Source organism: Lepisma saccharinum, chromosome 25 (genome assembly GCF_977018435.1).
Source record: "Lepisma saccharinum chromosome 25, izLepSacc3.1, whole genome shotgun sequence".
Lineage (NCBI taxonomy): Eukaryota > Metazoa > Arthropoda > Insecta > Zygentoma > Lepismatidae > Lepisma > Lepisma saccharinum.
The window spans coordinates 15,074,133-16,094,132 of NC_139253.1; the positions used below are offsets into that span (position 1 = coordinate 15,074,133).

The following is a 1,020,000-nucleotide window of genomic DNA, read 5'->3' on the forward strand; positions in this document are numbered from 1 at the left end:
ACTCCACGAGGGTGACGGGCAAGCTTTACAGGGCTACCACAAAGATCATCCGATCAATGTTGCAAACCAATTTTTCCCAGCATGTAATTTCCCCAGGATCGGGGAATTGTGGAGCCAAACTGTTACAGGAGAGGGAACAGGGTTGCATATGGCGGGGGAAAAACCCTATGAACTTCCTCAACAGTCTGGGTCAATGTCGCAAACCAATTTTTCTCAGCATGTAATTTTCCCAGGAACGGGGAGTTTTGAAGCCAAATTATCGCAGGCAAGGGGAAAGTGTAGCATATGGCAGGGACAAGAACATCATTGAACGCTTGCAGAGGAGTTGAAAAAGAGGTCGTTGACCTTCAAAAACTTAGAGATACAGTGGGGAGTAGAAAATTGTTGGCTTAGCGGGAATGGTTTACCGAAATGACAAGGACCAGTTCTAGTCTAGATCGTGTCGAGTAGTCTTGGTGCGTGGAATTTATTTAGAGGCAGCGTGTGAATACAGTAGTGAGTGGATTATATTTTTGTGAATGATATATGCAGTTTTGTGTAGTGAACTGAAATGAGTGACATAATTAACAAGCTGTCAATTTGGCTAACGAATGACGATAAGCTCCAAATCGTTGTGGATTTTTTTTGTATGTCCACTTTACGAAAAGATAAGCTAATGGGGATCGGACCTACAGTTAAAGTGGTATCTAAACCACCATGTATCGAAACCAGGACCCCTTAGTTTCAAGGCAACGACGTTACCACTGCGCCAACAAGGAGAACTCGAACTTAAAATCGTGAAAATAGGTAGGTTGAAATTTTATATTTATTCTCGTATATAGGTCTAGATAATATATTTCACAATATGGGCCTCTCATTTATGCAAATAAGAATGAAATTCTTGAAATCCTTTCCTTACTGACAGTGTACATTTCCATGCTTTATTTATGAGGTATATATTTTTTAATCACAGAGTCACATCACTTCAACCCGCCACCCCAAATGAGTTAAAAAATACAAAAACACCCCCCCAACAATTTTTTGTCCATTGGAACACTATGATATGGTGCGATAGCCCAGGTTTTTACCCCAGTATATGCCACTGGTAAATACTACTGGGAATTCCTAATGTAGAGATTGGCAGAAGGTGGGCAAATATTGTCTCTCGGATGTGTAGAGCACCGCCCCCTTTTCCCATATCCGGCCGGTGGTGACGCCACTATGCGTGCTTAGCTCTCATTTTTTGGAGACTTGTCTGCTTCCAAATGAACAGTTTATTTCATCAAAGTCCATTGATTTTTGATATTCAGTTTCGCATTTCTAGCACCTTTTGCTAATGAGCGATGAGGATGAGTGATGAAAGGACATTCACAAACAACACCTACGTCACGTCGGGATTCGAACCCTGGACTCCTGGCGTAGTAGCGCGCCATGCTAACCACTCCGCCACGGAGATAGTTCTAAAACAATTACAATATGATTAACTACATACATGCCTAACCTACACAAAAATAAGGGGTAAGGGGCGGGATTGTTAAAGGTCCAGGAATTTTAAATAAATTCAATTCCGGTCCAGGAGAGAAAATCAGCAAGCGAAAATGGGTTCTGGACCGTAAATAACCTTTTGATCTGTAAAGTATTTCAATTTGGTCCAGGAACCTATTTTCCAGAATGAATTCAATTCGGTCCAGGAACCTTTTTTCCAGAATGAATTCAATTCGGTCCAGGAACCTTTTTTCCAGAATGAATTCAATTCGGTCCAGGAACCTATTTTCCAGAATGAATTTCAATTCGGTCCAGGAACCTTTTTTCCAGAATGAATTCAATTCGGTCCAGGAACCTATTTTCCAGAATGAATTTCAATTCGGTCCAGGAACCTATTTTCCAGAATGAATTTCAATTCGGTACAGAAACGTTTTTCCGGATGAATTTCAATTCGGTCCAGGAACCTATTTTCCAGAATGAATTTCAATTCGGTACAGAAACTTTTTTCCGGATGAATTTCAATTCGGTCCAGGAACCTTTTTTCCAGAATGAATTCAATTCGGTTCAGGAACCTATTTTCCAGAATGAATTTCAATTCGGTCCAGGAACCTTTTTTCCAGAATGAATTTCAATTCGGTCCAGGAACCTATTTTCCAGAATGAATTTCAATTCGGTACAGAAACTTTTTTCCGGATGAATTTCAATTCGGTCCAGGAACCTTTTTTCCAGAATGAATTCAATTCGGTCCAGGAACCTATTTTCCAGAATGAATTCAATTCGGTCCAGGAACCTATTTTCCAGAATGAATTCAATTCGGTCCAGGAACCTATTTTCCAGAATGAATTCAATTCGGTCCAGGAACCTATTTTCCAGAATGAATTTCAATTCGGTACAGAAACGTTTTTCCGGATGAATTTCAATTCGGTCCAGGAACCTTTTTTCCAGAATGAATTCAATTCGGTCCAGGAACCTATTTTCCAGAATGAATTCAATTCGGTCCAGGAATCTTTTTTCCGGAAGAATTTCAATTCCGTACAGAAAGTTTTTTCCGGATGAATTTCAATTCGGTCCAGGAACCTATTTTCCAGAATGAATTCATTTTGGTCCAGGAACCATTTTTCCAGAATGAATTTCAATTCGGTACAGAAACTTTTTTCCGGATGAATTTCAATTCGGTCCAGGAACCTTTTTTCCAGAATGAATTCAATTCGGTCGAGGAACCTATTTTCCAGAATGAATTCAATTCGGTCCAGGAACCTATTTTCCACAATGAATTTCAATTCGGTTCAGAAACTTTTTTCCGGATGAATTTCAATTCGGTCCAGGAACCTTTTTTCCAGAATGAATTAAATTCGGTCCAGGAACCTATTTTCCAGAATGAATTTCAATTCGGTACAGAAACTTTTTTCCGGATGAATTTCAATTCGGTCCAGGAACCTTTTTTCCAGAATGAATTTCAATTCGGTCCCGGAACCTATTTTCCAGAATGAATTCAATTCGGTCCAGGAACCTATTTTCCAGAATGAATTTCAATTCGGTACAGAAACTTTTTTCCGGATGAATTTCAATTCGGTCCAGGAACCTTTTTTCCAGAATGAACTCAATTCGGTCCAGGAACCTATTTTCCAGAATGAATTCAATTCGGTCCAGGAACCTATTTTCCAGAATGAATTTCAATTCGGTACAGAAACTTTTTTCCGGATGAATTTCAATTCGGTCCAGGAACCTATTTTCCAGAATGAATTCAATTCGGTCCAGGAACCTATTTTCCAGAATGAATTCAATTCGGTCCAGGAACCTATTTTCCAGAATGAATTTCAATTCGGTACAGAAACTTTTTTCCGGATGAATTTCAATTCGGTCCAGGAACCTTTTTTCCAGAATGAATTCAATTCGGTCCAGGAACCTATTTTCCAGAATGAATTCAATTCGGTCCAGGAACCTATTTTCCAGAATGAATTTCAATTCGGTACAGAAACTTTTTTCCGGATGAATTTCAATTCGGTCCAGGAACCTATTTTCCAGAATGAATTCAATTCGGTCCAGGAACCTATTTTCCAGAATGAATTCAATTCGGTCCAGGAACCTTTTTTCCAGAATGAATTCAATTCGGTCCAGGAACCTTTTTTCCAGAATGAATTTCAATTCGGTACAGAAACGTTTTTCCGGATGAATTTCAATTCGGTCCAGGAATCTTTTTTCCAGAATGAATACAATTCGGTCCAGGAACCTATTTTCCAGAATGAATTCAATTCGGTCCAGAAACCTATTTTCCAGAATGAATTTCAATTCGGTACAGAAACTTTTTTCCGGATGAATTTCAATTCGGCCCAGGAACCTATTTTCCAGAATGAATTCAATTCGGTCCAGGAACCTATTTTCCAGAATGAATTCAATTCGGTCCAGGAACCTATTTTCCAGAATGAATTTCAATTCGGTACAGAAACTTTTTTCCGGATGAATTTCAATTCGGTCCAGGAACCTTTTTTCCAAAATGAATTCAATTCGGTCCAGGAACCTATTTTCCAGAATGAATTCAATTCGGTCCAGGAACCTATTTTCCAGAATGAATTTCAATTCGGTACAGAAACTTTTTTCCGGATGAATTTCAATTCGGTCCAGGAACCTATTTTCCAGAATGAATTCAATTCGGTCCAGGAACCTATTTTCCAGAATGAATTCAATTCGGTCCAGGAACCTTTTTTCCAGAATGAATTCAATTCGGTCCAGGAACCTTTTTTCCAGAATGAATTTCAATTCGGTACAGAAACGTTTTTCCGGATGAATTTCGATTCGGTCCAGGAACCTATTTTCCAGAATGAATTCATTTTGGTGCAGGAACCATTTTTCCAGAATGAATTTCAATTCGGTCCAGGAACCATTTTTCCAGAATGAATTTCAATTCGGTACAGAAACTTTTTCCCGGATGAGTTTCAATTCGGTCCAGGAACCTTTTTTCCAGAATGAATTCAATTCGGTCCAGGAACCTTTTTCCAGAATGAATTCAATTCGGTCCAGGAACCATTTTTCCAGAATGAATTTCAATTCGGTCCAGGAACCTTTTTTCCTGAATGAATTCAATTCGGTCCAGGAACCTATTTTCCAGAATGAATTCATTTTGGTCCAGGAACCTATTTTCCAGAATGAATTCATTTTGGTCCAGGAACCTTTTTTCCAGAATGAATTCAATTCGGTCCAGGAACCATTTTTCCAGAATGAATTTCAATTCGGTACAGAAACTTTTTTCCGGATGAATTTCAATTCGGTCCAGGAACAATTTTTCCAGAATGAATTCAATTCGGTCCAGGAACCTATTTTCCAGAATGAATTTCAATGCGGTACAGAAACTTTTTTCCGGATGAATTTCAATTCGGTCCAGGAACCTATTTTCCAGAATGAATTCAATTCGGTCCAGGAACCTATTTTCCAGAATGAATTCAATTCGGTCCAGGAACCTATTTTCCAGAATGAATTTCAATTCGGTACAGAAACTTTTTTCCGGATGAATTTCAATTCGGTCCAGGAACCTTTTTTCCAGAATGAATTCAATTCGGTCCAGGAACCTATTTTCCAGAATGAATTCAATTCGGTCCAGGAACCTTTTTTCCAGAATGAATTTCAATTCGGTCCAGGAACCTATTTTCCAGAATGAATTCAATTCGGTCCAGGAACCTTTTTTCCAGAATGAATTCAATTCGGTCCAGGAACCTTTTTCCAGAATGAATTTCAATTCGGTCCAGGAACCTTTTTTCCAGAATGAATTCAATTCGGTCCAGGAACCTTTTTTCCAGAATGAATTCAATTCGGTCCAGGAACCTTTTTTCCAGAATGAATTTCAATTCGGTACAGAAACGTTTTTCCGGATGAATTTCAATTCGGTCCAGGAACCTTTTTTCCAGAATGAATTCAATTCGGTCCAGGAACCTATTTTCCAGAATGAATTCAATTCGGTCCAGGAACCTATTTTCCAGAATGAATTTCAATTCGGTACAGAAACTTTTTTCCGGTTGAATTTCAATTCGGTCCAGGAACCTATTTTCCAGAATGAATTCAATTCGGTCCAGGAACCTATTTTCCAGAATGAATTAAATTCGGTCCAGGAACCTATTTTCCAGAATGAATTTCAATTCGGTACAGAAACTTTTTTCCGGATGAATTTCAATTCGGTCCAGGAACCTTTTTTCCAGAATGAATTGAATTCGGTCCAGGAACCTATTTTCCAGAATGAATTCAATTCGGTCCAGGAACCTATTTTCCAGAATGAATTTCAATTCGGTACAGAAACTTTTTTCCGGATGAATTTCAATTCGGTCCAGGAACCTATTTTCCATAATGAATTCAATTCGGTCCAGGAACCTATTTTCCAGAATGAATTCAATTCGGTCCAGGAACCATTTTTCCAGAATGAATTCAATTCGGTCCAGGAACCTTTTTTCCAGAATGAATTTCAAATCGGTACAGAAACGTTTTTCCGGATGAATTTCAATTCGGTCCAGGAACCTATTTTCCAGAATGAATTCATTTTGGTCCAGGAACCATTTTTGCAGAATGAATTTCAATTCGGTACAGAAACTTTTTTCCGGATGAATTTCAATTCGGTCCAGGAACCTTTTTTCCAGAATGAATTCAATTCGGTCCAGGAACCTTTTTTCCAGAATGAATTCAATTCGGTCCAGGAACCATTTTTCCAGAATGAATTTCAATTCGGTCCAGGAACCTTTTTTCCAGAATGAATTCAATTCGGTCCAGGAACCTATTTTCCAGAATGAATTCATTTTGGTCCAGGAACCTATTTTCCAGAATAAATTCATTTTGGTCCAGGAACCTTTTTCCAGAATGAATTCAATTCGGTCCAGGAACCATTTTTCCAGAATGAATTTCAATTCTGTACAGAAACTTTTTTCCGGATGAATTTCAATTCGGTCCAGGAACAATTTTTCCAGAATGAATTCAATTCGGTCCAGGAACCTATTTTCCAGAATGAATTCAATTCGGTCCAGGAACCTATTTTCCAGAATGAATTTCAATTCGGTACAGAAACTTTTTTCCGGATGAATTTCAATTCGGTCCAGGAACCTATTTTCCAGAATGAATTCAATTCGGTCCAGGAACCTATTTTCCAGAATGAATTCAATTCGGTCCAGTAACCTATTTTCCAGAATGAATTTCAATTCGGTACAGAAACTTTTTTCCGGATGAATTTCAATTCGGTCCAGGAACCTTTTTTCCAGAATGAATTCAATTCGGTCCAGGAACCTATTTTCCAGAATGAATTCAATTCGGTCGAGGAACCTATTTTCCAGAATGAATTTCAAATTCGGTACAGAAACGTTTTTCCGGATGAATTTCAATTCGGTCCAGGAACCTATTTTCCAGAATGAATTCAATTCGGTCCAGGAACCTATTTTCCAGAATGAATTCAATTCGGTCCAGGAACCTATTTTCCAGAATGAATTCAATTCGGTCCAGGAACCTTTTTTCCAGAATGAATTTCAATTCGGTACAGAAACGTTTTTCCGGATGAATTTCAATTCGGTCCAGGAACCTATTTTCCAGAATGAATTCATTTTGGTCCAGGAACCATTTTTCCAGAATGAATTTCAATTCGGTACAGAAACTTTTTTCCGGATGAATTTCAATTCGGTCCTGAAACCTTTTTTCCAGAATGAATTCAATTCGGTCCAGAAACCTATTTTCCAGAATGAATTTCAATTCGGTACAGAAACTTTTTCCGGATGAATTTCAATTCGGTCCAGAAACCTTTTTTCCAGAATGAATTTCAATTCGGTACAGAAAGTTTTTTCCGGATGAATTTCAATTCGGTCCAGGAACCTATTTTCCAGAATGAATTCATTTTGGTCCAGGAACCATTTTCCAGAATGAATTTCAATTCGGTACAGAAACTTTTTCCGGATGAATTTCAATTCGGTCCTGAAACCTTTTTTCCGGAAGAATTTCAATTCGGTACAGAAAGTTTTTTCCGGATGAATTTCAATTCGGTCCAGGAACCTACTTTCCAGAATGAATTCATTTTGGTCCAGGAACCATTTTTCCAGAATGAATTTCAATTCGGTACAGAAACTTTTTTCCGGATGAATTTCAATTCGGTCCAGGAAACTTTTTTCCAGAATGAATTCAATTCGGTCCAGGAACCTATTTTCCAGAATGAATTCAATTCGGTCCAGGAACCTATTTTCCAGAATGAATTTCAATTCGGTACAGAAACTTTTTTCCAGATGAATTTCAATTCGGTCCAGGAACCTTTTTTCCAGAATGAATTCAATTCGGTCCAGGAACCTATTTTCCAGAATGAATTTCAATTCGGTACAGAAACTTTTTTCCGGATGAATTTCAATTCGGTCCAGGAACCTTTTTTCCAGAATGAATTCAATTCGGTCCAGGAACCTATTTTCCAGAATGAATTCAATTCAGTCCAGGAACCTTTTTTCCAGAATGAATTCAATTCGGTCCAGGAACCTTTTTTCCAGAATGAATTTCAATTCGGTACAGAAACGTTTTTCCGGATTAATTTCAATTCGGTCCAGGAACCTTTTTTCCAGAATGAATTCAATTCGGTCCAGGAACCTATTTTCCAGAATGAATTCAATTCGGTCCAGGAACCTTTTTTCCGGAAGAATTTCAATTCGGTACAGAAAGTTTTTTCCGGATGAATTTCAATTCGGTCCAGGAACCTATTTTACAGAATGAATTCATTTTGGTCCAGGAACCATTTTTCCAGAATGAATTTCAATTCGGTACAGAAACTTTTTTCCGGATGAATTTCAATTCGGTCCAGGAACCTTTTTTCCAGAATGAATTCAATTCGGTCCAGGAACCTATTTTCCAGAATGAATTCAATTCGGTCCAGGAACCTATTTTCCAGAATGAATTTCAATTCGGTACAGAAACTTTTTTCCGGATGAATTTCAATTCGGTCCAGGAACCTTTTTTCCAGAATGAATTCAATTCGGTCCAGGAACCTATTTTCCAGAATGAATTCAATTCGGTCCAGGAACCTATTTTCCAGAATGAATTTCAATTCGGTACAGAAACTTTTTTCCGGATGAATTTCAATTCGGTCCAGGAACCTTTTTTCCAAAATGAATTCAATTCGGTCCAGGAACCTATTTTCCAGAATGAATTCAATTCGGTCCAGGAACCTATTTTCCAGAATGAATTTCAATTCGGTACAGAAACTTTTTTCCGGATGAATTTCAATTCGGTCCAGGAACCTATTTTCCAGAATGAATTCAATTCGGTCCAGGAACCTATTTTCCAGAATGAATTCAATTCGGTCCAGGAACCTTTTTTCCAGAATGAATTCAATTCGGTCCAGGAACCTTTTTTCCAGAATGAATTTCAATTCGGTACAGAAACGTTTTTCCGGATGAATTTCGATTCGGTCCAGGAACCTATTTTCCAGAATGAATTCATTTTGGTGCAGGAACCATTTTTCCAGAATGAATTTCAATTCGGTCCAGGAACCATTTTTCCAGAATGAATTTCAATTCGGTACAGAAACTTTTTCCCGGATGAATTTCAATTCGGTCCAGGAACCTTTTTTCCAGAATGAATTCAATTCGGTCCAGGAACCTTTTTCCAGAATGAATTCAATTCGGTCCAGGAACCATTTTTCCAGAATGAATTTCAATTCGGTCCAGGAACCTTTTTTCCAGAATGAATTCAATTCGGTCCAGGAACCTATTTTCCAGAATGAATTCATTTTGGTCCAGGAACCTATTTTCCAGAATGAATTCATTTTGGTCCAGGAACCTTTTTTCCAGAATGAATTCAATTCGGTCCAGGAACCATTTTTCCAGAATGAATTTCAATTCGGTACAGAAACTTTTTTCCGGATGAATTTCAATTCGGTCCAGGAACAATTTTTCCAGAATGAATTCAATTCGGTCCAGGAACCTATTTTCCAGAATGAATTCAATTCGGTCCAGGAACCTATTTTCCAGAATGAATTTCAATGCGGTACAGAAACTTTTTCCGGATGAATTTCAATTCGGTCCAGCAACCTATTTTCCAGAATGAATTCAATTCGGTCCAGGAACCTATTTTCCAGAATGAATTCAATTCGGTCCAGGAACCTATTTTCCAGAATGAATTTCAATTCGGTACAGAAACTTTTTCCGGATGAATTTCAATTCGGTCCAGGAACCTTTTTTCCAGAATGAATTCAATTCGGTCCAGGAACCTATTTTCCAGAATGAATTCAATTCGGTCCAGGAACCTTTTTTCCAGAATGAATTTCAATTCGGTCCAGGAACCTATTTTCCAGAATGAATTCAATTCGGTCCAGGAACCTTTTTTCCAGAATGAATTCAATTCGGTCCAGGAACCTTTTTTCCAGAATGAATTTCAATTCGGTCCAGGAACCTTTTTTCCAGAATGAATTCAATTCGGTCCAGGAACCTTTTTTCCAGAATGAATTCAATTCGGTCCAGGAACCTTTTTTCCAGAATGAATTTCAATTCGGTACAGAAACGTTTTTCCGGATGAATTTCAATTCGGTCCAGGAACCTTTTTTCCAGAATGAATTCAATTCGGTCCAGGAACCTATTTTCCAGAATGAATTCAATTCGGTCCAGGAACCTATTTTCCAGAATGAATTTCAATTCGGTACAGAAACTTTTTTCCGGTTGAATTTCAATTCGGTCCAGGAACCTATTTTCCAGAATGAATTCAATTCGGTCCAGGAACCTATTTTCCAGAATGAATTAAATTCGGTCCAGGAACCTATTTTCCAGAATGAATTTCAATTCGGTACAGAAACTTTTTTCCGGATGAATTTCAATTCGGTCCAGGAACCTTTTTTCCAGAATGAATTGAATTCGGTCCAGGAACCTATTTTCCAGAATGAATTCAATTCGGTCCAGGAACCTATTTTCCAGAATGAATTTCAATTCGGTACAGAAACTTTTTTCCGGATGAATTTCAATTCGGTCCAGGAACCTATTTTCCAGAATGAATTCAATTCGGTCCAGGAACCTATTTTCCAGAATGAATTCAATTCGGTCCAGGAACCTTTTTTCCAGAATGAATTCAATTCGGTCCAGGAACCTTTTTTCCAGAATGAATTTCAAATCGGTACAGAAACGTTTTTCCGGATGAATTTCAATTCGGTCCAGGAACCTATTTTCCAGAATGAATTCATTTTTGTCCAGGAACCATTTTTCCAGAAAGAATTTCAATTCGGTACAGAAACTTTTTTCCGGATGAATTTCAATTCGGTTAAGGAACCTTTTTTCCAGAATGAATTCAATTCGGTCCAGGAACCTTTTTTCCAGAATGAATTCAATTCGGTCCAGGAACCATTTTTCCAGAATGAATTTCAATTCGGTCCAGGAACCTTTTTTCCAGAATGAATTCAATTCGGTCCAGGAACCTATTTTCCAGAATGAATTCATTTTGGTCCAAGAACCTATTTTCCAGAATGAATTCATTTTGGTCCAGGAACCTTTTTCCAGAATGAATTCAATTCGGTCCAGGAACCATTTTTCCAGAATGAATTTCAATTCTGTACAGAAACTTTTTTCCGGATGAATTTCAATTCGGTCCAGGAACCTTTTTTCCAGAATGAATTCAATTCGGTCCAGGAACCTATTTTCCAGAATGAATTCAATTCGGTCCAGGAACCTATTTTCCAGAATGAATTTCAATTCGGTACAGAAACTTTTTTCCGGATGAATTTCAATTCGGTCCAGGAACCTATTTTCCAGAATGAATTCAATTCGGTCCAGGAACCTATTTTCCAGAATGAATTCAATTCGGTCCAGTAACCTATTTTCCAGAATGAATTTCAATTCGGTACAGAAACTTTTTTCCGGATGAATTTCAATTCGGTCCAGGAACCTTTTTTCCAGAATGAATTCAATTCGGTCCAGGAACCTATTTTCCAGAATGAATTCAATTCGGTCCAGGAACCTATTTTCCAGAATGAATTTCAAATTCGGTACAGAAACGTTTTTCCGGATGAATTTCAATTCGGTCCAGGAACCTATTTTCCAGAATGAATTCAATTCGGTCCAGGAACCTATTTTCCAGAATGAATTCAATTCGGTCCAGGAACCTATTTTCCAGAATGAATTCAATTCGGTCCAGGAACCTTTCTTCCAGAATGAATTTCAATTCGGTACAGAAACGTTTTTCCGGATGAATTTCAATTCGGTCCAGGAACCTATTTTCCAGAATGAATTCATTTTGGTCCAGGAACCATTTTTCCAGAATGAATTTCAATTCGGTACAGAAACTTTTTTCCGGATGAATTTCAATTCGGTCCTGAAACCTTTTTTCCAGAATGAATTCAATTCGGTCCAGAAACCTATTTTCCAGAATGAATTTCAATTCGGTACAGAAACTTTTTCCGGATGAATTTCAATTCGGTCCAGAAACCTTTTTTCCAGAATGAATTTCAATTCGGTACAGAAAGTTTTTTCCGGATGAATTTCAATTCGGTCCAGGAACCTATTTTCCAGAATGAATTCATTTTGGTCCAGGAACCATTTTTCCAGAATGAATTTCAATTCGGTACAGAAACTTTTTCCGGATGAATTTCAATTCGGTCCTGAAACCTTTTTTCCGGAAGAATTTCAATTCGGTACAGAAAGTTTTTTCCGGATGAATTTCAATTCGGTCCAGGAACCTACTTTCCAGAATGAATTCATTTTGGTCCAGGAATCATTTTTCCAGAATGAATTTCAATTCGGTACAGAAACTTTTTTCCGGATGAATTTCAATTCGGTCCAGGAAACTTTTTTCCAGAATGAATTCAATTCGGTCCAGGAACCTATTTTCCAGAATGAATTCAATTCGGTCCAGGAACCTATTTTCCAGAATGAATTTCAATTCGGTACAGAAACTTTTTTCCGGATGAATTTCAATTCGGTCCAGGAACCTTTTTTCCAGAATGAATTCAATTCGGTCCAGGAACCTATTTTCCAGAATGAATTTCAATTCGGTACAGAAACTTTTTTCCGGATGAATTTCAATTCGGTCCAGGAACCTTTTTTCCAGAATGAATTCAATTCGGTCCAGGAACCTATTTTCCAGAATGAATTCAATTCGGTCCAGGAACCTTTTTTCCAGAATGAATTCAATTCGGTCCAGGAACCTTTTTTCCAGAATGAATTTCAATTCGGTACAGAAACGTTTTTCCGGATGAATTTCAATTCGGTCCAGGAACCTTTTTTCCAGAATGAATTCAATTCGGTCCAGGAACCTATTTTCCAGAATGAATTCAATTCGGTCCAGGAACCTTTTTTCCGGAAGAATTTCAATTCGGTACAGAAAGTTTTTTCCGGATGAATTTCAATTCGGTCCAGGAACCTATTTTCCAGAATGAATTCATTTTGGTCCAGGAACAATTTTTCCAGAATGAATTTCAATTCGGTACAGAAACTTTTTTCCGGATGAATTTCAATTCGGTCCAGGAACCTTTTTTCCAGAATGAATTCAATTCGGTCCAGGAACCTATTTTCCAGAATGAATTCAATTCGGTCCAGGAACCTATTTTCCAGAATGAATTTCAATTCGGTACAGAAACTTTTTTCCGGATGAATTTCAATTCGGTCCAGGAACCTTTTTTCCAGAATGAATTCAATTCGGTCCAGGAACCTATTTTCCAGAATGAATTCAATTCGGTCCAGGAACCTATTTTCCAGAATGAATTTCAATTCGGTACAGAAACTTTTTTCCGGATGAATTTCAATTCGGCCCAGGAACCTATTTTCCAGAATGAATTCAATTCGGTCCAGGAACCTATTTTCCAGAATGAATTCAATTCGGTCCAGGAACCTATTTTCCATAATGAATTTCAATTCCGTACAGAAACTTTTTTCCGGATGAATTTCAATTCGGTCCAGGAACCTTTTTTCCAGAATGAATTCAATTCGGTCCAGGAACCTATTTTCCAGAATGAATTCAATTCGGTCCAGGAACCTATTTTCCAGAATGAATTTCAATTCGGTACAGAAACTTTTTTCCGGATGAATTTCAATTCGGTCCAGGAACCTTTTTTCCAGAATGAATTCAATTCGGTCCAGGAACCTATTTTCCAGAATGAATTTCAATTCGGTACAGAAACTTTTTTCCGGATGAATTTCAATTCGGTCCAGGAACCTTTTTTCCAGAATGAATTCAATTCGGTCCAGGAACCTATTTTCCAGAATGAATTCAATTCGGTCCAGGAACCTTTTTTCCAGAATGAATTCAATTCGGTCCAGGAACCTTTTTTCCAGAATGAATTTCAATTCGGTACAGAAACGTTTTTCCGGATGAATTTCAATTCGGTCCAGGAACCTTTTTTCCAGAATGAATTCAATTCGGTCCAGGAACCTATTTTCCAGAATGAATTCAATTCGGTCCAGGAACCTTTTTTCCGGAAGAATTTCAATTCGGTACAGAAAGTTTTTTCCGGATGAATTTCAATTCGGTCCAGGAACCTATTTTCCAGAATGAATTCATTTTGGTCCAGGAACCATTTTTCCAGAATGAATTTCAATTCGGTACAGAAACTTTTTTCCGGATGAATTTCAATTCGGTCCATTAACCTTTTTTCCAGAATGAATTCAATTCGGTCCAGGAACCTATTTTCCAGAATGAATTCAATTCGGTCCAGGAACCTATTTTCCAGAATGAATTTCAATTCGGTACAGAAACTTTTTTCCGGATGAATTTCAATTCGGTCCAGGAACCTTTTTTCCAGAATGAATTCAATTCGGTCCAGGAACCTATTTTCCAGAATGAATTCAATTCGGTCAAGGAACCTATTTTCCAGAATGAATTTCAATTCGGTACAGAAACTTTTTTCCGGATGAATTTCAATTCGGCCCAGGAACCTATTTTCCAGAATGAATTCAATTCGGTCCAGGAACCTATTTTCCAGAATGAATTCAATTCGGTCCAGGAACCTATTTTCCAGAATGAATTTCAATTCCGTACAGAAACTTTTTTCCGGATGAATTTCAATTCGGTCCAGGAACCTTTTTTCCAGGATGAATTCAATTCGGTCCAGGAACCTATTTTCCAGAATGAATTCAATTCGGTCCAGGAACCTATTTTCCAGAATGAATTTCAATTCGGTACAGAAACTTTTTTCCGGATGAATTTCAATTCGGTCCAGGAACCTTTTTTCCAGAATGAATTCAATTCGGTCCAGGAACCTATTTTCCAGAATGAATTTCAATTCGGTACAGAAACTTTTTTCCGGATGAATTTCAATTCGGTCCAGGAACCTTTTTTCCAGAATGAATTCAATTCGGTTCAGGAACCTATTTTCCAGAATGAATTCAATTCGGTCCAGGAACCTTTTTTCCAGAATGAATTCAATTCGGACCAGGAACCTTTTTTCCAGAATGAATTTCAATTCGGTACAGAAACGTTTTTCCGGATGAATTTCAATTCGGTCCAGGAACCTTTTTCCAGAATGAATTCAATTCGGTCCAGGAACCTATTTTCCAGAATGAATTCAATTCGGTCCAGGAACCTTTTTTCCGGAAGAATTTCAATTCGGTACAGAAAGTTTTTTTCCGGATGAATTTCAATTCGGTCCAGGAACCTATTTTCCAGAATGAATTCATTTTGGTCCAGGAACCATTTTTCCAGAATGAATTTCAATTCGGTACAGAAACTTTTTTCCGGATGAATTTCAATTCGGTCCAGGAACCTTTTTTCCAGAATGAATTCAATTCATTCCAGGAACCTATTTTCCAGAATGAATTCAATTCGGTCCAGGAACCTATTTTCCAGAATGAATTTCAATTCGGTACAGAAACTTTTTTCCGGATGAATTTCAATTCGGTCCAGGAACCTTTTTTCCAGAATGAATTCAATTCGGTCCAGGAACCTATTTTCCAGAATGAATTTCAATTCGGTACAGAAACTTTTTTCCGGATGAATTTCAATTCGGCCCAGGAACCTATTTTCCAGAATGAATTCAATTCGGTCCAGGAACCTATTTTCCAGAATGAATTCAATTCGGTCCAGGAACCTTTTTTCCACAATGAATTCAATTCGGTCCAGGAACCTTTTTTCCAAAATGAATTTCAATTCGGTCCAGAAATGTTTTTCCGGATGAATTTCAATTCGGTCCAGGAACCTATTTTCCAGAATGAATTCATTTTGGTCCAGGAACCATTTCTCCAGAATGAATTTCAATTCGGTACAGAAACTTTTTTCCGGATGAATTTCAATTCGGTCCTGAAACCTTTTTTCCAGAATGAATTCAATTCGGTCCAGAAACCTATTTTCCAGAATGAATTTCAATTCGGTACAGAAACTTTTTCCGGATGAATTTCAATTCGTTCCAGAAACCTTTTTTCCAGAATGAATTTCAATTCGGTACAGAAAGTTTTTTCCGGATGAATTTCAATTCGGTCCAGGAACCTATTTTCCAGAATGAATTCATTTTGGTCCAGGAACCATTTTTCCAGAATGAATTTCAATTCGGTACAGAAACTTTTTTCCGGATGAATTTCAATTCGGTCCAGGAACCTTTTTTACAGAATGAATTCAATTCGGTCCAGGAACCTTTTTTCCAGAATGAATTTCAATTCGGTACAGAAACGTTTTTCCGGATGAATTTCAATTCGGTCCAGGAACCTATTTTCCAGAATGAATTCAATTCGGTCCAGGAACCTATTTTCCAGAATGAATTTCAATTCGGTACAGAAACTTTTTTCCGGATGAATTTCAATTCGGTCCAGGAACCTATTTTCCAGAATGAATTCAATTCGGTCCAGGAACCTATTTTCCAGAATGAATTCAATTCGGTCCAGGAACCTATTTTCCAGAATGAATTCAATTCGGTCCAGGAACCTATTTTCCAGAATGAATTTCAATTCGGTACAGAAACTTTTTTCCGGATGAATTTCAATTCGGTCCAAGAACCAATTTTCCAGAATGAATTCAATTCGGTCCAGGAACCTATTTTCCAGAATGAATTTAATTCGGTCCAAGAACCTTTTTTCCAGAATGAATTTCAATTCGGTACAGAAACGTTTTTCCGGATGAATTTCAATTCGGTCCAGGAACCTATTTTCCAGAATGAATTCAATTCGGTCCAGGAACCTATTTTCCAGAATGAATTCAATTCGGTCCAGGAACCTATTTTCCAGAATGAATTCAATTCGGTCCAGGAACCTATTTTCCAGAATGAATTTCAATTCGGTACAGAAACTTTTTTCCGGATGAATTTCAATTCGGTCCATTAACCTATTTTCCAGAATGAATTCAATTCGGTCCAGGAACCTATTTTCCAGAATGAATTTCAATTCGGTGCAGAAACTTTTTTCCGGATGAATTTCAATTCGGTCCAGGAACCTTTTTTCCAGAATGAATTTCAATTCGGTCCAGGAACCTATTTTCCAGAATGAATTTCAATTCGGTACAGAAACTTTTTTCCGGATGAATTTCAATTCGGTCCAGGAACCTTTTTTCCAGAATGAATTCAATTCGGTCCAGGAACCTATTTTCCAGAATGAATTCAATTCGGTCCAGGAACCTTTTTTCCAGAATGAAATCAATTCGGTCCAGGAACCTTTTTTCCAGAATGAATTTCAATTCGGTACAGAAACGTTTTTCCCGATGAATTTCAATTCGGTCCAGGAACCTTTTTTCCAGAATGAATTCAATTCGGTCCAGGTACCTATTTTCCAGAATGAATTCAATTCGGTCCAGGAACCTTTTTTGCGGAAGAATTTCAATTCGGTACAGAAAGTTTTTTCCGGATGAATTTCAATTCGGTCCAGGAACCTATTTTCCAGAATGAATTCATTTTGGTCCAGGAACCATTTTTCCAGAATGAATTTCAATTCGGTACAGAAACTTTTTTACGGATGAATTTCAATTCGGTCCAAGAACCTTTTTTCCAGAATGAATTCAATTCGGTCCAGGAACCTATTTTCCAGAATGAATTCAATTCGGTCCAGGAACCTATTTTCCAGAATGAATTTCAATTCGGTACAGAAACCTTTTTTCCGGATGAATTTCAATTCGGTCCAGGAACCTATTTTCCAGAATGAATTCAATTCGGTCCAGGAACCTATTTTCCAGAATGAATTCAATTCGGTCCAGGAACCTATTTTCCAGAATGAATTCAATTCGGTCCAGGAACCTATTTTCCAGAATGAATTTCAATTCGGTACAGAAACTTTTTTCCGGATGAATTTCAATTCGGTCCAGGAACCTTTTTTCCAGAATGAATTCAATTCGGTCCAGGAACCTATTTTCCAGAATGAATTCAATTCGGTCCAGGAACCTATTTTCCAGAATGAATTTCAATTCGGTACAGAAACTTTTTTCCGGATGAATTTCAATTCGGTCCAGGAACCTATTTTCCAGAATGAATTCAATTCGGTCCAGGAACCTATTTTCCAGAATGAATTCAATTCGGTTCAGGAACCTTTTTTCCAGAATGAATTCAATTCGGTCCAGGAACCTTTTTTCCAGAATGAATTTCAATTCGGTACAGAAACGTTTTTCCGGATGAATTTCAATTCGGTCCAGGAACCTATTTTCCAGAATGAATTCATTTTGGTCCAGGAACCATTTTTCCAGAATGAATTTCAATTCGGTACAGAAACTTTTTTCCGGATGAATTTCAATTTGGTCCTGAAACCTTTTTTCCAGAATGAATTCAATTCGGTCCAGAAACCTATTTTCCAGAATGAATTTCAATTCGGTACAGAAACTTTTTCCGGATGAATTTCAATTCGGTCCAGAAACCTTTTTTCCAGAATGAATTTCAATTCGGTACAGAAAGTTTTTTCCGGATGAATTTCAATTCGGTCCAGGAACCTATTTTCCAGAATGAATTCATTTTGGTCCAGGAACCATTTTTCCAGAATGAATTTCAATTCGGTACAGAAACTTTTTTCCGGATGAATTTCAATTCGGTCCAGGAACCTTTTTTCCAGAATGAATTCAATTCGGTCCAGGAACCTATTTTCCAGAATGAATTCAATTCGGTCCAGGAACCTTTTTTCCAGAATGAATTTCAATTCGGTACAGAAACGTTTTTCCGGATGAATTTCAATTCGGTCCAGGAACCTATTTTCCAGAATGAATTCAATTCGGTCCAGGAACCTATTTTCCAGAATGAATTTCAATTCGGTACAGAAACTTTTTTCCGGATGAATTTCAATTCGGTCCAGGAACCTATTTTCCAGAATGAATTCAATTCGGTCCAGGAACCTATTTTCCAGAATGAATTAAATTCGGTCCAGGAACCTATTTTCCAGAATGAATTCAATTCGGTCCAGGAACCTATTTTCCAGAATGAATTTCAATTCGGTACAGAAACTTTTTTCCGGATGAATTTCAATTCGGTCCAGGAACCAATTTTCCAGATTGAATTCAATTCGGTCCAGGAACCTATTTTCCAGAATGAATTCAATTCGGTCCAGGAACTTTTTTTCCAGAATGAATTTCAATTCGGTACAGAAACGTTTTTCCGGATGAATTTCAATTCGGTCCAGGAACCTGTTTTCCAGAATGAATTCAATTCGGTCCAGGAACCTATTTTCCAGAATGAATTCAATTCGGTCCAGGAACCTATTTTCCAGAATGAATTCAATTCGGTCCAGGAACCTATTTTCCAGAATGAATTTCAATTCGGTACAGAAACTTTTTCCGGATGAATTTCAATTCGGTCCATTAACCTATTTTCCAGAATGAATTCAATTCGGTCCAGGAACCTATTTTCCAGAATGAATTTCAATTCGGTAGAGAAACTTTTTCCGGATGAATTTCAATTCGGTCCAAGAACCTTTTTTCCAGAATGAATTTCAATTCGGTCCAGGAACCTTTTTTCCAGAATGAATTCAATTCGGTCCAGGAACCTATTTTCCAGAATGAATTCAATTCGGTCCAGGAACCTATTTTCCAGAATGAATTCAATTCGGTCCAGGAACCTATTTTCCAGAATGAATTCAATTCGGTCCAGGAACCTATTTTCCAGAATGAATTCAATTCGGTCCAGGAACCTATTTTCCAGAATGAATTCAATTCGGTCCAGGAACCTATTTTCCAGAATGAATTTCAATTCGGTACAGAAACGTTTTTCCGGATGAATTTCAATTCGGTCCAGGAACCTTTTTTCCAGAATGAATTCAATTCGGTCCAGGAACCTATTTTCCAGAATGAATTCAATTCGGTCCAGGAACCTATTTTCCAGAATGAATTTCAATTCGGTACAGAAACTTTTTTCCGGTTGAATTTCAATTCGGTCCAGGAACCTATTTTCCAGAATGAATTCAATTCGGTCCAGGAACCTATTTTCCAGAATGAATTAAATTCGGTCCAGGAACCTATTTTCCAGAATGAATTTCAATTCGGTACAGAAACTTTTTTCCGGATGAATTTCAATTCGGTCCAGGAACCTTTTTTCCAGAATGAATTGAATTCGGTCCAGGAACCTATTTTCCAGAATGAATTCAATTCGGTCCAGGAACCTATTTTCCAGAATGAATTTCAATTCGGTACAGAAACTTTTTTCCGGATGAATTTCAATTCGGTCCAGGAACCTATTTTCCAGAATGAATTCAATTCGGTCCAGGAACCTATTTTCCAGAATGAATTCAATTCGGTCCAGGAACCTATTTTCCAGAATGAATTTCAATTCGGTACAGAAACCTTTTTTCCGGATGAATTTCAATTCGGTCCAGGAACCTATTTTCCAGAATGAATTCAATTCGGTCCAGGAACCTATTTTCCAGAATGAATTCAATTCGGTCCAGGAACCTATTTTCCAGAATGAATTCAATTCGGTCCAGGAACCTATTTTCCAGAATGAATTTCAATTCGGTACAGAAACTTTTTTCCGGATGAATTTCAATTCGGTCCAGGAACCTTTTTTCCAGAATGAATTCAATTCGGTCCAGGAACCTATTTTCCAGAATGAATTCAATTCGGTCCAGGAACCTATTTTCCAGAATGAATTTCAATTCGGTACAGAAACTTTTTTCCGGATGAATTTCAATTCGGTCCAGGAACCTATTTTCCAGAATGAATTCAATTCGGTCCAGGAACCTATTTTCCAGAATGAATTCAATTCGGTTCAGGAACCTTTTTTCCAGAATGAATTCAATTCGGTCCAGGAACCTTTTTTCCAGAATGAATTTCAATTCGGTACAGAAACGTTTTTCCGGATGAATTTCAATTCGGTCCAGGAACCTATTTTCCAGAATGAATTCATTTTGGTCCAGGAACCATTTTTCCAGAATGAATTTCAATTCGGTACAGAAACTTTTTTCCGGATGAATTTCAATTTGGTCCTGAAACCTTTTTTCCAGAATGAATTCAATTCGGTCCAGAAACCTATTTTCCAGAATGAATTTCAATTCGGTACAGAAACTTTTTCCGGATGAATTTCAATTCGGTCCAGAAACCTTTTTTCCAGAATGAATTTCAATTCGGTACAGAAAGTTTTTTCCGGATGAATTTCAATTCGGTCCAGGAACCTATTTTCCAGAATGAATTCATTTTGGTCCAGGAACCATTTTTCCAGAATGAATTTCAATTCGGTACAGAAACTTTTTTCCGGATGAATTTCAATTCGGTCCAGGAACCTTTTTTCCAGAATGAATTCAATTCGGTCCAGGAACCTATTTTCCAGAATGAATTCAATTCGGTCCAGGAACCTTTTTTCCAGAATGAATTTCAATTCGGTACAGAAACGTTTTTCCGGATGAATTTCAATTCGGTCCAGGAACCTATTTTCCAGAATGAATTCAATTCGGTCCAGGAACCTATTTTCCAGAATGAATTTCAATTCGGTACAGAAACTTTTTTCCGGATGAATTTCAATTCGGTCCAGGAACCTATTTTCCAGAATGAATTCAATTCGGTCCAGGAACCTATTTTCCAGAATGAATTAAATTCGGTCCAGGAACCTATTTTCCAGAATGAATTCAATTCGGTCCAGGAACCTATTTTCCAGAATGAATTTCAATTCGGTACAGAAACTTTTTTCCGGATGAATTTCAATTCGGTCCAGGAACCAATTTTCCAGATTGAATTCAATTCGGTCCAGGAACCTATTTTCCAGAATGAATTCAATTCGGTCCAGGAACCTTTTTTCCAGAATGAATTTCAATTCGGTACAGAAACGTTTTTCCGGATGAATTTCAATTCGGTCCAGGAACCTGTTTTCCAGAATGAATTCAATTCGGTCCAGGAACCTATTTTCCAGAATGAATTCAATTCGGTCCAGGAACCTATTTTCCAGAATGAATTCAATTCGGTCCAGGAACCTATTTTCCAGAATGAATTTTAATTCGGTACAGAAACTTTTTCCGGATGAATTTCAATTCGGTCCATTAACCTATTTTCCAGAATGAATTCAATTCGGTCCAGGAACCTATTTTCCAGAATGAATTTCAATTCGGTAGAGAAACTTTTTCCGGATGAATTTCAATTCGGTCCAAGAACCTTTTTTCCAGAATGAATTTCAATTCGGTCCAGGAACCTTTTTTCCCGAATGAATTCAATTCGGTCCAGGAACCTATTTTCCAGAATGAATTCAATTCGGTCCAGGAACCTATTTTCCAGAATGAATTCAATTCGGTCCAGGAACCTATTTTCCAGAATGAATTCAATTCGGTCCAGGAACCTATTTTCCAGAATGAATTCAATTCGGTCCAGGAACCTATTTTCCAGAATGAATTCAATTCGGTCCAGGAACCTATTTTCCAGAATGAATTTCAATTCGGTACAGAAACGTTTTTCCGGATGAATTTCAATTCGGTCCAGGAACCTTTTTTCCAGAATGAATTCAATTCGGTCCAGGAACCTATTTTCCAGAATGAATTCAATTCGGTCCAGGAACCTATTTTCCAGAATGAATTTCAATTCGGTACAGAAACTTTTTTCCGGTTGAATTTCAATTCGGTCCAGGAACCTATTTTCCAGAATGAATTCAATTCGGTCCAGGAACCTATTTTCCAGAATGAATTAAATTCGGTCCAGGAACCTATTTTCCAGAATGAATTTCAATTCGGTACAGAAACTTTTTTCCGGATGAATTTCAATTCGGTCCAGGAACCTTTTTTCCAGAATGAATTGAATTCGGTCCAGGAACCTATTTTCCAGAATGAATTCAATTCGGTCCAGGAACCTATTTTCCAGAATGAATTTCAATTCGGTACAGAAACTTTTTTCCGGATGAATTTCAATTCGGTCCAGGAACCTATTTTCCAGAATGAATTCAATTCGGTCCAGGAACCTATTTTCCAGAATGAATTCAATTCGGTCCAGGAACCTTTTTTCCAGAATGAATTCAATTCGGTCCAGGAACTTTTTTCCAGAATGAATTTCAAATCGGTACAGAAACGTTTTTCCGGATGAATTTCAATTCGGTCCAGGAACCTATTTTCCAGAATGAATTCATTTTGGTCCAGGAACCATTTTTCCAGAATGAATTTCAATTCGGTACAGAAACTTTCTTCCAGATGAATTTCAATTCGGTCCAGGAACCTTTTTTCCAGAATGAATTCAATTCGGTCCAGGAACCTTTTTTCCAGAATGAATTCAATTCGGTCCAGGAACCATTTTTCCAGAATGAATTTCAATTCGGTCCAGGAACCTTTTTTCCAGAATGAATTCAATTCGGTCCAGGAACCTATTTTCCAGAATGAATTCATTTTGGTCCAGGAACCTATTTTCCAGAATGAATTCATTTTGGTCCAGGAACCTTTTTCCAGAATGAATTCAATTCGGTCCAGGAACCATTTTTCCAGAATGAATTTCAATTCTGTACAGAAACTTTTTTCCGGATGAATTTCAATTCGGTCCAGGAACAATTTTTCCAGAATGAATTCAATTCGGTCCAGGAACCTATTTTCCAGAATGAATTCAATTCGGTCCAGGAACCTATTTTCCAGAATGAATTTCAATTCGGTACAGAAACTTTTTTCCGGATGAATTTCAATTCGGTCCAGGAACCTATTTTCCAGAATGAATTCAATTCGGTCCAGGAACCTATTTTCCAGAATGAATTCAATTCGGTCCAGTAACCTATTTTCCAGAATGAATTTCAATTCGGTACAGAAACTTTTTTCCGGATGAATTTCAATTCGGTCCAGAAACCTTTTTTCCAGAATGAATTCAATTCGGTCCAGGAACCTATTTTCCAGAATGAATTCAATTCGGTCCAGGAACCTATTTTCCAGAATGAATTTCAAATTCGGTACAGAAACGTTTTTCCGGATGAATTTCAATTCGGTCCAGGAACCTATTTTCCAGAATGAATTCAATTCGGTCCAGGAACCTATTTTCCAGAATGAATTCAATTCGGTCCAGGAACCTATTTTCCAGAATGAATTCAATTCGGTCCAGGAACCTTTTTTCCAGAATGAATTTCAATTCGGTACAGAAACGTTTTTCCGGATGAATTTCAATTCGGTCCAGGAACCTATTTTCCAGAATGAATTCATTTTGGTCCAGGAACCATTTTTCCAGAATGAATTTCAATTCGGTACAGAAACTTTTTTCCGGATGAATTTCAATTCGGTCCTGAAACCTTTTTTCCAGAATGAATTCAATTCGGTCCAGAAACCTATTTTCCAGAATGAATTTCAATTCGGTACAGAAACTTTTTCCGGATGAATTTCAATTCGGTCCAGAAACCTTTTTTCCAGAATGAATTTCAATTCGGTACAGAAAGTTTTTTCCGGATGAATTTCAATTCGGTCCAGGAACCTATTTTCCAGAATGAATTCATTTTGGTCCAGGAACCATTTTTCCAGAATGAATTTCAATTCGGTACAGAAACTTTTTCCGGATGAATTTCAATTCGGTCCTGAAACCTTTTTTCCGGAAGAATTTCAATTCGGTACAGAAAGTTTTTTCCGGATGAATTTCAATTCGGTCCAGGAACCTACTTTCCAGAATGAATTCATTTTGGTCCAGGAACCATTTTTCCAGAATGAATTTCAATTCGGTACAGAAACTTTTTTCCGGATGAATTTCAATTCGGTCCAGGAAACTTTTTTCCAGAATGAATTCAATTCGGTCCAGGAACCTATTTTCCAGAATGAATTCAATTCGGTCCAGGAACCTATTATCCAGAATGAATTTCAATTCGGTACAGAAACTTTTTTCCGGATGAATTTCAATTCGGTCCAAGAACCTTTTTTCCAGAATGAATTCAATTCGGTCCAGGAACCTATTTTCCAGAATGAATTTCAATTCGGTACAGAAACTTTTTTCCGGATGAATTTCAATTCGGTCCAGGAACCTTTTTTCCAGAATGAATTCAATTCGGTCCAGGAACCTATTTTCCAGAATGAATTCAATTCGGTCCAGGAACCTTTTTTCCAGAATGAATTCAATTCGGTCCAGGAACCTTTTTTCCAGAATGAATTTCAATTCGGTACAGAAACGTTTTTCCGGATGAATTTCAATTCGGTCCAGGAACCTTTTTTCCAGAATGAATTCAATTCGGTCCAGGAACCTATTTTCCAGAATGAATTCAATTCGGTCCAGGAACCTTTTTTCCGGAAGAATTTCAATTCGGTACAGAAAGTTTTTTCCGGATGAATTTCAATTCGGTCCAGGAACCTATTTTCCAGAATGAATTCATTTTGGTCCAGGAACCATTTTTCCAGAATGAATTTCAATTCGGTACAGAAACTTTTTTCCGGATGAATTTCAATTCGGTCCAGGAACCTTTTTTCCAGAATGAATTCAATTCGGTCCAGGAACCTATTTTCCAGAATGAATTCAATTCGGTCCAGGAACCTATTTTCCAGAATGAATTTCAATTCGGTACAGAAACTTTTTTCCGGATGAATTTCAATTCGGTCCAGGAACCTTTTTTCCAGAATGAATTCAATTCGGTCCAGGAACCTATTTTCCAGAATGAATTCAATTCGGTCCAGGAACCTATTTTCCAGAATGAATTTCAATTCGGTACAGAAACTTTTTTCCGGATGAATTTCTATTCGGCCCAGGAACCTATTTTCCAGAATGAATTCAATTCGGTCCAGGAACCTATTTTCCAGAATGAATTCAATTCGGTCCAGGAACCTATTTTCCAGAATGAATTCAATTCGGTCCAGGAACCTTTCTTCCAGAATGAATTTCAATTCGGTACAGAAACGTTTTTCCGGATGAATTTCAATTCGGTCCAGGAACCTATTTTCCAGAATGAATTCATTTTGGTCCAGGAACCATTTTTCCAGAATGAATTTCAATTCGGTACAGAAACTTTTTTCCGGATGAATTTCAATTCGGTCCAGGAACCTTTTTTCCAGAATGAATTCAATTCGGTCCAGGAACCTATTTTCCAGAATGAATTTCAATTCGGTACAGAAACTTTTTTCCGGATGAATTTCAATTCGGTCCAGGAACCTTTTTTCCAGAATGAATTCAATTCGGTCCAGGAACCTATTTTCCAGAATGAATTCAATTCGGTCCAGGAACCTTTTTTTCAGAATGAATTCAATTCGGTCCAGGAACCTTTCTTCCAGAATGAATTTCAATTCGGTACAGAAACGTTTTTCCGGATGAATTTCAATTCGGTCCAGGAACCTTTTTTCCAGAATGAATTCAATTCGGTCCAGGAACCTATTTTCCAGAATGAATTCAATTCGGTCCAGGAACCTTTTTCCGGAAGAATTTCAATTCGGTACAGAAAGTTTTTTCCGGATGAATTTCAATTCGGTCCAGGAACCTATTTTCCAGAATGAATTCATTTTGGTCCAGGAACCATTTTTCCAGAATGAATTTCAATTCGGTACAGAAACTATTTTCCGGATGAATTTCAATTCGGTCCAGGAACCTTTTTTCCAGAATGAATTCAATTCGGTCCAGGAACCTATTTTCCAGAATGAATTCAATTCGGTCCAGGAACCTATTTTCCAGAATGAATTTCAAATTCGGTACAGAAACGTTTTTCCGGATGAATTTCAATTCGGTCCAGGAACCTATTTTCCAGAATGAAGTCAATTCGGTCCAGGAACCTATTTTCCAGAATGAATTCAATTCGGTCCAGGAACCTATTTTCCAGAATGAATTCAATTCGGTCCAGGAACCTTTTTTCCAGAATGAATTTCAATTCGGTACAGAAACGTTTTTCCGGATGAATTTCAATTCGGTCCAGGAACCTATTTTCCAGAATGAATTCATTTTGGTCCAGGAACCATTTTTCCAGAATGAATTTCAATTCGGTACAGAAACTTTTTTCCGGATGAATTTCAATTCGGTCCTGAAACCTTTTTTCCAGAATGAATTCAATTCGGTCCAGAAACCTATTTTCCAGAATGAATTTCAATTCGGTACAGAAACTTTTTCCGGATGAATTTCAATTCGGTCCAGAAACCTTTTTTCCAGAATGAATTTCAATTCGGTACAGAAAGTTTTTTCCGGATGAATTTCAATTCGGTCCAGGAACCTACTTTCCAGAATGAATTCATTTTGGTCCAGGAACCATTTTTCCAGAATGAATTTCAATTCGGTACAGAAACTTTTTTCCGGATGAATTTCAATTCGGTCCAGGAAACTTTTTTCCAGAATGAATTCAATTCGGTCCAGGAACCTATTTTCCAGAATGAATTCAATTCGGTCCAGGAACCTATTTTCCAGAATGAATTTCAATTCGGTACAGAAACTTTTTTCCGGATGAATTTCAATTCGGTCCAGGAACCTTTTTTCCAGAATGAATTCAATTCGGTCCAGGAACCTATTTTCCAGAATGAATTTCAATTCGGTACAGAAACTTTTTTCCGGATGAATTTCAATTCGGTCCAGGAACCTTTTTTCCAGAATGAATTCAATTCGGTCCAGGAACCTATTTTCCAGAATGAATTCAATTCGGTCCAGGAACCTTTTTTCCAGAATGAATTCAATTCGGTCCAGGAACCTTTTTTCCAGAATGAATTTCAATTCGGTACAGAAACGTTTTTCCGGATGAATTTCAATTCGGTCCAGGAACCTTTTTTCCAGAATGAATTCAATTCGGTCCAGGAACCTATTTTCCAGAATGAATTCAATTCGGTCCAGGAACCTTTTTTCCGGAAGAATTTCAATTCGGTACAGAAAGTTTTTTCCGGATGAATTTCAATTCGGTCCAGGAACCTATTTTCCAGAATGAATTCATTTAGTCCAGGAACCATTTTTCCAGAATGAATTTCAATTCGGTACAGAAACTTTTTTCCGGATGAATTTCAATTCGGTCCAGGAACCTTTTTTCCAGAATGAATTCAATTCGGTCCAGGAACCTATTTTCCAGAATGAATTCAATTCGGTCCAGGAACCTATTTTCCAGAATGAATTTCAATTCGGTACAGAAACTTTTTTCCGGATGAATTTCAATTCGGTCCAGGAACCTTTTTTCCAGAATGAATTCAATTCGGTCCAGGAACCTATTTTCCAGAATGAATTCAATTCGGTCCAGGAACCTATTTTCCAGAATGAATTTCAATTCGGTACAGAAACTTTTTTCCGGATGAATTTCTATTCGGCCCAGGAACCTATTTTCCAGAATGAATTCAATTCGGTCCAGGAACCTATTTTCCAGAATGAATTCAATTCGGTCCAGGAACCTATTTTCCAGAATGAATTTCAATTCCGTACAGAAACTTTTTTCCGGATGAATTTCAATTCGGTCCAGGAACCTTTTTTCCAGAATGAATTCAATTCGGTCCAGGAACCTATTTTCCAGAATGAATTCAATTCGGTCCAGGAACCTATTTTCCAGAATGAATTTCAATTCGGTACAGAAACTTTTTTCCGGATGAATTTCAATTCGGTCCAGGAACCTTTTTTCCAGAATGAATTCAATTCGGTCCAGGAACCTATTTTCCAGAATGAATTCAATTCGGTCCAGGAACCTTTTTTTCAGAATGAATTCAATTCGGTCCAGGAACCTTTCTTCCAGAATGAATTTCAATTCGGTACAGGAACGTTTTTCCGGATGAATTTCAATTCGGTCCAGGAACCTTTTTTCCAGAATGAATTCAATTCGGTCCAGGAACCTATTTTCCAGAATGAATTCAATTCGGTCCAGGAACCTTTTTCCGGAAGAATTTCAATTCGGTACAGAAAGTTTTTTCCGGATGAATTTCAATTCGGTCCAGGAACCTATTTTCCAGAATGAATTCATTTTGGTCCAGGAACCATTTTTCCAGAATGAATTTCAATTCGGTACAGAAACTTTTTTCCGGATGAATTTCAATTCGGTCCAGGAACCTTTTTTCCAGAATGAATTCAATTCGGTCCAGGAACCTATTTTCCAGAATGAATTCAATTCGGTCCAGGAACCTATTTTCCAGAATGAATTTCAATTCGGTACAGAAACTTTTTTCCGGATGAATTTCAATTCGGTCCAGGAACCTTTTTTCCAGAATGAATTCAATTCGGTCCAGGAACCTATTTTCCAGAATGAATTCAATTCGGTCCAGGAACCTATTTTCCAGAATGAATTTCAATTCGGTACAGAAACTTTTTTCCGGATGAATTTCAATTCGGCCCAGGAACCTATTTTCCAGAATGAATTCAATTCGGTCCAGGAACCTATTTTCCAGAATGAATTCAATTCGGTCCAGGAACCTTTTTTTCAGAATGAATTCAATTCGGTCCAGGAACCTTTCTTCCAGAATGAATTTCAATTCGGTACAGAAACGTTTTTCCGGATGAATTTCAATTCGGTCCAGGAACCTTTTTTCCAGAATGAATTCAATTCGGTCCAGGAACCTATTTTCCAGAATGAATTCAATTCGGTCCAGGAACCTTTTTCCGGAAGAATTTCAATTCGGTACAGAAAGTTTTTTCCGGATGAATTTCAATTCGGTCCAGGAACCTATTTTCCAGAATGAATTCATTTTGGTCCAGGAACCATTTTTCCAGAATGAATTTCAATTCGGTACAGAAACTTTTTTCCGGATGAATTTCAATTCGGTCCAGGAACCTTTTTTCCAGAATGAATTCAATTCGGTCCAGGAACCTATTTTCCAGAATGAATTCAATTCGGTCCAGGAACCTATTTTCCAGAATGAATTTCAATTCGGTACAGAAACTTTTTTCCGGATGAATTTCAATTCGGTCCAGGAACCGTTTTTCCAGAATGAATTCAATTCGGTCCAGGAACCTATTTTCCAGAATGAATTCAATTCGGTCCAGGAACCTATTTTCCAGAATGAATTTCAATTCGGTACAGAAACTTTTTTCCGGATGAATTTCAATTCGGCCCAGGAACCTATTTTACAGAATGAATTCAATTCGGTCCAGGAACCTATTTTCCAGAATGAATTCAATTCGGTCCAGGAACCTTTTTTCCACAATGAATTCAATTCGGTCCAGGAACCTTTTTTCCAGAATGAATTTCAATTCGGTCCAGAAACGTTTTTCCGGATGAATTTCAATTCGGTCCAGGAACCTATTTTCCAGAATGAATTCATTTTGGTCCAGGAACCATTTTTCCAGAATGAATTTCAATTCGGTACAGAAACTTTTTTCCGGATGAATTTCAATTCGGTCCTGAAACCTTTTTTCCAGAATGAATTCAATTCGGTCCAGAAACCTATTTTCCAGAATGAATTTCAATTCGGTACAGAAACTTTTTCCGGATGAATTTCAATTCGGTCCAGAAACCTTTTTTCCAGAATGAATTTCAATTCGGTACAGAAAGTTTTTTCCGGATGAATTTCAATTCGGTCCAGGAACCTATTTTCCAGAATGAATTCATTTTGGTCCAGGAACCATTTTTCCAGAATGAATTTCAATTCGGTACAGAAACTTTTTTCCGGATGAATTTTAATTCGGTCCAGGAACCTTTTTTACAGAATGAATTCAATTCGGTCCAGGAACCTATTTTCCAGAATGAATTTCAATTCGGTACAGAAAGTTTTTTCCGGATGAATTTCAATTCGGTCCAGGAACCTATTTTCCAGAATGAATTCAATTCGGTCCAGGAACCTATTTTCCAGAATGAATTCAATTCGGTCCAGGAACCTATTTTCCAGAATGAATTCAATTCGGTCCAGGAACCTATTTTCCAGAATGAATTTCAATTCGGTACAGAAACTTTTTTCCGGATGAATTTCAATTCGGTCCAAGAACCAATTTTCCAGAATGAATTCAATTCGGTCCAGGAACCTATTTTCCAGAATGAATTTAATTCGGTCCAAGAACCTTTTTTCCAGAATGAATTTCAATTCGGTACAGAAACGTTTTTCCGGATGAATTTCAATTCGGTCCAGGAACCTATTTTCCAGAATGAATTCAATTCGGTCCAGGAACCTATTTTCCAGAATGAATTCAATTCGGTCCAGGAACCTATTTTCCAGAATGAATTCAATTCGGTCCAGGAACCTATTTTCCAGAATGAATTTCAATTCGGTACAGAAACTTTTTTCCGGATGAATTACAATTCGGTCCATTAACCTATTTTCCAGAATGAATTCAATTCGGTCCAGGAACCTATTTTCCAGAATGAATTTCAATTCGGTGCAGAAACTTTTTTCCGGATGAATTTCAATTCGGTCCAGGAACCTTTTTTCCAGAATGAATTTCAATTCGGTCCAGGAACCTATTTTCCAGAATGAATTTCAATTCGGTACAGAAACTTTTTTCCGGATGAATTTCAATTCGGTCCAGGAACCTTTTTTCCAGAATGAATTCAATTCGGTCCAGGAACCTATTTTCCAGAATGAATTCAATTCGGTCCAGGAACCTTTTTTCCAGAATGAAATCAATTCGGTCCAGGAACCTTTTTTCCAGAATGAATTTCAATTCGGTACAGAAACGTTTTTCCCGATGAATTTCAATTCGGTCCAGGAACCTTTTTTCCAGAATGAATTCAATTCGGTCCAGGTACCTATTTTCCAGAATGAATTCAATTCGGTCCAGGAACCTTTTTTCCGGAAGAATTTCAATTCGGTACAGAAAGTTTTTTCCGGATGAATTTCAATTCGGTCCAGGAACCTATTTTCCAGAATGAATTCATTTTGGTCCAGGAACCATTTTTCCAGAATGAATTTCAATTCGGTACAGAAACTTTTTTACGGATGAATTTCAATTCGGTCCAGGAACCTATTTTCCAGAATGAATTCATTTTGGTCCAGGAACCTTTTTCCAGAATGAATTCAATTCGGTCCAGGAACCATTTTTCCAGAATGAATTTCAATTCTGTACAGAAACTTTTTTCCGGATGAATTTCAATTCGGTCCAGGAACAATTTTTCCAGAATGAATTCAATTCGGTCCAGGAACCTATTTTCCAGAATGAATTCAATTCGGTCCAGGAACCTATTTTCCAGAATGAATTTCAATTCGGTACAGAAACTTTTTTCCGGATGAATTTCAATTCGCTCCAGGAACCTATTTTCCAGAATGAATTCAATTCGGTCCAGGAACCTATTTTCCAGAATGAATTCAATTCGGTCCAGTAACCTATTTTCCAGAATGAATTTCAATTCGGTACAGAAACTTTTTTCCGGATGAATTTCAATTCGGTCCAGAAACCTTTTTTCCAGAATGAATTCAATTCGGTCCAGGAACCTATTTTCCAGAATGAATTCAATTCGGTCCAGGAACCTATTTTCCAGAATGAATTTCAAATTCGGTACAGAAACGTTTTTCCGGATGAATTTCAATTCGGTCCAGGAACCTATTTTCCAGAATGAATTCAATTCGGTCCAGGAACCTATTTTCCAGAATGGATTCAATTCGGTCCAGGAACCTATTTTCCAGAATGAATTCAATTCGGTCCAGGAACCTTTTTTCCAGAATGAATTTCAATTCGGTACAGAAACGTTTTTCCGGATGAATTTCAATTCGGTCCAGGAACCTATTTTCCAGAATGAATTCATTTTGGTCCAGGAACCATTTTTCCAGAATGAATTTCAATTCGGTACAGAAACTTTTTTCCGGATGAATTTCAATTCGGTCCTGAAACCTTTTTTCCAGAATGAATTCAATTCGGTCCAGAAACCTATTTTCCAGAATGAATTTCAATTCGGTACAGAAACTTTTTCCGGATGAATTTCAATTCGGTCCAGAAACCTTTTTTCCAGAATGAATTTCAATTCGGTACAGAAAGTTTTTTCCGGATGAATTTCAATTCGGTCCAGGAACCTATTTTCCAGAATGAATTCATTTTGGTCCAGGAACCATTTTTCCAGAATGAATTTCAATTCGGTACAGAAACTTTTTCCGGATGAATTTCAATTCGGTGTTGAAACCTTTTTTCCGGAAGAATTTCAATTCGGTACAGAAAGTTTTTTCCGGATGAATTTCAATTCGGTCCAGGAACCTACTTTCCAGAATGAATTCATTTTGGTCCAGGAACCATTTTTCCAGAATGAATTTCAATTCGGTACAGAAACTTTTTTCCGGATGAATTTCAATTCGGTCCAGGAAACTTTTTTCCAGAATGAATTCAATTCGGTCCAGGAACCTATTTTCCAGAATGAATTCAATTCGGTCCAGGAACCTATTTTCCAGAATGAATTTCAATTCGGTACAGAAACTTTTTTCCGGATGAATTTCAATTCGGTCCAGGAACCTTTTTTCCAGAATGAATTCAATTCGGTCCAGGAACCTATTTTCCAGAATGAATTTCAATTCGGTACAGAAACTTTTTTCCGGATGAATTTCAATTCGGTCCAGGAACCTTTTTTCCAGAATGAATTCAATTCGGTCCAGGAACCTATTTTCCAGAATGAATTCAATTCGGTCCAGGAACCTTTTTTCCAGAATGAATTCAATTCGGTCCAGGAACCTTTTTTCCAGAATGAATTTCAATTCGGTACAGAGACGTTTTTCCGGATGAATTTCAATTCGGTCCAGGAACCTTTTTTCCAGAATGAATTCAATTCGGTCCAGGAACCTATTTTCCAGAATGAATTTCAATTCGGTCCAGGAACCTTTTTTCCGGAAGAATTTCAATTCGGTACAGAAAGTTTTTTCCGGATGAATTTCAATTCGGTCCAGGAACCTATTTTCCAGAATGAATTCATTTTGGTCCAGGAACCATTTTTCCAGAATGAATTTCAATTCGGTACAGAAACTTTTTTCCGGATGAATTTCAATTCGGTCCAGGAACCTTTTTTCCAGAATGAATTCAATTCGGTCCAGGAACCTATTTTCCAGAATGAATTCAATTCGGTCCAGGAACCTATTTTCCAGAATGAATTTCAATTCGGTACAGAAACTTTTTTCCGGATGAATTTCAATTCGGTCCAGGAACCTTTTTTCCAGAATGAATTCAATTCGGTCCAGGAACCTATTTTCCAGAATGAATTCAATTCGGTCCAGGAACCTATTTTCCAGAAAGAATTTCAATTCGGTACAGAAACTTTTTTCCGGATGAATTTCTATTCGGCCCAGGAACCTATTTTCCAGAATGAATTCAATTCGGTCCAGGAACCTATTTTCCAGAATGAATTCAATTCGGTCCAGGAACCTTTTTTCCAGAATGAAATCAATTCGGTCCAGGAACCTTTTTTCCAGAATGAATTTCAATTCGGTACAGAAACGTTTTTCCCGATGAATTTCAATTCGGTCCAGGAACCTTTTTTCCAGAATGAATTCAATTCGGTCCAGGTACCTATTTTCCAGAATGAATTCAATTCGGTCCAGGAACCTTTTTTCCGGAAGAATTTCAATTCGGTACAGAAAGTTTTTTCCGGATGAATTTCAATTCGGTCCAGGAACCTATTTTCCAGAATGAATTCATTTTGGTCCAGGAACCATTTTTCCAGAATGAATTTCAATTCGGTACAGAAACTTTTTTACGGATGAATTTCAATTCGGTCCAGGAACCTATTTTCCAGAATGAATTCATTTTGGTCCAGGAACCTTTTTCCAGAATGAATTCAATTCGGTCCAGGAACCATTTTTCCAGAATGAATTTCAATTCTGTACAGAAACTTTTTTCCGGATGAATTTCAATTCGGTCCAGGAACAATTTTTCCAGAATGAATTCAATTCGGTCCAGGAACCTATTTTCCAGAATGAATTCAATTCGGTCCAGGAACCTATTTTCCAGAATGAATTTCAATTCGGTACAGAAACTTTTTTCCGGATGAATTTCAATTCGCTCCAGGAACCTATTTTCCAGAATGAATTCAATTCGGTCCAGGAACCTATTTTCCAGAATGAATTCAATTCGGTCCAGTAACCTATTTTCCAGAATGAATTTCAATTCGGTACAGAAACTTTTTTCCGGATGAATTTCAATTCGGTCCAGAAACCTTTTTTCCAGAATGAATTCAATTCGGTCCAGGAACCTATTTTCCAGAATGAATTCAATTCGGTCCAGGAACCTATTTTCCAGAATGAATTTCAAATTCGGTACAGAAACGTTTTTCCGGATGAATTTCAATTCGGTCCAGGAACCTATTTTCCAGAATGAATTCAATTCGGTCCAGGAACCTATTTTCCAGAATGGATTCAATTCGGTCCAGGAACCTATTTTCCAGAATGAATTCAATTCGGTCCAGGAACCTTTTTTCCAGAATGAATTTCAATTCGGTACAGAAACGTTTTTCCGGATGAATTTCAATTCGGTCCAGGAACCTATTTTCCAGAATGAATTCATTTTGGTCCAGGAACCATTTTTCCAGAATGAATTTCAATTCGGTACAGAAACTTTTTTCCGGATGAATTTCAATTCGGTCCTGAAACCTTTTTTCCAGAATGAATTCAATTCGGTCCAGAAACCTATTTTCCAGAATGAATTTCAATTCGGTACAGAAACTTTTTCCGGATGAATTTCAATTCGGTCCAGAAACCTTTTTTCCAGAATGAATTTCAATTCGGTACAGAAAGTTTTTTCCGGATGAATTTCAATTCGGTCCAGGAACCTATTTTCCAGAATGAATTCATTTTGGTCCAGGAACCATTTTTCCAGAATGAATTTCAATTCGGTACAGAAACTTTTTCCGGATGAATTTCAATTCGGTCCTGAAACCTTTTTTCCGGAAGAATTTCAATTCGGTACAGAAAGTTTTTTCCGGATGAATTTCAATTCGGTCCAGGAACCTACTTTCCAGAATGAATTCATTTTGGTCCAGGAACCATTTTTCCAGAATGAATTTCAATTCGGTACAGAAACTTTTTTCCGGATGAATTTCAATTCGGTCCAGGAAACTTTTTTCCAGAATGAATTCAATTCGGTCCAGGAACCTATTTTCCAGAATGAATTCAATTCGGTCCAGGAACCTATTTTCCAGAATGAATTTCAATTCGGTACAGAAACTTTTTTCCGGATGAATTTCAATTCGGTCCAGGAACCTTTTTTCCAGAATGAATTCAATTCGGTCCAGGAACCTATTTTCCAGAATGAATTTCAATTCGGTACAGAAACTTTTTTCCGGATGAATTTCAATTCGGTCCAGGAACCTTTTTTCCAGAATGAATTCAATTCGGTCCAGGAACCTATTTTCCAGAATGAATTCAATTCGGTCCAGGAACCTTTTTTCCAGAATGAATTCAATTCGGTCCAGGAACCTTTTTTCCAGAATGAATTTCAATTCGGTACAGAGACGTTTTTCCGGATGAATTTCAATTCGGTCCAGGAACCTTTTTTCCAGAATGAATTCAATTCGGTCCAGGAACCTATTTTCCAGAATGAATTTCAATTCGGTCCAGGAACCTTTTTTCCGGAAGAATTTCAATTCGGTACAGAAAGTTTTTTCCGGATGAATTTCAATTCGGTCCAGGAACCTATTTTCCAGAATGAATTCATTTTGGTCCAGGAACCATTTTTCCAGAATGAATTTCAATTCGGTACAGAAACTTTTTTCCGGATGAATTTCAATTCGGTCCAGGAACCTTTTTTCCAGAATGAATTCAATTCGGTCCAGGAACCTATTTTCCAGAATGAATTCAATTCGGTCCAGGAACCTATTTTCCAGAATGAATTTCAATTCGGTACAGAAACTTTTTTCCGGATGAATTTCAATTCGGTCCAGGAACCTTTTTTCCAGAATGAATTCAATTCGGTCCAGGAACCTATTTTCCAGAATGAATTCAATTCGGTCCAGGAACCTATTTTCCAGAAAGAATTTCAATTCGGTACAGAAACTTTTTTCCGGATGAATTTCTATTCGGCCCAGGAACCTATTTTCCAGAATGAATTCAATTCGGTCCAGGAACCTATTTTCCAGAATGAATTCAATTCGGTCCAGGAACCTATTTTCCAGAATGAATTTCAATTCCGTACAGAAACTTTTTTCCGGATGAATTTCAATTCGGTCCAGGAACCTTTTTTCCAGAATGAATTCAATTCGGTCCAGGAACCTATTTTCCAGAATGAATTCAATTCGGTCCAGGAACCTATTTTCCAGAATGAATTTCAATTCGGTACAGAAACTTTTTTCCGGATGAATTTCAATTCGGTCCAGGAACCTTTTTTCCAGAATGAATTCAATTCGGTCCAGGAACCTATTTTCCAGAATGAATTTCAATTCGGTACAGAAACTTTTTTCCGGATGAATTTCAATTCGGTCCAGGAACCTTTTTTCCAGAATGAATTCAATTCGGTCCAGGAACCTATTTTCCAGAATGAATTCAATTCGGTCCAGGAACCTATTTTCCAGAATGAATTCAATTCGGTCCAGGAACCTATTTTCCAGAATGAATTTCAATTCGGTACAGAAACTTTTTTCCGGATGAATTTCAATTCGGTCCAGGAACCTTTTTTCCAGAATGAATTCAATTCGGTCCAGGAACCTATTTTCCAGAATGAATTCAATTCGGTCCAGGAACCTTTTTTTCAGAATGAATTCAATTCGGTCCAGGAACCTTTCTTCCAGAATGAATTTCAATTCGGTACAGAAACGTTTTTCCGGATGAATTTCAATTCGGTCCAGGAACCTTTTTTCCAGAATGAATTCAATTCGGTCCAGGAACCTATTTTCCAGAATGAATTCAATTCGGTTTAGGAACCTTTTTCCGGAAGAATTTCAATTCGGTACAGAAAGTTTTTTCCGGATGAATTTCAATTCGGTCCAGGAACCTATTTTCCAGAATGAATTCATTTTGGTCCAGGAACCATTTTTCCAGAATGAATTTCAATTCGGTACAGAAACTTTTTTCCGGATGAATTTCAATTCCGTCCAGGAACCTTTTTTCCAGAATGAATTCAATTCGGTCCAGGAACCTATTTTCCAGAATGAATTCAATTCGGTCCAGGAACCTATTTTCCAGAATGAATTTCAATTCGGTACAGAAACTTTTTTCCGGATGAATTTCAATTCGGTCCAGGAACCTTTTTTCCAGAATGAATTCAATTCGGTCCAGGAACCTATTTTCCAGAATGAATTCAATTCGGTCCAGGAACCTATTTTCCAGAATGAATTTCAATTCGGTACAGAAACTTTTTTCCGGATGAATTTCAATTCGGCCCAGGAACCTATTTTCCAGAATGAATTCAATTCGGTCCAGGAACCTATTTTCCAGAATGAATTCAATTCGGTCCAGGAACCTTTTTTCCACAATGAATTCAATTCGGTCCAGGAACCTTTTTTCCAGAATGAATTTCAATTCGGTCCAGAAACGTTTTTCCGGATGAATTTCAATTCGGTCCAGGAACCTATTTTCCAGAATGAATTCATTTTGGTGCAGGAACCATTTTTCCAGAATGAATTTCAATTCGGTACAGAAACTTTTTTCCGGATGAATTTCAATTCGGTCCTGAAACCTTTTTTCCAGAATGAATTCAATTCGGTCCAGAAACCTATTTTCCAGAATGAATTTCAATTCGGTACAGAAACTTTTTCCGGATGAATTTCAATTCGGTCCAGAAACCTTTTTCCAGAATGAATTTCAATTCGGTACAGAAAGTTTTTTCCGGATGAATTTCAATTCGGTCCAGGAACCTATTTTCCAGAATGAATTCATTTTGGTCCAGGAACCATTTTTCCAGAATGAATTTCAATTCGGTACAGAAACTTTTTTCCGGATGAATTTCAATTCGGTCCAGGAACCTTTTTTACAGAATGAATTCAATTCGGTCCAGGAACCTTTTTTCCAGAATGAATTTCAATTCGGTACAGAAACGTTTTTCCGGATGAATTTCAATTCGGTCCAGGAACCTATTTTCCAGAATGAATTCAATTCGGTCCAGGAACCTATTTTCCAGAATGAATTTCAATTCGGTACAGAAACTTTTTTCCGGATGAATTTCAATTCGGTCCAGGAACCTATTTTCCAGAATGAATTCAATTCGGTCCAGGAACCTATTTTCCAGAATGAATTCAATTCGGTCCAGGAACCTATTTTCCAGAATGAATTCAATTCGGTCCAGGAACCTATTTTCCAGAATGAATTTCAATTCGGTACAGAAACTTTTTTCCGGATGAATTTCAATTCGGTCCAAGAACCAATTTTCCAGAATGAATTCAATTCGGTCCAGGAACCTATTTTCCAGAATGAATTTAATTCGGTCCAAGAACCTTTTTTCCAGAATGAATTTCAATTCGGTACAGAAACGTTTTTCCGGATGAATTTCAATTCGGTCCAGGAACCTATTTTCCAGAATGAATTCAATTCGGTCCAGGAACCTATTTTCCAGAATGAATTCAATTCGGTCCAGGAACCTATTTTCCAGAATGAATTCAATTCGGTCCAGGAACCTATTTTCCAGAATGAATTTCAATTCGGTACAGAAACTTTTTTCCGGATGAATTTCAATTCGGTCCATTAACCTATTTTCCAGAATGAATTCAATTCGGTCCAGGAACCTATTTTCCAGAATGAATTTCAATTCGGTGCAGAAACTTTTTTCCGGATGAATTTCAATTCGGTCCAGGAACCTTTTTTCCAGAATGAATTTCAATTCGGTCCAGGAACCTATTTTCCAGAATGAATTTCAATTCGGTACAGAAACTTTTTTCCGGATGAATTTCAATTCGGTCCAGGAACCTTTTTTCCAGAATGAATTCAATTCGGTCCAGGAACCTATTTTCCAGAATGAATTCAATTCGGTCCAGGAACCTTTTTTCCAGAATGAAATCAATTCGGTCCAGGAACCTTTTTTCCAGAATGAATTTCAATTCGGTACAGAAACGTTTTTCCCGATGAATTTCAATTCGGTCCAGGAACCTTTTTTCCAGAATGAATTCAATTCGGTCCAGGTACCTATTTTCCAGAATGAATTCAATTCGGTCCAGGAACCTTTTTTCCGGAAGAATTTCAATTCGGTACAGAAAGTTTTTTCCGGATGAATTTCAATTCGGTCCAGGAACCTTTTTTCCAGAATGAATTCAATTCGGTCCAGGAACCTATTTTCCAGAATGAATTCAATTCGGTCCAGGAACCTATTTTCCAGAATGAATTTCAATTCGGTACAGAAACCTTTTTTCCGGATGAATTTCAATTCGGTCCAGGAACCTATTTTCCAGAATGAATTCAATTCGGTCCAGGAACCTATTTTCCAGAATGAATTCAATTCGGTCCAGGAACCTATTTTCCAGAATGAATTTCAATTCGGTACAGAAACTTTTTTCCGGATGAATTTCAATTCGGTCCAGGAACCTTTTTTCCAGAATGAATTCAATTCGGTCCAGGAACCTATTTTCCAGAATGAATTCAATTCGGTCCAGGAACCTATTTTCCAGAATGAATTTCAATTCGGTACAGAAACTTTTTTCCGGATGAATTTCAATTCGGTCCAGGAACCTATTTTCCAGAATGAATTCAATTCGGTCCAGGAACCTATTTTCCAGAATGAATTCAATTCGGTTCAGGAACCTTTTTTCCAGAATGAATTCAATTCGGTCCAGGAACCTTTTTTCCAGAATGAATTTCAATTCGGTACAGAAACGTTTTTCCGGATGAATTTCAATTCGGTCCAGGAACCTATTTTCCAGAATGAATTCATTTTGGTCCAGGAACCATTTTTCCAGAATGAATTTCAATTCGGTACAGAAACTTTTTTCCGGATGAATTTCAATTTGGTCCTGAAACCTTTTTTCCAGAATGAATTCAATTCGGTCCAGAAACCTATTTTCCAGAATGAATTTCAATTCGGTACAAAAACTTTTTCCGGATGAATTTCAATTCGGTCCAGAAACCTTTTTTCCAGAATGAATTTCAATTCGGTACAGAAAGTTTTTTCCGGATGAATTTCAATTCGGTCCAGGAACCTATTTTCCAGAATGAATTCATTTTGGTCCAGGAACCATTTTTCCAGAATGAATTTCAATTCGGTACAGAAACTTTTTTCCGGATGAATTTCAATTCGGTCCAGGAACCTTTTTTCCAGAATGAATTCAATTCGGTCCAGGAACCTATTTTCCAGAATGAATTCAATTCGGTCCAGGAACCTTTTTTCCAGAATGAATTTCAATTCGGTACAGAAACGTTTTTCCGGATGAATTTCAATTCGGTCCAGGAACCTATTTTCCAGAATGAATTCAATTCGGTCCAGGAACCTATTTTCCAGAATGAATTTCAATTCGGTACAGAAACTTTTTTCCGGATGAATTTCAAATTCGGTCCAGGAACCTATTTTCCAGAATGAATTCAATTCGGTCCAGGAACCTATTTTCCAGAATGAATTCAATTCGGTCCAGGAACCTATTTTCCAGAATGAATTCAATTCGGTCCAGGAACCTATTTTCCAGAATGAATTTCAATTCGGTACAGAAACTTTTTTCCGGATGAATTTCAATTCGGTCCAGGAACCAATTTTCCAGATTGAATTCAATTCGGTCCAGGAACCTATTTTCCAGAATGAATTCAATTCGGTCCAGGAACCTTTTTTCCAGAATGAATTTCAATTCGGTACAGAAACGTTTTTCCGGATGAATTTCAATTCGGTCCAGGAACCTGTTTTCCAGAATGAATTCAATTCGGTCCAGGAACCTATTTTCCAGAATGAATTCAATTCGGTCCAGGAACCTATTTTCCAGAATGAATTCAATTCGGTCCAGGAACCTATTTTCCAGAATGAATTTCAATTCGGTACAGAAACTTTTTCCGGATGAATTTCAATTCGGTCCATTAACCTATTTTCCAGAATGAATTCAATTCGGTCCAGGAACCTATTTTCCAGAATGAATTTCAATTCGGTACAGAAACTTTTTCCGGATCAATTTCAATTCGGTCCAAGAACCTTTTTTCCAGAATGAATTTCAATTCGGTCCAGGAACCTTTTTTCCAGAATGAATTCAATTCGGTCCAGGAACCTATTTTCCAGAATGAATTCAATTCGGTCCAGGAACCTATTTTCCAGAATGAATTCAATTCGGTCCAGGAAGCTATTTTCCAGAATGAATTCAATTCGGTCCAGGAACCTATTTTCCAGAATGAATTCAATTCGGTCCAGGAACCTATTTTCCAGAATGAATTCAATTCGGTCCAGGAACCTATTTTCCAGAATGAATTTCAATTCGGTACAGAAACTTTTTTCCGGATGAATTTCAATTCGGTCCATTAACCTATTTTCCAGAATGAATTCAATTCGGTCCAGGAACCTATTTTCCAGAATGAATTTCAATTCGGTACAGAAACTTTTTTCCGGATGAATTTCAATTCGGTCCAGGAACCTTTTTTCCAGAATGAATTCAATTCGGTCCAGGAACCTATTTTCCAGAATGAATTCAATTCGGTCCAGGAACCTATTTTCCAGAATGAATTCAATTCGGTCCAGGAACCTATTTTCCAGAATGAATTTCAATTCGGTACAGAAACTTTTTTCCGGATGAATTTCAATTCGGTCCAGAAACCTTTTTTCCCCGCATCAATTTAAATACGGTCCAGTAACCTTTTTTCAATGTAACAATACCCAACGTGTACCGAATTTAAATTGTGCGAGAAAAGAGGTTTTGATCCTGCAGCGGGACCCAATAGAACCCATTACAATTTAAGGGTTCGTGGACCATTAACAACCCTGGTGTGGGGTAAACATAAACTCAATTAGTTTGACGTCTGCAGGAAAAAGAGTAACTATTGTTGCCAAGAGTTTCTTACAAGGAATTAGGTCCTTAGATCCGTGCAATAAGAGAATCGCCTTAATTTTCATTAATTACCCTACTTTCGAGCGAGTCTCCACGAAGAACTCAAAAGTTCGAGACAATGAAGGTAAGAGAAAACCGAGTGTATTAAATGTAGGTTCCTAAAGAAAGACGTCCGGTTGGCGAGTAGCGAGGTTTCTTGGCGTCCAACAGTCTGCGTTGAAAGAAATCCGCTTCGATCAATCAAAAGGAACAGCTTTCAGCTATTTCTCGGCCTCCTCTCCCCCACTTTCCAATCGCTCTCATATTTTTATTACTGAAACCCGCACTAAATCTAATATTGCATGCTGATCAGCGATTTATTTTTTTCGGATATTTTGTGGTGTAGATTCGCTACCACGGAGCTAATATCGTGAAACCACCCTTATGCGCAGTTTCGGTTATAATTTTTAAATCAAAGTTATATCAGAATGGTTAACTAACTAACGCTCTGGTATTCCTAAACCCGAAGGTTTATTGCTGTAGCAATCTAAGTCTTCCACCTGTCATCCTGGGTAAAAGCAACTCACCCATAACCATCCATACCAATTTCCTTACGGTCCATCTTAATGTTGCGATTCCATCTTCGTCTTGCCCTTACCACTAGGCTTTCTATCCTCTCCCAAGAATGCTACATCAAAGTCTTCGTATATTAGATGGTTATTTATATTTTACCATATTTCATATTATACCATTTTGTAGTTCTTCTTCAAGCCAGTGCAAGCGATTTTTAGATGCAGGCACGGGGCGGGCTATACCCACCTCAAACCCCTCTAAATTCAAGCCTGCAGCTTTATAAGTTTTCCGCTTGATTCTCCTTCTTATTTCCTTTCCTTCTTCTTCTCTTCCTCCATATATTTCATTTTCACTTTTCTAATTCGTCTTTTCTGACTCTCTCTTTTCTTCTGTTCCATCTTTTTCTTTCTTCTCTGCTTTCCCTTCCTTTCTCTTTATTTCTTAATGTTTCTCTATCTCTAATTTGATCTCTGTATTTCTCTAACTTTTTTAATTTCTTCCTTCTTTCTTTCTCTCTTGTTCTCTTCTATTGTAACCCTTTCTCTCTGTCTTTCTCTCTCTTTATCTCTCTGTATCTCTCTGTGTCTCTTTCTCTCCTTGCTTCTCTCTTCCTACATTCCTCTTTCTTTCATTATCTCTCTCTAGCTATATCACCCCTCTTTCTCTGGATATATCCCTCTGGACCTATCTATCTTTATCTCTCTGTCTCTCAGTCTTTCTCTCTATTTATATTTGTCCCTCTATCTGTCTATCTCTTTCTATCATTATTCTTCTCTCTCTTTGTTACTCTATCTTTATCCTTCTGTTTCTGTTACTCTCTCAATCTATCTTTATCTTCTCTGTGTGTGTGTGTGTGTGTGTGCGTGCGTCTGTGTGTGGGGGGGTGTTCTTGACTTACTGTAAATTGATTGTTACTTGATTCCGAAAATTCCTCATTAAAGCTATTTTGGTCGGCAAAAGGCCGGGCTAAGATTGTTTCTCGGTAAGCTTAAGCCCACACTCCCCACCCCCCGTGTGGCGACGCCACATACAGAGTGGGCTCCACAGAAGCAGAGAAATAGAGAAGAACGTTTCGAGTTGAACGTTCAGAACTTTAATTGATAGCCTCAATACAAAACTGGGGAGAAGGAACAGCTAACGAAATCACTGCACTATTACAGCCAAAGCACTGCTGAAACGAACAGATAGAGAATTGCACGCACGTCGCCAGCTCTTCAGCGAATTGCTGGGTTTCAGACGTTTGCTGACACGCGATCATAAAGTGTTGCTTTCGGGGTCGACACATGCAATTACACGAACTCTAGGGACCCATCCCTGGTCATGTCTTCATGGCTTCATTCTGCACAAAAACATGAACAGGCAAACTACATAATCAGACGACCTCATCAACAATGTGGTTTGAGTTGATGAGTTTCTTCTAACCCAACAATGAATTTAAAAACAAAGCAAACAACGGATCTCATGATGCAGCTTCAGTGTTGACAAAGTTGTCCAATACTTATCTTGGTTTAGGGTAAACAATAAAATCAGTATCAGACGTGTTTACTTGTTGTGAGAACTAGCATTGTCGTGCAGAAGAATTTTTGTAAGAATGGGGTTACATGATTCACAGGATAGAACTACACTGCTTGTTTTTTAGTAGTTAGTGCTGTATTGTAACATTTTTTTCACTATTGAAGTTTCGTTTAGGAAATTCAAGACAAAGAAGGGGTCACATACTCCACCAATCCCTTTGCAAGCACCCTCTACCACCCTCTAGCGCCCTAATGGTGTTTCCTAGAAGAAATACGCACAGAACATTATTTTTTAGATAATTTTATGTAGATTCATTTTTGTCAATAGCCTCTTTTGCTGTAAAATGCTTTCCAAGCGAGATATTGCAAAAAAAAAATAATAATAATGATTTTGGGCGCTATTGTTCCAAGATGGGGGTAGAGGGGGTGCAAAATGAATGTTCTGAAAAACCCTATTAGAAAGATAATGAAATTTGTTCCAGCTTTCCCTATTTTCTTCCCTTATTGGACCAAAAGCATCCCTTGTTGACTGGCCTAAGATAGCAATATTTATTTTAAACTGAAGAGATTAGTTCGAATTAAACACACCAGGTGGCAGGCATTTGATCTGAAGAAGTGAGTCAACAAAGTGGATTCTATTTCAGCGAAGTTATTCTTAAATCGAGTTTCAGTCTTGTGCATACTTATATGCTGTTAGCACTTGCATATTTTTCAATTTCAAACGATATTTTCACACAATTATTATTTTTGTTTTTTGGTTATGTGTATCCACTCATGGTAAGTCGAGAAGCTGTCATTATTATTTTCCTGGCATCGTAAGAGTTATAAGAAAAGAGAAAATGGGAAATTAGAGACTCGAGATACAGTAAACGAGAGAGAAAACAGATAAAGAGAGACGAAAATGAGAGAAAAAGGAAGGAAACTACAAGAAAGAAGAGAGAGAAAATAGGCATGAACGGAACATTGATGTGCGTCTACGCGTAAACAACGATAGTCTACATTCTACACGTAGACTATTTTATACACGTAGATTACGTAATCTATGTAAACAACATGGCGAAAAGTGATAACTTAACAAAGGGCGCCGTGGAATTAAAAGAAAATTATACTGCGTATCAGTTGCTGATGTGTGAAGAGAATTTTCATACTCTTTCTTCCAAATTCGAACAATTTCTCACCTAGGAAGAAACCTAATATTGGAAATATTCTAGTGTTTTATGGCAAAAAGACCACTCTTGCCTCACGACTGCCATCTGTTATTGTTTTTTGCATACTATTTATCTTCTTCCATAGTTGATACGTAGTCTATGTAAACTAAAACCCAATGTAATCTGCGCGTAGATTACTTGTAGACAACGCATGTAGAGGTAAACTTATAGTCTACGGCACATCACTGGAACGGAATGAAACACAGACTGAGAAAAGGGAAGACAAAGATAGAAAATACAGGAATAGAGAAAACAGAAAAGCGTTGCAAATGAAAGAAAGAAGGGAAGAAACAATGAGACAGTTTTCCTTATTCCAGGGAAGAGAGGTGGAAAGTGACCCCTTGAACCTTATCATGAATTACCTACACACACTCACGTATTAATAATTAATACTGTGTGTATTAATTATCAATCCTCCTCAACCAACTTATTTGATGTCGACATCATCCATCGAAGAAAATATAATATCTGATATATTTTTGTTTTCAATACTCTCATGTATGTAATGCTTTTTGTAGTACGCCACAGGCAACTGGCAAATGCACTGAAAAGAACTCACACGTTTCAACTACTCTTCTCAACTTTTAATATGAACAATGTAAAACCAAACTACCATTGTATTTAGCGAACATAGTTCGAATTCAACCATTCTCCCCACAATTATATTTCAGGGCGATTTACCTCCACAACTATGGAAAGAGAATAACGAAAAAAAAACTTAGCATTTCAAGTTAATTAATATTTACATTATCGTGCAAAGGCATACATTTGTTGTAAATCCACACGGAAAATAGACCACCTGCAGGGCACGTATATTCACGCCAAACAGACCAGACTAACTTTCAAAATGCAGAGCTGGGTTGAAAACTAACTACCCTAGGGAACTTAGTAATTAATTTCATTTGTGACAATGTTATTCTTGCTGCTCCTGAAAAATATCCCTGTTGAGGGTTTCGGGTCAGTGATGCACTGGCTTGTTCAGTTCAGCGTGTCATTCTTCCTGACTCCACCCCCCCCTCCAACTTCGCCTCCCACGACATCATAAGCTATTCTCAAAGTAACAACCACTCTGTTATTGCCATGTTGCAACAAATAAATATTTGCACATTCAGCGCTGCAAACGAGATTCGTTGTTTGCTGTAACAGAGCTTAATATCCAGGTGCCCGTGCATTTTCTTTCTTTAAAGTTTGTTTGTCACGTACTCTGTACACAACTACGTTAATTGAGATTGGTCGTATAGTTTAAAGCGAGTTCAGATGCGCTTAAATATTATTATATACTGTGACTGAGGCTACAGTGTGAAGTACGTAAGTTCAGAAGTCCTTAAATATTCTCAACGTCACTTCATACTGGGACTGAGGCTACAGTGTGAAGTAAGTTCAGAAAAGCTTAAGTATTCTCAAAGGTTACTTTATATTGGGACTAAGCCTGGAGTGTGAAGTAAGTTCAGAAGCACTTAAATATTCTCAAGGCCACTTCATAATGGGACTGAGGCTACAGTGTGAAGTAAGTTCAGAAACGCTTAAGTATTCTCAAAGGTTACTTTATATTGGGACTGAGCCTGGAGTGTGAAGTAAGTTCAGAAGTCCTTAAATATTCTCAACGCCACTTCATAATGGGACTGAGGCTACAGTGTGAAGTAAGTTCAGAAACGCTTAAGTATTCTCAAAGGTTACTTTATATTGGGACTGAGCCTGGAGTGTGAAGTAAGTTCAGAAGTCCTTAAATATTCTCAACGCCACTTCATACTGGGACTGAGGCTACAGTGTAAAGTAAGTTCAGTAGCACTTCAATATTCTAAAGGGCATTTTATACTGGGACTGAGACAAACCATACAGCACAAATCTCCCAGGGATATCCATTGGATATCCACAATGTCCAGATCAGATCCATGAATATTATGGATATCCATTGGATGTCCTTTAGATATTCATTGGACGTCTATGGGATATGCAGAACTGGACATCTGAAACTCGACAAATTCTTGATATCTAATACACAGCCTAAGCGTGTGTAGAACTGGCTGTCAGAAACTTTGTCCAATTCCGAATATCAAATACGTCGCCAGATCTCTTCCAAAACTGTATATCCAAAACACATCCAATTCTTATAAATAAATTATAATAGTGGGCTAATAATATTATTTATTAGACTTTTATTGTTATGATCAATAAGTAGATATCCAAAACATATCTAGATCTTGTCCAAAACTGCATATCCAAAATACATCCAATTCTGGATATCTAATACATGTCTAGAATTGATCCATAACTTGTTATCCAAGAATGAACATAAATAGGATGTGTTTCGAATATTACTCGCGCTGCGACGGCAAGGGTCCAGGGTTCGAATCCCGCTCGGGCTTGTGTGTTTGTGAATGTCCATTCATCAATTTCATCATTTCATTACTCATCCCCATCTTCGCAAATTAGCCAAGAGGCACAAAACGTGAAGTAAAATAAACTAAATCAATCAATGTTTTGAATATTAGAAAATGGTCATAGTATTCCCGTTGTGTATACTTTTTCATACTTTTTCCTTAGAATTGAAACAATAATTGCATTAAAGCATTGGCGTTTCTAAACTTATTTACTTGTTATTTAGTGATTAAATATTTTTCTTCTTAGAATAAGAAAATTTCGATTTAGTCTTACTAAACGCTACAATAAAATCGAGACTAAAATCGAGTAAATCCTACTTAGCTCAACCGGGAAAACCCGTTCCTTATATATATTTAGCATAGACAGTAGCTATGCACATAATTTTCAGTTCGTGTATTTTACGCCTGAGGCCTCAATGAATCAGAAGCTTGTGACTGTTTTCCTTGTTGGTGAGCGCTTTGTTATTTGCTACTATTAGCGATTGAAACTTTTTAAAATCTTAGCATCAGAAACGCTACAATACACTGCATACAATAATCGGGCCAATGCTCGCTTATAGCATCACAAATCTCCAAGGAATATTCCCAGATAGCACACAAGCTTGCGGCAAGCTTACGGTAGCTTCCATGCAGCTTGTCAAAGCAAGCTTGACGCAATCTTGAAATAATTATGTAGTACTTAGCGTGGGTGGGTACATTTTAAAAAACATATAATAGACACACCCATTTAATATAACAATAGGGATACTAATTAAACATAAACAATAAAACTGAAATACAGTGTTATGAAGTAAAATGTGGATATATTATGATGTCGATGTTACCTGCGGTCACTAGATGACACTGCCAAAAATGTATAAAAGAAACTAAAGTTTTCGTAACACAAATAATGGTATGTTTGATTATAAATATAATGAGAAATTGCGTTTTAACACCATTCGAAAGATCTGTGAACATTAAGCTACAAGGATTGAGAAAAAATGTAATGCAGTTAATAAAAGTGAATCTCCCATGACCAATCCTTCTGATTCATGACTATATAATATGGAGCTATGTGTGGTGAAAAAAAAACACAGACATCGGTTAGTTCATATGAATTTTCTAACCTGCTCATTACCAGTGCGTAGTTACAGATCGCTTAGTTTACTGAAATATCCAACTTGACTAGTGCCTATTTTGAGGGGGAGCAAGAAAATTAACAACATTTGGTGGTTTACTGTTGCATGCATCTTTTCATATCAAAATAATATCCAGATAAGATCCACATGTAGTCCAAATATTGTACTTTTCGTGTCCATACAATATCCAAAGTACGTAAAAATATGTCCACATTAAGTCCCACTTGATGTCCAAAACATACCCATTCTGTATATATCCTGGATATCATGTATGCGGACAAATGGACATCTAGGAGATATCCAGTGGATGTCTATTGTACATTCCTCAATATCTATTGTATATTCAGAACTTTCGACACAAATATCCAAAAGATGTCCAGTGAGTAGTGTAATTGGCTATAATACTGGGACGAGAAAGTATGAACCCCCTTCAGGCAGATTTGGCTACACTTAAAACTAGCTCAACATGCCCATATGAGCTTTTTGCTCAAGTGTGGCACCCTGTCTAATCCAAGATTTTTGTAAAAATGCCCTCGGGAATTTCCCGTGAAAGTATGACCCCCCTCAGATTGATTTGCCTACATTTATAAAAGGCACTTCTGTGAGATTGTTGTCCATAAATTTGTTAAAAATATGCCCCTTTTGATATTTTTTTTGGATACACTTAAAACTAAGCTGTTGTATCATGTTGTACAACAAATTATTACCCAATATTGTGCAACAAATTATGATGCAAGAGCTTTTGCATTATGTTGTGCAACAAATTATGATGCAAGAGCTTTTGCATTATGTTGTGCAACAAATTATGATGCAAGAGCTTTTGCATTATGTTGTGCAACAAATTATGATGCAAGAGCTTTTGCATTATGTTGTGCAACAAATTATGATGCAAGAGTTTTGCATTATGTTGTGCAACAAGTTATGATGCAAGAGCTTTTGCATTACACATCAGTTAGTATTGTGAGAGTGGCTGAGGAGTACAGATGTGTTGTTGCAGTGCTCCTCTTATTTTTTTAAAAAAAAACACGAACATATAGCAGATTTGTATAAATTGATTATAGGTTTGTTTGATTTAATATACAGAATTTTCTAATATATTGAACAAAGTGTTTATATCTGCCCCAGTTTGTTATACATGACACATGGTATTAGGTTATTGTTTTTCTAGGACATGCCTGTGTAGACATGCATTTGTGCTAGGGCAGTGCTTCTGTACTTATTCTATCTTTGTGCATGTAGGCTATCAGCTTTATACAACCTGTCATAGGTTTATTAAGTATAGAGTTTTGATTTGAACCCCAAGAAATTTTATATAAATACCAAAGCCAAAAATATTAACACACATATACACACACACACACACACACACACACACTAAATATACAAAGCACACTGCTGAACCCAACTGATATTTTTTATTAAGCATATAATTTTGATTTGAATCCCAAGAAATATATATAATAAACCAACAACAAAAATGCCAAATCAAAAACATTGTAATCAATGCAAAAAGAATATATCCAGCCCCAATTGGGCTAAGCATCAAAAGAATTGTAATCCAGACAAATGCAGAACTCCCACAAAAATATGCCCTAAATGCCATAGAAAATATAGCATGGAATATTTATTATATAAACATAAAGGTACTTGTTCTACACAGTCATCAACATTGCCCCCACAACCATCTACATCTGGTCTGAAAAGGAAGCATGAAGCACCTGTTAATGCTAGAGCAGCAAAGCAGCCACGCTATGAACCCATCCATAGCAGGTTTGCTGGCCAACTTAGGGATTACCGGTTTGTATCAGAGCAAAAATGTGGTATTAAGAACTTTTTGAACAGTATAAATCCTGATGTGCAGGCAATTCTAAATGCACAAAATGGCTCTTATAAGCTGTCCCTCAAATTGTTTACACAATATAAGAAACCAAATGGCACAAAATTTACACAGCCCCACATAACAGAAACTGTAGCTGTATATTCAAATACAAATTCAGACAAAATAATAAGCAGTTTGATAGATCAATTGAATATTAAACACTCTGAATTTGCGGCAAAAGAATAGGGATGGAGTTTATGCGGAACTCCACACAAGCTCTATGTTAATATTTCTGAATTCAGCCCATTACAAGGATCTACATATCTGCCATTACCTGCCAATATTAAAAAAAAAAAAAGAGCCGTGGTTAACATAAAAAATAATGATGAGAAATGCTTTCTGTGGTGTATTTTAGCTGCTTTGTTTCCAGTTTTAGATCATCCAGAGAGAATAACTTATTATAAACAATATGAACACAATTTTGATTAAACAATGGAGGGCTTAAAATATCCAATGTCAGTTCAGAATATTGATAAATTTGAAAAAAAGGCCAGGGATATCAATGGTAAACAATTATCTATTAATGTATTTATTTGTTCTACTGGCCGTGGCAATTGCTTGATAGATCCTCTCAGAATCTGTACACTTGATGATGATTCTGCTGTTCCGATTGATCTGCTCTTAATTGAAGGGGATGACACACACCATTACACTCTGATACATAATCTTGAAGCTTTAATTAGAACACAACTAGACAAATCTAAGACAATATTCAAGTTGTGTAGAAGATGTTTAACTGTATTTGATGGTAGAAAAATGGTGAATGGGGTTCGGGAAGTGAATACAGAAATTGCTAAAAACAAGTTAATTGAGCATCTGAAATACTGTGGCAATCATAAACCTGTTCATATGCTTATGCCTAATCCAAGTGAAAATGCCAAATTCAAAAAAATTGAAGCCTTGTTGGAACACCCAGCATATATAGTCTGTGATTTTGAATTAAACCTCAAACCCCTTGCATTCTGCAGCCCAGATCCTGATGAATCTTCAAGTACATCATACCAGCTACATGAACCTTCTAGTTTTTATTATGTGATTGTACAGGATGGTGTGGTTAGTAAAGAATATTTATACATGGGAGCAGATGCCATCAAAGAATTTGCACATAGAATAGAAAATGAGTGCCATGACATAGCATCTAATATATTATTAAAATCAAAACCTATGTTGCCTTTAACAGAGGATCAGATTGAAGATTTCAATAATGCAGAAAAATGCCCGGTTTGTGATTCTGAATTTTCAGATACAAATATCAAGGTGCATCACCATTCCCATACAGATGGTAAATTCTTAATGGCCCTGTGTAATAGCTGTAATATTAAGATCCAGAGACCAAAATTTGTCCCTATATTTTGCCATGGTGCATCCAATTATGATTTCCATCATCTGATCAGGAACGAGGGGTTTGACAAGCAGAATTTAAATATTTTAGCAGAAAATAATGAGAAATATATTGCTATTAGCAAGATAATTAAAGTTAATGGTGTTCCCTTTCACTTAAGATTTCTTGATTCATACAGAATTTTATCGGCTAGCCTGGCTACACTGGCCAGTCAATTATCTGATGATCAATTCAAAATCACATGTGCTTTGTTTCCAAATCAGGACCTGAAATTAATTAGGCGGAAGGGTGTATATCCATATGATTATGTTACAGATTTTTCTAAATTTGATGAGTGTTCTCTGCCACCACAACAAGAGTTTTACAGCAAAATCAGAGCATCTGGAATCACTGATGATGATTATCACCATGCCCAGTTGATGTGGAACAATTTAAAATGCCAGACATTTGGTGATTATCACAAGGCATATTTAAAACTTGATGTCACTCTCTTAGCTGATATACTTCAGGCATTTAGAAAATCTTCCATGGAAAATTATAAGCTGGATCCAATGTATTTTTACAGTGCTCCAGGCCTAGCATGGTCTGCAATATTTTTAAACACTAAAATGCAGTTGGATCTCATTCAGGATCAGGACATGTATCTGTTTATGGAACAATGTATAAGAGGAGGCATGGTGCAATGTTCTCAGAGATATTCCAGAGCAAATAACAAGTATATTCCCGATTATGACCCAGCACTGCCATCAAATTATATACTTTATGTGGATGCAAACAGCCTGTATGGTTATGCTATGATGGATAAATTGCCATATGCAGGGTTTGAGTGGGTTGAAGATTTCAACATTGAAGATCTTCAGGATTTTGATGACAATGACTATGGGCTGTTCTTAGAAGTTGATCTGACAATTCCTGATGATTTACACAACACATTTTCTGATCTGCCCCCAATTCCTGAGGTTAAGTGTTCACCTGGCTCTAAACAGAAGAAATTGATGATGACTCTAGAGCCAAAACATGATTATGTCATATATTACAAAAACCTCCAGTTCCTGATGCATCATGGTGTTCAAGTGACCAAAGTTTGCAAAGTTTTGAGGTTCAGGCGCTCAAGATGGTTGAATCCATATATTGATACAAACACAGTGCTTCGAACATCTGCAATGAGCCAATTTGATAAATCTTTGTTTAAATTGATGGTCAATTCTGTGTATGGCAAAACCATAGAAAATGTCAGAAAACATACTGATGTTAAATTAATTACTGACCCCAGCCGGAGCAAAAAATTGATAGCAAAGCCCAACTTCAATTACAGAAGAATTTATGATGAGCATATGGCACTTTTCAACATGAAAAAAACAAAGATTAAGTTTGATAAGCCTATTTATGTAGGGGCTGTGATATTGGAATTGGCCAAATTACACATGTTAAAATTGTATTATGATGTGTTGAAGCCTTTTTATGGTGATTGTGTAAAACTGATGTACATGGACACAGATAGTTTTATCCTTGATATTCAAACAGAAGATGTTTATAAAGATATGTCCCAGCCTGCATTGCTTGAATATTTTGATACCAGTGAACATACAAAGATTCAACCCCACAACAAAAAGGTGCCTGGCAAGTTAAAAGATGAGACACTTGGTGATGTTATTGTAGGATTTGCTGGGTTAAGGGCCAAGATGTACAGCTTTGAAACATGTAGTGGTGTTGTTGCAAAAAAGGCCAAGGGCATTGGCAGAGTAACTGTTGATAAAGAGCTTGAATTTGAAGATTACAAAAATTGCCTCAAATCATGTAGCACAATCAGAACATCAGAATGCAGAATTCAGAGTGTGGATCACTTGTTGACTACAAATGTTGTAAGAAAAGTGGCTCTGGACCCACATGATGATAAGAGATACATTTTGTCATGTGGCATACATACTTTACCATGGGGTCATTGTGATTTGAAAAGTGGCAAACAATGCCCAATTACAGAGCATGATTTGAAATAAATAAACATGCCTATGAACTTATTTGGGTTCAAAAAACAGGCTATTATGGACCTGCCAACACCACAACCCTCTTCTGATATAATATCTAAACTAAGTGCTTTGTTAATTATTCATCTGAACAGCATACTTACAGATGTTGATGATGAAACAGGTAAAACATTGTACATATTTAACAATAATTTAAATCATTACCAATTACCTGTAGGTGGTCAATTACAATTTATTACAACTCCCGAGGGTAATGTCAAGGTTTCAATAGGGAGAAATATTTATAGAATGAAGCACTCAAACATGATTTCTGGCACTGTTTATACTGTTTCTGCTGGTGACTGCTTATATATTGAGGTCCCGGGATCCTATGACAAGCTTATACCTTTTTTTATAGAATTAAGAATTAGATATTCAATAATAAATAACCACTAAAACAAAATGCCTAATGATATATTTGGTCATACAAGACATGAAGATCACAGTGATGAGATTCTGATGCTTGATGTCAGAGTCAAGAAATTAAGAAGTGATTTACAAGCTTTACAAACCACACTCAATGCCAGTCTTCAACTAGAAATTACAAATTTACAATCACAATGCATGGACCCTCTTCTTAAAATTGACTCAGAACTCAAATTATTGCTTCAGAAATATACTGATTTGGCCACATTGGATAATTTTCAAAGTTTAGAAGAAGCTGTAGCAGCTCTTCAAGCCAAATTTAAGACCCAGGCCACCAACTCTGAGCAATTGAAACAACAATTGGAAGAACAGATAAATAATGTCCAAACACAGCTCCAAACAATTGTCAAAAGCATAAAATCACAAGAAGATTTTGATCTAGTGATTTCCACTTTAAAGGAACAGATTCAATCACTACAGATACCTAATCTGGACCCCTTGAACAATGCCATAGCCGAGATTAAAGAAAAAATTGAAACACTTGAAAATTTTATGAACAACTTGCCATCTTCTGATGCTCTGAGTGCTATAACTCGGAGTGTTGCCAACATCAAGAAACATATGAAGATTTTGGAAAAATTCAGAGTACCATAACCCATCTTGAAGGTACCATAGCAGCAGTGCAAAGTGATTTGACAAATGTACAAGAATCTCTAGAATCCCGCTTGCCTGGTATTGTAGACACCCTTGTCAGTGTCCAGCAACAGATCACAAAACTTGAAAACCTCAACACTGAATCTGAGCTATCTCATTTTCATCACTTGATCGATGATATCCAAACAAAACTTGAAATTTTACAACAATCAACACCTACTCAGGCAGATATAGCACTGCTCCAAGATGCTATGCGTGGTGTGGCTGATGCTTCTGAATTAAATAATGTAAAATTGGCACTTGAATCTTTGCAGAATACTGTATCAAATCTGCCTACATCACAGGAACTTAAAAATATAAAGAGAGCAGTGAATCGCATATTGAAATCAGAAGATATAAAGAATATCCAGACAGAGATCGAACAAGTTACTCAGACAGTGGCCACTCTACCAACCAATCAACATATTAATGAATTGCATGCCCTGTTTGAGGATATCAGAAGACAAGTCCATGATCTTACTGCTCAAAATTCAAAATTGGCAGTTGTTGAAAATTTACAGCAAATTGTAGCTAATATCAAGCAACAGCTAGGGACCATCGAATCCAATCAAGCAAATGCTTTGTCTGTTTTTGCCACCGAGCTACAAGAAATTGTGCAACAATACAAGAAACTTGTTGTGGACATAAAGATCAAGCCAGGCCATGATGATGTTGTTAGGACTATCAATGAGCACCTTGAATCTGTAAGAAGCAGATTGCTTACAGCAGAAAAAGAAAAAACTGGCCTAATCGAGAATCCTAAACATACAGTAATTCTTGAATTGTACAGTATCCCCAACAAAGAATATGATTCACCATTTACACCAGGTGGCAAAATATATATGCTGTCCCCTGCACAATTTTATTACCATTTTTTTGTTGGGGGCACACTTAGACCAATCAAGATCAAATATTGGCTTCAACCACAGGCACACCACTACCCTACCTTATCAATAACAAATGCTGATAAAGCAAAAATCACCAGTGTAGAGTTAGAGGATTTTACAGACCCCAATACATTAGAAACAGCCTATGCTGAAGATGATGGCTCTCTGGAATTTTATATACAAATAGGAGACAAACTGTATTTAGAAAATCCTGTAGTATCAGCTGCTGAACACCCCATAGTTGCAATATTCTTGTTTACATATTATGTCTAGACAAATTATTGTTGATGAATTACACAGACAAGCCAGACATAATTATAAGAGACTGCCAGTGGTTACAAAAGGCATAAATGATTTATGGCAGTGCGACTTGGTGGAAATGGCAAGTGGACAGCTGAAAAACTTAGACAAAATCAACAAGGGCTACAAGTATCTACTCACTGTCATAGATACATTTCCAAAATTTGCCTAGGCTGTGCCACTCAAATCCAAGACTGGAAAATGTGTTACAGAAGACTTCAGGACAATCATCAATCAGAGTGGAAGATCACCGCGCTATTTGCAAACAGATAATGGCAAAGAATTCTATAATTCTGTGTTCCAACAATTTATTAAAAGACAGTCAATACAACATTACTCGAGTTACAGTGATCTCAAGGCCTCAATTGTAGAAAAATTCAACAAAACCCTAAAAAATCATATGTATAAACAATTTACACTTCAAGGTAATTTTAAATGGCTTAATATTCTTCCAGAACTTCTTCATAAATATAACAACTCTGTCCATTCCACAATCAACATGAAACCCTCTGAAGTAACTTCATCTGATGAGCAAAAATTGATCAGAACTGTTTATTATCCTAGATACCAGCCAACAACAAGAAAAGCCAAATACAAGGTGGGTGATCAAGTAAGAATCAGCAAATATAAGCACTTATTCAAAAGAGGCTTTACAAGAAACTGGAGCACTGAATTATTTACAGTGGTTCAAGTTAAACCTGGAACCCTTAACACATATATAATAAAAGATCACCGAGGAGAAATTCTCAAAGGCAGGTTTTATGAAGAAGAACTCAGCAAAACTAAGCAATTGATATGACAAGAAAACCTAATAGTGGTAAATATAGAAATAAAATTAACAATTTTCTAGACATTGAAACATATATAAATAACAATGAAAAGGCCAATTATTGATGATCTTAAATTAAGAGATTATCTTGTAAAAAGATTTAAGGGATGGAAATCACAGAACTGAGGAATCTTTGAACAACACAAGCAAACAGAACAGCCTATTATTGATGCTATTAGTGAATTAGGTAAAAATATCAAAACTGTTACAGAGCAAAATCAAAATTTGATCACAGAGCTTGTACCTGTAGCTGCTAGGAACATATTAGATTATCCAATCACCCCACTTTCTAGTATTCATACACCTAGTCCTGTTGCTCCTCGAAGAATTGAAGCTACTCAGGATCCTATTGAATTGGGTCTTCTTGCTCAAAAATATTTAAGCACACCTAAAGACAACAAAGATGAGGTCTTTGGCTTATATGCTGACACAGAGCGTGATGGTAGAATCATACATAGAATTGGCAATTTCAGAGTAACATTTATGGGAGATGATATAATTGTATATTCAGAATCTCATCTTGGAGAAAGAGGTGGTTTTGTTAAGTATCCCGGCACACCTGGATTGTGGGAACTGATGACTAGGAAGAGACCTGGCAGCTATACAGATCAAGATTATGAGCATTACAAAGAAATATTAATAAAATCAGATGCTCTATACCAAAACAATGATCCCACACAAAAAAGAGTCAAGTCTAGCAGTGGAGCAAAATACAACAACTTAATCAAGCCCATATGGTCACAGATCAAGACAGGTAGTGGAATCAAACAATACAACACCCTGCCTAAAGAATTTGTGTGGGTTGATGATGTCTGGAAACTTGTAGATAGGTTGCTGGTGATAGCTGGGGAGGAAAATGCTGGCAACCACAATTTTTACAATGAAAAGGTTGGAATTATGGACATGATAAGCACCAAATTGTCTAATTTTATAGTGAATGACACTAAGGGCATTGGATATCTTATAAAAATTATTAATACTCTACCACCTAAATTTTGGAATATTTCTGAGGGTCGGGGGTTGGTTAATGACATCATAAACAAGCTGCCATTTGAACTACACATTCCAGGCTATCAGTATTGTGGTCCCGGTACAAAACTAGATCATAGATGAAACAGAGGGGATCCTGGTGTTAATCCTCTAGATGCTGCTTGTAGAGACCATGACATAGCATACAACACACATTCTGATCTTGACAAGAGACATGTTGCAGACAAGAAATTAGAAGAGGCTGCATTTGGTAGATTTGTAAGCAAAGATGCTTCTTTAAGTTAGAGAATAGCAGCATTGGGAACCACCATAGCTATGAACACCAAACAAAAACTGGGGTGGGGGTTGTGAATATATGTATATAATAAACCTAGGATGAAGGCCAAGGGTGTTATGTATCAGATACCTTATGCAGGTCTTAAATCTCTTAAAACTATTGATAGTCTTTTAACCAAAAAGCAGCGCAAGAAAAAAAATTGTTGTCTTGCCAAGGGCCATGGTATGAAATTGTTGCTTAGTACCCCCCAATTAAAAAAAATACAGCAATCTAGAAAAAATCACATGTGGGTGGATTTATATTTACTATCCCGGCCATCTTAGCAGCACTTGGGGCTGTGGGGAGCTTGGCTGGGGGATCAGCTGCCATAGCAAAAACAGTAATAGATGCCAAGAAGAATAAGGCAGAATTAGATAAATTGAAGCGCCATAATCTGGCCATAGAGAAACAAGGCAAAGGTGTTAAAAGAGCCATGAATAAGTTTAAAAAAAACAAGAGCCGCTTACAAACCAAGATATTGAAGCTTTAATCAAGCCACTGGGCATCAAACATTTTAGAGGTGTGTACATGTCTGATTCTTTACCAGAACAACCACTCAACAAAGAGTGTGGCATAGTTAATTTGGATAAGTACAAAAATCAGGGCACACACTGGATCTGTTATCTCAGATATTTAAAAGATGAGGCATTTGTGTTTGATTCATTTGGAGGTGTTCCACCTGAAAATTTAGTAAAATATCTAAAATCAACTAATCTTTATTACAATAATGCCCGTGTTCAAAATTTCAAAGATGTTAATTGTGGACATCTGTGTTTATCTGTTCTTAGATATATGTATCAAATAAATAAACCATCAATTGAAAATTTTCAAAAAGCCCTGTGGTATTTAAAGCATCATGGGGGTATTCCATCTCACCAGCCAAAATTCAATATTGAAACTTAGATTACATGATGATATAGTGTATCCCAAAACAATAGCTCTCAGAGCATTTTATGGCATGTACTTGATCCCTAATATTACACACCACAACAACACAATTGCAGTTGGTTATCAAAAAATTGTCATTACTCCAGGGCAATATAATCTATCTACTCTAAATGCTCAGTTACCCAGAGGTATAGTTTTAACTCAAAATTCTGTCACTCACAGAGTAGAGATTGTGTCTGCTACAGAAACAGTGGATCTGGGTACTATAGGAGAGCTGTTAGGCTTCCAGAACAACACAAAACTTGAACCAGCTATTAAACACACTGCTATTAATATACCTAAATTCTTAGCCATAGAGACTCTCAATATTCACTGTAATGTGGCCGAGAGTATGATCACCAAATCAGATGGCATAGGCACTCACAAACAAACTGGCATCATTGCAACATTCAAACCTAACTCTGAATTTATGTAGCCGATCATCTACACTCCATCACCAACATTATATTTTCCTGTGTGCCATAATAGAATAGATTACATTGAGTTGATGGTCACTAATGAAAAAGAAGAATTAGTTGATTTTGCTGGAGCCACAACAACTGCAATCATAGAGTTTAATATTTAAATAAAAATACATACAAAAAAATGGAAAATATTGAGAGTTATGAGCTACAATCATTCCCCCCAAACAGGAGGACATTTGCAAATTTAAATCAACCCAACACAGAGATTGAGGTTGATCTTGATGTAGGGGATGGCTTTATACACCCCCACAGAGCAGATCTATACATCAAATTTGATGTTGTAAAGCTCGATGGTACAGATTATCCTGCAAATTCAAATATAAGATTGGTAGACAATTTTGTGCCACATCTGTTCTCTGAAATTGAGATCAGAAAACATGGTGTTGTTATAAACAGAGTGGATTACCCCGGCATTACCTCTACAGCTTTGGCCACACTAAAATTATCCAAAACCGAGGCTTCTTACTACAAAATAGGTGGATTTGAGGCTGGTGATAAAATTATATCTAAAAGCCACACAGTGCTGTTCCCCATGCGCCTGTTGCCAGGATTCTTCTCAGATTACAAAGATATTATGTGGAAGGGTGGTTTAAGAATTACATTTAGAAGAGCTGCCAATGATAATAATGCTTTGATGAGGTACAGTACATTAAACTCTACCGGGGAAGCTCTGCCTAATACCCTACCTGATGAGGGCAAGTGCCATATTCAGACTATGGAGCTAAGAATGCCAGTTGTTGAATATGAAGCCAGTTATGCTCTTAAATACAAAGCTGATATCCTAAAAAATCCACAGGTGCCTTTACAATTTTATACATATCAATGTGTACAGAAGCCTGCCACTGGTGCCTATTATGAGTTTGATGCTACAAATTCATTCTCCAGTATACAATATGACATGCCAGATTTTGTGGTGGTACTGTTTCGGACTGGAAGACACAATAATCAGGAAAAAAATTCAAGTAAATTTGATAACTGCAACATCAAGAACATATATTTTACAAATGGCAGAAATGAGGTGTTCCCCAGAGAAAATTATAATTTAGACATGTCCAAAGATGATTTCCTCAAATTATATGAAGCATTTACAGCATACAAAAGGGTCACTACTGGCAATACTGACATGTATTACACACCAGATGAATTCAAAGCACAGAGACCCATGTTTGTCATCAACACCTCAAAAAGGAAACAAGTTGTGGTTAATGACAGGACAAACATTAAAATTATCTGTGAATTCCACGATACACTCCCTGATGACACTATATGTAGTGTTATTCTTATAGGTGAAAAATCATATGTTTATGATGTAAGAAATGAGAGAGTCACAGAGCAATTCTAGGAGAATTACATTATCTTAATACTAGATATACAAGTTGAGCCTGGTGCCCAATTGAACTTAAACCGGAAGTGGACCGGAAGTAAATATGTGTGTATGTGGGTGGGTGTGGGTGGGTGTGGGTGGCTTTTTGGCTTAGTTTTAAGTGTATCCAAAACAATATCAAGAGGGGCATATTTTTGACAAGCTTATGGACAACAATCTCACAGATGTAGCTTTTGTAAGTGTAGGCAAATCAATCTGAGGGGGGTCATACTTTCACGGGAAATTCCCGAGGGCATTTTTACAAAAATCTTGGATTAGACAGGGTGCCACACTTGAGCAAAAAACTCATATGGGCATGTTGAGCTAGTTTTAAGTGTAGCCAAATCTGCCTGAAGGGGGTTCATACTTTCTCGTCCCAGTATTATAGCCAATTACACTACTCCAGTGGATGTATTTTGGACATTTGTGTGCTGTGTATGTATAGAGTGAAGTAAGTTCAGAAGTGCTAACATATTCTCAAGTCCACTTCATACTGGACTGGAGCTACAGTGTGAAGTAAGTTCAGAATCACTTCAATATTCTCAAGGACATTTTATACTGGGACTGAGACTACAGTATGAAGTAAGTTCAGAAGTACTTCAATATTCTCAGGGCCAATTTATACTGGGACTGAGGCTACAGTGTGAAGTAAGAACAGAATCACTTCGATGTTTTCAAGGGCATTTTATACTGGGACTGAGGCTACAGTATGAAGTAAGTTCAGAATAACTTCAATATTCTCAAGGGAATTTTGTACTGGGACTGACGCTACAGTATGAAGTAAGTTCAGAAGTTCTTCAATATTCTCAGGGCCACTTTATGCTGGGAATGAGACTACAGTGTGAAGTAAGTTCAGTAGCACTTCAATATTCTAAAGGGCATTTTATACTGGGACTGAGCCTACAGAAGTGTGAAGTATGTTCAGAAAGGCTTAAATATTCTCAAGGACATTTTGTATAAGGCTTGACTCTACAGTTTGAAGTAAGTCCAGAAGTGCTTAAATATTCTCAGGGCCACTTCATGCTGGGACTGAGGCTACAGTGTGAAGTACGTAAGTTCAGAAACGCTTAAGTATTCTCAAAGGTTACTTTATACTGTGACTGAGCCTAGAGTGTGAAGTAAGTTCAGAAGCACTTCAATATTCTCAGGGCCACTTCAAAGTGGGACAGGTTACAGTGTAATGTAAGTTTAGAAACGCTTAGGTATTCTAAAGGTTACTTTATACTGTGACTGAGCCCACAGTGTGAAGTAAGTTCAGAAGCACTTCAATATTCTCAAGGCACTTTATGCTGGACTGAGGCTACAGTGTGAAGTAAGTTGAGAAGCTACAGTTTATAGTGAGTTCGAAAGCACTTAATACTTTGTAGACCACGTTATGCACAGATATAGTTTTGTCGGTACTGGGACTGCAGTTTAAGAGCATTTTCAGGTCACTTAGGTACTGAGGTTGAGACAGTTTCTAGTGAGAACAGAGCCACTTTCAATGCGCCTCTACTCAGAATCGATCCTTGAACCCTTGATTACAAGATGATACCCCTAACCACCACACAGATTGAAGACCATTCGATATCCACGAATGCACTTTGCCACCTAAATCATCTAGTTCTTGAACACATGTCAGAACATTGTTGTGTTAAGGTTTGATAAAGCTCAAGAGGTATGACCCGGAGCCTGGAAGAATAGGGACGTGGCTGACAAGAACTCAGCGGGTATCCCTAATTTACTGGCCAGCTACATCGCTACACGCCCCCCCCCCCCTTTCCATTACCAAGTCATAAACTCCAGCCGATGGACGTTCCGTGTAAAAAGGGTGTAAATTAATGGTATACAAATTTAACTGTTCAAACTCGGGATGTGGTTGGTAGGCTTGCCATCGCAGAGGTTTCTAGTAGCCCCCTACCCCCCTTCTCCCCCGCTCACTGCTTGGGCGTGCGCCAGATCTGGGATCCGGTCCGTGGTGACTCTCGACGGCACGCAGTTTGTGCCCTGAAGGTGTCCGCAACCTTGTACTTGCAGAGCAGGTAGATCGACCTTTTCCTTCGGAGGTTTTTTTTTTGTTTTGTTTTTAAAGCTCTGGTAGGGATGAGTCGCGTGGAGACATCACGGTTACCAACCTCCAGAAGAGAAACATTTCGAGGCTTCTGGAGAGCTACCTAGCATTGTGGACACGCCTTGCGATGAGGGGGAAGAGTTGGTGAATACCGCAGCGAGGTACTTGCAGACTTGCGTTAGTAATACCTTACCAAAATGTTCATATGTTTTACTTGCGTTAACTTGAGAGCAGTGATGTGCGTCTACGCGTAAACAACAATAGTCTACATTCTACACGTAGACTGTGTTATACACGTAGATTACGTAATCTATGTAAACAACATGGCGAGAGGTGATAACTTAACAAAGGGCGCCGTGGAATTGAAAGAAAATTATACTGCCTATCAGTTGCTGATGTGTGAAGAGAAGTTTTTATACTCTTTCTTCCAAATTCGAACAATTTCTCACCTAGGAAGAAACCTAGTATAGGAAATATTCTAGTGTTTTATGGGAAAAAGACCACTCTTGCCTCACGACTGCCATCTGTTGTTGTTTTTTGCATACTATTTATCTTCTTCCATAGTTGATGATGGAAGAGAAGAGAAATTTTGTTGTAAATAGGATTCTTTTCATTTCGTTAGGAACCAATATAGTTGAAAATGTCACTTTCCTTTCATGAAAGCCTTGAAAATTAATTTTAATGCAATTTAGATTGTCTACGTAGTCTATGTAAACTACAATCCAATGTAATCTACGCGTAGATTACGTGTAGACAACGCATGTAGACGTAAACTTATAGTCTACGGCACATCACTGCTTGAGAGATTCATAAGTGAAGGATTCTTAACGAGAACAAAGCATGTCTTGTTGCGTTGGATGTAAAGTTACAAGGATAAAACATGCATCATAGGGAACACACGAGTGTGATACTTGTGTAAACAGTTAATTGTTCTTAGTTCCATACTGCCAACCCATGGCGGAGTGGTTAGCACATCGCGCTACGACGCCAGGCGTCCCGGGTTCGAATTCCTGACTGTTCATAGATGTTTGCGAGCGTCCATTCATCAATTTCATCATATCATCCATTACTCATCTTCGCAAATCAGCCAAAAGTGGCACAAATCAATCAATCAATCAATTATTCCCATACAGCACAAAACTCCAAGACATATCCACAATGCCCAGATCAAATCAAAGGGTATTATCGATATACTTATCTGTCCATAGGATATCCAGTTAAAGATATATATTGATGTCCAAGGGATATCTTGTCGTTCTGGATATCCAAAGGATCTCCAACGCTGGATATCCATGGGACCTCCATGGGATATTCATGGGATTCACGAGTGCACGAGAGCTTCAATATGCTTAAATCTAGTCCAGGAATGTTATTTTCGTATCCAAAATATGCCGGCCCCGGTGGTGGAATGGTTAGTACATCGTGCTATGACGCCAGGGGTCCAGGGTTCGAATCTCGGCGTGGATGTTTGCGAGTGTCAATTAATCAATGTCATCATATCATGACTCATCCCCATGATCGCAAATTAGCCAAAAGTTGCACAAGAAGCGAAGTAAAATAAAGCAAAGCAATCGATCGAAACTATCCAAAATATATGTAAAAAATATCAGGATAATTTTCAGGTTAGGTCCCTTTCCAGTCCAGAGTATATCCTTATCCACAATCAAATGAAAACATACAGATAACGTTCTGTTCAAGTGAATCAAGGCTCACTGATGTCCGAAATATATCCAAAAGTGATCCACAAAATGTCCAAAACATATCCCTACTGGATATCCTATGGATGTTTCCTGGACGGACATGTGGATATCCAATGGATATCTACTGGACATCCAGAACTTCGGCTAGAATATCCCGAAGACATCCATTAGATGTATCTTGAACGTTTCTGTGCTGTATGGGTTGGGTTGTAGGACAAAGTAACGGCAAATTGTTACTTTTAGAAGCAAAGTAACAGGAACTGTAACACGTTACTTTTTCGGTAACTCACCAAACTCTGTAATTCTGAAATAGCCAGTCCTAACTCCAGATCGCCTTGACATGGGAAGCCACCGAAAACAAACAAAATTAATCTAGATAAAGTGGACTCAAAACGAACGAACAAACAAGTTATGTTCAGAAAGGCTAATCAGGACTGGACCTACAGTTTATGGTGAGATCTGAACCTCCAACGGGGATCGACTCCCTTTAATTTCATCATGTCACCGTCCTGACAAACTAAAAGTGGGAGAAAAGTGACGCAATATAAAAAAAAAATCACCAATACCAAATAACTTCATCACGATTGGACCTGATACCAAATTGGCCCGCGGCGACGAGTTTTATCCAATGACATCATTTCTGCGGTTTTCAAGATATACAGAATCCCTAACGCGCCTGTAGACATCATTGCAATGCTTCGATTTTCGACGCGGCGTGCAAAAACATGAAGCAATTTCGTCTCCATTCTGTCACACAGACAGGGTTAAAAATGAGAATTCCGACTGCCGTAGTCCCGATTCCCTCCCCCTCAACTCCTTCTCCCCGCCTCCCCTCGCGCAAAACAACATAAAGCCTGCAAGCGTAACAAACACTGTTGCCAGCTTTGTGCTTTTTTGCAGCCATTTGGAAGACTTTGAATTCAAACAAGTTATTTGTAGATTTCTAGCTCTGCTATTGAATAAGTGCACAAAAAAATTGTTTTCATTTGACAGGTTCTTGTACTTCTTATTTCTTTTCTTGACTTGATTTGTTTGTTTTTTGTTATTTTTACGTCGCATTTCTTCCACTTTTGGCTAATCGCGAAGATGAGGATGAGGGATGATATGATAAAATTGATGAAGGGAAAATCACAAAGAATGCCCAGGTCGGGATTCGAACCCCGGACTCCTGGCCTCGTAGCGGGAATTGTGCTAACCATTCCGCCACGTAGGCAGGCTGTTATTCATTGTTTCTGTTCTGTTTTCTTTACTTTGTGTATATTTTCAACTATCTTCTATATAAAAATGGATGTGTGTATGTCTTTGTTCCAGCATAACTCTCGAACGCCTGGAGCGATTCAACCAAACTTGGAACACGTATCACTTGTAATCTCGAAGAAATACTGTGGGGCTAAGACACCCCTGACACCCCTAGAGGTGGGGGTAGGAGGGGCGACATGTAAAACGACCGATATTAGTGTGGAATCATAGTTTTCTGGGTCGCTAGGATGAATAGTGACACTCCCAATGCCATTCAACTCCAAGACAACCCTAGGGGTGGGGGGTGGGAAGGGGGTGACATAGTCACATCACATCGTGTTTGTGAACAGCATCAAAATTTTCCTCCTCATTTGCAATATTTTCCTTACAACCGGTTTGGGCGAAATGGGATCTGGTGAAACGGGATATCCCATTTCGCCTAAAGTGGCGGACAGGTGCTGATAAGCCATTAGGCGAAACGGGATGCTATCCAAAAGTCAGCCTCACTGTCACGTAGTACAACCTGGTAACTGAAATTATTTTTGTTATGGTAAGGTACTTGACCACGTATAACGTGACGTTTGAAAATAGTCTAAGTGCTGATGCGCCCAAAATTTTCATTTCATTCATTCTCTTCGATTGTAGTGCAGTGATTTTTCTTCCTTTGAGTTGGAAACCCTGATAACGCGACATCGGAATGCCAGTGCTGCTTTAAGCTGAAAAGAGACTGTCACTATTGCATCGCAGAAATTTGGATCGAGTCCTCAGCCTATTGATCGAATGACAGGTGTTGTGTTTGACGACAGGGGTATAAAACTGCATTGTTGACGTGGGCGTTACAATCGGCAATTGTTTCCAACCCCTACGCTCACAAAAGGATCAAAGTTTCTGCATACTTTCCAATGCAACTGCCCCCTCCGTGCAAAATACTTGCAGTCATAAACAAATGTTACATTACCCTCCCCCTCCATTTCTGGTATCCTGTTCCCCACACCATCTACGCACATGTACGCACAAGGTGGACGCGTGTTTCTGTGCGTTTGACATTACAAAAAAGAAGCATTTGATAAATGCAATTTCATGTTGTGGTCAACACTCGCGAGGGATTTTTTTTACTTTTTTTCTGTCACATTTGCATTGCTAAAAAATGGGGGGAAATGGCCCCCTCTTGTTGCCGTACCAAAAAGGACTGGATTAAACGCATGTTTTGGTAAAAGTCAAGTTACGATCTTTATTGAAGGGCTAACCATGTATCTACGAATTACCCATTCAAGGAACTGAGTAAAAAGTACTACCCTAATGGAGATTTCAGACCGAAGCTGCAAGCGGCACGGGCCACTTCAGTCTGTAAGCAACTTTGAAATACCGTGCGTCCATTTCGATCTGCAGCCGAGAGATCGGGAGAAACGTGGCGGGCGGCGTTGACGGAGGTGCCGACATTTGCGGCCTGTAATGCCCGCATATTTTTATGGACATATGCAGACATTTATATAAATATTGCAAAACTAGCAATAACCTGTGTTATAAGAGTTGTTCAAAGTGATGTCCACCTACATTCACACATTCCTGGCATCGTTTGATGAAATTTTGATTCACACGCAAAAGTTCTTCTTCCGTAATTCTTCCTAGTTCTGCCCTTATATTGTCTTTTAGTTCGTCGATGCTATGAGGGTTATTTCGGTAGACTCTATTTTTCAAGGTTCCCCACAAATAATAGTCACATACGGTAAGATCTGGCGAACGTGAAGGCCATAAACCTCTTGAAATTATTCTGTCATCAAACACCTCCCTTATAGCGTCCAAAGAATCAGCGGCGGTATGGGCTGTGGCCGAATCTTGTTGAAAATACCCATATTGTCTCTCATTATCTGATAACAACTGAAAAAACGGCGCGAGTATTTGTGTGCGGTACCTCTCTGAATTTATTGTGTCTTCAAAAAATATAGGCCCTATTATTCTTTTGGCACTTACAGCACACCACACACCAATTTTTGCATGGTGTAACGGAACTTCGTGTATTATTCGGGGATTTTCAGTGCTCCAGTATCTATTGTTCTGTGAACAAACATGATCACGCAAGTGAAACCATGCCTCATCCGAAAAAATTATTAACTGTGGATCAACAATACCATCTACAATATTCTGCAAAACCCAATTACAGAAATTTACTCTACTTACGTTGTCAGGGGGCCGTAATTCTTGCACTATAGAAACTCTGTACGGTTTTAATTTTAGTAGCTTAGTGGCTGTATGTGCTGATGATTTTGACACGCCCATCTCCTGTGAAACACGGCGTAGAGGTTTGTTTGGAGAACGTTCTAACACTGCACCAATTTCATCGAGTTTTGCTTCGGTTAGAATCCGTCGTTTTTGCTTAGGTGTTTTAAAATTTAACGATACAGTTTCTCGTAATTTAAGGACAAGACGTCTAACCGTATCTCTATGTGGAGGTGAAACGCCTGGGAATTTCTGTACAAATTGCCTACACACGTCTCGACACGAGTCTGTTTTCACGTAAGTGTCATACATAAAAAATCTTTGTTCTAACGTGAACCTTGCGGCTGGCATTCCAATCGTCTGACTGACACAACACACATACACACTGCAATAACACAAACAAGTAACGGCAAGTAACCAAGAATAACACTCTTACGCACAGTACGAAATTAACACGCTCTTGGTTTACATCTGCCTGCCACTATATTCACAGCTCTGTAGTCGCGAAGGAACAAAAAACTTGAGCTAGGAGATTTCGGATTGCAAGGAAGCTCACGAACACCATTAGCTTTTAACGGTTCGTCTGCAGCGTAATCTTGATACAGTGTTGCACATTCGAAACCTCCAAACGATCCCCATCGACACAAAACTCTTTCAAGGATATAAACTTAAGCAGGACGTTACTGGTCAAAACTATGATTAAAATGTTTTACAGAGTATTATCTGTGGCTCTTAATATAATTTCTAAAGCGTATTTATTTGTGTATATAAGGGTGGAATTTGGAAGAATTACAGAAGAACTTTTGCGTGTTATAACACAGGTTAGTGCTCGTTTTGCAAGATGTCCACAAAAATAAGCGGGCATTACAGGCCTCAAATGTCGGCATCTCCGTCAGCGCCGTCCGCCACGTTTCTCCCGATCTCTCGGCTGCAGATCGAAATGGACAGAAATCATTATACGTACATTCGGAACCGTATTGGTTTTATGGCATTATTAGATAATTATGAGTAATTGTTGTGCTTAAGGTAACTGATGAATGTTTGGACCATCAGACCATCAGAAATATTATTTTTATCCTAACTTGAAGATTATGGTATATTAATTCTCATCATCAAATTCAATTCTTTTTATGCCTTTGGTAATAAGATCTCTTAGTAAAAAAGTAAATGAAATGGCATTTATCTGAAATTATCAAGTATAGGTTATACAATCTGCATACTATTCAAGAATAAGCAAGAACAAAGATTTAACTGTACATGCTGTAATTTAGCAGATTCACCAGTGTTGCCAACTATTTAAAAATATCATTATTTCTTATAGTGACATATTCACAAACTATTACCATACATATATTGAGCAACTACCTAGTCTATCTACATCTTACATTAAAATAAATATATCATACGTCTTGAATGACTTTAACGCTCAATTAAAATATTATAGTTAAAGATCACCTTCACAAGTGTTACCAACTTTTGCACAAAAATTGTCTTAGTTTCTTGGACAACTGAAATTAATTAAATATATCAATAAGGTCTGAACAGCAATATTAAATTGCATCTAATAATACAATATTTTGTAAGACTCACTCACCCATAGTTGAGACAGTAATGATGTTTTAGTCTATTTTTTAAATATCATATCAATTTTTCCATAAGAAAAGTCAAGTATTATGGTGAAAAAAGTATTCACAAGTGTAGGTGAGTTATGCAATTTATTGATAATTTGGTTTGAAGTATAAGTTAGGGCAGTGTGTTAGTATCTTGCCAAACGTCTAGTGGTCAACTAAAATATTCCAAGATAACATCTAAAATAACTAAATTTCAAAGGTCTACATTGAATAATAATTATCTAAATTTTACTAACTGCAAAGCTGAGTTGGCTCCAATCGTTGCATTTCGTTGAGATAGTTCTTGTATAGGCTATAATACTTGCATATTGAAATATTAACGTATTTTAAAACTCACTATGGTGACCTTTGCTAAATGTGAGATCACATTGATGTCATAAGCATTCTAAATTGTATGAACAAAAATTGTCATTGATGACTAGTTCCTAATTACACATTCTGATATATTATGCTTATGGAAGGGTATTAAGAATTGTTATTAAAACAGGACCCTTTGTTTCCAAGGCTACAGCGTTACCACTAAGCCTTCATGTAGTCCCTTCTTGCGCCCCACCCCCCCACCGGTCCATCGCCCATAACAACAGAGATCATGTATACTTCCTCCCTCCCTCCTCGTCCCCTTTAAATTTCAACCTGCAGCTGTATCGAAAGTGGACTGGAAAGAAACAAAAATTGGTTTAATTTACTTCGCTTTGCTGCAACTTTTGGCTAGTCGCGACGATGAGGATGAGCGATGATATGATAAAATTGTGAACGGACAGTCACAAAGAACAACCATAGCCAGGCTGGGATTCGAACCCGGGAAGAAACAAAGAATGCTACAGTCATGGGTTCGCATTTACCACTATACTTTTCCATCAAGAGGAAATAAACTTCCCTTGTCCCCCAGTTTTGGCACGCAAAACGACGCCACTGGTTAGTTAATTTACAACCTGGAGAGGTCCATCACACACACAGAGCCAGAAAATATCCATACTTTTTGAAGTAGTACCACTTAATTCTTTATTGTAAATTACAATTACCTAACTCTCAAGTAATAAAAATATGTTTGTAATCGTTTAGCCAGTTCTATGTATTTCATGACCATTAATGTTTCATTCCGCTTGATTACAATTCGTTGTTTTTGGAGAAAACGTATTAAATAAAACAATTACAACCCATATGATCTAAACGCGGGAATCTGCAAGTAACTAATATTTAACCTCAGGTTTTATGCTAATTACCTTGAAGTGTCATCTGGCGTTTCGTAATGGCTTCAATTAAAACGCCGTTAAAAGTTGAAATTTTGCAGAGATATGATTGATTATTACTGCTGCTTCCCACCCCCTCTCTGTTTACATTCAAAATCATCCGTTGGCAAAATGCGTTACGTGTCGAAAACGCAGAGGAAAAAGCCCGAATGCTGACTGATGTATGGTTTCCTTTATTATAACCATGTGTGAATTACTGATACGTGATTAGTCATTTTAAAATGATTCTAATTGATTTATGCTAGATCCTTTGCAGCATGATGTACAGAGTGTTCCAAAATTAATTATCTGTATTTGCGAAACAAGAAAACACGTTCTTGTCTTCAAGATAGTATGATATAAATATATTTAAGCAAGAAGCATATTGTTTTAAAATAAATTCTTGAAAGAATACGGGGCTTTTGTGATATCTACACATATCTCTCCATACTTTGCCATGTTAATACAAATTTCTTGTCTTTGATTGGCTTCGAGTTACTTTTGTACATATCGTACTCACCTCAATCATTAGTCCTATTTAACGCAGTTTTGGTCTATTTTATCTCCTTACTGCCCATAATAGACTTACAGCATCTCTTATATCCTTAACAGTGTCATTAATCCTGTATTAATGCATATTTTATCTATTGTGCCTATTTTCCATATGTTTTAACCAATTTATAACCTGTTTAGTTTATTAGTGCCTAATTTGCAATTGAAGTGTTGGTTTGATGTTGTTTATTTCCTATTTAATTTTATTGTAACTTTAATTATATTAATTTAATTATAATCATCTTCACCTTTTTTCTTTTTTTTAACAGAATTTTTATATATTGATCAATACATAAATATGTTTAGATTTTCGAGGACTGCTACATTTTACGTATTACTGCTGCACCATGAGTCGATGATATTGAATTCATCATTAAAATAATTACCTGTTGTGGAGAGTTCAAAAATGTACCGTAAGATAGATACGCAAAATATGACATAGATTAATTAGATTATTATTAGAAATTTCAAACCAATAATTTCAAGTATTCCGTCTCTCTTGTCGATTACTCTATCCATGCAGACGATTTCTTGCTTGAATCTATGGTAAATATACGATATCGCCCGAACGGATTTCTTCAAATTTACAGGGGAAACAACTTACTGAAATCAGTTTCTGTAGCATTGTCGAAGTTCTTAGAGGTATATTTCTTTCGCGAAAACTGAAAACTTCACCATAGAATGCTGTAGAACAAGAAATAATCACTTGTTATGTAAGGAACTTGCATTTTCTGTAAAGCGACAACATTATGCCGTTGTTTCCATTATGTACCTGCAGATGGCGCGAGCGTCGAAAGTCACGCAGTCTCGCCAGTGTTTCCAAACGTACCTTTTTTTTTTTACGAGATTTTTTTTTAAACTTTGCTTACCTAACCTAACCCAACCTAACCTAACCTTGCCGGAAATGGTCCATGGGGCTATCGTGAATGGTTTTTGGGGCTATCGTTAATAGTTTTGGGGGCTATCCGTCAATGGTTCGTGGGGCTATCCGTCAATGATTCGTGGGGCTATCGTGAATGGTTTTTGGGGCTATCCGTCAATTGTTCGTGGGGCTGTCGTGAATATTTTTTGGGGTTATCCGTCAATTGTTTGTGGGGCTATCGTGAATGGTTTTGTGGGGTTATCCGTCAATGGTTTGTGATGACATAATGAACACGAAAGTAGGTATTTTTCGGTGAAGAAGGTTGAAACACTGCATACCCACTCCAAATCGACAAAACACAAGCACGACGCGCGATGATCCATGACGACTGCACGCCATATTGTCTGTTACCCAAGCGGAACAAGGAAGACAAATAATGACTCGTAATATGAAAAGCTGACACTATTTTATGGAAAAAGACATAACTTCACCTTAAAGAATCTTCCGCAATGCAGAATAGGTAAGTATCAATGTTGAAATTAACGAAATAAACGAGTGAGAGGTGTTCGGGCAATATTGCATAATTACCAAATCTATTACTGAAGGTTTTGTTTTTAGTGTTTAATTACGCTGAATAGAAAATTACTTTATCTGAAAAAAAATACTTCTCGAATATACGTTCTTTCTAACATCCTGCCTGTGGTAAATATAAAGAATTAAGAGGAAAACTTTTAGAGCTCCTAAAATTTGTGCAGTTTGTTTGTTTTTGGAAACATTTCCTAGCTTTAATTATGTTACGGAATATTGTTTCGTGAATTAGGATACTTGTCTTGACTTGTCCGAAAGAAATCTACAAAAGAGCTGTTCGCAATGACTATATATTTCTTGGAGGTTGGATAATAAATGCTAGTTATAATACTCCAAATGTGATCAATTCTTTTGTAATTACCCTGTACATTACTAAACCTATAACTTATCTGTAAATGGTAACACAGCAACACTATTTGTCATGTGGCAAAGAATTTTCATTTAGCGTGTAACTTACTAATGGCTTGTGCAGTGGTATGCATAAGTATTGCTCGGCAAATTGTCCACGTCTACTTTCATTATTTTTCCTCATACATCCTACTTGTTTTTAAAGATTGTATTTTTATTTATAGTGGTACAGAAGTTGTTGAAGTTCGCATTGCGTAAAACAAAGAGAATAAACATGTTGATGGACAATTTGCTTGGTAATACTTTTGAATTCCGCTGTATGAGACGAAATTCGCGGAGGGCAAGTCTCGTTCTCGTCTTGAACTCGAAACAGTAGGATTGAGCTCAGTCTTGCCGAATTTCGAGACGAGACCGACACGTGTCTCAGTATCATTTCTAAGTACAACACTAGATAGCAGCACTAACGTTCTGCATCAACAAACAATGCTAGCAGTAAGGCATTTAGCCTACGCTTGTTAATTCTCAAGGAAGATTCTGTCTTGTTTTTCTCTTCTTTCTCCCATTCCTTGCTTCCTTCCACCGCTCGTTTGGCCCTCATTGGTAAAGAAGAAGAGTCACTACTCTCATAATACTACGCACGGGGGCTGGGGCTCCTACCCTCCCTGCAAGCGCCGAGTCGGGGATGAAGGTACATCCTGACTTTCAATTAACGTTTAGAATGTCTTGTTCCGACCCCAATTTTCTTACGTTCGCTTTGATGATTGTTTCCGGCCGTTTTCGCTTGATTACGTCGTTCCATTTGTTCTTCGGAGCGAGGCTGGTGTGGTCAAAGAGCACCTTTTAATGTGGCGAGCTTTGTGCTGGCCAGCGAAGCTATATGGATCCACCATGTTTGTAGTTCTGACCTTGAAACTGGCGTAAGTGTACTGTGCACTTCAAGGGTTAGGAAACCGGTTTTACGCCTGAGAAGGGGAGCTGTTGGAACATGTTGGGCAAAATTCATCGCAAATATACTCATCTGGGCTATAAAATAAATTCTAGAAACTTATATATTATTTATAGTGATTCAAATACAAGAGAATTATACTGGCGCTAGATGGCACGAGGATATGAATTCTAGAATTATGAACCTTACTGCGAGAAATCCATGTCTTTTTCTTTCTCTCAAAACGGTATCCCTTATATATTTATTAAGCCTTATACCTAGTGACACAGATTATTACTATTATTTTGTTCTTTTCTTTGCAATTGGATTAAACTTACGCTTGCACAATTATTTTAGTATATTTTTGCATCTAATTTAATAGACAAGTAGATATGTTGATGTGTTTCACCATTATCTTGAAAAAACCGATAGTTATATTACATAGAAGCGAATACGGATTGGATTGAACTTTGGACACGTCTGTGCAGTGGCGTGCTCAGGATTTTTAAAAGGAAGGGGTTATGTATATTTTTTTTAGTCAGCCCTAATTTAGTCATATTTTCTTGCCTTTGATGTTCCTTTTTTTAGAAATACTGAGCCGAAGAGGGGAGGGTATGACCCCCACTACCCCCCCACCCCTGGGTACGCCACTGCTTCTGTGAGCCGCCAATCGCATCCCATTTCTCCTAAACTGGTTGGAAGGGAAACAAAGACCAAACATTTCGGAACGTGCCGATTCAAACTACGAAGTCACATGAGCCAAATAGCTGTTGCTCCTAAGAAGAAGCATTGTCACACAACCCAACAATCTATAAGTAGGGATGTGAAGTTTTCGATTTAACGATAACACCGGAAAGTAGAGGAAAGCAAAATAAAGTGTTTAAAATGTTTGTGGATAGGTAAAGGAGGCATGTTTTCAGTGTTTCGGAATCGCGAAATAACGCAAATTATGCCATTTTTTAGAATAACACCGAATTTTGCACTTTGACGCGAAAAACGCCGCGAAATATGCAATATAAACTGGAGATAACACTTCTTCTGTTCAAAAAGAACTTACCTGAAGCGCTATTCTGTCATTTGTAGTGCAGCCGGTGACAGTTCGATTTAAAAGAGATTGTCACGCTTCATTTATTTCAGTTTCGGGCAGACGTGACTGACAGTGTTTAACCTCGTCCTGAAATAGGAAATTTCGTAGGAACGGGAAAATTTTAAGGAGAAGCACCTTTTGTGTTTCGGAGGGCGTGTATATGCGTGTACACATGTGTACGATTGTGTTAAAAAATTTGGGTGTTATCATTCAATAAACATTTCATATTTTGTGGCTGAGGAGATGAAATAGTTTTCCAAATGGAAGATATTTGGTCATTTCTCACAAAGGTAAGCCATATTTTTTTTCGTCATTAAAACTACACACAGAAAACTAAATTCATCATATCGATTGATGCACCAGAATGCATCGATTGACGCACTAAAGTGTGTTTTATGGCTTCTTCAAAGAATCAGATTCACATTTGATGCATTTGGGTGCATTTTTCTATGTCGTGAAAGAAACACCAAAGTGCATCATTTGATTCAAGTGAGGATTCATTTCAGTCGAAATGCACTTCAATGCATCAGTTGATGTTCCTTGATGCACTTTCCTGTATCTTTTTGGATGATACACTTAAACGTTTGGTCTGAGTTACAGAGTTCGTGTAGCTCAGACGAAACGTTTAAGTGCATCATAAAAAAAAAGCATTCTGGTGCATCAAAACGCATCAAATGTGAATTTGATTCTTTGAAGAAGCCATAAAACACACTTTAGTGCATCAATCGATGCACTCTGGTGCATCAATTGATATGATGCATTTAGTTCTCTGAGTGTAAAGTTTGTTTCAATTTTCCAGAACTAAAACAATGTGGAAATTTTAAGCATAGAAGGAACAGTAAAAATGCATGTAAAAAAACACCGATTTTAAATTAATAACACCGAATTTTGCTCTAAACCGCGAAAAATAACCGAATTGCAATATAAAATAACATCGAAATTCAAGGGAAAATAAAACTAAAACTTCACGTCCCTATCTATAAGACAAACTAAAATTTGTATATGGTATTTTACAAGACATAACAGAAACAAAACAGCCAGTATATATGTACCTTTAGTCCTCGTATACTAACCGCGATAAATTAAATACAACACAAGAACTTATAAATTTACTAAACATAGAAGTGTGAGGCAAAATCAACATAATCGTACAAACATATGACTCCATTTCTTAGTCTATCTTTTAGTTGGCAGAGAAGATCGTTAGCTAAGGTTGAATTAACATATCAAAACAGTGCACGTATCTCCCTCTATTGAGAGACAGTTAAATTTCCCTGATTTGAAATATTTCCCTTTCAACCAGTTTTGGGCGAAAGGGGATATCCCGTTTCGCCTAAAATGGGGACCAGGTCATAAATCACATTATATTGTGATGATGAGCAATTAGGCGAAACGGGACTACACGGGGCCACCAGAAGTGGAAGAACTACTATATTACAAATGTGAGATGTATGAAACTTATTTTTGCATTTTTATTGCCTTAATTATTATGAGGTGAAAATTGGGTGTGTGGACGTAAGAACGGTAATGCGGTATTATATCTTCTGGTCAACTTTCGATCTCGTCACCGAAGTTCGGTTCGATTCCCGTCCCTAGCATTGTTGAATGTCCCTTCACCCATTTCATCTAATCACTCATCGTCATCCTTGCGATTGGTCAAAAGGGGCAGAAAAGTAAGGGTTGCACAAACAGAGGAACACACGCTTTCTCGGAAAGAAGGAAAAATATATACTCGTGTAATCAAGAATGGGGAACTGGAATTCAATTCTTCCGACAACACTGCACTTTTGTGCGTATAATTGATTTAAATCAATCTTTTGAAACATGTTACGAAGTCAGGGATCCTGAGTTCGAATTTCAAGCGAAAGCGATTTAATAGTCGCGATTAATGTCGACAAAAATATCACGCATTCCTTCTTTGGTGGCCGTACTTTTGGGACAGGCTGTTAAAATTTTAGACCCTGGCGTTTATTTGTGCGTTGACATCTTAACAACCGATCAGGGCGCGTGAAGATTGACACATACAGCAATCTCACATGTGGGCCCCTCCTCCTCTAGGTCCAAGGCGTGAATGGGTCACCTGAGTTTGTAGCTGACCCGTGCCAGTGGACGTGCTTCTTTTCCCCCAAGGGGTCATCTCGTTTCACCTCTTCTTTCCCTCCCCCTTCCACTCGTCACCGGCACCTCCCCGCACCCCGTCAAGGCGATCGCGGACTGAAAACCGTTCCACTACATCGGACCTGCAACGCTCGCGAGGGCCTCTATCGGCGGAGCAGAGAAACAGTCGAATGCCGCGCATTCTTCGGGCCAGCCGGATAGCAGAACCCAGCACGGCTACGAGTCAATCTGTAGGCGCCTACGTAGCGCGGTGGAGCGAAACAGCGTAGCGGTGTTTTAGCAACGCGGGAATGTTTTAAATGCACGATGGTTATGAGCATCCTATTTCACAGTGTTCTCTAGTGCTTGTGTACTACACTTTCTGGGACGCCGTTCACTGTTTCGACACCCAGGAAATCAACAACGTACTGAAATCTTGTGGTTCGTGTGCGTGTTTTGGTCAGTGCCCCCACGACCTTGTGGATCCTTGCATCTTTGCCCTCCCCCCTTAACAATTTGTGGAATACTGTTGTGAATTAGTGATTAAACTAATGCTGTTAACAACTTAGTGTTTTCTGTGTCAACGAGTAAGCCTAACGTTAGGCTTGGAAGCAGCGGTGGTTGTGTTCGTAACACTGCAAGACCGGTCGCGAACTAGAGTGTTCCGCGGCTGCTTGGTTCTTCCCTCCCGGTGTTGTCTGATGAACTGCTGTGGTTTTTACGACGGTTTCTGACAGGAAAGTGCTAGAAACTAAAGACCTGCAAGGTTTGACCCTCATGAATGGCATAGTCAGGTGAGTAGAGTTTATGACTTTTTTGCAAAGAAGAAATGGGACTTGCTGTTTGTATCACTGTCATGTGTACTTGTTATCTCACCGCTCTTCCCCCGAGTCTACGTGTGTCATGAGGGGGAAACGGGCGCCTAGACCTCTTCCAGCTGGGGTAAAACGAGTGCACAAGTCACGCACAGAAAGCTTTCGACTGGACACGACGCCAGTATCGCTAATTTCACGACTATTCACGTGCTGTTGCGTGCAATGTTAGACTGTGAATCAGGTACAGTTCTCCCTATGTTCCGGTAACCTATTCAAATGATATAAAATTCGAACACGTACAATGACAAATGTGCGACTACAAATTGTGTAAAAGCACAACGTATTCAGTTGTGACGCCGTCTCGTGCGTTGAGTGATACACTCCGGGTTCGAATCCCAGCCTGAGCATGGCTGTCCCTTCATCAATTTCATATAATCATTATCCATAATCATCATCATTAGCCAAAACCGACAAAAAGTGACGTAAGATAAAACTAAATGAACACCCAGTTTTCCGTTGTGTAATAACGCTCCTTGATGGTAGATGTCCTTGCTTCGATGCTCGTTAAAAATCCTTGTTTTCTTGTGGCGTTAACTCACCATTTTCATTAACTTGCCTCTCGTCATCGCGATTAATCCTAAATAGATAAAGATGCGATTAAAAACTTCGTCAAATGGATTAACAGTAATATATTTCCATTGCCCCACTTTGCTCCCCTAGAATAGTACTGGTACACATACTTTATTATGTATTAATTCGTTGTTAATTTAAAATCGTGTTAAAGCGTAGAGTTACTTCAATACCCCTCTTTAAAATGTAGGTTAAGCCACGATTAGCCTGTCTTAGCGTAAATTGTACGTGTATTCGAAATTTGTCAGGCGTTGGCTTATCTGGTAAAACCGTGTTGAATTCTGTGATGTATAACACATATCAAAACTGAAGGTCGATGATAATATCCAGGGTAGTCGATTGATATAAACAGGATAACATACACCGCTGAAACGTCATCTTTGCCTATCACAGCTGTGCTTGTCTGCATTTGTTTGTATTTTAGTTACTTTATGTAGCTTTTGTGCTACTTTTGACCAGTAGTAAAGATGAGGATGATTAATTGAAGGGATATTCATAAAAGTACACTTATGCCTAGACCGGAACTTGAACCTGGGACCTTCGGTGACGAGATCAAAAGTCGACAAATGCAGAAATGCAGGACGTACTAGGGAAAAGAAGCCGTCAGGGACTTGCAGTAAAACTGAAAAATTCTACAATTTTCAGCCTATCCTGAAAAAACCTTGTATCGTGTATTGTCTCATGCTCTGTACTATTACCTGGCTTGTCTACCGAAATGGACTATAAATGATTAAATAATAAGGATGAATTATAATGATTGCATAACAATGATCTGACTACAACAGTTGGAGTAGTGCATGTCGTTGGCTGTTGTCAAGTCTATGCTCAAGTGCGTTGACTGACCATCTCGCCACCGGAGGATTCTGGTTCGAGTTCCATCGGCGCCTTTATTTTGAAGTGACCCTTCATTAATTCCATTTACTAATTGGTTCGTATTGTCGCGGCGATTGTCTAAAAAGGCAGAAAAACGACGTGAAATAAAAATACAAATTTTCTGAGGTGTTCAAATAAGCTTCTGTAATGATAAATAATAATTTATTGTCGCGAAGGTTAATGTGGAAAGACACAAAACCAACGAGACTGGATTCGAATCCGTTACTACTATAACTCCAAACAGATAACTGAACCACTAGAAAAAACTAAAATACACTATTTAGTAGCCTAACCATTATATTGTATGACTGGCGCTTACAAGTACTGTACCTCACCCATATTGTTACAGAAGTGTAACACCAGGTTCGTGAATTAACACGTGTTGTTATTGTTCGACAAGTGTTATTTTAGAACGATCTGGTATCACTGTGTACATTTTGTGATGGGACAGGTGCACCAGCCCCGAGTTAATTGTGGGTAAACTGGATCCGTTGTAAAATGACTTTAAAATACTTGCGGCGTTGGTGAAAATTGTATTCAGTTTCTAAAAACACGCAAGAATTGTCTGAAAATTCCTTCAGCAACCTTGCGATAGAGGAAACTGTAATTTTCAAGAGGTCATTCGTCTTTCTGAGCGATAACGCTCAACTGACTTTCGCTTTGTAAGCAACAAGTTCGAAAGTAGTGACCTCTAGGATTCACGGAAAGAAACATATTTACAAAACACTATCGGAAGTTGAGTTATTCTACCAAGGTTACTTCAATTATTTCTCGTGCATTGGTTCGCTCTTGATTACGGTGTAATTGCATTATGATTGGAAAGTCCAGAGTTCGTTTTCCGGTCCAATCACTTCAAATCAACTCGTATTTTCGTCACAACCTTAAGAATGCAACCATTTCAGTGATTGAGAACATGCTCTTTGTTTGAATTCTGATAAGGCATTGTTGTATTTATCCCTGACTTTCCGTGTTGTAGTTGTTTGCGCATCGAGCTCGTTCGAGGGGGTCGCGTGTTCGATTCCCCTTTTAGATCGAATCGCGACCTGGACATGGGTGTTATTTTTTACCTCTGGCTATCAATTTCATCATATCGTTACTCATCCTCATCTTCGCAATTAGCCAAAAGATGCAGAATGAGCGAAGTAAAATAAACCAATCAAACAGTCGGTGTATCTATCTGGCCTGTTGCTAAATGTTTCGTAGGGACTTGTTGAAGGAGTATAGTGGAACGTTGTTGCCTTGTAATGAAGGGGCCCCGGGTTCAGTACCCGGTGGAGGAAAATAGTGGTTCGGATCCCATTTTAAACTGTAGGTCCTGTCCCGTTTAACTAAAAAACTCAGCCTTTGGTACTACTTCAATCTAATCAATTCAAATTATAATTGTGTCGAATATTTGCACTCCTTACTGCTTAAATTGATCGCTATTTTTAATAGTATTGAAACACTGAATTTCATAGTGTTGCCATTGCGTTCAATGTCGAATATTTTAAAATATACGAAACAGTTGTGCTTTGAGTTTTTAAGGTCGCTTTTGTACACAGATAGGCTAATCGGGACTGGACCCACGTTTAAAGTGTTATCCGAACTACTATCTGCCTCCCCCACGTATCGAACCCAAGACCCTTGAATTACAAACGAAGCTGACAACCTTACAACTACACCATCGGGCAGACCTTCAACGCTTATACTGTTTTGCGTAGCGCTTCTTTCAGAAAGTCTTTCTTTCGAATCCTGAACCTGGATATTTCGTTATATTTGATACAAATCTGTCGACCTTCAACACTCACGGGAGGAGTTGCGTCAAATTATAATAGTAATAAAAGAATACTAATGTTCTAAATATCTCCTTACCTCTATGTGCACTAACTACCACACGGGAGACCCGGGTTCGATTATCGGGATGGTAGGAATTTTTATGGCCTTGTCCCGCATAAAGCTGCTCTGGGGCTCACCCAGCCTCAAATCAATGGGTACTGGGGGCAACCCTGGACCGGAGCGTGGTTCTGATTTCATCACCTCCAAAATGGCCAAGATCGAGAATGTGTGGACCGTACCCTCACAACCCCTAAATGTGCCTTCATGGCACGGTGCTATATGCACGGGGAACTTTACCTTATTTATTTTCCATTATTATATTATTTTGACTTTTAATTATAAAGAGGATCGAATCAGTGATTATTATTACGAAAAAGCCAGAAATAGTATGTTCTACGAACACGGTTGCCAAATTTCTAAGCTATTGCCCGAATACTCGGCCAGGTTATTGAAATTTCCGGGGGGGGATCCCAGGGACACCCCCTGAATTAGCACTGTTTTACGCAATGGGAGCTTCAAAAATTGAAACAAGATGCCAAGACAATCTACTGGCAACACCTGCAAAAGCCTAGACTATTTGCAATACTTATGCACCTCACTGTACAATATACAGGGTGTTCCAAATGTCTCCATACATAGGGAATGTCACTTCAAAATAAAGTTTCATGCAATGTATTCAACGTGGCAGCCTTCCAGACACAGGTGAATACGCCCCCGTCATTAAATTTCTATAGGTTGATTCACTTGTCACGGGTCAATAATATATTGGCGTCTAACCTGGAAAGATAGAACATTATTCCTATGTATGGAGACTTTTGGGACACCCGGTATAAGAAGGTTTCTCATCACGACCCATGGTTATGGATCACAAGAAAGCGGGGTGTCCATTGTTAATTTTCTGCATCTCGCTTTCAATACCCTCTTCTTGAAGATGCTTAGGCAGCTCAGTACTCGGACGATAGAAAGAAGCGGATCCCCCTCTGCTATACTCGCATTTCCATCTCTTGTTTCGCTTCCGAAAAGAACTCGTGTCTTCTGTCTGAAGCTAATTAACATTGTAGTGGAAAAGTTTGCACCAAAACCTTCTGGAAAGATGAGTGGCCTTGCCTTAATTACTTCCTCATCCTCGCTGTTGTTAATTTGGTGGAAAATTTACTGGCTTTGCTCCCCTGTTCCTCTGCGATGCTGTTTGCTCTCCGAAATTCGCTGTTCGTCATTAAGGGCAGCATTTAAATTTATTGGCTCCATCGCGTCTCTGACGTGGCGTCGCGTGAATGGATGGACCGGAGGGTTCAGGATGGGACGGGGCGGGTTTTTTTGGTGCCACTTTTTTATGTCCGTACGTTTTCACTTCCCTTGAATTTTCTTCATCACCTTCCCCCTCTCCAGGTACAGTTTGATGGATTTTCAATTGTTTGGCGGTACAGTGGGATCCATGAGTATTACCGTGCGTTCGGGCACTTTATTTGACCCAATAACATCGTCAAGAATTAAAAGAAAACTCAAAAACAAGCTGTTGACAACTTCTGCACCACCATACATAAAAATCCATCGCTTAAAAGCACAGGATGTAAAAGAAAAAAATAATGAAAATAGTCGTGGACAATTTGCACGGAAATACTCATAGATCTTACTCTACAGTCCAGATATAACGAAAGCTTGTGGTAAGTTTGCTGCAATTTTGACACACGGAAACTACTAGTAGTTGGTTTCCTGCAAGCCTTGTGCAAACTTGCTGCAAACCTTGTGCAAACTTGCAGCAAGGTCACTTTAAATGAACAGCATGTTTCAAACTTGAAGCAAATTTACTGTTCTATCTGGGATTAAACTACCCGACGTGACAAGGTGTCTGCTACTGTTTAATTCAGAGCGACTCATGTCCTAGCGCTTTCGAAGGCCTCATCCAATCATGTCGCAGTATTTTTTAAAGTCTTTAAACGCAATACTGACCCTCTCCTTCCATCCAACATTACCGTATACTCGCATTCTGATTGCAAAACGGCACACGTATGCTAATCGGCAGTGGCGTATACTGAATCAAGGGTCTGGGCTATGTCACAAAGTCCTAGGCTATGAATAGAAATGAGGTTGCCAACTCCAGAATCACCATCATCATATCACTGATATGAATAATTTTGTTTACAATTTCTGATCGATTTTTCGCCTGTATTTTATTCTCTAGGCTTCAGGCTAGCCTAGAATATACGCTCCTGCTAATCGGGACTGGACCTACAGTTTAAAGTACGATCCGAAGCACAGCTCTGTGCCTCCACCATGCATCGAACACAGAACGGACTCGGATCACACACTAAAGAAATATGCTACTGAGTTGTCACCAAACGTGGTAGCAACAGGACGCTCCTTTTGGTGTATTGTTGCACCATTTGAACCATACCAAGCATGGAGGGAGGCTTTTAAGACCGAATTGGGTGTTGTGTTACACCAGTTTTGGTGGCGACTCCGTTACATATTCTTTTAAAGTACAGGTAAAAGTGGAACCAAATCACTGTGCAATATGCCCTACCTGGAATCAAATCCAGGGCCCCTTTAATACACGACAAAGATCGATCGTAACCGCTGAAATATGCCCTAACTTGGACTTGAACCGTGAAGCGCCTGATTACGCGGCCAAAGTTGAATGTGCTTCATGGGATCCGTTGATTACAAGGCTATATTTGTGTCCTAATAATTGAAATATGACCAAACTTGACTCGAACCTGGGACCCACCGGATTACAAGTCTAAATTTTGATCCTTGAATTTTTTTAGTCTCGCTTTTCTGCCACTTCGGCCAATCGCGACGATGATTTGATGTGCTTTATTTTACTTCTCTTTTTGTGCCACTTTTGGCTAGTTAGAGAAGATGGGGATGACTGACGACATGATGAAATTGATGGACACACACAAACATCCATGCCCAGGCCAGGATTCGAACCCAGGACCCCTGGCATCATAGGGCAATAAGCCATGATTTGGTTCGTCTTTTTACTTCGCTTTTCAGCCACTTTTGGATAATCGCTAAGATGACACGACACGTTGATATGATGAAATTGATGAACCAACACTCACGGACACTCATGTCCTGACCACAAGAACCACTTCGGTGTTGCTACAGAAAGTCTAGCCTGCTAAAGATTGATTCTATAAGCACTGTAATGTTACCCTGCAAAGACTCGAACCCGTGTCCATCTTGTTTATATTACAACGTGAATTGGTCGATAAGGTTGGGAAGAATATTATATTCACACAGTTTTCACATGTGTAGTGTAGATGCTGTTGCAGAACGTCTAAGTTCTCATATGAACTGGTCGCTGTTACGATTTCAGTTCAGTTCTGATATCAGAAATCGGTTCTATATCTATGTATTATTTCATCCACGAAGATTTCATTGCATGCCTGGCGTATTGTTTACAAGACAATTACTGTGCTTCGTGTATTGATTTCTTGAACTCTGTTTCATGTCGAGTCCGCCCACAATTTTTCCCCCAACAGTTTGTTTCGGATTACGATGCGTGTTTTTCATTGGCCTTCACTTGCAAGCGCTACACGTTCCTATGATTGCGTCCTAGATTTTGTAATGATTTTATTTGTGTTAGAGAAATTGGATCTGGGCGGTGTCAGTTGTTGTTTTCCTATAGGCTCAACGTTGGCGTTGCAACTAAAAATAAGTGACGTCGCTGGTGAATTTTGTTCGGGTTGGAAATATTTTCAGATGGGCTATGCATCAGTATCATTCGCTTTCGAGTTTATGTATTCTCGGTTTCTCCTTTTTCCATCTTTTTTCTCTCTCCTCGTTTGTTTCTCTCTTCCTTTCGCATCATTTCCATCTCCCCTTTTCTTTCTGTCACTTCTCTTCCTCCCTTTTTATTTTGAGCGTTTTTCTTGCTTCCACCGTATAAATTTCTTTCGGTCTCATCGTTTTCCTCTCTCAATTTTGTTTCTACCTTTCCTCCACTTTCTTGTTTTCTGTTTTTCTTTATTTCTTCCTGTTTATCTTTTCCCTTTCTTTCTCACAGTTTTTCTCTCCCTATTTCTTTCTCCATTTTTTTCTCTTGTTTATCTTTATTCATATTTTCCTCTTTTCCTTTAAATTCTTCTTCCCTTTCTGATTTTTATCATTCTCTTTTTCGTCTCTTCTTCTTTATTTTTCCTATGTTCCTTTTCCCTTTCTTTATCATAGTTTTCCTCTTACCCATTTCTTTCTTTATCTTTCTTTTCTGTTTCTCTTTTCCTTTCTCATAATTTCTCTTCTTTTCTGATTTTCTATCTTTCATTCTCTCTTCCTTGTCTGTTTCCTCATTATATCTTTATGTTCCTCTTTCTTCTTTCTTTCTCACAGTTTTCCTTTCACCCATTTCTTTGAATTTCTTTTCTCTTTCTCTTTATTCCTATCTTTGTCTCTTTTCATTTCTCTCTCTCCCTTTCTGATTTTCTCTCGTGTTTCTCCTTTCTTTCTCACAGTTTTCATCTTTCCCTTTTCGTTCTACTTTTCTTTAATTCTTTCACGTTTCTCTTTATTTTCCTCTGTTCTCACTTTTCAACTCTTCTTACTATTTTCTCCCTCATTTTGTTTGTACCTACCTTATCTTCCTTTCTTCCTCTGCTTGTCTTATTGGCTGATAGACGCGTGTCATTTTCCAGCGCGGCTCTCTGAGAAGAAAGTTCTGACCCAGATGAGTTATTTTATTGACAATACAATCGAACAACAAACTGACTGGATATAACCAGCTCGGCAATCAGACAGTATCACACAAGTTTGATATTCGGATGGGCTCGTGCCCACCTTTGCTCCCTCGATGGTAAAGCCACCGACTAAAATAATGGCTAGAAATCAAGTAATGATTAGAAATGGGACCAAACACATTTCCCCTATTATTCGATGTGCAGGTTGCGTAAATAGAACTTGATTTATTTCGTGCCAGCTTTGAAACTGGAAGTTCAAATACATAGAGGTGCACCCGTCGGATAATTTCTTGTTTCCGGCACTATTTCGCATATCCTCACAAATTTGGGGGAGACCTCTTTCAGGTGTTAAGTTCCCCAAGGATGATTCGATATACGTTAAGGCATATTGTCACAGGGTGTCCCTAAAGTCACGAAACAGAAGATCGTTAAAATTTATATATTGTGTAGGCGTAATATGTCCACCAGAGGATGTAAAGAGGCCTACTGCAGCCTACATGGCTTGCATCCAGGTTAAAAAGAACAGATCTCATCGTTCAGTGGCGGTCCGGAATGTACACTGATGATGTCTGCTGATGCCCTGGTGCCATAACTCTATTAGGCCTTACCCCCTGCGAAGAATTCCAAAGGGGATTAGGTCTGATGATTGGGGTTTCCTATTCGTGTTGAACCCTGCTGTGAAAGATGTTGTTTACTTCTTCAAGATCAAGGAATTAAACGCCAATGTTTACATTGACATTGATGGCGATTTTATGGGAACGGCGTATATATGGAAATGTCCATTTACATAATAGAATGCTTTGGTTAAATCAATAGGGAAATAAGGAGAGGCAAGATTACATCTGAAGGTGTCCATTTTATACAACCCGTAGCGTGGAATGAGTTTATATGCGTTACAAGTAAACTCCAACACCGAGATTTTTTAAATATGCACCTGCTAATACGGCTTGTTTATTGTTCATTTAACTCCAACTTCCAGCAGTTCATGCGAGTTCGAAAATTTACGAAAGGATGAATGCAAATCAAGGTTGGAAAAACGTTCGAGTCACGCAACGCGGTGTAACTACGCTGGGAGCGAGGTATTTCGTAGTTCTCCCGAGGCTTTTTTCATGTTCCATTTCCTCTTTTCGTATCATCCGCCGTGTGTTTTTACTGCAAAGCGAAGCAGAAGGCGATAAATCATATTGAACTTAGCTTCTATGCGGGGCCAGCCGGTGTGACTGCACTGGCAGAGAGGCCTGGACGATAGCCGTGCCGTAAAAATGTTGCTAACTGCCCAGTGTGCTTCTGCTCTAAATGAGCTTTCGCCTTCAATTCATTATAAGAAGGAAATGAGGAAAAGTTATAGCATTTTCTATTTGACTATGGCGTAATGGTAACGTTGTTGCAATTTAATTAAGGAGTGCCTGGTTCGATCCCTGGTGGGATCCCACTATAAACTGTAGGTCCAGTGACGAGTAGTCTACCTGAACATAAAGTGGACTCGGAAAAAACGTTCACCTTTAAATAGTATGAGGAAGACTTGAAGGAAAAAAGAGTTCAAGTGTCTATGATGATTCGTTTTGGTAGTTGTTGTCGAAGCACTGAAGTAATGCATAAAATTTAACATGACAGTTTTTTTTTCCAAAATGGCCGAAAAAGTACCACTGGAATTTGGGAGGGGCGATTCTCTGATTGAGAAGGTATTGGGCAACACATTGTGCAAGATTTCAGATTTTTATTTGAAATTTCTACGCCCAGGTATAATATTTCATTGTATGTGAAAATTACATAAAATCCTGATTCTTGTTATGATTCAACTTAAAAGGGATGTGTGACAGACTGGGGTTTTGATCAATGCACATTTAGGCCGTTTTAGCAATAGTTATAAATCTGTGTTCACGTTTTAATCCCAGCATAATGTGTGCAGAAAGCGAAACCAATTTAACTCTTCTTTCGTTTCTTTAACTAACTCCACCTAGTAGCTATTGTAATCTACTCTCTGCCCCAAAGTCTGGAGACCCTCTGATTAGGAGTATCGAATTGAATCTCCTGCCTCCCGAGGTTCAATACTTAAACCATTTTTCAAGAAAGACACTCAAGAAGGTTCAAGTAATCAACATTTGGAGGCACAAGTTTCTAACCAAATCTCCACACCAGCAGATCACATCTAGATGAACCATTATTTTTTGTACCTCAAGTTTCAGTAACAATTTGGATTAGTGGTTGCCTACAGTGGAGCAAACGCAGCGTAATATTGATATTTTCTTGCCTTGGAACCAACAATACAATGGTAACATTTTCTGCAGGTTGTAAGCCTGTTCAAGGTTCCTACCTAGCGAGCTCTTTTCGGAAGAACAGGATAGAGATTCTGATGCCATCTACTGGGAAAAAGTATTCCTACATTAGGCCTAATCGGTAAAGCTGCCTCTTGGGGTTTTCGGAGGAGTTCCCTGCGGCCATTCTGTGCGGCAAAACGTCAGGAGTTTCGGAGATAATAGGATAATGGCGGGCAGGAGAGGGAGGGGCGTCGTAGGGAGGGGGACAAAACATGAATTATCTTGCGAGTTCTACCTGACTTACTCCAGTACTTGTAACTGATAAAATGCTGTTTTTTGTTGTGTTGTTTGAGAGCTGAACTGGCCTAGGTATTACACAGACAGTGTGCTCTTACATTTTTCTTGCTCTCTTCGAAGCTAACCCTTCTTTACTTTCTTTTTTGTTCATTTTAATGTATTCGTCCCCGTTTCCTTTATCATTTCCTCTCTTTTTTGGCTTTATTTTCCAGGCAACAAGCATTATAACAGTCTTCTTTTCATACGGTATGACGTGCATATATATCTTTGTTACTTAGTTTATTTTCATAGTTGAATCGCTGTGAAAAAAATAAAGGCATCTCACTGTATCGTTTCAGAACACTTTCCAGCTTGACTCTTGTCTGAGTGCGTAATTCCGAGGAGAGGGGGGGGGGGGGCAGCTAGTATTTCCCTCACCAACAATCTTGTCAAAAAAAAATATCCCAACCAAGAATTTCCGGTGAAGGAGAATCTTTGTGGTGACAACAAAGATAAGCAATTTGTTTTGACTTTAAATATATTTTACTAAGGTTAATACCGAAAATAACACACAATGAACGAAGGGTAATGTTTGTGTCCGAGTGTTTCCTGCTGTCTCTCTCTCTCTCTCCAAGAAATCATTAACAGATTTACACCAATAACAATATACGCACAATGAAAGGAAAACCAGAATGTAAGACAAAAACATATATGTATGAAATCTAATTGATTTATATTAATATAAAGCAAACGCTAAACAAAAAAGGGCCTCCCTGATAGCGCAGTGGTTGTCGACCTCCGTGGTGAAGTTGTTAGCAGAGCGCGCTACAACGCCAGGGGTTCTGGGTTCGAGTCCCGGGTAAGGCATGGGTATTTGTGTTTGTCTAGATGATAAGAAACTGAGAATCTGTAAGAATTGAAAAGTGTAAAAGTGAGAAAAAGTGTGAATGGTGGGGGAAACCTCCGTGTAGGGGGTATTTCCTTTAAAAAAAAAAAAAGTGGTAGCGTCGTCGCTTTGTAATCTATTGGTCCCGGGTTCGATACCCAGTGGAGACACAAGTGGCTCGGATCCCACTTCAAACCGTAGGTCTGAAATTTTAACCATGATAGACCTATGCATACTTTTAAATATTTAGTAATTTGCTTTTACATGTGATTTCATAGTAAATATGTACATCATGTAGTAATTGATTGTGTAAATTAATAATCCCTCCATCTGTCTTCAATGATTTCGCAGCGTGGTTTGTTATTATCTTCTCCAGCAAATGCCCGAATATGCTATCATACAACCTTTTAAACAAATCTTATTGTAAGCATTGGTGTCTATTCTGCATCCACTATAAGAACGGAAGTTAATGCAAACAGAACCATGTGACTTCGGAGAACTACTTCCATTCATTTGTTGATTCCGGTGTTATATTGTCCATAAATATATTGGTCGTAGATGTATAGTTTATAATATAAGGTCACGCAACCTCAATAATTGCAGCTACGTTGAGTGGCAGTGGCGGCGATTAGGGGCCGAGGGGGGCAGTTGGCCCCCACTTTTCACCACTTTTGCCCCCGCACTATGCTAAACCTAATATACAAAGGGAAATATACTGTCTTTGCCCCCCAGATTTGGCACCTTGCCCCCCCCCCCCCGGTTTTGGGACCCAATCGCCGCCACTGTTGAGTGGTATGGCTTTTATTACATGCATTATGTTCCTACGCGCAAGATTAATGCGCAGCTTCCATGCGATTAGCCAATATGATTTCTCGCAAGCCCTGGGCGCTTATTTACATTGACTTCAGTCTTGCAGCGGACATAACATAGACATTTTCACCTCTATCTATATTAATGGTTGAACTGAGGGATGACAGACTTCACACCACATACACTTATCTGCTAAACCACGTGAGCCTGTAAGTTAGATACAAAATTGATATTGCCAGTTCGGCTAAGCTAGCTAAAAATAACACAAAATGCATAGAAATTGGCTCTACTCCACGCTATAAGTGCAAGGGCCCAAATAAAGGCACGCATATTGAATAATAGAGCTAGAACATCGATATCCTCTTTTCTCCCGCGGTTTGTCGCTACAGAATTCAAATTTAACTTGCTACTCACGCTGACGCTTGTCTCCTCTTGTGTTTTGCTGTTGTTTTTCCCTTCTTTTCCCATAAAATGAATATTTATGCGCGAATTTAATCGATCTATACACTGTTTAGTGTGTATTCTGGTGATCCAGTATGGCGCTGTCCCGCGAAACCGTGAGAGCAATGGGCTTGGAACGTGATCCGAATACAGACAAGATGGCGAAAGACAAAAAAAGGAAGCCGTAAAAAAATATAGAGCTCGCAGTTTTCGCGAATTGAAGAGAAAAACGACCCGCACATTTCCTGAAGGCCTTAACGACTTTGGAGAGAAAACTTCGGTGTCGTCAGCTTACAATATTTACTTCTCTATTATCCTTCATTGTTTCCTCTGCAGACATTGTTGTATCTGCATCGCAGTCATTGTTTCCTCCACAGACATTGTTGTATCTGCATCGCCGTGAAGGACTGTAAATAGTTAATTGTGCTCGTATGATGTTTCTGAGAGCGCGGCCTGCATGTATTTGAAAGGACCTGTCCTTGTGGGCCAAGTTTACAGTGTAGTTGCATCTTTCACAGCAATGGCGCTGCTGAACGACTCTCCCCAACTCTTGCATGCATATATAATGTGATGTTGATGTGACATAAATACTGTACAGTTTCGTAAAATGTTTTCATTGCTTTCGTGAATTCAGTGGAAGGTTAACTTTTATCGCTTTAGTCTAGTATTATAGGTCTGGCATACGAAGAGAAATGCTCGTTTGAAATCTATCAGACCCAGAAACAAGTTTCTTTCATATATCATATTTCTTCTGTTGTAGCTATGAAACCAATATTATTATTTAGTCTTGCAATAGCCATACTGGGATACAAGACTAATTTGCGTAGTCTTTTTGAACTCTGGCCTTGTAATCTTAAGGTCCACGGTTCGTATCTCACTGGCAATCAACATTTCCCAACGTTGGAAACGTGCAGTGATCGTCACCATGTTGCATTGGAAGTGTCAGGATTTGAAATTGAGACCATAATTTTTGATTCAACCTCGGATTGTTTTCCGATATCACGGTCGGAGTTTCGAACATGGTATTTCTGAAATAGTAACACACAGACGCACACGTATATATCCCCCAATCAATATCCAAGTGTCACACTTCCCTGCACAGTCGAAATATGAATCTTACACGTTGAATGCATGAAGCTTAAATGCAATCGGGGTAGGAAATAGAACTACAATTGCGACCAGGCGCTGTCCGTGGGCGGACGTTTGTCACCTCAAGCAGTCCCCCCCTGCGTCGTTGGCGAATATATACGAGCGAAGTGTCTACGAATACAAAGCTTCTTTCCCTCCGTAGATTCGCCTGAGACTCATATATAACGCAAAGTGTAATTTATTTGCCCGCTGCCAGCAGCTTATAAACCCAGGCTCTGGACGGATAGCGGAAATTCCTTGAGATTTCTTTTTATCAGAGAAAAGTGTGTTGCTGGGGATCTGCTCCTTTATATCTTCCTTCCCGTAAAACGGGACGGCTTATTTATGTTTGTCCATGTTGGTTTCTTGCACGAATAGCCGCCATTTTGGCGATATATACGATGCTACTCTTGAAATCATGACGTTCCTTACTGTCTATCTGGAATATTTTTATTTGCGGTACTTTATATTTGGGGAAAACTCACCTATAAAATGTAATCCGACATTTTTAACGAAGCAGGAAATTGTAAAAATTGCATTATTCTTCACACAGCACGCTACTGATATCCATGGGAAGTTAATTTCAGAGAGCAGCATTTGTTCGTGTATGACGTAGCTATTTGAGGTCAAAGATGACGTAATCGTGGTATCCGTGGAAAGCATTTAATTTATATTTTCTTATTTTATGCTACTTCATGCTTCTTTGGACTAGTTACGTCAATGAGGATGAAGAAATTGTTGAAAGTCCAGGCTAGGACTCAAACTCTGAATCTTTGGTGAGGTGGTCGTAACGTGCTCGGCCACAGACACGGCAACAATGGTTAATTTAAGAAACCTCTGTTGTAATTCCATTCACGACATTATACATTGTCATTCTCTGATTTTTTTGTCGTTCAGCTACGTTATTATCACATTATGCATGGAAGAGAAGCGAGTCGTTCAGTAGCACCACAGTGGTGAGAATCGGAACTACTTTATAACCTCGTTACCCTTGTTACAGAAGATCAGGTCCTTATAAATACATATAGGCCTAGCTTGCAGAAACAACAACACATCAAAGTGAATAGAATTTACTATTACACATTTTCAGGCCGAAGACAGTACCTTGCTTTGCTTTTGTTATGATTTGTCTCTTGTACCTAGTGAAATTAACCTACATAATTAATTCAACAGCAACAATAATGCGTTTAAGTTTCTAACCCAGGATCTGTTGAAGTGAAGATGGAATGAAATCTCTTTGTGTTCTTGTCATCTATTATTAAAGTATCGTCGAGGAGTGAGGTAGGTTTATAGACTTTCTTTTGTTCAGTTTCCCATTTTGTTTTGGAAGGGAAAAGTGTGAAATTTCGACAAGAGTCGATCCTTTTGGCAATCTTTCGTTTTCAAATTGCATTTCCCGTAAGCATAACAGCTTGCAGGTGTTGGGAATCTCGACTTTTCCTCAAGTGACCGTAAAGTTATGGCGAGCAAAACAGATCAAGGATTGGAGTTTTTTTTACTTGTGTCTGAGGAGTGTGAGGACAGGTGGACTCATGCATCCTGAGGCGCTAGGAACGAGGAGAGCATGTTTCAATCTCGAATGACCGGCCTGGCCTTCACCGCAGGGAAAATATTAGCCGGAATTAAATATTTTTGCAGCACCTGTCGGGAAATAATGATGGCGTGGTTGTGGAAACAAGTAAAAACTTGTTAACCTGTCTTGCGACGGTTATACTGTCGGTGTGTGATTCTTGATGATGTCGGAACTGGTTTTCCGAGAAAAGCGTCTTGCTTAAGAAGCTACTCAGGGTGGTTTGATATAACCACTGTCTTTTTCGTGTTCTTGCTTTCTTTGTACATTCCATTATTAGCTTGCATCTTGTAATGGAGTAAGGCTAACAAACCCGGAAAGCTTTTTTAGAGTTTTTGTTTCATAAAACGTTACAAACTTTAATTGTCAGGTTAATCATATTTTGAACAGTTATAGTATGCTGTCCGCATTGTGAACTAATGGTTGTAAAGCGATCGATTTGATTGTGTTCGGCTTATATAGTTTACTTTCGTGTCTGAAGGTGCCGAACGCCGCTTGCAGCGGTAAACAAAGGAGACTCGAACACTCCTTGTTTTGTTTTCTTACCAGTTTCGTTAATCGCGGTGATAAGAATGTGATGATTGCATGAAGTTGATCAAGAGGCACAGACCGGAATTCGAGCCCGAGAACTTCAGTGGCGAGATCGAAATTAGACTACTTGAATGAACGGTCACTGGTGATTGCTGTCGTAGTAGAAAGGGTGTTCAATCAAACAAACATAGCTAAAAGTTTACTGAATGAATATTACGCTGTAAAATATGCATACTATTTTGGCAGAGCGACACATTTGACGATAACAAAGAAGGCTGCATATATCACATGGCCATATTGAAAGCTATATCCTTCCAGCATAGGCAACGCAATATGGGTAATTTTAGTGATGTCATTGAACTTGGTTCACTATTAACGCACAATCACATCCAATCAATGCATATATGGCAATCACGCTGTACAAAGTGTTCAATAGCAGTTGAAACCTCCATGCAATGCTTGCAAGTCGACTGTGAATTTGAAGTGACGTCCGAGGGGATGTCATTTGGTCCGCGAGAGAGGGGGAGGGGGTTTTCTGAGTGCTTGTGACACATTGGTAACGAAAGAGTTAATGAATTAATCATTCCTCATGGAGGGATAATTTTATTGCGACTGTCACTCGTGCATCAGAGCATGGAATCCTCCTCACTGTGGATGGCGGCTTGAGCGGGGTGCATGCGGGCCCCGGACAGGGAAAAACAGAATTGTTTTTTGGTGAGGGGAACATATATATATGACGGGTGGTATGATGTGATTTCTGCAACCAACGCATTCATGTTCATTTTTCCACCCCCCACAACCCACCAGCGTGCAATCAATGCTCAGATCAGAGCCATTCCTCACGGATGACAGTTGAAAGTAGAATTTCATTTTGTAACAACAGTTTCGCGGCAGATAATATCGGCCGCGGCGCCCTGGAAGAGGGAAATTTAGAGGCTATAAAATTCCAGGCGCTCCTTTTAATGTGTGAAATCTATGCGACTGTGCGATCATTGCAATAAAAACTCCTGTCTTACACTTGAAACATTTTCCGAACTTTCTCTCGTTATAAGAATTTACTATAGGTTTCCCTTTTATTCCCACACGATAGTGATAATCGTATTTTCTTGTGATTTAAGAGAGAGAAAAATTGATTTTTATTTTTGTCTCCCATGTTGCAACTACTCTGTAATTTAATTTCTTAAGGGATTTCTACTTTCAGTAGCCTTTTATGTGCTTCTTGCTCTGTGTATAATAGCAACATTTAACACATAGTGTAAAAACTACCCAAGAGATGGCAGACTGAATAAAACTTACATTAATGCCAAATATCTCTTTGTGAGAATAAGTTTGTCATGAAAATCAATAAACTTTAAGACAATGATTCTTAAGTGTTTCAGTAGAGAGAGATAATTGATTTTTATTTTGTCTCCCATGTTGCAACTACTCTATAATTTGATTTCTTAAGTTACTTTTCAATAGTATTTTATGTACTTCTTGCTCTATGTACATTAACATATGACAGTTAACGCATAGTGTAAAAACTGTCCAAGAGATGGCAGACTGAATAGAACTTACATTTTTGTTAAATCTTTCATTGCGACGGAAGAAAAATGTAGCATGGAGATAAGAAACTTTAGGACAATGATTCTTAATAGAATAATATGAAATCATATTCGCAAGAGTTGTATATGTGTCTATTATGGTGGATAGTAAAGTAATGTTTTCTATGTAATCATTTAAGACTAAATCTTACGTACATTAATGTAAAATCTCTCGTTGCGAAGAAATGGAAGTTTGTAGGAAATTCAGGTAGCTTTGGGACAATCATTAATGAAAGAACATGAAATACCTATATTCGCAAGAGCTCCACAGAGCAATGTTTTCCTTGTAATAATTTAATAAGTATGCTCTAGATAGTGGTCAGGTATCTGGACCCCAGATGATAGTTGCAGAGGTCACAGAACCCATACTGCAAGAACACATACGACTGGAAGTCTAGGAAACGTAACTTCACAACAATCGCCAAATAATAAGCCAAGTTGTTTACCCGTCTTAATCATGGATACAAGGGAAACATCAGGAATAGAATAGTGAGTGTCTTCAGCACCCACTATTCCCATTCGAAACTATGCAATATGAGTGTCTACGTACCTGATTGGATGCTGAATTACTTCCGGCACCATACTGAACCGGAAGTGTGCATTCTTGCCAGATAAACGTTTTCAAAACACCCTACAGTCCTTGTGACCTCGGGAAACGATGCCCAAAGCATGAGAACTTGCCAGGAGTAGTTCCGAACTCTGGTATGCACCCGGTGTAACAGTTAACTCCGCGCAAGTTGTTGTTGTATGGGAACTAGCTTTTTTAAGTTCCGTTCTTTCAGTGGGGGAAGCAAGATTTACGTGCCTACTTTCACTGCACTTTCTCAGCATTAACGACTCTAGATGCTCTGGCGTTTGAATTGCATGCCCTAGACTTAATTTGTGGTAGGAATTCTCCGAGCATTGTTGTAAACAATGCTCTTGGAAGAACGTTACGATTGTTATCTCCAGACTTCCACACGGAACTGTTTCATTTAAACTGAGAACTGTTAGCACCCAATTCTTCCACCACGTGCCTGTTTCAATTAAGGCCCTAGTTTTTTTTAAGCTGAAATGAGAGTTTCGAATGTTACATTTTTTTTCAGAACGGTAACTGAGTACGTCTTCCCCCTGTTTGAAACGTGGCACATTTGTTAGGTAGGTTAACGTAAATAAGGCGATTCTTTTACGCATAGCGGTAGTCGGGGATTAGTTCGTTGGAAGAAACTGTTAGCAGTGGCACAAGCTCTGATAAGGCTGTAAATGTGTGATGCACGCGTTTCTTTTCACGTATTCGACTCGCAACCTTAGTACAGAGCTCCTAATGATGAACACGGAAATAACAGGAGTGGTGTCGGTGCATGCAGTTCCTAACGATAGATTGCCCTGTCTTGAATTCTTACGAGTCCAGGAGATTCCTTCCTGTTACAACTCGAAAGGTTGCTTGACAACGCAGTGGCGGCGATTGGGTCCCAAAACTGGGGGGAACAGTATATTTCCATTTGTAGATAAGATTTAGCATAGTGCGGGGGCAAAAGTGGCGAGAATTGGGGGGCAACTGTCCCCCTCGCTCCCCCTAATCACCGCCACTGGATAAGGGTTACCAGTTTGTAGTACACAGACTTTACATTCAGTTTCAGTACGGTTTAATAAATTATTTTGTTACAAGATAAAAATGCCGATAGATGTCACTAAAAATATACTTACATTTGTTGGTTTATTTTTTTCGTTTCTGGACCTAAAACTGCTTTCAATTTTATCCATTTTCCATTCATTTTTTTTTTTATTCTTGGCTACATTTTCTCGATTTAGGCTTTCCTGATACACCAGGTGCAGGCAGAAATGACACTATCGTATGATAAGGTGCTCTCTTTTCTTCCTTGTCAATTATTCTACCATGAAAAGAACTAAAAGTTGAGATTGGGTATAGATTGGTTGTTCATCCTTTTCTTCTCCTTGTTGTTTCCACACCATTTCTCGTGCACTTCAGTTATGCCTTAGAAATCTCTCGTTTCATTGTCATGATTCATGAACTTCTTTTGAAGACAACTTCTCGCTTCTTCAAGTTTGTTAATTTCCCGATTGTTGTTATTATTTCCATGCAGTCTGTACAAATTTAATACCCGTTTTACTCATACATGTACGTACCTTTTTCAGTCATTTGTTTTTCTAGTGTTCTCCTTTTTGTTTCTCCTTTTGTGGTACTTTTTTTGTTCTTCTACACGTTTCAATGGTATAATATTTGTTCACCATTCCCAATTTCTTTCTTCGGTTATAGTCTTTTCTCTTCTTTGTACTCCGAACTTTCCTTTTCTGTGGGTTTTCTTCAGAATAAATGTTCTTGCCGTAATCTTTTCCCCATTCACTTCGTTATTACATACTATCTTTGCTCTAGTCCGTAAGAATGGAAGTTGAAGACAAAGTATGTTTTATTTCAGAACCATAGCAAGTTCTGTGGTAAGTGGGCATAAGAACATGGCTGCCGCTATCGGCCGCCATGACAGATCCCGCTTCTCCTCAGAGCTGCTGCATTATGGGAGCTTTCTCGTTCGCTCACGAATGTTATGTTTTCCCTCTCTCTTTCCTTGCGTGGTTTTTACATGGCTCGCCGAGCCACTCTGTGCTTCTCTCTCTCTTATTCATGGTTTGTTGTTCTGCCACTTACATGTGCACCACAGTGTGTTGAGCTTGATCGATATTTCAAGTTGCCCACCGCGGAGAAGGGAACGTTGTGGCATACGAAGACAGGGCTCTAAGTTGAGCGAGCGCTTTTCTTAATCATTAGTGTCATTTTAAGCCGGTGAAAAGCACCACCTGAAACACCTTTTATCTCAGCGGGGGGCGTTATTGATCGGGTTTTCTTTCTCTCTCAGTTGGACGACATGATGAACAACAAAAGACTGTCTCGGTTGAAAATTAAGAGACGGATCTTTTCTCATTACTCCCCCCTGCAGAAACAGTGCTTTCATTTTCAGAAAAGACGGGGAAGAAATATTCTCTTCGTTTTCCTCGAAGTTCTTTGTTGATTAATATTGATTGATATGTATTTCTTAGCAGAGTATGAAACTTCAATTGCATTTTTATTGTCAACATGGTCTTTACGGACCCTTTCAACCTCAGAACAAGTTCTCACACGGTCAATTACAAAGAAAGTGCTATTTCAACTTCAAACCGAGTGTCCCCAAATTTCAAAAGCGTCGCAAGTGTCTGAAACTGTGGACCTCGTCCCAGCTGTCCGAAACTGTGGACCTCGTCCCAGCTGTCCGAAACTGTGGACCTCGTCGCAGGTGTCCGAAACTTTGGACCTCGTCGCAGGTGTCCGAAACTTTGGACCTCGTCACAGAAGTCCGAAACTTTGGAGCTCGTCGCAGATGTCCGAAACTTTGGACCTCGTCGCAGGTGTCCGAAACTGTGGACCTTGTCTCAGCTGTCCGAAACTTTGGACCTCGTCGCAGGTGTCCGAAACCTTGGACCTCGTCGCAGGTGTCCGAAACCTTGGACCTCGTCGCAGGTGTCCGAAACCTTGGACCTCGTCGCAGGTGTCCGAAATATTGAACCTCGTCGCAGGTGTCCGAAATATTGAACCTCGTCGCAGGTGTCCGAAATATTGAACCTCGTCGCAGGTGTCCGAAACTTTGGACCTCGTCGCAGGTGTCCGAAACTTTGGACCTCGTCGCAGGTGTCCGAAACTTTGGACCTCGTCGCAGGTGTCCGAAACTTTGGACCTCGTCGCAGGTGTCCGGAACTTTGGACCTCGTCGCAGGTGTCCGGAACTTTGGACCTCGTCGCAGGTGTCCGGAACTTTGGACCTCGTCGCAGGTGTTAGAAACTTTGTATCTCGTCGCAGGTGTCCGAAACTTTGTATCTCGTCGCAGGTGTCCGAAACTTTGTATCTCGTCGCAGGTGTCCGAAACTTTGTATCTCGTCGCAGGTGTCCGAAACTTTGGACCTCGTCGCAGGTGTCCGGAACTTTGGACCTCGTCGCAGGTGTCCGAAACTTTGGACCTCGTCGCAGATGTACGGAACTTTGGACCTCGTCGCAAGTGTCCGAAACTTTGGACCTCGTCAAAGGTGTCCGAAACTTTGGACCTCGTCGCAGTTGTCCGAAACTTTGGACCTCGTCGCAGGTGTCCGAAACTTTGGACCTCGTCGCAGGTGTCCGAAACTTTGGACCTCGTCGCAGGTGTCCGAAACTTTGGACCTCGTCGCAGGTGTCCGAAACTTTGGACCTCGTCGCAGGTGTACGGAACTTTGGACCTCGTCGCAGGTGTACGGAACTTTGGACCTCGTCGCAGATGTACGTAACTTTGGACCTCGTCGCAGATGTACGAAACTTTGGACCTCGTCGCAGGTGTACGGAACTTTGGACCTCGTCGCAGGTGTACGGAACTTTGGACCTCGTCGCAGGTGTCCGAAACTTTGGACTTCGTCAAAGGTGTCCGATACTTTCGACCTCGTCAAAAGTGTCCGATAGTTTCGACCTAGTCACAATTGTGCGAAACGGTCAACCTCGGCGCAAGTGTCCTCGATTGATTGATTTGGTTTATTTTACTTTTCTTTTCTGCCACTTTTGGCTAATCGCGACGATGAGAATGAGTTATGATATGACATTGATGAAGGGACATTCAGAGAGAGCGCCCCCATGCCCAGGCCGAGATTCGATCCCGTACCCTCCCGGATACCACGCATATCACAGAAGAGGGTTAGAGTCGTAAATGAAAGCCAGTCAGAACGTTTCCCGACATCCCCGTTTACCACGCCGAATCCTAGCCTCGGCCACTGCATGCATCCAGGCATAAGACTTTCTTCCGGCTTCGTTTGATCTAGCTTGAGTTGCATGAGGGCCGTCTCTCGTGAGTCTGCCCCGGCCTTTAATCTCGCCTTATCTCCGCCCGGCTGCCGACCTCTGTGTCAGGCCAAGATCGGGCCCCAGCATTTTTCTTCCCGGGAAGGGCCGATCGGGAAAATTATGCAAAATCTCTCACTCGGGTTCACAGCCGAACGTCACGCATGTCCAGCATCCGAATCCAGGCCAATACTTCAGCTCAGCGACTCTCACACGCTAACCGGTACTGTGGTTAAGATTAGGGGGGGTGGCATTTTTTTAAAGGCTCGTGTGTTTGCCTTCATGACTGTAAATCGTAAGCTCTGACGCCTGCGAGTGCCTAATTTGTGTATGTTTTCAGAATGAATACAGTTTTTCCTACACTTTATCTTGTACCATTTCCTCTTTCTTCAGAGTGGGGGAAGTCCCCCTTCTCTTATTGGATGGTTTTGTGAATTAATGTCTCTGTTGTTTTTTGTTCTGACTTACATCTCTGTGTGCTTATTTCGCCTCTATTACACTTCTGTCAGTTTTATCTGGATCTTGTGAATATTTATTCGCTTTGTACCCACTTTTTAAGTACTTTCCCAGCTACTTTTTTTCAGTGCTTAGTCGCAACTGTTTTGTATGCTTCGCCTAAGTCCCTTTTCCTTGTAACTCAGCCTTGTAGCCTTGTTCCCGATGCTCTGTCATAACTTTCCATCTTTTGCCCACTGTCCACTCTGTCCGCTCTGCTGACTCCCGCTTCCCCCTCTGCTGACTCCCGTTTCCCCCCTCTGCTGACTCCCGTTTCCCGATCTGCTGACTCCCGTTTCCCGATCTGCTTACGCCTTGTTTCCCGATCTGCTTGCTGACTCCTGTTTCCTGCTTTCCTGACCCCCGATTCCCACTCTATTAATATATGTTTTCCCTTAAGTTAATACCTAATCTCCCATTTAGTATCCCTATACACACTCGGGGGACAGTGAAAAGAATATTTGACCGATTTCGGTTCTGTGAAGTCCACAAGACTCTGGCAGCCGCAGTGTCGCAGGACTAGCTGCCAACCTCCGTGGCGGTGGGGTTATCACGGTACGACGCTAGGGGTCCCGAGTTCGAATCCCGGCATAGGTGTTCTTTGTTAGTCTCAATTCCTTCAGTCATCCTCATCTTTGCGATTAGCCAGAAGCGGCAGAAAAGCGAAGTAAAATAAACAAAATCAAGTCAAAGAGGAGTAGCTACAGTTTGTGGTGAACATTCTACTAAACCTCACGAAGAATGGACGCTTGCATCTGAGTGCAAGGATATTGTTCGGATACAGGAGACAGGTTCGCTTCAACACCCGTCCTTCGCCACCCCTGGTCTTGAAAGGAAGTCCCTCTGTTCTACATGCACATGCTCTGACACGTGTGCGTCTTTTTTGTAATACCCGGCGCGAGAAGACCAACTGTAACTGACCCTACACACGTGGATTAGTATGGGGACATCTGGACGTGGCATCCATTCAACTCCTTCCATGGATCAAGCATGAGGAATATGATGTGCACGTGTCTTTATATTGCACAAGAGATCAGCAACCGGTTGTGCTAATGTTTGACAAATAAATTTGAGGATTCCAGCCATTGGGCTGTCAGAATCAGCAGTCGTGAAAGAATATACCTTTTCTTTCCATTAGGAATAAACAAGGGGTATGATCACAATGGTTTTTAAGCATGCACCTTCTCTTTCCTCATTAAGAGTGCTAAAGAGGCTGTTACCCGAATACACAACAAATAATGATTACACCATATTTGTGCACATAACCTGATATATTGATCAAGAGATTTCTCTACAGAGTCCCAGAGAAGTTTATAAACTTTCGAGAACTAACGTCTATCTCATCTTCATCAGTCGAGTACTGCAAGAGATAAGTAGTGCATGATTCTTGAAGAGCTAACGCCAGTCACATCTTCAGCACGCAAGCTCTTGAAGAGCTAATCTCACCTATCTTCATCAGGAGAATTCTGGAAGAGATTTAGTGGCTCTTGAAGAGCAATTGTCACTTTCATCTGCAGTAGAAGAATTATGGAGGAGACTATGGCTCTTGAAGAGCTAATGCCACTTTCATATTGAAGAACTGTCGCTATTCTCATCTACACCAGCCTATTGTTTGAGGAAATTTCGTGGCTCTTGAAGAGCTAATGTCGATCTCATATTCACGAGGAGAATTATGGGGAAGACTGTGACTCTTGAAGAGTATCGTCGCTGTCATCTTCAGCAGGCGAGTACTTGAGGCGATTTTGTGATTCTTGAAGGGATAACATTGCTCATCTTCACCAGGAGATGTCTGGAGGAGATTCCTTGGCACTTCAAGATAAAACTCGCCTGCTGGCTTCGACTCATGCATCCGATTCACCGAACTATGTTTTGCAGGAAACCGTTGCGGTTTTCAGCTTGTGGCGTCTCTATGATCACTTCTTTTTTTTTTCAATCCTTTTGCTTTCCTACTAAAAAAAAAGTCTGTACTGGCTCCACGTAGGCGTAATCTCTGATCAGGATCGAGATGTATGTGTTAACCTTTTCTCCTGTTGCCATGGCTACTGGACTTTAACGTGAGGGATCTAGGCAACGCTTCGTCTTTGTGTCCGTATTACACGTGATGTGTTTTTCTCTCTCTCGGAACAGTCCCTTTCATGTCCGGAGGAAGCAATTTATTATATCAACACATTTTATTGTTAGCGAGGGCTTCGCTTCTGAATGTAAATTAAATTTCCTGTGTTTTTCGAATTCAGTGGAGTCCATACAACGGAAAACTAATGCAAACAATGGCATCGAACATATACACGGTGTTTTATCTGTAGACATTTCTTTATGAAAAGGACATGATTTTCAACGTTATTTCTAGATTTTCTGCAGGGATAATTGTTTAAAATTGCTAACGATTATTATGATACAAGAAAGTTATTTATCTCTACAGTCCTATATTGTAGGAAGTCGTATTTCATATATACAGTGCTGGTGTTGCGTTCTCTTGTGCAGTCACGGTCACTTCTGGATTGTAACAATACCATCGACTTTCAATAGAATTAATGTCCGTGACTCCATATACGTGACTCGTACACATCTTACGTAGCGGAATAGTTCCCAGTTAATATACTGGGAACACCATATTTTAATCTTCCATTTTTTAAAGAAATATCAACACGTTTATACTCAATAATCAACAATGTAGTCGTTGCCTTGTAATCTAGGGGTCCAGGTTCGATACCCGGTGGAGGCACATAGTGCTTCAGAGCTTACTTTAAACTGTAGGTCCGGTCCTGATTAGCCTTACTGTGCACAAAGTGAACTTAAAACACCAAATCAACAATGATTTTTTTTAGGTTACAATATGCAGGTGTCATATTATTGTAGTCTTATAGTCACTGGTACTGTTGTTACATGGTGCATGTGCATGTGTTGTTATACCGGATGGCCAGAATTAAAGTTACCCAACTCAGAGCCCTCTGTAGCCTGTTTGAGGCATCGTAGAACTCTGAAATTTAGTGAATCCACTATACAGACCATGGGGAAGTGGATGGCGATAAAAAAATATATAGTTCAATTTTCCGCCACCAGGTTGAAAAGTGGCGCTGAAATAATGAATTTTGAAAAACATAAGTGATAAGCTAAGTTAGTAATTAGAAAGACATTTGTTAGTGGCTGGAAGGTGCGAGAAAATAATCTCTCGTTTATTGCAAGATTGCAAGGTAAAGGGAAATCCATAACCAATTGGAGCAATTTACGTCATTATTACAACCTATCATGGAAGTACAGCGCCACATTTCAACCTGGTGGCGGAAAATTGAACTATTTTTTTTTATTCGCCATCCTCTTCCCCATGGTCTGCGTAGTGGATTCACCAAATTTCCGAGTTCTACGATGCCTCAAACAGGCTACAGAGGGTTCTTGAGTTGGGTAACTTTAATTCTGGCCACCCGGTACTTCGCTTTCTTCTATGCGGGGAGCCGGGCTGGTTCAGTCGTTTCTGATCTCGGGATGGAAATGTTTCCGGCTCTGGGGCTCACCCGCCCTCTATAAAGCACTGTGGGGCTTGTGTCAACAGTATGTGTTTGTCCCTTAATCCATCTCGTCACCATTCAAAGATGAACCCAAAATTGGCAGAAAGGCCAAGTAATATAAAGCATCAGTCAATCAATCGAATGCGTTACGAAAGTCTGTGCATCGTTTCGATATTACAGAGGTCTGCCAGGTATCGAGATATCTCGAAGAGTCTGGTGTCGGTCTTGTCTGGGTTTTTGCAAGGTCATCTTGGTCTCTGGACATCCCTAGTCCGCTGCCGCTTCCTGAAGCGCAAGGTAAACACGCGAAGTGAGTAGTAAGGTATTTAGGAAGTGAGCCTTGCTGTAAGATGAAGCATGTTTTGATGGCTTCAGTGAAAAGGTATGATTACATCAGGAGCGTATATTCTAGGCTAGCTAGGCTATCTGCGAAGCCTACAGTCTAGAGAATAAAATACAGGAGAAGAATCGATCAGAAAATGTAAATAATATTATTCATATCAGTGAGATGATGATGCTGATTCTGGAGTTGGCAACCTGATTTCTTACGAGTTGGCAACCTGATTTCTTACGAGTTGGCAACCTGATTTCTTACGAGTTGGCAACCTGATTTCTTACGAGTTGGCAACCTGATTTCTTACGAGTTGGCAACCTGATTTCTTACGAGTTGGCAACCTGATTTCTTACGAGTTGGCAACCTGATTTCTTAAGAGTTGGCAACCTGATTTCTTAAGAGTTGGCAACCTGATTTCTTACGAGTTGGCAACCTGATTTCTTACGAGTTGGCAACCTGATTTCTTACGAGTTGGCAAGCTGATTTCTTACGAGTTGGCAAGCTGATTTCTTACGAGTTGGCAAGCTGATTTCTTACGAGTTGACAAGCTGATTTCTTACGAGTTGGCAAGCTGATTTCTTACGAGTTGGCAAGCTGATTTCTTACGAGTTGGCAAGCTGATTTCTTACGAGTTGGCAAGCTGATTTCTTACGAGTTGGCAACCTGATTTCTTACGAGTTGGCAACCTGATTTCTTACGAGTTGGCAACCTGATTTCTTACGAGTTGGCAACCTGATTTCTTACGAGTTGGCAACCTGATTTCTTACGAGTTGGCAACCTGATTTCTTACGAGTTGGCAACCTGATTTCTTACGAGTTGGCAACCTGATTTCTTACGAGTTGGCAACCTGATTTCTTACGAGTTGGCAACCTGATTTCTTACGAGTTGGCAACCTGATTTCTTACGAGTTGGCAACCTGATTTCTTACGAGTTGGCAACCTGATTTCTTACGAGTTGGCAACCTGATTTCTTAAGGAGTTGGCAACCTGATTTCCTATGAGTTTGGCAACCTGATTTCTTAGGAGTTTGGCAACCTGATTTCTTAGGAGTTGATAAATTTATTTCTATTCATAACATATCTAGGACCACGTGACATTGTGAGATAGCTCAGATCTTTTACTCAGTATACGCCACTGGATTACATCTATGATACAAAATGAGGAAGCTCTTTGCAAAATGCTTTCCGCACCGCCGAACGAGTGGTACGAGACATTAGGGACTCTCTACATTACGTTCTTTCCCCTGGAGGCAAGTGCTCCAAGACACCGGAATGTTCATATGAAATCCGGATCGAGTAAAAACTCTGGCTGCCCTCCCGTGGATGTTATGACACACGCAAAAAGATTGACAAGCGTCAAGGGCAACGACTTCATTTCGTTGGCGCAGTTAGTTTTTGGGAAAACAAGATCCTACCGGAAGTCTTTCTGGAGGAGATTCTTTGTTGCTCCTGGCTCCCGAGACCCGTTTGTTGCCCTCGCCTCGGCACCAAGAGGAAGAATGGTGTTCTGGAGCTCGGGTCGGTTGGAACGCGACCAGAAATGCTTGGAGTTTGGCACGTGAAGTGTGGGCTCCCGACGATTTACTGCAAGGAGTAAAGGAGCATATCATTAAGTTCTGGAAAAAGGGTGAAGGCAACTCACCTGATTAAATGTATAATATATTACTAATCTCAACTCAACTACTAATAAACATAGAGCTTCGTCTTGTAATCTAGGTGTGTCTGCTTGGATACCCGGGGCTGGCACAAAATGGCTCGGATCTCACTCCTCGAGTTAAAACAAAACTTCAATCTAACGCTAATTTAAATACGACCTTCCCGATGGCGTAGTGGTAACGTCGTCGCCTTGTAATCTAAGACGTACCGGGCTTGATACCTGGTGGAGATCGATTGATTTATTTGCTTTATTTTACTTTCCTTTTCTGCCACTTTTGCCAATCGTAACGATGGGGATGGGTGGTGATAAGATGAAATGGATGTAGGGACAATCACACACATGAACAGGACACAACACAAGAGGGTTATACGCCAGAGCCTCGCTAGGATGCAAAATTAAGTCCAGGGTGTACTACGTGGAAGTGAGGTTGGCATGTGGAAGAAAACTATTAATTATTTAGATTGAAAGGTGGAATATGAAAACATGGAATTCTGATTTGTTCGAACTAGCTCATTTCTAACAGTCTTCATTCTGCTGAAAAAAATTCATGTATTTCACCATATTACAAGTAATTATAAACACGGAGCATTTTTCTACAATATGTCAATTCGACTTGAGAGCGTTGTCTTCTGAAACTTTCGTCTCCACCCTCGCAACATTATTCTAATGTGTTGACTTCTATTGTTGAAGTATTAATTATCAACGTGGTTATTGTTTCTTTCATTGTTATATTTTGGTTATATCTCTTCATTAACTTTGTTCTGGTTCTTCGACCAAGTTCTCTTTTGTTTTCAGCCATTAGGATTGTATAAAAAGACTGTGAGCACGAAGGAATGTGTTGGATATTTTATTCAGATCGTAAAAATGGTGTGCAGCACAATTATCGAAGGATCATTCTTGTGCATTTCTGCGTCACACCAGTTACATATTTTCCTATTTATATAGAGCATTGTTTCCCTGAAGAAAGGAGTGTACCCAACCACGCTAAACAAAAAGAACTAACTGGAAGCGTACATATTATGGTTGAATGAGGTATTGGAAAAACCTTTCTTCGTTGAAGCTGGAGAGGACACACTGTTGATTATTTCTGTTGTGGGAGAGATGCATTGTTGTGTGTTTTGAAGCGCGAAATCAATAACTGTGTACACGCGGTTAAATGCGCTGGAAAGATACTTTCAACCAGAACCACGTTCGCTGGAAGGAACTGTTTTCGGTTCTAATTGTTCCGTCTCGAAGCCACTTTGCAGAAATTAGCATAAGATAATGTCCCAGTTGAGAATGAGGTAAAACTGAATTTCTGGTGTTACTTGTGTGATAAATGCAGGCTTTCCACGTGGAAATATTGACTTTCCTGATGCTCATTGTACTGCCTGAATTTCCGAAAAGAGACAGCCAGAGTGTCACGTTACGAAGCGGGAGTCGAATTCTTGTTGAGGGATGAATAAGAATAATTGTTTTTGTATCTTCAATAATTTCACCCTCCGGCTTATGCCTGTGAAGTGTATGGTCACTACAGCTCACAGTTAGCAATTTCTCAGTTAAACCTAGTCACGCCTGTACCATTGTGCGCGAATAATTTGATTGGTACTCGAGTACACAACTTCAAACTATGAGCAAAGTTTAGCTTGTACTCACGTCGCATAAGCACAAGTCAACCCTCAGCAGATGGTACTAGAGTACCGAGTCATAGCACAAAAAAGGTAAAGTGCTCCCCTGTGCATAGCACCACTCCATGAAGGCGTATAGAGGGTGTGGAGGTAACGCCCCACACTTTCTTGATCCGGTCGTGAGTGGGGGTGATGTGATCAGCATCACGCCCCTGACCGCCTTTGCCCCCCAGGGTTTCCCCCAGGTACCCATGTTATTGTGTCATAGCACAAGGATTTACAAAAATTACTGAAACAGATTCGTAATCTTTGTGAAATCCTCATGCTACAGCATTTGATTGGGTCTGCCGTTTCGAATAGAAACATTGCATATGTATAGCGGAGTAACTGTAGAAGGTAACAATTAAGAAGTATTACTATGGTGCAGAAGAGGGAAAAGTAGCTTGAACAACGATAAACCAATTCTATCCAGAATATAGTGTTAGTATTAGTCCACTATCTGTTAAGAGAATTACCCAAGAGGCCAATGAGTCTCGTATGCATGTTTACTACCATCTAGCGTCAGAAACCATAACATCAAGCTTCATTTAGCTCTCCTTGTTCCCAAAGTGGGAATATTGAACAGGAGGCGTAAACGCGTGGAAGGCTTATATCCTGACGCCCATCTAACAAGTTCAAGATGTATTATTCAGCCAGAGGCTCATGTTGCAGGTGCTGCATCAATCAAGGATAATCCATTGAGCCATCTGAGCATGTATTATGAAGCAAGGGGGATGGATGGTTTGATCGATAAGCGAACTCCCGACTAAATCTGGTGCCTAATTGCGTTAACCTTCCATCGGAGTCCCTTGTGTAACATACGCAGATAGTGGTGCGTGTTTCTGCGTGCTGTAATGTGTCCTACTTGCTGTTTCTTTTCCTAGTGGCTCGCTGCATCGCGCAATAACTTCCATGTCCATGGGCGAAATTGGCAATAAGCTGAATGTGCATTGCGCGGTCGTATTCACGGGAGGGTTTTAGGGGTCCTTTACCCTCACGAATGATTTCGCACGCAATATTCTGTTATACTGAGGATTAAATGTAAGGTACTTGCCGGGAGATATGTAAAATCCCATACAAGTACAATTTTATTAATATTATTTTATTTTACATGAAGCCCAGCATATATTAAGAGATCATACGTATTGTCATGTATGTAGAGTGGTCGTTACATACTCCATATCCTTTATGTGACATCTGGCACATTGTTTCCTAAGTAATTAGTAACAAATCATCGTACGATGATTGGACTAATTATTTCATTATGGAAGGTTCTCGGTTAGAGTCACGGCTGTGTGTGTGAGAGAGAGAGAAAGAGAGAGAGACAGAGAGAGTGAGAGTGAGTTCGTTTTAAGTCCATTTATGCATAGATAGGCCTAATCGGGACTGGACCTACAGTTTAAAGTGAAACCTGAACTACTACGTGCCTTCACCGGGTATCGAACCAGGGACCTCTTGATTTCAAGGCAATGTTTTTATGTAGGATACATGTGGGCAGCTTCCTTAGCTGATTGGTCAGCGTAGTGCGCTACGAATCCAGAAACCTCCACTTTCGAACCCTGTTTAATCCATGGGTGCTCCATCGTTTAGCCCGTCTTTCACCCTCATCGTCGCGATTAACTCAATAGGTAGAAAATCTACTTAAAATAAATAGGAAGACAGAAAACAAGTGTATATATTTCCATGGTAACCAAACCATAATCGAGATTTATTTCCAAATTCGGAAGTTTCGAATAAACAAGAAAAATTAAAGAAGAACCAGCCGGCGAACCCTTCCCCTTACACCAGCCACTAGGAGAGTTTAATCCGCGGCAGGAAATAAGAAAAATATCCCAAGTTTCAGAAAGAGGAAGTCACGAAATTAAGGAGGAAACCAACTTGTATAATAAACTGGATGCTGTCGTGCCTTGAGAGTTTCTATCGCCTCTCATCTGCCGTTCTCTTAATATTTTTTTTCCAGCGGAAAAAGGTTTTTACCGTTTCTGAAGCGAGATTCTGTCACTGGCGTTTCCGTCGAGTTTTGAAGTGGGGTGAGAGCAATTTATACTACCAAGTTTTACTGATCGTGACACAGTTGTTCCAGTTGCTTCATAGAAGTCGTACGCTATAAAGAAAAAAAAGGTCATTAAGATGAAATTTCCATCTGCATCACCGAAACGAGCTGAAGCGGCTTGTGGAATTTCCATGCCAGAAGCCTGGATGATGTTACAGGAGGATTTTTCAATTTCATGTACCTCCATGTCATTCCGGCATTCTTCGTGAAGTTCCGGCATTCTTCGTGAAGTTCCGGCATTCTTCGTGAAGTTCCGGCTGTCTTCGTGAAGTTCCGGCAATCTTCGTAGAGATCAACAAAAGACGAATGCTATAATTTCCCAACACGGCAGTTCGGAGCACGAGCCATGGCCATTAAATGTTCTACACGGCGTTTCGAAGCGCTATTGGGGCAGATGTCTCGTGAAGGCTCCTGCTGGTGTTAGTGCTGAATCAAATATCATTCACACTCAAAATAGGTTTTGCGTTACACCAATTGTGCTGGTAACCATTTTTGGTGCTTTTTTTTTAGTAAAATATCTTATGTGCATTTCGTCGTGCCGTGGATGCGTGCTTCGATCTCTGTAGTAGATGTGATCAGCACCACGCTCCGGCGGCGTTTACCTATCTTCTCAAGTTCTGTATGATAAATATGTTACTAAGCCAGGAAAAGTACTTTGTCCGGAATAAACCAAAGTTAAAATGGGTGCTTTTTGTTCTTCTTCTTTAGCGGCGCTACTGTCAACAGAGAGCGAGAGAGACTCTCCCTCTTTGGGAAGAAGGGAAAGAAAGAAAGAAAGAGAGAGAGAGAGAGAGAGAGAGAGAGAGAGAGAGAGAGAGAGACTTTCTCTCTTTCCTGCTTATTCTTCCTCTTTCTCCCTGAGAAAAAGCGAGAGAGATTGAGATGCTTTTAAAAAAATATTCCTCTGTATCTTTCTTCGTTTCCGCTTTTTATCTCTTCTGTCTCTCTTTCTCTCTCTCTGGAAGAAAGGAAGAGAGAGGGAGGGAAAAGACGTCTCCTCTCTTCTTTCCCGTTCCTTCCCCTCTCTTTCTTTGTCTCTCTGAGAGAGAGGAGAGAAAGAATGATGAGAGGGAGAGAGAGGAAGAGAGCGTGGACCTTGGGTCTCCTTTAAAATCCTCAGCCAGTATTCCCTGGCAGAAGTCTTCTTTTCAGCTCCTGACTCCATACACTTTTAAGTCTTCCTCAACAGAGTATGCATTCAATCGGCAGTATTTCAACCTTCCTCCTGCCATCAGATCTTGCAAATGTCAACTGCTTATGTACTGAGCTCTCGGACATTCGATAGACGTGTCCTAGGCATCCGAGTCTTGCTAATTTAACTTATTTCCCTACTTCTGTATCTGTAAAGTTCGTACAGTTCATAGAACTTGCCTTTCAAACGTCGTAAGCTTAGATTGTTTTCCTTTAGTAAGCTGTGGAGGCACATAGTGGTTCGGATCCCACTTTAAACTATAGGTTCAGTCCCAATTAGCCTTACTGTGTATGAGTTAAAACATCAACTCAATCAATCAATCAATCCCTTTAGTAAGCTATCAGCATTCTGAACTGTCTTATTGATGTCTTGCAGAGTTTAACTTGGTTCTTTGTGCTCAGGGATTGGGATTATAGCTGGTTTATAAGGCGGAAATAGCTCTTATTTTCCATGTTTATTCAATTTTCAGGTAGACTCCCCGGTTTCGTAATTCTAACGTCGTTGTAATCAAAGGATCCTGGGTTCAATACCCGTCGGAGGCACAAAATAGTTCGGTTCCCACTTTAAACTGTAGGTTCAGTCCCAATTAGCCTATCTGTACGTAAAAGTTGATATTGTATCATTTTAAGTGTTTAATATGTTAATTGTCTATGATGACGTAATTTGTTTTGTTCAATTGGGTAGTCTGTTATGGTTATGGACTAACCTTAAAACATTTGATTGTGGGTTGTGAGGTGAGAGATATTATGAATGTTGCTGGATAATGGAAGTGATTTTGGAAATGTGACTGTGTTAATTTGTGTAGTCAAGAACAATTATGATCTTAATACAATTTTGTTTGTAATAAGGACTTTAATTGCGAGTGCAAGTGTAATATATGAACATTAACTAGCATCTAAATATGTTTTTTGTGTGCGAGAGTTAGTAAGGTTTACGTATCCTTATCTGATTTCCCACAACCTGAGGGCTTCAAAGTAGGCTGATAAGTCTCATACTCGCCGTCGAGGAATAAAAGTAAGTAGATCCATTGAGACTAAACCGGGGAACGTAACAAAGTGAACTTAAAACTGAAGCATTACTTCAGTTGTGGTGTTCATATCTACTGTGATATGTGACCCCAAATATCTCGGTTAATGACCGAAAATTTGTCAACCACTGCCAACCATGCTCCAGCAACGTTTTGGACCGTCCCATCTCTTGTACTAAGTCCTCGCGGGAATCGAAGAAAATCGTCTTACCCGAGGGCATTCAGCTTCTTTTTAGCGGGTCCTCTCCTCAGTGCTCAGAATATGAAACACGTCGTGGGTTGGAGCGACGAAAATAAGGCTCGATTGGGAAGTTTTAAGGGATAGGGTTGAACGGGGAGGCCAAGGAAAGATAAAAAGAAGTTACCTTGCAAAAATAAGACAACTCGAATCGTCTCGGCGAAGCGTGACTGAAATACTGGACCGGAAGGCGGCGAAAAATAGAAAAAACCCGGGAACTGAATGCGGACATCCTTCGGGAGAGGAGTCCTGAGGGTTTCCCCAAGAGTCCAAATGTGCACGTAGTCCTGTTGCTGACGCATCCGTTAGAGAATTTTATCTCCAGGAGACTCCCCTGTGGTCATTACATGAGGGTTTTCAAAACTAGAGTTGACTTTTGTTTTGCTCTTGATTGTATCAGTGGCAGGATTTTAGTGTAATCCCGTTCCTGATATGAAGCAGTTCCTTATTATTTTGTTTCTTTGTGTGTTCGTATTTTTGTTTATTATTCTAGGGTTCTCTTGATTCAGCTAACTTTTCCTCAGTTCTTCTCTCCCTTATATTGTGATTATTTCAGTTCTTAAGTTGTAGTATTTTCATTGACTTTTCATTATTTTCTACTTTGTGTTTGCCTTTTTCTATAATCGTTTTCGTTATATTTTAATGTCTTCACATCTGCATCACTCATATCATTTTTCAATGTCATCTTATTCCTTCGTATTCTATTATTTTTATCTATTTTAAGTGGTTTTTTTTATTCCTTTCCTCAATTTTCCTGCTACTCTCTCTTGCGTATTCCCATTTCTTCCAGTAGTCCCTTCCTGTATTATTTCCATTGACATCTAACCCTTCTTTGTCCCATTTCTGTTGACAACTTCTATACCCGTACTCTGTCTTTTCTTTCCCTTGTCATTTTTTCTAGCTTTCAATCATGACCACCTGTTGTTTTTCTCCTTCTCACTACCTTCTCTACATAGTCGATTTTTGTGTTCCCTGTTCGTCTTCATTCACCTTTTCGGTTCTTAATTCTTCTGCACCGTTTTGTCTTTCCGTGCCTTACCTTCTGTTTCTATCTGTCTTGTGTACACCAAATTCTTTCAGTAGTCTTTCTGCTTCATATCCATTTACATCTAACCATCCTCTTCATCTTTCTGTTATCACTTCAACTTCTATACCCATTCTACTCTCTCTGCCTTTGCTTTCCCTTGTTGTCACTCGCTTTCAATCATGTCCTGCTTTTATATCCTCTTTCTCACTACCTTCTCTTTCCCGATTTTATATTTTCTTTGCATTTCTTTATCTTTCATGTTTTCTTAATTCTTTTGCAAAGTTTTGTCTTTTACTTCTCTGTGCATTACCTTCTGTTCTGCTATTGACTTTATTCCTCAGTCTCCTTGATATATTGTTTTCCTTTCTCTTTTTCCTTCAGCTTGAACAGTCGTTTTCTTTCTTGATCATTTTAATCTCTCTCTGGAATCTCTCATGCTCTATCTCTATTTGGTTTTTAGTCGTCTTGGACTTTGAACAGTTGTGCAAACTACAAGAGATATTGTAACAATGTAACAGCACAGTGCCTTACCAAACCAAAGAAATTTTTTACTTTGTTAAATTCAAGAAAGCAAAAACCACGCGTCCCCATGAAAATCCAGTACAAATCGGGAACAGCCTGTGGAGATAAAAGAGTGCACTTATTCAACAGTTTCTTTCACGAAAACTTCACCTCGCATGCTACAACTAACCCACTCCCCGACGTGCAGTCGGTCTGTTCACACTCTCTATCCACTATCAAAACCTCTTCTCAAGAAGTTAAATGTCTCCTTGCCTGATTACCCATATACCGCTCTTTAGGACCAGATGAAATTCATAGCAGCTACAACTAAAAGTGCAATGCGCCTCTTAGGCCTCCTCTACAGATTCACTGAAATTGATACTCCAACTTCTCTTAGCCTATTTTTCATTTCTCCGATTCTCGAATACTGCTCTCCAATCTGGGCCATGGCATCCAATACGAATCTTTCTAGCATGGATTCCGTCCTCAGCTTCTTTACCGCCATTGTTCGTCTTAGAATTCCTTCTCTGCGGCATCTTCAGAAACCTGACATCCTGACTATTTTGAACATTCAGTTACTGCAGACCCGTCGCGATATGGCCGATATGAAATTTTTCTATAAAATCATCAATGGAAAACTAAGAACTGAATTTCTACTTACAGAATTCAACTTCAGAGTTCCCTCTCGATCGACCCACAACTCTACCGCTAGGCTTTCTCTTTTACAGCGCTCTCTGATCCACAAGCTGCCACAGTTCTATAGTAAACTACCTACAAACATCGACATTTTTGCCCCTGAAAGTATTTTCCGATCTTCCTAAAAATGAGTATGTAAATCTTTGTTTGTTTCCTTGTTTATGTTTTATGTTTATATTTAACCTTTCTTGTTTTTACCTAAAACCATCTTGACTTGTTCTTGTTATTTGTTAGTTTTCGGTGTAAAATGGCCTTACAAGTGCTGTATCTGAAACTTGGAATAAATAAATATTGAGTTGGTTCTTTTCGCCATTATCAACCATTTGTGTTTCATTGGTTATATTAAACTTTTGTTACGTCACACATGGGAACATGGGCACAGTGTTCCTCAGTTTAGTGAGTCAATCGTACTGAGAGGAAAATTGAAGACTCAAGCTGGTTGGATCCAGGGACGCCCAATGAGCAATCCGGCCTCCTCTCAAACGCTGGTTGAATGTGATTTGTTGCTAAACACATTAGCAAAACACGGGCTTAGCATGCGGGTTAGACAAACCCGAGGCCATCGGTATTGGGCGTTGAGTCAACAGTTGGACAGTAAACATAATACATGCTGCATTTGCACTGTAAATCATTTCATGCTGATTGGTTGATTGGGGCAAAAATGAGCAGCTCTCTGTGATTTGCAGCCCGCGATTGGAGCCCATTTGTACCCAAGGCGGATGCGATAAATAGTTTGATGTTCGAATTACGTGCGTGCTTTTAGACAGCTTCATTTTGTTTCAACATCCTGCTACCATTTCTATTACAGGCTTTGCCTCAGTGTTTTACAAACAGTAAGGTGCATTAGGGTTCAAAGTAACTGGGCTGGGTGGGTAATTGTGCCTTATGTACATTCTTCCTTTTTCAATGAGACATTTGTACGAACTTAGGCATTTTCTAAATGAAGGTTCTGGGTTCGAGTCCTGGCCAGCGTTTCCCTTCCATCGCTTCTAATTATTACTCATCCTCAGCGTTGCAATTAGCTCAAAGTGGCAGAAAGTCTATACTGAGTAAATAAAATACAAGCAGAACAATCGACACGAAATAAGTAAAATACAATCAGAACAATCGACACGAAATAAGTAAAATACAATCAGAAACATCTACACGAAATAAGGAAAATACAATCAGAAAAATCTACACGAAATAAGGAAAGTAAAATACAAACAATCGACACGAAATAGGGAAAATACGTTACAAATATCGACATAAAATAAGGAAAATACCATCAGAAAGTTGGCATAAAATAAGGAAATACAATAAGAGAAACCGACATAAAATAAGGAAAATGCAATTGCAGAAAATTCTGTTAAATGTACAATAAAAACTGAAGAAGCTTTCCAATGTTATGTTGTTATGTACAGCCTAAAATTCCATAGAATTGCTAAAATTTATATTCCTTATTGTGGGAGAACTCGGGCTTTGGTGAAAATCATCAGCAAACTTTGGAAAGAGAATAGGGGTGGAAACGCAAGAGATAAAAGTAATGTGCGAGTATTTATGGAATGTGGTGAAAAGTTCACACACTCGCCCCATGCAAACTCCCTATTCTAATGAATATTTCATCCAGGTAATCCAGGATAATATGGTTAATCCTATCGCCATTTCAATCAAGAGTTCCGTGGTTTGACTCCCGATGGGAGCGAGTTTCAGCGAGTCTGCGTTAAAATGGTAGATCTGGATACTGGAGTAGAGTTACAGGTTTTGAAACATAATTTAAAAGAAGAAAAATAGTGAAGAAGGAAGTCTGACATAGCGTTCTGGTGCATTTGGAACAGTCAAAAATGTGGGGTAAAGAAGAATTCTGGCAGCGCATCTGAGTACTGATGTGCACGTGATCAGACTTTGAAAGAACTGGAAAATGTAGTAAAACAAAAATCTGACATTGTGTGTAATATTGAGCGCGGGATCAGACTTTTAAGGAACAGAAATGTTGATTGATTTATTTGGCTTATTTTACTTCGCTTTTCTGCCACTTTTGGCTAATCGTGAAGATTAAACAAAAAGGTTCAGTACAATAAGGAATCTGACAGAACATCAGACAACTGTTGTGCACGTGATCAGACTTTGAAAAAACTGGAAAATGTAAAACAAAAATCTGACATTGTGTGTAATATTGTGCGCGAAATCAGACTTTGAAAGAACAGAAAGGTTAAGTAAAGCAACAATCTGAAAAGCGAGGCATCAGACATTGAAAAAAACTGAACCTTCCGTCTACAACAATGCTTAAAGTCATGCCTGGAAGCGCAGTTAACATTACTTACTCTGACTTACGTCCCGGGATAGCAGTTTTACAGCATGCAGAAGTACGAGTACGTGAAGGAAGGCGAACATTTACACGCGCCTACAGCTAAACGACTTGCATTCAGCTGTGGACATTCCAATATGCTAGCGTCCCCTTTGTTTGTTCGTCTGTCTTGGGGCGTGATGCGGGGAACACTCCTGCAGACTGTGGTTATGCAAAACATCCATTTCCATTCGAGTGCAGGCAGCTTCATCCAAACTTCCGTTACGAACAGGTCTCGAACTTTCCCGACAATGTAGCACTCCCTGGAAACTTGAAGTCTCGGCAATCAGCTGGATAAGGTAGCAAATTGCTTGGACTGAAGTGAGGAGTTGGGTGTGAACGGTGTGCAGCATACATGGACTAAGTTGTGTTCTTATTGAGATAAGGGACTTGGCTGAGCATCATGTACTTGGTTCGTTCTCAATTCGGCTCAGTTTCTCCGTCACTCTTGCTTCCATGGATAGTATTTCTCAAATAAATTAACCGAATATATGTATGTGTATATAATATAATATTGTTTTTGTTGTTCTCTTCCTCCTCCACAATCACCACCGTCAGTGTAATCATCTTATTCATCCCTTCTCGCTCTTCAACCTCCTTCTACATCTTTGCATTCACCAGTCTGATTGGATTCTTTACAAGTTTGATCATTTACCCTGGTTAGTCTAAACCCTCATGGCACAACAGTCCTCTGGGGACTGAGGGTTGCCAGTGTCTTGTTGAGTGGAGGTCCCTGCGTGGGCATGGGTGTAGTTTGGGAGCGTCCTTTCACTACTTTCATCATATCATCGTAGCGATTAGCCAAAAGTGGAAGAAAAGCGACGTAAAATAACCTAATTCAATCAATCAGTTAAAAAGCATCCAGGTCTATCATTACTGCTCACATTCTAGGTAGCTCCTGAGTTGTCCTCGCAATGTTTTGGAGCTTCCGACCGGGAATCCAACCAGGAACCACTCGTTCCAAACTTAACACGGGAGCCTACTCTTACCCCTTGTCGGGGATTCAAATAACCTTGGGATTACATGAATTTTTCTGTTTTTGTACTGGATTCATATCTAAAACGCGGTTGGTCTAAGCTGTTACTGTTCCCGCGCTTGTCGAGAGGTAACTTTTCCGGTACAAACCGTGCCTACGGTCATCTCCAGTTTCGAATGGGCGCCAGTTACGGTTAAGCTTCACAAATGCATGTACAGAATACTTACTAATTATCCTCACGAATACTGGGCAAGACGAGCACCAATACAGTAAAACCTCGTTAATCCGAACTAAGCTGACCGGTTTAACGAAAGTCCGGATTAACTGAAATAACCTAAATGAACAATAGAAAGTGCATTACAACTCCGTTTATAGCAACAAAACACGTTTATTATGGTGTATTTAAAGGGCATAGGCCTAAATACACTATACAGTATAGTACAAAGTCTGCGGGAAACAGAATTTCATCAGTGGTTGACTGCCTTTTCTTTGGGAAGTTCTGTTGTTGACTTCTAGCCATATTTAAAACCTTGCAATCTGCTTTTTTTTGCCTGTTCGGATTAAGGAGGTTGTACTGTACTTTTAAAAGTGTGGATAAACTACGAAGTGGCAACAGGGCATGCGTAAGCGCTGCTTCTCTGCTTCCCATTCGCTCCTCGTTGTAGCAGATGTCATTTTCCTCGCTTTTGATTGACGCGGAAACTGTCGAGCGATTCCTAGCGCGGGAAGGATACAGGTTGGTCGAAACTGAGTTCAAGAACTGAAGGCCGAGTTTTTGGACTACAGTATAAAGAAAGGGATACATGCATGTTAGCAAACTAAGATTCTTTTCAAGCTTCGGCGATTCTTGTTCTAAAATTCATTGCGTCAGACGCGAAAGTTAACATCCGAATAAGTCATCATTAAAGTGTCTGATTTTGAAAGCGACCTTTTTTTTATTGCCTTGCATTTTCTCCCAGGACAATGTAGTGTATTTGTTTTACTCCCTTTTCAAAAAATTCTTACGGGCTTCGTCTCCCACCTACCTTTTTTCTCTCTTGTCTTCAAACTGGAAAGGTGACTTCTTTCTTGTTCCTGTTTTGATGCTGTTTACCTCAGTACAGATGTTCAAAACAATGGCGGAGCAGCCAACCGTAAACTTTCCAACATGGCGTCGGAGGAAATTGGAAGAAAAGAGACAAAAAAGGGGAAGCGGAATGGAAGGGAAACTGGAGGCTAAAGAAAGGGAGTGGAGTAAATTTGATGTTTTGTGCAAACTGAAGGTGCCAAGCGAACGCGCAGGAACGTGATGTGGAAGCGAACCGCCCAAGATAGAAGTTTTCAGTATTGGAAGACGTAACGAGATGACAGGCCTTCAATCCCGGTTGCGCCACTTCGCTCGAGCGGACCAGTTAGATGATTGACTTGGAAAACAGTTCTAACTGACTACCTCCTCCTTTTCTTGTATTCATTTTTCACTGCCTACAGGAATGTCATAAAGTCTTGTTTTTCGGGGGTCCATCTGAAGTACTCATTACAGGGGAAATTGAAACCAACTGCCTCGAGAAAACAAAATCAAGGAATGAGATTCCGAGCCGAGGAGTCTCTGGTTCGAACACCGACCCTGGGCATGGATGTTATTTGTGAGTGTCCCTCCATCAGTTTCATCATATCATGGCTCATCTCCATCGTCGCGATTAGCCAAAATTAGCAGAAAAGCGAAGTAAAATGAACTAAATTAATCAATCAAGTGTCTGACCTCTAGTCTTGGCCTTATACGTATAAGAGGAGGGTTTGAGGGGTGCAAGTCCCTTCCATAGCTTTAGTAAACATTTTTCATGAATTAACTAATAAAATCAACAATTAATCATTTCATTATATTACTTGTAAGAAATTTGAGAAACTCATTTATGGTTTATTTTTTTGGATGATTACATTATCTTCAATTACAATAATATTATTTCCTTCATAGTCTAAGCATACTTCAGAATTTATTGAGGGAAAAAATCTGCAATTGGCAATAATTAATTGCATGTAATCTCAAAAAGTAAAGTCCAGATATCAATATAAATATAAATTCACTCCTACAATAAACCTAATGAAGAATAAATATGCCGGTGTTAATGGGTAGACAGTGTACAAATACTGCATTTGGGCAGAATTACAAAACAATAATTTGTTGTTGGTTATGTAAGCAGTACTTATTTTCATGGTTATTTCGAACAATATTTATTTCTGTGCATAAAAATATCAACAATAGCAACCCTTAACAATGAGATTGTTTAAAAGAAAATATGTTTTGCTTAATTGTAAACTTTTTAATTATGATGATGATAATAATTAGTAACGCTTTTACAAATATAAACATTAACACCAAGCAATAGTTATTACAATTACTACTAACGATTTGTGACTATTAAAATTTTACTATCCTTGGATAACAGGCGCAACCAACCCTTTTTTCATGCAAAGTTTCATAAGAGAAAAGATTGGAGCTTCGTTTTCTAAAATGTCTGTGGTTAAATAGCTATTTAACTAACTCATATAAAGGATTTTTTTATTGCAATGAATTGGTATGTAATAATACTTTTAGCATACCAATATTTGATCTTTATATTTGTGGTATTTCCTGAGGAGTGGCAGAGATTAGGAAGGGGGCGTGGTGAGGCAGTTGCACCCCCACCCCACTTTTTGACACTTTGCTCCCGCACTATGCTAAATCTTATGTACCAATAGAAAGTAAACTGTCCTTGCCGCCCCAGTTTTGGAACCCAACGAGTTATTAATATGTACAGTACCTACAGAGCGCATCACTCATTCACTATGTTTTATTTTTTATTTTAAACTAACACTTGGTATGTATGCGTACAGCCTGAGGGCTCGCATTTCAGAAATAAATAAACATTCATTATGTTGTTCAAGTGAACGACTGACCTATTGGAGGTTGCTACGACTGATATTTTTACAAACAGAAACAAATATTTGTTCGAAATAACCATGAGAATAAGTAATGCTGACCAAACATTTGCTTAAATAAGCAACAGACAAATGATTGTTTTGTAATTCTGACATTCGTAGATCTATTTGCCTGGCGATATTGAATGTTATATTGATTGTTGTGTACTCCCAAAGTCGAGGCGTGTTGAGAAAAATTAGTTCCAGTTCACATGTTACTTTGTTATTTCTACCAATTGCTGAATAATGGATATGCATCTGTAAAAACGTAACAAAATGCCTCAAGTACAAAAACTTGTAACATCAATATAGGAATAATAGTTGTAATGTTGTACTTTTACATTGAGTTTCTAGTTTCTACGATACGCGAAAGATGAACAGATTTTTATACAATTTGAAAGTTGAATTTCAAATCCTCTACACTCATGTGTGTTTTCATGATGATACAGATTACCTTGTGAGAATTAAAACATTAGTTTGTACTCTTAAGCTATTATTTCACTTGACATAATCAGTTACAAATTCAGTTTGAATTTTTTTTAACATATTACTTGAAATCAACCTCCCTATTAAACAAAAACGAATCGAAATTAATAACTTTAAAACGCCGACATTTATACACCGTTCTTGAACTCAGCGAGTCTCTGTTAATTTATGAAGCTATGGACAATAGAATAGAAATAAATATTTGCCATTCGTGAGTGAAGAAGACAGTCACACTTTATACCAAACAGTGTAGTTAGGGTGTTAATCATGCCACTAAAAGAGTTGAAAGCTCGAATCGATCATGTTGGTCAAGGGGGGATGTGCGAGCTTAACTGCTGTCATTAAATGATAAAATGTACGTCAATCTTGATATTTCGAACGTGCGATTTGTGGAATGTAGAACAGCATTTCAGTTACGCAATAAGCTGTCAGGCCAGTAAAATAATTTTCTTGATTACTTGTACGCGTGGCGTTAAAATACAGAAAAATGATATTTGGGTGTGACAGGGGGGTGTTACCCATAGAAGATGAAATGATAACAGACTGATCGCATGTTTCAACAGAACCATTTATCATTTGTCTTGTTTCGAACACTTTCATTGAGTTGTGGGCGTAATTCTATTTATAGCTATTAACACTTTTGAAAAACATGGATGGGCTGAAATCTGAGATTTGTTTTATAGTTTTATGCCAATTGTCGTAAGTAGGTTGTCCTGAAATGCATATTTTGTTCAGAAATGTACATCAAAAAAACGTTTCAGCCCATTCCACAGAGAGATGCGTGAATTTTATAGTGTCTGTTTTTGCCTATTTTAGCCATAAGCGCCTATTTCGAAGAGCATAACCGGGAAAATTATGAAAAAGTTGTGGATATTCATTAATTTTAGTGCCTATTTTGAGTTTTTAGTGCCTCTCGATCCTTATTGTGGTTATAAGCCTTTATCCTCTCTTACTTTTCTAATAACGATGTGACCGCGAATACTGTAAATAATATAAGACACTGAAAAGTATAATATTGGATATTTAACAAACTATTAGGAAATATTTTGCTAACACTTGCTCAGGAATTAAGTTTTGAAAATTCTTTAAGTGTGTAATGATTAAACCTTTTGCTTTCTTAAGGGCAGGAACTTTATTTCTAAAGTAAATAGGCAAATTATTGGTTGGGGTCGAGCCCCACGGCCACCACTCACTGCAAAACTATCTAGTGGCGTGTTTTGATTTAAGCCCCGTCTAGTTCGCTACACTTTTTGGCACCAGGTGAGTGCAGATGTATACCGGTGTCGGGATGATGCTAGGACATGACGTTCAACCAAGTAGACGGATAGCGGTATTAAAGTACATAATATTCAACAAATGCCTGTCTGCTGCTTTAACTGCAGATTATAGTTAGCGTTCACCACGCGAACATACACCACACTGTACTCCGCTCCGGAAGGTGGTGCAAACGAAGCAGATACCAAATACACTACCAAATCAACCAAGTTGACGCCCGACCCTGTGGCCGAGTGGTTAGCACATCGCGCTGCGACGCCAAGGGTCCCGGGTTCGAATCCCGGTCGGGCTTGGTTGTTTGTGAATGTCCATTCATCAATTTCATCATTTCATCACTCATCCCCATCTTCGCAAATTAGCCAAGAGGCACAAAACGCGAAGTAAAATAAACTAAATCAAATCAAATCAACCAAGTTGACGAGTCCGTGTTGCACCGTGTAGACACTAGACACGTGAGTTCAGAGAGAGTCGAAAAGTGTTGCGAACTAGACGGGGCTATATTCAACGAAAAGCTATAGGACAGCGATTGCGCAGGTCCAAATATGGGTACAAGGTGGTGAAATGTATAATCGTCGATTCAGCAATGGTTTATAGGAGGAAGGTGCTAGTTCCTTTCACGTACAATCGTTTGTCGAATTCAACTGTCTCGCACACATCCAACATGGCTCAAACATGTGAGGTACCCGAATTTGCTGGCAGCGAAAGCTGACATTTGAACATAAAGGCCAAAAGTAATACGTAATTACTTCGCTTACTGCGATTGTGTCCGCGGGGGAGACACGAAATTGACTGTGGCGATCGTAGGCTGCTCTGCCGTCTCTCTTCACTGGGCACACACTGCTAATTGAAAAAGACAGTTCCGTTTTTATATCATGTTTCGGAACCGCGTCTCAAATCTCAGTTGGATGTGTGCGTAATGAAAAGGGTGGGTTGGCTGTTCTTTATGGGGGATATTTCTGTTTTTGAAGCCTGTAATTACGATTGGATAGATCCATTACTCGCTTCGCTTGCTTCGCCGATTGGTGGACGCACCTGCAGCTCATCAAACTAGCGCCGTGTGCGAGGCGGGCGCTGATTGAAACTGTTTAGCGAGGAAATTAAACTCGGAGAGAGAAGGTGGCATTGTGTTTTGTTTGCTGTTGTGTTTTCAGGGATTTCCCCCCGCCCGCAGGTTAACTGCGGTTGGCCGAATTGCAGTGATGACGTGCCTAAAAGCTAACCTCGTTGGACGGGATTCGAACTCTGGATACGTGATACCTCCAGGAGGTAGTGTATCAGACTCTCTGTCGGAATACACATTTTCAACAGACTGCACGTAGCTTGATAGTTAGTTTTCTCTGTGTTTGCGATTACTCATACTGTTTTTTTTTCCTTCGGATTGCAACATTACTTTCTTTGAGATGGACTCGAACCTACGACATGCTACTGACAAGTTCTTCGTCCTAAAGGCGCTTTTCTCGTGGGCTTGTCAAGGTTTATTCAAGTTCACCTACACTTTAAAGTGGAATTCGAACCAATGTAGCTACACCGCTATCGAACCCCTTGATTACTTCTACACCACTGGGGAGATCCTATTGCACTTTCTAAAAAAATAGTGTTAGAACAATGCGAAAAAGAAAGTATTCAGTGAATATGATAATGTTAATTTTGAGTCCCGATACTCACTGATGCTAACACTTCTAAAGTATCACTAAGAAGTAGATGATGTAGTCCGTCACCAAACGGGTGACTCCAATTCTTTTATACCATGCATAACTACACTCATTCTAAATCATTGTACATTCTTCAATACATTTTATGGGAAGTGCTCATGTTGCTTCTTTTGTCGAACAATTCCGAACACTTAACAGACCTCTATTACTTGATTAGTAGAACTGTTTTGATAGCTTCACTATCATCTGCTATTATTTCATCTGTAATTTAAATGCTTGTTGAAGTTTTAGCAACCTTAACTCTTGTTAGCATTGCCATCTATTGACTAGAAAGGACCGTGCAAAAAGTAGAAAAAACGTGCACAAGGCATGACGTAACGTCTACCGTGCTTAAGATATTGTGCACAACTTATTATGATTAATACTAGTTCACAAAAAAAGATAAGAACGGAAAAGATTACGGACAGGAATAATTAAGTTAACAAGATTTAACACACATAATCTTCTGGCAAAGAAACTGTGATAAATCGTTTCTGTGACTCATTACGTCAATAGCAAGTACATGGGGTACACAGTAAGAGAAATATTTCATTTGGTTCCAGAGGCGTGAGCAGAGAAGCTGGAAAAGAGAGGTATTTACAGTCCATTGTCTGAAGGCTATGCGATGTCTCGCAACAAGTTTCTTGCCACGGATGATGTCAAACATGACAAGCAGCACATTCTTCAGTGCTAGAAGATTAGCAGTGTTTTCTTGCCACGTTAACATTACGACTGAATTGGCGATTGTTGCGCACTGGCTCTTATTGGAAACTTTTCAGGTGGCAGTCCTTGTTGTGCTAAATTGGACGGTGGCATTTTTGCAGAGTTCTAGAAAAGGGGGGAAGGTTTGTAACGTTTGGAAAGTGACGCAGAACTGGCGAGTGACAAATGACGCTCTACTACTTCTTTGTGGAGCACAATGAAGCTGATCTGTAGGAGCCTTGGAAAGAAACAGGTGTTCTCCCCCCACCTTCCTTCTTTTCCGATTCATTACTCGCCCTTTTGAAGGCCAAGGGGGAAGACTGGGTCTCAGAGAAAGATGACAGACTCAACAACAGCCGTTATCTACAGAACTGGAGCTGTGAGCTCTTGCAGAACTTATAGAAAACAATTTTTATGCATTATCCTTGGTGATTCTTTGGCTTTTCTACTGATCTCGTCCGTCTGCTTGAGTGTTATTGTCACAACTGACCTAACTTTGGAATACTCAACTCTAAACTCCCCTCTTTTCGCTCTCAATCTGTGTAGGCCGATCCTTTGTGATACTTTTCCTACACTCACCCTACGCACCATTATTATTTTACATCTCTGTTTCCACCCTTTGCAGCACCTACACGCAACCACACCCACTCATGTGAGCACACACATTTCAACCATGTATATCCACACCTACAGTCCACATCGTAACCTTCTTTGATCCAGATAACCTGCAGTGCAAGCACTGGTATTTCACCAAGTATTTAATTTGCCATTTGTAGTTTTTCTTTATCGCATCCCAGAGTTGCCAACTCAAGCGAAAAGCGTTGTACATAAGCAAGGTGTTCACTGCACTATAAATGATTCAGGAACTTATCGATAGTGCCTGGTTTATTTTTATGTTGCACTCCAAGGATGGTATATGCAGGTAGATCCATAACCTGGCAATTCTCGTTTATTGGATCCCGGGATACTTGACATTATATTGGTCTGTTTGGACATAACACATAATAAATACGTACATATTAATTTTAAAATCTCGTAGAGACGATGTGGGATAAATCTCTGGAAAATTTCTGAACTTTATCTTATCAAAATAATGTTATTTAGGGAATGATATTAGATTGTTCAAGGGAGTAACCATTTCTTTTCTGGACGGCGCTGGTTACCAAAGTTTGTTTTATCCTGAGAGAGGCTAATCGAGTTGGACCTACAATTAAACAACCTCCATCGAGGATCGAACCCAGGACTCCTTGATCACAAGGCGGCGTAGGTTACCAACACGTCATTGGGGAGGCCTGCGTGGACATTGCATCAAAACCCCGGGACCACTCTTGCCTGGCTTTGAAGATCAGCGCTCACAACTATATACTCGTATTTTCAAGAACCTCACAGTCAGGATGTTTGGTGAGCACCGATATTTCGGTGTACAAACCAGGACTCAAAGTGCGTTAACCATTAGCACATGCAGAAGCCCAGTGAGAAGTAAACACCGTTAGTTTCTTGGAGTACGGAAACCGGGGAGGGGTGAAAAGGCGGACACGACCAGGGAATAACGGGTGTTAGGGGGTGTGGTGCGTAGAATAGCCGATCAAACTACTTAACTTCCTTGTGAAAGACCTTATATCTTACGCAGTGCATCTCGTAAAGCACACATGCGTGATCCGTGAAAGGGCCCGTCATCTCTTTGAAAGCAGGCCTTCATCCTTCATAACCTAGCGAGGCAAATGAGTGGGGGATCCCTAGGGACTCGAAGCACACCGAAGAAAGAGCTCATATCCTCAGCGTTGGATCAGAGAATGCGAAATCCACTTTTACCACAATGAGCCTCACGCCATACAAGCTCCTTAAGGATCCTTGTGAGTGTCTGCATCAGGTCCTGAAGGAAGAAAGGGCTTTAGGGAGGGAGAAGAGATCCAGATCAACCGGAATCAACCTTGCAACGGTGAGCATGGAGCCGGGATCACAACAAAATGAGGAAGTAGAAAGATAGCGGTATTTACTTCGTTCTTCATACGAAATGGACAATGATGCAAAGGCAGAAGATGGATTCTTACACTTCCAACGGCTGAGGCGTGACTATTCTAAGATTTGGACGGTGTAGTGTCTTCTTTTATTCGAGACTGTTGTAACATATCCGAATTGGTATGTACAGGGTGGGATAAAAGTCGCATTCCCCAAAAATGTACATTGCTAATTTCTTTGGGGAAAGCTACTTTTATCCCATCCTGTATTTGCATGAATTTGTCTATCCGAGATCAAGTTCGTCGACCTCCGTGGTAGAGTGGTTAACACAGCGCGCTACAACGCAAGGGGTTCCCGGGTTCGAATCCCGGCATGGATGTTCTTTGTGAGGTCCCTTCATCAATCAATTTCTTCATATCACGTATCCTCATCGTTGCGATTAGCCAAAAGGGGCAGAAAAGCAAATTATACCAAATCAATCATCTATTCTACGATCTTTGGCTTTACAACTTAACAGCCTACACTTTTGTTCTTTTAGACCGACGTTCCATTACTGGAATGTTTATTATTGCACCAATTGTTGCTTCAAGCTCTATCGTAACCCATATCCGTTGCTGGGTAACAAGAACTATAGACACGTTCAAGAACATTGTCCAATAAGTAAGTTCCCTTATTTCAAATTATTATACAACTTTAGACATATATTACTTTTGTTTACTTGCATTGTAAATCTAATATATTCTCTTTTCTACATTTCAGGTAAGGGATTCAAATGAGGCTCTTCAAATATGGATGTAAAATGCAGGGTAATGTAGTTTTCATTTTTTCTTTTGTGTGAGGAATGCCTCTGTTATTGTGTCCAATAGCAGCACCACTTGCTCACAAAACTGTCTTCTAGTTCTCTTACGTCCGATTTCTGTTCTGTAGCTAATCAGCGAGCCAGTATCCTTGTCAGAGCAGCTCAATTTGGGAGGAGCATGCGCAGCAGTGTGCGCCGTAGCCAGTTGACATCATAAACTAGCGAATAGGAACGTTGAGTAGGGGGTGCTTCGGTGCAACGTCACATGCACGACTCGCATCGAAACTACACATAGGGTTGATTTTGAAAATGCCATTTTCCGGGCTTTTTCCATATTTAAGAGAGTGGACTTAACTAAAGCATTTGACTGGTTGAAGCACCGGTACTGAATCATTTCCCCAGCTTGTCTTGGAACGTGCTAAAGTCCCGAAATGGCAACACTGATCATAAATATTACATCCAGCACGGTAAGAGGAGAGGCGTGATACAGGGAGAATCAATTAAGCAGGGCTGATTGAATTAGCTTGCGATGCACGTCACACGCATCCATTTGTTTTGCAAGCCAGGGCCGCGCATCTTTTTTTTCGGCAAAGAGGGGGGCCTGGCAGAGTTGAAAGCACTTACCTCCTTCACTGAAAGGAGAGCGGCAACACACTCAACAATGGTCAGGCTCTCTGAAGCAGCGGCAGCGGTCGTTCGCGCAGGCATTTATGGTGCTACGTGACTTCGGGATGCACCTTCACTCCCTGGTTTATTCAATATCAGCTGGAGAGCGGACATTTATGCTTCGGAAGCTCAGTTCAGATTACCATGGACCTTCCGATCAATGGGTCCACTGGCTATGGGGACTGGGCAAGGAGGTCTGGAATCCCGATCGATCACTAGTGTCCGTGAAGAATGCCTTTGCCTTTAACAGCTTAATATACTCGATGCAGCAGTGGAGAGTTAACTATTCTCAAGGAAATTCCCATTGAAGTCCCCGTCAATTAGAGTGAAAACAATCTTGGTATTTTGATGGCCCTTTGCACCATTAAATGCACTGTTGCCTTTTCTTCCACGTGCTTAATGCTTTACACTTTCGCTTTTCTATCGTTGAAGTGTTCCTCTTATCATATGCTAGTGGTGGAGAACGTTGTCTATCATATGCTATTGTGAAGAAAATGTTTTTCCTACCATATCCTATTGGTTGACAAGCTCCTTCTTCATAAGTCAGTAATTAAACCTGTTTTTCTGTCACAAGTTATTGGTGCAAACCAGTGACGTCATCAGAAAAGACTTGAGGAGGGAAGACCTGGATATTTATCTAAAGGAGCGCCGGGCCAGGAACCGGCGCGGAGACCGCCTTTATGGCAGTGACCCTCTGTTGCCGCGTTTACTTGCGAAGGCGGTTGAAACAGCCAAATTAGGCCCAACGCTTGGGCAAGAGCCGACAACGTTGAAATTCACCCTCCCCAAAGTAACCATTAGGGAAACAGGATTTTGCCAACATAACCGTTCTGCGCTGTTATTGAACACCGGTTGGTACGCCGTCCCAGCTGTAGTTTTTCTTGTTTGCTTTAAGGACACAAATGGGATGGGGCGAAATGGTTGGTCTCTTGGAGGGGTGGCGTTCGTCCCTTGCCTTGCTGACACTATCATACGTTATTGACGGAAAACTATACTTCCTTTTCTTATATTTTATTAGGGAAAACTTCTGTTTCCTGCTCTACAACGATCACCAGTGGCGGCGATTAGGGGGCGAGGTGGGGGCATGCCCCCCATTTTTTGCCACTTTTGCCCCCACACTATGCTAAACTTCATCTACGAGGGAAAGTAAACTGTCTTCCCCCCCCCAGTTGTGACACCTTGCACCCCCCTAGTTTTGGAACCAAATCGCTGCAACTGCTGACCACAGGCGTCGAATGTAGGAGGGGGAGGTATGTTGTGAGTCCCCAAATTCCCCGATTTATAACTCCGCCCCCCTCCAAATTGATTTGATATCAGCGCTATTGTTCGTGGTACACTGATACAAGGACGGGTGGGGGAGTAAGAAATATCTCTATTTTATCACTTTGTTTTATTTGAAATCCATTTAAGGTTTGGTAACATTGTCGATAGGGTAAACAGGTTGGTGAACGAAGCAGACTGTTATACTGGAATATGTGACAATACATTGACTTCAATGTTTGTTTTCAGTAACTTTGTTGCAAAACTATTTTGAGTAAGTCATCATTATTCAAATCAAATTTTATGTGTCCGTTGTAAGAACGAGGTCACGTGGCTTCTGGAAATCATATTGGCTGTTCGAATTGTAGTCGAGCAAAAGTCATGAAGTTGTGAGACATTGAGCTGTACAGCTGCTACCAATAGGCTATATTCATAAGAAAGGAACTATTTCTAGGAAGTCACCTAGTTATTGTTTACATTAACTTCATTCTTGCATTGGATGGAGTATAGCTTCATGACCTTGAGTTGGCGAAATAATTTTTAATGGACATTAACATCCGACAGTAACCAGCTTGGATCCGTGTCCAGTATAAGGTGATTAAGGGAAATCAGTTTTAGATAATTGTGTTCTAAATGTGAATTTTTATTGGCAATCCTCAAAGTACTGGGAAACTTTCCAGAAACAGGCAGAAAACTCTCTTCCCCTCCACTGTCTAGACGTTTTAAGTATGATTGCGTGTTTGGTTTCACGAGTTGTAGATATGCACTCTGGTAATTTGCATGTCAAGATTTTTTTCCAATTTACCCTGATAGTCTGACATGTGCACGTGAGAAGGAGGGTCCGCCTGCACTTGGCGCAAGTTCAATGCAAGACGATTGTGTGGTCCATTGTTGATGCATTGAGTATTTATTGGTATCCGTAAGATTGCTTACTGGTCCATTGCTGATGCACTGAGAATTTATTTGTATCCGTAAGATTGCTTGCTGGTCCATTGCTGATGCACTGAGAATTTATTTGTATCCGTAAGATTGCTTACTGGTCCATTGCTGATGCACTGAGAATTTATTTGTATCCGTAAGATTGCTTACTGGTCCATTGCTGATGCGCTGAGAATTTATTTGTATCCGTAAGATTGCTTACTGGTCCATTGCTGATGCGCTGAGAATTTATTTGTATCCGTAAGATTGCTTACTGGTCCATTGCTGATGCACTGAGAATTTATTTGTATCCGTAAGATTGCTTACTGGTCCATTGCTGATGCACTGAGAATTTATTTGTATCCGTAAGATTGCTTACTGGTCCATTGCTGATGCACTGAGAATTTATTTGTATCCGTAAGATTGCTTACTGGTCCATTGTTGGTGCAATAAGTATTTACTTGTATTCTCAAGATTCCTTAGTGGGCCATTGTTGGTGCAGTATTTATTTGTATCCTGAATATTTCTTACTGGCCCATTGTTGGCGCACTGGGTATTTTTTAAAATTTGATTTTGAGTTTTGTTATTTAGCGTTGCTTTTTTCCGCTTTTGGCTAATCGCGACGGAGGGGATGAGTGGTGATTTGATGAAACGACACTCACAAAGAACACTTATGTCCAGGTCGGTATTCGATCCCGGGACCCCTTATGTCGGAGTCCACTGTGCTAACAGTATTTTGTTTATACCCTTAAGATTCCTTACTGGCCGTAGTTTTGTAATAAATTCTTAAGAAAAATGCTGGTACTATTATCGTATAAGGGAAACACCTACGAATCATATATTTCAGACTTCTTTACATTGCTAACGTGTTATTTTCGAATGTGGAACATTTCCTAAAGTGAAATAATGCATATCAATGTCTATTTCTTAGATTTACGAGTACTTACTGTTACTTGTTGTTTCGAATCTGTAACACATTATGGCCGTGATAGCGTACTGGTTTAGGGGACGTTCTGACAGGGTTTCGGAGCGGAGTGCGGAGCGTACTAAAGGAGCGCTCCGGAGCGACATCGAAGCGTCATTTCTACTCCGCTCCTCGCTCCGGAGCGGAGCGTGGTACGACAGCACTCCAATCCGGAGCGGAGTGGTTCGACTTCTTGAAAGACACGCTCCGCTCCGGAGCGGAGTGGTTCGACTTTTTGAATCGAACGCTCCGATCCGGAGCGGAGCGTGATACAACAGCACTCCGCTCCGGAGCGGAGTGGTTCAGCTTTTTGAGAGACACGCTCCGCTCCGGAGCGGAGTGGTTCGACCTTTTGAGTCGCACGCTCCGATCCGGAGCGGAGCGTGATACAACAGCACTCCGCTCCGGAGCGGAGTGGTTCAGCTTTTTGAGACGTACGCTCCGATCCGGAGCGGAGCGTGATACAGCAGTACTCCGCTCCGGAGCGGAGTGGTTCAGATTTTTTAGACGCACGCTCCGATCCGGAGCGGAGCGTGAGGCAACAGCACTCCGCTCCGGAGCGTTGTGCTTTTGACAGCACGCTCCGATCCGTTTAGGAGTTTTTTTTTACACGAATGCTGTAATGCAACTATGAATAATGGAATGGGCGCGTTAAAGCCGACTTCCGTGACGGAGTGGTTATAATGGGACCATATGGAAAAGAGTCTGCAGTCCTGTTTCCACGTACTCTAGTTGTTTGTCTGTATGATCGCCCTCGCTTGGATGGGAGGGACACAGTGAATCATGCTTCCTTATGGCCCTAGTCGAACGGGTGAAGGAGGAGGTGCGCGGACACTTTTGACCGAAGCTTTTTTGTTTGTGGTCGCTCTACAGCACAGCACCCTATGACGTCAGGGATCCGTGGGGTATTTCAAATTTTTGTATTGTGACTCTTAGATATAAGAGTTTGAATGTTATGTGTTGAATGGGTTACGAATAATTTCGAGCAATCAATTTTTTCTGCTTTACGGATTTTTCCGACCCACCTCCCCCATACAACAGACAGCTTCGTTTTGTGCCGTATTCCGTGTTCCTTGCAGGTGACTCAGTGCAATCGGCTAGCTCATTGGTCTTGTGCCCGTTTCAAGAGGGGAGGAGGGTGAAACTGGTACATAACTTGTTTGTGTGTGCTTTCGGGGTTGAGAACTTCGTTCGCTGCGCTCTACGTTGCGTTCGACTTATCCGTACATGGTAGAGACATCGCCTTTGCCAGACAGATCCGGTGTTGCCAGTTGTATTAGAATTATGCTACACCAATTCTGGCTAGATTGTTCTCTTTTAAAAGTATTACTTGCGCGTGTTATTCTTCTCTTCACTGTCATAAAAAGAAGCCTTTAAAAGCTGTGGTCTCTTGTATCATTACATGCATATTATGTGTGCTTGTCAACGGTGATGTATGGACATTTAATGAAATTTTTAACGCCGCTGATACATGGACGTCTTCAGGATCTTTTCAGGGAAGGGACAAGCAAGGTATTTTTCCAAGGGAGGGGGGCAGAATGAGACAGAATTTCCCCAAAATAGTATTACTCCCATTAAAAATATTCTACAGTTTGAAGTTATCATGTTCCTGCAACGCCCTTGCAATAATTAACATATAATACTGTGACTGAAATGAAATTATATGCGTGAAATATGTACTTCTTGATTACCTTTAATTTCCGGGTGGCGTGGCCCCCTCCATTTCCGGACGTCCATGCGAATGGAGAAATCATTCCAACCAGTATCGTTTAATAGAATAATAAGGTGACTAGATTTGTTAAATCAATATAAAAGAACAAAAAAGAACGAAAAAAATCCGTAATTGTTAATTCTATGCATCATAAGCCACGAGAATCATGGAAGATCTATACTGTAATAATGAAATGAAGGAAACCATGCCGAGTTTTTATTTATAGTCTACATATTTAAGTAGGAATGGAATGGTGCACAAAAGGAATTACAAATATGTATGTAAAAGAAAACCAAGTATTTCGATAAAGTTATTTCTATAATTGTAATCAACAATAACCAATTGTCCTTTCAACTAAGTATAAGTTTCAATTTGTTTTTTCCGGACTTTACCTTGCCTTTAATCGTACATTTCTCATGATCCGTAATTTTAAACAAATTCTAGATAAGTCGGTAAAAAAATAGGACCCCGAAACTATGGAAAAGAATTATACTGTGATAGAGAAACAAACACAAAGGAAACACCAATGACATTAACGCGGGTCAAACCAACACCATTTGTCGTTGAGAGCTTAACTCAAATCCACGAACTCGCTGAAATATTCCCATGGAATTCATTATTCGTCTGATATTGAATACCCAATGATGCTTTCTGTTATGTAATAGACATTTATGAAGTGAATACATTATTAGAACTTTGCCAGATTTCAGAAAAACACACACACACACACACACACACACACACACACATACGTAAAAGATATGCATAAGAGGTTGTTCATTTGGAAATGAATTTCCGAGTTGTATTTTTATGATTTTGTGAATAGATTTAAAGGAAAGTGACATCTCTTATTGTTAAACAGAATTACAAATGTATATTTGCTTAAGGATTAATTTATCACAATATACATTGCAATTATACATTCAACATACGTTGAAACAATGCCTTTTGTTATGGACTTTTGGTGGATTTAAGACTCAACAATACGCTATCGAGAATAGACCTACAGTTTAAATCCTACCTAAAGTGGGATTCGAGCCACTATGTTCCTCCACCAGGTATCGATCCCAGTTCCCCTTCATTACAAGGAGACGTTGTTACCACTATGTTATCGGGGTACAGGGCGCTACTTTTTTTTTCAGTACACATTTATCAATTCTCTCATTATCATCGTCGCGATTAGCTAAAATTGAAAGCTAAGTTACAAAAATCAAATCAAATGCCATCAGTGAGGAAGGCACGTATTGCTCGCAGCCCTGTTTTTCAAAATGAAACCATAAAATTCAGGACATGACCCTATCCAAGTAGATAATATTACTTTTTGTGTTTATCACGGTTATTAAGGTTTATACATCTTGTTTCGACTTATCTGCTGACTACACATTGTTCATTACTGAAAACTTGCTTTCAGTTTGCTGTGTACAACGTAATCAATACAAAAAATATTAATTTTATACGTATACGTTTTCTGGCTTTCTAGACTCAGAAAGTTAAATATAGCAACATTCCATTCGTCGTTTTTCCAAAATGTTTGCAATTTTCTTATAACCACCATTTCCAGGTTGCTGCTTAGAAACTTGAAATGTTAGATATGGTAAACAGACATTTTGTAATTTTTGCAGTAGTATACGTATGTAACCATTAAATACCTATTTCAACTTCCTGCCTTTAAAATTGGGAAAAAGAATCGATATGACAACCCTGTATTTCATACTATTTAAATTCCCCTGTTCGGCTGTATACAAACAACATTCCGATTTTCGACTTTATACCTTCATAAAATTAAACCAAATCTGGCAACTTGCATTTTTGGTTAAGCCGGTTTTCAACTTTCTAGTGTCAGGATTTTTATAAAGTTAGATATGAAAACTCTGTATTTCAAATTAAAACGTTTCCTTATTGGCCGACGGTAACATTAATAAGCATGATTCCGATTTTCAACTTCATGCATTCAAAAATCGAAAAGTTAAAATTAGCAACCTGAATTTCCAATTACTTTAAACTTTTCCCTTTCGCTACATTCAAAGTATCATACATAACCAGCGTAAAAGAAAGTTAGATATGACAATCATGCACCAGCGAGTGTTTTGCATGAACACCTATTAGCCTTTATCTTCCTCCGTACAAGTTGCTTCGCCTTTCCTCTGGCCTTTAGAAGGTCGAATGGATTCTCTGCAGTAATTTCGCCAGTGTTACTCGAACCAATATTCCGGAATAACTCACTTCTCCCGCGGCGTGGACTGTAACGTCGGGCCGATATGCCGAAGTGCTTAGCCCGAACCAGAAGTTGAACCGAAATGAGTTTCAGTCGCGATCCCTGGTGGCAGGAAATGAGAGTGGTTCCATTCTCTCAACTTATAAAACCACAGGTGGCACACCTGCTATTGAAATATATTGTCCCCAGAAGTAGTAGTAGAGTAGTAAAAGTGATAATGAAAATGTAATAATAATAATATCGCTCTCTTCACGAAAACAGTCCAGTGAAGATCGAAGCTTCCCCTTGCCTCCTCCACACCCCTGGCCCTCCAGGTTTGCCACACTTCTTCTACGCTTCACAGTTGACACATTGCGCGTTGTACAGTCACGGACAGTACGTATGCGGTTGATTGTGCCTTCCCTGGTGTATTGTGTAAGGATCATTCCTTGCTTATTGGCAACACTGTAGGTGAGTGACGTAATCTTGTCTGGTCTGTTTCCGTGGCGTTAGCTTTAGTAATAATCAGTTTTATAACAACAATAACGGGCGATTTTCAAATGCCGTACAAATTTCACAAACAAAATTACTAATGTACTCGGAACCTTTGATCGTTAGTTTTCTATATACACTTGTATTATCCAACCTCGGAGCGCTCCGGAGTCGCTCCGGAGTCGCTCCGGAGCGGAGTGGGCAAGTTCTTAGAATATCGCTCCTCGCTCCGGAGCGGAGCGTCACAAGGTATCGCTCCGCTCCGGAGCGGAGTGAACCGTTTCCTAAAATTTCGCTCCTCGCTCCGGAGCGGAGCGAGAAACTTTCCAACTTCCTCTGCTCCGATCCGGAGCGGAGCGTGTCAAGATAGCGCTCCGCTCCGGAGCGGAGTGAACCATTTTCTAAAATTTTGCTCCTCGCTCCGGAGCGGAGCGAGAAATTTTCCGATTGCCGCTGCTCCGCTCCGGAGCGGAGCAGGCTAAGACATCGCTCCGCTCCGGAGCGGAGCGAACCATTTCTTAGAATCTCGCTCCTCGCTCCGGAGCGTGGGCAACAGTCGGAGCGTTGATCCGCTCCGCTCCGAAACCCTGCGTTCTGAGAGTGTTTTGTCGATTTATGCAGTGCTGCAACCTCGTTCACCGGAAAATATCTACTTTCGTGCCCGGATTTGAAATTATGCTAATACGTCGCAAACCATTGACGTTAGCCTCACAAACCATTGACGTTAGCCTCACAAACCATTGACGTTAGCCTCACAAACCATTGACGTTAGCCCCAAAAACCATTCACGTTAGCCCCAAAAACCATTCACGTTAGCCCCAAAAACCATTTTCTGTAAGGTTAGGTTAAGATAGGTTAGGCAAGCATAGTTAAAAAAAAAAAAAATACTCGACACGTCGTGTTCTAGTGAAAACACGGCGAGGCTGAAACACTGGCTACGGGGTTGCATTGTCTTAACACACGGAACATTGCACTCTCGTGCAGAAAGCAAATGGCGGGAGCAGAAACAGCGTGTCGGACAGAGATTTTCGCAGAAAACAACACGCATTCACATTAAAATGGAACAAATCTACATTCAGGAACTTCCACAACGCTAAAGAAAATGATTTCTGTAAGTACTTCTCCTGTAAATTTAAAGGAATCCGTTTCCCTCATACGATAATGTTACCAAAATGCTTAATATTGCGTACATTTGCACAAGCATTGTCGGTTCGTAGTCAAACAGGGAAGGATGCTGTACTATTATACAACCCTTTTCTAAGGATTCTTTTTCGTAGGTTTTCCGGTGTTTTGTCAAGCAGAAACTTTGTTTTTACGGTCGATTCTTGTGCCGTTTCGACTGTCGACGGCGCTATCCAATGTACAAAGAAGAGCGCCATCTCTTCTCCTTTCCAGGATTCAGATTCGAAATAGGAAGTCGTTGTGCGTGCATGAAAAAAAAAAAAGAAAGCGATAGGTTGGAGCGGAAGGGAGGGTGAGAGTAAAAACCTCTTTCACACTTTAGCAATTTTCCACCCTTCTCTTTAAGGTTTTTTTTTTTTTTTTTTGGTACCCCCGGTCGCATGTTAAAATCACCGAATGGTGGAGGATTGAGTTCTATAAGAACATATATGACAGTAGAAGATTGGATTGCGGGGTGAGGGTGTTCCGATGGAATTTCCAGCAAAGCCTGTGCATTTTCTTGCAGGCGGATAACAGCTTTTGTTCGGGGGAGCAGGGAAGAAGAAAGTCATTTTTTTGAATATTCCCCGAGTTCAGTGGTTATTTCCGCTCTAGACTATTCCGGACAGCCGTGGGCCTGGGGAATATCAGGGAAATCCTGCCAGGAACACGTGGTCCCTGGGGCTTACGGAGGGGGCTAGTTATGCCGGTTATGCCCCCCCTTCATCTCCCTTTAACTGAAGTTCATAAGTGTAAAATTAATATCGTAATGTCCTATGCAAGATTACGTAGGCCCACGTGCGCGCCTGGTAATATTATCAGCTGGAAATAATATCTTTTGGCCGCGACCGTGTTATTACATGGGCAGTATAACTGTATAGATGTACTTAGACGAGTATTTATTGTTTTAATGCACTTTTGGACACTTTACGTGGCTAAAACTGAATGCAGTCCTCACTTAGTACTGCAACCAAGTATATCTTTTGTTCTTTTCCCGCTGAAATGTTTGACGTAAGAGTTCACACGTGACTCGAGTAGCCAATCAGTTTCAGGTAACACATATGATTGGCTCTTGCACTGCCGCGCTTTTTAGAAGAGTGAAATGCCGGGCCACATTGAAGGATGCAGGTGATTGATGAAGATGGAAACTTTTGCTTGTTTCAGCGCTTAGGCTATTTGCTTGGTACCCAGTGGAGTGGAGGCACATAGTGGTTCGAATTCCGCTTTAAACTGTAGGTCCAGACCCGATTAGACTTTCTGTTCATAAAGTGGGCTTAAGAACAGACTGAAATAAGCTATTTGCATGGATGTTACTTTGTGAAAGTCTTTTTATAATTTCATCTGAACATTCATCCTCATCGTTACAAGAATGAGAGAGAGAGAGGGGGGGGGGGGAGAGGAAAGAAAGAAAAGAAGATGTGGGAAGGAGAGAAAGACCGGGAGACAAGTTTTCTCTCTTTCTCTTTGCTTCTTTTCCTTCCCTCTTCTCTCTCTTCCTTCCTTCCTCTTTCTTTATCCATGAGACAGACAGAGAGAGAGAGAGAGAGAGAGAGAGAGAAAGAGAGAAGGAGAACAGAGGAAGAAAGGAAATATAGAAAAAGAGGCAAAAATACAAGTCATTAAAGAAAGTAGGACTGGTTGTGGTAAGGTAAAATATGTAAAAACAGTAGTTCAGACATTGGTATTTCTTATCAAGAGTAAAATCCATACTTGCGAGTCTCTCTGTATCTTGAAATAATAGAGAACCTTACTCCAGTCTTACCAAACCGGAAATTCGTGTTCATTTTTTTGAACAAATAGAACAACAGCTTCAGATTAAAATTAAATCTATTTGCTGCGCCTGTCTTCGCATGTTGGCCGGGGGTGCTTCACTGCCTCTACCCCAGTGCTAAATGTTCCGGCGTATAATGCCACCCCATCACACTGACAGACCGCACTCACCCTTCGTGCTAATTAGTACTCACCCCCTGGCAGCTTCCAACGTAACAACTTCCGGGTGGGAGACTAGCGTGACGGACACGAAACTTGGAACCGACCACCCTCGCATAATTGTGGAACTTCTAACTTCGTCGATAAGTCAGTAAGATGTAGTGCGACTCTGTGGCGTTGGGACCTTTTTATCCGAGTGGGAGCTTAATCCAAGGGAAGACATACCTTTTTGCATTTAGAAAAAGAGCTTGCCTCGGTCCAGAAATTTCAAATTGCTTTTCTGAGCGTTCGTAAGTTCCGAGAAGAGAAACTTGCAAGTACATAGCTTAATTCTATGTTTACCCACTTGCAAATTACTTTAACCAAATTTAAAGTTGCTGGTCACAATTTGGAGGCATTTTCATTGCTTTGGTTTCCCGACTCCTCCGTTCCTTTTCCAAAATTTCTTCCAAGTCTTCCTCTACACCCTTCTGCACTATTTTCCTTAATGTTTTACCTTTCTTCCTATTTGCTTTCCATTCCATAATTGACAATTTGTCATTCAACCTTTTATACATGTCTTCAGATCCTATTATTTTACTTCGACTCACTATCTAGTTTGCGAGAGTTCTGAGTTTGGGTTTATATTAGTTTGTTTCATTGTACGTGTCCTTTTCGTCGTGATTAACCCCCCGGTATTTTTGTACGTATATTGCATTGGGATTAGTCGATGTGCCATAAATGTTTCTACTGCGCAGATGGACGCTCACTGACTTGCGCTGTAGCCTTCTGCGCAGATGGACGCTCACTGACATGCGTTGTAGCCTTCTGCGCAGAAGAAGGGGAGGTGTCTTTTTATGATGTCATGGGAAGACTTCCGTCGAGGCACGAGGCAGCGCATATTAGGTGTCCAGGTTCGCATTGGAAATATTCTAGGATATTTTACTACTTAAACATTTAGCACCTTGAATAGTTTATTAAGGCTTATGATTACGTAAACTTAGTAAACTTTTATTGAATTACAATAAATTTCCTTGATAGCTACTACGAGAAATGCAACTTTTCATACATGCATTTTTTTTAAAATTATTACTTGCGTGTTGGTTTCCGCTGTAAGATTTCCATGAATCAAATCTTTAAAGAGCTGAAAAAGGATGCACTGCCATCTATCGCCAAGCAGTTACATGTACTGTGCTCCAATCAAACGTAACTTAAAGCACAACGCAAGTCTTTTGAAACGTCTAGAATTACAACAATTAGTGAAAATTAAGTTGTAACTTAGCACATCAGCTGCATGGCGTCATAACAATGCATTTCATCTCGGCATTGTCCAAGGCGTATTGTTAGCGGTGCAGTTTCGCAGCTGCGAAAGCCAGAGGTCATACTTCGATTCCCAGCGCTGTTGCCATCCCACAGATGTTGTTTGGGATAAATTGGGATAATTTGCTGCAATTACTCCCAGTAGTTCTGCGCGGGATGCTCTTGCAAACAAGGAAAACATAAACACTGCTCTCTGAATGGCGAGATCTAGTAAACTATTCATACAACCAGCAAATGGAAAACCCCAACAGCTGGCCTTGCTAGCAGGTTGTGTATTCAGTTATTTGTCTTCTCTTATTTTCACAATGCAGTTATGTTCGCCGCTGAAAATGAACCGATGCAAGGGTACCAATTTCACTAAAGGAACAAAACAACAATTATATTTGGATTGGCTTGTTTAAAAAAATATTACCTCGCAGTACATACTAGATTGAGAATTGCAAACAAAATGAATTTTTCATCAATTACTTTAATTGAAATGTTTACTTTTGGACAATTCCATGTGCAGAAAAGTTTCACTCAGGTTTCAGCATTGTTTTGCTTGGTAATTGGAGATGGAAATTAAAGGTACTGGTTGTTCATTATGGTTGCTAAGTATTAGTTTGTCATCTCTATCTTTCTCTCTCTCTCTTGCTGTACGAATGAGTTCAGCTAGTAGCTTTGGAAGATTACTGCATGAAGTGTAAAAGTTTGATATGTACATTCTGTACGAATTGTAAGATTTCGATTAGTGGATTATTGCCTTTGAAAGATATGTACGAAGTGTAACAGACTTCCATTAGTGGATCATTGCCTTTAAAAGCTCTGTACGAAGTATAACAGACTTTCATTAGTGGATCATTGCCTTTGAAAGCTATGTACTAAGTGTAACATACTTTCATTAGTGGATCATTGCCTTTGAAAGCTCTGTACGAAGTGTAACAGACTTTTATTAGTGGATCATTGCCCTTGAAAGCTCTGTACGAAGTGTAACAGACTTTCATTAGTGGATCATTGCCCTTGAAAGCTCTATACGAAGTATAACAGACTTTTATTAGTGGATCATTGCCTTTGAAAGCTATGTACTAAGCGTAACATACTTTCATTAGTGGATCATTGCCCTTGAAAGCTCTATACGAAGTATAACATACTTTCATTGCCTTTGAAAGCTCTGTACGAAGTGTAACAGACTTTTATTAGTGGATCATTGCCCTTGAAAGCTCTGTACGAAGTTTAACAGACTTTCATTAGTGGATCATTCCCCTTGAAAGCTCTATACGAAGTATAACAGACTTTCATTAGTGGATCATTGCCTTTGAAAGCTCTGTACGAAGTGTAACAGACTTTCATTAGTGGATCATTGCCCTTGAAAGCTCTGTACGAAGTGTAACAGACTTTCATTAGTGGATCATTGCCTTTGAAAGCTCTGTACGAAGTGGAACAGACTTTCATTAGTGGATCATTGCCTTTGAAAGCTTTCTGTACGAAGTGTAATACTTGGATTAGTGGATCATTGTCTTTGATGACCTTCTGTACGAAATGTAAGACTTAGATTAGTGGATCATTACATTTGAAAAACTTTCCGTTCGAAGTGTAAGACTTCGAATAGTGGATCAGTGTCTTTGAAAATTTTCTGTACGAAAAATAAGACTTCGGTTAGTTGATCATTGTTTTTAAGACTTTCTGTACAAAGTGTAAGAAGACTTCGATTGGTGAATCATTACCTTTGAAAACTTTCTGTAAGAAGACTTCGATTAGTGGATCTTTGCCTTTGAAAACTTTCTCTGCGAAGTGTGGACTTCGATTAGTGAATCATTGCCTTTGAAAGCTTTCTGTACGAAGTGTAAGATTTCGATTAGTGGATCATTATCTTTGAAGACTTTTTGTACGAAGTGTAAGACTTCGATTAGTGAATCATTCCCTTAGAAAGCTTTTTGTATGAAGTGTAAGACTTTGATAAGTGTAATTTTCTGCACTAACTGATGCCATAAAAACGTACAGCGTGGATCATCCTATATATGTAGCGGTCATCGTCCAAGTCCCTGTTTTTTGCTCCCTATTTTACTTGGAGGAGGACTCACTAAAACAAACCTCATGAGTCACACAGCGGATAAAGCTTTTATTCTTTGGTGTCCTTTCACTTTGGCTTCTCTTTCTCGTTTTCTCTTCCCTGGCGTCCTTATTGGAATCGCTGGCTGACAAGGAAGGGTTCCGCATCCTGTCTTCCTTCAGGAAAAGGGGGGCAGAGCGGACAGTCGAATCCTGATCAGGACCAGGGCATCCCGAAAGAGAGAGAGGGAAGTGAAAAGGAGAAGAAATGTATTTTCTTTCAGCCGAGAAGACACTTTCTCTTCCTCGTCTAGGCTGTAGGATGGCAGAAGATCTGAAGGCTTCTCCTTGAATGGCTATCGAAAGTCGTACTCCTCGAGTAGAGACTGGCGAGAAGGATTTTTGAAGGGGAATAGGGGGAGGGAGGGGAAGTACCGGCAGACTTGAAAGAGAGAAATCTTTTGAGGATAATGTATCTGGATGGAAAACGTCATCCCGTTGCCCTTTCAGAAAGGGACCAAGAGATACCGTTCGAGGTCTGAAAAAAAGGGGGGGCAGCCTATGTATCTCATTGGTGTGTCGAGGCGTAAATCGTATTGGTTTCTGGCCGCGTGTCGTTTCTGCTGACAATCCTATCGTCACGTTGGGTGGTTCCACTGTTGCAAATTCAGTTGTGTTCCAGCACTGCCAATAGCCACTCGAATACAAATACTGCATTATAGAACCACCCAATGTATTGCATATGGGAATTTTCAAGGAAAGATCTAAAGGTTCTTTCAAAATAATGTAGAAGGCCCATTAAAGACCAGAGATTGTATTTTAGCTATGACGCAACATGATATTATATTTATTCTAAGATATAAAGCTGACAAGAAATACCATTTTTGTAACATAAAGTTGTAAACTAACATGAAATTCTAATTATTCTAACATAAGCTATAAAACTGACATGGAACTAGATTTATTCTATAAGCTGTAAAGGTATCGTGAATTTCTATTCAGTGTTAAAAAAAGCCCACACAAAATTACATTTATTCTAAGCCATAAAGCTAACACGAAATTCAGTTTATTCTAAGCTATAAAGCTAAAACGAAATTCAGTATATTCTAAGCTATAAAGCTAGCACGATATTAAGTTTATTCTAAGCTATAAAGTTAACACGAAATTGAGTTTATTCTAAGCTATAAAGCTAACACGAAATTGAGTTTATTCTAAGCTATAAAGCTATCACGATATTCAGTTATAAATCTAACACGGTATTCGGTTTATTCTAAGCTATAAATCGAACACGATATTCAGTTTATTCTAAGCTATAAAGCTGACATGAATTCAATTTTTGACAAAATAAGGTATAAAATTGCCCCCAAATTATATATGTAAATTGTAAATGTAGGCTTTGAATCTGCCATGTTTTCTCAACCATTATATTATATGAACTGGAGTTTAAAACCAATTACAGAATTATTGGGTTTGCAAGAGCGTTAAATGATCGACTTAGATTTCACCACCAAAGGTTAAGCGTTCAATTCCTGCTGGGCATGTTTTTTTGTTTTGTGTCTCCACTAATTTTATCTAAACATTATTCACCTTAATTGCCGCGATTAGCCCAGAGTTGCAGAAAAGTGACACAATGTAAGAAAGAATACGAAGTCTTGAAACATGTACTATGAACTATGAAGCCACCTACAATCAGGATAGATGCAGAGAATCGAATTTACATACTTCAAGTACGACGCATGGGACCTTTCATAACTGTTACTGAATATCCTGCTAATTTCACTCATATCTGACAGTAAAATCGCCAAGCACAATATTAATCGCAATTTATTAGATAGTCTTGTCTATGATTTTCATTACGTAACCGAGACGACATGCCCATTGTTAAATCTTCAGTCTTTTACCACCTCCTCTCACACAGAAGGAATCGATACTATTAACTTTGGCTTCGTAACTCCATCACCCAACAAAACGTTGAACAAACAAATCTTGGTAGCTTGAAAACAATGGCAGCTCTGCCCGGAGAATCCCAGTCGCATTAACCTTTTACCACCTTCTTTCACCACGACAATTATCAAACATTTGTCAAAATAACAATCGCTGCAACAATGGCCTTGTGTGTTCTACGGGGCCTGGAAGCAATAGAAGCCAGGGAAACAATGGGCAAGTGAGAATAAGATAAAGGGTGTTCACCTGAGGCAGCTAAATGCAAGTCTATTGAGACGGCACCCACGTTCTTCTGAGGGCGCTTGTGCTGTTAATGCTTCGAATTTGGGACTGACGAGGGCGTTACTGTTTTTCTTCTGTTGACCAACCTTTCTTTTCAATTGTGGAACTAGTGAATGCTTGTAGATGACAGCTTGTGGGACTGGCATGTGACGTAACTTTCCGCGCATGCGCAAACTTCTTTATGCGCCGCGCAGAAGAACGAATAGAGATTTGTGGAAGGATGCGCAGCAGCATGTGCGCAAAGGAACGAAAGCGGGTTCGATTCGTGGGATGGGTGATCTAAGCGGCTCTGGGGTTCACCCAGCCTCAAATCAATGGGTACTTGGGAGCCGGAGTGTGGTGCTGATCACATTATCTCCAAAATGGCCTAAATTGAGAATGTATGGTTCCTAACCCACACATTGCTATATGCACGGGGAACCTTACCTGTACCAAATTCAGCAACTTTGTAAAGAGGCATTACTTGTTAAAAAGCTTGAATTTTTGTCATTAAAATGTGACTGATAAACATTTTTACTTTATAGAGCATACTCAGTAATTTTCCCAGAGCTATAGACCACACCTTCATTCATACCTTGTAAGAAAAGCGTAAATGATACGAATTCACCTTTCAGATTTCTGTAAACTGAAAACTGAGGGAAATAATTCCTGTCTATTTTTGGACGGAAGATTTTTCTGTTTCTCCTCTTTAATTTTTCAAACGGGTGCTACTTTCAGTCTGATTCTCGTTGTCCTATCCCTCCGCGCTGAAACACCAATCGCAGGGCCCATGAAAGTCACGTGGTTCAGACTAATCAGGGATGCTTTTCGTTTAACGAGGTTCTGGATGTCGCAAAGAGAGGAAGAAGACGAAGGAGAAATGCCCCCTCTTTGCCCCTTCAGCCCCTCCACAGCCTCCGCATCTGTAAGACTCCTTCCTCCACGGATAACTTTTCCAGTAATCTTCCTTTATAAGGATCCTCGTTTAATTGGCACGTTTACATCTATTGATGCAGTTTTAGAAGAAAGTGTCTCCCTCTGTAATGAGCAGTCGACTCTTGGAGCAAACTTTTCTCTCCTTGTCTTCCAACGGGGGGAAAAAACGAACGACGGGGGTAATCTCTCTTCTTGAGGGGCTAATGAATACAGTATTTTTTCCATAACGACGCACTAAGCTTAAACTGGGACAAAATGTGCACCCGTTGGAAAATATTGAACTTCCACTAAAGTTATGTTTATTTTGGTGAATGAGTCTCGCGAATGTGCTTTGTGATACTTCACACGTGCTTCGTCTTTTGGTATGACCAGAAGCCAAGTCTGTCTGCTGCCCACCTTACAAACAAACTCAAGACATTTTCAAATATAGAAAGCAGAAAACTGATGACAGAAAATAGAGAAAGGAAACGATGAAAAAGAGAATGTGATGGACAGTAGGAAGGAACGAAAGAAAAGGAAACATTTTCTTTCATTCTTTCCTGCTATCGGTTTTCTTTTTTCTTTTTTCGTGCTCTATTTCCTTTTCATTATCTTCTGCTCTGTTTCCTTTTCTTTTATTCTTTTCCGTTCTTTTTCTTTCATTCTTTCCTGCTCTGAGTTTCCTTTTGTATCATTCTTTCCTGCTTTGCGTTTCCTTTTCTATCATTCTTTCCTGCTCTGTGTTTCCTTTTCTATCATTCTTTCCTGCTCTGCGTTTCCTTTTCTATCATTCTTTCCTGCTCTGCGCTTCCTTTTCTATCATTCTTTCCTGCTCTGCGTTTCCTTTTCTATCATTCTTTCCTGCTCTGAGTTTCCTTTTCTATCATTCTTTCCTGCTCTGCGTTTCCTTTTCTTTCATTCTTTCCTGCTCTGCGTTTCCTTTTCTATCATTCTTTCCTGCTCTGCGTTTCCTTTTCTATCATTCTTTCCTGCTCTGCGTTTCCTTTTCTATCATTCTTTCCTGCTCTGCGTTTCCTTTTCTATCATTCTTTCCTGCTCTGCGTTTCCTTTTCTATCATTCTTTCCTGCTCTGCGTTTCCTTTTCTATCATTCTTTCCTGCTCTGCGTTTCCTTTTGTATCATTCTTTCCTGCTTTGCGTTTCCTTTTCTATCATTCTTTCCTGCTCTGTGTTTCCTTTTCTATCATTCTTTCCTGCTCTGCGTTTCCTTTTCTATCATTCTTTCCTGCTCTGCGCTTCCTTTTCTATCATTCTTTCCTGCTCTGCGTTTCCTTTTATTTCATTCTTTCCTGCTCTGCGTTTCCTTTTCTATCATTCTTTCCTGCTCTGCGTTTCCATTTCTATCATTCTTTCCTGCTCTGCGTTTCATTTTCTATCATTCTTTCCTGCTCTGCGTTTCTTTTTCTATCATTCTTTCTTGCTCTGCGTTTCCTTTTCTTTCATTCTTTCCTGCTCTGCGTTTCCTTTTCTTTCATTCTTTCATTCTTTCTACGTTTCTGATTTTGAACGACCACTCAGTTACAAGCCTGGGTATCAAATGTCCACAGTGGCTTAAAAAAAAGGAGTACCTGCTGTGAAATTATATGTAACAAGGTTTTGTAATCGAATAAGTAGGAGTTTTAAGTTGGTAACAAATACAGGCTCTAAGCAATAATATTTCACCTGCTCCAGCCTAGAACAAGGAAAAGGGTAAGGGCTTTCATTAAGTATAGTACTAAGGGCTTCCAAATGGCCTCTCGCTGTCTCTTGCTAAGTCCTCGTTCTTTACTGCCTGTTTTCCTCTAAGCACTGTTCCTTCCTCTTAAGGACGAGCGAGGAAAGGAAATCACCGAAGTATCATTTCTTTTCCCTCACCACTATCTGTAACCTGTCACTCTTTCCTCCTCTTCCCGGAACCTCTCTCATTGAAAGAGACGGCGTCGCCTCAGACGGCTGCGGGGGCAGGAGGGGAGGGGGCGAGAACGATTTGCTAGCTTTGTCAAGGAGTTCTGCGGAAGAAACTTCCTCAAGTAGGAGACCAAATAAAAGAAATAATGTTTCTCTCCAACATGGTTTCGGACGGAGGCCAGGAGACGTAAAACTTTCACCCTTTTCTCTGTGTGCTTTTTTTTCTTTTCTTTTTTGCCGTCGGACACTCATTGAGGGTTGTGGTATCACTTTGAGGGCTTCTGGTCGCCGTGTGTAAAGAATAGGAGCTTTGACGTAAACACTGACGTGGATGTCTTTGGATTCCCTTTGTTATTGTTGTCGTTACTTTGTTATAAGTTTTCATCCCACTTAACTACCAGTAGAGGAAAAGGTCTAAATATGGGCCCTCCTTTTTATGTTGTCATTTTCGGAGGAAAAAAATTAATATATCAAGCACCTGCCTTTAAAATGCATATCTATGAAATATGTACTTAAATGTAATAGCATGCTAAAGTATATAAGGTCTCCATTTTTTTTAAAAAAAAGCAATTTCCAAAAAAATGGTAAAATGATGTATTTCAAAATTGTGTTCTAAATATGGGCTACTAGTGGCAATATCACAAAAAGCAATTAAAATTTAAAGAAAACAGTCATTTATCGCTAAAACATTATAAAATTCATATTTATGAATAATCTGTTTCGAAAATCACGCGGAATGGGAAAAATCGAAATTAAGAAAAACATCCACACATTTGTTGAAAATGTGATCTCAACATTAGACCTCATGTCATATCCCACATTTAGACCATCACGCTATTTTTCTTCTTCAATTTATTCTCGCTCTCTGTGGTACATATTTCACAAACAAATCATGGCATTATAAAAGCCCACATTTGTTTTATGTATCGCTAATATCATAACCTATACAAGGCAGATGAGAATTCAGAAAAGGCTGAGTTAAAACATACCTGCAAAAAGTTTTCGGAGTTCGCAATTCTATAACAGCGTCCAAGGCCGAAACTAACCACCACTTTCTCCTGCGAATTGGCGCCGCAACCTTTGTCCTTGACAGATAACCAGTTCCAATAGCCTCTGCCAGGCTGCAGCACCCGGGAGCGCTGATAACTCCAAAACCCATATTTAAACCTTTGCCCATATTTAGACCTTCTCCTCTAAGAGTGTCTGACGCGTATATGTCGTCATCCCATTACAGACTGCAAATTTGCCTACACATTACACTTATATAAATACTATTGGTTTATATTTAGGCAAATTTGGAACCGCGGTGGTCCAATTCAACCCAGAACCCCCCCCCCATTTTTTCTGAACTTCCCATTAAAATTTTTCACAAGTATTTTTGCTCTAGATATTCCTTTACACCCTTAAGATCTAGGGTTCTACCAGCCTCTAATCAGTGAGTACTTGAGGGGTAAAGGCGGCCGGAGCGTAGAGACGATGGGGGGGGGGGGGGCGCTACATCCACATCCCCTGTATACTTTCAAGGCATGCTACAATGTTCGTGGGTAGCTTTACACGTAACAATTTTTCCCGAGCTTTATGGCGGAGTGGTTATCTCAGCTCGCTACTATGACAGGGATCCCGGTTTCGAGTCCCGGCCTGTGCATGGGTGTTCTTTGTATGTGTCTTTTCATCATATCATTCATCCTCATAGTCGTGATTAGGCAAAAGTGGCAGAAAAGCGACGTAAAATAGCCGAAATCAATCATTGAGATCTATTACTTTTTTACCTTTAGGCAAATTGTCCTTTTGTTCAAGGTTTTTTGCAAGTACTTGTTTTAAGTCCACTTTATGCACAGTAAGGCTAATCGGGAATGGACCTATAGTTTAAAGTGGGATCCGAACCACTTGTGCCTCCACCGGGTATCGAACCCGGAACCCCTTGATAAGTACTATTAAGAGTGTATGAAATCTAGTAAAGGAAAATCAGTTTTGAATATTTATATCAGAATGGCCATAAGTCAGACATACAAATACAATATAAGTAAATCGCCTTTTATCAATAATTATTTTCCATTCCCTCCCTCAAGTTCAATTTGAGTGTTTTAATTTTCCTGTAACCAAAGCAACGTGCATGCCATTGTTGCCAGTTCCTACATTAGCAACATATATATTCCCCATTGTCAGTGTACAGTAGCCTCTTAGTTGTACCACTTCTTTGTACAGCATTATTGTCCAAGGAGCAGTTCGACCGATATTGGCGAAAGCTCATTAAAGTTTCTTTCTGAAAATGTGCCACCTTTAAGTTTCTGTGTCCAAATCCCTGTCTGCATGTTCCATAATTTTAATTGCATTCATCCTGATCGTCGCGATTAGCCTAAAAGGGGAGAAATGCGATGTTCATCTAACGTTAATCATGTCTTCATCAGTTAAGTGTTCGTTTAGGAATTGCACACTTTCGCCTGGAAAGAGCCGTGAATGGTGATCATCGGGGTCTTCAACAACTAGCATCTCTGAAGCTTCACAAACTCGCTGACACATCCTAGAATTTGTAAAACTTTCAGGCTCTTCGACATCGATGGAGAAAGAGCATTTGCACACTCACCATCTCTTTGGCGTCAGATGTAAGTTACGAGTCCGGTTTAGGTCTGACGCTGGTTCAGATTTGAACGATGTGGATGGAAATGCAAGGCAGAAAAAAAGCTGTTTGTTACACCTGTCCCATAGTGGTTCTTGGCGTGCCTGAGGGAGTACAAGTACTTTTTTGCTCCAAAGGGAAGACCTCCCGGTGTAGCCAGGGGCATAAGACAATGTCCCTTTGAGCAGGTCCACACCCGTGAAGATTAATCCGAATCTCCTATTGGCTGTTGTGATGTCAGCCTCGCTTCATGGGCAAATCAGCGCGTTCGCTACCTTTGGTCGTGGCCAACTAGAACTTCAAAAGTCTGTCGTACCCCGGAGCGGTTGTTGAGGAAACTGCAGGATGTGAGACGGGTTGTGCTTGTTGGAGGAACTGGTGGTGATCTTTGATGTAACATTCCACGTCCAAGGTATCCGAATTGGCAACTGCCGACTGAGTTAGTTGGGCGGTTATCTGTTAATTGTTGCTGGATTCTTTACGCTTCCTGTTTGCAGTTTCTTTCATTCGTAGTCCGATCTTGAAATTAAAAAAAAAACAACTAATTACCACAACCATGCAAACAAAGATGTTAGAAATTGTAACTTTTATTAGTCGACATAAATATATTTGATTTTCCTTTTATTTCTCATCGTGTTCTGTCATTACGGTGACCTTTACCTTAAAAATAATTAACGTTTAACAGGCTAAGCATTGCAACAAAACACATCAATTTATTGTGATAGAATCTTCATAGCCGAAAAATGAAACAATAATCATGTTATCGAGATTTTCTGTTTCTGAATGTAAGTTAAGATGGTGCTTCCATCTAGTGAGAAATTTTATGTACATATTGGTTTTCTTACTGATATGATTTTTTTTTACTTCGAATTTCTGCCTCTTATGGTTAATTGCGAAGATGATGAGGGATGAAGATACATCACAATGAACATCCATACCAGGCCGGGATTCGAACCCGGGATCCATGGCTTCGTAGCGCGTTGTGATAACCACTCCGCCACGGCGGACGGCGAAATGTCATGTACAACCACCATGATACAAGCGTCGAGTGCCAATCCTAAAGTAATCATTCCGAAATAGATATTTGCGCTACTTTATCCGTTATTTTAAACAATGGAAATGGCATTTTCGTAATCCCTTCGGGTACCTTCGTTAGCTCTCGGGCTTCATCGGCCAGCTGTCGGTCATCCCCAAGGGGCTACCGTCAGCTCAACACCATGGTACAGTTAAGCTTGACGCCCACTGAGATGCCGGAAGCGCAGTAACAGAACGGAACAGTTTCGCTTCCAGCATCCCAGTGGGCGATAATCCAGACTTCTGGCATGGAAATTCCGTGCTTCGGTTACCCGCGTCTCAGGGGGCGTCAAGCTTTAACGTTACCTAACTGTTTGCGTCTAACATCCTACCAGTGAAGTTAGTGTTCTTTGTGACTCGTGTGGTAGGTACGAAATAATCCAAGGAAAACCGAACATCTCGTTTAAAATATTGAACACACTATTCGCGATTAAAATTACCACCTGAGCGCTAGTGTCGCTTCCAATATGGCCGCTCTATGTAGGATAAATCTTTATTTACATTCAGTAGTAGTACGTAATATTGGTAATAGCAGCGTGTTGGCATGGCTGGCTGGTACGGAAGAAACGTTTAAATTACGCGATATTTTTAAATATGTGAATTCCAGGAACTATAACGAAGGTGAAACTGTGCTGAGAACGAAGCATTTAATTATGATAGGCAAACATAACACGGAAAACGCAGACGAAACTAATGTATACGTACTGGTATTTCAAAGCAGTGCTGTTTCATCTGCACCGCAGGTTGTAACTGTGGCTCTCGGAAATGATTTGAAAATAAAGCAATTCACGTGTATTTGCAAAGCTTGAGCAGGAGCAAAATGTAAACATACCCTTGCAGTTCTGCCCCCAAAGAGGCAGGCTGGTTTAATAATAACACAGGATAATAATAATAGAACCCACAATTTCGTCGAGGCTATCTTCACTGAAAGAGGACCTACTGAATGAAACAGCAACATTAGCATGTCGATTTTCTTTTATCTGGTTATCTTTATAGACATTCTCAAACTATTTTCATCTTCGCACTTATCGACTTGCATCTGTTCCAAATTTTATACATAACAATAATACATTGTTTATCTGATCTGGATGCATTGGGCAAGGCGCTTCATGACTTTTCTAATATATATATATATATATATATATATATTTTACTAAAGTACAATTAAAACTTTTTCATGATAATAGAATCGTCTTTCGGAAAATGAAGTGAACAGACTCAAGCATTCTTCGCAATTTCCTTGCCGCATTTCAATGTTATCCCTCATGTCAATATTCTGTCAATCAATTCTGTTTTCCCTGATTTATTTACAAATTTCATTCTGTTGATTTCACGGGGTGGGAATACATGGAAACTTTTCACTTGTCCTGACCCACAAAACGATTTAGAGCAAAAAACTGAATAGCATACATTACTCTTTCGAACATTTCCCATGCTTTGAATGACTTCAACAACACATGCGTAGTATCCTACATAGAGTAGTTCCGGAAAATCTCACCAGATGTCATATCGGATAATTTTAATCGCGAATAGATACTGATTAATTTGTTATTTCCATTAGGTGAGTTTAAGGTAGCCGGAGCTTTGTGTCATTCCTAATCATCCAATTTGGATGAGGGAAATTCCTGATCTCACTTTAAATATCTTCACAGAAAACCACTTTCGATTCCTTCCTGCACCTGTTCAGAACTCTTATGCATCACAAGTTTACTGCAGGTGAAACTAGCTTTGCCATGTTCTTCAGAGAGTCAAACCCCCTACAGAGACCAAAGCATTACTTTACCCGCAAGATAAATCCAGAACGTGAATCCATAATAAACACCGGGCGACATTTCTCAAAAAGATTACAACTAGTTCTCACCGAACAATCTCACAGGTCAAAACGTAACAGATTCGGGGTAACAATCCCGGGCGATACACTCTGCTGGAATTTCGATGGGATGGGGAAGCAGGTGGTCCGTGGAAACAAGTTTTTCCACCAGTCTCCTTCGACAGTGTTGCCAGCTGAGTTGATTCCTTGTCGATTGCACAATCTCGGCTCGCTCTGAAGCTGCCCCACACCTTGAGAATTATAATGCCGAGGAGCGACTCACCTGCTTATTGAAACACTTATTGTGTTCAGCCGTTCTTACGAGACATTTGTGTTGTTTGTTTGGGCACAGGAATTCTCTTGTCGCCTTTCCCATATACCTTTTCAGCGATCCAGCAGGTGGAAAAGGTCACAGAGTGTCAAAGGTTAATACTTTTTTGTCACACTCACCTTCCTTGTGGTACATTTCGTAATCCTGAAGAGATGGGATGGCTGGTATGGCATTGATGAAGACATCGAAATATACCAAGTGAAACTCGCCAATCATCAGTAAAGTGAAAAAGTGCTTGAAGGGGAAAAGTTTAGCTGGGGGGATGTTCGGTCGAGGCTTGGAATTAGCTGGAAGATGCTCCTATAGTTTAATAGGTGACAATTTTGCTAGCCGGGGGATGCCACCACCCGCATCCCCCTTACTTCGTGCACTGGTGCAGAAGGGTGAAACCGGGTTTATTGTGTCAGATCTTTGTGAAGTATGCGCCAAAATTGATCTACCTAGCGAATATACCTTATTATTTACCGATAGGTCACAGCTATACACGGGGTCCCAAAAGTAAAAATCTATTTTAAAAATAACTGGAATTAGGAAAAAACAGCTTAAGACATGAAATATATGCCGCAAAGAATTAGTGCTCCACATGGCGACCACCAGTGCCTCTACAAAGCTCAAAGCGGTGGTGTGGTTCGTTTTACTTCAAGAAAATGTGATTGTTTATCGTCTCTCCAAAAGCGACAATTATGTCAATTAATCTTTTGACATGTGTGGAATGTCGCTTCATCACTGAACAGAATTTTGTTGATTAAATCGGCACTTCTTCCACGTTCATTACAGAGATATGGGTCTGAAGCGAAAAATTTAAAATTGCACACAAACCAAATAACGTTTTGTGCATATATAAATTTGCAGGCCTCCCCGATGGCGCAGTGGTAGCGCCGTTCCCTTGTAATCAAGTGGTCCCGAGTTCGATACCTGGTGGAGGAACATAGTGGTTCGGATCCCACTTTAAACTGTAGGTCCAGTACCCGATTAGCCTTACTGTTCATAAAGTGGACTCAAAACACCAAATCAATCAACAAATTTGCAGTAAAGATACATATATTTATGACAGGATAGCCTTAAAAAAATCGTTACTGAAGTAGCGACTTTTGAGAGACACCCTGTTTTTTGTTTATTGTTATTGTATTGCAGTGTTAAGTGCGATCCTGTGCAGCGTGGTTGCATATAATCAGGATATAATTAGATTTTTAAGGGTTCGTAGCGTCGAAACGAGATATGGAGCAGGAAACGTTATTAAGAAAAGTTTTTTTTTTCCCGTGATGATCTCTGTAGGCTGTGAAAGATTGAGCAGTGGCATTATATAGGGTATATATATTTCGACACTCGAATCCAGACCGAGACAATGACGTGATAGGTGTCGACTCTTGTCTCGTCTCTGTCAGGAAAGAGGAAGAAAACGAAGAAGAGAGGGGAAGTATAATATTTCTCTTGCCTCCTTAATTTCTTCCCTCCCCTCTCTGTCTTGATTTGAAGAGAATAAAACGTATAATTGGTCCTATTATAGACCAATAGCAGCTTTGTCGCTAGCCAAGTCCCAGAGCAAAACGCTTGGGCGAGAGAATGATATAGAAAGCCAGATGCGTTTCTCTCGGGGGGGGGGAGCTATTTTAGTATCAAACCACTCCAACTAGTAAGTGCCTAATGCTCGAATGGTTTAAAAAAATCCACAAATCATGCACAAATGGCTTACTGGTTTCGAAACCCATGTATCGACAAAAAAAGGGGGGCCAATTATTTAAAAAAAAAAAGAGTGGGCATAATTTTTGACGTCGCTTTTTTTTGGGACCAATTAATATTTAATTTCACTGTTCGCAATTTGCAACATTTGTCGCTATCTCTAACTGACACACTTACGGTTTCGCTTCATAGTGGTCGATTTTAAATGCGTTCGGTGTGTATATATATTTTTTGGTAGGCGGTTACGCAGCTTGTTGAAACCATGTTTTCCAATTTCGTTTGCTTTTTTCCGTTGAAGTTTTGGGTGGGAGGAGATTAGCTTGGAAAACAGCCATAAATTCGGGCCTCAGTTAATTCAAGTAGATTGCAATTAGAATGCATTAAACGGCATACAGCAATGGTCCAATTAATGGAAATGTATTGCCTCCCTCAGTTTTCATTTATTTGCAATGTGAAGATTAAAGTACTCCTTTTTTTTTCAACCGAACGCGGGAAACGGTTAGCATTGTTAAGCGTTTGCATTCGGGTGGTCTGTTCGGAAAAATCAAATACATCTTCGTTTAAGCTTTGTTTTGTTCCGGAATTTCCACTACGCACTTCGCTTTTCACTTGTTCTTTTTCCCCCCCGCGTGGAAGAGCTTATCTTCTCAGCGTTCACAACCAGAATGCAGTGGTTTGAAGATTATGACGCTACGTACTCCACCTATGCGCGTTTCAGAGAGTCTTATCGCTGTTGAATTATAATTATCATATATACACGTGGAGGTATATTCGTTTATGTTCAGGACAAGATAGTACACGTGGTAACCACAGTAGCAGCCATTAAAGATGCACATTTGTTCTGCATTGCTTTTTCACGTAGTTACGGCTGCGAGAAAGTAGAACAAGCCAAGCAAATATGGCAGTAGTGAGGAGAGATCGCTGCCTGATCAGGGAAACAAAAGGAAAGTCATGTGAATAGAAGTCAATGATGGCAACGAATGGGACAAGAACGAGGATGGAAATAGGGGAATTCCCGCGGATTGTTGAGAATCAGCGCCATACTCATATCGCCACTATCCGTGGGAAATCCCCTATTTCCTTCCTTGTTCTTGTCCCATTCGTTGCCATCATTGGCTTCTATTCACATGACTTTCCTTTTGTTTCCCTGATCAGGCGGCGATCTCTCCTCACTACTGTCATATTTGCTTAGGCTTGCTCTACCTTTTAGCAACCGTAACTCCGCAAATATTCATTTTGGAACAAATGTGCCCATGATCTAAATTCATGTAAGGCAGAATACCTACCTAAGAGGATTTCTGCCATAATTCTGCCAATGTTCCAAAAAGATTCGGTCAGGTCACGGTAGTAAAAAATAACGTACCTATATGAATAAATTATACTTTCTCAATATGCACTTGGATATTCTTAGTTGTCTGTGACATCTGTGGATCTGAACAGGAATAAATAGATTTCCTATTGAGTTCTTGTGGAATCTGGGAGACGTAACTCTTATCAAAAGTTACCAGATAATGAGCTATGGTGAGTGAAGAGTTTGGATTCTTGGCCGATATAGTAACTTTTGTTCTCTTGAATGTTCAGTTGTATTTTTATAATTATTTATGTAACTGACATTGAGGACAGGAGTAGCTAGCTATATGTAAAGGTTAAAGCTCAGTCATGATGGAAAGTTAGGATCTTACGCCACAACGACGAATTGGGATCAACATTAGGTTCATTTTGGTTAGGCTTGGCTAACTTGAGAACATGGTAAATACAGAAATAATCATGTTTCCATTTTTGCTCTAAACTTCCGTTTTATTTGTAATTAGTGTTGCCCACGAGACGAGACTTTGGCCTGTCTCGTCTCGTGGAAATGCTGTGAAATGCTGTCTCGTCTCGAAAATATTCGTTTGTCTCGGGACACATGATCAATCTCGTCTCGTCTCGAATTTTTAAAAGCCTGTCCCGTCTCGTCCCGTGGGCAACACTATTTGTAATTGCAATGGCTGACGTCAACTTATCGAAATCCTATCCATCATTATATATAAAAATAAGGCTGGACCTTTGGATTTTGCCTGCCAAGTCGTCTCTCGAAAATTATTCTCGTTTCAAAGAAAAAACTACGACATTCTAAATTCTGGGGAAATTTCTTCCAAGGCTCTCAAACTAATCTTCGTGCAGTTTGCTTTCACAGCTGTCTGGATGGTTGTGATGGAAAACAGACTTAGGGTGCCACGAAATTATCACAAATATACAGACAACAGAGCCCGGAAAGCACTTGAGCTCTCTTGAAGGGATATTAAACAGATGTACTTGAATTGTCATAACGATTTCTAGAAAGGAAAGTAACTTTTGAAAATGACTTTGCTACCGCAAACCAAAGGTCCAAGGTAGTCATGATGATGGTTCCAAAAATCAAATTGAAATGCCTATCCTTCACAAATTCAATGGCGTACTGCCGACATTTTTCAGGAGTAAGTTGTTTTTGTGTTATGTGTCGGCCATTGAACTTGATGTTAAATTGCATTTGTTGCTGGTAACCAATTGTTTGCGACTTTGCCTTACCTATAAGTCTGCCTTACCTATAAGTCGCATGTTATGTTAGTAGCCTTCATGTGCCCAAGCACCACGACAGCAGTGCGAAAGGGAGTGTCAAGACAATAGCAATAAATGCAACCCAAGACATGAAAATAAGGTCAAAACTCCAACCAGAAGCTTCAATTTTCTGATAAACCGTCATGATAATTGTATGGTATGGTAATCTTTGTAACAATGGAAATTTAATGATGCAGAAAAGGCGATGTCAGTTTCAAACGCCTGTTTAAATTCACTCTTAGGGGAAATAGAAAATTGATAAAGGCTTTGGCGTATCTGTAATCTGCACAGGACCGTCTGGTATTTCCCAGAACAGCCAGATTACCAGTTCGGCGCTGTCCTACACCATCACGAGCAAAAATCTCGTTACCGGTATGAATCCAGAAGCAGCATAAGTTAATCTCGTCCCCAGAAGAGCGATCACAGTCTTTCATTCTCCTTAGTAAAGAACAGCCTCGTTTCAGCTTGTTTTCGCGCCAGCCTCGTTGTGGACCAAGGGAATCTTGATCTACTGCTACCACGCTGACGGGTTATTTGCATCAGAATAACTTCCCTAACTCAGTCCCGGCTGCCGGCATTCCCCGCACTATCAACGTCGAGCCGAGCGGGTTTTATAGTGGAATTATCAGCCTGATACGAAGCACGGTGGGTCCCAGTAGAAGGGAGGTGTCCTCAGCGTGGTCAGTTTGCCACTCCCCCCCACCCCTCTGCGCTTCGTGCTCGTTAGCGGAACCTGGAAAAAGAGAATGAAGGTGCATTGTGGTTTTTCACAAATACGTTTCTTTCGGGACAATATGTGGTTATTACTCCCATCCTGGCTATTAAGTGCCAGAGAACATGTCCGGACTGGTCACTGCTTGTTTTCCCAAACACGAAGCTCTTTCCTTTCGTAACTAGATTCCTGTTAGAGCATAGAGTTGCGAGAGGCCAGATTTTGCAGACTGATTCTGTTCTCTGTCTGCCTGAAGAACTTTGTCTACGTAATACGTATTGCTTCTCTGAAATCCTATTGGTTAATCGAATGTCATGTAGGCTATGCAGGAATATTGCTTCCTCTGCGAATGAGTGAGACACTGAGATTCATGGATTGCGAATTCACATTGCTCCGGCTTGTGAGCGGTGGGGCAAACCTAAGCAAGTATGACATCAGTGAAGAGAGATCGCCGTCTGATCAGGGAAATACAAGGAAACTCATGTGGATAGAAGCAAAATTGCAACAAATAGGGCAAGAATAAGGATGGAAATAGGGGATTTCCTTTAGATAGTGACGAATGAATCATGGACTCGTTACGATCCGTAGGAATTACCCTACTTCCTCGTTCTTGTCCTATTCGTTGCCACCATTGTCTCCTGTTCACATGACGTTCCCTGTATTTCCCTGATCAGATGGCTGGCGATCTCTCTTCACTACTGCCATAATTACATATGCTTTCCCCACTTTTTCACATGTGATAAATCCATGCAACTCAACGTATAACTACTACATTGAAGTTGTAGGATCTTATCCTATGAATTGTACAGCTACGAACAGAATATTCATGGCCAAACCAGATCTAACACATGGGAAAGGAACTATTCTTCAGAAGTCACGTGGTTTTGTTTATATTAACTTCTCCTAGCTGTCACGTGTTCCAATCCTCTCCGTCTGTTTGACAATAGTTGTGGACAAATATAGTAATGCGTTACAAGCCTTAACAGATCCGATTGTCTTACTTCCTTGTTTCTATTCAATCAATGAGATCATACACACAGAAGACAAAATGTATCAGTTGACTTAAATGGTGTTGACTACAGTGCAGTGTGGCCAGCTAAGACACCGAAAACGTTGCAAAAGGTTTTAGAAAAATGTATTACCTGGGCAGTTACGCTACCATATTTGTGAGAAACCTGCTGTAGTAGGAAATCAGAAAGAAAAGGAATGTTTATAGAGGAATGAAGCAGGAATTCTTTCCCTGTGCAAGAAAGTGGAGTTGCAACGGGAGTATCGGTCACGTCTGTGCAAGTGTTGTGAATAGGGGTTACATTTCCGCAAAATGAGACATGAAGGAAAGAAATTGCCGAAGAAAATGGAGAAACCGAAACGCATTTTCATACACGCGGCAGCGGAAGGACTAGAAGTGCGTACCGCAGAGGGGGGGGGGGGAGGCTGGAAATATAAATAAAGTCTTCGCAGCAAGAAACGTCTTGGACAATTCCGCCCGACCATCTTAGAGAAACAAATGACTATCTTTGCTTCGTCCCCACCGTCTTTTTCCTTTTCTTCCTCGTTACGTCACGCTCATGAAAGTGGGGAGGGGAAGGAAGCATGAGCAAAGAAACAGTCTTAGAGTTTTATAGTTCACAGTCATGCAAGATTAAAGACCAACCCTGAATTTTGCCTCGTTTGCCAGGACAGAGTGTCGCTTGGGGTTGGCTACGAATAGATGGTCTTCTCGTCTCAAGAATTCGCATCTCATCTGAATGTGGGAGGAATAATGGCGGAACGGAAGGTTCGCCACAGCCAGCGACGTTACAAACCATCCCCCCCTTTACCTCATTTTATCCCCTCCTCGCTCCGTCCTGAAAAGTGTACTCCTGTTTGTTGCTGTCGCATTCCGGCCTCTTGTGTGTCTCTTCTCCCACATTGCCTTCCCGTGCTCGTTCAATCCCCCCTCCCAACCTCCACCACCCTCCTCTCGCATCCTTTTCTCTCCGTCGTCTTTCGTCTCCAAGTTTAGCTCGAGACAGAAGGCGGTTCCATATGTCTCGAGGAAAAACCAGGTCCCAGAAATGTGAGGTTGACTTCCACGCAAAGTGAATACCCCCAAGCCTCAACACTCTCCTTAATTTTGAACTTGGGAAGGCAACGACCCTCACCGCAACCTCGTATACGGTTAAAATCAGGTTGAAACGATCATTATCGTACGTCCCCACCCTAACTGCACCCCGAACCAGCACGCAAACAAATGTTCTTTTCTAAATCAGAACCGCGGGCAATGAGTTCTTCAATGTTTTTAGGGTGATGTGTGGTTGATGTAAGCATATGCATGCTGTAATAACGCAGCCCGCACAAACGTTGTACATTTGCGTAACATTTAAACATTCAAATACATCTATAATATCGCAATGTTGTTTGGGAATTTTCATATGTCTGATGACGTCATAGTAACAGTTGATCGGTCCTGATGCAGTCACCTGTATGTAATTCACTAATGGAAGTCTGTTATTTATAAATTGTAACGAACCTGAGATTATGAAGTTGAGTTTTCATGGTGGTATCGTTTGGATTCTGTGTGAATAGCGTGTTGAATTGTTTGTTTTTCTAGTTTGAGATCTAATTAATTGAAGTTTGATTTGAGAATAATAGTTCTAGAGTTACAAGATTAAATCTCTCTATACATTTTACATTTGATATGTGAAAGAGAAAAGCGAAATAAAAACGCTTGTGATTTCCCAAGATGGCTCAGGATGTGAAGATTAATGAAGAAAATTTAATGCAAGCAATCCAGAGTGATATGAATGTGATTGTACCTGAACAGTTAGCGGAAATGGAAGTTAGTGATAAGACTTCTTTCAAAAGAGGTCGATCTAATGAAGAATGCACGGAACCTGAAGTGGAGAAAAACCCCCAAAATCCGAAAGTAAGTGCAAGTACAAAGTTTGGTGTTGCTAAATATAAAAATGAGGCATATGATATGTCTTTATATTATGAGGGACATCAAGGCCCATATATCGTGTTGGTGGACAGTACATTACCTGGATCACAGAGCCTGAATACGGTAAAATTAGGTTATAATTTGTGTAAGGAGAAGGTTGATGTTGAATTCGTTACACAGAGTGGTTTGAAGCAGGCAAAATTGTCATTTCGCACAGCAGATGATGCAAATAAATTTGCTAAAAATGAATTCATCAAGGAAAAATACCATTTAGAAGCCAGAATTCCTAAAGGTCTATTAGTGAGAGAAGGATTAGTATATGGTGTACCTACCGACATCCCAGTAGACGAGATAATCGAAGACATTAGAGCTGAAGTTCCAATAATAGATGTAATAAGGATGAAGAAAACTTTTTTCAATGAGGATGGGGAAGTAAGACAAGAACCTACTAAACTCATTAGTGTAACATTCCAATCTCAACAGTTACCAAAAGAAGTGAAGTTGTGGAGACAAATATTTGAAGTGAAGCCAAAAGTAAATCCTCTCCCGTGTGTTATAGATGCGGTCAAGCGGAACATGGAATCTGCAATGCCAGTCCTAAATGTATTAATTGCAAAGGAAACCACTTATCTACCGATAAGTCATGTGTAAGATGGGAGCAAGAGAGAGAAATACAAAGGCTGATTGCTTATAACAACATCTCCTATCAAGATGCAAAGAAACAAGTACTTTTTGGAATTGATCCACGAAATGAACGGCGAACATATGCGACCTCTGCTAAAGACTTTCCTAAATTGCTGGAGATAAGAAAGGAATCAATAAACAAGGAAAGCCCTTGCACATCAGAAAATTATACTACAAACAGATTTAATTCTGTTACAGATTGGGAAAATAGAAGAAATGACACATATCTAAGTAACCTCTGTTGGAAGAAAGTGCCACCAGAATCTGACCGGTCTTATGAAAGTTTTAAAAAACAACACGGGGAAAATTTTAGACTGCATTCTGCTTCACAATTGAGGAAAACAATTAAACCTGTTTTGATAAAGGACAAAAATAAACACAAGGATCCACAAATTGCGTCAACATCATCAGCAGTGGGTAATTCAAGTGAACCTGTGAGCACGACGTGTTCGTCTAAGGAACAGTAGAGAAAATCAGATTCGATTGGACGCAGGACAACAGCAGAGAGTCCTTCTCAGAAAGAATCGCTAGTAAATCTGCTACATCTAATAGCAGAACTAACCACAACAATTTCAGTGAGTGATGATTTATTATATATTAGGAAAATAATATTAAAATGTAACGAAATTTCTGTACAAATTTTAAAACTAATTCAAGACTTACAAGATTTCGGGGACACCCCCTAATTTAAAACAACAATGTGTTGCCAGCAAAGAAAAATCTTGCCATTAATAATACAATGGAATTTAAGATCCTTTTCTGCGAGGAAACTTCAATTAATTAAATTAATAGATGAGTGTCACCCGTTAATTATTTGTGTTAGTGAGGTATGGGGTTTAAAATCAGAAAATATTCATATTGCTCACTATCATACTATATTAAATGATTATAATGTGGGAAATAAGGGTGTGGGAATTTTTGTTCATGAAAGTGTACCATTTCAACAAATTCAGTTTAATTCAACACATGATTTATTTTCCAAATATAATGTAGAAGTGGTCGGTATAAAAATGCAGTTAAACAACTTACTTTATAATATTATTAGTTTGTATATTCCATCTCATACTTCTCAACAAATACAGAGCTCTCATCTAAATTCTCTTTTGTCTGGCTTTTAACATCCCTTTATCATAACAGGAGATTTTAATTGTCATAATACATTGTGGGGTGATCATAGAATTGATACTTTGGGAAAGACAGTTGAAGATTGGATGGATTATAATAACTTGACAGTTATAAATGATGGATCTCCAACACATGTACCACCAAATGGAAACAATATGTCCTCAATTGATCTAACTTTAATATCTGATAATCAGTGTTTTGAATTTGTATGGGAAATAGACTTTGATTTACGAACTAGTGATCATTTTCCATGTTTCATCACGCTAACATCATCTCAAAAATTTCCAAAATTAATAAAACAAAAAACAATTCGTAAGTGGAGCGTAAAGAGGGCAGATTGGATGAAATATAATTCAGTTTTAGACTTAAAATTTTCAGCTAAAGAATATCAAAACCAATATACTGTACAATATGAAAAATTTGTGGATATAATAACTCAAGTTATGGATTATGCCTGTCCGCGACTGAAACCGCAATATGATCGAAATTTTCCTAAAATAGATTGGTGGAATGAAGAATGTTTTCAAGCAAAAAGGAAGCGAATACAAGCATTGAAACAATTTGTAAGTGCTCCTTCACCTGCAACTTTGATAAATTTAAAACGAGCTACTGCAAAATCTAGAAAAGTATATATAAAGGCTAAGAGATTTTCATGGCAAAAATATTGCGAAGAAATAAACCCTAAAACAAAATTAGACGTTATATGGCGCAAGTTCAGATCACTTAGAAAAGCACATGTAAGTCGGACTTTACCTTTGTCCACTGAATGGAAAACTGATTTTATTAATAAAGTAATTCCTACACCCTTTACATCAGCCTGCGAACCTCCTAATATATTCTACACGTTCTCATCTACATCAAAATACTCAAAGGGGTTCACATCCTCTATCACTGTAAATGAAATTCATGAAATTCTTCAAGGGTCTAAAGATTCTGCTCCTGGCATTGACGGAATTACGTATTCTATGGTACGAAATCTTCCACAGAATGCACTAAGCATTTTATGTAAAATTTACAATCAAATATTCCTATCGGGTAAAATTCCTGTTGCATGGACCTCTCAAATTATTATGCCAATTCTAAAACCAGGAAAAAAACCTTCGTTGGGTCAGTCATATCGCCCAATAGCTCTTAGTTCCGTATTGGCAAAAATTTTTGAGAAGCTTTTATTAAAGAGATTAGAGTGGTTTATGGAAGGTCAAAAGGTATTTTCTCCCAGACAAATGGGATTTCGTAAAGGTTATGGAACCCAGGATGCATTAGTAACATTATCTTCTCATATTTATAGCGTTATTAAAAAAAAACAATCAGTACTTTCAGCCTTTATTGATATTCAAAGTGCATATGACAACGTAGATATTAATGTTCTATTGAGACAACTACAATTACTAAAAGTGCCTCATTGTATACTCATATTGACATGGAAATTGTTATCTAAAAGACAACTTTATTTTCATTTTGGTTCAGAAATGGTAGGTCCAATATATATTGGACAAGGACTACCACAGGGAAGTCCTCTTAGCCCATTATTATTTAATGTTTATTTATCAGATATTAAAACAATAATAGATTCCCCATTTCAGTTTCTACAATATGCTGATGATGTATGTATATATTTAGACTCAAACAATCACTTGAAAGATTATTCAATGTTTGAAGATAAATTAATAGAATTTAACCAATGGTTAAAGCAGAAAAAATTATCAATATCTTTAGAAAAGTCCAAAATAGTAGTATTTAAACATAAGGGTCTTCAAAATATTTTCAACATTAATCATAGGAGATTACAAATTCCAATTGTTTCACAAGTAAAATATATAGGTGTATACTTTGATGCATCATTATCATGGCAGTATCAAATAAATATGATGAAAAATAGATCCGATAAAATATTTCATTTATTTAAAGCTATGGCGAATACCAAATGGGGAGCACATCCTACCAGCATGCTTATGTTTTATAAGAATTATTATCGAGCAGTATTAGATTATGGATTAATGGTCTTGTGTAATCTTCCAGTAACAAAACTTTCTCCACTAGAAGTCCAGCAACGAAAAATTCTAAAAAGATGTTTGGGATTTATGAACAGTACTCCTAATGTAGTGGTATATATGGAGTCAGTAGAATGTTCGGTTTCTGTGAGGATAAAGTTAATTGCAATAAAAATGTTATTTAAAATACAACATTCACCATGGCATCCATTCAATGATGTTTTATTAAATCTTTTAGAGCTGCATGATTCAGGAATAACCAATGATAAATCAGCTACCCTTTGGGTACAACTATTTAGTAAATATCACCATGAATGTAGTCAAGTACTCATAGCAAGAACATTGCCAGTATACTCGTTAGAATTTCCCACACAACCAATTCAAAATATATATATCCCGAAATATAATCATTCAGCTGAGTTTAGAGAATCTTGGGAAGACTTTTATCATATATATACAGATGGGTCTAAAACTGAAAGTGGAGTAGGAGCAGCTCTTTATGATACTGAAAGAAATATATCAAAAATGTTTAGGTTACCAGTGGAGGCATCCATATTTACAGCAGAAATATATGCGGTATATCAAGCTTTGATTTATATTGGTACAGTTCCTGAACAGAAATTTCTAATACTGGTTGATTCGCGAAGTGTTTTACAAGCAATACAATCTAATTATAAAAATTTATTTAAAATATCACCATATGTCATCAATTGTATTCGTGCAACTAATAGCTTAATTAGCAATGGAAAGGTAGTTCATTATGTGTGGGTAAAATCACACATTAATATTTATGGAAATGAACAAGCAGACAGATATGCAAAAGAAGCTGCTCAAATGAATGAAACAATCCAGTTACCATTGCATTACACAGATCTTCTTCCGAGGGTTAAGAAGAAAATTTTTGAAGAATGGAACTTATGGTGTAATAATGCATTAAAAATCGTTGGTGAAAGTTATCGTCCTTATGTTGATTACAACAGAAAAAAACCTTGGTTTTATAATTGTAAAGGATCAAGAAATGCAATTGTTTTAATAAATAGACTAAGAAGTGGTCACGCGAGAACATATCATCATTTATTTAAAATACACATTTTAAAATCTCCGAATTGTGATTGTGTTGATTTAAGGGGTGATGCTCATCATATTATTTTGGAATGTCTAATTCACTCAGAGAGAAGAAAGACTTTATACAAAACATTGTCAAAAATTAATGTTCCTTTCCCTATTAATATGACTTCAATGTTGTATGCTCCAGATATTAGAATTGGATATGTTATACTTGCTTTTTTGAGAAAAGCTGATATAAAATTATAATATACTTCTGTTACTGACTGACTTAATGTAGTTACATAAAATTGTATTTAAGAGCGTTTATGAACTTTGTGTGTAAAATTTATATTAAAAATGTTTATTATGTACTTATAATGTATGCTGGGCATAAACAGCCATCTGTAAAGCTGTAAGTCCAATAAATCTTTGTTGAGTTGAGTAACGAACCTGAGCGTTTAAGGTTTTATATTTGTAAGAAGTTAAGATTTTTAAAAATGTTTGTTACTTCAAATAATGTGCAAGCTGTCACAGACAACTATAGTTAGATTGATACAGTTGTGGTTGGAACTTGTGTACATGTTTAGAAATACGCCATAATCTGTTCGTGTTGACGTCACTTTCTCATCTCAGCAGAGGAAGTGAACCCGCCTGAATGTTTTCTCCTGACGACAGACTGAGTTGAGAAACAGGTGAAGGTGAGAAATCAACAGAAACATGGTAACGATTAATGGAATGCCCGAATAGTGTAATTGGTAATTATTTTCGTTTCATTATGGCTATACTCGGAAATAATAATTAAGTACAGAAACTTTCGTGTATTTACGTTTGTCTTGTCCATCGTTAATTCTATATCAGGGTGGCGACAGACCTGGAAAACCTGGAAAACCGGGAAAAGTCAGGGAATTTGAGGTGTCAAAAAAAGTCAGGGAAATGTCAGGGAATTTCGTCTTGATTGACTTCGAACAGTCTTTTGACGAAAATTGTTATAAGTCTGGCACTATGGGAGCAATCTACTTCGGATAACTTTTGTTTTGCAGCTAAAACATCAGCGCATGCAACGGTGTACAATTTACAACACCGGACCGAGGAAGGGGGCTTGGGGGGCACGTCCCCCGAATTTCAATGGAAAAAACAAAAATCTGGAGTTTGCCCCCTCTTCTCCCGCTATTTTGGGGAGAAGGCGCAAACTTTAGTATTCTTTTCAAAGAATGGACATTTCTGAACAGAATGAAACATGTTTTATGTTCTTGGGTGCCATACAAGTTGAATAATAAGCCAAAATGTGATTATTATTTTTTTTACGAAATGTATAAGTAATTTACATTTTTGGAGGAAAATTGTTATAACTCGGGCACTAAGGGAGCAATCTACTTCGGATAAGTTTTGTTTTGCAGCTAAAACATCAGAGCATGCAGCGGTGTATAATTCAGAACGCCGAACCAAGTAAAGGGGGTTTGGGGGCAGCGACTACCGAATTTCAATGGAAAAAAAAACAACAAAAATATGGAGTTTACCCACTATTCTCCCGTTATTTGGAAAGAAGGTGCGAACTTTAGTATTCTTTTCGAAGAATGGACATTTCTCAAGAGAATGAAACATGTTTCATGTTCTTTGGTGCCATACAAGTTGAATAATATGCCAAAATGTGATTTTTCGTTTTTTACGAAAAATAGGTAATATGCATGTTTGGAGGAAAATTGTTATAACTCGGGTACTATGGGGGCAATCTACTTCGGATAAGTTTTGGTTTGCAGCTAAAACATCATAGCATGCAACTGTGTACAATTCAGAACACCGAACCGAAGAAGGGGGGGGGTTGGGGGCGCAACTACCGAATTTCAATGAAAAAAAATAATCTGGAGTTTACCTCCTCTTCTCCCGCTATTTTGGGGAGAAGGCGCAAACCTTAGTATTCTCTTCAAAGAATCGACGTTTCCAAAGAGATTGAAACATGTTTCATGTTCTTTGGTGCCATACAAGTTGAATAATATGCCAAAATGTGATTTTTCTTTTTTTACGAGAAATAGGTAATTTGCATGTTTGGAGGAAAATTATTATAACTCGGGTACTATGGGGGCAATCTACTTCGGATAAGTTTTGGTTTGCAGCTAAAACATCATAGCATGCAACCGTGTACAATTCAGAACACCGAACCGAAGAAGGGGGGGTTTGGGGGCGCAACTACCGAATTTCAATGAAAAAAAATCTGGAGTTTACCTCCTCTTCTCCCTCTATTTTGGGGAGAAGGCGCAAACCTTAGTATTCTCTTCAAAGAATGGACGTTTCCAAAGAGATTGAAATATGTTTCATGTTCTTTGGTGCCATACAAGTTGAATAATATGCCAAAATGTGATTTTTCTTTTTTTTTTTTACGAAAAATAGGTAATTTGCATTTTTGGAGGAAAATTGTTATAACTCTGGCACTACGGGAGCAATCTACTTCGGATATGTTTTGTTTTGCAGATAAAACATCAGAGCATGCAACAGTGTACAATTCAGAACGCCGAACCGAGGAAAGGGGTTTGGGGTGGTGCGACCCCCGAATTTCAATGGAAAAGACAAATATCTGGAGTTTGCTACATTCTTTTCAAAGAATGGACATTTCTCAAGAGAATGAAACATGTTTCATGTTCTCGGGTGCCATACAAGTTGAATAATATGCCAAAATGTGAAACTGTTTTTTACGAAAAATAGGTAATTTGCATTTTTGGAGGAAAATTGTTATAACTTGGGCACTATGGGAGCAATCTACTTCGGATAAGTTTTGTTTTGCAGCTAAAACATCAGAGCATGCAACGGTGTACAATTCAGAATGTCGAACCGAGGAAAGGGGGTTTGGGGGGAGCGACTACCGAGTTTCAATGAAAAAAAACAACAAAAAAAACATCTGGAGTTTACCCCCTCTTCTCCCACTATTTGGGAAGACGGTGGGAACTTTAGTATTCTTTTCAAAGAATGGATATTTCTCAAGAGAATGAAACATGTTTCATGTTCTTTGGTGCCATACAAGTTGAATTATGAGCCAAAATGTGAAAGAAACTCTGTTCGGAAATGTGGCATGGATATGTTGCGGAGGGGGGGGGGGGGTAGAGCTTGGCCATCAATATGAATTTCCCAGGCTTGCTCCAGACCTGTGTCAGAGTTTCCACCCAAACATAAGAGTATGAAGGTCCAAAACGCACATTCATTTCGTAATCAGCACCATGATACCATATGGTATCATCTGACCAGTACGACCTTACCCTGATGATACCATAATGGTTGGTATCATTGGAGGAGTAAAGGTTAAGCCTCTAAATATTGTGTGGTGAAAAATGCATTGAATTATCATTTTTTCTTGTCTGTATGGGAGTAGTAAGGGAACTTGTCAACAGATGGAGGGGATAAGAGCCGGTGGCGCCGTCCGATAGTTGTCAGACGTCGTAGTTAGGCATTTTGTTGGGCAAACTGAAGGAACATGGAAACAAATATGTTCCATTGATACATACGATTTTTGTCGAATATCACCACCCGACAAAGTATCTCACTACACCATGCGACAGAAATTGCATGGACTGAAACATCCAACAAAAATCGCATGCATAAACAAGAAGAGCTTTAGACTGCAAATATGCTGCTGGAATTTTATTACTCTTCTGGCTCACTTCACATTATTTAATGTAGCAGTGCTTACGAAGGTTTTCTTTCATCATCCTGACGCATTACTGGTTTCGCACAAGTTAACATACGTTTACAATGACATTGCACTATTCTTACATATCAAGAAGAACCCAACCAAATGGGATATATATTGAATACTATCACGAAAAAGTTAAACATAAATCTACATTGGTGAACGTTATAAAATTGTTCATAATACTGATATTGCTAGTGGAGAAGAAAGAGCCGAACTTTTTAATGTTTTTTTTCATCAGAACTTCTCACCTCCCTCACTTTCCGACCCTCTCCCCCACTTAAATGCTGTCTGTCCTCACACACTATCTTCAATCAAAACATCCCCCGAGGAAGTAAAATACCTTCTCGCTTCATTGCCCCTCCACCGGTCCCTAGGTCCAGATGAAATCCCCACAATATTCCTACGTAAAACTGCCAACTCCTTGGCTCTTCCTCTGTCTGCCTTACTCAACAAATGTTTCTCTAAGGGTGTGTTTCCTAAAAACTTCAAACGGGCCAACATTGTGCCCATTCACAAAACTGGAGATAAAAAATGTGTAAAATCCTATAGACCAATCTCGCTTCTATCGCCACTATCAATTATTTGTGAAAAAATCATCAAAAACAGGTTACTTCAGTTTACGTCACCATATATCAACACAGCACAACATGGTTTTCTTCCAGGCAGCTCTTGCCTAACAAATCTTTCCGTCTTACTTTCGCATGCTGCCAGAGCTATTGATAATAACTCCCAACTTGACACTATATATTTGGATATTTCGAAAGCCTTTGACAAAATTAATCATAAATTTCTCCTTCATAAATTATCATCCAGATTTAACATCCATGGCAAATTTCTCTCTTTACTCCAGGACTACCTCCATGAGCGTGAACAACGTGTTGTTCTTTCAGGTACCTCTTCTAACTTTCTTCCCGTTTTGTCTGGAGTTCCCCAGGGGAGTGTCTTAGGGCCGCTCCTATTCCTTCTGTACATGGATGACCTCCCTGAAAAACTGTCCTCCCTCCCTATCAATATACTTTTGTTTGCGGATGATTGTAAACTCTTTAAGGAGATCTCATCGCATCATGACATGATGATTCTTCAAAATGCTCTCACAGAACTTGTTAAGTGGTGTCGTCAGTGGAATTTAGAACTAAACCCTCAGAAATGCTCTTTCCTTACTTATTCCCTAAAAAAGAACAAAGTGGTGTCTACTTATACTATTGAAAACAAACCAATCCAAAACGTTTCCACCCAAAAGGACCTAGGTATTATCATGGATGAAAAACTCACTTTTAATTATCATATTATTGCTACCACTAAAAAAGCCATGCGCCTTCTCGGTCTTCTATACAGATTTAGCGAAATTCAAAACCCATCTTCTCTTGCTTTATTCTTTAAATCTTTCATCTCGCCCATCCTTGAATACTGTTCCCCAATTTGGGCAATGGCCTCAAAAACCAATCTCACCAGAATAGATTCTGTTCTCAGTTTCTTTCTTGCAATTGTTCGCCATAGAATACCTTCCTTTCGACATGTATCCAAATCAGACACCATGGCTGCTCTGAATATTCACACTCCATCCTTTCGTCGTGATCTAGCTGACATGAAATTTTTATACAAAATAATAAATGGCAAAATCAGAACAGATCTCCTAATCAGTGAATTCTCACTTAGGGTACCCCAAAAGCTAACGCGCAACCTGCAACTCTTCCACAACCCAACCACTAGGCTATCCCTTCTACAACGCTCCTTGTTTTACAGGCTCCCAGAAATCTACAACAAACTTCCCCTGAATGTAGATATATTCCTTCCAGAACGTAACTTTTGTATATTACTGACGAAGAACATGTAAATCTATCCCATCTTGTTATTGTTTTTTATCTTTTGTTATTATTTGTTTCTACTTTATGTTGTTTCAGTGTAAAATGGCCAAATAAGACTGTATCTGAAACTCTGAGTAAATAAATAAATAAATAAATAAATAAATTGGCAAGTGCATGCTCCCAACATCAAATTTACTGCAACACTAGTATTGAAATGAAATTAATGCCACTCTCTGTCCTGTCTGTTTAATCTCGTGAGAGATGGTCTTAAATTTCTCACTGAGTGAAGTTAATGTCCAATATTATGAAATAAAATACTAATAATAAATACGTAAATATTTTAATATCATCTTTACTCGAATCATTCAATCATAACAGCAAATCACTTCCTTCAAGAATTGACTTTTCTCTGCCAGCCCTGCTAAATTTTCACTTTCCATCTACTGATTTATACGAGGGGTGGCCAGAAAGTAATTTCCAATTAGTAGGTACATTGATTTTTTGCAAACGCCAAAACCGTTAAAAATGGTAATTGCTGCGAAATTATGTTTAGGAATGTGCAGTGATGTCTAGACACATTTTTCGCCCGTTCGAAATATAGAAATAATGCGAATTTGGCAAAAAATGCGAATTGTAGGCATTTTTAGCGATTTTTTTAAAAGAAATGTCCTAAAACCATGAAATCCAACATCCTTGTCTTTTGTAGGCCATGTTTGTGTACAAAGAACATTCAAGTTTTCCAACATTTTACTCAAGAGTAAACTATAGAGTTATACGTACGTGAAATGATTCCGACAGCCACATTAAATCATATATTTCCCACGATTTTTTCAACTTCTATCAAAACCATTTGCATCACAGAGCAAAGTGGCAAGGTTATAACAGGAGATTGAGTGCTTATCTACCGTCACACGGGAGCCACATCTTCGTATTTGTCGCACGAGATATGTTTTGAATTACCACGCTAAGTGCGTTCTATCGGCATTTCTCGATTGAGTAATAATGGAGCTCAGTCGTTAGGGCATCTGACTACTATGCGAGAGACCCGAGTTCGATCCCCAGCGGGGGAGAACCGGGATGTTTTCCACCTATTCAAACTGCTCCGGCGCCCACCCAGCATCATACGAAGCTGGTACCTTGAGGAAACTTTGAGGGATAAAGGCAGCCAAGAGTGTGGTGCTGATCACATCATCCCCACGTTCAGCCGTGATCAAGAAAGTGTGGGGCCCTAACCCCACACCAAAATTTCATTATCTAAAATCCTTCCCTTAAAATTAATAAAGGGGTATGGAAAATAACTTTCAAGATATCAAACTCTCGCGAAGAGGCATAAGCCATGTGACTTACAATTTGAAACAGTAGTTTAAAAACACCATGAAGGTATAATTTCAGATATTTGCCAGAAAATGCGCTAAAATGAAAATGTGAATTTTGGGAAAAATTTTCGGCATAATCACCACCGTTGTTCTGGCATGTGTCGCACCATGGCACTAAATTTTGTATGCCCATGGTATATGTGTGTGACACCAAAGAGTGGAACAATCTCTACCGCAATGTAGCTGTCAAATCCTTGCCTTGCCAGAAACCTCTTCAGTTAAACAAACAGATGAAAGTAGGTACATTCAAGGCCAGGGCTGTACAGGGAGTGGTCCAAGTTCTCTCACCTGAAGTGATGCAAAGGGCCCGTGTGTACTCAGCTCTATGGGGTTGTGCACATTCGATTGGCCTTCCGTGAATTGTCTGCACCATCATCTGACCATCCTATCACTTACGACGTCCGGTCTGCACAACTCACACGATTGCTCTGTGCCAAATTCTGAGTGTGCAATGTAGGCTACATCGCAGTCGGTGGGAGACTGTATGAGAGCTGCAATCTTTAACCTAGAACTGTCCTAAACCGGCTACATTGCAACTGTATCAGATTACAGCTACATGCCACTTCTTCCTGCCTGTATGTGTGTGTCGCTCTCTGACCACTAGTGCTGCGTATAGGTACCATTGGAGCTTTTCCAGGATGCCCCTCGTATATGAACTTTCAGAAGCTTTTATTATTAGTGTGTTCCTGTTTTAATGTGTTGGTTAGCTAAATCAGGTACCTATACAATGCAATTCTATAAATTCCTTGATATCCCATCGATAATGTAAGGAAATATGACACTTTATTTTGTTTGATTCAGTTGTTTCACTTATATGCAAGAGTTAAGTTGTTTGTTTTACAGAGAAGAGAGAAGTAGCTTTATGCATTGAAAAATGAGTCCGCACTCATAGTTTTTGCAAGCAGAGGGTTCCAAACCTCAGTGGAAATATCAACATATAATACCGAGAATGTATAAGGAGACTGATAAATTACAAATTGTATTTCTTAATCAGTCACTCTTATCTCATTTAGTCGTAACTTTACAATAAGCAAGTATGTTATTTTAAACTTACTGCATATGACAAAATTCCATATTCCTTCCTTAGCTTGTGAATTGTAATAATTTTCCAAATTCACTATTTTGCAGTTTGAATTCAAGTCATAGAGAATAGAGAAATTAAGTCAATTTAATAGAAGATAATATTCATACTTAGCAAAACCATATGTGGATCTGTATGAGTTTATTATTTCCATTTGTAAAAACATCAATTTAGTTTAGTTTGTAATTGTCAGGGAAAAATGTAAATTTTGTCCTGGAAAACCTGGAAAAGTCAGGGAATTTCATTTCTGCTTGTTTGTAGCCACCCTGTATATGCAAGGATGTTTAGTGATTGTGATGTGATTTAATATGTTATAGAATTGTTCCTCTTCAGGCAGAAACGTGAGCAAATCTGTACCTTGCTTGTAAGTCCACATACGATAGGAAATATAAGTGATTATGAGAGATAAGTGATTATAAAACTGCGTTTAACTTTGAATACCGTGTTGTGTTTCTTTTGTACCCAGCAAGCCCTGATGAGTGATAGTCTCATGTTCCCGACACAAGGAGGAGCGGGCTAACTACTAGTGTCCAACTGGAGTACGTTGTAAATTTTTCTCGTTATATATAAATTTGTTAATGATGAAATGAACGTTGATATGATTCTAATAATTTGTCCTGTTTATCAGTATATTGGAATATTTTTAACGTATAATTTGCAAAGATAATATCATTGTGAATAAATTATAGAGGTAGAGATTCAAACTGAATTATACTAAGCTTAGACGTTCCAACGAGCTCAAATATTGCCAATATTTTCTGTTACGCATATCTCGCACTCGAGTTTTGTCGTTGTAACTAAGTACTAAAGAAAATAAACTGTTGCAAAACGGACTTGTTCCGTGTTCGAGTTCTTTTCAGCCCTGACCTAAGAGCAGGCCATCCACAATCACCATTCTCCTGGTAGGAGCATCAGGTGTGGTGATTACTCAGTAAGGAACCTACGAAATGGCTCATCTGAAGGAGCATTGCAGCACATAATATGTTATATTATAAAGTAGCTTCGATGTATTCTTGGAACTACAAAGAAACATTACTGTTTAAATGGCCCTTAAAGTGCGGAAAACAGTGGTGGTGTTTTTTAAACACCGTGAATCAATACTAGAGTTGATGGTAGCAGTTGATATAACTCTTAGATTTAAGAAGCATTATGGGAGTTTCGGAGAGCTTTCAGATTTTATTAGCAATGTTAGAGTTCTGGATAACTCTTAAGAGTTGCTAGAGCTTGAAACAAGAACTAGAAAGCAGTGTTGTAGGTTGAGTCAACACTTGGAATAAATCATGAAGCTTGGGCTAATTGTACGCAGTGTCGAAGATTAGGTCAACACTTTGAATTGGGAAACAATGTTGAAGTGTGGACTAAGATTTGGAAAGTAGTGCCGAAGGCTAAGTTAACTTACTGAATTGGGAAGCGGTGTTGAAGTTTGGACTCAGTTTAGAATTTGAAAGCAGTTCCCAAGATTGGTTTAACGCTTGTAATTGGGAAGCAGTGGTGAAATTTTGGACTAATTTTAGAATTGGAAAGCAACACCCAAAGCTGGGTTGCCAGTTGGAGTTGGGAAATAGTAATGAAGGTTGGTAACTCTTAAAGAGTTAGGAAGCTCTGATGTAGTTTGGTCGTATATTTCGATGGTGCAACATCATTTGTGATGTTCCGTGCAATATTAATATTCCTAAAACAGCTCCAATACATTTTTTTCTTAGAAAATTGGACCAGTTATTCACAGTTTACATTGTTCGTTGTCTTTTTCTTTTTTAATGTCTCCGTGACGCGCTCTCCACCGCCATATAGCCTGGATCGAACATAGTTCCAGGACACTGTGACCTCTTTTTCCTACACATGTCCTTGTCCACAATTTTCCGAACCGACTCATTTCTCCGAACGGGAGGCAATTGAAGAAAAATGTTCCCGTCTCGGCTAGACGGGAGGGAAGAATAAACATGAGTACATACGCGTTAATGTCATTCATAGAGTTGTCAATATCGATCTGTGCACAGAATATATTGCAGGAGAACTTTTCTTTGTACCTTGATCAATATGACGGCATTTTGTGTTAGTTCGGGGAACATGAAAAATTCACTTCGACTTCCGGTCGCACGAGTGGTTTCGTGTAAAAATATCTAATCATATGATAAGTGGAAGTTTTGCAAATGATTTCTGTACGATCGATTATTTCTACCAGTTTTCCTCGTGTCGTCATGAATAGTTATAGATATGTCATTGTGGCTTAAAAAAACTGTGCCGTGTATTAAGCACAAATGTACATGGATGATTAAAGTTATGTCTTGTCAAACCACAAATGTAATTCCTAATTATTAAAGGTATTCGCAACGGAGAAGCTGTTAGACATTTTCCCCGTAACATCTCTGGTTATTCTGCATTTGTAGTTTGGGAGCGAGTCATAACTCCAGAATTGTCCAATAAACATGAGAGTCGCTGACGCCAACTCTTCCCAGCGCGAATCGCTAACCCTCTTGCTCACGCTCTGCACTGTTGGTAGGCTCGCTAACTGAATTTGTGCAGTCATCTGCAAATGTTCGGAATGCAAGACTGTATTTCTACTTCCGTAACTCTCTATAGGTCGCCGAAAATAGGGACAATTTTTCTTATCTTATCTTCATTTTATGAATGGTGAACAGTTTAAAATACCTCTTTTTTCCAGTGAGAAACTTATTTTTTTTCTTTGCAAATTGTTATGATAGTAAGTTAAGTGAAAAAGAGAACTGGAATTAACAAACCTAACCTGCGCTTGTGACAATTAATTTTGTTTTATCCTCATTGTTTATATAACAGAGCAGCAATATAAACAGTGTAACCACCTCAACTAATATAATGTAAAAATAATTTTACACAACTCAAAAATGAAATCAACTCGTTGAATGAATCTAACTCAAGCGTGCCTAATATCCTAAACATTTTATCTGTAATATCTACAATTCAAATATATTTAGTTTAAACAAACGTGTAAAGTTGTAGGTTTTATCAAATATATGTTGATAATATAGCCCTAGTCAGTTGCACTAAACGTGTGGAGTTGCAGTATTGTTGATATGCTCAGTTTCACCAAACGTGTGGAGATTTAGCATTGTTTACATGCTTTGTTACACCAAACATGGGAAGTTATGTCATTGTTTACGTGGCAATTCTTTGTCAAAAATGTGAAATAGCATTGTTTACCTTTACAAAGATGTAACCTTGTAGAATTGATTATCGATTTTGTGAAAAGTGTGACGCAGCATTGTTTACATGCTCAGTTTCACCAAACATGTGAAACTATAACATTGTTTACATTTTTTTTTCAAGCACGTAAAGTAGCATTGTTTTTATCAGCAGTTTTACAAAACGTGTGCATCTGTAACATTCCCCACATGCTCAGTTCTTACCGGATATAAACTACACATTAGACAGAAACGAATATGCAAAAAGGAAACAATAGGCATGTGCAGACAAAGTTCGGATGATCTTTCCACACCGCGCCCAAGTGCAACACTGCTTCTTGGTCTTCCTGCCTTGAAACCGAAGAAACTAATATTTCAGCCCTGTCTTTGGAGATAAAAAATTTCCTGCAGGTCTTTCTTCTCTTTGAGAGATCGGGAGAAAGGAGAGGAAAGCAGGTTTTATAAGTAAATCCTGTATCACGGTCGAAACGTGACAGGAAGCATCACGTTAACTGGCGATGAAACATATCTTGCAGTGTGTCCAACTGTCATGAAATGTTTCTAGACATTAGCGAGGTTTCGAAAACTTTATGTAGGTTGACATACTTGTGTTCAATTATAAAATAGCTTTTACCATCAGTTGCTCATACCAACACCGTGATCAACGTTTGTTCAATAGTTTGCTAATATTTCAATTTCTGTTCTCGTTTTGCTTCGCTCTTCTTCTACTTTCGGATAATCGTGACGATGTTGATGAATGAATAGGTGATACTGATGACTGAATTCTCACAACTGCCCAAACCAGAACTCGAACCCTTTATCTACGGCGACGATATTGTGGACAACCTCTGAGGCGGAGGTGTTAGCGTGCCGCTCCTCGAAGACAGTATACTTAGATTGGAATCCTGAGTATGGCATGAATGTATCATTCCGTTTTCCCCTTTCATCTCTTTCACCATTCATTCTCCTCATCCCTTCATGGTTGTGATTAACCTAGAAGGAATATTATAAGTTTAAAATTTTTGTCTGATCACAGCAATGAAGGTGAATGAAAGATGATATGATGGAATTGACCAAGGGGTGATTGATGATCAGACCAGGATTCGAAGCCAACACTCGCTGATACCAGGGTTGTTAAAGGTTCAGGATTTTTAAATAAATTCAATTCCTGTCCAGGAGAGAGAATCAGCAAGCGTAAATGGGTTCTGGACCATAAAGAACCTTTTTATCTGTAACGTATTTCAATTCGGTCCGGGAACCTTTTTTCCGGATGAATTTAAATACGGTCCGGGAACCTTTTTTCCCGAATCAGTTTAAATAAGATCCAAGTTCCGTATTGAAATGAAACAATACGCAGCTTGGATCGATTACGGAACTGACGATAAACAATTATCCACTTGTGAGCATGAAAGAATAATCCAGGTGCTGACTGCCTCGAGAATCTAAGGTACAATGTAGAAATGGGCGAAACGCAAACGCTGCAGTTATGTTACCCCTCTCCATTTAGCCCCATTCTCTCGCGCGTGTTCCTTCACTTGGTTGTAGCAACACCTCTGGCGGGCGGCTCCTATTGGCTGCAGTTCCTGGATCGGATGCCGGAGCAACACGTAACGGGTTTGTTTGAGCTCAATGTGATGCCACGCTAATATAGTCCATTGCGTTATGTACATAACTCTTCGGCAAGGGTGTATTTGAACGTGGCCCACGAGAGAACAACAGCGTTATTATTTATTCCCTGTGTTACGCTTTCTACAACAGCAGCGTGACATTCCGATGTAAAACGTACTCGCGGACATTTTTAGAAGGCAACTTTTAATCGGTCAACCCTGGCCCAGTACTTGTAATTTCAATTCCGGACTGGGAGAGAAAATCAGCAAACGTAAATGTTTCCTAGACAGTGTATAACCTTTTCATATTTCAAGCATTTCAATTAGGTCCAGGAACCTTTTTCCGGATGAATTTCAATTCGGTCCAGGAACGGTACTATTCCCCCTGACTACAATAAATGCTATTGCAACTTTCATATTTTTTCGAAGTAGAGTTGGCAACACTGGTTCTGGAAAGGCATGGCAGTTCGTGCCAATAACACTGCAGAGGATGAGAATGCGACCTGCACCCACGCCCGCGGTCTTAGCTTCGTAATTCACGTCTGTCGCTCATTACGGGAGTCCCCGGTCGTGATCTAGTCGCACGCCTCTCAGGTAGCGCGGCACGAGCGAACACAAACCGAACGTGCTTCCCCGCTCGACGCACCGCATAATCTGTCTCCCTCTCTTTTTTCAGCCATTATCCTGTAATTTTGGGGATGGAAAGGAGAACGAAATTTGAGACAGGAATCCGTGATCAGTCTGCAAAGCAAATTGCTTTAGTTATCGCTAGATTCTCCTTCTTATATATAGTCCGCTAGGTGTAGCTCGGTCCCCGTCTCGCTAAAATATTTGGACGTCATCCTCTCACCACGTGTGAAAACCAGCTTCCAGTAAAAAAAAAATGTAATTTTATGTATTCTGATTGTTCTTGTAAGTTTCTTCCTAGGTCCGTTTTGATCGTAGCGATGGGGATGTTTTAGTGTCCATGGTTCGAGACAAGTTGCCACCACCCTGTCATTATCATAGTTCATCAAAATCCATGGATTTGCTCCTATGAGACTTCGGTCCTTGTAAGGGCTACACATCCTCGGCAATTGCAAGGGCCGCGAATGCTCGGCAATTGCAAGGGCCGCGAATGCTCGGCAATTGCAAGGGCCGCGAATGCTCGGCAATTGCAAGGGCCGCGAATGCTCGGCAATTGCAAGGGCCGCGAATGCCCGGCAATTGCAAGGGCCGCGAATGCCCGGCAATTGCAAGGGCCACGGATCCTCGGCAATTGCAAGGGCCACGGATCCTCGGCAATTGCAAGGGCCACGGATCCTCTGCAATTGCAAGGGCCACGAATCCTCTGCAATTGCAAGTGCCACGAATCCTCTGCAATTGCAAGTGCCACGAATCCTCTGCAATTGCAAGTGCCACGAATCCTCTGCAATTGCAAGTGCCACGAATCCTCTGCAATTGCAAGTGCCACGAATCCTCTGCAATTGCAAGTGCCACGAATCCTCTGCAATTGCAAGTGCCACGAATCCTCTGCAATTGCAAGTGCCACGAATCCTCTGCAATTGCAAGTGCCACGAATCCTCTGCAATTGCAAGTGCCACGAATCCTCTGCAATTGCAAGTGCCACGAATCCTCTGCAATTGCAAGTGCCACGAATCCTCTGCAATTGCAAGTGCCACGAATCCTCTGCAATTGCAAGTGCCACGAATCCTCTGCAATTGCAAGTGCCACGAATCCTCTGCAATTGCAAGTGCCACGAATCCTCTGCAATTGCAAGTGCCACGTATCATCGGCAATTGCAAGTGCCACGTATCATCGGCAATTGCAAGTGCCACGTATCATCGGCAATTGCAAGTGCCACGTATCATCGGCAATTGCAAGTGCCACGTATCATCGGCAATTGCAAGTGCCACGTATCATCGGCAATTGCAAGTGCCACGTATCCTCGGCAATTGCAAGGACCACAAACCTTCAGTCCTTGCAAGGACCACAAATCTTCAGTCCTTGCAAGGACCACAAATCTTCAGTCCTTGCAAGGACCACAAATCTTCAGTCCTTGCAAGGACCACAAATCTTCAGTCCTTGCAAGGACCACAAATCTTCAGTCCTTGCAAGGACCACAAATCTTCGTTTGTACCTTGAGATGACCACCAAACCAGCATCTGATGGACTTCAAGCGACAGGTGCAGAAGTTATAAAATCTGAACTGCAAGAACGTCAAAATCAATCAATTCCAATAGAAGTGAGGGCAACGAAACTTGATCACATCACTAGCCACATAAATATGAGAGTCCTGGATCTGATACAAACCACCATCCTCAAAGCCAGCTATTTTTATCATTCTAAAGGACTGTCTCTCATCCATAACTACACACAAAAGCATCCCTTCTTTACTTCCATCTCTTCGTCAAAGTCATGTGTTTGACTTGTATCAGTAAGAGACATACAGTTTCCTAATCTTTGCCTAGAGTAGTGTTAAGTAGATTACTTGATAGCATTTCTAATAATCTCTCTATTTCCGACAATCGAACAAAATAACTTATTGGGAACAAAGTGCTTGATTTTGCGGTTCAATTCAGCGCTGGAAGATAAAAGGACCGTATATGGTAGTAGTGTAGGGGGAAAGGGTTGGAAATGGTCATCAGCAGAAATTCTGATAATGAATGCAATGAAACAGCGTGTATGGGAAGTGTCGGGAGGTGCTTCTCTCATTTGTCACGCTTGAAGGGTTGCAACCCAGTGACGTAATATTCAGGAGGGTTGGAAAGGGGTGAGTAACACAAACGTGATCAATTTTGTGCACGAGCATTTCCAGAGATTCTTTTCCTCGGTACGTGCTTCAAATAACGCTCGCAGCGGTCATTACTCACTACACACGGCGGGGAATTTTTAAACATGCGCGTTCTGGAATATCTAGCCCTGTAACAAGAACAAGATTGTTCCTGGGGGGGGGGGGGGAATGCCTACGGTGAGGGATGTCGATACCTTCTGGGCTGGAAACTTGTAGTAATGAAATTTTTGGTGCGTTTGATTTCAGTGTCGTTTTAACAGCGGATGGGGAGTGATTGTGGGAGGAAAGGGGGAGTGGCGAGATGCGAATGAGAACAGGGAAGTTTCGGGATAAACCGAAGGGGAGGCTGTGGGGCGTGAACTGTGAATCATGCAGTCGAATGAGCCAGGGGGTGAGCCGAGGGAGAGATGTTAGGAATTAGATAGTAATGAAAGACTTGGTTTGGAGATACCGTGTCACACTCGACCCATTCTCATGCTTTCTTCTCTTTCAGCTGTTCTTTCTCTTAAGTTTTCTGTCTTTCACTTCAAAGGTTATTGTCTCTCCCATTTTAATTAACATCTCCTCTCTGTCTTCTACCCCCGTGCAAGCAAACTTGGGAATCGTCTATCGAAAAAGTCGCCAACTTTGATGTCGGATGAGGAAGGGGGCAAATCTTGAGCAGGATTTTGAGGTCTGTTGTCCGCAGGGAGGGTCGTCTCCGCTAAAGCAGCGTGGATGGGAGCAGTTCCTTGAAAAGAGACACCATGTTTCGAATACGTTAATCAATACGTCTTGACGTCGTGGACTTGGTAATTAAACAAAAGTGGAAACTACATTTTCTTCGCTTTGTCGGAGTATTCTTTCATCTTCTGGTAGATGGCGCTCGAGTGCTTTTGAGATTGCAGGATAATTATGCAAAAATTGAAGACTCGGATGCGAACTTCTCGTTTTAGACAGCTGCTTTGAGGAAAATACCCGTAGCTCTTCCTCATAGGTAAACACAGTGAAGGACCATAGACTGTCCTTTGTTCTTCTACATTCGCATATCTATCGGTTTGAAGTTCTTTGTGTAGCACGTTACACTGTATCCCCCCCCCTCCATTTTCCTTTATATCTCCACACCACTTCTACCAACTCATTCATATTTACTGTGTGCACTATTCGTCAAAAGTGGCCGCTGTTCAGTATAGTGAAAAGGCTTCTCGGCAGTCAGCCCGATTTATGCTCCAGACAGACCTGATTGTATATTTTTCAGGTTATAATTTTTGACATACAATCTACGTAAGGAAACTTATCTTTATAGGTTGTTCTGCAACTACTTACTTTGACTGCTGTACAGATACGCGCCTAGTCAGTGGCGTGCCCAAGAGGGGTTGGTGTGGTCATAACTCCCCTTTGGCCCACTGTTTCTACAAAAATGAACGTGAAGAGCAGGGACAGATGTCAAAATGAGGGCTGTGTACTAAAAACAGGCGTATGTAACCCCCCGCTTTTAAAATTCCTGGACATGCCACTGCGCCTAGTTGTGCAATTTTACTATATGAAGTCTGGCAAATTTGTGTTTCATCTGTATTGTCTCTGCACCAGAAACAATTGATCGAGAAACACTGAGGAATCAAACCTGGCATACATTTATTAAAGACCATAGTGGTCCCTACAAATATAATGTGATTATATAACGTATCAAAAACATGCTAGGTGAATTAAAATACAGGGTGTCCGTAAAATTTTCTCTGATTTCAGTTATAACTCTTAACGCACTTCAGTTTACATGTACATGTACCGAGAGCTGCAACACAGTGGCTGTAGAAAAGTCAGTTTCTGAAAAGAAAAAATGCCATCCCACCGAAACCAGGGAATTTTTTCACGATCACCCTGTATTTTGTTTGCTAATGATCGCGTTCATCTCCTCTGCGAAAATAATAAAGGTCCAGCTTATGTAGGGTGTTCTTTGCAGTTTATGGCACTTCATGACATTCTCAAAGTGTCACGAACGGAGCTGCCGTGTAGGTTTGGGTTGCATAACTATAGGAAAGTTTCGGCTATGGGGCTCTTTGATAGACAGCTACACGATGTAGTGTTTGCGGGAACGTTAGCTCGCCTAATTAAGTTTGGAGCTAACTATCCGTAATCTGTCTAATGGAAGCGCTTATTGTGAATGGAAAGTTACCGTGGCAAGTTTGGAAACGTCAAAGGCTAGAGATGAGAAGGGTACGAGTGTTGCTTAATTATTGATAAGGGCGGCAGATATTACACTGGTTCGTCCATGGTGTTTTTATTCAGTCAGGTCTATAACTTATAAATTCCCTCAAGGTAAAGTGATCAGGGGCTGCGGATATTTTCGAAACAAACGTAACGCTTGAGAGTTTGTTTATTTTTGTAAGCTTATTTATGAATGATTCTCCACCGGAGATCGAATCTAGGGCGAAGGTCGCAATGTCGGCGTGGGTGTTATTTTGCAGGTACAAGTTTATCAATGCCATCCAATCATAATTAATCTTCACCTTTACGCATTGGGGGAGGGGGAAGCTAATGGGGCTTTCTTCCCTTCCCGAAATTTTGAGAAGCTACAAATTTTTAAATGAAAACAGTTAAGACCTCGGGAAGATTCAAAATTGTAAATGGAAACCACCCTTAAATGACCCCAATTACCATTTTTATCTTGGATCAACTTTCAAAACAAATGCTAAAAATGGCAATTATAAATCTCTCTCTCTATATATAAAAGTGTATGTATGTGTATATATGTGTGTGTTTGTTCAGCAATAACTCTCGAACGCCTGGAGCGATTTCAACAAAACTTGGTACACGTATCACTTGGAATCTGGAATTGGGTTGTCTAATATTCAGGCGGTTTTGCGAATGGAATCCATAGTTTTCGTGACACTCCCAATGCGGTTCAACTCCAAGTTCGTCACCTATCGGCATGGGGGGTGAGAGGGGGCTAAAAATAAAATGCTACAAAAGACCTAGATTAGTTTCGAATCCATAGTTTTCGAAGTCGCTAAGCTAATTTGTGACATTCACGATCACATTTAAAATTAGTTAAATTTTGCACTATAGTTAGAATTCATTATTTTTCTGTCTAATAGAAGATTGGGATAAATAAGTACCCGGGCAACGCCGGTTAATCACCTAGTATTTTATAAATCATTTGCCCCCCCCCCCCAGAACTTAGTTATGTACCAGCTTTACAATTCCAGGCCCTTTAAATAAAATCCTGCGTACGCCAGTGCCGTTGCGGTTTTCGTAAGGAGTCAAAAGAAGCGATATAAACCAAGTGGGTATAATAGATGCACTTGCTGTCTTCTCTTTATAAGTTCAAGAAATATCGCGGCCATGGGAGTCAATGTGTGGACTCTGGATCGCTACAAGTGGAGTAGTGTGATCCATTGTCGGCCTATGCGGTCCTACCGATGCGCCATGACCGGCCCTGTTTTTAAAAGGGCGCCGTCGAGTAGTTGGTTAGCGTCCCCGGTTCGTAGCAAAATTACAGGTTCTGTTCCAAAAACCGGCAAAAAGAAATTCGTTCAGCTGAAAACGAGAGAAGAAGCGCTCTCTCGATATGTAGAAACCTTAGACAATGGATAAGCTACAATCAACACTGCATGCATGAAACATTGTGTCTCGAAATGCATTGTTAGAAAAGTTGTAGAAGCAATAGACAATGTCCAATGAGCATTGTATGCTGATTAATCATTGTCAACAGAACACAAAATATACCAATGATACCCATATGCTTACTCCAGTAGCATATTTAAGCGAATAAACTGCTGATGCTGCAAAAAAAAAAGTGCAGAAATACTTCAATCGGCTGCTGAAATGCGCCAATTGGAATCAGACACGATCATTTCAAAGAAACCAAAATTGCACTTTTAACGGTCTCAGTCGTTGCATCAAATATTCATCAAACTTGATTTGATGCACTAAATTGTTCATCAAACTTGATTTTTTGCACCAAATGTTCATCAAACTTGATTTTTTGCACCAAATGTTCATCAAACTTGATTTTTTGCACCAAATGTTCATCAAACTTTATTGTTTGCACCAAATGTTCATCAAACGTGATTTGATGCACTTCAAGTTCTCTGTGTACCATTGTAAGAGTCAGCCATTAACAAACGCACGTTCGTGTAGGGAACACAGAGATACTGTAAAGGGTTCACCATTTGCTTCATCTCCGTGTGTGGAGCCTGATGAAACAGTTATCTAATAAGCTTGTGCTTACGAAATACAAGCCTAGTTTATTTAGTTCTACTTGTTTATAATGCAACCTGGAGCCAGCTGGTTTTCAGTCTGAGGCAGGAGACTCTTTCAGTGGTAACTTTCGGCGTCTGTGGTCTCTGTCCGGGTTAATGCTCTCCCTAAATGAAGAGAAGATTTCTAAGCGTGTGCGCGCTCCGTACAACCTCTCGTTGCTGGGTACTTTTACCACAGCGTGGAGGCGTGTTCACATTTCTGCTGTGGTGGTCTAAACAGAACGTGAGAGAGACGACCTCTGTGGCGGCATAGCGTACTAAGGCGCCAGGGGTCTCGGATTCAGATCCAGCCCTAGGCATGAATGTTCTTTGTGAGTGTCCTTGGTGCGTATAATCACTCATCCTCATCATCGCGATTAGTCAAAAATGGCAGAAATGCGAAGTAAAATAAACCCAATCAATCAACAGAACGTGAGAATACTCAAACTGCCAATCCTTCTGTAGTGGTACATCACCACACTCCAGTTGTACCGAAAGACAAGATAATTTGGACGCAAGTGTGAATCCCTGTGCGTTGTCCAAGCAAATGTAGAAGATACTGTAAATACATATTCTGCAAAGGCTACGGACGTCTTTTTAGCTTGTGAGGCGATTGTTGTTATTTCAAGTTCCATTTCTTTGTTGTTTCAATGACCTTTGTATTGCTTCTCATTATTATTCTTGCCGACAACCATAGTGCATTGGATACGACGCCAAGGGTCCCGGGTTCGGATACCGGCATGGGTGTTCTTGATGAGTGTCCATTTACTTCATCATATCATCCTCATAGTTGCGATTAGCCAGAAGTGGTCAGTCTGTATACTCGGAGGTTTTTGCTCGTGTTTTTCTTCTTTTTAGCGATCTCTATTCCTATTCTAGGCTTTTCTCTTTTTGGCTTCGGCCTTCTACACATTTTTTGTCATCCGCGCCATTGTATGACGTCACAACCAAAGCAAATATTTCTTACCATTGTCATCAGTAGCCAACAGGATCTGCAATCCTAGCTTTGACCTATGCTGACTTGATAGTAGGTATCCTGGAGATTCTGCAACACGTGTAACACTCTTGTAACGCTGGTGCCGGACATTTCTAGGATACAGTTCCCAATGTTCTGTCCACCTGCAAAGACGCTGCCATTAATTGTTCAAACATTCTAATTTTTTCGACGAGCAAGGGATGGAGAAGTCACCACCCACAAACACACACACGCTTCTGGAACTCCTATGTGTGTGTATACAGAGAGACCAGCATCTCCGAACGGTTTGACTTGCTCTCCCGGAGAGCGTACCGCACACACTTAGTTGCCAGGAAATCGGATTTAGTTTGTTTTCTTTCTCTGACCTCCTCCTTCCCAAACACAACCACAACTCCGGAAACCCGTGCATACAGCAGGAGCTAAGCTCCAGACATCGAAGGGGGGCTTAAGTGCTCTTGGGAAGGGGGAGTACAAGGGTGGGTGCTGCTTTGTAGGTCGATCTTCACCCCCTCCACCCTTGGAAACCGCGTCACGTTTACTGCATGATTCCTACAGCATCCCTCTTGTAAGCCATTTCGAATGACTCGCACTTACATAATAGAAGAGGCACTGCAATGAAAATAGTGCCCCTTTGTCCGCACTCTAATTAAGCACGCTAACCAATTCTGCCATGGAGGCGGGTCCTTGGATATCCGTCAAGAGGAACCCACCGCCGTTGGCCACTAGATTACGCAGTGGAACACTGTACTGTGGTCCAAACAATGCCCCCATGAAACAATGCTCGGAAGACAACAATGAGAGCCCGCCCCCTTCGGGGAATATAATAAACTAATCCTAATCTTTTATCCCCTCTAAACTCTGCGCTCCGCGGATTTTGCTGAGTTTCAATGCAGCATTTTTTTTCTACTCCTCTTCTTCTCCCACTACGGCGGAAGCTCCTCACTACACGATTTATCCATTACATGATCTTCTAGATTGCCAGCCACAATCTCCTAATGCAAGATCATTTGGCGCTGGAAGAGCAAGCTGAATCCGGACCGGAGATAGAACGTTGGATTGTTGCGCCCTGGAATGTATTCCAAGGCCTTTTTGAGTGTTTTCTCTCGTTGACAGTGGGTATTTTTCATCTCTCCGAGTCCATAACGCTCTCTCCAAAAGCTTTTGGGTAAAAACTGACTCGTGGATTGTTCACTTCTTTCCTATATGGTTTTGCTCCGTAAGCACTGAATGCCTGGCAACATGCCGCCTCGCAGGCCTAGCAAGTTCGGGTTCAAGTTCTGTCCTGTGCATGGCACTTCCTTTCTAAGTGTACCTTCACATCAAGCAACGCGCTACGGTACCAGGGCTCCCGGGTTCGAATCCCTGCCTAGGTTCCCTCCGTCCAGTTTCACCATATCATCACTTATTCTCATCTTCGTGGTTAGCCAGAAGTGGCAGAAAAGCGAACTGTAATAAACCAAATCAGTTTCATCCAATCACTGTCATCTCCAGCGTCGCGATTAGTCAAATTGGCAAGAAAGTTACGTAAATTTAAAGTGCAAAATACCGCTGACTGATTGATTGATTTTGATTTGTTTTACTTCGCTTTTTGTGCCACTTTTGGCTAATTGCGAAGATGGGTATGAGTGATGATATGATGAAATTAATGAATAGGCACTCGCAAATATCCATGCGCAGGTCGGGATTCGAACCCGGAACCCCTGGCGTTGTAGCGCGGTGTGCTAACCATTCTGCCACGGAGACCGGCAGACTGCTTTAATTTTTCTCCCGAGAAGTGTTGAATTTCCATAGCATACATATTGCTTTACGTTTTCTATATTGATGACAATTGCGGAGTTTCCATATAAATGAACAATTGCGTTACGTTTCATTTATTACTTTCAATTGTTGAGTTTCCATACAAATGAACAATTGCTTTAGGGTTCCTTTATTGGTGGCAATTTCTGAGTTTCCATAGCATATATTGCTTTACGTTTACTGTTGTTGCTGACAATTGCTGAATTTCCTTGGGCAGGTATTGTTTCGGGTACGCTTCATTCAGTCATAGGCTGAATTTCCAGGGGCTATGTTTCTTTAAATCGACCCCATGAACTATTAGATATTCAAAAAAAACATTACGATTTTATTTGAATTCTTTAGATATTTGTGCATAAGAGATACGCGTATTGAATTGTTAAATGGCCGTTATTGAATTGTTGGTTTCTATTGTTACTGTAACTATTGTCTTTTATTTTCCTTTCATTGCTGAATAATGTTCAGCTATTGATTTTTATAGTTCATGATTACTGAACTTGTTTGAACCTTCAGACATTTTTTATCTGCGAGGAGTTTCACTGCTGGTGTTTGCAACTGGCAACTCTGAAGGAAGATGCTTTCGTTTGCTGGCGGACTGGTTGAACCAGCTCGAAAAGAACGGTTAAAAGGCCCGCGGCTTAGTTGGCGACGGCCTGCTTCTTGTATGGGTGGAGCTGGCGGACTTGCACCTGCCGTTTTAAACACATGCATATCACACAACAACATATCAGGGTTTCCAACTCTTTCTCAAAGGCTTGTTAAAGATCGCCGTAACAGGTTGCCCAGTTCTGCTTATTGGTTACATTTGCCTTGCTCATGGGATCGGTCGTTGATTGGTGGTATATCCCTTTATTATTCGCGGTTTGCTTAAAAGAATATGGGAAATAAAATATAGCGGTAAAAAAAAAATCATAAGCTTCTCTTTCTCGAAATTGCTAGATTGGTTGTACAATAGTGTGCAAATCTCAAAAATAGAGAAGCTGGATACTATATCGGTTAAAGTCAGGATTTCAAGTGGAAAATTTGGGTGCATCAAGGTGAGAGAACAGGCGTTTTACGAGAGGAAAAGTGATGCTTCACGAATTGAAAAAACTGATGCTTTAGGAGTGGGAGAAAAATTGATGCTTCAGCAGTTGAAGAAGCGGATGCTTCAGGACTGGGAGAAAAACTGATGCTTCAGTAGTGGAAGAAGCTGATGCTTCAGGAGTGGGAGGAAAGCTGATGCTTCAGGAGTGGGAGGAAAGCTGATGCTTCAGGAGTGGGAGGAAAGCTGATGCTTCAGGAGTGGGAGGAAAACTGATGCTTCAGGAGTGGGAGGAAAACTGATGCTTCAGGAGTGGGAGGAAAACTGATGCTTCAGGAGTGGGAGGAAAACTGATGCTTCAGGAGTGGGAGGAAAACTGATGCTTCGTGAGTGGGGAAGTAACACATGCTTCGTGAGTGGGGAAGTAACACATGCTTCGTGAGTGGGGAAGTAACAGATGCTTCGTGGGTGGGGAAGTAACAGATGCTTCGTGGGTGGGAAAGAAACCGATGCTTCGTGAGTGGGAAAGAAACCGATGGTTGAGATGTGAGAAAAACCCTGACGCTTCAGGAGCGGAAAAAAATGTCGAGGAATAAATATGGGGTGCTTCAATAGGAAGTGAGGACTAAAACAAAAGGTGAGAATCCATTTAGAAAGGGAGGGGGATAGAGCCAACCCTATTGCAACGTAAGCAAGGCCTATAAAATCTCCACGCATGTGCAGCACGATGATGATACCACCCCATCTTTCCGGCCGTTCCTCTACTGCCTTACTCTGGCATCGAACTCTATCTGTCTGAAGAAAGAACCAGATTTGGATCCAACCCAACGTGATTGGAAACACTGCACCTTATACTTGACCGCTGTATTGTGGCCGATCTTTGGCACCGAGACAGAAGCAGATTCCACGGACGTGCAATGTTAATCACCACTTCCTCGAACTAGTTCTGCAACAAGTTTCTTTCACTTTTGTTAATTCCACCCTTGCCCAGGTGGCACCACTGAAGAATAACAGGGACCGTCATCCCAAATTGCGATGGATAACATATAGAATTTGCAACTAAAAAATGCCTTCCTTTGTGAGGAATTTTCCTTCTGATTAATAGACGTGTGTATGTTCCGAGAGCCAATGCATCAGTTTTATGGCGGCGAAAACTGGTTTTTCAAAAAATGTTTTTTTTCTAGAACCTCTTTAACAGCATTTGAACCAGACCTGATGTATAGTCGATGGAAAATATATGCAGACTAGATTTTTCCTGTCGTTACGGTTCCAGTGGTCGATGAGGAATACAAATTATCGACCGAAAAAAGTGCAATTGTCCAGTTCGGTTGTGTTTTGTTTTATTCGGACGAGGAGATTTACCACTAAAACCGGGGAGATCAACTTGTCGGACTGGTTTAAGAGTTTTTGAAGTGTCCAAGCCTAACCACAGAGCTTGTGACGTCAACCTGTCCACTTTCAAGTGCCCTTTCTTCAAAGGGCAGTGTAGTCTGGGCAAAAGGTAAAAAATAGCTGGATTGGAGGTTGATCAGAAAGTAATGTTACTGTGGAACGGATTTTGGATATTGTTTTCGACATTCTGGGTAGGACATGAATGTTTCGTTGTTTCCCATTATCCAGTTCATAATTAGTCCTCATCCTCATTATTAGCCCAAGAGGTTAAAAAGCAACATAAGATAATCGAGATTGAACGAAACGCGTACCTTCACGATACAGACTTCTCGCACGGGTACGCGCTCTTCTTCATAAGTGTGTCTTCATTAATTCTATCTACTCATCATTCATTCTCATAGTCGCGATTGGCCTTCACTCCGTACCATTACTTACAGTATTATATGCGTATATATTCGCATTATCCTACTGAGGTAAGGTTCCGTTGATGAATATGAGCAAAGTAGTACTTTCGCACAGAAGTAGATGTCACCAGTGTTGTGTTAAGCTGCAAATGTTAGAGAGACAAGCTTTATCGAGCCTTCTGATCTTTGGAAGTTTTTTAATTTCTTGAAATATAAACTTTGCGATGTCGAAAACTGTTTCCGTTTTGTTCTATTGTCCTGGATCCCAATTTCTTTTTTCGATTTGCACGCACTCTATTGATAAACGGATCACTCGAAGCTTAAGTCAAGCGCACACTTACTTGCTACCATTCTCCTTTCACCCTCTACTTCCTGCGCCAGCCACCCGTCTGTTCACCGTCCCTATGAAAGCCCCGCAGATCCTACCTTGAAATTAACCTCCCCGAATTACCCCAATTTCTAGGAGGGCTTGATGAGGTGCCACCGAAAATAGGGGCGCTTCCAAGGGGTTGGGAGACGAGAACTCATTCCCATCCTTGGTGCTCCCCTACCTCATCACTCGTTTTCTCTCCTCTTTTTTTTCATGTTTTTTAAGTTCCTTTTTTTTCTACCCCGAGTGAAGCCTTATACGAGCCAAATGAGAAAGAGGCTACGTAGGATCCTACGTCATTTAACCTGGTTTATGGCTTCTGTAGAGACAAGATCAGCCCCCTCTGCGTATGAAAAAGTGGCAGTTGGCTCAAAAAGTCAAAGGGCTGTTTAGGGTCTGAAAGACGTGGAGAGGATTAATAACAGTACGGTATGGAAATTTGCGTCTGGCGTTTATGGCTGTATACACAATGCATTCAGGTCTTCTGTCACAGAGGTGACTGAACTGGTGACCGAGAAGATCTTAAAGACACCGCAGTGCATATTTAAAGTTGTTCTAGTGAATATTTGGCTAGTATTCAACGTAAAATCAGAACCATATTTAGTATTGAGCCAAATACATATTGACATTTTACACATGTGGCTGATACTTCAAGCATACTGTATATCTGGTTAGACATTCATACTTTGAAACCTTGTACTACCATTTAAAACAAAAACTGTAATACAAGAACAAGAGAAAGTTTATTTTAAGTGAACTTGAGAACAAACATTCTTTCGCTGATTTAAAATGATTAGAAAAGGGAGTCTTAATTTAGGGTAGTAATTAAGGCTATGACTTTTATGATGTAAATTTAACTCAAAAATGCATGAAATGCACAAGAAATATGCCCCTGTTATTTACATTGTTTTTCTACTTGTTGAGTTCACCACAATGATGAATGAACTGATGAAGTGGATGAGGGGACAAACAATGATACACCCATGCTTCATCCATGTTCTACTCCACCACCACTACCAATAAACAACTTATGTTTTCTCACATAGCTTACTTCGCGAGAGGAACTATTTACGTAAGAATAAAAAAAAACTAAACAAAGGTTTCGTCTCTTTTGTCTCCTTTTTTGTTAATGCCATGTGCTGGTACATGAGAGTAACATCCGTTTCTTCCTTAATTTCCGCAGTTAGGAGGCTACAGAGCTGGGAATACGAACTTATAAGAAATTGAACAACGTAGATTTTTGAAGGTACGAAATCCCCCTCACTGTGTGAAGCAAGTTATTTATACCTTAAAATGAGAAAATATTCTGAATATGACCGCAAAATGGTTAAAATATGCTCACTCATGTAGAAATGGTCAAATATGCTTATTTAAGCACAGTCGTTTAGTTTTTCATAACATGAAGTTCTATATATTTCAGGAACATAAATTTAGAACAATATGCAAATTCATGAAAATCCTAACCGTAGTATTAACGAAGCCTTTTGCAGAATATATCCCGAAGCTTAACTGAAAACGAATAATGAAGAGTTTCTCTCGTGTTATCCAAGGTTTATGAGCTCCGAGAGCTAACGTCATCCTCGTCTACGGAAACTGAAGTCTAATAAAGAGCGCGGACTGCAGAGAAAACCTCGCAAGTGACTGGCCTGCCATCTACAACCTAAACACAGAACTCTGTGTTCAATGTATAAGTATTACAGTCTCTGGAGATAAGAGGAACGTTGCTTCTCAAAGGCACAGAAAGTTTTCCAAAACTCACCTGGTTGATATTCTGAGAAAATCTCTTCATGAAAGTAATAAAGCATAGAATCGTATTCGTATTGCAAACTATCAAGTTCACTTCGTGTTCATTCAGAAAAAAAAAATACTTTTGATATGTAGTTGTTGCTTTGAATTCTAGAGGGCCATGCTAGACTTAAGAAAAAATTGGTGCTCATCAGTTTGGCTACATTAAAGATAACTGAGGAAATTGAAGAGAAAAAAAGAAGAGATTATTAATAAAATATGTAGTGGTTTCTTCTTCTTTTCTCCACCCTTCCCGCCCATCATTCCCCTGCTCACTTCCCATTTTCCTGCATCTTTCTTTTCAGATCCCTTGCATTTATGGAAAATGAATTCTGGTTCTGACAGCCCTCTTTCTCTCCCTGTCCCTTTCTTCTCTAACAACGCGCTACGACGCCAGGGATCCCGGGTTCGAATCTCGGACTGGGCATAGGTGTTCTTTGCGAGTGCTCCTTCATCAATTTCATCATATCAGTCCTCATCATCTTCGTAATTAGCCAAGAACTGGCAGAAAAGTGAAATAAAATAAGCCAAATGAATAAATCAGTCATTCTCCCTTCCGTACTTATTTACTTTCAGTTCAACGTTATTATCTTAATTTCTTTGTAGCGTTCACAGTTTATACATTATTCCACATTTCTGCCTAGCTATACTCTGTCTCGGTAATCTCTGGAGCCAGCGAACGAAAGCAACTAACTCTCTGCTCAAGTAGCGACTTGAGAGGGCTCCACGAGTGGAACGCGTGCAGGGAAAGTGAGCGCATGGAGGGGAAGACGCGGCTGCAGCTACCAGCCACTTGCAGCAGCGCGCACTGCTTCGGTCTGCCCACTCGCTTTTTTTCCCTTCTCTACCCTTCTGCGTTGCCTTTCTCCATAGCTTCTGGAAGTCACATCCTAGCTTGTGTCTAGTGTTGCCCACGAGACGAGACTTTTGCCTGTCTCGTCTCGTGGAAATGCTGTCTCTTCTCGAAAATATTAGTTTGTCTCGGGACACATGATCAATCTCGTCTCGTCTCGAATTTTTAAAAGCCTGTCCCGTCTCGTCCCGTGGGCAACACTACTTGTGTCTTGTTCTATCCCATCGGATCATGCAGCCCCATTGTCGCGATTAACCTAGCGAAGGAAAAAGTGACAAATAACGACATAGAAACCATTACTGATTCGTTTGATGTACACAATCCTCTGTCTACCCTTGTAAGTGATCCAACAATGATGCTTCATTCATCCATTGTTGCACAACATATACAAGCTAACGACGGAAATATGTGACGCTTACTTTCGGTAAAATGTCACTCGCGTTTGGCTCATTCATACGTATACGGATAGAGAAATAGCCACAATTAAAGCTTGTTACAATGCAAGGCTTTTGTAATTGTAGGACTTTTCGAGCAATAACTTTTCGTGTAACGTTAACAACGCTGTTTCGCTTCGCATTAATTGTCTAGGTCCGTCCTGAACCTCGCATACCGCTAGCCAGAGAATGAAAGTTCTCACAAAACGAGATTTTTCAAAGTCGTTGTCTATTCAATGCAACAGACTGACGGAACCAGTCGCTTAACTGATTTGCCATGCCTGTATGGTAATTGCAAGGCGGTTGGAGGCAAAGCATGGTCAAACATGTCTCGCTCTGTACGTGTCTAGCTTTTATACTGCCTCAGACGGTATAATAGAGACAAGTTATTAAGAGCAAGTTTCTGGGAGATGACTCCACTCACATAACTGTATTTCTACTCATGAGACAATGGACATGTGTTGCTTAAGTCGCTCATTCGTACCAGCATACACCTAAAGTGATTGAGGAAAACCACGCAGGAATCTGAACAGAGATATTTTTAGATCGTTTCAGCTGTTAGTAATTCATAGTTGGCAACACTTTCCCCCCATTTTTTACCTTTTCTTTTGTGCGCATTTGTTGTCTTCCTAAATTTAAGCCCACATACTATTTGACACACTCTGATGGTGTGGTTGTAGTGATGTGGTCTTGTAATCAAGAGGTCAAGGGTTCGATTCCCCAAATATGGGTTAGATCCTACTTTATATTGTTATATCCAGTCCCGATTAGCCTATCTGTGAATAACTGTAGGCTACTTAAAACAGCAAAAAACAGAAACGATAAAATAAAAATAAAAATATTGCTGACAAGTTTCTCGGTACAGTGGGATCCACTAGTATTGCTCGGCAAATTGTCCATGACTATCTTCATTAATTTTTCTCTTACATCCTGTGTGTTTTTAAGCGATGGATTCTTATGTTAGCTGGTGCAGAAGTTGTCAACAGCTTGTTTGGAGTTTTCCTTTAATTCTTGAAGCTCTTATTGGGTCAAATAAGATGGACAATTTGCACGGTAATACTCATGGATCCCACTGTACATCGTATTTAATTTCCAGTAAGTTTTAAATTATTATTGGTTTTCCTCAGCCTTTTATCTGGCAATATATTTTCATAATAATGCCTGGTATAAAGTAAAGTCCATCGCCGCCATTACCGGTCTTTGTACAGTCACGGACGTATGTAACTATCTCATTGTAAGAGTGAGATCGTTGTAACCCAGAAGTGTCCGTGACTATACCCCCAGAATCTCATAATGTTAATCCAGTTGACCTCACGATGCTGGATAAACAGTGACCTCCATTGGGGATTGAACCCTGGTCCCCTCGCACAAAATGAGATAAAAAACCATTTGGCAATGCAGCAGCACGTGATAAAATTACAAAACGTTTACAAAAATATGTCAACAATATGGTCTTAACAGATATGAGTTTCTTTTAGTACTCCAGAAGAAATTTAAACAACACTATATATAATATGCATGACGATAAGAAACATTGAAGCATCCGAATGTCATCTGTTAAACGATATACAGATTGTACAGAATATTCTATTCTATCACATTTGCAGAATATCCAAATTGTAATGCCCTTTAAACATCCTGAAGTTTAATGTTCCATTTTCTCGGTATTTGGAGTTGGTTCAACATTCATTACTTCTTTAAATATTTATTGTTCCAGAGACAACATTATTTAGACGGAAGATCCATTAGTTAAACTAATGTCGCTCTTGATTTAAAACTGCGTCATACTGCCGATGACGTCAAATTTCTAACTCGCTGCATCAAGTGGATGAACCGACCTGTATATTCCTGCCTGACGAATGTGCTCTAAAAAATTAAAGAGTTGTCAACGACATTTTGAGATGGAAGACTGAATTGTTTTGAGTTTTATTGTCTAGTGAGTGAACTGGAGTGATATTAATGGACAATTTCGTGCTTTATGTTAAAGGTACACGTTAATTGTGTTCGTAATGTTGTTTTTGGCGATTATGAATGGCGTGAATGCTATAAGAATGATATTTTTCATCTGTCCAAATTTTGAGTGAGTAATTGGAAGGTTTAATTATAATTTCCAGGTAGGACACCTTGATAAGGTTCAGAGTAGACTGGTTCTCTTGTTTACTGCAATACGAGCAAGCAAAATTCTAGTACTACACACATAATATATAAACAATTATTTGAAATTCACAATTGATGTTGCCAAATACCACTTAGGGCATCCTATCTATATATATCTTGCTGTTGGGTAACACAATTTGCTTTTTATGTCACTGTGAATCAATATAGCACTTACTCCTCACTGAGTGGCATCTCTGTTTGCGGAGTGTATGCATTACGTATGGTTAAATATTAATGTCTATAATGTCAGTAAAATGAATTATCCATGTGGCAAGAATGGATTGTCAAGGTAGCGCGCATTTTTGTATCCTAAGCGTTTTTATTTCTTAGCACTGGGCCGTAACGTGTGAAATTCAAGCAAATACTTCGTCAGTATGTAATAACAATTTTCATTTTACTTAGTTGGCAACACTGGATAACAAATCATACTTCATTCCAAATAAGGATAATTGTGCCAGGTGGTCGAAGATGTCTTGCGGGTTTAGAAAGCAAAATTGCAATGATTTTTTTTTTTTTACCGATTCTTTTCAACATTTGCAGCTGTTGTATTGTGCTGGTTAGCGAACCACGTTGTGCTTCAGTGGCTAAGCCTAAACTTTTTTTAACATCAATCTTGTGGTTACATTCTTAAGATTTCGTCAGAAGAAAGCTCTTTTATATCGCAGAGATTAAGTAGAGATGTAGTGAAGATAGTTCAGGAAAATTTAGCACGCAAGACTGGGAAATATTAACATTTTTTAAGTTCCTGGTTGAGGAAGAATGACTGTATATAGTGTTTATGAGGTGTGCCTATGTAAGGAACACCACGTTACACGAAAATTTAGCTATCCAGAAGGGATTTGCGAACAGGAAATGGACAAGAATTGGCGCCCACGCTAAACCAGTAAGGCACCTCGCTAGGATCATCACTTACCCCAATTGGCAGCTTGACTTCCTATCAGATTTCTTCGTCTCATTCCACCTACGAGTACCCAGTGACTTCATCTATTCATTACTCTGAGGTGCCTCCCGATGGCGCAGTGATAACGTCTTTGCTATGTAATCAAGAGGTATAGGGTTGGAAACTGTATGTCCGGTTCCGACTAGCCTTTCTGTGCATAAAGTGGCCTTCAAAACAAACTCATTACTCTGAGAATCTTTATTCATTACTTCTTCCGTTCCACATTTCAACAACAGTTGCCACTTGCTGAATCTACTATCCATCCTTATTTACCCTTCTGGGAGCTGCAACTAACAAGAGTTCCTCACAAGCGTCCTTCCCCCGCATCAAGGAAAGACCACAGAGCCAGTCACGAATTCGAAACATTTGACGTCACATAATTCACACCTTACGGTACAAATATTACGAACATTTTAAACAAAACTAGTGATGCTCGTCGGTTCGCTGAGCGAAAACATGTTTACGTAATCGGACACCTAGCGCACGACTTGATCAGAAGAAGCTGCTATGGGTGAGTGGCTTATTGCTAGATGATGCCCTCTCTATTTAATGAGCTGAAGCGGTACCGGTCTGTGCCGTTTCAGCCTGGCGACGAGGTGCGGTGATTAAACCAGAGGCAGTAATTATGTGTTGGTGGCTTACGTTGGGTCTTCAACGCGAAACATCAAGTTTCTTGCTCGTTTGTCGCGAGTCATTTGTCACAGTACTTCTATCCGACTGGCTTCTCATGCATCTTTGTGATGCACACCTTCACGTTACGATGGCTTTACATATATTAACGTGTACAATGATGTATAGGACTGAGAATACTACAAGAGAGTATGTCATAATCTGCACAGAAATCTCCGTATTCTGTTGTCTCCTCGTTTACTTCATTCTGCCATGTTCCAATCATGCCCTCTTCTCAATTTTCCTTCCAGTTTCCAAACTCTTTCTGTTTCTATGCAGGATGTTCTCAGTGGAAGCCTTCTTTCCCTTCTTTTCATATATTATCTTCTTACCTTTTCACCCTCACTTTAGTCTTCCCTTATGTCTCTTGCACACTCCTTTGGACTCCATGCTCTCACTGGAAGTCTGTCTGGTCACACCTCCTTCACAGACAGTCTCACATTCTTTCCAATTTCACTTTCACCCCTTGGTGCACTGTGCATCGCTTCTTCCATCCTCTCCACATGCCCTTTTGTTGCATTCTTTTTTTCACCTTCACTTTTCTGTTCCCTTAGGCTAATTTCCCACTCCTATATGCTCTTTCTGGCTCCATCTTCTTCATCTTCCTTCTCCTCACATTTTCTGTTATCTTCTTCTTTTTACCCTTACTTTTGCCCCTTTCGCACTTTTTGTGCATTCTCACTTGAAGTATTTCTGGCCCTGATTTCTTCATGTTTTCTTTCTTTTCTCACATTCATTCTGACCTTTTCCTTTCAACTTAATTTCATCATTTTCCCAGTTCCTTGTATACTCTATTCCCCCTCATAGGAAGTCTATCTGCCCGCATCCTTTTCATATACTCCTTTCTCACATTCTCAACTGCTTATTCTCTCCACCCAAACTGTCGTCTTCCCGACCATTTCCTTACTTGTTACACACACCTATATGCTCTGAAAGTATTTCTTAGCCCCATCCTCTTCACACATGCAATTCACCTGAACCGCATCTAATTTGTTTTGTTATGCATGCTTATTGCCTACTCCCTATGTCAAATATCCTCATTTCTTATCCTGGCTCCTTCGATCTCGTCTCCTCTCCATTTTGATTCTGTCTCTCACTTTTACATTGTCTATGGATATTCTCCATATAATTATAGAGTTTACATTGTGAATTATATAAAGTTCCAAATCAGTTTTCTCTTAGTATATTTTATTGGTAATAGAGAACTTAAACGAATGAAATAGGCTCATCTTTACACCGTGCTTCTAGACAGTCTCCTCTCGTACTTTTTGAACGAGGGATCTATAAAAGAAAATGTACGAGGTAAATGGTGAATTTTAGATATGCTTACCAATTTAGTGGGAAAACGCCAGAGTGAGGTAATTTACAGAATGACAAACTGTTGAACCAACTATATCGTGTTCTATGTTCCTACTAGTTTCTCCACTCGGTATTGAGATCAGCAATATGTACTAATGTTCAGTCTACTCCGTGCGATGCGTTATGTGTCATTTATGCAACGTATTTTGAGTCATTTAATTTTCATGCTTTGTAGACTTGGTTAGGGAAATTCTCATCTTCAGGAAGAAAAATGTAAAATTGCCAGATCGAAAGAAATATAAAAGTCAAGCAATGCACTATGTAAAGAAAATAATTGTGGTTATGTGAAGTAGTGAGGTACTAAGTTACGCGTGCCAAGCCAAAATATCAGCGGGATACTTAGTTTAGTTGCCAGTGGAGCGTTAATCTAGTTCTGGGCTTCTACAAACCGTCGTTATGTGGATGGCTTTCCAATATGTTAACTGTACAAAGCTGTATGAGAGAATATTGTTAGTCGTAAGCATAACAAGTTTCAGCTATGTAGGATGTTCGTAGCAGCTTCAAAGCGACCTACTGCGTGCCTGTAAGTAAGAATGTTGCCACTTCAAACACATCTCGGGGGCTTCTCTTATGAAGCTATATCACGGCTAGAAACGTGATTAATCTTTGAACGTGTCACCAGAGCAAGACACGGGAAGGCGAAAGCAAATAGTGGAGGTTGATGAAAGGCACAATGGCTAATTAAAGCAAACACGAAAGGTCTCCCCACTCCTTGTTTGAAATGTCGTATACGTGAGCTTCAAGAATGATAGACAAAAAAGGAGGCGCAATTATGTGGATTGCGAGTGAAACCTAAAGTAGGTGTGGCTTCACTGTTACAGCAGGAAAAAAGGTGGTTTGCAAAAGGAAAAGTGAGGGATATAATGACAAGTGTTAGCGGTGACACGCAAGGCAAGCAGGGGAAAGATAATGTAGGAGGAGGAAGAGGGAAAAGAAAGAATGACACTACAGATGAATGGCGGATTCAAGGTCGAATGACTTTCTTTCTTTTACAAGATTCAGAAATTCAAATTTGGTTAAGTTTTAAGTACACAGTTTCTCTGTCACGGCAGAAGATGGAAATTTCACGCAACGTTGAAGAGTGGATCGAGTGTTCACTGATAATTATTCTCCAATTCTTTGAAACATTTCTGCTCCTATGTGCCTTAAAACTACGTGAGAAATAGCCTGTAGGGATGCGCTCAGAGTTTCAGTTTCAGGTTTCTGCTACTCCTGCCCTCTGTGAACAGAGCTTGGAGATGTCTTCAAAAACAAGTCATAGCGAAACTTTCAAAACCCTAAAATCTTAAGTGTGTTAATCTTATTCGTCTTAGAGACACAACCAAGTCACAAGCCTCCCGATGGCTTAATGGTAACGTCGTCGCCTTGTAACCAAGGCGATATCCGGCGGAGGCACATTCCACAGTAGTTCGGATCCAACTTCAAAACTGTAGGTCCAGTCTCGATTAGCCTGACTATGCATAAAGTATACTTAAAACCGAACTCAAACAAACGTTTAGATACTAGAAGTCTTCCGAAAACCTCAATACAATTGATGAGGTTTTTGGAAGCCACAGCTTCGCTTCCGGCGTTTTGGAATCTCCTGGCCTGGTTTCCGGAAGGTTGAAAGCCCCGGATTTGCTTTCCGAGACGTTGGAATACCCGAATCCGCTTTCCGGGACGTTGGAATGTCCGGATTAGATTTCCGGGACGTTGGAAGCCCCAGATTCGCTTTCCGGTACTTTGGTAGCCCCTGGTCTACTATCCGGTACTTTGGTAGTCCCGGATCTACTTTCCGGTACTTTGGTAGTCCCGGATCTACTTTCCGGTACTTTGGTAGTCCCGGATCTACTTTCCGGTACTTATGGAGCCCCAGGACCAATTAACGAAAATCTTACATTCTAAACGCGTAATGGCATCCAAAATATATTGTGACGTCCAATCGAAATTCATTACTTGAATTCATGTGCTGCGACACTAGAATTTTCAGTTCCCTAGCAACGATTCGAAGAGCACATTGGATTACCACAGAGATGCTTGCCAACCTTCTACGTTCGCATGGCAACTAGCCAGAGTTGCAAACAGACAGACAAACAGACATAATACATTACCTATATAGGAAATTCGATAGGCGCGCAAGATTGTAAATTTCCGATACAACTTCAGGTCTCCCTCCCTCGCTACGAGTGGTTTTCCTTGGCGCATAACGAAAACACATTGCGTCATTTCCCCTATGAACAGAAGCTACTTTGTGAGGCCGCCGTAATTTATGTTCAATGGTTGAATTGAGTCCTTCCATTCTCACACCCTGAAGGGAAGGGAGCTTGAGTAAATGGCCGTCGTCTTATTCGCGGCAGCACTTGTCGGATGCAAGGAATGGCTTCGTAACCTTACCACGGCCAATGCAAATTACCCATGCGCTCGCCGGGTGAAGTGAAGCGCGAAATATAACTGTGAGAGGATGATGAATATTCAGCCTTGCAGCTTCTGAAGATGCGGCGCTGGAGTCGAGAGTTTTGCCCGTTTCAAGAGGTCAGATATGATAACGCATAGGGGCAGATGCATTTTTCAATCAAGGTTTCCATCTCCCTGTTCATGCTTTTCGCATTGAGCGTGTTTGCACTTCACTTGTTTCTTTATCTTTTCTGCGGGATTGCGAAAGATAACAGAGAAGCGGCAACTGTTATTTCAAAAATTAAACAGATGTGCATGCTCCATACACTTTTGGTTGCGCCACAGCTGAAACAGTTCGTGGAATTTCTAGCTTTGTGAATGATCAATGTAACTTATGACAGCGTCGTAAGCTTACTTTCATAGTCCGATCTGTATTCGGACAATTCGAATACAGGATTTCATATTACTCTTTCGCCTAGTAGCGACACCTGTTAGAGGGGAGCAGAACTAGTTCGGTTTTGGCGAAACCGATATTTGATGGAGGATATATTTATATTCTCTTTGTTTGCTCAGAAATTCGATTTGTTATTGTGCCAATAGCAAACCAACTCAGGGCATTCGTATAATCTTTTACAGTTGAAATCTGCTGCAGACACATTGAGAGTGGCGTACCCAGGGGGGGGGGGGGTCACAAACCTTCCATTGGCCCAGTATTCCTAAAAAATGAACGGCAGACGCAAGAAAAATGGCAAAATGAGGGATGACTACTAAAAAAATATATACGTAACCCCCATTCCTTTTGAATCCTGGGCACGCCACTGCACTTTCAGAATTATCTAAGGCGTCAACAAACCTTAACTTGGTAAGATTTATCACGTTAAATTGCCTTCAGAGTAGGACAAAATGAACATAGAATCCACTTGCATATATTTCGTAAGGTTAGCAACACTGAGGCGGTGGTGTTCCCAGACAAGGCTACCGAGGGTGAATGGGTATGAGTGATGGGGGTCACTATCAAGCCGTGACTCCATGCTTGCATCCCTCGTAACATATGTGCATCAGGCTCTGGGGCAATATCATGCGTGGAGGGTGAAGGGAGTTAAGGATTTCCTCCCTAGAAGGGCACGTGCTTGGTCCCCTTCGGTCATGTGGCACGCGCCTGTTTAGAGATCTTAGTTCAGTATAGCCAACTCGGTTTTCCAAGCTTTTATCATATATTTGTAGCCTAACAAGGGCTATCAATCATGATAAGTAACGGAAACCGACCGGTAGTTAGTTTTATTGTAATGGCAACCGGTTGTTAGTTTCAAAGTAAAGGAAACTGGTTGTTAGTTTCAAAGTAGAGAAAACTGGTGTTGCTTTCAAAGTAACGGCAACCTATTGGTAGTTTAAACTCAGGGCACCCGATAGCTACTTTTAAACTCAGGGCACCCGATAGCTACTTTTAAACTCGGGTCAACCGATAGTTAGTTTTAAACTCGGGTCAACCGATAGTTTTAAACTCGGGTCAACCGATAGTTAGTTTAAAACTTGAGTCAACCGATGAAGTTAGTTTTAAACTCTGGTCACCCGATGTAGTTAGTTTTAAACTTGGGTCAATAGTAAGTTAGTTTTAAACTTGGGTCAACAGAAAGTTAGTTTTAAACTCTTGTCAACCGATGTAGTTAATTTTAAACTGTGGTCAACCGACGTAGTTAGTTTTAAACTCGGGTCAACCGATAGTTAGTATTAAACTCGGGTCAACCGATAGTTAGTTTGAAATTCGGGTCAACCGATATTTTTAAACTCAGGACAACCGATAGTTTTAAACTCAGGGCAGCCTGTAGTTAGTTTTAAACTCAGGGCAGCCTGTAGTTAGTTTTAAACTCAGGGCAGCCTGTAGTTAGTTTTAAACTCAGGGTAACCGATAGTTCGTTTTAAACTCAGGTTAACCGATAGTTCGTTTTAAACTCAGGGCAGCCTGTAGTTCGTTTAAAACTCAGTGCAACCGATAGTTAGTTTTAAAATCAGGGAAACTGGTAGTTAGTTTTAAAATCTAGCTTTATGCTCAGGTCAAGAGATAGTTAGCTTTAAGTTCAGGGCAACTGATAGTTGTAAACTCACGTCAACCGCCAGTTTGAAAGTAGCTGTTAGTTTTAAAGTAGCGCAAACTGGAAGGGTTTTAAAGTAACGGAAACAGAGTTACGCTTGAAATGTAACTTTCGGTACATTGGGTCATGACAATTACTTCCCATTATCATCAGAGTTTACCAGCAACGGACCTGTTATTGATTCCACACCGAGAGAGACAAAAAAGAAAAGAAAAAAAAAGAGGCTTTCAATATACAATGCAGTACACAAGCACGGAGGAGACATATCTCGCTGCACCTCTGTAGGTTTGCCTCTACGCAAATACCACGAGTTTTCGCTGAAATCCCCTCTAAATCCGCCTACATGTCGAAGGACACGGGGCAAATGGGAGCTCCCGAAGAGAATTCTGGGTAGAGGATTTTCGAGATCGCCTCTGGACGTTGGGGTAACTATGTGGGGAAAGGCAGCAATGCTACACGGCGAACTTTGGAGAGGTCAGCCCTGGAGAGCAGATGGAATTGAGTGGAAAATGGCTATTCTGAGAATTCAGGAACGCAGTTTCCTGCAAAACCAATTGATCATGGATTAAATACTTACGCAAATGTAATTACTGACGTTAGGTTTTTGCCCTAATTGTGTATTTTGTGCACTGTAATGAAGCGTGTGGTCTTTGATGTTGATTTTTTGTTACGTTTTTCCCCCCTCCCAATTTCCATAACAAAAATTTCCGTTGCAAATCCTTGTTTTGAAATTAACTTAACTGTGTTCAAGTACTGCCAAATATTCTGCAGGATAGACAACGAAATGTATTCTCTAAGCTTCCTTTCCCCTTAATTTCTACTTTCTATTTCTCTATTTTAGGACCAAGTTTTGCCATTTCACATTAAAAGGTTCATTTCCCATCTTTTTTGTCTATTTCTCTCATATTTGAGTACCCAAGTAAGTGTGTTTTCCGTATCTTGAGTTTTTGTTATATTCTTTTTGTTGCGTTCTTAAAGTGATATCATTTGCGTCACATAAGCAATTCACTCTCTCTCTCTTTCGGTAGAATTCACTTTATTTTCTTGTACTTTAAAGTATTGTAGCTTATGTATGTGGGATGATCCGAATGTCTACCTCTCTTCCACATAGTACACCCCGGACTGCATTTTGCAGGCTAACGATGCCCAGGCGCCTTGACCTGTGGCCAGGATAAATCTCTGTGGCGCTAGTGTTGTCTTCCCCATAGGTTTGTGATTCTTCTTTCAACACTCTCGTCTTATTACCATTCATCCTCATCTTCGCGATTAGCCAAAAGTGTCAGAAAAGCGTTCCTTGTTCTTGAGTGCTATCGGCTTTACACTCCTGTTTTTTTTTTTTTTTTAATATGTGCATTTGCGTGTTCTCTTGCACTTGTATTCTTCATTTGTGGCATCTCGTTCTCTTCAATTTCTTGTCCCATTCTTTGGTGCACTTCAGTTGTTAATTTTCATGTTTTGGTGCACTTCATTACTTATTTCACTCTGTTCGTGTACTTCACTTGCTTATTACCATGTTTCGTGTAGCTCAAGTAATTAATGCACTGCTTTCTTAAACTCAATGACTTCTTTCACTCTTTTCGTGGACTTAATTTACTTATTTCCATGTTTTGATTCACTACAATTGCTTTTTCCCATATTTTCTTGCACATCAGTTGTTTATATTCACATTTTTATGCTTTTCTAAGGCTTATAGTCATCTTCTCGAGTGCTTCAATCACTTATTTTCATATTTGGGCGGTTCAATTGTCTATTTCCGTGCGTCTCAATGTCAGTTCAATCATGAACTTTGATTGCTTATTTCCCTGCTTCGCTGCGCTTTCAGAGAATATTTTTGCTACATTCTTGTGCTCGAGGTTAATATTTGCATATTTGCTTCTATATCAGTTGCTTATATCCATCTTTCAATGTTCTCCTATGGCTTATCATCTCTTGAGCGCTTCAGTGACTTACTTGCATCTTTTGAGTGCTATAAATTGCTTGTTTCCCTATTTTGCTGCGCTTTCAGATAATATTTTAGCTCTTTTCGTGTGTTTTAGTTTAATATTTATTTGCTGTTTATTTCTCTCCTTTCTATTGTGTGTTTTTCCCTTCCTTCTAGTGCTTATTCCATTCGTAATCTTCAAGTATTTAGAGAAAAAGGAAGAACGGGGGGAACCCCTCCCCCCCCCCCTTCCAAGAAGCCAATCACTACAAAAAACAAACCCATTTTAAGTATTTATCAAGTTTGTCTTCGGGAGGTTATTTGTAATCCCTCTTTTATGATTACCAGCGCTGTGTATACTCTCTCTCTCTCTTGCTGGATAACGCCACCATATTTGAGAGTGGGGAGACCAGTTCTCTCCTCGGATGCTGTGGAGGATGGTCCCAATACGCCCCCCCCCCTGTCCCTCGGAGTAGCCAAGGGGGATTCTCCATCCATGTTGTCCATGGCTGCTCATTCAAACGTTTTATCATGGTCCAGTACGCGGTATATAAATATGGCCTGAGGGTGTTTGCGCTGATCGACCATCTCCGTTTGCAACCCCCTCCTCCCTAACCCCTTTCACAAGCTTCAAACTGCGCGGCAATAGGGTACAAGGGCTCCCGGATCAGTTGAGATTTAATTGGAATTGTTTGCAAAGTATCTGTGATCAAGCCTGATTCTTCATAAAACCTTTCTTGCTCTTCACATCTCTTCAATATCGTCCAGAAATAACCTTTTTTTTTTATTTGTTCTGCCAAATTTTGTTGGGGGAACTTTTCCTTGAATGATATACCCCATATAACTAGGCTCTGCACCGTTTCTGCAATCATTGGTTTGCCCTTATTTGCCTATTTTCCAAATTGATGGTACCGTTGCCACCCAAATTGTCATTGTCTGTTCAGTTTTCTTTTTATGGCTTGAGTTTCGGTTTTAAGTCCATTTTATGCATAGAAAGGCTAATCGGGACTTGAGTTTCAGTGTAAAGTGCGATCCGGACCACTGTGTGTCTCCACCGCGTATCGAACCCGGGACCCCTTGAATATAAGGCGACGACACTACTACTGTGTCACTGGGGAGGCCAGTTTTCTTTTTGTAGAATCTTATTCACTTTTTAGTGCCTTTTGAATTGTTTACACACGTATCTCATGCTTTTCTGGATAGTTTCCAAACTTATTTTCAGTGGTTCTTTATACGTAAGTCCATTACAAGCCTGTCCCTTTGGTTTATTTTATGTTGCTTTTGTGCCACTTTTGGCTACTCGCGAAGATGAGTATGTTGATGATATGATGAAGATGATGAAGGGACGCTCACAAAGAATAGCCATGCCCAGTCTGGGATTCGAACCTGGGATCCCTGACGTCATGGCGTGATTAGCTAACCATTGCGTCACAGAGGCCGGCAAACCTGCTTCTTTGTCAAGATCGATTCCTTCTCCTTACTTTCTTGCAGGTGTATGTGTAACGTAGCTAGGACAGAACTGTTTGTCTGTGTTAGAAAATTATTACATACTATTGTTCACGTTCACACTTCTCGCTTAATTAACTGCCTATTTTCACTTTTATTTAACTTTTTAGAAATCGGTGCGTGTATTTTTATTACTCTGTTTCTTATTTTTGTCTCCAGTGCAGTGTTTATGCCTTCAAGGAGCTTTCAGACCGGAACGACAGGCGACACTGAGAATTCACGCCTAACCGACACAAAAGCCCCTTCAGTCTGGATGTCCCCCGCCCATGCGCGAACAACAGATCGAGGCGACACGAGGAGCTTGTCGTGTCTCTTCGGTTCGAAGGATTGCATTGATTACTGAGAGTACGTTTCCAAGCGACACGTGTCGCTAGTAGCTTCGGTCTGAAACCTCGCCTAGGATATTTAATGCCTATTGTTTTCATTTGCATTTTTTTGCCTACTCTAGTATCTTATTTAGTCTATGGCGTTGTTATAATCAGGAGTAGACAAAACTAAAAATAATTCAAATATGGTCTAAGGAATCCAACTAAGATAAAACTATACATTTTGAAATGCGACCTTAAAACGTTTACTTTTTTTCATACAAGATTGGATTAAAAGTAATTAATTCTTGCTCCAGAGTGGTCTTTCTAAAGAAGGCTCAACTGGTAACAGCATCAATACATTCTCATATATGGCCGACTCTTACAAGGCAGGTTGTCTAAGTGTCAACCTCCGATATCCTGAAACTTGGCAGGTATATAGAAGGTCCAAAAGGAAGAAATACGTGTTTTTTTGTTTCGGCTAAAAAAAAAAGGTTTTAGGGGGCAACCCCCCTCAAATGTCAAGATGAGAACATTATATATATATATATATAATATATATATATATATATATATATATATATATATATATATATATATATATATATATATATATATATATATATATATATGTGTGTGTGTATGTTTGTTCCGGTATAACTCTCGGACGCCTGGAGCGATTTCAACCAAACCTAGTACACATATGACTTACAATCTGGAAAGAAATACTGTGGGGGTAAGACACCCCTGGCACCGCTAGGGGTGGGGAGAGGGTGACATCGAAAACGACCGATATTAGGGTGGAATCCATAGTTTTCGAGGTCGCTAAGATGAATAGTAACGCTCCCAATGCCGTTCAACTCCCAAGTTCATTTTACTTTATAGTTAGAATTCATTATTTTCCTGTCTAATAGAAGATTGGGATAAATAAATACCCGGGCAACGCCTGGTAATCAGCAAGTTTTTTTATAAAAGCAGTGGAAATTTCCCTAAGCAACTCGAAATATTATTTTAAAAAAATGAACTGAATTAAAAAATTCATGCGCCATGGCGACCGGACGCCATCTATTTTTCTACTCCTTGTCATATTCATATTTTGTAATCTAATATTCTTGGCCTGTTATCATCGTCTGTATAAATATACAGTATTGGCCATATTATTGGACTCATTAGTTCAAAAAATGAAACCAAAATTAACTCACTTTATGTAGGGAAATTTGACAGATTTTATGTTTTGTGATACACATTGCATTGTTATACACACTGCAGTACTGTCAGTACTTCTTCGTATGACCACCTTTGACTCCTTTTTGAACCCATTTTAATCATTGTTTATGTACAATTCCCTTTTACTCTTCACTAAACTTCATGGTTTATGAAATTACGCGCTGATCCGAAGATACAAATAAAGAACACCCTTACAACAAGAATTAATATTATTTTCTTTTTTATAACCAAAAATAGTATAAATAACACGGCAAACAATGTACGTATTGTTCCAGGCATTTTTGCGAATATGCAAAGCATCGTGCTGCCATCTCTTAGTGGGACACAGTAACAGAAAGTATTGTGGGAAACAAGATTAAATCGAAGCAGACGAACAGTTTAATCCCATAAAAAGTTATAACAATCGTCAAATATATTTAGTTAGAACATTGATTGATTGATTGATTTGGTGTTTTAAGTCCGCTTTGTGCACAGTAAGGCTAATCGGGACTGGACCTACAGTTCAAAGTGGAATCCGAACCACTATATGCCTCCACCGGGTATCGAACCCAGGACCATTTAGTTAGAACACTTTCAAAACAAGGAAATGTTCTTCTTTCTTACAATGAGTCCAATAATTTCGCCAATACTGTATATCCAGTGAGAAACATTAAGGCGCTCATTCTTTCTGACTCTATTCCGAAAGCACATGACACCCAGAGTACGAGAAATGTTGACTGACAACAAGGTGAATTCCCTCTTCTCCCTTTTCAACAAGCCTCGTCCCACTGTTCGCAAGAGATACACGTCTTTTCTGATTTCTCAGTCGCTGCTGCCTCGCTTTCTGTGACGTCATATCATTTCACGGGACGATGCCCCAAAGCTCCCTCCGCCTCCTCTCTGTCGTGTCATCCTTCCCCCCCGGGGGTTGCCTTCCTGGACTGGGATGCCTCGAGTTTTTGGTCTCAAAGTGACATATGATACGTTTATCTCGGGGGCTCTTGGGGTTGGAAAATCCCCGCTGTGCATACAATTCAGGCATCTGCGACACCATCTAATTAACTGAGATGGTGTATTTACAGTGTACATAAAAGGTATCGCAGCCAAGATGTTGGCTGGCCTGTAATGTGCCGGGAAAGATTGAATGAGATTGCTTGAACGACATGGACCGAATTCCGTGAAAGAAGGAGAGAGAAATTCCGGTATTTCTTACAGCAGTAGACAATATGAGGAATTGCCTGTTCATTTTTCTGTCTTCCTTTATACTTAGACTTAAAAGAGGTGCAAGCTCTATTGAGATTTCAATTCGCTAAATTTGATGTAGTTCCATAGTTAACCTAGAATTGTTTAACTGCCATGTGTGTATGAAATTGATGCACACAGCACCTCCTGTTGCAGGCCACGTGTATCAGATTGATACACAACTTGCAGGCAGTGTGTATAGTTCTTATACACATCTCCTTTGGAAAGAAGTATGTATAAGTTTCGCTGGCTTCCTTGAAATGCTGTGTAGTCTTGGTTTCTGAGTTTTCTCATGGTGCGGGAAACAAGTTTTGAAAGCAACTAAGAAGTGTATGTGTATCATACAGTCCATGTGCATGATAATTTGTAGAATTTGAGCCGAGTGGTTATATAAATTAATTGTACCAATACATTTCGAAAAGACTTGAAGTGGGTGAGGTAGTGTTTCTCGAACAGTATGATACTGAATCATCATTACTGTTACCTTCCCCAGAGAGTTTTTAACTCTCTCTCACACAGGCCCAGATACCTAGCAATCCCTTAGAAATAATCAGATTAACCTATACTAACTATAATCTAGGGCCCGGCACTTTATAACATAACTTCGGATCTAATATTGGGGTGAGATCTTTACATATCTGATGAAAATCAGCCGAAATAGACAAACTTGACAAAGCTTATTTTGACATATTTCACCAATTTCGCGTTTTTACAACATATTTCTTCAATTTTGTTGTAATAAGACATATTTCTGTATACTTTTGTAATTCTCTCGCACGTAATCGGTTATTTCATATTTTTTTTCTTCGTAGCTTTAGCACAACGGATAGTTCATATTGTCGATGGTAGGATATGGAAATTACGGAGGAAGAAAGGTGCCGTCTTTTCTTAGTAATGCAAACATTATTGAGGAAAAATGTTCTCTCTCTCATTGTTGCACGGGAAGTAAAGAAGTTTCGTTCTCATTTCTTTGCCTTTTTCGCTTTTCACAAAAATCAGTCAAAAGTAAAAATAACATTCGGTACATTACAGCCCCACTCTACTCTATCGGGTATGGGACAAATTCGAGAGTACTGTTGTACATATTTTTGACTTTACTGGGAATATTTCTGCATTTTTCTGACATATTTGTAATTTTTTATGACATATTTTCCAATTCATATGACATAATTACATACATATTTTACAGTTTTATAGGTAATAACCATTGGCCTTATTTTCTAAGGCATAAGTAGGCTTGAGTAGATACTTATATATAAAACAAATTACATACTACTTTAATGACATGCGTAATAATTGAAACCACCTGACTACCTAACAGAATCATTTACATTCGTAACCATGCGAGTTGAGTTTGCTTAATTAATCATTCCTTCCTCAATCCACGACATTCAAAATTCTTGCTTTGCTGTTATCACTTATTCAGATCTAAGCTCTGGCAATAAATGTTGCCATCTGTTATTTATTTTGCAAAACCTTTATAGAATCGCTCCCAGAACTTTCATTTCAAAGTTAGGGACAACGTTGACGAGTGAGAAGACTGGAAGCAGCATTTAGTTGCATTTCAGGTGCGCGAGCGACCGGAATAAAACATCCAACCTCCGAACGCACTTGGATTTTAATCAAAGAGAGAAGCCGTATAATTGCAGTTTTGTAGTAAATATGAATGGAAGTTTAAATTGGTTTTTCAATGTTGGTCGCCAGGGGGAGTCCCAAATAAGTAAACTCAATATTGATTGCCCTCTGATTTCTGCACGTAGCAATTAATATATTCTGTTCGCGTTTTCTGCGAATGACAGTGGGCCGTAATTTCGGTGATGTTTCCATGCATGTATCTGCAGGCTCCATATGTCAGCTCGTGTACAGTCAGCGCAAACACAGAAGATATCCTGGAACATACATATAGATAACGCATTTCACAGTGTAAACCTGTGTGTATAAGAAGATACTGAATGGGATTTCTTTACATCACAACTGTATTACTTTACTCCGCCTTTTAACAAGCGAACGAAAGCATGTTCTCTGCGCAAGTAGGATTCGAGAATGGTTCGACGCATGAACACGTGAGAGTGAAAAGTGAGTGCATGGAGGGGAAAACGCGACTGCAGCTATAAACCGTAACGCCCCCCCTAATCGCTTTCTCCCTTTCTGTACCGTTATGCGCGGCCTTGCTCCACAGATTCCCGAGATATGGTGTAGGTTAATCGCGACAATGAGGATGAATGAAGAGCTGATTAATGGATGTTCCTTCCTTAATGAAGATTTGTACTTAAAACCGTGATGTCGACTGCTTTTTTCACAACAATTAAATCAATTTGGTGAAAAATTAAGCTAAAAAAAATAATTCGGAGAAAAATTAAATCAATAACAATATTTTAAAATTAAATTAATTTATTTTAAAATCAAATTAATTTTAATTAAATTTTAATTGTTTAATTATGCAACCGTGTAATACATATAAAGGATAAAAATAAAGATAAAACGTTTCACCTGAAAACGAGAGAAGTGCCCCGGAACGTAGATATAGAATAGTGAGATATATTAAGTTTGCATAATATAGTGTCAGGATTCGAACCGGAATCCGAATATAACCACGTTAATCATAACTGCTGCAATTTAAATAATGCTGAGTTTAGTGTTGACCAGGACGATGTATCGCAATAAACAGATGATTTATTGAAGTTTAGAAGAAATAAATTCAAAGTGAAGTTGGGTGTAAAATAAATTGAACGTGTATCGGAAAGTAATTTAGAAATTGCCTTGGTAAAGTTGTGTTTGCCTCTCGAAATTTAACGAAGTTCCTGCTTGTTCTTCCTGTATGCCTTGCTGTTAAAAATAAAGGAATCGATACATTTCACAGGTACTGAGGAGGAAAAGATAGTCTTCGGAAGTTGTTTTACTTCTACACCAGGGCAGACAATAATTACTATTTTTGGTCTGACGAGCAATATCTTTATCTTTAAAATTAATCAACTTCTAACATTTTGAGATACCATATACGCAGTTAATTCTTACGTTTTTTGACACGTAAATACTTATTGTGTGAGGCGAACACGACACCTTAATTCTTCTACCATGAAGACAATATCTCAAGAACGATTGTGAGGCGAACACGACACCTTAATTCTTCTACCATCAAGACAATATTTGAAGAAAGGTGTATGAGGCTGAAGAACGGTGTGTGAGGCGAACACTACACAATATTCTTCTACCATCAAGACAGTATCTGAAGAACGATGTGTGAGGCGAACACTACACCTTATTCTTTTACCATGAAGACAATATCTGAAGAAAGATGTGTGAGGCGAACACGACACCTTATTCTTCTACCATCAAGACAATATTTGAAGAAAGGTGTGTGAGGCTGAAGAACGGTGTGTGAGGCGAACACTACACCTTATTCTTCTACCAATAAGACAATATTTGAAGAAAGGTGTATGAGGCTGAAGAACGGTGTGTGAGGCGAACACTACACATTATTCTTCTACCATCAAGACAGTGTCTGAAGAACGATGTGTGAGGCGAACACTACACCTTATTCTTCTACCATGAAGACAATATCTGAAGAAAGATGTGTGAGGCGAACACGACACCTTATTCTTCTACCATCAAGACAATATTTGAAGAGAGGTGTGTGAGGCTGAAGAACGGTGTGTGAGGCAAACACTACACATTATTCTTCTACCATCAAGACAGTATCTGAAGAACGATGTGTGAGGCGAACACTACACCTTATTCTTCTACCATGAAGACAATATCTGAAGAAAGATGTGTGAGGCGAACACGACACCTAATTCTTCTACCATCAAGACAATATTTGAAGAAAGGTGTGTGAGGCTGAAGAACGGTGTGTGAGGCGAACACTACACCTTATTCTTCTACCAATAAGACAATATTTGAAGAAAGGTGTATGAGGCTGAAGAACGGTGTGTGAGGCGAACACTACACATTATTCTTCTACCATCAAGACCGTGTCTGAAGAACGATGTGTGAGGCGAACACTACACCTTATTCTTCTACCATGAAGACAATATCTGAAGAAAGATGTGTGAGGCGAACACGACACCTTATTCTTCTACCATCAAGACAATATCTGAAGAACAGTGTGTGAGGCAAACACGACACCTTATTCTTCTACCATCAAGACAATATCTGAAGAACGGTGTGTGAGACGAACACAACACCTTATTCTTCTACCATCAAGACAATATCTGAAGAACTGCCTTGACAATTTTGGGTACAAACTTCTCCTTCAATTTCGCTCTTTAGAAGTGAACGTACTGTATGAAGAACTACTGTACTATTCGGGTTCGTTCTCCTGGAGTACCAAGCCACCCCTAACATAAGAATTTGTTTTTTGCAGTGGCGGATGTGAGGAGGTCACTGGAGGTCATTCGTTGTTGCCAGGAATGGATTGTTAAAGCACGAAATTCGTAAAAAAAAGGAAGCCACGATCCTCCGCCTGGAAGGTATACGAGTCAAAGCTGGAAACACGAATTGCCAGAATGTCGCGTGTGGCGGAAGTATATAATTGTTGCAACCCCCCCCCCCTTTCATGATAGGCGGTAGCACAAAAACCAGTATTCCAATATGCTCTGTTTTACTTACCTCGCTTCTGTGTGGTTTAAAGTTGGAGGTGCAATTAAATATTGCCGGAGGTTCTTATAGATTATGCTGTTCTGAACTCTTACAGCTGATTGGCGTTGTAAACCGCAGTGTTTTTGTCTGCGAGTGCGAAACGAAATTCCTTTCTTCAGAACTTAATGCAGCTGTCTTGCATCCATTAGGGACTCTTGGGTGAACTTCCTTGCACCTTATAGACAATACCGAACCCTCTCCTGGTAATTTACTTCCTTGAGCAACTTTGCAGATAGTCAAAGCCCCATACGGAACTTCTTTCTTTAGACACCCTGTCGTAAACACACAACACCCTACTGATAAGTTCCTTTCATTCTTGAGCTTTCCAACACGAGCTACCAGCAATTATGTTACAGAGATAAATTTCCCATCGGATGCCTAAATATCCCTTTCCCACCATGAAAATCCCTTATCCCGTTCCTATTTTAAAACCAACCTTCAGTTCTCTTAAAGGCATTGTGTAGCTCATATTATGACTTCTTGATTTCTCAATGTCTCGCACATTTTCCCTTTCCTAGCAATTTTCGCCTCCAGAATTTCCCATTCCTGTTACAATTTCCCTCGTTGGAGCATCACGTCTATGACGAGCAACTTGACACTCTCGTCTTTGATACGTCGATATTATTGAAACAGCTCTCGATTTTTTCCTTGGACTCTACAGGCGGAGAAGTTGTAGAATGTCTTAAGGATTAAGGACCACAAAAGGCATAAATGTATCAAGTGTTCTTAAGATGACACTCAAACTGTTTTTTAATTTGATGGCTTTACAGTATTAGTAATTTCAAACTTGGTAACCTCGTGGTTCTTTCGTACCTCACCCAGCCATTCCGACAGTTGCTACATTGAAGCACAGCAAACATCCAACAATCGGACAGTAGCAGCTATTGTTGCGTTCTGTTGACCTGTCACTGCCTGGTGGGATGACCTCAGCAATAAATGAGCACCAATCATGTCTGGAACTTCGGAAACTTTTCAAACCCCACTCAACGTGAGGAATGTGCGTGCTTCATCCCGCTGAACACCAACTTCCTGTCGGGCATGCCTATCGTTTGTCTAACTCCATCGCGGTTTACCCTGGAGGATAAATGTGCGGTTCGAAGCACTCAAAAAGGCATGTCAACAATTGTATAACTTCTTAGAACGATTTCCGGTCACGAAAACGGAAAACACCCCTCCCCAAATTGCCTTAGGTGAGGCGCGAGTTCATATCCAGTTACACGAGTCAGACTACCAATGTTCATGTTACGCCTACCATTGTAAATCAGCTCTTTAGGGGATCCTTTCAAATATCTGGAGAGGGTCGAGGACTCCGTCCGGAAGACCATGATTACGTCCTTAAGAGCGCTAAACCGTATACAACAATTGCATCAGAGCTATGCAATTCGTTTCAGCATACCCTTGCTGCGCACACTTTAGTAAGTTAATTTCCAAACACGCTCCTCTCATGGTGCAGCCAAGTTATGACTATTACTTCCCACATGTAAACGATTTTCTTCTTTCTTAGTCCTCCGCAAATCATCATGTCCATTTTGTACTGTATTGCAGTGTGTTTCTTTATGTACGTCACAATGATGATGCATTTTGAAATGATGAGGGAACAAATACAAACGGACATGCTTCACACAAGAGTCAAATCTAGGAACCCTGATTTCATAGTATGTTACACTAGCCATTCACCCCGGAGGCTAACGAGACAATTTCGTGCTTTGGCGTTAATATGAATTTTCCCCCTCTCCGAAGAAATTTTTCCTCCATGTTTTCATGACCTAGTATTTAGATGAGACGTAATGACATAGAATCATGGTACAACCACAAAACTTTCGACATTGGTGAGAATAAATTCATCCAACCTTCTAAATTAAAGGGGAACATCTTACAGAAACTTGAGTTTTTGTTGGTTTAAAACCTCTCGATAGGGTTATTGAAAATTTAAAAGAATGAGTTCTCTCCACAATCTCTGGTGACCGCTTTATTATATACGATCTCGCAAACAATTTCTCTCTCTACCATCTCGCAAACAGGCGAACGTTAGTCCCCTCTACAATGTAACCAACTGGCGAACGTTAGTCCCCTCTACGATGTTACCAACTGGCGAACGTTAGTCCCCTCTACGATGTTACCAACTGGCGAACGTTAGTCCCCTCTACGATGTTACAAACTGGCGAACGTTAGTCCCCTGTTCGATGTTACCATCTGGCGAACGTTAGTCCCCTATACGATGTTACCAACTGGCGAACGTTATTCCCCTCTACGATGTTACAAACTGGCGAACTTGAGTCGCCTATACAATCTCGCGAACTGGCAAACGTTATACACTGTCTCATCAATCTCTGGGGCAGGCGAACGAAAACAAGTCTACGCGCAAGTTGTGACCTGAGACGGCTCCACCAATGAACACGTGAGAAGGACGGAATTGCATGGAGGGGAGAAAGCGGCTTCCGTTACCAGCCTTCCCTGTAGCCTGTACTGCTTCGCTCTGCTCACTCGATTTGCCCCTTCTCTACCGCTATGAGACGGCTTGCTCCAGAGGTAACTGAGACAGGGTTATAGTCCCCTCTACAATCTCGCAAACTGGCGAACGCTTGTCTTCCCTACGATCTCTCATCCTCCCAGCTCTCTCAATCCAAGAATCACGATGCACTGATTTTTTTGTTTCCAGGGGAAGGATTTGAGAACTCTTTCCAGCTCGCTTGGTTCGATTACTCGTTCCATCTGACCACACATTCGTCCTTGAACCCAATTGATTTTCTGTAACTAGATTACAATGGCGGAATGGGTAGAAGGACTTGGATTCGCTGCTAGACTGGGAACGTTGTTTATACGTGTTTAAGAATCTGTATTTTTTTTTGTTATTGTGCGGTCGGGTTTTCAGACACTTTTGGCTAATCGCGACAATGAGGATGAGTGATGATTACATGGAATTTTGTCTGTTCGTCTCACTGCCTCGTCACCGAAGAGTGTGGGTTCGTGTTTCAACCTGGACATTAGTCGTGGATTTTTTCTTCGTCAATTGTACCCAACCGCACTGACCAATGTAGTTACTACTGACTGAAAAGGTTTTAGTAAAAAACCTTTATTTTCGAATGGATTAGACCTACAATTCAATGTGGAACCGGAACAACTCTGCAATTTACTTCCAAAACCCGGAATATTTTGATTAGAAGGTGACGTCGTATGCCGCTAGACTATCGGTAGGCCCAAGAAGAGGGGCAAAACAGTTGAAATATATTGTGTGAATACGGATTACTAAAGCACTTCAATTCTCGTAGCTTTTACAGAAAATCAACAAAACAGGTTTTATTGCAGGGGAAAAAAAAAACACTCCATTTCAAGGAATCCGTCCGTTTCATAGATGTCGCCCCGAGCGTTTCTCTTTAAGCATTCTGACGTTGCCTTGGGAGCCCCAACTTATAATCAGCGCGGCCTTCCGCTCCGGTAAAAACATAACTTGGTGCGTAATTACCAGGCCAGACGTAAAGAAGGATGATACTTTGGGGGGAGAGGGGAGTGGTTAAGGGGGTGGAGGGCGAACGGTGGCACCGGACGACAGAGATTTTACCTCTTGTCTTTCGAGTTTGCGTCGCCAGGAGCGAAATATTTGGTCGAGGTCGCTTTACTCTATTTTTTTTTTTTTTTGTTACGCGTCCCACACCTGGGCTTCCTTACGACCGGAATTGTACTCAGCGTTGCCAACCTCAACAAAATATCACCAATACTATTCGCATATATATTTTTTGTTCTCTATGTATCTAGTACTGGCGAAATAGTTGTGATGAGTCATGTTGCACCCAGCGGACTCAGTAAAGTATTCAATGCAATAATACAGCCTGTACGAAATATGAAACCAAAATTATTAGGTGTGCATATTTAAGTCGCTTTTCCTACCTTGTTAGTTAATCGTGAGGATGAAGCGATTTGTTTAAATAGATAATGGAAAAACACAATGGTACATAAGGGTCTTCTTAATAGTGTGGTGGATAACTGAGTCCCCTTGAAATCAGTGGGTTTGGGGTTCGATTCCCGCACATTAAATTTCAAGTCCAGTGGCTTCCTATCGCACTACCTAACTACAACACCACGTAGGCTGTGGAAAACGTGAAAATGTTATATCTATTTGCTACCCTTAGGTTTAGATTGGTTTCGATGGTAGGTAGGTAGGGCTGAATGATGAATTGAAGAAACATATAATAATAAAAACTGTATCGCCGTATCCTGTTTGCATACACAGGTCTGTTGATAATAAAGCATGTGCTTTAGTAGAAAGCCAAAAGGTAAACATTACAAAATCGTCCATAAATAGTTGCTATATTTTTAGAAGAAAAAATGTCTACCGAAACCAAAAAAAATTGGAAACATGAAGGTACTTGTTACCATAAAATTTGAATGAACCTAACGGCACTTGTTTTCTACACATTTTCCAGAGCCATATTGTATTTTCTTTCGAATTTCGGATGCAACTTCGAAATTCACTAACTCTCCCGCGTGCTTTTAAGAATGTTTGAAATAGGCCTGAATCAAAGATTTAACTGTGTTTCTTATTTAATCATCTCCTCTTCTCTATCGTGTTTTGTCCTCAACTAATTTTCTTTTAATTTTCTTCCCTTCCAAGTATTATTTAACTCAATCTTTCTCTTGTTTTTAAACATTTCTATCCTTGTTATCTATATCGCCTGATGTCACGTTTTATAATTCTACCGTTTTTGACGATCTTCGGGGCGGAGTGGTTAACACAGCGCGCTACGACGCCAGGATCCTGCGTTCTAATCACGGCCCAGCCACGGGTGTTCTTTGTGAGTATCCCTTCATGATATCATCTCCTATTATCGCGATTAGTCAAAAGTGGTAGAAAAGCGAAGTAAAATAAAGGAAAGCAATCAAATCAATCTTTAATTTCTTCATTTTTCTTACCTTTAATATATTTCCTTCTTACAGTATTCCTTCATTAACCACTTTATCCTCTTATTTGTCATTGTTTTATGTTTTCCTTCCTGGTCTCCATTAATCCTTCTTTTCTTTGACCTGCTTTGTGATATATTTCTTTTTAATTTTTTTTTTTTTTAGTATTGGTAATCCCTAGTTCAGTTCCTGAATCTTCGTTTAAAGTGTGAAGCCATTCGCAATTAGATTGTGTACTTGTCGTGTTCTTCATCGATTACAAAATATATTCATGTGAGTTTTTAGTAACTTTTCCCTTCTCGAAGTTGGCAACGCTGCTATAATTCCTAGACTTCTCCGGAGCGTGGCATGCAAGATTTCTCTGGTGCACTGTGCAGCTTTCAGAAATGGCTGAATGATGTTAACGTCCGCATTGTTGGTGTTACCCTTTCGCGGAGGCCTGGAGAATTCTAATGATCGATTCTCGTCTCCAGCAGAGGCTGGAGCGCATTCCGCTCCCATGGTTCCCCTTGAAGGAAAATCTCATCAGATTTTCTGGAAATTCAGTGTAGCAAGATCTGCTAAATGCCAGTAATTAAACAACCATCATTTACTACTTTGTATCGTCCGGAACTTTTTTCCACATTGCTGTTATCTGTAGTCGCCACGTCTCTGCTCTGGCCGATTAACTCCCCCCCGCGCTAGGTTGCGACTCAAATACGCGGATTAATGACGAAGAAGATGATAAATATTCTCCTGGAACTGCCACACATTTTGGTCCTCGGAATCGTCAGCGTTTCAATCCTCACACGGTTGCGGCTTTCGCTTGCGGTCTGATTTTTCTCGGAAGAAAGCCTTTCAAGATACCAAAAGGTGGTCCAAACAGTAGTTTCACAGCCACTGTACCCTAGTATTAATAGATATTTGTAATTTAATTGTGGCTCCTAAATAATAACTCTTTATTTTTTCCACGCTATCAACATCAAAATTTAGCATGAGCTTCATGGTCTATCATGATCTACAATCAGCTACTGTACTTCCAGGTAAGGGTCTTTCACTCCCTTCCCCCGAATAAGAAAAAAATGCTCTGCTTTCTTTGTAATTCTCTTCGCTTTTCTGCTTTCCTTTCATCGAAACTTTATTCTAGCTTATGATCTTCTTTTATGGGTTTGATTATCTCTTTGTTGGTATTTATGTCCTATCTTCTTGATCATTTTTACTGTTTTCCCTACCATTTTTCTATCTTTTGCGTTTATTCTATCCATCTTATGTTATTTCTCCCCCCTTCTCCGTGTATCTTACTTCTTTCCTTCTCTCCCCCCTCACTTTTATTTCACTCTTACTTCCTCTCTTCCACCTTTCTCTTTGCGTATGACCTATTTACTTCTCTTTTCTCATTATTTAACGCTTCCTCTCTCTCTCTCTCTCTCCTCCTCAAAACATAACTTTCTTATGATGACACAACCTCGATACTATATCCTACTATAATTCTAAACTTTTACATCTTAATCTTCCTTGGGAAATTATCTGCGGTTCTATTTTTCCGGATGTGACTTTCGATTATATTGAGAAAAGGGCCAGCAAGGATTGCCTTGAAAATTTATTTCTATTCAATGAGTTCTGAGTTCGATTTCAGTCAACAGAAGACTTGCGCACTGAATTCTGAATTCGTTTACAGTTATTGAGTGACACAACGCAGTATATTACAAGCATGTTTACCCTGTAATATGTTATGTTATATGGAATGGTCATTTGAGATAACGACATAGTTCCTGAGGTGGCATAATTATTCTCCCTGTTTATTATACATTCAATTTTTTTTACTGTATTCTGATAATTTTGTATGAATTTTGTCAATAATACATACAATAATTACAATATATTTTTCTTTTCTTGCAGGTAAGTTTCAAAGTGGACCATCGTTATGATAAAAAATATGAAGCTTAGGAGGTAAGTCATAAGAAGAAATAGATTCACAATGTACTTAATGTTCGATCCAAGACGTGTGAAAGAAGTTTCTCAACTCTCATGATAGTGATTTTACAACACACGTCTTTCATTTACTAATGATTCCAGGTTAGCGTGCAAAGTTGTAATAAGTTCCTCTATACAGTCACAGCTTTGAGTAAACTGGCGTACGCATCGTCTTTAGAATCTCGTAAACTAGCGAACTCGTCTACTCTAGAATTTCGCAAACGGTCAACTCGTCTGTTCTAGAATCTCGCAAACGGTCAACTCGTCTGTTCTAGAATCTCGCAAACGGTCAACTCGTCTACTCTAGAATCTCGCAAACGGTCAACTCGTCTACTCTAGAATCTCGCAAACGGTCAACTCGTCTACTCTAGAATCTCGCAAACGGTCAACTCGTCCGCTCTAGATTCTCGCAAACGGGCAACTCGTCTGTTCTAGATTCTCGCAAATTGGCAAACATGTCTCAAAGTACCGAACGTATCTTCTCCAGTAATTCAGATAATGTCCAACCTTTTGTTCTACCAGTACCCCTATACTCATGAACATAAGCAAATATATTTTTTTAAAAAAAGAAAAAAACAACGTGGTACGACAGCCGTTTGAGTGACTAGAGTCCCATCGCCACCATTTTCTTGCTTTCGAGACTGAAGTCCCCTACTGTTTTAGGATAACTCCCCCTATTGTCTTCACGATGCTGGGCCAACACCAACATTTTGGAGCTCTTGCCGGGATCGAACCTAGGACCGCTCGCGTCAAAGGCGAAAGTACTACCCATTCGGATAAATGTTTGATCGTCTATAAGAAGTAGAAAATACAAGCAATATACAGCTTAGTGTCATAAATGTTAATTACGTTGTACATCAGGTAAGATGTACCTAATACGAAATGAAGTGTATTGTAGTTATATTTATTTTCAGGAACATTTAAATAATAAACACATTGTACAGTGAGAGTTTGCGCCACATGATAGCCGCGGGGCCGGAACTAATGAAATTGGCAAACGGCGCTTGTAAGAGGTGAGCTATTTGAATCGTGCCTTTGAAGTCGTTAGGCTAACGTTCAAAGTTACTCCGCCGCCATTACAACTCTTCCGGAAACGATGATGAAGGACAATAAAACCAGAAGACCAGCGAGAGGGTTTCATATTACACTGGAATTGAAGCCTGTGCCCCACTTCCAGAAACGCCTATCTCGCAGAGGGCGGCAGAAATTGTAAACAAACATTCCAAGGTGGTGGTTGTGCAGGGTGATTTGATTGTCGGTGCCTACGTAATTGGAAGAACACCACGTTGGAGGTAATTGGTCTGGAGGGAGTATGGAGCCTTGGCTGGAGTCTGCTGGAGGAAGGAGGGAAGGGGGCTGGAGTCAGAGTCGATGAGGATCTAGGGAGCGCTTACCGTAGTCGAACGAAAGATTCTGCGAATATTTTGCTACTTGTCGTGCTGGAGAACCCTATTATCAGGTCAAAAGCAATGTTTCCAGCTTGCTGCAAGTCCCACCAAATGAGACGCTAGCAAGAATTCTATTTTCATAGCAATTATTGCGCACTGTATTACTTCTCGTGTCTCAGGCTTTTGACTGCCAGATAATTAAAAGTGAAAATAACCGATATAATTTCAAAAATATTAATGTTACTGATTTTTCAACCAATTTTTCAACCTCATTTCTGGTTTAAAATTAAGTCGTCTAGGAAATTTGTGGCGCAAAAATTACCCGTGTGGTACAGTTCAAGAACATGTATCCTTAAGAACTAGGCGACAATTGATAGCAAGCATTAAAAATAAATCTGTGCTTAACATTACGTCTTTTAATATAAAGTGCTTGAAATATGTTTTAGCGGAAGGTGCTTAATGATTCGTTGAATAGAAAGGACTGCACAATGTTAACCTTTTATAATTAGTTAAAGAATCCCATTTACAATCTCATGAACTGGAGAATGTGTCCCATATACAAATAAACTAACTTGCGTAAGTTCTCTCTTCTAGAGTCTCGGACACTGTTGAACGTTCTCTCTGTAGAATCTTTCACTATCGAACGTACTCTCTAGAATCTCGCAAACACTGGTGAACGTACTCTCTGTAGAATCTTGCACACTGGTGAACGTACTCTCTGTAGAATCTCGCACACTGGCGAACGTATTATCTGTAGAATCTCGCACACTGGCGAACGTATTATCTGTAGAATCTCGCACACTGGCGAACGTATTCTCTGTAGAATCTCGCACACTGGCGAACGTACTCTCTGTAGAATCTCGCACACTGGCGAACGTACTCTCTGTAGAATCTCGCACACTGGCGAACGTACTCTCTGTAGAATCTCGCACACTGGCGAACGTACTCTCTGTAGAATCTCGCACACTGGCGAACGTACTCTCTGTAGAATCTCGCACACTGGCGAACGTACTCTCTGTAGAATCTCGCACACTGGCGAACGTACTCTCTGTAGAATCTCGCACACTGGCGAACGTACTCTCTGTAGAATCTCGCACACTGGCGAACGTACTCTCTGTAGAATCTCGCACACTGGCGAACGTACTCTCTGTAGAATCTCGCACACTGGCGAACGTACTCTCTGTAGAATCTCGCACACTGGCGAACGTACTCTCTGTAGAATCTCGCACACTGGCGAACGTACTCTCTGTAGAATCTCGCACACTGGCGAACGTACTTTCTGTAGAATCTCGCACACTGGCGAACGAACTTTCTGTAGAATCTCACACACTGGTGAACGAACTTTCTGTAGAATCTCACACACTACGGAGCGTACTTTCTGTAGAATCTCACACACTACGGAGCGTACTCTGTAGAATCTCGCACACTGGTGAACGTACTCTCTGTAGACTCTCGCACACTGGCGAACATGCTCTGTCTAAAATATAACATGTTAGCTCTATTAATAAAGTTAGTTTTACTTGTACGTTTATTATGATTGACAAGTGATTGATAGTTTTTAATAATATGTAATTCTCTGCCCAGCAATAAACGCTATGCCAAGAAAGAAGTTCGACAAAAACTAATACGCACAAGAGAACTTTCGTCTTGATACATGTTAGGAGGGCAATTCGGTCTACTTTTTTACTTGACCACGATATGAGGAAGTTGAATCGGCAATATGTTTTATTTAGTTGATGGCGAAATCTTTTTATTTCCAATGCTCTTTAGAAATGAGTGACGAGCGAAGCTTCCGCTGCTGGTTCGGTTTGCTACACTGAACCTTGGGAACAATTGAAGGTTCGAGTTTCGTGATATTTGACGTGGATTCGACGCGGCTACGTGCAGCAGTGGAGATTCACACGCCGTTAATAACGTCATTCTCTGGCGGAGTCTCCTCTCCGTCCTCGCCGCCAATATCGCCACGGCCGAACGATCCGCAACGCATGTTTCCTCCTGTAGCCCTCAGCAACCCTTCCCTACAGAGAGTTGCAAACGCAGATGATTTTCTGCCACGTTTCCTCTCTTCGTGCGTAATGAATAAAAAGGCTGGGGGTTTCTCCGTATTTGCTCAGGCCCCGATGTCTGATACTAATTTCTGGTTATTCTACTTCTATTGAAGTTCCCTTAGTACCTGTTTCCGAATAGTGTAAGAATGAACCTCCTTCCATTTCCTTTGATGTACGTTTCCGGTTTTATGTTTGAAACAGACCAATACATATTATGTGTCGACAGTTTGTATAATAGTTGTGCCTATATCCATTTTTGTCGTTTTAACGTCATTTTCCCCTTAATCATCGCCGCGATTGGCTAAAGACGATACCCAAGTGACCCTGAAAAAGAAAATACAAATCAAACTGTGAACAAATATGAATCCTCGTTGTGTTTGTTATTCATTCACAAGGACAGAAACGTACAACGTCCTCCGGTTGGTCACAAAGTTAGTTCCCTTTTGTCGGGAACATGAGACTCTTAGTAACTCATCAAGGCTTGCTGGGTAACAAGTATAACAACATCAATATCTGAAATTATACACTGTTGTAGGTTCACACCTGCTTATGCATTTTGTATTATAGCTATCGTATCAATCTCCTCTAAATAGAAAATCATATCAAGCCAGGATTCTTAACCTCAGTCATCGGCCGTTGCTTTATCAGGCATTCAAAGAATGCCATGTCAGTTATTAACAAATCTTCCTGATTTCCTAGAGTTAAGGTGCTGAGCTACTGGCATTTGCAGTACAATGACCAGGGTTACAGGGAAGAGAACAAAACTGAGAGCAACAGGCGGTGTGAGGCCTTTGCCTCGAGTCGTCGAACAAGTATATACTGAGAAGATTAAGCGGTCGAACACGATTCGATTCGAACAGCTATCAGCGGGGAGCGTTATCGTCAGAGACAGACAGGTATTGTTCTTTCCAACCATGTTTATCTAGACTTGAAGGTATAAATCCAAATGCTTGTGTTTTGCCATTTCCAAGTGTGTAGTTCGTACTTCTTGCTCTTTACCATTAGACTTACCATGAAGAGCGACCGCTCAAATGAAGAGGATGAATGATACCTCGAGTTGCATCATCCACCTCAATGGTTAAAGGTTCTTGGATCGATCCCAAGTTCATGAGAGAGCGTTACGATATAAGGTTACAAGCCGCATACACATAGATAATCCTTTCCCTCAGGCTAACCTCCTAAAGCCGGAAGAGATGAAAATATCAATTCTCTTAACATTTCATAACGCTTACAAATAATGCACTAGAACATTCAATACTAACGTTGGGCAATTCACTACCACATCGCGAAAGTCTAATTACATAATTAATTGCTTACTTTCAACTTATCGGCAAGAAGAAAACTCGAAACCGAAAACTATTCTTTAATTCTCCCAGTTTCCAAGTTTTTGTTGATTTCTCACCTTCGCCTGTTTTTCAACTCAGTCTGTTGTCCGGTGAAAACATTCAGGCGGGTTCACTTCCTCTGCTGAGATGGGAAAGTGACGTCAACACGAACAGATTATGACGTATTTCTAAACATGTATACAAGTTCCAACCACAACTGTACCAATCTAACTAAAGTTGTCTGTGACATCTTGCACATTATTAGAATTAAGTAACATTTAAAAATCTTAACATTTTACAAATATAAAACCTTAAACACTCAGGTTCGTTACAAACGTTTTGATGAAGTTTGCCTCAAGTGTACCTTTTGCCCAAATAGCCTAGTTGGTGTAGGACCATTGTACGCATTGGAAAGTAAATTCATGAAATGTATTTCATCCGCCAGGAGCGCATCGATTGATGCAACAAAACGTGTTTTTCAGCCTTTGTCACGAACCAGATTTATAGTTTGATGCAATTTTTGTATGCAACGCCAATGTGCATCATATTATGCAAGTGAGTTTTTTCCTTTCTAGGCCACGAGTTTTCTTTGATGCACCTTCCTGCATGTTTCTCGGCGATGCACTTAAAACATTTGTCCTGAGGTACAGACGTTATGCATTTTTTGTTGCAACTGATGCACTTACTTTTCTGTGTGCAAAGTGGGGGTGTCAACCACTGTGCTATTGCCTTCGCTTGTTATCTAACCCGGGAAGAACTTGCGAACTACTCCTTGGCGATAATGGAAAATATAGTCGAGATTCTTAATGCACAAGAAGAATACCACAGTCACTGAATCGTGACCATGGTTGCGCTGAGTGGTCTCCAAGTACCGAAGCCGACCTCCGCGGAAGAGTTGTTAGCACAGCGCGCTTCGACACCAGTTCGAATCCCAGTCTAGAGTCAAGAAAACAACAAGTAGGTCAAGAAAGCCACTGAAAAGTCCAGAATTATCCTTGTGGTCAAGAATTTTTGCTATTTTATACAGTTTAGTGAACTTACATTGTTATATGCCTGTACTGGGATTTGATAAAATTGAATATTTGGAAGTCTCAAATTGTATTGAGTTGTGGTTAACATTTGTTCACTTTGTTTCTTAAGAATCACATTCTTGTATGCTTGAAGCTTTTGTAAAAAATATTAAATAAAGTAATGTCGCCACTCCCCGCCCAGGATGAAGTCTATAGTATTAATTTTTACATGCCTTAATAATTAAAGCAAGTCTAAATCTCTTGGTAAAGTACAGATTCAGTTTTCATCTTAACTGGCCTTGTGGTTTTCATTTACTAAAAATATCTACTTTCTTCATTTCCAACTATGCCTAAGTAGGGGGCGATTAAATATATATTAAGAAAAATGAAAAATGTCTAGAGAAAGTCATGAAAAAGCGAAGAATTTTGGATTTGTTATTGCGGTAGACCCCTGACATGGCTGTTCTTAGTGAGCATCGCTTCATCATCATTCATCTTCATCGTTGCGGTTAGCCAAAAGAAGCAGAAAAGCGACGCTAAATAATAATACTCAAATCAGGTTCCAAAGCCTAACATCATGAAAGCAATTCCCATCCTCTACCGGTACTTCTGCTCTGGTAATTGCAAAATTGAACCGAATAGTCTCTTTGCTGTAAGGAAACTTTAGTACCACCCTGTTGCCCTAACCGCTGTTTACACTAGATCTTTGCTTAGAGAGACCAACACGGGGAAATCTGGCTCAAATCAGATCACAATCCCGATGGTTCACATCCAGTGCATTGCCTCGAGGACCTGGATTTCCAAACAACAATATTCCTGTTAGGAGATATCGCAAGTTATATCTGTCAGATTGAACGCTGCGCCAGTTTGATTGGAGGGGCTGCCAACACTGCGCCACTAGTGTCGGAATCGGTGAATGGTAGCGAATGGATAGAAGCTCCGAACAATTGGATGTAATTGATTATTGGCTCTGGCGGCGTTTAAGTGAGAGTTGGAAAAGGAGATCGCTACAAAATGTGCGAAAGAGGACATTTCGAGCAGTTTCCTTCTCATTACCGTAAAATACGACGTATTTTCACTCCACGACACCACTGTAAAATCTCTTCGAACACACTAGTGCATTTTGTGGGAAATTCGTGCCTCCATATAAAAGCAAAAAACTGTAATAAACCCCTCATTTACCTGATGCTTTTTGTCACCAAAGAAAATAAATTTTGCCCATTAGCTTTCTTACGGTCCTTTTGATAAATTTGCTCGAGTTAAATTTTTGTCTCTAAATTGTTATGGACTTTTTGAATTAGGGTTTCGACCTTCTAGCTGTACTTTCGATGGTTTTTGCTCAACTTTACGGCGTAGTTGAAATTTTCTGTCGTCTTTGATCAATTCGTCTTGCTGATATTTTCTATCTTGGTCGGTGAAATGTTCCCCCATGCTTTCTGACATTTTCGACCGATCTTTCTGACGTTTTCCACCGCGTTTCCTGACGTTTTCGACTACGTTTCCTGACGTTTAAGACCGTGCTTTCTGACATTTTCTACAGCGCTTTCTGAGCCATCGGTGATCTTATCTAGATTTTGGCCACGCGCGCGCGCGCACACACACACACACACACACACACACACACACACACACACACACACATACCACATTAAACTTCATGGGCAGAAATATGCAAACACACAAGCTGAAGCTTGCACAAGCACACATCAATATATTTCTCATTTGTGTTGGATCTTGCTCAAAATTAAGTTAATTAGTATGGCAATGAAAATAAATTAGATTGTCCATACATTCCCAGTTGACATATATGCTTATGCCCAGCACGTAGCTTATCTTTTAGTCCATGATAGACTCGACTCAGAGAAACTGTGAACCCTCTGTAAGTTCAATCTTGCTAGATTTGTTTCAGCTCTTTTTACATTAATAAAGCTTGTAGTTCAGTAAGAACCACAATGATGAATGTCCAGTACTCCGTATGAAGCGTTGAGATTCGAACCCACGCCGTTCTTCAACTCGCCTTTTCCTGCTTTTTGTGCGTGCCATTTGCTTGTGCAATAAACATTTGTCGGAAACGTAAATTGGGAAATTATCTTCTGGTATGACCTTATAAAATATCCTCTAATTGCTCCAAGGTTTTGGTCGTTATCATTCCAAAAGGGTTGGCTGTTCCATTGTAATGGATGCAGCGCACGGATTTTCCTTAGCCACAGCTTCCGTGCGTGGTTTGTTGTAATTTCAACGCTCAGGTAGTCTCTCTCTCCTCTCTCTCTCTCTCCTCTCTCTCCCTACCTACCTCAGAAGCTCTACACCCTCTTCCCCCTTTCCTTCCAGCGAATCTCGCCGCACGCACACGTCACATTTGAGATACTTCCAGGAAACCCGACCTAACCGAATCCAAACACCACTAAACGATTTTTGGGAAGGGTCTTTGCAACGTGATTTCTGTACTGGTGTCGAATTTTCGAGCATTTAATTTAGTACACAGCCCCCCCCCCCCCAAAGGCGCTGTTTACATGTGTATAAAATTACATTTCAAAATTCTTATCAGGTACTCAAAACTGATTTGCTCAGGTTCTTGTTCATCCATTCTTTTCCCTTTCCTGGTTTCTTTCTTGTCTCTTGTTTTCCATCCCTTTGTTTTCACTTAACAAGGACTCCGAAACTCATGTATATTATATTCTTCTCACTTTGTCGCTAATGCCTTAATTTCTCTGCAGCTTTCTCAATTCACACACGTAGCGATTTGATTGTATTTCATCCTGGGTCTGCCAGTGGTTTTCTTCTATTCTTCCTTCAGTTACTGTTTTCGCCATTCTTTTGGGTGTGGAGATATGGTCTGAAACCTTACATATTCATTTGATTATTGAATTCCATGCGCGTCTCGGGACGTCTTAGTTGATCACTCTGTTACTTTCACTTTCGTTTATTTTTATATTTTCCTCGTATTTATCAGGGCTTTCGTGTATTGCGGATGTATATATGTCAGCATATATACATACTTCTTTCTCGTAATGACTGCATCCACTTGTAACAATTCTATCTTTCAATATATCTTCCATATTCTAAACCTTTCCTGTGGTGTTTTAACATAAAAGACATACTTTCTTCTAAAATTACCTTGTTATAATTCAGTTTGTCATATTTATGTCTCGCGTTAAGAAACTATGAATTATTTTGTTCATATATTTCATCAAGTTTATCTGTTGTGAGCTTTTTTGCTTGAATTGTGTTGTATTTGGTGCAAGGTGCATGAATCTTAATATTGAACCTCAGCTAGCTTATCTACGGGGTAGGGTTCTTTGTAGACAACGAAACCAGAGAGGATGCCTTCCAATGGAGACGTTTAAACGAATATATTATTTAAACACAGGATACATGGAGTAAGGATATTTACATGATAAGCTACTTTCTTCTATAATGCTCATTTACAGACAATTTTCATTTCAATATGCTTTTTATTATTTCTTTTCTCTATTTGAATATTCTTCTATCTGGACTTCCTTCGTAATGGACGGTCTGGATCTGGACTTCCTTCTCAATGGAGGGTCTGGATCTGGACTTCCTTCTTGTCTTCTTTGTGACCTTCCCTCTGGATTTCCATTTATTTATGTTTTGATGATTTAATGAATTCCTTTATCCAGCTTTTTCCTTTAAACTTTGGGAATAATACTAATATCCTCCCTTCCGGCTGCGATTGGAACGCGCCAACACTAACTGGGTACAACAGAGTGTATACTTGGTGCAAACGACTGACACGCGCATCCAAGTAGGTGCTACGATTGAAACGCGCAACCAAAAAGTGTTGTGGGTCGTAGATTGGAACGCGCCGCCACTGATGTAAACAAAATTTCCGCTATGGGAATGATAAATCAATCAGACAGATGTAATATCTGTTCAAGGACACAAACTTGTATCAGTGCTTTGACTTCTTTAATTTTCGTACTTACATATGATCATTGATTTGATTTATCGAATAAATATATATATAAAAATATATATATTGATTTATTTCTTTTATATTTCTTTGTCTTCTTATAATATATTCTATTGTTTTTCATCTTTCCAATTTGCTTTGTTCTTATTTATAAAGATATTCACATATATTATGCCAATTCTTAATCTTGCACGCCTGGTGCTGCCATCTCTATTGCTCTTTGGGAAACTATTTACATTACTTGGTCCTATTGGGTACGTAACACAATATTCCCCCCATTGGCCATCCTTCAATATTGTAATTCTTGCCTCTTTTCGTGACACCAACCAACCAAGTACAGCTCGAGACACTCGCAGAAACACACTTCAGACAATCTCTCTGCGTAGAGGTTGTGCGTATTCTGTCTAGCTTTAATGTTATCACAGTCTTCGCTAGCCGGTTTCCTTTATCACCCAGATCAATTTAGCTTTCATTATTCACACACATAACTTGATTTCTCAGATTAATTTTTCCTGTAAGCTCTTTAGTCCACTTCTCACTCATTTTTTGCTTTGCATAATCCCTTTTCCTTTTTTTTCACCTCCACGCTGATCGCCTTTCGTACATCGGATTTCCAATCCATTCAGCTTGCGAGCAGCTGTATTCTACGTGCTTAAAATGTGCCGGAAACACTAGTTCATTCTGTTTTCCTATATTCCTTTTCTTCTTTACTTATTTCGATATAGAGTTCACGGTTTTGATTTTCATTTGAACTTTCGCTCGATTATCTTACCTCTCCGTTCGCGGGAAACAAATGAACGTAAAATAGTTCAATGAGAATAAGACGTTACTAGCTTATTCCGAGACCACCTCAGTTGTGGGATATTGGATGAAATGTCCTAAGTCAGTCAACACTAAATACAGTTTCCTCTTATGTTAGTTCCATTTAATTTACACTTCAAGAGAAAACACTGAATCGAGACGATATTAGTTTCGAAAACTTTTTTCGAATTACGCTATAAAAACCTTACATTTGAATCAGCTTACGTCATCATCTCGCTAAACATCAGTCATCAACATCAACAAATTTTATTGGACTTAATGGCTTATATCTAGCTGTTTATGCCCAACATACATAAATATACACTTTTGATATACATTTTATACATAAAGCTCATATACAGTCTCAAATATGTTATATAACTACATTCACACATTCATTATTTTAAGCAAATTACGATTTCATATCAGCTTGTCTCAAACTACTATTTCTAGTAACAGGAAAGAAACTTACATGTTAGTCAATAATCATTGGATAGGATTACAGAATTGTCATAACAGATTTGACGTCATGATGTGAGAAAAGTATTCTCTTTTTAATTTTAACATTTTAAATATCGTATTGTGGAATTAGGCGAGGACGTACAGTGGGATCCATGAGTATTACCATGCAAATTGACCATCACCATGTTCGTGTACTTTACTTGACCCAATAAGAGCTTCAATAATTAAAAGAAAACTCAGAAGAAGCTGTTGACAACTTCTGCACCAGCATACATGAAAATCCATCGCTTAAAAAACGCATAGGATGTAAGAGAAAAATTAATGGACAATTTGCATGGTAATTCTCATGGATCCCACTGTATCACCAGTTCTTCTTCATGAGATCAGTTTCTGTCTTCCGATGCAAACTCATTTTACGTACCTAAATGTTATGGATGTGTTTTGCAGAAACACATTTCTCCGTTAATATTCATTTCCGAAGACAATGAGCTTTAATACGAGATTTAGCTGGCATGTAGACTATTCCACTAGTGTAATTTTTGTAGTAGTGTTTACACAACCATCTAACAAATCCATGTTGCCATATGTTGGCAACCTACTTCAACCACATCATTTTAACTCTCGCTTCCACTTTTTGCTATCTTGCAAACTGCATATTCGGAACGGAAAGTGTAAACAATAGCGGCGATAGAGCATGCTCGTGTTGTTCACGTTGTGAGGTGAGGTGATGGAAGATCACTTCTTGAAAATGGGTTGCTTGTTTGTGCTACAATGGCTGCATCCAATGCGAGCAACCGTTTGTGCTGTGGGTATGGATGCGCTTGATTCTCAACTGTTGAGCGATATCATGCTAGAGTGCTTTGTGCTACTCCCGTTCAACAATTAATAGGTATTCAGTTCTCTGTTCAGCAACCAGTCAAGGGTATAGTATCTCTTCCTGTCATTTGATGAAGTAGACTTATCACTTTCTCTTTACAGATTCACAGCTAGTTTGGATTAAATTTGCCATGTGCTTCTTGACATGAAAAAACAACCCATGCGACATGTTAACTTCTTTCCACATACACCTCGCAAACCTCCGTGTTAGGTTCCTGGTGTCCTCGTGACAATGATACTTTACAGAATTATAAAACACATTGATTCACTTAGTAAGAACAAAATTGCGGCGAATATTTCTAAGTGAATCATTAGGTTGTCAACATAGCACTCAACCCTGCTACGACAGTTTAGATGCGTTGGATGCAGCCAATACGAGGATCTGCAGCACTGTCAGAAAGTCCCTTTTCCAGTCTCTCTACCCCTTTTATAAGGATTTACTGCTGCGGGAATGTCCAGCGAAGCGTCCACGAGCAGGGGTGTCCATAATTAGTCCTATTTCATGGCGGTTCCCTCTTCCCGCTGGTTTCTGCCTTCTCGTATTTAAATGAGAAAACGTGGTGGAGGAAAGTGATAAATATGGAAATCAAGGACAAAATAAAGGTAAATGGTTCACACGTAGACGGAGAAAAGGAATGAAAATAAGGAATATTTTTTTTTGCTTGTGAAGATAGTTTTTTCGTACACGTTATTTGTTCTCAAGATTTGCATCCTTTCGTTTCATTCTGCATGCTAGAAAACATGTAAATTTTTGCGCCAACAGCGGAGGACCGCCCGATATTTGTTAAATATAAAATATGTTGTTTCCCACGTGTTGATGTACTAGACAAAACGTGCACATTTGCAGTTGTTCCTTCCATGGTTTAGAAATTTGCAAGTTAACTTCGTTACCGGTTTTCTGCGAGCTTGAAGAAGAAGAGGAAACGAACGGATAGAGGGATAGAGAAACGGACACAGCGAAACCTGATACATTAGGAACTGAACTCTGTGTAGGCTTGTCTAGAGACAGTAAGTGTTACTTCGAAAGAGAGTGAGGAAGGGCTTACTGTGCAACCAGTCTGTGCACAATTGTTCATTGTACAGTAGGATACAGCGAAGCTAAGCTAAGACACATTTCTTCCACTGCTGCCAAGCAGATATTCAACTAGAATAGTTAATATACACTGTCTCGGGAGTCTGTGGAGCAAAGCCGCGCGTAACGGTAGAGAAGGGGAGAAAGCGATTTGGCGGATTAAGCCGTGTGCTACTCACTACTTGCGCAGAGGACTTGTTTTCGTTCTCTCCCTCCAGAGATTCCCGTATGTCGCCCTACTTCATTAAACAGCTGAAGACTTAAGGAGTCAGTGGCGTGCCCAGGGGGGGGGTTGGTGGGGGTTAAACCCCCCCCCATTGGTTTCGTCATTTAAAAAAATTCAAAGCAGAAATACATTTTATTTCATAAATCGCCAATATTGTAAAATGTTTACATTTGGCAATGAGAAATGTATTTGCTTCTTCAATTACTTTTGATAATATTGGAGTTGAGTTACAGCAATGCACAAGCATTCATTCATTCCTTAGTCACTGAAAAGGAAGGAGAATTTCCTTCTCAGTATGGTCAAGAAAAGAGCCGTAACCCTTGGAATGCGAACTGAAGGAATCCCTCCTCCCCTTTCTTTCACCCAGGATGACCCTCTTAGGAGAATGGCCCTCCCTTTCCTGTTACGACAGTGCTGCTAACTTCCCTTTTCTTTCTTTCCCCTTCTTATACCATTTATGCCAGCAGAGCAAAGTTCTGTGAGATTTGAATCACTACAATTAGTTGGCAAAGTAATTCAAAATCTCATCTCGCACATGGATGCATATTTATTTCAAAATATCAATAATTATAATAATAATAATAATAATAATTGTTGAAGGCAGTAGCGAAGCATGGTTTTACGAAGGAGGCAAGCGATGTTTTGTACAATAGCATGCCGGGAGGAAGGGAGGGGTGAAGGATGCGTTATATAGCCCAACTGGCCCAGTCAGTTTCATAAACAAAATAAAAGTAATTAATATGCCAAAATATTATACGTTTTACTCTTGTGCTCTTTACAAATTATATATTTTTTTCTCAACCAATTTCCAGCCTTCAGTTTATTGAATTTTCTTGTAACATGTGTGAAAGATCTCACTTGAATTTGTGCGTAAATAATTTAGCAGTTGCCAACACTACTGACACTGACACTACTGGTTGCTGTCAACACTGGTGACGTAATTTGAGCTGGACCAAGCTGGATGCATGGTTCAGACATTCGACCGCCCGGTATCTTTGTCCCAAGTCCTGGTGTTCTCTGGGGTTGTAGCGAGTTGCAGTCTGCAAGGCAGCAAGTCGAAGTGGTCGTGTTGTGTGTTACGTTTCTGCGTGTGTAATAGATTTTTGACGTGGAACTAAAGATGGATAGAGAAAAGAGGAGAAATACGTATTAGATTATTTCCAAAAGAAACAAAAAATGGAAGTTGAAGCTTCACCTTCCACAAATAGAACGTCAGAAAAGGTCGATTTAAGTTCAGAGGAATTCCATCCGAATTGCGAGAGTGAAACGTACGAACTTTCAGACTCTTGATATTCAACAAGAAGGCATAACAGAAGATATTGCAAACCTTGTTGCAACATTATGTCAAGGAACTGTCGAGGTAAGTGACGTTCATTATTTGATAGCAGATATATCCATAGACGGATTTAGAATTGTTTTTCTGGGAGGGCACAGCATGTGCTGTAAGCATACAATCGTGTGTGTGCAGGGGAGGGGGGTGCCCGCGTGTGTATGTCTGGAAGACGTGTGTAGGATGTCACCCTATATCACCAATAAACTTTCGCAGGGCGAGAGAACATGAAGATGAACAAGTTCCCTCAATGATTTCAGGGGCCTCACCGATGGTGGTGTAATCAAAGAGGTCCTGGGTTTGATCCTCTGTGAAGGTGCATTGCACAGTGGTACGTATCCCGATTTAAACTTTAAGTCCAGTCCCGATTAACGTATCTGAATATAAAATGGACTTTACAATCATTTACTTTTTGTTTTGTTCACGAACCCTCGAAAAACGATAGATCCACCAAGGCATTTGAAACCCTGGCGTCGGAGCAGTGGCACTAGTGTCGCTAGTTAAAGCCACGGGGAAGCCTGTGGTTCACGTATTTTCCGAGGTCCCAGAAAGCTTGGTGCTACTATACAGTGTATATGTATGCAACCACATTATAAAATCAGTTTTATTATTTTGTAGGAAAGGGATAACATTTGGATTACGACACGGGATAGACTAGATAGGCATCCTATTAACTGTCAATATTCCTTACAAATCTTCTGAATATTTCTCTTATACAAACGTGTGCAGTAATAAATTCATTTTCTGAAAGCATCTTTTCTGGCATCAGTGGTCGAAGTAGGTGATGCTGCCTCCAGTTAAGAAAGTTTCACAAATCATACCCCCAATTAGAATAATTTTCATATTGAGCATCCTCCACCTACTGTATTGTCTCCATGTTGATCCATACAAGGATGTACCCCATCGTATTTCCAAAATCGATCAAATATCCCCTCCCTTTTCGGCTACGAATTTCTATTTCGAGCACTGTCTGGCAAGATTCTGTCGGGCTCAGTGACAGATCCTGTGGTGCGGTACTGGGCTTCGGAGGGGAAGGGGGGAGTGGCCCCTTCAACAGTTGGTTTCGCAGTTCCATAACGTTAACATTATACACAATTCCTCTCCATAGACCTAATATGAAAATGAATATGACACATTAATGACACTGTAGTAGAAAATGTTAATTACTGAAGGGGTTCGTATTTGTTTATCGACTGTCAAACAAATGTTTTGACCAATAATATAATAATACAATGCCAAAAATGTACACAATATTTAGCAAATCCATCTCCACAACAAGTACAATGTTGATTGAATTGATGTTTTAAATCCACTTTATGCACAGTAAGGCTAATAGGGACTGGGCCTAAAGTTTAAAGTGAGATCCGAACCACTATTAGCCTCCACCGGGTATTGAACCCGGAACACCTTGATTACAAGGCGACGACGCTCACACTGAAATGAAACTGTGGTATCGTCATCTTGCAGCAATGCAAAGACGTCCAGTAAATGCTCTTGAAGCAATTGATATATGCATTGAAGTAATATTTCCCTGGGTAAACACACGTTTGCGCATATTATGTACAATCCCGGTAACAACAACATCAAATGAGAAATCATTCTCAACTTTGAGGCACTTGAAGACCTATCTTCGAAATACCATTTGCGAAGAAAGATTAAATGGGTTAGCTGCTCTGAACATTCACTGGGATATAAAAGTTACTTGTGACGACATATTGTCAGAACTCGCACAGAAACTTCGATGCCTAAATTTCAGAATTTAAATTGTTGAACTGTGGTACCTTATTTATTACTGTCTTTAAGACATCAAGTAGTCTTAATCTCTTTAATGTTGTTACAATGTTGAGTGTACATTTTTTTGTTTAAAAATTATATTTGAGCAATTAAATATAAAATATTAATAATTTGGAAATATTCAAGCAGGTGCTTTTATATGATGCAATAAAAACATGAAGCATCCATAGCAAATACATTGATTGTGATCATTGGGGTAAAATCCAAGTATATTAATTATCTAATTTATTACAAGAAATTTGACCTGTGAACTGGAAAATGTATTGGATTCATAACCCCCCCCCCTTACGAAAATCCTGGGCACGCGCCTGTAAGGAGTAAAGGGAATGTTTGATATGCGGACATGGACACAGAGATGATTAGCCCACGTGGTATTGTGTCAAGGTTATGGTATTCACGAAAATTAAAATCTGTGATGACATCACGCTGAACGTCAGCCTGTCAGTTACAGGTGTCAACTCTCTACTCAGGATGGAACTAGAAAATCGAGAAGTGATAGAAATGTGCTTGTGTTCGAGAATTTGTTTAGAAAGACGAGATTATGTTAGTTCAAGACAAAAATGGAGACTCTCTTATAGTCTTTCTTGAAATATATTGACTCTCTTTAATTCACTTATCGTTATCATCTTTCTTTATATTCCCTGTGCTCACTCAATTTTCATCACTTTATCTTAATTTTTTTTCACGATTTTCGCTTTCAATATTAATATAATTTTATCTCTAGCAAATTGAGCCTCTGCTCTACTTCTTCTCTGTAGTTAACTTCAACTTCTTCCTTTTCTATACTTTCCCCGTAATTTCCTACTCTCTCTGAAGCTTAGGACGACTAAAGCAGAACAAACTTTAATCCCATATCTCAATTAGGACGTGAAAAACGTAAAAAAGGTAAACTGGAGATAGTGGATATTTTTAACAAAGATAATTCCTCTCTTTGAATACCTAATTCATCCAGCTAAAACAAAAATTGCATGCAGACTACTGAAATCAATGCCACTTGACAAGCAGCTTTTGAGTCAGAAACGAGGCTGTTTTTTTGTGCTCTTCGTGGTTTCAAAAGCGAAACTTTCAGTAGCAGTTAACCGAGAGAACAGAGGGGGATTTTTTTGTACCATATGCTTTTGATCCATATGTAAAAATATATACACGCTGGAGCCTGCATCTGTAATTATGTTGCAACGTACACACGCGGACCAAAAGACAAAGGGACGCCACTCGCAGACTAGAGTTAATGAAGACAAAAACAGCCCCCCACCCCCACCCCTTTGCATCCTGTATGACAATAACCGCTCACCTTTTGCTTCATCAGACTTCCTTCGCGTGTAAACAAAACACAAAGACAGATAAAAATCGGCGGAAATGTAAACTGCGTTTCTACAACAATCTTTCCTCCTGGGATGTCTTCAAATTTCAAGAGATCCCACAGGCCGCCACCTGGGTTGGCACTTTTCGCAACGTTGCTAACTTCTGGAATAATTGCGGATTCTCTCTCAGCTGTTTATTATATTTTAAGCCTTTTAGAACAGTTTTTCAAGGCTTGCTATGCTTCTCTTTGAAGCCTTTCGGAACAGTTTTTATAGCTGTGTATCGTTTGAAGCCTTTTTCTAGTGTTTTCATGGCTCAATGTGTATAACCTGAAGCCCTTACAACGCCTGTAAAGCTAAATGTGTATAATTTTACCTTTGAGAACAACTCTTAAGTCTCAAGCCAATATGTATAATTTAATAATCTTTTTATCTGAAGCTATGTTTCGACTGAAGCCTTTTAGAACAGCTATTAAGGCTCACGTACGTATTGTTTGAAGAACTTCGGAACAGCTTTTGAGGATTCCCATCTATCATTGAAGCTTATTACAATGTGTATAACTTGAAGCCCTTAAAGCGCCTTTAAAGCTAAATGTGTATAATTTTACCTTTGAGAACAACTCTTAAGTCTCAAGCCAATATGTATAATTTAATAATCTTTTTATCTGAAGCTATGTTTCGACTGAAGCGTTTTAGAACAGCTATTAAGGCTCAAGTACGTATTGTTTGAAGAACTTCGGAACAGCTTTTGAAGATTCCCATCTATCATTTGAAGCTTATTACAATTGATTTTTAGATCAGTATGTATATTTTAAACTCTTTTTAAATATCTGCAACCTCTTTGAACTGTTTTAAGGCTGTTTGAAACCTTCTAGAAGTGATTTTAAGGCTGTTTGAAACCTTCTGGAAGAGATTTTAAGTAGTGTAAAATACAATATAACCAGGACCACTTACAAGTGTACAAATGATGAGCTCATATAATTAAACAGCCCGATTTGCCCACACTTAAAATTATGCCAAGATGCCCATATTCCCCAATTCTTCAAGTGTGATATGCTCTTAATTCTAAGAATTTTGAATCCTAGTGTACAAATGATGACCCCCCTCAGATTGATTTGCCCACACTTATAAAAGGCACTTCTGTGAGATTGTTGTCCATAAATTTGTTAAAAATATGCCCCTCTTGATATTTTTTTTTGCCCACACCTAAAACTAGGCCCCCCTCACCCACACACACACACACACACACACACACACACACACACACACACACACATATTTACTTCCGGTTTAAGTTCAATTGGATACCAGGTTCAATTTGTTTATCTAATATTAAAACAATGTAAATCTTCTAGAATTGTTCTGTGACTCTCTCATTTCTTACATCATAAACATATGATTTTTCACCTATGAGAATAACACTACATATGGTGTCATCAGGGAGTGTATTGTGAAATTCACAGATAATTTTAATATTTGTCCTGTCATTAACCACAACTTGTTTCCTTTTTGAAGTGTTGATTACAAACATGGGTCTCTGTGCTTTGAATTCATCTGGTGTGTAATACATGTCAGTATTGCCAGTAGTGACCCTTTTGTATGCTGTAAATGCTTCATATAATTTAAGGAAATCATCCTTGGAAATGTCTAAATTATAATTTTCTCTGGGGAACACCTCATTTCTGCCATTTTTAAGATATATGTTCTTGATGTTGCAGTTATCAAATCTACTTGAATTTTTTCCCTGATTATTGTGTCTTCCAGTCTGAAACAGTACCACCACAAAATCCGGCATGTCATATTGTATACTGGAGAATGAATTTGTAGCATCAAACTCATAATAAGTACCAGCGGCAGGCTTCTGTACACATTGATATGTATAAAATTGTAAAGGAATCTGTGGATTTTTTATTATATCTGCTTTGTATTTAAGAGCATAACTGGCTTCATATTCAACAACTGGGATTCTTAGCTCCATAGTCTGAATAATGCATTTGCCTTCATCAGGTAGGGTATTAGGCAAAGCTTACCCTGTAGAGTTTAATGTGCTGTACCTCATCAAAGCATTATTATCATTGGCAGCTCTTCTAAATGTGATTCTTAAACCACCCTTCCACATAATATCTTTGTAATCTGAAAAGAATCCTGGCAACAGGCGCATAGGAAACAGCACTGTGTGGCTCTTAGATATAATTTTATCACCAGCCTCAAATCCACCTATTTTGTAGTAAGAAGCCTCGGTTTTGGATAATTTTAGTGTGGCCAAAGCTGTGGAGGTAATGCCGGGATAATCCACTCTGTTTATAACAACACCATGCTTTCTGATCTCAATTTCAGAGAACAGATGCGGCACAAAATTATCTACCAATCTTATATTTGAATTTGCCGGATAATCTGTTCCATCGAGCTTTACAACATCAAATTTGATGTATAGATCTGCTCTGTGGGGGTGTATAAAACCATCCCCTACATCAAGATCAACCTCAATTTCTGTGTTGGGTTGATTTAAATTTGCAAATGTCCTCCTGTTTGGAGGGAATGATTGTAGCTCATAACTCTCAATATTTTCCATTTTTTTTGTATGTATTTTTATTTAAATATTAATCTCTATGATTGCAGTTGTTGTGGCTCCAGCAAAATCAACTAATTCTTCTTTTTCATTAGTGACCATCAATTCAATGTTATCTATTCTATTATGGCACACAGGAAAATATAATGTTGGGGATGGAGTGTAGATGATTGGCTCCATAAATTCAGAATTAGGTTTAAATGTTGCAATGATGCCAGTTTGTTTGTGAGTGCCTATGCCATTTGATTTGGTGATCATACCCTCGGCCACATTACAGTGAATATTCAGAGTCTCTATGGCTAAGAATTTGGGTATATTAATAGCAGTGTGTTTGATGGCTGGTTCAAGTTTTGTGTTGTTCTCAAAGCCTAACAGCTCTCCTATAGTACCCAGATCCACTGTTTCTGTAGCAGATACAATCTCTACTCTGTGAGTGACAGAATTTTGAGTTAATACTATACCTCTGGGTAATTGAGCATTTAGAGTGGACAGATTATATTGCCCTGGAGTGATGACAATTTTTTGATCCCCTACTGCAATTTTGTTGTTGTGGTGTGTAATATTAGGGATCAAGTACATGCCATAAAATGCTCTGAGAGCTATTGTTTTGGGATACACTATATCATCATGTAATCTAAGTTTTAATATTGAATTTTGGCTGGTGAGATGGAATACCCCCATGATGTTTCAGATACCACAAGGCTTTTTGAAAATTTTCAATTGATGGTTTATTTATTTGAGACATATATCTAAAAACAGATAAACACAAATGTCCACAATTAACATCTTTGAAATTTTGAACACGGGCATTATTGTAATAAAGATTAGCTGATTTTAGATATTGTACTAAATTTTCAGGTGGAACACCTCCAAATGAATCAAACACAAATGCCTCATCTTTTAAATATTTAAGATAACAAATCCAGTGAGTGCCCTGATTTTTGTACTTATCCAAATTAACAATGCCACACTCTTTGTTGAGTGGTTGTTCTGGTAAAGAATCAGACATGTACACACCTCTAAAATTTTTGATGCCCAGTGGGTTGATTAAAGCTTCAATATCTTGGTTTGTAAGCGGCTCTTTTTTTTAAAACTTATTTATGGCTCTCTTAACACCTTTGCCTTGTTTCTCCATGGCCAGGTTATGGCGCTTCAATTCATCTAATTCTGCCCTATTCTTCTTGGCATCTATTACTGTTTTTGCTATGGCGGCTGATCCCCCAGCCAAGCTCCCAACAGCCCCAAGTCCTGCTAAGATGGCCGGGATAGTAAATATGAAACCCCCCACATGTGATTTTTTTCTAGATTGTTGTAATTTTTTTAATTGGGGGGTACTAAGCAACAATTTCATACCATGGCCCTTGGCAATACAAGAGCTTTTTTTCTTGCGCTGCTTTTTGGTTAAAAGACTATCAATAGTTTTAAGAGATTTAAGACCTGCATAAGGTATTTGATACATAACACCCTTGGCCTTCATTGTAGGTTTATCATATACATATTCACAGCACCCACCCCAGTTTTTGCTTGGTGTTCATAGCTATGGTGGTTCCCAATGCTGCTATTCTCTCACTCAAAGAAGCATCTTTGCTTACAAATCTACCAAATGCAGCCTCTTCTAATTTTTTGTCTGCAACATGTCTCTTGTCAAGATCAGAATGTGTGTTGTATGCTATGTCATGGTCTCTACAAGCAGCATCTAGGGGATTAACACCAGGGTCCCCTCTGTTTAATCTATGGTCCAATTTTGTGCCTGGACCACAATACTGATAGCCTGGAATGTGTAGTTCAAATGGCAGCTTGTTTATAATGTCATTAACCAACCCCCGACCCTCAGAAATATTCCAAAATTTAGGTGGTAGAGTATTAATAATTTTTAAAAGATATCCAATCCCCTTAGTGTCATTCACTATAAAATTAGACAATTTTGTGCTTATCATGTCCATAATTCCAACCTTTTCATTGTAAAAATTGTGGTTGCCAGCATTTTCCTCCCCAGCTATCACCAATAACCTATCTACAAGTTTCCTGACATCATCAACCCACACAAATTCTTTAGGCAGGATGTTGTATTGTTTGATTCCACTGCCAGTCTTAATTTGTGACCATATGGGCTTGATTAAGTTGTTATATTTTGCTCCACTGCTAGACTTGACTCTTTTTTGTGTGGGATCATTGTTCTGGTATAGAGCATCTGATTTTATTAATATTTCTTTGTAATGTTCATAATCTTGATCTGTATAGCTGCCAGGCCTTTTCCTAGTCATCAGTTCCCACAATCCAGGTGTGCCGGGATATTTAACAAAACCACCTCTTTGTCCAAGATGAGATTCTGAATATACAATTATATCATCTCCCATAAATGTTACTCTGAAATTGCCAATTCTATGTATGATGCTACCATCACGCTCTGTGTCAGCATATAAGCCAAAGACCTCATCTTTGTTGTCTTTAGGTGTGCTTAAATATTTTTGAGCAAGAAGACCCAATTCAATAGGATCCTGAGTAGCTTCAATTCTTCGAGGAGCAACAGGACTAGGTGTATGAATACTGGAAAGTGGGGTGATTGGATAATCTAATATGTTCCTTGCAGCTACAGGTACAAGCTCTGTGATCAAATTTTGATTTTGCTCTGTAACAGTTTTGATATTTTTACCTAATTCACTAATAGCATCAATGATAGGCTGTTCTGTTTGTTTGTGTTGTTCATAAATTCCTCGGTTCTGTGATTTCCATCCCTTAAATCTTTTTACAAGATAATCTCTTAATTTAAGATCATCAATGATTGGCCTTTTCATGGTTATTTATATATGTTTCAATGTCTAGAAAATTGTTGATTTTATTTCTGTATTTGCCACTATTGGGTTTTCTTGTCATATCAATTGTGACAAACCCATAACTGACCTGGTTCCAGCACCTACTGCAAAACTTGGAAAAATCATTGTAGCTCAAGTCCCCACCTGCATATTCATCATGTATGTGTTTGAGGTTGGTATGATCTTGATGAAACACACATATAAAATTGCTGTTGTCTCGGATCATCTGCTTCGGTATTTTAGAAAAAGTCTGTGCCAGGTAGAAGCAATCAATGTTTTTGTGTCGGCCCTGTGTAAAGAAATTTCTAACCTTGTTTTGATTATCCAGTATAATGTCATCAAACACAACAACAGAATTATCGAGACATTCATGGAGTGGCTTAACATCTGGTTCAAAAGTGGCAATATCCAATCCATCATATAGCTTCATCAGCTGCTGATATTTTAATTGTTCCAAGCTCTTAGAGAAAACATACAAGTGCCTGTTTTTCCAGTCTAACCAGTTGGGTGCCAATAAAAAATTATCAATCATTAGTGTAGTTTTACCACAAGCTGATGGCCCAACAATAAGACATCTAATATTTTCAGGCAGCAACTTGCCATTTCTCTTAATCTGCTGTTCAGGTTCTGGCAGCCTTTTTATAACATCCCAGGTGCTCATATTATCACTTTGTCTGCATCGATCCAGCTGTGTTCTGGAAGTCCTAGCCATTTGACAAATAACTTGTTGCCTTTTCTGCGGATGATTTTTTCTATGAGATATGTGTCAGGCTGTTTAGTTTTGCTGAGTTCTTCTTCATAGAATCTGCCTTTGAGAATTTCTTCTCGGTGATCTTTTATTATATATGTGTTAAGGGTCCCAGGTTTAACTTGAACCACTGTAAATAATTCAGTGCTCCAGTTTCTTGTAAAGCCTCTTTTGAATAAGTGCTTATATTTGCTGATTCTTACTTGATCACCCACCCTGTATTTGGCCTTTCTTGTTGTTGGCTGGTATCTAGGGTAATAAACAGTCCTGATCAATTTTTGCTCATCAGATGAAGTTACTTCAGAGGGTTTCATGTTGACTGTGGAATGAACCGAGTTGTTATATTTATGTAGAAGTTCTGGAAGAATATTAAGCCATTTATAATTACCTTGAAGTGTAAATTGTTTATACATAAGATTTTTTAGGGTTTTGTTGAATCTCTCTACAATTGAGGCTTTGGGATCACTGTAACTCGAATAATGTTGTATTGACTGGCTTTTAATAAATTGTTGGAACACAGAATTATAAAAAATTCTTTGCCATTATCTGTTTGCAAATAGCGCGGTGATCTTCCACTCTGATTGATGATTGTCCTGATGGCTTCTGTAACACATTTTCCAGTCTTGGATTTGAGTGGCACAGCCCAGGCAAATTTTGAAAATGTGTCTATTACAGTGAGTAGATACTTGTAGCCCTTGTTGATTTTGTCTAAGTTTTTCAGCTGTCCACTTGCCATCTCAATCAAGTCCCCTTGCCATAAATCATCTATGCCTTTTGTGACTACTGGCAGTCTCTTATAATTATGTCTGGGTTGTCTGTGTAATTCATCAACAATAATTTGTCTAGACATAATATGAAAACAAGAATATTGCAACTATGGGGTGTTCAGCAGCTGATACTACAGGATTTTCTAAATATAATTTGTCTCCTATTTGTATATTAAATTCCAGAGAGCCATCATCTTCAGCATAAGATGTTTCTAATGTATTGGGATCTGTAAAATCCTCTAACTCTACACTGGTGATTTTTGGTTTGTTGTCAGCATTTGTTATTGATAAGGTGGGGTAATGGTGTGCATGTGGTTGAAGCCAATATTTGATCTTGATTGGTCTCAGTGTGCCCCCAACAAAAAACTGGTAATAAAATTGTGCAGGGGACAGCATATATATTTTGCCACCTGGTGTAAATGGTGAATCATATTCTTTGTTGGGGATGCTGTACAATTCAAGAATTACTGTATGTTTTGGATTCTCGATTATGCCTGTTATTTCTTTTTCTGCTGTAAGCAATCTGCTTGTTACAGATTCAAGGTGCTCATTGATGGTCCTAACAACATCATCATGGCCTGGCTTGATCTTTATGTCCACAATAAGTTTCTTGTATTGTTGCACAATCTCTTGAAGCTGGGTGGCAAAAACAGACAGAGCATTTGCTTGATTGGATTCCATGGTCCCTAGCTGTTGCTTGATATTAGCTACAATTTGTTGCAAATTTTCAATAACTGCCAATTTTGAATTTTGAGCAGTAAGACCTGTCTTCTGATATCCTCAAACAGGGCATGCAGTTCATTAATATGTTGATTGGTTGGTAGAGTGGCCACTGTCTGAGTGAGTTGTTTGATCTCTGTCTGGATATTCTTGATATCTTCTGATTTCAATATGCGATTCACAGCTCTCTTAATATTTTTAAGTTCCTGTGATGTCGGGAGATTTGTTACAGTATTTTGCAAAGATTCAAGTGCCAATTTTACATTATTTAATTCAGATGCATCAGCCACATTTTGCATAGCATTTTGGAGCAGGGCTATATCTGCCTGAGTGGGTGTTGATTGTTGTAAAATTTCAAGTTTTGTTTGGATATCATCGATCAAGTGATGAAAATGAGAGAGCTCAGATTCAGTGTTGAGGTTTTCAAGCTTTGTGATCTGTTCCTGGACACTGACAAGTGTGTCTACAATACCGGGCAGGCGGGATTCTAGAGATTCTTGTACATTTGTCAAATCACTTTGCACTGCTGCTATTGTACCCTCAAGATGGGTTATGGTACTTTGAATTTTTCCAAAATCTTCATATGTTTCAAGTTGCAGCTTAATGTTGGCAACACTCCGAGTTATTGCACTCAAAGCATCAGAAGATGGCAAGTTGTTCATAAAATTTTCAAGTGTCTCAATTTTTTCTTTAACCTCGGCTATGGCATTGTTCAGAGGGTCCAGATTAGGAATCTCCAGTGATTGAATCTGTTCTTTTAGAGTGGAAATCACTAGATCAAAATCTTCTTGTTATTTTATGCTTTTGACAATTGTTTGGAGCTGTGTCTGGACATTATTTATCTGCTCTTCCAATTGCTGTTTCAATTGCTCAGAGTTGGTGGCCTGGGTCTTAAATTTGGCTTGAAGAGCTGCTACAGCTTCTTCTAAACTTTGAAAATTATCTAATGTGGCCAAATCAGTATATTTTTGAAGCAGCAATTTGAGTTCTGAGTCAATTTTAAGAAGAGGGTCCATGCATTGTGATTGTAAATTTGTAATTTCTAGTTGAAGACTGGCATTGAGTGTGGTTTGTAAAGCTTGTAAATCACTTCTTAATTTCTTGACTCTGACATCAAGCATCAGAATCTCATCACTGTGATCTTCATGCCTTGTATGGCCAAATATATCATTAGGCATTTTGTTTTAGTGGTTATTTATTATTGAATATCTGATTCTTAATTCTATAAAAAAAGGTATAAGCTTGTCATATGATCCCGGGACCTCAATATATAAGCAGTCACCAGCAGAAACAGTATATACAGTGCCAGAAATCATGTTTGAGTGCTTAATTCTATAAATATTTCTCCCTACTGAAATCTTGACATTACCCTCAGGGGTTGTAATAAATTGCAATTGACCACCTACAGGTAATTGGTAATGATTTAAATTATTGTTAAATATGTACAATGTTTTACCTGTTTCATCATCAACATCTGTAAGTATGCTGTTCAGATGAATAATTAACAAAGCACTTAGTTTAGATATTATATCAGAAGAGGCTTGTGGTGTTGGCAGGTCCATAATAGCCTGTTTTTTTAACCCAAATAAGTTCATAGGCATGTTTATTTATTTCAAATCATGCTCTGTAATTGGGCATTGTTTGCCATTTTTCAAATCACAATGCCCCCATGGTAGAGTATGTATGCCACATGACAAAATGCATCTCTTATCATCATGTGGGTCCAGAGCCACTTTTCTTACAATATTGCTAGTCAATAAGTGATCCACACTGAATTCTATTTTCTGATGTTCTGATTGTGCTACATGATTTGATACAATTTTTGTAATCCTCAAATTCAAGCTCTTTGTCTACAGTCACTCTGCCAATGCCCTTGGCCTTTTTGGCAACAGCGCCACTACATGTTTCAAAACTGTACATCTTGGCCCTTAACCCAGCAAATGCCACAATAACATCACCAAGTGTCTCATCTTTTAACTTGCCAGGCACCTTTTTGTAGTGGGGTTGAATCTTTGTACGTTCACTGGTATCAAAATATTTAAACAATTCAGGCTGTGCCTTATCTTGATAAACATCTTCTGTTTGAATATCAAGAACAAAGCTATCTGTGTCCATATACATCAATTTTACACAATCACCATAAAAAGGTTTCAACACATCATAATACAATTTTAACATGTGTAATTTGGCCAATTCCAATATCACAGCCCCTACATAAATAGGCTTATCAAACTTAATCTTTGTTTTTTTCATGTTGAAAAGTGCCATATTCTCATCATAAATTCTTCTGTAATTGAAGTTGGGCTTTGCAATCAATTTTTTGCTCCGGCTGGGGTCAGTAATTATTTTAACATCAATATGTTTTCTGACATTTTCAATTGTTTTGCCATACACTGAATTGACCATCAATTTAAACAAGGTCTTATCAAATTGGCTCATTGCAGATGTTCGAAGCTCTGTGTTTGTATCAATATATGGTTTCAACCATCTTGAGTGCCTGAACCTTAAGACTTTTCCAACTTTGGTCACTTGAACACCATGATTCATCAGGAACTGGAGGTTTTTGTAATATATGACATAATCCTGTTTCGGCTCTAGAGTCATCATCAATTTCTTCTGTTTAGAGCCAGGTGAACACTTAACCTCAGGAATTGGGGGCAGATCAGAAAATGTGTTGTGTAAATCATCAGGAATTGTCAGATCAACCTCTAAGAACAGGCCATAGTTACTATCATCAAAATCCTGAAGATCTTCAATATTGAAATCTTCAACCCACTCAAGCCCTGCATATGGCAGTTTTTTCATCATGGCATAACCATAGAGGCTGTTGGCATCTACATACAGTATATAATTTGATGGCAGTGCTGGATCATAATCAGGAATATATTTGTTATTTGCTCTGGCATATCTCTGAGAACATTGCACCATGCCCCCTCTTATACATTGTTCCATAAACAGATACATATCTTGATCCTGGATCAGATCCAATTGCATTTTAGTGTTTAAAAACATTGCAGACCATGCTAGATTTTCTGAATGCCTGCAGTATATCAGCTAAGAGGGTCACTTCAAGTTTTAAATAAGCCTTGTGATAATCACCAAATGTCTTGCATTTTAAATTGTTCCACATCAACTGGGCATGGTGATAATCATCATCAGTGATTCCAGATGCTCTGATTTTGCTGTAAAACTCTTGTTGTGGTGGCAGAGAACACTCATCAAATTTAGAAAAATCTGTAACATAATCATATGGATATACACCCTTCCGCCTAATTAATTTCAGGTCCTGATTTGGAAACAAAGCACATGTGATTTTGAATTGATCATCAGATAATTGAGTGGCCAGTGTAGCCAGGCTAGCCGATAAAATTCTGTAGGAATCAAGAAATCTTAAGTGAATAGAAACACCATTAACTTTAATTATTTTGCTAAGGGCAATATATTTCTCATCATTTTCTGCTAAAATATTTAAATTCTGCTTGTTAAACCCCTCGTACCTGATCAAATGATGAAAATCATAATTGGATGCACCATGGCAAAATATAGGGACAAATTTTGGTCTCTGGATCTTAATATTACAGCTATTACACAGGGCCATTAAGAATTTACCATCTGTATGGGAATGGTGTTTCACCTTGATATTTGTATCTGAAAAGTCAGAATCACATATCGGGCATTTTTCTGCATTGTTGAAATCTTCAATCTGTTTCTCTGTTAAAGGCAACATGGGTTTTGATTTTAATAAAATATTAGATGCTATGTCATGGCACTCATTTTCTATTCTATGTGCAAATTCTTTGATGGCATCTGCTCCCATGTATAAATATTCTTTACTAACCACACCATCCTGTACAACCACATAATAAAAACTGGAAGGTTCATGTAACTGGTATGGTGTAATTGAAGATTCCTCAGGATCTGGGCTGCAGAATGCAAGGGGTTTGAGATTTGATTCAAAATCACAGACTATATATGCTGGGTGTTCCAACAAGGCTTCAAACTTTTTGAATTTTGCATTTTCACTTGGCATTGGCATCACCATATGAACAGGTTTATGGTTGCCACAGTATTTCAGATGCTCAAGTAACTTGTTTTTAGCAATTTCTGCATTCACTTCCCGAACCCCATTTATTATTTTTTGACCATCAAATACAGACAAACATTTTCTGCACAACTTGAATATTGTATTGGATTTGTCTAGTTGTGTTCTGACTAAAGCTTCAAGATTATGTATTAGAGTGTAATGATATGAGCCATCCTTTTCAATTAAGAGCAGATCAATCGGAATAGCAGATTCATCATCAAGTGTACTGATTCTGAGAGGATCTATCAAGCAATTGTCACGGCCAGTAGAACAAGTAAATACATTAATAGATAATTGTTTGCCATTGATGTGCCTGGCCTTTTTTTCAAATTTATCAATATTCTGAACAGACATTGGATATTCTAAACCCTCCATTGCCTCATCAAAATCATGCTCATATTGTTTATAATAAGTTATTCTCTCAGGATGCCTTGAAACTGGATACAAAGCAGCTAAAATACACCACAAAAAGCATTTCGCGTCATTATTTTTTATATTAACCACGGCTGTTTTGTTTTTTATATTGGCAGGTAATGGCACATAAGTGGAACCTTGTAATGGGCTGAATTCAGAAATATCAACATATAACTTGTGTGGAGAACCGCATAGGCTCCATCCAGACTCTTTTGCAGCAAATTCAGAGTGTTTAATATTCAATTGATCTATCAAACTGCTTATTATTTTGTCTGAATTTGCATTTGAATATACCGGTACAGTTTCTGTTATGTGGGGCTGTGTAAATTTTGTGCCATTTGTCTTCTTATATTGTGTAAACAATTTGAGAGACAGCTTATAAGAGCCATTTTGTGCATTTAGAATTGCCTGCACATCTGGATTTATACTATTCAAAAAATTCTTAATGTCACATTTTTGCTCTGATACAAAACGGTGATCCCTTAATTGGCCGTTAAAACTGCTATGGATGGGTTCATAGCGTGGCTGCTTTGCCGGTCCAGCATTAACAGGTGTTTCATGCTTCCTTTTCAGACCAGATGTAGATGGTTGAGGGGGCAATGTTGATAACTGTGCAGAACAAGAGCCCACATGTCTATTGAAATATGCCTTGCTAAATATTTTGTGGCATTTAGGACATATTTTAGTGGGAGTTCTATATTTGCCTGGGTCACAATTCTTTTGGTGTCTGGCCCAATTGGGGCTGGATATATTCTTATTACACTGATTGCAATATTTTTGATTTGGCATTTTTGTTGTTGGTTTATTATATAAGATTTCCTGGGGTTCAATTCAAAATTTTGTACTTAATATATATATATATATTTTGTTCAGCTGTGTGCTTTGTTTATTTCTTGTGTATATTTAATATGTTAATATTGTTAACTTTTATTCTCAGTTTATTATATAAAATTTTTTGGGTTTTAAACCAAAACTCTATGCTTATTATGACAGGTTGTAAAGCTAATAGCCTACAAGTGGAAAAAGAGAATAAATATTGATCTACACTGACCTAGCACAAGTTCCTGCACAGACATGCATGTCCTAGAAAGGCAATGACCTTACACTGTGTTATGTATTGATTTTTGTATAATAGGCTGGGACAGATATAAGCCTAACTCTAAATAAGAGTGGATTACAACAAACAAGCTGGATGCAACAAATATCAGATTTTTTATACAAAATATAAGCCCTTTTTGTTCAATATACCAGAAATATATTTAATATGAATAATAAGAATTAAACCAAACAGGCCTGTAAGTATGAAAAGCACTGTAACAACACATCTGTTCTCCTCAACAACTCTCACAATACTGGCTGATATGTAATGCAAAATCTCTTTATATACCCTAAGCATGGATTAAAACATCAGAAATAACAAAGCAATCAGAATATAACACATCATCACATTATGTCATAATTAACCAATCAGAAAACAACACATGCATAATATTGGATAATAATTTGTTGCACAGCATGATGCAAGAGCTCTTGTCTGTTGCATAATATTGGATAATAATTTGTTGCACAACATGATGCATGTGTGTGTGGGTGTGTGTGTGTGTGTGTGTATGTGTGTGTGTGTGTGTGTGTGTGTGTGTGTGTGTGTGTGTGGGTGGGTGGGTGTGGGTGGGTGTGGGTGAGGGGGGCTTAGTTTTAGGTGTGGGCAAAAAATATCAAGAAGGGCATATTTTTAACAAATTTATGGACAACAATCTCACAGAAGTGCCTTTTATAAGTGTGGGCAAATCAATCTGAGGGGGGTCATCATTTGTACACTAGGATTCAAAATTCTTAGAATTAAGAGCATATCACACTTGAAGAATTGGGGAATATGGGCATCTTGGCATAATTTTAAGTGTGGGCAAATCGGGCTGTTTAATTATATGAGCTCATCATTTGTACACCTGTAAGTGGTCCTGGTTATATTGTATTTTACACTACTATTTTAAGGCTATTTGAAACCTTCTGGAAGAGATTTTAAGACTGTTTGTAACCTTCTGGAAGAGATTTTAAGGCTGTTTGAAACCTTATAGAAGAGATTTTAAGAATTCAAGAATTTTTGACATCTTTTACGGTTCAGTGTGTGTCGTCTGACACACATTGCCTCCCTGGAGCGTAGTGACAACGTCGACGCCTTGTAATTAAGGGGTCCCGGGTTCGATACCCGATGGAGACATATTGCACAGCGGTTCTGATCCTACTTTAAACTGTGGGCTCAGCCAAGATTAGCCTTTCTGTGTATAAAGTAGACTTCAAAAACAAACTCAAACATAGAAAAACTTGTAAGAATCATGTGTATCATTTTGCATAGATTTTGAAGATCAATACGAATCTCTTAAAGCTTTTAGAAACAGTCTTTAGTAAGGCCGTGTGAGTTTCTTACGAAGTTCTTTGCAACAGTTTTGAATCATTTTAGAAGAGCTTTGAAAGCCCGGCGTGTGTGTAGTTTGAGTTTTTCTTGCAACAGGTGGCACAGAAGAATTGCACTACACACACATTCTATTGTCTGGTCCTGGGTATTTATGTAATCTAAAATTGCCGTCATCACACCGTGAATTTAAATAAAATTCCAGGCAACAACTCGCGCAGTACACACGAAAATGATCCGAAGTGCTGTCAGCAAATTCTTGAAGCAGTTCTCCAGAATTTTGGAGTAATTCTTGACGATATTTTTGAATAAAGTCATTTCTGACGCGGTTCTGTCGAAAACTGAAAAAATCAGTAACATTTCCATATCAATAGTTGGAAACGCTGACCTTCACATTTTGAAAGGTTCAAGGTAAAAAAGCCGGATATTTCCATTTGGCCATTGTCTGCGAGCCCCTTGCTTCCAAGCATATGTACATTGTAGGTTTTTTTCATTTCTTTTTATTGTTTTCTGAGCGGTGTAAAGGAAGGAGTTGACTTCCCATGCTTGCTTCGCGAACGTTACCCGGGTTTCGTAATGGTTCAAAAAAGGGGAAGGGGCGAATAAGGAAAAAAAGCGTTTAGACGATGAGAAGAAGAACCGACGTCTCCATGACAGGAAGAGAACCTGTTTTCCGAAGCTCCATTATTTGCCGTGTTGGGGTAAAAACAACTAACTCGGCTGTTCTTTTTTTTCTTTTTTTTTGGAAGGTTGAGTATCAAGTTGTGTATCAAACTGCCTTTGGCGTCTGGTTCAAGTCTTAGGTGCATATAACTTATGAGGTCATTATGGATGAACAAAGTTACCGATTGAGAAATGCTGGACATGAGAAGTGACTAGAATTGTGAGAAACTCCATCATGGAGAAAAGACAGAAGATGATAGACAGCACTACGTTTGTTAAACAGATCATGGAAGGAAGAACTGAAGGTAGACGTACAAAGCGAATATCAAGAAAGCAATATATGGAAGAGAATAAATGAAGAGTTAGAAAAGAAGTTACTAAAGTAAAATAATCGGTCAGAATAGGTGCAGGTAGAGTTGGAACATGTCTATCAAGAGATTTGATATGGGCCATTTTTCCCCACCAAAAGTTGGTTCACTTTTTTTCCCCTTCCATTTACTGTCACTTTTGGCTGACTGGGAATATAAGGATTAAATTGATGAAATAACAATCATAAACACACACAGATAGCACAAAACAGATAGCAGACAACCCCTCAGAGACTTATACTGGCTGTGAGTCCAGACACCAGAGCTTTGTTAGTATGCAAAAGGCAGTCCAAAGTGTACTACGTGGATGAGTAGTTGGCATTTTGGTGTCTTAATTAATGGGCCATCCCTCCCTTTCCTACCAAAGGATCAATGTGGTGTTTGTATCGGTGTACCCACGTGCTCTAATTTAGAACATACGGAATGTGCAGAAACAGTTAATATGTAATGAACAATTGAAGAAAATGACAAACGGAAACCTGTCTGCTGAATTGAATTTGATATAATTTGCATTAAAATTGACCTCGTGAGTGTGTATGTAACAGAATACGTTAAGTGCAGCTGGTCAGTCACTGGTAAAACTGGATGTAATCGCTTGTGAGAACATGTACTTGTTAATGTAAGTAGCGTAGAACTGCAGAAGCGACCAAGGAAATAAATAGCAAATAGAAAGTTAAAAGAAGGATGTATGGCTTGAAGGGCCACACACTGAGAAGGCAAACAAACATTACAAGGGGAACATAGCTTAGAAACTGCGAAGATGTAGAACAAGATCCAGAAGATGAACAGGAGAAGACCTGACAAAGAACTTGAACAGTTGAAAAATTATAAGGGTAAGAACTTAAGGCCGCCTCTGAATGCTGAGATGTGTCATTTGGCGTACAAAACAGGTTAACAATAATTTTATCTTGAAACGAGATCCGAACCACTAAGCTATGACTTCAGCGAGAATCGAACTCTATGATAGCGATAACAACCTGACGCCTTGTTAGTATTCCACACTTTCCACATCTGCGGAGGCAGCACTTTATTGGAACTGGAGACCTGCGTTGAGTTTCCCATGGAAGGGCAAGTCTGTGGAATATTCCATGATGCCATTCTCGTCTGTGGAGTTTGCTAATTCAGAATGAATGAAGATGGACGGAAGGTCTGCAGATGCTGACATCCATGGCCTGGAAATTAATAGAAGTGAGGAGGATGCAACCTCCCGTTCCTCTCCCTCCCTGTCATCATCTTTGTAAAGCTACCTTTTGAAAAACGCCTAGCAATTTGTTGCACCTCTGGCTCGGCCGTCAGAGACCTCCAGCAAGTCCTGGATTTTGTCGGCTGTCCAACTTGTCTTCCTTATTGGATAGGTACAAGGCAGTACTAACCGAATGAGTTTGAGGTTGGGTTACTCTTGTGCATAATTGGGTTCTGTTTTGTCCCTTCTGAGGTGGGCATGTGAGTTGTTGTTCCCTTTTTCCTCGAAGCGTTCTGGAAGATTGAAAGTTTTTACTCGAAGGACTTACACGAAAGCCTCTTTTAAATCTAACATTGCAGAAACGCTTGGAGTCAGAAAATGTAAAGCAAGTAGAGAAGCAAGCTGCACATAAAATTAGTTGCACGCCAGCAGCGAATGACACTTCCTCCCACTAGATGTCACCACTGACAGATCAAATCCCACGTGGTACTCTGTCGTAAGGATATGCCAAAAATTAGGAACTTGGGATTATCATAAGCAGGTTTAATGTGGCCATGTAACTGCTGCTCCATTTTGTTTTCTCGAAGCGACGTGGAAACTTGAAAATTCTCACTCGAAGACGAATCTTCACGAACGCATCTTAGAAATCTAACATTGTGAAAACGCTTCGAGTCAGAAAATTGAAAACGACTAGTGAAGCAAGCTGCATATAGAATTAGTTGCGCGCAAGCAGCGAATGACACTCTTCCCACTAGATGTCAGTATCGTCAGATCAAATCTCACGATGTACTCTGGCTCTGCCAAAAATCAAGAACTTGGGATTATCGTCAGCAGGTTTGATCAATCTCAATAGAAAGACTTGCACACTTTAGTTTGACAGGTTCTGATTACAGAACGTACATAAGCTTTCACGATGCACAACCATTCCCATACATAACTTTCTTCTCTCTTTTTGTATGTAACCAGAGTTTGTGTTTAACGTGAGTTACTTCTTCGAAGAGCCAAGAAGAAATTAGAATTATTTTCACACTTCAAGGGAGATATTTTCTCCGAGTCTGATTGAGAGAACTTTCCAGCATCCAACAACCCTAACAAGCATCAGCAGAAGCTAGACCTTCCTACGCACGGTATGCGTTTGTCTTACAGTACTTGATTAGCGTTGGGGAGAGATGATGGTTTGTGTGTATTCCAGACCGCAACGCTTCAAGTCACATGCATTTGTTTGATGCCAGTGTTTTCACAGAGTATTTTGATTGGATTTGCATGCATAATGAATCCTTATGTTTATCCCTGCACAGCTACTTTTCCGCAAAGCATATGCAAAATAGGTGAACCAACAAGATTCCTCTTTTTAACAAAAAAAAAAGGAGTACTGCTGTTAGTTAGAAGAAGGAATGCAAATACTGCTATCTCATCCACACACTCGTGTAAAAAAAAAAGAAATAGAGAAAAACAGAAACTTTTTTTTATGGAAAGTGGACCAACAAAGAAAACCGACATAGACGAAAGAGAATAAATACTTCAGTGCCCTCTCCCCCCCCCCTCGCTTCCCCAAAGCACATCAAGTCCAGCTCTCTGACCGCTCAATGCCAATGAAACCGAAATTAATAATAAACAAACGCATGGTACATTTGTTGATCCTCTATCCGACGAGCTTTTGTGCATGCCAAATGACAGTTCCCCGACAGGACAATGCGAGCCCTCATCCATTGTGAGCCGAGACTCGGCACGCTCGTGGATTCCTTCACACTATTCCATTTGGAGGAATTTCATTCGAAAAATAAAACTGTGCGGTTAAAAAAATAATACGTGCATTGGTTTTCGGGGACGTTCACGCACCGGCCTACCTAGAATTTGGTCGCGTAGCTTCGATTCCGAGAGAGGGAGAGCACTCGCTAACAAATCAGTCTATTTGCATAGTTATTGCGCGGCTAGTCATGCATTGATCCAGGAGGGAGGTGACACGAGATTGCGAGTTTGAACTTGCGTATCTAATAATAGGTTTTTGCACAATTTGCAAATGTAACTTTCCCTAAGTGAGGTACTCCTAATGGTAAACGCTGGCAGTTAATTCCTATAAATCTCTTCGCTCTTAATAGTGGGCAATAAACTATATTGTATAAATAGGAGAGCAGTTGAAATAAGCACTAAACGTTCAGTGAAATAGTGTTTGAGTTTTTAAGTCTACTTTATGCACATAGGCCAACCGCGACTGAACCTACAGTTTACAATGGGATCCGCTCCACTATGCAATGTGCCTCCACCAGGTATCGTACCCGGGACTCCTTGATTACATCAGTGAAATAGGCACTAACATTATAAACTTGAAAAGAGTATAGAAAGATACAAGAAAAAAATAGCTGTTTAGAAGGTGTGGGTTTGTCCTCAAGTGCACTTAAAAGATATTAAAATGAGAAGGGACCCAGAAGGCAAAATCACTTCCCCATGTAGCTACTTGTTGCAGACCAACGAAGCTCTAGCGTCAGGACCCGCGTCCAGAATAATCCTCCGTTTACAACCTTAGCTTTTAACTAGGGCATGGAGATTTTATCATCACAGATAGTATGGTGATAGTGGTTTCTAATAGTCTGTGACAATATTGGTTTTAACAATTTATTAGAAAGTATTTAAGATATTTTTTTCTAGTATTAAGGCCTGTCCTCTGTTTTAGCTAAGAGGATTATCCCATTTTTACGTGATGTTCTGATGTTCACATAATGTTAAAACCAACCAATCACTCAAATTATATAATAGTGACAGAACGTGTCAAAGGAGGGGAAATCGTTACTTGAAAAGAAGTTAAACTGGCAAGAATAATTACTTCAGAACGTAGAACTAGAGAACATTTGTTTTGAGGACGTCAAAAGTAGGAAATTGTTACTTAAAGGAAGGAAGGCATGGATATACCCAGTAAAGTGATAGAAAAGTAACGGAAATATTGACAAGTATGCATCCAAACGGGAAAATAATGGTTTGAAGTGCATTGAAAAAAGGGAAAGTGTCCTTTGATATTGAAACGTAACTTCAAATGTAGTGAAGCAAGAAAGATCCACTTGAAATAATTTGAAACAGAGACAGTAGTCTTGTTTGTTTGAGTTTTTTAGTTTATTACGCACAGAAAGGCTAATCGGGACTGGACCTACAGTTTTAAGTGCGATCCGAACCTTGTGTATCGAGCCCGGCACCACCAGAGGCAGTAGTAACTTGGAACGACATGCTCTCCGCTTGACCATACATTAGCTCCTTCCGTCACGATCAACCTAGCAGTAATCACACACACGGTAATAACCTCAATCTCCGCTTTCCCCACCCGGACCTCCTGCATCGGGGCACGATCTTTCTCCTCCCTTTTGTTTGTCTTTGCCGTACAAAGCCTTCGCATTAAGCGTATTCGCCGCGGCACTTAACGTGAAGCAAGGTATTATTTATGTTGAATCGCTAACCAGGAAAGATTAATTAGTAGCCTGTTTGTACAGCCACCCTGCTGTGGCTGATGGATCAATTAATAGCCTTTATGCAATCGTTGTATACATGTTTGCATGTGCGGGTATTGTTGTTCTTATCTCTCTGTTGACTGAGTTCGTTAGCTCTCACGTGTGTGTTCACTCAGCGTGTGTTTTCCCCCTGTAGAGAGAGGTATTCGTTGGTGTCCTTTTTCAAAATCTTTTTTCATTCTATAGTTTATTTATATTTCCTGTGAATAAAACTTCCCAAAGGAGTGTGTGGTGTGTTGCCTGTATCAAGGAGTAGTAGTTGTCTAGAATGATAGTATAGAGAATAATTCTTGAAGCTTTCCAGGAGGCGAATGTTGAAGAGGTTTTCTCGGGAAATCACGTGGCTGATTGCCCGAGAAAACCTCTTCAGTATAGAGAATAACAATAACTATAGCAACGTTTCGAAGCGAATTAGAAATGTTGAAGAACAAATTCATTAATATTAACTTAACAATATGTTGTGTAGAGTTGTTTTTGTCTGCACAACTAGAGATGTAATCCCGACTGGATTTGCAATTGTTTGTTTAAATACACGCGCAGAGAAAGGCTTGTTATTTTCGCCTAGCATCGTGTAATTCGTGCCCTTTGCTTGATAAGCGAGATATTCAGTTTCCTTTGCTTCATAAGCGAGATATTCAGTTTCCTTTGCTTGATAAGCAAAAGGAACCTTGCCCAATAAGGGGAAAGAATTGAGAAAGTGTGTCAGGTAATGAGCAATTTCGTTTCCTTCGCACCGGAGGAAGCAACTTTGTGCGCCTTGCCTCGAGCAGCGAACAATTTCATACCCTTTCGTTCGAGCACCGAGCAATTTCGTGCCCTTTCGTTCGAGCACCGAGCAATTTCGTGCCCTTTCGTTTGAGGACCGAGCAATTTCGTGCCCTTTCGTTCGACCAGCGAGCAAATTCGTGCCCTTTCGTTCGAGCACCGAGCAATTTCGTGCCCTTTCGTTCGACCAGCGAGCAATTTCGTGCCTTTTCGTTCGAGCAGCGAGCAATTTCGTGCCCTTTCGTTCGAGCAGCGAGCAATATCTTGCTCTTTCGTTCGAGCAGCGAGCAATATCTTGCTCTTTCGTTCGAGCAGCGAGCAATATCTTGCCCTTTCGTTCGAGCAGCGAGCAATATCTTGCCCTTTCGTTCGAGCAGCGAGCAATTTCTTGCCCTTTCGTTCGAGCACCGAGTAATTTCGTGCCCTTTCGTTCGAGCACCGAGTAATTTCTTACCTTTTTGTTCGAGCACCGAGCAATTTCGTGCCCTTTCGTTCGAGCAGCGAGCAATTTCGTGCCCTTTCGTTCGAGCAGCGAGCAAGATCTTGCCCTTTCGTTCGAGCAGCGAGCAAGATCTTGCCCATTCGTTCGAGCAGCGAGCAATTTCGTGCCCATTCGTTCGAGCAGCGAGCAATTTCGTGCCCATTCGTTCGAGCAGCGAGCAATGCCGTGTCTTTCGCGTAAAGGTCGAAGCGACGACTAAGAACCAGGGATATTTATTCCTCCCTCTTTTGAATACCTGGAAGTTTAATTTGAAATTGCGAAAGTAATAAGACTTATTACGTTTATTGCCGTACATCAAGTGCAAATGTATTACTTCATCTACGACCATTAACGCACTTGGAAACTGCGAGAAACAAGACGTTTGATTTTGCAGAAACGCATCGTGACAAGGCCCACGCAAGTGTGTCGGACCCGTTCCTTGCTATTTTCGATGCCTCGTCGCATGTCTCTTCGAAGGTTCGCCTTTCGGGAAGCGGAGCGGTCGTTAAAGAAGCATCAATCACGTGAGGCAGACGCTCACTTCTTGTGTCGAGCGCTCAAAAACGGGAAATGGGAAACAATGTAAGACATGCCAACTGCTGGTCCCAGATCACACCGCCGCCTGCGGAAAAGAGTTCTTTGTTTGTTGTATTTGTAACCGAAGGCTGGCACGTACGACGATGCACATTTACGAATGAAGGGAGCCGGCTTTCAAATAAAGTTGCTACCGGATATTTTGAAGTGGGTTGTGGCTTGTGGCTGGAGTGATGTTCCGATTTGCAAACTGTTGGTTTGCCCGGCGTTAAATTTGCATTTGGAGGAGGAGAGGGGCATGTAGATTTATTCCAAATCTATATCCATCTTTTCTCATTGTCTTGTACTCTGTCTCCTTTCATACTGTACATTTTACAGTGGGATATGGAACGTTGGCTTCATGCAATGCCCAGTTTCAGTGGTAGGATCTACCGACGGTGCGAGAAAGGGGGTACACCAATTCACCCCGTACGCTCCTGAAAGAGATAAAAATTGATGAATAGGCCAGCGCTTATCCCAGGATACTGACACTCATATATGACATTTAGGTTTATATAGATGTGATCACACATGTTAAATAAGCTAATTAAAAAGTGTCGATATATGTGTCGTTAACAATACATGTGCAAAATAAAGAGATATTTGAGTCTTTGGTATGTACTCAACCTGTGCAGATCCCAGGACCTTCTGACAATCAGTCATCATTAACCGCTGCAAACACTAGGAGCTACTGAGACCAGTAACGAAGCATTGTTTGATTGTAAGTTATACAGATAATGCATATGTTGCTTTAATATAGAACTTAGTGTTCTGCCATTTCCAGATTGTCTGCAATCAAATGGTTTTGTCACTCGGTATAGTCAGTAGGGGATGTGCAATAGTTTTGCCAGTCGGTTTCAAGTGGTTGACATTTTCAAACTCTTATCCTTCACAAGTTTCCTCTGATACTTTTCCCCAGCGGCGATGGTGAAAAGATCACACCAAATTGGATCCAATAGAATCAGAAACATTAGAGGAGTGCATCTGAAGTGAATAATCACGTCACTTCTTGTCCATCCTACGCAGAAGTTCTGGTAACTTATTGGGGGGAAAAGTAAAATAGACTGTGCAAGAGTGACAATAAACTCCTCTATAAAACTCGTTTGGTTCTACCAAGATTAAGGTGGAACCTATCTATTTAACAGCCCATCCCGTTTCAGAGGGTGATGTTCTCGTCCAGGCGCCGAAGGAAGCGCGGGTGTCGAAGCCGTCCACAAGTACAGTAGAGTTTTCACATCCAGGGCTTTTAGGACAGTCAGGAATCTACTCTATTTTGACCGACAGAAGTTGAACGCGTGGAATCAGTCTACTCCGGGAAAGAACTTACTAGTTCTAGAGCTCCTGTACCACAAAATAAGGCACAGTTTTTAGAACAATCAATCTGGGACTGATTTGACTCCGGTATTTCCGGAGATAAAATCCTAGCCTCGCAGTTGGACGTCTTTTCATTCCGATTCATGTATAAAAATGTGACAGAATTAAGGGATGGAGAGGACTTACATTACGCCACCCTTAAGATAGCTTCGAGTGTTCATATCGTGGTATGTAATTTTATCTAAGACCGCAACGTGCATCCGAGTAAAACCGGTTGCATTCCTGTAACTCCGGATTCTATTTTCGCTCTTAATTCATGCTAAAGTCGATGAATAACAATAAGATGGTGATGAGGCTTCAAGGTCATCCGCTATGATCTTTGTTCAGGTTGAACCAGTCGAAGATGGTCTTTGGAACTTAGCGAGTGCATACACTTTTTGCTTCCACATTGAGGATTTTACCGTTAACTAAGTAGGTGCACTTACATCAGTTCACTTTTACACTAACGAACAAAAAAAGTGTTGGAACCGGTCACAGAAAATTATAAACTCCCAATAAGTGCTAGAGTTCACTCACACTAACACCTATTTTGCTCACAAAGTGTACGATCCATAGCTCAAATATATTAACTTTCGAACTGATAATTTCACATTTTTTTTGCAACTGCGTCTGCTAATTGGTGGATAGATGGTAGCACAGCAACAATAGTTCTAATATCATGGAAAGTACGAGAAATTGGATGGATAATAGTTTAATTGCCCATTCAGTAATACACGGTTATTTGAATATTTTAAGATTTAGCGAGGAATATAGTTTAAGGTGAACTTATTAATGAGAATATACAGCAGTAATGGAAATCTTACATATATTTTTATCATCTAATACTATTATAAAATGTACAGTACTACATGCAGCCATGATAGATTCACGACCAATCTACAAATACACGAAGACCTTGAGATAGACCAGATAGAAGATGTCATCAGAAGAGAGGCAACCAGATTCTGGAACGAACTCAGAAGGCATCTTAACCCCGCAGTCAACCTAATAGGTACAGCGGCCCACATGCACCACACTCACCGCTCCCCACTGCCAGAGTGAATCTAACGTAAGAAAAACAAGAAGATAAACCGAGCGACAGTTGCAAAGGAAGAAAATGCAAGATCATACAAACAACATAGAAACTGGGGGAAAAGACAACTAGAAGTCAAGGAAACAAAACTTCAAAAACTAAACGCCAAGAAACATTCATTCATTCATTCATAGTGTGCAATTTTGAAAATAGCTTTACTTCTGATTTTTGTAGGGTACGCGAAGATTCATCACGGCTTTTTTGTACCTAATCCACCATTGCCGACCGAGATTCGAGCGACAGTCGCAGGGGTAACCAAAGAGAAAATAATCGCAGCACGCCACTACCAAACGAAACCAACAAATCAGATGGAAGTTAAAAGAAACGACACTTCAAGGCAAGGACTTCAGGAAAATTGATTCATTCATAGTGTGTGCATTGGTCTAATCCATATAGAAACTAGCTGTGCTGTTTAAATAGCTTAGTAAAACTCGTTCTGATAAGGATTACACCACTGTATACGACCAACGACAGCGATATTGCTGGTCGAGTTAGCTCAGTGTTCGACTCACGATCTTGCCGTTCAAGGTTCTCTGTACGAGGAGATTCATTTTGTCTCTGGCATGCATTTCGTCTCATCTGTTATCCCCACTGTCGTTATTAACCTAAAGAAGTAGAAAAGTGATGTAAAAATTCTCACAACTAAGTCCCCGGGTTCGAGTTCGAGCTTGAGCATGCATGTTCTTTGTGAGTATTCCATTATCAATTTCATCTAATCATCCTCATCGTCGCGATTAGCGAAAAGTGACAGAAAAGCAACACCAAATAACAAAAATACAAATAAAATTAACGTAAAAAACAAAATACGATAGCAAAGACAACGTACGGCGAATGCATCTCTGGTTGGATTCCTGTTGAAAGCACATTGACATATTTTAATATATTGTTGATATAATGTGAAAAAAGCGCGACGAAGAGATCACGGATCCCACTTTAAACTGTACATCAAGTCCCGATTAACCCATCTCTAAGAAAAGTGGACTTAAACATACTTTTATCACAAACTGGAGCGAGGTGTGGATATCCGTTTTCATCTCGTTTGGTTGCCCTGCGAGAGAGCTCCGCTTAACAAGAGAAGGGCGGTGCTCTGCGGCTGGGTGTACCGCAAGTGCAGCGAAGTGATGGAGATCTTGAGCGTCACTTTGGTGAAAAGTGAGCTTTGTTGCCGTAGAGCGTGGTCCAGAGAGTGGCGATAAGGCTGAAGGACCTCTTTATGCATATTCCACCTCACGCGGCGGTGAAATATCCACTTGCACCGCTCCAAGAGTGGAAAAAAAAGAAACCTTTTTCGTCCATTGCAGGGAAATCCGTACATCGATAAAAGGTTATGCCACCCTTTGAGCAAAGAGAACTTCCTTTTCCGATGGCAATGCATTTCGTTCTTAGCGGGAGGCTCTACTCTATTGAGAAACTCCATCTATCATTTTCCCCCTGTCTGAGGTACATGGGATAGGGCCACGGCAGCCTTTGTCCTCAGACACATCCTGGACCTCATCTGGGATCCCAGGAAGCCATCATTAAATTAGCGCCAGGTCTGAATGAACGTCGCTACACAATACAGCCGCATTGGTTCTGATCGTTCTGTTCTGCTTAAAACAGCAGATCCTGAATTTCTGAAAGAGCAGGAATCTGTGGAACTGCCCAAGGTACCAGTATTGATCATTCAGTGACGTAGCACAAAGGGGATCCCATCAAAAAATATTAAGGACATGACAGACCATAATTGTTCTCTGCCTCTATAAAATTTGAAAAGAATCGTCTATTTCTCGATATTACCGTATTAATAATCAAGTCTGAAAGTAAACAGTTCGTTCATTATAAGAGCTTCTTTGTGACTATACACATGTGACATACACCTTTTGGTCTGTGTAAAGGCCGCCTGTGGATCTTATTGGTTAATGTCACTCCCTGTAGTCGGAATTCTTTGATTTAATGGCGAAGAGAAGCACTACTCGTGTAGGAAAACTTAGGTTGATTTTAATACTTATCAGTTCACCTTGAGATCTCACACGATTCATATTTTAATCCTCCGCTGTACAAAAATGTCAACACATTGCTACACAATAATCAATACAATCAACACCAAGAACATTAAGCACAGCAAATAGAATTACATGAACTTCAAAATCCAACTCCAAGTCGAAACACCACGAACATTCCAAATCATCTCTTCTCCTTATTTTATTGGCTCACACCGCCTTGTAGCGATTTCTAGCCAAAGTTGCGGAAGAAAAATATATTCTCCGTTGTCACTTTTTCAGAATATTAGACTTTTCTGTTCCTAAGATATAGTGAGATTTTGTGATATATCTTGGTATGGTTTACTCTGGGTATTATGAAAATGTTTATATTGTGAGGTTAAGCTTCCGGGCAAAACTATCAATATCCACATTATCGTAGTTTTAGGATCAGAAATAAGTGTTGATACGGATATCGGAAATGTAATTATTGCGCGTTGAAATTGTTTACAGAAAGTATCACATAGCAAATCATCATCTATCTCAGCTTGTCTAAAGAATACAATATTTAGGTTAGTCGTTAACCACGCGGTCTTAAATCTTTTGTGATTATTGGCACTGTCATTACACATCTCTTTGACCATATATTTCTCGCTCTCTATACGTTCAATGGAATGGTTGTGAAAACCAGTTCTTATTTGTGAAATTATTTGAAACAGGCAACATGTCTGATAATGTTAAAACTAAGCGTGCAGGGACATTCAAGAAAGAGCACCCAAATTCTATTCCGTGCATCAGGAGAGCTAGCATGATTCCTGGAACCTGACAGCCTGTTTCTATTTGCCCTCTGCCACGCAAACGGACCAACAAACAATTAAATGAAAAGGCAAACGTGTAAGCGAACAGAAGTGGCTGGGCACTGAATACGTTTTATACACAGATTAACATTGTTTTCTCATTTGCGTGGCAATTGGGTCGTAGGTTGATTACGTCGCTTCTCGTAATCGGATTTCGTCGAACTGTTCCCTCTTTGATATTGTTTCAAATTTAACATTAAACATCACGCAAACTGATGTGGAAGTAATGACATTGTTGTTGTATAATTAGCTGTAGATATTCTGACAATTACTGTATTTTTTTTTGTGAATACTTCTACGTCCATTGCGACCTACCCGATGGCGCAGTGATAGCATCGTCGGCTTGTAATCAAGGGGTCCCGGGTTCTATTCCCGGTGGAGGCACATAGTGGTTCGGATCCCACTTTAACTTGTAGGTCCAGTCCCGATTAGCCATACTGTGCATAAAGTGGACTTAAAACAACAAATCAATCCAATCCAAATCTACGTCCATAGCAGTGTTTAACTAATTGTTCGTGTCAAATTAGACATGAGAAAAAATCTGAAACAAAAATTGAGCTCATTTTAATGTAGAATGTAGTTTTATAAGTTCATTTATACCCATTACATTTTTGTACAGTTGGAATCATAAGTGTGTTGGAGTCGCCGCCCTGGTCATCACAACATTGTGTGTTCTTTTGTTTTTGTACCTCCACCAACGGCATCCTGTCATCATTCATCATCTTGCTCACGATCAACTTGAACAGGTAGATAAGGGACTCCCTGATTCTTCTCCGTCTCCTGTTGGACTGTATTGAAAGTTTGATCCTGAGATGGTAGTGAACTCGGCATATTGGAGTGTAATACGAATTGTCTGTTATTAAGGATTGAACCCACTTTTGCTGCTTTCTAAACATTCTACATAATTTTTATACGAAACGCTGAACAAGCTCAGGTAAAGTTCAAGTTCTGATTCGAACGCCAATTGTGTATATAGTTTGAGGAAACCGGCCGGACGCGTTTCTGGTTTCGAGCCAGCGCCTGTTTATCTGAGAAGCACTATTGTCACTTTTACTTTATATCCAACACGAACTGCGACGACGTTGCACCCCAAAGGTTTCCACGTTGTATAAAAAAGAATACCACAGCACAGCAAAAATAACCGCAACCTCACATTATGAAATCTCTAAAGAAACTGAATTTACAACACCTCATTTACTTCACGTTGACTTGACAAGTACTGTCAGCTCCTGAAACGGACGCTATTGGTTGGAAAGGTTTGAGGGGAGGATCTATTGAGCTCCATGTGGACTTCACATGGTTGTCAGAGGGAAACAGACCTTTCAGAACTTTCTTTGAAGTAAAGTGCCTTGCGAATCAGGACTTATACCATTCCCGACGACCTCTTGGGTGAGAATGAAGCAAGAGAGATTAACATTTTTAACCCCCCCCCCCCGGTCAAAGCTAGGCGGGATAATTAAATAAACTAAGCTCGAGCTGGGCAAAGAAAGTTTACATATTGTCACAAACATAAGCTGTAATAACCCTCAATCCAATTTCAAGGTAAAATTTCTACATAGAGCAACATAAAAATTACCACTATTTTGTAACAAATATTTCAATCGTTATTACAATCCCCTTCTGTTGAATATTATCATCCTATTTGAAAATCAATCAACAAATAAGGAAAAAAAAACAATATAAGGTTGGACAATCAGTAAACAATATTAAGTAAACGAGGACTGAGACGTTCAATTTCCATTCTTTTAAATGTCAGTTTATTGCAAATTTCGTTCCATTTACATTCAATTTCCGTCAATTAATTTAATTAGCAATTGCAAACGAGTGGTCACTTTCCTAATTGTTTCAAATTATCCTACAAGTTAGGCAAACATAAGCTTGTTGCGTTCCGTTAAATATGCCTTTATGCATGGATGCAGTCGGTAAATTTGTTTAATCATGGAAATAGGAAAAATATTCATTACTTTTGAGCTCATGTTTAAAAAAGTACCCTTTTGAAGTTTTCCTGGAGTTTTTGGCGCAGTAGCCTAACAATGGTCATCACAATGTTGAGTTATTGTTGGAGCTCTGATCGGGAGTCGAACCCAGGACCACACGCACGGTGAGAGTGGTAATCGCTTGGCTACATGGGAATTATTATGAAAACTCGCAGTGTTATTTATTTAAACATCCATCAGATGGATGCAACTCCATTAGACGACGCCCACTTCCAAGGCTAAGTGGTTAGCACAGCGTACTTGGGCACCACGGGGTACCGGATTCGAATCCCGGCCTTGGTATGCTTTGAGAGTTTCTCTTTATCAGTTTCAACAGATCATCATTTATCCTCATCTTTGCTTTTACCCAAAAGTGGCAGCAAAACGAAGTAAAATTAACCAAATCCATCCATTCGAGATCATATATTGTATTTGTAGAAATAATTTGATTTTTGACCTTGTACATCTCTCAGTACCGAAAATGCCTTTAATTTGGAACAACCACGCCAATCGTTTAAAAATTCTTCCAAAATTACGGCTAACTAAAACTTCTCGACGAAAATTAAGACTAGTTTCTTTTAGGACCGTTCAAGATATTGAATACAAGATATTGGTAGTTTTCAGACGACTGTCATAAGTGACTGCTGTTTGTCACCCATACGCGTCACTCTTTCGTGTAGCGTGTAAGTCGAATTCAGCCGTATCTTTAAAACATAGTGTCAAGAAAGTTTATGCTATTTGTAAATTTTTTGGTAAACATGATGCTTTTTGCAAGCGTGATGCTTTTTGCTAAAACGTGATGCTTTTTCCTAAAACGTGATGCTTTTTGCAAACGTGATGTTTTAATAAACAAGAGCACGAAGAAAATTTACTATGTTTTATAAATGTCTCCCATATATTTTTTTTAAAGATCTATATTTCGCGATAGAGAATCAAGATTACATACCCTAAGCGCAGCTCCAACCAGATTTAATTTCAATGAAAGCTTTTCCTTTCCCTTGTCAAGTCTTCTGTTTCTCTCGTGCAACGGTGGGAAAAAATAACATTTTCTGCAGTGAATGAAAATGTCTCAATGTTTTCGGTACACTTCAATATATATAAAAAAGACACTCTCCCTGGATGGGAAAAAAATCACTTCTGAGAAACTTTGCAGACTCGTTCACATAACAAGAGTAACCGTTGCCATAGCAACCCGCGACTGCAGGGCCTGTCGAGGAAAAAATTGGGAAGCCGAACTTATTCTGTTTATTAACATTCAGAGAATTCTGAGTAATGGAGAAAAACAACTCTATGGAGAGAATGAACTGATCCTCTGGGTTGAAGGAAGTTACGTGATGAGATCATAAAAAGGTGTTGTTGCGTGTTCATATCTGGTCTTCTCGAAAATTTGGGGGAAGTCTGTATGAGGAAAGAGTTACAGTTTGTCCCCCTATTTCAATCCGGGTTAAAGAGACTATGCATGTGCAAATGATGATATCCACGGTGCTTATGCGAGGGTTGTGGTCAGGAGCGTATATTCTAGACTAGCTAGGCTATCTGCGAAGCTTGAAGTCTAAAGAATTAAATACAGGAGAAAAATCGATCAGAAATTGTAAATAAAATTATTCATATCAGTGAGATGATGATGGTGATTCTGGAGTTGGCAACCTGATTTCCTATGAGTTGGCAACCTGATTTCCTATGAGTTGGCAACCTGATTTCCTTTGAGTTGGCAACCTGATTTCCTTTGAGTTGGCAACCTGATTTCCTTTGAGTTGGCAACCTGATTTCCCTATGAGTTGGCAACCTGATTTCCCTATGAGTTGGCAACCTGATTTCCCTATGAGTTGGCAACCTGATTTCCCTATGAGTTGGCAACCTGATTTCCCTATGAGTTGGCAACCTGATTTCCTTACAAGTTGGCAACCTGATTTCCTTACAAGTTGGCAACCTGATTTCCCTACAAGTTGGCAACCTGATTTCCCTACAAGTTGGCAACCTGATTTCCCTACAAGTTGGCAACCTGATTTCCTTACAAGTTGGCAACCTGATTCCCTTACAAGTTGGCAACCTGATTCCCTTACAAGTTGGCAACCTGATTCCCTTACAAGTTGGCAACCTGATTCCCTTACAAGTTGGCAACCTGATTTCCCTACAAGTTGGCAACCTGATTTCCTTACAAGTTGGCAACCTGATTTCCTTACAAGTTGGCAACCTGATTCCCTTACAAGTTGGCAACCTGATTTCCCTACAAGTTGGCAACCTGATTTCCCTATGAGTTGGCAACCTGATTTCCTTACAAGTTGGCAACCTGATTCCCTTACAAGTTGGCAACCTGATTCCCTTACAAGTTGGCAACCTGATTCCCTTACAAGTTGGCAACCTGATTCCCTTACAAGTTGGAAACCTGATTCCCTTACAAGTTGGCAACCTGATTCCCTATGAGTTGGCAACCTCATTTGCTATGAGTTGGCAACCTCATTTGCTATGAGTTGGCAACCTGATTTCTGTTCATAGCCTAGGACCTTGTGACATAGTGAGATAGCCCAGACCTTTGACTAAGTATACGTCACTGGTTGTGGTCACTGCTACTCACTCAGGCGTAGCTTAATGTGAACTGTCGCTCCGAATGTTTTTGTTGACTTCATTTATTTTACTTCGCTTTTCTGCCACTTTTGATTAATTGCGAACACGAGGATGAATAGTGATAAGATGAAATGTATGAATGGACAATCACAAACACATAAGGACAGCACACGACACGAACAAATCGGAGCAATTTACTGGCCGTGAGTCGAAACTTCAGAGCCTCACTAGTCTGCAAAATGCTGTCCAGGGCGTATGTACTACGTGGAATGGAGTTATGACATTTGGGTGTCTTCGTAAAGGACCACCCTTTGCACTTCCCGAATGTTTTTGTGTCGAACCTTATCAGGCATCTCTATCATTTGATCATTCATCCTCATCGTCGCGATTCACACATAAAACTAAATGCATCATATCGATTGATGCACCAGAATGCATCGATTGATGCACCAAAGTGTGTTTTATGGCTTCTTCAAAGAATAAGATTCACATTTGATGCATTTGGATGCATTTTTGTATGTTGAAAGAAACACCAAAGCGCATCATTTAATTCAAGTGAGGATTTGTTTCAGTCGAGATGCACTTCAGTGCATCAGTTTGATGCACCAGAATGCATCTTCTTTGATGATGTCCTTAAACGTTTCGTCTGAGCTACATAAACTCTGTAGCTCAGACCAAACGTTTAAGTGCATCATCCAAATAGATGCAGGAAGGTGCATCAAGGAACATCAACTGATGCATTGATTGAAGTGCATCTCGACTGAAAGGAATCCTCACTTGAATCAAATGATGCACTTTGATGTTTCTTTCACGACATACAAAAATGCACCCAAATGCATCAAATGTGAGTCGGATTCTTTGAAGAAGCCATAAAACACACTTTAGTGCATCAATCTATGCATTCTGGTGCATCAATGGATATGATGCATTTAGTTCTCTGAGTGATAGAGAGGTACAACAGCTACTGTTAACTGTATACGCACGCCTACCTGTTACGCGAATTTAGACCTTTACAGGTACAACCTAGTCTGTTTCTACCTTGTGTGGTAAATGTTACTTCAGCTATGAGTTTTAAGAAACGAAGCACGGCCTTTTTAGAACATTATGGTAATTTAGTAAAACGATCGGTTTTGTGTAATCTGGAGCCTAAGTCTAACCACTTTGATTTTATCGTATTGGAACCATCTGCATTCACTGGATGTTTCCGTCAAGTGACCAAAATTCTCTGAAGACCATTGGCGAAAGGAACAGTTCATGATACCAATTTCGCACCATTGAAAACGTGTTGGTTCTGTAAAGACGACACTTTTGAAAACACGGTGATTTTTGTAAACATCATGCTCTTGTAAAGAAGAGCACGGAACAATGCAACTTCTCTGGAACGCTTTATGAATAGTTGCATTTCTTTTCGTAATTACACATCATTCTGTTACAATTTCACTCCAGCATGTTTGTCTACTTACACTTAGTTAATACTTTATGGTTTTCAAGGGGTCGCGGGTTCGATATCCGGTGGAGTCACATTGTACAGTGGTTCGGATCTCACTTTAAACTGTAGGTCCAGTCTCGATTAGCCTATCTCTGCATAAATTGTACTTAAACTAACACTTCTTGCTGAGTAATAGCTCAGTTTTTCGCTGAAAGTTTTATATTTTAATCGATCTTCAGCTCGCAAGGACTGAGGGATCGAATCATAATTAGAAATGAACACGTTATTGTCAATTAAACACACAGCTCTTTGAACCCTATGTCTTCTGTTCACGAGGTGTATCGCAGCCTCACATTCGGTACAACCAAACCTTTGTACTGTTCCTCGATAGCGTGGAAACAAGAGGAAAGTGGGTGGATTCCTCTTGTGCTATTCTCCAAGGCTCCCTCGGCCGCACCAAGCCCTCTCTTAACGTTACAAGACCTCCCTCCCCCAACCCTCCTTCCTTCGGTATAAGTAATTAATTAACACTTAATTAGTTAAGCAGTAGGTAAGCACCTCTCGAATTTCGTCTCAGCGTTTTCGGCTGTTTCGGCAGGAAGTCTTTTCAAGGGAGAGTCAATTAAGAGAAGATTGTGAAGTTCACTGGGGTCATCTTCTGCTCGATGGTGCGTGTTAGGTAGTCTTCCGTTAAAGTTCAAACGCGAAAATCTGGCGCTACTTACACCATGGCCAACACGTATACCTCGCTCTTGGACTTTTCTTTATCCTTCGACTTATTGATGCCATATTAACCACGACAGTAGAAATTTTGCAGCGAAGGAAGAGATCCTTCCAGTACCCTTGAAGACTATGAATACATTCTCATATACTTTAACACTACAACTGAATAGTTCAAATATATTTACATCGACGGAAAATTACGCGTCTGTACACTTAATTACATAGACGGAAAATTACGTGCACTACATCTAAACATGTATTTACATCGACGGAATGAATTAATGATTTGTTGTTTTTATGTCCACTTTATACACAAATAGGCTAATCGGGACTGGACCTACAGTTTAAAGTGAGATCCGAACCACTATGTGCCTCCAACGGGTATCGAACCCGGCACCCCTTGATTACAAGGCTCACATCGACGGAAAATTACCCTAAAAGTGTTATGAGAATATACATATTTAAGAATATGAATCTTATTTACATGGATGGAAAATGCTGCGCAAAATGTGCGAATAAATGTCTGATTAACCCATCGAGTCCCATTGTCGCTGTTTTCTGAATTTGGAGATCGAGTCCACTACTATTGCCTTGAGGTAATTACATTAATTGCCCTCGCGTGGTAAGTCAGCACCGAATTAGAAATAAAATCCTCACCGGGATCGAGCCCAGGACCACTTGCACCAAAGGCAAGAGCGGTAACATTTTTTTCCGACAAACACAAGCATCCATGTCCTAACCGGGATTCGAACCCGGGACCCCTGGCGTAGTAACACGCTGAGCTAAGCACTCCGCCACGGACGCCGTCCTCATTCGTCTAAGGGGGAGCTCGTGATATCGGAATATTATAAATTATTTACATGGACGCAAAACTACCTGCATATATGAATAGTTTAAATGTATTTAAATGGTCGAACAATTACGTGTACAACCTGTTAATAGTTCAAATTTTTGTACGCGCACAACATCTGAATAGTTCAGATTTATTTACATGGACGGAAAATTGCACTACCAAAATGTTATGAGAATATAAAATTATTCACGTTATCGGCAAATGTTGTGTTAAACATCAGCTAGATAGATACTCACCAAGTTTACATAAACGGAAAATTCCGTCAAGAGTTCCAGAATATCAATTCATATCAACGGACAATTTTGTGTTCGATGTCAGGAAAATGGCCGATGAAAATTTCGTGCAAGGGCCATGAGAATATTGATCCATTGATGTTTACGGGCGATATCGTCTACCATGTCAGAATCTATTTACATTGACGGAAAATTACACACTGTAAAATGCAAGGACATTTATAAGCTTGTCGTGTGTTTGAATGTACGCGTATCCTGCATTAATTTAAATGGGAAATAAAGGCGGATCATTTTTTTTCTTTCTTGATTTCACTTGAAGTTGTTGAGTTGAGCTAAAAACCTGAGTTAGTTCTTGAAGTTTCCGCGAGTTAAGAAAAAAAAATTCCGAAGGAAATTTCACCAATCCCTGCTTAGTGGCAAAGGGTTGGCAACCCTGCCCAGAAATGGCACTCGAGCAGACGAGGCTAAAAATTGTATGTGCGTGAGAATGTCACTCACAATCCCGTTTTTCCTTCCTTCCTTTGAAATTAGCAATTCGGCTTGGCTGTCGTTTGCCAGCGTTAGAGGGTTGATTGCCTGCAATTCCAGGCTTCGTGTTTAATTAGCTTTTTGATCACCAGATGGCATTAGGGTTGCTGGGATGGTATGTGACGCGAATGCTTAAACAACAACAAGGACTGTTAAAGAAGGGTATTTTCCTGCGGAGTCCGCGATTCTTGATGTTTCGTTGGGGGGGCTTTACTCCCACCCCTCTTCAAATCCTTCTTTCTCCCTAGAGAAGATTCTAGATTTCTAGTTCTAGTGTCTTCCGTTCCTCCGAGCTACTTACAGTGACCTCAATGCATACCGAAGAGTTTCCTTGTTACAGACCAGCCTCTTTTGCATGTATATGTATGTCATCTGCATATCATATGTATAGGCTGCATATCCGACCTGGGCGAAATCTTTATTTTATTCACAGATTACCATGTAAACATAGGTGAATCTCCGTCACCAATTTGGGACAAAGCTGCCTCATACATGTCTATCGATGAATGGAAATTTAAGATATTTTCAGCGCGGCTTTGTCCTTTACCTGAGACCTAGATGTTCGCAGGGTTATCCTATATGTATCCAACCCATCGATACAAATCCAGGACAGCTTCACCGGTTATTGCGTTGTAACGAACGGAATCCGGATTATATTTCCTGTGCAGTCATATTTCGCAAGCTTTAAAATACCAATTCATCCAATTGGAACCGTCTGTGCATTTATGAGAAACTTGTTGCCGAAGAAGAAGATACCATTTAGTGAAGGCCAATGGCGAAAATCGCTTTTTGAGATGTATTTCGCGCCTATCGTAAACATGCAACATTTGTAAACGTGATGCCTTTGCAAACGCGATGCTGAAAACACGAGAGCAATGATTTTTTTTTTATTTGGACACTGTACATGTAACAATGTTAATGACTTATTCATATTTAGATATTCTGCAATTCAACATACGTTTACGTTTAATGTTTTTGTTTTGTAATTAAACATTTCTGGGTGGGTGTACTTCTCGTTTACATTTCGCTTTACACTCCACGTTTACTTGTGCGTAAAGTTAACTTGAATACGAACTTGCGAACTCGCATAACTAAGCGAATACGCTTTAGTGGCAGCCGTCAAATAGCCATCGGCGAATCTTGACTTAAGCATTAGGGAGTGTTAACAGCAGCGTAGATGTGCCCCTGTCTGCCCCTGTGCTAAAGCTTGATTCCAATATGAGTGTAAAGCAAGTCTTGCCTTGCATATTCACACACACAACACATACACACACACACACACACACACACACACAAATCTGAACATGGTCCAGGGTCCCAGGTCCCAGGTTCGAGTCCTAGCGTGTGGGTTAACATCTTACCATCATTCATCCTCTTCGTCGCGATAGAGTAAGCTGAAAGAACAGCGACGTAAAGCAATAAACTTCGCAAAAAAAAAAATCTGCAAAGCCGATCAGTAAGCTAAAAGCTATTAGCACACGGTTCACACGCAGAGTCAATGGGAAGAGACTTTATTCCCTCCTCCTCGTACCAAAGCTTTCTCTTACACCACAAATCCGACGCGAGAAATCAATATTTCTCACTTAATAAGTTACGTCACGAACTTGTTCTCAGCTTCCGCAAGATTTTCAAACGAAAACTGACACACACACACAGAGAACTCTTTAAAAAAACTACAACCAGACAGAAATAGAAGCGCCTCCTTTTCTGTTCTTCAGATGTCGAACGATGCAGTTTTCTAATCAAGCAACCCCCGAAAAGCGACCCAAGCTCCTCTACCGGAAGATCCCCCAGCCGTTCTAAATATGAGCACGTGCACTTCTCTGCCAGACCCAAGCGCTCTTTAACTTCCCCCAAAATTTCTGCTTCCTGGTGTCCTTCAACCTTCCGATCGATGTAGCTTCGTGGGGAGAGAGAGAGAGAGAGGAGCGGCAACGTGGAATCTAAAGATGGAAGTGGTTAGCAGTTGCCGGATGTTGACGACCTGCGTACATGCTGCATCGATGAGAAAAAGGAGCGGTTCCCGGCTCCCAGAATTCGCGAAGGAAGGAAGGTTTTCGCCTGTAGCAGAACTAAGACTTTTCATTTTGTTATACAGGAGGATTTACAGTGTGACAGCCATTTCAATTGTTTTCCTTCCTATTTTCTAACTCACAACTTCAAAGGTGACATTTTTCACCCTGTAAGTATGCAACCCAAATCTACATGCTGCATCGATTAGAAAAACTAGAGATTCCTGGCTCCCAGAATTCGCAAAGGAACGTGGTTTTCAACTGTAGCAGAACTAAATAAAAAGTAAAAATAAAGTGTTCCCTGTGTTTTGAACCACGTCATGAGGGCGTATAGGGCGTGTGGAGTTAGGACCCCCACATTTCCTTGATCACGGCTGAAAGTGGGCATGATGTGATCAGCACCACGCCCCTGGCCGCTTTTACCCCCCAGAGTTTCCTCCAGGTACCCACGCTGGTGGGTGCCGGAGCCGCTTGAACAGGTGGAAAAAAATCGCGGCCCTCCCCCGCCGGGATCGAACCCGGGTCTCTCGCATGGTAGTCAGACGCCCTAACAACTTTTTTTTTTAAGGAATACCCCTATGCGGAAGTATCTTTTAACAAGCACAAACATCCATGTCCTAATTGGTATTCGAACCCGGGACCCCTGGCGTCGTAGCAGGCTGAGCTAACCACTCCGCCGCGGAGGCCGACACCGACTGAGCTACCGCGGCTCATTTAGCAAGACTAATACAGGAAAAATTTTACAGTGGGACTGCAAGCTAAATAGGTTTTCCCTTACACATATGGCATTTCAATCCTGTAAGTATGCAACCCAAATCTATAAATCTGCCTTTTTTGTATACGTATCGCTTTGAAACCGTGTAGAACAGGCTTTGGTTCCCAATGTGAACAAATTAGAGGTACACTCACCTCAGTAGTGCCGCAATTAGCTTTTTTGTACACCATTTTTGTCCAACGTCTGTCGAAATGGACCTTGGAGAGAAATGTTCTACGTAGAAGCGAATTTTGGCACCGCTAAACGAGGCGAATGTACAGTCTGAGTTCGAATTGAACTTGTACTTTTTACACCACCACAACCATTATTATTAATACTAACTAGAAAACTAATAATATAAGAACAATGTAACGTACCCATTTCCTCACACGGATATCTTTCCCGAACATTCACTGTTCCACAACTTGCTGTTCTGAAATTTCGTTTTTCCCAAATTTTTACATTTCGAAACTCGCATATTACTGATTTTCTCGTTCCCGGGAGAATTTTGAATCTATCGAAGGCACTTTCAAAATCTTCCAGCATGAGATGCACAGATATCGGCTATTTGTTGAGCTTTGAATCAACAGCCTTAGCAGTACCGACAATAGGCCCCAATACACCATACTAGAAGGATGATAATATGACTCTAGTTAGTAGGTCAAAGTTGGATAATAATGATAAATTACCTTGTCATACCTTTAAAAGGCTCGAAGCCCTTTGATAAGTAAAAGGGTTTCAATATTTCATAAGAGGAGCATATCGGAAGCTCTGCACAAAGGCTGTATCAAGGAAGGCACTTGTTTTTGAAGATTCGGTTATTAATTTATTAGCCTGAAGCAAGAAGTCGATGTGCTCATCGTTGCCTTAAATTATGGAGGATGCAGAAGAGATCAAGAGCTAAGACAGCCTTTTCTTTCATCATAGCATCAGCCTTTGTCGGGGGCGGGGCAGTGGCCCCTCCGAAACCTCCACACACCCCTATAATTTTCCGTGGATTTTATCTTTATGAAAATTACCAATATATTAACAAAACTTTTATGGCAAGTAAACTACACGTGGATTATGTTATTGATATTATTTAATGCGCACACAAATTTAACTTCCCCCCCAATACATCAACCTAACTACGTCTTTTATTTTAATTTCTCTTTATTCTCTGCTTTGGTAACACTGAGGTCTACTGAGAATAATAATTGTAGTAGATTGTCAAAAAATTCACGAATCAAAAATTCCAATAATAGTAATGAAGAATTATTCAAGTTGCCCGAAGGTTACGCTACTACGAAAGTGAACGCAAATCAACGATACAACAGTTACTCTCAACTCAAAATCGCTAGAGTAGAGATCATCCTTTTCTGAAATAAACATATTCGTGAGGGCTACACAATATTCACTCTCAGACATTAAGAAGATTACTGATCAAGCATGATGTGAGCATTTCCTAAATAACTGCAGGAGCTACGTAAAAAATGACATACTCGTAATATCTATGGGACACTCGCCAGATAACCAACAGATGCACAAATTGTGTCATACTCATAATACCTAGAACAATCGACAGGAAACAGACTAGAAATCGAACATGTCAGCCTTTTCCCAAAATCATCTACCCGAATTCCATTTCCAATGCGATTCTTTGTGATGTACTCGCAATATCAAAAGGACACTCACCACTAGAATACTCGTACGTATCGATCGAGCACCCTTTTCCAAATAACTACAGGACTAACACAAAAGTGGCATACTTGTATCGGTTATAGAACAATCACTCTGAGACAATAATCAGTAGAGTACCGATCGAGCATGATTTAAACCTTTCCAAAATAACTGCAGGAGCTATACATATAACATGACAAACTCGTAGGACGCTCACCAAACAATCAATAGAGTAGATGCCGAGCATGATTTGACCTTTACCGAAATAACTTCAGGTGCTACACAAAACACATGCTTATAATACCTGCAGAACACTTGCCGCACAACAATGAATGGAGTAGATATGGAGCATGATTTCTCTCTTCCCAGAATAACCATAGGACTAACATAAAAGTTCCATACTTGTATCTGTAAAGCCTTTTCACTCTCGGACAATAATAAGTAGAGTACATATCGAACATGATTTGAGCCTTTCGAAAATAACTGCAGATGTTTAAAACGTGACATATTTGCAATACCGAAAGGATATTCTTCAGAGTAGATATCGACTGCGATTTCACCCTTCTCTAAGTAACTACAGTACTAACACAAGAGTGCCATATCTGTATCGAACATTTACTCTCAGGCAATAATCAGAGGATTCACTTTAAGACCTTCCCAGGACTTACATACAATGTGAGATATTAAGCATGATTTAACCTTTAACCAAATAAGTGCAAGATAAACAAATAAATCGTGATGTGGTTACAATACCTATGGAACAGCCACCAGACAGGGAAGAAACAGAGTAGATCGAACACGATTTTACCATTATCCGAATAAATACTAAAAGTGATATACTCGTAACGGTTACACAAAATAATTACTCTGAGACAATAAGCAGTAGAGTACAGATGGACCATGATTTGTGCCTTTCCAAAATAACTGCAGGATGCACATAAAACTTGATATACTTGTTAAACTTGTACAAAACTCACCAGTAGTGGTCGAACATGATTTGACACTTTCCGAAATAACTGCAGGAAATAAATGTGACAAAATGTAACGGTTATAGACGTATCACTCGTCAGGCATTAAACAAAAGAGTAGTGATCGAGCATGCCGAAGTAGCTACACAAGGTGCAAGGAACATGATGTATCTCTTCACCAGGCAACAATACAACAATGGACTATACCAGGTTTTTGTTCGAGCGCATAATTAAGCTCTCGGAATAACTTCAAGAATTACAAACAGCGTCACACACACTCACTAAGAGCTGTCGAACACACTAATGAAGACAGCAGTGACCGAACACTGCCGGGTTGCATAAAAACATAAATGTCATAGTTCAGTAGTTAAGAGAAAAAAATCATTGAAAGCCGAGTCCTTATTAAATCTTGTATCTACATAAGACCTCACAGGAGCCGTTCCCTCAACCTACCTCTTCTGTTATGAGTTAATATCCATCTGTCAGCCCCTCCTTGATATGCAAGAGGTCTTTATTACGCTCCACTTTCTTTTTTGGCTTCCAGGAATTTAAATAGCTTATTATAAGACATAGCCCATCCTGTTCTCTTGATCCATGTCAATAAATTGATTCTGCAAGGGAGATTAGCTCATTATCCCCCCTCATTTTCATTACATGGAGCACAAAGAAAGTTTAGAAAAAAATGATAGATGTAATGATTCCATTATTGTTGGAGACACTAATGATCTTCCCATTTCACCCAAGTGAAAGCACTTTTGTATCCTTGTTGTAAGACATTAGTTGTGGGGTGACGCCTCTGAATTATGCTTTTACATAATGGCGGTCGCGGTGGCAATTATTTCCACTTTTGAGGTCCTTGTGTCTTGAAATATGACGTCAACTTATTCTGAAGTCTCCAACGCCCTCTGTGTTCTGTTTAGATTTATGCTCCTTTTGCATCAAGGGGGGGTTTCCGCCCCATGACGTCCTCTCGGATTGTCCTGTTTTTTGCAGGGATACGGAGAGGTCTCCGGTTGACAAAAAGGGGACCTTCTCTTCGCAACGTTCGGATGGACTTGACAATGTGTGCAAGAACATCAAAGTTGAGTTGCGTGCCGCTTCTTTTTTTTGTCGGCGGATTCTCCTCTGACTTTCTGGAGTGATATTTGCAGAATCTTGCAAAAAAGGGGATATCTCAGTTCTGGCAGGGACAGACGAGCGCCATAGTGCTGGAGCATGTCCGGGAATTTATTTTTGTGGATATTCTCTCCCTATTCTCTGAACGTGTCATAATTTCAGGTATAAAATTGTCCACAAAGTTTAAAAGCTTACACAGTACACATGTCTGTGGCGTTACAAGAAAATTGTTTTTGAATTTGTAGGAAAAGAGATGCTTTGAAATATACTGCATGAGCAGTAACTTTACCTCCTGGATCAGGAGTAATGACTTAGTTATTCCTACCTTCTTGTTTTTTGTATCCTTTTACATCCTAGTTTTCCCGTACCTTACCTTACCTTCAGAAACTATTTCTTCTTACCATCTCCTTCCATTGTCTTTTCTCTTCCGGTGACTTCTCATTTTCTCCTTAATGGTCTTCTCCCTTCTATGTCTCTTCGTTCTCTCTCCCTCTCTCAAAATAGTTGTATTTTTCTTTCGATGGCACGTGACATCACTCTGTTTTAATTCTATATTTGTTCTAAGATACCACCTATCTTACCTTGAACTCTGAACTCCTTGTTAGCTGCCAACGAACTGACCAAATGAACCAGACTTCACTACGTTGTTTTATCCGTGTAAGAAATCTTTTTCAAAAAATTACTGCAACAGAATGCCCAGGTTTAATTGTGATCTCCTAGAGAACGAAAATTTCTCACGCCCTCATTGTTGTCCACATAGGAGTTAAACATTTGTTGCCGACCCATCAGTCAAGTCAATAATAGCAATTTGCATCTTCGCAGTGGCGGTGATGGGTTCCAAAACTGGGGGGGGGGGGGGCAAAGACAGTTTACTTTCCCTTGGCAGATAAGGTTTAGCATAGTACGGGGCAAAAGTGGCAAAAAGTGTGTGGGGGGAACTGGCCCCCTAAACGCCGCCAGTGGCATCGTGATATGAAATGTTTAAGTGTGGTGCTGAGCTACCAGTCCTGCTTCTAATACAATATCCTTATTGTATAGATATAGATAATTTATCGTTTGAACCATCACTGATGCTCCAGCACGTCTTAGATTTTAAACACAAGGAGGATGAAATAGACATAGTCGACTCACACGGCGAGCGCGTTAAGTGGTTAATTTTCTATCTAGTACCCGCGTTCGAAACCCGCTTGGCATAGGTGTTCTTTGTGACCATCGCTTCATTAATTTCATCTAAAAGTGGCATAAATACTACGTAAAGAAACAAAAATAATTCACACAAATGCAGCATGACGTAGCATTCTGGTACAGTATATCACCGTCAATGCCTTCTTATAAGGCCCGCGCTAGATTTTCTGTTTGCATCCAACGTTATCATTGGTAGACCATACACAGGGTCTCCCCGAAGGTGTAGTGGCAACGTCGTTGCCATGTAATCAAAGGCCCCGGGTTTGATACCCGGTAGAGGATCATACTGTTTCCGATCCCACTTTAAACTGTAGGTCCAGTCCCGATTAGCCTTATGTGCATAAAGTGGTCTCAAAAACAAACACATACACATCAAGAATACGAAGTTGAAAGTGTGCTAATTTTCCGCCTATTCAACACACATTTGTGTGATCTTCACAAATAGCGCAGTGATAAGGTCATCGCCTAGTAAGCATGGTTTCGATACCACTTTAAACTGTAGGTCCAGTCCCTATTGGTCTATCTCTGCATAAAGTGGACTTAAAAACTCAACACACACTTGCGGCTGTGACGCTGAAGTGTTGTGATCCATGACCTACCAATGGTGACGTTCCAAGTATACAATGAGTATGCACGGGCCTTGTTATAAGAATCTTAAGTTCATTGTTCACATTTGAGAATGAGTCTTGATGCCAGTGAAAGAATTACGCAGCCACAAGAGTGCAATTGTTCACGTAGATGTACAAAATCCGCATAACATTCACTTGGACTATTTGGAACACCAAATTCAGCTCAACCTTGCTTGGGTCATCATCCTTGCCGATCTGTATGTACGGTTTCGCACTGTCTACACTAACCGCTTAACCACGGAGGCTAGATCTTTTGTGTCCTCGGGGGATCATTGTCCTCCACATCCTCCACCGAAGACAACATGCAAACTTAAAAATTACCGACATCAGGTCCTTTTGTGGAATTAAGTCGCAAACTTGCAAGTCACCGGTTCTATGCATCAGCCTCTCCTCAGGGGCGGTGCAGCGTTTTTCCATTCGGCTGGCGAGGAGACCTTGGATTTGCAGAGAAGCTAGCTTTCTCATTGAGCCCCACTTGGCCGGAACAAGAGATGTCCCGTGCATACAAGTGAGCAGCTTGCCCCCTCCCTCCCCCCACTTTGAAGCCGTTCTTAAAGAAGAAGGGGAAGAGGCAACGAATCCAAAAGAAGAATACTAGTTACAGAAAGGGGTAGATCTGGTTTGGAACATCATCGGAAGAGCGGTTCTGAATACTAAAACACTGACTGACCATCAGGATGACCTGTCTTGAGCGTCCAACAGCAAAGACGGTTCCCACCAACCTCATCCTGCCCCACCCTGGAACAAAAGACCATCCGCCTGTAACAAGAACTTGTCGCATGAAGGGCAATCTACAATTCAAGAGAGGGGTTGAACAAGCACGAGGTCAACAGACACCTTCTCCCTGTTCATTGTTTCTTTGTTCTGTTTCTGATTGTTTCTCATTGTTTACGTTTCTGCTTGTCTTCTCGACATATCCCCTTTGTAATGGGCGAGACTCGAATTATTGTACCGTAAATTTCGTTCAACGTTTATGCAGAGTTCTGTAGACACACAGTACTTAGTATCCTCTGAAATTGTATAACTGATTTGGTTTTCTTAAGGCTGGAGTTTGAATTTGGTTTGAGTTGGTGTTTTTAACTCCACTTTATGCTCAGTAAGGCTAATCGCGACTGAACTTACGGTTTAAAGTGGGATCCGAACCACCATGCAATGTGCCTTCACCGGGTATCGAACCCGGGACCCCTTGATTACAAGGCGACGACGCTACCACTGCGCCATCGAGGAGGCCTCTCAAGGCTGGATACTGCGTACTTGTAGACTGTGATGAAAATGTATCGCAAGTTTGTCTTGTTATTTTAGAAGGTGTAGCAGTGGCACAAAATACCATGGTCACTATATCATGCAAGGAATTGATAATTTGCGCCCATGCACACTCTTTGCAACCTGGCATCTGTGTTATTACCTTAACCCGTAAGTTACAGAGAAGACTTCGATAACTAGATGGATATAAGTTACTTCTAACCTTACGATTTGCCAAAATCCCTTTACCTAACCAATGTCTGTCCACTTGTTTGTAATATCCATAGCTTGAAACTTAACATATGCCCCTCTGTATTACCACAAGACTTCTAGAGTGCATTCATGACAAGTATGTGTACCGCAAATAATTCGTGGGCAGCTTTACCACCGTTGAATGCTGTACATGAAAGTTAATTTGTGGATAACTTCATTCAGATAAAGATATAAAGTATGTTACATTCAAATGAATTCATGCCCAATTTCACTAAGATTGAGCATTTTTGGATATAAATTAATACATGGCTAACTTCACTCCGGTCGAGTATTTCGCTACCAAGTTAATTCGAGGTCAATTTAACTCAGGTTGAGTGTTTGACAGCCAAATAAATTCGTGGACAACTTCATTCCGGTCAAGTACTTGGCAGCTAAACCAATTGGTGGTCAACTTCACTAAGACCGAGTACTTGGCAGCCAAGTTAATTCGTGGGTACCTTCTTGCATCTCATCTTATCACCATTCATCCTCATCTTTCTGATTAGCCAAAAGTGGCAGAAAGGGACAATATAAAATATATCAAACCAAATTAATTTGTGGGCAACTTCACTCCGGTCGAGTGCTTGGCAGGCAAGTTTACTCGTGGCCAACTTCACTTAGGTCGAGTACTTTGCCGCGAAGTTAGTGTGTGGACAAGTCCATCCCGGTCGACTGATTAACATCTAAGCCAATGTATGTCATATTGGAAATGTCTCTGGAGATTTTTGATCACGTTACTTGCGACGCATTTCCTTCCAGAATGTAGTTCGTGCTGAAACGTACAGTTTTCGATCTTAATTCCATCAACGTCGTTTCAACCAGATTCCACTTCCCGAAGAACACGCAAGGTGACATTGATATATGACCTCTTGGCCATACGTAAGGGCCTGAATAGTAATGTAACAGTTGTTCATTTTATCGTGGGATAAAAGCTTACGCAGCACATGAGTAATTATTTGGCGACTGCCTCTTTGCTCCCGGAATATGAAAAGGAGGAATCTCTGTCGGTGAAGGAAACACCAGCTTGTCCATAGCACCGGACGTGTCTTAACCAAATCATCCATCACCTGACGATGGAACGCAAAGCATCACGGGTAATGTCCATCCTTTCACACCCAACCACAAGCGTCCATCAGCGGCTACGTCACACGGTGATACCCTAATTAATAACACGTCAGTGGTGTGATGGAGCATGTGGAATGACCATGTGTTTCCTCATCATGTTCCAGGTGAGAGGCGAACATGTGGGCCCGCTCGGGGATGACTTTCGAGCAGTTTTTTTTCGGCCTTTGCGAGAAACTGTATTATTGAATAGCTTGGAATGGGTCCAACGTCGTTCCATATTTCTCGTCAGCTCTCCCTAGCAGATTTGTATGTCGTATCTTTCCAGTTAATCGCACCTCACCCGCGCCTTGGACAGAAAAAAAGCAATTCTGGTGTGCGAGCTGTTCTTTTCACGCATGTCAGCGATGTAGAACACAATATGAGGTGAGAAAGTACCATGCGTGATAGAGTTAGACAATGGCTTCTCGTTGTGTTATCTTTTGTGTAATTTATGGTTGCTGAGAATGGCATGTCAGGCAGTGTAAAATTGAGCTGTTCTTTTCCTCGTAGGTGTATATCGAATTAGTGGCATCACCTGAAATATTGCGAAGAAATAGGCACTAGCTGTCATATTGTGGATTCGTAAGGAACAGAAAATATTGTTGAAATATTAGCATTAACGCTGTGTGAGAGGAAGTCATGTGGAGGAAATGGACACTAAACCCACAGGAAATATTGGATGAAATAACAGTGGCGTGCCCAAAGGGGGTTGCTGGGAGTCATAACTTCCCTCTTTTGGTTCAGTATCCAAAAAGGAACGTCAAAGGCAGAAGAAGATGGCTATAGATCGACCGAAAAAAACCTTGGGACGAAAAGTCCTCGCGCAGCTTTCCCTTCTTCCCTCCACCTCGGGCCTTAAGGAAGCATGGTCCACTCTCCCCCTCCCCTACTCGCGGGGGTACGGTGCACAGGAGTTGCGGGTCTGCGCAGGTTGTTTTGATCGTGGTTCCACTATAAATGAAGGTTTACTACTAACAAAGGTATATGTAACCCCTTCTTTTCGAAAATCCTGGTCCCACCACTGAGGAATAAGACTAGAGACAGTCAGTCACATGAAATATTGTGAAGAAATGGGTATTATAGTTAGAAGAAATTTAGGAAAGGCTGAGGAAATGTTGTGAGGAATGGGTACTAAGGCCATAATAAATATTGTGAAGGGTGAAGGAGGATAGGTGCCAATGTCACAAAATGTGTTGAGAGGGGTGGATGGATACTAAAGTCACAGGAAATAATTTGGGGGAATGGATACTAGAGTCACGGAAAATATTGTTGAGAAATTGGTAGTACGTAGAGTTACATGAAAGAATATGGAGAAATGGGTAGTCTACTAAAGTTTCAGGAAATTTTGTGGTGTCGCAGGAAATGAGGACATAAGTACTAACTATAGTCATAGAAACATTGTGGGGGAAGTAGGTTATAAAGTCACAGGGAATATTGTGTGAAAATGAATACTATAGCTGTGGGGAAATAAGGGCTATAGTCACAGGAAATGTTGTGAGGAAATAGGCAAAACAAAACGGGAGAATTTGAATCTGAAGTACTGCTTAGAAACAGGTCCGTTATCACGGGCAATATTGAATTCCAGGAGATTGAAATAGGCACTTATAAGACACTAAAAGAACAACTGTCTCTTAAAGTGTCAAAATGAGTGAAACAGGACGAAGAGTGGGATATTTTTACAAGCTAGAAATAACTGGAGAATTGAAAGTTCGTACAGAGCAAGTACGTTTTCAACACATGCAGCATTGCTTTGAGCTAAGTATGCATTAAGCGCATGCGTTTATAGGCAATTGCGAGACAAAGTAGGCAAATCTGGTAGATATCCGTCCGGTAGTAATCACAAAAGGGTAAAGTTGGATTTTTTTGCGTGTATCACCCTCCTCCAGACAAAAGCTGTTGGGAATCCTGGCCAAAAAGGAGAAAAGAAGAAGAAGAATACAAAAAGTGCGTGAGTCAGGAAACGCATTGCGAGAAACGGAAGATGAAGGATTCGTGAGTGGATTGGCGAGTTGCAGATGAAAAGAGGATGTTAGCGTTTCAAGGAATTTCCCCGAATCTGCAAACTACCCTGAGAATAATATAATCCTGCTTGAAATTCTCAATAAGATCTTCCGCATGTCAGTTGAGGTGGAGGGGGGGGGGCGAAAAGGGGGGGGGTCTTGCAGAAAAACAGCTGCGTGATAACAGGAGAGCTCTTCGATCGGTGGAGATGTGAGGTTTGGAAGAGAAAGAGGAAGAACGTAACTGGAGCTTCTTGAAATTCTTCACATCTTCTTTCCGAATCTATCTCCGGGTCTTCATCCGCATTCCGGATGGAAACTGATGCTCCGGGAAGAGAAGTGCCGGAGTTGGGTGTCACATTTACATACGCGAGTAAAACAAAAGGTGGTATTGACATGATGAAATTCCCTTTTGTTTCACTTCAGTTTCCTGTACCTTTTTCGCGGTTTTCCTTTCATCAGCGGATTGGAACTTGTCTGTCAGTCTTTTACTATCAATCTTCCTCAGTGTACAGGGCGGTCATACGTTTCTAGGGAATGAAATCTAGCGTCGACAGCAGCGTTGAGTCCTAAGTGGATTCTGTACTGTGCAAATAGAATGGACGGCTTCAATTGAAATGCACCATGTTTGTTAATTGTTGACAGTTGAGAAATAACTTCGTAGAATGCAAACTAAGGCACGTGATGGCGTCATGTACTGTTGAATGAAAATGATGGCTGGACCAAAGTGCATCTCTTGAGCACAAGTATTTGATTCATTGCTTTACCGCTTATAGCGAAGAGTGACATGTCCTCTTTCTGTTCATGTGTTTTTCTGCGCCATCGGAAGTTGTGCTAAGTCCCCGTTTAGGGTCTCAGCTTTTAACCTAGGTAAGGAGGTTTTAGTCCTTGGAGACATGTGTTGATTTAAGAAGGCGGTCCCGTATAATACTGACTCACCCACATCTTTATCAATATTTTGATTGCTGCGAAATCCATGAGAACGTCAACAAATTCTCTATTAGTAATGGTCACTCAAATTCTTGTATTTTCCTCATATATGGGCGCTATTCTTCCGATTTGTCTAATCTCAATGATGAGGATGAATGATGAATTGGTAAAATTGAAGAGACAAATGAATGCTCATGCAAGGACTCGAATGTAAGTCCATCGGTGGGAAGATCGTGACGAATCACGTACTGTGCTGAGGCTATATAACTGAAAACATATTATTATGATAGTTAAGATACAATAAGTTGTAAGAACGATGAAGGGACGAGACGAAAGTATAGGAGATAGATTGTCGTTCTTACAGACACCAGTCTTAAACCTGATGGTGTACCAATGGAAATAAAAAAAAACAAAACTTAAGTATCATATAAATGGAGGAACATGTAAAGGAGCAGTGGTGAAAATATTACTCAGATGTTCTACAACATTACAAAACCAATACGCTGCAAGGAAATTTTAATTACATCAAACGGAGCTTTTGTTATGGGAGTAACACTGAAATGAAGGATTTGTCCACTTTTAGTGGAAATAAAAGGGAAGAGTTCTGAAGCTTAAACGCAAGCTGATTATGAAATTTGCGAAGGTAAAAGATTGTTCATGCGGTCCCTTGGAAATTACTTGGAGCGGAAAGTATTGCGATAGGCGGAAGCAGGAGGGAAGCGCAACGAAGGGCAGAGGAAAAGAGGACCATTCAATCGCTTTCCGATCGTAATTACACGATCCGAATTAAAATTGCTGGACAGAACCATATCGTGGATCACTTCGGTTGCAATCTTGGGACAATTTCGGGAACCGTAAAAAAGAGAAGGGTGCGCTGAACACCTTTTTGGCAAACTGAACTCTTTTTTCTTCTTCTTCTATAAAACAACCCAAAAGTTCGAAACACATCTGCGCTCCTTGCGAGTTAAAAAAATAAAGGGGGCATACATCCCCCGCACTTCCCACAGAAGATACGGTTCTGCTCGATCAGACTCCCGTACAAACGGAAATAGAAGAATCCCGAACCGTGGTAGGAACTCGGTCCAAAGGGTCACAGGATCGAGGCCTAGCTCCGGCTAATGGACATTAACTTTTCCGGCTTGCGCGTGGGGTGTAACTAGATTAGGGCTGAAAAGCTGTTCATTAATGAAAGGAACGGTGTTCCATTCCGGCCAGATGCGTACACGAATGAGAAAATATCAATTTTCCAACCTCGTTTTGCCAGTCCTGACACTAGCGAGAGCAGTTCGAGCCGGACTAAATCAAGCTAGCTGGAAATGAGGCAAAGTCCCGCTGCACCAATGGTACTGGCCAATAGTAGGACGATTTGAGTAAGTCGTGCCCCAAAGTTCATTATCAGCTACCTCGAAAAATGCTCCTGTGTAATGTTCCTTCTAACCAAAGGTTTTTTTTACAGAGGAAAAACTAAATTCGAATGTATTTGGAAGATCCCTTACATCAAATGCTAGGGTCTCCCAAAGAAATATGTAAATTAAATTGCCTATCTAACACCTTTGCCATCTGGCCTCCCCAATGGCGTAGCGGTACCCCTATCGTCTTGTAATCAAGGGGTTCAGGGTTTGATCCCCCCGTGACGGATCGCACTCTAAACTGTAGGATCAGTCCTGATTATCTTACCTGTGCATAAGTGGGCTCTTTCCATCAAGGATTAGTGCCGCACAAAAGAAAGCACAAATTCAAATGCCTGCGTAACACCTCTTCCTACAAATCTCTAACAAAAGCAAATTTAAATTCAAATCCCTCCGTAACACTCCTTCCAATCAAATGTTAGTCTCTCACATAAGCAAACAAATTTAAATCCCTCCGTAACACCTCTTCCAACAAATCTATCATCAAAGCAAACATAAATTTAAATACCTACGTAACACCTATTCCAAGAAATATTAGTCTCTCACAAAGGAAAGCTTTAATTCAAATGCCTACGTAACATCCCTTCCGCCAAACATTGGTAATTCACAAAGACGCCTCCGAATAATTTAAAAAACGCCTCTGCCTAGGATCGAACAGGATACTGCTGCTTTGGTAATTAGTCCCCGTTCGTTTACGGCTCCGCGCCCTGCTGTTTCAATTTTCACCTCCCGATTTATGGCGAACCCTTTCACCGGCCGTAAAAGTGTTCCACCTGGCGTTACTTTGATGCAAACCTCCACCGGAAGATGGTCCGGGCCAGGAAACATTAAGAGCGCCCCAGGGCTTGCTAAGCCACGGTTTGTATCTTTGGGATTTCAGTGGGCTTAGAAGAGATGTTAATCATTCACTTCTGCTAATCCGACCTTACTCATTGTCCCTAATCTCCCTCCTGAGCCCCCCGCATTGCTGATTCTAGGAGGTGAAGGGCGATAAGGGAACTCAGCTAGGTTGGGCGTCTGGGGGTTCCAAGGCCTTAAGGTGATGGAGTTTTCCTCCTTGTGTTGTTGACGTGCTTTGACGGATTTGCATCTACTAAAGTCGGCTCTTAGCATGTTTACCAAACTCCTTCTTTCCGCAGCGTTACTGAACTTTCCTATGGCGAGTAAACCATATTTTCTTATGGAAGGCCTTATCTCCAAGGTAGTGGAAGTTTGTTCTTGTCACGTAATGGGAATTCCTGTCTCATTTTCAATCCTCTGTGTGTTAGATTAGTTCAAATTGGACCAAGTTTGACCTTGCATCATTGCAGAGTTGTATTGTGAACCATTTTGCTTTAAATGGACACGATAGGCTGGGTAAAGCAACCCATCAGTTCTGTATGATATGTGTGCAGTGTTGTTCTACCCAGGATTTTTGTAAGTGGGCAGAAACTACTGTAAATGAGGATGAGCCTTCATTTGCAATCTTTGGACATATCTGACGTTTATTTTCAGCATATCCCCCGCCCTAGACATGCCACTTTGTGTGTGTGTGTGTGTGTGTGTGTGTGTAATAAATAAATAATGATTTGTGATTTAGTTATGAATGATTCTTTCTACTTTTCGTGCTCAGGTTTCAAAAATTAGAAATGTTATGTTCTGATGCTTCAGTTTTGCTTTTCAGATGTTTACTGTTTCGCTTTTCTCATGCTATTGCTCATCTTTAGTTTCTCTACTTCTTTGTTTCTCAACCTACTACTTTGTTCTCATCCTAATGCTTTGCTCTGTCCATCTTACTGTTTTCCTCTGTCCATCTTACTGTTTTCCTCTTTCCATGCTACTGTTTTCCTCTTTTCATGCTACTGTTTTCCTCTTTTCATGCTACTATTTTCCTCTTTTCATGCTACTGGTTTCCTCTTTCCGTGCTACTGTTTTCCTCTTTCCATGCTGCTGCTTTCCTCTTTTCATGCTGCTGCTTTCCTCTTTTCATGCTGCTGCTTTCCTCTTTTCATGCTGCTGCTTTCCTCTTTTCATGCTGCTGCTTTCCTCTTTCCATGCTACTGTTTTCCTCTTTTCATGCTACTTTTTTCCTCTTTTCATGCTACTTTTTTCCTCTTTTCATGCTACTGTTTTCCTCTTTTCATGCTACTGTTTTCCTCTTTTCATGCTACTGTTTTCCTCTTTTCATGCTACTGTTTTCCTCTTTTCATGCTACTGTTTTCCTCTTTCCATGCTACTGTTTTCCTCTTTCCATGCTACTGCTTTGCTCTCTCGCTGCTACTACTTAATTGTTCTTCCCGTCCATCTACTGTGCTCTTTCTATGTATTTCTCTTGATTTCCTTAGCATTTTTCCTTCCCTTGTTCCTGAAAATTCAATCTTTATTCTTGCCCCTTTTTGTATTTCTCCCCGCCAAACTTGTATCAAGATTCCACCACAGCCAACACAAAAACGCATTACAATTAAAGAAGGGCTGAGATAATGATCTCGTCGGGGGAAAGATGGATGCTTGCGTGTGTATTCCTCCACGTCAATCTTTGTTGGTTGCTTGTGTTGCGGGAGCGACCATTTGGCCGTAACAGGTAATGAATGTGGTGGAAAAGACGATAGAGTTCGAGTAGAAGGGGGTTCCTTCCTCTTTCCCTATTCCATTAGCGTGGTAATAATTGCATTAGGAGAAGGACGAGTGGTCGAAACCGGATGAACCCCCTCCCCCAAGCACAGAACGACAGAAAGCACGTGAGAAAGGACATAACGGGAGCGACGAGGAGAAAGAAATGGGGTGCTCGATGAGAAAATGCCAGATTACCTTCTCCGCTTTTAATAATACATGATGTATGATATGTGAGACGCGCACTAGTGCTTGAAATCACTGTAGGCGAAGACGTGGAAGAATAGTGCCAAAAATACAGGAAGAAGGCACAAATGTCTGACATCAAGAAGGTAAAGAAAGTTTATAGGTATTGGCCAATAGGGACGAGTGTATATGTTGAAACGTAAACTCGGCTTCGTCTGTCAGTTCCAGCACCATTTTCTCAGGACCGCATTAAAGTAACTCCTGTAGCATATTGACTGGAATATTTACCATTGATTGCAACCACCCTCCTTGATAGTGTAGTGGCTAGCGTTCCCCGGTGGAAGCATATTTCACAGCGGTTTGGATTCCGCTTTATACCGTAAGTGCAGTTCCGATAAGCTTACCTGAGCATAAATACAGTAGGACTTAAACTAACATTGTTTCCAATAGTGAATTCATTGTTAGTTCCTTCAGCAGAAAGTTTGCATTCTAACTGAAACTAAGGTCAGGAATATTTCCTTACATCCCCGTTCCCTCTTCTCCCTCTCATTGTTCCCAGGCGGTTATCTTTATGGTGCAGCTAATAGACTTTCAACAAAACTTTTTGCAAGTTTCTTTATATCTTGAAGATTGTAGGCAATTAATTAGTGACCATAGTTAATCTCACATCTGAAAAAGTTAACTTATTCTTATCCTGAATACCCTACAACCTTTGCTGCTTCTTTGCTTGCAGGACCGATTTAATTTTATGCTACTCCTTCGCTCTCTCCGTGCCTCTAATTCGCTCTTCCCATTCTACTGCTTCGCTCTTCCCATGCTACTGCTTCGATCTTCCCATGCTACTGCTTCGATCTTCCCATGCTACAGCTTCGCTCTTCCCATGCTACAGCTTTGCTCTTCCCATGCTACTGCTTCGCTCTTCTCATGCTACTACTAGGCTATTTACAGTAGAATTATCGATAAACGGCTATTTTGAATTCTATTGAATTTTGCCTTCAACGAAGCTAAGATTTTATACGTGTTAGTTCGGGTATAAAATTTTGCTTGCCTACTGTTAGATGTTAAAGGCCATCTTGGAACCTTACTTCTCGGAGGAGAGGTTAGTAACGTGCAGCCAGGGATCCTAGATTCAAATCATAGTGCTTGACTGTGTCTGTACATTCCATTGGTCATCTCCATCTTCATGATTATGCAAGAATGGCATAAATATCGTAATCTAAAGATATGAACTGTATTTGTTATTTGCCATTTCACACAAGATGAAGAATTTTTCTTGCAGACATTAGCTTCAAAACCTGGAAGGACTATTTCATAACTGCTGGGCGAGTTTCTGAACGAATTGGTCTTCTGCATCAGCAACAAGACATCATAAAACTGCCCTGCTCTTTGTACCTGGAGGTCGTGTTTATAACCTACTTTTATGATGCAAAAGGAGAGAGAGAGAGACGGGAAGGTATTCGATTTAAAGAAACAGAGAAAAAAAGAAAGACAAAAATCCAACCTAAGTAGATTACACCGGCGCCAAACCACCCTGCTTTGATTTCTAAATCGCATGACGGTCGAGAGGAAGATTTTTTTTCTCGCCCCAGAAGTATTCTTCTAGAAAACCTCACGGCTGGTCGAGTTCTCAAACTTTCTACGAGACAGGCGAGGTAAACGAGAAAATATATTTCAAGCACAGGAAAACGCCGAGAAGGGGATAAAGACATTTATCGTCTTCCGATATATATATGTCAAGTGACTACTTTTTTTCTTCTTCTCCTGAAAGTGAAATGAGATGCTGAAGATATTCTCGTCTCGCACTTACATAGACTTCAAATACTTCATCGATTTAAGAACGCTATTTTTCTCTGCCTCTAAACATTCCAAACATACATGGTGTCGAATTGGAATGGTAAGGAGACAAATCTCGGAATTCGAGACAATAACAAGATCAGATCTATCGAAACCAGAGCGACAACAAGACAGATCTCTGTCAAATCCAAAATATTTTGAAATTTTTGAGGTGACAGGTTGTATATGTGATTTATACTACTCTAGATGAGATATAGACATACAATCCTTAGTTCCAAGTATAGCTGATACAATGGACTTAACACATACATGAATGCAATGTGTACTTAAAGAAACTTAAAATTCTGGAGACTAGAAAAAATGCGAAAAAATCCGGAATGGAAAGCAATCATGAATGAAATTGAGTTCGTAAAGGCAAGAAAAAGAATGTAAACTTTAAATTTTAGGAAGAATTGTTTACATATATTGTGAATCAGAAGAAGAATTCACAAATATAGGAACAGTTCGTGAATAAGAGGAATTCGTAAATATAGGCAAATCCTGAAGAAGAATTTGTAAATATATAGGAACAAATTGTGAATAAGAGGAAGAACAAGTAGATTAAACAATAAATCGTGAACAAGAGAAATAATTAGTTAAATAGAAACAGTTCGTGAATAAGATGAAGAATTCGTAAATGTGGGAACAGTTCGTGAATAAGAGATAGAATTCGTAAATATAGGAACTAATCGTATAAAGGAGGAAGAATTCATAAATATGAAATGAAATCCTGAGGTAGAGATTACTTAGGTAAAACAAAAATTCCAAACATCAAAGCTTTAGTAACATATGCGGGAAAATTCGTGATTAAGAGGAATAATTTTTTAGTAAAGGAATGCGAGAAAAAAACAACTGTTTTTCGTCCTACTGCATTCTTAATTACGCAGCTTGATGACGTTGTAGCACAAATTTGGTGAGACAAAGAGTAGATAATGGAGCAGTGTAGTCGTTCACTTGCACACAGTAGAATTTAGAGCTTAAAGAATAGAATGAAAACTCAATCCAATGTTCCAGCTGAAACATGCGTCGTAATGGGAAATACATGTACGATCCGAATACGATATAAATCGTTACGCACTGTGATACGAGTTGATGTAGGATGGAGAATTACGGAGAGCGAGTTCGGAGTTCGAAATCAAATATTGGTATAAAGAATTCATGACATGAATCGCAGAGTTTACGAAGTCCTATAATTCTGGACAGTACATACATTTTTTTTCATACTGTATCCATTGATTCAGCGGAATAAATGGGAGATATACAGAAAAAAGAAACACGTACGTCTGGAACATGAATATGATTGAGCAATTTTAAACAACGCTTCAACAGAATTCTTCAAATGCTTTATACGCAGCATACAACGAATCAATTTCAGAAATATAAGAAATAGGGTGCAATGAAGCCAGGTAATCATATTTTGCGGCGCTTCATGAAAATTGCCACTCATCACTGGAATTGACACTCAACGCAGAGTGATTATATGTTTTGTCATGTCAGTTGACACACACAAGACCATGCTGACTGCGTATTGCATATTTTTTAACTCGTCACACAGAATCATACTGAAATTTGTACAGTTTTATTTGTCAGTTGACAAACTTAAGAAGTCCATACAGAGTAAGCTTTACTTACATTTGTCCTCAGTCTACCTACTTAAGACCATGATGAGTGAGCTTTATACTATATTTCTACTCGTCAGTTAACAAATTCAAAATCATGGTGAGTGAGTTTCACGTATTTCAACTCGCTCAGTTGACAGTGAAATCTATGCCGAGTGAGTTACACATATTTTTTTCGTCAGTCTACATTATTTAAACCATGCTGAGTGAGTTTCAGATATATCTACTCGTCAGTTAACCCACTCAAAATTATGGTGGTTTTACATAATGTTGCTGTTTAGTTGACATACAAAGAGCACGATAAGCGAGTTTCTCATATACGAAGGACGTTCATAAAGTAATACTTTTGGCTTTATATATGCGGATATAATATATTGTACATTTTATAATATAATTTATTATTTTAATTGGCACATATTTAATGACATTATATATATATATATATATATATATATATATATATATATATATATGTGTGTGTGTGTGTGTGTGTGTGTGTGTGTGTGTGTGCGCGCGCGCGCGCGCATCTGTCTGTCTGCTCCTTTCCCCCACCAATCTGCAGTGATTTCGCACCCTTAGTGTTGCCCACGAGACGAGACTTTGGCCTGTCTCGTCTCGTGGAGTCTCGTGGAAATGCTGTCTCGTCTCGAAAACATTCGTTTGTCTTATGACACATGGTCAATCTCGTCTCGTCTCGAATTTTTAAAAGCCTGTCCCGTCTCGTCCCGTGGGCAACACTACGCACCCTGCTCTGGGTGGAGTTTTATGTGAAGAAAGACTGATTCATTCACAAAAACTCGTGCGCGTTACTGTAATCTATATTGACAATAATTGTAACTTTATGAACGTCCCTCGTATTTACTCGTTAGTTGACACACAAAGACCACAAGTGAGTTTTACATATTTTTACTTGTTAGTTGACACACAAAACCAAGCTGAGTGAGTTTTTCATGTTTACTAGCGGTACTAGTGTGATGCATTTACAGGAATCTTGCTCATTATTTTAAACGCATGCTTTACAGTATTCGCTGCCTTGGATATCACATGGAGTATATCTTGACATAGAACGGAGGCTCCGATTCCCGTCCGCTCGAAATTAAGGAGCGGCGTATCTCTCTGCTACAGAAGTAATGAACTCAAAGTTAACTTGCGGGGAATCTGAGGCATCTACTTTGAATGCATAGAATTCCGGTTGCGCCCTTGGAAGCCGCGTTATCTTTCCCGGCTAACGAAAGCTGAAATATCGACGTATTGGGTTCCGAAATCGGTAGACGGGAGAGGGAGGGAGGGATATCGGCGAGACGAAGCATATCGTTTCAATTGTACGCAGTTCCAGAGAAATAAGCGTTTTTTTTTCTTCTCTTTTCGAAATATAAAGGCCGATAATTCAATACGTGCGCTGACTTGACATCCTACCGAAGCGCCCTGCTTTGAGGTACCCGTGTTTTGGTTGTTCCCTCTCGCTCTTTCGTAAACATATTGACCGCCCCCCTCTCTCTCTCTCTCTCTCTCTCTCTCTCTCTCCTCGTGACCTTTTTCGTTGGCCCATTTCTGTCCTTTAGGATGACTTTTTATGAAGGGTTGGGCGGGAACAGCTCCAGCTTCCTCTCGCTCGTCTGTTTCCGCACACACACTCACACGAGCGTTAAAGTCATCTCTGTGTTACGCAGTGGCGGATTACTGACCTCTACTGGGGTCCGGGAGGTGAATTTCCAAGGGTTTTCTGTTATTTTTACACGTTACCACCACACTCTCCGATGGCGTAGTGCGGTATGAGGGGCGACCTTTTTACAACACACCCAAGTGATCCTCATTTCCATGTAGTACATTCCGGTAACTGCAGTCTTGCAGACCAGCGCCTGGACCAGTATAAACAGTGATGCCCCCTCTTTCGCCCAGTAAAGAAAAAAAAACGTCACAGGTAGGAGAAAATGACAAAATGAGGGCTGACCACCAAGAAGAAGTATAGCCTAAGTAACCGTAACCCCTCTCTTTCGAAAATCCTGAGCACGCCACTGAGTATAATCCTCTGCGTCACTTGTGTTGTGTGCTGTCCATAAGTGTTTGTCGCTTCATCTAATTAATTTCATCACCATGCATCGTCTTGTCCTTGTAAGTGCTGAGTGCCCCTTTACCGCCTCAGATTTTAGTCTCGGTAATGAGATTTTGGTTCTCGCAGACATGTTGATTTCTGCTACGGTAAGAGGCTGGGCCCCGTATAATATGACGGGTGCAAGAAGCCTAAGTGCGGACGCACCCACAATTTTAGTTTCAATCCAATCCAATTAGAAATCGATCCGATTGCGCGTCGTCGCCTTGTAATCAAGGGGTCCCGGGTTCGATACCCGTTGCAGGCTCATAGTGGTTCGGTTCCCACTTTAAATTGTAGGTCCAGTCCCGATTAGCCTTACTGTGCATAAAGTGGACTTGAAAAACAAACTCAATCAATCAAATGAGTAATATATTGTTACTTTTTGGACACAGCGGGGATTCTTGCCTAATCTTATACATGGTGATCGCGGCTCTGAATCTGCGCAGAACACCAAAAAGAAGCGAGTTGCGGGAGGAGCCTCTTCTACAACGTCATACGGAGCATGCGCAGTGGCTGGAACGTAAGATCAACGCTTTATGCGACTTAATAAATATAAGATGCAAATTAGTTGGTAAGAGTACGTTATAGACATTCATTTTCAACTTGTACTCACGTGTGGGAACTTGTGATCAACAGAAACGTGTATAGACTTGATTTACGGGTATAAGTTGAGTCATAGAGTAACTTGGCGGGGGAAAGGGGGGCATTTGCCCCCTCTCCCCAAATTTTCAGGTCGCAAACGTCAGAGTTATTTAGCAAATAAGCCTGGATGCTATTTTTATGAGTTTTTGAGTTTCTTCACCCCCAAAAATTAGGCCCCATGTCTGATTCTGAGTCCTCAAAATTGCCCGTGATTCGAGTGCAAGGTGCTCAAATTCTTCCCAGTTCTCTTTACGAAGGAAATGTAGGCCAATAGGACTAAAATTCTTCCTGAAATCGAACCCTGCGACTCGTGTTGACAACGCAGTATTACGTTTGCGATAGAAATACTCCAGTTTCATGAACTGTGACTACATTTCCGCTCGATACGAAGTAATGGCAATCAGGCAGCACCGAAATTCGCACAGAAAAACTAAAATTAATTAAATTTACTTGAAACACAATTCAAAACCGTCCAATAATGCAATCAGTGATGATTACGTCATTTTTTTTTACCCGTTAAAGTTGAAACAAGTACGGTGAAGAAATTGCATTAGTGTAATTAGCATATTGATCTGCCAATGAGTGTGCTTGTCTGTCTTTGCGAGTCGGACGCTCTCGTTTTTTTGGGTAGAATTTTGTAGTGTATCCCCGGACGGGGAAGTTTTAAAATATTCAAACTGGTGGATTCGAGCCGGCATGCTAATGGACCCGACCAATTCAGTTTGTGTGTTCGTCGATGTATACGCTTGAAGTACAATTGTATGCGTATCTCATCGCATTGAATTATAGAGATTGGCTGCAAAAGAGATTACGAATATTAATTTTACGTTGTGGGGGAGCGGCGGAGGAAGGGGGGTATTTATTTGTTGAGTTTTGACCCAGAAACAAGATCAGTTTACTTCTGTGGCGAAGAAATTTCCCTCGCCTGTGTAATAATTTTGTTTGCTGAATAACAAAAAAATTAGGGTAAAACTTTCAAAGCTGGGAAACGTCTGTAACTTGTTTATTCTGTTAATTTTAACATTCGTACTTACCTATTCTGGATTGCAAAAGATTGTCGAAGATGGGATTTCGCTTTTCTTTTTTAACGAAATTAATATCTATTGTCGACATATTGAGTAATTATTGTTCGTTCTTTTATCGCTTCCTGAACACGCAAAATGGCGGGCAAATCTTGACTAGCGTTGTCGATATGCTGTGTTTCAAACGGCAAAGCAGTGTTTCAATCTTCTTAACAGAAAAATTCCCACATAGGCCCTGAAACCATTCCCTCATAGCCCCAAAAACCATTCACGCATAGCCCCAAAAATCATTCGGGATCGTATGACCATCCACAAATAGCCCCGAAAACCATTCACGAAAGCTCCACGCACCATCACGGTAAGGTTAGGTTAGGTTCCTTTAGGTTGGGCAATATAGTGAAAAAACTACCCCAAAAACCATTCACGCATAGCCCCAAAAATCATTCGGGATCGTATGACCATCCACGAATAGCCCCCAAAACCATTCACGATAGCTTCACGCAACATCACGGTAAGGTTAGGTTGCTTTAGGTTGGGCAATATAGTGAAAAAACTCTGTGTTTGGAAACACTTTACCAGGGATTACGTCATCAGATGCTCACAACATCCTGTTGAAGTACATGGATGGAAATGAAAGCTACAGCTTTCGTGCATCAGACGGACATTATTATAGAAAAATACATGAATTAGCGGTCAAATGCATTGAAAAATGCAAGAAAATACTTCTGGGACCTTCCGAAATTCAACAAACTCAATTCCGTAAGTACTTTCTCCTGCAAATTTGAAGAAACCCGTTTCGCGGCTTTGAAACTTTTACCAAAATTAGTATTTCCCAATGTAAAATTTAACGAAGATGTGTGTACTAATAGAGGTATTACACACACACACACACACACACATTGTGTAATTTAATTTTACGTCGCCTTTTTGCCTCCTTTTTTCTAATCGTGACGATGAGAATGAATGAGAAAATAGAGGAGATACTCGCAGAAAACACGCATGCCCTTTAACCTCGGAACTTGAGTGACGAGATCGAAAGTCCACACACACGATTCATTGTAAGGTCATTACAGCATACATAACCACAGACGATTATTCAGTCTGTCGTTCTAGTCGCCAGAGCCTCGTTGACCTGTACGAATGCAGTTTCCAGCACAGACCGAGGCGGAAATGTTCGAAATTTCTTCAAAAAAGGTCACTTACTCCTTACACATATATGCTAGTAATTTTTTTTTCTGAATTTGAACTCTGAAACTCTGTCATACAACCATACTTTTTGTCTTATTAATCACAAGATTTAAAAACTGACATATAACTATTTCTGCATGTACACTCTGGAGAAAATTGTGGTCGTCAGGGATTTACTGGAAAACAAGCTGATATTCCTGCAACTTACACCATATCCTAGAAAATAACATTGGATCGTGTGTCGCCTATAGATTTTTAGTTTTCTTGTTCGCCAAAATGAACCATACACTTATGAATTCTTATTATTGTTATTGATTTGCTTTATTTTACTTCGCTTCTTGTGCCACCTTTGGCTAATTTGCGAAGATGGGGATGAGTGATGAGAATGGACACTCACAAATATCCAGGCCGGGATTCGAACCCGGAACCTCTGGCGTCGTAGCGCGATGTGCTAACCATTCCGCCACGGGGGACTGCACTTATGAATTTCATTCTGTGTTGTAATGTTTCCATAACAACGAGGATTTTCTCCTGACTGTACAATACAATTTTGCTTCTAGCTGTACATAATTATGATATGTACGCTTAGTAATTTATGCTTACGTTCACTAATGTCAAAATGTATTGAACGAATTTCAATTCCGATCCGGGAAATGAAAAGAGAGAACCTATAGTCTGTACCAGGAATCTGTGGAGCAAAGCCGCGCATAACGACAGGAAGGAGAGGAACCGAGTGGACGAAGCAAAGCAGTACATGCTGCTGCAAACGGCTGGAAGCTGCATCCGCGTTTTCCCCTCCTTGCAATTCCGTTCCCTCTCACGCGTTCATTGATCGAGCCCTCTCGAGTCACTACTTGCTCAGAGTATTTGTTTTCTTTCGCTTGCTCCACATGCTACTGGAATAATAGTATAGCTTTGTATCACACTACGTTAACATTTCGACCACAGGGACTTAATATAGTACTCTGGTGTGCCTGATACGGTCATCATATTCCACCCACACACATGAATTTGTACACCCTTGGATGTATCAATAGGGTGTACAAAACGTCGGGATCATAGCATCTGACATGTAGAATTCGCCACGTTTGTCAGCAAATTGATCTTATAATCGTCAATCCAGTGTTAACATGAGCATCGGCGAGTTTCGAATAACGGAGGCTATTTGAAACAACTTCTAAAACTTCCCCATAACATTGGACTTTTGGGACACCCTATAGTGTAGAATACAGAGAGAGAGCTAATAGTTTTAATGGCATTACTATAGCGCAGACAAACCCATTTGTTTCTCAGCTCCTTTTTTTCCAAACAGAGTTTCCCATTTATACAGAGCTGTGAGAGCGCGTAAAAAAATTCCAGTCCTGAATTTATTCTCTGCAGTTAATTTTATGTGCGACAAATCGTATGCTTTTCGCTCTGTAGTTGAGAGTAGAGCTGGACTCTACAGATTAATAGTAGCCCCGGGTTCCTTTTTATATATTCCACATGAAAGAGAATACAGGATTGGAGGCTTCTCGTTGCGAAAATCTCGAGCTAGCGGCACAGATTGGCTCTACATTAAAATGGGGTGGGGTGTGAAAGGGGATGTGCACCTTTTTTTCGGTGAAAAATTACAAAGGATGGCGGAACATTTCTGCAAAATACCTGAGTGCGTAGCTGCGACTTTTTTACTTTCTGTGGCAGCCTTTTTATTTTTTAAAAAAAGAAAGAAAAGAACTACTCGATGCTTTTCTTGTAGATGTGCTTTTTCCTTGAACAGCTCAAACGTGCGTTTATGTTGAGATTTTGTCACAAGGTGCGTCGATCAAAGGCGAGTCAATTATTGGCGCTGAAGTGCCATTGGGAGATGAAATGACGTCACGGTGCCGTCGCAGAGCAATACTTATGAAATTTGCAACACACATTCTGTGGTTTGTAAGACCACTTCATGCACAGGGAACATGTGTTATGAGTCATGTAGCAAGAATTAAAGAAAGAAGCAATTTTTCTTGTTACAATAGAAATGCTCAAGAAGCTTTACAAGTACAACATCTGTTTATGTTGTAGGGCCTCCCCGATGGCAAAATGGTAGCGTCTTCGCCTTGTAATCATGGGGTCCCAGGTTCGACACTTGCTGGAGCCACATAGGATCCCACTTTAAACTCTAGGTCCAGTCCCGATTAGCCTACCTGTGCATAAAGTAAACTTAAAACAAAAATTCAAACTTCCGTCTACACCACAGTGTCTTGTACGATGGCAATTTAATGAGCAAGCACATACAACATTTATCTGAATTCCTATCGCAGTCGCCTTGTAATTAAGAGTTATCTGCTTTGGTTCCCGTTCGGTGTACGTTTCAATGGTTCTCGCATAGCCAAATGGTTAGAGGAGCGACCCCGGGTTCGATTCCCGGTGAGAATCCTCAAAATTTCGGCGTTGACCCAGCGTCGTGAGGACAATTGGGAAGCTTCTTCAAGAAGTAGCGGGCTCCGGTCACGAAAGCCAAAAAACATCGGCGATGGGACTCGATGCGGTGACCACCCAATGAAGAAGTCGCTTTGGCAGGCCCGACGTTACGAGTTAGGTAACATTTGGAACTGTAGGTCCAGCCCCGATTAGCTCGGGTTTCCAAGTAGACTTGAGACAAACTTCGTTTCGGTAATCGCGTATTAATATATTACGGTTTTTTAGGGGAAAAATTGTTTTCTAGCATTTCGGCTTCAACTTCACGTGACAGTTCCCTCCCCCCTTGTTTTTCTCCAGCCGCACCCTGCTCCCCGTTCATCCGATGCCCACCCAAACGCCTTCATGAGTGTCTTCGGGCCGTCTCGGTATTTGGCTTGATTCACAGGGTTATATTTAGTACGCGTCTGCATTTCTGTAGCACGACAACTCTCGCCAGTCGGTTGGAAGTTTTCCGAAGTGCCAGAAGCATCCCAGCGCTCCCCCCTGCTCAGTCGTTCTTCCTTTTGGCAGATCCCCATCTTCCTTCAGGAGTCGCCGACATTGTGTTTTGTGTCCGTCCTCCTCCTCCCCCCACCCGTGTCCCAGTGATGGAAGTGAGTTCAATGTAGTGAGTGTGGTGCTTTTCTTTTTCCCCCTACATCTAAAAGTTTGCCACCGAAAAGGAAATTTCGACCTAAGTTTTCTGATCTTGAAGTGCTTCGAAATCGGACGACCGAACGATAAACGACCCGAAGACGCCGACGCGAGGCTGGGCTGTCTGCGACGCCTCCAGACGTCGTCTGTCTTGTCTTCCTCTTCGTCCTGCCGGCAGTGTCGTCTCACGGTAAGTCATGGGTTCATGGCCCCGAAACTTTGCAGACGGCACGTTTCTAAAAAGGATATGTTGTTGCCCCCTGGCGCCAAGACGAACATGACGTACATTCTCCGTCTCCACATGCTTATCTCCCCAACATATAGGAAGAGAAATTGATTTTTTACAGCTTAGAACCTGTAATTGATTTTTCACAGATTAGAACCTGTAAAGCCCATAAATGTTCTCTTCAACCCGCGTTCTCGTTCTACCTCATCATATATTTATGCTATGTCCTTCATCAGAAGCACATTATGTTTGTGCCAGATCTGGCGTATATGTTGGCTGATCCGTGCAGCAGAACCAACCTCTTTTGCGTAAAACTTAGCTCTAATCAGATCTCCAAAAATAATACAAAAATATATATCCTAAACTGTAAACAATACCGCTATTCTACTTAAGGAATTGTATGAAGTACAGTTCACCCCCATGGCGGAGTGGTTAACACAGCGCGATACGACGCCATGCATTGGTGTTCTTTGAGAGTATCCTTTCATTAATATCATTATATCATCACTCTTCCTCATCGTCGCGATTAGCCTATGGGATTATTAGTATCCAGAATTTTCCATCTTGGGGTGTGAGTTAGCATTTACGAAATGTAAGGATATATTTGAAACCAAAATGACCATTCTGTGAAAAAAAAGGGGGGGATCTGAATAAATCACTTAACAAGACGAAAGTGGCAGAAAAGGTCCACAGAAAACACTTCTTCTGTGAAAGGCTACTATGAAGACTTACCTTGGTTAATTCTGTAATAAGTTTCAAGTTATTCATGATCCACGCATGTTACAACTATCATTTCATTAACTACATTTTTGTGTCAAAGAAGAATATAACTTTTTCTCCACTATTCTTCATCAGGAGTAGACCTCTTTTGTATGTGTGTGTGTGTGGTATAAGAAATGAAACAAGATCTATTATAAGACCAGCCTGGCAGAACCAGCGCCCCTGTCTCGAGTTTACTCAACCACCTCGTGTGGAGCTAACCAAATATTTACATCGCGAATGCCTCTCTTCTCCCGTTGAAGCTAAATACGGTGCAGGGCATGGAAATTTATTTCACAGGGTGCTTAAACAAGCACGAGCATTACCGCTTGGGGCACTGGATAAACTTCTTGATTTTCCGTTCGGTTGAAGCTCTTTCCTGTTCCGAGGTTCAACCTTCTCCCAAGTGTATTCCCCGACTGAAGCTAATTTATTATATGGACCTGGAACGGGTAACCTGGACATTCTACAGGTAGCACGTACTCGGTAAAATGTTTTGATTATGCATTTACATACCCTTCAGCCAAATCTGAGGTTTTCTTAAACTTAACAATCCTTTGGGCAAGTTCATTCATAAACAGAGGGTGAACAGGAAAGTTGAGAGTATAAAGATGGCTAAAAGTTCAATCAAGGCCAGATTTAACTTAACAGGTTATAGTCTGTGACTTTGTTGTGTGATAATGGAGTGAAGCAATAGTATACAGCTGTACGAAATTTTTATTTTATACATTAAGTATTTATTTAACAACATGTAATCCAAAACACTGATTTTTTTAGCATATTTGTGATTTTATAAACAATTCTCCATCATTTTCAATCGTGACTCGAACACAGAACCTTAGGATATCATTGCATCTTTAACTTAATGAATCTGTGAAATCAAAGTTTAGGCTACACAGACTCTTTTACAACTGTGACTCGCATCGAGGGTCTGAGTATAAGTAACATATATCAACCACAATCATGGGCGTCACCAGGATTTTTTTCCAGGGAGGGGCAAGCAAGATAATATTTTCCAAAGGGGGCAAAGTAGGGATATTTCTCCCCATAATAGTGATTCCCCCTAAAAAACACTGCCTCAGTTTGAAATTATCATGCTCCTTCAACGCCCTTTTATATAAACCACTGTGACTGATATGAAATTATGTGTGAAACATAATTTTTAGGTAGACATCCATTTTCCAGGGTGGGGGCGTGGCATCTCCCCCCTTCCGGATATCCATGCCCACAATTGGAATGCTCAACGAATACCATTTCATACTGAGACTGCGGAGTATACTTTTTCAACCGCAACATGTGGGAATATTATAAAAAAATTATCATTATTATTATTATTATATTAAATGTTATTGTAGGGTGCTGAAAACACACATACTATTGTTGTGCATTATGATGTTCAAAACTGATTGTTTTAAGGGTAAAGCAAACATAAGGTTAATGAAGAAAGTAATGCTATGGCGTAAGTGGAATGAATTCAACACGATTTCACTCCACACGTACACCACACACTCACGTGTGAACAAATAAACATGCTAATAGGGGTTAACGTTATTCGTTCTTAGTAATGGAACGTATAATTATTTTTATACTCCTCTTACTGATAATTATTTTAACTACTATTACTGTACTTATCATTGAAATATGTACTTTGATAACAGTTTTGACATTTCAAACTATATAACATCTTGAACAATACCGTAAGTATATTTAAAACAATTCATAAACTCCAGAAAGTAGCCGATTTTTCCTCACTACTTTAACCCAAATGGTCCCAGATTGTCAAGAACTTTTAATAAGATCAATACTGCCATCTGTACACATTTTTCGTAACTACGTTGCCCATTAATATACCAGTGAATATACTATATATGTATTTGTGAAGTTAACATTCTGATAATGCAATAACTGAAAGTTTGCTTTTTCAAACCAGGAAGAACACTGGGTTTAATATTCCCAATCATGGAAGAAAAATTGCATTTTGGTTTTTTAGACAAAATCTACGACGTTAAGAAGAGTACAAATAAAGTTCAGTTTCTGTAACCAGTACTTAGCTTCTAACATTGATTTATTTCTTGGAAACGACGCACACAGCCACGACGGGGACGTGGGTGGGAGGGAGGCAAAACCCCCAGCGCTCTGCAAAGGGACTACAATTGCAAGCACAGACGGTGGAAAATAAATTGCAAAATTTCGATCTGTTTTCGAGGCTCGGTCAGAGGCGTAGTGTCTGGCCTTTCTTAAGGGACAAATGAAGCGATCAATTTTTCATTCTTTTGTGCTAAATGACTGAGAAGTTGACAATCTATCTTGAAGCAAAAGCATGTAATTTTACCCAGATGGCGCCTTGTGTGCTTAGTTTAGCCTTCCTGAAGATATTCTATTACAACCATTAGTATGTACAGCAAAATGCATATGTGTCGTTCTAAATAGACGTAATTTACATTCAGCATTTTTTTTTGGTGTCCCCTGTGAGCATTTACTCATCAACGAGTAGTTCAAATTTAGCACTTCTAAATTGCAGTGGTGTCATATTTCTTTCTTTCAGTATTTTCACCTCAAGTAGCCTGCAATTTAATAAATTAATTTTCTCTTATGTCAGGTCTTGAGCTCGGAAACGTTTAATGCACAAGTAAGGATACCCACAGTAACATATATTTTGTTTGTTAATTTCACGATCAATAACAAATATGCAATAACTCCAGAGGTATCAATTTCATTTTTATTCTACACTTACTTTTGCCTCCCAACGTTCAGACTCATTGATGTGCTCAGTCATTTACACTATAATATATTGACAGGCTGGATACGAACGTGCGTTGAGCCATTTATTAAAACCTGCAGTGTTGCAATCTTGCATGTAATCAGTGTTGCTACCCCAACATACAAGGTTGCTGTTTACGTTCTCCGTCTGCATTGTGGACAGGACTGTCCTCAGTTTTTCAACGCTAGTTCAGTCCTGATTAGCTTTATAATAGACAGTAGACAGGATAATTGGGCAAGGGAAGGGAGTTCAACGCTTGGAACAGTTGTCAGTATCCATGGGAACGGGTGTACGTTGATTTATTTTCATACAGAGTAGATGCACTCAGCAAGTCGATAGACTCCTAGAGAGTCTGAAGGAAGTGAAAGGTTATTGAATAAAAACTTTTGTTTTATTTGGGTTTCTAATTTGTGAAATTGATTGATTGATTTGGTTTATTATGCATCGCTTTTCTGCCACTTTCGGCTGATCGCGAAGATGAGGATGAAATTGATGAAGGGACAAAGAACACCAATGTCCAGGCTGGGATTCGAACCTGGGACCCTTGGCGTCGTAACGCTAACCATTCCGCCACGGAGAAATTGTTTGTGATAACGGACCACGATTTTCATCGAAGGAATATGGAGTTTTCTGTAAGAAGCATAACATTACTTCATAACATTACTTACTGATAGCAGTAGTCGAGTAGAGAGGGGTATTTCGAGGTCATTCATTTGGGGCAGAATGCTTTGCTAGCAGTGAGGATTGACGGATACATCCCCACAGAAGGTTATCTTAGCCTGTAGACCTGTGAGTACATTTGATGTAAATATGGAAAGACTATCTGAAGAGGAGTGTAAACAGAAGGAACCGCAGAGGAATTGAGCTTATGAATGAGAAAGCCATTGGGTGGAACGCTGTAATCTGTTTATGGCAGAATAGTGTGAAGGAGCAGCGGTGTGGGGGAGGGGAGTGGATCACTTTCAAATTAAAGTTTTCGAACATTAAAAGTGTTATCGTATATCTAGTAGTTGTCGGTTTTATGTCCCAAGTAAAGATGTGTATAATACGCTTCAGGATTCTTTCTGAAGGGGTCAGTTACAGACACTTCTATTATTATTATTATTATTATTATTATTATTATTATTAATATTATTATTACTGCTATTATTTTTATTTTTGTTATTGTTACTATTATTACATTACTTTTACTACTACTACATGTTTTTTTTTAAAAAAAAATTACATACATTTGTAATTTCCGTATTCTGTATATCTATATACAATATGCATAACTGTATATTTAGCATTAATTCATGTATGACAAGAAACTGTTTTATATAGTTCTGTGTAAAATAGACTGTAAGCTTAAATGTAACCCTACTTCATACAATAATAATAATTGCTGTAACGTACGGCCTAAAAGTCGCAGAAACCACTTTTAATTATAAAATATCTCTACAATTTCACCATTCGAATTACATTAACTCTTTCCCGAAATCTCAGGGGGCACTTGCCCCTCCCCCCATGCGGGCGCCAATGATACGCTTGCATATTGACCAAAGCCATCAGCCTCTGCATTCACGACAGTCATATTCTAGTTTGTAGTACTTCTCTGTCAATAAAATATATGCCCCTGGCAACAATGCATATGTATCGTATGGTTGCATAAGAACAGTGGTGAAAGAGCAGCTCAGACAGAAAAATTTTATCAAAGAGAATGTTATGCTTGACATTTAGACTCCGTGGAAGTCATTGTTACTATATTTATTTTGAAAGTCCAAATTGATTATTAGAAGGAACAATGTTTTTTAATATGAATATTTTTACTATTCTAGGTGCCGAGAGGACAACCTCCGGTATGCGGTCTGTGATCCTTGCAGCGTGAGTATTATTTTAATTTATATATATTTATGTTTTAATTTATGTATATTCTCATATCATTGTACAGTCACGCACATTTATGGATTGTAATGAGAAAGCCAATGGGATCGTAACGACCCAAGAAGTGTTCGTGACTACACGTTTAGTGTACTGTCACTCATAAAAGAATGGTCATGTCTACGGCCTGGTTGCATAACCCGCAGGAAAGCAAAAATTTAAGTGTAGAAAGTTAGTCTCGTGGCTTCTTCTGGAATTAGTGTCGGGTGCTAAGTTTTGCGCATTGTAAAGTAATGGCACTGTAAAATCTATCTTGACCAACCATGATGTTTACCTATTGAACGACCTTGGCTACCCGGTTAACACTATAGGAGCACATGTTTATGGCATCAGTATATTTCGTCATTCTCCGTTAATTTATTATGATAGGCTAAATATTAATGTAAATATTGACTCTATAAAAGGAGTCAATTTTTCTAGAAAATTCGGAGCAGATCGTGAACTCTTGTGAGGAACTGAATGATTCTTTTCTGAGTTCGATTTTATTTCATTCTTTTGTCATAACTGTTGCTAATAATAATATGTATTCATCTGCCGTCAAAAGAGAGTGGTTTTGCTTGCAAATGCATGTATTTTCAATTTCTCTATACTTGAATGTAATTTTTTACACTTTTACCATTTACGCTCTCCACAGGAAATAACCAGATATGTTACGTTATGGTGCAAATATCTGGTCCTGCAATCTGCATTTGGTGCAGACAAAGTTTGTCTCCTGCTGTGGGATTCAGGCGATTGTGAACTTGGTTTTCGAATCAAATTCAACAGCCTTCAGAACGGAAGCGTTCATTATGATCGGTCCTATCACGAACGGTTCGTTTCATTGGGCATATCCCATCAGATTCGTGCATCCGGTTCAAACTAGAGAGCGGTCCTACATATTAGTGCCAGACGACCCAACAATGACAAACAGTTGAGACCGGGAGAGCATAGCGAGAGATATTTTCTTTTGTTTGCTAATAAAACCGCTAGAGGTCTCTGCTATCTCATTGGTAAACATACCTTTGTTTGACTTGTTCTCGGCTTGCCTAGAAAATATACATGAACTACGATTGAAGAAAGCAAAAAGCTGCTTCATATATTCATATATTTTCAGGTTTGCAGATAGCGCCATTCCCACAGGGGAAGGAAAAACCGCAATTCGCCGAAACCAAAGTTTTTTCCTTCACCCTCATAGCTGAATGCTATTTGTATTTCACCCAGGGGTGGGAACCCCCATTTCAGCCAACAAATGTTATCTGCTAGAGGGGAAATTCTCTGACATCCAATCGATGGTGCACAGTATTAACACAGGTTTATGTTTATTCAATTCCATGGCGCTAAGCTATAGTCTCTCTGTCTGTTGAGCTCTTCGGATTAGGTAATATAGACTAGCACTGAACCGAGAGTCGAGTTCGTATCAGTTTCCACTCAATCCCCCTCCCCCCATTTCTAACCCTCCTTCCCCTTCCGCAAAACGCGAAACCTGATTTTCAGTCGAGTTGCTAAATTTGATTTAGTTGCCGGATTGACCTCCTGTAAACACTCGCGGTGTATATAAACAGACCATCTCGCTATGAGCACATGCTCCATCGGAAACAAAGAAATGCTATCGTGCACATGCAGCGGAAGGGTATATCACGAATTAGTACTATTGCATGCATTATTTGTGAAAAATGAGACAAGAGGATTGGTTAAAATGCAATTCCTGCACAAGTGTAAATGTGTAGTTGTTTTCTTTCGCTTGCAATCAATACACAAGCGCGAAATTCAATTCCGTAATTTTAGGGTATATTGCCTGTAGGCAGAATTAACTCGTTGAAACAGCTTTGAGTGAGAGGAACTCTTTCCAAGGGTCTGATCAGGCGGTGGGGACTCTTTGCAAGGGTCTGTGAGGGCGGCACGAACTCTTTTCAAAGGTCTGCAACGGCGGCAGGATTTCTTTGCAAGTGTGTTCGAGGGCGGCACAAATTCTTTGCAAGTGTCTTCGAAAGCTGCAGGAACTCTCTGCAAGTGTCTTCGAGGGCGACAGGAACCCTTTGCAAGTGTCTTCGAGGGCGAAAGGCACCCTTTGCAAGTGTCTTCGAGGGCGACAGGAACCCTTTGCAAGTGTCTTCGAGGGCGACAGGAACCCTTTGCAAGTGTCTTCGAGGGCGAAAGGCACCCTTTGCATGTGTCTTCGAGGGCGGCAGGAACCCTTTGCAAGTGTCTTCGAGGGCGGCAGGAACCCTTTGCAAGTGTCTTCGAGGGCGGCAGGAACCCTTTGCAAGTGTCTTCGAGGGCGGCAGGAACCCTTTGCAAGTGTCTTCGAGGGCGGCAGGAACCCTTTGCAAGTGTCTTCGAGGGCGCTAGGAACTCTTTGCAAGTGTCTTCGAGGGCGCTAGGGACCCTTTGCAAGGGTCTTCGAGGGCGCTAGGGACTCTTTGCAAGGGTCTTCGAGGGCGCTAGGGACTCTTTGAAAAGGTCTTCGAGGACGCTAGGGAGTCTTTGGAAGGGTCTTCGAGGGCGCTAGGGAGTCTTTGCAAGGGTCTTCGAGGGCGGCAGGGACTCTTTGCAAGGGTCTTCGAGGGCGACAGGAGCTCATTGCAAGGGTCTTCGAGGGCGCTAGGGACTCTTTGAAAAGGTCTTCGAGGACGCTAGGGAGTCTTTGGAAGGGTCTTCGAGGGCGCTAGGGAGTCTTTGCAAGGGTCTTCGAGGGCGGCAGGGACTCTTTGCAAGGGTCTTCGAGGGCGACAGGAGCTCATTGCAAGGGTCTTCGAGGGCGGCAGGAGCTCTTTGCAAGGGTCTTCGAGGGCGGCAGGGACTCTTTGCAAGGGTCTTCGAGGGCGGCAGGGACTCTTTGCAAGGGTCTTCGAGGGCGGTAGGGACTCTCTGCAAGGGTCTTCGAGGGCGGTAGGGACTCTCTGCAAGGGTCTTCGAGGGCGGTAGGGACTCTCTGCAAGGGTCTTCGAGGGCGCTAGGGACTCTTTGCAAGGGTCTTCGAGGGCGCTAGGGACTCTTTGCACGGGTCTTCGAGGGCGCTAGGGACTCTTTGCAAGGGTCTTCGAGGGCGCTAGGGACTCTTTGCAAGGGTCTTCAAGGGCGCTAGGGACTCTTTGCAAGGGTATTCCAGGGCGGCAGGAACTCTTTGCAAGGGTATTCCAGGGCGGCAGGAACTCTTTGCAAGGGTATTCCAGGGCGAAAGGCACCCTTTGCATGTGTCTTCGAGGGCGGCAGGAGCTCTTTGCAAGGGTCTTCGAGGGCGGCAGGAGCTCTTTGCAAGGGTCTTCGAGGGCGGCAGGGACTCTTTGCAAGGGTCTTCGAGGGCGGCAGGGACTCTTTGCAAGGGTATTCCAGGGCGGCAGGGACTCTTTGCAAGGGTATTCCAGGGCGGCAGGAGCTCTTTGCAAGGGTCTTCCAGGGCGGCAGGAACTCTTTGCAAGGGTCTTCGAGGGCGGCAGGGACTCTTTACACGATGTTTTACATCTCCGAAAATCTTGAATTAAGTCACCTCCATTCTATTTACAAGTATTTTAATTTTAGAAGAGTAAATTCTGCAGTAGAAATTAAGGTTGTAAATAATCACTTAACGAAATTCAAGTAGTCTCTCGTAAGAGCTACTGCATGGGGCGAAGAAGATAACTCATCAAAGCCGGAAGTGACGCGAATACTATTCAAGACAATTGCCTCACCGATATTAAACAAGCCTTTTATTCTCGGCTAATTTAAATCATGGTCATCAATATATGTTACTGCTGGAAGAGCGTGACGCTTAAAATAAGTTTTAAACTGAACTAAACTCGACTCCTCAAAGATTTTGCGTGCGACTTGACTCTTTATCAAAAAGATATTTTTAGGTTCCGTTGAACACATAATCCATCAACCCTTTTGTTTCCATGATGAATCTGATTAGTTCTTACAGTTCTTAATTTTTTGTGTATGTTTGCTTCCGACAGGATTAAGCGAGGGAGAAGTCCTCCCCTCTCATGAGAGTGAGACTGAGTGTTCCTCGGATATGGTATCAAGCAACGAAACAAGATGTAAGTCAGGGGCTGTTCTGTGCATGTCGTATTAAGGCGGGGCTGTGTAATTTGAGCATCAATCATTCTTTCCTTGATGTGTGCTGGCCAAATGGGAAGGCTGGCCTGTCTGTAGTAACCGTGTTATTTTTTTTTTGCCCTCAAGTTTTCTTCCCCCTTATCCTTCGAGCATGCAAACCGCCTCGCTCGGGTGCATTGTTTTCGGAGTAAATCCAGGCGTTAATCATTTATCCGAGTGGGTAAATAATGCGGTGAGGGTTTTGCGGCGCGGATGGATACGCCACAAAACGCGCACGAAGCCGCGGTGGTCTGATCGGTAGGACGTCTACCTGCACCAGGGAGACCTGGGTTTGATTTCCGGCAATTTCCGCTGGACGATTTTCTGACGTTGTCTGCATAATGCTTTGGTTCCAACCCAACAACGTGTGGTCAAAAGGTACCTGGGGAGGCGAGGTGGAGAATATGTGTTTGTTTTAGGTGGAGGGGTCCAGTTTTATTTAAGCCTAAAGTAACATGTCATGACTGTGAGCTAAAATGTAGCTATCACAGCAGTGATGTGCGTCTACGCGTAAACAACGATAGTCTACATTGTACACGTAGACTATTTTATACACGTAGATTAGGTAATCTATGTAAACAACATGGCGAAAGGTGATAACTTAACAAAGGACGCCGTGTGAATTAAAACAAAATTATACTGCGTATCAGTTGCTGATGTGTGAAGAGAACTTTTCATGCTCTTTCTTCCAAATTTGAACAATTTCTCACCTAGGAAGAAACCTAATATAGGAAATATTTTATTGTTTTATGGGGAAAAGACTACTCTTGCCTCACGACTGCCATCTATTGTTGCTTTTGCATATTATTTATCTTCATCCATAGTTGTTGACAGAAGAGAAGAGAAATGTTGTTGTAAATAGGATTCTTTTCATTTCGTTAGGAACCAATATACTTGACAATGTCCCTTTCCTTTCATGAAAGCCCTGAAAATTAATTTTAATGCACTTTAGATTGTGTACGTAGTCTATGTAAACTACAACCCAATGTAATCTACGCGTAGATTACGTGTAGACAACGCATGTAGACGTAAACTTATAGTCTACGGCACATCACTGTAACACAGTCAGCGGCATTGCCTCCAGAGTAGATAGGCATGTGAGAGAAATTAGCTGTTTTTTCTCTTGGCTATTAGACAGGCCAAACGACATGTCTGTAAACTATGTGACTGTGTTATACATTCACGAATAACCAATATCTGCTTTATTTCTATTGTGCACATGTTTATAAAATAAACAGGGAACCATTGCGATCACGAACGCTGTATCAATGTCAATATTTTTAAAGTTGTTGATTCCAATTCGTTCTTGTTATATAGGAAGATTGATTTAAAATGTCTTGTGTCAAAACATTGCAAAATGAATTTGTATTGGATTATTTAAAGTGAAATAATACCGTAAGAAGTTAAATTGTGCTCTTTTTGATTCTTGGAACGTAAGTAATATAATATTATGGAAAGCCAGTTGAGCGCTGAGGACTTAAAGTTTAATTTTTAAATTGCGTGATAGTCTGCTCATCTTTCGCGTACTGTATGGACTATTATATGCAGTGTAGTGTATAGTTGCAACTATTCGTTTTAAAACTTGAACGAATTGTGACTGCAGTGTAATTTATGCATCTTGCTTCTTTAGTGTACCAAGTATCTTAAACTTACCACATAGAAGTTATTATTGGCCTAATACGAGGGTATATGTATTCGAACCTCGGTTAAGCATCGTGAAAATAATTGCATAGCTATTTGACAATAAGATGTTATGAGATCCTAACGAATCCCTTTACCCTCAAACAGAAGTTGCTAAAGTGTTGTAAAATGACCTGAATAGATATACAGGAAAAAAGCATTACACGAACTAGTTCTTGTCTGCGTAGCCATTAAGGTGACGTCACATCATAGTACACCTATACGAATGATAGTTAACATAGCCTAGAATGAGAAGTCGTGTAGGGTTAAATCTGGTGAACATGTTGGCCATAGAATTGCTCTCTCTCTCTCTCAATGTTCACAGTAGGATACCCCCCGAACTGGTACAACACAGTTGTAGTCTGCAGAAACATTTAGGATGACTGTTTTGAAGCGGTGCACCAGCGTTGCTACCTATCTCTTTGGTATAGTTGTTAGTGTTTCGTGCTGCGAAGACAGGTTCGAATCCTGAATAGAGCATGCACATTTCGTGGCGTTATCTCCATTATCAATACCATCAATTTTCCATTTTTGCTCCTCGTTACGATTCATTTGATTAAGTCTTAAGTGATTGATTGATTCGGTTCATTTAACTTCATTTTCCCGCCACTTTTGCCCAATCGCAAAGATGAGGATGAGTGATGATAATATTGATGAAGGAGAACTTAGAAATAACACCCAAACCCTGGCCGGGATTCAAACTCCGGACCCCTGGGGTCGTAGAGCGCTGTGCTAACCACTCCGCCACGGAGGTCAGCACATTTTAAAGTGAGACCAGTATCCAGGAGGGACCGTTTGACTACAAGGCGACAGATGCTAACCTAGTAGGTATAAAACGATGTAAAAATAGTAGAAATAGTTTAAACTACTGATGAACCTCTACAAATTTAGTCCCAGTTGCTACAAAAAAAGGGCAATTTCCACGATAAGGCACGATAGGAAATGAACCTATTTCCACCTCAAAACACATTCCTTTCTCAGATTTCATGCATTGCGTGAACCATTGTCGCGTTCAAGAAGTAAGTTGTTGCAGAATGTTCCGATGTAATCGTTTGTCTTTGAACAAAGCAGTCCTTAGACTTGTCCTGCTTTCCTCTTGCCTTGAGGGCTAAGTGCAGCCAACCACGCAAAGTTTATATAAACGTAAGGAACTCATACATATTAAGTGTAATAATGTTTCCGACATTTCTCAAACAAACAACCCTCATGCCGTAAACAATCTATATTAGTGCTTCTTCCCCCCGCCTTCTGACAGAGGATCAATATGTCACCTCCCGGGAAAGATACTCACTGCGACAATCTCAGCAGTGCCAGGAGAGACTTCGTTGAGCGATGATTTTTGAGCTTCTGCTCAACGTTGCTTGTTCCTTAATCTGGGAAAGTCAAGTACAGTCAACGGCAATAATCCTTGCAAGTTTAAGTATCTTACCCCTTGCATGTATGCAGCTAGCTTTGCATAGCTGTTAAGTGGATTTCATATCCTTCAGGATGTATTTTATGTACCCCCTCAACCAAGGCTTGGTGATAATTAGGGTGCTCCAGAAGCTTGTAAAATGGGTTGGCAAAGTGATAAGGCACCCAAAAAGGTAGTACTTCTTTATATAAAACGAAAGTTGAATGTTTTTCTTAGGTGAACACATATTCATTTGAACTTTTTATAATTCTATTGAATTTTCCTTCGTTTTTATCTTATTTTTGCCTAATCGAGGCAATGGTGATGAATGATGATGAAGGGACACTCACGAGAAGATATTACCTTCTACAGTGGACTGTAGAAAGAACTAAAGTAGAGAAGGAAAATAGGAGTAAACTAAAATTAGGCTAGATTATGCAAAATAGGCATTTATAAACACTATAAAAATGCATTATCTAGTTTGGAACAACATAATTAAGAACATAGGAGCCTATGTGGTAAAACAAAGAATTTTAAGGCTAGGAAGTAGAAATCCGCACCATAGTGAATTAAACAACATTGTTGAAAATACAACAGTGTCATTTTTAGTCCTGATATTTAACAAGTGTTCAGCATAATTTTAGAACGAAGAATTTTTATTTTATTGTAATGTGTTGTTGGAATATTCAAAGAATGAAATCTTGACCGGAATTTGTGATATGTGTTCAGCAGAAGATGAAATCGGTTCAGTGTGGAATTAAACTATCGAAATATGTATATTTTTGAAATAGTACATAAGGAAGAATATAATGTCAGTGTGATCTTGTGTTAAGTTTTCGATATATGTTCAGGAGAAAATAGTCATTAATCTCAAAGTACAATGTTAAATATGTTCAGCACAAAACACAAACAGTGCATTTTGGAAGTACATTTTCCGAAATTTGGTATAAATTAGTATGAACAGGTCGTAAAAAACTTGAGAGACAAAAAATGCAGCGTGCCCAACAAAGTAACTTACAGTATTGTTGCCTCGCACTGCGTACATTCATTGCTGACGTCACTTCTTTGTTAGACTCATCATTCCCATGATGACAATGGAGCGATAAGATTGGAACCAAAGCAACCATAGGTGATGAAGGGAATGCTTTAAAAATCAGCGAGGAAGCATAATGTATGACGTGGGATGTGTCATCACTGTCCCAAATTGCTCAAAAGGACGTGTACTTAGTAGGTTAGTTACTGTTCCGGATTGCATGTTACAGAGAGAGTGTGAGTTCTCACAGGCACCCAGTTTTGAAAATAGCCTTGCCGGGCAGAAACGAGGTAGGGGAGGGGATCTATATTTCGCAGTAAAAAAAAAAAGAGGTTTATCCACGTTCAGCTAGTGTGTGAAAGCGTTGTTTTTATGTGCTTGTTCAGTTTAAGCAATATGCTGCATGTATGGAATATTTTTTAAAGGGAGTGATTGAATTGAATTGGTGTTTTAAGTCCACTTTATGCACATTAAGGCTAATCGGGACTGGACCTACAGTTTAAAGTGGGATCCGAACCTCTATGTGCCTCCACCGGGAATCGAACCCGAGACCTTGACAGCTGTAATAGCTACAATAAGTAAAATAGTGTGATAACGTTATGGATAGTATGGGCTCAAAATATTTACTTTCCAGTACTGAGCCTAAAACTAAAATCAGAACTAAAAGTAAACTCGTTGGTATTTTCAACAATGTTATTCACTTACCACCACGCATTTGAAACAAAAATCACGACTAAGAGATGACCCTGTTGTATTGTGAACAAGTTTACTGTTTTCTAGCCGTGGAACAGAAAAATCAGGGCTAATAAGTGACCCAATTGTATTTTGAACAATGTTTACTGTGTCCTAGCCGTGGAGAACAAAAATCAGGACTCATAAGTGGCCCAATTGTATTCTGAACAATGTTTACTGCATCCTAGCTGTGGAAAACGGACTAATAAGTGACCCAATTGTATTCTGAACAATGTTTACTGTGTCCTGGCCGTGGAAAACAAAAATCAGGACTAATAAGTGACCCAATCGTATTCTGAACAATGTTTACTGTGTCCTAGCCGTGGAGAACAAAAATCAGGACTAATAAGTGGCCCAGTTGTATTCTGAACAATGTTTACTGTGTCCTAGCTGTGGAAAACGGACTAATAAGTGACCCAATTGTATTCTGAACAATGTTTACTGTGTCCTGGCCGTGGAAAACAAAAATCAGGACTAATAAGTGACCCAATCGTATTCTGAACAATGTTTACTGTGTCCTAGCCGTGGAGAACAAAAATCAGGACTAATAAGTGGCCCAATTGTATTCTGAACAATGTTTACTGTGTCCTAGCTGTGGAAAACGGACTAATAAGTGACCCAATTGTATTCTGAACAATGTTTACTGTGTCCTGGCCGTGGAAAACAAAAATCAGGACTAATAAGTGACCCAATCGTATTCTGAACAATGTTTACTGTGTCCTAGCCGTGGAGAACAAAAATCAGGACTAATAAGTGGCCCAATTGTATTCTGAACAATGTTTACTGTGTCCTAGCTGTGGAAAACGGACTAATAAGTGACCCAATTGTATTCTGAACAATGTTTACTGTGTCCTAGCTGTGGAAAACAAAAATCAGGACTAATAAGTGACCCAATCGTATTCTGAACAATGTTTACTGTGTCCTAGCCGTGGAAAACAAAAATCAGGACTAATAAGTGACCCAATCGTATTCTGAACAAAATTGTTTACTGTTACCCAGCAGTGGAAAACAGAAATCAGGACTAATATGACCCAAACGTATTTTCAACAAAGATGTTTACTAGCTGTATGGTCTTAAAAATGGTTCACTGCTTATATTCCTGTAAGGGTAGGTACGAATTTTTTATTGGCTCTTGCTTGTCAGGAGGTACGATGTAAACCAATCCTTGTATACTTGGTGGTATGGTATGGGTAGTTTACTTGAACAGAAAAAATACTAGTCTAGACATTTTCCAACTATAATTGCTGTATTTGTTGGTATGTCGTTAGTCATTAGCCAGAGTAAACTTTAGTGTCCAATGTTGAGATTAGAAAGACCAAGAGTGCTTTTGTTTTTTTATTAATTGCAGCCACTTTTGATTTGGCTGTACAGCTGAAGTTCTAAGCGACTGTACTTGTTTTGATTCAGCATGTAAAAACTTGTTATGTTACTGTATCATTACCTTTAATCCCAGAGAGTATGAACTTTCATTTCGCCGAGCGCTTGACAACCTGAATTCGCATGCTGATTCTATTGCTGGCGTACGAGCATGGATATCAAAAGTTGTCAAATCGAATGAAGCCGAACGTGTGTGTCACAAGTACTAGTTGACATGACGTGAGATCATTCCTGTTGTCACACAAATCCATATATATTTTTTCGTTTCGGTGTGAAAACCTTGACGTTAATATGAAGTGCGCACGTGGCTTGTTTCGTTAATGGTCGAACGAGGTAATCAATGCAAAAAAATAGTGCGGAGGCGAAGCAATATGTACATTTCTCCAGGGACTGTTGCTGCTTTGTTACTGATAAATTTCTGATACGCTCGTCTCCCTCAATCCTAGCTTTCAACTAATTGGTCGCTATCGAAAGAGAACAAAAGAAAAGCGCCGTTTTTCCCCCCTTTGTTTGCGAGTCACCAATCCATTAAACACATAAGACTGGCAATCGGCGGGAGCTTTGCCGATTGGCGAGCAATATCACGTGATCTCATTGTTGAAATTGACTGCAGCGCCACCGATGGAAAAGTGCATTGCGTAATTGTATTATAATTATGGTTCCAAGTCCTCTGGAGAGTGAAGGAACAAGCTATTCTGCTATTTAATCCAGCAGAACTCCATCTTGGCCCCTTCGCTGTCATAATCTGCTGTACACACTCAGGGAGTTGCGTGTTAATTGAGGGGAAAGGAGAGTTCGAATAGGGTCCTACATCTTCATAAGTGTCATGCTTTTAGGTTGGCTGAAGAGGCGCATTCGTACATGCGCCTGAATACATGTAGGTAATTTGCATGCCTGGTTGTTGAGGGGGAAACACGGCAATGGGAAGCTTTTCTCCGTGTGGCGCGGCGCTGCAGTCGCTCCCTCAAAATGCTGCTTAAGTAATGAATTCATTGCTGAGCGAAATGAGCAGCATTTTCGGCTGTCTGCATTTGACAAATGCATATGCATTGAGAAGAGCAACATAGATTCCGTGCAGTGGTTGTACTGCCAGAATCGTGACAACATTCTGCACGGTTCGCTCAAAGAGGCAGTCGGACAATCTTCCAGAAGAATCAGGCCAATCTCTGCGACAGGGTGGTTAGCGCAACGTGCTACGAAGCAATGAGGCCTTTAGGTTTGAATCCTGCCCAGTGGTGGATCCAGGAGATATATTTTTCATGGGCGAATTTTATTTGGGCACGTCACCTAGCCTGAAACAGCACTCGACCTTCGTGGTCTAGTGGTTATTGAGTTGCGTTGATTTTATTCCAACTGTAATGAAATGTTCATACCATTCATACCCACATTCATTCTCTCCCGCCCCATATTTCTCACTTTTTCCCAATTTTCCGTTCTCGTCTTCACATTTATTTATCTCTTAAAAATGTGAAGAACACATATACAACACCTAGTTGGAGAGGGTATTTAACCTATCATTCAATTTGCCGACCTGCGTGACGAAGTGGTTAGCACAGCGTGCTACGAGGGGTCCCCCTGGGTGGAATTCCTGGCTTGGCAGGGATGTTCTCTACGTCTCTTCATCAATTTCATCATATCAACACTCATACTCACTCATCTTCGCGAGTAACCAAAGTGGCAGAAAAGCTAAGTAAAATAAACCGATTCAACAACAATGAATCAATTTCCCCATCGCAATTAACCCAAAAGGCAGAAAAGCAAATTAAATTTAACAAAATATAGTAACCAGTTTCTCAAGAGCGATAGGTTCATGCTATCCTAGCCATGTTAAATCAAGTTTACGCGGAAATATATTTTGATTGGTTATTTCGAAGAAGTGGTATGTCAGATGACGATTTTGAGCATGAAGGTATAATATGATACATCAGAGAGAAAGGCTCAGTAATAACTGACCAATCAAAACCATGAGCAATCACGTGTTTTGGTTCTGATACCTGCTGCCATCTAGTAGCTGAAGTGGCGTTCTCAGTTTATACCAGACGACTGCGTAACTGTTTCCTAATGTAGATTGACGCTCTAGTGTACTCTGTGGTTATGACTTCCAATGTTAATGCTGAATTCAGTTTAATTAGTGGTAATATTGGTTCAGGAAAGCAATATATTGATTGAGAAAGGATATTCGGAGAAGTTACTAAGCAAGTTAAGCTATAAATAATTATCAGATGGAGAAAAGACGACGGAAGTTTATCCCACAGTCGGAGCAGACGAGAGTGCAGAGCGGGAACACATGTGCGTGGAGGTCCCAGTTGACGGAGAATATCCTGCAGCTGTTTGGGGAGGAGGAAGCAAGAACTGATCCTGGGGAGACGAAGGCGTTTTTAGGGAGAACGGGGAACGCTTGTTTGTTGAAAGACAACGCCGCGAATATCACAGATGTAGAGAACCTTGATGATGGCTGTAATGTTCTCATAACATGACTTTGAATGAGCCTTTGTGTAATTGGTGCATTAGGGAAAGAGAATGGGAGAGCCGAATTCCCTGGCGGAGTGGTTAGCACAGCGCGCTACGACGTCAGAGGTTCCAGATTCGAATATCGGTCTGGGTGTAATTTATGAGTGTCCCTTCATCAATTTCATCATCTCATTCTCATCTTCGCAATTAGCCAAAGATGGCAGAAAAGCTTAGTAAAATCAACTAAATCAACAAAGAGGGGGGGAAACAAGGACTGATACGGTTTTTCCAACGGTACGGACATGACAAACTAAATATCGCACCTGGCAACAGTGTTTCATTTTTGCGGTTTTTAGCAGGCTTAGGTAGACATGTCACCCCCTTTGAAATGTTTCCTTCCAGTATAGTTTAAAGGTTCTGGAATCATTGTTGACAGCCCTGCTACTAGTATACGAACATATTGGCTTTTAGGGGTGGCCACTTGAACACATCATGCTTCCTTTCTTCGTCCAATAGTACCTGTATCCAACATCACATTCTGAACGCAAACTACTACGAAGCGAGGGGTCCCGGGTTCGAATCCCGCTCTGGGCATGGGTGTTGTTTGTAAGTGTCCCTTCACCAATTTCGTCATATCATCACTCATGCTATCGTCCCAAAAGTGGCAGAAAATGTACGCTAGCCAAGATCAATCAATGAACGCGAAATGGAAAAGGTGCCTTTCTATCCTTACATGCTATGCAACATGCAAATCTTGTGCGTTTCTATTTGCCTACCTTTAAGGATAACATGTTTAATTGTAATTCAGATTCCTGTACGTGGCTTGTCCCAGATTGCAAACGTGGAAATACACACAGACCCACACACACACACACACACGTCGCTATTTACAACGTGCGCTAAAAGGAAACTGTGCAACGTGAGGCAACCAGACGCTTAGACAGAATTCCTAGTCTACTTCCCAGTCTTACAAAAGGCACAACCAGGCACTGTACGGTGTAATGAGGATTAAATAACACACGCTCCTTCTACACGCAATAACACGAAACTTTACTTATACGTTACCCCTGCACACACAGGTGATCCCTTAACATGGTCCGTACACGACAGCGATTCAAATGAGTGTGATGAATTTTCTCTCAATCCAAGCACGAAATACTCACCCTGGATCATGTAAGATAAGTGCGTAGGCCGACCTGCTCTGGCGGCACTGATTTTTATCTGCGCATATATTTTTGTTTCGCCGATCCATATCTAACTATTTAATACCATGGCGACTTTCAGATTGAAGAGTAAGCGGTTATCAGTCATTCTCCGTGTTTGTCCTGTCGAGAAAAGGACTTGTATAAGAGCACGAGAGATCGTTCGGGTCTAAATGATGTAGAAGCGAGATTGTGCGTGAGGAGTAATGAGATCACTCGAAACATGTGTCGCCTTCGAAATATGTTACGGATTGCTTTTATCTAATTATTTCTCAGGGCCCGGATTTTGATGAGCTAAAAATCTTTGAAAAATGAGCTTTAAAAATGAGAAAAAAAATTCTGTGAACTGACCTAAAATATTTGGAAAATGACCCAAAAATTCGTACAAAACTCAATCTGCTTATGGAAAATTATATTCCAAGACAAACAATTTAGCAATTGCTTCTTCACCTTGGTGTGTTGTACGGACTGTGAATAACAAACTCGACAATGTTGCATTTCGCGATTTTCAGACAGGCTTTGTTGCGCTGGTAGTTAAACACAGAGTAAGTACCGCAAGATAACATTCAGATAAAACAGAAATTGTTGAACTCCTTATGTTTCAATGACACAGTTTTTTTAAAAAAAATGACGCAAAATTTTAAAAAATGACCGGTGTTCTTTGAGAGTCCCCCTTCATCAATTTCATCATATCTTCACTCATCCTCATCTTCGCGATTAGCCAAAAGTGGCAGGAATGCGAATTAAAATAAACCAAATCAATAAATAAGTTTCATATGTTATATATGTATCCTTTATTAATCCTTGCCCCCCCAAAAATAATATTGAAGTGGGCGCCAAGGGTTACGTCTATGGAATAATGTTGGGAAATTATTTCACAGTTTGAGTTTCAAAGAAAACCTATTTCTTGAGAAACAGTTTTTGAAAACCGAGAATCATGAAATCATAGAGTATGTCCGTTACACATAATTATAAACTAAGTACTTTTTCCGTGTTAGGATTAATGTGTGTAAGCTTCTCTGCCACGATTAGAAAAAAATGGGGAGGGGTGCGTTGTGTTGTTTCAAAAACATACGGAAAATCAATAGAAATATGATCCATGATAACCAATTCTTGAAATCCGATCAATAATAAAATGCTGTATGACCTACATAATTTTAAATTATTTTCTGTTGTATTTATAGGAAATACTTTGCATAATCTCTCGTGAAATGTCAGCAAAAGTCTAATAAATATACTGTTTTGAAAAACTTACTGCAAAACTACTGAAACACGTTTATCATAAATGTTCAATTTATAAAAAGCGTGTACTTGTAAATCCATCGCAATCTCTGCTATCCTTTACTTTTTCAAAGTATAACTAGTGTCTGGTAGTGACATCTAGCGAGCACCTTCCCAGTTTGTTTAGAATCTCATTCAGAAATACATTTGGGCGAATTGTTTACGGAAATTCTCTCAAACAAGAGTTCTTACTGCTCAGGTAATTGAATAATCCTGCTAATAGACGAGCCCCTGTGTGCTGAAGACGTTTGAGAAGACGCCACAAGATCTTCATCCAACTCTGGGTCTGAGGAGGGGAAGTTTCCTCCAGAATTGGCGATTAGCTACGGCACACAGAGATCCAGCGTTAAAGTGGCATTTACATGAAGTAAGTCGGTATCTCCAGCACGGAGGAATTTGCCAGGGATGGAATCAAATGAGGTTAACGTCAAGGAGATATGAACCTTCCTTGTTGTAACAGCTTCGTTGTCTTAAGTCTCTCCTTCCCCCCTTCTCCCCCTCAAAAGACGCTCCGGGCTTTTACATAAGATATGCGGACGACTTCCAAGATCTTGAATATATTTTCCCCCCGATGGATGTAAGCAAGGTTGTATTATTAGTGATGGATGTGGACCTGGGTTTCCCCGGTGCCCCAGCTCTGGTTGAGGATGTTTGATGTTGAGTGACGCTGGGGAAATGTATACATGCGCTGAACAACAGATCCAATAAGAGGTAGCTTCGAACCTAGGTACTAGGAAGGGAGCTGACCTTGCAAAACTTGACAAGGACTTACGAGTCTAGTAATACAGACCTGGTCAACCCTTCGTATTTGTGAAAGAACGCTCTCGTATGCACGTACCAAGGGTTCCGGGTTCGAATCACGGCCTGGACATAGTGTTCTTTGTGAGTGTCCCTTCATCAATTTCATCATATGATTGCTCGTCCTCATCTTAGCGATTAGCCAAAAGTGGCACAAAAGCGAAGTAAAATAAACAAAATTAATCAAAACTGACAGAAAGCAAAGTAAAATAAAATCAATCAAAAGTGACAGAAAGCGAAGTAAAATAAACAAAATCAATCAAAAGTGACAGAAAGCGAAGTAAAATAAACAAAATCAATCAAAAGTGACAGAAAGCGAAGTAAAATAAACAAAATCAATCAAAAGTGACAGAAAGCGAAGTAAAATAAACAAAATCAATCAAAAGTGACAAAGCGAAGTAAAATAAAATCAATCAAAAGTGACAGAAAGCGAAGTAAAATAAACAAAATTAATCAATCCAATGTGGCGATTGATTGATTTGGTTTCTTCGCTTTTATGCTACTTTTGGCAAATTGCGAAGATGGGGATGAGTGATGGTATTGATGAATGACCACTCACAAACATCCTTGCCCAGGCCGGGATTCGAGCCCGGGATCTCTGGCGTCGTAGCGCGATGCGCTAACTACTCTACCACGGAGGCCGACCAAATTGACAGAAAAGCGAAGTAAAATAAAGAGAATTAACCAATCGTATGCACGTTTGGACTGAAGAGAGAGCATTGTAGGTGGGCTGGAAAGAAAATACGGAGCAAGGCAGGAGTCTTCGTCGGTCGCGTTCCTGTTGTGCAGTGTGAAATTGTAAACATGACGTAAGGATGCTACTAGGACCCACTTGGGAATTATTCTGCCGGTGCTCATGCATAAACATGTCTTGGCTGAGCACTAAACGCAGCTCCAACTTGCTTAATATGTGTGACATGCATGTGGAAGTGTTTGCAAATGCACTTGTTGAGATTGATAAGATGTAAAATTTCTACGTGTCTCCAAATAATGTTTGTCTGGGGGCCCCGACAAGAAAGTTAAGGGATAAAAATAGGATTGCTCTTCTCCCTTTCTTAAACCATTCAGCCGACGATGCTAAGGAGGGGCGGACACGATCTTCTCATTTCGTAAGTAGGAGGTGAATTACAGCATCCATGCTGGGAGGATATTGCACCATATCTCCTCCATGGATTTCCTCGCTGCAGACGCTGCGTAGGAAACTCCCAAGTCGTCTGTTGACTAGATCCCAACCTAAAAATAGTCCTCCTGGTTCCCCCCCGCCCTGCTCTGACACGCACTAGGCGCACATGGGATCGGGCTCGCACAAATATACACACAGCTGGTAGTCGAATGGATTATGTGTGACCCGTAAGACAAGATGGAAGTTTACCTTTTCGCTATGGTGGCTCAGGTAAAAATAATCTGTTTTTTCCTCTCTTTTCCTGTTTTGAATAGCGCAGTGTTTCGTGCTTGCTGCGTTCTTGGCTCCCTCTCTGTTTGATTCTGCGCCATTCATAATTACAGGTTCCTTATTGCCATGGGTGGAGCAGTTGCAAGTAGAGGGTGCATCATCTGCACTAAAAATGTGGACATATTTATCCATAAATGGAGACATATTAACCCTCAAATGTAGACATATTCACCCTCACATGTAGACATATTCACCCTCAAATGTAGACGTATTCACCCTCAAATGTAGACGTATTCACCCTCAAATGTAGACATATTCACCCTCAAATGTAGACATATTCACCCTCACATGTAGACATATTCACCCTCACATGTAGACATATTCACCCTCAAATGTAGACATATTCACCCTCACATGTAGACATATTCACCCTCACATGTAGACGTATTCACCCTCACATGTAGACGTATTCACTCTCAAATGTAGAGATATTCACCCTCAAATGGACATATTCACCCTCAAATGTAGACGTATTCACCCTCAAGTGTAGAGATATTCACCCTCAAGTGTAGAGATATTCACCCTCAAGTGTAGAGATATTCACCCTCAAGTGTAGACGTATTCACCCTCAAGTGTAGACGTATTCACCCTCAAGTGTAGACGTATTCACCCTCAAGTGTAAAGATATTCACCCTCAAGTGTAGACGTATTCACCCTCCAATGTAGACGTATTCACCCTCCAATGTAGACGTATTCACCCTCCAATGTAGACGTATTCACCCTCAAGTGTAGAGATATTCACCCTCAAGTGTAGAGATATTCACCCTCAAGTGCAGAGATATTCACCCTCCAATGTAGACGTATTCACCCTCCAATGTAGGCATATTCACCCTCAAATGTAGACGTATTCACCCTCAAATGTAGACACATCCGTCCTGAAATACTTGTGACCTAATTTTGCGGGCGGCAAAACTTAACTTCAGGCTTAACTCTTGGGGGAGGAGAAGAGTTAGAAAGTTTTTCATTCCATAAAGATAATGCCCAGGATTATTTGCTGAATTTGCGAAGCCACAAATGTTACTCTTTCTTGCTTTGCTCCGCATATTCACTTACAAAAATCAATATTTGATTCACGAAGTCACACACACCACGAAAGTTATACTTAGCATTGTACCTCCCACAAAGAGCCTTCAGTCCCATATTTTGCAATTACCCTCAAGAAAGTTGATAGTTGGTGCATTACCCATGCATGAATTCAGTACTTCTTAATTCTTAACATTTCTGTTCTTGCAAAAGCACTCTCCATCCTTCAGTGCAACTTTTGCAAGTTATCACAAGCGCTTTAGGCTTTACTCACCCTTTCCAGCACAAGTACACACTAAATTTATTATTCACGAAATATGCTATTCAACTCTAAAGTGAACAGTTTATGCCTGGCGACTGTCGACACAGTTCATTAGTCTCCTAGAGCGCTCGGGCAAGGATTTTCCGTTTTTCTCTTTCTTTCGTCAAGAGACCAATAAATCGGCATATTCATTTCTGGCTGCCATAAAGTGTCCTTCTTTTCCTTCATCCTTCATCTCTGAGGTCGCTCGTAAAAGCCAGGAGATTAAACGTACGGTGTAATCTCGCCATGTTCTCGCGCAAGATGAAATCGGTTTTCTCTCTAAATTACTAAGAGGCTGGGCCCCTTATTTTGTTAACGTTTTACTCCCCCTGCAGATGGGCGGACGAGGGACGTGCTTCGTTTCTTCAGTGAGGTGATTCTTGAGTTTCTTGACGTGATTATCACAAAATCTGTGCAGGGTTCTGCCGGCAAACATTTGCACCTTGTAGGTAATGTGAAGCTGAACAACTTCCATTCAACAGCATTTCTTTCTCGTGTTTCCCTTATCGACAGTAGCGGTCATAGAAACATGTTACTTTTATCCTGTTTGTATGCAACCCAACCATAAAAATCCAGGATTGACAGTGACTTTTGTAACAGTCAAACAAGTAGTATTGTTTACTCGTCGTTTATTATAAGTTGCCAGAGCACCAATAATAGACAATACTTCAATTATATTAATTTTCTTTGTAGTCTCTGTAAACAATAACCACTGAACTTACAACAATTTGCATTCTTTATTTTTGTATTCCCTGTGAACAACCATGCAGGAGCGTATATTCTAGGCTAGCTATGCTAGGCGATTCTGAAGTTGCGAACCAAATTTTTAGAAGTTTTCAACCTGGCTGGTAACGTGGCTTCCTTGAAGAAGTCAAACGTGAGCAAAATGGGCGTGTCTGACCACTTATACCGAGGGTTTGTGCGACCCTATAGTCTTCTCTCTTCCTCCATTGGTACCACGTGTCATAGTGAGCTAGTCCGGGTGTTGGACTCAGCATACACCACTGACCATCAGTCATCACTTTCGCTTGTTTTCCTTAGCGTTAGGAATAAACAATAACTAATCAACTTTCAACAATTTACATTTTTTAATTTTTGTAGTCCCTGTGGACAACCACTAATCATCAATTTCTGCTCTTTTCCTTTGTGTTACATATGAACAATAGCTAATGAACTTTTAACAAGTCGTATTCTATTTCCTTTGTAATTCCTGTTAGCAATTAACTTTCAACAGTTTGTTGTTTCTTTGTATTTCCTATGAACAATCAGCAATGAACTTTCAACAATTTTGATTTATTTTGCCTGTGAACAATCACCAGTCAACTTTCAACAATTTGATCTGTCTCTTTTAAGAACCAATCAACTTTCGACAATTCCTGATCTTTTTCTTTTCAGTAAAACAACCACTGTTTTCTTTTCCTTTGTGGTACGTAATCACCAAAGCACTTTCAACAAGTTCCGTTCCTTTCCTTGTGGTAGTAGTAAACGACCAGCAATTAACTTTCAACCTTTGAATTTCTTTCTTTGTGATTCCCACGAGCAGTGCATGACGTCAACATAACGTTACAAGAATAGCTTCAATCAGTAGGAGAAGCAGTTCGCGGCAATGCGATCGCGAACGCCAACTACGAACCATGGAGAAGAATCCCATCTTGCAGGTCAACCAATCTCTCCTCCTTCACGATCGTTTCATTTTGAAAACGCCGAAAGAGAGAGAGAAAATGGGGCAAAAAAGAATATATTCGTAAAGTTGGTACCGCTTCCGACCCCGACTGAGTGCAGATGGAGAAATCGGATCAATTTATCACTGTAATGGACTCGCACCCGACCCCGTTGCGAAGCGAAAATGATTTTTTGTTATCTCTCAAGATGGGAACTGGTGTATGGGAAATTGTTGGGTGGCCGGGACCAACGAGTTCCTCCCAGATGGGCGATGGTCCAGGAGAACGAGAAAAATCGAAGAAAGGTGGAGTCGAGAAAAGAGGGTAAAAACAAGAATCTCCCCTTTCCCAAGGTCATCCCATGGTTGCCTGGAAGAAAAGTAGCCAATAATGTATCTGAAGTGCGTTTTAAGCAATGGCTATGCAGTTTCTTCCAGCATGATGATTTACTTCCTCATAATACTCAGCAGATGGCATGGGAATGAAAAAAAGAAGGGAAGTTGAAAGAAACAGATGATGATGTTAGAAAGGAAATTTATTTCTTCTTGCTTCTGAAACTTTTGTTATCCTGAAAGAAATTTCACTTCCAGTACCATTAGACCGGTATAACCGTACCAGCACAACACTATTTAATGTGTAGATCAGTAGCGAAGCGTAGTCTTACAAAGGAGGCAAGCAATGTTTCAGTACAACAAAACATGTAGTACAATGGCACGCCAAGAGGGGGATTAAAGGTTTATAGCCTCATTGGCTCGGTCGCTGGATTTGTCAAAATATCATAATAAAATGACGGTTCTAAAAATAAACCATATGATCCTCAAACGTCACATTTACTTTCGAAATTCCAGGTAACGTTATTCGTATGGTAGTAAACGTCTTACATACGCGAACTTTCCGCATACGACTAAAGGGGTACGTAATTTCTTATTTATTTATTAGTACTTTTATTTGTTCATTATTTTTTAATGTGGGCAAACGGTGACCAAACGGATTTAGGTAAAATAACTCATTTATTTAATTTACACTGCGTGATTGTAATTTAGGATTTGTGGGCACCCTAAAAATCGCATTCGGAGTCAAACATTAAAATAAAAAGTTAAACACAAACTTTAAAAATTTCATTTCAAACCAAAGAAACACATGCATAGACGATGTACTCACCACAATAAATTCCAAACTCCTTTACATATATAGGAAATTTCCCGCTATCGAACAATTCAACAAATCTTAGGTCCTCAAAGTTCTCAAAACGTGAAGACACTCCCACGCTCTTTCCACAACTGGAAAGCATCCACGCAAGATCACTTTGGAAATCTCTGAAACGACCGAAAGTCAACCTATTTCCTTAATTTTATTCATCATGGGAAGGAAAGATATATCAGTTTGAAGATAGAAATTAAGCGATGGAATCAGAATCATTACAGCAGAAAGAGTATATACATAATATTTAAGTAATAAAGTGAAATACAGAGGCGTGTCCGGGGCCGGGGGAGGGTTGGCCCCCCCTTTGGCCCAGTATTCCTATGGAAAGGAAAGTCAAAGGCAGGAAAAGATGACAAAATGAGGAGACTACTACAAAAAATCCTGGGAGCACCACTTGTCTCATAATAATAAAACTTAAAACATGTTCTTGTGTTCATAATGTGTACAATGTATACGATTTAATTGTGCTGTGTAAATATCAGTAGAGAGTTATTTTTAGATAGCTTTATTTTCACCCCAAGTTTTATTCAAAAGCAGTCAATTTATTGAATGTGGTTGTAAAATTTGTGAAACAGCTCACTTGAATTACTGTGTAAATAATTTGGCAGTTGCAAACACTGGTGCGGTCAACACTTTTGACGTAATTTGAGCTGGACACAGGGTGCAGACCAAGGTCCGTCGAATCTTCCCTCCCTCCCTGGGGAAACTCTTCACGGGGGTGCAGACATTTCACTTACTGGAAACACAAACCCCCGCCCTTTACCATCTCGCCCGAGCTCCCAATATCCATTTTTTACGCGTTTTACAATTCGCGAAATCTAAAATAAATTGTAATATAAAATGATATATATATATATATATATATATATATATATATGGAATTTAGAACAATGATAATAACTTATTTTAGTTATTTTATGACTAAGAATTATTTTTATATTCGCGATCTTGTTTACGTGTTCATGAAGATAAATATTCTTTACTCGTAGTTTTTGGTGGCAATATATCCTTCTGCTTTCGGTTGAGCTCGGCTATTTTCGGGAATAACGCAAGCTCAGCAAGCAGAGCTTTTGGTGTAAGCGTTGTGGACGGGTTTCACTCGAATTTCAAGCTTCGCCATGTGACTCCTTCGGGTGCGTTATTTTCCCGCAGAGCAGCCGCAAGCATTGAGGCTGGTGCTTGCTACAGAGCTGCTGAGGGAGTTTGCGGCCGTAATTTTTCGCGAAATCGAGTGCGATGGAAACGAAATAAGGCTAAAACATTAAGTACATTAAATGATATTCGAATAATGCAAGCAGTGCTTGCATTGCTTGTACTATATCTTCGCCTCTGGTGTAGATATCAACTTTCAACAATAAAATGTGTTTGTTCTGTTTTATATACTTATGATTAATAACAACCTATTAACTTTTGACAAACTTTGATATTTTTCATTGCAGCTTATCACAACCACCAATCAACTTTGTCATTCTTTTGACTAAGCGAAAACTTTCTAACTAACTAACTAACTCCCTAGCCTTCTTAAACCCGAAGGTTCATGGCTGCAGCAACACAGGCCCTCCATCGTTCCCTATCTTGAGCAAGTTCTATATACTCTTTTCCATCCCTACCAATTTCCCTTAGGTCCATCTCAACGTTGTCCCTCCATCTTCGTCTTGGTCTTCCTACAGGTCTCTTACCATCAGGTTTCCCAACAAAAATCCTGTAAACTCCTCTTTCTTCTCCCATTCGTGCCACATGGCCTGCCCACCTAAGTCTTCTTGATTTAATTATTCTGATAATATCTGGACATGAATACAAATTATGTAGTTCTAAATTATGTAACCTTCTCCACTCACCTGTCTCCTCATCCCTTTTAGGTCCAAAGATTTTCCTAAGGATCTTATTTTCAAATACTCTCAATTTATGTCCCTCTTTCAATGTAAGGGACCAAGTTTCACATCCATATAATACTACAGGCAAAATTACTGTTTTGTATATTTTAACTTTTAGTTTCTTAGATATTAAACGAGAAGATAAAAGTTTATGAAGAGAGAAGTAACATGCATTTCCTGAATTAAGCCTACTTTTTATTTCCTCTTTAATATAATTTTCATTTGTTAATATTACTCCTAAGTATTTGAATTTGGAAACTGGTTCAAACGAGTTGTTATCAATAATTAGATTTTGATTATTACCTAACACTTGGTTTCGGCCTGTAAGCATATATTTAGTTTTCTCTTTGTTAACTTCCAAACCTCTCTCTTTAGCAGTTTTGAAAAACATTTTAGCATTATTCTTAATTGTATTCACATCATCCCCCAGTAAGTCTACATCATCTGCATATGCTAACAACTGAGTCACACCATTTAATTTTAGTCCTTCTTTAGTTTCTTTTACCTTCCTAACAGCATATTCTAAGGCAAAATTAAAGAGCAATGGAGATAATGCATCTCCTTGTTTTAACCCATCATGAATTGTAAATTTGTCAGACATATTAATACCCACACGAATTTTACTTTCTGTGTCACTGGTGCATATTTTTATCATACTAACAAGCTTCTTAGGTATTCCAAACTCTACTCGTAATATATTATATAATTTATCTCTTTTGACCGAATCATATGCTTTTTTGAAATCAATGAATAGCTGATGGACATTTTGATTATATTCCCATTTTTTTTTCAAGTGTCTGTCTGATGTGAAAAATTTGATCTGTAGTTGATCTGTTACGTTTAAATCCACATTGATAATCACCTATAATTTCATTAGCATATGGGGTTAGTCTTGTTAAAAGAATGTTAGATAATATTTTATATGTTGTTGAGAGTAGAGAAATTCCACGGTAATTATTGCAGTTCATTTTATCACCTTTTTTAAACACAGGAACAATTATGGATTCTTTCCACTGTTGAGGGATTTCTTCTTTATTCCATATTAAACAAATTAATTTATGAATTTGACATATTAATGAATTTCCACCATATTTAATTAACTCAGCTGGTATTAAATCAATGCCAGGTGCTTTGTTATTCTTTAGTCTTTTAATAGCATCTTTAACTTCAGTCAAGTTAGGTTCTGGAACTAAAGGTTCTGCTGTGTGTACTTAATTCACTTCTGATTTATCTCCTACATGGACATTTAAAAGGTCATTAAAGTAGTTCTTCCATCTATTTAGAATATCGCTTGGGTCAGCTAGAAAATCACCGTCTTTATCTTTTATCAAGTTTACTTTAGGTTGCCACCCCTTTCTAAACTCATTTACACCTTTATATAAATCTCTGATATTTTTATTTTTTCTGTTTGTTTCAATTTCATTAATTTTGCTTTTCAAGTAATCTCTTTTTTTACTTCTAAACATGCGGTTAACTTCTCGCTTTATTCTATTATAATTGTTTAGATTTTTATCATCAGAGTTATTTAACCACCTAAGTCTAGCCTGATTTCTTATTTCTATTAGATTATGACATTCATTATCAAACCATGGCTTACTTTTTCTCGGTTTATGGTATCTTATACTTTCTTTAGCTGCTGATTCTATTGCATTACGTATGTGCTCCCAATTCTTATTTACGTCTGTTTCATTTATATTTTCATCATCATTTAAATCCTGCAAAACATCAAATCTATTTGACAGTTTAATTTGGTAATCTTTCTTAATTCTTTCATCAGTAAACTTTCCTGTATCAAATTTTAGAACTTTTAGATTTTGTTGCTTATGATTTATCACTGAGAGTCTTTCTCTTAATTTAGCAATTACTAAATAATGATCACTGGCACAGTCAGCACCTCTATGTGTACGAACGTCAATTATACTAGTATGCCTTCTCTTATCAATGAGAATATGATCTATCTGATTATGAGTTTTACCATCTGGAGAAGACCAGGTATATTTATGGATATCTTTATGTTTAAAAGTGGTACTTTTCACAATTAAATTCTTTGAGGTTGCAAAAGTAATCAATCTTATACCATTATCATTACTTAATTCATGAAGACTTTCTTTACCAATCGTGGGTTTAAATGTCTCTTCTTTGCCAATCTGTGCATTACAGTCACCTAACAGAATTTTCATATCATACTGAGAAAATTTATCAAAGACCTGTTCTAACTCTGTATAAAAATCATATTTAGTATTATCATCTTTACCTTCCGTTGGTGCATGTATGTTTATTAAAATAATTTTACACCACCTACCCTGTAAAACTGCATATGATATCCTATCATTAATAAATTCTACTGTTTTAAGAGCCGAGATAATTCTATTATTTATGAAAAAGCCTGTTCCAAAATTATGATTTTCAGTACCACCATAGAAAAAAGTATAATTTTTAGTTTTACAATTCCCTTCTCCTGGCCACCTAACTTTCTGGACAGCTAATACATCTAATTTATACTTAACTATCTCATTAACTGTACACTGAAATGCCCCAGGCCAGTAAAGGCTCAGAACATTCCAGATGCCTAATTTAATATCCTTATTCCTAATGTAGATCTTATCCTTAGTCCAGGGACCTCCCAAAGTAGTCCCCACCCGGAGATCCGAACGGGGGACTATTTTACCTCCGGAATATTTTACCTTGGGAACATCCATGGCCTTATATTGCTGTTTCTTGACATTTGTTTTTACAGTGCAGAGTTGTCAGCTCTACGCCTAACCCCCAATATGAATGGAGGAACTACTACAGAAGACAAACACAAACACATTAGACAGCACAATTACTACACAAGACGAACACAAACACATTAGACAGAACAACTACTACACAAGACACACACAAACACATCGCAACTATAACACAACATAAACACAAACACACCACAACTACTACACAATATAAACATAAACAAACTACACACCACAACTACTACACAAGACAAACACAATCAAATTAGACAGCACAACTACTACGCAAGACAAAACAAACATACTATGGTAGATAGCACAACTACTACACAAACATAATAGACAGCACAACTACAACACAAGACATATACATACATGTCACCGATAATACACGAGACAAACAGAAATACATTAGACAACATAACTACTACACAAGAAAATTACAGTTACAGTTTTACAAATTAAAATAAAACGTTATAATATATGCAGTGTTATATAATTACAAAGTGTAAGACTAACAAGGGAGGTTATCTAAGCGAAAACTTTCAACCAATACTATTCCTTTCTTTTGTAGTTCCTGTGAACAAAAAAACAACCAACTTTCTTTCAACCATGCAACTACCAATCAGATTTCAACTATTAGTATTATTTTATTTTGTATTTCCTATGAACATGAACCAATCAGCTTTCAACAAATTATATCCTTTGCTTTGTGTTTCAGTTGATTTTCAAACACACCACGTTGTTTTCTTTGTCAATTAAACACAAATCCATTTGCATAATTTGACAATATCTGTATGGTCATGTATTATTAAATACATACATGTAGGCAGGTGACAAGCTGCAGCTGCAGATATTATTGTTTCCTGCTCACTATAGAACTACAATGTGTGTTGAAATCCCTAAGGGTTACTCTGAAAATGTTATCATAGACAGCCGAAGAATTCTGGACATGATTCCAAGAACAAAGCTCGTTTTGAGTGTTCGAATCATGATCTCGCTGCAGAAGGTTCTGGGTTGAATTCCCCCATCTTGGCAGGGGTGTCCATGAATTTCATCTAATCATTCATTCTTACACTTCGTCCTTATCGCCACGATTAACCAAAAAGGTAGAATGGCGTCATAAAGTAACTAAAATAGACAATGGATATAAATCGGTGCGTTAATTTTACAAGCAGCAAAACCAGACTAAAATAGACAATATATTTAAATCGGTGCGTTAATTTTACAAGCAGCAAAAACCAGACTAAAATAGACAATAGATTTAAATCGATGCGTTAATTTTACAAGCAGCAAAAACCAGACTAAAATAGACAATAGATATAAATCGGTGCGTTAATTTTACAAGCAGCAAAAACCAGACTAAAATAGACAATAGATATAAATCGGTGCGTTAATTTTACAAGCAGCAAAACCAGACTAAAATAGACAATATATTTAAATCGGTGCGTTAATTTTACAAGCAGCAAAAACCAGACTAAAATAGACAATAGATTTAAATCGATGCGTTAATTTTACAAGCAGCAAAAACCAGACTAAAATAGACAATAGATATAAATCGGTGCGTTAATTTTACAAGCAGCAAAAACCAGACTAAAATAGACAATAGATATAAATCGGTGCGTTAATTTTACAAGCAGCAAAACCAGACTAAAATAGACAATATATTTAAATCGGTGCGTTAATTTTACAAGCAGCAAAAACCAGACTAAAATAGACAATAGATTTAAATCGATGCGTTAATTTTACAAGCAGCAAAAACCAGACTAAAATAGACAATAGATATAAATCGGTGCGTTAATTTTACAAGCAGCAAAAACCAGACTAAAATAGACAATAGATATAAATCGGTGCGTTAATTTAACAAGCAGCAAAAACCAGACTAAAATAGACAATAGATATAAATCGGTGCGTTAATTTTACAAGCAGCAAAAACCAGACTAAAATAGACAATAGATATAAATCGGTGCGTTAATTTTACAAGCAGCAAAAACCAGACTAAAATAGACAATAGATTTAAATCGATGCGTTAATTTTACAAGCAGCAAAAACCAGACTAAAATAGACAATAGATATAAATCGGTGCGTTAATTTTACAAGCAGCAAAAACCAGACTAAAATAGACAATAGATATAAATCGGTGCGTTAATTTTACAAGCAGCAAAACCAGACTAAAATAGACAATATATTTAAATCGGTGCGTTAATTTTACAAGCAGCAAAAACCAGACTAAAATAGACAATAGATTTAAATCGATGCGTTAATTTTACAAGCAGCAAAAACCAGACTAAAATAGACAATAGATATAAATCGGTGCGTTAATTTTACAAGCAGCAAAAACCAGACTAAAATAGACAATAGATATAAATCGGTGCGTTAATTTAACAAGCAGCAAAACCAGACTAAAACAGACAATAGATTTAAATCGGTGCGTTAATTTTACAAGCAGCAGTAACCAGATTAAAATAGACAATAGATTTAAATCGGTGCGTTAATTTTACAAGCAGCAAAGCCAGACTATAATAGACAATAGATTTAAATCGATGCGTTAAGCAGACTAAAATAGACAATAGATATACTGTATAAGTGCGTTAATTTTGCGAGGGGACAAAATCAGCGTAAAATTGAGAAGACAGCAAATGCTGAATCGCAAAGATTCAAAACCATCCGCAGTGTAAATTGACCGCTGTTGACGATAGCTGCGAATAGGGTGAGATTTTTTTTAATGTGGGGGTTGGGAAACCCTTGGAAACATACCATCTTCCCACGCCAGTGGCCTGGGATCCCGGTATGACCATCAAAATGTGAAAGTAATGGTTCATTCCAACAAGACCTTTTGTTTACACCCTGTACCAGTGACCTGTCAACCAGAAGGTTGACAAATTCCTTTATAACCGGCCACGAGAGAGCATGCTTTTGTGTTCCCCCGCTAGACGCACAGGAAATTGCGTACAATTTCGGTCGGAAAGAAGAGGCCATAAAAAAATTCGGAAGAAATTTCTGCAACCATTCGCATTGTCTTCTGGAGAACCTCCTGGAGAAAGACGACCCCGCATCAACCGTAGCTCCTGGAATATCCTTCCCATTCCTCCTACCCTCTATTATGCTCCGGGTCCCGAACAGGAGGGGGACATGCCCGTCAATATATCTTGACGTCAAGCTTTCGCGAGCGGACGTCTTTGACGAAACAGTCCGCAAGCAATAAAGTCCATGTATGGGCCCAGGATTACCTTCCCTCGAGAGGTCATTACCTCAGCCATCTCGGGGACCGCAATGGCAGAAACAAAAGATGAAGGAAGAGGAGGACGCATAAATGCACAGCGAGGAAGTTTTGCAGGATTCCGTCTCTTGAAAGATGAATGGAAAGAGATGGTATACTTGCTTTTTTTTATGTTTATTCTTTTGTGTGATATGTGGCGCGTTTCTGAAGACGGATTCTGCCGATGTATAGAGATCTTTTTGGAGGTCTGCGGGGAGAGTCAGATTATGATCTTGCTGAAAAAAAAAATACTTCTGGGCGAACTGAGGATTTCTAGCTGTTTTCATGACGTCTGCATACTGCAAAATCCATCCACAAAGTCTTCTTTTCATTGGTTGGTTGGTTTTGGTTTTTTGTACTTCGGTGTTCTGCCACTTTTGGCTAATCGCGACGATGAGTGATGTGATACGAAATTGATGAGGGTACGAAAAGAACACCCAGGCCGGGATTCGAACCTGGGTTCCCTAACGTCTTAGCTCGCTGTGCTGACCATTCCGCCACAGAGGTCACAACGCCTTTGATTTTTTGATTGATTGAGTTAGTGTTTTAAGTCCACTATGTGCCTCCACCGGGAATCGAACCCGGGACAACGCATTTGTCAACTGATATGTATTCACATCGGTAATCGAACCCGTGTCCCCTTTATTACGAAGGGATTCCAGGAAAACATTTATTCTTTCCAAAATTCGTTAAGCTTGCATAATATGTTATTTTATGTCTGTTGTCTATTATGTGATGTAGTATGTTTCGGTCCCGTCATTACTGTAGTGAGGATCTCGTATAATTCTAATAATTCCACCCAGGGTGAATACAAATCATGATTTTTTATAATAAAAAAAATGTTTTTTTTTATTTAAATAGGATTTTTTAAATTTAAATCAATTTTTTGATTTTGTTTAAAAACACGCTTAAAATTGCTTGTATTGTTTTTATAGCACCATACATGTAGATATATGTTTTTTACAGAAGGGCTTTTCTAGTAAACGGTCCTGCAAAATATTTGAACGGTTTGATTAATGCAAATAAAAGATGTACGTAAATATACATTTTTTTGTTTATGATTCTGTACCTATTGTGGAAATGTGCTAATGAAACCATAATAATTTCAGTAACTTTCCTTCCAGTGATGATAAAACCTTCTGGATGTACTCCATAATTGTAACGTAAAAGATTAACTTCAATATTTTTATACTCTTTGTAGCTGAATTTTGGAGATTCTTTTCATGATAGTTTGCAAACATATCAGCTACAGTTTAAAAATAATGACACTGTTAATGGTTTAACATGATTAGTATTTTGCGTATTTTTCTACACAAAATGTTTGCTATTTTTGCCTATAAAAATTATTAAATTTTAAATCAAGAGAAATGCAAGCGTCTTTACATTTCCTTTCGTATGAGCTTCGCACCATCAGTACATATATTTTGTTTTCATTTATTTTCCTTTCTTAAAGCCTTATAAACACCATCAAATGATTACGAGATTAATGTACTTTCACCAAAAGTGATTCTGATATCTACAAAATCCTTATGTGCAATATTCTATAAATGATTTATTCAAAGTGATTTAAACCAATCCACATTGATTCCAACACTTGAATTCACCATTATAATTATTGTTGTTATTCTTAATAATATTAATAAGTCTTGAGCCTTTACCTGACCTTGCTGAGAAAAAAAAAACTATCCGCAATCGTGGTAGCATGTTCCCTGTGTTTTCCTGTTGATATGTAATGGGTAACGCTGTCACTTTGTAGTTAAGGGGTCTTGGATTCGATACCCGGTAGAGTAACACGCGCAGTGGGTCATATTGCACTTTGGATTGTAGTTCAGTCCGTATTAACCAATCTGAGCATAAATCCAACATTAAAGAAACTTGTCTTTGAAGAGAAAAACGCTCTTGTGGACCTAGTTCATCAATTGTTGTACGACGTCAGTACTGCTGTTAGGTCAAACGGCGAGGTAGGGGTGTGCGATATTTCGATGTCGAGTCAATATTTTTAAAATATCGTATACAGCCGATATTGTACAAATATCGAGCGCATAAGATTGTCATATTATCAATATAGTAACGATATTTTAGGTACTGATATTATTTTCGTCTCTATATTGATATTCAGTCGATATCGAAAACCTGACAACACGCAGCACTACAGGTAAACAAACAGTGTGGATGTCCAAATCTGGATACAATTTTTATCCGGGTTTCAAATATCTGGATATCCGGTATAATTTGATCTAGTGAGGTTAGGTTGACAGTATTTCCTAACCAAGCAAGTCGAACTCCGTGTTGGTGCGGTTAGCACGTCTGTTACTTTGTTACCCCGCTACGGAGCCAGAGATCCCGGGTTCGAATCTCTGCCTGAGCGTAGGTTTTCTCTGTGAGTGTCCCTTCATCAATTTCATCAGGCTACCTGCCATCCCCATCTTCGCAATTAACTCAAAGTGGCAGGAAACGACGTAAAATAAACCAAATCAATCAACCCTTACCAAGCAAGGCCCGTGGTACATTCACGTGTCAACAGTGAAATCCGTATGTCTATTGGTACGATCTGCGTTGATTATAACGGGTGATTCTTTATGTAGTTTACAACTTCAATAAATTATAATTATTTATTGGAACCACATACAGACTTGATTTACATGTCATTATGCAGCAAAACACTTCAAGTTTGGACTCACATAGTGTGTAGTTGCGGAGTTGATCACATGCGGCGCCACCGGTCTATCGTTGAAAATGGCTTTCACTGGTGCGGAAAGAGCTAAGTGCGTGATCTGGTTCGAAGAAACACTCCACTCGACTTTTTTTTGTGGGGGTTTGTGAAAGATAGGGTGTACTCCCCTCCCCTACCTCATAATCTTCATGAACTTGAAGATCGCATCACAACAGCCATCGCTAATGTTACCCCTGAAATGCTGGTTAGTGTTTGGCAGGAAATTGACTTTCGTTGGGATGTGTCTAGGATGACCAACGGTGCGCACATTGAACCATAACAGATTTCTAATAAAAAACTTGAAGTGTTTTGCTGCATAATGACATATAAACCAAGTCTGTATGTGGTTCCAATAAATAATTATAAATTATTGAAGTTGTAAACTACATAAAGAATCACCCTGTATGATTCTTGCTACAGGGCATCTTCATTCTATTTGTATCCCCTGTTCCTCTCATGTAGACAGACGGTATCTTCCTTAATTCACTTGCTACATCTCCCCCCAGACAAAACCCGAGCAGAAAGGCGCGCGTTGAATGAAAAATACGAGGAAAAAAACACAAGAAACAAAGAAAAATCGCGGGGCGTAATTCGGTTCCATATTTTTAGACATCTTCACCATTTGGCGGTGTACCAAGAGTTATGTGAGACGTCGGGTTTTGCCCGCTGAACTTGAGAATAAACAGACGTGCATTGTGGTTCGAAGCTCGGCGTTCTTGTAGCCCACAATTGCCTTGTGCGAATATATGGAAAGAAATCTTTTTTCCCCTCGGTTGTGGAAGGTTTGAACGTCAGACGTGAAGCTCTGACGTAATAGAAAATGAAGAAATGCATGCAGAGTAGAAGAGAGACGCAATAACTGCAAAGAAGACGAAACCAAGATTGTATATTTTTGGTATATGCTTGCTCTAACTGAAAGCTCGGTCGCAGTATTTTTTGTTATTTATGGGCACTTCTCTCTTTGGGTCAGTCGTACGATGAAAATGAATACAGGAAAGTGTACGCAGAACTTGAAACGCATCAAACCGAGGTTAACTAACTTTGGTGCATCAATCCTCGTAGGTTGCGTCCTAAATGCGAACGGTCCTAATTGAGAACAATGCCTAAATCATCCTAATTGCGAACACATAAAAGTGAGAAATAATTTCATGTCCTAATTGCGAACACAAGAAACAGAAAAATCTGTTTTTGAAAACAGATAATGTAGTGTCGCAGAGAGACAGCTGGTTTGACTAACAACAATAGCCAACCTGATTGACTTATCATGGTCTTCTGCTTTGTAAGTCCCTCCAAGGCCATTTTATCCTTTCAGTCTGTCGACGTAATCTGACTTTCATTCGTGTGTTAATGACTCGAAATCCCCTTGGTGCCTTAAGTGATGTGGATCTGCTTCAACAGGAAGCACCGGACAAATAATGTAGTGTGGGGATGGAACCAAAATCACCAGTGAGCTAGGTAGTCCACACCCGAGAGTGGAAGACAAGCTTAAAGGCTGAGACACAAAAGCCAATGGCATGATTTCTAGGATGTAAATGAGCCCGATGGATGTAAAACTGGAGAAAAAAAGTGTTTTTAAGTGGATTGGTGATATTCCTAAATTTTTAAGAACAGTGTCATATGTTTTGAAATTTGAATTTGAAATTTAGGTAAAGTTAATAATTGTATTATTAAATGACGAAGGTCTTTTCAGTCAAGAAGTGTCCTATAAAAATAGGCCACAAATCATTAAATTATATATTATTTGGCGACTACTTAAACCATGTCGAATTTTCAATGATCCAACAAAAGTGCCCAGTCTCAAATCTGGAACTGAGTCCCTTTAAAAAAAAAAATCGTTAAATAGACTCGCAAAGTGTGAGGGAAAGTTGTATGTCCCAAAGCAGAAAAATGTGTTATTAGGACATAGTTATTCGAGTATATTCCTGTTCAGGCAGCAAGCGTTCGCAACTAGGACTGTTCGCAATTAAGATGGCCGTATCGTAGTGGTTAACAGTGCGCTAGGACACAAGGGAACACGGGTTCGAATCCGCACTGGGCGTGGGTGTTCTTTGTCAGTGTCCCTTCATCAATTTCATCATCTCATCCTCAGCCAAATGTGGCAGGAAAGCGAATCAAGATACACAAAATCAATCATATCAATGAATGATTTCTCTGAAATAATTGATCAGATCTTCACATTTGATGCATAAAAATACACAAAAAACGGGGCTAGAGGCAGTCTGGGCGTGGTGCTGATCACGTGACGTTTATGAATGACCGAGATTATTAATCCCCTTCCCTCCCTGATTACTTCACGACATGTTGCAAAGTCAGGGATAGCTTTATCTTTTTTCCTGTAAATATATACCCCTCTTTCACTGCAATTCATCAGCTTTTGCTCTTGATGATGCTTTTACAGGGCTTCCCCTATGTTGCGTTGTAATAACGTGATCCGTGTTCGGTAGAGCCACATTGCTCAGTGGTTTTGTTCCCACTTCAAACTGTAGATTCAGTCCCGATTAGTCTATTTGAGAATAGATTAGGCTTTGAAGCAAACTTTGTAGTTTGTTTACAGTCACTTTACAAACATATAGTGGTATCGCAGAACTTTTTCTACAGGGTGCTACTGTTTATATGTACTCAAAGTCCTGACCATTTGCATCTTTGTTATTGGCACTGTGCTTACTGATTAACATTGAGAAGCTCATTAAAGGGCCAGGAAGATGGACGGCGAGAGCCGTGCAACCTTCCAGTAGTGACGTCAACAAGGACACATCTTCACGGACAGTATCATAGAAAACTAATGTGGACAATGTGTGTTTAAGGATTGAAATTCTGAGATGGAAACCCTCCGGATAAGGGTGAGATAGAGCCGAGGGTGAAAAGAAAGTGACGGGAAAATCCTGAAAAAGAATTTTTTTTTACGCTCTGCCTGGCAAATTCTGATGTGCAAATCCTCTAGTTCCATTTGCACGAATTGCGAGAGGGGTTCGCTCCCAATCTTGAGGAGCATTTACTTTTTCACTGCCACCCCTCTTCTCTCGGGACCAGATCTTCTTCATGCGTGTCCTACCCTGAAGATGAGAGAAGAAAGACTGTTGAACAGTTCTAGTGTTTCTCCAACGTTGTCTTCCTAGTATGCCCACAAATCGTTTAGTCGAACTCGCTACACTGAATATTCACATGTACTTTTATGTTTTGTATTGTAGTAAGCATATGCCCATAGTTGGCAACGTGTTTGTCCTATTCTTAAAATTATCGCAGTGTTTCCAACTTTAAGCACATTGCATTCCTCTCAATTATATACATAGAGCATATTGTCACCACATAACGTTTAAGTGGATATGTGGAAACCCTTCTGTTGGATTTGTGTGTTATATCTTAGTTTTAGTCAATTGTGTTCTCTATTGGGTTTACATAATACCCGTGGAATTTCTCATAATATTCCAGACTCGCATTTACTATATGCTTGGCGTAATTTCCGCGGAAATCTCTCCTGACGTAGTGTCCCTGACTTACATTCTCTACATGCTTGACGTAATTTCCATGGAAATCTCTCACGACACAGTGTATCTGATCAATTCTTACTTGCGAAGTAAATTTTCTCAGAATTTATATACTTTCTTATACGTTTTCAAAGTAAGTAAACACATAGCTTATGCAAGGCTATCCAGAAGACTGTGGTAAATTGTACCGATGCTACATTCGGATACTTTGTTAAACTGCAATGTTTAGCAGCGGCATCACCAGACAGTCCAATATGGCGATCGGGGTGAGAAGACAATGGGAAGGAAGGGGCTAGTTGACAATATTGTAGGCCTAGTGAGAAAATTGTTCTTCACTTAATTGGTTCATCAGAAACATCTTAGCATATAGACACATTGTTTGTAATAATATATATATTAGATTAGGATTATAGGACAGTATATTGCATTTGCATTTGTGATATAACAATAAAAATAAACACTGGGTAAAAAAAAAATCAGTTAACACTTTTGTATTTTTTTTTTAAAGTTTGGAACCTTTATGACTCATACTGTTCATTTGAAAACAGTTTTGTAATCCGTAATTTTTAAGGCAGTATATTGTTTGAAATAAAATATTCCGAACCATGTATGGGGTAGAATTACACATATAGTCAACTCACCCCATATACGGGGTGAATTGACAATACTGAAACGCTTAGAAAAAACAAGCAATATCTTTACAAGTTTTAGCATCATGGTGTAATAAAAATTCACAGTGGTCAAGGAAACTACAGGTATTGCTCGTAGCGTTTCATCAATAGTAGATAGTAATTTTTAAGAGCTGCAGAAATTTAAACATAAAAACATGCTCAACTCACCCTTGTCTCCCCTACTTGTGAAAATTTGACTATAATATTTAAATTTTATGCATCATGTTTCACGTCGACTCTCTGATGTAGGGGGAAAAGAATTCAACTTAAAAGGAAGAAAGAGGCAAATCCCTGAATGAGAATTGGCGACCTGGCATTTTGGGAACCTTTTCCCTCAACTTGCGTCCCAAGCGCAGAAAGTTCATTAAGTGTTTTGTGTGTCTTCCCCCACCCTCCCAACCCCTCCCCGCAACCAGTGGGGGCAAACTAGATTCTCATCAGCTGGGTCTGTAGGCATCAGGCCCAAACAAATTTGCAGTTCCTCTACTGTGTTCATTGGCCGCGGACGGTATATTTCTTCAAATGGTATTACTTTAATAATAACTTCAATTATCGCCTTAGAAACCTCCACCACCACACACGTACAAACACACATTCGAAATATTTGAAAATTTTGCTACACACCATTCGTATAAAACAATAAAATGTAACAAGATCCGGTTCTTATTGTTCTAAGCAGTTCTTTCTGATTAGTGGCAACACTTAGGATACGAATTTGTTGAAAGTCTATTGGTTATCGTTCATAGAAGCACAAAGAAAATTAAAGCATATTGTTTGCTTTTGAAAAATAGCAAAAAGAAACTTGAAGTCTATTCGTTGCTGTTGAAAGAAGCACGAATAAAATTAAAGGTTATTGGTTGCTGATGAAAGCAGCCCAATGAAAATTAAAGGCTATTGGTTGCTGATGAAAGCAGCCCAATGAAAATTAAAGGTTATTGGTTGCTGATGAAAGCAGCCCAATGAAAATTAAAGGTTATTGGTTGCTGATGAAAGCAGCCCAATGAAAATTAAAGGCTATTGGTTGCTGATGAAAGCAGCCCAATGAAAATTAAAGTAGATTTGTTGTTGTCGACAGAAGCATAGAATGTTAAAAAGTCCATTTTTTGCTGTTGAAGAAAACTCAGACAGAATTAAAGTCTCTTGGTTGCTGTTGAAAGAAGCACAAAGAAAATTGAAGTCTAAAGGTTGCTGTTGAAAGAAACACGAAAATTAATGTATATTAGCTGATGGCGAAGCAGGCAAACCGGAAAATGATGCAAATTGTTGAATGTCGGTCTCTCTCTTCAAAATAACAGAATAGCAAAATTTAAACAATTGAAAGTCGATATGCTGGCTATTTAAAAAATTACAATGTAAGTCGTACTAATTGTTGAAAGCTGATTGGTGATCCTGTTCTTTTACACCCTATAATCAAATTGCATGGAAAATAATGCAATTGGTTGAATCCATTGTTCACTGTTAAAATTACACAATGATCGAGTATGATGGAGTTAACATTGAATTGAATGACATAGAGAGGACCAATTGGTTAATTCGATTGGTCGTTTTCTAAAGAACCCAATTATATACAAAATGCAGATTCTGATGATGGTCCTTTATTTTGAACTGGATCACAAAAGACGAGTGGCAACTTTCTGAAAGATAACGTATTTTTAGACGCTAAATAATTCCCTGGAAACTTGTAGAACCAGAACTCCCAATTCCGGACGACCTTGAGTTTAAAGAAGCTGATGGCTTTGTGGCGATACAGTAATATATTTGAAACAGCATATAAAAGATAGTTCATGTAGTAGTTCACTTGATCCTTCAATAAGGATAAATTACTTTTATTAGTTTACATTTTATTTTCATCCTTTATCTTTTCCCTGTTCCTTTTTTCAGATTTTTATCTTCCTTTGGTGGTACCTCTTTCTTCTTGCATATTCCTTCTATTTTCGATTATTTCTCTTCCTGTTTTTCTATTCTGTTTTCTGCCTCGTCTTCTTCCTTACTGTCTCTCTCTTCGTCTGATTTCTTATTTCTCTGTGTCTCTCCTTTCTCTCCCTCTTGTGTTGCCTCTATGTTGCTTTTTTTCTATCTCACTACTTTCACGCACTCTGTTCCATATCTTCTCTCGCTCTCTCTGTTTCTCCCTCCAGTTGTCTCTGTTGTACATTTTCCCTCTGACACGCTCTTTTCTGTCTTACTTCTTTTCTCTCCGATACTTCTCTCCCTCCGTTGCCTCTATCTCACGTTTTCTCCCTTATTCTACTCTAACTCTCTATCTCTGTCTCATTTATTTCCCTTGTCCTCTCCCATGTCTCTCACTTCTTTTACTTCTCTCGTATTGCTCCCACACCCTTAGCTCTTCTCATTTTTTTCTGTTTCTTTCTCTCTCTTACTTTTTTGTTTTTGTCTTGCTTGTTTTATTCTTTTGTTGCTTCCTGGTTCTCTTTCGTTTCTTTATTTATTCATCTTTATATCTCGCGTTTATATAGCTACGTACTCTTGTTTTCTCTCCTACAACGTGTTTCCCTCTTATTGACACGTAAGCAGAGGTTTTACCATAATTTCCAACCTGGGGTTGTAAGGGTAAATTTAGAGCCAAAATAACAATAAGTTGGGCCTTTTGAAGAAAAATCAAAGGGTGTTAGGTTGTGTGGACAAATCACTGCTAAAAGAATGACATTTCAAGACCCAATTTTTCAATTTTTACTCCCTCCATTCGTCATAGATTTGTTCCGGTAAAGAGTCGTGAAGTTGAACGAATTCTCACTCATGATGGTTGTTTTGTTTTAGTTAAACGCACATAATTGCTTTAATAACTTTGTGGGAAGTTTTCGATTCGTCTCTCACATGTGATGCTAATTACCCCTTGGCTGTAATTGTTTCCATGGCTCCAGCTTTTATTTTTGAGCAGAAACATTTCCATCGTGGTCTTCTCTCAGTCTGAAAAATGAGAGGGCGGGTTGGCTGGATCAGTCTTCTGGAATTCCTGTTTTCTTCAGCTTCCAGAACGCTTCAATTTCCTGCGTCTCCAGCAGGTTAGTTTTTGCTGCTGCATTTCTTTGTAGGCGAGGCCAAAAGGGAGAGGGGCACACCTGGCTTTTTGAAATATTCAAGCTGTTGTAATTGGCTCAAAGAATGAGAGAGATTCGTGACGGAGTTAATGAACGATAATGTTGTTCTGCTAATTTCTGGTTCTAATTCGGTGTTGAAGGCGATGTTAAGATTTATCCTGAGAACTTTTCAAAATTAATCTTAATTTCATCTTCTCCGTGCCTCGTGGATTCGGAAAACCAGTGTGTTCTTCAGTTGTGGTCTGTTTTTTCACTTATTCAGATGTTGCTTTATAGATTCAGTCCCGACTAGCCCAAATACATCTGCGTTCAAGGTCTTGGTAAGAATAGTTATTATATTTTTATGTCGTAACGTCCAAGGTTTATATTCTCATATTTTTGTTAATTCATTGACAAGATCACATTTTAGCTGAAGGGGTTGCAAAACGAATGCAATAAGAAAAATGCCTACATTATTCGCAAAATATAGCAAGGTTCTGTTAAGTTCATCCTTCACGAAACAGAACACTGGACTCGTAACTTTTTCTGTGGTCCACATCCAGAGTATTATTTTTTTTTATAAAATATTTGCATTTTGAATATGTCTATGAAATTGCCCTGTTGTTAATTGCTAAGAATGTTGTGTTTATGCCATTTTAAATTGATTTTCTTCTTATTGTTAGGTAAATCTGTAAGATGAGAGTGAATGATACAAAGATAGAGAGATACACAGTAAGATGGTGTGAGAATAGAGTGAGAGAAAAGTGAGAGAGGTAGGGAAAGAAAAGAAGCGAGATAGTGTGTTGGAACGAGAGATATAAAATGGAAGAGTTAGTAAAGAAAGATAACTGCGATAGAATGAGTGGATTGAAAGAAACAACAAAGCGAAAGTGGCAAAGAAATGGAGAAAAAAAGAAAAGAAATAAGGCAGAGAGAGAGTGAGGAAACGAGAGAAGAGAAGTGAGGCAAAATAAGAGGGAGAGAGGAGGGGGAGGTATACAGGGAGAGCTTACGAGATAGACAAGAGATCAGGCATCAGCGCAAGATTTAGTGCTATAAATAGACCATTGACCTAGGATTTCACGAATTATTAGTGCATCCAGAAAGTAAGTTTCCCTGGGGTCGTGCACAAAAAGGAAACATTATTGCATTCAATACAGCACTTGTCCAGTTACTTGTCAACATAATTCCCGCCGGAATTCAGGCACTTGTCATAGCGTGGGACCAACTTCTGTATACCTGCGTCGTAGAAGTCTGCCGCCTGGGCGCCGAACCACTGTGTGACAGCCGTCTGAACCTCTTCGTCGCTGTGAAAATGATGACTGAACAGGAACTTTTTCAGGTGCAAGAACAGGTGGTAATCACTGGGAGCGAGATCCGGGCTGTACGATGGATGATCGAACACCTCCCAACCGAACCTGTCCAGAAGGGCTGCAGTTGCGCGTAGCCATATGCGGCTTCGCATTGTCGTCATGCACATTTTGCCGACCTTCAGTAAATGTCCTGCATCAACGACGCACCATCTGCTTGCTCATGACGTCTGGCCCATACACCTGGCACAGCTGACGATGAATTTCGATCTGCTGTATGTTTTTTTTGCGTTCAAGAACTTGATCACCGAACGAACCTCGCACGCGGCGGGAGATGGAATAAGAGCCGCCATGTTTCATCGCTGCCGCGACGCTACTGAGGACTTTCGGGAAGCGTCTTCTAGGACACTCACTAGCCAGGGCATGTGCCTCTCACGCATGCGCAAAACCGTTTTCAATACGCATGGCCTGCCACCTGTGGGCGAGTGGGAAACTTACTTTCTGGATGCGCCTAATAGAAGCATCAAAATTGCCCTCTCTTAATACGATTTAGATTAAACTAAAACTTGGAAAATAGTACAAAGTATGATGAATTAATGATATTGCATAAAACTAGTATAATATATTCAGCTTTACGCTGTTGCAGCTAGGAGGTGGAAAGTTCAAGTCCACTTTATGCAGGCATAGGCTAATCGGGACTGGACTTAAGATATTGAAGGAGACCGGATCCACTATGTGACCATACTCTGTAACAAGATGCCAATATAGAAGATGAAGGTGATGCCTTTGAATTCTCAAATTTGATTGGAACTTGGGAACGGGATAGAACTATTTTTTTTTCGAATCGTGGATATCTTTTTTGTCTTATATCGAAGAAGTAAAATGCACGGCTCTTTTCGACGAGGCATAAAAAGAGAGAGAGGTGAGGGGTGCAAGTGAGAGAGAAGAAAGCGAAACGCAAGTAGCTTTGAAGAAATGAAAAGAAGAAAGGTAAAAGTTTATTGGAATTCCGAGTTCATCCGCCTAATCATTTGGCCACACAGGACTATCTTGGTTCTAATCTCGGGCAGGGAGGATGAGGGGACGGTGGGTACGATAAGAATGAAGAGTATCAGCGATACGAGGACCCACCTGAATACTAAAACCCTGATTTTTTCTCTATCGTCGAGGAGGGAGAGTTGAGATTGTAGGGGGGAAGAGTCAGTATGGGAACGTTTTGCAATACCCCCTCCGTTCTTTTTCCTTCTCTCCCCCCTTTTACAAAAGCTGAGAAATCTTCTCCAGCAATATGCTGTGGAATATATAGTAGGTATAATTCGAACTTATTGAAAGGAATGAAGCGATCACACTTTTTGAGCATATGCCTTGGCGAGAGTCTCACCATAACACTTTCTCCTTTTCTCTTCTTCCCATCTGCTTCTTTCCTCTCCTCTCTTCCCCGCTCGGGATCTCAGATTATGTCATTAATTTCTATGCATCGATCTGCGAGCCATCTTTACGTGGTTTGGAAACAGAATCCCTGTGCTGGGCCCCCTGCTATCCCGTCACCCGTTAAAGTCCTGAAGGAATGGTCTTACTCTAATCTATTTTTTTCTTCTCTCCACCCTGTGCTTGCATCCGAGAAATTTCGTCCGGGAGCAGATTAAGGGAAATAAGACATATCGTGTCATTCTATAGAATGAAGGGATCTTAAAAGCACCTAGAAGGTTAACCAGTTAACTGATGGGGTGATGTAAACTACTCATCATTCATCCTCTTGATGAGACCACTCGTCATTGACATGACGAGTTATTGCTTGGCATGCGAAAGGTACAAATTACACAAAGGAATTAAACTACTGAAAAGACAATGGCAACTCGTTGGATTTTGTGAACCGTTGAACCTGTATCATGGCTGGGTGTAGGATAATTACCTGTCTAACTGAAGTCTCTTAGCTGAATGAAAATAGCGAAGTCCTCTGTGAGCTTCTAACTTGTTGACCAAAGCGTGCTTCCACTATCGACCTCCTGCCTTGCTGACCTCCTCTCTCTACCAACTCAATTCCCAAAGTCCAGTCCCTTCCCAGCTTGTCTCACCTCTATATTCCCTGGCCATCGAGCTCTTCCTCGATGCCGAATCGCCGAATCGTGTTTATTATAATTGCTACCATGCAAACCGCTGACACCAAACCCAGAAGTGTTACCTGTTTCCTGAATGCTCAGGAGGTTTGCATGGCACAACACAATGCATTGTAAACATGCCTAAGAGGCTTGAGACAGCTGAGAGAAAAACAAGTGAATGCCCTGGTCAACATGAAGCGTTCAGAGAGACTTAATAAAATAAACATACAATCCTATGGATTGATACGTTCGCGCCTCCTAGGAAAAATTTTCTCCTTTGAAAATTTAAAAGTCAAATCGCAAAGCTTGACATGACTCAGGTTCGCCAATTCCATATATTTTCTTAAAAAACCAAATATACAAAAAAAAAAATCCACCAAAACATAACTTGTCTGTTGTTTGCCGTAGCCTGAATGAAAAAAAAAAAAATTTTTATTCCCTAAACTCTAAAATGAATAATACCCTTAATACTAACAAATTCGTATGTTTATACGATGTAAAAACAATAATATATACTATTATAGGACTAGAAATCACAAAAGTCGTGTCGTTAACTGATAAAACTCTTAATGTAGCACATGTGCGTGTACGTAATGTATATTATGTATAATTGCTCATCAACCTGCTCCTAATCAAGAGTCTGTGATGTCTCGCCACGCGGTAACGACTCTGTGTGTTCCGCGAGGCAAGCGGTTGGAGCGTCTTGCAAGATGGAACGGAATTCACAATGTTTATGTATAGTTCCACTTGATATAGACTCTTCAAACAAATAAAAAAACCTTAAAAAAGGTGCACAAGTAAGTACACGTAAGTAAGCATGTAAAACATTGTCACATCTCACTGTTTTGTCCGTGTGAAAACCTGATCATATCAAAGTGCGTATGTTTTACGAACTACGTAGCACTGCACTCCTAACATTGCCAAATATATAAACTTGCATGGCTGTGTTGCACATTCCAATGTAGTATTATACACTATTCAATGTATATAATTGGTTACACTGATAACTGTCGCTGGTAAAACTTAATTATAGCGTTCCATTTTCTCTTCTACATTAAACTGTACACTGTATACATATATATGGCTTGGTAAATACCTTTGTATAACTGCACACAAAATTAATAATCTTCCAAATGACAAAACTATGTGCTTGAGTTTAAATATCAAATAAATGTTCTGCGAACAAATGTGTCGCTTTCAATATTCCATGTTGGTGAGAAGGGAAAAAAAAAAAAAAAAATATATCACACTCATATCTGCATGCAATAAACATATGCATAAAATATTGTCTCTACAGCATGCTTTCTAAAATGTTCGCAAGTGCTGAAATTATGTTTTTTTTTATTGCTTGCATGTCCGTTTATTATTCAAAGTGCAAAATTTCATCGTAAAAAAATTAGGCACTAATTGATGCACTGGTCAATTGACACCACTGGCGCGTGTCGCTTCCTTGTAATATAATGTAAACTTAAATGCATATAAAACTAATTCTTATGCATGACACAAAACTGAAAATGTATATAAGGACTATGGAAAGGTACTGTTTCCCATAATGCATGTTAAATGACCAAATAGATACACATGATAGGAGCTCACATGTGTATGTGTAGAAACACTGTAGCACAATTCTGTAATTATTGTTTGTGACCGGAACTGCTGGTTGTAGAATGTATGTTTTCTCTGCTTCCTCTCCTTTCTGGATTGCTTGTCGTCTTGACTGCATTGGGGCAATGTAAAAGTGTAGTAAATTACCCGTAGAACTTGGGAGATGGGGAAAAGTTGTTGTTTTAACTGCAAACAGTGTGGAAGGGAATTTTATTTAGCTCCATCACTAGGTGTTATTGATAATGTGTAGTCCGCTATATTGGGAAATGTATGGTTGTACATCCTTCATGTAAAAGGTAGTCTCCGTGCAGTAATAAGTAGAAATGTCTGCATGTCTCCCTCAAATTGGTGGTGACGATTCTCTCCGTGAAGTAGTACTTAAAAATGTCTGCATGTCTCCCTCGTAGAATAGTAATAAGTCTTTCTGCCTGGTAATAGTAGACTGCCTGCGGATGTCCGTCATGAAAAAATGCCCATGGATGGTGTAGGCATTGCTTGTCCATGGCGTTCCGTATAGACAGGTTAGGTTGAATAAAGGGAAAATTATGACAAAGAAAGGAAATTGCAATAGGATGGGTATATATAATTCAAGTATGCATGTACACAAAACCAACTAATTTCCACTGCCTTTTCTTTTAAAATTAAATTAAATTGTCTCATCAAAAAAAAAAAAAATATGATTAAAATAAATTGATAAAATAATTGCCATAACTTTTGAAAATAAATAAGGAAAATTTAAATAAAATATCCAACTGTAATTAAAAATATTAATGTCCATGATTAATGTGTTGCCTTAACCTATTAATTATTACTGCGCTGCTCTGAATTAATCTGTTTCGAAAGCTGGTGATGTTTATACAAATAATACCCAAGTATTGATGTTAATAATAGATTCCAAATAATAAATACTAATATAGACATGGGCAAAGGATTTAAAACTAATTCTTGAAATGAAATATTCTTACTAATTGATTGATTAAGTTGTTTTAAAGCAAGTTCAAGTGGAGTCCATTGGGGAATAGTGAAATCAGATAAATTCTTGGGAATATTAGGTAGTAACTCAATTTCCTTCATTTTGACTTGTTCGAAAGCTAACATTCTTGTGTGTAAAATTTGTTGATCCACAATAATTTGCGAAAAATCCTGATAATTAAAAAATAAAGATTGGCCTTCGTTAAGCTGAACTGATCTATGCGTGTTCAAATTATTATTCAAATTCTGAATGACAATAAATTGACCTGAACCTGATATTAAAATACCATTGCGTGTTCTGATAAACTGAAATAATTTATTGTCAGTAATAGACTTTACTTCAAAACTACAAGAAACTGAACTGTTGTGTAGAAGTAAATCCTCTAAACACTGTACATCTCTATCGATGGTAACTTCACTATGCGAACAGAGATAAAAAAAGTTTTTAAGCTCGCATGCACTTTCAACAATTTGCACTAATCGTGGACTTCCCTTATGTTGCATACTGTAAGTTAACTCTGGGATTCTAATGCGAGACCATGAATTGTTATGCAAAATGCCTAAGTTAACTGCTCTGAAAATAGGAGCAATGTCATTCATCTGTACTAAAGGTGTCTCTAAAAGTAAATGAAATGATCTACTACTGGGTTCATAATTAATCAAATATACTTTGGTCAATGAATAAAATAATCCTATGTCTGTTTTATAAAGTGAATCTTTAAAATCGGGATGATGCTGAATAAATGTACGGAGCCAATTAGGAGTTAAAATGTGATAAGATAATTTTCCTGAGGCTATTTCCATAATTATAAAATCTAAACGCTCAATCATCTCAGAGGCGTGCAATAAGGCAACTATGTGTCTCTCTTCATTATAATCGTAACAAAATTTAGCTAATAATTCTTCCTTTAAATGCAAAACTGATTGCTTTAGAACTACCAAAATCCCATTAACAATGTTCACCATTTTTACTTGACTCTGTTTCATATTCTGTACTTCCTGAATAATATGATGTTGATTGGCTGCTAAAGTTTTAACTGATTGAGATAAATGATGAACCGACATGGTGTTGAAAACAGAAAGTCCTGCACTGAACAAATTTATTAAATTAAGAAAAATCTGTCTCTTTTCCCTGTTATGAATATTAGTAACATTCTGATATAAATTTTGGCAATTAGGCCTTACGTCTCCTACTGTAAATTTACATGGGAAATACTGAGAAATTTCAGTAAGATAATCATTAATTTTGGTGCTGGTATCATTATGAATGACTTTCCATTGCGCACATGCGGAGTCATTGTCAGCCTGAATATGCGCATCGATGAATATATTCACAGTTGTAAAAATATTCTTACTACTATGAATGGTTAACCCTTGTCTCTCATAATATAAGCCTAATGATTTAAAAAATATGTCTTGCGACTGTTCATTGTTGGGTAAGGATCCACTAAAATGAATCAGGGATAGGAGTAGGATTAAAATCCAAAATAGGAAAGTAATTCTGCTAGTAGCCATGCTTCTGTAAATAAAAAAAATTTTCCTGCATCAGTACAGCTTGACGTTGGGATATATACCTTAGTAAGGCTAAAATTATGCTGATGTAATAACGAAGTATGGGATCAGATAAGTAACTAGATCGATGTTAGGGAAGGGGTGGGAAATACCACATCAGCAATAGCATGCGAAGGATGGAAAGGATACCGCAACTCTTCAGTGAGTGAAAATCATGGGCCACATTGATATCGAGCCGTACGATTTCTGGATAAGTGAGTTGGAAAGGGTGCCAGAAATCGCAGAAAACATACTCAACTACCTCCCCTTAGTGCTCCTGGGTCCGACGTGGGGTTGGAGAACCAAATTGATCGTAAATTATGCTATTAAGGATAGGGTGCTCCGAGAAATAGGGACCCTATCCCAACTGGAGGACCTTGTGCGGGAGTATTGGGAGGAAATTAAAAAACGGGAGCAGCTATTAACAGCCTGTTCCCGAAACTTCCGCAGAAGGCTCTACCTCCAGCGGGAGCTGGATTTGCTGCAGGAAGACTTCCTGTGGCTAGGGGACCTATTTCTCGGTTGCAAGGAGTGGAAAGTATTCGACTTCAACTTGGATTAGGGTAAGTGAAAGAAGAAAAAAAAATTTTCCTAAAACTAACTAATAATAATAATAATTTCTCAAATTCAACATTTGTGGTAAACTACTCTGTTTAAATTTGGAAAAGCTAACGATGCCATGGAGACTTTTGCTGCACATGCCTGTGCTAATCACCGAGGCTTAGCCTGGGCATGTTGCTGACTATATCGATTACTCTAAGTGCATAAAGTATTAAAATTGCCCTTTTGTAAAATTTCCCTGATTTTTTTAATCAAAATTTCGTTTGACTATATCCTGATTTAAACCAAATGTACGTCGATTTCCCAAAACTTACTTACTATAAATATCTCTTATGAAAAACGGGAAAATTTTGCGAGAAAACGCAAAAAAAATTCGTCTTGTTGTTCCTTTGAAAATTATTGGTCGTGATTAACCTGAAGTGCATAAATGCGACGTTTTATGGCAAAATTTATCTATGTAGAACAAAATATCCCTAACATTGTTTACATGAACTGCTATCGTAAAAATCAACTTCTGATGGCTATATGCTTAGCTAAACTGATCCCATAAAATTTTACTGGACGACCGCCCCTGGCTGATGTAATCTCAATGCTAAGTGTTTTCTAAGCTTCTAGCGTGTTCAAAAGTACTCGGAAGAGCGCTTGAGTGCAGAAAAGGAATTCGCTGATACCAGACATTCTAAATTGTGCAAGGTTGCATTTGTGGTCGCTGGACGTAACTGAAAATTTCTCTATGGCGACAACAAAAGCTCAGGCAAGTTCGCTGCCGTGATCGGCGACTTCGGGGAAGTTCGGGTTCCGTTCGGGAGGTGGAAGGGAAAAAGGTCGCTGCTTCGAGCAGCGAGCAAAGGAACGGAGAGAGAAAATGCAAGGCGATGGTTCGCTGATACATTGAATGACGCGTAACTGTTTACAAAACTTTAACTTACTACGAACAAAGTCTAGTAAGCGCTGCGGGAGTTCGAAATAAAGTCAAGGTCTTGAAATGACGTAATAAATTGGATGAACAAAAACTTCGTTGCGCTTGTGACAGCGTGTTTACTTGAACACTTCCGTGCTCGTAAAATAACAACAGTTGGGAAGCTGTTAGCAAACTAAATAACTAATAAACCTTGCATAAGGTACAATCAAACGTAAAAAAAAAATTAATTATACTTAAAATTTAAATCGTAATGAATATAAAATTCTAGGTGAACATGAAGTCGTAAAAAATATGGTCTGTAAACGATACAACAGGTTCTGGAACCTGAAAATTTGGCTTACTTTCTGCTTTTAAAGTAACACTTGAAACTTTCTCGACTTTTACTGGTGACTGATTCGCAAATGACTCTTTAATAATTACAACTGGCTAAACACAGTGTGAACTAGGCAATTCACTTTCCATTTTACAACTGTTTTGAACAAAATTAGGATCCTTGCTTACGGCAAATTTCTGAACTCTATCTTTAACGGATAAAATATTCTTCGGTAAATCTATACTGTCGTCTTTAATGACTAAACTATTTCTGAATTCATCCTGAACTTCTTCTTGTACCCTAGGTTGAATAATAATGGACTGAAGCAGTGGAGGCGGCAGTGGCGGATTTATTGTTTTCAATGGTACCACTTCAACAATCGGTGTAACATCGTCGTAATTCTGATCAATGGACGGTGGATCATTATTAAGTTTGCTTAACTGTAATTCATTGGTACACTCATGGTCATAAGTAATAGATTTCTTGCGGTGACATTGACAATAACGGATTATGAAAATTATAAAAATACTAATAATAAATGTTGTTAATAATAAAATTGTAATTATATTATAAGGATAGTCAAAGGACTTGTTCAACAGATAAATAAAATTAAAAGCTTTTACGTGTGGAAGTAATCCGTTTAAAATAACTAAAATCGCAATGATTTTCATGTTGCTTAGGCAATCAAAACAAACAGTTCTTCAAAGCTAACACGTACTTTAAGCCTGCCTAGTCTAATTAGTAGATATTTTAACTCAACTTTTAATTATTTCTGACTCTAGGCTCAATTTATCTGCGTAATTGATTTATTTAATATATATTTCTTTATTCTCTAAATTTATTAGCACTGGTTAACTTATCTTATTTTAAATTTTACTGCAAACTTATCTTACTTTCAGGTGTGAACTTTATGTTTAAATTCTTTGAAATCAATCGAACCGTACTGAGGTACAAGGTAAGGAAAAAAATTGAGACTGATTTACTCCTGACTACCTGAAATAAAATAATAACTTTTATTTATGCGATCTTTAAATGCATTAAAATACTAACATCACTAAAACTTGAAGAATCTTTAATTCTCTCTACTCATTCTAAAATATGCTTAGCATATTATTGTGGCAAAGCTTTAAACTAAAACCGTTGTGGTTTACTCATTAACATTCTGCGATGGCAGAATGGATTTCCAGGATTATCGGTAGCTATCCAATATCCGAAGGAAAATACTTGTAACTGGAGCGCAAAAAAAATCTTGACGTCGACGTCTACATATTCATATAATATAAATATTCTCATAACTGGCGCTTAAAAATAAACTTTGCTAATATAAACATATACCTTCTTCTGAAGAGTAACTAAAAAATTCTAGTGATGTATTCGCTGAGCTAGTATTATTACATACTGCAAAAAAAACTTTTGTGCCTAAAGCACATTATTAAATAATAAGTCTGCTTTTAATCTTTAATATTATTAGTGCTATTTCATTATAAATTATTATTATTATTATGTCATGCAAGTGAAATTAAAAATGTTAAACCTGTTACTTATATGAATTTTCAATTTTAGTGACCATTATCCGTGCGTGAGTCCGCGTTGTCCTCTTGATGATCTTCATCTTCACCTGCCAAATTTTCTTCGCCTTCACCGTCATCTGGCGCATAATATTTTTTGAGTCTCTGGACGGCAATAGAGTCCACTACTGTCTTTCCGCGCTTGTTTTGGAATTCCACCAGGTATGTATTCGGATTCTCTTCTCGAATAACTGTGGCTGGGCCTTTATAAATACCTGAAAAGCACCGTGCGGTTCCAATTTTCTGGGTGCTGTCAAAGATTAATACTTGATCGCCTGGTTGAAACTTGATCTGTTTCCTCTTCTGATCATAATATTTCTTCACTTCAACATGTCGTTTTGCTAAGTTATCCGTAGCATTGGTTCTTGCTTTCTCCAATACTCGGAACCGTACATCATTCTCCACATTTTCACAGCTTGGTGTGTGTAATGCAAGCTCCCAGGGTAAAGTAGGTTGGAATCCATGTACTAAAAAGAATGGGCTATACCGCAAATTCTGATTCCTGGTAGTATTGTAACTAAATACACTTGGCTGTAAATATTGGACCCAATCAGTGTGTTTTGAGTTGACATAACACTTCATTATACTCTGTAAGACCCCGTGGTTACGTTCCGAAAGACCTATAGAGTTATGAAGACCGACTGGTGAAAACTTGATGTTGATTCCCAATTTATTGCCAAGTTCCTGGAAAAGCTTAGATTTAAATGCTGATCCGCGATCCGTGTAGATATCCTTTGGGGCCCCGTAGCGTAACACGATCTCTTCATACACAAATTCTGCTGCTGTACTGGCCGTGCAATCCGCAACTGGTTTGGCTATTAAATAGCGCGTCCCAAAATCTGTTGCAGCGATTATGTATCGATGACGAAGATTGGATGAAGGAGGATATGGGCCTGAAAAGTCTAGACAAATCCTCTGGAATGGCTTCTGTGCGGGAAAGGTGCACAGTTCCCCTGCTGGTAGACCTGGACGGCGTTTATTCTGCTGGCATGTAATACATTCCCTAATTTTCCTCTGTATAAATAACTTCATATTTGGAAAATAAATTCGTGGTAAGGCCACATTGTAACACTTGGTAAACCCAAGATGAGAACCTCCTATGGGTGAAGCATGTAGTGTCTCAATGACAGAATCACGTAATGTCATTGGAATGCATAATAATTTCTTGGTAGTAGCTCCTAATTTCTGCTGTCTATACAATAATCCATCTTCCAACACATGATGATAGACCTGCCTCTGGATGTGTAAAGGTAATGTTCCATCGTCCCTGTCTGGGTCCTCCAAAACTTTAATAATTGGGCCAAAAAATGAATCCTGTCTCTGATGTTCTGCGACATCTGTGGTTGCATCAAATAAAGTAAGTGTCCTGGGTTCGGGAATGTCCTCTTCAGGGTTGACATCCTCTACGTTTTCTCCACATTCTCTGCTGAGGGGATCGGCGATATTCTCCGTAGTTTTAACATGGATTGGTGTAAATGAAAAATCCTCCAAAAGGTTGCTCCATCGAAGAAGCTTTGAGCTCAAATTACGGGATGTCCTAATGTACGTAATTGCTTTGTTGTCTGTGTATAAATCAAAATGGCGGCCAACAAGATAAAATCTAAATGATTTGAAAGCATATAAAATTGCTGTTAATTCTTGCTCAATAACACTCAATCTTTTTTCAGTGTCGGTCAACGTTCTACTGCAGTACGCACATGGCAAGTACTCTCCTTCTGCATTGGGCTGCATTAATACGCCACTGACCGCATGAGATGAAGCATCGGTGAAAACTTTGGTGTTCTTCGCTGGATCGTACGGTAACAAAACAGGTGCAGTAATTAGAGCTTCCTTTAATTTCTCAAATGCCGATTGTTGTTCAGGACCCCATGTAAATTTCTTGCCCTTACGAATTAGACCCTGTAATGGTGATGCAATATCAGAAAAATTCTTGACATATTTCCTCACGTAGCTGCAAAGACCTAAAAACATTTTAACCTTCTTCGTGGTGGTGGGAACTTTATAATTCTTAATGGATGACAGTATTCTATCACTTATACGATAGCCATATTTGCCCACATTGTGGCCCAAGGCAATTGTCTCGTAATATCCAAATGAACATTTAGGTACAGCCAATTTCAATCCGGCAGATCGTAAACATTGAAACATTTTCTCTAAATTGACCAACATATCCTTAAATGTATTGGCAAAAACAAACATGTCATCGATATAAAAAGCAAAATTATTGTCGTTCATCCCCGCTGTAGCGAGCTGAACACATCGGGTCATTGCCGCAGGAGAAGTCACATGTCCCATAGGTGTAAAGTTCATCGCAAATTGTCCCCTGGCTGGTATAGTAAAGGCAGTGTACTTTTTCGATTGTTCTTCTAATGGTATTTGAAAAAATCCTTGTTTCAAGTCAGCACTACAGTAGTAGCTCTTACCGGCCATATTGTGCAATATCTCTGAGATGTTTCCAATTGAAACTGCGTCGAAAACGGACCTGGCATTCAATAATCGAAAATCTTGCACCATGCGATAAGCTCCTGATTTCTTCTTGACAAGAAAAACTGGTGAATTGTACGGTGATGTCGTAGGACTGATGACCCCTGCTTCTAGCAAGTTGTCAATTTGTTGATTAATTTCCTTACGCAGGTGAACTGGTATAGGGTAGGCTGGGACGTGAAATTCCGAATCGTCCTTTAACTTTATACGATGCGTATAATTAGTGGCACAACCAATGTCTTGCTCAGACCAAGAAAATACATCTACATATTTCTCTAATAATTGTCTAAGTTGCAATTTCTGATCGGGTTCTAATGCTGGATTTATGTCAAATTTAGTAATGTCGTGCACTGGTTTTGTCACGGTGCCAGTCTCCTTGGTCACCATAACGTTAGGTCCTTCGTCGTCTGCAATATGACGTGAAGCTGGTACTGGATTTTGCCATGCCTCTGCGGTACCTAAGCGTGCCCCTTTCCTAATTTTAACTTTGTAAGAATTTGGATTAGTAATCCAAATTAAAAATGACTCCGGATTTACAATGGCTCGAGGCACCATTAAGCCTGTGTCCATTTGAAACTGTAAATCTGGTTCCAAATAAGTTAAATTTTGATTATTAGAATTTGTCAATTTGACAGGAATACACAAATGAGATCTAGGTTTGATTCTAATTTGTCTGGAAGTTACAAATTCCGGCACATATAAATCCCTGATCAGACTAGCAACTTTTATGGAAACGTCAAAGGTCTTTCGGTGTTCCGTCCTTAACTGGTTTCGCGGAGGAGTACCAAATCTCCTCAGTGTGAGTCGATTTTGATCAAAATCCAAATTTGCCTTATGAGCTCTTAAGAAATCGTTTCCCAGGATTGTCCCATGTTCAAAATTTGGAATCATCCGAAAAGGATGGGTAAAATTGCGGCCGTTTATTGCAAAAGTTAATAGGACAATCTCTTTAATTTCAATCTGTTCTTTGGCTACTCCCCTTATGGCCGTATGAATTTTGAAACGTTTGGCGGTTGTAGGAATGCCTCGATCACTGGTGACGGATACTTGGCTTCCGGAATCCACGAGAAACCTCTGACGTTGTCCCCCTAATACTGTGTTGATGTAAATTAATTCCTCATAGGGGAAAGTAGAGACTGATATCTGTTTGCCAACGAAATCTGCGCATACGTCTCTTCTATGGGCAGTCATTGTTCGTTTAAAGCCTCCGTGTTCTGAAAACAAGTGGCTGCTGTGTGATTAGGGTAATTACAAATTGAGCAGCGTGGTCTCCCCCGTTGCTCTTCCCTGGTTTCCTGGTCTCGCCCTGCTGAAGACGAGGAACCCCGCGAGTTCTGTCCGCGGAAGTTTCCACGTCCTCGCCATTGTTGGGTATTGCTGTATCGCCTATTGCGATCTGTGTTGTTACTATTATTACGTCCATTCCTGTACCCCCTATTGAATTGTCGTCTATTATTATTACCCCGATAAGAGCCTCTATAATTGTTACTTGATTGATAATTATCCTTATAATAGGGTTCTCTAACTTGTTTTGGAGTAGATGAGTCGGTGCCAGGGTTCTGTTTTTGATCCTCCATGCTGTTCAATCTCAAAGTGAGACTGGCTAATCTCGCTTCCAGACCAGTTTCCTGAGCCTGGACTTGAGCTTTGGTATTGTGAGGATTGTTAAATAACTTAAGTTGCTCAACCTCCTTTTGCAATGCTTGAAATTTTGCCTCAATGTCTGAAGTGGGTCGCGCTTGCGCTGACTCAGCAGTAGCCAGATTGTTACTCTGCAGTAAAATCTGCTGCTGTTGCGAAAGTGCTGGTGTATTATGCAAAGGAGAGAATAAACTCTCTCTTTGCTCTTCGTACCTCAATTCCTTCAGCTTGCGCTGTCTCATCAAAAATTGGAGTTTCTCAAAGGATTTTAAATCTTTAAGCAACCCATGCACGGACTCATACTCTTTATGGTGGATATCTTTCATGTAATCCACCTGTAAGCCTAATATGATCTGCTTGATCTGTTGTTGAATACTCATTTTGGGGTCTGCCTTGAGTAGAAGTAATTGTTTGTCCCGAACATAATTCGTAACTGGCTCAGTTTCTTTGTGTAACCTATATCGAATTTGCTCCTCGATCTGGAGTTGATCCAAGGACCCTGTAAATTCGTCTTTAAATTTCTTCTGTATCTCCCTGTAAGTAACTTCCTGATTGTCTGTACCATCTTTCCAGGATTGGTACCACCGTAATGCTGGCCCGGCCAGAAGGGCTGGAAATAATTCTAGTTTACGGGCATTATTCCATCCATTTAATATGGCAAGGCTATCCACTTTATCTAAAAATTTTGAAACGTCCTCCCCGGCTATCCCCTGAAATGGGATACCCTCTAAAATAGTTGGGGGAACAAACTGCGACTGAGCCATTGTTGCGAATTGTGTTTGGTCTAAATCTCTAAATTCCTGATCCTGTTGCTCTAATTGTGGTTCACATCTTTGTTTTTCCAATAATTCTCGCTGAAGGCGTCTAGTTAAAATTGGGCTACGTTTAAATTTGGGGGTGGAACTTGCAGCTGGACCACTGACATCTAAATTAAAACTTGTAGTTCCTCGTGCTATATCTAATAATTTGTCTAAAGTTTCGTCGAGTTCATCAGCAAGGTGAAAGCTCGACATCTATCATGGCACCAATAACTTCTTCTCCCCCCATTAATTTTAAAACCTTTAAGCCCTATGTATTTTCAAAAATAAAATATGGCAAGGACATACTAAAGAAACTAAATAAATGAGCAAAATTTTGGGGTGGGTAATGAACTAGCACTCCATTACATGTCAAAATTTAGGGTGGGGAATAATTCTAAACTGGTTAACTATTTCTTTTCATTTCTGAAAAATGAAAAGACCCGCTAATCTCCACCACGTGTCAAAATTTAGCTAGGGGGTTAAATTTAAACTGGTTAACATTAACTGAAATTCTTTTCATTTCCGAAGAATGAAAAGGCCTCAAGCACTCCACCACGTGTCATTCTATAGAATGAAGGGATCTTAAAAGCACCTAGAAGGTTAACCAGTTAACTGATGGGGTGATGTAAACTACTCATCATTCATCCTCTTGATGAGACCACTCGTCATTGACATGACGAGTTATTGCTTGGCATGCGAAAGGTACAAATTACACAAAGGAATTAAACTACTGAAAAGACAATGGCAACTCGTTGGATTTTGTGAACCGTTGAACCTGTATCATGGCTGGGTGTAGGATAATTACCTGTCTAACTGAAGTCTCTTAGCTGAATGAAAATAGCGAAGTCCTCTGTGAGCTTCTAACTTGTTGACCAAAGCGTGCTTCCACTATCGACCTCCTGCCTTGCTGACCTCCTCTCTCTACCAACTCAATTCCCAAAGTCCAGTCCCTTCCCAGCTTGTCTCACCTCTATATTCCCTGGCCATCGAGCTCTTCCTCGATGCCGAATCGCCGAATCGTGTTTATTATAATTGCTACCATGCAAACCGCTGACACCAAACCCAGAAGTGTTACCTGTTTCCTGAATGCTCAGGAGGTTTGCATGGCACAACACAATGCATTGTAAACATGCCTAAGAGGCTTGAGACAGCTGAGAGAAAAACAAGTGAATGCCCTGGTCAACATGAAGCGTTCAGAGAGACTTAATAAAATAAACATACAATCCTATGGATTGATACGATATTGAGAATTTTGCTTTGTATTATTCATGCCTAAATGCCGAGGGCGCAACTCAGCTGATGTTCTGGAACGAGGATGGTGGAATGGATTCGTTTTCGAATGGGAGTTGATGGTTTCTTTCCCGCTCGTTGAGTGTGACTGCCAAATCTGGGTATTAGGGAGGGTGAGGAAAGTTTTAGTTTTCCGTTTGGCGAAGTGCCGCGATATAGGTCATCATAGTGTTTGACTGGAGACAGTGGCGTACTTTCTTTTTCCAAAGAATGGGGTAGAGGGTTACTTTACTTGCTTGAATTCTATACTTTGGTAGAATATATAATTCGGTAATGCCCAGCTAAGACTGCTTGGTAATAATAAGGAACAATTGCCACTAACATTCAGTTTCTTTTAATGATGTTTATTCCTAGAGCCTCTCCGATGGCGTAGTGGTAACGTCGTCGCCTTGTAACCAAAGTGTCTCGGGTTCGATGCCCAGTGAAGGCACGTAGTGGTTCGGATCCCACTTTAAAGTGTAGGTCCAGTTCCGGTTAGCCTTTCTGTACACAAAGTGGATTTAAAAAGAAACAGACTCATTGTGTAAATTTCAATTATGCTAATGAATAATTTATGGTTGATACGTTCAAGCCTGTATTATTATTATACTATTAAACATATTGTTATATTTATTAATAACTTAATAATAATAAGCGGTAAACGATGAGACTCGGTGAAGTACACAGACTCCTCTCAGGTACAGGGATAGTGTTAGGCAAAGGCAATATTCACAGCACAGAGAAATAAAACCACATTGCTGCAGTAGATAAACTAAAAGGTTTTATTCTTTATTTATGGCAATTATAATGCGAATATACTTGAGACGAAGGCGAGGATTTCGCTTTGTCGATGAATTGACTCAACTAAAACGCATAAACTCAATGCGTGGCTATCGGCATGCCTATGATCACATAGACCTAGCTTGCGCCCCGAACTACCATACCAAGATGTATGCACAACACCGAGGAGTTCTTTTAAGTGTCAAAGCTTCGTCGATCCGTGGCGAAATTGTGTTATTTCTTATGCGATATCCTCGCTTTTATACTATTTTCGAGAACACAGATTCAAGTACAGATGAATCACTCACTATCTACAAAAGGATTCTATCAACAAAACTGACATCTACACATGTTTAGAAATACAAATTCACATAGTGCACTCTCGCAAACATGAAGATACATTAAACTACTCATAATAAGCATAAAATACAATAAACATTAAACAAAAGATATACATTACAAACAAGGTGCAATATTACGTACATATAATAACACAACATTTACGTATCCTTTCATAAAAATATAATGTATCAGTGACATATTTTAAAGTTGTGACGTCACATAAAATATGGATCATATCATGGTAAGGGGATTATTCCTGATGTAGTTAATTAAGAAGTGTTAATAGTTTATTTACGTTGCTATTGTGACGAAGAGTATGAATAATGAAGAGGCACTTTCAAGAAAAGTGAGGATTCGAACCCTGAACCTTCTCTGGAGTGGTGTTAACGGTGAGAGACAACAGTCCTAATAGACTGAAATTTCGCGGTGGTGAGATCTTTTTCGCTTTTTCCTCAGTTACTGCGAGCGAATGCATGGATTGCATCTTTCATGTCATCTAGGTTAACTTAATGGCGCCAATAAATTACGTTTCTTTATTCTTCGTATCCCCATAATGCTCTTTTTGATGTCTTACTCAATATAATGACCTTACCACCCTTATGGTTTTTAAAATTCTATGATTAGAATTGATGCAAACAGATTAAACTCCATTAAGATTGTCTTACATTTGATCTCCGAAATTTTTTTTTTTTTTTTTTTTTTATCTTTTTCAATTAACATCCTTGTTCCGAGCTACTCTTTCTCCCGACACGGGATGAACTCAAAAAATAAGCTATTTTAAGATTTCGCTGAACCGGAAACCTTAGATAAAAGAAACAATAGACCTATCTTCAGAAGTACTTCAGTCCGCCATTATGCTACGGAGGTCGCTGTCGTTTCCTTTAACAATGTTATGTTCTCTGTTTATCCCTTAGATCCCCTTATAAATGCGCCTGCCCCGCCCCTACCGGCGGAAATAAGAAAACACTTTCCACCAAACTCCCCCCTTACTATTCAATGGACTAATCCTGTCGAGATAAGCAAGCCCGGAAGCCGGGAGGCATTATGGACAAGACGACAGTTTAGTCCTGGACCAATCCGGAGTTGATACAGTGTGCACTTAAGGCGATGGTATCGTTGAAAGGGAGTGCGCCCCCCTCTCTAAACCAGGTTCCCCGTCTTCTCGTTGTTGGGAGGGGATGAAGATTTCTTCTCCTGCTCGGGAGAGTCGTGGTGGTGTTATTTTTTTTCTTTCCCCGAGCTGCCTCATCCAAATCCTGCCCCACACTACCGCATTGTTCCTGCTCTTAAGCACGATAAAAAAAATATTTAAGTTTCATCACTATACTGACAGCCACCTGCAACTGGCTATTGGTTATTTCTGCCAATCATCGTCGGGGTGGGGCTGCAATCTCAGTTCCGAGGAACCTCGGTTGTTCTGTCGCTACGTTTTGTTTGTGTAGCTTGTGTTTGTTACCAAACAAATTTCATTTTCCATTAAGTGCTCCTTGAGATTGGTTTCCTTTGTTATTTTTAATTTCTGATCCTCGCCGCGGTGGAATCTGCGCTCTAACAGTAGGTTTGGCAACATACAGTGTACGACAGTCATCTGTTTCTCTAGCGAGCAGCGTTCGGTTCCTTGAGACACGAACGTTAACGATGTTAACGGAAGGCAACTAGACAGATCACTGATTGGGTGCCTTCCAGCCACCAGTTGGAAAGATGGCCGTCATTGGCTTTTCATTCGAGTCTCATCACCGTAGTTCTCTCATTGTCTGACCACACCTTGTTACATAATAATAATTAATATATATATATATATATTAAAAAATGACATTTTTTCTGTGCCTGTAAGATTTTAAAGATTTTTAGGGTCTTGTGGCCGTACAATGTTTATTGTCTTCATGAATTGACCATTTTTTTTTATTACTTAATCATTTCTATTTTTCTTTATTCGTTTGCTTGTTATCGCTTAACTTATCTTCTTCAAAATGTATCTCTCTGTATTTTGCTGATTGTTCTCAGTTCCTCTGATTTTGATTCAATTGTACTAATATGGTGTTCCTGCGTTTTGTTGCTTGCGTTTGTCACCATTCAATTTCCATAATTTTCCTTCGTTGCACATTCCGTTGTCAGTTTTAATTCTTACTTTACTTTCGTTGCACTCATCCAATATGCACAACATTTCACTCCATGTTTAACTCGTATGCCCAAAGAGAGACATTTCAAAAATAAATTTTCAGCCCGACTGCTGGCGCAGTTATTCGGAGTATTCATAATTGGATATTAATGGGAATCCAATATTTCACAGACATTGTGGATACTTTTTAATTTATTCTATCATGAATTTCCATTGTTCCGGTGTTGTTATTCTAGTTGTTCGATCATTGTTAATGATGGTATGGAGAGAGAAACGAAACGTGTATTATTAATATATATTGTGGTAATGGAATGGCTGCGAAATCAAACCTTAAAAACTGAATTTTATAGCAAAAAATCAGTTTTTAAAGAAAGTCGTATAGCAGTCAAATAAGATAATCTCTCAAACGTGAAAGTACATGTACATCTAGGATATTTCAAAAAGTTGTCTTCTTGCAAACTGTCGTTACACACTCAACAGGAATAATGTCTTGCGGTTTGAAACATATCTGTTGAAATCGTCGCTACCTACGTTAAATTTTATCCCGTTCGGTTGAAGTCTGTGCATGATCGGGCGAAGTCGTTGCACGATCGGGCGAAGTCGGTGCACGATCGGGAGAATTCGTGACACGATCGGGCAAAGTCGCCACACCATCGGGAGAAATCGGCGCACGATCGGACGAAGTTGCTCGGTTGAAATTGTCACGTATATACGATTGAACTAATTGCCTTTCCGCCAACATATGTTGGATAGGTGTGAGTGCCCATCTTTAAGATGTATTGAGATAAACACGTACAGGGAATCGAAACCAAGACCCTTGAATACAAGTCAGCGGTATAATCAATAAGAAATTGGGTACACAACCTTCTCTCCCCCCGCTTAGGGAAACCACTGGTCCAAAACAAGAAGATTGGGAGGATATCCCGCGAGGCTGAGATAAATACAAGGAATTGAATTTTTGGAAGATCTCCCTTTATACGGGGTAAACTTCCATTTTTCGTGAGCCTCCAGCCAACTCCCAGTGGCACCAAGTCAAGTAGGAAAATTGAACTGGCCAATTAGTGAGGCGAGGTGGAAAGATAAGGCCAGATTGGCTACTTAAAAGACTGGGCCCCCATTCCTCTTGCTCCCCCCACAGCCCGCAGCCCCCCTCGTTTTCTGAATCCCTGAAAAGGGGTTCCTGTTGTTTCTACCCATCTTCCTGGCTATTTACTCTGCTACGCTTATATTCTTTGCCGGAGTTCCGGGAACAAAGCAGGCCAAGATTCCCATTTCCCGTACTACGGAGCACAGGACAGAATAGCCAAAAGAGATTCTCCTGCTAGATTTCAATGTTAATCAACTAGAAAATGAGATTTATTTATTTACTTGAATTTCTTAATGCCGATGGTAGTGGTTACATAATTTTATGTTGAAGTAGACAGCTTAAGGGACCGTATAAAATAATGCTATTGATTTAATAATTAGGTGAGGTGCTAGTACTGATGTTATACAAAGCTGATATAAACCAGCCGGATCTAATAAGTGGCAAGTAAGAACAAAATTAGTCCGAACTAGAGAAAACAGACTGGCATGGAATATACTGCAAGATGGTAGATGGAATAATGAAGGTCCAAGGCCGTCAATTTCCGCTACCATCCAAGTACCGTAAAATAAATGGCCACAGCCGTTCTTTAAGAATTAACGGCCATCACATAGTAAGCTAATTAATGTACTATTAATGAATCAGTTTCTAAAAATACATGTATGGTTCATGCAATTGTAATTTATAATCATTATTATCTTTATGGACGATAAAATATTCAAATTTATATTAAAAAACGGTCGCGTCTCATTTTTTTTACGGTAAAACGCTGTATATTTTACGGTAATTTCTAACAGTGTAGATGTGTGAAGGAATAACTGCAAAACAGCGAAGTAAGAGTGAAACAAAACAGGGAAAGGGTTAAGGATAATCGTAGAGCAAGTGGAATTAGAAACTAGTAAAAATGGAAGAAGCACCAAAGCACCATAGAATAAGCACGAACACCAAGGAAATGTTGAAGGAATAAATCACGAGGCAATGTAAGACCGAAAAAAATAATTCAAAATTATTCCTGGACCTGCTCCAATCCCCTAAATCAGTGTATCATCTGCTTGAAGTGACTGAAGAAAAACGAGCAGAAACTCCAAGTAAGAAGATCTAATCAGTGACGCCCCAAATAAGACTCAAGACTTCTTTAAAGAAACATGCCCATAAACTTTCCCCCTCAAGAAGTAAAATCAATAGTTGAAGATCTGATTCCGCTGCAATTTATTGCTCTACCGCCCTCAATGGTCCATTGTCTCTCCTCCTCAGTGGTTTAAATGAGCAAAATGAAAGAATACATGAAAAGGAAAAATTCAATTGCATGGGAACCGATGAGCAGCGGTAACTAAGATGCCTTTCATTTCGGTTTGTTCACATAACCATGGCAACCGCTGATTGGTTTGGAGAACCCTCTTGTTCTCTAATTGCCTGTCGTTGAAGCTATCTGGTTGGAGATTATTGTAGTCCCAAAGTTTTTCCCCTCCCCTCACAGGAAAACTCAAGATTAAGAAAACATGCCAATAGATTACCATTGTTATCCTTGCCAACCGTGGGAACGATTGCAGACAGATGCCTGGTGACGGAGAAAGGCTTCTCTTCAGAGATTCCATGGTTACGTGCTAGTTTGCAAAGTCGTGGTTATTGTGTTGTCTGCAGCCCCAAAAATGTCCAAGCAAACGTCTAGAATAACCCGGTGAAGAATGGAAGTATACCAATCACAAACATCAATAGACTATGACCTACCGAGGAAATTGAGAAAGAAATCATCGCAATAGCTTCAGAATTTTAATCTGTACTTTGACAAGGTGCATATATATATATATATATATATATATATATATATATATATATATATATATACCTAGTCTTACCATAAATACTGTCACAAAATTTTAAGTAAATTCACACAAAATGCTGAGAGATATTTTATTATCCTAATAACATTACTGAAATGGATGCATGACAAATCAAAATCACAAATCAATATTCATAATGACCGCCCTTAGCACGCACACATTCCGTAAGTCTTTGTGGCCACGCATCAATTGAATTACGCAACACATCGACTGGAAAATGAGCAACTGCCTTCAGAAGAAACCGCTTTAAACTTTCAATATTGGGATGTCTCTTCTTGCAAGTCATCTCCTGAAGCTTTGACCACAATTTGTAGTCCAAAGGGTATAGGTCCGGACTTACAGAAGGCCAATCTGAAGTGGAAATGAAGTCTGGAACATTTGCTATGAGGGCACGCTCCATTTCTGTGAAAAAGGGGTCAAAACATCAGCCAAAGTATACCAGCAGACAGTGCTTGAGAGACTAGTCAAGAATCTCAACAACACACTCTCCCATGGGCAGAACTGGAGCTTCCAGCAGGATTCAGCCCCAACATATGGAGCCCGAACAACACAGCAGTGGCTGGAGGCAAATGTACCAGACTTAATTTCCACTTCGTATTGGGATTACAAATTGTGGTCCAAGCTTCAGGAGATGGCTTGCAAGAAGAGACATCCCAATATTGAAAGTTTAAAGCGGTTTCTTCTAAAGGCAGTTGCTCATTTTCCAGTCGATGTGTTGCATAATTCAATTGATGCGTGGTCACATAGACTTACGGAATGTGTGCGTGCTAAGCGCGACCATTTTGAATAATGATTTGTGATTTTGATTTGTCATGCATCCATTTCAGTAATGTTATTAGGATATTACAATATCTCTCAGCATTTTGTGTCAATTTACTTAAATCTTTTTGACAGTATTTATGGTAGGACTAGGTGTATGTATATATATATATATATATATTTCTGACATAAGAATAGAACAAAATATATATCCTTGTCCAAGTACAGGGAAATGAAAAAGAGTACTCGAATAAATTGTAGTCCAAAAAAATATGAAACGACTGGAAAAAGTTAGAGTATTTTTACAAACAGTCAGGGGGAAAAAACTGCTGTACAGAGATGGAAAAAAGAAGGGGAATAAGTATTAGTTAAGTGAGAACAGTTAAAACAACCAGAACTGCTATGTTAACAATTGTATGGAATGCCTGGAGAAGTGTAGACTGTAGGGAAAATCATACTAATGTAATAAAAATAGATGTAGTGCGCACAGCCGATGCACATGAGATGAGCAGTAAATACAAATATTTTGTTGGCACCTTTGAGAAGGTTTAGTCATAGAGGAAATAACAGAAAGAAATTAAAGAAAAACTAGAGTGAATATTTGAAAAGTGCACTGAAGGAATCGTGAAGGAAATTAAGTTGGGCTGTTGAGCAACATACAGGTAAAAACGTGAAATCATGATGGCATATGGAGGAATGTGGAGATAGAGTCCCACACATTGGAGGTGATGTGATCAGAACCACGCTCTGGTCGCTTTTACCTTCCAGAGTTGAATCCAGGTACCGATTTATTTGAGGCTGGGTGAACCCCAGAGCCTCTTTATGCATGGATAAAGTTGGGAAAGTTCGGACCTTAGATCACCCACTCTGAGTTTCACGTATCCGCATTCTACTAACTGAACCATCACGACCCCATATTGAACAACACACTAAAGGAGAATTAAGTAAACTGTAGGTAAGAGATTGAATAGATACAGCGAAGAAAACGAGGGGATTGCATGTGAGACCATATAAACAATGAATGAAGCTCTAGATGAGATTAAAGAAGTAGAAAGAAGAAATTGCAGGTAATTGTTGGTAAACACAATTGAGCAACATTTCAAAGGAACGATAAAGATAATTGTAAGTCAGAGAACGAATAAGTGGTGAGAAGAAAACAAGAAGACTGTGGTGAGACGATTGAATAAATAGCGGAGACTGAAGGAGACGTAGATCGGAGAATGGGGAAGCTGTAGATAAGAAGATAAAACAACATCTCAAGTAAATAATGAAGAAATACAGAGTAGAGATTGAATAATTAAAGAGAAGAAACCCAAGATAATTTTAAGTGAAATAAGATCAGCAGATAGTAAAAATAGCAATAACATTAAGAATAGTGTGGAGCAGAGGATTGAACAACATAACGTACTACGTATAAGTCAGCCCCTGGAATAATCACGCAGAAATTGTTAAACAAATTGTAGCTTAGGCAATGGAGCAACACTCCAGTGAAACTCGAGATAAGACAAGTGAACCACGTAGCAACACTGAAGTAAGATCTGCATGGTATTATGAAATACTACAGGAAATGAATGACAGTTTGGGTCGAAAAAGTGGAAGATTCAACTGAAGATGAAACAGTACAATGTGCGATGAGGAAAGATAGAAAAAACTCTGTGGCTCGCACTTGGTAACAGAAATCGCACTTTAATGATGTTTGTAAACATAGTACAGTGTAGAGAATGGCCAAAGGTTAGCTTGTTTACCGCGAATTCACGTGGCCGCGGTGGCTCAGTCGGTAACGCGTCTGACTACCATGCTAAAGGTCACAGGTTCGATCCCCGGCCGGTTCAAATCCGGGAACTTTTCTAACGGTGGAAGCGGCCCCGGCGCACACCCAGCGTCGAATAACATGGGTACCTGGGGGAAACCCTGGGGGGTAAAGGCGGTCCGGGGCGTGATGCTGATCACATCACCCCCACTCACGACCGGATCAAGAAAGTGTGTGGCGTTAACCCCACACCCCCTATACGCCTTCATGGCGTGCTGCTATGCACAGGGGAACACTTTACCTTTTTACCGCGAATTGATCACGAGCTAAAAAAATCGAACCTGGAACTTTATATCCAATAACCGCCACCATACCGCGAACGCCACGAGATCGATTCTTGGCTAGAGCTGTCACGTTAACACAGGGCGCTTGACATAAATTAATAAACAAGCGACCGTTAAGCATCTCTGTCGCGTTCGTTGGAGCGAGCAAAACTGTGCACATTCATGGACACTTCTGCCGAAAGAACATAGAGGTGTTATTTTTTGAGGGGTCGCCCCCTCTTGTCATAAGCCCTTTTTTGGCGGTTCCACAAATAATGCATTCGGTTCACGAATGGGGGCCACATCCAGGGTGCTTTACCCGGTTCCCCCTTCCTTCCCCGGACACATTTCCTTGTCGCATTTCGTGCGGACATAATAGAACAACATATCCCCCTCCCGACTCGCAGAAAACACTTCATTGGAACGGCTGCATTCCTCCCACGTTGCTTTTATGACTCACAATGCGAAAGTTCGTCAGTGATGCCAACTCTAGTGTAATTACACTGAGCCTAGACCAAATTAACCGCCTCTCTCTGCCAAACGCATCTGGGGGTATTGGGATTTCGGAAGCTGTTGTACATTTGAACCCTGTTTTGTGTTCAAGCACCTAAGGGGGAGTTGGAGTCAAACTATTTCAAGGATCAGCACAACCCTAACATAGATTAATATCACTTCAGTACTTTCATAATTTTTGGCCTCTGAAGAGCATTGCATTCTTACTTCAACAGAAACATTTTTTCATACTCTATCCCTTTGTGGGGTTGTAAGGGGTAGCCCTTTCTACAGGCACCCCAATGTCAACACCTCTTCCACGTAGTACCTACCACCTGGACTAAATTTGGCAGGCTAACGAGGCTCTGACGTCCGGACTCCCAGTCAGTATAATCCTGTGTACTGTTTGCATATTTATGATTCCCCTTTTACCAATTCCGTTGTGTCATGTTTCATCATCTTCGCGATCAGCCCAGAATGGTAGAATAGCAAAGCACAATTGAGCGACTAAATCAAACAATCCATTCCATTGTTTTTAAATGTCTATCTTTTCTTCCCCGGTCTTTTATTTTTTATTAGAGTCGAATTTGTAACCTAATATTCTTCAGGTTTCAGTATGTTTCCGTAAAAAATCATTTATTTTCTAAAATAATTTGTTGAGGAAATTTATAATAATAACGTAACATTCTGTATTTTCTTAAAGAAAATGCTGAAGCTAAAATTCATGAGTGTAACATATCTGGATTCTAACCCTAAGCTCCTTGACTTGTAGTATCTTTACTGTTAACCAGCAAATAGTTACTGCTATTTCACGAATTGGGCTTTCACGAAAGCAGTTGTGGCTGATGTTGTCCCCACATAATCCTGGATCGTTACTCGTTGAGAGTTCGTAGGATCATTTTCGAATCCCCTTTCTGACCACAAAGTGCGATTTAGCAAATGCAGGAAGTATTATTATTTTGCTCTTTAGGAGATTGCAAACTGTAATGAGTAATTTTTTGTTTCCTCAGGTTGGCAACACTGCCAACAGCCTCCTTCCGCAAGAGCGTTTTGGTGGATCCGCCTGCATGTTTCGGCAGAGTAAATGCTCCCGGGATGACGTTATACGCCTAAAAGTGACGCAACAGTTTGAAAGATTAATGACCGCATTGAGCTAGAGGCTTTAATCCGCTGACGCTAATTTCGGAATGGGAGATCGAGTCGAGGGAAGGATGCAAATTGTCAGGAAAGAAAGAATAACTACCCTATTCGCTTGTTTTGGCGTGATCTTTGCTTTTGCAGCCAGCCAGGGGAGTAATGGCGGTCGTAACCCGTTTGCAGCATAATGTTTGGCCGGGGTGTGAAGATGGGCCTGTAAAAAAAAAAAACTGAAGCTGCTTTATATTGCGACCATCGTTTCTTCGAAATTACACCCGGGCGCTAAAGAGTTCAGATGAGTCATTCGAAAACGAGAACTGTTCTCTGTGAATTGCTTATGCGAACTAATTCGTTTACTATGGCTAGCGCGTCAAGCGTTCTACTCACTCCCTTGATTCTGAAGGTTCTGGCATGAAGCCATTGGGTCTTGCCGTGTGTGTCGCCCTAGTCGACTACGCACTTAATTGTAACCGATTCATCTGCACAATAATCTGTGATCTTTTTCATTGAGATATTGAATTATTTACTGTTAATGCGAAATTAAAGATTTTATGTTTGATATATTGATACAAATCATAACAAATTATTTTTATCTTTTATTTAAATATTACTAAGATATTATAAATTAAGTTTCATGTAATTATGTTGATGTAAAAACCTCGATATTGAATGAGAACGCGTACTTTCGCAACCTCTGGTATCAGTATGCATCTTGAAGTAGATGTGTGGCACTTTACACAATGTGGTACAGTTATAAGTACTCTACTACTTAGGGAATAGGATTGGAGAAGAACCTTGAAGAAGAGGGACAAAGAATTTCTGGTGCAAGGGAGTTGTGGATTGAGAAAGTTCGGAAGTATTAGTGAGGAAGAAATAGTAGATGAAGAGTCCACGTGTGATTGATAGCATAGCTTGGTAAATCTATACGTAAAGAAAACGACATCATAGGTGGAAGAATAATAATTTATATGAACAAAAGTTCGCCTATAGGAATTACGGTCATGGCAACATGCGTCAAGATACTGATAAGGTAATTATTTGTCTGAAGATTAGATAGACGTTTCGACTCGGAAAGTTCCATTTCTGTGAGTGTAGCAGTTTTGCGTTAGTGTAAACTAAGCTGGTCCACCAGCTAGTCACAAGCTCTATGCAGTGCATGATATCATATGTGTGAACGCACTTGGTCGCCATGACGTCAACCATGTCCACTGTAAATTAATACACAAATGGTTTAGCTGATGCCAGATCTGGATTGCACTGGGGAAATATGCGAATGACAGGTACCGACAGATAGTGCTGAAAAAGTTGCTACATGAAGAAGAAAGAAGAATGAAAAACTGGAAGAGATATTGAAAGCGTAAGACATGAATAGAGGTCAAGACTGATGATCACGGTAAGGAATGAGGTACAAATATCAGAAATATAGAAGGCAGATTTGAGGTAATGAGAGGTGAATATAAAATGAGGAAGAGCAAGGAAAGAAGCATTCAAAATGTGGATGAGAAATCATGAGAATTGGAAGATGGTTGAAGACTATTGTTAAAGAGGCCAAGATCTCACCCAGGTCTATAGAGAAGAAGGAACAACAGTAAGGTTCGAGGAGGTATCACAAACTCGTTCAAGTTGTAGAGTTACAAATCGCATTGTTTTTCCGAAAATGAGATCAGCGGAAGGAAAAGACTGGAGTTTTGTTCGCACAGGCACAAAGGGAGGTGGTGTTGAGTCCGGACGATTCTTTTTTTTTAAAAAAAGCGTTTTTTTGTCTCTTCTTTTATCCCAGACTTTCTGGAAACACCGGAGGCATATTTGACAGACCTTTTGAAGAGGGGAGAGGAGGGTGAGTGCGCTGTTGTAGACATCGAATAAGTACTTCTTCTTTCTCTTTGTGTGCGAAGAGACTTACAAGCGACGAAAAAAGACCTTGGGGTGAGTTCTAGGAAACAAGAGGCGACGGAGTGAGGAGGAAGTGTTTCCAGCTGATCATAAGATTACAAACTCTTGATCTTTACGTTTGCCTATCCCTTCTTCCTTATTACGACTCTTCACTTGTAAATGTGTGGTCTGTGAAAAAAAATGTTATTTTGAACGAATCAATACGCTAAGTCGAGCAAATCGGTTGCTTTAGAACGAACAATAAAAACGAATCATGGGAATCGATTTTTACGAACGCATCACTGCAATAATTCGTGTATCAGATTTTTAAACGGGTCATCTAAAGGAATCATTCCAAACTAAACGGATCATTGAGATGAATCAAGGGAATCATTTCTTGGTTAAGAATCATTACGAGGAACCCTGTGGATCACTTATGTACATTGATCTTTGAGTCATTGAGAGGATTTGTAATTCCAGGAACATCGCCCTTTAATCCTGCTCTGGACAGTTCCTGTTCCTTTGGAATCCAACTTGTCCACTTTTCTGACAGAACCACTCTTCACCATTCTGTTCGCTCATCCTCGGTTATTAGTATTGTCACAGAGTTAGGATATATTTCAACTCAGAGTTGGTAACACTCGACCCAACTTGCAAAACCTCTTGAACAGACACCATGGTACTGTAGGGATGCCGGGCGAGAGTTTCCAATAGCCTGCACCAAGGGCTCTTGCCCCCTAGAAGGGAGGATGCTGAAGACGCGGGAAGTAGTCGTCAATTGTTTCTCGGAAAGCTCTAGTGGTTACAGCTCCCCCCATCCTTTTCGCTACCCAGTCAATAGTTTCAGAGGTCGCCCTTGTTTCACAAACTTGAACCATGTAGACTGCAACATGGGAGAAGTAGGGAGGCTGTCGGGCCTCAAGTTACAGCCATTGGGAACTATAGTTTGGTCTCTCACCATTTTAGCAGAGTCACTTCTGCAGAAAACTCAGTGCGGTTTCTAAACTCTGGCTTTCCAACTGATACAAAGTTCTTCAAATTGCATTAATTCATTCATAAGAGCCGGTTCAAGTTCGTTTTGGGAGATAAAGGATACGAATAAGGTATGAAGTGACATTCAGACTTTTGTACCTTGTGTATGCTAAGTCAAATCTCCGAGATAAACTAATTACGTTGTTGTCCCATATCGACAACATACGTTGTTGGTTTTTCCGGTAAACTAATGGTAACGATTAGTCTCAAATTAATCAGTAGTCTTCTGGTTGAGGGTTCTGATTTGCAATCAGCGTTCCTGGGTTGATATCACTGTCCACCAAGCAAAATGTGGGGTACCTTCAAGGTATTCTGCTGTCACGGGTGCAAATCCTGCTTCCGACAATCATAAGCTTGGTTCCTTCAGCCAAATCCTGGACCAGTGAACGCTTCCTCAACTGTCATTGTCTCTTTTAATCTATTTTAGTCATAAAATATCAACGTTAAATAAATAGCCATTTTGTAGTAGAGGGAATAGTTTTTTGTAAGAATAGAGCCCCATTCTCACTTATCACCTCAGGATTTCCACGGACTCAATACATAGGAATTTTATGAACAAATTCTGCAGTGCAAATACGAATATGTCTCGTAAATCCTAACCGGGAAGCAATGAAAAATACACCATAGGGTAGTGAAGCGTATGGACGCTAGGATAACTAATTTTTTCATAAAAGTAAAATGCACCTTCGAGCTTGAATTCCTCAACCTAAAAAAAGTATTCATGCACCAGTCTCGCTTTTGCTAAAGCGAGGCATCCAGTTCTATTTCTGAATAACTATAAAAAATCAACTATATAAGTATGGCTGTAATATACTGTATATTATTAAAACTAGGTATGATAGCTGCAACCGTATAAGGAAATTGCAGGTATTGTTTTTCTTGGTATCATCACCCACCAGAAGAAAAGTCAATACTTTCCCCATATTTCTTTCTTTATTTCGTGGAGATTTCATGTTCGTCGATGGGAAACAATGGGATTCGAATTTATGGCTGTTGTCGAGGATAAAGCACGATGGTTTGTTGAGCCACGTAGTGGTCTTGTTCCACCAATCAATTCTCTTGTTCCACTTTGCGTGAAGGTGGCTTTTGTACATGTACTCATTCTCCTCCCTGTTTGTATGACAGTTCAGGATTCGCCAACAATAGACTGTTCACGTGATGTACGTATGCAACCACGAGAACACGAAATCCTCTTCAAATCTCTTTCCAACCGGTCCCCCAGGACTCTGTCTGTTTCCAGTATCTGCGTGTAAACCGGGATTCATTAATTGCTATCCGCAGGACTGCTTTTTTGTTTTCAATTCATCCTCATTTTTGTGCTTCGAAAGTAGCGTGCAAATGGACAACTCGAAACGGTTTTTCTTCTTCTTTTCCTGTCTTGGTGACATCCAAATGTACTTCTCTGTGACACTCGCTGTCACGCAAGGACGCTTGTAGCTCTGTACCTACAGGCAAATAATGTGGTTTGAAATACACCTCGTGCATGGCTGAATATTAGATGGGGTTATTTCGTGCTGACGTCTTGCCTTAGAGCACGTTGAATAAGTCCCTACTTCCCTGCTTCAAAACTCATGAATCTGTAAAGGAGTGTGTGCTACTTTGTAAAGTTTAGACGCAGGATTGTTGATATATTGTAAGGAAGGGAACAACAGCGGAGATAAGTGTATGCTACTTTAAGAAGTTAGGGAAAAGGATTGTTGATACATTGTTAGGAAGGGAACAATAGCGGAGATAAGTGTATGCCACTTTAGGAAGTTAGGAATCAATATTGTTGATATATTGTTAGGAAGGGAACAATAACTGAGAAAAGTGTATTCCATTTTAGGAAGTTAGGAAATAGGATTGTTGTAATATTGGTAGGAAGGGAACAATAGCTGAAACAAGTGTGTGCCATTTTTGGAACTTAGGGAACAGGATTGTTGATATATTGTAAGGAAGGGAACAATAGCTGAGAAAAGTGTATGCCACTTTAGGAAATTAGGAATCAATATTGTTGATATATTCTTAGGAAGGGAACAATAGCGGAGAAAAGTGTATTCCATTTTAGGAAGTTAGGGAACAGGATTGTTGATATATTGTAAGGAAGGGAACAATAGCGGAGATAAGTGTATGCCACGTTAGGAAGTTAGGAATCAATATTGTTGATATATTGTTAGGAAGGGAACAATAGCGGAGAAAAGTGTATCCATTTTAGGAAATTAAGAAATAAGATTGTTGAAATATTGGTAGGAAGGAAACAACAGCAGAAAGAAGTGTGTACCGCTTTAGGAAGTTAGGAAACAGGATTGTGCATATGTTGTCAGAAAGGGAACATTCTCCGAGAAAAATGTGTCGTTTTGCAACGTTAATAGATAGAATTGCGGGCATATGGTTCAGAAGTTGCAGCATAAGAATGAAATGGGAACATGATTATCGTGCGAAACGCTTGGATCGTACAGACGCCATACCATGCAGAAATTTAATCGTATCAACCAGAAAGTCTCTGAAAGAGGACAAGGTATTTTAATGTGATTTAAATTTGCAGCAAACCATTAGATATCGACGGCACTATGTTATCAAGTTGCTATGGAACGCAACCGAACGTATATATTCCCCGTCCAAAATCTCAACTCGTGGATGCTAACGATGAAATCGATCTTTTTACTTTCCCTCCCTTCCAAGGATGGGGTTCGAGTCATCCATAGGCAGCAAACAGATTGGATGATGGATGATCCAGACAGCCAAGCAGGAGTCTGGATGCGGTTTGCACAGTCACTGCGGAGACTTGTAATTTGCTGAGTCAACGAGTCCCTGGTTCCGCAGCAACCGGAAATATTTTGCCAAAATTGTAGTCACAGTATATCTTGGGCTTCTTCACAAGAATGCTTTCATAGCTTTCTTTGCTGAACTTTCCATCTTTGGTAGAGAACGGATAGCACTCTCAATATATTTGGTAATGATGACAAAAACCAGTTATTTCTGACCATTTCTCTCTTAAATATTATGAATGCTGAGACAAAGCCTATGAATCTGTAGCATGTGATTTTTCTTTGATCTCGTATTGTGATATGCACCAGCACAACTTATTTCAACAAGGGTTTTTACGATTAAAAGCAGAAACATAGGATACCGTTGGAAAAATACAAGCTCTGTTCTTTCGTATACCAGTTCTGGTTCTCCTACCTGGTGGAGTGGTTAGTGTTTTGTTGCGTCCTTCAACTTTTTCATGTCGAGCTTCGTGGCGGATTTGCCAGCCGTCTCCGGTTCGAATACCAGCCGGGGCATAGGTGTTCTTTGTGTGGTATACCTTCATCAATTTCAACATATCATCACTCAAACTCATAGTCGCGATTAGCCAAAAGTGGCAGGAAAGCGACAGTAAATAATAGAAATCAGGTCAAATTTTCATCTTCGCGATTAACCTAGTGTGGAAAAAGCTCTGTAAATGAGCTAGGTTGTGGTTTTCTCCAATGGTTAGAAAGCGTGGTGGGGGACTCTGCTATACTAGTATTCGTGATTCGATGCTGGTGAGTCTTCTTTACCTTACTCATACGCAGTCTGGTATTTAAATATTTGCATTTGTGTAAAATCCGAGTAACCACTACTGAAGCGTATACACAATTTCCCCCAAGAGACAAGATTGATCAACCAGAGCGAGGAATTCCCCTCATCCACCTTCAAATACAACCTTGCTCATGCATCTTAGCAATTTACTCAAGTTTTTCTTGATTAAACCAACAGGGTGACTGATAACTGAGAATAAACCTAACAATAAAGGCGATGATGTTGACCCCAACGTCGATGCCCTCCAACCACATTGGTTGTCAGGAGTGTAACGTCAACTCCAGCAGAGACATAGGCATTCTTAGCATGGTGTAACCATACAAATCCAAAGGAATCAGCTTGGCTCATTATCTTGTTTTCAAGGCAACAATACACTATAACGATTATTGTTGTTACTAACACTGATAACACACCCATTTGTGTGTCTGCAGTAATGTAACCGGCAATACTGGAGTTAGGTGCTTTGTCAAGGAACACCATTAGCAGCAGATGAAAGCAAACAGAGTTTTTTGTAATGACGCTAGATTCTCCCTCACCTTGGCCGTTATTTTCACCTTGATTCCAAATCAATACCCCAGCAGGGAGAGTGGAAAAAATCGAACTTGAGAACGACACCCAAAACTTCCCTTCGTTTGTGAAAAAAAATCGGTAATAACAATTTTTCCTTCCTGCTTTCCGGATTGCCTTCTTTCTCCCTTTCTCTTTTCTTTTCTTATTTTCTCTGCCTTTCTTTCGAATGGGCATTGAATTGCAGAGGCGTAAGAAGTTTTTGTTTTTAGATTGCGGGGGTGGGGGGCTGGGGTGAGGTCACGTGTTCCGCCATCCCGATGTAGATGGCAGGTAAGTCGAGGCCTATTCACACACACTCACGCGATGCGGATTCGGAGCGTGTCCATTGGCCGCTGACCTTTTTATAAGTTGGCCATTGGGTTATCTGGTTGCATGATCGGTTCGACAGCTATTTATATGGAATGGATTGGTGAAATGTGTGTAGTAATACGGTGTCGTTGCTACATAGCACATCTTTATTTTTTCAGTTGCAGCTAGGAAATTTACGCGCTGAAACTATTGAGGTCTCCATATGTAGTTACCTGGTTAGCTACTTACTTAGTTCTATAGCAAAATATAGCGAGGTTCTTGTAAATAAACTATATGCACACATTTGAGTTCCAAGTAGGTTGTGTAAGACGTGACCTTAAGAGATGGAACCCAAAAGTCAACTTCACTCCCACGTAGGTGAAAAGGAACGCAATGTTGAGGGCTAACGAGACACTGGCGCCTTGACTTGTAGCCAGCACAATCCTCTGTCGGGTTTGTTTCTTCTATATATGTTTATGATTGTCCCTTCATATATTTCATATTATCGCCATTAATCCCCATATTGCGATTAACCGTGAGTGGCAAAAATGTGAAATTAAGTAAATCAATCAATCAGTTGAAAGTGGAGTCACGACCTCTTCTTTCCATAACAGATTGTTTTCCAGATATTTTGTCTTTCGTAGGTAAATTATAGCCCAAAGCACCACTTCAGCATCACACAACTTCAAACGGAAATTGTTGTCCGCAAGTAAAATGCATGTGCATATACGAATGAACTGCGCTGTGCCAATGTTTTGTCAGTTGTATGTTTCGGCTATCCAATAATATGAAGAACGATTCTTCTGTTACGTAACACTAACATACATCTTAATAATATTATCGCTTTTGGAACTTGTCAAGATAGGGTAAGTTCGATGCAAGTCCCCTTAGGATCTTGTAATGAAAAACAGACTATATGAACCCTCACATCAACCATACAATATGCAATAAAGCCGCGGTGGCTCAGTCGGTAACGCGTCTGACTACCATGCTCAAGGTCCCGGGTTCGATCCCCGGCCGGTTCAAATCCGGGAACTTTTCTAACGATGGAAGCGGCCCCGGCGCCCACCCAGCGTCGAATAACATGGGTACCTGGGGGAAACCCTGGGGGGTAAAGGCGGTCAGGGGCGTGATGCTGATCACATCAGCCCCACTCACGACCGGATCAAGAAAGTGTGGGGCGTTACCCCCACACCCCCTATACGCCTTCATGGCGTGGTGCTAAGCACAGGGGGGCACTTTTACTTTTTTTACCTTTTTTACCTTTAATTTACATCGGAATTTCGGTAAGGATGCTTCAAGAATAGAGTACACCGATTGTTAGGAACATTTCTCCCAATTTCAGATACTTTTCTCGCCAGCCAAGTCTAAGCACTTGGTTAGCATTTGCAAATAACGAAATGCAATGTCTAGGAAAATATTTATGGTCTAAGATCATGTTTGTCAAGTCGTCAGTAGAAACATGCGACCTCTATCTATACATATGAACCTAGTGCTTGAGTATGCACTTATCCATGTGGTTTTCCGTATTCCTTATTGTTCAGAGTGGTCCAAAAAGGCACGGGAGTGCTTCACGCTTTATGAAGGTACGAAGAGCTGAATTTATGCAGGTATCGGCTCCTTACCCGTAATCCAGCCAATCTTAAACTCTTCTCCCGAAGGTAATAAACGTTAGGCCCCTTCTAACGTATGCATTGTGCAATAAGTTAATCTGCATATCGAGAAGTAACTGTTCCGAAAGCCATTAGTCTTCGAAAGCACCTTGTCTCTCTCTTCGGAAGCGGTGAACCCCGTGGTTCATTTACTTGGTATGCATTGGGAAGCGCCTCATTCCAGTCCCTGTCCCTATTACAGGGCTGTAGCTCTGCCAAGAAGTGTCGTTGGTGGTGTTACATGGAAGCTGTAAAAATCCCTCCCTTTCCCACTCGGGCAACAAATACTCGTTTTTCTTTTCCTCTTTTTTTTCCATCCCCTCTTTCTCCTGTGGCTTCCAGTAATTCCTTCTCGCATCCCTACTCCTCAAATCGGAGCTCTCCCCTCCCCCCCCCCCCCCGCATGCCATCGAATTGATCGGATCGTCTCGCTGTAGGTTTACGCCCAGATTGGAGTCCTTTTACACCGTCTCTGCAGTCTTATGGAAATTGGAAACAACAGCTATGCGAAAGGATTCTTAGGTTCTAATCGGGGCAAAGTTTCCGCAGCGAAAAAAAAAAGTGAGAAGAAGAATATCGGTTTAGGCTGGTGGAAAATGCGAACACACAAGGTGAATACATTTAACATTTTAGGGGACAGAAACGCCGACGTGTTTGAAGAGTAGAGGAAGGGGGCAGGATTGGGCATAGGGAAAGAGAGAAAATTCATTTTCAGAGGGTTCAGAAGAGAGTTGAAAAGTAAGGGTGGGTGAAGAAGTGGAAGCGGAGAGGGAACTGGAAAAGAGTGAAAACCGTGAATCCAATTTTCCAAAGAGCAGGTCAGCTGTATGAAGTCAACACACGTAGATGCTCAAATCGGGCTTTGGAGAAGGCAGGGAGGAGAGGAGTTAGGGGGAGTACTCCTCAGACCCCCTTCTCTCTCTTCAAAGTCCTTTCTGCCGCCACACCATTACCCTCTCAACTAACCAGCGTCGCTGCAAAGAGACCTGAATTGTCGAAGCTATGGAAACAAATGTTATGAGCCTCGTGGTGGTATGAAAAGCCTTTCAGTTCTATTTATTCTAGTTATTCATGGGATGAAATCCATTCACAATACTTCCTACCATTTTATATCGTATGAGGAAATCTCTACTGAAATCTATCTTCTCCACAGACTATCTGGATATGGTTTTTGGTGGTAGTATAGTCATAAGAACATATAGAACAACTTATGTTTCGCCAAACTTCGTAGAACAGGAATTGAATACATTTAAAAATTAGGCTTCTTTCTCAGAGTTTGTTGCCCGTAATTCATAGAACCAAGTTGGATTAATGTGGATATTATCAGAAATGTCCTTTGTCAATTTAAGCTTTTTGTTCCATGTTTCTATTTTGAAAGATATTGGTGGTTAAATTTTATATTGTATGAGCAATTTTATTTATTCCCTTCTTTCTTTTCTCTCTTTTGGTTTTTCTACTTTCACTACTTCTTACGCCTTCAAAGTCTTTATTAATGTTGGGCCTCCCCGATGGCCCAGTGGTAGCGTTGTCGCCTTGTAATCAAAGGGTCCCGGGTTCTGTACCCGGTGGAGACACACAGTGGTTCGGATCCCACTTTAAACTCTAGGTCCAGTCCCAATTAGCCTTTCTGTGCATAAAGTGAACTTAAAACACCAAACCAATCAATCACTCTTTATTAACATCATTGAACTTGTTGATTTGAGCAGATCTCTTTATAAAGTTTATCAGGTATCTCGTTTAAAATTCTTCATTCTTACTTGTGTAGCTTTAAAATTCCTCCATGTAGTAGTAGATCACCCATTTTGTACTTTAAATTTTTGTGATATTGTTTCTTGGAATTTCATGAGTTTGGCCTACGTTTTGTAAATCATTTACTTCGCTCTTGTATTACAAATTTTCAATATTCAACTGCATTCAGTATCAAATGCCTTTTCAAAGTCAACAAGCTATGTGTGTAATGGCTCTTGTAATTTTTCGTTTATTTGCTCATGGCAATAGTGAAAGAGGAGTGGATAACATATGATTACCTTGCTAACAGCGATCCAAAAGCTGTTGTCGTGTGTGGCGCTAAGATCAAACCCGAGCTCTGTTGAAAGCCATCTCCTAAATGGCCTTTGATTCCACTGTTCATGTTAACCCACCGTGCTTTCACATCGTCTGCTTTCCTTCGTTATTATCTGCCTCTCGCTCTTTTCACCCCTCTTTCTCTTTCTGTCCAGAGGAATCAAACGTGAACCTCGTGCTTCGAGATTTGTTGCCTTCGGTCAATAAAGTACCGTGAGCGGAGGAATTTCATAGCAGACCATTCATCTTGCTTCTATTGACTTGATGCATTACCGCAAGCAATTAATTTCTGCGGTTTTCGCTCTCGGGGTGTAACTGCTCCGCGGGCGAGAGGAGGAGAGCGAAACCATCCCCTCCACGACTCCCCAGCACCAGCACCAGCACCCACTCCACCCTCCGAAAACCATTGATATTGCAAACATCCCAGATTTCATTTGGCGCTGAAGTCCCGACGATGGAAACTGTTATTACTTATAACCAGGAGACGGCGAGGGTAGAGAGAGAGGGAAAAAAAGGGTTGCCGCAGGCCAAAAATGGTGGCAAGATTCGTATTGACAGAGCGGCTGGCGGTGCAGTTGGGAAGGAGAGGGGGAATTATTATTGGAGACTGGAAGGAAATAGAGCATCATAAGACGGAACGGAAAAGGGAATCTTCCAAAAGCCCATAGACCGAAGGAGATATTAGGTTGGAGGCTGTAATACTCTCGGTTGCTGATAATGTATGTTTCATATCCGCATTACAAGGACCGTTCCGCCCTGTACTTCATGTAATACGATGGACTGATAACGACGACAAGTGTAGAATCTGGGGTTCGTGGTAATTTACCGAGGTAAGCTCTAGGGCTCGTAAATTCTCCAGTGGCTTTAAGTTCCAGTAAGCGCGCACTGAAGGCTCCAATAAGTGCCTTGTGGCAAGATGCTTCCCTTTGCTGTGAGTTTCGCAAACGATGCTATAAAGCAGGCGGCGCCCCTTCCTGCCAGTGTGTTCCAGTCGTGTAGAGTTCGTTCGTGCCTGTAATGTTTGTGGGTTTAATCTTGCAGCTAGTCGGCGGACCTATAATGATTGCGCATGACAGCCTGCGCTGAAGAAGCTGGGTGGGATTAGTCTTCTCTGAAACTGCGCAGTGAGATGCGCTGTAGCTTTCTGCGCCTGTGCGCCAGACCACAAAAGAGCGACTGAGAGGAACATCTTCTCTAACGTCGGCTACTAGACTTTCCTCGCATTGCGCATAATATCAGGGATGTAGTGTGATTAAGGCAACTATGCTGTTTTTGTTCCTACTGTAAGTAAAATTGCGTTTTCTCCCTCACGATGAGTATTCAAATGTCTGGTTAATTCTTGCGCGTATTAATCTTAATATGCAACTGAAAGGTGAGTATTTCGTATGGCCTGATGGACAAAATTGTAGCTTCGATTTCATACTGAAGTTTTGACTTTCAGTTTTTGTTTTAACTCCACCTTATGCACACAATACTATTCAGTTCTGGACCGACTCCGGCTAGTGAACCCGGAACCTTTTGATTACAAGGAACGACGTTACCACTACACCACCGGGAAGGCCCAAACTGAAGTTTCAACTACGCTCAAACTTCAGGTGAGGCACTAACAGAAATGGTAGCAATTAGAGTGAACAGTGGCCCAGTGTACGTGAGAACTACAACCAACCAATTTTCTCTATCGCAGTTACCCTGGTAGTGAACATAAGTACTTTTATGAAAGGAATCCACAACAGCAAAAGACCTACATACTACATTAGCAAGCATACCTGCGTTTGATAAACAGTTATTCAGTATTGTGTTCGTCATCCAAACAAGTTTATACCACCCAAATCAAGTATGAAAAATTGAAGAAAACCATCCGAACATACATATTCAGAACTCCCAATATTACTTATTAACAACTAATTTTTAAGGTTGCACTTGCGACAAAAATATTCCAACAGCAGGAAAATTTAGGCTTGAAACTTTTACCCCCCTATTCCATAGACCAGAATGTACTCCCAAGGTACAAATAATCTAAAAATAAAGCGTGGCATTCCTTGTGGGCTGCCAGATTATCGTTTTTTAAAAGTTCGGGTCTATTAGCAAGTTGCGTGACGCATATTGCTCGAGTAATTGCGTGCGTCCTTGCCGTAAGAGTTCTTTTGTTTTTCCAACCCGCTGTTCAAGCTTCAACACTGCCCTTTGTCATGGCATATGAATTCCATTCGCCACAGCTGGTGATCCGTGTCCTTAGGCAGCTAGCCCAAAGGAACTGATATGTGATCTTTGATGCTATCTGCAAAGCCTTGATGTGTTTTAGTAATAGGCGAACAAATGACTAATGTGAAGAGCATATTGCAAGGTATGAAGTCTTGTTAATGTGCCAGGTGTATTTTTTGTCATTACGTTCTAAACATCTTGGTCATTATATTTTAAATTGTCCTATGGAGCAAAGGATTTGAGCAAAATAAAATTCTTAATTGACTTTGTTACAATTGTTTCTCCATGTTTTAACGTGTGCATAAACATTGAACCATATCTTTACCATCAAATCAGTCTTATCATAATTTGCCGGCGATGGATACAGAATGAGGATGTTGGGAATGCTCCAGTGTGTAAAATAATATGTGAAAGAGGAGCCCAAGCTCTACCTTGATGTTTGTTCAAATCTGCGAGCTCCGTTGTCTCTTGTATATGAGGCAGTTCCAAACAGATCTTCCTGTCCAACGGAGCATGTGTTAGGGGAAAGGGTGGGTGTGTTCGAGGTGGTATATTTACACGAAATGACAGTCTAAATATAGCAACAGCGGCCCCAGCAGACAGGAAGTAAACCAGATGACAGCTATATGAACTTCCTCCACAGATGGCTAAATTACGACCAGTTTACCTGGAATTCTCCAGCAGATAAAAGTAGGGCAACGTGCAGGATGGATGTAGAATACCCTTGCTTCTGACACAAGTCGTTTATCCAGTCTCTTGAGAGGGGAAGACTGAATTCAGAAATATATTTTCTGTTATCAATGAAGCATTTAACAGGAATGTGGTGATAATGTGTGTTATGTGACAGACGAGAAGTTGTGACACAGTGAAACATGATTTTCTTTTATTTTGTTGATGAAATTGAGCCAAAGAATTTTCCAATTTAGATAGTGTGTGTTGAAAGCTTTTTGAGGAATGTAGAGAAAATAAACGCTATTACTAATGGATTCCATTAGACCGGATTTTTTAATGAGTTCCATTTCGTAATGAGGTCTTTTATTACTTTCCTTGTACTACGTTAGATTGAAAGACTTCTGTACTGACTTATACACGAATCAATACATTTATTTCAAGGATTAGCACTTTATCGCAGATATCCTACTTCAAGTGCAGCTAATGAGGGTAGAAAATAATGACCATGGGAACTACATAAGGAGGGTTGGGGGAGGGGTCTTAATACTGTGACGAGGAAGGTAAAGTGGTGCAGTTGAGAGAAATAGAAGTGTAGGTTCAAGAGGGCCTGGGTAATGAGTCTCTGCAGGTTTTGAGGCACTTAGTTACATCGAAGTAATACATCTTACAAGAGAACCATGGGTTACAGTACCAAAGTTTTCGCTAGACACTAAATTTCGCAAACTTAAATAAAGTCGAAATTACATTGAATTTATAGGTCTTTTTGCACACAACAAGAAAATATTCTTCCTTTCTGACGTTAACTTTAACTTCAGGTCTATGGTGAATGCGATCACTCTGCCATCTAGTTTTGTGAAATTGTATTAAAAGTGATTGAGGCGTTAGAAGTTTCAAGAATCTCAGGAATGACATTAGTTTAAGGAAAGGGGGCGCTGGTTTAATTTATCTCTTATCCACAGCTGCTAATTTTTGTTTCGTTCAACGCACCCTTTAGTCTTGATTAATTCGCAAGCTCCTATGGGAAAACAGGTGGAGAAATAATCTTGTTTCCCTTCTTCCATCCCCTATTCATTATCGTCTTCTTTCCTTGTTCTCCGCTCAGACACGCGTTCTTCCCATCGAGTGATTCCGGAGCCCTCTGCGAAACAGGGAAAAGCGACTATTAATATTCATAGCCTCTTGTTTTCAGGAAACTGAACTTGAGTCTTTACACCTCAATGAACCGACCTCAAGACCTGGGATCCAGTACGAGGAAGGAAACAAAAGCCAACGGTGGATATTCACGGGATTTCGCCGGGGAGGAAGGCTGTATTTAGATTACAAGTTCCCTATCGAGGTCCAGATCCCAAGGGTTGCCATCTAGCGTTTGGAAGAACAGGCTCTTATCTTCGCGCCAGAACCGTGCGCCGATAAAAACACGTGTGCGAGGAAGCCAATCAGATTGTGCTTCAGCAAGGCATAGCTCAATCTGATTGGCCCCTTTTGCGCGCCATTACGTTACAGTTTTGGCGGGAAATTAGTACTAAGGGCATTATGTCTATAGATCTTGCACGTTTCTGTTGTAACAGTAACAAACGTTAATGTTTTTAACTAAAGATTAGATGCTAAGAACTTGCTGAGTGATAGGAACGGCAATGCCGTTTCTTTGGCCCAGTTAGAAAGGTCTTGAAAGAAAAAGTGTTCAGTTTAATGCTGCTGTATTTATATTTCTTACTGCTGGCAACCATAGATAAGTGTGGACATATTATCAACTCCAGGGTTGCCAGTGTATTCATTACAGAGGTCTGGTCATTGGTAATGTGCAACGCGGAAACATTGAAATGAGAAGGAATGATAGGTATCATACAAATGGAAACTAGGTTTGTTAGAAGTATGATTGTGAAAATTAGGAAGGTTTACATTGAGAAGGAGATGACATAGGTTTGAGTTTTTAAGTCCATTTTATTCACAGTTAGCCTAATCAAACATACAGTTTAGAGTGAGATCCGAACCAATATGTGCCTACACCGAGTATCTAACCCAGTACCGCCTGATTATAAGTTGATGACGTTAACACTACGCCATCTGGGAGGTCGTAAGAGGTGGGCATAGGACAACGTGTGAAATGTATTGAGGGGCACAGATTCAGATGAGAAGTGAAATATCCCCATAAACAGTTACATGTTTGATAATTATTAATAAACATCTTTAAAAATAAGCAGCAATTGAGAATAATGAATATAATACAAAAACTGTACAGTTATCATTGTTTTAAGCTTTGAAACTTCTTCAGTTCTAAGGATGGAAAATCCACAAATCCAGTGTGGGCAACTGGAAAATATAATGTCCACTCTTATGGCTTTATATTGAAGGGATACTTAGAGGTAGATTACATCTGAAAAGTATACATCCAAGAAATCGTCACTCTCACTATTACATTACTTGCGGAATCTCACTCACATTCAGCAGAATATTAAAACAGGCTTGGTGAATTTTATATTGGTTGGCAGCACTGTTTAGTAGCCCTGTCCTAATCTACAATAGCAGCGTTTGCTACGAAGGGCGCAACGACGGGGCAAGGGTCAGTTGTTGCGTGTTAGCGTGTGAATTTTCAGGAGATTCCAGTGACTGGATAATCTCTTCAGAGAGCTTTGCGACAAGAGATTTCGCAAAATGGCAGCTCAAGATAATGTCCAAGTTTTAATGGAAAATTACGCCAAATGCGGATCTTTGGACACTAGGCTCTTCTCTATGGTGATTATGAGGCTCGCTGGTAGCCGATGTCACGTTTGCTTTCCAATTCATTCGTTATCGAAGGTTTTTCTTTTTTTAAAAAAGAAAAGTCTAGTCCTTTATTCAGAGAACCGTTCACTTTCAAGAATCGTTCACCAGGAACCAGTTCTTAAAGGGAATGGTTTTGAAACGCAAACAAACATCCACAGTGTTTTTACTAGTAAAGACTGTGTTCAAAGTGAGACTCAAAAGTAGATCACAAAGTGATACATAATTACGAATCAACCCTTGTCAAATAAAACTATTCCAGTGTCGCAAAATACTAAAAAAATATATATTTAGGTTCTCTTAAAGAAAATATATTTGTGAGGCTCTACTTCCCGACTTTATTTTTACGAAATGATGAACAGTCTTCTAAATATGGGCAACAGTTTCGTGGATACGTAAACCTGTTTAACTATTGCGAATATCTAGACAACAACGAAAGCAAATCACACGGAAGATTCATGTGAATGCTCTAGAAGGAATTCTAAGCAGATATAATATTCTAGAATTTGGAATATCACCACTTCAATTTTCTCGTGGGTGTACGGAGGGTCGCCATCACTAAACTAATTTGATATTCAATATTGTGATTTCTGCTTATAATAATGCTGATTTCATGTCACAGTTTAAAATTGCAGTGTTTTGTCATAGCCTATATTTTTCGAATGGAGAGCCTTAAATCTGTTTTATACAACGTTCTTAAACTGTAAAATTATCCCTATTTTTTATGCGAGTGCAGAATATATCACAGCTTACACCAAATACATTTACGACAACTTTGTCTAAACCTAGTAGATAATAATTTGAAAAGTTTGGTTTAAGTTTGCACGTAATTGTTGCTTACAGTTTAGTTTAAATTTAACAGAAATATTGACGGTGTTGGCTAAAACATGTAAACGGTTCCTTCGAAGGATTTTGCCAATATTTTAAACAGCATTTGTTACGAGTTTGAAAAGGACACACTTACCAATATGTAGTTAATAATATACGTTATCGTGTTAATTTTAAATTCATTAGTTATATCAGCATAGTGTATCACAGTGAGGTAGAATTTGGTAGAGGGGCGTAAAGCTTGAAAACGATCGTCTTTTGTTGATGCAAAATTGAATACGTCAGTTTGTCTATTACATAGCAGTCACGAACCAATGAGATTGGGTGAAACCGGGAAGATAATACTAACTCCATCTACTCAAGTTTGAAAGCTACAAATGGGGCAAGTAGCACGATCTGCTAGCCTCAGCTTTAGCATACTCGGAGATGTACTGTCAGCAGTGACCGTTATGACATCATGTATTTGTCTTCTGTACAAAAAACACTAAACCTAACCTATTGACATGCTTATTTATGCTTTTAGATGAATACGTGAGTAGGTTAGGCAGGTCAGGTTAGGATATATCTTCAAGTTGCTATAGCTACAGGCAGCTTGCAGCTTTGCATTCAGTTTACTTCACCCCTGAAGGCCCTTCAGTCGCTCTAGGGCTTTTTATCTCATTGGGCTGAACCTCGTATACAGGTCTTGGAATGAAGTGTACCTTTAAATATTCATAAATGCATCCATCCATAACATTCACTTCTTACATTCGTGACCCTTGAAAGTTCTTTACCTTCCGTGTTATTTTCAGCCACGATACCCTACCCTCACGAGTCTTAGCTGTCTATCAAAAAATCGATATCAACATATACGGTCCTTGTTTCAAAGCCCGTCATTACTTATTGAAGCCCGGCATGTATGCATTAATTACAGCTTTTTCTGGCTTCGACAAAAGGAGCTTGCTTTCAACACTGGTACGATTATGTATCTTTGTCAAGAGGTCTTTTGGCTATCTTGGAAATGCGTGACGCTACGTTTTCTCCTTTAGTTCGTTTCTATTTTACTTTCTCTGTCCCTCGTCCAGTGTGACATTATGAAACTCAATTTGCATTGACAATTTGAACGGAGTTCGTGCCTAATATCGCAGACTCCCCGTCAAGCTGTAAGTCATTTGATCGTTCTTCAGAAGCCATGCTTTTCGTTCATGTTTAAACCATGTATTCCAAGAACTTCTCTCTCTCTCTTTCTTTCTCTCTCTCTCTCTCTCTCTCTCTCTCTCTCTCTCTAAATAGGAACAGAAGAGAGAGGGAGAGAGAGAAGAGTAAACCATACGACATGTGAGACATTCCTTGCAGCTCGTCTTAGAAGTTATTAAACTTTACATACACTAGTTTATAGTGTCAAATTAGTTTTATAAGGATATATATATATATATATATATATATATATATATAGAAAATGAGCATTGTTGAAGAAACAGAGGAATTGGGTCAATCATTTATAAGGTGGATAATTCCGATAAAGAATTAAGTGGTACAGATAATATAAATGGCTGTGAAAAGTAATTTCAACTTCAAAGTTTCGCAGATAAGCGCTTTTCAAATTTCAAATTTTCGTAGATCGACTGTTGTGAAGTATTTCTAATTTCAGTTTCATAGATAAACGCTTCCGAAGCGTTTCGACTTTCAAGGCTTCGTAGCGAAGCGTTCCGATTTTTAATTGTTCGGGCATTTCACGAAATGTGGCCCTGCTTCATGTCAATAATAAAATGAACTAATCTGAAAATTGTAATTTCTTTTAATTGCATTAAGGTTTAAATATTTCTGAATGCATAAAATTGGCATATTTCACCAACAAAAAATATTAGCGTCTGTTTGTAGCGTATATGCTTCACAAACAAATGCAATCAAACTTTGCTACATTTTTAAAGCTTCAAACACGTAATACAGTTTCCTTAATATTTTTCATGCATTCAGGCTATGTCATCATATTAAAGATTTTTTCATTTGTTAGCAGACACCCCAAAGTACTTAATAATTCTATGAAATCAGTAGATTATGAATATTTTAATCCAATCTCATGTCTAGAACCTTACATTTTATGTGTGAATGTTACACACGTATCGCTGGAATGCGCCTTTTGCAAATAAATGACTATGAAGCGTTTCGAATTTCAGTTCTAGTAGATAAACTCTTCTCAAAGAGTTTCGAATTTCAGTTTTCGTAGATAAACTCTTGAGAAGAGTTTCGAATTTCAGTCTTCATAGATGAACTCTTCTCAAGAGTTTCGAATTTCAGTTTTCGTAGGTGAACTCTTCTCAAGAGTTTCGAATTTCAGTTTTCGTAAATAAACCCTTCTCAAGAGTGTCGAATTTCAGTTTTCGTAGATAAACTCTTGTGAAGCGTTTCGGTTCTCAGTGTCGTAGATAAACGTGTGCGAAGCTTTCGAATTTGAGTCTAGTAGAAAAACGCTGTACATATAAAAAGTTGTTAATTTATAACCCACGTGTAAGCCTTTTTTGTCAAGACATTTCGTTTGATTACAAACATTAAAAAATATGACCTATTCGTCATCATTTTATTCATGTCATGTTTCTAAATACCCTCACTCACGGCTTGAAATATTTATGCATTCATTACCAAGATTTTAACTTATGCAGTAAATGTTAAGGCAAGCTCCCATAATCCTTTGTCCACGCACATGACTACTTGAGGGATCATAAATAAGGTCTTCAGCCGGCCTTAAAATATACCGATAGTAGCTTGGCGGTGACGTTTTAATTACGTTGACAAATTGAATTAGTCCTCTACGGGACTACTTGTAGCCGCTGGTAGGGACTTTGCCGTCCTGTATTGTAATAAAGCAATTTTTAAGAGAGTGTTGAGGGATCTCGCTTGAATTGCAAATTACTTCTACAGACGGGATTTACATTTTAATAACATACCATCCCAAATGATAAATTTATATTGAGGGGGATTATTCAGGATAATTAGGAATACCTATGTTTCTAGTAAAAGTCTGCTTATGTGTTGTTTTCATGGTCTCTCCTTCTTGTTGTTTTCGCGGTATGTTGCCTCACTGTCATGTGTACTTATTGGTTTTAAGATGGATGTTTATTGTGAAACGTGGGCGGTATAGTGTCATGATGAGTTAGCGTAATGTCCATGTAATGAGATATAGTTGTACATCTGCACTTTTTTTTCTCACTTGAATGACGAAGCCTGTTTCTTCTAGAGTTGTAAATGACTGTGTTAATCAGATTGACTTACTAGGTAGAGAAATGTCACGATATGTCAGAGACCCGCGTTCGAATCACTGTCCAGCATGCATTTTCCGATTGAATATCCGCATAGTAACCTACATTTCTTATGTGTGTCAATAGATATTGTAAAAATGCTTCCAAACTATCTGTAAATAATCTTACAGACCATTCTATCAGTATGTTTCAATAACGCACACATTAAAGGAATTTTGATTGGAGAAATTATCATTATTCTCAATAACTTACTGCAATATTTTATGTATTTTTCTGTGCTTGCTGATATATTTATGTAACTGTTCTTCCACTGTACGATTCGCTGTAATGTTCCGTGTAATATTTCTCTGCCTGCCTCATTTCAGTTATGTTTGTTGCAGTTTTTACTGCAATTGAATAATTTGTTTTTATATTGAGTGTAATTTTGCCGTACTTGAAAGATATGCTGACATATCGGATGTAATTATTCTACACTTGGATAATTTGTTGTAATATTTAGTGTATTTTTTCTACACTTGGATAATTTGCTGTTATATTCGGTGTAATTTTTCGAGACTGAAGCTGGTTTTTCTTTTTACAGGGCGAACGTGTAGCGCGAATTAAAGCATCGAGGGTCATCCAGTTCTCATTATCGTGATAGGTAAGTACCTTTGGCGCTAGTTAATTTGTACTTGAATTGAATTCCTAAGTTAAACAAGTTTCAAGTAGAGTAGAGCAGAAGTATTGTAATGGAATTCAATAACTTCAAATTTCATTAACTGATTTTAAGGTTTTAGCTCCTGTAAGATTTTGAGAAGTGGGAAATGTTAGTTCAGGAAGAATTTATGGTATTTAGGTGTATTTTTAGTGGAGGAAAGTCATTTAGTGCCAATTACCTCTTAGTTTGCCGCTATGAAAACTATACAACCGGGTATTAGGTAATCTTTCCAGGAATACCAGAATAGTATTAAGTGAAGTCTTGTGCAACCTCGAAATGTAAATGAAATCCTTGATAGATATGAAATTGGGTGCATGGCTAATGGTATTTAAAGTTTATAACTCCCATTTTTTAAATTTTTCCCACCTCGTTATCTTGCAGAGATAGCCATTTTGTCTTTGTTGAAACTCCTTATAAGCCTCAAAATAGATGATGAAAATTTGTCAGTGAAAGGTGTCTTTCTATACATATTTTTCTCTGAGGTGGATCGTGTAATGAACGTAGCATAGAGTATAAGAAACAAGACTAGAAATACAAGCTACACTTCAGAACTGCTGCGCGTCTTCAAATCATTAATATCGTAGACCACCACTAGATGGTAGAACGAGTCGGCCAATCATAATGCAAGGATACAGCATGTCTTTTGCTGCCATCTCGTAGCGGACAAGAGAATTATGCCCTTAAGATATGCAGCGATTGCTACATGTAGCTTGTTGCTCTAGATAATTATGTATTCTATACGTTCACTATTACAATGAGGTTCCAATCATGAAAATGTATTCCCTCATAGTAAAATTAAGCTTTGGGGCTCTCAGGGAGCTGTGTTCCTGAAATCTTTCCACGCGCATTGCCTGGTAAAATTGGGTGAGAAGTCACCAGGCGCCTGTCAACTTTTCTTCGTTCCTAGCTCTGCACAATGAACCCAGTCTTCGTCTTCCGTCCGCCGGTTTGCCATATATTACCCTAGGTTGACAGCAACAATGAACCAAATGCAGAAGCAGTTCTGAGAGTTACGGGTCAATAAGTCACGCGACAGACGAAACGCTGAACTGAGCGAAGGCTGGAGAAAAGACGTGGCACTACGGACGGACACGAAATGATGAATGGCTTCCAGTTCAGAAATAGCTGAATCTTCCGCTGTTCACTCCAGGCTCAAGTTCCTTTCTCCAAACTTCTAATCGCAACTTGTAATGGTTATACTGAAATTTCTTTCAGAGAAACGTTACATCATATCCCCCATTGTAAGTTCGAAGTATCAGGCCTGGAACAGAATATCCAATTTGCCAAATCGTTCCGCTTAAAGATGTTTGTTCCTAAGGATCGTTTGACTTACTTGGAGTTATTTTTCTGCGATATGCTTATACGTTTTTGCAAGGAAACTTCGGTAAGAGTTTGTAAACAATGTTTGGCTAAAGTTTGCAACGTGGGAAACTGAAGGAAAATTTTAATACAGAAATTTTTTTACTATCCATGTTAAATTTGTGTTCGAATTTCAACAACTTTGGCTGAAATTTGTATTTTTTTCAACGAAGTTTTGATCAGAATTTGGAATAAATATTTGTTCATTATATGTCTGAAGTTTGAAATCAGTAATAGCCGAAAATAATTGGTTGGCTAAAGTTTGAGATTTCAGACGTTCGACTAAAATTTGGACGTAAGAAATACTGTTATTTGCTTTTGAAACTAAATGGAACGTTATAAACAAATACATTTGCAAATTTTCTGCAAACTATTGATATTCTTCTTCTTACAAATGCATGTATATAATACATATTCCGAAATTTTGAAGTTGCAGAAAATATTCTCTATAAACCAAGTATGCATTCATACACAGCATTCCATTTCTAATTTCGGTTCACACGAGGCCGCTGTATGATCTGTAATGCAAGAAGTGGTTATTTTTCCACCATTATTTTTTCATGGTTCCTGCTCACCTGAAATCAATAATATTCCTCTACCAACATACGTACGATCGAATATGTCCCTCCAGTAAATAGGTAGAAAAGGTGGATTAGAAATATCCTCAAGGCAACCTGCTCCATTATAAGGAGGAATACATTAACCCTTCTATTAATCACAATTTATGCCATTTGTAGGACGTTGCCTGCGCAAATTGTCCCGCATCGAAAGGATTTACTTAAGGAAGGTGAATTAATCATCTCCATTACGTATGGGAGTCAGCCGCCCCCCCTACCCCCTCTCCGTCTCCGGAACAGCCGTGTCAGTCGATAAGCTACTTATGGAAATGAAATGTATGGACTTATTTGATTAAAAGCCATTCTTATTTTTGTCGTACGCTACGGTATTTGTCGATTTACATCGCGATTGCATGCCTTCCTAGTTCCCTCATTAGCGAAGTACTGCAAATGTATTTTTCTCGTGCTGCCGTACTGTTTTTCATGTTCCCCGAAAAGCGACTTCCGAAAACTCTCGGTCTGCTAATTACTTAAATATGGATACAGTTTCTTCCATCTTGTGTGTCTTGCTTTGATAGGGTAGATGTTTCTTCCTGCTTGCCAGAATATTTTCATGCCTCTCTCTCCTCTTTCCTACGAGTCCACTCTTTTGTCACTTTGCCGTGAGACCGACTCGGTGGCGCATGTCTAATTCCGTTCATGTTATGAAAAATAATGTTAAGTTTTCCTAGAGTTTTCAAGCATCTTGCAAAGAGGATGTTGCTATTATCGTAAATTCATTCGATAGCTATGGAGAGACAAAGTTGCTCTCTGCGGAAGGAGGATCAAGTTGAAGTCCACGGGGGACAAAGTTGCTGTCCACAGGAGGACCGAATTGCTGTCCGCGGAGGGAATAACTTGCTGTCCGCAAGAGGAATAACTTGCTGTCCGCAAGAGGAATAACTTGCTGTCCGCAAGAGGAATAGCTTGCTGTCCACAGTGGGGCCGAGTTGCTGTCCACGGAGGGAATAACTTGTTGTCCACGAAAGGAATAACTTGTTGTCCACGAAGGGAATAACTTGTTGTCCACGAAGGGAATAACGTGTTGTCCACGAAGGGAATAACGTGTTGTCCACGAAGGGAATAACGTGTTGTCCACGGAGGGAATAACTTGCTGTCCACGGAGGGAATAACTTGCTGTCCACGGAGGGAGTAACTTGCTGTCCACGGAGGGAGTAACTTGCTGTCCACGGAGGGAGTAAGTTGCTGTCCACGGAGGGAGTAACTTGCTGTCCACGGAGGGAGTAACTTGCTGTCCACGGAGGGAGTAACTTGCTGTCCACGGTGGGAGTAACCTGCTGTCCACGGTGGGAGTAACTTGCTGTCCACGGAGGGAGTAACTTGCTGTCCACGGAGGGAGTAACTTGCTGTCCACGGAGGGAGTAACTTGCTGTCCACGGAGGGAGTAACTTGCTGTCCACGGAGGGAGTAACTTGGTGTCCACGGAGGGAGTAACTTGGTGTCCACGGAGGGAGTAACTTGCTGTCCAGGGAGGGAGTAACTTGCTGTCCACGGAGGGAATAACTTGCTGTCCACAGGGGGACCGAATTGCTATCCACGGAGGGAATAACTTGTTGTCGACGGGGGGAATAACTTGCTGTCCACGGGGGGAATAACTTGCTGTCCACGGGGGGAATAACTTGCTGTCCACGGGGGGAATAACTTGCTGTCCACGGAGGGAATAACTTGCTGTCCTCGGAGGGAATAACGTGCTGTCCTCGGACGGAATATCTTGCTGTCCACTGGGGGACCAAGTTGCTATCCAGGGAAAATACATTTCACTTTCCACTGCAAGTACGATTTCCTGTTCAGTTTATATTTAATGGAGTAGTATTCGTTGCCTAGGTGATGCAACAACGCAATGCTACCATCCATACATTGTTATTTATCTTCACTTTCTTCCCCGCTCCTTTTACTTAAAGCAACGACAAATATAGTTAGTTATACAGCATAATCGCAAGCAATCACACCCAATAGCAATTTCCCTGTCTATCAGCAACTCCCAAGAGCCAGTCCCCGGCAACAACATAATTCCCGTTTCCTTGCACCGACGAGAATACGCGACCCAACACAAAAATATCTTAATTGATTGTCGGCAGCCGTGAACTACATGTGAAAACTCAAAGGTTAACTGTGACAGCGACTGCTATTCATCCTGGAATTGAGCTCCACATAGATTGCCGCCCGACTTCGACATGGGACCTGCTTCATTACCGCAACTGCATCCCAGATCGATTCCAAATTGTGTATAATTGCTCGGTGGGCGTTGTATACTTTTATTTCCCTTGAGATATGATAGTCGTAGGGAAAATTGTTAGCAGTTTTTGTCATTCACACGCACGTGGCTTATCGCCTGTAATTTCTCACAGCACTTTCCTATCAGTAAATTGACCTTCCTTCTATTATATACTCTTGTGCCTGGATTCCCTAACCCAAATGTCCTTAACCTTCTAGGGGAAGCACACTGAAAGATTTTAAAAATATAATAATAACAGTGAGAGGAAGGGTGTGGCGCTCGAATTCTTCTCTTGGGAACTACCCGAAAAAATTGAGCGGGAATCACATTCAATAACAAAGGAGTTGAGTTTTGAACGTTTATTCTAATCCAATTAGCGCATCTCCCCGATGATGTAGTTGTAACGCTGTCGCCTTGTAATCAAGGCGTCCGGTGTTCGATCCCCGATATATGCACAGTAGTTCTGATCCCATTTTGAGCTGTAGTTCCCTTCGGAATTAGCATGGCTAAACACAAAATGAACTTAGTTTTGGCGACGAAATTTCTTCGGAGTATTTCACGAATTCGCACCCTTTTTCCGAGATTATTTGCTCGTATCATCTACGTAGCCTGATGTCGAGAGGAAGCTTGAATTTTAAACGGGTGCTTAAAGTACTCTATACTCTGTCCCAAGAGTGCGTGGAACAAGCAAACGAAACAAAGTCCCTTACGCAAGAAATGACTCGAGAGGGCTTGATCAACGAACGCGCGATACGAAAATGGGTGGCATGGAGGGGCCAACGTGGTTTCAGCTACCAGCACCAGCGCGCACTGGTTTGCTCCGCTCACTAGCTTCCTCCCCTTCTCTGCCGTTATGCGCGGCGTTGCTCCACAATTTCCTGGGACGTAGGAACATGTTACTTAACATAACTTCCCAAAGCACATTAACACACGGAATTAAAGGTTTAAAAATAGCTCACTGTTATGAAACGTTGTTCTGATTAGTAAAAAAGTTTAAGAGCGACAGTTTTCAATCTGCATAAAAATACATGGAATTCGGAACACATTTATTAAAGATATTATCAATCAGCTTAATAACGGGCCTCGATAACCCAGAATGCGATGTTCTCTTTTTTTTCTGATACTCGCAAGCATGCGTAACTATACCTTGTCAAAAGAGTTGCCATGCCAAAAAAGTGAAAAGAAAAACGTGCGATATTTCAAGAGTAAAATTAACTAATTTTCGGGGCGTTGATAAGAGTAAATAAAAATATCAAGAAGTGGGTATGTAGAAACACACCTTCTCAGTGCTCAGGCAAAATCTGAAAATTTTCTGTGTGCTGGCTCTCAATAAAATCGTGAACACAATTACTCTCGTAAGCTTACACAGGCTTGGCGATGAAAATGCCCAAGTTTTCAGGTTATAAGATCCCCTTAAGGTTACGTTGTATTTTGAGAACACAGGGTGAGGCACGAATACGTTCGTATTGAACGACACTTTGAAGAAAGGCAACCGTGTTTACGAAACAGGATTGGTTCCCGGAAGGAAGATATCACGAGCGATACAGAAGTTTCGGAAGCAAAAGTTGAGAGACACATCCAAATAAATCTAGAGAGAGAGGCGAGTCTCTCCAAGCAAACGCCAGGCTCACTTGATAGATAACATACACGCGGCTCGTGACCGTTCCCACAACAATCTCTGCCCAACATGATTTTCAAACGGAGTGTGTGGAAAGTTCAAGTACGTGGAAGCTAGCTTCGATTCACGATCGTTTTATTTTTTGTTTCTTTTTTTTATTCTGGGAAAGGCTGGGCGGTAGAACTCTCGCATGCAGACAAATACAATTTGCTCGCACTCTGAGAATGAATAATTAATACGTGTAGGAGCATGTGCGTGTGTCCCTGCTTCTGAAAATCGTGCTGCTCACATGTGTGTATAGAGGGGAGAGGTAAACACGCGCACCGTACACTGTTGGCGGATTACATTAAGAGATTGTTTCCATGTTCAATAATTGTGTAGAGTTTCCTAAATCAACACATTAATTCTTAGTGTTTTGTAAATTCAGGAGGTCTATATAGCTTATATCAGTGCTTTCTATTAGTTTAACAGTATTGTCTTGTGTTACTTCGTGGCGACAAAGATTGCGAGGACACAAGCGTCCAGACCGGCGCTCGAACCCTGAACCTTCAGTGGTCAGATTATCGTAATATTCTTGTCCATATTTTATATAATATACATATTTGTAATGGCGGAGCGTAATCACTGGTGTAACCCAAGTATGATGGATGATTTGACTTGTGTGCTGTCCACACATCATCCATGTCACCTTATCGGGATTGAAAGTATCAATAAAGAAAACGTGGCACCAGAGCACTACCTACCTTCCCCTGAATATATGCGGGTGGAGGTTGGGCGTTTTCAGGAGTTCTCACCCTTTTTCCTTATCGCTATTCATCCCCCATCTTCCCAATTAGCCAAAAATGGCAGAAATGGGATGGGAAACAAATGAGAGCAGGTTGATTTAGAGACTCAGCGTGCGGGATGAGGACTCCTGTAAGCCAAAACCCGATGCTTACAGAAGCTGAAAGCAGAGTTTCCAATTCGCTGCCTGTTGCTGAAGTGTTGCAGTCTAATAAACAGGAACTTGGAACGCCATCTACGAGAGTTGAAATTACAAAATGTTCAAGAATTATGTTATATTATCACAGTTCACTGGAACATGGGCCGCCAATATCATTCCTCAGCAAACCAGTTTTTCTAAAATATGTTGCATCAAGAAACCAACCTCAAATTCTAAATATTTGGTCCCATCGTCATTGTTTTCGTGTTTTCTCGACCGCTACTCTCTCCAATCACGGGCGCACCGAAGGGGGAGGTTATGGGGGTGTCAGAATCCCCTTCCTGGAGCATCATGCTATACAGCAAATTACTTTTTTCCACAATTTTGGTAATGGAGAATTTCTCATCCTTGTAACATTTTCAAAATAAGACCGTTTGGAACGGTACAGCAGCATTTAGCTATCATTCGTTGCACCCTTTTGTATGACTTTCAATTCATCCCGCACCAAAGTTGTTGCTTGAGAATAAGAGCCACCGCCTTTTTTTTTCTTTAAGGCATGTTCCTGGGTGCGCCTGTCTCCAATTGTCCTCACGATTGTGGGTCGACATCGAAATTTCTGAACTCCTACCAGGAATCGAACCCGGCACCGCCCTATTAAGTCTTGCTATGCAATTACCACGAGGCAATAGCGAACCGCAATCAAGCAGTGAACATTAAGAGGCGGCGAGGAAACGGTCATGAATACATAACGAAAATACATCCATGTCTAGTCGTTCAACTCGGTGACTATTCGCACTTAAATAACGAACGGACCAGCTGACACAGTTCATCAACGTATGGCAAGACGCCAAAATGACAGGACGACATTGTCTAACCACCTCCCCACCCCCTCCCACAACCATCCACCGCCACGGGACAAACCAGCTGAAGGAGAACGAAAATTTAGCTCCAGTACATCGCATCAGTGACACACTTGTTGCTACAACAGTCTTCTCTTTTTTTTCCCTTTGACAAATATTCTTGGCAGATTACCAATTCCAGAGCACGCCTAAAGTACTGTTATTAGTTATTAAGTGTTTCTTGCACGCTTAACAGTTACAGAATCGTAACTCTTCCAAACTTCAGTTGTCTCGAATCATTTTTCAACTCTTAACGTAAATTCTCTCCGTGGAAATTCTGTGTTAATAAATGCTCATTTAAATTCTCTTCTAAGGCTGTGAACTGACTAAAGGAAACGGACAATAACTTTATAAGTTTCTACACAGGCACATGCTGCACAGCGATGAAAGGTGTAAAAAGTTTCTACATACTTATGAAAGTGTCTGTAAAGTTTCTTCATACGGGCAAAACGAGCTAAAAAGTTTCTTTAACATATAAAATTAGTTATAACGTTTAACGTATAAACATGCTTATTTAGATTCTCCTCTAAGACTATAAATTGTCTAAAGAAAACTGAAATTAACTGAAAAGTTTCTACGGAAGAATAAAACTGTCTGAAATATTTTTTTCTCAGCGATTAAAATTCTAAAAACGTTTATACACAAGTTCAAAACTGTGCTCAAAATATCTTAAACATGTAAAACTGGTTATAAAGTTTCTACGTAGAAATGAAACTTAGCTCAGCTTAGCTGTAATGTTAATAAATAATAATAATAATAATTCCTTTATTTAGCGGACGAGGTTCAGCCGTAGGCTGCTCTGCCACCTAATGCTAAACTTGGCTAGAGAGAGTTCCTGTACAGAGATAAAATGGCTGAAGTTTTTCTATATGTGCATAAAATTTCCTAAAATGTTCTTGCATAGTAGAAATATAGTTAGAAGTTTTACCTGGAATAATATACTAAAACAGAGTGGCTACTAACCGGGAATTCCTTGAATTCCGGGAATTATGCATGGATTATTGGCTCCGGGAATTATGCGTGAATTCTACTTGAATTTTTCTCCGTAGACGTGAAAAATTACAACTTTTATTAATCCAAATCCTATTCACATTTTATGCAAATATAAATTATTTTCGTAAAATTTTCTTGATCGCTTCGCTCGCAAATCCTGCTTTTCTTAGTCTTATCAAGTTTATAACCATAGGTAGGGGGCGGCGGGAGTCGGCCCTGGGCGCCGAACTATCAAAAAAAAGTTGTAAAATTGATTGATTGATTGATTTGTGGTTTTATGTCCACTTTACGTACGGAAAGGCTAATCGGGGGACCTACAGTTTAAAGTGGTATCCGAACCACTGTGCCAGGTACCTCCACCGGTATCGAACCTGTGACCCTTTGATCACAAGGCAACTATGTTACCGCTACACAAAAGTTGTAAAAGAGGGAATGCATTGGTGTCTCGTGAAAATATTGATTTCAGCTTGCAAAGAATTAGATCCAAAAATTTTCTTGCTCGTTTCTTCATTGTTCTCCGTAATGCATTGTATTGTAAATCATCAGACAGAGAAATAAGACTTGTCTGAATTGATCTTGTTTTAAATGCACGAACAATTGTTTTGAGGAAAGGGAGAGAAAATTTATGTATTTTTTGCTGTTGGCTTTTTGTGAGATGGATGAATTGGTTGTGTAATGTTTTTAAATAATACATGTTGTATATAATATGTACTAAAGAAACTTTGAATACGTACACAATTTAGTGTCCACGTCGCTCCATGTTGCATATGTATGAAACATATATCGTGTATGAAAGTTATACATGTTAATGTAAAAGGAATTATAATTTGGGATGCATTTATCAAGTATTTTCTGTCTTTGAAAAATAGTAAACCAAGAACTGGGAGATACAAAGTAGGAAACCGAAAGATGATACCAGTACATGTACAATCATTTATATATGCTGACGACATTGTCCTGGTGGCTAGAAATATAGAGGAGTTACAGAAGGCGGTAATTGAATGGGCGAGTACAATGGAAGACAAAGGAATGAGCATGAACGTGGATAAAAGTAAGGGTGGTGACAAAAGAAAGAGAAACTGCACCCCTAAATATTCAGTGGAAAGAGAAGCAGCTGGAACAAGTAAACAGATACACATACCTAGGAACAGTCATAACGTCAGATGGAAGAATGGATGAAGGAGTGAATAATAGGGTACAAAGGGCAAACCACGTGTACTATCAACTCAACAACACATTAATTGGTAAAAAAGAAAATAAGTGAACAAACGAAGATGATGATTTACAAGACAATTTACATTCCCACATTGCTGTATGGAACAGAGAGCTTGACATTATTACCAAAACAGAATAGCAGATTTCAAGCAGCAGAGATGAGATACCTACAAAAAGTAGTAGGAAAGACTAGAAGAGACAGGATTAGAAATACCACCATTAGAGACCAGTTTCAGCAAAAACTACTATTGGAAACAATAGAGAAAAGGGCACTACAATGGTTTGAACACGTTACAAGAATGAAGGAGGATCGCAAGCCTAGACAGGTGTTGGAGGCCAGACCAAGAGGGGAAGAGGACGACCAAGAGTTCAATGGGAAGAGTATATGGAAAAGATAAGAAAGAAGAAAGGGAAAACAATGCCGGAAGTCCGAAAACTAGCCTTGGACCGAAAAGTGTACAGGAAGTGGATGTTGGAACCCGACACTTAATGGCAGAAGGGGATGGAAAAGAAGAAGAAGAAAAAAATAGTTTGTGTGCTTGTTTTCCACTATTAATGTGAAATTGAACGTATTGAAAAAATAAGTCAAATAGTTTGTTCAAACACAAATGCTTTAGCACCAACTTCTACCCCTTTTTTGCATAATTACGAGGATATTAACGTCTTTGATACTAGTACTACTACTACTAATAATAATAACAATGTTGGTCCCGGCGGATTCGAATCCCGGCCTGGGCATGGATGTTTGTGACTGTCCATTCATCAATTTCATCATATCACTCATCCCCATCTTCGCAAATTAGCCAAACGTGGCACAAGAAGCGAAGTAAAAAAATAAAACAAGTCAATAATAATAATGTTATAATAATATTATTATAACACTATTATTATTAGTGCGTTTATCCTGGCACTGTCTCCCAGCCCGCCCAGACAAAAAATCGTGGTTGCGCCTCTGATTGTAAATAGAAACTCAGCACTTTAATTAAATATTGCGTATACCGTTTAATTGAATTATAATTTTTGGATGTTGAATCACGTAGACCCTTTATATTATGAAGATATTTGTGTGTGGATGTTGAGAGGCAGTAATACGTAAGGTTGAAATAGAGAAAACATCTGCTTGAATTTTCGGACACTTCGCCTCGAAAACCAGGAATTATACTTGAATTTTATCATGGTCCTAGAGTAGCCATCCTATAAAATATTAATACATAGGAATGGAGTAGGCTAAAGGCTATTCTACAAGGGAACAAAGTTAACTTAAATGTCGTTGTACAAACTTTTGTGTAGAAAGAAAGTTCATTAGCCTATTGAACACGAGGAAACGTTCAGTGAAATATTTTACATAAATCAAATTTCGAGGTAAAGTTGTCTAAAATATTACAGGCAGCGAACAGTTTAATGAAAATGTACCTGTATTCAGGAACAGTGTTTCAATAGAACAAGGAGCATTAAACTATTTAGGAAAATATGAAATGGAAAATATTAATCATTTTTTTTTATGAAAAATTGTTATTTTGTCAATATAACTTGCATGTTTAGTTATCTGGGTTTTTTGTATTTATATATATGTTAAAAATTATAACTGCCACCGAATTGTGATTTGGATACCTAAAAATACAGCATGCATTATAGTTTTCTTGGTCTATGTGTCATTGTTGCAAAGCTACTGAAACAATACGAAAAATCTATGACAGCAATGATCTGAATGAAAAGAGTTCTTTCTGACCTAAGTATTCAAACAATACTCTTTTTTCCACCTTTTTCAGTACATGTGGCGCTTTTGATGTGTGGTGTATCAATCTCATGATCCGTCCATATGTGTACTCTTCCTCATATCGCTCCCGGGGGAAGAGTACAAGCTTGAATTCACTCTATGCCGAGCACGCTTCAGGCTGCGATTATGACGTATGACGAGGTTGTTGTATGTTACATTCGACAGTTCCTTTGTTTAACGGGAAACATGTTAATCATGTTGAAAGCACGGCGTTTTCAAGTGAATGAAATGTATAGATTTTTTGGGAGCGGATCTGCAGCGGAATATCTGGTGTCGCGAACCGTGTGAATGAACAATGGGTAGGCTGATGTCAATAGTGGTCATTATTTTTGAAATGCAATATCTGACGGAGGGGGAAAGGCAATGAAATCAACACACACACACACACATATATATATATATATATATATATATATATATATATATATATATATATATATATATATATATATATATATATATATGAGTTCTGGGGAATGGTGATTGGTTACCAGTTGGATATTACCTCCTGATTCTATCTCCTGTGATTATTTCAACTGCTTCACATTAATATAATACGTAGTTGAAATAACAGTCTAGCTAAATCTACTGATGAAATTGTACGGAGCAAGCTTTATTTATAGTCCCGCCAAAAACCTCCACTAGAAAGCGCGCCAGCGGAAGGACCAATGTGGTGGTAGCTCGCCGCTGAAGCTGATTGGCTGTTTGACTCACGTGCGCGACTACGTCAGGCGGTTTTGGCGGTAAACAGCAAATGTATAAGTGACGCATCGTGTTGCTTTCAAACCGAAAAAGGCTAGCAAAGTTTGTGCTACTCAATTATACTACTGGAGGGATCACAGGCATGGATTGTATGTATAGAGGTAGATGCGTTGTAAAGTAAATGGTCAGGTAATGTGAGAACGAGGAAGATCTGAAAAGAATTGGGTAAAAGTTCTTTAACGCAAAGTTAATGAAAATATTTTGAGTGCAAGTTTAGATTCCTGTAATGTGTGAAGCAGGCAAGACAACTACATGGAGGATCAGTTGGAGGTAAATTGATCTCTCCTGGAATACAGGAAAAAGTTAAATTGTCAATTACATCAGCTCTTATTTCTTTTATATGTGTTTCATTTCTCTTTTCTATTTTTCTTAAATTTCAAGTCCCTTCTTAAGTCCTAGAGTCTATTTTTCTTCCTTTCTGTTAATTCTTCTTTTACAACCTTTTCGCTTTCGTTTTCATCGTTTCTCGTTCTCTCTCCTTTATATCTATATTTCTCTTAAAATATTTCCATTTTACCATGGTCTATAAACATGACGTCACAGTTTTCATCACTTTTTTGATGTTGAACCTTCGCCTACAGAGAGTTCTGCGAGAGCTCATATTTTTTATGTTAGAGATTTTTAACAGAAACACCTTGTTAGCATACCTTGAAAATGGATACTCCCCAAAACCGGATTTCCACGTGGAATTTCCATCTCTCAAGAATAACCCAGTCTCTTCTGCAGACATAAATTATTCCTTCATCCCGATTTTTGAGAAAAGCATAAATAACACCTAACCATTATTTTCTTTGCGGTTCCTCTAATTGTTCCCCTTCCTGTCTTGATTTAAAGTCTTGGTACATGCAACATCCATTGTCCATTCCCCTGGCCGCAAGGCCAGAGCAGCCATTATCCCCCTTCCTATTGTGGTCAAGCCGAACAACGGGCAAACAGGCCAGGGGCACCTCCGCCCAAACGAGGTGTTTACGTGGAGATACAGCATTCGGTGCATAGTGTACAACTCCACGGTCGAATACTCTTTATGCAAGCAACATGTGTTGCATGACAACGCATCAGTAATTGATGAATTTGATTATAGCGGCGATTACAGGCGTTCTGGACATGTTCCTGGTTTATAAACATCTTGTTTGGGGTCTAATGAGATGGAAACTATCAGATGTGGTGCTTTTCTTTTCCAGGGTTAGTTATTGTTACAGCTTCACAATGCCTCGTGTGTGATGACAGTCCTCAGGTATATAAGGACAATGTTCTGTTGTAACGTACCAAATGACATGTTTTCGGTATTGGTCTATGGATTTTCCTTGGGCGTTTTCCAAGTTGAAGTGCATATTATCCTCCCACGCGTTGTCTGCGTACTTACCTTCGCACACGTGATCGTCCTGGATCATTTTCCATTCAATCGATCGTAGCTTCTGATGCTCTCTCTTGTCCAACTGCTACGATCCAGTTAAGGTCTGATTGTAGCTGACCCATTCGATGCTTACTTGTTCGCGCACACTCAGTGCGAGTCTAGCACGTGACGTTACACTGAAAGCTCCTCCTGCAAAAGGCTTTTGTGTCTTCGCGCTTGCGCAGATGGCTAAAGCGCATTAACCTTCCCAGTAGCAGGCTTCATTAACAGTCATTTTGGATTTCCTTTCTAGCTACAGGTTTCAATATGTACATACTATTGCTTTGATTGTTTTCTACGAATCCGCCTAAAATTAACATCAATCCATTTGGTGTTAGACACTACTGACAGGAAAATTGTACACTCCTGCTCAGTTAAAGTGGCACATACTCCCAACTATTCAAGAGTGCCACTTTATGTGAACAGGAGTATAAAGGAGTAGAGTTATTGGATCTAGAAGCAAACTTGTACCACGAGAGGACAACCTCAGCTTTAGATGCAATAATGTTTATCTTATCTAAACCCTTATTGTTCGTGCTGCAGCGCCGGCTTCCGTGGCGGAGTGGTTAGCACAGTGAGCTACGACGCCATGGATCTCGGGTTCGAATCCCAGCCTGGGCATGGGTGTTCTTTATGAGTATCCCTCCCTTCATCACTCATCATCATCGTCGCGGTTAGAAGAAAATGGCAGTAAAGCGACGCTAAATAACAAAATTGAAATCAAATCCATGATGAGTTTATCGTGCTCCTAATCAAACTATGAAAATCTTTCACAGTTTCTTCTTCATTCTACCATCTACCCTTCGTTGATTACACTTGTTGTTAATATGAACTGTTTACACTTGAACGTCACTAAGGTTTTGAGTCTGCGAACTTTTTGATCCCTCCTCACACATCCGTTCACTGTTACATACAAAACGAAAAAAATAAATTACAAAGGCAAACAGCATTGGGTCTTACAGGAACATGACAAAGTTTCATTAATATGAATTATTTTCTCTTCAATAAACAATGCCATTTGGAAACATTTTTCTCTTCTGCAAATCCTGCAAACGCGGCTACAATTGTGCACCATATGCAACGGATTGAGACCTTTCTTTTTAGGGTGGCGGTACCATAACATCTAGGTCAGAGGACCCCAACACCGAACTTTGGCAAAATTCCCCCCAAACAAACAAGCACGTGATAACATCCCCAAGTTGTAGAGCTTTCGCAGCATAACCTGAAAAACAGGCGCGCTGCGATTCACTTTTGTTTTATTTTTAATGTCCGCCGAATTGACCTTGTTTGTAGACCCCTTGCTGGCCGCTGCGAAACGGTTAAGTAATGAGGGAACAATTGCTGCAAGAATGCTAATGATATTGGAAAGTCTACTAATTACCCCTAATAACAATGAAGTTGGGAGAAAAACGTGGTGCGAGAAGGGATGGGGAGAGGAGGAGAGAGAGAGAAGAAAAAGTGGTAACAGCTGTGGTAGCATCTGCTTCCTCCCGTTCAGAACGCTGAGGTTTGAAGGGAGAGGCTGTCGTGGAAGCAGAGGACCATGTTCGAGGCTGGAAGGGGGTGGGGGAGGGAGGCTACAGATGAGCCCTCTCTTGAGGCGACGCTGAGGCTAATTGTTGTCTTCCAGTTGTCCTGGGTGCCTGGTCGACGTTTTATGAGGATTTGTTCTGCGGTGTTATGGGACTTGAGGTGCTGGTTTCGAATTCCAATCCACGCGTGTGATTATCTTTTATCATGTCTCATATGTTGCCTGAAAATAAGATGTAAGTAAGCGGTTTGGAAGGCAGAATGGTAGTGAAATAAACACTTAGTGAGACAAAATAAGGAGAAAATAGAAAAAGGAGAAAATAAATAGTTGGGAAGATAAAATAAGAGGAAAATAGGCACTTGGGAGGGTAAAATGAGAGGAAAATATACACTTGGGAGGGTAAAATAAGAGGAAAATATACACTTGGGAGGGTAAAATAAGAGGAAAATAGGCACTTGGGAGGGTAAAATAAGAGGAAATTATGCACTTGGGAAGATAAAATAAGAGGAAAATATACACTTGGGAGGGTAAAATAAGAGGAAAATATACACTTGGGAGGGTAAAATAAGAGGAAAATATGCACTTGGGATGGTAAAATAAGAGGAAATTATGCACTTGGGAAGATGAAATAAGAGGAAAATAGGCACTTGGGAGGGTAAAATGAGAGGAAAATATACACTTGGGAGGGTAAAATGAGAGGAAAATATACACTTGGGAGGGTAAAATAAGAGGAAAATATACACTTGGGAGGGTAAAATAAGAGGAAAATAGGCACTTGGGAGGGTAAAATAAGAGGAAATTATGCACTTGGGAGGGTAAAATAAGAGGAAAATATGCACTTGGGATGGTAAAATAAGAGGAAATTATGCACTTGGGAAGATAAAATAAGAGAAAAATATACACTTGGGAGGGTAAAATAAGAGGAAAATAGGCACTTGGGAGGGTAAAATAAGAGGAAAATATGCACTTGGGATGGTAAAATAAGAGGAAATTATGCACTTGGGAAGATAAAATAAGAGGAAAATATACACTTGGGAGGGTAAAATAAGAGGAAAATACACACTTGGGAGGGTAAAATAAGAGGAAAATATACACTTGGGAGGGTAAAATAAGAGGAATATAAACACACTGGAGGGTAAAATAAGAGGAAAATAAACTTTTGGGGGTTAAAATAAGTACTTGAAGGTAAAATAAGAGCAAAACAAATATGAGAATGTAAAATAAGAAGATATCAAACAAGTCAAGCTAAAATAAGAGGATAACATACGTGAAGGTAAAATACGTGAAAAGGAAATGGTAAACAATAAGAAAGGCAAAGAGGGGGAAGTAAACAATTGTAAATGCAAAATAAAATTAATTAATTGCGGAGGTAAAGTAGAAGGAAGCATAGAACAAAAGAAAATAAAATCTCAAGAAGGCAAAATAAGAAGAAATAAACGTTTCAAATTAACGCATGTGAAGATAAAATTAAAGGGAAAAAATGAGAAAAAATAAAGAGTAAAATAAACGCTTTTTTAGTCGAAATCAAAGGGAGATAAGCGCTTGGGAAGGCATAATAGGAAAATACATACTAGGAAAGGCAAAATAAGATCGAGATAAAGGCAAGGCAAGTAAAAAAAGGAAGTAAACACTTGGAAGACTACATACAATCGAACAGATCTCGACATGATTCAGAACTACATCCAACGTAGCGCACAATATATTTACGGCACTTGTGTGTTCAATTCCATTCGCTTTACCGCAATTCCTTAAAAATATGCTCGAATCTATCCCGTGCGGTTTTGCTTCCATTTCATGCCATGTCCGGAGAGTGAAACAATCCGATTGGAGATGTTCCGAGAGGTCTTGGTTATAAAATATTCCCGCTCAGGTATTTGCGGATACAAGATGCACGGCGATCAGAGGCCCCAAACCTGGAACTAAATGGAAAGAGGCGTAAGTTATCGGCGGGGGCAGAGGCAGCAATGCATTACGGCCTGGAATTCTCCCCTGGAGATTCCAGTTTCTGGAATCGAACCACCAGAAATTTATGGTGGCAGCTTTCTGTGATTTCCAGTTTCTGGTTATCGAGCCTCGTCTCCGTTACAACTTGTTTTTTCCCCGAGATCAACTTACAAGTGCTTCCTGTTGGTTTTTCTTCTTCCTTCTTTATTCTACCTTTCTCTCTCTCTCTCTCTCCCCACCTCCTTCTTCCCACCGGCAACTAACCTCTTTTCTTCTCGACCAAAACTTATTTTCCTTTCCAAAGCAGTAAACTGACTTTACGAAGTAGGGAATGGGAGAATGTGTGTGATAGTAGGAGGAGCGGGGCAACAATTCCATCTTTCTTTCGCAGATAAAGTCGATCTGGTATATATATTCTTTTTCCTAACTTCTTTACCTCTTTCTCTCTTCTTAGGTTTCTACAAAGTATGGATTTCTTACTCTTTTTGTTAGACTTTTCCCATTTCGGAGAAGAAGGTGTACTCTTTCTCGCAAACCATTCGCCGCGAGTAGAATAAATAATGAAAAAATTCTGAACAAAGGGACCTACTTTGTCCGCGAAATAGCTGTTTGCGGATTCCACAAGGAGCATCCAGGTGCCAACAACCACAAATCGTAAGTTGCGTGTGCTGAAGTAAGATGAAGCATTGTTAAGAGACTAGCTTCAGTCTAAAAACTGTAGTACATGCATAGTTCCATTACTTTCTTATCCTATAACAAGCTCCTGTCATTCTTGTGAAAGGTCTTCCTTTTGTGGTTCCTTCAAAAGTCTCTTTCATTAAGGGAGCATATGTCAAGAAACATACATTACAATTATTTCTTGTAGATGGCGCCCATCCCTTACCCTCATTATCTCCCCAATTATACTGTCTTGTTTTTTCACTTGCGATCTTTTACTTTTCAACATTTCGGCACCTAAATCTCGCAACTATCCTGAATTTTCTTATCTTTCTTTCTCAATATCCATATCTCTGATAAGCACCTATATCTCAAAAAGTTTTCAGCCTTTCTTTATAGCTTTTCTTTAAGGTTCATGTCCTACTTCACACACGTCTCAAGTCTAGTCTTCAGTTGACCCTCTTCCTCAAGGTCCATGCCTCTGATTCACACCACCATAAAACTATATTTTCTTTCTTTATCCTTTTCATAAAGGTCCATGTCTCTAATCCACACACAAAACCCTTCTTTCTTTCTTTTTTTACGCTTCCTAAAGATCCTTGTCTTTGATCCACACCATCAGAAAACTGTCTTTCTTTATCCATCTTCCTGAAGAAACATGTCTCTGATCCATATTAACACCTCAGAACTATATTTTTCCTTATCCCTCTTCCTGAAATTCCTTGTCGCTGATCCATAGCATCAGCTCTCTTAACTTTCTTTATCCCTCTGAACTAATATATTTCTTATCCACATTAACACCTCAAAACTCTCCTGTCTTTTTTTCTTTATCCTTTTTCTTGAAGGTCTATGTCTCTGATCCACACCATCATATAACCCCTTGTGTCTCTTTATCTCATTCCCTCAAGTTCCACATCTGTAATTCACATCATCTTGAAAAGTGTTCAAACCTTTCTGTTTGTCTTAGTCAAGACTAATATATCTCATCACTACAGTAGAGCAATCTGCAAATCGAATTGTTGTTTTCGATCTTCTGCTTCGTACTAAATTCAATCTTTACCAACTCTTCTACAAGAGGGTATGAACTCTGAAATCAATCCTTACACAGGAATTGCCCGAGTAGTTGAAGTGGGTCACAGTGTGTTGATTACTGGCCACTCACAGCGCAAGCGAGGCACGTGACATATGCTTTAACACTCCCTACCACCTGGTAGTGGAAGTTGCGTTCTCGCTTTGTGGGCGCGCAGTGATTGTTCCACGTAGCTTATTCGTCTAGTCTCTTTAATATTCTCTGTTGGAACTGATAGCGCCGGAGTGAAGTTCCGAATGAGCTGTTACGTGAAGGCTCTAGCAAGTTTTATTTCAGAAGGCAATGAGTGACGTCAAAGGCCCCAGAGATAATTCCGGTACACAACGTCGTGTGAAATTATAGTGGGTTCGAGCAGGCGTAAATGTGCTTATAAAGGGGTGTTTGGGAGTTCGCAAGTGTAGGAACGGGACGCGAAGTAAAGTTTTGCTTGGCCGCAAATTACCTCGACAGCGGAATCATACCTTCCATTACGAGGGTCTAACTGATGGAGAGTGGAATGGGGGAGGTAGGAGGGGGTGGTTGATAGAGGACAGTGGAGGAAAATCAATAGTCAGGCTCGAAACCTGCAGCTGTGTAACAGAGAAAAATTCCAGCAAAGTCTAAAGTGCCTTTTTTTTTTGCCTCCCGAATATATATGAATTTTTGCCTTCATTATCAGGAAGTTGGTGCCTCGCGTTGTCGTGCTGAAAGAAATGGTGGTTTTAAAAGTGACGTGTTTGCGTCGTGTTCTACATTTTTTGCCGGCCGTGTGATTTGAGCTAAACAAGGTGCCCTCGACACGCATTGAATTCATAATGTGGAAATAATTGTCACGTGACCTACATCCGCGCACTTTTCTCGTTGGTCGAGAGAATGGAGCATTTTTGATCCTCTTACGCTGTCAAATTTTGTTCTTGTCCTCTATTTTTGTTCCTGTAAATGCTTTATTTTTAAGTGCCTCGGCGTAATGGTGTCAGCCTGTATTTTGATTAAATTTTGTTACTCCAATCGTCGGAGACAATATCTTCTGAAATATAAAAAAAAAGAAAAGAGAACATGTCCTCAATTACAAAATTACTCGATCTTAGGATCGTTGTATTCTTATGCTAAATTTGCTCTTAATTAGTTTTGAGATATAATTGTAGTGTAGTTAAGGCTCATCTGGACACCAGCGAAGCAGTTTTCGAAAAACCTCTGAAAAATTACATCTCCTTAGAATTCCTTCTAGGGTATTCACATGAATCTTCTTCTTTGGTTTCGCTGTTTTCTAGATATTCGAAATAGTTTCGTGGCTACTTAAAGGTATTAAGCTATTGTGAATATCTAGACAACAGCGAAAGCAAACCACACAAGGATTCATGTGAATTCTCTAGAAGGAATTCTAAGGAGATGGAATTTTTCATATTTGGAGTTTTTGGATAGGAAGGAAAATTTTGAAGACTGCTTCGCTGGCATCAGCTAAAGGTCCATTAGAGAAGAGTTTGAGCCCTTCAAATTGAGAGATGAGGAGAACAATCAAAGTAAGATTCATTTGTAAACAAACCCATGCAACTAACAGGAATTTCCCCATAGAGTGACCGCTAGTCTTATTAGCGAAAAGTGCAATAAATTTTAATTCGCAGTCCATTTCGGTTTTCTGATCATACTTTTAATAATTTTTAATCCGATCAGTATCTTTTCTCACAACTTTGTGCTTGTTTGTGAGCCAGCTTAAACCCATGGCTTGACAGCCCTCGAAACAGCCTGGGCCTATCTCCCGGCTGCTATTCTCCCTCCCACAATCCTACATAGAGGTGTGGAGATCTTCAACCGGTAATGGGATGAACCCCCATCCGTTGTAGGAGATTTTCGAGACCGGGTTACGCTACTCGCTCTTAGTTCCCCAATTTCCTCACGATGGTGGGTTGCCACCGGCCCTATACACAGGCCGAGAACCCAGAGATTGAACCCAGGCAGACTCGACCCCATGCCGTCCCGCAGTCGGAGCCCCAAGCACATCGCTTTAGAATGCACGACCACGGAGGAGGACTGTGATCCAGCTTAGCTAGGTACATTACATTCTTCACTATCACCTAACGTCAGGGACAGAAGTGCAGTAGAAAGAGATCCTCGTGTCTGGATTGTAGATGGCGGACAAATCGCGTGCATTGTCTTCTCTGCAGTCCGCGCTCTTCATCATACTTCAGTCCCAGGAGATGAGGGTGACGTTCGATCTGTGTTTTTACCCCCTCCCCTTTAACGTGGGTTATTTTTACACATCAGAATCTAGATGAAGCAACGCAATTCAGATGCAGCCGATGTTTTACAAGCTTGCTTGGTTTTACCCTTGGAGCTTCCCTTCTCATTCTAGTTAATTTCCTCATCTTTTCTAGCTTCGCCCACTGGTAAAAATCTTTTCCCAGATTAAAACCAGGTCAAACCAATATTGATGTCATGTAGGTAGTTAGCATACTAGTGCATGCCAAGCATGAATTGAGGTTTTCCGAAGGGAGAAATCCGGCTTGACTGGATCTATCCCGAAGGGAAAGCTACGCCTAGGCAAAAGACCACACATGGAGCCATGATGTACAGTCGGAGAAAGAATTACCTGGGCCACGGGACCTAGAATTTCGTAACGTCTTAAAGCCTGTTGTTTATGCAACCCAAATAACAAATTATTCGCTTAAGTTTGTCTGGTGGATCTGAGTTCTCGGGAAGGATTGAGCATTGATAGCATGAATCACATGACTCATGCCCCAGCAACAACAAACAACAGCTGGGTGCTACGTGGCCTCAAGAAGAACATTTCAGCAACTGGTTTCTTAACAAGATCTACTCGTAAGAAAATATTTTTCGAGTGATACTAGTCATTGTCAAGAAGGTTCACTGAAATTATGGTTCTCATCACAGGCCACATGCCACAAGCTAATGGTTTAAGTCCAGTTTATGCACTGGACCTACAGATTAAAGTGGGATCCGAACCAAATGTTCCTCTATCTGGTATTGAATTCGGAAGCCTTTGATTACATGTCGAAGACGTTACCACTACGCCATCGAAGAGGCAATGGAACGCCTTGAGAAAGAGACGAGTGAATCCATATTTGACGTAAATTTTAAAAATAAGACAATATTTTGTGGTCACAGTTTCGAACCGTGGGAGAGGCATATATATTTTTTGTCCCATCGTCCATTTCACGAGTTTATAATTCTTCCTCACCGACACGATTAACACGAGTGGTAGAAGAAAAGTGAAGTAAAATAACTGAAACAGAAATAAAAGGAAAAAGCGAAACAAATTTTATCCAAATATATTCTTCAGTCACTTCAGTCGTATTCACGGAATGCTACCTTTAAAGGGAGCCGTGGTCTCTAACTTGTCTTTTCCCCTTCCTTTGTGCTCTCGATTCCCTCTGTCACGATTGGTCTAAAACTAATTAATGCGACGTTAATTAAACAATCCAAACAACGAAACAATGCACAATCAACTGCTCAACATTCCAATTTTTTTCGAATCGGAAAACAATTGAGATGCAGTAAAATGAAGCAAGAAGCAGTAATAAACTGGGAATTTGGTACGGTATAGAATTAAATCGGTGAAGATGTTCCATTTGATTGGATTTTTGTTATTTAGTGTCGCTAATCTTTCACTTTTTGCAAATAGCGACGATGAAGATGAGTAATGAGTGATGATATGATGACATTGATTAACGGACCCTCACCAAGAACACTCATGGCCAAGCCGAGATTCGAACCAGGGACCCATGCTGTCGTAGCGCGCTGTGCTAACCACTCCGCCACGGAGGTTGGTTAGGAGTGGAAATTATACCATATTTTGTGTGCGCAATTGGGATCAATCAATGGAATGAGTAGGCATAGTATATTATTAATATATTCATATCATAATATCACGTCATATTATTCGGCACGAAGTAACATCATAGACATTCAATCTTGCATTATTGCCTTTCAACTATTTCTTCGACTTCAGGTTAATAACATCAATAAGATAAATTATGAAACAAATGATAATGAATGTGGGATATTGACAGTTATTTCGAATTACCTGACACAAGCAACATTAAGCAGACTCGGTGGGAAAGCTCATTAAGTGGTCAACCTTCGATCTCGTCACCAAAGTTCCCGGATTTGAGTACCATCCTTGTCACAGGTGTTTGAGTATTTCGTCATTAATTTCATGTAATGGTCACTTGTCTGCGACTAGGAAGAAAAGTGATGTTACGTAACAAAACTAATAAAAATAAACATGATCGAAGAGTACTTATTTCATCTCTCACGAAATCTCCTATAAAACCGGGATATATGAAATATATGTATCTTCACATACGTTTTCGATTTCTATATTTAACTAGCCGAGACCGAAAACGGGAGAGCAATTTTCAATTCGAGTAACCGAGAGACTGAGACACTGTAAAGTATTGTTTCTTTCTTGACATCTTCCTAATTGAGTTGTTGTTCTGTTTGTATTGGCAATTATTGTCATTATTTCTCCCCTGTAGGTAAACCATAACGACGATTTATGATGAAATACAGTAGAGCAGATAAAAGGGCAAGAACAAGAGAGTCATGCGTGCCCGGGACTTCAACCCAGAACCTTACGTAACGAGATTTGAAATTTTGGAGAAGGCATCTGTGTTTCGCTTGGCTTTCTCTTTCCTCAACTTCTGTTATTTTATCATGCACGTGTAATTAAAATGGATCTGAGAAAATACGTTGCGATCCATAATTGTGTTAGTTAGATGCTATAAATGTGAACTCCAACATGGAATAAATTATTCCCTTTTGTATGTGGTTGAACATGATATTTTCTTACACTGTGACAATTTCTTTTTTAGTTTTTCTGCACAGATAAGCTAATCTGGACTGGACCTTCAGTTTAAAATGACATACGAACTACTTACTACGTGCATCCACCGTGTATCGAACCTGGATCCCTTGATTATAAGGTGACGACGTTATCATTACGCAATCGAGGAGGCCGCGTGAGAAAATATTATTCACTCGATCTATACAATAATTTATTTAAACATTTACATTTTCGTTTTCTTCTTTCTTTTTTGTTAACTACTCTTCTACGACTCTTTTTTTGTCTTGGAATTTCTTCTTGTTTCAGGAAAAAAAAATACATGCAGGCTGTATACCCCCCCCCCCATACAAATATAGAAAGCTCACTCTCGAGAACTAATTTATAAATAACGTAACCATTAGGAAACAATTCGAACGTTAACTGATACAACTGCAGACGAAACAATACTTACAGACGCTAACGAAATATCTATTCTTGTATAAGCTCACAGGCAACAGGTATCTGCTGAGTCATTCACTCTTGCTAACTACGAGCGAAGGTCACGGAACCAAAGGGTGGCAAACAGGCGTCTGCTCTACGAAACTAGGGTTAGCAGACGAGGCCCGTGTTCCTGTTATCAATGACGTACGAAATAAGGAGGAACACAGCTTTCATATCAAACTAGACCTGTGTTTTGGTCCCGTCATTGCATGTAAAACACTTTCTCATCGTGACCTACGTAAAGGTTTCTCTGCAAGAAAGATATCTTACGATTGAGGGGAGGAAAAGTGTGTGTGTGTGTCGAAGTCCTTCAACTTTCGTATTCTTCTTCATTTCAGAACGCGTGCTGTATCGTCGATTTAATCTAATCTAGTCTTTCTAGGTTCTGTTTCTGTTCGGTAATTTCACATTGTCTTCCTGCTTATGTTATTCGCGACGAAGCTTCTGGTTTCGATAATCTGGACGATAACGGGATTGTGTTGGTTGGTTGATTTGTTGTCTTAAGTCCACTTTATGCACAGTAAGACTAATCGGGAATGCACCTACAGTTTAAAGTGGTATCCGAACCACTATGTGCTTACACATTACTTTGCTGCTAGATATTTGCATGCTAAGATGTAGGAAATGCTACATTTTCAGTGTGTGGAATTAAGATTTATTTCTGATACGAAGAATCGGAGAATGGAGTAGTGAGAAAAGTATCACCTCACATGTTCGAGTTATAGCCTCCCCCCCCCACCCCACACACACAGGATATCGGCCGTGGTTTTTAAAACGAAATATAACATGGATGAATTGTGTCAAGAAAATCTGGAGCCTATTCACATCCCTACGGAACTTGGAAGAAAGTCCACGTAGAAATTAGAAAGTTCTGTTCCGACAAAATCGGGACGTATAATAAATGAAAAAGCAAAGTGCTACCTTGTGCTTTACAGCAAGCCATGAAGGCGTGTAGGGGGTGCGGAGTTAGGGTCCCACACTTTCTTGTTACGGCCGAAGGTGGGGATAATGTGATCAGCACCACGCCCCTGGCCGCCTTTACCCCCCCCCCCAAGTTTCCTACAGGTACCCACTTTATACGACGCTGGGTGGGCGCCGGAGCCACTTGAACAGGTGGACAAAATTCCAATTCTCCCCAGTCGGAGATCGAACTCAGATCTCTCGCATGGTAATCAAACTCCCTAACGACCGAGCTACCGCGGCACATATAGTATAGTAGCCTTTGTAATTAAGGCAAGAATTATTTTAGCGTTTCGTTCAACGGTTTTAGGGGAATCATTTTCGGACATAGACTATAACTCTTGTCGGTTCTGCGACCTGGCTTGAGAAAAGGCGATTTTATGACGAACAACATTCCACCTGATAAGTCACGTGACTTTCCTACATTTCCTGTGTCTGTTGGCTATTGCATGAAAGACGAGTTGCTCCTTGAGACAGACAGAATCACCCGATCACCTAAAGGTGCAATGTGTGTTGCCTACCTTTCCGACATTATTTACTGCCATTAAAGTCTTATGGGGAAGAACTTTTTTCCACCACTGTACTCAAGAGTACATGAACACCCCAGGCGAGGTCTGAGCCTTTGGGTGCAGTCGCCAGTTGACTCAGGTCGGGCACCACTCACCACCGCGAGCCCTTCGGGGGCGGGGATTTTTCCTTTATTTATTATTATTATTTTTTTGAGGGTGACGTTCGCTCCAGAAACCCTTCAGGACACTCTCAGAACATACCTGGTCGAGAAAACCTCTTTATTAATCGTCGCCATGAAAGCGCCAATACCTATTTCACTTTTCCCTGACCTTAGTACATTCACAAAATATTGTGGTACGTCAGTTTTATAGCTTTTGCTCGGATTTCCTTGTAAATGGTAAGACATGGCAAAGGCTGCCCTGGAAATATTTAGTATATATGAGATTTGGACGTGTTTTTTTACGAATTGCTTTTCTAACTAGTTAAAATATGGTCATTTCATTCGGAAAACACGGATTTAACTGTTCTTCCAGTTCTTTTGCATCCGGATTGACCTCTTTCTTGTTTCCATCCAGTTCTTGTTTTCATTCCTCCTTCACTTGCAAAGCTCACGTACGCTCTTCTTTTGTTTCCGGAACTTTGCATGCTCTGCGAGAAGTCAGAAAATCTGCTTTCGCCTTCTGCCCTGTGGGGAATGTTCCCGGGACCTAATACCTGACCGGGTACGCAGGTAGGCAACCCAATCGTACTCCGTCGTCAATAATGGATAACATCGATCCGCCTTGGTGGATCCAAGGTGCGATAGACCTCCTTCCCTTCCCAATCCCAAGTTTTGTCCCTGGTTTTGCCAGAAAGGAAGGAAGAAAAGAAAACTGCCGGTTCTGGGATAGGGGAGTGGGGGCTGCTCCTGGACCATATTCTGGCTTCGTTCTCTTCTACCCAATTTTCTGAAGAATTGACGAATGTATAATTTGCTGGAAGGCTGCTTTAAGTTTCATGAAGGACCTCTTTTTCTCCTCTTCTTCCTTGTTTCTCGTCTCGTTGCTCTCTTGGTAGTCGAAGAGTCAAGGTTCACCGTTTTTGGGGGGAATTCTGTTAGGGCGTCTGGGTGTCGTGTTTTCGAAGGACTATTATATTCCGATTTATTTGCATAAAACAATTGTAGGAAATTAAGTGAGTTTTCGTGTGAATCCCAAGAGACTTCCAAGGATTTTAGCGCTTTTCGCAGCCCCCGTCTTCTTGGTCTTCTAAGGTTGTTTCGGTAGTTGTAAGACTTGGAAGCTGTAAGACAAAAGTAACTGTTCCTTCAATGGTGTTTTGTCGTTGGTAACTTAGAAATCGCGTGTTGTGGAGGCTTTGTGTAGATCTTAGCAACGGAAACGAACAATTAAAGGTAAAATGTTTTGTGATGTTATTTTTGCGTATGTTTCACAGTCTTATACTACTTAAGACTGTTTGTTCATTCATCACCCTCACTACTCTCTTTGCATCTGCTTTTCATTCAGTCTTCGTTTCTCTCTCTCTCTCTCTCTCTCTCTCTCTCTCTCTCTCTCTCTCTCTCTCTCTCTCTCTCTCTGTATCAGTCTTTCTTCAAGGGGTCCCGGGTTCCGGTACCCGGTGGAGGCACATAGCAGATCCAGTCCCGATTAGCCTTTCTGTGTATAAACGTAATGCATGGACTTAAAACAACTATTCAATTCAGTTAAGAATACTGAAGCTCCTGAACGCCCCTGAAATCCCACAAATATCAATTCAAATAGTGTATAGTGGTAATTAGTTTTACTTCGTAAGAAGCATTAAACATCTTGTATAATTCATCTTTATCTTCAGGGCTTCTATCTCCCACTTTTTCGCTTTAGATGGCGGCTGCTGATAAGGGATGAGCCTCCCCCCACATAAATAATATTCTGGCTACGGGCCTGACCATAACCTGGCATACTAACTGCAGGAAAGCTTTCGGTGTCTCGTCAATATCTTATATTTATAATTTCTGCATTACTAATGAAAGAATAAACTACTTTTACATCAGTTTTCGAGTTTAGAGACAGCAACAGAAGCTGTTTCGCATCCTGTGGGCATTCTTGCTGTCAGTATATGTCATTTGATAGAGTGGGGGAAAAAAACTACGATAAAATGTTTCAATAAATATTGAGTTTCCTCAGCAATACTCTTCCCTAGGCATCACTTGTTGGTGTGACATTTCTTAACTTTTCGTTCGGTGCCATTTTCGTAATGATGATGTCACCATAACTCAAGAAGCCGGAGGAATTCTTGATCGAGAAGAAAGGAGATGTTCAGCTGTCATCGCAGTGCATCATGCGAGTAAAAGGAAGCGACTTCCTTCAGCCCGAAGAGAAGGAAATTCGGTCTTCCACCATTTCATCACTTTCTCTTCTCCTTGCAGTGTTGCCAGCTAAGGTTCTAATATTTTCACCTTTGTTTATTAATATTTTTGCATTGCTTTTTGTGGTGTAAAAGCATATAGGTTGTTTGGTCCTATGCTACAACGCCAGGGGTCCTGAATTCGAAACCAAGCCTAGAGAAGTGTATTATTTGTGAGTGTCCCTTCATCAATTCATTCACTCACCCTCATCTTCGCGATTAGTCAAAAGTGGCAGAAAAATGAAGTAAAATAAACCAAACCAATCAATCTAAAGCATCTACTGCCCACTTGCCTTGTGTATAAGCCGGACTGAGGTAGGTTAACTCACGATAAGTAGAGAAGACATATTTTAGAAGAAGATATATATTTTCTAATACAGAGTAAGTAAATGAAGAATTCTACTGCACCAAATAAGCAGGCGATACATGTTTTTTTTCAGTAGCATAAAATATGTAGATTAGACACAATTCAGGAGCAGAGAATAAGTAAATGAGACACGATTCAGCAGCAAGGAATAAATAGATGAGACAATTCAGCAGCAGAGAATAAGTAGATGAGATAATTCAGCAGCAGAGAATAAATAGATGAGACAATTCAGCAGCAGTGAATAAGTAGATTAGACACCATTCTGTAGCAGAGAATAAGTAGATGAGACAATTCAGCAGCAGATAAGTAGATGAGACACCATTCAGCAACAGAGAATCGGCAGGGAATAAGTGGATGAGTAACTTCCGTCCGCAATTAACAGCGAATCGTGCAGTCTGAATGGAAGATCAAATGAGTGTAACTCGCTCCGTACCTGCGTTTAAGGCTACGACTTCTACTTATCACTTTTGTATTATGTAAAGTGTAATAGGTAAATATTTGATTTAATATGATTTTTGTTATTTAGTGTCACTTTTCTGCCACTTTTGCTAATCGTGACGATGAAGATAAGCGATGATATAGTGGAACTGCGGGCAAAAGAGCCTGCGCAGACCCGCGACTACTGTGCATCATCCTCTCGCATGGAGGGGAGGTGCAGAGTGGAGCATGCTTCCTTATGGCCCTAGTTGAACGGATGAAAGGAAAGTTGCGCGGAGACTTTTCGCCGAAGGTTCTTTTCCTTGTGGTCGCCCCATAAAAATGAAACTGAAAAAGTGACACTCACAAAGAACACGCATGCCCAGGCCGGATTTCGAACCAGGAATCCCTGGCGTCGTAGTGCGCTGTGCAAACCACTCCGCCATGGAGATCTGGAAACGGTAAAGTTATCTATCACCTCTGGCTTGTACTGTACCGTTAAGACAGGAGGTGGGATGGCTGTGGATATAGAGTCCTACTTATTCTGGGTTGTACGTACTGAAGGTGGTGTCATCAGCACCAAGCTCCTGCGACCTTTAACCACAAGAGTTGCTCTCATATGACCATGCTTTAGAGGCTGGGTGAGCCCTAGAGTTAATTTTATGCAGGAACATTCCCATCTGAGAACATCCGCCATGACAATCGAACCCGGGTCTCCCACGTGGCAGTCACACGTTCTACCGACTGAACCGCCGCAGCAACTGACTGAATTTTAGAAGTTTGGCATCCAGAGTTTTGAAGCGTTGTTGGCGCTAAAGAGACCAAAGCTTCGGCTCTTTTCAGGAAAGCGACAGGGTGTGTTCACCCCTTTACCCTCCGCTTGCTACGCCCACGCTCGTGACAAATTCCCAGTTCTAACTTTATAATATCACCGCAGCCCTCTTCCGTTGAGTCTCCTAGTTCCAATAGAGTGATGCATCATTTCTGAATCGTGCAATCCGAAAGCGGAGTTACAATTGAAGCGGAACTCTGACTCGGTCGTTCCAACTTGAAAAGATCAGCAGACGTGTCGCTGTGACGATGGAACTTCCATCAAGTTCTTCCTGCGGTGACTAGTAGGCTTGTTTCGTATGCTGTGTAGGCGGAGAAGTTTGCTTTTCCCTCTAGTTGATGTGTCGTGATATGACGAGTTAGCGTATACATTCTATGCTCTTCCTTTTTTTTCAGCGTGGGCCTTTATTTGCAGAGTTAAGGTAAAAAGACGATTCAGGCTTCATGTATCAGCTTTTACTTTATAAAGAGAGTTATTCCACGTACTGATTGTATGTTCGTAATGTAGAAAGTTGTCTCATCTACTTCATTTATTCTGTGTTTGAAAATGTAGAAAGTTGTCTCATCTACTGTATTTATTCTGTGTTTGAAAATGTAGAAAGTTGTATCATCTATCTATTGCTTGAAAATGTAGAAAGTTGTCTCATCTACTTATTCTTATGTTTGAAAATGTAGAAAGTTATCTAATCTACTTATTCTGTGTTTGCAAATGTAGAAAGTTATCTCATCTACTTATTCTTATGTTTGAAAATGTAGAAAGTTGTCTCATCTACTTATTCTTATTTTTGAAAATGTAGAAAGTTGTCTCATCTACTGTATTTATTCTGTGTTTGAAAATGTATAAAGTTGTATCATCTAATTATTCTTATGTTTGAAAATGTAGAAAGTTCTATCATCTATTTATTCTTATGTTTGAAAATGTAGAAAGTTATCTCATGTACTTATTCTGTGCTTTCTGGATCTAGGTGTCTCATTTTTATTGCCGGCAACTCAACATCAGAAGACAGTAAACAATTTTGCTAAATCTTAATTATATTAACTGCTTGAGAAGTGGATAGCTATTTTGTGTGAACAGAAAAAGTTCGTGTCATTTCTTCTGCAATAACACATTAGCATTATTTTACGTTCATGCTTACACACCTCTTTTAACCCATCACATTCCTCTCGTCGTATCCTTTGAAGTTATTCCTGTCATGCTGCTGTTATATCCGGCAATTGTCCCTCAACGACATCGCGGCGATTTCGGCGATAACCGGGAATATAAAGAGATTCTCTTTATTTGAAGTCCAAACGCGATACTCGTGTCGGACCATCGGTCGGTGATGGTCCCCCCCGCCGTTCGAAACGGTCCTGATTGGTCAATAACCGGAGGCCATCGTGGAATCCAGCTGTGTCAACGAATTGGAGCGTCCCATCATACTTCCTGTGTTTCATGGAAAATCCTCTGTTAAGGGTCGTGCTCTGCTCTCCTCCATAACACCGCTGCAAATATGGATTAGCCATTTCATGTGATTTCCCCAGATCCGCCAAGTACGGGTTCGCAATTCGTTACCTGCTTCCTACTCCACTCTCTCTCACACACACACACCCTTCCTTTAATGTCATATGCGGACGCCCTGCCCCATCCCCCGGACCCCCCCCCCCGTCGCCGAAATAGCCATGCCCTCTTTTTCGTTCTAATGGACGACTTTATATCATCCTATTGCCTTGCCCTATTTTGAATCTTGCTAGAAAATTGCCTTCTTCCAAAATGGAACGGGCTGGCATTTGTCGTTTTCCTTTTTTTTTACGGACAAAGGAAGAAGTTTGCTGCCAGGATCTATCATTATTTTTTTTTTAAATCATTCTCAAATTTTCTGGTTTGGTGGTAAATTGTGCTTCGTTGGCATTCTAATGATGGTTCCCATGGCATAGGGATGATGGTTACCATAGCAGCCATCTGGGAGAAGAGAAGTTTCTGACCATAACTCGACTTGAGGTAGTTACAAGAATTGTCTGCAGTGTGGTGCACTCTGTTGTTATCACTTGAGCCGATGATATAAATGTGCACAATTCTTATCTCACAGAATAAACACATTCTTCTAGTGCATAATAATGATGAGCACTTTTCCAGCAGCCAATAGCTAAATGAGATTTTTTTTAACACTGAGTAAGTAAATGAGTTAATTTTCCAGCACGAAGTAAGTAGCCGAGGCATTACGTGCAAAACCCTTCTTTCAGCACAGAATAAGTAGCAGAGGCATTAATTACATGCAAGACTCTTCTTTCAGCACGGAATAAGTAGCAGAAGCATTACGTGCAAGACCCTTCTTTCAGCACGGAATAAGTAGCAGAAGCATTACATGCAAGACACTTCTTTCAGCACAAAGTAAGTAGCAGAGGCATTACGTGCAAGACCCTTCTTTCAGCACAGAATAAGTAGCAGAGGCATTACGTGCAAGACCCTTCTTTCAGCACAGAATAAGTAGCAGAGGCATTACGTGCAAGACCCTTCTTTCAACACGGAATAAGTAGCAGAGGCATTACGTGCAAGACCCTTCTTTCAACACGGAATAAGTAGCAGAGGCATTACGTGCAAGACCCTTCTTTCAGCACAGAATAAGTAGCAGAGGCATTACGTGCAAGACCCTTCTTTCAGCACGGAATAAGTAGCCGAGGCATTACATCCGACGGATAATATTAAGTAAATACGACTCTTTTTGTAGCACGGAATAAACAAATGAAGATTTTCTAGTACAGATTAAGGACAGTAAAGTAGTCGAAACAATAAATTCTGTAGAGAATATAGTAGAAATATATTTCAGCACAGAATACTTAGAAGAGAGAGACAAGCCAGATTTCTGCAATAAATAAGCAAGGTTGGGAACTTCAAAGCCTGAAAATATTTGTCTAGCACTTTGTAGTTCTTGGGTTTGAATCTCAAACCATAACGCCGATGTTATTTGTTCTTTATTTGCCTATAATTTACCAAAAGCAAATCTAAAATTACACTTGGTAACAATGAATTAACATATATAAGTTGCTCTTCTTACTGTATCTTGTCCTATATTTGCTTCTTCCAGTTCACCTCCCGTGAATACCATAGTTGTAAGGTGATCTTCACTTTTTACCATGGTGGGTGCTGTTTCCGGATTTGGTCGACACAGTCCTCTGCGATCCTTACTCCCATGGGTTACCCTATTGCGTAGTCTGCAGAGTCATTTGTTCCAAGCCCCCAATGGGAATTTGAACCCATATCACGCGTGTGGCTGTCAGTACCCTGGAGTATACATTTGGGAGGATAAACGTTTTTACAGTGAAATGCCTCGTTCATTAGTTTATGGCTGAAAAATTGTTGAACAAGAAAGCTAATAAGTAAGCTCCACCAGATCACATCAATGAAAGCAATTTAGCTCGAAATGTAGTGTGACGGTCCTTCTGGTGGTGACTGAAATACGATACTAATCTGGTGTCATAGACGACACTTCATGGCTCGTCTCTATTACTCAAACTGCTCCATCGAATGAGAACCTCCTTAAGGCTAACGATATTCTGGCGACTTATTTTTTGTGTACTCCCACATCATCTTTAATTTGGAGTGTAAGGTGTGACCTTTGCTGAAGGCATCCAAATGTCAACGTCCCATATAGCACACCCTCGACCTCATTTTGTAGAATAACGAGGCTCTGGCGTCTGAACTCACAGCCAGTAGGACATGTGTTGTGTGCTGTCCAACTGTGTTTGTGTTTGATCCATTTCATCTCATCACCATTGAGCCTCATCTTCGCAATTAGCCCAAAGTAGCAGAAAAGCGAAGTAAAATAAACCAAACCATTCATTTATTCACATTTAAGGTTGTTCTAGAGTATTGCAAGCATGGTTTGCTTGATTCACTTGTTAATGTTTTCGTATCCTATATCTTTGGCAGCACGTAGTGGTTCGAATCCCACTTTAAACTGTAGGTCCAGTCCCGATTAGCATTACTGTGCATAAAGTGGACCTAAAACACCAAATCAATCAATCATACCGTATCTTGCAGCACTATTATTTAGGTAGTTTCATTATTTCTATAAAGTCCCACGAGGCTTGACCAGTCAGCTTAGAGCGTTGACAAGAAGGCAAAGGATTGGTACTGTGCTTAAGTGACGTCAGCGATCAACGGGAAACATCGCAAGGCGATTGGGAATTGAACGTATTGACTTGCCCCAAAGCTGAAACAAAAATGGCCACAGGTTTACCGCGAGTAATCAAACTCTGTACTATAATTTCTGCTTAGGTTCAGGCAAGAATAAGGTTTTAAGTTCATTGAGTGTCAATTTTTTTTATGCAGGAGGCCTAAAAGTGTGATTTCCCCTTTGATTGACGGTTTTCGCGCATTACTTCATCAAATACAAAAACGTCCAGCAAGCGAGACTACCCAGGTCTTCATTTAACACAGAAGCAAGGTTTTTGGGAAACTAATCCATGAAGGTAGCAGCAGATAAGACTAGAGCTTCCTGCTGGAAGCACGAGAGAAACTGGCAGCATTGTTGCAAAGTAAACAATGCTAAGGGGTGTTTGTTGACCCGCCTTGTCGACTTGGTGGTGTTTGGGTAAACTGACGGGCTCGGAGCTTTCTACCTGTGGCTCCACCTACTCTCCTAGCTCATATAAACTCTGCCCGAGGGAAACAACCGTGGATGTTTTGTTGTTGTCCCTCATTAATTATTGTGCATTAGCTTCCCTGTATTTCCGCCTATGTGTTCGAGGTCTTCTGGTGCTCACGCTAGTCCTAGTTTGTTATTTAGGGCGAACCGGAGTCCTTGGTCATTGCTCTAAGCTGGAATTGTCCGTATGAAGATTCCTGCATAACTTATGAGTTCTGAATTCGCCATGGGAGTATTAAGATCTACTATAATTGTTTCAAACTTATCTTCCAAAGTCAATGTTTTGTTCTTAAATTGTATAAAAGAAATGAAACTATAGCTAAGAAGTCAACTACAGTGTAATATAAGACTACGCCATTTGGGAGGGAAGGCTAAATTGAGTAACGACCAATCGTAGGTGTACGTTACGCATAGGATAGTAAAGTATATAGAGAGGACAGTTCAACACTTAAATGGTTGCACGCCCGCTGAACCTTAACGCTTCCACTAATAGATGGCACCACTTATCAGGGCAAATGACACGTGAGATGCTTGAGTTGAGATTGGTCGGGAAAATACGTCTTCCGCTCTGGTCAATCCAAATGCAGAGAAGTGTTGTAATTTTTGCTCTAAGTGCTGCCATCTCTCAGTGGAAGTGTTGAAGCTTGTGTAATATGCCACTTGGGAGGAGTACTAACTACACTAACATTATATTTTTCTGTCACTTTTCGTGCTACCTTGAGGATGAATGATGATTAAATGAAGTTGATGAAGTAGAGACAATGTAAAAAGTCCATCACAATTCAAGATGATACAAGAATAAATTTTATGAAATTTACTTCCAAGTTAGAGCAAGTTCGGAAAATAGCAGTAGGATTGTATTATTCTAAGAAATTTATTGAAAACTATTATTACTAGTATTAGAGATGCTAATCTTGAAGGTTACTCAGCCATCTCCGCATGCGAGTTGCTTCTCTATTCCTTCATATACTCTATGCTGTTGTTTCAATCGCATCTTAACTGTGTCTTTTCTGAGACGAGACAGTACTAGAAGTTTGGACAATTCTTACAGAATGCCTAAAATCAATTCAACCTTTATGTGACACGTGTGGAATGCAGAAAATAACACCGGTCCTGCCTTAAAGCTTCGGTTGTTTGTCATGGAACAGAACGGCCTCTTGGAGACTTTTCCAGATCCGTCACCCGTGTGGTTTTTCCGAGAATGCTGGAAATAGCGAAAGTCGTTGGGCTTCCCTAAACATCAAGGGGAATCTTCCAAACGTGAAACATGCTCTGGGAGGTCTGTAGCAGAACTTTGGACCATTCGTCACTGTCCGTTGGAGACGGAGGCTGCGTTCCGAGGCTCTGCGAGAAAGAGACACTCGAGCTTGTCGCTATTAGAGACGAATGAAGGAGCCACACCATCCCGGATCAATTTGCAAAGAATTTAAGTCTCGTCTCAAAGAAAGACACAAGCAATTAAGATGTACTTGAAGCAACAGAGTGTGATATATAAATGATCTAGAGGAGCAACTTACATGTGGTAATGGTTGAGCAACCTCCGAGCTTCAACACGTCCACCATTAGATGGCAGCACTTGTCAGAGCAAAAGTTACGTCATGTCTTTGTATTTGGATTCGCTAGGGCAGATCTTGACCATTCCCGACGGAAGTGTATTACGTGACATTTGCTCTGATAGGTGCTGCCAACTATTAGTGGAAGTGTTCAGGTTCAATGGGCATATTCAGCATCCTCTGTATTTTCTTTACTATTCTACGTGTATCGTGTATCCACTCTAACTCTAGGACAAATCTCACTGAAATAATTTCGTAGCAGTGGCGGATCAAAAGAATGAATGATGCTTCGGCGTGAAATGTACAGATTTAGAAATCGTCTGACAATGTAGTAGGCGTACAGGACTATTGATTTTAGCATATATTGTCACCATAATGAGTACCGAGTTTCTGAAGATAGATTTTAAACAACTTTGATACAGTCCGGAAGCTAATAAGATAATGGAGATAATCCCATAATTGCTTTATCTCATTAGCCAGCTCATTATATTTGCTTTCGATGTTCTTGTTAGAGGTACAGATAGGGCTATGTCTATATATAGACTCTTCTGTTTATCTACTAGTGCTGTTCTTTTACCAGTATTAATTGTTAGAAAGTGATCGTCCCATTATATCTTATGTGGGTAATGTTTAAGTTCTTATGCAGTTTGCTTCAGTTTTGGCGGGCTTGTGACAGCTTTTGTGAATGTGAGCTAGTAATTGGTAGGCATCTCTCTCTACCATTTTCACTCCTTGTTGGGTATATGTAGAATGGGTACCGTGTATTCTAAGTAGTTTTTATGGTACTTTTGGCAAATCGCGACCGTGAGGGTGAATGACGTGATGGAATTGTTGAAGGGATAATCGCAGGAAGAACGCCTATAGCATGGACGAGATTTGAACCCGAAACTCTTAATGGCTAGAATGAAGTCAACAATTAAGTTTGTAGTAATGGCTGGCATGTGGATTCTCAGGAAGTTATGGTATCGATATCCCTTGCTCTGACAGGTGCTGCCATCTCTTAGACGAAGTTCCTAAGCTCAGAGGTTGCTCAGCTATTATCGCATGGGAGTTGCTCCTCTAGTACTTTGCCCTTTTTATCGTGCAGTTCGTACGTTGATCACGCAGCTTCGAACATAACCGTTGACATTCTGAAAGGGAAGCTTTCCGTCATTGGTTTAGTGGCACCGTTAAGGGATTTGCCTGGAAATGCTATTTCTGGCCGGAGCCCTATTTTTTTTAAATTTTGATTCCAGAGACGAGCGGCGAAATGTACATCACTGCGCAAATGTCCATCGTAGCCTGTTATTCAGCAAACAGGAGGGGAAAAACTCCGGAACGCACACGTATGCATAATACCGCGTGGCTCCGGGGCCCGTTATGGACCCGAGCGGATGTTGCTCCGGGCACGGAGGAGATTTGGTCGCGGCGACCGCCTGTGGGCATTTGTGCGGAGATTATTACCCAATGGAAATAACGCGTGGCCGAACTGTTGATACCGCCAGGCACAAATTAACTATGACGAGAGAAGAGGTGGAGCCTGTACATCCAGATGGGAGGAGATGGAACGATTTCGGAGGGAAGGGCGATAGACGAAATGACGCGCGAGTAATTCGATCACAACTATGGTTGCGTGAGATCTGGAAGTTTAGTGCAATTAGCATCCTATAATATCGGGTCATAACGTACCCTGTCCGTCATCTAGTCCTGGCATGTATGGGCAATATTCTTTTGGCAGGAGCCCAGAACGGTCACCACCATACATTTATCACTTTTTCATAGTTTCCAACGGCGCTTGAAGTGGAAAATATTAGCTGGAGGGATGTTTGGTCAACCTTGGGGTTTACATAACATGGTGACAATGAAAGATCTGGGGGATGCTCCGCGAAAATTTTTGCTAGCTGGGGTATACCATCCCCTATCACCCCCCCCCCCCCCGGCCTCATTTCGAACTCTGGTTTCCACTACATCAGCACTATTGAGCATCCCACCGAGTCTACAGTAGCAGGAGATCAAGGTACCATCTCGGCATTTGTTTTATTCTCCATCACTTTGCTGCCATTTGTTGGCTAATCGCGACCATGAGGATGAATGTTTAACTGGAATGAAGGAGCAGGTCCCAGGTTTGAACCCTGATTCAGGCATGTCCCATCAGTTCATTCTCATCGACACGATCATTCCAAGAAGTAGAATGCGTTACACCTAAAGATATTTATGGATTTTCAAACAGGATTTTCGCTCTCCGTTTTCTTCATTCTTTCTTCTCTCTCTCTCTCTCTACTTAACATCATTTTATCTTTTTAGCTCCCGTTCTCTCGTTACTTTATTCTAATTCTTGCTCTGAAGTTTATATTTCTCTCTCGCTCGCCTCGCTCTGTTTTATATTCTCACTCTCTCTCAAGTTTCATTTCTTTCTTTCTTTCTCTGTGCTTAAAATGTTCCTATCTTATGATGACCCGAAAATATGCGTCAACATACATTTAGAATATAGGTATGCCACACTTCACATACTACCGGTATTTCCAAAGAAAAACTACATTTAAAAACCTAGGTCTATGGGGATTCGAAATGAGGAAATATCACTGTTTCCGACCGTACTGACACAATGACGCAAGACATTTGGACACCCGAAGTTGATGAAATTACAACGCCGAAAAAGGGTACATGTTGCTAAAGGCATGTCCGGAAACCCTCCCGAGCCCAGGCTGCTTTTCAAAAGGTTGTTACGTGAACCTTTACCCCCGCTGTTCGCTGTCAGGGTCAGTTATTCCTGAAGGCAAGTCACCAGGGGTGGGTCGCTCTCGCTAAACATAAACGCCGAAGACATCCTTTCAAAACCCCTCCCCCTCCAAGGGACCCCCTTGTGGATATCGTATTCCCGGTAGCACATGTGCCGCTACTCCAGATGATCACCAGAGGGTGCTGGAGTCTCTTCCCCAAAAGGAGGAAGTCCACGGTGGGTCTGCTGGAACGCAGGGTGCCAGGAGCATGAAAGTTAACGAAAACCATTTTAAAATCCTAATGTTGTATTAATTTGCTAACAGTAGGCAAGCAAGTCGTTTTTCTTTTAGGATTATTACACAGATGTTGCAAGTAAAATTAGGCGCGAAGCACTTCTAAAGGAGAGGCAGAAACTAATATACATACAATAATTCCCTCATCAACCTTAATGTGTTACCATGAGTTTCTCATCGTCACAGCACATCGCGCTGCGACGCCAAGGGTCCCGGGTTCGAATCCCGCTCGGGCTTGGTTGTTTGTGAATGTCCATTCATCAATTTTATCATTTCATCACTCATCCCCATCTTTGCAAATTAGCCAAGAGGCACAAAACGCGAAGTAAAATAAACTAAATCGATCAAATCATCGTCACAGCTAACCTCACACATACAGACTGACTCATTGATTGATCGACTTCGCTTTTCTGCTACTTTTGCCCAATCGCGAAGTTGAGGATGACATGATGGAATTGATGAAGGGGCACTAGCAAAGAACACCCATCGCCAGGCCAGGATTCGAATCCGGGATCCCTGGCGTCCAGAGGTTCCAGGTTCGAATCCTTCGGGAGTCGTTGATGCTCATCAGTCCATCAGTTGTTGCGATTTACCTTAATGCTAGAAACATACCTAAATTTGCCGAAGTGAGGCGTGCACAAGTTGGCCATTTTCTTCTGTCGTGTTCCCGGTATTTTGAAGAGGGTAAATGTAATACAATATCTTGGAGCAAAATGCTAGATGGCGTGCTGGATAAAAGTATCAACCTCGTAGTGTCTTGATATTAATCTTATCTATCAGAACATAGATGCTTATGTTTTCTGCAATATTTCAATTAGTTGCATTATTCTGGCTATCTCGTTGTAAGAGATAGATGGCAACTTTAATTGCAAATTCGACTTCAATCTCAATTCCACTGGAGAGTGTGTATCAAAGATGTTTAATATCCTTCCAATAGCTGTATCAGTGAGGTGAACTCCACTCCAACCGAATCCAGTACAGGTAAGTAGGGGTAACTACGTGGTGGTAAAGTAACTCGTGATGAGTTTAGCCCAACTCAGCATCGTTGGCGTAGCGGTAATCGAGGGGTCCCGAGTTCGCTCTCCGATGGAGACACATTGCACAGTGGTTTGGGTCCCACTCTAGTTAAGGCCGATTAGCCTCTCTGAGCACGAAGTTCGAATCCTAGATTCGAGTTTTGTTTATTTAACGTCTCTTTTATACCTCTCTAGATGTTTCGATGAGGACGAATGATGGATGGGTGAAGGAACAAACAGCGAATCGCACTTGTTGTTGCAAGCACCTATTCATGTGAGGATAGAAGGTTCCTGGTTCGAGTCTCGACTAGACATCAGCGTCCCATTGTGAGTGTCCGCTTATCAGTTTCATTTAATCATCACTCATTCTCATCGTTGCGTTAGCCAAAAGAGGCGGAAAAGCGACACGAAATATGAAGTACAAATACCACTGACTTAGTAGCACGTCACCTCAAGTGCCCTCTTGGAAAACTAATGGACATAGGCTTCGTTTGAAGACCATATGAGCGTGTGGAAATTTCCTCAGATTTTTCAGTTACGACGCCTCGCAAGCGACAAACCCTGATAAATTTGATGACTCCGCTGGCAACCCTGGTATTTTCGAACAAGGGGCAGAGATAAGGGCATGGTGTGTGCGTCTGTTTGTATGGAATGCTCCCTTTGGTCATTTGCCGCATTTCCCGTTTGCTGAAAGTGTTTACAGGGGCCATATATACTCTGTGGACGGGAGCGAAGAATGTCACCATATTTGGAGGTGGCAGGGTGTTCGTCAATGTGCTCTACCGGAGAGAACTAGAACAGCAAGCACTCGAGTCTTCGCGTAGTGTAGAGATAAGCGAGAAGGTCAAGGGCTTTGGTGTTAGAATTGTGTGTTTGAAGACGTTCTAGTGGCGTTTGCGTGTGAGAAGTTGAATTGTCCCTGTGTTTGTAGTGGTAGCAGTTCCATCAGGTAATGTTTTTACAGTTTTCTAATATTATTTTCGAGAAATTTGTATTATTTGCCCGACATTTTCCACTTTGGATGCATGTTCTCTCGGTGCGCTCTATGAAACTGCATTTTGAAAGGCTGCCGAGGCGCTGTCGCCTTGGCCCACTGCCAGTACCCGTCTAGTTCGTTGCTGGTGTATTCCGGGGTTAGGCAGGTGAAAGGAAGTGACGTTCCACCAAGTAGACGAATAGCGGTGTTCAAGTTCAGAAGATTCAACAAATGCCCGTCTGCTGCTTTAAACGCCCATTTGATTAGTTAGCACGCACCACGTGATCATACACCACACACAACACCGCTCCGGAACGTAGTGCCAACGGTGCAGACACCAAATACACTACTTGACACCACATCAACGAAGTTAACGCGTGAGTGCAGAGTAGAAAAGTGCAGAGAACTGATGGGGCATTCCGTGTGTCAATGATTATCCACACACGCCTAACACTTTTTAAAATTTCCGCAACGCCCCCATCCCCCAGCATATTTTTTTTTTCATTTTTGGCTTTAAATCCACCCTTATACCGTCTCAGAACGAAAATATTTATGTAAACCCTTTTTTTGTGTCATGTCGACGCTGTAGTTGATTTACTTCATCACTTTTCTGCCTCTTTAGCTAATCGCGACGGTGAGGATGACTGGTGATCAGATGAAATGAAGGAACAGTGACACCCACCCACACCCCATAGACAAGAATCAAAGTACAAACCCCACAGAGATTACACGGGCTGTGCACCCAAGCGCCAGTCACCCCATGTTCCATCCATGTGTATTTGTGAATGTCCCTTCAAATAATAGACAACGCTCCATAGCAGCGAAATGTGGTCAGTTAAATATACAGGCCTGAATAGAAAGTCCAAGGGCGTGTGTGTGGTGGGGGGGGGTTGTAATCCTTTCTAATAAGTTTTCATTAGCCCTTTCATAGGCTCAGTAGTGGGTTTGCGCACGTAGCGTTTCCTGATCTCATTGGTTGATTTATTCAATGGCGTGGCGTGGGAGATGCTAAAGATGTCATCCCAGCATCCGCAGTGGTGTTGTTTGAAGTTGCGATCATTAGAACAGTAAAGTCGAATCTGTGTAAGGTATTTGTCATCCATCCCCATCGCAGCGATTAACCATAAGTAGAAACAAGCACTTAACAACCAGCGTGTCAAGAGTCAGAGGCTAACGTGGTTCTGGCGACTATCTTTATTCTTCCTGTTCCCTAGCACCATGGATAAATGATTCTCTCATTAGTGGTCTGTGCTAAGGAAACCCATTTTTCCGCTTCAGTTTTATACCACTATTGAAATTTACCACCAGTGGGAATCTGATATTGGATATTTTGATCACAAGACGGCAACGTTATCCACTATGCTATCGAGATGGCATTGTAAAGTGTCAATAAGTAGTCGATTAACATAGAGAGTACACGCCTTAATTAAAGGGGCGCTTGTGGGGCTACAGCCCTTGGTATTCCTCTGCAAAAGGCTCTCAGCTGGGGAAGGAATTACTTTCAAAATGGCCGCAATAAAAATGTAGCTACCAATCTCTTATATTGTGGCCTATACGTTAAAACTGAAATTCTAAAAATGGGGGGCTCAGGACTTTCTTAGCCTCACCTCAAGCTTATGAATGGCGACTAGCCTTCCTTGCCTTCTAAAAATGAATGATCACGCCCATAAAGGGCATCTGAAACAATATAGTAGGTATACAACAATGAACCTAGCGGAAGATACGTCATCTGGCCCCTCCCCCTTCCATTAATCCGCCACTACCTTGATTAAATGACGTCAAACTATCTTTCGTTCCAAAAACCGAAACTTGATTAAAACATTTAACAAGTTCGATCGAAAATCCATGACGTCACGCTCTCAAAGGTAAGGAAATGACGTAGTATAACAAAGAAAAAAGCGCCATTGCTCACTTTTCATACAATGCCTGACACCTAATTCGAACGTTACATAACGAACCTATTTGGCGTTCGTTATTTCGTAAATCCTCCGCGGTTGGCGCTGGGGTCGTGCAAATGCTGTGAAATATGGCGGAAGCAGCCGTGCCGTCGTGGTTAAATTACACCGTCTGCACGCGTCATTATTTCAACCCCCGAGAATCCCCATGCTTCAAAGGGCTATTTTTAGACTGACGTGGATAACATTCTGTGGTTTTAATTGATGGTGATGGAACAACTCTTTTGTCTTTTTTTTGTGGCTGAATAAAAAGCATCATAACTGGGTCTTTGCCGAAAAGATTTTTATTTCTCGCTGCTCGTGGACATTTATGACGACGCTCCTGCGCTCTCTCGAACGTACGCCAGTAAGCTGGTCAAGGGATAAATCTATGGCAACCCTCTGTTTGCATGTATGATGGTTTGTTGTTCTACATTAAACGGACGGATTGAAACCGGCGGCGCTGCATACAAAATTCTAACTTGCTTGTTAGGTATGGATCATTGTTAACTCCAGATGTAATTAAGTTCCAGTGTTAATTGGAGGATTTGATGATGGTTTGTTTAACACTGTTGCCAGTGCATTCTCCCTCGTGCTACCTTGCGTTACAGGCTTATTCCACCCTTCTCTTGCGTATTGTTTGTTCCTTTTTATGATGGCACGGCTGAGCAGTATTTGCTCACACTGTCCCTTCAGCCACCGTGTATTGCACAACAATGGTGTTCTGTTTCAACAACAGAACTTCATTTTTATTACGTAAATACCGGAGAAAGTAATGAAACTCGGCCAGATAGTCATGAAAAGCGAGGCCAGTGTACAAAAACACTGGAAAAATGGCACAATAATATTATAAAATACCAGGGAAATGCAGTAATAATTGTCCATAAGAACATGAAAAGTCATGAAATTGGTAACAATATTAAAATTATTCAGAGAAATAAACCACGGAATGCAAATGATGCTAGTTCCAAAATCAGGCTAATAATAAAAGTCAAGGCAATAAAATTTGTTCCTTGGAGGGTGGGGGAAGGGGGTGCGAAATTAATCGTACAGCGGGGAGAGAGGAGGGGGGATTGATTTTAACCATGAAATAGGCAAGTAATGTAAAAATGATGCAAATTAAGAATTAACAAGTAAATGAAAGAACGAAGCTAACTAATGTAGATCCAGTAATTAGGAAAAATAGTAGTGGAGGTAAGTATAAATGTGTGTTATGGTAGTATTATATTCATTAAATCATACGAATAGGGAGGAGCAGTACACAAATTTACGGAATTTAAGCGGACGGGCGCGAGATGCTAACAGGCATTCGTAATTTAAAATAAATATAATATAACCCTTCCTATACTGACGCCTGGCTTAGTTTTTACGTATCTATCCTTTTTCACGTTAGGTCGGAGTTCATTGTCTACTTTTAAATGCACGAGTGGTCACTTGAACAACTACCAACAACATGTGTTAGAATGCTAGTGGATGGCCTCCATAAGTGATGTTTACATAAGCCAACACAGAGGTTTACCAATAAGTTAATGAAAGCATATGGTGTATAGTTTTTGTTCAGGAAACTTAGGTAATCATAGTTCTTGGGCAAAGTGCTGTCGCCATTAATTTTAGCAAGAAGACTTAACTTGCAAGATAGTCCGCGAATGAACTTGAAGGAAAACAACTTCAGTGTTGACGTAGCCAGAAATATCTCAAGACTCTCAACTGGCTGATTATCATCTTCCCCACTTACTTCCCGAGGTCTTCCCTGCTTTTTAAACTATATTTATTGGCGTTTGTTTACCGAAGAAAGTGGATTGGATCATGTCCTGCTGACGCATCAGATCTTGCCTCTGAATTTGCATTCTTGATGAGGGGAAGATTGATTAGAATGTAAGTTATTTTCCCTTGGAAAATTGTGGGCGGGGTCTTAAGTCATTACTTCCTTGCTTCTCATCGTTCACTTGTGAATTTTGTGAGCTTGCACGAATGCACTTTCGAAGTAGAAATCCTTCGAGGTTTTGTGTTGAGTGCTAACGCACGCCTGATTTCATGGTGGGTGTTTAAATTACGTTGTGCAAGGTGTGCCTTTGTCTTTTTTCCCGCCAGAACTGTTGTCGTCATATTGCGCGTGGGTCAAGCAGCCAATTAGTCTCGGTTATGTTGCGGAGGCTCTATCCGATTGGTTCTTTTCTTCGCGCCCTTTCTATTGGCGCAAGGATTTGGCGGGAGATGTCGGGAGTTATGCTGTATGAAGTATACAGTTTAGTGGCGAGGTCAGACTAAACTTGTTCAAGTATACAAGACTTTCCTACCCTAAAAATTGAATTCGCCTTGCTGAATATTTTGCCTGTTACAAGAGGTGCTTATTTTGGACGGTCTGTCCTGTGTTGCACTGTTCCGTGGCTGTTGACTATAACTTGGGTGATTTCTTGGTTCCGCCTCTCCTCCTTAATACCGCTAATACTCATTTAGATAATTGACACCAAGAGAACGGGGCTATATGTGGGGAAATGTGCTGCAGGTGCGAGTTGCATGGTAAGAAAATAAGTTGATAAACTCAGCTTATGATTGGTGGTAGTTGGTTGAAATTTCTGCCCCATACAATAATCAGGAGCAGTCTCTTGATCTTTGATTTCCTTAATCAGACTAGAATGGTTAGGAAATGGTAGTCGGAAAGCAGAATAAGCAGCCTTATTCACACTTCTCACGTAGGGTCTCATGTATCCCGGAATACGTGTTCAACATCAGAATCTGATGCAATGAAGGTGAAGCTTGGGTTATCAGTCCATATGAACTTCTAACAATACGCATTTTCCCTTTCGTTTGTTCGTAATTAAAGCGGATCGAATTTTGAAGGGTGCTGTTCTAAACTTAACTTCAGCAACCGGTGAACTTCCCCAATTATCATTAGTCCTAAGTTCGCTATGATGTAATCTGTATGGTGGCATACCTGCCCTACCTAACCTTCTAACATTTTTTGTGTTTGAATGTTAATTCTGGGAGCGTAATCTTGAGAAACAAGCATGGCCGAGTGTTCTTGGCAAGAATGACATTATTGGTGGCATCTCATTGTTGTTTATGAATCAGACTACTTTTCTCGTATTTCAGAAAGATAGCAATTTCTGTAATTTCATACAATAATGAAATACATTTAGCGTCACACGTCTACAATATTGATTACAGATGTCCGTACTGCGCAATGACATACATTTCTTGCCTTAGAGTGAGTTCCTTTAAGCATTTCTTTTGTTTCTGTAAGCTAACGATAAACTATTAAATATATTCCATTACAAATTATCTACATAAATTACCAGCATATTCTTATCCTGTTAGAACATTCACACTCACACTATTTCATACTTCAGTATTAGTATATTCAATCTCTTTCTTCGCATGCTATTTACTTTCTTACATTCAGTTTCTAAATATAGGGCTTTTGAAATTAGTATCTCGTGACTCAGTTTATAATGAATGTGTACAGGCTGATGTTCAGAAGTCATTTTCGGCGGAACTTTAAATACCTATAATGTTCCGCAGATAATGAACCTCTGCTCATCACCCTTGTACATTCATTGCAAACTAAGTCACGTGACAATCATGTCGGAAGCTCTGTATTTGGAAACTGAATATCAGGTTAGAAATGAGTGAATAAAGGACTCTGTACTAAAGACAAAGGATAAGTAATAAAGATTTTTCCCTACCCGCAACTTTAATATGATAGATTCAAAGGCTCCAAGCAGTGTTGCCATAAGCTGGAGGCTCATTTGTGCCCCAATTTTTACCTTCACGTAAGGAAAATATATCAAGGGCTCAGGTGTAAAACATGGTGACGTTTTGGTAATTTTCGAGTTACGAAGTAAAATGTGCCATCCTTTAATTTTCGAGTGAAATTGCCATGTCATACAATTTGCATTGGACTCGGTGAAGCATTGTAAAATTGGTAAACAAAACACGAACACAATTTATCTACAGTATAGCTTCTAATAACATTTTTTCTTGAACTGAGAAATGACCAAAATGTCACTTACCATGTTTTACACCCGACCCCTTCATATAATAAGTAGCAGAGGTTCTTTTGTTGGCCCATCGTCGAATGCATGAAAAATATTAAATGAATTAATCACATACATGCCAGCCTCATCGTTACTGGGCCAGATGACCCTTGTCAGGCATGAGTTTACAATTTTGTTTGTTCCATCATCCAGTCATTATTCATCTTTTTTGCTATTAACCGAAGATGTAGAACAGGCAACGTACGATAAACAGAAATAGATATAGACTTGAACACAGCAAAATATATATATATATATATATATATATATATATATATATATATATATATATATAAATATGAAACTTGAAAGTAATGTAATCTGTACTGAGTGAGATATCTTTAAGTTTCCATGAAAGTTGGATATATTTCATCTAATTTTCCCCTTTCCCTGCAAAGTTGAAAATTTCCCTTCGTATGGCAACACTGACTCGAAGCAGTAAGCACCACTTGGCGAGCTGTCACGTGATCGCTCGCATCCAATAAGGAACGCTGAACGCTGCGCATGCGTCCTGCCTGACAAATCAGTAGCGATCTTTTATGTTGAGCGCGGAATTTGAGCTGTTATGATGGAATTACTTTGTCTTGCGTGTAACGGCACACCAACTCCTTTTACAGGCTTTATAATATTTTCACGCATTGACGAAAGAGCCAGCCAATGTTAGAAGGATTAGCAGACCTCAAAGCCACACTTGCACGTAAAACCAGCGACCTCTTCTCTTCTCCACGAGAAGCCGTCTGCTGTTTTTACGCGTGATTTACGCAGCAAAAGTGAAATCCCGCCGCTAGCTGTAATTATTCCTCGCAATTAGATAAAAGAAGCAAGGTGATAAACGATCATCAGTTTAGCTGCCTTTCAACCCTCGCGAGGGATTATGTATGAGCGTTTGTCACGAGCGCCTACAGACGAGATGGCCTCCTCCTCCTTTTTCTATGACTTTCCTGCCTTCGTGATTACATTAATTGGGCCGTTGTTGTGGATCGAAATTAACTGCCAGGAGCTGTATGGCGCTATTAATTTATTTCCACTCCTTCTTTTTTTTGGTAATTAGAAATCTACCGTCGCAGCTTCAAACTTTTCCGCATATTGTCTTGGCGTTCCTTCTACCGTATTTTTTATTTCCCGTACCGAACGCCCTAATACCAAAATTATAAATGCGTGAGTGTGCGTGTTTGTGTGTATTTCTAATGGTAGGATAAGGTTAGGTTGAGTTGTTTTGCCCACTTTATGCAGAGATAGGCTAATCGGGTCTTGACCTACAGTTTAAACTGGGATCGAAACCACTACGGGCCTCTACCGGGTACCGAACCAGGAAGCCTTTGATTACAAGGCTACGATGTCACCGAGGATAAGGGTTGGTTTACATGGATTGTGTAAGTGCAAGAGCTTCTGTGTAAGCTTATAATTAGGCTCACGCCTTGGTTGCTAGCGGTCCCGGGTTCAATCCACGGTGGGAGCTCCAGATTTTAGGTGCTGACCCAGTGTCGTAACGACAGTATGAATGAACTGATTTCCGTGGAAGGGTGGTTAGGACAGGGAGCTACGATGCCAGGAGTTCAGTGTTCGGATCCCGGTCTGTGTATGGGTATTCTTTGTGTATGTGTCTACATCAATCTCGTCATATCACCACTCATCCTTATCGTTTCGATTAGGAAAAAGTGGAAGAAAAGTGACGCTAAACAAGAATCAAATGAAATCTGGATGAAACAAGTGGCGGGTCCCGAAAGCTAGAAAACAGAGCCGATGGGACTCGATGCGCTGACCACGCGTCACACAATGAATAGGCGTGTCCTCAGAGGGCTGATGCCAACTGTCGATATCGCCAGTGTAAGTCCCAGGTTCGATTCCTGACCATGGCCTGAGTGTTCCTACATCATCATACATACTCATGCCAAAGGTGGCAGAGAAGCGAAATAAAGTTTTAAAGATACAAATACATTTGATGAGATACTATTTCGCTGTCCACATATCTCACTCCGCGAATTCCATCTGGTTTACTGTCCTTGAATCTTGTGGCTGCATTATGTTTTACAGAGATACTCGATGCTCTCAACCCCGTACGCCGATGAGAGTGAATGGTGCTAGTTGGATGAGCGTAGACGACTCGATTCCAGATCCCTCTGATACATCGAATCCGTCATTTTTTAGAAAGGCACAGTGGCGGATCTAGAAGCTGAAGTTGGGGGGGGGGGGCGAATTTTATATGGGTACTTTTATCTCACCCAGAATCAATTCTAATCTACACTTGCACTGTCTTATATAAACAATATATCTTAATCTAAAAAAACTGACTTCCATGTTCTAGAGATTGGAGTGTTGTTTTGCAAAAACAAGGACTCAGGGCTGGAATAGATGATCATTATTGCGTGTCGTTATCATAATTCCATCCGTTGCCAGTAAACTGAAGGATCCGATTGGAAGTAAAATGATCCCTCAAGGTGTCTTGGTTGTTTGGATTTTCAAAAATATTAAGCATAATAATACCGGGTGTCCCAGAAGTCTTTCCCTGATTACAAACTTTATTCATATCCGCTATACGCAAGGTAGAGATGTGAAAGTGGTGCCAAAATGTTGGAAAACTAAGGAAGTTTTTTTGTTGCAGGTTTGAGTAACGTAGCTGTAGTGTAGCAGTGTCAGTGCCCAGAAAACCGGAAATGTTCACAAATCAGGAAAAAGCTCAGCATGTCCTCTGGTATCACGAGACCCGGTCACCAATAACAGTGCAGAGGAACTTTCAAATTCTTTCGTCTAGGATGTCTGCCATCAATAAGTTGGTATTTAAAAAATGGAATTTATCTTCATTCCCAAATCCTGTGAAGTCCAAGAAGCATTGTATGGAAAGATGCCACCCGATGTCAAGAGCATTAATTCCGGATTCCTTGGCACTGCCACTGCTACACTACAGCCACATTACTGAAACCTGCAACAAATAAACTTGGTTATTTTTCCAACATTTTGGCACCACTTTCACATCTCTACATTGCATATAGCGGATATGAATAAAGTTTGTAATCAGGGAAATACTTCTGGGATACCCGGACTATCCAGAAACCTTGCAGTTGGGAGGGGTTATCGACCCTATTCGCCCTCCACTTGGATCCGCACCTGGCCCTTTCCGACACGAGATGGCAACCCTGGCAGGAAGCTGACTGCGCTCTGTCTTTTGTGATTCTTAATATCCTTAGTGCTTTTATTAATGCCATCAAAGTTCAGCTTCCCCGGGGTCACTCCAAGGGAAACTATTTGTGAGGACGCTGAAAGATCGCTCCAGCGTCTAACTGGAGAAACGACTTTCTCCTTTCTTCTTTCTCCTGAGAAAGGACGACGTCATCTTGTGTTGCCTTTTCTCAAAAGAAGCGCTAACAATTTTATTTTATCGATGAAAGGTCGGCGGAAGAATTCCCTTTTTTGTGGAACGTCCTCAGATGCCAAGGAATTCTTCCTTTCTGTTGAGCGAAAAGGGTTGAGGTAAATGCTGATGTAGGTGGCAGACATCTTCATGGATCACAGCTGTTGGATAGGGTACGTTTCGAGTGGATGTTGCAGGGAAATCTCAGAAAATTTGACATTTGTTAACTTCTAGCGATTCTGATATAAGTAAAGCCTTTGATGCTGTAACACATGCTTAGTCTTGGCTTGTTTTCTTAACTTATTAAAGGTGTCCTGGGAGTGCGACATTGCAATACTGTTTCTTCAGATAGCGTAGTGGTCTTTCTGTCGCCAATGAATCCTGTGTTAGGTTTCTGTATATAGTATCTTGACTGTGGGCAAGTGGGCCAAATGAAAGATACCCTTTCCCCGGACGTCCGTGGCTGAGTGATCAGCATTGCGCGCTACGACATCAGAGATCCCGGGTTCGAATCCCAGCCTGAGCATGGGTGTCTTTTTGTGATTGTCACTTCATCAATTTCATCATATCGTCACTCATCCTCACCGTCGCGATTGCCCAAAAGTGGCAGAAAAGTGACGCTAAATAACAAATAAATTTTATTATGCCGTCCATGTGTATTTGTGATTGTCTCTTCATCAATTTTCAACCTATTTTACCATTCGCTTTCATTGTCGCGATTAGCCAAAACGTGCCAGAAAAGCGACGTAAAATAATCTAATTCAGTGTCGGGAATTTTATGACAATTATTATAGTGTTTATTTATCAGTAGATAGTCGTGTAAAACGAACTAGTCAGCAAATGCAGTTGGTTAGCCAGTTGGAAAGTATTTCGAGTTAGGTTGTCGCGGAACCAGTTTTACAGAAAAAAATTGTGTGTCACGTTACAACACTGTCGGGGACATTTTTCTCTTTTTTTTTTTCAGAGTTCTGGATCACCGACCATGTCAGACTCATGCTGATGGCGACTGCCATAAACTATCCCCACGCCATCCAGCGGGGGACGTCCCATGGCGTCCGGACTGTCCCACGTCCCATGTGACTCGTAAGGGCCTCGGGTTACACCCCAGCACGGCAATCCGATTCTTTCGGTCCACACTGCAGACATTAGGAGCAAAAACCGATTTCCCCAGTCCAGAGACTGCAGACCAAATGCAATAGAAAGGGGATGAAGAAGGTGCCATGTTTTATGGAGACATTTATTTCAAATTTTCCCCCCGCTCCCTCAATCGCAATCCTATTGCAGTATTCTACGCGGAAGCTTATTGGTCCGTAGACTACGAATACCATGTAATGAGCCCGAGGAATGGCTGATTTATATTCCAGTGCGTGCGCAAGCGGATTTTCAATTTATAGTAGTTAACTGATCTGTCGCGCTGGCGCTAGTGAACGTCTATTTTTCTCGGATGGTTGCGAGTGCATGCTTCTCGAAGTCTAACGCATTTTTTATACCTCTGCTTGGGGAAAATTGGCCCATTTCGTGTGATTCATGTTTCGAACTTTTACAACATCACATTTTATTCTTCCCTGATGCTGCAGCTCGTAGGGGGGTAGGATATAACTGATGTATTGTCTTCTAGAAGTTCTTGCAGTGGAGAACAATGCGATTCTCCATGCTTTTATCAGGATGTTTTCTTGCCGGGGAATACGATAGAGATGTGTGTGCGCGCATGCATCTTACTTTCCGACATACCCTTTAGTGTGCATCCTGTTGTGGAGAATTTAGATTTTTCTTCACAAATCCAAATGCAGTTGTCTAATGATCTTCGATATGTCACAGTACACCTAGGCGTTTTTTTTAACGCACGATAAAGAAGATACTCCACAGTCAATGTGGAAGGAGGTATGCCATGCCGGTTCAAAATCATCCACAATCAGGGAACATACGTAACATTCACTTTGTTTGCCGGCCTTCGTGGCGGAGTGGTTAGCACAGTGCTCTACAACGCCAGGGCTCCCTGGTTCGAATCCCGTCCTGGGCATGGGTGTTCTTTGTGAGTGTCCCTTCATCAATTTCATCATATCATCAGTCATCCTCATCGTCGCGATTAGCCTAAGGTGGAACAAAGGCGACACAAAGTAGCAAAAATCAAATGATATCATTGACCTTGTTTGAATTTTTATTTTAAGTCCACTTTATGCACTGATGAACTTAATTGGACTGGACTTATAGTATAAGATGTCAATGTACCTCGACCGGGTATCAATGTGACGACGTTACTACTACGTAATCGAAGAGGTCCTATTTACCATGTACATAAGACAACGTAATAAAGAGCCACATAGAATGTCATAGTAAAAAAGGTAAAGTGTTCCCCTGTGCATAGCACCACGCCATGAAGGCGTATAGGGGGTGTGGGAGTAACGCCCCACACTTTCTTGATCCGGTCGTGAGTGGGGGTGATGTGATCAGCATCACGCCCCTGACCGCCTTTACCCCCCAGGGTTTCCCCCAGGTACCCATGTTATTCGACGCTGGGTAGGCGCCGGGGCCGCTTCCATAGTGGGACCCAGTATCGTGAAGACTAGTAAGAAAAGGTAAAGTGCTCTCCTGTGCTTTGCACCACGCCATGAAGGCGTATAGGGGGTGTGGAGTTAGGGCCCCACACTTTCTTGATCACGGCCGAAGGTGTGGGTGATGTGATCAGCACCACGCCACTGGCCGTCTATACCCCCCAGAGTTTCCCCCTGGTACCCATTTTATACGACGCTGTGTGGGCGCCGGAGCCGCTTGAACAAATGGAAAAAATGCCGGTCTTCCCCGCCGGGGATCGAACCGGGTCTCTCGCATGGTAGTCAGACGCCCTACCATATTTTCAAGTATTAGCCTTTACAGCTGTACATACCATACAATACAGTAATAATCACTGATGTGATGTAGACTATACGTTTACGTCTACACGTAATCTACGCATAGATTACATTGGGTTGTAGTTTACATAGACTACGTAGACAACCTAAAGTGCATTAAAATTAATTTTCATGGGTGTCGTGAAAGGAAAGTGACATTTTCAACTATATTGGTTCCTAACGAAATGAAAAGAACCATATTTACAACAAAATTTCTCGTCTCTTCTATTATCAACTATGAAAGAAGATAAATTGTTTGCAAAAAAACAACAACAGATGGCAGTCGTGAGGTAAAAGTGGTCTTTTTCCCATAAAACACTAGAATATTTCCTATATTAGGTTTCTTCTTAGATGAGAATTTGTTCCAATTTGGAAGAACGAGTATGAAAAGTTATACTACACATCAGCAACTGATACGCAGTATAATTTTCTTTTAATTCCACGACGCCCTTTGCTAAGTTATCATCTTTCGCCATGTTGTTTACATAGATTACGTAATCTACGTGTATAAAATAGTCTACGTATAGAATGTAGACTATCGTTGTTTACGCGTAGACGCACATCACTGGTAATAATGTGCATTTCTTCCATTTCCCTCCTTCTCTTTTTCCACTTCCTCTCTTTGCTTACTTTAGAGTTCCCAAACATCGCCTTTTCATTTCCCTTACTTTCACTAGGCTTCACTAAACTCTCAGCTAAGTGATCCCTAGAAATTTTTGTTAGCCCCCCCCCCTCCCCACTCTTCGCCCATTTCCATTCCCCCGTCTTAGCTTCTTCGCTCTCTTTGTCCAGACATAATGTAGGAAAGTTCCTATATTCCTTATTTGTGCCTCTTTTTCTTTCTCGGTTCTCGCTCCTAATAACGGTTGTCATTATCGTCTCCATGTTAGATGTAGGGAGCTACTTAAAAGCAAATAAAAGCTAGTTCCGGTCTGGAAAGCGAGATAACAACAAAGATAAGATTGAAACCGCTGACCATAGGTCACCCCAAACAAAAGACAACATCTTGGCAGGCTTTCGACTTCAGTCAGTTCAAGTTTTCGCAGCATACAAAAATTGGCACACGTGAAAGCTTAGAATGTAAATCTTCCTGCTTACATGTCCTGGAAACCCTGAATATGTTGTGCAATACCCTTATCACTCGTCTTACATGACATATCCATGTTTAGCAGCACCAAACATGAATTCAAGAAGGCGGTTTTTATATGAATAATAATTTCAATTAAATTGTCCCAAGAGAAAGATGGAACAGTTTATAATTGCTTCCCGTTGGTGACTATTTTTAAGAGGAAATTCCCTCACGGTTCAAGGGAGAGAGAGGGAGACTGCCCCAAGCGGTGTTGCAAACCGGCAATAAATTTGAATAATCTCCACTCTCAAGGAACCGCCTTTTTTAATTCAAAGAAATGCACGTCCGTTTGCTTCCTTGTCGAAATGATTGTAATTACGAATAAATTTTCGTTTTCCCTCTAAAGCCTCGCGCTACTTCCAATCCATCCTTATCTGCAAGGCCTCCTGCCCTCTGGATCGCGTGTTTGAACTAACGAAATAGCCCAGCCAGCCGTCTCTCACTCATCCACTCATCTCTCTAATCGCCCCTTGGACTGAAGCTAGTCGAAATTGATATTTCGGCATCATGCAACCCTGTGTTGGGTGTGCTTCGGGGCGCAATGGGAGCAAAGGACCTTGGAGGTCGTGTCTATCTTCTGTTGACTCCCTTCCGCACATAGAAAGACCCAGGATTGTAGATCTGTACGTCAAGTACAGCACTTCTGCTGACTTTGACTTATGAAGGCTGTTTTCCTTTGATGCTATGTTAAGCTTGTTAAACCCGCCTCTTCAAAGTGTCAATATCACTACTCATAGCGTGATATACGCGTACCTTTACCCTCTGAAATATCTTCCTGGAAATTTCATAGGAGTTTTGTACCTAATATTAAATTTTCATAATATTTTTCTACCTGATTAGTACGTTGATTTACTTTTGAAGTTCTGCTGCTTTCTGTATTCACAGACCAATGGCCGCTCTTTTATTTCTATCAACTTCAGTACGATGTAACGTACTTTTTCACAGCAACAGATTACCTCGCTAGTTCAGGCACTCATGACGAGAAAGCTACATATAATCTTTGGTTGCGGCATTTGCACTAGCATTTCTTTATTTTAAGCCTTTATCTGTATGTAACAGTCTCTCCTGTGCTATGTATCTCATCTTACCTTGATATCTGTCTCTTTATCTCTGTCCGCGTCTGCATTTCTCTCTGTCTCTTACATCTCTCTCTGTACCTTCTTCCCCTTTCTCCCTGTGAATATGTCTGTGTTCCTCTGTGTCTGCATATCTCTCTCTCTCTCTCTCTCTCTCTCTCTCTCTCTCTCTCTCTGTGTGTGTGTGTGTGTGTGTGTGTGTGTGTGTGTGTGTGTGTGTGTGTGTGTGTGTGTGTGTGTGTGTGTGTGTGTGTGTGTGTGTGTGTGTTTTTTGACCATTCCTTTCTCTTTGTATGTTACTTTGTGTGCTCGGTCTATCAGTTTCTCCATGTGTTCTGTCTCCCTCTCTTCCCCTTTCTTTCGGTGCCTTTTGTCCGTGTCTTGTTTCTCCCTTTTCCTCTGTGTCTTCTTTCTTCCTTTTCTGTGTCTTGTTTCCCCCCTTTTCTCTGAATTGTTTCTTCCCCTTAAATATATTGTTTTCTCTCTTTCTGTCCGTTTTATTTCTCTCTCCTTTTCTCTGTTTTGTTTCTCCTTTTCCCTGTCTTATTTCTGTTTTTCTCTGGCTTATTCCTCTTCTTTTCCCTGTCTTGTTTATCTCTTTTTTCCTCCTGCTTGTTTTTCTTTTTCTCTGCCTCGTTTTCTCCCCCCCCCTCTCTCTCTCTTCCCTTTTCTCTCTCTGTTTCTGCCTTCCCCTTTTCTCTGTCTCTCTAACGATATATTTCTACCTCTTTACATTTACACCATAACCCTAAGTCACAAATACTGCATCGTACTCTTCCGAAGATTCAATGACGACAGAAATTCATCTAATTCGAACGCATGACAATGAAAACGAAACATCGCAGGACGCCCGCATAATTACGTGCGGTCCAAAGTTTCTGCTTTTGTTACCTCCTGTCCGCTGAGATACGTGACAACGGCGAACTCTAGTGGACAGGGAGTCCACTAATGATGTCCTCTTGCGAGGAGTGCTTGTACACTGAACGTCGGCGAGACGCTCCTCTGGATCTCGTCTCTTTCCTTTTTATTTTGGAGCCCCAGTTTACTATTCGCCGAGACTTCCAACAAGGATAATAAAGTCATTCGAATCGTCTTCGGCTGGTTTGATGTTTCCAATCGCGGAGCATCGATCGATTCTTTCAGAGTCTTGATGTCGAGGATTCTGGCGATCCGGAAGGAAGGAAGCATCCTCACTGTCTTTTCCAGGTCACCGTTCTCTGTGACAAACAACTCATCGGCGCTTTGGAAAGAAAAAGGGGAGGGGGTAGGTGGAGAGATGGATCGTAGAACTCCGTTCGTCGCCTCTTCTCTCTCTTCAAGGTTGTTTACGAAGAACCAGCTTCGCGTTATGAGGCTGAGGAACGACATTCTTTAGAATGTTCGCCTGTTTGGGTGACGGTGTTTGAAAAATGCAATCTGTTTTGGGCCCTTGTGTTAATTTGTTTGATTAATGCGCCAATGACAGTAAGATTCGCTCTGTGGAAGCAATGACTTTTGAAAATGTTTCACTTTTCGGGGAACTTTCCAGATTCTGCAAAATAATCTACCACCCCCCCCTCTCTCTCTCTCCCCCCTTCTCTCCCTCCCACTCTCTCCCCCCCTCCCCTCTCTCTTTCTCACTCACTCTTTCTCTTTCCGTCTCTTGCTTTCTCACTGTTCTTTTTTCCCACAAACAGTCTTTCACACATTTTGTATCTTTCCCTCCGCCAATGCTGCTTCTTCCCTCTCTCATTATAATCATTCCTCTCATTTTTATCTTGTTACTGTTCTATCCTCTCTATCTATCTGTTCCTTCTCTTTGTAGGTGTCATTTATCTCTGTATCTTTCCTCTGTCGCTGTCTCCCTCCTTGTTATGCTGCATCCTTCTCTTTTCCTTTTCTCTCTATCCTTCCCTCTGTCTTGTCCATTTGCCTCTTGCTGCATCCTTCTCTTTGCCTCTTCCTCTGTATCCTTCCCTCTGTCTTGTCCATTTGCCTCTTGCTGCATCCTTCTCTTTTCCTCTTCCTCTGTATCCTTCCCTCTGTCTTGTCCATTTGCCTCTTGCTGCATCCTTCTCTTTGCCTCTTCCTCTGTATCCTTCCCTCTGTCTTGTCCATTTGCCTCTTGCTGCATCCTTCTCTTTGCCTCTTCCTCTGTATCCTTCCCTCTGTCTTGTCCATTTACCTCTTGCTGCATCCTTCTCTTTGCCTCTTCCTCTGTATCCTTCCCTCTGTCTTGTCCATTTGCCTCTTGCTGCATCCTTCTCTTTGCCTCTTCCTCTGTATCCTTCCCTCTGTCTTGTCCATTTGCCTCTTGCTGCATCCTTCTCTTTGCCTCTTCCTCTGTATCCTTCCCTCTGTCTTGTCCATTTGCCTCTTGCTGCATCCTTCTCTTTGCCTCTTCCTCTGTATCCTTCCCTCTGTCTTGTCCATTTGCCTCTTGCTGCATCCTTCTCTTTGCCTCTTCCTCTGTATCCTTCCCTCTGTCTTGTCCATTTGCCTCTTGCTGCATCCTTCTCTTTGCCTCTTCCTCTGTATCCTTCCCTCTGTCTTGTCCATTAGCCTCTTGCTGCATCCTTCTCTTTGCCTCTTCCTCTGTATCCTTCCCTCTGTCTTGTCCATTTGCCTCTTGCTGCATCCTTCTCTTTGCCTCTTCCTCTGTATCCTTCCCTCTGTCTTGTCCATTTGCCTCTTGCTGCATCCTTCTCTTTGCCTCTTCCTCTGTATCCTTCCCTCTGTCTTGTCCATTAGCCTCTTGCTGCATCCTTCTCTTTGCCTCTTCTTCTGTATCCTTCCCTCTGTCTTGTCCATTTGCCTCTTGCTGCATCCTTCTCTTTGCCTCTTCCTCTGTATCCTTCCCTCTGTCTTGTCCATTTGCCTCTTGCTGCATCCTTCTCTTTGCCTCTTCCTCTGTATCCTTCCCTCTGTCTTGTCCATTTGCCTCTTGTTGCATCCTTCTCTTTGCCTCTTCATCTGTATCCTTCCCTCTGTCTTGTCCATTTGCCTCTTGCTGCATCCTTCTCTTTGCCTCTTCCTCTGTATCCTTCCCTCTGTCTTGTCCATTTGCCTCTTGTTGCATCCTTTTCTTTGCCTCTTTCTCTGTATCCTTCCCTCTGTCTTGTCCATTTGCCTCTTGCTCTTTGCCTCTTCCTCTGTATCCTTCCCTCTGTCGCTGTCCCTTTGCCTCTTGCTGTATCCTGCCCCTCCTCTCTCACTGTTTCTTTATCTCAAGTTTTCTACTGACGCTGTCGCTTCCGCTAATTCTTTTTCTTCTCGTACCTGATCCTTTCCTTTCCCACAGTAACCATCCCGTTTTGTCAGTCTCTTTCTATACTTATAGTCGTTGTCTCTCACAGCATATCCTTCCCTCTCTCACAGCCTCCAGTGTCTTTCTCTTCTCTTACTGCTTATTGGTTTCTCGCCGTATTCTCTCATGTTTCCTCTACCAAAGAATTTGAGAGAACCTTCGTGGGGTTTGCATATCACAGCATGTGCCGTCAGACTCGTGAAACGACAGTAACGTTAAAAACAGTGTAAAAACACCATATACCCCCATAGTATTTCCTAGGCACTCCACAGACTTCGCACACAATACAGCTAAATCTTGTAGTAACCGTGTAAAGTTTTTAAGCTATAAATGTTAAAAGCGTAGTGTTTTAGCTATAGTCCATGAGGCCTTAAAAAGATCGCTTCGCGGGCTTGCAGCTTGTGTTTGCGAGAACCAATCAGGTCCGCGAATGAGCGAGCCCGCTTGCCACAGCTAGCTCGCTGCACCCTTCTGGAAGGGTGAGTGACCTCTGCTCTTGCTACCTCGGCTTGTTTGTTCGGCTGAGGAGCAGACGACACGAGAGTATCGGCAATAGTATGCGAGCGACGTCTGCTGTTAGCCCGCGAAGCGCTCTTTCTAAGGCCTGCTGCAGTAGTCTCGTAATTGAATTTTGCATTTGGCGCTATTTTTTCAAGTTTAAAGGTCATGTTCATGTTTAAGTGGAAATTTCAATATTGGTTCCACTTTTTCAAAGCTCAAGAACGGTTTTGTAGGGTTTTTTTTTAATATTACGAGGTTTGGCCGTTTTTTAAGACCGATGTGAATTTTTTGGTCGTATGCAAAGATGTACAGGTAAGTTAGAGCCCGAGGTCGTAAGTTCGAATCCTAAATAATTCTGAGATTTCTAGTCGCATCGATCCGTCATTGTCGTGATTAACCAAAATTTTGCGTGTGTCGTCTCTCTGCGAATGATTCACACGCATGGTCTCCCGCGAAACGCATGCGAATCAAGCGGTGATGGCTTGATTGTGTAAGAGCTGGGAAAATTAGCAGGTGGTCTCGTGCTGTCGCTGTTATTAGAAAAGTTTTCGGTCCCCGTCGTCCTCTTTGCGGTGGCTGCTGCAGGATAGCGAGCGTTTTGGTTGGTAAATCACATGTGGAACTTTCAGCCAAGTTTCTCCCGGTGTAAAACGAATACGCGGCGACGAGGAGCGTGTCCGAATCGATAAGTACCGTTCTCGAACAGCTCTGCACGTTTATAAACAGACACGGCGAATGTGTGAGGCGAAAATGACGTAATTAGTCCTATTAAGTGCAAGGTGAACGGTGATGAATTCAATTTGATTTCATTGCTTCTCAAATAAGTTGAAGTTATTCCTGACCAAGGTTTATGCATACAGGTTGGTACATAGGCCACTTTTTGTGTTGTGACGTAGTTACAAAAAAAAAACTGTCCTACAGAGCTTTTATTTCCAATTGAAGAGAATACTCCACAGCTTGAAAGAAAAACGCATCCAACTGTTAAATAATGATAACAATGGTCAGAAAGTCAAAGGCCAACACGTGACGTCATCTAACAATAGGACGGTTGCATGTTATTGTTGACAAATTTTTGAATCGGCTGGTACATTGTGAAACATTTCCTTAAATGGCATTTTTCATAACTTCCGTTTTTGTCATGTGTGATTATTGTTCAAACAGTAATTGAATATGATTTTTTTTAACCAAAACCCACAGAATACTGCTGTCGTTTAAAAAAAATGCGATGCGATGTCTGTCAATTGTAAATTTTGAGTATTTTTCAGCTTGAAAGGTAAGCATTAGAGCATTGGGCCAATGGCATTAGTCGTTATCTTGCACTTATTATATATAGTTAACAGTATTTGTTATGAGTCAATACAAATACAAAGATGATTTGAGCAAAATCTTAGACAAAGCATTGTGTTTCGCATAAGTAAAAGTACAGCGAAGAACGTGATTATATTCTGTGATAGTTTTTTTTTGTTTGAATCAATCAAAAAATCAATCTGATGGTGGCGTTGCAAACTGATAGGTGTTGTACAGACATTTGGAATGAAGGTTTTGGTGGGGGCATTGCCCCTACCCTCCCATTGGCAACGGCAGCGATTGCCTTCAAATTTATTACCTTCATACTACAAAAATAGGCCTAAGATGAACTTTGCTCCAGTGCTACTAAGTTTAACGTTCCGGCCATACCGGGGTCATTGTTACTGTAGCATAGCCAAACACAATATCCTTTGTTGCGTGGTCTTCGGAGCATTGTTGAACGCGAGGGAACGTGCGCTCGGCTTGGAATGGTTCCGCCATGTAAATTTTTGTACGTGTCGCCCGGAGGAGGTTATAGGAAAAAAAAATCCCGGCAAAACAGACTCTTCCCCCCTCCCAAACAAGCTGTTTCCAATATCTTCCGCCGCGCAACAAAACAGCAAACGTCTTCGAGATGCTGCGGTGCCTCGGAGGAGAAAGGAAACAAATTCCGTCCGGAGAGACTTCAAACGAGGTCCGTTTTCTTCCGCTGCCTTTGTTCGGGCCAAGTATCAACACTCAGAGAGGAGAGGGAGGACCCCCTTCTAAGCACAGATACAAAATTTGTTTCTGGTCAGAACGCTTTGTGGTTGTGGCCCTGGTAAAGATTCTTTCTTCTTTCCTTTTCGTTTTCCTTTGTATTTTTCTCGTACTGTCACTTTTACTCTTTCGCTCATTGCACCTCTCTGTCACTTTCTCATTTATTCTCTTTCTCACTATCTCTTCTTTCTGATGTATCTTTCTCTCTCATTGCTCCTCTCCCTGTTACTCTCTCACTGTCATTCTCTTTCTTTCTGATGTATCTTTATCGATCACGCTCTCTCTTTGTTTTTCTTTCTGTCAGTTTCTCTCTTTTGACACTTTTCCTTATGTATCTTTCTCTCTCACCACAACTTGTTCGTTCACTCTATCTTTGCTCATCTCTCTGTCATACTCTCACTTGATTATCTTCCCCTCTCACCAGTTCTTTCTCAGTTACACTACTTCTCCTCTCTCTCTTTGTTTCTCACTTTTTCCTAGTGTCGTTTTCCCTTACAGTTTCTATCTCGTTCATGCCGTCTCTTCCTGCCATTGCCTTATCATTTCTGTCGCTGTCTCTTTGTCTGTATCTCTTATCTCATTACCTCTTCGTTTCTCTCTACCTCTCACTGCCTTTGTCGCTCATTTTCTTGCTGTTGTGTCTTCTCAGTGACTCTGTATCTTCCTGTCTATCACTGCCTCTTCATCTCTGTCATTCTCTTCCTCTCTCACTGTATCTCTGCCTCATATCTCTTTCTCACACTGCCTTCTCTTCTCGTTCTGTTCCCTCGCTCCATACCCTGACTCTTCTTTCTCTTTGGTTCTACGTTTTTCTTTCCTACCCCATTCTCAGCGTTTCATGTTAACCTCTCTCCTACAGTTAATTCAGTGTTATCAATCTCCCCCTCCCCCAATTGTTCAAGTTTTCTGCAGTCTCATCGTGTACATTTGTTCACATGTTCCAGTCAGGCACTTATCCAGAAATATGTTTCGGGGGAGAGTCCGAACCAAGTAGGGCTATCTCAACATAATGATGATGATGATGATAATAATAATAAATGTTTAAACGAATATAATTATATTACATTAATTAAAATATTCCAATTAATTAATATTATATTTTTATTGCATGAATCGGTAAAAGGACGGTATAAAAATAGTATTCATTATCTAGCTTTTGTTTTGAAAAAAAAAACAATAAAGAACTGCCGTTTAAGAAAATAATGTCAAATAGATGGAGAATGTTATATTTTTTGAATAAGAAAGAAGTATGTTATATCGAGTTGACGAAAAATAAAGTTCCTGGTAATATTTTATGGTTGTTACGTTATAAGTAGTAATAAATCTATTTTGGTACTGTCATTCAAAGGCATATGATCCCAATATAATCCTTGCCTTCCAATGAGTTTGGCGGAGTTAAATAACCCTGGATTAAGCAAACAAGTATATTTTCATTATTTAATTTTTGTTATTTTATTATTTTCATTATTTAATTTTTGTACTTAGTAAATCTTTCGGGGGGTCCGAACCCCCTGGACCCTCTCCTAAATACGTCCTTGGTTTCAGTGGACTCTGACTCACTCCTCTGCTTAAAACTTTCTCAGCTCCATACTTGTATATTCCCATTGCTGCAAATTTTCTGGCCAACGGATTTTTTTTTCGTGGAATCCTTTAATTTTACATCTTTCTAGATGCGTTACTGAAGGTTCTGACTTTGAATCCCAGTATCTATTTCATATTCATCCTCTTCCTGGCCCTAAGGGTAGAAAACCGATGTTAATGAATGAAACAGAATCCAATGGCACATTCTGTCTTCCTGTAACTTCCATGGGATAACTGTGATCATTTACAATGGATGAGATAATCGTGTGCGAGTGCAAACATTGAGACTTCTTTTTATGGTTTCATCCACAAGAGGGCTTCAGTTACCAAAACCGTCGCCTTAGGTCGCCCACAGCATTTTAAACTCCCTTCGGAGCCTCATGTGGTCACATGACCTGGTCGCAATATTCGACATGCTATTATTGTAGACGTTCCTTTGTGGAGCTGGTCCTTTTTATGGGCCTTCCCCACCCTCACTGCTTTTCTCTTAGCCATATTCTGGCATTCCCGTTCTTTTCTTTTTTATGACTTCTCCCCAGGGAACCTTTCCCCCTCCTGTCCTTTCTTGTTCTGGAAGGGGGAGCATCTGCCTGGCCCGTCTTGTCTGTTGGTCTGCTCTGCTCCTTCTGGAAAGATTGAAAAGAATCATATGAAACCAGATGTTATTGTGTTATCTTGAGTTTTTTGATAGTTTAAGCTGTTATGCTTGTTGGTTAATGGTCAGGGTTTCTAGTTGGCTATTCTGTTGGATTGTACACTCAACGTCAAAAGTGAGTGTGATGGGATGTTACAAACAGATTGCATAACATGTCATGATATAAACTTTTGATGCAGTACTGACTGAGAATGTAACGCATCTTTTATTCCTGTTGAACTGCGACTTCTGGAACCCACTGTACGAGTACATGAGGTTGCACTGTACAGTTACCAATAAAAAATGTGTTTGTATGAGAACATAAAACGCCGACCTCCGTAGCGTAGTGGTTATCACAACGCGTTCGACGTCTGGGGGCCCCGGGTGTCATTTGCGAGTGTCCCTTCATTACCATTACCCATCCTCATCGTCGCGATTGGCCAAAAGAGGCAGGAAAGCGATGCTAAATGACAAAAATCAAATCAAATCTGGCACGAGAATTCTAGGCTTGCATCCTGAGTAAGTCGTTTGGATGCATCTTTGTTTGTCTCATCTCTTACATTCGACACCTTCGCGATTAACCCAGGACGCTGGAGAGCGACGTGCCTCAAGGAAGGAATAAAAGTAGTTGCGGAGTTTGGCTTGGAGATTCGTAGCGAATCGGTCATGAAAGTTCTGTTTTCTTTTGGTTAATTTCTGCTGGGCTTGAGACGAATTCTGAAGGCGGTATCTCTGCACAGAAATACTTTTCCTGTCTGAATTAAGCAGGTTTTTCCTCTTGCAAAACTCCTCTCGTCGTTCTTGCATCCATCTTTACTTTATCCAACTGTGGCATTGAAAAATTCATATTCCTCGATGTAATATTCATGAAATAACAAAACACTGAGAATCCTCAAGTTTTGCTTTTTTTAATGAAGGGGGGAAGAGACTGAGCAAGAGGGGGGGAATGTTGGGTTTTTCCCTTCAATGGAACAGATTGGAATAATTGTCAGATCCTCTTCTACGTTTTCAAGAAAGACATTCCTACAGTCGCGTCTGTGGCCTCGCATTGTTGAGGCATGTATAGGGTGGTTAAAAATTAACGTTGCCCAACTCAGAGCCCTCTGGAGCCTGTTCGAAGCAACGGATTACGCTGAAACTTGGTTTATAGGCGAAGTGAATGCAGACGAAAAATTAATAGTTCAAATTTTCGCCACCAGGTGGAAGTGTGGCGCTGAAACCATCGTTGCAATCCGATTACATGACTGCATGGTCCGGATTCACGACTGATTTCATCCTGGGCTCCTTTAACTTTGAGGAGCTGAAATCACAAAGTCCTGTCACGATTTTCCAAATGATTGGCCAGTCCGTTCTCCGGACTTGAATCCTTGTGATTTCTGGTTGTGGGGATTTCCGAAAGATCGTGTCCTTTCCTTTGTGGTTATACCTTCATCAGTTTAATGATAATCGTCCTTGCGATTATCCTAGGAGGTAGAAAGGTGACGTAAAATGAAAATTCTTGATACCGATTTAGACTTGTGCAGGGAATACAGGAATGTTTTATCTTTCTATGTCTATAAGTTCCGATACGACACTGTCCTTCATTCTGTTTCTGTGTCAGCCTTTTGACCCTTCCTACACCCGTAGCTTGAGTTATTGTTTCAAATCCACTTTATGCACAGATAGGCTAATCGCGACTGGACCTGAATTTTAAAGTGGAATGCGAATCACTATATGCCTCCACCGGGTATCGAACCCGGGATCCATTGATTTCAAAGCGACGTCATTAGCACCATGCCATCAGGGACGCCCACCCGTAACTCAAGTCTACGGCTATCTGAAACACCCTGTATTTTCCATGCAATTGGTCTACAACGGGTTTATTGGGGTGTACGGGGTAATCCTTTCTGAACTGCGTTCTGCAGACTAAGGAGACTCTGGCTCCTGGATCTCCAGCCAGGAAAATTCTCTATGAGTTTGTTTTACGACGTTCTTGTATGTTTGTGATTATCCCTACTACCTAATCTTATCACCATCCATCCTCATCTTCGCGATTATCGGAAGAAAAGCGAAGTGAATAAACTAAATTAATCAATATAACTGGTGTATTGTTAGTTGGTGAAATTGGTATAAGAACGGTACAATTTACGTAGACACAGTTGACAACACTGCTCAAGGGATGGCAACTATAAATAGCGTGGCGCCAAGTCATATATGGGAAATCCTGAGCTAATTTTTACCCCTTTCCTTTCGATTTATTTTCCCTCGCTCCTCCACTCTCTCCCCGGTCCCTAGAGGTTGCGGCATACAAATGGCTCCCATTTTCAAGTTGCTTATGAGATGTATTTGCACCATGGCCGGGCGATGGGGAAAAGAAGCTCCCATAAATTGCGCGGTTGTTTTCTTTCAATGAGAGCCATTTCCTTTTGCCACCTTTACGACCTTAGCTAGGAGTTCCTGCCGCATCGCGCAGAGGGAAGCTGGAGATGCCGTATCTTCTGTATACAACGAGGCCGATCGAACGTCTCGTATATATGGTATATGTACGGAGGCCGGCTTTGTTGTGCGGTGGGGCACAAAAGCTTAAAGACGGCGGATGCCTGTGTTGGAAACCCGGGGAAAAGTAGGAAGGAATATCGTTTTATGAGAAGCGTTTTATAAGCGCCGTATCTCCTCTTTCGTCTCCTATTGTGTTGAAGATAAGCTTTTGCTTCCTACAAGATACCAGCTATCAATTTTACGGCTGGGTTCTATCGTACTTGTCTTTTATACACCGCGATGGAAGAGACTGTGATCTGGCTTCCTGCGAAGTTGTGGTTCCCGGTTCGAATCACGTTGTTTGGCTGAAACTCACGAAGAACTTGATGGCTTGGAAAAAAAAAAACTGGAAAAGTACTCGAACTGACTCATTGGAATAGAAACTTCTAATAGTCAGTACAGCACTTACAAAACCATTTATTTATTTATTTTACTTCTCTTTTCTGCCACTTTTCATCGCGAACATGAAGATGAGTGATATGATGAAATTGATGACGGCACCCTCATGCTCTTCGCGTCGTAGAAAGCTGAGCTAACACTCCGCCACGGAAGTAAGCACTTTCAAAACTAATATTGTTTCAATAGATGTCGTACCTAAGTACACCGCAAGGAATTTGGACAGTTTACGTGAAATGGCTGTCTGAATTCGAGATCTCTGATCAAATTACTTTTCATAAATTGGATCTCGAAGTTTCGACAAATAGTGAGTATCGTTGGTCTACATTCGAAGTTTGAATAAACAATTGAAAGTAGAAATCTACGATTAAAGTTTCGAGAAAGAGTATAAAGTACCGATCTCTATTTGAAGTGTCCGTAAACAGTTGATTTTAAGAAAGTCTTTTAGTAGCTAGGAAAGTAGTAATTTATATTTGTGGCGTAGACAGTGGAAAATGACAATCTACAGTCAGAAGTGTAGAGAAATAGTGGAGAGTGACAATCTACAGTCAGAAGTGTCGAGAAACAGTGGAAAATAAGAATCTAGCGGTGTCGAGAAGCAGTGGAAAGCGGCAATCTACAGTCGAGGTGTCGAGGAACGGTGGAAAGCGGCAATCTACAGTCGAGGTGTCGAGGAACGGTGGAAAGCGGCAATCTAGAGTCGAGGTGTCGAGGAACGGTGGAAAGCGGCAATCTACAGTCGAGGTGTCGAGAAGCTGTGGAAAGCGGCAATCTACAGTCGAAAGTGTCGAGAAACGGTGGAAAGCGGCAATCTACAGTCGAAAGTGTCGAGAAAGGGTGGAAAGTGGAAATCTGCAGTCGAAAGCGTCGAAAAACAGCGGAAAATGACAATCTACAGTCGGAAGTGTTGACAAACAGTGGAAAATATTTACAAAGTAAGTGCCCAGAAACAGTGGAAAGCAAAAATCTACCGTCGAAGTGTCAAAAAATGGTGGAAAGTGGCACCCTACAATCGAAGTGTCGAGATTGGAAGTCTACATTGACAGATAGCGACAATCATTTGAAGTTTAGATAAGCTTCTGTAAATGCTGATCTCCATACAGATTCGATCAACTTGGTTCTTCCCTGCGGTGTAAGGAAACCTAATTTGCCTGCATACCGAGAGGTTCGTCTAGCATAGCCAGAGCGTGAAAGGGTCAACTACGAAACCTTCCATGATAAACAGACATTAACAATACCTGCTTTTCTCAAAAAGAAGAAAAAAAAAATGAAGGCATAACGGCGCATCCAGGTCACGCTAGAGATTTCCCAAATTACACCGTGGTTTAGTTTCAAAGGAAGGATCAATCAATCCGGCGCCCTGGGGAAACTTTTATCTACCCCATCACCCGGTGGGTCATTTGCGCTTTTACACGGAAGGAACCTATATTCTTTGGATGCTCAGGATGGCCATGTTCGGAACATGTGCAACACTGTGTTCTTTTTCCACCCACCACACCCCGCGGAACCCCAGGTTTAATTGCCACCTGTCATCAGGTCTTCCTACAAGTCGGAAACAGCTTTGCTTTGACACTAGCAGTGGTTTTGCGTGCAGCGCCTCTTTAGGAAGTTAATGAAACAGCCTGGACCTTTGGGGCTGCTGGTGAAGTGTTGCTAACTTACTGAACTTTTTTCCACTCCTGAAGTCTGGCGTAAGATGCGGAACTTCTTGTTTCCTTACCGACAAAAGTATTTGCGTAATGGGAAGTTACATGTAGTGTGGTTGTGGGACGTGCCAACCTGTCTCAGTGTTGCCAACTGCACGTGCATGGTGCTAAAATTAAGCACCTGTTTCTGATCACAGTTTGGAAAGGGAGGGGTAGTTAGGTGAACGACAGGAGATGATGAGAATGGGGCAACATTCTTTAAGTCCCTTTTCCGGGCACTTCAATGTGGGGATTCGAACCCAGAACTTTTGGAAGCGAGAGTAATGCTGTTGTAAAGGCAAGAAAAGGGAAAAAGTATCCCTTCTGCATTCCACCGGTTCGTGAAGCTAAGGGGTGTAGATGTACGGCTTCACACCTCATCGATCTCGACCATATACGGAGGTGATGTGATCAGCACCACGCCCCGGCCGCATTTACTCCCGAAGTACCCATTGATATGGGGCTAAGTGAGGCACAGAACACCCACAATGAGGATCGAACCAGGGTCATTACTTGGCATGAGACGCTCTACCGACTGGGCCACCGCGGATCCCGTAACGCCCTTGTATTCACTGTAAATTCTTACTTCATACTATAAGATCGTTTAAATTTCATTCCCATACCTGGCGTCATATTTTCTTAGTGCCTTAGTTTGTAAAATTTACGTGGTTATGTGTAAGGATGAATGTGCCTTCTGCAATACGTATGTGCTGTGATACCAGGAATTTCGAGTTAAACGAATGACGTTTCTTTTGGCTGTTTTCTCTCATTGTTATTTATACAAACACACACCCACAATTTCCTCAACACCCCCCTAAAATTTTTCATGAAGGCCCAAATTTTGGCTATTTTGACTCTAAACTTATTCTTACACCCCTTTATACTAATGGAGTACAAAAGTAGACGAAACTGTGCTAGGTACGAAAAAACTGAGATAGCCACGGGGAAGGGCTTTCTCAGAAACCATAGGGGTATTTTCAAGGAGCGGCCCCCCTGGAAACTCCGGGGCCCCCAACTTTGGCCATTTTCGAGCGTTTCTACAGGTCGCGGAGGCCGTCGAAAATCAAAATGGCGGCCATTTTTGGAAAGTTCGGACCTCGGTCTAAAACCTCGAAAAAAATGGTTTTGGCGTATTTCCCATAGGAAAGGAGCTACGGCCCCCCCAAAAAAAGGGGCCTCCCGAGGGTGAGTTTCGGAAACACGCGAACCGATTTTGGAAAAAATGGCTGCGTTGGAAGGGGAATCTCATAAAAGTGAGAAATATCAAGTTTGAACCGAATCGCCCCAGCCCCCCCCCAAAAAAAGGGTCCCAAAAAGTCCGAAAAAGTGAATTTTTCAAGTGACGGTAAGTACCGAAAAACATGGGTCGTTTCGTCACTTCCGTCGGCCGAACCGTAAAAAATTTACCACTTCCACCTTGCAATTTCGGAAAGAGTAGGTTTCGGGCTACCACGTGGTATTTTTTGATTTTTCTTAACCGACCAAAATTAAGGAAAGGGCGCCATTTTGAAATTTGCATTTTCGAAATTTCAAAATTCACGTGACCTGCAAGCCATTCACCGCCCCCTCAGGGCCAAGTGTCTTTCCCCGGCGAATGACGTTTCTTTTGGCTGTTTTCTCTCATTGTTATTTATACACACACACACACACACAATTTCCTCAACACCCCCTAAAATTTTTCACGAAGGTCCAAATTTTGGCTATTTTGACTCTAAACTTACTCTTACACCCCCCCTAAATACGAACTGGTAACCACTCCTGATGGAAAATTCTGTCTAAACTCGTCCTCTCGTTTCTTGAATTCATCACCCATCCTGACACCCTGTAGCACAACAATTCCAGGTCAGCTTGATTTTAAGATATCGAAGCGAAATCTTAAAATCAAGCTGAAACTCACTAAGAACATCCACGTTAAGATCCTCACCATCTTTGGTAACTTCTTCCTAAGGAGGCAACCATCTTTGGTAACTTCTTCCTAAGGAGGCAACACTGTGCTGATGTGGCTACTTTCCACAGGAACCCGCAGCGAAATTACAGCCCGGGCAGCCACACAAAGATGTAATCTGCGCCCTTGTGTTACGTTCCGAAAGAGAAGGATAAAGACTGAACTTAATATGCAATAATCAGAGACGTTTCGTTAGTCTCTTCCCCTTCTTCCCTCTTTATCTCCACGGAAAGGCCATAAATATATCCCATTCTAGGAGGCTGAGTTCATGGGAGTGGAGCAGGATTAAAGATATTACTGCTTGTTCTTTTGAATTTGGGAAGATTCTTCTCCTTGTCTTGGGTTGTTCAAATAAACTTCAGTATCAATATTTTATAATGGAAGGAAAAATTGAGGGAATTTAAAAGTACTTACACCTTTATCATCAAGTCTTAATTTCTCCTGTTTCGTGAAAATTAATGTTGATATGTGGCTGTCGTTTTTGTGAGAATGGATGCTGAAATATTGAGATTCGAATCTTTACGTGGTTGCAGTTCTCGCCTCGTAAGCGTGAATTCTGCTACGGGGTTGTATGTTTTGTAAGCATGAATTCTGCTACGGGGTTGTATGTTTTGTAAGCGTGAATTCTGCTACGGGGTTGTATGTTTTGTAAGCGTGAATTCTGCTACGGGGTTGTATGTTTTGTAAGTGTGAATTCTGCTACGGGATTCTATGTTTTTTAAGCATGAATTCTACTACGGGGTTGTATGTTTTTTAAGCATAAATTCTACTACGGGGTTGTATGTTTTGTAAGCGTGAATTCTGCTACGGGGTTGTTTGTTTTGTAAGCATGGATTCTACTATACGATTGATGGTTTGCTAAGCGCGAATTCTGCTATACTGTTGTTGATTTTGTAAGCGCCAATTCTGCTATATTACTGGTTTTGTAAGCATGAACTCTGCTGTGTGGTTGTAGGTGTAAACGCTAATTCTCCTGTGTGGTGGTAGATTTTATAAACTGCGTGAATTCTGCAGTCCGGTTGCACTTCACTTTTATGCACAGATAGGAATGAGGATTGGACCTATGCAGCTGAACTAGTGTGTGCCTCCACCGGGTATTAAACCTGGGGCCGCTACTCTATCGGGGAGGCCCTTGCAGGTTTTGTAAGCGCGAATTCTCCTATACGGTTGTAGATCTTGTAAACGGCGTTACACGTTCTGTAAACGGCATGAATTCTATACGATTGCATGTTTTGCAAGCCTGAATTCTGCTATGCAGCTGCAAGTTTTGTAAGCGTGAATTCGTTTATAGGTTTTGCAAACGCGAAATCTGCTTTGCTGTGGTAGGCTTTTAAAGCTTAAACTACCAATTGTCAAGATTAAGACGAAGAGTAAATGATTTTGCGTGGCTTTAAACCTGAATATATCATATACTACTTAGCTGTGGGTTTCATGATAAATAATGCTGCAAAATGGCTGTTGGTTTTGTAACGGTAAATTCTGCCTTTTGGTTTTATGAGAATGAATGCTTCTATGGTGTCGGTTGTGAGCGTTTGTAGGGTGGTAAATGTAAGTTTCGTTCGACACATGAGGCAGAAGAGTTGTTTCAGATCTTACAGTGCTGCACCATTATCGAAGTCATAATAGTGGCAGCTGAGTGCCATATGTTAGCTCTTTAATGGGGGTGAAAAGTAGTTTTTTGCTGTTAGATCTGCGTTCCTTCTCGGAAATCTTTCTGTAAACCAGCAACTTCTGAAGCCAGTGGTCTCAGAGTCGCAGAGAAAAAATAATAGAGACTGTTCAGAGGGAGCATCGAGCGAGAAGGAAACAACCAGTCTCAAGTGAAAGCGCTTGGCTGTTGAAATGATAATACGAAACGGTCAACAGTCCTGGTTTGTTCTCAACATACTCTCATTTGTTACACTTCAGGCGAAGTTTCCGAGCTTCTTCTGACGTGAAGTTTGGTAAGCTGGTGCACCCCCTCCCTCCCCCCTATTCTCCCCCCAAGTAGTCTTCCTGTTGTTGTTTGTAGGGAAGTCTACTTCGTGCGAAACGGTTCTGTGGTTGATGCAAGGATGCCAGCTGTGACAAGTTCTTTCTTCTTGAGTTTCTCCTCTCTCTCTCTCTCTCTCTCTCTCTCTCTCTCTCTCTCTCTCTCTCTTTCTCTCGCTCGCTTTTCCCGCCCCCTCACCTTTCCAGCAGTTAGAGGCAGGAACAGGAGTTTGCTATGAAGATTGCTCGGGAAAGTTTAGCTCTAGAATACTAGATAACGTTGTTACCTAGATTTCTCATTTACTGTGTCAATCCAGTGGATTTCCCCCTGGTCACTCCTGGCGAAGGTATTTCGAATCTGGAATCTTATGCATTCGATTCTCTCTTCTCTGTTTTACTCTTTTATCTGTCTCTTCCTCTCTCTCTCCTGCCTCTTTGTATATACATCTTTCTCTCTTCCATTACACTCTGTTTCCTTCTCTCTGTCAGTAGCGTGCCCAAGGGGAGGTTGGTAGGGTTCATAACCTCCTCCCCTTTGGCCCAGTATTCCTAAAAATAAGAACGTCAAAGGTAGGAAAAGATGGCAAAATGAGGACTGACTACTTAAAAAAATTACACGTAATCCTCCCTTCCGAAGATTCTGGATACGCCGCTGGTCTCGGACAAATAATAACTACAACATTTTCATTTTTATACCAGAGCCGTTGTTGCTTTCCGCCTGAACCCTCCCTTTTCACGTCGGTTGCTGCGTCACTAGAGGTAGTAGGCGATGTGATTGGTCATTTGCTGGGTTGTCTTTCCTACGCGTCACAGCAGACGCTTGAAAAAGCCAATCACAGGAGCTGTTCTTGAAATCTGCCAGCGCTTTTATGCTATTGGAGGTCTAGAATAACGCCAGGCGCTCGAAACAGCCAATCAGAAGAGATGTTCTTGAAATCTGCCCGCGCTTTTATGCTATTGGAGACCTTGAAGTAACACTGGCCTCACTTAAAAAGCGTGCAATGGATGGTGTTAATGTTGTATATGGAAAACCAATCCGGATGCATCCACAGAAAAATAAACCTTTTTATTCTATATTAACATATATTACTACGTATAGTGAGTACATCAAACAAAAAACAAAACGCGCGATTATTTCGTCGTCTTACTATACTTGTGACGTAATCGAGGCGGTAAGAATGCGAGGGCACATTCCCTAAAAACTTGAGAACAAATCTCCCGGTATGTCAACCGAAGACACTGATTCAGGAATACGTTACGCAAAACCGTACACCGTCGAAGATGCTACAGTGCGGGCAGCCACAAACTTTGGCGCCATATTGCTCTTTGTAGCTATTGTTACTGAACACAACAGTTCCATTATGCTTTTATATTGTTGATTAATAATACGAGCTGATGGACCAATGAGATTAGTAGACTTCCTGCTTCGAAGTGTCCAGTGGGAAGTAATATATCTGTTGATGCCCAGAAAAAAGGGAGGTCCACTTATCTCCAATTTTCTTATTACTATGGAAACTGGTCTGTATAAATTATTTCTCCCCCTCCACCTGTATGCCCTCTGGCGCAGAATTTCCAGAACTAGTTCTTCCAGCGCCTCCAGTGATTCTGTGAAGGATGGGAGGAAACTGGACAAGTCCGATGGGCGGGTTGGTGGGGGGGGGGGGGGGGCGCAACGGACCGGTTTATCAAGATCGTCAGTTTTCATAGCAGAAAGTATAGTGTTCGCAGCTGCCGATAGATGTCACTATCTGTTTGCTGTGGCTTTGTTGGGCCAGTCACCTGGGAATTTCCGATTGGTTGGAGACGTGGCTGAGTCACGCCCTGTAGCTATATAGCGATTGCCATTCGTTGCTCAGTGGCGTTACAAATTGGAGATGACGTCATTGTTCATATTTGGTTGAGCAGATATCGTGTTGCGAACCTGCCAAGGACTTGGCTGTAATGTTACACCGCGAGTGTAAAGGGCGGTAAAATGTGCCCAGTGCACAATTTATGGATGTAGAAAAGTGTAATGAAACTTGATGACATGTTAATTTTCTGTGGCTAAGAGACTAGCGTAAAGCAAATCCAGCGTCTTGAGGTTTTGGATAACGCAGGAATGTGTGCTTTTGTCTGAACCTCGTTGATCTAATCAATTTGTCGTAGTACTTCACCTGTGGAGGAGGCAAACACTACGTAAATACGTAAACTGCATGTTTTCTTATTTTGCATGACTTTTCTCGCACCTCGGCTAATCGACGGGAACACCCATGTGGAGACCAAGCCTCGAACACAGAAACTTGGGTAGCAAGATGAAAGTATACACACTCGGCCACCGAGTCGGTCTTAAACTACATGTAGTATAACGTGCGCTTAAATTCTACAGTCAGAGATGACATGTGTGTCATCACGCACGTCCCTAGCTATCATAGATCCGGATATATTTCTAATCACTTTATATGTCAGGTTCGATTCTTACTGCTTTAGAGACGAGTTAACGAAGATTTGTATTTCCAGATTGTAGAATTTGACTGATCTGTACGTATGCACACGCACGCGTACACACGCAGCGAGCGAGAGAGAGAGAGAGTCCAGATGTAATAGTTAGTCAGAAGTGGCAGAAAAGTGAAGTAATATAAGCAAACTAAATAACCAAATAGTTTTTACAACTCTTGAACAACTTCTCTTCAATATTTTAAAAAGTATATTTACTTGGAATTGCTTCCTTTTACGGAGTACAGACATGCATTTTACATTACATAAATATACATGTCGTCATGTAAGGTTGATTTAATTTGATTTTTGTTATTTAGCGTGGATTTTCTGTTACTTTTAGGCTAATCGCGACGATGAGGATGAGTGATGATATTGATGAAGGGTCACTCACAAACACCAATGCTCAGGCTGGGATTCGAGCCAGGTTCACCTGGCGTCGTAGCACGCTGTGCTGGCCACTCCGATCATGTAATCAAAGAAGGTAAAAATATCCACTGTGTGTCTGTTGTGTGTGTCTTATTGCTTTTCCATTTTCACAGATCACATCCTGATATAAAATTGATTTTTCTGCATTCAAGATTTTCAAATATAAACAATATAACGTGTTTTTTTAACTTATATGCAGATGATATCTTAATTTACAAATAAACAACAAGAGCAGTTGGATATGGTGAAAACTAGGCAAGAGGAGACGCAAGTAGCCTAATTTGAATTTCAGTATAGAGACCAAGTAGCAATTCAGGCATACTCGAAGATTCTCCCTAATTCTACAGGAGAATTTCTAACCAGATCTGTTAAGATTTTGGAATTTTTACCGCGGTTCTGCGAGCCGATTGAGGAAATGTTCTTGCAGCTAATACGCGTATAATAGTAGAATGACCCCTTGACTCTCCATAATTGCATTTATAAAATGCCCCTAGGGGAAGTTCCCTTGCGTCACCAGTTTTACAAGAACACTCCCTCTGTAATCTTCACCATTCCATTACTCTTTTTTCCCCTCTCGTTCTCTTTGTCTTGCTTCTTTTCCGGGATATTTTCCTTTTTTTCTCCCCTCCCCCTCTACAACCAGTTATCTGGAAGGCTGCTCCTTCTCGCTCATGGTCATTTTACAGTACTGTGGTATTTATCAAGCGAATGACTTCCTCTCTTATTCTCATGCCGGGGCCCTCTCTCCTTCCGGCGGCCTCCGACCGAGCATTAGCGCCCCCCCTTCACCCCCGTTCTTTACGACAGGAATCTAATTACAGGATGACCCGCTTGCTGGGTCGAAGTGTCGGAGGTAAAGCTTGCTTTTGTCATTAATGAGCGTCAGTGGTAATTTCGGGGTGCAGGTCTCTCGCGTTTTCGTCTTCTGTCCTCTACTCGCTTGTCCGATGTTTCTAGGCTTCGTGTCGGTAGCGAGGCCACTCGGACCGGGAGTTGTGTGTCTAGTCTCGTGTCTCTATGTAAGGGTTATTCTATTGGCATATGCCGCTTGACTTTAGAACACTGTGTCTATCTGTCGCCGAAGATTGCGCATTTCTTCTAAAGTTTATGATTATCTTCTGTTCTCTATCTCGTCTCCCATATTAGGTCTGTCTGTCCATTTTCTTGCAAAATAACCAGGCTCTGCTGTCTACACTCGCAGTCAGTATAACTCCCTGTGGAACTTGTGTTGTGTTCTGTCCATGTGTGGTTATGATTGTCCTTTCATTGATTTTATCTCTTCTCTTTTCACGCCATATCTTCGCGATTAACCACAAGTGATTGAAAAGCCAAGTAAAATAAGACAATTAATCATTCTCTCTCTCTCTCTATCTATCTATCTATCTCCTTTCACTTTAATTTTTGACGTTTGTCAACTTTTATTTCTCTAAATTTATCTATTTTCTTCTTGTCCATGTTCTCTTTTCTCTAGTTTTTTTGTTTTTTTTTCTTTCTGATAGTTCCTTTCTCTCTCTCTCTCTCTCTCTCTCTCTCACTCACTGTCAATTTATCTTTCTCCCAATTTTCTCTTATTTCCTCATCGATTTTCTCGTTTTTCTCTTAGCGCCTGTTTCATTTTTCTCTGTCCTTTTCATCTTGTCCATGTTCTCTTTTCTCTAGTTTTCATTCTGTTTTTTTTTCTTTCTGATAGTTCCTCTCTCTCTCTCTCTCTCTCTCTCACTGTCAATTTCTCTCTCTCCCAATTATCTCTTGTTCCTCATCCATTTTCTCGTTTTTCTCTTAGCGCCTGTTTCATTTTTATCTGTCCTTTTCTTCTTGTCCATGTTCTCTTTCCTCTAGTTTTCATTCTGTTTTTTTTCTTTTTTTATAGTTCATTTTTCTCTCTCTCTTTCTCTCTCTCTCTCTCACTCACTGTCAATTTCTCTTTCTCCCAATTTTCTCTTATTTCCTCATCCATTTTCTCGGTTTTCTCTTAGCGCCTGTTTCATTTTTCTCTGTACTTTTGGTGGTTATCTCCGTGTCATCGTAACAAGTTCTTTACTTTGCATAATGACTTGGATACTAGTTTGACTGCAGGTCCATCCTCTATTAGCATATCTGAGTAGACTTAAAACAGACTTTGACATACATACTTTGGCAATACGTAGTTTAGAGGGATATTCACATAACAGAGAGAGGTGAGCAAGGAATTTTCTTTACACTGTCTTGTCACCATCTGCACCCCTTTCTAGATTGAATTAAGAATTCTTTGACGTACCCGTACACGGCTATACAGTTATTAGTCTCTTTACATGTAAATTTAATCACGTATATAAAGTATGCAAATTAACCAGAAGCATTGTGTTCCAAGAGGGGATGCCTTGACCCTTCCTGCCCGCCTTTCAGACACTCGTTTTGGTGCTAATATCAGCTTTGTTTTGTGGTGAATTTCATTAGCTGTGTATTCATGTTTTAATCACTTTTATATATCTGTATAATTGATATTTTTACAAAATATATTAATGTCGCTTTTTCTCTATTTCTTTCAGGTAAGCTAACAGATCGGGCAGTCTTATGTTCAAATTTCGGTGTAAGTACCTTTCAAGTAATTTTGTGTTATTTGGTGTAGATACAATTGTTTCTAATCTAATTCCGCGCACGTCTAATTACTCTGTATCTCGACTGACACTGCAGGAAGGATAGGATCAAGATCTAAAGTTAATGTCGAGAATATGTGGAGCGTAATCTCCAGCACATGTAGACTTCATAGCATTGTCAGTGGTTGGAATCCACTTGAACTGTAGACCCAGTCTCGATTAGCATTTGTGAGCAGAAACAGGGCTCGCAACAAACATTTGTGTGCAGAATTTTTGAAGGACACTGATTCGAACCTAAGACGTTGCTGTTTAGAATTCTCCTAGATCAATCTGGAGAATTTCTATCTTAATAGCATTGATGTCGTCGAGATCCAATTGTTTCGTGGCAACGTAGTTTTACATTGAGGAAAAAATGCAGGATGTTATGCAACCAACAACACAAAGGAGCGTTGCTGGTGATATAACCAGCAGGGGTTTATAACCATAGTTCATGCAATTTTGTAGAACGGGTATATTTTCATATCTATATTTTGAAAGTAATTGGGGTCGCAGGAAAATATTTCTGTCAAGCACTAGGATGGTTGATGACAGGTTAGACCGTTATATATTTTTACAAATGATTAACCTTTGACAAAATCACTTCCAGAGACACGGGAATCTCATATATCGAAATCATTTACCTAGGCAGAGATTGGAAATAGAAGCATCAGCCCTATGATCATCCCACAAAAGGAGTATGATATAACAGTTGTAGTGTAAGAAGTGTAGTGTTCCCATTCGTTGTGACAGGAAGAATTATGATTAGGTTAGGAAAACCCTTGAGATACTAATAATAGTTTCACTAATTTCCGTATTGTAAAGGCTAAGAGTGGATCACAATGTTACAAAGTACAAAGTGTAGATGGCAACACTGTAAAGTCATCTCCGGGATCTCGTTTAAGCTCTAAACGGAAATTGTGAATGCTACGTTTTCAAGATTTCGTCTCCTGACTAAAACAGACGGAATTTAAGTGAATTTATAGCATGTGAACGTTAGGTAAATTCAGAGCTACACAGATTAATACTTTAAACAGCTGCCAACACAGAGGGAACTACACACTACTTTCAAAGAACGCCAGCAGTCTGATTTTTTCAAATTGTCGGAAGTAAGTCGACAAGTAAATATTTCGATCCATATCCTTGTTCTCTACTTCATTGCATCATTTCAATATCTGAGTTCGATATATTTGCACCAAAGTTTTCCCTCACGTTTGTGTTGTCGATTACGTTGTGAACGAGTTCGGAAATGTTATCATTAACTTCTGTCTATGAACGGTCCTGTTACGAGTGGGCCTCCGTGATGGCGTTTAAAAACCGGGCTCGAAGAGCCTTGGGTTATTGCACACAGGAACAAGCAAACCTAATATTACTAGGGGAGTCAATTTCGGGTTCAAAAGCGGTAAATAAAATAAAATATCGGTGTTATAGCGGTGAAAAATTGAATGAAAGGTGGTATATAAAAATACATTTTGGTTTTAAAATTGTGGATATAATCCTAAATTTGATTTAAAAACTACACTTATTCCACAGAATTAACATTTCACTTGTAATAGCCCATTTATGTAGTTATCAGAGTATTAAGTTTATTTCTGTGTAAAGGAGTCCACTTTTGCTTCTCCGTAGTTAACAGCAGAATTAATAAATTTTCCGGGAATTGCATAACTCTCAGGATAATTCAGACCTCAGAAGGTGTCGTATCGGTGAATAAACCCTGAATTTCGTGTTTGAGTTAATTTCGCTTTTTGCAGTTCATTTTGCATTATTTCGTGACAAAACATGGTCACAAAATGCATCTCACACCTTTCAAAAACATGAAAAATTAACGCTACAATGTGTTTTTTCCAAATTTCGTTTTTTGGTCAAAAACGAAATATGCATGCCCCTAAATATTACGATTGGCAACTTAGCTGCAGAGGAACTGATCTTCCTGTGATCGCAACTGAGATTGCCGCCTCCTCCAGGGCACGCACCCTCGAAGACGATTGTTAGATAGAAATAACTTCCAAGGTCAGTACATAATGTGGGAGGTAGACACACTGTCTCGGGACTCTATGGAGCACGACCACGCGGGAAAGCGGGTGTGTGGTGCAAAGCAGTGTGTGCTGCTGCAAACGGCTGGTAGCTGCAGCCGCGTTTCTCCCTCCACGCGTTCATTCGTCGAGTCCAACTTGCGCAGAAGACTTGTTTCCGTTCGCTTGCTCCAGATGCCCCCAAGACAGAGAGCAGTAGTCAAATGCTGCATTGAGCAAATGTCAACAGCTGCTGCCCTCTATTGCCGAGGCTCTGTACTTCATGCAACCAGTGCGTGAACATGGAACCGAAAGCATCGTTCTTATGGCTGTGCCGGTAATAGAAATCAAGGTAGGTAAAGCAGTGGGTACAAATTGAAATCGTTGCATGAATACCGGATGGGAAGGCAGAAACGCGAGGAAAATTGAGGCACGATTTTATAAATAAGAATGTTACAACACTGGAGAAACCAGACGAAATAGCGTGGCATGTGGGTTCGGGGGGGACTCATTCCCTCAATCCATTGTTTTCCTTCTGTTGCACGCAAGGAAGAGTAGGAGGGGTGGTGGGCGATTGCAGATTCATATTTACCTTTTCCCCTGTCTGCCTCATCTTGCTGTGATGGTTCAATTTAGCTCCGGGGCCCGCTCGGCCCGCGAGAGATGCGCGGTGTGGGTCAGGCGATTTATCTTTGCGAATGGTTTCGTGTGGGTGGTGAGGGGAAGAGGGGGTCATGTAATTAATAACGCAAAGCATACTTCACGGAGGGTGCTTGCACGGAGGCATGTTTGTGTGCGGGTGGCTTTCACTGATTTTATACCAGAGCTTTCACCCTGTAGCAGCGACCACCAGGTGTAGGGTAGGGAACCGCTAGAAAAATCGGCTGCTAAAAATTGCCTTCCATGGATGACCGAAGAAAATTTTCTAAACAGGCGTGAGGTCAGAATCAAAAAGGGTGATGTGGTTAAGTCTTGTTCAGGCCGGGTGTAAGGGGTGACCCTTTCCGAAGACACCCAAGTGTCAACACCCCTTCCACGTAGTGCAGACTAGCGAGGCTCTGGCGTCCTTTCATCCATCTGATCATCATTCATTCCCATCTTCGCGATTAGACAAAAGTGGCAGAAAAGCGAAGTAAAATAAATTAAATCTGTACCACATGAATATATATTTAGGATATTAATAATACAACCATTAAGGAGCAAATTGCAAGAAGATAACCTAAATGATGATAAAAAATGCAAAAAGAAACTTGCAAGAATACTGACAACTAGGCTCGGAAGTTGATGACCTATGAAAAGACATACAAATATAAAAAAGGACGTATAAATGTGATCCAAATTAATTAATAACTTCAATTTTAACCTCCCCACCCTCTGTGCGGTACCTTGAGATCTTTGCAGGCGTGTGCTGTCTAGTCGTATACACCGTGCTGAAAGCTTCAAAACAAGAGAAAGTTGCCACTTACAGCATGACCTTCCAGACAAGTTACGGTTAAAGGATCTTGTACCGTACCTGCTTCAGTCGTACAAAAATGTTTTTGTCTCGTTTCGGGGATCGGTTCAAATACAAGGGTTGGATAAAAAGTAATGGCAACACTGGTATAATTGGTACTTGACTGTATTTGCAGAGGAGCACGTGTTACATTCCTTCAAAGTAATCGCCCCTCATCTCTACGACCTTCTGTCACACGTATGGAAGGCGTCGTACACCATCTCTGTCGATGTCCCGCAGTGACCGCCCTATAGCACGTATGATGGCTTCGCGCGTGTCGTAGTGCTTCCCGTCCAGTGGTTCCTTCATTTTGACAAAACGGCCGTAATCACACGGTATCATACCGGTGAATACGGCGGATGTTCCAGTACCTCCCACTACCAGTTATGCAGGAGCGCCGTCACATTGTTCGCAGTGTGACACCTTGCATTGTCAAGCAGGATGATGGGACACCGTGCCGTCGCTTCCTTCTTAATGCGAGACGAAGGTGGTGTTGCAAGAAGGTGCAGAAGTAGGCTGCGTTGACCGTCTGCCTGAGAGACGTTGTTCTTCTTGCCTAAACATATTGTTAGGGCGCTTGCACTCTCGTCCTCTGCTTCAGAGCACTGCTGTTTTTGACTGAAAAACATACAATCGCTCCCACTCACTATACTTCCTCGTCTGACATTCCTTTATCAGCCACGAAACGCTTGTGGCGCTGTGACTCACCCCTTTGACGGGACAGCAGTGTTGCCATTACTTTTTATCCAACCCTTGTATATTTCTTTCTTTCTTTTTTTTATTTCTTTACTACAGAAAGTAATTTTAAGAGGTGATGAATTGAGTATGGGCAGTAAAAACGTAGTCGAAAGAAGGCCAAGTTGCAAAAAAAGAAGTTAAGACATGAAAAAAAAGCCAAAAAACGCCGAACAAGGCAAAAAAAGACAAATAAAATCCACGTTTTTCTGGCCTACAATGACCCAAAATGAACATATATTATGTTGGGCCTCGTCTTCGGACACTAGGGGGAAAAAATGATTTTTCCTCAACTTCCGACCCCTACTGATAACTTACCAATAACCCCAAGAAAGGTAAACAAAAAAGGAAAAATGAAAATGTAAATTAAAACCATATTTTTTTGTTTTAAATAAAGTGGAACGAACTGTTAGGTTTAGAATCGTCCTCAGAGCCCCGAGAAAATTACTTCTCAACTTCTCAGCTCTATTAATAACCATTACAAATGTTAGTATGTGCTATAGCTTGCTTGCAAACAGTTGAACGGTGACGGGCGTGATTGAATTGTGACAGTGACAGATCACGACAGTGATTCGTGTGCTAGGAAATTAAATGCGGTCTCACAGACGCATGCTCGATGGCATTTCCATTATCTGCATTCCGCTGGTAGCTTTTGTAATCCACTATTGTTGTGTCTTCTGGACAGAGCAAATTGTCCCATAAAAATACCCTGTGGTCTTTCCCCCCCGTTTCGAATTCGCTCCGCTTTGACGACTTTCGTACAGTTCCTGAAATTAGACCCCGGAACCGATCGCGACCTCCCGCCCCTGTCGGTGACCTTTGGGTTCGCGAAACTGATGAAAGCCGCAAGCTTTTGAGAGTTTCGGCATTGTAAACTCTCTCGTGGCGTTTGTTGGAGTGGAAAACAAACAACTCTCTCTTCCCATCCTCCCATTGTTGCTCGCATGCGAAGAACGATCACCGTTGGCAGAATCGGTCACCAGAGGACCTGGGTTTGAGTCGAGGTCTGTACTTGTATGTTCTTTGCGTGCGTTGCATCATCAAAGTATTTTTTTATCGTCATCGCCACGATTGACCTGAAACAAAGAAGTAATGTAACAAAAATACCAATTTACACCCTGTCTCGAGAATCTGTGGACTAAGGCCGAGCATAACGGTAGAGAAGGGGTGAAAGCGAGTGGGTGGTGGAAAGCATTGCGAGCTGCAAATATCTGGTAGCTGCGGCCGCGTTTTCCCCTCCATGCACTCACTTTCTTTTAGGTGCGTTCATTGCTCGAGCCGCTTTCGAGTCACTACTTGCACAGAGGACTTGTTTTCGTTCCCTTGCTTCCTAGATTCCCAGGACAGCGTTTGTATACATCATTATGAGTTACAGGTATTATAAGTTGCACGTTTTATGAGGTTACTGTAACAAAGAAAATTATTAAGCTTTAACGTTCACAATATCCACAGAGTGTATTCGAGTCCTCTTACCGTTCTAATTCTAACTACTAAAATATGCCCCTGTACAGGGCCAGTTGGTAGTCGTGGATATATAAATATGGCACAAAGACCAAATTCGAACAAAATATGTTCTGATCCTTATTTTGTACGAAGAAATTTGCCAGTACCAGGTAGAATCATCCCTACTTTCAGAATATGTTGTTGGAATGCGTAATGAGCAACCGAGAAAAAATTCTGACAAAGAAAAATATCCCCGAGACAGCATATTTTCTTCTCTGTGCTTCTAAGTGGTTAACATTATGGATCATTAATTTCATATGATTCACATCGTCGCGGCTAACCCATGAAGATAGAACAGAATGTGGAATAAATAACACTGGTTGCAGCATATTAACGGTTAGAAGTTTGATTTTTACTTTCATTTTTGCGCCTTAGTGCAGTTTGCATTTTTTCACATGTTTTTATATTTATATTACTTTCTCTATTTATAACAGCCATGAAAGAAAATTGGACCGTAACAATTTTTACCAACGCTTTCCACTCCACAGTAACTTTTGTCCACAGTTCCCAGCAAGATCAAAATTTTATACAGAGAAGCTTTTCCCTGAATACATAATTAGTAAGAACAAGGTAAGTTATTAAGGGAAAAGGGGGCATATGGTCCCCAACCCCCTCCGCCCCTAGGTGCTCCCTGGGTGGCTGGGTCAAGAGCAAGAGAGAAACTGGAGACCTCAAAGAAGATGCCTTGTTACTGCGCACAACCGAGACAACAATTTTAAACTACCCCCTTGAGGGCTATAGCGCTGCATGCAGGGAGGGGGTGGGGGGATAAGCGGCACTGCCTACTCCACAGGAGGCATATGGCTTGCAGCAATCGACCAGACTGCTTCCAACCCATGAAGCCTGTGTAGTAGAAGGCGGGAAAATCTGTACTAAGGTCGCCACTTCAGGAAACTTTACAGCGTTTCTTCCCCGTGGTCTTTGGAAGATTTCTTTCTTGAGAAAGTTTATGAAGTCGGATGAACTGAAATTGCACATGCAGATGATTCTAAATAGATATCTTAGTTTCTCTGCTTTAGCGTCCAGAGTGTGAGTGTTCCTGGTTCATATCCGGACCATTTCTTTTTGGTGTACTTTGTCAGCGCCATCTATTATCGGAATTGTTGAGAATTTAACGTGAGATGACCGAATTAACAAGACCAGTATTATTTTATCAATTTTCGAAATTATGAAAACTAAATATATTAGAATTCTCAGAATTTTGCTGAATATTGCTATATTGTGCAATAAATTCTAAACAAGTTCCATGTTTTCAGAATTAAGAACGTTTTATTTACAAAGTCCACGACTACCTCGGCCAACAACGCAATCTATTGGTCAGTTTCTCCGTAGAACTTTCGGTTTCTGCTGCATCCACCCTACTTGCCATACGTTGCTTTAAAACATCCTTTTGCTCCCAAAGGAAACATTTGTGCGTTGGGATTATAGATGCACCGCACTGTATTACAGTGATGTTACGTGCGTTTAAACTTAATATAGAACCTCCATACTCAAGGATAGGTTCGTTTTCAGCCTAGCACCGCGAGACTTGCATTCTCCTCGCTATTTACGCTTCACGTTTTCCGGTTCTTGCAGTACCAGAACCTTTCGTTTATTGCCTCTGTGCAATCCAAAGTGGATAATTGCTTGAGAAAACCGCTTGCTCATTCACATTAGCAAATATAAGCTGGCGGAAAATAATGCGAAATGTTCACCCGTTCCCAGCCGGTGGAAGAAAGGACTGTATCAGACGCGGAAATTGAGCAAAGCAGTTTCTTCCCATTGTTGATAAAGGTTTATTTCGGTTTGGCCTGTAAAGGGTACAGCGTCGAGACGGTTTCCAATTTGCTCTTGCTGATTCTAATGAATAAATTCACCGTCTTGCAATCTGCATGCTGCTCTACCCTATCAGAAATCAAATTAATGTAAGGGGCTGACCTGCATCACAATATCGAGTCACCGCTTAGTTCCGCGTTGAATAATAATAATACGGCAGGAGCAAGGTTGAAACGAAAATTTCCTTATTTTGTTCATTGATATTTTCGTTGTGAAACCTTTTAATGTATGAAGTCAAAATTTAATTTGTTTTACCGACCGTGTCATTATGGAATTCGTTACCATTACCGTGTAACATGACAAATTTCCCCCTCAAGACCAAATGCTGCCCCTTATACCATGTTATGAGGTTCTACTAGCAGTAAACCACAGTTTCACTTCAGTATTAGACAGGTGACACGCTGTACCATAACTGCGTCTGCGCAGAACGGCGTTGTGTGGGAAGTTTCTTTTGTTTTACGTCAGAAGATGGGCAGTGAAATGCGCTGTAGCTTCGCGCCTGCGCGGTAGGAGTTCTCGCTCCCACGCCAAGTAGAGGATGCGCAGTGACGCCAACTTAAGCGCAGATCATATTTCGCTTGCGCAGAACGAAGTAGTGATTCAGAGGGGCCTTGTTAGTACATACTCATTACTGTTGCACGCACGGCAAGAAAATACATGCTGGTGTAGTGGGTTATGAGTGTTCATTACATGGGAAGGAAGTATTGGCATGTCGTCTCGAAAGCAACTTCGCCTTATGAGGAAATTTATGTGGGGAATTACTACCACGCTTGTCAAGATGAAATGTCATCCTCAGCTTGGAATTTCAGTCTGCAAGCAACGAACGAGCACGGATTGCAGTTGCACTTGATATCCCGAAAGGCACTTAACATAAATAGTCTAAAAGCCAGAGTGCGATAACAGTGTTCTTGTTTTCCTTCAAAGCGAGAAGGAAGCTTTATCAATCGTCCTCTGGGGCATTTTGCGAGATCATATTTACACTGAACAATGCTCTCTCCCACTCTTTGAAATCCTCCACGTTCTCCCTTCCCTTCATCAGCTCTCGCAGCTTCTCTCTCTCTTTCTACTTTCTCCAGGCGTCGTAAATAATGGTAAGAGAAGGGTGTGAGCACTGTATTCGCTTCCTTGCGGTTCTTTGCAAGTGGCAGGGGCTTATATATAGTGGGACGTCGAACGTAGACCCTCCCTTTTTTTTCTCACGCGCAAGAGGGCCAAGTTGAGCTACGAGCGTAGTTGTTACGTGCCGTAAAGAAAGAAAAAATCCTTTTTCCAGGCCTTCCTCCAAAAGTTTTCGACTATTAAGAGGAGCTATGGCCCCCTCGCGAGCCAAGATTCGGAGGAAGGCACCGGAATTCTTTGGGGGGCGTTTTTGGCTGTAAACAACGCCTGCCTTGTCAAGCATGTAATAGGAGCATATGTCACAATTGCGGAGGAGGTTGCGGCGTGCTCTTTGTTCCACGAGGATGACATATATTGAGCACCGTATGTGCAAAATCGTTTTCCCTTTTAGTTTACAAGATTCCGTTGTGGTGTATTCATTTGAGATTCGTACAGGTTTGTTAAGCTGTAAGAAGGGCACAGCCATACGCGCATGGTAATTCCATAATTATCATTAGACAAGCTTAATAGTAAAAGTGCCTCTTGGAAAATCTAGCATACATATGTGTAGCAATGTCTTTGCATAGTCTTGACAGCGTTTTGAAAGTTCTCTCCCCACATGGTTAAGGTAGAAATGCTCTTCAAAAGAATACCGTGCTAGTCAGTATGCAGAAAAACCTTGAAAAATATTTAAGTATGTTTTCAAGTGTATCCATCTGAAGTTATCACATAAGCCTTATAAGTAAATAATAATAATAATATTAATAATTCGTGGCACAACAGCCTGTGACGGCCAGAGTCTACCTATCAACTGCCGGCTTCATTCTCACATGCCTCAGCAGAGATGGGCGATAATCCAACCAGTTAAGGGGTGACGTGTGGTCAGCGCGACGAACCCCTAGTCGTTGTTGTAGATTTTCATGACCGGTGGCCACCGGTCCCTTACTGGCCGAGAGCTCAGGATGCTCGAACCAGCTGCCGTCCCGTAGCCAGAGCCCAAAGCCTGACGCCTTGGACCGCTCTGGCACGGTGCGGGACCTTATAAGTGCTTAGCTTCTTCCAAAGTATCAATGAGTACTTGTAAGCTTTTTTCAGAAACATAAAGGCATAGGCGTCTTGGAACATGAACATGTCTTGATGTAATTTTGTTTATATTGAAACCAATTGTTGCGATGCAAGACGATAGTAAAGTTTGTAGATTTCTCTTCTATTTTACTGTTATCCTGACACTCTTCGGGTGGTGCCATCTGTGTACTAATGAAGGTAACACTGCCCCAGTGACTAGAAACGTAACAAAAGCTGTCACTTGTCGCGAGGACAGGTGAACTGTCTTGACAGCATCGAGACAATATTTCCACGCTGTCTTGCGCCCGTATTACAACGCGGGAAAGTCAGAAAGAATCAAATCGTATGAAATATTCAAGCCTTTTCTTTCTCCCCCCAGTGCGGTGAGCTGTCGCCTCGTTGAACGCCATGCGAGTATCGATAGAAGCTGGATAACTGCCTTTGGAAAATCGCAAGCAATATTTCTCTCTTCTGCGTTCACTCGGAGATGATGTTTCCTGGTAACATCCCTTCCCCCACAATCCTCACCCTCCGCCACACTTTTCTTCATCCAGAAACACTTTTCTTTCTCGATGTATTTCGGCGATACCTTTCTCCCACGATTGATGGGCGATTCTGTTCTATTGGCGGACGCGAGAGAAGGATGGGGCTGCAAGAAAAGGGAGATGAAAATGGTAACTGCCTTGTCACGATGTTGATACCTCTCTATAGACAAGCTTTTCTCCCTCTCTCTGCTCGCTTGGGAGAATAGAAAGATGCTGAATAGATGGAGCTTGATATGATGTAACAGCTTGCTTTGTATCCCGTAGAGATTAGATGTAGTCTCCATTGAATTCATCCCCAAATTAATTGTATCAGTAGCTCTTCTCTAACTCTGGCTTATTTCTCAAAATATACAATCAATAGCAGTAAGGATAAAAGTATAAAACGTCAATTTTTTGTAACTGCATTTTAAAGTTTGATTTACTTGCCTCAAGTTTCATATTCCCATTCCTTTGTTATATATGTTTGATAGTTCCACGCAATTTATTCTGGCATCTAACTCCTCTACAATTTATTTTTACGTCAGACTCTCTTGTAAATTATTCTGGCTTCCAACTTCCATATAAGTTATTCTGCCATGCAACTTCAATTAAACTTATTCTGACATGCAACTCCCACGAAACTTATTTTGACATGCAACTCCCATGTAACTTTTGACATGCAACTCCCATGTAACTTTTGACATGCAACTCCCATGTAACTTTTGACATGCAACTCCCATGTAACTTTTGACATGCAACTCCCATGTAACTATTGACATGCAACTCCCATGTAACTTTTGACATGCAACTCCCATGTAACTTTTGACATGCAACTCCCATGTAACTTTTGACATGCAACTCCCATGAAACTTTTGACATGCAACTCCCATGAAACTTTTGACATGCAACTCCCATGAAACTTTTGACATGCAACTCCCATGAAACTTTTGACATGCAAATCCCATGAAACTTTTGACATGCAACTCCCACGAAACTTATTTTGACATGCAACTCCCACGAAACTTATTTTGACATGCAACTCCCACGAAACTTATTTTGACATGCAACTCCCACGAAACTTATTTTGACATGCAACTCCCACGAAACTTATTTTGACATGCAACTCCCACGAAACTTATTTTGACATGCAACTCCCACGAAACTTATTTTGACATGCAACTCCCACGAAACTTATTTTGACATGCAACTCCCATGAAACTTATTTTGACATGCAACTCCCATGAAACTTATTTTGACATGCAACTCCCATGAAACTTATTGTGACATGCAACTCCCATGAAACTTATTTTGACATGCAACTCCCATGAAACTTATTTTGACATGCAACTCCCATGAAACTTATTTTGACATGCAACTCCCATGCAACTTATTGTGACATGCAACTCCCATGAAACTTATTGTGACATGCAACTCCCATGAAACTTGTTCTAACCTGCAACTTACATGAAACTTGTTCTAACCTGCAACTTCCATGAAACTAGTTCTAACCTGCAACTTCCATGAAACTAGTTCTAACCTGCAACTTCCATGAAACTTGTTCTAACCTGCAACTTCCATGAAACTTGTTCTAACCTGCAACTTCCATGAAACTTGTTCTAACCTGCAACTTCCATGAAACTTGTTCTAACCTGCAACTTCCATGAAACGTCTGACATTCAACTTAACCTGACAACCAACTTCTTCCACACATATATGCTTTTGACTGTCAATGTTCACCCATCTTTTTTTATTGACAATCAAATTCCATGCAACATTTTGTGACATTCAGCTATCTCGCAGCTTCTTTTGACATTTTGCTGTTCCGTTGCCATTGCATATTTCCTATTATTTTATTCCAGATCTCGCCACTTCACAGTTACCGATTTTCTACGCATTTTACTATTCGCCTGAAATCGGTGTCTCTGGTTGCCCTCTCCTTGCCTGGACTGGTAACTGGGTCGGATGCCAGATTAGTGTTGTTCCCGGAAACAACAGGTATACTTGCACCTGTAGTTGATTCCATGCGTGAGATTGACATTTCAATGCGGGACTGAATGAAGGAACGTCCGGGAAATGGACCAACTGTAGCGATCGGGATTGAATGCGGTCACTTTGTTGTGGTTTGGAGTTTGTGAATCCCTGCTTGTGGACCAAAGCCAAGAGGGTAATTAACGAGAATGGCGAAAAAGTGTTTTTGCAACTAAAACAAGCGGCTTTGTGCAAAAACAATGCGGGGAACGGCTTAATTTCGCTCTCGTTACAAAATGTAATTACGATTTGTCTCCCTGATATTGGAAGTGTATTAAACTTTTGCGTAAAACGTGTGTGTGTGCGTGCGTGTGATACATGTATAGTGGAACCACATGCGAAAGAACCTGCGCAGACCCGCGGCTCTTGCGCATCGTACTCCCGCGCGGAGGGGAGGGACAGAATGAGGCACGCTTCCTTTATGGCACAAGTTGGAAGATGCGCGAAAGATTTTGGCCGAAGGTTCTTTTTGTGGTCGCTCTATGACATTATGCAGCTCAGTCTATATTTTTGACTTTCAGCTGAATAAGAACTATCAGTGAAACTGTAGTTCGCCATTGTCTCATTATCTAACTGGTATAGTTCCTGATATAGGTCATATTGAAGGCGGTACCGGGTTCGATATCCGGTGGAGGCACATATTTATTTGCACCACATTCCTCAAAGTCCTTTCTGAATCGTTGGAATGACATACCGTATGCAACGTCCCCCGGTTGTATACCAGTCGTCAGAAAGTTAGTCCGCTACTCCTTTAGTCAGGAACATGAGAATCTTTGCAAATCATCAGGGCTTGCTGGGTAGAAAAGAAACACAACACAGTATTCAAAGTTAAACCCAGTTTTATAATCACTTATATTTCCTATCGTATGTGGACTTACAAGCAAGGTACAGATTTGCTTACGTTTCTGCCTGAAGAGGAACAATTCTATAGCATATTAAATCACATCACAATCATTAAACACATTTGCATATAGAATTAACGTCGGGTAAGACAAACGTAAATACACGTAAGTTTATGTACTTAATTATTATTTCCGAGTATAGCCAGAATGTCTGACAAATTTACAATTCATGATGGGTTAAAACAAGGAGATGCATTATCTCCATTGCTCTTTAATTTTGCCTTAGAATATGCTGTAAGGAAGGTAAAAGAAACTAAAGAAGGACTAAAATTAAATGGTGTGACTCAGTTGTTAGCATATGCAGATGATGTAGACTTACTGGGGGATGATGTGAATACAATTAAGAATAATGCTAAAATATTTTTCAAAACTGCTAAAGAGATAGGTTTGGAAGTTAACAAAGAGAAAACTAAATATATGCTTACAGGCCGAAACCAAGCGTTAGGTAATAATCAAAATCTAATTATTGATAACAACTCGTTTGAACCAGTTTCCAAATTCAAATACTTAGGAGTAATATTAACATGTGAATATTATATTAAAGAGGAAATAAAAAGTAGACTTAATTCAGGAAATGCATGTTACTTGTCTCTTCATAAACTTTTATCTTCTCGTTTAATATCTAAGAAACTAAAAGCTAAAATATACAAAACAGTAATTTTGCCTGTAGTATTATTATATGGATGTGAAACATGGTCCCTTACATTGAAAGAGGAACATAAATTGAGAGTATTTGAAAATAAGATCCTTAGGAAAATCTTTGGACCTAAAAGGGATGAGGAGACAGGTGAGTGGAGAAGGTTACATAATTTAGAACTACATAATTTGTATTCATGTCCAGATATTATTAGAATAATTAAATCAAGAAGACTTAGGTGGGCAGGCCATGTGGCACGAATGGGAGAGGAAAGAGGAGTTTCCAGGATTCTTGTTGGGAAACCTGATGGTAAGAGACCTATAGGAAGGCCAAGACGAAGATGGAGGGACAACGTTGAGATGGACCTAAGGGAAATTGGTAGGGATGGAAAAGAGTATATAGAACTTGCTCAAGATAGGGAAAGATGGAAGGCCTGTGTTGCTGCAGCCATGAACCTTCGGGTTTAAAAAGGCTAGAGAGTTAGTTAGGTAGTTAGAGTATAGCCAGAATGAAATTAAAATAATTACCAATTACACTATTCGGGCATTCCATTAACCGTTACCACGTTTCTGTTGATTTCTCACCTTCACCTGTTTTCTACTGAGTCTGTCGTCAGGTGAAAAACATTCAGGTGGGTTCACTTTCTCTGCTGAGATGAGAAAGTGACGTCAACATGAACAGATTATGACGTATTTATAAACATATACACAAGTTCCAACCACAATTGTATCAGTCTAACTATAGTTGTCTGTGACAACTTGCACATTATTTGAAGTAACAAACTTTTTCAAAATCTTAACTTCTTACAACTATAAAACCTTAAACTTTCAGGTTCGTTACACGCACTGTACAGAAAATAATTTCGCCGCAGTACAAATTTAATTCCTGCCAAAGGTCAGTTTCAGTTACGGGGTTAACGGAAACCTGAAGGTAAGAATACCATCCCCACATCCTCCACCCCAACCAAATATCACGGTGATTACTTTGAATGGAGGAGTGTAAGGGGAGACCTTTTGGTAATACACCCAAGACAGTCTAACCTGGGAGTTTCCTTATGTGTAGCCTACTGAGTGCTCCTTTACAGCCTCAATGGAGATTTTATCTTCGGAGAGAGTATAGTTCTATTTGTTATTAAGTAATGAATGAATGTATTAGTGTTACAGATTAAGTGAGGAAGTTTTTAACGGACATAATTTATTTTCTTGTCGGCGGCCCGTCCTCAAATTTGTTTTAGTATTGCATGACGTGCAAAAATAACCTATGTGCTGATGTACCCATAACATAAAATTAAATCAGTCAACTTCGAATGCAGTAGAAACATTTGATATAGCTATGGTAATTCCTGATTTATAATATATTATATGTGATATAGTAGTTTCCAAATTCAAGTACTTAGGAGTAATACTAACAAATAAAAATGATATTAAAGAGGAAATAAAAAGCAGGCTTAATTCAGGAAATGCATGCTACTTTCTCTTCATAAACTTTTGAAAAGTTAAGGTATACAAAACAATAATTTTGCCTGTAATATTATATATAATAATATATAAGTGGCCGCAGTGGCTCAGTCGGTAACGCGTCTGACTACCATGCTAAAGGTCCCGGGTTCGATCCCCGGCCGGTTCAAATCCGGGAACTTTTCTAACGTTTGAAGCGGCCCCGGCGCCCACCCAGCGTCGAATAACATGGGTACCTGGGGGAAAACCTGGGGGGTAAAGGCGGTCAGGGGTGTGATGCTGATCACATCACCCCACTCACGACCGGATCAAGAAAGTGTGAGGCGTTACCATCACACCCCCTATACGCCTTCATGGCGTGGTGTTAAGCACAGGGGAGCACTTTACCTTTTTATATTATATGGATGCGAAAATTGGTCCCATACATTAGAAAAGGAACATGCATTGAGACTATTTGAAAATAATATCCTTAGGGAAATATTTGGACCTGAAAGGGATGAGGAGACAGGTGAGTGGAGAAGGTTACATAATTTAGAACTACATAATTTGTACTCATGTCCAGATATTATTAGAATAATTAAATCAAGAAGACTTAGGTGGGCAGGCCATGTGGCACGAATGGGAGAGGAACGAGGAGTTTACAGGATTCTTGTTGGGAAACCTGATGGTAAGAGACCTGTAGGAAGGCCAAGACGAAGATGGAGGGACAACGTTGAGATGGACCTAAAGGAAATCGGTAGAGATGGAAAAGAGTATAGAGATCTTGTTCAAGATAGGGACGGATGGAAGGCCTGTATTGCAGCCATGAACCTTCGGGTTTAAGAAGGCTAGAGAGTAGTAGTAGTATGGTAGTTCCTGAGATATGAACTTTGCACAAGTACTTTATCAGGCTTAGAAATAGTGTAGGACAGATTTCACACATGCTTCGAAGATAAACCAAGGCACACCGCAACGTTATAAATGGCAGTTTCCCGTCTGTATGGTAGACTGTAGGTTGTGGCTGTGACTGCATTACTACAACCACAGCTTCTAGGGCAGATGCTTCTGTGATGTGCCTGCATCGCAGATTCGGCTGCTTCTGACGACTGTGACGCCATACCTTCCGCCCACATTCTCCCATATCCTCTGACTGCCTCCAGAGTCCCATCCCACACATGCCTTGCTTCCGTTCCACCCCCCTGAAATGCAGCACCTGGGATCTCAACAAATGTTCCTTTTGAGGGTGATAACCCTTTGCGTCTTGCGCATAACAGGAGCAAAAAGGTTATGAGATGTCTCCCCCCCCCCCCCTTGAGTGGATGTCGTTGTCCCTGGTGTGACGAATATATTACGATGTCCCGTGATCATCTGTCGTATTCAGGAAACCTCGGGTTGTGTAACAGCTTATTTTTCATTGCAATTTTTTTTCAGTGGTTATAATTACTCTACAGTTTCCACAAAACTATTTTTAACTCGCGAAGCACTGGTTGGCCCTAGTATATCTAGTGTAACCATTAATACGGTCCCAGATTTCTAAGATGGCGGATGTTCCACAAGCATTCGCACGCCTGATTTTTCATGTTATTACCAGTATATTTTCGTACTGCATAACAAAATTAATCTGTGACGACAAAATTACTTCTAGGTTACGCTAGAATTTTTCGTTCATTGACATAGTACTGATACCTTTCTGGAAGGCTCTAAGACAAGGTATTGTTTCGGTTAGTGGAGCTCAGGCGCCTGGACCCCCAATTTATTCATGTTTTGCAATTATCATTGTTACATATATTTGCGAAAGCTGTGACTGTTTTACTAAATGTACTACGGGGTATCAAGAAATTAATGCCTCCTGCCATTCCAGATTTTTAATAATGCATCAATCAAGATAAACTATACATCATAGTGAAGCCTGAAGCCTCTTCTACACATGCCTACTGTTCCACATAATCACCGTTCAGTTCAATGCATCTACGCCAACGTTGAACCCAAGTGTCATGTTGGCAAAACTCTGGAGTTTGTTGTCTGCACCATGTCATCGCAATCTGCTCTTATCTTGCAGACTTGAATTTTTTGTGACGTGGAGAACCACTATGGCGCCATTGCATCGATTGCACTTTACTCTCTGGGTCATGAATATACGCCCATGTTTCACCTCCAGTGACTTTGAAAAAGTCGTTCTGATGTGCTTGAAACGCGACCAGGAGCTCTTGCGACACTTTCTCACGCCTAGTGCGCGCGTCTGCGGTCAGTTCTTCGGGAATCCACTTAACACACACTTTGTGGTATCCTAAGTCACAGACTAAGGCCTGAGAAGACCTATAAGACACGTTAAGTACGGCTGCCAACTCCTCGATTGTGATGCACCGATCCTGACGAATCAATTCATCTGCCCGGCGTTTCTTGTCCTCCGTCAGTGATGTTGATTGACGTCCGCTGCGCGTTTTATTTGCAATATCCTTCGTTGAACCTCTTCACCCAACATCTGACATTGCTCACGTCCACTACAGTGTTCCCATAGACATTTGTTAACCTCCTATGAATTTCTACAGGGGCAACCCTCTTTTGCCAAGAACTCAATCACAGCTTTTTGTTTATGCCTCAAATCCATGACTTCCTTCAGTCAATCTGAGGCATAAAGTACACAAGTGTTAGTGAAGATCTAATATATCACATAGTAATAACACATCAACAACGCGCTACACATTACAATATACGAGGAGGCATTACTTTTTGATTCCTCCACGTATTAATGCCATTTTTTTCCTGTCTCTTCCAGGTAAGTCTACAGACATGGCAGGCTTATATTTACTTATAAAACTAACTGTATTAATTTGCCCTAGGCAAACTTAATCGTAGTCTTGTTTGGGTAGGTTGCTCTGAAGTTCCCTACTGACACTCTCAAGAGTTAGAATCAGGATCTAAGATAGAGATCGAGAAAATGCCTAGGATTGTCTTTACTACCTATAGACCTCTTAGCATAAATGGTCTTAAAACAAACTTTGCTTGTGTTTCTTTAAAAAAAAACACCATCTAAGGCTCACTTGGTACACCCATATGTATAAATATTCCAAGGTTGTATGTGGGGACAAGCCAAGCAAGTAACACAAGGAGATAAGCTACTTGTCACGTCCCAGTAGATGCCAGGAATTGACTACTTTAACATCGCTGAGCAATGACTTCAGAACAATCTCCATATTGGGCAGCAATCACCATTTCATAGATGTTTGTATTAGAAAGTAAACTTCGGTGCTTGTGCGGATAATTTTACACAGGAAAACATCCCTAATTGATTTACGTGGTGTAAGGCGGGATCCTTTATATAGACACACAAATGTCAACCTCTCTTGCACATAGTACACCCTGGACTGAATATTGCAAACTAGCGAGACACTGGCGTCTGAACTGTCAGCCAGTATAATCAAATGTGGTGTCCGTGTTGTGTCCTTTCCATGTGTATCTTTGACTGTCATTTCATCAATGTTATCTCATCATTCATCCCCATTTTCACAAATAGTCAAAAGTGGCAGAAAGTCGAAGTAAAATAAATCAATCTAAATAATTTACAAAGAATTCTAAACAGATATAATCGTACAGAATGTATAATGTCAGGATTGTTTTATAATGCAAGTCTTTTTTTTCCGAATTTTGTTATCGACATACGGTAAAAAGTCAGTAGAACTTGTTTGTGTGTTTTTTTCTTGTGTAGTTTTCATCTGAATCATATTCATATCGTCAGCGTTTGTAGTAGACGCCAATGGGTAAATTCGTGTCCAGAAACGAAAGGACGCGATAACTCGTAGAGTTTCGTGTGGTGGATAGACGCGAACGTGAAGGAGAAACTGTTTTCCACAAGTTGGAGAAGTTTGCCCCAGTTGTGCATTCTGAACCGATGGAGTTCCTTGAACTCCACTAATAGTAGGACTGAGAATCTCGAGTTAAATATAAAGCGACAAGCATTCCAGACACTTTAAGGACGTCTGGTTGACTCGGGTGGTTGGTCAAAACATTTGCTTACAGAAAAAGGAGCGTTGGACTTAATGAAGGCGTTGCAATCAGAACACCGTGAAGAGAGATTGAAAACCACACGTTGTATCCAAACCGCAAACTCAGATCCTCATGTGTGGCCTAGTTTTGCAAACAATAGCTTCTCCCGCCAGCAGCAGGGGTATTCATTTCCGAACCAACACCTCCATATATCACAGAGAGATACAGGCGGAATAGAATTTCAGTGCCCGGTAATAGCACCAACAAAATGCTCTTAAATTTCGGATTTCACTTATCTCCCCGACCACCCTTAAACCACTGTTTAATCCGTTGAAATCGCAGCTGCGTAAAGGTTAAGAGATGTAGCGACGCGATTTGTAGCCGGAGCGGCGATCCACGAACACTGACATGCTTTTTTTTCGGAAAAAAAAAGACAAAAAATCCCGGTCGGACGCTCATAAACTTTCGGTTCGTGTCACCCTCGGCGCTGCCAGACCTGAAAGGAACAAACTTGCAAACACGGATATAATGGCGACACTGTGGTTGCTCCATAAATACTACATTTCTGCGCCCCTTTCGCTTTTTCTCCGCTCTGTTCTCTTTTCCCAGCGTATTCAAATTTTATAGAGCGAAAACTCAGGATGCAGACAACTAGAAAAGTGCATTCCATTTGTCACATAGGGGTATTAATTCTTCACCGTGTGCAGGAAACACTTGTTCCGGAGTACTGAGAGCTAGAATCATCCTTGTCTTCTCTCAAAAGGACAAAGTTATCCTCAAATAAATGCATTGTAGAATTGTTCATTCAGAGTGAGTTATCTCTGGCACACACTGTCACTGATTCTTGAAGTTAAATGTATTGGAGAATTGTTGAATCAGATTGATCTAATTAGAATGCATTCCAAATGATTCTTCAATATTGGGTTTGAGTTTTGCTTAAGTCCACTGTATGCACAGATAGGCTTATCGGGACTGGACCTACAGTTTAAAACTGTGATCCGAGCCAGAATGTTGTGAACTAAACAGGAACAATTTATTTCGATTTTCTAGATATTTCGGTTCCGTAAATCATGCATGCTATTTTAGCTGCATTTCCAACATTTGAGAGAATATATGTGTCTAATCAAAAACACTAAAATCTTGTTTGCACTGGAGTTGAGGAATTTTCACTCCTGTCTCGGGATGAGAGGGAAACTTATTGACAACTCTTGTCGAGAGAAGAAACGAGGACTTCTCATTCCTGTTGATATTTTCCTCTTTAGTCTTCTTCCTCTTCTGAAGGATGAGTTAAGTTGAATTGATAACTTTTCACCCATGATGAAGGAGAAGTCGAACTGAGAACTCTTGAACTCTTGCCCCTGCCAAAGGAGTCGTATATTTGAGAACCCCTCATTTTTGCAAAAGGATGAGTGGAGTTCAGCTGAGGAACTCCATTTCCTTCCGGAGCGCTGTAGTTGATTTGAGAAGTACTTTTTACTCCCGATGAAGAAGCTGTATAATTGAGTTGACTTGTTACTCCTGCTAAAGCAATGGTATAATTGAGTTGAGGACTTCTTACTTCTGCTGAAGAAATGGTAGATAGAGTTGAGGTCTTCTTACTCTTGCTGAAGGAATAGTACAATTGAATTGAGGAATTCTTACTTCTATTGAGGGAATGGTATAATTAAGTTGAGGACTGCTTACTTCGTTGGAAGCGGAATCGAGGAAACTACTTTTTACTCTTGTTGAAGAAAAGTTTTTGAATTGGCTGTGTAAGATTGATCACATGGATTTGTGTTGACTTCACAGCCATTACTTCAGATGGGCAACTGAGGAAGGTCTTACCATCCTTACCCGAGCTTACGAGTCTGATCTGACATTCGTGCGAGTTCTGATGAAATTTTCTCTCTCAGAATTTCCCCCTTTACATAACACTCCACTTTTTAAAAACGAAATGTCAAATTCTGTAGCGCACTTCGTCTTAGCCAGAGGATTCCAAAACATGCCCGGGCTTCAGTGCAGTTCGCATTTTTCAGCAAGCAAAAAATCCTACAGGAGAGAAAAATCTGAGTTGGCTTTTTTTGGGAATTAGTCCAGCATCAGATAGCACAACACATTATCGCCGATTCCATCGCGGCGGGATTATAGCAGGCCGGCTGGTTCGAACGCAGCTTGAATAAACTCGGATATTGTGCATGGAATCTGAAAGGCGTCATTTTGACAGCTGCCGCGGAACGAATGACGTCACGTATTGTTTCAAGATGGCGTGCTTGCGACAAATCCGCTTTTTACATTACAACAGCAAATTCTTCTCCTATTCAGTGGATTTGACAGGCCGCGTGCGAAAGCGGCACAGCATAAAGGCGGAAAAAGAGAATAATGATAAAGCGGGAGAGACGGCGGAGAATCATTGTCGGCTTTTCGGAATGACAGTTCGAGTAACGCGGGGAAGGTTTTCGTTCCGCATTCAGAATGCGTCGACGTTTGTGCTGAAATTGGTGATATCGATCTTTGCTTCCAGCAACAATAGGATTCGCCAAATTTGTACGAAAACACTACAGCTGCACTAGATCAATGTGGCCTGCGTAGTGGGGGAACAATGGGCGGAAATAACCGTGTTCCGTATCACGAACAGTCTGCGACGTTCTCTTGACTTTGGGTTACTAGGCAACCTGAAACTCGGCGCTCTAACCACCAAGATTCAGGAGGCCTTTTCGGATGTTGTTAGTAAGTCAGGAAGCCATATTAATGATTAGAAGCGTTGAAAAGTTTTAATTGTTGAAATTTCAATCATTGGAAGGTGTTACTAGGCAAGCTGATAGTTTTGTTAACTCTCACATTGGAAAGGATTACATTTGCCGCGAACAGTGCTAAATTACATGCATGTTAATCGCCACTAGATAATCTGGAAGTTTCAGCCGGCCCCAGTGGCGGAGTGGTTAACACACGACGCTAGGGGTTTCGGGTTCGAATCCCGGCCTGGGCGTGGATGTTTGTGTCAATTCATCACTAATCCCCATCTTCACAAATTAGCCAAAAGTGGCACAAGAAGCGAAGTAAAATAAAGCAAATCAATCAATCAGTCAACAATCTGGACGTTTCAAGATTGTCAAGGTTTAGAACCATTTAAAGATGATGTTATACAGTTTGAAACTTTCTTCAATTGTCAAAGTTTAGAACCATTCAAAGATGTAATTATACAATCTAAAACTTTCTTAATTGTCAAGGTTTAGAACCATACAAAGATGTTGTTATACAATCTGAAACTTTCGTTAATTGTAAAGGTTTAGAAACATTCAAGATGTCATTATACAATCTAAAACTTCCTTTAATTGTCAAGGTTTAGAACCATTTAAAGATGATATTATACAGTGTGAAACGTTCTTCAATTGTCAAGGTTTAGAACCATTCAAAGATGTTGTTATATAGTCTGAAACATTCGTTATTTTTCATTGTTTAGAACCATTAAAATATATCATCATACAATCTAAAACTTTCGTTAATTGTCAAGGTTTAGAACCATTCAAAGCTGCTGTTATACAATCTGAAACTTTCGTTAATTATCAAGGTTTACAAACATTCAAGATGTCATTATACAATCTAAAACTGTTTTAATTGTCAAGATTTTGAACCATTCAAAGATGATGTTATACAGTCTGAAACGTTCTTAAATTTTCAAGGTTTAGAACCATTCAAAGATGTTGTTATGGAATCTGAAAATTGTTTAGAACCATTAAAATATGTCATCACACAATCTAAAACTTTCGTTAATTATCAGGGTTTAGGACCATTGTTGTTATACCTAGATGCAATCTGAAACTTTCATTATTTGTCATTGTTTAGAATCATTTACATGTATTACTAGAAAATACAAAAAAAAAAAGTTAGAGGGTTTTAGAACCACGTCCAGATGTACCAGACAATCCGGAAGTGCTAACCGTCAAGATTAAGAAGACTTGAAAAGTGTCTGCAGCAAATGTCCATTGGAGTGCTTTTAAGATACAGTTAGTGGCTCTAAATACTGTTTGAATGCTAGAGATATGCTAACAACTACATATTACGTGAAATCGTATGTGATCTTGCACTAGGATTATGGCAGTACTTATCGAAAACGTACATACTATTCAGTGCAAATGAGTCTAGAGCATAATAGTGCCCTTTTCGGAAACAAATATTGATCTGGCTAGACTAGCTGTGCCTCCCTCGTGACGCGGCGTAGTGCCACATGAAAGCAAGGGATCATCTGTCTTGCTAGCTGCGGGCTGTGCCTCGCAACCGCTTTCACAGAGCTATCGGTATTTGCAGAGGAGTTTTGTGCAAAATCAAACAGGTGCTATGGGAAACCCTTTCACTGTCGCATTGAATCTCGGAACCTCCCCATTCCAATGCAGCTGCGTTTGTCGTGCGCTTTTCGGGAACATAATTAAAGCATGTTAATTACCGTTGCTTGCGTTGGGGGCTTAATCCCCCCTGCTGGATTCCGTCAAAAGAAACTCGCTGCTGCTCTGTGCACGGGTCCCTCATCCCTCTCCCCCTCGCACTACCAGAGGTATGGAATATGAAAAGCGAGGCGTAACGTAATGCGGCATTTATGGCATCCGGCGCAAACTGTTAACTTTATCCAGAGTCCAGTTAACGCTCCGTGCATTTTCGTCCACGGCACTGAAAGTTTTGACGAGTCTGAATCATGGTGTTTTCAGAACAACAGAAATTTTTGTGCACACATCAGGCATTTGGAGATAATCGATCTAGTTTTAGTGTCTGTGGTGTTCACAATTTATATACAGATACCTAGGTACAACAGCTAGCAGAAGGAAAATATGAGGTCAAACCGTAAGTGGACTAGTAGGTCAGTTCCTAGAGCAATGGTACAATATCTCTTGAGATTTTGGTCCGAGCCTGCTTTTGTTTTCTCTAAGTCCATTTTATGCACATATAGGATAATCGGGACTAGACTTAGTTTAAAGCGGGATCCAAACCATTAGGGGACTCCACCGGATATCGAATCCGGGCCCCCTTGATTAAAATGCTACAACGTGGGGAGGTCCTCCAGCCCATATTTCTCTAATTCTCTGCATTGGTACATCTCTACGCTGGAAGATGCTTGATCTGATTTGGTTTATTTTACTTCTCTTTTCTGCCACGTTTGACTAATCGTGAGATCAGGATGAGTGATGACGTGATGAAATTCATGAAAGGGCACTCACAAAGAAACCGAGTGTTTCTTCATCATATCATCACTCATTCCCATATTCGCGATTAACAAAAGTGGCAGAAAAGCGGTAAAATTAACATAATAATCAAAACGTCCATAAAATTCTAACACATCCGACTTGTGAATATAGCCGCAACTACGAAGAAGGTTCTTTTAGCGCTGTCAAATTAGACAGCCTGGATCCTCAGATTTGGGACTTGAATCGCGGTTGTGAGGAGAATTGGGGGGAGGGAGAGGGCTGCATCTTCTAAAGCAGTGACGTATACTGAGTCTCACTATGTCACGTGGTCCTAGGCTATGAATAGAAATCAGGTTGCCAACTCCTAAGAAATCAGGTTGCCAACTCCTAAGAAATCAGGTTGCCAACTCCTAAGAAATCAGGTTGCCAACTCCTAAGAAATCAGGTTGCCAACTCCTAAGAAATCAGGTTGCAAACTCCTAAGAAATCGGGTTGCCAACTCTTAAGAAATGGGGTTGCCAACTCTTAAGAAATGGGGTTGCCAACTCTTAAGAAATCGGGTTGCCAACTCATAGGAAATCGGGTTGCCAACTCATAGGAAATCGGGTTGCCAACTCATAGGAAATCAGGTTGCCAACACCATCATCATTTCACTGATATGAATAATTTTATTTACAATTTCTAATCGATTTTCCTCCTAAATTCTATTCTCTAGTCATCAGGCTTCGCAGATAGCTTAGCTAGCCTAGAATATACGCTCCTGTTTTAAAGTATAAGTAAAGTAAGGCATTTCAAAGAGAAACCACAAATGTAAAATGTAACATTTGTTACAGTACGTGTAGAAAAATAAAACTCCAGCCTCGCTCGATCTTCTGGCAGTCATAGCAATAGTTCACGGCACAAATCAACCTCCATCAGGTGACACGGTGCTTCCACGCACAACACGGCTCATCCTGTCTCGACCACAAATCGATGTTCAAGGCAACGGATAAGAGACCATCATACGTCAGACTGAAAGCTCCATAATGAGATCTGCAGGGTCTAAACGGAGACTGACGGCTGCATTGACAAACCAAGGCTGGGAGGACGAGCTTACTGCAGTGCATGATGGCACATCCAGCGGAATCTTCATCGGAGGGGAGTTTGCAAGCAAATTGGGATAAGGGAAACTTCTGGGAGTTGGACAATTCTGAGATTGGCTACTTAGGGTATGAAGTGTTGGCTTCTCTGAAGGAAAATCCATAGTTTCAGCCATCCTTGTTCCTCGAAGCGGATTGGAGCTGTGCCTATGGCACCAGAAGTCCCACCACGGTTTGCTACGACTTTTGGAAATGCAATTTTGCTTCGGGTTCATAGGTGAACACACAACCTGCCGATGAAATATTTCATTACTGCGTTTTATGTCTAAGTTTAGGGGATTACAACTATGAGATTTTCTCACGCGACCTATTTAAATGAAATTCGAACTATCGGCCGTTAAGACAGTTGACTCGATCGCGTTCTTTGGCAACGGCGATTCTGAGGAAACAACCTGATTCCTAATTTTCATATTGTGCAGGCCTAATGCAATGTCAGCGGAAACTCCGCTGAAGGTCGCTTGCGTGATTTAGCTTTTAAGAAGCTCTTTTCCTATGTTTCAGCGGGACTCTTTTTATAACATGATTAGCTTATTTAGTTATGCTGCCCGGGTCCTCGGTTCGACTCACGCCTACGTCATGATACGACTGTTACAAACATCGTTCAATAATCATTTGATTCTTTCTATTGAACCTTATGGATCTGCAAGGATCTCGACACTGAAGACAGTATGAACAATTATAATATGATGGAAAGAAAGATAATTCGTAGTTCACAATAGAGCTAACTAATTTTTAGATCATCTGTATACTCTGTCCCGAGAGTCCGTGGAGCAAGCGAACGAAAGCAGGTCCTCTATACAAGCGACGACTCAAGAGGGCTCGACCAATGAACGCGATAGGTGGAGGGAGCAACGGGACTTCAGTTACCAATCGTTTGTAGCAGTGTGTTCTGCTTCGCTGCGCCCACTCACTTTCTCCCCTTTCCTACAGTTACGCGTGTCGTTACTCCACACACTCCTGGGAGGTAGTATACTTGTATCTTATCCAAGAAAATAATGCCCGTGTGGCGCTGTAATCGCAGACAGAGAAGCGAGGTGAAAAAACAATAGACTGTGCACTTTAGTTCGCGAGTTTACCGGAGGCATACTTATTTTGATTAAGCTCTACGTTCAGCTCCCGTGCGAGTCTAGTGCTTGACGTTGCGCAGCCGATTCGTCCCATTCGATACTTTTCGAGCTCACGGCGCATGTGCAAGGGACAGCGTGCATGCGTATTCTTCCCCGCAGGACGTTGTAGTTTGTTTTGGGAATATATGAATTGAGCGAAAGAAAAAAGTCTCTTCGCAAGTACTGACTGAAGAAGGTTCAACCATTGAACACGCGAGAAGGGAAGTAAGTGCAGCTACCAGCCGTTTGCAGCAGTGCGCACTGCTGTGCTCCGCAAACTCGCTTTCTTCCCTTATCTTCCGTTCGGCCCGCTTTAGACGAATGTATTTTCCGCAGCATATTTCTTAACATTTATGCCATGACCAAAATGCTACCGTGTAAAGTTGAAAATCTTATGGCATTTCAGATGCCACGGCATATTTCATGGCATTTCTCAAGGATAGGCTCGGTCCGTAGCATTTTTCGTAGCGTAACCAATCAGAAGCGACCTCTAGGTCACGAGTGCAGTTGTAATGGCGGCCGCGTGAGATGTAAACAACGTATCACTTCACATTTTTAAAAGCCGATAACTATTCAACCGAGAGGAATAACGTTTCGTATAAAACGTTATTAGGTACACAACAATGGCGCTGCTTAAATACATACTTTACAGCGTTTACTGTACACGTATGGTAGAATATTTTAGTTGTTTCAAATATAAACACAGTGCATTCAGCATAGATGGTGTAACTGAACGTGCCTTTCATGTTGTAAATGTTATACATTGTAATCGCAAAAGCTAGCCGAAATGCTTGCGTGTAAAGTACTATCTCCTATAACATTTTTGGAAGCATTTACATAGCATTTACGCTAGCAAAAATGCTAAAGGAAATGCTTTCGTGTAAAGCCTTGCTCCTCAGTTTTCAGTCAGGGTATAGGCTTGCTTATTGACTAGCATTAGGATTATATTCACATAGATTCGAAACTAACACACGGGGTTTTGCGTACAAGCGGACTTGTGTCAATTCTCTTTTCGTCACGCCTTCATATGAAGAGCAAATCCATTGTTCCCAGTTCGTGCATTTAAGAAGACATAAAAGAAGTAATCGAAAGAATATCTTCCCCGCTAGTTCCGCCAGTGACGTCAGAATTTGAGCTCTTCCTCAGAGGACCCACGGGTCTCCTGCAGACAACAGGGTGCGACATGTTGACAGATTGAAACACGGCCAAGGCCGGTTCGTTAAAGGGGGGGATGCCTAGCTGATGGGGCAAGCTTCTCGTACAAGAAATCAATTTGTGGATCTCCTCCTGACGCTCATCGATTTCGCCGAAGATGTGACAGGAATTCGGAGGCGCCGGCGGAGACAAGCTCTTTTGATCTTTAGGTTTCTTCCCGGAAAGCATTTAGGACTCGCCAGCTACGTGTTTTCCTTGCTTAGTCTGGCACGAAAACGGTCCATATGTAAGAGGCTTTCCTTATCTTTTGCGCCCGATTGGTATTATATGGACGTTAAAGTGCGTTCAGGAGGACAATACGTTACTTTGGTAGGATCATAATTTGATTCCACGTGAAGGCACGCTTCCAATTTTGATTTAAAGGCTACATTCTAGATTTGTTTTCGCCGACATCGTCAATCCAGTGGCTGCCATGATGTGCCACCAAGCAGGGGGTCGTGGGTTCGAATCTATGGTGCTTCCTACTCAGGACAGGAAGTTGCGAGAACGATTTGAAGAAAGGGATAAGAAATAGGGATGGATGTTCGCATCCGAATCCCAAGCCTCGGATCTCGGACCCGAACCCCAAGCATCGAAATTTGGACCCGAAACCAAAGCCTCGAACCTTGGATCAGAGTCTCAAGTCTTGGATCCCTGGTTCTTATTTTAGGATATTTTTTTTTTAATTTTTATGGTAGGCATTTTGTTAATTTTGCCTCGCATTTCTGCCATTTTTGACAACATGGCGACGAGATGGTCGTTGATGATCATGAGATTGATTATGGGATAATGGGGTGTAAGGGGTGAATCTTCCATGTAGTACACCCAATTATCAACCTCACTTCCACGTAGTACACCCTGGACTGCATTTTGCAGACTAACGACGCTCCGGCGTCTGGACATACGGCCAGTATAATCTTCGTAGGGCTGTGTGTGTGTGTGTTGTCCTGAGTGTCCCTTTACAGCCTCAGCTTTTAACCCAGGTAAGGATATTTTAGTTTTCAGACACGCTTTTAATTTTGTTATGATAAGGGGCTGGGCCTCGTATAATGTGACGGGTGCAAAATAGAAGTGTTGACGCACCCAACATTTTTAATTCAAATTCAAAAGATTATGCGATAATCACAAACACATGTGAAGGAGACAGGACACAAACCCGTAGACTATTACACTGCCTGTTGATCGTTGCGACAAACCCTCGTTGGCATGCAACAGTGCAGTTTCACAGTTGAGTGTCGTCAAAGATAAGCTGCGAGGACCTCAATCAAAAAGTCTTATTAATATTGGATGTGTATCTTAATGGCTTCGTCATTTAATTGTGGAGCGTTGACAGAAATTTATTAGTGTTGTCCACTCATGCGCTACTTGCAATGTTATAAAAAGCGTGTGCTTCCATAGTTCTTGACTGCACAACTGAGGTTTCTGGCAAAGATTCCGTGCGAATGCCTCTAATGTCCATCCCGAGAAATTGAGGGAACTCCTCCAGCCTCCTGAACACCTTTCCTTCCCCCTTGCTCGAGCACCAATGAACACAATGACAACAGAACTGCCGCGAGAAGATAAGTGAAATGACAAAAGACATTTTCGTTGGGTATTGTTTGCGCCTGGCGCCACCAGTCTCCTCGTCTTCCGAAAGTAGGAAAATCTCCTCTTCACGGACGAATAAATCTTTGCCTTTTCCGAATACATCTCCATTGTATGTCTTTATTCTTTGGAGAAATAATGCGTTTAATTGTTTGTAGAGTGGAGAGAGAGAGATGGGGGATGCTCTTTTCATCCCTTCTCTTTCCACCATCTTCAGCTTCTTTCAGGTGACGCTTGGCAGGGCGAAATTGCGCGGAGAAATTGTCTACGATGAGCGCCACCACATCAAAAAGCCATTACCTTTGATTGGCGCAAAACGAGGACATTTCGAGAAGACTCAAGTGTCTCTCCGAAGATGAGGGATGCTGCCCGTCCTCTCCCCTCTCGGAAGCACAAACATTAAGTGCGCCACTGTTCTTTCTAGATTTCAAACAGGAAAAAAAAAAACATAATTCGAGGATCCACCAGGAGCGAGATGGTTTGCTCTGGTTGAAATTCAAAAAAGGAATAATCTTTCGAATTCTTCCTTGTAGACGACAGACGTAATTCCTTTTCGCTCTCTACAGAATCCACGAGGATGGGTGAACAAGAACACTTTTTGATTGTGCAAGGTATTTGTGGAGTCGTAACAATACTTATCCCGTGAGAGATTGTGTTGCGTATCATTCACTTGCAGTTTCTTCGTAGTTTCTTTAATATTTCATTCGCTTTGTATTCTTGTGTGTTATCATCCATTTTAATCTATTCAAGTTTTAACTCTTCTAGGGCATTTTACTGGCCATCCATTTTTAATCTATTAATGTTCGAGGAGTTTTTACTGACATTTTCAGTCTACATCATTATTCGTTCATTAGTTGTTCAAATTATCCTATATATATATACACACACACATATAGCCTCTATATTAATATATATATCAATATATATATACACCTATACATTGTTTTTCCAGGTATTTCTAATTGGTTAACATTTTGTTACAATCAGTTAAATGTTTAAAATTGTGTTCAAATCGTAATGATAAGTCCATCCTATAATTGTTACTTGCTGGATGAAGGTTATGTACAATCTCTCGATTTTTATCTTGTAACATATGCTGGTCCACTTCAGTATTGATAGTGGTAACGCTGTGTTCTTGTAATCAACGGGTTCCCTGTTCGATCCTCGGTGGAGGCACATCCTACGGTGGTTCGGATACCACTTCAAACTGTAGGGTCAATCCCAATTAGCCTATTTGAGCATATAGTGCGCTTAAAGAACAAACTTAGAACTTCAGTGTTTTTCTACCCTTTCATAATTGCTGATACATTTCCTAACTTTTCATTTGGTCTCCAATTATGTAAAATTTCAATTTCATTTCAAAATGTTCAATCTTCGGCATTGTGTTCGATATTGGCAAGACTATATTCATCAGTGTCGCGATAATACTGATGTTAAAAAATGGGTTTAAAAATGTTATAGAAAGGGATGTTCGGTAGAAAATTTCAGAGAACATCCTAGATAAGGATTGCCAACAAAATCTGCTTCTAGAGACTTTTTTTTTCATTTCGCAAGATATCGTTGAAGTTTGTAATGTATCGTATCTTCCTGTTGTGAAGAATTTCGAAAGATGTTCCTTGATTCCGATATGTACCGCTCGATTCTAAAATCCAGACGTCGTGTCTTTCTGCAAATTCTCATGAAATCTCGCCCTGTGTAATCGTCTATGTGTGAAACTCACTTGGGAAATGTGTTGAAAACGCCCTTTTGAGGACGCACTGTTAAAAGATTTCGCTAAAGCTTTCGAGCAAGTGCATCTCGCACGTTCATGTTGAAGATACAGTGGAACACACCGTCGTCTCCTTCTGTCCTCTGTTATAATGGACCTCCTGCGTGTTGAACAGATACCCTTGACGATAGAAAGGCCTTTCCACTTGCGTGGATAACGCCTCCCGAATGAGGGTATCATATGTCCCCAGCAGAGGTCGGCAGGGTCGAACATGACGATGACTATGGTGGGAGGGACCCAAGGGAATCCCCCCCAGGGTAATGACTTCAGACGGAATTAACGCCCCCTCTTCGCTTTCGAAATAGTATGTCGTCTCTGTTTCAGCCACTATTTTCGAACACAAGCCTGCATCATTTGCGGCGGCTTCTCCAGTTTGCTTCCCTATTCTTAATTCTCTTATCCTATTTCTAGAATATGTTTGGAAAGGAAATCCTGGTAGAATAAGAATTTGAGTGAGTAATATAGTAATGTGGCTGACACAACTATGTATGTAAAAGGGCTGGTTATAACACCGCGCTACGACGCCAGGGGTCCTGGGTTCGAATCCCTACCTGGGCATTGGTGTTTCTTGCGAGTGCTCCCTGATCAATTTCATCACACTGTTACTAATACTCATCTTTGAGATTATCCCAAAGTGGTAAAAAACGTAAAATGAACCAGATCACTAAACAATATAAAAGGGGAATTTAATCAAACTTACTTATTGTTGTTTGTAAATTGTTAAATTATCATACTTGATGACGTCAATTTTGGCAATTGAAACTATCCCACATGCACGTTGCTCGAAATAGAGCACCCTTGAAATACGTCCATACGACTGAGATTTCATTCTTTGTATTTTTTAAAAAAACTGGGTTTATTAAAACTGTACCCAACATTTCAGGCGCTGTTGTAAATTTGCTTCTTCTACAATTCTGTAAATTTGCTCGTTCCACGATGCTGCAAATTGTTGTGTCTGTTGCAATGTTAATTTTCTATTTATATCTTCGATGATGTAATCCTTTTGTGCTCGTCACTGTAATCTTTGATTGTACTTAGTAACATGAATATACATGCATATAATTATTATTTGAGCCATACTCCGTGGCGGAGTGTTTAGCACATCACGCTACAACGCCAGGGGTCTCGGGTTCGGATCCCGACCTAGGCATGGGTGTTTGTGAGTGTCCATTCATCAATTTCATCATATCATCACTCATCCCCATCTTCGCGATTAGCCAAAAGTGACAGATTAGCGAGGTAAAATAAACCAAATCAATCAATCAATTATTATTTGTACCTAATGCATGGAATTTATATGCATTACAATTACTTTATCATCGTTGCATTATTATTTGAAAATGTTTGGCGGCTAAATTTTACTTTGCCTCCAGTGCACTATTTTAGTCTCAAATATTTTAATTTACTTTATCACCGCATTCTCAGTGAATTAGTTGTTTTTAAATAACCAACGCTCTTTTTCGTTTGTCCTCAGTGATGAAATTTGCTTCATTCACGATGCTGTAAATTTGCCTCATCCACGGTGTTGTAAATATGCTTCATCTTTTGTGTAGCAGGTAACTATTATTCAGTGTCTTAATTTTTATTCACTCTCAGATGGAAGATTTCGTCACACAGCCAACACAGAGCTTGGGAAATTGATAACGTTAACGCCTATTGACATGTCAGTACCATAAACTCGAACAGTGTGTTTAGCCGAGATCTTCTACACCGTATGATATATATGCTGTGACATGTAACTATTGGTGTCCTTGCGGTTTTCGTTTACACGAACAGCTCATCAAGATATCTTTTCTCTTTTTTTACCGGGACAGGCGAGTTGTCGAACACGCTGTCCCTCGGAGGCGTATCTCCTTCCAGCAACGCTCAATCTTCTTTGGAATCCAGCATTTCCTTCCAGGATGCAAGCGGCTTGACGCGAGATAACGTCGAATTTGATTAATGTGTGGCGCATCGGCCATTTTGGCGGAGAAAAAAATTTACACGATGCGTGCTGAATCGTCAGATTCTACGATGTTAAAACTGTCCTCTTCAGTTCTCGCACCCGAAAAAAAGAAAGCTATCAGCCTGTTTCATCAGTAAAAATTCCCCATTCATTATTCTGTCCCCTCACCACAGACACCAAGTGAGAGACATGCATTCTCGTGCGGGAACTGATAACAATGAGGAGGATAGTGTGTGGACCTGCAATGTTTATCTTCCGAAAGAGGGGAGGATATGAATAATATATCCCGCGGAGTCATTGGGTAAGCGAAAAAGGTGGGGCCGTATGATCGATGCTTCTCATTTGTCAGTTGCAGGCTAACGCAAAGTAGTTTGGCAAGTTTTTGATGTTCCATATTGTTTGCTGTTTTTCTTTGCTTCGGTTTACTTGTAGCAAGATGATGGTTCGGTGTGAGCTTAAAGATGACGGCTACGGCATCTGAATTGTTACAGAGGAATTTTGTTTTTTGGGAACTTTCTGGTAACGAATTCCTCACTCTAGAATCTGTTGGTACCCTACAGAAAAAACGGGCTTCAAGTTCTGATAAAGCAATTACTATCAGTGTAACTGATAGAGGGGTGCCTAACCTTGTCAATTTGTTACCAGGGAGTCCAGGGTTCGATTCTTCGTGGACACATCTCCAGTGCTTCAGATCCCATTTTTACCTGTACATCCAAACATTTTATTGGCATACCTGGGCAGAATCTGGACTTAAACTTTGCTGTTACGTAGGATAATAAACCCTTTTTGGAGCAGGCCTCATCTCCAGGAAGTTATCAACCTAACCTAACGACCTGTTGGGTGAGATGAGTCAAAGCAAATGGATAATAAACCTTTTACTTTGCTGTTACATATATCGTCTAATGAAAATATTTGTACTCACAAAATTCGAATACTCACTCTATTTTTCACCCTGGTGGCGTGGTAACGTTCCTTGTAATCAACGGGGCCCGGTTTTGATACTCGGTACAAGCACATAATGGTTCGGATCCCACTTGAAACTGTAGGTTTAGTCTCAATTAGCCTATTTGTACACAATGTGGACTTAAAACAAACCTCAAAAAACTATTTTTAACCAACAGTTTTTTTAAAAATAATTTCGTATATTTTCAGTACTTTCTTTTGTCAGCAGTTTTACAAAACTTCGTAAGGGTACATTTTTTTATATCTGTTCCTGTTGTTGAATGTTTAAGATTCAAATTTTATTCATAATACCATATGTATATACGATTGATTGATATATTTATTGATTTGGTGTTTTTAAGTCCGTTTTATGTACAGTAAGGCTAATCGGGACTAGACCTACAGTCTATAGTGGGATCCGAACCACTATGTGCCTCCACCGGGAATCTACTGGCTGAGTGTCCAGGCACCAGAGCCTCGTTGGCCTGCAACATTGGAGTTACCTGGATATATTAAGTGGAAGTGACGCTGAGTTGTTGGTACATTCTGCCTTACATCCCGAGATACAAACAGCTCAACAGAGCTTAACAGAGCAACTTTTAGATTCGATAAATCCCGACTCAAGAATGGTTGATCCTGGTAGTTATCGGGGTACAGAACGCATCGAACATCCCCGGAAAAGGCAGGATAAAGTTGTCGTGCGGTGATGCTTACGCTTGCATACCCTTGAAAGTCCCACCGTTTCCACTCCCCCCAAAATAGACCGCGTTCGAACCGAGCAGGCATCAAACTACGGCCGCCACGCAAAACAATTACGACCAGCTCCGCAATAAATGCGGTGTTCAGGTGCGCGGCAAGTCCCATCCCAAAATTCACTCACGAGGCCGTGTTTTGCGGTCAGCTGATGTGCGGGCTCTGGACACACTAAAATTCCAGCCGTCCAGCAGACCATCATCATTTACCTCGCTGGAACGGCGCGTCTGTTGCATCGCTGGCCGGAAGATGCTTCAAGTATGTACACAGCTCGCATCCAAAGAGAAGGGCGGTAGTTTTCTTCCCTGCTGTGGCTTCCATGTGTTGCCCACGTCTCTTTGCTTCAAGGGTCCGCCATTCATGGTTGTTTACAACGCTTCTCTCGGGCGGGAACAACCAAAGTTGTTGAGGCTGTGCAGCCAAACAACCTGCATTAGCCTCGCAGGCCCACAAAAGCCTCAAATTTACGTCTCTTTGTACTACCTGCACAACATCCGCGAACTGAATTATCACTTACAGCGGAAGGAAGACACCGACCTCCGTGGTGGTGTGGTTAGCACAGTCACGGAGCCAGGGACCCCGTTACAATCCCGGTCTGGACATGGGTGTGAATGTCCATTCACCAGTTCCATTATATCATCCACATCTTCGAGATTATCCAAAGGTGTCAGCAAGTCGAAGTAGAATAAACCAAATCAGTCAGAAGGAATGAATAAATTGGTTGAAGAACACGCCTATTATTTCTTGTATGCTAGTTTCTGATACCAACTGATATTGTACTGAACAACATTTCAGTTCTGACTTTGCTGCAATTTTTTGGTCCTTGGCCTCGTTGCAAATTATTCTTGCTTCACTATTGTCGAGATTGTTGATTCTGTCGAAAAGTGGTAGATTGGACAAACCTAGACCAGTATTGTTTCAGCTCTGACCAGTCTGCAATGGTCCATCAACTCGGTTGTGCGCTTTAAGATAGGCCCAGACAATGAAGGGGTAAAGTTATGGTTCCACCTTTACGCTTTACCCCTGATCGCATTTTTCTATTCTTTCCTCTCCCTATTCCCATCTCTGATAAAATTCTGCTTGTTCTTTTCATAAATAATGGAAGAGAGAAAGAAGATATCACGTTAAGGCTGTCTGCCATTAGAACCCGGAGCGCCCAGAGATCCGGAAAAATTGAGATAAATAAAAGAAGTGCAGTCGTCGGGGGAAAAATTAGGGCGGAATTGAACGACGTGATTACCTGTATCCCAAGTCTCAGACGGAAAACATAACTTGGACCTACCTCCCTCCAACCATTTCTCCAATCTCTAATCTTAGCAATTTGTGGCCCGCTTTCCTCCTGGTTTCTCAGGATTCGTTTTTGTTTTTCTTCCTTCTCTCTCTCTCTGGCCTCCATCCTCGTCTGCCAAGGCGGCTTCCCTTGAGAACAGCTGTGTACCCTTCGTCATGAAAATTTCAGCAACTTTCCCGATCTGAGGGTTGCCTTCCATAAAATAATTTATATACTGGGGTTTGATAACACCGATTTCTGCTGGAATATGTGCATGGTGTATGTGAAGGCTGTATCGTAACTTGGTACCCTTTGTTTTGCTGGACTTTCCCTCCCTCCCAATGTATGGATACTGCATCCCCCTACATTACAGTGTTGGGAGACGACTGAAATATGCAGGCTTCCTTCAAGACACTTGTTATCCACCGTCCTTGAAACAGTTGAAGTTTAGGCTAAAGCCGATGTTTCAATTGAGATGAAATACGGAAAAATCTTTCTTTAAGGAACTGGCGATCAATATATGTGAAAACAGAAACTGTTCCTGAGTTTTATTTCGAAGTACAGAATACCCTTAGAACACAGAATATCCAAGAATCTGGTTGCATATGGAAGAGTACCTCTCCTCCAGTGATGTGCCGTAGACTATAAGCAGAGCGTATAGAAGGAATAGTGTGTGCACTCCCTGAGTTGCCGTGGTCCACCGCCTAGGTGGCAGTGGTGACGTTTGAGACTGCGCGGAAGATGCTCGCGTTGCTTACATAACTAACTACATAAGAAACAAAAATACATGTTACTTACGTTTGGAGAAGAGCTCAGCAGCTGGATAGTTTGGAGAATTTCTGAGATGATTTTGCTGTCTTCGAGGCACTTAATTCCTTTCTTATCTCCTTGGTGCGGAAGAAAAATCGACATTTCAGATAGTGAAATACGCGTTTAGGTAGCGTACGCAGCACATGATCTTCACAGCATCCTAATTGCGAAGTTTTTACAGCAATTATATTTAAATTGTCCAAACACTCAAAAAATATATCACCCCATAAACTATTAGCACATGATAATTTTTCTGCAACAACTTCTTCCACTCGTAACAGCGCATCATAAACACTTGTCGATGCATAGGTAAGGTATTTACAGCCATCGCTCGAACAATAGTCTTGGATCCTAAGCATTTCCATAACTTTTTGTTAGATTGGCTACCGTCAGATGTAAAACCAATAATTCTGACCACTGCTTTTTCCAAATGTATGATAACCTGGATAAGTAATTTTGTGAGAATGTCACCAGGAGTGGCATTCCTGCTAGCATATACTGCTATGGGTTGAATCTAATTATACAGAAAAGGAACAAACATAAAAAAAACTAGAGCATGATTTGCTAATTGATTCTTGCTTTCGTCTGGAGTAAGATTTCCCTAATCAACAAAGCCGTCTATTTTTAAGGAATTCGAGTTAAACTGAATTGCTTCCCTAAGTTCAACTTCATCAAAAATCAGCATTCCGATACGCTCATTCTCATTCTTTTCACTAAAAAAATGTGTTATAGCGTCGATGGCATGGGAATTTACGCCATAAGGACATTTAAGACCCTTCACCAATTTTCTCAAGTGTGCTTCAGAAGGCAAAGGTAGCAAATCGTGATGCAAACAGTGTCTATACCCCTTGGGGGACTTAATTTTTAAAAGAAGAGAATCCAGTATAAACTCAGAACTGTATCTCATTCCTGTCTTAGTTTTCAGTTGGCATTTCTTTAAGATTGTATCAAAATACAATTTTTTGATTTTTGCTAAGAGACGCGAACTGTTTTGACTGTGTGACCGTTGTCTTTAATTTAGCATCTTTAACGCCTTTTTCATGCAAATTTATTTTAGCCTGTGCGACCTTTAGTTTATTCTGCGTTCTAATTAAATTGTGTTTCTGATTCTTTAGCAATGCTATTGTAAGTGTGAAGCAAATCATCCTCTACTGATAAGCTTAATGATACATTGCGACGAGTACTTACTTCATTATCATCTGTCCGCAGTGGCGTGCCCAGGATTTTCGAAAGGGAGGGGTTATGTATACTTTTTCTTGGTAGTCAGCCCTCATTTTGTCCTATTTTCCTACCTTTGACGTTCTTTTTTTAGGAATACTGGGCCAAAGGGGAGGGTTATAAACCCCACCAACCCCTCCTTGGGCACGCCACTGTCTGTCCGCAAGGATTGCCTTTTCATGGGAGAATTTATCTTCTTAACTGTCTTAGAGAGGTATTTGGGCATATTAGGAAATATATGAGGAACTGCTTCTGGTTTTAATTTCCACCTTTGTCGTGGAATTTCTACTGTTTCGCCATCCACTATGAACGAATCCACTTTCACTAATAGGTCAGTGGAAAAATGAATATCACACACATAGCAATTATGACTTAGTTTTTTATCTTTAGGGATGGCACTCTTCCATTTTGAGAAACCATTACTGTCTTTGGGTGGCGTAAAAAAATGTCTACTACCTGAAGAACAGCGGTCATATCCAGGGGCGCGATTCACGAACTGTTAGTAGTCCGATATGTAGTCTAATATGTAGCCACGTCAGGCTTGTGGTCAAGTTTGTAGTCATTTCCTGAATTTGCGATTCTTGAACAGATCTACAGCCGGGTACGAAACACGAAGGCATCTTGTAGTTTTCGCTCGCTGCTGTCTCAAACACAATAATAATGCGTTGAACACAACACAAACTAGTCACAACGGATCAATCACAAATCTAACGGCACTAAACTGAATAACGTAACAACGTTGTCATTAATAAAAGTGCACAGTGTTATTCTAGCACAACAAAACAAAACGCTCTACATAAAGCACGGCCGCACTCCAAGCAGAAGACGCTCGTCGCAAGCGAAGGTGCTGCCAGTGTTTCGGTGGGGCACCGCTTTATTCACTTGGCTTACGGGAAGAAACCGAAGTGCGCACACTTTCTCTTCTATACGCTCTGCTATAAGTTTACGTCTACATGCGTTGTCTACACGTAATCTACGCGTATATTACATAGGGTTGTAGTTTACATAGACTACGTAGACAATCTAAAGTGCATTATAATTAATTTTCAAGGGTTTCATGAAATGAAAGTGACATTTTCAACTATATTGGTTCCTAACTAAATGAAAAGAACCCTATTTACAACAAAATTTCTCTTCTCTTCTATTATCAACTATGGAAGAAGATAAATAGTATGCAAAAAACAACAACAGATGGCAGTCGTGAGGCAAGAGTGGTCTTTGCTTCATAAAGCACTAGAATATTTCATATATTACGTTTCTTCCTAGGTGAGAAATTGTTCGAATTTGAAAGAAAGAGTATGAAATGTTATCCATACACATTAGCAACTGATACGCAGTATAATTTTCTTTTAATTCCACGGCGCTCTTTGCTAAGTTATCACCTTTCGCCATGTTGTTTACATAGATTACGTAATCTACGTGTATAACATAGTCTACGTGTAGAATGTAGACTATCGTTGTTTACGCGTAAACGCACATCACTGCTCTCCTCTCACGGTTTCATCAACGCACAGCTCATAACCATGGACCTAGAAACATGAAAGTTTATATTAGAAATATCTTCCACTTATGGCATTATCACTCGCTAACAAGACATTTTTCGAAATTCAATCTCCAAGTGAAGGGAGTGGCAATAAACAAAAGTTTTCAACAGATGGCCCTGTGTATGTTATACATCGTGATACGGTTGTGTTTTGAGATTATCAACATAAACGAACTAATGAACACCTTATTCCAATGAATTACATTTTCTGATACCAACTGATATTGCACTCAACTAAAATATTTTAATTATTGATATGAACACTAATTTCTGTGACGTACTGATATTATACTAAACGAATGCTTCATAACTATATGCTTCTTGTCTTCACAAAGTGGCTTCAATTTGAAGTTCTGTTTCAGGTTTTGTATTATTGATATAGAACTATCAACAAGTTACTTTTCGAAATTCAACCTCAAAGTGGAGGGAGTGGCATTAAATTTTTTCTATTGATACATTTACAGTCCAAAATCCCTGAACCTAGACATGAAAACAAAAGTTGTCAACAGATGGTGATGTACATATTATACATCTTGATATGTTTTTCATTTGAGCTGATTTATATAAGCAAACTAACAAACACGTTTGTTATTCTAAAGAATTCTAATTTCTGATACTAACTGATATTGCACTAAACTAAACCTTCGTAATTATTGACATGGATGCTAATCTCAATCACGTACTGATATTGTACTAAACTTCATAACTATATGCTGCTTGTCTTCACAACGTAGTTTGAACTTGACGTGTAGATTTCGGTTTCTCATAAGCGGAGGAAGTGTCAATAAACTTTTTTCTCTTGATACGTTTACAGTCAAAACCTTTGAACCTAGACATGAAAACAAAAGTTCTCAACAGATGGGGCTGTGTATGTTATACATCGTGATGTAGTTGGTTATTTGAGATTATCTATATAAACGAACTAATGAACACGTCTATTATTTCAATGAATTATAATTTCTGATACCAACTGATATTGCACTAAACTAATGCTTCAATATTATTGATGTGGATGCTATTTTCTGATAGTGTACTTAACAAATGCTACTCATTCAGTCCATTTTGACAACGTAGCTTCAATTTGACGTACATATTGGTTTTGGATTAGTGATTGCGATGCTTTCTATCTGATGAACAAACATATCAGATAAATTGTAACACCTATGGTTATGGATACTTTCTTTTGATAACGGTTGAATATAATTGTTGGATAGAGAAATATCCCTCCACCGTTGTTATTTTGCATCTAGTCACACAATTATAAGAGTCATACTTGTTTGTTTTATTTCATCTTCAACTATTAATAAGACTGTTTCAACATTCAGCACGATCGCGCTCTGTAAGTAGCAGCTCTGTGTCCAAATCGTTGCAAGAGTTCGATTGTACTTTTTTCCATGTCTACCCTATGTGTTAACGTTTCTTGTAACACATGAGAAGTTATAATTGAGGAAAAGCAAGGCTTTTGCTGATATTTCAGTTCTGTTAGAGCTGATGCTATCACTGATTCAAAATGTCACCAGCGCCAGTCATAAAAATGGATTTTTTAAGACTCACAATTCTTTGTTTTGCTCTCTCTCTCTCTCTCTCTCTCTCTCTCTCTCTCTCTCTCCCTCTCTCTGTCTTTGTCTCTCATTCCCATATCTGCACAGAGAATCTAACTTTCTAAACCATAGAGTTCCCTTTGTTGTATTAGAAGCTAAGAGTAGTAAGTGTCTGAATGACAAATGGCCTTCATAACAAAGCAACGTAACATATCCTTGTGGGTTGGGGAAGTCTTCTCACTCGCATCGAAACCGAACGGTGGCGGTGGGATGAAAAAATGGAAGTGGGAGAAAAATAGGCAAGGAAATGTTTTGTTGTATTTGGGTCGCTGCAAATGATGGGAGGTAGGGGGTGGAATCAATAGGCTCGTATTCATCTGAGAAAACACGAGATGAAATAGCTAAAACCACGCGCAGAGCCATGTACTGGCGGTATCCAGGGACAGTGATACCAACCGTGAAAGTTGATGACTAAATTTAATTGCTTCTCGTGTAGGAGTAAGGTTTTTCGTTACTGTTCTTGAATTATTGATCAATAATACATGTAGGATTTTTCCAACATGATTTTAAATTAGTTTGATGTAACAAACGACTCTCTGCAAGTTGGAACATATTTGTAAATAACCCATCTCAATGTTGCCATGCGGAAACGGAAGTAGAAAAAAGTTCATGTCGGTTGGGCCAACTGTACACTCTCGTTTTGAAAACCTGTACTCATTTCAAACGGTTACTATTTTTTTTAGAAATGGCTTGGTGTTTTGAATCACAGCTGATGCAATGATGCACAAATTCTTATTGATTTTCCTTCCTATGATTTCATTGGACTCTCTTGTTTTCCTGTGCATAGTGACCCCTTCCCCAGACTGTTTGGCTTCTCCGAATTCGATATCGTTGCAAAAGAAACTGAATCACCAACCATATTCCATGAATTTAACATCAGCACACAAAGACCTATCCGCACAAAATAACAAAATGATCGCGTTTGCCACATTCTTAATGAAAAAAAATCAACATCCTTTATCCAGAACTAGAGGGTCCTGGCTCGAATCCCGGTCTGGGCATGGGTGTTTATGATTGTGCCTTCATCAATTTCATCCTGACCGTCGCGATTAGCCAAATTAAGCAGAAAAGCGACGCTAAATAAGTCAAATAAAATATAACAACAAAGCATTGAACTGTATGTTCTTGCTCTGTATTCGCATTTTTTCCGTTTTATAATTCTTTTCTGTAATGATTTCACGTGAAGCACTGCTAAGGCAGACACAGTGATGCGAATATCTATTTTTAAAATTTGTTCAGCTCTGTTGGGTTTCTCCTTTGTACCTTTCAAATCTCAGTTGAACTATATGGACTAGTTCGTCTTTATGGACTCTTCGTTCTTCCGCCAGCTTTTGCCTTGTCTTCTTCAAAGAATGTATTTTAATGAACAAGTTCAACAACCATGGACGTTTTGGAGTAAATTGCGAGAGTGACGTCACTGTAGAAAGTTGGGAATCTTCTCCTGGGCCCTGGCTGTGTAACCTAGAGCCATGTAAAAACGTATTTAGTTATTTTAATCAAAATATGTAATATGGACTTAATATTGTGAAAAATGGCAATTTTTATTAAGCAAGCGGATCAACTAGCTAAATAAAATGCACTAAACCTATATGCAATTAATTGTAATGCAAAATTCCAATACAGAATGTGTGTTATTTTCTGTTAACAAAACAAAGGATTACCAAACTTTCTTTTTAATTGCTGAAACGTGAATGTCCTCATGTTGTTCCCAAAAATGGATTTATATTGACTGAAACTGCGTTCAATATCGCATGAAGTAGTGGGAGTATATTTACAATATGTAGTGGATTTCACCACGAATGCTTATGCTTGATTCTCTATTGTTGAGAGCAATGTTAGAGTAACAGATGAATTGTTTATTATTAAGTTTTAAAATAAGCACAGAGTACAAAACGAACAGAATACAGTTGAACGAAAAACCTCTGGTATTTAACACAGGAAAGACAAATGTAGTACAGTAATAGCATGAATATGGAGTATATGTCCGAAAATGTTAGAAATTGTATGTAAAAAATAACTAAAATATGTGCTAAAAGCTAATGTATGTAAAAATATTGAAAATAAAAGTAACAGTTTTCGAGCTTATTACCACGATTCGCAAAAACAATACAAAATAACATTGATTTTAGAATAATATGAAGTTTTTTATTTACATCTTCTCCAGTGAACGTTCCGATTCACACTCCCTGCATCTTGCAGCTATGTTAAAGCATCTTGAACATATACTTTACCCTATTGCCGTATCATCTTCATATACATCTCCTCAGAATCTCCAGTTCGGCTCTAAAACTAGAAACCAATATTACAGGCACTCACTTTTAATTGAGTACGATGTTCCATCAAATAGCAATCTCCCTCAGCAGGTTCGAATGTTGGCTAGTGATGTTCCAGCGGTTATACCTGGCAACTCTGATACGACGTGTTAGCTGTCAGAAATTGGTCCCAAAGCGCTTACTATTTATGGATTTGACTGTGTGTTATGGCTGAGGAACATGGAAGCCGCTGGGGAGCAGGACATTGAAATTCATCGATTCATTCACCCGGGGATCGCGTAATCTGTCAGTTGCGGTATGTGTTAACGGTTCATCTATCCACGGGGCTGAATTAAACACGTAACTAGTTCTGTGCAAAGAAATCCAACCGTTTTTCTCTTCTTTTTTTTCTATCCTTTCCTGCAACGCCGTCAATATTATACCCACAGGTATGATCTACAGATCAGATTGTATATCAGATTTTTTTGCGCTAGCTGGCTAAATATAGAGAGAGCGTGATGTATTCCTACACCTAGTGATGGTTGGACCGTTGGAATCTGATCATGACTCGCACCGAGCTTCTTCGCATGTTAGCTGAAACGTAGATCGCTGACTGGATATTTGCTCACATTATGTGCACAAATCTTTTCTATGTTGGCATTATCTTTACACGTCTTCTTTGTATGGTTTCTGTGTTTATCTTAGTACATTGTTTCAGCTTCTAGTCTTTTATTTTATCGCCCACTTAAGTAGTACCTCTGCACTTTTCATATATTGCTTTCTCTTGTTTGCGTCAGAACTTTAGTTTTTCATATTCGTATTAACTTTGAACATTTTCTCGTTCTTTGATTTCTCATGCTCCGATTTCTTTTATTTGTATCTTACAATTTTTGCCGTATCTTTCCCTTGTTTCGTTTATAGTTCTACCTTTTATGTACGCTTGTCTCCAATATTTACATCTTTTTTTCCATATCTTTCTTGTTTACTTGTGTGCTGCAGTACTTGAAGTCGTCTTCAAATCAATACAAACACGACATCTTAACGGTTTTCTTTCTAACAATTTTCATGTTCTATCCCTATGATTGGTGAACGTATTGTCACCAGAAACTCTACATACGTTGCTATTAGCTAACCCGCAACTTAGATTCTCCCATGAATGACTACTTTTGGCATATTGTTAAAATTTACCTGGAAACATTGCAGGCAAAATGGCGCCAAATTGCTTTGTTCTAGATTTTGTCTGCAACGGAAACAGCAGAACCGCTAATAATGGCATCGTTCAGTAGCGAAAAAATTCATCTAAGCAGTCATGGAATCTTATTCGTGAAAATCTTAGTTGTATCTTAGGAAAATCGGAACAAACATTTCAAGGTCATCTGGTGTATCTACGACTTCCGGCTTCCATACTGCGGTAAATGGACCGTGCAAGCTCAGTTCCTTATTCTTTGGGTGTGCAAAGCTGTATAGAGGAAAGACATCAGGAGCGAGGACAGCTTGACATATTACCAACCACAAGTGGGAAGATATAAGTAAAAGTTCAGAAAAATCACCGAGACGGAGGGGGAAAAAAACGAGCAATTTACTCCGACACAAAGTGGAGGTTACCTCTTCTCTTAATTCCTATCTTCTCCTTTTCGTTGCAACAAGAAAGAAACATGTTCCTCCACGTTACATCCTACGTGATAACTTAATTTTCTTGCCTCTGTATTAATCGCATTAGGCACTTCGGGACGTGTCTGGATGAGCTGTTCTCCATCCCCCACCCCGCTTCCCTTCTCTACTCTTTCTCCAACTCCCGGGGAACCCCTCCCCCTCGTTTCGTCGGGAAGATCTCGATGGCTTCGTAATAAGACATCGCTTCTTGCTGCTTACGCCATTCTTTTACTTTTCCGCGACTACTTTTCTTTTGTCTTCAAAGAGCTAAAAGTTAAAAAGAGAACGAGTCCAAAGGGAGGAGAACCGAGAGGAGAGGGTACGACAAGTGATATCCCGGTCGGAAAAAGCGCCGACTCAGCTGATGGTAGATAATTCGCTAGTTGGTTGTCACTTTCATCAGATGTCACTTGCTAACTTTGAGCCGGTTTCCGTGGCACAGAGAAGCTGATTGCAAGAGGAAGCGCCAGGAGTTTTGGAGGGTGAGGGTTACAGCAATCGAGACACATACAAGACTTCTTGTTCGTCTGCACGGGACATCCGTGGCTTTTCAACATCCTACAGCACAATCTGCCAACAACTTGGGTGAATGTAAAATTAATCGCATCCAATACTCTACAGCCCATTGTACTACTTTTTTGTTAACGTTTAGACACATCTTTTTCAATAGTTATAATACCCGTCACATAATCAGTAACAGAAGGCTAGGCAATTACAACAGTTACACTGTGAACTTGCTAATCAACAATCAACGGTTAAAAGGTCTTACATCGTTGCATTTAAATTTACAATTAAATTACTGAAAAACTAAAACAATTTCCATTTATTTTGTTGGATGAAAGTTATGAAAGGTCTTATTATAGCTTTAATATCTGCATCATTTCTATTGGTGTACTGTTCCTTAAAAGTGACAATAGAGCTTCAACAATTATCTTTTTCTGTCGCCTCTTTCAGTTTTAGTGCATGCTTACTTTATCCTGTTTGGAGTCGACGGTGTTTAGTCTGTCTTGACTTTTTATTATTCATGTACAACCCTATTTTAAACCTTATCCAGTAATAGGTCTGTAGTAATGTAGAATGAATTGTAGGTTGTGTTGCTTATTGAACTGTTTGCGGGTTATTTTACATTAAAATCCGACGTCCTTGTTTTTGTAAGAATGTTCCCGGTGTTAGAAGCCTAGTTGTTGACGTACCTTGATCGCTAAAATAAGCAATGTCTCCTGACTACTGTGGTGGAGCATGAGAGTAGCGTGGGACCGTATTGTCGCACTGTTACACCTGTCACTTGCAAATAATGGGAGTCCGGTGCCTGCTGCAGAGAGAACCGTTCAAGTGCCGCAGAGCGAACCGGTCCCATACCCGAGAGCGAACCGGTCCCATAACCGAGAGCGAACCGGTCCCATAACCGAGAGCGAACCGGTCCCATACCCGAGAACGAACCGGTCCCATACCCGAGAGCGAACCGGTCCCTTACCCGAGAGCGAACCTGTCCCTTACCCGAGAGCGAACCGGTCCCTTACCCGAGAGCGAACCGGTCCCTTACCCGAGAACGAACCGGTCTCATACCCGAGAACGAACCGGTCTCTTACCCGAGAACGAACCAGTCTCATACCCGAGAACGAACCGGTCCCATACCAGAGAGCGAACCGGTCCCTTACCAGAGAGCGAACCGGTCCCTTACCAGAGAGCGAACCGGTCCCTTACCCGAGAGCGAACCGGTCCCTTACCCGAGAGCGAACCGGTCCCATACCCGAGAGCGAACCGGTCCCATACCCGAGAGCGAACCGGTCCCATACCCGAGAACGAACCGGTCCCTTAACCGAGAGCGAACCGGTCCCTTAACCGAGAGCGAACCGGTCTCATACCCGAGAGCGAACCGGTCTCATACCCGAGAGCGAACCGGTCCCTTACCCGAGAGCGAACCGGTCCCTTACACGAGAGCGAACCGGTTCCATAGCCGAGAGCTAATCGGTCCGGTAACGGAGAACGAACCGGTCCCATACCCGAGAGCGAATCGGTCCCGTGATGGAGAGCGAACCGGTCCCGTGGTGTAAAGCGAATCGGTCCGTAGCCCGAGATGGAATATGTCTGGTCGCTGGCGAGGAGCGAATCGCTCCTGTCTGCGCTAGGGAATCGAATCGGTCCGCCTCCACAGAGCAAATAGGCGGCCAGAGGTTACCAGTACGGCTCTGCTAAACTTGATACAATTGCATGACAGTTATTAGCAACACAACGAAGCACATATTCACACACCCCTATATTCTATCGTTTTGAGGTGTCTTAAGCCCATCAATAAAGTAGAAAGGCCACTCCGATGGCGTAGTGGTAAGGTCGTCGCCTTGTAATCAAAGAGCCTTGGGTTCGATACCCGGTGGAGGCACATTGCCCAGTGGTTCGTATCCCAATTTAAATTGTAGGCCCAGTCTTGATTAGCCTAACTGTGCATAAAGTGTACTTAAAAAAACAATTCAAATAAAGTGGGAAAACTGTGCCAAATACAGGATGAAATTGCATGTGGAAAATGAAGCAGGAGCAAGGCTGGATTCCAGGCAACCTCGTCCTCCGTTACTCCACGTGTGCTCGGGATCGGAAGAAAGTTCTCTCTGCCCGGGGCTTTTCGGTTACTTATTGACGTTAACAAACTGGAAGAGGAGGAAGACTGCTTAAGAGGGTTTGAGGAACCGTGGAAGGAAATTTGTAGCGAACTAAAGCTAATCTAACTTCTTGAGCCTTGTTCTTTTATCTGGGTGTTCCGGCGAAAAAGGAACATGTCATTGGATGTTCTCTGCCACTTGAACCAGATAAGCGGGGACATTAGTGACATGATCGTTCCCTCCAGAGCGACCGAGAAATTATTCCCCCAACGAGGCCGCTTATGGAGAGCAGAAGAGAAACGCTCTCCAGACGAGTTTCTCTTCGGTTGCGAACGAAGGGGCATCGTTGCCATCTGCATCTGTTCGAGAATGAACCAATCGGTCAGGTTGAAGGTCGTACAACGCGAAGTAAATAAAAGTTCTTGGAGCGACAATTTGCCTCCTCGGTGGCAGAGTCCGTTGGGCGGTCGACTCGCAATCTCGCCACTGAAGGTTCTGGGTTCGAATCCCAGTTTCTGCTGGTACTCCTTCATAACTTCCATGTAGGCTAATTGCTATTTATCCTCGTGGCTGTGATTAGCCAAAAACATAACAAATGTGACGCAAAATGCAAAATACAAAAACCGCAACAAAAGGAAATGCTGAATTTTGCAGTTCTTGAAGAAATGAGGAACAGGTATGTGGTTATTTTTTTAGAAGTCCACACGCAGTACACAGTTTTAAAAGTGAAATCGGACCTACTACATTCTGAAGGTATGCAGTCTTTGGAGCTAAGGGGAAGAGGTATGCTGGTCTTGAAGCCATGGGGAACGAGTACGCTGATCTTGGAATCGTGGGGAGCGGGTATACGGTTCGTGGAGTTGTGTGGAGCCGGTATACAGTTCGTGGAGTTGTGTGGAGCCGGTATACGGTTCGTGGAGTTGTGTGGAGCCGGTATACGGTTCGTGGAGTTGTGTGGAGCCAGTATACGGTTCGTGGAGTTGTGTGGAGCGGGTATACGGTTCGTGGAGTTGTGTGGAGCGGGTATACGGTTCGTGGAGTTGTGTGGAGCGGTATACGGTTCGTGGAGTTGTGTGGAGCGGTATACGGTTCGTGGAGTTGTGGGGAGCGGGTATACGGTTCGTGGAGGCGTGGGGAGAGGGTATACGTTTCGTGGAGCAGTGTATACGGTCATTGGAAAAGTGTATCAGGTCCTCGAACCAACTGCATATTACGTTGGCATATTAAAAGTAACAAGGAACAACAAATTGCCATGGCAGCACCTAAGGCAATGGAAATTTGAACCTCTTATTGCTTTGAAGAAAATATATTCCTGAAATTAATACATCTTATTCATTTTTAAAATCTTCATTCTTATGGAAAATATGGATGACAACGGTACAAAAATTGATTTCGTTTCCAGGAATATGCGTCCACTGCTACGTTTCATCACTTGCTCAGTTTCGATCGGGACACTCGTTTGCGTGCAGCGAGAGCCCCAATAAATGCAGACTAAATCTGGGTTAAAATCTCAAAGGTTGCCAACACTGCCGAGAACCTCCCTCTTCTTCTTCTCGAGAGACGAGCCCCGCTAACCTAATTGCATTACCTTGGCACGAATTGTGCAATTGCGGCGAATAAAGCGACATTCCCTTCTAGTAGTAATACACATTAACTTTTCCTATTGTCCTTCAAGGCTTCGTACTTTTCTTTCTTAGAAGAAAATGAATTGTTTTTTCTTTCCTTTTTATTCTCTTGGCTTGTGAGTAGAGAAGTTCCTAATTGTTTTGTCGTCTCTTGTTCCTCAAGACGTTTCTTTCTAAACTCATCGGACATCCTTACACGGTTTCTTTAAAGGAATTACTTTAGTTCTGGGCCTTTTGGGCGCGGGCAGAAAGATCGACAAACTCTGTTTCAAACACGGCCGAACAGTTTTCTTCAAACTGCAGCAAAAGAACAAATGATGCATGCTGGAAGCTATCATAACGGTAGTCATAGCAGAGCCCTTGTAGTTTTCGGTGTTAACCCCTCCCCCCTTTCACCTAGGCTGTCGCGTCACTGGAGAAAGTGGACGTCATTGGTCACTTGCGGGGTTGCCTTTCCTACGTGTTACAACAGGCGCTCTGAACAGCCAATGAGACGAGCTCGTTCTTGAAATCTGCCCGCTCTCTTGTGCTATTGGAATAACTCTGGCCGTATTTTAATTCAATTCAAATGCCGGACACATTTCGGTGACTTATTCAAGGTACCTTCCCGATTAGCCTGTGTTCATAGAATGGCGTCTGAACAAACTTGAGCGAGTCTCTGGGCTTAATAACTCCAAGTTGGTTGGTTCCGGGTAGAAGGTATTGCACACGTTTTCGCAGTGATGGAAGCTTCGTAGGAGGCACCACCATCCGTTTGAGGACGAAGACCTGCCCAGCGACATTTCATTGGGTGGCGGGCGAATCCCATTGCCACTGCTTTCGAGAACAGGAGTGTGCGTAGTGGTAATCAAGAGGGTACCGGGTTTGGATGAACAGTGGTTCGGATCCCATTTTAAACTGTAGGCTCAGTCTCAATTAGCCTATCTGAGCATAAATTGGACTGAGAACAAGCTTCAGCTAGACACTTCTCTTAGTATATAACACCATTAAGCCTTGTTTCCATGATATGAAAAACTCAGTATGCTGACCAAGGCAGAAATTTATTTTATTATAAAACATAAACTAAACGTAACGTTTCAACCTTCTAGCAAGGTCTTCAGACTCTGCACCAAGTACAAATGTAACAAGGTACAAAAACAGGACGCTATATATACACAAACATTACTCCCCTCCAGACTATTAGAAAGTTGTTCTGGAACATTCTAGCAGGTGGCTTTCCCTTGTCAACTGTACTTTCACCTAAAAGGCTAAACATATTTTCTTCCATCTAGAATGTGGTTGGACTTTTTATCTCACGCTCTTTTTCCTTCATTCTTCTTCCTTCTTCTCTCCTCTTTCTCTCTTGTCATTTCCACTCTTTCTAATACCTTCGTCCATTCTTTGTTTATCTTCAGTCCCCCATTCCAGTTCATTGTGTCTTCATCACCTTTCTTCTCTATTTCCTTGGCCTCCTTCCATTTTCTCACTAGCATTATCTTCTCCCTTCCTATCTGCTTAGCCTCATCCCACTCTGTCATGTCCTGTACTTGGAGTCTGAAGAAGACCTTGGTAGAAGGTTGAAACGTTACGTATAGTTTGTCTTATAATAAAATAAATTTCTGCCTTGGTCAGCATATTGAACTTTTCTTAGCTGTAGATAGCAACACTGACATCGCTTCAACAAAAAGCCTATGGCTGCCAATTCCCACTTTTCAGTTAGAATTCAGGATGCACGGTAAGCATAAAAAGTAACTCCCCTGCACCCTTTGGGAATCGAACCTGGAACTCAGCGGTTGTAAAATGGATGCAGCGTAATCCTATAATCTAATTGGTAGTCTGAATTGAGATGCGGGCACGGAGCCTTTAAGCTGTCTTGTCGTATTAGTAAGACAATAATTAGATTTTCCGACATCCCCTAGTCAGGAATGTATTGCGTGGTGCTAATACCACCAGCCTTCCTTGGGCATTTTTGGCGCATCCGCATTATATATTCATGAATATTTGTCTTTCTCAGTGCCCAGGTTTCAAACCCGACGTAGACCGTCGTGTTGGCCTAAAAGGGTTGCATGATACCGCGCGCTTTTCCGAGCAACGGACAAACATTTAGCAAGTTTACCTTTGCAAGTGCCCAATTAGAAGGATAGCCCTTTGGGGTGGAATGGTGATCGGGAATTAAAAGCACGGCTTGCTTATTCTGATCGTGTCCCTTGATTGGTGGATGTGACAGTTCGCTCGCTAATCCTTTGTATGATAATGCCCAATCGCCGCGGGCAAATAATGCCCCAATCCGCTTATCTGTTTCTGCCATTAGAAAAAGTTTAGGCTAAATTTCGAACCCTCCTTGTTGAAATTAGTACAGTACAAAAAGCTGTTCATAGATGGAGTCTTAACGCGCTCGGTTTAACATAGCTGTTCAGTTGCGCATGTAGTGTTTGATAAGAGAGAATGTACTGTGGTAAAATGTCACTCAAACAGTGTACCGTTACTGTTCATTTAGTTAGCCAATGGTATTACGCAATCTCAGTGCTCTTATACCCTAATAGGTAACAGTCTTATATAGTGAAAACACATTTCACTCGTTTATTTCCGAATTATTTACATTTGTACTTACCTTATATGCATAGCGGAACATTTTTCAATTTGGGATTATGTTTTTTCACTGGAAAAAAGCGTAATTTTTCACATTACAAGTATTTATTGGTCGTTGCTAATTCGCTTTCGTTACACACACACATTATGGCGGGCAAATCTTGACTCACGTTGTCTATCGGCAGCTGATATGCAGTGTTTCCAAACATATGAACCGAACAATGCCGCACAAACTATTAACAAAAGGTTTTTAAGCGAAAATTGATCCACAAACCATTCACGGAAGGTTAACATAGAAAAATAAATTGAAAAAAAAAAACACGCTGTTTCACTTTCACTACACTTAAATGTACTGCATGCTACCGGCTTGCTTAAAAAATTCATGCACTCTTCTCTCTAGTGGAAAATTTCTCTTGAAAAGGTACTCCGATAAGTTGCTTACATATACTTGAACATTTAGGACATTCCATTTCTTCCTTCACGATTCCATGTTCAATTAAAAAATCTCGTGGGTGTTCAATATCCGGTAACATTTTCACAATGCAACCTTCACACGTCATCTTGTACAACTACCGCGTGGTTGCTACACTAACAGGGGGTTACACAATCTAACGCACGGAACATTTGATTCACGTAGTCGACGGTAATGGGGGCACGAGCTATCGTGCAACGAAGATACAATAATGTCGAAAATTACATTATTTACCGGCCGAATAAGTTGCACGAATGGAAAAAACACTATTCCGAGCTTCCAAAAGTCCACAGGAACTCAATTCCGTAAGTAGTTTCCCGTCTCTTCTCCTGTAAATTTGAAGAAATGTGTTTTCACTATATCAGACTGTTATCCGCTATTATTTTACTATAAACATTAGATATATATATATACCGTGCGTCCATTTCGATCTTCAGCCGAGAGATCGGGAGAAGCGTGGCGAGCGGCGCTGACGGAGATGCCGACATTTGCGGCCTGTAATGCCCGCTTATTTTTATGGACATATGCAGACATTTATATAAATATTGCAAAACGAGCACTAACCTGTGTTATAACACGCAAAACTTCTTCTGTAATTCATCCAAGTTCTGCCCTTATATACACAAATAAATACGCTTTAGAAACGCCACAGATAATAAAACATTTTAATCATAGTTTTGACCAGTAACGTCCTGCTTAAGTTTATATCCTTGAAAGACTTTTGTGTCGATGGGGATCGTTTGGAGGTTTCGAATGTGCAACACTGTATCAAGATTACGCTGTAGACGAAACCGTTAAATGTCAATGGTTTTCGTGAGCTTCGTTGCAATCCGAAATCTCCGAGCTCGAGTTGTTTGTTTCTTCGCGACTAGAATGAGACGGAGCTGTGAATATAGTGGCGAGCAGATGTAAACCAAGAGCGTGTTAATTTCGTACTGTGCGCAAGAGTGTTATTCTTGGTTACTTCACCTTACTTGTTTGTGTTATTGCAGTGTGTATGTGTGTTGTGTCAGTGAGACGATTGGAATGCCAGCCGCAAGGTTCACGTTAGAACAAAGAATTTTTATGTATGACACTTACGTGAAAACAGACTCGTGTCGAGACGTGTGTAGGCAATTTGTACAGAAATTCTCAGGCGTTTCACCTCCACATAGAGATACGGTTAGACGTCTTGTCCTTAAATTACGAGAAACTGGATCGTTAAATTTTAAAACACCTAAGCAAAAACGACGGAATCTAACCGAAGCAAAACTCGATGAAATTGGTGCAGCGTTAGAACGTTCTCCAAACAAACCTCTACGCCGTGTTTAACAGGAGATGGGTGTGTCAAAATCATCGGCACATACAGCCACTAAGCTACTAAAATTAAAACCGTACTCTTATAACACAGGTTAGTGCTCGTTTTGCAATATTTTAGAAATGTCTGCATATGTCCATAAAAATAAGCGGGCATTACAGGCCGCAAATGTCGGCATCTCCGTCAGCGCCGCCCGCCACGCTTCTCCCGATCTCTCGGCTGAAGATCGAAATGGACGCACTGTGTATATATATAATATTTGTATATATATATTTGTATATATCTGAGTTATGTTGAGAAATTATGGCATTTGGCTTTTCGGAAGTAGACGAAGACTGCCGGAATGAGACGAAAACGATATCGGAGGAGTCACGCCGCTCCGAACAGCAGTGTGTTGAGAAATTGTTGCATTTGCCTTGTTTACTTCTCCAAATGATACCGGAAGTACACGAGGACAGACGGAATTACACGAGAGCGAATTAGAAAGTGTGCCGAAGGGGAAAATATAATCTCTAGTAATTTTCGGACTTCTGGCATGGAAATGAAAATACCGGGCTTCGAGTGCTTCAAATAACGGTGTCAGTTTCGGTACATTGGCATTTTCACCAGCACTGGGAGCTAAAGCCAGCCAGAGCGTGTTACTGATCACTTCTCCCCTACTCCGCCTCGCCGTGTGAAATGCACAGGCGAGAGCCCTACTATTGTTGTAACGAGCAAGCAAGCGGGGAATACCAAGGGTTTCAACTGCACGTGCATTTAATTGAAAACATAAGCTCTGTGCTGTCACCCTCAAACCCCAATCTTCCCAGGCGTAGAGTGATACCCTCAGATCCATCGCATGTGTTTTCACATCCTCTTCCGTCTGTTAAGACCAACGCAATTGTTTCCTCGTGGATAACCCAGACGTAGCGAGACGGGAGGGGTTGAAATTAAAATAGAGTGTCAAGAAGAGCATCTTAGTTTCCCGAGCGTGAATAAAAAGTTTTCCACGACTCGAGGAAAAAATGTTGGTAACTTGAATAGCGTGGGATGAAGACTTCCTGTTCTTCGTAGCTCCTGGTTAAAAATATATCAGAGGACTGCAGAGGCACGACTGGCGGAAAAGTAATGGTGCAATCTTGAATATTCCTTCTTGAAGAAAGTTTATTGTTTCGAAACTACCTGTAGAGTTGGGACATGTCGCTTTCACTCGAGCTCTTTGATCGGAACAGAGGAATGGTTACGTAACTTGGTGGTTTCTTAATAATACATCTGAGGGCTTCTTCAGCCGGCCTCGGTTGTTATTTACCGATTCGAATCCTAGAAAATGGTGTGGCTTCTTTCGCAGATAGCTAAGACAATTGACTGTCAATATAATTTATTTGCCGTCGCTTTTATCTGATGTGCGGCGTTCCTCTGGACGGTTTCTCCTGGCATCTACTTTGTGATGAACCCATTCACTTGCTTTCATTATCTTCGAACTGGTGGTTGGAAAGCAACGTATTGGCGATCGTTCAATTGCTTTCAGCATCACTCGCGGCACCAAACGAACAAGATTCCAAGATGGCACTTGACAAACCTACTGTAAGTGCAAAGTTTTCTCCCTCGCGCTTGGCAACTTTCCTTGGGGCAGCTGATGTTGTTCTTAGATCGTTGTCTCAGGAGGGCCGATGTTGTTCCTAAAACGTTGCCTCGGGGGAGCCGACGTTGTTCCTCGAACGTCACGTCAAGGGAGCCGACGTTGTTCCTCGAACGTCACGTCAAGGGAGCCGACGTTGTTCCTCGAACGTCACGTCAAGGGAGCCGACGTTGTTCCTAGAACGTCACATCAAGGGAGCCGACGTTGTTCCTAGAACGTCACACCAAGGGAGCCGACGTTGTTCCTAGAACGTCACACCAAGGGAGCCGACGTTGTTCCTAGAACGTCACATCAAGGGAGCCGACGTTGTCCCTAGAACGTCACTTCAAGGGAGCCGACGTTGTCCCTAGAACGTCACGTCAAGGGAGCCGACGTTGTCCCTAGAACGTCACGTCAAGGGAGCCGACGTTGTTCCTAGAACGTCACGTCAAGGGAGCCGGTGTTGTTCCTAGAACGTCACGTCAAGGGAGCCGGTGTTGTTCCTAAAACGTCCTCGTCCTCTCGAGTGAGCCGATGTTGTTCCTAAACCGCTGTTCCTAGAACGTTGCGTCAAGGGAGCCGATGTTGTTCCTAGAAAGTTGTCTCAGGAGAGCCGATGTTGTTTCTAGAACATTGCGTCAAAGGAGCCGATGTTGTTCCTAGAACGTCACGTTAAGGGAGCTGACGTTGTTCCTAGAACGTTTTCTCGGCGGAACCGATGTTGTTCCTAGAACGTTTTCTCGAAGGAGCCGATGTTGTTCCTAGAACGTCACGTTAAGGGAGCTGACGTTGTTCCTAGAACGTTTTCTCGGCGGAGCCGATGTTGTTCCTAGAACGTTTTCTCGAAGGAGCCGATGTTGTTCCTAGAACATTCATATCGCAAGAAAGATTGTAACCCGATCCAACACATATTTGTCGAGGACGATTGGCAGATAGAAATAACTCCTAAGGTTAGCCGCCAGTAGATAAGGCGTTTAGTCAAGCCGGGAGCGGAGCTATGCTATGCGGATGAATCTTTGAAGTTGCATTGCAGCAGCCTCGGTCTCCAACTTGGCTGCTTGTGTGATCTCCGTGATGCTAGCTGCATCTCGAGATGTTTCAATAGGACACTGGGAAGGTAATCAGATCTCTGAAATTAACTTCACACGGAAGGTTGTAAACATTAGTAGCTGCCGGAGAGAAATGTTTGTATAAAGGAGACTTCCGCTCTCAGATACCTTGCAGTGTAACGGTGCTCATATCAGATGCAGAAAGTTTGAACACAGAGATGCGACCAGTGTTACCAAAGCAATGTAGCACTACAGGGTGAGGCAAAATTCATGTTGCGCAAGAATAGAAATACGTGTACACACGCATACACATAATTGTTATGTAATGGTTACAGTTCCAGTACATAGCCTATTCATATGATCTTTACTTTTTAGCAAACAAGAGTTCACCTCAGCTCTGTCGGCGCGAGAAAAATCCGGGGGTGTTAGCCTATATAACCTTACTTTTGCATCACCCTGCACGATTGCTTCATTAATTGGCCAACTGTCGTTGCTTGCGAGAAGTGCCTGTTTTCTGATCAAAAACGACAACAGTTCACAGCTACACAGCCCAGAAGTCGTCAGACGATGAAATTCATGAACCGATGCTAATTCGGAGAAGAAAAAAAGATCTTTCGAATCGCCGTTGTTTTCCACAACTTTCTCTCCTCCCCTAGCGTTTCTTTCTTGAATGGAACTTTGACTTTTTCTCCTCTTTGTGTGTGAGGCCCCTTCCCCCCAATCCCCCACGCCCTTCTAAAGAGAGAGAAGACTTCGGAAAGTAGCCAAAGCTGAAAGGGAACTTCGAGAGATTTCCAATCAGAAAACGCAGAAGTAATCTGGCTTTGTAAGAAATGTTCCTAACGAATTTGCCACCCTCGTCCCGCCATACCTAATTAATCATACCCTTCGATAAAAGTTCCAGAGGGATTATAAGGAATATGGCTAATGCAGGGGATTTGCGATGGTAGGTGGGTGGGGGGGGGGGGGTTGGTGGAGAAGGAAATGCCTTCTGGCTTATGGGTACCTAATTAGTGCCACGAGTGTAAAAAAGGAACTTTTTTCTTCTTTAAGTCGCCTTCAGTGGGAGATCGTCAACTCAGGCTTACAGCAGGGAATTAGCAAAGCTGCAATATTTAAAAATTGGTCTACTTTGTAAGTGTTAAGTGTAAGTTCTGCAAGGTTCCAGCGTGATGGCCTGTAAAGATTACTGTCGAGAGGGTGAGAGTGGGTCTTTTAGCAAGGCCTTCCGTTCTTACTTCGTGGTAAACTGTGGAAACTGATGTGCAGGATAACGAGGCTATGGCATGTGGAACTCATATGATGCAGAGATTTAGCCTTAATTATGAGGTGGGGTGTATGTTTGTATTTAAAGGAGTGTAAACAATTGGGCTTTGCAAAAACATTTATTGGGTGTTGAGGACATTGGGATAGGCGGATAAATCACTTATATGATGAGTCATTTCTTGTGTGCACTTCAGCCGATCTCCCTGACAGAGTAGTTAGCCAGAGGTCCCGAGTTCAAATTCCGAACTGGGCATGGATGTTCTTTGTAAGTATTCCTTCATCGATTTCATGATATCATTACTCATCCTCATTTTCGCGATTAACCAAAAGTGGCAAAAAAGCGAAGTATAATACAGCAAATCAATCAATCAAATATATGTACTTCACCTGACACCCGCTGAAGAATATCCAACAGGAGTCAAAATCGTGATATTTTTACGCTTGCATCTCTCTTGTTGAGATGATGAGGAAATGATGCGAAAAAGTTGGTCCTATGGAAAACGCTAAAGGATCATCCTCATCTCAAAAGTGCAGGAGAAAAATAGCTTATAAGTCATAGCCGGGCATTGAGCACACAATCCTCATAGATCAGGCCATGAGACTGAAACCATTCGGCTTATCGCTCTACGCTGTGATATTTTGTGTGCTTTCTTCAAGGATAGAGGGCGCAACTTTTCCATCGGCAATATATGGCCAATTGCGATACGGCCATTGATGGTTCCTACCGCATTGGCTCGGAATCTGAAGCTAAATTCGATTCCTTATTCTCGGAGAGCAAGAAGACGTCGTAGAAGACTCAATATGTACAAATCATCAAAGTCTGCGCAATATCTCGGCCGTTGTTTCCCGTCACTCGGCCTCAATAAAGCTAAGAAAGGTTCAATTTCTGCCCCTTCGAGCGGAGGGGCCAGTGGGGGGGTGAGATAGGACGGATAGGAGAATCTCCAGGATTCCTCGAAGCCGTAGCCGGGAGCTGATAGTGTGGCAATGAAGTAGAAGATGCGTCCATTTACATGCCCTCCCCCCTTTTTGGAACGTCGGTCGAGTTTTCGGAATTCGAGTCTGGTTTCCATGGCGCTGCGTTTCTTTATTTATTAGACCATTAGTCGCTGCAATCTCGGAACGTTAAAGATCCCTTTCTTCCGGAAGAGGATCCGGAGTGCGTGCTGGTTTTCGCAGGAAGCATTTGCTGACTTCGAGGTTCAGATACCGGAAAACTGCCATGGTTCAGTTGTTCCGGACTTTTGAACCCTTGCTTCTTACTTGTGGTCCATTCGCTACCTTATTCTCTTAACGGTAACTAGAGTGAAAACAACAGGAATGCTACAAATGTAATGGGGTCGATTACCAACCAAGGACTATCAAATTTCGTAGAACTGTAGAGCCAGTCCCTCAAAAAAAATTTACGCCGTGGACGAAAAGTGATGATTCGATACTATTTATAGTGCAAGAACGTATTATTTGCAAGCAAAATTGACGTAAACGTGTCGTAGGTTGAGAGGAACGTTTATCCTCCTCACATACATTATTTGGGTAAAAATTCGTCTGTTTTCCAACAAAAGTCCATCCGAATGCCGTTTAAAGCCACGGCGTGGCAGCGTACGTTACTGATTTGTTTCTTTCCCGCCTTGTGTTTCCGAGGTGACTGTTGTTTTCTGTGTTGTAAACAATGACCGTCGTCGCATGACGACGCAATTTTAGATCGGGAGCCAGTGTTGTTTAACTAATGGAACTCCGTCCTAAATAACGTTACCTGTGACAATAAATATTTAAAAAATTAATAAATGTTGAATTAACTCAAAACACCCAGAAGATAAAATATTAAGCTGGCGCAGGCACATTTCAACAGTCGAATGTTAAAAAATGTAATAGGTTCCCTTACAATGATCAGTGAAAATTTTTGCTTTATTTCACGATATAAGTTAAAACTCAAAATCGGAAAGTTAATTCGCAATAATTAGGGAAAATTGAAAATCACATGGTTCAAACCATGTGACGGAAGCCGAAAACCAGGTGCTTTAGTTTACAATAATCAGTCCAAAAGTTGAAAGTGTTAATTTCGTGGTTTGCGTTACAGCAATTAGTGGTACACCGTAAATTACTGTGTTTTACTAGTTTTCAGCAGAAAATTCGAAATTACAAATCAGTCTGACATGGTGTAGCAATCTTCCTTTACACAACCTCTCCTCGATTTCGCACGCACGGGTGCGCGCACAAATGCACAAAGAGTGGAAGGCGGTGGGGGGCGGCAAACCGCTATCAAAATTAATTGTAATGTGCCCAAAACTTGAGAAATGTCATGGACCCTCACGGGGTCAATAAACACACGGGAGAAGAAACTTCTTGCCTTGCTAAATTGGTGGGAAATCAATTTTTCTCGTCCGTTGTGGCGAATTGTTGCATAAACACCTTCCACGTACTTTTCTTTTCCATTCCGAGTAGTCATTTGTGGTGAATAATTTCCAGCAGACGACAGAATTGCATGCTGGGTTTCATTTATCCCTTCTCGACTCCTACCATTAGTTACCCAAGAATTGACAGCTGACTGAAGTATTAAAGGTTCCCCATTCCATAATCCGTTCCTAGGCATTGATTTTAGAGAAGTAATGGGTCTTCGGGCTGCATTGTTGAAGAGAATACAGTGTTTCCACAAAGTCATTCCAGAGTTTTGAAGCAGTGCTATGCGGAAACTAAGTCAACTAAATTAATTTGAAATAGATTGTACAGAAACTCATCAATAGATGGGGCTGTAAATTACGAAAATAACAATCTCCTCTCCTTCCCCCCACGCATTTGACACACACATTGACGATGGTAAGCTTGAAACAACACAGAACAGAATAAATATTATTTGAATATTCTCATGTCAAGAAGAGTGTAGACGTATTAGAAATTTAAGAGTTTTTGTACACTCCTTGAGAAAGATTAAATAAGTTGTCACTTATTTCTCTCAAAATACCTTTCCAAAACTCAGGGGAAGACAATTCGACTTAGAAGGGTAGTGTGTATGTATATGTACCTGTATATATGTGTATGTTGTGCTTTCTGGGTACCGTTGCAGCTAGTTGAACCTTATCAATTAAATGTTACATCTGAACGCTAAAAAGTTATTATACTAAACTATTTTTACAATTCCAAAGTAATAACTTACCAAACAGCACAACCAATCATCTTCGGTTTTGCAAACAACTCAATCAAACCTTTTTTGTTTTCATAAGCTAATCATCCAAAAAAAAATCCAGAAGAGATTAAACATTTGTAGAGTCAAAACACTTGTTTTTCTCAAGAAGTTCACCCAAACCTCTTCGGTTTTCCCAAAGAGCTCAACCAAACATCTTAGATTTCCCCAGACATGTGAAGCAGATATTTGTGGGTTTCCCAAGCTGCTCAACCAAACATTCGTTGTTTACCCAAATAGCTGTCAAACATTTGCGATTTTCCTAAACAGCTCAACCAAACATTTGTGGTTTTCCCAAACAGCTCAACCAAACATTTGTGGTTTTCCCAAACAGTTCGACCAAACATTTTATTTGTGGTTTTCCTCAAACAGCTCAACCAAACATTTGTGGTTTTCCCCAAACACCTCAACCAAAAATTTGTGGTTTTCCCAAACAGCTCAATCAAACATGTGTTTTTTTCCCCAAACAGCTCAACCAAACATTTGTGGTTTTCCCAAACAGTTCAACCAAACATGTGTTTTTTCCCAAACAGCTCGACCAAACATTTTATTTGTGGTTTTCCTCAAACATCTCAACCAAACATTCGTGGTTTTCCCCAAACAGCTCAATCAAACATTCGTGGTTTTCCCAAACATTTTTGACTCAACTAAACAGTTTAATCTTTAAGTAGGCCTACAATTAGATTGCATATAATATAGGATCAAAACGTTACTTGGAGACTTGTTGTAGTAACTCAATTTTCCTTTGTTTCTTGTCATTGCAGTGTAGAAGGTTCGTGTGTCCGCCGTGGCGAGATGGCGAGGCAGCCGCATGGGCTGTGGATAAAGTTGTTGCCGCTGCTGATGATGGCCGTCGGAAGCTGTGCTCTGGAGCAGAAGTTCGCGCGGGAGCCCTCCCACCAAACGGCGATTGTCAACAGCCGGGTGACGCTGCCTTGTAGGGTGGAGAACAAGCTTGGAGTTCTCCAGTGGACGAAGGATGGCTTCGGTCTGGGGACCGATCGGAACCTCTCGGGTTTTGACCGCTACTCTATGATTGGCAGCGATGAGGAAGGTGAGTGGTTGAATGTTTCTTTCGATTTAGTACGTTGTAAAGCTTACTAGGGGCACAGTAAAGAAAAAAAAGTGTGCAGCCAGTTTACTCGCCAGACCTAGCACTCTTTGTCGATATTGGTCGTTTAATGCTGTGAAAATGAGACTTCATAATGAATATTTTTCAACATTTAAACACATCATTGCTGCAACGGTTTGTCAGGTATTTCTCCTTGAAACAGGGTTGCCATATGTCAACCGGAGTGTGCGATTCCGGGAACTTTTTGACAACATCTCGTGTAACACGAACACCTAAGTAGTGCCACTTAACATGTGCATTAAGTGTTGTCTTTATAATTAGATTTCAGGTTTACGTGAATTATCTAATTCTTGATATTTCTCTGTCATGCAATGGGGGCTTGTCTCTGCTGTAAACAATAGAAGATGAATGACGACTTGCATTTTGAACAACTCAACTGGTCGTAAATGGATGCCTTACTATTCCTCACTTATGAACGCATTTGATTGAATCCCATTTGCCTAATAATTAGTGAGCGTAAACCATGAATATGTGATATTCCAATCAGCCACCAGCGCTGGGCGAAAACCAATTCACTCAGGTAATTATTATTGTCTTTGTTTACACCCCTCAAGCGTTTCTTTCTGTCTTTTATCGCTTATATATTAAGCACGATTGAATCCTCGGTTTCGGAAACGTTACACGTTTCCCCCCAAATCCAGAATGTTCAATGACATCACCCGCAGATGCAGGGCCCCTTTGAATTGGGGCTGTGCAGTTTCCACGCTTCAAAAGCATTGTTAATTCCCGTTACTATCGGAAGCGAGACTATAGTAATTCTCCTGTGGTTTGTTTCATTTCCTTCCATAAATAAACTGTTGTCACACAGGCTCTCTTGCTCCATCCATGGCTGTAGTTAGTGCATACGATATTTCTTGAAGATAATAGAGAGGGCTGCGTTTGCAGTAAATATGGGTGTCGCTGGTTCACCATTAGCGCTGCTGTAGATGTGGGAATAACGCACTAAGAAATGAGCTTCCGCCACATTCTCAGCGCTCTTGCCTCTAGTGCGAGAGGTCCCGGGTTCGATCCCATGAGAGCACCAGAATTTCGATGTTGTCCAAGCGTCGTGGGGGCAACTGGGGAGCTACTTGAAGGCAAGAGTAGCTGTCTCAAGGGCCAGAAAACATCGGCGATGGGACTAAGGGCGCTGCTATACTTTGGTCCTCAACGGGACGTTGTACCACGTAGTTCAAGTTCACACAAACAAGCGAAAGTCTGTATATTCAGTAGCAGATGCGAGACCAACATGTTAGAAAGTGGATCAATATAGACCAATATAGAATACCATAAACCAATAGGGAATTCTGTGGTGCACTTGTACGATTTACGTACTTAAATGGACTCGATTTTAGGGAGATTTCACACCGAAGCGACATGCGACACAAGTCTGGTGAAATTCCCAAGTGACACGTGTCGGTGTGAAATCTCACCGAGATTGATTTGATTAATTTTCAGTTCGCTTTTCTGCCACTTTTGACTATTTGCGAAGATGAGGATGAGTGACGATATGATGAAATTGATGAGACAACTACAAAGAACACCCATGCCCGGGCCGGGATTCGAACCCGAGACCTTTGGCTGCGTAGCGCGCTGTGATAACCGCTAGGTCGAAGAAATCTCCCTTAGAGTCGCCAGGAGCATATCTGGTCCTGTCAAAGGTTTTTCCTCGAACTACACAGATATTCCAATATTCTTCAGGTACGCTCAGTCTTCTGGATATTTCAATAGGGTACTGTGTCATATCTGTTATAAGATTCCAGTGTTAATAATAATCTAGAACAGTTTAAAGCAAGTCTATTCGTTCAAGTATTGTGTTCAAAACAGAAGAGTGCCTCCCAGATGGCGCAGTGGTAGCGTCTTCGCCTTGTAATGAAGGGGTGCCGGTTTCGATACCCGGTGGAGGCACATAGTGGTTCGGATCCCACTGTAAACTGTAGGTCCAGTCCCGATTAGCCTTACTGTGCATAAAGTGGACTTAAAACACCAAATCAATCAATCAATCAAAACAGAAGACTTTTTTTTTTTGCCACTTAGCAAATGTGGAGAATGAGCTCAGAAGCCACTGTCAGTTCATTCGTTGTTCGCTTCCAGCTTCTAGCACATAGGGAACAAGATGCATAGAGTCAGAGTTTGGGAACTTTTCTCTAAGCCTATTTGTTATGGGAGATAAACTTGATCTTAACGCGGCACCAGCTGAAATATTCCCTTTAAACAAAGCCGGACTTTTGAGACGGAATATTCCTGCTTCGCTGCATTTGGCTTTCCATTCTCGGCGCGACAAGATTTGTTATTGTGCCATCTGCAAAATTTCCCTTCTGTCTTAAAACAATACACGTTCTTCAGGAAAAGACATGTCATTATCTGCCCCCCCCCCCCAGCCAATTTTTGACCACGTCACGGCCGATTCTGCGGTACGTCAGTATGTTACAAAATACCAATTATTTTGCACAGCGCTAACTTTGAAAGGATCCCCAGCTCCATTTCGCATGCCTGCCTAACAGTTTTATCGATCAGCATATTGGTATTCATGCAGTTGCCACAACAGTATTTTTAATTATAAGCGGTCGTCGCGGACAGTAAATCAAGGGAGCGATGGATGCGTTCATAGCCTTCATTAAAGCTACTATCCCAGTATTTTGAATGTACAATGCCGTTGCTTGAGAAGGCCAATGTAGCTGAGGTTGATTCTCTGTGAAAGCCCATTTCACGGCGCATCGGATCCTATTGTAGCCTTAATCAAGGGGTCCCGGGTTCGATACCCGGTGGAGGCACACAGTGGTTCGGATCCCACTTTAAACTGTAGGTCCAGTCCCGATTAACCTTAGTGTGCACAAAGTAGATTTAAAACACCAAATCAAACCAAACTTATTTTAGCCTATTATTCCATCAGAGCACAATGGTGGCCTAAATGCTTTTCCCAATACCATTTGTGGAACCGAAAGACCTAAGCATACCGGTGCGTGTTTGAATGGACGCTGGTTTAAATCCTTAATCGACTCTGTTCTCTCATGTACTGGGGCTTCACTTCCCATGCAGCACAAATCTGTAATGCTTATCCATTGAATATTCACAATGTCCACATCAGATCCATGGATATTGTGGATATCTATTGCATGTCCATGTCCAGGTTTGGATATCAAATTCTTGATATCCATTGGACGTCCATGGGATTTCCATTGCTGGATATCTAAAACTCATCCAATTCTGGATGTCCAATATATAGTTGGATCTCGTCTAAAATTGGATATCCAAAAATCATTCTAAATGGATATCAAATACATAGCTAGTTCAGTTCTGGATATCCGATACATTACCATATGCCCAAAACTGGATACCCAACCGTATCCAATTCTGGATATCCAATATGTAGCTAGATCTTGCCCAAAACTGGATATTTAGAACTCATTCAATTCTGGATATCCAATACGTAGCTAGAACTTGTACAAAACTAGATATCCAATAACGGACATAAATAGGATGTGTTTCGGATATTAGAAAATGAACATAGTATTTCAGATATATTTTTCTATACTTTACCGTGCACTTGAAACATTAATTGCATCGAAGCATTGGCGTTTATAAGATTATTTACCTGTTATTTAGTATTATTAGTGATTGATATCCAGAACTTCCAACATGATTTTCCAAGCGATATCCACTGGATGCCTTTTAGACATGTCTGCTGCATTGGTTACTAAGTCTGGTTTGAGAACAGGTGAAGGGCATTATCCCCCCAACTATACGGCAAGTGGGTAACTTTTCTCCTTAATTTCAAGATCTCACCATTTGCAAATAACGCTTGTCAAGGTACATGTCAACACTGTTATTCACAAGACGCCCGGCAAAAAGGTTCGGATCAACAGCGGTGGCTGTGGGTGCGAAAACGGAGATTGTATCTTGTACGTGTTGTTGGCGAGGCGGGATTTTAACCCTTTCGAATGAATATCAACTCGGATGTTGGAGACATGAAAAATGGTTGCGGGAAATTCTTTTGGGGACCGCACAGCGCCGCAGAGAAGAAGGGTGGGAGGCCCCTGCCCCCTCTCCCCCCGTTGGCGCGTTTTAAATTTGTATGGCAACAAGGAAAAGCTATCAAGGAGGCGTCCATTGGATTTAAGAAGGGGCGGGTTGAGTAGGGAGGGAAGGGGAGCTAAAAAGGAACGCGACGAGTTTCGAAGAACTTCTGCGGAACTGATAATTGCAACTCGAGGTGCTTTTTCGCAGCTGTGTCGTTTCGTCGCTTTCCTCGCGACGAGGGTAGACAAGGTTTGTTGTGCGTGAGCCGATTGATTTGGTTCTTACGCGTTCGTCTTGCTGGCCAATCGATATTCTCTTCTATAATTTACTGCGTTTATTTTTAATTCGTCCGTACGTTCCATTATCATCATCTCTATTCACGAATAAGGCTCTAAATGTGCGAGAAAGTACAGAGTTGACTCGTGCAAGGTCAAAATCTATAGCTATTTTCGTAGCATGAGCTCCTCATCCAACGCTGCTCCTCATGCTTCTGCGCACAACTTACTGCGCATCCATCATGAGAACGCTCCTCCCACAAAACGCATTTTGGTCTTCGGCGCAGGCGGAGTCCCTACTGAGCATGTCACTGCGAGTTCATTCATGACGTAGCTGAGAATGCTCCTCCCACTAATAGTTTCTTGATCTTCTGCGCATGCGTAAAATATGGCATATCATAATGCTGACATACTTCTCAAGAAGCGTACGTATAACGGAACCGTTGTTAATATGGATATGAAAGTAAAAAGTAAACAAATTAAACAATAGTTCCTCCCTCTAAAAGAAAAGTAAAAACTAAGTTAATAGAAATATGCCCAAACTCGTAATGGATAATGTAACTCGAAAAGCTGTAAAATTGTTGTAATTTTTGTGTACATTTTCATAAAGTCGTAAGCTAAAGAAATGCAAGTGAAGAACGTAGAGTTGACACTGCCATCTCTTGCCAATAATTGAATAAAATTAGTCTCACATTTATCAAGAAAGAACTAGATTTAGTGCAAAAATATGGCAGATTGCAACACTGCCTACTGATAATCAAAGGTATACTTGGGACAAGAAGGTGTAAAAGTGTGGACAGTCCTTTCGCGTTGCTTTACTCGAATTACACCATTGATTTCCTCTGGGCATTTCACTCAGCCCCCTTCCTTCCCCCGCTGTGACTCTCATCCTGGCAAATAAATGGACTGCATATTTAGTGCTGGACTGGGGTGGGAAGAAGAAAAAATCCGTGTAATGCGAAACGCACTGCGTGTAAATTATTCATGAGCCTTGCATTAGTGCACATTGTTAATGCCGGCCGATTTAATGTGTAAGAGATTTTTTCCCCTTGTCCTCTCTGTGGAAGGAAGAGTGAAATGAATTTAGGGAGAGCACCCTGTTCGTTTTCCACTGAAGCAGCTACTGGGAGTTGTATCTACTGCTATTAATCGCTGAACAAAATTGCCCTACTTTGGTTTTTCCTGCTCGGAGATTTTTCAAATTCCCTCTACCCCTCTCCTTTAAGCTGGAAGATTATGCTGTTCTGTTTCACGTGAATTTATAGGACTAGGTTCCATCTGGGACGGGGGTGTATCAGTGGCGTACCGTGGTGACGTTCACAAGGCGTTGTGCACTGTGCTTCAATTTTGACAGTCGCCGTTTCTATGGCAAAAAGTGCAATTGATTCCCTTCGTATTCGACAAATCGTACAGTTATACTCGTAAATAATACACTTCTGCTGTAGGTCTGTAATCATGTGAATGCGGAACATAGAAGAGGACAACTGAGAGGGTTGTCATAGTTTCGACGTACAAAACAGTGTCGCATCGAAGGATTAAGGCAACTTGATTTTAGCGTGCATTGTCATTCAGCTCACATTTCGCACCTGGCATGACAGGAATATTGGTTAGAAATGTCATGTGCTTCTCGAAGAAAGCATTTCTCCTTTAATTATTGATTGAACATTACCTATTGTACACTATCTAATTGGGCATATATACAGTTTTTTGTCACTGTACTGGCAATCTTGATACAATCTTGATCAGTGATGTGCCGTACACTATAAGTTTACGTCTACATGCGTTCTCTACACGTAATCTACGCGTAGATTACATTGGTTTGTAGTTTACGTAGACAGTCTAAAGTGCATTAAAATTAATTTTCAAGGCTTTCATGAAAGGAAAGGGACATTTTCCAACTATATTGGTTCCTAACAAACTGAAAAGAATCCTATTTGCAACAAAATTTATCTTCTCTTCTGTCATCAACTATGGAAGAAGATAACTAATATGCAAAGAAAACAGATGGCAGTCGTGAGGCAAAATTAGTATTTTTCCCATAAAACACTACAATATTTCTTGTTAGGTTTCTTTCCTAGGTGAAACATTGTTCGAATTTGGAAGACAGCGTATGAAAAAGTTCTCCTCACACATCAGTAACTGATACGCAGTATAATTTTGTTTTACTTCCACAGCACCCTTCGCTAAGTTATCACCTTTCGCCTTGTTATTTACATAGATTACGTCATCTACGTGTATCAAATAGTCTACGTGTAGAATGTAGACTACTGTTCTTTACGCGTAAACGCACATCAATACTAATCAGTCTATAATAATCTCTCTGTTCTTCAACCTGAAACAAGCTCTTTTCCTGGGATTGTATATTGAGGTAGATCTATGTATTGACTAACTACATTGATTGGCTTTCGGTGGTAAATGAGTGAGTGGTTAAGCAATCATAACGTAGCATACAATACATACATTAACTTTTACCATATTCTTTAAGCGATTAGAAATGCATCATTTTGGATATTATTGATTGATAATTTCTCAAAATAAATTTCGTTAACAAACATGCGCATTTCTGTAAGGTTGTAACAAGGTATTTTTCTTTCCACACGCGGTTGCATAAATTCCTCGAGTTACCTTAGGCTTGAACCACACATTTTCACCTTACTATTGTGTTTTATGACATTTGTTGTTGAGGTAAAAAGTAAACGTTCATTTTTCTATACTTTCCAGGCGATTTCTCCCTGGACATTAACCCTGTCCTGCTGGATGACGACGCCAGTTTCCAGTGCCAGGTGGGTCCCGGACCCGGGATCGAGGGGATTCGATCCAAGTACGCCAACATCACTGTACTAGTTCCGCCAGAACCGCCAAAAATAGTCCAAGGTTCGGAGCTGGAGACGACGGAGGACCGGGAAATAGAGCTGGAGTGTATTTCCCGAGGAGGGAAGCCTGCTGCCGAGGTAAGAGATACACTTCACGTACAGAGTGACCAAAAAGTTATTGTCACAATTATGAAACACCCTGAATATCATTAAGTTCTAGCCTTGAATTTCTTATTAGACTTTCGTGAATTTGGGTCGGAGAACCCTTTTACTGTAACCGCTATGATATCTAGGTAAAGTTGGAGGATGTGGTAAGTTCTTTCTTGTGGTAGCTACCCTTATCGGCTCTATGACCTCAGCATTTTATCAGGGGATTGCAGATCAATCTTGTACAATTTCTGCACAAGGGAACGTCATTTTGATCTTTCAGATTCCATAGGTAGAATAAGCAAGGAGTTTTACTTTCGTTACTGCGTGTGCATCCATGGACTACAAGCAGCTATGTGTTTGTATTTTGTAGTTATGTATAATCTTAGAGTAGTACTGACTGGAGTCGAACCTGAGAGTTGGTGATTTCCATCGAACTACACGGATCATTAATTTCCAGTATTTCTTGGTCTAGGCGTACGCGATACGACGGCAGGTTCGAATCCCGGCTGAGCAGGGGTGTTCTTTGTGAGTGCCCTTTCTTCAATTTCACCATATCATCACTCATCTTCATCTTCGCGATTAGTCAAAAGAGGCAGATCAATAAACTAAATCAATAAAAATTATCAACAATAAAGTTTTACGAGTTCATGAATTGGTGACAGCATGTTGCATGCTGGCAGTCAAACTCGAATTACCTGCTGTGTCGGCGTCCGTGGTAGAGTGGTAAGGACATCGCGCTACGCCGCCAGGGGTCCCGGGTTCGAATCCAGGACTAGGCATGGATGTTTGTGAGTGTACATTCATTAATTTCATCATATTGTCAGTCATCCTAATCTTCGCGATTAGCCAAAAAGTGGCAGAAAAGCGAAGTAGAATAAACCAAATCAATCATCAATCATTCGAATTTTTTTTTTAAATGATATAAAGTGTGTAAAAAATACGGGCTTTTTTGAAATTGTTAGTTTTCAACACTGCATTACATGTGGCGCCGCATAACACACACAGAACGTGAAGTAGGTAGAATGCCATTCAGTTATCATGGAGAAGTGGGACGGTGCACAGCGTGCATACGCTATGAAAGCGTTTTAGAAGCAGTTATATATTATAATCGTATATATCATTTGCAACATTGAGACAGTTCTTTGGCAATAGACTGATTTCTCCATTTGGTGACATCCCATGCCCCCCCCCCCCCCGATATCTCGGTCTGCGATTTATTTTTGTGGGGTTACCTCAAGACAAAGTTTTTCGAACGTCGACCTGCATCAGTTGAGGAACTGAAGACACGAATCATGGAGGAAATCAACGAGATTCCTGGGGGCATGTTACGTCGAGCCATGCACGATGTTCCTAGACGGCTATAGGAATGTTTACGCAAGAACTGTACCCATCTTACTGACGTCATCTTCAAGACATGAGGCCATCTTGTGACTGAGTGAATTAATTTAGAAATGGCATACCCTATACTATTCATAACCATGAATACACTTAGTTCGAAGTTCATCTTCTTTTATTTACCATTTCAAAAAAGCCAGTTTTTTTGAGACACCGAAAGGTTACGGTTCAAAGGTTAAGTCCACTTTATGCTCAGATAGACTAATCGGGACTACAGTTTAAGGTGGCATTCGAACCACTGTGCAATGTTGCTCCACCGCTGATCCAACCCGGTACTCGTTTATTACAGCGCCGTCACTAGCTCATCGATGTGACCATAAGTTGAGATTCGATATATACCTTAGACTACATTCGCGACGGAAACCGAGAATTAAATGTCGGACTGAGCTGTAGCTTTGAATATGTTTGCACGAAATTACTTCTGAAGTCTTCAAAATATCACAGGTCGAAAAATATGACACCTGGTGATCGATTGTTCCAAATCGGGTTTTCAAGTTTACTCTTCAGTACGTGTTTGTGTGGCGTGGGTCTTGACATAAACATGGGCGTATAACGTGGGCAGAGAAGACTGTTGCGTTAATTTACACATGTCAGCGAAGACCTTTTCGCTGCAATGACAGCTGTGTCCATTCTGGAAAAGGCAAAGGTGGATCCTCGTCATGCTGTACATTTCATGTAATTCATATCTGTCTGCTCAATCTCCATCTCATTTGCTGCGAATCTCATTTAAAAATACTGTTACGGGTCGAGTGCTTGTCATGTGAAGGACCACATGTGGTGAGAATCGTTACTTGTTGTTTCGGGAATGATACGAGGCTGCCCGGCAAGTTTTTACTAATGAAGTTTTGTTTCAGTGTATTACTGAAAAGTTATTATTTCTAAATTCATTTCATGCCCTTGTCGGGACTGGATCTGCATTTTGAAGTGGGATCCGAGCTACAGCATTATGTGCCTCCACTGGGAATCGAAACTGGGACTCTGATTACATTGGGGAGACCCGAGTGAAAAATATGCCTTCCAGATGGAGTAGTGGTAACGTCGTCGCCTTGCAATCAAGGGATCTCGGGTTCGATACCCGGTGGAGGCACATATTGGTTCGGATTCTCCTCTCCAAACGGGTGCAGTCCACTAGCGCACAGAAATTTGAAAGAGTGCGCTCGTGGTATATGAAAGGTGCCACGAGCGCTCAACATCCAATGCTGCATTGCCCCATCTATGATTGCATAATGGCTGGCCTCTGTAGAGGATCACTTAATTGCATAAAAAGTAAAAAATCAAGCAGTATTACACATATACAGGGTGTCTCATAAGTAATAGCGCAAACTGACACAGGTGAAAGTGCACGATAATAGAAGCAAAGAAGTGTCAGTAAACATGGGTCTGCAAACGAGCCGTTTTGGAGATAATTGCGAATGTATGGTTACAAGCTGCCACTGACTTCATTGTTTGTAAACGTCGTCCTAGTTGGTAAAATGCTAATAATACAGTAAGAACAGTGACTCCCACAGTACGATTAGACTGTGTACTGATTGTATCCATCCTGTTTGATTCCAACGCCATCTCTCGGAAATGTTCTCTTTTGTAACAGAGCAAACCTCGGAACGCGCAAGGAGTTAAGCGCTCGGTGTTTACAAAATTCAATCAGTGACGGCTTCTAACCACACATTCGCACACATTATTAGCATTTTACCAACTAGGACGACGTTTACAAACAATGAAGTCAGTGGCGGCTTGTAATCACACATTCGCGATGATCTCGAAAACGGCTCGTTTGCGGACCCATGTTTACTGAGACTTTTTTGCTTACATTATCGTGTACTTTCACCTGTGTCAGTTTGCGCTATTACTTTTGAGACACCCTGTGCAGTACCAATTATATCTTCCTCTTTAGTGATCAACTCTGAGGTTAGGTTAGGTTCGACTATGTCTCTGGGGTGTGCTGGTGTCTACGTCCTTCTGCAGCGGTACATTGCCCGTCTTGTGTTATGAATATAGCCATTCACATAATATATGACACATAATATGCCATACATATAAGGACCCAGTCGGGGTCCTTTAAAAGGCAAAAACAGTTGACACAACGTGGCAACATCGCCATGGATTTTGTGCGCTCGTGGTATAAATTTTTAACCACGAGCGCACCCAACCTTTTGTTTGTGCGCTCACGGCCTACCGCCCTGCGAACTGTAGGTCCATGCCCAATTAGTCTATCAGAACATAAAAGTGGAGTTAAAGCAACACTCAAACGCTAGTGGAAAATATAACGATGTAGCGTATATACACGAATATGTGTCTTCTTATACTGTAGAAGCAATCTTTGTTTCCTTGTGCTGAGCTTAAGGCTTAAAAACACGAATTCAGCACACTTTTTACGTTAGGTTACCTGCAACACCCTGTGCTTATTCACACACAAAGGTGGGTGGACGATAAACTGAATCGAATAGGCGTTCTAGAATGTGTTCAGCTAATCTAATGTTATTCACAAAACATCATATTTGTTCTAGAAGTTAAGGTGTCCCCTGGGATACCCTACCACGAAGGTACACAGAGCGCATTTACATATGTGGAAGCCCGGGACTGGCATCATTCTGAACCTCCCCCTTTTTAAATTATCACTTATAACTTCCAGGTCAATTTGTGTCTTATCATCGTTTATACCTGTCGTATTCTTCCGGCATTTCAACTCCTTTTTTCTGGCACCTATCATAACATTTTTTCCCGCAGTGCCGCCCCCTCTGGTCCAGACCTGGTCACACACGGGATTAATTTATTATTTTTGTACCGACTGGAATGTGTTCCACCCACAGTACGCGCTTTTTGCAAGAGTAAACTTTGCACTCGTATAAATCAGGAAAGGAGCTACTTATAGTCTCATTTCCAGTCTTAGTACCCACGTCATAATCAAAGGTACCTTCAATTTATGTAAGTTGACTTATAGATGGTGCCACTATTCGAAGTAGAATCGCAGGGGATCTGCTCAAAACTATTGCAACTTTCTTCTTACTTGCTTCTTTATCTATTGGCAAAATAAAATCAATATCTTTGGGCACAGGTTGATATTTTACAATGTGTAGAGGTTGAAGAACCAAGTCTGGTAAATGTGGCGGGTGTTCAGACACATTTGTTTTTCATTAACTAAATACACGTCTATACCTCCCAGTCTATCGAAATTGGTAAATTCAACTGTAGTCTTAGGTAGTACCCAGATGCATCAAGCGACCTTTAATGAATATAACATGCGTCTTATACCAACGGAAGTGAACTGTATGTTGCCGTCTCATAGTAGGAAGTAAGTTCGTTCTCAGCGCGGGCAGTTTCACCCTACAGCTACAACCTTAGGTTTCTCCTTGCACCAGATTTCATATACGTACATATGTCGTGTACAATGCAAGTAAAATATGCTTGCAGTTCAAGAGAAAAGAGGCATTTTATGTCGCGTTGCATACCGTTTAAGGATGAAAAAGTTTGTTGGCGCTCTCTGTATAAAGTAATCTGTTTCTACTACTGACTAAGGAAGTATTCAACCTAGGCCTAGAATTTCCTGTCAGTTTGGAAGCCTTAGGCTCATTTACTCCTTGCGCCCTCTACTCCGGCAGCTGTTAAAAAGTTTCCGCCAAACTTCAAGTTTCTGAAGATATTTCAATACGTCCCGTGAATGACTGCAAATGGTTCGTTAATCTTGTATCCAGGGCGCTAAGTGAGTGCTCTCAGAATTTCCCTTTCGACATTCTTTCTCTCCGTGCAGTTTCCAAAACCCCTTTCGTCCACTTCTTTTTCTTTTTTCGGGCTTCAGAGAGAGAGAGAGAGAGAGAAAGAGCAGGAAGGAAGTAAAGGTCCAATGATTTATGTCACTTGGTGTGTTTCTCGTTCTGAGAGACAGTCGATGCTGCCCGAGGTGGAAAAGGCTCTCTATCCATTCATCAACCTCCTCCCCCTCCCCAGCAACAACTTTCTTTCCCTGGCGCAAATTTAACTTTCACAAAACGGTGAAGGATTCGTTTTCTCTCTCTCCCAGTGGAGAAACTTGGTTGCCAAGGGAGGAAGTCTTAAGAATTTGTTTCCTATTACCGCGGCGTCTAGGTTTTGAATGCCCGAAAGTAGAAGTCTTCAATTTAGTAGACGTTGTACATTTACAATTCTGACCTTCGTCCCGAGGTTCAATTGTAATAACCTCAAAAGCGAAAACGAATAGTAAGAGAAGTATTGACGTTGCCACGTTACAAGGGTTTGTAACGCTGCGAAGCAACGTGGCATATCCTCGAATTCTTCTATTGTTCGGCCGGCCTCCTTAGTGGAGCGCGCTACGACGCGAGTTGTCCTGGGTTCGAATCCCGGCCTGGATATTGCTGATCTCTGCGAGTGCCCCTTCATCAATTTCGCCATATCACTCATCCTCGTCTTCACGATTAGCCAAAAGTGACAGCAAAGCTAAGGAAGATGAACCAAAACAATCAATCTAATTTTGTTGTATGTATCCTCTTTGTCATCTATTCTCACGTCCACTAGAACACAATGAAATTGACTCTTATTTTTTCTGATTTTTTAACGCCTCTGAGCTTGAAAATACATTAGCACCAACATGAGTAGGGCAACAATTAGTGAAACTGCCTCAGAATTATATTAATCTGTAATGATCTTTGCTTCTTCAATTAATAGCGCAAAGAGTGCTGTATAAACTATGAAATGTCACCATTATGACGACTCCGGTGATCATATGCTGGATGCAAATGATATGTATTTCTTTGAGACCTCAACCTTCTCACCGTGTTTCAAAATGATTTGATCGATTTTAACTTATATTTTATTCATAAATGGTCAAAATAAGATGAAATTTCACACATGTAATGTAACTGTGCAAGTTTAAGTGCCATTGGTTATCGCGAAGTTAACTCACGGATGCTCAACGTGAGCACCCTTCGTTACTCTGCACAGGTCAATACGGTAATTGTTATCTGCACGCCCAATTCTTCGTTGTGATGTCAATCTCTTGTTAAGGAACTCCCTTACTTAGGGTGGAAGTGGCATTGGGCTACATCGAGCTGATGCATAAATGATTTGCCACGTGTCAACCCACATAGTCAGCATGTTCAAGAATGTTTCGCCATTTACGGCAGCCATTTTATAACTGGTCAGCCTGACACTTGGCGGGAGAATTTAGAACTACTGGGACCGTTCCAAAAAAACTTCAGAATGTGTTCAAATGTATTTCACGGCATATTTGATCGGTGATTATGTTGTATTGCTCATGGAACGTGTTTTTGTCATTCCAATCATTTTGAAACACCCTGTATAACGAGTACATTCCAGGATACTCTGAGGCATTCTGTCGCGGGAATATATGCAGCAAGGCCACGCATAACGCTAGAGAAGGTTGGAAAGGGAGTGGTCAGAGCTAGGTGGTGCGTGCTGCTGAAAACGACTGATAGCTGCAGTCGCGTTTTCCCCTCCATGCACACACTTTCCCTAACGCGTTCATTGGTCAAGACCGATCGAGTCATCACTTGCTCCAGAGATTCCCGGGACAGAGTGGTGGTTAAAAACTTTTCGCTTTTCTGCCACCTTTGGCTAATCGCGAGGATGAGAATGAGTCATGACATGATGAAATTAATATAGGAAGACTCGCAAGGAACCATAACGAGGCCGGGATTCCAACCCAGGACACCTGGCGTCATAGCGCGCTGTGCTAACCACTCCGCCGTGTAGGTCTGCGATAGTAATTGACATTATTACATACTTACCTGTGTGTAAGAATTTACCTGCCTCTGTGTAAGAATTTACCTGCATACATGGACGTCCGCAGGATTTTTTCCACGGAGGGGCAAGGAAGGTATTTTTTTTCCAGGGGGGCAAACAAGGCACATTTTCTCCAAAAATAGTGTTGTTCCCTAAAAAAACATTGCTTAAATTTGAATTTATGATGTTCATGCAATAATTAACACATATTATTGTGGCTAAAATGAAATTATATATGTGAAATACATAATTTTTGGTTTGACTTTCATTTGCCAGCCCCCCCCCCCCTCCGGACGCCCATGCCTGCATATCTTTTATTCTGTTTGTGTAGCCTTTGCGGCGCCAGCACCAAGTAATGGTACGCTCTTCTAAAATCATATCATCTTTTCTGTCGGCGCACGATTCGGAGAATAACAGAGCCAAAGTTATCTGTGACTACTCTTGCAACCTTAGGATCCCTCCTGATCCATTTTTACAAGCTTCTGTGCTATTTGAACCTCGGGGACATGGGAGGGTTCATGAGGAAGAGATAACAGTGATTATAATGAGAACAAAGAAGGTAAAATCGAATCGTTTTCGGAGGCTGTAATTTTCGAAGTGTTTAACAGTGTCCTTGATTCATAAACCGCCAGCGACCGGGAGAAGATTAAAGAGAGAGAAAGTAACAAAATTCCCCAATTAAGAGGAGGAAAAGTCAACATCATGAGATTTCCACCTTACGAATTCCCTCCTCCCAGCCCGCTACTTAGCAAACTGGAATTCCCTAATTCTTAACTACTTCCTCAAGTTTAAAATAATCGCCCAACTTTTGTTCGGAAGCCGAAACTTTTTCCTCTGAGATTTTACTTTTTTTTCTGGATCTCTCTTTTCCACCGGCACATCGTAATAATTTACTTTCATCCTTCCATGAGCGAGGCTTTTCTTTCTTCTGTGTCCTGTAGGAGAATTAAAACGTCTTATGAGAATATATTTCCCATGCTATTCTAAAGAGATGTGTATTTTATGGGTCCACTTTACGAAGCACATTACCTGTAAAGAGACAGTACAAATTGTGTTTAGATAGTTTCCGAACATTTACAAGTCAAAACTTTCGTTTAATATAAGAATAGAGTTTCGTTCCTGATCGTAGCCTCGAGTAACATAGCATTAGTCTTCTGTTGCCCTGTCGTAGCCTCGAGTAACATAGTTTTAGTCCTCTATTGTTTTTTTGTAGCCTCGAGTAACATAGTATTAGTATTCTGTTGGCCTGTCGTGTCCTCGAGTAACATAGTTTTAGTCTTCTGTTGTCTTTTTGTGGCCTCGAGTAACATAGTTTTAGTCTTCTGTTGTCTTTTTGTGGCCTCGAGTAACATAGCATTAGTCTTCTGTTGCCCTGTCGTGTCCTCGAGTAACATAGTTTTAGTCTTCTGTTGTCTTTTTGTGGCCTCGAGTAACATAGCATTAGTCTTCTGTTGCCCTGTCGTGTCCTCGAGTAACATAGTTTTAGTCTTCTGTTGTCTTTTTGTGGCCTCGAGTAACATAGCATTAGTCTTCTGTTGCCCTGTCGTAGCCTCGAGTAACATAGTTTTAGTCTTCTGTTGTCTTTTTGTGGCCTCGAGTAACATAGCATTAGTCTTCTGTTGCCCTGTCGTAGCCTCGAGTAACATAGTTTTAGTCTTCTGTTGTCTTTTTGTGGCCTCGAGTAACATAGCATTAGTCTTCTGTTGCCCTGTCGTAGCCTCGAGTAACATAGTTTTAGTCTTCTGTTGTCTTTTTGTGGCCTCTAGTAACATAGCATTAGTCTTCTGTTGCCCTGTCGTAGCCTCGAGTAACATAGTTTTAGTCTTCTGTTGTCTTTTTGTGGCCTCGAGTAACATAGCATTAGTCTTCTGTTGCCCTGTCGTAGCCTCGAGTAACATAGTTTTAGTCTTCTGTTGTCTTTTTGTGGCCTCGAGTAACATAGCATTAGTCTTCTGTTGCCCTGTCGCGTCCTCGAGTAACATAGCATTAGTCTTCTGTTGCCCTGTCGTGTCCTCGAATAACATAGTTTTAGTCTTCTGTTGTCTTTTTGTGGCCTCGAGTAACATAGCATTAGTCTTCTGTTGCCCTGTCGTAGCCTCGAGTAACATAGCATTAGTCCTTTGTTGCCCTGTCGTAGCCTCGAGTAACATAGCATTAGTCTTCTGTTGCCCTGTCGTAGCCTCGAGTAACATAGCACTATTCTTCTGTTGCCCTGTCGCAGCCTCGAGTAATAGAGCAGTAGTCCTTTGTTGCCCTGTTGTATCCTCGAGTAACATAGTTTTAGTCCTCTGTTGTCTTTTTGTAGCCTCGAGTGTTGTCTTTTTGTAGCCTCGAGTAACATAGCATTAGTGTTATGTTGCCCTGTCGTATCCTCAAGTAACATAGCACTAGTCTTCTGTTATTCGATCGTAGCATCTGGTAACATAGTATTTATGCTCTGTTGGCCGTTTGTGGCCTTGAGTAATAATAGTATTCACAATCTGTTGCCTGTTTCTTATGAAAAATATATTTATGAACGGTTGAAGTCAAATGTTCTTCAATTCAGATGTACTTGTCAAAGATAGACTACCTATGCTTTGCAAAAAACTGAATGGTGTTCTTTCAATGTACCCCTGTAAGAAACACGGTCCGATTTGAAAATTCCCCTGATCATATTTTTTTTTTATTCCTAATAATTATTTTGCATCGGAAAGGCAAGATTCCATACCGATACTTGTAAAAAAAATGTAAATGTAATTGATTAATTTATGAAAACCAAATTATTGTCAAATGAATTGTTACAGTTTACTTAGTCATTTCCATCGTCGCAATTGACGTGAAAAGATTGAGCATATTTCCAATTGTGTGATATATTAAGGTACGTGTTGTTAATCTGCGTGTTATGTTGTTATGTGTTATTTTATTACAACAGTTGTATTCATATCTGCTTGTTCAATGAATCAATTAGTGGCGAATTTATCTTTTCGTGTCAAATTGCATTTTAGTTGCAATTTGAACAATTGAACGATTGCTAATGATGATTGGAAGTTCGTAGAACCTGTTGACAAATTTTATTAATTATTGCATGTATCCGGTTTTCACTTTTGGGTGTTTTTCGTAGTTTCGTACAACGAGCCCACTAACGTGTGTATACATATCGTTGAAAATTTGAATCAATATCTTTGTTACAGAAGGATGTGTGTGGATTTAAAACGATTAAATAAAGTACCATTGTTGTCTGGTTGCGGTATTGAATAACATGGCCTGCAATATTATTACTTTAGTTCTCGGTTACTTTATTGTAGCCATGAATCCTCTGTCGTCTTATCATGGCCTTCTGAAACGCATTATGTTATTGTCATAATATAACCAGTGGCTCTACAGCCCGTATGGGCCTTGGCCTATTTCCCGACTGCCATTCTCCCTCCCATAGAGGTGTGGAGATCCTGAACCGGTAATGTGTGGTCAGCACGTCGAACCCCCAGTAGGAGATTTCCGAGACCGGGCTACGCTACTCACTCGTAGCGCCCCAATTTCCTCACAATGACGGGTTGCCACCGGCCTTATGCACAGGCCGAGAACCCACACTCTGAACCCAAGCGGACTCGAACCCATGCCGTCTCGCAGTGTGAACCCAAAGCAGAGCGCCTTAGACCGCACGGCCGCGGAGGAAGACATTTTATTGTAGTAGCCTTTATCAACATATCATTGGTCCTTTGTTGTTGAATGGAGCATTACTAAGACAATATCTGAAAAATCCCTTATGCCAGTTAGGTATTACTTTGCAAGAAGCAAGCAACCAACCATGCAGCAGTGTGAGTTGGGTTGCAGACATCAAGGAGTAGAGTTCTCACTATACTGCTGGAGGCCTTAGTAAGAGCGTTTCGAGGACTAACAGCAGACGTTGCCGATACTCTCGTGTCGTCTGCTTCTCAGCCGAACAAACAGGCCGAGGTAGCAAGAGACACCCTTCCAGAAGGGTGCAACGAGCTAGCTGTGGCAATCGGGCTCGCTCATTCGCGGACCTGATTGGTTCTCGCAGACACACCCCCATATTGTCGTCTGCTGCAAACCCGCGAAGCGATCTTTCTAAGGCCTCATGGAGTATAATGGTTGCTTCACATTGTCGTTATACATATAAACTGATTTTTCTCATAGACTTAATAATGAAACTAGTCTTGTTAACACTTGTAAAAAACAGGTCGAGTAAATAATTAAACAACATACTTTCTGATCAATGTGCTAAATTGAGTATTTGCAAAGAAGAAAACTTTTGTTTTTGCCGTGTATGCAAACAGATCATACTTGATGTGTTGAGGTTACTTCAAAGCGGAAAGCATGCCCTATTTATTTTTCCTCGATATATTGTTGTTTCGCGTCGCTTTTCTGCCACCTTTGGCTAAGCCCGACGATTAAGATAAATGGTGAATAGATGATATGAGATGAAAGAACAACACAAACACATGTAGACGACACTACACAAACCCCGCACTGGTTGGGTGTCAACACGTTGCAGCCTCATTAGTCTACAAAAAAAGTCAGTCAAGGTGTATTCTTAGAAAGGAGGTTGACATTAGTTTAGCTTATCGGAAGGACAACGTGCACACCTTATTACCCCATGTAAAATGTCTAATGTTATAACAACCTTTATATTACAAACAAAACATTACAACATACTACAAACAGCTTTGTCTTCTAAGCTACTATATACACTGAAATTCTTGAACAACCCCCAGCGCCACATACGACAGTTCTAAACTAATTTTATCCTTAGGTAGGCTCATCTGAACTGGATCTACTATTTGAAGTTGGATCCGAACTCATAAGGAATCGAACCTTGCACCTATTGAATCGTACAGTTTCGAATTTACTACCAATATCTCTGGAGTATACAATTCAACAAGACAAAGTTCCATTGTTTGAAGAAATCAAAGAAAATACAACATTTCCCTTGTCAAATCGTTATTTGAAGTAAGGACACGTTACTTGTAGAGCACCCTGTTGCAGATTATGGAACTTGAATCTTTGCCACTGCCGGCCTCTATTTGCTCAAGATTTCTCAGCGCAAAGAACCAGGCACAAAGGGCCTTGGGTTTGTTTATCGCACTCGGGGTTTCCCCGGGGCCTCAACGTGCAAGTTAACTTTATCAAAATCCCGCAGAAGGCGGGGAAAATCAGTTTTCAGACATCTAGAAATAGCGAGAGTTGCCGGTGCTGCCCCTCTCAGGCAAATCTTGGTATTAATCTGAGAGTAAATAAAAGAAGAAAGCAAATAGAGAGAGGAAGGCGAAAAGAGGACGAGAGGAGAATTGTGGGAGAAAATCTGCTTCGTTTTGGTCGAACTTACCGCTTAGCGAACCTTGGAAAATCAATTTCTTAGACGCACGAGGACGACGAGGCTGCCTGCCTGCTTCTTCTTTCCCCTATTTTGTAAAGCCGGAAAAGATAAGCTGTAAAATACTCCGCCAGGTGTCTCTGACTATTTATTTCCTTGCCAACGGATAAATGTTTATCGCGCATTGGTTCTCGATGTTATTTTTCCCCTGGGTTTTTGTCACAATTTTTCCGAAGGAGAATTTCTCCATGTTAGAACACTGATTACAGCACTTAAAGTTGTATTTGTATTCTACTTCGTTTATTTCTCACTTCTAATTAAACGAAATTATTAGAATTATGGTTTGAGATTAAGCCTTGGCTTGGGTTCCTATCACCATTGTCCCGTCCCCACACTATTAACTTGTATTCCTTTTGGGGGGAGGGGTGGACAACACAGTCACCTCGGTGGCCGAGCGCGTAGAGTGGTCGACTCACGATCTCGCCACTGAAGAATTCGGATTCAAGTTACTGTGTGGCCACGGCGTTCCTTTGCGAGAGTTCCTTCTTCAGATCCATGTAATTATTATGAGTTCTCACCGTGGTGATAACCTACATGAGCAAAAAATGTGACGTAAAAATTTTGAGCAACGTGAAAGGATTTTATTATATTCAGTTTTCCGTATTGATACAAGGTAACAGAAGAACAAATCCTGCTCAAGAAGGTTAACTTATATAATGTACTTGCCTCATAAGAAGTAGCTCCCTCGTTTCTTATTACTTTACACTTGCTACCTTATTAAAATATTAAGGAAAGAGTTATAGTTACGCATCAATTGTGCATTTATTTCAATATCGCCCGAATGGGCACTGCTACTAAAATAAAATAAAAAGTAAAGTAAAGTGCTCCCCTGTGCATAGCACCACGCCATGAAGGCGTATAGGGAGTGTGGGGGTAACGCCCCACACTTTCTTGATCCGGTCGTGAGTGGGGGTGATGTGATCAGCATCACGCCCCTGACCGCCTGTACCCCCCAGGGTTTCCCCCAGGTACCCATGTTATTCGACGCTGGGTGGGCGTCGGGGCCGCTTCCATCGTTAGAAAAGTTCCCGGATTTGAACCGACCGGGGATCGAACCCGGGACCTTGAGCATGGTAGTCAGACGCGTTACCGACTGAGCCACCGCGGCCACTGCTAGTAAACTAAACCTGGGTATATTCAAGAGTATGAATTTCTCTTCATGTTGCAAGTGGAAGCGTTTTTTTATGTTGATTATTAAGCTGAACACGATATTTGAAAAATATGATGAATGAGAATTTTCGGAAGCCCATGTATTCCTTGTGGGAAATCAACTTCAAAATCAAGTTACGGCTAATCAAATGGAAGTTACGACTTATCCGCTGGTGAAATGCATCTTCAAACTGCCCTCTTCCCGTTGATATATTTTTCTATTCATTCCGAAGTTTGATATTCCCAAGAGAACAAATCAAATAATACTCCTATAAGCCCAATGGACTTCTCCTTGCCTCCTACGGCCATCCTAGCAGTGTTGCCAAACCTGATGCGCATACAAGAGCTAAATTTCAATTTAAATGGAGTTAAAATTGACTTTCAAGGAGCTAGATTTACAAAGGTTTAGATTTATAAAGTGCTTCCTAGGGTAATGTTAGTTGTCAAAGAGGTGGGCCTCTACTATTACCGTTAACTCTAAATTGATGACAATTTATTCTTAGTTTCCACCATCTAGATCCGGGGGCATCACCCAACTGAATAATCCACCGATGGTCGTATGAAATCGAAAATAAATTATTCCCTGATAACAATAGTATGTCAATTTCACGTCAACACGGCGCTATAAAAAAAGTAGCTGGGGATATAAGAGGGAGTGGGGCGACGCAGCCAATATAACTATTACGTCACATGCAAATTATATAATCATGACAAAAGTTGGCCTATGTAGGCCGGAACCAGTAATGGCATCATAGTTAAGCACGGGGTCAGGCGCTACTGTACACAGCCAAAGGAGTGCACGAAAGAACCAGATCTGGCTCGAAGAGAGCTAACTTAGCAACACTACCACGGGGGGAAGAGCTTGGGAAGAGCCCCGTGAGAACTGCTAGCAGCTAGGATTGGCAGTGGATTTAGTGTGCTTCTATTTGTTCCCTCATGTTTCATCATTTCAGTACTTCGGGTTCCACTGTAACTATATACATCATGTGTGAATATTTTCGAGAAATATAATCTATCCTACACTCTTGCTGATTTTTATGCTTTTAATCAACACTTGTCACTGGTTACCATGAACTTGTATTTCCTGATACGGAATGCAAAATTATACCTTTGAGGAGCTGCTTTAAAGTAGAAAAAAATGCTCTCTTGAAACTTAAAGTGTAAAAAAAAATATATATATATCGAATGAAAAAGTACTATCGATCCTGTCTGACTAGTACTACTTAGTAATATCTTGAGGATGAGCTAATTTACTAAGATATTTATATTCTCTTTTCAGATAACGTGGATTGACGGCATGGGAAATGTGCTTACGGACAATGTAGAATACATCAAAGAAGCTCTACCAGACGGTAAACGCTTCACCGCGAAGTCAATTCTAAAGCTGACACCCAAGAAGGAGCACCACAACAGGACATTCACGTGTCAGGCGCACAATCAGGCCGATCGAAACTACAAAAGCGCCCAGCTTCTTTTGAAAGTGAAGTACGCTCCGAAGGTGACTGTCAAGGTTGACTCCCCAAAGATCATGGAGTTCGATGAAGTGCGACTAACGTGCGAGGCGGACGCCAACCCGAGCGACGTAGTGGTGTATAAGTGGTATGTGAACGACGAAGTAGTGCAAGGTGATCACACCACGGAGTATGTGATTCCGAATGTGACGAGAAAGTTTCACGACGCGATTGTGAAGTGTGAAGTGCACAATGCCGTTGGGAAGAGTGAAGAGTCTGAGACTTTGGATATAAGCTGTGAGTATTGAATCTTTATTATTTTCCTTCCGTTAGCAATGTTGGTAATTTGTTCATTGTTGACTGTTCCATTACAGAAGTCGAGGTCATCAAATGTTCTGCTGTAAACATTATCCCCTTATGTGGTCAAGGTTTTAGCATAGGTAGCATATATACAGAGCATTCCCTGACATTCGCTACGAGACTCGGTGGCAAGCGGCTCGGCATCAGAGCTTGTCTATCCCGGTGAACGAGTCCGCGACAGTCGCACGCTACAGTCTGTTTTACTCGCTCTCCCTGCCTCCTCGGAAGTTGTGTTGTGTCCTGTCCGTGTGTTGAAGATTGTGGCTTAATATGGCAGCACAAAAGTTTACATTGCAACAAAGGATTTATCTTGTCGAGTGTTACTTCGGAAAGAGGAATTGTGGAGAAGTGCGACGACGTTTTGGAACGAAATTTCCTAGTGTTCCCGTTCCACATAGGACCACTATATTAAAACTCATAAAAAAGTTTAGAGTAACAGGGTCAGTTCTGAATAAAAGTCGAAAGAAAAATGGGGAAATCAAAAATAATAAAGTATACAAAGACAATCCGCACACCATCCGTGAGTTAAAAGAGAGTATTGTACGAGAAATCGGGAGAATTACAATAGACGAACTTGCACGTGTAAATGCCAATTTCCTTCGGAGATGCCAGGAATGTGTTGCAGCAGAGGGACATCATTTTCAACACCTTCTGTAGTCACGGTTAGTACACAATATGAAAACTGTAATTTTAATAGCCCCGACTAGCGACTGTCGCGGACCAGTTTACCGGGAAAGACAAGTGCTGATGCCGGGCCGCTTGCCGCCTAGTCTCGTAGCGAATATATATAGTGGCATTCTTCTTGGTATCCTAAGTGTGCCAAATTCCCTTCCATTATGATTGACCAAGAATCAATGCACTGATTATGTTAGGCTCAAACGCTTGTTTCAATACCAATCCAAATGTGAGTAAAGCGTGTATTTTTTCCGTGAAGTTTGTTGATGGCCTCCAAGGGTACGCAGCCATTGTAACTTGCACCTCTGATTCCTTATGCTCTGCGACCTAACAACGAGAGTTGAAAATGTAGATTGATTTTAACCGCTGCACCAAACTGAGAGAAGGGAATAGTAAGAAGAGGAAGCCTGCTCTGCCAAAGGTAGTTTACTTAATGTACTTATGTGATGACTTTTTACCTCTATACTTCAAGGAAAGTGTGTACTATTTTCCAGAGAAACTTGTCGCAGATCCTTAACATTCCCTTATTCATCCTCAATGGATTCAGGTCTGGGTAATATGACGGCAGACATTTTTAGGATATCGTCAACCATATTAGCTTAATCCTACGAGACGTTTTCTTCCTAACTCTTCATTGTTTTTCCTCAGTCGCTCTACGCAAATGCTAAAGATGCATGCACTTCCATTCTTCTTCGTTCTGCAATGATACAGTAAGAACCAACTTTTAAGACCGTGGATCATTCGGGTTTGTTCATTATCCTCGTTGAGGTTAACATACGACCATAAATGCATGACACAAACGACCAATTAGAGAACCCCATATCTGTGCCATGTGATAGACAGGGCTGAAAAACAAGCCCCGGTAAGGCCGCTATGTTTGTTATTGTTTGCACAAGCATTCCGTTCGAACAACCCCGTTTCGTGCGTAATAATCCGTGTTAATTTCCGCACAAACGCACGCAAAAGCAAGCTGCGTGTCCCTTTCGGCACCTGTTCGCTCTCATCATCCTGCTTACTGAGTCAATACATAATTTGTAGATCACAACCCACTGAACCTGAAGAATTATTGATAATCTGTTCACTTTTTGCCCTCCATTGCCATCTGTCTCCAGCAAAGCAATTCAATGCGACCCATCAGACGCGATACTTACACTTCATTTGATGTTCATTCCACGTGCTTACGGTTCCCATGCATGATTCGTCATTATGACAACTGGACCAAAATGACTGTCTACAGTTCGTCGGTCCGGGAGATATTGGGCACAGATGATATAAGAGAAGACACATTGCTATGATGCTTCCCCTTTTTTGTTGGCTCTGGGATTGCTGATTCTGTGGTTACCTGCAAAGTAAGCTCTTCTGGTAGTCGTACGGTCCAAGTATCTGCAAACGGATGTTACTGAGCTGGCTAATTTCTAGCTTTGCTAAAATGTGAATAAACATTTATACGATTAGCGTTGTGATAGAAGGAATTCATATGAAGTTTCCGCTTGAATTCTATTGAATTATGCCGGAATTTGATGCAGAAGTTTCCACGCTTAACTCTATGAAAGTATGTTGCGATATGGTGCAGAAGTTTCCGCAATGAATTCCATGAAACTATGTTGAGATGTGATGCAGAAGTTTCCGCAACGAGCTCCATGAAAGTATGTTGCGATATGGTGCAGAAGTTTCCGCAATGAATTCCATGAAAGTATGTTGGGATGTGATGCAGAAGTTTGCGTAATGAGCTCCATGAAAGTATGTTGCGATATGGTGCAAAAGTTTCCGCAATGAATTCCATTAAAGTATGTTGAGATGTGATACACAAGTTTCCGTAATGAATTCCTTTAAGGTACGTTGCGATATGATGCAGAAATTTCCACACTGAAATCTAGTTTTCTTTTGGCTCATAATTCTCTGTAATGAACACACCGTGTGTCAATATCTTTCAGGTTATGGTGTTGAGAACATGCAATAGTATGAATAAGGAAGAGAGCGTTAAAGTTTATTATACGTTTCTTTAGACATTTGATTGTAATCCATCCGTCCTCCCGTAAATTTGCTCTGTGATCACACTTGTCCTATTTTTGTGAGAAACTGCTAATGCTACAAACATAAAATTTGGTGAATCTAAAACTGAACCGCATTAGTATATTGCAGCATAAATTGTCTCCGTTGGCCCATTTGAATGGGAGTAGCCAATCGGTATCATGTTAATGCGAATAACGCTATTATTCGTCTGTTTGTCTCTGCTAATTAGCACGTGAGTTGCCGATATCTCAGATGTACGAGTGTTCATTCTGGGGCAAATTGGCCTGTCAGGTATATCTGCCCGTCGAGGACGCCTACAGAAATAGTGTTGCCACGTTGGAGTTAACGTTCTATATGGTGAGAACTGGTGGCGTTTGCTGTAACTGACTGTGGCTTGTTACGATTGCACATCGTGTGGCTCGCCGATAACGCAGTGGTTAGGGAGATTTCACACCAAAGTGTGATGTGCACCGTCGTTTTTTTTAAAGTTATCCTTACATCACACAGACATAACATGCTCCTTTTAATGTGTGAAAGCATTTTAAATCTCTGCTTTGATTCACGGCACGTCACGTCACATTCCTGGATCCTTTATCCGAGTCACGTCACAATTCCAGGATCGTTTATCTATCAGAGTCACGTCACGATTCCCGGGTCCTTTATCCGAGTCACGTTACGATTCCCAGGGCCTTTATCCGAGTCACGTCACGATTCCAGGATCCTTTATCCGAGTCACGTTATGATTCCCGAATCCTGTATCTGAGTCACGTCACGATTCTAGGACCCTGTATGTGAGTCACGTCACGATTCCCGGGTCCTTTATCCGAGTCACGTCACGATTCCCGGGTCCTTTATCGGAGTCACGTCACGAGTCCCGTGTCATTTATCCGAGTCACGTCACGATTCCAGGGTCCTTTATCCGAGTCACGTCACGATTCCCGGGTCCTTTATCCGAGTCACGTCACGATTACAGGATCCTTTATCCGAGTCACGTTATGATTCCCGAATTCTGTATCTGAGTCATGTCACGATTCTAGGACCCTGTATGTGAGTCACGTCACGATTCCCGGGTCCTTTATTCGAGTCACGTCACGAGTCCCGGGTCCTTTATCCGAGTCACGATTGCCGGATCCTTACTCCAAGTCACGATTCCCGGGTGCTTACCCCCAGTGAAGTTTCACGGATCCTGGATGCGATATCCGAGTCCATTAAGATTCGATAACATTTTGATCTATCGTCCCTCTTCAGACTAGGGATGGCCAACAATTTTCGGATCAATGTTAACCGGTTACAAAAATATCCGGATTCGGTGGGAACCGGGTTTACCCAGGATCCAGAAACTGGCCATCCCCAGTTTCAGACCTCTCCAGCGTTCTTGATGGGAAGGTCGCTTTCAAGAAGCTGCCACCGTGCGACCTCCCATACCTCAGTGGTAGTTTTCAGCTGACAAGAGTGGAAGTTCTCAGGTACCCATAATTCCATTCGGGACGAAGATAAACTACGTTAGACTAGGTACCGCCACCCTCGTTAACCCTATCATCCCGACGCCTGCAGCACCCTCCACCACCCCTGCCCTTTATTCCCGCTCCGACACACTGTACTCTACCCCATTAAAACCATATAATGGGACACATCACGCATCGCCAATGCATTGTGCGTCGTCGTTCGACTGCGGAGCATTTCCCCCTCCGCGAGCCATCCCGAATGTGACATTACGACCAAAAATAACTCCGTAATTGTAGATTCGAAGTTTTGAAATAGCCCTGCCATAGCGGGAAACCCTGTTTCGCCTCGTATATCATTACAAGAATACACAGCCCTTAATATCCGTGATTTTGGATATAAACAGGGGTTTATGATGCGTGATATATGAGCGTCGGAACATATATGATCGGCGAGATGTCCACACTCTCCCCTTTTATGGGGTATATGTACAAAACATTCGTGTATCGGCGCGCTTTTCTTTGTCGTTTCAAGAGTGTTATGTTTCCTGCTTCCGGTTTGCGAATCCCAAAGGTTAATACTTTCATCGCCAGTCTTACAGTGCTGCTTACTACCATGTTTATTGCGAATAAGGATCGTTTTAATTTTTGATAATTCTGTCGTAGTATGGTGTTAACAACGAAACGGTTCTGTGTTTCCCCTAGAAGCTGTGCAATGGTTTCCGCCTATAAGTCGTTGCAAAGTTGTAACAAGAGTTAGTCAATTAGTAAAGCCATCGAAATTTGAAAGTAGTGAGATTTAGCCAGTTCAGTGTTTATTATTTCATTATATCCGAAGCATAAGCTATCAGGACATCGAATTTCACCTTCCTAGCTATAAACATACGAATGTTCAATGTGTGGCGACTGTATGTTTTGGGTTACTGAAACATTACCACTACTGGACATATTTCTATCAGTAAATAGTTTTATTTCGAGTTTTTAATTCCATTTTATGTACATGTAGGCTAATCGGGACTTGACCTACAGTTTGGGATCCAAACCGATGAGCCTCCACCCGGGTATCGGACGCGGAATCCATTAATTATAAGGCAACGACGTCACCAATACTCCATCTGGGAGGCTCGCCATTCAGTAAATAGTAATAAGTAAGCTGTGGTGTAGTCAGTAGGACGTCTGACTGTCATGCGGGAGAACCGGGTTCGATTCCCGGCGTGGGTGATCTAAGGTTGGATTTTTCTGGTCTTGTCCCCGCTCTGGGGTTCACCCAGCCTCAAATCAATGGGGAACTCGTTGCTAAAGGCGGCTGGAGCGTGGTGCTGATCACACCACCTCCTAAATAACCTCAATCGAGAATGTGGGAGACCTTCCCCCACATCGCCTAAATGTGCCTTCATGGCACGATGCTAAATGCACGGGGAACTTTATCTTACCATATCGTATATCCCTTCTCAGCTTAGTTCGATCAAGCAGATGTGGTTTCATATCGCAGTCTCCCCATATTTATCTTTATCTCCACCTCAGAGGATTTACCTTGGTACCGCTCCCGCCACTCGCTGGTCTGTCGTCTGCTGGAAGACCTTGGCAGAAATCACGTGAGTTCTTCCATCCACTAAGAGGAGCGCTGGAGACAGCACGCGCTGTGTCCTGTGCCAGTCAGAGCTCGCCGTTCCCTTTGAGAGGGGAATTTGAACACTTAGTTGCCACAATCACAGTGGAGGGAGGGGAACGCAACCGATACTCAGGGAGGGAAAGGATTTGTCCTCTAAGGGCTTGAATAGCTCATTGATATGATTGGCTTGCCCTTTCGATTAAGTGCAACGTCGCCACCTATGCAGACGACATCATTTCTTGGCGTGAGCTATGCTAGCATAAACCTTCTGGTCTATAGTCACCTAATCCAGTGCTTTACTCTTCTGAAATTTATCTCATTTTAGGGGATTAATCCCAGTTGTGGTGTTACAGAGAAGTAATGATGAGGTTAGCGAAATGAGGCATTTATTTCGCTTCTTTCACCTACTGTTACACTTCAGAAAGTGTAGCTGGCAACACCGCCAACTCTAATTTGAGATGTGGACAGAACTGCGAAGGTATGTCATAAGTGATGGTTGTAAAAATAAGTATACCGCCGTTAAGAAAGTGGTTAAGCATACATGAGCGAATTCTAAGATTCCTGAATATTGGATGTTACATCACACGTGTAACCGTCCTTGCCAAATTTAACTTGTACAGCCATTGGCAGATTAGAATATATAGAACTTCATCAATACGAGAACAAGATCGTAAAGCTTCTTCTAGTCGAGGTACTAAATGTATTAATGCCACTCCTCCAGTTGCTCGCTATTCTTCCTTCTGCTTTAATTTGGTCGTCAAAATTCAGTCTCATAGGCTCTTTTCCTCTTACAAAGGGAATGCTTAAGTACTTCGGAAGCGCTTCATTATCGCGATGCTTTTGTTTAGGCATGAACCTTACCACTCTCCTCCCCTTCTCACCGTTTCTTCGCCAGGGCAATGCGATGTGATGAGAGGAACACTCTGGAAGCATCCCAAACAATGCTAATGTCATTCTCTGGAGAGCTTCGAATCATGGTTTAGTTGGGTAGCTTCATAGAAAGACATGGGGGCAAGTATTTCGTATCAGAACATGCTGGAATCTCTTGCGAGGGAAAAACGTCACGGCATGCTTCAACGCAACTTATTGGAAACCAGCAGGAGAATTTCTGTATGTACAACGTAAAGTGCTGGTGTAATAATTCTCTGAATGTTAGTGATATAAGCATATAGTGTGTATGCTTATACTGACCAGTGGCGGCGATTAGGTTCCAAAACTGTGGGGGGACAAGGTGCCAATACTGGGTGGGGGGGGGCAAGAACAGTTTAGTTTCGCTTGGTAGATAAGGTTTATCATAGTGGGGGCCAACTGCCCCCACGCCTCCCCTAATCGCCGCCACTGTTGTTGACAATGGTTCTACATTAGCATGCTCTCTATAGTGCGCGTCAAATCTCCTGCATATGGCCTTGAACGGCTAAACAGCACCAGCGAATCACAGACGTGCGGCGTTGCCGTGCTCTCCGTGACAAGGCGTTTCACTCAACCACGCTGTCTCTTTTCCGTGTGAGATTTCGACATGGCACCGCTGCAGTACGCTGCTATTGGCCATCGCCATATGCAGGAGATTTGACGCGCACTCTAGAAACGTAGAGTTGAAATAAGTATAGTTCAAACCACTAGACAATGGATAATGTCCAATTAATATTGCATGCTAAAGTAATGGTGTGCTATCATACTGGAACGTGTGTTATCAAATCGGGTTATAGAATAAAGTACCTTTTACAGATAATTTTAATTGGTTAACCTTAAGAACTTTAAGGCAAAGTCCCCTGGACGCCAAGGGCTCTGGGTTTGAATCCCGGCCTCGGCATGGGTGTTCTTTGCGAGTGTCGTTCGCAGCGTAATTTAATAAAATAAGTTTAATAACATTTGAAACGTATTCACACTTAATGGGATACAGGCCTTTCCGACGGCGTAGTACACACAGAAAACTAAATGCATCATATCGATTGATGCAGCAGAATGCATCGATTGATACACTAAAGTGTGTTTTATGGCTTCTTCAAAGAATCAGATTCACATTTGATGCATTTGGGTGCATTTTTGTATGTCGTGAAAGGAACACCAAAGTGCATCATCTGATTCAAGTGAGCATTCCTTTCAGTCCAGATGCACATCAATGCATCAGTTGATGTTCCTCGATGCAGGAAGGTACATCCTTTTGGATGATGCACTTAAACGTTTGGTCTGAGCTACAGAGTTGATGTAGCTCAGACGAGACGTTTAAGTAGATCATCAAAAAAGATGCAGGAAGGTGCATCAAAACACATCAAGGTGCATTAAAACGCATCAACTGATGCATTGAAGTGCACCTCGACTGAAAGGAATGCTCACTTGAATCAAATGATGCACTTTGGTGTTTCTTTCACGACATACAAAAATGCATCAAATGTGAATCTTGATTCTTTGAAGAAGCCATAAAACACACTTTAGTGTACCAAACGATGCATTCTGCTGCATCAATCGATATGACGCATTTAGTTCTCTGAGTGTACTAGTAACGTCTTCGCCTTATAATCAAGGGGTCCCGGGTTCGATACCCGGTGGAGGCAAACTGCACAGTTGCTCGGATCCCACTTTAAACTCTAGGTACCGTCCCGATTAGCCTATCGCTGCATAAAGTGGACTTCAAACAACAATTCAACTTGGCAACAATTCAAACCTAATGCGATATGAACAGGAGTGTATGATATTGACTTACTGCCTGTTCATAATGATCGTTACCATTTATACGGTAAACAAGTGAAAAAAGACTTAGCTGCCCAATCTTCTTCGTTGCAGACTGCTTAAATTCTCTCTCCAATGGCTTTTCCTTGTCCAACCATTGCTACGAGCTTTCTTCCTTTGTAGCCTCGTCTCCTATTCTTCATCATTACGTGCCTGCTGAATTTCCCTAGCCTTCCCCATTGTCAACACTGTTTGTGGCCAGGTAACTGGGCTCTTTGCGACACCTTTGCGTGGGGATTTCCATGTTGTTTCTAGTATATCTCCCTCTCTCGGAACTTCCAGAACTTCCCAAGATTTCCCAGGAGTGTCACACTGCGAGCAAACTCAACAAATGAAAAATACAATCACGGTGCCTTGAAGGGGAAAGAGGTGGCACCACAATCCAATATTGAAATCAACTAGATTTAACATAATTCAGTAGCATCCGAAGCTACACACGATGTTTCATTTTTCATTCAGGAAAAAAAAAGTATCGTTACTAGGGACTTGTTGAAACACCTGCTCAAAGATATTCAATGTGTCCTGAAAAACACCCTTGGATCGTTTTTTGCCTTTTCAATTTTACCATTTAATTGCTTGTCTGTAGAAAGTTTAGGGCGTGTTTCAATGATTGGATAGCAACGACAATTTCTCCTGACAGTGCATTGGAAGAACTCGGAGAAAATTTTCCAGCATGATTTAAACAGAGTTCTTTGCGGAAACTTATGCACCATATCCAAACATACTTTAAATGAGTTCAATACTGACACTTGTACACCAATGTACTTGCGTAGTGATGTTGTAAGGAAAGGGTCGTGGGTTCGATCTCAGGTGGAGGCACAGAGTGGGGTCTCTGATTCGAATCCCGGCTAAAATATGGTATTCTTTGTGATTGTCCCTTCATCAATTTCATCAGATTCTCATTTTCGCAATTAGCCAAAAGTGGCAGAAAAACGATTTAAAGTAAACCAATTCTCTCAATTACAGGAAGCCACTGTAAACTGTAGGTCCACTCCCGATAAACCTATGTAGTATAAAGAAACAAACAAATACACACTGTAATAGGATTCAGTGCGAATACTTATTCACCACATCGCAACATACTTTAATGGAGTTCAGTGCGGCAACTTCTGAACCGTATCTCAACTTATATTAATGGAATTCAGTGCGGAAACTTATGCACCATATAGCAGGATACTTTAATAAAGTTCAGTGCGGAAAGTTCTGAACCATACCCCAACTTATATTAATGGAATTCAGTGCGGAAATTTCTGAACCATATCGCAACATACTTTGATGGAGTTAAGTGCGGAAACTTATGCATCATATCGTAACTTGCTTTCATAAAGTTCGTGCGAAAACTTCTGAACCATATCGCATCATACTTTAACAGAATTTAGTGCAGAAACTTCTGAACTATATCCCAACATATTTTCATAAAGTTCAGTGCGGAAACTTCTGGACCATACCCCAACTTACATTAATGGAATTCAGTGCGGAAATTTGTGAACCATATCGTAACTTGCTTTCATAAAGTTCGTGCGGAAACTTCTGAACCATATCTCAACTTATATTAATGGAATTCAGTGCGGAAGCTTATGCACCATATAGCAGGATACTTTAATAAAGTTCAGTGCGGAAATTTCTGAACCATATCGTAACTTGCTTTCATAAAGTTCGTGCGGAAACTTCTGAACCATATCGCATCATACTTTAATGGAATTTAGTGCGGAAACTTCTGAACTATATCCCAACATACTTTCATAAAGTTCAGTGCGGAAACTTCTGTATCATATCGCAAAATACTGGGCTAAAAAAGAACTGTAAAAAATTAGTATAATTTCCGTTAGTCAATTAGATTAGAGAGGAACTGAATGTTCGAAATTCAAGCCCTGCACCCGGACTCTACCTCATGTGTGCCGGACGAGTTTCTCCCTTAAATCCATCCGATTCATTATGACACACAGCGTCTCCGTCGTGGTTAACCGCGCAAACCGTGACTTTCCTGGAAATTGCCTGGAAGTTAGCTCGACATAGCGCTGCTCCCGGTTCTTGCACAGGATGCGACCTAATGCGAAGGGAAGATCCGGGATAGCTTTCCGGCAATCTTCCGGTTTTCATCTCTGCGTGAAGTAATTCCTGGAGCGACCCACTAGCTTCGCCGGAGAGTCGGTATTTCCTGAGGGTCCGTATTGCGGCAGTCTTGGCACGGGGACTCGAAATAAACAGTCCCACGAGGTAGTGCTGTTACACAACCTCTCCCCATATATATACCTATATATATATATATATATATATATATATATATATATATATATATATGAGAGAGAGAGAGAGAAGAAGACTATGTGTGTTGGTGACCCCACTTAATTTAGAAGGAGACAACACAATTAGCTGTGGCGTAATACATCAAGGCTCGGACAGAGCAAGTTGTTACAGAGTACAGCTACGCAAGACGTTCCTACCCCATAGTACGAATTGTTTGGAGCATCTCAAGTAGTCGTTGAAGAATGGGGAAAGTGGAGTGGATTTTTTTAGTAGCAGTGTTGCCGCGCTCATATATTTTTCTCCAATGTTGGTTCTGTTGAATGTACTGGACAACTATTGAAGCTTTATTTGTATAAGTCGGTGACGATTGGATAAGTGGTAAGGAGGTGACTATTCTAAGGCTGAGGAAATCATAAATTTTAATTGATTTAATAGTTCGTCCTTAATTATTTCCAAACTTCTTCCAGTTATTATTCACATACGCAGAAAAATGACGTAGGTAAAAAAGGTAAAGTGCTCCCCTGTGCTTAGCGCTACGCCATGAAGGCGTGTGGGGGTAACGCCCCACACTTTCTTGATCCGGTCGTGAGTGGGGGTGATGTGATCAGCATCACGCCCCTGACCGCCTTTACCCCCCAGGGTTTCCCCCAGGTACCCATGTTATTCGACGCTGGGTGGGCGCCGGGGCCGCTTCGAACGTTAGAAAAGTTCCCGGATTTGAACCGGCCCGGGATCTTGAGCATGGTAGTCAGACGCGTTACCGACTTAGCCACCGCGGCCAGAAAAATGACGTAGGATGTGACATTTCAATGTCAGTTAAATGATTGTCTGTGGAAATGCACAATACAAAAGGACCTGAGTATTCTTGATTATTTTCAGTGATCCCTACACAATTAAATTATTAATTTCCTAATTACTGTGTGTAGACTTTTTATCAAGATTTTGGTTAGATTTTTTTTATTTCATTTATGTGGTGTATTTTACTTTGCTTTTCTGCCACTTTTGGCTAATCGCGAAGATGAGGTTGAGTGATGATATGATGAAAGTGAGGAAGGGACACTCATAAAGAACACGCATGCTCAAGCCAGGATTCGAACCCGGGACCCCTGGCTTCGTAGCGCGCTGTGCTACCACTCCCGTCACGGAGGCTGGCTAGATGTTTGTTAGAGTATATAACCTTGTCTGCTTGTTAGGCGTTCCCAAGCTCAAACTGAAATTTAAAAAAAAAAAAAATTAAGATTTCTCGAACTACACTGGTCTACATATGAAAAAAAGATTTCTGCTGACTTAGATATTTTAACTGATTCTATATAATTTGAGGTCGCTGATTCCAAATATGTAGTCAGAGAAAGTGTATCACGTCACAATTTTTCACAAATCACATTTGAAAATTTTCACAATATTATAATACTGGGCTTAACTCCAACAATTTTTCATATAGATATCTGCACATAATGAAATTTCTTTTTCTGTTGACTTAGATATTTTAACTGATTCTATATAATTTGAGGTCGCTGATTCCAAATATGTAGTCAGAAAATGTGTATCACGTCACAATTTTCCATATAGATATCTGCACATAATGAAATTTATTTTTCTGCTGACTTACATATTATAACTGATTCTATATAATTTGAGGTCGCTGATTCCAAATATGTAGTCAGAAAAAGTGTATCACGTCACAATTTTTCACAAATCACATTTGAAAATTTTCACAATATTATAATACTGGGCTAAACTCCAACAATTTTCCATATAGATATCTGCACATAATGAAATTATAGGACTATACATAAGGTGGCGGAGCTGATAACAGGTATTAAGTTGCATTGTTTGACAAGTCACATTTCAAAATTTTCAGAAAATTTTATCCGGCTACATTCCAACAGCACTTGCAAAGAGAATGCGACGTAGTCAGATGTTCATGCAGAGTATCACGTCACGTTGTTGAACAAACATACGTTTCTATTTTCTCAATAGGGAGTTCTTAATGGACAAAAAGTTTAGGTAATTCCGGCAAATTGATCAATTTGTTTCACGAGCACATACAGTAAGCACCTGATGCCTGTACTTATGCTAAACTTAACATACACCACATAATAGCACAACATGCGTACCTACTTAGGCAAAATGTTTCGTTTCTTTGATTTTATGGAGTACGTGACCTCAGGAACGTCACGCTGCAAGCACCAGCAATAATCGGCCATCATGTTTTCATTTCATCTCTCCTGATATCGGTGGTCCATGGTTTTTATGTCTTGGTGGAAGCGTTCGCCCTGTTCTTCACTTACGGCACCAAGATTGGACGGAAATACTTCTAAGTGGCTGTGCAGGAAGTGAAGCTTGACACTCGTATTTACTCCTAACTTTTGAAACGTCACCAACAAATTTTCAACTAGAACCTCGTAGTTGTGCACCCTGAAGTTTCCAAGAAAGTTTGTAATGACATCAGAAAAGGCACACCATGCATCTTTCTCTGTGCGGTTCATTGTTTGTAAGAATTCTTCATCTTTCATTAGCATCCTTATCTGAGGACCATCAAAAATACCTGCTTTTACTTTCTCAGGCGTCAATGCAGGAAATTTTGAGCAAATGTATTTAAAGCAAGCCCCATTCTTATCCAGAGCTTTTACATACTGCTTCATTAATCCAAAATAATGTGCAGTGGAGGAAGTAACACTTTCTTAGGATCAACAAGCGGCTTGTTCTGGATGTTTTTCGCCCCGACTTCAAAGCTTTTCCTGGCAGGCCACAGTCTTCGTACCCAATGTTCGTTCCTTGCTCGACTGTCCCATAAATACAAAAAGCATGGATATTTCGTGAAACCTGCTTGTTGACCAAGTAACATTGAAATGACCTTGAGATCTCAGCACACAAGCCAACTGTCATTTGCATACTTTTTTCTTTCGAAGCAGTTCTTTCATTGTTTCGTAGCTTTCCTTCAAATGTACGGAGTGGCCAACAGGAATGGATGCTAACTTATTGCCATTATGCATCAACACACACTTCAAACTCCTCTTGCTATCAATAAAAGCCTCCATTCTCCTGCATTATACGTACATCCCATAGCTTCAATTAGTCCCTTCACAGCTGTACAATAGACATATTCTTCGTCCCTTTGAAAATATCTTAATAGATGCCTATCTCTGTCCAGATACATGAAGGTTGTTCCAGACGCTAACATATTTCTTTCCTTCTTTTCTACACAGTTCCTGCATACTTTATGAGGTGCCCAGGATTTATCTTGGTCACCCAATTTAATTCCGAAATATGCACTATATGCTTTCCTTACAAAGTTAGTAATATTTGTCCTTTGTTTTGAGGTTAACAATGTTCAAATAACTGATTTAGATAATAATCACTATAATATTCCATGTGTTGCCATCTTGTGACCTCTTTACGGACTACGTTGTTTCATTACTCTAAATATACATCCCTAATATTAGATAATTTTCTATTTTCCTCCGAAACCTGACGTGATAGAAAAAAACGGATTTCGGTTTTGGATTTACCACCCTCGAATTACTAAAGAACAACCATCAGCCTCCAGTCAGCAAAATGGACGTAGACCAGTGCTATTATTGTGTCAATATTATACAAATAATTGTGTAGTATTGTCATTGAGAGTCTCATGGAATGATAAGACGTGTAGGACTGCTGCGTGAGCCATCTGTTTTCGATTACTGGAAACTACAAGGCCATTTTGAATTCATTGTTCTAATTTGTAAAATTATTATGCAAAGTCTAAGTTGTTATACATATTAGCTGCATTTTTGTGCGTAAAAAGCGTCTTAATTGTGTTTTCTCTTTTGATGAACTAGAATCATATTTATGAGACTTTAATTAGGTGTGTCAGTGTCATTAAGTGATCCCCCGTCTTCGCCGCATTTGCTAACGTGATGTTCAGCCAGAGCTGTTCCGATTGAAGTCTGGTGTAACTAAAGCCAGAATAATCAGCGTAAATCAGACGTGTCATACTGATTGACGCAAATTGTACGATTAGGTTCATTTATTCACTAATTGTTCGCTTGGATGTTGCATGAGCGGCAGTGAGGCCTGTTATATCGTGTAATTGGCAGGCTCAATCGGCAATGTATGTCGGAATACAGGGTGTGCAAAAATATATCGTAGATATTCAATTGGGCTGCAGTTTATGAAAGAGTGTTTATTTTTAAATTCAGTTTCGTGTTACGGAGAAAGCTCATATGGTCATATTAGAGGATCTTTTTAGTGATTTCGTGGACGTCTCGGAAGGGAAGTTCGGTGGGTCAGGTCATGGAAGTATACATTTGGATGTGGATTACCAACTGCTGTGTTGAATTTGCTGTTCCAGCCTTCAACTGGATTGTTCGTTCGGTGCCTTTTTCCACACAGATTCCTACTGGTATATGCAATTTTTCGTCACGAGGTGCGTTTGCCATTATCAATAGCCAAGCATCATCCACCTTGTCCTCTGGTATTAACGCCAATGCTGCGCACATTCTACAGGGTGTACCAAACGTCCCATTACCCCCCCCCCACTTTGAATTGTATACAAACCTGCAAAATGTTATTTTAACAGCATGCGTATGATGAGAAGATGCTATACCATTAAATCAGAACAATGACCACCATTTACTCCAGAGGATCGGTGTGCAAACCGCCATTTTCATGGCACAGTATTATTCGCCTCCAGGTGCAATGTGAAATCCTCCGTGACATGGCTGGCGTGAGGGAAGCAAACGCACTGTGAACAGCTTCTTGAAGTTCATCAGTTGTCTGATAACGATTATGGGCGACTTTCTGTTTGATGTGTCCCCATAGAGCATTATCACAAGATGTCAGATTTGGACTTTGGGGTGGCCATTTTAGAGGTCCCGGGAAATTTGGCGATCCTCGTCCAATCCATTTGTCTCTGAACACATCATTGAGGTATTCTCTTAAAATGGCCACCTGAAATCCAGATCTGACATCTTATGTTACGGAGGAATTCACATCGCACTTGGAGGTGAATAAGTGGCCGCGGTGGCTCAGTCGGTAACGCGTCTGACTACCATGCTAAAGGTCCCGGGTTCGATCCCCGGCCGGTTCAAATCCGGGAACTTTTCTAACGGTGGAAGCGGCCCCGGCGCCTACCCAGCGTCGAATAACATGGGTACCTGGGGGAAACCCTGGGGGGTAAAGGCGGTCAGGGGCGTGATGCTGATCACATCACCCCCACTCACGACCGGATCAAGAAAGTGTGGGGCGTTACCCCCACACCCCCTATACGCCTTCATGGCGTGGTGCTATGCACAGGGGAACACTTTACTTTACTTTACTTGGAGGTGAATAACACTGTGCCATGAAAATGGCGGTGTGCACACAGATCCTCTGGAGTAAATGGTGGTCATTGGTCTGATTTAATGGTATACCATCCTCTCATCATACGCATGCTGTTAAAATAACATTTTGGAGGTTTGTCTACAATTCAAAGGGGGTAATGGGACTTTTGGTACACCCTGTACATACCATTCTTACTTCTTCATTGTCTTTGTACTCCTTAAACATTCCTAAATGCTGAACCTGCCGCCAAAGACACGGCAGATCATCGAACCTAACCTAACCTAAGCTAATAATAATAATATTCAGTGTCGGATGTTCTCGTCCGTCCTAAAAAGCCGGTACCGGTATCCATCCAGTATGAGGGAAGGTTTGCCGTTTGTAGTCTCGATAACTTCCATTACACACTTGACTAAATCATTCCACATTCACTCTTCTAACACACTCCTACGACTAACAACTCCTACAACCCTCCACTCTTAAGCCCATATCACACGGAACTGGATTTCTAGTAGAAATGCCCTAGTTGGCGCTGAACTAACTTTCTAGGTAGCAATCATGGCCGCCTGGCTGACTGCTTGACTGGTTTGGAGGAATAGGACATGTTGTAATTGCTACTTGCTTTCCTCGACTGGATCCTGTTGAACAGCCAATCAGAGCAAAGTTTCGCCATGTGAAGATAATCTGTGAGTGTGCAAAGGAACGCTTTTGTCTGTGGTTTCCGAGTGTCACTCCAGCAATGTATAACGTATACAGCATGAAAGGCGCGTTGAGTTACACTATCTATGCTGAGTGCACGGTGTTTACATTTGAAACAACTAAAATATTCTTCCATACGTATACAGTAAACGTTGTAAAGTATGTATTTAAGCAGCGCCATTGTTTTGTACCTAATAAGGTTTTATACGAAACGTTGTTCATCTCGGTTGATTAGTTATCGGCTTTTAAAAATGTGAAGTGATACATTGCTTACATCTCACGCGGCAGCCATTACAACTTCCCTCGTATGGGAACAAAAGTATATCGAGAAGTACGCTGATAAGTATCGTGTGAGGCGAAAACTAGCAAATTGGTACGTCAAACTGTAAGATCAAGAAAAATACTAGAGGAGTGGATGCCATAAATCACTCCCCTTGCATATTTCGTATGATGCCAGTTTCGTTGTTGAAGTTGGCAACACTTAGTAGGCGTTCCGCACGTGGTCATTTTGCAAAATGGCCGTTTTGAGAGTTGTAAACTTGTCCGTCACCAGAGACACAGGTCCTGTTGGTTACCATTTAACCTTTATCAGGACGAAGATGTCTTTGATAACCGGCCACCAGAAAGCTCGCTCCTTAGGATTAAAATTCCTTATTTATGTTCATTGGAGTTTCCTCGTCCCTCACGCAAGGAGGGGGAGACGACGTGGCGGTATATAGAAAGGAGGGGAAGTCGTAATGAAGGGGAAGAGAGAGAGATCCTGGTTAAGATTTTTCGTGTTTTGAGAGGAGAGGGATTTGTGTGGGAATGCTGGGAGTGAATGAATACATCAGTGTGTGTTTACGCTCTGATGTCGTTGCATTTCCAAGCCAAATTCTGGATGGACACCGTTGAACAAAACAAGAGAGAAAAGTGGGGGCAGAGAGAGACACTAAATCGTTAATCGTGATCCATGACTAATGGATGTTTTCCGTGTGAGCCTTGGGGGGTAAACAGCTTTTCTGGGCAAGGGGGGGGGGGGATTCACGGAAGCCCACTATTTCATATTGTCGCTGGTTTTGAGTCTTAACACGGAAGTTTCCTCGCTGCATATGCATCGGTGTTGCCAGCTGCCTTATTTTTTTTCAGTGCTTGAGGAATCATGAGCTACTTGCCAACATATATGTTATTATTTTTTTTAATGCTGATCATATATACTTGTATCCGTGTAGAATTTAACGCTCAGCATCAGTACACTTGTAATTAATGGTTCCCGAGTTCGATTCTCTCAACGGATATTTTACAGTAGCTTTGACGCTACCCAACCTCCATAAGTACAGGTCTCAATGTGGTTAACACATTAAAATCCCTCACCCAGGAACGCCAGCGAAACAAAAAATTACGTCTACATACATGGTCTTTATTTTACAAAGAACAAACATTTATATATATGACCCCAAAGTTTTGTTTGCCTCGTTTGTTACCATGGCAGTTAGTATATTTGCACAGCATAGTTGCCAATATAGTTCAATCTACATATATTATTGGATTTTATATCAAAAAATTGAACACACTTTCATTCTTCAAGCCGACGAGACTCTTGGTATCTGTACCTACAGCCAATATATTCCTCTGTAGGATTTTGTTTGTCCTTATATATTTGCTCAGGATCCCTTTACAGACTCAGCTGTTAACCTGGATAAGGAGATTTAAGTCCTCAGAGGCACGTGTTGATCTTAAGGGGCTTGACCACCGTATATTGTGACGGGTGCCAGTAGCCTAAGTACTGAAATTAAATTAAAATGTTAAAAAATGCAGTTAAAATGTGCAGAATAGATAAGGATGCAACACTTTAAAATATTTCAGTTGCTCAACAGATGGCAGGAGCTTTGAAGTTTTGAACAAATCTTAAATCTCATTATTCTTCACTCAACTATCCACGTATTCCAATTGCGAAGCAATATTTAAAGCTCATCTAGCGAAATACATGGTATAAAGGGGAGAGAGAAACACTTTTGCAAGTTAAATAGCAATTACATGTGGAAACGGCGCGGAAAATTAATATGAAATAAACTTCTTTGTTGACACAGAAAAGGGTAAACACGGAAATGGCAATTTGTCATTTCCTGATGTATGGGTTTAGTACATTTGCTTCGAAATAAATCCGACACGCTTGTCAACCAGTTCAAATTTCGTCTCGCTTCGCTTTGCTGGTGAATTTAAGAGCTTGACCAATCATTTTTTGTCAGATGCTGTTGAGAGGTCTAATTGATCAAACGGCAATGATGACTATATCAATCGGTGATTTTTCATGCAACGTAAATCCACGATCTAGTATGCTCTACCAACACGATTGATTGATTGATTGATTTAGTTTATTTTACTTCGCGTTTTGTGCCTCTTGGCTAATTTGCGAAGATGGGGATGAGTGATGAAATGATGAAATTGATGAATGGACATTCACAAACAACCAAGCCCGACCGGGATTCGAACCCGGGACCCTTGGCGTCGCAGCGCGATGTGCTAACCACTCGGCCACAGGGTCGGGCACTCTACCAACACGAGCTCAACATATAGTCTCATTGCCCAGGAATGTTATTGCTTATGGGTGTAAAAGATATTTAAAAACTTTGTTTTCTGGCTTAACCTGGGGTCTGAGGATAGACGTGTAGAACTAAGTCCCGTCCTTCGGTGTACCACGTGACGAACAAAAAACGCCAAGAGTGGTCTGTCTAACCTACGCATGTAACAGTAGGAAGCAATTTTTCATACGGGAAGTAAACTTATTGGTATGTTAGGCAGGAGTGAGGCCCCAGAGAAGGCATGAAGTGAAGTTTTTCCGGCGTCGCTCCTAGAACTGCCCGGTCTGTTGTCTACAATATATTCCCATAGATGTGAAGAGGATATTAAATTAGGAACTGAACGCAAAAACAACTTGTTCAATGAATAATCAACCAACCCAGATCTAAAAAAAATAGCAACCTTCTATCTGGAGTGTACTCCTGTACGGGAAGACACATTAATCTTGAAAGACAGTGAGTACAATGATGATGAAAATAAAATGGATAGCTAGAAAGGTTAGATTCGCTCAGAATCAATTAGACTACCCAGCTGTTCTTCCACTGTCACATTTTAACAACTGTGCTTCTTATCTCTGCGGAGTATCATAAAGAGTTATCAGAAAGTCTTGTTTATTTTGTCCGCCATACTTAATTGATCCCAGGCAGCTGTTAAGTGAAATCTGGAGCCTAACACCATCACTGCAGTGCCTTTTAGTACTGAAGTAGGCCAGCTGTGTTGGTGGCTATTTTATCCTTCACGTCAAACGGATAGATTTTTCAATCAATCAAGCATGAACACATTCCGTGATGAAGCAGAAGTAATTGCGTGATACAGTGAATACTTCAACTGGCTAGATGATAGCCGTGAAATCAACTTTGAAGAAGAGGTTGGTTAGGCTGTATTCCTGCGCTCTAAAACGGAGACACACTCTGCTACTGTAACCGCAGCGTCTGGAAAGATGATAACTTAATTTTAGACACAGCTATTTACTAATTGACAATTCCGTATTTCACTGTTTCGGGAAGAGGTGATCGCCTAATTTTAGTTAGTACGTTCATATATTTAACGTCAAGAGTGACAGTGACAGCCACTTCACCGTGCTCCTTAATCCACAATACATAATGTTTTCGAATGCACTTGGAACACTTTTGTCTTTAAGGAAGTGATGAAACTTGATTTCTGGAATTTGTTTTGACAATACCAAACATAAACGCACAACAGTTCAAAACTAATAATATCTTTAATATGATTTTCCAGTTGTTCCTATGATAATGTTATTTATTTTCGCGATCAAACTCAGGTCCGATAACATAAAATACTATAGTTGTTATTAGGATTTGAGCATGAATATTTTGATCTCCTTGATTAAAGTGTAGCGTTTATGATACTAAAATTGTTTCTAAATTCATCAAAGAAATCAACTGTGCGTTTTAAAATAATTGTCTTGAACTTTGTGACAGTAAATTGTTCCTTTGTTATTTTTTTTATGGTGAGTTCCTTTGTTGAATTTTTTATGATGAGTTGTTCCTTTGTTCAATTTTTAACCGTGAATTGTTCCCTTGTTCAATTTTTTGACAGTGATTTTTTTCTTGATCAATTTTCTGGCAGTGAATTTCCTCTTTAATTTTTCAGTTAAATTTTTTCATTTAATTGTTCACTTGTTCAGTGTTTGCGAGCAAATTTGTTCCTTTTTTTTTTTGACAGAGCTCTAGTTCGTTGTAAAGGAATTTTCCTACGGTACGTGTGTCTTGCAAATGTAGCGTGTCCCGTGTGTGAGGCTTGATATTTCGGCATGAATGTAAATGGTTGGGGCAGATCTATCGAAGCATGCTTCTCGCCGAGGAAAGCAACACGAAGCGCCTCTTTACGGGCACAAAAACATTGGACGTTGTTTTATTACCCGGCTTTTGGCGCTTAAAAAAAATCACCGACATTAAAATATCACCGTGACGCTATTGAGGGAGGAGGTGTTTTCTGTTCGCTTTGGGGAGGGGAGAGGGGATTGCTGCGGGAGGGGAAGGGGGGGACCAACAGGAACTACCTATAAATCCAAGGGCCCGATATCTCTCGCTCCCCTCTCCTATCGATTCAAACACATCGATCCTTAACCTCGACATGGCATGCGTGTTTTACGAACTGCATCAAGGGAACCTTTGGTTGTGGGGGTGTGCGTGGGGGGATGGGGGAAGGAGGTCAACCACCAGCTTCTATACCCTATTTGTCCCAGCCACCTTCAATTAAACAAAAAGAGAAAAATGTACGGTCCGCTCCGATTTTGCGGGATGTTGGCCGGTATGGGGCTTGGCAATTCTTGTGAGTGCCCTGACGATGATAATGCCTACCTTCCTGAGATTCCAGACGTCCTTAGGTCCATAAAATTGGCATGGAAATAAATCTAAATGTATTCGTAGTACATTTTTCAATTTCATCGACAAAACATTCCCATCAACCAGGTGAATTTATTGCATCCACTTTTCATGATAAACCACCCGGGGAAAAAATGTACGTATTCGTCTGCATCAGAAGTGGGTGTATTTTCAGGGTTGATTTGTTATTTCTTGTTACGAGCAAGCTGCTGGCAAGTTTTCCGCATTCTCGGTTCTTTAGGCACTGAATCGTACCTCGCTTATTGGTAGCGAATTGTTCTTTTCCTCAATTTTTTGACAGGAAATTTTTCTCTTGTTGAATTTTTATGCCGTTCAGTCTTGCCAGTAAATTGTTTCCTTGTTCAATTTTTGCCAGCATTGTTACCTTTTTCAATTTTTCCAGTACGTAGTTCAACTATTTGCAAGTGCACTGTTCCCTTGTACAATTTTTGCCAATGGATTGTTCCCTTGTTCAATTTTTGTCAATGCCTTGTTCAATTGTTTGCCAGTAAATTGTTCTCTTATTCAATATTTGTCAGTAAATTGTTCTCTTATTCAATATTTGTCAGTAAATTGTTATCTTATTTAATATTTGCCAATAAATTGTTTCCTTGTTCATTTTTTGCCACTGCATTGTTCCCTTGTTCAATTTCTTGCCACTGCATTGTTCCCTTGTTCAATGTCTTGCCCCTACATTGTTCCCTTGTTCAATTTCTTGCCACTACATTGTTCCCTTGTTCAATTTCTTGCCACTACATTGTTCCCTTGTTCAATTTCTTGCCACTACATTGTTCCCTTGTTCAATTTCTTGCAACTGCATTGTTCCCTTGTTCAATTTCTTGCAACTGCATTGTTCCCTTGTTCAATTTCTTGCAACTGCATTGTTCCCTTGTTCAATTTCTTGCCACTACATTGTTTCCTTGTTCAATTTCTTGCCACTACATTGTTTCCTTGTTCAATTTCTTGCCACTACATTGTTCCCTTGTTCAATTTCTTGCCTCTACATTGTTCCCTTGTTCAATTTCTTGCCACTGCATTGTTCCCTTGTTCAATTTCTTGCCACTGCATTGTTCCCTTGTTCAATTTCTTGCCACTGCATTGTTCCCTTGTTCAATTTCTTGCAACTACATTGTTCCCTTGTTCAATTTCTTGCCACTGCATTGTTCCCTTGTTCAATTTCTCGCCACTGCATTGTTCCCTTGTTCAATTTCTCGCCACTGCATTGTTCCCTTGTTCAATTTCTTGCCACTGCATTGTTCCCTTGTTCAATTTCTTGCCACTGCATTGTTCCCTTGTTCAATTTCTTGCAACTGCATTGTTCCCTTGTTCAATTTCTTGCCACTGCATTGTTCCCTTGTTCAATTTCTTGCAACTGCATTGTTCCCTTGTTCAATTTCTTGCAACTGCATTGCTTCCTTGTTCAATTTCTTGCCCCTACATTGTTCCCTTGTTCAATTTCTTGCCCCTACATTGTTCCCTTGTTCAATTTCTTGCCACTACATTGTTCCCTTGTTCAATTTCTTGCCACTACATTGTTCCCTTGTTCAATTTCTTGCCACTACATTGTTCCCTTGTTCAATTTCTTGCCACTACATTGTTCCCTTGTTCAATTTCTTGCCACTGCATTTTTCCCTTGTTCAATTTCTTGCCACTGCATTTTTCCCTTGTTCAATTTCTTGCCACTGCATTGTTCCCTTGTTCAATTACTTGCCACTACATTGTCCCTTGTTCATTTTTTTTTGCCACTGCATTCTTCCCTTGTTCAATCTTTTGCCACTACATTAATTTTTTGCGACAACATTGTTCCCTCATTTATTTTCTGGTAGTAAATAAGTTTCATTTCTTAATTTTTGGCTGTAATTTTTTTTCTCTTTATTAATTTTTTGTCGGTAGATTTTTCATTTACTCAGTTCATAGTTGTGAAATAATCGCTTTCTCAATTGTTAAAAGTTTTGCTAGAATGGTGATCCCTCGCTTATTTTTTGTGGCTGTAAATTGTTCTCTTCAATTTTGAGTATTGATTCCCTGTCTTTGTTAATTGACTAATTGGTCAGGCTAGGAGCAGATGCCGCTGGTGCGAGTCGCAAAGCATTTGCAGACAAAAGCGCCATGTTCAATATATTTGTCAGGCGTCGACATTATGTTTCTTGGCTCGAAGTTTGAAGCAATTTCCAACGGGTAAAAGGCAAAGAATGTGTCCGACTTCACCTGACGAGACGTCACTCGCACACTCTAGCTTTCAATTTTCCCCGTTCGACCTCTCCCCCTCACTCCACCCTTCAACCCCGCCCGTGCTCCCTATCCTTTCCGATCTGCAACCCGCTTCCCTTTTCCATCTCAAATCCGCTAGTCAAGGCCGTTGCTTTGGTAGGGCATCGCGAGTTGTACCCGCAGAGAGCAATTTTTGCACTATCACACCTCCACGGATTGACGTCATAGTAGGTCCCGAACGAGGAAAGAACGTAGAACCGTCTTGCCAATATTGTATCAATCAGTGTTGCCACATGCACTGATTTTATCGGTAATCTGGTGATAAATTGAAAAAGTTATTAGGATACAGATCGTTATATTCGCAGTACCGCAGTGGATAAACAAACCTATCATAAAGCAAGATATTCCGGGTTCGAATCAAGGATTGTCGTTCTCTTCTCTATAATGCATTACCGGTAAGCCATTAATTCTTATCAAGTTCTAGTCCCAATTAACTTATTTGTGCATGCACATAATTTGTTGTATATACTCATCTTGAATTAAAGTATGAAGCCTGAAATGGCAAATTATCGCATAGTCTAACTAATTTAACTAATTCTGGTTATTCCTTTAGTTACTGCCTTTGCAGTAAACATTACGTATTAGTTTCACCAGGAAATTAATTTTGCGCCGGAATCCTAGGCAGTCATTTACAGAAATAAATTGCAACATAATCTTAGACTTGCACATAAGTCAGCAAAGGTAAGCATACAGCAGTCACTTCGTGTTCTTCCTGGACATGGATGTTCTTTGAGAGTGTTCCTTAATCAATTTCGTCTCATCGTCACTTATCCACACCGTTGCAATTACCCAAAAGTTGCAGAAAAGCGACAAAAATAACAAATGCACTACCTTTGTAATGGTTTGATTTTTAACCGCTAGATGGGACGATCTCTACCTAAGCAAGAAATGTCAACTGGACAGGGTAACTTTTGAACTTACTTGTTCCATTCCTTGCAGGATTGTGTAACTGTCTTTTATATCATTTGTTTGGGAAATTAAGGCTGGATATAACAGTTGTGAGGTTTACGTTTTGACATGGATTGACAATTCCTGCGGGCATTGATATGAAAAGTTTGTACAAATTCCAGCACTTCCACATGACGATAATTCCTTTTACCCCTTCCCATTCTCCACTCTCGTTTTTTATTCACACATTCTCTCTCTCTTTTTTTAATCTCCGCCCACCGCAACCCGTATCAGACCACTTTACCTCTATTGTAGCCACTTTAGATTGAACCTCTACGTCCCCCCTCCCCCCAAGGGTCGGTGGGTTCGCGTGATTCCATGCCATGAATCCACTCCATGTCAAGATGTTTACGACGATAGTTCGGTTTGTTTTGCTGTTGATAAGAAAGGGATTCCCTCCTGAACCACGCTGGCCACGAAATTCTATTGAAGCTCCCACACACACAGACACTATTGTTGTACACACACACGCAGAAGATGCGATATAAATAATGATCGATACCTTAGGGTGGGCTTACACACTCGAAGTTTATGTTAGAAAATCAAACTAAGACTTACTATCAACTTGTGACTTGTAAAACTGTAACTACTTTTTCCTAATGACTGTACACGATGAAGAAAATTGAATTCTTAATTTCAAATGCGACATTAGCAATGTTACTCAACACTTTAAACTCTCAGTGATCGAACTTGTGCGTTCGGCTCAAGATCTCAATATCGAAGATTCGAGTCACGGTCTGGACATGGGTGTGTCTTGGTGGCTGTCCCTTCACCAATTTCTTCTATCATTCATTCTCGTCATCGTTTAGTTGTGTCGTTTCAGTTGCAGAGTTCATTATTCGTAGGTAAACATTCACTTACCTGATAGGACTCGTGGAAAAATCATTGTTTGCTCTAACATAAACTGTGTGGGTTTTGAACCAACGTCCATTGTAAATCAGTGCCTATATGATTGCCTGAATGATACGGTAACTAAGTATACTTTTAACAATACTCCCACCAGTGGTGCTGCACCTGCCAAGAATGTCCCATCTTTATTATTCATAAACTCCGTTGGGTTAAAATGAATTTTTAGCTCCTGCAGCACATTGGACCTTTCCGTCCTGCCTTATTGAAAATTCCGACGATATTTTGCTCTTCGCTGGGAGCGGGGTTGGTTCTTCTCTCTCTCTCTCTCTCTCTCTCTCTCTCTCTCTCTCTCTCTCTCTCTCTTCCTGTCTCTAACCTCCTTTCCTTAACCCTGCATTTCACCTTCGTGAAAATTTCAGTCCCCTTCGCAAAAGACCCGCGGAGGCTGGTTGATTATTTATCCCAAGACGACAGCACTCGGCCAAGTTTTGGTGGGGTTCGTGCGGGAATCCGCGTTCATCTGTCTTCAAACAACAGGAGCAATTTTGTATCAGAAAGTTGGAGAGGGTGGATATACTTTCACTCTCTCTTCCTCGATCCCCTTTCTTCCCCTCTGTTTTCCTTCTTTCTCTCCTTATTTTTGTCTCAACTCCTCCGTTTCGCTCTTTTTCATTTCTTACCCCTCTCTATCTTATTTCTCGTATTTTCACTTTTCTTCCATCCCTGTTAGCACTCGCTCTTACTCATTTCTTTGTCCATCCTTTTTATTATGCCCTCTTTATTTTATTTCACCCTTTCACTTACTTCCCGCTATATCATTCACTCTTTCTCTTATCCCCGCTGTTATTTCTTTAGTTCTTCCTGTTGTTACCTCCTGTTCTTTTTTGTCTCACCAGCGAGCTACCACAGCAGGGGTCCTGGGTTCGAATTTTGGACTGGGCATGGATGTTCCTTCAAATCAATTTCCTTTTTTTGTTTCCCTTATCTCTCTCCTTTCAATTTCGTTTTCTCTCTATCACTCGCTATTTCTCATTTCCTTCCCTCTTTGTTTCTTATCCCCTCTTATCTCGAGTTTCTCATATTCCTCCTTCATCTTATCTTCCGTTCTTATTTTCGTGTTTCGCTCTTTCTCCTCTCTTCTTGTGAGATCGACCTACTGAAGTTTTAATTTGGCATCGTTAGTGACAGAAAGGATGAGTTGACAACACTGATTGTCATGCAAGTTAGAATTTTCGGACGATAAAATATGTAATATATTTCATAATCAGCTCCGCTGTGTTAGCGGAGGTGTTGCATTATTTCCTCATGGTAAGATATATTATGTTAAATCGAATTTGCGGTGGTTACAAAAAGACAGAGAACTATAAAGCGTGACTTACACTTAAAAACGTGGAAGTCCAGCTGTAACCTTGCCAAAAACAATAAATCAGAAATTGCACTGGGTGTACGTTACAGCCTATTGAATGGTAATTGCCTGTAATGGATGTTGTGATTTATACCCACTACATGCAGGCGAACATTCATTAAGCCTCCATCGAAATATTAAAACTTTTAGCCGTGCATTCACAAATTACCCTTTGATTAAAATGTACGTTTATGAATCCGCGAGAGGTAAAGTGTACAAGAGGGAGAATCCAATGAATTTATAGCTGAGGGTTAATTCAATATAGGGTTATCTATGCTCGCAAGAGCGTCAAGTGGATATTAAATTCCGCCTATGAGCCTCTCGCCGTTCTGCTTTGAGATTTTTTTTATCCGGGATAATCTCGCGCCAACAGAAGAATTTTGTTCAGTGCAACAATGCAACAAAGCAACAATGATGTAACTCTTGTACTTTCAGAGATAAATTTGACAACATTGTTGTTTCATGGAAACGGTCTAAGCTCGTGTATTCCGACTGTCACTTTGGGATTCGTATGTTGAAGACTTTGCTTTGTATTCTTCATCCACTCATTCCGAGCCTCGTTTGCAGATCTTCACTTCAATCCTTTTTGCAGCTTCAGCATGACTTGAGGCTTAATTCCCGCTGGGATCTTTTCTGTTTTGAAACTCAAACGAAGATTGAAACAAGTTATAGGGGCTGAAAGTGTATCGGAGCAGAGATTAGAACTGTTGTAAACTGGATGTAGACTGAAGCAAGGCGAAGCTCTGGATCTGTAAGGAGGTGGAATCCTGACGTCTCTCTGGATCTGTGGAGAGATTGAAGTGAAACGGCGCTCTAGATGTATAAGAAGATTGAGGCAAGATGGCACTCTGGATCTGTACATGGATTGAGTAAAGACAGTACTTTATCTGTGCAGAGATTGAAGCAAGGCAGCGCTCTGGATCTGTGCAGAGATTGAAGCAAGGCAGCGCTCTGGATCTGTGCAGAGATTGAAGCAAGACTTCGCCGTGTATCTGTGCAGAGATTGAAGCAAGACTTCGCCGTGTATCTGTGCAGAGATTGAAGCAGAATGGTCCTCTGGATCTGTTCGAAGATTGAAGCAAGAAAGCGCCCTGATTCTGTCCAGAGTTTGAACCTAAATGACGCTCTGCAGATATTTAAGCATAACTCGATATAACAAGAGGATGAAGCAAAACTGCTCTACCGATTTAACTGAGGTTAAAGAAAGATCTTTACAGGAATCGAAGGTGCAATTCATTTTATTTTCATACTGCAATTAAAGCGACACTAGTCAAAGACTGCTCCTTGCGGATAAAACTTACTGCTACCTAGTAAACGATTCCGTGCTCGTAGCGAACACGTGCTCTTAACGAACACACAAACTTGCCCTCTCGTTTGTCCTTGAAAGTTGTGAACATGCAAGTGTTGCCAGTGATACCTTATAATCATTTTGTGTTTCAAATTAGCTAAATGAAGGATCCTCAACAATTTAGTTTAACTACATGAAAGTTTTTGTTAAAATATTGATATATTTCATCTTCCTTAAAATCAAATTTTACACAGGAAATGTCAACAGTAATCAACCTAGGTTACTTTTTGTACAAAGAACAACTTCCTAAGACATTTGTAAATGTTTTTATCAATTTTCAGTTGTTCCAAAGCTATTTTTATCCGGGTGTCGATGTTCATGTAAGTCTTCCTCCTTTTACCAAGTTCTAACTGCGTAAGTTTGAACATGGCATGTACCGCATCTCTTACTGCAGTGTCCACTGAAGTAAATGTACCTTAAATTCTTCCGGGAAGATCGTATTAACAGGAACAGAAAAATCCTCTCTCGCCTGTTTCCTACAATGTTCAGCTCTTTTCTTTACTTCTATTTCAACAATATTTCGCTCGTGCGAATGTACATTTAAACTTTGCTAAAGTAGAACTCCGTCTTTTGTCTTCAGTGACACCTTACACTTCATTTTCTTCTCTTTCGTACATAGTCATGTCACCACGCCTTTCGCGTCGCGTACTTTTCGATACTGGTAATCATCGTACATCAAACACAAATTCCCTGTCCCGGGTTCGATACCCGGTGGAGGCGTATAGTGGTTCGGATCCCACTTTAAACTGTATGTCCAGTCCCGATTAGCCTTACTGTGCATAAAGTGGACTTAAAACACCAACTCAAACCAAACCAAACACAAATTCCCGTACTTCGTTTTAATGAATTCTATTTCACTCATTTGCTGGTTTCACAGTCGATTGAAGAATGATCAGGGGTGAGTCGGGTCAGGTCAAGAAGCACCAGTCTCCACGCAACTTGGCTTATCACTGGCAATACTTGCATGCTGACCAGTTTCAAGGACAAATAAGACAGGACAAGTTTGCGGGTTTGCTAACAGCACGCACCTGCAAATCCTTGCGTAACTGTGTTCGCTGAGGGCACGTGTTCGATACGAGCACGTTCGCTAACAGCACGGCACCTAGTAAAAAATGTTGTCATACTGGATAATATATTTTTCGAAATGAGAGTGGATTTTTGTAATATGATTCAATCCTCTTTCGTTATTGTTCTCATCATTTATACGTATTGTTGATACCATTCCCCTACATGGTATAGTGGAAGTAAATCTAGACCATGGCTTTATCGCAAAGGAGGCAAGAGCCCCAGCTCAGTCGTCTCTGGCTCCAAGGATAAAAACAAGGGGGGGGGGGGTGAAATTTCGGCCAACACTAAACTTTGCTTCCACTACGAGCTGTTGAAGACACGCAGTTTGAAGGGGACATGCGTAATCTGGAATTCAAAACTCGCGTCACGATCTTGTCTTTCCTGCTGCAAAGAAGTCTGACATGAGGTTGATACGTGCTCCGTGTGTAAGTCTTGAGGTTATGAGAACTCTTGTAGCAACGTGGTCAATCCTCTTACCTCTTGTCGTGATCTGAGAGATGGTGGTAATCCTTCTTCCTCGGTCTCCAGTCCCCGACTTCCCTTTACCGCGACGGCAGCCAACTGTGGAACGTCTCTAAAAGAGGACCAGAAATCCGAACTCCTCCTGGCTTAAGTGTTTCCGCTTGTGTGTGTGTGTGACGTCGTTTTCGTAGATGCTGAGTTCTGGAAACTGGACCAGATGAAGAGATATTGCTTTCGCGAGTGCGAGGCGCCTCGCTTGTGTTGATGGTTTCCCGACTGTCTGGCTGCTGGGTTAACCGTCTGAGGGACGTGAGAATTGCGCGGTGACAGCCTTCCAGCCACATGGTATAAATGCTTGCTTATTTGCAGAATTCCTCATACTGTGCACATGCGAATAGTTTCAATTTACAAGTGCATACTTGAACACTGATTCAATGTGCAGTCACTTTTAGAAATATGCAAGTATCTCAATCATGTCTCAATGCCTTAATAAGTTTCATTCTTAAAAGAGATCCTACGAAGGCTGAATATAAAGCAGGTATAATGTTAATTTATTGACTTGAAATAAGCCCCATTAAACACAAATACAAAATTCATGTTCTCTAGGCGACAGACGAGGCTACATAACCTTAACTTAGCTAGTATCAACGACAATAAGCCTTTGGAAAAATAATGTACAATTATTTTTCTTCCATAATTTCCTTAAATATTTTTAACGTTTTGCAATTATAAAATATGATACTTCCTCTTCGGGATTAACACAGTTCTACGAAGTGCGCAGATGAAATGTGGTTTCATCACAACACGTTCCGGCGACCAGTGGTATAGTCGTAAAATAAAGAGGACCGGTGCGCTTTGCAAACTACATCACAATGACCTAAAGTAATAGTACTAAATACGTTAAGCTACACAATCTGGTGTCATAGTTGTTAACATGTTTATTATCCATCATGTAACTAGTTACACACAGTTAACACTGACTGGTAGTAATAGTAAAGCGTAAGATTTCAACATGATGGACGACAGGCGGCGAACTTTGAGTCTATCGCTGGCAAGACCACAAAGGTGCACGAGTTAGACGGTGCACCAATAACATGTGCGGTACAGTCGTGCCAAGAAGACAAAGCGTCGACAGATAAGGGCAACATTTCCATCTGTAAGCGTACTCAACTGTAAGCCTTAGTTCTTTTAATTAGTACGCAGAGTTTTCTCTTCCTGGCACAGCATATCTTCATTATTTTCTGCTCTGTTGACAAGCCGAAGGCAGTGCGGTAGCATAGTATCGTCTCAAGTGTCTTCCATTAAAATAATTATCATCTTGATGTATAACAAAGGAGTCATTGCGCTACGTTAGGTTTTGTTCAGATAGACGCATAACAAATCCATGTTAAATAAAACAATAAATATTTATTGTCTTGCTGTGAGGCAGGGTGCACCCTCGTTACGTAGAGTATCGGACCCGCGCCATGGTGTAAAGACTAAAGAGGTGGATGCAAGCCGATCCTGAAAACTCTCCCTTCCGGCGCATGACGTCATCATCGTTGCAGAAGAGGACTGAAAGGAGTCCGTTCGCTTTACAGTGAAGCGTTCTTCGGGAGACAAATTTCAACTACAGACTCAATATAACTTCAAAACACGCGGAATAACCATAACCATGGTGTACTGAGCCAGGCACGTATCCAAGGAGAGGTCTTAGTGGGCTCGAGCCCCCCCCCCCGAAAGTTTTCGGTTTACACTAGATAAAATGAGGTTCTTGGTTTCTTGTGGTGTGAAATAAGATAATGTGACGATAATTTAAGGAGAGAAATAATTATCGAGGCAATACGGAGAATGTTCTGTATCCTTGTTATTGTTAATAGTGCGTATCCAAAGTGGAAATCAAGGGACTCAAGCCCCCCCCCCTGTAGGATTTTTTCTGTTTATACTACATAAAATTAGGATTTAGGCTTCTTGAATAATGTGATGATAATTTGAGAGAAATAATTATCGAGAATAGACGGAGAATTTTCTATAACCCTGTTATTGTTACTAGCGCGTATCCAAGGTGGGAATCAGGTGGCTCGACCCCCCCCCCCCCAGGAAATGTTTCAGTTTATACTAGATAAAATTAGGTATTTGTTTTCTTGAATAATAGGCCTATGATGATAATTTAAGGAGAAATTATTGTCGAGGCAAGACGAAGAATGTTCTATAACCCTCTTATTATTAATAGCGCGTATTCAAGGTGGGAATCAGGTGGCTCGAGCCCCCCTCCCCAGGAAAGGAAATATTTTAGTTTACACTAGATATAATTAGGTTCTTGTCTTCTTGAATAATGTGATGATAATTTAAAGAGATACAATTATCGAGGCAAGACGAAGATTGTTCTATAACCCTGTTATTGTTAATAGCGCGTATCCAAGGTGGGAATCAGGGGGCTCGAGGTCCCCCCCCCCCACACACCTTCAGGAAATATTTCTGTTTACATTAGATAAAACTAGGATTTTTGGTTTTTGAATAATGTGACGATAATTTAAGGGGAGAAATACTTATCAAGGCAAGACGGAAAATGTTCTATAACCCTGTTGTTGATAATATTGCACGTAAACTTTTCTTGATCTTTCAGTATTGTCGGAGCTTTCAGTATTGTTGCAGCAAACTTGAGCACTATGTAGAGACTTGTCAGCATTTGGAAGCTGCACAGCAAAGGTATCGCCACACGTAGAGCGATTCGTTGTAATTTTTAATCTCTGGAAGGCGCGAGAGGGAATGTTCTTCAATAAGTGGAGTCGAACTACTGGCAATATTTATAAATCATTTATCTGCGCAACGTTCTAGAATATACTGAGGATATAAATGCGCGTTAATTAGAACCATTCCTAAATAGAAATTCTTTGACCGAACCTTGGATCCAAGAGAAAAATGGCGTTGTCTCTGATATCATTTCCTTTTAAGCGTTCAATTCAAGGACTTGTTCATGATTCATTTGATCGTGTTAAAGGTTCATTACTTCAGTCTGTAATAGGAAATTATAAAACTTTCTGGTGAGTTGTTTTTAAAAATGTGTCCGAGATGAAGAGTGGCGTGCCAACGATTTTCGGCAGGCAAGACGAAGAATGTTCTATAACCCTCTTATTATTAATAGCGCGTATTCAAGGTGGGAATCAGGTGGCTCGAGCCCCCCTCCCCAGGAAAGGAAATATTTTAGTTTACACTAGATATAATTAGGTTCTTGTCTTCTTGAATAATGTGATGATAATTTAAAGAGATACAATTATCGAGGCAAGACGAAGATTGTTCTATAACCCTGTTATTGTTAATAGCGCGTATCCAAGGTGGGAATCAGGGGGCTCGAGGTCCCCCCCCCCCACACACCTTCAGGAAATATTTCTGTTTACATTAGATAAAACTAGGATTTTTGGTTTTTGAATAATGTGACGATAATTTAAGGGGAGAAATACTTATCAAGGCAAGACGGAAAATGTTCTATAACCCTGTTGTTGATAATATTGCACGTAAACTTTTCTTGATCTTTCAGTATTGTCGGAGCTTTCAGTATTGTTGCAGCAAACTTGAGCACTATGTAGAGACTTGTCAGCATTTGGAAGCTGCACAGCAAAGGTATCGCCACACGTAGAGCGATTCGTTGTAATTTTTAATCTCTGGAAGGCGCGAGAGGGAATGTTCTTCAATAAGTGGAGTCGAACTACTGGCAATATTTATAAATCATTTATCTGCGCAACGTTCTAGAATATACTGAGGATATAAATGCGCGTTAATTAGAACCATTCCTAAATAGAAATTCTTTGACCGAACCTTGGATCCAAGAGAAAAATGGCGTTGTCTCTGATATCATTTCCTTTTAAGCGTTCAATTCAAGGACTTGTTCATGATTCATTTGATCGTGTTAAAGGTTCATTACTTCAGTCTGTAATAGGAAATTATAAAACTTTCTGGTGAGTTGTTTTTAAAAATGTGTCCGAGATGAAGAGTGGCGTGCCAACGATTTTCGGCAGGGAGAGGGGTTACGCATACTATTTTTGGTGGTCAGTCCTCATTTTGCCGTATTTTCCTGTTTTTTACTTTCTTTTTTTAAGGACTGTGTCAAATGGGGTTATGACCCCACCAACCCTCCCTTGGGCACGTCACTGTAGATACCTAAATGAGTAAGCATTTGATCATATTGGGAGAAGAAACATTAGATGTGTTGCGAACGGAAGGGTTTTCACTGTGCAATAATTGTTTCGCGATCCAGCTGTATTCTATAGAAGACTTCCTTCCACGGGGGAGGTGGGAAGGCTGCCGGAGCGTGGTACGGATTACATCACCTCCTAAATGACCGAGATCTGAGAATGTGTGGGTCGCTACAACCTAAAACCTCTAAAATGTGCCTTCATGGTACGGTACTATATGCACGGGGAAAATAAATTTGAGCACGAAAGAGCATATAACACAGACTGCATTAATAACCATATATATACACATATGTATAGTACGTATAATACATATACGTAAATATACACACACCTAGACTGCATATATACGTGAGTCGCTTCGGTGACTGAGGGCGCCGGGTTCTTGACTCGCGATATTGCCACGGAAGTTACCGGGTTCGAATCCTGAACTGGGTAAGAGTATTTGTGTTGGGCAATCAGCCCAAGTAGGCAGAAGAAGCAACGTAAAATGTGATACGTGAAAGCACACAATACATGCACATATATATTTATATGTATGTGTGATGTGTGTGTGTGTATATATATATATAATATATATATATATATATATATATATATATATATATATATATATAGTATATATATATATATAGTATATATATTATATATATATATATATATATATATATAAAGAGAGAGATATATAAAATTGTTTATTTTGTTCTTCCGCCTGCAAGCCAATACCCATTCGTAACAAAATTCTTCTTTTTTAACAGGAAACCCAAAATACTTGATATTCGTTCCTTTCGTCTTTTTGTAATGATTGCTACAGCCGTAAATAGCACAGTTAGACATATTCTTTCGCAATGCACTTAGATTCTTCTCACTAGAAGTGAAACGAAGACAACAAAAAAAGAAACACCAGTTCAATGGTCTACAGAAAAGAACAAACCCGGAAACTCCACTTGTTACCCTCTGAAAAGCACCCCCTCTCCTGGCTGTGGCCACTATGTTGACGTCAGAGCTCTGACGTATGGCTGAGAGCCATGCGCGTGCATCCACCTGTTTGTCATTCCACCATGAACCCGCGCGCTGACACCACTGACGGTAATCAATTTTCATCGATCTCACAACGGTTTGCTTCTTATTAAAAATTCCTTGCCTTAGAGTTAAATTATAACATTGTAATCTAACTTACCTTAACCATATACTTACTGACACACGAAGGATGAAGCGATGCCGGGTGTTGCAATGATGAAACCGTAGCAAGTACTTGAAAACAAATTTCAATCTTTCAGCTGAGGAGCTGCGTAATTTATACTAAAATTTATCTAATTATGATTGTTTTCTGTGTAGGCATTAATACTCTTATTGAATGTCATTTAAATGGCATTAATGACACAGTTACAGTAGTTCTAAGTGCAGTATTATCTAAATAATCAATTGTTTTTTTAACTTTGCAATCCAGAGCCATCTGTTATACTCTTGCATAACTAAATTATTGTAAAATGCGAACAGTGTAATTATTCGCAAGCATACGGACCAGTGGCGTACGCAAGGGGGGTTACCGGGTTTAACCCCCCCCTTGAGCTTTTGAAATATTATGGAAAATGCTGTAGAAAAAAATAAAAATGGCTAATTTATCACAGTCAAAGATCTGCGACAGTAATAATAATAATAATAATAATAATTTGAATTATTATTCCCATGCAGCATGAAGAAAAACACAACATTCCAAAGACAATCTAAGCGGCCGCAAAGTTCAATTTTGCATTTTTTTAAATTTTTTTTTTATTTATTTATTTATTTTTTTTTTCAAAAAGTCGCGCAGTGACTCTCGCGAGAATTGTGAAAATTACTTGCTTCGTCGCAGTGTGCCGACCTTATTGCAAAAGTTCTTCCCGGTACTGATTTCACATTCCCTTGTGAACTCTCAAGTGATGCTGAGTCTACATCCTCATCATTAAATAATGTTGAAGAAGTGCTTTGTGAATCACCTAGAAGTGATAAATGTGTTGGAATGTCTATAAACTTACTTTTCAACGAAAACATAGACTCAGTGGAATTGTATTCTCGCGCTTCATCATCATCCTGGGCGAGTTCCATAGGTAAAGGTAATGTAAATTCCCCCGTGCATAGAGCACCGTGCCATGAAGGCACACGTAGTGGTGTGGTGCGCCCCAAAGATTCTCGATCTTGAACTATTTTGCAGGTGATGTAATCAGCACCATGCTCCGGCAGCCTTCATCCCCCAGGGTTGCTCTCAGGTACCCATTGCTATGGGGCTGGGTGCGGAGACAAGGCTGGATAAATTCCAACCAATTCCGGGAATCGAACCCGGATCTCCCACGAAGTTGTCCGACTAGACCAGCGCGGCTCCTTGAATGAGTTTCATATTTTGATTATTTCAATAAATTTAATATACGTATTTGCTTGTTTTTATGGATTTTCTTCACACTTAAAATGTCTCACTTATCATATACAAATAACCGTTGACTAGACAATTATTTTGTAACAAAGAAACAAAAGAAATGTAATTTTGTTCTATTTCTTTCATAAATAGCAGCTGCATTAGTAGTAATTAAACTAATTAATTATAAGAGATGACACCCCCCTTGATGAAATCCTGCGTACGCTACTGATACGGACATAATAGTTTCGCTACAGACTATATTCTTTAATAGTGCATAAATCTAAGGCATAATTGAGGTTTTCCATCAAATATAAATTGCTACACGCATGAGATGGTCTGCTTTACCAGTTAAATATCAATCTCCCGGCATATTATGTGGTCGCTGTGCTAAGTATTGGGGTTTATTATTTTCTTTATTAAAGCAAAAATCGTTATTACGGCCCCCAGCATGGGAGTGGAGCATGGATGATTTCCCCAGCGTAGCTGGTTGAGGCCTTCCTCTCGTCTAGTTAACTTGTTCATTAACAGCTCAGGAACGATGGGGAAAAACCCAGAGCTTGACCGCCCTTTATTGATATAAGGATGGTGTTGTGTAAGCTGGGATGGGGGATATGACCCTTGTTCTTGCGCATGATGTGCTGCTCTCCAATTTCCAAATACCCTGCGTCAAATGTTTTTAGATCACGCTGAATAATGCGGTCTTCCTTTCTCGGCTTTGCTCTTTTTGGTTTTGTCTCGGTTTACCTTGTCTTCTTTCTCTCGCTTAATTTTATTTTCCTCTTCTCTTCGCTCCCTTTTATTATTATTGTCTTTGTTTACTTTCTGTCGATGTATTTTTGCATTCGTTCATTTCAATTTGCACCGCAACTTCCCTTGTTTTGTTTCGCTTTTCTCATTTTTATTGTTCTTTATCATCTTTCCTTTTATTAATGCTCTTACTTGCTGTCATTTATTCAATTCCCTTCTTTCGTTATTTACTTATTCATAGTCGTCTCTCTCTTTTTTGTTTCTATATTACTTTTTGCTTTCCTTTTTTTCTTTACACGTTCTCATTTTCTTTTAAGACTTCTTTCTAATCTTCCTTCTCACTTTATCTCATCCATCTTCCTTACTGTCGTCTTTCATTCGCATCTTTACCACTCTTATTATCTATTGTTTGTATTACTTCGCTTGTTTCTAATTATTCGTCTCGAAATTGTCTACGTTTTCTTCTTCGCCTATTTTCTTGCCATTTTTCGATATGTATTATATTCGTACTTTGTTTCTTTTTTCTTCTGCTTGTTCTTGTATCGCTACTGGATATAAACTAATGGTTTTACTGTCCGGCTCCTCTTGGAGAACATTGATGCCAGTTTTGCTAACGGTAGGTTATCTTGCATCAGTTCGTGATTAGAGGATGTATCTTAAAGTGATGGCTTGATGGAACGGTAACATTATGTTGAGGTTAGCAACACTGAGGTCACTGTGGAGTGAGACAGGTTGCAGAATACCAGCAACTAATATCGAACCCAACGGAAGCCACCTCGGAGTTTAATTTCCTCCACCGTGACTTTTGAGCTCAACCTTGTAATGTCCCCCACCGCACCCCTTTCTCTAATTTGTTTTCCAGAGGCGAAGGATTAAAAGAAAATTTAGGGTCTAATAATCTCTTCATGACCTCTTTAAATACGTATTTTTCTTCTGTTTCCCTTCCAGCAATGGGCGATTAAAGGACACAAAGTATATGTCACCAGGACCCCTTCCCCCGGTACCTTTTCAGCTGGGAGCGAGACAAGCTGGAAAGGTCTTGTAATTTGCTTTCTTCGTGATACGGTCTTAAACTATTTAATCTTATCATTCCTATTTGTTTTTCTTTTCCTTTTTTGGCTCTGTGCAGCTATTTGTATTAAGACAGTCAGCTGATTTCGTAATATTTGACACTCAGTGTACAGTTCTTTATATTACAACAGCCAGCTGTTTCGTAGCCCTTAGCATCTTGGACACCCAGTGTGCAGCTGTTTGTGATACGACAGCCAGCTGTTTTCACAGTCCTTAGCATCTTTGACACCCAATGAGCAGCTATTTGTATTACGACAGCCAGCTTTTCATAGTCCTTAGCATCTTTGACACCCAGTATGCAGCTGTTTGTATTACGACAGCCAGCTGTTTTCACAGTCCTTAGCATCTTTGACACCCAATGAGCAGCTATTTGTATTACGACAGCCAGCTTTTCATAGTCCTTAGCATCTTTGACACCCAGTATGCAGCTGTTTGTATTACGACAGCCAGCTTTTCATAGTCCTTAGCATCTTTGACACCCAGTATGCAGCTGTTTGTATTACGACAGCCAGCTGTTTTCACAGTCCTTAGCATCTTTGACACCCAGTGAGCAGCTGTTTGTTTTACTACAGCCAGCTGTTTTCATAGTCCTTAGCATATTTGACACCCAGTGAGCAGCTGTTTCTTTTATGACAACCAGCTGTTTTCACAGTTAGCATCTTTGACACCCAGTGAGCAGCTGTTTGGTTTACTACAGCCAGCTGTTTTCATAGTCCTTAGCATCTTTGACACCCAATGAGCAGCTATTTGTATTACGACAGCCAGCTTTTCATAGTCCTTAGCATCTTTGACACCCAGTATGCAGCTGTTTGTATTACGACAGCCAGCTTTTCATAGTCCTTAGCATCTTTGACACCCAGTATGCAGCTGTTTGTATTACGACAGCCAGCTGTTTTCACAGTCCTTAGCATCTTTGACACCCAGTGAGCAGCTGTTTGTTTTACTACAGCCAGCTGTTTTCATAGTCCTTAGCATATTTGACACCCAGTGAGCAGCTGTTTCTTTTATGACAACCAGCTGTTTTCACAGTCCTTAGCATCTTTGACACCCAGTGAGCAGCTGTTTGGTTTACTACAGCCAGCTGTTTTCATAGTCCTTAGCATCTTTGACACCCAGTGACCAGCTGTTTGTATTACGACAGCCAGCTGTTTTCACAGTCCTTAGCATCTTTGACACCCACTGTGCAGCTATTTGTATTACTACAACCAATTGCTTTCATAGTCCTTAACTAAATATCTGTACTTGCGGGACGCGTGCCCGTTGTAGTTTTTCTAAACAGAACTGAGGTAAAATCTCATTATGAAAATCAAAGGTTAATAAAAAAAAGTCTACATCAGATAAAATTTCCTTCGAGAATGTATATTAATATCATATAAGTTATTCCTCATAAAATTAATTACTCACGGAAGTATGTCTAAGAGGAATTTTCCTTCTGTACCAAGTTTAAATTTTACTAGGAAATGCTTGCTGGTCACTAGCAAATATGTCTTATAAAATTAGTGTGAAAACTGCATTTTGGGAGCCACTTTCATCTTGTGGTTGAGGTTCGAAGTATTTTCCGCACTTCCTGTCATTAAAGGGGACAGGATGGATGCGTTTTACCTCGTTGGAGTGCCTGGTATCAAGGGCACTTGGTGTAGTATGAGCAGAAAATGCATGGTGAGTTTAACAATAATAGTTAAACAGCAGTGTTGCCATGTGCAGATATTAAACGCCAGAGAAACAGCCCAACATAAAAAGAGGGAAACAGCTGGCATGAGGAAATTAGAATTTCGTTGAGTCAGAGGGGAACGATACTGCATAGATTTCAGTATTACCTTTCATGGATAGGTTCACCGCACGTCGAGATCGTTCCTGAATGCTCCTTTGAGAGGATTTGGCGAACAAGGTGTTCCCGATGCTCATTCTCTTCTCAAACTATGACGTAACAGATCTGTCGGTGCGGTGTTCTCAGAGGAGCGGCCCGTTAAGCTGATTCAAGCAGGAATAAGGCCCATCCACATTGATTCGAAGGTTACGTAGTAGCATAACACCTTCAAGGTAGACAATTCCCATATTTCTCAAGATGAAGCGAGAAATGTCTAATCCCGGAGCGGTGGTATATGCACCCCCAGCGGGGAGATCGGGTGGGAGGTGGTATGGTGGGTGGATGGGTGGGGAGGGAAAAGGGTTTCTCCAGGAGCTGTTGCCAAGGAGACGCGCTTGAAGGGGAGAGTTGTTGTGAAATGAGGCAGTAGTTGCGGAAGATTGCAAGGTGTATTAAAAGACGTAGGGATGTTGCGGTAGAAGGGAGTTCTTTATGGCTTCTCCCTGCTTTCCCCTAAATCCTCCCCTTTTTTTTCCAGAGGTCATAGAGCCCTCGAGAGAACATTCTCATGCGAGGGGCCAGTACTTGAGGAACGAGATGATCATGCCCCCATCGTATTTCCAAAAGGAGGGGCAGCGTCTCTGTTTTTATGTGTGCCGGTAAAAGAGTGGTTTACGAGAATCAAAGCTGCAGCCTATTAAATCAGTCCTTTGGTTCAGGAGAATCATTACATATAGATCTTAGCGCACTTTTTGCGGTCGTCTGGTAGCCTCGCGTGTAGCGAACTGGTTGACCATTCGAATTTCGCCCCCTTTCCCTTCCCTTTCCTTTCATTTATTTTCAAGTGTAGCACTGGTACAGGTGAACGTTCCTGAAATCCTCAACATAGCGTCATAATTGAGGACTAAAAGTGGTAAACGTTGTAAGTGCCAAAAGCGAAAGTGTTGGGAAATCGCATCGTTCCGCACATCAGCCCGTAAGAACGTGCACACTAGTGACCTCTTTACACGCCCTTTGAACTACTTAGAGGGCTATCAGCCACATTTCACGTTTACCACATTATAAAGCATGGCACATTTCACAGTTTAACGTGGAAATCGGTGTTTGAATTATTGTGGCACTTTCAGCGTTTACCAATTTTAGTCTTCAATTTCTTCTGATTGATTTGGTTCGCTTTTCTGCAACTATTGGCTGATTGCGAAGATGAGGATCGGTAATGAATGATGTAATAGATAAAGGGACACTCGCAGAGAAAAGAGAAGCCATGTTCAGTCCTGGATTCGAACCCAGGCCCCCAAGCGTCGTAGAGTGCTGTGCTAACCACTCCGCCACAGAGGCTGGCAAAATTCCTTCTGGAACAGCGGTGGCACAATGATAATAACAATGAAAGTGTATCCACTCACTAACGCCCATACAGTGTCTCAAGAGGAGTCACGTGACCTTCCCCCGAATAAGATAAAATATCTTGCTTTTCTTCCCTTCCCCTCTCCCCCTTCTGTTTTCCATCGTTCTATATTTTCACCTTCCTTTCCCCATCCTAGAATCTTATATTTACTATATTTCATATTTGGTTATTTGTTTTATCATTTTCCTTTCTATTTCCCGCCGACCTCCGTGTCGGAGTTGTTAGCACTGCGCGATAAGACGCCAGGGGTCCCTGGTTCGAATCCCGTCCTGGACGTGAGTGACCCTTCATCAATTTCATCACTCATCCTAATCTTTGCGGCTAGCCAAAAGTGGCAGAAAAGCGAAGTAAAATAAACCAAATCAAATCTTTCCTATCCCCCCCTCACGTTTTCTCTATTTTGCTTTCTCTTTCTCGAGCTTCATCCTTTTATTTTTCTCTATTTCTCTATTTTGTTCTCTCCCTGTATGAATTTTTCCCTCTCGCTCACTGGTCATATCCACTTGGTAGTGTGATTACTGAAGCTCAAATAGTGTACTTACTGTATCTTGACCAAAATAACAATGCACCTGTGGCGGTGCAGTCGCAGGGCTTGCAGGCACGAGAGAAGAAAACAAATGCCTGTACACTTCGCGAGTTTGCCGGCGGCATTCTTATCTTGGTGAAGCTGTAGTTAAATTTCTGATTAGAAATATATTTGTTGTGAATGTTAATTAAGAATCTTTTTCCTTGCTTTTTTCCAGACGGGCCAAAGTTCAAACACACTCCACGGAATGTCCAAGCGGAAGAGGGCAGTACTGTCTCGCTCTCGTGTGACGTCGACAGCAACCCCCCAGCGGACATCACGTGGTACTACGGAAAAGCCGCCAAGGTAAGCCGAGCATGATAATTAGAACCACACAATTGCAATTATGTTTGAAGGATATGAATGGGAAATCTCTTGGGTTATGTCAAAAGTGTATTTACCGTGATTGAGCCTTGAAAATTTTGGTAACGTGTGTTTGCGAAAATTTTGGATTCCAATTTAGAAACAGTAACAGTCCTAAAGTTCGATGCAGCATTTATAGTAGGAAAAAAGTAACAAATAAAAATAGTTGAATGATTTATTGGTTTTGTTTGCTAAGTTAAGGCCTACTGCGAAATGTGTTCTGTATTGTTGAATGTTGCCAAGGGAGATCACACTCATTTTAGCCATCCTCTGTGGTGAAGTGATTAGCATGGAAAGTATTGGTGCCAGGTTCGAATCCTGCTTAAGGCATCGCGTATCCACGTGGTAACACCAAGAAGAGAGAAAAAGCGACATATAATAGCCAATGTTGCATAGACTCATATTAGTTGTCACCGATATAGTTTAGAGGCCTTTAATCAATACAGATATTGTCAAATTGACGATCATTAATATAACATCATTAAGAATTTACTATTGTATACGTTTGATTGGTTTCGAAAACACTCTCGTTAATTAAAACATTACTTATGAATTACAAACAATTATCGTGAATGCAGTCATCAGACACGTGCAATCGTGCAACAATCTGTCCTGTGGTTAACTCAACAGCAACTGCAACTTGCTTCTTCCAAATGCATTATCCTACTTAGAAAAATGGCTATGTCGCTCACTGGCATTCAGGTTACTTTGAATCGCTTGATGACACTTCAAGATCAAGTTGTGAATACCACGGGGAGAATTTGCCGCCCTTGAAGAGAAAGTAAGGATGGGAAAATGTCCTGTCAACGACATAATATGGAAATTGACTCTTCACCAGATAGTCCGTCTCGATAGCGCGGATGAAGACGTTGGGAGGGGGTAGGGAGAAGCACAGGCCAGATATTTCATATCCCAGTCTAGATAGAGGAAAACTTTGGACGATATCATCAAAGCAATTTTCTTCCGAGTATTGGGTTGGGATGAGAAATAGACTCAAGGCCATAACGGCGTGGAAGATGTGGAACTGGGAGAGATCAAGAAGAGGAGAGCGAAGGAGGTGACACCATTTTTGTCGATGGAAAGCGGCGGAAGCACTTTGATGGCTGCCGACTTTGAGGGTCAGATTTCCCTCGCAGATACTATTACCCTGCTCACACAAGTAGCGTCAAGAGAATGGCTTCAGCACTGGAAGAATTGCGGGCAAAGTTTCCTTTTGAAATATCACCACGTTCTGTTAAGAATCTGTGCAATAAGTGCATTGTCGTATTCTCAGACGGCACAGTAAACTTGCTTCAATCTTGAAATACAGCTTTTCATGTAAAGTTAACAAGCTTGATAAGCTGTAAGCTTGCATCAAGTTTGAATCAGCCAACTAGATACCACGTGTCAAATTGCAGCAAGTTTGCCATAAGCTTTTGTGCTATCTGGGAATGATTCATTTTCTCGATAACAGATGGCGCACATTTTAATTAACGAGTGCAATGCATTTCGCTCATCTGCAGGGCATGAAACGATCTTGATCTGTTTGCACTTGGTTTGTTTTTATGATTGCTAAACAGTTATTTTCCTCAACTAATCAAATAATCATTATCTTAACTAAATGTCATTACTGATGTATTTACTTCTTTGGAAGCTCTATTTCAGTAGTGATATTCGAAGCACTGTTAACACTAGTAGGTTCAAAAGGGTTATTGTGCCAGGGTCTGCTAACAGTCACTAAAACTAACTGCTAAGAGCTCTTAACCTAACAATTCCGCTTAGTTCTAATATTGCACATGCGATTTGGTTAGGAGAGCCAGGATTTGAGCTCTTAGCAGTTAGTTTTAGTGACTGTTAGCAGCTGGATGTGCCCCTCACCAGACCACAGTTTAATAGGAATAATTAAAATTAGTCTGAATTAATTTGTCTCTATATGTAGCCTACCTGGTTAAGTGATTATTATATCTATACACATGAAGCTGATTTCCATGACTATTTCCAGGTGGTTGGCCACTCCCCCAATTTGACCCGCGTTGTTGACTCCACCACGGCGGGCCTTTACAGTTGCAGAGCAACAGTCACCGGTTTCCCAGAAATCACCGCAGAAGCTCACATATACCTGAAGAGCAGGCCTACAATAATCAGCCATAAAACACAATTTGGAGTCCAAGGGGACAACGTGAGGCTGGAGTGCATTGCCTTCTCCATTCCGAAGCCCGAGAGAGTAGTGTGGACGCATTATGGTCGCGAGGTCGATACAAGTAAGTACAGATCGAACTTTGCCCTCCATTTCTTTGTCTTTTTATGGGTTTCCAATAAGTAATAAATCTCTTACCTCTCATAAGAATCTATAATAATCTTGTATGATGGAAAGGAACTTAAAATTTTATGACATAAAGTTTAGGAAGTTATTATTTAAAAAATAACTGAACCTACTAATGGTTATATTAATAAGGTTGGATCAAGTTACTTAGAGGAAGATATAACTCAGTTATGTAGTGAAAAAGTAAGGCACAGTTACTAGTCAAGAGCAACTGAGCCACAGTTAGTATAATAAACAATTGCGTCACAGTAAAAACGGTGAGGCATGCAGTTAGCTAGTTGGAAAAGTAACTGAACCCTGTGTTTAGCTAGTTGGAAGGAAAAGTAATTGAGCAAGGAAATTAACTAATTTGAAGATTGCCGAGCCAGGCAGTTAGCTAGTAGAAAATTAACTAGGCTACAATTTAGATAATTTAGTTTAAAAGTAATTTAGATATGAATAGCATCTATTTCATTGCTATTAATACAAAAAGGAACTGTTCTTGTAAGGCATATCTTTGGTTAATAAAATGTATCAATGTTTTTGCACAATGAATGGTCAGATAGTGTTTTCCAGTATTTGTTTCAGAAAATACTGAATTGCAGTGCTTGAGGTGGAAATTGATGGGTGGAGGATGTTTCATTGGTTTTTCCATAGTAACAATAGGACAGCTGGGGGAATATTTTGTGTAATTCTTCCCATCTGGAGGATACCATCCCCTGCACCCAACTTCGGGCACTGCTGGAATGTGTTTTTAAACTTTAAAAGAAGCCTATTCCTTTCTTGAAAACTATAACTCTAACAATAACCCAGAACATTGTAATGAACCAAACATATATAATAATGTTGTCTCTTCTATTACAGATGATCCAGATTATTCCATTTTGGAAGATCCACTACCAGAAGGTATAAAAAGCACTCTTGTCATACGTGAATCTCAGGATCATCATTTTGGGCCATACAACTGCTCTGTTGCAAATTCCTATGGAGGAGATGTCATTGAAATAACTCTTAAACGTCAGAGTATGTATCTTAAATAAAATTTGTAATTTATTATTGCTATTTATACTATAGTGAATAGTTAATATGCTTCTACTCTGTGTAGCATTCACTTTCTACAGAGAAGCTAAAATGGTTCAGCATAGTAGCTATTAACAATATTGAATAATTTTGCTTACGTCGTGCAAAATATAGCCTGAAGTCAATTGTTTTCATAATTGCGAACAAATATTGTATGTGCAAATAGCTTTAAGCATGGTTATTTCATGTTATCTTTGTGTGAGTAAAACAACTGTTTACCAAATCATTTAAGTGCATGAAAATGCAACTAAAATGTTAACAGAACATTTCAAATATGTTTATATTAATAACATCAAGTGTAGAGTTTCATAAGTTTTAGAATTTCAAAGCTCTCAGTTTGAAATATTTCATTCATTCATTCTGATCTCTCATTTTTGTAACGTTTTCAGCCTTAAGACTTTATAAGTTATTCTTCTTTATCCATTTATGTAATTGATACTTGTCAAATTCTGTTTTCCTTAAAATATTACACATTGTTCAAGCATGCTAACTTAACGAATATATCTTATTATTTTACAGAGAGTTTTCCTTTGCTGATGATTCTGACCGGCATCATTGGAGGAGTGATTGTAATAATTGCAATTACAATGGTTATTATTTTGTGCCAAAGAAAGACAAAGAAGCCAGAAGGTAAGACATCTTCATTTCCATTTTTATAAAATCCATAAGTAGTTAGCAACACTTTTCATATGATAAATTTTATGTTTAACCACTTAATCTCATTCTATTGCAATCAGGCAACAATTGCAGGTATGCACTCTTTTCTTTTTATCTGTCTTTGCTAGTTAAAATATTTGTGAAGTTAACAGAATTAATCATTTAGGTGTTATTATTCGTAATATTAGAGTATTATAGATGGATTGTCTTGAATAATAATTAATGATGTAACAATGATAAAGAATTAAATTTACCTTAATGATCATAGTCTTGCACGGCCATGTGGTCTAAGGCATCAGACTTTGAGCTCAAGCTACATGATGTGTACGCTGGTTCGACTTCCGTGGGGGACATGTAATAACTTTTCTCGTGAGATTTCGGCCTGTGTGCGGGGACCAGTAGCCACCCATCATTGTGAGGAAATTTTGGAGCTATGAATGAGTAGCGTAACCCAGTAATGGAAACCTACAACAGTGACTGGGGATTTGTCATGCTAACCACATGCTACTCCATAACTGGTTATATTATCGCTCACCTCTGCTGAGGCATGTGGGAGTGAGGTCAGCAGTCCGTAGGTCGCCTCTGGCCCCCATGGTCTGTTGCACCACAGGTTAAGTTAATATTCATAATTTAAGAAATTGAGCAAACAATATGTAATGCCTATTTAGTTTTGATTTAGAAATGCATAATTTCATTTCCATTCTTAATTGGTACCATACCATTCATGATATGAAGTTCGTTTGTTTGCTTGTTTGAATTGGTTTCAAGTTTACTTTATGCACAGATAGGCTAATCGAGATTGGAACTACAGTTTAAAGTGGGATCTGAACCACTGTGCAATGTACCTCCACCGAGTATCGAACCTGGGATCCCTTGATTACATATATGAACTGTCGTATGTTAATGTTTAGTTAGACTGAACTCCCTGTTGTTAAATCAATTGTAGTATTTTCTTTATTGTGTACATAATTGTTCACTTTAATACTGCCTACTTTTATTCACTATCAGAAGTTCTAATGTAACAGAAAACTTTGACTATTTGAAAGATTTGTGTATTTTACACATTATTCATTATAAATGGAAGTATTCTCTACTTATTTGATTTAAACCTCACCATTTCTACTCTGAAAGTTAATACCTTAACATATACAACTTACACACAAAGAGAAATTTACTTTAATTAATATGAAAAATTGAAGTATTTTGTGGATAACTTTTGAAGCTCATTAATATTTTTCTTTCAGAGCCGGAACCAGCCGAAAAGCAGTCAAAACAGTCTGACAGATCATCGAACGACTCAGATTTGAAAGTGGAAATCCGCACAACGTCCTCTCTCAGTAATGTGAACGAGCCAGACTCGGAACAGTGGGAGGACAGCAGCGAAACTCCTCGAATTCCCATGAATGGGGGAGAAAACATATATCGATATTCTGCAGATTATACTGAGCCTTCATTTCCACCAAAAGCTGTGAGTATTGTGTCGTGTGTGCATGATTACTTGGTATAAATCAACTTGGTGGACCCCATTTCATCATTTAAAAATTAAGCTGATTTTTTTTTTTTTCCAAATAATGGCATTTCCGTTTTACATACATATTCCTTCTCAAAGTTTACAGTTTATATCAAGTTCATAATACATGTTAATGTTGTACATATTATTAACTGTTATCCATTGTTAGGATCAGCTGTATGTACGTTAACTTTTCTCAGCAATGGCAGGTCCAAGAAGAGAGACAAGTTCTTTTCAGTACCTCACCCAACCTGAAACATAATGTGGCCTTCCTGGTCTAATGATTACAGTATCACAATATATAGAAAAAGTTATTCCAACAATAATGAAATTTTGGTACTGTTTCTGAACCCACAATGACTCAATCATCTCGTCATTTGTCTTTCTCTTTTTCCCTCTCTCTCTTTTGCTCCCTATCTGCACATTTCTTTATTTCTTCCTTTCTTCCCCTCTTTGTCTCTCTCTGAAATATGAAGAACACATATAACGCTTTGTTTGTTGACAAAATTACACATTATATCCATGTCCAGGCAGTTGGAGGAAGTGATTGCCACCATCCCATGCAGGCCTGAGAGGTTTCCTTTGAGAGACATTTTTTATAAGGCCTGAACTAATTGTTTTAAACTAATCACTACAGTGAAAGAGTATTTATTTTGCAAACTTGTTTTCACTTGAATTCGGCAGGTTGAGATACTGCAATATTTAATAGAAAAATTGACTATGCTACTAGTTGTATGAAAACGTAGTCCACCAAGTGAATTAGATTTGAGTTTAAAAAAAAAAAATTCAGTGTTACATGTTTATCACTCATTACCACATACTGTAACTTGAATCATACATTTAATGATGACATGCAAAACCTAATTAGTTTTTGTAAAATGGATGCACTGTAAGCTGTGTATTTTTCTATTTCACTTGAACTGTAACTAACAGAATGTTTGTTATAACATTGTAATAGTCACCCATAAAGAGACACATTAATTATGCTTGATAACTCACACTTTCATGCTGTTATAATTGCTGTTTAATTATATAATTGAATATCACACTTGTAACAATAGTAAAGAGTGAAATTTAACAATGTATCTCGCTATTGTTGTGATGATATACTGTCTCCAGTCTTTAATACTGTAACTCTCCTTTGTGATAGTGACCTACTTCAAATATGGTTCCATTGTGTGTGAGTATATTTATATTACTCACAACTTTGTGCTTTGCATGAAGTGTTTGTGACTATCTTTAACTATGATCATGCACTGTTTTGATGACAATAGCCTTCTTGCCTTTTAACTATTTGATTACAATGACAGGTCACAGATATAATCTTTTTCGTAGGTGGTGTAGTACGTAGCTTACCTTTCATCCAGCTTTGTTAACTATGCTTTAGTTTAATAGAGAAGACTTCTGAAGTGCATGAAATGCAATTTGATTTTTTTACTAAGTAGAATTAGAAATTTCAAGTTATTCAGGTTTCTGAAGTAGATATAAAGTATTTTGTTATGTATAAAAAAAATGTAGTTGTAATATTGTGATCATATTCAGTGTCTCGATTTTAATACTGTTTTTACATTTGTACAGGATGGACAAAACAACAATGGATATGTACCATATGTGGACTATTCAAGGGACTATAATCCTCCACCATTGGAGGCAAGTCGTAACTCTCTGTATGGATCACAGTTGACACAGTTAAATAGTGTAGACCCAAGGTACTCAGCCACGTATGGCAATCCTTATCTACGAACTTCCACCACCTCTTTGCCCCCACCACATGTGACTTCAGCTCCCAACACAACGACGTCATTTGCATCGAGAAATGGTGCAGTGCCGCAGGTAGCCAGGTTACCCAACTCTCCAACGTCTCAGTACATTATACCTTCTCAGGCACCTGTTAAAAGAGGCACGCTAGCAACTCATGTATAATCAAACGCGTGTGTATATGTGAGCTTTGTGCAAAGACAACTTAAGTGATTCGCTATGCAATAATTCATAAAAAAAGACTTACGACAAGAAGTACGACAAAACCCCATAGTGCGCATAAAGTGTTTTTGATACAGACTGATAAGTGTTATGAAGAAAGACTACAAAAATCTTTTTTGTGTGTGTGTAAATAATGTATATATCTATTTATACGAAAGTGTACAGTGATGTTGAAGGCTGGGTATAGAAGTGCTGTCCTTTTTTCATGGGTGCACTTGTTACAATCACCAGAGCTTCCAAATACAGTTGTTTACAGGGAGATAAATATAAGAGTATGACATACCAAAGATTTTTTTCAGTACTGCGAATTAGTTATGATTGGTGTCACAAAGTTTGGTGATCTATACGTCTCTTCATAAGAGATGAAGCATCATGGCTAGTCTATTCAAAATGATGTTTAAGTACTGGACATGTAGACGAGTTATCGGCCTGATGACTAATATAATTCATTGAGTTATTTCACAACAGCCAACGATGTGTGTGCTCAGATACATTTGTTTTTTTGTTATTGTACTAAGGAAAAAGAACTAAAAAAGTGGCTTGGAACAGGTTGCTTTCGTGATGAACTGAAGTTGTTTATTTTAAAAATGCATTGCTGAAAGTGCAATGTGCATCATACTGTGATTGAACTTAATTTTTGGATGTTTCCTATGTTACATTCATCTCTTGTGTAGAAATTCGATCTTCTTAGTCAGAAATGTTCAGCAACTCATGTATTTGGTCAAGTATGGTAACAGTATGTACACTTTATGTTATATTTTGCTCAAATTGTTAGAAGGAGAAGTAATGCATTTCAGTTACTAAAACCATAGAACATTTTGCACAAGAGATGGAAAAGAATTCAGCAATATTTGCCCTAACTTGTTTCAGTAATATGTGTACATATATATAAAATATACCCATGTGTATTTCGTTAATGATGAATTTTTGTATTAAGTAAGTTCTGAATACTTAAGCATTTATTTCTGAAATATATAAAAACAGAAGCATATAGGTTTACATTAGAATGATACCAAGTTAAATATTTCACGATTATTATGTTTTTGGAATTAGAATTAAATGCAAATTGCAGATCATTTGCCTGATAAATGAGTTTTCAAAAAGAAATAAATTAGCATAATACATTTGTGCAATATAGTAGCGACATATCAATGAAAAATAGGTCTCTGTATTTAAAATGTCAAAAATAATCAAAAGTATTTATTTTTTGCCTTTCTTTGTGCAATCCAGATGATTGTTGTAGTCATGTTACTAAATATTTCTGTGTTGAAAAGAACACAGTCTGAATTGGAAACTCTTATCCATCTTGTACCTATTTATTTAATTGGTGCCAACCGTCCACCATTATTGTAAGGCATTGAGTACTGAACCCACAACCTAATGCAACTGTGCAGATGCACAAATTGATTTTTTGAATCATGAAAGTGACTATCCTATAACAATGCCTGCAAAAGCGTATAATGACAAATTGTTAAAAAAAAAAAATGAATGGATAATATCTTGGTACCATAGAAGTGATTTCCGGAGTATGAGCTGAGTTGCATGTGTACAGTCAAAGCACATTTCTAAGGTGTATCGACATTGATATCTCTTGGTATGAGTGTGCAGTGTTATCATAAAATTAATATTTGCTTTGGGTATTTGTTCTGACAATGAAATGTGACCATGGAAAGGCAAAATATCACTTTCCCAATGAATGAATATAAATTTATAACTTGATATGTGGTTTACACTTACAAACTTTTAAAAACGTAAGGATTACTGAAGATAAATTGATTTCTGATACAAATTATGATATTTTGCTTTCCCATAACATATTCGTTGTAAACATTTTAATTTTCAAATGTTCAGCTTATTCTTGCTGTGAGAGTAAGCTAGAAAAATAACAACATGTAAGCAGATTTACTTTCATTTTATATTTCTGATGTACTTCAATTCATTTGATTACAAAAGTAATTTATTGTATCAGAGAAGGTGATATGGCAGAGTCATATATATATATTTTTACAAAAGTTGTAGACTGCATGATGAAATGCTGTTGCTCATGATTAGAACCATATCAATGAAAGAAATTATATAGATTTCTGAATAGTTTTTCCTGTTAGTTTATTTTTGTGTGAAACTCATAAAATGAAAACATTGCTTTTTCATGTCAGATCCTTTATATTTTGCAAATATTGAGAGAACATTGTTATAGTGTGAATCAAATATAAAGTGTAGTTTTTTTGATAGCATGCATGATGGGTAGGTGTGAATGTTGTGCCTGCCTGTATGTTTCATGTGTAATGTATTTGTTACAAGAAATGTGCTTTACGACTGTACATATCATGTGTAATAGGTTCCACTTTTTGTAAATAAGACTTTTATATGTCAAATAAAAAGATTGACAGTTGATGACTTGCAGACATGTGGTTTCATTTGTTTACTTATGAGTTTGTATAGAAGGCATAGAAATGTTTGCACCAGAAGCGAGAAAAGACTTTGGCTATCCTGCACCAATTTGGTGCTTCTATCCCTCCCAGTGTAAATAAAACATTTAACATTGTGGTATCCACTAATGTAGGCAAATTACCCAATCAATAACATTGCTGATAATTTTATCTGTTCAGTATTACTATAAATAGCTCGTAAATATTAAGAGTAATTCTCTCAAATTGTTAAAGTATATTTCCAAAAAAGCAGATGCTTTTTGTAAGGCAAACTCAATTGAAGGATAACTGATAGTTGAATACATTCATTGAATAGGTTCAGGTTTGTTAGTTAAATTTTCCTTTTTATATGCAATCGACAGAATCGGTTCAATCCCTAATTGTGGAATTGTTTGATGTGGAATCGATAAAATATGAATGTTAATCTCTAATCCCCATGACAATGATTAACCTAAACAGAAAGCTGATGTAGATGTTTACAAATGTACTATTTGAACGTGCTGTTCTCCATTATCAGTGAAATGAATTAATTGCTCATGCTATATGGTGAACACTTTGCCAATATACATGATATATACGAGGGGAGAGTGAAAAGTTTTGAGCCTTACATGGAAGGAGTGTGGCTAGGTAGTTAAAATTTTGGAGGATGTAAGGTGTGAGTTTTAGAACACTCTGTGCGAACTTGTATGAAATTCACATGTTTTCTTCTATTTTTTTGTCAGGTTGAAAATGAATGAAGTGTCAGAGAAGAAAGTGGCCGAGAGGGCCGTGATTCGGTACCTCTGTCGGCAAGGCCTCACTGCACAGGCTGCTTTGGTCGAGTGTGGCTTCACCGCACTTCCCCATCCAGCTTATTCCCCCGACCTGCTCCCATCAGATTTTCACATTTTCCCCGCTATGAAGAATTCACTTCGAGGATGTTACTTCCACATGGATGAAGGTGGTCAGTCAATGGTGCGAGACTCAGGACAAATCATTCTACCAGATGACTGTAAACAAATTGCAGCACAGAATGCATAAGTGCATTGATCTGGGGGGTGATTATGTAGAGAAATCATAATGAGAAACTGTAGCTCGAACACCCCTTTCCTGTGAGACTCAAAACTTTTCACTCTCCCCTCGTACATATCTATGTATCCATTCTTATTTTATCCTTTTCATTGTCATCATTAACCTTTTTCACGTTGTACTTTTGGAATTCAACATAATGCTTTTCTTCACTATTCCATTATTTCTCCTTGGCTGTGTGACCTATTTCTGAAGCCATGTTTATGTGGACTTGTCTTTCCCCCAGTGTCTGAATTGGAAAATGTTAGTTTGGTCCAGTTTGCGATTAGCTGGGGGATGCTCCCATGGTTTAACATGGTAACTGTGAGACAGCTAGCGGGAGGGGGATACTTTGCCAAAATTTTGCTAGCTGGGGCATGTGCCATCCCTCTTCACTTTGAGCGCTGTCCCTAAAGTATATCAATTTTTTTCCTGTAATTTATTTATTTATTTATTTATCGAACTCAACAGGTACATACCTAATTACAGAGCCCTTGTGAAGGATACATAGTGAATACAATTACATATATTTCTGCAATATATATATATATATATATATATATATACACCTACATAAAATACATTTGAAATTATTTCCTATATATACACACACACACACACTTGATCACATATCATTTCATTAGGAAATTATGTGTTTAAGCTTAGGTTATTGTGTTAATAGTGGCTTTACTGAGGTCCCTTAGGTTCATAGAAAAGATGTCAAGGATGTTATTCTTGATTAGCAATTTATTGTAACTGGTGCACATTCTCCACAATGGAGATTTCTTTTTAATTTCCGATCTAGCCTTCTTTATAAGAAAAACTTCGTTCTTGAGTCTAGTTTTCGACGACGGGATTCGAAAATTTATCTGGCAGAGTAGATGTTCAGCATCTACTTCGTTATTTAACAACTTCCACATGAATACTATTTCCTGTAACGTTCTTCTATGACACAGCTTTGTAAACCGACTTTCATATATTAGGTTGTCGTAGTGTTCAAATGTGGGGTAAACTTTCTGAAATTTGTATTTTAAAAATCTAAGAAATCTTGATTGGACTCTTTCAATTGCTTCACTGTACTTTGCTGTGTCTGTATTCCATATAACAGATGCATATTCGAGTTTTGGTCTTACATACGAATAATACAAAACTTTTAGTGTGTCTATACTCTTGAAATCCCTCCCCATTCTAAGAATGAACCCAAGGCTCTTGAACGCTTCACTAATTATTTGTTCTACGTGATATGTGAAACAGTGATCATATTTCACTTCTATAGCTCATATTCATGATTTTTTTGTGAAATATTCCTTTTCTTCCACTTATCAAGCCACTACAGGTTGGCAAATTCTCAAGAAAGTCGTTAAGGGGATTCTCAGGTCTAAATCAGAGGTGTTTGTGTGGCTGACCTCCATGGTGGAGTGATTAGCACAGCACACTATGGCACCAGGGACTTCGGGTATGGGTGTCCTTCATAAGTGTCTCTTCATCAATATCATCAGCACACATCCTCATCTTCGCAATTAGCCAAAAGTGGCAGAAAAGCGAAGTAAAATAAGCCAATCAATCAAATATTTGTATACTACATCCATTTTTTGTGAACTTGGGACATCGTTTTGGAAGTTTATTTTTCTCTTCCTCAAATAGCTTCAGCTTTTATCATACTTATGGCATATTTTAGTTCCTAAGAATTAAATACTGTATTTCAATGCCCTAAGAATGCAGAGATCTTCACAGTGTGTGGAGGACATCGAAGTGATCATTGTCGTAATAACATTTTGTTTGTTAAGTCCTAGTTTCCGATCTCTTGAAAAATAGTAACTTTTATAACCTGTAAGTATGCAACGACACATCACAAATTCATGGTTACCACTGGCCTTTTTTCTGTAGGGTAACATTAGGCGCTATAATGTGCTATGACAATAGTATCATACCTGCATAGACGCTGGTAGGGTGAAGTTGCTAGGCTTAACATATCCTCTCGAATTATGTATTTATCGCGATGTACAGTCATCTGCAATAAAAAATTGAGGCCGCGGCATGACTATTTTTATATATTTCAATTTACAGACACCTATATGAAATAATTGCTCCCTTGCTTGGTACTATATGTAGTGCCTAGCTGTTAGGGCGATGGTTGAACTTTCTTTTGAGGACTTGCAAATGAATTTCTGTCTTGCTGTAGAGATAGGCAACACACAATGCAGGGAAGCGAGTATTTCAAGGTGTAGATGTCTCATTTTTATTGCAGGTGGCTGTACACATAGCTATGTGATGTTTTTACCTTGGTATTCACACGCCAGGGAGCTATCTTTGCCTGCACTGGCTACACTGGATGTCCATAACACCCAAGGTAACATGAAAACTTTATAGTCGACGCACTGGCTACGTTAACGACCCGCTGGTTTTGAAGTCCAAGGAGCGCGCCCACCAGCTGCAACAATCACATTCAATTCAGTGTTGCCACACATCTACTCTACGCCCCTCCGCCTTCCCACGGTCTCCACATTGAAGTTGCAAAGTACGGCAACAGCGTATCCACAATCATGTGACTGAGACTCCACGCGGAGTAAACGAGCAGAATGACAGCTGCAAGTATTGGCTGAAGATTGAGTGTGATCGGACGAAACCAACTCGCTGTTTATCCCCACCCATGTTTGTGGCGGCAGCTCTCTTCAGATCTTGGACGTTAACCAAGTAAACACGTCATCTATACTGTCATGTATTCCGGAAAACTATTTTCAAGTGGCAGTGGTACTATTGTCCTACGTAGGGTGTAGCTACACAGGGAGAGCAGCTGCTAGTACACAGGCAAGTAATAAGTAATTATTGCTTTCACAGGAGCATTCTGGGAATTATATTGTCACACCACGCACTTTATTTTAAGCGGGTGGGGTGGGTAGAACCGTTCAACTGCCGACAAAATATTTCAAGTGCAACTGTGAATACGATAAAGTTATATTGCTCTATTAAGGCTCCTTCATACATTTGACGAAAGTCGAATCTGAGTAAGAAGGGAAAAAAAGGAGGGTCATATGGGTTGGTTTTTGTGTGGCTTACTCTGTACGTATCTCTGACGTAACAGAATACGTCACGAGATTGGCAGTCTTCACAGTGTTCTTGGGTCTCAGCTTCTACTGCCTCGTAGAGCTCCGACACAGTAAATAGTCCCTAACGAGCCTACACAAGTTATGTTAAAGAAACAGCGAAATGATTTTTAAAAAGTATTAATGATTACGTACACGTGGAAACAGATCTTCATATGAGATCGTTGAAGGTAGGCATTCGCTGTTTACTGTTCACGGCTGACGGGAGAGCAGTTGGGGTGGGGTACCTGAGGGGAAACAAACACAATCGCTTGCAAGGGAGGAAGGACGAAAATTTGTTTGTTGTGAAGCAGTTGACCATCTGGCACGCAGGCGAGCGAAGAAAACAAACATGAATTATCGTTCTTTTAACACGTAACGAATTTTTCATGGATAGTAAAACTGTAATTTGATGACAAAAGATTCTCAAACATTTATGAAATGGAAGATAGTAATCACAGTCGCGATTTCATGTCTTGAATCTTGGCTATATTATTATATCTCTTTTTTTAATCTTCCATAAAGAGCAATGAATGGAAAACCGAAAACTGTTCCTATTTTGTACCTACAGTTCCTAAATAGAAATTACAATTTTTGTAACTATAATTGGCTTACGCAGAATTTTGTCGCGAGGTGTTTCAAGTTTGTTTAGTTTTAATTTTCATAGTAATAATAACAATACATTGTTTTTTGATTGATTGATTGATTGATTTACTTTATTTTACTTCGCTTCTTGTGCCACTTTTGGCTAATTTGCGAAGATGGTGATGAGTGATGATATGATGAAATTGATGAATGAACACTCACATACAACCATGCCCAGGCCAGGATTCCAACCCGGGACCCCTGGCGTCGTAGCGCGATGTGCTAACCACTCCGCCACGAGGGCCGGCAATACATTGTTTTTATTATAACATTTATTAACAATAGTAATCTAGTTATATGAACTGTTTATATTTTCGCTGGATGTGACACTAATTAGTTTAAAACAGAGCACGAATTAAACATTTCTTCAGTTTGCTCAGTCAGTGATCACAACAGGTTCATTGAATGGACAGTGTTCCATAAGATATACACATATCATTCTGATCATGTACAATTAACTACACGTATGCTAAAATTGTAGTTTTACAACTTTGCTTTTACAACGAACAACGCTCACACTGGAAGAGCAAAGTTGTGCGTTACTGAATTAGTAGTCTTTCTGTATTATTTTCTGTAGATAAAGTTTATTTCGTGGTGAAGAGTAATGAATGGGATGATGAGAACAGACATTGCCATCTACACCGCAGGGAACGGAGTAGACTGGTTTTTCTCGAGGTGCATTTGTTTTTCTTGCTTAAGTAACAGTTTCTTATGTATATATACCGGGTGGGCCAGACTCAATTATGCAGTTTTTGATTAGATGTTATTTTTATTTTTTCCATATTTTATTTTTATTGACAAATGTTAACAATTCGAATGGCTACAAAATTGTTACAAAAATGGAATCACACACACATAAGTCATTGATTTTCAAGATAATGGTCGACCTGGGCACCATCTAAGTCAACACAGGCTTGTAGACGCAAAGCAACATTTTCACACGCCTTACTCCTGAACAATCACCTCACGCATATGTTGCTCACTGTCAGTGGGATTAGCGTACAACTTGTGTTTGAGGTAACCCCAAAGGAAAAAGTATGGTGGGTTGATGTCGGGTGATCGGGCTGGCCACTCCACAGGCCCTCGACGGCCAATCCAGCGATCAACCTCGTTCACAGCATACCGTATGATGCAGCCATCTATCGACAACAGGATGTACTTTCCAATTTTTCCGTGTGCTGTTGGGTTTATTGGTTACTAATATTCGAAAACTGCCCAATTGAGTCTGGCCCACCCTGTATACTATTCCAATTTTTGCTTATTTGAAGTACAAATAACAAGAAAAGAAAAACATTCTGACAAACAGGTAAAAAATTACTGGGCTACAAAAAATAATACACGGACACAAACAATGAGCTTCTTAAAAATTCATGAACAGCAGTGCACGTCGATACACTATGTAATACAATAAGAACAAATACATGACAACGAAACTCTCACAATAATTGGAAAGCGCCCTGTGTTTCTGTACATTACCTTACATAAGCTAATAATACTTTGCGATCAATTTATATGACAAAATCAGTCTCAAAGGTAAACATATTCTCTGTTGCTATACAAAACTCCTCCTGTGCACTGCAATACATAAATAAGTTCAAATTCATGAAGAAATTAGCCTCTAAACACTTACAAAAGTGAAATCTGTTGCTGTACGTTATGTGTAGGCCTCCCAGAAATAACGACTTCCAACTATGCCACAAACAGTGCATACGTTACATACAAAGGTTACCTCGTTTAGAAAGATTCTCCATCATGATCAGTTTGCCGGTGATTCTTTTTCATCCCATCTGACGTCTTCGCCTTCCTTCTGTTTCGGGCTTGGATTATTCTCATGGGATTTCGGATCTGCATTGATCGTGTGTGCCGTGGATAGACAAGTTCTGAGAGTAGACACTCAACATAGAATTGTTGTAGCTGCGTTCCAGAATTGATCATCTCTCTGGATGTATTCTATTTTAACACCTTTCTCTGTCCACAGACCAAAGATACAATACCTTCTCCGTGTAATAATTACTATTACCCTACACTTGGTAATAGTAATTGTGTGGTGTTCACGATATTGGCGTTAAGCTCTTCGTCAAATTTCCAGAAAGTTACTTTCTTCGTCTTGATGGCATGTGCAGGTGTTACATGTTTGACAGAAAAGGGACACTTAATTTCGATAATGCCATCCTCACCTACCAGGCCGTCTGGGGACGCTCCTAAATATGGAATGGTGGGGTCAACAAACAGGCCGCACGGTGTTACCGTCACGTTAACCTCATTTTCCACATGTTCAATGGCAGTGAGTTCTTTTTCCCTACCGTACCGCATTGCTTCACAGTCCCAGTCACTGTAGAGTAGGGTTTTGACTAGTTTCTCGCAGCCAGTGTAAGGCTTTCTCTTGCACACTACCCCGAAATGGGATGCTGTGAGTAACTTACGCCTCTCTTGTTTCCAAAGCCCGCAGTTCCTCTGCATTACAGTGCTCCTTTCGAGCTCTTGGCGTTCCTGTTCTGTGCGTGATAACGACTGCAGGAACTCTTGATATCTTTGCTATAGCACATCAGACGAAAGGTCTGGTTTTTGGGCATTTTGACCGTAATCCTTGTTATGCGTATTACCAATTATGCAGACGTAGGCTCAAGTCGCAACCTCTTTCTGGTTCTGGGATGCTGCCGGTTCTTGGAGAGGCTTAGTCGACGATTTCACCTTGACTCTAGCAACTTTGTGAAAAATCCTGGGCTGTTCTCGGCGCAAATTTCTTTTTGTAGGCTTTATAATGGAGTGTGTGTGTGTGTTATGAGAAACCAGAGCAGCGGAGCATCTAGCCCCGTAAAACCTCTTCAACCCATAGTTCACTCGTTTTCCACCAAGAAACTTTGCTATTATGGAGTTGAACTGTTCCGCAGGGGTGTTGTCTAAGTTCTTGAGGAGACTTCTGCAGTGAATTGCGAGTTGGCCCACTGCTTCCATGATGAGCGGGTACAGACTGGCTGCCTGAAGTTCGGGAACAATATTAATTTCTTCTGCAGATTTTCCAGAGCAGAAGTAGCCACGCTCAAAGCAATGCAAATGTTCACCGAACACATGGTTTGGCCCGTTGATAATATTCTTATACAAATCTGTATGTCGACAAGCAGGTGCCAAACCGCCCTGACTAATACTTTGTTTCACGGCCTTTGTCACTCCTCCTCCTAATCTCAGAATGCTGGATCCGATTCGTTTTCTCAGGTGAACATACTTCAGTTTACTATTAGTGCTTATGAGTCTCAGTTTCTTACAATAGTTCCGCAGTAAGTGATTAGTACACTCAATTTTTTCCACTGTGACATCGGTGTAAGGTCTGGCTTCTAGAATTTTTGCATACACGCTGGAATCCTCATCAGCCACAAGAGTAGCAAACTTCACACCGTACAACTCCAAACTTCGTTTAAAGCCCTCCACAATTATATTCGACTTCATGTTGCAAACTCCACTAAAAGATTAAACGCACACGACACTTCAGTAGCAGTTACAGTCTGGCCACGGGAGACAAAACCATCTGGAAGGAATATTCCAAACGCGAGAAGGGAAGCAGGTAGAAACAAGCTGTAACAATGCTGTGATATTTCATCTGTGTGCGTTTGTTTGTGTAGTTTTATTTTCGCTCGCTGTGTTGTGTTCGTGATAGCTCTTACACCTCGTAATAAACCGTTTCGAAGTGGAACAAAGAAAATTCTGCAGAATCAGTGGCGTATCCAGAAATGTTTCGGGGTGGATATGAACGAAATGTCTACGAATAATAATAATAATAATAATAATAATAATAATAATAATAGTAATAATAATATTTTAATTGAATTAAAGTAATACTAATTTCAATATATAAATTAATATATTATTATTACGTGACTAGGTAAAGAGGCAAACAGTGTATATTCATTCTGTAGCTTACCTGTAGTTAAAAGTAGAAACATTTACATAAGAACAAGTGCCTGGCAATTAAATTAATGTCAAACAGAAGAAGAGTTGAATACTATTGCATAACGAAATAAATATATACAATATTTATAAATATATGCCTTCCAATATATACAGTGAAGTTTCTGATTAATATTGTATACATATTGTTATGAGTTGTAGTATGCATAAACCTTCTTTCTAATATCATTCAAACCGTACGATCCCAATATAATCCTTTCCTTCCAATAAATTCACTAATGCTAAACGAGTATTGTTATTATTTTATTACTTGGTAATCTTTTCGTTTGGGGGAGGGGGTCCATACGTCCTAAATAAATACTTTATGTATTTCAAAGCCGTATGATGTCAATCCTAATCATTGCCTTCCAATATATTCAGAGTAAAAATAGTAGTACTTGATAAGTATTTCTGGTGCTATACTTCAAAGCCGTATTATATTTATAGCTATAATCCTTCCTTCCAATACGCGTTCAGAGGAAATTATCCATCGAATATGCAAAAATTGCTAAAGGAGTATATTTACATTATTTAATTTTAGTACTTCATAATCCTTTCGGGGGGTCCGGACCGCCAGCAAACTTGTTCTACGTATTATAGCGTAATATTTGCCAAGGAGACCGATTTAATTGAATTACTCAAAATAACGTTACTGGTTTACGTACGTACAATGTAAACGTCTAATGGAAAGCGATAAATACTTCCCCATTTGATGATGTAGTAAACGGATAGGTATTATTTATATTTCATTCTGAACCCTTCCACAATACGTGAACGTCTGTGCAGTTAATTTGCCGGCTATTTTGTAGCGCTTGAAACTTCATTGTTGTTTCTGCAGCAGAAGATTTTCTCGGAACCCACATCTTACGCCAAACACACTTGATGCCGTCACCCATATTTTGCAATTGAACACGTCCAGTTGACGCATGCACACTTCCCTGTCTCTTGCGATCGTGTTTTGTCTTCACGGGCTATTTTGTTGTATCCCTCCGCGTTCTACTGTGGGTGGGGTTTAGAACGCTTCCAACTATCTGCACGAGGTGTCGCCACTGTGCAGCGACACTTTTACGTATTGCAAGGGTTTCGTTTTCCTCAAACAGTCTCAAAATAGGAAAACTGACTTCTACAGTGATGATGTTAATGTCAAGTACAATGAACATTGCATGACCCCAACAAAACAGTTTTGCATAAGCTTGTGTGGTTAACGAGATAATTGCATGTGAAAATTACGGTTTTCCCCATTTTTATGCCCAATTTACTTATTAAGCAGGGTCTTTTTTAAAATTTCTGCTTTGTAGGAATTACGCAGCCATATTTTTTGAAGGATATAAAACAAACCCCGAGGTCCTATCTTTGCTCGTAACTGAAAAATCTGTTTAAAACGGAACGTCTGCACTGCGCGTTTTCGTCGCGGTATAAAGGAGCCTTAAGTAGCCGATCTCAATGGCGGAGTGGTTAGCACAGCGCGCTTCGACGCCAGAGATCCAGGGTTCGAATCACGGTCTGGGCATTATGAGTGTCCCATCAATTTCATCATATCATCACTCATCCTCATCTTGGCTATTAGCCAAATGTGGCAGTAAAACGAAGTAAAATAAACAAGTCAATCAAACAATATTTCTTAAGTAAAATGAAGTTACAAGAAAGTATGGGGGAGGGGGGCGTTGACACCCATTAACCTTATTCTTGAAGTCAAACATATTGGTTTTGCTCAGTGATCCGGTGGGGGTTTAAAACGAGGCATATCACGTGCACTATTTTCGTGACTAAACCTTTCTAAGTTAAACCATGACGTCATATCCTGTAGGCCTTTTATAGAGAGCACGCCAAGTCAAAAATGAGAAGCTGGTCCTTTGTTTATTTTTTGGATCACGCGAGCGCAACCTTCCCAGAAATCAGCTGTTTCTTTTTCTTATATATTTGAGCTGCCGTGTCCGTAAGTCGCCTCAAATGGCTCTTGTTAATTAAGATTTCACATGAGCCGGGACCAAATATGTGCGTGTGCCCTGCTTTTGGAAAATGGTCGCTTTGAATTAAGCGCGAGAAATATATGCATTGATTTCAGCACCGATTTTCAGGGGGGGCAAGGCTTTCTCTACCCTTCCACAACACCCAAAAGGAGTAAATTATTCCCCCCCCTCGCATAAAATCCGGCGTTTTTATTTTAAAAGGATAAAGAGAAATACAGTAGAGCCTTGATTTTACGTTTCTCAAAGGCTCCTAGGTGAGAAATTTAAAATCCGGGAGAATCGTAACTTTGATGTATTTGGGACAATGAGGGTTGAATTATGGAAACGGAAAGCAATCTGAGAAAGTTAAATCAAAGTTGTACTGTATATATCAACGCGAACATTAACTTTCTAAAATCAGTGTTCAGATTAAACGGAAAGTACAGGGTGCACTTAAAAAATATATTTCTTCAGAACCATTCAACATCTATTGATTGCTCGGACACTACTACAGGTAGAAAGATAAAATTTACTGAACCCAGATAATTATCCAAAAATTTTCATTTGGGAAGGGGGTGATCATAAATAGGGCTTTGTGAAAAATTGTAGTGGGGCATTAAAGACATTTTGGGAATTTTCGGGGTGATTAAAGGGGTATGTGGATGAATTAGGGTACTGGTTGAACCTATCGTTTAAATTGGGATCTTTTCTCTTCCATTCGAGCAATGTCTATTAGTTCGGTACATGGGGAGGTTACACAGTATCTAGAGTGTTTTGAGGAGGAGAGCTAAAGAACCATGGCTCTCCCTCGAAAAATGAATGTCACCCAAAAAATATATTATTTCAAAATGTACTTTCGTCTCAGTCACAGTAATGAGCACCAGCAAAACTGATATAGGCCGTTGTGGAAATGCGATAGCTTCGAATTGCAACAGCTTGGGGCACATCGTCCTGAAAAAATCATGTGAACGCCCTTTCATCGCCGAGCTGCAGTCACCCTGTCGGTTGGGCGAGTGACTGCCACGTGCGAGACCCGGTTTCGATTCCGGGCGAGGTGATTTCAGGCGGGAATATTTCCAGCAGTGGGCCGGCTCGATCTCGCCACTGAAGTTCCCGGGTTCGAGTACCGGCCTGGGCATGAGTGTCCTAACATCAGTTTCATGTAATCATCACTCATCTCATCGTCGCGACTAGCCAAAACTGGCAGAAAAGTGACGAAAATACAAATAAAAAAAATTCCAGGAAATGTCCCTACAGGAAGCGGCTCTGGGGTTCACCCAGGCTCTAATAAGAAAGTGCCCAAGAGCAACCCTGAGGAGGTAAAGGCGGCCGGAGCGTGGTGCTGATCGCTTCCACAAATGGCCACTTCCATCTTTCTCCCACATGTCTTCGCGGTATGGTGCGATGTGCAAGGGGGTAGCTTTACCTTACACACACACACGCACACACACATAGGGTGACCAGATATTTGTTGACGAAAAAGAGTATGGGCTATAGGTTGAAGGTGCGCATGCATTTTGCTCTTTCACGGGTTCCGCAAAAATCCCGCGCGACTTCTTGACAGTCTAATTATCCTGGAAATTATGCAAAATTAAAACTTCCTTTTTACTTTACACTAATTTTGCACAAAAAACTATATTTTGTGATTACATAATATCTATTTTAATATTCTGCTGCAATTCTTGAATATTCTATAGCAAATTTCTTGGTATGTTGATGCATATAATTGTAGGAGAATATTTACACACCAATATTAATCAATATTTTGAACAAATTTTAATTATTGCAATTTTCAAGTATCGGTATGGGTGGGAATCGGTAAGAGTATCGGTTCAAAGTGGTATCGGCTCAGCCCTAATAATTATCATTAAATTCCAATGAATTTGAAATATGTTTTGCTTGTTGATGGAATATGAAAATGACACTTGAAATTGTTCATAGGAAATTCTTGAGTCAAGGAGTAAATACTTCAGTTTGTTGACATCTTGACGTTTTCCGTTCTGTGGATTTTAAGGCATTTTTACGCGTAAAGTAATGAATGAAATTAAATAGCAAGGAAAAGAGTATATTTGGGGATTTTTTCAAATTGAAAAGAGTATAGAGTATATGAACCTCTAAAAGAGTACACAGAGAAAAATGTTTGTTTGGATTAACCAAAAAGATGGTAGTGGTGAACAAATCGTTTGTTTAAATAGGCATCAACCAAACAATTGTTCACCAATACCAAAAGATTTGGTCAAGTTCTATTTGTTTGTCGTAAACAATTTTTTGGTTACCAAAACCAAATATTATTTTGGTAAATCTAACAAAATGTAGCCCATTTGTTTAGGAAAACCAAATAATTTAGTCAAAATTACCAAACGATTTGTTAAATAATTTATTCATAATTACTTATGTTGTAAAGTGGTTAATTTTAGCTAGGGTGGATAGTTTGTAGAAAGTAACTGATCTCAAAATACACATTCAGAATAGGAAGTTCACGTGAGTAGTGCAAGTGCCCGGGTACCGCGCCCGAAAATGAGGCTCGGTGAGGCTCGCCTTAATGGATTTGTCTCGTAAGGCATGAGCCTCATTTTCTCGCAGTGTTGCCAGCTGCTTACTCGAAAAAATCACCAAGGTTTTTTTTGGGTCTAATCTAGCCTAAAGCAAGGAGCTGGCAATCTTGCTTGAGGCTTGTTTTACAGTGCATAAAGCAAGGTTGCCAACCTACTGGTATTTTTGCCATAATTTTTTGCAAAAAAAAAGAGAGGAGAGAGAGAGGGAAGAGTTAAACAACCGACAGCTGCCAACACCCACCCTAACCTATTCTAACCTAACCTAACCTAACCTAACCTAACCTACTCTAACCTAACCTAACCTAACCTAACATACTCTAACCTAACCTAACCTAACCTACTCTAACCTAACCTACTCTAACCTAACCTACTCTAACCTAACCTACTCTAACCTAACCTACTCTAACCCAACCTACGCTAACCTAACCTAGCCTAAAGCAAGGAGCTGGCAACTTTGCTTGAGGGTTGGTTTACAGTGCATAAAGCAATTTTTGCCAACCTACATATACTAAACAAGGAGAGTTGGTACTGCCGTAAAAGAGAGAGGTGGGTGGGTGGATGGCAACACAATACACGCGCGCGCGCGTGCGTGTGTGTGTATAATATGTAGCATTATTAACTAGAGTGTGTTGGCAATTTACTTCCAACTAAAAAAAATAGAGATGTCGACGTTGGTGTAAGATGAAAGAGAGAGAGAGAGAGATTTATGGCCGGCAACAGTAATAAGCGAATGCGCCATATCGTAATTTTCCAACTCCGGTATATCGTGATTTTTGTAAACCTCTCTCGGGGGAACGATGTGCCACGCACACACGTGCGCGCGCACACACACACTTATATTATAACACAAACAAACAAACAAAATAATAATAATTGTTGTTTTTAGGATTCCTGTCCTCCATAACCCCCCGCCAGGAGTGCGTGGTGCCCAACCAAAAAAAAGTAAAGGTTTACAAATAGGAGTTGGCAACACTGACTAGTCGCTTCACAATTTTTTTGTTTTTTAAAAAAAATTGCCATATGATATTTCAGAGGCGAGGCTAACCTACAAATAGGAGTTGACAGCGTAGCCTTCTAAGATGATAAGTATGCAGTAAAATGAAGAAGAAGAATTAATGACGCTAACCGGCGGTGCAGTGTTAATGCTTCCTCTTCTTCTTCTCTGTATTTTCTAGCATACTGATCTATTGCATGCTAACCAAACCTCTTGGGAGGTGGGCCACGGGTCCTCTACATGTATGTATGTATGAAATGCGATTTGGGGGAGGCCAAATTTTAAATTTACAGCTTAATTAATCTGCATGCATGCTTAATGTTTGATTTTTTTGTTTCTAGTTCGACATGAGATACACGCAATTTTATTTTTTGAAGTACAGTTAATATTACCTAGGTTAATCTGTGACATACAACTAGCGATCGACACGACCACCTGACACACAGACACAGAGAGAGTGAGCAAATTTAAAATATGATCTATCGTGAATTAAACTAAGCTCCCTCACCCACCCACATATAGCCTTACAGGTGACTCAAAAGCAGAAATTGGTCATAGCGTGACAGGTCGATCTATCGTGAACTAAACTAACCTCCCCCACTCATACATACATACTATGTCTTACAATAAGTAAGGCTGCTATATTACATGTAAGGGCTGACGGTTGCCAACACACACAAGATTTATTGCAAACTTTATTAACCTACGACATAAGCCATGGACACACACACACCAAGCCTTCCAGATAGGCTATAAGCAACTCACCTCTTGCAATTGTATAACGGGGAAAATTAACCTACAGCTAGCAACACTGTTTGAGCTGCTTTCGACGAGTAGTGTTACCAAACTTATTTTTTGCAAATAGGCTCTACAGCTAGAGGCTTGAAACATATACCCTACCAGAGTATGCCAACTTACCTCATGTAAAAATATTACCTAGTACGGGTTAAGCTGTGACATATAACTAGCGAACGACACGACCACCTGACACACAGACAGAGAGAGTGTGATACAGCTTATACGCAGTTTTTCCTACACACGTACTGGGTTTAAAAGATAACTTGCAACAACGATTTCACTCACCTCCTATCATATAATAAAATTACCACAGGTTTTTGATACTTGCTGCCAGAACATGGTGGTTTTAGACTGGAAATTCAGCCCGATTATTCTATTTGTGCAAGAGAAAAATGATGATGCCTGCATTTGGAATATATAATTCTTCTTACGGTATTTTGCGTGCCCCCAGTAACCTTGCTTTCGATTCACGGAAGCTATGACGTGTATTTCCTGTTTCGCGAACATACGAGAACCTTTCACAATGTCGCATCAGATAATATATTGCAAGAGCGAGTTGGTTGTGTATATAAATCTAGTCTTGGGGAATGGACATGAATATAATGTCAAAATTATTGCATAACTTAAAAAGAACATTTATTGCACTGCGCTTTCTAGCAAAGGTAAATGTGGAATGCCCCGGCCCCTCAGAGATTCGAATACTGTTAGTTAAACAGCAAGCATTGTCATATGGACTGACGATTATTATTTTTTTAAAAAAACAGACCTCGTAGTAAGTTATAACCTGAGCTGTCTTGCAAGTCTCTCGAGTTTGATATCTGGTGAAGGAATATGATGCCACTATAAACTGTACACAAGATATACCCAGTCCCTGGCATGCGATGGACGAGGACCTATACAGTTGTACAATGGTTGTTCTTTTTATTAAAGCATAGCGCTTATTTACATGTCAGCGCAACATGCATGCAAAGAAGGGAGGGAGACCATAACGGATAATTCTTATTTCGATTTCAATATTTTTGCTAGTCACGCTATCTAGACGAACACTGGAAGATGGGCAAAAGCGAGGGAAAGAGAGAAATGTTACTTTTTGCCCCTCTGCCTGTGTGTGATATACTAGTTTTACATGCATACGGCTGTATCGTGAAGCGAGGCCGAAAATAATTTTTGAAAGCAGTCTCGAGCATCTTCGCGTTCAGCCAACAAGAGAAATAAAACATTACACATGGGTGTGGGGCGCAACAGCCACAGTACGGTAATGTGCATGGATGTTAAAACTTTTGGGTTTTTCTGAATAGACATACATATCAGTTTTGCAGTCTCCATATGGGACCGGAGCTTATTTTTTATTTGGACAAGGGGGTTCAGATCAACTATAATTTTTGTTCACATCAAAATGAAACAAAGGATTTTACTCCACTGCTTACTTATTCAATATTTTTATTATTGTAAAGAATGGGGCGGTGTGTCTTATTGTATATAGTCTTCCAACAACCACCTCGGGGGCGTAAATTTATGTTTCTGCATGTATGCAAAATGCACTTAACTTCAGTTGTGAAGTTTGTTTTGCTGCTGTGATTAAATACTAAACCAAAATCTTATTACATAACTTTGAATTATATTTGTTAAAATCGATCTATATTATATCATCGCTATAGGTGGTCCATGTTATGCGCAGGAGAATTTTTAAAAAATGTCTTGTTTCTCGAACCTGTGGCCTGTAGATTTGCTTTGTTGGCAACAGAAACAGAAAATGGCACTATGTTATTCTATACTGATACAGGTGTACCGTAATCATAACAATTTTCTAGTAACAAAACAACAACTATGTCGGAAAGAAATGGTGGGGGGCTTGTCTGTGTGGGGTCTTATTAACTACTTCACATCTGTACCCGCACAACTCATCGACTACAAAGCAACAATGTTAGGAAGTGTGTGCATGGTCCCAAAAATACAAATTTAAAAATTACTAATGAGACATGAACTCCCTTCACTGGTGTGTATTTGAATATGCGAAAATGAGGTACTTTGAATAACCACAAAAAAGCTTGCAACGGTATAGAGAAGGGTCACAACTTCAAACTTTAGACGATTTTTCGTTAATCTGCAAAGGGCCAGGGCGTACGGTAAATTGATTTTATTGAAAAGTATGCAGAAGCAGTGTTGGAAGCAGTTTGAAGACTGAAACGGCTATGGAAGGACACTTATTATAATGTTAATATTTCAGTATAATGTTTTCAGAATTGCTTTTCGATAATGTTCGGTACTTAATTTAATCAATTGTTAGACAAAACATACATTCGAATTCAAGGACGGAAAATATGAACAGCGAATGAATGCTTTAGAGTAGATGTGATATTTAAAGGAGGTGATTATTTTTTTATTTTCTCAATTCAAAACAAAAATTCATGAATATTATTATCATTGAATGGTTGGTTAGGTGCTCGGTTTACCTTGTCCCTCCGAACGAAAGATGGAATGTATACAAGCCTGTGCCTCCTAAGTTTATCGCGGCTATGAGGATAAATCGCGAAATGAAACGAACTGGAAACTTTCAATATATATATATTTTTTATAACATGCTTCACTAAGGAGGTCAAATGACAAGTTGGATTGCTATCTTTTTATAATTTGTTAAATTTTATTACGAACGAGGAAAGAATGCATGGCACTTAATGCTGTAATGTTATTGATTAGATCATCGTTTATCTTGTCCGCATCGATTAATCTTCTTATGTTTTTTTTTTTTGTTTTTTCGTTGCGTCCATCTCTTCTGTTATCACAATCGAGACTTCTAGATTATTATTTTTTCTCCCTGCAATTTTAGAAATGTAATTTTTCATGATCATCCAGCGAACGCCTGAGACATTTCAGCAAAATGTCGATTATTCAATGGATGTTGTAAGGTTCCATGTTTTTTTTTCACTATCTCTTGTTTGGTCGATTTTGAATTTGGGAGTTATTTTTTTTATTTTGCCTTTCGCGACATGTTCGACTAATCGTGACAATACGTTTCAACCTTTCTGCATAAACGTTGAAACGTTTCAACGAACAAACGTTGAACCAAAAAAAGGTTTTCTCAAACGTTTAGACGACTACGAAAACGTTGAAATGTAAAATATTGTTGCATTGTAATCAAAAAAGAATTTGTTGAATATGCCTAACCTAAAATAAAATTCAAGAATTAATAGAGTTAAACATTTGCCACTCTGAAATGGCGACGGCTATCATAGCATTATTTTCAGCAGGATAATAATGACAATATTATATATATTAAGAATTAGGCCCGAGGGATTCTTATTCACTACACTCGTTTCTAACCTGTCCATACTGGAAACCGAAAACACAAGTACGAGACACTAACTTGGGGGGGAGGACATGCAAAAAACTCTGCGGGGCTCATCTTAAAAACTTCAGTAGATGTTTGTCATGGAACTCCCTCCTTAAATTCGATTCGAAAGGCACAAATATTCCGGTTCTTGAATAAGAAGCGCGTATGCCTTCGGAAAGAGAGAAGAAGAAATAAATAAATCAACTCATGCATATTCTTCATGTACGTACGCTTGGTGACAAGAAACAGTATTTTTTTTTCTCTTCAAGAAATTGTTTTCAACTTTTTGCTAGGTGACCCAACAGGAGTGGACGAAATAGCTTATTCATTCAAACTGGAAGCTTGCTTTTTTTTTTCAACAATGGAAAAACACATTATTTCCAGTGAAATATCGACTCAACTACCTAGAATGGCTACCACGGGGGCTTGGTGACTGAATACTAAAAAACTATCGAGCGACTTACTTCACAGCAGTGTCACTTAGTTTCAACAAGAACAGTTCAAGGCTTCCCGGGTGTCCTGCAAGGTTCGGCATTTATTTTTTTTAATAGCATTATTTCCAGCGAAATATCGACTCAACTACCTAGAATGGCTACCACGGGCTTGGTGACTGAATACTAAAAAACTATCGAGCGACTTACTTCACAGCAGTGTCACTTAGTTTCAACAAGAACAGTTCAAGGCTTCCCGGGTGTCCTGCAAGGTTCGGCATTTATTTTTTTAATAGCAAGCAGATGAACTGGCCTTACAATATGAAGACCCCTCTCACTGTGTCGGTTTTAGCGAACGTCACGACTGTGTTTGTGTGTGTACTGTGAGTTAAATAAAAAAAATGTGGAACATATCAGGCAATGCGACCTCTTTTTTCGTGATCCGAACTTCGAACAGAAACTTGCAAATATGCTTGCCGAGATTTCAAGTGATGTTTCAGATATTGAATTTTTGCTAGGTGACCCAACAGGAGTGGACGAAATAGCTTATTCATTCAAACTGGAAGTATGGACGGGTTAGAAACGAGTGTATGGAGCAGATGAACTGGCCTTACAATATGAAGACCCCTCTCACTGTGTCGGTTGCAGTTATTTTCTGGTAATTATGTCTTGCCGATGGCGTTGTTGTTTTGTAATCAAAAAAAATGCTAGGTTTCGATTGATACCTATTGGAGGCGCATGGTGGTTCGATTTACAGGCCCAATCCCGATTTGCCTTTCCGTGCATAAAGCAAACTTAAAGCTGCAATTCAATCAATCATTCACTGGTAATTATATTCTTGTGTCAAGTACATCCCCTCTCTAGGAACTTTTAACATATATACTGCTTGTTAAATAATATTGTGTTTCTGATTTTTTCATCCTCATAGTCATGAATAATCCAAGAGAAAAATATATTGTGCTGATATTCGAAACATGCAATAAAAATGTATGATCAAAAAGCTAGCGAAAAGAATAAACAGTGAAGGTAATACACACAAGATTCGAGCCGTATGGTTTGAACAGAATTAGATACAAAATTGGATTGATCTTGCTCATTTATAGGGTGAGAGATGGAAGGCTTCTGTTGCTAAACCTTCGGGTTTAAGAAGACAAGAAAATTAGTTGGTTAATACCGAGCTATTAGGAACTGGCATTCTTGAAACTTCATGCTGCAAGCCTCGTCCTCTACACGTTTATTTCCGACATAATCCTCACTCTTGTTATGCTTTTTTTTACAGATAACATCAAAAGCCGTGACATGCGATTTTCTGGCTTTTTCATTCACAACATGGATATTCATGTTTCTCATCACATCGCAATGATGAGGATACTCAATACCATATAGGGTTTGGCGAGTCTCAGAGCTCCAGGAAAAAATAAACTCCTGTAGGATTTTCCGTGTAGCAGTGAGACACGCTAGTACCGTAAATTGAACTGCACATAATTTAGATTTTATTGAAAAGCAAGCAGAAGCCGTGTTGGGAGCACTTTGAAGACTGGAACGGCTATGCAAGGACACTTATTATAATGTAAACATTTCAGTATAATATTTCAAGAATTGCTCTTCGGTACTTAATTTAATCAATTGTTAGACAAAACACAACATTTTGAAATGAGAATTGTTTTTTTTGGTACTTGAGAAACTATTTAACACTCTTCGTAAAGCTGTATACACTATTTCCAACTTTTTGAGCCTGAAATTGTGGTGAAATCTCTTTTCTGTTCCTACAATAGTTAGCCCAGTTTTTTTTAACAGTACATCTACAAATTCCATGGAAGTGTACCAGTTATCAGTAGTTACATTTCTGTTGGTATCAAAATTAGGTTTACACAGTCTTACTACAGCCTGCCTATGTATAGAAAGCTTTTTCTCGTTTTCACATAACTCTAGCCTATCTGTTCTAATGTGTTCTGATTATTAGTTCTAGTTATATTAGCACCAAGCGAATAGCAAGCTTGAGAATTGACATTAAATTCACACAGAACTTGCAAAATTGCTTTCAGGGTTGACAAATCTCATACAACTCGGAAGTACTGCAAATCTAGCTGATGACATGGTTACTCGAAATATGTCCTGTTCCGTCTGTAGCAAAAAAAGATCGAAAGTTTTTGTTGTTCTATTTAAAATTATATTGTAAATAAGGAGTCCAAGGAAGCTTTTCAGTTCTGTAAGGGCACAAGTTGTGAGCACAACTCTATCAGAATTAACGTATTTCTTTCTCACATTTTCAATTTATTTTCTTTGTCTATTTTAGCATGTTCTCCTGCATAGTGTCTGTGATAATGTAGCCCCATGCATCAACTGGAACTACTTTGTTTCTTCTTTGTAGTTCGGGGTGAAACAAAAAAATATATATATATTCCGGGACTCTGGTATGTTTCGTAGTCTCCACTGAAGATCTCTTGAATCTATTTTTTATCATAAAAATATTTGTCACTTACTGTATCAGGTCCACTGCTTTGCTTGTCTTCATCACCGTCAACTGACACATATGAATCGGTATCATGATTGCTTTGAATATATTCTTCGTCCTCTGTATTGGAAAAATTCAATATCTGAAACATCACTTGAAATCTCGGCAAGCATATTTGCAAGTTTCTGTTCGAAGTTCGGATCACGAAAAAAGAGGTCGCATTGCCTGATATGTTCCACATTTTTTTTATTTAACTCACAGTACACACACAAACACAGTCGTGACGTTCGCTAAAACCGACACAGTGAGAGGGGTCTTCATATTGTAAGGCCAGTTCATCTGCTTGCTATTAAAAAAATAAATGCCGAACCTTGCAGGACACCCGGGAAGCCTTGAACTGTTCTTGTTGAAACTAAGTGACACTGCTGTGAAGTAAGTCGCTCGATAGTTTTTTAGTATTCAGTCACCAAGCCCGTGGTAGCCATTCTAGGTAGTTGAGTCGATATTTCGCTGGAAATAATGCTATTAAAAAAAATAAATGCCGAACCTTGCAGGACACCCGGGAAGCCTTGAACTGTTCTTGTTGAAACTAAGTGACACTGCTGTGAAGTAAGTCGCTCGATAGTTTTTTAGTATTCAGTCACCAAGCCCCCGTGGTAGCCATTCTAGGTAGTTGAGTCGATATTTCACTGGAAATAATGTGTTTTTCCATTGTTGAAAAAAAAAAGCAAGCTTCCAGTTTGAATGAATAAGCTATTTCGTCCACTCCTGTTGGGTCACCTAGCAAAAAGTTGAAAACAATTTCTTGAAGAGAAAAAAAAATACTGTTTCTTGTCACCAAGCGTACGTACATGAAGAATATGCATGAGTTGATTTATTTATTTCTTCTTCTCTCTTTCCGAAGGCATACGCGCTTCTTATTCAAGAACCGGAATATTTGTGCCTTTCGAATCGAATTTAAGGAGGGAGTTCCATGACAAACATCTACTGAAGTTTTTAAGATGAGCCCCGCAGAGTTTTTTGCATGTCCTCCCCCCCAAGTTAGTGTCTCGTACTTGTGTTTTCGGTTTCCAGTATGGACAGGTTAGAAACGAGTGTAGTGAATAAGAATCCCTCGGGCCTAATTCTTAATATATATAATATTGTCATTATTATCCTGCTGAAAATAATGCTATGATAGCCGTCGCCATTTCAGAGTGGCAAATGTTTAACTCTATTAATTCTTGAATTTTATTTTAGGTTAGGCATATTCAACAAATTCTTTTTTGATTACAATGCAACAATATTTTACATTTCAACGTTTTCGTAGTCGTCTAAACGTTTGAGAAAACCTTTTTTTGGTTCAACGTTTGTTCGTTGAAACGTTTCAACGTTTATGCAGAAAGGTTGAAACGTATTGTCACGATTAGTCGAACATGTCGCGAAAAGCAAAATAAAAAAATAACTCCCAAATTCAAAATCGACCAAACAAGAGATAGTGAAAAAAAACATGGAACCTTACAACATCCATTGAATAATCGACATTTTGCTGAAATGTCTCAGGCGTTCGCTGGATGATCATGAAAAATTACATTTCTAAAATTGCAGGGAGAAAAAATAATAATCTAGAAGTCTCGATTGAGATAACAGAAGAGATGGACGCGACGAAAAGACAAAAAAAAAACATAAGAAGATTAATCGATGCGGACAAGATAAACAATGATCTAATCAATAACATTACAGCATTAAGTGCCATGCATTCTTTCCTCGTTCGTAATAAAATTTAACAAATTATAAAAAGATAGCAATCCAACTTGTCATTTGACCTCCTTAGTGAAGTATGTTATAAAAAATATATATATATTGAAAGTTTCCAGTTCGTTTCATTTCGCGATTTATCCTCATAGCCGCGATAAACTTAGGAGGCACAGGCTTGTATACATTCCATCTTTCGTTCGGAGGGACAAGGTAAACCGAGCACCTAACCAACCATTCAATGATAATAATATTCATGAATTTTTGTTTTGAATTGAGAAAATAAAAAAATAATCACCTCCTTTAAATATCACATCTACTCTAAAGCATTCATTCGCTGTTCATATTTTCCGTCCTTGAATTCGAATGTATGTTTTGTCTAACAATTGATTAAATTAAGTACCGAACATTATCGAAAAGCAATTCTGAAAACATTATACTGAAATATTAACATTATAATAAGTGTCCTTCCATAGCCGTTTCAGTCTTCAAACTGCTTCCAACACTGCTTCTGCATACTTTTCAATAAAATCAATTTACCGTACGCCCTGGCCCTTTGCAGATTAACGAAAAATCGTCTAAAGTTTGAAGTTGTGACCCTTCTCTATACCGTTGCAAGCTTTTTTTGTGGTTATTCAAAGTACCTCATTTTCGCATATTCAAATACACACCAGTAAAAAGAGTTCATGTCTCATTAGTAATTTTTAAATTTGTATTTTTGGGACCATGCACACACTTCCTAACATTGTTGCTTTGTAGTCGATGAGTTGTGCGGGTACAGATGTGAAGTAGTTAATAAGACCCCACACAGACAAGCCCCCCCACCATTTCTTTCCGACATAGTTGTTGTTTTGTTACTAGAAAATTGTTATGATTACGGTACACCTGTATCAGTATAGAATAACATAGTGCCATTTTCTGTTTCTGTTGCCAACAAAGCAAATCTACAGGCCACAGGTTCGAGAAACAAGACATTTTTTAAAAATTCTCCTGCGCATAACATGGACCACCTATAGCAATGATATAATATAGATCGTATTAACAAATATAATTCAAAGTTATGTAGTGAGATTTTGGTTTAGTATTTAATCACAACAGCAAAACAAACTTCACAACTGAAGTTAAGTGCATTTTGCATACATGCAGAAACATAAATTTACACCCCCGAGGTGGTTGTTGGAAGACTATATACAATAAAACACACCGCCCCATTCTTTACAATAATAAAAATATTGAATAAGTAAGCAGTGGAGTAAAATCCTTTGTTTCATTTTGATGTGAACAAAAATTATAGTTGATCTGAACCCCCTTGTCCAAATAAAAAATAAGCTCCGGTCCCATCTGGAGACTGCAAAACTGATATGTATGTCTATTCAGAAAAACCCAAAAGTTTTAACATCCATGCACATTACCGTACTGTGGTTGTTGCGCCCCACACCCATGTGTAATGTTTTATTTCTCTTGTTGGCTGAACGCGAAGATGCTCGAGACTGCTTTCAAACATTATTTTCGGCCTCGCTTCACGATACAGCCGTATGCATGTAAAACTAGTATATCACACACAGGCAGAGGGGCAAAAGGTAACATTTCTCTCTTTCCCTCGCTTTTGCCCATCTTCCAGTGTTCGTCTAGATAGCGTGACTAGCAAAAATATTGAAATCGAAATAAGAATTATCCGTTATGGTCTCCCTCTCTTCTTTGCATGCATGTTGCGCTGACATGTAAATAAGCGCTATGCTTTAATAAAAAAAACAACCATTGTACAACTGTATTGGTCCTCGTCCATCTCATGCCAGGGACTGGGTATATCTTGTGTACAGTTTATAGTGGCATCATATTCCTTCACCAGATATCAAACTCGAGAGACTTGCAAGACAGCTCAGGTTATAACTTACTACGAGGTCTGTTTTTTTTAAAAAAATAATAATCGTCAGTCCATATGACAATGCTTGCTGTTTAACTAACAGTATTCGAATCTCTGAGGGGCCGGGGCATTCCACATTTACCTTTGCTAGAAAGCGCAGTGCAATAAATGTTCTTTTTAAGTTATGCAATAATTTTGACATTATATTCATGTCCATTCCCCAAAACTAGATTTATATACACAACCAACTCGCTCTTGCAATATATTATCTGATGCGACATTGTGAAAGGTTCTCGTATGTTCGCGAAACAGGAAATACACGTCATAGCTTCCGTGAATCGAAAGCAAGGTTACTGGGGGCACGCAAAATACCGTAAGAAGAATTATATATTCCAAATGCAGGCATCATCATTTTTCTCTTGCACAAATAGAATAATCGGGCTGAATTTCCAGTCTAAAACCACCATGTTCTGGCAGCAAGTATCAAAAACCTGTGGTAATTTTATTATATGATAGGAGGTGAGTGAAATGGTTGTTGCAAGTTACCTTTTAAACCCAGTACGTGTGTAGGAAAAACTGCGTATAAGCTGTATCACACTCTCTCTGTCTGTGTGTCAGGTGGTCGTGTCGATCGCTAGTTGTATGTCACAGCTTAACCCGTACTAGGTAATATTTTTACATGAGGTAAGTTGGCATACTCTGGTAGGGTATATGTTTCAAGCCTCTAGCTGTAGAGCCTATTTGCAAAAAAGTAAGTTTGGTAACACTACTCGTCGAAAGCAGCTCAAACAGTGTTGCTAGCTGTAGGTTAATTTTCCCCGTTATACAATTGCAAGAGGTGAGTTGCTTATAGCCTATCTGGAAGGCTTGGTGTGTGTGTGTCCATGGCTTATGTCGTAGGTTAATAAAATTTGCAATAAATCTTGTGTGTGTTGGCAACCGTCGGCCCTTACATGTGATATAGCAGCCTTACTTATTGTAAGACATAGTGTGTATGTATGAGTGGGGGAGGTTAGTTTAGTTCACGATAGATCGACCTGTCACGCTATGACCAATTTCTGCTTTTGAGTCACCTGTAAGGCTATATGTGGGTGGGTGAGGGAGCTTAGTTTAATTCACGATAGATCACATTTTAAATTTGCTCACTCTCTCTGTGTCTGTGTGTCAGGTGGTCGTGTCGATCGCTAGTTGTATGTCACAGATTAACCTAGGTAATATTAACTGTACTTCAAAAAATAAAATTGCGTGTATCTCATGTCGAACTAGAAACAAAAAAGTCAAACATTAAGCATGCATGCAGATTAATTAAGCTGTAAATTTAAAATTTGGCCTCCCCCAAATCGCATTTCATACATACATACATGTGGAGGACCCGTGGCCCACCTCCCAAGAGGTTTGGTTAGCATGCAATAGATCAGTATGCTAGAAAATACAGAGAAGAAGAAGAGGAAGCATTAACACTGCACCGCCGGTTAGCGTCATTAATTCTTCTTCTTCATTTTACTGCATACTTATCATCTTAGAAGGCTACGCTGTCAACTCCTATTTGTAGGTTAGCCTCGCCTCTGAAATATCATATGGCAATTTTTTTTAAAAAACAAAAAGTTTGTGAAGCGACTAGTCAGTGTTGCCAACTCCTATTTGTAAACCTTTACTTTTTTTTTGGTTGGGCACCACGCACTCCTGGCGGGGTTATGGAGGACAGGAATCCTAAAAAAACAACAATTATTATTATTTTGTTTGTTTGTTTGTTTGTGTTATAATATAAGTGTGTGTGCGCGCACGCGCGTGCGTGTGTGCGTGGCACATCGTTCCCCCGAGAGAGGTTTACAAAAATCACGATATACCGGAGTTGGAAAATTACGATATGGCGCATTCGCTTATTACTGTTGCCGGCCATAAATCTCTCTCTCTCTCTCTTTCATCTTACACCAACGTCGACATCTCTATTTTTTTTAGTTGGAAGTAAATTGCCAACACACTCTAGTTAATAATGCTACATATTATACACACACACGCACGCGCGCGCGCGTGTATTGTGTTGCCATCCACCCACCCACCTCTCTCTTTTACGGCAGTACCAACTCTCCTTGTTTAGTATATGTAGGTTGGCAAAAATTGCTTTATGCACTGTAAACCAACCCTCAAGCAAAGTTGCCAGCTCCTTGCTTTAGGCTAGGTTAGGTTAGGTTAGGTTAGGTTAGAGTAGGTTGGGTTAGAGTAGGTTAGGTTAGAGTAGGTTAGGTTAGAGTAGGTTAGGTTAGAGTAGGTTAGGTTAGGTTAGGTTAGAGTAGGTTAGGTTAGAGTAGGTTAGGTTAGGTTAGGTTAGGTTAGGTTAGAGTAGGTTAGGTTAGGTTAGGTTAGGTTAGGTTAGAATAGGTTAGGGTGGGTGTTGGCAGCTGTCGGTTGTTTAACTCTTCCCTCTCTCTCTCCTCTCTTTTTTTTTTGCAAAAAATTATGGCAAAAATACCAGTAGGTTGGCAACCTTGCTTTATGCACTGTAAAACAAGCCTCAAGCAAGATTGCCAGCTCCTTGCTTTAGGCTAGATTAGACACAAAAAAAAACCTTGGTGATTTTTTCGAGTAAGCAGCTGGCAACACTGCGAGAAAATGAGGCTCATGCCTTACGAGACAAATCCATTAAGGCGAGCCTCACCGAGCCTCATTTTCGGGCGCGGTACCCGGGCACTTGCACTACTCACGTGAACTAACCGATTTTGGAGCGTGTTTGTTTTTCTGCGGCATCATCATTCTTCATTGGTCAGAGGTGGTGTAAGTACCGTCCCGTAGACTCTGCTTTTCACACTTACCTTCTTCTTATATAGTCCAGTATCAAAAGGTTGCTCATGGGAGATTCATTTTATTCACTGCAGTACATTTTCTTCTTTAATTTTTAGCTTTGATGTTCATATCTGTCGAAGAATGTTAAAGCACAATTTTTCACTATGATTATAATCAAACATACCATTATTTGTTGTACAAAAACTTATGTTTCTTGTACATATTTTGGCAGAACCATCTAGCAGCCGGTGTAAAGTAAGTATATTCTGAGCTTTTTTTTTTTCAGAATATTAGGTTACACAGCAACATAAAGACTCACTTCGAGTGTTAATTTTTCAATTTCAATTTTCAATTTTTGACAAAAGTTTTTCATAGTACACTCGACGAAACTGGACAATCGTTATTTCAAAATCGAAAGCACGCTCACGCACATATAGTAAATTTAACCAAACGTTTTGTTTCTCATTACTTACATATGTATAATTTTGTTTACGAGTACCATATTTTGTCTGACCAAATTTTTTGGTATTCTTAAACAAAATTATTTAGTAATTACAAGCAACATTTGGTTATCGGAAACAAAAAGCATAACCAAATAGCTCAACCAAACTTTTTTGGTAATTCCAAAGAAACCAGTTTTTTCTGTGTATAATACTCTTAAAAAGAGTGTCTGGTCACCCTACACACACACGTAAGCACACTCTTTCTCCATAAATTAATGCTGCACAGCTTAGCAGGGTGTGGACAAAGTAGGAAGGAACGCCAGAAGCTACTGCAGAACAGGTGTAGCTTCTGAACGTACACAACAAATCCCAAGTTACCGCGTAAAACAATTACCAGGTAATCCGGCACCGTTGTTCTCAAAGAACTGTCTCAAATCTAGCAACGAAATTGAATTCTGTGTTCTTCTGTCTCGCTTTGCTACCTCCCACATTCCTTATCTCGTCGCCAATTTTCAGCTATGATTGAACCACGTTTCACGGCGAAAATTAAACAAGCAATCCCGCTCCCTCCCCTCCTCCTCCCCCCTCTACCCTCGTCGTACCTCAAAGCAAACAGGAATTATAACGCCGAAATTATTTCACCGTTCCCCACCAACACTCACCATTTCCAGCATAACATTGGATAAAGAGGACTATTATATGGAGAAATTCCATTCCGGGTTTTAAGACGGGAACGTTTTAGCGACCGAATTGCTTTCTGGGAATATTTGTTTCCGCCTCATTTCGCCGTTACAATGGCTGCCTAGAAACTTCGCCTTTCCCTAATAGTAATATTCACTATAATTTTTACGCGTATCTTTCAGTGATGTCGACTTAACGCACGTAATAATTTTGCTTAACTTCATTTTCAGAAGATTAGTCAATATGCTGAAAAATGACTGCAACTCAACAAGTTTGGTAAGTTTGTTTTCAGTTCACTTATGCACAGACACGCTAACCGCGACGGGATCTAAGTTTATAATGATTCCGAACCAATCTACAGGGTATGGACAAAAATATAGAAACACCTGCAAAGAAAAGCCGGAATGCTCTAGCTAATAAGGTGCAGGACCGCCTTTAGCTTCCAAAACTGCCTGCAGTCTCCGAGGAATGGACAAATACAAGTCCGGGATGGTGGATAATGGGATCTTGCACCATTCTTCATGCTAGACATGGTCACAATCCTCCTCAGTGTCCTTCTGTCTCTGTCACTCAGTGTACATTTTCATCCACGCAGGTGTTTATCTGATGACGTCTTTCCGAACACATTATTATGTCATCATGATCTTGGATAGAGTCCCTCTCGATACGCCAAATAACATGGCTACTTTGGTAACAGAGGCGCCTGCAAGGCGGACACCAACAATTTGCCCTCTTTGAAACACTGTCAGCTCGGACATGATTCAGTATCAACTGCACTGCACGCTATCTACAGAGCAACTGTTGACTCCTACCAGTTCGACAGGGTCATCATATCTCACGGCGCAAAACAAAAGACTGTCGCACCTCGTCCGATTTCAAGTGGAAAAAATGCGTCGATATCACCCGTTCCGATGTCGTGGTGTTTCCATATTTTTGTCCCCTGTATGTGTGCTGTCCCAACAGTAATATCTTAGAAATAGTAATGCTAAAAATAATGGATCAACAATTAGTTTTCCTTGCACACTTTATTGGAGTGCAAAATTTCAATCTCATTACAATACTCCATTACCTGACTATAGATGGAGTATTATGCAAAGAGCTGACTGAGCTGTGATTTGTGGGGAGGCCACGGGCTTTGGCCTCGCCTTGCAAAGGTGGGGGGGGGAATTGCTTTGAAGTGAGTCACAAAATGAAAGAATGGCATATTTGAAATGTGGTAAAAAATATAACTAAACGCATGGCCATGAAATTAGGCGGGTGGCAGAAGTTCGCATTGTTGCCACGTCTGAGCACAGCTGTGTTCGGAGGTTTAAGAAAATGATATATCTTGTTACAGAGTTGGTCTTTGTACAAACTGACAGTATTTGTTCGAAAGGTCAGGAATGGCACAAAAGTGCCCCGGAGAGAGGTCGGTCTGACGCTCGAACTAGGCAACGCAGCCCGGTTGACGTTGCCACACAGTGCGCGGGAACCAGCGACTTTTGTCCCGCTCTCGCTTTGCTTTTCCCACATGTGGCAACAGCGCGATTCTGCCCATCCGCCTGTTTTCATGGCCGTACGTTTAAACATCCATTTCAATTATTCATCATTCTTCGCAGTCAGAAAATTGTAAAGCGACAAGAAGTAGCTAGAATATGAATACAAATACATCTCTAGCTGTTGTAATTCCTAAAACCGCTGCTTTCAAAACACAAGCAAGCATTATCTTTCGTTCGTGCACTTCATTTCTTCCAACCATGACTTGCAATCCAAGCCAGTTGTTCGGAAGAAGATAGGTGCGACATAACTTGTGTTTACAGAAAATGCCGCTAGAGTGTGCGCGCGTCTAAAACTACCAGTAACCTAGTAAGTGCGTAACTGGAAAGAGGTTTCGCAACGTGCGTAGTCAAATCAAATAAATTAATTCTGTCTCTCTTAAAAAAAATGAAAAAAAAATATTATTTTATGTTAAAGGTGTGTATCGTAGTGCGTAGTTTTTCACTGATTTAGTAGTTTGATTAATTAATTTTGTTAAAATTTGTGAAAACAGAGATTTCTAGTATATTTGATGTGATTTTTTTTGTTAACGATTGCATTGTTGAAGAAGGGCCATTTAATCTTTCTACATACGTGTTTTAAATATATGACAAGGGGTCGGTTGTGGGACATAATTATCCCGTCTGCTAACACGTCTCGAAAATGGCCAGCCCTAAAAATAGCCTCGTAACCTAACAAAGCAGGCATTATTACAATTGTAATATTCATAATAATGCATCTAAGTTGATTAGAAGGGTTAAGTTTGGTGCTGTCAAGCTGTTTTCGAGCGACTGATTTTCGCTACGTGCTAGCGGCTGGATGTGCCCCGCATCCGACCTGCTTGAACCCCCCCTCCCTCCCGAGGCAGGAGTAATACTAAGAAAATAGATCATATTTCGGACGTACATTAGATAACAAGTCTCTACCTGACCACCCGTTTCCCACAGCAACCACAACGGACAAGAAATTAACTTTTACCCCAACGAGAAAATTGGAATTTTATTCGGAACGACTGAAGATGACCGGACCCCTCTCCGATTTTCCTCATATTTGGCATACTCACTAATTGAGGCCTCCTAATCACGAATCTGAAGTTAAAAGTTGTCGGAAACGTCTAGAAATTGCAAAATAAGCGAAAATAAGGCATTAGCTTTCGAAATGGAAACCGTCGATTTTCGCGAAATTTTTTGTTTCACAAGCAAATATATATATATTCCTGATACTACAACGGCACCAAATTTTAACTATGTTTGCCTAACCTAACCGAACGTCAATGGTTCGTGGGGCTAGTAGCACCAATGGTTTGTGGGGCTAGCGTCAATGGTTCGCAATTATTTTGCAATTTCTAGACGTTTCCGACAAATTTTAACTTCAGATTCGTCATTAGCAGGCCTCAATTAGTAAGTATGCCAAATATGAAGGAAATCGGAGAGGGGTCCAGTCATCTTCAGTCATACCTTTTATTCCTTGACTTCCACATAGTGGTGCTGAAAGAATAATTCATTTTATATTTTTTTGCTTGATACACTTTTTAGAAAAATCTATTACATGTGACATACACAGACATTGAAAACAAATACCGTTTTTGAGATATTGTTTAAAAAATAGTAAACACTACACTCTTTGGTCTCCCCGATGGCGTAGTGGTAACGTGATTGCCTTATAATCAAGGAATCCCGAGTTCAATACCCGGTTGTGCCACATATTGGTTCGAATCCCACTTCAAACTGTAGGTCCAATTCTGATTAGCCTCTCTGTACACAAATTGGACTTAAAAACTGTCGCGATTAGCCAAAAGTGGAAGAAGAGCGACGTGAAATAACCTACTTTAATCAATCAATTAAAACAAGAACTAAAAAAAAAATCTCCTCTTTTGTACTGAGGGATCCCGGGTTCGAACCACGGCCTAGTCATGGGTGTTCTTTGTGAGTGTCCTTTCATCAATTTCACATCATCACTTATTCTCATCGTCGCGATTAGCCAAAAGTGGCAGAAACGCAAAATAAAATCAATCAATCTTTTGGACTGAGGGTGTGTAGCTTGAGGCACAGAGATTTTTCAAATAATTTTCAGTTCGAATTGCATCATTGTTGACTTACAACATCTGTCTTGTAAATCGTTTTTCTTTTTCATATAAGCAACACTACCTGTTGATTTTATGGGATTATAAATAAAATCAGGAGCACACAGAGAATATTGCAGGGCCCCGACACCTCGCTCGCTTCGCCACTGGTGAGAGTATCCTGGTAGCCTAGAATTTTCGATATTGACACTTTAACAGTAGAAGTGACGCCTATCTCGAATAGACGAATTCAAAGAGGCACGAAAGGGCGAAGAATGATGATGATGATACTCCCGAAACTACGTGCTGGTTTCACACCAGAATTTTACTTGTTTCCGTTGTTCATTATCGTTCGTTTTTTTTCCTACAGCAAACTACGTACTTCAACTTCAGCGTCCAACAACCACCAGCACAGGATTTTCACGGAAACTGCTTCACTTCTCCGTTCCACTTGCAACCGACATCCCTATTTCGCCACTCGACTCGTCCAGTTGGCGCGCATGCGCAGACGTGAATGCGCAGTTCCTTCGTGAAATGGTGAGTCATACTGATATGTGCCGTCCGTTTCTTCTGAAATTAATTATGTACAACTGTTTTCTCTTTTAGTTAGAATACTCACACTAACGGTACACCAATGCCACTAAAAGACGATAACTATATTGTTATTTTTTTTTTTGTTGGAGCATAGGTGTACCCAGACTTTTTCCCAGGGGAGTGGGGCACAACAAAACTTTTTTTCAGGTGAGGGCACAACAAAACTATTTTCAAGGGGGGCAAGCAACACTTTCCCAGGTAGGGTAAGTAATATATTACCTCGAGTTTTGAGGCAATGATTTGTTTTGTATTATTTCAAATGAACCAAATGAAAACAATAACTACTCGTTTTCCAGGGGAGATACGTTCTGATGAACGTATATGACCCATAAGCTATTTCAATTAATATTAGCGAATGTATTCAGCAAAATTAATATTTTTATTACATTCTTCCACAATTGCTCATCATATTCGATTTTCAAGCACTTGGTCTTTCAAGTTGAAAGCACTAGAAATATAAATACATTCTCCTGACGTGTGTAGTCTAGGAAGAATGACACCTCCTTTTCCATTCGGTAACAAACTTTTGTAAGTTCAGAGCGATCCACGTTGAATATGGTACGGTCCTGAGTTATTTTGGCTAACATAAAACGGGTTTCAATCAAAACTCATTGCAGAAATCTTCGTATGTTCTTTTTTTAGTTCGCATCAACTCGATTCCATTCGTACACTGTGCATATTTCTTATTTGAGGGCACTTATCGGCGAAGATATAGCACTAAATCTTATCGGATCGTGCTCTTTCGGGAATGTTCGTGTATGTCCGAGTTCGCACGAATTTCGCTCGGGGGTTCCAATTAAGCTATCTGGGTATCTCATATCATCAGACACGTAAACATTAGCTAAAAACGGCGTTTCCGAAGTAAATACCGAGAAGAGAGGTGGCGTGCCCAAAGATTGATTGATTGATTGTTGTTTATTTGACATCGCATTTCTGTCACTTTTGGCTAATCACGAAGATGAGGATGAGTGACAATATGATGAAATTGATGAAGTGACACTCAGAAGAAGGGACACGCAGTGGCGTGCCCAAAGAGTTGGTGGGTGAAAGGTTATAACGAGTGCTCGGAAGTTGAAGACCTATAAATTGCCAAAAAAAGACATAAAAATATAAAAAAGGACCTAAAAACAGAAAAAAAAGAACATATAAATGTGATCCAAATTAATTAATAACTTCAGTTTTAACCTCCCCACCCCCTCCCCCTGCGCGGCACCTTGAGATCTTTGCAGGCGTGTGCTGTCTGGTCGCACACACCGTGCTGAAAGCTTCAAAACAAGAGAAAGTTGCCACTTACAGCGCCACCTTCCAGACAAGTTACGGTTAAAGGACCTTGTACCGTACCTGCTTCAGTCGTCCGAAAATGTTTTTCTCTAGTTTCAGGGATCGGTTCAAATATATTTGTTTCTCTTTTTTTTTATTTCTTTACTACAGAAAGGATGTTTAAGAGGTGATGAACTGATGATGATTCGAATTGAGAACGGGCAGTGAAAACTTAGTCGAAAGATAGTGAAGTTGCAAAAAAAAGCCGTTTAAGACCTAAAAAAAGGCTTAAAAAGGACCAATAAGCCGAAAAAGGCAGAAAAGGACAAATAAAACCCACCTTTTTCTGGCCTACAATGACCCAAAATGAACATATGTTGGGCCTTATCTTCGGACACTAGGAAAAAAAGGATTTCCTCCCAGCTTACCTTTACCTCCACACTTGCATTTGTTGTTGTCCTTGTGGGCTGTGGCCCATCCCAGCCCCCTTCTACAGTTGCCACGGATTACTGGCGAATTTCCCAAATCGTTATTTCGTATTGTAATGTAAGTGAAAGGTCTACGCTTGTGTGTAAAGAGTGCTAACGTTGTTGACTTGTAATGAAAGACGAAGAGTTCAGGGTTTTATCTCTGGTGGGGGCACATTGTGCAGTGATTCGGATCCTACGTACTTTAAACTGCAGATCCAATCCCAATTCGCTTATCTGATTACAGAAGTGAACTAAAATCAACATTTTTGGCAAGCTTCACGTTTTTATTGCTTCGAATTTCTTCATTATGAGTATTTCTTTCAGAAAAAGTTCATAGAGGGCTTCGTTCTTGTAATGTAAATTCACCACCTTATTTCTGTGTCCTCTCCCCCCCACCCCCGACCTCCGTGGAGGAGCGGTTAGCACAGCGAAGAACAACGCCAGGGGTCAAGAGTTCGAATCTTGACCTGGCCATGCGTGCTCTTTGTGAGTGTCCCTTCATCAATTTCATCATATCATTACTCATCTTCACCGTCGCGATTAGCCAAAGGTTGCAGAAAAATATCAAAAATCAAAACATTAAAAAATAACTTTCTCATACACAATTATGTATTTTCCATACATAAAGCACACAAATATAATTACAAGCTAACTGCGACATATTTTAGACGCTTCTTACCACGCATGTCTTTGCCTCGGGAAAAACGTCCCATTTTGCCAATGTTTATATTTTTCAGTCCAGTAACTTTATCAAAAACAGTTACATTTTGGGAGCCCTTTCAGGTATGAAGCAATGACTTGTGCACCGACTCATTAAATAAAGAATATTGACAGAGAAAATGTTAATTATACTAAAATAGATTGACATGGCCCGACCGATTACTTCACAACCGCCTTGCCCCACGGTTGTATATGGCTTCTAAACCCAATATCCTTCTAATGAACTGTAATTGGAAAGTAAACGAACAAGAAAAAGTCAGTGTTATGAACAGAGTAGGCTGTACAGTGGGATGCACAAGTATTGCTCGGCAAAATATCCATGACTATTTTCATTAATTTTTCTCTTGGGTCAGATATATATGTAAGGAATGGATTTTTGTGCATGATGGTACACATGCCGGCAGTTGTTTGGAGTTTTGTATCAATTCTCGAAGCTCTCATTGCGTACAACAAAGGGGATAAGCATGGACAATTTGTTTGGTAATATTTATGTAGTCCACTCTACGTCACAAATGGGAATAAAATATTGATAATTGGGCCTCCCCGATGGCGTAGTGGTAGAGTCGCCGCCTTGTAATCAAGAGGTCCCGGGTTCGATACCCGGTGGAAGCACATGGCACAGTGGTTCGGATCCCACTTTAAACTGTAGGTCCAGTCCCGATTAGCCTTTCCGTGCGTAAAGTGGACTTAAAGCAACAATTCAATCAAAATATTGATAAGCAACTCAGTTTTAAAAGTTATCTTACCTTATGCTGCCTTGGCTGCTTGGGAGCTTTCAGTCCTGTATTCTTTCGTTGTGTCGTGCCCTGGAAAAGAAGAAAACATCATGTATAAACACACACACAACACATACATACATATATATATATATACAGGGCTTGAAATGGACAGGTGCGGACTGGAACAATGTTCCGGCTCGTGAATATCTGAAACCTTCCCGTTCCGTCTCGTCAGAAATGGCTCCTGTTCATTAATTCTTTTAGATATTTCACAAGATGTTCCTTTCCAGTGTCAATTAAATTGTTAATACTCTTTAATAGTACATATTGCACTGGATTCTCAGTTAAAAGTAGCCGGGATCAAATACAATTTTTCTATGAGGCAAATGACAGCTATATTACAACAGTAAAATGGAATAGTCCATTGTAACGTGAACCGTGGTAGGTACTCAAGGCTGTCAGTACACACACTTCATTTCTTCCCTGTAAAATTCATATAAACTTCCCTTATACATGGAGACATGTTGATGTCCACGAGGGGGTTTAGGAGAGTATGAAGTCTATGCAGGCGCGTCGCGTGATAATGTTCGCACGAGCACGTGAACACTCATGTATATGTCTTAAATTAGCTACGTACATATTAAATGCACACACACACATACATATATTTATTCGAAAAAAAATACTATGTTTAATGTACGAGTATACACACACAATTTACTCTGACAAGACTTCTTTCACGTCTGATAACTTTTCTAGATAGTTGGTAACACTGACTCCCACGGTGTTACCCGGAGGGCGTTGAACACAATTGCTGTGCGTGTTGCATAGAGCTGACAGTGGCTGTTGGCCACTATACCCTGAAGATGTTCACTTCGCTGTGCGAACACTGACGCAAGCGGCAATACTTCTTACATTCGGCACCAGAGTGCAGCATACACAAGGCATGTCTAGGGGGACTCGAAAATGTTTGTGCTACATAGTTGCAAACTTTAGCGAGAATTCGCTAAACCTGGCGGATTTTAAGAGGGAGAGGGACAATTTCCCCTAGGTCCTCCTTGTATTACTTCAAATATAGCATGAGTTTGGGGGGAAATTATTGAAAATAAATTGAACTGTTATTCTCACTTTCTCAATTGGAGATGAAGTTACAAGGGAGAGGAGTAAATTTGTATTAAGTACAAAAACATTATTGTGAACACTCGTATGCGAACCGCACGCGATGCCACTATGTCTATGTTGCCTAAGTTAGGGAGCGTTGAATCTGCAACCAGCACACCATCTCCAGTATTTCCTTCTCTCTAGAATTTCCGTTCTTAGAGTGCTTTCTGCCGTCCTCTCTTCTTTGCCCCGATTAACCAAAAAGCAAAATTTCAAGTCAGTCAAACAATAAATCCAATCCTTGATCACACACAAAATAACAATATTGAAATATTTCACAAATTGATTTGTTTTAGTAAGTATTATAAAGACAAGGTATTGAGGATATGCACATATGATTCATTTTTTTCCCTTTTTGGGCGAGTTAACTACAATTCACGATTCCCGTCTGTTTAAATTTAAAAAGGAGAACATTCCAGAAGCGTTTTTTTCCAATGTATTTTGCATTTATTTGATGTTTATGTAAATATTTTATATTAACTATTTCACTAGTAGATAATCACGTCGTTGTAGCAATCTAAGAGAAAAAAGACAAAATCATGTTAAGGTAAGTAAAGCGTTCCGTGAAAATTTCCATTTTCTAATACTGTGTAATTTACATAGTGTATTTACAGTGTAATACAGTATAATTAATTAGAAAAATGTTCACTTTCACTAACAAGAACTAGAGACTAATTACACAAAGTAATAGGCAATTCTACTAAAAAAATAAACAATTGAACAATGTAGGTCAAACTGCATCTCGGATAAAAATGCTGTATCTAGAAACAATTTACGGCCCTACTAAATGCTTGGTAATACTTAATGCATCCATCCAACTAATACTACCTACACACACCTACAAAAATATTAAATTACTTATTGCTGTAGTCTTCAACAATTTATCGTATCTTCTACGAGGGGCGTCTGAAAAGTTCTCGCCCCGACCAAGAGCGATATGAACTAGAACTATGAACTTTTCCTACTATTCCTGATATTCAAGTTCAACACACTTGTCTGGTCTGCCAAGAACTACTCTATTACTGTCAGTGGCGGCGATTAGGGGGGTGGGGGCAGTTGCCCCAGTTTTTTGCAACTTTTGCCCCCGCACTATGCTAAATCTTATCTACCGAAGGAAAGTAAACTGCCGTTGCCCCCCCCTTTCAGTTTTGAGACCCAATCGCCGCCACTGAACTGCTGTCGCCTCTGAATCCTTGCAAAATTTCTGTCCTTTCAGTGCCTTCTAAGGTTAGGAAATAGACAAAAGTCGGGGCAAAATCTGGTGAGTAGAGCGGATGACCCGTTCAATGAAACCCTACATTCTTCAAAACAGTCCGTGTCCTTCCAGCCTTGTATGATGGAGCATTGCCCTGTAAAAGCAAAATACCTTTCTACATTTCTCTGCCATGTTCCATCAATGATAGATTTTAATTTTTGTGATTTAGCATCACGTTCTGCCATTTTTGGCTAATCGCGACAATGAGGATGAGTGATGATGTGATGAAATTGATGATGGGACATTCACAAGGAACACCCACGCGTAGACCGGGATTCGAGCCCGAGACCCTTGGCGTCGTAGAACGCTGTGCTAACCACTCAACCACGGAGCTCGGCAGTTCCTCAATGATTGAGAATAAATGAAAAAATGTAGTCATTTTCCTGCAAATTGGCACATTACACTATGAAATAACATTGAATGACAAAATTATATGCCAGTATGGGAACGGAGTCGAGAACTTTTCAGCCCCCCTTCGTACTATCTCCCCATCTCCAGCTCTATCACTTCCGTTACACCCCCTCCCCCATGATAGGAGGAGCGACCACGGCACTGGTCATCAACAACCTCTTCGTGCATTCTTTTCCTGTATGTTCAGAAAAAACTGCGAAGAATCTAATTTACAACCTCCTGAGCAGCAAATCTCTCCACCCTAACATCACGTGGCTCATAGGGTGATGGTGTCTGGCTGATTTAAGTTACTTTAGCGGTAACCGCTGGTGGTCGCCTCCTCGGACGCGGCTGCGGTGGTTCCATCTGCTACCTCACAGCAGTTGAGCGAAACGCCCCTCTCCACCCTCATCTGTCTTGTCTGCGAATAAATCACCCTCCCATTCATCCACAACGCACACGTTTTATTACGGAATGTCATGAACTAGAGTGAGAATATCGATCAGCAGTTGGTGATAATTTGTTCATCGCGAGTGAGATAAAATAGTGGGACACGGATTTTGAACCTAGGTGAGATAAAAGAGTGCAAGAATGAGAAATTATTCTTTGTTTTGTTAGGAAAATCTCAAGAGTTAAATGTTAAGCGTAATCAAGGAATCCCGTACACCACTACAAATATCATGTTCCTTTCACACTGCCGTGTATGTGAATGTCAATATTTGTGCGCCCATGTTGATTATTATGATCTCTGCTGTACTTTTAAAGGAAGCCATAAAATGTCCCAATGATGCACTTGGATGTACAGTCACCGACAAAAAACTGACACCTAGATCCTGAAATGATCGCTTCCATGCAAGGTGTTATGTGTGTTGCCTAACGCTTCGGCGATAAGGAGATTTATAGCAAATTTTCAATGGCAACTTCTATCACCTCCGTAAGGTCTTACGTGTAAGCGATCATTTCAGGGACTAGGTGTCACTTTTTATTGCCGGTGACTGTACCTACCTACCCTGGTACTGTTTCCACCACTGTGTGGTGCCTTTTAGTGCAAAATGGCGATTGGCCTCGTCTCCCCGATGGCGTAGTGGTAACGTCTTCGCCTTGTAATCAAGGAGTCCCGAGTCCAATACCCAACGGAGGCCCATAGTGGTTCGGATCCCACTTTAAACTGTAGGTCCAGTCGCGATTAGCCTATCTGTGAAAAAAATGGACTTAAATAGAAACTCAAACGTCTTTGAAAACGTCAAGGAAATAATATCAATGAGCTTTTCAGACCCTTCGAGCGGTGGTTTTCAACCTTCGGCCGGGTAAATTATTTTTCAATAGTCCATGTTCCGGTCCCGACAATTTTACTTGTAAATACAGGATGGGCACAAAGTCGCTTTCCCCAATAAATGAAGAAATCAAATATTTGGGGAAAGCGACTTTGTGCCCACCCTGTATGTGTCCAATTTTAATGATGTACCTTTAATAAATAAATTATGGCATAATCATCTTGGCTTGTCGACAAATGTAAATTATTGCTTATGAAAATTGTTGCGCAAATATAAAATGACGCATTTCAGGACAATCCCTCGCGGTCCGGTACAATTGATGTCTAAGCCCGGTACCGGTCCTCGTACAGGAGACTGCCGACCTCCATGACCAAGTGGTTAGCATAGCCCGCTACGACGTCGTAGGGTCCTGGTTCGAATCCCGGCCTGGGCATAGATGTTCTTTGTGAGTGTCTCTTCATCAATTTCATCATATCAATTCATCCTCATCGCGATTAGCCAATGGTGGCGGTTGAAAAACACTCCCTTAGAGGGTAAATCCTTTCACTCTCGTCATGCATAATATGCTTCGCTTGCCTTCCCTTCCTCTTTTCTGTGAATGTGTCTAGCAAGTGTTCAAATTCCTCTCTCAAAGGGAATGGCGAGCTCTGATTGGCGGAGAGCAAAGTACGTGCTGTCTTAGTGCTTCTGTTAGTCGGTGCAAGGAATCACAGGATAGCTGACAAGGTCTTCTAGTGGAGCACAGACTCAGTACCAGCATAATCCTTCTGGTCAATAGATCATACATCCTCCCTCACCTTCCAGAGGGTTACGTGTGGAACCACAGCAATCCGGAGGGTAGACAGCTTTCACGTTGACTATCAACTGTCCCTACCACATCCCTCTAGAAGCCGAAACGCAGCTACTGCCACGGTTGACAGTCGGAAGCGTTGCCACATCGTTTTGCCTCTTCTCGTGTATCAGCAGCCAGCCGTCCTCTGGGTATGGTCACTGCTCAAGGGGACGAAGGAAGAACATCCACTGACTTCTCCCCCTGCCTTGTCTTGGTGGAGAGAGACAAGACGCTTGGCAACTCCGAACTAGCAACTCCTTGTCGGTGTGTAATACACCCCTATATGGCTGTGGTTTTGTCTCCGATTGAGGGAACAGAGGATGTTTAAGAAGGTTGAACAGTATAGAACCTATGAGAATCCAGCTGTAGATAATTTTTTAAAACATAAGTTTCAGCCGTTTGCACATTCGCAGTTTCTGCAGCACACTCTCCACTGCAACACAACCAACAGGAACTTTGCGACAAGACCATCATATGAGCCTTTGGGAATCGGGTGTTTCTGTGGGAAATCAAGTCCTTTTGCAAGGGAGCGCAAAAGTAGAGCACTGGAGTTCGATAAAGTGAACTCTCCCCCCCCCCCCCACCAGTCGAATGGAATTGATGAAATAGGAAGCCCGTTTACAAGTGGATCAAGAGTCGGAGCATAAAAAAAAAGTCGTTAGCTATTTCCGTCAATCGCAAAAGAGAGTCTCTTTTCTGTTGGTTGCTGGGAGTAATTACTGAATTCCCCTCCTCCCGAAATGTTTCGTGTCTGTGAGACAGATTAAAGCGCCAGTGGGACGAAGCGTAGGATTACTCGGCGAGGTTTTCGAGCTATGATGAACATTCGGAGTCCTCCATCGGTGGATCTTGTTCCCAGCATTGGTCGGCACGAGATCACAAAACGACAAAAATCAGGTGATTTTTTCCAGTCCCCCCCCCCCCCCACCTACTCTCAGTCTAGTTTTCCAATTCCACAGCCAGTGTGCGTGACTGGATTATTTTTCAGCTTTTCTTTTCTTGTTTTTTTTTTTTTTTTGAGTCTCGAATGAGTGAGTACGATTTTGAGACCCGTGTCATGCGAGAACATGTTCCGACACGCCTGTTTTTTCCCTCACACGAAGTCAAGTTCCTCTTCTTCAAGAGCAACTGTGTGAAGCTTATCCGACAGAACTGTTGCCCATTTCTGTATCAGTTGAAGAGAAGTTACACAGATGGGAGGTAAAGAAAGATGAGATAAAAGTATAAACATAGTTCAATGTAAGTAACCCTTACCAATATTTTAAGGGTTTCAATGGTTTCCGTGCAGTTATTATAGCTCAAAGTGAAAAGGATGATAATCGCTTTTCACTGAAGAGTAGTTACAGATGAAAACAGGTAGGTCAGTTTCCTGAGCCCTGTACGAAAGTTTTCTATTGAGTAAAAAAGATCTACAAGTTGCAAAGATGTGAAACATCAAGGTTTACTATGTTCAAATGAAGTGAACAGAATAACTGCATTAGATAAATTTGACTTATTCATGACCTGAATTATGCAAAATGATCCGCGGAACATTTCACGAAATATTAGTGAATCAGTTCAACATGAATGATTCACGAATCAGTTCATTTCGAACGATTTATGAACTAGATCACAATCTCCGTGATCGGTTTACGATGTAATTCGCCATATTAACTAATTCATCACTAGGGATAGGATTTTTATGACGTAAAAATCACCAAAATATGCAAAATATGCTCTTATGACCTAAAATTTTACAAAATATGCCCTTATAACTAGACTCTTTCGAACATCAATATCTAACTTATGGTGAAATATTTTCGTATATATACTATTTTTAGTTCACTTTAAGGGCCCTTTATGAGTTGAAATGAACAAACAATGCTTTCTGTAAATTTTCAATTAAAAATTAAAAAGATTTTGCTGCAGTCCAAAAAAAAAAAACCTCGAGTGAATATGAGAGTAAGAACGAATCCACTTGGAAAATGACTGTATATTACTTGAAAAAGCGAAAATATGCTGTTTCTTCACAATATGAATATCTATATATTTAGGGAACATATCCCCCTTATCAAAAAAAAATATGCTAAGTCATAAAAATGCTAGCCCTATTCATCATTGTTATAGGCTCTTGAGATTGTATTATTTTCCTCTTACCAGACATAGTAGGTAATGCGATTCTCATTTGTCACTTTTCGCTTTTCTGCGCAAGCGCAGAAAGCTAAAGCGCATGTTTCTGCGCATCCTCCATCTGCCGTAGCAAAGATGGCTTCTCCTACTCGCAACTCTTAGTTTTCTGCGCAGGCGCGGAAAGCTACAGCGCATGTTTCTGCGCATCCTCCATCTGCCGTAGCAAAGATGGCTTCTCCTACTCGCAAATCTTAGTTTTCTGCGCAAGTTTATGCGCAGCGCTCTTTTACGAAGCTTTTTATAGATCAAACAGGTCACACTATCACAATCCATTAATATCCAATTGATCTAGATGAGTTTTGAATGTTCAGAAATTATTACACTTAACCATGACAGACACTGAGAGTTATTGCCTTTAAACATTGTGTTCCTAAATTACATTAACTTCCAAAACAACATTTCTGTGATAACTTCGTTGAATTAACGTCACGTCTGCTCTGGAAAGAAGGAGGTAAATTCCGTTGTGCTGTCACCGTCGACGCTCTTATAAATCTTAGTTTTGATGAAGGTGTGATCTGAAGATCTTGACTTTGAGAGACGGTGAGAAATGCGAAATAAGTGACGGGCGAGAAAAATGCGTGTTATTTAGAAACTGAGGAGGAAGCAAGGTGAAAAAAAAACTTGGCTTCCGCTTTCGCTGCTCTCATTCTTCCATGACTCCTTCATTGCAGTTTCAAGAGAATAATCTCTTCTTGGTTCTTTGAAATTTCCTATGGCATTAATCAGTGTCAAGCCGTTTTCAAGTGGAGGTCTCTGTTTTATGGCAAACTCGCTCTTACCGCTGCTTTCTGCTACTTGATTGTCTTCCTCCAGAGAAAGTTTTGATAGAACATACAGTCTTCGTGTAGGAAGAACAGGCGTTATAAAGAATTTTCATGTCGGGCCTTCAAATTCCGAAGAGATTTCTCACAAAAAGTACAAAAAAAAAATGATTGTTGAAAGATATTGAACTGTTTTTCGCAAAACGCGTTCAGGAAGTGAAAAGCGTCTCTTTCTTAACACCCATCAACAAATTGGCAAGAAATCAATCTACTATTTGAGAAATGTTATTTGGAACCTGTTATGTACAGTTGCAAGCACAAGTTTTATCTCACCATTAAACTTACAAACTCCTAATGGCAGGGTATCTCACACTTTGTCCGATTTTCAAGAAACGCTCTAAAAATACAGGGTATCCCACAGTTTGTCAAATAATTATTGGAATTATTATTGTTATAATTATATAATCAAGAAACTGTTGAAAAGAAGAATATCTCATACCTTGTTCAATAATCACATAATCATTGCGAAAATGCATTGTTAATGATGAATGTAATGATAATGGCACACTACTTTCCTGTCCTTTAACTTAAAGACACACTACTTTCCTTCTGGACTTCGAATTCATTTGGAAATACGACTTTCTCTAATAGTTTCTAAAATAATCTGTTTAGTGTTCTTCCTAGATTATGTATGAGGATATTCATATGGATAACATTAGTTGTCGAATTGAATATTTTTTAAGTTCACTTTATACAGAGATAGGCTAATCGGGCCTGGGCCTACAGTTTAGAGTGGAATCTGAAGAACTATGTGCCTCTACGGGTACATTGGTTGTCGGGATATTTGTAATGCAAATAGGGTTATGGCGGTACGGGACTATTACATAGACGCAGGTAACAAACGTAATCCATATAGGGGCGTCACCTCCGGATGGGTGAGGGTGGGCATTAGCCCACCGTGAAATAGTCTAAGCACAAAAACCTGCCTACCAAAATAGTCTCCATGAGAAAATTTTAAAATCACGTACAGTGAGTGAAAAATTAGACAATAATTGATAAAAAGTGATAGAAGTGTGATGCACGGCTGCGGCTGTAGCTCGGTAGACGCGCCGGTAGAGCATGGATACTAAGCGAAAAGTCGCTGGAGTTGAAATAAATTTTGATATGCTCGTCTACCTCACCAAGTCGCCAGCCAATGCCCACGAGATCTGCATTAGAAGAGGGTGATGCATTGGAGAAAAGCAAATAGTCGACTTTATACATATATTATATTGACACACGAAAATACTCTACAGATCCTATTACACAAGATATATATACAAACATAAAGCAACCATCTACGTTGGCCAACGTACCCCAACACATTCCCCCCTGGGCCCTTTTATAGTGTTGCGCGCTATCACTCACAGATCACTGTTGTGGGGGTGGTGGCCACAATCCTACCTTGGTCCGGCCGATGTATCTACGTCGTCCTCCGTCCAGCGCTGGTCCGTCTGCAGGGTCACAGGGTCACGGTGGGGTCCTCGGGTCGAATCCCGACAGCATGGGGAAGGAAGTTCGGGCAACGACACTACGACTGCGGTCAGTGCGCGAGGTTACACTTCCGTACGGTGTCACAGTCCACGGGCACTCGAACACATACGTGACCGACAGTTCAAACGTACTTCTTTATATCACCAAGTGATATCACCCGGAACTACTTGAGTATAACTTAACGGTAGTACATTAAGTGTCTAGAAACTCCCTTCTCTATCTCACCGCGGTTCTAAGTCAACTGTCTCCTCTCTCTCAAAAATTGTCCTCCTCCGGTCCCCCTCGATTCCAGGGTTGCCACATATTTTGGCGTCATCCCCTCCTTTGGAATGACCACCGAATCTAAATGGGGACCAATAGACACACTTGGACCCGTGGTACTGCTGAAAGCGGCCCTGGGGCTGTTGCTCGTCGGGGCCCCAAAGATGTCCTTACCGTCCGGTGCTGCCGTCTAGGGACTCCTCCACGCAAACACGCACACACCGATGAACAAAATCTTCATCCCCACTATTCCATTCGCATGTCTTGGGCAGTTATTAATTAAATATCACCCCCAAATGCACTGTCTAATTGAACATAAATGGTCCCCCTTTATCAATAAAATAACATACACAACTTCCATACAATATCAAAGTCCCCCCCTTTAATAACAAATACATGGTTCTCATTGACAAGCTGAATTACCCCTAAACACAGTATTAATATTCTTACACTGAACTTATGCCGACTGTGATTGAAGGAACGTTTTCAATACGGAATATGAAGTATAATTTAGATGTAGATAGTAGATGGTGAATTTCTAAGGGGCTTTGCAATCGCTGCTGCGGGCAAGCGAAACGTGGTTGGCAACACTGGCATGGCACCTTTCGGCAAAAAAACAGACCCCTCCTTGGACGCAAGTGCGGAAAGCAATGAATCAAGGCTTCCCTATTCATTTCTGGACAGGAGAAGCGGCAAAACGATGCCCACCGGCGCTTAGGTTCGAGGAGAGATCAGGCGTCGGTCCTACGTTGCGACATGTCGTCAGTAACGAAGGACTTAGCCTCCTTTATTAATACAAAAAACAGATTTTGGTTGTAGACCGGGAGAGGCTAGCGCATGATTGGGGTGGAATAACGGTGCATGCCGATATTTAGAAAGAATTCCCCCCGTACCCGTGAAATTGGGAGAAGTGGATTTCGCAATAAAAAGTATTCCTGTAGTCGAACAAGGGGTGCCGAAGAACGCGTTCCTCAACCGGCAGAGGGAGCGAGCAACGAGGCAGGCCAATGTAAAATATATCTATACACACACACTAAAAAATTTGTATTTACATAAATCAGGAAAAAGCTGTACATTACAGAAGAAATACATAAAGAGGGCAATAGAGAAAGGAACAAGGATATAAACAGAAGAAAAATAAATGAAGAAACACATACAGACAAAGGGATAAAGGAAGAGAGAAGGATGGAAGGAGAAAAGAGATAGTGAAATAGAGGAAAAAATAAGCAGAACATAAGAGAGGAAGATAGAAGGAGAAAGATGAGTGGAAGAAAATAAGATATATTTAACAAGAGAAAGGACGATAAAACAGAAAGACAGAGGAATAAATAAAGAGTATGGATGAAAAGGTAGAGATAGAGAAACAGAGTAGAAACATAAAGAAAAAGATAAACTGCCGGAGAAAGACAGAGGGAGAAACATGAGCGAAAGACAGAAAACCAGAGAGAGAGAGAGAGAGAAATAAGTAGGAAGAAGGTTAGAAAGTATACGAAGCATAGTATCTTTGCAACCATGATCACTGAAACATGGAAACCAAAACACCCTGTTGGCGAGCTCCTGTCAAGAGACTTTCCGTTGGATGATGTGTGATCACGGCATAGCGTCCCATCGCCGCTATTTTCTGGCTTTCGAGACCAATTGTTTGCAAGTAGATCCCCAATTGTCCACGATGCTGAATCCACCTGGGATCGAGCTATGGACCGCTCGCACCAGAGGCAAGAGTGCTAGTCATCCCACCCTTGAATCCACCCAGATGAAACTTACCCGTGACGACACCTTGTCAAATCTCCCTCACCTCGCAGTGACAATCTCGAATTCAAAGCAGGTGCCATTGAAAGGCGCTCAGTGAACGTTCGACGATGAAGCCGCGGCATCATTCATCAGCCGAGAGAGCGAAGGGTTTCTGAAATGAAGCCACCGACCGCAAAATAATACTCTTCTGCAAACTTTTCCCTCCAATGGGAACAACCGCACAGTACCGGAGGAACAAATAATCCCATTTCCCGTCTGCGTAACTCTTGTTCCCAGCCCGAGCGGATGTAAACAATGGAATGAGAGAGAGGCCCACATTTGCTACAAGCGTCAACGACAAATGCCATTTGTTACCAGAATTTGTGTAACTGGAAACTTCATTTCGCAGGTCTTTTGATAGGAACCTATTCGTCTGCCACGCAGTTACTTCCCAGCTGTATTACAAAACACTAAGTCTTCTCTGATAGGGATATTCCCAGCATAAATGTCGCGGTCTGTTGTTACAACCTGCTCTGATAATTCTTCCACCAGCACCGCCTTTGTTGGTCGCAAGGAGTGAGTCCCGTTCCTCCTTGCCCTAAGAGCATGGAGAAGAGAAGCTGTCAGTCACATCTGGGGCTAACGTGATGAAATGGTTTTCCTCGGAGGCTGAGCTCATGTATCATAGAAGTGAAAGAGCGATTACTAGGATGTTGATCACCCCCAGATAGATTATCTCGCTTTGGAGAAAGGCCTGACAGGTTATCTTCTACGTCTCCATAAATTTTCATTGAGTTGAAGCGGAGTCATTAGAGGATCTCATTGTCTTTAAGGGAAATGGAATCAACATCTCTTAAAGGAACAAATGTTGGATTTGTCTTGAGATAATCCTTTGTTCAAGAGAAATGCATGAATTGTATTTGTTACAGGGTTTCTGAACTTCTGTTACGTTAGAGAAATGAACAAACTTTGATCTTTATCGTTTGTTGAAGAGATGCATTCAACTGATAACCATGCTATTTTGTTCGAAGGATATTTTGATGCTTGGTCGACGATTGTATATCTTTGTGTTAACTGAAACATGTTTTCTGTTGTTGAAACTGCATGCTGGATGATAAGCTTGGTTATCATTTTGGTTGAAAAGGATCAATCTAATTACGCATGTTCTGAACATATTTTTGTTGAAAGAACTTTGATTGATGGATTTATTTAGTGTTTTAAGTTCACTTTATGAACAGCAAGGTTAATCGGGACTGGACCTACAGTTTAAAGTGCGATACGAACAACTATGTGCTTCCACCGAGTATCGAACCCGGGACCCCTAATTACAAGGCGACGACGCAACCACTGGGAAGGCGCGAAAGAACTTTGAGTTATAAGCATGATCTGAACGTGGAACATGAGCAAATTAACATGCTAACTAACGCATATTTTTTAACTTATTTATCTTTTGCTGAAAGGTACATGGTAACTGATAAGCATGTTCTGAACAAATTGATCTTTTGTTGAAACAGCATGCTGCATGATAAGCATGGCATAAGATTATTCATCGTTCTGTGTTCAAAGGGATAAATCTAACTGATAGGCATGTTTTGAATTTATTTATCTTTTGTTGAAAGAACATGCTGGAAGTTGAAATTAGTCTGAGGTTATATATTCTTTGTTGAAAGGAACATGTTAACTGATAAGGATGTTCTCAATATGCATTTCTTTTGTTGAAACTGCGTGGTGGGTGTTAAGCATGGTATAAGATTATTTATCTGTGGTGAAAAGGACATGTCTTGAATTTATTTATCTTTTATTGAAAGAACATGCTGGAAATTGAACATAATCTGAGGTTACAAATCTTTTGTTGAAACGAACATGGTAACTGATAATCATGTTCTGAACATATTTGTCTTTTGTTGACATTGCATGCTGGATGATAAGCATGATGTAAAATAGTTTATCGTTTTGTGATGAAAAGGTTAAATCTAACTGATAGGCACGTTTTGAATTTATGTATTTATTGTTGGATGATCAGCATGATCTGAGATTATTTATCTTGTGTTGAAAAGGAACATGCTAACTGTTAAACATGTTTTGAAGTTATTTCCCTTTTATTGAAACAACATGCTGGAAGTTAAACATATTGGAGATTATATAACTTCTGTTGAAAGGGACATGCTAAGTGATAAGCATATTCTGAATATATTCACATTTTGTTGAATCTGCATGTTTTATGACAGGCAAAGTATAAGATTATTTATCGCTTGGTGCTAAAAAGGACAAATCTAACTGATAGGTATGTTTTGAACTTATTTATTTTTTATTGCAAGGAATACAGTGAGTGTATTTATATGTTACTGAAAAAAAGCATGCTACCTGTCTAGCGTGTTTTTTAGGTCTTCCACTTTTATTGAAAGAACATTTTGAAAATTAGCAAAATCTGAGGTTATATATCTTTTGTTGAAATAACATGTTGAGTCATATACCTACTTAATCTGAGATTACTTACCTTCAATTGCAAAGAAACACGCTGGCTAACAAGCATTTTGAAACTTATTTCTCGTTGATATAACATGTTGGATGATGAGTATAATCTTAGACTGTCATTTGGTTGAAAGTGGGTATGCAAACTGATAAGCTTTTTTATATTTTGTTGAATGAACACGTTTGCTGATAAACTATGTCTAAGATTATCTACTTTGTCGAAAGAATATACGAAATGATAAACATATTTTGTAACACCATTAAGCCTTGTTTCCATGATTATGAAAAACTATAAATATGCTGACCAAGGCAGTAATTTATTTTATTAAAAACATAAACTAAACGTAACGTTTCAACCTTCTAGCAAGGTCTTCATCAGACTCTGTATCAAGTACAAAAGTAACAAGATACACAAAAAGGGCATTATATATACACAAACTTTACTCCCTCCAGACTATTAGAAAGTTGTTAGGAACTTTCTAGCAGGTGGCTTTCACTTTTCAACTATACTTTCACCTAAAAGGCTAAACATAATTACTTTCATATAGAAAGCGAAGAAATATTCATATAGAATATCTCACGCTCTTTTTCCTTCATTTTCTCCCTTCTCCTCTCCTCTTTCTCTCTTGTCCTTTCCACTTGGAAAGGAGTGGAATGGGGGACTGAAGTTAAACAAAGAATGGAAGAAAGTGTTAGAAAGAGTGGAAAGGACAAGAGAGAAAGAGGAGAGGAGAAGGGAGAAAAATGAAGGAAAAAGAGCGTGAGATATTCTATATGAATATCTCTTCACTTTCTATATGAAAGTAATTATGTTTAGCCTTTTAGGTGAAAGTGCAGTTGGAAAGTGAAAGCCACCTGCTAGAAAGTCCCTAACAACTTTCTAATAGTCTGGAGGGAGTAAAGTTTGTGTATATATAATGCCTTTTTTGTGTATCTTGTTACTTTTGTACTTGATACAGAGTCTGATGAAGACCTTGCTAGAAGGTTGAAACGTTACGTTTTAGTTTATGTTTTTAATAAAATAAATTACTGCCTTGGTCAGCATATTTATATTTTTTCATAACATATTTTGATATTATTCCTTATTTACATATAGAAGAAGAATGTACCGAAATGCCTCCATACAAAATAATACACAAATAATGTGCACACTTCGATATTTATCATCTGTTGATGAAGTGCATTTCATTCGATCAAGGAAGGATTTTTTTTGGTCCCTGTTTAATACTTAGCAACAACTGGTATTTTAATTTTGGTAATTTCCGGTTTGTTTGTAGTTTCCAATCAGGATACTTAACCTTAAAGTTCTATAAAATAAAACTTTTTTTTTTTTGCGGTTACTCTATATAAAGCAGGAAAGTCATACCCCAGACTAATCTAGTTAGTGAAGTTTTACGTACAACATTCTATTTCCTCATTTATAGCAGTTTGTGGTATGAATACTTGACGATGACAATTAGTTAGTTGATTAGTGGGGAAAGAATAGTTCCAGTAAAAATAGATCCCCAAACATGGAAGCCTGACCTTTGAGGAAATTGAATAGGTAAATCGAGCACGTACTTTATCCCCCCGCCCCCTACCACTCTACTGACAATAAAAATTATTGCTTGTGGCTTATTGATTTTCGAAACCCAACGGACGGACGGAAGTGAAATACTCACGCCACCTACTAAAGCTGTTCTAACGAGGTACCATGTTAAGCCGCAGAATGCCACAAGCGGAAGAGAGGAAACTGCCGGGGCCAGTGTTGCCAACGGCCATGTTTTAAAAATAACTAGATTAGCTGCAGTATGGAAATCGCGATTATCTCAGAGTGTGTATAAAGCACACTTGCACAAAGCTACCACACTGCTGTAAATACACGAGACACTGCATAGATCCGCAACAGCAGAAATACAATGAAAAATGTAAAAGATTTATTTGTCTTCCTTTATACTTGGCCTTGATTACTTTTCAATGTCTTGTGCCTCATATCAGTAGGTACCTCAAGCATTAACGAGATTGCTCTATTGCTATCATCTATCTTTGTCTCTGCCTTCATTTCTCTCGACATTCCTTCCTCTATCTCTCTTTCCCCCTCTCTCTTCTCTCGCACTCCTTCCATTGACTCTTTCTCTTAATTTCTCTCTCGTTTTTCTCCTGGTTCTCCACCCCTTTTCTTTTCCCTCTCTTTCTCTATTCCCTTTACCTCTCTATTCTTCTTTCTCTCTCCTTCTCTCTCTCTCTCTTCATTTCTCTCCAACTTTTATCTCTCTCCTTTTCTCCCCTTCTCTCTTCTTTACTTTCTCTTTCTCTGGTTCTTCTATTTTCTCTCGTCCTTCCTTCCTTCCTTTCCTTCACTTCTCCTCCTCCTCCCTCCCCTATTTATCTTCCTTTCACTCCTTCTCCCTCGTTTCTATCTCCTCTCTCTTCTCTTTCTATTTTTGGATCTGCACAAAGCAGATCTGGAGTTTATCCAGCCTCAAAAAAGTTAGTACCTTGGAGAATACGTGGGAGCGGGGGGTTAAAGGCTGCCGGAGCGTGGTGTTGATTACATTACCTCCATAACGGTCGCGATCGTTAATATGGGGCTCTACCTCCACCCCTGTGTGCCTTCATGGCACGGTTCAATGAACACGGGGTAAATTTACTACATACATGCATAAATACACAAACATATATATATTTCTTAATATCCGGAGCGCAACCCTACAGTTAGTGTTTCCTAACCAAAAAGTTACTAGTGCAGATAAAGGAAAGGTTACTTTTTCTAAATCTGGTGGCAAAAAAAGTGAGGTAGGAACACTGGAAAGTTAGGCAGAGTTGGTGCACGGAAGAGGCGGAGAGACATAGCCCAGATTTCAGTGAGGCTGGACCAGATCTCACAGTTCCAGTTCAATAGCTGGGGCAGTTTTAATGGGGTTGCATAGGAAGCCGGTAGACACATTCAGGAAGCTTGGTGGGAGAATGGATGGGATCTGATATCTGAGCTGGGACCCTTGGGCGAACCATTAACGGCATTTCTTTGCTGAGAAGCTGAAAAAGGGGGATCTCCCGTGCTAAAAAGATGATTTTTTCATGATAATTATGTACAGTTTTCGGTCTTCCAGCGAATTCCAATTTTGTGATAATGCAATGTGTCCAGTCGGTCGGTCTTGATAATATCGTAGTAATCAAAGACTGGTGGTTTTTTTCTTTTCTTTTTTTTAAATATTCCTCATTGGGTAGTACCACTCCTTACTGGTAGATTCCATGTTCTATTTTGCCTGCTGCATTCTTTTTTATTTGCCTTGATTCACTCAGCTCTTGTTAGCGTCTTTCTCCCTTATTTCGTCTAATTACTTTCTCGTATGTATTCTCCTTTATTGTCCTTAACACTGTTCAGTCACTGTGGGTCATTCCACGGCAAATCAACAAAAAAAAGTGTCATTTCTGACCCGACCATCTCGAATTTTTCTGAAACTCTACTATTTGGTAGTCTTCATGTAGATATGAAATCCTGAGAAATTGTAGCTTCCTGTGTGGCGTAGTTATGGAGTTTTGGGGGCTTGAAAATACAAAAAATTGTCGATTTTTAGTCTGCGACCAGAGACTTTCATAGATAATTGCTCTTACCCTAATTGACGTAGAGAGCTGGTTGTAGTCTTGTTTGAAAGTACATGAAATAAGCTTTCCAACGGTGTATCACATCACTATATTTAGAATAAAATCTTTTCAAGGTCATCATCCACTTTGACTTTGGACCTTGAACTTTTGATGATGCATATCTGCGATTTCCTTGGAAGTGAAATATATTGTTAACACAAGGTTACACTATAACATAACTGAATTTGAAGTTGAGACGATTATGGGATAATTAAAGAAAAACAATTTAATGAGTATCGGTGTATTTTTTCAGCCGGTCATTTCTAGTGGGAGTTTGCAACACTGCACTATTGCATTGCAAACTTGCTAATGTGCAATACTTCTGCAACTAGAAAGTGAAGAATGTGTGCAGAAGTCTTGTTTGAAACAAGTGTGGTAGAATGTTGAATATATAGTGTGTTTAGTGTGACAGTTTTAATTTGACAGGACTTTTTTAATAAAAATAAGATACCTTGATCACCACCATCATGGATGGCATCATCCAGATTAGAAAGCCTTGAAGATTTCGAGATCCGTGGAAACCTTGACAGTCCATATTTTGAAATTAATAAGTATCACCTGGAAATTAACACCAAAGCAGGAACAAACAGTGGATATCCACAGACAGATCAACACTTGAAACATCAATGAAGCCTGCAGAATTCATAGAAATTCTAGTCGAAAAAGTGCGGACCTGATCAGAAATTCTTTCATGCCAACAAGCTTAATTTCTCAAGCATTTAAAAGAAACAGTTCTTGATAGGCACTACATTGTACTTTGTGACTATAGAAAATTACTCCTGTGTGTTGCAAGATGCCTCACAAGGTTTTCACTGGAATAATGGTCAAGCAACAACAATACATCCATTCACTATTTATTATCCCATTTCTTTGGCAGTCATAAATGAAGATTTGGTTACCATATCAGATAGCATGATACGGCATTAGTTCACTTACTGCAGAAAGTACTTATTACATTTCTGAAGGATAAATTTGGTTCTGACAACTGGGCCAAGATACTTTACTTTTCTGATGGAGCAGCAGCACACTACAAAAATCGCAAAAATTTCATCAATGTTGCCTACCATGAGGATGATTTTTCTATGTTGTGTGACCGATTTCCATTCCAGGAATCGAAAAGGTTCATGCAGTATTTCCTTTTACAAAAGATGTCATACATATGAAAGATTATTCTGCATATGATGAATTTATAGAACATCGTTTCATTATATGTTCAAATGCCTTAGAATTTACATATATTACTGGATATTTTACTTGTGAATATAATAACAACTGATGGCTAGTGTGTGTTCAGAAAGTGTCTGAAGACACCGGTGAATTACAAATTAACTTTCTTCAACCTCATGGACCATCAGGATCATTTTTATGTCTCCATTTGGTCCAACTGGACATTTGTTGGGTCCCAAAGTGCAACGTTCTAACAGAAGTGGACCCTTCCACTGCTACAAGAAGAACGTACACTTTAACAACGGACGAAAGCCAGCTTGCCATGCAAGGACTGAATGAATGAATACTGAAGAACAACCTGTGTACTATGGTGAATGTAAGTTATTTCTCAGGAAACAAACATTCTTGTCCATTTTTCACTACTGTAGATAATCATATTATTCTTAAATGTAAATAAAAACAGTGTTGCAAACTACCACTAGATATGACCGGCTGAAAAAATACACTTACTAATTAAATTGTTTTTCTCTAATTATTCCATAATCGTCCCAACTTCAAATTCAGTCATGTTATAGTGTAACCTTGTGTTAACAATATATTTCAGTTCCAAGGAAATCGCAGATATGCATCATCAAAAGTTCAAGGTCCAAAGTCAAAGTGGATGACCTTGAAAAAAAATATTCTAAATTTAGTGATGTGATACACCATTAGAAAGCTTATTTCATGTCCTTTCGAACAAGACTACAACCAGCACTGTACGTCAATTAGGGTAAGAGCAATTATCCATGAAAGTCACTGCCGCAGACTAAAAATCGACAATTTTTTGTATTTTCAAGCCCCCAAAACTCCATAACTACGCCACACAGGAAGCTACAATTTCTGAGGTTTTCATATCTTCATGAAGAGTACCAAATAGTAGAGTTTCAGAAAATTCTGAGATGGTCGGGTTGTGGACTTTGTTGATTTGCCATGGAATGACCCCTGTGCATGTAGCACGCTGCCATGAAGGCACATTTAGGGATGTCGGGCTACGGCCATACACATTCTCGATCTCGGCCATTTTGAAGGTCATGTGATCAGCACCACACTCCGGCCGCTTTTACCGCCCCCCCCCCCCCATGGTCGCCCCCCGTAATACCCATTGATTTGAGGCTGGGTGAGCGCCAGAGCCGCTTTATACAGGGACATGGTCGGAAGATCACCCAACCCCGGAAATCGAACCCGAGTCAGCCGCGTTGCAGTCAGGCGTCCTACCGACTATTCCTTGCTGTTTCTCACTCTTTAATTTTTCCCAAATTACGGATTCGTCGCCGGATTTGTACTTCAGGTCTGGGGGCTCTGGCGCTAGTGTTGTATGTCTAAATCACTTGTAAGGATGTAGTTCGCATCGTGGCGCTACAGTCAGTTAGGTTGGGCCCACCAGTAGTTTTCTTTCTTTCATTTCTTCTGGACTTTTCTTCCTTCTGTAGTTCCTCTGCACTTTTCCTCATTATGTATTTCGGCTTGTTTTGGGCGTGTCACTCAGATGACGTTGTCGGATTGTAGTCAAGGGATCCCAGTTGAGGCACATTGCACAGTGGTTAGGATTGAACTCTAAACTGTAGGTCCAGTCATGATAGCCCATCTGAGCATAAAAAATGGACTTTCTGATTTGATTTGTTTCATCTTTATTTCCTATCTATATTCCAGTGGCGTGCACTGAAGGGGTCACCCGGCTTTCCTACAATACTAAAAAAAGATATGAAAAGAACTTCGAACATCGGAAAGATGTCAAATACATGACTATACTGTGTGCTGTGTACTTTGGGCAAATCTCTGCGATAAGTATGAAAAATGATTTGATGGAATTGAAGATATGAAGGAAGACAGGATGCTGGCAAAGAAGCTGCCGTGCAGTGATTAGGATCCGGGACCTTCAGTGGCAATATGTGAATGCACATACATTGGAAGGGTGTTGAGGGAAGGGCCCCATACATCACCATCTCGGCCATTGTAGAGATGATGTGATCGCCACCATGCCTCGATTGCTTTTACCTCCCCACAATTTGTTATTACAGTTATATCTCCGGAAGTATTGAGCAGCGTTTTGTGTGAATCCAGATATAGAAAATTAATATGTTCCTCCGAGTAGATTAATCGAATAGAATATCGAATTTAGTCTAAACGCAGTGCCATGAAATTAGGTGGGTGGCAGAAGTTCGCGCTGTTGCCACGTCGGAGCACAACCTTGTGTGTTCGGAGGTTTAAGAGAATGAAAGATCTCGTTGTAGAGTCCGTCTTGGTAATCCATGTGATAAAACTGACAGTATTTGCTCGAAAGGTGTGGGATGGCACAAAAGTGCCCCGGGGAAAGGTCGGTCTGACGCTCGAACTAGGCAACGCAGCCCGGTTGACGTTGCCACACAGTGCGAGGGAACCAGCGACTTTTGTCCCGCTCTCGCTTTGCTTTTCCCATATGTGGCAACAGCGCGATTCTGCCCAGCCGCCTATTTTCATGGTCGTGCGTCTAGTTGCATGAGTTATTGCATGCCCACTGGCAGGTGTAATAAAATAATCATGATGCAGCTTAAGGAAGGGGGAGGTATCTCCCAACAGCGTAGTGCTGTTATTCGAGAGTCCTTGGTTCGATTCCCAACGGGTGTCAGTTGAATGGCTCACATCAGGTCCATTTGGGAATGTCAGATATTGTCAGAACTCCCCTGGCAATCAACATCTACACCGAGTACCTCTAGATTCCTACCATAGCTTTCGTGGTTGGTTGGCAATCAGAGAATACTTGATGCCAAAGTTTCCGGACAATCCCTCATTCTACAAGTTTATTTCGTTGTTTAGAGAGCCCCTCGATTTTCACACAGTCGGTCCACCACCGAGTCCATGGGAGCTACCTGCTTAAGCTCCTCGAATTTCATGATATTTGAGAAAACTATTTATCGCGCCAAGCTCCTGCTCAACTTCTTGCTAGAGCCGGCCGCAAGGGGGTTTCCGTGTTATTTGATATGCTGCTTGATTTCATCCTATCTCTCAATATTTGCTGAAGGAACTAGTTTCGGGAGATCTCACTGCACTTCATTTTAGCTGAGGAACGGTGTTTGGTAACCGCTAAGTATGTAGATTGGCTCTCGAAAGTAGGGCGAGATGAAAAAATATTCCTACGCTCAGGCATGGTTTCTCCTCGATAAACATCTCATGTCGGATTTAGAATTGTGGTTTCCGTAGTGCATTGCTCTCGGGGTTGGATTCAGTCTGAGGAGATGGGGTATTGCTTCCCGAAAAGAGTGCTTGCGGTTTTGTGTGCGGTGGATTGAGAGATCTGCTGCACTCTTTTCCCCTTCAGAGACCAAGCTGCGATCATGATTGCGGATATTTCGTTGATGGTGTTGGGTAGCGGAGGCTTCGTTACTGGGTGAGTGAGGTGGGTTCTAGCCCACCTTTAAGTAATCTTAGCTCACCTTGAAATAAGCTTAGTGGCCTCTTAAATAATCTTAGCCCAGTTCTAAATAATCTTAGCCCACTTTTAAAAAATCTTAGCCCACTTTTAAATCATCTTAGCCCTCTTTAAATGATCTTAGCCCACTTTTAAATATTTTTGCCCCCTTTTAAATATTCTTAGCCCACTTTAAAATAAGCTTAGCCCACTTTTAAATAATCTTAGCCCACTTTTAATAATCTTAAAAACTTTTTATTAATCTTAGTCACTTTTAAATATTCTTAGTCACTTTAAAATATTCTTAGCCCACTTTTAAATATTCTTAGCCCACTTTTAAATAAGCTTAGCCCACTTTTAAATATTCTTAGCTCACTTTTAAATATGCTTAGCCCACTTTTAAATAATCTTAGCCCACTTTTAATAATCTTAAAAACTTTTTATTAATCTTAGTCACTTTTAAATATTCTTAGTCACTTTTAAATATTCTTAGCCCACTTTTAAATAAGCTTAGCCCACTTTTAAATAAGCTTAGCCCACTTTTAAATAATCTTAGCCCACTTTTAATAATCTTAAAAACTTTTTTATTAATCTTAGTCACTTTTAAATATTCTTAGCTCACTTTTAAATATTCTTAGCCCACTTTTAAATAATCTTAGCCCACTTTTAAATATTCTTAGCCCACTTTTAAATAAGCTTAGCCCACTTTTAAATATTCTTAGCTCACTTTTAAATAAGCTTAGCCCACTTTTAAATAATCTTAGCCCACTTTTAATAATCTTAAAACCTTTTTATTAATCTTAGTCACTTTTAAATATTCTTAGTCACTTTTAAATATTCTTAGCCCACTTTTAAATAAGCTTAGCCCACTTTTAAATAAACTTAGACCACTTTTAAATAATCTTAGCTCTCTTTAAATGAGCTTAGCATACTTTTAAAAATTTAGCCCACTTTTAAATTATCTTAAGCCACTTTTAAATAATCTTAGACTACTTTTAAATAATCTTAGCCCACTTTTAAATAAGCTTAGCCCACTTTTAAATAATCTTAGCCTACTTTTAAATAATCTTAGCCCACTTTTAAATAATCTTAGCCCACTTTTAAATAATCTTAACCACTTTTAAATTATCTTAAGCCACTTTTAAATAATCTTAGCCCACTTTTAATTAAACTTAGACCACTTTTAAATAATCTTAGCCCTCTTTAAATGAGCTTAGCCCACTTTTAAAAATTTAGCCCACTTTTAAATATTATTAGCCCACTTTAAATAAGCTTAGCCCACTTTTAAATAATCTTAGCCTACTTTTAAATAATCTTAGTCCACTTTTAAATAAGCTTAGCCCACTTTTAAATAATCTTAGCCTACTTTTAAATAATCTTAGCTCACTTTTAAATAATCTTAGCCCACTTTTAAATAATCTTAGCCCACTTTTAAATAATCTTAACCACTTTTAAATTATCTGAAGCCACTTTTAAATAACCTTAGCCCGCTTTTAAATGAGCTTAGCCCACTTTCAAATAATCTTAGCCCAGTTATAAATAATCTTAGCACACCTTTAAATGTTTTAGCCCACTTTTAAATATTCTTAGCCCACTTTCAAATATTCTTAGCCCACTTTTAAATATTTTAGCCCACTTTTAAATAATCCTAGCCACTTTTAAATAACCTTAGCCCGCTTTTAAATGAGCTTAGCCCACTTTCAAATAATCTTAGCCCACTTATAAATAATCTTAGCACACCTTTAAATGTTTTAACCCACTTTCAAATATTCTTAGCCCACTTTTAAATATTCTTAGCCCACTTTTAAATAACTTTAGCCACTTTCAAATAATCTTAGCCCACGCAAGTAGTAAACATGAGAAATTTTCAGAATCACGTATGATAGAGCAAGAATCTCACACACCCAGTGAGATGAAGGGCAGAAATATAGATAGAGAAATCTATAGAAAAAAGGAGAAAACTGGGTAAAAAGATACAGATAGATGGAGAGAAGTAAAGGAAATATAGGTGAACAGAGAAAGGAAGAAAGAGGGAGAGAAATATAGAGAGACCAAGGAAGAAGGAAAGACAAAAATGATAGGAAGAGATGGTTGAACAAAGGTAATGTGAGAGAAACCGAGTACAAAGGGAAAAGAGAGATACATAGGAATTACAAAAGAAAGAAAATCTCAGCGGCCATGCACACTGAAGCAAGAATCATGAACCTGAAAATATTTGACAATCCCACGAACGAAATTCTATGACTACGTCACTGAGATTAGAGGGACAGGTGACCAAATCCTGATGAAACTAACAAAATTATCAGCTGTGCAGCGAGTACAGAATACTAAAACTAACAATGTAAACAAAAGACTTGCAAATTTATGCTCAGGTTGGTTTATCAGCACTACGGTTAAAAGTGGAATTCGGACCATGGTGATATAAATCAGCCTCCACTGGAAATCGAACCCGGGACCCTTGATTACAAGGCAGAGTTGGAAACTTTGCTATCGGGATGCCTTAAAACGAACAAAAAATCGTATTTCGATTCCTCTTTTATTACAGCGACGATGAGGATGAGTGGTGATAAAATGCAATTTTGAAGGAACACTCGAGAGACTGAATCGAACCCATGACCACTCACTCATTGCATTCTGCACCTAGGTGGCTAATAATAAGTCATCATTTAACATAAGAGTAAAATATTATCGTTCCTTGTGTAAGTGTAAATCTATCTTCTATATATATAAAAATGGATGGATTTGTGGGTGTGTATATTTGTTTGTTCCGGCATAACTCTCGAACGCCTGGAGCAATTTCAACCAAACTTGGTACACATATCACTTGCAATCTGGAAATAATATTTTGGGGTAAGACACCCCTGGCACCCATAGGGGTGAGGTGGGAAGGGGTGACATATAAAAATAATCGCGAACGACCGATATTAAATTCCGCACAGACATCCGTGACTCTATGCAATCCGCACAACGATAGTGTTTCTCGGGTTGTCTAACATTCAGGCTGTGTTGCGAATGGAATCCATAGTTTTCGTGACACTCCCAATGTTCAACTCCAAGTTCGTCATCTATCGGCATGGGGGGTGAGAAGGGGTGAAAAAATACCACAAATGACCTAGATTAGTTTCGAATCCATAGTTTTCGGAGTCGCTAAGCTAATTGGTGACGCCGGGTAATCAGCTAGTATAGCATAAACCTTAAATAAACCTAACGTCACCCCGATATCAAAGTTTGTTTTCTGTAATTTAGCTTCGGTTTGTAGCACTTTTAGCTAATCGCGACGATGAGGGTGACTGATATATGAAGAAATTGATGAAGGGACTCTCACAAAGAAGATCCATGGCGGATTGGAACCCGGGACCCTTACTGTCATATCGCGATGTGCTAACCACTCAGCCACGGAGGTCGGCCAGATAACATAGTGATTAAGACTATCGTCTTGTAATCCAGGAGTCCAAGGTTCGATTCCAGTAGGTCCAGTCTCGATTGACCAATATGAGCAGATTTCGAGTGAATGAAGCTAGCTGGAAAATACCATCAACTCAAGAGGTGGTTGATAAATCCGTCAAATTAACAATACATTTGCAAACTGTAAAAAAGGAATCATGGACGTAGACTGAAACTCCTTCTGGTGCACAATTGGCAAAGCAATTCCTCTTAAACAAAAGGACACATAGAATTAATTAGCCCGGGGGGATGGGGGCATGTTCTGTGTGACGCTCTGGACGCACCTGGCGCGTTGCCTTACCCTGGATTGGAAGGAGAGAAACCAAGTCGCAGGCAGCGTTACGACTCGTCTCTAAATGGCAGCCAGCCAAGACTTCGCACCCCAGTAGCTCAGAGCGTGAGCTGGTTGTATGGGCCGGAGGAGACGCTAACACGCAGTCCATCACGTTGGTTTGCAGAAAGTTCCTGAATGGCGCAGTTCTGTGAAGAGTTGTGGCAACCCTGCTGCAAGCAGTGGCGCCTGGCAACGTTGTTCCCCTTTATGGCAGTTGGCGCTGTTATCGCAATGCGCCCAGTCGAGAGGGAGATGTCTCTGAGTGAAACGTGCTCAGTGCGACTGGTAGAATTTAGGGCGACACACGGTTTGAACAGTACATAAAGGGTACTAGGTTGTCGGGAAACGTCATCACTGGTGATGGGAGTGCAGTATTTACATACGAGCTAAAAGCACACCGCAGGACTCGGGTTCAAATCCCGCCCTGGGGATTGGTGTTCTTTGTGAGTGCCCCTTTATCAATTTGATCATATCGTCAGCCATCCTCATCGACACGATTATCCAAAACTTGCAGAAAAGCGAATTAAAATAAATCAATCCAATCCAAAATGGCACACTTCAATATCACTACGAGCCATACGTCACACAAAGCCACTCTCCGTGATGGAGTGGTTTTCATAGCGCTCTGCGACGCCCGGGTTCGAATCCCGGGTAAGACATGGATGTTTGTGTCTGTCCTATTCAGAAAAAACTGAAAATTGATATAAACCGAGAAATGTAAAAATTGAAAAAAAAAAAAAGTGAAAAGCGCGGGATACTACCGCTTAGGGGTATTCCTTTTATACAAAGAAAAGTCTGTAGGCCGTCTGACTGCCACGCCAGAGACCCGGGTTCGATTTCCGGGCTAGGTGATCTAAGGTCGGGATATTTCCAGCCTTGTCCTTGCATAGAGCGGCTCCGGGCCTCACCAAGCCTCAAATCAATGGCCATTTTAAACTGTAGGTCTGTAACCGATCTTGACGCACCCCTTATAAAAGTTGACCCGCCCTCGCTGGGGAGAAAAGGGCGGCAAGAGACGTTAACGTCTTTTTTGGAGAACGGTTGATGTGCGTTGCAGAGAGGACAGTCCGAGTCAAGCATTGATACTTTTAGGATCCGTGTTACGTTGGTTATTGGTTTCGCGGGCCGTGAAAAACTGTAAGTGAACTAACGGCCATGATCTCTGCCGGAAAGAGAAATAGTGTCTATAGAATAAACTGTGAGTGAACTATCGGCCTGTGCAGTATCTCTACCAGAACCTGAGAAAAGGTTACTAAATAAGAGAGGCTACATGTTTATTATGAACCAACGACAGGAGGATTAGAAGATTGAAGACGTCCAACTCGTTACCAGCAAGTTTTGTGCTTTCCCCCAACTCCCCCTAAGTGTTCATCGTTAGTGTTTTTCAGCGTGTTTATCGCAAAGTGAAGTAAATATCTAAGTAATTACATCAAAGACGTAAGTACTCAGTGAAGTAACCACTAAGTTTGGTCTTATATCTCAACAAATTCACACCGGAAGCTGACTAATCTGTGTATTCCGGAATCGTTTGTAAACCACAGACGTCAGGTGCCTGGGCCTTTAATAAATATTAATACTGTATTTTGTGGTGTATAAATACTTAGATACTTAAATATAAAAATTCACTGCTGGTCTCATTTTGTGTTATTGACGTTGTTCGACGGCAGAATAAAAGTTGTACTAGTAAAACCAAAGAAAAAAACGATATAGGTCCAGTCCCGATTAGCTTTACTGTGTATAAAGTGGACCTAAAACACCAAATCAATCAATGAATCAAAATAAAATCAATGGGTACCTGGGGGCAATATTGCGGGGTAAAGGCAGCCGGAGAATGGTACTGATCACATCACCTCCCAAAAATTGCCAAGATCGAGAATGTGTGGGGCCCAATCCTCACATCCCCTAAATGTGTCTTCATGGCACGGGGAACTTTGCTTGATCCAAAACGTTACAGTGAACAGAAAAGTTACAGTGATGCAAAAAAATTATTGCTTTATGCTTTACATATGTTCTAGACCCGACGCACTGATCTACATAGAGAAGGGATGGCTTAGCCACAGCACGCGTGTCACTAATGGTACCCTCAAATTTGTCACATATATAAATTTTAATAAAATGTATTAAGCAGTGAATGCAACCTGTTGGCAATAAAATTAAAGTACATGCAAAAATATTGACATTTAACCGGTATTCAATTCCCAGGGGGGTGTAACCTCTCTTGCCCCTTCCGGACGCCTACCGTTGGTCCGCAAACAATATGGCTCCTCTCCCTCATTCGGTTTTTGATTAACAATACTCTTGCTGTTTGCTTGTTAATTTCGTACTTTCATCCTGGTATTCTTGTCCTATTTCACTGTTTAATGTATCTTGTTCAGTTCAATACAGTTTTTGAATTGACTACCGCATTTTCTTTCACAATTATATAATTTTCCGATTATAACTTTTGGCTCACCCTGTAGATAGGATTCGACATCCCTTAATCGGTTTGCAGAAGGTTACTTTTGCAACCGGGAATATAAAAGGTTTTCCAGTAAGAACGATATGATTTTACAATGAATTAAAATAAAAACTATTTCAGATACAACCAAACTTCTTATATTATTTTCAAGCATAGTTTATTACATTATGTTATGAATAACACATAATTTAAGTGTCCACCTTGACTTCGTGCACACGAGTGAATTCAATGAACCCAATAACTCGGGCCAAATGTCACCAATGCAGCGTTCGATGTTCAATCTTAATGCATCAAGGGTTCGTGGTCTGTTTGCATAGACGTATTGACCTTCCTCCATGCCGAATCGTGATTTTTACTGCCACTATACAACCCGCTGACTCCATAGGCTGATTTAACTTCCTATATCCTGAATACCTCAGGAGGTTTGCATAGCACAACACTGTGCATTATTTGCATGCCTCAGAGGTTGAGACAACTGAGATAAACAAGTGAATGCCCTGGTCAACATGAAGCATCAAAGAGGCTTTAAATAAAATATAATCGTATGGATTGATACGTAGACTATAGATTTCAAATAACCCCACAAAAAGCAATCTAAATGAGTTAAATCACAACTTCTTGGAGGGGAACTAACAGTTGCATTTCTTGAAATTATCCTTTCACCAAACTGTTCTTGGAATACGTTGATAGTGTAATTAGCAGTGTGACATGGAACTACATGTCCTCCAAATCAATTTCATCTGAATTTGGCCACATCAATCGGTACAGCTCACCAGCCACTGTAACTGCATCTCCTACCTCGTCTTGAAAAAAAAAATGGTTCGATGATGCCACCATGCCATAAACCACGCCATACAGTGACCTTTTACTAATGCAAGGGCTTCTCGTGAATCTCTTGTGGATTGTTTCCACACCAAAAACGACAATGTTATTTGATAACATATTCACTAAACCAGAAATGAGCTTCATCTGAGAAGATAATTTTTTGCCCAAAATTATGATCCGTTTCAAGTTCAATAGAACGTCTATTTTCATAAAATTATTGGATAATAAGCCAAACGTTCTTGAAGCGTGTATCTAGCCATGATGAATTGTCACAGTATACTAAACACAAGTGACAACTAGTGACAGTTATATCATTTGAAGCATAGTTGCCAGTTCATTTCAAAATCATATCATTCTTATTGGAAAACCCATTAGAACTGGGAATTTCTTTTACAAGTTAAAACCGTCGCCTCCAAAATAGTCCAGTCAAGGTCACGCCACCTACCTACAGTGTTGCCAATAAGCAACAATTTCAACTTTCAATAATAAGTCCGAAAAAAAGGCAGAGAATAGTACTTAACGTAAACATTACGAGGTAATTTTTAAATTGAAATATTGTCTTGGTCATTGATAAAAAAACATGTTTCCATGAAATTTCCAAGAAAAATTATCTTATTTACTTCAGACTGTAAAAAAATGATAGAAGCAATGACATAGGAGGGTTGAAAAAATAGTGAAACATTTTCAAGGTTCATAGATGGCTACAGTGGACATTTTACGCACAAAATGTATAAGTATTTGAAGTGAGAAAGTAAAATGTTTCGAGAATCGCAAAAATGTAAAATACCCTAGCTGGAATTGTGAGTTACATTTACTAAGAATTGAAACTTAATAAGTTTCTGATGCCTGTTGTACGTGCAGATATACCAGAAGTGCTATCCTCAGGAAACATATCAGGTTTCAACTTTTTTCCTGTTTCCGACAAAGAAAAGGGACGTGCACTATAATACTGCCTTTGCATGAAGAGAAAAAAAGGCTTTTCAACCCCCATGAATCGATCTAGATACCCTTCGCTCAGTCTCCCCTTCCAACCCCAACTTTCTTTCATTTCATAATGTTCTGCCTTGGCTTCCAACCCCCAGATGCAGAAGTGCAGGGTATGGATTTCACCGAGCATTCCTTGTGGCAAATACGGCGGAAGAGCTCTGATAATATGTTTGATGGGGGGGGGGATTCAAATGAACTCCATCCCCCACCTCTTCTTTACTCCCAAGGCAAATGTAATCATTTTCCCCAAACCGTTCGGCTCCTGTAACGGAAAGTCATTTACTCAAATAAAGTCCTCAGACCCTTCCCCCTACGAACCAATATGGTTTTACCAGAAGGAGCGGGAAATGATGGATTGTGCTGCTCGTAAGAGGGGTAAACGACACAAGACTGAGGAAGTTTAAATATGTTGTTTGTTATTGCGACGTTGCCAAAAACTACTTTTCGTCTTCCTGCCATGTCAGTCAAGAGTACTTGCGAAAATATTTTATCACAGAGCGTGTCGTCTCTAACATATGAGGAAAGTGTTTTCGTCATGGCTTAGTTTAAGTAATTGGTTAGCATGCAATATATACAGTAATCCGGCAGATATCAGACCAGAGGACTGCCGAATTGACGAAAACGCCGGATTAGTGAAGGTCCGTTAAAAAAACGCATTTTAATAGCAAAAATCTATGTTTATCGCACAAAATATATATGTATGTAAAATGGAAATTAGCGTTGTAAAAAAAATTACGAAAAAAGATACATATTGCATTTTCCTGTAGTTTACAAAACCTTAACTAGACCTGCGTTAGGTTTACGTTATAACAAAAATAAAATAAAAACTTATATTTCTGCACTGCAGTACAGTGTATTTGTATTATTCCTTTGAGGGAACAGGTCTAAGAAAGTGTCAACAATGACACATTCAGGTCGCTATACTAAGCCTAGTGTTTACCTCGTGCCAAGGTCTCTGACACCGACATGCAGTAACTTGTTTCCCTTTCACGCTCCCCACTCAACGCCGGACTACTTAAGGGGCCGGATTGGCGAAGTGCCGGATTATAGAGAGACCACTGTATGTATATGTATATACAGAGCATTCCCTGACATTCGCTACGAGACTCGGCGGCAAGCGGCCCGGCATCAGATGTTGTCTTTCCCGGTGAACGGGTCCGCGACAGTCGCTTATATTAAACCTCGTAAAAAAAGTTTAGAGTAACAGGGTCAGTTCTGAATAAAAGTGGAAAGAAAAATGGCGAAATAAAGTATACAAACACAATCCGCACAACATCCGTGAGTTAAAAGAGAGTATTGTACGAAAAATCGGGAGAATTACAGTAGACGAACTTGCACGTGTAAATGCCAATTTCCTTCGGAGATGCCAGGAATGTGTTGCAGCAGAGGGACATCATTTTCAACACCTTCTGTAGTCAAGGTTAGTACACAATATGAAAACTGTAATTTTAAAAGCAGACTCTAGCGACTGTCGCTGACCCGTTCACCGGGAAAGACAAGCGCTGATGCCGGGCAGCTTGCCGGCGAGTCTCGTAGCGAATGTCAGGGAATGCTCTGTATATATATATATATATATATATATATATATATATATATATATATATATACCAAAAGTTGAAAAAATGGATGAAAGAAAGGAGGACCAAAAGGGCTAAATAAAAAGCAAAGAGTGTCTAGTGAGTGTTTCCTTTCTCCTTCTTTGCTTTATATAAATATATATATATATGTATATATATATACACGTGTGTGGGGGGCCTCCCCGATAACGGAGTGGTAACATCGTCTCCTTGTAATCAAGGAGTCTCGTGTTCGATACTCGGTGGGTGGAGGTACATATTGGTTCGGATCCCATTTAAACTGTAGGTCCTGTCCCAATTAGCCAGCCTTCTGTGCATAGAGTGGGCTTAAAACTCAAATCAAACCAAACCCAATATTGTGCATTTTGTACAACACCCAGGCAGTACCGTCCTAAAAGATAAGATATAGTTGTCCACCGGCTCCCCTCCCTCCCCCCGAAGATTGAAGATGCACTCCATATTTTAGGGAAAAAATGTCTTAATATCGCGGAATTATTATAACATCCATTCTGTAGTAACTTTTGCATATTTGCGAAACTTCAAAAAGTGAACTTTGAAAGTATTACATTAAAGAACAATTTTTAGTTAATTATTCTCCCCATGGCGCTAAAGCCCTCTAATAGCCAGGGCATTGCCAGAGCGAATTTTTCATTGGGTGACGCATTGAGTCCCATAGTCGCAGTTATCTGACTGAGCCGGACAGGAGCCCGCTACTGCATCTTTTTCAGTTGTCTTCACGACGCTTTGCGAACACCGAAATCGAACCCGGGATCGTTCACACCAAAGGCGAGAACACTGCTATTAACAACTATTTTTCTTCTAAGATATATCAGTTTAGCTTTAGAAATAAGTACATTTTATAAATTTAGTTAGTAATCTCAATATCTCAATCGTTGCATTCTTGTGCGTGATTATACCAAACAATATATGGCTCGCATTCAGAGTTATATCCCTTCACTAGCATACAGATAACATTACTGCGCATAGCTAATGCACGTGTTTCTGCGCAGACGTAATGCGCAGAAGGCTAATGCTCACACCTCCGTACGTACTTCTGCGCAGTGACCTGAATTCTATACTCGGGACATTATAAGAGTAAATGAGCCATGAACGATCGCTTTAGCTTGGCAGAGATAGAAAATAAGCGTCTCCATGAATCAACCCAACGCAATTTTTTTCATTCTGATATCGAAACTGTTACTTCCAGGGAAATGTTTGCTTTTCTGTGAACGAGAGCACTCGGGACTTTTTTCATTTACTACATACAATGGGATCGGCAATTGGGAAGTTACAAGTGAGATGCAAACACAAAAACATATAGAACTAAATTGCGTAGAGGAGAAACCGGCGAGGACAGGTGGGAGGGAAAGCGGAAAACCTGTACAGATTTGTTTGCTTCTCCATCGCGTAGTCATTATGCAGGGAAAAGAGAGAATTTTTTGCGCATTCAAATTGACAATGATCGTTTTTCAGACCGAACTAAAAAAAAGGCGCTGGTAACAAAGGAACAGACGTATGTACACAGCATTGCAAGTTAAATCTACAATAGGATTCATTAAATCGAGGGAATGATACAGAGCCAATCTACCCAACTTGTAAACACGGTTAGTCGAAGACCGAAAGGTAAAAGAAGAGGAGAAAAAACATTATAGCCAGGAGGTCGAAATAAACATTCAAAAAGCATTGTCTGACGGCGCTTCAGTGACATATTTTACGTTGGTTTTTCCAGTTTCATCATTCGGTATATTAACGCAGCCGTGGCCCCAAAAGTTAAATAATTAACTAGGACGTCATGTAGTTGGAAAATCTAATTTACCTTATACTGGTCGACATTTTTGAGTCAATTTGACTCGTATTATCTCCATGAACAATGGCTTTGCTTGTTGTGACAGCTACGTAACAGCAGAAACCACGCTCTGGCTTACTGCGAGGTCACGTTGAATCAGGTTCGGTCGAACTTTTTCACTGACGTGTTCTGCCTAGTTCGACTGTCGGATATTATGGCGATGTGGTGGTAATTTTACATCAAGAATATCGGCAGTGTGCTGGTAGAGTTGTAAAATGTATCTAAATAGCTGACGAGACGTTACTGTTAGAAAACTCTTTATTGAATGATTTGGTTTATTGTACTTCGATTTCTGCAACTTTTGGCTAATCCAAGATGAGGACCGCGCATGTCTAGTCAGTAGGGCGTCTGACTGCCACACAGGAGACTCGGTTTGATCCCCAGGATCTATGGCCGGAATTGTCCCGGCCTTGTTCCCGCATAACGCGACTCTGGAGTTCACCCAGCCTCAAATCAATTGGTACCTCGGGGTAATCCTGGGGAGTAGAGGCGGCCGGAGCGTGGTGCTGATCACATCACCTAAAATGGCCGAGATCGAGAATGTGTGGTGCCCTACCTCCACATCCCCTAAGTGTGCCTTCATGGCACGGTGCTATACGGACGGGGAACTTTACCTTTATCTTACCAAGATGAGGATGAAGGATGATATGATGAATGTATGAAGGGACACTCATACAACACCCATATCCGGGACGGGATTCGAATCCAGGATAACTTTGACACGGAGGTCGACAACATACTTTATTGTTTGAAAATTTGTTGAGAGGGTGTAAGGAGTTGTTTAATGAAAATTTTGTTACTTTTTTGTATACTTTTACTAACAAAAAATTGTAGTTAGTGCTTTGTAATTCCCCTGCAATTCTAAGCCATACTTTTCTGGCTCACACATGTGTCTCACGATGGATTACGTTCGTAAACCAAACCATTAAACTTTTCATTGTCCACTATTGTCACCCAAACAAGGCAATAAGTCGGGTTTTAAAGAGTGCATGGCAGTACATTCCTGGAGAATTCGGCCTGGAGAAAAAAACATTTGGTTCCATTCGGTGGTCGGTGAATCACCACCAGAGTACCTCGTCGCCAGTGCGACCGCTCATACTTATTTATATAGTGTTGTGTGTTCTGCGTGCATACGTCAGTTCTGCCGAAAACGGATCCAATGTTGCCATACCCTAACGATTAGCACTGACAGTTGTAATGATCTGGTGAGTCATGAGTTTTGTTTTTTTAAGCTCAATTTATGCACAGATAGGCTAATCGGAATTGGACCTGTGGTTCAAAGTGGTATCCGAACTATCTCCACGGGGGATCGAACCAGGGACCCCTTGTCGACGTTACCATTGCGCCAACTACAATGAACTTGAGTCGAAATTTCATTAGTTCAGCATAGACACGGTTAATCAAAACGTATATTTATGCGAGGAATATCTTACCAAGCCAGTCAACAGGTTTCTAACTATCTGCATTATGCACAGATAGGTTAGCACATGACACACCCGTTCAGAATTGCATTAACGTCGCACTTCTGCCACATTTATCTAATCGCGGCGACGAGGAAGAGCGATGATAAGATGAAATTAATGAAAAGACACTAACAAAGAAGCATTCTTCCTATGAGAACTAACATTTATAAAATCGAGGCTATACTATTTACAGTTATGACATAATTTTTTCCTGTCATTCGTCGTTCATTTGTTTCTTTGTGTTCGGTTACTTAATGTCGCTTTCTTCTTTAGATCAATCGCAGCGATGAGAATGTGTGATGAAGGAACAAACATAACTAAAAGTTCTCTGCCTCAGTAACAAAGCTCGTTGAGAGGTCGACACAAGATATAGGTGCCGGGTTCGAATCCTAACCTAGGTCGGAGAGCTGCTTCATTAATTTCATCCAATCATCATGCAAGGAAACGCTCCTCTTTAATAACACCGAGGCTGTAATATTGACGTTAGAGAGCAAGAAAATTGAGCATGAGCCCATATACGGAAAGGGGGGGGGGTCGAGCTCCCCGGAAATTTATAATTTATATTATTTATTTTAAATTACAAAAAATCAATATACTTATTACGTTGATAGTCAATAGCAGAAATAATATTCAATCAGTTAGGATTGTACAGAATCTCCAATACCAAAAATATGTGTTAGCTCAAAGAATTTAGTGAGAAATGCTGAAGGCAGGTCACTACGGCTATCGTATTCTACCTAGTGTTGCCTACGGGACGAGACGGGACAGGTTTTCAAAAATTCGAGACGAGACGAGATTGACCATGTGTCATAAGACAAACGAATATTTTCGAGACGGGACAGCATTTCCAGGAGACTCCACGAGACGAGACAGGCCAAAGTCTCGTCTCGTGGGCAACACTAATTCTACCACTTAATCCAAAGAATAAAGGGTTCTATAAGTTTCAGAAATGAGATTTTTATTGTGCAAAGTCGCAGAACAACTTAATGACTAAAATTTGCGTTCAACATCCAAAGGTTCTTCTTTGCTCGAAGTGTGTACGTAAAATCGCATAACCATGCATTTCAATGTATTAACTGCGAGAAGTGCAGAAATATTAATAGAATCAGTTAACCAGTGGATATTCACTAATAAAGGATGTACCAATAAGAGCGACGGTTTTAATATGCTCAAGAAAATACTGTATCTTTACTAAATGGCAAATTAAATGAAAGATTTCTTGGGACTCGCAATAACACTGTCACACACAATAACGATGTTCTCAACCGGCTAGATTGAGAGCGCGGTGTTTTATTGTCTGCTGTCGAACCTGTTTCCTCAAATTTCTTGATCAACTTGCGAACTTACTCTCACTAGGTGTACAATCACGTGCAAGGATTGCACAAAGCTTCCTTACAGTCTCTGCATAACACTTGCCATTCTTGTAATGAGTTTTCACTATCAAAACTCCTTGTTCCTTTGTGTAACCCTCCATGTCAACTAAGCTGCAACAATAACTGATAAAGGTATTGTTAGAACATGTTGTGTAAATCAACTTAGCATCCTTAAATCGGAGCATTTACCCGTTGTAATGATTTAAAATATTTGTCGTTCTTCTTTAAAAAAGTGTTCTATTCAGCATATTAAATCCGTCGCTTTTATTGGGACACTCTCTATGATGTTTCGATTGGTTGATCATTTGCTTTATTTTACTTCGCTTCTTCTGCCACTTTTTGGCAAATCGCGAAGATGGGGCTCAATGATGAGATTGATGAAAGGACACTCACAAAGAGAACCATGCCCAGGTCGGGATTCAAACCCTTGACCCCTGGCGTTGTAGCACGTTGTGATACCCACTGATGGTGTATCGAGTATTTGACTGATTGATTGAATTGTTGTTTTAAGTTCACCTTATGCACAGAAAGGCTAATCATGTGCCTCCACCGGTTATCGAACCCGGGACCCTTTGATCACAAGGCGACGATGTTACACTACACCATCGAGGAGGCCCGTATCGATTGGAAGAGTCTCCCCAATGTTATAACGGCGGCAAGTGACATTCCCCCTCAAGATACGCACTGAGAAGTGGGGGGGGGGGGAGAAGACCGAAGCAATCTGAACAAAGAGGCCGCTCGACTTAAAATCTCATCTGGGGAAAGGCCCTTTGCAGGAAGCACTGTTGAATCAATTCACAAACTATTCATTTGGAAGGGACTAATCTCCCTCGCGGTTGTGCAAATTTCAGAGCGTCTCGGCGAGATGCGGACACCAATATAATCTATTTATGCCCTTTGTTTCCTTCCCAGAATGCCCCGCGCGAAATGGAATTCCTTATTAGGCTAGTCGTATGCAATTTTATGAGCATGGTGGTATGGTTCCCAGGTATCACGTTGATGTGTGATATTTATACTTTACGGAGGATGGACTGTATTTAAACCAAAGTTGCAGCATTTAAATTTAAGAAGATCTGTGCCAGGGACGTCCCCATCAGGTGGATTGGAAAAAACACGATGAAAGAAGCTCGATAATCAGGGACAGAAAGAGAGAATAGGAGATAGAGAAAGAGAGAGAGAGAGAGATTGAAAAGAGGAAACACAATGAAAATTGGAAAAAGAGAGAGAAAGAGAAAAGAAGCTCCAGAAACAAAAGTATGAGATGAAGAGAGGAAGAGAAGAAAATAAAATTGAATGAAAAAGCGAGAGAGAAAACTCGAGAAACAGAGACAGATAACGAGATGAAGAGAGAAAGTGAAGAAAGAAAAATTGGAAAGAGAGAGGGGAAGATACAAAGGAAGGAATATAGAAAGATAGAGAAACGAAGAGAAAACTACAGATAAAAATTTGAAAGAGAGAAAAATAAAATTGAGAAAAAAAAACAGGGGAAGGAAGAATAAAATATAGAAAGGAAGATGGAGGAAAAAATGTGGCAAAAAGAGATTTAGGTATGAAGAAAGAGAGGAAGAGAGAGAGAGGTGGGAAGAAAATTTAGAAAATACGGAGAAAGACAGAGAAAATAAAATAGAAGCAAAGAAAAATCGAGAAACGTTCCAAGTGCCAAGCGGAACATCCCTCACTGGCAACTTTCTAAGGAATACATTCCTCTCCATAAGCAATGTTAACGAGGGGAAAAATTACCCACATGTAACGCTCTGAGGGGTACATCGCTCAATATAACGTTCCAAAGGGTACATCATTCACAGGTAACGTTTTAAAGGGTACATAGCTAAAAAAGAAACGATGGAAAACCCTGGTATAGTAAAGTAAAAAAAAGTGTTCCCCTGTGCATAGCACCACGCCATGAAGGCGTATAGGGGGTGTGGGGGGTACAACATCAAATCACATCCTCTTGCAATATTACATCACTTGGAATTCTTGAAAAGCCCATCCTTTCGAGCGAGAGAACATTGCGATCAAGTTCTCTCGGCGATTCTTATTTAAGGAAAACGAAGAGGTGGAATTAAGTTGACGTTCGACGGGGCATTTAGAGAATAAAAAAAAAAGACCCCGAAGCCAATTTTGTTCCTAATCAATCTCTCTCCGGGCGGGAGAGTCACCGACAAATCACGTCCCTCACAACCCCTTTCCTCGCGGTTCTCGGGAGGTATGAAATCTGAAGTTCCTTCATCAAGAAGCTACGATTGAGAAATCACCATTTTATTTGCTGTCGTTCGGGTGTCGAGTGTGTCTCCAAAAACCTTAATCATCGGCTGCAGTATCCTTAGAGTCCGCCACCCTCCAAACACGCTCCTCGAGAACTCCATTGTGAGGGTAGAGAGACTCTCCACCATTTGTCGAGGCGGAAACACTTGTCTTTCTTATTGGTTTCCCATCTTTTGGTTGGTTCCAACTCAAACAATGCCCTAGTTGAAAAACAACTCATTTCGTTTTCTGCGAAGTTCAAGCCTCACCCCAACCCTCTTTTCCAGAAGGAGGGAGAGATGAAAAAGTTAGAAAAAGAGAAGAACCCCTTCCTTTTTCTCCACAGAACGTAGCATATACATCACCAATGATTCTGAGATCGATGAGGTACTGATAAAGACGCCTTCTCTGCTGGACCAAATGCGCTTAGTGACAGGCTTTTGTTTGTTTTTGTCAACATCCTCACAATGGGATACAAGAAAGCAACGAAAAGAAGCCAGGAAAGTGAACGGAAGATACTAAATTGACAGATTCTACTTTATGGAACAAGTAATTTGTCCTTTCTAATCATTGACTGAGGACCGAAACGGCTATATGATTCCATTCGAAAAGTGTAGGTAACCCATTACAGTTGAACCTCGATTTTCGGTTTTTAAGGGTATCAACATTTAAATAATGTAAATACAGAAAATGTAAAATCTGGGATGTTCTTACAGCGAATTGAAGACTAAAATTGGTAAACGCTGTAAGTGCCACAATAATTCAAACAATGTTTTCCACGTTAAACTGTGAAATGGCCCATGCTTTATAATGTGGTAAACGTGAAATGTGGCTGGTAGCCCTCTAAGTAGTTCAAAGGGCGTGTAAAGAGGTCACTAGTGTGCACGTTCTTACTGGCTGATGTGCGGAACGATGCGATTTCCCAACACTTTCGCCTTTGGCACTTACAACGTTTACCACTTTTAGTCTTCAATTCTATTTGGAATAATATGGACTGATTACGGAAAAATGTAATATCCAAGAACGTGAAATCGGGTTTTCACTGTACATGAACCATCAAAGATGAATCTGCATAACGTAAACTTGACGTTTCTAATTTGTTGGATATAGTGCGACAACTATTCACTGCCAGTAATTGTATGATTACTTTTTAAAATAACTTAGTTATAGTTACAGCTACGTTAATCAAAAAGTAACTCAGTTACAGTTACCGTTAGTTAAAAAAGTAACTCATAGTTACGGTGGACTGATTTAAATCAAGGTTTAAATCAGGTGTTTTTTTTAAATCACTGACTTAAATCACTTTAAATAAATAATTTATAGAATAATGTACATAAGGATTTTGTAAACATCAGAATCACTTTTGGTGAAAGTACAATAATCTCGTAATCGTTGATCAGTGTTTATTAGGCTCTAAGAGAGGAAACAAGATATAAAGTATATACTGACGGGGTGAAGCTCATACGAAAGTACTTGTAATATGTTACTGTAAACACACTTACGTTGCTCTTGATTAAAAATCAATAACTTTGGCAGGCAAATTATAGCAAATATTTTGTGTAGAATAATAAACAAAATACTAATCAAATCATGTTCAACCGCAAATAGTGTAATTATCATTAAACTGTGAATAAATATTGTAGCTGATACTTTGCAAACTATCGTTTAAAAAAATCCAAAATTCAGCTACAAAGACTTTTTAAAAAATATTTTAAGTTACAATTATATAGTACATCCAGAATGTTTAATTTTCACTGGAAGAAAGTTACTGAATAGTTTCATTAACACACTCAATAAACATTTCCATAGTAGGTTCATATATACAGTATCAGAAACATATTTTTTTATTTGGTTTAATCAAACTGTCCCGAATATTTTACCGTTTACCAGGAAAAGCTTTTCTATATAAAAAAATATATATATCTACAGGGTGTCTCATAAGTAATAGCGCAAACTGACACAGATGAAAGTACACGATAATAGAAGCAAAAAAGTCTCAGTAAACATTGGTCTGCAAACGAGCCGTTTTCCAAATAATCGCGAATGTGTGATTACAAGCCGCCACTGACTTCATTGTTTGCAAACGTCGTCCTAGTTTCGAACACCCCCGGTTCATTTTGGAATTGGTCACAACCATGTACAATTCTCTGTACTGATTGTATCCACCCTGTTTGATTACAACGCCACCTCTCGGAAATGTTCTGTTTTCGGAACGCGCAAGGAGTAAAACACTCGGTGTTTACAAAATGCAATTAGTGACGGCTTCTAACCACACATTCGCACACATTATTAGCATTTTACCAACTACGACGACGTTTACAAACAATGAGATCAGTGGCGGCTTGTAACCACACATTCGCAATTAGCTCGAAAACGGCTCGTTTGCGGACCCATGTTTACTGAGACTTTTTTGCTTCTATTATCATGTACTTTCACCTGTGTCAGTTTGCGCTATTACTTATGAGACACCCTGTATATGTATGGTGCTAAAAACCACACAAGGAATTTCAAGTGTGTTTTTTTTAAAAGATCGATTTAAATAAAAGAAATCATCCAAAATATTTTTTAAAATAAAAATCATGATTTTTACACACCCTGTTAATAAGTAACTCATTTACAGTTACAGTTAGTTTAAAAGTAACTAAGTTGCCTTCACACTTACTTCAGTGTAGATAAACTATAATTAGTATAACATATTGTATGTATAAAATGCAAGCGGGTTGTCCTTTTCTGTTTAATGTCTCAAATTAACATTAATTTTCATTTTATTATAATGTGTCATTATACACATGCACACAAATGTTTATTATTCTGATCTAATGATACACGTGATACAGAAAACCATACATACATTAATAAATACATACTGTACTCGTAACGTTTTTTTTAAAGGAAAAAGGTTAATGGAAATTTCCACAAGCGAACTCGAAAAAATTGAAATATGTCTATATTTCTTTTAGAACTGAATTTGAAAATTCAGACGTCAGGTGCAAATTTTCATCCGGGAGACCTGTATTTCTGCCCTTTAATATATATATATATATATATATATATATATATATATATATATATATATATATATATATATATATATATATATATATATGTGTGTGTGTGTGTGTGTGTGTGTGTGTGTGTGTGTGTGTGTGTGTGTGTGTGTGTCTATAAATGAGGTTTATCAAACTACATCATATAGAAACGACCCTTTACGGAAATCGTTATCAAGAAACGAGCAACACTTTTTTTTCATTAATTTTACCTAGTACGCAATATTTTCCAAACCCTTTGCAATATCCTGCAACCATTAGAGCAAAATGATGTCAAAGGATCCTCATTTTTTTAAAAAAAAATAGCATCATTTCCAGCCGTTGGAAAAAGCGGGGAGGGGGCGGGAGAATAACACGAGGAAAAGAGAGATGCGCCCAAAATTCTCGAAGCGATTATTTTTTCATATGAGGCTCAGTGACTCAAAAAAAATCCCCCCCAAGGTGTTTCGATCACAAAGCAAAGGTAAAGGGGAGGCAATAAAATGCAAAATCGGGAGGGTTGGTGGGGAGGGAGTGCGTAGTAATTAAGATGCGAGTGTGTTGGGCGTGGTTTAGTTTTCGGTGGGGAGGAGAGCTGTGCTTGATGTGTATCCCCCCCTCCTCAATTCATTTCTCTCTGAAAATTACACGGAACCCTGTAGGTCTAGCAAGTTCAAGAGGCACGTTAAATGTTTGTAAAGGTGCCACCTTCGCTATGACCCCTTGTATCACTGGCTATAGCTTTTTCGGTTTCATTTGGTTTGTTTTATAGTCGCTTTTGGCTAATCACGAAGATGAGGTTGGATGAATGGACAATCACAAACACACATGGATGACACAACACATATCCGTCTGTGGCATGACCTGCGGCAAATAATCGAAAAAGGTGATTATCCAGGAAAACCAGCGATTTCTTTACTTCCAGATATGCATTCAATCCACATTGCACTTTGTGGACAATCAAGGAGATAGATCAATCTACTATTGATGAAACGCTACGAGCAATACCTGTAGTTTCATTGACCACTGTGAATTTTTACTACACCATGATGCTAAAACTTGTAAAGTTATTGCTTGTTTTTTCGAAGCGTGTCAGTATTGTCAATTCACCCCGTATATGGAGTGAGTTGACTATATGTGTAATTCTACCCGATACATGGCTTGGAATATTTTATCAAACAATATACTGCCTTAAAAATTACGGATTGCAAAACTGTTTTCAAATGAACAGTATAACATGAGTCGTAAATGTTCCAAACTTTAAAAAGAAGTTTACAAAAGTGTTTACTGAATTTTTTTACCCAGTGTTTATTCTTATTGTTATATCACAAATACAAATGTAATATACTGTCCTATAATCCTAATCTAATATATATTATTACAAACAATGTGTCTATATGCTAAGATGTTTCTGATGAACCAATTAAGCGAAGAACAATTTTCTCACTAGGCCTACAGTATTGTCAACTAGCCCCTTCCTTCCTATTGTCAACTCACCCCGATCGCCATATTGGACTTTCTGGTCATGCCGCTGCTAAACATTGCAGTTTAACAAAGTATCCGGTACAATTTTCCATAGTCTTCTGGATAGCGTTAGGATAAGCTATGTGCTTACGTACTTTGAAAACGTATAAGAAAGTATATAGAGTTGAGAAAATTTACTTCGCAAGTAAGAAGTGATGTTATTTGTCATGCACTAGAAACTTTCTGAACAAGATACTCAACTTCTTAGTTGTGAGTTGCTTCTAGAGATGATACATATTCACAGTAACCTGCAATGTTGCCAACTCTTGACTGGTGGGAATTAAAATGGACTTTGTCAACTCGCCCCTACAGGCAACTTCCCCCGGTCTCCCCTAAATGAGACAATCATCAACACATTTGATGAACCAATATTTCTGGAAGCACTCTATATCGTAGCCAACGAGAACTGAGAGAGTTCTCTGAAGCAGCCCATATTAAGCCTCGGTGGTCTTCATATCAAGATGAGTTTCCTGCGATGTGTTGGTTATCTAATGGAAGATTCAGACCTTGAACAAATCATCGAGATCATTTACGGAGGTGATAGGGTTAAACCTATGATCACCTGAAAAGTCCCTCACTTCCAAGCAGTACACCCTGAACTGAATTTTGCAGACTAGCGAGGCTCTGGTGTCTGAACTCAGTATAATCCCCTGTGGGGCTCGTGTTGTCATCCATATTGTCCCTTCACCCATATCACCATCAGTCCTAATCTTCGCGATTAGCCAAAAGTGGCAGAAAAACGACGTAATATAAACTAAAACAAATCAAATCAATCTGAAAAAGCCATCGAGGCACAAGGGGTCATTACATAGTTTATGCAGGTCTCTTCACGCTACTTGAAGAAGCAAAGTGCATTGCCACTAAACATATGTCTGAGATACGTTCAATGATCTTTGGTCTGCTCAATTCAGAAGTAGACGCTAATGTAAGTTCAAGCTCTGAGGTGCTGATAAATCTCTATCTACATTTGGTTCAACTCTAAAAGATAACAGGATACTGCTGTTCTGTGGCTGCAATACATTAGGGTGCTCGATATTCGTCGGAATTTCATTAAAGTCGAGCGTATTGGGAAGTGGGGTTTACATCTTCAATCAGTTACGCATTTATTCTCCTTTTGCTGCATCAGAGGCAACACCTGTGCTACAAGTGCACGTCTGTATGTAGAGGAAATGATGAATCTTAACATGTTAGCACCAGGTATCTACGAAAAATTCTGCAATGGACTCTTAAGGCAAAGGGACCGGTTTAGAACAGTATTTTACCGTATCATATTACTTCAATGTATTGACAGTGGCGCGATTAGGGATGGGAGCATGGGGAACAATTCCTCCGCCCCACATGATAAACAAACTTTTTGTACCTGCACTATGGTCTCTTAATGCTAAGCCTTGTCTACCAGTAGATTTGACCCAAAATCACCTGGCCGAATTCCATCTTATTTAATTACGATTCTTTCTTGCCCCTCCCCTCCCCCCTCGCACAGTTAAGACACCTAATGACAACAATCTCTATATATATACTCTGCAGGATAACGAGGCTCTGGTGCCTGGAAACAACAGTCAGTATAATCCTCTATGATGCTTGTGTTGTGTCGTCAAAAAATGTATGTGATTTTTCCCTTCATCCATTTTATCTTATTACCATTCATCCCCATTATCCAAAAGTGGTAGAAATGCGACATTAAATAAATGAAATGAAATCAAAATATAGTTATGCTACTTAAAAGTTAATTTAATTAGAAACTTGATGTAATTCTAGTTTTCGAAAGTAAAAAAAATAAGAATATAATAATTTTAGTTTTACCTATAGCCATTCGCAAAAACTAGTGTTTACTGTTTACTGTAAGTTTTCCTACTTAGGATTTGTTTAAACTAAATTATTGTTCTAACGCAGTTTATGGGAACTATAATATTGTCATGTCCTTGCTCTTGGTTTGCAGTGGCGTATCCTCAGAGGGGCTATAATCAATCCCCTTTCGAGAAATACTTCTTTAAAAAAATAGTATCGAGAATATACAATGTTATCTATTGGGTATGGATAAAATAAAACATTAATATAAACGTAAATGTGATAGTAGGATAATTTTCGTGTTGGTGTTTTCGTGCGTAAAACATGATAGTTTTGCTGCAGTGTGTTGGCAACAATGAAGTTTGAAGTGGTTCGTGATTGTCTTGACCAACATTTCAATCGTCGTTGGTGTGGCCGTACGGGAACCAATTGCTTGGCCTCCCAACTCCCCAAATTTAACCCCTCCAGACTTCCTCGTCTGGCGTTTCGTTAAAGACACTGTCTATTCACAGAAACCCACAGACATTGATGATTTGAAACTCAAAATCGCACAGGCTTTTGACAGAATTACCCCAGAGATGTTACACCAGACGTGGAATGAATTGAATCACCGTTAAGAGTTGTGCAGAGTTCGCAATGGAGACCACGCAGAGAACTGAAAACTGTACGAAACTGTTAGGAGTGTATAACAATAAAAACTCCCAACTTTCAGTCTTTTGTATACAATATTTCAGGTAATTACATTTGACAAAAAAAAATGCACATCCATTTTATTTTATCCATACCCAAACGGCTATGGATAAAAAAATAGAAGAAAAAATAACACCCCTTTGCAAAATTTTAGGCACTGCATTGTGGTCATATTTTGAAATATTTTGGAAGCCAATAATAAAATATGCAAAGAAAGAAATGGAATTACGGATTGAATTCATGATTATAGGTCTTTAACTCTTAGTCTTGTGTTGTGCGTGGAATATTAATAGAATATAGAATAAATGTACGAAACGTTGGAGCAGTGATTTATTGATGTTTTGCCATCTGATTCAGGTGTTCGCATAGATTTCGTCTGAGATAAGAACACATTATGTACTTGTATTCGAATCCAGATCAGGCCACAGCGACACAGAACAACAATTAAAAGCCACGATTCGATCGGACCGTATTCTCACGCACCTCCAAACGCCATTGATCGCAAAATCGCGGTCCGTCCAATACGGCCGCCGGCCAAACCCTTTCACAGATGCGTTATTTGCGTAATAAAGCGACCCTGCGCACAGAAAAGAATCACGGCCTGTGCGTGAGGGTGTGTGTACGCACCGGACAAAAAAAATCGGTACCACGACCGTGCTGAAAATATGAATGATCTTTTTTTTATATATGTAGAGACCATAACATGGACATACTGGAATAAAGGCAAAGAATAACCACGCACACCCCCTGCCCCCCTCTCTCTCGTCTCTACATGAACACGGGGTAAAGCAGAGTGAAGATTACTGCGGGGGGCACAGGGGGGAAAACGCCCGTGGTCACTACCAAGGTCGAAAAAGGTTTATAAAAAAGGAGCAAGCTAACTATCAATGACCCCCCCATTCCTCTCTTTCCTATAAAATCGCTGTCATATTCATATGCTCGCCCCCCTCTCTCAATAGCTAGAGAAATGAAAAGGCCGAGTCACATAGCACGAAGTACATTGGGGGAGGGGGGTGCCGGGAGCAACTGTTATTGAAGCACTGTGACTGAACAGCGCTAAAGGATCCTTTGAGGCCCATTATGATATTGCTCACATAGGTCACCTCCCCCCTAACCCACCCCTCCCGTTTCATGCAACACGACAATGTTTTACAAAGTCTTTGACATAGACATTCTTCCCGCACTTTGTACGTGCCGGAAAAAACCAAACGTTGCATCGGTTCTGTTCCTAGCGATTTCAGTTAAAATAAGCTGGAGCTCCGTTTATGGCGGAGCCGCGGTGGTCTGGTTGGTAGGGTCTGATTGCCACGCGAGAGACTCGGTTTCGATTCCCGGGGGTGGGTTATGTAAGGTCGTAATTTTTCATGCCTTGTCCCCACATAAAACGGCCTCAAATCAACGAGTACCTGGGGGCAATCCTGGTGGGTAAAGACGACCGGAGAGTGGTGCTGATCACATCACCTCCGACATGGCTGAGATCGATAGACTGTGTTGGCCCTACCCCCACATCTCCCTGTGTATGCCTCATGGCATGGTGCAAAGTAGTGATCAAAAAGTCACGCAACCCATGTAGCAGTTGTTTTTTAGTGTGTTGCAGGTGACTGGTGGTGCTAGTTCAGGCAGGAAGCAGTGTAGAGGTCCACAGCAGGATGGTGTACTCGCTTGAGGAACGGATCTTCATTCTGGAACAGTAGATACGGAGTTTGAGTTACGGAACTACTGCGGCATGCTTCCCCGAGGCGTATCCTGAGAAGACACCTCCGAAGAAATCAACAATTAAACGTCTGTATGATAAGTTCAAGATTACAGGGAGTGTGGTTGATGCACCCCGAAGTGGTAGACCGAAAGTTCTCACAGAAGACAAAGTAACTGATATCAGTGCAGCAATTGCCATAAGTCACGCAATTCTTTGACTCTCTGACTGACGAGGAAAAGGACAGAACATGGTTTCAGCAGGACAGTGCAATAGCCCATACCTCTCGTGTGAGAATGTACTATCTTGAATCTGTGTTACCTGGGCGCATCATTACGAAGCCACTATGGCCGCCCAGGTCTCCCGATCTCACTCCGACGGACTTTTTCCTCTGGTGATTTCTGAAGTCTGCGGCCTACGTAACGCATCCACACACTTTGGATGAACTGAAGACGAATATTCAACGTACTGTGAACAACATTTCATGTGATACACTCCAGAGGGTCTTCAGGAACATGATCAAAAGGGTGCAAACAGATGTATTACCTATAGAGCTCCGCGTACTGTGGTTAGCGGCCCTGCCCTAGAAATATCCTCGTTCGGTCCGAACTCAGCATCATGAAGACAATTGAGTATACTCTATCCCGGGGATCTGTACAGCAAGGCTGCGCACAAGGCAGAGAAGGGGAGAGAACGAGTTACTGCAAAGGCCGAAAACTGCAGTCGCTCTCTCCCCACCCCGCAATCCCGTTCCCTCATACGTGTTTACTGGTCGAGTCGTCTCGCGTCAATACTTGCTCAGAGACTTGTTTTCGATCTTTTGCTCTAGAGATTACTGGGACAGAGTATAGCTACTATACTATATGAAGAGAAAGCCAAGTAGCAGCAACGATGGGACTCGGTGTGTTAAGTACGTACCTAACGAAACACCGCCTAGTCTCCGTGGCGGAGAGGGCAGCGTGACTCGCAACGAAACCAGAGGTCCTAGGTTCGAACCCTGGTCAAGACATGGATGCATCATCGTGTTTGTCCCATCCATGCTAATCGTCGCGATTAACCTTAGACACAATGAATGAATGGACAAGTTAATTTTTTGAGCGTGCGTCTGTACATATGGCCAATTTACACCCTTCAGAACATGTGGGGGGAAATTCCCTTACCTAGAATCCTTACTTAGGCGTTAAAAAGAGGATGTAGAAATCTCCTTGAGAATGTTTAAAAGCGAAAAGGTTGTACAGGGACCTGCACAGACAGACACAACACACAAAGAAATATGGAGATACTAAAAAAAACTTTCTCGGAGACAGCGTAAAAGGCTCGTGCTTCCCGAAAAGCTAGAAACATCATCTCCCAACATGGGTGATAAAGAGTTGGGAAGAGTTGGTCTGAGGAAATAAAAATAGGCACATTCCGTAAGAATATGCCAAACACATAAAATAACATTACATATAGGCAGATTGGAAAATCCACCACTAGCAGCATAGAAAGGCAATGTAACGTAACCAAGAAAGAAAGAAAAGAAAAGCAGTCGTTCGTTGCCTTTCCAATTTTTTAAATTTTACGTCGCTCTTTTGTCACTTTTAGCCAGTCCTTACGACGATTAGATTAAGTTGTCCAGGCAAGGACTCGAACCCGAACTCAACAGCCCAATGAACGTGCATCGATATCATTGCTTCCAGTACCCCTGCAACAAATATGAAAGTTAACAACGTGTTCTCCCCCAAGTGACGTTATTGTGCATTAACCAATGACTGTTCACCACCAGCCATTGACCAACCTGTTATCTACCCACCTAGCAAATGGGCAGATATTGTCAGCCCATTGTGCGCGTCTGATAAAAGCACGGCAGAGGTGTGAATACGGAATTGCCGACTACTAATTGGACCTTGTTGTTTCGTATCCTCGCCATCTTGGTCATCACACCTGGGACACATAAATTGATTCTTGCTTCCTGACGTGCTAATGCCCCATCCAACTGGAACGGCGCTGCAAGGATATGACCCGAAGGGAACGCAAGGGGAGGGGGAGCGTTAAAATGGCCACCACCCATAATGCATCTCTCCATTAAGTCCGTTGATTGCGCGGCCGGTGTCACGTGACTCGTTCTTCATTATGAGCAACGCGATGTGACGTAGTAAACAGTGTTGATAGACCGTTTCACATATATTCTCTCGCCTGAAAAGCTTTTTTCTAATTTCATCTTTCTGTACGTGGTTTCTGTTACGTTAATTTCATGTTTGTATCTATTGGCAGAGTGGCACTGCGAAACTATGAGCTCGTTTGAATCCTGGCTGTACCAAGGACGTTTAATTATCTTTATTCAACCTTTTGCCACACTCCGTTGCAGAGTGGTTAGGTAGCAGCAAGTCCTAGGTTTGATTCCTGGTAAGGCAAGGCTGTTATCAATCTACCAATTCTATAAATGTACCCCAAATTCGTATTTTATTTATTTATTTATTGACAAAATTACAGATACAGCACAGGTGGCCATTTTACACTGAAACTGTCAACAATGAAAACGCAATAATAATAATAATAATAATAATAAGCAAAAAGATATTAAAAAATAATAATTAAAAGTAACAAAATAACACAAAGAGAATAGCAAATTGACAAAAAAGTAAGCAAAAGATGGCACTATTTGATATTATTTACAAACATTTCTTCTAATAGAAGACCGAAAGGCAAACTCGGAGGAAAATATATAGATTCTTAATGGGAGGTCATTTTATTGTGTGGCAAGTCTGTAAAAGAGGGAACTTTTTTAAATTTGTAGTCTAGGTTTCTTTGCATAAAATAATATTGTGTTGCGAGTTGTGCGCATAGGTACTCGAAAGTCGAATTCATCAAGGAGTGTGTTGCAGCGGATTTTGCCATTCACAATTTTGTATAAAAAACTGTAATCATTCTGCAAACGTCTCTGATAAGCAGTTTGTAAGTTTAGAAGAGACAAGAGATGCGGAGATGAAAATTTGCGTAATGAGGGAACCCTGTATCGAAGTATAGCTAGGAAGAAGTGAAAGACTGAATCGATTCTAGAAAGTTGAGTGGGACACGCCATGGGCCAGACAGGAGAGCCGTATTTGTATTTTTGTTATTTAGTGTCGTTTTTCTGCCACTTTTGGCAAATCGCGACGATGAGGGTGATTGATTGAAATAAAAATTGTGGTTGCGTCAGCGCTGAGGCTATCTGCATCCATCAAATTATGTTGAGCAAAGACTTTTACAATAATTAAAATCAAACTGTCTCTATGAGGACTAAAATATCGTTACCCAGATTATAAACTGAGGTTGGCTGTAAAGGAGCACTCAGTACATATGAGGACAAAAGACAGGACAACACACATCCCTACAGATGATTAGGCTAGCTGTAGGTTCAGACGCCAGAGCCTCGTTTGTCTGCAAGAGTGCAGTTACTGGAATGTACTACATTTTGATATTTGGGTGTTTTCTGTAAGGGCTACCCCTTACAGCCTGATGAGGATGAGTGACAATTACATTAAATTGATGAAGGGACACTCAACAAAGAACATCCATACCCTAGCTAGGACACGAACCCGGGAACTTCGATGGCGAGATCAGGTCAACCACTTAATGCCCTCGGCCACCGAAACGGCTTAGCCACAATTCAACCTCACAACCTCATGTTGCGATTGAAACATTATGTAGGAAGAAAAAAATATATACTCACAGAAGATCTCGTCCCATCAGCATTTTGACCATCCTCCAAAGAAATGTCCTAGAACGAAAAGATATCATCATCGCTTGACAAATTTCAAATTGGAATTTTGTAACCAACTGTGCTTATATTGTGACTATTCACATTATGATCTCTGTCACAGAATGTGAGAGCTATAACGGCCACATTTGTATTACTAAAGAGCAACACCTCCGTAAAGAAATCGTAAATACACCATTGTTCATAGGGCACTGTAGATCCTTGCATTGTGTGAAAAAAGAAAGATCATGGAAAATTGTCATGTTACCATAGGGAATTGGTCTCTCTCTAATAAGTCTTGTGTAGCTCTCTCTTGTTTATTCTGTTCTTTCATTCTTTCTATTATATTCATTTTATATCGCTTTTCTAACGCATGGGTTATTTGCGACGATGAGGATGAAGGGTGAAATGGTACATTCATGCATTCCCCAGGGTTCGACCCTGGAACCTCTGTCTTCGTAGGTCGTTACGATCTTGGAATTGTCCATTAATATTAATATGTATTAATGTGTAGGTATTGTATTAATATTAATTAAGCATCATTTTTTTAATATTATATTCAATTATGACTTAAAATGTCCATCTTTTGAAATATCAGCCATCTCAGATTATTAGGTATGGCTAAGTCTAGATAAAATTCAATATGCTGACCAAGGCAGAAATTTATTTTATTATAAAACAAACTAAACGTAACGTTTCAACCTTCTAGCAAGGTCTTCTTCAGACTCTGTACCAAGTACAAATGTAACAAGGTACACAACAGGACGATATATATACACAAAAATACTTCCCTCCAGACTATTAGAAAGTAGTTCTGGAACAATCTAGCAGGTGGCTTTACCTTGTCAACTGTACTTTCACCTGAAAGAGAATGTGATTGTTCCAGAACTACTTTCTAATAGTCTGAAGGGGAGTAATGTTTCTGTATATACGTATATCGTCCTGTTTTTGTACCTTGTTACATTTGTACTTGGTGCAGAGTCTGAAGAAGACCTTGATAGAAGGTTGAAACGTTACGTTTAGTTTGTTTTATAATAAAATAAATTTCTGCCTTGGTCAGCATATTGAGTTTTTCATATCATGGAAACAAGGCTTAATGGTGTTATAATTAGATAAAATTATCAACATTTCGGATATTTTTCTACAGCATTTCATAAATTTATGATCCGTCGCATCTTTGTTCTGATGGTCAGATTATTCGTTGCTTTCAAAGCGGTGGAATCTCAATATAAAATGTAATAATGTTCTTGGTTTTCCTTTGATGTACGGTATAATTCAGTTGCAAGTTTCATTGGTGAACAGATTTTTATCCGAACTGTACATAAAGACAATATTTGATATGTGGATAGCAAGAGCGGGAAAGAAATGAAAATTGGTGAATAGCGAAAGCAGAAACAGAAAGATGGGTAGAATCAGATTGTAAGGAAAGAGGCAGCTAGCGAGGAAAACTGGAAGAAAAATGCGCGAACCTGTCACCCCATGGCGCGAATCTCAGCAAGCATGTAATTTTTCCCTCGGGACGAGGTTCTAAGGAAATTTATCAACAACCTCGACGACTTTCAAATTAGTTTTCTGCAAAGCATCGAATTTTATTTTGCGAAATGCATATTAAGGATCGTGGTGCCCGAATTCTCTTTCCTTCTCTGGATGTATTTCCCTCTTTCTTTATCTCTCTCTCTCTCTCTCTCTCTGTTCCTCCGTTTCAATCTTTCCTTCTCTCTCCCTTTCCTTTGAAAACAAACTATCTCTCCTCTCTGTGTGTTTGTCTGGATGTATCCTTCCTCTCTCTCTCTCTCTCTTCCTCCCTTTCCATCTTTCCCTCTGTCTCTCCCTCTTTATTCTCTCTAAATCTCTCTCTCTCTCTCTCTCTCTCTTTCTCTCTCTCTTTGTTCTCTCATCCCTTTCTGTCGCTCTCTCTCTCTCTCTCTCTCTCTCTCTCTCTCTCTCTCTCTCTCTCTCTCTGTGTGTGTGTGTGTGTGTTCTCTCTCTCCTTCCCCTCTCACTTCTCGTCCACAGCCACTTTTTCTCTCGCCCTGCTCTTGTTATTACATTCCATTTTGCATACCCAACAATCCAGGATGTTCGTTCTCGGAAACGAAATTCCTTCCAACTCTCTGGATCATATTCGCAAATCTGGAGAGCTGGAAAACGCACAAGGTACACCAAGACCTGTAGCAGTTATTAATTTTAAATATTAAATTGAATAAGATTTCAAGACCCTGTCGGATCAAATACTTTCGGCATTTACCTAGAAACGAAGCGAGGCAAATTCCATAACATGTCATTTGCACTAGACCAGAACATTGCATTAACAGGTTGGGGTAACCAGGGTTTTCCTCCCCCCAAACAACCATCCCTGGCAATGGAGGTAAATTTTCATCCCTCCATAAATAATAGTGACACCCCACACATTTGCACAAAAGTACAGACACTAGCAACGCATCTGAATAGTGCAGAATTGACATCGTGCATCCTGTGTATTGGTGCCAAGAAATTTTCGACAATATTTACTGTCGCTGTCGCCTTACAATTAAGGTGTTCCTGTGTTTGATGAGACACATAGTGGTTCGGATCCCACTTAAAACTGTAGGTCCAGTCCCGATTAGCCTACTTGTTTATACAGTGAGCTTAAAACGAACAAATTCAAAGTAATACATTTAATGCTAAGAATTTATGTAATGGGACAAATGAACACTATTTCATTGTTTCACATTTCATCATCACGTCACATTGAAATACTTGCACAAGGAAGTTGATCTTTTGTCTGTAATTCATATATATGATTCCAAAATAATGTTAACTTAGTTTGGGTATTTGCTTTAAAAATATGTTGTTGGACATGAATGGCACTACGGTATTGCAAAATGTAGTAACAATTAGTGAAAAGGGAAGATTGTAGAGACCAACAGTGGAAGAGTGAATTACATTCTGATTGAATTAATTGAATTGTTGTTTTAAGTCCACTTTATGCACAGAAAGGCTAATCGGGACTGGACCTACAGTTTTCAAGTAGGATCCGAACCACTATGTACCTCCACCAGGTATCGAAACCGGGACCCCTTGATTACAAGGCGACGGAGTGAAGAACAGTCGAAGAAAATATGTTTTGTTATATTTAATGTTATTTATATCATCCCAGAGACTACATTTCCATGTAAACAGCAAAGTATAACAGCCTGTCCCCCAAAGTACCTTACCCAATTAACCGTACTGTGCATAAAGTGGACTTAAAACACCAAATCAAACAAACAAACACCAAGAACATAGTTTCGAACGCAGTGAAGTCATCCACGAACAATGTTGGCCGCAGATTTACTTTGCGAAGTGAAGCCATCACCTCAACGGCGCTCAACTTTAAAAAGGAATTCCATTATCTACCAATTGGTTTGTCTCTTTGGCACGCGTGGAACAAAGGTCCTTTACAACGTGTGAAGTTTCGGAATCTTTTGGATAGAAAGCAATTCCGTCGGCTGTGTTTGTCTATATTCAGAGGTCCCCCGAGGTACAGAATCCTCTGGAACCAGGGGGCATATTCCCCTGGCCACGTAAAGCCCCCAAGACCCAACCAATTCGATCAGTCGTTACCAAAGTTGCCCACGTATTGATTTCGTCCGCATGTAATCCTGTTTTTCCCATCTTGCGGGGCGAGGGGGAAGAACGAAAGATCTTTCTGGTCCTCTTGAGATCATCCAGGAGGAGGGGCCGTCCAGTATTTTGTTGACTGTGCATTCCAGAAATCGTTTAGACTGTAAGATGGCTGGTTGACTGTCGTTTGGTTTGTTGTAAATATTACTGAAGGCAAAGCGGGTTCAAGCTGTGTTTACGAATACAATATGTGATGTAGCTCAAATTCCTCTTCAAGAAGTTCAATTTTCTTCATGCGGCACAATTTCCACTTCATGAAGTTCAATTTCCACTTCGTGTAGTTCAATTTCTCCTTCGTGCAGTTGAATTTCCACTTCTAAATAAAAACCGAGGTTCCGAAATGAATGAAATGTACTTTGATAGTTACAACTTCCATCTTAGCAACTTCTTCACTGGTTTCCGTGTATTGCTAACCTGATACGAACAGGTAGACAGAAGATATTGTTCAGTTTCCCTTGCTCTTTCTACTGAATAAATACTTTATTCATCTACTAGAGCAGCTAGATATTGAAGGGTCTCTCTTAATGGAAGCACGCTTTAGTGGTTGATGGACTAGTCTATTGTGTTAAAGAGACATATGGGGGAAATTTTGCGAAGGTCAATTCGGAATATCCAAATCGTGCAGTTCCCGATATACCAGGTGGCCAGAATTAAAGTTACCAAACTCAGAGCCCTCTGTAGCCTGTTTGAGGCATCGTAGAACTCTGAAATTTGGTGAATCCACTATGTTCCATGGGGAACAGGATGCCGATAAAAAAATATATAGTTCAATTTTCCGCCACCAGGTTGAAATGTGGCGCTGTACTTTTATGATAGGTTGTACAAATAATCACGTTAAGTGATTTAGCTGAGTTATTAATTAGAAAGACATTTGTTAGTGGCTGGAAGTTGCGAGAAAACAATCTCTCGTTTATTGCAAGATTGCAAGGTAAAGGCAAATCCATAACCAATTGGAGCAGTTTACGTCATTATTAAAGCCCATCATGGAAGTACAGCGCCAAATTTCAACCTGGTGGCGGAACATTGAACTATTTTCGTTTTTATCGCCATCCTCTTCCCCATGGTCTGCATAGTGGATTCACAAAATTTCAGAGTTCTACGATGCCTCAAACAGGCTACAGAGGGCTCTGAGTTGGGTAACTTTAATTCTGGTCACCCGGCATCTATAGTTGACACGGACGGACAGGCACATAGACAGACAAACGGACACATCCAGCGCATAAGGATACTTTTTATAGCTTTTGCTGATTCGTACTCATAAAATGAAATTGTACTAATTTGGGCAGCGAATGTTACATGCCAATTTTAAATATCTGGGTGACCTACACTCACCTAAAACCGACCCCGTTGTGTCTGTATTTGTGCGTGTGTACTACAGAAAATAATACATTTGAGGATTATCAAAGTAAAGTCAGCATTCTCCTCGAATTGTAAGATTGAGGCTGATGTCCTCGTTTGCTGGGATAAGACAAATTGATGCGTGTATTATCAATGTCCTCAAATTGATCCTCAACTTACATCCTCATTTAGTAGGGTAAACAAATAGATGTGTGTATTATCAACGTCCTCGAATTGTTGGTTCCAACTTACATTCTCGTTTGGTAGGACTTACGAATAAGCGTGTATGCTCTGTGTGTGGGTGTGTGTATGTGAAAGAGAGAGAGAGAGAGAGATTCGAATTTCAAATTCTTAGGCTCTCCACCTTCTCCCTCACATGAAAACTTTTCCACCAGCATTACAATATTTCTTTTCTAAATAGTTTCTATTTTTAGATCGAGAGGCACGAACGGGGGTGAGGGGAAAAAAAGGGGTTCCCATTTTTTGGAATCCACAGAAGGAAAAAAATGAGCAGTTTACAGTTTCTAAATTTCCGTGACGTACGTGATAAATTATTCGTCCTAATGACCACGTGTCATTATGGATTACTGTAGAGTCACGCCACGAACATTTCTGCAAGATGTTTTGAAACATTTCGCCCACCACGCCCCTAGCGGACATTTTGAGCATTACGTTTTTATTCCTCCCCCAAGCACCCTCTGGCACAGATTAGTACACCCCTTTCCCGAGCAGATGGTGCTCGTGTGCAGGATAAAAGATATGGCCAGTGTTTGTGATACCAAAGCGGCATTTCAATTAGAACAGGTAATTACAGAATCCAACATAAACACCATGTCCTAAAGGTATGAACCTGAGGATAAAGACAACATAGGCTACCGATGTGTGCACTGCATTACTCTGTGCCTGCATGTGTGAATAATATAGATTTTCACTAATTAGACCCGATTTGATCGTTATTCCTAGAACGTGGGGACATGTACTCTAGACATTGAGACAGCTATTTGAGTTCCTCGTCTGTATTTAGACTGTAACTGAACACTGATAATGTTGATGGTAGCAATGGTGTCTCGGCTTGCATATAGATGTTACGTGTAAGATGATAGCTTACCGAGAATTAGATGAATTCAAATTAATTAGTGAATCTATATCAAGAAACACTCATAATAGATTAATTTGTAATATTATAGCTCTGGCAATCCTAAACCCAAAGGTTCGTTACCACCGCAGAAACAGGTATTTCGTATGTCCAAATCCTCGTCTAAATAATTGAATCCTGGTCATACTTGCCAATTTAGTTCAATGTCATCTCAATATCCTACCCTATCGTGTCTTTCCTAGGTTTAAGAAAAAGTATTGAGCAAACTGTTATTTCTTATCATAAGTGTAACACATGGCTTGCCCTTATGTAATTGTTCTAAAATATACGTCATCGAGATGAAGACTACTCTCATTGCAGCTCAATTTCACTTCATGCAGTTCAACTTCCACTTCATGCAGTTCAATTTCCACTTCATGTAGTTAAATTTCCACTTCATGTAGTTAAATTTTCACTTCATGCAGTTAAATTTCCACTTCATGCAGATCAATTTCCACTTCATGTAGTTAAATTTCCACTTCATGCAGATCAATTTCCACTTCATGTAGTTAAATTTCCACTTCATACAGTTCAACTTCCACTTCATGCAGTTCAACTTCCACTTCATGCAGATCAATTTCCACTTCATGCAGTTCAATTTCCACTTCATGCAGTTCAATTTCCACTTCATGTAGTTAAATTTTCACTTCATGCAGTTCAATTTCGGGCACTTCAAATTCCACTCTTTATATCTAAAATTCCACTTCTAGAAAACTAAACTAAGAGGCACAACAGTACTTTGAGGGCCAAGGCACAGGTCTATGATGCCGCAGTGAATTCGCTCCCCCACCCCCTTCTTAAAGTCTAATATCTGGAAGGCTTCGAGAGAGTCCCTTCAGGGATGCACTAGTCACACTGCTACATGGGATCGGATATGATGGGAATTGTTCTGTATACTGACATTCTCACATGCATCGGAAGGAATGGAAAGACAAAGACTACAAAAATACCGAGAAGGGAGACCCGGGGATGAAGCAAGGAAGCTTCTAAACTTTGGATGTGGCATGTATTGCATACTCCATTAGGATACTGAAGTATGAAAACCTCCACAGCGAAGGGTATTTCTGTTTGCACTATATTATATTCTAAGCGCATTGTATCATATATAAGTGTATTCAGTAGCCCATTTGTGTTTAATAGTCCTCCACAGTCAGCTGATTATATTGTTATTTTTAAAACAGGAACAAATTATTGTTCGAATCGTCTATCGTTCTTTACCACCCTAGAATCTTTTGTCTTGGTTTTTTTAACGATTACTTTACCAGAAGAATAAGTGCCATCTGTGGACTAAAATTTTATTTATAAGATCTTTATTGCCTTGTTAGAGACCATGGACGATACTTCTCGCTAAAATACATATACATCTTCAATTCTACTAGATTTGAAATTCAGCACATTTTTTCGCTGTATCGGAATAGAATCCTGAAAAATGTTCTTTCCTAAGCACTTCGTTAGAAGAAAATTGTCAGTTCTAAAAGATATCAGGGCACTTTCTCTCTAACCAAAACGCTCCAAGCCGAGATATTGGGAAAGGAGCGACGTCATCGTAAATTCTGTAACGACAACATTAATTCCTTGTCGCAGCAACGGCACCACGGGGTACCCCCGCACCCCACCGACAGAGAGATGAGTAAGCCAGGGCGAAGAGATTTTGGCCGTATATCTTTCCACAAAATAATTTGTCAAATAGGTGTGACGTATGGCGAGAGATTAGCCAGTATTTATAGCCAGCCATAATCATGGAATGTTTGTCTTGTAGCAGAAAAACACGGAGTGGAAACCCTAGGCTATTAATTTAGTGATGCAGTAGCGGGAAGGGGGGGGGGGGGCATTGAAGCCTGTATTGTTAGGACCCCTAGTTTTATATGCCAATGACAGTGCAGAGGGGGTTAATATATTTTGTCGAGAGCAGAGCGTGGTTTTGTCCACCCCTCAATTCTATCACTCGCCCGTGCAAATTCAGGAAGTTGAAATGGATCAGTCACTTGTGAATACATACATGTTGTTCGGCAACTGTGACATGTTTATTGGTGCACACTACCGCTCGTCCTTTACTTGTTGATTGTTAACACAGCATTCAATACAATACCCCCACCAAAAAAAATGGCGACGAATACAAATGCTGCGTGATAAAGTCATCGAACGGTTCTCGATATTGCATTTTCGAAATTATGACACTATCTATTACCCCCTAACGTGTTTGTTTTATGTATGTGATGAAATGTTTGCCGATTTGACTGCATCAACAAGGCTTACGAGGCAAGACGGAATTAACGAATTGAAACAGGGGAGGATTAATTTCAAGCATAGATGCTGTCAATTTTTTTTGCAAATTGATACAGCTTTGGAATTACTTTATTTCGGGGCCTCCCGCTAGCGTAGTAGTAACTTCATTGCTTTTTAATCATGGAGCTCCGGGTTCATACCCGGTGGCGGCATAGAGGTCTCGAACTGGTCCGTCGACCGCACTGGGAATTCATTCCAAGTTACGAAAAAGCAGAAAGCTTGTTATTTTCAATGTTAATAACAGAAATTATGTTCAGCATAACCGAAGAACTGTGTTAGATCGAAAAAATTGAGTGTAAAAAACCAGGAATCAGTTTGTTTTATATTCTACCATTTAAACCAAGGAATGAATGATTGCACAGTTTTCAAAATTCCAAAATTTTGAATTTTGTGAGAGAGAGAGATCAGAAAACGTGACTAAAATATGCTTCTAACTTTCAACGATATTTCAATTTGGTGCGTAAAATTAATAACAAAATAGCTTAACTGTGCATTTCAGGTTATAATAGTTATAATAGTTATTATTATATTATTATATTATTATTGTTTAACACTAATCAAAACAAATGATCATAATAAGAATTATTGTTATTTTTACTACTAATCAAGCTTTATAAATTGCCTGACCCCCCTTCCGAATATCTACCGACTCCCATGGGCACATAGTTATTTTTGGGGTGTAAGGGTTAATTTTTATTAAGGTGCCAAAATGTCAACCTCTCTTTCACGTAGTACACCATGAACTGCATTGTTCGGGCTACCGAGGCTTTGGCGTCTGGACCTGCAGCCAGGATAATCCTCCGTAGGAATTGTGTTGTGTCGTCGACATGTGTTTGCAGGGTGGGCCCTCTAGGGTCATGATAAAATTCAAGTACAGCGTTTCAACAAAAACATTCCGTGATTATAAACGACCACAAAATTTTAATTATGTATATTACGAAATATATACAGATACCATTCGAAAGAGCAGGTCAAAGAATTTTAGCGGATGTGTAATTGTTGGCGTTAACTACAACAATAGATAGCAATAATGAAAAAAAAAGAAAAAAAATGAGTTAAAAGTAGCAGAAAAACACATTTTAGGATGTAAGGGAGAAATTAATGAATATAGTCATGGATCCCACTGTACAAACCTTAACATCCAGTAAACATCAACAGTAACACAATTTGCTTCTAACAACAATGCCATTTACAATAACACATTAACAATCGAAAGATCTTTTGGTGTGTTCTCTCTTGTCCACCATTCTTCTTCTTATTATTATTTGAAGTTTCTTTGCAACACTCATTCATACAGCCTTGTACAGTGGGATCCATGAGTATTACCGTGCAAGTTGTCCATGAGTATATACGCATAATTCCAGGAATTCACGGAATTCCCGGTGAGTAGCAACCCTGGTTTGTGATTGTCTGTTCACCCACTTCATCGTATCAGTACGTTGCGATTAGCCAAAAGTTTAAGAAATGCGACGTAAAATAATATGATTTAATCACACGAACATTGTGGTTCGTATCGCACTTCAAACTGTAGATTTGTTCACGATTAGACTATCTGCGCATTCGTTCCTTTCCCGTACTTATTACATAATTTAAATTGTTTGGTCTCCATTATGGATAGCAACTATGTGCTAGGTGGAGGAATATAGTGGGTGGTATCCTACTTTAAACTGTAGTTCCCGTCCAGACTAGCCTGTCGGTGCATAAAGTGTACTTAAAACATGAACTCAAAATTCGTGATGACGGGTTTGTTACCTCAGTGACGAAATGGTAAGTGTAGCAGGGGTACCCTACCATAACAGGAGTTAAGGGTTCAAATCCTGGAGAAGACATGCACGCTGTGTATATTTGTCCTGAGGAATCATCCTCAGACAAGAGTATTCACAGAAAACAGGTCGATTAATTGTGGCTGTATCCATCCTCGTAACACTGATAGGCTGGAGAATAGTATGGGATCGACTTCCTTACTTGGATTTTTACCTTTCAGGCTTTAAACAACGTACGCTAACTCGCACAAATTTCCAAAAACAAGTCTCTAGTTAGTGATTTCATGTTTTTTATTATGTTTCACATGCAAACATGCAGGGCCTCCTCGATGGCGCAGTGGTAGCGTCGTTGCCTTGCAATCAAGGAGTCCTGGGTTCGATACCCGGTGGAGGCACATAGTGATTCGGATTCCACTTTAAACTGTAGGTCCAGTCCCGATTAGCCTTACTGTGCATAAATTGGACTTAAAACACCAAATCAATCAATCCAACATGCAAACATGCTTGAAATTCATTGGAATACAATCAGATTCACATGCTTCGAACTACTTTCAAACATGGCTTCCATTAACTAAGCCACAGAATATCACCACACTGCTATTAATCTGTTTTATACAACGTGATTGCAAATATGGCTATTGTTCACATTGCTTGCAAAGTTATAATTTATACAGCGTGATTGAACTCGTATACAATTAAATTTTAGACAACATTTTAGAACGCGCGAACTTATGATCTGTCATATGATCAAACAAACTTCAAGGGGGAGCTAGTGGAGCATGACGCACAAAGGTACCTTGGTTCGAATCAGTGTAGTGACACATTTTAGAGGCTTAAAGACTGGGTTGAACAGTCTTGCTCCATTCCGACCTTGACTTGTCCGATTTCTGCATGTGACGAAGACACGACCACTCAGTACAATGCGATTGCGGCGACAACTAAAAGGAACGTATAGGAAATCTTTGTCCAAGTCCCCGGGTGCTGCTTCGCGGTGGTGTCGCCACCCACAGCTGGCGTTCTCCCGTGCCCAAAGCGAACCCTAAGGGGTGATCCCTCTCTCCCCCTTCGGCCCCTTGCTAATGCTGTTTCTCGCTTCTACGGCCGATCCACGAGTCTGTGATCGCATTAGAGCGATTATGCCCGGAATTGAGCGCTGACGCTCGGAGGAAAAAATGGAGAATGGAGGAGCATTTTGATCGGGGGGAAGGACAGAATGAGACTAGGGAACTGTCACTAGCACTTTCCTTCGTTTCCCTTTTCGGATCCCGACAGCTCTGACCAGCAGGACGATATGTTTCCAGAAGAAATCGTAGCGGATTGGTTAACAGAATACCGGACTAGAATCCCGGCCTGGGTATTGGAGTTCTTTGTGAATGCTCTTTCATCAGTTTCATCATATCATCACTCATCCTCATCTTCGCGATTAGCCAAAAGTGGAAGAAAAGCAAAGTAAAATACCAACCAATTAAGAAACGAAAATCAGTCGTTTATTTGTTTGAATTTGCTTTGAACTTCATTTTATAAACAGTACGGCTAATCGGGACTGGACCTACAGTTTAAAGTGGAATCCAAACCACTATGTGCCTACACCGGGTATCGAACCCAAATCTCCTTGATAACAAGGTACGTTTCCACAACATCATCAGGAGGCCCGAAAATCAGTCGTTCATCAACCGAATTCTCTGCTTCCTCTCGATGAAGCCTTGCAACCAAGAGGTCCGTGTGTAAACCCCGGTAAAGGCACTTTGAGCAATTGTTTGCATCTCCCTTTGAAACTGACAGGTCAAGGATAAAGTGGGTTTAAAATAGATCTGGGCAACTCGTCGTGTTTTTGGAAGAGCGCTCTCATAAGAACGTGTGGAGCACAGTGAGCAGCGTTGTTAGAGGGGCGGAAAGGACGGAGGCTTCGTCGGCCACGTTCGTGCAGTGGGATATCTCTAGTCATCTGATTCGTGAGTAATGGTGGCATTGTAATCATGGCGGAAGAAACGTGGCGGTTCCGTGAAATGGAGGGCGCATTCTCCCACAGTATTTTTATATCTCAACGCATGCGGCTCCTTCACGGAGCGCAAGCCTGTCTTAAAACAAACTTTGTCAAACCTTTGTCTACTTGACACCCGAATCAATCATACGGAAATGAAAATAACATACTTCCAAATATATTTAGTGGAGATTGGGCGCCTGCAGTCCGAAATACTAACATAATCCCTTCAATCTACCTCAGCTTGCTTGTCTCACGATATTTCCGGGTTCGAGTCCTGGCCTTAGTGTTCGTGCGTTTCCTTTAATCAAGTTTCATGTAACATCCTCATCGCCGCGATTAGCCAAACGAAGCAGAAAAGTGACTCAAAATAAGAAAAATGAATTAACCCACTCAGTGTAAATACTAAACACTTACAAACTTTGTCTATATGGGCTTACTTGAAGTATTCTGCATATTACATAAACACAGGCAGGCGTACAGTGTCATTCAATTTCTTTAAGCTTCATTTGGAGGTTATTTACAGAATCATTGTCAAAATCAAAGTGTAAGTACATTTTATGACCGGATATGCTAATCGGGACTATACCCAGAGTCTAAAATTCGATCCTAGGAACCCCTTGATTACGAGAAGTCGTTACCTCTACATCATTGTGTTGAATTGGCTAACACGTGAGGATAAAGTTTACCCCTGCGCATTGCACAATGTCATATGTGGGGTGTAAGTAGGGCTCCATATGTTCTAGATCTCGATCATTGAGGATCAGTACTTTTCCTCTCTCTCTCTCTCCCAGGTAGAGTCACGATCACTTCTGGGTTGTAGCAAATCCATTCTAAGTAAATGGATTTGTTACCATACAGAAGTGTCAGTGACTGTACATAATATTAAGAGACTGGTGGAGCCTCTATTCTAGAATCTATTGCGGACCTCCTGAGTGAAAATCAGATGCCCTGCCGAATAGATAACTTTTGATATGTATGGTTATGTATGTTAGAAGATTGCGTGACAGACTACAATTATGTTAAGAAATCCAATCAAGCAATTCTTGCAGAATATCTAGTTTTGAAATGTCGTAGCGATAAGTTACTAAATTTTTAATATGCAAGCACGTCACGAAGGATATGGTCAAAGGCTGCATTTTTTAAATATTTTTTTTTTGTATCTATTATTGTACATCGCTTTTTCTTCTTTAGGCCATTTCAAATTTAAATACAAATGCGATTTATATTTAATGAAATCGAATATTCGTCTGAAGAAGTCCCTGTTAGAGGGTGGAAACGTTACTTTTTTAGTGTATATTTTTATACTATAAATTCTGCCTTGGTCACTATTTTAATGTTTTATTAACATGGAAGCAAGGCTTAACAGTGTTACCATTGATAAAGATCATGTGAAGGACGGAACTTACTCAGAGAACCTTCGATAGTGAGACCATGAGTCGACCACTCAACACACTGTACACCCGAGTCAGTTTTCATACTTTAAATCGATTCTGTGTTATTTTTCTAGCATCTGTCTACTGGTTCACCTTCCTTTTCCAAACCGAAGTAACTGGATTCGATTCCCGTGCAAACCATCGGCTATTCATTGCTTTTGATATGTCATCTATTTTTGCCAATTCATCTTCATTGTCGAGATTAACCGAACGGGAAAAGGGACGTTAAATAAACTGTTAATTTTTAAAAATTGTGGCTATAAGAGAGGAAATTTATTATTGGTCAAGTGGAACATAAATCCAGATCGCCTTGTAATCAAGGGGTCCCGGTTCGGATAGTGGTTCGGACCCCACTTTAAACTGTGGGTCCAGTCCCGATTAGCCTTCTGTGCATAAAGTGGACTTAAAACTCAAAATCAATCAATCAACCATAAAGCCACATCGTTGATTGGTTCGTTTATTTATTTAAAATCACGCAACAGTAGCCTTTGTTATAAGTACTATCCCAGTATTCGCCTGTAGCGGCTGAGGAAAACCACGGACAGCCCGTCAAGATGGCTGTTCCTTGGATATGAACCTGAGACCTTGCGAATACATAAATTTCAGTCCTGTTCATAAATGGTGCTTTAAATATGTGTAACATCGTTGCATTGTAACATTAAAGAACGAAACTATGAAATTGAATCATTGCATTAAAAATTTCAAACGAACTAAAAATCGCGAAACTTTTTTCAACATTGATTCTCTTTGAAGGAGACACCGCTTTGCACGCACTCTCTAACCCTTCTCTCTACCCCAAGTCTGATGGCTTCTCAAATTATCGCAGAAACCTTACGGTGTGAGGTGATTACATGGTGCTCTTAATCAGGTAAACCTTTCAACATAGACTAATTACACAGATGGTAACTCGTGTTACACGCAGAGTGTAGGGCCGGGCCTTGTGAAAGACGATAGTCCCAGATAATCCCCCAATTATTCAGCACCTTCTCTTTCCAAGCATGAGACTACAAGGCATGCTGTTGTCCAAAGACGCCTCTAATTGGTGAATTTTACACCACGCGACTATATTTTTAAGTTCTCTTGCAAGAGAGAGAGTGGTTTTATTATTCTCTAATTAAATTAAAATACATCCTCCACGGCTTTGAAGTGGAGAGTTCAGGAAGCGGTCTAAAATCTTAATGTTATGCTTTCTGCGGGGCCTCTCTCTGACCTAACCTACTCAATGTTTATTTCGTAGTGTGATGCTATGCTTTAGTAAGTAGGTTAGGCAGGCAAATTGTCCATTACTGTGTTCGTTAATTGTGTTTTCCGCAAAGCCAGGTTGAAGCACTGGAACGAAAACTTACTCCGGAAAAACCAAAGTAGTTTAAAATGACCCCAGATTATCACTTTGTCTTCGAACAACCTTTAAAACGAATGCTAAAAATTGTAATTACGAAATCTTCTATAGTGCTTCCCGCCCCTACTTAGAACACTTTTACAATTCTAGTTCTCACCGTACACTAGTGAGCATAAGTAACGTTCCGTTCCCTAAAAGAACAAAAAAAAAAATAAACGAAAATTGTGATGGACAAATTGCACTATTTCTTTACCTCCGATTGCACTGATCGTCCCGTTCTTATCGAGGTTTGAGTATGTCTCGAAGTCCTCAACTGGGAATAATATCAATCTATCAGATATTACCTGCAGAACTGCCCAGTCGATAGTATTATGCATCCACGAATATGATTATTTATAAAGTTCATGACTCATTGATCTCGTACGAAGATATAATTTGTATAGGTGGATCTGTTTACGATATTGAACGAACATATAACGTCACGTACAGATCCTGAACTTTCGCCTTGTTTTAGAACATGAGCCTATTCAGTTTTTCATTCCAGGAAGGGAAAAAACATTTTTTTTTCCAAAGGGGCAAACAACATCCCAGGAGAGCAAGGAATATATACTTCGAGATTGTGGCAATAATTTGTTTTTAATTTGAAAAGAGAATTCTACTTAAAAAGTTTCAAAATTCTCTCTTTAAATTTCTTAGATATTGAATTGGACACATTTTTCTTGGTCATTTAGTCCACCCCAAATAATTGTTTATAAACATCCAAAATCGGTTTTAACAGGTAAAGGGTGGCGCAAAAGTCATCATCCTATTTGAACTGACCTTTATTTTGACATCTTGTTTTTGGTACTATTATAGTATAAGGGAACACCTATAAATCATATTTTTTACATTGCTAACGTACTATTTTGGAATGTGGAACATTTCCTAAGGTGAAATAATGCATTTCTAACTAAGATAATGTCTATCTCTTACATTTACGAGTACTTACTGTTACTTGTTATTTCGATTATGGCGGGCGATAGCGTAATGGTTCAGGGCGCGTTGTGTGAGTGTTTTGTCGATTTATGCAGTGTTGCAACCTCGTGAACCGGAAAACACCTACTTTCGTGCCCGGATTTGAAATTATGCTAATACGTCGCAAACCATTGACGTTAGCACCAAACCATTTTCCGTAAGGTTAGGTTAGGTTAAGCAAGCATAGTTTAAAAAAAAATAAAAAATTAAAATTAAAAATACTCGACACGTCATGTTCTAGTGAAAACACGGCGAGGCTGAAACACTGACTATGGGGTTGCGTCATCTTAACACACGGAACATTGTGCTCTCGTGCAGAAAGCAAATGGCGGCAGCAGAAACAGCGTGTCGAACAGAGATTTTCACAGAAAACAACATGCATTCGCATTAAAATGGATCAAAACTACATTCACGAACTTCCACAACGCTACAGAAAATGATTTCCGTAAGTACTTTCTCCTGTAAATTTGAAGAAATCCGTTTCCCTTATACAGAGTGTCCGAAAAGTCACGCAACCCGGTGTTTACGACCGTATAACGGAATAGCGAAACGGAATGAGAAGAAACGCTTTCTGCCAAGAGAATGCCCTGGATATTGGGAAAATTTAGAGAGACAAACATATGTAAGAACATGCATATTTTAATAACAAATAAGCAAAGTGTTGCCAAAGGCGGAAAAAAAATATTTGCAAATCGTGTATATTGATGCACAGAACTCATTGAGGTAAATTATTGCAACATTTCACAATACCAACGAACAATTTGGATGGCCATCTAATGAATTTGACAGAAAAATAACTTTGACGAAGTTTCAAAAACATTGCAGAAGGGAATAAATGGGCTGTTCCAAAAATCGATGTTTTCACAATATTACGCAGGACACTGGCAACACTGTTGCTGTCACGTGTCACTAACAGATGTGTTTCACCTCAGGCTATCACACTAGGGCACTTTTAAAGACAAAGGAGAAAGTTGGTTATTCTCGAACATATGCAATAAATTACATACACCTCGCAACCCTGAAATGTGGGTACAGAAGAACGTGTATCAATTGTTATGTTTTCTGTGCCTTAGGTGGTTGCTGTTTGCAGCGAACGGCATTCCAGATTGTGTCTACTTATGCTGACGTCGTGTGTGTGTTTTTAAAATGCCATATTCTACACAGGAAAGAGTGTTTATTGTTAAAGAATATATCCGAACATCGTCATATTCTTGCGTAAGAGAAGCATTTAGGGATACCCACATTTCAGGGTTGCAAGGTGTATGTAATTTATTGCATATGTTCGAGAATAACCAACTTTCTCCTTTGTCTTTAAAAGTGCCCTAGTGTGATAGCCTGAGGTGAAACACATCTGTTAGTGACACGTGACAGCAACAGTGTTGCCAGTGTCCTGCGTAATATTGTGAAAACATCGATTTTTGGAACAGCCCATTTATTCCCTTCTGCAATGTTTTTGAAACTTCGTCAAAGTTATTTTTCTGTCAAATTCATTAGATGGCCATCCAAATTGTTCGTTGGTATTGTGAAATGTTGCAATAATTTACCTCAGTGAGTTCTGTGCATCAATATACACGATTTGCAAATATTTTTTTTCCGCCTTTGGCAACACTTTGCTTATTTGTTATTAAAATATGCATGTTCTTACATATGTTTGTCTCTCTAAATTTTCCCAATATACAGGGCATTCTCTTGGCAGAAAGCGTTTCTTCTCATTCCGTTTCGCTATTCCGTTATACGGTCGTAAACACCGGGTTGCGTGACTTTTCGGACACTCTATACTATAATGTTACCTTGTTTTTTATATCAGTAGTGTTTTGTCAGTTAAATAGAAGATACTCACGAAATTTATTGTGTGCGAAAATGAATAAGTATACCCTACAAGAACGTGGGAAAATTGTGACAATTTTGCGTGACACTTTTCCGGGCAGAGTAATATCCCGTTTTGGTGATTTGCCATGGCCAGACAGGTCCCCCGATTTGACCGCTCCAGATTATTTTCCTTTGGAGATATTTGAAGTTCATTGGTTTATGTGAATAAGCCAGAGACGTTACAGCAACTAAAGGACAATATTCAGTATGAGATTGAAAACATTTCCCCGCAGATTTCCAACCACATGGAAAACGACATAAAAAGAGCCCAAATTTGCATCAATTCGAATGGTGGTCATTAATTGGATGTTGTCTTTAAAAATTGAGGACATAAAACTTACAAGTATAAATAAAAGTTTAACACAAAAAGAACTGCTTTGTTTAATTTAAAACCCAAGCTATAGGGTAAGAAAGGCAGGTAATGACTTTTGCGCCACCTTGTACTGAGAGCAATAAATTACTCGTGCACAAAATATACTTGAAAACAAACTCTGCCAAATCATCTACCGAAGTCACATTAATAAATTTTAGTGACTTTGCAGTGAGATTTGATTGACATTAACTGGCAACCCTGCCTGATATTTTATGGATTCACTGCAGTGGAAGCAAATGTATGTGGTGAAATTGAATATGAGAAGGAAAAAGTAAGAAGTGAAAAGAGAGAATATCTCGTTCTGACTGGCTGAGAAATTTCTGAATGTCAAGAAATTGCTTTTTCCATAGAATTTTCCCGAAGGTTAAATAATTGGAATTCATTTCTCGCAATGTACATTTCAACTTATGAATTCTGTCACGAAATAGAAGCGAATGAAGATACGTGGAAACCAGTTTATGAAGATATGAAAAATTTTAATCAATTTTTAAGTTTTTATTATGTCATTTAATAAAATTCCTTTATGAGAAATTCTTTTATTTTGCATCTATTCTAGCAAATGTAATACACTGAATTATAACAATGTTTTTCTATCGTGCTGTGCATAACAGTTATAATGGTTTCTAGAATATTAATATAAACCTAAGAAATGTAATTAAAGTTTTATAATTTCACACACGAAAACGACTTATAGGGAAGTACTCTTCACTTCCTAGAATATTCATTAAATTGTATTGTTTGTGTTCTAATTCTTACCGTGAATTGTATGTAGCACAAACTATTATTATCATAGTCTGAATAATTAGGATTCCCCAATGGCATAGTGGTAACGTCGTCGCCTTGTAATCAAGGGGTCCCGGGTTCGAACCCGGTGTAGGCACAAGTTCGGATCCCACTATAAACTGTAGGTCCAGTCGCGATTAGCCTTCCAGTGCATAAAGTGGACTTCAAACCAAACCTCAAACGAAACTCAAGTTTGAATAAAATCAAAATAAAATGTAAGTTTCAACCCAAAAAAATTATCAGCCTTACACGAAGTAAGATTTGTATATATTTATCAGCAGGGTTGTTCAAGGTCCAGGAATACATAAATTCTATTGGGTTCCGCTGCAGGACCGAAATATTTTTTCTCGCACAATTTGAATTCGGTCCAAGTTGCGTATTGTTACATTAAAAAAAGGTTCCTGGACCGAATTGAAATTGATGCGGAAAGAAAGTTCCTGGACCGAATTGAAATGATTTAAATATGAAAAGGTTCTACACTGTCTAGAACTCATTTACGTTTGCTGATTTTCTCTCCCACTTCGGGATTGAATTTATTTACAATTCCTGGACCAGGGTTGACCGATTAACAGTTGCCTTCTTAAAAATGTCCGCGAGTACGTTTTACATTGGAATGTCACACTGCGGTTGTAGAAAACGTAGCGCAGGGAATAAATCAAAACGCTGTTGTTCTCTCGTGGCCCAGATTCAAGAACTTCCTTGTCGAGGTAACGTGAGGCTGCTGTGTTCCCAGCAGATATTACAGGCAACAGCAGTGCTGCTACAACCAAGTGAAGGAACACACGCGAGAGAATGGGGCTACATGGGGAGAGGGTAACGTGACTGCAGCGTTTGCGTTTCACACATTTCTACCTTGTACCTTAGACTCTCGAGACAGCCAACACCTGGATTAGTCTTTGATGCTCACAAGTGGATAATTGTTTATCGTCAGGTCCGTATTCGATCCAAGTTGCGTATTGTTCCATTTCAATACTGAACTTGGATCCTATTTAAACTGATTCGGGAAAAAAAAAAGGTTCCTGGAATGTATTTAAATTCATTCAGAAAAAAAGGTTCGTGGACCGTTTTTAAATTGATCGGGGAAAAAAGTTCCTGGACCGAATTGAAATACTTTACAGATAAAAAGGTTCTTTACGGCCCAGAACCCATTTACGCTTGCTGATTTTCTCTCCTGGACCGGAATTCAATTTATTTAACATTCCTGAACCTTTAACAACCCTGTTTATCAGTGATTCTATTGCGATAGTAATTGTATGTCTGTTTAAGTATTGTTAAATTTAACTTGCCTGGTTATATGCATATGCATATATATATATATATATATATATATATATATATATATATATATATATATATATAAATAAAGTGACCATCAAAGTTTAGAACTCTTTTCTTCCGCTTTTGGCTAATCGCGACGACGAGGTTGAGTGATGATATGATAAAATTGAAAGAACGACTTTCACAAACAAAATATATGGCCATGCCAGGATTCTAACCCGGGACCCCTGGCGTCGTAGCGCACTTTGTTATCCACTCCACCACGAAAGTCAGCTATATTTATATATCACTAGCCTGTATCACGCATACATATATTCTATGAAACCGTATAACAGTTCTTGGGCGTTCTTTCAAAAAAATGTCCCAAAGCAATGGCCTAAATGTTATCTACAAAAGCTAGTAACGGTATAATACCCCGCCCATATGTCTTTATGCAGCGACATTTAAAATTTGATCACTGCATTAAGTTTCAACAATATTAGCCTCTTCCAGTTTCGCCCTGTACATAATGCTTCTGGATACCCGCCCGCCCCTGGCTCAGACCCCCGTGGCCGCAGTGCTGACGTCAGCGACTGCCCGCTCGTTGTTGAACCACGCTGGGTACTGATGGCCCTTGCAAGCCTTTCCTTTCAAATGAGCGAATCGGGCTTCTTCAAGACAACAACTGTTTCGGGCGGGAATGGGCGGGAATGGGCGGGAATTTCTTCCCATTACGGCGGGCTGGCCACGGGCGGGTAACGGACCACATTTCCAGTAGCAAAGTCGTGAGATCGGCCAGGGGAAAATCAGCACATGTCTAGGAAAGAAATGGCTCGCAGAAGAGGAAGAAAAAAATATCGATCCTACGGTTCATTTGCCTGTGGACTAGGAAGGGAAGATAAAAGTAATTTTTTACTTCTTTCTTTCCTTCGTCTTTCCCTAATTTTCCCCCCTCTCTGACTCTCTGAGAAACTAGTCACCTGAAGAAACAGAATTTTCTCGTGTCCCGAAGACATGCTCTTCTCGCGTTGTGCCCGGAACCGTGTGAATGGAGACATCAGTGTTACTTCCATTGTTGCTTCCATTGTTCCGAGAAATGCTCAAGAAAAAACATGACAAAATGCCTACTCCGAGACGAGAATTATCTACTTGACGTATAGAAAGAGGGAGAGTTCTGAACCCCTACGAAATTTCCTCATGTCAGGATATAAAAAATATCCGATACCTGGATCCAATTTTATTCACATTCGTTAAAGTCAGGAGAATTCTAATGCTTCCACAAACTGAGTACTAGATCTGTATTTCCCTCATATTTTTTTAAAACTCATGGTTTTCTTTGTTGTGTAAAATTTGTAAATGAAGTATTATTTCCATGCGGCTTATGGCAAATGAATAAGGAAGGATGGGAGATTTATTGGAGTATGTTTACCGGTTTATATGCATCCCGGGTAATATCACCCACGCCTCAACAAAAACAGCAAATATTCACCAGTGTACCCTACAATAACATTGAAGTATTGGATTTTTGCTAAACTGAATTAATGAAAATGAAAATGAGTTCTTTTTTTTTGTATTCACTCAAACATAAATAAAACATAAATATTATGGCACAGACATATGACATAACATCTCACCTTTAAAGAAGGTGCTGAAATTGTCAACCTCCTTCCTGTAAACAAAGTCGAACACGCCGTTCCATGTTAAGGGCTGTCTGACATAGTGTTTCTGCGCTAATGTTCGCAATTTCAGTGATAATGTTCTGCTTCAACATTTCCAGGAATGTAGGGTTGTTTGTGTACACACGTCCCTTTAGGATGCTCCACAGAAAGAAGTCAAGTGAAGTTAAGTCTGGAGACCTCGGAGGCCACAATCCCTTTGAAATAACCCTATTCGCAAAGAAACTTTCAATCAGTGCCATACTGTCATGCGATGTATGGCATGTAGCACCATCCTGTTGAAAATAACCCTGTGTGAGTTCAATGTCGTCCAAACTTTCAACAAATTCCATGAATATTGCCCTGTACCGCTCTGTGTTCACTGTTTCATTGAAGAAGATTGGACCCACTATACGTGATGCTGAGACAGCGCACCATGCCCCAACTTTCTGTGAGTGCAACGGAGTGGATTTTCAGCTGCCCATATCCGTGTATTCTGAGAATTAACATGCCCAGAGAGATGAAACCAGGCTTCATCAGTAAACCACGTTATTTCAGAATATCAGGATTACGCACAATAAACATTAAAAACCAATTACAGTAATCTACACGTTTAACTTTATCTGGATCCTTCAATTCTTGAATAGCTGTAATTTTGTACGCCCTTAGTTTCGCAGTTTTCGCTGCCTTTTGACATGTTGAATAGCTATAGCCGGTTTCTTGTGACAAACGACGGAGAGATTTCTTGGGCGACCTCAAGAGTCGAGCACAGACAGCTTCCACGACACCTGCCCGCGGGGTCCGGTGCTTCCCTGTCTCACTCAGAAGCGATCTTGTTTCTTCCAATTTCTTCACTAGCGACAATATTGTGTTCCTGTCTGGGGCAGAACGTGAGGCAAATTTGTTTCTAAATGCCCTTTGCGTAGCAACAACAGAATCAGTTTTGCAAAAACTTTTCACGATAAACACACGTTCCTGCAAGAAGTACACCATTCTTACTGTGTGTCCTGATCACAATAACGCAACTTTTCAGCACAACAATTACGAAAAAGCACACAACTTTCCAGCACAACAATATAACAGGTCAGTTTCCTGGTTATTGTTGACAATGACAACGGTGCTATCTACAGGAGGAAACTTAAACCTCCGCACTGCATCCAAACCCCCAGACCATATAGACGCGAAAGGTACACGGGTGAATATTTGCTGTTTTTGTTGAGGCGTGGGCGATATTACCCGGGATGCATATAAACCGGTAAACATACTCCAATAAATCTCCCATCCTTCCTTATTCATTTGCCACAAACCGCATGGAAATAATACTTCATTTCCAAATTTTACACAACAAAGAAAACCATGAGTTTTAAAAAATCACCCTGTATATTGTATTTACTACATTTTCTTGTCATATTTTTGTATTAAGTTTTTACGCTGTTTTCAACACACGCACATACATACCACACAACGTAAAATTTTTATTATAAGTAACATTTTAATAGATACGTCGAAACGTATAAGCAAGCATACATAAAATGTGTTGTTTTAATATTATTCAGTAAAATACTAAACCAATTATGTATTTCGTATTGTGTAAAAGTTTGTAAAAACAGATAATCTAATCGGGAATGGTCTACAGTTTTAAGTGTGATCCCAACCACTGTATAATGGAGCTACACCATGGGTTCGATCCCAGAACCCCTTGATTACATGGTAAGACGAAAGCTATAGGAGGTATTACTTCTCGTGCCAACTGTATTGTTGAATCTATATTATTAGAAGTTGCATTAACTTTTAAAATATTACACACTTTCAATTTAACAGTCTGCCTGATAATTTACAAAATGGGATGCAAGTCTTTTCGAGATATTCTCATATCGTTGCTAGAATGAGAATGTGGCGTAGGTAACCGCTTGCAATACGAGTAAACACACACATGTGTTATATTGGTCCCTGTTGCGACATTGAGACACATGAAAGCACTTTCAAATTTAGATTTCAATACTTTGTCATGCATAACTAAATTAAACTAAAACTAAATTCCGCGATGCAACATATCTGAGAGCCAAGGCACTCGTTGGGTGAAATGTGGTCAGCGCATCGATTGATTGGATTTGTGTTTTAAGTCCACTTTGTGCACAGTAAGGCTAATCGAGTCTGGACCTACAGTTTAAAGTGGGATCCGAACCACTATGTGCCTCCACCGGGTATCGAAACCGGGTCAGCGCAATTAGTCCCATCGCCGCTGTTTTCTGGCTTTCAAGACCAGAGCCCAATACTTGTTTTTAAGTAGCTCCCCAATTGTCGTCACAATGCTAGGTCAACACCGTAATATTTTCTGAGCTTCCACCGGGAAACGAACCCGGGGACAACTCTCACCAAAGGCGAGAGTACTAACCATTCTAGGTGGAGTAATAGATATTAATTATAAATTGTAGTTAACTGGGCCATAATATATTTTTAAAGTTGAATCCTTAAAAGGGTTATCTATGTAACGTAACGCAGCTACATCACGTAACGCAATGTTACTTCTGCGTTTGGGATCGAACCAAGAACCTTTAGATTGTATTCATCTCTCAGATGGTTATCACTCGCTTGGCCTAAATGCGATAAATGCGAGAGGTTACCTTTAAAGGAATGGCGATAGAAATTAACTTAAGTTGGATTTGGGTTTTTGTACTATCCATGACTGAACCGATATGGATTGGTATAGAAAAGGATATTACTTGCCTGATAGAAGTAGTTGGAGAGAGATTGTCTTTTGTCTTGGTTGAATGGTTTTCATGTAGTATTTATAACATGAAGTTATAAGTGAAATAAATGTTTTTTTTTCTGTTAACGTTTTGTCTAATTAAAGATCATTACAATTGGCGACGAGGATAAAAATGGAATGAAGGTAACAATAATAATGTGTATAAGAAGATTAGTCTTATTATGAAGAGGAAGCTATGAATAATGGAGGTTAGTAATCATGTACAGTTTTTTGAACAGTTCGATGTGGAACGTGGCAATATTGAAACATACATTGAAAGATTCGACCAATTCTGTTTGGCAAATAATATTGCAGCAGATAAAAGAGTTTGTACATTAATTTCCGTAGCTGGCGGAAGAGTGTACGATATACTAAGTGATTTAGTAGCACCAGCAAAAGTGTCACACAAGACATATGAAGAATTATGTACTTTGTTACTAACTCATTTTAAGCCTAAAAGAAATGTCATAGCTGAAAGGTATAAGTTTCATTTGTTGAGACAAGAGGAAGGGCAAACGTTATCTGAATTTGTAATATGTTTGAAGCATCAAGCATCAAATTGTTCATTTGGTACGTTTCTTAATGAAATGATGAGAGACCCATTAGTTTTTAGCATACGTAGTGAAGTAACAAGAAAGAAATTATTAGCTAAACCAGAGCTTGATTTTGAAAAAGCAGTATCTTTATCATCAACCATGGAAATGGTAGAGCAAGATGTGAGGTTGTTTTATCAAAAAGATAAAACGGTATTCAGTAATGTACATCATGTACAAAAAGACAGAACAGTTAGTCAGCAAAGTAATAAAGCTGCTTTTAAATGTTCAAGGTGTAATAATGTACACGAAAAGTACAAATGTCCAGCTTGGAATGTGCATTGTTTTGAATGTGGATTAAAAGGTCATTTTCAGCTGTGCTGTAAGAATAAAAATAGCAATGTTTTTAGGAAGGAAGCTTCAACTAAGGTGAGACATGATGTTGATACAACTATGAAGCCTTTGTTGTTAAACGGCGTACATGTGGAAATTAAACAACCAGTGTACGGTAATAACCAAAGTAGGTTAGACTTAATGAGTCTTAATGACAATTCAAGTGAACCTTCACATGGGATTAAGGTACATAAAAATCAATTATATGTACAAAAATCGTATGTTGAAATGAGTAGCTCTAGAAGTGAAGCTGATAATTGTTTGGTTAGGTTGATGTGCAATGGCAAAGAGATCCAATTCGAAGTGGATACGGGTGCAACAGTATTTGTTTGGGTTGAGAAATTCCATACAACGAATTTTAGGAAAATTCCAGTTATAAAGAGTGTTCTCACTTTACGGAATGCAGATGGAAGACCACTACCAATAGTAGGGAGAGTTCTGCTGGATGTGCAGTTAGAAAATGGGGGATTAAAAATACCCTTCTACATTTCCCGAAATAAATTGAAAAACACCTATTTTAGGAAGGACCTGGTTGGATAAATTATGGCCAGATTGGAAATCTTGGTTTCAGTTAATGATTTCTAGGGACAATTGTTTGTTAACAGTATCTAGGGCCTCCCCGATGGCGCAGTGGTAGCGTCGCCGCCTTGTAATCAAGGGGTCCCGGGTTCGATACCCGGTGGAGGCACAAGTGGTTCGGATCCCACTTTAAACTGTAGGTCCAGTCCCAATTAGCCTTACTGTGCATAAAGTTTACTTAAAACTACAAATCAACCAACTGTTAACAGTATCTAAGCAACCAACTTTTGCTAATCAGAAAGTTGAATACTAAATAAATAAGTACAAAGAAGTTTTTTCTGGTAATATTTGTGAGCTTATTAAGCAATTTAAAGCTACAATACCAATCAAGGATTGTGCAGTTCCAATATTCAAAAAAGCATACGAAGTTTCATACAGTTTACAACCGAAAGTAAAGGCTGAATTGGATAATTTAGTTCAATTGGGAGTTTTGTCACCTATTCAGTATTCTGATTGGGGTACACCTTTAGTGGTAGTAAAGAAAAATAATGGTGATCTACGGCTGTGTTCCGATTTTAAGGTAACTGTCAATAAAATGGTAGAAAAAGTAACTTATCCTTTGCCACGAGTGGATGATTTACTTAATTCTTTAGTGAATGCAGACACATACAGTGAGTCGCATAATTATTCGGACACACAGTAAATTTCTAACGTTTAAGAGCGGGAAAAGGGTGAAATCTGTGTACAGCGTTGAAGTTGATTTTCGTTTAAAAAATGTCATGTTTAGCACAAAATTGGACGATAAAATGTTAAAAAAACGAACATCAGCAACAATATAACGAAGGATGAATCCCTACCGTTGCAAAAATAGTGCCACAAAATTATTCGGACACATAGTAAATGTTAACGTAAGTTTGCGATACAGTGACAATTTCGATTTACGGATTGATTGATACTCTGTTCATATATATATTAACTCTGGTTTCCTGTAGGTTTCTATAGCAATTACGATCGCGTTTTGTTTAACAAAGTTGTGATATAAGAATATTTTCTATGTAGAAATGAGGCGAAGAGGAAAGGAAAGTTCATTTGAACAACGTCAGTTAGTGATATGGCACCACGCTAAGGGTATAACTTACCGTGCAATTGCCTCAATGTTGAAAATGAAAAAAAGTACAGTTGCAGATATTATTAAGCGATTTAAAGATGAAGACAGGATCGAGTCCCACGGTCATACAGGGAGACCAAGAATTTTTTCCCCCAGAGAAGAGACAGTAATCGTGAGGAAAATTTAAAAAAAACCAAAGATGAGTGCTCCAATGGTGTGTGCTGAGGTAGCTGAGGAGTGGAAAGCATAGTCATCCTGAAACTATAAGAAGAGTGCTCAGAAGGGCAAACTATCATGGCAGTGTACCAGGAGAAAGCCATTTGTAAGTAAGCCAAACAGGACAAAAAGACTGGTGTTCGCAAAGGAAGGAAAGGATCAGACATGGTGGAATCGGGTAATTTTCACTGACGAGTGTAAATTCAATATTTGTGAGTCAGATGGGAGGGTAACAGTATGGCGTAAACCAAATGAAGAGCTCCGAGGGAAAAATTTGCAAGCAACAGTGAAGCACGGGGGTGGTCACGTAATGGTTTGGGGCTGCATGTCGGCCCAAGGCGTTGTTAAATTGGCTTTCATCGAACAGAAATGGACAGGTACCGTTACCTTGACATTCTGAAGTCCAATCTAAATACTAGTGCTGAAATGATGGGCATTCTTTGTAACTTTATGTTTTATCAAGATAATGATCCGAAGCACACTTCCCGCGTAGTACAAGAATGGTTATTGTACAACTGCCCAAAAGTGCTCCATCCTCCACCGCAGTCTCCAGACTTGAACGTCATTGAGCACCTCTGGTGTAAGTTGGAAAAAGAAGTGAGGAAAACACCTATAACCTCGAAGGCAGGCCTCAAGGAGAGACTTCAACATGAATGGGCCAACATATCGTCAGTGTACACCAGAAAATTGGTAGAAAGTATGCCAAATCGTTTATCCGAGGTATTAAAAATGAAAGGGATGCCTACCAGATACTGACATTTCTGTTCGTTGCTTTTCAAGCGTGTTTTCCTGTTTCTCCTTCCATGTGTCCGAATAATTTTGTTTAACCCACAAAAAATGTTTGTTTTGTTTAATGAAAATATTTTACTAATATATTATATTAAACTTAATTGAAGATAATTAACAGTGTGTTTGTTTGTTAAATAAATATTAAACATTTATCATCGTATTATATCACGACTACGTCAGTAAATATTCAGAAATCTTTTCTGTCCGAATAATTATGTGACTCACCGTATGTAGTGTTGGACCTAACCAAAGCATATCTTCAACTATTACTCGACGAGAGTGCTAAAACGTTATTGGTTCTCAATACTAAATGGGGATTGTTCACTTATAACAGGTTACCAATGGGTTTAAGCTGCAGTGCACAGATTTTCCAAAGAATAATGGATCAAGTACTGTTAGATTATACATTTGCTAAATGCTACCTGGATGATTTAATTATAACAGGCCGTGGAGAAGAAGAATGTTTCAATAACACAAAACTAGTTTTGGATAGATTGACATATTACAATATAAAAGTTAATCTCGATAAATGTCAGTTCTTCAAAAAAGAGGTAGACTATTTAGGTTACAGGGTATCTAGTAATGGTTTTCGATATTTAATCAAGAATAAGACAGCAATATTGAATTATCCAGAGCCAACAAACGTTAAAGAATTGAAGTCATATTTAGGAATGATTTCATTTTATCATAGGAGCATGCCAAAGTTCGCTATGAAGATAACACATCTTTATGAATTGCTAAAGAAAGGAGCAGTGTGGTCGTGGACAGATCGACATAAAGAGGAATTTCTTGAATCCAAAGAAGCATTGCGAAAAGCTGAGATATTAACTCCATACAATCCAGATCAAGATATTGTATTGATTGTAGATGGAAGTGGTGTAGGAGTTGGTGCTCAGTTGTGTAATAAGATTGAGGGTGAATTGGAAACAATTGCCTGCACTTCGGCGACACTAGCGCCTTCAGAGAGAAATTACAGCCAATTTGAAAGGGAAGCGTTAGCTTTAGTGACAGGCATAAATAAATTTCATAAGTATCTTTATGGAAAGCACTTCATAGTCTATAGTGATTCTTTACCTGTAAAATATACGTATTTTTGGCGAGCCAGCAGCAATTCCATCGTTAGCATGTTCACTTTTGCAGAGATGGGCCTTGTTATTATCACAATACTCATACACATTATGTTTACACAAAACGTGTAGATGTAGCAGATTTTATTATCTAGATTGGCAATAGAGGAAGACACAGGGGATGCTGAGGAATCTTTAAATTATATTGACACCTTTCAAATTGAACCTCTATTGTTAGATAACATAGTAAAGAAGACGAAAGAAGATGACATTTTACAAAAAGTTGTACAATGGGTTGATGTTGGGTGGCCTAATTCACTTCCAAAAGAGTTTCAAAATACTGTGATCTTACATTATTATAGAAGGAGGAATGAAATAAACATGAACAAAGGATGCCTTATGTGGGGAAGACGTATAATAATTCATAAAGAATGCAGGGAAACAGTGTTGAAGCTGTTACATGCAGAACATGTAGGTACACCTAAAATGAAGATGATGGCTAGAGAATTCTACTGGTGGCCTTTAATGGACGAGGATCTTGACAGGTTGGGAAATCAATGTGTAGAATGCAATAGTTTTCAAAGAAATACATCCAGAAATAAATATGTCGGATGGAAACAAACAGAGATTCCTTTTCAGAGAATACATGTTGATTTTTTTTAATACGGAGGAAGGAAATTTTTGCTATTCATTGATAGTTGCTCTAGATGGACAGAAATATGGCAGGTGCGATCGACAAATGGAGAAGAAACTATAGAATGTTTAAACAGAAATTTCCAGATATTTGGTTATCCTTCTGTTATTGTGTCAGATAATGGACCGCCTTTCAGGAGTAATCAATTTGAGAAATTTTGTGAAAAGCATGGAATAAGATTGGTACGTTCACCGCCTTGGAATCCGGAAAGTAATGGTTTAGCGGAAAGGTGGGTGCAAACTGTTAAAGGCTTATTAAGAAAGAAATATTTTCAAAGTAGAAATGAGGGAAGGTAGAATTGACTGGGAAAAAATTATAGATAGTATTTTATACTATCTAAGATTTTGGAAGTGGCAACGATTAGGAATGTCTCCAGCAGAAAGAATTATGAGTTATCAGCCGAGAAGTATATTCAACTTACCAAATTGCCAAATAGATGAAAAGGTAGAAAATAATAAATATGAGGCAGAATCTTGGATGCCAAGATCAGGAGAGATAGTTTGGGTAAAAAATTTTCCATCCTTAGTGCCTAAGTTTATAAAAGCTCAGGTGATTAAGAGAGTAGGAGCAAGGCTTTTAGAAGTGAAACTTAGAAATAGATTTACAAAAAGAGTGCACAGACATCAAGTGGGAAAGCTTAAGAACAACTATAAAGGTCAGAGATTGGAGGTTGAAAAGAAAGAAGAGGAGTTGGATGATTTTTGGACGTTTCCAATGTATACAGAGGCAGCACCAGGACATGGGGATCCAGAGGCAGCTGTACCTGCAGAAGCGAGGAACATAAAAAACAGAGAATTTCGAAGATCTTCTGGATCCAAGAAGGAGCCGGATAGACTACAGCTTACCTTTGGTAACAAGACCTATGAATTATTATTATTTTTTTTGTTAGAGGGGGAGAATTGATAGAAGTTAAGAAAAAGATAAAAGATTGTAGAAGAGATACTGTGAACAAGTCGAGTTGGAGAGAGATTGTCTTTTGTCTTGGTTGAATGGTTTTCATGTAGTTTTTATAACATGAAGTTATAAGTGAAATAAATGTTTTTTTTTCTGTTAACGTTTTGTCTAATTAAAGATCATTACATTACCTTACAATTAGATAAAGATTATTCCCACACTTGTCCTCTCAAATATCACTTGTCTGACCTCCCTGTCAGACATCAATCTCATCACACACCATTGTCCTAATCGTTCTCCCCTTCGCTTCTCCTTTTCAATCCGCAGTCCTTACTCTCTCTCATATTCTCGCCAACTGATCTCACTCCCTGTCAATTACAACACTCCAAGCCTCCTCGTCTCCCAAGTCAATAACCTCACGTTTACCTAATTGCTTATTCCGCATTCCTTTCTCTGCTTCCTGCTATGCTAAGACGTTTACTTCTTACCTTGGGTACGATACGGTAATAACCGTTAATACGCGTACTTTGAAAACGATCATGGTACTTTGATATGGTCCAACTACTTACAGTGTATATACAACGAATAAAGTGTTGGGTTAAAATGTTTGATAATATTCTATTGACATAGGAATCAACAAATGTATTTTTTGTTGATTTTAGACGTTTCAGGAAGGAGTGATTGTTAAATTTTAGAGGCCAAGGGTGGGGGAAGCTTTCGTTTATGGATTAAAGGTACCCGTTTTCAGCTTAAATCTGTTTCATATATGTTAAAAAGGATTTTATTTTTCAAAATTACCTCCTCTTGTCGTTCTAATTCTATTTTAACATTTCCAAAAACATATTTCTTTACACTTACATATGAATATACATTGTCTCCGTCATTCGATATCACTGTCAACATGATGTATGGACAAACAAGCCATGACCAAGCCATGAAGCGTTGCATACTTCTGAGGGCTCTCTTTTGAAAATTTCTGCCAAATACTCATCAATGTGCTTTTGGCCATTAACATTCTCCAGTATGTACAGATCCCATGTTGTAGACAATTCATATAGCTTTAAGTATGGGAAAACATTATGGAGGACTTGATCAATAATCACAGTTTTAAAGCACAGGCCTTAAAAATATACTTAAAAAAATAGAATAAGAAATATTTTATTGGATATCAGAGTACACAGCCATACACCAGGCTGGGCAACGCGTATGCACTTGTCAAGGCTGGAGAGCGCTCCGTGCACTGAGCTTCTTGTCTACACAAAGCACCTCAAGGCCTGCTGCCATGACTCCACGCCTCGTTCCACGTGTTCGTACGAGAGCGTTCTCACACAAATAGAGCGAGTTGCCCTGACTTGCCTTAAAGTATACAGTAAAACCTCGTTAATCCGGCCTAATGGGGGGATAAGTTCACCGGTTTAACTAAAGTCCATATTAACTGAAATAACCTAAAAGGACAGTAGAAAGTGCATTTGTACGGCCACGTATTTTAGATGCGGCTTCTTTCCGAAAGTCTGCGGGAAACAAAATTTCATCAGTGATTGACTGCCTTTTCTTTGGGAAGTTCTCCCATGGCCGTTACGGATCAATATAACGAATGGGATTGTTGACTTCTAGTCACATTTAAAACCTTGCATTCTGTTTTTTTTTTGCCTGTCCGGATTAAGCGATCCGGCTCTTCGGGGTCCGGATTAATGAGGTTATACTGTATTTGAATATTCTTATCTTTGTTCTTTTCTGCCACTTTTCGCTTATGTTGACGATGAGGATGAATCATGATTAGATAAAAACTGAGGAGAGGACACTCATAGAGGCTGGGTTTCGAATCCGAAACCTTTTGTTGTCCAGACTCGACCACTCATCGCGCTCGCCCATCGCGTCTAATCCTCTTAGACACACACAAAAGATAATGAGATTTCTTTGAGACACGCAGCGAAGTTTTTATTCTATTTCAACCATGGTATCTAGTTCACGATTGGCTTCCTAGGCGGCGCCAGTGAGTTAGATAGGGTAGAAATAACCTGCTCGACCCCTTTTCACTTTTTTCTTCTTCAATCGCTTCGCGGACAGGATCACGTGAAGACAAGCTTCGATGGAGAAGAATGGAACAAGTCTTCCAGCAAGAGCAGTGTAGATATAGCGAAAAGGGAAGAAACGAGAATAAGAAAGAAAAAAAGTAGGCGAGGAAAAAACCTTTTATGGGTCGTGGGTCTGTGACAAAATGCGATATATTCGTCGTTCCCTTCATCGCAGTAAGAAATAACTATACACGTTTTCCGATTTACTGGTCATGATCGTATTCCCAAAATAGATGATCGTCCGTATGTCTGATTTCCTCACGATATGCTCCACCGCACCCTTATGCATCAGGCAAATTGGGATCATCTATCCAACTCCTAAGATATTATCAGTGAAATGGACAGTTAAGGCTCAACCGGACCTTTGTCCGACTCCAAGGCAACTGTTTTTGAATTTTCCTTTCCTCTCAAGAAACCGCTTTGATATTTCAAAATCTGAAAAATTACATACGATTAGAATTCCTTCAAGGGCAGTCACCTGAATCTTCGTGTGAATCGCTTCAGTTTAATAGCCTTACGCAGCCACGAAAGCGGTTTTTAGATAGGAAAGGAACGTCGGGCAAAAGTCCAGAGCGACAATTTCCCCTAGGCCCTTCTGTCTGCGGCAGCTGCCGAGCACTGTTGCCAGCTTCGCTCTTTTGAAGCCGGATCTGGCTCTTTCGAGCACTCGTTTGGTTGTGAACTCTGGCACCAGCCCACATAGACCAACTTTTGCCGTATATATTTTGCACGTGATGTGATATTATTATATTTGGCTGCGTCGCCCCACCCCCTCTTGCCCCCTCAGCTGCTTTTTTATAACGCCGTGGCTGACGTCAAGATGATTTATAATAATATTGTTATCCGGGATTCCTTTATTTCCAATTTCATCCAACCATTGGTGGATTATTGAGATGGGTGATGCCGCCAGATCTAAACGGTGAAAACTAAGAATAAATCGTCATCACTTTAAAGTTAAAGGTAAATAGTAGTGCCCCCATCCCTCTGACACCAAAAATGTCCCTAGGAGGCACTTTACGCAGCGTTAGTTAATCTACTAGCTCCTTGAAAGTCAATTTTAGCTCCATTTAAGGTGAAATTTAGCTCTTTTATGCACACCAGGTTGGCAACACTACCAAGATGGCCGTAGGAGGCAAAGTGGAATGTATTGCGCTTATGGGACCATTATTTTATTAGTTCTCTCGGGAATATCAAACACGCAATGACGTAGAAAAGTACACGTTGAACTGTCATAGTAGTAGGAAGAGTCGAAACTCCCATTTGATTAGCCGTAACTTGAAGTTGATTTCAAAATAAGGAATACATAGGATTCTGTAAATACTTATTGATCATAATTTTCAAACATCGTGTCTAGCTTCATAATTACCTTAAAAATTCGCTTACACATGCAACATGGGGAGCAATTCATACTCTCTTCTATAGTAATTTTTTTTAGTAGAAGTGTCCATTCCGACGATATTGAAATACAAGGTAACCAAAAAAGTTCTTGCCGTTTTAACGTCGCATGGGAAGAAGTGGCCACTGATTGGAAAATATGTGTGCCAGGTGCCGGAAAAGTGGTCCGGGTGGGAGTGGGGACATTGGTCTTACCCAATACAGATACATTGCACACTCATAGCAGCCATATCTCGAGCAGGGGCGAAGAGAAATGGAAGTGTTAAAGCAGCTCCTTCGGGTTTGTCTGCTTTATGACTTTAAGGTCGGCTTGTCCGGAGCAGAATCAAATCGCCACATATGTTAAACCTTTAGGGATAATGCTGTGAATGAACACACTGATAGGTATTGGTTCCAGAAGTTCAGGTCGGGAGATCTGTCACTTTGTGATGAACCCCGCAGTGGCCGACCACAGGTCCTGGATGACGAGGCCCTGAACGCGGGCATACAGGAGGACAGCAGCCTAAGGTGTGGTGAGCTTGCCAACCACTTCCAGGTTTGCGATGAAACAGCCAGACTGCACCTACACCAAATAGGGAAGACGTTCAAATTGAGCATGATGGTACACTGTCGGAATGCAAGAAGCAACGAGTGACAGCCTGTTTCTCCTTGCACCGCAATACACCCATATTCGGTCGAGTGTTCACCAGTTATGGAAAGTGGGTCCTGTATGACCCTCCCAAGCGTGCCAGACATTGGTTGTCAACACGGGATCCTGTGTCTCACAACCCAATACCACCTTTACATCATGCTCTGTATGGTGGACTAGTCGCCAAGTGGTGCACCAATGGGTCAAACCAATGGCCTCTACTCGCAACAGTGCGCAACAGGCACTGAAGCATAAGAAGCCAGGATTGGCTAATCGCAAGTGTATACTGCTTCTTTACGACAATGCCAAGCCGCATGTGGCGCGGCTGGCCAGGGATACCAAACAGTGACTTGGCTGGGAGACACTGTGTCATCACGGAACTTCCCGGATCTTGAGCCAACAAACAGATTATCACCTCTTCCATTCCCTGGACAACCACCTTCGTGGGAAATCCTTCGCAAATGAGCCAGACTTGCGACAAGCACTCGCGGACTTCTTTGCGTCCGAGACCCCCGACTTTAATCGCCAGGGCATTGCACAGCTGGAGGCATGTTGACAAAAGGTGCTGGATGCTGATGGGAATTACTTTGAGGACTAACGGTACGTGACATTTGCTGCATACCTTCTTGTTTCTAACGATCGAAACCTGCAAGAACTTTTTTGGTTACCTTGTAAATGCACAACTGGTGAATAATTGTCACTCTTCCCCTTAAGATCATCAAATTTGTAGAGCAAAAGTGGAAAGTGTGGATCCCCGCGATAGCATAGTATTAGTCAAAGAGGGTGAGGGATTCGATTCCTGGTGCATATGTACTGGACAGTGGTTCGGATCCCACTTTAAACTGTGAGTCCCGTCCCGATTAGCCTATCTCAGCATAAAGTGAACTTAAACCAAACTTTGAGTTACTTGAATGGGGTATAAGAAAACGAAGCTGAATTTACTGGTATGTGTCCTAATCCATATACGGTTAGTTATGGACTAAGACATGAATTCAATAATTACAATTATATTGTATTAAACTATTAGATCTATTAGTAGGCTAACCCTTATCTTTGCGCTTCGATATAATTAATATTCACAAAATTTGTGTTTTATTGGTTCTTTAAGGTAAAGGCAAATCCTGTTACCATATTTTGCAGCATGTAAAGTTATTTCTTTTAGAGATGTTGAGCCAAAAGGAAAGGGTTATGACACCCTCCAATCCCTCTTGGGCATAACTTTTTACAGGCAGGGTAAACGCAATTCTGTATATTCACAACCTAATGCTTATCTCTATGTAAGTTCTGTGGAAATAAATCAATTCGTATTATGCTATATGTATTTTGGACTTGGTTAGGCTTTCGGGGGGCCCGGACTCCCTGGACCCCCACTAAATATATCGTCCTTGCATTTGGCTGAATGGTGCAAATCGAGCAGAAGCAGCCTGCGTACTCGTCTCATCTTACAACTGCAGTCATCTGACTTTTCCTTACTTACCATGTCAAAAGTTTCCAAACAATGCAAGACATAAAAACGAATGTGCCAAGAAATGTAGAGCTTTTAAAAGATATTCCAAAAGGAAGGGGGGATTCCTTGTCCCATTTCAGTGCGAACACTGAATAAGTAGATACTGAAAGTAGAGCTTCTTGGTAACGTAATGACGCACAAGAAATGTATATCTATTTAATTCTATTTTCCGAATTCTTCTCTTCTCGGATAACATCAAAAGAATACAAAGAGAAATAAACATATTGATTTGGTTCTTTCTTTCAGCTCACAAGTACTGTTGTTTTTAAGACAGTACAAAGGAGAGGAAAACAAGGGCATGAGTATTTAAAATACGCACTGCTAGCCCTTTGTCCCTTTCAAAAAGGGCCAATTGTTCAGAAGATGCAATTATGGTTGAAGCTGGAGAAGTGTTGCTTTTATTAAGATGTGTGTTGTACAACGGACCCTCTGCTTATTAGGCCGTTTGAAACGGAAACATCTATCTTTTTAGGGGGTCAGGGGAGGATCAAAGCCCCCTTTTGAGCGCTGTAAAAAAAGGAAGTTCAGTGTAGATAATTCTCTTGCGCAGAGACTGAAGATTCTGGGGAGGAAGAAATTAAGCGAAAGGCAGGAAGAGGGCCCAAAGCAGAAGCAATCAAAGTTTGTTTTCATACCGCGTTACCCCCCTTAAGGGATGAACGCACCCCCTTCAACCCCCCTTCTTTGTCGAGGAAAGCAGTATATGTGCATAACTCAATTACTTTCTTGCAAAATTTTAATAATGCTGCAGACCAAACAAACTTCTTTGTTTTTTCCTCGCTTCGGTACGTCTTGGTGAGTGTACCGAAGCCTTTTATGTTCCGCGAGTTTCCCAAACTGGAAAGTACACAAGAGAGAGAGGGTGCCCAGTTTTAGTGAAAGGCTTTCTCTTTTCTAGTAACACTCTCTCTCTCTCTTTTATGTGTACTGAAAGGAAAAGTGCCTCAAGTTGTTTATGAGCAATTAGAGTCTGATTAACGCCGCGTTCAAATACAGAAATAGCATCGTATTTATATACGGGGCAATTCATGAAAAGTCGTCCTACTCCATGTAAATAACGAAATGAAGTAATCTGGAAATTATTATTGCCTTTAATTTGGACTGAGACGATACCGATGCCGGTGTGTTAGCAGTGGTATCGGTGTCCCGACAGAACGCATAATGGAACCACAAGCAAAGAAACCTGCGCACCATACTCCCGCGTGGAGGGGAGGGGGGAGTGGACCATGCTTCGTTATGGCCCGAGCTGGACGAAAGAAGGGAAAGCTGCGCGGGGACTTTTCGTCCAAGGTTTTTTTTCCTTGTGGTCGCTCTTTACCAGCTACGAAACGTACCACTAAACATAAACACCTACCTTCAAAATATTTACTCCACGAAAAAACGTACCACTTCAAGGAAAACGCTTGAACATGTCAGACATTCCAATGCGGTGCGCTATCTGCCACACGTTTGTGGAGTTCCGAATGATGCTCAGTTAGATGTGAAGAAGCGTATGCAAGAGGTGAAGAAAAGGGTTCGAGAGGAAGACACAAGCTACGATACTCTAGGCAACCTACACGACAAAGGTGAGGTTAGGTTAGGTTAGGTTAGAACTGACATAACTAAAATAAAGATCGAAAAAAAGACGAAAAGATAAAAGAAAAGAAAAAAAAACTGGACGACAGCTTAACCACAGCTGATTTTAAACACTCCAAAATAGCTATACAGTAGACTTGCGATTAACAGAGTTCCGATTAACCGAGGGAGTGGCTGGAAAACATCGCGCTTCATAACGCACCCCCTGTTTGTTTACTAGTAAGTTGGAGTCAAGTCACCACGCTGCACGTGTTCGTTACATTGTCGGTGTATCCAATTGTTACGGTGGTGTTTAAATCTGTGTATAGGCCTATTCTAAGCCAGTAATGTAGTATGAGTGGCAAACGGAAAAGGTGTGTTCAAAAAACTATGAAATACTTTTTGAAAAAGTAATCTTCTCATTTATGTTGTACTAGTAATAAATAATTACTATACAGTTTTAAGTGTTGTTTCGTCATTTACGACCTATTAGCACATTATCTCCGTATTATCCGAGTTTTTTCGTATCCGAGGTAGTCTCGGTCCCAATTAGCTCGGATAATGACGAGTCTACTGTATATACATTATATAGTAATTTTGCCAGTCCAAAGCCTGGATAAAGTGCAAAACTAGAGAAAATCGTAATTTCGGTAAATGATTTTACATGCCGTCCCATCAAGTGGTACGTTTTGTCGCATCGCATTTTTTTAAAAAACTCATTAGAAGACCCTTCGCAGGTATCCAGTCAGGTGGTAGGTACGTTCTGTCGCTATATCGTGTTATCGGTATCGGAAAGTATCGGTTGGAATTCATCTACCGATACCAGCCGATACTTTTCCGGCATATTGGTCTCTAACGGAGTCCGCAAAAATGCCACGTGACACTTTCGCGGAATCTAATTATCGCGAAAATTATACAAAATTCAAACTTTTTTTTATTTTGCACTAATTTTGCACGAAAAAATATATTGTGTAATGACATAACATCTATTTTCAAATTCTGATGCAATTCTTGAATATTCTAAAGCAAATTTCTTGGTAGAAGAATTGCAGAAGAATATTGACACACCAAGATTGATCAACATTTTGAACACCTTTTTTAGTATTTCAATTATCGGTATCGGTGGGAATTGGTAAGAGTATTGGCATCGATACCGGTTTAAAGTGGTATCGTCTCAGCCCTACTTTTAATTTTATTAATGTTTAAATACATATAATTTGTATATTTCACCAGTAAAAAATATTAGCATCTGTAGCCTATATACAGACAAATGAAGTCAAACGTTGCTACATTTTTAAGCATCGTACACACATAACTAATTTTCGTTAATGCTTTTCATGCATTCAGGTTATGTCATTATAATCAAACTTATTCATTTGTTAGCAGGCACCACAAAGTACTTCATTATTCTTTGACAACAATTCATTATGAATATTTTAATCCAATCACATGTCTAGAACAGTGGTTCCCAAAGTGTGCGCCTCTGTCCCCTGCTAGTATTTATTACACATAAAATGTTTCTGGATTTGAAATATGTGTTTACTTTTTAACTTAAGACAAGCAACCTAACCACACTAACAGAGTTGCAAGTGTTAGATAGGCCTACATTCTGATTTGGGAGCCGTGGAAAAAATCTTGAAACACTACGGGCACCGTGAAACAAAAACGTTTGGTAACCCCTGATCTAGAACCTTACATTTTATATGTGAATGTCACACACATAAACCTGGAATGCCCTATATGCGTGAGAGATAAGTGACAGACAGAAGGAAACATGTAGAAAGAGATAAGTGACAGACAGAAGGAAACATGTAGAAAGAGATAAGTGACAGACAGCAGGAAACATGTAGAAAGAGATAAGTGACAGACAGAAGGAAACATGTAGAAAGAGATAAGTGACAGATAGCAGGAAACATGTAGAAAGAGATAAGTGACAGACAGAAGGAAACATGTAGAAAGAGATAAGTGTCAGACAGCAGGAAACATGTAGAAAGAGATAAGTAACAGACAGTAGGAAACATGTAGAAAGAGATAAGTGACAGACAGTAGGAAACATGTAGAAAGAGATAAGTGACAGACAGAAGGAAACATGTAGAAAGAGATAAGTGACAGACAGAAGGAAACATGTAGAAAGAGATACGTGACAGACAGAAGGAAACATGTAGAAAGAGATAAGTGACAGACAGCAGGAAACATGTAGAAAGAGATAAGTGACAGACAGAAGGAAACATGTAGAAAGAGATAAGTGACAGACAGAAGGAAACATGTAGAAAGAGATAAGTGACAGACAGAAGGAAACATGTAGAAAGAGATACGTGACAGACAGAAGGAAACATGTAGAAAGAGATAAATGACAGATAGCAGGAAACATGTAGAAAGAGATAAGTGACAGACAGAAGGAAACATGTAGAAAGAGATAAGTGTCAGACAGCAGGAAACATGTAGAAAGAGATAAGTGACAGACAGAAGGAAACATGTAGAAAGAGATAAGTGACAGACAGAAGGAAACATGTAGAAAGAGATAAGTGACAGACAGACGGAAACATGTATAAAGAGATAAGTGACAGACAGAAGGAAACATGTAGAAAGAGATAAGTGTCAGACAGTAGGAAACATGTAGAAAGAGATAAGTGACAGACAGAAGGAAACATGTAGAAAGAGATAAGTGATAGACAGAAGGAAATATGCAGCAAGAGATAAGTGACAGACAGAAGGAAACATGTAGAAAGAGATAAGTAACAGACAGCAAAAGATAAGTGACAGACAAGTTGAAACAGATGCAGCAAGAAATGAATGGTAGGCATGTTAATGACAGACATGGAAAATAATGTATTATTACTTAGTACGTCTTCAGTTTAATTTTTTATTATTATTAACACTAAAGACGAACGTAGTTTACTGCTTGTTTGCGAGTGTGAGTGTTATCATTAATTCAGCGTTGAAATATGAAAAGTAATTTAGAAAACATTGAAGTCTTTCAATGTAGGGAAGGGAAGTCCGTACGTAAGCAATCAAATTAAGACTCACCTCGACCAAATACAATTAAGCCATTCCAACATTGTTTGACGTCAACTAAACAACCTAGTCGCTGTTTGGTGTGCACTGCTGAGCGTGAATCAATATTTTCTCAGCGCCGTAGCATCAACTGTTATGCCGTGGGTGATTTAGTTTTCAACGAGGAGAAGTATTTCCAAACACCTGCTTGATTTTATCGGGAAAAAATTGAGAATGGGGAATTTTTCTGACAAGTACCACATCGTAAACGGAGAACTGAGATTATGTGGGGAGAGGGTAAGAGAAATAGATACGAAACAGTGCAGTGAATAAGGGAAAGTCACAAAGGGACAGAAAGGGAAACAGAGCAGCGAGAGAAATATAAAACAGGGGGAGTGACAAACAGAACGCGAGGAAGAAAAATGAAGAAAAAGAGATGGACAACGAGAAAGATATCTATAGAGAGAAACAGTAAATGGCAAAAGATATGTGGAGGAGAAGTAGGGGAAAGAGGGTAAAATTGGCAAATATAGATAGAGAGAAGAGACACAGATTCTCCAAGAGACAAAGGTAAAAAGTGAGAGAGATAGAGAGAGAAGCAACAGAGTTAGCAAGATATAGAAGAGAGAAAAAGAAAAAGATGCTGTAAGAGGGAATTTTACGAAACGAATATAGCAGGGAACGAAGGGAGAAATGATAAGTGTATACAAACAGATGCGGCAAAAGAGAAAGAGACACAAATGCATCAAGAGGGAGGAGAAAAGATGCAGCCAATGAGAGAGACGAAGAGGGGAGAAAACTGATGATAGGTAGAGAAAAAGATTTATAGATAAAATAAATAGAGGGAAATAAATACAGAAAGATAAAACAGACGAGAGAGAGAGAGAGTAGGAGATAGTTAAGAGAAACAGATGAAGCAAGAAATACAAGTAAATAAAAGAGTGAAGCAAATGCAGCAAGAGATAAGTGACAGGGCATAAAGTGGTAAAGCAGGACAGAAAAAGAGGGAGAGATGTAGACCCAGACACATCGAGCAAGAGGTAGAGAGAGACAGAAGCAAATGCAGCAAGAGAAAGAGAGATTAAAAAACAGGTGCAGCAAGAGACATTGAGAAAGAAAACCAATACATCTAGAAATATAGAGAGGGAAAGTGTGGGAGGGGCAGCAAGAAGAGCTGGAGAGAGGAGAGATGGAAAGAAGGCTTCTGTATGCAAAATTATCTCCTGCAAATCACCAAATTAATTCAAAAGAGAAACAGACCGAGAGCATCGTCCACCCCCACCCCTAAGCCGTCTGCTGAAACCCACCACGCCCAATAAAATCTAGGGCTTCAATGCTATACACAGTGTCAACAAACGCGCAGAAAAACCGTGCAAATAAAACATTCTGATCCGGTAGTGCTTTCATCTCTCTCATCTTTCAATTACCGAATAATACCTGCTATTAATACCAAGGGAAAAGCAGGGGCGAGGCAATTTCAAATATATTGTCCGGCTTTATTTACAATGATACTTTCTGTGTCTTCTTTTATGTAGAAGTTCCTGTTTAATATGAATATCAGTGGCAGTATTACAATAAACTCTCAAAATAGAGCAATTAAACTCTTGGATATTCTCACAAAAAAGAAAGCAAAAGCTCTGTTTGTCGGATAAAATAAAAATAGTATTCAGACATTGTAATTGCTTCAATAGGGCTCTGCGTCAATCGACACAGTGAATACGTACAAATATAAACACGCTTCCAAAAGTTAAGCACGCGATGATAAAATCAACACAAATGGAAAAGTAAAGCTTTGATTAACACAAAATTGCACACGAAGGTAGCAAATTTGTTTATGCATTAAAGAAAACAAGAATTGTGTACAAAGATAAAAAAATATGTACTTTTCGTAAGTTATATGATGACGTCACATTTGGGTCATTAACATAATGCTTTTTAAAGGCAAACAAACAAAACAAAACTTACAGTAATATGGTAGGTGACCACCCCGGACCTTCACACAAACTTTGCAACCATTTTCCATGCTTTCAGTGAGGTGATCAACCATCGCAAATGCGAACAATGGCCATTCCTCCATTAGGTTAGTTTCCAACTCTCTGAGACTGGCTGGAGGAAGTAAAGGTGCAGAAACAGCACGCCCGAGGGCATCCGAAAGGTTTTCAAGGGGATTAAGGTCGGGGGAATACGCCGGCCACTCCATACGAGAAATGCCCTCACTTTCCAGGTACTCGTCAACGATGTTGGCTCGATGGGTACGGGCATTATCGTCCATGAGGAGGAAATCAGGACGAACTGCTGCAGCGTAGAGTCTCGCAATGGGGTCTAGGACTTCATCCCGATACCGCGTAGCCGTCACAGAACCGCCTTCAAAGATTGCAGCTCGGTGCGATATCTCATTGAAATTCCAGCCCATACCATGACTCTGCCACCTCTGAATGCGTGATGTTCGATGATGTTCTTGGCCTGATTGCGTGTGCCTCGTTCTAGCCAGACCCTTACACGCTTATCATCTGATTCCAGGGCAAATCTCGACTCGTCCGTGAACAGGACGTTGCCCCAATCTGAGACAGTCCAATTGACATGTTATCGACACCACTTTAATCTTGCCCCTCTGGCTTGGACGGTTAGTGCAACACAAACACGTGGTACTCGGGCGTACAATCCCTTCATGTGGGTCGGCCCCGTGGCAGAGTGGTCAGTACATAGCGCTACGACGCCAGGGGTCCCGGGTTCGAATCCTGGCCAGGGCATGGATGTTTGTGAGTGTCCATTCATCAATTTCATCTATCATCACTCATCCTCATCTTCGCAAATTAGCCAACAGTGGCACAAGAAGCGAAGTAAAATAAAGCAATTCAATCAATGAATCAATTAATCCCTTCATGTGGAGCCTTCGGCGCACAGTATTGGCAGATATTGTCTTACCAAGTGCCGCTGCAACCATGAATGTAACAGTTGTGGAAGTCGCTCGTCGATTCCGCTTGGCTACTATAGCAATATATCGATCATCAGAGGGTGCGGTAACCCTTGGACGGCCGGGCACAGGTCTCCGGACAACTGTTTGACTTGTTTGGAATTGTTTCCATAATCGAGAAATTACTGAATGATCGATGTCAAAGAATATAGCGACATCTTTTATTGACTGTCCTGCTTCAATGCGTCCGACAGCACGCCAGCGCTCACTATATGTCATTGGTCTTCTTTCAGCCATAGAAATACGAATATTATCAAAAATGATCCTACAAAAAGTTATAATAACTTCGTATCAGCTTTTAAATGCACCTCAAACCCTTCAGAATGCTGGCGTCTTCATCGAAAGTGTGATGATTCTTGCACGAAATCCTCGCTTTTATACTATTTCAAGAGCACAGGTTAAGCAAATAGGTACAGATGATTCACTCTCTACGTACAAAAAGGAAGCTACTGTACATATAAAAACTGACATCTACATCCGCAGCGATTTTCAGCCACTCAAATTCAAATACGCTTTCGATAATTTGCATTGCGTGCTTAACTTTTGGAAGGCAGTGTATGTTTGTGTATACATAATGACTGTTGCAACGACCCAAGTTTTGTCGTAGCAAAAGACTTATTAGTTCTGTTTATGTTCATTTAACCAAATGTTATTCGTTCATTGTATAACACGGCCTGTATGGTCAAAGTAGATTTCTAGTGTTATCACTCGTACAGGAGAGCATGTATGGTCATATGATAATTTTCTGTGGGAGGTTGGCAACTCCGCAAAATTAAGCGAGTTGGTAACGATGGGAAAAGTTAGAGATTTTCTTTCTTCCTTGGGGTGAAGTTATCAAAGAATGGAAAGATGACATGAATGTATAGCCTGACAAGTTAAGTCCCGATATGCGCAGATCGCTGCTGAGCAGTTCTTATTACGTCATCCTCCCCACCACTCTTCTACGTACTAGTCTGGCCTTGAGAGTATGAGTGGTGACAACTCAGCAAAATTAAGCTAAACAAATATGACAAACTATTTTTACTGTGTAGATTGACGATGCAGGCTCATATCAGTTTATCAGTGGTTCATTTGATTTAATCCGTTCTTTGAAAATGCGTGCGGTGCGCGGATCGTAAACTGTAGTATTACGCACGCGCGTTAAGGTTTATAAGGAAGAGAAACTACTGGGCGAATGACTTCATTTTCTGAATGCGACATCGAGCAGTGGCTTGTTTTTTTTTAAAGCCGAGTGGGGTGGGGGTTCTTTTGTTTATCGTACAACAATCGCTACGAGAAGGCAATCTGATAATATGCTTGCCTGTGTTCATTTTTAAAGCATTGAAATGTTCTTGCTCTTTACTCTTGGCTGAATATTTTTGAAATGCAAAAATCAAATCATGCCGGGTCCAACGAAATCCACAATCTTCTCTGGAAAGCCCCTTAGAGGACAGGCCAGAGAAATTGTTTACAATGTTGCAACATATTTGCGAAATCAGAAGGAGTTACATAAACCTAAGTATAATGTTGTCGAGTCCACAAGCGCCGCCACGGGAGTATCTAAATGGATGGTTTCTCAAGTTTTAAAAGAATTGGATTGGATTGATTTCTTGTTTTAAGTCCACTTTATGCACAGTAAGGCTAATCGGGACTGGACCTACAGTTTAAAGTGAGATCCGAATCACTATGCGCCTCCACCGGGAATCGAACCCGGGACCCCTTGATTACAAGTCGACGACGCTAACACTGCGCCATCAGGGAGGCCAAGTTTTAAAAGAAGGAAAAGAGTCGTTGGCGAAAGGTGAGCTGAATTTCTGTACTCCGACAGGTAGAAAACAGCCCAGAAAAAAGCGAATACAAATTTCGTTGAAAATCCTAAGACCATTCCTCTCCCTTCAGGTTGCAACACTGCAAACCAACGTCGCTGCGAAGAATGGAGTGGGGAAATGTTGTGTGAGATGCGCAACAGCTATTTACAGCGTCTTGTTTTTAAACTTGTCAAGTTATAAGTTTAATTTTGTGTTATTGCAAGTCCTTTTGTGATAATATTGTGACTATTTTATGGCTTATAATTTGTTGGAAATAGCAGAGCTGGAATTTAATTAAAAGATTGGCCTGGGTAAGGTTTGTGTAAACTAAGTATCTTCGTGGAAGTGTCTTTTAAACGTGTAAAGTCAAGTGTGTTGTTAACTAGTTGCTAGTAAAACTATTGCTGTTAATAAATCGATAATTATGCGATATTAAAACTATTACTTAAATTACTTAAGCCCTGTGTGCAGAAGAGTGCTCATACTCCTAGCCGGAGACGTAGCACTTGCACTGTTGACTAATGAGCGCGGTTAAATGGATTAAAGTACTAGCGATTGTAGTTCCTGGAATTGAGGTAGATCACGTGACACCCAGCTTTAGTTCGCGACTTCATACTCTAGGCCTGGCCCATGCGCAAATGAAATTTTAAAAGATACTGCATGCCGCAAAGGTCCGTTGAGGGTCAAGGGTACGTAACGTCTGGTCAGCGGATTCTGTCCCATCGTCGCTGCTTTCTAGCTTTGGGGACTGGAGACGCAATATAAAGGTTTTTAGGTCTTCCAGCGGGAATCGAACTAGTGACCGATGGCCAGTAGCGTACGCAGGATTTCATCAAGGGGGGTGTTATTTCGAAAAAATTCTACAAATTCACATTACCATTGTTTTATTATACTTTAACTAATAATAATAATAATAAATTAATAATTCTCATAATTAATTAATTAATTAATTTAATTACTACAAATGCAGCTGCTATTTATGAAAGAAATAGAACAAATTACATTTCTTTTGTTTCTTTGTTACAAAATAATTGTCTAGTCAACGGTTATTTGTATGTGATATGTTAGACATTTTAAGTGTGAAGAAAATCCATAAAAAGAAAGCAAATATATTAAATTTATTGAAATAATCGAAATATGAAACTCATTCAAGTAGCCGCGCTGGTCTAGTCTGACAACTTCGTGGGATATCCGGGTTCGATTCCCGGAATTGGTTGGAATTTATCCAACCTTGTCTCCGCACCCAGCCTCATAGCAAATGGGTACCTGAGAGCAACCCTGGGGGATGAAGGCTGCCGGAGCATGGTGCTGATCACATCACCTGCAAAATAGTTCGAGATCGAGAATCTTTGGAGCCCACCAAACCACTACGTGTGCCTTCATGGCACGGTGCTATATGCACGGGGGAATTTACATTACCTTTACCTATGGAACTCGCCCAGCATGATGATGAAGCGCGAGAATACATGTTGCTAAATTCCACTGAGTCTATGTTTACGTTGAAAAGTAAGTTTATAGACATTCCAACACATTTATCACTTCTAGGTGATTCACAAAGCACTTCTTCAACATTATTTAATGATGTGGATACATTTCGGGTGGGAAGCTTCACTTGAGATTTCACAAGGGGATGTGAAATCAGTACCGGGAAGGACGTTTGCAATAAGGTCGGCACACTGCGACGAAGCAAGGAATTTTCACAATTCTCGCGAGAGTCACTGCGCGACTTTTTGCAAAAAAAAATTGCAAAATTAAACTTTACGGCCGCTTAGATTGTGTTTGGAATGTTGTGTTTTTCTTCATGCTGCATGGGAATAATAATTCAAATTATTATTATCACTGTCGCAGATCTTTGACTGTGATAAACTAGCCATTTTTAGTTTTTTTCTACAGCATTTTCTATAATATTTCAAAAGCTCAGGGGGGGGGGTTAAACCCGGTAACCCCCCCCTTGCGTACGCCACTGCCGATGGCACCAAAGATGAGAGCGCTAGCCATTTGGCCACGCGGGAGTCCTCACAAATAAGATAATCGGAACTTATGTTTGAAAGCGGGGTTTGAACCAGGAATCCTTTGATTGCAGTGCGAGGCCACACAAATATCATATCGTGGAGGATTCAGTCTCGATTAGCCTATCCTTGCATAAAGTGGACTTACAGCATGCTTGCAAGATATTTATCAAGGAGTAACGCCTAGGTGGGAAGCTAGTCTTTTCCCCAATTATATGCAATCTGTTATTTTCTTCAGTTTTAAAGGGTTAGGAAGAAATAGCTTTGATTTTATTTCATTTTTGTTCTACGACGTCAGAAATCCCGGGTTCGAATCCCGGTGTGGGCATGGATGTACTATGTTGATTGATTTGCTTTATTTTACTTCGCTTCTTGTGGCACTTTTGGCTAATTTGCGAAGATGGGAATGAGTGGTAATATGATGATATGATTAATGGGCACTCACAAACATCCATGCCCAGGCCATAATTCGAACCCGGGACCCCTGGCGTCGTAGAGCGATGTGTTAACCACTCCGCCAAGGGAGCCGGCAGGATGTTCTTTGTAAGTGTCCCTTCGTCAATTTCATCACTCATCATCATCGTCGCGATTAGTCAAAAGTAGCATAAAAGCGACGTTCAATTACGAAAACCAAATCATTTTCGATATGTAGCGTCGCTTTTATGCCACTTTTTGCCAATCGCGACGGCGAGGATAAGTGATGATATGATGAAATTGATGAATAGACACAACGAGCACCCAGTACGTTCTGCTCAGTTAGTAGAGCAATGACACTTTACACCGGAGACCCGGGTTCGAGTCCTGATCGCACTTGCATTTTTCGCTAAAGTGTTAGTTTTTCTTTCTTAAAAGATTTAGCCCCGCCTGTTTGTAAAGATACGCCCAATGCACCGTGACGTCACCGTTAGGCACTGCAATGGAAGGCCTATTCTTCCTCCAAATGAGACCCTACCCTTGAATGCGCACAAGGCTATTACTAGGAGGGAGGAGGTTTATTGTGTGAGCTTCTGAGCTTTCAAAAACAGGAAGAGATATCTCATAAGGCCGATAAGTGAGGGTTGGAACGTAGCCCATTCGCACTTATCAACGGAGGAACTGCATTGAGAAAGCGCTATAGTGGATTTTCGTATCGGGAAATGGGTTGCGATGCTCGGGTCTCTGAATATCTGTGAATCGGAGCTGGATTGGCTATACAATGTGTGTTTCAATGCTCCAATTCGTACTTGTATTTTATCATCGGGTAAAAAATTATTTTGAAAATTGGGATGTAATTTCGTGAGATTCTGGTCTGTAAGTTTGACGATGATCCTGGCAGAAGATATATGCTTCAGAAAAGACTGAAGCTACGAGGGGCGATCAAGTTGCTCTGACCCTAACATAGAAAGAGCGGCAATAGGGTTTCAATTATTTTTTTATACATACTCCCCCTGCAACTCCAATGCACTTTTTCCATCGGTGCTCCAACGCCTGGATACCTTGCAAAAAAAAAATATCTTCCGACTGGTTCTCCAACCATGAGTCCACAGCCCTTATCACCTCAGAATCATCAGAATTTTTTTACCAACGAATGTCATTCTTCAAATGTTTGAACAAATAGAAATTGCTGGGGGCCAAATCTGGGGAATAGGGTGAGTGGGGCAACAATTCGAACGGTGCATCTGCGATAGTGGCCCTCGCAATGCGTGAGGTGTGGACAGGTGCATTGTCCTGGTAAAGGAGCACACTACGGGGCAACATCCCACGCCTCTTTTCCTTGATGGAATCACGTAATTTCTTCATTAGGTCACTGTAGTATGTGCCAGTGATGGTTTGGCCTCTTTGTAGATAGTCCACAAGAAGGACACCCTTGCAGTCCCAGAAAATTGAGGCCATCACCTTCTTGGCTGACGTTTGCACCTTGAACTTCTTCGTTGATGAAGAATGTGGGTGTTTCCACTCCATGCTTTGCGATTTTGTTTCTGGGTCGAAGTGATAGACCCATGTTTCATCCATAGTTACAAATCGAGCAAGGAAATCGTCTATATCAGCACGAAACTTGTCAAGAAGTTCTTGACTGATGAGCACTCGGGTGCGATTCTGATCTGGGGTGAGGTTTCGAGGGACCCATCTTGCAGCAATTTTTTTCATTTGCAACTCCTGGGTAATTATGTTTTGCACAGTGCCATATGACAGGCCACATATATCAGCAACATAACGGATAGTGACTCGACGATCCTTCAGCACGATATCGTGGACTTCGTTAATGTTTTCGGTCGTCATGACAGTTTTTGGTTCTCCCCCTGCATGTTCATCCTCACACGACTCTCTCCCACAATTAAACTCACGACACCGTCTCTTCACCATACTGTATGAAGGAGCAGTGTCCCCTAGTGTATCCACCAAGACCTCATGAATTTTGCATACCGTTCACTTCTTCTTCACAAAATATTTGACCACCGCTCTCACCTCAGTTTTCTCCATTCTGGCACATTGACACAACTTCACCCTGTAAATAGAAACCTGTAAGCTACTCAGACTTGCAATTCAGAATGAAAACATATAAAGGATCACTGAACAATAACAAAATAAAAAATCAATCATAACGTCATTCCTTCTATGCTAGGGTCGGAGCAACCTGATCGCCCCTCGTAAATTCACATGTAGTGTTGCCACCGGATTGGCCAGGGTGGGCTCCATGCTCCCGAGAAAGTCTTTGACCACCTAAGAGACCATACGGGAATTTCTTAGAATCATTAGTGGTTATAGGTAAGGATAAAGAGAGAGAAACATAAACTTTGGAATGAAGAAAGATAGAAAGAAAGGATGTAGATAAACACATGCAGAAAGAGATAAAGAAGGAGATGAAAGAAAAAGAAAATTCAAGAGAAAGAGAGAGAGAATACATCAAGGGAAAAGAAAGAGAGAATTGAGTACAGAGGAACATATATAGAGACAGAGAAAAAAGAGAGGAATAGACAAAATAAGAAAGATAACAAGTTCGAGAAAAAGATAGGAAGACACATAGAAGGAGTTGAAGAAGAAAAAGAAAGTTCGAAAAAGAGAGAGAGGAACAGTTCAAGGAAAAGATACGAAGAAATTAGGATCAAGAAACAGAGAGAAAGAGACAGGGGAAAAGAATAGAAATGAAGGAAAGAGGATATAAATAAAGTTCGAGAAACAGGGATAGAACGAGACGGAGATATGGAGAAAGAGAAAATAGGGAAGTGAGAAGACTGATAAACAGAAGTAGTAGCAGACAGAATAAGATATGAATGAAGAAAGAGAGAGAGAGAGAATGAAACAGATGGAAAATAGAATGAGACGAAGATCGAGAGATAGAGGAGACGATGAATGGGAGAGAGATAGAAATAGGGGAAGAAAAGATTAACGATCTAAAGAGAAACAGAGGGAAATGGAGAGAGAGAGAGAGAGAGATGGTGGAAGTAAGAAAGGAAGGAAGACAAAGACACAGAGGTAGGAAGAAACAGAAAGAGTTTAAGAAAGGGAGAGAAAGAAAGTAGAAAATATTCGGGACAGAGAGAAAGAAACCTAGAAAGGAAGAAATGAGGAGCGAGAAACACAGTCTGAACGAATCAATGAACAACTTGTTCAAATGGGATACGATTTCAACGGAGTAAGGTGATCAAAGCAAATCGAAATTTTAATTAAGAGGTTCTGGGTTCAGATTTCTGCTTGAGTATGGATGTTTCATTGTGTTCCTTATTCATTTATACCATGCATCATCGTCGCTGCGATAGGTTAGAGAGATAAAAAATACTTTTTAAACATGCTACTTTCAAAGACTTGAGAAAATACAATGTGCAATTTATTTAATACTAATGATTCACGTTTCAAATTTAACTCTTCCAAATGAACATATTATTCACGAAAACATGACAGTTAGGGAAGAAACTATACAGTTAGACAAATAGGTGCCCTACTACTAAAATATCACCGCCCGGGGGGAGGCGCGGGGGGGGCTACCTGCTTCGCACTAGGTCCTAGGTAATTGGAAGCTGCAAATTCTCTGTAATATACCATTTTCCGAAACATTACTCAAGGCTCAACTATATGCAGCACAGGAAACATCTACTAAATGCGCCTTATACTCACTAAAACCGCTCGACCGACATTAACCGTTGCGACAAGGAAGTAAAGGCCTCAATAAAACCAAGAGACAAATCGCACATTACGTTACGATATTGGAAACAGGGGTAGCCCCATTTGATTGGACCATCAATGGCTTCAGTGTTTGACTATATTGTCTGTTCCTGGCCGTGCGTGTCCTTCCGAGCGTGTGACGTCATAAGTATTGTTATAGGAGCACGGGGCCCCGGAATGGACCAATAGAGCGTGATTTATTGAGAAACGTATATAATGTATTACAGTCGCAGGCACTGGCGACCCCTTAAGGCACGTCACGACCTCTAAACTGGATTTGCCAAGCGTTGCAATTTCGGGAGTTGTAAACCGGGTCCTTGAAGATTTTGTCCTCGGCGACCTTTCGCCATTAACTTCAAAAATCTGCTCCTCGTGTATGAAGATGCAAAGGATGTTACCAAGACGGCTTCCAAAAGGGCTAGGGGGAAGTTCTTGAACATAGTTGAACAACGACCGCCTCCGAGGAGCCAATAAAATGCTTAGGTGCGTGACAATGGGCTGACGTAATTTGAGCGTCTCTCTTTTCCATTGTTTCCCCACTTCGGAAGGAACATTTGTTCCCAACCGCCTCCAGAATTAACGGTAGATGGCTTTAGGTAAGCATTATGAAGATTCTCATACTTTGGAAGCTCGAGCAATTAATTAAAACGCCGCAATTGTATGCACTTTGTGAGAGTTTTATGAGCTGAAAGTCAAGGATCAGGAACTTGATCCAAAAAGAGGCCCAGAAGTTCTATAGTGGGGAAGGTAATATTATACCCAGTCTACAAAATGCTGAGTAAACGTTGCGAAGACGCCAACCAACACTTCCCATAATTCAACGCGGTCGTTCTTCATGGCCCTAGACTCGAAGAATTGCTCCAGTTTACGAGATAGTTCATGAGCACGAAGAAGAACCAGTGGAAAAGTCTATTTCCTCTACCCCCTTTTTTACAGCCTCAATCATTCTTTAAATCTACATTCGTTATTGGCCATCTAAAAGGCAAAATATATTTCCTTGTAACTGACATGGAAACAAAACTGGTTAGAAACTGGATGAAAAGGGTGGAGACCAATTTAGAGAAAAAGTGAATACACTGTGTTTGTAAACAGGATGAGATTGGCCACTCTAAGTAAGTATTGTGTGCTGTTGCTGCTTAAAAGTTAGATATCCTTAATCCCTAAGCAACATTATTCCATGGATTTTAATTATTTAATAAGCTGAATTACACAAACGTTAAAATAAATATAAAGAACAATTTCTTTCATTTCGACAGAATTATATGCGTATGTTTTGCAAATTCATTTTAAATTCAGCATTGAACTATGCTTTATCTGTGGTTTATATTTTATATTTTTTTCGAATGTTTTTAAAACAATCTGGTATTGAATGAATAGCAAGAATTATTATTGTCCTTTCATGTTGCTCAACAATGATCAGAGTTTGTGATTGCGTATCGATACACACACACACACAATGCTTCTATCTTCGACAATATCACTTTGACTTATAACAATAATACGGAAAATATAAAGCAATCTTTGAAATTCTGTCAATTGCAAGGAAATATTTTTACATATTTCTTAAGGTAAAATCGGTAAAATGGTTTAGAATATTTTCTCGAAATCAATAACCTTCACAGTAAAAAGAAGGCTTTTTTTAAATTAATAGACTGAATCTCCGACTTGAAATACGCAAATACGTCGTAGTAAACAAGTACACAATGAGTGAAAAATTAGGAATGTCACAGAAGCTTACAATGGTAGTTGATATTGAATTCGTATTGGCTTCCTAAGAGTTGTCCGGTAGAGCAATAAAAATGTATAAAAGGCAAACAGAGGCTAAGCTGGAAGGGACTTGTATGTACACTGTGGTTGACATATTTTGTACAGGGAGATTAATGTAGACAAGCTTTATCAAAGATGCAAAATGCATAAATGTGTTTTCTCTGCAAGTGATTTTTAAATTGAGTCTGTCAATTTGAGAGAGTCGTTGTCAATTGTTACAATTTAGAAATCTAGATTTACATTTTACATTCCTCGTATGATTGACATTCCTTGTTTTTTTTAATGTGAGACAATGCCTTTTAGTTAAATTCACTGATTTCTGTAACTCCGAGTATATAACTTCATTAATTCACTTGTACACACCTGTTCAGATAAGCTGCACATGCTTCAATTGTCCAACCTCATAAAGTGTTCCACTTTATGTGAATAGGAGTGTATAATCACCATGATAACATTCTTTCAAACATTTCTAGATGTTCAATTTCTATCAACAACTTTTTGAGCAAAAGAAATAGCATCAATGTTGCAAATCCATTAAAAAATTCTGCACTAAGAAGTTCATAATAGTTGTGAATGTAAATTTTGGACAAGGTCTCACCGATGGTGTAGTGACCGATCTCCTTGGCGGAGTGGTTATCAGATAGCGCTACGACGCCAGGGCGTCCTGGGTTCGAATCCCTGCCTGTGATGCCATGAAGTAAATCAATGAATCACAAGGAAATGAACAGAACTACATACTTTAAATCCTTCTGCCTTTTATTACATAAATATTGCACTCCATAAAGCTAACTAATAAGAAATGTAATTGTTGTTGGAACATATTTTATATATTTTAGGGCATATCGATAGAAAAATTGGTCATAAGTGCATGAATATGCATATATTTGTTTTTTGGTTCATTAAAATTGTAGCCATACTAATAAGTCTAAAAAGGGGAGAAAAATGTTTTCCAGAAGAAATGGGCTACTTTTATGTCTGGTATCGTCTTGAAGACTCTGAAAAAATTACTTTCAACTTTGGAACCCTGAATAAGACATAGTAAAAACCAATACGTGGCGAAAAGAGAAGAAAGTTGAAAGAGAGGGAGAGTAAGAAATACAAGAGGAATGAAACACAAGGCTTAATTTTAGGAGAGGATATAAAACAAAGGATGATATAGATCAGTACAGATTAATCTGAGACTCGCCAAGTCTAGCCAACCGCCGCGCATAAAGTTTTCCCCTCCTCGTTTCGTAAGCGCGGCCAGAGTGTCGTTAAAGATTCCACATCAATTTCCTCCCTTCTTTTCGTCGCTTGACACAAGGGAAGGAAAAGTTTCCTCACAAGCCTCTCTTTCCCTGCTCTTTGATTTGCGTTGCATTCGATTTTCGATAATCCACTCGAAATGCCGGAAGCTCTTTTTTTTTTTACTTTCCCATTCTCCTTTTTTTCTTATTCTCCCTTCTCCTTCGTTCCTTGTCCTCTTCATCTGGAAATTAACTTTCTTCTGTGGCTGACATTATGAAAAGAGGATGCGAGGACTTGGGCATTCGTCAACAGGACATTCGACAGACGTCTCTCTCTCTCGTACTCAACAATTCAAATATGGTGTTGTTCCATTTCTGTAATCAAAGAGAGTCGAGAAGAAGTCAGATTGCACAGAATGAGTTACAGTCGCAGTTTCGAAACACTGGATGAGGGGGTTTTCCGTGGGATTTCCAAGTCACTCTAGGCGAATGTTGTCTTCTCTTCATTTCTCTGTCTCTTAATTCTCTTATATGTGTGTGTGTGTGTGAGTGTATGTTTGAGTGTGTGTATGTACGCTCGCACATATATATAAATTATTATGTGATATACATATTTATTTTGTTAGTGCATAATATAAAAGTAAATCAATAATTATTAAAAATATATTATACAGTGTGTACCAGAAGTAATAGTCAAACTGAAACAGTGAAAAGTGAACATGGAGTCGCCAACGAAGCGCTTGCGAGATAATTGCGAATGTGTGGTTACAATCCACCACTGACTTGATTGTTTGTACACGTCGTACAAACAAAGTGATGTGCCTGTTATGGCATGTTTGCGACGTCTCCTTTCGTCAATGTTCAGTTATAAATAAAAAGAAACCTCGGAGTGCGCAAGGAAACAAGCGTACGATGTGTACAGTCGTAGAAAAAATACTTCCCCCCTAAGACTACTGATATTAAGGCTCTATGGGGAAGTATTTTCTTCCATGACTGTATAAACAATCAACTCAGTGACTAATCGTAACCATACATTCGCAATTTGCGACACCATTTTTACTGAGACTTTTTTGCTTTCACTATCGGGTACTTTTTACCGTTTCCGTTTGCAATATCACTTCTGGTAAATCCTGTTAATGTGTGTTCGTGCGTTTGTGTACTCAAACTCAAAAGTTAGGTTAGGTTAGGTTAATGACTGGAAAAACACGTGCAAGTCCACACACACACACAAACAAACACAACAGAAGTGAGATCGGCTTGAGAACATTTTACATCTGACAACATCGCCTCATTTTTTTTTGTGCGCAATCCTGTACATTGTGACAGCTTGTCAACGGCTCATCAGATACCACTGATAAAACCGGAAAAGTGTGCGCAATCCGGCTGTAGCCATATTGTCTTGCATTCTTGTTTTACTTTTGTTGTGCATATATTGTCATTAGTGTAGATCAATTAATCACTGGTTGCAAAGATCACTTCTAACGCCTTGTTTATTTGCTGACTGTCACGTTATAATTGTTTACTGTTGTTGTTTGTATCTTTATGGAATTTATAGTTATTGATTGATTAATTTCATGTATTTTATTTCGCATTTCTGTCACTTTTAGCTAATCGCGAAGACGAGTATGAGTGATGCTATGATGAAATAGGTTAAGGGACACTCACAAGAACAACCACTCCCAGGCTGGGATTCGATCCCGGGACCTCCGGCGTCCTAGCGAGTAGTGATAACCCCTCCGCCACGGTAGCCGCCTATATACAAGGGTTGGATAAAAAGTAATGGCAACACTGCTGTCCCGTGAAAGGGGTGAGTCACAGCGCCACAAGCGTTTCGTGGCTGATAAAGGAATGTCAGACGAGGAAATATAGTAAGTGGGAGCGATTGTATGTTATTCTGTCAAAAACAGCAGTGCTCTGAAGCAGAGGACGAGAGTGCAAGCGCCCTAATAATATGTTTAGGCAAGAAGAACAACGTCTCTCAGGCAGACGGTCAACGCAGCCTACTTCTGCACCTTCTTGCAACACCACCTTCGTCTCGCATTAAGAAGGAAGCGACGGCACGGTGTCCCATCATCCTGCTTGACAATGCAAGGTGTCACACTGCGAACAATGTGACGGCGCTCCTGCATAACTGGTAGTGGGAGGTACTGGAACATCCGCCGTATTCACCGGTATGAGACCGTGTGATTACGACCGTTTTGTCAAAATGAAGAAACCACTGGGCGGGAAGCACTACGACACACACGAAGCCATCATACGTGCTATAGGGCGGTCACTGCGGGACATCGACAGAGATGGACGCGCTGACGGTGTACGACGCCTTCCATACGTGTGACAGAAGGTCGTAGAGATGAGGGGCGATTACTTTGAAGGAATGTAACACGTGCTCCTCTGCCAATACAGTCAAGTACCAATTATACCAGTGTTGCCATTACTTTTTATCCAACCCTTGTAGTTATTGAAATAACAATAATGCATTCAATATTATACGCAGAACGGAGTTGTCCGGGATCCAAGGGCATCTGCACCGGAAGCTAAACCTATTTCCTGTTTTCATAAAATTCGAGAAATACAGAAGCTAGCAACGGAAAAATCTGTTATTGAGTCCGTATCCAAGACAACTGGTGATGATAACAGAGAATAAGACGGGATGCGATATACGTAATGTAGAGTATGTTATGAGGAGACATTTTTAAAACATCTTTGCCTTGAGATTGAGTGTAGTGAATGTTGATAGTGACATCGTGTTGCTGAGCTGGTGTTGCTATTAATAAGGCTTCGATAAACCCTGTGTTTAAGTAAGGAAGTAACGTTTTCGTTTTTGCCATAACGATCTGTCAAGGTTCAGTGTAGCTATAATTTAAGGAGAGCCTCATAACTCTACCCCGAAAGGTGACTGGGTAGGTTATCGTGACGTAATAATCCTTGGCTTCCAAAGAGGAATGTAACACACTCCGTAATCATATTACACAATTTCAATTAGTTCATTGTTTCATCAATACCTTTAAAGAAAACACGAAGGCATGTGTTACTCATTAGGGTTTACGTATTAGAAATAAAACAAAAGCAAGATGCGGTTCACCCTTGACTCTATTCGTTTTTCGTCACATCTCTACAGCTATTGCATGGTTGTTGATTTTCGTCACGTTAGCAACGGCAAAATTCCAAATATTACATCATTTATACAGCGCGCAACTTCTGTCGAAATATCCTCAAATACCACCCTGCTTATGGACAAAGTCTGATCAGGAGCACGTCAAGTATCTGAGCGTTCAGGGAGCAACGTGATCGCTCAGCTACTTGTTACGCCTTGCTTAATTTGATAAATTTGTCAGAACATTTATAAAGAAAGAAATAGAAAATGTATAAGGTGAAAAGTTAAAGGTTGTAAATTAAAAGGATATGTTATGACAAAAAAGAGTAGAGTTGATTGTTCTGATAAACGAAATGTTATGACGTAATCGAATGAACGCCTATCAAAATTTCAGAAGATGTTGATGTACTAACCTTTATGTAAGAAATTAATGGCGGAAGTTTTAAATTTTATATTTATCGATGTACAAGTATTTATTAACGGAAAAAGATGTATCAAAACCATTTGGATCATTTATCAAACTGAACTTATGTAAATACTGCACATTATAATGTAGGTGAAGAAATATTTTGTCCTTATAACTTGCTAGTCAGGGGTTCGAGAGTCCAGAAATCGGGTATAAATACGTCGACATTTCATGGCAAAGAGAGTGGCTTCTTGATATCCGCTCCTGCGTGGGTCTGTTACCAGGCCTATTGTTGAGTCGTTCACACCCCGCAGGAATTTATCTATAACTGAGCAAAGTTCCCTTGAACGATCTCAGTATGATATTTAAGAAATTAAAGAAGTAATCGCGTTTCTAAATCCAAAAGAACCCGATTTCTCAGTCTCGCGCTCCTAGTTTCTGCATGTACATAAATGAACTTACCTGAATGAAAATTAGATAAAACTCATATCCTATGGTTCCAGTTTTTCTTCTACTCATCTGAGATGGTTCCAGTGTGGACTTTTGAAGTCCTCATGATGCTGACTACAGGTAGCTGTAGGCCAAATAATCGTTGCTCGTTGAGCGAACTTGAACCTTCCTCGACACAGGTTTAAACCACAGAATATATCGCTTTTGTGTTTCGAGTGTTTTGTGATTGACGGTGCAATATAGTGTAATTACAGAGGAAGTTGAAGTAACAGAAGCTAATTCAATTTTTAACTGTTTTGGTGATTGTCTTTTAAATGAAAGTGTTGTTTATTGGTTTTAGAAAGTTGTGCAAATGTGTGAAAGAGAAAATTCCAAATAACGTCTCGTGAAAAATGTTTGGTTTTGTTCTCATTCACAAGCACCCGGATATTGTTTTGAGAAGCAATAATTTATAATGTACTTTTGCACTACACTAAAGAACCATTCTCTTGTCTTATGCGGAACTATACCTTTACGTCGACTATCGTAATATTTTGATCAATGAGCACATGCGCGTTATGTAAATGATCTGTCTGCTCAACGAGCGAAAATCTTGCTCAGCGAGCATTGATCGGATACTCGACGCGGCCTCGTCCATGTAAGACGAGATGAGCGTCAATTACCCTCAACTAGGAACAGAACAAAGCAACTCTTTATTACAAGACCGATCCGAACCATTGAGTTTTCAGCGTCGACGCATACATAATTCTAATCAGATTTCCACGTGTGGTGCATTAGTGTATATCAAAGCAGGGAAAAATCGAATGAAAAAAGTTCATGGATGGAGCGAGTGTAGTAGCATTTTATCCCATCCTCTTACCACCCACTGTGGTATGCAGTGGACGCCATAAATTTAGTAGGGGCAATTAATTTTAGAAATCCTAAAGTCGACGAGGACTCTGCCATTTATATTACATGTCCGACTATGCTAAAACCTTGGTTAAGCTACTTAGGTGTTCCGCCCGAAGGGACGCTGACAAAACGAAAAGCATCAATCCTCTTTTAGGGCAAAGGGCAATGTGTGAGTGTGGGTTGGGCGAGGGTTCCTTAAAACTGGAAGGGAGGAAACGTCATGGAAGTTATTCATAAAAATTGCTGCCGGAAGCCTTTGTTAAAACTATGCATGTATCGTCGTATCCGTTGAATTTTGACTCGGTGTGTATATATTCCCAGAATCCTTTTCGTCCGCTGTGCCCATTATCGATGAGAGAAAAGCAGCTTTGTTGGTACGTATGGGTCCTCTTAGTCTGCTGCGGAGGGTACTCAGATGGGATTTGTTTCGTTCGTGTGTGTGTATGTGTGTTTCTTTGTGTGTGTGTGTTGTCGACTCCAGCATAAATGATACCCGGGTGATAGAGACGTTCTTCTCAAACAAGAGATCGTATAAAGGCGGGATGGGAAACTGTACGCGGTGTAAGAAAATGCCAATTGGCTTGACTGAGCCAATTAGTATCAATTGGCTTCCATTATCCCTTGAATCTGGTATTTCATACATTTGAATTGTCCTCAAACCCCAAACAAATATGTTTTCTTTGTGTTTGTTTGCTACTTCACTTCTTTCCTTGTTTGTGTTTGTTTGCTGCCTGACTTCTTCCCTTATAATTGCTTGCTTTCTTTCCTTCTTGTATATGTTTGTTTGTTGCTTGAGTTCTTTATTTCCTTTATATTTCTTGATTTATTTCTTAGTAGTTTGTTTGTTTCCTGCTTGACTTCCTTCCTTGTTATGGCTTTATTTCTTTCCTTGTTATTTGTCTTTGCTGCTTGACATCTATCCTTGTTATTGCTTAATTTATTTCCTTGATATTTGTGCTTGTTTGATGCTTGACTTTTTTGATCGTTATTGCTTGATTTATTTCCTTGTTGCTTGTGTTTGCTTGCTGTTTCACATATTTTCTTGCTATTGCTTGATTTATTTCCTTGTTATTTGTACTTGTTTGCTACTTGACATCTATCCTTGTTATTGATTGGTTTCTATCCTTGTTATTTGTGCTTGTTTGCTGATGGCTTCTTTCCTTGTTATTGATTGATATCTTTACTTTTTTGTGCTTGTTTGCTGCTTGACTTCTTTCCTTGTTATTGATTGATTTATTTCCTTGTTGTTTGTGTTTGTTAGCTGCCTGACATATTTCCTTCTTATTGCTTGATTTCTTTCCTTGTTATTTGTGCTTGTTTGCTGATGGCTTCTTTCCTTATTATTGATTGATTTATTTCCTTTTTATTTGTGCTTGTTTTCCGCTTGACTTCTTTCCTTGTTATTACTTGATTTCTTTCCTTGTTGTTTGTGTTTGTTTGAGTGTATTTGTTGGTTGAGTTGGTGCTTTAAGTTTACGTTATGGATAGTAAGGCTAATCGGGACTGTATCTACAGTTTAAAGTGGGATCCGAACCACAATGTGACTCAACGGATATCGAACCCCTCTTATTATTTGTGTTTCTTTGCTACTTTACTTCTTTTCTTGTTAACCTGATTTCTTTCGTTGTTGTTTCTGTCTTTTTTGTTGCTTGACTTCTTTCCTTGCTATTGCTTGATTGTTGCCTTGTTATTGCTTGATTTCTATCCTTATTATTTGTGTTTGTTTGCTGCTTGACTCCTTTTCTTGTTATTACTTGATTTCTTTTCTTGTTGTTTGTCTTTGCTTTTGCTTGACTTCGTTCCTTGTTATTTCTTGATTTATTTCCTTGTTGTTTGTGCTTGTTTGCTGACTTGGCTTCTTTTGTCTATTTTTGTGTTTGCTGCAAACGGACTGGAGCAATTTAGTGTTTCAAACTACAGTTACGTTGATGTTACTGCAATGTGGTTGTACAAAAATGTTAGTAAACCTTAAGAATTTAGGAAACAATCACAGTCGAATGTTGAGATTTCTTTTCATTGAGGCAAGAAGCATTTTTCACCGCGCCAAAATCCCGACGTCATATTCTTGTTTGAAAACACAGTGTATGCAGCTCCTCCAAAGGGCTTTGACAGTTACTAATTCATGTCTAACGCATCGACACACACAAAGCGTCACTTGGGATTTTGCACATCGACGGGAGAAAGGGGACAGAGCAGAAAGGGTTCGTGAAAGTGGAGAACCGTCAAAGGGTGTTGGAAGGCACCGAAAATCGACGTTCTCGGGTGCGACCGTTAAACGTATTTTCTCCTCCCTTTGATGTGGTGTTTTGCTCTGCATTCCGCGCCACGATAACTAGATACGAAAGTGGGAGATACACAATCCTCACGTATTTCTGTTGCTTCCTGTTCTTCAGTTCTTTTGGCCCTCCTTCGTCAATGCTTTGTTTCCTCATTTTCCTATCTTAGAACTGAAGACAATCTTCCTGTCATTCCAGAAGCTCAGATTGCAAATTAATATTTGCTCCATTGCCTCTGCGAAACATTGCCGAAGCCCGGAAATGGAAATGAAGATAATATCCTTGTCTTGAAGATCTATTTGCCAACCTCAAATCTCCTACGTTCTATATTGAACTGCTGCTAATGAAAACAATACCCTCAGTTAATGTATTGCTTGATCTTCCTGGAAGTATTATTGAGATTTTGTAAAATCTTGCAGTAAGTACTGTTGCTGAACAGCAAAACCATTGTTGCTTTCGTGCATTGTTACTTTACATAATCTAAAGTGAACTATTCATCATCTAAAGGGAAATGTTATTTTCATACAAAAAGAACAAGGAAATAAATCAAGTAAGAAACAAAACAGAAAATGGACAATGACATGAATCAAGCAGGAAAATTAATTAAACAAGAAACAAAAACAGAAGAAATAAATTAATAAAGCAAATAAAGGTAAAGCAATAAGCAAACACAAAGATCAAAGATAGAGAACAAACAATGGAAGAAATTAAGGAACTAACAAACACGAAAATAATCTTAGAAAGAAGTCAAGCAGTAAACCAATACAGAAATAAGCAGCAAGCAAAATTAAACAAGCAAAGAAATCAAGCAATAAGGAAAGGACCCAAGAAGCAAACACAAACAACAAGGAAAGAAATCAAGCAATGAAAAGAAATAAGTCAAGCTGCAAACAAACACAATAAGGAAAATGGAAAATCAACTAACAAGGAAAGAAATCAAGGAAAATAAATAAGTCAATCAACAAACAAACATAATAAGAAAATAGTAAACAAATCAATCAACGAGAAGAAAAATCAAGCAAGAACAAGGAAAAACTCAAGCAGCAAATAAACACAAACAAGGAAAGAAATCAACAAGCAAACATAATATGAAACAAGGAATGGAAATCATGCATGGAAAAGTACACAGTGAAACAAAGAAATAAGTTTTGTTAGTCGACTAATCTGCTCGACCTTTATTACACGCATAAGTCAGAAGAGTAATGATAATTCTCCAGTAAGAGTGTTCTCAGGTCATAAAATTTGAAGCAATGGCTTGAAAACCGCTATAACAAAAAATTTTGAATATGAAAAATCAGGATCTGAGTAGAGAGGTGGATATTTCTGGCTCGTTTCAAAATAAAGCATTTCCAAGAAGATATAGTGTATTTAGTTGGGACTGTCCGAATTCTCAAACTTCATGTTCAATGTTAATGCTATTTATATTAATGTTGCTTTAACTTATACATGTTTGTTTATATATATTATATATATATATATATATATATATATATATATATATATATATATATATATATTGTTAAAATCCTCTTTTCACGCTGTACAAAATACAAGAAAACAAATTGCTGTAACCATAGTAACGAAAATAATAAGTACTAGGAAAGGGTGATGGAAATGGTGAGATTTCTTGCGCCCGTATTGTATTTATTTTAAATAAAACTTTTATCGTTAATTAAGCAATTTTATTTGCATTGATAATCATTCTGAAAGTTTAAGCGCAGCAGCGGTTATCAAGAGTGGCGACCCAGGTGCCAGGATTGTTCAAAAAGTGTGTAATCTTCTGACAGTGGTAAGAATGTCTGTTGTAATGGAACAGAATTTTTGTCATTTGCTGAAGTAAGACTTACGTCACAATCTTCAGTGTGCCTCGTCTAACGTAACATCTTACGTGAATCGTCATTTGTATGAAGATCACAATGGCTGATAAGTTAAAAACAAAGTAAATCTAAATATCCGCGTAAAGAAACAAACATTGAGGCTAATACAATGACTACTTACTTTGATGCTGGTAATCCCGTAGTCGCTTCCAGTAATGTGAATACTACAGAACATGATGTTTGTTCTACAAAACCTGATAAATTATCTTGTAATGAACCTGACAATGATTTGAGGTATGTTCAGTGTACACAGTGCTCGTCATGGCATCATATATCTTGTCTCAAACATACAGTCACTCATTGGACAATTTATTCGACTACACTAGAAAATTATTATTGTAAAGGTTGCAAACCAGATTATGATCCTTTTAGTTTGCCAGCTTATCGAGAAATTCTTAACCCGAATTTTGGTGATTTGTTAAGTACTGTTAAGAGTATTCAATTACTTATGGTCTCTTCTAATGAAGAAGTCAAGACGAAACTAGAACAATCTAATGCTGAAATGAAATTGCAGTTAGAACAGTCTAATGAAGAACTAAAAACACGAATGGAACTTGCTAATCAGGATATGAAATTACAGTTAGAGCAATCTAATCAACAATTTGCAGAGTTTAATAAGTCCCAATTTGAACAATTGGAATTGGAGATTTATAGTAATCTAACTTCGAAATTTGAATTGGTTCATCAAGACATTAATACTGTTAATCATGGATTAGACAACTTGACTTCCTATGTTAAAACACAACTTGATTCAAAAGCTTCTGAATGTGTCAAGAGAAATGAACGTTTGGGAAGTATTTTAAATAGCAATATATCTGAAATCCGAGCAGAACAAGACGTTCAAGGGCAACAAATTTTAACAAAACAAGTTTTGATTAGCCAACACGATAAATCTATTACAGTATGTTCATCGAAAATAACTGATATTAATTAATAATAGATTATCATCGTTGGAAGTTGCTGGTAGGAAAAATGTACATTTTGGAACGTATATTACTGATTGTAATAACAGGTTGCAACATATAGAATCTCGTATTGATGTTTTACAAACTAATTATGCAAATTCTCAACGCAACACAAAAGGAAATCGGAAACCTCCCCTTGCACAAAATAGTTCTCGAACTAAGACATCACCTGAAAGGGCTAGAAATGCAGTTGACTCGGGGGTGACTAATTCATCTAGTTATTCATCTGATGAATCTTCAACACCCCATTGGAAAGCAATGTTCGATGAACAGCATGCTCGAAATCGTGTTCGCTGGAAGCGAAACAAAATATTTATTTCAACCTGCAATGAGGAACATTATCTAAATAATGTGTCGGCTAATAATGTACAGTTTAGGGACACAAGTAATTATGGGGTCAACAACATGCAGACAACTTCTAGATTGAATTCTACCGTTACAAATATTGATAAACATTCTAATATTCAACAATATTGTTCTGCTGATCGTGAAAATAGGTACATAAATCAAATGTTTACATACTCTTAAGAACCTAACCTACCTGTCGTTCATTGTAATAATGTCCCAGGTGAAACCAGTGGGTTTTGTCATATGTCTTCCTTGCATAATGAAGTTCGTAGAACATGGTTTCAATGTGAAAGGCTTCATGCAAATTTAATGACTGGCACAAGTTGTCCAAATGCTGAAAATGGTGTTAATGAGCCAAATACAAATAACAATTACTGTTATAATCCACAAAATCAGTTTGGTCGTTGTATTTCTCCAACATCTTCACCTCTAATCACTGTTGGGGATAGAAAAAACAGATATTTGAAGATAAGTGAACTGTCTCATTTACCCAATTTTTTCGGGAAAATAGAAGACCAATCTGCTCGTGAATATCTAGAACATTTTAATTCTATGCTTGATCTTATGGGCATTCCAATTAACAAAAGGCTACAGAGTATTCAGCAGTGTTTCACCAACAGAGCTGCGTACTGGTTTAGAACTCACAAGCGTATATTTTCAACGGCAAGTCCGGAAATAATACAGTCTCAGTTGTCAGTATTAAGGACCAGGAAGTATGATCCTGCAGTACATGGCGATTTAGAAAGTTTTGCATTGAAAACATATTCCAATTATTGCAATTTAGTTGAGAACCCAAACGAATTGGATGTTATTCAATTAGTTATTAGCCAGTTACCAAATAATATAGCTAATAACATAACTTGTCATGAGATACGTTCTTTGGACCAGTTCAACTATGTTAAGGAAATTAGATGTTGTCCGAACTAGCAGAAGAGGACTTATTTTACTACCAGAAGAAACTGATAATAATAAGGTTAATAAACCCAACAAGAATCCTGACATGAAATCAAAATTTATGTCAAGGAAATTAATTTTAAACACACCAAACCCACTTGCTCTTCTTCTACTCAGACTTCGTCGATGGATGCTCAAGTACCTTTTACTCATAAATTTGGCAATGCTAATTCAAGATATGGACAGTTTAGAGGTAGCAATGGTAGTTTTAGAGGACGTAGAAATAATCGAGGCTATTCAGGATTTACATATAATAACAGAAATAATTTCAGATTCCAAAGAAATAATGCATACTCTGGTATTTCCGGTGACATTACAAATAGGAATTATAATCAGGATGCTATAACTTCTCAGTTACCTAACAGTAGTCAGAATGGAAGGATTGTCTACAATAGGCAAGCGCAGTATTCAAGTGAGCCTGCTCTCGCTCCTACTTACAGTCAACCTGTTAATGTGACTTCATTACAACCACAAAATGCATCTTCAACTTCTGAAATATCAAATTCTCCTTCGGGAAATGTATCAAGGTACTTCACACGAAAATCTGGTATTGGAACATCTTACCAATCAACAACAAATTTAAATTTAAGGAGCGGATGAAAGTGCGTCGTTTACTCTGCTTTCTTTCAGAAAGACCAAATTTGAACAAACGAAATTCATTTCAAACACAGAAAATTATTGATGTACGTGATGATAAAGACTTAATATCAGAACCACTACAAGTATTTTTTTATTGGAATGGTTTGAAGGTGAAACTGAGTGGACTGTTATGATATTCTGGTTCCATTAACTGAAGTTCCAGTTATTCATAGAATTATTTGTCAATTATATTATACTGGAAGTCAGGCAAATGTTCTAAATTTTGACGTTTGGTTTAAGTTGTTGGTAGTACAATTATTAATCTGCAGATAAAGCACGAATATTTTCTATGGAATTCTTTGTTCTTAAAGAGTGGAATGCCGATGTCATTTTAGGAGTTCATTTTTGAGGAAATATATAGCTGTAATTGATTTTAAAGAAGGGAATGTAACTTCGCTAAATTATAAAGGAAAGGAACTTTCCTCTGTTTGAGCTCGGCAATATTCTTCTACAGAAGATTCAAAGTATTGTACAAAGTCTAACTTTTGTTCCGAGGATACATTAAATGATAATGAAAGTTATTCATGTGTATTGTTACGAGATGCGTCAACTTTGAATGATGACGTAGAATAAATGCCATCTAAGAAATCCATTTATGAGTCTGTTTTTAGAAATGATAATTTAGACAATTCGCAGAAAGATGATTTTTTTCAAACTTCTGTCGTATTATCACTTACAATTTTCGGATAAACCGAGAAAAGCCATTGTTGAATCTTTACAAGATTCAATTAGATGCTGTAACACCTATTACAAGCACACCTTATCATCACATACCAGTATCAAGGAGACAACCTTTAGAAGAAGAACTTTACAAGTTGAAATTATTTACCAGGATTCTTCACCATATCTTAACCCTCTACATAGTAGTGCAATTAACAATAAGATTCAAAAGTTTATGGAATTATGGCTTGGATCCTATGTAGTTGATGCTGTGAAGAACAATTATGCAATTTTGATGTCCATGAACAGAAAGACGATAGTAACAAGACAGAACTTGTCAAATATCAAGAAATGTTATTGCTCTGAAGAGAAAAAAGAAGAATTGCTTAAACTAATGTAATTGTTATGAAGTGATGCATAAGTAGCTGTAAATTCGAACACTGAGATGACATTTTCAGAACTTTAGTAAAAAGAGTATTGTAAACTTGTGAATTGGTTCATTATGTCAAGTGAATTTTCTCATTATCCTGTCGAGTGTATGTTAAAAGGAGGACTCAAATCTTATGTATGATAAAAAAATTATCTTCATTATTTATTTCTTTACCAGGAGAAGGGGAGAGATTGAGACTGTCCGAATTCTAAAACTTTATGTTCAATGTTAATGCTATTTATATTAATGTTGCTTTAACTTATGCATGTTTGTTTATATATATATATATATATATATATATATATATATATTGTTATAATCCTCTTATCACGCTGAATAAAATACAAGAAAACGAATTGCTGTAACCATAGTAACGAAAATAATAAGCACTAAAAATGGTGATGGAAGTGGTGAGATTTCCTGCGCCTGTATTGTATTTATTTTAAATGTAACGATTATCGTTAATTACGCACTTTTATTTGCATTAATAATCGTTTTGCAAGTTTATGCGCAGAGGCGGTTATCATAGCGTTACAGAAAGCAGTAGCGAAGAATACTTAGTTCCTTGGGAATACAAACTTACTCTTATAATTGAACAGCCCTTTTTCTCTTAACGACAGCAATCCATTTAAACGAATTAACTGATTTTCAAAAAAAGAAAAGAATACATTTTTAAGAGTCTTTATTGTATGAGAGAGTGCCACTGTTTCGTCGACCATTTCCTCTTACGATATAAAAGGTAGTTTCACTCAGAAACCAGTCAACTAAAAGATGACACTGATGAGAGCAGTTTTATAGAGGAAACGAGGATAATAAAATCTAGACTGCCTCAAGAAGTTTCAATTAAAATTAAAAGCACCGAAGAGAGAGAGAGAGAAAGAAAAAGAGGATGAACGTTGAGAAAGGCAAAGACCTCAGAGTTTCAATACGTAATATCAAAAATCAAGCCAGGAAAAAAATCCGAAAAGCAAGAAAGAGGGGGGAGACTTAAAACCGTTCCCCTATAGGTTCTTATGTCTCCTTAATTTCATTCCTTCCTCTTTTTCCGGTCTTGTCTTCTCCTTGTTTCTTCTTTATTTGCTTTCTCTCTCTGAAATTTAAGTTTCTAAAATTAATAGCAAGGATTTCCCAACTGAGAAAAGATACCTTTTTTTTCCTCTTTGTCTCCTTCAACCTCTTGCATCCTTCCGTTCCTATTCCCTTTTGAAATTTCGCGTAATATTTCGGCGCGTGGTAACCCGTGCATGGTAGAGACCCATTATACAATCCTGGAGCCTAATTTCACACCGCCTTAAGTATTATCAGATCTTCACGCTTGCGTAAAAGTTATAGATTTCCCCTCGGATAATGAGAAGTTACGGCGGGATGGGGGGTGAGCGCGTATCCTTACGCCCCCGAGTTCCTCCCTTGCCTCATTCCAACCCCAGACTCGTTTTGAGATTTCATTAAGTAAGCAGAAAGAGAGGAGGAGCTACAATTCTCGAAACTAGCTCTGTTCCTCTCCACCAAGAAAATCTTTATTTTTCATTTCTGGTGTCATGCTTGTTCCACTCGTTTTCACAGTAACTTTCATCTTCTCTGGAATTTAAAGCTTACCAAATGAATTACTAGCTATGGCTCGGTTTATTCACATGTACTAAAGTCTTTGGAGATCACAAAATAGACAGCATGGAAAATTTCTGACGGAAATATTTTTGTAACTTAGCATAGTGATTTCTACAGTATGTCTGAGAAGTTCCCGTATCCCTGCTTGCATGTATCATGTTGCTACTGTGTTGAAAATTGGCCGGTAATCTTTCACAGTTTCTAGGTACGAGCCCTGTGTAGGGCGTGGTTGTAAGGATACATTTGTCCCATTTTCCATTTCATCAGTTCATTATCATCATCATCAAGATTAACCGAAGAAGTAGGAAAGCGATTCAAAATAGTAAAAATGAGAATAAAAAACACATTTCTATCTATAAATTAATTTAAACTTTTATTAGTCACCCTGTATATTATCCGTCCCTAAATTATAGCTACACATTTGGTGTAACCCTGTGTAATGGTTTACGAAATGCATATTATGATAAAACAATTGTAAAATCCATCCAACGCTTCTCAATATAATTTGGTTCATACTCCTTGCCTTATTCCAGCAATGGAACCAGCTTCATTCCGTACAAGTTTAGGCTATCAGCAAGTAAGTTCTCATGCAACATATTTCCTTTGAAATCTTGGAAACTAAGAGAAATTGACCATGATATGATGGAAATTCTTTTAAATCGTACATTGATTAATAGCCCAATGCATTTCTATCGTGACTAAAAGAGTCGAAGGGTTTCATGAAATCTCTACAAGTAACGCACGAAACGTTGACACACATTATTAAGTGTGCTTATTTCTCAATAACGTTTATTAGCAAAAATGTCTATGTGAAGACTTTTCAGCAACAAATCAATGTCATTAAGAAATTCATTAAAACAATTATAGTAACGTAATTTGATAAATAAATATTAATGCTAAAATGACAAATCTTATTTTTTGGAAAAACCAAGATAATTAACAAAAGGCTATGATGAAGTTAGACACACTCAGAGCTATACGGCCTCCCCAACGGCGAAATGGTATCGTTGTTGCCATGTGATCAATCGATCCCGGGTTCGATACCCGGTGGAGGCACATAGTAATTCGGATCCCACTTTAAACTGTACGTCCAGTCCCGATTAACAAAAATTGGACTTAAAAAACAACACAAATTCAAATTCAAATGCACAGAGCTCTATATAAGTGTGTGTGTGTGTGTGTGTTAAGGTAAAGCTATCCGCTGTGCATTTAAGGCACAGGTGTTTCTCTCGCGCTACGACGCCAGGAGCCCCGGGTTCAAATCCTTGCCTGGGCATGGATGTTTGTGAGTGCCCATTCATCAATTTCATCATATCATCACTCATCCCCATCCTCGCAATTAGCCAAAAGTGGCACAAAAGCGAAGTAAAATAAGGTAAATCAATCAAAATCAATCAACATAGGTGTTTCTCAATCTTGGCCATAGGTGGAGGTGATATGATCAACACAACGCTCCAGTCGGTTTTAACCCTCAGGGTTGCACTAGAAGCTACATGCATTTCAGAGACGGTCTAGATAGAAGCATTTCTATCCTGAATCACCCTCCCCGCGAATCGAGCCTGGGTCTCCCGTGGTGTGGCAAGCATATGCATATGCCCTACCGACTGGGCCATATAAAAAAATGGATGTATGTGTGTGTGGGTGTGTATATATGTTTGTTCCGGCATAACTCTCGAAAGCCTGGAGCAATTTCAACCTAACTTGGTACACGTGTCACTTGCAATCTGGAAATAATATTTTTAGGGTAAGACACCCGTGGCACCCCTAGGGGTGGGGTGGGAAGCAGGCCCGTAGCGAGGAATCCTTAATAGGGGGGGCGAAGTCAATCCTAGAGGGGGCAAAGTTTTAATATATTGTGTTGCATTGACCGATATAGCAAGGTACAGAGAGGCACTTTTCCCCCTCCTCCAAAAGTAACAAGTAACAGGAAAGGGATGATATCTTGAAACTCCAACGAACAATAAAAGTTCGAGCAACATCAAATAACAATATTTCGATAATAACCTTTCGGACTACCAAAGAATACAAAGATAAAATTTAACATAAATAGGCTAATCTGGACTGTATCTACTTTATATTTACAGGTCAATAATGTTAATAGACCAATGTACCAACAGCTTTGGGCTTCTCTGCAGAACTGATTAAGGAAGTCACTTATAAATCATGCTTCATAATGTTTCCCGCTAGTATCCAGTATGCAAGATTTTTAAGTACAAAGGAATCTAACAAGAATCCAACATCACCATTGTGTTGTGTTATGCAAGAAAATTCGAATTAATTAAATAATAATTGTTACATATTATCTAGACTTTGATGAATTGTGTAAAAATTTGTAATACATTTTTTGTAGGTCTACTTGCTAAAACATTGAAACATGGGTCTCTTACTCCACCACGGATTCTATTTGCTTCAAGTGAAAGACTCTTGCATCATTACAGACAATGTTTGCCTACTGGTTACGTTAATCATTTTGCAAAATATTGTGTTGTTGAAATACATGTGTTTGACACCCGAAAAACAAATAGGAATCCCTTGATTGATGACTTCTTGGATTACAGTGTCATCATTAATATTTCATATCAAGTTTTATAGAGGGAAATGTTGTATCCTCTATATATTATGAAAAATACCTTCCTTAATGAGGTACGAAACCGAACGATATAAGGGGCCTCCTTCGCCTTATCCCATTTCCGCGGCACGAGGTCTCTGGGCCGCTTATCCCCACCACTTTTTTGAGCGGAAGCATGCACACCCCAAATATCAGTTTTTCTAATGCTGATACTGATTTCTGACAGTCACAGAATGGCTTAAGATAGAATGAATAAAATTAGGAAAATCCACTCCTTAGCAGAAGAGTTGACATAATAATTTGTCAAAAAATTAGGTGTGCCTGAGGTACTTTAACAGACAACGTCTACAACAGACACAATGTAAATATAATATAATTTGAGAGATTTTCAATCGTATTTAGGGCCTCCCCGATGGCGCAGTGGTAGCGTCGTTGCCTTGTAATCAAGGGGTCCCGGGTTCGATACTCGGTGGAGGTACATAGTGGTTCGGATCCCACTTTAAAACTGTAGGTCCAGTCCTGATTAGCCTTACTGTGCATAAAGTGGACTTAAACACCTATTCAATCAATCAATCAATCGTATTTATTTCAATGCAGCTTTTCTCTACTTGTCATTTTCTTGAACCTATATTCATAGGGTGCCGGCTGATAACACAGATAACTTTCACAGTGTGTACAGAACATCAAGGCAAGAAACTCTTCTCAGTCACTATTTACTAGTCTAATTCTATTTTCTATGTTACAAGCAATCGAAATATGGCATCTTCTGTCCTTAATGTATGCAATCCCATTGATAGCTTCGCAGTTGCAAATGGCATTAATTTTTACTGACGTTCAAAATTCTGAGAGCAATATATAACATGCTATGGAAACGATATCATGCAAACAGTAAGGGTTAAAACTTAACTCTTCCTTTATAAAATGGATATCATAACACACGCCTATGTTGCTTATCATATTTGATGCGTTTGCATAGAGAAATGATTCATAAGATTTGAAATTGATATTTACACTCCATAAGATGCTTAGTGTAAACCCGAAACACTATCACATTTTCATCGTGTTTGATATTAATTTGAGCCAGTAAGCTGTCCTACATCTTTCACTAGCCGACCTCCATGATGGGATGGTTACATAACACACTACGAAGCCAGGGGTTCCAGGTTCGAGCCTGAGCATGAGTGTTCTTTGTGAGCAGAGGTGAAGTACCAGGACAAACGTGCCAATAATAATAATTGTTATATAGTAGTGATATTGGTAGTAATAAGATTAGCATTAAAATACGTTATTATAGTTGTAAATCCTGCAAAAGGGGGTAGAAGTCGGTGCTAAAGCATTTGTGTTTGAACAAATGATTTAAAATATTTTTCCAACACGTTCAATTTCATATTAGCTAGTAATGGAAAACAAGAACACAAACTGTATTTTTGAAAAACAGAATATGCATGACTAACATTATTCTTTTTGTACATATGACACGTATAACTTCCATGCACATCATATATTTTACACATATGCAACATGGAGCAACGTAAAATAAGAAAATACATATGCAACATGTTAATACTAAATTGTGCCTTTCTTCTCTCCCGGGTAATTTAGCGAGCAGGAAAATCTTTAGATCCAAATATTTGCAAACTGAAAACAATATTTATTTAGTAGGGCGCAAATAATATCACGGACGCCATGGCATTCTCTTTAACATTTTTTAGATCGTTTTGGCTCCCATGGCTGACTTCCGCCACCCCCTAGCTATGGCTCTGAACTTGGACTATAAGAATAGCTGACATTTGCCTTGCGAGCGAAGCGAGCAAGAAAATTTTACGAAATGTACTTTCATTTGTATAAAATTTGAAATGGAAGGTGCAATTGCCCCTCTGTGCCCCCTGCAAGTGTCCTTAGCCGTCTGGAAGGAAAATGCAAGAAACAAGTGAAAATTAATTCCATCTCGAGTATCCATTTGTCCTGCTGTTCTTAGATTCTGCTAGTCATGTTTCTTTACTTCGATGTTTGCCCGCCCTAGATTGGACTTCCGTCCAAGATTGGGGGGACAATGCCCCTGCCCACCTGTGATTCCAACACTGTTTGTGAGTGTCTCTTCATCAATTTCACGTCATCACTCATTGTTGCGATTAGCTAGAAGTGGCAGAAAAGCAACGATAAGTAACAAAAATCAAATATCCACTCCCTCTCTCTACCACATGAATCACTATTACAAATATGTAGACTTGGGAAACAAAAATTTAAGCAGTTGCAAGTTCATAGCAACACATCCAAGAAAACATCCGACACCAGGAACCTTTAATACAAGACTACTCAAAATGTCACAACTGTTGTAGATACTGATAATTGCGAAATCATTTTCCGAAGTCTGAAACAGGAAGGGAATTCTTTTCCCCAATATTGATACGACATTATACAGAATCCACCTTCATAAATCACAAAATCAATAAATATTTTTGTTATGTTGCTAGAGTAATACTAATTGTAAAGATTAGTGAGAATTTCAGGTAGGAATATGTTCTGTATTTTTCACAGGGGGCAAGGCAGGCTCTCAGTGGGGGCATTTGCCCCCGTGCCCCATCTAGCTACGGGCCTGGTGGGAAGGGGTGACATGTAAAAATAATCGCGAACGACCGATATTAAATTCCGCACAAGCAGACATCCGTGACTTTATACAATTCCGCACAACGACAGTGTTTCTCGGGTTGTGTTACATTCAGGCTGATATTCAGGCTGATATGACTTTGTGTTCCGAAAATGACCGATATTAGTGTGGAATCCATAGTTTACGGGGTCGCTAAGATAAATAGTGACACTCCCAATGCCGTTCAACTCCAAGTTCATTTTGCACTATAGTTAGAATTCATTATTTTCCTGTCTAATAGAAGATTTGGATAAATAAGTACCCGGGAAACGCCGGGTAATCAGGTAGTTTGTAATAAAAATGTTCGTAGTTGAGTAATCCAAAAACAAGAGCCTGGCAGTCCGCCTTGGGTAAGCTTGGGTTAATATCACAAATTCGTAGTGGTGCAGTGGACGATCGAAAAGTTTGTGATGATATGATACGGTTCTTGCTCGTTTTGGACCTGCACCAGAGTGTCTGCAAGGGCTATGCTTAGTAAGGGAAAAAGCATTGCCTAAACGGCGTAGATAGAGCGTTGCTAAGAGGGAAGAGGAACGTATAAAGTTCACCACGGCGCCCAAAAGATCTCGGCCGTTGGATTGAATTCCTCTGGCCCTGATACAGGAAGCAGCCTCACGACCGCCGGCCTCATCTTTGCCCACACTTGGTGGATGGGGAAGAGTAATAAATCCACGGGCCTTTCCGGGTCTTCTGTCGTCCGCGGGTGAGCCTGTTGGGAATGGGACTCGATGCCAGCAAAGGGGGACGGTGCGGGGGTAAAGAGGGAACGTGGGGGTTATTTCCCCCCGATTCACAAGTTTACTGCATATTTTCGGCCCAAGGAACAGACAATGCCCCCTGGAGGTGATGCATTCGTAGCTCGCAGCTGGGGAAAACTGCTTGAACTGTGCTCAGCTTGGAGGAGGGGGCGAACTGGGTTCAAGACATTTATTACACATTTTCCTCTTTCCTGGCTTCCATTTCGTGCTCTCTCTTCCACTTTTCTCCTTCTGAAATTTTTGTTAACATGGTCTTCCGCAATGTGACAAGATGCGCTACCTTCTCTGGTATCCAAAATTGTCCAGGTCTGTCTGTAAGAACCCTTAACAACTTTTGAAGTTTTAAACCCACTTTATGATCTGCGTTTATCGGTACCGGATCGACATCACAACCGCGCTTCGTACACACGATTTTTTTATTACCAATCAAGTACCTTAATCACTAAACGTTAGGGAGGTCTATGTCGTTCTACCTACCGTAGCAGCCGAGAACGATTTTTTCATTTGTCTCATATAAATCTCTCCTTTAATGCAACTAACAAAGCTACTTTCTTTATGTAATTGATTGATTGATTTGGTTTATTTTACTTCTCTTTTCTGCCACGTTTGACTAATCGCGAAGATGAGGATGAGTGATGATATGATGAAATTAACGAAGGGACACTCCACTCACCCATGCCCACGCTGAGATTCTAACCCTGGACCCCTTGCGTTGTAGCGCGCTCTGCTAACCACTCTGCCACGGAGGTCGTCACTTTCTTTACACTCTATGTGATCATAAGTATCCGGACACCTACCTGAAAAGAAAGTACAAGTTTGGGCAACCATCCATCGGGAACAGTGGCAGTCAATATAGTGTTGGCCCACCCGTAGGCTTGATGATGCCGGAAGGTTTCCTGAGAAATGGCAGCCCATTCCTCGCAGAGCGCCAGAATGAGAAGAGGTATTGATGTGGATCGGTGTGGTCTAGCACGAAGTCGGCATTCCAAAACATCCCAGAGATGTTCTGTGGGATTCAAATCAGGACTCTGCGCAGGCCAGTCCATTAGTGGGACGTTGTTGTCGTCAAACCACTGCCCCACAAGCCCTGCAGTATGGACGGGTGCTCGGTCGTGTTAAAGACACAATGGTCATCCCCGAACTGATCTTCGACGGTAGGCAGCATGAAAGCTGTTAAAATGTCAACTTAAGCTTGTGCCGTGACATTGCCATGTAAATCAACAAGGGGGCCAAGGCCCCTCCAGGAGAAACATGACCACACTGTAACCCCGCCACCTCCGAAGTTCACTGTCGGCATTTCCACTGTTCTATGGTCCAGTTTCGACGCTCCTTGCACCACACGAGGCGGCGTTTGGCATTTGTCTGTGTGATGTTTGACTTATGGGCAGCTGCTCGGCCATTGAAACCAAGTTGCCGCACCTTGCGCCAAACAGTAATGGTGCTTGGAGTAGATCCTGATGCAGTTCGGAATTCCTGTGTGATAGTGACGATGGATGATTGATGATAATGCTGTACGGCCCTCTTCAACACTCGATGGTCTCTGGAGGTCAACATGGGAGGTTGGCCTGCACGCTTTTGAGTTGTACACATCCCTTCACTATAACATTGGAAACAGTGGACAGAGGAATGTTAGGAGGGTGGAAATCTCAAACACAGACATCCTACACAAGTGGCACCCAACCAACTGAACACGATGAAAGTCTGTGAGTTCCTCAGACCATCCCATACTGCTGTCTCACACTGTCTGCAGACTACTGAGTTCGCTGACTATGTGTTCCAGGCGGTAGATGGCAGTACTGTGTCGCCCTCTTGATAAACACACGTTTCGCGGTGTGTTCGGATACTTTTGATCACATAGAGTATGTGTGGGGCAGTGGTGGTAGCTTCCTCGCCTTGTAATCAAGGGGTGCCGGGTTCGATACCCGGTGGAAGCACATAGTAGTTCGGATCCCACTTTAAACTATATGTCCAGTCCCGATTAGCCTTACTGTGTATAAAGTGGACTTAAAACACCAATTCAATCAATCAATCAATCTTTATGTGTGTGTGCAGTACAATGTATTTCTGCTTCTGAGTGCACATGTACTGGTTGAAACATGTCTTAGAGCGCAGTGGCTAACATAACGGGTTATACATCAACTGTTGATTGATTTAGTTTATTTTACTTCACTTTTCTGCAACTTTTGGCTAATCGCTAATATGAGGATGTGTGAAGGTATGATGAACTTCGTGGCTGTTCTTTGTAAAAAATTTTATCAGCTTGAAAATGTATATCATCCTACAGTTCAGGCAGCCAGACCAACTCTACCATTAGTTAGGTTGCATATCGTCCAGGCGTTATGATCCCATATGAATAACGTTTCATTTGTTGTCTAAATGTTAGAGGAGAAATCTAAAAATCAAGAGCAGACTATTGGAAAATATATGAACAAAGTTTTGAATATCAGAGGACAACATGCCCCAAACGCAAACTAGGAGGAAAGCAATGTCAAAAGAAACGGAAATTACTAAAACTAAGAGGGATGTAAGATATTTCTGATGATTTGAGGCTGATAAGTAGGGACGTGAAGTTTTCGTTTCATTTTTCCCTAAATTTCGATGTTATTTTTCGCGGTTTAGGGCAAGATGCGGTGTTATTAATTTAGAATCTGTGTTATTTTGACTTGCATTTTTCCTGTTTTTACTTAAGATTTTCACATTCTGTTGGTTCTGGAAAATTGTGACGAATTTTATTTTTAATGACAAAAAATTTATGGCCTGCCTTTATGAGAAATGACCAAATTTCTTCCATTTGGAAAACTATTTCATCTCCTCAGACACTAAATATGAAAGGTTTATTGAATGATAACACCCAAATCTTTGAACGCAATCATACACATCACATATTCATAACAATGCCCAAAAATCCCTCTGCGACCTGGAAATGCTGTTTTGTGTACACACACACACATACACGCCTCCCCCTGCAAAACACAACAGGTGTTTCTCATTGGACATTTTACCGTTCTTACGAAATTTCCCTTCTGCCCCCCCCCCCTCCCCGAGCGAATTTTATTTCAGGACGAGGTTAAACACTCAGTATGTCTCTCCTTACATAAGTCATAAATGGTTGTGTGTTAACAACTCTGCAATTATGGATATGAACCAATACAGTAAGCTCATGATTGTTATTCGTTAAGAGACTGTTCAAAAATATATAATGATTGAAGTTGAGAACTTGGTTGCCTTGGGATCGATTACCGAGATCATCGAGGTACAGTCGCCGGCAATACAAATGGGATACGTAGCCCTTGCAATGTGTTACGTGTGTTGCCTAACTCTACGGCTATGAATAAACTTCGACAGCAACTTTCCAATAGGATGTTCTGCTATGCCCGAAGAGTTAGACCACACACATAACACATTACAGGGAATCGGGTATTTTTCGATCTTTATTGCCCATGACTGTACGTCGTAATTCGAAAGCCCTATTCAAATTTAGTTCCAGTCCTGATTATGAAGTTCTTAACTAAAAACATGTTGAAAAATGTGTTTCACCATATGTTTCAGTGGACGTCTCCGAAACTCCCCGATGGCGCAGTAGTAGCACCGTCGCTTGTACGCGTAATCAAGGAATCCCGGATTCGATTCCAGGTGGAGGCACAAAGTAGTTCGGATCCCACTTTAAACTGTATGTTTACTCCCGATTAGCCTTACTGTGCATAAAGTGGACTTACAACACCAACTCAATCTATCAAATCCTAAACTTTGCTTTCAAGATTGGTTGGTTGAGTTTAAGTCCAATTTATGTACACAAAGGCTAATCGGAACTGGACCTATAGTTTAAAGTGTGATCCGAACCACTGCGTAATGCGACTCCGCCGGGTATCGAACCCAGGGCCCATTTTCTTACTTCATTTAGCGTCGCTTTTCTGCTACGTTTCACTAATCGCAACGTTGAGGATGAGTGATGATATGATGAAATTGATGAAGGCAAACTTACAAAGATCACCCATTCCCAGGCCGGGATTCGAACCCGGACCCATGACGTTTTAGCGCGCTGCTCTAACCACTCCTCCACGCTTTCCTTCTTTCTTTCAACGCCATTACTTTGAAATCACACGGTGGTTTGCTCCATTCCAGCAGGAAGACACCCTCCCTAATACTGAAACTTTTATGCCGAGTCCCGATTGGTCTCTGCGCATCCACTACATAGAGCCTGTAAGCACTTGCAGATTAGTGGAAGGACCTTGAATATATAAAGGAGTTTCTTTATTTGCTTTCTGGAAAAGTAAATGCCGAGTCTGCACAGATAAGCTTCAACGCATCTGTTGGAAAAACTTCACGGAGAGATGAAGATAAAAGTGAAATCTAAAAATAGGAATTACGGGGAGCGACATGCAAAATAAGCAGAAAACGCCTGCAAGAGAAGATCAGGGAAAGAGTAAAGGAGTTCATTCTACTAAATTCCTCATTTCCAAGTTCCAATGAATGAGTTTCCGGGTTAACTGACAGTCTTGCCCCTTTCTGCTCCCGAGGGAATTTCCGGGACCCCTCATCAATCCAGAGCGGTGGGTCTCCTGGATCTGATTCCTTCCTTCTCCGTTTCAGATAATTGGAACAGCAGTGAAGGGAAGGTTTTGGGATCAACGGGATAAGCTCCCGGAGTTCCTTTCCCAAATCAACCTAGCCACGAGCCCTCTTCATTCCAAGGGAAAGGGGGGATTAAGCACTGACCGCCGGGAAGAACTGCCGGTCGGGGAAAAAAGGAGGAATTGCAGTTTTAATCGGCTGACCACTGAAGATAACTAGCAGATGCAGCTCCAGAATGGAAGCTGCTACGCTGTGGAACGTCTCCAATGCAAAAGGTGGAGGGATGCTGGTGGATGTGTGAGCCACAGCCTCGTCGTAAATTATTGGAAGTGTTTCGTTATCTCACGGTCTTCTAACTTTTTGAGGAACAATTTGTAGCTGCGTCACATTACACGTCTGTGGGATAGGAGAGATCAGAATTTGGGATACTTATGGTTTCGGATAATGAAGCGTAGGATAGGGGATCCGGATTCGACATTCGGATACCGGATCCAGGATTCGGATAATGAAGAGTCGGATATCGGTCATAGAATTCGACATTCGGATATCAAATGCAGGATTCGGATATTGGATCCATGATTAGAGATTCGGATATTGTATTCGGATTCGAGATTCCGATACAGGATCCAAGATTCGGATAATGAATAGCCGCATATTGGATCCAGGATTCGAGATTCGAATATTGGATACAGGAATCCGAAATTCGCATACTGGATACAGGATTCGAGATTCGGATATTGGATACAGGATCCGAGAATTGGATATTGGATCCATGATTCGAATAATGAAGAGTCGGATATCGGACATAGAATTCGACATTCGGATATCGAATGCAGGATTCGGATATTGGATCCATGATTAGAGATTCGGATATTGTATCCGGATTCGAGATTCCGATACAGGATCCAAGATTCGGATAATGAATAACCGCATATTGGATCCAGGATTCGAGATTCGCATATTAGATACAGGAATCCGAAATTCGCATATTGGATACAGGATTCGAAATTCGGATATTGGATATTGGATCCATGATTCGGATAATGAAGAGTCGGATATTGGATTCGGGATTCAGATAACGAATATAGAATTCGAGAAACGGATATCAGGTCCAGGATCTGGATAATGAAGAGTCGGATATTGGATCAAGGATTCGGATACCAGGTACAGGAGTCGAAATTCAGATTTTGGATAGAGAATTCGGACAATAAAAAGTAGGATAACGGTTCGGGAATCGTGATCCGGGCATCGGATTCAGAATTAATCCAGAAGGATTAGAATTCGGATAATATTACATGGGAATAAATCTGATTCGGATTGGAACTCGAAATCCTTCATCATAACCTGACACGTCGTTAATTTATAGGTTATTGAGACTTGAACGCACTGACCAGTATTTTATTAGGCTTTCGGTGCGCCAAGAATTAATTTTGTACTGTAGTTTCTGCGTAATCGATAAATACCTAATGGTTCAATTCAGTAAAGCAGCCCTATAGAGAATATTGGTAGCACATAGAGTTGGTATTTTAATGACCTTTTACTCAGCCAAATCACATATTTGTAGCTATATTGGATCAAGCCTAACAAAGGTATCTGTATGTAGGTGCTAGAGATGAAATAGCTACTGATTAATCACCTCAGACATGCCGGCATTTAGACCCACAACTGTACGCTGACTTGCCTCTGGACGAGTCAGTGCTTCAGTATCCATATAGCTGGTGTCCAGTTTGCACATGTTTGTGAAGTGTTAAGGTGTTAACAAGTGTTTTAGATTGTTTTGTTTTAGTTTACGTATTACTGGTGCTTTTCTGCTGTCTAATAATGCCACGTACAATTTAAAACAACATTTTTTTATGAACGACTCTTACGTCATTATGAATTATTGTAGGGAAGTTAGAAGGCGTCTTGTATTTCCAGATGTTACCATTCCACACAGAGAGAGTATTCGGATACTTGTGAACAAATTTAGGGAAACAGTGTCTGTTCTTGGTAAGAAGCAAAGGGTAAAATGGCGTGTGATGACGACGTTGGAGAACGAATGGAACATACTCCTCACAAATCCCTCCGGCGTTCCCACAAGAAACAGACCTTTGCGTGTCGTCTGCGTGGCGAGCTATCAAGATTTTAAATCTGAAACGATACATTAGAAGAATTGAAGGAAAACATCAGGAGAGAAATTAAAGCAATATCGGAAGAGGAACTGATACGTGTTAGTGAAAGTGTCCTTTGACAGTTATGCTAAGAAAGGCACTGTATTATTACATACCGCTGAAGAGATGGGCACGACTTGATGCCGCCCAGTAGATGACGACCTTTTCCTCCAGTCGACGAGGGACATCCTGCATAGCTCGACGTAACATGTCCACAGGAATCTGAGAGATTTCGTCACAGATCCTTTCAACTCGACCTGCTACAACTGAAGAATCGGCCAGACTCCTGAGGTTTCGTGTTCTATACCCGGCGGAGGCACGTACTGGTTCGGACCTTACTTTAAATTGTAGGTCCAGTCTCGATTAGCCTGTCTGTACATAAAAGTGGACTCTCACAAAACTCAATCGAACATTATAATATATACAGAAAAATATTTATTTTTTCTAAAAATCCGGGTCGTAGTAATTTCTCTACGTGTCATTCGTTGAGGCCAGTAAAAGAGGAAAAGAAGTAAGACAAATAACGACAGTTGAGATGAAATGCTTCCGTAGTTGGTAAGACGAGAAGAGACAGAGTACGTAATGAAAGAATCAGAGAAGAATTAAATCAGAAGCCAATGGAAGAAAAACTGACATGGTTAAGACATGTGGTAAGAATGGACGAAGATAGAAAATCAAAACAATTTAAGGAAGCTAGAACAGAGGGAAGGAGAACAAGAGGCAGACCCCGGAAGACATTCGAGAAAGGAATAGATGAAATAGGACAAGAGAAAGGAAAAGGAATAAGAGAATTGAAGAGGATGGTAAACGAACGGGAGAGATGGAAGGAGTGGATAAAGGCAACCCCGACGCTATGAGGCAAAAGGGGAAAGAGGAGGAGGAAGAAGAAGAAGTCATTCGTGATTGTTTCTAGTATTTCTAGTGTAAAATAGAAAGTCTAAACGAACACATGGGAAACCATGCTTGCTAACATTTGTACCGTGTTGTAAACTAGCCACAGACACAGAGTTTAGTTATGTAAATTGAGTTTCTAAATAATAATTTCTACTAATTAATAACTAAGATAAGATTCCAGTTTAAATTTTACCAATTACATTCATCTTTGACATTTTATGAGTAAAAATTACAATCTTTTACTGAGCGATTTTGATGAGCAAACAATAGAAAATCAACAAACGCAGGCATATATGATGGAATGATTAATTTAACTCTCTGGCAGGCCAGATACGCTCCTACTTCTCGCCGAGCTAGCCGACGCTCCACGGCCACCGATGTTAAGAAAAGCACTGCATAGTTGCATCCTCTGCACCATTTAGTTCTATGATTAAATCTCTTGCAACTATTTATGCTCTTCTCTATACCTCCGTTTCAAAATGTCCCGTCTTTTTAGACACCCTTTGTAATCTTAAAACCTACTTTTGACGGTACATTGACCGTAACTTTGCGAACGTGTACATATTTTTCTACCCAGACCAAAGTGATATTAAGAATATGTTTAAAACTATGCGATGGTTGGAGATAAATCTCTAAATCTACAGTTTTGATTCTCGACCCTTGATGGTCAATTTACCGTAAGTTGAGAAACGCAAAGAAACATTTAAAAACAAATTCAAAGTTTCTGATCAAAAGATTTCGTGTTTCAAACGGATGGAACTTTCACATGAACGTTTGGACTAAAACAAATATGTTTACATTTGCACGCGTGACGTGTGTAAAAATGCACATTATATTTGAGGGTGTAAGAAAATATGCTAGTGTAAATAGACCTTAGGTTGTATTCATGAAACATTAATTGGCGGCCAGCGATTTAATGGTTGTTCAACATACGCTCCTCTTGTTTTCAATTATTACTAAGAATGGGATATTTGATCTCCACAGATGGTATTCAATTAAAATTTTATTACGAGACCGCAAACATGCTGCTGCCGAAATCTGTAAAGAAGCATTAATTACTTTTCATACTTCATTCTATAAATTCGTATTGTGATGATGTAAAGAAAATGTATGCGTCACGTGTCATTCGATTATAAATGTTGTACGCAATCCTAGTTAGTGAAAAATATATTTGATTGTTTCCATGCAGTAACATGTGCTGATGTATTGCCTCTGTGAAGTGAAGGGGGGGGGGAATATATCACCAAAATTAGTTTGAGCTTACAATAGTATAAACGAATTTTCAGACCACGCAAGCATCTTGGTACAGTGGGATCCACGAGTATTACCGTGCAAATTGTCCATGACTATTTTCATCAATTTTTGTCTTACATCCTATGTGTTTTTAAGCGATGGATTTTTATGTATGCTGGTGAAAAAGCTGTCAACAGCTTGTTTTGAGTTTTCTCTTAATTCTTGAAGCTCTTATTGGGTCAAATAAAGTGCAGGAACATGGTGATGGACAATTTGCAAGGTAATATTCATGGATCCCACTGTACTTTGCTTAAAGTTTATAAAATAGAATTATGGAAAGCTTAGCAGCTGTCGATGTAGATTCTCACTGATAGTATGGATATCCACAAAATCTGGATAACGGATATCCAGATTTCAAATTATCCATTCGGATGCAACGGATAATCTGGATATCCGGATAATTCGCACATACGGATAATCATAATATCCAGATAATATGGATATCCGGATATTACGATTATCCGGATAATTCGGATATCCGGATGGTACAGATTTGATGAAGGATTAGTAGAAAATTCGTACAGTAAAAAACGAACATGACGAAAAAAGAACTTGTAGTTAGTCCATATAACGAACAAACAATAAAACTGTTCGGATAAAGCACATGTTCGGATATCCAGACATTTCGGATATCTGAATATCGGATAAATTAGATAATGTGGATATCAGATATTCTGATGATTCGGATAATCCTTGTATTCGGATATCAGAATATCCGATATCCGGGTATTTGAAATCCGGATAGGAAACTATCCGATATCCGGGTATTTGAAATCCGGATAGAAAATTATCCGATATCCGGGTATTTGAAATCCGGATAGAAAAGTATCCGAAATCCGGATAGAAAATTATCCGATATCCATCTGGATTTGGCCATTCCTAACTGATAGCACCTGAACACAATTAATTCTCTGTCGTTTTCACTGCGGTCAAGTGAATTGAGAGGTCACGTTACCACTACGCCATCAGCGTAGAACAGCGTGCTACGAGGCCATAGGTCCCGGGATCGAATCACATCACCACTCATCCTCGTCTTCCCGATTAGTTAAAAGTGGCGGAAAAGCGAAGTAAAATAAACCGAATCAATCAGTCTTATTTATCCTACTACTTCGAATTGTCACCTTGTAACAAATGTACCTGTGTTCGATTCCTGCTTCGTGGCACAATACAGTGGTTCATCATGCATCTCCATTTACGCTTCCCCCATCTGTACATAAACCGAACCTAAGGAAGACTTTGGCGATACAGATCTTGCTGTCAGTTTGATTTTAAAATATTCAACGGGAAGGTATGTTTCTTGCTAATTCTCCGGCTTATAATCATGAGCGTGGTCAACGCTGGACGAAACTGTTTCACAGATTCGCTCGGATTTCTGGTGGTGGACATTTCATCGGATCTCCCGCCTGACAGATTTATGTTGCAGAGACGAAAACGGCCGCTAATGGGTAATAAATATTCGATCTATTTCTGCCAACGCTGTTACTGCACCGTGAGCAAGCGATGCGAATGTCATGGTAAGCATTTTGCAAGCCGTGTGACACTTGGCGCTGACGACAATCTCTTCTCTCCACGCATATAGTCACGCACACATGTTACCTACTGGATGAAGCTCCGGACGTGGACGATCCGACGCATGGGGGGGGGGGGGAATTGAGTAGATACTAATTAACAGAAATTGCAGCAAAAAATGCAAACGTTGGATTTTTTCAGACAGGAGAGCACGATTTATCTCGTTTTGCTTTTGTGAGTTTGTCGTCATAGTATAAGAACATTCAATGTTACGTTCAACTGGACAAATTAGTTTATGATTCAAAGAAAACTATAACTCTTGAGAAGATTGCTACAACGAGTTATTATTTTAAGTCTACTTTACACAGAGATTGGCTAATCGGGACTGGACCTACAGTCCGAACCACTATATGCCTCCATCGAGTATAGAACCCTCGATCTCTTGATTACAATCTCGAGGTGTAGAAAACACAAATGTGTAGTCTGAACGACGTGCTGTAACAGCCCATTGAAGATCAGAGTGTGGCTGCCCAATCAGCTTTTCATTGGGTGAGCGTTCCTTCATCAATTTCATTCTATCATCACTCATACTCATCGTCGCGATTAGCCAAAAGTAGTGGAAGAGCGATTGATTGAATTAGGTTCTTCTACGTCGCTTTTATGCCACTTTTGGCTGCTCGCGACGATGGGGATGAGTGATGAAATTGATGCACGGACACACTCAAAGAACATCCATGCCCAGGCCAAGATTCGAACCGGGACCTCTGTCGTCGTAGCGCGCTGTGGTAATCACTTCGTCACGGAGATGAGCTCAAAGAGAATATGGTGGATAGGGTACGCAAAAGAGAAGAAGGAGAGATTATCAAAGAGGGTGTTATATGTAAGAATGTCTTCGGTGTCACGTGCCAGTTCGGAAAAGACAATGAGAAATGCAAGAAAGAAATGTTTTCCGAGAGCGACGACAGATGGCAGCACGCCATATGAAGAAAAAGCAGAGTTCACTGTAGATACTTGGAGCGGAGAAGAGCGATTATATATATTATAGTAAATGCAAAATACATAAAGGAAGAGTATAAAAATTATAGAAGGAGTGAATGAAATGTTGTATATAGCCAATTAAGATATATAAGAATATGCTCATATATCAAACAATTAGGAAAGTTAATAAGTGAGCAAATGAATTCAGAAATTGTATCTCTGTCCTTTTTTATCTTCTGACGAGGAGAATATCGTCAGCTTTTGTATTTGTCCGTCCCTCGGTGGCGCTGTGTCCAAATTAGACGCCCCGAAGCACTTACGGTTGCGCTTCTTATTAGACGCACTGGGCCATAGGCAGCGCTTGCTGTTAGCCTGTTAGCGATCCTGGGCTATTCTCCTTTTGGTCGTTACATAGGAGGTGGCGCTATTGTCAGTTTAGTCGACCCTACTCTTTCTATAAGTATAGCTTGTATCGTTGCCAAAGAAACGGCGAAAGCGAGCGCATATATGTAATAAATAAGATTACGATTTAAAAGGGAAGAAATAAATTAGAAGGAAAAGAAGAAGAAGCCTTTTCCCAAATCAAAGAGAAGAAAAAGAAGAAGTCTTTTCCAAAAACAGAAAGAAGAAGAAGTATTTTCCAAAATAGAAGGAAGTAAAGAAGAAGAAGCCTTTCCCAAATCAAAGAGAAGAAAAAGAAGAAGAAGTCTTTTCCAAAAACAGAAAGAAGAAGAAGTCTTTTCCAAAATAGAAGGAAGAAAAGAAGAAGAAGCCTTTTCCCAAATCAAAGAGAAGAAAAATAATAAGAGGAATTCTTTTCCAAAAACAGAAAGAAGGAAAGATGAAGTCTCTTCCAAAATAGAAGGAAGAAAAGAAGAAGAAGCCTTTTCCAGATATTACGAGAAGAAAGAAGAAGATTTCCTTTTAAGAAGAATATAACCGACGTCAATTTGGAATCACCATATATATTCAATGTATATACAAGCTTCGTTATATGTTTTCTCTGTATTGCATATAGTTTTCCGAATATAGATACGGATTTAACTATATCCTCTTGGCTATAAAAACGCTTTCTTATTTGGAATTCTCGAATAAAGAACCTATCCCCTGAGATTAAGATATCTGTAGCCGTGGTATAAATAACATTTTAGAAGTGTACTAGTGGGACCTTCCATCGGGTAGAACAAAGGAAAGAGATGGTTAGATGGAATGAGAAAATATTCGAAGGCAGAAGAAGATAAAAAGAGAAAACTAGAGAACTATAGCAGAGGATGTAAAATCTCATATAGAACTGCAAAACCTCATAGTGAGGTAAATGCTATCCTTACAAGAAACCTTAGAGTGTGCAGAGCTTTTGAAATGACACTCCCCAGCTAGGTAATTCACCCAGACGTGAAACACTAGAATAACCTACTGGAAAACAAGAAATCTTCCTATTGAGAAGTCAGATACTAGAAAGCCGCCACTGATATCTGCAAACTGAGATATTTCTAAAAAAAAATAGAAGTCTACAAGACTTCTGCGAGATGAGAAAAAATCATTAATCCAGAAAGTTCTCTCAAAATGAGTTTCTGACAGGTGACAGTTCCTAATGATTTTTTGAAGCCTTATCTTAATGTTCGCGGTAATTGGAAAAGCGGGTAGGCGGTCAATCATAGATTGAAAGAGAGGTTTCCTTCTCACTACTTTCTCGGGGTTGATGTTGTTAGAGTGAAAGGCAGGAGGAGGCCGGGGGGGGGGGGTGCAGGCAGGAGAGAGGCCTCAAGAAAGTCGAAAGGCTGAGATTTTGCAATTGGAGCAAAAATAATAAACCTCATCTCTTTGGAGATATGGTCCAGTGAGAAGTCAAAGATGCTGAAAGTCCACTTTAGGCACTGATAAGCTAATTGATGTAAAGATGTGAGTTTATGTGAGCGGTTGTGAGGAAAAAGCGATTTAAAACCAGAAGTGAATCTACCTTGCAGCAGAAATCTTTCAAGTAATTGATTTAGATGGTTCTCCGGTTATAGAAAACGTTCTGAAGGAAATTGGTAAGGATGGTCAGGAATGAGTTTCTCTTGCTCGGGATGGAGATACATGGAAGACTTGTGTTGCTGCGACAATGAACCTTCGGGTTTATGAATGCCACAGGCTTCGTTTGTTATTCTATAGGAAAGAAATTGTCTTGCGTTCCAAATGTAGTTGCAATAGGATTGGAGTTCACCATTTTGAAACGCATTGCCCGATTTCGTTTAAATTCAATACTAAAACAGTCCCTCAAGGTATCTAGGAGCACAAGAACTTCAATTTTGCTACGAATATCCGAACCCGCCCACCCCTTCTCAAATATGCACTACATGTGAAAGTTTTTTGTTACTAAATTGTAGTACAAATGATGACCTAAAATTGCTTAACTTTTGTTTGCTAAGCCCTGAAAATGAATCTGAGTACCCTAAATTAAAAGTGAAGGGAGGAATGTTGTCTGCCATCTTGAAACAAGTTCGCTGATTTCGCTGTAATTAAATACCAGGCCAGCCATCCGAAGTACCCAGACACTGCATAAATTTCAACTCAAAATCTCTAAATTTGCGACAGTTATCCGTGTCACAATACTGATGACTTGTCCGCACTCTGCCACCTACTCTTTTTAAAACCCACACATCTCGGCTCTCGAACTTGTTACCGAAGTACTAGGTTCGTGTCCCTTCCAGAGAATGGATGCTTTTGTTAGTCTCTTTATACAGCGCGCTACGGTGCCAGGAGTCCCGGGTTCGAATCCCGGATTGGGCATGGTTGTTCTTTATGAGTGTCCCTTCATCAACTTCATCGTATCACCACTCATCCTCATCTTCAGCGCGTTAGCCAAAAATGGCAGAAAATCGACGCTAAATAACACAAATTAATGAATTGTGTTAGTGTGCCTTCATCAATTTCATCGTCGCGATTAGACTACGGAAAGAGAAAAACGATGTCAGAGTTCTCTAAGGTTTTTTTTTGTTTTAAGTCCACTTTATGCGCAAATAGGGTAATCGGGATTGCACCTATAGTTTAAGTAGGGTATCGAACCAGAGGATCCTTGATTACAAGGCGACAACGTTACCACTGCGTCATCGAGGAGGCAAAGCGATGTAAGAATAAGCCTACAAAAGCATCATGCAGTCATTCATGATCATTAAGGGGTACTTGATCAAGATGCCAATGGTCCAGTCCCAGTTACCCTATCTATACGTAGGGTGAATTTAAGGAACAAGCTTTGCCAAACTTCTCGTCGCGTACAGGAAACGCCTGTTGGAAACAACCGAGGGGTGAAAGAAGTCAGTGGTTGAAATGGAAATCACCCCCTGCAACAACCAATCCGAGTGGACCTTAAGGCAGCCCTGATGAAGGGCAGGCCAGACCCTGTATCTCCCTGAGGCTCGGACACAGAAGCGAAGGGCTTAGCCCTTGATCCCAGAAATCCCATCCCATCTGGGTTTCCACTGTTCCAATTATCCGAAAAAGAGAGTGAATCAGGTTTGTAGTCTCGTCCAAGTGCTATTTTTATACAAAAAGAAATGTGTCCACGTAGGGAAAGGAACACTGGTAGCCTTAATGTAAATTACTCCATTTGTCACACACGGCATAAAGAAAAACTAAAGGGAAACACACAGCAAATACATAGAAACAATAACAAATAGATAGATAGAATAATCGAAGAAAAATATATTGTAATAGGTGGAAACAAATCTGTTGTATGTGGAAACAAGATCAACAAAAGACATTGCTGTAAATGGAAACTATGAAGATGAAGGCAAAGATGTAGCATATGGAACCAAGGCCAATGTAGGTGGAAACGAGGACAAAAGATGAGAACTAAGCTGTTGTAGATGGAAGTAAGGATAGGACTGGAAACAGAAGTTGTTGCCGAGGGAGAGAAGGACAATAGAAATAGACAATATATATATAGTCTATAGTAGACAATAGAAGAAAGAAGAAGAAGAAATGAAGTAAGACCTACGTTGTTTGTGCTCCGCAAATAATGTGTGAATTTAATGTGTTTGCACGCTTTTTAGCCTGAAATAATATAAGGACATAACGCAGTAAGTACTATACTAAAGTTATAACTAGAACAAGTGAAACTAAGGAACATATATAATGTTATATTGCTAAAATTTGTAAGTGAACCAAATGTAAACAAACGAATTACAAGTGAACAGCGAGTTAACGTGTGCAACTACTTTATACATCGCGATAGGAGGCAACGTAGGAACTGCTTGAAAATGAGTACATGTTCTGCATGTTCAAAGCCTGTGTCAAGGCAGGACATACTTTCAAAAATACAATGTAAGGACTGTTTTAACTGGTATCACACCAAATGTGTTCATCTAGAGGAGAATGACGTGGAATTTATTAAATCAACAAATGAAGGATGGCGGTGTATAAAATGTGCTAAATCAAGGCGTGGTAGCTTGCTAGAAGAAAGTGCAAATGAACCATCAGGAGAAGTAAAACCGTCTATTACGGATGTGTATGAGCTATTACATAGTTTGAAAAGGGAAGTGGAAAATCTGAGGAAACAACAAGAAACCACCGAACGCGAATTAGGAAAGTCGCTTGATCTCGCACATGAAAAACTTGATGAAAATGTGGAGTTGGTTAAAAAACAATCTGAAACCATCGCAACGTGTCTGCTTCAAATAGAACAGTTAAAAGAAGAGAATATTGTTATAAAAAATAAATTAAATGAGTCACAATTGCAATTAGACGAATTAGAGCAATATGGGAGAAGAAACACATTGGAAATATGTGGTGTTCCTGTTAATCAGAATGAAAATTTGTTTGAAGTTGTAAAAAATGTAGGGCGAGTGTTAGATATTGAAGTAGATAATCAAATGATAGACACCTGTCATAGATTAAAGAAGCCTCCTCAACAAAAATCTGCTGCCATCATTGTTAAGTTTGTTAGGCGAGTAGATAAGGATAAATTTATGGAAAGAAGAAAAGTAAAAAGAAATCTAAATTGTCTTCATTTGGGTTACACTAACAATGATATGGTATACATTAACCAAAGTCTCACCCCCCTTAGAAGGAAATTATATAGTGAAGTCAGGGCAATTAAACGGGAAAGAAATTATGCCTACGTGTGGGTTGATAATTCTGGAAATATAAGATTGAGAAAGAGAGAGGGTGACAGGGATGTATATGTAGTAAGAACAACTGATGACTTAGATAACTTGAAACAATAAATGGCTTCGGAAAAATGTAATGAACTATCTGTCTACTACCAGAATGTTAGAGGGTTAAATACAAAATTACACAAACTATACTCTAGTATATCCCTCGAAAATTATGATGTAATCATACTAACAGAAACTTGGTTAAATGTAGGTGTATATGATGGCGAGTTCATAGATAACCGGTACAATGTTTATCGTCAAGATCGGGTCCATAAGGGAGGGGGAGGTGTCTTGGTTGCTGTAGCAAACAAATATTCTGTTGAGGAATTTAAAATCACTATAGAATATGTAGAAACAGTATGTATCAAATTTATATTTGAATATACAAGTTACTTTTTTTTATCAGTATATTTTCCACCAAAATCACCAATTAAGAAGTATCAGGATTTTTTTGAATTTGTTGAGGAGATTGCTAACCGGCATAGATTTAAAGTAATTATTGTTGGTGATTTTAATATTACCACAATAATAGATGATCAATATAATTTATTGGAAGGTGGACCTATTAGTATTTCTCTTGCTAATTTTTTATCAATGGGGAATCTTAAATCTGTCAATCATGTAAAAAATAAAAATGGGAAAACCCTTGATTTATTATTGACAAATATAAGTGATAGCATGACTCTTATTAGAAATTTACACCCGTTGCTTGAGGAAGACCACCACCACCCGTCACTACATATTCAGGTCTTTTTAAACAAAAAGGTTACCAGTGTTAAATCAAATCCAGTTACTGTATACAATTATGCAAGGGCAGACTTCTACAATATGTACAAACACTTGCAAAATGAAAAATGGGACAATTTAGCTACTTACAAGAATCCCAATGAAGCCTTAGACTATTTTTACAAGGTAATTAATGGTGTGATAAACATATATGTGCCGAAAATATCAATATGTAAAAAACGTTCTTATCCATGTTGGTTTACATCTGATATAATAAGAAACTTAAAAGAAAAAGAAACATACAGAAGAAAGATGAAATATTCAGACTATTATCAAACTAAATTTGTTGAATTACGTAGAAAACTAAAAAGAATGATAAATATAGCATATAAAACATATGTATCAGAAATAGAGAACAATTTAATAAGCAACATTAAACCATTTTGGAATTTTATAAGAAACAAGAAAAAAACAAATAGGAAACTAGCTTATATGATGTATAAGGGTAATAGATTGGAAACGAACGTATTAATTACTAATGGTTTTGCTGAATATTTTCAAACAGTGTATGCTTCAAATCCTTCAACATATAACATCATTGAATCCTCTGACATGATAGTATCTCAGTCGTTGGTGGTAGATTCTATCACCAACGCAGAATGCAATGAAGCCATAAAAAAACTGAAATCAACCAAATCTAGTGGTCCCGACCAATTGCCAACATACATATTCAAAGGTTGTGCCGAATTATTATGCACCCCTTTGTGTTATATTTACAATATTATTTTAAAAACTCAAATTTTTCCTGATCTTTGGAAAATCAGTAAAATTTGTCCTGTTTTAAAAAAGGGAGACCCATGCGAAATTACAAATTACCGACCCATTTCACTAATCTCAGCTCCTTCAAAAATATTTGAATATATATTATATGACAGGATATACAACCATATTAAACCTTATATATCAATAGATCAACATGGTTTTTGTCCTGGAAAGTCTACTTCAACTAATTTGGTCAATTTCACACAGAGTATATCCGATTCCCTCGATGATAGGAATTCTGTTGATGCAATATATATGGACTTCGCCAAAGCCTTTGATACTCTTGATCACGATGTATTGTTAAGTAAATTGTCTAAGTTTGGTCTCTCTCATAACTTTCTTACGTTAATATCCTCTTACCTATGCAATCGAATGCAATTTGTGACATACAATCAAGTTAAGTCATACACTTACAAAATCTGTTCCGGTGTGCCACAAGGCTCCAATCTTGGACCATTATTCTTTCTATTATACATAAATGATCTACCCACAATTTTTAAATACTCAAAATGCTTACTTTTTGCTGATGACTTAAAATTGTATAAAGTAATGAAAGATTCAAAAGATGCACATAAGTTGCAAAAAGACTTGGAAAATGCACAAAGATGGAGCATTGAAAATAAATTAAACTTTAATGTCACAAAATGTTTTGCAATAACTTTTTCCAGGCAAATCAAACCCAATATTTATCAGTATACAATGAATAATCGTGCATTACAAAGAGTAAATCAGATAAATGACTTAGGAGTTACATTAAATAATAAATTATCTTTTGGAACACACATTGATCAGATTTGTAATGATGCTTACAGAACGTTAGGGTTTCTAATTAGAAGTTCACAAGACATGCATAATGAAAGAGCTCTGACAAGCCTGTTTAATTGCCTTGTTCTAACCAAATTAGAATATGCAAGTGTAGTCTGGTCACCTTACACTCAATGTAATAGCAAAAAGATAGAAATAATTCAGAAGAAATTTGTTCGTTACTTATATTACAAAAACACAAAAGATCATCTTTTCAGGATCAGGTATCATATAAACAACTACTCAGAGAATTCAACGTTACACCTCTGTACGAAAGGAGAGTAGTATCACATCAATTATTTTTATATAAGTTAGTCAACGGGCTGGTTGACAGTCCAAGTCTCCTCCAAACATTAAAATTTAATGCTAAGATGGACATGTTGCGGTTCAGGCAGCCTTTTTATTACAGTAAATCCAACTCAACAGAACACCAGAATTCCCCCATTCTAAGACTATGTATTAAACATAATGAAATAGTCAGAAACGGTGGAGACTTGGATTTCGCTATGCCATTCATGCAATTCCTGTCCGTCCTTCGAAGAATATCATGAATAAATAATAAATAATTATAGATGTTTTCTGTGTATATGGGTATGTTTGTAAATACAATTTGCCTGTATGTGTGTATATTTGTTTATATATGAGTATTTACATGTGTATAGTTATAAATGCCTCAGTCTGTATATAGATATGTACCTTGTTCTACCTCAGTGAATATCATTTTTGGATTTATGTTCTCTAGAATACTTCTGCTGGTGTTCTTTATGAAACGATTATTGTAGTTTTGCTCTCCTTTTTCTTCTATTGTTTTTGTATTGTTGGAATTATAATTTTTCATTGTTTAAAATATATATGTGTGTGTAAGCCTATTGTAATTGGAGCGAAAGCTCTGTTATAGGTGAAATAAATAAATAAAATAAAATAGATGTAGACAAACTGTTGCAGATGGGAACAAAAGCTGTTGAGAGTCGAAGCAAGAACAGTAGACAGAAATGATCTTCTCTGTGGATGGAAACAACGGCAGTAGATGGACATAAAAGATGTTGCAGATATCAGGAAGAACAATTAAGGTATACAAAGTTGTTGCAGACGGACACAAAGCTGTTGTAGGTGGGGACAGGGTCAAGAAATCAAAATAAATGCTGTTGCAAGCTGGAAATAAGGAAAAAAGATATTTATTATAAGAGTTACTGTAGATCGAATGACGGAGAAATATGAAAAAGAAATTCTTACTGATGCCGAAAAATGTAGATGGAAACGAGGGCATTTTCTGGAAACAGTGGGTGAAATCAAAAGTAGTAGATGAAACAGGGTTGTATTACACAGAGACTCGCACTCAAAAGATTAAAAGAAGCAGCAAAGACGATACAAAAAGACTAAAGAAAAAGACAAGAATTTACTAGCAAATATTGTGAGAAACCTGTACAGTAGGGCTATTGGTGGATGGTTTAACCTCGAATATCCGTTATTCTAACTTTGTCGAGGAACAGGATAGGGCAACGGAAAGAAACGGACAACTAAATGAGAAGTCACATATCAGCATTTAATTGAAGTTCCTGAGGAAACCATGCGAAAACGTACATCAGGATTGTCTGCGGGTGTGTTTGAACGTGCTGCCTCTTGAAACTCAGTGCGTCAACTCATCCACTAGTATAACTAATGTGGGAATTAGGTTTCATGTGAATATTTGCTTGTGTACATAATGATGATTGGAGTATTCGTACCTATGATCACATACCATTTTTTTATATCACACTTATGATTAGGTGGCTTATCCGCCAAATTGTAACGACATTTTCTCTCATAAGGAAAACCAAACCTAATCATACAAATGCAATCTGTAGTTAGGGAATACACGAGCACGCTTCGTTAAAATATAAATATCGAAATTGCTTTGACCAAGGATGAAAGTGACCCGTGATAATCAAGTGAATCTTTCATAGAGAGCAGCATCAAAGCCAGGATATAAAACTCATTTTCACAGCAAAACATGACGTGAGCTGTTTTTGCACCTTATTAACCTGGAACATCGAAATGTAGCCTCCGGATGTATTAATATTGACAACATATATGGAGGTGGTGAGTTTCGGAACGGCGAAGAGGGGGAGGGGTGGAAAACCAGGGGACGTGATTTCTGATGCAGCGATTGCACGTAACGTCCAATCTGATTGTTGCCAATCGTGATGGAAATGGAAGGGGGAGATTAGTCGAATTCATGCATGCCAACCTTTGCTCATGTGTGGACCAGGAAGGTCGTTCTTGGATGGCCATAAACTCTAGTCTCTGTGCACATACAAATGTCGATTTCTGGGTGATCTAACAGGGAAACTCGTCTACGCTCTAGCTGGTAAACATAACAGTTGAGCATTAGTGCGATGGAATCCCAGCGCTTGCCTCCATCTCATTTCCATAGCTCATGGGTTGTCATCGTTAGTAGTAGAATTAAAGCCTTAAAGCATCACCAGAGATTAAAACTTTTCAAGTTTTTTGCTCGTTCTTTTTTCCCTCTTAAGCCGAAAATCTGGTATTAGCCTTTGTTGTTAGTTTAATGAGTCATTTCGCCGGTGTTTGACCTCAACGCACTACTCTGCCGCCAAAATGAATCATTTTTCTCTTCATGCAAGTTCTGCGGCGCCATCTCTGTACGACGTATGTAAACAAAAGAGCTTGCTAAAGCACATGAACATATGCTGTAAGCTCAGCGCCTGCGCAGTACAAAGCATCGCAGGAATGGGAGGAGCCTTCTTGCAACGTCATGCGTGTGTATGCGCAGAAGAACGAAACACATTCAATGGGTGGAATTTTCTGCGCAACCTCCAGCATTCGACCCGCGTCTAGATTATCAATGACCACTTTCGCACGCAAGGGGGAGTTGATGGAGCTACAGCCCCTCCAGAAATTTTGAGATCAAAATATTCACATGAAGAACCAAATTGTTAAAGGCAAACCTCCCTTAATATTACCCTCGATTCCCATTTTTGTCTTTGAATAACTTTTGAGACCAAGCCAAAAACAATGGTCATTACGAAATATTTTATTATGTATCTCGTCTAGAACGAAGCTATGTACTACCCATCTTACAACTCCAACCCACTCCGAAAAAAATATGTGTACGCTAGTGTTTATAACAAATGGTCCTAGAGGTTGCGATTCATTGAGTGTGTCATCTAAATCTTGAAAGGATGTGCATCGTGTGATCAATTCTTGGTGAAAGATTTGAGAAAATTTTACAAAGTGTAATTAAACATTGTTACATTAATTCAAGTCCCTTGCTCATCTTTTTTTAATCTATTATGACTCACCTACATTTTAAACCTGTTCACAGTCGGTTACAAAATTGTGACTGACTTCCGGTTGCCTCTATGTTTAAATGTCGGATTATTTAGTATCATACACTCTGACAATCTAGTCCATGTGGTACCAATTGCATTTTGTAGAATGTCCACAGGAATTTGAGCCAACGCTTCCTAGATTTATGGATTATGTGTGGTGCTAGTGTTTGTAAAATATGATATCAAGTACCCTCAAATGTTCACATGTGATCTATCTGGACACTGCATGGCGAAAGCACACAGATTTCTGCTCCATGAGTACAATGCAACTGGGTGGTTGAATTTAGGTCACTTCTGTCATTCCAGCTCCACCAATTGCAGCCAATGTCCCTATTCACTGCCTACACCTGTATTAAGTTTGAGTTTTGAATATGATTTTTAAGTCCACTTTATGCACAGAGAGGATAATCGGGACTGGACCAACAGTTTAAGTTGGATTCGAACCACTATGTGTCTCAACCGGATACTGAACTCGGGACCCGTTGATTACGAGGCGACGACGTTACCGCCACACCATCTGGAAGGCTCTATTGAGCATGAGTTCTTGTTTTAAGCTTATTTTATGCACACATAGGCTAATCGGGACTGGACCTACATGTGAAAGTTGGATCCGAACCACTATGTGTCTCCTCCGGCACAAATCGAACCCGAGTCGCCTTGATTGCAACCTATATTATTATAATAATTGACTGGTGAGTGATCGGCTCACAATTTTGCCACGAAAGGTTCTAGGTTCGAGCCTTAGATATTGTACGAGTGTTGACTTCTGTCTCTCGCTTCATCAGTTCCATATACTAACTATAATTAGTATATGGAACTGATGAAGCGAGAAACATAAATAATTATTCATCATCATTCGTAATCTAAAGATACGTATATAAAAATCGTACATTAAGCAAGAATGCAGTACTTGCGTACAATGTTTAAGATTTAGATGATGCAACCAAGCTATCATATCATCTACAATCATCTGTGAGTCGAATACTGGACATTGCGCAAGAAAATGCACTCATTGCATGTGTTTTGTGCTTCTGCGCAGGCGCACGCGTTTGACGTTGCATGAAGGCTCCTCCCATTCCTGCGCAGAGCTTAGAGCGCATGATAACGCGCACCAGATTCGCAGACTAGCTTCAAAATTATATCAAGAGAGGGCAGCACTACTGGTTAGATACACACATACTAGTCTTGATATACTATGTGTTATAAATTGGCCGTAAATCCCGCCCAGGAGACAGAGCAATTTGTAGAGAGCAAGATACAATCCCAAGCACGTTAGAACAAAGGGTTGAAAAAGGGAGGCATTGTCTATGAAAACAATGAGCCCAAAAACAAAGCCAGCAGCTGTCAATTACGAGTACCCTGTGTTAAATTTGGATTTGTCAAGTTCCGTACGACCCGCTATATAGATATCAGCATTGACGCCCAATATATGCACCCGCAGGAAAAAGCCTAGATGTGGATGAGCGTGGAAAATACCCACCCTACCCGCTTCCACCTGCGTCAAATTCTCGATCGCCTGTTATTGAATTTTTCCATGTAACCGCGAACTGGCTGTCGTTGGCCTGTTGTGTTCTCCCGCCTCTGCATAAAGTTGGTAACTTCGCTGCTGTCAGCAGTAACTGCGGCGTCATTTTGTTAGCCTTTGGAAAGGAGGGGAAGACTCGAACGTGTTTTGTTTGAACTTCAGGGATGTGGGAGTTTTTCGTTCCACTTTAATAGCAGGTATCTTTGCCACGGGGATTGTTGCTGATGTTGGTAGTGCGCCATCCTTTATCCCAATCTCTCTTTCTGTCTCTCTCTTATTTTTCTCTCTTTTTTGTCTCTCTTTCTTCTTTTCTTCTCCTCTCTTATCTTTCAGCTTCTCTCTTCCCCCCTTTATCTTTCAAAAGGGAGTAATTCACTCTCTCTCCCACTTTTTCTTTCTCTCAGTCCTTATAATCTATCTCTCTTCTTCCCTTTCCTCTCTCTAACTTCTCTATTCCTCTGTTTTATTTCACTCTCTTCTCTATGCCTTCACCTAACCTGCCTCTATCTTCTTTCTCTCTCTTCTCTGTTTCACCTTACCTCAGTCTCTCTATCTTCTTTCCCTCCTCTCTATTTCTTCACCTTACCTCGGTCTCTCTATCTTCTTTCCCTCCTCTCTATTTCTTCACCTTACCTCAGTCTCTCTATCTTCTTTCCCTCCTCTCTATTTCTTCACCTTACCTCAGTCTCTATCTTCTTTCCCTCCTCTCTATTTCTTCACCTTACCCCAGTCTCTCTATCTTCTTTCCCTCCTCTCTATTTCTTCACCTTACCTCAGTCTCTCTATCTTCTTTCCCTCCTCTCTATTTCTTCATCTTACCTCAGTCTCTCTATCTTCTTTCCCTCCTCTCTATTTCTTCACCTTACCTCAGTCTCTCTATTTTCTTTCCCTCCTCTCTATTTTTTCACCTTACCTCAGTCTCTCTATCTTCTTTCCCTCCTCTCTATTTCTTCACCTTACCTCAGTCTCTCTATCTTCTTTCCCTCCTCTCTATTTCTTCACCTTACCTCAGTCTCTCTATCTTCTTTCCCTCCACTCTATTTCTTCACCTTGCCTCAGTCTCTCTATCTTCTTTCCCTCCTCTCTATTTCTTCAGCTTACCTCAGTCTCTCTATCTTCTTTCCCTCCTCTCTATTTCTTCACCTTACCTCAGTCTCTCTATCTTCTTTCCCTCCTCTCTATTTCTTCACCTTACCCCAGTCTCTCTATCTTCTTTCCCTCCTCTCTATTTCTTCACCTTGCCTCCGTCTCTATCCCCTATCTCTCTTTAATCTCTATTACAATCTCTTACAACTATATCTTCTTCCTCTCTTCTTCTCTCTCCCCTCTGTCTCTTCTCTACTTCTTCACCTTACCTCAATGCTGTATTTCCTTTCTCTGACGGTCCTATCTTCCTCTTATCATTGATTGATTGATTGATTTGGAGTTTTAAGTCCACTTTATGCACAGTGAGGCTAATCGGGACTAGACGCTACCACTGCGTCATCGAGGAGGCGCTCTTATCATTGAAATTGGAATATTACAGTCTCTATCTCCATAGTCTTATGTCTCTATCCCACTCATTTCCTTGCTTACTTCTCCCTGACTTTTCCTTCTCGCTGTTTTCTTTTCCTATCCCTAATTTGCCCCTCCCTCGCTCTCTCTCTGTCTCTCTCGTGTGTGTGTGTGTGTGTGTGTGTGTGTGTGCTGTCTTTCTCTCTCACTATCTCATTCCTCTCCTTGGGTGCTATATCACCTTGAATCTACATGTGTAGTAAAGTTAGAAGAGACGTGTATTCAAATTTCCCACATGCTGTTTTGTACGATGTGAGGTCCTAGAATTGAGATAAACCCAACAAAGCAGAGGCTACCATATCCAGCATCCAGCATATTCATGGAGCTTGAAAAGATTGATGTGTCCACGTATGTTTGAAATTCACATACTTGACCAAGTGGTTTTGTACCTTTTATACTGTATTATTCTTCTTCCTGCGCTACTATTCTACATTATAATGTACGTTTACTTTCTTATGTCCCTGCCATGCAGACCAATATTTTACCATTACAGTGGTGTTGAACATGGTCCCATGCATCTAGAAATGCGCAGTCGAATTGTCAGGGGCCTTTAGATCTGTTACTTTATGATCGTCCCTCGTATAAATTGACAACAGTAGAGAGAAGTCAATGCGCTATGAAAATATCACCTTTAGGGTACTCAGAAGCGTCTTGAATGTGATTTCCTCTGAACCGGAAGTGACGATTACTTCAATCACATAAGCCGACATCTCAGCACTCCCTTTCGATGTACACAAATGGCGGGACTGTCAAGTTAACGCCGACCAAATCTCCCTTCGGTTAATTTGCTTCTCCAGGTACGTCTTGGCCCTGTGCCATCAGCATGGCCATTCCAGAGAAACCTGACTTAAAGTGTCATTAGCTTTAAGACGTGTCTGCTAGTATGAAGCTGATAGGTCTGTAGGCAGGCATGTAAAAAAAATGTCAACGATATTCATGAACAAGTTGAATGTGTTCTTGCAATCTGAAAAAACATCATATTAATCTCCCCTTGGTCATGGCGCTATATGTACGAGAATGATGGTTAATTTTTTCAAGGATATTTGCATCCGCCTTTCTGATTGCAAATATCTATCTAGTAGATGACAATACGGGGTTATTCAAAAAGAAAGAGCAGATTTCAAATGTTTATTTCTCACGAACTATACAAGATAGAAACACGTGCCGTACATCAATGGATGAGGAAGGTTCAAAGTTTTATTGTTGAGCACCATGTGTTGCCCGACAAACATCAAAACGGTACTCCAATTCTTTCCTGTGGCGTCGCCATTTTACCTGTAAAGAAAGAAAAACGCCGTTGCAGGTATTGAATGGAACTAATAGACAGGATTGTAAAACTTTGAACCTTCCTGTATCCATTGATGTATGGCACGTGTTTCTATCTTTTATAGTTCGTGAGAAATAAACATTTGAAATCTGCTCTTTCTCTTTGAATAACCCTGTATTTGTCTATAAATGATAACCTAAATACCTTTAGTACTTTCTTCGGTTCTATGGCCATTTTCTTATCAAAATATTATTTTCAGATGGTATAAACTAGAACTGCCTCGATAACGTAGTGGTAACGCTATCGCCTTGTAATCTACGAGTCCTTGGTTCGATCTTCGGTGGAAGCGCATTGCTCAGTTGTTCGAATCCCACCTTAAACTTTAGGTCCAGTTCCGAGTAGGTAGGATGTGTGTAGGCTTGACGACATACCGTACAATGATCCATGTTCGCAGCCTTGGGAGATTGTATTTATCGTTAAGTTTCTACAGGGTGACCATAAAGTATATTGGCAGAACTAATGAACAGTACATTTCCGTAATGCAAAACGTGCCCACCACCAGTCGTAAAACGTTTCAACATATTTTCTTGAATTCTCTTCAAAATGTGAGGTTCTTGTCACTTCCTGGACATGATTTAGATGTAGGAGCATACACCTCAGGTTTTAGAATTCCCATATGGAAAACTTTGAGGGGTTAAAGTCAGGTGACCGTGGTTACCATACCTAATGCCATAGCTTTGGTTCCAGATTTTAAGGAGACCCTGTGCAATAACGCATCTCCTGTGTGTGTATGTCTGTATTGCGAGCTGTAGTTTGTAAACTAAGTCTTAAGATAGCAAGCACGTAAATAGGGGTAACGTTGTAGGGTCTATCGCTGGAACTCCTATCAGGAGAAGATCTGCGGATCATCCCCTTTAAAAGAATCCCGCTTTGTTTGCGTATCTGTAACGTCTCCTCTTGTCTCCACGCTGGGGGATCATTTTTCGGTTCTTCACGATGGAAATTGCGGAAGGAACAAAAATTGATGACGCGTACTGGAATTTAATTGGCTCTCCCCCTCCACAACGTCATCTGCCAAGTTCCAGAAGTCATCTGTTGTTTGCTGACACCATACTTTGAGCCACGACCCGGAAACCTCATAACGATGGCTTGTTTAGCATCTCTCTATGGGGGAAAATGCACCAAGGCAGAGGCGTCAGTGTGTTGAAGTTATGATCTCCGGTACTTATCTCCATCTCAACCGCATCTCTGGACCATCTTTGTATTGATTTCTGCAGATTTCGAGTCCCTCCACATCTCGCACAGGCGTCAACCAACTCGAGAAATAAATTTCATTGCCAATGGCTTGGGGAATTGCATCTCGTCTACTCGATTTTGCAAATTTCCCTGTATTCAGCTTCCTTCCTCTGATTTCACACTCTTCACAGATGCTGTTTTCAGGAAACACGCGGAGGAAAAAAGTTTTTTACTTCTTTCAGACACGCTCAGAAACACGCCAGCACTGATATACACCAGACAGGTGTCTTGAATATGCCTTACGCTGCGAGAATGATGTCATATTGTTCAGATGTTCCGCCATCCTCGAGGTCATTGGTTCGAAACATTGCTTCCTCATCACAAGGCTTCCGGTTCTGTATCGTACTACGTTCACTGATAGTTAAGTCTAGGCTGAACCTTGGGCCGAAGTTTTCAAAATTTCCTTTCCTTTCTAAAAATATCAATCATATTCCAAATCTGAAATATTACATGATCTTAGAATTCCTTCTAGAGCATTCATCATCTAGATATTATCAATCTTTTATCTACATATATAAAAATGGATGTATGTGTGTATATGTCTGTACATGTGTGGGTCTGTTTGTTCAACAAGAACTCTCGAACGCCTGGAGCGATTTCAACCAAATTTGGTACGCGTATCACTTCCAACCTGGAAAGACATACTGTGGGGGTAAGACACCCCTGGCACACCAAGGGGTGGGGGTGAGGGAACCACCGATATTAAATTCTGCACAAACAGACATCCGTGACTCTATGCAATCCGCACAACGATAGTGTTTCTCGGGTTGTCTAACATTCAGGCTGTGTTGCGAATGGAATCCATAGTTTTCGTGACACTCCCAATGCGGTTCAACTTCATCACCTATCGGCATGGGGAGTGAGAGGGGGTGAAAAATAAAATGCCACAAATGACCTAGATTAGTGTCGAATCCATAGTTTTCGGAGTCTCTAAGCTAATTGGTGACATTCACGATCACATTTACAATTAGTTACATTTTACACTATAGTTCCTGTCTAGTACAAGATTGGGATAAATTAATATCCGGGCAACGTCGGGTAATCAGTTAGTAGTTTAATAGATTTACGTAGGCTCACTATCTAGACAACAACGAAAGCTAACCATACGAAGATTGGCATGAATGCTCTAGAATAAATTCTAAGCTCATGTAATTTTCCATATTTTGGAATATTTTGGATGTATTTAGAATGGAGGGCTAATTTCGAAATCGGCTTGGCTGGAGTTGGCCAAAGGTCAATCCAAGCCTTAACCTGGAAAATAACCACTGAAGTATGCTCTCACTTGGAATCGAACAAGGAACTCATGGGTTTACACAGTTCTCGAAGTGAAAATTCCTATCTTTTGTATGTTTGGTCGAATGTGGGGAATTTTCTTGTATGATTAGACATGGAGACAATGAAGCAAGTGTGGGATTCTCATGCAAATTAGCTGGAGAAATCCCTTACGGAAATTGTTTTAAGTACAGGAATAGCACTCCTCACGTTCCCCAACATCGAGCAACGTTGTAAATCATGTCAGCAATCAAATTATTCTCACCACACACCTTACTTCCCACGGGTCATTGCGCGTGATAGAAATAAGTTCCACCATTTCACATGATTGAATACCGATCCCTAGCGTCCGTTGGTGTTTTATGTTGCTTCTTTACCTCTTGGGTTAATCGCGACGATGGTGATAAAACTAGAAACCTACACGCAAAACTCAAAATACATTAAATCAAGGTATGGTGCATTTTGGGTCCGTTAATTGACGTTGTTAAACATGTAATTTTGGTGTCTGACCGATTGAATTAATCAATTGAAATAAGAATGCTGGGTGCGTCAACGCTTTGGCTGTTTGACCCGTCACATTATACGGAGCCCGATCAACACCTGTCTCTGGGAACTAAAATATCCTCACCTGTGTTAAAAGCTGAGGCTGTAAGGTGGCACCCAGCACACATAAGGAAAAAAACACGATAACTCTCAACCCTACAGAGGATTATATTGACGACAGAGGAGCCTCGTTGGTTTGCAACACTGCAGTTACCTGGATGTACTAGTGACTTTTGTATGCCTTTAGAGAAGATCGCCTCATTGATTTCTTTAAATTGATCATGTCTGTTCTCATATCGTAACAATCCATAAATAATAGGAAAATGTCAGTATGAAGAAAGCTTCAAAACCCAGACAACAGCCTGATACGTTCATGCCTGCATTTTTATACTATTAAATGTATTATTATATTTATTAATAATAACTTAATAATACTCAGAGGTGAACTATGAGACTCGGTGAAGTACACAGACTCCTCTCAGGTAAAGGGATAGTGTTAGGCAAAGACAATATTCACAGCACAGAGAAATAAAACCACATTGCTGCAGTAGATAAAGTAAAAGGTTTTATTTTTTATTTATGGCAATTATAATGCGAATATACTTGAGACGAAGGCGAGGATTGCGTGAGTCGCAAGTCAGACTCTCTACGCACTTTACAGTCTCAAGTGCAACTACTCACCGCAGAACTTCTCATCTAGTAGACATAGACAGGTATACCTAATTATTATGTTGGTCCAGTCTTTGAGGGCATAAAACTCAAGTGTTGTGTTTTGCCATTCGTATTTATCACCTCTCGCACGTTACCATTAAGCTCTACATGAATAGCTAGTACGGCACTGTTGAGGATGAGTGATGAATGAGCTACAACACCCAGATTCGATCCCAGTTCCTTGAGGAAAGTTACGATATGATGCATTTTAATGCATCACACGCAACAGCAGTTGACAAAAGTACTCTTTGATGCAGCATTTCCCTACGTAATATAATGGACAAAAAGTTCATCTTTAGCAGTTCATTCACTTTGGAGCCACAAATGGCACATTTTGATGTCTGAGTGTACGCCTTAGTCAGGGCGAGATCCCGGGACCTTTGTCGTTTCAGGAAGTTATGCTAACCATTCCGCCACACTAGAGAAGCCAGTGGAGAAATAGGACATTGTCCGTGCTCATATCTATGAGCATATTCGAAGCGAGTCTAAATGTTGACGTTGAAGAGAAAGCCCCGCCTACTCAGCCCTATTCGTTGTTCAGGTGTGTGTGCAGAAGGCCACAGATAAACACACACGAAACCAGTTAGTATTTTAATATTTCTATTATTTTGCGCCACCTTTCTGCCACTCTTTGCTGTTGCAACGATGAGAATGAATGTGAAGGTCCAGAGTAGCCGTTGCAGTGGTTGTCCAGGGTTTTTAGAAGGTACAGTCACCAGCAATTAAAATGTGACGCCTAAATCCTGAAATACTCATTTTTATTGTCAGTGACTGCACATCTCATATTTCAAAATTTCCGATCGGGTTGAGGCCAGGTGACTGTGGTGTCAAAAATTTGTGAACACCCACAAGAGCGACGGTGAACCTCCCCCTAATAAATTAACATAATAGTGAATGGCAAATGGCCTTGCTGTGTTACCTAAAATCAAGTAAAACTAAAAATATGCTATCCTTGCACTAGAAAAGGTTGTTAATCCGCTAGTTTCCTCCTGACGCATTAACATATGAGGCATTCCAGGCATTCATATAGTGTTAGAACTTGTCGGAATCCAAATTTGTGTTTTAAATTTTCATGGGGGAGAGAGTTGTAACTGGCAAGAGTTGTTTTCGCACGAGCTGCTAAAACACTTGTTTATAGAATATTAACGCGGGAAAACTGGGACGTACAAGCAATGCATATATCAGTAGTGAGGTAGTTGCTGCTAAATTCATACCCTTTAATTGCAACTGAAAATAATGAAATTATGGCACGTAAGCAAGTTTGAACTTGTCTCAGCTCGCGATTTTTTAAATTATGTGTCTGCTGGACACGTAGATACAGATGGAGAGAGAGAGAGAGAGAGAGAAAAGTTAGAAATTTTCTGTTCCCCTATGATCCCACGTAACTTATTTTTATGTGTTTTAACTTGTTTTCCGAATCTATAGAGCCCTTAAGGCAATCACTCAAAAAAAAGTTTTGTTTTGAGCACTCGAAAAATATTGTTCAATTCAGATAATCCGATCTCACGGTTTAGTGGCTAGAGTTTCAGAAAGAGAACCAATTGTACTCCTTGATTTGGATAGCGGTTAAGACTCTCTTAATGGCAAATGCCTTTTTACAATTTGTTATTAATATTGTGAAGCTAGAGAAGAATACAACATTCAGAATTGAGATACAAAGTATAGGGTTCTGCTGATAGCATGGCGTTAGAATCATTAATACTTCACTTAGAGCTGGAAATGGTTTAGAAATGCCCTTGCTCGTATCTTATGAGTAAATTCCAAGCGAGTCTATGCGTTGACGTTGCAGAGAAAGCCCTGTCAACTCAGCGCTATTCTTTGTTCAATATTCTGCGCAGAAGGCTACAAGTACACAACTGCGCATCATTACACTGCCTATATGCATTGTAGGTTCGCTGACTGGCTACAGGATTGAATCCACAGATGTTTGCAACTTGAAACAGCTCTAAATCAATGCTGTTCGTCAATATTGTGCTTCTTCAGTATCAGTTATTACTTGAAATTTGTGGAATAATATGTATAAGTTCATGAGAATGTAATGAAGTGGAAATATTCTGATCAATTGAAGTCTTTCCGTGTCCGAAATAGAACATGCCAATGCAAATAGGCACTTACAAAATTAGTTTAATGATATTGGCCAGAGTGAACTGAAAGATTCCACTACATCCTTTGCCCAATAATTTAAACCTAATTTTATATTTGTCAACAAACCTAGTCATATTCGAGCCAGTGCTCTCTCTGATTATGCCATGGTCCAGTTATTAATATTTAATTTCAAGGCTGCATATTAATTAATGTATAAAGTTATACATTAGAAAGCTATTTATAAGTAAAGTTGTTTGACTAGGGGCTTCGACTTTTAGAAAAGGAATTTATCGGACCGCTGGCTCACTAAGGTTGAGAACCACTGTCCTCGGCTATTTCACAAGAATTATTCACCTTAGCAACCAGAGAAGACACACTGTTGGAAACAGAGTTGCTAAATGTAACTCTTCCCCTACGTAACAACCTTTCAAGTTAAAAATTATGTGTGATAAGGTAACTGTTGTTATCGTTGCTTCTATTTCAAAAAAGTAACTCTGTTACTGTTACTGCTACTTACTATTAAAGTAGCTAGTTACAGTTAGAATTTCTCAAAAGAAGTAACTGTTACTTATAACTGCGTTACAAGCAACCGTTACATTCAAGCACTACTTTTTTATTATTATTAATATTATTATTATACGATTGCTTTACATGAGGGCAGAACTGGGCGAAGAGGGGAATTTTGCCTTCATAAGGTGGCAACACTGGTTGTCGATTCCTCTATACTCCACCTCGGGAATCTCTGAAACAAGTGAACGAAAACAAGTCTCTGCTCAAGTAATGACTCGAGAGGACCCAATGAACGCGTGTGAACTACTTCTTAATGTAGTAGCAACATCTTGAGGTAGAAAAGATACTTATGGACACACGTAAATGCTCATTACAAAATTCCAATCAAGTGTCCCTATCTCCGGCAAAACTTTCCTAACTAATTGAGTAGTTTAATTTCTTTTATCCACCCCATTATCGTCCTCTCCTACTTTTTCCCTCCATAAACTTATAGAAATAAACTTTCCGATAGTCTGTTCAAAGGCTTTGGGCCAAATTTTCCCTAATGAGACGTAACTCGGGGTTTTTCACCTACTGAGCAAGCTATCCACAAGGTATTCTGGACTTTTTCTCGATTGATTCACGCTTCAACTCTCGCCTGTTCCCGAAATTGCTTCCTGGCAAACACAAAGCCCCTCCTTGAACATGAAGATAACGCTGATAGCTTACCCTCTCTGATCAGGGTGATTATCCCTGCAAGAACAATGGAGCTATACCGCAATATAGGCAGTTTTTTGCATACTGTTTCGCGAAACATGTTCAGTGAAATGGACTATGTTTTCTTTATAATCAAGACGGTACTTGAGGTTATAATTTGATCATTTGATTAGTTCTGTCCGTTTATCGAGAGCACAATAAGACGGGAGAGCAGGAGTCGTTTCTTCAGTATCAGTGCGAAACAGCTCTGGGACTCACCAGCCTCTCGTCGAAGTAGGACTTACTATTATTTAGAGCTGCCCTGGTCCAACCAATCGGCAGTGTGTTAGCTGTCACGTGGGAGACCCGATTCGATTCCTGAAAGGGTGATCTTAGATGCGAGTTTTGCCAACAATGGGTACCTTGGGGTGCCCTGAGTGTTAAGAGTTGTCGGGGCGTGGTACTTATCATACCCTATTCATTACGGCCTAGAAAATTCCCAAAAAGGTGCTCATCTCCTGAAAGAAGCATTTGGAACGCCCTTATGGGTAGATGTTTGATTGATTGATTTGGTGTTTTAAGTCTACTTTATGCACATCATGGACGTCCGGAAGGGGGGGCAAGGGGGGCCGTGCCCCTCGAAAATGAAAGTCAACCAAAAATTATATATTTTTGACATATAACTTCATTTCAGCCACAACAATATTTATTAATTATTGTATGAATATAATAAATTCAAATTTAAGCAATGTTTTTTGAAGGAACAATACTATTATTGGGGAAAATGTGCCTTGTTTGCCCCCCTGGAAAAATACCTTCCTTGCCTCTCCCTGGAAAAAATCCTGCGGACGTCCATGTGCACAGTAAGGCTAATTGGGACTGGACCTACAGTTTAAAGTGGGATCCGAACCACTATGTGCCTCCACTGGGAATTGAGCCCGGGACCCCTTGATTACAAGGCGACGACGCTACCACAGTGCTATCGGGGAGGCCCTTATGGGTAGAACAATAAACGTTAGGGCCAAGGGGGGTTGACTCAAACAACTCCCCCTTCGGTACGCCTATGGTCAAGATCGAGAATGAGCAGAGTCCTACCTCCTCCATACTCAACATGTTCATTCACGGCACTTGCAATGAAGCTTGATATCATCATCATTATTATTATTATTATTATTATTATTCGTGTAATAATGTTAACAGATAAGTTATGCATGTATCCTTAACACAAATACTAATATCATAATTTGCTACATACCATACATAGTAATAAGTAGCGAGATGTAATACGTATTTGATTTAATGTTTGTTACTTAGCGTCGCTTCTCTGTCACTTTTGACTAATCGCGACAATGAGGATGACAAGTTTCTTAGACAGTATTATTTGTGGTTATCTTGAGAAGTGTGTCATTTTGAATGCAGTAATTGAACAACGGATTACACAACGTGTACTGTATTTTCTTTTTTGAAATTTGTAATGTATGTAGGGATACTTTAGTAAATTTAAATTCACCGTGTGTAGTACAGTATTTTGTTCCTTGAATGTAGGGGGGAAAAAAAGATTATGTTCGTAAAGTACGTGCTGTAATATGCTTATCCTATTGTGTAACATCCTACACTTTCTTCTGGAAAGCGGACACTTCTGAATAACGGACATTTATTTCTTCCCCACGCCTGTCCGTTAATGAGTAGTTTTACTATACTCTTCAACAGTACATATTAAAGAATTTACATAAGCTTTCCCTCTATGTGGAGATATGTTGTTGCTGCGAAGGGACTTAGCAGAGTATGTCTATCTTGTCTTCATCTTTTGTGCCTGCACAAGATATTTACACAAACTTGAGTTCTCTTTTTATGGTCACTAATTTTTCTTCATACTGTGGTATTTTATTGTTTTAACCTGTCTGTGCAAAATGGGCTGAGCATCCTAAATCAGAACTCAAATCAAATAATTTCTATATTTCTAGTACTAAACTGAGCAGTTTGTTTACCAATCCTTGATCATACGCAATATAACAATTTGGAAATATCTTTCACTGGCACAAACTGATTCTTTTAATAGACTTTATTAAGACAAAGTACAGTATTGAGGATATGAATATAGAATTTTTGAAAAAATAAACTGTTGGGCGAGCTGACTACTATTCACAATTTCCGTCATTTAAATTTTAAAAAGGGAAAAAAATTCCAGAAGATTCGTATCCAATATATTTGATATGATTTGATGCTTATATAAATATTGTAATGCTAAATATTAATCTCGTCTCTGTAGTAGTAAGAGAAAAATAAAAAGACAACGCCATCTTAACGAGCCATTTCGAGCCATGGGTATACTTGAGCAATGAAGTGAATTTGACCATTCAGTGTAGATGCTTCTGTATTTGGAAAGGGTGCGGAGAAGATACGATCTTTCTGGCAGACATCTCTCCATTATATTTCCTTCAGCACCTTCAGGCACATTAACACCATCCAGCAAGGCTTGTAACAGTTTCCCTGGAACAATATCGGAGCTGCCAAGAAACAGATCATGTACAGCGCTCCCGGTCTTGCAATAACCAGCTGTTACAATGGCCCTAAGGCCCTTAGGGATGCCCTAAATATTCCCCTACAACATCCAAAACACGTCCGGGTGGAAAATGTATGTTTCGCAGCGGCAGGAGTTTGGGGAACTGTCCTTATATGGAACCATGAGAGAATTTGTCACTAGCACATCTGGAACAGGTAGGGAGACGATGGAGTACAGTCCGGGGAGGAGGGGGGGGGGAGGCTAGAGAGAATCGTATTGACTTTGCGCAAAGGGGGATTGAAGGGAAAGAATTGTTGAGACGGTTAAGCCTGTACTGCTAGATAGAAGTTGGGAATTTTATAAAACAAAGATGGCGTCATAATTATGCCCTGTGATGTCAAAGGGATGTTTGGAGTAGTTTTCTTGCATTTCTAACTTTATCTTCCTTCTTTTTTGTCCGTCTCTTTCATCATCTTTGTCTCCATTGCCACCCTCCTTCTACTTCAATCTCCCTCCTGTTCTCGGAACACACATGTTCGGCTCCCAAAGCCGCCGTTTCTCTCTTTGTATTGAATTGCAGGCTTCTGCCCCTTTTTCTAAGGCCGTTTCACTAGTTACAGACAATTTCTGGCGGGTGAAATCGAGATGAGAAGGAGACTAGGCCAGGGTGTGAAATCTAGGGGAACTGTGCGGTTTTCAACCATGAATGATTTTTAAGAGATACCCTCTCTAAAATTTTCTGGGGGAAGTTTATTTGTTGTATTAGAAAAGATAAGTAATCAGTTTCGATTTCAAATATACTGTACTTTACAAAGAATAATACCGATCTCTTTGTGTGTGTATCTCCCCATCTCTCTCTATTGATAGGATATATATATATATATATATATATATATATATATATATATATATATATATATATATATATATATGTATGTATATGTATATATATGTATATATATATATACAGGGTGGACACAAAGTTGTTTTCCCCAATAAATGAAGAATTACTTGTTTTGGGGAAAGCGACTTTGTGCCCACCCTGTGTGTGTGTGTGTGTGTGTGTGTGTGTGTGTATATATATATATATATATATATACACACGCACACACATATATATATATATATATATATATACACACACATACACACACACCCATCTCTCTCTCTTTGTTCACATATCTATACAACATTTCTCTATCTTCCCATATGTCATTCTCCCATTTATGTTTTCTCCCCATTTCTCTCTCTCTCTCTCTCTCTCTCTCTCTCTCTCTCTCTCCCCATCCTTACGATTAGCCAAAAGTGACAGGAAAAGCGAAGTAAAATAAAATAAATCAATGCATATGTATATACGTCTCGTATCTCTCTCACACACACTATTTCTCCTTATTTCTCCAAATCTCTCTCTTCGGATTTCTCCCTCTCCATCTCTCTCTCACTCACATTTCTCCCCCCATGTAACTATACCCCCATCTCTCTCTTTCCCATCTCCCCAATGACAATTAAAGTCCTTATTTAGAGCATTCAAATCGGTAAAGAAATAGCCGAGAAAAAAGCGATTTAGAAACTTTAATTCCGCCATTTTGAATCCAATATGGCGGCTATACAATCGAAAAAGCTAGTTATGCAACCATTTTTTTCTGCGCACTATGACGTATGACGTCCTATTAAAAGCCTGTGATGTCAAAATGAGAGGACATCACAGTTTTATTGCTCCAATCTGCAAAAGGAAGACATAGATGACCCTGAAGTTTACTCACATTGTTTCTTAGCTTCAGTTTCAACGATCCCTATTTCGTTTCATTTTCGCTTTTTTTTTTGTTTTGTATTCTTTCGGAATCTTCTACACCAACCGTAACAAAGGAGATATGATGCTTATTATCAGAAACATGGGAAAGAGAGCAGAAGATCGGGGTGCGGGGGGTGAAGAAGTAACTGCCAAATGCCAAATGAGGGGGGAGGAGAGGCAGAACTCCACCTGATCCTTCATTAAAGCAGCATTGTCTCCATCCTTTTTAAGTAGTTTCCAGAAAACAGTTTTCTTGGAATTAACAACTTCTTTTCTGTGGCTTATTTCCTTGTTTTCGTTTAATACTTTGCCGGAACAATGAAGATGTATTCCGGTTTGAATTCGATAGGAAAGACACAAAAATAACGAGGTTATTTTAAAAGGATACCAGATTGTTTTCCTCGGTATCAATTGCACGTCAGACTAGATGGAGCTCTGCTTACATAACTCGATGAAATGCTTTGTGGATATCAAGCTATAAGCTGCAATGAACGGGAAATTTTTACTGGGAGAGGGAATTTTTATTGCCCTAGGGAAATGCTTTGCTCTCTTTGTTGCTGAGTAAGACGCCAGGGGATAATAAGTTCGATCCTAGATAAGGTATTTCATCGGCACATCCTTATCGTCGCAATAATTCTGGTAAAGTAGAAGAAAGACATGAAACAATTAAACATGACGAGGGGAAATTCTTAAGAGGGAATTTTCAACGATGAAGCAATTTTTGTTGACAACGAATTTTTTACCGATAGAGGGATACCTGCAGTGTTATACAGGATTTCCAAATTTTCTCATAAAGAGACAAACTTTGGAGACGCAAAAGGAAATTATCTAAATGGGCGAATTACACTGTAAGATGTAAATGAACACGAATACTGTAGAATACACCTTCTGTAGACACTAGAAAGGAAAGGGCCGATACTCGTAGTTGTAAGAGCAACCATTTGCTACTAATGGATATAATTGTCGTACATACACCTTTCGCTTTTTCACTTTTAACGGATACTTCAAATTTTTCATTTTTCTATTTCTTGTGCAGTAAAACCTCGTTAATTCGGATTAATGGGAGGGGATAAGTTGACCGGTTTAACGAAAATCCGGATTCACTGATTGATTGAGTTTGTGTTTTTAAGTCCACTTTGCGCACAGTAAGGCTAATCGGGACTGGACCTACAGTTTAAAGTGGGATCCGAACCACTATGTGCCTCTACCGGGTATCGAACCCGGAAACCCTTGATTACAAGGCGACGACGCTACCACTGCGCCATCGGAGAGGCCCACCGGATTCACTGAAATTACCTAAAAGAACAGTAGAAAGTGCATTAGAACTCCGTTTATAGCAACAAAACATGTTTATTATGGTGTATTTAAAGGGCATAGGCCTAAATACACTATACAGTACAGTACAAAGTCTGCGGGAAACAGAATTTCATCAGTGGTTGACTGCCTTTTCTATGGAAAGTTCTCTTGTTGACTTCTAGCCACATTTAAAACCTTTTTTTCCTTTTGCCTGTTCGGATTAAGCTAAGTCCGGCTTATCGAGGTCCAGATTAACGAATTTTTACTGTATTTCCACAACTGTAGAATTCGTCGCGATTAGCCAAAAGTAGTAGAAAAAAGCGATGTAGAGTATTAAAAATACCACTCTGACTAACCACGAAGGCAAGGATGAATGAGGAATTGATTAAATATTTGTGGAAATAAACACAGTGTGTAATGTTCATTTCTTTCACAGGAATCGAGCCTCAGACCTCTTGTTTACGATACGGCAAACGTCGTGGTTGAGCATGTTTGGGCAGCTAGGAATAATATTGTCAATATGAAAAGTCCACAGTCTTATGTGTTCTGTTTAGTAGTGGACGGGGAATTATATGGATTCTGAATATTCCGACAAGAAAGGGACCAGAGATTGAGAATGAGCCGCTTGGAGCTCGAGATGCAGGCCCTTACACAGGGGAGGGGCCATGGGGGCAATTCCCCCACTCGCCACGCCGGTCAAGCCATGAAATTTTTAAATGTAAAATACGAGAATAACATCGACGATTTTTCAAACATGTAAAAATTTCAATTTTGTCCTTTCGTAAATAAATGTTTATTGTGTAGTGAGAGAGAGAGAGAGCAGTCTACAGAAGTCTGCAGTCTGCGATATTAGGTACTTTTAGTTTTATAACCATTGATGCAAGGCCACCAGAAGTTAGAGGGCCATTGGAGGGCCATGAGATGGCCGTTGACCCCCCCCCCAAATATTTCCACTTTGACTCCTGCACTGTGGCCTTTCAATGCTAAGCCTTGTGTACCCAGACCAGGTGTAGGCACATAGTGGTTCGGATCCCACTTTAAACTGTAGGTCCAGTCCCAATTAGCCTATCTGTGCATAAAATTTGACCTAAAACAGAAACTCAAACTTGTCTTCTAAGAGAAAGTAAATTGCCCTTGCATCCAATCACCGCTACTGGCTTGTAATAGTAATTGCTAATGCGTATAATTTAATTATTGATTGATTTGATTGAAATGGTGTTTTAAGTCCACTTTATGCACAGTAAGGCTAATCGGGACTGGACCTACAGTTTAAAGTGGGATCCGAACCACTATGTGCCTCCACCGGATATCGTACCCGGGACCCCTTGATTAAAAGGCGAGACGCTACCACTGCGCCATCGGGGAAGCCCTGCCTGTCGTGCGAGAATGAGACGTAGGGAGACTATGGCAAGTTTCGACTTGGTACTGTTCTTAGCAATCAGTGCCCTATATACCAAGTTCTGTCTATCTAATCTCGATCCACTGAAAGATTAAAGTCTGTATAAACAAAACCATGTGATTTATGAGAAGAACTTAGTGCCAATTGGTTATTTCTTAACACTCTTCCATAAGTATATGATCCATAAAATCAGGTCACTAAAGCAGTTTAGTTGAATGTCATTGCTTCATCATAGACACGGAATCCCACGCACAACATCCCTGTGCAACAGGGATTAACACAAGGTGCGAAATACTGGGGGACAGAGGGTTTCACCTTCACCAACAAACTTGTTCTAAAAGCTCCCCACCAAAAGATTCCGATGGGGAGAATTTTCGTCATAGCAACAAATTCAAGCAATTAGTTTTGACTTTAAATATATTTCACTAAGGATAATATCGAAAAGGTAGTCTCTCTCTCTCTCTCTCTCTCTCTCTCTCTCTCTCTCTTTCTTTCTTTCTCTCTCTCTCTATCTCTCTCTCTATCTCTATCTTCTCTCTATATCTCGCTATCTCTCTCTTCTCTCTCTTCTCTCTCTCTTCTCTCTCTCTCTATCGCTCTCTTCCTCTCTTTTCTCTCTCTCTCTTCTCTCTCTCCTCTCTATTCTCTCTTCTCTCTCTCCTCTCTATTCTCTCTTCTCTCTATTGTCTCTCTCTCTCTTCTCTCTCTCTCTCTCTCTTCTCTCTATTTCTCTCTCTATCTCTCTCTCTTCTCTCTATCTCTCTCTTCCCTCTATCTCTCTCTCTTCTCTCTATCTCTCTCTCTTCTCTCTATCTCTCTCTGTCTTCTCTCTCTTCTCTCTCTCTCTCTCTTCTCTCTATCTTTCTCTCTTCTCTCTCTCTATCTCTCTCTCTTCCTCTCTTCTCTCTCTCTCTTCTCTCTATCTCTCTCTTCCCTCTATCTCTCTCTTCTCTCTCTCTTCTCTCTATCTCTCTCTCTTCTCTCTATCTGTCTCTTCTCTCTCTCTTCTCTGTCTCTCTCTATCTCTCTCTCTTCCTCTCTTCTCTCTCTCTCTCTATCTCTCTCTCTTCCTCTCTTTTCTCTCTCTCTTCTCTCTATCTCTCTCTTCTCTCTATCTCTCTCTCTTCTCTCTCTCTCTCTCTCTCTCTCTCTCTCTCTCTCTCTCTCTCTCTTTCAAGAGACCGTTAACAGATCTACACCAATAACAATATCGCAGTGGTGGCGATTGGGTTCCAAAACTAGGAGGGCCAGGTGCAAAAAGTGGGGGGGGGGAGCCAAGGACAGTTTAGTTTCCCTTGGTACATAAGGTTTATCATAGTGCGGCTGATGAAAAAGTGGCTAAAAGTCCGGGGCAACTGCCTCCCCCCCTGATCGCCGCCAAAACAATGCAAGATAATACACACTTATGAAATATAATTGATTCATATCAATAGAAAGCAAAAAACGTTTTCGTAATAACAGGGGCACCAACTTTTGAAAAACATTGCGTTATTCAAACACTTGAGCTACAGGCTAAGTTCACTAAAAAAAAGTCATGAATCCTCCATTTCATGTATCATGTTAAGAAACAACGCCAACAAGGCATCCGCACTTTAATTTTTAAAAAAATGTTATTTACAGATTTCAATAAGCAATCCACCACAAATCACGATGAGAAATGTGTAGCAGTAATAATAGTAATAACACGACGAATTATTGGACGGGCTCGGTACTGGCCACATAACTTGATGCCACTACGTAATAAAAAACATCTCAACTATTACGTAGGCCTCCCCGATGGCGCAGTAGTAGCAGAGCGTATAGAAGAGGAAGTGTGCGCACTTCGGTTTCTTCCCGTAAGCCAAGTGAATAGAGCGGTGCCCCACCGAAACACTGGCAGCACCTTCTGCTTGCAGTGCGGCCGCGCATTATGTAGAGCGTTGTGTTTTGTTGTGCTAGAATAACATTGTGTACTTTTATTAATGACAACGTTGTTACGTTATTGAGTTTAGTGTCGTTAGATTTGTGGTTGATCCGTTGTGACTAGTTTGTGTTGTGTTCAACGCATTATTATTGTGTTTGAGACAGCAGCGAGCGAAAACTACAAGATGCCTACGTGTTTCGTACCCGGCTGTAGATCTGGATATGGCTCCTGCACAGGCAATATATAAAGGATCAGAAGCACATACAACTTTAATAAAATGGAATGCTGTCCTTAGAGATAATCGAAATTCCTTCGCTTCAGAAAAAAACGCTAGATTCCTTAAGAGTGACTTTAGAAAGTACTTTAGAAGTGTCCGAATATTTGTGGAAGAACAATTACAAGTACGTTTTGACAGGAAAATTTAATCAAGATCCTCTAGAACGCCATTGTGGTATATTGCGGTCGTTCACTTGTGATGATCATCCCTCCACTGTGGATTTTCTGCACTTACATATGTGCAATCAATTTACGTACCAGCAAAACTTGCTTTATTTTCGGGCGGAAACTGTGAATACAGGACTGAATCTCCTCTGACGTCTTTTGTTAATGAAATGCGAACTCTGGCAAGAGCAACCGAAAATAAAAATCTTTCGGTGAAGAAGCAACCTGAAAATAAAATAAGGGAAAAAATTTCCATTGTTGAAGATGAAATTCAAATACCGGACTGGGAAAACAACATACCGTACTTAAATGAACAAAGTGTTGGTAAAGAATACTTGGTGTATCGTTTGGCAGGATACACAGTGCGGTATATTTCAAAAGTGACACATTGTAAACTGTGTACAACTTTTCTGCACGGGGAACCAACTAACGTACCTGCCTCACTTACGCTAATCCAAGACCATAGGCGCCGACTCCATGGGGCTGAACTTAACTTTAAATTCACATTTGAAATGTTCTAGACCATCAACTTTTGGGGGCTGAGACCGCTAAACCATCAACTTTGGGGGGGGGGCTATGACCAGAGACAGCAAAACACATGACTTATTATTATATACTAAGTATGCAATTATGAGTATTGTTAAAATTGATATATTCGAGGAATTCATGGGCTTTTATGAGATTCCGAACACTGAGGCCAAATCTTAAAAAAGGGAGAGTGATTCATTCATTAATTTATTTCAGTGATCAGAGCCCACCCCCCAATAATTTTTACAAGTAGGCGCCCCTGTCCAAGACTATGGTTCGGGTGACAGCTGTAAATACCTTACCTATCCATCGAAAAGTATTTATGATGTGCTGTTACGAGTGGAAGATGTTGTTGCAGAGAAATTATCATGCTAATAGTTTATGGGGTGATATATTTTTTGAGTGTTTGGACAATTTAAATATAATCTCTGTAAAAACTTCGCAATTAGGATGCTGTGAAGATCATGTGCTGCGTACGCTACCTAAGCTGGTATTTCACTATCTGAAATGTCAATTTTTCTTCCGCACCAAGGAGATAAGAAAGGAATTAAGTGCCTCGAAGACAGCAAAATCACCTCCGAAATTCTCCAAACTATCCAGCTGCTGAGCTCTTCTCCAAACGTAAGTAACATGCATTTTTGTTTCTTATGTAGTTAGCTATGTAAGCAACGCGAGCATCTTCCGCGCAGTCTCAAACGTCACCACTGCCATCTAGGCGGTGGACCACGGCAACTCAGGGAGTGCACACACTATTCCTTCTATACGCTCTGGTAGTAGCGTCCTCGGCTTGTATTCAAGGGCTCCCGGGTCCATAATACTCTATCATCTGGGTGCTACTGCATTCACGGTAAGATCCCACGTAACAGCGAAGTGCATCAATATATATATACCGGGTGGTCCAAAAGTCCCGGAACGGTCACATATCGTGAGAAATACACATCGAATCGGAAAACGAAAAAATACGTGTTTAATAAGTGAAAGAAAGTTATTCAATGATATCACACTTGATTCCCCACCCGCGCCCCCTGGGAAATTTTAAATAGAAACCACCATTTTGTATTGTAGAATCGGAAAGAGGACTTCATTCCGTGTCCAACGAGCTATCAACCATCCTCCTATCTCAATTAGGAACGGAGATATGGCGATTTTAAATATTCGCGTCCCTTTGAAATTTTTTTGGGTTTTATGAAATTTTCACCTTTTTTTGGCGATAATTTAAAATTGCTATATCTCCGTTCCTAATTGAGATAGGATGATGGTTGATAGCTCGTTGGACTCGGAATTAAGTCCTCTTTACGATTCTACAATACAAAATGGCGGTTTCCATTTAAAATTTCACAGTTGCCACCCGCCACCCCCAGGGGGTGGGGGTGGGGAATCAAGTGTGATAATATTGAATAGCTTTCTTTCACTTATTAAACACGTATTTTTTTCGTTTTCCGATTCGATGTGTATTTCTCACGATATGTGACAGTTCCGCGACTTTTGGACCACCCGGTATATTTGTGTGTAATTTAAGATCATCTTCCCCCTCCCCAAATCAGTCCTAACGATTCCGCACCCTGATTATAACCAATGGGACTTCTTACAAGTCATGTGCATTCGTTTGCACTGACCTCTTTCTACAGTAGACAGAGAAGAGCTGTGATGATGCTCCAAGAGACGTTTAGAGCTCATAGCACAGACATGACGTATGACGTAAGCGCACCTTTTCAGCCTTGTTGATAAGTACTTTGGAACCAACAGCGTAAAAATTATCCCGTGAATTATTTACACGGAAGAAAAAACTCTTAACACAAGTTTTCCTTAAAGGATTACAACATAGAGGTTCACAAAGCCTTCAACATACAGAATGACCTACAACAATGTAATTGTACTTTATTATTAGCCCATCAAGAATTCTCGTTAAAACAGTTCCCTGCAGCCCTGGAGGTAGATTTAAGACGCTCTCCAGATGGGAGCAGCCCCCGCCTCCCCAAAATTCCCCCTGGAGTCGTAGGATATTTATGACGGGGTACGTCTTATCGCCTTTGTTCTAAGAAGATGCTACCCTTTCGGAAGCTGAGGAGAGTTATAAATATTGCAAACCTATTACACTTCCAGACTTGCTGGAATATGTTAAGGTGTTCTGACCGCCTCTCCTGATCAAGACGAGCTTTGTTGTTATCCAAGCGCCTTGAACAACCTTGATCCTCCTGAAGCGAACGCACGGAGCTGAATATTTATCAAACGAATCTGGCTTTACGGCTAAGCAGGAGTTAATAAATGCCGCCTTGTTTCCCTGACACTAACGCTTAACGGGGACAGATGTTCGCTACCTAGCCAGGCATGTATCTTAGAAGTATCTACCTTCCTGGAAACGTATGTCTGATCGACAATTTGCATTCAGAAAGGATGTGTCCTCGGAATTATTGTTACTTAGTTAATGAATGGCGCGAGACACTGGACCGAAAAAACAGTCCCCTGGTTGAATTAATTTCCCTGGACGTATGCAATGTTGCATGTGATACTGTTCACCACAAGTTGCTACTACAAAAATTAAAGTATAGATTTGGGTTCCATAGCAAAACAATTCTCTGGATGGAAAGTTTTCTCGCGAATAGAAAAATCTTAACGAAAGTAGGATGTTCACTTTCCACCGAGCAGTCAGTGTCTGCAGGCATTCCACAAGGCTCCATACTTGGCCCAAAATTATTCAACCTATTTATTGACGATATCACTCTAATCAATTCAGATTTATAGATTACTCTGTACGCAGATGACTGCCTTCTCGTCCATGTTGGAGAAACGTACCAAGATGTAAAGGAGAAAATGGAAAACTCATTCCCCAAAGTACTAAATTGGTATAACATGAACAACCTGAAGCTTAATGTTGCAAAGACGAAGGCCATGGTGATTCACACCGGTAAGGGAATCCCGGCTAACACGATAGATATTACCCTTAATGACGCCAGAGTACCTTTGAGCAATCATTTAAAATATCTCGGAATCATTATCGACTCCCAGCTAAATTTTAGCCTCCAAATAACCTCCAGCAAAGCGCAGTTCTGTCGTCTTCTACGTTCACATGTTTATAAATTCTAACTCACAGTAATATTATTTTCAGTGCTTACCCCCACCCCCCACCCCCGCACATATGATTTAAATTTTCATGCCTATCCTTTTCCATTCCATACACGCTGATATCCAAACCCATACACCATCTTTTCTTTAAAATAACACTGAAACATTCCTTATTTCATTGCTACTATGTAACACTCTACATGCTCATGTAAATTCATCTCATCTTCCTTAGATGTAGCCATAGGCGTAGCTATGGGGTGTGCCGGGTGTGCCTAGGCACACCCTAAAGGCTGCTTTATCAAAGAGAATTAAAGACAGATATTAAGCGGCAGTTTGTAAGAAGTTGAAAATGTCATTACTTGGTACAAACGTGTGCATTATCGCTGATGAAATGAGTGTCTATAGCTTTTCGATTTTTTGATGTCATTGGAGAAAGAAGATATTTACTGCATTCTACTCTGTACTGCAGCGCTTTTCTTCTATACCTGTCACAAGCTGCACGTGTGACAGAGCTTTCTCCAAGCTTACCAAGTTAAAACTAAATTAAGAGCAACTCAGAAGCAGGATAGATTGGAAGCCCTGCTCTTGCTATTTGTGGAACAGGAAAAAGCTTAGTCTATTGATGTAAACGAAGTTATTGATGAGTTTAAGAACATTGTACCTTTTGACAGACGTCTTTTGTTATAGATGACTTGTATTTTGATGTATTTGTTTGTAACATTTATGAACATTTTGTGTGTGTGTAATTTCTATGCAATTTGATTATATTCTACTACATATATTCAGAAATTTTCAACACTGTCATTTAGTGAATTTATATTCCTTTACAAACATCAGTGCAGTTAAAGAGCCAAGTGATTGTGTTGCAAAATATGCTATTAAAAAGGTACAAGACCTCATTTTTTTTCTTTGTGCGCACCCAAATATAAAGTTCTAGCTACGCCTATGGATGTAGCACTTGTATATATATAGATATATTTACAACATAGGGCGTCAAGTCATTATTTGTATTAATATTGTTCTAAATGAAATGTTGTATGGCTTAATTGTAACCCTATTGAGATAATAAATAATAATAATATATCGGGGCGGGGTCCAATCCAACTGTCCCAAATATAATCACAATAATAATAATAATAATACAAATGCTTAAATTTCAAAAAAATGTGTGATAATTAGCATTAAATGAAATTAATATTAATTTAATTCTGAACTCCGTGGCGCAACAGCACTTGAAGGGCCAGAGAGGCTTCTTCATTGGGTGGCGTGTGGTCAACTCATCGGATCCAATCGTCACTTGTTTTCTGGCTTTCGTGAACGGAGTCCGGTACTTCTTGAAGTAGCTTCCCAATTGTCCTCCCGACGCTGGGTAACCCACCGGAAATCGAACCCGGGACCGCTCGCACCAAAGGCGAGAGCGCTATCCACTTGGCTTCACGGAAGCCCAAATTAATATTAATTACCATATGTCAATTAATATTGATTGATTGATTGAGTTTGTGTTTTAAGCAGGATTGTTAAAGGTCCAGGAATTTTAAAAAAATTCAATTCCGGTCCAGGAGAGAAAATCACCAAGCGTAAATGAGTTCTGGACCGTATAGAACCTTTTTATCTGTAAAGTATTTAAATTCGTCCAGGAACCTTTTTTCCCCGATCAATTTAAATACGGTCCACGAACCTTTTTTCAAAATCAGTTTAAATAGGATCCAAGTTCAGTATTGAAATGAAACAATATGCAACTTGGATCGAATACGGACCTGAGGATAAACAATTATCCACTTGTGAGCATGAAGGACTAATACAGGTGCTGGCTGTCTCGAGAATTTAAGTTACAAGGTAGAAATGGGCGGAACACAAACGTTGCAGTCACGTTACCCTCCTCTCCATGTAGCCCCATTCTCTCGCGCGCGTTCCTTCACTTGGTTGTAGCAACACTGCCCCAAGGAATATAGAGTAAACTGCCCGTCCCTGTTGTGATATCTGCTGGGAACACAGCAGCCTCATATTACCTCATCGACGGCTCCTGGATCGGATGCCATAGCAACACGTGACGGGTTTGTTTGAACTCAATGTTACGTCACACTAATATAGTCCATTGCGTTGTGTGCATGTACAGTAGTAACTCTTCGACGAGGGAGTTTTTGAACCTGGCCGACGAGAGAACAACAGCGTTTTGATTTATTCCCTGCACGTTTTCAACAACCGCAGTGTGACATTCCAATGTAAAACGTACTCGCGGACATTTTTAGAAGGCAACTTTTAATCGGTCAAGCCTGGTCTGTAATTGTAAATAAATTCAATCCTGGGAGAGAAAATCAGCAAACGTAAATGAGTTCTAGACAGTGTATAACCTTTTCATATTTAAATCATTTCAATTCGGTCCAGGAACCTTTCTTCCGGATGAATTTAAATTCGGTCCAGGAACATTTTTTTCAGGAACAATTAAAATACTATCCAGGAACCTTTTTTTTTTCAATGTAACAATACGGAACTTGGACCGAATTTAAATTGTGCGAGAAAAAGCGAAACCCAATAGAATCCATTAGAATTTATGCGTTCCTGTAACTTTATCAACCCTGGTTTTAAGTCCACTTTATGCACAGTAAGGCTAATCGGGACTGGACCTACAGTTTAAAGTGGGATCCGAACCATTATGAGCCTCCACCGGGTATCGAACCCGGGACCCCTTGATTACAAGGCGAGTAGATTAATATTGAATTGGTATTATTACATGAATAGATTGATTTGCTTTCATTTGGCTAATTTGCGAAGATGGGGATGAGTGATGATTAGAGATCGGATTTTAAAGGGAACAATTTTTCTCTAAAAAAGGAGAAAGAAGGAAAAATTATTGCGAAAAAAATTTTCGTATTAATATATCCTTTTTTATACAGGGTTATTATAAATGATGGACCCATTTTCAAAACGTCATAGGTAGGGAAGTACAGATCCAAACTGAACAAGCTATATACCAATGGAAAGAGGAAGGTTCAAAGTTTCTGGCGGGCAGCGGCCGGCGGGCTGTGGTGGTTGCGGAAGCGGCCGGTAGAGTTCGCAAGAGGACCGTCTCTGTCAGTTGTGAGCGAGATGGCGACCTTGGAGCACAAGGTTTTCTGCGTGCTTGTTTGCCGTGCAGCCAATGGTGGCCACATTGAACATTTATAACAGTTACAAACATTGTGGTAACAAACTTTGAACCTTCCTCTTACCATTGGTATATAGCTTGTTCACTTTGGGTTTGTACCTCAATAAATATGATGTTTTGAAAATGGGTCCATCATTTATAATAACCCTGTATATGAATGGTATATATTTCATTTTCATTTAAAGTAGCATTTAGTGGAGTGTAAAAAATCTATAGTCTTTTTTCATTTCCTTTTTTGAAGGTAAATGTACAGCGAATTATCTTAACATCCGTTTCGATTAAATCTTCCTTGCAACAGCTTACCTCATTTCATAGCTTGCTGCCACTTGCACCTGGCTTCGCCATTTCACTGGCACTCAATACTGTCGTTAGTATCACTCTAAAAAACTTAACGATAAAAGACTAAATCTAGCAGATAAGTACACTTTCAACCCAAAAGGCGTGCCACTTACAATGCGTTTGTTGCTGCGTAAGCCCAGATTGCATTGTTGCAACAATCGCTGCAACGTACTCCCAACACTCATGGAGCGAAGTTATGGTAGAAGGTGCTTGTTCTTTCTTTCCTCTAAGCTGCACCAAATTGACAATTGGTGCATGTTTTGTTCAGGGAAAAAAACAGTCTTACAAAATATTTAATATATTTGGTATCTTGTCAATAAAGAGGCCAAGAAAGATGTAAAAAAGGGGGGGAGAAATGTAGGCTGAAAAATGGAGGAAGGGGAGTCAAAACCGTGTAATCTTGTTGGTAGAAGATAATTATCAACACTGTTGTTATTTATTCTGATCCGTGTTCAAGAATAAAAAAAGACTTCCCTTTAAAATCCGGTCTCTAGTGATGATGTGATGAAATTGATAAAAGGACACTCGCTGGGATTCGAACCCGGGACCCCTGGCGTCGTAACGCGATGTGCTAACCACTCTTTTTTATTATTATTATTATTGTCTCATTCTGATATACATGTTATGGAATTACATTGTTTTTACATAAGTGTATTACTGCTATTACAATTTATATTTCTATCTGGTTAACCTTTACATTTTTGTTTGACCTAAATTAAGTATAAAGCACTAATAAGAAATTTGCATACCATTTCTTCCTTGCTTGGAGAGGAATTTTTTCATATTGTTCTTGCAAGAAGATACTGAATTGTTTCTGAAAACTTCTCTCGTCATTGTGAAATATATATAATAAGTATTCTGTTATCAACCATTGTACTGCTCGTTGTTTTGTTGGTGGAAAAAAAATTGAAATCAGGAAAAACTATATCTGTATCCGTAAACTTTGTTAATGAGGTGCGGCATATACGACTGAGCATTGTTCTCAATTTGTTCCATGCCGTGGAGGAGTTTCGACACTTCGTTATCATGTGGGCTAAAGAGTCTGGCACGTTGCATGATATACAGTTAAGAAAGTCACTGATTCCATATTGGTATGTCCTATCTCTTGTCACTATAACACGATGAACCACTTTGTACCATATTGATTGGCCAGCTTTTGAAATGTGTTTGGCGGAGACATTTTCCCATATTTGTGGCCAATTATGTGTATTGAAATCCCTGATTATTCGTGGTACTGTGTTCTTTGAACTATTGATTTCACTATATAACTTTTACCACTCTGCCACGGCGGCCGGCTATTACATGAATACGTAGGTACAAAGACTGCATTTGAATACTCTAACTAACTCTCTAGCATTCTTAAACCCAAAGCTTTATGGCTAGTAGTTAAGATTGCCAAAATTTCCTGACAAGGAAAGTAATGTCAAATAGATAAAATAATAGAATATTTATTGAATAACGAAAAGGATGTTATATTCCTTTTCCGGAATGTCTGGAGCAGCGACGCGCAGAGGGGAAAGCTAGTGGGCGGGGCCAGACTAGGTGGGGAATGCAGAATTCCTCTAGTAGGCTTGCGAGCTGTCATGTTTACTACAGAACTACTGGATCAGTCGAGTCGCCCCCTCCGCAACGTGCACCCAGGACGCGTTCGCGTTCTCTTACTCCAGATATTCCGGAAAAGGAATATAGATCCAATGAAGAAAAGTAAAGTGTCTGGTTAATAATTTATTAATATTATAATAAGTAGCTGTGTGCATAAATCTTTTGTATTGTTCTACAAATCCGTATGATCCCAATAGAACCCTTGCATTTCAATAAGTTTGGCGAAAATAAATAACTATCGATTTACAACAAATTTAGAGCCTGGTAAGTCTTTCGGGAGAAGGATTCTGGGCCCACCTAAATACGTCCTCGTTTTTAGCTCACTAGATGGCACTGGACTCATCTACCTGTATTATAGGGCAGTAGCCACGTAAAAATCAAGTATCGTTCCCACTTCTTTAACTTCTATGTACTCGTCATTAAAATAAACATTTGTGCATCCATATAATTGCTATATGTGCGTTAAATATGCCGAAACTTATTCGTAACCTTTAAATATTACTAGAAGGTTAGATTTTAGTGACTTCATTATCGTTGTTTTGACCTATATTGTATGTAAAGCTTGTCGTGAAACGAACTCAAGCGTTTCTTACTTAAATTTAAATACTTCATCATACACGATAATGATTATGAATTTCAGTTGAGAGCTCCATAAATATATTTTCTAAATTGAATCGGTAAAATTACGGTAACTATGTAATGGCCGTTAGTACTTTGAAAACGGTCATGCTCATATTTTACCGTAGTGTATGGCAGCAGAAATTGACGATCTCATAGCGTTATTTCTAGTCATGTTTACAGTGTAGGGCAACATAGCCAAATAATATACAGGGAGGTTATTTCAGTCGTTCACCGCCAGCGTGACGGCCGTTCCGCGGACTCTTCATGCAACAGGTCCCGGCAAATTGCGTTCAGGAAGTCCGTAACAGAAACCGCTTGTTTTGTAATGTTTCCACTTTTCACAATTACAGTTACAATTACAATTGAAATAAGCACGTACCTTGTCGCACGGATGCAGGAAAAGGTGTCCTCCCAAATACAAATATTTCCGGCACCTTATTTCTGACATCTAATCTTAGATTAGACATCGCTACTTTATCCTCAGTTGACAGAAAGGGAAGACAGCATCCCGGCGCATAAAGCAAACCGAAAGCGTAAAATGATATTTAAAAGTAATAATAATGATGATCACTAACCTCCTGTGTTATAAGAGATGTTGAAAATGACTTCCTTCAAACAGCAATACAACACGTTTCTTAGGTTCAAGAGATCCTGTCTATCGTAATCCCTGACCACTTTTCTGCAAGAATTCGTTTTCACGTAATTATCGTACATAAAAACTCTATGTTCAAGACTATATTTGTTTAACGACATAAGTAATGAATGAATAACAATTAACACACAATAAAGCACTGGCCACGAGTAAGCACATTACAATAACACAGTATAAGCAACACGCGTACTGATAAATGAACAGAAGTGAACATGAACGTATACACTGACGTCTGGTAGCCGACAGTGTTGCTAACCATTTTTCGGCAATGTCCCTACAGACGTAGTCAAAATGTCCCTACAACTGACCAAATGTCCCTACGCCAAGTAAAGTGACTAAAAAAAAAACACCTCATGAGCATGCAAACAGAAGATAAAATATACACATTTACTTACCAAATCTTTCTGCTCGGTGCTTCCACAATTAATGAAGGAGCGAATTTACAATACAGGACCTCTCCCCGATTTTTTGTAATATTTCGCATACTCACTAATTGAGGCCTCCTAATCACGAATTTGAAGTTAAAATTTGGGGGGTCACGTGTAGAAATTGCAAAATAAGTGACATTGAGTGGTCCGCGATCGGCACGATTGCTTATTATTTACCGGAAGATTTTGTGTTTCCAATACTTAAAAAACGAAATATACATTCCTGATATTACTACGACCCCAAATTTTAACTATGTTTGCCTATCCTAACCTAACCTAACCGTACCTGAATGGTTCGTGGGGCTATCCGTCAATGGTTTGTTGGGCTACCCGTGCATGTTTTTTTCGAGCCCAAATTTTAACTATGTTTGCCTAACCTAACTTAACCTAAACTTACCGAGAATGGTCAGTGGGGCTATTTCTGAATGGTTTTGCGGTAATTGTGATTACGAACCCATAAAAAATATTATTTTCGTAGCACGTTCATCATCGAAGACGCCATTTTCGTATCCTGCAATTTTATGATTGATGTACTGTTGCCAAATTTACCTGTAATCAAATCAGTTCTTCTACATCGTGATTGTCGCTGTCACATGTAAGCACGTTCTTTGGGCAATATACTGAAATCCATAAGTTTATAAATTAGCCCACAGCCATCCTCCTGCACACTCCACCTAACAATCTGTACAACATTAACAACTTTTTTACTGTTCTCTTCCGCCATTCTTACACGATCCATGCTCTCCAAGTATGAAATCAACAGTGTGGCAACGCTGTAGACAGCGTAACTAATTTTAATTTGTTCATATCAACAAATATGGCTACCATACTTGTATACGGAGAATCATTGCGAGAATTGAAAAGCTTATTTTACAACTTCTACACGTTAATGAACATTTTTTCCCCCTCACCCCAACATGTTAACTTGAGATAAATAATCACGAATAATTATTTCGTGAGTATAAGACGTAGCATAGAAATTACAGAAGGGTCCGGTATTGTAAATTCTTGCCTTAATGAATAATAGGGGTGTGCTGGACAGAATTTTTTGGGTCGGGACGGGATCGGGACGGTAATTTTTTTAAATCCCGACATTCGGGACTGAAAAATTTGCAATTTCCCGACCAAGTCGGAAAATTTTCTGGACGGGAAATGTTCGAAATTTCCCGAAGCACTGGAAATCTCGAATTTTACAAGTCATTTTCACTTTAAGTGATTGTTTTTGCATTTCTAGAATAAAAACTTACAACTTTCGATAAGTTCCAGAAACTTACAAGGCAGAAAACGTCGAGAATTAACGACTTTTTAAAGTAAAGAATCCAGCACACCCCTAATGAATAACGTTGAGTCGTTTACTGTTGATTATGTTATTTGAAGTCATACATGCTGCTGCTGTGAAGAGATAGATGTTGGTTGGTGATGCTGTATTTCCTGCATTCTTTAACAATTTTGGTCCCATTTTATTTCCCTTTTTTGTTTTTGTATCACTTAACATTGAAAATATTCTTTCCGTTTCCGCGTTAGAATGCGGCAATGTTAGCACTATTTTCGCGAGAGTGGAAATGTTTTCAAAAAGGAACTTGCCTTGAAAGTTTTTGGTAACCGATAACATGTTCCAAAATTCTGATGGAGATCTGTTAGTTAGTTCTTTTTTCTCCTCCTCGCTAAAGTATCCAGATAAACTAATTCATAAAATGTAATTTACCAAGATTGAAAAAAGTACCTACGTTTTCCCTCATTTGGCAAAATCTGTCCCTACGTTCCTACGCGGGCGAAATTTAGTGAAAAGTCCCTATGCGTAGGGACATGTCCCTACGGTTGGCATCACTGCCGACACGTGCAGTATGAAGCGCCGTCTCGCGGCTGACAACTCACCCAACCCCCGATAAGCTGCAGGCGCTGTCGCGACAACTGAGAATAAAGTAGCGATGACTAATCTAAGATTAGATGTCAGAAATAAGGTGCCAGAAATATTTGTATTTGGGAGGGCACCTTTTCCAGCATCCTTGCGACAAGGTACGTGCTTATTTCAATTGTAATTGTAACTGTAATTGTGAAAAGTGGAAACATTACAAAACAAGCGGTTTCTGTTACGGACTTCCTGAACGCAATTTGCCGGGACCTGTTGCATGAAGAGTCCGCGGAACGGCCGTCACTCTGGCGGTGAACGACTGAAATAACCTCCCTGTATGTTGATGTTCATCAGCATAGGCGCCGACTCCATTAACGTTGTGGGGGCAGAGAACCCCCAAATAATTTTGCTTAAGAGGATCTAATGTATTATTTTGCTTCTCTTGTAAAGTTTACTCTGAATTGAGCCACATGAACTTAACTTTAAATACACATTTAAATTTTTCTAGACCATCAACTTTGGGGAGGCTATGACCAGAGACAGCAAAACACATGACTTATTACTATATACTAAGTATGTAATTTTGAGTATTTTTAAATTTTTACTAGAAAGAGTTTCAAAAGACGATGTTCATGAACTAGGGTAGTGGATGGGACGTTCGGGCTACAAATGGCTCTAACATGACATTCAGAACGAGATCATTGATATATTAGGGAGATACGTTTTGCGCTCCGTGGTAGCCGACATTAAAAGTCGGGAATATTTTGCTATTATTGTTGACGAAACTTGTGACATAACCATCCGTGGGCAATTAATATTCTGCATTCGAACTTTGAATAAAAGAATTGATATTTTTGAGGAATTCGTGGGCTTTTATTAGGGGTGTGCGGGACGGGATCGGAACGGGAAAAAATTTCAATTTCCCGACTAAGTCGGGAAATTTTCAGAACGGGAAATGTTCGAAATTTCCAGAAGCTCTGAAAATCTCGAATTCTACACGTCATTTTCACTTTAAGTGATTTTTGGATTAAAAACTAACAATTTACGATAAGTTCCAGAAATTGACAATGCAGAAAACGTCGAGAAAAAACAACATTTTAAAATGAGCATTCGGTATTTCCCGACTGCTCGGGATCACGAAAAGTAGGAAATCATTTCCCGAAGTCGGGATCGGGACGGGAAATTATTTTCCCCGATCCCGGTCCCGACTTTACGGGATCCCGCACACCCCTAGCTTTTATGCGATTCCGAACACTGAGGCCAAAACTTAAAGAAAGGAGAGAGTGAATCATTCATTAATTTATTTCAGTGATCAGAGCCCCCCCAATAATTTTTACAAGTCGGCGCCCCTGTTCATCAGCACCAGATTTTGAAATGAAATGTGTAGTAGGAAATACGTTAACCTATGATTTCACGATGCGTATTATATTAGAATATGAAAAACTGTCTCTAGATATACTGATATTGTTTTCTTTAATCATGAAATAGTTGGTTATAAAGATATGGTGGCATTTTAGAGTATTTGAATTTCTCTGTGATCTCAGATTAAGTGAGGTGGTTAGACACGCAATGAAGTATAATAGGCAGGAACCTTGATTTTTTGAAAACTCAATAATACCTGAAAATGTTAATTGCTACAAAAAAATGTGTTTATATATGCGCAGTGACATGGTCCGAACACATTTTTCATTCGTTCAAAATCGCGAAATAACGCGAATTTGGCATAAAATGCGAATTGTGGCCATTTTCACGAATTTCAACATATCTTGTGCTTAAAAACTAAAAATGACACGCAAATCCAACTATCATATTTACGCAACGTTTTACAAAATTTTAACCAATCAAAAACAATGGTGCGCTATATACGTGGTATAATTCCGATAGCTCAATGAAACCTTGTGTAAATGGTTGTTTCGCATGATTTTCCACTTTCTATCGGAACATTTTTGCATCGCCGAGCAAAGTGGTACACTTCTGGCGGCGATCGAGGTGTCACCTACCGTCACACGGGAACCGTAACATCGGCGATTGTCACAGGAGAAATAAATGAAAGCAAGTTCCCCAAAACTCGTTTCCAGCGTACGAAACCGTCACATACAGATATCGGCAATGTAAGCTACAATGTAAAGTACAAGTTTAATGGCGAAATGGAGGTATAATTTTATGTATATTTGGCAGCAAAGTGTGCTCAAATAAAATCGCGAATTTGGGAGGAAAATAACACCACTTTTGAAGATAATAACATCGATAAGTCAAGGTCATAGCTTTACGGTGGTTTTTAATTTCTTTGAACCGACCTTCGTAGAGAAGAGGTTTGCGCAGCGCCCTACGATGCCAGGGGGTCCGGGTTCAAATCCCGGCTTGGGTGTACTTTGTGAGTGTTCATCATAATTAACTCATCCTCATCGTCGCGATTAGCCAAAAGTGACAGAAAAACGAAGTAAAATAAACAAAATCAATGAAATTCTTTAAATGGGAAAATAATTTAGACAAAATAAACTTCCGACGCTTAACTACTAAAAACACGATTCATTGAACAGCGTTATATTGTTTTAATATATTTGAAGGACATGAAAGGGATACAATACGGACTTAGACGGGTACTGTACCCCTCCCAAAAAATTGCTGCGTACAATATACCCCTGTAACGCCCTGCGCCACCGAAAGTGAGCTTTATGAAGAAAGAGCTACATATTTTTTGGACTTCATGGCTAGAACTAGGCCACCTTTTCAATGGCTTCCCATCAACCCTCTTACCTTCCAAGGCAGCGTTTGTTTACTCCTTCCCAGCGGCAGCGTTCCTCGTCGCATATTACAGAGCTCGTGCTGTCCACATTTGAATAAATCGGACTTTAAACGAGCAAATTATGGATGGAGGTGGAAGTTATCTCCACCAGGCAAACTTCACCTGAGTTGATATAAATTTTTTTTTAGACCCTCCTTCCTTCTTTTAAGTGAAGGCAAGCTCCCTTTTTTTAGAGACTTATTGTTGCACGGTGGGTTATTTCGGGCACGATATTCCTTGCGGTCCTTGAAAAGAATTGGAGGTTGGTTCCAGAAGTTCGCGGAATCAGTTTCTTCACAGAGAACTGGAAAAGTTCAATATTTTAAACCTCTTTGTGCGACTGACCTGAGAGGGTAATAGGGGCTGGACCTATAGTTTTAAATGTGATCTGCATCACAGACTGCCCTGTTTTTGTCGGTCTTTCAAGGAGAATGGTATAATACATTTAACAGAATCCACTGAACTTCCTTCAACTTCTTCAGACATACTAAATGGTTAACCAGCAAATCAATGTTGAAGACACTACTTTAGTTACTTCAAATAGATGCTTGGCTATTAATGCATATCTCTCACAATAAGTAGTGAAACATTTTTTAAAAACAATTCCCGTGAGCTCTCTGTATTGCAGGAGAAAATTAATGCAGATCGATGCTGCCCTCTGGAAGAAATTTACTAAACTTCGGTCTCCAGTCACCAGGTGGCAGCACAAGCCAAATTGATGATCAACGATAAATTCAGAATGCATTAAAAACTTATTTTAAGTTTGATACTGTATTTCATGAGGTATTTTTTTGTCGCTAAATCATGCATTTTTCTATAATAATGTCCGTCCAATGCACGAAAGCTGTTGCTTTCATTTCCATCCATGTACTTAAACCGGATGTTGTCACGTGCCAGTTCCGATGACACAATGAAAAACACAAGGAAGAAATGTTTCCCGAAAGCGACGAGAGATGGCAGCACGCCATATAAAGAAGAGCAGAGTTCATTATAGAAACTAGGAGCGTAGAAAAGCGATTATATATATTATAGTAAATGAAAAATATATATAGGAAGTGTATGAAAATTATAGAAGGAGTGAATAAAATGTAGTATATAGCAAATTAAGATAATTAAGAATATGCTCGTATATGAAAATATTAGTGAAGTTAATAAGGGAGCAAATGAATTCAGAAATATATATTTCTCCTTTTTGATCTTCTGACGAGGAGAATATCGTCAGCTTTTGTATTTGTCCGTCCCTCGGTGGCGCTGTGTCCAAATTAGACGCCCCGAAGCACTTACGGTTGCGCTTCTTATTAGACGCACTGGGCCATAGGCAGCGCTTGCTGTTAGCCTGTTAGCGATCCTGGGCTATTCCCCTTTTGGTCGTTACATAGGAGGTGGCGCTATTGTCAGTTTAGTCGACCCTACTCTTTCTATAAGTATAGCTTGTATCGTTTGCCAAAGAAACGGGGAAATCGAGCGCATATATATGTAATAAATAAGATTACGATTTAAAAGGGAAGAAATAAATTAGAAGAAGGAAAAGAAGAAGAAGCCTTTTCCCAAAATAGAAGGAAGAAAAGAAGAAGAAGCCTTTTCCCAAATCAAAGAGAAGAAGTCTTTTCCAAAAACGGAAAGAAGAAGAAGCCTTTTCCCAAAATATAAAGAAGAAGAAGCCTTTTCCCAAATCAAAGAGAAGAAGAAGAAGTCTTTTCCAAAAACAGAAAGAAGGAAATAAGAAGAAGCCTTTTCACAAATCAAAAATAGGAAGGAAGAAGAAGCCTTTTTTCCAGAAATTACGAGAAGAAAGAAGAAGAAGATTTCCTTTTAAGAAGAATATAACCTACGTAAAGCAGCATATATATATATATCAATGTATATACAAGCTTCGCTATATATTTTCTCTGTATTGTGTATAGTTTCCAGAATACAGATCCGCATTTAACTATATCCTCTTGGCTATAAAACGCTTTCTTATTTGGAATTCTCGAATAAAGAACCTATCCCCTGAGATTAAGATATCTGTAGCCGTGGTATATGTTTAGTTTAAGAAGTGCACTAGAGGGACGTTGCAATGTTGCGAGCATCTGATGACGCAATCCCCGGTAAGTGTTTCCAAACACACAGTTTTTTCACTATATTGCCCAACCTAAAGCAACCTAACCTAACCTTACCGTGATGGTGCGTGAGGCTATGCGGGAATGGTTTTTGGGGCTATTCGTGGATGGTCATACTATCCAGAATGGTTTTTGGTGCTATGCGTGAATGGTTTTTGGGGCTATGCGGGAATGGTTTTCGGGGCTATGTGGGAATTTTTCTGTTAAGAAGGTTGAAACACTGCTTTACCGTTTGAAACACAACGCTAGTCAAGATTTGCCCGCCATTTTGCGTGTTCAGGAAGCGAGAAAAGAACGAACAATAATTACTCGATATGTCTACAATAGATATTAATTTCGTTGAAAAAAGCTAAATCCCTTGTTAAAGAATCTTTCGCAATGCAGAATAGGTAAGTACGAATATAAAACAGTAGAGAATAAACGAGTTAGAGCAATTTCCCGCATATGACAGTTTTACAAGAACACCCAATAAAATAACAAGCATAAGATTCTATTGTTTATTAGTTTATCATCTTTCCACACACAGCCCGAATGCCACTTTGCTCTGTTGCAAATACAGGCCTCCAACATATCAAAAAAATTCCCAAAATCCACTATTCGGAGAAAACCTATAGTGGGGGTACATTAGGCGTACGACTAAAGGGTACAATGAGAAAAAAGTTTGAGAACCACTAACCTAGAGATTGCCTCCGACAAGAAGCTGACCACGATTTTTCTTCAACAACAAATTAACAAATGTTGCAAAATTCATTAACAACTCTTGGAATACTAAAATGAAACAGAGCCAGAAGAAGCTGTGTGGATTTTCAGGAGATATGCTTGTCAAACGAAAGGAACATGCATTTTTATACATATGTTTTGTGTTGTTCCTAGTTTACTGTTAATAATAATAATAATCGCTGCGTTGATAGACCTTGATCCAGTAATGGGTGACATCTGTTGCCAAAAGCCTCATATACTGTTCATCTTTAAAAGCAATAATGAAATGTATACGTTAGCAAGTATAGTTTCCTTTCAATTAGAAATAGTATGAAGAGAAATTAGTAATTCCAGAGGCTATACATTAGCCATGTTTCACTGGCCAATCTCCGTGAAATAATTTAAGTTGCAACCTGAGAAGCGGTTCTTGTGTTCTTCTATATTTCATTGCAAATGTGAGATAAGCATGCAAGCTTAGATTTATCGTTGGCAGTTGGCAGTTCGTTCGGAGTTCAACAATCGGCTGTAAGTGACCCGGGTTGTGGAAGTGTACTGGGTCACACTTGCATGTACTAGAACCATGTGATGCATGGCTAAAATAATTAATGCAAATATTAATTAATTAATTAATTAATTACTGCTTTCACTCTCTCTGTTGCTTATCTTTCTTGCGATAGTCACTTACTTGTGAAAAGTAGTAGCAGCCAAACAAATAACACCCCTTTTCTTCCACTCAAAGAATCTCTTTCTATGAAGATGGACGTCAGGGATGTTGTTAATTGGGGCCGGGGAACTCTGGCTTTGAAATTTCTCCTTAAATAATCATTTTAAAAAAATAATTATATATATGTAGATCACAATCTGTTTCATGTTTTTTAGGGTGGCCAGACATACTCTTCTAGAGGTTCATATACTCTATACTCTTTTCAATTTGCAAAAATCCCCAAATATACTGTCCTTGCTATTTAATTTCATTAATTATTTTACGCGTAAATATGCGTTAAAATCCACAGAAAGAAAAGAAACAATGATTCGTAAGTAGAGGTCAGTACAGGCTGGGTCAAATTTAAAAGTGATTGTGCCTCTTATAAAAATCTTGTTTACTCTGCCTGGTACAAATGTTGATTGTTAAAGACTCTTCAGTGTTATTAAAACTTATTGGCAAGAGGCAAAAAGTACATTCCTGGTGTCAACACTCGAACAAGTAATGAAAGTGAAATTCAGTGTGGACATGACCTGAAAGAGTTTGGACTGGCAATAAAGGACGATTTAGTCATAATTTAATTACATTAGACCCATAAGTAATTTGAATCTGTAGAGTGTAGGCCTATTTTATAGGGGCTATAATGGAAGCAATAACAAATAGCCACCCTTATTTTCGTTTTCTTTTTATGTTTTGTGCATGCGAACCTTCAACCTATAGACTATACTCGTTTTGGTCAACAAATATCTGGTCACCCTATGTTTTTAGTTATTGTGCTATGTACTATGCATTATTGATACAACAATTGATTGACTGAAATAGAAATTGTGGGTGCGGCATCACGTAGGCTATTTGAACCCGCCGCTTTATACAATGTCAAAACCCCTTAGCATTACTGAAATTAGTAAGTGTCCCTGAAGACTAAATATCCTTACTTAGGTTAAGAGCTGAGGCTGTAAACGGGTACTTAGCACATGTAAGGATAAAAACACAATACAACACACAGACCTACAGAGAATTATAGGTCCGGACGCCAGAGCCTCGTTGACCTGTGTCGCTGATGATATAAACCATATTAAGCTATATAATACGCACACACATACTCAATTTCCCTCTTTTCAAACACATCTGCCTAGCTACGTCCCTGATGGACACCTTGAAATAAGAAATAATTACTTGAAGACTAAAATTGGTAAACGATGCAAGTGCCAAAAAAATTCAAACACCGTTTTCCACGTTAAACTGTGAAATGTGCCATGCTTTATAATGTGGTAAACGTGAAAAGATGCCGGTAGCCCTCTAAGTAGTTCAAAAGGGCATGTAAAGAGGTCGCTAGTGTGAACGTCCCTGCGGGCTGATTTGGTGAACGATGGAAGTGCCAAGCGAGGTTACTGAAATTCACAAACAATAAATTGAAAAAAAAAATGTTACTATTTCAGGTACCAAAAGAGGTTTCACGTTGAGGGTGAGTGAAAATCGTAAACGTTGTAAGTGGCAGATATGTGGAAAAAACAGTTTCTTGCGATTTTCAAACGATTTCGCTTTTGGCACTTACAACGTTTACCACTTTTAGTCCTCACTTATTCTTTCCCCTATCCCATTTTAATTACACCCATCTTATCCTTTCTGCTTTGCTTCCCTCGTAACTTGAAAGTCTCATCCTCCTTTCGGTCTTCGTTTTTGATCATTCCTTCTCCCGTTTTCTCTCTCTTGCTTCCCTGTTTACTCACCTCTCTCTCTCTCTCTCTCTCTCTCTCTAACCCTCTCTCTCAATCTCTCACTCTCTTTCTCACTCTATCTCTCTCACTCTCTCTCTAACCCTCTCTCTCAATCTCTCACTCTCTTTCTCACTCTATCTCTCTCACTTCTCTCTCACTCTCTCTCTCTCTCTCTCTCTCTCTCTCTCTCTCACTCTCTCTCTCTCCTCATTTCTCAGTGGTTCCTCCAATCCCACTTTCAACTGTAGGTCCAGCCCCGATAAGCCTGCCTAAGCATAAAGCTGACTTAGAACAAACTTCGATAATACTACAGTGCGTTCGTTTTGGCTCTGGGCCGAGATAGCGCGTGAACAACTTTGAACAACTCTTATAACACAGGTTAATACTCGTTATGAAATATAAATATAATTCTCTACATGCTAAGGATATGTGCGTAAATAAGCGAGACGTTACGGGACGAAAATGCCAGCATCGGCGCCATGTCACGCGTTATCTCGGCCCAGAACCAAAACGAAAGCAATGTAGTAATAATCCAAATATGATTTTCTGCAGCAATAGACATAAATTCGTAATCTTCATAAATAAACTTTTGTTAACAACATAAGTATCAGGGTTTGCATACAACTTTCCTATCTCCATATTTTCAAATCTAAATATGTGAGGTTTATTATAATTTAATGAAAATTAACGTTAATAAGAGACAGTTAGTGTATAAATCGCGTATTATGAGTTTATCTCGAATAAAGCAACTCAGCAACTTTCTAAAGGTAGGTAAGCCAAGGCCCTCCAAGGTGCTGTAGCGCTGTGGGTTATGTTAACTTTAACTGAGTTACCAAAATACTGCAGCTTTATAACTTAGTTTCGAGGCTGTAACTTGATTGATTTGAAACAGATTTGATTTCTAACTTTGCAAACATTCGTTGAAAGTCAAACGTTCGATGAAAATGAAACTATAATGATAACCGACGGAATATTCCTTTCTTTAAACAAAATGGCTACTACTTTTCATAACTATTTTCAATCCGCATATGTAGAGATCGCATTATAAAGGGCTTGAATTGCGTACGGCACTTACAGAACGTATTTTATAAACATACTAGCTTTTCCAGATGTTCTAGTACATGTTTCTTTCATAGGGTATACACCAATAATAAAAACTCTAATTTCGTTACTTCTTTTACGCATTCAATGCTTTCACAACAAATAGTGAAATATTCTTCAAAACATTTCCCGTGAATTGCCTGTACTGCGGGAGAAAATTAATGTTGATCGATGCTGCCACCTGGAAGAAATTTACTGAACTTTGTTGATTCTCGGCTTGGCTTGTGCTACCACCTGGTGACTAGAGCTCGAAGTTTTTGAATTTGATATATTCCTGCTGGGTTTTCTAAACAAGGGGTGCTACTTTTTGCTCTTCGGGATGGTATTAGAAATGTTATTTTTCTGCTTTTTATGGGATTAATAGAAAATTACACCATGTCTGTATTGTAACAGAGCATGTATACTGACACGGGCAAATATGAAAACCACGAAAAGAAAACTTTTCCAAACTTATTATTCTTCCACAGCCTTTCTTTTTATTTGCAAATTAGAAAATTTAATTAATTTGTTCAATTGTTCCATTTGTCCAATTGTTACACTAAAATTGATTTCAGTGAAATTTTTCTCAAAAATCTCTGTAGTCGTGACGCTAAGGAGGTTCAGAGTGGAGGCTAACCCCCACGAAAATTTTTATAAACATTTTCCATACGAGTGGTCTCATTAACAATTACATTTCCGTGAAATATTGCAAAATACACTTCTTAGGCATAAAGATAATCTAATTTTTGCGTCGATTTATTTATTTATGATGTTAGAAGCGGGAACAATTTCGTCGCAGAATGTTCAGCGTTCGAGTGCCTTCGCCAATTTTATCTAATCACCATTCATCATCATCTCCGCGACAAAAAAGAGTTAAAATAAGAAAAATGAAAGAAAACGGATTTTTTAACCCTTTGTTAACACGTTGTTATTTGCCAGGGCAATGTTAGAACGTGCTCAGAAGTTTTCGGTCGAGTCGACTCCTTTCAATCACGAATCGGGCAGTTGACATGTTGTTTTTCGATATTGCCGCTGGTGGCGTTGTAAAACTAACAGAATTGGAGGCTTGATGACGTCATTCATGAGGTGTGTGGAATCACCAGATCATTGCTCCACTCACGTGAATAAACTTTTATTTGTTATTAGGAGTAGGATTTTTTTTCTTTTTCAGGTAGAGGATGCGACTAATACTTGTTAATGTTCAATTTAAAGTGTCCACACATGATTTTGTGAAATTCATATATTTTGGGGCAGTTAGATTTTTTTTAAATCTGTTGTCGTTATTTGCCAACATTGTGAGTTATGTGTTAAAATAATAAAGCAATGAGTTCGTAAGCCATTGTTGTTACAAGATGTTATTTGGTACACGTAAATGTACACAACCTAAAGTTTTCAGTGTTTCTTTTTTCTGTATTTTAAGTTTTTTTTATCCAAATGTATCTAGTGGCGTTCCCAGGGATTAGTGTGCTAGGGGTTACACCTCCCCTTTTGATTCAAAATTTTCTTTAAAAATATTATTAGCAGGAACTAAAACGTAAGAAGAACTATGGAACTCTTTGGCAAGTCACTGTATGCGTGTGTTTGTGTGGATGCGCGCGCACACAGGCGTGTGTGTAGAGGGGAGTGGCGTGTGTGAGAGGGGCATGGTGTATGTCAGAGGGCAGGGCGTGAATCAGAGGGCATGGCGTTTGTGTCAGGGGGCGTGGCGTGTGTCTCAGTGGGCTTGGCGTGTGTGGGGGGGCATGGTGTGTGTGTCAGGGGGCATGGGGTTTTATGTCAGGGGATATGGCGTGTGTGTTAGGGGGCGTGGCGTGTGTGGGGGGCATGGCGTGTGTGTCAGGAGGCATGGCATGTGGGGGGGGCGTGGCGTGGGGGGATGGCGTGTGTGCGAAGGGGGACGACATGGCGTTTGTGAGTGCTATACATATCTGTTTGTAATTTTCATTAGCTGTTATTTTTTACCATTTATGAACGTAAGGAATTACATATAGCCTATATTTTCTCCTCTATTGCAGGTTCTAAAGATGTCAAATGTTGACGTGATGAAATTGCCACGAGAACTGAATGACAGTCAGTGATTTATCCACACAACATGGATGACAATGGAGTAGAGCGCTTTAATGGGAGGTGTTGACATAATGGACTTCCGTTTTTTCTTTGTAATGAATATTTTTCAAGACATGAAAGTGAACCTTGGAAGTAATATTTCATTTCGTTGACTTAGTGATTTCCAGTTGGAAAAAAGAACCTAAATAATAATTTAAAAAAAACTACCTGGAATATAAGAGAGAGGTATGCTACGTGGGAGAGAATCTTCGAAACAAATAAATGATCTGTTGAACTTCAGACGAGACATTTCAGAAGCTTTAATTCTGTGGAATGATAATAGGAAACAGGGTACCCTTGTGAGAATGAGACGACCAGGTCACCAAATGCAGAAGGTGAGGATTTAGTTCAAGAGGGCAACAACATAAAAGATAGTACAAGTCCCAAGAATAAAATATTTGAAGTGACGCAAAATAAATATGTGCGTTACGATAAGTTCCAACATATGACAGAACATTCACATGGTTGAAAGGCACACTGTAAAATGGGGGATTGTTCATGGTAATACAGGATTCAATGTTCACAATGTGATGGACTATGTTTTAACAAGACAAATAATTGTTTTAGAGATTGTCATGGGAAATAATGAGGAAAGAATGTTACGTTCATCCAAACCACGAGAACAGTATTCCTCTAAAGATGATATATTTTATCATGCATTGCTAATATCTACAAAAAATGTACTTCATACAATTTCTAATAATTTGTTACCTATGTATTATTATATAATGTAAAGTACCACAGGCACTAAATAAACATTATAAATGTGTCAATATTGCAACAGAAGTGTGTATTAATGGTATTCATATGTAGTAGGATTACACAGTGACGTCATTTGCCAACATCCGATTTTTCAATCTTGAGCTACCTTGACTAACAGTGACGTCATTTGCCTACATCCGATTTTTCAATATTTACACACACAATGTATAAAAAATATATATAATATAATTTAGGAGACCAATATACTTACGAAAAATACAGAAAAATAATTAGCAACAAAAGAAAAATTCTGTACAGTTGTGCTGTGTAGTGTTTTTGGGTTTGTCTTGTGTAGTAGTTGTAGTGCCTAGTGTGTTTGTGTTTATTTTGTGTAGTAGTTATGCTGTATAATGTGTTTCTGTTTGTCTTGTGTAGTATCGGTGGTGTGTATGTATGTGTCTTGTGTTGTAGTTGTGCTGTCTAGTATGTATGTGTAGTAGTTGTGCTGTCTAGTATGTTTGGTTTGTCTTGTGTAGTAGTTGTGCTGTCTAATTTGTTTGTGTTTGTCTTGTGTAGTAGTTCCTCCATTCATATTGGGGGTTAGGCGTAGAGCTGACAACTCTGCACTGTAAAAAAAATAATGTCAAGAAACAGCAATATAAGGCCATGGATGTTCCCAAGGTAAAATATTCCGGAGGTAAAATAGTCCCCCGTTCGGATCTCCGGGTGGGGACTACTTTGGGAGGTCTCTGGACTAAGGATAAGATCTACGTTAGGAAGAAGGATATTAAATTAGGCACCTGGAATGTTCTGAGCCTTTACCGGCCTGGGGCATTTCAGTGTACAGTTAATGAGATAGTTAAGTATAAATTAGATGTAGTAGCTGTCCAGGAAGTTAGGTGGCCAGGAGAAGGGAATTGTAAAACTAAAAATTATACTTTTTTCTATGGTGGTACTGAAAATCATAATTTTGGAACAGGCTTTTTCATAAATAATAGAATTATATCGGCTCTTAAAACAGTAGAATTTATTAATGATAGGATATCATATGCAGTTTTACAGGGTAGGTGGTGTAAAATTATTTTAATAAACATACATGCACCAACGGAAGATAAAGATGATAATACTAAAGATGATTTTTATGCAGAGTTAGAACAGGTCTTTGATAAATTTTCTCAGTATGATATGAAAATTCTGTTAGGTGACTGTAATGCACAAATTGGCAAAGAAGAGACATTTAAACCCACGATTGGTAAAGAAAGTCTTCATGAATTAAGTAATGATAATGGTATAAGATTGATTACTTTTGCAACCTCAAAGAATTTAATTGTGAAAAGTACCACTTTTAAACATAAAGATATCCATAAATATACCTGGTCTTCTCCAGATGGTAAAACTCACAATCAGATAGATCATATTCTCATTGATAAGAGAAGGCATACTAGTATAATTGACGTTCGTACACATAGAGGTGCTGACTGTGCTAGTGACCATTATTTAGTAATTGCTAAATTAAGAGAAAGACTCTCAGTGATAAATCATAAGCAACAAAATCTAAAAGTTCTAAAATTTGATACAGGAAAGTTTACTGATGAAAGAATTAAGAAAGATTACCAAATTAAACTGTCAAATAGATTTGATGTTTTGCAGGATTTAAATGATGATGAAAATATAAATGAAACAGACGTAAATAAGAATTGGGAGCACATACGTAATGCAATAGAATCAGCAGCTAAAGAAAGTATAGGATACCATAAACCGAGAAAAAGTAAGCCATGGTTTGATAATGAATGTCATAATCTAATAGAAATAAGAAATCAGGCTAGACTTAGGTGGTTAAATAACTCTGATGATACAAATCTAAACAATTATAATAGAATAAAGCGAGAAGTTAACCGCACGTTTAGAAGTAAAAAAAGAGATTACTTGAAAAGCAAAATTAACGAAATTGAAACAAACAGCAAAAATAAAAATATCAGAGATTTATATAAAGGTGTAAATGAATTTAGAAAGGGGTGGCAACCTAAAGTAAACTTGATAAAAGATAAAGACGGTGATTTTCTAGCTGACCCAAGCGATATTCTAAATAGATGAAAGAACTACTTTAATGACCTTTTAAATGTCCATGTAGGAGATAAATCAGAAGTGAATGAAGTACACACAGCAGAACCTTTAGTTCCAGAACCTAACTTGACTGAAGTTAAAGATGCTATTAAAAGGCTAAAGAATAACAAAGCACCTGGCATTGATTTAATACCAGCTAAGTTAATTAAATATGGTGGAAATTCATTAATGTATCAAATTCATAAATTAATCTGTTTAATATGGAATAAAGAAGAAATCCCTCAACAGTGGAAAGAATCCATAATTGTTCCTGTGTTTAAAAAAGGTGATAAAATGAACTGCAATAATTACCGTGGAATTTCTCTACTCTCAACAACATATAAAATATTGTCTAACATTATTTTAACAAGACTAACCCCATATGCTAATGAAATTATAGGTGATTACCAATGTGGATTTAAACGTAACAGATCAACTACAGATCAAATTTTTCACATCAGACAGACACTTGAAAAAAAGTGGGAATATAATCAAAATGTCCATCAGCTATTCATTGATTTCAAAAAAGCATATGATTCAGTCAAAAGAGATAAACTATATAATATATTAGTTGAGTTTGGAATACCTAAGAAGCTTGTTAGTATGATAAAAGTATGCACCAGTGAAACAGAAAGTAAAATTCGTGTGGGTATTAATATGTCTGACAAATTTACAATTCATGATGGGTTAAAACAAGGAGATGCATTATCTCCTTTGCTCTTTAATTTTGCCTTAGAATATGCTGTTAGGAAGGTAAAAGAAACTAACGAAGGACTAAAATTAAATGGTGTGACTCAGTTGTTAGCATATGCAGATGATGTAGACTTACTGGGGGATGATGTGAATACAATTAAGAATAATGCTAAACTATTTTTCAAAACTGCTAAAGAGATAGGTTTGGAAGTTAACAAAGAGAAAACTAAATATATGCTTACAGGCCGAAACCAAGTGTTAGGTAATAATCAAAATCTAATTATTGATAACAACTCGTTTGAAACAGTTTCCAAATTCAAATACTTAGGAGTAATATTAACAAATGAAAATTATATTAAAGAGGAAATAAAAAGTAGGCTTAATTCAGGAAATGCATGTTACTTCTCTCTTCATAAACTTTTGTCTTCTCGTTTAATATCTAAGAAACTGAAAGTTAAAATATACAAAACAGTAATTTTGCCTGTAGTATTATATGCATGTGAAACTTGGTCCCTTACATTGAAAGAGGAACATAAATTGAGAGTATTTGAAAATAAGATCCTTAGGAAAATCTTTGGACCTAAAAGGGATGAGGAGACAGGTGAGTGGAGAAGGTTACATAATTTAGAACTATATAATTTGTATTCATGTCCAGATATTATTAGAATAATTAAATCAAGAAGACTTAGGTGGGCAGGCCATGTGGCACGAATGGGAGAGGAACGAGGAGTTTACAGGACTCTTGTTGGGAAACCTGATGGTAAGAGACCTGTAGGAAGGCCAAGACGAAGATAGAGGGACAACGTTGAGATGGACCTAAGGGAAATCGGTAGGGATGGAAAAGAGTATATAGAACTTGCTCAAAATAGGAAAAGATGGAAGGCCTGTGTTGCTGCAGCCATGAACCTTCGGGTTTAAGAAGGCTAGAGAGTTAGTTAGTTAGTTAGTTAGAAAAATTCTGTGAGCGAAAGTGATGAACTCTTTCAATAGTTGGGTGTTTAGTCTTTCTACCATCGAAATTATATATCTCTACTCTCTACTTCCGCTAATCATTTCACATCCATCGTGTTATCTTCTTTGCACATTGATTCTATTTCTACAGAGATTTCATGAATTAATTTTATGCAAGCCTAATTTGGAAGTCTTCTTCCTATTTGAAACTTTATATATATATTACACTTTTAAGAAGAAAATTAGAAGGGAATATTCAGATGTCGGTAATGTGAATGAATGGTGAATGCACGGACTTTGTAAAATGATGTATAGATAACGACACCATTGTGCACTTCACTTTACATGGATTTTTATTTTTCATTGCAACGTCCCTCTAGTGCACTTCTTAAAATAAACTTATACCACGGCTACAGATATATCTTAATCTCAGGGGATAGGTTCTTTATTCGAGAATTCCAAATAAGAGAGCGTTTTATAGCCAAGAGGATATAGTTAAATGCGGATCTATATTCTGAAAACTGTACACAATACAGATAAAATATATAGCGAAGCTTGTATATACACTGAAATATATATATATGAAGATTCCAAATTTACGTTGGTTATATTCTTCTTATAAATATATGTATAATTGAAAGTAAATCTTCTTCTTCTTTTCTTCTCACAATTTTGGGGAAAAGGCTTCTTCTTCTTTTCTTCCTTCTCTTTTGGTAAAAGGCTTCTTCTTCCTTCCTATCTTTGATTTGGGAAAAGGCTTCTTCTTCTTTTCTATCGTTGATTAGTGAAAAGGCTTCTTCTTCTTTTCTTCCTTCTATTTTGGTAAAAGGCTTCTTCTTCTTTTCTTCCTTCTATTTTGGTAAAAGGCTTCTTCTTCTTTTCTTCCTTCTATTTTGGTAAAGGGCTTCTTCTTCTTCTTTCCTATCTTTGATTTGGGAAAAGGCTTCTTCTTCTTTTCTATCGTTGATTAGTGAAAAGGCTTCTTTTCGTCCTTTTTATTTTGGTAAAAGGCTTCTTCTTCTTTTCTATCTTTGATTAGGGAAAAGGCTTCTTCTTCTTCTCTTCTATTTTTGAAAAAGGCTTCTTCTTCTTTTATTTCTTCTAATTTATTGCCCTTGCCTTTAAAGCGTAATCTCATCTATTACATGTATGCGCTCGCTTTCCCTGCTTCTTTGGCATTATAAAAACGATACAAGCTATACTTATAGAAAGATTAGGGGCGGCTAAACTGACAGTAGCGCCACCTCCTATGTAACGACCAAAAGGGGAATAGCCCAGGATCGCTAACAGCAAGCGCTGCCCAGTGCGTCTAATAAGGAGCGCAACCGTAAGCGCTTCGGGGCGTCTAATTTGGACACAGCGCCACCGAGAGACGGACAAACACAAAAGCTGACGATGTTCTCCTCGTCAGAGGTATTAAATCAAATTTTGATCACTAGAATCAAAAAGGAGATACATTTCTGAATTCATTTGCTCACTTATTAACTTTCCTAATTATTACATATACGAGGTAAAAAGGTAAAAAAGGTAAAGTGTTCCCCTGTGCATAGCACCACGCCATTAAGGCGTATAAAGGGTGTTGGGGTACATATTCTTAATTATCTAATTGGCTATATACAACATTTTATTCACTCCTTCTATAATTTTTATACTCTTCCTTTATGTATTTTGCATTTACTATAATATATATAATCACTCTTCTCCGCTCCTAGTTTCTACAATGAACTCTGCTCTTCTTTATATGGCATGCTGCCATCTATCGTCGCTCTTGGGAAACATTTCTTCCTTGCATTTTTCATTGTGTCGTCGGAACTGACACGTGGCATCATCGCTCATCAGAAATATATATTCCCAGTGGAGACATGATTAGTGTTAGTAAATAATAAGAAGTTGATACATTTTCACTTCAAAAGTAATTTGTAATGAATTCTTGACTGTAAAATTCCCAGCAACACTAATAATAATATAATATAAGTCGGACAATGTGGAACTGAAAGAGAATTGTGAATCACTGCGCAGGGCAGTATGGACTTTTTTCTTCACTGAGTGAGTTCTGTATTTTTTTTAAAAAATATAATTCTCTAAATTTTGCTTCCTTTAGTCAGTTTCGGTCAGTCGGTCATGAGTTGATCCTGGATTTGTATGTAATTACTTATTCTATTCCTATCTAGATACATAACTTGAACAGGAAAAGGTCAACAAATTATATAACTGACATCATTTTTCATAAGATTTATGTTACATATTTTCACATATTTGGCGGGATATTACATATTTTACATATTTGCTACTTTACATAAAACAACATATTTCGGTAATTGTTTCCTATTTTGAACCTTTTTCCTATGTTTTCGATCTCTGAAACATTTGTAACTCATGAGATGTCATAGTTCCTAATCAATAGATGCTTAGTGCTTACGCTCACCTAAAATTGACTGACAAGTCGAAAGACAGGGGAAAAAAAAGAAAAAAAAGAACTGTTATTTATCGAAAGATGCTGAAGTTTCTCCCCCCCTCCCACCCCCGTCCTTTCTGGTTATATGTTCTCGTTTCACTTTTAGGTTTAGGCAAAGCACCTAGGAAATAGACATCGGAGGACAAGAGGCCCGTAGGCCGGGAGCGCACAAACAAAAGGCTGCGTGCACTTGTGGTTGAAAATGTATAACACGAGCGCACAAACAAAAGGCTGCGTGCACTTGTGGTTACAAATGTATAACACGAGCGCACAAACAAAAGGCTGCGTGCACTTGTGGTTAAAAATGTATAACACGAGCGCACAAACAAAAGGCTGCGTGCACTTGTGGTTACAAATGTATAACACGAGCGCACAAACAAAAGGCTGCGTGCACTTGTGGTTAAAAATGTATAACACGAGCGCACAAACAAAAGGCTGCGTGCACTTGTGGTTAAAATTGTATAACACGAGCGCACAAACAAAAGGCTGCGTGCACTTGTGGTTGAAAATGTATAACACGAGCGAACAAACAAAAGGCTGCGTGCACTTGTGGTTAAAAATGTATAACACGAGCGCACAAACAAAAGGCTGCGTGCACTTGTGGTTGAAAATGTATAACACGAGCGCACAAACAAAAGGCTGCGTGCACTTGTGGTTACAAATGTATAACACGAGCGCACAAACAAAAGGCTGCGTGCACTTGTGGTTAAAAATGTATAACACGAGCGCACAAACAAAAGGCTGCGTGCACTTGTGGTTACAAATGTATAACACGAGCGCACAAACAAAAGGCTGCGTGCACTTGTGGTTAAAAATGTATAACACGAGCGCACAAACAAAAGGCTGCGTGCACTTGTGGTTAAAATTGTATAACACGAGCGCACAAACAAAAGGCTGCGTGCACTTGTGGTTGAAAATGTATAACACGAGCGAACAAACAAAAGGCTGCGTGCACTTGTGGTTAAAAATGTATAACACGAGCGCACAAACAAAAGGCTGCGTGCACTTGTGGTTAAAAATGTATAACACGAGCGCACAAACAAAAGGCTGCGTGCACTTGTGGTTAAAATTGTATAACACGAGCGCACAAACAAAAGGCTGCGTGCACTTGTGGTTGAAAATGTATAACACGAGCGAACAAACAAAAGGCTGCGTGCACTTGTAGTTAAAAATGTATAACACGAGCGCACAAACAAAAGGCTGCGTGCACTTGTGGTTAAAAATGTATAACACGAGCGCACAAACAAAAGGCTGCGTGCACTTGTGGTTAAAAATGTATAACACGAGCGAACAAACAAAAGGCTGCGTGCACTTGTGGTTAAAATTGTATAACACGAGCGCACAAACAAAAGGCTGCGTGCACTTGTGGTTGAAAATGTATAACACGAGCGCACAAACAAAAGGCTGCGTGCACTTGTGGTTACAAATGTATAACACGAGCGCACAAACAAAAGGCTGCGTGCACTTGTGGTTAAAAATGTATAACACGAGCGCACAAACAAAAGGCTGCGTGCACTTGTGGTTACAAATGTATAACACGAGCGCACAAACAAAAGGCTGCGTGCACTTGTGGTTAAAAATGTATAACACGAGCGCACAAACAAAAGGCTGCGTGCACTTGTGGTTAAAATTGTATAACACGAGCGCACAAACAAAAGGCTGCGTGCACTTGTGGTTGAAAATGTATAACACGAGCGAACAAACAAAAGGCTGCGTGCACTTGTGGTTAAAAATGTATAACACGAGCGCACAAACAAAAGGCTGCGTGCACTTGTGGTTAAAAATGTATAACACGAGCGCACAAACAAAAGGCTGCGTGCACTTGTGGTTAAAAATGTATAACACGAGCGCACAAACAAAAGGCTGCGTGCCCTTGTGGTTAAAAATGCATACCACGAGCGCACAGAATCCATGGCGATGTTGCCACGTTGTGTCAACTGTTTTTGCCTTTCAAGGGGCTCCGGCTGGGTCCTTATGAGTTGACATATTATGTGTCATATATTATGCGAATGGCTATATTCATAACACACTATTCCATTTAAATAACCTCACTATCTCATAAAGAATTTGGCCTCGTAAGACGGGCAATGTATCACTACAGAAAGAGTTAGACGCCACCAGACCCCAGAGACATAGTCTAAGCTAACCTCCTAACCTAACCTAACCTACCCATTACACAATCATAGATGTGGCAACGCAGCATTGGATGTTGTACGCTCGTGGCACCTTTCATATATCACGAGCGCAACCTTTCACATTTTTTGTGCGCTAGTGGACTGCACCCGGACAAGAACGCTACTTTCCTGTACGTAGCGAGTTGCATAATATGTTCCCTTGTAAAAAAAAGTACAAAAGTAGCTATGTATTTTCATTGGATTGTTCTTTCTGTAGACGTTTCTTTTCACAATTTGTTTCGAAAGTTACAAATAGCTCCCTTACATATTTACATATTATACAATAACTTGCCATGTGAAAAGTAATTAATAGTTGACAAAATTGGTTTCTTAAATATGTACACGTTCCTGTTCTTTTTTGAGTTTATAAATTTGATACAAATTTTAATTTGAACAACTTATGTCCTTAAAATCTTGTAGAATATGTTCAAATTAAATAAACATCTAGCAGAATTCTTGAAATTGCTTGGAGTTTGTTTGAGTTGGTGTTTTAAGTCCACTATATGCACAGTGAGGCTAATCGGGACTGGACCTACAGTTTAAAGTGGGATCCAAACCACTTGTGCCTCCACCGGGTATCGAACCCGGAAATTGCTTGGAAAAGAGATTGTTATTAATATTACATATTCTTTGATGCTACATATTTAGCTACATCTCCTTTTGATAATACATATTTCGATACATATTTTGTATTTTATATTACGTAAAAATCTGGGGTCCAGTCATGAGAAATAATCAACCGCGTGATTGGGTTACAACTGATTCTCTGCATATGGTATTCAAGCACTTTACCAGGCTCCTTATCTTTTAGGAGGTGATGAGGCAATTTTTTGGGTTCTTAGGAGTGTGTGGATAAACCACTTGCCTGCAGGTCTCGTACTGAATCTCTTCCTCGGAAACATAAATAAGTTCGCATATGCCAAATCTGGAGAATAGGGTGGCTCTGATACACAAGATGTGTTATTCTTGCCCAAACACTCTTGGAGCATTGTCATGTTTCAGTATCCACGTTTCTTCGCGCACGCTTCAGGCCTCAGATAATCAAAGCAAGCACAGAACACCGCTTCACTTGAACGTTTGCAGACTGTAACTGGAACATCGTAGTGTGACGCGACAAGCTGAATGTCATTCTAAAGAACTACCAACACGCAACGCCATTAGCGATATTGGCGGGCTATTTCCAAAGTTCGGTTTATTTTTGGACAGACCTCGTACATATTTCTGAATGATTGGTGGGAAGTGTTCGTTCTGCTCCTAGTTCGGACGTAATTTCGTCGTATGAGAAGAACGTAACTCGAAAAATGCTGTTGTCAGTCTTGTTTAAGTAAACACCCCTGAAGAGCTGTATTTGGAGTCAGACCGACATATCTCCAGTTCTAATCATTAGCAGTAAGGTTGAGTCAGTATGTCCAGTTTGCTGGCTCTTTTTAAGAGTAGTCCCGGGTTCGATATCCGTTGGAGACACATAGTGGTTCGGATCCAACTTTAAACTGTAGGTCCAGTCCCGATTAACCTTACAGTCCATAAAGTGGACTTAAAGCAACAAATCAATCAATCAATCTTTTTAAGAGTCAGACATATTACTAAGAATACATGATTTCCGCTCTTTTGAAAATTTTATAAATTGGGAGTTGCGACCCTCTCGTTCTTAGCCTATACGACGATTTGTTGTGGCATCAGTCGAAGCTTGGTTTTTACTGCTAACTTTTTTCAATCGCGTTTCGCTAAAAAATCGGAAGAAATATGGAATTCTTTCTTTGGGGACGAGTGGGTTGAAGAAATTCATCTTTTCTGACTGTTAACCGTCCTATGAAAATTTTACTTTCTAAAATTTTCTCCTATTCTTGCGATATAAAGCCTTCATTGGCTGAATCGTTGTAAGTTACAATTAGCGTGTGAAATTTCATGAAATTCTGGATTAATTTACATTAAAATGTATGAAGTGATGCGTTACTCAACCTTCTTGTGTACCTTTTAATGGCATATTAAATTTCTTCTTTTTTGTCATTAATACAACGTTTTACTGAAAGAATTGTTCAAATTAAATATTTAAAATTAAAATCAGCACTGCTGATGCCATCTCTTGTCAAGTTATAACATACGGATGCGGAAATATGATTCATAGATGGAAGTTACGTCATTTAAGGGAGACAGTAACACCAACGGAAGTGTTTTAGGAGCCACCAGCCTTCATTGACATCCCACGATTGCTCAAAAGTGAAATTCCCTCCTAAGAACTTTCGTGGTGTTCAGATCACATTGTAAAGACATTTTACCTCCTCAAAATTGAAAAGTTTTGCCACACTTATAACAAGGAAGTGTCACTACACAGAACTTAAGCATACTCCTCGGAAATTCCGAGTAATCTTGAGGCCTTTGTTTAAGGCAATCGTTATATATTACCATTGTTATCTGTCCATCACTGGATTTTAATTTTCTCAAGGAACTTTAAGATGTAATATGCATACATATGGTAGTAAATGCACATGTTATTCCGTAAGAAGCAATTGTGACTACTCTTCATTGTTTCGCGTACAATAGCTGTTCCATTGCTCGCCTTTCTGAAAGAAAAAATCTGCATGTTGCGTTTGAGCAGTGAAAGTATGTTATTTACCCTTAAGGCAATTAGCTCTTGCAACAATAGAATTCCGTTCTATAAGCTGTTTTGCAGTGGAAACATGCAATCGGATGACTTCCGGAAAAGTCGAATCTCAGAGGTTTTGTTTTTAAAGCTTCATTCGCTAAAACCAAACTACAGGGTGGCGCACGAAATGATACCCCATTTACTTTTTGAATGAAATTAATATTTATGTATTAATTTTAAAATATTTTTTCCTAGGAAACCTTAATCCATGGAGATTTACTGCCAGAGGCTGTAGTTCACTGAATCTTCACCGTGGCGCTAGCAGTCCAGTGTATCGGCATGGCTGACAAAGGAAGGCTCACGCCAGAACATCGTGCAGCAATAGTGTTGTTGTTCGCGGAAACCAAAAGTATTGTTGGTGCACAGAGACGTTTCCGCGCCCAATTCAACACACGTTGGGCTCCAAGCAAGAGAACAATTCACAAACTCCGCGAGTGAATAGTGTCCGTACGCCGGAAAACATCGAAAGTGTACGGGTCGCTATGCAAAGAAGCCCCAGTAAGTCCTGTAGAAAAGCAGCTACCCAACTGGGTATATCGAGACGCTCCCTGCAAAGAATTCTCAAAAGTGATCTTCACCTGTACCCCTATAAAATAACAGTTGTGCAGAAACTGACACCAGAAAAAATTCAGCGGAGACTGGTATTCGCTGAATGGGCTGAGGGACATATGGATGTTATCAACAATACGTGGTTTTCGGATGAGGCTCACTTTCACTTGGACGGAGTGGTGAATAGACAAAATATGCGATTTTGGGCTACCGACAATCCGCAAGTGCTCCATCAAAAGGAAAGCCATTCTCCCAGGATTACAGTGTGGGCCGCTATTTCAACGCATGGACTCATTGAACCATTCTTTTTCGATGAAAATGTTAACAGTGAGCGTTACCTGGACATGCTTCGTAATCAATTTATTCCTCAGCTTCTTGTGAAGGATTTGCCATTTAACACACAATGGTTTATGCAGGATGGTGCAAGACCGCATACTGCCAATGTGGTCTTGGATTTCTTGCACGAGATCTTCAACTTCCGCGTCATTTCAAAAAAGGTTTCCAGAACGCTTTAATGGTGGTCAGTATTGGCCTCCCAATAGTCCAGACCTTAATCCTTGTGACAATTTCCTGTGGGGATTCCTGAAGGAAGGATTTTTCCAAAACATCCAGAAAATCTCATGGATTTGAGAACATTAATTACGCAAGCTTTCACTGAAATTACAGAAGACATGTGTCGGAGGGTGATCAATAATCTAACTGTTCGTTTGACTACAGTTGTGCAGTGCAATGGTGGTCATATTGAGCATGTTTTGCATTGAAACATTTTTCCACATTGCTATTTTCACTGCAATGTATGTTGTTTTTTTTAAAAAAATGTTGCTTACTAAAGTTTTTACACTAAAAACAAATGGGGTATCATTTCGTGAGCCACCCTGTATTTTTAAAAAATATTCCTCATTTATGCCCTAAAATTATCAAAATATAATCTAAAACTGAAAATATAACCCAAAATATATTGTTAGAAATTACAAAGCATTTTAAATCTGTATCTTGTTTTATAATAAAGTGTACATTACAACATATTGCTGGCCATATAAAGAGATAACATATAAGCAGAATTAATGTTATTCTATGAGAAAATAAAAATGTAGATCCCTTTAACAACCTACCTTGTAAATAAGGAAAGGGAAAGGGCAACAAATTATTTTCGCTATCAGTCCAAACATAAATTTATGAAATATTGTCAGTGGTTGAACGGTGAGGAAAGGGCTAGTCGTGAGGGTGAGGGCGTGTGAGTTCGAGGGCCAGTGGCGAGGGTTAAGGCTAGTCGCGGGAGTGAGGGCACGTGAGAGTGAAGGAGGTTGATTTAAAATGAACCGGCAAGCACATCAGTACACCCTTGATCGTGAGGTGCGTTTTGTCTCATGGCGTCGAACAATGAGAACGAAGTAAATACTATTGTGTTCATTTAAGCAGCCATCACATAATCTATGCGGACATGGACCAACATAATTTATAATACACTTAATACACTAAAGTTAAAGCCATGAAAATAGTCCAGTCAAGGTCACGCCGCCCACCTACAATGTTGCTAATAAATAGGGAAGGGATTTTAAGGTGCAAAATTATGGTCAGGAAAGGGAAAATTTTACTTACTTAGTCGCGTCCTCTTCTACCTGCCGGTGTCGAGGGGTTACAGAGAGCTCTCCAGACGTTTCTGTGCAACGCCTTTTCCTGTGCCTCTTTCCATCTTATGCTTCGTTTCTCCAAAATCTCGTTGACACTCCTATTCCATGTCTTTCTTGGTCTTCCTTTTGGTCTTGTTCCTTGTGAACGTGCTTCCCATATCTGCTTTGGCAGTCTCGTCTCACTCATTCTGCTCAAATGGCCGAACCATCTGATTTGATTACGTTCAACTGTTTCTTGTAGTGGCTCAGCATTTAAAGATTGCCGAATGGTTTGATTCCTTATCCGATCTTTCCTGGTTTTCCCACTTATTCTTCGAAGGTACCTCATTTCCATTGTTTGTACACTTTGCAGGTGTTTTCCAGTCATTGTCCAATTTTCACTGCTACATGTAAGTGTTGGTATATAAATTGTTTTATATACAGTGAATTTTGTTTGGGTAGATATTTCTTTTTGCCTATAAATCCTCGGTTTATCATTTGATATAGCTTTCCTGTCTTCATGATTCTATCTCTTATTTCTTCCTCTTCTTTTCCTTGACTGTTTATAATTACTCCAAGATACTTGAAATTTGTCACTTGTTCTAAAGGTTTGTTATTCAGTTTTATCTTATGGTTTGTCTTTTCTCTACTAATTATCATTGTTTTAGTTTTCTCTGTATTTTTTTCCATATTCTTTTTCTTTAATTCTTCATTAAGAATATTTAGGTTATATTGTAAACTAGCCTGTGTATTAGCTATTAGTATAATATCATCAGCGTATATGAGCTCTGTTAGTTTAATTGATTTCATATTCCAGTATCCTACATGAAATTGTTTCATTCTTATGTGGCATTCCTTTATTACTTCATCTAATAAGATTATAAATAGGTATGGTGAATAAGTTCTGAAATTGTTTTCAAAAAGGTGCAAAAAAAGTGCTTACATTAGCATTCTTTATTCAACACTGTAGCAAATAACATAATTAGTAATTTGTTACTGTCAGTCAACAATGCTCTCTTTTCCTACGCCTTCTGTATATATTGCGCGCGGACGGCATAGATAATTGAAATTCTGCCGAATAGATTTTGTTGAAGTTTTTATTTTATCTCGAGGGATTTGCTACATTATCTTTGGAACCATTGGGGCGTCGATGATTATATTATACCTCTCGTTCTATTCTATAAAATGAGACTATTGGATTTTATGTAGCTGCTCAAGAAGAGTGAAAATCATTTATTTTTCTGTCCAATTTATTAACAAAACAAGAAAGAAAAGGAAGGGAAAAGTGTGCTGAAGCATCAGAGAAGGGGTAGAAAGGGGAAAAGGGATAAATGTGTAAAAAGCAGGTCCGTACCCAGGCAGGGGGCAGGGGGGCTCAGCCCCTCTGGCAGGCACTGCCGTCAGCCCCCTCGACATTAGGCCATTAGGTAAAACTATTTTTTGTATAATTTGTTTGCAGTAAAATGCAGACAGCAGCTATTACATTCATTCATCTTGTTTATGAGCCAAAGGCTAGGTAAAAGATTCTCTAGACTTTAGAAAGTTCGTTTTAAGGGACTTCTTCATCTGTACCTTCGCGCCCCTTTCCACATCTGCGTCAAAGGTCAATGGCTCCCAATTTTTAGGAACGAAGGGGAGTTTTATTACTTCGGGCAGGGGTGGAATGCACTATGATTGAATATTATGTATTTTTTCTTGTATGATATAAATATCTGTATAAACAAAAATACTATGGAGTGTGTAGTAAGGGATGATGTCAGTGGAAGTCAATTAACACTTCAAGACTGTTTTAGAAGATATAAAAAAACTGTAGTATTTGCATGATATTTCTAAATTTTATGTTTCACATTAACTTGATCCCTCCCACACACACACACATAATTTACCTTCATTTAATACTGCTGTTAAACTTTCGAAAAAGGCTTGATCTACAAAGTCACCCCGATAACCTGGAGATCAATTCTAGCTACGGGCCTTGCAAAAAGGTGCAACAAAGTGTATTAATTTTGCTTGATTTCATGTCCTAAAATACATATCTTAAACGATAAGTATAAAAACAGTTATATTTTTGGAAAAGTGCTGCACCTCAAAATCCGTTCCCTACTAATAAGCAACAATTTCAACCGACGAAATCAACCGCATACGTACAACGCCGGAAATGTCGACTGAGCAACTTGGAGTAAATGTGGCAACCTTGGAGGGCCAGGCGTGCCGATGAGGCAAGGGGAAGCTTCGACCTTGACTGGTCTATTTTCGTGGAGAGAGCAATAAGGCGCATAAACTTACCCAGCCACAACGGTCTCAAGGTATCTTCTCGTCTCGTGTCACTGTAAGAAACATAAAAATCATAAGTAAGTATAGTAGATACTAAATAACATGCAGAATTAAAATAACTTTTAAGTTGTATGCATAACAGATAATGTACAGGTAAATAAAATTGAATTATTTTCCTTTTCTGGCCAAAGATACATGTTTTATTGAATTCGTCCACTTTTTACGTAACATATGTTCTTTAAAACTACATGATCGCCATCTATTTTCATTTCCAGTGAACAGTAGGCTCGCTTGCTGGTGTTAATCAATCTTTTGTGTACACGAATGGAGCTAGAATGGCGCTTCGTGACTCGTTGATCAGATTGTTTGGTCTGTCCGGGGAGCAGCTCAAATGCATATCTCTTGTGGAATATCTCCAGCGAGGCAACCTTGAACTTTCGCTGCCCTGGGTTCATGCAAGTGGAGAAGTGCATTGCGTGATTTTTAGCGAGAGCAGGTGATTTGAAGGCACTGATGAGGAAACAGGTGAAGCTACGATGCATGCATACGAATGGAACACGATAGGTTCTTTAGAAGTGTGTGTTTTGGTAGGTTGTGCACATTTATTGAATCTGTAACGGTCGGATTGACCATTACTGGTTTTAGTAATATGTTAATTAATTGCTGGCCAGCTACAAGGTGTAGGGTTAAGTAATATGTTTCCATGAGTGTACTTTTATGTTACTATTGCATGTAAGTGTATATGCTTATTGGATTGTGCTTTGCTGGATGTTAGATTCCCCTGTTTGATTTTTTTACCTCCCCGGTTGGGGGAGCTAGCTGTCTTTCAAAAGACCGTTGCAGTGGAATTTTCCAACGCTACGGGGTCCACGTCCACGGACGTTTACCCCGACTATAAAAAAGGCCAGTGGGTTTTAGCAAAAAAAACAAAAAAAAACAGTGTTTCCCCATTGATCGACGAAAGAGGAACGTCTCCTCAAGTTTAGTCCACTTATGGTGATTAGACTGGATATAATAATGTAGCATTTGGTTAAGCCAACCAATGTTGCTGTCCCAAGTCCCCTTTTAGAAAAAGCTTTGATTATGTGGATATTTCCTTATTGATTAATTGATGCCCAAAAGAAAGAGTGAAAGCGTAAGGAAACGTATTTGTAAGGAACGGAATATCATTTAAGCTGAGGATAGGCCCGCAGAGATAGTTATGCTAACTCTGCGGTAAAGGAAGTGCCGATGGTTAAGCCATAGGTGCGCAATTATATTGATTTAGAGATTTGTTAATTTGGTCTATGCAAGACACACATGGAAACGCTATGTAAAATATGTATATATATAACTACGTATAATAAACCAATATATCCTACCAGAATGTTATGATTTCAAGAACTACGGTGCTGTCCATTTAACCAGTTGTCTATTCACTTGCTGTACATGTGTAAACGAACCAGGGACATAAAAATATAAATTATTGTGTGAACCCCCCTCCCCCCTTTTGTAATTCCGGCGCAAATATGATCTGCTCGCTTGGCACTCAGGGTGAGGTGAAAGGAGATTGAGGGATTGAAGTAGGAAGAAATCGAGAGGGCCGGATAGAAACGAGGGACAGGGGGGGCAGAACTTTCACAAATCATATCACCACTCCGCAAAGTTCAATAAGAAAGTGTGTCTTTTTTTTTAAGCTTCATTTTCCACAGTTTTTCCCAATTAGGTAGAGGACTACACGGTCTGAAAGAGTGGGAACACCCGACTAAAGCAAATAAGGATAAGAAACCCGAATCAAATTTCCCGATACGCGACATAGGAAGGAGTTCATGGATGACAGGAATTTTGTTTACAAAATTCTTGAATATGTTAAAAAATACTTCCAGCAAGCTATTTTACCAATGGATAGCCAGGAAAGGCATTGCATTCTTGACGTTATTCTGTTTGCAAAAGGGAATGGAATAGCTCTTAGAAACATTTCCTCCTCAGAACGCATCGAATCCAGCCACTAGATGTTGACCTGACGGACATTTGAACAGACATGGGGCAGTCTTCTTTTATTAATCTTATTGGAAACCAAATGTGTAATACTATTACGTACTATTATTGTACAGTCATGAAAGTTCATGAGGTTGTTACAAGCCAGAAGTGTCCGTGACTGTACATGATCTTCGCTCTCCTGTTGGTTGCAGCCGTATTGGTTACAGACGGTAGCTCGAAATTTTTAAAGAAGAGTCATATTTTGGTCTATGCAAATGCCGATATAATAGTCTCGTCGTAAATGAAGTTAAATAAGGGCCTCCCCCCATGGCGCAGTGGTTACGTCATTGCCTTGTACTCAAGGGGTCCCGGGTTCGATAACCGGTGGAGGCACAAGTGGTTCGGATTCCACTTTAAACTGTAGGTCCAGTCCCGATTAGCCATACTGTGCGTAAAGTGGACTTAAAACAGCAACTCAAACAAAAAAAACGAAGTTAAATAGAATGTGTTTCCCAGAATTTGCTGTCATCCTGTCGTTTTGAGCCACTAGTACAGTAGTTTTCCCTCAAAAGTTCCATCATGCTTTGATTGATTGATTTGATTTATTTTTACTTCGCTTTTGTGCCACTTTTGGCTAATTTGCGAAGATGGGGATGAGTGATGATATGATGAAATTGATGAATGGGCAATCACAAACACCCATGCCCTGGCCAGGATTCGAACCCGGGACCCCTGGCATCGAGTTCCATCATGCATGGGGTAGATTTGAACATATTGCCGATATTTTGCTTAATACAATTAACTTGCAAAATAACTTTGATTTTTGTGTGCAAGAATGTACACATGTACTATGAGACTGCCTTTTTTTTAACCCTTGTGTCTTCATCCCCCCTCTAATACATGCCACTGGGCTATGCAGGTACTGTCACTGTGCGAATTAAACTTTTTGCTTTGGAGGGGATACCCACTCCAAGGCCTCCACTACATATTTTTCTCAGGGGAGGGCATAGTCAGATTTCATATCACAGAAACTTGTATTGTTGTTGTTTTGATGTTATTATTATTGTCATATTATTTTTTCTATATTATTATTATCATCATTATTTCTTTACAAATCATAGCATTCAAATTTAATTGAAAATACTTTGGTGTTGTATACAAGTTCAGAATCGAGTCTACTATTTAGATAGAAACTGGATTCGCCTTTCTTGCTTTCAATAAACATTTATCACTTCTTTGATCAACAGTTATCTGTCTTCTCGTACTTTTTCACAAAGCGCAGATATCAAACACTTATATTCCTTTCCCGTATTCTCTGGAGTAAGAGAACGCGAACGCGTTCTGTGCGCATGTTGAAGGGTGTGCCTCATAGTGTGAACTTGTTTGAAAAGTTTAAAACACATGGCTTTGTTTTTTTACAAATGTTTGAAACGATTAAAACAAAGTGCTTTAAACATGTTTTTCAGACTTGTTTAAAACACATTTTGATACATGATGTTTCATAGTTTGTGGTTATTTGCATGTTTTTTGAAAATGTATGTTTAAATTTGTTTTATTTTTTTTCTGTTCTTCGTAGCATCAAAAGCCAAATAAACGTGCAATATTATTTGTTATTTGTGTAAAACAATACACTGGCCATTGTTAAGAATAAAAGAAGAAATTGGCAGCAGAAAGCGCTTTGCTTTACGGCCGTTACACCGCGCAGCACTTCGTTGCTTTCATCAGGCACCCTTCCCCACCTAGTCTGGCCCCGCCCACAAGCTTTCCCCTCTGCGCGTCGCTACTCCAGAGAATCCGGAAAAGCAGTATAATCTACTGTCCTTCCTGATATCTCTGATCCATGTTTTTACATGGCAAAGGGTAGGCCTACTGTAACAAAAGTAATAATTGAAAATGACGGGGTGTGAATTATCGAGGTCAGATCCCGACTTTTCGCAATCCCGGACAGCCTAGAAATAAATTCCAAAGGATCTTATTTAAAAAAGGCTAATTCCTGATATTTTTTGGACTATAAGTGTCTGAAATTTCTTGAAATTAAGTTTTTATTCCCAAAGCGCAAAAAAAAAAAAAAAAAAAAAAACTTGAAGAGGAAATCGTGCGTACCGGGTCGGGATTTCGAAAGAAATAGAGAATTTTTTCAGTCCTGTCAGAATTTTTAATATTTCCTTCCCAATCCCATCCCGTCCTGCCCACCCATAGTAACGGCAGTCAACATGATTCTAATGTCTGTTGTGTAAACGTTCTCCTGTTATTTTGTTCGACATGGCAGTTCATTGCTGCAACTGACAGCCTGCAAACCGCAGAAAACAATATTCTTTGTAATAATATATCGCTACAATTTCACCATTCAAATTACATAAACGTTTTCCAGATATCTCGGGTGGGCAAGTGCTCCCCCCCAGTGGCGTATTTGTGAGTTAATTTTTGGAAGTAGGTTTTTTGGGTGTGCAAATGTGTATATATGTTACCAATCAGTAAACTAAACGCTTGCCCTGTGGTTCTAAGTAACTTGAATATTAGTCCTAACCTAGGTCATTAAATCTTACTGAATACATTTATGACGTTATTTAGAAACAGTGCATTTAAGCGTATACAAATGAGCTATCGAACTACGTTGTATTAATACAGAAAACTTATCTAAATTTGCATTGCCAGGTTCACATGTAATGTCCATTTAACCACATGCAAGTTTCTTGTGAACACTTGAATATATATTCGGTAAGGTTGGTCAGTTCCAGAATGGTCCTCCTTTAATCCACAAGGTTGGATACTCTTCGGCAAGGAAATCTTGGATGACTTAACAATTGATGGACACGAATAATTTTTCAGTTGTTACAGTTAAGAAATGGTATAATGTATGCATGGGATACAATTTTCTTTGAGGAGGGTAAAAACATCGCTGGCAGGGATAAGAATAATTTTCGTTTGCCGAGGATAAAATCTTTTGTGGGGGGAAATCCCCGGCATCCCCCCCTTCCCTCGCACACTGGGTACTGTATCTAGAGGACGGCTGCTTGCTGACAGTGTCAACCGTGGCAGGTGCTGTGGTTTCAGCAGGAAGACGGATGGGGGTAGAGTCGAATTACATTCGGAACATCTCCAGCGGATTGCGCGAGTCTGTCTAGCGAGCCTAGTGGGCGTGTAGAACCTGAGCAAGGGGCTTAGCGATAGGTTCTGGGTTGAGATGACGTCAGCGGCTCGCTTGGTTAATTGGCTGCTTCGAGAGTTGTGACTCGTTCCGAAGCTTCAAATGCATAACTGCCAAAGATGTTAGGGACGCCTATTCGTGGCAAACAGAATAGCATCTTAAGAATTCACTTTAAGAATTTCATCTCGTCTAAAATACCTTCTTTTAATCTTGAGGCTTGTCCAAAATTTTAAGTTGATGAAGATGAGTGCAAATAGTCTTAATAAACCGTTCAGAACAAATAACTAAAGGGCAGGTGAAATATATTTGTTACGGTAACACTTTGGAAAATTTAAGCTCTCGTCTTCAATAAAGCAAACGAAAAAGATTATTAATTATACAAAGATTACCTCACGAGCTGAGACCTCTATGAGAGATGTTATTACACACTGCACACCTAATTCGGGATGGCTACCGAGCGTCTAGAAACAATGTGGATCGCTTAACATTACAGCTCTTCTCCCCTCCCTCGCTTTCCAAATCATAATATTCATGCTGGGTGATCAGTTAGGGTTGCTCGCACGAAATGGCGTCATAAGAAAAGAAACGTAACAGTTAGTGACTACAGAATCTTACTCTTCACAGTTTCTTGCTTCCATAATGAGTGGGAAATGGCGCCGATTCACGTACGTACCAAGAGGGGGAGAATAATTGGATGAGTTGGGCAAGAACGCAAGGGATTGTGGGAGGAAGAATGATGAGAGAGGGGAAAGTGCCTTAACAGAAAAATCAAATCAAACAAGTTGCGTGGACAGAATTGCTTCATGATGCAAGGGGATACAAATATGTAACACGCTACCCATTGGGACTCTACGCTTATTACTGGGCCAATTTTATTATTTCTCTGAACCGAATTATGAGCATCGTTTAAGTCATTTCTTGACAATAAAAAAACTGCATGATTTTAAAACTAATCGTCTGTTGGTGACTGGTGTAGAGATAATGCTGTATCTCTGCTTGTACAACTCCTACTTCTGTATACATCTGTACATTCATGCAAATCTTCACTGTGACATGAAGCAGGGCGTGTCTGGAAAGGGAGTTGGGGGAACGAAACCCATTTTTATTATAGTAAGGAGTACCCTATTAGACATACACACAACAACGACATAATATTTGCGAAAAGCCTAAAAGTATATAAATCTTATAGGCCCTATCTAAGCCAGTGTTTGGGTAAAAATAATTATTCTGCGTTTCATAGGCGTAATTCGGAGTTTATCTTTGAGGGAGGGTCCAAGTCGGTCAATGAAATGTCAGTGACAATGCATTGCATGTTGTGTATAGGTCCTATATGTGTGTATGCACATACACACGTACATTTGTAACATGTAATATTGCTTTTATCAATATTTCCACCAAATAATGCCATTTAAACAAGAACCCCATAATATATTTCCAATTTTTTTTAGAAACGTATTTATCTTGTATGTAATTATAGTGAAATTTACATATTCTATTCAGATCCCTAGACAGAGATTTCTGCACCTATGACGAGAATAGAATTTGCCTCCCCACCCCCCTCACTACACTAAATTCGGGGTCCCCATTCCATGTTATTTTCTTAATTTTACCTTCAATAATAAATCTGACACCGTAAGACATCCATTGAAAAATATTAATGTTGTCTCAAAGTATCTATACAATATAAAAAAATATTTTGTTTCTTGGCTGTACGAAAGAAGAGTTACTAACATAAAATTGTCGTTTGATATAAGGTTCCGGATGCCCACGACCCCCGACAGTTACGCCTATGCTGCGCATCATGTAAGTAAATTTCATGTGAAATATTTTCCAACAATTTTCAGATATACAATTGGCATTTGGTTTGACACAATCTGTAGTTTCATAAATGGCTGATTTGTAATATTGATGAACTAATACAATAAAAATATCTCATGTCAGATCGAATTTAATTAATACGATGTATTTCCTACAGTAGTTTGTGAAAGCTTTTACCATTCAATTATCTCAAGTATCTCAATAATAATTAAACACTTGCAAAACAATAAAACGCATTTCTGAATACACAGGAGGAGGTGTTTGACCCTTGTGCCCCCCCAAAAAAGAAATGTCCTTGACACAAAAATACATTACACTTATCACGGACAGGTAAATTCACATGCTCTAAAAATGCTCGCTTGTCGAATTAGCAGACCTGATTTGCGTGGCTACCATTTATGTATGGCCCGTTGGCCAAGCGCCTTGGTTTTGTAATGCAAAGACGTAACGATGTGCCTAAACGGTGAGGTGCATAATTTATTACTCCTTCTTGGAATTTCTTTCCGGAAGGAAACACAAAAGTGCCATCGTCCTAATCACACACCACATATTCACACTGCGCGATGTGACACAAACGTGTTCTTGGGTGGATGGGAGAGAGTTATGGCTGTCTTTTTGCATGTTCTACATGCTTACTGTTTCACGGTTTGTTTTCATATGGTAAAAACTAAGGAAATGAGGACCTGAAGCAGTGTTGCCAAATATTTTTTATCTTACTAAATTAATTGAGACTTCACTGTGGCATATCGGCATGTATCGAAACTCGGCCCCCTTACTTACAAGGCGACAGCGTTACGAAGATAATATAGCCGACATTAAGAATTTTTTAGTAGAATGCAATTTTCTGATCACTCGTCTTCCAAATTTGAAATCTATTTTCCTCATTTATAATTACTTATCAAGCTCATAGGTGTCGCCACTTTTAAATTACATCGAAGGCACAGCTTGTAGTAGTCACATAATAACATAAATGCTATCAATTAACTGTTAATAAAATGTGTAATTTCTTTCGTAAAATACATTTTCAAAAATTAAATTTTATTCTTGGTTTTTGGAGTAGAAAAATTTAGAGTACCACAGTCTCATTTTAAGACTGTGCAGAATTATCTTAAAATTTGAGCGCTAACAGCATGACAGCAGCGTAACGTAAGGCGTAACATTGGGGTAAGGGGGGAGCAGAACATGAACCTCGGGATCCAAAAGGTTTAAACAAAAACAAATGAAACCCTGCTTGCAAATTTTAATAAATCCGGAAATTTTGTGGGGCGGGTGCCTTGCGACTGCCTTTCCCCCGCCAAGTAGACATTCAAATTAAATTGTTCTAAGTGCGCATAAACATTCATCTAAGCAGATAACCTGCTGAAATATCCTAATTGCTTAATTCCATATGTTAGTTAAATCCTGTATTCTACCAATTTCTTCCTTTTCGTGTTGGTATATTTCTTATTTGGTTTATTTTATTTCTCCTTTCTGCCACTTTCGGCTAATCGCGAAAATGATGATGAGTGATGCTATGATGATGTTGATGAAGGGACACAAAGAACACCCATGCCGGGATTCGAAACCAGGACCCCTGGCATCGTATCACACCGTGTTAACCTCCCGCCACGAATCTCTCCTTACTAATTTCTTCATCGTAAACATTCGTTCCGCCACTTATTCTCTGTTGTTTTTATTAATGTATGTGCCTTGTTTTCTCTTTATCGAATTTTCCTCCTGCCGAAAGTTTCTGACTAGTGTTCTGTCTCGAATTCTCTTATGTTTGTATCTCTTTCCCTTTGTTTCTTTTTTTCTTTCGTTGTCTGTCTCCCTATCTTCTCTCAAGTCTTACGTCCTTACTTTCCCCTCTTATGTTCTTTCGTTTCATTTCTCTTTGTATCCTTATCGTTTTTTCTTTCTCTTCTTCTGTTGACTATATATTTTTAATTTCTAGACATTATCTTCGTTCTGTCTTTCTCCCATTCTCTTTTCCTGTCGCCTCGCTCTCTTCTGCATTCTTCCTCTTTTTCATTGTTATTCTCTCACTCTCTAATTCTCAATCTATCGCACAGTCTATCATTCATTATCCTTCTACTTCACGAGCTATGTCTCATTTTCACTGTCCCTCTTTCTTGCTCTCTCCCTCTCATTCTCTCCCTTCCATCTTTCTCATTTTTTTCGTCTCTCACGCTCTCTATCATTCTCACTTTCTATATTACACACACCCTCCCCGATGTCGGTGTGGTTGCGACGTCGCCTTGTAATCAAGGGGTCCCGGGTTCTATAGCCGGTAGAGGCACATAGTAGTTCGGATCCCAATTTAAACTGTAGGTTCAGTTCCGACTAGCCTTACTGTGCATAAAAGTGGACGTAATACACCAACCCAATCAATCAATCATCTACACACGCCCTTTGATTCTGTCACGTTCCCTCATTTCTTCTCTTTCTCTCAATCTCTCTCTGGACCAGCAACCCCCCAATATGAACAATGGCGATAATATGAAACAGAGAATAGGAAACCAATCGTTGCCATTTTCCATTCTCCAGCTGGAAACACTGCATCTCTTGCATTTCCTTCCCCGCGCATGGAATTTCTTAATAAAATCCTCTTCGGGGACCGAACCCTTCTTGCGGAACGCTTATCTGTCGAATCCCATCAACCAGGCGACCAAGAGGCGGCTTGCCTTTTGCCACTTTCCAAAACCTGCCACCGTGGCGCAAGGACACGCGAGAAGTTTCGTGTTCAGTGGTCCGCTTAACCTGGTTGCCTTGTGCATTTCTTCCATTTTCTATACGTCGTGAATGATTTTGCATGAATACCTCTTCTCTCTCCTCTCATTCTCTCTCAATCTCCTTTTGTCTCCCTCCTCCTCTCTCTCTTTCTCTATCCCCATTTCTTTCTCCTTCTCTATCCCAACACCCTCTATAGGCTATCTCTCACTTTCATCATTTCTCCCCTCCCTTCTTTATTTCTTTCTCCCTCTCTATGTGTCCCCCTCTCTCATACTATCTTTCTCACTCTCTATCTCTCCCTTTCCCCCATCTCTCTATCTCCCTCTTTCTTTGTCCATCTCCTTCTCCCCCTCTCTCTCTCTACCATTCTCTATCTGTCACTCTCTGTCCCTCTCCTTCTCTCTCTCTCTCTCTCTCTCTCTCTCTCTCTCTCTCTCTACCATTCTCTATCTGTCACTCTCTGTCCCTCTCCTTCTCTCTCTCTCTCTCTCTACCATTCTCTATTTGTCACTCCCTGTCCCTCTCCTTCTCTCTCTCTCTCTCTCTTTCTCTCTCTCTCTCTACCATTCTCTATCTGTCACTCTCTGTCCCTCTCCTTCTCCCTCTCTCTCTACCATTCTCTATCTGTCACTCTCTGTCCCTCTCCTTCTCTCTCTCCCTCTCTCTCTCTCTCTCTACCATTCTCTATCTGTTACTCTCTGTCCCTCTCCTTCTCTCTCTCTCTCTATACCATTCTCTATCTGTCACTCTCCTTCTCTCTCTCTATACCATTCTCTATCTGTCACTCTCTGTCCCTCTCCTTCTCCCTCTCTCTCTACCATTCTCTATATGTCACTCTCTGTCCCTCTCCTTCTCTCTCTCTATACCATTCTCTATCTGTCACTGTCTGTTCCTCTACTTATCTCTCTATCATTCTCTATCTGTCACTCTGTTTTTCCATCTCTCTCTATTTCTTTCTCGCTCTCTTTGCTCACTCCCCTCCCTCTTTCTCTCTATCCCTATCTTCCTCTATCTCTCACTCTCTCTTTATCTCTCCCTCTCCCACTCTCATTCTCCCTTCCCCCACTCTCTCTCTCTCTTTCTGATATAGAAAATATTCGACCTTGGTTTCATCAATTTGCAAGTGTTTCCAATCTATAACTTCCTCTTATGGAAAACAGACGAGCATTAATTAGAAAATCAGATTGTCTATCAAAGGGTGCCGCTATTAAATCAAGATAGGTGCGTTAGAGCGGTTATAATGGCACAAGGTTGGTATTGATGAGTTCGTCTTAATTGGATGAAATTCTTTGAGAAGTAGCGGAGAAGTTATTCCCACAGCTAACAGTCGGATCAGCATCAGTAATCGAATAAAGTAGGAAAGTTTATTGTCCTCATTGCTGTATAGGGTCGTCCGGGAGGGAAGGGGCTCTGCCCCCTGAAAAATGAATGCCAGTAAAACATTTTATATTTAAGGCATATAATTTATTTGTCTTATCCATGCATAAAGCGGCTCTAGGATACACCCAGCCTCAAATACCTGGTGGTTGATTTTATTTCGCATTTTTGCCACTTTTGGTTATTGCAAAGATGAATATGAGTGATGATATCATGAAATTGATGAAGATACATTCACAAAGACAATCCCAGGCTGGAATTTTCTAACCCGGTGCTAATAATATCGTAGCGCGCTGTGATAGCTAGCCCCTCCGCTAAGGAGGCCGGCGCAACCCTGTAGGGTAAAGGCGATTGGAGCTTGGTGCTGAATACATCACTTACAAAAATGTCCTAGATCGAGAATGTGTGTGGCCTTAACCCCACATTCCCCTACGTGCCTTCATGGCACAGTGCAAGGGTCCAGAGAACTTACAATATTAAAAATAATTATAATAATAATTGTATTGAGGGTAATTTGCGTTAGTTATTATAAAAACTACTTATTACACGTAAGTCTAGTATAGGTCGTTGCAGGAACACAATATCTTCGAACTGTAGAAGTATTTGGGGAGAAATGTCTTACTTGCCCCTCCCCTCCCCCTTGAAAAAAATTCTTGCTGACCCCCACGCTACCCCCTTGCGGACGCCTTGGCTGACCTCCATATTCACGATGGATGTAATTAGTAGAAAGATGACACACACATTTATTTTAGATATTCAAGGTCAAATGCCACATCATGTGACCTTGAAATTAAAATTTCAATATTTTCATATAAAAACATTTTTTTAAAAAAAAAAAACCATCCTTTAGCTTCCAAACAAGCCAAAGATAAAAGTTATGCCACATTTAGAAGTAAAGTTATGAATTGTTTTCCTTGACCTTGTAACAATAAATGTACATTTTTTTATAATGTTGGCAACGCTGCTGTATGAATACCGTGTAATCCCGAGGGCTAGAATTTTACATATGTAAGTTACTTCATGTCTTCTACCACCCTACCAAATTTCATGAAAATCTGGTCAGGTTGAAAAGTTCATTTTTTTCGTGATAATTTGGCATGGAATGATCCCATGTGCATGTAAGTACATAAAACTTGTTTAAAAACTATTAAGTATTGTAAATACCACTACTTTGATTTCATAGGCTTTCAAATCATATTTTAAGCTTCAATTTTTTAAAAAAATTATTTGCATTATAACTGCAGTGTCTTACAAAATGCAAATTTAGCAATGTAAAACATTGACACATAAAATACAAAATTATATGCATTACAAGATTTTTTTCTGACTCGCATTGCTGGTGACAATTTTTTTTATGGAACATACGTATACGTAAAGAACTTGAGAAAAAAAAACCAAGTGATATGTCGATTTGACTCTGAGATATATCTTTTTCTGTTAACCACTACAGGCTACTTATTACCACTGCCTTGGCAATGACCCAACAGCGCAAAATTCTGAAACTTAAGCCTCCTGTTTCTCAGTAAATGTGAGGTCTACAGAAGAAAAAGTTTCTTGGTAGTATTAACAAATACACGGCCTTTCATTAAAATCTGAATTGATGGGTGTCATGGCCTGGATTTGGCATGATATCAGCCCTACACTATCGGAACACTAGCTACTGTCTACCCGCGGTCACTTGATTACAAATGCATCCTTCATAGAAAACCACAATCATAAAACACAAATGTTCATGCAAACGCAGACGTTCTTCGACTGATTCGTTCCTTGTGAGTTGAGTTTTATAAACCCCACACTTCCCCCACCCAAGTAAATATACACTTGCTGTGCCGCGCTGCGTGTCAGATCAACTGAGCCAACAGTCTGGCTTCTCGAAAAAGACGAACGCAAGCCATCTGTTATTTACTGATTTCAAAAGGCAATCGATAAATCACGATAAGGGTGGGCTTGGGCCCATATAAGATAGCGCCACAGAGTCTATTTACAAATCAACTGGCAAATGAACAACACCCAAGCAATTGAATGTAACGCAATAATACGTCTACGAGTCACGTATTTAACATACGTGCTCTAATGCTTTCAACACAATATAATTCACGACCATATTTTACCGTAAGATCTGTGAACACTGTGAATCCTCGATCGTGTTCGAGCTACAACATGTAAGAGGTGGCATTCTTAACTATAACCTTCACGACACAAAAATATACGAGGTTTTTATCCACTAAAATGGCTTCTCGGTCAATCTGACAATTTTACAGTGAAGCCGTTAGATGAATTTCACAACATAAAGCAGTCGCGACGATTGAACTGAACACTGATATTATGTCAAATCGTTTGATCCAAGTCACAGCCTTGAAATGCGTAATAAGCATTTCCACTTACCTTCCGATACAGGGATTTCAGTTCCAGCCACTGCTGTACCCCTTCCTTCCGTCAACACCTCTACACAATCATTGTCGCCTGCACAAATGTTTCACAACATTGTCGACAAGATTTGGAACATAATGAGCTTTGGCACTCTAGAATCTGTAATGTGAACACTAGAAAAAAAGGATTGTTTTCGTCCTTGACTTCTTAAGAAACATTACCACGTCATAAACTTTCGTTAAAAGTGCACATCATACACGTTGAATTAATGCAATCTTTTTTACTACCTTTTTGTTACATTGGTACCTTCCTTGCCTCGTTGTTATTACTAGCGAACGGAAGTTTAGGTAAATAAATGTTTTTTTCTGCGATAATATAGAGACCCTCGTTTTTGCCAAAATTCTGATCATAGCCTTATATGTCAACACAGCAAATTTTATTTTGACATAAAAAAAACATATTTTTCAGTTTTCCGTATGTAAACACATATTTTGCGAATTTTCATTTTAAATCCATTAAATCGCTCATTGTCTTCAGCTACCTCGAAATCCTCGAAGGAAAAATGTTTATTCTCCGCACCTTTTTCATATCGAGAGTGTTAGGTTTATTTTGTCTTTGAACACACTCACTGGCAGACTTATCGCGCCTCACCTACGATCATATTGGGCAGTAGCGAAGCATAGTCTTACGAAGGAGGCAAGCAATGTTTCAGTACAACAAAACATGTAGTACAACGACATGCCGAGGGGAAAGATTCAAGATTTATAGCCTCATTTACCCAGTCGCTGGATTTGTCAAAATATCGTAATAAAGTGACTGTACTAAAAATAAACCATATGATCCGCAAACGTCACATTTACTTTTTTTAAAAAATCCAGGTAACGTTATTCATATGATATTAAACGTTTTGCATATGCGAACTTTCCGCATACGACTAAAGGGAGACGGAATTTCTTACTTACTTATTAGTACCTTCATTTGTTCATTATTATTTAATATGGTCAAACGGTGACCAAACCGATTTAGATAAAAAAAAAATGGGAATCATTTGTTTATTTTACGCTGCATGATGTAATTTAGTATTTTTGGGCACCCTAAAAACCGCATTGGAGTAACTTAAACACTAAATAAAAAGTTAAACACAAACAATAAAAAATTCATTTCAAAGCAAAGAAACACATGCATAGACGATGTACTCACCACAATAAATTTCAAACTCTTGGTGTTGGTCGACCCCCTTCCACGATTTTCATTTTAACACTTATCTCTCTCGAGCTAAACGAAGCAATTTTCAATTGCTCAATAATACACCCGCACTTCACATCAACCGTTCCTAAATACGCGTTCATTCCGATAAATTCACAGCACAAAACACGAAGCAACAAACACTCACACTATCCCACGCGCTTTCCACAACTGCAAATGCAAGCATCCACACAAGATCACTTTTTAAAATCTCTGAAACAACAAAAAGTGATACCAACCTATTTCCTTAATTTTATCCGTCACAAAGGAAAGATATATCAGTTTGGAGATAAAAATTACGCGGAGGAATCAGAATCATTTCAGCAGAACGAGTATGTACATTAATATTTAAGTAATAAAGTGTCATTCAATGGCGTGCCCGGGGCGAAGGGGGGGTGGATGGTAGACATAACCCCCTTTTGGCCCAGTATATCTAAGAAAAAACGTCAAAGGAAGGAAAAGATGACAAAATGGGGACCGTAAAAAGACCCTGGGAACACCACTTGCGTCATAATAATAGAACTTAAAACATATTCGGGCCTCCCCGATGGCGCAGTGGTAGTGTCGTCGCCTTGTAATCAAGGGGTTCCGGGTTCGATACCCGGTGGAGGCACAAGTGTTTCAGATCCCATTTTAAACTGTAGGTCCAGTCCCGATTAGCCTTACTGTGAATAAAGTCGACTTAAAACAACCAATCAATCATTAAAACATATTCTTGTGCTCATAATATGCAGAATGTATACGATTTACTTCTATGCCATGTACAAATATCAGTAGATAGTTCTTTCTCAGATAGCTTTATTTTCACCCCAAGTTTTATTCAAAAGCAGTCAATTTATTGATTGTAAAATTTGTGAAAGAGCTCACTTGAATTACTGCGTAAATAATTTGGCAGTTGCAAACACTGGTAGCGGTCAACACTTCTGGCGTAATTTGAGCTGGACCGACCAGGAAGCAGGGTGCAGGACCAAGGTCCGTCCAATCTTCCCTCCCTCCCTGAGAAAACTCTTCACGGGGGTGCAGAAATTCCACTGCCCCAACTCCCAATGTCAACCTTTTTTACGCGTTTTACATTTCGCGAAATCTAAAATAATTTGTAATATAATATGATATATATGGAATTTAGAACAGTGATAATAACTTCTTTTAGTTATTTTATGACTAACAATTATTATTATATTTGCGATCTTGTTTACGTGTTCATGAAGACAAATATTCGTTACTAGTTTTTGCTGGCAACGTACCCATAGATGAATCCTTCTGCTTTCGGTTGAACTCGGCTATTTTCGGGAATCACGCAAGCTCGGAAAGCACAGCTTTTTGTAGAAGCTTTGTGGACGGGTTCCACCAGAATTTCACGCTTCGCCATGTGACTCCTTCGGAGGCCTTATTTTCCCGCAGAACGGCTGCAAGCATTGAGGCTGGTGCTTGCTACAGAGCTGCTGGGGGAGTTTGCGGCCGCATTTTTTCGCGAAATCGAGTGCGATGGAAACTAAATACGGTTAGAACATTAAGTACATTAAATGATATTCGAATTATGCAAGCAGTGCTTGCATTGCTTGTACTATATCTTCGCCTCTGCTATTGGGGGAAAATATTACCCCCACTGGATCTAACGCACAAGTGCTAATGTCTAAATGTACAGATATTTTTGGGGAAAACAAGGTTTTCAAACGTTGTGCCAAATTGCACGTGTTTTGGAAGGTGAAGTTGAGGAAGAGGAAGCTTTGGAAAACTTCAGCGTTAGTGGCATTTCGTGCTTCAAATATGCAAGAATTGTTTCTTGTGACGTGGAGCGATCTTTCTCACAATATAAGATGCTTTTTAGAGATAATCGTCACAGATTTACAATGGAGAATTTGGAAAATACTATGGTGATCCACTGCAACTCTTCCAAAAAATAGCTCACTGTTAAGCATTTAGAAACTGATTTCAGGTGTTTAAAATGCATGTAATATTTTGTTTTTGTTACCAAATGTTTTTTATTTTTGTCACATATTTTCCTGTGTTTATGACATATTTTCAACATTTATGAGACATAAAAAAAAATATTTCTGAGTTTTTTAGCACATAAAGTTCCGTTCTCTAGTTATTACGCTGGAAACTACTTTTTATCAAACCGGCGTTTCACGCAGGAGTACCAGATCATGTTGCAAGTCTGCATAGAGAGTTCTACCATGACAACTCCATACAGCGAAGAATTTACTTCTGATCGCACATCGTTAAATGACATTAATATTTTTATACAAGCAATGAACACAGAGAAGTGAACACACATTAAATAATTGTTGTAAAACAAACAAGTGCCAAAAAAAAAAATCTGCGTGTCCGTCCAGTACGGTCATCAGCAATAGTCACATCATCATTGCCATCTATTGAACACCTTACAAGGTTTAATACACGATGCCGATTACAAACGAATTGTGCTCTAACGGCGACGGCCACGCCATCTATTCAGCATAAAATAATCAATCACACGTAATGCCATTAGTAGGCCTCGGAAGTTGATAAATCATCTTCTTTTCTGAGCCCTGACAACAGTGTTAAACCTGATATCAGTCAGTTTCCCTTCAGTTAGAACCAGAACACATTGTGTTTATTTGGCATTTTTCAGGTTTTTTTGGCTTTTAAGTCATTTTTGAGTGTTTTCTGCTGTTTCTATTGCATTATTTGTGTTTATTTTTCTTCTCTGTTGTTTCGTAAATGTTAAATGCATTTTCTAGCATAACTTATATATTTTAAGTTCCTGAAGTTCTTTTTAGCAAGTTCGCCATTAATCGAAAATAGAAAAGTTCCATATTATTTTTAACTGAAATGTTTGGCAATGGATTAATGATTAATTTGTGGTACATTCATTTTCTCTCCAGCAAATTTAAAATACTTTATTGTGAAGCCTACTTCGAGGTCCCTTGTTGGCCACTATAATCGCTTTAATCTGTGGTTTTTATATTATATTATATTAATAAATATCGGATGCAGGACGGTACCCAAGGGAGGGCAAGGGGCCCATGCCCCCTCGAGCCGTGAATTATTTTAATGCGACCCATGAAAACGTACAAAAATGAACGATTTTTCAGATTTTCCAAGAATTTCGATTTTCTTCTTGCATAAATGAATAAGTTCTTCTGGAGAGAGGCAGAGTCCAGAAGTCTGCAGTCTACCATATTTAGTAACTTAAATTTTATAACCATTTATGCAAAGCTACCAAACGTTCCAATTTGGTGCAGACCCAATTCACTATGTTTAAGCCCTGTCCTGACTTTTTTTCGAAAAGCAGTCTTGATGAGAAAATGTCTTCTTTTTTTTTGTTAAGTCACATTCAGACATGTTCTTCATTTTAAGAATCATTCCTAACACGTATCATTTAACTTATGAATATATAATTTGGTAAAGATAGATTATCTTTATAATACAGCGTGTCCATAAATATACTGTCATACTTTAAAGTGGTATTACGTCGCTTTGGATAATCGTATTTAAATGAAATTGGTGACATTTGAAAGAAAAACTCAAATATTTTATTTTACAAATCATAGACATTGAATGTGGCCCCCACGAGTGGCCCTGCAGACATCAAGGCGATATTTCCATTCATGCCACACACGCTCCAACATATCCACAAGGATGGACTGGATTGCAGAAGTGATGCGAATTTGCAGTTCTTGCAGGTTTTGAGGCAATGGGGGTACATAGACACAATCTTTTATGTAACCCCTTAAAAAAAAGTCACAGACCGTCAAGTCTATGCCCTTTCCTTTGATCACATATGCAGCCACGATCCACGTTCACCAAACTCTGCGTGTAATGATATTCTAAAACACACCAACTACGTTCTTAAATCTTCTGTAATAACAACACAATTTTAAAGGAAAACATTCACGTGTAACCTGCCTGCCTGCTAAATATCCAACAATGAACCCGCATCGTCCATTGTTGTCAGGAGTGAATTTATTTCAGTTTCTATGTTTGATCTCGTTCATTGTTGTCCATTGCTGATATTGGTGTCCATTGTTGACATGCACAAAAATATTTGAGTTATTCTTTCAAATGTCACCAATTTCATTTAAATACGATTATCCAAAGCGACGTAATACCACTTTAAAGTATGACAGTATATTTATGGACACGGTGTATATCAAATCAAATCATGGCTGTTCAGTGGTGCTGGTATAAGACAATTAAAGGAAAATTAAAAACACTGTTAATTTTGGAATATTCTATTATTCGAATACTTTTGAGAATAGATTGTAAGCAATAAGCACCAAGCAGTACGCTGTGCGAGCCAGCTACATCTAGGCGGGGAGGGGGGTGGGTTGCTAAAATCTATTCTCGTCGTGGGAGCTGAAAAATAGCTGCAGCTCTGATAAGGAAATATTTCCTTTTGATAGACCATTAACAGATTTACACCATTATAGAAACATAACACGATAAAAGTATGAAATTTTATTGATCATTATTAATATAATACAATAATTAAATAAAATTTAACACTTATTAAAATCATTTCACCTATCTTCTAATTTCATGACATTTTGAACCAGTTGCTAAAGGAATTAATTTGCTAGTTTATAAATATAGTAAATTAATGTATTTATATATGTCAATTTTAACAATTGACATATTTTTCATGACAATAATATACATACATACACACACACATAATATATATATATATATATATATATATATATATATATATATATATATTTTATGGCGCCCCATCTGATGTGCGCGGAACACAGCTGTATTTTCATATGCTGACCTACAACTGTATCGTGCAAGGCCACTCTGATAGGATGTGAATGACTTTTACAGAAAAACCTTGAAGTAAGAATGAAAGAAAACTACATTAGTACTTAATTGTTTTTTTCCCCTTTGCTTCGGTAGTTTTACCTGGTCACCGAAACCTACAACAACGACTGAGAGTTCGTCGTGCTGACTACATATCACCCCGTAACTGGTTGGATGATCCACCTCTGCTGACGGATATGTGACTGATTGTGCCAGTCGAGAACTAGGCTTTGACCCTCAAGGCCCTTTTTGCATCACGGGCTTTTTTTTTTATTCGGTAGTATTTATCTAATTATTAAATATCACTCTTGTAATTTATGAAAATCAAGCTCTCGTTCTAAGAGCGTAAATTAATTTTAGGTCATTTTTAAGGTAATTTTAAGGTCATTTTATAGGTTTTCTTTTTTACTTTTTAGGTCATGAACTTCCGAACCTTAGTCATAAGGCATAGGAAGATAGAGACAAAGGGAGATCAGGGAAAAGCCACTGATCATCACGTTGCTTGAATTGAATTGTTGCCAGTTTGGATTAGACCAATGCAGTTACTCTGCAGGAAACTACAAATTCAGAGGGGCTTGTAAATAAATGTACAAGTATAAATTTGCGACTGCCTTCTAGAAAAGTATTATTCATATCACTAGGGAGCGGAAGTTGATGACCTAAAAAATATAGGTTTATGACCTATAGAATGTCCTAAAAAATGGGAACAAATGACGTAACAAATGCAAAAAATGACCATTAAATTTGTTAGTTTCAGGTTAAAAATTGAAATGAAAAGGAAATTAAACAAAATTCAATCTTGCTTTAAAAAAAGGCACCAAATGATACCACATGCACATTCATTAACATATGCAACGAGGATTTCCAATCGAATCAACCCAATAATTTTGACACAATTTAATGAAAGAGTCTGAAAAACTCAATATGCTGACCAAGGCAGTAATTTAATTTAATTTAATTTATTTTATTAAAAACATAAACTAAACGTAACGTTTCAACCTTCTAGCAAGGTCTTCTTCAGACTCTGTATCAAGTACAAAAGTAACAAGATACAAAAACAGGGCATTATATATACACAAACATTACTCCATCCAGAGGGGTGTAAGGGGTGATCTTCCACGTAGTACACCCAAATGTCAACCTCACTTCCACGTTAGTGCACCCTGGACTTAAGACTAACGAGGCTCTGGCGACTGGCCCCATGGCCAGTATAATTTTGTTTGTATTGTCCTGTTCTTTTGTCCTTATGTGTGCTGAGTGCCCCTTTACAGCCTCAGCTTTTAACAGAAGTCAGAACATTTTAAATTTTTTAGTTATGCAACGTTAGAGTTGTTATTTGTAGAGGTAAGGGGCTGGCCCCCGTATACTGTGACGGGAGCAAAATTGCCTAAGTGCTGACGCTCCCAAAATTTTAAATTCAAATTCTAGTCAAATTCAAAAATACTCCATCCAGACTATTAGAAAGTTGTTCTGGAACTTTCTAGCAGGTGGCTTTCCCTTGTCAACTGTACTTTCACCTAAAAGGCTAAACATATTTACTTCCATATAGAATGTGGTTGGGTTTTATATCTTGTGAATGAAACACCCTCCCTTGCCCGGGAAAACAAATGCTACCACTACCTAGATAGAGGCGGCAAAATCTCCCTCGGACAAGCGAAATAGCGTTACGGTCCAGGTTAAGTTCGTGTGTAGGAACCGGTGACCAACAGTGCATAGTAATAAGCCATATCGAATAAAAACAAAGACATATGTACTTTCAAATTACCACCTCTTTACCTGTAGCCGGGAAGCGGCTAGCTGCATACCTGAAAATCACGGGTAGCGACATGCATACGAAAATGATATAGCCCAAAATTAACATGAAAATAAAAAGTATATTCTATTCATAACCAACAAAAATGGAACTATTACAGGTCCCCACACTTGCACTCTCACATTCTCTCTCAGATTCAATCCTCATGGGGTTATCGACACTAGAAATTATACATGACATGTACAGGTTTTATGACGACAAGCCCTAATTATTGCATTCTCAATTAATTTTATCTTACTTTTTTGTCTAATCAGGTCATTTGTGATTTTGCTCCAGTGCTACTTAAATCCTAGCCAGCCCTTACTTAAGTTCACCTTTTGTTTTTTAAAAAAGAAACTAGTCGGCGCGGTGACCATACATTACTTGACCAGTATAAACAAAGGCGTCTCAACGGCAATTACATTCACGTGGGCGGACGTTTTCCTTTTACAAGACCTCACGTGGTTCCAAACATAACAAATAACCTCCGTTGAGTGACGCAAACATGTACTCTCTAGCAGGCGGGACTTAAACACTTCGCCGCGACGAGCAATTCACATTACCAGGCAAATACTTTAACAAATAATCACATATGCGACCGGACATAGCTAGCAGCGACACAGCGCTGACACATAAAAATGAACAAACCTCAAGTAGAATATGCAATTAAGCGGGCGGCGCTTTACTCTAATAGTACGCACTTTAAACAAATACAAAGGAGCACAAACAACAATGAATTTAAGATCATAAAAAAATATCACAAGGAATAAGAAAAATTGACCTGAGACGAATAGATTACAAATGACAAGCGCGACGGGAGTTTGATGTAAAATTTCGAGTTGAGTGGGCGTTTTCAAAATGTCGACGAATTTCAAGGGCGTTCTCTAAATCAATCGGGCCGTCACGTGTTAAGGTTCACACAGATGAATACTTTACCATCTCTCAGCTTCCGAGGTGCATCCCGGCGTCGTTATGAGCGATTGAAAAACACATAGTATTCACACGGAAGGTTTCCTTGGTCGCGACGATGGAGATGCGAAACGTGTTCAAACACCTAGTTCCCCGGCTCCTCTTCCTCTCAGGATCGGTGGATCTCCGTGGTATGGCGCGGTTCGGACGTCGCATCTGAGCGGTCGTCGTAGGCGTCGTCGGCGTCGTCGGGGCGTCAACATCTCTCTCTACGTCTCTCTGTCGCGGCTGGTAAGCGTCGTCGGGACGTCAACATGGCGGATGGTAGGCATCGTCGGCGTATCAATAGGGCGGCGTTCGACGTTCTCTCTCTCTCCATGGCGGCGGATAGGCATCATCGGCGTATCAATAGGGCGGCGTTCGACGTTCTCTCTCTCTCTCTCCATGGCGGCGGATAGGCATTATCGGCGTAGCTTCTTCTGACGTCGGGCGAATCGACGTAACGCCCTCATCTCCTTTCTTCCTCTAGCCCGCCATAGTTTCCGGTGTTCCTTGTTTCTCAAAAATTATAAATGGCGTAAGGTAATCACGGAAGCACGGTTTCGCTTCAACTTCCCCCAGCGGTTGAGGTAGGCGCACTCGTGTAGACTTACTGCCTATCACACACACTGGTGTTCGCACAACACAACAAAGTCCACTGTACACGAAAGGTAGCGCGAAGGTGCTCTCGTTCCAAGAATCGCGGCAAAACTGTATATGGAGAGTTAGCACGGAGCTGCTCTCACTACAAGGATCGCGGTAAGACTGTGTAACGAAAAACCATGTCCTTCGTTTTATTTGGATTTTGAAAAAGGACGCTATGCGCACGTTGGAGTAACCTTCCGAAGAGGTCAGTCCACTTTGCTCTATTGTCTCTCAAGTGGGACGAGCCGTGCTCGAAGTTGAGTTTGTGCGGATTAAGCTTCCGCCTGGCTGTCGCCCATAGCTCAATTGCAATCGCTGTCCACAAACTGATCAATTAGAACCGATTTGATCTGGCGTCCGTAATTGTCGCTCGATCGTGACGAAACTCCACATATCCGTCCTTGCACACATGCCGCTGCGCTGGTATAAGTTTCACATGAATCTGACCGTTGGAAACCGAGATATTTAAATGTTTGTCATTACGGTCGAATTTCCTAAGCTTTAGACGCATAGCGTGACCCTTCAGGTGCTCACCCTTAACACAAGCGGATGTCTCGTTCCTCCCGTCGGCTTGGCAAAAATCAAATATGTAATCTCACAAATTAAAACACTTAACACTTTGAATCAACACGTCTTTTTACCGCTACATACATGAATAATAATGATAATAATAATGACGGTAAATCTGACTGTCACAACCTCGCCCCTCTTCTTCTTCCAAGGATTTCGTAAGCGTGAAAAATTCGCTCTACACAGGGACAGAATTTTTTGGTTACAAATCCTTGAACACTCTGTATATAATCTTGACCAACAAATACATGAACACCCTGTATATAAATTGACAAACAAATACATTAACACCCTGTATATAAAAATTGACAAGCAAATACATGAACACCCTGTATATAAAAATTTACTCTCTGGACGGACACTGTGACCTTCCAGGTACATAACATATATAATAACACCCTGAATATATCATAATATGAAGAGTATATATACAAAACAAGAACAAGATGTGAGCATTTACGTGTCAGCTCGCATTCTTACGTCGCTCTCTCTCTCGTACCTGGGCGAACCGTGTCTCGAATTTGGCCTGTTCTGGTCTCTCGCTGGGCTCCATGGTATTCTTGCTCCACGGCGTCCTGCATCTCCCCGATCTGACTCCGGGCTGACCGACCTGCTATCCGTGTGGCGCTGATAAAATCCATCCCGGACTTGGCCGTTTTGAAAAAAACCGTCGTTTCTCCTTGGCGACGCACGAGTCGGACCTCCACGCCGTCTCCTGCCTCTGAACGGGCGTCTTCGTTGCGGTGAAGGTGGATCTTGCCGCTGGCGGTTCCTTTCAGCCCCTGGAGCGTGGTGCTGTCCTCTCCATCCCTGCTGGACTAGATGAACGCGCGGGTGTTTATTCCGGTGCGACGAATCATCTTCCGGTCGGCGCCGCTTGTTAAACTTCTCACCCCTGGTTTTCTGCCTCTCCTCCTCGCACTGAAACAGGTTTTCCAGTGTGAGGGACATCGCGTCGGCGTCAAACACGCATGCTCCATTGAGGTGACGACGAATTTCGTGTGGAAAATGGTACACCAGAGCGGCTATTATCTCCGCCGTGGTCATTTGGGGTTGCAGAGACTTGAACTCATTGTACCGTTTCCAAAAGTACTGGGCATACGTGAGTCCTCCGCCCCTGTCGTATCGTTCGTTTCGCACCTGCATTAGCATCCTCTCGACCTGCAGGGGACGTTGAAAATAAGTGAGAAACGCTTCTTTGAACTCCTCATATGAATTGAAGTTCCCCTCGTTCCTGTCCATCCAGTTCTTGGCCCGGTCCTGCATTAAACCTTTCAGAATCAGAAGCCTATCCTCGTCTGTCAGACCTAACTCACGGGCGGTAGAATTAAATTCCTCGAGGTACGTGGAAGGAAGGATTCTGTCAGCACCCGAAAATTTTTTGAAGTGCTTCCGGTATTCGGGCGGAAACAGAGCTCTCCTGGCGGACGATGGGTCAAAGTGTAAATTTTCCTCCCCCTGCTCGCGGCGCGGACTCAACCGTGGTGACGCAGCGTCTTCTCTTCGAAGGGGGGGGGGGCGTTTCTGGAGCTCGCTGGTCGCTTCCCCCGTTCGAACAAGTGGCGACGTCGGCTGCCGGTGGTGACGTCAATCTGGGCTCCCGCGACGATTGTGAAGTGCCGCTGCTAGTCATGCTCAGTTGACGCACTTTCATCTCGAGGTCCTCAATCCGTTCGGAATTCCCTTCGGCTCGTACTGAAATCCCTCTCACTTGTCGCCCCAGGGTGTCTATGCCACGGTCACATGTCGCTTCCAGCTGCACGCATTGTCGGGCCATCTGCTGCATACCTTCCTCCTGGTCGCGCACGCTCTGAGACAGTGTTGCCATCTGGTTCTCTTGCCGCTCGACCCGCACGTTGATTCCGGCGATCTTGGCTTCGACCCTGGATTCGCATTCCTGTACCCGAGTGACGAGTTTTTGCGTTATCACCTCACCGGAAGTACGGATGGTTTCCTGGAGGCGGTCTTCCGTCACTCGCATCTGGGTGCTGATGGCCTCTATCTTGCTTTGGGTCGCCTCCATCTTGGCTTCGATTCCGCTTCGCGTAGCCTTCATCTCGCTTCGCGTGGCCTCCATCTTGGCTTCCATCCGTAGTAGCATCTCGATGATCTGTTGGGAGTTGGTACCACTGAGGTTAGCTGCTTCGTTGACCCGTTCTGCACCTCCCGGAGAAACCTGTTGCGCGCTGGTCTCCTTGGCTTGCCCCCCGCTGTTCGGTAGACTGGTTTCTTCACGTGGACTTAACGGAACATCGCACCGGGAACAAACGAGGCTAGCTGTGCCGATGTTTTCACTTTCTGGGAACTCCTCGCTGCAGACATCGCAAATCACCCTTACGTCACTCATGTTTAAGTTCTCGATGCGGCGGTTGCGCAATTTCATGAAATCAAATATTCAACCCTCGGTCGATTCTCAATGCTCGCTGACAAGCGTAAACGTGAGCGCTCACAATATATACCAATATATGTATTTAAACAATTCACAAACGAAAAAAGATAAGGGCGGTCGATTCCCCTTTTGCCAGAACTCAACTTAACGCCTAATGCCATATGCCAAACAAAAATTTTAAAATGCCTAACGCCTTAAGTAGCTGCCCTACTACCTTAACAAAATAAACGCCTAATATCTCAATTACCACCTCACGTCAAAAATAACACAATAAAATCTCACAATGAAACACAGTTATATGACACCAAAATACGCCTGACGTAGCCCTTACAAAAACGACATATGCACCTGCACTGAGGGTGCTTTCGATTTAAAATATACCGGTCCCTGTGTTCGCGGCGCCAAAAATGTATGAACACCTGCACTGATGATGCTTTTGATTTAAAAAAAACCGGTCCCCTGTTCGCGGCGCCAAAAATTGTATGATGTGAATGAAACACCCTCCCTTGCCCGGGAAAACAAATGCTACCACTACCTAGATAGAGGCGGCAAAATCTCCCTCGGACCAGCGAAATAGCGTTACGGTCCAGGTTAAGTTCGTGTGTAGGAACCGGTGACCAACAGTGCATAGTAATAAGCCATATCGAATAAAAACAAAGACATATGTACTTTCAAATTACCACCTCTTTACCTGTAGCCGGGAAGCGGCTAGCTGCATACCTGAAAATCACGGGTAGCGACATGCATACGAAAATGATATTCGCGATTAAAATTAACCGACATGCCATCTGGTGGGATTTTCAAGAAGTACTCTAAGTAGGATACGTTGTGTTGAAGTCGTTTAAAGCATGGGGAAAATGCGAGAGACTAAGGTCTACTGTTCAGGTTTTTTTCCTCTAAATCGTTTTATGGGTCAGAACAAATTAAAAGTTTTCATGTGTTTCCACCCCATGGAATCAACAAAATGAAATTTGTTAATAAATCAGGGAAAACGTAATTGACAGAAGATTGGTATGGGGGATATAACACTGTAATTCGGCAAGGAAATTACGAAGAATGCACGAGTCTGCTTTCTTTATTTTTCGAGAGATAAATATATATTACCATGAAAGTAAAGTTTTAAATTGTACTTTATAAATAAAGCTTTTTTTTTCTTTTTTTTTCGAAAAATCATGAAGCGTCTTACCCAATGCGTCCATGTATTACCGGTATTACGTATGTGTGAAATTTGGAACAGGTGCAAGTCGATTAAGAGAGAAGATGAAAATAGTTTGAGAATGAATTAATGTCAAATGTAACCAGAAAAAAAAGTGGACATGCGAATGTTACTGTTTCATTCAGTATGATGTCCTTTTTCAGTGAGTATAGCCTGGTCATGAAATGGTGAATTATATTATTATTAAACCAGCTTTTCTCTTTCGCGAAAGAACTGCAACGATATGTTCGCAATTTTCTCCTGTCCCAGCTTTTCAAGTACAGGACAATTTCAATTCCTTTATTTTCAAATAATTTCCGAGAACCCCAGTTACAACATGACGTGCAGATGATACAGCACTGCTTTGGACAACCAGTGCGTATACATAGTTTCGTCTGCATTTTCCGTGTTATTTTTGCCTATCATAATTAAATGCTTCGTTCTCAGTACAGCTTCACGTTTGTTAGAGTACCTGGAATTCACACCGCATCCGCAATATTTAAAAATAATGCGTAATTTAAACGTTTTCTACCATACCAGTCATGACAACACGCTGCTATTTTGTACTACTGCTGAATGTAAACAAAGATTTATCCTACTTAGAGCGGCCATATTGGAAGCGACACTAGCGCTCAGGTGGTAATTTTAATCGCGAATAGCCCAAAATTAACATGAAAATAAAAAGTATATTCTATTCATAACCAACAAAAATGGAACTATTACAGGTCCCCACACTTGCACTCTCACATTCTCTCTCAGATTCAATCCTCATGGGGTTATCGACACTAGAAATTATACATGACATGTACAGGTTTTATGACGACAAGCCCTAATTATTGCATTCTCAATTAATTTTATCTTACTTTTTTGTCTAATCAGGTCATTTGTGATTTTGCTCCAGTGCTACTTAAATCCTAGCCAGCCCTTACTTAAGTTCACCTTTTGTTTTTTAAAAAAGAAACTAGTCGGCGCGGTGACCATACATTACTTGACCAGTATAAACAAAGGCGTCTCAACGGCAATTACATTCACGTGGGCGGACGTTTTCCTTTTACAAGACCTCACGTGGTTCCAAACATAACAAATAACCTCCGTTGAGTGACGCAAACATGTACTCTCTAGCAGGCGGGACTTAAACACTTCGCCGCGACGAGCAATTCACATTACCAGGCAAATACTTTAACAAATAATCACATATGCGACCGGACATAGCTAGCAGCGACACAGCGCTGACACATAAAAATGAACAAACCTCAAGTAGAATATGCAATTAAGCGGGCGGCGCTTTACTCTAATAGTACGCACTTTAAACAAATACAAAGGAGCACAAACAACAATGAATTTAAGATCATAAAAAAATATCACAAGGAATAAGAAAAATTGACCTGAGACGAATAGATTACAAATGACAAGCGCGACGGGAGTTTGATGTAAAATTTCGAGTTGAGTGGGCGTTTTCAAAATGTCGACGAATTTCAAGGGCGTTCTCTAAATCAATCGGGCCGTCACGTGTTAAGGTTCACACAGATGAATACTTTACCATCTCTCAGCTTCCGAGGTGCATCCCGGCGTCGTTATGAGCGATTGAAAAACACATAGTATTCACACGGAAGGTTTCCTTGGTCGCGACGATGGAGATGCGAAACGTGTTCAAACACCTAGTTCCCCGGCTCCTCTTCCTCTCAGGATCGGTGGATCTCCGTGGTATGGCGCGGTTCGGACGTCGCATCTGAGCGGTCGTCGTAGGCGTCGTCGGCGTCGTCGGGGCGTCAACATCTCTCTCTACGTCTCTCTGTCGCGGCTGGTAAGCGTCGTCGGGACGTCAACATGGCGGATGGTAGGCATCGTCGGCGTATCAATAGGGCGGCGTTCGACGTTCTCTCTCTCTCCATGGCGGCGGATAGGCATCATCGGCGTATCAATAGGGCGGCGTTCGACGTTCTCTCTCTCTCTCTCCATGGCGGCGGATAGGCATTATCGGCGTAGCTTCTTCTGACGTCGGGCGAATCGACGTAACGCCCTCATCTCCTTTCTTCCTCTAGCCCGCCATAGTTTCCGGTGTTCCTTGTTTCTCAAAAATTATAAATGGCGTAAGGTAATCACGGAAGCACGGTTTCGCTTCAACTTCCCCCAGCGGTTGAGGTAGGCGCACTCGTGTAGACTTACTGCCTATCACACACACTGGTGTTCGCACAACACAACAAAGTCCACTGTACACGAAAGGTAGCGCGAAGGTGCTCTCGTTCCAAGAATCGCGGCAAAACTGTATATGGAGAGTTAGCACGGAGCTGCTCTCACTACAAGGATCGCGGTAAGACTGTGTAACGAAAAACCATGTCCTTCGTTTTATTTGGATTTTGAAAAAGGACGCTATGCGCACGTTGGAGTAACCTTCCGAAGAGGTCAGTCCACTTTGCTCTATTGTCTCTCAAGTGGGACGAGCCGTGCTCGAAGTTGAGTTTGTGCGGATTAAGCTTCCGCCTGGCTGTCGCCCATAGCTCAATTGCAATCGCTGTCCACAAACTGATCAATTAGAACCGATTTGATCTGGCGTCCGTAATTGTCGCTCGATCGTGACGAAACTCCACATATCCGTCCTTGCACACATGCCGCTGCGCTGGTATAAGTTTCACATGAATCTGACCGTTGGAAACCGAGATATTTAAATGTTTGTCATTACGGTCGAATTTCCTAAGCTTTAGACGCATAGCGTGACCCTTCAGGTGCTCACCCTTAACACAAGCGGATGTCTCGTTCCTCCCGTCGGCTTGGCAAAAATCAAATATGTAATCTCACAAATTAAAACACTTAACACTTTGAATCAACACGTCTTTTTACCGCTACATACATGAATAATAATGATAATAATAATGACGGTAAATCTGACTGTCACAATCTCACGCTCGTTTTCCTTCATTTTTCTTCCTTCTTTCTAATAGTCTGGAGGGAGTAATGTTTGTGTATATATAATGCCTTGTTTTTGTATCTTGTTACTTTTGTACTTGATACAGAGTCTGAAGAAGACCTTGCTAGAAGGTTGAAACGTTACGTTTAGTTTATGTTTTTAATAAAATAAATTACTGCCTTGGTCAGCATATTTAGTTGTTCATATCATGGAAACAAGGCTCAATGGTGTTATAATGAAAGAATCGTATACACCGGCACTGAATGAATTGGTGTAAAATGCATTAATCTCCCGCATCTGTGCTTGTAAATTGCAATCCTGCGAGATATATATAGGCCTATGTTCACCTTGGTGAAAAGACTCAAGAATATTACCAAAATGAAGGACGAAACAATACACCGAATATTGTGAAAAATGCCGAAAATTGGGGAAAATGACGTAAAGCCTGAAAATTGACAAAAAATGCAAAAAAAATGCTCTTTAAAATTACATTTTTGGGGTTCTAGAAGAAATGTAATATTGTGTATATTTAATGGGTATCCGAGATGTCAGAATAAAGATGACATTTCATCAACTTCCGCTCCCTAAATATCACTTATTTTCAAATTCAACATGAACTCTTGTAATTGATGCGAATAAAGGGGTGTGTCTTCATCCATGTTTCCAAAAATAATTGAAAACACCATTGACAATCTTAATGCAATGTTCATTTGGCATGGTAAAAATTTTGTATCCACGCTCCCTCCCTCCCTCTCTCTCTCTCTCTCTCTCTCTCTCTCTTTTCTCTTTCCTTTATCACGACTTTTTCTAACGCTTCTTCTCCTTCACCTTGTTTCTCAGGCTTTCTGTCATCTGCCCTCTCTGTCTGTTACTGTGCCTCATCATTCCTGCCTGTCCATTTTTTGCTCTTTCTCTTCTTCTCTTTTTCTTATTTGTTCTTTTCTGTCATTTCTTCTCTTCCTTTCTTTCTAATTTTCTGTTTTCCCTTTTATTTCTATCTCTTCCTTTTCTTCTTCCTCGCTGTTTGTCTATCTCTAGCTTTACCTTTATCTCTCTTCTTCTCTCCCTCTTTCTTTCTGTTTTCCGCTCTGCATATGTCTCTCTCTCTCTGTGTGTGTGTGTGTGTGTGTGTGTGTTTCTTGTTTCCCCTTCTCTCTCACCTTCCTCCTATCTTTCTCTCTCCTTCTTTGTTTATCATTATCTGTCTTCTTTCTCTTACTTCATTGCTCTATCTTCTTCTCTGTTCCTTTCTTTATCTCTCTTTGCCGTTTTTCTATCTTTCTATTTATCTCCCATTCAATTCTCTCATTCCATCTCCTCTTCATGTAATTTGAGAGCATCCTGATCTTAAAGTACCAAGAGAAGCAAATTACCAGGGAGTGAATGCTTTTTCAACTAAATAACTAATGCAAGGTTAATTACAAGACAAACAGCCGTTGAACTATGTACAAATACACCGTGTCCATAAATATACTGTCATACTTTAAAGTGGTATTACGTCGCTTTGAATAATCGTATTTAAATGAAATTGGTGACATTTGAAAGAAAAACTCAAATATTTTTGTGCATGTCAACAATGGACACCAATATCAGCAATGGACAACAATGAACGAGATCAAACGTAGAAACTGAAATAAATTCACTCCTGACAACAATGGACGATTCGGGTTCATTGTTGGATATTTAGCAAGCAGGCAGGTTACATGTGAATGTTTTCCTTTAAAATTGTGTTGTTATTACAGAAGATTTAAGAACGTAGTTGGTGTGTTTTAGAATATCATTCAACGCAGAGTTTGGTGAAGGTTCAGCGTGCTTATTGGCGAAGGTTTCAAAATCAGGCTCCTTCACACACGTCAATTTTGAAGTGGTACCGGGATTTTGTGGATATGTCATCAAAGGAAAGGCCATTCAGGGAGACCATCTGTCAATGCGGGAATTGTGGAACAAGTGCGGGAGGCATTTGTTCGTAGTCCTAAGAAGTCTGTACGTAGAGCTAGTCAGCAGTTGAACATCCCTAAATCCACCGTATCTAAGATCCTGCGTACGCGACTGAAGTTTCACCCCTACAAACTGCAATTAGTGCACAAGTTGAAACCTGATGACCCTGTAAAACGGTTAGATTTCTCTGAACATTTTATGTTACTAATGGAGGATAACGTAAATCTGTCAGGAAAAATAATTTTCAGTGATGAGGCAACATTCCACGTTGGTGGAAAAGTGAACAGACATAATGTAAGGATTTGGGGGAGTGAGAATCCACATGCAATTTTGGAAGTTGAAAGGGACTCCCCTAAAGTGAATGTATTTTGTGCCGTATCGAAACGTCAAGTCTATGGCCCAGTTTTCTTTCGAGAGGCCACTGTGAAAGGTCCAGCTTATCTCGACATGCTCACTGAATGGTTATTTCCACAATTGGAAGAAAATGAAGGCAATGAATTTATTTTTCAACAAGATGGAGCACCTCCTCACTGGCATTTACATGTTCGAAAACATCTGAATGAGCGGCTTCCATGAAGATGGATTGGACGTGCCGGAAATGATGATAATGTCTTCTACAAATGGCCGCCGATGTCACCTGACTTGTCGGTCTGTGACTTTTTTTTATGGGGTTACATAAAAGATTGTGTCTATGTACCCCCATTGCCTCAAAACCTGCAAGAACTGCAAATTCGCATCACTTCTGCAATCCAGTCCATCCCTGTTGATATGTTGGAGCGTGTGTGGCATGAATGGGAATATCGCCTTGATGTCTGCAGGGCCACTCGTGAGGGCCACATTCAATGTCTATGAGTTGTAAAATAAAATATTTGAGATTTTCTTTCAAATGTCACCATTTTCATTTAAATACGATTATCCAAAGCGACGTAATACCACTTTAAAGTATGAGAGTATATTTATGAACACGCTGTATAACAGTCATCAGCCGAACTAGCTAAGAATTTCTCTGGTGGAGTGAACTCGCTCGGCGAAACAGGTTCTCGTTCTTTTCATTACGGTCCGAGTTCAACAATGATCAGAGCCAGTGTAAAGCCCTAAACGCTTCTTTATGCACGAAACGTGAGTTTTACTTTCTCTGGATGTGAGCAAGTGAACGGGGTGACTGTGCGAAAGCTCTCGCAAGTTTGCATTCTGTAATCAGAAAGTTACACGAAGATTCAGGAGCGGGAGGGGGGGCTCTAACCCACCGAAACTTAGCACAAGCCTCCTGCCATGTGTGAAGAAAGAGAACGAGGTACGAAAGAGAGAAGCAAAAAATAAAGGAGAGAGAAACTGGAGACAAAGAAAACGAAAATAAGATAAGGTAGGAAAGAGTTAGAATGAGGTTAATAGAGACAGAAAGAGAAGAGATAGAGATAATTAAGGAAGGAGATAGACGAATATAAAGAAAGATTGAGAGAGAGACATTGGAGAGAGATACAGAAAATAGAGAAGGAAGATAAGGAAAAGGAAGTGAAAGATAGGTAAACAGATACAAAACGAGAGAGAGAGAGAGAGAACCAGAGAAGCAGTCCAACCGCTCACTCAACTCATGCAATGAGCTGACTCAATGGCGTGTTCACGATGGGGGCGACTTCATAGAGACTATACCCCGTTTCTGCTGAAAGATGTTCAAATATGGCACATACTATTAAAGAAAATAGGCTATAACCCAGTTACAATATTTTTAGGGACGCCATTCAGTTGAATATAGAATTCCTTGTCCAGTGAGGGGCAATTGAAACATGCTATCGCGCATTTGGTGCAAGATGCCACCAAAACCGCAAGCTAGTTAGCACCGGGTGGTTAACTGCAGCTGGGTACTGAGGTTCTTGTCCTTTTTTTAAGTAGGTAAAGAATTTTTTCAGCGAAACGCTTTCTCTAGCAAGAGTTTTGCAGCGAAGAGCATCACAACCTTCTTCTGAGCTAATGAACCATGCTAAGTGCACGTTCGCTTGCCTGAATCACCACGACGTTGAAGTTTTGTCTCATTTGTCACATTTCTGAATTATGTTATTTTGAGCTTTCCTTTAGAGTAGAAATAGTTCTTCAAAGTACTAAATAATTTCCTCATTGCTTGACAATTAATTTCACACATCCACTTTTCATTTCGTTCGTGGTTTACAAGAAGTATGTGCATGTATTTAGTATAATTTTCAGTCAGCTGCTAAAATACTCTCAAAGTCAATAATACTCCTATAAAATTTGCGAAAATCATTAAACATTTTAAAGTAATGCTCAATTTGTATCAGCCTCTCCCTCTAACTTACAGTCTTATCCAATTACTTGTCAATGACACCGTGTTATGTAATCTCGTTTGATAGCCGATAAAGATTGACGTCAAGGAGTTTGTTTCCAATTATGGAGTGGTGCCATCTGTCGACGAAGATAAGAGATGATTGGATAGTACAGTTCTCCCTAAGAGATATTGTAAATCGCACCTGCTAAATTTTGTTTCTCCTGATATTCTCCTGAAGTATCTACGTTAACCTCAGAATGTTTTCCAAGGGAACTCTTCGAGAGTACATATTAAAGAACTTCATTTGAGAAGATCCAGAGGTTGACGAAATATTCTGGCCCACTCCCTCTTTCTTGCTCCATTTTCAATCTATTTATTCCTCTCTGTTTCTGTCTTTCCTTCCTTCTTCCTCGTTCTCCTCTCAACTTATCTTCCCTCCTTTGTTTCTCTAACCCTTCCTACACTTGTTTCTGTCTTTCCTCCTTGCTTTCTCTTTATTTACTTCTGTATCTCTTTGTGTCTCTCCTTATCTCTTTCTCTCTCTCTCTCTCTCTCTCTCTCTCTCTCTCTCACACACACACACACACACACATAGTTACATGCTTTATTTCTGTCTCTTTTCTTGTTACTTACTCTTTATTTTTCTGTAACTCTTTGTTTCCCCTCTCTTCCCCTCTTACTCTTCTCTTCTATGTCCTTCCTTCTTGCTTTCCTCTCATATTTCCTGTGCTTCTCTCCTCTCTATCTCCCCTCTCTCTCTTTCTCTCTATCACTTTGTCTCTTTATTTCTCTCTCTTTCCTACTTGCTTTCTCCTTATTTTTCTGTATATCCTTGCTTCAGTCTCTCTTTCTATCACTTACTCTCTTTTTCTCTCTTTCCTTCTTGCTTTCTCATTTCTTTCTTTGCCTCTGTTTCTCTCTCTCTCTCTCTCTCTGTCTCACACACACACTCACACACTTCCTCTCCTTATTCTTGTCTCTTCTTGCTTCTTCTTTATTTATTTCTGTATCTCTTGTATCTCTTTTTACCCTATCATTTTCTATTTCTTTCTCCTTCCATCTTACTCATTATTTATTCCTTTATGCATCTCCTCCTTTATCTCTCTCTCTCTCTCTCTCTCTCTCTCTCTCTCTCTATATATATATATATATATATATATATATATATATATATACACACTACCGACAAAAAGTTTAAGACCACCGTGAAAAACGGCCAAAAAATCAGTATGGAGTGTTGTGTGGAACCAACGGTTCCTGTCCAAGAAAGACGTGACGATGATACGCATGGAAAATGCAATGTACTCTAGTTTGAACCTCGCAAGATGCAAAACCAATTTTTTTCCGAATGTGTAGCATGTGGTTGGCAAAATGGAAAGTGACAAAAACGTTGCTGAAGCTGGCAACATTGCAGCTGTGTGCGTGAAACCTGTCAGTACGGTAGCCAGCCTCATGCGCATTCATATCAGTGGCTCAGGGTCAGTTGCTGTTCATGCAGGCGGCATTGCGAGCCCATTATTGTGTGTGAGGTGTCCAAAGTAAGTGGAGCTGCGTGAAATGGCCCGTCATCGTGGGGAACAGACGATTTTGGTTGAAAAGCGTGCTGTGATATGTACACTGAAAAATGAAGGTTATTCGGAACGCGAAATAGCAAGAAAACTAAATATTTTCAAGACTGGTGTTCATTGTGCATTGGACAGATACCGTAAAACCAACAGCCATGCTGATCATGCACGTAGTGGAAGAGATCGTGTAACGTCTGCAGCTGACGATAGATATATTACAGTAACTAGCAAACGGAACAGGCACCTAACAGCACCAGTCATCGCTGCTTCCCTGAATAACAGCAGAGTGACGCCTGTGTCTGTGTCAACGGTGAAGAATAGGTTGCGTGAAGAAGGGCTGCATGGCAGAGTAGCTGCTAGAAAGCGATTGTTACGACGTGTGAACAAGACGAAACGATTGTCCTGAGCTAAAATGCACCAAGTTTGGACTGTGGATAACTGGAAACGGGTACTCTGGACCGACGAATACAAATATGAATTATTTAGCAGCAATAGGTGAACCTTTGTGCGTCGAAAGGTCTGCAAGAGAATGAAAGAATAGTGTCTTGTTCCCACAGTGAAACATGGGGGTGGAAGTGTAATGGTGTGGGGATGTTTTGCCGGACACCAGACGGGGAACCTTCATAAAATTTAGGGAACATTGATAAAAGAAGGGTATCATCAGATATTGGTGCACCATGCCATCCCCTCTGGTCGTCGTCTTGTTGGTATTGAGTTTTTTTTCAACAAGATAATGATCCCAAACATACATCTAAATTGTGCACGCGGTTGGAACGCAAGGCAACAGAAGGGGCATTAGTTCTCATGACATGCCCACCACAGTCTGCTGATCTTTCACCAATTGAACTGCTATGAGATCAAATCGAAAGGGACATCAGGATGAAGGTACACAGCAACACTCAACAGCTATGGGAAGTCATCAACGATGACTGGCGTAACATTCAACCATCCTATCTGGAAAAACTATTGGAGAACATGCCACGTGTTTGCGCTGTTGTCATTAAGGCCCATGGCGGACATATTGATCAAAGCAAAATATGAGGTGACATTAGTATGTATAGTGGATGTACAGTCATGGAAAAAAGTTCTTCCCCATAAGGCTTTAATAAGAGCAAGTAATGCAGGAGGGTAGGCAACACATATTGCAACCTTCGATGATCGGGTGATTTTGCCTGTCTTAACACCGAGAAATGTGTTCCACGCGAAGGTCAACATGACATGAAAGCAAAGAGGGTCACGTGACTATTGGTTACGTGGAGTGTTGTGCTTCTCCACGTCCCCAGTTCTTGATCCACATTGCAGAAAAAGTAGACCTGCATGCAATATATGAAAAGAGGTTGTTTTCAACTACACGCTTAATTATGATTTTCCCAATTGTAAATCTATCAGACGTGTCTCCCGATTTAGTCGGGACAGTCTTTTACTTTGAATTCCTGTTTGTCATAGGCGTAACTTGACGGGAGCAGAAAGGCCATTTGTAACCCCCCCCCCAAAATCAGGTTTCTTCAAGCTGCTAAAACAGGAATTAAATACTATGATTTGACGCGTCCAAAAAAAGTATTATATTGAAAGATTGTTCCCAAATACGTAGATAGCAATTTAATACTTTGAAAGTGTCTCAGATTTGTTTATTATGTCACATCTTAGTGTGGCACAGGTCTACTACAAAAGTGGAATTTCGTAACAGAAATATGAACCCACTCCTTTTATTTCGTAGCCGATTTCATCTTGAAACTGAAATTAAGAATATTAGTTAACAAGGCCATTGGTAAACAATAAAAAAATGCGTTAGACCCAATTCTTTAATACCTTATCATAATCTTTATCGCAATTTTAAATTTTGTTGTAAGTCCACTTTATGCAAAAAAAAAAGGTAAAGTTTTCACCTGTGCTTAGCGCGACGCCATGAAGGCGTATAGGGGGTGTGGGGGTAACGCCCCACACTTTCTTGATTCGTTCGTGAGTGGGGGTGATGTGATCAGCATCGCGCCCCTGACCGCCTTTACCCCAAGGGTTTCCCCCAGGTATCCATGTCATTCGACGCTGGGTGGGCGCCGGGGCCGCTTCCAACGTTAGAAAAGTTCCCGGTCTTGAACCGGCCGGGGATCGAACCCGGGGCCTATAGCATGGTAGTCAGACGCGTTACCGACTGAGTCAACGGCACAGATAGACTAATCTGAACTGCATACAGTTTAAAGTGGGATCCGAACCACTATGTGCGATCACCTGGTATCGTACCCGAGAACCCTTGATTACAAGGCCTTACCACTACGCGATCAGTGAGGCGCACACAATCTTTGTATTTCGACCTTTTTAAACCTATATGTATCATATAAGAGGTTGTTTAACGTTGCTATGCCTCTATGGATTATATATAGCCAGTATTCGAGCACATAGCGTCAGGTTTCATAGAATATAAGCTTCTCTTCCATGTTTATGGTTTCCTGTCTGCAGTAGAAAACTGGCAGGTTCCCATAGCTTTTCTTTCAATAGTCTTACAATGGTTGCATATCATATCACTCAAATTTGATTCATTCGTTTCGAACACAATCCCCGATGGCGCAGTGGGATCGTGGGCGCCTTGCAATTAAGGGATCCCGGGTTCGATACTCGGTGGAGGAACATAGTGGTTCGGATCCCCCTTTAAAATGTAGGTCCATTCACGATTAGCCTAACAGGACATTAGGTGGACTTAAGACACCAAATCAAGCAACCAACACAATCCCGTTATTGTCCAGAGTATCGAATCCAGAACCTTCGTCGCGAATAACATAAGCAGGAAGACAACGTGAAATAACCGAACAGGAACAGAACCTAAAACCTACATAGGATAGATTGGATTAAGTCGACGATACAGCACGGGTTCTGAAATGAAACAGAATACGAAAGTTGAAGGACTTCTATACGCACCCACTTTTCCTCCACTCAATGGGGAAGATATCCTTCTAGCTGAGAAGCCTTTACGTAGGAGTGCCCTGAGGGAACTTCAAGGCCACGACGATAAAGTGTTCTATGTGCAATGACGGGACCAAAACATACGTCAGATAGCTGTGTTCCTCCTTATTTCGTACGCCATTGATAACTGGAACACGTGACGTCGTCTTTGGTAGAGCAGAAGCCTCCTTGCTTGCCACCACCCTTTAGTTCAGTGACCTTCGTCCGTAGTCAGCAAGAGTGAATGACTCACCAAATACTTGTTGTCTGTGAGGCTACACAAGAATAGATATTTCGTTAGTGGCTGTAAGTATTGTTTCATCTGCAGTTATATCAGTTAACATTTCAATAGTTTTCTAATGGTTACGTTAGTGATAAACATGTAAATTAGTTCTCGAGAGTGAACGTTTTATCTATTTGAACGGGGGATTTTTGTACAGCCTGCATGTATTATTTTTTCCTGAAACAAGAAGAAATTCGAAGACGCAAAAAGAGTTGTATAAGAGTAGTTAACAAAAGGAAAAAAGAAGAAGAAAACGAAAATGTAATTGCTGAAATAAATTATGGTAGAGATCGAGTGAATAACATTTTGTCATGGGGCCTCCTCGATGGCGTAGTGATAACGTCGTCGCCTTGTAATCAGTGGATCCCGGGTTTGATACACGATAGATGCACATAGTGGTTAGTATCCCACTTTAAACTGAAGGTCGAGTCCAGATTAGCATATATGTGCACCAAACCAAAACTAAGAAAGAAATTGTCACAGTGTAAGAAAATTTCATGTTCAACCAGATACGAAACAAAAGGGAATAATATATTGCAGGTTGGAGTTCACATCTGTAGCATCTAACCAGCACAATTATGAATCGCAACATATCGTATGAGATCCATTTTTATTATACATGTATGATAATATAAGAGAAGTAGAGGAAAGAGAAAACCAAGCGAAACACGGACGCCTTCTCCAGAATTTCAAATCTCGTTACATAAGGTTCTGGGTTGGAGTTGATGACGAAATAGTCAAACACCCCCGACAAGGACGGTACTCAAACCCGGGAACTTTGGTGACGATATCGAATGTCAATCACTTAATGAGCTTGCCCTTTTATCTGCTTCATTTCATCATAATTCATCGTTATGGTTTACCTGCAGGGGAAGAATAATGACAATAATTGCCAATACAAAGCCAATGACAAACAGAACAACTCGATTACGGAGGTGCCAAGAAGAAACGAGACTTGACAGTTTCTCCGCCTCTCGGTTTGTCGAATTGAAAATTGCTCTCCCGTTCTCGGTCTCGACTAGTTAAATATAGAAATCGAAAATGTATGTGAATGAATATACATGTATTTTATATATTCCGGTTTTGTAGGAGATTTCGTGAGAGATGAAATAAGTACTCTTCCATCGTATTTATTTTTATAATTTTTATTCCCTGTTCGATGATCGCGACGATAAGGACGAGTGACCATTACATGAAATTGATGACGAAATAGTCAAACACCCCCGACAAGGACGGTACTCAAACCCGGGAACTTTGGTGACGATATCGAATGTCAATCACTTAATGAGCTTGACCACCGAGCCTGCTTAATGTTGTTTCTGTCAGGTAATTCGTAATAACTGTCAATATCCCACATTAACTATCATTTTCTTCATAATTTATCTTATTGTTGTGATTAACCTGAATTCAAAGAATTAGTTGAAAGGCAAAAATGCAAGATTGAATGTCTCTGATGTTACTTCGTGCCGAATAATATGACGTGGTATTATGATATGAATTTATTAATCATATAATATGCCTATTCATTCCATTGATTGATCCCAATTGAGCACACAAAATATGCTATAATGTCCACTCCATGGAGGAGTGGTTAGCACAGCGCCCTACGATGCCATGGGTCCCTGGTTAGAATCTCGACTTGGGCGTGGGTGTCCTTGGTAAGTGTCCCTTCATCAATTTCATCATAGCATCACTCATCTTCATCGTCGCTATTTGCCAAAAGTGAAAGAATAGCAAATCTAAATAACAAACATCCAATCAAATCGAACATCTCTACCGATTTAATTCTATACGGTACCGAATTCCCACTTTATTACTGCATCTTAAGTCATTTTACATCATCTCAATTGTTTTCCGATTCGAAAACTTTTGGAATGTTGTTTTGTGCAGTTGATTGTGCATTGTTTCGTTGTTTGGATTGTTTAATTAACGTCGCATTAATTAGTTTTAGACCAATCGTGACGGGGGAAGCAAGAGCACAAAGAAAGCGAAAAAGACAAGGAAGAGACCACGGCTTTCTTTAAAGATAGCATCCCGTGAATACAACTCAAGTGACTGCAGAATATTATGAATAAAATTTATTTCGCTTTTTCCTTTTATTTCTGTTTCAGTTATTTTACTTCGCTTTTCTTCTACCACTCGCGTTACTCGTGTCGGTGAGGAAGAATTATAAACTCGTGAAATGGACGATGGTAGTACAAAAAAATATATGCCTCTCCCACGGTTCGAAACTGTCAGTACAAAATATTGTCTTATTTTTAAAATTTACGGGCAAATATGGTTTGTCACGTAGCAATTTTCGCTTATCTCTTTCTCAAGGGGTTCCATTGCCTCTCTGATGTCGTAGTGGTAACGTCTTCGCCATGTAATGAAAGGCTTCCGAATTCAATACCAAATAGAGAAGCATTTGGTTCGAATCCCATTTTAATCTGTAGGTCCAGTGCATGCACTGGACTTAAACAATTAACGTGTGGCATGTGGTCTGTGATGAGAACCATCATTTCAGCGAACCTTCTTGACAATGACTCTAATATCACTTGATAGAATAGTATTTCCTTACGAGTAGCTCTTGTCAAGAAACCAGTTCCTGAAATTTTCTTCTGGAGGCATCGTAGCACCCAGCTGTTTGTTGTGGCTGGGGCACGAGTCATGTGACTCATGCTATGAAAGCTCAATCCTTACCGACAACTCAGAATCACCAGGCAAACTTAAGCGAATATCTTGTTATTTGGTTTGCATAAACAACAGGCTTTAAGACGTTGCGAAATTCTACGTCCCGTGGCCCAGGTATTTTTTTCTAAGACTGTACATATGTTTGTACATTGTCAAGCAGATTCTTACATCTGTTTCTTGTACATTAATTACGAAATACATATATTTCTACTGATTTTTGGCACTTTATCCTGGTGGTCTTAAACTTTTTGTCGGTAGTGTGTATATATATATATATATATATATATATATTTCTCTTTCCTTCTTGCTTCATCTTTCTTTCTTTCTTTCTATTTCTCACACTTTCATTATTTCTCATTCCGGGGTGAGAAACAATCCTCTCTCGTGTTGTCTTGTCCATGTGTGTTTGTGATTGTTCGCTCATTCGTCTTCATCTTTCAGCCTCATCGTCGCGTCTAGCCAACAGCGCAAAATAATACAGATCAACTATAGCCACGACATACAGTAGATTAATCACTTGTTTTCAGTTTTACTTGGCACCCAATTTTTCCATGTATCTGGAGATCTTGTCTTATTTCTTAGGCCCCCAATTGTCAACCTCTCTTCCACATATTACACCCTGGACTGCATTTTGCAGACGAACGAGGCTCTGGCGACTGGCCCTGGCAAGTATAATTCTGTGTGTTGTCCTGTGTCTTGTGTGCTGAGTTCCTCTTTACAGCCTCAGCTTTTAACCGAAGTCAGAATATTTTAAAATTTTAGTTACGACACGACATTACAGTTACGTTTATTTTAGTTCTGTTAACCTAAGTCAGAATATTTTAGTCTCCCAACGTTACATATATATTATTATTATTTACATTTTAGTTCAGGTAAAGGGCTGGACCCCGTATAAAGTGACGGGTGCAAAATAGCCTAAGTGCTGACGCACCCAAAATTTTAAATTCAAATTTTAAAAATTCAAAATTATTTCTTAGGCCAAAGTGGAAGTTTTACTCCACCCTGGACACGTCACTGATATAACGTTCTTCCTAAAATGAATTCCTTGCTGGCGGAACTTTTCCGGAAGCAAGGCATCATGCAAAAAACATAGTCCTACTTATCTTATTATCGTAACAAGAGCACTCGCTATCAATTATACAGGAAGACACTTTCGAGTTGAGAGTGACATTGATTTTTCCGCACGAACTGTCTAGTCTTGCAGTCGCTTCCTGCGGAGATACCCTCAAGAAACGTGACACTTCTCCCCCTCCTCAGCCAAACTTCTGAAGTCTTTGAAATGTCTCCTTCCAATTTCTTAAATCCTGATATTGACATTTTCTTTATTTTAAAACTATTGTAATATACAGGGTGACGTGTAATTAGATGTATTCCCTGAAAGGGGTTAAAGTAGAGACAATTTGCAATATATTTGACTCATATGATACCCCGTCCGAAAATTAGTAGTTTTCGAGATAATCGAATTTCTATTGTTTTTTTTTTAAATTACAATTTTCCAGATAAAAAGATGAATTGAGAGAAAACTGCTCATTGCATGGCATTTATTTTAGCGTTTTCTGATAGGTGGTTCGTTGGAAAAAACGTTTGTCCCAAATAACAAACCCATGTAAGTAACGGGTGGGTCTAAACTTACAAGTGATGATAAAAAAATCCAATCTTAGTTTACTTGGCAACGTATTAATAACAAAAATGGTATGACACGAAGCGTACAAATTACTTAAATTACTTCCTTGTGTCATCAGCTATCCAACAAAATACAAATGTTGCTAACATTCACATTTGTGTACAAGAAATAATACTTTATTCATCTTCATGTGAATGGAATCAATGAAGAATACAATTAAAGAACATTACACGTCTTGCTCAAAGTGGCACCTCCGTTACGAATGCAGGCACGCAGGTTTTTACAGATATTTGGTCTCGTAACTCGTGATGTGATGGTGGCCTTGATATGTTGACCAGCTGTCAAGATCCTCTCCCTGAGCTCTTCTTGCTAGTTTACCGGTGTCTTCTAAACTAAGTCTTTCATGTGGCTCCAAATGTAAAAGTTGCAAAGCGTCAAATCGGGGGATTATATGTTATTATAAGGGGTTTGTACGTATTTCCATAATTTTGGAGCCTGTTTGGGTTGTCTATTTTAGAATTATTGTGCCTATAAATCGTCTCCCTGTTTCTAGCATATTAGCCCAGCAGTGTGCTTACTCCTAACCTATTAGTTTTAGATTGTATTTATATGAGAAAGTAGATGAAGACTTGAGGAAATAGATAAAGACTTGAGAACGTAAATGAAGACTTGAGAATGCAGATGAAGATTTGAGAATGTATGTGAGGACTTGAGAATGTAGATTTGAAAATGTAGATGAAGACTTGAGAATATAGATGAAGATTTGAGAAGTATGTGAAGACTTGAGAATATAGATGTAGACTTGAAAATGTAGATGAAGACTTGAGAATATAAATGTAGACTTGAGAATGTAGATGAAGACTTGAGAATGTAGATGAAGACTTGAGAAGGTAGATGAAGACTTGAGAATGCAGATGAAGACTTGATAAACTATGTAAAGACTTGAGAATGTATATATAGAGTTGAGAATGAATATATAGGTGAAGATTTGAGAGTGTATGTGAAAACTTGAGAATATAGATGTAGACTTGAAATTGTACATGAAGACTTGAGAATATAGATGTAGACTTGAAAAGATAGATGAAAGGTAGATGAAGACTTGATAATGTAGATGAAGATTTAAGAATCTAGGTGTAGACTTGAGAGTGTAGATGTAGATTTGAGAATGTATAGACTTGGGAATATAGTTGAAGATTTGAGAATGCATGTGAAGACTTGAGAATATAGATGTAGACTTGAGAAGGCAGCTGAAGACTTGAGAATGTAGATGAAGACTTGAGAATGTAGATGAAGACGTGAGAATGTAGATGAAGACTTGAGAATGCAGATGAAGATTTGAGAAACTATGTGAAGACTTGAGAATGTATATATAGAGTTGAGAATGAATATATAGGTGAAGATTTGAGAGTGTATGTGAAAACTTGAGAATATAGATGTAGACTTGAAATTGTAGATGAAGACTTGAGAATATAGATGTAGACTTGAAAAGATAGATGAAGAGACTTGAGAATGTAGATGAAGACTTGAGAATATAGATGAAGACTTGGAAAGGTAGATGAAGACTTGAGAATGTAGATGAAGATTTGAGAATCTATGTGTAGACTTGAGAGTGTAGATGTAGATTTGAGAATGTATAGACTTGGGAATATAGTTGAAGATTTGAGAATGCATGTGAAGACTTGAGAATATAGATGTAGACTTGAGAAGGCAGCTGAGAGAATATAGATGTAGACTTGAGAAGGCAGCTGAAGACTTGAAAAGGTAGTTGAAGACTTGAGAATGTAGGTAAAGACTTGAGGACCTATTAGTAGATATAGACTTAAGAATGTGTGTGAAGACTTAGGCCAACTTAGTTGTTAGACGTAAAAGATTTCGGCAACAAACGCGAGACACTTTGGTTACAAGGAACAGCAAATGTAGAGTTGCGTGCTCCATATCTTCATAAACCCATCACACGGCGATGGGAACGTGAATGAAATTGCCTGGAGTGCATTCACCATTGACAACAGCGGAGGTGGTGGAACAAGAAACTATGAGTTCCTTCTTCCTGAATCCGATTCCTTCAGTAACGTTACAGGTTGGCATTCTCCCACAGGGGCGTTTCCTCTTCTGCTATTCCCATGGTCACGCCTTATTGCAGTCCATGCATGAAAACTCAAGAGGGAAACTACGAGCTCAAATAATGTGGTAGGCTTGGAATTTCATTTTTTGTTTCTTTCTTGTTCTGCTTCCTATGGAAAGCACGTGGGTATTTCTTAGTTTTTTCTTCGTTTTCTGCATATGCTATATGACTGCTCTCAATCAACTCGCACGTACCTGTAAGCGCAGACATGTCAACACGTGCCTCTCACTAACCCTTATTTCTTATTGAAATAATATCCAGCGATATTCACACGTCTCTAACACGCCTATTTTTACATGATACATAGACGCATGCATATTTCGTTATTGACGAAGACAAGAAATGTGAAATAACACATACAGGGTGCGAAATCCTGGGGGGGACGGGGGGTATTTCCCCCACCAAAAATTTCCGGGGGGAGAGTTTTTGTTATAACAAACAAAAGATAAGCAATTACTTTTAATTTCAAATATACTTTACCAAGACTAATATCGAAAACACACACAAATTTGTGTAGTTGTGAGTATTGAATGCTCTCTCTCTCAAGAGATCATTAACAAATCTACATCAATACGCACAATAATAGTAAAACAAGAATGCAAAAAAATAATAACTATGAAATCTAATTGATTTATATTAACATAAACACAAACTAAACAAAAACTTACACAAAATAAAACCACTTCAACTATTTCATAATTTATTAACATCTTTAACCAGTTAGTACAATATCTGATATGTATAAAAGTAACAAATTAATTTCCTTCATGTAATTAATAATAATAATATAGTTTTAATTGAGTAATTTATTTTTACTTTTAATAACATTACAAATATGTATATCCTATAATTTTGTGGGAGAGGGTTTTTGAAGATTAAGAACTTTCTCCCCCCCCCCCCAGTTTTCAATGATTTCGCACCCTGCATTGTAATCTCAATTTTTCATGTTTGTGAAAGGTGTGAGGTGCATTTTCCTACTCTGTTTTGTCACGAAATGATGCGAAATGAACTGCAAAATACGAAATGGACTCTTAAACACAAAACTTTAGTTTATATACCGATGCGACACTTTCTGAAGTTTGAATCATCCTGTGGGTTATGCAATTCAGGAAAAATTGATTAATTCTGCTGTAAATATTTGAAAAGCAAAAATGGACCTCTTTATACATGAATAAAGTAAATACTCAGGTAACTACATCAATGTGCTATTAGAAGGGATATTTTTATTTTGTGTAATAAGTGCAGTTTTTAAATCAAATTTAGGATTATATTCACAATTTTAAAACCAAAATGTGATTTTATGTACCACTTTTGATCCGATTTTTCATCGCTACAACACCGAAATTTTATTTTATTTACTGCTTTTGAACCCGAAATTGACTCTTTTTTTTTTTTGTACCGAAATTTTGCTTTTTTATTTACCAAAAATACGTGTTTCTAATGATACCGTTCACTTTCCACCCTTTAAAGGGGTGTAAGGGGTGGCCTTTTTGAGAAGGCACCCAAAAGTCTACTTCAGTTCCACGTGGTGCGTTTGGTGCGGAACACACCCAGCTCGCAGCAAACGCCAAAACTAAAAACTAAGAGCTCTAAACCTGGGTCTCCTAATCTAACCACAATGCATTATTAGACCTAAGCAGATTTGTTAGGTTACGAGGGGCAGGCTTAGAGCCCTTAGCATTTTGTTTTGCCGTTTGTTATTATTATTATTTGAAATTCCTTATTAATGGGCGAGGTTCAGCTTGTGGCTGCTCTACCACTTAACCCGCAAAATCTAGTACAATAAGGTTTGGTTTGAGTTGCTGTTTTAAGTCCATTTTATGCACAGTAAGACTAATCGGGACTGGACCTACAGTTTAAAGTGGGATCCGAACCACTTGTGCCTCCACCGGGTATCGAACCCGGGACTCCTTGATTACAAGGCAATGACGCTACCACTGCGTCATGGGGGAGGCCATCTAGTACAATAAATCAAACAAAAATACAATTACTACTATAACATAAGAATTTCAATACATTTATCGCTTCTAAATATTTCAGTAATTAACACTCTAAAAAGATAAAGACAATTTTACTCATTCACACACATCAAAATGTTAGCCTCGGGTTCAAATCTGCTAATTTATTTGATTTTTATTTCAACGTAAGCATACTGAATCTAGCCATGTGTACTGAGGCTCTGTCCCAGCTCATCTAGAAGTACTTTTGTTACTGCCTTTTTAAAGCTGTTGTATGTCGCACACGAGGTAGCATCTGGTGGCAACGCGTTCCAACAATATGCAGAAGCAGCTTTGAAGGATGACAGGAATATGGATTTTGAAAATCTGTCCAGATGAAGTTTCTTAGAGTGTCGAGTCGTGTAGTTGCGTATGTCGTGTCTAAATTGGAGTTTGTTGTATAAGTATGTCGGTGTTTTTGTTTGCAGAATTTTGAATATTGTGCAGGCCAGATGTAATATTCAGCCAATTAAGGTCATTTAAGTAAGGAAGTATGTGATCCCTTCGTTTCAAGCTAAATGCAAAATGTATGCAGGAATTCTGTACTGTTTGTACAATTTTAGCATTCTTTTTTGTTAAATTAACACCGTAAACAACGTCGCAGTAATCGAAAATGGGAAGAACTCGAGCTTGCATAAGGCGCAATTTAACATCAGTCGAAAGTAAGTGCGATAATTTATAGAGTGATCTAAGTATACCATAAGCTTTTGAACTCTGAGACGTTACGTGGTTTTGCAAGTCAAGTTTCTGATTAAATATCGCACCTAAGTTCTTAACAGTTGTGCAGTGTGGGACCCTCACATCATTAATATTAATTGATAACCCATTTATTTGAATTTTATTTAAGGCAGCGCTAGAACCAATTAATGTAATGCAGCACTTACCGGGGTTAATTACAAGAACATTATGTTTACACCATTTATATATAGTATCAAGCTGGGTGTGTCCCGCACCAGACCCTCCATGTAGTATATCCCGGTAACTGCTCCTGGCGTCTGGAACCACGGTCACGATCAAAATTAAAATTGATCATTAGTTATTTTTTCCCTAAATTCCATACTTAATCTTGTTGTAATGTCCGTCGAAAGCTTAAAATGTTTTATAAATGAAAATAAACTTCACACAAACATAGGTAGTATCATTGCCTGTAGGGTTACATTACAAGACATTGATGTCTTGCTATATATTGACGAGGTTATTGTTTGAAACTTATTCGTTTGCGAAATGCAAAGAAACAATTGAAGTTTCTCGCTTATATTTCCAAATGAAATGCAAAGCAACGAAAGCAGTGTTGCCAGTAGCTATGCAATTCCATTAGAACTTGTACTTTTTTGGACCTGATATAATTTCGTGATATCTTAGTTTGGCAAATATAAGACATATCTGGTGATACAGGAAACAGATCCCGGTGGGAGCTCAAGGCTTCAGTTTTGGACCAAGATCTTGAGGACGTTTGGAGATCTTCTTGAAACGACAGTTAACGGCGGCGATGGAAACTGGTGGGCTGACCGTCCATCACTCACTCTGACATCGCATTTCGTAGTTGTTACTGGGGAAAGGTAACTTTTTTTAAGAGAATGGGAAATTGGAGTCAGAATTGATCGAATCGTGCGAATTCTCTTAATTAATCCTTCCGCTGTGATTAATTGAGATGCACGAATTTGTGGCGCATGTCGTGACATGCACGATCAGATAATCCCTGGGCAAGATTGACCTCGTACAATATCTGGGAGCTTCGTGTTGTGAAAGTGGCGCATCGGATGAGTAAAAGGGGGCATCTTTTGGGAGGAAAATGGGAGGACGAAACGATTCTCGAAATGGTTCAAAGTCTAATGGTTATCGATTAGACTATCGATTCATGGTTTTCAAATACTTAAATGTGGAAGAGCATGTAGATAAATATGATATGACTTAATAATAAACTGCTATCCATACATTGCTAGAATGAACTTAATGCAAAAAATCACTTAACTTCTGAGCATTTGCTCATTTCCTGTGTGATAGTTCTCTTATTTTGTCCACGAATATGCGAATATTGATTGTATATGTACAGCTTGTACGAGAGGAAGCCAGAAAGTAAGGTATCTAATGTTCTATCCCAGTCGAGCTGCTTCTTGCCTGAGATGAAACTTAGATTTTGATTGGTAGATGGCGGCGATTTCCAATGTCAGTTACTCTTGAATCTTGAAAGTTACATGTTCAAAATGACTACTATACTGGTGAACGGAACATTAGATATTAATGAGGGAACATTATTTTCTGACTTTCCCTGGCAATATAAAGTAATTCTCTTAATGTTAGTGACAATGATTCTAGATTAGCAGGAAATGTTAGTTGGACATTATTGATTGTGTACTGCTATAAACGATCGAGAGAGCACCTCTTTTCTCTTCGTTGTCAGGTGAACAAATTTCTTCTTGCCTGTGGTAGGGATCGAACTTACGAATCCGGTGCACTAACAGGGTGCCCCACAAGTCTGCTGTAGGTTCGATTTCCACCACTGGCAAAAATAAACTTGTGCACTTGAAGAGGAGATGAGGTACACTCTGTAAACGTACCTAATATTAGAATAAGTATAATAGCAATAAGGCATACTACAATACAGAGTGACCAAAAATGACCCACAACTTCAATGTAGCAGCTACAGGATGGGTTCCTTTGACGAATCCCGCCCTTGGCATGGATGTTCTTTCTGGATGTCTCTTCATCAATTTCATCACATCATCATCACTCATCATTATCGGCACTATTGCCGATCTCCGTGGTTATCACAGTCCCGGGTTCCAATGTCGACCTTGGCATAGCCATTCTTTGTGAATGTTCCTTCATCAATTTCATAATATCATCACTCATCCTCATCGTCGCGATTAGCCAAAAGTGGCAGAAAAGCTAAGTAAAATGAACCAAATCAATAGAGACGAGACCAAGATATGCTCACGAGACAGCGCCGAAACTTGGCTTTCCTCATCACGGAACTGAGTGTTATCGAAGGATGGATCTACAAGCATTGTTCAAATTTAGGCTTCAAGTTGGTCATCTCGGCGGCTAACACAATGGAACGCTAAGAGGTAAGCAATAACATATTAAGCATTGCTAATGGGTTTCGGTTGCAGTAGCCATTGAATAATAGCTTGTGCAAAACAAGTGTTAACCAGGAGAAATCCCATTTGTTTTGCTGGCAGGTAGCCACTAACGGTAAAGTGTGTTTAGAGCTAGCTAGTAGTAGGTAAGGAGGAATTTTTCACAATTCTACTTTCTCCAGAAATCCACTGATTCCCTACATTTCCTATTTTTCATGTCCTCCTTGCCTCGTTTAGCAGACATGTGAAGAATACTGTGAGAAAAAACAGGATCTGACCAATTTCCCTATATTATGATGTACTGGTAACGTTGCCGCCTTGTAATCAAGGGTAGTACATCGCGGTACGACGCCAGGGGTCTCGGGTTCGAATCCCGAGTAAGACATGGATATTTGTGCTTGTCGGGGGATGGCGTCTGACAACCATGCGAGAGATTCGGGTTCGATCCCAGCGGGGGGAACAGGGTTTTTTTTTTCATCTGTTCAAGCTGCTCCGGCGCCCACCCAGCGTGGGTACCTGGAGAAAACTCTGTGGAGTAAAGGCGGCCAGAGGCGTGGTGCTGATTACATCACTCCCACCTTCGGCAGTGGTCAAGAAAGTGTGGGGCCCTAACTCCACATCCTTTATACGCCTTCATGCCGTTTTGCAATGTACAGGGGAGCACTTTACTTTAATTGTAATCAAGGCGTCGCAGGATTGAAACCCAATGGCCGATTGGCTTACCTGTTCATAAAAGTGGCGAAATTTAACAACTACAAATACTTAGTAATCTGACAAGGACTGAACCTTCCTTCATCTTCACTTTTCAATTACGATAACCACAATAATAATATAAATAAAGCAATCCATGCCATGAAGGCACATAGAAGGTGCGAAGGTAGAGTCATTCACATTCTCGATCTCGACACTGGTGACAAGCTCCAATTCCCCCAGAGCCGCCACCTGAAATCGAACCGGGTCCCCTGCAGGGCAGTCAGACACCCTGCCGTTCTTTTCTGCAATTGCTATTTGCAAATTCCTTGATAACTCATTTTCAATTTATCAGTATTCTAGTAATGCCAACAACACAAATATCCATGCCTTACTAAGTACTCGAACCCGGGACCCCTGATTAAAGCCATATATGTCGTGGCTCCAGTAATAATAGTAATTCTTAACTACCAGGAATGTATTTAGGGGGGTTCAGGGGATCAGGACCATCTCCTATCCAGTCCGCTGTTGTATTATGGCATGAACTTACATATAAGGGTTAGGAGTAAATTGCGATTATACAGCTTTGCGTTGACAGTACCTTTGGAAATTTATGCGTACCACTACTAATAATACTCGTAATAATACGCACAAAAATAATGATCAGGGACTTTAATTTTCATCAGTTGGACCTAAGAACCTTCTTTGTATTTAATAAAAAATCTATTTAAAATTGTTTTTGATATTAATTTCTTTGGTAGGGCAACTGCTTTTATACAACTTTTAGTGATCTTAAGTAGACCAAACTAGGTAATGAAAACGAGTCTGTTATTTCTCTATTCTTATATCATTATTCTACCTGTTGACTTGCAATAATAAAAATAATAAAAAAAATATTTTTAATATTATTAGTAAAATTATTTGATATTTGACGTAATACTCTCCAAACTCTATTAATTAAAAACTTTATTGTTCTTATTATTGTTGTCCTCGTTGTTGTTGTCGACAGTCCAAGCCTCCTCCAAACATTAAATTTTAATGCTAAGAAGGATATGTTACGGTTCAGGCAATCTTTTTATTACGGCAAATTCCACTCAACAGTACACCAGAATTCACCTATTCTAAGACTTTGTATTGAGAACAATGAAGTAATCAGAAGCGGTGTAGACTTGAATTTCGCTAAACCTTTAAAGCAATTTCTGTCTGTCTTCTCAGGAACTTTAAGGAAAAATTTCAACCCTAAGAGAATCTCTTTCTGTGTACATGAGTATGTATATATAAGTATATTTGTGTGCGTGTGTGTGTATATCCCTGTGTGTATATGTAGTAGCGCCCAATTATTCCTTCATCAATAAATATGTATCTAGGTATACTTCTGCAAATATTATTTTTTTTTGTTTTTTAGATTTGATTTGATTTATTTTAGTCCGTTTTTTTGTGCCACTTTTGACTAATTTGCGAAGATGGGGATGAGTGATGACATGGATGAATGGACACTCACAAACATCCCTGTCCAGGCCAGGATTCGAACCCGAGACCCCTGGCTTCGTAGCGCGATGTGCTAACCACTCCGCCACGTGGGCCGGCTTTATTTGATTTATGCACTGTATAAAATTTGAACTTGTATTTCTTACGCAATTATCTCTCCTTCTTTCTTCTGTTGTATTGTATTGTTGTAATTCGTAATTGTATTTATGAATTGTCATTTCATTACTAGGGAACGGATTTTAAAGTGCAAGAGTATTTCTGTAAATGTTTTCAAAAAGGTGCCAAAAATTTGCTGATAAAATGTCTTTATTCAGGCCTAACCAGTTACTTTAACATTCTTTGTTCAACACTGTACCAAATAATATAATTTATTTTAAACATGGTATAATTTATATTATACCATTTGTTACGTTCCTGGTATAGTGGAACCACGAGCAAAACAACCTGCGCAGACCCGCGACTCCTGTGCACCGTAGCCCCCCGAGTAGGGGAGGGGGAGAGTGGACCATGTCTCCTTATGGCCCGAGGTGGAGGGAAGTTTTTTTCCTTGTGGTCGATCTATAACACTTCTTACCCTTACTCCAGTAGTCGTGGACATCAAGACACTAATGGCATAGAGGAGTTAAGGAGTAGAGGATTACCCCACATTTAAACCTCGCTGCGCTTTGAAATTGCATTTCCATCGGTGGCCAGTAGATGGCGCGGCCGTCTTCTTTTGCTGTTTCCAGCACAAATTGGGGGGAGAGCTCTTTCGGTGACAGTCACGTGGGTTTCAAACGTCCTTATTGGTCAGATCTCTTGTATCCCATCAAGGCTGTTACCAATGGCAAGGGCTTCCTTTTTCGCTGGTTCCCTTCCAAGCACCGCTGTTAGGGGTGGGGTGAAGAGATGGGATGGGTGATGCGTTTACGCCACCGCAAAGTTCTTCGGAATCTTTTACTCGAAAGTAAGGTTGCCTTTCCTATGCAATTAACAGATTCTTTGAGTGTTTATTTGAAGGCGAAATTGGGAATGTAAAATGTAGGCATTTTCAACTGGCGCCTGAATTTTCAAATTCAGTTCTCAAAAAACTTTTTTTAAAAAATATTTCAACTTCGCTTGTGGAAATTTTCATTACCACTTTTGAAATAACGAGTACAGTGTGTGGGCCTCCCCGATGGCTCAGTGGTAGCGTCGTCGCCTTGTAATCAAGGGGTTCCGGGTTCGATACTCGGTGGAGCTACAAGTGGTTCGGATCCCACTTTAAACTGTAGGTCTAGTCCCGATTGGCCTGAGCAAAAAGAAAAAAATAATAGCTCATAACTGAAGTACAAACGGGGGGCGGCGAATTCCATGCACCCGCGCAACAATCATTTCTTGACTGCAACAATCTTTACTCGGCCTTGCCGCACAAGAAATGAAAATGAACTGAATAGCGTGAAATTCAAATAATTTTTTGTTTCACTTTGCTCGAAATAAAATCGTTTCTTTAAGATAGGGTGACCATTCGTCTCGTTTTGACCGGGAGAGTCCCGTTTCATAGGCGTGTCCCAGTTGTCCCGTCGATATTATACAAGAAACACTATTTGTCCCGTTTTTTAAAAGTCTAGGAATTAGCTTGAAAACCAAATTTAATTTGAGAGATTCTTAAAAAGAATGACTTTCTGTGTCTTGGCGGAAATTCAAATGTCAAATCCCGCGTTTTGTGTTAGATATTAATATGTGATGCAACTTTTTCGGGGAGCTTTATTAACGGTTAGTAAAGAATAAAGTTGTTCTCAAGAAGATTGGTCCTTCTGCAAAATACTTCTGGCATAGTAGTCATACCGAGATTATAAAAATTAATAGCTCTTGACAACGAGAGATCATATTTTACATAGATATTGTTCATGATGTATCATTTATGTGATCCATACTATAATAAATAATAAAAAAGGTAAAGTGCTCCCCTGTGCTTTGCACCACGCCATGAAGGCGTATCTCGGCCGAAGCTTGGAGTGATATGATCAGCACCACGCCCCTGGCCGCATTTACCTCCCAGAGTTTCCTCCAGGTATCCACTTTATACAACACTGGGCGAGCGCCGGAGCCGCATAAACAGGTGGAAAAAGTCCCGGTTCTCTCAGCCGGGGATCGAACCCGGGCCTCTCGCATGGTAGTCAGACGCCATACCGACTTTTTTATATATAAAATAAAGAAATTCCCCTATTCGGTGGTATCCCCCGTCATTCACACACATTTTCTCAACATTCGTACATATCAGTTTTTCTCTATATTCTCGGTTTTCTAAATTTACGGACAACACAAACATCCAAGTCCTAGCCGGGATTCGAACCCGGGACCACTATGCTAACCACTCCTCCACGGAGGCCGACCACCGACTGAGCTACAGCGGTTACTATAAATAATAATAATAATACGTTAATGACAATAATTTTATAGCTAATTAGGCCTAACCAATTTTTCAGGAGGGAGTAAAGTGACCTTTGGGTCAAAATATTATGGTCACCCTACTTTAAGAGCAACATCAAATCGTACTTGACCATGATTTTATGTTTAAATTTTTGCAGCTTTTAAAAATTAAGATATACTATTGATGAAATCCTACGAGCAATATTTGTATTTTCCTCAACCACTACAAATTTTTAATTCACCATGCTCCAAAAAACTTGTAAAATTATTGCTTTTTTATTTTGTTATTTTTTTTTTTTTTTTGAAGAGTGACAATTGTCAATTCAACCTGTATGTGGAGTGAGTTGACGATATGTTCGGGGTCAGTTGACAATACTTGTAATTCTACCTTTGAAATGGTTTGGCATATTTTATTTCAAACAATATACTGCCTTAAAATTACAGATTACAAAAATGTGATTTAATGAACAGCATAATATGTAACATAAATGTTCCAAACCAAGGTGCGGAATCCCGGGGGGACGGGGGAATTCCTCCCACCAACGATCTTGTCTTGAAATTCCCCCCTCCCCCCACAAAAATTCTTCCAAGGGGGGAAGAGTTTTTGTTTTAACAACAAATATAAACAATTAGTTTGAGATTCGAATATACATGACTGGAATAATATCGAGAACATACAAAAAGAACGGACAACAAAGAGCCTCACCTCTAAGGACACTAAACCCAGCAATCCCCAGAACACAGAAATTGGACCGACTTGTTACTTCTTCTCCATTTCTCATCGTCTTTCGTTAGCAACCACGAAGTACATAGATATATTAATAAAACACGTAATAGCATTTATATGTGAATTTTATACATGAAACTATATCATCTTAATATATCTTATTTTTTATCCCTCCTCCCTTATGCACATCATTGTTCATCTATTTGCAATTATACATTTTGAATGAAAGACAGTCGATATAATATATTGTATATATTATAAAATAATTTGAGACATTTAATTACATTATATATATAAATATGGGTCGGGTCATTCATTCCATGTCAAATCAGGCAGGAGTTGACCCTCATAGTCACGATGTTGATGATATTTCGGACACAGCTTTGCTTTGCTCCAAAACCTGTGAAAGGATTTTGCTGAAATATGATTATTACAAATTATATGAGGGTTGTTCAAAATGTCAGTTTTGAGCATCATGCTCTTTTCAATTAAGTATATCTCGGGAACGAACGAAGATACAGAAGCGTTCTTGAGCTCGTTGTAAAGGGGAAAAACGGTTGCATGTTATGAGATGATAAAATGTTGAAACTTTGTAAAATTTGAACACACTGTTCAAATGTTCAAATTTCAAGTTTGAACAGCTCAAAACATCCCCTCATCGATTTTTCTCATTTTTGAATATTTTTAACTACCATCCTTCCTCTTCATACTAATAAAGTTTTATGAAGGTTTTTTTTTTATATAAGAGAGAAAAATGAATTTGAAATTTGTCCTGCATCAGCAATGAACTGAGCTATAATGAGACTTTTCATTTGTGTCGCGCTAGAGGATATACATACGTACTGTTCAGGGACAGATGATATTCCTCTTGATAATAGCCTTTATTTTGTGCTGTAATTGCTAATTTATACGTTACTGTTTTCATATTTTTAGCCGCGTTCATGGGGACGAGATGTGGGAGTGTTGTGAAAACTTCTGTGTTAGCCAAAAAAAAAAATTAAGTTGAAAACGACGAACGTTGGGAATGATTCCGTAAAAGATGGATTTTGGTCAGTTGTTAGACCTCTACTAGAAGAAAAAAATCTCAAAAGTTCACGTCCTTCTCCCCTGTGCTTCCCCTCAAGCATCGGATTCACAGACTCTTAGTTACTGGCTTATATCTAAGCAGTTATTTTTCTATTAAACTTTTGATCCTCATTAGATAGACTGAAGAAAAGGTAATGTTTCGTTGTTCAATAATGCGTAACGATCTGTAGGATTTTATGTTTTGGTAATGAACGATACCCCTATAAGATTGGATCACATATAAAGACGAATTCAAAGGAATTATTTTCCGGAGAGGGGCATCGTAACGATCTGTAGAATCTTTTAAATGTAACGTACAACGAACTCTAAAATCCCAGACATTTAGCCATCACTTTCCAAATCAGGAAATTGCTAGAACCATCTAAGGAATGTCTTGTTAGACATTGCCGAGCTTCCTTGATCGCCGTCGTTGCAAACAGGTGTAAACGATCGCAATCAAGTAAGAGTCTACAGATAACTGAGTCGGCATTACTGAGTAAATTCGATTGGAATAAATGTCTGGAAGGAGAGGGGTCAGTGGTCAGTTCTAAGTCAGTCAATCGAGGAGCGAGTACGAGGATTACGAAGAGAGATAAGAGGACGCCTTGGGAAGACCGTGTCGAGACGAGTCGCAAGTCAGACTCTTTGTATAGTCTCGAGCGTAACCTCTCATCGCATATCTTCAGTAGTGCAGAGACAAGTATACCCTTTCCAATAAGCCATGTTGATCCAGTCTTTGGGGGTTTAAAACTCAAGTGGTGTGTCTTGCCACACGTAGGGTTACCAGACGTCCGGTTTTTCCCGGACATGTCCTACATTTTAGCCTTATGTCCGGCGTCCGGGAGGAATTTGAAAAATATCATAAAAGTTCTACATTTTGAGCGTCACAAAATATTAATTAGGAAAATAGGTAACAGAAAGAAATCATGCTAGTTACAAGTCTATGGACTACGCTTCCAAACTCAATAGTGAAATTTATTTTGCTTCAGTCATTGATGTCCGTGTGCACGAACGAAGATCAAATTTTAAACTCGGATCGGGAAAGGATCACTGGAAAATTCCATTGCACGAAGACGGTTCAACACTTGTTTACCTTCTGATCGGCCATTCGCGACCGTTTTGGTGTCTGATCCTGGTTCACGATACTGACGCTTCGACTGCAGGCAGTTGTTTTTTAATATAAAAAGAGCGGAAAGTGATATCGAGGGCGTGCAAACGCTAGAGATGTTGGATGTACAATACTAATAATTCGAGAACTATGTAAACTAAAAACTGTTAAAATAATAATAATAATTTGTGGTTCTGTGGTGCAAAGTTGTAATATTTATAAATACTGTACTTTCTATCCCAGAACACAAAACATATATAAATGTCATATATTACGCGCAAGGTAAATTAGAACACAGCAATGTTTACGATATTGCTACATGGTGTTGGAAATATGATTGTATAAATTTACGAAAATACATGTTACTGGCTATTTACACGACACGACAATATAAATATATAAGAATTAAGAAATGAAAAATTCAAATAGTTACCACAGTACAGTAATAATAGAAATAATAATAATAATATATCTTTATTGCGGGCGAGGTTCAGCGTACACTGTTCTCTCAAAATCGAATGTATTTCGTAAGGCATTAAAGTCCCGTAGAAGAAGGTTCCATGCTTTCTCCTCCTTTTGTGTTGTGCCGTCAGTTCTTTTTTAATATCATTATTTCTTTACACTCCACTACATCCTTGTACATATTGACAAGGTTGATTAGTACATCTCTCAAATTCAGAGAAGTTTGCAGCCCGAATTATCTTCTTCTCCTACATGTTGATACTTTACCACATCACATTACTCTATGGAGTTCTTGGTTGTGATTTGTGTTAGCCAACCAATCAGGTATAGCCTTACAAATTAATCTCGGATCAGTTGAACGGAACCTCCTGATCGTTGGTGCAATGCAAATCCTTAAACCAAGTTCATTTATTGTGGATTAAAATTGATCTCGTTCATCTTGATTTATTTTGATTTAGTTTATTTTACTTCGCGTTTTGTGCCTCTTGGCTAATTTGCGAAGATGGGGATGAGTGATGAAATGATGAAATTGATGAATGGACATTCACAAACAACCAAGCCCGACCGGGATTCGAACCCGGGACCCTTGGCGTCGCAGCGCGATGTGCTAACCACTCGGCCACAGGGTCGGGCGATCTCGTTCATCTGAACTTCGAAATAATCGGAGTTGGTGAACGCGGAAATGAGTCATTGCCCCCCCTCCCAAAAGTTTGTCCTGCTATTAAACAAACAGGAAAACGGAAGCACTTAATGAACAAAGTTTTGGGACCACTTTCTGATAACGTCACTGTTCAATGCCTGAGCAGAATTTCTTGCCTTAGGGTTTATACTGATGGAACAAGGTCTTGCCCATTCTGATTCAATATTCAATACAATTTGATTGTAAAGCAGGGGTATAGATAACAAAATTATTCATGGTGTCTGCCAGTCAAGGAAGTCATGGTAGTCAAGAAAAAGTAAATATATTAACAAGTAGGTCAAGAAGTCAATAAAAAGGCAATAAATTATTCTTGTGGTCAAGAAGTTTTGCTATCATAATGACTGATTGGTTGATTTAGTTTATTTTACTTCACTTTTTTCTGTCCCTTTGGCTAATCGCGAAGATGAGGATGAATGGTGGTAAGATAAGATGGATGAAGAGACAGTCACAAACATATAGGGACAACCGACACAAGCCCCACATGAGTTTATACTGGCTGTGAGTAGACGCCAAAGCCTCGCTCATCTGCCAAACACAGTTCAGGCTCTTTAGTACGGTTTTTCATTAAATAAATATTTATTTTCTTAATTACTAATTTTCAACTTTACCTAAGTAGCGGTCGAATAAATAGACATTAAGAAAAACGGAAAAAGGTATAGAAAAGTCCAGAAAAAGTCAAGAATTCTGGATGTGTTATTTTGGTAGACACCCTGGACACTACTCAAGATGAAACTTCTCGAACCATTTTCAATTACGGTAACTGCTGAATATTTGTTTGCCATTACAGGTCATAATTCAAATGTTGAGAGAGTACTTTCATTACCATCAGCACAACAGACTCACGAGAGAAATTATTTTTTCATGAATTCTGTAAAATGTTTGTTTGGTACTGGTCCCTATAATTTCAAAGAGTTTGACTGTCCACTCTAACATAAATATAGTTTGGCTAAACCTGAAATTTTGATAAAGATTGTCTCCTCTGAGAAGTACCGCTTAAATCATGTAGTGAGAGGTGCATTGATTAGTATGATTGCAAGTTTTGAAATTTTGCATTTAAAAATTCATTAAGAATTAATTTTTTTAAAACTGAAAAGTGTCACTTTTCAACTACACTCTAAAGTGTTCTATAGAAATATCTATTATTTATTGAGAATGTTTTGTGTCCTACCTACATTTTGGATAGCATGTCCTACATTTCCCTTACAGCGATCTGCTAAGTGCTAACCCTAGCCACACGTATGTGTTTAGTCAGTACCACTTGCACCTTACCATCAGGTTTGCCATGAACAGCGAGTATGCCAATAGTTGGGGGTGATGAATGATGAATGAGCTACATTACCCGTAGTACGATCCCACGTGGTGATAGATGTGGGATATTCATTTATTTCAATTCGAAATAAATGAAAATTGGAAGGATAGGCAATGATACGAATGTAAGTGGTTTTCACGTTATGTAAGAAATCATCTTTTAAAATAAAGACAAGTCTTGTCTTCCCCTGTAAAATAGAGACAAGTCTTCCTGTACTTTTAGAATTTTCTCGATTGTAACTATCAGATAAATTATGCGACAGAATATTATTTGGAATAAAAATTATAGCCTAATTTATAAGCGTTAAACTGATATAACTTTTAATGTATTTAATCAAAGAATCGCCATAAGATGTGTCTCCAAATAGAGGACTCGTACCCACAATCTTGATCACTGTCCAGCGGCTAAGTCCCTAATGATTGACGAATTGTTACACTTTTTGATAAAAGCAAGAGACTTGGTAGTATAATTGTTATGCCATTTAAGGAATTTTCAGTCGAGGAGCCAATCGCTATGTGCGTGCCGATGCCTCCCATGTTCAAAATAGTCCACCGTATTAGATTTATTTTGGTTTGATATTTCTCGGGAACGGTGACGCCTATGAATGTCTGGTTTTCTCAGAAGTGCTCCAAATAGTATAAACTTTCACACTAAATCAATAAATCTATTTTTAAAAAATAAACGATTATTTTGTGAAATACTCATTTTTAAAGTATTTTGTGAGAATAACTGCATATTGAAAATTTTGTTGATGGTTATGTTCTTACATTTTCAGTCATATAAATTAGAGCTCATTCCAACATCTCGAATTGAGGTCTCAAGCAATAAAATTTTGTATAACTGTCATTTGTCCAGTAACTTTATAAATATAAAAATAGTATTTTAAGAGGAAATCATGCCCCTTGCCCGAGCGCGACCGTCTGCCCCTCCCTTTCCTAGAAAGACGAGTTTTCCCCGTTTATTTGTAAAAGAAGTAATCAATTCCACTCCTCGGTAACTATTGGACTTACGACCTTCATATTTTTATGGGACACTTTTTAAAGGTTTATTTCATAATCTATTCACTCAAATTCTCTGTAGCAATAATGATTTCATACTTGATTTTAATTATATTGAGTTTGGTAACAGCGTACAATTGCCTCACTAAATGGTCGGCTTCTCACTTTCCGATTCCGAGGGTAAACAAAACAGGTTTCGAGAATCGACGGGACCGAGCGGGCAGTGGTTTCTAGTGTTTCGCCCGATGGGAGGGATTGAGAGAGAGGGGAGGGGGGAGTGAACTGCCTCCTCCAGAATAAATAGCCTCGGCCTTTTACTATAGCCATGGGCAGGGGCAGCGTGACAAAATTCGCAGCAGCTTCTATTCTCCACTTGCTTGTGTCCATAGGAACACAGAGCAGATGGTAGGTTGGTTACTCTATCCCAGTGGTTCTCAACCTTTTCGAGACCTCGGCCTAGTATTTTTTTTATTTTATAGGACGATGCCCAATCCCAACAAATTTATTCGTAAATACTTTTCATTTTTTTTATAGTTTATACTAACAATTGGAAAGTGTGGTATAATCATAAAGACTGACAAATATAAATTTAAATTAGTTACCAATCACTGGAGCAATGCAATATTATAGCATATAAGTTCCTCAAGCCATCATCATTAAATTAATTTCTGTTCATTATTATTGACAAACCCCTTTCTGATAAAAAATATATAATATTATTCCGTATAAAATTGATTATTGTGTTATTAAATTGATTGATTTTAATTGTGTAATTAAAACTGCCGGCCCCCGTGGCGGAGTGCTTAGCACATCGCGCTACGACGACAGGGGTCCTGGGCTCGAATTCCGGCCTGGGCATGGATGTTTGTGAGTGTCCATTTATCAATTTCATCATATCATTCCTCATCACCATCCTCGCAATTTAGACAAAAATGGCACAAAAAGCGAAGTAAAAGAAAGCAAATCAAATCAATAATTTTAATTAAAACTGTACTCACTATAGAAGTCAATTAAGCAGGAAGCCAGCAGAAGAATGACAGCTTATCGGCGAAACCCTGTCCTATCATATACACACAACAAATATGTACATGCGTAAAATATATAATTTAGTCAATAAACACTAGTTCAACACTAATACCAGGCTGTCCCAGAAGTCCTGCACCATCAGCACACTGAGCCCCAAGAGATGAAGTTTGCGAGGGTAGGTGGCGCCACCGGTGAAAGGCTGTTGGCAGGCATAGAGGACAGGTTCGTGGGATCAAGTGAAGGCACGCGCAGCATGTGTAGCCAGTGTTCCTTTGAAATTAAAGTGGGCACGATGAGTGAGGACCAAATTGCACTTCGTGCAGTGCTAGCTTTTTTTTATGGAAAAAATGTCTAACAGCAAAAGCGGCAGCGGAGGAAATTTGTCGTGTGGAGAACGAAGAAGTGGTGAATCGATGGACAGCTTCCCGTTGGTTTAAAAAATTCGCTTCGGGTGAACTACGCCTCGCGGACAAGGCCCGCACGGGGTGACCTCCGATGGACATTAACGAGTCTCTGCAGGATGCTGTGCATGCTACACCACAATCCAGCACACGTGTTAGCCAGAGGGGTTGGGGCATCCAAATCGACAGTAAAACTTCGCTTGCATGACATGGATTACACCAATACACAGTCTCGACAAAGTCCACACGAGCTGACAGAGGTGCAGGCCCAGCGCAGAGTTGCAATTTGCCAGACATTGCTACAAAACCCGCATGATCTTCGTTTTTGGAGGAGAATTGTGACAGGAGACGAGAAGTATGTGTTTCTGAAAACCCCGATACACGTAAACAGTGGGTGAAAAGAAGGCAGGAGGCCATCGCCCATGTGAAACAGGACAGATTTGGGAAAAAGCTCATGCTGAGTGTGTGGTGGAATATTGACGGGATTGTCCATTATGAGTTTGTTCCAGAAGACCATGCTGTAACAGGTGAAATGTATTCTGAACAATTACGCCGAGCGTATGCCATTCTGGACGGGAAATACCCGGCATTAACGAGGAGGAAGAGGTTACTGCTGCAAAATGACAATGCTCCCAGTCACCGGTCTCGAAGAGTGGCCAACACACTAGCTGAGCTTGACGGATTTGAGTTGTTACCTCATCCCGCCTATAGTTGGGAAGTTGCACCATCGGATTACAGTTTGTTTCGCTCTCTCTCATTTCCTGTGTGGTCGGCACTTCAGTTCATATGATGAGGTAAATTCTGCCTGTCGTGAGGTTTTCAATTCTAAACCTGCCACCTGGTATCGCCATCAGATTGAACTGTTGTCGCAGAGGTGGGTGAAGGTAATTGAACATGGAGGCCTGTACTTTGCTGGATAAAGTCTGTCTTTGTTTCTGATATTCTGATATTCCCAAGGGTTGCCCCCAGATACACATTGATTAGAGGCTAGGTGAGCCTCAGAGCCGCTTTATGAGGGGACAAGGCCCACCTCCAGAATCGAAACTGTGTCTCCCACGTGGCAGTCAGACGCCCTACCGAGTAGACTACCGAAGCAGTATTCTTTATTTTTATTTCATTTTGTCTTTATTTTTTTTTATTTTTGGTGATCTGGTGTCCCTTGCTATCACTTCGCTTAAGAATGATTTAATACACAAGGATTCTCTGTTTATTTTTAATACACCAAATCGCCGACCTACATGACGCTGTGGTTAGCACTGTGCGCAACAATGCCAGGGATGCAAGGTTCGAAGCCAGGGCTTTGCATGGTTGTTCTTTGTGAGTGTCGGTTCATCAGAACATCAATCATCCTCATCTTCACGATTAGCTAAAAGTGGCAGAAAAGCAAATAAAATAAACCAATTCAATCGAACCACAAAATCGAAATTAAATATTTGTTTTTACCCGGACATGCAAACAATTTTCATTGTGAACTCAGCCGGCTCCCGTGGCGGAGTGGTTAGCACATTGCGCTCCAACGCCAGGGGTCTCGGGTTCCCGGCCTGGGCATGGATGTTTGTGAGTGTCCATTCATCAATTTCATCATATAATCGCTCATCCCCGTCTTCGCAAATTAGCCAAAAAGTGAACAAAAGTTGAAGCAAAAATAAAGCTAATAACAAATATTGTGAAATTTTATGTAAATAAAAATACTTTTCGTAAAATTTTCTTCCTCGCTTCGCTAGCAGTACCTGATTTTCTTAGTATTGTCAAGTTCCGAACCGTAGCTGGGGGTGGCGAGAGTCTGCCTTGGGCGCCGAACGATCTAAATGAAAAGAGATGAATGGTGGTTTTTCCATTAATTCCGAAGAAGAGCACCCTGCCGAGATTTATTCTTTGGAACCTTTGAATATGGTGTTCTGCGCCTTTTCTCTCTTCGATCTTCCATTTCTTGAAGGTTTACTCTTCCAACGAAGGTTTGGCACTTGTTACAAATAACACAAACTCCCGTTGCTTCGTAAAACACACTGAAAGGAGGTTCAAGCATTCTGTGGTCAAAAGCAGGCGGGCCATTAGCAGCACCCCTCCCTTCCTTCGCGGTCCTGCCGAAATGAGGGGGGAAAACTCCAACCGCCGGGAAAGACCCCGTTCCGTGTAAAGGGTCGATTTTGACTTCGCCTGTTTATGGCATTTGGAATGAACATTGCCAAATTTAATGTAAATAAAACCAAATATCAAACCATTTGTGAGAATGAAAATTTGAATGAATAGATTATGAAATAAACCTTTGAAAAGTGTCCCATAAAAATTTGAAGGTCGTAAGTCCAATAGTTACGCAGAAGTGGAATTGATTACTTCTTTCAGAAGTAAATGGGAAAAACTCGGGAGACGAACGCGCTCGAGCGAGAGGCATCATTTCTTCTTAAGTATTCAGTTAATCTAAAATTTAAATTAAAACTTCTAACAAACATTGCCCAATATTACAATATATATAATACTATCGTTTGATTCGGGAATATTTTTAAGACTGCTAATTAGTAGTGGTGATCGGCACAAGAAGAGAAGTAAAATAAAGTAAATCAATAATAATAATAATGTTACAATAACATTATTAGCAACATTATTATTAACATTATTTTATTAACATTATTATTATTAACATTATTATTATTATTATTGGTACGATTATCCTGGTACTTGCCTCCCCCCCCCCAGACAAAAATTCGTGTTTGCGCCTCTGGTCCCAACCAAGACAAAGCCTACATCACGCAGGAAGTCACAGCACGGAGTTTGCGGGTTGTTTTTAAAGAAATCGTTTACGCACGACATCAAACTATGGTCAATGGATTCGTCTCTCCCCAAACCTTCCCTCGCTCAAGGACGACTGGTCCTCTATGCCTCGCAAGAAGGCATCCCTTCTGTCCCGCAGTCAAGTTACGTTGTGTTCTCTGCCCACTGCCTGAAGGTCCCCTTTTGCAGGGATATAAAACCTTTTTCGAGCAAGGCCTCATCCCCTTTTGCTAAGAGAATGAATGGGATTTTGTCAACCCTCGCGGTCTGAAAATTCTGTGACGTCATCGTCACATCGGCTCGAAGAACTTGCCTTCCTGTGATGTGTTCACGTGGAGTGAACATCAGTGGAGTGTACTGAGTGTACCGAGTTTAAACCCATTCTTGAGCTTTGATTATATAATGGAAAATTTGGAGAGCGGTATTGGAGGTTTATCACGAATCTTTACAGTGTCGTTTGAGAACTTTCGATATGTCTAAACCATGTAAGCTACCGCCACCGCAAAATTCAATTTTGCATTCCCGCTCCCCGTCCCCCAAAAAAAGTCACGCGGTGACTCTTGCCAGAATTGTGAAAATTCCTTTCCTCGTCGCATTGGGTCGTCGTTATTGCGAACGTTCTTCCCGGTATTGATTTCGTATCCCCTTGTGAACTCTCAAGTGGTACTGAATATACATCTACATCAGTAAATAATGTTGATGAAGTGCTTTCTGAATAGCCTAGAAGTGATTAATGCGTTGCAATTTTTTTAAATTTACTTGTGAACGCAAAAATAGACTCAGTGGAATTTAGCAACATGTATTCTGGTGAGTTCCATAGGTAAAGGTAATGTAAATTTTCCCGTGCATATAACACCGTGCCCAGGGGCGCAGACTTGTCAAAATTATTGGGGTGGCTCTGATCACTGAAATAAATGAATGAATGACTCACTCCCTCCCTTTTTTAAAAATAAAAATTACGTCTTCGTATAGCAGATTTAAGCAGCTATTATATTCCTCATGCAAATGAAATGTAACATGAAAAACGTGTGTCTGCTCATTTGTTTTTTAGATAACAATTAACATTTTTATTTAAAAGTAGGCTATGTATTTACATTAAGAGGCCAACATAACAGTTTTATGCCGGCCTCGGTAGCCGAGCGTGTTGGGTGGTCGGCTCAACTCGCTTTGATCCGGAGGTGTCGGATTCGAGTCCCGGCGAGGGCATGTAATGTCCGCAACAGATTTGTAAAGAAAGGACATGTGACGGGTGCAAAGAACCTTAGTGTTGACGTACCCATAAAAATAGCGAATATTTACAATATTTAACAGTTTTATTTAATTATTTACATAAATGCTAACACAAATCGCAGGCAAATAGTTTTACTTTTTTGTTCTTGCTACAATATTTTACTTTTTTAATTTAATTTTGCAATAATAAATAAACACATAGCACGCCGTGCTTTAGCAATAATGCCTTTGATCATAGCCCTTCCCGCTTTCGCAATACAGACTTTTCATAAGCTTTCCTTGCGTACTTTACTGCAAGCCAGTGTTAAATAAACTCAAAGACTTTAGAATTATTTTCCCCCTATTCTTTGGACTAGAGGAAGAGATTTCGAGGATAACTAAATATCGTACATATCAATATTGCCTGAAAGTCGTGTTTACGACCTCAAATTGTTCCGATTTAACTAAACAACATACTGGTATAATTGTCATATCACCTCGTTATTTTGAAACTCTTTTTAGTAAAAATATTATCAATACTCATAATTATATACTTAGTATATAGTAATAAGTCACGTGTTTTGCTGTCTCCGCTCATAGCCCACCCCCCCAAAAGTTGATGGTTTAGCGGTCTCAGCCCCCAAATTTGATGGTCTAGAACATTTCAAATGTGTATTTTAAGTTAAGTTCATGTTGCACAATTCAGAGTAAACTTTACAAGAGAAGCAAAATAATACATTAGATTCTCTTAAGCAAAATTATTTGAGGGTCTCTTCTCCCATATCATTAACATTGGGGGGGGGGGGCTCGAGCCCCCCAAGCCCCATGGAGTCGGCTCCTATGACCGTGCCATGATGGCATATGCAAGGGTGGGGCCCACACATTCTCGATCTCGACCATTTTGGAGGTGATCTGATCACTACGCTCCGGCAGCCTTTACCACGTTGATTTACTCTCGGGTACCCATTGATATAAGGGTGGGTGAACCTTGGAGGCACAAGGCCGGAAAAGTACCAACCTTAGATAACCCATCCCGAGAATCAAAGCCAGAAAAACACCAGCTTTGGGCCTCTCTGCAGAGCTGATTAACGGAGTCAGTAGATAATTGTACGTTAGCACTCAAAGAATTTGCACTTTAACACTCAAAACACAAAACAGAGACGCCCATGCAACTATTGTTTTGTGCTGGAAAGGAATTTTCTGATGTTGTTTTGAAAATGTTACCGTGACACCCTTTCTCTAGTACATTAACTGGTTCCAAGGGGAAAGTGTTTCAAAGATAGTGTAATGACACACTTTCTCGGATCAAAGACCGTTCATCCATAGGAAGTGTATTTCCTATTTTGATGTCGGTTGTGTGTCAATACCCTGAAGTGTTAGCGGGAGACGCACTATTTCGGAAGATTGACGTCCTCCAATTTGGTGTCGTTGGACTAAAAATGGAGACAAACATGCACAATGTGTTTGCGGAAAATTTTGAGCACCGATGACGTTGAAGTAGCCACTGTATCGACAACAGTATAAAATTAGATGATTGTCAACAGCTGCCACATTCCGAAAGAAGCTGAAGAAGACGCAAACTGTATTTGTCGACTTGTATCTCTAAATTAATACCAGGTAAGACTGCAGTAAGTTGTTATAATTTTTACTGATTAATATTGCACTGTGTATTTGAGATAAAAGTTTAATGCGAATTTTGTGCATATTGTTAATTTTCTATTAGACTAATCGCGACGATGATGAAGATGACAAAATTAAATATCGTTTCTAAAGTTTATTTTATGCTCGGATAGGTTAATCAGGACTATATCTATATTTTAAATTAAGATCCGAACCAGTGCTCGGTGTATGTAGACCGATATTTTAATATAAGACAGTGTTATCGCAGGGAGGGTTCACGAGTGGGAAACGCCACAAAGAAGTGAACTTAGAACTCTTTGGCACTGTATTATGCTAACCAACCGCTACGATTCTTAACATTTTGCTTTGTAGCTACTATCTCGGAGAATGGTAGCAAGTCATCTGAATGTTTTCAAAATAAAAAATTGTTGTGTTTTTAGTATAGAGCAAAAAACGATTTTTACTTTTATTGATTGTTTGATTGATTTTACTTTTCAAATAAAATTTGTTGCATACGATAATCTGTTTAAATTTATTAGTTTTAATTAATTGAACAATGTACCGAAAACACTAATATTATTTGTTATTTTCAGATTATTTGTGCGGATCATCTTTTCTATTTTGTTTGAAGTGCATTTGATAATACGAAGCGGTAAGTAATTTTTAAACAAGAACAATATTTTTTGTTTTATTTTTAATATTTTCAGTGACAGTGTAGTGCATATAATTATTTTATTACTATGAAAACGAGTGATGTTGCTTCGCAGTTTACTACTGAGCGTATTGAGGGGGTGGTGGAAGATGAAATGTGTTAATTACAGTCACAATGGAACAGTTTGTATTACATTGGGGATTTTTTTTTACTACCCAAGAAGCTAGCGTTATTTGAAAGAGACAGATATTTGTATTTAAAAACCAGAGAAATTTGAAGAAAATGGTGCTGGCGCATTTACGATTCGAACCTAAGACTTTGGATTCTGATTGATTGATTGATTAATTTAATTGTTGTTTTAAGTCCATTTTATGCACAGAAAGGCTAATCGGGACTGGACCTACAGTTTAAAGTGGGATCAGAACCACTATGTGCCTCTAACAGGTATCAGCACTCTTTGATTTCAAGACGACAGTGCTACCACTGCGCCATCGGGGAGGCTTTTTTTATTTTTATTTTATTTTGATATGCACCAAGATTTTTTACTTTATGTTATGCTTTCTACAACTTTTGGCTAAACGCGACGATGAGTGATGATGTGATGAAAGGATACATACAAATAACATTTTTGTCGGAGTCGAGATTCGAACAAGAGACCAATTTGGCGCGCCAGCATTCTTAAAATATAATTTTTGTAATTTAGTGTCGCTTTTTTCCACCGTTGGGTAACCGCGACGGTAAGGATAAGTGATGATATGATACAACGGATGAAAGAACACTAAAAAAAACACCAGTGCAAAAACCGGGAATCGAACCCATGATCTCTGGCGCTGTGCTAACCACTTCACCAAGCGGTAGGATATTTGAGAATCTGGTCTTATGGCATAAAGTTATGTGCTTCTGAATATAATATTGTGTCAACCATGTAAATGTATGTACCTTCACGGAAATGTCGAGGAGGGCGCCCCCTACGGAAATGTTCATGAGATTTTCTAAGCGTGTGTAGGGATTTGGTTTCAATTTGAAAATCGGGACTGGACCTACAGTTTAAAGTGGGATCAGAACCACTATGTGCCTCCAACAGGTATCGAACCGGGCACCTTTTGATTACAAGGCAACAACGCTACCACTGCGCCAACGGAGAGGCTCTTTTTTGATTTGAGATTTTTTTTATTTTATGTTCTTTCTACAACTTTTAGTTAAACGCGACGATGAGTGATGATGTGATGAAGGGATACTTACAAATAAGTCGAGATTCGAACAAGAGACCTCTTTGGCGCGCAAACATTTTTAAAATATATTTTTTGTAATTTAATGTCGCTTTTCTCTACCTTTGGGTAACCGCGACGGTAAGGATAATTGATGATTTGATACAATTGATGAAAGAACACTAAAAAAAACCACCAATGCAAACACCGGGAATCGAACCCATGATCTCTGGCGCTGTGCTAACCACATCACCAAGCGGTAGAATATTTGGAAATCTGGTCTTCTGGCATAAAGTTGTGTGCATCGGAATATAATATTGTGTCAACCATGTAAATGTATGTACCTTCACGGAAAGGCGCCCCTCTGCGGAAATTTTCGTGAGTTTTTCTAAGCGTGTGTGGCGCTGTGGTTTCAATTTGCACCTACAGTTTAAAGTGGGATCAGAACCACTATGTACCAACAACAGGTATCGAACCGGGCACCTTTTGATTACAAGGCAACGACGCTACCACTGCGCCAACGTGGAGGCTCTTTTTTGATTTGATGTGCACTGAGATTTTTTTTTATTTTATGTTATTCTTTCTACAACTTTTGGTTAAACGCGACGATGAGTGATGATGTGATGAAGGGATACTTACAAATAAGTCGAGATTCGAACAAGAGACCCCCTTTGGCGCGCAAACATTTTTAAAATATTTTTTTTGTAATTTAATGTCGCTTTTCTCTACCTTTGGGTAACCGCGACGGTAAGTATAATTGATGATTTGATACAATTGATGAAAGAACACTAAAAACAAAACAAAACACCAATGCAAACAACGGAAATCGAACCCATGATCTCTGGCGCTGTGCTAACCACATCACCAAGCGGTAGAATATTTGGAAATCTGGTCTTCTGGCATAAAGTTGTGTGCATCGGAATATAATATTGTGTCAACCATGTAAATGTATGTACCTTCACGGAAATTTCGAAGAGGGCGCCCCCCCTGCGGAAATTTTCGCGAGTATTTCTAAGCGTGTGTGGCGCTGTGGTTTCAATTTGCTTGCAAATTGAAACCAAATCGCCACACACGCATCGGGCACGGATTAAATATTGCGTGGATGAATATTTCTTTTTGAGCTAGATATCTAAATGCAAAGTACAGTGGAAAAGAAATAATTGATAGAAATTGTATTATACGTAGTAAATTTATAAAATTAAAAAATAATTCTTTTGAGACTTATCCAGATTTTATTTTTCAGTGAAATGGCCACCAACGCAAATATGGTGATTGCGAACCCCGAGCAGGCAAGCGAGAGACAACTTTTGGAAGCTTTGTTTCTGCTATCCAGGGCCGTGCGCGACGAGGAGCGTGTGGGGGTCTCCCAGGAAGCGGTGAGTAACTTTTTGAAATTTATTGCCCGGAAATTCCATTCAAGACCACGTGAAGTTTTAGATCATTGTTGTTCGTCCTTGTTTATTTTAGATTTGTATATGGCTGGAATGTTTCGTGATGAGAAATATCATTTTGAAGCGTTCTGGAAATATATGGAACTAAATATTGAACGGGATGAAACTAGCGACCGCCGTCGCGAAGAGGATATAGAGAAATTTAGGAACATCGGACAGAATGATAGTGATAATAATGATGAAAGGAATGAAAGTGGTAACAACATGGCAGCAGCAGAGTTATTTAACTTGGATCGCGACTTTCCAAATTTACCACCCCCTCGCTCTGCTGCTGGTGCTGTGGAAAATCGAACACCAGATGCATCAGGATTTGAACCCAGGTCACCAATCTATGAAATACCCTCTGACGATGAAATGTTAGAGTGGTTAAGACAAGCTGTTGTGCCACCATCTCCTATTCTGTCCGATGAAGACGATGTTTTAATCGAAGCGATGGAAGTGTACGAAGGTCAATCCAACCAACGACGGCCGGATGCGAGATCACCTTCTCCACAGCCTGGCCCATCCAATGTCTGTTTCAAAGTCCCGCAACACGGTTCTGGTGCTCAAAGCGAGGGTGGCGAAAGAGACAGTGGTAGCTTTGAAATTGTAAGTGAAGAGGCCCACTACTTTCCAAAGTTTTCTACGGAAGGAAGGATGGTGGTGGTAAAGCCGAGGAACTATCGTTTTGATGATCCTCGGGAATATGTCAATTCCCTTTTCCAATTTGTGCTCGAGGAGGTCTTAAGTGGCGTAGTCCCCGAGTCACATGTCGGTCTACAAATTGAGTCGTCCGCCAGCATAATTCCAAGACCTCTTTTCATTCCCATGCGGAGACTCAAGAATCTCAACCCCGAGATTATGTTCAGGCACATTGAAAAAGTTCTCAATTCTAATGAGAACTTTCTTGTAGCCGACAGGGTTACCTTTAATATTTGCATTGTTGATCCTCAGTTAGGAAAAGGGAGAGCCCGTGCCTTAATAAAGTATGCGCCTTTGAATCAAATTTTCGATAGCGTGAAACGTCAAAGATGTCTCTTTAAGATTAAGGAGGAAGATGTGTACTGTCTTCCAAGAGCTCTGGTCATAGCAAAGGCGCAGGCAGATAAAGATTTGAATTTACTAAAAAACCTTAAAAACCCAGGCAGAAAAACACAAAAAAATAGGGCCATCGAATTGAGCAGACTTGCCGCTGTAGAGGTTGATGCGCAAAAAGGTTGTACTCTGGAGGATGTGGCGAAGTTTCAGACTTACCTTGCTCCAGGGTATCAGATTGTAGTATACAAACAAAGTGAACATACAAGAGCTTTTGAAATTATTTTCCAGGGAAATTATGCTTCCAAACAATTGTTCATTCTTTTCGAGAGTAATCATTATTCTCCGATACTGTCCATAAAGTCACTTCTAAATTATAGACATTATTGTCCAATGTGCTTGGATGGTTACAATTCCAAAGAATCTCACAAATGCAAGTATAATTGTACTTATTGCGAACATATTCACGAACCACCCATCGAAACCACAGAAAACCACTGTAGCGAGTGCAACAGAAATTTTCCTTTGTTGCAATGTTATAATCAACATAAGACTGCTTCTTCGCGTGGGAAATCTGTATGTGAGCAATTGAAACTTTGCAATGGTTGTTTTGTTCTGGTAGACACGAGAAAACGTAAAAAAAATGTTCAACACAGATGTGATGAGCATTTTTGCAAAATGTGTCGTGTGCATGTTGGTCCGGAGCACGAATGTTTTGTCCAAAAGGAAGACTTAAAACATATTGAGAGATATCTTTATATCGTATATGATGTGGAGACAATGCTTCAACCTCCCAATGAAAAGGGAGAGCGTGAGCATGTGGTCAACATGGTCATAGCGATGCAAAGGTGTCATGTTTGTAAGGATTCCGAGGACATTACAGTCTGTTCAGAATGCAAGCAACGTACCCACGAATTTAACACTATGGAGGGGTTTATTGAATATGTTTTACAACCGAGAGAAAAGTTTCAGAAAATAGTTGTTCTCTCTCATAACGGGTCGAAATTCGACAATATATTTGCGGCTAGAACTTTGCTCGAGAAACAGAAAATAATTCCCTCAGTTATTACTCAGGGACATCAGATTGTCGAGATGAAAGCTACACCAAAAATTACTTTCAGAGATACGTACTTATTTTTAGGGGTCAAATTATCGAAACTTCCCAAAACACTTGGCTTGAAAACAAGCATGAAAAAGGGCGAGTTTCCGTATCTCTTTAACACGCCTGACCACAAAGACTATGTAGGTACGTTCCCGGATCTTGAATATTTTGATCCTGACAGTCGAAGCCCCGATGATCGGGAAGAGCTTATCAAATGGCACCAAGAGTGTGTCTCACAAAACAAAGAGTTCAATTTTCAAAAAGAACTGAGGGAATATTGCAAAAACGATGTAGAAATTTTGATAGCCGCTGTTATTAAGTTTTCCAATTTGATTGAAGGGGAAACAAACGGATTGCAACCTTTCATTGTAGCCCCCACAATTGCGAGTCTTGCAATCCGAGTATACAGAACTCATTATTTACAAGAAAACAAAATCGCCATCATACCTCCATACGGCTACAGGGAACGTGACCATCAAAGTATTAAAGCTCTTCGTTGGCTTAGCTATATGGAAAAAGTGTGTGGGCACAACATTTCTCACAGTGCTAATGGTGGCGAAAAATGGGTCGGGCGTAAGAAGGTTGACGGTTTTGAGAAAGGTACACGAAATTTGTATTGTTTTAATGGGTGCTTCTTTCATGCATGTCCTAAATGTTACAGAGAGCAGCGCCATCGTTCTTTGGATGATAGTGGTGATTCCATGGAACGAAGATATGAGTGTACTATGGCCCGCAAAAAATACTTGGAATTGCGCGGGTATACCGTCAACGAGAAATGGGAATGTGATTGGGATAGGGAAGTAAAAGAGAATAAAAAGATTCAAGAATTCATCAGGGACCACTGTCAAAATTTAAAAACACCTCTGATCCCAAAAGATTGTTATCGCGGAGGTAGAACTGAAGTTTTCAAATCCCTCCAAGAATGTGACAGCCGTGACAGTTTCATATCTTATCTGGATGTGACAAGTTTGTACCCGTATGTTATGAGTACAAAACCGCTACCTATCAAGGCCCCCAAAATACATACAGGTCCATTTCCTGATGTGGAAACCACACATGGAATTGTCAAATGCAAGGTTTTGCCTCCAACCAATATACATATTCCCATTTTACCATACTCTAGTAATGGGCGGCTTATGTTCGGTTTATGTCGAACCTGCATGGAGGAACTGAGTGAAAACGATTGCTTGCATTCTGAAGACCAGCGTGCATTGCACGGGACATTCTGCACCCCAGAGTTACATTTAGCATTGAAATTTGGGTATAACATTATGAACATTGAGGAAATGTGGGAATTTGAAATTCTAAAACCTGAACCTGGAGTCTCTGGGGGTCTTTTTGAAAAATATGTTAGAAATTTTCTCAGAATAAAACAAGAAAATTCAGGTTTTCCGTCTTTGTGTCAAACAGACGCGGAACGTCTGAATTATATTGAAGAGTATAAGCGTCATGAACTTATCGAACTGAGAGAAGACAAAATTCAACATAACCCTGGTTTAAGATTTATTGCAAAATTATTTTTGAATTCTTTGTACGGAAAATTTGGACAGAGAACAGACTTAGCACAAAGTGTTATTGTTAAAGATAGTAAGGCATTTTTCAGTTACCTTTACTCTACTCAGTTCGAAGTTCAAACAGTTATACCTATCGGACAGAGTGCACTTTTACTCACATACAAAGATATTCAAAACAAAAACACCCCGAACCAGTTTTCAAACATAATTCTAGCAGCATTTATAACTTCCTGGGCTCGTGTTAAATTATGGACTCTGCTAAAAAAAGTAGAACCAGACCGCTTACTATACACCGATACGGACAGTCTGCTTATGACTGTGGACAGAAATGGGGAATCTCCTTTGCAATGTGGTCCATTCCTTGGTGATCTAACCAATGAAGTTGATGCGGGGTGGGAAATTGTGAGTTTTATTGGACTTGGTCCCAAAAATTATGCCTATAAGATGCGGAACATTAACAGCGGGGAATTGCGATACATTTACAAAATTAGGGGGGTTTCACTAAATCATAGAGCAAGATTAATTGTCAATTATGATCATTTTTATAATTTAGTAAAAGGGACCTTGTCTAAGAAAGTTTTGGAGGAACCAAGGAAAATAGCTAGACTTGATGGGTTCCGCATAGTAAGTCGCGCCGAGAAAAAAACACATCAAGTTGTGCAAAGTAAGCGAAGAAAACTGGACCCGGACGCGAAGAAGGAGTCTTTTATGACTGTGCCTTATGGATATATCAGACAGTGACAACACGTACAGGGGGCGTACGTGTGTGAGTTTGAGAGTGTGTGTGAATGAAATTAAAAAATAAATGAGATTTGATTGGCTTGCATATACAATTTCTGGTCGTCACTTGTATAAAAAGGCAATAATTTTTGTTGTATTAGCTCAGTGGTTAAAAATGCTTCCGTTCAATCACCCGTGTACCATCATTATCAGTGGCCCTTCCAGAGCTGGAAAAACGCAATTTACAGATAAATTGTTAAAAAATTGTGATTCAATGTTTACTCAGAATTTTAACGAAATTATTTGGTGCTATGGTGCTGTGATTCCAAAATTAACAAACAATCAAAATATACGGTTCCATCCAGGTATTCCTAACATGGATACTTGTACAATTCAAAACAACAGTCTAATCATTCTTGACGACCTCATGGGTGAAACAAATGACGATGTGGCTAACCTTTTCACAAAATACGCTCACCATAAAAGTTTGACTGTTATTTTTATTTTGCAAAATTTGTTCCCCAAAAGTAAGCGAGCAAGGGATATTAGTCTAAATGCGCATTATGTAATTTGTTTCAAAAACCCTAGAGATAAGTTACAAATTCAACATCTTGCCCGTCAGATTATGCCACATCACAGCAAATCTGTGGTTCAAGCATTTGAAGATGCTACGCGTGATCCTCACACATATTTACTATTCGATATGACTCAATCTACTCCTGATGCCTTGCGAATACGCACAAATATTTTCCCGGAGGAAACCATGCATGTATATGCTCAACAAAAAGACATGTTCACATCATTTAATATTTAGTTCTAGTAAGAATGCAGAAGTTGAAACATCAATTCCATGTGCTTCGTGCACTTTGCAAATGTAAACCCAAAAAACGTAAAGTTATGCTACAACAAGCATCTGGAGATGTTATACGTACTATCTCTCAAGTTGCTAACAACACTATAAAAGGAAATGTTAAATTATCTGATCGTCAGAAACATAGACTGCGCAGGCATAAAAACATCTTGCGTGCTTTAGCCCAAAAACGTGTGTGTCTTAAAAAGAAACGTAATCTATTACTGCGCAAAGGTGCTGGTTTCTTACCTTTTTTGCTTGGGCCTGTCATTAGTGCTATTGCAAGTGCTGTCGTCGGTGGTGGTGGTGGATCATGAGTTCGCAATTAAGAAAACTTATACTTGTACCAGAAGATGTAGTTGGTCAAGTTCATGCTTCTGTCCAATCAGTACAAAATTTTCAATCACTCCTAGATTCTGAAATGCACCAAGTATTATCTAGGAGCGATATAGATGTTTATGAAAAATGGAAATTGTATCAACAAGCATTGGACAAATATTTAAAAGCAGTACCACATGCACAAAAACCTTTAGAAATACCTATTGTCGAATCTGAATCGATTGATACAAACAAAAATGAACCCCTAAAAAACAATACAGGTACTTTACCAATTTCCGAAATTATCGAAACAGTTCCTATTACGCTTCGAAAAAATACCGAGTTATTACTAAAGAAAATTTTAACTTCCCACAACATATCTTGGGATAAAATGGGCACTGTTACTATCTACGGTAAGATATATCCAAATTCCAATATTGTAGATTTAGTGAATGATGTGGTTAGACAACGTAGAAAAAGTCAAAATCCTGTTGGATTAGATCAGTTTGTCAAAATCCTTCGTTCGATAAACATTCCACACCAATTCCTCGGACCTACAGCGTTGTCAAAATTATCACCAAAAAGAAGTGAAGCCTTGTCACCATTATCTTTTTTTGAAAAATGGAAAGACTATAAATATTAGTAAACATGAAATTACATCAACTCTATTATGTGTATTCGAATCCAGCTTCATTATCAAATGTGTCTAAATTGTATAAAGCGGCTAAAGAAAAAGTTTCCAAAGCTAAAATAAAACAATGGTTACAATCTCAAGATGCTTATACTTTGCATGCTCCTGCGTTTAAAAAGTTTCCCAGAAAACAATACTATGCAAGTGGCCCTTTCGAAACTGTGCAAATGGATTTAGCCGATATGCAGAATGTTGCAAAATTCAATCGTGGTTATAGGTATATTTTGTGTGCTATAGATATATTTTCCAGACTAGCATTTTGCATTCCGGTAAAAAACAAAACTGGTCCTGTTATAGCAAAAGCAGTGGAGAAAATTTTGAACCTGTACGAAAATGTTCCGTTAAACTGTCAGACAGATTTTGGCAAAGAGTTTTACAATAAACATGTTCAAACCATATTTAAAAAATACAATATAAATCACTACAGTGTTTATTCGGAAATGAAAGCTGCGATATGTGAACGGTTTATTCGCACAATAAAAGAAAAAATTTATAAATATTTTACAGCAAGTCACAGTTACAAGTATATTCATGTTTTACAAAATTTAGTTCAAAGTTATAATAATTCTAAACACACAAGTATCAAAATTGCACCGGCGCAAGTTAGCGATAAAAACATAAATCAAATATGGTATACATTATACGGGTCAAAGAAAGAAATTCCAAAGAGTTGTAAATTTAAACCGGGCGATTATGTTCGAATATCGAAAACTAAAATGAAATTTGAGAAAGGTTACTTAGCAAAATGGTCTCGGGAAATTTTTATTGTAGTCAAATGCATAAAATCAAATCCTGTAACATACCGTCTGAAAGATTGGAACGGTGAAATATTGAAAGGCATTTTTTACGAACAGGAGTTGCAGAAAATTAATGTAAATAAAAATACTCTCCACAGTATCGAAAAAATTTTACGTAGAAAAGGTGATTGGCTCTATGTGAAATGGCTAGGGTACTCCAATACTTTCAATTCTTGGGTTAAAAAGAGTGACACCTTGCGTTTATAAATCATTAGCATGATGATGGAGCGAGTGAACGAATTTTATCTTTCGCTCCCGTCCAATGCAAGCTCCGATATTTTCCAAAATAACACCTCAACCTCCTATACAACAAAATTAGCTCACCCTATAGATCTCACTGATTCTAAATGGGTGGTCGGTCTTGCAGAATTTAGTTGTACTTGGAGTTTATACAATGTACCAACAGATCAACAAATTATCGTCAAAGCGGTGCGAGCAGACAACTCGGAAATTATTGAAGAAAGTGTTGCAATTCCTGCTGGTTTTTATGCGTCTATTCAACATATACTAAATTGTGTTAATAAAAATTTAAAAATGTTTATACATTATGACGAATACACAAACCGTGTATTTGTTAAAACTGACAAAACCATTCAACAAATCATGATAGGTGTAACACCTGCTTTAATGTGCATTTTCGGATATGCTCAAGATATACCAAAAACAAAAGAACCTGTGGTGGTCGCGGTATATCACAAACCCTTGTTTTACAAAGAAGCACCTTATGTTTGCAACTTGAACTATTTTCTTCCTTATGAAATTAATGTGTGTGTGGACATTGTGAAACCTCAACTTCACGGTCACATAGTTCGAAAAATCGGAATCAATCATTATACATACGGTCGAAATAAACATTTGACATTCGATATACCGCGATATATCAAAGTCGAAAAACTTTACTTTGACACAATCGGGATAGACTTAAAGGGACATACACAGGAGAACCTACCATTTCGGTTTGGTTCGTCGTACATTAAGTTACATTTCAAGCAAACAGAATGATCAGTGAAAGTACAGAAAATGATTTTTATATTACTCTTACTTCGAATAGTTCACATAAACATTTTTCTCATAACACAACATCGCATTTTGTGAACATGGTGGAAAACGAAATTCGTCTAAAACATTCAGATTGGAAAGTTGCATTAGCCGAAATTCAAATACCGAATACATGTTACAATATTACTGAAGATCAAAATATTATCTGGTACAACTTGCGTCTAGAAGAAAATCTCTCCGAGGCCCAAAAGTTCAAACTCCCATCTGGCTATTATCACACTGTGGAAAGCGTGCTGGAACAAATCAATAAAAAAACTGATCTTTTTAGATTCATATATCGCAAATTAGAAAACAGTATACATTGTAGTCACGATTATCGTGTAGAATCTATTAAATTTTCTCCCATTTTGAGTCTACAATTGGGATATGAGCCGTACAGTAACATCACAAAGTACATCAATGGATCGCGCAGTCCATACTTGAATATTGGATATCCACAGCAAGTATTTGTGTACACTGATATTATACAATATCAACTGGTAGGAGACAGTAAAGTTCCATTATTACGTATAGCCAGCATCGAGAATATTAACTACGGTAGAACATACTCTGTTAGTTTCAACCCGATGCATTATTTACCATTGTCAAAATTTTGTTTCAATACAATAGAAATCCTTTTAAAGGACCATGCAGGTCGGAATTTATCATTTCAATCCGGAACAGTAAACGTAACACTTCATTTCCAACGATCATGAAACATCGGCAAGCGGGTCGTGGAATACCCTACTTTGCTGGTCCTATTTACCAGCAGGGTCATGGTCTTGGGGGATTTTTTCGCGGACTTTTTAGATATGCTCTACCTATATTAAAACCTGTTGCTAAAACCGTGGGACGTCAGGCACTGCGAACCGGAATGCAAGTTGCTGGTGACATGTTGGAAAATAAACCTATCAAAGAATCCTTTCGTGTAAGAATAAAACAAGCCAGAGAAAATTTACGTGGCAAAGCGGAACAAAAAATTAACCAGTTGTTATCAGGTAACGGAAAAAGAAAAAGAAAAAAAACAGCCAAAAGAAAAGCTATAAAAATAGGGCCCCCTTCGCTACAGTCACACTCGGCTAAACGTCGCAGACATAGAAAGGACATATTCGATTGAGCGATCATGTCAAACGTTCATCCTTGCAGTCAACCCTGTTGCACAAGCGATTTTGACTTGTTTTCAGTACCTATGACACAAACTACAATTGAACATGCAGATAATGTCGAGTATCGACCTGTCTCCACTTTAACTTCTGGAGGACCTGTAGAATTTAATATTCCAGGTGAAACTGGTGAATTTATTCATCCTGCGTATCTTTATCTGTATGTAAAATCTAAAATTACAAAATCTGATGGTGAGGATCTTGACGATTCAGACAGTGTTGCACCTGTCAATAATTTTTTGCATTCTCTTTTCAATCAAGTTGATATTTCACTTAATGACAAACTGATCACATCGTCTTCAGGTTCCTACCCCTACAGAGCATATATTGAAACTTTACTTAATTTCTCTAATGACGCCAAAGAAACACATTTAACATCTTCGCTCTGGTTCAAGGATACACCTGGACAGTTTAATACTCTGGGAAATGCAAATATTGGATATACATCTCGTGCCCAATTCGCTAGAAATAGTTCTACTTTTGACATGTATGGAAGAATACATGCAGATATTGTAGGACTGGACCGTGTATTGCCCAATAAAGTTGGAATGCGTGTGAAACTTCATAGAAGTAAAGATTCTTTTTGTTTGATGAGTGCTGAAAATTCTTCTTACCTTGTGCATTTAGAAGCAGTGACTTTATGGGTTCGGAGAATAACGGTTTCACCCGATATTGGAATGCAACTCAGTACTAGAATAGAGCGTGAAACAGCTAAATTACCTATCACAAGAGTTGAAACACTTACTCATACTATTCCTCAAAATATTACTTCGTATAACATCGATAATCTATTCCTGGGTAATGTCCCAAAAGCTCTTGTTGTAGGCTTTGTTTCGAATACTGCATACAATGGAAAAAACAATTTGAATCCATTTTATTTTGAACATTTCAACATTAATCGACTACAACTACAAGTCGGCTCAAAGTTTTATCCCTCCACACCGCTAACACCAAATTTTTCAAAAAATAACTACATTCAAAGCTATTATACATTGTTTTCTGGAACTGGAATGTATTATTGTAATAGTGGAAATTGCATTGCTAGAAAAGAATATCCTCTAGGCTATACCCTCTTCGCATTTATTCTTTCACCTACAAACTCTTTGAATGATAATACTTGGGACATGGTACGTGATTCGCCTGTTACTCTAAAAATACAATTTGCAAATTCTTTGACGTCATCTGTCACATGTGTTATGTACGCACAATTTGATTCGTTATTTCAAGTGGACAAAAACAGAAATATATATCCCGACTTTACAAAATAGCTTTAGTAGCTTTGTGAGTATTGTCAGAATGAGATTTGTCATTCATTTCACTGCCTTCCAAGGCAATCAAGGTGAAATTATAGTTAAGGAGCTTGCTGTTGTCAATATCGATAACTTAAATTCGAACTCATGGATATTTTTACCACCATTTCCGTATGGTGAATTAGAATCAGCCTCAGCACAGCTAAACAATTATGCATCTCAAAATTCACATGGTCTTGAATGGAATGATGGGTATATAAACTACAATCAACTCGCCAATATACTAAGATTCTACACAGAACATGCTACAGTCTTGTATGCGCATGGTATTGAGCGCTGTACTTTCCTGGGAGAACTTCTACATCGCCCGTTCAATATTTAGTTCCATATATTTCCAGAACGCTTCAAAATGATATTTCTCATCACGAAACATTCCAGCCATATACAAATCTAAAATAAACAAGGACGAACAACAATGATCTAAAACTTCACGTGGTCTTGAATGGAATTTCCGGGCAATAAATTTCAAAAAGTTACTCACCGCTTCCTGGGAGACCCCCACACGCTCCTCGTCGCGCACGGCCCTGGATAGCAGAAACAAAGCTTCCAAAAGTTGTCTCTCGCTTGCCTGCTCGGGGTTCGCAATCACCATATTTGCGTTGGTGGCCATTTCACTGAAAAATAAAATCTGGATAAGTCTCAAAAGAATTATTTTTTAATTTTATAAATTTACTACGTATAATACAATTTCTATCAATTATTTCTTTTCCACTGTACTTTGCATTTAGATATCTAGCTCAAAAAGAAATATTCATCCACGCAATATTTAATCCGTGCCCGATGCGTGTGTGGCGATTTGGTTTCAATTTGCAAGCAAATTGAAACCACAGCGCCACACACGCTTAGAAATACTCGCGAAAATTTCCGCAGGGGGGGCGCCCTCTTCGAAATTTCCGTGAAGGTACATACATTTACATGGTTGACACAATATTATATTCCGATGCACACAACTTTATGCCAGAAGACCAGATTTCCAAATATTCTACCGCTTGGTGATGTGGTTAGCACAGCGCCAGAGATCATGGGTTCGATTTCCGTTGTTTGCATTGGTGTTTTGTTTTGTTTTTAGTGTTCTTTCATCAATTGTATCAAATCATCAATTATACTTACCGTCGCGGTTACCCAAAGGTAGAGAAAAGCGACATTAAATTACAAAAAAAATATTTTAAAAATGTTTGCGCGCCAAAGGGGGTCTCTTGTTCGAATCTCGACTTATTTGTAAGTATCCCTTCATCACATCATCACTCATCGTCGCGTTTAACCAAAAGTTGTAGAAAGAATAACATAAAATAAAAAAAAATCTCAGTGCACATCAAATCAAAAAAGAGCCTCCACGTTGGCGCAGTGGTAGCGTCGTTGCCTTGTAATCAAAAGGTGCCCGGTTCGATACCTGTTGTTGGTACATAGTGGTTCTGATCCCACTTTAAACTGTAGGTGCAAATTGAAACCACAGCGCCACACACGCTTAGAAAAACTCACGAAAATTTCCGCAGAGGGGCGCCTTTCCGTGAAGGTACATACATTTACATGGTTGACACAATATTATATTCCGATGCACACAACTTTATGCCAGAAGACCAGATTTCCAAATATTCTACCGCTTGGTGATGTGGTTAGCACAGCGCCAGAGATCATGGGTTCGATTCCCGGTGTTTGCATTGGTGGTTTTTTTTAGTGTTCTTTCATCAATTGTATCAAATCATCAATTATCCTTACCGTCGCGGTTACCCAAAGGTAGAGAAAAGCGACATTAAATTACAAAAAATATATTTTAAAAATGTTTGCGCGCCAAAGAGGTCTCTTGTTCGAATCTCGACTTATTTGTAAGTATCCCTTCATCACATCATCACTCATCGTCGCGTTTAACTAAAAGTTGTAGAAAGAACATAAAATAAAAAAAATCTCAAATCAAAAAAGAGCCTCTCCGTTGGCGCAGTGGTAGCGTTGTTGCCTTGTAATCAAAAGGTGCCCGGTTCGATACCTGTTGGAGGCACATAGTGGTTCTGATCCCACTTTAAACTGTAGGTCCAGTCCCGATTTTCAAATTGAAACCAAATCCCTACACACGCTTAGAAAATCTCATGAACATTTCCGTAGGGGGCGCCCTCCTCGACATTTCCGTGAAGGTACATACATTTACATGGTTGACACAATATTATATTCAGAAGCACATAACTTTATGCCATAAGACCAGATTCTCAAATATCCTACCGCTTGGTGAAGTGGTTAGCACAGCGCCAGAGATCATGGGTTCGATTCCCGGTTTTTGCACTGGTGTTTTTTTTAGTGTTCTTTCATCCGTTGTATCATATCATCACTTATCCTTACCGTCGCGGTTACCCAACGGTGGAAAAAAGCGACACTAAATTACAAAAATTATATTTTAAGAATGCTGGCGCGCCAAATTGGTCTCTTGTTCGAATCTCGACTCCGACAAAAATGTTATTTGTATGTATCCTTTCATCACATCATCACTCATCGTCGCGTTTAGCCAAAAGTTGTAGAAAGCATAACATAAAGTAAAAAATCTTGGTGCATATCAAAATAAAATAAAAATAAAAAAAGCCTCCCCGATGGCGCAGTGGTAGCACTGTCGTCTTGAAATCAAAGAGTGCTGATACCTGTTAGAGGCACATAGTGGTTCTGATCCCACTTTAAACTGTAGGTCCAGTCCCGATTAGCCTTTCTGTGCATAAAATGGACTTAAAACAACAATTAAATTAATCAATCAATCAATCAGAATCCAAAGTCTTAGGTTCGAATCGTAAATGCGCCAGCACCATTTTCTTCAAATTTCTCTGGTTTTTAAATACAAATATCTGTCTCTTTCAAATAACGCTAGCTTCTTGGGTAGTAAAAAAAAATCCCCAATGTAATACAAACTGTTCCATTGTGACTGTAATTAACACATTTCATCTTCCACCACCCCCTCAATACGCTCAGTAGTAAACTGCGAAGCAACATCACTCGTTTTCATAGTAATAAAATAATTATATGCACTACACTGTCACTGAAAATATTAAAAATAAAACAAAAAAATATTGTTCTTGTTTAAAAATTACTTACCGCTTCGTATTATCAAATGCACTTCAAACAAAATAGAAAAGATGATCCGCACAAATAATCTGAAAATAACAAATAATATTAGTGTTTTCGGTACATTGTTCAATTAATTAAAACTAATAAATTTAAACAGATTATCGTATGCAACAAATTTTATTTGAAAAGTAAAATCAATCAAACAATCAATAAAAGTAAAAATCGTTTTTTGCTCTATACTAAAAACACAACAATTTTTTATTTTGAAAACATTCAGATGACTTGCTACCATTCTCCGAGATAGTAGCTACAAAGCAAAATGTTAAGAATCGTAGCGGTTGGTTAGCATAATACAGTGCCAAAGAGTTCTAAGTTCACTTCTTTGTGGCGTTTCCCACTCGTGAACCCTCCCTGCGATAACACTGTCTTATATTAAAATATCGGTCTACATACACCGAGCACTGGTTCGGATCTTAATTTAAAATATAGATATAGTCCTGATTAACCTATCCGAGCATAAAATAAACTTTAGAAACGATATTTAATTTTGTCATCTTCATCATCGTCGCGATTAGTCTAATAGAAAATTAACAATATGCACAAAATTCGCATTAAACTTTTATCTCAAATACACAGTGCAATATTAATCAGTAAAAATTATAACAACTTACTGCAGTCTTACCTGGTATTAATTTAGAGATACAAGTCGACAAATACAGTTTGCGTCTTCTTCAGCTTCTTTCGGAATGTGGCAGCTGTTGACAATCATCTAATTTTATACTGTTGTCGATACAGTGGCTACTTCAACGTCATCGGTGCTCAAAATTTTCCGCAAACACATTGTGCATGTTTGTCTCCATTTTTAGTCCAACGACACCAAATTGGAGGACGTCAATCTTCCGAAATGGTGCGTCTCCCGCTAACACTTCAGGGTATTGACACACAACCGACATCAAAATAGGAAATACACTTCCTATGGATGAACGGTCTTTGATCCGAGAAAGTGTGTCATTACACTATCTTTGAAACACTTTCCCCTTGGAACCAGTTAATGTACTAGAGAAAGGGTGTCACGGTAACATTTTCAAAACAACATCAGAAAATTCCTTTCCAGCACAAAACAATAGTTGCATGGGCGTCTCTGTTTTGTGTTTTGAGTGTTAAAGTGCAAATTCTTTGAGTGCTAACGTACAATTATCTACTGGAGTCCTTTATAAATCGTGCTTCATAATGTTTCCCACTAGTTTCCAGTATGTAAGATTTTTACTCACAAAGGAATCTAACGAGAAACCAACAACACCATTGTGTTGTGTTATGCAAGAAAAATCGAATTAATTAAATAATAATGGTTACATATTATCTACACTTTGATGATAAATTATGTAAAACTTTGTAATATTTTTTTTCTACTTGCTAAAACATGGGTCCCTTAGTCCACCACGGTTTCTATTTCCTTCAAAGGGCAGAGACTCTTGCATCACAACAGACAATGTTTGCCTCCTGGTTACGTTAATCATTTTGCAAAATGTTGTGTGAATTTTGTTATTTTATTGTTGAAATAAATGTGTTTGACACCCAACAAACAAATTGGAATCCCTTGATTGATCAGTTACTTCTTGGATTACAGTGGCATCATTAATATTTCATATGAAGTTTCATAGAGAGACATTTAATTAAAAGGGTGCAAATAATTTTACGGGGCTCCATGGCATTCTCTTTAACATTTTTCCCCCCACATAGATCATTTGGCTCCCAAGGCCGACTCCCGCCGCCCCATGGTATGGCTCTGAATTTGTACTATAAGTGCGAAGATATTGCGAGCGAAGCGATCAAGAAAATTTTACGAAATGTATTCTTATTTTTATTATATTTGAAATCCAGGGGGCAATTTCCACTCTGTGCCCTCCTGCAAGTGCCCTCGGCCGTCTGAAAGATAAATGCATGGAACACGTGAAAACTAATTCCATCTTGAGTATCCATTTGTCCTTGTTTTTCTTTCTTCCTCAATGTTTGCTTCCCCTAGAATGAACTCAATCCAAGGTCGGGGAGGGGGGATGGACAATGCCCCCTTCACCCCTGTACTTGTGGCACTGTTTGTGAGTGTCTCTTTATCAATTTCATGTCATCACTCATTTTTGCGATTAGCTAGAAGTTGCACAAAAGCAAAGCTAAGTAACAAAAATTAAATATCCACTCCCTCTCTCTACCATATGATTCATATGATATGAATCAATATTACCAAAAGGTAGACTTGGGAATCAAAAATTTAAGCAGTTCGAAGTTCATACCAACACATCAAAGAAAAACATCCGAACACATTAGGGAACTTTAATACAACACTACTCAAAATGCCACAACTGTTCTAGATATTGAAAATTGCGAAATCATTTCCCGAAGTCTGAATCTCGAAGAGAATCCCCCCTTGCATCAATGATTGTAAAATAGAACTAAAAATACACAATATTGCAGACTGCAAACTTCTGATGTCTGCCTCTCTACACAACAAACACATTCATTTTTGCAAGAAGAAAATTGGAATTTTACAAATTTGAAAAATCGTCGATGTTATTTTCGTAGCTTATTGTAAGTTCACATTTAAATATTCCATAGTTCGAGGAGGGGCATGCCCCCCCTGGCCCCTCCCCTGGGTACGGGCCTGCCCATATTATATAATATTGCCTAGAATACCAATTTTTCTATTATTTTTTATTCATCTTTATTTCTTCAACTCAGGTTTAAGTACATTGTAAATGCATTTATGACCTAATACATGCAAGAAAATGCCCTATAAACTTAGAAAAATGACCTAAAAATTCTGAAAGATTTTTAAAACAAATTTATAAACTACCAAGAGAAATTCAAATTACAAATCAACGTTACAGTATCTAGCACATGCTCATTGCGTATGATGGTAGTACAGTGGGATCCTTGAGTATTACCGTGCAAATTGTCCATGACTATTTTCATTAACTTTTCTCTTACATGCGATGCGTTTTTAAGCGATGGATTTTTATGCATGATGGTGCAGAAGTTGTCAACAGCTTGTTTTGTGTTTTCTTCTAATTCTTAAAGCTCTTACTGGGTCAAATAAAGTGTACGAACATGGTGATGGATAATTTGCACGGTAATACTCATGGATCCCACTGTACAAGTAAGAAAGTTCACTTTTTGTCATCTTTTACACTTTAAGTACTGAGTTGCAGTACACAACGAATGATTGTCGGTTTTTGGACAAGAGAGCCTTGTACACGGAAATTTTTTTCTCGACTTCCACCTACACAAGAGTAGCTTACTTGAAATGAACAATATCACTTCCTGTTAAGTCACTTTCAATTCCATAGAGTGCAAATTGCTCCCTGACAAAATATCCGATACAGAACACAAAACTTTGTACCCTTTGTTTTTTTTTACAATAATCCGTCTGGCGACAATATATTTACTGATATAGGGGAAATCACATTGTTTGAGCTGAATTGTTATACAACACCTTGTGTCAACAATTATGCACAGAATTTCTTTTTTTCTTCAAACACAGTCATTCAGAACTGCGCTGAAGACAATGAGACGAGAGTCGGGAACCTCTCTCCTTCAAAGGGTTACATTTGCATGTAAAATGTCCCTTCTTTCACCAAAATGTAGAAAATTCATAAAATGACTTAAAAAATGGCCGAAAAATGACAAACGGTTTAAAAAGTCTAAAAACTTACATTTACTTCAAAAAGGTTCAAAGAATTGCAAAAAAATGCCCAAACAAAGGCGTTCCCATTTATTCACTTACGTGTAAAATACGTTCCTATCTACTTATTCAATGTTTCTGCCTTACCAAAAAAAATATGCATTTGCATCAAAATCCTAGCCCTAGTTATCACATTACAAAGGATGTAATATTATTGAAATTACAATTTCTCACCACCAGAGTAAAGAACCTGGATAGCTATTTAGTGACTCGGACAGAACGACACCAATCAGATGTCAGCCCACCCCTTCCTTTTTTTCAGCTCCACATTTATAGTAGTCAATCATTATTAAATTGTTTCGTTCTACGTGTATTTCGATGCCCGGCCTGGGCATGGATGTTCATTGTGAATGTTCTCATATGAATTTCATCATATCATCACTCATCCTCATCGCTGTGATTAGCCAAAGTGGCAGAAAACGACGTAAATAACCTAATTCAATCAATTGAGCATTCAACACTTTCGAATCTGCCCCCCCCCCCCCCCCCCACAAATGCTTTGTGTGAGCCTGACATACGCCCCCCTTCTTCAAATCAACATGTTTTCGTTGCTGAAATGGCGACCCTCGGAAGAAGTTTCACCTACGTAGGTGACGTCACAGCAGGCCTGTAGCTATAGGGGGCAGAGGGGCAACTGCCCCCCCTGTAAAAAGTACAGAATAAATATCTACCTGGAATTCTCACTAATCTTTACAATTTGATCCTGTATTACTCTAGCAACATAACAAAAACATTTATTGATTTTGTGATTTATGAAGGTGTGTGGGATTCCGTATAATGTCGCATCAGGATTTGGGGAATAAAATCTCTTCCAGATTCAAACTTCGGGAAATGATTTATCAATTTTCAGTATGTAGAACAGTTGTGATATTTTGAGTAGTCTTGTATTAAAAGTGCCTAATGTATTTGGATGTTTTTCTTGGATGTGTTGCTAAGAAGTTTGAACAGCATAATTTTTTGTTTCCCAAGTCTACCTTTTGGTAATAGCGATTCATGTGATAGAGAGAGGGAGTGACGTGAAATTGATGAAGAGACAATCACAAACTGTGCTGCAACCACAGGGGGTAGGGGCATTGTCCCCCCCCAAACTTGAACGGAAGTCCAATCTGGGAGGGGGCAAACATTGAAGTAAAGAAACATGACTAGCAGAATCTAAGAATAGTAGAACAAAATGGTTACTCAAGTTGGAATTAGTTTTCAAGTGTTTCTTGCTATTTTCCTCCAGACGGCTTAGGGCACTTGCAGGGGACAAAGAGGGGCAATTGCTCCCTCGATTTCAATTTCTTTTACAAATAAAAGTACATTTCGTAAAATTTTCTTGCTCGCTTCGCTCGCAAGATCAATATCTGATATTCTTATAGTCCCACGTTCAGAGCTATAGCTAGGGGGCGGCGGGAGTCAGCCCTGGGGGCCAAAACGATCTAAATAAAAAAAAATGTTAAAGAGAATGCCATGTTCCCCGTGAAATTTGTTGCGCCCTATTAAATAAATATTGTTTTCAGTTTGCAAACATTTGATACTAAAGATTTTCCTGCTCGCTTCGATCCCAATATGATTATTTCTGTAATGCATTCTAAATTACCCGAGAGAGAGGTAATGCCAGATATATAAATACTTCAGACTGTTGCTGCTTAAATGCATGAACAATTCTTTTGAGGAAATGGAGCGTTCACATTTGAGAGACAATTTGGCGGATGAATTGACCATGTAATGTATTTAAATTATATATATATATATATATATATATATATATATATATTAAAGAAACTTTGAATATGTACACAATTTAGCGTTAACATGTTGCATATGTGTTTTGCTATTTTATGTCGCTCTATGTTACATATGTTTAAAATATATGTTGTATACATGAAAGTTATACTTGTCATATGTACAAAATAATAATGTTCGTCATTATTCTGTCCTTGAAAAATACGGTTTGTGTGCTTGTTTTCCATTATTAGCTAATATGAAATTGAACGTGTTGGAAAAATATTTCAAATAATTTGTTCAAACACAAATGCTTTAGCACCGACTTCTATCCCCTTTTGCATGATTTACGACGATAATAACGTCTTGTAATGCTACTATTATTACTACCATTACCAGCACTATATTACTATTATTATTATTGGCACGTTTGTCCTGGTACTTGACCCCCTCTCCAGATAAAAAATTGTGGTTTCGCCTCTGCTCACAAAGAAGACTCATGCCCAGGCTCGAACCTGGAACCCCTGGCTTCGCAGTGTGTTATGTAACCATCCTACCATGTAGGTCGGCTAGTGAAAGATGTAGGACAGCTTACTGGCTCAAATATCAAACACGATGAAAATGTGATAGTGTTTCACAATTATTATTTCGGTTAGAAAGCGATAAAATTTGTAGTTCCATAGGGTTACACTAAGCATCTTATGGAGTGTAAATATCAATTTCAAATCTTATGAATCATTTCTCTATGCAAACGCATCAAATATGGTAAGCAACATAGGTGTGTGTTATGATATCCATTTTATAAAGGAAAAGTTAAGTTTTAACCCTGACTGTTTGCATGATATCGTTTCAATAGCATGTTATATATTGCTCTCAGAATTTTAATCGGCAGTAAAAATAAATGACATTTGCAACTACGAAGCTTACAATGGGATTGCATCCATTAAGGACAGAAGATGCCTATTTTGATTGCTTGTAACATCGAAAGATGAATTAGAGGCGCAAATAGTGACTGAGAAAAGTTGCTTGCCTTGATGTCCTGCACACACTGTGAAAGTTGTCAATGTTATCAGGCGGCACCTTATGAATATAGGTTCAAGAAAATGACAAGTAGAAAAAAGCTGCAGTGAAATAAATACGATTGAAAATCTCTCAAATTACATTCTATTTATTTTCTTATATTTATAATAATAAATTGTGTCTGTAGCAGAAGTTGTCTGTTAAACCTACCTCAGGCACAACCTAATTTTTTGACAAATAATTATGTCAACTCTTCTGCTATGTAGTGGATTCTCCTAATTTTATTCATATATCTTAAGCCTTTGTGTGACTGGTAAAAATTAGTATCAGAATAAAAATCCCTGATATTTGGGGTTTGTACTCTTCTGCTCAAAAAGTGGTGACGATAAGCTGCTCAGAGACTTCGTGCCGCGGAAATGGGGTAAAGCGAAGGTGGCCCCTTATATCTTTCGGTTTCGTACCATAGTCATTAAGGAAGGTATTTTTCAAAATGTAAAGAGGATACAGCATTTCCCTCGATAAAACTTGATAAAACATGAAATATTAATGATGACAGTGTAATCCAAGAAGTCGCTGATCAATCAAGGGATTCCTATTTGTTTGTAAGGTGTCAACACAATATTTTGCAAAATGGTTAACGTAGGCAAAGATTGTCTGAAGTGATGCAAGAGTCTTTCATTTGAAGCAAATAGAATCCATGGTGGAGTAAGGGACCCATTTTAATGTTTTAGCAAGTAGGCCTAAAAAAATGTAAATGTTTACACAATTCATCAAAGTGTAGATAATATGTAACCATTATTATTTAATTAATTCTATTTTTCTTGCCTAACACAACACAATGGTGTTCTTGGATTCTCGTTAGATTCCTTTGTGCGTAAAAATCTTGCATACTGGAAACTAGAGGAAAACATTATGAAGCACGATTTATAAACGTCTTCCTTAATCAGTTCTGCAGAGAAGCTCAAAGCTGTTGGTACATATTAATCGTCTATTAACATTATTGACCTGTAAATATAACGTAGATACAGTCCCGATTAGCCTATATATGTTAAACTTTATCTTTGTATTCTTTGGTAGTCCGAAAATGTCATTATCGAAATATTGTTATTTGATGTTGCTCGAACTTTTTTTGTTCGTTGGAGTTTCAAGATATCATCCCTTTCCTGTTACTTATCACTTTTGGAGGAGGGGGAGGGGCATCTTCCAATGCAACACAATATATTAAAAATTTGCCCCCTCTAGGATTGACTTCGCCCCCCTACTAAAAATTCTGGCTACGGGCCTGCGTCACAGAGAAACTGGCTCTGGCGGGATTGTAAACACGAGAGTTGGGGGAAGAAAATGCCTGTAGGACCTTCAAAAGCGGGCCAAACCTGAATCAGATCCGCGAGCAGTTTGGGCATCGGGGTAATGGTTGCGGTCGTAAACTTGGGAACATTACGACAGTGAGTGAGTCCTAACTCAAGGTTATCCCCCCCCTCCTCCTCGAAGCCAATGCGTCGCTATTTTTCCACAGAAGATTTGAATCTGAAACCTGCGAAGATTGACATAACAGCTACTGAAGGGAGCCACGAAAGCTCAATTGATCATGATAATTAGAGACAGTGGCGTAGTGGCCGCCCGGCAATGCAGGGTGTGGCGAGGTGTAGAACCAGCCCCGCAATATTCTTTCTCTCTCTCTGCTTCTGAAATTTTATATAGCTCAAAAATTCAACAGGAAGTGTCGCTTATGAAATAATTTAATTTACAAGACAGAAATCTGGTTTCCAGTAACATATGATACGACATCTTCGATAATAAGCAGGGGCGTTCTGGTTCGGCCAGAGGGGCCCGGCTAACTTAACATATGTGTCCCCTCCGAAATGCAGAATTAACTTCCTTGCTCGCAGGTGGACATCTATAGGAAAAATCCCATATCTCATAACTAGACCTCGGATTTTTAGATGCTAAAAATCCTGAAATAGGTCCTAAAAATCTTAAGTTAGACTCGAAAAATCCTGAAGTAGGTTAAAAAAAACTTAAAATAGTTCAAAATTTCTGAATACTGCTGATTAGGTATAGTCACCGGCAATGAAAATGAGACACATATATCCTGAAATATGCACTATCTTGCATAACGTTATGTGTGTTGCCTAACCCTACGGCGATGGCAGAACTCAACATTGGAAATTTGCTATCAAATTCCACTCATCGCCGTATAGTTTAGGCACCAATCTGTTTTCATGTTATCCACAGTAAAACTCCGCAATTTTGTCTGTGAGGATCATCTTATATTCTGAAAATCTTACAACAAAAATATAGTGAGTGGTGCAAACTTCAATGCTGAAATGTTCGTTTGCAAGGCGTGAATGCCACAAAGCATGGAAGTGACGCGAAAGTGAGCAAGACCACACAGATCAGACCACTTTGTATTGCACAGGTAACAGTGGAACCTAAAATAGGTTCTAACAAGCAAAATAGGTTTTTAGGCACTAAAAAACTTTTGTTGCGTTTTTTAACGAAACGCTGACATAACTTATTATTTCTTGCATTAATCCAGTATAGAAAGATCCAGTTACTCAACCAGTCGTTGCTTTGTTGCTGCACAATATAAAGAATTAAATTTGATAAATCATGAACTTTTATCACTAATTTTAATTTTATGTGTGGTATTTAAATGTAACTTCACATCAAATATTTTCAAGATGGCTCTAAGCCTTTTTATATTCAAATAAGAGCTGAAAAAAACTCTAAAATAGTTTACACCTGTTCCATGTTACTTCAAAGTGGTCCCAAAACTCAGTTTGATGTGGAGTCGAATTATCCCTTTGCCCTAAGGGTTCACAGCGTATGGGTTAAATGTTACCATTATTTGGGGGCATTTTGTGAAGTTCATTTTTCTTCCATATTGAAATTCTGTGGACATTTCCTTCTTTCCAGTGTGTTTTTATTTTATGATCTACAGTGCTCGAAGTGGATACTCCTATAGCTGGTATGCTTGGTCGAGGAGGATTGGATTGATTTGGTGTTTTAAGTCCACTTTATGCACAGTAAGGCTAATCGGGACTGGACCTACAGTTTAAAGTGGGATCCGAACCACTTGTGCCTCCACCGGGTATCGAAACCGGGACCCCTTGATTACAAGGCGACGACGCTACCACTGCGCCATCGGGGAGGCCTCTTGGTCGAGGAGGGTCTTTGTGTAGATCAGCATGGAGACAATGAAGAAGTGGGGGATGCTTATGCAAATTATCCTAGCAGGAGGGGATGGTTAATGGAAATGTACATAACTGGGGGAAAAGCACCCCTCTGCACTCCTTCTCCACACCCAAAACTCCAGCACTGACGATCTATTATTAATATAAAAAGGTCTTGTTTCATGAAATATATCGAAAAGAAATGCTATTGTTGAAATTATTATTAATAATGTCCACTATTATTAAAATTGAAATCCTTTTCGGAATTCAGTCTTTCCGATCGACTTTCATTGAGTGACGAATTTTCAGTGAATGAAGTCCCAGCACCGCCCTATTACCCGTCTTTCAAAGCTGGAGTCCTCCATATTTCCGTCTACTAGATTCCAATTGAACTTGTGATGCTGGGTTAACACTGGAAATCTAGAGGTCCAGTTCAACCCCCAAAACAGAAATGAGCACATTGTTGAATACATTAGTTACTATTAGTATTAGAAGGCTAATGTGAGGGGATTACTTTATATCATACATTTTAGTCCGATGAGAAGGTCCGGAAAAATGCACATAGATACCTCAAAAATTTTTAGATCCAATTTGTGCAATTGAAAACAATATTGATTTATTAGTGCGCAATTAATTTCCCTGGACGCCATGGCATTCTCTCTTTTACAACTTTTTTTTAGATCATTCGTGCCCAATAGCTGGCTCCCGCCGCCCCTCTGAACTTGATTAAAAAAAGAATAGCAGATAATGCGAGCGAAACAAGCAATAAAATTTTACAAAATGAATTTTTATTTGCATAAAATTTGAAATCGAAGGGGTAATTGCTCGCATTAGCCCCTGTCCCCCCTGTAGTTGAGTCACTGTATAATGCAGACATACAGGGTGCTCGGAAATTCCCCTTACAAACTCCTAGGGCTAGTAGAGGGGACTGAGTAGACAATATTTGGAATAGGAACCCATGTCCGGAAACGTACCGTTTCCGTGCTACAACCATGACAATGTGTCGGATGTGCCTGTGTTGGTATGCAACCGGGTAGGCAGTATATGACGTCAGAAGATCACCTGATGACCTAAAGTGTAATCATTTATTACAACCATGTCAAATGAGGTGTTACGTAAGGTACGGAAGTGAATGACGTGTGACTCAGTCCATAATACAAACACATTTATTTGGTAACAATGCCAAGGGAACAAAAAAGAAACTTACTATTCATTAATCAACACCTGTGTCGACAGTGGAACGCAACAATTTGTAGACGTCATTGTCTACATTGTCATGGTTGTAGCACAGAAACGGTACGTTTCCGGACCTGGGTTCCTATTCCAAATATTGTCTACTCAGTCCCCTCTACTAGCCCTAGGAGTTTGTAAGGGGAATTTCCGAGCACCCTGTATTTAAGCAATATATGTTTACTTTGGATACTTTAGGCTCACTGCCATTGTTAGTCAACCTTAATCTGCACAGTTGCTCGACTAACCTTGTGTTAATGCGAATACCACGCACCCTTCCCCCTTCCATCCAAACCGATTCTAAAGGCTTAAGAGATAATGTTTTACTTCAACCCTATCACCGCGATCACCCACAGGTAGGTAGAAAACCTATACATAATAACCAAAACTAAAAATCAATAACAAGTCAATCAAACGATAGTTTAAAGTGGGATCCGAACCACTATGTGCCTCCACCAGGTATCGAACCCGGGACTCCTTGATTGCAAGGCGAAAACTTATTCACGGCGCAATCGAGAAGGGCAGTTATAAATATCTGATACATAAAAAATATCAAATAAATTCCCTTATATGTATTAAATACTAATGTATTTTTACATGTTTAGTAATTTACTTTTATATTTAATAACATTATAAATATTAATCATATAGGCTCTTTCTTGTCAGTTGCTTGGTAGAAAATTTGAAAAGTTTCATGCACATACATAATATATATGCATAGTTTGTGTATGTCTGTGTAGACCACAATCTTCTTCCCCCCCCAAAAAAAAATCAATCTTCAATGATTTCGCGCCCTGGTAGGGTATGTAGCTGCCTGGCAAAGTCCTCATTCCGTAAATTCACGAACTGCATGAAATCAGAAAAAGACATATATTCCCCCCTCGTTTTGAGAAAACCTGTTTCACAACCCACCCCTGTCCTTTCTGTGGTGAAGGACACTCCAGTGGGACAATGAATCTCCCCCCTTATTTACTGCGAGCAGCAAAAGAAGACGGCCGCGCCATCTACTGGCCACCGATGGAAATGCAATTTCAAAGCGCAGCGAGGTTTAAATGTGGGGTAATCCTCTACTCCTTAACTCCTCTATGCTAATGGTCTTCAATGAAACCCATCTCAAGGTAGGTTTAGAAGAATCCAACCAAGGTTGTATAGTTTATAGGTAAATGTTTATTATTTTACTGGGATACTTACAACGGGTAGGTAGGTAACCCGAAAACCGGAACTTTGAGTATCGTTTCTCGTAGATAAAAATATACTAACTTGAAAGGTCAACACTAAGGTCGCCCAAATCTAGGTTTTACAAAAGAGCGGCGTAAACCTATTTCACTTCTTCCTAGATTGGAATTTGGAATTTTCATCCCATTCGGCCAACATAGGTTTTACAGAAGAGTGGCGTAAACCTGTTTCACTTCTTCCTAAGTTGGAACCGTTCATAATTTTTCAGTCTAGGGTTTACAGAATAGCGGCGTAAACCTATTTCACTTCTTCCTAGACTGAATATGACCTCCTTTTTAAGCTATAATGCGTCGTATTTATACTCAAGTTTTCAGCCTCGAACTCTGGCCTTTCGGTAATTTTCTGATACAATATTCTGAATTATAACAGATAGATATTTAGAATATCCATAGCTTTGCTTTGAGTAATTTACAAAGAAAGTTTACATATTCTTTGGAGTTAACAATTATTTCTTTAACGTTGATCAACTTTTTACATTTTGAAAAATTACAAATTTAAACGTTCTGCCGTTATCTAAACACAATCTGGTTAGTTCTAATCTTCGATTGGCGGGTTTATATTTAGAACATAGCATTATGCATGTTGCGTTAAACGAACTGACTTCATTAGTATATTGCATAAAGGTTAATTCATTAGATCACAAGCATCCTGATTGGTGCGTTCACGTTTACGTCACAAACTGAGTTATACAACACGTAAATTTATAAACATTATATCAAGAAATCAAAGTGATACTAAATCTTTTTCCTTTTAACATGTACATTCACAATTATAATGCAAAGTTACAAAATGTGCAAGGACGCAACACATTTTATAGCTCTCGTTCTGCTCTACAAAATGAGACTATAGGATTTTCTGTAGCTGTCAAGAAGAGTGAAAATCATTTATTTTTGTGTCCAATTTTTTTTTTTAACAAAACATGAAAGGGGAGGAAGGAAAAAGGTGCTGAAGCATCAAAGAGGGGGGTAAAAGGGGGATAAAAATGTGCTAATCTTACGAAAAGGTGCAAAAAGGTGCAACAAAGTGTGTTCATTTTCTTCGATTTCATTTCCTAAAACACATGTCTCATGTATTTTTGGAAAAGTGCTGCACCTTAAAATCCGTTCCGTAGTTACTACTCTATGTACGCCTATTGTAATTGGAGCAAGAACTTGGTTGTAGGTGATAATTGGAGTAGAAGTGCAAAGAATGAATAAATTAATAAAATTAATTATTCCATATGTTTTCTGACCCCTCACGACATGTTGGCTAGTTCTGGATACGTTAACTACCCCTGTCCACGCGTCCCTCATTACTGCATATTTTTGCGATGAAGCACATTCGTCCTAAATTTCACAGCACTGCTATCACGTAGAAATCTCTCTGATAAGATCGTCACATGATGAGCATGCTACTCGGGTGAATGGCAAGTCTTTAGGGATTATATTTGGAACGATTAAGGAACCAAAACGTCACGGTCTAGATACCAGCTGACCCCTCCCACCCCCCTCGTAGGTGCCTGTCCAGATATCCCCCAAGGCAGCCATTGTTGGATAGTCACGACGGGAACCAATCTCCATGCATGTAGAATGAAGCAGACTTCGGCAACAATGGAAACTGTCCGTTTCATCAACTGATTAGTTCAACTCCACTCCCGAGATTGTTACTGGCAAGACCGTAATGCCTTGTCAGGAAGGAATCGAATTCGACAAAAGGAAGTTGATTTATCACTTTTGTTTATTTTTCTTGTATTACGGTTATTTTGTATATTTCGTAGGTATTTTTTTTAGTTTTGTTCCTATTGCGGTTATTTTGTATCGCTTTTCTAGCGATTAACAAAAAAAGTTCAAATGAATACAAGAGTTGGTTTCTTAATCTAAAATATACCAATTGTATTCTTTGTATTAATTGATTGATTGATTTGGTTTATTTTACTTCGCTTTTCTGCCACTTTTGGCTAATCGCCATAATGATGAGTGATGACAATTGATGAAAGAACACTCATACTCAGACCGGGATTCGAACCCGGGACCACTGGCGTCGCAGCGCACTGTGCTAACACCACTGGCGTCGCAGCGCACTGTGCTAACACCACTCCGCCACGATGGCCACTTAATGCACAGTAAGGATAATTGGGATTGGACCTCCAGTTTAAAGCGGGATCCGAACCACTATATGCTACCGGGTTTCCCCGATGGCGCAGTGGTAGTGTCGTTGTAATCAAGAGATCCCTGGTTTGGGGGCACATAGTGGTTCGGAACCCACTTTAAACTGGAGGTCCAGTCTGAATTAGCCTTACTGTGCATAAAGTGGACTTAAAACACCAACTCAATGAATTAATCACTATATGCCACCACCGGTTATCGAACCTGGAACACCTTGGTTAAAAGGCGACGACCTGGCGTGTCCAAGAAGTATTGCTGGGAGTCATAACCCCCCTCCCCACTCCCTTTGTCCCAGTGGAGTTTGGCCTCTGGTGACAACTTTACCACTACGCAAACGGGAGGCCTTATTTAATACAGAATAACACAGCCACGCTTGTAGATATTTTGATTTTGATGTACGACACAGAGGCGTCTCCTGAACGCATGCGGTGCATGCTGCGCATGCGTCAATTGTGGGAGAAAGGACAGCTTGCTCTGCGACGACATTCATGAGCATTTCTACATTCTAATTTCTTCATATAGGAGTAGTATTTATTTTACACGAGAGCGCTCAACTAAGCTTATATTACGTTTCTTGGATCTGAAGTGAAAGAAAGTAATAATTCTTTTCCCACAATTGACGAATGCGTCACTTCAGATTCAAGAAATATAATATAATCTTAGTTGAGCGCTCTCGTGTAAAATAAATACTTCTCCTATATGAAGAAATTAGAATGTAGAAATGCTCATTAATGTCGTCGCAGAGCAAACTGTCGTTTTCCCACAATTGACGGATGCGCAGCATGCACCGCATGCGTTCAGGAGACGCCTCTGTGTAAGAATGTAATAAAATTCAACACTGAATGGTATAATACATTTCTAGACTTCAGGTTGCGTGCATTCAAAGGTCTAGGATTCGAACCTTTGACCGCTCGCTTCTTAGCTAATTCAGTAATGATAAACGGGTACATGGTAACTATGTCATCGTGTAACAATTCAATAACTCTATGGCTAGAAATTCTCTCCTTAACTCTACGCTTCATATATTAGAAACACGCTATGCAAAGTTGAAGTTGCTCCAAAAGTAATCCGACAGGTTGAATTCAAATATAATGTAGATTTCATAACTGATCATCTTCCTTTAAAATGTAAAAATAAATGTTAAGGCAGTCGATGGTGCCAAAGAAAGTGTACACAACGATGCTCTCTGCTTCAATTCAGCACTGGCTTCCTGTATTGAGCACTTTTCTTTGTTAGTTTGATCGCCAACAGCCACTGAACCATGAAGATATTTTCTCGTTCTTACTCCAGAAGACACTGAAGCTGCGAATCTGACACACTTCATCTGTAGAAATCATCCTAGTTAAATAGGTCAGACTTTATTGAGGAACGACAATGCAAATTGTTATCTCTGCATGCATATCTAAAAAATTAAGTGCATTGTTGTGACCTTCATTTCAGATTGATACACTCGTGCACGACCGTTCATTACAGGTTATTCTTTGTAGATTCATAGAATACGTGACAAGTATCAACAAATTTGTATAGAGCTGAATAAAAATCTGAAATGACAGTTGAAAAAAAATACAAGGAACTTCATCACTTTTTAACACAGGTCACGCTAAGAGAACATCTGGAAAAGATGACAAATTGAAAAAGGACAGAAAAATCTGGAAAGGAAACTGTAAGTTTAAGGGAGAGCTTTAAAAGGGTCTTGTTATTTAGCGTCTCTTTTATGCCACTTTTGGCTAATCACGACGATGAGAATGACTGGTGATATGTTGAAATTGATGAAGGACACTCACAATGAACTAAACACCCATGCTCAGGCCGGAATTCGAACCCGGGACCCCTGGAAAGGAGCATTTTTTTTCCGGAGGGGCTGGAATTCTAAATGGTCACATAACTGCGTTCTAATTAGAAGCGGGATACCCTATAAAATATTTTAAATTACTGTTTTTAACTTTCGCTTTAAAAGTTGTTCAAGGACAATCTGGTGTCATTTTCAAGGAAGTTTGCATTTATCAACTTTTTTCTAGTTTTTTTTGCTGTTTTCATTTGAAAAGTTTAATATTCTACAAATTTCAAGGTAGCCCCATCAGCACCTTCCTACGTACGCCAGTGAAATAGGAGGAAGGGTAAATAGAGGAGAAATGGGTGAAAATGGACGGAGCAGAAAATGGATACAAGGTTGCGTGTGTTATGTATAACTTTATATATGTGACTTGTGTTATAATTTGCTTTTGCCATGTAAAAAGCATAAAGTATCTTCTGATTCGCAGACCAGAATGAAGTTCAAATCAGATATCGAGACGAGACATATTGCTGCAGCTCCAAATTGTTTTTCGAACTCTACTCTGATTCGCTATAACTGAAGCATGCACTTCTTCATATCTTGCTGAAGATAGCACCACTTTCCTAGCTGGTACGTGACTTAGCAACATTGTATTTCTGCCTCGCGAGACAATCAATGCTCGGAGCACGCGAAATTTGCATATCGTACTTGATAATGCTTGCTCTCACAATGGACAGAATTTACAACACACTCTTCCGCCTTTCCACGACCCTTTGAAGGTTATTCCCAAGTCGCACCTTCTGGATTTAGCTGAAAATCAACACCGAACCTTTCGTAAATGTTCCAACCTTGAGTTCAGACGTAAAGGTTTCTGAGATTATCGTGAATAAGTTGATAACGGAGCTGTTTGAAAGGTTCTATCTTTTCAAAATTGATTTCATATCATTACCGTGACTAATTTTACGAAATTTTGCTTCCTGGAAAAAAAGAATTGGTCTGTAGCAGGGGTGCCCAAACTCTTCCTGTGAGTAAGTGCATGAATTGATTGATTTGATTTATTTTACTTTGCTTTTCTGGCAATTTTGGCTAATCGTGAATTTAGTATGAGTGATGATATCATGGAATTTGACGAATGGACACTCGCAAAGAACACCCATGCTAAGTCGGGATTCGAACGCGGGATCACTGGCATCGTAGTGAGTAACTCTCGGGCAATAAATATTACATTATATTTACAGTAAAGGCGCCTCAAAATTGATGTAGTGGCTTTATAAATACTAAAGTAGACCACATAAAAACACATGGTGGGTCGGATGTGGCGTGTAGTTTGGACAGCCCTGGTCTATGGTATTTAGTATTGGAAGAATAGTTGTCCGTAGAATAGGGGGCTTGTGGAAAAAATATTTCAAAACTTTATAACACTCCCGATGAATTTCTAGCAAGTGATAGCACGTCATATAAACGTCATTTTAGAACTATTCTACATGCACAGCAAGTACGAAGTCGATGTAAACAGAGTCACTTGACCTGGAATAGGTTGCTATTGGTTGGTTTCCAAAGCAAATAATTCACATAAACTGTCAATAAATCTAAGGACGAGCTGTGTTGTGTGAAAGAAACTAATATTCCCGAAAAGATATCTGAAATCGCACTTTAACTAGATAATTTCCTTCAATATTGTAGAATATTAAAATTTTGTAAAATAAAATTAAAAAAAAAATAATTCAAAATTCTGGACGACGTTATTGGTGTGAGTTTAAACTAAACTTAATTGTATTCTTTTTCTCCAGTTCTATACTAATTGCGATATGTTGGATAGTACGTTTTATAGTTTGACTACTTCAAGTTACAACTGGTATTACAAGTTGTTCGAATTAGTTATAATTGCGATTTACACATAATATGAACATTTATGTGAAGTTAAGGTCGAGAACGAGTGGTAAATGTGATTGTGGGAACTGTATACGAGAAGGTAGCAAGGTCAGAATTAAAGTCAAGAAGAACTTGACAAATTGTGTACAAGGTTGGAGAATTTGACTTAACGCTCAATTGGTTTTGACCTTGTTTCTTTGGGAATTAATTAGTTTCATTTCACGTACATTAAAGCACATTTTGTTTGTATTCCTTCGAGTTAACAATGAACACAGCCTATTTGTATCTGTACTACAGATTCAATATTTTCTTTCAAATATAATTGTCTTTCCGACATTGTTATGTACACAAATGTATACTTGCATATAGAATTCTAAAGATTAAGAAGAGTTCTACATCCATTATTTGAACAGTTTGCTTGATCACTGAATGCGTTTATTTAACCTAGAATTTTAAACGCGTCACTAAAAGTTTCAAATTTTAGGCTTCTAAAGCTTATAGTTAAGTTATGTATAGTGTGCATATTTCTAAACAATATATACGTATATCCTGTCATCCTTCAAAGCTGCTTCTGCATATGGAACACGCTGCCACCAGATGCTACTACCTCGTGTGCGACATACAGCTTTAAAAGGGCAGTAACAAAAGGACTTCTAGACGAGCTGGGACAGAGCCTCAGTACACATGATTAGATTCAGTATGCTTACGTTGAAAACGAAAACAAATAAATTACCAGATTTGAACCCGAGACGAACATTTTGATGTGCGTGAATGAGTAAAAATGTCTTTATATTTTTTTATAGTGTTAATTACTTTAATATTTAGAAGCGATATGTGTAATGGAATTCTTATGTTACTAGTATTGTATCTTCGTTTGTTTTATTGTACTAGATTTTGCGGGTTAAGTGGTAGAGCAGCCACAGGCTGATCTTCGCCCATGAATTAGGAATTTCTAATTCTAATTCTAATTCTAGAAATAAGAATGAAAACAGTTTTAAAGCAACCTTCTGAAAACGTACAAGTGGTGCAAGTAAGCGTCGCATAGCTTGCTGGGTAATTTTGAACACTAACTTACTTCAGTAAATAAGAAAAAACAGGGTATTAATGAGCAAGCACGTATCTAGAAATATATTTCGGGGGGGGAGTCCGAACGAAGTATAATAATAATAATAATAAATGAAAATAATTGTATTAAGTTAATCAAATATGTATAATAATTTATATAATTTTAATATATGAGTAGGTAAAAAGACGATATAAGAATAGATATAACAGCACGCAGTGACGGCGAGTTGGTTCCAAGGTGGCAAGGTGCCAAAACTTGGGAGGCAAAGACAGTATATTTCCCTTTGTAGTTAAGGTTTAGCACAGTGCCGGGGCAAATTTGGTGAAAAGTGTGGGGGCAACTGCCCCCCCCCTAATCACCGCCACTGACAGCACGTATTCATTATCTAGCTTGCATATAGTTTAGATCGCCAAAATTAAGGAAATTAATGTAAAATACATGAAGAATTGAATATTTATTCAATAACAAAAATATAATGTTAGATCCAGTTGACGAAAAGTAAAGTTCATGATTAATATTTTATTAATTATATGAGTATATTATTATAAGTAGTAATGTGCAGAAATCTTCCTTGGTATTGTCATTCAAAGTTACGATCCCAATATAATCCTTGGCTTCCAATAAGTTCGGAGGAAATAAATAAGCATCGATTATACAACAAATGTTACATAAGTGTACTCTAATTTCAGTATTTCGTAAATACTTCGGGGGGGTGGGGTCCGGACCCTCTGGACCCACGCCTAAATATGTGGGGGAAATATATAACAAAGAGTAATGTAGAAAGAAGGAAAAGCAGAAAAAGAATGAAAGAAAAAGACAAAACGGAGAAGAGGAAGATATAAAAGGAAATATTAAATGAGTAAGAAAGAGGAAAGGTTGAGAAACGAAGATAAGAGAAAAAGAAAAGCAAGGAAGCCGGAAAGAGACAGAATGAAATAAGAAATACAGAAAAGAAAAACGAGGTAGAGAGAGAGAAAAGGAAACAATCAAATTGAATTAGCTTATTTTTCGTCACTTTTCTTCCATTTTGGCTAATCGCGATGCTGAGGATGAGTGATGACATGATGAAATGGATGAACGGATAACCAGGAGGTTTATCCTGGCTGCGGATCTAGGCGCCAGAGCCTTGTTAGTCCGCAAAATGCAGTCCAGGTTGTACTACGTGAGGGTGAAGTTGACTTCTGAGTGTCTGCGTCCCCCTTGAATAGTGCGGAAACCTTATTTCTGATTAATTATATAAGCGTGGCTTTTTTTTAAGAGTTCGATTTGTGTAGACAAGAATTAATTGACGTTACTGGCGCATAACATAATCAATATACTGCAAAATCAAGTAGCAAATACCTATAATAAATGCGTTATTTAAGCTAAAAAAATTATGCTATTATTTTTCGTCATAAAAAACCACAAATGTATAACATGGTCATGTTTTTATTGTAGGTAGGTGGAAAGTACGAGGATCGGGGTAGGAAGTTGTGGGGTGGCAGGGTGTAAAGTAGGGGAGGGGGTGCGAAAAATCCACCTCACCCGGGCAAATTTTTATCTTGAAGCGCTCCTACAGGAAGGTTTGGTTACCCCTTACCTTACAACACTGATAGTCAAAGGAAAACGAGGGAGAAACGGGACAGACAAAAATAGAAAAGAATGAATGAGACAGGGGACTGCAGGGTCTGTCACCCCTTCTGACCTCTCCCTGTCAGCAAGGATCATGAGGAGGGGACATTTCAGGCAGACAAATGATGTCCATGTTAAACGTCACTCCCCCGCCTGCCCAGTTGAAACCTTGACATATAACGGCGAACAGGTGATAAGGAAAAGGTAACAAGGTATTCCAAGTTCGCCCGGAGGCCGCTCGATGGCGTTGCTGTCGCCAGCGTGGCGTCTGCTGTTTCCCTCGGAGCACATTCCAAAGCGTCTGTTAGTTTGTGATGCCAGTTTGTGGGAGTGAGTCTGTCAGGTGAAAATGAGTGACTGAAGAACCGTTCCTTGACAAAAAGGGACAGGTAGAATAGCAGATGTGGTGGTAAGAAGTGACTGGAGTATGAGTTTCGATACCTGAAGTAACGTCTTTCTGTGCAATGCTTCGACGGATCTTTCTTTTGTGCCCTGTTTTATCGTTTAACACCTGATTCATGCCTGTCTTCAGCCGATGACGACTGCTTTAGCTTATGAACGTTTGAGCGAGTGGAACAGTTTTGCTTCAAAATGTCGTGAAGTTGTCAGGTTATTCAACGAAAGACTGAATCCTACGAAGTGAATATGTGAAATGTGTGAATGGTGCAGTTATATTCAATAATTCTTTGATTGTTTACAAGTGTCAAGTGTTTGTACGTTTTTGTACGTTTTATTCACTTACTACGATTAACATGAGCGACTGCCCATCACCATGTACTACCTTTTCCTCGGACGACCAAGGAAAGCTTCAATTACTGGAGCAAATTGGCGATGTAAGTAGAATGTGTTTATTTATCTGTTTATTTTGTGACAAACTTGTTATTGTCATTCGTTGTCCTTATTTTATGTCGTTTTGCTGGCACTTTTGCCTAGTCGTCAGTGGCGCATCCAGAAGTTACAGTTGGGAGGGGCGAATTTAAGTCTGATTGATACCTCACGTAATCGAGAATCAATTCTAACCCACACTTGCACTGTTTTATGTAAACAATACACAGTCCTGTGGACAGCAAACAGACTTCAATACCCTTAGATTAACGTAATGTTTATGAAAAATATGGATCCATGGCTGGAATACATGGTTATTGAGTTTCGTTTTAAGTTCACTTTATGCACAGATAGGCTAATCGGAAATAGACTTAGAGTTTAAAGTGGAATCCGATCCAATGTGTGCCTCCGCCAGGTATCGAGCCAGGGACCTACACAACGAAGACGTAACTATTATGCCACCAGGAAGGTCCGGAATATATGGTTATTATTGCATATCGTTTTCGTGATTCCTCCCATTGTCACGGAAAACTTAACGATCAGATGAGTAAATTGAATAAGCAAAGAAATCCCCTATTCCTTCAAGGGGTCTCTGGTTCGATCCCCTTTTGGGGCATATTGCACAGTGGTTCGGATCCAAATTTATATTGTTGGTCCAATTTCGATTAGACTTAAAAATATTATCAATCATGTTAAACTTTGATAAAAGACAGAACGTTTGAATCTTCAAAAATATGATTCATAATAATACAATCCAAAAACCTGGCAGTTGGGAAGGGCTATCGTCCCTATCGCCCTCCCCGTGGATCCGCGCTTGATAGTCGTGACGATGTCGAATTATGAGAGTTTGATGAAAGGAAACTCGCAAGGAATATTCATGTATATGTTACGAGGCTACATGTTTTTAAAAAGTTTAGAAGATAAGATTAATTGGAATTCTAGCCCTTCACTTCGGTTCATCTCACTTTAACATAATGGTGATATGTAAATTAATATTGGTTGATTAACACTGATGGTGTGTACGACTTGTTAATTATTAGTGGGTTTTTTATGTAATGCATTGCTTCCCCCCTAAATATGTTACCTGACATTGATAACATCACATAACCCATCTTTCGAGGCACCATATTTGTTGGCTTGATTGGTGCCTTCCTTAGTAGATTTATAAATAAACTTTGACGTATTAAAATCTTAGATGAATATTTTAATAAAATGAATTTTATCAATCATTTCGTTTCAAAGGAGAATATGTGAGAAATGTTTTTACAATTGAAAGTTAACAAGCCCCTGTTACGTTCCTACCATTTTAAAATTTAAATTCAATCGATATCGGTAGTCACGAGTGAGGTTTAAAATATTTGCATAGCCAGAGGCAAAATTTTGTCACCGTTCCCCTTGGATAATTCGGAAAATTGTATATGTTTCGCCAAGTTTCCATACCAATATTAAGCGTTATACTTGCTGTAGTAGCCGTGATAGCATTGTAACTATTTGTGACTGCCCCCAACCTTTGGTCACTTTTGCCCCCGCTCTGTGCTAAACCTTATCTACAAAGGGAAATAAAGTATATCCCCCAGTTTTGGCACCTCCCCCCCCCCCCCGCGGTTTTGGAACTCAATCACCGCCACTGTTTCCATATTAAAAACACTAAAGTTGCTGACCAAGGCAGTTTATTAAGATTTAAAAGCACTTTACATGTAGCGTTTCTACGCTCTATCAGGCTCTTCCTCAGATGAACTATTTTTGTTGTTGTTGTTGTCAGGAAGACCCTGATAGAGGGTAGGAACGTTACATGTAAAGTGTTTTTAAATCTTAATAAACTGCCTTGGACAGCAACTTTAGTGTTTGTGATTGAGGTATATTGCAAGAGTACGCAAATCTTACTTATATTTTTGTTCTAAATTTTATTCCTCATTGCTGGAGCGAGCGTACAAGTTCATATGTTTTCCTATGCAATTATAATCTAGTGTTGTCTACAGTGTTTAGTGTCGATGATAAGTCCTTAGTTCCTGTTGCAATGGTCTTATCTCTGTGCTTGACATGGGAGTAAATAGATAAGTGCTAACACCATTGAGCCTTGTTACCATGAAAACCAAACACTCAATATGCTGACCAAGGCAGAATTTATTTTATTTTAAAACATAAATTAAACGTTACGTTTCAACCTTCTAGCAAGGTCTTCTTCAGACTCTGTACCAAATACAAATGCATCGTCTTTCATACAGACTGCTTCAATCATCTACGTCCTTAAATGCTTCCAACACCTGGTCACATAACATCTAACCTAAATCACGAAACCACCTTCGAGCCTCGCATGAAAATCCGTCGAGACAACCGTAAATTAGGGGCCTCCACGATGGCGCAGTGGGAGCGTCGTCGCCTTGTAATCAAGGGCTCCCGGGTTCGATACCCGGTGGAGGCACATAGAGGTTCGGAACTTTCAACGTAGTGGTTCGGATCCCCCTTTAAACTGTAGGTCCAGTCCCGATTAGCCTTACTGTGCATAAATTGGACTTAAAATCCCAAATCAATCAACAACCGTAAATTAAGCATGCATAAGCTACTTTTCAAATCATAATTTATCCGGTAAATACCACTTAATAACGCTTTTAATTGTTTCTCCAAGCTTCGAACTTACTTCCACAATCGTTTACATTGTTCTGAATACTTCTAAGATTCCTGTTTGTGAAAAATCATTGAACATTCGCACCGTTACCCATTTTTTAAAACCAGAATTTTGTTGGACACCTGTAATTTCGATTTCGTTGTTAATTAATCTGATAATATTGAATAATGCTTTATTTGACCCATAATGATTTTTTGTGGTATTTTCTAATTCTTGAACAATGGAACGCAGTCTAATCAATCTTACAGCACTCGTATAAATTTTGTACGTGCCTTACGAATAAGGTCAGTCATACTTTGTTGTAGAAAAAGAACGTCAAGTTACAGCACGTGGCAACACTTGCAAATAGTGTAGGCAGCTCTATAAGTAATGGAAAGCGGATGTTTGAAATATAAAAATTTGCAATAATGATTTCATTCTTCTAAATTAACAATAGCTTTGTTGAAACAAGAATATCCTTGTAGAATTATAACAATAGGCATTCTTCTCTTCTCTTTTGATATTCGTGATTTAACAATGGAGTCATTATGATTATTGCTCATACCTGGTGGTGTTAACGCCACTTTCGTGTGCACTGAATACCAAATGCTTTTTGGTAAAAGGAAAAATCGCAATGAATTGTGATGGATGATGCAGGAAGGGAGAGGCAGGCTGCGTTTGCTTTGGTGTTGGATAATATTTCGTGTGGAATTGTGTAGTTAATATAAATTATTATGATGAAACGTGTATGAATGAAGGACGATGCGGAAATATTTTCTTTGAGGAGACAGCCACATTTAGTTTACAAGGAAATATACACATTTGGGCTAAACGAGCATTTACACAAACGTTTGTGATTATTTTTCTCTATCAACGACACGAACGCAATGGGATTTCTGGGTTTGAATCATGGTCGATGCAAGAATATCTCTCATTTTAAATTTTGACGTTTCTCTGAGGAATCCAGTGGACGCACTTGTTATTGTATTTTATCATACTTTAATGTAATTTGAGACCCAGTCTTTGTGCCTATTCCGAAATTACATTTCTAGTTAAGTTCACAGGTTGCAAAAATAAAATTATTAACACATCATATCTTTTAATTAACTCACATGTACAATCACTATGATAGCAGCTATTCCTAGATCTTCAATTTTTATCAACTTTTTGAACAAAATAAGTATGTATCAATGGTACAAATACCTTAGAAACATTCTCATTAACTCAGTTCATAATAATGGTATAGCTATTTTGATTTGATTTGTGTTATTTCGCATTGCTTTCCTGTGACTTTTGGCTAATTGCGATGGTGAGGATGAATGATGGATACTCACAAAGAACACCCATGTTCATGCTTACGAATTCGTTAACAGTAATAAATTAGGCATTTGGGGAAATATCCGGGCTGTAGTTATCAGTGGTCCAGCACTAAAACGTCCACTTACACTATGATATATATTGCAGATTTACATTATATATCTTTATTATGTCGGTTAATAGCTGATACTTCCCATCCTGTGTAGCAGAACAATTCCACATAACCGGTGCTCTTCCTCTGGTGATGGACGACTTGGACAATCTTCAGTTTCTCTTGGCGATTCCTATGTGCACGTTTCACTTACCGCACGTATGGGCAAAAAGTGAAGTTGACATTGATTTCTCGTTCCTGTTGTCCACTCTAATGTGGTGATTAGGTATGTCAACCGGTTTTTATTGAACAGGATTGCAATGAATACAGTGGCAGGACTGATTGTGGAGCAGCTTTCCTATTGGTTGGAAAGTGTACCTTCAGCTACTTTTGATAGGTTTGGGGACTGCTGGGACTGTCGCTGGCAGCTTTCGGGTTTTGGACATTCTTTTGTCCCCACATGACGTCACACCAGTCCATTTCATATTCTCGGCACGCATTTATTTGTGGAAGCGAATATCCAATTTGTTCTAATGACCTAGTCTGGAGTTTGTAACGATTTCTTCTAAAATCTCTCGTTGTTTGGTGGGGAATTTCTCATAACTAGCTATTATTTAAATATACAAATGTGTATTTGACTGTAATAATGACAGTAGAATTCCTTTTTTACAGGGAATCAAGTTTTGCAGACTGACTGGTATAATATTCTGCTGAAATTGTCGCTATTGCCACCTGATATTAATATTAGCATAATAATAATAGTGACAATTCTTGTCATAGAAAAATAACTTATTTGTGTTCATGGCCCTTTCAGGAACGTCCATGATAGCCTGCTGCTTGGTAATCAAGTAGCCCTGGTTTGTTTGTCACTTTCAAAGGAAAGTTCAGACGTGTTTAACCTATCTGAGCATAAAATGAACTTAAATTTACTATAAAGTTTCGTAATCAAATGATTTCTGGTCCGATTAAGTAGTTTGCAGATGTGCAGACTTTTCAAAAACGTTGGGTGTGCCCAAACACTTGAATTATAAGTTCACAAAAAATCTCATAAATCCAACCTCCATGGATTATGATATCAGTGTTCACCAACAATGCGTCCTTTTTTTAAAAAAAATCCGTTATTTATTTATTATAGTAATTTTTCCACCACGAATCACAACAATAATAATAATAACACGACAAATTATTGGGTGGGCGCCTGTCCGACCAGCCTATACAAGTTGGCGCCACTGATGGTTTGCAATAGTGTTTTAGTATGCAAGTAAAGTCCCGATTAGCCTTTGTGTAAAGGAATTTTTAAAAAATGTAGCATATGAATCCCCCCTTTAAACCGGGGATTAAGATTTGAATCACAGCTACAGTATATCTTTTCGCTAGGTTTTGGAATTTCTGAATATTAATAAATAATTGGACGCTGGTTCCGTTATTTTATCATTAAAGCGCGAATCCCTTTAGTTTGTTTCGTTCTTAAGTCCGTTACAACAACTTTTACAGATTTCTTCCAGCGTGGTTGAATTTACGATGATTTGCCTCACGTAACACAAGGGTCATTGTGCGCCACTTGGTTTGCCTGGGGAGGGGGTAATTGACAAACACCGGAACTGAGCCGCTTTGAAAACAAACACGATGCTAACCAGATTTGGTAACTTCCGTACATGCAAAAGCCAGTAGATCACGAGACCGAACGCATTGGATTGTGCTGAATATTCATCATCCGGTGAAAGTGATGGAAAGTCTGTACTTTGGTGTTTGCTGGGCACCTTCTGGGACTACCTCCCACTCACCGTTCACTGTTTGGTTGTAATTTCACTTTTTGTCCACGACGGCAAAGATCCGTAGACAAGTATGGCACCCAGTGTTTAGTAAAAGTAAAAATGTAATTAGAAAGTTGTGTATTTTTAAGTTTTCAGGCCGTTTTTTCTACCGGAAATAGCGAATTTGTAGAATTCCAATGGAAAGGTTCAGATCAATTAGAATAATTATATGAAATTAAAGTAATATTAATAAATATGCAAATTAATTAATATTGTAATATTATTACATAAATATGTAAAATAATAGTTATATAACAGTTGCCCCCAACTTTTCGCCACTTTTGTTCCCGCACTATCCTAAATCTTATCTACACTGTCTTTGCCTCCCCAGTTTAGGCACCCCCCCCCCTTCCGTATTTGGGACCCAATCCGTATTCATTATCTAGCTTACATGTAATTAACATGGACAAAATTTGTATAAAAACAACGTCTCTGGCAAGGAAATTAATGTCAAATTGATAATAAATTAATGTTTATTGAATAACAAAAAGGGTTAGATCCAATTGTAATAGGCAAAAATTATTGTACGGTGATAACTTTTAATTGCCTATTACAATTGACGAAAGGTAAAGTTGTTGATTAATATTTTATACATATTATCATAAGTAGTACTGTGCAAAAATCTTCGGAACTGTCCTTCAAAACCGTATAATCCTAATTCCTTGCCTTCCAATAAGTTCGGCTGAAATAAATAAACGTCGATTATGTAACAAATGCTAAACAATTATATTTATGATTATTTGATTTAATACTTTGCAAGTCTTTCGGGGGGGGGGGTGTCCGTGACCCCTAAACCCCCCTCCCCCCCTAAATACGTCCTTGGCCCTCAGGTATGGGAAGTCACTGACTGCTTTGAAGTCTGCTATCATTGGAACTGTACTTCTCATCAAACATAGTCAGTGATTTAACATAGCTGTTATACCCTTGTGGAATCTTTATTCCAAACCTGATGTAATCAACAATGGGAAGAGGAATCATTTCAGAGCATGCACAGATCTTGAACAATGAAATTCGTGCACGATTCCTCATTACAACAATGATACAAAAATGGTGGTTCATGGTTGATTGTTTTCCCCGTTGTGCCTGATTGGCACTCGAAAACAAATAAAGTAAATTGCAAATCATATCAAGAGAAAGTTTTGAATTATGTAAATGGTTTCTGCCATTCTGAAGAACAATGGACTATTGGTAGTCTGTTAATAAGGATCAGTGATTGGCTGTTGCTGTCTTTTCATTGCCTTCATCAAAGGGGTATCAAGTTCGTTGCCCCTAGTGAACACTTGTTAGAGTTCGGCTAGCTGTTTTGTACTAATTAATTCGTAAAGAAATAATGAATATGAAAGCTGCTGGTATTTCATGTCTTTGGCTATCTTTCCAGATGCACCACCGCGGCACGATTGATCCAACGTTATTGGAATTATAAAAAGCCACTTGCTAATTATCTTGGTGACGTAATATGGGTATAAGGTGAACTTATCCATGAGACTTAAAAACTGAACTCTGTTCAGTTCAGTAATGTTACATATGCAGATTTCCAAAAATGCTCACTTCTTGATATTATTCGCCTTCTTAGCTTATAAAGCTATAAACTCATTTACTGTTTTTCGAATAAGGTGATACATCGTGTTTTGCCGTGGAAGTCGTTATGGCATGGGGCACGGCCCCCAAATTTTCCGTGGTTTAGGGAGGAAAAAACAACTCCAAATTAGTTTTTTGTCGAAAACTTTGCACGTATATCACAATCGGTTTTACATTTATATGTACTTGTTTTGATACATGACACTAAGTTAAATATAAATCTAATAATAATAATTTAGCATATACTTATTTATTAAAACAACTACTACATATTTCTGAAAAAATAATGTGGCACACAAATTATATATGTGTTTTGATATATTTATGTACTGAATATTATTAATACAAATAAAACAATGTATTATTTTAAACCTTATTAAGTTTCGAAACACGTCCCTGATGTTTACCATTACATACGTGTTTTGATATATTCAGGCGTTTGACGTGTTTGTTGCAGCCCGGCTGTTAGATTTTTCGTTGATAAATTCACGCATCCATACAGTTTGCGCCCAGATTACGTCATGTGCGCAACAAAGAACATTTTTTACTTCTTACACTCTATAATCTGTCCCGGGTATCTCTGGAGGAAGCAAGTAGTGACGCAAGACTGCTCCATGGACACGTGAGAAGGAACGGGATTGCGTGGAAGGGGGTAGCGACTGCAGTTACCACCAGTCTTCGCAGCAGCGTGTACTGCTTCGATCTGCCCACTCGATTTCCCACCTTCTCTGCCGCCATACTACGCCTTGCTCCACAGATACCGGGGACAGAGTATAGTAAACCTATATCAGATTTTCAGTGTCCAGTGAATCAAAAGAAACTTATACACTAAGTTAATGTTTTCATTAAACTTTGTCGACTACTGTCGCAATTAATGTAATTGATTGTTAAATGAGGTTCAACCCCGTATCTACTCAGTATCCATTGGAGAGATGGGAAAGTTGTTCTCTTAACGGGACACTTATTCTCACACTCCACACACGTGTGGTGTGCTGGATGAGTGCAAATGAGCTGCTCCATTTCCTTGGACAGCGACAGTCGGCCATTTTCCGATGCTTCATCATCCTATTTTCCGCTTGCAAGCAACCGCTGCTGTCTCACTCCATTTACGCCCCTTGTATAGGGAAGGGAAGGGCAGGAAATATGTTGAGAGAGAAACTCCACATTTTAATAGTGTACATTTCACCAGCCTTCGCACCTTCTTCGGTAATTGAAAGTTAAGCGCATGCTTCTTTTGCGGGACATAATCATTTTATTAAATCATATTGTTAACCTCTCAGTTTATGAACACAGCATAGTTGTCCACACAAGCGTGCAGCGTGTATATCGACTAATGTACACGGAAAAAATAATGGTTACCGCAAGTTTTTGGTAGCTTTCACGAAATCTGGTAACTTTTGACTATTCTCCACCAACTTTAAGAACGGAGGTGAATTAAACAAAAGTACATGACTATATTTTGAGAAGTAATTCCTTTACTATTTGCCATTCGAATATCCAATAGGATTTTACAGCAGACAGAGTATAAGTCATGTGTTTATTCCAAACAAATGTTACAAACAATAAACAGTGGTTTTCACCCAAGTATTATCTCTCGACAACGATGTGCGTTTGTTATTTTCATGGTGATCACAAGCCTGCCCCTCTGGTGGCATAGGCGTAACTTGGCGGGGGCAAGGGAGCGCTTGCCCTAAGGAGCAAAGTAAAGAAATAATGAAGACTGATATTTGGGATTTAGCAAATAATCCTGGATGCTATTTTTATGAGATGGATAACTTTTCGATTCTGCCCCACAAAAGATACTCCCATGTGTGGCTGTGTGGTCATTGCAAAGCGCTACAAAGCCATAGGTCCCGAGATAGTCTCTTTAGTGTTTCAGGTTTCATTGCTCTTGAAACATAACCTGGAAAATACAGGGAAATCAACATATGAGTGGAAAAGTAATGGATTTTTTTAGAAGACACCAAAAAACATTTTAAAAATCCTCGGAAAACAAGTGTTTTGTACTTGCCAGGATTTGAGAATGAAAATAAATTCAGTTTTTCTTGAACAATCTTCTTGATGGGAGATATTCAACATATTTTGAACGTCATTGAATAAACTTTATGCTCTTGAGCAGCAAGTGCAGTTTAAAACTTAAAACTTGGGAATTAGCTTATTTTAAGGCACCACAAAATGGTCGGAAATAAAATAAAATGCCCGGGTAATTCGGGCTTGCTATGAAAATAGGATCCTTTTGTATCATTGGTTTTGTCCAAACCAATCCTATATTTCTTCAGTTCATCCTCGTAGTCGAGATTAATCCAAGAGGTAGAAAAGCGACGTAGGTCTATATAAATTCATGGTGGTCATTGGCACTTGACTACTTGTGTTGAACGTGAGGATTGCTGTCTTCTCAATTCAATACAATATTGCTACCACTCTTATTTTCACATTTTCCCATGGTCCGTGTGACTTCTGCAATGGGAAATTCTTCGTTGGATTTCCCGTGGGCGTTCGCAGAGGGAACACTGAATTTTCATGAAATTGTTGTAACACGCGAATCCTTTTGCTTCTTAGATAAGGACAGAAGCTCTTCGTCAGTCCCTACCCCATGATTACCTTTCTTCACTTAGCGTCGCTCCAGAATTTAGTGGCGTGCGCGAGGTGAAATGGGAACAGTGGAAGATGTATTTAAGGTTATTGTAGGTAGTCTTACTAAAGCGAATTTGCATTCGTAATGATAATATAGGAAATTGAAACATATTTTTTGATGATCTAGTTCCATGTAATATGTTAACACGAAGAAGAGGGGCTAATTAATTTCTTTAGGACTCAGTAGATGAGTCTTGGCTGTCTGTCGTTACCATAACGTGCTACGACGCCAGGAGTCACGGGTACGAATCCTGGCACGCGAATTAATATCATATCACTCGTCATCATCGCGATTAGTCAAAGGTGGCAAAAGCGAAATAAGCTAAGACAATGGTTACACAATCCTTGTTTCCTCAAAAGAAGAAACACTATCCTGACCAAGGCAGTCCATATTTCAGTAAAGAAATCCCTTAGCAACTTTACGTTTCAACCCTCTATCAATGTCTTCCTCAGACATGAAACAAACTAAAATGATTATTTCATTGTAGTTTGTTTTCAAGTTTGAGGAGGATAAATGATAGAGGATTGAAACGTAACGTTGTCAAGTTGTTTTTTTTCTGAAACATGACTGCCTTAGTCAGCATATGTAGTGGTTTTTCAGCAATACCAAATCAATCAATCAATGGTATCTGTAACTTCGCTAGTACCGAAACTAGAGTATATGTTCTTGAAGAGTCGGAACCATGAAAAATGTGCAAATGTTCTGCCTTTCTGCCACGTTAGGTTATAGGTGACTACGAGATGAAATGGTAAACAAAAAGGAATGCTTATGTCCAAGCGGGATCTCGAATCCAGGAATTCTACCCAACGCCGCACGACAATCAAGACTTAAGTTCTCTTAGTCATGCACGGATAGGTAAAACGGGATTCGGTCTACATTTTACGCGGGGATATGAGTCATCTTAATTATCCCTTACCGGGGATCGAACCCGAGATCGCTTGATTGGAAGGCGATTAAAAGTTTGTAGAGTAGGATTATTTCCGTGACGTGTTCTGCATTTGTAGCTTGGAAGCGAGCCTTAACTCCCGAATCGACCAATCAGCACGTGAGCCTCTGAACGTCATCTCAATGCAGCACCAATCGCTAACCAACTTTCTGACGCTCTGCATTCTTGGTCGACTCGCTAGCTGGCTCGCGCAGCCAGAATGAATGGTAGCGGTTGGGATTTAATGAAATACCCTTTATTAGTTCTGTCTAACCGTATAAACAAAGTTCACACAGGAAAATGCACCTTTTAACGCAGAGAAAGAGAGCGGTTTCAACTGGATTTGTCCATTTCTGAGCAGTCACTCGAGAAAGTTCCTAACGATCTCTTGAATTTCATGAGAGTGCATATTCATTTCTCACCTAAAGTGAAGGAAGAGCGGAAAAGTGTTGATGCAGGTCTGTTTATTTTATTTACCTTGTTTGTTTTTCACTTTCGTCTTCACTTCTTAGGATGCAAATTAAACTCCCCCTTCACTTTTCCCGTGAGAAGGGTGCCAACGCATAACGTCCATGTGTGCGCAATAACTTAAGAGGAGTATCTGAGAAAATGGCTTCAGCAGTTCCTAAACGACTTGTACTCAAGTTTTAACGGTGCAGGAACATTCTCAGAAAGGGAAAGCAGATGTGATAAAGGAAGTTGGACTCAAGACAATAACGGTGCAAAGGAAATCGTACAAGGAGGGTGATAGTCACATTTGAAATAAGATCGTAGATAAATTATATGTAACGTGAGGACGGTTGTCGAATCTGAAACTTCATTATGACCCATTTCTTTTAGACTTTCATGGTTGTCAACCATATCGACTAGGTGGACTAGAATTGTGGCAGCAGCGTAACGTGGAGCCTTACTTTGGGGCAGGGGGTCAGGGTCCCGACGTGCCAGGGAATTTACGAAAATTCCGTTAACTGGTATTTTTTTAAAAAATATAATTTTAGGGGCTAGTTCCCCTGTTGCCCCTAAAGTTGCGCCTATCCATAGTGCTTCAAGCCCTTGAGTGAATAATAAGCTTTTAATATTACCTTATCTGTCCATTATTATTTCTTATATTGGTTTATTTGTAGGAAAATATACGAGGGTAATGAGACAAATGGAAGAACAATTATATTTAAATTTACACCATATACTTGGCACGATAACAAGCAATGTTCGTAGTGTAATATCATTGTAAATATCTCCTGCTTGATGTAAAGCACTTTCTGAAGAAAATTCTGATTTTTCAAAGACCTCGTAACATATCAATGTTTTTTTATGTCCTTTGTTGATATCGTAACGTATACAGAGATGGTTCATGCCATTCCAATTTCAATTCTGCATTAGAAACAGTTTTTGTCTTTTTAAACAGTGGTAATGTTGTCGTCTTTGAATCGACGATCCTATGGAAGCACACAATGATTCGCATCGCAATTCAAACTGCAGTGACAGTCCCAATTAGTCTATCTATGCATACAGTAAATGTAAAACAAAAACTTTGACTTCATAACAAAAACATGAATATTTTTCAAGGTCACTTCTTGAGCACCCTGTATCTCGAATTGAAAGGGTAATTTCAAATTGTCAGTACAGAAGTCGTTCTTAGGACTTCATAAATGTCTTTTCTTGCTGCTTTTTTGTCTCTTTTTTTCTCCTCTTGCCTCTGCAGTTTGTCGACGATCACTGGTGTGCATCCATTTCTTCAGCAGCGGAGAGAACACGCGAAGAAATCCGTGTTCCCCTTGCATGACGGGCCTCGCTGCTTAAAGCACACTCACGATGTGCAATGACGGCTGCGCGATTTCAGAAAGTGTCGTGATATCACGATAATTTTTTTACCACCTCTCTATGCACGCTGGCTTGCATGAATGTTAATTCTTTTCCGATGCCGTTATTGTTATTAGACCTAAAGGCATTGTCGTATATAAGGGAGGAGTTGGCTTCGAACCTCCCGCCCTTGGTTCAATAAACATTTTGCATTTATTAACTAATTGAATCAACATTTCATCAATCACTATAATATGACCATATGACATGGTTTAGAGGAAGTCGACAAACAATAAATGTTCTTATATCAGTGGCGGCGATTGGGTTCCAAAACTAGGGGGGCAAAGTGCCAAAACGTGGGAGGGGGGCAAAGACAGTTTACTTTCCTTCGTAGATAAGGCTTAGCATAGTGTGGGGGCACAAGTGACAAAAAGTGTGTGTGTGGGGGGGGGGCAACTTACCCCCTAATTGCCGTCACTGTCTTATATTATTTATGGGGTGTAAGGGGTGACCTTCCACGTAGGACACCCAAATGTCAACCTCACTTCCACGTTAGTACACCCTGGACTTAAGACTAACGAGGCTCTGGCGACTGGCCCCATGGCCAGTATAATTTTGTTTGTGTTGTCCTGTGTTTTGTCTTTGTGTGTGTTGAGTGCCCGTTTACAGCCTCAGCTTTTAACAGAAGTCAGAACATTTTAAGATTTTTAATGCAACGTTAGAGTTGTTATATGTAATGGTAAGGGGCTGGCCCCCGTATAATGTGAAGGGAGCAAAATAGCCTAAGTGCTGACGCTCCCAAAATTTTAAATTCAAATTCAAATTCAAATTATATTATTTATGTAAATACAATAATTTTATTTTATTCATATCTGCAGAATAACTACATCGGCATTTATTATGCTGAAAATGAAGTTAAAATCGCAATAACTTCAAAACCATTATAACGCACAGATATAATTTGATTTAAAAATCTAAATGTACATAATGAAAATTAATGTTGTAATTCTAAATACACCGTGTCCATAAATATACTGTCATACTTTAAAGTGGTATTACGTCGCTTTGGATAATCGTATTTAAATGAAATTGGTGACATTTGAAAGAAAAACTCAAATATTTTTGTGCATGTCAACAATGGACACCAATATCAGCAATGGACAACAATGAACGAGATCAAACATAGAAACTGAAATAAATTCACTCCTGACAACAATGGACGATGCGGGTTCATTGTTGGATATTTAGCAAGCAGGCAGGTTACATGTGAATGTTTTCCTTTAAAATTGTGTTGTTATTTCAGGAGATTTAAGAACGTAGTTGGTGTGTTTTAGAATATCATTAGCTACACGCAGAATTTGGTGATGGTCTTCTACAATTGGCCGCCGAGGTCACCTGACTTGTGGTCTGTGACTTTTTTTTGTGGGGTTACATAAAAAATTGTGTCTATGTACCCCCATTGCCTCAAAACCTGCAAGAACTGCAAATTCGCATCACTTCTGCAATCCAGTCCATCCTTGTGGATATGTTGGAGCGTGTGTGGCATAAATGGGAATATCGCCTTGATGTCTGCAGGGCCACTCGTGAGGGCCACATTCAATGTCTATGAGTTGTAAAATAAAATATTTGACTTTTTCTTTCAAATGTCACCAATTTAATTTAAATACGATTATCCAAAGCGACGTAATACCACTTTAAAGTATGACTATATTTATGGACACGCTGTATAATTAGTGCACGTACATATGTTTAAAGACAGTAGCAGTGTAAACAGTGTAACCAGTTTACCATTAGTGAACATATCCATAATCAATATGTACTTATTAATGCACGCCAAACAAATGTTTGACATATAACACACTTCAAAGAAAAAAGTATTGTTATTGTTGTTACATAAAAAGGTAAAAGAGGGCGCGCTATATTTCTGTTTAAACAATCACTTTAGCTAAGGCCATCGTGTAGAGGATAATTCCTAAGCCAGTAGGAAAATGTAATAATGTTTTAGCGCGAAATATTCAACTAATTTGATGTATTTTCCCCATTGAATCCTTGCAGTTGTGTTTGGAATTGGAATTGATTCCCAAGTAGATATTCTATGAATTTTATTGTACTTTGACCAAGTTTGTCGTAATCGATACGAGATATTGTTAGAAGTTGATATAAATTGCCTCTTCAACGGTAGAAATAATGTGAGATGGTAACCAACTGACTCACTAACTGTATCTCACGTTTTAACGGTGATATTCTTTGTACAGTATTATCAGATTGTGACGATGGCTGCGTGCAATATATTTCATCGTTAGTGGATCAGTAGTAATTAATATCACTGCAACTAGATCAATTAAGGACAACCATAAAACTTTCCTTTCGTCGCAGAAGTTTGCAGGAGGTTGGGATAACCTTCACGTGGCCACGATTAAAACTAAGCTTTGGATAATTATGCCCTTCTTTGTTGTTTTGGCATTTCTATAGGTGAGAAAGTAATTTTCTGAATATATGAATGTAGTGCAATCTATCAGTTGGTGACAGAAAGATAGTAAATAGTTTTTCCTAACACAAAATGCAAATACTGTTCTCCAGTTTGATTAACTAACTAACTAACTTCGTAGCCTTCTTAAACCCGAAGGTTCATGGCTGCAGCAACACAGGCCTTCCATCTGTCCCTATCTTGAGCAAGATCTATATACTCTTTTCCATCCCTACCGATTTCCTTTAGGTCCATCTCAACGTTGTTCCTCCATCTTCGTCTTGGTCTTCCTACAGGTCTCTTACCATCAGGTTTCCCAACAAGAATCCTGTAAACTTCTCTTTCCTCTCCCATTCGTGCCACATGGCCTGCCCACCGATTTAATTATTCTAATAATATCTGGACATGAATACAAATTATGTAGTTCTAAATTATGTAACCTTCTCCACTCACCTGTCTCCTCATCCCTTTTAGGTCCAAATATTTTCTTAATGATCTTATTTTCAAATAATTCTCCAGTTTTTCTCCAGTTTGATTACAAATTTATTTCTGACAACAGGGAGAAATGTACCTTTTAAAGGAACTCGTTTCAAAATTATGTCAAGAGACAGGTCTCTCAAATACCTGAAAACAGTAGCGACTGGACTCGATGCGCTGACACCCAATGAAAAGTAGCTTGGCGGGCGTTGGTCCTCAAAGGGATGTTACGCTACAGAGCTTAGTTTTGAATGTAAAGAAAGTGAAATTGAGGAATGGTGAATAACCAAACAAGCAAAATAAAAATAAAGACGTCGTAAACAGATTGGCTGCTGAAACCTCCCCTATCTCTCCCTATTTTTCTCTCCTCCTATTGGTCTTTATTTCCGGTTCTGAGTATTCTTGTTCCTGTTTATCTTCTTATTTCCTTCTATTTCTTTACATGTTTCGCTATCTTTCTTTTTGTCTTTCCGCATTGTTTCGCTATCTTTCCTTTTTTGTCCTTTCGCACTGTTTACATTATCTTTCCTTTCCCTTCTTTTTCTCTGTTCTTATTTTCCTCCCTCTGTTTCTCTGCCCTTCTTTTCCCGCTCTTTACGCTGTTCTCTTCATCCTCTTAACAAAGTTTTTCTTTCCATCCCCACCTCCCTTTCAGTATATTCTTTCCCCCACCATTTTCTCTCTTCTCTTCTCTTTCAATCTATATTAGTGTCGGCCCGGGGTCGAGCACTTCGAATACAGCACTCATCTTACCTCCGACGGTCACAGGTTCGAGTCCTGGCGCGAGCTTGGTGTTTGTTTGTCAGTGTCCTTTCATCAATTTCATATAATCATTCATCTCCGCCGGCTCACGTGGCGGAGTGGTTAGCACATCGCGCTACGATGCCAGGGGTCCCGGGTTCGAATCCTTGCCTGGGCATGGATGTTTGTGGGTGTCCATTCATCAATTTCATCACATCATTACTCATCCCCATCTTTGCAAATTAGCCAAAAGTGGCGCAAAAAGCGAAGTAAAATAAAGCAAGTCAATCAATTATTCATCTCCACCGTCGCAATTGGCCAAAAGGGATAACAAAAAAGGGGGCGATGCTAAATAACAACATAAAAAAATACAAATTTATTACATTAACATAGGAACAGTTGCTATTTTCCAACATTCAATACTTGCAGGTGTAGGCGAGTTGAATCCGATAGTTGCGAAAGAAAGTGAGATAACATGGACACTGATATGGAGAGTCCACTCCGCGACCTGTTTGCCTTGGCTTCTCGCTCCGCAACATGCTTTAGTTTTCTGAGTCCTGTGCCCACTACTGTGAAAAATGGCTTCCACTTCCTCCATACAAGGAAATGGAGCAAACCCAATGACGTCTATGTCGTAAATACCATTTTTCCTTTCGGCAAGCTCACCTTGCGATATAAGGATTGGGTCTGCAATGCCGTGATGAAAGGCAAATTCAGTTCCTTTTTTTTATGTCTTCGCAGCGGCTACGCTGCAATATTTCAATATCTACAGTTAAAATTTGACGGTCTGTCTATAATTTATAAAAATGGGATTCTTCCGTTAAACAGGCACACATAACAAAAAGTTTTAATATTCAACTTTGCTTCTTCTGCCACTTTTGGCTAATTTGCGAGGATGGAGATGAGTGATGATATGATGAAAATGATGAATGGACACTCACAAACATCCATGCCAAGGCTAGGATTCGAACCCGGGACCCCTGGCGTCGTAGCACGATGTGCTAATCACTCCTCAACGGGGGAAAGGCAATATTCAACTTGGAATGTTTTGTCATGTATAAAGATAAGGCAATTATTATAAACTGTAATTGTGTTAAAAATGCAATATTGCAGCTGACAGTTTATGTTCATTCTTTTCATAGCACACATTACAGACACGATATATGTCCAATATAAAATTTTACTTATAAATAGTGTCTTTAGTTAATTCAATGTGACTTATGTGCCTTTTTTCCCTGATACCCTATAAATATGTTTTTTAAAACTGAATCATTAAAAATATATTAATTATGTTATAGCCTTTAATACTTTAAAAACGGTCAAGACCATTTTTACCACAGTTGCATGGTAGAGGAAATTGGCGATCTTCCACCATTATTTCTCAATTCATCTTTTTACGGTGTACCACTCCTAAAGCATGTCCAAGGCATTGCAGGTAGTTGTATTTTGACTTGAAAGGCTCGACTGGACTTCGGCCGACCCCAGTGATGCAGTTTCGAAATTTCCTCTTCTGTGGGAAAAAAAAACGTTATGATTAGGGGACGGATTTTAAGGTGCAGCACCTTTCCAAAAACGTAGCTGTTTCCATACTGATTGTTTGATATGTATTTTAGGATATGAAATCAAGTAAAATGAAGAAACTTTGTTGCACCTTTTTTCACCTTTTCGTGAGATTAGCACATTTTATCCCCTCGTCGAGGCTTCAGCACCTTTTCCCTTCCTTCTCTCCCATGTTTTGTTAAACAATTGGACAGAAAATTACTCTTCTTGAGCAGTTACTGCATAAAGTCATATAGTCTCATTTTCTAAAACAGAAAGAGAGCTATAAAATGATATGATATAATCATTGCAGCGCCAATAGTACCCAAGATAATGTGGCAATACCTGTGATGTGCGTCTACGCGTAAACAACGATAGTCTACATTCTACACGTAGACTATTTTATACGCGTAGATTACGTAATCTATGTATGGCGAAAGGTGATATCTTAGCAGAGGGTGCCGTGGAATTAAAAGAAAATTATACTGCGTATCAGTTGCTGATGTGTGAAGTGAACTTTTCATACTCTTTCATCCAAATTCGAACAATTTCTCACCTAGGAAGAAACCTAATATAGGAAATATTTTAGTGTTTTATGGGAAAAAGACTACTCTTGCCTCACGACTGCCATCTGTTGTTGTTTTTTGCATATTATTTACCTTCTTCCATAGTTGATAGAGAAGAGAAATTTTGTTTTAAGTAGGATTCTTTTCATTTCGTTAGGAACCAATATACTTGAAAATGTCACTTTCCCTTCATGAAACCCTTGAAAATTAATTTTAATGCACTTTAGATTGTCTACGTAGTCTATGTAAACTACAACCCAATGTAATCTACGCGTAGATTACGTGTAGACAACGCATATAGACGTAAACTTATAGTCTACTGCACATCACTGGGCAAAACTCACGAGAGAAAAAACAAACTTCAACAAAACCTATTCAGTTCTCCATGTATGCGGTCCGAGCGCATTATATACAGAAGGCGCAGAAAAAAAGAGCATTGAATAAAGGCATTTTATCAGTACCTTTTTTTTTTTTTTTTTGCACCTTTTTGAAAAACATTTTCAGAACCTTTTTTCCCCCTAGTTATAATATTCCAAAATCTTAAAAATTACGCCTGCTTAGAATTTCTTGTAGAGCATTCACATGGATTTATCGATTGTTTGCTTTCGTTATTGTCTAGATATTCGCAATAGTTTCGTGGCCACTCAAACGTATTAAATTGTTTCGAATATCTAGACAACAGCGAAAGCAAACCACGTGAATGCTCTAGAAGGAATTTGAGCAGATGTAATTTTTTCAGATTTTGGAATGTCATAAAATATATCATTGTGGTTTCAAAAGCAGAGGAAATTTCAAGAACGGCTTCGCTTGCGTCCAAGATTTAAGCCATTACTTCCTCAAAGAAAAAACTTATTTTGAGTTACCGCTATTAATCAACCCTTCCTAGAAGCATGGTGGCTATCGTTCCCACATGGTTTTCAAAGATTTTCGGTTTCGGTATCCGGTGGAGGCACACTTGGTGGTTCGGCACTACTTTAACTGTATAGTGAACCAAAGCATTTTCAGCGAAACGTTCTTTTTCTCTCCCTCTATCATTGAGTGACGCGTGGTCAGCACATCGACTCCCGTTGCCGTTGTGCACTGGCTTTAGACCGAAAAGCGAAAGCGATAACCATTTATATTTCATGAGACTCTTTCTGGGTTTTTTTTTTTTGTTTTGTTTCGCTTATCAACAGCAATCTCCCCTTCCCTCGCGTCTGGTTGGTAACGACAATTTTTATGCTTTCGAAAACAATACGTGCGTCGTCTCCCACGAGCATTCGTGTGCGCGTGGGTACAAGGGCACCAGCTCAATGTCACGCAAAATATACTCACATGTTGGCCTCTCATCGATCAAGACCGGCTGCTACTCTCCCCACATAACAATCCACGCTCAATATATCTGCACTCTTTTGTCTGTGATAGTCACCTGGGTTTTTAGTTAGAAAGCTGAGATTAAGCCATGATTCTGTGAAGAGGTGTTGATATCTCGGATCTTTTTTTTTATTGCGTATATACCGTGTAAGTCCACAGCGTGTTCTATCTTATCTTTCCGATAAAAAAGTGAACGTCAATACTATTCGTACGGTCGTGTACACAAGTTGGTGTATTTTAAATATAGCCATCTCGATATTACCAGGTGTGTTCACACTCAGGAAGGGTGAGGAAGGTTCGCTCAATACGAATACCTCATATTACACCTGGTTGTTTTGGAAATAGCCTGTATTGTTTGAAGAGCAAAATTCGCGCTCCCTCCTTTTTAAATCTATAAATCCCATTTAAAGAGTTGAGTTTTTGTTTTTAGAGTCCACTTTATATACATATAGGCTAATTGGTTTATTGATTTGACTTGTTTTACTTCGCTTTTCTGCCACTTTTGGCTAATTGCGAGGATGACTGTGTGTGATGATAAGATGAAATTGATGAAGGGACACTCACAATGATCGCCCATGCCAAGGCTGGGATTCGATCCCCTGACCCCGGTTATAGGTTAATCGAGACTGGAACTGCAGTTTTAAGTGGGATCCACCATGTGCCTCCGGCGGGTATCGAACCCTGGACACCTTGATTACTAGATGACAACGTTACCACTGCGTCGTCTTGTTGTTCACTCACTGCCTGTCTCCGTGGCGGAGTGCTTAACACAGCGCGCTACGACGCCAGGAGCTCCGGGTTCGAATCCCGGCCTGGGCGTTTCTAAGTGTCCATCAATTTCATGTCATCACTCATCTTCATCTTCGCGTTTAGCCAAAAATGGCAGAAATGCGAAGTAAAATAAACCAAAATCAGCCAATGATCATTTCAAGTCGTGGAACTTTATTTCTTCACTGCCTTGATCTCCTGTTTTAACGGTTTAGGTGGTAGATCAGCATATGCTGAACCTCGCCCAAGAATAAAGACTATTGAATTGAACTTCGAAAGCGGCAATTTTGTTCGTAATGTAACAATAAATATACATGGTAAAAATTCTAGTAAGGTTAAAAGGCCCACTTTTTCAAAGAGAGGATATTCAGGACCATAGGCGTAACTTGGCGGTGGCAAGGAGGGCCCAAATTTTCATGTTACTAAATTTTACAATTTTAAGGATACTTGTACTAACCTCCTGGAACCTGAGTAGCAAATTATTAAAGAGTATATTTTATGATTTGGACATTTTTACGGGATGGAAAACTTGTCGATCCATTCTTCTAAAGTCCCAAGTTTGATTCTGTCCCCAAAAGTTAGGTCCCAAGTTTGATCGCCCCTCCGAAGTTAAGTCCCAAGTTTGATCCCCCTTCCGAAGTTAAGTCCCAAGTTTGATCCCCCTTCCGAAGTTAAGTCCCAAGTTTGATCCCCCCTCCGAAGTTAAGTCCCAAGTTTGATCCCCCCCTCCGAAGTTAAGTCCCAAGTTTGATCCCCCCTCCGAAGTTAAGTCCACAAGTTTGATCCCCCCTCCGAAGTTAAGTCCCCAAGTTTGATCCCCCCTCCGAAGTTAAGTCCCCAAGTTTGATCCCCCCTCCGAAGTTAAGTCCCAAGTTTGATCCCCCCTCCGAAGTTAAGTCCCAAGTTTGATCCCCCCTCCGAAGTTAAGTCCCAAGTTTGATCCCCCCTCCGAAGTTAAGTCCCAAGTTTGATCCCCCCTCCGAAGTTAAGTCTCAAGTTTGATCCCCCCTCCGAAGTTAAGTCCCAAGTTTGATCCCCCTCCGAAAGTTAAGTCCCAAGTTTGATCCCCCTCCGAAAGTTAAGTCCCAAGTTTGATCCCCCTCCGAAAGTTCAGTCCCAAGTTTGATCCCCCTCCGAAAGTTCAGTCCCAAGTTTGATACTGCCCCCGAAAGTTAAGTCCCAAGTTTGATTCTGCCCCCGAAAGTTCAGTCCCAAGTTTGATTCTGCCCCCGAAAGTTCAGTCCCAAGTTTGATTCTGCCCCCGAAAGTTCAGTCCCAAGTTTGATTCTGTCCCCGAAAGTTCAGTCCCAAGTTTGATTCTGCCCCCGAAAGTTCAGTCCCAAGTTTGATTCTGCCCCCGAAAGTTAAGTCCCAAGTTTGATTCTGCCCCCGAAAGTTAAGTCCCAAGTTTGATTCTGCCCCCGAAAGTTAAGTCCCAAGTTTGATTCTGCCCCCGAAAGTTAAGTCTCAAATTCGATTTTGCCCCCCAAAGTTAGGCCCCAAGTTAGACCCATGTTCAGGACTTTACATACTGAAATGTGCCCTCTTCGTGATCAGATGAGGAACATTTCAAGAGAGTGAAGAGAGGACATCAGGGGAATTAGGAAAGAAGGATAATGAAGGTAACTCTAGAACGAATCAGGAATAAGAAAGAAGAGAAGATTGTCTTGAAATTGCTTAGAATGTCTTACATGAACCGTATTGCCAAGGATAGATAAAGACCAAGATAAGGGTGCCACATGCATTGTTAGTTGGCAACAAGGGACTGACTACTGAACTAGCCGCTGCCCAACTGGTCTCAATCCTTCCGTCAGTACTTCCCAAGTGCATAATTTGGGTGTGGGTCAGGAGGGAGCTATATTTCCTAACGGTCCCTGCGAGAGATACTTGAGCAGATGCTGCAAGTGTTGTGGGTAGGCACCACATCAGTTGCCAACTGTGACCGCTCCTGACCCCGGTTGTTCTGCTTCATGCCCGCCTCGCATTACTTCCTGGTAAACTGCAACTGCTTCGTCATTCAAGGCTGTTCTCAAGCGATCTGTAGTCAGGGTCAATGGGAGTCTTCAGCCTCCATATTCATTCCATTCCTATCCTCCCACTGGTTCTATAAGCACCTTACTGTATCAATCAATCGTGATGAGGTCAGCCTTAACATTAAGTTACTGTATAGGCCAATGGATCGAAAGGTCGAATGAATTTAGATTGCTAGTGTATATCAGTTACATAAGACTTTGCAGGGTTCTTGTTGGGAAATCTGGTGGTAAGAGAGCAGTAGCAAGGCCAAAACGAAGATGGGGGATAACGTCGAGATGGACCTAAAGGAAACTGGTAAGGATGAAAAAGGTTGGATTGATCTTGCACAGGATAGGGACAGATGGAAGGCTTGTGTTGCTGCAGCCATAAACCTTCGGGTTTAAGCAGGCTAGAGTGTATACCAGTGTTTCACAGACTTTCGCCAGAACAGTAGAAATGCCTAAAATCTAAAGGAGCCAAGCCAAATAAAAGTTGTTGTTTTTCTGAATATAAGTATGAAGACCATTTCCTTCTTCACACAGCATTTATGCCGCTGTAATCAAATAGCGACGATGATGATGAATGATTAGTTTATTCAAATGAATGAATATTCATTTGGAGACACTTATTCTCATTACACGACTCGAACGTGAAACCGCACAGAGCACTACGACGCCATGGGTCCCAGGTTCGAATCGCTGCCTGGACATAGGCGTTCTTTGTGAGTGTCCCTTCATCAATTTTATCATATCATCACTCTTTATAGTCGCGATTTGGCAAAAGTAGCAGAAAAGCGACGCTAAATAACAAAAACCAAATCAAATCGAACATGGAACCATCAGTGGCGAGACAGTCCCACATTCAACACGCCGAGTACTTTATTACCACCCTGTAGATCGAGACTATTTTCGAGTTGTAAAAATATGGCCATAAAACTCGAAACCTTTGCAGACATAATATATGGCTCATAGGGAGTGCATATATCAAATATCTGTGACGTTGTTTGGGAGAACGGAATGGTTTTATCGCTTTGTTCTCTCGAGATATACGTCCGCTGGTCACGCTTCTTGCTCGAGATTGGATGGATATTCGTTCGTAGTTTTTCTCCTCCATAGATTTAGTTCCTGCCGCGTAAACAGCCCTGAAAGTTCGCAGTATGCAACTACAATGGAAGCGTGAGATTGCTGTACGTGACTCATTAGACGCTGCAAGAAAATATCTGAACTGTTTGTACGTAAAAGTTGAAGACCGTTTTATGGTATTGTAGGCGAATCAGGATTCGACCTGCGGTGCAAAGTGAATGTCCTTAACAGAGTATCGAACCCTGGAGACCTGAGATGTGTTAGAATATCCTTCATTTAATTACGTTTTAATTGGGACGTAGTTAGAAAAAAGTGGGATGAAAAAGAATTGATATTAGTGGTATTCTAATTTAGACACAATGAAAGAGATTTGAAGTTATTCTAGTAGCAGACCTCTGCGGCGGAGTGGTTTGCACCGTGCTAGGACGCCAGAGGTCCTTGGTACGAACCACGGCATGAGTGTTGCCCCTTATCAATTTTATTACGTCGCAATTAACCAAAAGTGACGTAAATGACAACAATGAAATCAAAATTATTAGTTAGTAGAATTGAAGTTATTTCTGTAGCTAGTTATCTTGTTAGAGAAGAATTGAGATGAGGGATATTTTGATATGGACCTAAAAGAAAGAATTGAATCGTAGGATATTGCATGTGAGGATCTAGTAATAGAGAATTGAAACAAATGATATTCTAAAGCGGATATTGAGAGAATTGAAATTAATTGTATTGTAATGGAGGTTCCAGGAAAGATAATTTTAACGAAGGGGAAAATGAATTGAGACGAATGGTATTCTAGTGAAAGAGAATTGAAATGGATTGTGTTCTAGTGGGGACCCAGAAGGAAAGAATCGAAACGAGGGATATCCTAGTGGGGATCTAGTATAAAAGAGAATTGAAAGGAAGGGGATGCTAATGGAGGACCTAGTAGAAGAGAATTGATATGGATTGTATTCTAGTGGGGATCTGGTGAAACAGAATTGAAATGGATTGTGTTCAGTGGCGTATACTGAGTCCCAAGATGTGGCCTATCTCACCATGTCACGTGAAAAATAAATAAATAAAAAATACCAACTCCTAAGAAATGAGGTTGGCAACTCCTAAGAAATGAGGTTGGCAACTCCTAAGAAATGAGGTTGGCAACTCCTAAGAAATGAGGTTGGCAACTCATAAGAAATGAGGTTGGCAACTCATAAGAAATGAGGTTGGCAACTCATAAGAAATGAGGTTGGCAACTCCTAAGATATCAGGTTGGCAACTCCTAAGATATCAGGTTGGCAACTCCTAAGATATCAGGTTGGCAACTCCTAAGATATCAGGTTGGCAACTCCTAAGATATCAGGTTGGCAACTCCTAAGATATCAGGTTGGCAACTCGTAAGATATCAGGTTGGCAACTCGTAAGAAATGATGTTGGCAACTCGTAAGAAATGAGGTTGCCAACTCGTAAGAAATGAGGTTGGCAACTCGTAAGAAATGAGGTTGGCAACTCGTAAGAAATGAGGTTGCCAACTCGTAAGAAATGAGGTTGCCAACTCGTAAGAAATGAGGTTGCCAACTCGTAAGAAATGAGGTTGCCAACTCGTAAGAAATGAGGTTGCCAACTCGTAAGAAATCAGGTTGCCAACTCGTAAGAAATCAGATTGCCAACTCCAGAATCAGCATAATCATCTCACTGATATGAATAATATTATTTACAATTTCTGATGGATTTTTCTCCTGTATTTTATTCTCTAGACTTCAGGCTTCGCAGATAGCCTAGCTAGCCTAGAATATACGCTCCTGATTGTGTTCTAGTGGGGATCTGGTGAAAGAGAATTAATATGGATTGTATTTTAATGAGGATCTAGTAAAAGAATTAAAGGTGTTTTAATGGAGATCTAGTGGAGGAAAATTCAATAAGGAGAATCCTCATGGTGATCTAACAACAATTAACTGATAAAATGTCACAAGTATATCTGCTCGTGTAAATCCAGTATATAACCAATGACTTCTATCGTGAGAGGTGAACGAGCTGCATGTTAGTTTTCAAGAAGAATTGCTCTGAAGAGAACGTAAGTGCAGTAGCTTTAGCATTTTGTGGGCTGTTGGTTCTGTGGAAGGCATTGACCATATGGCCTTACCTTAGCATTTTTCTCCCTAAAGGCTCCTTCCAGATGTTGGGTGTGTTTTTTTACGGTGGGGGAGCGATTTCTTGGACTATTTGGATGCCAAACCAGAAGTAGGAAGCGGCACTCGCTTATGACGGGAAGGCAGCAGCTGTGACGTGTGCTTCCGCCGGCCGTCGAGTGTTCAAAATCAGAGGCTGCTAAACAGAGGCGTGTATTTATGAGGTGGGAGGGGGTGAGGGAGTCGTTTAAGCATCGGTGAAGATGCCTCGTTTAGACACAAGAACGTCTGAGCTGGTTACAGGGAAATGGTTGACGTTCTCTGCGGGATGAGATGTTTCTCTTCTTCCAAAATGGAGGAGAGTGGTATGTGTTTATTTCATCTTACTCTGCTCTGAAGTGTTCGGTTCATCCCGTTCGTGGGAACCGTTCGAAAGATCGATTCATCTGGTTCAGACTCAAATGTTTGGTAAGGATGATCAAGTCAAGGCTCAAGTTCAATGTATCTACACCGCCACCCAAAATTTCATCAAAACACCCCTAATATTTTTCATGAATGAAAAATTTATGGTCATTTTGGGTCTAGATTAACCCTTCCCAGATGGTAAATCCTGACAAAACTGTATCTTAATTTTGAGAGAAAGAGATGAGGAGGGGTGGGATAATGCGAAAAGATGGGGGAAAGAAGCATAGGAAGAGGGAGAGAGATAGTAGAGAAATAGGAAGAGTGCGAGAGAGAGAGGGAGAGAAAGATGGGAGGATAGGAAGAGATAGAGATGGGAGAAAGAAGATAAGTACATTTGCTGGTGGAGAAGATGCCAAATAATGATCAGATGATAGTGAATGAACAACCATACCAGGCCGAGGCTTGTAGAACGAGCACTCAAAACCTTCGACAAATACAGTTGCATTTATTTTGTTATTTTCGCCCTCAGTTTAAACCACTAAACACACAAATGTGTCAAATTACTTTCACAAGTACCCAACTCTCGTCATGAAAAATTGAAGCTCGCATAATAACATCTAATGTAACTTACGCCATTCTAAAATTATGTTCAGGTCATTTTTTTTTTTTTCGAGACATTTTAGCTCAATTCGCGAGCCCTTATGTTCACATCACTTTTGGTACCATGCCATCTGTTCGCGTTTTTGTTTCCTGTGCTGGTTTTCTTCTATTGCACAAGCGTTATTCTCCACCTGACTCACGATTCATGATAAGTATCAGCAAATATAATTCCTGTGGTAACTCCAAGATGAGCAAAGAATATAATTATTCGTGGGACACAATTGAAAGCCCTGAGTCGCCATCCTCGATCGCTACCTCTTCCGCATCTTTGCAAACGTGATAAATGGCTCCCCGAAGTGCATTGTAACCGTTCTTTTGTGGTTCTTGATGCTCTTGTTAGATAGTCACGATTTTGCGGTTGTGATAAACGAAAACGCTTTGTCAGTTTTTAACTGGCCGTTTGGAAGACAATCTTAACGGACCGTTAGTTTGTAACCGATGAATACGCAGGGGATTGGGAACGACTTGTGTTGACGCGGTTGGAAAGATCTTGAAAAGGATCACTGGATCACCACATCCCATGGAAAATTAATGGCTCAAGTCTGTGACTTTTTTCCCCCAATAATGTCCAGTTCGAGAGAGAAAAAAAGGACATAAAGACTTAACTGACGGCGATATTTCGAAGTTTTGTAACTGGCGCCATCTTAATCTGTGTTTTGAGACCGATGGTGTCATATGCAGTACTTAATGGGTTTGAAAATAGTGATTTTATGGGCGAAATGAAGCATGAGCTTTTAGAGGCTTATAATCATGGTTGGAAACACTAGCAGCTTTAGTCATGTGCCCAATTACTAATCACATATACACCCTGAAGTTTTACTTTCAACTGCAAATAGCCAGCAGCACTTGGTGTGAACTAGCAATCAAAAGTTTTCCAAAATATCTATGAACGAGGCTTTACAATGCAGAAGACCGTGTGTAATATCTATTGTGAGCCATGCTGGTTAGGTGGTTGAGTGTCTTGACTGCTACGCGGGAGAGCGGTTCGATTCCCGGGATGGATGGTCTCTGGTGGGAATTTGTCGTGCATAGTGTGGACCTAGGGCTCACCCAACCTCTAATCAACAGATACATGGGAGCAACGCTGGGAGCAAAAGGCGCCTGGAGCGTGATGCTGTTCACAATCGGGCCCAGTATGGCCGAGATAGAAAATGCGTGGAGCTCCTGGGTGCCTTCATGGCATGGTATACAATGCACAAGGGATGCCTCATGGGCGTAGCGAGATTTCCTTCCAGAGGGAGTAAAACAACTTTTTTCCAGAGGGAGAATGGCCAGGAGTGGGCACATGGCCCCCCTTGAGATATCTGGAAAGACTTCATATAATTCAAATTTTGAAATTGTAGCTTCAAAACATGGCACTTTAAGCACTACTGCCCCCCCCCCCCTTTTCCGAGAAAAAATCCTGCGGACGGCTTTGAGAGGGAGCAAAAAAAATTTTTTAAACGGAGGGCACGCGATATGTATAGGCTACTTCTAAATTGTGGAAATGCTTTATTTTTAATTATTTGAAAAGGAGATATTATTTTTTTTTACTTTCCAACGTAGAAAAGCACAATGAACCAAATTAAAATTTTCAATATTAGTTTCCCAGGGGGGGGGGACAAGTGCCCCCTTTTTCCCGGCTGGATAAGCCCATGAATTACCTCGTTAATTTTTTGTGACGTCAGCCATCCACCAGTGCAGCTTCGTGCTACAAGTATGTGCGGAAAAGGGAGAAGCGAGAATGCTTTTCCTTCAAACACGTGTTTCCTGCACCAGCACGGGACATGAAGCAAAATTTATTTGATTTGGAACATCGCGGTATCCCAAATGACAAGTGGAACAGCCGTAGAGATAAAAGTACGAGGAATGCGAGTTGTTTTCACGACTCAGTCAGCCTTGCGGATAATAAGATGCGATACAGCAGCAAAGAGTGCGCGCTTTCTGGTTTTCGAGGACGCCATGATGCTTTGCTGTGCCGAATCGTTACCTCTCCGGAAACCGCCATGGATGTGGCCCCCGCAAAAAGGAAACTGTAAAAAAAAACCGACGTCCCGTTTCGTTCCCGTGCCAAGGTAACAGATGAAAGTGTATGCTGCGACGCATCTCATCTCAGAAATAGGAAATGCAGTTGGGGTTTGTCCGCCCGAGGGGACATTGTTATGGTCGATGTGAAAGTTGTGGATTTCGATCACAGGTGCCCTGGTTACTCCGTTAATTCCGATCCGTATCTCTAAATGGATGGTCTGGTTTCCGCAGCATGTAATAAAATGGGCATATCTCACTTGTTAGTTTGCGGCTGTGGAGTCCACATATTCGATCGCTGGGTGGTTACGGTGCCCTACTAAAGACTGTTGATTTAGAATTTTGTTCCAGCCACACTAATGTTATTAAATTTTTATGTCTCCTGGAAAGTATGTTCCCAATCATATGGGCTAAACTGAAATGCCAAGACTTAGAAGATATTGGAATCGAACCCAGAACGCTGACGTGGCAGCATCAAGAAAGGAATGTTACGGAGACTAAACGAGAGTGAGAATGAGACAGACATTTCCAAATCTACTGTACTATTCAATTTCTACATACAATACTTATAGATAAGCATTATATTTTAGTTATATTAATTTCAAAATCAACCTATTAGTGACCGTTGTGAGCTCAGTGCTATGTTGTTGCATATACAGGGTGTTTCCGGGCTGATGATACAAACTTTCAGGGATGATGGATAAGGGCACATGTATCAATTTGAGATAAGGGACCCTGGTCCGCAAACGACTTAGTCGAAAGTTATAAGCGAAAATCTGTGTATGAAGATGTAATACTTCTATTACCTGCACAAGTTTCACAAGCTGCTACATTCACAACAGTTGTTCAAAGTGGCGTCCCCCAGCTTCGCTGCAGGCATGACATCGTCGCACAAAGTTCTGGCGTACCCGTTGGAACAACCCCGGTGTCGTTCGAACAATGTCACAGGCAGCGAGAATTCTTGCCAGGAGATCCTCTCCAGTCTACTACAGGTGTCTCGTACACAAGACTTTTCACATGACCCCACAAGAAGAAATCAAGTGGGGTCAGATCAGGTGACCGAGCTGGCTACGGAACAGCTTGTAAAACTTGTGCAGGTAATAAAAGTATTACATCTTCATACACCGATATTCGCCTATAACTTTCGACTAAGTCGTTTCCGGACCAGGGTTCCTTATCTCAAATTGATACATGTGCCCTTATCCATCATCCCTGAAAGTTTGTATCATCAGCCCGGAAACACCCTGTATACGTAATAGAATCTTCTTCCGAGGGTCTGTAGCATCAGAAAGAACGTACAAATACTTTTGTTTTTGCCTTAATGACTTCTATACTGTGAATGTTTGCGCTGTGATACGGTGTACATATTGTTTATATTATATATTTTTTGGAGAGTATACGTGACCGAAACGGGCATTTAAAAGTCTAGTCTACCCCGGAACACTGCTTAGTCTTGTCTCCATACCATCCCCACTTTGATGTTACACAAGTTGTATTTATAGCTCTCCATAGCACTAGATGTATTTACTTCGTTACTGTGGGAACTTCATAGCCTGTAGAAAACAAATCATTACAGTATGCGAATGTAAGTGGAAATTTTAATCCTTGCAAACAAACTTATTACACGTGCCAAACTATTGAAAGAGGTAATTTTAACATGATACATGCATGCATGCATGATATATAATGTAAAACTATTTGCGGAAATAAATATTGACAGTTGTTTACTACATTACATTGATGTTTTCAGTAAAACTACATCATTGCTAAAGCGATTTTATTTTCACTGTGAGCTTCTCCATCTGTGTTTAATGTTGGCAAGGTATAAAGGAACACACTCAAATTCGGTTTTTGGAATCATACCACATTGTTGATTCTATACTCCAACCAAATAAGTCTTGGGGCCACTTTCTCTTTAAACTTCTTTCTACCGTGCCCCTGTTGGTGAAAGAAGCTACGTGCTTAAATTGTGATATAAGTACTTCATGTGTTAGTCACGGCGTTTTGTTGCATGATTCCTTTATTTGCACAAGCATGGATGATGCAACTAGTTTCCAAATTAAGTAGAACCAGTACATTATCTTTGCTCAACAATCCTAGCGTTGAATCTGGGCGATCTTTGGATTCTCGAAAGTTAATGAACACTTATCAGGGAACGATTGAAACTCATTTTTTGCTGTTTGTGTGTAAAAGTAAGTACCAAACGATACAATTACGTGATAACAGATTATTGGACACTGTCTTGAAATGATTTCAAGCTGTCTTATTATTTTCTTTTGTCCCGCACTGGGTTACGGATAACTGCCTTTTGTGTAGATAAAGAGGTATACTTGATCTTCAAGGGGGCGCGGGAGGAGTTATGAGAATTCAAACCAAAAACAAGACTTTGGACGGTACATATCGAAAATTAGAGATATCAAATTAAACACACTGATTGAATTTAAAAATAAATAAAATTGTTGGAAAGTACTTTAATGATGTAAGTTTAGGAAAAATAAATAACACTTGATATACACGACATTACTTTTTACTGGGCATAAAATATTATACTGCTTCTGAAACTATGGTACAGAAGTAGACAATTTGATTATATTATTATAAAATATATCCGTATATTTGTAATAATGGGAATGGGAGATTAAAACTAATCTGGACTCGAATGCCAACTTGGGCATGGGCAGTTCTTTTGTGAACGTCTTTTCATCAGTTCCACATTCATTGACTGTCGCGATTATTGTAGAGAAACCAAAAAATGACGTCAAAATACAAACTGGTGGAGCGATCAACTAAGTTTGTACACATCAAAGGAAAAAAATGAGTAAATGGGACTTAACAAAAGTCACACAGAGGATTATTTCTGCAGAAGTACTTATGTTCTTATTCAAAACATAGCCATACATTTTAGCACTGAAATACAGCAATATTATCTGTAAGTGACTGGTTTATAGACTCTAACACAAGAAATACAATACTCAAAATACACTGGAAGTGCACGTAATGGTATGATAAGGAGTAATTAAATTATGATGATGCATCTGCAAACTCACGAACACATCCGCATGCATACTTTATGCATTTGAGATCATTGTATTCCACACGGTAGACTGACCTTGGAAAGTGCATACGAGGGGAAATAGTGTTTTGTTTCTTTGGTGCTCGGCAGTGAAAGTGAAACGAGTGCAGAAAACTATAATGCTTTTTGTTGAGAGGAAGGAAGGGGGGAGTGAAGTGCAATCTCAAGTACCGCAAGAACAATACCATTGTACTTTGCACGTGGAGGGTGACCTACATTTGCATAAAGGCACAATAGGCAATCCTGATTTTCACATGATTTTGAAGGTTGATATTCCCGAGTCAAGTTTTCATCTCTCTTCCTGCCCTCTCGCTTCATTGTGCAGTAACTATTAGGTACTACCCAACGTAAAATTCTGCAATTCAAATTTATTTTCTATGCTTACTACAATCGTTCAATTATTATTATTTTTTAAAGTCATGTTATTGAAAGTATGGGCTATTACCTTGCCACATTTCTTTTAAGTTTCGTATTCGCAAAATTTGGAAGAAGTTCTAAATGCCAGTGTTATGATATATATATATATATATATATATATATATATATATATATATATATATATATATATATATACACTTAATTCTTAATTGTCATTACTAGGGCTAGGATTTGTATGACCTAAAAATCACCAAAATATGCAAAATAAAATATGCTCTTATGGCCTAAAATTTTACAAAATATGCACTATAATCTGAAAAATATGCCCTTATAACTGGACTGTTTCAAACATCAATATCTAACTGATGCTGAAATATTTTCATATACATACTATTTTTAGTTCACTTTATGGGCCCTGATGAGTTGAAATGCACAATGAATGCTTTCTGTAAATTTTCAATTAAAAATGAAAGAGATTTTGCTGCAGTCCAAAAAAAAAAAATCCTCTAGTGAGCATGGAAGTAAGAACGAATCCACTTGGAAAATGACTGTATATTTCTTGAAAAAGCGAAAATATGCTGAATATAACCGGAAATCCATCAAAATATGCCAAAATATGCCCTTAAAAAGCACCTTAATTCAATTAGTTTCTTCACAATATGAATTTCTATATATTTAGGGAACACATCGCCCTTACCAAAAAAATATCCTAAGTCATGAACATCCTAGCCCTAGTCATTACTTACAAAGGCGTACCGAGAGGGGGGCGGATGGGGCAGCAGTCCTACCAAGAGGGGCGGCGCCAGAGGGCTACGAAGGGGTGCTTGCGCACTCCCTTCAGCACCCCCGTATCAAAACCTATTATTAACCGAAAACATTATTTTATCACTTATTAAAACTGTGTGGTAATATTTAGCATGGAATGTTATGTTGAAGTAAGACCCCTGTTATTGTATACAATAGGTAAGCCATTGATCCTTATCTGAAAGAGAAGCTACATTTACTGGGGGGGGGGTGTAAGGGGTAATGACCTTCCATGTAGTACACCCAATTGTCAACCTCCCTCCCACGTAGTACACCCTGGACTGCATTTTGCAGACTAACGAGGCTCTGGCGTCTGGACTCAAGCCAGGATAATCTTCGTAAGACTGTATGTGTATTGTCCTTGTTTGTGCTGAGTGTCCCTTTACAGCCTCAGCTTTTAATCTACATAGGTAAGGATAATTTAGTTTTCAGACACGCTTTTAATGTTGTTATAATAAGCTAGATTAGGTTCGGTAACAGGTGCAAATTAGCCTAAGTACTGACGCACCCAAAATTTTTAATTCAAATTCAAAAAATTCACATTTAATGGGCATGCACTGGGGGACAGTCTCTACAATGGTCAGCGGTTGTTGTCTATTTTTCGTCATTGTTGTTGTTATTAAGAATTGTTTCTTCTCGGCCCTGTTTTAACAAGCTTGGTTCGTGTCTTTCCGATGACGTAGTGGTAACATTTTCGCCTTATGATCAAAGGGTAGAGGGTTCGAAACCCGGTGGAGGCCCATAGTGTTTCGGATACCACTGTAAACTGTAGGTACAGTCCCAATTGGCCTATATGTGCATGAAAGTATGCTAAAACCAAAACTCAAGCAAGCTTTGTTCGTTTCAAATTACAAAACGTGATTTTTGTGGTCAAGGGAAGCAAAAATTAAGCCGTCACAAGTAGTGTTCAGTTTCATTGATATATTTTTATAGAATCCTACTAAAAGTTGATTTGTATTTGATGTAATGGTTAAATCATGTATGCATGTTTCTCGTTTTCTTTGTTTTCAGCATCGACCCCCCCCCCCATTTCATTCCACACCCTCTCGGCACCGCCGCTGCCTCCCAAGGGTATACTATTGCAGTGGTATTCATCAGACGCCCTTTTTTAATCGGAGTCTGCTGCATTTCAGAGCCCCGTTAATTTACAAAATACAGTCCACCGTGTTCTACGTGAAGGAGAAGTTGACATTTTGGGTGCTTTACGGAGAAGGTCACTGCTTACACCTCCTTACTTACATTGAAAGAATGCTGAGGCATTGTTGAAGTCAATAAGGATGTTTATGTCGTTAAATGACGCCACACAGCGTCACAAGAAGGCAATTAGCACTTAGAAAATGCTAATAATGAGTTATAGCAACTGTAATAAGCACCCACCAGTTCTGTGTATTTTCTCTCGCTGTAAAGTTGATAACAATCTCTTATCATGAACAGAAATTGAAGATCTAATGATCGGTAATGGCCCAATTAAGCGCTAAAAGTCTGTTATTAATCAGTGAAAGAAAGTGTAGCGGACATAATGGCGATACAAGACCAATCGGTGTTGTCGTGAGAGAATGTGATTTTTTTACGTTTTTCATGCCAAGCAAAAAACAATGTTTACACTTATTCGTGTATACTATTTCAGCAAGTCCACACGGTCTTATAGAGAAAGCACTGAGAAATTAAGAAATCATATCAATGCGAAAAGATCAAGAATTTGTACTTACAGAATTACCGGACTCCAAAAATTGTAAAAACAGTATTTGTCGGCATGTTATTAAAAGTTTTAGGTTCTAAACTAAATTAACAGTTAATATGTAATATTTTCAGACTTCAAGTACTTCCGATTCCTTTTCCCTCAACTCTGAAGAATTTACTTTTTAAATCAGGTTGTTTCTCGAGAACTAATAACATAATATTGTGTAAGAATTCTTAACAGTACCTCTTTATTTAAATACTTATTTCTGCACAACATGGAACAAGAAGTGTGTTCAAAGAAAGTCGTACATAAAACGCTTGTAAAAAATGCACACCATGTTTTTACCAGTTTACCCTATTTTAGTATAATGTTCATTCTCATTATTCTGCCACTGCTCACACTCTTCTTCTCCCCACATTATAATGCATTTTCTTCTAGTAGTATTTTGTCAAGTTATTCTTCTACTTGAGAACCTGTCATTTGAAATTAAGATTAGCTAAGGTTACGTCACGTGGCCAAAAATTTATTTTTTATTGATTTATGGACAATCAAAACATTTTAATAAATGTGAGACTATGAATATGCCTGGATAGTGTTATTTATCATCCAAGTGTACTGTTTAGGTGCTTTTATTGGGCACCATTTCGAGGAAAAATCAAAACATATTCTTATGGTGCCAAAACATCTAGTCAGCCATTTTGTATGTGAAACAAAACTGATACGACAGTGTTCTGTTACTTAAAACGTTATTTTAAACGATTTATGGGTTTTTATTTCTGAAAATCTTCACTGTTGGTTAACAAATCGGGCAGAACAGATGGCAAGCAAATTGTAGATAGTTCAGTTATAGATTCTTTACCCTTCTTTGAGCAAGCCTCACTGGGAAACCGCAACATGTAAGCAAACCCCAACATTGGTTGAGAATGAGACTGGGGGTGGCGGTTACTATGATCTTGTCTTGAATCTCCCACTCTTATGTGAATACAGATCACCATATAGGTGTATTTCGACTTAGGTTATACACTTTTGTCAAATTTAAGAAATTCACCACAGGCGTTGAAATAAGACTCCACACAGGTAATTACTGAGTTCTAACTAATAATAATATCAATTTGGACCATTTACTTTTATTTTTTTCTTAAGAAACTTGAATTCAGTTTTCATTATCCCTGTCTTCACTAAAATAAATAATTTACTATAGTGTCCCATCGTTAGTGTGGCCATCTGTTGGTAACATTACCAAGTAACTCATATTCAACGAAGCGAAAGCTACATGTGACATACTTAATGCACTTCATTGGCCATTACAATGTCTTGTAGCTTTGAAATAAACGACTGGTACTGATTGAAACGATTATTGTCTTGCCTTTGTTTTTCATTTCGATAAAACATCGCCATGTGCACCTCGGTACAGTCACATGAGCTGATGCGAACCCCAATCACGTACATATTTTTTTAAAAAAAGACGTGATGCTATTGCATAAGCTTGTTCGTCCAAATACGTGCAGAATGAAAAACCAGTTTCGTGGTTGCTGTCCATGTATTACGTACGTGATCCGTTCCAGTGTGCTGTGCGATATGGCTTAATGAATGACGAAAAATCAAATGATCGTGTATTGAACGTAACCGCTAGGTAATAGGTATCTTAGACATTGTTGTGTAATCCGAGACAATCATTGTTGAGACTGCAGTGGTGGCGATTGGGTCTCAAAACTGGGGGGGGGGGGGGTTACATAAGGTTTAGCGTAGTGCGGGGATGAAAGTGACAAAAACTGGGGGGCAACAGCCTCCTTAATTCCCGCCACCGTGGAGACTGAGAGCGTTCAATGCTTTCAAAACCAATGAAGGCTGCCATAGGTGGTTTGACTGTCATTTACTGCAAAAATATAATGAAAGCGACCACTGGGCTAATGGGTACCTGTGGTAATCGTGGGGAGTAAAGGCGCCTGGAGCGTGGTGCTGATCATGCCTTTGAAATAGCAGAGATCGAGAGTGTGTGGGGCCCTACGTTCACACCCCTCCCAGATGTGCCTTCATGGCATCACAGGTAAACCTTTTCTTACCTTAAATAAACTTGACAATTATTTGAAGGAGGCAGATGCTACCTTTGGTCTTCACAGCTTATATGACTTTCCAAAGAAGATTTCATAGCTTCACTCAAGTCTGAAAATCCATACAATACCACTGAGAGGGAGTTGTGTGCAATATATTGAGCAAGAAGTGCCAGCCAGAGGCAGTATCCCAGGGGCATAATAACCTGTTCCCAGAGTAACTTCAGGCGTGGCAATAAATCTCGAAATGCCATTACCTACATCGCTGTTCGTTTAGACAAACAAGAGTTGCCAGTAGCAATTTTTCTCAAGGTTTGGGCCATCATAGTGATATATTGCGATGCCTTTGTCCCCAGGTTACAGAATTTCAGGTTTTCTTTTTGCCATCAATAAAGAAATTACCTTTCATACAAAGAGAGTTACTGATTAACCTTTCATCACGAATTCCTGTTCTTACAAATCAGTATTGCGTTTTTCAATTTTTATTTCTAATTACGAGGAACAAAAATCAGTAAGTGTCGTATTTACAGTTCATTTTTTAAAAATTGAAATTACGTATTTAACTATGCTAATTTGTATGTGTTTTTATTGAAGTGTGGATAGTAACGGAACGCGTTACTACTTCTGTACTCGGGTTAGGAATGCTTTACTTTTTCAGTACTAGAGTTAGAAACACGTTACTTTTTCGGAGCATGGGATAGTAACGCGTTGCTTTTTCGGTGCTTGGGACAGGAACGCTTTGCTTTTTCAACGCTGGGAATAGTAACGCGTTACCTTTTCAGTGTTTAACTTTGTCGATGAACCGCCTTGGCGGCTAACTTTCTGAGATTCAACCACCTTGGCGGCTAACTTTTGGCGGTTGGACCGCCTTGTGGCTAACTTTCTGAGATTGTACAGCCTTGGTGCCTAACTTTCTGAGATTGGACCGTCTTGGCGCCTAACTTTCTGAGATTGGACCGCCTTGGCGCCTAACTTTCTGAGATTGGACCGCCTTGGCGCCTAACTTTCTGAGATTGGACCGCCTTGGCGCCTAACTTTCTGAGACTGGACCGCCTTGGCTCCTAAGTTTCTGAGACTGGACCGCCTTGGCTCCTAAGTTTCTGAGACTGGACCGCCTTGGCTCCTAACTTTCTGAGATTGGACCGCCTTGGCTCCTAACTTTCTGAGATTGGACCGCCTTGGCTCCTAACTTTCTGAGATTGGACCGCCTTGGCTCCTAACTTTCTGAGATTGGACCGCCTTGGCTCCTAACTTTCTGAGATTGGACCGCCTTGGCTCCTACGTTTCTGAGATTGGACCGCCTTGGCTCCTACGTTTCTGAGATTGGACCGCTTTGGCTCCTAAGTTTCTGAGATTGGACCGCCTTGGCTCCTAAGTTTCTGAGATTGGACCGCCTTGGCGCCTAAGTTTCTGAGATTGGACCGCCTTGGCGCCTAAGTTTCTGAGATTGGACCGCCTTGGCGCCTAAGTTTCTGAGATTGGACCGCCTTGGCGCCTAAGTTTCTGAGATTGGACCGCCTTGGCGCCTACGTTTCTGAGATTGGACCGCCTTAACGATCGATTTCCATCCAGAATCTTCTACTTTGCGAATGTCTGATCTTAGTTCAGTACACCTACAGCTTGAACCCACAAATAGAAGAATGTGAATTAAATTTCTGAGATTGGACCGCCTTGGCGCCTACGTTTCTGAGATTGGACCGCCTTGGCGCCTACGTTTCTGAGATTGGACCGCCTTGGCTCCTAACTTTCTGAGATTGGACAGCCTTGGCTCCTAACTTTCTGAGATTGGACCGCCTTGGCTCCTACGTTTCTGAGATTGGACCGCCTTGGCTCCTACGTTTCTGAGATTGGACCGCCTTGGCTCCTACGTTTCTGAGATTGGACCGCCTTGGCTCCTACGTTTCTGAGATTGGACCGCCTTGGCTCCTACGTTTCTGAGATTGGACCGCCTTGGCGCCTACGTTTCTGAGATTGGACCGCCTTGGCGCCTAACTTTCTGAGATTGGACCGCCTTAACGATCGATTTCCATCCAGAATCTTCTACTTTGCGAATGTCTGATCTTAGTTCAGTACACCTACAGCTTGAACCCACAAATAGAAGAATGTGAATTAAGACTTAAGTTGAAAGAGAAAACGCAGTTCTTTTTACCCTCAGCATTACGAGTTCTCCCGCTTGCTTATACGGCAAACAACTATCTCAGACTTCTGAAACAGCGCGTGACTGGAATGCCTCTGCTTTGTTACGACCTGTGAACTTAAACTCTTGGTATTTTTAACTTGCAGACTTTAATGGGCTGTCAGTTGACATCGCGCCCGTGTTCCCAAAACCTAAACAAGTTGAAGACAGAAGAGATCGAGTCGGAAACTCTTCCCAACATGTGGAATGTCACTTCCATTTCCGGTTCTACCGCAAGGGACGTGGATGCTTGGTTTGGGCACAGATCAAATCTCAAGAGGTCGAGGAACTTCTAGTTTTTTGGCGTGGATGCTGCGATGATCACAGCAGGGAGTTTTCACAGGGAAGTGGAATGTTCGGGGCATAAGAAGTCGTGAAAACGTGTGAAGAACAAGGAACATGCAGGAAACGTCAGAGTTTTGACAACTTTCTTATAACACCCTTTTAGTTCTTATGACTGCCTGATGCAGATACTTTCATATTTGTAATTGGAATGTGGACCTTGATGCTATAGTAAATAGCAAATCAAGTGCCGGCCGGCGTTCTGGGTTCGAATCACGGGCGCGATTGTTCTTTCAGCAAAATCGTGACTTTATCCCACGTCCTCGTGCCTTGAGCAGTCATGGTCTAGCCACTGAAAGTTCTTGGTTCGAGTCTAGGCCCGAGTATACCTCTGCCTAGTATCCCTTCATCAGTTTCATCTAATTGTCCTCGTGATATGAATTCACCTGTGGAGATTTTCACCATTTTGGTGCACACGCAGTTTTCGCGCAAAATAAATGTATTCCCTTCATAACTTGCTTATCCGGCTTAACCTGCTCTTCGTCCGGCTTACGCTGCTCTTAGTTCGGCTCAAATTGCTCTTCATCTAGCTCAAGTTGCTCTTCATCTAGCTCAAGTTGCTCTTCATCTAGCTCAAGTTGCTCTTCATCTAGCTCAAGTTTCTCTTCATCTAGCTCAAGTTGCTGTTCATCTAGCTCAAGTTGCTCTTCATCTAGCTCAAGTTGCTCTTTATTTAGCTCAAGCTGCTCTTCATCCGGCTCAAACTGCTGTTATCCAGCTCAAACTGCTGTTATCCAGCTCAAATAAATTTTCTGTTCTTAGATTGCTGAATAGGATAAGGATAAATAGATTAAACACCAACCCTAAACATTACTCCTGTTTCCACATTTTTACGAAATTTCTCGAGGAGAATCGAGAACGGAGCACCTGTGTACAAAACAGAGCATTGCTTCCGGGAAATGCTACAGCCTTGCAGTGAATGGAATCATTACGAAAGCATCGTGGTCCATTGTTCCTCCGCCCTTGAGGTCTCCGCAGCTTAACAGTACGTTTCCCGTGACATAACAGTTCTCCGTTGGCAGTTTAGTTGTAAATTTGTTAGAGCGATTGTTCCTCGTGTTCAGTGATGCACACAGCACCCGAAGGAAATGTTCTTTTTTGCGCACAATGAAGTTCTGATCGAATCTTTTCAGTGTGGAAAAATATGTGTATATCCTTCTTTCCAAATATACTTTGTCGTCTCCCTCCCCCCCCCCCCCCACTACATGCTTTCCCGTTTGGAATCGATGAATAGAAAATTTGAACTCAATGAGGAGAATTTTGAGCCATATGAAGTGGAATTGCAATAGAGGCTCTATGGAGCAATTGCGATTGAGGTTCTATGGAGCAATTGCGATTGAGGCTCTATGGAGCAATTGCGATTGAGGCTCTATGGAGCAATTGCGATTGAGGCTCTATGGAGCAATTGCGATTGAGGCTCTATGGAGCAATTGCGAATTGAGGCTCTATGGAGCAATTGCGAATTGAGGCTCTATGGAGCAATTGCGAATTGAGGCTCTATGGAGCAATTGCGAATTGAGGCTCTATGGAGCAATTGCGAATTGAGGCTCTATGGAGCAATTGCGAATTGAGGCTCTTTGGAGCGTATTGCGAATTGAGGCTCTTTGGAGCGTATTGCGAATTGAGGCTCTTTGGAGCGTATTGCGAATTGAGGCTCTTTGGAGCGTATTGCGAATTGAGGCTCTTTGGAGCGTATTGCGAATTGAGGCTCTTTGGAGCGTATTGCGAATTGAGGCTCTTTGGAGCGTATTGCGAATTGAGGCTCTTTGGAGCGTATTGCGAATTGAGGCTCCGTGGAGCGTATTGCGAATTGAGGCTCCGTGGAGCGTATTGCGAATTGAGGCTCTTTGGAGCGTATTGCGAATTGAGGCTCTTTGGAGCGTATTGCGAATTGAGGCTCTTTGGAGCGTATTGCGAATTGAGGCTCTTTGGAGCGTATTGCGAATTGAGGCTCTTTGGAGCGTATTGCGAATTGAGGCTCTTTGGAGCGTATTGCGAATTGAGGCTCTTTGGAGCGTATTGCGAATTGAGGCTCTTTGGAGCGTATTGCGAATTGAGGCTCTTTGGAGCGTATTGCGAATTGAGGCTCTTTGGAGCGTATTGCGAATTGAGGCTCTTTGGAGCGTATTGCGAATTGAGGCTCTTTGGAGCGTATTGCGAATTGAGGCTCTTTGGAGCGTATTGCGAATTGAGGCTCTTTGGAGCGTATTGCGAATTGAGGCTCTTTGGAGCGTATTGCGAATTGAGGCTCTTTGGAGCGTATTGCGAATTGAGGCTCTTTGGAGCGTATTGCGAATTGAGGCTCTTTGGAGCGTATTGCGAATTGAGGCTCCGTGGAGCGTATTGCGAATTGAGGCTCTTTGGAGCGTATTGCGAATTGAGGCTCTTTGGAGCGTATTGCGAATTGAGGCTCTTTGGAGCGTATTGCGAATTGAGGCTCTTTGGAGCGTATTGCGAATTGAGGCTCTTTGGAGCGTATTGCGAATTGAGGCTCTTTGGAGCGTATTGCGAATTGAGGCTCCGTGGAGCGTATTGCGAATTGAGGCTCTTTGGAGCGTATTGCGAATTGAGGCTCTTTGGAGCGTATTGCGAATTGAGGCTCTTTGGAGCGTATTGCGAATTGAGGCTCTTTGGAGCGTATTGCGAATTGAGGCTCTTTGGAGCGTATTGCGAATTGAGGCTCTTTGGAGCGTATTGCGAATTGAGGCTCCGTGGAGCGTATTGCGAATTGAGGCTCTTTGGAGCGTATTGCGAATTGAGGCTCTTTGGAGCGTATTGCGAATTGAGGCTCTTTGGAGCGTATTGCGAATTGAGGCTCTTTGGAGCGTATTGCGAATTGAGGCTCTTTGGAGCGTATTGCGAATTGAGGCTCTTTGGAGCGTATTGCGAATTGAGGCTCTTTGGAGCGTATTGCGAATTGAGGCTCTTTGGAGCGTATTGCGAATTGAGGCTCTTTGGAGCGTATTGCGAATTGAGGCTCTTTGGAGCGTATTGCGAATTGAGGCTCTTTGGAGCGTATTGCGAATTGAGGCTCTTTGGAGCGTATTGCGAATTGAGGCTCTTTGGAGCGTATTGCGAATTGAGGCTCCGTGGAGCGTATTGAATTTGCGGTTCTAGAGCAATTGCAGCTAGATATCCACACTTTTCACAATCACAGGACCAACAGTGAGTGCCCCGTGTCTCACAGCTTTAGATGTTCCCTTGATTAGATCCCAGATGCAGGCTGTACCAGAGGGATTAACGCCAGGAATGCCTGGATACGGGCAGTGCCTGTCATAGGTGGACACGGGAGCACCAGTCGCAGATATCGACCCCTTGACTCCGCATTCCTTTTCCAAGGCAAGACACGCACATTGCTGTTTACTCTGTGCCCAGGAACCACAAAACGCAAAGCAGTCATGGTACGTGGCCTTACACAGCATCTATATTTTGCCAAATTTGGTTATAAAATATAATTTCTCTTAGTTTTCTGATTGAGACTCATTCCATGCCTGTTCGTGATTGAAGATATTTTACGTAACTTTTCAACCTTTCTCGATTAATCGCGAAAATCAGGGTGCGAAACCCTGGAGGGGGAACAGGAGGGATTTCCCTCCCACCCTTCAACAATCTTGTCCTAAACATCCCCCCAACAAAAATTTCCGGAGGGTGGGATAATTTTTATTATAACAAACGTAAGCAATTAGTTTTCACTTCTAATATACACTATAAGGATGGAATCCACATGGAATCGAACCCGGGACACCTTGAATACAAGGTTACCACTATGCCATCGAGGGGATGCAACTAACAATTGCATTGCACAATAATGGATGAAAAAAGTCTTGCTCAGTCTGCACCTCTCCCTAGGGAAGAACAGAGCACATGTGGTTTCCGCCATTCTTGAACACCTGGCCCTCACATGCTTTCCTTGTCGATTCTATGCCCCGGAGCTCTCTCACTTCCTGTCAGGGAGGTGGTCTCATATTTGCAGCTGCAATGATCTTCATATTTCCGCTCTGGTAGTAGCTAAATCAGTTCCATTCTGCTATTCTCTTCATCTGTAGATTTACTACCACTTATGCAGTATTGTTAATGCACTTGTTGAAGAATTGAAGGTTCCGGTTTGGGGTACCTGGGCATAGGTGCTCTTTTGTGTATGCCCATGAATATCAGCTCTGGCCTCCGTGGTGGAGAGCTTACCACAGCGCGCTACGAATCTATATTCCTTTTCCGGAATGTCTGGAGTAAGAGAACGCGAATGCGTCCTGCGCGCACGTTGCGGTGTGTGCCTCGTCCAATGAACGCGCGGAAGAGGGCGACTCGACTGGTCATTCGCGGTCCAGTAGTTCTGTGGGAATTCTGCATTCAGGAGAGCGTCGCATAGTCTGGCCCCGCTCACAAGCTTTCGCCTCTGCGCGTAGCTACTCTAGACATTCCGGAAAAGGAATATAGGGGTCCCTGGTTCGAATCCCGGTGCGTTCTGTGTGGGTGTCCTTTCATTATATCGCTCAATCTTATCTTCGTGATTAGCCAAAAATGTCACAAAACCGAAGTTAAATCAATCAATCAATCATCCATGAAGTACATAGTTTCCACAATTATTAACAAACAACAGAAAAGCGACGTAAAATAATAAATGGTAATGAACTGTTTTGACCATATCAATTAGCTTGTGTACTTAAAATGGACATTGATATTGGATTCTGTGTTCTGTGTCCTCCCCGCGAGGAAGATGAGAGGGAAACTTGTTTCTGTCATACGAGTAAACGTCTTCATCATTTCTTCATTTTCCTAGATTTCCCAAAAATATCTAACCCAATGGATATCTGTCTCCAAGTTGACATGGAGTTCCCCATGCTGGCTTGGCCCATTAAACGCGCTGCCTTCACGATGGCTTGGTGGTAACTTCGTCGCCTTCTAATGAACGAGTCCCGAGTTCAATACCCAGTGGAGTCACATATTGGTTCGGATCGCACTTAAAACTTTAAGGTCTGTTGCGATCTGTGCATAAAGTGGACTTAGAACTCGAAGCTTTCCTGTGTGAAAAAAAAAACATGTGAAGAAAAAGATTGGACTCACACACACAGACAATTAATTAAATTACATAATGTTTACAAGTCTTTGTGTCAAAAGAAGGAATACAAGTCTTTGTGTCAAAAGAAGGAATACAAGTCTTTGTGTCAAAAGAAGGAAATACAAAGTAATAGAGGTTTTATTAATTGATATAAGGAAAGTAAAGCATACTGAAAATAATAAATGCAAACTCCAAACCCATCACAAAAAAATTAAATTAAAAATTATTTATACTCAGTGGCAGATGCATGACTTTCTTTCGTGGAAACTGTTAATTCTTGTAACGCAACCCCCTACTATGTTCATTCACTTATTTTTGGTTTGTTTTGACATCTGCTTCCTTAATCTTCCCATGTTTATATTATGATTATAGTTATTTCACTTCTACAAGTTTTTCTTTGTACAAGACTGAAGAAGGATAAACAATAGGAACAACACAACAATTAAAATGATTGAATGCACAGCATTGTTCCGTTGCGAAGAGTTGTCATGAATCTTAGCTCTGTGAAATTCTTTACATTTCAATAGTGGGTGTGAGGTCAAGTTACTTCTTACTTTTTCAAATAAAGTAACAAGTTACTTCATAGTGACGGCACAGCAATTACTTCCTTTTGAAAGGTAAGCGAAACAACCTGCCTGTAAGCAAAATTTAAGTTGTTATACTGCTTGATTGCAATCTGCATAATCTTTCCTTAGAAGCTCACTTGCAAAAGGCAGATCCTATAGAAAGTATCGAATAATGAGCAATAAATCTCATTATCTTAGACCCGATTACTTCCTGCAATTCAGGTTCACGGCAGCTGAATTATTATCTTCTCTCCACCCACACTGCTTCTTGTTTTGGTTTCACTTAATTCCTTTCATGTTTCTCCATCCCCCTTTTGTGGAATTCCAAGATTGACGATCGGAGTTGAAGACTAAAGGTTCAACAGTCAAGTGGAGGACGGAAGTGAAGTTAACCGTCTTGTTTCTGTGTCACTGACCCCATCTGGGTATTCTTGTTTGACGGCAAGATCTAGTAATGCCTCATTTATCATGTTTTGACAATAGCTGCCCATCTGGTTGGATAGTTTCGTATCCAACTGATGCAATACAAAGTCATCCAAGCGTTTAAAAATCTACTGTAGAGTTCAAGGTGATAGAAATTATTACATTTTATGCACATATCCCAACTCATACCTTAGGTTGTTTCTATGGTTTATGATCAATATTACCACGCCATGTTCAATGTAAGAAATTCTATTAGTATGAAGTATTTCTCACAAAAATGTCCCAAGTAGCACGTATAGACTTCAGCCAGTGTGTTTAATTGTGCATCTGTATTTGTGTGAAGTTTACTGATGGATAAGTGCTGCCACCTTCTCGCAAACCACTTCGGCTCTCAGAATATAACCAGAGCCGTGCCAGTTTCCGGTGTGAACCTTCCCCTTTCGCCTAAGCTGTTGCGTCACTGGGGGAAGTAGGCGACATGGTTGGTCACATGCCGAGCTTCCAACGCGTCACAGCAGACGCTCTGAATGGCCAATCAGAGGAGCGTGTTCTTGAAATCTTCCAGCGCTCTTATGCTATCGGGAATACCGTAGTTTTAAACTATCTTTACATTTTTAATTAGTTGGTTGTGTTTGTCCTACGCAGGTCCAGTTACAACCTGCATTTTAACCTTTCTCACGGGGCTTTTTGCACCCCTTTTTAAAGTTCCCCCCTTTAATTTTGAGATAAGGGTTTTCGATAAGGAGATCTTCCCCGCATACATTGAAAGGTGCAAAATGGCGTACGCACCCAAAAAAGTTAATTCAATCGATCACATTACGGGGAGGTATTTTTTCAACCCCTTGATGATCTCAACTGCAAGTTTGAAGGAAATCTAAGTATTTCTTCCGCATTATTTCTATATTCGAGTTACAAATAATGTTAACAATAACGTACAAATTATCGTGGTGATAAAAGCAAGACTTGTCAAGTCTAGAATTACTTCGATTCATGTATCGGCGAGTCAATTGCTACTTTTTAGTCAAGACAACTACCATTAATTTTGACGATTCTTAACTGTCTTCCTTCTTGTTGTCAAAGATTATCAATGTAGTATTCCAAAATAACATGTCTTCATGACATCGATGGATACATGATTTTACGTGTACTTTCTCAACTGATGCAGACTGTAAAACTTATTCTCTTCTCTTTATTGATGTAATCACATTTTTGGCCCCATCTGTTTTCCATCATTGTAGTGAATCATAGATTACTCCACGGATATCTCTTAATTTACTTGGTTTATTCTGTTTTCTGTTGCCGGCCTCCGTGGCGGAGTGGTTACAACAGCGCGCTAAAACGCCAGGGTTCCGGGTTCGAATCCCGGCCTGGCGTTATTTGCGAGTTTCGTCACTCATCCTCATTAGTCAAAAGCGGCATAAAAGCCACGTAAAAGAACCTAATTCAATCAATCGCTCTTCTGCTACTTTTGGCTAGCTTTTGTTTAAATTACGGCTGAGCCGATACCAGTGGTATCGGTGCGTTTTACCGATACCAGCCGATACTTTTACGACAGCTTGATCGTTTGCGGATGTGCAAAAATGTCGCAGAATCTAATATATCCTGGAAGTTATGCAAAACTGCTATGTTTCCTTTGAATTTGCACCAATATTATGTTTTTAAAAACTGCACTTTGGGATTACATATCCTGATGTATTTTTGGAATATTTTAAAGTAAAAAAATGGTAAATTCATGTTTATAATTGCTCACATTAATATTAATCACTATTTTGAACAACTTTTGTTACAATTTTCAAGCATCGATATCGGTTCAAAGTGATATCGGCCCTTTCGCAGTTTAAATCTTCGTCGTAATTGAAAGGTTACTTATTGTTGCAGACAACAGCTCGAACAGCATTGTTGGAACTTTTAAAACAACCAATTGGGTTCTGTTTATTGAAATAACCGTACATGGCCAACGTTTGCGTCTTAAATCCTTGTTTTACAAAGCGGAGCAAACGATTGGCTAGGTTATCAGTTAACAGGATATGTCAACTCAGATATGCACCTTGCTTGTTGCCTTGGGTGCTTGTTTCCTGTCGGAAGGTCATTTGCCCCATAATTCCTCTGCTTTCTTACGGAAGTTGCGTGGAAGCCTGCAATTACATCAGGAGAAATGCGGCTGCTTCAATTAGGAAATGGAGAACGAAATATTTTGATGACGCCTTTCTTCTTGGGTGTAATTTAGGTTTTTCTGCACTCTTCCCTTTGCTCTTCGATAACTAAGGATATCCAAAAATCTTGATAACGGATATCCGTTTCGGTTGCAACGGATAATTGGAATACCCGGATAGTACAGATTGTAAGGATTTGTATAAAATCTGTACAAGTAGAGGGAGATTATTTCCATAACATCTTTCGCTGTTTTGCATTTGAAGCTTCGGAACGAGTCACAACTCTCGAAGCAGCCAATCAACGAAGCGAGCCGCTGACGTCAACTCAACCCAGAACCTATAGCTAAGCACCCTGCTCAGGCTCTTAACGCCCACTAGGCTCGCTAGACAGACTTGCATAGTCTGCTGGAGATGTTCCGAAAGTAATTCGACTCTTAAATACAATCATGACGAGTAAAACAATATGTGGATAGCCCGTAAAACTGATAAACGATAAGACTGTCCGCATAATGCATGCATTAGGATATCAGAATATCCAGTATGCAGATATTTGAAATCCGGATAGAAAATTATCCGATATCTGGACAATTTTATCCGGAGTTGGCCATCCCTATCCATAACAGCAAGGGATGATATTAATCCCTTCGGAACCTTCGCCATCATGAATTACATTGGACCATAATTGCAAATTCAGTGTACTAGAGTTCTATTCATGATGTAGTTGTTATTAATTTCATATCTGTTGTGTTTCAATTACATTTTGACAGCGGCGGCACCAGGATTAATCATCTGGGGGTGCGGAATGAAATTTAAGAGCGCGGTGTTGAAAGAAAACAAGCACGAAACGTGCTTTTGCCAGTACATCACATAGTAATCAACTTTTGTGGCTCCTTTGGAAATATGCCAAACAAACTGACTTGTTTAATTTTTTCTCGTTTTGACCACAGCAAAGCACATGTGTACGGTAAAGTAAATGCAGATTCTCTTCAGATTAGGATCAATGGCTTGCCTGTTGTATACAATAATAGCCGTATCATTTCAGTAACTAACAATCTACGCTCGATATGACGACAGTGTTTTAATAAGTCATAACGTAAGGTCACATTGCAAAAGTTAATAATGTTTTCGGTTTAAAGATATTTTTAAGATGGCACCGCCCACTGGTGTACAAAACTGTGGTGTATTTTGAATATTTTGTATTCATATATCTGTAGCCACTTACTTCAACTAGTTTGTACCAGACTTTGATTTTAGATATAGTGGTTGTGACTAGTGAGCGTTGGAGTAAACTGTTGACTAATTTCAAATCATTTGCAATGAAGTTTTGATTTTTGGTGTGATTGATTAATTTCAAATTGTTTGTCTTGGAATGTGGTTATTGGCATAACAATTAAAACAGTAGCGTGATCATTTGGTAACCTAATAGGTTTAAATTGTAGTTTTGTTTCATTGGAATTCAGTTCTACAATCTATCCGTTTAGTTTTCGAACTTTTTCAAATTTCAGTCGGGCCTTCTCGATGCCTTAGTGGTAACGTCGTCGCCTTGTAATCAACGGGTCCCGGGATCAATACCTGTTGGAGGCACATAGTGGTTCGGATCCCACTTTAAACTGTAGGTGCAGTTCCAGTTAGCCTTCCTGTGCATAAAGTGGACTTAAAACAAATACTCAAACTCAAATTTCAGTACTGGATTTGAGTGTTGAGATTCATCCATGTTAAATAGATTTGAAATGATTGTTTATGAAGTGTTTAAACTGGTCTAGTCTTGATTGAGTTTGTATTTCAAGTCCACTTTATGCACAGTAAGGCTAATCGGAACTGGACCTACAGTTTAAAGTGGGATCCGAACCACTGTGCAATGTGCCTTTCATCGGGTATCGAACCCGGGACCTCTTGATTACAAGGTGACGACGTTACCACTACAACATCAGGGAGGAGTAAAAGGTCTAGTCTAACCGTGGCACTTGCTATAGTTACAATAACATTCGGAAGTTCGCAGTTATACCAATCTTAATTTCATAGTTGGAAACTATGAAAACAGTAGTCTCTTATTGGAAGTCACGATCTCAAGGTCCTAATTTCCTTCTACACAGTATCAGGTCTAATTCACTTGACATTTTGTAGCTGGCTCATTTCGTTTGCTCACACAGCGACTAGAAACAAAAGAAAAGCGAAAGGAATTTTTGAGTTTTCAAAGAGAACTTTCTCGGAAATACCTCCTCCTGAGAGCGAAGTCGTGCAAATTGACTCTCGATTGTCAAGTCGTGTGACAGATGGAAGAAAAGCTGTTCTGGATTCGCAGGGCGTCAGAGCAGCCGGCTCCAAATGGCACTTCGCACTTTCCCCAAGCTTAGCAGGTGTTCCCGTTGTTCCCATGCAACACATTTTGTCTTGCAATAATGGTTGCTTAAACTTTTTCCCCCCTCCTTTGTCAACTCCGGGCACGCAATTGTAATTCGAAAATGTGCAAAGCACGAATTGGTTCTCTTCTGACCTGTTTCCCGGCTTCTCATAGAGTCCTCTTCCTTTCTCTGTTGTTTGCTGAATCACTTTCGTACCTGTTCACCTTTAGAGCGAGGAAGATCATGAGGATGTTGGGAAGGTAAATGTTGTCTGGAAGATGAGTGATGTCCAGGGCTCGGAAGCTGATGCAATATAATTTTTTCTGGGCCTTGAAGACAATGCTAAACCTAATATTAGCCATTTTCACTCAGTTAGAACCAGTAAACAATGTTTTTGTTTTGCATTTTTTTCTATTGTTGAGTTTTCGTTTTGTTCCTTCCCTGTTGTTTCGTGCATTTTAAATGCATTTTACAGCATAATTTACATATTTTATAAGGTATTTTTAGCAAGTCAATGCAAGAGCTCAATATTGTTTTTATGTATCTTTGGCATTGGATCAATATTTTTTTTTATTCCAACAAACTTATAATAGCCACCGTGGCGGAGTGGTTAGCACATCGCGCTCGAACGCCAGGGGTACCAGGTTCGAATCCCGGCCTGGGCATGGATGTTTGTGAGTGTCCATTCATCAATATCATCGCTCATCCCCATCTGCGCAAATTAGCCAAAAGTGGCACAAAAAGCAAAGTAAAATAAAGCAAATCAATCAATTTTTTTAAAAAGCTTACAATACTTTGGGTGAAGCTTACTTCCAGGTTCCCTTGCTGACCACTATTATCGCTTCAAAGTAAAATTAGTCGCATAAAAAAAATATAAGCTCATGCACTCGAAACACAACTATATTTTCAAATGCTGACAGACTAGACTAGTGACTGTATCGAGCAAGGCCCACTCTGAAATGAGGGGTAGTTTAAACCACAAAATAACGGGTTTTATGGAATTATTTTTGGAAAAAAAAATAATAATTCAAAGTTAAAATTATTTTTAGGTCATTTTCAACAATTTTAAGGCCATTGTAGAGGTCATTATTTGAGATTTTTTTAGGCCATCAACTTACGAGCCCTAGTAATGGCACTTCAGTCTCCATAGGTAGAGTAAGATTTTCTCCCCAGCTTCCGCAGCTCTCTGTAACCACTTGGGAAAGGATTGTCGTCAACGACTGCGTGGGATTAGGGATAGAGATGTTCAAGGTGGCTGAGCATGTGTGTAATCTCGAATTATGTCATGGGAAATTCCCTGTGTTGCTTGAAGATGTGTTAATTGTAAGAGGAACCTTAACCGCTCATCAACTCTGAAAGGTGTCGCAGAGAAATTCCTAATTCACAATGCAATTTCTTTATTTTGCAATCCACAGACACTGTTGTTGCTTGAGTATTTCAAATATAGCTGGATTGCTTGTCCCTGAATAAGGGTAACTTAACACAATGTAGTAATGATAATTCCAAGCGCGAATGTATATTTTTGGGTTGTTATTTTATCCATCTAATCTCCTCACCTATCTGCTCCCCCTCTTGTTTTAGATATCCTAAATTTACGGTAAATGCAAAATACAAATATGAACCCGTGGATGCCATTCAGATGATAATACTGTTCTGTAACTGACAGTTTAGATCCGTGGTGCCACCTACACTTTCTAATTTGTAACATCACTATACACATTTACTTAGTGTTAACAATATGAAAAACCAGTGAAAATTCATCATTACGTCACAAACAAGTGAAGTGTTTCTGTAACCTTATCATTATTTCTATCACGAATAACAAAGGTAGTGACTAATGTACTTGCCTTGTAACCAAGAAGTCCCAGGTTCTATTCTCGGAGGAAACACATTACATTGTGGTTTAGATTCGCTTTAAACTGTAGGCCCATTCCCGATTAGCTTGTCTGAGAATAAAAATTCACTTGGTAATGTCTTTACCGATAAGATCAATCCCAAGCAGAGATAAATTGCTCTAGGTTGCAACACTGTAGTAAGTGATCCGCGATTTTCAACTAGTGTTGCCCACGAGACGAGACTTTGCCCTGTCTCGTCTCGTGGAGCCTCGTGGAAATGCTGTCTCGTCTCGAAAATATTCGTTTGTCTTATGACACATGGTCAATCTCGTCTCGTCTCGAATTTTTAAAAGCCTGTCCCGTCTCGTCCCGTGGGCAACACTATTTTCAACCGTATAGTCAGGGAGTATGGTGCAACGTGGTCAGCGCGTCGAAGCCCATCGCTGCTGTTTTCAGGCTTTCGCGACCGGAGACTGATCTTCTTTTTAGATAGTTCTGCAATTGTTTTCACGATGCTAGGTCAACACCTAAATTTTGGGGCTAGCATGGCGATCAAACCAAGGACCGCTCGCACCAAAGTTGATAGCGCTAACCTGGTTACGAGGGAACCCGAAATACAGTATGTAACATTCTTATTCGTACACACGGATTTTCAAAGAAAATTCTTTAATATCTGAAAGGAAATACACTCTTTTGAAATGGTTTCTTTACAATTCAATAACTAATATCATTAGGAACATAAAATCTTACCCAAATTCTGTATAACCAATGACAATAATAAATTAAATTAAACTGAAAGAGAAACTTGCCATTTTTTGTACAACTTTTCTATTCGTACACTTAATAATAAAGAAAAAAGTATATTCAGAGCAAATTGACTGACAGTTCTAATACTTTGATGCGTATCCTTTGGCTTTAATTACTGCTTGACACCTGTTCTTCATAGAATTAACCAGTTTCCGACATGTTTCGAGCTTATTTTATTCCACTCGGCTTGCACAACAGTTTTCAACTCTTGTTTGGACTTGGCGCCTACTTTATGGACTCGCCTCTTCAAAATTGCCCATAAATGCTCAATGGGATTTAAGTCTGGACTTTGAGCTGGTGTTTGTAGTAGGTTGGGCACATTCCATATTAGCCATTTCATGTTAACTCGCACCTTATGCTTACTGTCATTGTCTTGGTGGAATCTGTAGATAGGCGGTATGTCCATTTTTTGGGCACTCTGCTTTACATTGTTCTTCAATATGTCCAAATAGACATATGCATCCATGATACCATCAATAAACTGGATGGTACCAACACCTTTGGACGACATACAGCCCCAAATCATTAATGACCCACCACCGTGTTTAACTGTTGGAACTGTGTTAATGTGATCATTGTCTTTATTTGATTTTCTCCAGACCCTATTTATCCCATCTGACCCGTATATATTAATCTTGAACTCGTCTGACCATATGACACTATCCCAAAATTCCTGGTCCTTGTGGATGTGCTCTTTCGCGAATGAAAGTATATTCCTGCGATTCACCTTATTTACATACGGCCTCTTCCGTGATATTTTGCCATGATATCCATGCTTACACAAGGCACGTCGGACAGTTTGGTCGGACATCATCTTAACAGCTACATTTTCTACTAACTGTCGTAACTGAGGAACACTTAAACGTTCATTCAACCGTCTCTCTCTTGGTTTTCTCGGCACATTCTGTGTTGAACCTTCCTCTCTAAATTTGTTTACTAATGTATTGAACTGTGGAGTGTGATTTATTGACTGTTTGTCCAATTTTTCTTGACGAGTAACCTCTAAGGGCCAAATTTATAATAACATCCTTCAGATCGGAACTAAGTTCCTTCACCTTGCCCATTTCGAACACGCTGATAGATAGACGACAGGCCTACAACAATACCTACGCCAGCATTCCGCTTGACGGGGAGCGCGCCTGCATGTTCAAACTTGTTACGAAGTTGCAAACTGCACGAAATCGCCCGAATAGCTGTATGCGAGAAAGATTGAAACTCTTGCCTGTACGAATAACAATGTTGCATGAAATAGCGTTTTTTTCTCTTTTCACACAAATTATATGCTCTGTTTATACACTTTGAACATACATTTTTATTGACATTTGTTGGTGAAACCTTAATTAACATTAATTTCCAG

At 39.7% G+C, this 1,020,000-nt stretch overlaps 2 protein-coding genes across 7 annotated transcripts in view; both read left to right on the forward strand.

The window, feature by feature from the left end:
• The first annotated feature begins 78,262 nt into the window (after nucleotides 1–78,262).
• Nucleotides 78,263–614,257, forward strand: LOC145978931 (irregular chiasm C-roughest protein-like). 5 transcript variants are annotated; one of them, XM_083111919.1, is made up of 12 exons: nucleotides 78,263–78,869; nucleotides 311,179–311,224; nucleotides 399,719–399,778; nucleotides 538,781–539,070; nucleotides 546,144–546,373; nucleotides 561,316–561,784; nucleotides 604,162–604,289; nucleotides 606,328–606,586; nucleotides 607,492–607,650; nucleotides 608,227–608,337; nucleotides 609,609–609,832; nucleotides 611,453–614,257. In XM_083111919.1, the coding sequence occupies exons 4-12, from the start codon at nucleotides 538,812–538,814 to the stop codon at nucleotides 611,795–611,797; spliced, it is 2,184 nt and encodes a 727-aa protein (XP_082968045.1). In that variant the 5' UTR covers nucleotides 78,263–78,869; nucleotides 311,179–311,224; nucleotides 399,719–399,778; nucleotides 538,781–538,811; the 3' UTR covers nucleotides 611,798–614,257. The 5 variants fall into 5 exon arrangements, with proteins under 5 accessions (XP_082968045.1, XP_082968047.1, XP_082968048.1 ...); XM_083111921.1 differs by lacking the exon at nucleotides 78,263–78,869 and adding an exon at nucleotides 197,633–197,651; XM_083111922.1 differs by lacking the exon at nucleotides 78,263–78,869 and adding an exon at nucleotides 197,757–197,778.
• Nucleotides 614,258–965,471: 351,214 nt separating this feature from the next.
• Nucleotides 965,472–1,020,000, forward strand: part of LOC145978897 (uncharacterized) — a 155,418-nt gene continuing 100,889 nt past the window's right edge. For both annotated transcript variants that reach the window (XM_083111839.1, XM_083111838.1), the window contains exon 1: nucleotides 965,472–966,019. In XM_083111839.1, the coding sequence (XP_082967965.1) occupies nucleotides 965,939–966,019 (81 nt within the window). In that variant the 5' untranslated portion in view covers nucleotides 965,472–965,938. The remainder of the gene's footprint in view (nucleotides 966,020–1,020,000) is intronic.

What these genes read in the sequence shown, in the direction of transcription:
- LOC145978931 (XM_083111919.1), top strand. Translation starts at nt 538,812, where the DNA reads ATGGCGAGGCAGCCGCATGGGCTGTGGATAAAGTTGTTGCCGCTGCTG. An exon ending in GATTGGCAGCGATGAGGAAG is followed by an intron (nt 539,071 to 546,143) that starts GTGAGTGGTTGA and finishes TATACTTTCCAG; the next exon opens with GCGATTTCTCCCTGGACATT. An exon ending in TGGTCGCGAGGTCGATACAA is followed by an intron (nt 606,587 to 607,491) that starts GTAAGTACAGAT and finishes CTTCTATTACAG; the next exon opens with ATGATCCAGATTATTCCATT.